At 44.7% G+C, this 842,644-nt stretch overlaps 266 protein-coding genes and 3 non-coding genes across 269 annotated transcripts; 136 read left to right on the forward strand and 133 right to left on the reverse strand.

The window, feature by feature from the left end:
- Nucleotides 1–8,245: 8,245 nt before the first annotated feature.
- On the forward strand, nt 8,246–10,340 carry FPOAC1_003667 (uncharacterized protein; the record flags this gene model as incomplete). The annotated part of the gene is made up of 3 exons (XM_044848225.1): nt 8,246–9,175; nt 9,235–9,621; nt 9,690–10,340. The coding sequence occupies 3 exons, from the start codon at nt 8,246–8,248 to the stop codon at nt 10,338–10,340; spliced, it is 1,968 nt and encodes a 655-aa protein (XP_044714141.1).
- Nucleotides 10,341–10,554: 214 nt separating this feature from the next.
- Nucleotides 10,555–11,052, reverse strand: FPOAC1_003668 (uncharacterized protein; the record flags this gene model as incomplete). Its single annotated transcript, XM_044848226.1, has 1 exon — nt 10,555–11,052. One exon carries the CDS (start codon nt 11,050–11,052, stop codon nt 10,555–10,557), a length of 498 nt encoding a protein of 165 aa, XP_044714142.1.
- A 983-nt stretch (nt 11,053–12,035) lies between these two features.
- FPOAC1_003669 (uncharacterized protein) lies at nt 12,036–13,757 on the reverse strand (the record flags this gene model as incomplete). Its single annotated transcript, XM_044848227.1, has 4 exons — nt 12,036–12,711; nt 12,769–13,210; nt 13,259–13,603; nt 13,652–13,757. 4 exons carry the CDS (start codon nt 13,755–13,757, stop codon nt 12,036–12,038), a joined length of 1,569 nt encoding a protein of 522 aa, XP_044714143.1.
- Nucleotides 13,758–14,413: 656 nt separating this feature from the next.
- Nucleotides 14,414–15,489, forward strand: FPOAC1_003670 (uncharacterized protein; the record flags this gene model as incomplete). The annotated part of the gene is made up of 2 exons (XM_044848228.1): nt 14,414–15,315; nt 15,375–15,489. 2 exons carry the CDS (start codon nt 14,414–14,416, stop codon nt 15,487–15,489), a joined length of 1,017 nt encoding a protein of 338 aa, XP_044714144.1.
- A 2,259-nt stretch (nt 15,490–17,748) lies between these two features.
- Nucleotides 17,749–20,511, forward strand: FPOAC1_003671 (uncharacterized protein; the record flags this gene model as incomplete). The annotated part of the gene is made up of 3 exons (XM_044848229.1): nt 17,749–17,862; nt 17,955–20,261; nt 20,308–20,511. 3 exons carry the CDS (start codon nt 17,749–17,751, stop codon nt 20,509–20,511), a joined length of 2,625 nt encoding a protein of 874 aa, XP_044714145.1.
- Nucleotides 20,512–21,054: 543 nt separating this feature from the next.
- FPOAC1_003672 (uncharacterized protein) lies at nt 21,055–28,605 on the reverse strand (the record flags this gene model as incomplete). The annotated part of the gene is made up of 2 exons (XM_044848230.1): nt 21,055–25,920; nt 25,969–28,605. The coding sequence occupies 2 exons, from the start codon at nt 28,603–28,605 to the stop codon at nt 21,055–21,057; spliced, it is 7,503 nt and encodes a 2,500-aa protein (XP_044714146.1).
- Nucleotides 28,606–30,158: 1,553 nt separating this feature from the next.
- FPOAC1_003673 (uncharacterized protein) lies at nt 30,159–31,027 on the reverse strand (the record flags this gene model as incomplete). Its single annotated transcript, XM_044848231.1, has 2 exons — nt 30,159–30,821; nt 30,869–31,027. The coding sequence occupies 2 exons, from the start codon at nt 31,025–31,027 to the stop codon at nt 30,159–30,161; spliced, it is 822 nt and encodes a 273-aa protein (XP_044714147.1).
- Nucleotides 31,028–31,262: 235 nt separating this feature from the next.
- Nucleotides 31,263–34,393, reverse strand: FPOAC1_003674 (uncharacterized protein; the record flags this gene model as incomplete). Its single annotated transcript, XM_044848232.1, has 3 exons — nt 31,263–32,186; nt 32,231–33,670; nt 33,725–34,393. The coding sequence occupies 3 exons, from the start codon at nt 34,391–34,393 to the stop codon at nt 31,263–31,265; spliced, it is 3,033 nt and encodes a 1,010-aa protein (XP_044714148.1).
- A 1,716-nt stretch (nt 34,394–36,109) lies between these two features.
- Nucleotides 36,110–37,421, reverse strand: FPOAC1_003675 (uncharacterized protein; the record flags this gene model as incomplete). The annotated part of the gene is made up of 3 exons (XM_044848233.1): nt 36,110–36,706; nt 36,754–37,098; nt 37,146–37,421. The coding sequence occupies 3 exons, from the start codon at nt 37,419–37,421 to the stop codon at nt 36,110–36,112; spliced, it is 1,218 nt and encodes a 405-aa protein (XP_044714149.1).
- Nucleotides 37,422–38,252: 831 nt separating this feature from the next.
- On the reverse strand, nt 38,253–40,619 carry FPOAC1_003676 (uncharacterized protein; the record flags this gene model as incomplete). Its single annotated transcript, XM_044848234.1, has 1 exon — nt 38,253–40,619. The coding sequence occupies one exon, from the start codon at nt 40,617–40,619 to the stop codon at nt 38,253–38,255; it is 2,367 nt and encodes a 788-aa protein (XP_044714150.1).
- A 488-nt stretch (nt 40,620–41,107) lies between these two features.
- On the forward strand, nt 41,108–41,553 carry CRP27_1 (40S ribosomal protein S22; the record flags this gene model as incomplete). Its single annotated transcript, XM_044848235.1, has 2 exons — nt 41,108–41,310; nt 41,364–41,553. The coding sequence occupies 2 exons, from the start codon at nt 41,108–41,110 to the stop codon at nt 41,551–41,553; spliced, it is 393 nt and encodes a 130-aa protein (XP_044714151.1).
- Nucleotides 41,554–43,467: 1,914 nt separating this feature from the next.
- FPOAC1_003678 (uncharacterized protein) lies at nt 43,468–46,153 on the forward strand (the record flags this gene model as incomplete). The annotated part of the gene is made up of 2 exons (XM_044848236.1): nt 43,468–46,074; nt 46,127–46,153. The coding sequence occupies 2 exons, from the start codon at nt 43,468–43,470 to the stop codon at nt 46,151–46,153; spliced, it is 2,634 nt and encodes an 877-aa protein (XP_044714152.1).
- Nucleotides 46,154–46,586: 433 nt separating this feature from the next.
- On the reverse strand, nt 46,587–48,210 carry FPOAC1_003679 (uncharacterized protein; the record flags this gene model as incomplete). The annotated part of the gene is made up of 3 exons (XM_044848237.1): nt 46,587–47,519; nt 47,581–47,847; nt 47,902–48,210. The coding sequence occupies 3 exons, from the start codon at nt 48,208–48,210 to the stop codon at nt 46,587–46,589; spliced, it is 1,509 nt and encodes a 502-aa protein (XP_044714153.1).
- A 1,374-nt stretch (nt 48,211–49,584) lies between these two features.
- On the forward strand, nt 49,585–54,077 carry FPOAC1_003680 (uncharacterized protein; the record flags this gene model as incomplete). Its single annotated transcript, XM_044848238.1, has 2 exons — nt 49,585–53,720; nt 53,789–54,077. The coding sequence occupies 2 exons, from the start codon at nt 49,585–49,587 to the stop codon at nt 54,075–54,077; spliced, it is 4,425 nt and encodes a 1,474-aa protein (XP_044714154.1).
- A 117-nt stretch (nt 54,078–54,194) lies between these two features.
- FPOAC1_003681 (uncharacterized protein) lies at nt 54,195–58,817 on the forward strand (the record flags this gene model as incomplete). Its single annotated transcript, XM_044848239.1, has 5 exons — nt 54,195–54,371; nt 54,422–54,465; nt 54,587–54,669; nt 54,720–55,623; nt 55,670–58,817. The coding sequence occupies 5 exons, from the start codon at nt 54,195–54,197 to the stop codon at nt 58,815–58,817; spliced, it is 4,356 nt and encodes a 1,451-aa protein (XP_044714155.1).
- Nucleotides 58,818–61,670: 2,853 nt separating this feature from the next.
- FPOAC1_003682 (uncharacterized protein) lies at nt 61,671–63,662 on the forward strand (the record flags this gene model as incomplete). Its single annotated transcript, XM_044848240.1, has 2 exons — nt 61,671–63,317; nt 63,369–63,662. 2 exons carry the CDS (start codon nt 61,671–61,673, stop codon nt 63,660–63,662), a joined length of 1,941 nt encoding a protein of 646 aa, XP_044714156.1.
- Nucleotides 63,663–64,466: 804 nt separating this feature from the next.
- Nucleotides 64,467–66,767, reverse strand: FPOAC1_003683 (uncharacterized protein; the record flags this gene model as incomplete). Its single annotated transcript, XM_044848241.1, has 3 exons — nt 64,467–64,471; nt 64,525–65,877; nt 65,933–66,767. The coding sequence occupies 3 exons, from the start codon at nt 66,765–66,767 to the stop codon at nt 64,467–64,469; spliced, it is 2,193 nt and encodes a 730-aa protein (XP_044714157.1).
- Nucleotides 66,768–68,320: 1,553 nt separating this feature from the next.
- On the forward strand, nt 68,321–68,405 carry FPOAC1_003684. The gene has a single exon. It is a non-coding gene; the product is annotated as a tRNA-Ala (tRNA).
- A 391-nt stretch (nt 68,406–68,796) lies between these two features.
- On the reverse strand, nt 68,797–68,900 carry FPOAC1_003685. The gene has a single exon. It is a non-coding gene; the product is annotated as a tRNA-Ala (tRNA).
- Nucleotides 68,901–69,037: 137 nt separating this feature from the next.
- On the forward strand, nt 69,038–71,553 carry FPOAC1_003686 (uncharacterized protein; the record flags this gene model as incomplete). Its single annotated transcript, XM_044848242.1, has 5 exons — nt 69,038–69,063; nt 69,114–69,119; nt 69,170–70,246; nt 70,310–70,938; nt 71,483–71,553. 5 exons carry the CDS (start codon nt 69,038–69,040, stop codon nt 71,551–71,553), a joined length of 1,809 nt encoding a protein of 602 aa, XP_044714158.1.
- Nucleotides 71,554–71,614: 61 nt separating this feature from the next.
- FPOAC1_003687 (uncharacterized protein) lies at nt 71,615–72,988 on the forward strand (the record flags this gene model as incomplete). Its single annotated transcript, XM_044848243.1, has 1 exon — nt 71,615–72,988. The coding sequence occupies one exon, from the start codon at nt 71,615–71,617 to the stop codon at nt 72,986–72,988; it is 1,374 nt and encodes a 457-aa protein (XP_044714159.1).
- Nucleotides 72,989–73,270: 282 nt separating this feature from the next.
- On the reverse strand, nt 73,271–76,998 carry FPOAC1_003688 (uncharacterized protein; the record flags this gene model as incomplete). Its single annotated transcript, XM_044848244.1, has 4 exons — nt 73,271–75,816; nt 75,874–75,931; nt 76,034–76,755; nt 76,809–76,998. The coding sequence occupies 4 exons, from the start codon at nt 76,996–76,998 to the stop codon at nt 73,271–73,273; spliced, it is 3,516 nt and encodes a 1,171-aa protein (XP_044714160.1).
- Nucleotides 76,999–77,725: 727 nt separating this feature from the next.
- FPOAC1_003689 (uncharacterized protein) lies at nt 77,726–81,099 on the forward strand (the record flags this gene model as incomplete). Its single annotated transcript, XM_044848245.1, has 3 exons — nt 77,726–78,218; nt 78,272–78,880; nt 78,938–81,099. The coding sequence occupies 3 exons, from the start codon at nt 77,726–77,728 to the stop codon at nt 81,097–81,099; spliced, it is 3,264 nt and encodes a 1,087-aa protein (XP_044714161.1).
- Nucleotides 81,100–81,575: 476 nt separating this feature from the next.
- Nucleotides 81,576–82,001, forward strand: FPOAC1_003690 (uncharacterized protein; the record flags this gene model as incomplete). The annotated part of the gene is made up of 1 exon (XM_044848246.1): nt 81,576–82,001. One exon carries the CDS (start codon nt 81,576–81,578, stop codon nt 81,999–82,001), a length of 426 nt encoding a protein of 141 aa, XP_044714162.1.
- Nucleotides 82,002–82,550: 549 nt separating this feature from the next.
- On the forward strand, nt 82,551–83,286 carry FPOAC1_003691 (uncharacterized protein; the record flags this gene model as incomplete). Its single annotated transcript, XM_044848247.1, has 3 exons — nt 82,551–82,774; nt 82,824–83,166; nt 83,212–83,286. The coding sequence occupies 3 exons, from the start codon at nt 82,551–82,553 to the stop codon at nt 83,284–83,286; spliced, it is 642 nt and encodes a 213-aa protein (XP_044714163.1).
- Nucleotides 83,287–83,349: 63 nt separating this feature from the next.
- Nucleotides 83,350–85,641, reverse strand: FPOAC1_003692 (uncharacterized protein; the record flags this gene model as incomplete). The annotated part of the gene is made up of 1 exon (XM_044848248.1): nt 83,350–85,641. The coding sequence occupies one exon, from the start codon at nt 85,639–85,641 to the stop codon at nt 83,350–83,352; it is 2,292 nt and encodes a 763-aa protein (XP_044714164.1).
- Nucleotides 85,642–87,385: 1,744 nt separating this feature from the next.
- On the forward strand, nt 87,386–87,679 carry FPOAC1_003693 (uncharacterized protein; the record flags this gene model as incomplete). The annotated part of the gene is made up of 2 exons (XM_044848249.1): nt 87,386–87,452; nt 87,507–87,679. 2 exons carry the CDS (start codon nt 87,386–87,388, stop codon nt 87,677–87,679), a joined length of 240 nt encoding a protein of 79 aa, XP_044714165.1.
- A 345-nt stretch (nt 87,680–88,024) lies between these two features.
- Nucleotides 88,025–88,983, reverse strand: FPOAC1_003694 (uncharacterized protein; the record flags this gene model as incomplete). Its single annotated transcript, XM_044848250.1, has 2 exons — nt 88,025–88,777; nt 88,828–88,983. The coding sequence occupies 2 exons, from the start codon at nt 88,981–88,983 to the stop codon at nt 88,025–88,027; spliced, it is 909 nt and encodes a 302-aa protein (XP_044714166.1).
- A 228-nt stretch (nt 88,984–89,211) lies between these two features.
- FPOAC1_003695 (uncharacterized protein) lies at nt 89,212–91,450 on the reverse strand (the record flags this gene model as incomplete). The annotated part of the gene is made up of 4 exons (XM_044848251.1): nt 89,212–89,946; nt 90,579–90,916; nt 90,971–91,061; nt 91,115–91,450. 4 exons carry the CDS (start codon nt 91,448–91,450, stop codon nt 89,212–89,214), a joined length of 1,500 nt encoding a protein of 499 aa, XP_044714167.1.
- A 1,135-nt stretch (nt 91,451–92,585) lies between these two features.
- On the forward strand, nt 92,586–97,908 carry FPOAC1_003696 (uncharacterized protein; the record flags this gene model as incomplete). The annotated part of the gene is made up of 15 exons (XM_044848252.1): nt 92,586–92,815; nt 92,867–92,906; nt 93,053–93,103; nt 93,157–93,243; nt 93,297–93,332; nt 93,383–93,534; nt 93,610–93,705; nt 93,753–95,995; nt 96,045–96,227; nt 96,282–96,543; nt 96,596–96,779; nt 96,828–97,327; nt 97,376–97,428; nt 97,483–97,838; nt 97,888–97,908. 15 exons carry the CDS (start codon nt 92,586–92,588, stop codon nt 97,906–97,908), a joined length of 4,494 nt encoding a protein of 1,497 aa, XP_044714168.1.
- Nucleotides 97,909–99,482: 1,574 nt separating this feature from the next.
- FPOAC1_003697 (uncharacterized protein) lies at nt 99,483–100,746 on the reverse strand (the record flags this gene model as incomplete). The annotated part of the gene is made up of 2 exons (XM_044848253.1): nt 99,483–99,690; nt 99,737–100,746. 2 exons carry the CDS (start codon nt 100,744–100,746, stop codon nt 99,483–99,485), a joined length of 1,218 nt encoding a protein of 405 aa, XP_044714169.1.
- A 1,014-nt stretch (nt 100,747–101,760) lies between these two features.
- On the forward strand, nt 101,761–102,758 carry FPOAC1_003698 (uncharacterized protein; the record flags this gene model as incomplete). The annotated part of the gene is made up of 3 exons (XM_044848254.1): nt 101,761–102,041; nt 102,101–102,434; nt 102,498–102,758. 3 exons carry the CDS (start codon nt 101,761–101,763, stop codon nt 102,756–102,758), a joined length of 876 nt encoding a protein of 291 aa, XP_044714170.1.
- A 540-nt stretch (nt 102,759–103,298) lies between these two features.
- Nucleotides 103,299–104,627, forward strand: FPOAC1_003699 (uncharacterized protein; the record flags this gene model as incomplete). The annotated part of the gene is made up of 2 exons (XM_044848255.1): nt 103,299–103,779; nt 103,828–104,627. The coding sequence occupies 2 exons, from the start codon at nt 103,299–103,301 to the stop codon at nt 104,625–104,627; spliced, it is 1,281 nt and encodes a 426-aa protein (XP_044714171.1).
- A 554-nt stretch (nt 104,628–105,181) lies between these two features.
- Nucleotides 105,182–106,450, forward strand: FPOAC1_003700 (uncharacterized protein; the record flags this gene model as incomplete). The annotated part of the gene is made up of 1 exon (XM_044848256.1): nt 105,182–106,450. One exon carries the CDS (start codon nt 105,182–105,184, stop codon nt 106,448–106,450), a length of 1,269 nt encoding a protein of 422 aa, XP_044714172.1.
- Nucleotides 106,451–106,642: 192 nt separating this feature from the next.
- On the reverse strand, nt 106,643–107,575 carry FPOAC1_003701 (uncharacterized protein; the record flags this gene model as incomplete). The annotated part of the gene is made up of 1 exon (XM_044848257.1): nt 106,643–107,575. The coding sequence occupies one exon, from the start codon at nt 107,573–107,575 to the stop codon at nt 106,643–106,645; it is 933 nt and encodes a 310-aa protein (XP_044714173.1).
- A 665-nt stretch (nt 107,576–108,240) lies between these two features.
- Nucleotides 108,241–109,949, reverse strand: FPOAC1_003702 (uncharacterized protein; the record flags this gene model as incomplete). The annotated part of the gene is made up of 2 exons (XM_044848258.1): nt 108,241–108,617; nt 108,665–109,949. The coding sequence occupies 2 exons, from the start codon at nt 109,947–109,949 to the stop codon at nt 108,241–108,243; spliced, it is 1,662 nt and encodes a 553-aa protein (XP_044714174.1).
- Nucleotides 109,950–110,671: 722 nt separating this feature from the next.
- Nucleotides 110,672–111,616, forward strand: FPOAC1_003703 (uncharacterized protein; the record flags this gene model as incomplete). The annotated part of the gene is made up of 1 exon (XM_044848259.1): nt 110,672–111,616. One exon carries the CDS (start codon nt 110,672–110,674, stop codon nt 111,614–111,616), a length of 945 nt encoding a protein of 314 aa, XP_044714175.1.
- Nucleotides 111,617–111,984: 368 nt separating this feature from the next.
- FPOAC1_003704 (uncharacterized protein) lies at nt 111,985–116,163 on the forward strand (the record flags this gene model as incomplete). The annotated part of the gene is made up of 1 exon (XM_044848260.1): nt 111,985–116,163. The coding sequence occupies one exon, from the start codon at nt 111,985–111,987 to the stop codon at nt 116,161–116,163; it is 4,179 nt and encodes a 1,392-aa protein (XP_044714176.1).
- Nucleotides 116,164–117,225: 1,062 nt separating this feature from the next.
- Nucleotides 117,226–118,480, forward strand: FPOAC1_003705 (uncharacterized protein; the record flags this gene model as incomplete). Its single annotated transcript, XM_044848261.1, has 4 exons — nt 117,226–117,325; nt 117,371–117,520; nt 117,574–118,035; nt 118,083–118,480. The coding sequence occupies 4 exons, from the start codon at nt 117,226–117,228 to the stop codon at nt 118,478–118,480; spliced, it is 1,110 nt and encodes a 369-aa protein (XP_044714177.1).
- A 708-nt stretch (nt 118,481–119,188) lies between these two features.
- On the forward strand, nt 119,189–122,408 carry FPOAC1_003706 (uncharacterized protein; the record flags this gene model as incomplete). The annotated part of the gene is made up of 10 exons (XM_044848262.1): nt 119,189–119,449; nt 119,530–119,772; nt 119,818–119,828; nt 119,887–120,279; nt 120,344–120,681; nt 121,342–121,406; nt 121,483–121,632; nt 121,680–121,812; nt 122,004–122,276; nt 122,389–122,408. The coding sequence occupies 10 exons, from the start codon at nt 119,189–119,191 to the stop codon at nt 122,406–122,408; spliced, it is 1,887 nt and encodes a 628-aa protein (XP_044714178.1).
- Nucleotides 122,409–122,947: 539 nt separating this feature from the next.
- FPOAC1_003707 (uncharacterized protein) lies at nt 122,948–123,301 on the reverse strand (the record flags this gene model as incomplete). The annotated part of the gene is made up of 1 exon (XM_044848263.1): nt 122,948–123,301. The coding sequence occupies one exon, from the start codon at nt 123,299–123,301 to the stop codon at nt 122,948–122,950; it is 354 nt and encodes a 117-aa protein (XP_044714179.1).
- A 140-nt stretch (nt 123,302–123,441) lies between these two features.
- On the reverse strand, nt 123,442–124,267 carry FPOAC1_003708 (uncharacterized protein; the record flags this gene model as incomplete). The annotated part of the gene is made up of 4 exons (XM_044848264.1): nt 123,442–123,615; nt 123,671–123,943; nt 124,044–124,072; nt 124,129–124,267. The coding sequence occupies 4 exons, from the start codon at nt 124,265–124,267 to the stop codon at nt 123,442–123,444; spliced, it is 615 nt and encodes a 204-aa protein (XP_044714180.1).
- Nucleotides 124,268–127,200: 2,933 nt separating this feature from the next.
- FPOAC1_003709 (uncharacterized protein) lies at nt 127,201–127,550 on the reverse strand (the record flags this gene model as incomplete). The annotated part of the gene is made up of 2 exons (XM_044848265.1): nt 127,201–127,358; nt 127,415–127,550. The coding sequence occupies 2 exons, from the start codon at nt 127,548–127,550 to the stop codon at nt 127,201–127,203; spliced, it is 294 nt and encodes a 97-aa protein (XP_044714181.1).
- A 2,387-nt stretch (nt 127,551–129,937) lies between these two features.
- On the forward strand, nt 129,938–131,311 carry FPOAC1_003710 (uncharacterized protein; the record flags this gene model as incomplete). Its single annotated transcript, XM_044848266.1, has 3 exons — nt 129,938–130,188; nt 130,249–130,512; nt 130,567–131,311. The coding sequence occupies 3 exons, from the start codon at nt 129,938–129,940 to the stop codon at nt 131,309–131,311; spliced, it is 1,260 nt and encodes a 419-aa protein (XP_044714182.1).
- Nucleotides 131,312–136,151: 4,840 nt separating this feature from the next.
- On the reverse strand, nt 136,152–137,617 carry FPOAC1_003711 (uncharacterized protein; the record flags this gene model as incomplete). Its single annotated transcript, XM_044848267.1, has 7 exons — nt 136,152–136,298; nt 136,350–136,454; nt 136,505–136,624; nt 136,686–136,798; nt 136,854–137,194; nt 137,302–137,348; nt 137,600–137,617. The coding sequence occupies 7 exons, from the start codon at nt 137,615–137,617 to the stop codon at nt 136,152–136,154; spliced, it is 891 nt and encodes a 296-aa protein (XP_044714183.1).
- Nucleotides 137,618–139,054: 1,437 nt separating this feature from the next.
- On the forward strand, nt 139,055–141,243 carry FPOAC1_003712 (uncharacterized protein; the record flags this gene model as incomplete). The annotated part of the gene is made up of 7 exons (XM_044848268.1): nt 139,055–139,070; nt 139,122–139,439; nt 139,491–139,583; nt 139,660–139,711; nt 140,590–140,790; nt 140,849–141,047; nt 141,100–141,243. 7 exons carry the CDS (start codon nt 139,055–139,057, stop codon nt 141,241–141,243), a joined length of 1,023 nt encoding a protein of 340 aa, XP_044714184.1.
- A 304-nt stretch (nt 141,244–141,547) lies between these two features.
- Nucleotides 141,548–141,886, reverse strand: FPOAC1_003713 (uncharacterized protein; the record flags this gene model as incomplete). The annotated part of the gene is made up of 1 exon (XM_044848269.1): nt 141,548–141,886. One exon carries the CDS (start codon nt 141,884–141,886, stop codon nt 141,548–141,550), a length of 339 nt encoding a protein of 112 aa, XP_044714185.1.
- A 4,168-nt stretch (nt 141,887–146,054) lies between these two features.
- Nucleotides 146,055–147,222, forward strand: FPOAC1_003714 (uncharacterized protein; the record flags this gene model as incomplete). The annotated part of the gene is made up of 2 exons (XM_044848270.1): nt 146,055–146,630; nt 146,725–147,222. The coding sequence occupies 2 exons, from the start codon at nt 146,055–146,057 to the stop codon at nt 147,220–147,222; spliced, it is 1,074 nt and encodes a 357-aa protein (XP_044714186.1).
- A 1,521-nt stretch (nt 147,223–148,743) lies between these two features.
- Nucleotides 148,744–148,837, forward strand: FPOAC1_003715. Its single transcript has one exon. It is a non-coding gene; the product is annotated as a tRNA-Ala (tRNA).
- A 968-nt stretch (nt 148,838–149,805) lies between these two features.
- On the reverse strand, nt 149,806–151,164 carry FPOAC1_003716 (uncharacterized protein; the record flags this gene model as incomplete). The annotated part of the gene is made up of 1 exon (XM_044848271.1): nt 149,806–151,164. One exon carries the CDS (start codon nt 151,162–151,164, stop codon nt 149,806–149,808), a length of 1,359 nt encoding a protein of 452 aa, XP_044714187.1.
- Nucleotides 151,165–151,631: 467 nt separating this feature from the next.
- Nucleotides 151,632–151,982, reverse strand: FPOAC1_003717 (uncharacterized protein; the record flags this gene model as incomplete). Its single annotated transcript, XM_044848272.1, has 1 exon — nt 151,632–151,982. One exon carries the CDS (start codon nt 151,980–151,982, stop codon nt 151,632–151,634), a length of 351 nt encoding a protein of 116 aa, XP_044714188.1.
- A 724-nt stretch (nt 151,983–152,706) lies between these two features.
- On the reverse strand, nt 152,707–153,084 carry FPOAC1_003718 (uncharacterized protein; the record flags this gene model as incomplete). The annotated part of the gene is made up of 2 exons (XM_044848273.1): nt 152,707–152,875; nt 152,924–153,084. 2 exons carry the CDS (start codon nt 153,082–153,084, stop codon nt 152,707–152,709), a joined length of 330 nt encoding a protein of 109 aa, XP_044714189.1.
- A 648-nt stretch (nt 153,085–153,732) lies between these two features.
- On the reverse strand, nt 153,733–154,998 carry FPOAC1_003719 (uncharacterized protein; the record flags this gene model as incomplete). Its single annotated transcript, XM_044848274.1, has 1 exon — nt 153,733–154,998. One exon carries the CDS (start codon nt 154,996–154,998, stop codon nt 153,733–153,735), a length of 1,266 nt encoding a protein of 421 aa, XP_044714190.1.
- A 2,603-nt stretch (nt 154,999–157,601) lies between these two features.
- FPOAC1_003720 (uncharacterized protein) lies at nt 157,602–157,925 on the reverse strand (the record flags this gene model as incomplete). Its single annotated transcript, XM_044848275.1, has 1 exon — nt 157,602–157,925. The coding sequence occupies one exon, from the start codon at nt 157,923–157,925 to the stop codon at nt 157,602–157,604; it is 324 nt and encodes a 107-aa protein (XP_044714191.1).
- A 3,930-nt stretch (nt 157,926–161,855) lies between these two features.
- FPOAC1_003721 (uncharacterized protein) lies at nt 161,856–162,493 on the forward strand (the record flags this gene model as incomplete). The annotated part of the gene is made up of 4 exons (XM_044848276.1): nt 161,856–161,974; nt 162,034–162,149; nt 162,201–162,309; nt 162,364–162,493. The coding sequence occupies 4 exons, from the start codon at nt 161,856–161,858 to the stop codon at nt 162,491–162,493; spliced, it is 474 nt and encodes a 157-aa protein (XP_044714192.1).
- Nucleotides 162,494–163,329: 836 nt separating this feature from the next.
- Nucleotides 163,330–165,929, forward strand: FPOAC1_003722 (uncharacterized protein; the record flags this gene model as incomplete). The annotated part of the gene is made up of 7 exons (XM_044848277.1): nt 163,330–163,577; nt 163,638–163,755; nt 163,808–164,166; nt 164,238–164,862; nt 164,915–165,145; nt 165,207–165,653; nt 165,723–165,929. 7 exons carry the CDS (start codon nt 163,330–163,332, stop codon nt 165,927–165,929), a joined length of 2,235 nt encoding a protein of 744 aa, XP_044714193.1.
- A 567-nt stretch (nt 165,930–166,496) lies between these two features.
- FPOAC1_003723 (uncharacterized protein) lies at nt 166,497–169,600 on the reverse strand (the record flags this gene model as incomplete). The annotated part of the gene is made up of 11 exons (XM_044848278.1): nt 166,497–166,523; nt 166,581–166,670; nt 166,728–166,878; nt 166,928–167,113; nt 167,165–167,942; nt 168,000–168,178; nt 168,226–168,259; nt 168,313–168,515; nt 168,570–168,665; nt 168,716–169,329; nt 169,388–169,600. The coding sequence occupies 11 exons, from the start codon at nt 169,598–169,600 to the stop codon at nt 166,497–166,499; spliced, it is 2,571 nt and encodes an 856-aa protein (XP_044714194.1).
- Nucleotides 169,601–170,294: 694 nt separating this feature from the next.
- Nucleotides 170,295–174,342, forward strand: FPOAC1_003724 (uncharacterized protein; the record flags this gene model as incomplete). Its single annotated transcript, XM_044848279.1, has 8 exons — nt 170,295–170,585; nt 170,643–170,666; nt 170,711–170,903; nt 170,954–171,385; nt 171,437–172,048; nt 172,105–172,216; nt 172,268–172,549; nt 172,605–174,342. 8 exons carry the CDS (start codon nt 170,295–170,297, stop codon nt 174,340–174,342), a joined length of 3,684 nt encoding a protein of 1,227 aa, XP_044714195.1.
- Nucleotides 174,343–174,544: 202 nt separating this feature from the next.
- Nucleotides 174,545–176,423, reverse strand: FPOAC1_003725 (uncharacterized protein; the record flags this gene model as incomplete). The annotated part of the gene is made up of 9 exons (XM_044848280.1): nt 174,545–174,675; nt 174,724–174,790; nt 174,840–174,969; nt 175,016–175,739; nt 175,788–175,827; nt 175,888–175,970; nt 176,018–176,146; nt 176,193–176,302; nt 176,347–176,423. The coding sequence occupies 9 exons, from the start codon at nt 176,421–176,423 to the stop codon at nt 174,545–174,547; spliced, it is 1,491 nt and encodes a 496-aa protein (XP_044714196.1).
- A 399-nt stretch (nt 176,424–176,822) lies between these two features.
- Nucleotides 176,823–178,643, forward strand: FPOAC1_003726 (uncharacterized protein; the record flags this gene model as incomplete). The annotated part of the gene is made up of 6 exons (XM_044848281.1): nt 176,823–176,894; nt 176,946–177,499; nt 177,551–177,821; nt 177,873–178,155; nt 178,204–178,438; nt 178,487–178,643. The coding sequence occupies 6 exons, from the start codon at nt 176,823–176,825 to the stop codon at nt 178,641–178,643; spliced, it is 1,572 nt and encodes a 523-aa protein (XP_044714197.1).
- Nucleotides 178,644–179,138: 495 nt separating this feature from the next.
- Nucleotides 179,139–181,661, reverse strand: FPOAC1_003727 (uncharacterized protein; the record flags this gene model as incomplete). Its single annotated transcript, XM_044848282.1, has 7 exons — nt 179,139–179,897; nt 179,954–180,331; nt 180,385–180,910; nt 180,971–181,052; nt 181,114–181,228; nt 181,281–181,454; nt 181,521–181,661. 7 exons carry the CDS (start codon nt 181,659–181,661, stop codon nt 179,139–179,141), a joined length of 2,175 nt encoding a protein of 724 aa, XP_044714198.1.
- A 1,158-nt stretch (nt 181,662–182,819) lies between these two features.
- On the forward strand, nt 182,820–186,988 carry FPOAC1_003728 (uncharacterized protein; the record flags this gene model as incomplete). The annotated part of the gene is made up of 15 exons (XM_044848283.1): nt 182,820–183,013; nt 183,072–183,119; nt 183,173–183,556; nt 183,625–183,718; nt 183,803–183,943; nt 183,995–184,107; nt 184,162–184,277; nt 184,333–184,536; nt 184,592–184,850; nt 184,938–185,055; nt 185,109–185,500; nt 185,546–185,600; nt 185,657–186,000; nt 186,056–186,179; nt 186,236–186,988. The coding sequence occupies 15 exons, from the start codon at nt 182,820–182,822 to the stop codon at nt 186,986–186,988; spliced, it is 3,339 nt and encodes a 1,112-aa protein (XP_044714199.1).
- Nucleotides 186,989–188,088: 1,100 nt separating this feature from the next.
- Nucleotides 188,089–188,502, forward strand: FPOAC1_003729 (uncharacterized protein; the record flags this gene model as incomplete). The annotated part of the gene is made up of 1 exon (XM_044848284.1): nt 188,089–188,502. One exon carries the CDS (start codon nt 188,089–188,091, stop codon nt 188,500–188,502), a length of 414 nt encoding a protein of 137 aa, XP_044714200.1.
- Nucleotides 188,503–189,283: 781 nt separating this feature from the next.
- On the forward strand, nt 189,284–192,472 carry FPOAC1_003730 (uncharacterized protein; the record flags this gene model as incomplete). Its single annotated transcript, XM_044848285.1, has 5 exons — nt 189,284–190,209; nt 190,260–190,402; nt 190,546–191,966; nt 192,019–192,318; nt 192,374–192,472. The coding sequence occupies 5 exons, from the start codon at nt 189,284–189,286 to the stop codon at nt 192,470–192,472; spliced, it is 2,889 nt and encodes a 962-aa protein (XP_044714201.1).
- Nucleotides 192,473–194,476: 2,004 nt separating this feature from the next.
- FPOAC1_003731 (uncharacterized protein) lies at nt 194,477–195,644 on the reverse strand (the record flags this gene model as incomplete). The annotated part of the gene is made up of 3 exons (XM_044848286.1): nt 194,477–194,510; nt 194,569–195,200; nt 195,252–195,644. The coding sequence occupies 3 exons, from the start codon at nt 195,642–195,644 to the stop codon at nt 194,477–194,479; spliced, it is 1,059 nt and encodes a 352-aa protein (XP_044714202.1).
- A 354-nt stretch (nt 195,645–195,998) lies between these two features.
- Nucleotides 195,999–196,964, reverse strand: FPOAC1_003732 (uncharacterized protein; the record flags this gene model as incomplete). The annotated part of the gene is made up of 1 exon (XM_044848287.1): nt 195,999–196,964. One exon carries the CDS (start codon nt 196,962–196,964, stop codon nt 195,999–196,001), a length of 966 nt encoding a protein of 321 aa, XP_044714203.1.
- Nucleotides 196,965–197,363: 399 nt separating this feature from the next.
- On the reverse strand, nt 197,364–198,287 carry FPOAC1_003733 (uncharacterized protein; the record flags this gene model as incomplete). Its single annotated transcript, XM_044848288.1, has 1 exon — nt 197,364–198,287. The coding sequence occupies one exon, from the start codon at nt 198,285–198,287 to the stop codon at nt 197,364–197,366; it is 924 nt and encodes a 307-aa protein (XP_044714204.1).
- Nucleotides 198,288–199,022: 735 nt separating this feature from the next.
- On the reverse strand, nt 199,023–199,832 carry FPOAC1_003734 (uncharacterized protein; the record flags this gene model as incomplete). Its single annotated transcript, XM_044848289.1, has 3 exons — nt 199,023–199,226; nt 199,288–199,454; nt 199,772–199,832. 3 exons carry the CDS (start codon nt 199,830–199,832, stop codon nt 199,023–199,025), a joined length of 432 nt encoding a protein of 143 aa, XP_044714205.1.
- Nucleotides 199,833–200,392: 560 nt separating this feature from the next.
- FPOAC1_003735 (uncharacterized protein) lies at nt 200,393–201,430 on the forward strand (the record flags this gene model as incomplete). The annotated part of the gene is made up of 3 exons (XM_044848290.1): nt 200,393–200,644; nt 200,691–201,371; nt 201,425–201,430. The coding sequence occupies 3 exons, from the start codon at nt 200,393–200,395 to the stop codon at nt 201,428–201,430; spliced, it is 939 nt and encodes a 312-aa protein (XP_044714206.1).
- A 157-nt stretch (nt 201,431–201,587) lies between these two features.
- FPOAC1_003736 (uncharacterized protein) lies at nt 201,588–203,762 on the reverse strand (the record flags this gene model as incomplete). The annotated part of the gene is made up of 1 exon (XM_044848291.1): nt 201,588–203,762. One exon carries the CDS (start codon nt 203,760–203,762, stop codon nt 201,588–201,590), a length of 2,175 nt encoding a protein of 724 aa, XP_044714207.1.
- A 1,356-nt stretch (nt 203,763–205,118) lies between these two features.
- FPOAC1_003737 (uncharacterized protein) lies at nt 205,119–206,503 on the forward strand (the record flags this gene model as incomplete). The annotated part of the gene is made up of 4 exons (XM_044848292.1): nt 205,119–205,293; nt 205,350–206,017; nt 206,072–206,412; nt 206,473–206,503. The coding sequence occupies 4 exons, from the start codon at nt 205,119–205,121 to the stop codon at nt 206,501–206,503; spliced, it is 1,215 nt and encodes a 404-aa protein (XP_044714208.1).
- A 9,819-nt stretch (nt 206,504–216,322) lies between these two features.
- On the forward strand, nt 216,323–219,086 carry FPOAC1_003738 (uncharacterized protein; the record flags this gene model as incomplete). Its single annotated transcript, XM_044848293.1, has 2 exons — nt 216,323–216,628; nt 216,681–219,086. The coding sequence occupies 2 exons, from the start codon at nt 216,323–216,325 to the stop codon at nt 219,084–219,086; spliced, it is 2,712 nt and encodes a 903-aa protein (XP_044714209.1).
- A 1,702-nt stretch (nt 219,087–220,788) lies between these two features.
- Nucleotides 220,789–222,092, forward strand: FPOAC1_003739 (uncharacterized protein; the record flags this gene model as incomplete). Its single annotated transcript, XM_044848294.1, has 6 exons — nt 220,789–220,912; nt 221,065–221,226; nt 221,279–221,689; nt 221,749–221,856; nt 221,915–221,970; nt 222,036–222,092. 6 exons carry the CDS (start codon nt 220,789–220,791, stop codon nt 222,090–222,092), a joined length of 918 nt encoding a protein of 305 aa, XP_044714210.1.
- A 645-nt stretch (nt 222,093–222,737) lies between these two features.
- On the reverse strand, nt 222,738–224,659 carry FPOAC1_003740 (uncharacterized protein; the record flags this gene model as incomplete). The annotated part of the gene is made up of 6 exons (XM_044848295.1): nt 222,738–222,992; nt 223,062–223,124; nt 223,180–223,364; nt 223,482–223,996; nt 224,083–224,167; nt 224,239–224,659. 6 exons carry the CDS (start codon nt 224,657–224,659, stop codon nt 222,738–222,740), a joined length of 1,524 nt encoding a protein of 507 aa, XP_044714211.1.
- Nucleotides 224,660–225,098: 439 nt separating this feature from the next.
- FPOAC1_003741 (uncharacterized protein) lies at nt 225,099–226,198 on the forward strand (the record flags this gene model as incomplete). Its single annotated transcript, XM_044848296.1, has 2 exons — nt 225,099–226,009; nt 226,069–226,198. 2 exons carry the CDS (start codon nt 225,099–225,101, stop codon nt 226,196–226,198), a joined length of 1,041 nt encoding a protein of 346 aa, XP_044714212.1.
- Nucleotides 226,199–226,489: 291 nt separating this feature from the next.
- Nucleotides 226,490–229,279, reverse strand: FPOAC1_003742 (uncharacterized protein; the record flags this gene model as incomplete). Its single annotated transcript, XM_044848297.1, has 3 exons — nt 226,490–227,588; nt 227,656–228,871; nt 228,952–229,279. 3 exons carry the CDS (start codon nt 229,277–229,279, stop codon nt 226,490–226,492), a joined length of 2,643 nt encoding a protein of 880 aa, XP_044714213.1.
- A 619-nt stretch (nt 229,280–229,898) lies between these two features.
- On the reverse strand, nt 229,899–231,233 carry FPOAC1_003743 (uncharacterized protein; the record flags this gene model as incomplete). Its single annotated transcript, XM_044848298.1, has 1 exon — nt 229,899–231,233. The coding sequence occupies one exon, from the start codon at nt 231,231–231,233 to the stop codon at nt 229,899–229,901; it is 1,335 nt and encodes a 444-aa protein (XP_044714214.1).
- Nucleotides 231,234–231,841: 608 nt separating this feature from the next.
- Nucleotides 231,842–236,162, forward strand: FPOAC1_003744 (uncharacterized protein; the record flags this gene model as incomplete). The annotated part of the gene is made up of 3 exons (XM_044848299.1): nt 231,842–235,510; nt 235,564–235,727; nt 235,784–236,162. The coding sequence occupies 3 exons, from the start codon at nt 231,842–231,844 to the stop codon at nt 236,160–236,162; spliced, it is 4,212 nt and encodes a 1,403-aa protein (XP_044714215.1).
- Nucleotides 236,163–238,125: 1,963 nt separating this feature from the next.
- Nucleotides 238,126–239,085, forward strand: FPOAC1_003745 (uncharacterized protein; the record flags this gene model as incomplete). The annotated part of the gene is made up of 1 exon (XM_044848300.1): nt 238,126–239,085. One exon carries the CDS (start codon nt 238,126–238,128, stop codon nt 239,083–239,085), a length of 960 nt encoding a protein of 319 aa, XP_044714216.1.
- Nucleotides 239,086–239,732: 647 nt separating this feature from the next.
- FPOAC1_003746 (uncharacterized protein) lies at nt 239,733–244,708 on the forward strand (the record flags this gene model as incomplete). The annotated part of the gene is made up of 6 exons (XM_044848301.1): nt 239,733–239,889; nt 239,959–240,227; nt 240,284–240,408; nt 240,471–240,804; nt 240,866–242,557; nt 242,606–244,708. 6 exons carry the CDS (start codon nt 239,733–239,735, stop codon nt 244,706–244,708), a joined length of 4,680 nt encoding a protein of 1,559 aa, XP_044714217.1.
- An 831-nt stretch (nt 244,709–245,539) lies between these two features.
- On the forward strand, nt 245,540–246,390 carry FPOAC1_003747 (uncharacterized protein; the record flags this gene model as incomplete). Its single annotated transcript, XM_044848302.1, has 2 exons — nt 245,540–246,099; nt 246,153–246,390. The coding sequence occupies 2 exons, from the start codon at nt 245,540–245,542 to the stop codon at nt 246,388–246,390; spliced, it is 798 nt and encodes a 265-aa protein (XP_044714218.1).
- Nucleotides 246,391–246,916: 526 nt separating this feature from the next.
- Nucleotides 246,917–247,968, forward strand: FPOAC1_003748 (uncharacterized protein; the record flags this gene model as incomplete). The annotated part of the gene is made up of 2 exons (XM_044848303.1): nt 246,917–247,177; nt 247,231–247,968. 2 exons carry the CDS (start codon nt 246,917–246,919, stop codon nt 247,966–247,968), a joined length of 999 nt encoding a protein of 332 aa, XP_044714219.1.
- A 1,512-nt stretch (nt 247,969–249,480) lies between these two features.
- Nucleotides 249,481–250,167, reverse strand: FPOAC1_003749 (uncharacterized protein; the record flags this gene model as incomplete). The annotated part of the gene is made up of 2 exons (XM_044848304.1): nt 249,481–249,505; nt 249,566–250,167. 2 exons carry the CDS (start codon nt 250,165–250,167, stop codon nt 249,481–249,483), a joined length of 627 nt encoding a protein of 208 aa, XP_044714220.1.
- A 1,700-nt stretch (nt 250,168–251,867) lies between these two features.
- FPOAC1_003750 (uncharacterized protein) lies at nt 251,868–253,286 on the forward strand (the record flags this gene model as incomplete). Its single annotated transcript, XM_044848305.1, has 2 exons — nt 251,868–251,918; nt 251,979–253,286. The coding sequence occupies 2 exons, from the start codon at nt 251,868–251,870 to the stop codon at nt 253,284–253,286; spliced, it is 1,359 nt and encodes a 452-aa protein (XP_044714221.1).
- Nucleotides 253,287–253,446: 160 nt separating this feature from the next.
- Nucleotides 253,447–254,529, reverse strand: FPOAC1_003751 (uncharacterized protein; the record flags this gene model as incomplete). The annotated part of the gene is made up of 1 exon (XM_044848306.1): nt 253,447–254,529. One exon carries the CDS (start codon nt 254,527–254,529, stop codon nt 253,447–253,449), a length of 1,083 nt encoding a protein of 360 aa, XP_044714222.1.
- A 1,719-nt stretch (nt 254,530–256,248) lies between these two features.
- FPOAC1_003752 (uncharacterized protein) lies at nt 256,249–257,072 on the reverse strand (the record flags this gene model as incomplete). Its single annotated transcript, XM_044848307.1, has 3 exons — nt 256,249–256,318; nt 256,387–256,466; nt 256,533–257,072. The coding sequence occupies 3 exons, from the start codon at nt 257,070–257,072 to the stop codon at nt 256,249–256,251; spliced, it is 690 nt and encodes a 229-aa protein (XP_044714223.1).
- A 698-nt stretch (nt 257,073–257,770) lies between these two features.
- FPOAC1_003753 (uncharacterized protein) lies at nt 257,771–259,527 on the reverse strand (the record flags this gene model as incomplete). Its single annotated transcript, XM_044848308.1, has 2 exons — nt 257,771–258,178; nt 258,232–259,527. The coding sequence occupies 2 exons, from the start codon at nt 259,525–259,527 to the stop codon at nt 257,771–257,773; spliced, it is 1,704 nt and encodes a 567-aa protein (XP_044714224.1).
- Nucleotides 259,528–260,418: 891 nt separating this feature from the next.
- FPOAC1_003754 (uncharacterized protein) lies at nt 260,419–261,359 on the reverse strand (the record flags this gene model as incomplete). Its single annotated transcript, XM_044848309.1, has 2 exons — nt 260,419–260,424; nt 260,463–261,359. 2 exons carry the CDS (start codon nt 261,357–261,359, stop codon nt 260,419–260,421), a joined length of 903 nt encoding a protein of 300 aa, XP_044714225.1.
- Nucleotides 261,360–261,696: 337 nt separating this feature from the next.
- Nucleotides 261,697–262,316, forward strand: FPOAC1_003755 (uncharacterized protein; the record flags this gene model as incomplete). Its single annotated transcript, XM_044848310.1, has 2 exons — nt 261,697–261,852; nt 261,909–262,316. 2 exons carry the CDS (start codon nt 261,697–261,699, stop codon nt 262,314–262,316), a joined length of 564 nt encoding a protein of 187 aa, XP_044714226.1.
- A 955-nt stretch (nt 262,317–263,271) lies between these two features.
- On the reverse strand, nt 263,272–264,969 carry FPOAC1_003756 (uncharacterized protein; the record flags this gene model as incomplete). Its single annotated transcript, XM_044848311.1, has 1 exon — nt 263,272–264,969. The coding sequence occupies one exon, from the start codon at nt 264,967–264,969 to the stop codon at nt 263,272–263,274; it is 1,698 nt and encodes a 565-aa protein (XP_044714227.1).
- Nucleotides 264,970–265,921: 952 nt separating this feature from the next.
- On the forward strand, nt 265,922–268,766 carry FPOAC1_003757 (uncharacterized protein; the record flags this gene model as incomplete). Its single annotated transcript, XM_044848312.1, has 5 exons — nt 265,922–266,181; nt 266,911–267,455; nt 267,512–267,661; nt 267,711–268,598; nt 268,654–268,766. The coding sequence occupies 5 exons, from the start codon at nt 265,922–265,924 to the stop codon at nt 268,764–268,766; spliced, it is 1,956 nt and encodes a 651-aa protein (XP_044714228.1).
- A 330-nt stretch (nt 268,767–269,096) lies between these two features.
- FPOAC1_003758 (uncharacterized protein) lies at nt 269,097–269,639 on the reverse strand (the record flags this gene model as incomplete). The annotated part of the gene is made up of 1 exon (XM_044848313.1): nt 269,097–269,639. The coding sequence occupies one exon, from the start codon at nt 269,637–269,639 to the stop codon at nt 269,097–269,099; it is 543 nt and encodes a 180-aa protein (XP_044714229.1).
- A 1,658-nt stretch (nt 269,640–271,297) lies between these two features.
- Nucleotides 271,298–272,227, forward strand: FPOAC1_003759 (uncharacterized protein; the record flags this gene model as incomplete). Its single annotated transcript, XM_044848314.1, has 1 exon — nt 271,298–272,227. The coding sequence occupies one exon, from the start codon at nt 271,298–271,300 to the stop codon at nt 272,225–272,227; it is 930 nt and encodes a 309-aa protein (XP_044714230.1).
- A 1,255-nt stretch (nt 272,228–273,482) lies between these two features.
- Nucleotides 273,483–276,587, forward strand: FPOAC1_003760 (uncharacterized protein; the record flags this gene model as incomplete). The annotated part of the gene is made up of 12 exons (XM_044848315.1): nt 273,483–273,624; nt 273,678–274,021; nt 274,055–274,161; nt 274,220–274,225; nt 274,277–274,311; nt 274,366–274,519; nt 274,589–275,304; nt 275,875–275,914; nt 275,967–276,034; nt 276,091–276,185; nt 276,247–276,381; nt 276,453–276,587. 12 exons carry the CDS (start codon nt 273,483–273,485, stop codon nt 276,585–276,587), a joined length of 1,977 nt encoding a protein of 658 aa, XP_044714231.1.
- Nucleotides 276,588–277,688: 1,101 nt separating this feature from the next.
- Nucleotides 277,689–282,781, forward strand: FPOAC1_003761 (uncharacterized protein; the record flags this gene model as incomplete). The annotated part of the gene is made up of 3 exons (XM_044848316.1): nt 277,689–279,196; nt 279,275–279,613; nt 279,661–282,781. The coding sequence occupies 3 exons, from the start codon at nt 277,689–277,691 to the stop codon at nt 282,779–282,781; spliced, it is 4,968 nt and encodes a 1,655-aa protein (XP_044714232.1).
- A 1,208-nt stretch (nt 282,782–283,989) lies between these two features.
- FPOAC1_003762 (uncharacterized protein) lies at nt 283,990–284,807 on the reverse strand (the record flags this gene model as incomplete). Its single annotated transcript, XM_044848317.1, has 2 exons — nt 283,990–284,568; nt 284,622–284,807. 2 exons carry the CDS (start codon nt 284,805–284,807, stop codon nt 283,990–283,992), a joined length of 765 nt encoding a protein of 254 aa, XP_044714233.1.
- A 3,070-nt stretch (nt 284,808–287,877) lies between these two features.
- On the forward strand, nt 287,878–290,881 carry FPOAC1_003763 (uncharacterized protein; the record flags this gene model as incomplete). The annotated part of the gene is made up of 14 exons (XM_044848318.1): nt 287,878–288,128; nt 288,181–288,195; nt 288,248–288,560; nt 288,610–289,024; nt 289,079–289,167; nt 289,215–289,246; nt 289,303–289,332; nt 289,385–289,437; nt 289,488–289,571; nt 289,623–289,971; nt 290,023–290,195; nt 290,250–290,451; nt 290,511–290,739; nt 290,792–290,881. The coding sequence occupies 14 exons, from the start codon at nt 287,878–287,880 to the stop codon at nt 290,879–290,881; spliced, it is 2,325 nt and encodes a 774-aa protein (XP_044714234.1).
- Nucleotides 290,882–291,410: 529 nt separating this feature from the next.
- FPOAC1_003764 (uncharacterized protein) lies at nt 291,411–291,839 on the reverse strand (the record flags this gene model as incomplete). The annotated part of the gene is made up of 2 exons (XM_044848319.1): nt 291,411–291,426; nt 291,478–291,839. 2 exons carry the CDS (start codon nt 291,837–291,839, stop codon nt 291,411–291,413), a joined length of 378 nt encoding a protein of 125 aa, XP_044714235.1.
- A 1,238-nt stretch (nt 291,840–293,077) lies between these two features.
- Nucleotides 293,078–299,101, reverse strand: FPOAC1_003765 (uncharacterized protein; the record flags this gene model as incomplete). Its single annotated transcript, XM_044848320.1, has 8 exons — nt 293,078–293,083; nt 293,119–297,785; nt 297,850–297,991; nt 298,056–298,292; nt 298,384–298,446; nt 298,501–298,557; nt 298,612–298,819; nt 298,887–299,101. 8 exons carry the CDS (start codon nt 299,099–299,101, stop codon nt 293,078–293,080), a joined length of 5,595 nt encoding a protein of 1,864 aa, XP_044714236.1.
- A 613-nt stretch (nt 299,102–299,714) lies between these two features.
- Nucleotides 299,715–303,192, forward strand: FPOAC1_003766 (uncharacterized protein; the record flags this gene model as incomplete). Its single annotated transcript, XM_044848321.1, has 5 exons — nt 299,715–300,771; nt 300,848–301,224; nt 301,514–302,178; nt 302,224–302,548; nt 302,611–303,192. The coding sequence occupies 5 exons, from the start codon at nt 299,715–299,717 to the stop codon at nt 303,190–303,192; spliced, it is 3,006 nt and encodes a 1,001-aa protein (XP_044714237.1).
- Nucleotides 303,193–303,371: 179 nt separating this feature from the next.
- FPOAC1_003767 (uncharacterized protein) lies at nt 303,372–304,448 on the reverse strand (the record flags this gene model as incomplete). Its single annotated transcript, XM_044848322.1, has 1 exon — nt 303,372–304,448. The coding sequence occupies one exon, from the start codon at nt 304,446–304,448 to the stop codon at nt 303,372–303,374; it is 1,077 nt and encodes a 358-aa protein (XP_044714238.1).
- Nucleotides 304,449–305,302: 854 nt separating this feature from the next.
- On the forward strand, nt 305,303–305,644 carry FPOAC1_003768 (uncharacterized protein; the record flags this gene model as incomplete). The annotated part of the gene is made up of 1 exon (XM_044848323.1): nt 305,303–305,644. The coding sequence occupies one exon, from the start codon at nt 305,303–305,305 to the stop codon at nt 305,642–305,644; it is 342 nt and encodes a 113-aa protein (XP_044714239.1).
- A 329-nt stretch (nt 305,645–305,973) lies between these two features.
- Nucleotides 305,974–308,581, reverse strand: FPOAC1_003769 (uncharacterized protein; the record flags this gene model as incomplete). Its single annotated transcript, XM_044848324.1, has 11 exons — nt 305,974–306,378; nt 306,447–306,501; nt 306,606–306,870; nt 306,944–307,061; nt 307,136–307,253; nt 307,327–307,454; nt 307,522–307,592; nt 307,635–308,018; nt 308,118–308,181; nt 308,256–308,343; nt 308,448–308,581. 11 exons carry the CDS (start codon nt 308,579–308,581, stop codon nt 305,974–305,976), a joined length of 1,830 nt encoding a protein of 609 aa, XP_044714240.1.
- Nucleotides 308,582–317,440: 8,859 nt separating this feature from the next.
- Nucleotides 317,441–319,120, forward strand: FPOAC1_003770 (uncharacterized protein; the record flags this gene model as incomplete). The annotated part of the gene is made up of 7 exons (XM_044848325.1): nt 317,441–317,591; nt 317,657–317,775; nt 317,847–317,919; nt 317,988–318,232; nt 318,319–318,507; nt 318,586–318,984; nt 319,064–319,120. The coding sequence occupies 7 exons, from the start codon at nt 317,441–317,443 to the stop codon at nt 319,118–319,120; spliced, it is 1,233 nt and encodes a 410-aa protein (XP_044714241.1).
- Nucleotides 319,121–319,631: 511 nt separating this feature from the next.
- On the forward strand, nt 319,632–321,371 carry FPOAC1_003771 (uncharacterized protein; the record flags this gene model as incomplete). Its single annotated transcript, XM_044848326.1, has 6 exons — nt 319,632–319,700; nt 319,753–320,017; nt 320,069–320,232; nt 320,281–320,452; nt 320,510–320,822; nt 320,873–321,371. 6 exons carry the CDS (start codon nt 319,632–319,634, stop codon nt 321,369–321,371), a joined length of 1,482 nt encoding a protein of 493 aa, XP_044714242.1.
- A 19,416-nt stretch (nt 321,372–340,787) lies between these two features.
- On the reverse strand, nt 340,788–341,605 carry FPOAC1_003772 (uncharacterized protein; the record flags this gene model as incomplete). The annotated part of the gene is made up of 2 exons (XM_044848327.1): nt 340,788–341,272; nt 341,335–341,605. The coding sequence occupies 2 exons, from the start codon at nt 341,603–341,605 to the stop codon at nt 340,788–340,790; spliced, it is 756 nt and encodes a 251-aa protein (XP_044714243.1).
- Nucleotides 341,606–342,278: 673 nt separating this feature from the next.
- Nucleotides 342,279–342,991, forward strand: FPOAC1_003773 (uncharacterized protein; the record flags this gene model as incomplete). Its single annotated transcript, XM_044848328.1, has 2 exons — nt 342,279–342,716; nt 342,968–342,991. 2 exons carry the CDS (start codon nt 342,279–342,281, stop codon nt 342,989–342,991), a joined length of 462 nt encoding a protein of 153 aa, XP_044714244.1.
- Nucleotides 342,992–343,564: 573 nt separating this feature from the next.
- On the reverse strand, nt 343,565–343,823 carry FPOAC1_003774 (uncharacterized protein; the record flags this gene model as incomplete). Its single annotated transcript, XM_044848329.1, has 2 exons — nt 343,565–343,632; nt 343,688–343,823. The coding sequence occupies 2 exons, from the start codon at nt 343,821–343,823 to the stop codon at nt 343,565–343,567; spliced, it is 204 nt and encodes a 67-aa protein (XP_044714245.1).
- Nucleotides 343,824–344,906: 1,083 nt separating this feature from the next.
- Nucleotides 344,907–346,598, forward strand: FPOAC1_003775 (uncharacterized protein; the record flags this gene model as incomplete). The annotated part of the gene is made up of 1 exon (XM_044848330.1): nt 344,907–346,598. The coding sequence occupies one exon, from the start codon at nt 344,907–344,909 to the stop codon at nt 346,596–346,598; it is 1,692 nt and encodes a 563-aa protein (XP_044714246.1).
- Nucleotides 346,599–346,845: 247 nt separating this feature from the next.
- FPOAC1_003776 (uncharacterized protein) lies at nt 346,846–347,694 on the reverse strand (the record flags this gene model as incomplete). Its single annotated transcript, XM_044848331.1, has 1 exon — nt 346,846–347,694. The coding sequence occupies one exon, from the start codon at nt 347,692–347,694 to the stop codon at nt 346,846–346,848; it is 849 nt and encodes a 282-aa protein (XP_044714247.1).
- Nucleotides 347,695–349,256: 1,562 nt separating this feature from the next.
- On the forward strand, nt 349,257–349,592 carry FPOAC1_003777 (uncharacterized protein; the record flags this gene model as incomplete). Its single annotated transcript, XM_044848332.1, has 1 exon — nt 349,257–349,592. One exon carries the CDS (start codon nt 349,257–349,259, stop codon nt 349,590–349,592), a length of 336 nt encoding a protein of 111 aa, XP_044714248.1.
- Nucleotides 349,593–349,885: 293 nt separating this feature from the next.
- On the reverse strand, nt 349,886–351,425 carry FPOAC1_003778 (uncharacterized protein; the record flags this gene model as incomplete). The annotated part of the gene is made up of 3 exons (XM_044848333.1): nt 349,886–350,611; nt 350,667–351,240; nt 351,286–351,425. 3 exons carry the CDS (start codon nt 351,423–351,425, stop codon nt 349,886–349,888), a joined length of 1,440 nt encoding a protein of 479 aa, XP_044714249.1.
- A 647-nt stretch (nt 351,426–352,072) lies between these two features.
- On the forward strand, nt 352,073–353,905 carry FPOAC1_003779 (uncharacterized protein; the record flags this gene model as incomplete). Its single annotated transcript, XM_044848334.1, has 7 exons — nt 352,073–352,224; nt 352,281–352,479; nt 352,538–352,847; nt 352,902–353,211; nt 353,257–353,568; nt 353,622–353,693; nt 353,749–353,905. 7 exons carry the CDS (start codon nt 352,073–352,075, stop codon nt 353,903–353,905), a joined length of 1,512 nt encoding a protein of 503 aa, XP_044714250.1.
- Nucleotides 353,906–356,218: 2,313 nt separating this feature from the next.
- FPOAC1_003780 (uncharacterized protein) lies at nt 356,219–358,387 on the reverse strand (the record flags this gene model as incomplete). Its single annotated transcript, XM_044848335.1, has 6 exons — nt 356,219–356,486; nt 356,542–356,757; nt 357,094–357,110; nt 357,686–358,002; nt 358,068–358,221; nt 358,271–358,387. The coding sequence occupies 6 exons, from the start codon at nt 358,385–358,387 to the stop codon at nt 356,219–356,221; spliced, it is 1,089 nt and encodes a 362-aa protein (XP_044714251.1).
- A 630-nt stretch (nt 358,388–359,017) lies between these two features.
- On the forward strand, nt 359,018–361,536 carry FPOAC1_003781 (uncharacterized protein; the record flags this gene model as incomplete). Its single annotated transcript, XM_044848336.1, has 4 exons — nt 359,018–359,175; nt 359,228–359,790; nt 359,838–360,487; nt 360,544–361,536. 4 exons carry the CDS (start codon nt 359,018–359,020, stop codon nt 361,534–361,536), a joined length of 2,364 nt encoding a protein of 787 aa, XP_044714252.1.
- A 161-nt stretch (nt 361,537–361,697) lies between these two features.
- On the reverse strand, nt 361,698–362,465 carry FPOAC1_003782 (uncharacterized protein; the record flags this gene model as incomplete). The annotated part of the gene is made up of 2 exons (XM_044848337.1): nt 361,698–362,285; nt 362,454–362,465. The coding sequence occupies 2 exons, from the start codon at nt 362,463–362,465 to the stop codon at nt 361,698–361,700; spliced, it is 600 nt and encodes a 199-aa protein (XP_044714253.1).
- Nucleotides 362,466–363,446: 981 nt separating this feature from the next.
- On the forward strand, nt 363,447–364,097 carry FPOAC1_003783 (uncharacterized protein; the record flags this gene model as incomplete). Its single annotated transcript, XM_044848338.1, has 1 exon — nt 363,447–364,097. One exon carries the CDS (start codon nt 363,447–363,449, stop codon nt 364,095–364,097), a length of 651 nt encoding a protein of 216 aa, XP_044714254.1.
- A 1,326-nt stretch (nt 364,098–365,423) lies between these two features.
- Nucleotides 365,424–365,850, forward strand: FPOAC1_003784 (uncharacterized protein; the record flags this gene model as incomplete). Its single annotated transcript, XM_044848339.1, has 2 exons — nt 365,424–365,537; nt 365,602–365,850. The coding sequence occupies 2 exons, from the start codon at nt 365,424–365,426 to the stop codon at nt 365,848–365,850; spliced, it is 363 nt and encodes a 120-aa protein (XP_044714255.1).
- A 58-nt stretch (nt 365,851–365,908) lies between these two features.
- FPOAC1_003785 (uncharacterized protein) lies at nt 365,909–367,863 on the reverse strand (the record flags this gene model as incomplete). The annotated part of the gene is made up of 4 exons (XM_044848340.1): nt 365,909–366,013; nt 366,069–366,606; nt 366,668–367,433; nt 367,485–367,863. The coding sequence occupies 4 exons, from the start codon at nt 367,861–367,863 to the stop codon at nt 365,909–365,911; spliced, it is 1,788 nt and encodes a 595-aa protein (XP_044714256.1).
- Nucleotides 367,864–368,515: 652 nt separating this feature from the next.
- On the forward strand, nt 368,516–370,434 carry FPOAC1_003786 (uncharacterized protein; the record flags this gene model as incomplete). Its single annotated transcript, XM_044848341.1, has 2 exons — nt 368,516–368,627; nt 368,678–370,434. 2 exons carry the CDS (start codon nt 368,516–368,518, stop codon nt 370,432–370,434), a joined length of 1,869 nt encoding a protein of 622 aa, XP_044714257.1.
- Nucleotides 370,435–370,897: 463 nt separating this feature from the next.
- FPOAC1_003787 (uncharacterized protein) lies at nt 370,898–371,500 on the reverse strand (the record flags this gene model as incomplete). Its single annotated transcript, XM_044848342.1, has 1 exon — nt 370,898–371,500. The coding sequence occupies one exon, from the start codon at nt 371,498–371,500 to the stop codon at nt 370,898–370,900; it is 603 nt and encodes a 200-aa protein (XP_044714258.1).
- Nucleotides 371,501–372,423: 923 nt separating this feature from the next.
- FPOAC1_003788 (uncharacterized protein) lies at nt 372,424–374,409 on the reverse strand (the record flags this gene model as incomplete). The annotated part of the gene is made up of 1 exon (XM_044848343.1): nt 372,424–374,409. One exon carries the CDS (start codon nt 374,407–374,409, stop codon nt 372,424–372,426), a length of 1,986 nt encoding a protein of 661 aa, XP_044714259.1.
- A 3,104-nt stretch (nt 374,410–377,513) lies between these two features.
- On the forward strand, nt 377,514–381,551 carry FPOAC1_003789 (uncharacterized protein; the record flags this gene model as incomplete). Its single annotated transcript, XM_044848344.1, has 7 exons — nt 377,514–377,545; nt 378,162–378,185; nt 378,266–378,991; nt 379,179–379,186; nt 379,248–379,906; nt 379,940–381,117; nt 381,173–381,551. 7 exons carry the CDS (start codon nt 377,514–377,516, stop codon nt 381,549–381,551), a joined length of 3,006 nt encoding a protein of 1,001 aa, XP_044714260.1.
- Nucleotides 381,552–381,602: 51 nt separating this feature from the next.
- FPOAC1_003790 (uncharacterized protein) lies at nt 381,603–382,289 on the forward strand (the record flags this gene model as incomplete). The annotated part of the gene is made up of 2 exons (XM_044848345.1): nt 381,603–381,725; nt 381,837–382,289. 2 exons carry the CDS (start codon nt 381,603–381,605, stop codon nt 382,287–382,289), a joined length of 576 nt encoding a protein of 191 aa, XP_044714261.1.
- An 815-nt stretch (nt 382,290–383,104) lies between these two features.
- Nucleotides 383,105–384,241, forward strand: FPOAC1_003791 (uncharacterized protein; the record flags this gene model as incomplete). The annotated part of the gene is made up of 1 exon (XM_044848346.1): nt 383,105–384,241. The coding sequence occupies one exon, from the start codon at nt 383,105–383,107 to the stop codon at nt 384,239–384,241; it is 1,137 nt and encodes a 378-aa protein (XP_044714262.1).
- Nucleotides 384,242–384,506: 265 nt separating this feature from the next.
- FPOAC1_003792 (uncharacterized protein) lies at nt 384,507–386,207 on the forward strand (the record flags this gene model as incomplete). The annotated part of the gene is made up of 1 exon (XM_044848347.1): nt 384,507–386,207. The coding sequence occupies one exon, from the start codon at nt 384,507–384,509 to the stop codon at nt 386,205–386,207; it is 1,701 nt and encodes a 566-aa protein (XP_044714263.1).
- A 572-nt stretch (nt 386,208–386,779) lies between these two features.
- On the reverse strand, nt 386,780–389,999 carry FPOAC1_003793 (uncharacterized protein; the record flags this gene model as incomplete). The annotated part of the gene is made up of 7 exons (XM_044848348.1): nt 386,780–386,982; nt 387,039–387,121; nt 387,168–387,267; nt 388,489–388,910; nt 388,984–389,656; nt 389,708–389,843; nt 389,892–389,999. The coding sequence occupies 7 exons, from the start codon at nt 389,997–389,999 to the stop codon at nt 386,780–386,782; spliced, it is 1,725 nt and encodes a 574-aa protein (XP_044714264.1).
- A 2,600-nt stretch (nt 390,000–392,599) lies between these two features.
- Nucleotides 392,600–395,911, forward strand: FPOAC1_003794 (uncharacterized protein; the record flags this gene model as incomplete). The annotated part of the gene is made up of 3 exons (XM_044848349.1): nt 392,600–393,587; nt 393,637–393,712; nt 393,766–395,911. 3 exons carry the CDS (start codon nt 392,600–392,602, stop codon nt 395,909–395,911), a joined length of 3,210 nt encoding a protein of 1,069 aa, XP_044714265.1.
- Nucleotides 395,912–396,513: 602 nt separating this feature from the next.
- Nucleotides 396,514–397,205, forward strand: FPOAC1_003795 (uncharacterized protein; the record flags this gene model as incomplete). Its single annotated transcript, XM_044848350.1, has 2 exons — nt 396,514–396,813; nt 396,882–397,205. The coding sequence occupies 2 exons, from the start codon at nt 396,514–396,516 to the stop codon at nt 397,203–397,205; spliced, it is 624 nt and encodes a 207-aa protein (XP_044714266.1).
- A 510-nt stretch (nt 397,206–397,715) lies between these two features.
- Nucleotides 397,716–399,455, forward strand: FPOAC1_003796 (uncharacterized protein; the record flags this gene model as incomplete). Its single annotated transcript, XM_044848351.1, has 1 exon — nt 397,716–399,455. One exon carries the CDS (start codon nt 397,716–397,718, stop codon nt 399,453–399,455), a length of 1,740 nt encoding a protein of 579 aa, XP_044714267.1.
- Nucleotides 399,456–400,104: 649 nt separating this feature from the next.
- FPOAC1_003797 (uncharacterized protein) lies at nt 400,105–402,216 on the reverse strand (the record flags this gene model as incomplete). Its single annotated transcript, XM_044848352.1, has 4 exons — nt 400,105–400,269; nt 400,555–401,118; nt 401,630–401,919; nt 402,081–402,216. The coding sequence occupies 4 exons, from the start codon at nt 402,214–402,216 to the stop codon at nt 400,105–400,107; spliced, it is 1,155 nt and encodes a 384-aa protein (XP_044714268.1).
- A 755-nt stretch (nt 402,217–402,971) lies between these two features.
- On the forward strand, nt 402,972–404,772 carry FPOAC1_003798 (uncharacterized protein; the record flags this gene model as incomplete). The annotated part of the gene is made up of 3 exons (XM_044848353.1): nt 402,972–403,866; nt 403,919–404,566; nt 404,618–404,772. 3 exons carry the CDS (start codon nt 402,972–402,974, stop codon nt 404,770–404,772), a joined length of 1,698 nt encoding a protein of 565 aa, XP_044714269.1.
- A 349-nt stretch (nt 404,773–405,121) lies between these two features.
- Nucleotides 405,122–409,854, reverse strand: FPOAC1_003799 (uncharacterized protein; the record flags this gene model as incomplete). Its single annotated transcript, XM_044848354.1, has 4 exons — nt 405,122–405,355; nt 405,409–409,541; nt 409,607–409,739; nt 409,795–409,854. 4 exons carry the CDS (start codon nt 409,852–409,854, stop codon nt 405,122–405,124), a joined length of 4,560 nt encoding a protein of 1,519 aa, XP_044714270.1.
- A 1,358-nt stretch (nt 409,855–411,212) lies between these two features.
- Nucleotides 411,213–412,217, reverse strand: FPOAC1_003800 (uncharacterized protein; the record flags this gene model as incomplete). The annotated part of the gene is made up of 1 exon (XM_044848355.1): nt 411,213–412,217. The coding sequence occupies one exon, from the start codon at nt 412,215–412,217 to the stop codon at nt 411,213–411,215; it is 1,005 nt and encodes a 334-aa protein (XP_044714271.1).
- A 127-nt stretch (nt 412,218–412,344) lies between these two features.
- On the forward strand, nt 412,345–415,656 carry FPOAC1_003801 (uncharacterized protein; the record flags this gene model as incomplete). The annotated part of the gene is made up of 4 exons (XM_044848356.1): nt 412,345–413,578; nt 413,635–414,161; nt 414,224–414,889; nt 414,949–415,656. The coding sequence occupies 4 exons, from the start codon at nt 412,345–412,347 to the stop codon at nt 415,654–415,656; spliced, it is 3,135 nt and encodes a 1,044-aa protein (XP_044714272.1).
- Nucleotides 415,657–417,405: 1,749 nt separating this feature from the next.
- Nucleotides 417,406–418,099, forward strand: FPOAC1_003802 (uncharacterized protein; the record flags this gene model as incomplete). Its single annotated transcript, XM_044848357.1, has 3 exons — nt 417,406–417,585; nt 417,646–417,945; nt 418,031–418,099. The coding sequence occupies 3 exons, from the start codon at nt 417,406–417,408 to the stop codon at nt 418,097–418,099; spliced, it is 549 nt and encodes a 182-aa protein (XP_044714273.1).
- A 721-nt stretch (nt 418,100–418,820) lies between these two features.
- FPOAC1_003803 (uncharacterized protein) lies at nt 418,821–419,405 on the forward strand (the record flags this gene model as incomplete). Its single annotated transcript, XM_044848358.1, has 1 exon — nt 418,821–419,405. The coding sequence occupies one exon, from the start codon at nt 418,821–418,823 to the stop codon at nt 419,403–419,405; it is 585 nt and encodes a 194-aa protein (XP_044714274.1).
- A 950-nt stretch (nt 419,406–420,355) lies between these two features.
- Nucleotides 420,356–420,859, reverse strand: FPOAC1_003804 (uncharacterized protein; the record flags this gene model as incomplete). The annotated part of the gene is made up of 1 exon (XM_044848359.1): nt 420,356–420,859. The coding sequence occupies one exon, from the start codon at nt 420,857–420,859 to the stop codon at nt 420,356–420,358; it is 504 nt and encodes a 167-aa protein (XP_044714275.1).
- A 943-nt stretch (nt 420,860–421,802) lies between these two features.
- Nucleotides 421,803–422,089, forward strand: FPOAC1_003805 (uncharacterized protein; the record flags this gene model as incomplete). The annotated part of the gene is made up of 2 exons (XM_044848360.1): nt 421,803–421,817; nt 421,874–422,089. 2 exons carry the CDS (start codon nt 421,803–421,805, stop codon nt 422,087–422,089), a joined length of 231 nt encoding a protein of 76 aa, XP_044714276.1.
- A 329-nt stretch (nt 422,090–422,418) lies between these two features.
- FPOAC1_003806 (uncharacterized protein) lies at nt 422,419–423,363 on the forward strand (the record flags this gene model as incomplete). The annotated part of the gene is made up of 1 exon (XM_044848361.1): nt 422,419–423,363. One exon carries the CDS (start codon nt 422,419–422,421, stop codon nt 423,361–423,363), a length of 945 nt encoding a protein of 314 aa, XP_044714277.1.
- Nucleotides 423,364–424,642: 1,279 nt separating this feature from the next.
- Nucleotides 424,643–425,179, reverse strand: FPOAC1_003807 (uncharacterized protein; the record flags this gene model as incomplete). The annotated part of the gene is made up of 1 exon (XM_044848362.1): nt 424,643–425,179. One exon carries the CDS (start codon nt 425,177–425,179, stop codon nt 424,643–424,645), a length of 537 nt encoding a protein of 178 aa, XP_044714278.1.
- Nucleotides 425,180–426,023: 844 nt separating this feature from the next.
- Nucleotides 426,024–427,772, reverse strand: FPOAC1_003808 (uncharacterized protein; the record flags this gene model as incomplete). Its single annotated transcript, XM_044848363.1, has 1 exon — nt 426,024–427,772. The coding sequence occupies one exon, from the start codon at nt 427,770–427,772 to the stop codon at nt 426,024–426,026; it is 1,749 nt and encodes a 582-aa protein (XP_044714279.1).
- Nucleotides 427,773–429,205: 1,433 nt separating this feature from the next.
- On the forward strand, nt 429,206–431,892 carry FPOAC1_003809 (uncharacterized protein; the record flags this gene model as incomplete). The annotated part of the gene is made up of 4 exons (XM_044848364.1): nt 429,206–429,679; nt 429,735–430,120; nt 430,996–431,122; nt 431,179–431,892. 4 exons carry the CDS (start codon nt 429,206–429,208, stop codon nt 431,890–431,892), a joined length of 1,701 nt encoding a protein of 566 aa, XP_044714280.1.
- A 104-nt stretch (nt 431,893–431,996) lies between these two features.
- Nucleotides 431,997–433,685, reverse strand: FPOAC1_003810 (uncharacterized protein; the record flags this gene model as incomplete). Its single annotated transcript, XM_044848365.1, has 7 exons — nt 431,997–432,021; nt 432,060–432,294; nt 432,356–432,423; nt 432,473–432,858; nt 432,912–432,979; nt 433,400–433,535; nt 433,584–433,685. The coding sequence occupies 7 exons, from the start codon at nt 433,683–433,685 to the stop codon at nt 431,997–431,999; spliced, it is 1,020 nt and encodes a 339-aa protein (XP_044714281.1).
- A 1,740-nt stretch (nt 433,686–435,425) lies between these two features.
- On the forward strand, nt 435,426–437,134 carry FPOAC1_003811 (uncharacterized protein; the record flags this gene model as incomplete). Its single annotated transcript, XM_044848366.1, has 5 exons — nt 435,426–435,974; nt 436,023–436,131; nt 436,181–436,485; nt 436,540–436,593; nt 436,640–437,134. The coding sequence occupies 5 exons, from the start codon at nt 435,426–435,428 to the stop codon at nt 437,132–437,134; spliced, it is 1,512 nt and encodes a 503-aa protein (XP_044714282.1).
- A 1,429-nt stretch (nt 437,135–438,563) lies between these two features.
- Nucleotides 438,564–439,366, reverse strand: FPOAC1_003812 (uncharacterized protein; the record flags this gene model as incomplete). Its single annotated transcript, XM_044848367.1, has 3 exons — nt 438,564–438,864; nt 438,926–439,134; nt 439,184–439,366. The coding sequence occupies 3 exons, from the start codon at nt 439,364–439,366 to the stop codon at nt 438,564–438,566; spliced, it is 693 nt and encodes a 230-aa protein (XP_044714283.1).
- Nucleotides 439,367–440,675: 1,309 nt separating this feature from the next.
- On the reverse strand, nt 440,676–441,425 carry FPOAC1_003813 (uncharacterized protein; the record flags this gene model as incomplete). The annotated part of the gene is made up of 2 exons (XM_044848368.1): nt 440,676–441,070; nt 441,125–441,425. 2 exons carry the CDS (start codon nt 441,423–441,425, stop codon nt 440,676–440,678), a joined length of 696 nt encoding a protein of 231 aa, XP_044714284.1.
- Nucleotides 441,426–441,768: 343 nt separating this feature from the next.
- Nucleotides 441,769–442,887, reverse strand: FPOAC1_003814 (uncharacterized protein; the record flags this gene model as incomplete). The annotated part of the gene is made up of 1 exon (XM_044848369.1): nt 441,769–442,887. One exon carries the CDS (start codon nt 442,885–442,887, stop codon nt 441,769–441,771), a length of 1,119 nt encoding a protein of 372 aa, XP_044714285.1.
- A 602-nt stretch (nt 442,888–443,489) lies between these two features.
- Nucleotides 443,490–445,489, reverse strand: FPOAC1_003815 (uncharacterized protein; the record flags this gene model as incomplete). The annotated part of the gene is made up of 4 exons (XM_044848370.1): nt 443,490–443,494; nt 443,704–443,976; nt 444,312–445,317; nt 445,376–445,489. The coding sequence occupies 4 exons, from the start codon at nt 445,487–445,489 to the stop codon at nt 443,490–443,492; spliced, it is 1,398 nt and encodes a 465-aa protein (XP_044714286.1).
- A 398-nt stretch (nt 445,490–445,887) lies between these two features.
- Nucleotides 445,888–446,619, reverse strand: FPOAC1_003816 (uncharacterized protein; the record flags this gene model as incomplete). The annotated part of the gene is made up of 1 exon (XM_044848371.1): nt 445,888–446,619. One exon carries the CDS (start codon nt 446,617–446,619, stop codon nt 445,888–445,890), a length of 732 nt encoding a protein of 243 aa, XP_044714287.1.
- A 147-nt stretch (nt 446,620–446,766) lies between these two features.
- Nucleotides 446,767–447,908, reverse strand: FPOAC1_003817 (uncharacterized protein; the record flags this gene model as incomplete). Its single annotated transcript, XM_044848372.1, has 2 exons — nt 446,767–447,621; nt 447,684–447,908. 2 exons carry the CDS (start codon nt 447,906–447,908, stop codon nt 446,767–446,769), a joined length of 1,080 nt encoding a protein of 359 aa, XP_044714288.1.
- Nucleotides 447,909–448,646: 738 nt separating this feature from the next.
- On the forward strand, nt 448,647–449,730 carry FPOAC1_003818 (uncharacterized protein; the record flags this gene model as incomplete). Its single annotated transcript, XM_044848373.1, has 3 exons — nt 448,647–448,835; nt 448,894–449,256; nt 449,311–449,730. 3 exons carry the CDS (start codon nt 448,647–448,649, stop codon nt 449,728–449,730), a joined length of 972 nt encoding a protein of 323 aa, XP_044714289.1.
- A 789-nt stretch (nt 449,731–450,519) lies between these two features.
- On the forward strand, nt 450,520–451,038 carry FPOAC1_003819 (uncharacterized protein; the record flags this gene model as incomplete). The annotated part of the gene is made up of 1 exon (XM_044848374.1): nt 450,520–451,038. The coding sequence occupies one exon, from the start codon at nt 450,520–450,522 to the stop codon at nt 451,036–451,038; it is 519 nt and encodes a 172-aa protein (XP_044714290.1).
- Nucleotides 451,039–451,241: 203 nt separating this feature from the next.
- On the reverse strand, nt 451,242–453,133 carry FPOAC1_003820 (uncharacterized protein; the record flags this gene model as incomplete). Its single annotated transcript, XM_044848375.1, has 10 exons — nt 451,242–451,528; nt 451,576–451,885; nt 451,936–451,968; nt 452,022–452,082; nt 452,129–452,344; nt 452,397–452,454; nt 452,504–452,518; nt 452,568–452,597; nt 452,645–452,774; nt 452,828–453,133. The coding sequence occupies 10 exons, from the start codon at nt 453,131–453,133 to the stop codon at nt 451,242–451,244; spliced, it is 1,446 nt and encodes a 481-aa protein (XP_044714291.1).
- Nucleotides 453,134–454,863: 1,730 nt separating this feature from the next.
- On the reverse strand, nt 454,864–455,912 carry FPOAC1_003821 (uncharacterized protein; the record flags this gene model as incomplete). The annotated part of the gene is made up of 2 exons (XM_044848376.1): nt 454,864–455,713; nt 455,767–455,912. The coding sequence occupies 2 exons, from the start codon at nt 455,910–455,912 to the stop codon at nt 454,864–454,866; spliced, it is 996 nt and encodes a 331-aa protein (XP_044714292.1).
- A 1,107-nt stretch (nt 455,913–457,019) lies between these two features.
- Nucleotides 457,020–459,436, forward strand: FPOAC1_003822 (uncharacterized protein; the record flags this gene model as incomplete). Its single annotated transcript, XM_044848377.1, has 5 exons — nt 457,020–457,056; nt 457,936–457,996; nt 458,074–458,471; nt 458,531–458,550; nt 458,585–459,436. 5 exons carry the CDS (start codon nt 457,020–457,022, stop codon nt 459,434–459,436), a joined length of 1,368 nt encoding a protein of 455 aa, XP_044714293.1.
- Nucleotides 459,437–464,091: 4,655 nt separating this feature from the next.
- Nucleotides 464,092–465,151, reverse strand: FPOAC1_003823 (uncharacterized protein; the record flags this gene model as incomplete). Its single annotated transcript, XM_044848378.1, has 3 exons — nt 464,092–464,224; nt 464,305–464,749; nt 464,791–465,151. 3 exons carry the CDS (start codon nt 465,149–465,151, stop codon nt 464,092–464,094), a joined length of 939 nt encoding a protein of 312 aa, XP_044714294.1.
- Nucleotides 465,152–466,113: 962 nt separating this feature from the next.
- FPOAC1_003824 (uncharacterized protein) lies at nt 466,114–470,732 on the forward strand (the record flags this gene model as incomplete). Its single annotated transcript, XM_044848379.1, has 4 exons — nt 466,114–469,930; nt 469,996–470,122; nt 470,209–470,438; nt 470,488–470,732. 4 exons carry the CDS (start codon nt 466,114–466,116, stop codon nt 470,730–470,732), a joined length of 4,419 nt encoding a protein of 1,472 aa, XP_044714295.1.
- A 250-nt stretch (nt 470,733–470,982) lies between these two features.
- Nucleotides 470,983–471,441, reverse strand: FPOAC1_003825 (uncharacterized protein; the record flags this gene model as incomplete). The annotated part of the gene is made up of 1 exon (XM_044848380.1): nt 470,983–471,441. The coding sequence occupies one exon, from the start codon at nt 471,439–471,441 to the stop codon at nt 470,983–470,985; it is 459 nt and encodes a 152-aa protein (XP_044714296.1).
- A 1,399-nt stretch (nt 471,442–472,840) lies between these two features.
- Nucleotides 472,841–474,199, reverse strand: FPOAC1_003826 (uncharacterized protein; the record flags this gene model as incomplete). Its single annotated transcript, XM_044848381.1, has 1 exon — nt 472,841–474,199. One exon carries the CDS (start codon nt 474,197–474,199, stop codon nt 472,841–472,843), a length of 1,359 nt encoding a protein of 452 aa, XP_044714297.1.
- A 661-nt stretch (nt 474,200–474,860) lies between these two features.
- FPOAC1_003827 (uncharacterized protein) lies at nt 474,861–475,718 on the reverse strand (the record flags this gene model as incomplete). Its single annotated transcript, XM_044848382.1, has 1 exon — nt 474,861–475,718. The coding sequence occupies one exon, from the start codon at nt 475,716–475,718 to the stop codon at nt 474,861–474,863; it is 858 nt and encodes a 285-aa protein (XP_044714298.1).
- Nucleotides 475,719–476,758: 1,040 nt separating this feature from the next.
- On the reverse strand, nt 476,759–478,990 carry FPOAC1_003828 (uncharacterized protein; the record flags this gene model as incomplete). Its single annotated transcript, XM_044848383.1, has 5 exons — nt 476,759–476,761; nt 476,813–476,877; nt 476,926–477,019; nt 477,067–478,568; nt 478,618–478,990. 5 exons carry the CDS (start codon nt 478,988–478,990, stop codon nt 476,759–476,761), a joined length of 2,037 nt encoding a protein of 678 aa, XP_044714299.1.
- A 769-nt stretch (nt 478,991–479,759) lies between these two features.
- FPOAC1_003829 (uncharacterized protein) lies at nt 479,760–481,339 on the reverse strand (the record flags this gene model as incomplete). Its single annotated transcript, XM_044848384.1, has 3 exons — nt 479,760–480,320; nt 480,370–480,726; nt 480,779–481,339. The coding sequence occupies 3 exons, from the start codon at nt 481,337–481,339 to the stop codon at nt 479,760–479,762; spliced, it is 1,479 nt and encodes a 492-aa protein (XP_044714300.1).
- A 3,820-nt stretch (nt 481,340–485,159) lies between these two features.
- Nucleotides 485,160–486,046, forward strand: FPOAC1_003830 (uncharacterized protein; the record flags this gene model as incomplete). Its single annotated transcript, XM_044848385.1, has 2 exons — nt 485,160–485,244; nt 485,310–486,046. The coding sequence occupies 2 exons, from the start codon at nt 485,160–485,162 to the stop codon at nt 486,044–486,046; spliced, it is 822 nt and encodes a 273-aa protein (XP_044714301.1).
- Nucleotides 486,047–486,306: 260 nt separating this feature from the next.
- On the reverse strand, nt 486,307–488,505 carry FPOAC1_003831 (uncharacterized protein; the record flags this gene model as incomplete). The annotated part of the gene is made up of 1 exon (XM_044848386.1): nt 486,307–488,505. The coding sequence occupies one exon, from the start codon at nt 488,503–488,505 to the stop codon at nt 486,307–486,309; it is 2,199 nt and encodes a 732-aa protein (XP_044714302.1).
- A 1,374-nt stretch (nt 488,506–489,879) lies between these two features.
- Nucleotides 489,880–490,837, reverse strand: FPOAC1_003832 (uncharacterized protein; the record flags this gene model as incomplete). Its single annotated transcript, XM_044848387.1, has 2 exons — nt 489,880–490,465; nt 490,521–490,837. 2 exons carry the CDS (start codon nt 490,835–490,837, stop codon nt 489,880–489,882), a joined length of 903 nt encoding a protein of 300 aa, XP_044714303.1.
- Nucleotides 490,838–491,757: 920 nt separating this feature from the next.
- Nucleotides 491,758–493,707, forward strand: FPOAC1_003833 (uncharacterized protein; the record flags this gene model as incomplete). Its single annotated transcript, XM_044848388.1, has 1 exon — nt 491,758–493,707. One exon carries the CDS (start codon nt 491,758–491,760, stop codon nt 493,705–493,707), a length of 1,950 nt encoding a protein of 649 aa, XP_044714304.1.
- A 253-nt stretch (nt 493,708–493,960) lies between these two features.
- Nucleotides 493,961–495,840, reverse strand: FPOAC1_003834 (uncharacterized protein; the record flags this gene model as incomplete). Its single annotated transcript, XM_044848389.1, has 4 exons — nt 493,961–495,282; nt 495,333–495,578; nt 495,636–495,675; nt 495,736–495,840. 4 exons carry the CDS (start codon nt 495,838–495,840, stop codon nt 493,961–493,963), a joined length of 1,713 nt encoding a protein of 570 aa, XP_044714305.1.
- A 1,420-nt stretch (nt 495,841–497,260) lies between these two features.
- FPOAC1_003835 (uncharacterized protein) lies at nt 497,261–498,993 on the forward strand (the record flags this gene model as incomplete). The annotated part of the gene is made up of 2 exons (XM_044848390.1): nt 497,261–498,559; nt 498,613–498,993. 2 exons carry the CDS (start codon nt 497,261–497,263, stop codon nt 498,991–498,993), a joined length of 1,680 nt encoding a protein of 559 aa, XP_044714306.1.
- Nucleotides 498,994–499,758: 765 nt separating this feature from the next.
- Nucleotides 499,759–500,112, forward strand: FPOAC1_003836 (uncharacterized protein; the record flags this gene model as incomplete). The annotated part of the gene is made up of 1 exon (XM_044848391.1): nt 499,759–500,112. One exon carries the CDS (start codon nt 499,759–499,761, stop codon nt 500,110–500,112), a length of 354 nt encoding a protein of 117 aa, XP_044714307.1.
- A 1,288-nt stretch (nt 500,113–501,400) lies between these two features.
- Nucleotides 501,401–502,141, forward strand: FPOAC1_003837 (uncharacterized protein; the record flags this gene model as incomplete). Its single annotated transcript, XM_044848392.1, has 1 exon — nt 501,401–502,141. One exon carries the CDS (start codon nt 501,401–501,403, stop codon nt 502,139–502,141), a length of 741 nt encoding a protein of 246 aa, XP_044714308.1.
- A 5,406-nt stretch (nt 502,142–507,547) lies between these two features.
- Nucleotides 507,548–509,458, forward strand: FPOAC1_003838 (uncharacterized protein; the record flags this gene model as incomplete). The annotated part of the gene is made up of 1 exon (XM_044848393.1): nt 507,548–509,458. The coding sequence occupies one exon, from the start codon at nt 507,548–507,550 to the stop codon at nt 509,456–509,458; it is 1,911 nt and encodes a 636-aa protein (XP_044714309.1).
- A 107-nt stretch (nt 509,459–509,565) lies between these two features.
- Nucleotides 509,566–511,026, reverse strand: FPOAC1_003839 (uncharacterized protein; the record flags this gene model as incomplete). The annotated part of the gene is made up of 1 exon (XM_044848394.1): nt 509,566–511,026. One exon carries the CDS (start codon nt 511,024–511,026, stop codon nt 509,566–509,568), a length of 1,461 nt encoding a protein of 486 aa, XP_044714310.1.
- Nucleotides 511,027–511,664: 638 nt separating this feature from the next.
- Nucleotides 511,665–513,467, reverse strand: FPOAC1_003840 (uncharacterized protein; the record flags this gene model as incomplete). Its single annotated transcript, XM_044848395.1, has 7 exons — nt 511,665–511,865; nt 511,916–512,093; nt 512,145–512,701; nt 512,760–512,819; nt 512,944–513,152; nt 513,205–513,345; nt 513,401–513,467. 7 exons carry the CDS (start codon nt 513,465–513,467, stop codon nt 511,665–511,667), a joined length of 1,413 nt encoding a protein of 470 aa, XP_044714311.1.
- Nucleotides 513,468–513,903: 436 nt separating this feature from the next.
- FPOAC1_003841 (uncharacterized protein) lies at nt 513,904–515,348 on the forward strand (the record flags this gene model as incomplete). The annotated part of the gene is made up of 4 exons (XM_044848396.1): nt 513,904–514,163; nt 514,216–514,324; nt 514,377–514,707; nt 514,756–515,348. 4 exons carry the CDS (start codon nt 513,904–513,906, stop codon nt 515,346–515,348), a joined length of 1,293 nt encoding a protein of 430 aa, XP_044714312.1.
- Nucleotides 515,349–515,823: 475 nt separating this feature from the next.
- Nucleotides 515,824–517,472, reverse strand: FPOAC1_003842 (uncharacterized protein; the record flags this gene model as incomplete). The annotated part of the gene is made up of 6 exons (XM_044848397.1): nt 515,824–516,130; nt 516,182–516,402; nt 516,453–516,532; nt 516,584–517,095; nt 517,146–517,374; nt 517,427–517,472. The coding sequence occupies 6 exons, from the start codon at nt 517,470–517,472 to the stop codon at nt 515,824–515,826; spliced, it is 1,395 nt and encodes a 464-aa protein (XP_044714313.1).
- Nucleotides 517,473–517,886: 414 nt separating this feature from the next.
- On the forward strand, nt 517,887–519,778 carry FPOAC1_003843 (uncharacterized protein; the record flags this gene model as incomplete). Its single annotated transcript, XM_044848398.1, has 2 exons — nt 517,887–518,171; nt 518,225–519,778. The coding sequence occupies 2 exons, from the start codon at nt 517,887–517,889 to the stop codon at nt 519,776–519,778; spliced, it is 1,839 nt and encodes a 612-aa protein (XP_044714314.1).
- A 255-nt stretch (nt 519,779–520,033) lies between these two features.
- FPOAC1_003844 (uncharacterized protein) lies at nt 520,034–521,585 on the reverse strand (the record flags this gene model as incomplete). The annotated part of the gene is made up of 3 exons (XM_044848399.1): nt 520,034–520,177; nt 520,230–520,691; nt 520,869–521,585. The coding sequence occupies 3 exons, from the start codon at nt 521,583–521,585 to the stop codon at nt 520,034–520,036; spliced, it is 1,323 nt and encodes a 440-aa protein (XP_044714315.1).
- An 839-nt stretch (nt 521,586–522,424) lies between these two features.
- Nucleotides 522,425–523,021, reverse strand: FPOAC1_003845 (uncharacterized protein; the record flags this gene model as incomplete). The annotated part of the gene is made up of 1 exon (XM_044848400.1): nt 522,425–523,021. One exon carries the CDS (start codon nt 523,019–523,021, stop codon nt 522,425–522,427), a length of 597 nt encoding a protein of 198 aa, XP_044714316.1.
- Nucleotides 523,022–523,497: 476 nt separating this feature from the next.
- LEU2_1 (3-isopropylmalate dehydrogenase) lies at nt 523,498–524,646 on the forward strand (the record flags this gene model as incomplete). The annotated part of the gene is made up of 1 exon (XM_044848401.1): nt 523,498–524,646. The coding sequence occupies one exon, from the start codon at nt 523,498–523,500 to the stop codon at nt 524,644–524,646; it is 1,149 nt and encodes a 382-aa protein (XP_044714317.1).
- Nucleotides 524,647–524,692: 46 nt separating this feature from the next.
- FPOAC1_003847 (uncharacterized protein) lies at nt 524,693–525,729 on the reverse strand (the record flags this gene model as incomplete). The annotated part of the gene is made up of 3 exons (XM_044848402.1): nt 524,693–525,091; nt 525,145–525,324; nt 525,385–525,729. The coding sequence occupies 3 exons, from the start codon at nt 525,727–525,729 to the stop codon at nt 524,693–524,695; spliced, it is 924 nt and encodes a 307-aa protein (XP_044714318.1).
- A 939-nt stretch (nt 525,730–526,668) lies between these two features.
- FPOAC1_003848 (uncharacterized protein) lies at nt 526,669–528,562 on the reverse strand (the record flags this gene model as incomplete). Its single annotated transcript, XM_044848403.1, has 3 exons — nt 526,669–526,875; nt 526,925–527,612; nt 527,670–528,562. The coding sequence occupies 3 exons, from the start codon at nt 528,560–528,562 to the stop codon at nt 526,669–526,671; spliced, it is 1,788 nt and encodes a 595-aa protein (XP_044714319.1).
- A 699-nt stretch (nt 528,563–529,261) lies between these two features.
- FPOAC1_003849 (uncharacterized protein) lies at nt 529,262–530,854 on the forward strand (the record flags this gene model as incomplete). Its single annotated transcript, XM_044848404.1, has 3 exons — nt 529,262–529,330; nt 529,386–529,552; nt 529,600–530,854. The coding sequence occupies 3 exons, from the start codon at nt 529,262–529,264 to the stop codon at nt 530,852–530,854; spliced, it is 1,491 nt and encodes a 496-aa protein (XP_044714320.1).
- An 878-nt stretch (nt 530,855–531,732) lies between these two features.
- FPOAC1_003850 (uncharacterized protein) lies at nt 531,733–534,616 on the reverse strand (the record flags this gene model as incomplete). The annotated part of the gene is made up of 3 exons (XM_044848405.1): nt 531,733–531,857; nt 531,914–533,405; nt 534,356–534,616. 3 exons carry the CDS (start codon nt 534,614–534,616, stop codon nt 531,733–531,735), a joined length of 1,878 nt encoding a protein of 625 aa, XP_044714321.1.
- Nucleotides 534,617–537,398: 2,782 nt separating this feature from the next.
- Nucleotides 537,399–539,213, reverse strand: FPOAC1_003851 (uncharacterized protein; the record flags this gene model as incomplete). Its single annotated transcript, XM_044848406.1, has 1 exon — nt 537,399–539,213. One exon carries the CDS (start codon nt 539,211–539,213, stop codon nt 537,399–537,401), a length of 1,815 nt encoding a protein of 604 aa, XP_044714322.1.
- A 720-nt stretch (nt 539,214–539,933) lies between these two features.
- On the forward strand, nt 539,934–541,663 carry FPOAC1_003852 (uncharacterized protein; the record flags this gene model as incomplete). Its single annotated transcript, XM_044848407.1, has 3 exons — nt 539,934–540,423; nt 540,472–540,712; nt 540,766–541,663. 3 exons carry the CDS (start codon nt 539,934–539,936, stop codon nt 541,661–541,663), a joined length of 1,629 nt encoding a protein of 542 aa, XP_044714323.1.
- A 69-nt stretch (nt 541,664–541,732) lies between these two features.
- FPOAC1_003853 (uncharacterized protein) lies at nt 541,733–543,199 on the reverse strand (the record flags this gene model as incomplete). Its single annotated transcript, XM_044848408.1, has 1 exon — nt 541,733–543,199. One exon carries the CDS (start codon nt 543,197–543,199, stop codon nt 541,733–541,735), a length of 1,467 nt encoding a protein of 488 aa, XP_044714324.1.
- A 902-nt stretch (nt 543,200–544,101) lies between these two features.
- On the forward strand, nt 544,102–545,217 carry FPOAC1_003854 (uncharacterized protein; the record flags this gene model as incomplete). Its single annotated transcript, XM_044848409.1, has 1 exon — nt 544,102–545,217. One exon carries the CDS (start codon nt 544,102–544,104, stop codon nt 545,215–545,217), a length of 1,116 nt encoding a protein of 371 aa, XP_044714325.1.
- Nucleotides 545,218–546,493: 1,276 nt separating this feature from the next.
- On the reverse strand, nt 546,494–547,340 carry FPOAC1_003855 (uncharacterized protein; the record flags this gene model as incomplete). Its single annotated transcript, XM_044848410.1, has 2 exons — nt 546,494–546,906; nt 546,959–547,340. The coding sequence occupies 2 exons, from the start codon at nt 547,338–547,340 to the stop codon at nt 546,494–546,496; spliced, it is 795 nt and encodes a 264-aa protein (XP_044714326.1).
- Nucleotides 547,341–547,528: 188 nt separating this feature from the next.
- Nucleotides 547,529–548,809, reverse strand: FPOAC1_003856 (uncharacterized protein; the record flags this gene model as incomplete). The annotated part of the gene is made up of 2 exons (XM_044848411.1): nt 547,529–548,039; nt 548,091–548,809. 2 exons carry the CDS (start codon nt 548,807–548,809, stop codon nt 547,529–547,531), a joined length of 1,230 nt encoding a protein of 409 aa, XP_044714327.1.
- A 4,525-nt stretch (nt 548,810–553,334) lies between these two features.
- On the forward strand, nt 553,335–554,228 carry FPOAC1_003857 (uncharacterized protein; the record flags this gene model as incomplete). The annotated part of the gene is made up of 1 exon (XM_044848412.1): nt 553,335–554,228. The coding sequence occupies one exon, from the start codon at nt 553,335–553,337 to the stop codon at nt 554,226–554,228; it is 894 nt and encodes a 297-aa protein (XP_044714328.1).
- Nucleotides 554,229–564,778: 10,550 nt separating this feature from the next.
- Nucleotides 564,779–566,731, forward strand: FPOAC1_003858 (uncharacterized protein; the record flags this gene model as incomplete). Its single annotated transcript, XM_044848413.1, has 1 exon — nt 564,779–566,731. The coding sequence occupies one exon, from the start codon at nt 564,779–564,781 to the stop codon at nt 566,729–566,731; it is 1,953 nt and encodes a 650-aa protein (XP_044714329.1).
- Nucleotides 566,732–575,158: 8,427 nt separating this feature from the next.
- Nucleotides 575,159–576,442, reverse strand: FPOAC1_003859 (uncharacterized protein; the record flags this gene model as incomplete). Its single annotated transcript, XM_044848414.1, has 2 exons — nt 575,159–575,586; nt 576,355–576,442. The coding sequence occupies 2 exons, from the start codon at nt 576,440–576,442 to the stop codon at nt 575,159–575,161; spliced, it is 516 nt and encodes a 171-aa protein (XP_044714330.1).
- A 1,467-nt stretch (nt 576,443–577,909) lies between these two features.
- On the reverse strand, nt 577,910–580,022 carry FPOAC1_003860 (uncharacterized protein; the record flags this gene model as incomplete). The annotated part of the gene is made up of 5 exons (XM_044848415.1): nt 577,910–578,064; nt 578,114–578,401; nt 578,455–578,932; nt 579,001–579,774; nt 579,834–580,022. 5 exons carry the CDS (start codon nt 580,020–580,022, stop codon nt 577,910–577,912), a joined length of 1,884 nt encoding a protein of 627 aa, XP_044714331.1.
- A 12,218-nt stretch (nt 580,023–592,240) lies between these two features.
- On the forward strand, nt 592,241–592,516 carry FPOAC1_003861 (uncharacterized protein; the record flags this gene model as incomplete). The annotated part of the gene is made up of 2 exons (XM_044848416.1): nt 592,241–592,310; nt 592,356–592,516. 2 exons carry the CDS (start codon nt 592,241–592,243, stop codon nt 592,514–592,516), a joined length of 231 nt encoding a protein of 76 aa, XP_044714332.1.
- Nucleotides 592,517–593,628: 1,112 nt separating this feature from the next.
- On the reverse strand, nt 593,629–596,071 carry FPOAC1_003862 (uncharacterized protein; the record flags this gene model as incomplete). The annotated part of the gene is made up of 4 exons (XM_044848417.1): nt 593,629–593,649; nt 593,960–594,111; nt 594,161–594,448; nt 594,502–596,071. The coding sequence occupies 4 exons, from the start codon at nt 596,069–596,071 to the stop codon at nt 593,629–593,631; spliced, it is 2,031 nt and encodes a 676-aa protein (XP_044714333.1).
- Nucleotides 596,072–606,597: 10,526 nt separating this feature from the next.
- Nucleotides 606,598–607,658, reverse strand: FPOAC1_003863 (uncharacterized protein; the record flags this gene model as incomplete). Its single annotated transcript, XM_044848418.1, has 2 exons — nt 606,598–606,685; nt 606,835–607,658. The coding sequence occupies 2 exons, from the start codon at nt 607,656–607,658 to the stop codon at nt 606,598–606,600; spliced, it is 912 nt and encodes a 303-aa protein (XP_044714334.1).
- Nucleotides 607,659–614,718: 7,060 nt separating this feature from the next.
- On the reverse strand, nt 614,719–616,014 carry FPOAC1_003864 (uncharacterized protein; the record flags this gene model as incomplete). The annotated part of the gene is made up of 4 exons (XM_044848419.1): nt 614,719–615,119; nt 615,171–615,553; nt 615,608–615,690; nt 615,748–616,014. 4 exons carry the CDS (start codon nt 616,012–616,014, stop codon nt 614,719–614,721), a joined length of 1,134 nt encoding a protein of 377 aa, XP_044714335.1.
- A 38-nt stretch (nt 616,015–616,052) lies between these two features.
- Nucleotides 616,053–619,356, forward strand: FPOAC1_003865 (uncharacterized protein; the record flags this gene model as incomplete). The annotated part of the gene is made up of 7 exons (XM_044848420.1): nt 616,053–616,091; nt 616,489–616,907; nt 616,969–616,998; nt 617,047–617,151; nt 618,541–618,555; nt 618,633–618,728; nt 618,810–619,356. 7 exons carry the CDS (start codon nt 616,053–616,055, stop codon nt 619,354–619,356), a joined length of 1,251 nt encoding a protein of 416 aa, XP_044714336.1.
- A 1,052-nt stretch (nt 619,357–620,408) lies between these two features.
- On the forward strand, nt 620,409–623,290 carry FPOAC1_003866 (uncharacterized protein; the record flags this gene model as incomplete). Its single annotated transcript, XM_044848421.1, has 2 exons — nt 620,409–620,858; nt 620,966–623,290. 2 exons carry the CDS (start codon nt 620,409–620,411, stop codon nt 623,288–623,290), a joined length of 2,775 nt encoding a protein of 924 aa, XP_044714337.1.
- Nucleotides 623,291–624,010: 720 nt separating this feature from the next.
- Nucleotides 624,011–626,959, reverse strand: FPOAC1_003867 (uncharacterized protein; the record flags this gene model as incomplete). Its single annotated transcript, XM_044848422.1, has 5 exons — nt 624,011–625,079; nt 625,123–625,216; nt 625,267–626,620; nt 626,712–626,823; nt 626,892–626,959. The coding sequence occupies 5 exons, from the start codon at nt 626,957–626,959 to the stop codon at nt 624,011–624,013; spliced, it is 2,697 nt and encodes an 898-aa protein (XP_044714338.1).
- Nucleotides 626,960–627,586: 627 nt separating this feature from the next.
- FPOAC1_003868 (uncharacterized protein) lies at nt 627,587–628,003 on the reverse strand (the record flags this gene model as incomplete). The annotated part of the gene is made up of 2 exons (XM_044848423.1): nt 627,587–627,880; nt 627,929–628,003. The coding sequence occupies 2 exons, from the start codon at nt 628,001–628,003 to the stop codon at nt 627,587–627,589; spliced, it is 369 nt and encodes a 122-aa protein (XP_044714339.1).
- Nucleotides 628,004–629,864: 1,861 nt separating this feature from the next.
- On the reverse strand, nt 629,865–630,539 carry FPOAC1_003869 (uncharacterized protein; the record flags this gene model as incomplete). The annotated part of the gene is made up of 3 exons (XM_044848424.1): nt 629,865–629,950; nt 630,000–630,042; nt 630,111–630,539. The coding sequence occupies 3 exons, from the start codon at nt 630,537–630,539 to the stop codon at nt 629,865–629,867; spliced, it is 558 nt and encodes a 185-aa protein (XP_044714340.1).
- A 1,261-nt stretch (nt 630,540–631,800) lies between these two features.
- On the reverse strand, nt 631,801–634,484 carry FPOAC1_003870 (uncharacterized protein; the record flags this gene model as incomplete). The annotated part of the gene is made up of 3 exons (XM_044848425.1): nt 631,801–633,677; nt 633,714–634,219; nt 634,348–634,484. 3 exons carry the CDS (start codon nt 634,482–634,484, stop codon nt 631,801–631,803), a joined length of 2,520 nt encoding a protein of 839 aa, XP_044714341.1.
- Nucleotides 634,485–635,498: 1,014 nt separating this feature from the next.
- Nucleotides 635,499–636,479, forward strand: FPOAC1_003871 (uncharacterized protein; the record flags this gene model as incomplete). Its single annotated transcript, XM_044848426.1, has 1 exon — nt 635,499–636,479. One exon carries the CDS (start codon nt 635,499–635,501, stop codon nt 636,477–636,479), a length of 981 nt encoding a protein of 326 aa, XP_044714342.1.
- A 3,369-nt stretch (nt 636,480–639,848) lies between these two features.
- On the reverse strand, nt 639,849–640,304 carry FPOAC1_003872 (uncharacterized protein; the record flags this gene model as incomplete). Its single annotated transcript, XM_044848427.1, has 1 exon — nt 639,849–640,304. One exon carries the CDS (start codon nt 640,302–640,304, stop codon nt 639,849–639,851), a length of 456 nt encoding a protein of 151 aa, XP_044714343.1.
- An 811-nt stretch (nt 640,305–641,115) lies between these two features.
- On the forward strand, nt 641,116–642,116 carry FPOAC1_003873 (uncharacterized protein; the record flags this gene model as incomplete). Its single annotated transcript, XM_044848428.1, has 2 exons — nt 641,116–641,319; nt 641,382–642,116. The coding sequence occupies 2 exons, from the start codon at nt 641,116–641,118 to the stop codon at nt 642,114–642,116; spliced, it is 939 nt and encodes a 312-aa protein (XP_044714344.1).
- Nucleotides 642,117–642,980: 864 nt separating this feature from the next.
- On the forward strand, nt 642,981–643,658 carry FPOAC1_003874 (uncharacterized protein; the record flags this gene model as incomplete). Its single annotated transcript, XM_044848429.1, has 1 exon — nt 642,981–643,658. One exon carries the CDS (start codon nt 642,981–642,983, stop codon nt 643,656–643,658), a length of 678 nt encoding a protein of 225 aa, XP_044714345.1.
- An 880-nt stretch (nt 643,659–644,538) lies between these two features.
- FPOAC1_003875 (uncharacterized protein) lies at nt 644,539–645,319 on the forward strand (the record flags this gene model as incomplete). The annotated part of the gene is made up of 3 exons (XM_044848430.1): nt 644,539–644,688; nt 644,755–644,893; nt 644,946–645,319. The coding sequence occupies 3 exons, from the start codon at nt 644,539–644,541 to the stop codon at nt 645,317–645,319; spliced, it is 663 nt and encodes a 220-aa protein (XP_044714346.1).
- Nucleotides 645,320–646,038: 719 nt separating this feature from the next.
- FPOAC1_003876 (uncharacterized protein) lies at nt 646,039–646,419 on the reverse strand (the record flags this gene model as incomplete). Its single annotated transcript, XM_044848431.1, has 1 exon — nt 646,039–646,419. One exon carries the CDS (start codon nt 646,417–646,419, stop codon nt 646,039–646,041), a length of 381 nt encoding a protein of 126 aa, XP_044714347.1.
- A 375-nt stretch (nt 646,420–646,794) lies between these two features.
- FPOAC1_003877 (uncharacterized protein) lies at nt 646,795–647,952 on the reverse strand (the record flags this gene model as incomplete). The annotated part of the gene is made up of 5 exons (XM_044848432.1): nt 646,795–647,287; nt 647,340–647,369; nt 647,436–647,508; nt 647,703–647,854; nt 647,945–647,952. The coding sequence occupies 5 exons, from the start codon at nt 647,950–647,952 to the stop codon at nt 646,795–646,797; spliced, it is 756 nt and encodes a 251-aa protein (XP_044714348.1).
- A 524-nt stretch (nt 647,953–648,476) lies between these two features.
- FPOAC1_003878 (uncharacterized protein) lies at nt 648,477–648,953 on the forward strand (the record flags this gene model as incomplete). The annotated part of the gene is made up of 1 exon (XM_044848433.1): nt 648,477–648,953. The coding sequence occupies one exon, from the start codon at nt 648,477–648,479 to the stop codon at nt 648,951–648,953; it is 477 nt and encodes a 158-aa protein (XP_044714349.1).
- Nucleotides 648,954–651,676: 2,723 nt separating this feature from the next.
- Nucleotides 651,677–652,324, reverse strand: FPOAC1_003879 (uncharacterized protein; the record flags this gene model as incomplete). The annotated part of the gene is made up of 2 exons (XM_044848434.1): nt 651,677–652,101; nt 652,198–652,324. 2 exons carry the CDS (start codon nt 652,322–652,324, stop codon nt 651,677–651,679), a joined length of 552 nt encoding a protein of 183 aa, XP_044714350.1.
- Nucleotides 652,325–652,764: 440 nt separating this feature from the next.
- FPOAC1_003880 (uncharacterized protein) lies at nt 652,765–653,624 on the forward strand (the record flags this gene model as incomplete). Its single annotated transcript, XM_044848435.1, has 3 exons — nt 652,765–653,102; nt 653,175–653,355; nt 653,451–653,624. 3 exons carry the CDS (start codon nt 652,765–652,767, stop codon nt 653,622–653,624), a joined length of 693 nt encoding a protein of 230 aa, XP_044714351.1.
- Nucleotides 653,625–653,686: 62 nt separating this feature from the next.
- Nucleotides 653,687–654,130, forward strand: FPOAC1_003881 (uncharacterized protein; the record flags this gene model as incomplete). The annotated part of the gene is made up of 2 exons (XM_044848436.1): nt 653,687–653,827; nt 653,882–654,130. The coding sequence occupies 2 exons, from the start codon at nt 653,687–653,689 to the stop codon at nt 654,128–654,130; spliced, it is 390 nt and encodes a 129-aa protein (XP_044714352.1).
- A 2,909-nt stretch (nt 654,131–657,039) lies between these two features.
- Nucleotides 657,040–665,448, reverse strand: FPOAC1_003882 (uncharacterized protein; the record flags this gene model as incomplete). The annotated part of the gene is made up of 5 exons (XM_044848437.1): nt 657,040–659,739; nt 659,784–659,913; nt 659,976–660,028; nt 661,059–664,672; nt 665,439–665,448. 5 exons carry the CDS (start codon nt 665,446–665,448, stop codon nt 657,040–657,042), a joined length of 6,507 nt encoding a protein of 2,168 aa, XP_044714353.1.
- A 69-nt stretch (nt 665,449–665,517) lies between these two features.
- Nucleotides 665,518–668,574, forward strand: FPOAC1_003883 (uncharacterized protein; the record flags this gene model as incomplete). The annotated part of the gene is made up of 1 exon (XM_044848438.1): nt 665,518–668,574. The coding sequence occupies one exon, from the start codon at nt 665,518–665,520 to the stop codon at nt 668,572–668,574; it is 3,057 nt and encodes a 1,018-aa protein (XP_044714354.1).
- A 454-nt stretch (nt 668,575–669,028) lies between these two features.
- FPOAC1_003884 (uncharacterized protein) lies at nt 669,029–669,610 on the reverse strand (the record flags this gene model as incomplete). Its single annotated transcript, XM_044848439.1, has 1 exon — nt 669,029–669,610. One exon carries the CDS (start codon nt 669,608–669,610, stop codon nt 669,029–669,031), a length of 582 nt encoding a protein of 193 aa, XP_044714355.1.
- A 32-nt stretch (nt 669,611–669,642) lies between these two features.
- On the reverse strand, nt 669,643–670,335 carry FPOAC1_003885 (uncharacterized protein; the record flags this gene model as incomplete). The annotated part of the gene is made up of 1 exon (XM_044848440.1): nt 669,643–670,335. One exon carries the CDS (start codon nt 670,333–670,335, stop codon nt 669,643–669,645), a length of 693 nt encoding a protein of 230 aa, XP_044714356.1.
- A 798-nt stretch (nt 670,336–671,133) lies between these two features.
- FPOAC1_003886 (uncharacterized protein) lies at nt 671,134–671,895 on the forward strand (the record flags this gene model as incomplete). The annotated part of the gene is made up of 2 exons (XM_044848441.1): nt 671,134–671,816; nt 671,874–671,895. The coding sequence occupies 2 exons, from the start codon at nt 671,134–671,136 to the stop codon at nt 671,893–671,895; spliced, it is 705 nt and encodes a 234-aa protein (XP_044714357.1).
- A 493-nt stretch (nt 671,896–672,388) lies between these two features.
- FPOAC1_003887 (uncharacterized protein) lies at nt 672,389–672,630 on the forward strand (the record flags this gene model as incomplete). Its single annotated transcript, XM_044848442.1, has 2 exons — nt 672,389–672,482; nt 672,530–672,630. The coding sequence occupies 2 exons, from the start codon at nt 672,389–672,391 to the stop codon at nt 672,628–672,630; spliced, it is 195 nt and encodes a 64-aa protein (XP_044714358.1).
- A 333-nt stretch (nt 672,631–672,963) lies between these two features.
- Nucleotides 672,964–674,478, reverse strand: FPOAC1_003888 (uncharacterized protein; the record flags this gene model as incomplete). Its single annotated transcript, XM_044848443.1, has 1 exon — nt 672,964–674,478. The coding sequence occupies one exon, from the start codon at nt 674,476–674,478 to the stop codon at nt 672,964–672,966; it is 1,515 nt and encodes a 504-aa protein (XP_044714359.1).
- Nucleotides 674,479–685,240: 10,762 nt separating this feature from the next.
- Nucleotides 685,241–685,708, forward strand: FPOAC1_003889 (uncharacterized protein; the record flags this gene model as incomplete). The annotated part of the gene is made up of 2 exons (XM_044848444.1): nt 685,241–685,346; nt 685,398–685,708. 2 exons carry the CDS (start codon nt 685,241–685,243, stop codon nt 685,706–685,708), a joined length of 417 nt encoding a protein of 138 aa, XP_044714360.1.
- A 6,900-nt stretch (nt 685,709–692,608) lies between these two features.
- FPOAC1_003890 (uncharacterized protein) lies at nt 692,609–694,278 on the forward strand (the record flags this gene model as incomplete). Its single annotated transcript, XM_044848445.1, has 6 exons — nt 692,609–692,862; nt 693,147–693,257; nt 693,394–693,414; nt 693,497–693,517; nt 693,997–694,017; nt 694,095–694,278. The coding sequence occupies 6 exons, from the start codon at nt 692,609–692,611 to the stop codon at nt 694,276–694,278; spliced, it is 612 nt and encodes a 203-aa protein (XP_044714361.1).
- A 496-nt stretch (nt 694,279–694,774) lies between these two features.
- FPOAC1_003891 (uncharacterized protein) lies at nt 694,775–695,210 on the reverse strand (the record flags this gene model as incomplete). The annotated part of the gene is made up of 2 exons (XM_044848446.1): nt 694,775–694,779; nt 694,820–695,210. The coding sequence occupies 2 exons, from the start codon at nt 695,208–695,210 to the stop codon at nt 694,775–694,777; spliced, it is 396 nt and encodes a 131-aa protein (XP_044714362.1).
- A 2,840-nt stretch (nt 695,211–698,050) lies between these two features.
- Nucleotides 698,051–698,905, forward strand: FPOAC1_003892 (uncharacterized protein; the record flags this gene model as incomplete). The annotated part of the gene is made up of 1 exon (XM_044848447.1): nt 698,051–698,905. One exon carries the CDS (start codon nt 698,051–698,053, stop codon nt 698,903–698,905), a length of 855 nt encoding a protein of 284 aa, XP_044714363.1.
- A 1,815-nt stretch (nt 698,906–700,720) lies between these two features.
- FPOAC1_003893 (uncharacterized protein) lies at nt 700,721–701,605 on the forward strand (the record flags this gene model as incomplete). The annotated part of the gene is made up of 3 exons (XM_044848448.1): nt 700,721–700,935; nt 700,986–701,131; nt 701,277–701,605. The coding sequence occupies 3 exons, from the start codon at nt 700,721–700,723 to the stop codon at nt 701,603–701,605; spliced, it is 690 nt and encodes a 229-aa protein (XP_044714364.1).
- Nucleotides 701,606–701,894: 289 nt separating this feature from the next.
- FPOAC1_003894 (uncharacterized protein) lies at nt 701,895–702,376 on the forward strand (the record flags this gene model as incomplete). Its single annotated transcript, XM_044848449.1, has 3 exons — nt 701,895–701,950; nt 702,001–702,252; nt 702,304–702,376. The coding sequence occupies 3 exons, from the start codon at nt 701,895–701,897 to the stop codon at nt 702,374–702,376; spliced, it is 381 nt and encodes a 126-aa protein (XP_044714365.1).
- Nucleotides 702,377–704,033: 1,657 nt separating this feature from the next.
- Nucleotides 704,034–704,917, forward strand: FPOAC1_003895 (uncharacterized protein; the record flags this gene model as incomplete). Its single annotated transcript, XM_044848450.1, has 4 exons — nt 704,034–704,417; nt 704,467–704,557; nt 704,609–704,778; nt 704,822–704,917. The coding sequence occupies 4 exons, from the start codon at nt 704,034–704,036 to the stop codon at nt 704,915–704,917; spliced, it is 741 nt and encodes a 246-aa protein (XP_044714366.1).
- A 411-nt stretch (nt 704,918–705,328) lies between these two features.
- Nucleotides 705,329–707,332, reverse strand: FPOAC1_003896 (uncharacterized protein; the record flags this gene model as incomplete). Its single annotated transcript, XM_044848451.1, has 1 exon — nt 705,329–707,332. One exon carries the CDS (start codon nt 707,330–707,332, stop codon nt 705,329–705,331), a length of 2,004 nt encoding a protein of 667 aa, XP_044714367.1.
- Nucleotides 707,333–712,733: 5,401 nt separating this feature from the next.
- Nucleotides 712,734–716,804, reverse strand: FPOAC1_003897 (uncharacterized protein; the record flags this gene model as incomplete). The annotated part of the gene is made up of 3 exons (XM_044848452.1): nt 712,734–714,695; nt 714,742–716,329; nt 716,383–716,804. 3 exons carry the CDS (start codon nt 716,802–716,804, stop codon nt 712,734–712,736), a joined length of 3,972 nt encoding a protein of 1,323 aa, XP_044714368.1.
- A 2,447-nt stretch (nt 716,805–719,251) lies between these two features.
- Nucleotides 719,252–720,859, forward strand: FPOAC1_003898 (uncharacterized protein; the record flags this gene model as incomplete). The annotated part of the gene is made up of 1 exon (XM_044848453.1): nt 719,252–720,859. The coding sequence occupies one exon, from the start codon at nt 719,252–719,254 to the stop codon at nt 720,857–720,859; it is 1,608 nt and encodes a 535-aa protein (XP_044714369.1).
- Nucleotides 720,860–720,964: 105 nt separating this feature from the next.
- FPOAC1_003899 (uncharacterized protein) lies at nt 720,965–721,459 on the forward strand (the record flags this gene model as incomplete). The annotated part of the gene is made up of 1 exon (XM_044848454.1): nt 720,965–721,459. One exon carries the CDS (start codon nt 720,965–720,967, stop codon nt 721,457–721,459), a length of 495 nt encoding a protein of 164 aa, XP_044714370.1.
- Nucleotides 721,460–723,848: 2,389 nt separating this feature from the next.
- Nucleotides 723,849–726,361, reverse strand: FPOAC1_003900 (uncharacterized protein; the record flags this gene model as incomplete). The annotated part of the gene is made up of 2 exons (XM_044848455.1): nt 723,849–724,604; nt 724,658–726,361. The coding sequence occupies 2 exons, from the start codon at nt 726,359–726,361 to the stop codon at nt 723,849–723,851; spliced, it is 2,460 nt and encodes an 819-aa protein (XP_044714371.1).
- Nucleotides 726,362–728,456: 2,095 nt separating this feature from the next.
- FPOAC1_003901 (uncharacterized protein) lies at nt 728,457–730,393 on the forward strand (the record flags this gene model as incomplete). The annotated part of the gene is made up of 2 exons (XM_044848456.1): nt 728,457–728,539; nt 728,590–730,393. The coding sequence occupies 2 exons, from the start codon at nt 728,457–728,459 to the stop codon at nt 730,391–730,393; spliced, it is 1,887 nt and encodes a 628-aa protein (XP_044714372.1).
- An 829-nt stretch (nt 730,394–731,222) lies between these two features.
- Nucleotides 731,223–732,716, reverse strand: FPOAC1_003902 (uncharacterized protein; the record flags this gene model as incomplete). Its single annotated transcript, XM_044848457.1, has 1 exon — nt 731,223–732,716. One exon carries the CDS (start codon nt 732,714–732,716, stop codon nt 731,223–731,225), a length of 1,494 nt encoding a protein of 497 aa, XP_044714373.1.
- A 13,510-nt stretch (nt 732,717–746,226) lies between these two features.
- Nucleotides 746,227–749,850, forward strand: FPOAC1_003903 (uncharacterized protein; the record flags this gene model as incomplete). Its single annotated transcript, XM_044848458.1, has 2 exons — nt 746,227–748,525; nt 748,574–749,850. The coding sequence occupies 2 exons, from the start codon at nt 746,227–746,229 to the stop codon at nt 749,848–749,850; spliced, it is 3,576 nt and encodes a 1,191-aa protein (XP_044714374.1).
- Nucleotides 749,851–753,111: 3,261 nt separating this feature from the next.
- On the forward strand, nt 753,112–754,816 carry FPOAC1_003904 (uncharacterized protein; the record flags this gene model as incomplete). Its single annotated transcript, XM_044848459.1, has 3 exons — nt 753,112–753,189; nt 753,237–753,627; nt 754,764–754,816. 3 exons carry the CDS (start codon nt 753,112–753,114, stop codon nt 754,814–754,816), a joined length of 522 nt encoding a protein of 173 aa, XP_044714375.1.
- Nucleotide 754,817: 1 nt separating this feature from the next.
- FPOAC1_003905 (uncharacterized protein) lies at nt 754,818–758,018 on the reverse strand (the record flags this gene model as incomplete). Its single annotated transcript, XM_044848460.1, has 6 exons — nt 754,818–755,501; nt 755,551–756,297; nt 756,345–756,592; nt 756,645–757,431; nt 757,457–757,784; nt 757,846–758,018. The coding sequence occupies 6 exons, from the start codon at nt 758,016–758,018 to the stop codon at nt 754,818–754,820; spliced, it is 2,967 nt and encodes a 988-aa protein (XP_044714376.1).
- Nucleotides 758,019–758,728: 710 nt separating this feature from the next.
- Nucleotides 758,729–759,351, forward strand: FPOAC1_003906 (uncharacterized protein; the record flags this gene model as incomplete). Its single annotated transcript, XM_044848461.1, has 2 exons — nt 758,729–759,157; nt 759,253–759,351. 2 exons carry the CDS (start codon nt 758,729–758,731, stop codon nt 759,349–759,351), a joined length of 528 nt encoding a protein of 175 aa, XP_044714377.1.
- Nucleotides 759,352–759,513: 162 nt separating this feature from the next.
- FPOAC1_003907 (uncharacterized protein) lies at nt 759,514–760,548 on the reverse strand (the record flags this gene model as incomplete). The annotated part of the gene is made up of 3 exons (XM_044848462.1): nt 759,514–759,875; nt 759,937–760,362; nt 760,482–760,548. 3 exons carry the CDS (start codon nt 760,546–760,548, stop codon nt 759,514–759,516), a joined length of 855 nt encoding a protein of 284 aa, XP_044714378.1.
- Nucleotides 760,549–762,828: 2,280 nt separating this feature from the next.
- On the forward strand, nt 762,829–763,594 carry FPOAC1_003908 (uncharacterized protein; the record flags this gene model as incomplete). The annotated part of the gene is made up of 2 exons (XM_044848463.1): nt 762,829–763,395; nt 763,442–763,594. The coding sequence occupies 2 exons, from the start codon at nt 762,829–762,831 to the stop codon at nt 763,592–763,594; spliced, it is 720 nt and encodes a 239-aa protein (XP_044714379.1).
- Nucleotides 763,595–764,868: 1,274 nt separating this feature from the next.
- On the forward strand, nt 764,869–765,604 carry FPOAC1_003909 (uncharacterized protein; the record flags this gene model as incomplete). The annotated part of the gene is made up of 2 exons (XM_044848464.1): nt 764,869–765,173; nt 765,229–765,604. 2 exons carry the CDS (start codon nt 764,869–764,871, stop codon nt 765,602–765,604), a joined length of 681 nt encoding a protein of 226 aa, XP_044714380.1.
- A 1,530-nt stretch (nt 765,605–767,134) lies between these two features.
- Nucleotides 767,135–767,999, forward strand: FPOAC1_003910 (uncharacterized protein; the record flags this gene model as incomplete). Its single annotated transcript, XM_044848465.1, has 2 exons — nt 767,135–767,233; nt 767,289–767,999. 2 exons carry the CDS (start codon nt 767,135–767,137, stop codon nt 767,997–767,999), a joined length of 810 nt encoding a protein of 269 aa, XP_044714381.1.
- A 751-nt stretch (nt 768,000–768,750) lies between these two features.
- On the forward strand, nt 768,751–769,227 carry FPOAC1_003911 (uncharacterized protein; the record flags this gene model as incomplete). The annotated part of the gene is made up of 1 exon (XM_044848466.1): nt 768,751–769,227. One exon carries the CDS (start codon nt 768,751–768,753, stop codon nt 769,225–769,227), a length of 477 nt encoding a protein of 158 aa, XP_044714382.1.
- A 2,295-nt stretch (nt 769,228–771,522) lies between these two features.
- On the reverse strand, nt 771,523–772,194 carry FPOAC1_003912 (uncharacterized protein; the record flags this gene model as incomplete). The annotated part of the gene is made up of 1 exon (XM_044848467.1): nt 771,523–772,194. The coding sequence occupies one exon, from the start codon at nt 772,192–772,194 to the stop codon at nt 771,523–771,525; it is 672 nt and encodes a 223-aa protein (XP_044714383.1).
- A 2,392-nt stretch (nt 772,195–774,586) lies between these two features.
- FPOAC1_003913 (uncharacterized protein) lies at nt 774,587–775,591 on the forward strand (the record flags this gene model as incomplete). The annotated part of the gene is made up of 3 exons (XM_044848468.1): nt 774,587–774,976; nt 775,096–775,464; nt 775,538–775,591. 3 exons carry the CDS (start codon nt 774,587–774,589, stop codon nt 775,589–775,591), a joined length of 813 nt encoding a protein of 270 aa, XP_044714384.1.
- Nucleotides 775,592–777,255: 1,664 nt separating this feature from the next.
- Nucleotides 777,256–778,317, forward strand: FPOAC1_003914 (uncharacterized protein; the record flags this gene model as incomplete). The annotated part of the gene is made up of 1 exon (XM_044848469.1): nt 777,256–778,317. The coding sequence occupies one exon, from the start codon at nt 777,256–777,258 to the stop codon at nt 778,315–778,317; it is 1,062 nt and encodes a 353-aa protein (XP_044714385.1).
- A 2,634-nt stretch (nt 778,318–780,951) lies between these two features.
- Nucleotides 780,952–781,878, forward strand: FPOAC1_003915 (uncharacterized protein; the record flags this gene model as incomplete). The annotated part of the gene is made up of 1 exon (XM_044848470.1): nt 780,952–781,878. One exon carries the CDS (start codon nt 780,952–780,954, stop codon nt 781,876–781,878), a length of 927 nt encoding a protein of 308 aa, XP_044714386.1.
- A 56-nt stretch (nt 781,879–781,934) lies between these two features.
- On the reverse strand, nt 781,935–783,568 carry FPOAC1_003916 (uncharacterized protein; the record flags this gene model as incomplete). Its single annotated transcript, XM_044848471.1, has 2 exons — nt 781,935–782,522; nt 782,570–783,568. 2 exons carry the CDS (start codon nt 783,566–783,568, stop codon nt 781,935–781,937), a joined length of 1,587 nt encoding a protein of 528 aa, XP_044714387.1.
- A 501-nt stretch (nt 783,569–784,069) lies between these two features.
- On the reverse strand, nt 784,070–785,061 carry FPOAC1_003917 (uncharacterized protein; the record flags this gene model as incomplete). The annotated part of the gene is made up of 3 exons (XM_044848472.1): nt 784,070–784,224; nt 784,277–784,544; nt 784,591–785,061. The coding sequence occupies 3 exons, from the start codon at nt 785,059–785,061 to the stop codon at nt 784,070–784,072; spliced, it is 894 nt and encodes a 297-aa protein (XP_044714388.1).
- Nucleotides 785,062–787,220: 2,159 nt separating this feature from the next.
- Nucleotides 787,221–788,779, reverse strand: FPOAC1_003918 (uncharacterized protein; the record flags this gene model as incomplete). The annotated part of the gene is made up of 3 exons (XM_044848473.1): nt 787,221–787,285; nt 787,333–788,543; nt 788,763–788,779. The coding sequence occupies 3 exons, from the start codon at nt 788,777–788,779 to the stop codon at nt 787,221–787,223; spliced, it is 1,293 nt and encodes a 430-aa protein (XP_044714389.1).
- Nucleotides 788,780–794,870: 6,091 nt separating this feature from the next.
- Nucleotides 794,871–795,536, reverse strand: FPOAC1_003919 (uncharacterized protein; the record flags this gene model as incomplete). The annotated part of the gene is made up of 2 exons (XM_044848474.1): nt 794,871–794,999; nt 795,048–795,536. 2 exons carry the CDS (start codon nt 795,534–795,536, stop codon nt 794,871–794,873), a joined length of 618 nt encoding a protein of 205 aa, XP_044714390.1.
- Nucleotides 795,537–795,937: 401 nt separating this feature from the next.
- Nucleotides 795,938–796,405, reverse strand: FPOAC1_003920 (uncharacterized protein; the record flags this gene model as incomplete). The annotated part of the gene is made up of 1 exon (XM_044848475.1): nt 795,938–796,405. One exon carries the CDS (start codon nt 796,403–796,405, stop codon nt 795,938–795,940), a length of 468 nt encoding a protein of 155 aa, XP_044714391.1.
- Nucleotides 796,406–796,470: 65 nt separating this feature from the next.
- Nucleotides 796,471–797,139, forward strand: FPOAC1_003921 (uncharacterized protein; the record flags this gene model as incomplete). Its single annotated transcript, XM_044848476.1, has 3 exons — nt 796,471–796,575; nt 796,600–796,691; nt 796,740–797,139. The coding sequence occupies 3 exons, from the start codon at nt 796,471–796,473 to the stop codon at nt 797,137–797,139; spliced, it is 597 nt and encodes a 198-aa protein (XP_044714392.1).
- A 5,323-nt stretch (nt 797,140–802,462) lies between these two features.
- Nucleotides 802,463–803,861, reverse strand: FPOAC1_003922 (uncharacterized protein; the record flags this gene model as incomplete). Its single annotated transcript, XM_044848477.1, has 2 exons — nt 802,463–803,002; nt 803,268–803,861. The coding sequence occupies 2 exons, from the start codon at nt 803,859–803,861 to the stop codon at nt 802,463–802,465; spliced, it is 1,134 nt and encodes a 377-aa protein (XP_044714393.1).
- Nucleotides 803,862–804,516: 655 nt separating this feature from the next.
- On the forward strand, nt 804,517–806,825 carry FPOAC1_003923 (uncharacterized protein; the record flags this gene model as incomplete). Its single annotated transcript, XM_044848478.1, has 3 exons — nt 804,517–805,599; nt 806,333–806,549; nt 806,602–806,825. The coding sequence occupies 3 exons, from the start codon at nt 804,517–804,519 to the stop codon at nt 806,823–806,825; spliced, it is 1,524 nt and encodes a 507-aa protein (XP_044714394.1).
- Nucleotides 806,826–807,243: 418 nt separating this feature from the next.
- Nucleotides 807,244–807,963, forward strand: FPOAC1_003924 (uncharacterized protein; the record flags this gene model as incomplete). The annotated part of the gene is made up of 2 exons (XM_044848479.1): nt 807,244–807,356; nt 807,411–807,963. The coding sequence occupies 2 exons, from the start codon at nt 807,244–807,246 to the stop codon at nt 807,961–807,963; spliced, it is 666 nt and encodes a 221-aa protein (XP_044714395.1).
- Nucleotides 807,964–808,547: 584 nt separating this feature from the next.
- Nucleotides 808,548–809,306, forward strand: FPOAC1_003925 (uncharacterized protein; the record flags this gene model as incomplete). Its single annotated transcript, XM_044848480.1, has 2 exons — nt 808,548–808,988; nt 809,043–809,306. 2 exons carry the CDS (start codon nt 808,548–808,550, stop codon nt 809,304–809,306), a joined length of 705 nt encoding a protein of 234 aa, XP_044714396.1.
- Nucleotides 809,307–810,473: 1,167 nt separating this feature from the next.
- On the forward strand, nt 810,474–811,280 carry FPOAC1_003926 (uncharacterized protein; the record flags this gene model as incomplete). Its single annotated transcript, XM_044848481.1, has 1 exon — nt 810,474–811,280. One exon carries the CDS (start codon nt 810,474–810,476, stop codon nt 811,278–811,280), a length of 807 nt encoding a protein of 268 aa, XP_044714397.1.
- Nucleotides 811,281–814,247: 2,967 nt separating this feature from the next.
- FPOAC1_003927 (uncharacterized protein) lies at nt 814,248–815,162 on the reverse strand (the record flags this gene model as incomplete). The annotated part of the gene is made up of 1 exon (XM_044848482.1): nt 814,248–815,162. One exon carries the CDS (start codon nt 815,160–815,162, stop codon nt 814,248–814,250), a length of 915 nt encoding a protein of 304 aa, XP_044714398.1.
- A 558-nt stretch (nt 815,163–815,720) lies between these two features.
- Nucleotides 815,721–817,714, reverse strand: FPOAC1_003928 (uncharacterized protein; the record flags this gene model as incomplete). Its single annotated transcript, XM_044848483.1, has 4 exons — nt 815,721–815,871; nt 815,991–816,536; nt 816,589–817,445; nt 817,502–817,714. The coding sequence occupies 4 exons, from the start codon at nt 817,712–817,714 to the stop codon at nt 815,721–815,723; spliced, it is 1,767 nt and encodes a 588-aa protein (XP_044714399.1).
- Nucleotides 817,715–817,734: 20 nt separating this feature from the next.
- FPOAC1_003929 (uncharacterized protein) lies at nt 817,735–819,694 on the reverse strand (the record flags this gene model as incomplete). The annotated part of the gene is made up of 2 exons (XM_044848484.1): nt 817,735–819,296; nt 819,343–819,694. 2 exons carry the CDS (start codon nt 819,692–819,694, stop codon nt 817,735–817,737), a joined length of 1,914 nt encoding a protein of 637 aa, XP_044714400.1.
- Nucleotides 819,695–820,685: 991 nt separating this feature from the next.
- Nucleotides 820,686–823,796, reverse strand: FPOAC1_003930 (uncharacterized protein; the record flags this gene model as incomplete). Its single annotated transcript, XM_044848485.1, has 3 exons — nt 820,686–822,548; nt 822,712–823,055; nt 823,154–823,796. 3 exons carry the CDS (start codon nt 823,794–823,796, stop codon nt 820,686–820,688), a joined length of 2,850 nt encoding a protein of 949 aa, XP_044714401.1.
- A 1,398-nt stretch (nt 823,797–825,194) lies between these two features.
- FPOAC1_003931 (uncharacterized protein) lies at nt 825,195–826,671 on the forward strand (the record flags this gene model as incomplete). Its single annotated transcript, XM_044848486.1, has 3 exons — nt 825,195–825,903; nt 825,947–826,097; nt 826,245–826,671. 3 exons carry the CDS (start codon nt 825,195–825,197, stop codon nt 826,669–826,671), a joined length of 1,287 nt encoding a protein of 428 aa, XP_044714402.1.
- Nucleotides 826,672–830,371: 3,700 nt separating this feature from the next.
- FPOAC1_003932 (uncharacterized protein) lies at nt 830,372–832,557 on the reverse strand (the record flags this gene model as incomplete). Its single annotated transcript, XM_044848487.1, has 3 exons — nt 830,372–830,392; nt 830,445–832,131; nt 832,448–832,557. 3 exons carry the CDS (start codon nt 832,555–832,557, stop codon nt 830,372–830,374), a joined length of 1,818 nt encoding a protein of 605 aa, XP_044714403.1.
- Nucleotides 832,558–834,263: 1,706 nt separating this feature from the next.
- Nucleotides 834,264–834,677, reverse strand: FPOAC1_003933 (uncharacterized protein; the record flags this gene model as incomplete). The annotated part of the gene is made up of 1 exon (XM_044848488.1): nt 834,264–834,677. The coding sequence occupies one exon, from the start codon at nt 834,675–834,677 to the stop codon at nt 834,264–834,266; it is 414 nt and encodes a 137-aa protein (XP_044714404.1).
- Nucleotides 834,678–836,597: 1,920 nt separating this feature from the next.
- On the forward strand, nt 836,598–838,503 carry FPOAC1_003934 (uncharacterized protein; the record flags this gene model as incomplete). Its single annotated transcript, XM_044848489.1, has 2 exons — nt 836,598–837,649; nt 837,678–838,503. The coding sequence occupies 2 exons, from the start codon at nt 836,598–836,600 to the stop codon at nt 838,501–838,503; spliced, it is 1,878 nt and encodes a 625-aa protein (XP_044714405.1).
- A 67-nt stretch (nt 838,504–838,570) lies between these two features.
- Nucleotides 838,571–840,542, forward strand: FPOAC1_003935 (uncharacterized protein; the record flags this gene model as incomplete). Its single annotated transcript, XM_044848490.1, has 3 exons — nt 838,571–839,377; nt 839,540–840,256; nt 840,432–840,542. The coding sequence occupies 3 exons, from the start codon at nt 838,571–838,573 to the stop codon at nt 840,540–840,542; spliced, it is 1,635 nt and encodes a 544-aa protein (XP_044714406.1).
- Nucleotides 840,543–842,644: the final 2,102 nt, after the last annotated feature.

Genomic DNA, 842,644 nt, shown 5'->3' on the forward strand with positions numbered 1-842,644 from the left:
TACATGAGCGGGAGTAGTCTTGGTCTTGGTCTTGGTCTTGGTGGATGACGACTGAAGGAGGCGCAGCAGAAACCCAACACCACACCTTATTCCTCCTTCCCGTCATATAGCGGGCGTCGATCTCGATAGTGAAGTGAGTTAACTAACTTAGTGTGCCCTATGGGACCCAACCCAGGGATGAATGAATGATTGACAGACAAGATAAAATGGGGGACCCTTTATGCATGGGATGGACTTTTTATTAATGTAACCGATTCGACAGACACCTCTCTAGGTTAATTGGCATTGATATGGTCCACTGGAATGTCTACGGGTAACCTTTTCCAATCGAGGCTCGTTTATAGCAATAACAATGTGTTTCAATCACCTCTTTTTTTGTCTTGTTACATCCGTACTTCCGGGTATAGGCCTCTCAAACAGTTGTCCCCGGGATATTGTCTCCTTTAAGGCAAGGTTCTGACAATCATTTCGAGACTAACCAACGAATGGGGGTGTAGCCGAGGTTCTCCTTTGGTCCCTTGGAGGCTTAAAACGCGGATTGTACATGCGTACGCACGCAAATGACGATATATTATGGGCGTCTACCGAAACACTTCGGGAATGTAAACGAGGAATAGCGAACTATCGACGTCCTCAATGACAATTCAATTACAGTCAAGCAAGCAAGCACAGCCCTGCGGTTGCGGTTTGCGGACGGGAGAGGCAGCGCCACAACCACATCATTTTCCACTGTAACTACAGGGAGGCATCTCATTTTTCTGTTCCAAGGCAGTGGCTTTCAGCCCAGCGAGGCGGGATTGGCTGTGAAGGTATCCTTGGCATATGCGGCTCGTAATAAAAAAAATAACTCTACAACATACATAGCAGCATTACATTGCAGATTCCTGTGGCAAAATACAACGTTGAGCGGGTTACAAGACCCTGAATAAAATGTATGTATGAGTCGATATTAAAAGACTGCATTATTGTTGCTATTTTGGCTACAACTCATGATGATTCGTTCGGAGATATAAACCGAACCAGAGATTACTTGGTTAGTATCCTGTTTGTGGACATGGCAATGGCAATTCAAACTTGTTATCCGCGGACTCCGTATGGGATTTACATTCTAGTGTCAAAGATCGACACAAGACCCTGTCTGATACTGGTCCATGATGTTATTGTTCAAGGAATGAGTTACAAGTTCCATATTTGAACATCCAATCTCTCTCTCTCTCTCTCTCTCTCTCTCAGCCTGTGGCTTGGCTGTTTTGTTGGTAGTGAACCGCGCGTCTAATACCCGGCGTCAAATTAGCAAGCACGCAAAGCACTTTTGTTTCTCTACTAGTCCAAGAACTAGTCAGTTGAGACGTACATTCTCGAGATGCGACTGGACGCCTTGGGGCGGAGAAAAAAAAAGAGACTACTACTATTGATGAGAAATGTCTGAGTCTAGGTCATGCGATACACAACAACGGAACTATCCTTTCGATTCAGGGGTGTATAGGTAAGTTTCTTCCCCAAGAGCCAAGGCGGATTACTAGTGTCTTGTGTTTGTAATTTCTCATGCACGGCAACTTGCAGTATCAGCAGCCCTTGTTCATCGTATCAGCAGATCAGCCAAGCTTGCCATTCCTCTCTCTCTCCCTGTCCTGTTCACCACAATCATGCTAGCCAGCTTGGCAAAGACATTATCAGGTGGAGATGAAGCCAGACACACAAACACACATCGAGCCTCTTGGCCCTCTCTCCCCCACAGCCCCTTGTTCTATCGGGGCAAATGGTCCAATTGTAAACTGGGCCCCTTGCTCTGGGCGGGAACCTCACAGCCCTATCCAAAGCTGAGTCCACATACATACGGATACATACCTCGGCTGAACTTGTATGGATGGATCGACCGACCGGATCGCCCCCCAGACTCAGGTTGTTGGTCATTGATCCGAAAAGGCCTCCAAGACCCGCACGTATCCTGAGACGACTCGACTTGCAACATCACGTACAAGATGGAACGTTTTGTACGTTGTTGAGTTTGACTTTAAACTTTACACATGTGTGTGTGAGAGAGAGAGCATGTGACACATACAAATCTCCTGATGAGCATGCGAGATGTCTGTCGGTACCTGAGCTGACGGACCAGGGAGTGAAGATCTGTGGGGTTTTACTTGCTGATTCAATGACAACGACAAGACAAAAAAAAGCAAATAATTCCTTTCTTCCGAACTCAAAGATCTGCCATGCCATGCGCTGGGTGGCCGATCGATCTGAGGTTTGACTCGACTTACTCGCCAAACACTGAGGAATCAGCCCAAATGAGAATGTCTTGTATGACACGACAATGGCTCGACAAAAAAGATAGTCTGTGTGGGCTCCTGACTCTAGATCATGCCTGAGGATATTGTCGAATGAATCAACACGCATCATGTCTCACAGAGTTGGGTTGTTGTACAGCACAACACTATACGCAGCACTGACCTTGATGAGAGAGCCCTGTGCTTTCTTGCCTGGGTATCGCCGAATACGCCAAGATGGCCTCATTCAGGGAATAAACTACAGAGTGAGAAGGGCATGCACAGGAACGTAGAAGGCTGGCCTAATTGCATGTTTGTCCATTCTGTTGCTTGGCTCATCGTTGCAGTCCTTCACACAAAGGGAAAGCGACTCATAATGATGCAAAATGCAATGTCAGTCTCGCAATTCTGCGCCGTTATGCTTGACTCGTGACGTGCGTCTTGTTGATAGGGCTTGGCTTTATCCTGCGCCCCCGTCCTGCCTTGCAGTATTGATCCTACAAAGACAACAATCTGTCACTTGCCTGTAAGGATTCAAATGCTTGCTTTGCAAAAGGCGCCGTTGGAAAAACCTAGGTTATCGTTATCCGTAGGGCTACACAATTTACATGAGACGGACGTCACACCGTACATATCACATTGCAGGGACAAGGTATCCCAGGGGAGTTACTCTATCAGTGGGAAGAAAGAAAGAAAAGAGAAGGTGCTTGCTTGTCAAGTGAGAACGACCCCATGCCCATTGAGTCTGTCAAATCAAGTGCCGAAGCGTCATTTCAACAGCGATATTTAATGAAGCTGTTAACCGAAGCCAAACAGCGTGGAAGAAGTGATTTAGCGAGGCCGATCCTTTATCTGAAACGGGTTTAAATAAGGTTACCTTGTCTTGAACTGGACTGGCCAACTGGGAAGGATTTGGTAGAATGAATGAATGAATGGATGGCATTGTCAAATTGTAATGGGATCCATCAAGACTGCTACGTTGTAAGCGGTGACATTTAGTTTGTGAGATGATTTGGTAAATTATCTGCCAATCTACCTGGCTTCGGAGGATGAAGCGATCGAATATTACAGTTGACTAATTCGCGAGTCTTATAGACAAGGTAACAGGTCAAGCGTCTGACAGACGAGGATAAGGAGGATGAGGAGGAGGAGGGTCCAATTTAGTTAGCCACTCACACCCACCTCGTACTCGCCTTGAACCCTGGAATGTTTCCAGAAATATTCTGGAATAATTCCTCTTTTGGATTATGTGAGCAGGGGGTTTCCTCCCTGTCATGATGCTGTACAACATGCAGATTGTTAGAGGTGTCTACTATACATACTGTCGAGTGTTATCCAGCGGCTCAATATACAACTTCCCTCTTCTCCATCCATACTGAACTTGATGGAACTATTAGGCTATTGATGGTTTGCTTGGTTTACCGTATTTCAACTGCCCTGTAAGTAGCTCCAAACGCTCTGCAGGGCGCACTTCGGTGCTTATGCGGACCAGGCTTCTTTTAGCACTCAAAAGCCCTACCCTTGTCTTTTACCACTGACACATATTGGCTTGGGGGGGGACAAGTACGTACCTGAAAGGCCTTGTTCATCAATTCGAAACAATCACATGCATTTTACAAGGATGGGGAAAAAGAGAACGAATATCAGAGAGAGCTCTCTTGCTCCTGCGGAGTTCCGCTCTCCCATCAATTCCTTTTTTGTCCTCCTCAAACACCCATATGTAGTATATCCGTAAGGCTTTGACCCAGATCTCCATTCGGTACAATTCCGCCTTGGGTTCAATAGCGGAAATACGTACATAAACACTTACTAGCCTGAACTATAGACTCTAGTGTTGGTCCACTTGGCTGAAATGCCCATCTTTCCGCACCCTGCAAGTACATAGGGACGGGCTTGATGCCGCGTGTCTTGAGCTTTTGGTCTAGACCCCTCGATCTAGTAATTCCGAGAGCTTGGAAGATGAAACTAGCCAAGTCGAGTGTATTGATGTATGTATGTACATAAAGTAATTATTGACAACTCACTCACGACGCGACGTAACAAAAACGGGTTTAAGGAGGACCAGGCCCGAGCGGCAGAGTGAACAACTGTTTTAATATCACTACGCCTCATTGAATCCCTACAGATGCCCTAGACTACATGTTAAGTAGGTACCTAATTAGGATAGCATGTTATCACAAGCTTTTTTTTTTTTGTTTTTTTTGGCCTGGGTTCGTCAACCAACATGCTGAATTATCAGATCATGGTGATAAAAGTCAGTACATATCAACTTGACATCCTTCCAAAAAGACCAAGAAACCTTCTAGAACGGACATGTTTACCTTTCACAGACGCCTCTTCCGTCAAAGATTCAAGCAAGCAAGCAATCAATGATGAGTCCGAGGGTCCGAAAGGGGTCGGACGGAGGCTATTATGTGTATGTTCCGACTACTGACGTCGACACTCGACACCACCCAGGCCAGGCCCAAGCTCATCTTTTTTAGGTTTGTATCTAGTCTCCATAATAATTCAGCCCTTGGGGTCTTTCCCCTGGTAGGGCGCTTGGCGGGGGAGAGTCTTAAGTACCGTAACGTAACGACACCGTGACATCCAGAGGCCAAAGTGCCGTTTGCATTTTCCGCCAGCGGAACGGCAGTCAGGAAATGGAGCCAAACTGTTCAGGTTGCACTAGACTCCACTCTAGCTAGTCCTGATGATCGAGATATGTCAAGTTGATACAAACAGTCCTTACTTTAGTAGACTACTTACTTACTACTGGGATTCCAAGCCAAGCTGTGCCTCATGGCAAATCTAATTTACAACGAGTACCTTTTCTGATCAACATGATATGATGGATGAGCTTTTTGGTCTATCCGTCACAAGCAATCAGTTTAAATCTCCGGCGGTGTTTCTTTCTGCTCATCCTTCTCAGTGAACGGATGTAACCCTGGCCCTGTATCCCGCGCACCCCACTGCTTGTTGCGGCAAAAGAGGCCGTAGACCTCCTCCACCCTTGGAAGTGTCAATGAGGGGATCTCAACTCTGTTCAGGGCCCTTGGCTTGGAACGGGAGGTGTTTTGACTTGGTGTGGGGTGGGTTCTTTCGAGATTCCATGGTTCAGGCTTCGAGCGGTAAGGCAAGCCCAGACAAGATCCAGGGGTAAATGAACCTACAAGTTATGTATTATTGCGACGTCGATGCGAACGCGAGATAGCGTTCGGTCTTTTGACATAATCGGGAAAACGTCATACGGCATTACTACACAAGTCCCCCTCTTTACCAAGCTATATCCCCCGTGAGTTAAGGATCCTTCCATGGGTTAGGTAGCTCATGACGGTGGTGAGTGACGATGCAACGCAGTCGGTAGGGCTGGCCTTGAAGGAATCTCCGACTGTGCATATACCAGAAACAGGAAAAAGAAGGCAAGACAGAAAAAAAAGAGGAAACCCTCCGAAGAAAGGATGGAGATTCGCATACATACAAACGTGACTGGATACCTCGTTTGCATTAGTTTGATCTGCACATCCTGATCAACAAATTCCCTTTCCGTAATAGACTGACTACTTGCCATCACAGCGTATGATTGTATGTATGGTACATGTTTCACCAACCTTTTTTGTTTTCGGAGGTTTAGGCAAAATGGGCGTGAGCGGGCTGAACGGAACGGGTATTTTGTCTGAACCAAGCGAGTTGCAGGACAAGAAGAAAAAGAGTGCTGTTTTTTTCTTCTTTTCCTGTATGTAAACGGCCCGTTTTTGTACCAGACTGTCGGGTCTCGTTGTTGGTTGGTTGTCTGATATGCATGATACGGAAAGGGACGGGGCATGTCCGGATGGCATGTTGTGTTGGGTGTTGGGTTATGGAACAATATATTCCGATGCATGTCTCGTTCCCTAGTTCTAAAGATAGGGGAGGCGGAGCAGGTAGTAACAGGACGGCTGGATTGCTGTAAAGGAGTTTTGTTGATGCTGCTACGCTCAACCCTGTACGCCGATTTCCTTCACAGTGGCATTATGACTACCGCCGTGGCCTCCTAAAACAGCTCTTTAAGCCACGCTGTATACAATAACCTATCTCTTAAGGCCTCTAGAAATTCCTTCTCTTTATCTAATAGAAGGTTACTGCCTCTGCAAAAGGCATTTTTAAAGGTTTTAAAAGCTTTTTCTTTCCCCTTTAGCTAACTAATTAATTCCCTATTTACTTTAGCCTTTTTAATTTACTTAACTAGTTTAATTAAATAATAATTAAAAAAGGCTATTTTAATTAATTAAATAATATTAAACTTATTAATATTTATTATAGCTTTTACTTTTATATAAATATTATTATAATCTTTTTTTTTAATTATATTAATAATTATATAGATAGTATTATTTAAAAAGATAAATTTATACTTATAGTAATTATAATAAATCCTTTATATACTTTTATATTTAATAAGTAATTATTTATTTATTATTTTATTATTATAGCTAAGGTTAATTAATAATAAAAATTAAAATCTAGGTAAATTAATTAATAAGTAAATACTTAGTCTTTTATATTTTAAGTCTTTATATTAAAAGAAGGATAAGTAGATTATATAGTAGGTATTACTTTTATATTTATATAAGATTAAGGTTACTTTAAGAGCCCTATTTTTCATAATAAAGCTACATCTATCGATTTCATATTAGACTTTGAGGGATACCTATATCAAGTTAATGCTGCTACGAGTGAGTGAGTGAGTGTGGTCCCGGGTAGTGGCCGTGTAAGTCAAGATAAAGATGCAGGTGTTCTATGCAGTTGGTAGCAGCCAAGCCTCGTATTTAAATAGATAAACCGAGGGGTTTACGTTTAGGGAAGTCTATAGGTCAAATGGCATATAATCCCTGGTTTTTGTAGTTACAATTGAGGCCGCCTGAAAGTGAAGGACTTGAGTGACTTGCCATGTCAAGTGCCATTCATGCAGGGCTAGAAGTAGTTGACAACGCTCTACAGCACATCAGATCTTTGTATTGATCTGCGTTTTTTTCGACTGAAAGTAATAGAGGCTGCTGCTGCCTCTATCAATAAGGTATGATGCTCATGGAGACTGGCTTGGTTGAACCGTCTCTGTATGGCAGCTCAATCTCACAAAGGCAAAGAACAAACCTCGGTTAGGTTAGACACACAGCTAGAAGTAGAAATTCAAGGGAGGGAAATAAGAAGCTTAGGTTGGATAGCTTAGTTTGTACATTGAACAGAAATGAATTGAACTGAACTGTGATGCGCTGCACTGCTGGTCTGCTCTGCTAGAATCCAGTGCTCCACGCTGTAGGTACTTATATTATAGCTTTCGCTCCAGTGAAGCACGTGTAGCTACCAGGTTATCAACAGTCTCATCCGAATCTGGTGACTTATGGAACTTGATGTGGGGGTTCCTCGAAGCCTAATAGACAGAAAAACGCAGCCTCGTCACGAAAGACAGGGCTCTTAGAGTAACTTTATTCTCACACAATACAAAAGCAGGTTTCGCTTTCTCTATGTGAGTAAACATCAAGTAATCGAATGGTGACTCATGGAACACCCCGACCCATACCGCAGAGCAACTCATAAGGATGCCTGAAGTTTAAAACATTAAGCTTTCGTGTCTGTAAAGCTCGGAGTTTAATTTGAACTCTTAATCAGAGACAGTATCTTCATCCTCTGCGCTAGAGAACCAGGCTCAAAGGAGTTGGTGCACATGTCGATGTGCCATATTGTTACGAGCGCATGCGGATGTATGCAATGTTTATTGCTATTGAACATCGTTCTCTTAAATCACAAATAGCGACAAGATGTGGAAAAAGTATCTTATCATGGTTCAAATAAATAGAGTTGGATACAGTAAACACAAACTCTAAAGTCTCTCAGGTGTATCTTGCATTTACACAAAACTCTACCAAGAGAAAATATAAAAGCTTCTCTCATCCCATCTCAAGCAGTTCGAATATTGTTTCTTATTCTTCCCACTTCCGTATCTTGTCTATCATCACAAGATGGCTTCAACCGCCTCCCCGTCAGAGGTGGCTCAACTTACCTCAGAATCCCTGCTTCCGCCCGAGGAAAGGCAATGGGCATGCCACAAGAAATTGGCACACTTCTACGATTCGAATCGATGCATCTATTGCCGTGACTCTACAGTGACCCCAAAAGATGCGGCTCGGGGATATCGTCTCGATTCGCAAGATCCCTTCCTGAACAAAGGACCCTGTGCTCTCTTGTACTGCAAAGATCCTCATATTGGTACTTGGAAGCTAATCTGGGACATCAATCGTGATATGGATCTCTCAAAATATGAGGGCGAAGGTATCTGCTGGTGTAGTACGGAGGACAAAAAAATCGAGTTTATAGATGGATTTCTCACCTTCCACCAAGAATGCCTTGTGGCTCTCAACGGACGTGATTTTTCTGCGGAAAGAATAGATCGTTTGGGAAGAGCAATGTTTTGGACGACCATAAGACATCTCGACCTTTCTGATAACAACTCCGACTATTTTGCTAATATCCCTGATGTCCAAGACTATCCCCATGATTCCATCTCCAGCATGGGTCAAAAAATTGGGCTCCCACTTGATCGCCTTCCGCTCGAGATACTACAGCATATTCAGTCATATTGTCATGACTGCCTATTCTGGGAAATGGTAAAGAAGTTGGACTTTACAACTTGTCTGGAATTGGGCCCAAGGACGAAGATGCTGTCTGTTTCTCTTGCTCGCGTTGTGGAATGGACACGTGGAAGCAACTCACCGGTACTTTCGTCGAGAAAAGCCAAATCTGGACATGTGCGTATCACGGTTGATAGTCAAGGCTTCTGCGAAATCGAACGGCTTTCCGAGTACCCGCGTGTATGTCTGAAGAAGCAGCCATACAAGAGGTTTATTATACTTGAGGCACGCCATGCCACTGAGATCAATTGCTCCTTTAAAGTAAGTTCAACCTCAATATCAGCATTGATCACACCGAGACTGACTATGAATCTATCTAGGACGGAATGTGTTGGCTTGGGTTACGGAAAGCTGATTCCATCTCAACTGTCTGGGACATCCCAACGCCCCCGGCTGGGCCTCTGTCCTGCATGTTAACAACTCGGAAACATTTATGCCATGAGAATATCGAAAACTGCAGCTTGATGGATGTCCATCGGAATTACCCTTTGAATGCCAGACTCGAGACCGTCGACCTCGGCGGCATTGGTGGTTTGTTCATACTCTTAACTCATGGCAAAATTTGCATCAAAACATACAGCAAACCCGCGCCATTGAGGTACCCACGGGACTCGTGGGGAACGATGGCGCATATGCCGCTTGCGTCAAATGATAGAATCCTATGGGTGCAGGTCCGAAAGTACAGTGATCACGACCTTGTGCTAGGTGTACTGGCATGTGTTATCCTCCCTCTTTCATAAATTGACTCCTATCTAACTACCTACGTACGAATTAGGTCAAGACTGAACTGTCAGGTATCATCCACCTCGGGCAAAAGGGTACAGAACCCAGCAAGACAATTGCTTTCAGCGAATCTCCTCGTGCCATCTTCCATCATCGAGACCGCAATATCCCCGGGGGAGTCCTCGCCATCGATCCAAAAAGCCATCCTTCTCCAGACCACGAAGTTTTCAACCTTGCCAATGTCGGGCCCCCTATCCCCAATATTGGCCATTCAACTTCAATGTGGTCCTGGGCTCCTCTGCAAGACATAGCGATCATACATGTCTTCACGACAGCTGGCAAAGGCCATTTTGTGGGGATGCACATCACTTACAATAATGGAGGACAACGGTTTGTAGGCGACCCCAATCAAAGTGCGCCTCATCAGACTCGTAGAGTTCCGCCCGTGGAGGTGCGAGTCAAGAATCCGACTCGGTTATACGTAGAAACCAAGATACGTCAGGAGCGTTCCCAGAGAGTCGTATTCTCTGTTGGTGAACGGCGTGTGTTCGAAAGGGATCCGACATGGAAGAAGTATGAACTTACAGGAAAGCGGAACTTTTGGGAGTTTCACTTTTGGTACATACCTAAGACCTTGCCCCCTTACCAAGATGAGGTGCAGGTTCTCACTCCAGGTCTCGCTCCAGGGAGTTGGCGAGGCTAAAGTATAATACGGTTGTGTATCACAAACAGGCAAGGTAGAGAATGTAACCAATAATTGTCCAAAATCGAGTGTTATTGTGTCCATCTAGTATCCCATACAAAAGAGAAAGTGAAAATGATCAACTCCAAAGCAATGTCCCATCGTCTATTCATACTCCCATGCCATAAAAAGATTCATTCTCCACCATCCATCACCCCTTCAGTACCAAATGCCCTTAGAAGAAGTGCGGGTAGTCGATGTCGAGGAGGTCCAAAAAGTATCCCAAATAGTTCCAATCATCGAATAGAGGGTTCTTTACCAGATAGCAAATCCCAACGACAAGCAACAAGAGAATAGAAAGATCAAATATGAGCCACAAGAAGCTTATGCTCTTATGAGGCGAGCTTCTGCTATGGACTGCCTCTTGTTCCGTGGCAGCTGGGCCCTCGACAGTATCCTGTACTGCGTCGATGCGAGCGATGCGACATTTGAGCTCATCAATCTCGTCCTGTTGGTGGTGGATATAAGAGATCATCTCTTCATGTTGGGCATTTGTATTGTCGAGCTGCCACTGCTCGACGTTACGCCGGTCTTGGTTCTGGTTGGGGGTAGCCATGTTGGCTTTGTGAGTGGCGAAACGAAGGGGAGTGGCGGTTGGGTCAAAGAGACGCTCCTTTTGGGAGTCTTGGCCCTCTGGGATGTTGTGGTTCTTGGTTGAGTCTCCGTTGGCCATTTTGATGTTGTGGTTTGTAGTGTTTACTCTAGAGTTGTACTGAGATGAGAGTCTGGTTGAGAAGTGAAGAATTGTTGATTTAGTGAGAGAAGTCAATGGTGGTTTGAGGAACTGGATTGACGATTGAGATGGTATTTATGTTCTCATTGTAGCTATGATTGTATTGAATGCGATATGTCGCATCGCATGAAAGGACTTGCGGCTGCCTGAGACTACCTGCGTCGTCCCTTTGTTCTGAAGATATTCACAACTTGGCCAGGCCACCCTCAAAGGAGACCTGCAAGGAAATACGCAGATGCAGATTCTGGAGCAAGGCTTGCATTGTTTTGTGATACATCTCGTATAGATGGGCACCGCAGATCAGGCAGATGCTTGTTGAATATGCACGTCTCCATCAAAGAACAAAGGCTCCGAGAATGGGAAAGCAACTGAAGCTTTTCATGGAAGCGGTGAGTTATTGAATGAACTGCATATATGGCTGAGGGATCTCAAATTGTCTTTGAGTCCATTCAGTTGTGTTTGCTGGAGCTGCATGCTTCCATTCCCACTCGTATCCATCGGACGTCCCGTCTAGTAGGTAGTAGAAAAAATAACCTCATAAGTCTTAGGTTATAAAAATAAATAAATCTAAGAGCTATAGTCTAAGGAGCATAAAGTAGCCCACTAATTTCATCTCTTCTGCTTTCAGCGGCCAATTTTTTAATACCCTGAGGCCCGTTTAACAAGGCGATCACTCTCAAACCACACGAGCCTTGTGCTGATCTTTGATGCCCCCAATGGCTCTTAGAGTAACCATGTCTTTATTGCTTGAAGTGAAGCTTCAAATGACTTCCCGTTCGACAACAGAATCGCTCTTAGGCAGGCGAGATATCAGGCCACACGCATCTTGCAGACGATTGCGAGTTACAGCGCAATACCAGGCTAAGGTCTTTGATATCCCCCATGGCTCTCAGAATAACCGAGTCTGTATTGCTTGAAACGCTTTAATGGTCACAAACCTGCGCCGCCTGATACGCCTCTCTACCAGGTCCATCATGAATCACATCAATCCACATAACCTCACTCACACGCCTCCTCACCTCATCCCAACCCTGCCTCCCTGCAAGACTCCGAATAGATTGCACAAGCCACTCCTCACTCCCCTCAAAAACAATCATCGACCCAACAAGCAAAAGCCAAAGCTTAACATTCGCGACAGCTTCTCCCTGCACAGGTATACCCTGTATCGCCTCTCGAAACTGAAGTTCAAAAGACTCCGACTTTAGTTTAGTCCCCTGCATCTGTAAAAACATGGTTGACTCGTATGCTAGAAGGCCGATGCGGAGCGCTTCTTGTAAAGGATCTGGGTCGGAGGAAAAGTCAAGCTGCAGTAATCTGTATTGGATCGAGAGCATGATTTCTTGAAAGGCTTCGGGTTTGAGCTTTTGAGCCCCCGGGGAGAGTTTGTTGGCTAGAGCGGAAAAGTCGCGGAGGTCTTTGAAGGCGTTTTGGAGGCGCCAGTCCCAGGTGTAGTACATGGTCATAAAGTTGAGGGATGGCTCTTGGATCTCGAAAGAGCATGCGACGGTTCCAAAGGCTTCGAGGAGGGGTTCCCATGTTGGTCTGCCATTGTAGATTTCGGGTTTGCAGCCGTTTCTTATGGACCATCCAAGATCGACGCTTCAATGGTCAGTAACTACCTATACAAAATCTTGGACTTGGGGACTCTAGACTCACCGACATAGCTTGATCTGAAGTTGACGGTTATGTGTGTATGCCTGCAAACCACCTCTCATTCTTACAATCCGCCGCAGCCCATTAGAATGCGCCTCAAAAGCATGTGCATCATCCATAGCATCAGCCATCGTAGCCAGGGATATAATAGTAGCAGTCGTAGTATCATCCATTTGCTTTTTGGGGTCTTCCAGTCTATCCTGCAATAACCTGATGGTATGTCGCAGCCTGTTCCTCGTCGAGGTAGAACACTCCCCACCCCAACCCTCATTGTGCTTTCCGCGACCTCGGGCCGCGATGAGGTCTTGATAGGCGCTGACCATGAAGCAGACACAGTGTAAGTAGGCTGGATCTTCTAGAAGCCATTGGAACCAGCATGCTTTTTGGAAATCCGAGTCGACGCACCATTCTGCTGGGTAAAGGGTTTCTTTTATGGTGGTTAGAACTGGGGAGTTAGTACAGAGTATCACTAGATGATTAGATATTCACTTACATCTCCAGACAAGATATTGAGATTTTTGGTCGAGTGGGGTAGCGAACGTAAAAAGTTCTAGATCGGGAGGAGGTTTGATCAGATGAGCGATGAGAGACGGAGACTGGATCCAAGCTCTGTCACCACGAGAGTGGGTATGTCCGACGGTCCATAAGGAGTCTTCAGTCAAGTTTGTGACGGCCAATGGGGCAGGACGATGAATTTCTTCAACATCGTCTTGTTTTGGTAGCACTGTCAAGGTCTTCTTGGTATTCTTTCCACGCATGACATGGCTACGGATGAACTTTCGAGACTCGGGCGCAGGTTTCCCAACGGGACCCGAAGACACAAACTCAAACTTTTTAGCTAAACGTTTTTAGTCAGGTACAAAGTGGTTCATTATTAATAACTCACGACCCTGTTGGCGAGGACTTGGTCTGCGAGCTCGTGGCTTTGTCTTGATGATAAGCGGCTGCGGGTCAACCGATGGAACAGGCGGAGCAAAGAAGGGTTCCAGCATGATGGAGGGGGCTTTGGGGATGATAGAGAGTAGGGAGCATTCAGGATGAAGATGAAGCATTTACTCCTTTGGGAAAACAATCTCAGTATGGTAATGACAACGACAGTATCGCTATCAGTCAGCAGTTCAGCACGATCCTCAATCTCCATGCCAAGACCACGATTGTTTTCCTATTCAGGTTAGACTTTTTCACTCTAAAGCTTAGTGTCGCCATGTATGGGGATAAGCACTAGTTAATGCCGATCCTCCATCTCTACTGACAGAATTACCCAAGCATCTAGGCTATTCTAGACCGGTACAAGTGTCATTTTATTATGTCTTCAGGATTGTTTCCCTTTTTAGGTCAAGGTCGGTGTTTCGTCTCGCCATGACTTCGGAATTGCAACTTGTCCGACATACTCCAACGCAGCGGGCTTGGAGATGATTCATGACGATACAACGCCCAACGGCTCGGATTTAACAGCTTTGTATAATTGTTTTCCTTTTTGGGTGTGTTGCCAATATGCTTAATTGTTTAATGTCCGACCGTCAAAGACATAAAAGAGTTGAATGTCTTCATCGTTGAGAATATGTAGCACATCAATACAATCTTCAACTCCAACAATACAGATATTATCAGACTTTGTCACCTTTTATAAATTAACAATAACAGCAAAATGGCACCCAAGTCTCTTGATCTCGTGGCCGACGACTTCCACTTCCTTGGTTCCCAATTCACAAAACCTGTCCCCCTACCCAAGGACCTCTCCCTCTCAGAAAGCACCATCATCATCACCGGCGCAAACACAGGCATCGGCTATGCTACAGCAGAGAAACTCCTCTCCCTAAATCTCAAGCGTCTCATCATCGCGGTTCGATCTCTATCAAAGGGTGAATCCGCCGCAGCCAAACTCCGTACACAGTACTCCAAAGCCGAGATACTCGTCTGGCAAGTCGACATGCTCTCGTACAAGAGTGTGCAAGACTTTGCCGACAAGTGCAAAACTCTCAACCGAATCGATCTCGCCATTTTGAACGCTGGGACGCAGTGGACCAGGTTTGAGCTTAGTCCTGAAGGTCACGAGTCTTCGTTCCAGGTTAATTATCTGTCCACTGTTCTTCTCGCGACTCTTCTTCTTCCCACGCTCAAGCAAAAGGCCCCCGCGGGTCAACCTGGACGTCTCACAATTGTCAACTCGGGGACTTCCCTAATGGCTGACTTTCCCAACGCGAACGATGATAATGTTTTGGCGTTCTACGACGACGAGACCAAGTTCTCTGGTGGTATTAACGCCATGCCTTCATATGCCAAACAAAAAGCTCTCGCGCACTTTTGGGTTTACAAACTTGCTGAGCGTTTGAGTGGTGATGATGTGACTGTCAATCTCGTTGATCCAGGCTGGGTGAAAAACACAGATCTTCAGCAGCAGGGCAGCTTTGTGGTTCAGAAGATCCTCGCTGTGGTGAAGTGGCTTATTGCTCGAAGTTTGGAACAAGGGGCGAGTACTCTAGTTCAGGCCGGTGTTGTGATGGGGAAGGAGAGTCATGGGTCATATGTCATGGATTGGAGGATTCACCAGTGAGTGCATATTATATTATCCCATATTTTGGAGCGATGAAGACTAACAAGTTGTGTAGTTACACCAAGTTCTTGCACACCAAGGAGGGACAGGCTTTTGCTGACAAGGTTTGGTATGAGACGTATAGGGAGTTGTCTTTTGTTAGTGTTGATGGTATTCTCAAGTCTTTGTAAGGCAGTCGATTTCAGGAGCTGGTCTTTTTCCTTTTGTGTATAGGTAATTGTTTATCACATAGAGTAATGTCCACATCATTTGCGACCCTTTCATACCAGCCGACTAGCAAGAGAGTCGTCATTACTTGGTGGGTGACATCAACTTGGCCTCCAGCCTTTGGGCTACGAAAATAAGTAAAATAATAAGAACTCTAATTTCAACAAGCATAAACTGATTTACTGAATTAATCTTTTATGCTTTAGTAGTCAATTTACACCCCGAGGACTTGTTCTTTCATCTGGAGCTACCCTATACCACCTAGCTGACTAACAAAGGAGAGTGTCGTTGCAGTACAGTGCGGTAGAGGCCGACGTAACAAAATGCCTGCTAGATCTACAGCCAGGTCTCGGCTGAACAATTGCCAAGACGTCAATTCATGGCAGATGGTTCTTGGTGTCATGGCAGCATGGCACCAGGGTAGCAGCAACCTGGCAGGACAGTCTATAGTCAATACTACCTCACGGAAACCCAACTCAACACGAAGCAGTAACAACAACATTGGTACGGCTAATGTATGAAGCCTGACAGTGGATCCAATTGTTTAGATTTACTGCATGTCGTGTCGTTCGTTGTTGTGCCGATAACCGCATCATTGCATCTTGACTCTGAAGTGGTTGACGATCCAAAGCAGACGTCAATTCGTGGGATATTCCGGGGCAGCCAATGAGGACTACAGAACATGTTTCGTCAAGGTTACAAGTGCACTGTAGATTTGGAGAGAGCTCGGGTAATCGGCCTTGACCTCTTTTGAAGTGAGCAAAAGAAAAAGAGAGAGAGAGAGACTGAGAGGACAACGCCGAGACGAGACAGGCCGGTAGCCGTGCCGTCACTTCCGAGAAGCGGTACGTACCGGGTGTAGTGTAGTCAGTGTCAGCCTGACATATTCTCAAGGAGGGATATCTGGGGTATTTATATGCTTGATGTTTGTGAGCAACAAGGTGAGCATGTTGAAATATTGCCAGACAGATAAGGATCAAGTAATAATAATTCCTTGATCAAGTCTGGAAGCTGGGGATATCAATATATGTAGACTAGTTAGTGGTGGTGCGTGGCTGTTGAATTCAGTTCAGTTCTGTCCTGTCCTGTCCCACAATGCCAAGACATGGAGAAGGGGACCAAAGGCCAAGGAATGTATCCGTACATTTACTGTCAGTCTAGTAGGTAGTGACTGATTCCTGTCGCCTTATTCGTAGTTGATGCCAAGTGTGAGGACAACAAGGAAGTGTTGAAGCACCACTGTATCTGTCTTTTCAAGAATGGTTTAATATGTGATTGCATTGTTTATTGTCGAATTAATTAAATGATCCTATTCCCAACAACTACAGGTACTCACTCACTGTAGGTATCAAGTCCCGCGGCAACAAACCTGCCGTCTTTGCCGTTGGGTTGCTTGCTTTGGACTACCGGCTCCCTAGTTCCGAGCCCGAGCCTTTTTTTTTGGGGGCATTCAGGTTCCCCCAAGCCCCCCCCAGTTTGACTTTGACCAATCGATATCTCTACATAGTATCCATAATAAAATCCTGACCTACCAAAGATCACAAAAGGGCCCGCCACTCACTGTGAGTGACTACAGTACAGGTACAGGCAGGAACGAATACAGAGGCAGCCTTCTATTGCATTATCCGTCATTTCTCTCCTTCCTTTTTGTTTCTCAACTCGTATCGTCTCAACTCAACTCCAAATCGGACTGATTCTCATCCTCTCTTCTTTTCCCACTCAGCAATACATCGTTTGTGTTTTTGCGACACCATATCTTGAGACATTACCAATCCCATCTCCGACGGCTGCGCCACGCACGCGTACCTACAGTACAGTACAGTACATTAGTCTCTCTCTGTGCAACCCATTCTGTCTAGACTCGACTCGACTCCTCGCCTCGCCTTGATTGGATTTGTCCACTGTACTCAACCATCGGCTTCCTCCGTCGTACTCTCTCTACCTAGGATCCTGTTTTCCCTCGCGCCATTGTCATTCTCTTGTTCTTGTCAACCGACACAATCGACCATCACGCATACTTTGTCCTCATTTCGGCTTCATTGACGCGATTCGAATTACTTGATCAACTTCTGTCGCTTGACCACCACCAACACATCCCATCAATTTCTTTAGCGCAATCGATTCGACACGCAGAAAGAGCGACCACAGGTCGAGGGAAATTATCACGGGCAGTGAAACTGGAGGAATAGAACGCCCCATCGCCCGAAAGAGGCCCCTTGGCCATGGCCGACAACGAGAAGAGGCCCTCCTCTTCCGAGGCTCAAGAGATCCCTCTTGAACCGCTGCCCCCGACTCAACTTCCCATCGCCGGCGATTCGGCTTCCGAGTATGACGAGGTGAGTTGCACTGCTTTGCGCTACTTTGCATCATTCATAAACACCCTACGTCTTTACCACGCATCAAATTAGACTAACGCATAGCCCGATAGTCCTTCTCCTACGATCAGGATGACATGCGCGATTACCACACCACCGAGCAGGACCTTCACGTCACCGAAGACGACTTGCTCGAGGCTCGCGAGCTTGCTTCAAAGTACACACTCGAAGATGTGCGCCACATAATGGCTCGCGTCTACCGCATTCACGAAAAGGATCCCAACTTTCCGCTCACTGTTATCCAAAAGATCAAGGCCTTTCTCGAGAATGACGAATTATTCACCAACCCCGAGAAACACGAGAATTTGGTTCAGGAGATGAAGCTCGAAGCTGCTCTCATCACCAACAACAGCCCCTACGCCGAAGTCCGCGCCGTCGTCGAAAACAAGGATGACACGTCCATTCCTTCCTCAACAATCCGAAGTTGGGCTATCGGCCTCATCTTCTCCATGCTTCTGGCTTTCACCAACCAGCTCTTCGATATCCGTCAGCCTGCCATTCGAATCATGGCCAACGTCGCTCAGCTACTCTCATACCCGATTGGCAAAGGTTGCGAAAGGTGGCTACCTGACTATGGCATTACTCTCTTTGGAGTGCGCCATTCTCTCAACCCAGGTCCATTTTCCAAAAAGGAGCATATGCTTATTACCATCATGGCCAACGTTGCGTACAACACCCCGTACACCAACTTGATCATCTGGGTTCAGTACCTCCCACAGTACTTTAACCAGCCATATGCCTCCCACTTTGCCTACCAGATTCTGATTGCGCTGAGCACCAACTTTATCGGTTACGGAATGGCTGGTGTCTGCCGTCGATTCCTTGTTTATCCTTCGTACTGCGTCTGGCCCGCTTCCCTGGTCACTATTGCGCTCAACTCGGCTTTCCACACTGACAACAACTCCCCGGTACAGGGACCTTTTGCCAAGATCTGGCGCGTTTCTCGCATCAAGTTCTTCTACGTCATGTTTGGTGCCATGTTTGTGTGGTTCTGGTTCCCCAACTACATCTGGACTTCGCTATCTAACTTTAGCTGGATGTCGTGGATTGACCCCTACAACCGTGATCTCAACACCATTACTGGTTTCAACAATGGTCTTGGCATCAACCCATTCCCTACCTGGGATTGGAACGTACTTCTGTGGGACTCTGCCGATCCTCTCATGGTTCCATTCTTCAGTACTTTTAACCGATTCGTTGGCGCTTTTATTTCCATGTGGGTGGTCCTTGGTCTCTGGTACTCCAACATTTACAACACTGGATACCTTCCCATCAACAGCAACCGTGTCTATGACCGCTGGGGTCAATTATACAACGTCACTCGAGCTATCAACGATCGTGGACTGTTTGACTCGGACAAATATGAGGACTATTCGCCCCCCTTCCTTGGTGCTGGCAATGTTGTCATCTACATCTTCTTCTTTGGCATCTACACCTCGACTCTTACTTATGCCCTTCTGTTCCATCGTCGCGAGATCGTTACTGGGTTTAAGGGTCTTTTCAACAGCATGAGGAAGAAGTCGAAGCGTGCCGAGGAGGTTCACGATCTTGACGTCCACACCCGCCTGATGAAGGCCTACCGCGAAGTCCCTGAGTGGTGGTACATGGTCTGCCTTCTCTGTGCTATGGCATTCGGTGTTTCTGGTATCGCTGGCTGGGATACACACACATCTCCTGGCGTCATCTTTTACGGTCTTGCCCTTTGCTTGGTCTTTGTCATTCCTGTCGGTATCATCAAGGCCATGACTGGTATCGAAGTCACTTTGACTGTCCTTGCTGAGTTTATCGGAGGATCCTTCGTTGAAGGTAATGCGTTGGCTATGAACTACTTCAAGTCGTTCGGCTACGTCACTTGTGCTCACGCTGTCATGTTCTCCAACGATCTTAAGCTTGCACACTACGTCAAGATCCCACCGCGACACACCTTCTTTGCTCAGATCATTGCCACCTTTATCAGCACCTTTGTTTGCGTTGGTGTGCTCAACTTCCAAATGACACAAATCCCTGGCGTTTGTACTGAGGATGCCCGATGGAAGATGACATGCCCCAGTGTCAACACCTTCTTCACTGCCTCTGTTCTTTGGGGTACTGTCGGTCCCAGCAAGATCTTTGGAAAGAATGGACTTTACACTGAGGTCTTGATCGGTTTCCCGTTGGGTGTGGTGGTTGTGCTCGCTGTCTGGTTGATCAACAACAGGTTCCCTCACTGGACCTGGACCCGACAGATTCACCCCGTGGCCATTATGTATGGAGGCATTGTTTGGGCTCCTTACAACATGTCCTATGTCTGGCCCTCAGTGCCAATTGCATACTTTTCCTGGATCTATCTCAAGTCGCGCTACCTCGGCTTGTGGTCTAAAGTAAGTTGCTGCTTCACTCTCATAAGGTCTTTACTAACATTTGCAGTACAACTTTGTGCTCTCAGCAGCTTGGTCTTGCGGCATTGCGATTGCAGGCATAATCATCTTCTTCTCCCTCCAACTCGAAGGTACCGAATTCAAGTGGTGGGGCAATACCGTCGGTTACGTAGGATGCGAAGATGATGCTTGTCCTCTTCAACCTCTGGACGGCAGCGACTACTTTGGTCCTCGAGTTGGAGAGTTTCATTAGTCAGCCACACGGTCTGACTTTATGATGAGATGATTTATTCGGCGCAATGTAAAGGCAAAATGTTTTGAGCGTGCGTTCTGTTTGTATTGGGAACTGACCTGGAAATGGGAGACTTTTTTTATATATACCCCGATTGCATTGACATAGAAGATTGTATCTTGACAGATATTGTATAAAACTTGTTATATTGTCAAGGGTAGAGTTGGTGTTGGAGCGGTGATGTTTAACTTGGGGTTCTGTGTTTGTGATTTGTGTTATCGCATCTGCTTTGACTTGCGATATGAGATTGGTACTTGAGCAAGAGACGAAATGAGTAGGTGAGTTTATTCTCTTTAGACTATGCTTCTTAGACTATTTATTAAGCCATCTTTTCTGTTACTACTCAAACATAATTGGAGTTGATTCATTGGGGTATCTTTCCTTCATTGGTATCTATCCATACTATTTATCTAACAATTAAGAAATAAGAGACATGAGTATCATAATCCATCAAAGAGCCTTTCGGCATTATAAAAAAATAAATAAGAAAAAAAGAGCACAGCATCATCGGCGTGCCAAAGGTGATGTTCTCCTTGGTATTCCCCACATGGACATTCTTGACGGAGGCGTACAGCTCACCTCATCAATAACCATCCGTGATGAGCCACCACTACTTCTCCGATCACTCATGCTTCGAATTGGGTTTAGATAAACTGGTTCAGCGTCTAGTTCGACTAAATGGTGGTTTACGCTCACAGGCGTATCTGATGATCCAATCTCGGGAATTATTATGGTAGGGATGGGAGACAGTGGTGTTTCCTCCATTATCGTAGAGGGTGTTTCGTCAGATATTTCTGATGGTGCGCGCTTGGGCTTTATCCAACTTGCTCGTAGACTTAGCATGCTGTTTCGGTTTTTGAAACTGCGGAGACTGGCGCGTAGAGATCGGTCTGCAGCAGGTTTGGTCTTGAGGTGGAGGAGTGAAGATATACTGTCGTGTTTGGGGGGGAGTGTGCCTGCTATTAGATCTAGCTGGGCGTTCATGCTTGGGTGGGCGAGGATATCCTCCGCGGTGAGATTAAGAGAGAGTGTGGTGTTGAGCTCAGAAGCGAGAGTGTGAGCAGGGAGGATGGTTTGCGAGATGCTGTAGAATGGGGTGCTGGGGAGTTTATTCTTTGGGATCGAAGGTGATGGGTTTATCACTTTGGTCCATACACTGACAATAGATTCTTGTAGTTTCTCTCGCTGCGCGCTGTCGAGATGGGATTCGACAAGAGGCGATGACCTCGCAGGAAGGGGAATCTTGCGCTCTGATCGCGCAATTTCTTCAGATGACTGTACCATCGGTTGATGAATCATGTCAGGATGTGTAAGCGTTTCCCAAGCTGCCACAAGAAGACTCAGACATGACTGGACAAAAGAATGGGGGAGTCGTTCTTCAGAGTATTTGATCTCGAGAGTTACACAGTCGTTTGCTTCGACAGTTGATCTAACGAAAAGATCCGGAAAGTCCTTTGTCCAGGATTCTATCATGCGATACGTAAACGTTGCGCCGTGGACATTCATCGTTGAAGAACCGTCTAGTAAACCAGGGACGTAATTTTGTACAATGGTACTGAATCGCGTGCAGGAGCGCCAGGGAGTGCATTTGCTGACGAGTTCTTGGATTCCAAAGGTTTCATAGCGTGCGTGGGATTGGCGCTGGAGTTGGATACAGTTCATCAAGTCGAGAGGTGTACTATGACTTGCTGGGAATTGTACACGCACAGGAAGAATATTGGACATGGGACCGATAATGTCAGGGCTGGGAGACTGACATTGGATTGCTTCGCCAAATAGAACGTCGTGGGTGCTCGAGATGGTAGATAGGACGATAGCCCATGCTGCTTTGAGGGCTACGTCGGGAGTCATTCCGTAGGGGGCGAGATGGCCTAGAGAAGTCGTCTGCTTGAGTGTTCTGATCTCGGATACTGATGCTGGAGGGGTGGGACGGGTTGATGCAACGATCTTTGTCATTTTTGCATTGTCCAACTGGCAGTTCCAGTATTCGAGACCTTGTTGATACGAAACCCTTGTAGCGCGCGTGTAGTCCAGATATGAAGAGCGAGGGATATCCTGTGTTGAATCGCCATCGTAAAGAGATGCTAAATCGTGGATGAGAAGATGTGCTGATACATCGTCGATCTGCGTCTTGCTTAGACGGATTACCAAAGAGCCCCGTGAATCACTGTTTAAAAATGTAAACTTTGTAACAGGGACTTTAGGATCGAAAGATAAGTTCTGGTTCTCTTTGATAATGTTTTGAGTAGCGTCATCGAGAGAGCCAGGGGGGCAGGAGATCGTCATGAAAGGAGGCGTGGAGGAAGCGCAGTGGACTTGATATAGTCGATGCTCATGCGTTATAAACGCTATGTTGAGAATAGCGTGCATCTTTGCAAGAGATGTACACGCAGTTTCGAGACGGGATGGATCAACAGGACCGTTGAAACGGAGCGCAAGACAAACTATATCGGCGCGTGTTCTAAACATACCCAACTCGAGACCTCGTACTTGCTGAGCAGATGCCTCTGCAAAGTCAAGAACATCCGGACTCGAACAGTGAAGTTGCGGTACAATAACATCCTTGACGAATCTCATATCCAGTTTCTTCGCAGCAAGTGTTTTAATCTTTGTCTGTTTGCGAGTAGACGACTCTGAAGATCGACATATCTCTGTGAGACTCGCCCCGCCGAGAAGATCAGTCAAGGAGAGGTAAAGACCTGCTTTGCGACATGTAACGACTAATTGAGCAGCGAGGAATTTGTTTCCTCCCACAGAGAAAAAACTGCTCGAGCTTTTGATTGCAGAGACGGAAATGCCAATCACGCTCGCCCAGTGTTCGCGCATGGTTTCTTCGGGACCAGTCATGGGAAGAGGTTTCTGTGATATGATAATGCGCTGGATCTCGCCTGGGTTAGGAACGCGGGACATGTGCAGAACATCATGTGTTGAGAGATTAGATACCATGCGCTGTAATTTCCTCCGATTGACTTTGAGAGAAGTAGACATTGGGAATGAAGGAACGGGGATAAAGACGGAGGGTATACAGTATCTTGGAAGACTATCCCTCGCCGCAGAAGTACTCTCAAGAGCAGTTTCAAACATCTTTTTGGCAATATATGTCTTTTCCTTCGTTTCAGGACTGAGATCTCGTAGACTTTCGTGCTGTTGGAATACATGAGGTCCAAGTTCGAGGAATGCAGCTAGTAGAGGTCCTGAATCGCGAGTTGTTATGGAATCTACCACCACATCGATTCCTGTACCTAAACATCGACGCATGATTTGTTCGACTTGGGCAACATCGACATTCGAACCGCTGACTTTGACTTCATCGCGAACGCTGGATAGGAATTGAACTGTTCCGTCATCGAGGTAGCGTACGCGATGACCTGTTTTAAGATATCGCGCACGAGGTTTCTCGTCTGGTGATGAGTATGTCTCTGGCGCGAGGAGGGGCTTGTCCAGTGCGAAACGATGAGGTGTGGCGAGAGGACTATCAATGGCTAATTCACCAATTGCACCGACAGGCATGAGTTTCTTGGGATTATCAGGATTCAAAACCCAGAATCTGCCTGTAACTGGTGGTGAGATAACACTAATGTCACCACCCTTGTTGACTTTGGTAACAGAAATACCCAGGGGACAGATATCAGGTGCGCCGTACGCGACCAAAACATCATGGTCTTCCAGCCAGGGCATGTACGTATCTGGATCAAGTCTCCTCGTGCGAAAGCACAACGTTCTTAGACTGGGTACTGAATCAGGGTTGATCTTTCGCGCGAGAAGACTTGTCATGTACGACCAAGTCACATCCATGCGCGCCATGGCACCAGCTACATCATGTGCTCTATCATGAGGATGAGGAACACAGACACATCCGCCATGAACAAGCGTACCGAGGATCTCCACAAGAGAAATATCGACGTTGAATGCAGAGAGTTGTAGAACGCGGCTTTCGCTTGTGAGTTTGAAGGGTTGGGCTTGGGCTATGAATGTAGATAGGAGAGAAGCGTGAGTAAAAAAGATACTCCTTGATTTCTTGGGCGTGACGAATATGCATGCTGCGTGGTCGGGGGTAGCGTCCTGGCCGATGGCTGATACGTATGGTGTAAGCATGGCGAAGAATGTATCGTTGATGATGACGAGGTTAATAGCCAGAGTACTCAAATCCTTCCAAGCAGTCTCTGTGGCGAGAACGACATGAGGATTGAGATAATCGATAGTTGATCTTGCAGTCGCAGGGTCTTGACAATCAAGCGGTGCAAAACTGGCTCCTGCTTGAAGAACGGCGAGGATAATAACAGGTGCCCAGTGATTCTTTTCCAAAACAACAGGGACAACAGTTCCAGGCCCAACACCGAGATTGACGAGATATGTTTTTAGTCTTTGCACAAGAGTTGCGAGTTGAACATATGTTATATCGCCGTCCCATGAACACACAGCCGGAGCGTTGGGTCTTGTAAAACTGTGTTGAAGAATAACATCGTGTAAACAAGCAGACACCTTTTGCGACTGCTGTACCAATTCCCAGTCCTGAACAACGAGAGAAGCATAATCCTTGTCTGTAAGAAGATCTGTTTCAACGATAGCTTTATCAGGACTTGTGAGGATGTGGTATAGAGCTGCGTGAAAGCTATTCATAACACTCTGAACCTGCGTCGCAGAAAGATAAGGCGATGTCAAGTCCCCACGAAGATACTCGTCAACAAACATCAGCGTAAGACTAACATCGCAATCCGTCTTGCGCCCAGAAGTAACCAACGAAGCCGTCAATTCATCACCCGTGTCAAGATCATCCGGAGTCTGAAAGTAAAGACAAGTATTAAAGAGTGTCTTTTCCTTTAGACCCAAGACATGCTGTATTTCCGCCAAAGTGACATTATCGTGCTTCTTTGCATTCGAAAAAGTCTCATCCATAGAAATAAGACATTCCTCCAAACACTGCGACGCAGAAAAGTCTACAACACAAGGTAAAACCGTAGCGAAACATCCAACCAGGGATGTAATTCCGCAAAGAAGATCTTCATCGCGCGCGTTGAATTGGTATCCGAAAGTAACATCCTGCGTACCTACGAATGCACGAAGGACAAGAGCCCATGCAAGTTGGAATATAGCTTCCGCAGCAATGTTGTTTTGCTCACAGAAGAACTCGATCTGAGTCCTCGAAATGTCAAAGTCAAACGGAGACGTGTTGTTCCCAGTTTGTGATAAAGAAGGAAAGATGCATGGTTTTGCGTTTGACAGGCTTGTTTTCCAAACTTGGAGACTGTAGGCTGTATCGATGGAGGAGATTTGGTGAAGATATGTGTTGTGTAGAGAGGAGTTGTCTTGTGGGTTTTGAGAGGAGAAGACGCGTGTTAATTCTGCTATTAGAAGATGAAGACTTGGTAACTATATAACCATTAGCATTTTGCAGACAATGGCACTCATAGTACTTACATCACAGATTGCTTGGCTTGCATCAAGTCTCATGACCATCCTCATGGGATTATAACACACTGCCAAGCGATGTCTCGGTTCTCCAAAAGGTGTACTCATAACTGGCAACGTAACCACAGCATCATCCGGATCCGACGTTTCAATGAACAAGATACTCGGCGATACCTTTCTAAGAACAGCTTGGTCGAATAATCCCTCTCGTGAAACAGCATCGATAAAGATACTTCTCAAAGCAGGTGTGTTGGACACGATGACTTCCCACGCTTCACATAACCGAGTTACATCGATGGGGAGCTGAAGAGCAGTCATCTCGTAAACGACATGGCAGTGGTACACCCCTACATTCTGGGCCTGCGCGATGAGGATCTCCTGTTGGGAAGGTGTCACGGGGTATATCGTTTCGATATCCTTGACATTGACACGTCGATCTGAACAGAGGCGGCCGAGGGATTGATAACTTGTTTGTAAGAGAGGAATGTCGGAGAGTGTGAGTTGCGGTTCGTGAGTTTTCAGTCTTGTAATAGCGTCGAGAACATGATGTTCAAAAGTCTGAATCCAAGTCTGGATCTTGTCCTGGTATCTGCAGGTGTTATTGTACACAATATCGATTTGCGCTCCGGATGTATCCAACGCTGCCGAGATTTCGAATAGAGCGATCCGTCCAATATTAGGTCCTGCGGTACTCTTCAGACCTGCTATTTGGCCTTTGGCTGCGACTGGTTCAAATAAACCATTCTGACGCTGAAGTTGTTTTGCCGTGTTGACCAACTTGAAGACGATTTCGAGGGGAGTGTTTGTTGCTGCGCCTTGACTGGTACCGAATTCAGATGTAAAGAACGGCACACCAAATCTCGGTATAGCCCTGCGTGTGTCCTTGAGTAAAGTAATAACCTGAATCAAATCCGTTTCTGAATCGATGGAAACGCCAATCGGACAAAGTGAAGCGAACCATCCAACGGTTTCTAAAATGTTAAACTCACTCTCTGCGCCATCTCTCCCATTCTCTCGCTTCCACAACGTCGGAAGATTTCTCTCTGGGAATACCTGACAGAAAGATAATAACAGCGCAGCCAAGAAGATGTCAGAAACATCTGTTCTCAAAACTTGAGCAGACGTTTGTTCCAAAGAATACGCTTGCTCGGGAGAAAGATTGAATGACACTCGTGATGAGTTTCCAAATGTGTTGAGTTCCTGTGTGAGAGCCCAGTACTCCAAATTGGCGGAATACACCTCAAAAGGAAGTGTCGGCTCGAATAATCTCTGTGCCATTTGTCGACCCTGACACTTTGTCCAGTACTTAAACGATGCCGATCCTTCGGACAAAAGGGTGCCTTTTTGAAGAAGCTCGTCCAAATCGCTCAGCACAATCTTCCACGATGCATCGTCCAGAGCCAATTCGTGTGCTGCGAGGTAGAGTGTCTGTCTCTCTTGGTTATGGATGTACATTGCCGCAAAAGCAGGTCCCTCGGTAGGATGAATGCTCGCTTCCATGTCGTCAACCAAGTCGCGTATCTCATCCTCAGGGATATCAACATGATGCGTGAGAAGATACGAACTCGGCGCCGCAGGGAAAATACACTGTTCCCATTTTCCTTCAGTTTGCCGAAATCTGACTCTGAGCATGGAATGTCTTGCCACGACGGCATCAACAGCAGCGTCAACATCAGCCGGTTCCGCACCGCCTTGAACATTGAGAATAGCACTCCTTGTCCAAGTTCCCTCAAATGTGTCGCAGTTACCCTGTAAACAAAGCTGCTGCATAGGCGAAAGACAGAAACCTTCCAATTCATGGATATCCATAGGCGACAGGTTACTCCTCTTCCTCGTCATGACACGACTGCGACGGGCGGGAATCTGAAGCTTCATGACCTCGTTGTAAGTAAGCGAATCCATATTCTGCACCCATGTTTGCAGCGCCCTCTTGTTGTTTTGTTGGTGGGAGTGATCAATTGGGATCCAGATCTGAGGACCGTGTTCCATGCGCAAGAGAGAAATCTGCGACTTTGCGAGATGGAACTCGTTTGTTGATAGAGTAGTGTTATTGACAGACGAAAAGCCAGAGACAGAGTCGATCCTAATAAGAGCTACTGATTGACCGTCGAATGGGCCTGCTCTGGGGGTAATAATAAGGACCAGGCGGTAGCGACAGGCTAGGCCTGTAGACTCGCTGACGGTGGGAAATGACAGCCGTAAGCTCGATAAATTAGACTCCACAGCCCCTGCAGCCCTATTTGTTTCTGTTTCTGCTTCTAGTTCTAGTTCTTTTTCTTCTCCTCCCTTGCTGCTGCTGTTGTTGTCCGATGACAACTCATCACTCGAAAACGTATCCGTACCTCCCGAATCATCGCTGCATGAGGAAATACTCAACCCGCGCGGCGTAATGCGCGTCTGCAACTCGGCCAAAGTAGGACAAGTCAGGATGTCTTTACCGCTAACATCCAAACCCTTGCTTCGACAAGCGAGACAGACTTGTTGCGCTGTGTCTTGATCGCCGCCCAATTCGGAGAAGGAGTCGAATAGAAGAATATCGTCGAGAGGAATAGAAAGGGTTGATGCGATTGCTTGGATGAGATGGTCTTGAGGTTGAAGAGACTCGAGGTTTGTCACCACTTGAAGGTTTGGACGTTGGGATGACATGTTGAATAGAGACTACTGCTGCATACTACTGTATTAATTAGAAGCAATAATAAAATTAATTAGTATACAACCAAAGTCCCATTCTCCCAAAACGAACGAGCACCATGATTCTTTATAAACCAACCCATGATTTATTAATGACATCTCTCTGCATCCATCCATCTCCTCTCTTCCAATCCTTCACCCATTATTCAACTCCTTGAATCCTGAATCCTGACACAGCCATCATCCTGTTAGCCCCCAAGATCCTCTTTCCCCTCAGCATCCAATAGCACCAGACACTCGTACAGGGTACCCCAGAGAATGCCCAGACGATGAGGAGAAGTGAGGTACTGGTGACCAGACTCGACAACGAATGGAGATGCGGTTTTGGGGTCATGCTTCAATGGGGATGACGTGCCATGCGGTCGGTGTCTTGACATATATTCTTGTTTTTGTTTTTCATCTTGGCTGTGAATCATGATTTCGTACTAGTCCAGAGATACACTAACCATCGTAGATTCAGATTGTGGCTTTGAGATACATGTCTAATTAATCAATGATATTGATCTAGATAAAAGCAAAACCTGAAACAAATAAATATAGCAACAACACATCGAGGCTTATCCCCAAATCACAGCCACATCCATAACTATAATCAGTTTATCTTAATCCATACCCCCCAGTCCTGTTTATCAATCCCAGCGCTTCAAAGTCTTGGCCAACTGCAAACATCATCACCGTAGGAATCTGCCTCGCAAACATCGCACGCAATAATAGGATAGACAGACAGCCCCCAATATCAACGACCGAAGCGGCAGTGCTCAGTCAGACATACTGCAATTATCCGAAATTACATTAAACCTAATAAACTAAACTTTGTCTGCATGTATACCCCTGGACTAGTAACAAAAACTCCTTGCTCAAGACCCAACTAAACTGACTCAAAAAGAAAAAGAAGAAGAAAAAAGATCCACCAAATAAACAAACACATCACACTTTGATCAAAATATAGGTAGGTAACCAAAGACTAGACCGAATTCATAGATACCATGTTTATAGGCAAATATGTATTATCTCAGCTATAGCAATGGCCACTCCCTCATCCGGGACCACGGGACGCTCCCCTTCGGCTACAAGCGAAATAAGGCTATAAGCGAGATTAACTAGCCAGGCGGGCTTTTTCTTACAGGTATCCATCCATTCTCTTTGTTTTAGTGCTCACTCTTGTGGTCAAGTCCGAACACTTTGGTCGGAGCGAGTCAGGAACAAACTCCTCTTAAACATACAAATGAAATAATTGCAAAAGTATTTACAGATACAGAATAAATCTTTCACTTTAGTCTAGTCTGTTCAGATACTTGATGTGTAGCTTGTAAATAAATATAGCTTCATTCATTCACGACAGAGACAAGAGACATACACAAAATCCATCGTCTTACATGCATTTCTACCTACAACAACAAACCATGATTCCAATTCCTATATATCGTACACCCCTTGATTATCGCCTGCCCTCCCCCTTCATCCCCAATCACATAGCAAACTCTATCGAAAAAGCCCACTGGTATTCGCTAAACAACAACCTCGTCATCATCAGGATCCTCAATGCTCGTTCTTCTCTTTGCCTCCTTGACTTCCACAGCCTTTGTATCATCCGCCGCAGAAGCCCCTTCCTCTTCTTCTGCTTCTCCGACAGTCGACTTGTTTCCTTCCTTTTCCTTTTCAGCCTTTGATAGACCAAAAGGCCATAAACCACCAAGTCCACGGGTAGAAGCTTCTTTGGCGGGGTTCACAGGTTGAGGCCGTAGGACGGATTGATCACCTGCATCATCTTCAGGCATTGCGAAATCTCCAAATTCGTCGTCATCGTCATCGTCGCGTTCATCATCTGATTCGTTCCCGTCTGGCTTGCCTCCTCTGTCTCTAACCACGTCTCTCCACCATGCGCCCCGCGCGTCATCTTGAGGTTGGTCATCATCGTCAAAGTCCTCTTCCGTGTCTGCAAAAGGATCTGTGGGGTTATCGTCATCATCATCATCATCGTCGTCGTTACTCATGCTGCCTGATGATTGTGCTTGGTTGTTCTTTTGATGCATGGCCAACCGAGCCGCTAGTTGAAGTCTTGCCCGAGAAGGGGGAATGTTCAGCGGAGGAGGGGGTGGAGGTGGTGGGGGAATCGATGGAGGATCCAAAGAACCTCCAGAGTTGTTCAAAGGGTCCGTGTAAGCTCGGAACTAGAAATGTCTCGTCAGTACGAGGCGCCCGTGAGTGATCAGTTGACACTAAGAGATGTGATGTGATGAGATGAGGATAGGCGTCCGTGGAAAACTCTGGCATCGAAAACATGATCCCCCATTCCATTTCGTTCCTTCGTATGCGGTCCTAACTCTTTGTCTCCGTTGCCAAACACAACTCTATACAAATCCCAAACTTGGGCCATATTCTAGACCCTGTACATGATAATCCTGCTTTGTCCATCCACCCACCCAATCTATCCCACAACGCCTGGTATAAGTGCCTCAAAACCTCGCCAACAATCGCCTCGTGATCTCCTCAACATCAATCTCCTCGAATGTTTCAAGGTCGTCAAGCTGTGAGATCACTCGACTATGCTTGTTTCGCCTCTCACGTCTTGAGCGGGGGCGGTCAAGACTTCCCCAGTAGGCTGCATTTTCCTAAATGCCGTCTGCTGGCTTGGAGACATCTTCAACCTGTTCCGCGTGCTGTTGCTCTTCATCCTCAGCCGATCCCCGAACCGGACCTCCAGATCCATCCAGATCCATAGGGGAACCTCTTGTAACATCCTGTAGATCCTCGAAATCGGGCGAATCGGCTCGGTAAGGCTCTGGGGAACGCATAATCACATCCTCAAGAGTTTCCGTTATGCCAGGGTATCCAGGAATTCCTCGGTCCTCCCCATCTTCAGCGGAAGCACCACTCACCTCAGAATTGACGTCTTCCTCGTCTCCGTCGCCATCTTCGTCCTCCTCGTCACTGCTACTGCCGAAGCCAGACATTAATGTGCCAGCGCTGATGGTGAAGGGACCAATGCCGTTCCCGCTGTCCTGGTTGAGCTCTATGCCACCATTCAAGCCAGCTTCAGCCAGGGCACTGGAGCCGCTGTTTCCGGAACCTCCGCTCAACCCAGAAAGACCGACGCCTCCAAGTCCACTGCCGCCGCCCATGGCTCGATTACCCATGGCGACCTCTGGTCGTACGCCTCCTAGAATGGCGTTGTCTCGCTCGCGTGTTTCGGCGAGTGATCCCTCAACGTAGCTGATCCATTCCTGGCTCATAACCCGGTCAAGGACCGTCTCTGAGAGTAGCTCCGGGGGGTGACGTTCGGTAAACTTGACAACCTCCTCGGCAATCAGGGTAAGATGGCCCATGTAACCCATGCGGGTCTTGGTCTTGGCCTGAGACTCATCGCTGGCCTTTTGGCCGTTGATGATGGCACTTGTCACGTCGGCAGCTTCGAACAGGGAAACAGCCAGCGAAGGGTTGTAGCTGCGGTCCATGGGGCCGTTGAACACTTGCTGAACAATGTCGTAGACGACATTGTGCAAAAAGTTGTTCCATGGGTAGCCAAAGAAGAAGTTCTGCAGGGTTAGAATACATTCCACAAGTGGTGCAAGTGACTTACAAGAATCGTGGGTACAACGCGATACTCTACGAACTGGTGCTTGAGAAAGTCTCCGACAACAGGCTCCTCCTTCTGAACAGCGGGCTGCTCTTCTGTAGGTTTGGAGTCCTTGGCGTCCTCCTTGGCCTCAGATGTTGAAGCCTCTTCAGGTTTGGGGGCATCAAAAGATGGCTTCTCGGGGGTCTGAGGTGGGCGATCGGCTCCTGATTCAGGCGCAGGCGGAGCAGAAAAGAGAGGCGCGGGTGTGTCCTCAGGTTGAGGGGAGAAGCTGCGGGGCTGTTCGTCACCCTTGGAAGAGGCATCGCTAGACTCAGTCTTGGTCTCAGGCTCAGAGGGAGCAGGAGTCAGGATGGCAGACGAGTCAGAGGTGTCCTCCTTAGGAGCATCTTCTTGTTTGGGTTCGCTCGGCTTCTGCTCTTTGGCCTCTTCGTTGCTGGCCTCCTTGGATTCAATCTTCTCTTCGGCCTTTGCTGCGTCCGTGGACGTGGACTCAACGGACTTGACCTTTGTGGGCGACAAAGGTGCAACCATCAGATCTGGCTCGTCAAACTTTGTCTCCTCTACCTTGACGAGTGTTTGGGGGGGGCTAAGCGGCTCATCAACAAAGTCGTCATCATCCTTAGAGGAAATCGAAGTTGTAGAAACAGCTGGAATGTCATCCTCAGCCTTGACGAACTCGTGGGATGTATCCTCACTCATCTCCTTGCTTGGCTCAACCTCCTCGAAACCATCGTCGTCTGCGTTGGTAACCTCGAGGCGTCGCTTCTCCTCAGGTGCGGGAGTTCGCATGGTAAGGTCGTCGGCAGAGTGGTCCTCCTCCTTGATTGGGCCCAGCTTGCCCTCTGTACGAAGACGTTGCCGTTCAATATCACGCTGAGCTGTGATCTCTTCGGAACCTGGTTCGTTCAACAAGCCCATGTTACTGCAGTGCAACAGCTCGGCCATGAGCTCGCATGTCTTAAAGCGATCAAATCCAAGGGGCTCGAGCTTGACACCAAAAGTTGAGTCAATCTTTTCCTTCTTGGAAGGGACGTCCATGATGAGGCTCATGAACTTGGGAACGTTCTCAGCAAAGAGGCGGAGGAGTGTGCCCAGGTAGATAGGATCGCGGCTTGAGGGCGCAGCAGTGGACTCGGTGCCCATGTCGGGATCATAGTCGGAGTTGTTCTTTCGGATGACCTCGATAATGATGCCGACACCAACAGTCAAAGGGTTGCCACCACCAAGCATGTAACCGATCAGCTGCTCGATGCATGGCTTGGAGACAAGTTGACGGGTGAGCTCGTTGGGGCCGATGCATTGTTGCTCGTTCTGGGAGGCGTTGGCCGAGATGGTGATGATGGCTTTGATGAAATCACCAGCAGCGGTTTGAACAACCCAGTTGTTCTCGGGGCCAAGGCAGGAAAGGAGGCTCGGGATGATGTTTTTGGAGTACAGCCACTAGAAAAATAATGTTAGCATAGATGCATCCATTTTGGTGAGGGGTGCGCATACCTCGACCACACCCTGGCCACCATCGTTACGGTCCAGGGCAATAATCTTAAGAAGCAGGTCCATGACCATGGGGCACTCGACATGCTTGAGTAAATTGGGAACAGCATCAGGAAGAGTGGTCAACAGTTCCATCATCTCCTCAGTCTTCTTCTCGAACAAGGACTCGTTGACCTTTGTAAAGTAGCTCGCCTGGAGGGGATCGAGCGGGGCAGGGCGGGACAAGAACTTCCAAAAATCGCGAATCAATTGTCGATTATCAGCGAGGGCCTCGTAGATTGACCAGGTATCGGAGCTGAGAATCTCGCAAGCTACAAATGCGTAGCGATTGCGCTTCTTCTCCTGCTCTTCTTCCTCATCGTTGCCCGGGTCGGTGGCGCGGGAGGATGCGCGCGGTCGCGAGAATGAGAAGCGGTTCTTGGCCTTGGCCTCTTGTTCTGCGGTGGACTCGTCGGGGGACTCGACGGTCTCGAGCTTGGGAGCGACGACATAATCGAGTAGGTTGTCGAGGACATTATCGCTTCGCAAGTATTCGATGAGTTTTGAGTTGTGCTGCTTAAGCTCCTGGATCAGATCGCTCTCGTCGAGCAACTCCTCGAGAGTGAAATCGGGCTTGTCGAGGATTGTGTCGATAGTGGAGATGTTGGCGTAACCGCCAAACCTCCAAAACATGGTGAAGGGATGCCCTTGGCGCAGTCGCAGTCGCTATCGCAGGACTGGAGCGTTTTGGGGGAGCAAAAGGGTGAGAGAAGGATTGATGGAGGTGGAGGAGTCGAGATGGATCATGTAATCAATCAAATCCGGTCGGTCGAGTCAGCGGGTCGGCGGGCGTTTTAGCAGTAAAGACAGAACCTTGCTTTACTGCAGCGCTTCACCAAATGCCGAGTTTCTCTTCAGCTCAGCAACCAATATGACGGGTGAAAACAATAGAGGTACATTCGATGAATAAATAGATGGTCAGTCAGACTGTGGCATTCCCGGAATGTCTGCAGTCACTGCCTTGATTGTGGGAAAGCAACAATAGGTAAGGTACGAATGTTGTGACGTCGCAACCACTCGCTATCACGGGCAAAATATAGGTAGTATAGGTAGTGATCTAGAGAAGAAAAACACTGTCATTCCTCAATCTGCAAAGGAAATTCAAACAGTGATACAGTCAAAGGTTATGAGAAGTCAAGTCAAAGTCAAGGTCAAAGTCAAGGTCAAGGTCAAAGCATGGAGGAGGCGACGGAAAGCGAAAAGCACGGGCGTCACAGCGAGCAGAGTCAACACACTTTAGCGAGCGGCAGCGGCAGAGAGCGCCAACGAGAAAACAGAGCAGCCCGCACCTCACAAAAAAAGCAAAAAGCTTGAATGGTATGTATCTATGGTACGCACGCGACACCAAGATTCGTCGGGCGTCAATTCGCCCCTTTAGTCATTACACTTTTATGGCGGCTGTAGCGCTTCAAAGTGAGGCTCTAATGTTGATATACCCCCATCTCAACCTGAGACATGAAGCTATTCTAATTAAATTATCCATGATGGATTCTGTCCTTTTCTCTGTTACAACGAGTGTTTCCGTGCCTGGCTGACTGTCCATTTACATATCACCATGCATGTGCTAGGCAACTGTGGAGAGGATAAAAGGGGTGAACCATACTGCCTCAATATATGTAATGTGGAGGTTGTTTGTTTACCTGTAGAGTAAATCTGGTGACGGTTACACAATCCATCCAAAATGCTACTGTCAAGAAACCATCGATCGAATCTTGAACGCTGACACCATAGATAGATCCCTAGATCCTCTAGAACCGGCTATCTCATCACGGACCTCCTCTTTTCCTTTTTCATCATTTCCACCCCTGTATTGCCACGTTGTCTGTGCTCACCACTGAGTGGACACTTTCACCAGCATAGCACACACACATGGCACGCATGGCTTTAACATCGTGGCTACGTGGTTATCCGAGTCGTTTATCATGAACCCCAGATTTTAATTCTCACAAGATCACCGAGTTCAGGGTAGATGGAACATATGTAGGTAGCCAAAGCTCGTAATAAACTGTCATGATCTGCGTCATTATTCGTTCTCGTTTCACGGTGCGGGAATCTACCCTATATCTTCACTTAGGTAACCACAGAATTCCGCTCGCGCATGCAATAACACACTCAAAAATGCATTCTCATGCCTCACCGAGCTGAAAGTATACTCAAGAAGGAATTCAATTTCGAAACGAGCGTATCTAAGAAATAGCGAGTGTCCAGTTCCCACAACCCTTGTCCATCTCAAAACTATCTCCCCAATCAAACACCCTTTCAATTGAAAGCAGAAATGTTAGCCTCCCAAGTCGGGATATAAAATTAAACAGCCCAAGTAGTCTAGTCTAAGTAGCATAAGCTGACTGACTAGTCTCGTCCGTGAGGTTCTCTGAATCTCCTGCCGCCTGTTGCCGTCGAGGGAATACCTCCATTGTAAGCCAACAGATTAGGGCTTCCTGTGCCTGCATTGGCAATCACATTCTTGGTCGCCAACTGCTGAATCCTATCCTGTACACTCTTAACAGTTCTCAGTCCCTCCTTTGCCCTGAGGTACAGTGACAGACCCGCAACATGAGGACAGGCCATGCTCGTGCCGCTGATTGTATTGGTCGCATTATCACTGCCGATCCATGTGCTCTTGATGTCAACGCCAGGCGCAAATATATCCACAAGGGGGCCAAAGTTGGAAAAGCTGGCTCTGTTGTTGTTCCTGTCAATAGCTCCAACCGTGGTTGCGTTCTGGGCAGATGCGGGTGATGTGTTGTTCGCGTTGACGTTGTCGTTGCCTGCTGCAACAACAGTGTGGATGTTTTGACGATAGGCCATTTCTACGGCTAGGTTGAAGGCATCGGACTTGCCACCGCCGAGGGACATGGAGATCACGGATTGCTGGTTGCGCCCGGGCGTGTTGGTGATGTTGTTGACGGCCCAGTTGTACCCGTCAAGAACGATGGCAGTTGTTGACTGTCAAGTGTCAGTAGTGCTCACAGTGAGGGGCTAGGTGAACTTACACTACCAGTGTGAAAGACCTTGACTGCGATAAGGTTCGCTCTCTTGGCAACACCGTATACCTTACCGGCGATAGTACCAGCGCAGTGTGTTCCATGGCCATTGACATCAACGAAAGGAACACCGGGATAGGCATTGTAGCCATTTGAGGCTCGACCTTGAAAGTCTTGATGACCAGTGTTGATACCGGTATCGACAAGATAAGCATACATGCCATTTCCAGCAGATGCATCATAGAGATACTCGGTTGAACCGGTAGTTCGATGGGAGATGGAGGCAAGCCCCCATTCAGCGTTGCGTTGAACGGTAGTGAGAGTCACTTTCTTGACCGGTTCAACGGCGAGGACCTATAACGCTATGAGTACTATCCAGAAGCTAAAAGGGCAGCACCTACATCCTCGCTTTGGTTGATCTTCCTGATGGTATTCCTATCAAACTCACCGCAGTACCCCTTAAAGGTTGAGTTCCAAACCTTGTCAACGCCGTCTTCACCACGACGAAACAAGCTCGCAGTGTGAATGTCGTCAACCCATTCGATGTGCTGCTCAATCTCAGTCTCATTAACCTTTGGCTTCAGAGTAATGATGTAGTTATCCTCGACAACCTCGTCAATTGTGAACTGAGCGAGGGCCGAGGGGAGCAGAGCCAGGAGGATCTTGAAGGAGAGCATCGTGAAAAGAGAATGCGGTGCGATAAAGTCTGAAGAGTGGAAATCGTGAAGAAAGCTTGTCTTCTTATAGAACATGGTTCGCTCAGGGCGTCGAGTAACCTTTACAGCCAGACCCGACTCTCTCCAATCCGCATGTCTTGGCTAATGCCTCGAAGCTCATTACTCGTCACATAATAGAATTTGTGCACCACTCTGCAACTCAATGTCTTTGATTCAACTTACACATTAATCTCCAGCCTATACATTGGTCTCTCATACGTGGAGAGTCCGTAGAGGTAGATCCTGTCTAGCATTTTGAGACCCAACCCTCTCAGCCGTCGTACCAGCTTCACCAATCAGGGGTATCTAGTCTGGTGATGGGGGCATTTTGAGAAGGAGGTGGCAATTGAGACAGCCACGCTTATGAACTCGTACAGAGTTTTTGGCTTGGGATGTATGATGATGAGAAGGGATTTCTTGTTCGCTTCACATGGGGCTGGAGACAAAGGACTGAAAGAGGCTGTATAGCGGCATGTTACTGGACGTGAGATCATTGAACTGAGCTGAGTCCTGTATGCCACATTGGAGTTCTTATCAGTAGGCTTGAGATCATACATGATTATGTATGGCCATCATTGCTGCCCCGGACGTACCGACAAAGATCTCCGGCATCATTCCACGGGGCTACCGAAGCTGAGGAAATTCAGGGACGAGACAAATTAAGGACGTGATACGTCCGTCCAGATGACCGATTGTGTGATTCATCTTGTCGAAAACCCCTATTCAAATCTATGCTTTTCCACGCGCTCTCTGTAAGACACTCCATCTATGCACACTACAATCCAAATAGTATTACGCCCCTGCAACGGCCTTTGTCATAACTCTCATCCCCTTGTCAAACTCTGCTTTTACAGAGTTCACCTCTGCAAGCTCCTTCAAAACACCCCCTCGCCACCACCCATACCATTCCGCAACCTCACCCAAGTCAACCTCGTCACGAGACAACCACTCCACGAGTATCTTGTGCCAGGTGGGAAACATGTGTTGCAAGAGCACCTCGGCCACAACCCTCCGGCCGAGGATGTATCGCCAATCCAGTACACCCATGAGGACTGGAAGCGTAGGTTCTTGATCCGAGGGTTCGATGGTGAAGTTTCGGCTGAGGTATTTACCCATCGAGGGGAGGACGTGGGACATGACAAGAGGTCGCCATTGATCGCCCAAGACACCCTTCCAGTCTTTGAGTCCCGGTAGTTCGCCCTTTTTGAACTCCCACACGTCGATGAGTTGTCTGAACTTTCGTCTAACGTCCGCCACGAGACCAGTACCCCTGGGGTCGAGGTGATAGGATGGTAAGTATTGAAGCCAGGGGAACAGCCAAATGTGCGGTAAGTGGTGGCTCTGGCGTTTGCTTTTGGGGTTCCAGTCTGAAACCGCTGTCTCTAACTTTCGGACAATGTTGTCGATAAATTGTGCGCGAACAAAGACCGGTAGAAGATCGTGCCAAGCCTCCATGACACTCAGCATTGGCGTTGGGTCCATGACATCCCATGAGCGGACTGCAGTAAGGGCTTTAGGGAGCCAGTTCTTGTACATCATGCTTTCGTAAGGGGTTGTTGACTTGTGATGGCGACGATAAATGTCGTCTGTATCAACCGACAAGGAATCCCACTTGCCGACAGTCTTGCCGTCGGAAGTTGCTGGCATGAGGAGTGGCAGTAGTTCTTTGAGTCCTGAAGCGAAGCGGGTAGGCTCTTGAAGAAGATCCCACTCTGCCTCTCGAAGGAATGGATGGATAGCTGCGACTGCAATGTCGGCAATCTCTGATGTCGTAGCCTTCAGCTCAAGCGCTTTGTGTAGACATGCGATAAGCTGGTCCCAGTCGGCTGTTGCAAGCTCGCCACTAACCAATTCGGAAAAGACCTGTAACCTTTCAAAATCTGATCTTAAATCGTCCATCTCTTGTTCCTTCTCCTTCAATTCCAGATCGATCCAGGTTTTCCTCTCCTGCAAGCTCTTCCACTCATCAGAGAAAGCCAACAAATCTGCTTGCGCTCTTTTTACGAGCTTTCTTGCCTCGATAACTTCCGTCGACTCTGGCGTTGCGGTTCCCGTTGTGGGTGTCATGATGCCACTTGTCGAGGTGAGCATCTTGCTGCCCGGCCCTGTCATATCCAGAATAGGAGCAAAAGCATCTGGAATATGAAGACCTGGAGCGGTGGCCTTGAGCTCCTCTGCTGTAAGATATTTCGGTTTCTGCCGTCGTGGTGTACTCGCAGCGCTGTCGAATGCTCCTCCCAAGGACTTCTTCTTTGCCCTTTTGCGCTTCTTCTTCTCTTCCTCATCTGAATCAACCACCTCTTCTCCTCGTAACTGGGCTTGTCGCTTCTCTTCTTTTCGCTCCTGCTCCGACTTTTCCTTGACCGCACCCAAACCGATACCCTGTGGTCGCAAGTTTGCTTCAATAATGACGTTTCGACCCTGTCCTTCTTTACCCAAACCTTTCCCCTCTTCGTAACCCATCTTGGCCATCATTCGAGCACCAAAAGACTTGGGGTTTGTTTTGCCCTTTGCGCTAAATGCACTGGGCTGTGGTTTGTTGCGTGGTGTTGGAGAACCATCATCGCGTGTGTTCTTGAGGACTGGATCGTTCGCTGATGAGGGAACAAAGCCCATACCGAGAGGGTTCTTTCCATCGAATCGGGTTCGAAAGGCTGGGCGGGATGGTGCTTCGGCGCTTGCGCTTCGACTTGAGTTTTGGGTATCATTTTGAGCGAAACCGCGGGCGACACCTGCGAAGCCGAGTCCTATGCCACGGGTATTTCCTTCGTCCTCGTCTTCCTCATCCTCGTCTTGATCCATGGCACTTCCTATCATTGGGCGGTTGTCGTCAGAATCTTCTTCGTCGTCTTCTTTCTCGCTGCCTGCGCCTGTAGAAACAAAGTTCATGCCTTTGTTCCTTAATGTTGTTCTCTTCCATTTCCTAGCTGGGCCATCGTCCTCGCTATCGGAGCCAAAGATGCCTAGCGCTGCCTTTTCCTTGTTATTACGACCTGTGCGACGTCTCTTGCGAGGGTTAAAGTCACCGAAGTCGTCGTCGGCGTCAAGGCCTGGCGCAAGACGTTCATCTTCGGATTCGGATGCTGATGAAGAATATTCGGCCGCAGCGGCTTTCGTTAGACGCGAGGGGTTGAACGAGGATCCTGTTGAGCCGTTCATGGTCGCTTCGTAGTTTGTGGTGCAATGATGGTTTTCGGGTGCGCGAGCGCACTTGGCTAAAGATTACAGAAAGATCTCGACGCGATAGGCGGAAGCTAAACATGACGATGCTGGCTGGACTTGGCAATCTTATCTTCACGTGCTTTGATCCGGTCACGTGTACACTCCCCATCAGAACCATCTAAGTTTACAGAGGCCTTCACTGTTTCTTCACCACACAAATCTCCCAACTTTTACGCACTTTATATCGGAAAGGTAGGCTATCGAATTGTGAAGGATTCCGTGATCATGGACTTATTTGTGTGATGGCTTTGCCATCTTCTGCAGGTACCTTCAGGCTCGATTTTATCGTCGCTGAAGAACCTGCCGGACTCGACAACCCCTCGACAACAAGCAATTTCGCAAGTCAACGTGAACTTCACTACCGACCGTCATCGTGAGTGCTCCGAGACGACACATCATGTGGCATGTTTAACTAATTGAAACAGATGGTTCGAACCAGTGTTTTGAGTGATGCGTTGAAGACCATCAACAACGCGGAGAAGGCTGGCAAGCGTCAGGTCCTCATCCGCCCCGCCTCCAAGGTCGTCGTCAAGTTCCTTGAGCTTATGCAGGCAGAAGGTTATATCGGCGAGTTCGAAACCTTGGATGATCACCGCTCCGGAAAGATCGTCGTTCAGCTCAATGGCCGGTTTGTCTTACCATGCCTGTCTTGTTATTCATTGATTGCTAAAACATTTTCAGTCTGAACAAGTGTGGCGTCATCAGCCCTCGTTTCAACGTTCGCCTCGGTGAGCTCGAGAAGTGGGTGGTTCGACTCCTGCCTGCCCGTCAGTTTGGGCACATTGTCCTTACCACTTCTTCTGGCATCATTGTTCATGAGACGGCTCGCCGCAAGCATGTCTCAGGCAAGATTATCGGTTTCTTCTACTAGATCCTGCGTGATAGCGGGGCTGGTCTATGGGTATCAGAGTGTCCGACGTTTGTCTATGGTTGACTGTCGTCTAGCGTCAACGTCTTTTGTAGCCCCCTAGGCTGGGTACCGATATTCACCTTTGAGATGGGACAGGTTGGAACGATCACGTCGCCAGACGTCAAGTTATTTACGTAGAAATACGCAATAAACAAACAGTCAACGGCGACCAAAAACATGTCTTCTTTTCTATCCTGTGACCTGTGATACTGAAGTATGTCAAGTACAGAACATTGAATCATCAGTTCTCTCTGTTAGGATGAAGCGCATAAATACCAATTGTAGGTTTGCAATCACATCATTCCAGTAGCATGAGAAGCAACGACTGGCACTCGGCAACATCTGGTCCAAATCCAGAAGACATGTTCGTGATGCAAGGAAAGCTTTTCCCTGCACCCTCGTGTCGTTTCTTCGCTGCAGTTGGACTAGATCCCTACATCTAGCCAAGTGCCCGAACCCTAAGCCCAGCTAGATGTACTATATGATCACTGAGGACCCTACGGCAAAGGCATTTGGGGAAACTCTTAGAATACCCCTCATTACCTTGGTTCGTACTCGACAGACCTCACTTAACCTGTATCCTTGACCAACAGCATGATACTCTACAGCTTGAAGCATGACACGTCAACATTTGTTGGTTGCTAAGCAATTGAAAGCAAGGCGAAGCATACGCAACTATTTCTTGCATTTTCTACCTGGATGTGATATAGCGGGTTCATGCCATTTGAGCTTTGACCTAGAGGCTGAAAGCTGAAGATTTCCATGCTTTATTGAATCTGGATCCACTTTGAAGAGAGGAATGTAGGAACCCGAAACCAGTATCTGTGGCTTGAATCCCGTTCCTGTCTATCTGCAAGGGAGTTGGATCTAGGGAAATGACAGAAAACGCCTATTTAGTATATATATGTATTTTTGTATGTCAGCAGATTATCTCGAATAAATTACAATATAAAGAAACATGGTTGTATGTTGATCTTCATAGCGTTTTGACATTGGCCATTGTGCGGCTACCAGGTACTGTCTGTGTCTGTTTCTGGGGCAATGGCGGTAGATTGGGCGTCAATAAAGAATCTACTCACTTGAATGACAACACACAGGGCAGCCATTAAATATTTGGGGTCGATCTATGACATACATTTAACACATTGGATATCCCTTGTCTTTTTCCTTTTTCCCTCTCAATATCTTTAACAGATCTGTACTTACGACTTTAACGTATCTAACGAAGTAATTTGTAAGTCCCTGAAAACCCATTTCCGTCCCGTCCCCGTATTCTGGCCCTGTCCCAAGTTCATTTCAACCCCTGCTGAATCAGGTGACGGGCGCTTGTTGACTTTCCCCTCCAAAAAACGATTGTTTCGATAGCACTTTGTACAAACAACAAGGATCCAGGAACAAATAAGAAGTCGTTTGCCTTGCTTGTTTTGCGGGTGCATCTTCATCCATTTTGGTCGTTGCTGCTTTGCTGCGCATCCTTCCTTCTTTACATATTTATCAGCATCACTAACATTGCGCCGTCCTTTATAGAAAGAACAAAGCATCTTCTTTGTTTCCTCCTTTAGCACACGCGACAACCACCAACACCCTTTCCGCCTCTTGATACCCGCCTCTCTACTCTTCGCTTTTATTCGGTATGTTTTACGAAGCTTTCCAACATCATCAAGGCCTGCTTTGCTCTTCTAGAGTACTCGGCGCGCCCATGGCATCTGGAACCCCAATAGCCTTATGATGGATCCTCCGAAGCGCTCCGGCCTATTTCATAAGCTAATTACCCGCCTAGTCCAGGTTTTACGACCCAAGAAGCGACATCATACACTCGAAAGATATCCCGTCTCAAGCTCTCCTCAATACCAATTCGACCTAGAAAACGCAATCATGGCCGAGGAAGAAGATTTTAGCTCCATACCCTTGCCAGACCGCTTCACCCACAAGGTCTGGAAGGTCAGAAAAGCAGCATACGAAGAGGCTACCAAGCAATTCGAAAAGTCCCCCGACGAGTCACATCCCTGTTTTCGACCCTTTTTGAACGAGCCAAGCTTGTGGAATAAAGCTGTTCTCGACACAAATGTTGCCGCTCAGCAAGAAGCCGTCACCGCGCTGTGCGCTTTTCTCAAATATGGTGGAAGAGATTGCTGCTTAAGGACGCGGAACCAGACCATTACCCCAATGGTGGAGAAATGTCTCTCTTCGACCCGAGCCGTGATCAAGCAGAACTCCATCGAAGCTATTCTGCTCTACATTGAACTTGATGTCCCTGGACCTGTCATCGAGGATATGCTCCCTGGTCTGAACAACAAGGTCCCAAAGAACGTTGCCGCGACATTCCACGCCCTCACACAAATCTACCACAACTATGGCTGCAAAGTTGTCGACCCTAAACCTGTGCTCAAAGCACTCCCCAAAGCCTTTGGTGCTGCCGACAAGAACGTCCGTGCTGAGGCTACAAACCTGACGGTCGAGCTCTACAGATGGTTGAGGGAGGCTATGAAACCCATGTTTTGGAGCGAGCTCAAGCCTACCCAGCAGACTGATTTGGAAGCACAGTTCGAAAAGATCAAGGCCGAGGGCCCACCCAAGCAAGAACGTCTGCTCCGATCCCAACAAGAAGCTCTTGCCGCTGCCCCGGAAGGTGGTGAGGATGGCGAGGAAGGCGAAGCAGAGGGAGAGGATGCCGAAGAAATGGATGCTTTTGATCTGGCCGAGCCTCAAGATGTTAGCAAGAAGATTCCGTCCAACTTCACCGACCAGCTTGCTTCCTCGAAGTGGAAGGACCGAAAAGAAGCCGTTGACGCTCTGCACGCGGCAATCAACGTCCCCCGCATCAAGGAAACTGATTTCAGTGAGGTCTGCCGAGGCCTGGCCAAGTGCATGAAGGACGCAAACGTTGCTGTCGTTGTTCAAGCCGCCGTTTGTATCGATCTTCTCGCAAAGGGCCTCCGTAAGGGCTTTGGTAAATACCGCTCCACAGTTATGCAGCCCATCATGGACCGCCTCAAGGAGAAGAAGGCTTCGGTAGCCGACGCTCTTGGAGCCGCCCTGGACGCCGTTTTTGCCTCAACCGACTTGTCTGAGTGTCTGGAGGATATTATCGCCTACCTTAGCAACAAGAACCCCCAGGTCAAGGAGGGTACCATGAAGTTCCTGATTCGCTGCCTACGAACAACACGAGATGTGCCCAGCAAGCCGGAGCAAGCCACCATCTGTGAAGCTGGTAAAAAGCTTCTGGCTGAGTCCACCGCTGCTCTTCGAGATGGTGGTGCCGAGATTCTCGGTACGGTCATGAAGATCATTGGCGAACGCGCCATGTTACCCCACCTGGAGGCTCTGGACGATATTCGCAAGAACAAGGTCAAGGAGTTTTTCGAGGCTGCCGAAGTCAAAGCTAAGGAGAAGCCCAAGCCCAAGGCTGCTGCCCCTGCACCCAAGGCCGCTCCAGCTAAGAAGGTTATGGGTGGAAAGAAGCCCCTTGCCAAGAAGCCAGCTCCCGCCCTTGCCGCTGCTCCTGTGATGCCTGACGAGCCTCTCGATCCTCAGCCTACGCCTCGAGCAGCCCCTAAGCTTACGAAGCCTGGACTCGGTGGATTGAAGAAGAAGACAATTGGAGGTCCCGCTCCTCCTGGCTCTCCTCGTCGAGTACCCACAGGACCTGTCATGCCTGACGATGATGAACCAGCCCCTCCTCCTCAGCCACGTGTTGGTCTCTCTCGTGGTCTTGCTGGACGCTCTCTTGTCAAGCCTGCCGCGCCCTCACCTCCCATGGAACCTGCCTCGCCACCCCCATCTAGCGGTCTTACTGCTGTGGAACGAGCCGAGATTGAAGAGCTTCGGGCAGCCAACGACCGACTGACCCGCCAAGTTGAAGAGATGCGACAAGAACGCAGCAAGTTTATGTCGGAGATTCAAGAACTTAAGAACCAGAATGCTGGCTTGATTGAGGACCACACTCGTGACGTGCTGAGTATCAAGGCCAAGGAGACTCAGCTGGTTCGCGCAAGAAGCGACGCAGAGGCTACCGAACAGACCAACGACCGCTTGAGACGTGAACTGGAAAGACTTAAGAAGGCTTTGAGTCACGCTGACAGATTCGAAAATGCCGGAAGCGGTATGAACAGCCCTCGTCGCCTTGCTTCGCCCACACACGACGACGTTTACCGAGATCACGGACCACCATCTGTCAGCCGTCATAGAATGAGCATAGCTAGCAGCATGTCTGAAGAGAAGGAAAACGGCGATCACATGGCACCACCTCGTAACAAGTTTAGTCCAGAGATGCGATACACCGGAAGCGGAAGCTCATCAGGTCGTGGATCGCCAGCACGAGGTTTCAGAAGTGCACGACCATACAACGATGAAGAACATGTACCAACACCCACCCAACGGCCGATGTCATCACTACCTCAACCAACAGGTAACGGTGCTGAGAGCTGGAGGAGAGCAGCCGAAGTGACGAGTCAATTGAAGGCTCGAATTGAGCAGATGAAGGTATGTTGTCTAAGTTCTCTGTTGGTGGTGTCATCAACTAACATGTTTATAGGCCAAGCAAGGACTCGCTCGACCTTAGAATTGTCAAGAAAACATTGTGCGATGATTTTTTAACTACAATACTTTTAATGATGATGATGCTTTGGGAGGTTCATCGCGGAAAAGCTGGGATGGGTATACCTGGGACAGAGACAGACGGCCCCAGTCCGGTTGCATCTTGACGGCGTTAGAACTTGTGCCACCATCTGCTTTGTTTCGCTTCAAGGGGTCTGATAGAATTATACATGGGCCACGGCTGTCTTGGGATTGTACGGAGCAATGCCCGCGGCGGGTCAGAGATACCTAGTTGTTTAATGCATGAATGATTTCCATTCACTTTGGGTCGTCGAGTGTCTTGTGTCGTATGGGCGTTAATTCATTAACTCAACGTATAAAAAATAAGTACAGAAATTCCAAGACTCCTTAGATCGCCAGTGCTCATGCTTGCCTTGCTTGGTCTTTATGCCAGCATATTACTCCTTCTTATCCTTCTTGGAGTCGTCCTTGGAGTCATCCTTCTTGGAGTCGTCCTTGGAGTCATCCTTCTTATCCTTGGAGTCGTCCTTCTTATCCTCAGACTTGCCATCCTTCTTCTCTTCCTCCTTGTCGTCCTTCTTATCCTCGTCCTTGTCTTCCTTCTTGTCAGACTCTTCCTCCGAGTCCTTGTTCTCAGACTCGTCCTTCTGCTTGTCAGATGACTCTTCCTTGGACCCCTCATCCTTACCCTCATCCTTACCCTCATCCTTACCCTCATCCTTAGACTCGGCCTTCTTGTCATCGTCCTTGGACTCAGACTCATCATCTCCCTTAGACTCGGACTCGGACTCCTTACCCTCGTCCTTGTCCTCACCCTTCTTGTCCTCGGACTTCTTGTCACCACCTTCCTCGGAAGCCTTGGCCTTGTCATCACTCTTCTTCTCCTTGTTACCACCCTTCTTACCCTTCTTCTTTTCCTCTTCCTTCTTCTTCTTCTCAGCCTCCTTGGCCTTCTTCTCTTCTTCAGCCTTCTTCTTGCGCTGACGCTCCTTCTCCTTTTCCTCAAGCTTTGACCAATCGGTCTCGTGGTCTGCGATGCCATCTCGGGAGAAGTTTCTGCTTAGACCTTGAGCTGTAATAGCATCTCCCTGCTTGATCTTGGCTCGGCCAATGAGCGAAATGAAGATTGCAAATCCGACCATGGCTGTGAGGAGGAAGCGGTAGGATCCGTACCAGCGAGGCGCCCAGCCCTTGGTCGCGGCGCGAGAATCGGCAAAGTAGAGACCGACGAAAGCCATGAATTGAGTAGTGAGAGCGTACTCGACAGGGAGCATCACAGTGGGCCACGCAATGACTGAGGAGGCGAGACCCATGCCGTAACGGAAACGGGTTCGTTGAAGAGATGGTGACTTCTCGGCGTACTCGAGACCCTGTGGTTTGATGTTAGCCTGCTGCGCTACTTTTCTGGAGGTCGTGTGAACGTGAACTTACCCAGTGGATGGCTCCGAGGAAAGAGATAATGACAGCACCGTATCCGAGCTGGAGAGGCTCAATGACACTCAACAGGTACTTGGCAGTCTCGTGGTCAACCATGATGGCATCGTAGAAAGCATTGCCTGTGGGAATCTCCTTGTTCAAGTCCCAAGCTAGAAAGACAGTCGAAAGTGATGTTCCAAGGTAAGGAAGTGTACCGGCAAGACCGAGGATGCGCGACTCGCGGGGTACGTCTGTAAATGTAAAGGTGTCTTTCACGATACCCTGTGCGCTACTGTTAGAGGCATTATTCTGGTGTTGGACTGTTTAGAAGCTTACAATATCGTGCTTGAGCTCGTTGGTCATGCCCTCCTCCTTGGGAGGCCCTTGGACTCCGGCTGTATTGGAGAGTGAGCTCTTGCTCGATACATGATTAGGGTCAGACTGGAGAAGCTCCTGTCCACGTTTACGCTCGGCTTCATAGTCAATGGGTTGCTTCGGAGGAGGTGGATTCTCTTGGTCGGATTTGCTCGAGTAGACAGCTCGTTGCTGGCGTAGTAGAGGTGCAATTGATGCGCGGGGTAGAGAAGTTCTAGGTGAAGCTCTCGCGGCAAGTTGCCAGAGGGGGCGAGAGGAGGTGCGGAACATGATGGAGGATGACGCAGTAAGAGAGTAAAAGTCAATTGAGAGGCACGCGAGTGTAGTAGACTAAGACAGGATAAAGAAAAGCTGCCAACAGGCCGAATGATGGTTTAGTTAATGATTATCGAGGAAGAAGATTGAAGAGGGAACAAGTTCTGGAATGGAAGCTAAGACTGAAATACCATTGAGGTCGATGGAGCATTCGGAAAGTTCATGTAATCATGGGAGCTTCTCCAGCTTCTTCCAAGATCTGGATCAAGATCAAGATCAGGATTAGAATAGGACCTGTACGGACGAGCTACGTAATCTGTACCTGGACGGCAAAGACGGATATAGAAAGTCATGAAACTCTATTGCAGGTCAAACAAGGCTAAGATCAGACAGGTACTGGGACTATGGATCGGAAATTGCTGGTAAATAAATCGTCTACTCTAAGTTTTACCTGCTCTTACGTTGGTCTTTATTTTCCTTAGGTTGTTGTCACGTCTAGACTACATCATCGCGATCCAGTCTGGAGCTTTCAGAATGTCGTGACGTCATGAAAACGTGGGAGCTTCAAAGCTGAACATCTCCATCCAAGAAAATCAACACCTACCAAATTGCAGCATGTCACTTCTAGATTGGCACTTGAACGTCTTGATAAATATTGATAGATCTCTTCACATTAAAGAAGAATGTAATTGAATAGTCATGAATTATCACTTGGTTTTAGTAGTACCTGAAAACCTCTTGGCTCGATGCCAATGCTGCGGGAAAGATTAAATGGACAACATACCCCCCCACTGTAACATGCCCTGTGCTTTGATGTGCTCCAGGGCCATAAACTGCCCGAATGTGTTGGAACGTGAAGCCGAAAGCCACTGGCAGCTCCTAGCCTGATTCGGTACCTGATTCTTGGCTAATTTATCTGCAAATAGAAAGTACCTTCAACATCATCGTCATACACGCCATACCATTCCCAAACGCCAGCCCATGGTTAATTCCCACTTTTGCTCCGGAGCTGCGTCACTCACTCACAGAACGACACGCCTGATGGAATCCACCTTTTTACCATCACCGCAAAGCTGCCCATCTTTATTCAAGAGGCATAATCGATAATACCCTCATCCACCAAATCCCGCTTTTTTCCCTCTTTCCTGTCACTCCCATTCCCAGGGATACCCCGTCTACTGTACCTACGAGATACAGTTTCGATTACGACCCCGCTCTGACTTTGAAGAGCACTGACTGCTTTCTTCGACGTTAGCAGACGGACGATTCACCGGTCGAGCCTCATATGGCAAAATAAATCCCCTCGACAAATGACTTCTCGATAAACCACATCAACAAGAACTCAACCCCCAATTCCCCGGCCCGGGTTACGGCCACAATACCGCCAGAATGCTCGAAGGCCTCGTTGCTGGCTTGCTTAACCGCTTCCTGGGCATGTACGTCAAAAACTTTGACCCTGCCCAGCTCAAAGTCGGTATCTGGTCTGGCGATGTCAAGCTACGCAACCTCGAGCTGCGTCGTGAGGCCCTCGACCAGCTCAAGCTTCCCATCAATGTCATGGAAGGCCACCTAGGCGAGCTGACTCTAGTCATCCCCTGGTCCAACCTGCGAGGCGCTCCTGTCAAGGTCTTTATCCAAGATGTCTTTCTGCTCGCCAGCCCTAAGGAGGAGGCCGAATACGATCAAGACGAGGAGGACCGCAGAAAACAGCGCCTCAAGATGGAGAAGCTAGATAGTGCCGAGTTGCTCAAGGAGAGGAACCAGGAAGGTCTAAGCCAGGAGGAGCAAAAGAAAAGCCAGAGTTTCACGCAAAGTCTGGTAACAAAGATCGTTGACAATCTACAAGTCACGGTCAAGAACATACATATCCGATATGAGGACTCCATTTCCGCACCAGGACACCCATTCGCTCTTGGTGTTACCCTTGAAGAGTTCAGCGCTGTCAGTACTGATGGCCAGTGGAAGCCCGTTTTTATCCAAGACTCAAACACCGTCACTCACAAGCTGGCCACTCTCGGCGCTTTAGCTGTGTACTGGAATACTGATTCAGATCTTCTCGGAACTGGCCGTGAAGCGTCAGCCTCATCCAAGGAAGTAATGTCACACGACGAGATGGTCGCCAAGTTTAGAGAGATGATTGGCAAGGACGCGCAAAAGGACTCCAACCACCAGTTCATACTGAAGCCTGTCAACGGTCAAGCCAAGATCGAGCTTGACAAGTCGGGTGACATCATGGTACCCAAGTTCAAAGCAAACCTACTATTCGAGGAGATTGGTGTTGTTCTCGACGACGATCAGTATCGCGATGCCTTGATGATGGTCGATCTGTTCCATTACTTCATTCGACATCAAGAATACAAGAGATTGCAACCAAAGGGCGTCCGACCCAAGGAAGACCCTCGTGCCTGGTTGGAGTTTGCAGGTAATGCTGTTCTGTCCAAGATCCACGAACGCAACCGCAAATGGTCCTGGGACTACTTCCGTGAGCGACGCGACGATCGAAAACGATACATCGAATTGTTCAAGAAGAGAAAGCAGGGCCACCAGATGTCGAGCGACGAAACAGACGCCATCAATAGTCTAGAGTGGAAGCTCACATACGAAGACTTGCGGTTCTGGCGATCTCTGGCTCGCAACCAGCTTAAGAAGGAGAACGCCGAAGCTCTCAAGAACCAGCCACAACAACCCCAACAGCAGCAAGGTTGGATATCGTGGGTGTGGGGTTCGAAACCTCAGGAAACGATTGAGCATAATGAAGAAAACACACAAATGACCGAAGAGCAACGACAGGAACTCTACGAGGCCATTGACTGGGACGAAAAGAACGCCATTGCGGATGAAGTTGACATGCCTCGTGAAGCCATCAAGATGTGCATAGAAACATCCCTCAGCACTGGCAGTTTCACCTTGAAGAAGAGCCCTCATGACAATGCTGCGGATCTTCTTAGTCTACACTTTGATGTGTTCAAGGCCAAGGCTCTGCAGAGGAAAGACTCAATGCTCGCAAATGTTAGTCTTGGCGGGCTTCGTGTCAACGACGGCACCACACCGGACTCTGTCTATCCTGAGATTGTGCGAGTCAAGGACGCACCCACCAACAATCAGCGCAAGCGACTGTCACTAGCCGAACTTGAACAACCCGAGGAAGACCCCTTCTTCCAGTTCGAATTCGAGCAGAACCCGATCGAGCGGGAGGGCGACATCGCCATTGTTGGAAAGATGAAGCCCCTCGAGGTCATCTGGAACCCCAACTTTGTCGTAGGCATCGCCGACTTCTTCAGACCTCCCGAGCGACACATGGAGTCTATTACTGCCCTCATGGAGAGCGCCGGTGCCACCGTCGAGAGTATCCGTGAACAGACTCGAGCCGGTCTCGAGTTTGCGCTGGAGGAGCACAAGACCATCAACGCTGAGCTGGATCTTCAAGCGCCTCTGATCATCGTGCCTGTCAGCATCACTACCGAAAACTCTACCTGTCTTATTGTGGATGCAGGTCACATCCACGTCAACAGTGAACTGGTTGACCAAGGTACAATGAAGGAGATTCAGTCCAAGCAAAAGCAGACATACAGCGATGAAGACCTCAAGCGACTCGAGTCTGTCATGTACGACAAGTTTATCGTCAAGCTGACATCTACCCAAGTTCTTATCGGACCTTCTATTGATGAGACCAAGGCTCAGTTGATTGAGAAGAGCGACGAGGCTCACCTACATGTTGTTGAACGGATCAATGTCGACTTCATAGTCGAAACATCCATCCTACCAAAGGCGCCCAACCTGACCAAGTTCAAGGTCTCGGGACATCTTCCGATGCTTCATGCGACAGTGTCTGACACCAAGTATAAGAACCTGATGAAGGTCATTGACGTGGCCATTCCCAAGTTTGGTGGAACTTCGGCGCAGAGGATTGAGCAACACAAGGAAGCATCTCGTCCGCGTCTCAAGAGCAACTCATCCAACCGGTCTAGAAGAAAATCGCAGCGGGAGCGAAGACAGTCCACACCATTCCCATTCATGCAATCCGAGACCGCAGTCGTTCTCGATGACATGGATGAAGATGACGACGACTTTGAAGACGCGACAGACGGAGGTGACTCGGAGCAACTCAAGGTCCAGCAGCGCATCTTTGAGTTCAAGTTCAAGGTCGACACCCTCAAAGGTTCGCTCTACCGAAGCGATCCAGATGGACAGAAGCCTGACGCGTTGCTTGTTGAGCTGGTTGCCGAGCGATTCGACCTGGAGTTCTATACCAGACCCTTTGACATGGTCGCGGACGTTTCACTTGGCTCAGTCACAGTTGACGACTTTGTGGACAATCCTTCGGCCGAGTTCAAGTCTATTATCTCGTCTGGTGATAATGAGGATCTTAAAGAAGGCCGCAGTCTGGTCCATGTCAAATTTGTCAAAGTCAATCCTGCTTCACCCGAGTTCATGCCTGTCTACGAGGGTGTCGAAACCAACATTAACGCCGTTGTCTCTACAATCAATTTGATTGTCACTAGAAAGACACTACTTACACTACTCGACTTTATTCTCATCACATTTACAAACAATAACAACAACAACAACCAGTCAAATAACAACAAGGCGATACTGGACAATGATGATGACGATGCCGAGAGCATCAACACTGCAGTTGCAGTTGCTAATGAGCCTCAGTCAGCCTCCAGTAACGGGTCTATCCGAGTCAAGGTTGACTTGAAGAGTATCAGGCTGATTCTCAACAATGATGGCATTCGCCTTGCCACCCTGTCGTTCAACAAGGCCGATGCCGGTATCTTCCTACGGGGAAATACTATGCGCATCTCAGCCAAGCTTGGTGATCTTTCACTCGTTGACGACGTTAACCTCGGTGTCTCGGAGGATTCTCACCTTCGACAACTTGTTACCATCCAAGGAGATGATCTGGCCGATTTCCGCTACGAGACCTTTGACTCCAGCAACCCCAAAGCATACCCAGGATATGACAGCTCCGTTTTCCTTCGTGCTGGCTCAGTCAAGGTCAACTTTATCGAAGAACCGTTCCGCAAGATCGTTGACTTTTTGGTCAAATTTGGAAAGATGCAGGCTCTGTACAACGCTGCACGCCAGGCCGCTATGAACCAGGCCAACCAATTGCAGCAAAGCCCCAGTCGCTTCAAGTTTGATGTTGTTGTAAATACTCCGATTGTTGTCTTCCCTCGCGTGCAACAGCCTGGTCAAACTGAAAGAGATGTCATCACCGCCTACCTTGGTGAAATTTACGCTCAGAATAAGTTCGCTCCCCTTGATGACAGCGAGAATTCCGATATTGCCATGAAGCTGTCAGCTGGTATCCGCAACATCAAGCTCACTTCGGACTTCCACTACGCTGAGGGCGTTTCTGAGGAGCTCGAGATGATCGATCACGTCGACCTTGGATTTAACATTACGTATGCTGAGCACAAGCATGGTGTCAAGAGACCCGAAACTGAGATTGAGGGTACCATGTCTGACAATTTGCGGCTCACACAGTACCAAGTCAAGTTCCTCTTGGAAATCTCAAAGTCGGTGCCTGCAGCATTTGCCAAGCTGGTACTTTGCAACGCGCTCGAACTGCCAACTTTGAAGATAGGTCTGCCGACGAGAGGACGTTGGTAGACCTTCGCCCTGAACTTGGGTCGATTGGTCAAGAATGGACGAAACTTGATCTTGTTTTCCGTGTCAACACCATTGGGCTTGAGCTGATCAATGCGGAAGAAAACGAGCCTGTTCATGATATTGCCAAGTCTAGCTTGTCGCGGTTCTCTCTCGACGATACCAAGGTCAAGACAAGAATGCTCTCAGATAGTTCTCTGGAGGCAGAGCTGCTCATCCGATCATTTACAATCTACGACAGTCGGCCACGCGACGTCTATGGATGAACAAGGATGTGCAACAGCTCACATTACGTGAGGTGGTGCTTGATGAGCTACCATTGACAGCCCGCGGGTCATCTTTGCGCTCGTGTCGAGGCACTTACTGTTGATGAGAGCAGCCCAATGGACGACGAAAGCATAATGGATAACACACCCGATGAGTCGGATACTGATTCCATGCAAGTGACTGTGACTGGTGGTGCTTCCAGACCTCGATCAGAACTCTCGCGACGTCAAAGCGAGGACGTGTCCAAACAAGGAGACAACAAGCAAGAGCCCGCCATGAGCATTGCATTCCGAGTCAAGATGCCTCATTGATTCCAAGGCAGTCGTCTGGTGCCTCAAAACAGCAGCAGATTTCCGAAATTGGAATGTTCCTGGGCCGAATGGACAAGTTTGAGACCTCTCGCGATACCACTTTTCGGTGAAGGTGGAGCCTCAGCTGATATTCACCAGTCATGCTGTCGCTCAGGGTGATCGGTCACCCGAGAGTTGCTCAAGGAGACCTTGAACAGAAAGCGCGAGAACTCCGCCACAGTCGAAGGCATTCGTGTCGTGCTTGTCGGAGATGTACACGAACTTCCCATCTTAGACGTTGGTATCAAGAACTTTACAGCGTCGGCTGAGAACTGGTCTTCGAACCTCAAGGCACCGCTATTGATCTGTACTCCAATGTCTACAATTTCGCCAAGTCGAGCTGGGAGCCCCTCCTTGAGCCATGGCAAGTTGGTTTCGGTGTTGCCAAGGATCCTGTCTCGGGACTCATGTCCATTGATGTTGCTTCGAAGAAGGTCTTTGATGTGACTGTCACAACCGCTTCAATCGCTCTGGCTTCCAAATCATTCCAGTTCCTGACATCTGATGAAGATGTACTGGACAAGCCTCGTGGTGTTGAAGCACCATACCGCATCAGGAACTACACAGGCTTCGATGTTCTCGTTCACTCTAAGAGCCCAACAAGCGAGGAGCCTATTAACCTTCGCTTGAAAGATGGCCAGGAAGCGCCTTGGAGCTTCGAGCATTGGGAGAAGATGCGTGAGAACTTGCTCACCGAGTCAAACCAGAACAATGTCTCTATTTCGTTGGAAGGCAGTGGTTTTGATCCTGTCAAGAATGTCAGACTCAACCGAGAGGGCGAGTACCTGTACGGTCTCCGCCCCAAGGCTGACGATGTTCTCCACCGCCTTTGTGTTGATGTCGAGTTAGGTACTGACAACATCAAATATGTCACATTCCGCTCTCCACTACACGTGGAAAATGCCACCGAGATTCCTGTTGAACTGGGTATCTACGATGCACAGGACGGCCATCTTCTCAAGATCGAAAAGATTGCTCCTGGTGACTCTCGGCCCGCTCCGGTTGGCGCTGTCTTTGAGAAGCGTGTACTTATTCGACCCGACAGTGGCTTTGGCTACCAATGGAGCAACGACCAACTGTACTGGAGAGATTTACTTAAGAGACCTACCAAGCAGGTGGTTTGCAAGGGAGAGAATGGCGACCCGTTCTACTTCCAAGTACATGCCCGTTTTGACAAGGCTAACCCATTGACCAAGTAAGTTAAACGTCTGCGAATATGAGTACGATACTAACGATCCCAGACACTACCCATACATGAAGATCAAACTGTCAGCACCCGTGACCCTCGAGAATTTATTGCCCTACGACTTCAAGTATCGCATATATGATAAGGCGACCAAGAAAGACTGGACCAACTTTTTGCGAAAGGGTGGCGTTAGTCCGGTTCATGTTGTTGAGCTCTCACACTTGCTTCTCCTTAGTATCGACATGCAAGATACAGTGTTCAAAGCAAGCGACTTTTCCATCATCAACCCAGGAAACAATGAAGAGTTCCGCAAGGAGGGTAGGATTGTCGTCAAGGATGATCAGGGACTACCACTACACCTGTCGCTGCACTACCACAAGATCCCTAACAGCGGCGGTGCGTTCAAGGTGACTGTGTACAGTCCTTATGTTGTCTTGAACAAGACTGGTGTGGATGTCCGAGTCCGAGCTAAGAGCTTTCTCCAACAAGCCAAGCCGGCAGCAGGTCAATTCCCACTCATGGATACGTCGAACCAAGACCACCCCAAGGCTCTGCCTTTCATGTTCTCCTTCGGCAATGATGATCACCGTAACCGAGCCCTTCTCAAGATCGCTGACTCGGAATGGAGCAAGCCTCAGAGTTTTGAAGCCATTGGAAGTACTACCGAGGTTGTGCTGAACTCGGCGACGAAAGACAAGGAGATTCATGTGGGTGTCACTGTCGAATCGGGCGAGGGCAAGTACAAGCTCACCAAGGTTGTGACGCTTGCACCTCGATTTGTTTTACACAACAAGATAGAAGGAGAGATTCTTGTCCGAGAGTCTAGTTCCTCTGGCTATCTCACCTTGAGCGATGGTGCCCTCCAGCCTTTGCACTTTATGCAAAAGTCAAAGGTCAAGCAGTTGTGTTTGTGCTACCCTGGCGTGAACAACCAGTGGACTTCGCCTTTCAACATTGCGGACATTGGCACACACTATGTCAAGATTGCAAAGGCTGGACAGCGTCAGAATCTTGTCAAGGTGGAAGTTCTTATGGAGAACTCTACTGTCTTTGTGAACTTTAGCATGGAGACAAAATCTTGGCCCTACTCGGTACGCAACGAGAGTGACATTGAGTTCATGTTCTGGCAGGCCAACCCCAACATTGATGAGGAAGTCGAAGATCGCAGCGGTTGGAGACAGATCAGGTATCGTCTTCCGCCACGAAGCGTCATGCCCTATGCATGGGACTTCCCTGCCGCCAAATTCCGAGAGATCATCATCTCTGCAAATGGCAAGGAGCGACATGTCAAGCTGGCTGAGATTGGCAACCAGATTCCGATGAAGTTCACCACGTCCACCGGCAACCAGAAGATTGTCGACATCAATGTTGCTGCTGATGGTCCGAAGCAGACGCTTATCCTCAGCAACTTCCGTGCCAGCAAGAGTATGTACAAGCCAAAAGCACTGTCAAGAACCAACACCGGTCCCGAGGCTTTCGAAGTCAAGGATCAAGACACTGGTGCAACTTTCCGCGCCCAGCTCAAGTTGGCGGGTATCGGTGTTTCTCTTGTCAACGCTCAGATGAAGGAGCTTGCCTACTTGACATTCCGAGACGTCCAACTACGATACAGTGATTCACCATTAATCCAGACAATTTCCATGGCCATCAAGTGGATACAGATCGACAACCAGCTGTATGGTGGCATTTTCCCCATGATTCTCTACCCAACTGTCGTGCCGAAGAAGGCGCAGGAAGTAGAGGCTCACCCGTCGCTCCATGCTATGGTTAGTCGTGTCAAGGATGACTCGTATGGTGTCCTCTACGTCAAGTACGCAACAATTCTGCTGCAGGAAATGTCGGTTGAACTGGATGAAGACTTTGTCTTTGCTCTTCTTGACTTTACCAACGTTCCAGGCGCTAGCTGGACAGAGGTTGACGAGTCAGGCAAGCTGTGCGATGAAGACCTCGACATTCCTGAGCCATCAGGCCTACCAGCTGGAACAGACATTTACTTCGAGGTGCTCAACATCCAACCTATGCAGCTTAACCTCAGTTTCATGAGGACGGAACGAGTCAACGCTGAGGACAAGGCTTCCTCTCGCAACCCCATTATGTTTTTCCTCAACGTCATGACCATGGCTGTCGGAAACGTCAATGAAGCGCCACTCAAGTTCAACGCGCTCATCTTGGACAACGTCAGGGTGACCACGGCGGTACTCATTCAGAATTTCTCTAGTCACTACAGTCAAGAAGTCATGTATCAGATTCACAAGATTCTTGGATCTGCCGACTTCCTCGGTAACCCAGTGGGTCTGTTCAATAGCATCTCGTCGGGTGTGACGGATGTGTTCTACGAGCCGTACCAGGGTTTGATCTTGTCGGATAAGCCAGAAGAGTTTGGCCTGGGTATTGCCAAGGGTGCTGCCTCGTTTGCGAAGAAGACAGTGTTTGGCTTCAGCGACAGTTTCTCCAAGTTTACAGGCAGTCTCAGCAAGGGACTTGCCGCAGCATCGCTGGATAAACAGTTCCAAGACCGCCGACGTATCACAAGGGCTCGCAACAAGCCGAAGCACGCCTTGTACGGTGTCACTGCTGGCGCCAACAGCTTCATCACTAGTGTTGCATCGGGAGTGGGAGGTCTTGCACGCAAACCTTTGGAAGGTGCCGAAACAGAGGGTGCTCTGGGATTCTTCAAGGGTGTCGGTAAGGGCTTTATTGGACTGGCTACCAAACCTGCTGTCGGAGTACTAGACATGGCCAGCAATGTCAGTGAGGGCATCCGCAATACAACAACCGTGTTTGACCAAGATGGATTGGATCGCACACGATACCCACGATACATCCCACAAGATGGCATTGTGCGGCCGTACAACCCACGGGAAGCTCTCGGTCAATATTGGCTGAAGCAAGTGGACAACGGAAGATATTTTGATGAACAGTACATTGGACATTTGGAGCTACCAAAGGAGGATATGGTGGTCATGATCACTTATGCTCGTATTCTGCTCATCCGATCGCGACGTCTTACCAGCGAGTGGGACGTGCCACTGAAGGATGTCCAGACCATTGCTAAGGAGAGGACTGGTGTGAGTTTGTCGCTAAGAGGAGGAGCAAATGGACCCTTTATCCCGATTGGAGAGGGTAGTGAGAGAGGATTCCTCTACAAGATGATTGGTGTTGCGGTTGAAGAGTTTAACAGGAGGTTCAGAAGTGGAGAGTAAAATGGAGATTGGGGATGTAATTTATTAGCACGACAGTGAGTGCGATGGTGTTTGGCGTTGTTATATTGGTATTTAATAAGATGAATTATATATACGGCTTGTCTTTACAAATGTTGATGAATAGTACGCGTGTCCGACGAATATGTGTTTGTCAAGATGGAAGTTTTACAAGACGCAATCCAGACATTACCAATTGTTACGGCCTTGTAGCGCCTCCTCAGATTGAACGGTAAACTGGGCGTAGAGCTTGGTAGTTATTAGTCCTCCATGTTGAAACAAGGAATTGTCGCGTATTTACGCGCGCCACTGCTCAATGGTGATGCTGGTAAAAGGATGGCCAACTCTCTTACACTCGTCGGGTCTAGCAGTATGCGAAGTCGGGATGGTAACTCGATATTATCGGACGGTGCTGCACGCGTCGCGATAGTTGAGAACAGTGGAGGATTCAACACAGATGCACTTGCATCGCCTTATGTACGGTTTTATTGTAATATAGTCGACGATCGATCGTGTTACTGCCGTGGATTAATTGCGCTGATGGGTTCATTCGTATTATCGGAATTAACGATGATGGTGTTTTGCTGGGTGGCAATTCGAAGTGAAGAAAGCAGACAGATAACAAGGTTGAGGATTATCACTGAATCGGTCCTTTACAAAGCTTACATGGAAAGTGATAAGACTAGGTGGCCCCGAGGATGAATAGAGACGCGTTGGAGACATGTGATGAAGTGCAACAATATTGGACAGCAGTTGATAAAAGGGATGGTAATACAGAAAATACGGGTGTTACAACATCGGAAGTAATTATCGTAACAAGTCAGCCGTGGCAAACCCGGTACAACGGTCACGTTTTGCTGGCTGGGCTTGACGGGTCAACAAACTCAATCTGACAGTTGGGCGGTCGGGACAGGCCGAGATGTCAAGGCGGAGATGACCGACGAGGACGAGCTACTATATCACAAATAGAAGGAGGAGGAGATATTAGATAGGACACTTTTTTCCAACTTGTCGTGCGTGATAGCTGACATGGTGAACTTGAGATGGTAAAAAAGAAAGAGGAAGAGGGTGTGAAGGACCCGTAGAAGGATAAACCTGGGGAGTAAAAAGGCCGGGGAAGCTTATCGGATGCGGAAGAGGGGGAGAGCAGGGGAGGGGGGGGTCCTGAAAGATAGTGCATTGCATATTATAAGACACAGGATCCTGGGGAAGTTGTTGTTACATAACAGAAGATGGAGAAGTAATAGAGTACGGAGTACCTAGTAGGGAATTGATTTGAGTTTGGGGTCACCTACTTGATTCAGTCAAAGAGGCCCATATTGGCACGGCAGCACGGTCAGCGGCTGACGGAGATGAGTTTGGGCAACGGGTGTGGCTTGGCGAATGAACAACCTTACAAAGAGTATAGATTTAATGCTCGGAGATGGGAGTTGAAAGAGGTTAATCAAGGAAGAGTCTAGATGTTTTTGATAAGACATGAGAGAGATATGAGAGATTGTTAGTGATGTTAAACTGGGGAATACTAGTTTAGCTGACCGACCAAAGGTATTAGGTATCTGTTGGTCAGTTACCTGTTATAGAGCCAAGTCGAGCTGAACTACACAAGTTCCTTGTCGTTAATCAGAAGCTGAGTCCTTTGTGTGTGTGTCTGTCTGTAGATTGGTCGATTGCATGATAGATGGTGTGTAGAGATTGAACCAAATCCCTCTTTTAATTCTCCAATGTCTATCGAGTATCCTGCAAGTATCCGTACCTTGTCTACAGTATTCTTGGGGGGGCATCTCACGCTATTCCTAGGCTGGTCGATTGGTCCGTTGGTGGAGTCGACGTCAGTGGAGGCACTTTGCAAACGTTCCAGCAACCTGCCAGAAGAGGAATAGATGAAGCCGAAGGATGGGGACCGGGGTGGCAAAGATAGAGGGAGAGACAAGAGTATGAAACAAGAGACATTGACTTTGTTCTGTTTTGTTTATCAAAGAGAGGGAAAGACAGTATACTCAGCTGGTAAATAGTTTTAATCTACAAGTATACAATTACGATGTCTATACAAAATAAATACAGTGATATATATCTAGGTATCCCAGTATAGAGTCTGGCCCTAGGTACTACTAATGCATGCTATATCGGTATACATACAAACCGTGGAGAAAAAAAGGCGTCGCCGAGACAAACCTGGACCCAAAAACCAAGGATCTAAACCAATTAGAATAGTCCAACTGATAAGCTCTTACCAGTCTTGGTCGTTGGAGAACAAACCCATGTTGATCGGTTTTAGTTGGTACTTTTTTTTTTACCCTTTCCCTTTCTTTCTCTACTGTAGAGTAAGTAGTAGATTTGCCCTCGTGCTCACTTACCACCTCCTCAAAATGATCGTCGTTCATTGTCTAGACTGAATGTATTTTCTGTTGGTTCCGGGGTTTGTTTTTTAATGACTGATAGCGTATCTTGGCTGGGCCACCCCCTCCCTTGATTCTTGAGTCTTTTGGTCTTTCGGTCCCTCGGGTTAAAAAAGTAGAGCTATCCCCACGTCTTTTCTACTTCCTCGTTCTCGTCGACCCACGAAAAAAAAAAAAAAAGATCGTCCCTTTTTTTTTCGCCGCAAGGAACGGATCTCTTCTGGTCTGACCCAGTCAGTCGTCGTCTCCAACCTCTCTTATCTCGGTCTCCTCTCTAGGGTTGAGCTCCATTTTGGAAAAGTTCTATATCTTCTCTTCCCCACCTCCCAGGGTCCTTCCTTCTTTTTTTTCCCTCTCTTGTGCTTCACTGCTACCAAGCTTGAAGCTCCAGGTCTCTATATCCTCCTTTCAACAGGACCTAAACACCAAACAAGAAACTCAATTGGTTTTTTGAGTCAAAATGTCTGTCCATCATAACCCAGACCCTGCTCTTGAGCCGGCGCATCAACATGTCCACCAACACCACCACCATTCTCCCCGCGCCGCCCACGACGATGCTACTTACACCACCGGCACAAACCCAGACGGTTCAATCGTTCCTCCTCAGCAACATCATCAGCACCGCAACTCTCTAGACGAAAAGTTAGCCGCCGACAAGAACCATCATCATACACCTCCTGATTACAGCGACCACGAAAAGAACGAAGCTGGTGTCGTCGATGCCTCGGCTGGAACAAACTCGGAGCGCAGCTCTCCCATCGGCTGGCGCGCAAAGCTCGGCCCTGTCTACCGATACCGAAGACCCTTGATCCACATGTTTGTCTTTTGCGTTTCTACCGCTTGGTGGATCGCTTCGCTTGTTCTGCATCGCGATGATAAAAACTGGGTTGTTCCCTTTCTCGTCTGGCTCTGCATCCAGCTTCGTCTGTTCTTCTGGCACGTTCCTAGTCGCTATGTCTCCAACGCTATCAAGGCCGTCTGGGCTAGAACAGCTGTTGTAGTCTACGAAATGATTCCCTCCAAGTTCCGCACTCTTGCTGGTGCCAGTGTCGCTGTCGCTGCTATTCTTGTCGGATCTTTTGTTTCCGAGGAATCAGCTGACAACACTCGCGAGAACCGCGCCGTCAGTCTTTGCGGTATGGCTGTATTCATCTTGATCCTCTGGCTCACCAGTCGTGATCGCAAGGCTATCAACTGGCGCACTGTCATCGGTGGTATGCTGACGCAGTATGTCATTGGTCTTTTCGTCCTGCGAACTGGAGTTGGATACGACATCTTTAGTTTCATCGCTGAGCGCGCTGCCGATCTTCTCGGTTTTGCTCGTGATGGTGTTGCTTTCCTGACGAACCCCGATGTCGCTGCCACGCCAAACTTCTTCTTCAGCGTCATCCCCGCCATCATCTTCTTCATCTCCCTCGTCCAGGTTCTGTACTACATCGGTTTCATCCAGTGGTTCATCATCAAGTTTGCCACTTTCGTCTTTTGGGGTCTTGGTGTTTCCGGTGCTGAAGCTGTCGTCGCTGCTGCTACTCCCTTTATCGGCCAGGGTGAATCTGCTATGCTTGTCCGACCTTTTGTTCCTCACATGACAAAGGCCGAGCTTCACCAGATCATGACCTGTGGTTTCGCCACCATTTCTGGATCTACACTTGTCGGATACATTGGTCTTGGACTTAACCGTGAGGCTCTCGTATCCTCGTGTATCATGTCCATTCCTGCCTCTCTGGCCATCTCCAAGATGCGATACCCCGAGACCGAAGAGACCCTCACAGCTGGTCGCGTTGTCATTCCCGACGATGATGAGCACAAGGCTGAGAACGCTCTTCACGCTTTCGCCAACGGTGCTTGGTTGGGTATCAAGATTGCTGGTACCATTATTACCTCTCTTCTCTGCATCATCGCCTTTGTCGCTTTCATCAATGGTATCCTCACCTGGATCGGAAGCTACATCAACCTCACCGGCGACTACGATCTTACTCTGCAGTTGATCCTGGGTTACCTTTTGTTCCCTGTTTCTTTCCTGCTCGGAGTTTCTCGCACCAACGGCGACAACTCCACTGGAGACATTCTCCCTGTCGCTCGTCTCATTGCGCAAAAGATCATCACTGTAAGTTCTTAACCTTTAAAGTAATACTCTACAGATACTGACACAAAACAGAACGAGTACAACGCCTTCACCGACCTCACCACCAACGATCCCACCTCTCAATACTACGGCCTCTCCCCCCGCTCCCAACTCATCGCCACCTACGCCCTCTGCGGTTTCGGCAACATCGGTTCTCTGGGTATCCAGATTGGTATTCTCAGCCAGCTCGCCCCCACTCGTGGTGGTGACGTTGCCCGTCTTGCCGTCTCTGCTCTGATCTCCGGTGTCCTGGCTACTCTCACCTCTGCCAGTGTCGCTGGTCTCGTCGTCACCACCCAGTTGTCCGACTTTACACGAAACCAATAACCGCGGGATGATGTGATGTGTGTATGTTGTAAGAGAAGAAAAAGAAAAGAAAAAAAGAAAAAACGAACAAATCGTATATAAAAACCTCTGATGTATCAAGGACCTTTATGATATGATATGCTATACTACTACTATATATACCAATGCTATACTGAAGGCCACGAGATGGCAATAATTCAAGAACACTACTCTTATATCTATCTACTGTGCGATGAGATGTCGAAATGTACACTCTTCTTCAATCGACTTGGGGTCATCCTTTAACCAACATCGTCTTTCCTTGGTGAAGCACTTCTCTTCTTACCCAACCATCATGAACGACTCAAGATGGAGACAGACATTCATCGGCAGTATAAACATCTCCACACTCGTCCCAGGCACAGGCCATTATCCTCTTTTGCATCCAACGCATCAGACCACAGCGGGGACTAGATCGTACCTCAAGCGAGAAACACTCAGATAAACTTTGGTAAAAAAAGAAAAACTTGCATTGGCCCACCGTGGTGTGACTTACAGATAAGCGCATCGTCAGATCAAGTATGCGACATCTTCTGTAAGCAATAACTATTCCTCAAGTGATAACTTGGTGTTGACTTGTAGACCCGACCATGAATTGAGACTGCATCAATGAGAATTAAAGATTAAAACAAGTTTATGCAATTTAAAGCAATTAGGTATATATGTGCTTCATGACTCTATATCAATTAATAATAACCCAAATCATTATCCGTGTACTCTTCTTCTCGTCTCTTCTCCTCTCTTTCTAACCAAATGCTCAATCAAGTAGACGACTTGACCAATTTTTTAAACTCTCTACTCGTACGTCCACTCGACCCATCCCCCTCCCTCTCCAACGTCATACTCTCCCTCTCCCTCTCCTTAACCTCCTTCTCCTCCTTCTTCCTCTCCTCCTTTTCCTCTTCTTGCTTCTTCTTCTCCATATGCTTAATAGCATCCTGCGTGAGTTCCTGCCTATCCAACAACTCCCACACATCCTTCTTGCGCGTCTTGCGATCGCCGCGACTAATGAGTAAACCAGCGGTGATGTTGCAGGTTATACTCACGCAGAGAATCACAGTCGTGATGGCAAAGGGTCGGGTGTGGTAGTCTATGCCCCATGTGCATGCACCGAGGGAAATCTGGAGACAGGAGTGACAGTCGAGAAGAATGACGATGGCGAGGAGGTATTGCTGGGAAAAAGGGAAATGGGTGAATGTTTCGTGTGGTTTGTAGAAACTGTGCGACTTGGCCATTTTCTTTTGGTGGTGCTGTAGTTTCTTAAACTGCGCAAACGTCAAAGCAGGCTGGTCGGAATCAGGACCATTCGACTTGGCGTGTTCTAGATCAATAGTCTCAGGACTTTCGGGTTGCGGTTCTGGGTGTTCATCCATAGTGGCGATTGTCCCATCTCTTTCAGGATTATAATTCTGCGCATCGAGAAGTACACGGGCTTGATGACCCGTTAAATGCGAATCTTCAATATTGGTCGCAACTCCTGTCGGGACGCTCTTCTTCTGCAGTCTCTTTCTGGGCTTTTTGCCCTCTTCAGCTCTTTTGATCAATCGTGTTAAACGCCAGATGTGAAACATGTGGTATGAATCTACAGCGCGGAACGGTGCGAGACCATCACCCATGATGGCGAAGAGAGCGACAAGAACACTGTCGATGATGTGGACCAGATAAGATTGCTTGTCGCCTACGTAGATCCAACCGATGAGGAAAAGAACCCACGCTAGACCGAATAGTGTGATGAGAGTGGCGTAGAGAGTAACGAGGAAGCCGAGTGGTCGTCGAACATATTGTCCGAAACCCTTCATGCGACGTTTAAGGCGCGCGCGTCGGGAGTGTAGCATATGTCGGACATGATCATCTAATTCAGCCTTTTCCTCGGGTGTCCATCCATCGAGAGTTGTTCCGTGCGGGAGAGCAGCGTAGTGAGAGTCTGTAAGACGAGAAGTAATGGTGTTGCTTCGTTGGAAACGTGGGGTTTCTTCGTCGATTGTATCGGGCACGCCGGTGGGTTCTTGGTTCTGAGCTTCTTGAGCTGCTGCTTCGCGACGACGTTCTTCAGCGACGGCGCCTCGTGCCCAGTCTGCTTGTGGATCGTGACGGGATAGGGCATATGTTGGACGACGGTTGATCCATTTTCCGAGATCGGGAACGAAGAGGGAGTTTTGAACGTTTGTAAGTGTTGAGAGCGTTTGGACTTCGGGGTCTGCGGGGGAATGTTAGTTGTGATTTAAACGAAATGAATGTTTGGGTCAGCTTACCAATGACATCAAGCCAATCCACCAGTTCTTGGTCGTATTCATCATCTCGACGATCATCAATATCCCGATTTCGCATAGGTACAGCAATCGAATCGGCATCGGGTTGCCGTCTGTGATTACCAGGCCAAAAGAAACGACTCGCTCGTCGCAATCTTCCCTGTCTCGGCCGTATCGCATCCTCAGGAAGAGAAGCCGTAGGGGACATGGCGCGATCATCATCACTCATACCCAACTCAGCCATACTCGGACGGTTACCCTCTTCGGTGAGTCTCGGCATAGCGGCCTGTGGCACTCTCCGGGAATGCCGCGCTAGCGCATTCCCATCCTGAACTCTCGCCCTCTCGGGCTGCGAAACACTCCGCGGTCTCCCATCGTCGCTGAACCCATCAAAACTATAGTTGGAGTAGACAGAACCATTTGAGCTGCGGCGGATGCGAATGCTAGGCTGTCGCGCCTGATCGATGGGAGGTCTGTTGCGTCGCGGGTATTGTTGATTGTAAGCCGTGTTTATGTTTGTAGTAGTAGCGGTATTTGTATCAGTGTAGGAAGGAAATGCGGAGAGCGATGCTTGCGATGGATTCTGCGATGGGTATCGAGGAAAAGACGATAACGAAGTTTGGGATTGTGCTGAGGGCGCTTGGCTGAGAGGGTTGAAGTAGTCGGATGCTGTTTCGTTGATGGGTTGTGGACTTCCGGGGTCGGCGGGTTGATTTGGGTGCGGTTGGAGAGGACGAGAAGAGGAGGAGGGACTGGATGGACGTAGAGTTTGGCCGCCTATTTGGAGATGGCGGCGGCCTGAAGATTGAGATGTATCGTTGTTGGAAGCCATGCCCATGAAAAATGCATGGCAGAGGGGAGAGAAAAGAAAAGTAAGGAACTGAAAAAAAAGGTTGGGAGGTTGGAAAGTCAAGTATATCTTACAGAGTAGATGTAGGTAATTTGCATGCCACTGAAACAGTGGAACCAGTAAAAGCAAAACATCCAAATAACCCAGAACACGCTCACGCTGCGGCAAAACAGGTAAAGAAAGCAAAAACTGGAATTAGTCAGTCGTCACTTTCAGAGACATAATAGGTCTAGTCCCAGGTCCGATCAGCCGCGTGAGATGCAAGTATGTATGTATTCACTAATAATTAAAACCAGTTATCAACTAGTAGGGGGGGCCGCCTACGTAGTGAGGGAGATCAAGACCCACTGAAACGACGTCACTTTTTGCATTCGCAATCTCTCAGACTCTGATTCTCAAGAAACTAAAAACAAAAACATTGATGCCGGTATATCCGCTGACAATTCAATACTACGTTGTTATATCCGAGAGAGTGGAATTTATCATCATGACTGGACACACTGACATATTTAAACACCGCTTATCACAACAATCGTCTACGATCGATGTTTTGAAGTACTAATCCTTGTTTAAAATGACGGGATATAATTACGGAGAATCTCTTCCCTTCCCCTAGTCAGTACATATTATCATGCTGTCCTAGTCAATCCCCAGCCGCATTAATTCACTAGCCAACAAATAATACGCCACAACCAAAAACAATTACATCACTTTTGACAATTCATCCGTTTCACCTTGCGACCTTTCTCCTCTTTTCACTCGTCCAAACAAACCTTGGCTTCTTCTACAACGTCTCTTGGCTTTTATTTAGCCTCGACCCTTGTCTTTGCATTCCGTCTGTGCTAAAAATCTGGGTTTTATCTGGGATTTAAGCTTAACTTGTATGTTCAGTGCAGAGGCCAACTCACCCTATACTGCATTGTAGATGAGTGTCATTGTTGTTTGCTTTTTATTTAGACAGCGCATACTGGATTTCTGTGGGTATGTTATGTAGTGATGCTATATTTGTTTTTACTCGTACGCTTTATTGACTGTGACGATGGTGAATTACTTCCTTGGATGTTGACGCGTTACTCAATGTCTTATCTTATGAACTGTCTAGTAGGTAGTAGAAACGATAACCTCCCAAGTTTCAAGTTATAAAAATAAAAATAATCTAAGAGCTATAGGCTAAAGGATATAAAGTGGTTTATTAATTTCGTCTCTTAGGCTTATGGTAGCTAATCTTTCTAATACCCTGAGGACTGTTTAAGTATGTAGTACCTACAGACGTGTTACCCTACCCTTCTGACTGTTGTGATCAACACAAATATAGTTGGACATACCGAAATTTTACTGTTTTTGAGTATCTCATTTCTTCATGAAAAGATTGAAATCTCAACGCATAATAGTTGAACCTACTAGACCATCAGGTATTATAGCCGTAGCTATACATTTAGACATTTACATATCCAGATCGCGATCAAGACTGAATATCGCAAACAAGCATCAGCTGCACATATTCTCACATTGACGTAGGGTCTTTAACCAATAGAAAAATCGGGCTTATGGTCTAGGGGTATGATTTTCCCTTCGCATCTTTACAATGCTTGGGAAAGGTCCGGGGTTCAATTCCCCGTGAGTCCATTTCTTTTGCTTACCTTTTTGCATGATTCTGACGTTGGCTCTGTAATTGCAGTGTTCCTTCCATTGATTAGACTGTTTTGTACCCAACACTGTCGGCTGATCCTCATTCCAGTGTCTGGCTCTGTAATTGATCTGTATTTGTCTGATAATATTGCATCCAATTGAGCCTTTCCCCACGTCAACTGTGTCGCATAAGGTCACCAGGCCAGAGATAACAGTCTTAACTGTATCTTTTGTCAACTAGGTAGTTATTCAGTCTAGGTTCACAAGCCCAATCGGTGTCTATTCACATCCACCACATGTTCCACTCCCAGTGTATCTTGATGTCGTTTCAGACTAAACTTCTACAGCAACACCAAAAAGATCTTGTCACCACGTTGGGTAAAAATCATGGACTCACGGGGAATTGAACCCCGGACCTTTCCCAAGCTCGTTCTTCTGACAGTGTCATAGTGAAGATGCGAAGGGAAAATCATACCCCTAGACCATAAGCCCTGATTATGTAAGGCCTTTGCTTATTGCAGCTTATATTTGCGGGAGTTGATGACTCTGGCCTTGTCATTTTTAGACGAGACCCGAATCGGCTTTGACCACGCAAACCCGAAATCCCTCAGAACATTCGACAGGAAACCATGAGATCAACAATTGCTTGTGAAAGGTAAAGCCAATCCATCCTTGACTTATATAACCACTCTAACAAATTTGTAGATGCAGGTATACAATTCCTGAGAAATGTTTACAAACTCCGTCTGACCACCCTCAAGGAGATCAAAAGTGAAATGTAGACACAACGACCAACCACCTTGCGCAGGCTGCATCAAGAGCGGCAATACCGAAACATGCGTTCTAAGTGGTCCTGTTCTCGGACGGAGCTTGTCTACATCTAAACCTCGACCTGCAAAGAGACAACGACTCAGTGTAGATCAGACACCATCAGAGAATATCTGGCGAGACATCAATGTAGTCTTTGAACAAACACCACGAGCGCAGATTATCAGTGCCATTAATTTATTTCGGTCACAGTTTCCTGAATTTGGGTTTCTTCATCCTGATGATCTGGAGTATCGACAAGATGAACTCAGCGCTGTGCAGAAATTGCGACTTCTTGCTATTTTTACCGTTTCACATCGATACTCATCGACTTATACTGCAGAGACAAATAATCGCAACATACTATTTATCGCCGGGGAGGCCCAGAAACGAGTCACAAGTGGTCCGAACCTGTCCCTCATCCAGACCTTTCTCATCCTGTCGCTGTGCAATTGGGGTGATGGCGATGGCTTCAATGCATGGATGCACTGCGGTATAGCCACAAGAATGGCCCAGGGTTTATTAAGTACTGGCTTTGCAAGCTGTGGCAAGAGAGAAACTCTTTCAGAACTTGAGAAGAGGACTTTGTGGACGTGTTTCAAGATGGATAGACTTTTGAGCTGTGGAAAGCGACGACAGGCAATGTTTCCTGATGAAGAGATGCATTTCTCTCTTCCCGTCAACGATACGCAGTTCCTTTTTGGACAAGCCTCGCAAAATGCTAACATAGATACAAGTCTGAGGGTACATGGGCCGGATGATCATCTTGTTCTTCTTATTCAAGGCTTGAGGATCTGGTCAAGGGTTCATACGTGGATTGCAGAGGGTGGAAGAAGACGACCCGGTATGACTGAACCGGAACAATGTCCTTTTAACGAAACCTCATATTGGCATAATATGAGAAAAGATTTATTTGAGTGGAGGGATTCTCAAGATGCTCTTATGAAATACCCTGGGACAAAGGTATCGGTGCATGCTCAACGAGGACAAGCTGAAAGGTTTGGATACATTAATCTGGTCTACTACGTTAGGTAAGCGCGCCAACTTACATCTCAGACTCTGCTAATCGTACATAGCTTGATATTTCTCTGTAGAGAATACGTCCCCTTCAGTCCCGTAGACGAAGTCAAACCTCGAGGCCCCATCGAACAACCACTCCTCAAAGCCCGCGGCCCAGACTCATTCTGGATCCAAAACGTCGTTCAACTCTACGACGCAGCAACACAAATATCTTCTCTGCTCTCTGACCTAGAGCACGTCGGATGTCCCCTCCGCACACCCTTTTCCGGCGTGTGCGCTTTCTCATCTACTCTATGGAGTTTATACGGCGCTGCGTTTCCAATCTTTATGGGTTTCACAGAGGAACAAGCTCACGAGGCTGATGCACAAGCTGAGAGGACGATGAGCGTTCTAGTAAGGATCGGACAAGTTTGGGGCCTTGCGAAAGAATGGATTGAAGTTCTCGATACGGCGAAAAATATAATGACAAGAGGTGAAGGCAGAAGAGTTAAGAGATCGAGGTATGATTACCCTGAGTTGGAGGATTCGATACACCTTGCTCCATTGCAGGGAATGCCGCGACAGACGTTTGATCGTCTTGCTTCGACTTCTGTCAACGCTGCAGGTGATGATGTTTCGAAACTGCATCAGTTGGTTGCTGGGGATGTTGAGCAAGGGACGGAAGTGCAAGATGTGGGTTTGAATGAGGAGATGGTGGGTGAGGGTGAGTTTGTGGATGAGGATTGGTGGAGGCTTTTGTCTTTTTGTGATGATCCGCATCTTCTTTCGACGAGTTTCGATGAGGCTGGAGAAGGAAATCCGAGTTAGTTGTACATAGTTTCCAAGCCTGATAATGAATACGTTCTTGGTTCTGTGTCTAAGAGTGGTGATACTGTAGAGGTCATGTAGTGAACTTTTTCTCGTACGAAAACACTATGAGACCTATTGCTTAGCAGCTGGCTTCCAATTCTTCTTTATTCAATATACTAAAGACATCTTTGACCGACATGACTTCGGATTTTGTATCATCTAACCTGCCCCTCTTCCTGCTTCAATGTTGCAATGCCTGTACACAATAGCATGCAGGCGTGACATGGACATGTTATCGAGGACCCCATCTCTTAGTCTCCTCTATCGGGTGTTATACAGATATAGATAGATGTCGGAAAGTTGACGATAAGTTGGTGATACCTCATTGGTTAGCACATTGTATGTAACCCGAAATGTCAAACCCGAAGCCGTATTCTAACCCGAATGACTTCTATAAGTTACTCCACCCCCAACGCCAACACCATCTCAAGATCTCAACTTTCTAAACAGAATTCCTGTACCTGTTTAATATCCCGGATTTTCTACTCAACTTCTACTAAGTAACTGGTCTTGAGCCAAATCTCGCAACAATGGGCGATCTTCAGTCGGCTTCAGAGCCCCATCTCATGCACCGCTCCCTCCTCAGCCGTCCCGAAACAGTCTCATCCGCATCAGGCGTCTATCTCACTCTCTCCTCCGGCCGCAAAATTCTAGATGGCTGTGCTGGCGCCGCAGTCGCTATCATCGGCCACGGAGACACTGAAGTTCGCGATGCGATAGTCGCCCAAGCTACTCAAGTGTCATACGTACACACCATGGCCTACACGACATCGAGCTCCGAAGATCTCGCTGATCATCTTCTCGAAAATGAACCTTTTGGTCTGACGAGAGCTTACCTTGTTTGTTCCGGAAGTGAAGCTATGGATGCAGCTATGAAGCTTGCAAGACAGTATCATGTTGAGAATGGACAGCCTGAAAGGACGAGGTTTGTCTCAAGAAGACAAGCTTATCACGGGAATACTGTTGGTGCTATGAGCGTCGGTAGTTTTGTGGCGAGAAAAGCACCTTATAAAGGCGCCATTTTGCTTGACAATGTCAGCCATGTGAGTGCTGCGTACGAGTACCGCACCAAGAAGGATGAAGAAACGGAAGAAGAGTACTCCGAGAGACTGGTTGATGAGCTTGAAGCAGAGTTTCTATCTGTTGGACCTGAGAAAATCATGGCGTTCATTGCAGAAACAGTCGGAGGTGCAACAGCAGGGTGCATCACGCCTCCAGCTGGATACTTCAGTGGAGTTTCGAAAGTATGCAAGAAATACGGCATTCTTTTGATCCTCGACGAAGTCATGTGTGGAGTTGGACGATGCGGAACCTTCTTCGCTTTTGAGCAGGATGGTGATGTTCAACCTGACATTGTCACCATTGGCAAGGGACTAGGCGGAGGCTACATGCCCATTGCCGCAACGCTCGTGCACAGAAACATAATCGACACGTTGAAGAAGGGAACTGCTAGCTTCAACCACGGACATACATATCAAGCCCACCCAGTAAGTTGCGCAGCAGCACTTGCGATACAAAAGATCATCCGCCGAGACAATCTCGTATCCCGATGTGCTACTCTTGGCGAGAGATTGCACAAGTCCCTTGTCGATACTTTCCAAGATGCCGAGTTTGTGGGAAACATTCGTGGACGTGGATTGTTCTGGGGTATAGAGTTTGTGCAGGACAAAAAGACAAAGACACCATTTGATAGCAAGGTTCGGTTTGGAGTCAAGGTTCAGGAGAGGGCGTTTGAGTTGGGATTAGCTGTTTATCCTGGAATGGGGACTGCTGATGGGATTGTGGGAGATCATGTTATTGTGTCGCCGCCTTTGACGATTACTGAGGAGGAGATGGATATCTTGGTTGGGTTGTTGAAGAAGGCTTATGATGATGTTGCTTCAAAGCATGGTTTCTTTACTTAGCCGACCGTAAGAAGTTTTATGAAAGGAAAAAGCAGTAGAAGCTAGTTGGAAGGCAATGCTTTAATGTATTTAATTTTTTATGACGGCTTAAGCTTTCGTCTTCTCGGTTTCTTCAAGGTTATTAACAAAGGTTAATCTGTCCGGACAGAATGATTTAATGTATATAAGAATAAAGTTGAGTCTTTAAAATAAACCTGTTACTAAATCTAGGTACAGAGTAAAGAATGAAAGGCGTTAAACTAAGAAAATCGCATACAGCCACTAAACCCTTATCCTACGATTTCACCTATGGTGCCTTCTGAAAATCATCTCTTTCTCCTGCTTCTTGTCTGCCTTCTCTTTTGCCACACTACGTTCTTTCTCCATTTTCTTAGACAGCTCTTCTTGTTTTTTGGCGTGGTCCCGAGCTTCCAGATTCTTCGCTTCCTTGTCGTTCAGGTCTTTATTCTCCTCAATCACATTCTCGGCCCAAGCCAACTCCTTCAACTGTTCCTCCTTCAGCTGTTGATGTTGATTCTTCAGAAGTTCCAGGTCCTCCCGGAGCTTCACTGCTTTCTCCCACGTGTCGAAGTTTTCATGTATGCTCATATCCCCCTGAATTAATGAAGCTTTCTCTAGCCAAAGTTTATCACGGGCATCTGCTTCTGCCTTTAGTGAGTGCGCAAAGCCTTCCCGGAAACGATCTTCAAACCAACTCGATCCATCATGCTTGTCTACAATCTTGGTGATAAGCTCCTTCTCGATGCATTCTTCGGCCAGTTCACCGATCCTACCCGACTCGATCAAATGATCTAGCTCATATAGCATGTACTTTTGCTTCCATTGAAGTAAACGCTCTGCGGCCACCTGTTGGATGACTTCCCCCTTGAGGGTAGTCATCACACTCTCCCGTATATGCTCGATGGTCTCATTGGCTTGATTGTTTTCAAGATCGTGAGCAATCTCACCGAAACTGCCTCTCCATTGATCAGCAGAGGCGTTGATGTGATCCAGAATGGCCTTTTCCACGGTGACATGATAGTTGTCGCTTGGCCAAGTAACCTCGGCCCTCATTTCCTTGCGGCATCGCTCTTCAGCATTCTTAATCCTCTCTTCTCTATGCTGAAGCAATGCCTTTGCGCATATTTCGTTCATTTTCCGACTTTCTTGCTCTTGGTCAACTTTTCTCTGTTGCAAGTCCTCTCTGTGCCATTTATACGTCACAATAGCCATGTAAATACCGAAGAGCCCAAAACCAAGGCCCATAACGGTGATCGAAGTGTTCATGTCGTTGATAGCTGAGTCTGCCTTTCTCTGCGTTCCATTGAAAGATGAAATACCATTGGGTGATTTGACATTACAAGTAAAGCTGAACCGGAATGTCATGGTCTTGACATCTGGATCGCTAGAAAAGGTGATAGTGTAAGTGTTATTACCAGAAGTCCACTCAGCCTTGTTAGGTGCTAACACGGTTGGGATGATCCTTTCGCTACTGTTTCTCTTGTAGGGAAAGCCGAAGTAGCCTGTGTCGGGAAAAACGACAAATTGTTGCTTTGGTGTTGTGTTAGTCTCGTAGACTGTTGCCCAGGACTTCATGAGGTCGGTGGTCAACTCCGTGTTAGCCTTGGACTCCAGCGTTCCTGCTTCTGATATGTCGTTGAAGGTCTCAACTAGAGAAGAGTCCTGGTTTAACACTGAAAGCTTGTCTTTTGATTCAGCCGTGGAAGTGTTTGTATCCTGAGCTATCCTTTCGTTAAGGACATTCATTAACCTCTCCCTGTTCCAACCGAACAGCTTTGAAAGATCATCAGCTTCGATCGAGAGTCCGTGGTCGTGGAAGGCTTTTTCAAAAGCAGCTTCCCGTGCTTCAAATGTACCAATGACTCCTGCTTGGAAGAGCTTTCGATACAGAGGATCATCGTTATTGAAATCTCCAAAGGCATTGACAAATTTGATCGCTTCCTCAGAAGGCATTGTCTCACTACCTTTCAGTAAGCTGCCATGAGATGGAATGTCTGCTGTACTTGACGCTAGAGTGACAGTGACAGGAGACAAGCTAGCTGCTGAGAATAACAAGCTTTCAGTTGGGCCAGAAGTGGAAAGTTGGGAAACAATAGATCCTGTAAAGATGGTGTCACGGGGGACTGCAAGCCCCTTAGAAGCGTTGGTCGTGCCTGGATCATCAGATAGAAAAATCTGCCCTCCTGGAAAAAGTAGATTCGTAGCAAGGAAGTAATTAAGCGGACGGAAGACCATTTTGAACTTTTCCGGCAACGTCGGCTTGAAATCCTTGTACTCTTGTGGAATATCACCGGGATGCTCAAGGTTAATTCGGTCCCAGAAACTGGTTTCCTTTTCAGGCTTGATGTTGGTGTAGAAGGATTTGTCCGTCTGCCAGGAAATGGTCACCTGATTTGAGTTGGCGGCCCCGAGAGACCATAATCCTGAAGATGCGAATGAGCAATCGAGGAAGTCTGTTCCCTTGTCCGTGACGGGTGCGGCGAATGGTCCCGCGGTCCACCTGTCAGAGCTCCATTTGATCGTTTGTTTTGGAGAGATCCACGTTAAGATGGCGTCTTTGCTCTTGTGGCTCCCTTGCTCCAGTCTGCCATCCTTGAAAAGAACTTCCAGAGCATTCTTCTCAAAGTCCTCTTCGTATGACTGGATGGGCACTCCATTACCTCGCAATTCGCTTGGAGAACGAATAACGAGTTTAGCAGAAATGGCTGACACATCAATGTCTACGCCACCCACACGACGTGAGTTTTGATCATATGGCGCAACTTTGAGCACATTCTCATTATTGGAGGTCTTCATTGGGGGACATTTGAGGTCGAATATCATCCCCTCTACAATCAGTTAGTAGGGGGTTTCCCCAACGTTTCTTGGGAGGAGAAAATTCGAACCTTGTGTCTTGGTAGATTTGGTATTGATATCTTTAAACCCCGATCCCTCTAATGCGGGCTGGATGTAATGCTTGTCAGTAACCTATCACATTCATGTTGCGAACTAGGAAAAGGCATAAATGTGAAGTATGGGTGGTGGAAAATGAGCTGAATAACATACCTTGATAAAATGCGACACCATGAGGTCGTGGCTAAGGACCACGCTTGAAGACGATCCCTCAGGAATAGGGCTTCGGTCAAAGGACTCTGGATGGAAGCTTACAGATGCGGGCCCAGGCTTCCCATCGTTCCGGCCTCCGCTCACCCCAATCCACATCAACAAGGCTGGAGATTTACCGCTGATAGATGAGAAGCAGAACGAGGTAGGTCGCAGGTTAATACTTGTGTCTGGCTGTGCTGTATTCATTCCAGCAATCAAGTACCTCAAACCTAGCGAGTGCTTCAACTCTTGCGTGATATAGGGTCCCAGATGAATAACGTAGATATCAAGCAAGGCAGGATCAATCTTCTCTTTTACTTCAGTTTCGTCTTGGTGAATATCGATAACGGCAGCGCGGAGATCGAGGGTCACACCATGAACAGTCCCTGGTTCAAGGAGAGATACCTCCTTGGCCGCAAGGGGTTTCGAGTCTGGCTTCGGAGTCATATCCTCCAGTCCTCCGGAGGTAGTCCCTTGAACGACGACGAGACTTGAAGAAGTCTTGAGGACCAGTCCAGGTTCCAGATCTCTGGCTACCTGAGTTTTTTGGTCCGTGAATTTCCCGGAGAGTTGAAAAGTGAGTTCCAAGGCAGCATCAGTGCCTTCGATGAAGCGCATTTTTGGATGTCTAAGTTTCAACTCCACCATATATTCGTTGACGGAGTTTGGATCAAATAAATTTGCTGATGGTATCCTTAGTCCTGCTCTTAATAGAGGACCTAGATAGTAGACTTACACCTGATTTTGATTGGGAAAGGATCAATATCCGAATGGCCTGTCATACTCTCGGCTCGTTTTTGCAAAAGCTCGTTCAGCTTGCCTTCATTGTAGGATACTACCATATCCCAACCGTTCAAAGTATCCTTGCCGACCATTTCCTGCACAAGCTTTTTGAAGCCAACTGTTGGCTCTGAGTCTGTCGACATGTTGGATTGAGTAATAGTACGAAATTGTTAACGTGGAAGAAGGTGTGGTTACTGAGAACAGAAGAATGTACTAAGAAGAGGATTGTTATGCTGTCAATATTGGTAAATATAACTTGGGGTGGATATGAGAAAACGAGCAAGGATTGTTCAGCTGATATACGACGGAGACTATCCAAAAGAGGCCAGTTACGCGGTTTGCCCGCCTTCGTTCTGAGACTTAGCTCTCTATTGGAGCTTGGCCTTTCACAAACAATCGTTTTCCTAAACTTGAAGTTGAGTGAAAAATGTGCAACCAACTACGACAATGCATTGCCAAAATGTATCACTTGTTGGACGACTCTTACATCAATAGTTCATAGTCAGATAATACGTGGCCCAAGATTTATGGCTTACGCTGTATTAGAAATCAATAGTCTATGCAGCTCGAAGGACTATTGACCTTTTGCAGGTGATATTCTGCAGCTGGCAACGGTCGCCCAATCGCATTTATATACATCGCTATGCCAAGCCATTTCATAACTGCCTACATTTCAGCCCTCGTACAGCTGCCTAATCAAACTTAGTCGTTTTTACTCAACCCAGCCGGTGAGATAAGGGCCGCAGATGGCTGTGCTCCTCCTTGCCACTTCTTATTCTTCCTCGTCTCCTACAGTGATCTCATAATAAGATTGTGAGTGATCTACATGTCCATCTCTTGACTTGACAAAGTTTCCTCAAGATTTTTACAATGGAGGGCGACGAACCCGCTGAATCGTCTCAGTCCAAAGGACCACGCTTCGCCACGAGTGATCGCGCTGTCTACACCGTCGGCAAACACACAGTTATTCTCTCCATCTCAAAGTCACCTGAAGTCATTGACGCAAACTTTGCTTTCGACACAGAATCATGTCTTATCTACGCTGAACGCATTGAGATACGAGGCTCTCTGAACATACCCGGTAGAAGTATCGGAATCTTTTGCTCAGAACTCCAGCTATTTCCCATTAGCGGTGAAACACATTGTACAATTGATGTTAGTGGAAAAAACGGTTCTCCACCATCAGCTAATACCCCCAACACCGCTCATGGTGAGGCTGGTGGCAACATTGAAGTTTTTGTGGAGGATTTGGAGAGTTTACAAGTCAACAAATTCATGTTACGTTCTGCCGGCGGAAACGGAGTATCTGGATGGGATGCCACACAAGGCGTGGGTGGGAAGGGAGGAAATGGTGGCCATGGTGGTATTTTATCTCAATTTTACCGACCTTTGTTAATACCTAACTAACACTTGTAGGCCGAATAACTGTTGTATACGCCAATCCCGTATATGAGTTTCTGGGGCGACTTTATGACATGCGAAGCGCTTCCTGGCCAGAGAAACTCCGCGTGGTCCAAGGTTTCCTTAGCACTACCATGCCAAGCCTAGCGACACCAAAACTGTCTACCCAGGTGCTAGAGAGTTTGAAAAAGATACCAAGTACATATGGTAGATATCGTGATCTTATAGAGCAGCTGGGGTATGGCGTGAAGAGCATTCTATATCCTCAAAACGCTATGGTATCGCTCCCGAACGAAGATCTCGAGAAAGTGGCCACAGACGCTCTCGAAACACTCAAGTCTCATCTGGATGCAGGAGAAACTCCCGAACTCAATGATGCATTTAGATTCGAGTATCTGGACACGCTGAAGGAAACGATTACCAAGTGGCTTGCTGATCGAGAAGATAACGACGATGTGGAGTACAAAGATCTTATGGTGTTACTGGCATCGCTGTCATCTAAATTGGCAACCTCGACGCAAGATACACGTCTTACCAGTCTCTTACATGCTCTTGAGCAGAATCTAAACGACTGCGTCCAGGAGACAAATGTCCACATTTTGAACTGCGTTACAGTAACTGGAGGTCAGTTTCAGCACCCAGAACTCAAGTGTTCACTCTAATCATTGCTTCTAAATTCAGGTTCGGGCAATCCTGGTGGCCGAAGTGCTGCAGGGTTTGACCCAAAATTTGGAGAGCACGGCCTGCATGGTAAACCAGGAACAGTTGAGGCCACAGCCATCTGTCTTTCAGGTAGCGAGGTGGTGATTGGTGCTATATCAAAAGTCCCCTTCGCCTTCATCCATCCTGATCAATGCCGCATGCTCCTCAAACAGGCAGAAGCCCTTTACTTCGCCTCTGGGCCGGGTGACTGGAAAACCGCTGAAGATTTGCTTGCGAAAATAGAGCGAAGATTGTGCTTTGTTCCCAGTCTTGTAAAAGAAGTCAAATCGCCTTCCCCTTCACCAAATCCTTCACCACTGCTACAAGCCTACGGCGTTATGGAGTTTTCCAATCACCTCACCTTGCATGCTATCGGGCAATTGAATGCATGCTACAATAATGCCAGGACCTGGCGTGCACGGTTAGCCCTGGGCTATGACATGTTCAATCATGCTCCCAATTGGGCTCCTCGTTTTTCGGTAACTTTCTACGAGAAACAGTTATCAAAACAATTGAGGTATCTCTCTGAATTGGAATCAAAAACCAAGAACTACGAGAACCAAGCTCAAGACGATATCGCAGCGCGTCAATTCGCACTTGAAGGTTTACAGGCAACACATTACTGCCTCAATCAGGCTAGAGCTATGGTTAGCGCAATTGCTGGTGACAACGGATTCTTACAGCTTACTGGTGCGAGGATCGTTTTGTTAACCTCTACGGTACAAGAGAAACGAGGATTCATAGTAAAGCTGATTGCGAACCTCAAACAGGCTCTCAGTAAAGTTCTGGATTGGGACATAGAAAAGACTGTCGAGGCGTTATCGTCGTTATGCTTTGCACCAACTTCTTTCAACTTTGCGGTACAATCGTTTGGTTTGGGCTACAAGACGGTCTCCGACATTACTGACCAGGAGGGTAATCATGTCAAGAAAGAATACGTGATCAAAAAGATGGTCAAGTCTGGCAAGACTCTCGAGTCTCTGCAAGAGGTCTTTTCGGTCAATAGAGACGGAGAAATATCGGTGGATGATCCTTCAGCCTTGAAGATCACAGCCACAGCCGAGGAGATCAAATCTCTGATTGAGCAGTTTCGCGCAAAGCTGCCAAAGGACAAGTCAGAAGAACTTCTCGAGAGGTTAGATGGCTTCCTAGACCTTATCCTCACACGCAACCGAGAGGTGCTCAACTACAATATGGCATTGGTGTCACTCAAGGAGGCGCGCGATGCAGTGGAACTCAATACCAAGAGGAGCGACAGTTATGCCAAACAAAAAATGGAACTTGATCCTAATATACCGGCGGTTGCGTTTTGGCTCCGCGATATGCGCGATAACTTACGTCTTGAAGTCATGCGTCTACTCAACTTTCAAAGTCGTGCACTACAATTCTGGGCACTTGTGGAACCGACAGCCTTTTCAGGAAGTTCAGGACCACTAAGGGATGGTTCTGACCTAGACGTCGATTGCTCTTTGCTAGTCAAGGATTTCGAAGACGGGATGAATAATCTCTATCGGAACAGTTACTGGTCTACTTGGCCTAATCCTCCAGTAATCGGTGGTCATGGTAGTGTGTTATACCAATTGTCACCTGCCGAGTTGAACACATTCAAGACAAAAATTCAGGGTGTTCACACAGTACCTGTAAAGCTCAGTCCTGAGTCTCTGGGTCCAGTGCCACAGAAGCCCAATGTTCCAAGATCTCGCCTTTTTGCTGGCAAATACAACATCCGTATCAACCAGGTGTGCGTTTGGCTGCTCAATGTTCAAGGAGAGCAACCCGACGGCAGAGGCTTGAACACAATGACAGTTGATATTACACACATGGGTCTCGAAACCTTTCACAGTCCGAATGGATCTCGGCGAGAATTCAATCACGACTTCGTCAACATGCAGTTTCAGTTTGAGTACGACAAGGTCAAAACCTTGGACGATTGCACTGGAGATCGAGTGCATAGCAGACAGGACATCACAAACAATTACGTACATGGTGATGTTACGGAAAGCTCGGTAGCGGCTATAGGTCCATATGCAACATGGCTATTGAAGATTGATACAAATGACAACCCCGGTATCAATATTCAGGGGAAGGACATTCAGGTTTTCATAGAGTTCCATGGAGCTAGCATGAGCAGAGCTGTTTAGGTTTTCCTTCGCAATATACTAGTAAATGACAGAATATATCACAAATCCAGCCCGTTTGATACCCACTATTATTATCTCTTATACTTTCAGCGGCCAATTTTTCTGAACCCTGAGGGTTATATACAGCACATCTTGAGATAAACTTTCCCAATACAAAACTAAATCATAGGGCTGCCTAAACCTTATGATATCGGCTATAATAAGAGAAGCTTCTGTCAAGCCATACAGACAGCAGTGACCTCTTCCTTTTCCCACCTCGATTAATCGTCCAAGACATTTACAGCTAATTGTCACTTATATCAATCTACCAAGATAAACTACCGTAAAGAGAAAAAAAGTCAGTATAAGCAAAAGAAAAAGGCAAAACACTTACAGTCTGTCAATCCCGGTCCCCTGGGCTCTACGTTGCTAACTACTTTCGTAGACCTCGCCGGTTGCGATTATCTACAGATTTACTCGCTACTCTTTTTTTCACCATGGTTCTGCTGCGATGGGTTGCGAGGTCTTCCCCCTCTCCCACCTCACGGTCTCCAACTAGCCAGTCTCAACGACGCATACTACCCCGTCCACGCGTAGGCATCTTCAATAGACGAACGTCCCGCACGGTCGCTACGGACACTCCCTCGAACCCGCCCTCTTTCACTCAAGACTGTACCAACCTCCAGATCGTGAATAAGCGACTTGCACGACTTGAAAAAGACCTCGAATGTCTGGAGAATGCTGTCTTGAGACAGGCACTATCGCTGGAAGATATTATCGAAGAACGACGCCGATATATCCAGTTGCCCTTGTATACAGGGAACCTGAGTAGACATCCGGACCACCTTTGGTTGGCAAAATCTTGCCTATGTCTGGCCGCCTGTTTGGCACTTTGTGCAGAGGTTTTTAAGTATGTGCTGTAGGCATATCAACCCTATTAAACCTTATGAAGGTCAGAAATAGTTATTCAAGAAGTCAGGGGACTTGGAAATGCAACTATCAGATCTCTTGTGCTTTTGAAACTGGAAGATTAAATGAAAACATTACGATCATATCCTTAATAAAGCTAGTCTAATATTTATCATTGGCCTGGTGGTCTCTCTGTCGCATATCTGGATAACAGAAAACCCCGTCAATCCTGAGATGGTTATCTAACTCGGGTCATATACTAACACAATAAATTACTGTTGGAGCTATATATAGAGACGCGCAGAAGATACGTAATTTGAAACTTTTTATCAAGTAAAATAATCGCTTGGATACTATTTGGACATATCTGCCAAGGGTTGCCTGCTTTAGATGACGCAGCTAACTTGTAAGTATGTAGGCAGCCACTTTCTGAACTATGGGTCAGCAGTCTCAATGATACATATATATATTCGCAATCCTCGCCCTACAAGCCAACAGAGAACAGACATCAGCAGATAAAGAAAACGTATATCTACGTAACATCAAACCTCATTCAAGCAGCAATGGTCATTCAAGAAGTTGGTGTCATGGGGGTCAAGCCCGGCATCGACATTATGGATCCGTCCACTCCCGAGGGCAACATCTTACATCAGGCTTGGTCAACCGTCCTTATCAAGCCTGCAGGGCCATCTCGGGTTTATTATGGCTTGGAAGAGGACAACCCATTAAGAATTTGGGGTTTCTTTGACTGGGACACTGTTGAACAACATGAAAAGTTCGCCATAGAGTAAGTTGACTTCTATTAGCGGGAGTTTCACAATACTAATAGTTCTCAGGTATGGAGCAGATGCAGTCAAGGATATTCCAAAAATCTGTACTCATGGAGAATTCACGAAGCATGTTATCATGGATCCATCGTCTGATGTATTTCAGTTTCCTGTGACGGATGTTTTAGTAGCTTACTTCCCCACGAACTTTCCCCAGGCCGAAAAAGACAAGGCAGCTGTACAACTCCAGGATATTATGGCCAAGACTTTTGGTTCGTGCTCTGGCGTTGCAAAACTGGCCCATGGTTGGGGCGTTGAGAACGACTTTCCAGTGAAGAGAGAGCAAGTTCTTGACGGGCAACTGGGAGCGGCACTTATGGGATTCGTTGGCTGGAGTGTTGATGTGATGCAGGTGAGCTATCGCCATACAGTTGCATTCAGGGACGCAGTGTCACAGATAAATGACATGGAAGGACTGGTTAGTCTGGAAATTGTCAGTCTTCGATGCAAGTCTCTAGAAAGGCAAGCATAAAGGCAGCTCAACTTCTACACAACAATAGACATACATGGCCTTGATAAATCCCATTCCATGCTTCTAAACTGTATTCTTCGTTTCCATTTTGACTTCATAGCCATCCGCAACCTTTGCCACACCCTTTATACTCAAACTCTGTATTCCAGGATGATCCTTCAACAGGAACGGAAGGATCGAACTCTTCCACACGTGCTTCTTTTTCGCATCCCTAACCATAATCGTGGCAAGTAAAATTGCACACATGATTAGCAATGCGCCTGGAAATATGAGCCAATACCATTCTATGTGGACGCATGCGCGCGTCTCCCATACCACTCCTTTTACTTTCGGGTTTGGATTCCCAAATGGACCAGTGCCGACTTCCCGAATCTCGTTTGTAAGTCTTGTAGTTATGGAATCCATGGCTTTGTCTATAGCGGATACGGAAGTTGTCCCGTCGGTCATGAGGGTTGCAAGATGCGATTCGGAGGAATCGCCACTGCTTTGATGTTGAACACACTCCACTCGAGCCCACGGTTGATGTCCCATAGTACAGTTGGTATTATAAGTGGCCCTTATTTCGTCACGTAGTGATTCCAAGATATACGTTGGGAGCTCGACGATGCAATCAGCTGGAACTGTAACGTTCACAAACTCGGACACGCTCCTGGGGTTCTCAGTGACCCAATCGTCAATGTGGAAAAGAACTGGCGCAGGATTGGGAATCTTGCCAGGGGGGGATGATGCATTTGCTGATGTGTAGACTGTACCATTCACTAGACATGGTTGCATTATACCTTGCCAGAGTCGCCTGAAGGAAGGTGTGTCGAGTCGCTCCCGACGGAGGGGTATATCCCATTCCACTTTCTCATGTATTTGACCATCCTCCACTTCGGCGGTAAAGTATTTGATGCATGGATACAGAGTACAGACAGCAGCTGCGAGATTGATCGGACGCTCAAATTGGTGCAGATGGTCCGAGTAGCGACATGAGTCGGCGGATTCTGTTTCCTCATTGCAGCCTTCATGGCATGTGAAAGTACCGTTTTGGTGATCATTGCAACCGTCTTTAGAAGCACCAAGTATGGTGATGTTCACGGCGGCCCATCGAGCTCGGTTGAGGAACTCGTTGTCAAGTGCTTCATGTGCCCAGTCTATGTTCGTTTCCGTTCGAGTATTCAATACCAGATTATCCTCGCCGCCAAGACGCGGCCAGTAAATTATTTCCATTCGCTTAGGTTTATATACGGTCAGATCATTTGGTAGTGAATAGACGACTGTAAGATTGCGAGGCCGAGAACTTGCACTTGAATTTAGTGGCTCTGGACCCCGAACGAGTTTCTTTATGTCAGAGCACCGGCTGCAAAAACCAACGCTTGCGTGCGACGTTTGGTTAGATCGTGAATACCCTCCACCATTGGAGTACGTAGGGAACGTGCAGTTTCCCGATGGGCAGCTAAATAGCGAGCTGTATTCGCGCGAAGACAATATCGCATCCTTCATTGCAAGCTTTAGCTTCATGTCCAGGCCAGTTTCGTAATATATGCCACCCGCCCAAGAGTCGGAGAACTCGGCATAATTCACTGTAGTTATTGTCGCGGGATAATCTAGCGACTGGATTGGTAAACGACATTGAAATGTCTGAATAGACTGCTGTGTGAAAGAGCCGATACCAATGGAGGAGACAGTAACGAAGATAGCAGCCAGCGCTAAGGGATGTTGAATTGCTATGATCGGAATTAGGCGAAGGCATCCGAGAATGCCTCGAGAAGCACTATCAAACACTTGAACCTGTTGCATAGGACGAAAACTTCCACTAGAAATCCAGTCCCATTTGAGCTGAGCAAGGATCTCGAATGTGATTATTGCCAGTGATGCCCGGAATATGGTTGCGATGATTGAGATAAGTGTGTTGAGTGTGATGCCCAAGTCGTCCCAGTGTGGCAGTTCCTTTTCATCGTATATGTAGAGAATTCGACAGATACCAGCAAAGAATCCTGCGGCAACCACAAGCAAAAGGAGCTCTTCTTTCCAGATCCAGAAGACGTTTTCTCGGTCCTTCTTTTGGCCAGTTGTGTCTTTTGTGTTAGACGTCCCTGGTGGAGGTACTGTCTTGCGTAGTATAATACCCTTCGCAGTTGGTGGCTCCGACAGATCCTCGAGCTGGTACTCATTCTCAGAAGTTTCCACCGATCCGTCGCTCGGTTCATTATCTCTACCAGCTGCAAGAGGCCGATGTTCTTCGGAGTTTTGCGATCTGGAATCAGGATGATTGATAGAAGAGGGCCGTCTGGAGCCTATTGATTGGCGTGGAAGTGGCTCACGCTGAGAAGGTCCAAGATCTTCGACTTCGAACATGTCGGGTGCTGACATGGTGGTGAGTTCTATGTATCTTGAGATCTTCAAGGAACTGGCGGCGGTGAAAAGACGATCTGTATGTACAAGAGGTGCTGGGTACTCGGTTCTTTTTCATACAATTTACACCGGATTTATAACGGAGGTATCACTACAATGTAGTGTCAATGGGGAAATACAAGGGTAGATATACGTGTCAGCAATATTCATCCCCGTACGCGCTTCGGTGATTACCATTTGTAGTCACGGTGGGGGGATGCTATACATAGTACATAGGTAGTAGTTGTATGTAAGGCAGAATTACGACTTAGATCTGTACAATGATAGGCTGACGGTGCCTTGTGTAGTAGCTACCTTGTCTCAGGTCTCCTTGGCATTGTCTTCTTTACGGCGCAGTCCCTTGGCATGCATGGTATTGGGGAATTTAGAATAAAGAGCTCCGTAACCAAAGATACGCCTGCCCTTTTTAATCACAGGTCTAGGTCTGGTCTAGTACAACTCTTTGCGCTGCTGTTCCTCTATACTGGGCATCCTGTGCTGGCCATGTTATAGCAAACAACGACATAACGATTATCCATCGAATCCTCAGAACGGCTATCGTTTGTTGTAATATTTAATACATTGCGACTGGCCTTGCAGATATCAAATAAGAAATCTGAAATAAGGTTCTAAACATCTAAATGTGTAACTTGCAGCAAATGAAGCCGCAATCTGGGAAATTCAACGATAATACAACAGTGTCAACAGTAGTAAGGGCAGTAACGCCACAGGGCTCAACATAAGTCCAAACCTTATATGACTTATTCTTGTGTTATTAATAAAGGTTCGTAAAATAACTAGAAAAGATACCCAGACTGCTCATTGACTGCGCAACACTTGATATAAACATGATGTTATCAGACCGCTGTCTAAGATGAAGCAGTTGTAGGAATGCGACGTAGACAAACTAGTGAAGTTTTAAAGTTCCCAGTCTTTGACTTATGTGATTATCTACATAGAAAAGTATGAAGGATAGTGCAATTCCCACTTCACCAGTGTTAACATAACCACTGAGCGATAACTTTCAAGCAAACTTACAAAAGAATTAACCGGAGTAAGGTTCTATAGCTTTATGGCCCATGAATGAAATGCCGTTGTAGTTTATTGTGGCTATTTCCATTTGTTAGTTGCAACGTGGGCATCCATTCTCAATACCAGAGAAACCCGATTGGACCATCCTCAGTGCTGTTTGATCGATTTGGGAACTCGGCTATGTGAACTTGGCTCTGTTCCTCTTTGTCTACGTACTGCTGCCTGGCAAACGTAGGGTGACGGAATCTAGGCAGTCCTTCGCATGACGACGGATAAGGGCAGCAGGAGGCCGACCATCTCCGTCACCGACGCTCATATAATCAGTGTGACGATAATTCTGCCTATAAAAATATCCTTTCTCCGCGTCTGACCGTTTACAGAACTTCCACCACACCATCTCCTCTCAATATCATCATCAGCAATCTCAAAACTCTTCTATCAAGACAACCACCTTCCCATCAAGACAACCGCTTGCCAAGATGAAGCTCTCCCACACCATCGCCGCCATGACTGCTCTCTTGGCTACGGCCTCTGCAGGTCCCATCGCGTACGGAATCTGCCAAGCTGGCTGTGCCAGTGTTGTCATGGCATGCTACGGCGCAGCTGGGTTCACTTGGGGAGCTACACTAGGAGCTACAGCCCCAGCAACAATCATCGCCTGCAACTCCGCCTTTGGGACGTGCTCAGCAGCATGCGCTGTGATAGCGCTTACCCCAACACCTTGAGCTGTTTCAGGTGGAACATTCAGTTGAGTGCGGGTAAGTCAACGGATTGTCTGATGCTTTTCAATGACCTCTTACTAATTTCAACAGGTACCACTACCTTGCAACCAAGACTCGATGTCACCTTGGGAATTATCCGCGAAGTTGGAAATATTCCCCCATCCACCTTTTATGTCGACAAGCCTTTGATTATGCTCAGAGTTCGATGGTTTGGGAGAGAAGGGATTGAGACGATGCAGGATCTGATACCTATGGGGTCATGAGGAGATAGACATCCATGATATCACAATAAAGACCATCTCGTTGACGAAAAGGATTTGTCTTATTGCTTTGACATATGTTATGGAATGATTTGATCATAACTATTTTGCAATAATAAAATATGCCTACTCAGTGGATAGTAGAAACGTCAACCTTGTATATTTTCTGAAATAAAAATAAACAGCGTAAAAAGTCTTGTCTAAAAAGCATAAGCTAACCTATTAATTTCGTCTCTTGTGCTTCAGGCAGCCAATCTTCTGGTATCCTGATGAATGCGGAAGAGAATTGAACGAGTATTGAGATCTCTATTATCGAGCTGTTGTTTTGCCGTCTTCATGTCTCTCCGATTAGTAGCTCTGATCGTGTTTATGTCGACAGTCACAATGTCCACAACGCAAGAGATAATAAGGTCGGAACTCCGGACCCTTTTTCTCAAAGTAACAGCCAAAATTCTCCTGGCAATTTCGGCATTCCTCCGTGTTTGATAGCAACTCCACAGACATGTCCATACGCTTGATAACGAATTCCTTTGCCTTTATTTCATCGTCTCGAAGTTGCTGGTATGTCACAACATTCTGTTGCGCATCATCCAAGCGACGTTCAAGTTCCTTTATCTTTTTGGTATACGCACGAAACATTTCCATGGTGAGGTTGCCGTCGAGATCCATGTCTTGAAAGGCTTCCAAATCACAGAGTCTCTCAATATGTGTGACCGCGGCTGAAGCGACGATTGAGTGGATGTCGGGATCTCTGTTTGAAGTTGATACTTCTTGGATAATCCGTGGGAAAACCTCGGCGCTTTGACCTTTATCTAGGAAGGCTTTGATCTTTGAGGTCGAAAGTTTAGCCAACTTTTCAATATTATAGTAGTCGGCGATTGCATTGACGCGTAGATGAGAGATCAGATCATCGACATTTTCCTCTTCGGGTTTTTTTATATAATACTTTGACTCTTCTGTGTCGTTCTGGTTGTTTCCGTCATCTGATTTGGGCGCCCTTTCAGAACATATGGCGTACTGTCCTACGTAGAGGAATGCTATCATATAGTGAACGGTGAAGACATCGAACTCGTTCACAGTGAGGACTTTGGTTGTAGCTTCCTAAAAAATGAATTAGTGATGGTAGTCGCTCGTAATCCATAGTGTAATACCTTGAAACCACCAGAGAGAGCAGCCGTTATGACCGATGACTGTGGACAAACAATCACTTGATGTAGCTTGTATTCTCGATCCTTGCAGACCAGTGTAAAATCGCTGTACTCTCCAGACTGTGTTAATGAGAAGAGAAAGTCGTGGCAGAATATCATTTTGACCAATTTGTTTTTTCTTTAGTCCATACGGTTGATTACTGTTACGGTGATTGCGAGATGTGCCTGTAGTTGTATTGTTGATGCGTTGTACAAAAAAAGAAATAGGGGCCATATGTCAGCAGATATGACGCTGTGATTGGTCAAGTCTGATATCACGTGCAAGGCTGCCCAGTAGTGGTATCAGAAAAAATCGTCTCCTTAGTCTAGGTTATGATAATAAATAGTCTAAGAGCTGAAGTCTAGATAGTGAGCATAAAGTGATCTCCTAATTTCGTCTCTTATATCACTGAACCTTGTGTCCTCTTCCTCATCCGGAAGAGGATGTTTTCTCAACACCCATCCATAACTTTCCAAATCCTCCCTGAGATCGTCATCAGGTCCTTCCTCGTACACGTCAAGAATGATCTCTGGCTGAGAAGGAAAAGCTCTAAAATGAGTATCGACAAGATCTAGCGCATCTTCGATATCTTCCTGTGGATCACCGAGAAGGGTCTCGTAGTGAAGTCCGGAGAGCTTCATTTCCATGCTGTCTGTACTATACAAGGAAGTCCTAAGCGTCCTCAAGCCAGTGCAGTTGTTGAGAATACTTTCGAGGATACCGATGCTATTGTTGTCGATAGTGACATCGGCATAAAATCCCCAGGGGCATTTAAGTTCTGGGAAGTCAATGACGATATGTCGAATAAGGCTTGCGTTGCGGGCACCAATTTTCTGGAAGAAGAACGCAGCCACTTCCCTAGCTCTGGATCCGGTAATTACGAAGTGATTCGTGCTGTAAAATAGCATGGTGGCTTCGCTGTGGACTTGCTTGTTGACGCGAAAGAGCCCCGTTGGGATTCCTGAGTCAAATCCGTGCCAAAGATCTATGGGCTCGGATTGAACTAAGAGGATTTCGTAAATCGCGTTTCGAATTTCGCCAGGCAAAGTGAGGAAGCTCGGGGGGGCGTTGACATTCGTAGGCTATCGATTGTTAGCTCCGTAGCTCAGACTCTGTCTGGTATAAGTCGGCATCCCATACATTGCTCCTAGTGAGCTGGGTAGAATCAGACATCTCTGCGTGGAGTTGTCTAGGTAAGCTGGACATGTGAAAAGACAGCGAGCTATAGAAATAGAGCGTGTAAGATCTGGTATTGGCGAGATGATCAAGATAGAGAGATTATTCCCATCAGAGGGAATTTTCATCCTGTATATACCTAGAAGCCATCAATTCACATGCCTTCTGCCTTGAATGGCATCCATGAATCGTCCATCCCTTTGTTTTCTGTTTAGACAATCTGCCTTCTTTCTTTGGATGCTAGTTTGCACAGACGCTGCCTTTGTCTATCCTACTGGTTCTCAAGCTATGATATCAATGAATAGCTAGTGCTTCTCCAAACCTGAGATACCCGTTCACTGGGATTGACGAAATCATTGTTTCACTAGCCTGCAGCATTGGTTCCTGCAAATAATTGGCTGCCAATAGTGTAAGCACCGCCATAGACATCCATTTCGTGATTTGTTCAACATCAATCATTCTACCAAATCCAAGCATAAATATATACAAATAGAAACTATCCGGTACATAAAGCTAACCCAAGTAAAGTACATCATACTATATCTGCAGCTGGCCTCGTGCGAAGAACGTAGTCATCAAATCTTCGGAAGTCGAGTACAACGCAGTCGCCGTTTGCCTTTTCCGCAGTTAACCAGCCAAACCCTCGCATGTTGGCTGCCCTCCTCTGAACGTAGGCCTTCTGTTGTTCATAGATGACGCCAAATATAACCATCTGGAGTTCGGTCGCTGTGGTGTAAGCCCAGTCCTCGGTAGCTATCTCACCCCTGAGACCAACGATTCCTGTTCTTTCCGTGTTGACGACGTTTTCGTTTGATTCCTCCTGCTCGGGAGGGCTTGCACGCACCTCTTCAAGCTTCTCTCCACCGCTGGGTAGGACTTGCGGATAGTTAGTAAAACTCTTGCGGACATGGCAAGTTTGACTTGACTTACTGATTGATACTATGGCACGAGATTTTACGATTGAGGATTGGCCAGCGACAGGCTCAAAGTCTTCGCCCAAGTTTTCACTTAGAATGTTGGCCTATATAATATTAGACTCCACGATAATATAAATGAATGCATCTGTAGACGTACATATTGCAAGGATTTTGTCCGCATGGGCAACCAGAGCATAATATTGCCAGTGCTGCCAAAATAGTTGTTGATGGTATGGCGAACTTGGCTGGAAGTTGCTTCGAATTTTGTTTTTGTGATTCTGGAATCGATCGGATTCTGGCCTATTTTATGAGTCTGGAAGCGAACCCAACATTGTCTGGCGTCGACAACATCCCAATCACCATTCGGTTCGAATGGATCGCGCCCGACATGGCCGTCACCGTCTCTACCAGTTGCCCATCCAATATCAGAACAGGGAACAGCAATCACCTGACTAAACAAGGCAGCGGCCAGAGAGAAGGATTGGAAACGCATGATCTGCGAAAACAGAAATTGAATCAAGGCTGAGGCTTGAAAGAGATGGAACCAGTGCTGTGAGTTTGTGACTGGCCAAGATATAGGTAACAGTCCGGGACAAACGAGAATCTAAACTCGATGGCTAGATATGTTTGTAAATGGAACTTGGAGTGAAATTGGATATTTGGAAAAAAGAAACTTTTGGTGGTAAGGAAAATGGAGCTCGGAGCTATAGCCCTCTTCCTTATCTTAAACGCGCGAAGGAAGGGTGTGATCCTCCAAGAATTACAGTATCCCCGTCCAGGTAAAATATGCACGAGAGGGAAGAATACATGTCCAATAGGGTTACTCTTCGCATACTCGGTGGGATTGCGCTAATTTGCTACATTAGGTCCAGACCGTCCAGGATCAACCAAAGAGGCGGTGCATCCGATTTCCTTGGCGTTCTTTGTGGCAATTTTCATGCATCTTGGCAACTGATGCACAAGACTAGAGGTTACTTGACTGATTATCGAGAGTGATATAAAGTTTACCGTTGATTTAACTAATACGGCATTAGTAACTCGATCAAGTGAGGCATTGTCTACAAGGCTCAACTCAACTTAGTGGCCGTTGAATAGTTACCATCTTGGTAACAAACTAGGATGACTTCCGGTCCACAACTATTATGCCTTGTAAGGCGCTGAATCCCGTAGGATCAAGGACCCTGTAACTTAATCTCCGTTTCACTTTTGCGCCCGAGCCTCAGTGGAGCTGATCGTGCTAAAGACCTATCGGATCCTTGCATATGGAAGGATCAGAGGAGTCTAGACTGCTGCTTATTTTAAACGTTGCATTTTTCACGGACGTTGTCTCGACACTAGAATTAGTTGCAATGGGTGGCAGTGTATTGTATCCCCTGGGATTTAGGAAAATTATCAAGTCACACTGATCCTTACATTTGAGAATTGTATCTCATCAATCATATAGTTAGTCAGTCCTATTCAGTCTTGACTTTTTTTTTAGACACCACACTCCTTTGGTTTCGAAAGGTATTTCATTTTTTACTGATTCTGGTATCAGATATTGTACGCTCTTTTTCTACCACCACAATCATTTACTCTACCATACATTCCTTTTTTTATTGTAGCTTCTCTAGACACGATTCACAACCATGCACGTCAAGACTGTCTTCAGTCTGATAGTGCCGGTTCTTGCCCTCTTGGACCGAGTGGCAGGTTTACCTTCCGGGCAATACTCAGACTACGAATCAGAATATTATGGCAATGCGTTAGCTTCCAACCACGCAGGCCTCACAACCCGTCAAAATGCGAAGCCAGAGTTGAGAATCATGCCTTTGGGTGCATCTATCGTCAGTGGTGTTGGTTCAAGCACCGGAAATGGGTAAGTGACAAACGATTCAGTATTCACTTGTGTAACACTAACACAGCATAGCTTTCGCAAACCTCTTCGAGATCAATTGAGATACAAGGGTGTACGTACTTTGGACTTTTTTGTGTGGTGATTTTCGAGGCGTAAGTCCCGAAGTATACATATAAAATCAACTCATAAAAAAACACAGTTTTTGAACCGTACTTTGGACTCTGTCACATTTCTACACATACTGACACACAATCTCAGTGGCTTGTCAACATGGTAGGCAGCAAGCAAAATGGAAACATGAAAGACAGGGTAAGTTTCTTTCCCCAGGCATTTTTATCTATATCTCACCTTTGACTGAACAGGACTTCGAAGCTACCAGTGGCTTCACCATCGACCAAGTCCGTGATGCAGCACGCAACTCGTACGGATACAAAGCCAACGTTGTTTTGGTAAGTTAAAATTGACATTTGTTTTATGATCACCAAGTTAATTGTTTTGCTAGATGAATGTGGGCACCAACGACGCGAACCAAAACAAGGTATGTTTTCCCCTTTGGCTACTAGTGAGTGGAACCTAATATTTTTCAAGGTGGACGGAGCCGGCGATCGATTAGAAGGACTTCTCAACGATCTTTGGAACTCTGATGGCATGTCCAAGACATATGTTGTTGTTTCTTCCGTGCTTCGTAGAAATGATGCCACAGCAGAGAAAAACCGAAAAGAGATCAACGAGCAGTATCAGTATGTTTGAGTGACCCAAGGACTTATCCAGTCATCAAACTCATCAAACTCATCAATCTAACTCTCTTTCCCTAGGAAGCTTGTCAAGCGCCTCAAAAGCGTGGGGAAACCAATCACGTACATCGACATTGATATCCCGCTGAATGAGCTGACAGATGGCATCCATCCCAAGTAAGTTCACATACCCTAGCTAAACGATTCAACGCTAACGACCACAGTGATACTGGACACAAGAAGATGGCCATCAAGTTCTGGTATGCCATTGAATGGGGTTTCAAGGCTGGCCTCATTGCTGAAGCTGCTCCAATGACCAAGTCAACGGGTAACACGTGTGATAAGCAACCTGGCCAAGCTCAGTACGGTGGTGTTACCCAAAAGGGCTCAGGCGACGATGATGGCATCTACTACCACAACAGTCAGGAGATGGGCACTGTCTGGTCGTATACTTCCGAGTTCGATCGCGACCAGTGGTTCTTCACCAGGCTTTATGGTACCAAGTACGATGATATTGTCGGTTGGTGGTACGCCAACGAGAAGCTTTCTTTCGCCACATGGAAGAACAATGGAGGCGGGAAATTCTCCAAAGTGTCTGACCTGGACACCAAGCTCTTCTGCAATGTTCGCGGCATCTGGTGGGTTGACATCAACAATGATGGATATGATGATTTCCTTTGTGTCTCCCCCAACGGAGATACGTTGGCTTCCATCAACAACCGAGACGGAACAGCAACTAGCCCACCTACGTTCAAGAACATCGGAATGATCAAGGGCAACGTCGGCTACAAGCAGGATCGTGTCAGATGGGGCGATATCGACGGAGATGGAAGATCCGACTACATGATTATTGATGACAGTGGAAACGTCCATGCATGGAGAAACTCGGGTACCTCTGACACTCCCACCTGGCAACCTCTTGGCTTGAGATTCACTGCCAAGGGCATGGGAGACATGCGTGGTGTTCGTTTCGAAGACATCAATGGTGATGGACGCGATGACTGGTTGTGGGTGGACGACAAAGGTGCCACAACCACTTGGACCAACTCCCGAAGCTGCAAAAAGGGAAAAGCAGGCGATGGACTCAACGTCGCTTGGCGTCAAGGATTCTGGAAAGGCGCCTCCTCCGGACCAACCCATGCTGGTGTTGGTGCCAACGGTCGAGATCGAATTCACTTTGCCAGGATCTATGGCGAGGCTCCCTTTGGGCATTTACCCAAGGCGGACTACGTCTATCTCCAATCAACCAAGCAATCCGATGGAAAGTTCAAGTTCGACATGAAGGTCTGGAAGAACACTGGTGGTGGTTCCACCAAGCTCAAGGCCGATGGCAACAAGTACTGCAACATGTATGGTCATGACGATGGACGTATGGACTACGTTTGGACTCTGTCTACTGGAAAGATGACTGTTTGGCCTAACTTGGGTAAGAAGTCGGTCAGCGGTAACAACGATGTGTTCTGGGGTTCGCCTAAGGAGCTTTGGAATCCTGGAAAGAACTACGATCGTAGAGATCTTCACCTGGTTGACTGGAACAACGACGGTGCATGCGACATTGCCTGGGTCGACCCTGACAACAACAACAAGGTCTCTGTCTGGCTCAACAACTACAAGAAGACCGGAGCTTTCGAGTGGACCTACCTCGCCGACCCAGCACCGCAGCTGAACTGTCCCGAAAAGAGAGGCGTTGGTATTCACGACCTTGCTGTCCGCTTTGCCGATTTTTCCAACAACAAGATGTCAGACTACATCTGCATCCAACCTGACGGACGATTCTACGGTTGGACTCACAACAGCGATGGCTCTTGGGAGAAGATCGCACAGTTCAAGAAGGCCGAGGGTATTGATCGCGCCAACCTTCGCTTTGGAAACGTCAACGGACGCGGTGGCGAGGACATGATCTGGGTCGATAAGTACACAGGCGACGCTACTGTCTACATCAACAACGGCAAGATGGACACTGGTGGTAGCAACTGGTGGTTTTTGAAGAGTGGTAAGCAGTACGCTGGCTCCTGGGCCGGTACATGCCAATACTTCCCTGACCTCGATGGAGATGGCAGAGCAGACCTACACTCCATCATGGCTACATTTGACAACCGCGGAGAGACATTCTTCAACCGTTGCGGCATGACGGACAACACAGGTGACGACGGAGGTTGGGCTCCGGGTCAAGACCCCGGTTTCGGTGACCTGCCATCCCCCAGCGGTAATGAGAACCCTGGAAGCGGAGGCGGTGTTCCATCTTTGCCGTCTACTTGTGACAATGTCTGCTGGAGTGTCCTCCAGAACAAGAAGGTTAAGTGTGCCGACAATGGCATCAACTGGGACTTGGAGCCTAGAGATGATAACATTGCAGATGACTATTTGAACATTCGAAAGCTTGCTGCTATTGGAGATTCTTACTCGGCTGGTATCGGTGCTGGAGACAGGTTGGGAAGCTTCTACGATGCGTTGAAGTCAGGAAGTGGTAAGTCTGGAAGCTATTTTTCATCAACACACACTAACCCAATTTCTAGACTTTGCCTGTGCCCGTTACGATCACGCCTACCCGTATCTTCTCAACCAAGATGAGCGACTTGGAGATCCATCCAAGCGCAACTTCCAGTTCCTTTCATGCTCTGGTGCTGTCATGAAGGATGTGGTAGACAAACAGATTCCCAACATGGACAGCAACCAAGACGCTATTACTCTTTCCATCGGTACGTTTTCTATTATAGTGTTACGGCGATGATGCTAACGATGGATCCCCTTAGGTGGCAACGACGTCGGTTTGATAAGTCTGCTAAACTCTTGTATTTTCCAAATGGGTGTTTTCACTGCACAGCAAGCTGCTGCTGCAAAGGTGATTGCAGAGGTAGACAAGGACTACGCATGGGCCAAGGACTTTGACTGGGACAGTCTCTCCCGAGGATGCGAGGGTCAGATTGAGCATAGTAAGGCACTGGCTACTGGTGATGCCTTTGGTAAGAGCCTTGATGCAGTGTTGACAGCTGCCAAGAAGAAGCTTAACAATGGGTATGTTCCTTCTACAATTACTCTGGCATACAGATATCTAACAACAACGCAGGGCCAAGATATATGTCACAGGGTATGCCAGGTTCTTTGCTGAGAGTATGACATCGGACTGCGACAAAGTCACCTGGACAACATGGATTTACAAGTTGGCCAACCTTGGACAACCGGCTGAGTACTTGACGAGATCTCGCCGTACGTCGATGAACTTATTGGTCGATGCGGTCAATGAACAACTTGTATGTTTACTTCGCTCACTTTACAAATTCTCACTAACAAACAAACAGGAAGCAGCAGTTAGAAGAGCAGGAGACTCTGTCAGGTTCATCCACTACGACCCCTTTGTCGGCAAGTACGGCGGCAGGTACTGCGAGTCAGGCGTCGACGAGTCGACAAGCGAATCCAATACTAGAAAGGGACTCATGTTCTACGAACTCAACTCTTGGGATCCTGCAGGAACCACACCATGGAAACGCGACTCGGCCGAAGGCGAGCTTAGCGGGACTTTTTACGGTGACATGCTCATCCTTGCCAAGATCACGCGTCTCATGGATCCTAATGCCGAGCTTCACCACGACAACGATAACAAGAGCAAGAGGAGTCTGGCTACTCGTGCTGATATTGTTGATTACCTGGTCCCCAATGGTTACGCACGAGTTTTTCATCCTCAGATTCCACTTCACGATATGATTGCCAGCTTGGTCGCGTATGAAATCATGCTGAACCATCAGGTTCGTAAAGGATATGCTACATGGACATCTCCCAGTGAGCCAAACTATTGCGAACCGTAAGTATCACCGATTTATTATCTCGCTCTTGACTAACTGGAATGCAGTGAACCGGAGAAGCCACCAACAGACACACCTGCCAAGCCAAAGAAATGGTCCAGTAAGTGACATATCTACTCTAACTACTCCAAATACGCAAACTAACATTTAATAGTGCAAATCCATCCACTGTACCCAGGATCCGAAAGTGTCTACACGAAAGACTGCGAAAGAAAAGATTCCAGACGTTCCAGGACGGTCTGGGGGTACGAGTTGAACAAATGTTACGACTTTAGGGAAATGCCTGATACAGATTGCCGAGAGTACATTGGAACAAAGGAACAAGGAGGATGCTTCGGAGGTTTATCCTCCCCGCATAGTATCCTTGTTCCGGACGAGGGATACAACTGTGTCTTTTACTTTGGTGATGATTGCAAGCGTCCGTTTGATCGTACGTCGGATCATACTTGCATGTCGACGAATACGGGCGATGGTACCTGGGTGTCTAACCAGATTGGGTCTTTTAGATGTGTAAGTACTCCATTGCCTCAACTTTCATTTATACTAATATCATTCGCAGTTGGAAGAAACGAAAAAGTGATCATTTGTAGAATGCAAATAGCATGGAAGCATGATATAGATTTCTTGAAGGTATATATTAAGCACAAGTTAACCTAAGAATTTCGTCCCTTATGCTTCCATTCGTGAATCCTCCAAACCCCTTATTGTCTTCTCATGCTGTAATGATTGTACTCCTTTCTTATACTTGTTCAAGAACCGAGGATAGAACCACGGCATCTTCCACCCCTATACTAGTCTATCCCAAAATGAGGACTTGGAAGTATATACAAAATCTCCTCCATCAGCAACTGTTTTATATATGTACATAGGTAGTAGATGGTCCAGAAACGTATCTCCAAAACGGGAATCGACAGTACAGCATTGTCAGGTTACGTGAACGATTGACGTCCTTCAGCGCTGACATACATTACTGATCCGATGGCTGGGCCATGTTGCCGAACGTGAACGAGCTGGTGTTCAAGTGACTCCTCATCATGAGTCAAAGCGCCGGTGAACAGGGAAATCTGACGTTCGTGGTCAACGAGCTTTGATGTATCCGCGAATCGGTAGGCTGGTAAAAGCAGTGTAGTGGTCGCTGGAAGTATGAGAGACGAAATTAGTAAGCCACTTTATGCTCTTTAGACTATAGCTCTCAGACTATTTATTCTTGTATCCCAAGACTTACGAGGTTGTTTTTTCTGCTACCCACAGAGTAGTATATATAGCCGGCTTGTAACTTCAGGGCACACAGGCGCCTTCTTTCGAAGGAGCTACCAGACACTGATGTTCCGCTCAAGTTGAGGTCTTCTAGTTTATACATGCGTTCCGTGGAAAAGGCTGTGTTGTATTTCGTCGCGGTTATCATCGACCGATGGTAGGGACAAGTGTTCGTGGGTGGGGGGGGGGCATGCTTGAGGTTTGCGATAGCGGTAGACTGGTGAGAGGGTAAAATGAGAAAGACACAAGAGTTCTCAGAAGTCAAAGGTATATAATTGAACGTTGGGATATGGCGAAGAACAAAAGAAGAGACAAGTTTATATAAACAAAGAGGTAGGAATAAACAACCATGTCAACAACACTGTGACAGGTAAGTCGCTCCAAAATCGATGAACAGAAAACTAAAAGCTGGCATAAAGATAACCGAGGAAGGAAGAACTATCGAGTCTGTCGAAAGGGATTTTTCTTCCTCTATATACCTACCATCAATTCATTCACTCCAGTCAATTATAGGCATCAGCTGCTTGTCCTGTCCTTTGGTAACTGGTTGGACAAATATCCTGCAGTTTAGTCAGTGGTTGCCTTGAACAAATATCATGAAAACTCAACAACACCCTGCGATTCACAGACGCGCAAGCCTAATAATGCTCAGCATGATGTAGTGTGAAGGTTAAGACATGTCACTGGGCCTTGCCGTGTCAATCACTTCAATGTTTTTTAGGACAACCCCTTCTGCTTTGTGTATTGTCGTGTATTGACATTATTTACAGCTGGAATAAACGAAGAAGTAATTGTTCTGTTTCCCCCAGAATAGTAACAAGAATGAAAGAACTTGAGACTAACTAAACCTTAACCACATGATTCCCCTCATGATTCCTTCCAAAATGACGGTAACAGTCACATCAGCACCGAGGCAGTTAGGTGCTTCACATTCGCAGCAAAGGCCTTACGCCCCTCCGGCTTGTCGAGGTCCATCTCCCGGGTAATGGTCACGTTCAGAAACTCCACGGGAGTTGTTCCAAGTCTCAACTGTGCCATGTAGGAGGGAGTAATGCGAAATTCCAGTAACCAAACGTGGTGTCGAGCAATGTGGATCATTATGACACTGTCAAAGTTAGCATCTGGTACTGGAAAAAGTATCATCGACGTACCTGTCTCTGAAGGGTCTATTTCTAGGCTTGCTCCTTACCAAGATGGCCTCATAGGTCATTTGGGCCAGTGCTTCGTCTGAAATCACTCGTTTGTTGTCTCTGGTAAGTTTCCACTCCCTCTTGGCTTCGATACCGGCCACGTGGCTGTTGAGGATATCGTTGTCTTGGCGTAGTCGTAAACCTCCGTCATCGACAGCCAGAAGTTTGATTCTGCCGGCGTCCATCGACAGTCGTTCCCGTTGTCGGTATTCTACCGCTTTCTGAGTAACCTGTGGCTGCGTATTGTTCAGTATGTGACGGAGTGCACATGAGATTAGATGGACGGAGTGCTCTTCGGTCTTTAGGTCTTTTGCGGCGACCTCGGACGTGTAGGCGGTCCCTGAAGAAGACGTTTGAGCTTGAGAAGGAGAACTTCCAGCCATACTGGCATCAGAGGAAGGTGAGTAGTGGAGGCTGTAGTTAGGTGATGTCACACCAACATTGCGGGCGGAGCGTCGTACGGTGGGAGTAGCTTGGGTGGGAGGGGGAGCCAGTTGGGACGAAGGCGGAGGCATCGAAGGCGGAGGCATCGAAGGCGGAGGCATCGAAGGCGGAGGCATCGAAGGCGCAGGGCTGGATGTCTGGGTGATAGGTAGTCGTTTCACTTCTTGCAAAGCAGACCACACTGATCCCAGGGACGCCCCATGGGCGCGAACGATGTGGTGATCGAGTACCTCCTCAGTAACGGGAGGATAAACCTCTTCCTCGAAATAGCGTACGTCGTCGTTGTAGTCTATAAGTGCCCCGACATCTGCGTTGGCGTATGACGGTAGTAGGTGCGGTGCATAAGGAGCAATCAGTACACGGCAAGCCAACATGTGGTGCCGTCTCCAGGCGCTTCCTGGTAATTGCCTCCCGCCTAAATTGAGGTTTTCGAGGAGACTCGCCGTTTCTCGTTGCCAGGCTACGTCGTAGGCTTTGGACGTGGTTATGAGATCATGGTACGGCGTAACTTCCTTGTCGGTCGCCATGGTGAGGGATGGATGTTGATTAATGTGAATGAATCGGCCGCTCGTGAAGCTGTTTACGCCTGAGTTGATTATGGCAGAGCACAGTGCCAACGACGATGACTCACTGTGCGATGACCCACTGTGATTCACAGCAACCGGCTCCAAGAAAAGCTGATAGATAATCAAGGAAGGAAGAAGAACTTTGGGAGGGATTTTTCTTCCTCTATATAGGTAGGCACTTACCTGACTAAAATTCACCAATTCAATTACTTAAGTCAGCTATAGGCATCAGTTGTTTATGCTATTATTTGTTAACTGTTTGGACAAATATCCTGCAGTTTACCTAGTGTTACCTTGAACAAATAATGTAGTATGAAGATTAAGACATGTCACTGGTCCTTGCCGTGTCAATCACTTCTATGTTTTTATTCCTTGCCATTTTTGCCCGTCATTGATTTAGGGGCTTTAAACTTGGTCGTCGGTTCAATGGTGGATTTTTTCTGGTTGTGCTACATGAGATCAGTTTTATGGAATTGTACATTACTCCGTCACCTGTGTGACGGCCGGAAGGTTATGCTGCTTGAGTCAGCTCCCGGGCGTGCATTTGAAAGCCTAAATGGTTTTTTTTATTCACAACAGAGTTAACTTTGTTATTATTTGGAGATTTCCGAGGCGTAAGTCCCGAAGTATACATAAAAAGAGTTAACTTTGAGATTATTGAGCGTAGGTTTTCTCCTTCAAAATATTGTTTTTTTGGCGCTTTTCTTAACCTGCCTAGCTATATTAACTTTCTCCCAGGCTATATATATCCTTGCTTGCCCTTCTACGCAGAACCAAACTTCGATTCACCTCAAGTCATTTCAGACGCAGATAAGGGCACATACATGACCTTTCCGCTTAACCAACACCAGCTACCAGACCTGCCTCAGTCTTCTCGCAACCCGATCGGATCTTGGATATTCCTGCCAGTCCCATTGACTATCAATCACCGAATAACAGCACAAACAACTCCGTCTCAGTCAAAGACAATTCTTGATGGAGAAACAAACCTCTCCTGTTCTGTCTCTACATGAGCAGATAATTCGACATCCCGAGCTATCAGTACATCCTCTGCGCTGGACAGCACGTCATCTCGATCTTATGTGCTGCAGATTTCAGGAAATCGATATTCCTCCAGAAGCTGAAACCGGCGCGTATCAAGAAGATACGGTGGAAAATGTAGAGGAGTTCACAAGAGAAGGGTCCCTTGGCTGTTGGAAGTCTTCTTTTTTCTGTTGTCTTTTCAAAGGAGAAGGGAGTCGCCTAAAACATCACAAGTATGTTCGACCTGCTGTGCCACACTTGGATAGTCCTTACTAACTGACTATGTGTACAGAGGCGTGTCTCCATCATTTCTCTTCCCTAGGCGGAGGCCACATAAACTAGAGTGCAACATATTGTTCCCTGAACCAGCGATCTTTGCTGCAGAAAACGATCGGACTGCGGACCTCATCATAGGGTTCGTTGCTTACGACGATGTCGCGGTGCGACGCCGTGGTCGATGTTTCCCCAACTGGCATCCTAATTCGAATGGTAGTGCTCAAGATCTGTACCTCCGCAATCTTAGAAAGTACTCACCCGAGATTTGGTTTGAAGATCCATACCTTATCTGCAACATGCTGTCCCTGGCGCAAATTCAGTGGAGGGAAGTTCGCTGCGAGTTCTACCCCGTATGTATAAAACCATCCTCTTAAACATCCTCTTTTGAAGTGCCGAAACTGACCCATGTCTAGGTTCGTCTTGTAGTCGCCCATGATGATGAACTGACCAATGCTTATGTTTATTATGCCGAATTCCCAGAAGGCATCTTAGACCAATTGTTGAAACCTGTACTACGAACAGAAGCTACCTGGCCGACTATTTACTATACCAAGATACCTTATGAGCCATATGGAACATTTGCCGACCGTATTACAAAAGCCCTTCTGAATGCAAAGGTCGAGATATCGGAGAAGGAGGATGAGGCAATCTGCAAGAGAGTCAAGGTAGAATAATCTGAAGGCGACTGCTGAAGTCGCCGTTATCTAGTTTGCTATAGAAATGGCTACGTTTTTGAATACAGTCGAGGTTCTCATGCACGGATGGCTTCATGTTGACCAAGGCGAGGTCTCTTATTAAATTCCCATCCGTAGATATATTTGCCCGAGACGTTGGTCAGATCACCACATCAGTATCAATCAATCCCAAACTCCATTACATGGATCCACATCTACTGTCACGGCCGGAACATTCGCGGCTTCGCCTTCTGTTTTTCCCGTTTGAAGCGCGAGTGCATGGACGGGGGGACATAATTACCAGGGGGTTTCGGTCTCGCGTTTAATTTGTACCCGATGATTGAGGGAGTTCGTTTGTTATGTCGAACATATAGAAAATGCGACAATATCTACAAAGTATAAATAAGTCGCTCGAGATAGCTTGTAGGTATCCTGTCATTTAATAGTCTTAGCATTAAGCTGTACAGAACCGCATACCTCGACACCAAGCCCACAAACTAAATCTTTATCTACCCCCTTAAATCAATCATTTTCTCCATCATGGACTCTTCATTGAATATTGCCATTATTGGTGGTGGAGTCATTGGATGTCAAGTCGCTCTCGGCCTCATCAAAAGGAACTTGAATGTAACCGTGTTTGAGCAAGCAACCGAGCTTCGTGAACTGGGCGTTGCTTTTGGCTTCGTTACCCCAATCGTGGAAATCATACACAATATTGATCCACGCATAGGTTCTGCTCTATCCAAGATCGGGAGCCTGAACAAGCAGCCCTTTCGATGGGTAGACGGATACAGTACTGAGGATATCCGGCTACGGCCCAACGATCAGTTACCTGATGCCGTGTTTGAAGGCCCAGAGGTACTTGTGTGCCGTCGATCCAACTTTTTGGAGGAAATGGTATCTCTTTTACCCGACGCTTGCTTGCGACTTGGAAAACGACTTGAGAAACTCGAGCAACACGCTGATTCTGGCAACGTCAAATTGACTTTCTCAGATGGCACGACTGAGGTCTTTGACGCAGGTAAGCTACCTAAGTAATGTCGACGAATACAAGACTAACTACGAGAAGTCATTGGCTGTGATGGTATCAAGTCGAATGTGCGGAAAGAGATTGTGGGAGCAGATGATCCCGCTGCATTGCCACATTTTGCTCTTGAGAGTGCATACCGATGCTTGATTGACATGGACAAGGCATCCTCGGCACTTGGACCATTGGCCAAGACACCCATGATATGGGTCGGCCCGGGGGCGCACCTTGTCTCCTACCCTGTCGTCGAAAAGTATCTGAATGTAGCAGCATTCATTCGACAAAATGAGTGGCCCCACCAAGCTCAAGTCGCCGAAGGTTCGCGGGAGGATGTCACTCAGGCCTTCTCAACCTGGGGCCCTGCAGTACGAGCATTGGTTGATACTCTACCCGAACAGTTGAGCAGATGGGCCATGTTCGATACTCTAGACAATCCACTGCCTTCGTACGTGCGCGGAACAGTAGCCGTTGCAGGAGACGCAGCTCATGGCTCCACGCCCCATTTTGGGATGGGCGCTGGTATGGGCGTAGAAGATGCCTTGGTTCTAGTCTCTGTTCTTGAGCGTGTGCAAGAGGCTCTCAAAGCGAATTCGAACTTGAACAAGCAAAAGACTCTTGAAAAGGCATTCCGAGTTTATGACTCAGCGCGACGAGAGCGGTCTCAGTCTCTTGTGGCAATTAGTCGACGACAAGGCGAAATGTATAAAGTGGAAATTGACGAGGCTGGGCGTGATTGGAAGAAGTTTGTAGATGATACTCAGAAGCGTGTGTACCCGATTTATAACTTTGACTGGCAGGGTATGGTTACTAAAGCGGTGGATGAATTGAACTCTGATCTTTAAGATTGAGCTCATACCATATAAAAACAGCATCAGATAATGAGAACACTTCTTCTATTGCATTTGAAGAAAGCTAGTATCAAAAGGCTTCTCGAGGATATAAAAGCGACTGCTTACAGACAAGAGAGTTACCGTTATGACAATTCAATTCCGTAAAAGCTCTGTTAAATCTCCATCTTTCAAAATAACCCGGGCGTAAGGCAGCATAAAACACCGAACTCGAATTGTGCGATTTTCCGTGTTTGTGAGTTCGGTGTATTCACTTACCCATCCGGGGCCCGGCCTTTTCCTACAGAAAAGTCCGAGTGACCCACCATTAGGTAACTCCGTTCTAGGAAGCCAGAGGTTGCTCGACAGTCCGGTGGTATAATGAAACATTTCTTTATAAGGCAAGAGTATACACTATGTTACTTTATAATAAATCCATAAGTACTCAGTAACTCCTGTGCTACTGAATATCAGTTCCCTTCTTTATTCTTACATTGTATCCGCGTCAACGACTCATCTTACTATATACTCTGTCTCTTCAACATATTCAACTCAGATTCACTGCAGTTATGACCAGACTCAGAATCATTATCTGCGGCGCAGGCATCGCAGGCACCGCCCTTGCCTTCTGGCTCTCACAACACCATGATGTTACAATCATTGAAAAGCACCCCGACTTGAGGTCAACTGGCCTACAGATCGATATTCGCGGACATGGAATCAAAGTTCTAAAGAGGATGGGCCTTGAAACTGCTTTCCGTGCGGTATCAGTCAAAGAGGAAGGCTTGGAGTTTGTGAATAGTAATGGCAGAGTCGTGGCTTACTTTCCCGCAAATACATCCGGTGAGGGACTTCAGAGCTTTACAACTGACTATGAGATTATGAGAGGTGATCTTATCAAGCTTCTGTATGAGAATATCAAGGATCGTGTACGGTTCATTTATGGGACAACTGTGGAGAGCTTTGAACAGCTAGATGATTCTGTTGAAGTTCGACTGGCAAATGGTGAGAAGGATTGCTATGACCTTCTCATCGGTGCCGACGGACAGTGGTCCCGTACTCGGAAGCAGATACTCGGACCAGAAGCTAAAGACCCCATTCAACTCATCGGGGTCTATGCTGGTTACTTCACCATCCCTCGCCATATCAAGGACGGAGAGAAGTACAACGGAACTGCCTACATCGCTCCTGGCAAACGACTTTTATTCACTCGACGACACAGACCAGACCGAGTCCAGGTATATCTTGTGGGTCTGAATGATTCTGAACGAGTCTTGGCTGCACGTCAAGGCGGCGTAGAGCAGGAAAAGGCTGTTTTATCAGAGCTGTTCCGTTCTGCTGGATGGCGCTCAGAGGAGCTAATCTCTGAGCTACAAGATTCAGACGACTTTTATTGTGAGCACATGGGTGTTGTTAGGCTCGACTCCTGGAGCAAAGGAAGAGTAGCACTACTGGGAGACGCAGCATATGGCCCTTCAGCAACTACAGGAATGGGAACAACCTCGAGTTTGGTCGGCGCCTACGTTTTAGCCGGCGAAATTCAAGATCACGTCCGTCGCGTTGGTGTCTCAAAGCAAGCACTTCCTCAAGCTTTGGTCAGTTATGAGCAGAAATTTCGCCCCTTTATGGATGCTGTTCAGGATGGTATCGAAAAGGACAAAACGTACTGGCACAAGATGCCCTCGAGCGTGTTTGTCCTTGCTATCCTTAACTTTTTCTTAGGTGTTGCAGCTTTCTTCAAGTTGGACGTTCTTGCAAAGAATCTTATGAAAGAGGATACGGGTACTTGGAAACTTCCTGATTACAAGGGGGTGGATCTTCGACAGGATAAGAAATGATTCATTAGATGACGTCTATCACATGGCTTGGAAACTTGATGGAAAAACGTTTCTCTTGTATATCAGCCAATCTTGGCCAGTAATCCTTCACTCATCCGTTGTAGTTTAGTTGAATATTGAAAACATGAAACTATTCACACATTTTTCTATTGAAACCATATGGGTTGAAACATGGTTATTCAACCCTCTTTCTTATCCATTGAGCCACCGGGCGTACATTGCATCCGACTTCTTATTTTGAAGATGTCGTTGTACTACTGAAAAACGACCTGTAGATCTCAACAACATGCTTAGCTTTTTACATCCATATGTGCGAGGATCAAAGTCAGAATGCCACTGAACCATAAGTACACCAACTTCTGCAAGGAGAGCCCATCCATCATCGTCTGAAGACACTTCTACAGCTTCTCGCAACCACCCAATCGCTATGGCATCAATTAGCTGTGGTTCAGCTGTTGAGTTGCCATGTATTGGATGTTCAGATATCTGAGACGTCTCCAGTTGTTTCGTTTTAGTCGAAGTATCAATCCGACCCGTGTTCCTTTCGCTTTGGTTGGTTGATGTTGTGCTGACTCCTGGATCTCCTAGAGATGTACCAATCGATGGACCGACGCTAATAGGCCCTGCTATACACGAAGCAGAACCGGCTACTGAAATCTCAAACTTGGCCGGCCCAGTCATTGACACCAAATTCTCAACATAGATAAACTTATCACAAGCTGTGACAAAAGGCTTGGGTGTTTTCCTTTCACCACATCCAAAAACCACCAATCCAGATTCTCGTATTCGAGAAGCCAGTCGTGTAAAGTCGCTATCACTGGAAACAATACAAAAGCCGTTGAATTTGTTGGAATACAAAAGATCCATAGCGTCGATGATCATGGCTGAATCGGTCGAGTTCTTCCCTTTGGTATAGGCAAACTGCTGCATTGGTTGGATACAATGTTCAAGAAGACGTTCTTTCCATTGGGTTAATGCTGTCCCAGTCCAGTCGCCATAGGCGCGTTTGGCAAAAGTTGTGCCGTATTTGGCGATCTCTGTGAGTATAGGGCCAGCCATGGAAGCACTGGCATTGTCGGCGTCAATGAGGACGGCAAACTTGAGGGATGTTATTACAGAGGCCATTTCGTTAACGATACAGTTAGTCTGAGAAATATATTGTATCTCTTTATTATGTTATCTCTGGAATGTGTTTCTTTGACAGTTGTTACTCACTTTGTAATTTCGGGTAATGGGTAAGGAGATTAGATGTTCTTAGCTATCATATGGTCTCAATGCAACCCTCAGTTGCCCATGGGAAGATGAACTCCTCTCATCTTTATAGCTACTGAGATCTAGAACAGCCATGATATAAGCGGGGTAGTGGGAGGCCGACCAGGTCTATTGCAATGCATCCAGCCACTGGTAAAGTTTTAGAACCTTCATGACATCAACCATCTAACCAGTTATACGAAAAGGCAATACAGACTTGATTCCCAACTTATCTACATCCTACGTTGGACACCTTACAGCCATTCCAGTAGATAAGTTATTTATATATGTGACTTAGACTGCTCTTGAACTTAAGCCACGAACAGGCCACAGCAACTCTAAATTCCATTTGGAAAACTCTAAAGCTCTGTTTCCTTCGACGACGGATGCCACTATCTTTCCTCACTCAATACTGTCAAAAAATAATTTAGATATAGATTATCTCAAATACAACCCTTCGACATATATAGTACTAGGAATAGTGCCTGAAGTTTCATCTATCTTGAGTAGATTGGTCGCTGTTTACACTCTCAATATCGCTAATCGTCTGACTTGGAAATCGTATCTGATAGTGACATATTCCACACAGATGGATTCCACTTCGTAATGTTAGACTTTCTATCGTCGGGTGGCATTTCATATGAATTGAAGAGTTGAGAATGCCCTACCTCGTCATCGTTATTCCGGACAACTAGTTTCTCTGCCCACTGGCTGTTAGGTGGCTGTAAAGAAGGAAAGTCGATAGAAATGTCCTTCAATTTGGAAACTTGCGTTTCTTCTAGCTTGATGTCCTCAATGATATCGACCAAAGGGATGACATAGCAGCATGAGAGCATGTCTGTCGCAACAATGTGACCATAAACTTCCAAAGTCGAAGCATCAACTACCCAGGATCCAGAATCTCCTTCTACAATGTCTAAATCTCTATTAGTTCACGTACTGAGTATGCTCTTAGATACACACCTGTGCTGTTACTCAGTTCCACGATGTATGCTCTTACAAACTGGGTCCCAGGCTGTAGTAGGATTTGGCTCAGACCACAGGAGATCGTTGCGTCCATTACGCCCGAGAATCCTGTGATGATATATACTGATCGACTGCTAGAAACGTCAAGCAGAGACGAGGGCATTTTGAGCAGAGCTGGAGGTTTTCCTTCTACCACTAGCATGTTGGGCTCCAATGGGATCTCCCATGTCGGAAACTTGAATAGTGCCCAGTCCCTATAGGCTGCAGTGTCACTCAGGGATGAGTATGCAATGGGTTGCCCAATGACGGAACGCGATAGAGATGGATGAGGAATTCCTGGTCTCGTTGTTTGTTCTGCTTCAATTGATACACCCCAGTCAACTTGAGGAAGTGAGGTTGGACATGAAGTATCAGAGCTGTTTGAAGAATCCTCATTGTCTTCGTCACTGTCGTCATCCGACATAGAGAAATCGTTGTCATCATCGCTGACATCGCAATTTATCTCGGGATATATAGCGTGAGCAACAGTCAACCCATAGACACGATATGAACTGTCTACCCACCGTGGCGCATCAAACTGCAGTAGACCGCCCATCGTTGCCACAATAGTGTCTTTATCGAAACCTTCAGTAGCGATGCGAATCGGCATTCCACAATGAGTAAAAGTCATATCTTCTGATCTTGGGATGCCGACTTCAGGACCAGATTTTGTGGTTGGTGATGAACCAAAAATATGTACGTCAAATGAGCACATAGAACTGTCGTTGGGCTGGTAGAGGTCCTTTACATAAGACTTGCGCAAGAACTTCCGAATTGTATCATGCGCGCCATCCTCGTCGGAACAAAAAATGACAAGGCAGACTTTGGCATCTTCGATTGAAGTTCCAAGCATGACAGGTCTTATCGACATGGCAGGTAGTTGTCGCTTTGATCTTGACAAGTATTTCCGTTTTCTTGACTTGAGCATACATTCTGCTAGGAGGCCGCTGAGTTGTTCGATCACATCACTAGCACGCTTCGCAGTTTGCTCGTCAATTGACTTTGCAATAGGCCGAATCGTGGCCTGTTGTGTTACAGAATCACTGGGAGGGGTAGGCTGAGGTCGAGGTTGAGCTCGAGCTCGAGAGCTAGAACGCGACGTAGTCAATTGATCATCAAGACCAGATTGACTTTCGGAATTCGATACATGGCTTGGATTCCTTGATCCACCATATCCTGAATCATGGTCGGTCGGGATGTCTTCATCTGTACAGCAACAATTTCGTGAACGGGGACCTTCCATTTGAATATTCGTTACAACAACTCAAACTGGCCTTGGCGAAACGTTGAGATGGTGATGATGGATGGAAAGAAACGGCAGAGACACGTCAGATCAGGTGCCGAACGCCGACGAGGCAGACTCAACAAATGCTGACAACCAATAACGACGCTTTTCAATCTGTAACATCCAAGCCAGTGGTGTGGGTGGCAGAAACATTGGCTTCCTAATTCTTAGATTACAAAAATAACTAGTGTATAAGCTATAGATTCAGGGGCATAAGCTGACCTAATTATTTCGTCTCTTGTGATTCCCGTAGTCAATGTTTCTATACCTTAGGCCAAGCCACAATCGATAGAGCCCCGAATATTGCATCTTGTCACAGACCAGGCTCAGCCGCAACTGATACTTGAAATGGTTTTCAGCCATTTGCATGTTTTTACTTTCTACCTATCAACATGTTTGGAATCCCTACAAATACCATGTTTGACCTTTCTTCGCCTTATCCTCTTGAAATTCTGACGGACCAAGATCTTCAGAATCTCGTTGCAGTGCTATGGAATTGGAAATTATGCGACAACTGTAAAGTTGCACCGGGACAACAGTCGTGCTCTCCTCAAGCATGTCCCGGGGTGCGCTGGAGTAGGATGAGGTTATTCTTCGACTATTATCGAAAAATAACCGCTGAATATGTCCCCGACATGGTTGTTGGAGTCCCTCCGGCGTTACAAAGCCACACAGATTTAATGTCGATTATTCGTATACTGAAGGACAACCCCGATAAGACAAGGGCTGAGCTTACAGGTATCTGTTTTGCAAATCAAAGCACTGATGAGATGCCCATGCCCGCGGACCAGAACAGAGCCTTGGATCTCGCTTTGAGAGTCATGACAATGATAACATGTTCCCTTGAAGCGAGATCCGCAGACACACTTGAGGCAGGTCTCCAGCTTGCTACATGGTCATACAATATGACATGGCCTGAGTTCATCTTGAGCGTATTCCCAACTACTGAGCACTCTGGATTGGAAGAGGGCGCTGCCACGTTCCGTCAAATAAATGATAGAGTCACTGCGCGAAGACTCTCTAAAGTGGCTAGGCTTTCTTTCATACCCACCAATGAGTTATCGAATCATCTCAAGTTGAATCAAGCAGATGGAACAGTCGAACTCTTTCACCATACATCATTTTTGAAAGAGACTCTTATTGCAAGCCAGCAGGACGCCAAGTTAGTATTTCAATCTACTTACCCCAACACTGCTAACACCGTCTTGGAAAGGAGCTACATGTCTCGTAAACTCGCCATAGAAACTCTAAACTCTATTCAGAAGACTCTGTTCCCTTCGACGACAGATGGCACTATCTTGCTTCGCTCACTCATCTCGAAACACAACCTAGATACGGATTGTCTCAGATATGAACCCTCGACATATCAAGTCCCCGGGGAGACATCTTCAGGATATCACTACCTTGAACATAGACTTGTCGAACTATATGAGGAGCTTGATAATCCGACACCACGAGGATACCTGGAGAAGTGGCTGGAAAGGAAAAGCGGTGCCAGGTATGTCATGATGGCGACACTGGCGGGCGTAGCTATTGCCATAATATTGGGTGCACTGGCTTTGGCTGTATCTATCTTTCAGACTTGGATTGGATGGCAACAGTGGAAGCATCCTGTTACGGGGTAGTTTAAGATCGACTAGACATGACCATGTGTTAATACACGTGATACCCTTGACGTTCAATGCTGCCGCCAATCTCTACGTTGAATTTTCGTAAAGCCCTGTATAAATGCAGATCATGCTGTGGATTTGATTATAAACAATTTGCTTTTCGTTGCTTCTATTGGTTGTCTTGTTTTCTCTTCCCTCCTCGTTATGTGCTTTGACGTGGCAGGGTTTCTGTATCCTGTTCAGCTGAAAATAATGTCTCCATTCTCGGTGGGGCTTGTACTTATATTCTATGATATCTCCCACCTCATTTTCTGGCACACTCTCTCATCATAGTTCTTGCGCACTTCATCCAGACTGCGTTTCTCAAGAAATCTTAAGCTGCCATGAGATACTGGCTGTTATCACTTTTCGCGTTTTTGGCGACTCAAGCCGTAGCCGACGACCTTTCTGACTTCTCCAATGATCTCGCCACAGATGTTGGTCCACTTCTCGTTCTTTTTGGGGAGTCCATGACTCGCCAGTACCTCAGCGAAAGCACATCTTTTCTCGACTATTTCATTTTTGCTATGGCGCCGATCGGGATTATCACTGCCATAATATCAGCAATTCGTGTCTGCGGTCATTCCACTCTCCGTGCCTTCATCGGTCGGTCCCAAGAAGGTGACGGAGTTGTGGAAGCAGAGCTCTGTACATCTACGAGCCGAGATGTGTGTGAGCTATTCAATAAGGGTGGTATCACCCGTGTCCTCGGTCGACCACAAATTTTGGAACTTATCCACATCAAGAATCCAGGTCAGAAGGATGACCTACATCTTTTCCGTCACTACCTTGAGGAACATAAAGATCCCGACACATCAGAATGGACAAAATTTGAAAGGTGCATCCCTGGTATGGGGGATTTATCAAACGGCTCGTCTTCAAGCCATATCCAGTTTGCCCCGAAGCCCAATCTTTCCCTAAATGTTGGTATAAAACGGCGGCCAAAATGGGTATTTGTCGTTATTGCTATTCTTGGATGTCTACTTCAGGGTGGAGTTGTCGCTCTAGCTGGAGTCGGCGTTTGGATTTTCGGATGGAACCTCAGCGACTCTGGATCCTCTGCTTCGACAAATTATGCTCCAATCATGTTTATTACTGGTACGGTCGTTATGTGCGGTGGTATGTTCTGGTGTGCTGCCCTAATAGGTCAAACGACAAAAGAAGTTCGTTACTCGCGTAAATCTGGAAAACCACAAAGTCGTCTATTATGGCTACAGCCTGGACTTCAAGTTATAGGAGACCAAAGCTTCGACGCTTTCGCACATTTGGAAAATACGGATGAAGAGCCCCTGCAAGTCTGGACATCGTCAAGAAAGGACTTCGATGAACGGTTCGAAGTTTATACATTTTTTGCCGTTGCAGCTGTTCTTCTGGGCTATATCTCCCAGTTCATTGGGCTTCGCGGAATGAAGGCTTGGGTTTCTCTAGCCCAACTGGGTATCACAGTCACTATGAGTATCTTTCGAGGCCTATTGCGCGTACAACGTCTTGGCCGAGACGCCAACAAGCTTGCAAAGGTGCCAGATATGATCGCAGGACACGAGTTAGATTGGCTTGCATTTGAGCTCGCTCTAGGAAGCTCCGTTGGGGATACTTCTTTTTTCATCACTGGCCAGTACAATAACATCAACTTATCTGATAAAGATTCACTTTGTGGAAGCAAGGCTACAAACCCTCATGAGAATCAGATCGACTTTGACAAGGTTCTTCACATCCGACAAAAGTTAGCCTATCTAACAGGTCTTGACTTCATTGGCTCCAACAAGGAAGTTCAACAATGGGAACCTTCGCAAGTCAAAGCACGAGAACCAGCTCAAAAACTCGTTGCTGCGATATGCAAAGTTACAGAGTCACTATTTCATAAGAAATTTATGAAGGACAAGATTACTGTTCAGATCCAGATCGCAGCAAGCACGGGTATAGATGACAAGCATGACGAGCAGATGATCAACATTGTTTTGAAACCACCTGATAGGTTTCAAACAAAATGGTCTGTTGATTCGTCTCTCCTAGAAACCATCGTGGGGTTGTCGACGTGGTCTCTCATCTCCGCCAAAGCCCTCCATGACACAGACTTGACTGGGAATACTATATCCCTGCTCAATGAGGTGAAATGGAAACGAATTGTATTTGGTCTGTCAGATGAAAGGTATAGCTACCTTTCAAGAAAACCCACAAATGCTGAGCCACCGATTGATGGAAGCATATGGTTTGGGCCTGATGCGGGAAGACTGTATTATTATCATGATCGAATCGGGGCCGAGAGGAATTATCTCCATAATCTCGTTCATTTCCAAAGAGGATCTCTGAACTTGCGGAATTCCTTACACTCGTCTGTGTTGACTGCGTTGACCACGTATCTTCACTTTTGGGAACAACTATGTGGGTGGAACACAGTTCACGAGTCATTACAGTCTCGGCTGATTCCGGGTTTGCCAACCAATACCGACACCAACGATACCACTCTCCGGGTTGTATTAACCGAGGTAGAAGATTCAGTTACTGAAATCTGCGTCCAGGACATTTTTTTAGCGATTCTCTCCCCGTTGGTGTGCATGTTGGTCACTGGTGAAACAGTCATACTTGAAAGCGGTGGACATGTTCTATTGCAAAACTCAACAGTCACAGCTATCTCCGATATACTTGTCGAGAACGGTCTAGCAACTCGATTTGGAGCTTTATCTTGTGCTGTCTCCCTCTTGGCTCCTAGACTTCATCCCGATCCAGATACCCTCGTTTCTGGTCTCACAGAAAAGGCTGGTATTTACCGCCGAAATACAGAATGGGACAGAGCGGAGACGCTCCTGCAATGGGCATGCACCAAATTCAGTGCCGAATCAATCGATTCTGATGAACTCACGACGTCTACTGACGCACTTCGTCGATTCCTTACGGCACTGCAAGCTACAGGAGAGCTTTACCGCTGGTCCTGTGCACAAAATTCCAACGAGGAAAGACTAGAATTTGGTCTTCAAGGAATCAAATGGATGATTACAAACTTCAACCATCTCTCGATCAGAAGCCCAGACGTAAAGGAGGTTTTGGAGAGCTATGAACATGTCGCGTATTTGTTTCAACAGGGCGCTACCACCCATCAGTTTCCGCAGCACTTGTCCACACGTACTGACACCATGACACAACACCCACTAGTAGAAGCAATCCGTGATGGCAACAGGAAGATGGCGCTATGGCATCTTTGCTTTACAGCCACCGGAGACTTTGATCTCCATCAACTGCGTCCGGCTCTCCCCTTGGCTGCATTGAATGGCTGGACCGAGATTGTCAATGCTATTTTGGAAATGAATGGAGATTTGGACAGCAAAGACGAAGATGGCCGGACTTCAATCTCTTATTGCGCAGAGAGCGGCCACTTGTCGCTACTGAAGCGATTCGTCGCTCTTGGCGCCTCAGTAGATGCTGAAGACAATCATGGTCGAACACCGCTTCTTTTCGCAGTGAAATTCAAGCGAGACGCAGCTGCTGAGGTTTTCTTACAATCTAGGTGGATCAACCACAACAGAAAAGATGATGATGGAATGACCGCGCTACATTGGGCTATTCGAAATGGCCTCATGGGAACAACACATCTGCTACTCGACCTGGAAGCTAGACTTGAGCCAGATGCCCGTGTTGGACACGGGTCCTTAATTCTGGAGGCTGCTAAAACAGGCAATAAGACCATTTTGGAGGCCTTACTTCAACGGAACATCAGCATTGAAACGAGAGATAGCCCTCATTTCCGAAGACCACTGATAGAAGCTGTTTATCAAAGCGAAACGACTGCAGTCCAGTTATTGCTAATGTGCAACGCTCTGGTAGATTCACCAGACGATGGTCTGTCAGAGCGCAGTCTTTTGACCGCCGTAGAGAACGGCGACGAAGCGATCACAACACTGCTTCTTGGGTATACTGATACATTGGAGGCATATCCCAACATCTGGAGTTCACTCCTAATCGCCATAGCAAGCGGTTACTGGACTTGTGCTCAACTTTTGCTACAAAAGTACGTCGCGACCACATCAACAAGCACTCGGGACTCAATCATGCTACCAATACCCGCTGCATCCCCACAGAAAGCGGTACTGGATGCCATCCTGAAAATTCAAGATAAACAGGACGCTGATTCAAACCTTTTGGTTGAAACCTTCGGTGTTGAGGGAAGTGTTGTGAAGTTACTTATCGAAATGGGTGCAGAACTTGAAGAGCGAAATAGATTTTGGGAGACTCCACTCATAGCTGCAGTGAAGAAGCAACAAGTCGGAATCATAAAAGCTATTCTTACCCATGGTGCGGATCTGGAAGCGACAGATCTGAAAGAGCGAAATGCTCTTTTCTTTGCCCGTGAAGCAGGGGATGAAGACATTACTTTACTCCTCCTAGAAAGGAATGAGAATGCAGACTTGAAAGATCGACAGTTGTCGTCTTCGAGGTATACAGACCGAAATCAGGAAGCTTTGCGGAAGTCGTTCGTGAACGATGCTATTGACTACGAGAAGCGGGCGAAGCTTAAGGTGCGGGACTAGCTGGATCCAACCAACAATAGTGATTAGACTGATTCTCAATACTATATTTATCCTGAAGAAACGATAGATTATACTTTATAATATAAGATGAACTCGGAATAGTCGAGAGAAAACAAAAGAAACTGCCTCTTATCTCTTTATCTGTACTCCTTTCTTTTCAGCTGTTTCGCAGAGGTTCGTTAGCTATACTCACCAAAATATCGAACTCTTGTAGAGCAACTTTGCTGCAGACTGTAAGAAACTTGACCGGAAGTGTAAAGTTGATGAAGAGACCAGCCAAACCAGGAAGAGCAACCAATTAGCAACGCGGAGATAACCTGCCAGCCTTCCTTGCGTCAAGCCTATTTATTCGACAACGCATCAGGCAAATTGATCGCTTTCGGTTCAAAACAAGGGTAAGTAACCGGTTATCTTCTGAACGTCACAGTCGACATGTAACTTTCTGTCTTTCGTATAGCACATCCGGCTAATAACTACCCAAGGGAGCATCAGACGGTTGCTACGTAGGTAATGCAGTACTTCACTTGCGATGACTGTAGCTTCATGTTGTTGTCATTGATCATGGGTTCCTGGATGATGGACAATAGGATTTTACAGAACTCTGGGCCAACCCATGGGGTTTGGGGATGCCGCCCCAACATTCAGACACATCATTAATATGCGTTGACATTGTGGTCTGAGTGTCTCATTTTCAGCTGTGGCTTTCAAGCCCAGAACTCAATAGTGTATATCGCTTATTTCCAGCCTCATCTATTTACTTGTTGGTTGTACGTGTCTGTCCCTTTCTCTTGGCGCTGTCAAATAGTCTAATTTTACACCCAAGCAAACATCCGCTAGTCCCATGCATTCTTTGTTTGAGGCCCAAATAGTAATATTTTCAGCCAATCCGACGACTTCAACGCATCAACTATTGAATATGTTATTAATACTACCTATGTATCGAACCAACACTTCAAATAACAAGCTTAAATTGATCCACTGCCCGACGAGGGACGTCTTTGGGATATTCTCCTTCTGATAACTTATCGACCTTACTGTCTCTTTTTTTACACTACTTTAGAAATGGTTGCCATCAAGTCCGCTCTCACCCTGCTCGCCTACGGGTCGCATGCCGCTCTGGCATTATCTACCATTGTCTGTTCCAGCGAACTGGGAACAAAGAGTATCCAGTCCAACAGGATTCCCTGAGCAACCACAACAGTTTCAGAGCGAATTACTATTGTCAAAAAAATCATTCGCAAGGTCAACGTAGTTATTGTCGCAAGGCCTTACACCACAACCGAGACTACAACTGTTCTGACGACTACAACATCAACGGCTAATCCGAATGTCAAGACTGCCACCGAGCAAGTTACCCGTATGCATCAATGATTCCATTCATGACAAGAACGATGAGTAACATCTTCATAGAGACACAAACCAACACAGAAGACCGATTGGCCACAGCATTCTCGACCGAAAAAGTCACTTCGACGACATCAAAGTACACTACACAAACGATCCAAGCACCCGCAGGGTTTACCAAGATTGGTCGGTCTCCTGATTATGTAGCAAAGAGGGCCGGTATTCCAGATACATCCCCTGGATCCATTCCTATCCCTCTCGGCGGCAAAGCTGCAGTACCCGCTCAGTATGTTCAACGCATTCGATGCATCAAGAGAGTCCCGGTGATTTCAACCAAACACACCACAACAACCGTTCAAGGCTCCAGAAAGACGATTAAGCGTACCAAGACAAAGACTGTCAGCACTACAGAGACAGTCATTGAGACAGAATATCCAGACGATGTGATGACCACTGTGACCGAGACTTCGTTTCTCACAGTAACTGAGTACAACGACATCACCTCAACCAGCACCATGACAGAATTTGGTACATTGATCAATTCAAAATCTAGGGTATTTCTAACACATTCTCAGTTACCGTCGAGACACAAGTCCCCGTTGAGCTAGACCTTGCCTGCAGCAACGACAACATGATTACGACAGCCAATGGTGGTAGATCTCTGTATGGCAGAGATTACGGCGATTATCCATTCTATTTATTAGATATTACTGGAATGTCTAATGCGTATGAATGCTGTGCAGCATGCATGAAAAACCCCCAGTGCTTATCTGCTGCGACATCCCTTGCCGACCGTGCCAAGTGCGTTCACTTTGCGAGCACTAGTACTAAACTTTGTCCCAACGGCCAAGTCAACTGGGGTACTTATTTTACCGCATCAAACGAGTCGCCTTTTTGGATCTGGAGTAATGGGCCCTGTGGTACTTGGAAGAATGGTGGCAACTGGAATGTTAGAGAAAGTAAAGATGTTTGACACCGCATGGATTCAGAGCTTTTCTATGTAGTGAGAGATGCCAGGCATGTCAGGCAATGTGAATTGCAATATGACTATCTATATATATAAAGGTTATTGACACGGCGTGGTCCAGTGAGGTTCCTTAGTCGGCTTACTACCCTCGGCTGATTGAATATCACGGTACACGGTATGTGATCAATAACCAGGGGAAGGACCTGAATTGTAGGAACTCGGATAGCGCCCAATGTCTAAACTATCCCAACAGTACAAGCCGAATCTGGAAGTTAAAGGAATATCATTGACATTCTAGACCTCATGGTCATCTCGTGGACAAAATGGAAGACAAGATCCTTAACCCGAATCATTCCTTAATTGAAGCATGGCTTTACTTAGAGAGGGACTAGACCTCTGCTGATGTGATATCTAGCTTCTGGATTGGTGAAGTATGCTACTAGATTGGCCCATCCCACTGTGGCGGCTAACTGGTGATGCAGCTGAGAATCTTAGGAAAGACTATTGGGACTAGAACGCTCGATCGGCCAGCCTTAGCCTTCAATGTTTTAAACTTATCTAACCAATACCATACGGATCCTTGATGTTTACACTTAGATAGAAGACTGACAGCAAGATACATAAAGTCAATGTAATCCCATTACAGTAAACTTTCCATTTTTAACAAACCCATTGCATTTCAACTATATCTTTACCAATACTCAAAATACCAAGATGGGATCTACGGCTACAAACGTCAACGATCAATTCAACCAGCAATGGTTCAATTTGATGAACCGTTGGGCCGGCCCTGCTAGTACAAGCGATTTCCATGCCGTCTTTCCTTGCAGCAAGAGCACCCTCGCCCCAGTCGCTGGTAATGGTGTTCCCGAAGCTGTTACCAACTATGCACTCTACCAGATTGCCGACAATCTCGTTACATATTATGATAAGTGGTTTACACCTGGCTCTGTAGGAAGCTATTTCCAGAGCCAGGTGACTTACTTCAATTATATAAAATTGGTGTGTCTTGTTTTCACATCATTCGTTTCTTTTTGGATACTAAACGTCAATAGGGAGCTGAAGCAGCTATGGCAATTGGTCAAACTCGAGCAGCAAATGCTGCAACCAACTATTTCGAACTCAAAGCTCAAGCTTTGAAAGAATGGGAAGAATGTTTGGATGAGGTGCCTACTGATTTCAATACTTTCTTGGTTAGGAACCGCCGAGACGTTCTCCAAGCCCAATCGGAAATGTCGGTCACTAGTGCTCACGTCCAGTCACGGTTACCCATCCTTGATCCCGAAGACGCAGTTCAAGTATGTCAAATAAAATCTTGCTTTGATACTGTATCCCAAAACCAGGCTCTTCCAAGGTATGCTATAATTTGAAAAGATCTCCGGCCACGTAAGGATATTGACCATCGCGTAAAGGTGTTCCTTTGAGGCTTCAACTCAACCATTCGATGTTCAGTACTATATCGAGGAACTTCAGAACAAGAGCCTGTATCAGGCTAAGATTAACCCTGCCAGCAGTATTAACCTCCCGTCTTATACGTTGAGCGACGACTACCCAACTATTCTGCACACCATGTATCAGAACGCTACCATCCCAAACGCAAACGCCATATTGAAGCACAGTTTTACTATCACTACTGAAAGCAGCTCATCTCAGGTTTTAACCGGCACTAGCCTTCCTTGGCTAAGATTCCACAACGGATTCAGCAAGAACTGGACTGCCAGTACTGTCAACTCAACTGCAGGCCAGATCACCGTTGACATTGCCATCAAGGCCGTGAACAATATTGACATTAGCCCTGGTTTCTGGTATGTATCTATGGAACCCACTCTCACGGTTGGGACTGCCAAAACTCTAATGGGATTAAAATAGGGACGTCCCTAACTACCAACAACAATTCCCCCTCGTTGACCCTAGTATTCCTACCAGCGTTAAAAATACTTTCAAGCCAGTCGGTATGCTAATCGGTTCTGGTCTTGCCATAACCATCACTTTCGGTGGCGAAACCAAGAATGCGTTTAGCCAAGAGTACACCAACGCCAAGCAGAACTATGGCGGTTTTTCGGTATTTGGTATTACCATCGAATTTGAAGAAAGCCCTGGTCACATGCGTACGAAAACTCACAACTCCAGCTATGACAATTCAACCGGTGTTCTTACCATCAGTCCTACGCCTCAACTGGGTACTGCTATGCTCCTTGCGGTTATTGGTAAGAACACCGCTTGCGCTTAGTTATCAGAGAAAAGGAACCACTATATCCTGATTGTGCAAAGGGAGAATATAGTAGATTGGTGGCAGAAACGATGGCTTATTCGAGTTAGAGTATAAAAATAAATAACCCGAAATCATGTCCTATTTGCTAGATATCCAGAGACGGATAACGTAGCAATGAAACGACTTTGTAGAATTTTGGCATATAACATCATATCACCATACCACAGTACCTCCTTTTCGCTTCATCCTCCCCACCCTTACTCACACATACACAATGATTTCTCAATCACGTCTTAGGGTGGCTTGTCTAGATCGGCCTTTGCCGTCTCAGTGTCATCCGTGCTAGCATCCTCGCCTTCCAACGACCTCGCATGAAGCTCGTTCCTACTTGTGACAAAAACCCCGGCAGCGACAAGTGGGCGGTTAAGAGCCTACCTCTTTTCCTAAAGCAATTTTGCTGACCCTGAAAATTGTATGAGAAACAGTGATGGTCAAGTAGTTCTCATTTCTACAGCTACAGCTACACACGCTCCCTTGATTCCTCTGGGTCTTGACCTCGGTCAGATATTTGTTCCTTCTGGCAGCCTGATTAACGCGCCACTAACAGCCACCCGGCATCTCACCCTCCAACTGCGGTCATTACTGAAAGTTACAGGCAGATTGGATGTTGGCCGATACCAACTGAACGTCAAGTCCGGTCTCACCAGCGCGAAGAAACAAGTCAACCGTATCATCATCATGGGGCCATAAGCTCGCCGACTGTGGTGACTGTGGCAACGGCTAAGCTCTGGTTGAGTTCGTCAACGGCAAGGTTCTCACTTTCCTTTTGGGCTATACACTCACAAATGTTTTCGAGGGCAGCACTCGCATGTGCGGTACAAAAGCAGACTCTGTCATTAACGGCAACTTGACCACCAAGCACGTCGAGATCCGTGACGCTCACGGTGTACGAACAATCATGCGCCCCCAACTACCGTCGCCCGCGGCACGAAGAACCGTATCATCGACCACAACGAGGATATCGGCGATGTCTGGAACAAGCGAAACGATTACTTTGGTCTTTACTTCCCCCTGCCATATCTCTCTTACTCCAAGCAATGGACCACCTCTCCCGGTCAAAAGCATGGTATCTCCATGCAGTGGTTAGCCTGTCTCTTGAGCTGAACATTTGGATCAAGTCTTCAGTCGCAAGGCCTGAGCAGGATAACCAAGGCAACTGAGCAGTTATAATTGACAAAGGAGGCCAAAGAAGTACGTACAATCCACCACAAGCAGGTAATATGACTATTTCCTTGTGCAGAACTCCCATGCTTCCAGCTGTTCCTGGTATATCCGATGTCAAGTGTACTATTCGTCATTCGACTGCCCACGATAGCTCTCGCGACTTTGTCGACAAGGAGGTCTGCGTCGTTGGTAGTTCATCATCTGATTTCGACGATTCCTATAACTGCGCCCCCCGTGGTATCGACGTCACTCTTCCTCAGCGATCTCCTACCTACATGATATCTTTGACTCACTCCGTTCCTCGTGTCATTGACAACCACGGTCCCGACGCCGAGCAGAATCGTCCCAGTCTGGGGGAGCAGGATCGTTTGTTCTTTTCTACTAGATTCACAAACGCAATCGTTTCTACTCGTTCAAGACTATCAAGGGGGTTGTTTCCCCTGCTCCTTATAAAGCATAGATTGATGTTGCACTGTAGATATGGGAGTATCCGATTAAAAGCGACAATAATGAGAAGAACACATGAATGACGATTATTGCTATATATATATATATATATATATATTGCTCTTGTTCTCGTGATCTGCTGTGTGGTTTTTGGTCCCTGTACTTTATTTGGTGAAACAAACAAAAAGTCATCGAATGAGGCCATCGTGAAATCCGCCTTGGCACTAAATTGAGGCTAGCTTGGTGTTGTAGCTTTGCAGGCCAACTAGCGTGAAAATGTTGTCGCGCGAGTCTTTCTGGTTTATTTTCAGCTTGTCAGTGTTACCCTACAGCATACCACTTGAAATACCCAATTAGAAGATTTGCAAGACCATGTGAATTAAGTTGAGATGTTCCTTAGAAACATTAAGTTCTCAATAATCCCTGATTATCTCTTTGGCATTTTCAAGGTTTTTGTGTTATTAATAATACACTTTGCTGTACAGTCTCGCGTTCTGGTTCATTAAAGTCAACAAAGTAAATGCCGATGGATTCAGCTTAGCCTTCTTCTTGCGACATGACACTCAATTGAGCTAGCCACAGCAATGACGTCAAACATGTCTGTCATCTGTTTCAACCCCAAGACGAGGGAATTTGTTCCGCATTTTGCGCTCATGTTCCGCTATTGCGAAGCTTTCTTCAAAGCTAGTGCACCTAACCTCCAAGGCAAAGCCCGAAAGGGATGTGTTGATACGCTTCGCCTTGCTATTGGCGGTCAAGCTTTCAAGTACTGACAAGTACTTTGAGGACAGCGAGATAAACTCCTTGTTAGACGAGATACGCCTCTTGGTCACGGACTTGGGTAGAACGACAGTGCCCTTGTTCACGTGGTAGATGACGAGGATTGCAGCGGCCGAGGCACCGGTCGCAACGCAGAAACCCAGCTTCAGGGATACCAAGTGCATTGTGCAAATGAACGAAGCACCACTATGTTGAGCTTACACAGGCTTTCTACCGGAATCCGAGAAGCGTGAAAGAAATACAGTCTTCTTTTCTTAGGTCTGTTGTCACTTAAGGTGTAACGTCTAGGCGGTTACCTAAACATCTAGCAGCTGTCCTTTTGTACAATGACATTCCAATTGTCCTCGTGAAATGCCTTTCCGGATAGGAAGGCTTTGTAGCTACCATTCTCCCAGCCCCATCGTGTGCACTTCTTACCGAGATACTCGGCGCCGTCAGCAATGTCTCCGAATCCGTCCAAAGTCTTTGAGCTGGCGTTCTTTTAACGATTCATTAGTCCAATTGGCATACAGGCTTCAAAGGTTGTGACTTACATCATTGCACCACCAAATGGCGCCGTTTTGGGTGCAGCTTACCCGACCACAGTTTCCAGGACCGGGTCCATTCTTGGGCTTCCCCTTGACAGATCTGAGATAGTCGATACCAGTCGCAATTCCGGTGGGATGGCACTCTGGCAGGGTGCCGCCGCATTTGTACTCCGCCCCGCTGAAGACGTTTCGGCCAAAAAGATGGATGTTGGAATCTCTCTTTCCATTGCCGGCGCTGTTCTGTGTAGAGTTGTACTCCTCATTCCAGTTGGGGTTCATCTGGACAAGCTTTTCGTGGACTTCTTCGATCGTTCCCGCAAGGACCATTGTAGATCCAGAGGTTACTTCAACCTCCCACTCTGGGATCATCACTCCATACCCGTCGATAGGGGAATCCACTGCCAGGACCTAAAAGAGTTAATGTTAGAATTGCGGTGAGATGTCAGCCGTGTAGGTCGACTTACAGCGGGCAACAAGGGGACCGAGAGAAGAAGAAGACGTTGGAGATGCATCGTAGAGGACGGAGGAGTTGTGTTGGTATGAATGCGTGGTTGCAGATGTGAGAGTGTTGTGGAAGTGGAAAGGAGCTGGGCGGGGTATCATGCGCTTTTATGCTCGACACAAGATCGTGACCACTGGTTCAATTCAGCATCTGCAGTGATTCACATGGCTCCTTCCCGATACTCTTGTTTCAATGCATCAGCGCTGGTCAATATGTGTTGGTACATTTTGTTCGTTCTTGCCGCATGTCTGATTCGCTCTTGCTTCATGGTTCTACAGTAGTTCGTTTACGTAATTAGCATTCAGAGAAGTCATAGTTTCGAGTTAATCGTGATTCAGACCTTGCACCCCGGAAAATGATATTCTGGACAAGGGAACCACTGATGGGCTTTTGGAAGATTTGCCGATCCCGGAATGGTATATGGTTGCGCGTGCAGATTATCGTAGAAACCCTCTGCGCAATGAAGACCAAGTTGCTTTTCCGAGAGTCGAGTAATAAGGTAGAGGCGATTACTTGCTTGACGTTGGTTGTCTTTAGCGGCTGACCTTATATGATATACCGATATTTCATTTTAAGATGAGCTTCATAAACTACAGCATGTCTACCTATACTATGACTGTTGCTTGTAAGAAACTTTCACATCCCCATCAAAGTAAAGCCAATGCTTTGGTTTTACGGACGATGTATATTCGTACTTGTCTCCAGATGGTCATCTCATTAGTGTTGAATATCACCTGAATTCTGGCTTTATGGTAGCATGGTGTTGGTCGCTGGTGGACACCGAGAGCCTACAGGGGGTCGACCAACCAAGTCATCTGGACTCATTGCCGTTTGCCCCCAACAAGAACTAAGGTGCATCAGAAGAATTTCGGCTAGCCTGTTATGTTTACCTTGGTGCTAGAACTAGGCTACAAATTGGGTGGATGTCCCATTATGGCAGGACACGACCCGAAGCCCCACGTAGTCTAGACCTGGAAGCCGAAACAGGGGATCACCGAAATGCCAAGTCGTATGATTAGGACCAACAGAACTCACTGACGTCAATTCTTACTCACGTGCATCGTTCAAAATGCGGAGTTTTTTTTTGCTTATGCTGGTTTATTCGTCTGGCACAAGCCTGAATAATGACCGTTGCCTTTCTCCTGGAAATCTGAAATTCAGTAACACAACGTGAACGGAATAAACAACAAAAATTGATCACCACATCGAATATTTGATCACATCGATTCCACAAGCATGGGTCTCTCAGACATTGTTATTTCTATGCTCGGCGTTCCCCTTCTGCCTCCAGCACCGCCAACCGACGCGAAAAAAGGAACAAAGCAGCAGTCCGGGCCCGCAAGCCGGTTTCTAGGCAACAAACTACCTCAACAGACCGATGCTGATAAGAAGCCTACATTGGAAGAGAAAGATTCAGAGAAATGATCTGATGCGATGTCTGCCTCCTTAAACGATGCTTTCAACCTGCTCTGCCAGATACACAGTTCCGTCCGCTGTAAGCACCCATGTCTTCTTGTTAAATTTAGTTTTCATCAAGAATAACGTGTTGTAGGCACAATACCCTTCACCAACTACAACGGATCGAGAGGATAACGAATGAAAACGTATTCGACGAGACCGGTTGTGGAATGCTGTACCTAGCACTGAGATAAATGCGAAAATGGCTTTCGGTATGACTGTTAACTCCCTGGTAGTACACGTTTTAAGCACTTCAACATATTGGAATACAAACCCTTCTGCGATCATAGTTTCTTTTGCTGCAACCACTATTTAAGTCGAGAGTTCTGCTTACACACTACCGCATAAGGATGAATGTTGATGCATTCGCTGGGCTAAGATGTCCCTACTCCTTTGTTTTCAGGAGAAAATGGGGAGGCGGAAATCTTTAATGATGACAAGGGTTGTGCTTCAGCCCTATGATAGACCGTAACGAGAAGGATCATAAAACGTCGATCTATGTCAAGAACCCTGGGTAATATCTGAGTTTCTAACTTCAAGACTAGGATCGCAGCCACCATTCCGAATTCAGTATAGAGCAAAGGCGTAATCTAACCACAAGCCCTGGTTGCAGTACCAAACTGCGCCCAAATCTTGCAATCTCCATCTCTTTCCCCAGTGAAATAGCAAAAATATTAATCCAATAGTTAACCTCTTGACACTCCCCGTCTTAATCCGTCTGACAGTCAACCTGATACCAAGAATACTCATGAATATCAACACCCTTGACTTCGGTATCGCAGTTCAGATGAGGATATACCCAGAGCTATCACGATAACATCTTGCCAACTTCCGCTCCAGGTAGCTCATAGCGAATTTGAGTCTAATTGTTAGTGGAATCGAAGTCGTTTTGCTGATCTTGGAGCTGTGATCTTCCCATGGTGCGAGCGCTTTTTTATAACCCGAGATAGTCCTGTTCCCCGGGGGGAATGTGTCGGTGAGGTTGAAGCAAATGAGTTTTGAAGGGATATCTCGGATGGTGAGGAGGCGCTTTTGTTTCGTGTGAACAGTCTTGGTTATCTGCGAAGAAGTGAACTGTGACGCTTCTAAGCGTTTGCCATAATTCAGCGAACGATCTTGATTCTTGATGGTTAGTATCTGCGCATACCCACCGACGTTCTGCGCTGAGACAAGAGGCAACGAGTCGTGATGAGTGTTAGTTGCAAAGCCATGTCGTCTAGCCAAGACTTCGACGGTGATATTGATAGTACGGCAAAAGAAAGGGGGCCAACATCAGACCCTCTATTATTTTACGAAAGCCCACTGACTACATATCTATCAAGTTTCTCTTCATACGTCATAATCTGCGCTGGTTGAACTGACAAAAAGTATGGCAAAGAGCGTCCTGACTACACGCATTGGTGACCATACGATATGAATATCTACTGGATCATAGAGACTCGAGTAAAGGCTTGTAGTATGTGATTGTTATCGAATCATGATCTGCTGCACTATTGCCAGTCCAACATGTCGTCCATCTTGATACAGAATGAGATTTCTAGCCAAATCATTACAACTCCATCACATTCATTTACCCTCAAGTTTCCTTGACATAATCAGGATTCCTACCGTGACATGCAAAATTGTATGTTTGGTGGTCTACCCGTACAGATTTGCACTGACCCTTGCATCTTTTCCCATGATTATCGTTCTCCATCTGTTCTTCAAGATAGCATGCCTTGATACACCCACGGGCTTACCAGGATAGTTAGCATAATACTTAATTTTCCTCAAGCCTCGAAATCACTTACGGCTGCTGTGTATTGTGAATAACGCATCACCTTCACCGTCTTGGCAGTCTGGAAAACCTCTGGGCAAGCAAAAAAGCTGAGAGGCTGCGGCGACGGCCATGACGTTGAAGTAGACAAGACTGAGTGAGAGCTTCATGCTGGGGGATCAATTGCGTGGTAGTGATATTGTGATTGACTGCTATTATGATATTCTGATCAGCTTCTTGACATGATAGATTTATGGCTGAGACTATTCACCTTCAACAATATGAAGACATTATAGGATCTTTTGTTTGGTATTACGCGAGACCTGGGAAAGCCGTTAGAAATATACAGCAAGGAATTGGCCGGGATTAACTGACTGTTTGGCCGTTTTTACCAATGAACTTGCTGCTCCAAGGTTAAAAGGGGAAGAAGTTACCACGGCCTGGGAGAAACTTCCTTTATCATGAGTTCAGGTAGCTGCCCTACAAGTCACGTTTATGGTGGGAAACTTATTCTTAAGCGGACCTATAATTTGAAGATTAATTCAGAATATCGACAATCGGATTTGCGCTGTCATGTTAGCTTTTGTTGAGAACCTTGGGAAGGCTTCGGCAAAATTTGACAAATCAAGAAAATGAAATAAGAGGATGTAAAACTTTATTGACGTTAGCAGCTCTCAAGGCTTTCCAGATCACAAATCCTTCAAGGCCTCAATCTCTCAAGTTCTGGCAGTGACGTGACATCACAAATCTGCTAATCCGAACCGGTTCTTGGACTGGCGATGAAGGCCTCAGTGTGTCAGAACAATTGGCCGGTAGAAGGATAAGGGACAAAACTATTAGGTCAGCTTATGCTGTTTGGGCTCGAACTCTTAGGCTGTTTATTTTTGTACCCTAAGACCGGGGAGGCCAACTTTTCTGTTACCCTGTAGATAGGGTATGAGTACGGTCAGGCTTGGTATAATAACAGAGATATGGCCGGGTATGTATACTACGTACAACGACGAAAAGTCCTAATATATCCACAGACGCAGTTGTTTTGGTGCAGCCATCAAGGATGGCAAGGAAAGCACTTCATCAAATTTAATATTACTGCATATGGCAAGAATGTCAAGGATACAGACAACAAGGATGCTTTTACAGGCACGCTTTGTGGGGCAGAGATGACGCCCCCATCTCTGGTACCTTGATAATTCACCGACGGACTGGACAAATCGCTGGTTTTGCGCAAGTACCCCAGGCAAGCGCGCTTATCGCCGTTGCATGGAACAGAATCCCAAACCCGACACAGCACGAGGCAGAGGATCTGTGCTCTTGTAGAATATGACGGGGATTAGATTTCATCGACACAAACAGACAATTCTGTGACATGGGAACTAAAAAGTCGACTACGTTTTGCTAGGCTGAGGACATTGATGGTTGCATTAATGTGAATGATGATCAGAGGATACTCAACAGATGATCTCGAGTTGCGAAGCACGAGGTTCATATGACCCACAAGACTGATAAAACAATTAATTATGGAGAGTCAAGCAAATGATTCAAACGTTTTCGAACGGGTTTTTTATGTTTTAGGTCCGAATTGAGCGATAAGGATGATTCAGGGTACGGGTGAATGGAACAAGCAACACGCTAGAGTCTTGCTATGACCTTGTTCCTTAACGATTATTATCTTGCGCTATGGCCAAAGGGCTGATCTCGTGGGTCCTTCTGATGTAGATTAGTGAAAATCTTGCCTCAAACGGTGGTGCAACTCGGATCGTTTTGGCACAGAGCCCTATACGCTTCGAGTCATGGTGCAGCCCTTGAATCAATAATCACAGGATAGTGCTTGACTAATGCTCTAGTCTATCTGCTACGATGTAATTTACAGGTACCACATTGACAGAAAACGTGCAGGGTTTACGGAGTTTTATATCCGGGTACTTGGCCTATCATGCACGACAGACTCATTCATCAATAAGCACTAAGACTCAGCTGAGACCTTCTGACGTCTTTACCCTAGCGGAAACAAGTATGGGTTGAAGAAGATCATCCGCTAGGAACCCTACCTGTCCATCCGTAGTGGAGTTGGAATGACTTAAGTGGGAATTAATGAAGCTGGGGTATGACTCGGTTAGTATACTTTCCGTCTTAAACCCGTAGTTGACATCGTGATCTGTACTTGGCTGAACTCAATCTGGTGAATACAGATCTGTGATGTATAACATTTTCTGTGCCATGTTTTAAACCATGTGACTGAATTAGACCATATATCCTTGTTTTTGACTGTTTACTGACTGCAGCTCGTGTTGTAATAACACTCTCAAACCACGTATCCCATATGAACTGCAGTTTTGAGGTTAGCGCTGTTAGTTAGATCCGTAGATCAATATTGATTGAGGCATATTACGGAGTACTGATGACAATCTAGCACGCCTTGTTCTACGCTCCACTCTTCCCCAGAGCCCCCTTTCTACTTGCATATTTATTTTATTTTATAAAAGACCCTCTAGTACATAAATCTTTGACCATTCGATGCGTCTTTCTGTCACTGATGGGCCCCTCAGTCTGATTCGCCATGGTCCATTCATCAGCAGCAGCAGCCATCAGCGCTATAGAGCGTGCATGCTCGGTCCCCAGTCTTCTTGGTTCACTCTTTATCATTGCGACCTATTGTTCTTCGAAGCTGTTTCAGAAACCCATTAGTCGAATGCTATTTTATGCATCGTTTGGAAACATGATGAGCAATGTCGCCACACTCATATCTAATAGTTTTGTGAATCGACCCAATTCTGCTGGGTGTCAAACGCAAGCATTTCTGATCGAGACGTAAGTCTTTCTTATATTTACACTAATCTACCTACTTGTTGTTTGCTAACTAATCACTAGGTTTATGTTTGCCGATGTCTTTTGGGCTCTGGCCATGGCGACGAATGTATACCTCACCTTCTACCATCGATTCGACGGCGTCAAGCTGCGTAAACTGGAGCCACTTCACATCGGTCTATGCTATGGCATTCCTTTTGTTATTGGTATTGCCTTTGTTTTCGTCAAGGACAAAGACGGTGTTCGCGCATACGGGAATGCGAACTTGTGGTGCTGGCTTACTGTACAATGGGATGCTTGGCAGCTTGCTACCTACGGACTGATCTGGTAAACCTCCGCAACCTTGGACCTTTATTATGGACAATATTAACTGTATGCTAGGCTGATTATATTCGTTGCCTTTGCGCTATATGTCCGCGTCGGAGTGACCATCTATAAATGGAGACAGCGCTTACATGGTTTCTCATACTCGAACGATCGAACCAATCTATCGCAAGTCCCACCACCGACTTCAGATCTTTCCGGTATCGCCAAAACCACCGATATAACTATTACAACATTGGATTCTCCGCCATCTGCTCCTGGACAGTCTCTTCGACCTGCGACTAGACCCGACCCAGTCCACTCAGCAGACATTTACGCTGGCCCTGCACCACCCGTCGCACCCCCCTCCGAACAACCCAACACGAAGACCAAGAACTCGGATCGAAGTAAACGCAGCCCGAGCGATGAGGCAGCTATGTCATATGCCAAGACAGCCCTTTTATTCTTCGCAGCGATGCTTATTACATGGATTCCCGCGAGCGCCAACCGTCTGTATATTCTTATTGACGGTAAAGCATCTGTGCAGTTGGGATATGTCAGTGCCTTTACACTCCCTCTACAGGGCTTCTGGAATGCTTTGATCTACTACTATACTTCAAGAGCGGCGTGTAAGCAGGTCATTGCTAGTATGAGGACTGGGCGACATCGTCTAGAGGAAAACGAACCCAATGGATCCAGCTTTGCTGATGGCATAAATGTTACCAATGGGAGTAGTTTTCAACTGGACGAAATGAAAACTGCCAAGACGAAGTATGATGTTGGGGATACATCGAGCACGACATCTTTAACAGAGAGGGTTTGAGGAATATGTGTTATCTCGAGTTCCAATCATTCGTATGGGCTTGGACTTAGTTGTATCTCATTGTTTCGAACTGCTCAATTATTTATTATTAATTTTTACCAATAATTTCAAAGTTGGAGTGCGCATGTTGCATTTTCTTTTGAGTGAGGTAGCTAGTAGCTAGTAGGAAAATGACCTCCTAAGTTAGGTTACAAAAATAAGTAGATAGTCTAAAGAGTATAAAGTGACCTACTAATTTCTTCTCTTCGGCTTACAGCGGCCAATCTTCCTGATACCCTGAGTGTATCATGTCAGTAAATGCGGCACGGTTATTGGTTGAGCTTATAGTCACGTCCGTGGCTGCTTGGTTGAACTTGATGTAGTCTAGGTGTTCCTCGAAGTATAATGATCGATAGGTGCAACATCGTCACGAAAGATAGGGCTCTTAGAGCAACCTTATTGCCTGGTTGAACAAAACCGCTCACTGCATTGACTTTTGATAAAGAAATCAAAGCTTATTAAATCCTCTTTAGTATACTCTATTTATAGGAAAATGCCTGTTGAAAACACCATGTGTCATGCTCACTTGCTTAGTGGTGGATTATGTCTAGCCGTGTAACGATTCTCTATCTCTATCTCCATCTCCATCTCTTCCTTGGCAAGCCAGAACTCGTAAAAGGCCGTCAAGAGTAAGTCTATATTCAACGCCATTATAGAGTATTTTAAGCCTTGCTATCGTATAGACAGCTTGACCAAATACCTCAAAAACGAAGGCCCCTATTCAAAGTATAACGTGGTTACTTGGGTCAATATCAGCTTCTGATATTTGCTATATCATGTAAAACTGAATCGATATATATAAAACGTGAATCTTGTACTGCTAAGCATTCTCATATATTAGATAAACTACTTACAGATAATGAGATAGGTAAAACTAAAGTATAAGAATTGAGCTTTTGACCTCTTTACACAACTTAAGAGAGCAAGCTAGACAGGCGTTTATGCTCACTACTACAGGAAAGTCTCCCACCTGTACTCTGGCAAGTGAAAAGAATCGCAACTCATGTGAGCCATCCACCGGAACAATGGATTTCATGCCACGAAGTATAGCTGATCCCGGTGACTCTGGCGACGAGTAAGTCCAGATGGGATCCACACGATTAGCTCTAGAGTCTCGATCATGGCTGCATTGTTCAATGACAAACGAATATGTTAGAGAGGTAAGAGCGTGGACAGGACTACGCGAACGCTCGCTCCCACTGCCTTCCAGATATGCACCCAAACTAAGGGCGCTATCCTCCGTCGTGATTCTCCATCTTAGCTTCATATCATCATAGAGGTTTAGTGGTTCAATAATCTCTTTGGGCCAATCATCCTTTGAAGGATCCATATTTCCGACTCGTTTTGTATAGGTTTCATCCCCATGCACATACTGGTATGTTTCGCCTTGGTAATACAACGTTCCAGAATACCAAGATAAATCCAAGAAACCCCTCTGTTTGATTTGAGGACTCTGAAACATAGTTGGATAAACAACCTGACCTTTGGAACACGACATTGCCCAAGAAGAAAAGCGTCGTTCTTCCTCATTGCGGTGTCCAACCAAGGCTAAGGCCGTGGCAAGAAGGTCTTTTATTTCGTTATTGCCCCATAGATTTGGACTTATACCGAAGACGGGCAATAGACGCGCGTAGTGCGCCTTGAAAGCTTCGTCATCTTTCGATTGATTAACGACGATCAAGAGGTCTTCCGAGTTGTGGAATAATGAGAGACTAATGGCATCGCCGAGAAAGGAAGTTGCAAATCTGATAAAGGCTTCCATCAAACAATAGTAATCTTCTCGGTCCAAATGAACCCTATCTTTGTACGACGATGCCCTTTGACATGTTGTACATTCGCAATCTGCGATAAGCGTGTTCAAATGACGCCGAACCAATGGCAAATCATATATATAGTCACCATGCTCAAGATCCGGTAGCTCGTTTTCTGCCCTTGCACTCGGAACATCCCCGTGGGCATTCAGCATTCGAAAAAGAACTTCGCCAACCCTTCTATCGCTTTCGAAAGGCATGGTAAGAAAGTTGCTCACTTGAACATCATCATCCATCTGGGCTCTTGTGTAACTTCGAATATGGTGTAGACGAGTGGTGAATGTGTTCCATTCCAAGTACCTTTTGGCAGCGTATGGAAGAAATTGCTGTAAAGCACGGAAGGCGGGTCCCTGGTCCATGCCGGATACTTCCAACATCCATTTAGCATAGTTTTCGATTGTCGTCATGCCATTCCAACGGCGACCGAGATCATTGCAAACCGAAATAAGTTCTTCCGGATTTCCGATATTGTGATGAACCGTCACCGAAAAATGATGACCATCACGTGTTCCATCTTTAGAGCCAACAATCAGATCAACACTCAAGTTGGTTTGTTCTAGGATTGGTGTCCCGTCTTTTGCGTAAATGGATGGGGACGCCCCGAGACACCATTGAGTGAATGCAACAACCCAGGGCGAAGAATGGTTGGTATGAATGGTGATTCTTGAAACAGTGGATTCTCCAAGTCGACCAAGACTTCGGAAAGCGTTAACAAGACTCTCAATGCCCTCACTTGGAGGGTTATATGACAATGAAAATCGATCATCTGCTCTGTATTCTGCGCTGATACAGCTCTGTTTAGAGAGGAAACTGTGCCACTCCAGTACTGAATCGATAAATCGGGACCGAATCAATCTTGCTTCAAAGTACAGCTAACAAGTCCCGAACCTGCCTGTTCGACGGAACCAACGTTCTGTCCGCCGCGGCACTATCTAGCATGAGAGATATCGCGTTCACAGACTCGAATGGACCCATTGTGGTGACAAGTGCCGCTGCAAGGCCAAGAAACCGCACACCTGCCGAGCTTTTCCCCAGTTGAATAGCGCTGTCGTTGCGGGAGTAGCCGACTGTAAATTGGAGAAAGGCGATGGGGGCTGGCGGATTGGCAGGAAGAACGACGGTTTCAATTTTGGCGCATGTCGTTCGGCACATCGCAATAGTAGCACCAAACTTCTCACAAGCTAGCAATGCTAGAGGTTGGATATTGTCGCCGGTGGCGGCATGCATAAAACCTCGAGAAATAGAGAGAGCAGATCCCACGGTGGAATCTAAGCTCCATTGCGCTGCAAGCGCCATGCTGGGAGTAGAAATATTGTTGGAGATGCAAATAGAGCTGCAACTGAAAAACCAGGTTAGTGCCAAGATCACAGATTGAGTGACAAGACTCCGGACCTCGTAAGCGGTATTGAGATGAAGGAGTCAAGAAGGACATAACATTTAGATTGTGTTTTCAACCCTCATAATCAGGCTGCGGCGTAAAAGCGGGGGATAAGTCGTCAGCACATATGTACTCTGTGGTTGGATGTAGGCTTTGAAGAGAGCGTCATCGGATCACCGTCGGGTTGAATGCGACAAGCTATGTCAGCATGCAGATGGCTTACTCAAACATTTATAACGACCAACCATTGGGAGTCACACAATAAATTAAGACCATCGAGGATGGTGGCTCAAGGTATCATGTGCGTTAAGGGATAGGGACATAGTGGCTCGTCATGTTTGGGTAGCTTCGATACAGTATTAAATCATGACATTCGGTATTCTAGGGATACCGCTAGCAATATACTGCATCATTTAGTCATTCATCAGATTAAAAGAAATATCATATCCAGTTGAAAATGCCTCTGACCTAATGACGAGAACCCCTGGTGTTGCCAAATGTCAAGAGTTGATACGGTAGTTGGTTCTGTTGTGCTACCCTGATCCCAGCAAACATGACGTTAGCTCCTCAACAACTCGTAGCTTGTGTATAAATGAGCTTTCATTGACCCTGCTCTTAGGTATTCTAGCTAGTAGGCAAGCTAGCTACTAAGGTAGGGGAAATCTAGGGCTATTTTAAGTAGAGAAAATTATCTTAGTAAATTAAAATCTTTCTTAATATAGTAAAATATATAGTAATAGCCTCTTAAAAACCTTCCTTAGGATTATTTATAATAAATATAGCCTAATTAAGTTAAATTAGCCTAGCTAATTAAACTAATTAAAAGCCTTTTTTCTTTTTTTAATAGCTAATAAAATTAAGAATTATAAGATTTAAATCTACTACCTTTAGCTCAGAGGATAAGCTATTAGCTAAGCCTAGTGACTACTAACCGCTGGACTACCGACCCCTACTCGTAGCTTATGTAATGTCTCTTCCTCACCTTTGTCCTCTCTGTATTCTCACGTCACAATTTCTCAATGTCCATCACAAAGATTTTGAATCAGCGATTATGGAAGATATTTAAGCTTCATGGCGGCGATGGCGATGGTGCAGACATAATGTTGTCATTCAACGACAAGATGATCTCTTTGTCGATATATTGCGGCAATGGAATATCAACCAAGACCACTCAGGACCTGGCTCCAGATCGACCTCTACAGGATCATGTTGACATCGTACCAATAGACCACAGTGAAGCAAACAGCATTCTTACTGTAGATACAGCCCTTGACGAACATTTCGACGAGGAGTTAGAAATATGAAATTACTTGCTTTCCTTCACTCCCATGGAAGTTATCGTCACCAAGGTATTTGTTCACGGTTCCTATAGTGTGACTGTAGCTGTACAGGTCCGTGGGTTAGACCACTCGATATCTTGATGGAGGGAAGGACTCCCTAGCTGGGTCTGAATGGATTTGTGTAACCACTCGCGGGGCACAAAAGTGGAGGCAATGACAAAACAACGAATGATCTTAATACTACCTAAAGGTAGAAACTACTACCAGAGAGCGTAGTCCAGCAGAACGATTCAATATCAACTCAGCCTCATGAAAACCATACTCTAGATGATTCAGAAAAACTGTATGACTTTACAGTTCTCCAAGACTTGTCCGTCCGACCCTTCCTTCACTAGTCTAAACCGTACTTCGCCAAGGTTTACAACCATTTTATCCTTCAGCTCTTGAGCACCTTGAACTAATGCTGTCCAAACATCGCCCTTGTGTCTTGTTAGATTTCCCTCGTTTGTAGTTGTAGAGGGACGACCTACTGTGTCAAGGGTCTTGAATTTGCATTCGTAGCGACCATATTGTTCAAGGATCTGAGCTGGAAAGCTATACTGTCGTTGGGCCTCATCAGAGAAGATAATGTTTCTCTTTTTGTCATTAGTCCTGTACTGGTGTATTAAATAGTTTCGGGGCTTACCGTTGGCATCTCTGAGTCTTTCACCATAGCACCCTGATCCATCATCAGCATCACGGTAGCTGCAGTGTACGGATCTTCGTTGGTCCAGCTCTCTCTTCTTTTATCCAAATCTCGAAGTTCCTATCGGGCATGTTAGTAAACACATACACCAAAGATAGTACGCCTTTAAGCAATTTGTTACCTTTTCCACTGCTGAGCCTTTAGCTCGAGCCACATCCTCCTCGAATTGACTCTGATAACGCCTCGCAAACAGATCGGGCTTTTTCTTGAGATCTTCGTCAAGGAAAAAGATTTCTGTCGTTCATCAGTCAGTCACATGTTTCAATAAGTAAGTGACTTTAGATCATACCAAATGCTGCCACCCATGACTTGTATGCCTGGAGAGTTCGTAGCTGGCAGTAAGTCTCCTGCCGCTTCGTGAACAAATCATTGATGGCGTCTCGAAGTCTCTGCTGGCCATAAGTCTCTATTCTCGGGGTGGAAGGAAAGGAAATACTGACATCTCGCTCAATAGCTCCTTCGATGACTCCCCAAACAAGAACAATAGCACCAAGTGCAGCTGCAATTGTTGCGACGACACCAAGAGCTGCCCAACCAGCTGGTCCAGCTACTATACCCGCCAACACTAGTGTGCCGATGACTCCAGCTCCAAGTACTACACCTATACCTGAAATCGCCAGCACCAAGTCGCTGATGAAGTTGTTAGCACTCAGGCTTTAGTACCACTTGACAGTAAAATATCACAACTAAGCCATCGGGATATCGGCGATACTAACGCAACTTTGAGGTCATGCCACTTCTGCAGCTCTTCGCCATGCAAGACTCCTTGGACATGACTATCTAACTGGGCAATGCTGTCAAAACCATGGTCTTTGAGGTATTTATCCATAAGATCTTTCACTCGTATGACATCCGCGTCACTGTGAAGTTTTCTTTAGTATCGATTAGAAGGGGGGAAGTTTCAAGATCCTACTATTGCGTTTTTGTGGTATTGAAGAGATCTATGGCATTGCGGCAATCTCGTTCAAGCTGAAAAGCTCGATCTCGTCGATGTGGGTTATCTGGCCAGAATAGGTCACCAATGCCTGATCCTACGCTCTGACTGTTACCCATATCGACTTCGATCGATTGTGTATGTTTGAGAATGAATCAAGGAATGGAAAGTGAACGATGAGAAGATCTTCGGAAGGAAGTGATAGAATTGGAAGATCTTCAAAGGGGAGTGATAGTTTATACTAGTCCTGAAATACCGCAGCTGAACTGTGAGACATAGATAACATGTTGCCCACCCACGAGCCCTGCCTTTGACGTGTGCATCAGTGCGGTAGAGGTCCGAGCCTTCGAATTCGCTCTTGTCTCTTTAGTGAGGAGTACACATCATTCCACAAAGAACCGGGGAGTATCAAGTTGTAGGATCAATGCTTAACTCCGAGAGGTTTGGGGGCAGAAAATGTGACATAATTATTTGCTGTAAGTGACGTTGACATATGACATAACTGTATATGTGCTGACCTGTTCAACATCCTCAGAAACCAAGAGGTCCGACCACTTGACTATGTCTCAGGATCGTCCGATTGAAAGTAATGATCACTTGCTTCATTCACAATCAGGAAGCGGTCAGGAAGTTTGATCAACTTTTGTTGGGTGATTTTCGAGGCGTAAGTCCCGAAGTATACATATAAAATCAACTCATAAAAGTTTGATCAACAAGTGTCCTCAAGCAGGATGACGACGACGTCTATCAGAATCCTAGATCCATTGGTAGTCAGAAAGTCACGCAGCTTACATCCAGTCCAATCCGATGCTCTTACGTCTTCATCGGAAATCGTGTGCCGGATTGCTTTGACATGATTCTGGAGCCTTCTCCCTTGAGATCTAAGATGAATATGGTAAGATGTACGCAATATACCTTATCTATGGGATACAATAGTGAACTATCATATTCTCAAGGCGGTCCCATCCGTGACATTTCTGCATGTTTCACCTGAGACATTTACCGCAGTCAATGCGCTGCATTTCAGCTCTTGACTAGCATTGCATCATCCAATGATGATTCGAAACAGCCACTAGATGCCGAATCTGTTGTCGGGCCTCAAACCATGCAAGCGCTGCCGGGTATGTAGATCAGTCATCTCGATAGGCACTAGGGAGTCTCTCGTCTCCGCAATTAACGTCACTCTATCTTCGTTCAGCCAGCCACGTTCATGGGGCTTTCTAGCATTCCCTAGACGAATCATAACGCGAATTCCCCCAGCTGCAATACAGCGTTGCATTGCATCTTAGCCCAGACAACAACAGAGACATTTCTACTCCCGTGGCATGCAGGTTTGACATACCCGGTAAGCCACTTACACCATCCCTGCATTACTTGAATTGAGGAAAAGGATCTGTGTGTCGGCGCTCTGACGACAGATCGAGATTAATAAATTTATATAAATGAGTATATATTGAAAGTTCATAGCATTCCATAGCTCTCAACAACTTCTCCAAACTCAACTTTCAGAAACTAAAACAACAACAAGTACCAAATTTACTTCAATATCTCTCAATATGGTTCTCTATCCTGGTAAGTGTTCTTCGCTTTCCAGTAAATAGCCTTCTAACAAAATCATTCTAGACAACGTCCACCGTGTCCAGCGAGTCAAGGACCTTGCCAACGATATCGCTACCTACCAAGATGAGATCAAGTCTCAAAACACAGCCCAAAAGAACAAGGACCAGCGCGCTTATGATACCCTTGCCTCCATCGCCAAGAGAAAGGGCTACTCCACCCCTGAGGAGTACGTTGAGAAGGCCATTGCCGCACTCCCTGAGAAGGAAAGAGAGAAGTACGACAAACTCCGGAAAGAGATTACTAAAACTGGTGAGGATGGAAAAATGGTATTGTTTGTCACTGGCGCTGTGGCTACGCTGGGCATGGTTGGTGGAGCCGCCTGTAAGTTGATCCCTCTGATGGTGCTCTAGACTCTCAACTAAAGTGATCAAGTGGGAGAAAAAGGACTCAAGACTATGTCTGCAATTAGCAGTTGGTTGACCGGATTCAGAGCCACAGCTCAGACCATAGAGTTGGAGCTTGCAGGTTAGTATTGTTCGAGCTTTTGTTGACAACATTTAGTCCTCTCCTTGTAATTTAGTTACTGACTTTTCATTTCTAGGAGCTGAAGTCGCCAGTGAAGCGCTTGAGTCCCTGCTAGACATTTCGAAGGAGTCATTCTATTGTATTGAATTTTATTATATTAAAAGCTATAGTATTAATTATAAGCTTTTTCTTTTTTTCCTTAGAATTTTCTTTTTTTAATTTTATAGAATTCTTAATATAATAAATTCTAATTTAATAAACTTTTTATAAAATAATATTATTTTTATTAAATACTTTATAAATTATTAATAATTTATTCTTTTTATTAAAGATTATTTTAAAGATTATTTTAAAAATTAAAAAATAATTTTATTTAAAATATTATACTTTTTAATATATTAAAGCTATACTTTTTTTAAATTTTATAAAAAGCCTTTAAGGCTTTTTTTTCTTTATATAATAAAAATTTAAATTTTAATTTATTAATTTAATAATTAATTATATAATTAAAAGCCTTATAATTAAAAAAAATAAAAATAATAATTTAATAATTATATATATTAATAATATTTTAATTTTAAATATTAATAAAAATAATATATTAAAAATTATAAAAAGTATTAAACTTTTTTAATTAATTTTTTTTTTTTTTAAAAATAAAATTAATTATAAAAATTAAGCTTTTATAAATAATTTTTTAATTTAATATATAATTAAAATTAATAAAGATTTTAAAGTTTATTATTTTATATAATAATTTTATTAATATTAATATTAATAAAGAAATATTTAATAATTAATTTTTAAAAAAAATAAAAGTTTTTATAATAATTATTATAATTTTAATTTTATAAATTATAATATATACCTTTAGATTAAATTTATATTAATATTTAAATTTAAAAACTATATTTTTTTATAAATTAATTTTAAATATATACTTTAGGACTTAAGCCTTAAAAATTACCTAATAAAAAAAGAAGGAGTTATTTATAGAATTTAAGAGTATTGCGGCAGAAGTTAACCTCGCCGAGGGAGGTGCCAAGGCTAGTACCATTGCTGCAGAGGGTGTCGAGGAAGTAAGCACCCTTGTCAAGGTCGGGCGTTTCGCTTCTAGAGCGTTGGTTGTCTTGGCAATCCTTGCCACCATTGGTGGCCTCGTTTATGAGGGTATCGAAGGTAAGAAGCAGATGAAGAAATGCCAAGAGTAAGGCTTTATACCTCTCCATCATACGGTAACACGCAGGTACTAAATTCCTACTCAGGTACACACTGGACCTTGCATCAAAGCGATTCATGGTTCGAAAGCTCAAAGACAATGTGGAAGCTGCCTTCAGCTTCATGGATAACATTTATGGTTTGCTCCATTTTGAGGATTTCGTAATGGAAGATGAAGATATTCCTGAGGACAAAAAGCAAGCAAAAATTGCAAAGAAGATCAAAGAAACCAGCGACAAGTTTGCGGTACGTTACACCTCCCAGTGATGCAGAACACAGCTAATGCTCTATGTTATAGAAAGTTCCAGTTCCTGCGGATGATGCTGTTTATGGAGCACTGAGGCTCAAGGACGAGGCTGCAAACTCTTGGTTGGATGAAGACCCGAAGATGGCAGCAATCAAGGCTCACTTGGAGGAGCTGAAGAAGAAAGAGAAGAAGTAGTGTTCAGTCAGGGCTAGGACAGTTCGAGATGATTAGCATGAATGTAGTATTTGAGGTTCAACAAATTGAGGACAACCATGCATCAACTGCAGTCACAAGGAAAATGACAAAGGGAATAGCTCTAAGTTAGAAGGGACAGTCAATTAAGAATAAATTCTCACTAGTCCCACTTGAACTGTCATTTGGCGCCTCCTCAAGATGAATGCATGATGCCAATCCGCGAGAAGTAGGCCTGATTGAGGTCATCTGTTGCCAGTGAATGTGGTGTTAAGTACATCATGAGTATGATTAGAATTTCTTAACTTTACTCGTCCAGATGGCGTCGTTTTCTCAATCGGTATGCTAGTTGATCTCCTCCGACAATCCCGTCACTATACATTTGCCTACGCTTCCTCACATCCTGCTCCGACGGTCTCTGCTCTCGCGCATTCTGCTTCTTGATAGTGTCCGCCAGAGCAACAAAATCCTGGCCCCATATATCGCTTGTAACTGTACCATCTAGTACACATAGAAATAGGCCTCCTGGTATCCGAGATGCCTTATTCTCGATCCATTTATCGATCATTTTCTGCTTGGATATAATTCCTGTACAGATCAAGAGTAAGAGTACTGGTGTGTCTCTCCAATGCTGCAGTTCTCGCATTTCTGTATCTCGAGCTACCGTTTCGATATTCTGACTGACATCATAATTTACAGAGACAAGCAAGCTTCATTCTACTATTTTTGAATAGGGGTAATATCGAAGTATTATCGGCTTTCAAGTAGATGCATAGAAAATGGTAATAGATCGTCCAGATGACGGTTTAACATAACATGAATGATGTCTATCATTAATGACTGGCATTTGTTAGGCAAAAGAGCGAAGAGATTATTCTCAGTAGTGATAGGAAGGAACTCTACCCCTGTCGATTTAAGATAATAACAAGGGTAGCTTCTAGGGCATCTATTAGACAAAGTAGCTTACTAATATAATTAGTTCTCTATTTAATAGGGCTAATTATTATTATTATTTAGTGATTTTTAAGGTATAAGTCTTAAAGTATATATTTAAAATTAATTTATAAAAAAATATAATTTTTAAATTTAAATATTAATAAAGATTTAATTTAAAGATATATATTATAATTTATAAAATTAAAATTATAATAATTATTATAAAAGCTTTTATTATTCTTTTTAAAGATTAATTATTAAATATTTTTTTATTAATATTAATAAAAATATTATATAAAATAATAAATTTTAAAGTCTTTATTAATTTTAATTATATATTAAATTAAAAAATTATTTATAAAAATTTAATTTTTATAATTAATTTTATTTTTATAAAAAGAAATTAATTAAAATTATTTAATATTTTTTTTTATTTTAAAAATAATTTTTTTATTAATATTTAAAATTAAAATATTATAAATATAAATAATAATTAAATTATTATTTTTATTATTTTTAATTATAATATTTTTAATTATATAATTAATTATTAAATTAATAAATTAAAATTTAAATCTTTATTATATAAAAAAAAAAGACTTTTAAAGCTTTTTATAAAATAAAATATAATAATAATATTAATATATTAAAAAATAAAATATTTTAAATAAAATTATTTTTTAATTTTTAAAATAATTTTTAATAAAAAAAATAAATTATTAATAATTTATAAAATATTTAATAAAAATAATATTATTAAAAAGTTTATTAAATTAAAATTTATTATATTAAAAATTTTATAAAATTAAAAAATTAAAAAAAGTTTTTTTTAAAAAGAAAAGCTTATAATTAATATTATAGCTTTTAATATAATAAAATTTAATATTTATTTATTTATTTTTTTTAATATATAATTATAAGATTATTTTTACTTTTTTTAATTTTATTAAAGGTTATTTATAATACTTTATTTATTTATATAAATTAAAGAATTATATATAGTTTCTCTTAAGATAAAGTTTTTAATATAAATATAATTAATAAAGTAATTACTTAAACTCTATAATATTAATAATAAATAAAACAAATTTCTATTAAACTATATAAATACTAATAACTTTTTCCTTTTTTAATCTTAATTAATTAATAAGTTTATTTAAAATATCTATAGTTATTATTAAGATAAAAGTTAATTAATTTTAATCCCTTATAATATCTTATTAATTACTTTTATAAGTCTTATATAATATAATATTAATCTTTAAATTAAAACCTATTAATTATAATTACTTTCTTAATCTTAATATTAAAATTATTAAGATATTTATTAAGTCTTATAAAGATATAATAATATTAAAAAAGTTATATATAAAGGCTATTAACCTTTATATAATTAAGAAAATAAATAACTTTATTAAGGTTAAATTAATAGCCTTTAATTATAAGCTTTATTTTTTATATATAGAGAGTTAAGAGTTAAAAATAATATTAAAGAGTTTATATAAGCTTAAGAAAAAGCTTTTTAAAAGGCTAGCTATAGGTTTATTATATATATAAGAAGAATTCTTAAATAAAATTAATATATATAATAGTAAATATTTAACGTACATGATAAGCGGGTGCAACAGACAAGCGAGTGCAACAAAAAATCCCGCAATTTACATCTTCTCAACTTAATCAATTAATTTTCAACCACCAAATATGCCAGACCCAAATATTGAGGCTAGGATTCTTCTTGCACTTCGTGCCCTTCAAAATGACCCAAAATTAAGTCTCCGACGCGCCGCAGGCATCTACCAGGTCCGTTATTGGACTTTATATCGCCGACAGAAGGGTATCCTTTCTACGCGTGATTCTATCCCAAAATCACGCAAACTATCTGATCTAGAAGAACAGATCATAGTTCAGTTCATTCTCGATCTGGATTCGCGAGGGTTTCCCCGCGACTGCGTTGTGTTGAGGAGATGGCTAACCGATTGCTCGCCGACCGCGAGACGCCGCCTGTCGGCAAGCGCTGGGCCTCTAACTTCGTCAAGCGACACAAAAGACCTCAAGACGCATTTCCCCCGTAAATATGACTACCAGAGAGCCAAATGTGAAGATCCGACCATTATTCGCAACTGGTTTAGGCTCATAGCAAATGTAATTGCGAAGTATGGCATCCGACCTGATGAAATCTACAACTTTGACGAGACTGGCTTTATGATGGGCGTTATTGCGAGCGGAATGGTCGTCACAGGTGCTGAAAGGCGTGGAAGACCAAAATCAGTGCAGCCTGGAAACCGGGAATGGATTACAGTCATTCAGGCGATCAATGCCGAGGGCCAAGCGATCCCGCCGTTCATCATAGGTGCGGGCCAATATCACCTCGCCCACTGGTACCGAGAAAGCAACCTCCCGGGCGATTGGGCTATTGCGACGAGTCCTAATGGCTGGACAGATAACGAGATAGGCCTCGAGTGGCTAAAGCACTTCGACCGGTGTACTACCAAGCAATCAAAGAATCGCTATCGTCTCCCTGATCCTCGACGGACACCAAAGTCACCACTCGGTCGACTTTGAGAGATATTGCAAGGCAAATAAAATCATCACGCTTTGTATACCGCCTCATTCGTCTCATCTGCTGCAGCCTCTTGATGTCGGGTGCTTTGGCCTGCTTAAGAAGGCTTACGGGCGAGAAATCGAGCATTTGATCAGATGCTCCGTAACCCACATTTCCAAAACCGAGTTCTTGCCGGCTTTTTACACCGCCTACCAGGCCACAATGACAGAGAAAAATATTAAAGCAGCCTTTAGAGGAGCCGGACTTGCTCCTCTCGACCCAGAAAGTGTAATCTCGAAGCTCGATGTGCAGCTGCGGACTCCAACGCCTGTGGAGGAGGTAGTTAGCCCCTCGACCCCTTGGGTCTCAAAGACCCCAAAGACTATCCTTGAAGCCGACTCTCAGCTTGAATATCTTGAAAAGAGAATCAAAAGGCATAAAAGTAGCTCTCCAGAGTCAATTCTAGAAGCATTGAGGTCTTCTTCCAAGGGAACAAAGATAGTTATGCATAAGGTTGCCTTATTAGAGGCCAGGGTCCAAGATCTTGAACAGGCAAATAAGATACTAAGCCGGCGGCGGAGGGCAAAAAGAACCCGGCTACAGAAAGGAGGGGTGATGACAGTAGAGGAAGGAAGGCAAGTAATTGATCAAACGGATGTTGATGCGCAGGCGGTGGCTGGACCATCGAGAAGTGGTGGTCAAGGAGGGCCTCCGCGAATGAAGGAAAGGCGCTGTGGAGCGTGCGGCAAGACAGGACATAATGCAAGGACCTGTCAGATACTTGTCGCTATGTCTATGGAAGAATATAGCGATTAATTTTACTTAATTAATAGTCTGTTGTGTTTTTATTGCTATTTCTATCTGAGATGTTGTGATGTTGTGTTGCACTCGCTTGTCTGTTGCACCCGCTTATCATGTACGTTATATATTAATTAATTTAAATAATTAAAAAGGTAAATAGTAATTATAATTAAGGCCTTTAAGTTATAAAGGTAATAAGCAGGGTTAATAGTAATTAAATAAGTAATAAAAAAGTTAAGTTTATAAAGTTAAAGTTAATATTAATAAAGCCTAAAGCTAAAGGCTTAATATAAATTATCTAGCTATATAACCTTTTAACTCTACTTTATAAGATTCTATTAGTATATTATTAACTGGTTTATTAACTGGGATAAAATTTAATATAATAAATAGGGCTAATAAGTTTATAAGTACTCTTTATTCTATTAGCTTACTCTATTTTATAGCTCTTTTATAACTAGGCTAAAAGAACTTTAAATTTTATATACTACCCCTTTGTATTGCTATATCTTTAATATTAAATATTACTGCCATTATGGTAGAGTATGCCCTGCGGCCGATTTTGCAAAAGGATGAGATTCGAGTCCTCGTGCACGACGATACCCAGTCCCGCAGTTCTGGTCTGCTGGCATGTCAGACGAGAGTTCTGAAGCTGTCCCATGTCCAGGCTGGGACAGAAACATCGTATGCTGCACTCTCTTATGTCTGGGGCGATGCAGCTATCACAAAAACGCTTATCTGTGATGGAAAGAAGATCAGTGTTACGGTCAATCTTCACGACGCCCTCTTGTCACTTTGGTTAGCCTATCCAGCATTGAAGATATGGGCAGATGCATTAAGCATTGTTCAGGGCAATATCCTTGAGCGGAACCATCAAGTATCGCTAATGGGCAACATCTATCGATCCGCTAGCTGCGTATTTGCCTTCATCGGCCCTCCACTTGATGGTGGCAACCGTTTCTGGGATTTTCTCAAGAAAGTAGCTTCTAATCAATACGCTATTGATGATGAGTTTGAAGATGACTTGGACGAATTCTTGGAGGGTCAAACAAATGATTTTGCCAAGGGTTACCACGACCTTATTACTCGCCCTTGGTTTACAAGAGCTTGGGTAAGTAAAGTTTTTACACATGGCCCTTGTCAATGTATTCATATTTCCAATATCAGGAGGAAACACTTTAATTGACTATTTCTGACACAATTAGACTTATCAAGAGATTCGTCTCGCTGCTGCAGCCAAAATTGTATGCGGAAGTTCCATGATATCATGGAACAGTTTCATGGCATCTCTGTGGGCTCTGGACAAAAAGTGTTTATTCATGAGGAGATTCTCGTCCCTCCGTGCCTTTCTGAACTACCAGCATTTCTGGATCGAGAACAAAAATACGGAACAAGATGAAAAATCTATCCAACGCATCTCAACCAATCAAACATCCGGTGTGGCCAAACCGACACTCTATGACACCCTTCTTGCAGGATGGCGAAGAGATTCAAGTGATGCGAGAGATAAGATCTACGCATTCACGAGTCCACTGTTATCGTCATCCAGGTATACTGAAATTACGCCAGATTATACCCTTGACATGCGGTCTATCTTTATCCGGTTCATCAGAGTCTACATCAATAACGAGAACAATCTTGACTTTCTTCTAACTGCTCGGGGAGTGGACGAGCCTGTTTGGTTTCTAGAACCAGGTTTTTAACATAGGATTCTCTGGCCATCACTTCCCAAAATTGACAAGCCTAGTCAAGACTCTCTCGAACTTCTTCTCCCTATATAGTAAGGATTTAAACTTTAGTTTATTAGCTTAATAGTTAATTATATAGTTAAAGGTATTATAATTAAAAATAATAAAGATAATAATCTAATTATTATTTATATTAATAATATTTTAATTTTAAATATTAATAAAAATATTATATTAAAAATAAATAAAATTATTAAATAATTTTATTAAATATTTTTTTTTAAAAATAAAATTAATTATAAAGGCTAAATTTTTATAAATAATTTTTTAATTTAATATATAATTAAAATTAATAAAGATTTTAAAGTTTATTATTTTATATAATAATTTTATTAATATTAATATTAATAAAGAAATATTTAATAATTAATTTTTAAAAAGAATAAAAGCTTTTATAATAATTATTATAATTTTAATTTTATAAATTATAATATATACTTTTAAATTAAATCTATATTAATATTTAAATTTAAAAACTAGTTATATTTTTTTATAAATTAATTTTAAATATATACTTTAAGACTTATACTTTAAAAATCACTTAATAAAAAGACCCTCTTAAAATGCAAATAGAAGTACACTCTTTGGATAATCATGTGAAAATGACCAAACTATCACAGGCAGATGGTCTGCCATCTTGGGTTTGTGACTGGCGAAAGGAGGGATTGAGGCCAGTTGCAGACATTATTGACACTACTTTCTTTCATATGCTGAAGAGTGTGCGACCACGCCCACCACTTCGACAGTCTGTCTATGATCATAGCAATCGGCTGGCTTTGATGGGTTTCGCCCTTGCCAGGGTAGGCTATCTGCAGGCCGAAGACTTGACAATTCACAATCAGCGACTAGGCAGCTTTTCAAAGCTGCCAAACTGTGGATTGCAAAAGGCGATTGGCGAAAATGGTCACATACACCACCATTCCGAGTTCTTGGACTTTGGTATAAAAAATGAGGAAAGATATCTGCCACAAAGTAACATGGCTGTACTACTACTACAGACAATGATTCACGATCGAACAGGGTGCGGATGTGATGGGAAGGCCAATCAACATCTTCTTAAGGCTTCATGCACGGCGTTAAGATTCCCGAGGTCCAACGTAAAAGTCTTAGATTGGTTGTTCTTATTGGATGGTTCATCTACACCAGTTATCCTACGTCCTCATATCATTCCAGGGAAAGAGGTGTCTGACCGCGGAGAAGTTGGGTTTGAGTTTGTCTCTGCTTTGCCTCTTGAAGCTCCGCTTGAAACAGAGGGATGGATACAGTCCCCGTTTGCATATGGCAAAGTATATTTATATTAAGTAGTAACGGAGGTAATAGAAAGTATCTACTATAACGGAAGAAGATACAGTAATGGTTTTCAGTGCAGGTAATCTTATTGCTGGTTGCTATGGCCAGCTGAGGCTAGAGAGATGGCAGTTCACGACCACTGTATGACACTCAATATCTCAGCAGCGTTCAATATCTCCCTTCTCCGGGCGAATGGTTTAGTGGTATAATACTCCCTTAGCATGATTCGTTCATCGATCTAATTTGGGAGTGGTCCAGGGTTCGATTCCCTGTTCGTCCAACTTCGGTGGTTAAACTCCACTATTATACATTCTTTTTGTCTGCATCACCGAAATCATAGGAGACGAGAAGTTCACGACTTTATGCAACCGAGATCAGAAGTCTTCGGCTTTTTCATCTTTCTTTGTTTTCAAAGCGCAGGTGCGAGAACCTATGTGGCAAATAAATATCTAATGCGACAATTCACACGAGCGTAACAGTATCCTCCACAGCTCTCTCCAGCACCTCGAACCCCGAGTCATTGTGTGGATCATCAAAGGACTTGCTCTCCCCCCAAAGAACACCCATGCCCAACCTCCGATACTCTTTCTCCTCCCCAACTAATAGGAGAACATAACACTCTTTATCACCCGCCTCTTCAAGTACATAAAGACACGTAACTTCCAACATTTCGACGCCATCGTCAAGTCGAGTATCCAAAAATGCCTCGCCGAGAACATCGCTGCTGTTAGGCTCTGCAACTATATAATGTCGAGAATTTTGCGTTACAGAACGTTGACCGACAGTTGCACGAAGAAATTTGCCCTTGACCGTCAAGCTGATGTTTGAAGACATGTTTGAGTTGACGTTGATCAATTCGATCATGGAAGTTACAGAACGGTTGTACTCCATTCCTTTGAGGGGTCCTTTCACCGATACCCATGACCACGATGGCGCGATGTCGCTCTCACGAATAACGCCTTTTGTGGTAGATTCCCACATCAATCCAACTGCCAAATCTTCTTGCCATAGACCAGCCAAGTATGTGTATCCAGTTTGCTTTTTAAACATGTCTACCAGACCAGCAATCGCGTTCCACTTATCAGTCTCGTACGTCAAGTTACGTTTCGAGTAATTGATGATCAGCTGGTACCAATGTTTCAGATAGTTCTGGCCATCCTCGCCTGGCCCTTCATGCGCAAGGGCAGGCCACTGCGGGAGTCCATTATCGATAATCCTGGGTCCATCAATTAGACCGTCTTCCGTGGCCTACCGACCGGGACATTTCCAGAGCCATTGCTCTTTGCCAAAACAGACGAGACGAGATGGAAGAACAGCTTCTTGTAGAGTCCATCCTCTAGTGTTGAGAGGCTCTGAAGATGCATCGATGGAGAGATGAGTCTCGAAGCGAATACTCGTCATCTCTCCATGTATATCGACGGTCCGCGCTCCTTGATATGGCCAATGAAGTCCTTCAGAAGGTGAAGATGACGATGTAGCTGCGATGGTAAGATGGGCGTTTGAGTAAACAGAGCCCATCCTTACGGACTCGCTCAGCCAGTCTTCATGCGAGTCCTGGATGATGCATAGTGAGTCGATCCAGATATATCGAATGCCGAGATACAATGCGGTAAGTATGGCTTCGCGATGCACAAGTGGCAGAGATGACCAGGCGATTCCTGCTTTGTGAGCCTCCAATGTCGTCTGCGTAGTTTTGAAGTGCAGATCAGTGTCTCTGCCCCAACAATAGCTGAGTGCGGTGTACAAACCGGTCTCATCCTTGTTTGTTTCTCGCAGTTTGATTTTGATATCATCTACAGACTCAGGTAAATCTGGACTTCCTGTCAAGTCGAGTACTCGAGTCGGAAGTGGCGCGTTTCGGGTCGATGGTAGAGATACTTGACATATCTCATGGTCATCGCACTCGCTCATCCAGCTCTTTATCAAGTCCTGTCGCTTATGAGGATCCTCACTATCATGTTTCGCCCAAAAGCGGCGTGAAGCAAGATCTCCAAGACGCGACGGTGTTGATATTGTCAAAGGTGCACCGCAATTCAAATACAACTGTCTATCCCCGACCCAGCAAATCGCCCGTGTATACTTTTCATACTTGGTCAACTCAACAGTCACAGAACAGGCGGTGCTGTTCTCGTCGATCAAATCTGGATCATTCGCCTGAAATCGGGCCAAAAGACTAGGAGAGCCTTTCGGAATGCTTACTTCCAACCACTTGCAAACATTACAAGTCTCACCCGATTTCATCAAACGGCTCACATTCGGCTGATGCTGTATCAGAGAGGGTGCATCTGGGTGTAGTAGAAGCTGACAGTATTTGCAGATCCCGTCTGATGTTGGTGTGGTGAAACCCCAGTCTTCTGGTATAGCGGCGTCTACGTTCTGAGGCTCGGGACGTATATCCACGATGTCGCTTGCTCTCAAGCCGAACTTGAATACCTCTTCGACGGGCTTTGTGGTGTAGACCAGCAGGAAGTCAGACTCGGGCTGTGATGATTCAGAAGCCAAGATTGGCTGAGTCGAACTGAAATCATCATGTTCAACCCCGAGATGCTCACGTAGTACTCGTCTGTCAACAAGTGCGACTTGATGTGTTTTCGAATCGTCTGTCATATTGAATTCTTGAGTAATATGTAATCAGCAGGCAGAACCACTCTGCTTACGTCCGATCAAGTGGGGACGTATGATGAGGACGCTTATATGCACGTGACGAGATTTAGACAGAGGTAACTAAAGTGTAAAAACTCCCTCTCCGCAAAGGATGCAAGAAAAATTAGCCGCTTGAATCATATGAGACAAAATCAAAAGGGCAGGTCATGCCGACAGGATCGAATATCTTGAGTGATTTATTTTTGTTTCCCAAATGTAAGAAGATAGATTTTCTATTATTTGGCAAGTTCCATACCCTGGACCAGATAAATGTCCAATTAGCGACAGATAGCAAAAGAAGAGACGATTGACACAACAGATTCATTAACCCGGCCAATATATTTTGTAGCCTTGTAGTATAGCATTATTCCCCTGGCCTGGCAATTAACAAAGCGTTTCCCCAGTATCCCAATGTCTCGATGTCCTCGCAGCTAATGCGGTATCTTTTTCGCGTTGCCTTCCTTGACAGCCTCGACCATTGCAAGAACAAAAATAACCAAGAAAGCAATAACAAGTAATGCCAAAGTGAGCGTACAGCCGATAAAACAGCACCCAGCCGCCTTTCCTGACCTCGTCACAGGCTGCGGATACATGATCCGGTACTCATGTCCCTCGATATCCTCACTCGACGTATCGTCATCCAGTTCAATATCGACAAAGTTATCCCAGAGCCTAGGTCGAGTTGGCGGTGGGTTTGCGACTGTTCGGTATCCCTCTTCGAGGTCTCTGCTGATTTGAATTGCTTCTTCCAATGTCGCTTCGTTAACATTGCGAGGATCCATGATGTCGCAAGAGGTTTTCGATTGATGTCGATAAAAAAATGGGAAGGTAGGTTGTATGACGTGGGAGTGGTTTGAAGCTACGAATTCGCCGTATTTGGTTTGAAATGTATTCTTTTGTGTGTCCAAGTAATGTGTCTTGAGGTGGCTGAGTATTGCAGACGGCACAATTGCGAACAATGTGGGCTGTGGCAGAATTAAATAGCTGCTCTGCCTCGATTTAGCATAAAGCTTCATGTTGCCTTCATGATAGGGTTTAGTCATTGCCATGCCAGATGTGGTGTTATTGGGGAACTGAGTTATTGAGAAATGGGATATTGAGTTTTTGGTCTACGTGGGTTCTCGGTCAAAACCTTGGATTTAGATGAGAAGGCGAGGCCTCCAGTTTAAAGAATGACATAAAATATTCCTAGCAGTACTTTCCATCCATAAGTCATAGTGAAACCTTTTGGCGAGATTGTTGATCTCGTCGAGTCCGAGTGTCTTCAAATCTTCCCCCACTGAATCAAAGTAGTCCTAGCAGCATGACGGCCAAAATCAATTTAAGACTATCGATACTACTCTCAGAAGACCCAGAAGTAATAAAACCCCAATATGAATGTAAGCGGTCCTCTCGTGTGTATTGAATGTTTACATCAGTTCAGATTTCCCAAAGCAGGACATGGTGGCATCGTCCTGGTTGCCATCTGATCTATGTACCATATTGGCAAGTGCAGTTTTGAGACATTCAAACACCGCAGGTTGTCGGAAACAATCCCCTATAGATCTTGGCCATCACTACCATGGTAATCAAAGCCATCACCCAGTAGAAAAAACACATCGCATGCCAGCCCACGTCAAGCCCCTTAGCATCCTCTTGGGGTTTCTTTTGAGCTCGTGGGGGAGGGGCGTTTCTCCTAGCAATGGTTAGCGGTGGTAAAGGGCTTGGATAACAAGTTACTTACTGGACGGAGGTGGTGTGTTGCTGACGTTGTTCTTGTCCATGAAAAGGATGAATTGTTTGGACTCCGTCAACAGTAGGTGCTTCGGGGGGGCTTTCCCGACTCCATGCTGTGCAATCATACTCATGAATTCTGTCCATGTTGATAGAGGAGGTAAGCGTCATCTTGTTTAGTGTGATGTGATCTGAGTTGATGAAAGAAGAATGGAGAGACTGACAAGATGAAGAGGAGACACATTTAAATACGTTCGTTCTGATTAGATTTTGATTAAACTAAGTTAGAGGTAAGAAGAACATCGTCTTTAGACTCTGTGTCACCAAGTCATACTTAAAATCATATTCTTTGATAATGCCAATATTAGCTTCCTGACTTGGTGGGTAGCAGAATAATTAACCTTCGGGCTTTAGGACATAAAAATAAATTACCTAAGAAGTAAAGCCTAAGTGACATAAAGTGGTCTATCGATTTCGTCTCTTAGGTTTCTAGCGACTAACTTTTCTGGTACACTGATGCTGGCTTGATTTCACTGTGAACTTTATTATTGTCATACTAAGGGGGGTCCACATGTCAAAGGACCGTATAGAGCCCTAACAATAAACTATCTTCAACACGTGACAGCCTGCCATAGAGCTTGTGAAAAAATGTTCAACGAGTCGAACAAAAGAGTAACCAACTTGACAACATGTGGTTCTAATCTCCACAGCACACGAAGAACCATAACATCACCATCGATCCTCCAAGTGAACTTTGCATCTAGTCGTATTCTCTGCTATCTGCATCTCTTGTTGACTGTGGTTATCAACATGTATCATTTATTCCGGTATCCACCCCATCCAACAGAGCAACCAGAACGAGATAACGCCAAGAGAAAGAACTGTGCCCAAGGCGGCGTAGGCGAATACACACATCAACTGGAAACGATACATTGGTGTTTCAGTTGCTTCCAACTCAGACTCATACCACCACCAGTGATCATCCATTGGAATTTTGCGTCTGGTCGTTCCCAGATACTTGATTCCGGTAATCACCGATGTAGCATGCCTTAAAGCCCCAGCACCCGTCCATTCGGTGTACTTGCTCCTGTCTACCCATGTGGAAGACGGCTGATCCAGGGGTAGTTTGCCATGCTTGTCGGTATCCCAACCCATCTTCTCAGCTTCCTGCTCGATATCGAGGTAACTACCGTAGGGCTTCATACCGGTTGGCAGCACCTTTGCAGTCTTCTTAAAGTTCTTTTCAAGATGCATGATAAATCCTATCGCTGTTTTCATGGTTGTTTGCATACTGCAGCAAGGGCCTAGGGTGTCGTTGAATTTTTCCCCACAATGGAATTGATTGTGACATACTGTGCAAACCAGAAGAACCGGAATGTTGCCTACATCATCAGCTCTGAATGGCCCATTGGTAAACCCATTTGTTCGTTGTAGGACGATGAAAAAGGACTGGAAAGTAGGTTGTAAGACATATGACTGATGGAAAGCAGTGAGTATGTCTTCTTGAGTCAGAAACGGGCCTTTGAGTCTGCTCAAGTGGTGTTTCTTCAAATCCTCGATTGTCTCCAATGGCATGTCTTTGAACATGGCGCCTTTCAGATCATGGCATAGACCCTTGTGGAAGTTGTTGATATCATCAAGGGTGGGCTTCTGAGACTCTTCCTTCCATTGCAACAGAAAGGTCTTGGCAACATAGCGGCCAAAGTCAATGTCAGACTCGTAGGGTTTGAACCATTGTCGGTACATCCAGATATCGAGGAACTTGAGAATGCCGGTACCAATACAATCAGCCTCCCGCTTTGGATCCAAGGTGTATATCATGATAGATTTGTTGTAACATGGAACCATTGAATAAACCTTGTAGTATGCGGATAAATTTTCCTTGGTGAGAGGCTTATACATTTTTCCAGTGCTGCGGAAGAAGTGCGCATCAGACGAGATTGATTTGAGAGCTTCGACTCGGTGCTCTCTTTCTTTCAGTCCACGCAGCTGATGGAGTATCTGGTCTCGGTCGGTAAACGGTCCATTGTGAACAGTGGGTCTAACTCGCTGTGAAACATCTCGACCATCATGTCGTTTTGCCATTTTCGCAAGATAGCCAACTGGTATCCTTTTTGGTCGCGGGGTGGTTTTTCAAGATGTAATAGGAACAAAGAATGTGTGACAAGATAGGCGGGGTGCCGCTCTTTAAGTACTTTTTTTTCTGGTGTTATGCTTTCATGAAAGAAATCAAAACTCGTTCAAAATATTTATTAATTATAGACTTTATAGTTTACAAAGTTATTCTTTCAACTTAGCTACTGTTCAATTATGCCAAGATTCGCTTATTTTAGGTTAAACCTTCTACACTAAAGTGTTTTTTATTCTTTAACTCTCGGTCAAATAACCCACCTAAATTATGATTGAATAGTAAATTCGGGTAGCGTCTTGGGAATGTAACTTAAATGTTTGAAACAAAAATTCCAAACACAAGAGCCCTTCGTCTTGTCCGTAATCCTGGTTACCTCAACATCGTGAACACCCCTGAGAGCACAGGTGGGGGTGCTGATTGGACATGCTTGTAAGGTTCAAGATGACAACAATCCTCAATCGTCCTATCAGCGACTAACACTGTACCTAATTAGGTAATTATTCCATTGCGGTTGAATGTTTCGGAATCATTAATGGCCAAGAATGCGAGATTTGGTTTCACAGAGATTTTAAACATCAAGACTGTAAAAGACAACACGATTGTACTAAGAAATGGGAACAGGTATAAATATAGTATCTACCCTGCATGCTTGGTCTTTTTTGTTCAAGGGGTCCAAAAGTGGTCTTTTAGTGTCTTTTTGTTAAAGGAAGGATAAGTGGGTTGCATAGCAGTGCTTTTGTATTTGTGTAAGAATAAGGTTGCTCCAAGAGCCCTATTTTTCGTGACGAGGCTGCATCTACCGAGATGATATTAAACTTCGAGGAACACCCTCATGAAGTATGTATCCTGGGATGCGCTAGTAGTACTCGGCCGCATGTAATTTAAACACAGTAGTCGTCTGTTCTAACGTCGTTCAAGAAAGGTAATGATAGTAGGCGACTCGTCACCCTTACGGTCTGTTGTCCGTATCTTCTGTATCGTCTTGTTGCCGAAATTGGCCGGATAGTTCATCAACATTCGTATAATCCCCTCGACAGGACGGTGTTCGACAAATGCCATGTCTCAGACATTTTGTGACTCCGCGTTGATGATACAATGTTGGATAACCATTTCAAGATTGGACAATCGATTAAGGCCAGCTGAGGCAAGAATGCCGTCGAAGGGAATTCGGTCGACGCCACTCAGATCATCTGTGATATCGTTGCGAGAACAAACTACCACCCTGCCAGATTGGTCCACGTGATTCTCGTAGCCTGGGTAAATGCTGAATTGTTCATCGCTACTAGTGGGTACCAGAAAGTTAGCTTCCTAAGTCTTAGGGCAGAAAAGATAAATAGACTAAGAACTAAAGTCTAAGGAGCATAAAGTGACTTACTAATTTCGTCTCTTATGTGGATATCCAGCTGTCAACTTGTCTGATGCCCTAGGAACATGTCGGTCATGAAATAGTTGTGGATCGACCCTCTCCCCCCCTCCTCCCTCCATAGGGACCTCGCCAGTTGTCACCTCCCTGGTACTTGCTGTCCAACACAGCCAAGTCATTATCGGGGCCAGTGTTCTGGTGTCGGTCTTTGAGGCTTTGCTAGAGCCTCTTGCCCCGTTCTTCGCACTCTTGAAGTAGCCCTTGGTCAATAGGGGTTAAGGCGTTCGTGGGTGAGCCTCGGTCAATGGTGATGTCACTCATGATGGTTTCGGCGGGGGAGGATAGTCTCGGCCGGGGAAATTCGTGGACGAAAAAAACGGTGAGAGAGGCGGATGATATAGCATAGCTCAAAAATGAGTGAACTGTTTGGCGTCAAGGGCTTAAACGGCGGTAGACTCGCGGATTCGAAAAGGCTTGACAACAGTTTCTGACCAAGGTATCAGGAGGACAGCGTCGTGGTTGATCATCTTAGTATCGGCAGTATGAGCATAGGAGGGTGTGGTATATCTCAGGATCGACATCTCGGACGATCACTTCGAGGTTCTTTAGCTTTTCTTGGCCAATTGCGTCGCCCATGACTCTGGTGAGTAGTCCGTCCAGAAATATTCGATTAACGCCGTTGAGGTTCTCTCAGACATAAGCGCAAACTAGAATTTGTCCATTCACATGGAAATGGTTCTGGTATGCCGCATAATGACCAGGTGGCTCTGACCATACCTCCGAGTGTACCTAGTTCTCGAAGGCAAGCAGATGGGGGTTGTCGTGGAAGAGAGAGGGGTTACAGTCGCTGACATCTTCTAAAGGATTGAGGCCTAGTGGTGCCTCCACAGTGTATTTGTTTTCTAATGGCGGCAATGTCTTGTCTGGTATTGGGGAATTTGGTCTGGTGTCGAGGTCACGCCAAAGTTGCCTGCCGCGTTGTTCACAGCTCTTGAGCAGTCCTATATCAAGATCTGAGGGGGCATCGATATCGCTCATCTTGTCGACGGTCATACCTTGCTCTTTCAATCTCTCTCAGTAAGGAATATCATAATTGTAGGGGATTTGTTGCCCTCTCGGTCTGTTGTTCGGATCTTTTCGATAGTGTTATTTCCAAAAATAGCCGGGTAATTGATCAACATTCGTACAATTGCCTTAACATTCGGGCATCCAAGTTGTTTGAAAGACTGGGTTGAGGTCCATGTCTGAGTTGTAGGGGAAGACGTCGTAGAATTCTGGTCGTTCTTCACGAAGGAGGCCGGCGAACGCTCTTGACATTGCGTTTCCTGATTCCTCGTTGACAACATCTTGGATAACCACTTCCAAGTTCTTTAAATTGTCTTGTCCAATTGCGTCGTCTATCACTCTTGTAAGCATACCGTTAAACAAGACTCTGCTGATGCCATTCCTATCTTCCCGGACGTAGTTCCTAGCGCAAGCTCTGTCTATTGGTATAGTAGTGGTCCTTGCAGGCCGCATCGTCACCGCGTGGTTAAAGCTCGAGAGTACTTATAGCGAGAGCCCTTTGTCGCCTGTGCAGACGACTTGGCGTTAAATCAAGGACACTACCACGATGTGATGGCGGCCATACCTCCGAATGTACCTAGTGTTCGAGGACAAGTAGGTGGGGAATATCATCAAACAGAGTCTGTTCTCGCGGAATTTGGTCTGGTTTCGAGATCATGTCAGAGTCGCTTGCCGCGTTGTTCACAGCTATGGAGCAGTTCCTTGTCGAGATCGGACCATCATCGTTTGGGGCATAGTCTAAAGATATAAAATTAGCAAATCGACTTATGGTTTTTAGATCAAAGCATTAGGTAAATTATTCTTTTACCCTAAAGATTTCGATCAATGGTCCGTCGTAGCGGGCATGTTTTTGTCGTTTATCTCGGGATCGGTATGAGAATCTGGATGGTCTTGGGCAGTAAGCTCGTAGATGGAAAAATGGGAAGCGAGGGAGGACGGGGGTAAAGTAGAGCTCAAAAATGAGTGAACGGTTTGGCGTCTAGGGTTTAAGCAAACAGTAAATCGTAAATTGAATGAGGTTGGTCCAATGGCTCATGTCGAGATGGATTGAGAATGAGGGTTGAGGGATGATGATTGAGCGAGGTTGTAAACGGAGGGCCACAAGGAAGGCTAAGACGCCGTTTTCTGCGGGAAATCATGACTAAGCTACCCCACTTGCGCTTTCCATCAGCCATAGAATGCAGGTCCAATTCTTCTGAGAATGTAAGCCACGGTTTAAACATCCAAACTCCCTCCTTCCTTTCTTAACTAAGATGACCAAAGACTATCCGACGTTGGTAACTACCTAATGATTGTTCCCATTTTCTCTTGTTTCGTCAACATCCAGCCTGTCCGATTCTGCGAGTCCCAGTTCATTGGAGCCTCTATATACAAGTTAACAACTAAATTGCGACCAGCTACCCTATACAGCCTAGTGGGTAGCAGAAAAAAAGACCTCCTAAGTCTTAGGCTATAAAAATAAATAGTCTAAGAGCTATAGTCTAAAGGCAATAAAGTGGCCCACTGATTTAGTCTCTTTGGCTTACAGCGGCCAATTATTTTGATACCCTGAGGACAGCTAATACGACACGATGAGCGACACCAATGCCCCCTCAGATCTCGACATGGAATTACTCGATAGTTGCAAAGAATACATAGGCCTATGATGCCTACTACTGGGGTAGGGGACATGAAGAATAGAATGGTCGCTTGAGTTAGAACAGGTACTGAATAACAGTAGCATTAGACGAGGGGCAGCATTGGGTGTTAGCGAACACATTACCTCCCTACCTTTAACTCAAGTCTTGCAGAGAAGCAAGTCGACTTGCCCATGCTGCGTTTCTGGTAGCACGCTGTTGGTCTTCAACCAAGTCGAAAGATGTCATACATCTCCCAGAAATGTGTCGCGCATTCAAAGTAGTGTGTAATGTAGGAGAAAACGCAATTTTTAAATGTATACTTCGGGACTTACGCCTCGAAAATCACCAAACAATAGTAGGAGAAAACGCAGCAGGTTTTCAGGCTGTGATTCCACAATTCGTGTTTTTATTCCGGAACCCAAAGGTGAAACAGGCTGGAAACAGGGACAGCTGAGAAGCTTATTTCTGGTTTTAGTGCCATATAGAAACTACGAAATCAATTTGACTTATTGGCTTTCGGCTGGCCTAGACCTGTTGGTGGCTAGCTGACTGTGTGGTTCTGAAACATGCATTCCTGGAATGAATCTAGATTTGTAATGGCTGGCTGATGGATGTTGTAGCGGCTTCTATGAACGGGCGTTAGAACTGTTATAGAATTGTTACCGTGGGACATGGCGTGCATGAATTGCTAGTTAGGACGGACTTGGCAATTCAATAGTGTCTGTCTAGTGCCGAGTCGGACAGGGTTCTGCAGTAGTGCCACTAATTCAGGGTAGTCCTCACCGGTACACTAACGTACATGATAAGCGGGTGCAACAGACAAGCGAGTGCAACACAACATCACAACATCTCAGATAGAAATAGCAATAAAAACACAACAGACTATTAATTAAGTAAAATTAATCGCTATATTCTTCCATAGACATAGCGACAAGTATCTGACAGGTCCTTGCATTATGTCCTGTCTTGCCGCACGCTCCACAGCGCCTTTCCTTCATTCGCGGAGGCCCTCCTTGACCACCACTTCTCGATGGTCCAGCCACCGCCTGCGCATCAACATCCGTTTGATCAATTACTTGCCTTCCTTCCTCTACTGTCATCACCCCTCCTTTCTGTAGCCGGGTTCTTTTTGCCCTCCGCCGCCGGCTTAGTATCTTATTTGCCTGTTCAAGATCTTGGACCCTGGCCTCTAATAAGGCAACCTTATGCATAACTATCTTTGTTCCCTTGGAAGAAGACCTCAATGCTTCTAGAATTGACTCTGGAGAGCTACTTTTATGCCTTTTGATTCTCTTTTCAAGATATTCAAGCTGAGAGTCGGCTTCAAGGATAGTCTTTGGGGTCTTTGAGACCCAAGGGGTCGAGGGGCTAACTACCTCCTCCACAGGCGTTGGAGTCCGCAGCTGCACATCGAGCTTCGAGATTACACTTTCTGGGTCGAGAGGAGCAAGTCCGGCTCCTCTAAAGGCTGCTTTAATATTTTTCTCTGTCATTGTGGCCTGGTAGGCGGTGTAAAAAGCCGGCAAGAACTCGGTTTTGGAAATGTGGGTTACGGAGCATCTGATCAAATGCTCGATTTCTCGCCCGTAAGCCTTCTTAAGCAGGCCAAAGCACCCGACATCAAGAGGCTGCAGCAGATGAGACGAATGAGGCGGTATACAAAGCGTGATGATTTTATTTGCCTTGCAATATCTCTCAAAGTCGACCGAGTGGTGACTTTGGTGTCCGTCGAGGATCAGGAGACGATAGCGATTCTTTGATTGCTTGGTAGTACACCGGTCGAAGTGCTTTAGCCACTCGAGGCCTATCTCGTTATCTGTCCAGCCATTAGGACTCGTCGCAATAGCCCAATCGCCCGGGAGGTTGCTTTCTCGGTACCAGTGGGCGAGGTGATATTGGCCCGCACCTATGATGAACGGCGGGATCGCTTGGCCCTCGGCATTGATCGCCTGAATGACTGTAATCCATTCCCGGTTTCCAGGCTGCACTGATTTTGGTCTTCCACGCCTTTCAGCACCTGTGACGACCATTCCGCTCGCAATAACGCCCATCATAAAGCCAGTCTCGTCAAAGTTGTAGATTTCATCAGGTCAGATGCCATACTTCGCAATTACATTTGCTACGAGCCTAAACCAGTTGCGAATAATGGTCAGATCTTCACATTTGGCTCTCTGGTAGTCATATTTACGGGGGAAATGCGTCTTGAGGTCTTTGTGTCGCTTGACGAAGTTAGAGGCCCAGCGCTTGCCGACAGGCGGCGTCTCGCGGTCGGCGAGCAATCGGTTAGCCATCTCCTCAACACAACGCAGTCGCGGGGGAAACCCTCGCGAATCCAGATCGAGAATGAACTGAACTATGATCTGTTCTTCTAGATCAGATAGTTTGCGTGATTTTGGGATAGAATCACGCGTAGAAAGGATACCCTTCTGTCGGCGATATAAAGTCCAATAACGGACCTGGTAGATGCCTGCGGCGCGTCGGAGACTTAATTTTGGGTCATTTTGAAGGGCACGAAGTGCAAGAAGAATCCTAGCCTCAATATTTGGGTCTGGCATATTTGGTGGTTGAAAATTAATTGATTAAGTTGAGAAGATGTAAATTGCGGGATTTTTTGTTGCACTCGCTTGTCTGTTGCACCCGCTTATCATGTACGTTACGTGCTTACCGTCTTTATATATTCAAGCCGACTTCTCATGACAAGTGATAATAAACTCCAACTTATTTACATATCTCCAAATCAACTGTTTCTTACTTATCACAAACCATGTCCGGAAAAGAGCCCTCGGCTCCTATGCCTCAATTCATCGCTGCCTTCAACTTCCAAGGTCATTTGACAGGCGTAATGATGGATCTTGCCCATGGTGTTGGGCCCGTGATTGCACAGTCAGTGCAGCTTCACCCTTCATATTCAGTACCTAAAGTTAACACCAGCCAACTCTTAGTGATTCTTACCTTCACGACAGCAACAAAAATAAAATCTGGTCTATTTTCTCAGTACCAAACAAAGAAACGTTTCTGATCAGAAGTGAAGCAAATCAGCAGTGGCTGGTTGCCGATGGTACGCAAATCAATCTTGGGACATTAGCTAAGTCACTAACACAACATTAAGGACATGGACAACGAGTGCGCACGGACAATCCATCCTGGTTTGATGAAAGCGCCCAGTGGGTTATTCGAGGTGTAGATATTCATCGCTTAACTGACAGCACGACCATATCGTAAGTTAACGCTGCATCAGTCGGTAAAGCATCTTTGGTCTAATGAATTTCTAGAATCATGAGTGTTAAGTATCCCGATTGTGCCTTGGACGTTGAAGGGGGTAATGATCTTGGTTCACATATCCTAACCTACAAGTATCATGGTGGTCACAACCAGACTTTCAGGCTTTTGAAGCGCTGGTAGACTTGAGATCCATGTTGTAAATCCTGACCGTTGAATATATAATGAGGGTAGTTTCTGAAAAATCGCCATTGTGTAGTTCTTTGCCCTCCATTGAGACACTTCTGTCTAGATGCGTCCTCAATGGCACGACCAAGTTATGAGGGAAATCATTGACCAACGAAATATTAGGCTCAAAATAGAATGCAACGCACGGACATGATAGCTAGCCCACTATCGATATACTAGGCCATATTGGAATTGTCTAAGGGAGCGTTCTGCAAAGCTAGTCCAATATTTTCAAGGATAAGACAACATCACCCAATCAGTGGTGTCTATGTTGTGTTATGGCTGCGCGTCTGGGCTGCGGGCAGGAACTAGTTTTCAGCGTATGTTTTAGAATCCTGTCTCAAGGCTAGCTGAGCATACCATAGTGAAGCCTTGGCACAGGCAAACAGGACAAGAATTATTGTCACGAGGTGTCGTTTGTGTCTCGAAGACTGGATCTAGACCATCTAACCCGACTGATATTGCTGCAGCAGGGGTTGGGACATTATAGCTGAAATCTTCAGCTATCCCAAAACAATGAATTTGGGGATCATGTCCGAATCATGGCTTGCGTTGAGAATTTCAGCGCCTCCATATGTCTCTTTACTACTGCAACTTTTCAGCTGACCACAACATTCCTCGTACAGTAAGTGGCAGAATCTTCGAGATTTCCACGGTAACAAAGGTCTTGAAAACTATATAGATTTAGGTCCTGGCTCGACACTTCCCTCATTACTGTTGTACCTCAACGACTCATCTTTGCCACATTATCATATTGAACCCCAATCTTGCAAGTCACTAACCTCTTCACTATGTCTCAAGATGCCAAAGATCTCCAGATCATCCTGGCCCAGCAGGCCGAGCGAGACAATGACCCAAGCACCACTAGCCACGTCGTTAGTGAAATCAAGAGCAGCTTGATTGTCGACGCAAGCTGGGAGCAGCTTCTACAAGCGTCCCCGATCGCCATTAGCGGTATCGGTGCTTGCTTCATCGCAAGTTCCAGTCCCAAGGCCGCGGTGCAGTTGACATCGCCCCAAAAAGGGTTCTCGTATTTGAGGTACTAATAGTGATACCATTGAGGCTACATGTACGTATGTGCTGACAGACTGGATGACAGGTATGCTTCAGTCCAGGCCAATCTCATCGAGTGCGGCAACATGGGCCGCTTTGCCTTTATCGAAGCCGAGAGCAAAATGGGCCATATGCAGATGATCTCACAAGCTGTTCATGGAAAAGTATGCCGTTTCTATTACACAGACGGGGAATACGGTGCTGACATACAATTAGATCAGTGATATTATTCCAACCATCGGGGATGCTTATTCAGCGAAGAAAATGCTCCGGCCCCAAGTGCAACACCTATCAAGAAGCGCACAAACATGCCTGGAGGCGTCCATTGGCATGGACAAGAAGTTTACTGAATGGCTTCTGTATGTTTGTGAATTACATGCAGCTTGCGTCCAACATGAAGGCACTGATAGCGAGGAACTTCTAAGCAATGATATTTGCCTGATCGCGGAGAGTACTCGCCTTGACTACAAGAACTCGTCCATGGAGGAGGCTAGACGTGCCCAAGATCTGGTGGGCAAGCAGGTGACCGCCGCTTCCGAGGTATTCAAGAAAGTATCTGATGAGGTCCCAACCGGGTAAGTCAATCTAGATCTTCCATTGGATAATATTTGTGAGCAAAAAGCTGATTTCATTCTTCTACACGTAGATGGAGTATTATGAGCCGGCAGATTGTCAGTGATTCGGCTGGTTCCGTCACCAGCGCTCTCAATGCATCAATCCCTACCTTGATGAATAGTCTCAGCCCAATGGCAAATCTACCTGCAAAAGCTGATCTCGTCGGCGGTTTCCTGAACCCAGACAAGAACACTTCTGGAGAGGGTGTCGCAGCGCCACCTAGCCCTATCCCAACAAAGGCTACTGATCCAGGATACTCGGGAATCCAGAACATTTCTGTTTTCCTATCTATCCTTCAGGTCATCGTCGCCGGCCAGAACGACGGTGGTATCAACTGGGAGATGGCCAAGTATATCGAGTCTCGCAAGAGAGGTGCAACCTCGGCGATCAAGGTTGTTACCACGATGCTCAGAGATGCCAAACAGCGGTTTGCACCGCTTGCAACCTCAGAAGAGCCCAGTCAGACATTACTCCAGATCCTGGATGTATCCTTGAGAGTTGCCGAGGAATTACAGGCTGTCGTCGAGAAGTCCAGCTACCTAGCCAAAGATTCCGCAGAGGTCAAGAAGTGGCAGGCAGACCTTTCTACCGTGTACTCACGAGCAACTGCTCTCTTGGCTACTGCGAAGACGATTCCTGGGACTGTTGCTAATGGGGTAAGTCTCGTCTCCACTCCTTTGAAATTACACAACAGTCTAACACACACAGATTCCTCTCATGGCCGATGTACCCAACCGGTTTCAGAAAGAAGATCCCAAGTCAGCTCAGGCTCCAGCCATGCTCGAGGCGGCCAAAAACCGATTAACCATCGCTGCGCACATGCTCAAAGCAACGCAGGATAATTATGTCAAGACCAATGATGTTTTATCACAGCAACAGAACAAGCTTGCCGAGATCCAGGCAATGTTGGCCAAGTTGTCGTCTCCCAATGTTTCATTTGTAAGTTCTTCCAAACGATTCCAATATTTTAACGACAATGACTTTCTAACAACAAGCATAGGCGGAGATCAAGCAGATCCTCATAGAGAGCATCAAGCTTATCATCCACATAAAAGATCAAATTAATTCTCTAGTACGCTTCTTCAAGGCCATCGGTGTCGTTGTAGAAATATTCGACAAGTGTCACGTCGAACCTTTCATCGAAACCATCAAGGTGATGATGACCGAAGGAGAAGATCCTAACGAGAACTACCGTATCGGCGACTACACATTGACCGATCTGCAACGTAGCCAGGTCTACTCGGGGGTATTAACATTGAGCTCATACTTCAGCGCCTTTGGCAATATTGCAAAGATGTGGGTTACGCTCAGCAGGGATATGGTGATGCCCGGGGTCATGATGTGCGATGAAATATCCATGGCTACTAGCGAGCGGGATCCAGGAGTCATGTTGAACAAGTTCAGGAGATTGTCGCAATGGTCCCAGGAGGCCTCGGCACGCGTCAAGGTAGGGTCATCGTCTTGTTTTTCTTCCACTTGCTTCAATTCTAAGCACTTTACTAACATGAACTTACAGTCAACCGCCGGAAACAAGCAGCGTGAGATGATGCAGGGAATGCAATCACGCATTGAAGACATTGAGCAGACCACTAAGGCCATCAGCAAACCGTCCGATTCTACCCTGAAGGCTATTGAGTCTGGTATCCAAGTGACCAAGCAAGCGGCACAGAACAACATTGAGCAGAGAGCCAAGAATAGTGCTTTGGTCCGTTTTAGGTCGTAACTTATCATTTTCTTTGGACCTTATATTATTATGATTGATAGTACTATCGTGTTGAAAGCTACGGCGTTAATTACAAGCTTTTTCCCTTCCTTATCAGAACCTTCCTCCTTTAATTTTGCAGGATTCTTAATATAATAAATTCTAATTTAATAAACTTTTTAATAGTTATATAGTTTTATTAATATTAATATTAATATTAATAAGGAAGTATTTAATAATTAACCTTTAGAAAGAATAAGAGCTTTTATAATAATTATTATAATTTTAACTTTATAAATTATAATATATACCTTTAGACTAGACCTATATTAGTATCTAGGTTTAAAAACTGTGTTTTTTTATAAGTTGATTTTATATATATACTTCGGGACTTACGCCTCAAAAATCACCTAATAAAATGATCGATAGTACGGTCCAGAAGAGTACCAAAGACAGATCATTTCAACAAATCAATTGATAGATGTTCTTTATTTGTAGTTACACGACTCTACCCCTCAGTAAGAGCATTGTTACAACGATATATATCGCTCCACCTTGTTGTTTTGTTCCCATCAAGTCAAATTACCTTCAAACGTTCAAAATGAACTTGAGGTCCTAAAAGGATGATTAGCAAGAAAATTCGTCATTTGCTCGAACAGTAAATTATGTTACCTCCAAACTGCCAGATACTCCATCTTTTGAGTTTCCGTCTATCGTGTATTTCACAAGGTCTCTCTTCTTTTTCTGCAGCGCCACAATTCTCTGCAATATGTCAGCCTTCGACATCAGTTACAAGTCGTATAGCTCGAGTCGGTTTACCTCTTCCACTGTGTTTTCCATGATGTATCTGAAAACCTTCACACTCTTTGTCTGACCCATGCGAAGGGCTCTTGCAATAGCCTGTTCTTCAACTGATGGGTTCCACTGTGGTTCAACGATGTGAACCTGTGTTGCAACGGTAAGGGTGAGTCTGCGAACCAGTCAGTTTGATGCCGATTACTTGGGAACATTTAATCAACCCAACTGCTCCGGTTTGCATGGTAATTAGAAGAACGGAGATAGTGGAGTCATTTTTAAACTCGTCGAGAATTTTCAGCCTTTCTGAGTTTCCCAGACTGCCGTCAATGCGTCTCAGAGCGATTCCTCTCTCTTCTAACAGCCTTTGCAGAAGGTTGAGAGTTGTCGTCCAGTATGAAAAGACGAGGCTTATTCGGTCAGTATTATTAATCTGGTAGAAAAGTTGGGAGAGCCAATACCTTTTAGAATGCTGACAAATGTTATCTGCTACAGATTGCAGTTTCGTCGACAGCCCCGTATGAAGCATTGCAGGCTTTGCTTCCTCCATGTCATAAGATGGACTTCCATAGCTGAACGGGGATAGTTGGGCCGATTGGCTGCGGCTGTTAGACATGCTAGGTGTTGAAACTGACAAGGATCGATGGCATTCCGGACAAATGGCATCTCCATTCAATTTTGCCATGTTATCTCTCTCGGCCGCGTTACAATAATCACAGGACGCATGCATGTTTGCGTCATCCAACGTCCCCGGGGGCTCAAGTAGTGTACCATGATTGCAAAGTCTTCTCAACTCTGATATCATAGTGAAGCGTAACGTAGCTTTTTTCTTGTCCATCTTTTTCAGATTGCTGACAAGGTCGTCCAATTGGTATCGATATTTCCGGAAAACGTCGTCGTACAACTTTTGTTCTTCATGGTGGAATGATAGCTTTACAAGCTGATAATGCGCCGCGGGGAAATTTAAATATTTCTCTGTTCGTCTCAAACAGACACTTTGGAGCAGCATCTGGAGAGGATTTGTTGCCCCAAGAAAATTGCCAGTGTGGAGAGGCTCTAGGATATATTGTCGGAAGACATCCGTATTCGAAAATGGCTCGAACTTGAGAAATCGTAGAAGTGACACCAAGTCCTTCATACAATTTTGGATTGGCGTTCCAGAAATGCACCACCTCCGTTCCGTGATGAGACCATCCACAGCTTTGAATTGCTTAGAAGTGGGATTTCGTATCCAGTGCGCTGATCATATATAGTAAGTTCCAGTGTGATTGAGAAAAGGTTAGTGGCAAACATTACCTTCATCAAGGACAACTCGGAACCACTCCACGTTTTGAAGGACTTTACGACGTTTGCAATCAGATACAAGGGTCGCAAACGTTGTTAAGACAATATCATGATTCATCAAGGCCGTGGGCTCAGTCGGTCGGGTTTCTCCATGGAAGGTAGAAACCCGCAGTGATCCATCTCTGAAATGTCTTTTCTAGTTAGCTTTAAGGAGTATTATGCCCATCAGGCCATTTACCTTGAGACTTCGTAACGCCAGACCTCCATAATCTCTATATGACCGATCAGTGGGGCTATATAACCTTTCTTGGGTTGAAAAACTGACGGGTTGAAGTGACGACTACCAACGTTGCACTTGTACGGCGACATATCGACTGGTCCGTTTCAATGGACATGCTGTCGTTTTGGAAGGTCTCGGCTACGGGACGCGCAAGCTGGATGGAAGCCAGGATTGTGAGCGTTTTACCAAGACCCATGACGTCCGCCAGTATCCCGCCTAACGCCAAGCATGGGAGAGCTTTGTTTGACCTATCATTCAAGGTTAAAAGACCGATTTTGACCTGGGATTATCTATACGCTTACGGGATACGGGTATGGAACAGAAGCTCCCTACCGACTTGCTGGCAGTAGTCGGGGTTTTCACGACGTTGGATGAACGACAAGGCAGCTTTCTGGTGGCTAATTCTATTAGTTCCGATGACATGTAGGATACATCGCGTACAACTAACTCTTTGAGGGGAGTGATGAGATCGTCTGTTAGCATGATATCTGGCCCCATGATCGATGGACCAGGTGTCCCATGGTCGAGAGACGTCAAGGCAACTTCCACTGCGTCGGAGAATGTCCTTTCTTGGAATTTAGACTCATCAATACCAACCAAATGGGTCATGTACTGTGGTTCATCTTCAAAAGCAAAGAATTGTGGATTCAAGTACTCTACACCGTCCTCAAGTTGAAACGGGTGCTGCAGAAACGCATCGACTTTAGACAGTTGTTGTCCAATAACCCGAGCGTCGGATTCCCGTCCATATATATTCACGGATATATCGAATGGTTGTTTTGTCTTCTTTTTGGAGAGCCGACTCACAACTTTGGCTTCAACTACCGCTTTAGAGTAAGCACCATCCTGTTCTTCAAGGACCTGTAATTTCTTCGCCGTGATAAGGTCAATCATCACAAATGTATTTGCGTTGGGTATTGCGAAGCCGTAGATATTGTCCTGTGAATAAATGTCAAAGATACAGAAGTCTGAGGCTCCGGTTCCCACGTAATGGTTTGTGTGATATGTCGAGGCCGATTTAGTGTCGAGAGAGCCGGTCGGCTTTGCCTTAACGTCACATAGCTATGTAGCGTCATGAGAACATTATTTACTTTTCAGTAATGAGGGAGATGGGACATACTGTACCAAAGCAAATTGACTGGTGCGTACTTAATTCAAGGCGTGGAGATGCGGTGTCCATGTGATCGTGAGCATGTTCATAGTGGACCGTTTCGATAGTAGTAGAACCATCTAGTATTGAATTTGTGCTGTCCGGAAACAGCTCCAGGTGTTGTCGTTTTGCGGTTGAGTTATCTACATCATCGTAGTAAACGAATTGACGTTTTGACGTCATTTCAAAGTATCAATAATAATTATTTAACGAGACACACTTTCGATAAAATAATTTGTGACTGAGAGAAAAAGACGTTCCAGCTTGGAGTCTGGATTTGAAGGTAGATGAAAGATTAGCATAGGAAAACTTGATGTTAACAACCTCGTCTTCATAATCTACCTACATACCTGGCTAATGAAATTACATAATTGCACCAACAGTGGGTTGAAAATGAGGCCTTCCATGGCTGGGTACTTGGTGGTGGCTGAGCAGGCTGAGTCCCTGTACTATGTATATGTAGGAGTGATAGGTCTAGAAATACGTATGTTGTGTGGAGACAAGGGTGGCATGGCCTCAGAGCCTGGTCTCAGGGTGTCAGAAGTATTGGCCGCTGAAAGCCTAAGGGACGAAATTATTACCTCAGCTTATGCTCTTTAGACTGTAGCTCTTAGGATGTTTATTTTTATACCCTAAGCCCCAGTAGGTCACTTTTTCTGCTACCCAGTAGCCTGGGTAAACAAGCCTAGTCATCTGCCAGCCAACAGAGGAGGTTCACTCATGCAGTCTGACACCACCGGGGCAAGCTGAATGAGCCTTGAGTCAGCCATGAGACGGTCCTCCTCAGGTCCTCCCATTTTTTACTCTCTCAACCTAAATTAAATACCTTCTTTGATCAAGCAACATCCAGACAGAATCTTGGTTTTATTTCGGCGTGATGGCTCAATCATTGCCTTGTCAATCACCATCTACTGGTGACACCGACCCTATTTTTGATAAGGCTGTAGCAAAGTTCAAAAAAGGCCTGACCAAAGATCAAGCCCAAATCTTCGCCGGTTGCACGCTAGATGACGTCAAAAACGAGATCAAAGATATCCAGAACCGCCATGGCTCTCAGCGACGTTTAAGGAACATGGAACGCCTCTCCAAGTTCGTAGAAGGGATGGACCAATTGGGGAAAGTCGTGGAGGTTTTCCTCAATCTCCACAACACCGTGGCATTAATATGGGTTCGTGTATATCGAGATTTAAACAACGAAGATATAAATACTGACTAGAGCTAATAGGGCCCTCTTAAATTTCTGCTTCTTGTATGTATTTCAGATAAATTGTAGATAAAGCTGACTTTCGACAGACTGCAAAGACTTCTATCGATACTCTGGAGAGTCTACTTGATGTTTATGCTCAAGTTGGAGAGGTTCTACCAGATCTCACCCGCTACGGGCAGATTTTCAAGGAATATCCTGCTGTTCATACACATCTCGAGTCTTATTACTGTGATATCCTCCAGTTTCACAGTAACGCTCTCGAAGTGTTTTCTCGCCCATGTAAGCTCTAATCTTTGTGTCTATTGGTCATCGAACGCTGACAGATTTAGGCTGGAAAGTCCTCTTTCATTCCGCCTGGAAAACCTTCAAGACTCAATTTGACCCAATATTGAGAAGTCTTCAGAGACACCGAGACATGCTCTCAGAAGAAAAGCTGACAGCTGTCATGGAAGAGACGCAAAAACAGGGTCAATCCATCCAGGAAAAACTTCATCAGTTGAGTAAAGAGTTGGGAGAGAGAGACAAGAAGAACGCGGAAAGAGATTTGATTGACTATCAAAGTCGTATTGATCAGCAAAAACGCACCGTTGAGAGCAAAATCGATGCTCCGAGCTACCACGAAGATTACGAAATCGCATCACAAAAACGATTTGCGGCCACATCAGGTCGTTGGATTCTGAACCACTCTCCGATTGTAGAATGGCTTGACCATAGCTCTAATGCTAGTGGAAAGATCTATTTGAGTGGCATACCCGGAGCCGGTGAGAACAGTCTATACAAACAGATAATTGAAGTGACTGACCTTGTATTAGGCAAAACTGTCCTTACGTCTAGCATAATTAGCCATCTCAAAGAACGAAAGTCTTCCAGCAATGATTTTGTTGATAGGTTCTCCATATCATATTTCTTTTTTAAGCACGATCAGCCCAAGAAAAACTCATTGGTCTCCCTGCTTCGTGCCCTACTGGCGCAGCTAGTCGGTCAAGATATAAGTTTGCTTGACCACGTCTACCAGGCATGTTGTTCCGCCGAGTCCCAACAATTTCGGTCGATGGATGAGGTCTCTCGCCATGTCTCGATGGCGCTCCAGTCGCAGTCCCGATGTTTCGTCGTTATTGATGGACTAGATGAGTGTTCAGAAGCGTCTAGAGATCTGCAGTGGTTTGAAAGTCTCATGTCCAAGAAGGATAGCACTTCAGGAAACACCGATTCCAGCATCCGGCTTTTCATATCTGGACAGCGGGATGGCATTCTTGAACAAAAGATGTCCCAGTACACAAGGATTGATCTGGACAAATCCTTCGGGCACGAGCAGGACATCGAGGGGTTCGCTAATACCATGGCCGGCAAAATTCGAGACAAGTTCTCTTTGGACTATACAGTAGAGCAGGACATCGCTTCGCGTGTCACATCACAGGCAGGCGGTATGCCAATCTCTGTTTTGTATAGCTTGATGAATATACACTAACTTATAACGCAGGAATGTTTCTCTATGCACAGCTTGTCCTCAACAATCTCCTCTCTCAGACCTCGAAGTACGACTTGAAGCAAGAGTTGAAAGCTGAAACGTTTCCCGAGGGGCTTGAACAAGCGTAAGCGTTGAATGGTTATATTTGAGACCGTGATAGCTGATAGTGTGGCAGATACGAACGTGTTATTATTCGAGTGCTGAGAAACCCCAACAAAGCCGAGAGCACTGCCGCTAAGCATATTCTTGGGACGATCATTTGCGCTTGTCGACCCTTACATTGGAGAGAGATACAAAGCAAGTTCTGTATAGATCCTCTGGAAGGAGAAGCCGATATTGATCGTCAGCTTGTGATGAGCTGTAAACAGATATGCAGCTCTTTAGTGGAAGTCAGCTATCTCGAGCCATCATCGCTGGGTGAAGAAACTGTCCATCTGGTACATAGCTCAGCTCAAGTGTAGGTTACCTGCTCGTGAAGAGAATTTCCAAAACTAATTATAAATTTGTTTTAGGTATTTGGTGCAGACCGAAGAAATTCATGTACCAACTGAGAATGCTAAAATGGCTCTTTTTTGCGCCGAATATATGATATCTCGGCCAATGACACCCGGACTTTCGAAGGCAGAGATGCAAGACTATGCGATGACTGGCTACTACGGTTTCCACGATTACGCATCCGCGTTCTGGTGGAAACATGTGCAACAGGTTCTGACTGCCTCTGAAATGGACACTGGGATAGCCCGGAAGGTATTACAGACTGCCCATGAGTACCTGACGAGGACCGGAGAGATTGAGGAGAATACAGCTGTCGATGACGATTCATCCGGAGCTATTCAGTCTCTGAAAAGGAAACTTGAAAGGATCCCACAGGACCTCCGGGATTGGACCTCGATTAAAATCTACGAATTACGACTAGTTGTCATCAGAGAAGCACTCGAAGTGCTTGTTAATCAGCCCCGCGAACACAGGGTAGCAGGCTTGGCCCTGTATGGACCATGGCGTTACAAGTGCCGAAAGCCATGGTGCCAGTATTTCAACCACGGCTTTGAGGACGCACAACAACAGCAACTTCATAATGATAAACATGAGTTGCCATTTACGTGTGACTATCATGGATGCGTTGCTGCCGAATTTGGGTTTGAGAAAGAGTCTGATCTCAGGACTCATACACGAAGATGGCATCCTCTGGAAGAACCCTTGCCATTTCCCATGCCGAAACAGCACACAAAGAGTCATCCCAATATCTTCAAAGCGGTCGAAACTGGAGATCTGGAAACTGTAAAGTACCATATACAGCAAGGTAACATCAGCCCAGATTATCAGAAAAAGGGAGGTAAATGCCTTCTTCAGTCTGCAGTAGAGAAGGGGCAACTGCATATCGTCCAATACTTGAAAGAGATGGGGGCAAATATGGTTGTTGAATCTCGACCGAACACCCCATTTGGTAGCTTATTGAAAATCGCTGTCGCTTGCGAAGACTTGGAAATGGTGGCTTTTCTGTCTGATCTCTACAACTTCTCAGACACCTGGGCTCTACGTCGTTGTACTGACATGGTGCCATTTCCACGATCAATCATGGCTCAGCTAATACGCAATGCGAGTCCAGAAGATCAGCAGGACATATTGTCCTATGCTATCGAGTCAAGAAACGCCACAGCTGTATCATACTTCGCAGAAACCCTTGACGCGTCCTACTTCGATAATACTCTCATGGTTGCCGTCAAGTCAAGACATTTACCTTCTGTGGATGTTCTGCTGGCGTCAGGAAAGGTTGACCCAAATGTCCACAGTTCAAAAGGACACGCGCTACTCCATGATACTTGCAAATTCTGGACACTTCCAATTTTTCAACGTCTCTACGCTGTCACTACTACTACCAACAGTAAAGACGCCTTTGGAAACACACTTTTACATTTAGCCTCAAAATTCGGCCATGATGCAATAGTGGAGTTTCTCATCAAAGAGGGTGCAGACGTGAACGCTAAGAATCTTTCTTCAGAGACACCATTACAATTAGCTTCTACATGGGACCGCGGTGTGGTCGTGAAGTTGCTTATAGATAACGGTGCAATTTGGGATCCAGTCGATAACGTCGCTGACAAATCGCATAACGCGGGCGGTATAGAGCTGTCCAATCCTATTGAACTAGGTGGAATTTTGGATGAATTTGACTTTAATGGGTATCTAAAAGGGTCTTGGGAGGCGGGACCAAGCGTTGTAGATCTCGGTGACACTTTTCCAGTAGAATGAGGCTTGTTGGTTGAGATAGCTAGAGGGCACCAAAAGGAGTCTCCGTACTTTAAATACCACAGTGGTTACAGCATGGCAAGATTTCGTACTATAATATTCACCGGTGTTAAACTGGTGCTTGGTGTTACTTTAGCTAATCATTTTTGAATTTATGATTAAGCTGATTACACGTCTCCATTTCATGATCCAAGAGGTATTGCTTTCACTGTCGAATAATGTGGCTATCACGCCGCTCAACTGTGTCAATACCAGCCTTTTCAGAAAACCTGACATCTTCCTCGTGTACGATCTTTACATCCCCAAAGATCTCGTCTATTTCTTCCAGAGATTTACCTGAGGAATGTTAGTATACGTAGATAATATTTGCGATAATACTCTTACCCCGAGTCTCTGGATAAACGAAAAAGAAGATCAGTGCACAGAATGCATTAGTCAAAACGAACAGGATCTACCAAATAGTCAGAATCTACATCGAGCGGAGGGTCGGTATGACTTACGTAATACTTCCAACCCACTTCAGCCAGGGCAATCGGTGAGCATTGCGTGATGATCAAACTTATAGAGTAATGAACAACTTGTACAATAGCATTGGCCTTGGCTCGAAGTTCAGTGGTGAAAACCTCGGGACTATCACTGTTAGCACACGTCAACCAACATCTCAAGGTCTACTCACGGGATAATCCATGTCATGGGTCCAAGAAGAGCAGAGTAATTCGCTGAAACAGCAAAAATACATGCAATGAGACCTCTTTGCGCAGCAGCATTGGTAGGCATACCAGGAACAGCAGGGAACTTGGCCGCCAAAATGGTGATGATCAAGTAACAAACCGACAAGAGCGAGGAACTAGCAATCAGGATCTTCTTGCGACCGATCTTGTCTACAAAGAACAAAGAGATAAGACAAGCCACTGGTCCAACAGACCCATAAAGTCCACTGACCAGCAACTGACGATCTTCATTGAACTGCAGCGTAGCGTAGATGGCAGTCTGGTAATACTGTACGAATGAGATACCAGACAACATGGCAGCTGCCCAGACAAAGGAACCGACAAAGAGTCTCTTTCTGAAGGCGGGTGTCTTGATAAGATCGCCCCACGAAAGGCGGCCTTGGGCTTGTTGCTCTTCAGAGATATTAACCTGGATAACGGTGAACTCTGTCCGACACCACTCCTCGTTGGTACCGTCAAAGTGGTAGTTCCGGAATGCCTTTTCGGCTTCGTCGTGGCGGCCTTTGAGACACAACCATCGAGTTGATTCGCTGAGGAACAAGACACCTACTCCCAGAATGAGAGCTGGAATGCTTTGAATCGCGAATCCAAGGCGCCATTGATTGGGGTTATGCCATTTCCCTTCGGCAACACCTATCCATAGAGCGACAAAGAAGCCCCAGGCGGTCACTGAGAGATGTCAGTTCTGGTAGTAACAACTGATTGGGGCTGCCATACTCATCTGATTGACTGCTGTGACTTTGGCGCGTTCATGGGTCTGAAAACGGTTAGTGACCTTGGTGACCTTGTGAGTGGGTATGGCAAAGAATTAGCTGACCTTGGCAATTTCGGCTCCGAAGACCGGAGATACTCCAGTGATGGTACCAACAGCGAAACCAACCAACATACGACCAATGATCACTATGATATTGTCAGAACCCTAATTCTTCAAATGAGAAATGACTTACGCATAGCAACGTGAGCGGCTCCCGCCATGATGGCACCGCCGATAACTCCCCAGATACATCCAAACGCGATGGCCTTGCGACGACCAAGTCGATCACTAGTGATCCCCACTGAGGCACTACCCAACCATGCTGGGATATGTTAGTATCTGCGCTCAAGTCCACGAAACTCTCTTACCTCCTGCTTGATACATAGACACAATTGCGCCTCGAAGAGGAGGAGGCGGATTGCCAAAATAATTGACAAACGTGCCCAGAGCTAAGCTCGGAGTAATGATACCCGAGTCACTGATATGTAAGTACAGGGTAACCTCATGAGTGATCCAACTCACAATCCATAGAGAAATCCTCCAATTCCAAGAAAAATGGAAGTAAGAAAAGGTTTACTCAACCAAGCGTCACTCTTCATGATTGCGTTTGGCGAAACAAGAATGAGATGACCCAAGTTATTCAGAGTGTAACATTCACCCTCTTTATCTGTCTTTTTGGGGGAATAGTTAACCGAAGATAAAGCTCGCCTAAAGTAACCGAGCGTGGGGTCCCCGCGTTGAGGAACATGGGCCATGCCTATTCCCGTTTAGAATGCGGGGTTGGCAGGTCCAGCGACTTCGGTTACAATGCCAAGAGTCATTAGATCATCCTCTATTTACTTTAGTATGAGTCGTGACGCGGGGGTGGCATTTTACTCGGCAGTTTGGGGTGGCAGTTGGGACATTACAAATGCATGAGTTCAGCGTGTTTATTACCGGTGACATACACTCAAATGCAATGTCGTCCACATTTTGATTTGCATCCAGTATCTATCAAGATGGTCGTCAAACTCTTCATCTACGCTGCCATCGTGGTGGGGTTGGCATATCTGGCCCTTGTATTTCCAAGAGTATGTTGTCTTACCCTGCCACAGTAACACACTCAATGACTGAATAACCAGCTCCAACAAGAATACAAACTCTGGTCTCATCGCTCTCAACTACCTCCCGGTCCAAAGACGATCAGAACTGGCATCCGCAAACCATGGCTCTGGTTCCAAGAACTAAGCCAACAATACGGAGACGTAGTGTACCTCCAACTTGGCCCTACACCGACCATCATTCTTGGTTCCGCACAAGCAGCATGGGATCTCCTCGAGAAGCGCGGGGCGGTATTCTCATCGCGACCACGCTTTATCATGGGTGGTGAGCTGTTATCTGGTGGTATGAGAGGCCTCATGGCGCCTTACGCGTCATATTGGAGACGCTGGAGAAAGCTTTTACACAGTGGGTTCATGCAACGGCAGAGTGAGACATATCGGCCCATCCAGAGTCTTGAGAGTAAGGTTTTGATGCACGAGCTTTTGAAGAGTCCTCAAGATTTCAGGACGCATTTGGAAAGGTATGCTGCGAGTGTGATTGTTACGGTTACATATGGCAGGAGAGTTGAGGACGTAAGGAGTGACATTGTGGTCAAGCGGAATGCCGAAGCCATGGAGCGTCTGACATTAGTAAAGTAAGTGCCCAGACCCAACAAAGATTCACCATCTGACAATTTATCTTCCAGCATCCCGGGGAAGTATTCCGTCGAGCGGTATCCCGCACTCAAATACGTACCCAGCTTCCTCGCTCCTTGGAAAAAGCAAGTCTTGCAGCAACGCGAAAAGGATATCCATCTCTACACGGAACTCATGAATGAAGTTCGGGAAAAGGTGGAAAGAGGTACTGCACCAACATGTTTTGCCAAGCACCTTCTCGAAGAACAGCATAATCTTGGAATGACTGATCTCGAAATCGCGTATACAGCAGGATCACCTTTCGGCGCTGGTGTTGAGACTGTAAGCCCCATGCCATCCATATAGTAGCTCGAACAACACTAATGCATCCAGTCTGCTGGATCACTTGCAAGCTTCCTGCTCGCATGTGTCAAATTCGGACCTCAGTTCATTCCCAAAGCTCAAGAAGAACTTGATCGTGTCGTTGGAAGCGACAGACTTCCCACGTTTAACGATCTACCCAAGCTCGAGTATGTCAGAGCAATCGCATCTGAGACTCTTCGGTGGAGACCTGTCGCTGTTCTTGGTGGAACACCTCATGCAAGTACAGAGGACCATGTATACAAGGGAATGTTCATTCCGAAAGGAAGCACAATTATTGCACCGCTATGGACACGTGAGTATCTGGTCCGAGTAAATTGCTTAACTTTACTGACATTCACAGTCCATCTCAATGAGGCCGACTTCCCACAACCACACGAGTTTAGGCCCGAGCGCTTCATGGAAGAGAGGGACTACCCCGGCACACTGGGTCATAGCGCCTTTGGCTGGGGACGTCGCGTTTGTCCTGGAATGCATCTCGGTGCTGCATCCGTGACACTCAACATTGCGCGAATTCTTTGGGGCTTCGAGGTCAATCCGGAGAAAGACGAGAAGGGCCGGGATATTGAAGTCGACATGTAAGTCTTGACGCGATGCTTGCTACTCGAGATACTGACGACTTGCAGCTTCGCTTATTCGGATGGCTTCAATTCTAGCCCGTTGCCATTTCCATGTTCCATAACACCTCGTTCCGAGAGTCACGCTCAGATTATTGAGAAGGAACATGGATATGCGTTGGATGACTTGGTTGAATACACTGCTGTGACGAGTAAAGTGTCTTGATGCGGTCATCGGTAACGGTGGTAGTGTATCAAAGTATGGTGGGATTGACAGCGAGGGTCATTGAACTCGTGGGTGTTTCAATTGTACCAAGGAAGACGTTCCTTTCTTCAATACAGCGACCAAAAGGCATTTTGACGTAATCATCACTATTTCCAACCTATCTTGCTTCATCAGAGTCCAGCCTCTTCGAATCTGCGAGTCCCTAATTCACTGAACTTCCCATATACACGTCGACGGCCGAGCTTAATTGCGAATAAACCTCTCTATATTCTTTATAGCGAATTCTATAAGATGAGTGATACTGACGCGCCCTCATATCTCAACATGTTATCACTAGATCAACGACAAATTGTACCAAAAGTAAATACCCTAACGATGACCTAAGGAACATAAAATAACCGACTAATTTCGTCTCTTATGCCCCCACGGCCAATTTCGATACCCCCAGGCCCTTCTCTCTCACCCGCCCCATTTCCCATAAATTGTTACCAACGCTTAAAGCGCGTCGAACCTCCCATTATCATACTGCTTGCCACACATTGTCCTAATTCTTCTAGATTGACCAGGATGGTTGAAACGATATGTAATACAACACTGCTTCTGTAATCCAGGGTTTGGATCATGACCGAACCAGGGATCATTGATATGGAAACTGCCTCTAGACTCAATCAGTTGCTCGACCTTGGGTACGAGGCCAAATGTGTCGGCTTGACATCCAAGATCGTAGAAACACTTGGTACCGTAGGAGATGGTCACGACTGTTATCTTTTTGGCGGTAAGTCCATCAAGGGCACACTCCTTGAGAGCATTGATTTCGTTTTGCTTCTGAGATTCACTAGATCGAGCCTGATCACGCTCCGCAAGGGCTTGTGAATACGCAGCCTTCTGACGCTGAATTTCGGCGTCCCTAGACTGGATCGCTGATGTCTTCTCGTTGATTTGAGATGCTTGGGAGGTCTGGGTTCTTTCGGCATCGGCCTTGTATTGCGCATACTGAGCGTTCAAAGCTGCAAACTCGCGCGCCTGTTTCTCACGAGCAGCGTCGGCGTCCGCTGCGAGCTTCTCGGCAGCAACCTTTTCCTTCCTGAAGGACTCTAGCTCGCGTTGCATGGCGTCGTAGGACTGAGATACCACGACACCTGGCCCGGATGAGCCATCTGGAGGAGGCACGAATTGGTTGAGAAGACTGTTGACTTGAGGAGCCTGAGGCATGATGTTGCTGACTTGACCATACTTCGAAGGGTCGATTGGTTCCTGTTTGAAAGGTCAGAATTACCTTGGAAATAAAGATACCAGGTATGTGTACTTACAGGCAGTAGGTCTTCCCACACCTCTGGTGGCATCAAAGTATCGAAGTTGAACTCGATTGTAGGCTTGCTGGAATCGGATGCAGTGTTCTCATGTGTCTGAGCTGAAGTAACGGCAGAAGTAGGCAAATCGTTCACACCGACCATTACTTCATCGTCACTTTCGGACTTCTGCGATTGACTTACACCACCCGAACCGCTGGTTGCCGATTGTGTTGGGTCTTGAGCAGATGATGCGTTAACTGTCAAGGGTTTCGGCTCCCAACTGGCTGCATGTCCCAAAGCCTTCTCAATGATCTGCTTGACGAGGGGAACCCTGTTGGTGGTGGACCAAGCGCCCTGCCGTTTGAGTACGGAAGGATCTTTGCTCAAAACGCCAATCTGTCATCGATACTGTTAGTAAAATGGTACGGAGATCGGTAGAGTCAACTCACAGCTTCAACAATCTTTGTTTGCTCATCCCGAAGAGCCCCACGAACGCTCAAGAGCGTCTTGAGATTCGTATCAATGGCATCAACGACGCCAATGCGTTGTCGGTAGTCCTTACGGTTGCTAATGATGTTCTGCACATCTTTGAGAAGCATCTTGTAGTCCATAAAGCTGTCAAACAACTCGGCAGTGAAGCTAGCAATAAGATCATACTGCAGAGTTTTGATAGGTGATCCGGTACTCCACTTGACGAAGGATCTGTTCGCCTTGTACGGAGTCAGAATGGCCCAGGTGCGTTGAGGACACTGCGCAACTGCCGCTGGGAAAGCAGCCGCTGACGCGTACATGGAGTCAATGTCCCAGGCGCGTCCAGCCTCTTTGATCTGAGCACCACCTATCCAGCTGATGGAGATGGTGGTTTCGGTGTCTTTGAGAGCGGTTGCGAGAGTTGACCGGACTGAGTTGTCGGACGGGCCCAGTATAAAATCTTCAACTTCGTCCTTGCTATTCATGTTGAGACCTGATTTGATGCTGCATACGCAAATATGTTAGTATCTAGAAAATTTCATGATGAAGAAATGTTTTACTCACGCCTCTACGGTACTTTTCACGTCTTTACCATCCAGGACTTTGATGGAGACGATACCCGTGAAATCTCCACCCTCAATGAAACCTGTCATTAGAGTCAATAAATAATCCATATTAAATCTGTTCGTTATGGGGATGGTACTGACCGGAGATGTACGAGTCTCCATAGATTTCGTTGAAGCGAGAATACATGGCTGCATCATTATTCTCAAGCTTCTGGAACTCGCATTCATCTTCAGTAGAGATAGTTTGATTCACGACCTGCGCACAATTAACAACCGTCGCCCACCGTTCAAAAATAAGCTGGTCATACCTTGACGGCGACAACTGCGTTCAAATGCGACGACTTGAAAGTTGTCTCGTCGACTGTGCTGGAGTTACCACTAATCTCAATAGTACCCTTCTTGATAGCTGAACTGTAAGAAACATTCATAGTCTCAACAACATCGCTCAACTTTTCCACAAAACGGGCCGAGTAAGAGACGACCTTGGAAAAATTAGTAACAACGTTATCTGGGGAGATAATGCGCCTTTTTCGGCACGTCTGACTTACCTGGGACGTTTCGCCCTTCAATTCTACACTCTTACGCTGCTTGACCTTGACAGCCTGATCAATGCACAGCTCGTGGGTGTAGGAATTGAATCCTTGACCCAGACGCATCGCGTCATTGTAGGGGGCGAGTCTCAGAGTCATGCTGGCAAACAATATGCAAAATCTCTATCGGGAAGAAAAGAACTATTCAGGCAGTGGAAGATGTGGCCAGATGATTGATTGAAGAGTTGAAGTGATTGAGTTGCGATGAGTGGTGCTTCTCTGGTCGAGTATAAGTGGCATCCGATAACCCAGTAATCCTACCCTTGACCATCAGGTACGTCAACAAAGATGTTTCTACCCCGTGATATCCGCCACTTATCGCGGATGCACCGTCTTTGTCTCAGAAATATGGTGATGGGCTGAGCTGAAAAGATTCCAGACCGCCTTAACCAGGTTGTTATGGTCTCAGTGGCGGTTCTACCGTCAGCTGAACCAAAGACAAGGAATTATTCGGTCAACGCGGAATCACAAATAGCGTTGATGCCAAGTCGGTTGCTAGGATTATTATCAGGGAAAATGCAGTATTTCGATAGCGCCAAATCATAAGATAGAAGGCCTCGGCGCATTGTTTCCGCTGTGAACTAGACCCGTAGCCCCAGATAGTTCTAGACTTTAAATTAGGCTTTCGGGATCTCGTAAACGGCCGTATCACCAGCGGACAAAACCAATAGTTTTGCCAAATTGAGAACGGCCCGCCCTTCTAGACCACTGACATTACACGCTAAGGCAAGACTATTCCAACGGCTGACCTGGACCCTAAGGGAATCACATTTTACGGGGGTAGTATTGGGGGGCTGAAAGGCTTAGACATGTCCGAATCTTTGCACCCTGCATTTGAAAGCGCGTAATGCAACCGAGCTGGTCGAACTGATCCTCTTTACGAATCAATATTTCCCCCACACATACATTACCGAGGTGGTTCAGCTCACCACATTTTGATACTATCGACGGCTGTGAAAGCCTCGACTTCACGAGGACTGCGCCATGGGTGTGGAGGTGTCTCACCTTTCGAACCATGCATTCTTACCGATCATGAACCCCTCTTTCTCGGGTGATGGGCTGGCGTTTTCATGCAGGAAACCGTGTAGACCAGCCAGCCACAGGCTACAGATAATTTTACTTTACATATGTCGCTATCTTCACTCTTTTTCCTTATTGTCAACTGTTCCCAACAAGAATCCCAAAGTAAGATATTTCCTGGGTGATTGTTCTCCGATTTCTTCATTCAATCAACAAACTATTTCAAGAACCGCGATCATGTCGAAAGATCCCGAGAAACAGCTCAAGAAGCTAAAGCCTATACAAGAGCCAGAAATTGGTTCTGAAGATGATTTTCCAGAAGACCCAATTCCGAAGAATAAGCTCTCTGCTACTGTCAAAGTAATCAGGCTTGCCAATTCGGCGGAAGAAAAGTCGAAAGATGTCGTTCTTGCGACTTTACAGAGGAATGAGTATGACTTGGACTCTTCCACTGGCTTGATAATCGCAACTAATAATAACCGTGTATAGCATCAATCAACTGTCACTGGCTCAGATAAGGCAAAAGATCAAGTCTATGTGAGTAGTCCAATGCTTTTAGTGAACGATTACCCTCTCTAACCTCATCGTAGCGATGATACAGAGACTTTTTGTTTCAAGGATCAGAGTCCAGCTGATGACTCAACACTTCTTGAAGACTATCTCCAGCAATCCTTCGATGGCGATGTTGATTTTAATTCCACATACAAGCCCTCCAAGGATGCGAAAGATGGGGAGCAAGAGACCATCATTCACAAATGTTTTCTTTACCTTCCGCCGAAACCTGTCGCAAAGGCTTCTACTATGGCCGACAACTTGGCTCTCGCCAAATTTGTTGTCAAGGTTTTTGAGTGGTCCGCGGGAGAATCTGGCGTTGCTAGTCGTGGCAATCTACAGTCCAGCAAGCTTGGTGTTCCTGACGCCACCTTGATGACACTGGCGGGCCTTCGCAAACAACTTGCAACGTGCACCAAGATGTAAGCTTCTCACATATCAGATAACATTGCGGGGTATGTCATCCGGTAAGAGTCTAACATCATCACAGGTCAGTAGCACCGAAGACTCATCAGTTCTGTACGCAATCTGGCGAGACCATTGTCGACGAGGCCATGACGTTCTCCGATTACTTGTCCCTCGAGGTATGTTCGAACCATGAGTAATCACAACTTGTGACAGTAATCCCTGAGAATGCTTTGACTAACAGGAGACCTTTCATGCTGTAGGAGACATCGAGTGACACGAATGCTGAACTCCCCTCAGTTCACGTATTTTATAAGCTAGCCCACCCAAAGAACGAACCTCCCAACATCGATCTCAGTAACCTTCCCGGTAAGCTGGAGGCGGCAGACACCAAGGTCAAGGAGGTAGGCGCTCGCATTGTCAAGATTCACAAGTTTACGCTGACGTTTAAATAGAATGCATTCGAAAATGGCAAGACCGCGAGCACTTTTGAATCTCGAACCCGAGAGTCCCAATTGCAAGAGTTCGGGCAAGCCAGTACCGGGGCTGCTGGAAATGATCATGCTGTGTATGTCACCATCTCGGTCGCAGTAGTCACAGAAATAAGACTAACCTCATCCAGGGATGCATCATACCTCACTGACTTGCAGTGGGCCGAGGTTCTACGCAACTGCGGCGCCATGTATGGGTGGGTTGTCGATCGTCAGAAGAACCGGATCGTGCGAGCTCCGAAGCCAGGTATGAGGACGACGTCTCTTGTCCGGAGCAAGCGTGAACTGACACGAAATGGCAGCATTCCAACTACGAGCTAAGCTCTCGGAAGATGCAACTCATGCTATTCCAGATGTTGTAGAAAAGCCTGCAGAGTCAAAACCGACCAACAAGGCACAGATTACCCAAGCTGACATTGACGCGATCAAGGCGACAGTTGGAAACTGGGACTCTAGAAGTGGTATCATTGGAGAGTTGCCTAAGATTACAGATTCTAGTGAACAAGGTATGGCGTCCTCTGAGTCAAGCAAAGGTCACAGAAGATATTGACTGACTGTTAGGAGACACTACAGTAGCTACTAAGGATGCAAGCACTGAGACGACAGAGCCATCATCCGTGCCCGCGCCAGACTCAGAGCCACAGGAAACCAAGGCTCTAGTTGCCAATGTTGAACACCCACCTGGCAAGGACGTATATACGGTATTGCCGAGCTTCCAGGTGAACGACGACTCCAGAATCGAGATTACTGTCAGCAGTCATGAGTTTGAGACAAGCATGGCTAGGAATGACTTTAGCAATCATTCCACAGAAGGATCAATGTGAGTCATTCAATCTCAGAAACCTTGCAATTTATGGCATGGATTTTCGCGCACTGTTCCATGCGGCAGATTCTAACCGACGAACAGGTCAGGAGGCTTTGGAGGGTTTTCGGCATCAGTTAGTGCAGGGTACAGTAAAGAAACCTCGACAGCCACCAAGAATACGACCAACACGTACAAGAAGACTATGATTGCCAAATATCTGGTTAGTAAACTTACTCCCCCTATCTTGTGTCTTTATACTCATGAACATCCCAGCTACCTCGCGCCGACATCCTACTTCATCCTACAGACTTGGAGCCCTCACCCGAGTTCAAGTCGGCACTCGAGAATATCCGCACTAACAAGAACATTGCTGATCTGCGCAAATTGAACGAAGACTTTGGCCAACTCTGGTGTCAGCGCATTACCGTTGGTGGTCGTCTTCAATCAACGTCCATCATGACAGATGAGACGGTCACCTCTGAACAAGAGCAAAAGGAGGCTATGAAGGTCTCTGTTGGTGTCCAGGTGACAACACCTTTCGGAGGTGGTGGCGTCAAACATACCAATGAGAATGGCAAAGCCGAGTCAAAGAATACGTCAAATGTGCAAAAGGATGAGAGCAATGTGTTTGAAGCCGTGGGAGGCGATACCATTCTTGCAGCCAAGTAAGTCACAGTGATTGTTCTTGGTACTAGACTAACACTTATCAGCCCCACGGCGTGGTCGTCTACTGTTGCCGATTACCGTACATGGAGAGTCATCGATGTAAGTTTGTGCGAGCTTTTACATCTTTAAAGCACCGAATTACTGACATTTGATAGCGCGACTCTTTGTCTTCTCTGGCAGACACCATTTCCGCCATTCCAGGCTACGCCCAAGTTCGGAGCTGGTTCATGCAAGCTGTACCTACCCTCTCTAAGTACATTGAACTGCCTCCGTCACGCGAGATCAAACTTAGGTTCAAGTTGACGTCCCCGACGAGCCAACTTTCTCTTTCCTATCTCAAAAAGGTAGAGAATTACGACGCCGCTGGGGACCCGATCTACTACTTGGGTCACAGCACTGGAGCTGATGTCAGACCTGTCAAGAACGAATTGACCATCTCTAACAATGCTTGGGCTCAATGCGATATCACTGACGCTCAGCCGTTGTTCAGTCCTCAAAGGTAAGATGCCATGCCAGACCATTTCATTGACTCCTTATTGACTGATCTGCCACAGTTACCGGGCCCCAGTAATTATGGGATACCGTTCTAACATTGTGGGTGATTCGGCATATGGCTCGCAGTACAACCAGGACTATACAAACTCCCTCTGGAACGTGAGCGCGCCTTTCAACGATGCAGTAAGTTTGCTAAAGTCTTTTCATCTCGCCTTTAACTAATCATATGTCCCTACCAGCTTGCTCATGGTGTCCTGGTCTGCCTTTCCACTGTGCCGCTCCCTCCAAAATCAGCACCCACTGCCGGCGCAACAGTATCAGCAGCCCCCGACTCACCATTATTCCTGGAAGTCTTTCGCAACCAGCAATCTGTCTTCCTTCCTGGTCTGTCTGACTCATCTGAGCGTCACTATTGGCGAATACTCAAACATGGCGCCAAGTCCAATGGCGAGTACATCAAAGAAGGAGACGAGATCTACTTTGCTTGGTCTTTCAAGGACCAAACAGCCGGGTTCCGGGATTTTTCGCAAGATGTCTTTGGTCGTAGACGTCTTCAATTTCCGGATGATTTGAACGGCAAGGTTCTGTACATGAAGCTGCCTTGGCCGAGATTTGAACCTCTCGCCAAACCGGCCAACGGTAAAGTTGTTGTGTCCAACACGATGATCTTGACGGATGATCCCATTGCACAGAACAACATCCCGCAAATGGCTTCTATGAAGACTGCCCCAGGCATGATGGCTGCAGCTCAGGCTCTGAGTCAAAGAAAGACTGCGACCGATGTGAGTGTCTTTGGGTTGCAGGATTTGAGATTTCGGGTTGACGTTGTCGGTAACGACGGTTATGGTGAAGTTGGGAATTGCCTTCTGAAAGGCCTGGAACAGGGGACAGAGAAGCCAGTGGCAACTGATGCCAAGGTCAAAGCCATGCAATCGCTTCTACAAGCTCAGCTCAAGTACTATGAGGCGCTCATGTTTCTCGGAACGCAGTAGCTTTGCTACTAGACATGGTTACTACACTGTGTATTGACGCTTGATATTACTATAGCAATGTTCCTTCTAGCCAAAGCCGTTCGAAAAGTAGAGTGACATTTGTCTTCGAAGTATGGTCTATGTATTTAGTTATTCACTTTATTTGTACTATGATTTTGTTACACATGCAATGTTTCTGCTACCAAGTAGCGGAAACACCGGCTTCCCAAGTCTGAGGGTACATAAATAAACATCCTAAGATATTTTACCTAATTACCATAGGCTTACCTACTAATTTCGTCCCTTATGCTTCTAGCGACCAATCCTTCTAACACCCTGAGTACCTGATACTCCTACAAGTGACTTATTTCATCATGTTGAAATTTATTGACAATCTTCCTCACAGCTCTAACTGAATACATTAGTATCACTGTAAATCCATCTTGACATGGGAGTATTAAGTGGAGGTGTAGAGCATAAGTCAGCTTATTCTAAAGTGTGCCTCTACATATGCAACGCTATTTTCAGTGGAATTCCAATAATGTTTCAGTTGACAAGCATGCCCCAGAGCTCAGCTAGCCATATGTCTATGGTCTCAGTAGATACAAGTTGAAGTTATGCGCGTGACAACGGCCTAGATCTGAGGGGTTACGCGCCCCCGCAGCACGCCACCAAATCTGAATAGCTTCCAATTCTGATTTTTCAGGCTAGACCTTGACTATTGAGATAGTGGATGTCATACCCTTGTCCAATAATCAATCAGTTATCACGCAGAGTTACCGCCCACGTATGGTTCGGAGGAATCCCGCCAAAACGGAGATGCATATGCCCAACCAGACTATTGTTTTCTTACATGCCTCTACTGACAGATATGATTGAAATGGTAGAGACTAGTTCATATCAGCCAGCCTCTAACCTCCAGCTATGTGGGGTCAATCTACCAGTATACTCAGTCTGGATGTGACATGTACGCAGACGCAGTCAAAGACTTTTGACCATAAGTACTTAACCAGTCCATCTGTTCATACCTTCTAAATTAACATTACTTCCAGTCACTGACTCCTACCCTCATCTCTCACCCTATTCAATTATTCCACCCTTTAAAACAAATATCTACCAAGATGCCTACTCCGGATTATGAGAAAAACATCCTACCGCAGTGCCAAGGCGTTGCATCCATCGCAAAGGAACAGAATGCAGCATTCACCCAATACTACTTGAACAAAGGCCAGGTCGTCTACCACAATGTTCCTGGGGAACAACGCCTTGACGACTTGTACGGTCAATTGACAAGCTTGGCCACTCCGCTCGGGAATGTAACACCGGACAAGCAAAAGAAAGCCGGAATCATAAGTGCCCTCGATCGATATGACTCGAAGAAAGTCCGCGCAGGGATTGAGCTTGTGGAAGCCATGGGCCGATCGACGCAGCCCAAATCTCCCAAGGACGCTGCGAATTGGTTTGGTGAAACCCAAGTCATTCTCAATGGCCGTGTCAAGGCTCTACGGGAAACGCTCGCGATCTGGAATCCATAGACACGTGTCTATCAAATATCCATGACCTTATTCCTATCTGAGATATTGGAGTCATTACTGTCTAGACCACCCCGGATTGAGGCGGAATGATATTCATATTGACTTCCAAACCTGTATGGAGGATATAAGGGCTTTATCAGGATTGGCGGATGTTGAAAGGCGAAGAAGCAAGGGTACTCAAGGAGAAAATCATACTACGAGGCGCTAATGTTTCTCGGAGTGTAGTCTTGTGATGAGTATTGGTCGCTGTAGTGGCGCTTCGACTTATTCATAGAGATATTTAGCAAAGTCCTTCTCTCGTATCATATTCATGGGCTATCATGCCTCTTCGGCCTTGAGATACAAAAATAAACAACCTAAGAGTCTGGTCTAAATCGCATAAATTAACCTAATAATTTCGTCTCTCATACTAAAGGTAATCAATGTGTCCGATCCCTCCATTCAGCATCAAGAGACGCCAGCCTGCATAACGAGGCTCTGAGAATATGCCTATGACTGGTCAACACCTCACGCCAAGATTAGCACGCGTACAAAGAGGGTGTGTAAGACATTGATTCTCGTTTCTAATTGGTAAGTATGGTCAACAAGATTATTCAGTTTTCAGCTCGTTCTATGAATATACTGACTCTGAGAGGCCGAAGCTCTGTAAGCGCCAGCCGAGTTTTCTCTGTTGCATAACACTGCGGGGTAGAGAGGCCTCATTTCCTCTTTTTCCATTGTCCATTTTCCTTCTTTTTTACAATATCTCATCAACTATACTGTGTTTATCACTTGAGAAACGATGAGTGCTCCGCCTCTACCGCTAAAAGATAAAATCACCGCAGCCGTTTACGGCGCTACGGGAACCGAGAACCCTATCACTGCCTTCTTCAATGCTTGGAACAGCCTTGGCCTCGTCGATGATTACAAGCGCTTTGTCCATGAACTTGAGAGAGCTCTGAAGATTGAACTTGACAATGAAAGAATCCGAGCCACGATCTCTGGCCGTGTCAAGTCCAACTCGTCCATCGAGAAGTCCATACAACGTCGTCAAGCAGTCCAAGGAAGAAGCTACACTAATCTAGATGAGATCTTTCAAGGTATACATGACCTTGTTGGTCTTAGGATCGTTGTAGACTTCCCCTCCGGCATACAAGCCGCCCAAGAACTTGTCCAAAAGTTTACAGTAGTGGGCAAGAGTGATTTCTCTTCAGATCGAGACCTTGGTCTGGAATGGAAGCCCCGCTTTGGCAGTTTTGAGAGCACGAATTATCGTGTCAAGATCCACCCGACGCCAGACCATGCCCTTTACATATATAGGGACGTCTTGATTGAGATCCAGGTTCTCAGTCTCGCAGAGGGTCTTTATAACAAGCTAGCTCATGCTCTGGTGTACAAGAAAGCCCCTGGTCAGCAGCTATCTGTCAAAGATCAAAAGATCATTGATGTTGCACACGGCCTATCTCTCTGTTATTGGATCTGTCTCTCAAGCATGGAGGACCAGTTAGAGGGACATGAAATACCAGAGTCGGTGCGAAAGTTTGGCGTCGATGGAAAGGACACCGACACTGAACGAAACATGTTGGAACTTGTCAAAGCTACACCACGCTTCCCGTCGTCTGATGGAACTGTTTCAAAGAGCATCTTGTTGGAGTTCATCCGCGAGAGCCAAACACAACAAACTCAGTCATTTGACGAGCGTTTTGACAAGCTTGTTCATGTAGTCAGGTATGCTAACTCATTATCTCTATAAGCGACAAAGGCTCATTAAATTCTAGAGATGCAGCCCAAACGACCATCAACAATTTCGGCCCAGGGCATACAAGCAATAGCTTTGAGAATATCAGTAACTCTTCTGGATTCGGACATGTCAATCACGCACCAGCAACTTACAATTACTACACTGAGAATCCAAGCTCTAGTAAGACCCCAGTGAACAATCATTAGCTAGATATAAAAGCAAATATTGAGCAATTCGATATGAATCCCGCCCCGCCCCCCCTTACAGGGTCTACTATATTTGCTGTTTCGATCATTCAATCATTAACGACTTCTTACGTATAGGTAGCAAATATGTTAAAGCACTATTTATCACGGACCCTCGAGTCGACAAGGATGAGATTCAGGATGAGAAAGGTGGCCTACTCATGGTGTCTTCGGATTGGATCTTGCAACACAAGGATTTCACAGAATGGGATCGCGGTGATACACCGGGTATCCTCTGGATCAACGGCGAGCCCGGAAAGGGCAAGACAATGCTGATGTGCCGCATAGTCGATGAGCTGAACTCGAAACCAATGTTATCATACTTTTTCTGCAAGGCTAACGAGCCAAGCAACAACAGCGCCACTTCAGTCTTACAGGGCTTGCTGTACTTGCTGATCCAACAGGACGATGTGGCGGCACGTTGTTTTGAAACCGAATGTCAAAGATATGGTCCACAGTACTTCGAGAACAAGACATTCACCCTATCCCAGTTGCGAAAGATTTTCCGATCTGTACTCGCGGCTCTCAGTCACAGACATGTCTGCCTTGCTGTCGATGCCCTCGACGAATGCGTGGAAGGACAGAGAGAACTATTAGAAACCATCACAGAGAATTCTCGGCTACCACACGTAAAATGGATTGTTTCAAGCAGACCTAAGCCTCTTATCACAGAGCATCTTGAGAGAGTCTCAGCAAGCATCAACCTGGAACAGAACGAGAGTTCCGTCTCCGGAGCAGTTACCGAATATATCAAGCACAAAACAGCAGCTCTCTTCGACCTGAAGCAATACGAGGAGACGATGATGCAAGGTGTTATGGAAATCCTGTCCTCCAAAGCCCAAACTACTTTTCTATGGGTCTCTTTAGCTTGCCAGATGCTCGCAAACAGGGAGAGCTTCGATCCCGTGGGTTTGCTTCGTGACTTCCCTTCTGGTCTTGACTCCCTCTATGGCACGATGTTGAAAGAGATCCGATCCGCCAGCCGCTCCAAGCTCTATCAACAGATCATAGCAGTTGTGTTGACAGTACTCCGGCCTGTTTCACTACAGGAACTCCAGTTACTGAGCCCATTGTTTCCCAAGCCATTACGAGACGATAAAATGATCGAGGTCATACAATACTGTGGTTGCTTTCTCAGTGTGCGGGATTCTTTCGTTCATTTCGTTCACGAATCCGCAAAAGACTTTCTCTTGAATCCTGAGTATGGCTTCGGTTATGATTCGGAAGAGCAGCATTTTGAAATACTGATGACTTCACTCACTCTTATGTCTGAACTGTGTTTCACAAATGACCTTGAAGCAGTGAAGTACCCATGCACCCAATGGGCATTTCACATCTCACACTGCGGCCCTGAGATCCAGGCTCGCGAGCTGAGAGACGGAAGCCATATTGATAAGGTTCTACGAGAATCCTATCTTGAATGGTTCAAGGTATTAGGCTGCCTGCATACAGTGCCTCAGGGAATATTTTGTATGCTGGAGTTGAGGCGCAGAATTTCTGTAAGTAGCGTCTCATGCCATTATTATTTACTCGTAAGCTAACAGAATACAGGGACAAGTTTCTGCTTTTGCTAAACTCGTAAAGGAAGAAGCTCAGTTTATGCAGCATCATAATTCCGGCATTACGCAATCTCCAAATGTAATCTATGGAGCACTGGTTTTCAGCCCGACGTCTAGCATCATCAGGAAAATCTACGGCGAAAAGGAACCAAAATGGATCACACTGAAACCAGACGTGGATGATTTGACAACCCCGATACAATCACTCGAGGGGCACACCGATGAGATTCGTGATATATCTTTCTCTTATGACGGTCGCCTATTAGCTTCAGCTGAAGACGAAACCATTCGGGTATGGGAAGTGACAACCGGAGAATTAATCCATATTCTAACAGACCACTATCAAGTGGTGGATTCGGTCGCCTTTTGTCGATCAAACTATCGGCTTGCGTCCGCTTCCACAAATACTATTATCATATGGAATGCGAAATATGGAAGGCGCCTAAATCGGATCCAGAGGGAGACGATTTCGTCCGGCAAAGTTATCTGCCCTTCGGTGACGTTATCCACAGACGGGGACCTAGTTTGCGGCTCAGCACTGGAAGGTATCAATCTTTGGAATGCAAACACTGGCTCCTTAGTCCGGACATTCCCATACATACATCCAGTTTCATTTCGAGATCGCTATCCCATGGCAATTTCTGACTGTAGCAATTTGTTAGCGGTAGCACAGAAACAGGTCGTCCTGCTCTGGAGTATCAAGAGTGGAGAGCTTCTTTACAAGTTTGCACTACAGGTACACAATCCCTTGCTTAAGTTCTCCGCAAAGAATAAATTATGGGTTGTCGCAATAAAGTCCTTCTTCCTACTTGATTTGAGAAGACCAAAGATTATCGCGGAAGGGAAAAGAAGAGAGATGGCCCTCTACCTCAACGACGGGAAATCCTCTTACACCCGAGTGGTCCACAAGTTACTGGACTGGATACAAAATTTAGGAAGACCAAATATTCTCGCGAAAGTGAAAAGAAGAGAGATGGTCCTCCACCTCACCGACATCGAGAGACGTCATGTAAAGGGTCCACTTACCTCTGACGGGTCGTATTACACCATATTTGACCACTGGTTATTGGACTGGGTACAAACTGATGATAAGGAGTCAGGACTTAACCTCCTAGCCACGGTCAGGCTTGATACCAAAATCGATGTTTGGGACATCGCTGTTTCCAGCTCTTCTCTAGGTCAAAGGAATAGTTTCGACAACAGTCATAACATCTCGTTCTTTCCCGATGGAAATTTCATTATTGAAAGTGTGTCCGATCGACCACCAACCATTTGGTCTTTCAAAACAAATAGTGTCGTCCGAGACCTCGGCTCCAAGGCTTCAGCATCCTGGCACAAACCATGTGTATTAGCAATGAAAGGTAACATAGTTGCTTTCGTTCAAGACAGCCGGATTTCAATTTTAGAAGTCGGGACAGCACTCAGATTTTCTAAACTCGAAGACGAAATTAACAAAACCAATCATCAAAAAACGATTTTGGGCGCCTTTTCAAATGACGGAAGATGGATTGCATTGGGGTCCGGCTACGACATCCATGTTTACAATATGAACAGGAGAAAGCTTTGTCAACATATCGAATGCCGTGAAGGCCATCGATTCCACGCTATTGCATTTTCACATAACAACCGACAGTTTGCAGTTGGCTCCCACGACTTCATCAGTCTATGGGATACTGGTTCTTGGATTGGAAGAGTGCTTTCCGCTTCTACGATGAGTCATTTTACAGATCGTGACAAGATCTCCTTATCGTTTTCAAAAAATGATTCTTCAATATTATATTGTGGTTATAATGATGATCCGCTCAGCTATGGAACGACGATCAATATATGGAGATTGGTCGGGGGGTTACAATCCAAAACAATACAACTACATTTTCCCTGCAAGATTCAGTCCTTTGACTCAGAAAGTTCTCTTATAACGACAAATGTTGGTACATTCGAGCTGGTAAAATATGGAGCACATTCCAGGGGCTATGCACTTAGTCAGGACAGGCAATGGGTCTCATGGCGCGACAGACCCGTACTTTGGTTACCACCCAGCTTTCGACCAGGGAAAGACCCTAGTTCCTTTGAGGTCTATGGAGGTCACAGAATTGTCATCGGCCTAGCCTCTGGCCGCATATTGTTCCTTGAATTTGATCCTGTTGGGCCAACGGCAGATTTGGGAGAACCATCCTTTCTGAAAGATCCATATGGCCATTTCGAAGAATCCAAAGCTACTTCTGCCTATTTTGAACCGTTAGACAGATATTGGTTGATTCCATAGCTTATACATTTATCAATTCGGCGGCTCTCGTGCACCTTTCCTGAGAAGGACAAATCATGAGGCGAATGAACAAGAGACTAGTGGGTTACCAAAAATTTTACAATCCTAAACTTTAAGGTACAGAAATAGAAAATCCCAGAGCTATAACCCTAAGAAGCATAAGCTAACCTAATAATTTCATCTCTTATGATTCCAGCGCATTTTGTCTGGTACCCTGACTGTAGCGTATAGTCAGTCTCTGAGACTAATTGATACAGGGGACATTAATTTCGTCACGCACTGAAGTCGATCAACTTCTTGACCGACTCAACAGCTGCCTGAGTATACTCATTCATATCCGTGTGTTCACCCTCAAGCCCATCAAATACCTCGACACTCAACCAACTCCTGAACCCAGTCTTGAGCACAGCAGCCATCATGTCCTGTACCGGCAAATATCCACCATCACAAGGCAACGGCCTGTAATCATGGCTCCATCTGGCTCGAGGTCTACTTCCATCCTCATCCTTGACGTTTTCAATTGGAGGATCCATCTTGTACGCGTCTGAGATTTGAAGGAGATAAATCTTATCCGCCGGGACGGTCTCGGCTAACTCTTGGAGGCTAGCTTCCCATCGCTTCTGGCGCTCTTCGGAGCTACTTGCTGGAGTGAGACCGTCGTTTGTGGTGGGGTCACCCCATTCGTATCCGGCTGTCTGGAAGGTATCGAGACAGAGACCGATGTTGGGCCTATCGGCCTTTTGGACGATTTGCCAGACTGTCTTCCATGTTGGAGCGTGGGTCGCCCAACACCAGTTTTCGTAGGCGATGCTAAAGTTCTTTTCGGCGAGAAGGTCTGCCAATTCTGCAAGGTCGGAGGCTAGGTCGTCGAAAGAAGACGAGATGCCTTCAGAATCGGATGAGCCGACCTATGAATGGGTTAGCAATCTGGTCAGAAGAGTGGTGTGTGGTTGACTTACCTGGAGGAGAGTTATGCCGGCAGCCTCCATGACTTTAATCCATCCTCTGGCTTTATCAAAAGCTTGTTGTCTCTGTTTGTCATGCGTGCCCTTCTTCCAACCTTCAAAGTTGGCAAAAGGCTGCAGCATCATGATCTTCAATCCGAGATCATCCGTCAATGATTTGATCTGCTTCGCCACATCGGCGAGGGTATCGTAATCATCCTCTTTCGGCGAAGAACCATTCAGTAGTTCCCCGTAGCTGATTATATCAGGCATGGACAGCTCAATTCCGTCAAAGCCAGCATTTCGGATTGCGTTGAATTTGTTGGGGAGACTTGCTTTGATCTTCATGGGGATGCTGCATGATGCGAATGAGATGGGGACCTCAGCCCCTTGGTATTGAATCACCATTTTGATTGAGTTAAAGGTTTATGTTACTAGTAGCAAAGAGTTGTGAGATGTAGATGTAAAGTTGATGGAGTTTATGAAAGCTACGATGAAAAGGGATCTGACGATGGTTGACGTCATTGTGACCGTCAACATGGGTCCATTATAATGCTGACCTTTGACGACAACTCCACGTAATTCTCGAAGTTGTACCTAGGTCAGCGGAATTGGAGCAAGCGAAAACAAAAATCGATAAGTTCAAATTTCAACAATATTCATTAATAAACAACTCTCATCCTAGACACTAGATTGGATTATGTTACACAACCCGCCTCAAACGATGACGGTATTCAACAGTGACGTTTCAAAAGTGGAACTTCAATAACCATTCCCAACCCTATCCTGAGGGACATTGTTCAACAATTCTTTTGCATATGCTGCAGCTGTCATGGCCGCGTAACCTTGCCAATCCTTGTTCTTATGAGAATCGGAGTAGTCGCAGATACCACGAACAACCAGGCAGGGAATAACATCCACAACACCCGCTGCTTCCATTTCGAAACAGAGGATATCCTTCTCTGTGGAGATCTTATCTCTCATCAACGCGTCGCGGCAAAGAGTGTTGCCGGAAGCTATGAGTCCGTAGTGGACGGAAGGTTCAAGATCACACCGCGTCCGTTCTGATCGATCAACCAAGCTTGAAGGGTCACTTCCACAGGCTTGGAGGCAGGCAGAACCATCTACTCCTGAGTGAATTACATCAGGGAGGTAGAGCTGGTCGGGGGTATCAGGGCGTCCGTATGCTTTTTGTAGCCTTGGATATTTATCCAGAGTGGCAATGACTGCATTGTGAAGCCGGGTACCTTTGGCGTTGTGCTGAGCTCGAAGCCGCTTTGCCGCTTCTTGGAATACCATAGGTGGCTGACTCAAATGCTGGGTGTGTTGGAAGTCTTGTTGTTGGATTGACCGACCAAAATCATACTGGAAGACACCACTGTGGTTATTGCTCGGTGTGCCCACGACAACATCCCCTAGACGGATATCGTTTTTGCTGTTCGGAGCGCCGCCTGCAACGCCGACCATCAAACAAGCACTGATGTTAGGGAAGCTATGTCGCATGTCTCCTGCGACCACGGCGGCCCTATTCAAGCCATACTGTCCTGCAGGGAGAACAGTGATGACCACATTATGATCGCCTACCCGACCAAGGGTGTAATGGTTATCATCACCTGGTGATCTGCATCTGGGTTCAGGGTGTCTTTCGTCCAGGAAAACTTGTGCAGCGACATATTCGGCTTTGAGGGCAGTGATCCAACCAATAGTGTAGACAAGAGGATCGGACATGTTGGAAGTGTGATTGGATTGTGATAATAGTGAAATGATAATGAGGGGATTATTGCCGTTTGTGTAAATGATATGGATTGTACTATTTGAGATGAATTGGAGAGAATACTGCCTCTTTTAAACCCAGGGATGTTTGATATATAGGACCTAAGCGCTGGATTGTTGAACGCTTGCGTAGCTGCTATGGCGATCACTAAGCGCCAGGGAAGCGCCCATCTGTAGCGGCGACAATGGGACGAGGCCTGTCTAAACAGGTAACATGATTGGACATAAATTCGTTTAAAGTTTAAGATGAAACGTTCCCCATAGAAACGTGCCGCTGCGCTATAAATAGCTTTGTCTTATCATAGCTTATCTTATCGTATCAATTACCAGCACTATCACTACCCTACACGGCACTCATTTAAATCCTTTACTTTCAAACTCCTTGTAGGTCCAGTCCCATAACTCTTCGCTAGCCTTGTCATCATCTAAAATAGCATCTTTATACTCTTTAAGCTTGTGATTGTAAAAACCACCACTCCTAACACTTTGTGAGTTGGCTGTGCTTGCCCACAATTGAGCCCTCGCACCAACGTGAACATCTGTCAGGAAAATAGATCCAAGTACACTAACCAACGCACCAAGCCAAGGTCGGCGCTTGCGGAAATCATCAAACAGACCCGTATTGACGACACCTGGATGAACCGCTACAAACTTGACAGTTGGGTACAACTTGCTCAGGGCGCGTGTGTGATAATAATCAGCGAGTTTGGATTGACCGTAGCGCGATAGGCTGGAAATGTCTCCAAGTGGAGTCTTGGCGCGAGAAAGGAGGATCCCTTCCTTTGGCGCTTGTTTAAAGAGCTCAGAGCTCATGTTGACAACTCGAGCGTCTCCACCGTGTTGGTCAGCCGTTTTGACAATGGTTGGGAGAAGGAGTTTGGCAAACAGAGCCGGTCCCATATAATTGGAACCAAACTGGATTTCGTATCCATCAGCTGTGAGACCTGCAGGGGTTGCCATTAACCCGGCATTGTTCATCAAGATGTCCAGTCGATCGGACTGGCCAAGAAAAGTGGTAGCACACTTCTGAATGGACGCAAAGGACCCCAGGTCCAACTCTAAAAACTTGATCTGGCCTTTGAAGTTTGGCACGGCATCCTGTATCTCCTTGATAGCCGCGTTGCCGCGCTTTTCCGTTCTGGCTGTGATAAAGATAGTGGAAGGGTTGTGTTTTGCCAGCTGGAGGGCACTCTCTTTACCAAGTCCACTACTGCCACCGGTGACGATGATGACTTTACCAGTCAGATCTGGGATGTCGTCTTTGGGGTTGAACGACATAGTGGAGATGGTTTATGATGGAGAGTACTTGAACAAGTAAAGGTACATGCAATTGATTTAGGGTTGAGGATGCATATTGAGTAGATGTGGGAAGTGTTAATGGCAATCAGGATAATTAATAGTCACCCTTGAAGCTCGCCATCAGGTCACAATGAGACTCAAGCTGCGGACTGTAATCACTTGAAAATATGCTTATTAACCGAGAATACCACTGCGGAGTACAGAATTATACTTTCCGCTAGTAGCTCAATTTTATCCTGGGGAGTTGGCGAAAACCCTCCGTCCGGTGGCCGAAGGCGCAATTGATTTGCCCGAGTTGTGTTTACTAATCGGACAGCATCCGTGCACAAGGGACTTTTACGTTAGTACAGCGAACCACTAATCCAGTTACGGTGCCATTCGCAAGCTTGAATTAAATCAATCTGTTTCATCCATTCGGACTGAGTTTTTACATATCCCGTACATCAATTTATATACACCTATAATGTCATATTGTAACACCTAAAAATAAGATCATCCTTATGCACACTCCAAAATATGTAATCTATTCTCTACTCTAGATAGCTTTCATCTGAATTGGAAACTGTAGCTTATTTCTTCAGGCTTCACCTTTGAAAATGAACGTGCTAGAGCCTGCATGATATCCACATTGTCCTTATACATACACTTCATGCCAGTCTCCAATGTCTGGACTTACGCCTCGAAAATCACCCAACAAAAGTCTCCAATGTCTCTTTAAAAAAAATCTTCAAACGAGATTCTTTCCATGTCGGGATAGAGGTCCTTACCGATCTGGTAGCCCAGATAACTGGCGTATTCAGGTGTGCGTTCTCCCATAATATCATATGACTTTTGATAGGTGTACGAGCAGTAATCTATCATCTTGTTGGGATCATCTTTAGATGCGGCAATACCATCTTCAATCTCATCGATGGTGCGCTAGCAGGTGAAATGTCAGCATATATCGTATCATAGGAAGTATAATAATATTCAAACGTACGTATTTTTGCTCAACTTGCTCGACCATGCCATACAGTTCATGCAAAGTCCGAAGGTCGGTGTAGGCAAATATCTTTTGGTTGAGGGTCCTTGAGTCAGCGATGATACGGGCAACATACTTGCTCACGTCGCGGTAATCAGTCCAGGTAGGAGGTACTTCGCCAGTACCTACAGTCTTTTGAGGCTATCGCCTCATCTTCATGGCTGCGGTGGCTTTCCTGACCACTCTGTGTGGCTGGTATCTATGCTAGTAAAGAGCAACGGCCAGCCATTTGTAAAACAATGGACTTGGTACGTGGGTTTAGCGCCTTTGGCACTATAAAGGCAACGTTTAATATCATAGAGAAAACATGGCAGAAGCAAGATGCAGGTGAAGTGTGTTTAGAACTTTCTACATGTCTTCGTAGTTTAGGATACAAGGCCCTATTAATATAGTATATACATAAGAAGAATGCGTAGTCTCAGTCTTGACGCCGTATTCTGACATTTGTGAATAATCGATTGGTTGTCCATCACTGTAAGACTCATATCGTGGTCCATGACCATGATAGCATAAAATGGCAATCGGGCTATAGTAATGCCGATATTACACTCCTGCGTGTCTGGGGGCTAAAACGTTGCTTATTAAGCTTACAATCTCGCATAAGTTTACTAAACTTCAACTTTCTTTATATTTAAAATCTTACCTATTTTTTATTTTATCTTATCATTACATAATGTCAAAACAGACGCGACTTTGCATCTTACCCTCCGGGGAGCTTAGTTACTACAGCTCAAAGGACCCTGTATCAAACTATCCCCATCTAAGCCTTGCGCCGTGTTGGCCGAAACTCTGCCATAATGACAGCTTAATTCTCAACGCTCCCAAGCTAAACTCGAGATCCCCCCTCTTACGACTCCCCGACGAAATTCTACAGTCAATCCTACAAAGTGTGGTGATGGAACCCCTGGAGTTTTCGCTCGGACATGAAGCGTATTGGGATTTATATTGGGATGACGATGAGAACCTAAATACCTTTGGGCCAACGAGGGGCTGGGCTCGCTATGCAAACATATATAGGCTTATTTGGGTCTGTAAGCGATTTCATGCCCTTGTGCTACCTCTCATGTATGAAAACGTGTCACTGGACGTTACGATCCATTGGCTCGATTGTCCACCCCAGGAAAAGCTCTTTCGCGATGAGATCCTGCGACGCCCCTTGTTGCAGAACTATATAAAGCATCTAGCAGTAAGCCACCAGTCATTGCACAGTCCTATTGTCAAGTTAGCGTGTGCACTACCTTGCATAAGCAAATTGTCTCTGGAACGTGTACGGGAGAGCAGTGAGAGTGAACTGTCTTTGATAGGACCGACCAAGGTAAGTGCTATTTGTGACCAGGAAGCATTACTTACAGCTTTTGTAGGACCAAGCAAGAACGGCCAACTTCACCAGAATTCAATTCCATAACTTGCATGCCCGACCAGAAACCGTAAAAAGATTTCTCGAATGGCCTAAGGAACTTCACGAATTTGTCGTTAATGACATGACCTACGACGGATACAACTGGGCCTATGTTGAGCCTGATACTTCATACCGCTGGAACCACAGACTCCTAGTTGATGTTTTGTCCTCGCAGAAGGATCATCTCAGGGTCCTCGATCTTGGCTGGCTGGGTTATGACTACGACCAAAATACCTTTCAAGTATCTGCCTTCCCTAATCTACAAAGTATGGCATTGTGTGTGGCCTACGAGAAACCTGACGAAATAGCCTGTCGGAACTGGCTCACGCCCTCCTTGAACACATTGATCCTTGACCTACATCAGAATGACTCTCAGGGCGGCCCCAGTTCCTTTAATTGTTTATCCAAGGGTTGCGTCAAGGCCATTGTATCGTTTGCAAGGATGGCAAGAGAATGGTCCGAAACAAGTGGCAGTGTCGTGGGTTTGAGAAGAATTGGTTTACGCGCCTACAGCAGAGGAGACACGGCATGGCGGGAGGATGATGAATTACATTGTTTGCACGGCAAATACGGTGAAGAAATGAAGACGAACCTCGTGCAATGTCTCAAGGATATTGAAACAGAAGGATTTGAGGCATTCTGGGTAGGTTACAGTGGGCGTCAGTATACTACTGAGATGATGGACGCGATGTGTAGGTGTGAAAGGAGTTAGAGCATTTTTATCCAGCCTCGACACTTGAGTAAAAAGTAAGCTACATTGATCATCGAATTATTGACATTAGAACTATATCCTTGAGAGTATATACATCCCTCCAAACCCAGCTACAAGCCATCTATATACTTATGCAAGTGCATATAATTAAAGTCTCAGTGCAATGAGAGCTCCAGCAATTAGTGTCCAAACCATGCCCTGATGTCTGCTTGCTCCTGAAGCAATTACTGGTGTAGATGGTGCCTCCCCAGGGGCTGAAGAATCGGCGCTGGGTGCTTGTCTCGTTTCGGTGGCAGTGGCCTTGATTGCAAAGGTCGTTGAGATGTCTTCTTGTCCGTGATGGACATCTGATGACACTGGAGGGTTCGCTGGGGCACCGGGTCCGTATGCGGAAACAGCTGTTGAGGAAGCCCCATTTCCTGTTGGTTGAGGCTCGTTCTCATTGGACTCTGCTGAGCCGTGGACAGGAACAGATGGCTGGCTATACTTGTCGTCGGGAGAGTTGACGTGTGACCCCTGTGTGGAATGAGGAGCAGGAGGCTGGCCATTGCTGTGCTCTGGTTCAGAGTCTCCGTGTGACTCTGCAGTAGGGGCGGGAACGTAAGGCTTGACATTCTTATAGCCAGGATGAGAGTTACCCGACGATGCCTGTGTAGGTCGAACAGATGGCTGGTCATACCCATGGTTGGGAGAGTTGCTGTATGATCCCTTCGTAGGTTGCGCCACAGGATAGCTGTGACCGCTAGCATCGACCTGATAACCTCCAATACATCCAGAAGGTAATGTAACCACGGGAGGTCCATAGCTTCCACCGCGGCCATCAGCCGTGACATATGTGGTAGTGATAGCTGTCTCTGGAACTACACCAGTGCTGCAAGTGACATACTCAACCATGGTCAGGTAAACAGTCCAGGTGCAGTCGGAAGTGGGGTAAGGTGTTGTCACTCCGCTCGCAGCTTCTGTCTTGATGGTAGTAACACCAGAGGCTGAAAGTGTCTTGGAGCCATGCTGTGTGGTTTCAGTAGAAGAATCAGACACGGAAGCATCTTGAGTGTAGGTTGTCTGAGTCTCAGTGACAGTAGTTGTCGAAGACGAAGGCAGAGAAGAAATATCGTCACTAGTAGTGAAGCTTGACAGAGATGTTGATACGGAAATATAAGTATCCACAGCTGTCAAGGAAGATGCTGATGAAGTAGAAGCAAGAGCTTCAGCGCTAGTAACAGAGCTTGGCGGGGATGTCGACACAGAATTCTGAGTCTCCGCCTGCGTCTCCGAAGTCGTCAGAGCAGATGCTAATGATGTAGAACCAGAATACTCAGAGGCTGAAGTAGATTGTTCTAATGTTTGAAGGGTTGTAGCAAGGGAACTCAGGCTATCGGTGGACAGGGTCGTGGTCTGTATCTCGGATCCCGCTTCTGTGGATGTTACCTCAGCGGCCGAGGTCTCAACAGTTGACGTCTCGTCGTCGCAGTCATCAGTTGATATCTCGATACTAGCAGTACTCGTGTATTGCGAGTCTGAAGTGGTAATAGTAGCCAGAGTAGAATCTTGAGAAGTTGACAAGGACTCTGAAGAAGCTTCCGATGTTGTTACAGCAGATGCAGTTGTAGATGCAACTTCTGCTGAAGAAGTCTCTACCGATGAAAGTTCTGTCGATAGAGCCTCTCCTGTTGATGACGTCTCTGTCGAAGAAACGTCTGATAACGTAGCCTCAGTGGTCAACGTCTCAGTGGACGAGTCGTCTGTTGAAGAAGCCTCCGATGTCGCGGTCTCAATAGATGAAGTGGTAGTCGCTAAACCTTCTGTTGATTGAACGTCGGTCGATGAAATCCCTTCTACCGTTGACGTCTCTGTTGAAGAAGCCACGGTTGATGTAGCCTCGACGGATGAAGTCTCAGTAGACAGATCTTCTGTTGACAAACCCTCAGTAGACAAAGCCTCTGATGATGTCAACTCGGCAGATGTCGTCGTTTCACTTCCCGGTGGTAACCTGATAGCAATATCGTTACCAGTCAATGTCCTAGTGCCTTGGTAAGAGTTGATCAAAGCACAGTCACCGCTGCCTGCCAAATACAATGCAACGGCACAGATTGGGACATCATCGCATCTTTCCACACAATCTTGAAATTCATCTCCGTCAGAATAATAGGCAAAGATGTTTCCATTAAGTGTAGAAGTATCGCAGAAAATTTCGAATTTAACACCGTTGGATCCGGTATAAACATTGTCGGACAATTGATTGCAGTTTGAGGCTGCTAGTGCAGCTGGGACGAGAGATAGGTTCAGGACACAGAAGGTCCCGAGGCGCTTTGACAACTTCATGTCGAGGAATTATTCAACGATTGACGGGAAATGGAGACCGGAGGAGAAAGTGAATTATTTTCAACAGCGTAAACGTCCCAGATATTAGGAGTTCAAGAGAGTTATTTACATGCACCTCGCTCTAGTGTTGCCAGTGTTTAAATTATGAGGCGTATATAAGTGGGCCAACCGTTGTTCGCCTGTGTCTTTTCTGGTTCTGGACTTTCTGTTTCGACAGGGGATTTCTTTCTTAGTCCAATTGACTCATTTTCATTGGTAGATTTTTGATGATTTGCGGCTAGCCAGGGGTTTGGTCCAGGGGTCGTCATGTCTGCTGTCAATCCAGAGCCACTCATAATTCCTTTTTGAGCCAAAAGCTACCAATAGTTCTACCAGCTAATGCATGTTGGTGTTCAGCTTTGCGGTGAGAATATCAATAGTCTCCAATTAAACGAGGCCAGTAACAGTCGGACTCAGAAGGAGACAAGGTCTAACTTTATCAGGTTAGAAGTCTAATTTCAACCAGTCATAGATGTCAATTTGCTTCTTATTTAGTTCGCTATAAGAAGTTAGGTTTGCGCCTGTTTTGATGATTCAATTTTTCACAAAAACCACAATGCACCTTGAATAGACATTAGGGAGCTTAGTACTTCGAGGTCCTCCATCTTTGACGTACCAGTGATGCATTGGTCACTGACCGTGCCTGTTCATCTTTGATCTGCTGAGCTTGTTCGTTATTGGTGAAACAGTGAAACAGGTCATGTCAATCGGACATGGGCTGTGGTGGTTCCGAAAGTCTTACCGACTTTAGCAAAGGCAGCAGACGTTTTGTCAACCAGCACATCCCATAGTCCGACGAAAACCGTATTAGACCACGGAGACTATCTTCAGGGTGTCAGAAGAATTGGCCGCCAGAAGCATAATAGACAAAATTAGTAGGCTAGCTTATGCTCTTTAGGCCAAACCTCTTAGGCTGTTTATTTTTATACCCTAAGACCCAGGAGGCTATCTTTTATGCTACCCCGTAGACTATTAACACACATAACATCTCGGGCTCCACTATCATCACACCTAGGTCTTATGTCTAGATGATTTATCAGCATGAGACCCGTAGTGGCAATCAGCGGATCCCTAGAAAAGCATAAGATGGGTATGTGATTGATTAAATACGTGTGGCTCGGCCGAAACGCGGACGGACCTAGGTTAACGCCACCACTGCCTAAAGTCTGAATCAGTCTGATTCCATGCCGTAAACAAACGTAGCGTGATCCACACTGCTGACACGGGAAATTCTACTTATAAGTAGTTTCCAAGGCATCAACAACTTACCATTCATCATATCTAGAGTCACATTGAATTTCTGACCAATTCGTTACCATGACGTCTCACATTGAGCAACCGTTGACACTGAAAAATGGCTTAACGCTGCCAAACCGCCTAGCCAAGTCTGCCATGGCAGAGAACTTAGCAGATCAGGATCTTTTACCAACTGATCAAATCTATACTGCTTACAAGACCTGGGCCAGCGGCGGCTGGGGACTTATAATCACAGGTATTCTCGATTCTCTACTTTGAATCAACGGAGCTGTTGCTAACTGACTGCTGCAGGAAACGTTCAAGTTGATCCTCGCCACCTAGGTCAGCCTGGAGATATCGCCAACAATGACTCCATTGACAGGAGCCGCATTGTTGAAAGCTGGAAGAAGTGGGCATCTGCTTCCCGAAGCGGCGGAACTCCAACTGTGGTCCAGATCAGTCATCCCGGTCGGCAATCGCCAGCCGGCGCTGGTACTAGAGGGTTTTTTGACAAGACACTCGCTCCAAGCGCTATCCCTCTGCGACTCGGAAGAGGTGTGTTCGCGGCCGTTATCTCCAGATTGCTGTTTGGAACGCCAAGAGCCATGACGGTTAAGGAGATTCTGGATATCCAGGATCGCTTCGTCAAGACTGCAGTCCTCGCTGCTGAAGCTGGATTCGACGGCGTAGAGGTACATGGAGCACACGGATATCTCCTCTCACAGTTCTTGAGCCCCAAAACCAACCAGCGGACTGACGAATATGGGGGTTCAGCTGGAAAGAGGGCAAAGATTGTAGTGGACATCATCAAGGCTGCCCGCAAGGCTGTGCCACCAAGCTTTACAATTGGTATCAAGTTCAACTCAGTTGATCACCAGTCTTCGCAAGCCCTGGAGGATTGTATCGAACAGCTCCGTTTAATCACAGATGCTGGTATCGATTTCCTCGAAATCAGTGGTGGAAGCTATGAAGAGCCAATTGTGAGTCCCTCTCTACCTTTCAGTCAGTGGTTCCATCACTAACTTTCTCCACAGGGTGTTGCCGACCCTGACAAAGTCCCAGCCGTCAAGAAAGAAAGCACAAAGGCTAGAGAAGCCTTCTTCCTTGACTTTGCGACAGCCATCAGAGATCAATTCCCTGGCCTTCCATTACTCGTCACAGGCGGGTTCCGGAGCCGTAAGGTGATAGAAGATGCTTTAGCAAATGGTTCGCTCGACATTGTTGGTTTAGCGCGGCCAGCCATGTTGGATCCCTCTGTACCGACAAATACACTTCTGAACAAAAACAAGAAGGACGAAGAGGCACGAGCTATTGCTGTCTCTGTTCCAACGCCTTGGCTGCTGAAGAAGATTGGCAATTATATCATCGGCGCTGGGTATGAATCTGTGAGTTCAATATCCCCTAAACATGAAAAGGTGCTAATATTTAATCTTAGGCTTGGTATGGAAAGAAGATTAAAACCTTAGGTAAATCGTAATGTGTTGCAATGGAGAGTGATGTGTATATGGGAAGATGTCGGTTGATAAGAGTTGAGGTTACTTACTCCTCTGCATCGGGCGCTGTAATATTGTTAGCTGACCAGGGGCTTGGAGCTTAGATCCTATAGCAGAGAATCAGTGTAATTTTACACTGTCCTTAAACCCTGCGATATTTATTAAAGAAATAAATATTATAATAAATTATTTTATTTTTAATATAATAATTTTTAAAATATAAATTTTAAAATATATTTTTAAAATTAATTTATAAAAAAATATAATTTTTAAAATTAAATATTAATATAAATTTTATTTAAAAATATATATTATAATTTATAAAATTAAAATTATAATAATTATTATAAAATTTTTTATTTTTTTTAAAAATTAATTATTAAATATTTATTTATTAATATTAATATTAATATTAATATTAATAAAATTATATAATTATTATATAAAATAATAAATTTTAAAGTTTTTATTAATTTTAATTATTTATTAAATTAAAAAATTATTTATAAAAATTTAATTTTTATTATTAATTTTATTATTATAAAAAAAAATTAATAAAAATTATTTAATATTTTTTTTTATTTTAAAAATAATTTTCTTATTAATATTTAAAATTAAAATATTATAAATATAAATAATAATTAAATTATTATTTTTATTATTTTTAATTATTATAAAGGGCTAAGTCTTAATAAGTTATTATATAAAAGGGAGGCCTTATATTAAGCTATTTAAAATTAAAAAGAAGAGAAAAGAAAAAAATAAAGTTATAATAAGGTTACTATAAGAAAACTTTACTATTATATAGGTATATAAATTATTAAATAAAGGGTTATTTAATTAATAAAGGTAAATTAAGTCTAGCTATAATAGTATAGGCTATTATAATATAGATTAATTCTTTAAATATAGTATAGCTATTAATAATATCTCTTTATTTTTTTAAATTAAAGCTAATAATAATAAGGTTATAATATAATTAGCTTTTATTAATAAAGAAAAATAAGCTTTTTTAATCTTATAAAAGCCTTATTATTATTTTATTACTTTTTAATATTTATATTTCCTTTTCTTTATAATTTATAATTAATATATAGGCTATATAATCTATAGATATCTTTATAATACTATTGCCTTAATTTCTTTTTTTTTTCTTTTTTTTTTTTATATAATTATAATTATATAGCTACTTTATTTTTATTATTTATAAGGGGCTAAGTTCTAATAAGTTATTATATAAAAGGGAGACTTTATATTAAGCTATTTAAGACTAAGGAGAAAAGGAAAAGAAAGAATAAAGTTATAATAAGGTTACTATAAGAAAACTCTACTATTATATAGGTATATAGACTATTAAATAAGGAGTTACTTAATTAATAAGGGTAAATTAAGTCTAGCTATAGTAATATAAGCTATTATAGTATAAATTAATTCTTTAAATATAGTATAGCTATTAATATTATTATAACCTTATAAACTTATAATATATTTATTTTTATTCTTTTTAATTAAATTATATTATCTTTATTTATACCTCTTTATTAAAATTATCTTTTTTTATTATAAATTTACTATATTATATCTCTTAGTTATTTTATATTAAGCTCTTTTTATTTTTTTTATTTTTTTTATTCTTTTTTAAATTTACTTTTAAATAAGTTTTTTTTTAAGTCTTTATTAAGTTTATTATTAATTTCTTTAATATAATAAATTATTAAAACTGCCTTAATTATATTATTAAATAGTATTTAAATCTTTTTATATATATTAAGAAAAAAAGTAAAAATTATAATATTAAAACCTTCTTTATTCTTATTTATATTACTATTAAAAGTAATATATATTTATTACTTTATTATTACTTTAATATTATTAACCTTATAAATAATTTTCTCTATAAAGTATAATACTTATTAAGCTAATAATTAGCTTTATATATTAATAAGAACTCTATTTATTCTTTATAATAACTTTATTATTAACTTATTATAATAGCTTTTTACTATTAATATACTTATCTTATAGAATTTAATAAATCTTTAAAGTAATTCCTTTTAATATATTAATAATAATAATATCTTTATTAATTTAAAAGATTATAAATAGAAATATCTTAAAGATATTATAAATTATTTATAATATATTTATAATAATTTTAGCTAATTTATATTCCTTTTTTATTTAAAATATAATTAAAGTATATATTATTAATTAAGCTATATTAATATATTTAGCTTATAGTAATCTCTTTAAGAATATAATATAAGCTAAATATAATACTTATATTATAATTATTTATATTAATATAAAGTCTATTTACTATTTAAATTTAATTACCTTAAAGTAGCTTAAGGCTATTTTTAATATTATAAATTTAATATAGTATTATATTAAACTTAATTAAGCTTATTAAGGTAATAAGCTTATTTATAGCCTTTTTACTTATATTTTCTTTAGTATAATTAATATTAATTTACTAGAGCTTAAGATTAATCTTATTAAGTTATTAATAAAATTAACTTTTTTTACTATAAAGAGGCTATAATAAGCTATTTTTATTATATTTAATAAAAAGTATAAAGATAAAATACTTAAGATAATTACTTTTTTTAATAATAATAATAATAATTAAAATATTAATAATATTATTATTATAAATAATAATAATAATAATAATAATAATAATATTTAAGATAATAATATTTAAATAGTAAATAATATTAAAGATAATATAGAATTTCTTAATTAATTATTAATAAAATTAAATTAAATAATCTATATATTTTTAATATAAAAGTTTAATTTATATTAATTTAACTAGTTTAATATAGCTTTTTTTAAATCTTAGATAAAGACTTTCTTATTTATATTAATTATTACCCTTATTTTATTATTAAGCTTTCTAAGGAAATAAAAATCTATTTAAGCTTTAAGTATATAATAAACTTAATATAATTACTAGACTTTCTTCTTAATATACTTTATAATATATTCTTTTAAGAATAACTTTAATCTTATTATATAATTATTATAAATTACTTAAGAGATTTATTATTCTTTAAAATAGATTTATATTATATTTTAAAATTATTTAAAGTTATTATTCTTTTAATATAATTAATTAATTCTTATAAAGGCACTTTATATCCTTTTTACTTAATTAAATATTAATAAATTTATTTATAACTTTAGTTTTTTTATTAAGTATATTTAATTTATTTTATTACCTATTTATCTTTACTATTTACTAGTATAATAAAAGATTAAATATTATTATTTTATTAACCTAGAAAGAGATTATTAATTACCCTCTTTAAAAGATTAATATAAAATTAAAAATATATTTTACTAAGGATATTAAGTTTTATTATATAATTACTTAGTATTTTTATAATTATATATTTATATTATTACTAATTAAGCTTTTTAAATAATTAAATAGATTTAATATTTATAAGTTTTAATTATACTTTATTATTTATAGAGAATCTCTTAGTAAAATATTTATATTAATTTATAATATCTTCTTAATATTATTAAGTAATAATAGCTTATATTTAAATAAGTTTAAATACTTATTATAATTTAATTATAAATTATTAAGTATTAAACTCTTTATAATCTTATAGCTTAAAATCTATATTTTTATTTATTAAAAAAAGGAATATATAATAACTATATATAATAAAGAAAAGGCTTATACTTAAGGAAATATATTTATAGCTATTTAATAATAATTATACTATAAGTAAAAAGCTTAATTAATTATCTTAAGAATAATTAATATAAATTTATAAGATTACTTATATTTCTTAATTTAATTATTTAAAATTACTATTTATTTATAAGTAATATATAGTATTAAGTTATTATTTAATCTTTATTAATTTATAAAAAGAACTTTAAAATTTCTTAATTTAATTTATATCTTTATTATTAATAATTAAAATAAATATATTATAGAATCTATAATAATAGCTAAGAAATTACTATATATACTCTTTAGCTTTTATATTAAGTATAGCTTTTAATATAATAGTTTTTATTAATTAATTTTAAATAATTTATAAGTATTAATTTTATTAATCTCTTAAGGCTAAAAAACTAATAATAAAGTTTATTATAAATTTACTATAAAGTTATTAAGGAATTAATAGTAATTTTAATAATCTTTATTTTACTTCTCTTTAAATATAACTTTAATTATAAATATTATAATTCTTAATAAAGTAATAATATAACTATATAAACCTAGGCTAGTATTAATATTATTATACTTAAGCTTAAGTAATATTATATTTTAAATAATCTCTTAAAATTAAATTATATTTTTATTAAATAATATAAGTTTATAATTAATCTATAATACTCTTATAATTATTACTATTACTTTTAAATACCTAGAGATATCTTTAATAATAAAAATATCTTTTTTTATTAATTTTATATTTTATAATTTAAATTTATAATTTTAATTTTATAAAGAAATACTAAGCTTATTACTTAATAGCTACTTATATACTTAGATATACTATATTTATATATACTATCTTATTCTATAGATATTAAAGATTAAAGTCTTTTAGAAAAGTATTTTATTAATTAAGTTTAATAATTACTAGCTTATCTTAAGAGTATAATTTAATTAAAATAAAGCTTTTATTTAGTATTTTATTTAATATTTTATTTAGTCTTAAGTTTAATTCCCTAGAGATTAATATTAATTTATTTTAATTTTCCTTAAGAATTTCTTTATTTATTTTTATTATTAATACTTATTTTTTATATTTTTAAATATACTTATTATTTATCTCTTAAGGTTAATTTTATTTTTTATAACTTAAAGTATTAAGTATTATAATATTTTTATTTATTTAATAAATAAATTAAAAAGAGAATTTTAATAGCTTTTTTACTTAATAAACTTATTATTTTAATAGATTTTATTTTATTATAAAGTACTTTAAGTTTTTATAATCTATAAAGATTATATAAAGTTTAATATTATATAGTTTTACTTTTTATACTTTTAAATAATATATTATAATTAATATTTCTTTATTATAAATTAAATAATTATATTTAATAAGGAAAAGTTACTATAAAATATATATAATTAAATAAATAATTCCCTATTTATTTTTTTTATAAAAATACTTTACTTATAGTAAACTTAAAATTATTTAATTTAATAAAAATAAATTATTAAGGATTTTATCTTATTAATATAAAGGCTTTAATAAAATAATATTTTAATTCTTGAAATATAGTATTTTTATTATTTATTTATATAAATAGTATACTCTTTTTAATAAGTTTTATAAGAAAAATTACTATTATAAAGAAATTTAAAATAAATATATAGTAATAATTTATAAAGCCTAAAAAACTTTAAACTCTTTTAATTAATATAAATATAGCCTATTTATAAATAGCTTATTATTTCTTTAAGTTATAAAATACTATTTTTCTTATTTTAATAATAAACCTTAAGTATTTAATCTCTTTAATAATAAACTTATATTTTTTTAAGTCTAAATATAATTTAACTTTTAATAAAGATTATAATATTTCTTTTATTTTTATTATATAGTCTTTTAAATTTCTTAATAAGTAAATTAAAATATTATTAATATAAACTATTATAAATCTATTTAAATATTTTTATAATATTAAATTAATAAATCTTTAAAATATAATAAAAATATTATTAAATTTAAATAAATATATAAACTATTTAAATAAATTAAAATAAGTCTTAAAAGCTATTTAATCTTTTTACTGTTTTATTATTTATATTTTATAAAATATTATAATAATATTAAGCTTAATAAATTATTTAACTCTTAAAAGGTTTTATAGTATCTTTATAATTAAAAATAAAAAGTAATAATCTTACTATATAATTATATTAAAGGTATAATAATTATAATAAAATCTTAATCTATTTCTTAATTTCTTAATAAATAGTATAAAGGCTATTATAATTAAGCTATTAGCTTAAATAAACTCTTTATTAAAGAGATTAATTAATATTTTTTATAATATAAATAGTTCTTTTCTTAATATAGAGTATAATAGCCTTTAAGAGAAAAAAAGGTTATTTTTATTCTTATTTTTTATAAAATTAATTTTATAGTTTATTTTTAATTAATAGGAAAATAGCTATAATACTTTTATATTATTAAAGAGATATTAGAACTTTTTATAAATCTCTTAAGGTAATTTTTTCTTTAAGTTAATTAAAGTTTTCTTTATAAATATCTTTTTAATATTTTAAAGATTAATAATATTAATAAAGTTAATAAGCTTATATTAAGTTTTTAAGTTAATTCTTTAAAAAAAGATTTTAATTCTTAATAAATTAATTTAATAGCTTATTTTTTTTTACTATTAGCTTATTTTTTCTTATTATAGCTTTCTATAGATTTATTTAATATATATTATAAATATAAAGATTAAAAAAAAAGCTAATTTTTTAATTTAGCTTATAGAATTATATTTTATTATTATAAAAAGAATTAAAATATTTATAATATTATAATAAATTTATAATTAATATAATATAATAATTATTTAGTTTTATTTTATTTAAAGTTTCCTTAAAAATATATTTCTTTTTAATTTATTAATAATATAAATATAAATAATTTAATTATAATTATTAATTTCTAGTTAAAAGTAAATAATACTTTTTAATATAATTTTTTAATTATTCTTAATAAAGCTATAAAATTATTACTTTTATTTATTAATATATAAAAAATAAAAATTATAAATAAATTAAGAATTAATTAATAAGTATATATTATATCTTAAGTCTATTAAAGCTTCTTAAGCTTTATTATTAATTTAATATAATATTATAGCTAAAGCGCTAAATATTTATTTCTTTTATAATTCTTAATCTCTATTTTTTATCTTTATAAGCTTTAATACCTATTTTTATATTAAAGCTATTTATTTCTTAAGTAATATTCTTTATTCTCTTTAAATTCTTTATAATAAAGACTTTATTAAGTTATAATATTATTATTAAGTTTACTTTATAAAGACTTTTTAATATATATTATATTAATGTAACGGGGTTCGAACCCACGACCTTCGAGGGGTCTTCGGCTATACGTCGGGACCCGCTCTAGGGGGATTCATCTGAAAATCTCGCAGTCCCTTAGGGAAGGGGACAAGCTTTAGTCTTGCATCAATACAGGTCCTACCTTCAAGAATCTACCTAGCTACCTCTAAGTCCTATTACAATTAATTTATTATTATTACTATTTCTTAAGGTAAATAATAATTAAATATTTATTTAAATTATATTTAAAGTAATATCTTTAGCTTTATTTTATTAGCTTTTTCTTTAAATTATAATAATCTTAAGGATTAATTATAATATAGTTTATTTTTACTATTTAAGTATTATTATCCTTATTAATTACTAGCTTTTTAATAAATTAAATATAATCTCTTAATTAAAATAGTATTTTCCCTTTTTAATAAAAAGTTTTATTCTTTCTTTAGGCTTAATTTAGCTTTTAAGCTATAATCTATATTTTATTAAGCTATTAATTTATATTATTTATAGAGAAATTAATAGTAATTAATTAATTAATTAGCTATTTATTTAAGGCATTTTATAAGAATATAATTTTAAAAAAGTTATTCTATATATTCCTTTTAATATTAGCTATAATACTCTTAAACTAAGGGAAAAAGATTAAAAAAGACTTATTTTTACCTTAATAAAAAGTAAATAGCTTAATTATAGCTTATCTCTTAAGGTTAAAATCTAAATTAATTTAATTTAAATAAGTTATAAAGACTTTAAAATTAAAATTATAATAACTTTTTTATAAATAAAAGGTTTAAATTACTTATTAAGGCTTAATATTTAAATATTAATTAATTAAATACTATATATTTTATAGCCTTTTAAAAAAGATATAATTAATTTTAAGCTTATTATATATTTATTATACTTATATAATATATTTATTATATTTTCTTAAGTATTTTTATAAAAAAAAAATAATTTTTTATAAAGAATTTAAGTATTTATTAAAGTTAATATTAAAGATATAAAAAGGTTTTCTATAGAGATAAGTATTTCCTTAAGGAAAATAAGTAATAAGATTATAGCTTATATATTTTAAATTTATATTTATAATCTATTTATTTATTCCTAAAGAGGGTTTAATTTTTTATATAATTAATATTAAAACTAATTAATAAGTTAATATTATAATTCTATAAATATTTATTATAACTTTAATAAGTTTTCTTAAGTTTTTTTTTATTTCTTTATTAATTTATTATTACTTTTTAATAAGATTATTTTAGTATATAGATTAAGTCTTAAATAATATAAAGGGCTAAGTTTTAATAGGTTATTATATAAAAAGGAGGCCTTATATTAAGCTATTTAAAACTAAAGAAAAAAAAAATTAAGTTATAATAAAGTTATTATAAAAAAACTCTATTATTATATAAGTATATAAACTATTAAATAAAAGGTTACTTAATTAATAAAGGTAAATTAAATTTAGCTATAGTAATATAAGCTATTATAATATAGATTAATTCTTTAAATATAATATAGCTATTAATAATTATAATATTTTTAATTATATAATTAATTATTAAATTAATAAATTAAAATTTAAATTTTTATTATATAAAATTTTTTTTTTTGTAAAGTTTTTTATAAAATAAAATATAATAATAATATTAATATATTAAAAAATAAAGTATTTTAAATAAAATTATTTTTTAATTTTTAAAATAATTTTTAATAAAAAAATAAATTATTAATAATTTATAAAATATTTAATAAAAATAATATTATTTTATAAAAAATTTATTAAATTAAAATTTATTATATTAAAAAATTTATAAAATTAAAAAATTAAAAAAAGTTTTTTAAAAAAAAAAAAAATTATAATTAATATTATAGCTTTTAATATAATAAAATTATTTTATCTTTAAATTATAATAGAAATTTTATATAATCTCTTAAGCAGTAGCTTTAGACTTAGTAGAATAGTTAGTTACTGTATTATATAGGCGTGGGCTTACTAATCATAGTATTCCCTCAATATCCCCGATGTCCATTCCCAACCCACCTACCCAGTCCCCGGGGTTGCGAAACATAGCGGAATGACTTCTATTAAAAATCGCCGGTCTCGCCCTTAAATCCTTCCGCTGGTTTTCAATATGTCCCTAGCCAGTTCGGGTAATGAGCCAAGGCTAGTTGGTATTTATCACCTCCCTTGCGTCCAGCTGATAATGCAAACCGTTTATTGTCAGTAGTGGCGTCCGTCTCAAATATGATGGATCAATCCGCCCAGCTACTCAAAACTCATGAATGTCTCACTAGCTTTGACGTCTGTCTAGAACCAGAGTCATTGTCATGTCATGGTTTGATATTGCAGTAGGGTTAGCTAAGACATTCGCCCTTGCCAATGTTCAGCGACAACAATTAAAGTTTGACATGAGTTAGACCCGGAAATTATTGGTCGCCTCTGGAATTCAGGCAATTCCCTTCACAATCCGCATTTTGGAGGTTTTGGTCCGCATACTCATCAAAGAAAGCTCCCCAGTTCCCAGCCTTGAATTGGCAGACGGCAGTCCTCCGCTGTCTTCAAAGTTACCAGGATCCAACAAAATAACTGTTCCATAAGTTTTAGCTTTATCCGTCTCTCTAATTCAAGTGACTTTTACCTTCTTGACTCATTTTGGAGCATTGTTTCTCAATCAGCATCATTTTGCAACCACGAAACTCGATACAAAGAGATGAATTTACCACTATCGAGAATAGTTTCCATCGTTGTGGCCATCCTCTTCCTGGTTGCCGTCTCCTTCAAGACCTTTCTACCGGGTGACGACCCCTACCGCTGTCGCGCTGTTCAAAAAACCGGCCGTTGGATCGATCTACCAGATGAACAAGGGAATCGGTATCCTTTCCGTCAATGGCAACCAGATGGGTGCATCCTTCATGAATATGATTCAGCTGATATCCGTCAATGTACCGAAGGTCGTCGTATAGTCGTCGTGGGTGACTCGACCTCCCGACACGTTGCCTATGCCTTCGGTCGATTGGTACATTAATCCTGGACGTGACATTGTCTACGGCACTAATGGAAATTTCTAGATCAACAGGAAACAGCATGAGCATGACAAAAACCAATCGTCTTTCCCGAATCTACGAGACAATGTCAATTTGACGTACGATGGCCAGATGATCCAGCGCCTGTCCAACGTTTGGCTCGGCAGTCACGGACATCCACTCCAAGAAAAAGGAGGCTTTGTACAAAATCTCGACGTATACGCCGATGAGAAGATGGACCCGCCAGCTATCAAAGATCAACAAGGACCTGCTATAATCTATGTGGCTGCCGGTGTTTGGTACACGAATCACAAAGGAAACACCACCAGACGTGTCCCATGGCACACTCGTTTTCACATATACAGGAACCGATTCAATCACCTGTCCAGGTTTATCAACCACAATACGCCAGATCAAGACCCATTCACCGCCCCCATGCATCCACAAGACGGCATTGGCAACCAGATCTTTTACGGTCCTCCTTCAGGACCTTGTTATCAGGGCAACGAAACGAAAGATATCAAGTCCAGTGCTAGACGACAAGGAGAGGTTGCAGATATTCATAATTGGCTACACGACACAGAGGACAAAAGGAAAATTCCTCTCCTATGGTCAATTGTTGGAGTCACCTTGAACCAAAACAAAACATGGATTGACCCTATGACGAAAGCAATGCATGTGATTGATCAGGTTTCTGAGGCTCGGGCTAACATTATCCTCAATCTGAGATGCAACGCCAAACTCGATCGCATCCAAGGGTATCACCACACTGGAACTTGTTGTACAGATTACGGCGTCAACCAAAACCGCATCATCATTGCTATTAGTATTGTCTATTTATCTGCATGCCTCATATGCGAGATCCTTGACCTTTTATCTGTAAAGGAAACTCAATGGCCTTTGCTCAACATGCAAGTAGGATCTTTCATTCTGGTTTTGCTCATGTGCTATTTTTCCGATCGTACACAGATGATGGCCAAGAGTAGCAAGCTTTGGGAGGTAGATGGTTTTGCTATCCTCTGTGCCGTCTGCTTCGTTGCTCTGCTTGTCACAATTCGGCGGACGGGACCCAAATCCCCAAAGCACCTATCTTCACCACAAGACGAGACGTCTGAAACGCTACCCCCAGAGGATTGCCCTCTCGAAACAGAAGTATTTTCAACAGGAAATGGGACATATGAAAAGCTACTTCCGGAGGACGGCCCTGCAGATGACGAAGAGAACTACCAGCAAGATGAACCATTTCTTTCTCGCAAACAGACCGAAGAATGGAAGGGATGGATGCAATGCTTCATTGTCATTTACCAATGGACTGGAGCTGACCAAGGACCTATTTCCGTCTATATTCTTTTTCGCCTATGTATCGCTGCATACATGTTCCAGACAGGTTATGGTCACACACATTACTTCATCCGTACCGGCGACTTTTCGTTCAAGCGAGTAATAACTACTCTACTACGATTGAATACTCTGAGCTGCGCTTTGACGTATTTAATGAAGACAGATTACATGTTCTATTGCGCTGCACCACTTGCCTCATTCTGGTTCCTCGTCATCTACGCGACCATGGCGATTGGGAAACAGTACAATGATGATTCACAAGCGGTGATAGCCAAAGTATGTATATCTGGTATTGTCGTCTCTGCAATATTTGCAACTCCCCTCATGAGGTGGATGTTCGAACTCTTTGAGATCATATTCAACATTCAGTGGAGCGCTGATCAGTGGATGTACCACGCCACTCTCGATATGTACATTGTATATATCGGTATGGGAACTGCTATCGTCAATCAGAGAATGAGTAGCACTCAAATCATCTTGAGTCTTCGCTTGGTTCTTGCGCTAGCTGGTCTGTTCGCGTTATTTTGCTATTTCAGCAAGACTTCATCATTGAGTGTCAGCTCGTACGACTCTATACACCCTTACGTCTCCTGCATCCCAGTCCTAGGGTACATTGTATTACGCAACGCCTCGACGTATACTCGGAACTATCACTCCAAGGCAATGGCTTGGTTAGGTCGCCACTCGTTAGAGATATCTATCCTCCAGTCTCACATTCTGCTTGCTGCTGACCGAAACGGGGTGCTTTCCATCGATGGTCTTTTTGGAGATGGCACAGTTTTGGGCGATCGATGGAGAACTCTGCTTATTGTAGTCCCAATCTTCCTTTGGACATGTTACACTACAAGGTCTGCGACAGTTTATATCATCGAGTTGATGTTGAAAGAAAGGTCAGAAGAGGATGACCTCGACGAACCTGCTTTCAAGTATCTCAAGAAGCTTGGTATATCGCACATATCGTATCCTGGGCTGCGGCTGGTCTGCATTGTACTGACAATGTGGCTGATCAATCTGCTCAGTCCGTTGAAGCAGAATATTTCTCTTCCGTCGGGGACGCATGATATTAGCGTATTGCCTATGCCAGAAACTGCACTGGATCATCCTTTCTAGTATATATAGGAGGCTTTTGGACATCAATCCTGAACTTAATGGGAATCTATAATAACGCGGTTTCCGGAGGTGGCAAACGTTATTTTATCGAGTGTAACTAGAACACCTTGAGTGCATCGTATCATTCTTTGGCAACGAGAAATCAATGAGGGGGGTATATAATTCAGTACGATTATTGTATCTTGATTTTTACTGAGCCATTATCCTTATAGAGTGCTTCTCGTAGGAATTGAAGACCTTATGAGCAACTTTCATCCTGCCAATGTCGTCTTTTTACTTGAGAGCTGAATGGGTTGCCTTAAAGCGGGATTAAGAAATGATCTGATTGGACAGAATTGTTTTAAGTTGAAATGAAACGTTGTTCGAATGGAGCGGTCCGTGCTATCGATAACCGCCAATCATTATCCTATTTTGGATCTGAACCTTTCCTAATTGAGTCTTGCCCACTTTACAGCCCGAAATTCCAGTCCGCAATCCGAAGTTTGCTTAATAGAGAAAAACGTTGTGTGCAGGGTAGCTTCGTTTCAACAGAAGATAATTAAAGGAACTCATGTCCTCGGATCAATTTAATGTGGATTTCGATGCCGAGACGAGGACTTGGCATTTGGAAATAAAAGGATATAAAATCCTCAAGTAGCTTCTGATTGCTGCATAAAATACCGATTTCCTTTGTTTAACTTAAGTACTAGGCCGGTTTTAACGGGAGGAGAAATAAGCAATATAAATTGCATGCACAATCCATAACATTAAAAAGGCTCCTTCCGTATAAATATTATCTTATGTAAGATTCTCTTGAGAAATTCAAGGTGCCCTTAACATTCCGATTAAACCCTGGGCCCGTTGAGTAGAGATCAAATTGGAACATAGACCGAGTAGTGAGCTTGTTGGGAAATGGCACATCCTTCAACCACATCCCCTGTCATGATAGCTAGTGGCGATCCTAGTCAACCATCTGAGGCCAGACCCACGGAGCACATTACCTGAGGTATTTCGTTTGTAGCAACCTGAAAAGCATAGGGCTGTGTCAAATGCCTGAAGTCCAGCTAGCCACGTGGATTGGTCTTGCCTATACCTGCAACAACTCGATACAGCCGATATTGGCAGTGGTCGAGCAGGGAATAATGACTGATTGCCATATCCATCGATAGACAGGTGTAAATAGACTCTTTGCATGTAATAAATCTAACAAAATATACTATTATTTGAATATTATTTGAAGATGTCCGAGGCGTAAGTCCCGAAGTATACATTAAAAATCAACAAAATATACTAGTTGATAGTCTCCCTTTGCTTTTGATTAATGCCTATCTTTCGGCATGGCCGATGAGAGCCTCCAGTTTCAACAGCGGCGTCTCTTGATTGGGTATCATACGGCAAAATGTTTGAGGCCCTCAGTATTGTGTAACCGTAAGCCTTATCAATATAGCCTGATCTCCGTCTTGGCACTTCAAATTACCAACATTCTGAAAATCAGGCTGCAGCCTGAATATTGGGCATCCGAGCACGTCAAGTCCTGCAGATCTACTATACCAGCTGATCATATCATGCACTGCAGCTGTGGAGCAGTAGTGCATGAAGAAGGATGTTTTTTTACCTTTAAAATACCCAGCCTCTATAACGGAGAAAGGATTCAGATTGCTGCCATACCAGAATCGTTGCTCATCACTTTACTCTTTGGGTCTTCGACCCCCCAAACTTTACCATGAAGATGTTCAAGATTGGACTCCGGTTGATGGTTGGAAATGTCTTCAACGTCACTGGCTCCGTCATTGGTTGGCTCAAAAGAGCATCAAGCAGTGTTTCACGAGGGCTGAACAGAGTAAAACGTATGTTTAAGCGGCGCATGGACAAGGCAAGTACTATTAGTACTCTTCTCGATTGAAATAACAAGAATTAATTTTGTTTTAGCGAGTCGATCACCATCAGGAACCAAAAACCAAAGAAGAGTTTATTGCAGCCGCCAAACAGGAACTTATAGGTACTGCGGTAGAGAACTTTTTCAAAGATCGCCCTGACTTCATTGAGAAACTCGCAGCGAAAGCAGCAGCTATTCGTGACAGTGAAGAGCGTTCTATCTGTGAAGAGGGGCTCTTTGGCAAAACGTCTCAGGTGACATTGCATCAACAGGTTCTCTATTGTGGTAAGAACCACAGCCCAATTATAAACATTTGTTACTGATACTTGTTACACAGATGACAGCGGCTCCATGAAAGATGGAAGATCGGGTGAAAATCGCTGGACCGCTCAAAACGAGTTGATCAACCGCATAGCTTGCGTATCCACCCGTATTCTACCTGAAGGAGAGGGTATCTATCTACGATACATAAATAAGGACATTCCAGAGACTTATAGTCTCCAACTTGACGAAATCCCCAATATCATCAAATCATTCCAGCCCTCAGGTTATACAGCTATTGGCACAAATTTGAGGACCAAGATTCTGGAGCCTCTGGTTTATCACAAGCTCCCTAATGGCCTCACTCGACCTCTACTCGTTACTGTTATTACCGATGGGGCCCCTACGCATGAAAGTCGGTCCGCTTTCGCTGAGGCTATTGCAGAATGTGGCAACATGCTAGTGAAGAATGGTCTTCCACGTGAAAGTAAGTGCCATGATCCCCATTCAGTCTTGCATGCAATAGCTTACGCGCATTAACCATAGGTGTCAAGTTTTTGATCGGACAAGTTGGCACGGCAAGTGCAGCAACAGCTTTTCTCCAGGAGCTACGCAAAAACCCCGACATTGAGGACGTGGTTTTCGTAACTAAAGGTAAGGAAAAAAACAATTCGTAATGTAGGGAATGTACAAAATGCTGACAATTATGAAGAGAATTTAGATGCCGGATATGCGCAATGGGAGAGAAGGGCTGATTTGGATCGATGGGTAAGTATAATCTGACGCTTCCGTAATGACAGTTTACAGATGACTTGACTAACAAATCCTCTTAGGGGTCGGTGGTCCAGCGGTTAGTGGTCACCGGGCTTAGCCAACGGCTTATCCTCTAAGCCAAAGGTAATAGGTTTAAATCCTATAACTCCTAATTTTACTAGCTATTAGAGGAGGAAAAGAGGTTCTTAATTAGGTATATATTAACTAAGCTAGCCCTAATTAAGAAGCCTACTATAGATAATCCTAGGGAGGGTTTTTAAGGGGCTTTTATTATATATCTTACTATATTAAGGAAGGTTTTAATTTACTAGGATAATTTTCTTTACTTAAAATAGCCCTAGATTTCCCTTACCTTAGTAGCTAGCTTGCCTACTAGCTAGAATACCTAAGAGCAGGGTTAATAAAAGCTCAATTACATATAAAAAAAAACAAATCCTCTTATAGTTGATTAAGACCTTGTATGGACCCATCATGCAAAGCGAGAGTTAAAGGGGCTGTAGTGATTCCGACGTGGATGAGGGAGTGTCGGGTTATATGACTTCTTCTAGACGCGAAGGGGGATTGAAGAAAGTTTAGGTAGTGAAGACAGGGTTCATCATGTTGTTACGGAAGACTTGGTGTTGGTTTTAATTATTTAATCAATGGATTGCTATTTCCGCACTTTAAAGTATGTCACTGCACGCCTCGGTCTTAGAAGTTCTTGTCAGCATGAGTCCACGCGATATGAATACTCAGAGCCTTACATAAAACTTGTTGGACAATTATCGCTCGACACCATTTGCTCTCATCCTTGCTCTCCAGTCCTGACCACAGCTCCATTCCAGCCAAGCAGCTAGAACACACCCTAAGCCCGCCATGCCAAATATGGTAAAGGTCCATCCGACACCCATAGCATCTATAAATATCTGAACAAGAGCAGTGCTCCCACCAGCGAGAAATGCTCGCACAATGCTATTTGCTGCTTGCGCTGACGATGGTGACTTTGGGTGAATATCTACCAGTAGTGTCCCACTCATCTATAAAGTAAAATTAGTTCAGGCCCTGCAAGACTAGTTCTGGGTTGGTTGAACATGGCAAGATCTTACGTTGAAAATAATAGCGGTAGAGAATCCTATAAGAAAGTGAAGCACCAAAGGAACTGCCATGTGCTATACGTAGGTTAGTTAGGTTTTAACTCGACAACGTTCCACACGTGGCACTCACTACTTGAAAATGCATTGACCAGCCATAGCCGATCAAAGAAATAGTCCCAACGCCGATAAGATACCAGGTGCTCCGAAACCTGGCTTTTTCTATCGGGAAGCTGTCAAGATCATCACCGGCCCTGACATCGATGTGGATATCATGCTTCCTCGCTATTACACGATAGTCATGATCCAAAAGACGACCTTGAGCAATATCTCGTTAGCTCCAAATACTTGTTCACGATGACGCGACTATAGGAAACGTGTTTGACAAATTACAATATTAGAAGAGATCTTGAAACAGAATATATTATAACTTACCGGCGCCATATGCCCCTAGACAAGATCCTATTCCGGATGGAAGGTATATCAAACCCAATTGTAGCCCCGATACACCATACACACTGATGAACAGCGTCGACGTGGAGGCCTGTAGAGCGCTCAGGTTCATATAGAAGATCCCGAATATCAAGGTGATCAACACAGTGTCCTTAGCCCATAGCAGCTTCAAGCTATCTAATGGATTTAGTGACCTGAGGATGCTACCAGTGGACTCTTCGTTCGAGGCAATGGGTTCGTTTCTGTATCCTTCGCTTTTTTCATTGGAAAATGATCGTATTGAATTTTGGAGATATGACAAGACAGTTCGTCGTAGACCAGAGACTCGACCAGAGCCATCACCGACAATTGATCGAGCTGTCTCTGGTAGGAACATAGTTAACATTAGAAGACAGGTTCCAGAGAGAATGGCGAGGAACAAGAAAATCCAACGCCAGCTCAGATAGCTAGAAAGCGCAGCCCCTATGATTGGGCCAACTGCCGTCGCAATGTTAGGACTAAAGTTGTGTAAGTATAAATCTCGTGGAACTTTGGAATACTCCAGGAGGACAACAGATATGCATGTCGCGGGTCTGTTACGTACCCCAACACCATAATAGAAACAAAGGAGCCACGTTCAGATGGAGGAGCAATGTCGGATACAATACCATATCCGAGTGCAATTGTAGCTTTGAAAGTCAGTAAGTTTCAAACTGCGAAGGGAATGTGCCAGGTAGGACGTGGACAATTGGCAACGTACCAGCGCTTCCAGCACTCTGTAACATTCTAAGGACAAATAGAGCTGACCAGTCACTCTGAAGTGCCAACCCAATATTCGCCGTACAGTAAGTCGTCATCATGAAGATGTAGACAATCCGGCGTCCAACCTTATCAGCGAGATCTCCGAGAATGGCTGGGGCTAGGCCAGCCACTATCATGTAGGATGTGATAGTTAGGTTAACGCGTGCCACCGAAACATGCAGGCTCTGTGATATATCATCTATTGCTGGGAAGAAGATGAATGAAGAAAGAGGGGAAAAGGTCGCGGCAAGTGATGCGAGACAAAGGATAAACTTGGATTGCGTCCTACCAAATGTCGTATACGAAGAGTGAGGTGCAGTCGTTGTACTTTCGACCGCACCATGCTCTGCTTGTTCTTGTTCAGAGCTATGCAGAAACATCTCTTGTTTTCAAGCAGGCGTTGTGAACCAATATTTCTAGAATTTCTCTTGTCGAGGGAAATAAGTGGAAACTCCTGGTACAAATGAAGCTCTGTCGTCGCACTGGGCATCAGCATATTGAGCTGATTAACCCCTCAATCAATTCTCATTTTACGGTCATAGCTCACTTTGCTGTAAGACCGCGAACAAAGGCGAGCTCGGGCATGCGCCTCTTGACTAATCTTGATTGGTTGGTTATCATCTGAGCAGTTGGTGTTGGTTGCTTTCGCGCCACCAACATCGTAGTTACGATCACTGAGGCCAGCTCAGGTTTGTTGGCTGGTTTCAGAGAAGAACAGTACAAAGAATCCCCCAGAACCTGGTCTTCAGTGATCATTCATCCCTCAACATCCACCATTGTGGTATACATGATTCCTCCCCATACCTGGGCACCACAAAAATGCCATCAAAGACCATCGCAGTTATAGGAGGGTTGGATGCCGATTTGATCATGATTACGAGCCGTATTCCTGATCCTGGTGAGAGTGTACTGGCAAGTCATTTCGAAGAGTCTCTTGGCGGCAAAGGGGCCAACTCAGCGATTGCCACATTCCGAACATGCCACGACAAATTCTCACAAAAGCATGTCTTCCTAGACTTCAAAGGTGCCTCAGGCGACATTGAAGACGCACATTCCGCAAGCCAGTCACACGCGGCAGTAACAAAGCAAGAAATTAACACAGGTTCGGACGCGGAAATTATTCGAGTCAAGATGATCGGCGCAGTCGGTGATGATGAATACGGTGAAAAGTTCATTGCTGAGCTAAGCAAAAACGGCGTCGATGTTTCTGGGATCATAACAGTTCCAGATACACGTTCGAGCATTTGCTTCGTCACGGTCGATGACCTGACGCGCGAGAACCGATGCCTCTTCACACAAGGCGCCACAGCAACCTGGAAGGAAAAGGACTTTCTCAAGCCGGAGCAACTTGGAGGTGGCATTCGACCCGACTTGGTTATTGCTCAAATGGAGATTGACAAGCATGTTGTTGAAACCATGCTGGAAACTGCTGGTAATGCGAGTATTGACTTTTGTCTCAACGCAGCACCTGCAAGCCCGATCGACAAGCATCTCTACCGACATGTGACACATCTGCTCATGAATGAATCAGAGGCAGCTATCATGTCAGGGCGAGATCGAGACGAGGTTAAACAAGACACTTGGCTCACTATTGCCAAAGAATTCTTGAACAGTGGTGTAGCCAATGTGGTAATTACACTCGGGGCTAAGGGAGCATTTTACGCCAACGCCGAGGGAAATGGCCATTGCCCTGCATACGATGTGAAGGTAGAGGACACTACTGGCGCAGGGTAAGTTTTCTGCACGTCAATCAAGTTGAACATGTTTACAGACTTTAATTGTCGATTAGGGACACGTTTACGGGTGCTTACGCCTCGGATTACTTGCGACAAAAGGACAAGGGAACGTGGGATATTAGGAGTGCCGTTGTTCGAGCGAACAAAGCTGCTGCTATCACCATCCAGGGTTTAGGGGCGTAGGATGGAATACCTTGGTCTGATGAGATAGATCGTTTTGATGCCCCCGAGAAGGCCCTTAATCCTGTGCGTTAGAGCTCGCTGGCTGGTTTGGGCAGCGACAGTAATTCATGGGCTTAGACTCGAGTTATTGCAAAACGACCGGGAAGAGCCTGGGGCAATATGAACAATGGTCTTACGACTTGATTTTTTTGGTATTCTTTATGTACTCATAACTGAAAAAGAAGAAAAGGAATTTCTACAACTCTATATGCAATAACTCAGCGATGCCACATGAGAATACGATAAACGATGTTAGGAAGTATCGGGAGTTCGGGCACCAGAACGTCTCAGCAATCGTGTAATTCCATCATGCCCCTGATCGATAGACCAAGACAAAGCTGTCCAACCTTGAGAGTCAGCCGCTTCCACATTTGCTCCATGCCTCAATAACAGCCGCACCACCCTCTCATGTCCTCCTTCGGACGCCAATGAAAGCGGTGTCTGTTGTGAGTCAGACTCCACAGCCTCTATATCGGCACCACATTCAACGAGTAGTTCAACAATATTTTCATAGCCTCGTTCTGCAGCACACGAAAGCGGTGTCCGGTGTGATTTATCTCGTGCGTCGACCCGAACATTTTGGCCAAGAAGAAGCACCACGACCGCTTCCTGGTCTTTCAATACAGCCCATGAGAGTGGAGTCCGCCCTGACCTCGAGTCTGCTAATTCATTGTCTGCACCAGCCTCTAATAGGTGCCGTACTGTATGCACATGACCTCTGGAGGCTGCCCAAGAGAGTGGTGTTCGTTGTGAGTTGTCAGCAGCATTTACGTCTGCTCCACTGTCAAGAAGTATGCGTACCACATTTTGGTGTCCCTTTGAAGCGGCCCATGATAACGATGTACGGCCATAGACCTGGTCAGCTACTTCAATCCGTGCACCATTTTCCAGGAGTAACCGGACAATCGCTTCGTGGCCATTGTATGCTGCCCATAGTAATGGAGTCTGACCATCTTCGTCCGCTAACTCGATGTCTACACCCATGGCTAGCAGTCGCTTGGTTGTGTCAACGTCCCCAAACTGTGCAGCAAACGACAACTCTGTCCGACTTGCTCCGTCTTGTGAATTAACGTCAAAGTCGGTTTTCTGCCATTTTCTGAAATCACTGAGGACTAGATCGTTCTCTGGATATTCATGTAATGCAGGGTCGTGCTCACTCTTCCACGAAGCATATTCTTCGAGCCAATCATCATCGGCTGAATCTTTTGGGGCTTCTGGCTGTGAATAGTCGGGGAAGTCGTCATCCCAGGACATAGTTTGGTCGTTTGCCAATAGAGACGCAATACTTTCACGATCCCAGAAAGACCATGATACGGGAGGCAAGGAAGCAGTCTCCATGTGCTCCCGACCGCTAGGAGGCTGAGCAATTGAGTCTGGGTTCAAAAAGCCTTCTGAAGGAATTGTCGGTGAAAAGTAACGAGTCGTTGTCGATGTCCCTTATCTCCTGGGCAGAAACCTCTAGAGATGGTAGAGCCATTAGAGATAGTGATTTGATATGGCTCGCTACATGAGACACAAGAATATTGTGCATTGCAATCGGCTCTCCCTTGCCTTTTGCGACTTTTTGCGAGAGCTCATCCGGAACTCGTTCACAAAGAGGACATACAAATGGTTCGCGTGGTGCAATTTGTTGCTGCTGAGGAGAACGGGCGTCAAGCTGGGCTTGGGTTGGTAGCTTCTTTCGATTTGGGTGAGACTTAATATCTAGCATATGTTCTCTCCACAGTAATTCGGTCTCAAATGTGACAGGAGGGTCATGGCCAAAATCACAGAACCAGGTCATAGTGTGGACCTTTCGCAACCAATCCTTTGAATGGGCTGCTTCCATGTGCGACTCCCAGTCGCGGCGATGCACGAAGAAGATAAGAGATTCGGAACAATCCGGAAAAAGACAAGCATAGGGTTTAACGTCCTGATCGACATGGCGTCTCCAGCGATTCATGTTATCTTCTTCAGAGCTTTTAACCTCCAACGCCATGAAGCAGAATTGGCATCGAGCGTGAGTCTCTCCGGGATTCACCTTGGGAGGAGGCGGATAAACGAATGAGTCTTGTTCTTCGGTGAAAATATTGCTTACGAGTGTTGTAAGAGCCTTTTTGGGCGGCGAGTGAAGTCGCTCGAGTGAGGGTGCACGAGGATCTGGTAAAGAAGCTTTTGTGAAGCCTGTAATATTTGTCGGATGTGATACTTTTCCGCCCTTGACTCGTTGTATGACGGGTTGTGCGGGGTTCGGGTGATTGTCTTTGTCTTTGTTGCCGAGGGGCGCGAGTTGATGCGGCCGCCTTATAGCGAGCCGCCTCGAATGTTGTTTATTTTGCAATAATATTCGACGTCTGGCAGCTATGCAATCTCCCAATTGCCGACATAGTCCCTTACGGGCGGCAGGGAATCTGTACCGGACCAGTGAGGCAATGTCCTTACGAAAAGCCATATCCTCCTCAGTCAGTATGGTTGTGACCGAGTGGTCGAGTTGTTTCGCAGAAGCCTTTCTAATGGCAATAGCTATTGTATGTAGCCGGTCAAGTGCAGCGTCAATTCCCCGACACGCATGGTCCCATCTTGACAGAAAGACCTGCTGTGCTGGCGTGGGTGCATCGTTCGGGAAGATCATATTACTCTCGGTTTTGGACTCGACTACACGATTGGTATGGCAAGAGTCAGTTGACTAGTCATGAAAGGCTGGATTGTCTTTATAATTGCTTGGTAGAACTTACCACGATGCAGATTCCTTAGAATCATCTCCAACAATTCGGCGACCATTGTAGAAATGTCGGTACGGCCCCGTAGGCTTTGATCCAACGACGATTCCATCAGTGACAGAGCTCCACTATAGTCAATCCAGAATGAGAAACTGGTTTTCAGGCCCAAGAAGTTAAATGTTGTTCGTCCCTGCCTCCCTGCCGTCGTCGTGGTGTCTCCTGGCTCGAGAGATCGCGTGAGGAGTATAGTGTCGTGACTTGCGGTCACACGTTCAAAGCAATCAAGACATTGATGTGTAATGTCAAACAACACTGTGGTTTTATTCCCGTCGGTCGCATTCATGTTTGCGGGCGCTTAGTGCAAGATTGAGCGATATGGGCAGACGTTTGAAGAGTTACAAGTCTTAAATAATCTTTTGATCGGGAGGTGTTTCAATGATCAAAATGCAAGATGCAAGTCGAAATCAGGCTCGGCTACAGGTGGGTAAATACTGCACAGTAACAAAGAATTTCTTTGTCAGACATATGCATCCGAGCTCCCTGCAAGGCAAGCTGAAACCGCCCAGATAGATGGGTGCAGCCTTCAAGTAATGGCATTGGCCTTGTTTGTCCGTGATTTCTTTGACTTGTTTCTTTCAATATTGCCACTAATGTCCGTGACCTCGCCTTGCTGCTACGAATTGCACAATGCACCCAACGAAGGGGGTCGGAAAGTCAGCTCATGTTTGGGGTCCCCAGCCATGGTGGCGCCGCTCTCCTTACATCAGACACGTACAACACCGTCAGGTCGTACAGACACTAGTGTGTGTCAGGTGGGGTCACTTGGCTATGCTCCTGAGTATGGTGACGGCGTTGCTGTGTCGCATCCCGACAACCAGTTGCATGTCTGCCTTAACAGTTGTTAGGCTGAAAAAGCTGAACAATAGTGTGTAACATATACAACATTGATACTATAAACTCCGCTACCGTCTGATACGCCTCAGTATACCCGCGACCTTTCCAAAAAGCTTCCGCAACGTAGCAGGCGCCATCACAGTGTGACCAGCACCAACACTACATCTTTCATCCATTTCTCCTCGAAGAACGTCAATCTGCCTTGGTGATAACAAACCAACCTCTTTACCGTCCAGCATCCTCCCAACACCCAAGACACGCTCAATATTCCCAATCAAGTTGACTGAACCTTCACAAAAGACCACACCCTGAACACAAGGCATCTGTTGTAATCTCCCACAGACTATAAGAACCGGGACAGATTCTGTGGGATTGATAGTTAGGCGTTCGACTCGTATGGCGATGTGGTTGAGGACGAGTTCGAAGATAGTGATGAGTTGGACAAAGATACTTGTGATGGTCAATGCAATTGACGTAGCCAGTGGTTCTGCAGTAACGGTCGGTTGTAGTAATGAAACATCAAATAGATTCTTTGGGTCTTTTAGGAACTGTGACGCTAGACGACATGGACAAAGCAATTCCATTGATTGTGAAGTGTGTAGCATTCCAGGGCAGTGTTGTTCATTGTAGAGCTTTATCAAGACGAGCAAAAACTCTTGAGCAACCTTGATGCTATAATCCACTAGGGTAATATCGTCGGTGAACAATGGACCGTGTTGAGAGATCATCGTGTCAAAATTGATTATTGTTCTGTTGTTCCTTATCGCTTCTAGACGGCTGTGTAGTCCCAGGTTGATTGTGGATAGTTCGGCCATGCAATCCCTAGGTTCGGTGTCGCGTCGGTAGTGTGTAGTTAAAAGCGAGGCGTCATTGCTAATTGCAAATGGGAAAGTCGGAGTTGGAGTAATGTCGGTTCTGTATATCTCCGTGACGATATCCAGATCGTTATAGAATGGAGTACTTGTGTACTCTAGATCGGTTGTCCACGAGCTATCCGACTGATGGAAGATGTCGATGAACCCCACACAACATGATGACGCTTTTACATCTTTTATTGTTGTAGTAGGCTTCTCAGGAGTGTGAAGCGTGGGAAACAAAATCTGAGCTGTATCAAATAGACTCCAATCATCTATGAAGGGATTGTTTGGCTGAACCGAAGCTGGAAATACCGACACGGTCGATTTATTGACAGATTGGCTGGTCGTGGCCGAACGTTTAGCAGGCTGCTTCCGTCGCGGTCGCCCTGGTACTCTCTGTTGTCCTACAGTGCACTCAGCACCCAACATAGCACATTTCGCGCATTTCTCATCCGTCGGTCTGATTCGTTGACATCGAGACTTGCTCTTTCTGCAGAGGTCACAAGAGACGCGTCGCTGGGTCGGATGGAGTACAGAGGCACCCATTCTTAAGACGGGGTATATCGGTAGATGAATGCACAAGTGCGGCAGACACGAGACTTTGGGGGGAAACGACAGAACCAAGTTTCAATGCGGAAAGCCTCTTTTATAAAAACCCTCCGCGGAGGGTTTCGTGCTAGTCTGTTTCGGAGATTGTTGATTAGTATTCCCTCCGCCCCGGCACTTGACATCATCCACTTTTAATAACACGTCCGATCGGGAATGACAGCTGTGATTACGATTGGTTGTCTAAAGACCTCGCATTTAGCTTCGGACCCTAAACAAGTTTAGCTTTTAAGATTGCCGGCAAGGGAACGGACTCCTCGCTCTTGATAACAACGATCTTTTACCATGATGCTGATTCATAATTTAAATCTCTTTATCTCGTTCCGGAGGGTTTTCAAGTGCTTTAGTCAGTAAGAATGATGACGCCTCGAGAGTAGGTAGTGTTGGAATTCTGTGCTGTTGATGTAAATGAAGCAATTGTTTCTCTCTTTTATCCCATCCACCTTTCGTTTATTATCGCTTTTTGACAATCAATTCAATTGTATACAATTCTATTATAATTGTGTCTAATTCTCATTATTTCATTCATTTAATTCTCATCCTGAACAATGAGTATCAATTCATCCACCACCGAACAACCTCCGCCGGATCTCACCGACGACCCCCAAATCGAAAAGACGGGCACAACACAATGGCATCTCACCCCCGAACTTCAAACCATGCGCGATCGCGACGAAGAAATCGGTCAAAAGCCCCGTAAACTCGGCGTAACCTGGCAAAACCTCACCGTCAAAGGTATTGGCAGCGACGCAGCGTTCAACGAAAATGTCATTTCCCAATTCAACCTTTTTCATTCGACTGCGAAGGACACTCCCATGAAGACCATCATTGATGGTTCCTCCGGTTGTGTCAAGCCCGGTGAGATGTTGCTTGTTCTTGGACGGCCTGGGAGTGGATGTACTACACTTTTGAGCGTTCTTGCGAATAACAGACGGGGCTATGAAGAGGTGACCGGCGATGTTCATTACGGTAATATGTCTGATGAAGAAGCCAAGGCTTATCAAGGACAAATCGTCATGAACACCGAAGACGAGATTTTCTTCCCCAGTTTGACAGTTGAAGCAACAGTCGACTTCGCCACGCGGATGAAGGTCCCCTTCCATTTACCCCCTGGTATCAAGACCCGAGAAGAATACGCCCAATTCTACAAAGACTTCCTCCTTCGATCTGTCAACATTTCTCACACAGTACATACCAAAGTCGGCGACGCCTTCATCCGCGGTGTCTCTGGCGGCGAACGCAAACGAGTCTCAATTGTAGAGTGTCTCGCCACAAGAGCCAGTGTGTTTTGCTGGGATAACTCTACTCGCGGACTCGACGCCAGTACTGCACTGGAATGGGTCAGAGCTATTCGAGCCATGACAGACATTCTTGGTCTCACAACGATTGTCACGCTGTACCAGGCTGGAAATGGTATCTATGAGCATTTCGATAAAGTCCTTGTTCTTGATGAAGGGAAGCAGATCTTTTATGGTCCACAGAGAGATGCTGTTCCTTTCATGGAAGACCTCGGCTTTATGAGAGATTCGGGTTCCAACAGAGGGGACTTTCTGACAGGTGTTACTGTCCCTACCGAAAGGCGTGTTGCGCCGGGGTATGAGAACACATTCCCCCGTGATGCAGATGCTGTCCGCGCTGCTTATGATCGGTCGACCATCAAAGCAAGGATGCTTGAAGAATGTCAGGCATACCCCATCAGTACCGAAGCAGCTCAGAACACCACCATCTTCAAAGAGATGGTAGCCCGCGAGAAGCACAAGTTTGTACCCTCCAACTCCCCCACCACCGCCAACCTGGCCATGCAAGTCCACGCAGCTGTCACGAGACAGTATCAAATCATGTGGGGTGATAAATCAACACTCTTCATGAAACAGGGCGCGACTCTGATCCAAGCTTTCCTCGGTGGATCTCTGTTCTACTCTGCACCGGACAACTCAGCTGGTCTCTTCCTCAAAGGAGGTGCTTTGTTCTTCTCCATTCTGTACAATGCCCTGTTAGCCTTGTCGGAAGTTACGGATTCTTTCACTGGAAGACCCATCCTTGCGAAGCATCGATCTTTTGCACTCTATGATCCCGCCGCTGTTTGTATCGCCCAAGTCATTGCTGATTTACCTATTCTGGCTTTCCAAGTCATTCAGTTCGGGCTTGTCCTTTACTTCCTTGTCGGTCTCAAGGCTACAGCCGGTGCGTTCTTTACGTATCTGGCCACCAACTACATCACTGCTTTGACCATGACAGCCTTCTTCCGCTTCATTGGCGCTGCCTTTCCGACTTTTGATGCTGCTACAAAGGTCTCTGGTCTATCCATCGTTGCATTGTTTGTGTACATGGGATACATGATTATCAAGACCGAGATGCATCCTTGGCTATCTTGGATCTTCTGGATCAATCCCATGGCTTATGGTTTTGAAGCCCTTCTTGGAAATGAGTTTCATGATCAAGAAATTCCTTGTGTTGGTCCGTATCTTATCCCCAACGGTCCTGGATATGTCGGTGGAGATGGAGGTCAGGCATGCTCTGGCGTAGGAGGTGCTGAACCTGGCGCAGCATTTGTCACAGGCGATGCTTACCTTTCACACATGTCATTCGATCACAGCCACATCTGGCGCAACTTTGGCATCAACTGCGCCTGGTGGATACTATTCGTTGGCCTCACTATCTTCTTCACATCACGATGGAAGCAAGTGGGCGAAGGTAGTCGCAACCTCCTCATTCCTCGTGAACAACAGCACAAGTCCAAGCATCTTCTTCCCTCCAAGGACAGCGAGACTCCAAGTGAAAAGACGCGTGCTGAGAATGGATCTGGAGCTTCTGATGGTGAAGTTGACACAAACCTCATGCGCAACAAGAGCATTTTCACTTGGAAGAACTTGACATATACTGTTAAAACTTCAGAAGGTGAGCGTGTCCTACTTGATGACGTTCAGGGCTATGTGAAACCTGGCATGCTTGGTGCTTTGATGGGTTCTTCAGGTGCAGGCAAAACAACACTTCTCGACGTCCTCGCACAACGAAAAACGGAGGGATCAATCCACGGATCAGTTTTAGTCGACGGGCGACCTATTCCTGTCTCTTTCCAACGATCAGCTGGGTATGTTGAGCAATTGGATATCCACGAGCCTCTGGCAACCGTTCGTGAAGCACTAGAATTTTCCGCCTTATTACGCCAGTCTCGCGAAGTGCCAGATGAAGAAAAGCTGCGTTATGTTGATACTATCGTCGACCTCTTGGAGCTCAACGATCTCGAACATACACTTGTCGGTCGACCTGGAAACGGCTTGTCAATCGAACAACGAAAACGTCTCACCATTGCAGTTGAATTGGTCGCCAAACCTAGCATTCTCATCTTTCTCGATGAACCGACATCGGGCCTCGATGGACAGGCAGCCTTCAATACAGTCCGGTTTCTTCGCAAGCTTTCAGCCGCTGGACAAGCTGTTCTGGTGACTATTCATCAGCCATCAGCACAGTTATTTGCACAATTCGACACCTTGTTGCTCCTTACCAAAGGAGGAAAGACGGTTTATTTCGGTGAAATTGGTGATAACGCTGCGACCGTGAAGCAGTACTTTGGTCGTCATGGAGCTCCATGCCCCGATGAAGCCAATCCCGCAGAACACATGATCGATGTCGTGTCAGGCGGAGATGGACCGTACAAGGATACAGATTGGAACCAGGTTTGGCTACAGTCACCAGAACGTGACCAGCTCACGAAAGACTTGGACCACATGATCGAAGAAGCTGCATCTCGACCATCACATCTCAAGGACGACGGGAACGAATTCGCTGCTTCAATGTGGACACAAGTCAAGCTTGTAACACACCGAATGAACATTTCCCTCTTCCGAAACACCGAATACATCGACAACAAATTGGCCATGCATATCCTTCTTCCGCTCCTGAATGGGTTCACTTTCTGGCAGATTGGTGATAGTCTTACAGATCTTCAGCAGAATTTGTTTACAGTGTTCAACTTCATTTTCATCGCGCCGGGTATCATTGCACAGTTGCAACCTCTATTTATTGATCTCAGGGATATCTATGAGGCCAGGGAGAAGAAGAGCAAGATGTATCATTGGGCACCGTTTGTTACTGGTCTGATTGTATCAGAGCTTCCTTATTTGCTTATCTGTGCGCTGTTGTATTTTGTTTGTTGGTACTTCACTGCTGGACTTCCTACTGGTGCTGGTCATGCGGGCAGTGTATTCTTTGTTGTGGTAAGTCACTTTCGCCACTGTCATCATTTCGGGTATAGCTAATGATCCACCAGGTTATGTACGAAGGCTTGTATACTGGCATCGGTCAGATGATTGCTGCGTATACTCCCAATGCCGTCTTTGCATCACTGGTCAATCCTCTAGTGATTACCACTCTTGTCTCATTTTGTGGTGTCATGGTACCCTATAGTCAGATTGTACCATTCTGGCGATACTGGTGAGTGCCGAGCCTGATTGCATCAAAGACACGTTTATCTAATTGCAACATTACAGGATGTACTTCATTGACCCCTTCAACTACCTCATGAGTTCGCTCCTTGTATTCACAACCTGGGACAAACCTGTCCACTGCAAACCTGAAGAACTGGCCGTGTTCGACCCTCCTTTCAACATGACTTGCGCCGAGTATCTCTCCGACTACCAGACTGGTATGGGCATGGCTACCAACCTTCTCAATCCGGATGATAGCACCTCTTGTCAAGTTTGTCAATACACATCTGGGGCGGATTATCTTCGATCGCTCAACCTAAAGGAAGGATATTATGGATGGAGGAATGCGGGAATTGTTGTTGTGTTTGTGATTGGTATCTATGGGCTTGTCTACCTCATGATGAAGCTTAGGACCAAGGCTACGAAGAAGGCGGAGTCCTAGAATGGATGGATTAGAATGGGATGATAGATTGGTTGGCATGGTTTATCCACACACTTCTCTTCTTTGTGTTTCTCTTTTGTTTAGACTATAGTTGCAATGTTTGATTCTTAGACTGAACGGTATTTATCCGGACAATGACCACACATCTGTACCAAGTGAATTCGCTGCTACAGTCATTCTTCCGTCATGAGATTTTGTTGGAGCAAGTGACAACTGGCGATAAGACCGGTTATTAGATAACTAGCTGATTAGATAGGCTCGGACCGAAGCTAATCCGAGCAGGGATAGCTCTGTTGGCCGCGATCATCTTGTTAATAGCAGGAAAATTCCGCTTCTTAGATAGAAAAACAAGGCTCACTAAATACCTCAAAATTCATGCTCAATACGGTGCAAATAGCTGGTCATTACAGATTTGTAGTGCAAGTCTCTGAAACGGTCGTTGGCGATCATTGCTGCGGACAGTCGGGATAACTCGATCCGGTGTATCTTATCAAATATCTAATCGATAGACTTATCTTGAGAGAAATGCGGGGTAGGCCAATTTAACCTCTGTCGCTTATCTAGATCCCTTCAAAAACTAACTACCTTGAGAATAACCTCTGATCCATTCATTACTCGATAACCCAATTGTGGAACTATAACGCTTGTAACGCCTACTTCCCTCCCCGATATCATGGCTAAACAACAGGAAAATTCAAATGCCGTGATCGACTATCCAAAATGGGCATCAGATTGTTCAACTTGCAAAGACATTTGGCATCACTTTGTAGATCCTGCGTCTGCACCAGAAGTGAATCTTGGGACCTACGAAGACGCCCTCTCAACTACCTGTCCGAATCATAAACCCCTGATACAGAGGTTTATTGATTATGTTCGATCTTGGGGCGAGGAGCTCGAAGAATTCATTAATGGTGACCTTGGGTTCCAGAAAGGAAGTGACCACGACGGCACAGCTATCTTCGAATCCATATCCCATTATGGCTACCAGTGGCGATTGGCATTGGTGAACAAAAAAGAAGTTCCTAACCATCCTGGTAAAGGGCGCATACTGCACACGGACTGGGTTGATACCGAAATTGCAAAACAATGGAAGCACAGGTGTCTTCTTTCTCATGGAGCTGAATGTGAAAACCCTTTCAAGGTCTCGCGTGCCCGACCCGCTTGGCTAGTCGACGTGTAAGATCGATGTATCGTCCCAGGTGGTAATTGTGACAGTTATGTGGCGATAAGCTACACTTACGGTAATTATACGCAACCAAACATCTCTGCAGAGGACTTTACGAGGCTACAAACACCGTTTGCTTTGGATTCTTTAGAGTTCTCGCGCTATGTTTCACCAATCATTCGCCATGCTATTCATTTGACTTCAAGCATTGATGAGCGGTACCTGTGGGCTGACGCACTTTGCGTCACTCATCATGACCCTGAAGCGGCGTCCGAGCAGTTGGCGGCAATGGGAACTATCTATGCAAGCGCCATTGTGACCATTATCGCTACAGATGGTGATTCCATGTCTGGAATCACTGGTCTGAAGGGTACCTCTGACTCTCGAGGAATTTCACAAGATGTCATTCCGTTTGGTGATGAAACACTCATTGTACGATGGGGGTCTAGGCGAAATAATGAGAAATGTCAATTCTATTTCGAGAGAGGTTGGACATTTCAAGAATATGAACTGTCTAGGAGAAAGATTTTCCTTGCAGATTACAAGATACGCTGGTCTTGTGCATGCAGTATCTGGCATGAGGATTCAACTCTGTTCAGCGAACTTGATCGTAAATTCAGTCATGACTGGGACATCCTAATGGCTGGATTTCCAGATGATCGGCGCCTTTCTCTGTATGTTATGAAATATAATCGTAGGTCATTGACCTTTGAGGAAGACGCTTTAGCAGCCATTTCAGGTTTATTATCAGTTTTCAGTAGATCTTTCGAAGGAGGTTTTCTTTATGGAATCCCAGAAATGTTTTTCGAGCATAGTCTGGGCTGGCGACACCCATGGTGGCTGGAAGAGGGTCTTCGACATCGGGTCACATCAGGAAGGCCCGCCGAAAATCGATTTGCATTCTCTGGCCTTCCTTCGTGGTCGTGGCTAGGTTGGAAAGGCCGTGTCAGCTTGCGGTACCAGACAGCAATTCAGATTCGTTCCCATCGGCTGGAATATGCTTTTCCTGGAGAGTGCCGCAACCAAATTGAAGAGGCTTTTCCCATCACGGAGTGGTATACCAGCGAATCCATATCCGACCCACCAGAGCGAAGACGAAGAATCCAGTCAACTTGGTACAAGGACAGAGATAGCTTGAAGGATTTCACCAAACCGATGCCTTTTGGGTGGTCCCGTCGAGACATTGGCACAGCAACATCATCTCAAAGCGATCCCCGTCCCCGTCCTGATGGTTGCGAGAAATTTGTCTTTCAGCATGAAGCCATTTCGGAGATGGATGGGATACCAGTAGAGCGGTACTACCCTTTTCCAGTCAACGAGATAACAGCATCAACACCTCCTTCCATGCCAGTACAGACACAATATCTATTCTGTGAGACGTTTCAAGCAACACTGTCAGGATATCAACAAGATATTAACAAGTCGAAATATCCATACCACTATGAAGCGAAGCTCTGCAATGAACTTGGAAAGGTGGTTGGGAAATTGGACTTGGTAAATGAGGAGTCGATGGACCAGTTGTCACAGGTTGTAGACACAACAACGGAAATCGGGTTGGAAGTCGATGTGGTCGCTATATGCAAACTGAAAAGATACACAAAGAAGGATTCGGATTCGCCTCAAACTACAAAAGACCTGTATCTTATACTCTGGGTCGAATGGAAGGACGGTATCGCATACCGACTATCGAGCGGAGAGGTCGTGGCTTCGGAATGGGAGAAGTTGGATTTGAAGAAGATTTCGCTGGTACTTGGGTAGTTAGTATATCAAGGATCAAGAACACGGGAACTAACATAGAAGTCGTTGGTCCTACATATTTGTTGCCCCCACTACAATGTGATTGCGGATTGTCATTATGATAGAGTAAAGTTCTTATTGTGATACAAGGTTTCTGATCTTATAATTGATATCTATACCGGTACTTAGCCGTGAAAGTAAGTAGTCAAATAATCAGATAGCTCTGTAGACACTAGAATCGCAGTTATCACAGACCAAGTAAGTCTATTCCTGCCAAACAGTTTGAATAGTGACATAAACATAACGAAATGGTAAAGGTTAACACAAAATAAATTTTGTTGAGCCATATGTCTGAGAGACCAATATTGCTATGTAGTGGCCTCAAAGTTGATGTGATTTACTGCTGCATGTGGACGAGCCAAGACATGCACCCTTCGTGGCTGATCCTGATTGGTACCCTTGTTCATTATTCCATCCCGTGGACGTGCGGGGTTGATCATGCAGATTCTGTTTTTTCTTCTTTTATATTTGTATTGTCTAGAATCAAATTCGCATCCAAAAGATTCAGTATTATATTTACGTACAGTGATTACACGGTGACTCATTTATGGTTCGAGACCTCGCGACGTTGGACTACCACAAATCTGAAATTTCTAGCTTACAAAGCGATGGAAGACGACGAGGCAACCAAGAATGTGGGCGAGGACGAGAACCCGTTCAGTCTAGCAAATCTCTGGACCAAGGCTTATACCAAAGTCCAAGAGAATGAAGAATACTCTGAACACCTTGCCGAGTTTGAAGAGCATTTACAACAGGCAAATGACAGTATGTATATCCCAATCGTTTATCAAATGTGAGAATATTGAGTGCTGGGAGAAGTCTGACGTATGGCAGACCAAATTGAATCAGGCTCAGTAACGACTTCCTTTTCTTCTGGAGGTCTAGCACGACTCAAATACATCCAAATGCTAGCCCAGAATAAACTTGAAGTAGTTGATGAGGCTCGCACGTCCTTCTTTGTACGGGGAAAGAGAATTGTTGTCAGAGAAGCTATCCAAAAGGCCATTCAGCAGGTTACACAGTTCAAACCTATTATCAGCGGAGCGGTTTCAGCTGAGCCTCATGCTGCCCTAGCATGGGCTTGTGTGCTGGGTGTTTTACCCGTAAGTGTATCTGCTATTTGAGTCATCGCTCTTCCGTACTGAGCCATTACTCCTAGATTTTAGAGAGTATGTTCCAACAAGACGAAGACGCGGCAGATGGATTCAATAATATCGTTTTTATCCTGGTTCGGTACCAGCATCTTCTTCAAACAGTTGTGTCACGTGATTTTACCAAATCAAGGTAGGTGTTTCGTTTGAGACAAGACCACAATCCAAGTCAAGGCGAAGTTCTGACATTTTCAGCCAAGGTGAAGAAACCTTCCAACTCTTCTCGAATCTCGAATCTCAACTTGTGTCGTTCTATGAACATATTTACTTATACCAGATTCAATTTGTTCGGCAATGTCAGAAGAGCAAATGGCGCCGAAATATGGGCAACATGTTAAGTCCCAAGGATTGGAAAGAGAAGTGGAAGACGATTGACTCTATTCGAGACCTGATCGATACGAGTATCCGAGATCGAGTCAGCGCTAGGACATTGGATTCATGGGAAGCAATGAGCTCGATTGAGAAGGGGACCGAGAACGTCTTGAAAACAGTTGAGGAGATTCAAGACGTGCAAAGAGCTGCTCATGAGGTAAGCAAAACTCATGTTCCGGCTACAATCATCAATCATATTAACATACGTGACCACGCAGTGGGAACTATTGAAATCTCTACAAACTGCTTCCAATGCCACATTTGACTCGAACGATGTCCAGGGCGCTCAGAGTTATTGTCTTGAGGGAACCCAGCATAGTATATTGGACAAAATTCAAGAATGGGTTGAAAACCCTGGGGGCGAAATGATCTTCTGGCTTCACGGAATGGCGGGAACGGGAAAGTCAAGTGTCGCTTTGACGGCAGCAAATGCCTTGAAAGAAGGGAAACCATTCACAGAAATCAATCCACCACCTCGAAATGCAACTCTCGGCGCAAGTTTTTTCTTCAGGCAAGGCGACGCAACCAGGAACAGCACCCGAGCTTTCTTCCAAACATTGGCGAGGGACCTAGCAGATGTTTCGCCGACCTTTAAAACGCTCATAGCCACGGCTATCGAAAACAATCCAACTATTGCAACAAAGGCTCCGCAGCAGCAGCTCGAGAACCTTATAGTCAACCCTCTCTCCATCCTTGATGACAAAAGCTTTCTTCCAATACATTTGATTGTTGTGGTTGACGCTCTAGACGAATGTATCGAAAGACGGGAAGCCGAGGATCTAGTCCGTATGTTATCTGTACGACTGAAAAGCCTCCTCCGTGTGCAGCTGCGTTTCCTCATCACTAGTAGGAGCGAGAACCATCTTACTAGAGCTTTCGGACAACTACCTCATGATGTGTGTCTCTCAGTGGTTCTCGAAAAGATCAAACGGCGTGTGAGAGAGGATGGAAGGCTGGACGATATTACATTGTACTTTGAGAAAACAATTGCGACTATTTCGGAGAGACATGGCGTCGAACCCAGCGTGATCGATGATACTACCATCAAAAGCCTGAGCAAAAAGTCCGATGGCCTTTTCATCTATGCAGCTACTATATGTCGCTTCTTAGATGCCGAAGATTTCGATTTCGACGAGGCCAGACAAGAACGCCTGGAGTTGATCTTACAAAACAGTAAGGACAATGACGAATCAGCCACCGATGACTCCGAGATCGATGAATGGGAAGTAGATTCTCCCCAGAATCATGTCGATGAGATTTATTGCAAGGTCTTGTCTTTCCCAGATCGCGAAAAGATGTCTCCAGCCATGAAGAAAAAGACTTACAAAGATATGGGAATAGTCTTTGGTTTTCTCGTGATTTTCTTGGAACCCGTCTCTATATCTTCACTCAAGGTCTTCCTCCCACAGATATCAAAATCTCTCGACAAGCTTTTGAGCAAGGTTCGCGCTATAGTCGTTGTTCCGCCTGATGAAAGATCGCCGCTCAAATTGATCCATTTATCATTTCGCGACTTTATCTTGAGCAAGAAAAGATCTAAGCGACTCAAGTTTCACGTTGATGAGAACGAGATACACGAACTTGTTCTTACCCGGTGCCTTGACATTATGTCATCCGAACTTCGTCAAGATATTTGCAATCTGGTTCGGCCTGGAACTCTTGATTCAGAGATACCACCCGATACATTGGAAGCGGGAATTCCGCAACATTTACGCTACACATGCAAGTACTGGGTGAACCATCTATCTAATCTTGGACGAGAACGTCAAAGGGACGTTTGGTTGCTAAAGGGTGGAAAGATTCATGGTTTTCTCCAGCAACATTTTCTACATTGGCTCGAGGTGATGAGTCTGATCCATGAAGGCCCAGCAGCAATTCTCATCGTGAATCAGTTACAGACCTTGAGTGAGGTAAGTAATTCCTTGACACCCAAGTAGCCAGTGGCTCATATTTTCCAGGAGTCGGATGCACTAGAGCTTTCGTTGTTGGCCTACGATATGAAACGCTTCATCCTCAGCAACAGATGGATTGTTGATCACGCACCATTGCAAATTTATGTGTCGGCCGTGCTTTTCAGCCCTACTGACATTACAATACGACCCCTGCTTGATTCTTACATGCCTCCTTGGATACAGCAACCGCCGAAGAATGGAAATCGCTGGACCCATGAAGTTTGCGTTCTAAGCGGACACACAAACAATACCACTGCTATGTCCTTTTCTCCTACTGGCAACCTGTTAGCTTCGTCAACTGTAGATGGGACAACAATTCTATGGGACTACGTGACAGGCACTGAGCTTTCCAGACTTGAAGGCGATGGGTGGGTTGTGTGCGTTAGCGTTTCCTGGGATGGGAAGTTCGTCGCACTAGGCTTTGAAGAAGAGAATACCGTTGTTGTAAGGGACATTTTGAGCGGAAGTAGAGTTCTACTGCAAGATCACGAGCAACCGGTGAGGTTCACAATCTTCTCACCTAAGGATAATAACATCTTGGTCTCAGTATTTTCAATATGCGATGAGCAAACCTTGACAATATGGGACGTTAAATCCCGCCGCACAAAGCACATGGTGACCATCCCGGGTTGCTTCATGAAGCAAATTCAATTTACAGAAGATGGAGAGTTTCTCATCATACCAGCAGATGACAGTATTACCATATGGAACGTCGATAGTGGTCAGTCCGCTCAGAGACTCAATGGTTCCCCTGCGACTATCGTCAATGGGGTGACAATTCCTGTGGAGTTCGAGACCTTGATAGAATGGGAAAGAGTTGCTAAAAAAGACAGCGACGAGAAATCCATCTCCAACGGCGACAAACTTTTGTCTATTAGTTTTGTAGATCGCTCAACAGGAAATACGACCGTACGATATTTCTACAAGGAATCCATCCTGCATATCTCGCGCGTGCCACTAGGAGGAAACTCCGCACTGATTAGAACCGGGAGCGGCTGCATCGAGTTACTTGGTACGAGGTCATGGTCAAGAGTCAGACAATTTTACGTCAAACCCAACCTTCGCGTGTTCGCAATCCAGAAAGACGGCAAATTGATGGCTTCACTAGGTAGTGGAGATTATGACATCAGGCTTTACGATATACGACAGAACACGACGGGAAATCAATTAGCACAGAGACATTCTCAAAAAAATTGGAAATTGCGCTTTTCTACGGATCTCAGTTTAATTGCCGCCAACGACTATGGAAATACTGAGTTATACGATTCCACTGGTAGTCTTGTTTCTCTACCTATCGATGAAGTGCCTCAGATCGACTTCGCCTCCGATGGCGATATGAATTGCATTCTGAACACCAGGACTAGTAACCTCGAAGTGTGGAACCGGCTATCTATGGAGAGACTCTGGTGCAAGCCGGCCGAGAAAAACATGTTCAAAGGGCCTTGCAAGTTTTCTCCAGACAAGAACGTGTTGATATACAAATGTACGTTCGGAGATATACTGAGGGAAGTGTCATACAAGATCGTTTATTTAAATACTGGGAAGGAAGAGTCGATGGTTAAGTGGGATTGTCTAGTTTTCCATCCTGAAAGTCACCTGCTTGCTATAAAGCTTCTATTCTCCAGAGAGATCGACATCAGAAAGACTGATTCCTTGGAATTACTGCACAAATTCAAAATTCCCTCCCAAACTAATCTGGGCATGGCCTTTTCGAAAAGCGGAACGTTTGCTGCGACATGGCAAATGGGTCCGGAACCGGATGTCCGGTTCTGGGACATCAGATCAGGAAGTGAGATTGGGCAGTATTCTGTGGCCGGCAGAATCACTGATCTGTCTATGCACGAAGATGATTATCTAGTGTGTGAACAAGGCCGACTACCTGTCCTCTCGTCCGTACCAGATGAAGAACGAAAGGACGCAGGGAACCATGTACAAGATCTGCTTTACGTGGGATCGCAGTGGGTATATCATGGACTAGAGAGGATCATATGGCTTCCTCCAACCTTGAGATCCGATGCCTCCATTTTGAGAGGCAACACGCTGGCTATCCCTTTTGATGGGGGTATAAAGGTTATTAAGTTTCACCTTGATAAATTGCCAGGACGATAAGGAGGGGACATGTAAGGGTTGTTGAACGGATATGATGGAGACTACAGTAATTGCTCTGTACTTAAAACAATCTATCATTTCTGATCAATAGTATTTTCTTGGGTGTTTATATACCGTAATCTGTCAAATCTAAGGATATTCTCTACATTAAACTGGTTCTGGGTTGGTTAATGAGGCTGATATAAATAAGCCGCCGCTAATGCAGCCTTACTCAAACTCTCTAACCTTGTTTTATTATTTCCGGAAGTTGAAAAGCTACTGGATTCAACCAATGACTAGATCTAAACACTGCCAGTTATCTCGATATATGCCTCTTTAATACCTTGGCGTACGCCAATCCATCGTAGCAGCCAAGCAACTCGGCAGAACGGCAATAACGTCGTAGGCCAAGGTGAGTTAATGTGGGCCAAGGTAAGCCAAGCATGGCACCAGTGCTACGCAAGGGAGCTTTTATTCCGTCCATAACTGGGTTCAACGCGTCAGTATTCAACGAATTTACTATCCATAAACAGGATAATTCTTCAAGTCGCGTGGCTGAAGGTTTCCCCTACCGTCATCTGGCATTGCAGTGTTGTACTGCGTAAATGAGTGGTTGTGGGTGCGTCGATCCCTTCAATGACTCGGATGACGCTATATGTGTGTAATAAGCTTGTACTGTTGTCATGACGTTTTATGGTACTCACAATTGAAAATCGTCATTGTTGAACTTATCAAGTTTCATGTAATTTGCTGTAGATTCCATATCCTGCAAGTTCTATATATCTGGCTTCCTCAACCACTCTTTGTTTTGCAATACCAAGCCATTCATCTCATCTGATCAACTCATTCAACATGGCATACCACGACAACACCACGGCGCGCAACGACTATGGCACCACTTATCAGCCCGAGCGCGAAACCGGTCTTTTGACTCGCTGGGTTCCAGAGAAGCTCAAACACTCTGGCCTCTATCGTTGGTTCCTCCGCTTGACTCACATTGGACAATTCCTCTCGTCTATAATCTCCCTCGGACTCTTCTCTGCTCGTCTCCGCAAAGTCTACAAGATTGTCAACGTCATTAAGACCCGACGAGGTGTCAGTGCCGCATTCAGCGCGGTCGAAGGCATCCTCGCTGCCGCTGCGCTATACACCCTCATTGGCATGATCCTCTCTTTGCTTCTCAAAGGTGGTGGTCCTAGATGGCTTCGCTGGCTTTGGGTCCTTCTCGACATTGCTTTCGTCGGAGCTTTCATTGCCGTTTCTGTTCTCACACGTCCCAATGGAGGTCCTGCTGGTCCAAGACACTGCTACGACACTCGGGGTGTGCAGGGCGTTTTTGGGAACAGCTCCGACACCACAGATGACAGCTGCAACTTGCCCTGGGGAACATTCATCTTGGCCATTTTCAGCACGTAAGTAACAGTCTCGACTGTATTCATGACACATACGCTAACATTGCTCGCAGTCTTTTCCATGCTGTCACTGCAGCCTTCCACGAAGTCCGTGAGCGCCGCAAGGAACACCACGTCGAGAAATACCCTGCCCAAGACCCTTGCGAGCAGCCAAGCCATGTTGGACAGACTCATGTTCCTCAAACTCATGCTGGCCAGACTCACGTTCCCCAGACTCATGCTCAGCCAGGTTATGCCCCACAAGGACATGTCCAGGAAGGTCATGTCGGCAACAACAGAGTGGCGTACTAAGCACTTTTCTTACCCTAGACCAAAGACCTGTAACTGTATAATACCCCTATAATTAAAGCACAATAATAAAACGCGAATGAGAAGAATTTTATGAAAACCTGAAAATCCATAGTATGAAAATGGATATTTTTAAAACTTTTTACTTCAAAGAACTTGGTGATATTTATACAACTGATGACACATTAATCTTTCAAGCTTGACAATTCCTTCCAGCATAGCTTTGTGCAACTATTTATAACTGCTAGCCTAGTATCCACTAATTTGGATGGACCTATGAGGGCTGAGACTCGAAGAAATAGCATCCCTGCTCTGCTGAGTCAGGATTTAGAAAAAAATAGATCAGATGCCAAGCTTCATCCCTTTAAATATCGCAATCGATACGTCTGAAACGAGTTTCAGGGGCCATTAGCCACATTTGTCATAACAACGATATCCTGAAAGAGCACCTCTTGACCATACATTCTTGCCCTTTTCTATATTTGAACTGCTCGCAACCTGGACTGTTATATATAGAAACTCAGCCAGCATGAGGCTTTTCAGACTGAGTGACGGGGTGGTTGAAATGCCCGAAAAGGATAGTGCAACACGTGCCTTCAGATCAACAGATACACAGACGGCGAGGACTGCAATTCTCCACCTGACGCCCAGTTCAGCAAATGAAACGATGCGCTTCTATTCTCACAAGAACGCCTATGCTTCTTTTGTAGTCTGGGCTGGGTCCTTCCTGTTCTTCGACGGCAGTAAAACAGAACAATTGCACCATAGAGACTTCATTTTTATACCACCAGTAAGGGTGTTCTGATTGCATACTGGAGACTGAAAAGTTAATTGATCCGCCAGGGAACATTCTATGGCTATCGGCCACTATCACCTGATTCAGAATTGCTAGTTGTCACTACTCTCGAAGATCCAGCCGCCCTGCTGGAAGCGATAAACGACGATCAAGATGCAGCTTCTCGACACTCAACAAAAAATGAAAATCCTCACCCAGAAGAGATTGATCTCGTTGATGGGTATCGTCTTTTAGATTCGACGAAGCCCATAGAACAGGAGGAAGCTGCTGTCTCAACATATCTACGCCCATACTCTCTGAATACCGCCACATGTCCGCGGTGGATATTCGGCGGCGCAGTAACACGGCCTCTTGTGAGACAGTCTCAGTGCGAAGGCAAATTCTCCATCTCAGTCATGGAGTCTTCCCATGTGCACAAGGTCAAGCCATTTCTTGATCACTGGCTAAGCTTCACAAGAGTTGATCATTGCTTTTGCGTCATTGAAGGGACATTGTTGACAAAACTAAAAGGCCAGACTGACTGGACAGAACTGCGAAAAGGTCAAGCCATACTCATTCCGGCAAGGCAATCTTTCACCGCCGATGTCGGGAGTGAGTTTCTGAAAATTCTTGTTATTACGAATGGTATTGGCATCGATGAGCTGGTCTGTAGGGCTGGACAAGGATATGGATCTACAGCACTACCAGAAACGGTCAACAGGTGGGATACTTGGGATGAAATTCGTTTGAGGTCCGCGTGCTCTGAAGTTGGTGCTCTCCTCGACTACTCATCTAATACCGACTGAAATAGAGAGGTGAATCTCACTTGGATATTCGCTGAGTATGAAGAGCATGGTGTCGGACAAGCAATACAGGAGTTGTGACCAGTCGTTCTTGAAACCCGCCTTTACATGTACCTCGAATTTGAGCATGTCGACTGATGGATTGTGGCTGTTGGTTTGAGCCCTGCCAGGATTATAAATAGACACAAGCTTAATCGCCCTGGCAGGCACTAAGACTCGTTAGGTCTAGTACAAGTTATGCGACAATGTTACAATTGGATACAACTTGTGGGGAACCGTTGCCACTAACCTCTGTGGAAAATGACCGATTACAGGGTAACTGTCACGACGAATCAATATCACCCACCACCTGGTAAGAGATGTTTCCTACCTGTAGTATTAACTCCTAAGTATAAACAAGTTTATTCCCAAGTAATAGTTACATAGCTCACAGAAGCAAGAGTCATATATCAAGCAAACTCAGTCAAACCAGACAAAGACATCATTCAGCATCGATTGATTGCATTTGAGGGCCTAGGCCGGTGATCCCATGTCCATCACCATGAAGAATCCAGAAAGACAAAACAGAAGTTCAAAGTGTGATCGGCTTCTATCTATAATTTGAAAGAAATTTGAGGAATAATCATCGGTTTAGGCTAGCAAGAGATGATAGTCTGAGACAATAACAAAAGGGGACATATTGCTAGTGTTGAACGTGTAGGATATCATGGGTACAATCACGTGATCATATCACACACATACTGTGCATCTCTTCTTCTGTCTGCAACAGTCGTTCAACTTAGATCTTCAATCAATTGATTCACTCATCACTCTTTTATCTCAACACCTAGGTGAATGATGACAGCTGCGACTCGTATTGTTTACTGGTCAGTCGGTCATCCGTTAATACAGACTAGGTTGTGAATGAGAGGATATGGCCTCGCAGTATCTTAGTCTGGGGTTATCGGCTTGCATCTTGTGATTCGTGACTGTTAGGGTGTCTTTATCTACGCTTAGATACAGGTAACAATGTTTTTTTTTGGTCTTAGTCAGTTGCGTACTTGAACAAAACTACGTCTAGTTCAGACCCGACTACTTGAATGTTTTCCCTGTTGACTTTTGTGTCGTTTCCCATCGATGTAGGGTAAGTGGCTCTCAGACTGCTGTTACTTGACATGGTTTATTTTTGGTGGATCAATTGATTGATTGATTGGGAGTGCGACATTGTAGTTCAGCAAGTTCAGTTCAATGGTTTTCATAAACTTAAAAGCAGGTAGGAAGACCTCAGCTGGCCAACGGCATCATGTCGAGGGATGGTGATTCAGACATGGAACTAGTAATTACCACAACGGAACAAGAGGGAAATATAGACACATATCCAGCAGAGACAAAGATTATAATTATTTAACCTGTCGAGAGCTAAGATATACCGGTCATCCACACGATCCTTTCGTCCTGTTGTAAATCGACACAAGTCTTGATTAAGGTCTGACAACCTCACTACACCACCGTCAATTGGCCATGACTCTGCCTCGCTTAAGACATGTGGATAATATGCATACTGTCAACAATTGTGCATTAGCTAAATTTCGCCCTGATTGTGAGACGGGTCACTCCTTACAAATTCTGAAGGTGATCCCCTTGATCAAGCATCTTTGCCACCTCTATGGCTTGTCTCATATTGTACTTGTAGCCAAATACCATAAGGCGATCTTTGATATAATGCCTAGCTAAGGGCGGGCATATGTCAAAACTCAAGATGGTTGTCAAAGGCCAAATGAGATATCGCACCTCTGTGCTGTGTTGCGATTCGAGTAGGTTTAGATAGTAGGGGACGCTGGCCAGTATATCTCCGACAAGCTCTGCGCTCTCGACAAGTGCTTTCTCCATCGTGTAATCTCTTTCCTTGAGGAAGATACAGTCAATATCAACATGTTGACAGGAACTCTCGACATCTGAGCGGCGTTGGAAAGCGGAAACCATCCACTGCAGCAGTGTTAGATTGATCAGTCTAGCAGCGTTATATAGGCGGGCTGTCTGTTGATCTTGGTATCGATGCATCACACCTTCAAAGGTATGAATGTTGTGAGTCTCTTGGTTGTTATCCATGGTGTGGACGACTTCGAACGGTGCCATTTCACAAAGGCTCTTACGTAACATACTAGCCTGGTCATGTAATGTAAAGGTCTCCTTGAGAACTTCGTTGGCTGTCATATTCTGCATTTTCGGAGATAAAACAGCTATGCGCCAGAGAAGAGACATGATACCTTTGCTCACAGCGTCAGGCCATGGGGAAGATGTGGCATACTCAAAAATTTGATTAAGTTCAGGGGATAATGAGTTGTGATGAACGATTGAATCGATCAGGACATTCACCCCAGCATGATGGAATAACAAACGCCCGAAATGACTTTCGAATTGTTTCTTGCCTCTCAACACAAGAAGCTGAGACGATCCCCGAATGTGAGCAGTCCAATTTTCAGGATCACTGCCATTATGAAAACAGAGTGCCTCAAATGCTGAGAGCAAAAGTACGCAAAGTAGAGTACTATCGAGAACAACCGTTTCGGGCTGGCTGAGTAGTCGATTTGTTTGGACCAGTGAGCTGGCATAATATTGCCGAGCTATACGCGACAAGTTATCATCTCTGTGTTGCAATGCCATTGACCCCAATGCTGATGCACACAGGGCTTGTGTGATCTTTTCATCCTTAACCAGCGAAGACGAAAACTCGGGCAAGTATGCGAAGGTGCCTGAGTGTGAAAAAATGGAAAAGAAATATCCTATAGCGGTGGCCTCGATTGGCAATGGAATGTTTTCCGGGACGGGCTGAACCATATTGCGTAATGGTTCCTGTAGTTGCCTTTCGGGTTGATTTGTGGGGATTTTATTGCGTCGGTCTGCCTTTTCCTTCACCTTGAGTGTCTCATCCATAATCTTGAGGACTCGTAAGCTGCGATATTGACAGCTAGCAATGTCCATACGTGTACAGGGAGAGCATCGAGGTTTCTTCTGGTCACACTAGTATACAAATGGTTAGAGATAACTTCTTGAACTAAATCTAGTCTACAGGCATAGACTGCGCCACTGTCTATTGCCTGTTGAGATATCTGGGCATTTGTGGTAGGTACCTTTCTCCTCTTGAGACGACATGGCTCACAGGCTTGTGAGGGCTTCCCTGCGAAACCCATTCTGGCTCGAGCAATCCGATTCGTTGGGATTGACTCGATCGATGGCTTGGACGAAATGTGGTCTTGTCTCGGAATGGTATCTTGAGAGAAGTCGTGCTATGGAAAACAGATCTTCTCCTGCTCGTGGCTGTGTAATATTTACCGATGTATGAATTTGTTTGAAAGAGGCATGTTGTTTCGACGACATGTGGGGGATCTTATACCTGATCAAGTCACTAGACTCTATAGAGCGTAGCGTCGAAATGACTTGCCGTGTAAGGTTTAGCTCATGCGTCAGTCTCGTCGATCAATTACGGGGCGATATCAAGTTTGCTCCGTTTCTTACCACCCAGGATCTTGATCCTGCCTTTGCGAAATTGTTATCATGCAGTACCGATTTCCTTTTCTATATCCGCATTCGCTTTCGCATCCGACAAATGAATAAGTTTAGATTAATTGTGATTTTGCACTATATTCTCACTAATACACACTGTCAAGTGGAACTTTTATATTCCAGATCTCATGACAAGCATTATGGACCTATCATGACATACAGGGTAGCATTGCAGGATCGTTCCTTATGTCAATTATATTCCTTCGCTGAGCTTCGCCACACCGATGTTGAATATCCAATTTAAGACAATAACTGACCTTTTTTGTATAAATAGTACAAGAACATCCTGAGTTATCATTCTTTACCTGCTCATTAGCTTTCGTTTCTAATTCACAAAGCCTTTACTCAACATCGTCGTTATGAAGAGTACACTCAAAATCACCACCTTGCTTATTGCTACCTGTCCTCTGGTAAGTCAAAGATTTCCAAAATCTATTACCATTGGAAATGTGCTAACTAATATGATTTAGACTCAAGCACTTGCGTTCCGTACTACGGATTCCGTCAGACTCGACTCCAGGGCCGAATCACACAATGGCACAGTCAACGCGACGATGGCTCCCATTGTGGGCGACGAATCGTTCAACTTCAACATCTTGGTTTACATGTCAGCCGCTCCCTACCAAGGCGCTGATATTGGAGAAGTCCTTGTTGCCGCCAACAATATCAAGGATGGGGATGGTGAAAGTTTTTATGAACAATTCAACAACCTGGCTACCCGCGTTCACGAACAGGCCATCGCAATTGACGCGAAGAAGCATCCCGTCTCTGCTAGGAATACATTTTTTCGATCAGCCAATTATTATCGCGCTGCCGATGTGTATCTCCATGGTAACTGGACCGACCCGCGAATCATGGACTTGTGGAAAAAGCAAGCTACAGATTTCGACAAAGCTATTCAGCTACTGCCTCAACCCGGCGAACGCATTGAGATTCGGGCGGACAACTTTACCATCCCGGCTATCTTCTTTAAAACCAACATGCCAGGAAGACGCCCAACAGTTATCCTGGGTCAAGGTTACGATGGAGCCATGGAAGACTTATACCATGTTATGGGTGAGGCTCTTCTTCAGCGTGGCATGAACGCTATCGTGTACGAAGGCCCAGGACAGCCAACGGTCCGCCGATATCAAGATCTCGGGTTCATCCCCGAATGGGAAAGGGTTATAACCCCCGTCGTGGACTACATTCTCACTCGTGATGACGTGGAAGCCGACAAGATCGCATTGATGGGTTACTCCTTTGGAGGCTTTCTGGCCCCGAGAGCTGCTGCCTTTGAACACCGACTTGCAGCTGTTATGGCCATCGATGGCATATATGACTTTGGGGAAGCTATCCTGACACAGTTCGGCCCGGATGCTACCAAAGCTGTTCTCGGCGGAAAGAAGGAAATCGTTGATGGTCTTGGTAAGCAGATACAGGAGGATCCGAATACTCCCACAACCATGCGATGGGGTATCAACCAGGGTGAATGGACCTTCAAGACTCATTCAGCCTATGACTTTGTCAAAAAGGCCCAAGGATATACACTCGAGGGTCACATCGACAAGATCAAAGCTCCTGTATTTGTCGGTGAAGCCAGGAATGATGTATTTTTCAAAGGACAGGCTGCGAAACTGGCCAAGGAACTCGGAAAGCTTGGCACGCACCATGTATTTGAGGATGTTTTGGGTGCTGGTGAACATTGTCAGATTGGAGCTTCAGTGTTGATGAACCAGGTCTCTTTGGATTGGCTGGAGGATGTTTTTTCCAACTCAAAGAACTCCAGCTGCGAATAATTTGATACTGGTCATGAATCCCGTGGCCTAGCAGGTATTAATAGCTAAGTAGAAGTTAGTGTTAATTATGGACTGGGAATAGTAACATGATATATATAACCCACTGGCACTTTGAAACCTAAACGACAATACGGTTTAGTACGTAAAAGATATGATAACACTATGTCCTCACATTTAGTAAGGAATCTTGTAATCTATCCATCAACCTGTGCAGAATCCATTCGCTCTCTTGCTGTGTACTTAACAAAGGGCTACGATTTCCTATCCACGACCACTTTTGACCTCCGTCTGAGCCATCTCCGTGACTAGTTTCTTGAGCAATCTCTAGCTCTACTCGGCAATGCGTCTGTGGGTTATGCTCATCCTCCCCGATTAGCTTCAGATACCAGACCCATTGATCATAGCTATAATGGTGCGGCTCGGACTCTTTGAGGTGACTGGTAACGGTCCGGATCTCGGATAGAAGGAGAAGTTGAAGACTTGCCGATGTCGAGCTACTGTTGAAATTATGAAGTTCAGGAGTGGAAATCGATCGAACATCGGTGTTCTGCAGGCATCTCATAGCAGAAGCTAGTGTTCCGGATCCAAACGACCTGGTATCTCGATAAAACCGAGCGCCATGAGACTCCGCCGTGGCCCCAGCTGAACGTCTCTCTATGTTTGTTGGTTCTGTGATAGACATCGAAGAGTCAAGATCTTGACCAGGGAAAACTTTGTTGAGTGATATCTTGTTCAAGAGACTCTTGGCATTTCGGATAAGACCTCTACCATTTGGCAGGATCGTGACATCTCCAACAAAGATAATAACATCTCGGATAATTCGAACTACAGTACCGCTCGCGTTTGATATCAGCACTGTCATGGTGGGCAGGGCAAGAAGAGACCAAAAGACATAAAAGGATCTACCAGCATTAGACACTGGGCTTAGATCGCCGTATCCGAGCGTCGTCCAGGCTTCGAAGCAAAAGTAGACCGCATCAAAGTATGACCAGCCTTGGTAAGCGTATTCTGCTTTATGGAAGACAAGTGCGCCCAGTAACCACAGAACAAGCCATGAGAATGTGGAAATAGACATGGCCACCCATTTTCTCCGTGTGGCCGATTTCGCTTGAATTTCGCGCATCAGATAGAATTCAGCCTTGCGACGCTCGAACTCGCTTTTCTGGGGGCCAAATGTCCTTGCGTGGGAGACTTGTGGCTTCTCTTCGATCGGCTCAAGGGTATCATTATCACCCCTGAGCATTGTTTTCTGGATGATTTTGTCTCTTTTCTTGTGACCGATCCTGACTGTAACGCATCGACTTCCGTTTTCAACAATGAGGTTCCTTACGGAACTGATGACTAGTCCTAGAGATATAATACCGGCGAGTGCAAATGGTATCAAGAGTGCTCTGCCAAGGTCAGTCGCCGGGTAGAAATCCCCAAAACCGACAGTAAAAAGCGTGACAACAGCCCAGTACACAGCGTCCAAGTATTGCCAATTTTCAATCTCGGAGAACATATACGCACCAAGGAGAAAATAAACGAGAAGCAAGATACTCTGAAGCATCAATGTGCGTTGACTTGTGGTAAGTAACAAGTCTTTGGGGTAGTGACCAGCACATGCGCCCCAAAAGGTAACGGAAAGTAGTGAAGCATCAATGAAAAAGAGGATGGCTGCCCACATTCCGTAATAAAATGATTGGGACCATATGATTTCTTCTGCAGAGTATCCCTTGTCTTTAAAGGGCCTGGCGGCAGTGACAGAGAGGATAGTGCGGCAAAGAAAACAGGCATACCTACTTTCTCGTATTAGCGATGACGTAAAGAAGAAGCTGGTTTTCGTACCATCCTATTATTGTTATAGGCAGGGCCAGAGTGAACCGGACCCTTCTCCCCATATTAAGAAGAAGAAAGAGATTTGAGGTAATGCCAACGAAAAGCTGAACGGCCTCGATGATTAATAGCCTGTTTACAGATCGTTAGGGGATATGGAACTTGATCAAAGGTGTAACCCAACATACCATGTCGGATCAGGAACAGAGATGGCATCCTGAATATGTTCGCCCGGGATCAATTTCTGTCTCCACGGCTCTACCAAGGAGCAGATACTAAATGCCGAAGCAACAGGGCCCAGAGTGCCCGCTATCATAGGAAAAGCCGTCGAGAGAAACCACCATCGACTAAGGTCGAGTGAGACAACGTCTGTCAGCAGCAGCTTGGTTGCAGGAATTGATTTTGTCTTGTATGATATAACACTTACCTTTGTTCAAGAGAAAGATGACTGTCATGTGTCTCATCATCAAGGCAGGTATGATTTACATCTAACCTTGTGTGCGCTTCTGTATCGCTGGTGGCCATGGTGCCCCACTACATTGTTGGCCTTTGTAAAGGTCAGTAAATAAGACGCTTTTGATCAAATAGATTACGGTATTAATAATCAAGTATTTTTCTTCAGTTGGACAGTAGCGAAGAGCGTGGAGGAGAATATTCGAAAAAAGTTAACTTTCAAGTTCCTGAGCATCAACAATCTACAGAAATAATGGCCTTGCTCACACTACGTTGGTTAGCCTGGGAGGAGCTGTCAGGGTTACTTCTGAGGCCTCGTCCACTAACCTACACCCGTTTTTTTGCGGGGTCAAATAAAAAATATTACGTTTATATCATACTAACGACTTTGGTGTACACACCTTGGCTTCCTCTGATGACCTCCCCATCACATGATAACTCCGTATGTTCACGGATGACCTATCATTGATACATAGTCAGTCATCTTCAGCTTGATTGGTCCCGATATTGTGCCATGAATGTATTTGAGACTTCATTAAGTGGGTCAGATTCTTGAATCAATTTGTTCGAACCTTCATCCATCACACCATATTCCAGCCATTACGATATCCTTCAATGAGGCAGCTCAAGCTGACCCTCCACAAACTCCTCCACCCTTCCCCATCAAATTGACATTGAGTTGACAGGTATCAGTCTAGACAGTCTCTGCGGTACTATTTCTCTCTTCAACATTTTGATTGTATCCGTTTGCTCGAGGATCAGGCCTTGGGTGCAAGATGTATTAGTCTACCATCTAATATACCAGAGTCTCTTTTGCGTTGGGATCACCTACTTTGTGAGTTTTTCCGCATGATGCTTGATATCGCGTTTGGTCTCGTCGAGTTTGATATACGTACGGAAAACATATACTCCCTGTAGTATGCTATATCAGCCTCACAAATTCTCACACCAGGCAGTCAAGTAATGAAATCAACTCACAAGAATTCCGCTCAACAAATGGAGGAACCAGGCGATGAAGGAAAAGGCCAGCACCGTCCGCCACTGGGAGCAACCAGCTCCATCAATGGAAACTGTCCCGATAGGCCCGACTCGGTAGAAACGGCCCCAGTAGTAGCCCCAGTAGTTGTAATACCAGCGCGCAGAGCAAGTTGAACCACCCGTTTTCTGTACATGTCGAACGATGTAGATGATTAGCAGGAAATCTTCTTCGAAAAGTACCAGAGAACACAGTACCGTTTGAAGCAAGCAGTATGCAATGAGCCACATCACAAACAGCAAAAAGTCAAAGGGAAAGCCCAAAAACATGTTTCTGAATGGAGGACAGAAGAAAATAGAGTAGATGATACCGAGACACGCGACAACAATGGCATAGATGATGCGGCCATCGACACTCGCTTGCGCAATGCCGATGTAGTAACAGAAACGCGAAAGAAGCCCCAGAACAATTACAGCCGAGGCAAATTCCGAAAGACGGAGAAGAACAGAAATGATTTTATGCGCAGAACCTGATTCCTTCATTTTGTAAGGGTTTTAGCCGTAGTAAAGCTGGAATTTGTTGCTGGCAGTGAGTGAGATACGCTCAGTGTTGTTGTATGCTGGTTGTTTACAGCTTAATGGTTTTATCTCGGCATCAGGTAAACCTTGATATATGTAGTTCTCAAGACAGTGCTACACATTTGCATTTCCGTTTATCGTGACGTAACGTTGACGCTCATCATTGTTTTTATTATGATCAGTTCGCTTGCTCTCGCATGATGCAGAGGTCTAGATGCTCTTTAAACAAGAGGTATCGAATCATATCTAAAGACAAAAGTCAAAATGTTCCAGTCAAGCACTCATATTATTTTACAGCTGAAACATGGGTTTGCTATTGAAGTAATAATGATTGAATGGCGGCTGACAGCTGTCTGGAGGGTCTTGGTCAATAGAGCATGTGCAACAAGATTTAACCAACGATCCGGTTACTTGGTCAAGACAAAGCTTATTTCATGGTGTTGGACCTAAAGCTCTAGTATGTCCAAGATAATGCATCGTTTTGTCTTTGTAACCTCGATCTGTTGAGTAATCCTTGTAAGCAGGGCGGCATAATCTCAGACCGTTTGCACATGTGAAGATACAAAGTATCCAATCGAAATGCATTGCTTATTATTAACCTTTCAAAACATATGCCAGGTTAGTGAACACTAGCTCCATCACGCCAAAGACTAGCCTGTAATTCAATTTAGTCTGCCATTGACATTGGCGCTGCCAACGATGTCGTCGTATTGAGGTGGGGGTGACATGAACCCTCTTTCGAGTAGTTCAGGAACAACATAGGGTGTAGTGGTGTGGTTGCCAGAGACATGGGTGAGCCGATCAGGGTCGTTGACATCTGCCATTTCGGTGGAGGGGCGTGTATTTTGCAGAGTAGCTGGGGTCGTAATAACCAAAGCATCGGGACAACCACAAGTTGTCTGACAGGCCACAGGCTGACATCCCTTTTTGGAGTAGGAGGGGAGGGTCATGTTGGCCTGCGTAGCTCGACAGTTGAGCAAAGTGAACGGGTAGTAGACCGACGTCTCGAAATATCTGCGCCTTTTTCTCGTTGTATCAACAGGGTCGAGCCGGCTGATACGCACAATTATCTATTTTATCAGAATTATTTCGTGGTCAAGTATGGGAGTGGTGCATGATTTACCTCGATTGTGTGGCTGATATTGACGTTTGTCCACATACACTTTGGATGCAGCCTCAAGTCCTCCCTCTTAGCCATCATACGACAAGTGGGAAGCTGAACCGTTGCTTGTATCTCAGTTGTGTCCCAGAAGGTCTCCGATCGTGGGTCTGGATTTCCCAAAAGGCTATTTCGCGTCTCTGACAAGGGTTGAGCTGCCGTGTGTCGTCCGGATGCCTCCGCACTTTGTTGTTCACCCGTTTCACTGGCCTCGCGTCCCGGATCCAGGGTCAAGTGATCATCTCGAACAGTCCGAATGTCTGAAGAAGTCCAAGTAGGAAATGGTGCTTTTCCAGCCCTCTTGTCGAAAAGAAGGACCGTGCGAGCTGGCGACTTCCTGGTTACCTTCTTATCGCTTGACGAGTATTCTATCGCCTCGGTCACTGTCACCCTGAGCCCGTGTACCTGGATCTTATCCAGAGGCCTCAACTTGAGGATGATTGGGATGTTACTGCCGCTGGCGAAGCTCTTCCCAAAGATGGTGATGTCGTAGCGCAGTTGGTCTTCCCATTGCCGACTGAATACAACTGATTCCATCATCTCTACGGATAATGGGTCGGGGACTCTCACAAATGAAAGCTCTTTTTTGCTTTGGATGTTCCTCCTGAACCTGCCAGAGCGATCAACAGTTGTGTGGAGTTCCCACTTCACAGAGCCATAAGGTGTTTTGGTGGTTTCTAGTTGTCGGTGGTCAATTGGAAGCTCGAAAGTGTAATTGTATATGCCTGGATAAAAAACCTTGCACGTTTCCTCTGGACTTGGAGTCGCCATTATCCTGCCTCTGTTGACGTTGCGCGGATGGGACCTTCCATTTGATAAGTACGTCACTCCTTTTGTAACCACGTTATTGCGGTAATGCGACTTTGATGAGCTTGGGGTTTCTGGCCTATTGTCAAGATCAGAGTTGTTGGGCGACCGTTTCCTCCACTGGTATGTACACTGGCTCCCATAGTCGTACTTTTTGAAGTTGCTCATGGCGCTGAAAAGTGTTGAAAGTTGTATTTGCAAAGTCTCTTCTTCACAAAAATCAGATTCCATTGCCTGGGGCCATTCTGTGCGGGCGTGACCCAACAATCTAAGCTGCACTGCCTTTATCCTGGTATTCTTGTTGACGCACAGTTGCAGTGTTCCTCGTAGTAATGAAGTGCCACTATGGCCCTCGCAACACCTTTCACAATGCTGATCAAAGCCCCATAGGAATAAATTCGGCTCAGCGAGGAGGATGGAGCAGGTGACGCTGGGCCCAAGAGTAATGGGCATGGCGGGGACACAAGTAAAGATTAGCTTTACGCTGTTGGATATAAAGCTATTTTTGACATGAAAGAAACGGTGATATAGATAGCCACGGTGGAAGGCTGCTTTTTTTGTCATGTTATCTTGTCAATCCCAATCTTTTGTTACTCTACATTTCTTCCTCTTTATTATTACTTACCTCACGCTCTAAAGCATGCATGGTTCGACTCCCAACCACGTAATCTTGGCCAGGTACCCTCCATAGGCGGCGTCGTCCTAACTAGTGACTAGAAGTTGCAGCATTGAGTTCAGATCAAATCGAGACCTAACAAGGCTGGGGTCTGGACCATGTGCCTCTTTGACCTTCTGCCCTCCAAGGGGTTAGTGGCGCTAAAACGATATTAAACTCTACAGCATCCCCGTTTGTGCAAGTCGTGCTTTGACAGCCATGGCTTAGGATGACGCCGCCCAAAGCTCTACCCTCCATAAGCTCGGCGCTTCTAAGCTGACTTCGTCAAGTACTTCACGGACTTGGCACACTCCTCTGTCATCACAGAAACGATGCTTCTCGGCCTCCCTCGCGTAGTACAATAGCGCATCGACAAACCCAATTATGCAATTGTAATGCTTCGTTGAGCTGCGATGTCCCTGTAGCTGCTTTATTAAGCAAAGACCATGATACTTATATAGACCAGTTCAGTAAAAAACATCAATATTGTCTAAAATACTTAATGAATATAAAACTGTTCAGTAAGATTTAACCACCTCCCCGCAGAAGTCAAAAGGACTTCCTCCACTTCCATTGCAGTAAGCACATCTAACCTCTCTGCCCACCCCTTCTCCATACTACCCACAATACTCCTCAATAAAGAGTTCAACTGCCTCAACAACTGCCTCTCATTTTCGACAATCCTCATTCTAAAACTCCCATAATCATCATCCACCCCGATCATTTTACATACAAAATCCATAGTCTCAGACACAAGGTTTAGTTGTGTGAGATGTGAATCTACCCCTCTACCCTCCTGGAGTGAGAATCTTGAAACATACCGTCGTAGGTGGTGCTGATAATGGACTGCCTTGGTGCAGGAGTCGGAGCTCAATTTGTTCAAGATTTTGCGTCCTTCTCTGCTGAATTCTATAAGTGAAGAATCTTGAGCAGTTGGAAGAATTTCCAGGAGGGTTTTGAAGTCCTGTTCGAGACGAGATTTGCATGATGAGATCCCGAATTGCCACCATGGTTCTATTAAATCCGTGTCAAAGCAGACACGACTGACGGGGTTCTCCTTAGTCTCGGAGACAAGAGACTGGAGATCCAGACGGGCTTGGGCGAGGACAGGTGGAAATTTCTGATCCAGGTGTAGATTGATATGCTTTAGCCTCCTGACTTGACTAAGGGTGGGAAACAGGTCATAATCCGTATATTCGGCGACTTGGCTCATGCTGCCAATATGCCCCAAAGCATCGTCAAGTGCAGGACCCCAATCATCGACATAGGGGAATGTGTAACGCATACCCCGAACAGCCATTATTTGAGTAGAAGGCTGTGTAGGACGACCCAAGAAGCGAGAGGATTCAATAGCACGTCGGCAGAAGGAATACTTCGCGTCTTGAACGCCATTGACGGTAGCGTCTGGACAAGCCGCATATAGGAAGATCATGATCATGATCATGACAACCGATGTAAGAATTGCGATTATACCACAATACTTTTGAAGGAAGAAGCGGTGGATTCGTGTAAGGACGTGTTGCATGACCCGTTGGTCGTCTTCGGTAACACTTGGATCAACTGAGCCGTAAGCGCCAGACGTATCGCTATCAGCATGGAGTCGTTTTGATTTCTCTGGATCAGGAGGCATGGTGAAGATTTGTGGGAAAATGAAAGAGATGTTTGTAAGATTGCCAAAAAGAAATGGAAAGTAGAGGTATAAATACAGAACAACTTTGGTATTGAATGAGATTTTATTAGGGTTAGAGGTTGGGTGAATATTAGGCAGTAAACAAAGAATGCCACGCCAGGCGGTCGCGACTGTGGCTTGTAGCTTGTCACTGGACAAAGCCAGATGATAAGCCTTGTGTAACATATCCGCAAAGACCAGTATCTCACCGCTCCTTCGTTCATTTGAAAACTTGCCTTCTACATCACCATTATCATCTCGACATTAACCAAAGTGGCCAACGAAGAGCGTCTCTACCATGGATGTTAATTACCGTGGGTCGTCCTTAACCGTCAGGGGATTTATTTCCTGGATACCGATCTTACTCCTCTGCATAACTGGAAGCTGGTACATCCATGTCATCTTAAATGAGAAGCCATCTCCATGGATGGAAACAGGTTATCCTACTCAAACAGTGTGTATATCTTCTCTTGTTACAAATTAGCCTTCAACTAATGATTGAATTACCAGACCGAAATTTGGCGCATAAGAGTCTGCAAACTTCACCATCAAATCCTGATGCGAAACCCCAAGTCTCCCCCTCAGCCACTACACTCAGTCCTTAACCTCGATGTGACAAGACATCCGTTCACGTTATTTGAGCTTTCAGCCAAGTCAGGCCAGCCACTATACAGCGCCGTGCGCCACACCATTGCTGAAGCGTTCAGCAATTTGTCTTCCGATCCTGAGGACGAAGGGAATCAAGATTGGATCTATATCACGAGGTCTGTTGTTGGGGTTCTTTTGGATGATCAGGCGAGATATTGGTATGCTAAATCGTTTGTTCCTGTGCTTACGAAAGGGAGATTGGAGGGTCATAATTTGGAGGATGGTTTGATGCTGGAACGGGTCAAAGAGTTGGAGAGGCTTTGTGCTTGAGCGAATGTCAACATGTACAAAGACACAAGGATATCCAGAAGATGACAGAGCCTAATAGGACACAATGCCAAGTTAAGATGTCCTCTTCGCTAGGACCATTACCTGAGTAACTAGATATCTTCATTTCCCCCCTGAAACACTGTGGAGATTTCCTTTGTCTATGAATTTAAATACAACGAGAGACGGCCTGGATTTTCCTTGTTGAGCAGCACGATACCTCTTCCCAAGGCCCATGTAAATGATCTTACGCCTCAGGTGCAAACGCTGGGTCAACAAATCTCTTTGTCCACGAAGTATTTGACCATCACGATAAAAAATCTCGCGATTCATTAGAAAGTCGCCGGTATTCACCTATAGAGGTATTAAAAGCAAAAAGGATTATGATCCTAGTGGCAACTGAGACCTATATCTCAACAAAAGGAACAGCAACACTTTATAGCCATGCAAGATACATTGGCTGAACCAGGTGTCTTGTCTCCTCAGGAACATTTCGCTTACAGCCCTTTGACACTACATTGCCGAGTGATGTGTTACTGCGAAAAAGGTCAAGAGACGCGCGAAGGGAAATAGTAAAGCCACAGGGCAAACCCTTCGAAACTTGTCTGAGAGGAGAGGATATCTCAGTTCTGGCGATAGTTTCGTCGAGGAAGCTGGTTAACCCACAGCAGCTACAGAAGACCTTGAAGTTTGGACCAAAGTCGGACCAGGTTGGGAATGAAACACAAGATGGGAAGCAGAATTAAAAGGCAGCGAAGGGGAATATGGTGAGGAGGAGTTATTGATACGATAAGATGACGCAAGCCAACATCCAATGTTATAAATCTCAAAATGTACATCGTGTACTAATTCCAGTCTCCGCCTTGCTTGTATGTCAAGACTAGTTCAATAAGAATAAGTAATAGCTTTAGACAAATAGCTCCTAAAGGCTCAGTACAAGAATAACATCAAACACAAATTACCATGCCCAGAAGTACCTCTCCGTCATCTTATTAAACAGCCAGTAATGGAACTTGAATTCTGCTTCCTTGACAATCGCAACACCATACTGCATAACATCAGCCATATGGTGATAGGCCTGAATAGCACTCGGAAGAGTCAATTTGACAAGAATATTATCGATATCATCCCTCGGAACAGGACACCGTGGTACGAGGCAGAAACTGCCGTTCTCGGAGCGCGGGCGCCAGACTGCCCAGGGGTTAGAGTGAACGCCGTCGCTTGCAAGATTGTAGGGGCTTGGATGAGTGCATCTCCAGTTTGTTAGGGAGTCAAGCCATTCGAGGATGAGTTTTTCTTGATCAACGATGAGGTTTCGACCGTCGATGAAATCGTTTACGTGTTTGCTGAGCGAGGTGAGATTGTGTTGAAGATGGACGATTGAGTTCAAGATTTTCTCCATGCTTGTTGATTTATACCAGGTGTGTGATGAAAGGTTGACCTGCAAAGCAATGTGGTTTAAAAGATCGAGATCTCGCATCACATCATCAATGCTGTCATCTAGAGCCTCCATATCCCTTATCACTAGGTCAGTAACATACTCTAGGCTGAAGTCGCTCATCGCATCCGCAAAAATCTCAAGCCAGTCAACACTTAGCGAATCGTATGCACTCGACTCATTCCCGTTAGGAAACATCACCTCCAAATTGATAAGTATGAACGCGTATGAGAGTATGGGTTCCATGGGGAGGTTCGCAATGGGGACAACCGAACTGTGCCACTGATCGATCATAGACCTCAACTTTCTCAATAGGTCAACACAAAAACGAAAGTTGTCTGTTGCGTCGGGAGGGATCCCAAGTCTTTCGCGGTTTGGGAGATATTCGTGGTTGTCGCCGTCTTCGTAGAAAGTAGTAAAGATTCTGCCCCCTGGGTAGAATCTACCGCTGACATTATGGTAGAATTGACCCATCATTAGGATTGCGTTGCATGCGGCCGAGGGGTGCTTCGTAATGAAGTCGTCGTAAGGCATGTAAGCTTGTACAAGGTCGAAATATTCGAATATAATATGACTATATTCGTCCAGAATTGGGAGGACTTCTGTTGAGAATGGTGGTTGAATGTAGACTGTTTCTACCCTGGCTAAACAGCTCCAACGGGTGAAAAGCACTACTATACCGGCAAGGCAGACAACAACGGCGAGGAAGCACCAATGACTAAGGGAAGCTTGTCGCGCAGGAAAACTAAGCGGAAGATGGAACTCTAGTTCTTCTTGCTGTGATTCTTGTTGTTCGTCATCATCGTCTGATGGCCAGAGTTGTATGTTATTGCTTGCGATGACATAATTCGGCGGCGAGGGAGGTGGAAGATCAGAGATGAGGAGGTCAGTCTCGTAGAGTATTTCTTTTGACGAGTGCAGGTGCAGTGTCAAATTTGGAAGTGGATCGGACCAGAATGTATTGTGACAGCATAGGTTGATTGTACAAGAGTCGTCATGGTCATGGTCTTGGTCTTGTTGTTGAGTTTGGCTTGGGCCTTGATCTTGTTCAACAGATGAGCAGCGGTGAATGGGTGATTTGCGGGGCGAGTTGGAGGATTGAAGTGACGCCTGGCCAGAGACTTGATTTCGCAACTCATCCTTTTGTCTTGTCCGTAATCCCGGATGAGGATGAAGTTTGAATTGGACAAGTGAATAGTCTTTATCATGATCTGCCATGACTGTAGTTGGGCGATAAGTAGTTAAACGATCAAAAATGGAGATAGTCCAGGGCTGGAGAAAATGGAATATCATCAAAATTAACCAAGAAATGATGATGAATGAAGAGAAAGAGAAAGAGAAAGAGAAAGGGAATTGACCTGGGTTGACTTAATTCGGCGTTTGTATTTAATTTCTTTGTTTAAGCAAACAAACACTGAATTGTGCACAGACCTTTGTTTTATTGTTTTAACACCTGAGGCATCAAGCCCATCTTCGCGATAGCGTTAATGTACTAACACCACAAATGATCAATTATCTATATACAAAACTAACCATATCTATTTTCTTTCCCACCTGGTCATTTTATCCTAACTTAGACTCCAGTCGGCGGGGATTTTCTCTTTTATAGTATCGCATGCTGTCAGCGACCTACTCTTGTGCTTTTTGACTGACATCTGTCCAAGAGACCTATCTACATATTTGTTTCTGTTTGCAAGAATCATATTCACGTGAGCGTTTACTATCCCAGGAGGGTCTATGACCCCTCCATTCAAGAACCTCCATATAGCGGTGAAGGTGGTATATATAGATTTGTTAACGGATAGCTGCAGATTCAGGACAGGTCAAGATAGTGGTGTGGGTACTGATAACAACCCAATACGACTCCGCAGGCGGTTTCCACGTGGTCATGTAGAAGAGCTACCCTAAGGGTCTATGTTGCAACAGTAGACACCCCCTGACATGTCTAAGTTGTCGATGCTAGCCCAAGGAGCCTTGGGGGCGTTTAACAATGTATTAGGCTAAAGTCTCTTTCAATTTGATTCCTAAACTTACCGAGCTTCTGCCCTTCTGCCTGGTCTGAAAATACTTAAATGCCCGATTTGACGAGAAGTATTCCTGGATATTTTAGTATTCCAACACGACTTGCAACAATAGTATCATTCGATCAATTCCCCGTATCATCATCAATATGGCCTCGAGGGAGCTATTAGTGGTCATACTGAACCACACTAACGAAGAGCTCAATCTCGAGCTCGAGTCCCCGAGCCTTGAACACGCTCACTGGCTGGACTCGTCAGACTCGCGGCCGCCGCAGGAGATACTGGCAGGAGAGAGCGGAATGCTGCGCTGCGAACCGAATCACATGGGCAGAGGGTTTGAGGGTTCTGTTACTTACCGAATCGTTGGCTTCGAGATGAACAACAAGGTGACTTTTTCATGGAACATTCCGTACGTCGGGTTGAACAAATACAACTGCTCATACCCAGCGGATGCTTTCAATGTTAAAGTTTTGGGCGGACGGGGGAATCAGGCTGTTGTTGTCTTCGTATTTGGTAAGTTACTCATCAATGGCAACACTTTCTGTGTAAGAGGCTGACAGTCATGATAGAGCCATCTTTACGCTCGGATACAAACTAAGTTGGATGATGGTGTGTTCCCCGCCATTCGTTAATCTACCTCAAGGGTCCAGAAAGTGGCGTTACCCATAAATATCAATAAGGTTAAGCCGCAGCCACGTTGTGCATAGCTTGAGAATTAACATGTGATATAATCATGGGGGTGTCTTGTAGTAGGTAGCCTGCATATTATAAACTTTAAAAATACAGGTACGTAACCGTGACATAAGGGTTATTGTAAAACATGCAACCATACATCTTGACCCCAGGGAGGCTAATTCTGGAGTAAAAGTCTGATAATCGGAATGAAGGCCTTAGAGCTGCCCCCGGTCTTTATGATTTTTGGAATCCTCCTTCTTGATCCCTTGTTCCTGTGAGATTTGGTGACAGCTTACACGAGCCCATTGAACCACACAGCACAAAGTTTGCTTGCAAGTACGCGACGATGGCATTCCTTCATGTGATTAAACTGGCAATGTTGTTGGTGTTTTCCCAGGGTATGTCAAAATCCACTATCCAAAGTGACAATCGACTCAATTGATAATACAGTGACACAGTGCAGTACCACTGATGGACAATCTTTATCAAGTCTCAAGTTCCGTGCCGTTCCAAACGCCCCTGACGGATACGCACCAGCTCAGGTCTCGTGTCCAAAAACACGTCCGGTCATCCGTCCAGCAACGACATTGTCGACTGATGAGGCAACATGGCTGCAACTTCGCGACAACAACACCATTTCCGCGCTAAAAGACTTTCTGAGCCGGGCTAATATTGGCGACATAGACACTGGAAAGTATGTCGATGGCCTCATCAGTAATGCCACAAGGTTACCGCGGATTGGGATTGCTATCTCTGGTGGAGGTTATCGGGCCATGATCAATGGGGCTGGCGCTATCGCCGCATTTGATGACCGAAGCACAGGTTCAACAGACAAAGGCCATTTGGGAGGTATTCTCCAGGCCGCAACGTACCTCAGTGGTCTATCTGGGGGCAGCTGGGTGGTGGGAAGTCTGTATGTGCAGAATTTCACAACAGTTGAATCCATCGTCGACGCATCTAGTGGTTTTCTGAGTTCTCTTTGGCAAATTGATCAGTCCATCCTTGAAGGTTGGTTAGTGTCGAGCAAATCACAGACGACGATTACTAACTCGGATGAAATCCAGGACCATCAGACTTATCGGTAACGAAATATTACCGCCAGCTGTATCAAGATGTTCAAGACAAAGTTGATGCTGGCTATAACAAGAGCATAACAGATTACTGGGGGAGAGCCCTGTCATACCAGCTTGTCAACTCGAGCGATGGCGGGCCAGGTACGATATCCAAGCTACCGTCTGATTATAATACTAACCATCGCCATAGCATATACCTTCTCATCCATCGCAAACGATACTGAGTTCGCTGCAGCGAGGGCACCCATACCACTAATAGTGGCAATAGAACGGACAACGGGACAGTTGCAGATAGCAAGCAATTCCACCATCTTCGAGTTCAACCCATGGGAGATGGGATCCTACGATCCAGAACTGGCCGCATTCGCGCCCTTGAAATATGTAGGCTCCGATTTCGACAATGGTACAGTGGGACGGAATAGAGATTGTGTCGAGGGGGTCGACAACGCCGGATTCGTTATGGGGACCTCGGCGTCGCTTTTCAATCAGGCATTCCTTCAGATTGATAAAGCCGATAATGTTCCAGACATTCTCATCAAGGCTATCAATGAGACTCTGGCAGATATTGGCGACGAAAACAGAGATATCGCCAACTGGCCTAACCCTTTCTACAAATACAATCCCAAGAACAACTCGAACGCGGACAGCACGATCCTCACCCTTGTCGACGGTGGCGAAGACCTACAAAATATCCCTTTTCACCCGTTGCTTTTATCAGACCGACAAGTCGATGTGATATTCGCCGTTGATGGCTCTGCGGATACAATCACTCGTTGGCCAAACGGCACATCCCTTGTAGCAACATACAAGAGGTCTCAGGCAGGCACCTCGACACAAAATAGCCCGTTTCCCAAAGTTCCCGATCAAAACACGTTTGTAAATCTTGGTCTCAATCAGCGTCCAACATTTTTCGGATGCGACACCGGCTCCGACAAGTCATCGGGACCACTCATTGTCTACCTCCCCAACGCGCCATACACATACCAGTCAAACTTCACTACCTTTGACCTTGAATATAGTGATAGTGAGAGGGACCAGATAATCACCAACGGTTATAATGTTGCAACTATGGGAAATGGTACGGTAGACTCGGATTGGCCTGCTTGCGTAGGGTGTGCGATGTTGGCTCGTAGCCTGGTTCGCTCAGGCATGGATATACCTGGTAAGTGTGTGGATTGTTTTGCGAGATACTGTTGGAATGGCACGACGAACTCGACGGTACCGAGTACTTACGAGCCAGAGCTGATGGTCTCTGATGGGATAAGGGACAAAGCTCCTTGGTTAGGCGTGATTGAAGTTGCTGTATTTTTAACTCTTGTTCTGCTAAATTGATAAGCTACAAAAGGGAGTAAATCTGGGAGATTACAAGATTAAGAACCATTAATAAATATATCGAAACGTTTATCTCAACTACACATTGATTAACCTTTCCGCCACACATGTCTTGTCTCCATTGATCGCTGCTGATTATTGACTATACATCTATATCGTGTTTCTAATATGTCGGAGGTAACTTCAATGAACTATTAGAAACCTTTCATATAGCCATATACCTTGATATTTCAGTCATCACCTATCAACCTGTGGCATCATTCTGAACCTTCTTTGTACCACATTCTCGACAAAATCTATCCATCACTTCAAGCCTAAATCCGCACTGGGTACAGTATTGAAGAGTTAACCCTGATCTTTGGCGAGGAGTTTGGGCGTTCTGTGAATTTCCATCCCGAGTCTGAGGCGCAAGCTGGTATGCTGGTGCAGCCTGGATGATAGGTCCCGCGTCCTCCACCGAATTGTAGAGTCCCATGTCGCGTGTCTGAACTTGCATCGATGGGTAGGAAGCTTGGTATTGCGGCAGAGGAGGCGACATGGTCACCGCAGCTCCCTGGGTAGCTTTTTCTTCCAAGGCGGCCCTTTTCATGGCCTCGTCGACGGCACGCTGCGTGCGTAGTTCTTGCTCTTCTTCTTGACGCCTTCGTAGCTCAACTTCCCGCTGTATCTCTTCCTCGCGCTCTGTAGCGATGAGTTCCTGCTTTCGAACTTCATGCTTGGCAACGGCCCTGGACGCGCCGACAACAACCGCGGCTCCGAGGATAGGTCTACGTCGACGTCCGAACATTGTAGTTATTGTGGTTTTCAGGTAATGGTAAGTGTATTGGCGTGGTAATGACAGTATAAATGATGGCAGAATCAACTGATTTGGTCTGCATCAAGCTTTTTAATATGGATGGGTATCCTAACGGCGAGGGCCTTGATATCTGCTACTTTGATAGTCTCTCCGAGCATGTGACAGCAAACCTCAATTAGACTTTACACTTGCCAGAATTGTGACCACGGGATTCATCTGACGCATCTGGTGACTGTCACACGTAGCGGGCAGGCTGTTAAGACATCCATGCTGTCACGGAAGTGCGTTCCCAATTTCGTAAAGTACAAACAATGGCATTACACTTACTTGTTGCTTTCTTGTGTATTTCTCTCTTACATTTCTTTGTCGTTGCTCTCCGTTTTATGTCGGAAAGCACCCCACAGCCGACTCAGCGAACATCGGATGCGAGGCACATACTTTAGAAAGGTGCATATTAGCCATATCATGATATCAAGGTGGCGTGACTTTTCTAGTTTCAGCCCCAGAAGGCTTCCGATAAACAAAACGATTGAGTGCATCGGACTAGTGCTTATGGCATGTCATATCAATCCATCCAATACAATGCCAGTAACGAATTTCTCCTGTACTTTCCCAGCTTTACTTAATAACAACACAAAAGACGAATCACGGTCTAACAGGATGAATGCGGGGTGTGGCTTAATCAGAACAGTGCCCATGATCTTCACACCCATAAAATTCCATCAGTTCTCATATTCATACGACAAACCTTGAGTCTATTTTGCCAGTGTTCGAGCTGCTTCTCATCGGGATCGAAACACCGATACTGAGGTCAGGGTAGTATGGAACCTGGACCGCGTTAGTGTCATTGTCGAATGATTATCTGCCATTGCAGGGTAGCAGTGTCATGCATTGGTTTCATTCCATTTATAGTAATCAACTCCGTCTCCGATCAGCGGTATTTATGATTTATCAGATTACGAGGGTTCTAATAGTTTCATTGTCTTCAGCCAGGATTATATATGTTTTACGTAGCCACAATCCGCTCCACTAAGATATGTAATCAAAATGATAAAATGTAACCCACGCCATCCCCTTTTCATAAACAAATGAATACGTAAATCATGCGATTGGCCCTTCCACGAAACCTGTAACCGTTCCCCCTTTTCTCGTCACACTAATCCTCGTTGAGTTTCTGCCCCCGATGCCCCCATTTGCATTTTAAGGGATTTAATATCTTCTCAAAACCATATTCCCGCCTTGGACAAGTATAGCTTGGCAATTACAATACCGAATTCCCTACTACTATGTCTTCCATAATACACCGGCGAACGCATAGAAAGTCCAAGTTAGGTTGCATGGAATGTAAACGTCGGCATATCAAGGTAATCATATTCTAGCTTTGAAATTCCCTATCATATGTTTTTTTTGGCTGACTCATCTGATTGCTAAACCAGTGCGATGAAGCTCAGCCTAAATGTGGCAACTGTGTTATCAGCGAACGACCATGTTCGTTTCCCAGTCCGCGTGAGCGTCCAACCCAATCACGTCCAGTCGATAATTCGCTGTCCGTCATCAATCAAGTCCCGAAACATGCCAAGGTTGAGCCACTGTCTTGGTCCATCGGCCGTCCAGTTGGAAGCGTTCAAAATGATGTTAATCTTCAACATATGGAGTTACTCATTAATTTCTCAATCAACATTCCACTTCCCGATATCGACGAGACTGTCCAGGCCTCCCTTACTCGATTGGTCCTTGACGTTGGGTTAGACGCACCATACCTACTCTACCAGAATCTTGCCAGTTCAGCCCGTCATCTCGCCAATGTCAAACCATCTCTATCACCAAAATATTTGCGACAGGCAACAGAACTACAGCAGAGCAGCATAGAGAAGTTCAACTCGCTAAAATTACGCATCGACGATTCCAACTGCGTGCCTGCGCTTCTGTTCTCCTCTTTCTTAGCAAGAGATATGCTGACTGCCACGCTTGCCACCATCCGTCAATCCCAGGACTTCTCATTGTTCCTGGACCAGTACATACAATATATCCACGTTCAGCGTGGAGTCGATGCTATTGCAAGGTCCAGTTGGCCGTTCCTTATTCAATCTGAACTCCGACCATTGTTGATCTCGGGCTTCAGGATTTCCAAGCTATCACCTCAGGGTCAGGAATTGAACGACCTTATCGCATCAATAACCGAAAACTCAAAATTGGATAAAGAGGCAATTGGAGCCTGTGTAACTTCAGTGAAATATTTGCAAATTGGGTTGGACTGTTTATTGTCATCAAAGTCTCGGAGCATAGGACTGCAAATGGTATTCAACTGGGCAGTGTTACTGCCGAATAAATTCGTCGAGCTTCTCACCCTGCGTGAACCTCAAGCACTCATCATCCTCGGTCACTATGCAGTCCTGTTACACCTATGCAAGGATGTGTGGCAGGTGGGAGACTCCGGACGTCACATACTCAGCGGGATCGTCAGGGAGCTACCGTCCAAATGGGTTCAGAAGTTATGGTGGCCGCTTTCCATAATCGCACTTGGATTAGACTCCAAGGCTGCATCTGAAGCACCACGTGGCACAAGCACCATCGAATAATCAATTAAAATATTAATAATTTACATATAGTATTTCACATCGGAGTATAATTGTCAATGTTTCTTAATGCCTCGGCAGAAATTGGTTAAGGAACGGCTCTACAAAAGGCCAATCAATTCCCATTTTGGGTCACCGACCCAGTCTACCAGAAAGATGGAGCTGAATAACCACGAGGTTATTGATATTCACAAATAGACGTTTGCTGAGCATGTCCTTCAACTGTTTCAGATGAACGTTGTGTAATGAAGTAGCCCCATCAAAATCATCATTGAATCCTAGGAGTCTATTAAAAAGAGACTGTACAGTCGCAAAACGCCATAGTGACGAGCCTATATGTGGTGTTCCAAGAAAGATGATTCCTCTTTTTGCCTTCCATGCAGAACTGTCATCACTATCAGCGACGAATGCCTGATGATACTTAGTTACCGCCTTGTGTTGAGTAGAATCTGAAATACCCCTTTGATAACGAGACCGCCAAAGCTGTGTCCAAGGAAAATGACTGGAAGCAGCTTTTCCTGCTCCTTATGGTACTCAAACTGTTAGCAATTTGGAGAACTACGACTTACACGATTGAACCTTTGGTATAAGGTTTTCTTGGCTGCAATGCAGGTAATTGCGGCAGTGAACAACAGCGACAAAGTCACTTGGAACGCCTATCGTGGATTTTCAAAGTTCACCCTATACTTCATTCTAGCCATAATCACTTTTCTTTTTGCATTTATATCCGCGTTGTTTCTTAGGGAGTTGACTTTTGCTAGTAGAGAAAAGAGAAAGGTAGATTTCAAGAGGATCGAACGACAGCCCTGCACATGACTCGAACGCAATGTCGTCCGTTAATAGTCGTATTATATGGAGTACTGGCATGTATGGCAGCTACGGAATGGATAATGCTCAATGGATCCACCAAGCTAAGAGGCATTTCAGCTGTAATGAAAACAATAGATTTGACCTAGCTCAAGCCACAGCATTCCTATTCCATCAACTATTGATTAAATCAGGTCATTCTAGAATGTCTAATTAGTCAAATACGAAACTGCTATCGTTCATTGTTGAAAGTCCAGAACAGATTTAGACCCGAAAAACAATAATCTATTGGAACTAATTCTTCCTAGGAGTTCAACACAATGCGCCAATATTCTGTAGCGGTGTAACAAGTACAGTGTTATATATGTCAAACCACCTCTGGGATTTCTCTTGCTATCCCTCACTCGCCCACAAATTTACTCAGTGCCTTTTGTACTTCTCTTCATGAAAAATGATTTCTCTAAAGCAAACACTAGCGTTTCTATTCATCAGTGCAGCAAGCGCGTTGCCCGCTAACACTGAGAGGTCCATACACGATGGAGAAGTTTCGGCCTTGATGGCCAACGGGAGAACCTCTCTTGACTCAAGAGCAGGTACGTGCACCCCCTGTGGAATTCAGATCATCGCATCTCATCACCCTCTTCAGTTTGCAAAGCTAGCGATCCAAACAATCAAGCGTTCAAGGCGCACAAGGCCGATGGATCCGCTTTCTGCTCAACCTACATACGAAGCACATCAACATCTACAGTCACTCCAACCATCCAAAAGACTGCTTTCAAGACAAACACCGTGACAGCGACTATAGGCAGTGTTACCCGTGTCACAACCTCTACTACAGTTGTGACCGTCATCACAAAGACAGAGACTGTATTAACTGCTGGAACAAAGACGACTACTATCCCTGTTACTGATTTCCAGACAACGACACTTTTCACAGTCACGACGACTACCCCTAGAGATACATACATAAAGTGGAGGCCTTCAACGAAGGTGAGTTTGGTGACGGAGACCAACTTCATAAAGGCTTGGACGACTACCACAAAGACTTTTGATTACACTCTTGCAACCGTTCCCACCGATTTTGTTTATACCGGCGGAACGGTTACTGCTACTACTGTCGTTACCACTACGTGAGTGTCCCCTAGAATTGTTTTCATCAAGAAGATATACTAACAACCTTTCGTCTAGCGAGACGTGAGTCTTGAACATTGCGTTTAAAAAGCAATATTTACTGACATGGCACAGAAAACCAGCACCGCCAGTAGTCACTGTTCCTCAAGGTATGCTCTTCTGATAATCATAAGTTTTCCGAGCCTGCGCTTACTTCCACGTAGCTGAGGTTCACTGTGCTATCGTTGGTAACTCTGGATCCACACCTGTTGTTACAAAGGGAGATTCCCTCACCTTCGGCCAGTGTAAAGATATTTGCAAAGATTGGCGCTACTTCGGCATCAGTGCATCTCAATGTAAGTGCTATGTATCACAATTGTAAGTAACTCAACTTTCTAAACTTGGAAAAATGGTTGCGCTTGTTGTCGAAGCTAATCTCATGTCTAGGGTGGATACGGTTGAGATGGATGCATCCTCTGATTTCACATTCTACGATACATCATGCAATTCCGCGAGCAAAGTAAGCTTACCCATCGCTGGTCAAAGGCACAACGATCATGAGTTAACTCTCTCCAAGCCTCAAAAGCGCAGCATACCAGTCAAGAGAGCAATTATTCAAGTGCCTAGTTATCTGCCTAGCAAGTCGCCAAGCGCCGTTAGTAGTGCCTGTTCATGCTTGATTACGAAGCCCGCTGCTGCCGCCATCGTAAAAACCACTGCCAAAACTACAAAGACTGTCACAACGACGCAGACTAAGCAGAAAACCGTCTTGGTCAGCACGAAACTGACTAGCTTTGTCACCGACAAGAAAACTAGTACATCTACCCGCTCGACTACTACGACAAACACAGACTTCCGCACTATAACGAAGACGGATCTCAGAAGCGCCATTGTCACGGACCTCAAGACCTACATTGTTACCAACTTCGACCACCTTGTTTACGTGACAAAGTATGAAACTGTTCAGTCTACCAGTTACAGCACGCTTTACTTAACCACCATTGTTGCCACCGTCACAATGATGGACTACAACACCATTTATACTACCAAACCGCCCGTGACGGTTACGAAGGACGTTTACACAACTGAGAAGACTGTTGTTGCTACTAGAACAGTATTGACTGGTGGATCAACTATCACAGCCGGAACGACTACTATCTATGGTACAATCTGAGTTTCTTAAAAGAGCTATTCTTACTGAAAAGGTGTCTGGGCGTTGACGATGGAAAGTTGGGTAGTCACTTTACATGTCAGCAACCAAACAATGCACTTATCATTATACCGCATTGTCATCTCAATCAGTGTCGTATCCTATCACAATACAAGGTAGATTGTAACAAATCTACAGAGTAGAATTTTAGAGGTTCCGAAAGTTTGTGGGCAAGTAGAGCATGAAAAGTAGCTCAGTCCTGCAAATTCAAAGTTAGCCAATGTAAAACTCAATTCAACAGGTATCTCGTTTATCGTGATGATCTTTGCCGCGGATCTCTTCGGATGTCCGAGCGCTGGTGGGGTTCTATGACGTGGCGGCTAGTTTGACTTTACTGACTGGTTAACTATACGAATGTCTTATATTCGACATTTCAGCTCTGACTTGCTAGCGTCCTCGCGTTCAAAAAGATAGGCTGACAGGTTCTCACTCATATCCCTCTTGAAAAAGAGGCTGGCTGAATAATCCTGTTTCTGGAACTTCTAGCTCAAATTGGAACAGCTACACGTCATTCATTATGCAGAGATCTACATGCCACCGCATATCTGGGCGAAATATTGTCGGTCATTCGGTGTTGAATAACTATAAAATATGAAATAATTCCACCTCATTTAGAATAACACAATTTATTTCATATTACTCTTTCGTTCCTACCCTTGAAAAGCTCATTATGGATTGGCAAAGTATGTTCATAATTTAGTTAACTTAAGTACATGCCATGTAACTAACTGTATTGCAGGTCTCGTTGATCAACAATTGATCGGTTCTGGAAAAGTCAGCCAGGCTGCAATAATTAGTCCGGATGGTGTCTATACCAGCGGCTCAGATTTTCAGGTAGGAATCATCGCCTGTTGATAGAACTTGGACGATTCTTCAAACTAAACATAGATTACAGTTAACTTCCCAAGAACAACATGCAGTAGAAACCGGATTCGCAAATCCTGATGCAGTACAAGCAAACGGCTTGAGAATCAATGGGGAGAAATACTTTACTCTGCGAGCTAACCCCAGGACAATTACTCTGAAAAAGGTATAAACTCACAGACTCCATTTTCAGACTCGATTCCATTTCAACTGCTGATTGACTTTCGGGAAATATAGAAGGCCGATGGCGGTGTTGTTGTGAAAACTGGTCAGTTGTATTTAATAGCCATGCATCAGGCACCATTACAACAGCCAGAGACAAGTGTGGTCGTTGAAAGTCTGGGAGACTTTTTGACAGGTCAAGGGTACTAAGTACATATTGAAAGAGTTTCAAAGAAACACCGTCATTGTATAGGAATTTCAATGCATTCTTAATTTTTTTACATTGTATCATCGTGTACTTGAGTAACTGCTCTTCCACTCGTGCTGAAAGATATCCTCCAACGACAGATTGTATCTGAAAGGGAAAAGGATTATAGAGAGCAAATACTGCTAGGTACTGTTCTGGAATCGGGATTTAGATACCCTTTATAGCAATCAACCATTTTCTCATAACTTCCATTACATGTTGTGTCAGACTCTTCTGTGTCATGGGTTTTTTTCTATTGACTACAAAGTACAAACTAGATCTAGCGTCGATATGAAACAACCGAATGGATGCAGTAGTAGGATCTTGTAAACCCAAGAACCCTCCAGGCTTTTCCCATAAAACTTGCGTGGGCCGTCGCGTAGGACACAAATCCTACCCTGTACCCAGTGGATGGATCACATCATCACACGACGGGACCTGTGGGTCAGTTTTCTCCTGGTGGAACTTGATCTTTCAGCTTTCTTAGCGTCGTGCAGATCAGTAAGGCTGAGATTAGATCTGAGCCAACACTCCACAGCCACTCGCAACCCAATTTATTATGTACTATCCTGCACCGGATCACTACCCGCACGAATGGATATGTGTTATGATGACAGGGGTGTTGTTCAATTACAGCCCGAGTTGTGATGCTTCTGAAACAACGAAAGCATATGATATGTGATAGGACCGGATCATGACAACATCAACGCGTAGTTGAGTATGTTCCCTTATCGGGACCTTGAGCCATAGTGAAGAAAGGTGATATTAAATCACAGGTCCTTTCGAAATTATGCAATTGTGATGTAATGTATACATTATGAGACAAAGTACGAGTTTCGGAGGCTGGGAAATTGAAGTACGGGATGCGTGGCGCATTGTTTGCCAAGTCCGATACGGGAGAGTGAGGGGTAGATTGGATTAATGTTTCTGCGGTTTGGTTTTGCTTTGTTGAGCCCTCCAGTCTCAGTTCAGTTGAAGCCAACCATTTCCATCTCTCCCATTCATCATTTTATCCCCAGCTAAGCTTCACATTTACTCTCGATACACGATCGCGTCCAGCTCCAATGGCACCAACAACACGAGACACTGTTGCAACTGGGCAGAAGAGGAGGATTGAGGTTGACCTCACGGAAGCTCCAGTGAATAACAAAAGAGGCCGCGACGCCACGACACGCGACGCTGCGACACGCGATGACTACACTATTGGGTGGATCTGCGCGCTGCCAAAGGAGCTGACTGCGGCAATCGCGATGCTAGATCAGCAGCACCCAACTCTCCCTATTCCATCAGAGGACAATAATGCATACACCCTAGGATGTATTGGAGAGCACAACATTGTCATTGCTTACTTGCCCAAAGGTATAACCGGAAATGTCGCCATCGCAACTATGGCTAGTCATATGGCGAACTCCTTTCCATCTATCAAACTGGTTCTGATGGTTGGTATCGGGAGTGGCATTCCATCTAACAAGGTTCGACTTGGCGATGTTGTGGTTGGTACATCCATTGGAATGCATCCTGGCGTTGTGAAGTGGCAGACTGGCAAGGTCGATGGGGAGGATAACTTTGAGCGTACTGGTGCACTCAATAATCCTCCTCATGCCGTACTCACCGCATTGACGCGTCTGGAAGCCCAACAGAACCTGGCTGGAACAAAAATCCCAAGCTATCTCGAAGAATTGAAGCAGAAATGGCCAAATATCGCCTCGACGTTCTTGAGACATGACTCACTCAAAGACCTATTATTCAAATCAACATACAACCACGTCGTAGACTGTATTACAGACTCTGCAGATGAAAAAGATGAGGATGAGGATGACGAGCACCAGGGCTGTCGACTCTGTGACAGGACCATGACGGTCAAGAGGAAGCCCAGAGATATGCTTGTCCATTATGGCCTCATTGCATCCGGTGACACGTTGATCACAGACGCCACCTCCCGGAACAAGCTCAACAAAGACCTCGGTGGCAAAGTGCTCTGCCTCGAGAAGGAAGCCTCCGGGCTGAAGAACAATTTCCCATGCCTTGTTGTGCGAGGGATCTGCGACTATGCAGATTCACACAAGAACAAAGACTGGCAAGAACATGGATGCATTGTGGCCGCGGCATTTGCAAAAGAACTCTTGCAATATGTTCATGCTAGCGACGTGGCGAAGGAGCGATCGGTGAAAGACGTACATCAAACTGTCACCGAGGCCAGTTCTGGACAGAAACAAGACACAGCCACCTCCGATCTCGATTGGATCGTGAAAGCTGATTACAAGACGGACCAGAGTCGAAGTCTCAGTCTTCGACAACCTGGGACTGGTCAATGGTTTCTTGACACTACCGAATTTCAGAACTGGGTCTCTGCTCCCGAACAGACACTATTGTGCCTGGGCATTCCAGGTGCTGGCAAAACAATCTTGACATCGATTGTTATAGATTACCTCAAGTCAAAGATTCAAAACGATCGTAGCATTGGTCTGGCCTACTTTTATTGTAACTCTAATCGATACGACAAACAGACCCTTTATCATGTTATTGCGAGTCTCTTCAGGCAGCTTGCTGAGAATATTTCTTATAGCAAAAAGTATCTTTAGCGTTTGTTTGGAGAATGTGTCACACGGCAAAGATTTCCGACACTTCGAGGACTCATTTCAGTGTTCAGAAGGGCTGTTAGTGAACATTCGCGGGTCTATGTTGTCATTGATGGTTTGAACGAATATGGTGAGACCGAGAGTTCACGAGAGTCCTTTCTTAAGCTGCTGGCTCAGCTTCAACACCAGAACCAAATCAGTGTTTTTCTGACCTCCCGATTTGACTACGGGATTAGATCTGAGGTGGGAAGGGCTTTCGATAACACGGCAGAGACAGAAATTGGGGCAGCACGAGACGATATAGAAAGGTTTGTGGAGGCCAAGATGAACACGTTGTCTCTTGCTGTCCGAGACAACACAGACCTGCAGAAGGATATCAAAGAAGGAATCACAAATTGTGTAGATGGAATGTGAGTTTTTTTCCTAAACAAGAAACATACCACGCTGACGTTCCCAGGTTTCTCTTGGCCCCTGTCTTCTTCAACTTGCTAGTCCAGCAAAATTCGGAGACTGAGATCAGAGACCAATTGAAGGCTTTCACATACATCGATTGCCGTGGTCAAGATGGGCAAGTTAGGGCACTCACAAAAGCCTTCAAACAAACAATGGACCGGATCGAGCAACAGGAACCGGAACAAGTGTCTCTTGCTAAGCAGGTCATAGCATGGCTTGCCTATGCTAAGAGAGAGCTTACAGTGACAGAACTACAACACGCTCTTGCGACTAGTTCATTACGACGCCATGTTTGCGAGTCAGACTTGCCCTCTGACGCGACATTGGGGGCTGCTTGTGCTGGCCTAGTCATTATTGACGAAGCGAGGAAGACGATTGGGCTTGTTCACCAAACGGCGCAAGAGTACTTCAGAAACAATAACGAAACGTTGGTTCCAATGACCGAACAGGATGTCGCTAGAACATGCATCGCTTATCTCACATTCAACGAGGTCAAAGGGAAATACTTCGACCACTCGAAATTTGAAGAGGCACTGAAACCTTGCCCTCTTTATCATTACGCAGCCAATAATTGGTGGCGCCATGCTCTTGAATCATGCATCTCAGGCGACGAGCTCATGACTTCTATCAATAGCAACCCTACTTTTATGACCTCGGTTGATACCCTCTTCATTACCGACTATTCGCGAAGGAAGGGCTACGACACGATCGGACTTCTTCCTTCATCATTCAGTGCGCTCCATTTAGCAGCATATTGTGGACTAGAGGATCTTGTCCGGAGACTTCTCCAAACCGGCCATGAAGTTGATCCAATTGACAGTTCCAAGAGGACACCATTATCCTATGCCGCCAAACGTGGACACCAAGGTACAACTCAAATATTACTCGACAGCAAGGCTGACCCGAATCGAAGCTCCACCAATCGCCGTTCAGAACCACGGACCCCAGTGTCATTCGCAGCAAAGTACGGACATGAAAGCGTGGTTCGGCTGTTGATTGCAAAGGGAGCTTCTGTCACAAACTTCGACCTTTTGCGAGCCGCCCGTGGCGGGCATGAGCCCGTTGTACGCCTACTTACAGAAAAGGGTCTTTGTGTCAATTACAAGCACCAGCCTCTCCCAGGCTTCAGTGCGTCCTTTCACACGAAATACGACGGGAAAACAGCAATTTCTCTTGCCGCACAAAAAGGGCACGAAGCTGTTGTTCAGTATTTGCTACAAAATGGTGCTGATCTCGGTCACGAAGGTCTTCTGGAGATAACTCCGCTATCATTCGCCGCTAGTAGTGGAAACTTGACTGTTGTCAAGTTGATACTTGACGCTGCAACACATCTGCTGAATTTGGTGGATATAGGTGCACAAACACCACTGTGCTATGCTGCACGTTACGGACACAATACTGTCGTACGTTTATTACTTGAACACGGTGCCGATAAGGATATAAATTTCGAGAACATCGAAGCAGAGGTTAATGATGGTACTCGAAGTGCTTACGAGTGTAACATGGGTGGAAGATCACCCTTATCCTATGCTGCGGAGAATGGCCACACATCAGTTGTCAAGATGCTGTTGGCTCAAGGGGCTGATCCCGAATCGCAATCATCAGAGATTAATTATTGGCACTATGGAAGAACACCTTTATCATTTGCGGCGTTACATGGACACGAAGCAGTCGTCAAGTTGCTGTTGGATGAGAATGTCTGTTTGGACACCCCAGCGAAATCTGTACCGTACATGGGAGGCACAGCTCTTTCATCAGCAGCAACTAATGGTCACGATTCAATTGTTGCGTTGCTATTACAAGCAGGTTCGAATCCAGAGCCCCCCCAAGCGATCGGAAATACCGACGCCGCCCCGTTTTCCTTGGCAGCGTCTGGTGGACATGCGGCGGTCGAGAAGATGTTGCTTGACGTTGGTGTTACTCAAATAGACATGCCAGATTCTGAAGGAAGGACGCCATTGTCTCATATGGCACAGAATGGACACGATGAGAATATCCGCTTACTCCTCCAGAAAGGGGTCAACGTTAACTATCATGGTACTGAAGAAGATGACTTAACGCCGTTGTCATTTGCTGCTGCAAGTGGACATGCATCTATTGTTCAGCTGCTCCTCGCACACGGGGCCAACCCGGACGATAGGTGCACCACAGGAGGGCGTATCATCGGAATGGGGACTTTAATATTTTCGGGAGGAATGACTCCTTTGTCATTTGCCGTGTCGAATGGGCACGAACTCGTTGTGCGGATTCTACTCGAGCAAGACAATGTTAATCCCGATGATAGGGATGACGACAATCGAACTCTTCTTGCTCGCGCTATTGAGAATGGACACGAAGCCATCGTTCGATTGCTTCTCGAGAAGGGAGCGGATCTGGAGGCTACGTTCTGTATAAATGATTGGAAACCGGAGGGAACGGACGAAACGGACGTAACGGACGTAACGCCCTTGATGGCAGCAGCTGTCTACGACAGACTGGAGATTACTGGAATACTGATATACAGAGGAGCTCGTCTCGACTGTCAGGATTCTTCAAATTATACGGCATTATGTTGTGCTGTCCAAAATAACAGCATTGGCATCGTCCTCCTGTTATTGAATAGCGGAGCTGCCATAAAACCCAAACACGGTGGGCCCACACCACTGTCATTGACAACCGATACAGAGATGGCCGAACTGCTGATTCGTTACGGAGACGATGTGAACTTCAAAGATTCTAGAGGCCGGACACCATTATCCAACGCCGTCAAGAACGAAAATCTTTGTCACCTGTTGATCAAAAACGGGGCTGATGTCGATACTCAGGATCATGAGGGTCGAACACCGCTATTGATAGCATGTCTTGAGGGTGAGGAAAGGGTTGCCACTCTCTTGGCTAGCAGGGGGGCAAACGTCAATTCCAAGGATCATAGAGGCAGAACACCATTGATAGAAGCGGCTCATAGTGGTATGGAAGATGTCGTCCGTCTCTTGTTGAGGAAGGGAGCAGATCTTAATGCTAAGGATGATGATGGGAATACAGCTCTGTCAGAAGGAAACGAATATCCTGGGGTCATGAACGTCTTATCGGAAGGGAGTGGACAAAATGCAGAAGTTAGGGTTACAGGCAGAAGTAGGAGGCATTGAAGATTTCGGAGATTCCTTAGAAAATATTGAGGTTGTAGACAAGGTGGTTGGGGTCTGATAACTGCGTATATTTGGAGTTGTGCCTTGAAATCTAACTTCTATGTATCATTCTGTAATCTCATTTTGAACTATCTTTTTAAGATATCTTGATAAGATTTTACTGAGATGACTGTTGTAGACGATAGTTTACTGCTTTTAGTGACGTTGATTTTAGATAAATGTCCCAGTTCATTATAGTATTCATTATCCCCATTAAAACCTGGAAACAGCTTTTCTAATCGGCTCTGTTATATTGTGCTGAAAATATCTCTGCGCGTCATACTATTCTAGATAGCTCATACCCCTCGTTCGGATGGGAAACTCCAAGCAGGAAATAATACATTGCGCAAAGACCCTACCAACTTGATGAGAAAGTGTCTTACTGAATTTTGCAATCAATGCTTTAACTCCATCCCGAGCAAATAAGGGTTTTGTTTCAAAGAATGAATTAAGGGTAGAGCTGGCCTCCTTTCACAAGGCAACTTCAGGCGGCCTGACACAAATAGCGTAAACATTATGGCTATTTTTTATTTATTTTTTCTGTAGTAAAGTACAAAATAGAAAAACAAATCATGGCTTTTCTCAAATCTTGTCTTGCTGCTGTTCGACGACCCCATCCATCGGGGTGGTGACAGAGATTGTGGTAAGCGTGTAGTCTTTTATGTATGTTGCCTCATCATTAGTACGAGAGTACCCGTATCCAAATATCAGTGGTTTGCTGAAGTGAAAGTAGTTGACATATACAAGGCGAAGGTCGAATCTGCAGCTAGAGGAGTGGGAGCACTGAAAACATACCGGCAACGATTTTCCGCATTTCTGAAAAACGAACAGTACGATTACCTAGGGTTAAGTCGTCCAGTCGAACTCGTAAGTTTTTAATGCATCAATAGATGAGCAAACTGAATCCGGTAGGAGCCGAACTGTCGGTCCCAGCATCTTTAGTAATGCTCAGATTGAAGCAGTTATCGATGAGAACTGGCTGACAGGAATTATGCAGGATTTTCATTTGTTTTTTACATCAGACTCCCTTGAGGAAAGTTGGCTAAGCTCGCAGAGTATTGATTGGGGCATGGATGGAAGTATTGCAAATCAGACTGGGCGATTGGGTGATCTGAACTTTTAAATCTGCGATAATTATTCCCTATTTAAAAATGATACATTTCATCTTTCTATTCGCTGAGTAGTTCTAATATCCTCTTCACAAACAGATCAGGGACAGTCATAAAACCCACGTGACCACCAGGAATCCTTTGAACCTCTTTGCCCAACCGCATAGCGATAGCCTTGATTGGTCCTGCACCTGCACCATCAATGCTTTCATCTCCAGCGACAAAAATGAGCTTCTCTTTTGCCCTTTCGAGACCTTCAATGTCTACTGGCGCACTAGTATACTGCCTCAGCTCAAATTCAAACCAAAAGAGACAATTAGCGCGGATCTCGTCGCCGCGGTTTGTGTCCATGCAATGACGCATCATCTTCGCATCAGGGCCTTCTGACAAACCCGAGGTGAAAACCTCCATGGCTGCCTCAGGGCCTTGAGCTCTGTATGTGTTGTAGATGTGATTGATCAGTCCGCTCGCCTGTACTTCAAACTCCTTGGGTAGGACACCAAAAGCCGGTGGTTCATGAGAAATAAGCTTGGCCACGCAATCGGTATGAGTGGCCAGCAGCTGTTGCGCAACGACAGCGCCGGATGATGTTCCGAAAACAACAGCCTTGCCATCACGAGAGACGCGGGCTATCAGACGCTGCGCATCATCGGCATCAGTTTGTATCGGTTGACAAGGTCTTGTTTGCCAACGAGATAGCTCTGCGAATATCCACGGCGATCCCAGCAGACGACAGTGAAGCTCGCGGCGAGAATTTCGGCGACAGTGTGGAAAATGCTTTCGCGGCCGTCGGCTCCGGGGATAAAGACAAGCACGGGCCCAGAGGTGCCGAACGTTTCATAGTGGAGTATAGCCCCGGGAACGGTAAGCTTAGGCATGTTGTTGTTTGGTTATAGGAAAGATAGAAAAAGATTAGTTATGGTTTCTTTTCTAATAAAGGTATTTATAACTCTTAATATTGGTTCTGAACAGTATAGATATGCCATTTCTCATCCATAGTTAGAGATTTATTGATCTCCAGGTGGAGTATTCGGGGAGATAATAGAGGGTCGTAATTGGTTAAAAGCAGACTCGAAATTTCCTTTCGGGGAGATAAGTAACACTTTCAATTGGCTAGTCTACGCATTAGCAGATATATAGAACGTTGAGCACTGCTTTGCGCCCAAAGTGCTGTGGTGGTTGTGTTTGTCGGGAGTTTGCCTAGGACATAGACCTCCTCACTCTTGGCTTGTGCCATCAACAGAGTTTGTAATATACCTTCCATAGATACTATATTTGTCTTCTTAGTCACTCCATCTACTCTGATGTTCTATTTTAGCCGGAGTAAACTTCATACCTCGATGGTGACTTGTGACCTCGTAAGTCTTGGCAGCAAGTCGGAGAGGCGTCAGACCCAGCGACGTTATCCTGTCGATATTGGTGTGAAAATTGTCTTTGGACCACAAGCTAAAAATCAACTAGTCCGCCAGAGATCAATCGATGTCCGCCAAGAATTGCCATCATGCTCAAACAAAACGCATAGCCTTCAGTTTCAATTCGCTAGCAATATCTCCTTCCCCAGTTCTATCATATTCTAGTTCGCCATCCAGCCTCTAAGGGGGCAGCATTTCGTTCTTGACTAGTGTATAATATCTCGATTACATATTTCCAACATTCAGAAACGTGAATGACAAGAGACATATACGGCCCAAAGTACACATGTTCATGCTCTAGACAAGGTTGAAGTCGCTGGAATGTTATTATTTGATCACAAAAGGGAGAACCCCGCTTGGAATGTATTGTTCTAGACAAGTGATAATAAATGTCCATATGAACAAAAGTTCTGGACTGAAATGTCTGCAGTCTATTTCTGGCCCAGGGCACAATTTCGCAAGCTGAAGGCCTTATTCACAAACTACCTATCACGTGTGTAAGCATATAATCTAGACAGGGCCTAGGCTGGTTTCAGCTAAAGTACCGTCGCGTAATTCAACCAATTGCCAACCACCGGGGAGAAGGAACTGACGTCTCGCCAATGTTACATTAAAAACGGTCGCTAAACCCCCGTACGCTCCACTCTACTCCGCAACACAGAAACATTGAAGGGCGGGTATCGTAAGAACTGGTGCCAAGAAAGACTTCTTTTCGAAAGTTGAACAAGGACATCGGAACTTTATTGAAAAAGCCGTCGGGAACCTCCACCTCTCACTGCCGATGTAACGCGGTTGTATTGCAGATCGAATTCCCATAACAGAGTGTAGGTAAAAAAGTATCGTCGGCAGATAAACAGCCGCGTTCAAAATCGTGGTTGTTGATTCAACACTTTTGTTAATTTGTCAATATAATAAATTGCATAAATGGTAAAATGTTATAGTGAACTACTTCTGGCATAATCTAATCAGAGTTTAAATGAATACTAATTATTCCTAGTGGATAAGTCCTGTGGAAGAACATATCAGGTAAATACTCGATTCACCCTATACTAGCCAACGGGGTTACACCAGCAACAAATCGTCAGGGATAAAACGTGACCGCACAGACAAACATCGCGTGGCCATGCAGGTGTTATTTATTCACACAACCACACTGGTGGGCCTCAAGCTTGGATGATTTAACACCGTCCCGAGGAAAATAGAAGAATCATCCCTCCTACCACACCACTACAGTTTGATCTTAACAGAGATTGCCTACATTGAGCCTGGGAACTGGGAGAGAAGTCTCTTATTGTGATACTAACCAACATAGTACGTTCTGTCTTTGCAAGTAAAAGTACATACACTTTCTTGGCTATCATATCATAGTATGAACTAGGATTGCGGAATATTACCGCATCTACCGCACATACCTAAGCGAATATGCATTAGAACCTGCCAAGTGGTTCGATTCAAGCATGGAAACAATGGAATCGAATTAGACAATGCATTTTCCTACTCGATAATAGAACAATTATCTCTGCAATGTAACATGGTTGCACGTACTGTGTTCATCGATATTCATGCATGTTAGTTGGATATTTACAGGGCAGTTGAATGTCCACCAAAGGTTTCAAAACACGCACATGACCAGCTGTAGAGAATCAATCCTAGATACATAGTAGTATGCATGGAACCTCAAAATACTACTGCAAGTGGTAAAGCTATTCGCCATTAGGAAGGTAAATCCTAATTTTAGGTTCCCATTATCAATCAAATACCTCTTTGTCCTACATAAAGTTAGCATGAACTCAGTCTAAAAGTTTCAATCCTCGGTGTTGCGGACAGTCCGCTGCCCCGGACCCGCAAAAGCCTAATGCAACCCCAACCCAGCTACTGACTCGACCAGCCAATCCCAGGATCGAAATCCTAGTCTTCTTTACGATAGAACAATTAGGTCTCGATGCGACTGCTACATCTATTGAACTCTATATCGAGATAAGACTAGTAAGACATGCATCATGCACGATATAAAACGTCGGTTATGCATATTCATCTTTTCCTGGTTCTTATCTGCGAACTACCGGTATGCAACCCCCAACATCCGATATGCAAGCCACAACACTCGGTAGAGTATTTTTTACTAATTCAAGTTGTATCTTTGCGGAGATAAGAGGGGCAAATATCTTTTGCTTATCTTGGCAGAATGGAACTTATCTTTGTGATATCGACATGGGCGTTTTCCTTGCCCTTGACAGCGTCTATGGATGGATCTTGCCAAGATACTGTTCTCGACGACTCCATGAGCCAAGTCATGTCATGTCATGGCTGCATGGTGGACTGATTTAGGACATGATTCGGAATGTGTTCTCGGAACCGATTGTTCAGCTACATACACCAATTCCGACTCTTGTCTTGATATATAAATCGCAGTCCTTGACGACGAATTCGAAGTTTGCCACGAACAGAGTCACAGAATCATTCCTTACTGGCTTGGTTCTCATCTGCTCGCAAGACAAGTTTCAATTTTCCAATTTGAGAAACGACAAGAATCGCCATGCGTCTCTCGAATCTTTTGGTCCCGGCCTCTCTGGTTCATCTGGTCCTAGCCAGGGCTTTTCCTGCTGAGAAGCTGAAAGGCCGACAGCTGGATCAGGAACCTGTTTGTTCCTCAGCCCAGCCGACGACGAAAGCTCCTCACAAGAACTTTTGGGGTTCTCTGACCAAAAAGGAGACTGCCGATGTGCTTGCTCTTCTGCATAGCAATGCAACAGGTTTCAACCTGACCGTTGCAGACAAGGCTACCAGGTACGTATTTAATTCTGAACGAAAGTACTTGGAGTTTCTAACACGATTGCAGCCGAGACAACAAGATGTCAGTTTTTCAGTATAAACTACGATTTTTAACACTGACGCTAGGATTACAGTATGTCTATTGAACTCATGATGCCTAACAAGAGCGATGTCCTTCCATTCCTGTCAGATAGCAACGGTGCCCCAACACGATACGCCCTCGCTGCAGTCATGTTTGGTGCACCCGAGGAAGCCTATCTCCAGGAATTCAAGGTTGGACCGCTGCCGATCACTAATTCATCAGTTGTCGCGCCTTACACTTTTGCAAACACAAAGGCTGGTGACGGTAAGATTGCAGTTGCCAACCCTGATACGCAGGAGTATGCCGATTTCAATCTTAAGATTATGAAGGAGGCAGAGGACGTGACCAAGCGTCTTTGGAACCTGGTGAGTTCTATGATTTTGAATTTTTGCCTTTTTAGCTAACGGAGTGAAGACGGTCGATGATGGACTCCAGATCCCATTAGCTTTTGCGGCCCCTCTCAATGTTACTGAAGGAAGGGTCATCATGTGGCAAGGTTTCAACGCGCCTGTCACCAGCATCTACGACACTATTTCACTACTCCCACTGGGCCTGTTCTTGAGGACGGACATCACAGGTCGTGATCCTAGTAAGTGGAAGGTGACTGGGTGGGTATACAACAATGAATTCTACAAAGATCTCGATGGTCTCCGCGCAGCTATGGACGAACCCGGCTTTAAGGCCCTGGGAATGAATCTGGACGAGCCTTGGGCCCACACTACCAAACAGGGTGATGATCTCCCTCTGGACGACGAAGTTCCCCCAGCATCTGTTCAATCTGGCAAGTCGAGATTCTCTGTTGATGAGGATGAGAGTTATGTGACCTGGAGTGAGTACTTTTCAGTTTTATTGGATTTTATAACCCTGCTGATCAACTCGTTAGTGGACTTTTCTTTCTACACCAGCATCACCCGAGACAATGGGCTTCGGCTTTATGATGTTAGATACAAGGGCAAGAGGATTCTCTACGAGGTATGTGTGTCACATAAAGTGAGTATGGCTTTGACTAATCTTTATAGCTCGGAATGGATGAAGCCATCGCGCATTATGCGTAAGTTTTGAACACACCATTGTCTCATATGATCATCCCGTTAATACTGTACACAGAGGCATTGATCCCGTACAATCTGGAATCTGGTAAGTGAGGTGCAGTTGACTCATACTATTGGTTACCTAACCTTGATCCCAGTTATTTTGACAGCATGTCTGGATTCGCCCCCGCAATGATCTCCCTCGTCAAGGGTATGTTTTGTCTTGGCTGGAACGACTCGTGTGAAACTAACATGTATCAGGTTACGACTGCCCAGCCTATTCGCACTACGTCAATGTCACTGAGACCACAGGCGAGAAAACATTCACTCAGAAGGACGGCCTCTGTACGTTATGCCCTTGCATCAAGTAAGCTTTTATGCTAATGAATTGTCCAGGCATGTTCGAGATCGACAAGGGTTACCCTATCCAGCGACACTCCTGGGCCGGACACACCACCGTGACAAAGAATATCGCTTTCAATGTCCGAGCTATCTACACAATCGGAAACTACGACTACATGATGACCTATTCGTTCCACCTTGACGGTTCAATCGAAGTATCTGTCAGAGCATCGGGCTATATCTCGTCGGCATTCTACGCTCAGAACGAAGACTACGGTTTCAAGATCCACGACAGTCTTTCTGGATCTCTCCATGATCACGTCATCACATTCAAAGCCGATTTCGACATCTTGGGGGAGAAGAACTCTTTGCAAAAGATTGCCATTGAACCTACGACTGAGAAGTGAGTATTCTATTCATAAACGGTTTTTTAAACCTGCTAATTGTTCTATAGATATAAGTGGTCTGATATGACACGCAACACTATGAAGGCAGTCAAGAGCTTCATCGAGAATGAAGATGATGGCAAGATCAACTGGACTCCCAATGGTGGCTCAATGTATGCTGTGGTCAACAAAGACGCGAAAAATGCCTACGGAGAAAACCCCGGTTGGAGGATTGCACCAGGTTAGTGTCATCTGAACATGCGAAAAAATGCGATATCGCGGCTGACATTCATAGCTACTGGTGTGGCTTATCTCACCGTCGAAGACTCGTCGGTTACACAGAACGCTGCTCACCATGCAACCCATCATCTTTATGTCACTCGACAAAAAGATAACGAGTTGTATGCTGTCGGAGCCTTCAATTCGCTGACTCCCGCGGATCCCCAGGTTGACTTTAACAAGTATTTCGACGGCGAGTCGCTTGACCAAGAGGACATGTAAGTATTTCGTTGTTCCTGCTGATATAGAACGTTACTGACTGAAATTTCTGTTGCAGTGTTGTTTGGTTCAATCTGGGAATGCATCACATGCCTCACACAGGTGATCTTCCCAACACCGTCTTCTCGACCGCGCACTCAGCCATGCTCATTGAGCCTTTCAACTATAATGTGGGCGATCCTTCGCAAGCTAGTTCCCAGCAAGTCTTGATCAAGGTCAACAAGGAGGGTGGCAAGGCTGAGGTTGTTACTCACGGCGCAAAGAATGCTACTTGTCCAATTGATCTGGTATGTACATTGGTATTTCTGTTTCTTTACAACGCTAACATTTCAATTCCAGGCACAACTGAACCCTGATCTGTCAGATTATTCTAACAGCATCAGTGTTCTCAAGTACCCCTTCGATGGATCAAAGCCAGACCGGTCTTGAGTTTCTTGCATGGCGTCGCGGCTGTGAAAGGTTAGAGGTCTTGAAATTGCATCTGGCAGTTTTGCGAGACACGGACATGCCAGGACTGATTGGTTTTAAACTTCATAGACAGAGACCACTCTGTTCCGCCTAGAGCGCTTCTTCAAAAATTTATAATTTTGCCCAATTGCGTCGAGAGTTCCCACTACAGGTTAATCTTGTTCATATCATGCTGCGTGACGTTTTATTATCTGGCCTCTGAATTTGCCTTATACCTGCCCTCTTGCTTCTGAGCCAATCAGCCTACCCTCGTGGTAAGAGGATTATCGCTTTGGTAACTCATTGTAGATATTGGGGGCGCTTGGGCAATAAATATGATATTGTTTAAAGAAAGTAAATCTATAGAACAAACAGAACCACAATGTAGAGAATGACAAGATATAAAAAGGACATCTACCAACAGTTGTGACAATACTTCTATACCGCCTCATAAGTTAAGCCTGATAAACGAATGACATAATATCCAACTCTTCCAAAGACATGTCGAGAACTATGCGGAGGGGACTCTACTATATCATTAGTCCGGAGTGTGAAGAGTTATGACTATCTTTACTTACTTGGGACACTGCTCGCTGACCTTGTCAGGGTCGGCGCATGTGTAAAGCGCATCAGGGCAGCAGACTTTTCCGACGGGACAGAAGAAAGAGTCTCCACACTTGGGGCCAAAGGTAGCAATAGGAGGGGATGCCGCAACGGCAGCCACTGGTTCTTCGCGTCGTCCCAAAATTGCTTTAGCTGAAGTTGGAGCAGGACATTCCTGGAAACAACCAAGTTCGGCAACTCCATTGACAATGACTTCGCAGCATTTTGGCTTGTCAGCAGGGCAAACTTGGTCGCCGCATTTGTTTGGGTACGGCTGGGGCATGGCGTTGATAGAAACACTGAGAGCGAGAGCGACGATGGCGTTTGTGAAGAGCATGTTGGAGATTTGAGTAGTTGATGGTAATGTGAAGGAAATACTTGTTCAAGTCTTGGTGGTATGTTATTGTCAGGATGTGTTTGAGTAATGTGATGATGGGATTGAGTAAATTGTCTGATGATGGATATCGCTCTGCATTTATAGATCAGAACTCCGTTGCTATAACTCGTCACAACAATACATCTTGAAGCTCATTGATTTACTATCGGTCTTCGCCGTTTATCTCTAAGCGGAAGGACCGAATGTTCCATCATCTAGAATATACAAGGTGCTTGATTATTCTAAGAAAAGCATATTCTGCCTATAAAAAGCTGAGGGAGGGATGCAACGGAAAGTCCCTCATGGTTAACTTTATCGTCTGTCGCCGATCTCGGACCCTCGTTTTAAACAGACTTGTAGTATTCTGTCCCGTGGTATCATCGGAACTGGCCGTTTAAGTTATTGGATAGAGATACGGAATAATTATCCTGGTCTAATTGTATAATGTACCAGATAATTCTTGATTCTTTGAACTGTGTGTAAGGCGGCGTTTATTTGCCATGGCAGTTACCCTGTAATCGGCGCTTTTTTACGGAGATGGCAACGTTTCCCCTCACATTGTATCCGATCGTAACGTTGTCTTGGAGGCTACGCTAGACCCCACAAGTATCAGTGCTCTATTTAGCAGGTCCTCATGTCATTAAAATTGAGGCATTGAATGGCAAGGAGCGGCAAGAACGCCCACATTCAACCGTCAAAGATTGATGATGCGAGTAGCAGGCAGGGAAATTGTCACTGCATGCAAAAGCGTTTGTGTTAAATACGAAGATTTGTTATCAATTTGGTCTGCGCGGACAAATTAACCTTGATCGAAAACCAGAGGAAATTGAGAAATAGGTCAAGAGAATGTAAATTTGTTGTAAAGAAAATACAAAGAAGAACAAACACTAAAGTAATAACTGACCCTTGAGTATTTGAGATTGTGATAATGTCGAATGAGTGGCTTGATAATTGAACTTTAGGAAATGAAGTCGTCTAGATAATACTTTAAGAACCAATATTCACAACCCAAACACGCCTGACTGTCCTCTTGTTCGTTGTCAAACACTACTCCTTACCCGATTGCTCAATCGATTGATAAGTATGACCTTCGTAGTGGAATTCTTTGAAATGACGAACACACTTAAAACACATATCGAAATCATAGCATTGGTTGCAATGATGACGTGTTCCATAAATAGGCTATCCACAAGCTTCAATTAGAACTTGAAACAGTCTCAGTGGATGATTCTAGACTTACGCATAGAAAGGAGTCGCAGCTGAAATTAATGAATTCCTTGACTGGTCGTAGGAACATTTCTCGGGAAATAGAACTCGCATTGTCAATATCGTCAGGCTCGAAGTGGTCTAGTAGTTTCGGATTCTGATCCAAATCCAACCCGTGATGTTTGGCGACGTCGAGGGGGAGATAACCTTGCTTGGTCAAAGCTCTTTGATTTGCATGATTGTCTATAAGCAGCTTGATTGTTTCAGGATCTCCTTGGCGGCAGGCCCAATGGAGCGGCGTCCAACCGTCTATATCGCAGGCATCGATAGCATCAGGACTCTCAGAGATTAGATCTTCCAACATCGAATGATTGCCATGTGCAGCATAGAAATGGAACATATGGCGTTGTTGACGGTCCACGGTTAATGGATCGAAGGAATAGCCCGCCCTCTTGAACATCCTTTTCAGAAGACTTCCGATGCGTTCATATGATCTGCCCTTCTGACATGCCAAGTGATGTGGGAGTCTGCCCTCGTGGTCTCTGGTGGCAAGTTGCGATTTATCACCGTCGTGGAGAAGGAAAAATGTTTCGATATAATAACCCCGTTTGACTGCAAGATGTAGTGGTGTTCCCCAGGTTCCCGCGACCACATCGAACCTCGGCTTCCTTGAAAGTATAAGATCGATCATTCCCGTAGTCCCATTAGCAATAGCAGCTTGTAGTACGGTCGGCCAAGTACCGGCTATGTGATGTAGGGTTTCTGGATATTTATCCATTATAGCAACAGCCACGGCGACATAGATGTATTCATTCGAACGGGGCATACCTGCAGCGGCGTGCAGAGGAGCGCCCCAAAATCCAGCCCCAATATTTGCTATTGCATTAGCTTGCAATAGAGCCTTCACAATCCTCAATGCGTTAGAGTGCCCATTCTCCGAGGCAATTTGAAGCGGAGTACCCCATTGTTTGTGCACAACATTGAGGTCTGCTTTGCATTCGATGAGAAAATCAACAAGATGGGGCTGGCCCCACAAGGCAGCATAGTGTAGCATGGTCCCCCCATCGCCGATCTTATGGTCATGAGCTAGACCCCTGTCAAAAAGGATCTTAAGCTTGTCTTGAACCTCAATGCCGTCTTTCAGGAGAGACAAAAGGAGGTTGTCCGAAATGACCCACTCACTGTCTGAAAAGCGAGTCAACATTTTGTAAACAACATCAGCTTTGTACTCGATCATGGCAACCTCTAACAACTTGATCAACTTTTCAGCATCGATTTCTGCCTGTGGATTGAGGAGGACATCGACACAACGCTCATGTTTATGTTCTATAGCTATGGACAAAGCTGTGGCTCCGCCTGGATCAATTACATCAAGGCCAGCACCAGCATTGACCAAAAGCTCTAGACATTCAACAGCTTGGTCACGGGCCGCAATGTGTAACGGCGTATGCCCGTTCGAGTCGATAATGTCAAGTTTGGCTCGCCTTAGTAGAAGGATCTGAACCATCAATACGTCAGAGCTGATGACTGCAAGATGCAGCACAGATAACTCGGTTTTGCTTTCAATCGAATTCACATCAGCCCCACTAGTCAAGAGGAGCTGAGCTACATCGTGATACCCAGCTAAAACTGCCTCTACCAGTCCGTTTGCAAGGCTTCGGGGGTTACAAGCATGAACCATTGGCTTGATATTACTTATAAGTCCTCTGGCACACGCGAGGGAGAACGGGCTCCGGTCGTAGACGTTTAGGAGATTGCGATCAGCATTCTTAGATAGCAACATCTTCGACATACTGAAGTGCCCTCGAGAAGTTGACACGTGAAAGGCGGTATTACGTTCCTCGTCAAGATAACGTTCAACTTGTATGTCACTTTCTTCGAGCAGACGGATCAGAATAGCAGGATCGTCCAGGGCAGCTGAGAAATGGACCGGATATCGTGATTTATTGTCATGGATGCGATAGTCCGCCCCGTAGATAAGGAGGCTATTGACCATATGGATGTTGCCCTGTTCGATAGCAAGAATGAGCGGAGTATATCCATCTGAGTTGCGACAATTAACACCAAGATTATGGCGTTCTCCTGGAGTCACTATTGACGGCGAACTGCTTAAGATCCTTTCTGCTGCATCCGAATGATGGGATGAAAGAGCAAGATGCAATGGTGTATTGCCATCTTCATCAAAGGCGCTGATACGAAGGTGGGAAGATTTGGAACGAAGAAGAAGGTTGACAAGATCTGAAAAGCCATTTGCGCAAGCTATATGTAGAGGTGTTCTAGAACATCGGCCCACTGGAGATAGATCAGCCCCGGAAAGTAGTAGCTTCGCGGCAATGGCATAGTCTCCATATTCCATTGCGACATGCAACAGCGTATCTCCCGATAGGCCAGGCTTGTTCAGGGTTTCGGAGGTGACAAGGCCGACAGTATCGATATATCCTAAACGGACCGCAAGATGGAAGATAGTAGTGACGCTTTCATTCGACATAGTGTTATATAATGATCGGAATCTATTCCAGATATCCTCGGGTAGAATATTTCTTCCAATTTGTGCGATGCTGTGAAGAAACTCCGAGCTGGAAACATCGACCGGTGGAGAAACTTCGTATTCGCTAACAAGTTGCTGAAGAAGTTGCCTGTTTCCAAGAACAAGAGACCTTCGAATAATGTCTTGTAGATTATCACGGACAAAACCTGGAAACCTGTCGCTGAGATAGCACAAGGTAGTGTCGGCACCGGTCTGGAAGACGTTTCTCAAGGTCTCAGATCCAAAAGTGGAATCGTGGAACTTTGATAGCCCTTTGGTATCTCCGAGCTGGGCTAGGACAATGACCAAATAGAAGATATTGCTTCGAGAAGTGTTCGCATTCAGATTATAGAGACACTGCAGGATCTTGATGATTCGCATAATATCTTGAACATTCTTAAGACTCAGGTCAAGCAAGTCGACTAGGTTTGGGACATCGAAAGGCTCGGAGGATAAACCGCCGTCACATTTGACAGACCTCCGTCTCTGTATGAACCAGTTGACGAACTGATGATCATTAAGGACCTCCACGACAGTGTACAGACTTTCAAGCGCCTCTTGTGAATTCGAACCATCATGATGCTCTTCGCACCATAATCGAATATGAGCAAGAAGATTCTCTGTTGAGTATGAAAGGAATGGTGACATATCCATGTCACGTACTCTCATCTCAGAGTTCATGCTATCGGTAGAGGGGCTGTCTTGACTATTCCCTGACGCTGTGACATCTGATTGTGACGTGGAACTTATGATATAGTATTGGTGTAGGACTTCCATGCACTTTTGAGCAACAAGTAAGTCAGGGTGAACGTCTGAGTGGTACCATTCATCCGAATAACCTGACTCTTCAGTCGCAGCTATGTTGTTCGCTTGAGGGCTAAAACCAGGTTTCTTTCCATGACCAGCCAGCCTTTCATAGAGGAGTTTTCGGGTCCCGAAGTTGGAAAGGCGAAGGGAAAACCCATCATCTTCAACGATGCCAATGGCTAGTCTTAGAAAATCTTGAAAATGGGTTTTGGAAATGGTGTCATCATCATAGTCCAGATGCAAAAGAAATACCAATTCAGAGTGAGCCAATGGTCTAACCGCATATACAACCCACATCAGTCCGGTTTGGAACCATGATCTTGCTGGTTGCGGAACTTGATCAAAGATGAGATCGATGAGAATTTGATCGGCATTAGATACCTCTGTGGAATCTGACCACATAGTAGAAGAAAGAGGCCGGCTTTGTAGTATTGAGCTGCACTGTTCAATCGATAATAGACGAACATTCTCAAATAGTTCAATGGCATGCGGCTGTAACAGAGAAAGATGGGGACATTGAAAGATAGCTTGGCTCATCCTTTGAACAACTTTGTCTAGACAATCCAGATTCGGTTTGAAGAGAATGCCACTACTCCCTGCTCGTGTATTGATGACCTCCTGCTCCAGATTTGCGTTCGGCCCTTGAACCACGAGCACCTTGCAGCTGATCTCAACATGGGATGTCCAAGATAGAATATCCGACACGAGGTCGGTGAATACTTTGGAAATTTTCTCATCCGATGGAACCAATATTATGACAAAGGTCCTTCGCGACTCAGGGCATCCAAGTAGAGTCTGGACAAGGCTCCATATTGCAGCCTCTTTCCAGATCGAATTGTCTGTCCCGAGAGCAGCTTCGAGCTCATTGAACAGGCCGTCTGTGGGAAGAGAAATCTCGGGATGTAGTATGAGATGCTGACGAGCAATAGAGACAAGGAGATCTACCTTTGTCAAGGGAGCTCGCTTTGAAATGTCGCAAGCCACGGTTATGAAATCAACCAGGTTTGGATATTGGGTATTCTGTTCAAGGATTGTTCCCAGTAACGATTTCTTAAAATTGGCTGATTCGAAATCGAGGCCGTGGAGTTCCAGAATCTGTATAGAGTAGCCAATTGACTGAAGACTTCTTGTAGGAATTCCAGTTTGAGAATCTTCAGCCGTACCCGAAGTGGGCTCCGTACTGTCCGTGACCATTGTAGTGGATCCAGGTACTGACTGATATCTCTGTAGGAACTGTATCATTGTCTCACTTCTGAAGAGTTCCTCATAAAGATCGCCGTAAATGACAGTAGAGCGACTGAAAGTTGAAACGAGATAATCGTGTCGTGATAATAAATTAAGCCTGGATTTATATTCGCTTTTAATCCCTGCATTTGCCACAGTGTTAGTTACTATGATCGATGTATGAAAGTTGTTGATTATCATACGTACGGGCTTTGAGGATGCTGAGTACAGAGAGGAGATGCGTCTCCACATCTGGCCGTGATAGGTTGGCAAGCATCTCGTGCCTCTCATAACAACCAATTTGGTACTCATTGTCGTACCCTAGCGTTGCAACAGCTCGTGGGAGGAGCTAGCAATACTGTCAGTCTTCTCCAGGCTTTTTGTGTTTGATCTCAAGTGTGTGGGCTACTTACTACGGCCGGGGCCAGATCTTTATGTGATTTCTGGTAGTAATTCGTTATTCCTAGCCTGGATCGGGAACAGAGCAAATCAAATTCTGTTGCGAGATCTTCATGGATCTTGACAAGTGAACGTGCCACCGCGAGGGAATCTGCAGAGCATGTCGACTTTGGGCAATGAAAGATTAGATCACTCATAGTTTGCTCCCATGGATGTTCAGACGAGGCCCGATGCGGTGTTCCAAAGAAGAACTACAATAAACCAATAGATCAGTAGGGGTCGGAGTCACCTCATGTTTGTCTTTGTTCTGAGTGACGACCATGGCATCGTTTCATCACTTACTATATTGGTGGTACGCTCAACGATGTGACCAAAGTTATCTTCGCGAGAGGCTTTTATCAATGTCTAGACGATAAAACATTAATTCTAGGTCATAACCCAACGACACGATCACCTCACCTTCTTCAGAACTGACCCGCCGAGATCCCTTGCAAGGAAGATGATAGCTGGAGGGTCCTTTTGCGACGAACAAGTCAGTTTCGATTCAGGCAACACGGAGAACGATCTTACAATGCTGTCCGACGACTGAGGCTCTTTCAATTTATGCACAACGAATTCTAGAAGCTGCGTAGACAAGCTCATGATACCATCGACCGTGGAAAGTGTCTCAGCCGTGAATGCAGGCCGAAAGACAAACGCCTGGGGAAATTTGTCAAGTTCAGGAGTAGGAGAGTCTCCTTTTGGATGTTTACCGTCGAGGCCGCTTATGTAGAATATCCTGTTGAGGAGTCAACAAGGCTGAGGGTTCATTGAACAAAGGAGAGGAGGGGTAAACACCAACTTACAGCACCTGGTTGAACTCATCATCTTGCTTCGCAGGTTCAAGGTCAGCTAGTTCATCGATGTCGATCTCAGACCTTGAATCTTTGTACTCGAGATCTGTTGACAAAAATGGCTTCGATGGACTCTTTTTGGGAGACACAGGTGTTTCATCTGCAGAGTCTGAATCTGAACCGTATGTCCCCCAAGGCATATAGGTCGTGGAAAAGCGTCGTGCCATGTTTAACGTAACTATGCATTGGTCTCTCAGCCTAGTTCCAGAAATTTGATATTCATGTTACAAACAGTTTCGAAGGTTTCAGGAACACTATAACCGTCAATCCAAAATCGGCGATTTCTGAAGAGTAACTTGGTAGTGAGAAAACGAATCCATACCTGCCAAGAACTGTGACGTGTCCCTCAGACGGGATGGATGATCTGACTGAATGTGAAGGTGCATATTTTTGAGGCCCGAAATTATGCAGCCACACGGCAGACTCACCCGATATTATGTTCGTAACGATTGGCTATGGAACCATCCAGGTAATGTGCTCAACTTCCTTTCGCATGAGCTGAACCTCGCCAAGACGTTCCATCAGGTGAGGTATTTTATGAAGGCCATTCCGTCCGACCGTAAGCCTGACTGGGCGGTTTAGCGGGAAACAACTCCGACGTCACATATTCCCAACCGCACAGGTTTGATCTCTCAACAGACTCCAGGCTTTGCTCATACGTGTCGCGTATTCCCGTACCTCAAGATCAAAGTCAAACAATCAATTATCATTCGACAATACTCCTTCAACTTTTTCTCCATCGAAATTTCTTTATTTGTCAGGATTATATTCGTGGCAACAATGGGCGAATATTCCGATTCTGAAGATGACGAGGACTGTCGCCCAGGCAACAAGGACACGTCGAGCATACGTTTAAGCCTACTGAATGCCGTCAAGGAGAAACTAAACGATGGACAAGAAGTTAAGCACTCAATGGCTGGATATAAAAAGATGCTCGAGAAATGCGCTAAAGACGACAAAGACATTAATAAGACGATCCTGCACTGGATCGTGAACATCGCGTCATCCCACGATAGAAGTGATAGGTTATTTTTCGAGGCCGCCGAAACGCTCGTCGACATCGCTATGGAGCACGATGAGACTTTGATAAAAGAGATGGATAAACGAAATGATACGCCATTACATCAAGCCATTATGTTTGAGCACCGTAGGGGACGCAAAATCACAGAACGTATGATTCGCGCTGGCAAATACAGCCCCTTTTTCAAGGAGGCTATTTCGATGACCAATTCGACAGGCGAGAATGCGTTGCACCTGGCAATAAATAGAGATTGGCCGGTTGCCTTGCAACTTATCACCATCTCTGACAGGAAAGCATTTTTACAAACGCGCAAACTCGTACAGCAAGGTGCCTCTCATAATGATGGCAATACTCCTCTACACGACGCAGTCGATAAAGGTCGTGTTGTTTTTGAAAGACCTAAATGTTCTGAGGGCGATTCAATGTGTAAGAAATGCAAAAAAGCCGCAGAAGACATCGATACAAGCGCCACTGCTGCTGTTGAGAGTGTCAAAATGCTCATACGTCGCTGTGGTGAAGCATTGAAAACGAAGAACACCAAGGGCGAATCGCCTTATCTTTACCACATCAGGACAATGGAGACTCACTATCGACCGACAGCAAAACAAAGGCTTAACCATGAGGCTACCCAAGCTTCCCAGGCCGGTCCTGCCTCCACTACTACCCAGGGACGTGTGTACGCCGGCAACGCAACAGGATGTTCCAGGGTATCATGTATTGATACTGCAAGATCTATTGAAACGGTTCTTGTAGAATCTAACTTTTCTATCGGTGACTTCAAGGATGCTTGTTCGTGTTTCTTCGGCGAAGACACTGGTAAGTCTTTTTTGCTATCTTGGAGGTTATGATGTTTCGAATGCGTCTACATGCAGCTAAACGATTGATTCAATAGATGAGTATGGTACCGGTTGCCCTTTCCGGCCTGTTCGGGCAATCTTTGGTACCGCATACCAAATCTACCAGAAACTTCTTCCCACGGGCACTCAAACCCTATCTCATGTTGATCTTGTGCTCAGCACAAACGTAGAACAATCGGGGAATGAGGACAGAATAGCAATTTTTGACCACTGGAGTCGAAATATGGAGAGCCTCAAAAAAATGTTCAACATGCTACGAAACCACGGCATAAAACGGATTCTTAAGGTGACGATCCACGACAATGAGCAGACGCCTTCCAGTGATAACACTATTCAAGCTTGTCTTAATGGCTTTGATGTCAGGTATCTCGATTGGAACGAGCCAGACCTGTGCATTAATGTTATACGCTCTGTATGTCCTAACATATCTGAGCTCACACTTTATTCATCGGGACGGAAGGCCGTTTTATCAAGCTGGGCATTGACAACTGGCATCTGTAGCCTAAACCAGGTATGGCACCACTCATCGTCCTCTGAAGTCTGATATAGACATGTCTTTATATTGCCATTGATAGGATTGGAAATTGACAAGCTCTAGCTTACACATCTGAAACTCTGCGCGTACAGGGTGAGTGATTCATTCTCGGCTACGAAGGAGGCCAACCAGACAATGCACGTCACGGCAAGACTAATAGTTCCAGGGCTGGGAAGATGACGATGAATACAGAAAGACGGTTGATTTATTTACTTCAGATCTTCGGTTAAGAATATCACTCATTCGAAAGAAGCTGATCATAGTATCGGAACATCAATTCTGCATTGACAGCATTTTGAATACCAAAAACTACATGAAAACCATCGACGACTTCCTCTTAAAGCCAGCGCCAACATGGAGGGTCAATAAGGCAAAGAAGGATAAGATATCACAAGAAGATAAGATTCAAACTGATCAAGACCATCTTGCCTCACTGTCATCAACTCTAGGGTGCGTTGAGGAGCAGATCCGCCAACTCATTCCCTCAGCCGTATCTGAGAAGATCAACATCACTGAGAGCCATGGGCATGCCGACAAGGATGGACATCGATCTTCTGAATACAAGATGATAGCTCCTAAACGTGAAACTGTCATATCATCAACGACCCAAAATAATGATGTGGCACAGCATGATTTCTGCTATCAAGAACCCACGGTCATACCAGGGGACGTATACATAGTCCATCTACACGATGCGGTTGGCAATCAGATCAATGTTGCTACTCATTTCACAATAACGCCTAAGGTTCTAGATCCTCCTCCTGCCTCCACCAAGGCCTCCGATACAAGAATCAGTACAATCCCACCAGAGGACAGCCATTCAGTAGTTCCGTAAGTGGGATATATCAATAGACTTAACAAGCTGACAATGACTAGGGATATCAACAGATGGGTCGCATGCGTAGAAGCCTTCAGGAAAAAGCGATTTTCACCTCAAAAGGGGAAGACCAAGATTAAAGTTGCACTCATCGACGACGGTGTTGACTTTTATCAGCTCGAGTCCTCTATCCGAGTTCCGGGATGGCCAGCGTTAAGTGGAGACAGCGACGACATGCCATGGTGGCACTCAGACGGTGGCCATGGCACTCAGATGGCAAGAATGATTACAAATGTATGCCCCGAAGTGCAATTCCTAGTGGCCAAACTAGGCGGTAGTAGTGGTGGCCGACTAAGTAATGGTAATGCTGCTGAAGCAGCAAAGGTACGACCCCAAATGCCAACTCTTTCCATTTGTTTAGCAGTCTAATCACGATATACAAACAGGCTGTCCGGTGGGCGATTAAAAACAAGGTCGACATTATTTCCATGAGTTGGAGTATACTCAAATCAGCCCAAAACGAAGAAGATGTAGCAAGTCTTGAAGAGCAGATCAAGGAGGCTGCTAAAAACAATATCATCATGTATTGTGCGGCTACAGACAATAACGACTATGGCGAGAACGACAAAGTCTTTCCTCATTGTACAGACACAAACGCCATACGGATTGTCGGTTCAGGGACAGAGGCTGGAAAGCCGTCTGAATTCGTCAACGAGAAGCAGGTGCACTATCTCTTTCCCGGTGAGGGCATCAAACAACTTGGGGATCAAAGTGGAAGCTCCGCTGCCACTGCGTTGGCAGCCGGTTTGGCTGCCCTTCTTCTATGGTGTTTTCAGAACTCAGAGAAGCCGCAAGACATCAGTCAAATCGCCAATCCATCTGCTATGGGCATTGTGATGGAGAACATCAAGTCAGATGGAACGAAGTGGGTAAATGTTACAAAAATCCTTGGAAAGGATGAGCCGTCTACCATTGACGGTGTGGTTGACTACTGTGTATCAGCTTTGAGAGTGAAAGGACGAGGTTGAGTACGATAGCTAAAACGCAAGTAAACACTTTAAGTATACAAAGAGAAATCCCGAGGAGAGACAGTGAATGGATTAATTTGCCGACCCAGAACCTAAAATCGCAAAGTCTCATAGAGAGTACCCATCTCCAGTCTTCCAGATGCATAGGCATAAAACAAGAGGTTTTCGTCCACACAAACTTATATAGACACACTGATTTCAGCCAAACCATTTTCCTCCTCCCCCTTTTCATCGCCATCATCATCCCCGTCAACAGGTGGTTTGAGCGAGTAGATTCGGAACTCTCGCTGAAGATCGACGTTACCGAGCTGGTGGGGATCGAAAGTAGATTGTTCCAGGATCTTAGGGTTAAAGATAACAGGTTCATCAGTCTTGATCTGTCCTTTGTATTTGTACATCTTCTCTTTGAAGTCTTCATACAGAGATACGTGGGTCTCCACTCTGACGGTGCCATGAAAAATTCCATTGTCATTAGGCATTCGTTTCAATAACACTGCGGTGCGGAGGTAGGTAGGTACTCCGGAGCGTTGAGACTCGTTTTCAAGCATGATCCATCGAACGGCATTAGAGCGGTTACGGTCGGACCCAACCACAAAACCTTGGCCTGTGACTTGAATGGCGTCGCTGATATTGCGTGAAGTATCCCGCTCGAACGTCCACTTCGGACCGGCATTGAAGAATTGGGCGAATGAGGCACTGAAACCAAGCTCCAGATTACTCTTACCCCCAACCTTGCGTTTTGTGTAATTGTGAAATTGAGTACCTTCCGGCGCAACCTCCATCACTTCCGGGTCCCAGTAGTTATCGGAAAAGTTTAGTTGACGAAGCTCCTTCGCGTCTTGCTCGGCGTCGCCTCTGTCTCCCTTCGCGGAGAATTCCATCTCGATAGACACTCTTTTGAAACGGAGACCCTGACGCAAAGCCTCGGCTTTCCATTCGAAGATTGCCAGGGTGTACGGTACCCCGTCAGCAAAGCCGTGTACCACAGTTGGCATTATACCGATCACTGACATAAGGCTAGCATTGCCCTCACGGTCAGTTCCTGTGATGGCCTTTCGGTGTGCGATAGGGTTGCCGTTTCTGTCCCTCTCATTCGGAAGATGGAACGCAAGGTCGCCCTGTGCCTCGAATTCGATGTTGAATTGTCGAACCATAATTACGGAATACACCTTTGTCAATACAGATACGAACAGAGTGTAGTTAGAGCAGTTGAGACTGTGGGCGTCTTCGTATCTGATCCTTTTATTATTCCGCATCTGTGTTGTTTGTAGAGTGGCTCGGGCCTCCTAGTCGTTGGTCAGGAACCTTGTTTGCTGACAACATGCCAAGCTTTGGGCATCACTGCAGCTGCTGTGTAACTCCAGGTGGTCTCTGTTATCTCTGGTAAACTTTGTTGTCTCATGTAGCATTCACGTACCTCGATATCTTACGACATGACGTAGATATGTGCGGGTTCATCCACCGCAGTACCGGAAACCGAATCTCTTTTGAATGAGGGACCCGTTATCACCCTCGATTCCATTCCGACCGTGCAGATATTGCCATGACTTGTCATGGAGGATCTTTCAGCTCTACAGGGCTTCAATCAAGAGCCCAATCATAGCCTAGCTTTCGCTAGCTATACAGCGTAATTCTACTTCCTCCAATCAATAATTATGATGCCTACCTCTCGTGACCAAGCGGACAAGCCACGATTTCGTGACAATTGCGACGATAAACCCCTCATGTATACCGTATGAACTCATGAAATTAGATAGCGCCTGTAGAGTCAAGTTATTAAGAAACCACTGGAAATTCAGCTTATTATTAGCTCGGCAGGACATAGCCCGTTAATAAAGACGTCTTCTTACTGACAGAGTATTCTAACTTCATTTTCTAACCTCTTAGAGCCTGTATAAGCGTAAGTTTCACACACAGTGGAAACACGCCCAGGGTTGAGTTGACCATCTGTATAAAGATCTCGATGGAGCCTCTTCCAGGATATAGAGTTGCTGATAACAAAGTTGACTTGACACCTATTTTTCTGGAACCGTCTGGGGGCACAGTAGTTAGAGCGACAATCTAGTGGCACAATGTTAGTTAGAAGAGGTGGTTGTTGAATAGACACGGTATGCCTTGTACATCTATTGCTGGCAAAATCAGCTTTCCAGACCTTCCAGGACTTGTCGCAAGAGTTGCTGCGACAGTGGAATGGCAGAGAAATACCTTCTCAGAAGAAAGTTTAAGGGGTACACATATCATGTTGTGTAAGGATATCGATAAGAACACGCGGGCGACTGTAGCTATGCGGGTTGGTGGTGACATTATGAGTGGATCTGTATACAGGAAGGAGGGTTATGTTTTGGAAATCTACGACTGGGTCAAGGGTAATGTTCGCCGCTTCAGAGGCCGGCAATGGCTTGTTGGTAGTGTTGTGGAAGATGCCGAGGCCAAGGCTGGCGTTTGCGCATAGTAGACAGGTGAAAGCAGGTAGGCACATAAGACAATGGATAAACTTCAATATATAATGAAAGGAAAGACGGAGCTAATCTTGCTTTTTCAATATACATTCACTTTGAATTCTAAGGTAGGATTTTAATGTTACCATTTGTAAATGAGAGAAGCTGAGAAAGAGAATTGGCATCGTATAAACTACCCAAGTTCAAGACCAGAAAGTCAACCTTGCCCCCAAACCAGAGACAATACGAGCTCGTCAAATCATCAATTGACAACAAGAATATGCATTTCGCGATAAATTGCTTCAATTACCCATATAACAAACGAAGGAAGCTAACTCCAATCTCAGATAACCTTAACCTGACCAAGACTTGCCAGGTAAATTCCAAACCCGACTTTCTGGTCAATAGTAAGACGTCCCCACCTAGTTCCAGGTTTAATTAATGTATCTAACTCTGTGGGAAAATACGTCTTGAAGAGTTTGTTGAAAGGATCGATGTTAGCTTCGAGTTCGTAGTGTCCGTCCTCATACAGCCTCTGTATCTTGGTCGCCAAGACGTTGGAACCACTGGACGTAAAAGCGTCCATGAGGTTCACTCTAGCCTTCACATTCGCAGCAGTGTCATGGATCACCGCCTTACGGACATCGTCCGTATTGAATGAGTCATCTGCTGTGGGATCGTCGAGCTTTCTGTATGCTATAATGTCGACGTCGTGAATTAGGCCATCCATCCTAACGAGGCGTCGTTGCTATAAGACAATATCAGCACTAGTCTTTATATCGAAATCATATATATCGAGGAAATCAAGTCGCTTACGTTCATGAGACGCCACAGCTGGTAGTTCTTGACTGTGCTTGCCCAAGCCGGGGGGCTATATAGAAGTGTTAGCCGCTTCAAACGAACATGGTTGCTAGTCTTCGCTCTAGAGTTTTCCTGCGTGCAAAGCAAAGACGGGAATGTGTTGCCGAGACTCACTTTGAACAAAGAAGTGTATCACCGCCATGGGCATCCCAAGTAAGACGGACATCTTGAAGCAAGGAAGCAGACCCAACGTCTTGGGACTTTTCATCAACTTTGGCAACATTGATACTGGCACTTGCCATGGGACTCTGGATACTGAATCCAGCAGCAGTTCGAGTGCGATCCTTAACTTGATCAAGCTGTGAAGTTTCAGTGCTTGAAACGTTTCTTGTACTGTGCAAGTAATCACCCAGTGTGAACTGTGAAGCAAAGATAGTTCCTGCGGCAAAAAAATTTGGTTAGTAATATGCAAATTAAACGCATGTTCTCATAGAATTATATGGATCTCATACCATAGTCCCGGAAGAATTTGTCCTTGGACTTCGTGTCTGAGACTGCTAGGGCATCCCTTCTGCACTCCTTCGTGAGCTCCAGGCAATCCTGATCGAGTTCGACGATCACTCGTGGAAACTGATCAATTTCGTATTAGCAAATCCTTTTTGAACATTGTATTTAGCCTCTTGTGGAGGTAGAGCCAAACTCACATTGTATGCAGCGACCAGACTGCTCACATCCTTTGAGCTTTTAGTTTGGTTGCTGAAAGAATGTTCCTTCTCAAAAGACGAGGTAACGCTGATAGGAACGCTGGCAAGACCTCCGCCACTGATGATTAAAGCATACATCAACACACGCTCAAGATGGAAGAATATATTGAATGTTGGATGGTATTACTTACATGCTTGCGCTGACGGCGAGGGAGTCAAACCCTTGCTTGGAAAGAGTATGTTGGAACTGATCCCTGATCTCAGTCACACCTACATTTGCATCGTCGGCAACGTAAAATGGTGGGAAGGGAGGGAGATCCTAAGGACGAACGGTTAGTCATATCGCCATTGGGCACAAGTGAAACTCAAATAATTTTCATGCTTACCTTTGAGGAATCCTGGTTGCCGCCATCGACTGGAGGTATACCAACAGGAGCCGCGCCCTTGAGTTTGAATGCTGTTGAGTAGAGTCAGCACATTGCATTTCTAGTCCAAAAACTGGGCTTGCCTCGCTTCCGGGCCTTCACCATGATATTCTTTTCAAAATCGTAGAAATACCCATGTAAAGCTCGGTTATTAGTAAACACTTTATCCCACTGCTCTTCCGTCATTTCTGAAGGCTCTGGAAAAACCTTCGAACTGGCAACGGTAGCGTAGTTAGCCTTAAGACTGGCAAGTTCACGATCAGTGAAGCTCAGCAAATCTCCCTTTGTGAGTTTGTTCTCGCTGATGCCATCCAAGAGTTTGTTCAAGGCATCGTTGTTAGTGGGGAGGTCTATTGGAGAAGACGCAATCTTCCCGTTTGATACTTTGAGGGTGAGGATGTTGACACCGGCATTGGCAGCTTTTACCTTATCCTTGGCATCACCTTTGTCCTTGTCTCCTAGTCGAGGGAGCCAGTCAGATACAGCTTATTCTGGTGGGAAGGACGGGACAGAGAATTTAACTGTGCAGCAAGGAGGATGTATTGGATTTTAATGACCTGTTCCATCTTTATTGTCGGGCTGGGCACCAGTGGCAGCAGCAGGCTTTAGAATCTTTTGACCCTACCGACATTACGGATTAGTTGACTGTCATAACGAGTAACATACTAGTGTCAACACAATTAGGGATAACATACCTCGGAGGTCAGTGACATATAGTAAGCCAAAGTGGTTTTGTCATCAATACGGCTTTTGCCATCGAGGGTAAAGAACAGCTTGTTCGAACTGGTAATTTCTCCATGTTAGATTCATGGGAAAACCGCACAAGGTACCCAACACTCAAGATGACAGGCCGCGCTTGGGGTGTTCTGGAAAGGAATGACTCTTACATGCAGCATGTGTTACGAATCATGGACAAAAGAATCTTGGAAGGGTCGCCATTCTCCAAGTCAGTGCTGGGAAAAGACCTAAAGGCCATGCCTTGTGGACCATCGATAGTAATATGGAAGACTGAGATTGTCATTGTAAAATAGGTGCAGGTAGATGCTTCACAGCAAGAAGTTGGTGATAAGTGTTTGGATCTTCGAGAAGAACGGATAGTAGAGTCTTTGAGCAAAGATGTGAATTGTTAAATATTTCGCTTTGGGTTATAATGTAAGATATAGAACTTCACTTCCATCATGTCTCACCCTTAACTTTCAACTTCCAGTTTATTTCTGGTATGGTAAAGCGCCATAAGCTTCTGCGGGTACAGCGATCTATTCACTAGACGAGCCGAGTAATCCACTATAACGTCACTCTGCTTTCTAAAGCGGCTGCTACAGAAGGCTACAGGGGGCAGTGTCTTAAAAGTGCAGATATAATATTTTTTCTTACTCTATTAATACTAATATATTATTAGTCTTTTATCTATATAATAATATAAATAGATAGTATTATATTAAAATATATTTCTTTATTAAAGTTTATAATTAAATTATAAGCCTTTAATAATAATATAAACTTATATAAATTTATATAATTTTATATAAAACCTTTTTACTTTTATAATATATTAAATTATATTAATCTTTTTTTTTAATAATAGCCTTTTATTTAAAAAATAATAATTATTATATAAATATTTAATTATAATATTTATTAATTAATTTTTATTTATTATATTATTAATAGCTCTTTTTATTATTTATTTATTTTTTATAATTAATTTAATATTTAATTTACTATTTATAACTTTAAATATATAAATATAAAATAATATAATAATAATTCTTTTAATTAAAATAAAATTAATACTTATTAATTATATATAAGCTTAAGCTATTATTATTAAAAGTTAATAATAAAGTATTATAATAATTAGCTATATAATTTTAATTATAATTAATTTTATTATTATATTTTAAATTTATAATAAATATTTAAAAGTAATAAATAAATTATATAAAATCTTAATTTATATAAAAAGGCTTATTATATTATAAAATATATAGTTAAATTTAAAACTATATTAGCTTTTATATTTCTATTATATAAAATAATAATTAAATTTATTATAAAGATTTATAAAAAGAGTTTCTTTTAATAAATTAAAAAGTTATATTATTATTTTCTAATTTAAGGCTTATAATTAACCTATTTAAGTTTAATAATAATATATATAAAGTAATATTATTAAGCTTATTCTTTAAAATAATAAATATTATAATTCTTAAAAGGCTTAATAATCTTATTAATTTTATATTCTTTAACTTTAATATATTATTTATATTAAATTTCCTAATTAATTTAATTAAGCCTATATATAAATATATAAAAAGGTAAATAGAGCCTATTATTAATTTAAAGCCTTATACTTTAAGTAAATATAAAATAGTTTTTAAGATTAAAAATAAATTTATATTTTCTATTAAAAGGGAATATAGTATTAAAAAGGAAATTAAAATAGAAAATAATAATACTATTAATACTATATTATTTACTTAAGAAAATAATAATAATAAAAATAATATTTTAATAATATTAATAATCTATTAAGAAGATATTAATATAATTAAATAGTTAATTAAAAAGGAAAGGCTAAATAAGTAATTAATTAAAGAAAAAAGGCTAAATAAATAGTTAATTAAAGAGAATTAGCTAATTAAAAAGAAAGAGATTAAATAGAAAATACTCTTTATATAAGTAAAGTAAAGAAAGAATCTTTATAATAATTAAATAGTTTTATAATTACTTTAAATTACTTTAAATTATTTTAATTATTATTAAATATATTAAAATTAATAATTAAATTTCTTTATATTTTTTAATAAAATACTTTTAAGTATATTAATATTAATATTATATATTATTAAATAATTTTATATATAATTTATATTACTTATAGATATATTTAAAAGCTTAATAAAAGGCTTTTTCTTTAAAGTAATATATATTTCTAATTAAGTCTATAAAAATAAATATATTAAATACTTTAATTATATAAAGCTATTAATTAGTAAATTATTTTAATCTTTAAAGATAATATTATAAATTATAATTATATCCTTAAGTAAATATATATTTAAATTAATAGAATTATATTTAAAAATATTTAAAAAGGTTTATAGTTAATCTATTAAAATAGCTTTTATATAGCTTTTAAAGTCTTTTACTTTTAATTAAAAGTAAAGATTTTAAAATTACTTTAAGTTTATATAAGATTTATTAGCCTATTTATATATATAGTATATATTCTATATATATATAAACTTAATAAGCTCTTTTTATATAATTAATATATATAAATATAATATAGTAATATAGTTTAATAGATAATTATATAAAAACTAGCCTTTAATAATAATAATATTAAAGTATTTTAAAGGAAATAATAAGTATAATAATTAAAAGACCCCACTATAAGTATAAGGAGGAAAAAGTATAATATTATCTCTATAGGCTATAGCTAGCTAATTTATAGGGGAAATATATTATATAACCTTACTATAGTCCCTATAATAACCCCTCTATAACCTAGTAACCCTTTTATAATTAATAACCCTTCTATAACTATTATATAGCTCCCTGCTAATTATAGCCTATATCCCTAAGGTTATTATAATTAGTACCTTAATAGTATATAGCCTATTATAATACAGAGTATAACCTATTAATATAGTGCTAAAACTACTTAAAAGACCCCCTTAATAAAGTAAAAAAAATTTCTAATTAATTAAATTAAGGCTATAGTCTAAATTAATTATTTATTTAATTAATTAATTAGCTATTAATTTTACTTTTTTAGTAAAGAGATTACCTAGCTAAGCCTCTAATTAATTAACTAGTCTTTTAAAGGTTATATAACCTTAAAAAAGAAAGAAAGTAATTATAGAAAGTAGTTACCTTTAATAAAGGAAACTGCCTTTAATAAAGGAAAATAAGGTCTTAGCTCCTTAGTTATTTATATAAATAAATAACTTATAAAATAAAACTTCTTTACTATTAATCTTCTAATTAATTAGATTAACTTATAAAAAGAAGCTTCTTTTAATAAAAAAAGCTATATATAATAAAGAAAGCTAGCTATAGAAGGAAGTTACCTTTAATAAAGAAAGCTACTTTTAATAAAGGAAGCTAGTTATTAAAGAAAGGTTTTAGCTTTTTAATTATCTTTATAAGTAAAATGCCTATAAAATAAAACTTCTTTACTAATAGCTTCTTAATTAATTAGATTAATTATAAAAAGAAGCTTCTTTTAATAAAAGAAGCTATAGAAGGTACCTTTTATATAGCTATAAAAAGAAGCTAGCTGCCTTTAATAAAGGAAGCTAAATTATCCTTAAATTAATAAGTTATATAACCTTTAATAATTAAGTTACTTATATCTAGAGCTAATTGCCTTTATTAACTAGAATATTCTTTAGCTAAATTAATTAATTTACTAAGTTATTTTTATAGCTTATTAAAGAAAAAAAAGTCTTAGCTTTTTAATTATTTATATAAATAAAAAGCCTATAAAATAAAACTTCTATATTATTAACCTTTTAATTAATTAAATTAACTATAAAAAGAAGCTTCTTTTAATAAAGAAAGCTATAAAAAGTATTTCTTATATAGCTATAAAAAGAAGCTACTTTTATTAAAGATAACTAGGTTATTTTTAAATAATAATAAATCTAAGTTTTCTTTAAATAAAGAGTTATATAATTCTTTATAATTAAGCTACTTATACTTAAAGCTAATTGCCTTTATTAGCTAGAATATCCTTTAGTTAAATTAATTAATTTATTAAGTTATTTTTATAGTTTATTAAAGAAAAGAAAGTTTTAGCTTTTTAATTATTTATATAAGTAAAAAGCCTATAAAATAAAACTTCTATACTATTAACCTTTTAATTAATTAAATTAATTATAAAAAGAAGCTTCTTTTAATAAAAGAAGCTATAGAAAGTGCCTCTTATATAGCTATAGAAGGAAACTGCCTTTATTAAAAATAACTAAGTTATCTTTAAATAATAATAAATTTAAGTTTTTTTTAAATAAAGGGTTATATAATTCTTTATAATTAAGCTACTTATACCTAGAGCTAATTACCTTTATTAATTAAAATATCCTTTAGTTAAATTAGTTAATTTTTTTACTAAGTTATTTTTAAGTTATAAGCTAATTAAAGAGATTAAAGAGGGGTAATAGTCTTAGTAAGAAGATTAAATAACAGCTATAAATTTACTATTTAATAATTAAAGCTATAGTTAAGTATAAAGTAATTAGCCTATTTAATTTCCTAGGTAAATACCTTATTAATTAATTAATTAATCTATTAATTAACTATAAGCTAAAGGCTTTTTATAATATTAAAAGACTATTTAAAGGGATCTTTTATTATATAATTCTTTTAGTTAAGTTCTTTTAATAGTAGTATAAAAATATTACCTTTTAATTAATTAAATTAATTAAACTAGCTTAATTAGGCTTAATATATTATATTTTAATTAATTAAAAGGCTTTCCTTAGTATAATTACTAATTTAAAAGAAATAATAAGTATAATAATTAAAAGACCTTACTGTAAGTATAAGGAGGAAAAGGTATAATATTATTTCTATAGGCTATAGCTAGCTAATTTATAAAGGAAATATATTATATAACCTTACTATAGTCCCTTTAATAACCCCTCTATAACTTAATAACCCTTCTATAACTAATAACCTTTTTATAATTATTATAGTATTCTTATAGATTATTAATTATAATATTAAATAATAAGTAAATATATATATATATTAAAACTTAGCCTTTCTTTTACTTAATTAAAGCTACTAGCTTTTAATCTTCTTATTATATATACTTTTACTATAAATTTAAATATCTTTAAATTATACTTAATCTAGTATTATATTATTCTATTTATATACTTATATTTATAAAAGGTAATAATATATACTAGCTATTAAAAGAGTCTTATTATTATAATTAAATTAAATAAAATATAATATAATTTTCTATTATTAAAAGGTATAAAGATACTACTTTATAATACTTTATAATATATTTATTAATATATTATAATAAAACTATATAATATACTATAAATAATATTAATTATAATATAAATTTTAATACCTTAAGCCTTTAACTTATTATATATATTAAGAGATTAAATAAAGTTAAGCCTAGTTAATATTTACTTAATTTAATAATACTTTATTATATATTATTAATTAAATATATTTATAAGTATAAATTCTTAATAATATTTATAAAGGGCTTTATAGCTTAAAATAAATTAATAATAATATATATAAATATAAAAGTATATATAATTAAAAGTTTAAAGCTTTATATATAATTTATTTTTATTTTTAAAGAAATTATATAATTTAATCTTTATTATAGAAAATATTTCTAGTATTTAATACCTTTAAAGCTTTAAATCTTATTAAATATACTTAATGCTAGTCTTTATAATAATAAAGCCTTTTATTTATAATTATAGAAATATATAATAATTATTAAGAACTTAATTATAAAATAATTTTATAATTTATTAATATAATTACTTTAAATTTTTTATATTTTTAACTTATTAATTACCTAAAGATAAGTCTAAAGCTTATTATTATATAAACTAATATAATATTAAATAGCCTACTTTAATATTAAATAAATTTATAAAGAACTTTAAAATTTACTTTATTATTAATTAATTAGTATATTTTTACTATTTAATTTAAATATAAAATAGTTTAAGATTAACTATAGAGTAATTAAAAGATATAATATATAAAGATAATCTTTAAGAATTATAATTAAAAAAAAAAGAATAAAAAGAAAAAATAAAAAGTTTTAAAAGATTTAATTATAAATATTAAAGTAAAAATACTATATATATAATTACTTTAATTTAAAGAGAGATTATATAATTATATATATAGTATTTTTACTTTAATTTTTAAATTATATATATAGTATTTTTATTTTAATTTTAATTTCTATACTAAGGCAATTTTATATATATAGTATATTTACTTTAAATATATAATAAAGTAAAGAATTTTATTAAATAACTTAAGAGTATTATACTACTTTATATACTTATATAATAGGGCTTTATATTTTTATATATTTATAACTATAATCCTTATTATTAGTAAATTAATTATTCTCTTATAAATTATTAAAAATAGCTTTTAGACTTTTAAATTAAAGGTATATAGTAAAAGATCTTATTATAAATTAGTATATAATAATATATAAATATATATATTATATATATTTAAATATACTTTTTTTCTTTTTATTAATAGCTTTATAGAAAATAATAATAATCTTAAGGTAAGTCTTATAATTAATACTCTTTAAGATATTTAAGTTATTATTATTATTATTTTTATTATTATTTTTAATATATTTATACTTATAGAGAAAATTTAAAAAAAAGTTAATATAATTAAATAAAAAATATATAGTTTTATATATACTTATAAAAAAGTAAATAGTATTAAAGTAATTCTAATTATAATTAATATAAAAAGAGATATTATTTTTAATAATATAGCTAATTAATACTTTATTACCCTTTAAATACTTTTTATATACTTTAAAGTTATTATTATTATCTATTATCTCTTTATTAAAAAGATAATAAAATATAATATTATAATTTTATATACTAGTAAAATTAAGAATATAATTAATATTATTCTTTTCTTTTAATTTCTTAATATATAATATAAAAAGTTAAGATTCTTATATATATAATTATATAAATATATTATATTAATATAGTATTTATTTAATCTTTTTTAATTACTTTAAGACCTTTAATAAAATAATTTTATAAAGTATATAAAAAAGCCTAAATAGTAAACTTCTTAGCTTCTTAAGGCTATATAGAAATATAAAAGTTAATTTTAAAAATTATAATATTAAAGAGCTTTTCTAGAAAAAGCTATATAGTCTAAAGATTAAATTCCTTTAAATTAATTATATATATAATTATAATATTATTATTATTATTAATTTTACTTTTATTATTATTTTTATTTTTATTTAAAAGTATATAAAAAGTTAATTTTTTATATAAAGTAGTTTTCTTATTTAATTTAATAGAATTAATAAATATAAAAGATTTAACTATATTATTAAATATAATTTTATTAAATTTAAAAATAAGTATATTTATATAAAATTATAATATTTTCTTTATTTTTCTATAAATAGCCTTATTACTTTATATTAATTTAATAATACTTTAAGGAGCTATTATAATAAGTAGTATAAAAAAGTAAATTTATAAATTTAATATAATTTAAATACTTTATATAATATATTTATTTAATATATATTAATTTTTAAGATTTAATTTAAAAAGTAGCTTTTTTTAATTATAAATAATATAAATAGAGTAAAAAATAATATAAATTAAAACTTAAAGTAATATAAAATTAAATATTATAATATTAAGTTATAAAAAGGTATATTAAGAATATTATTAAAGTTTAAAGAAAAAGTATTTTTACTTTATTATATATTATATAAAGAAAAAAAAAAAAGAAAAAAAGCTATTATAAAATTAATAGTATAATTATATAAATATATAATCTACTTATATTAATAAATTTTATTTTATTTAATAATTATAAAAAATACCTCTTTAATAGGTTTATATAGAAAGGGTTATTATATTAAAAAAATGTCATATCTGCACTTTTGAGACACTGCCCCCTGTGGCCTTCCGTAGCTGCGAATAAGACGGAGATTTCCTGATGAGAAACTCAGTGTCTTACATAAAATACCCCATACCGGCTGAAACCCGACATTTGTTTAGTACGTTATTCATTTACTTGACGTTTAACAATTAGTTATGATCAGTTACATGGATATTTTCCATTATTGATTCTATCACTTTTTAATCAGTTATTGTAAATTAAGTCTCTTCAGTATTATGAAAGTATCGTCAAACGCAGTACAGACCGTCAATGGTAGCGTGCAGGGTCGTCTAGTCATTCTCGGCATTTATGAGACAGACTAAACCAAAAATAGCGAATTAAAGAAAATTGGTCTTCTTCGAGAAGATAACTTGACGGCTGTTTTCGGATTTGATCTGCAGTGCATAATATGTACCTACCACTCAAGTTTGTCCCTATCAGGATTATCCACCGACTGCCGGTACAGCTGTAACTGAGACATGCACTATATCACGTTATTATAACTTTATTAAGTGTAGATCAGTATACTGCTTCGCCAAGCTAACGAAAAGAGGGGAAGAGACCGGACGAAGGGGAGCTGAAAATGACGAGCTACTTCATGTTGGCGACCTTGAGCACAGACATGTCTTGGGAGAAGTGAGCTGAGAGTAGGGATTCCTCTAGTGCAACCACTTGGCACTGCTTCCATAGATGGAAAGGATATACTATAGATAAGAGCTGAAGAGACATAACCTGGTTGAATTGACACGGGAAGGCCAGGGTATTCAATACAAATGAGCTGAGAAGGAATCAAAACTTCAGAGAGGTAGATCCCATAGGTCGCTATGTCTCAAAGTTCCCGGTTTTGTGTTTAGGTCGGAACACGGTGTACTTGGTTTACGTTGCTTTTTTAAATTGTTCCTAACTTCTTGTGATATTATCTCGTAATAATATCGTGTGTACTATCGCTGCTTCAAGAAATTCACTGGCCACCGCGTCAAACATGTCCGATGGTTCATACCGTGGGCGTTAAAGAACTATGTAAGCGGCCAAGTCCTAACACAGCCATCAATTATATAACCACCACTGTTGTCCTTTCGCGATTATTTAACTCCACCAAACTTCTGAACAGAACATCTTGCAATAACCACATCCGAAACCCACAAAAAGACTTTCACATCCCCATCAGATTCTTATCCTCATTCCTAACAACATGTCTACCACTTGGAACCCTACTAGTAAAGAAGAGATTGAGGCCAAGAAGGCTTTCGAAGGTCTTGGCCAATCTTTAGACAAGGTAGTTATCCCATGTGCCGAATCGGATAACGATAATCGGTTCATCCTGCACTCCAAGGGCTACTTTGGTAAGTGACACCGAATGAAATATCTCGATAGTGAATATCAACAGTCTAATATTTATGATGAACAGATCTCCGGGCCTATGTCATGAGCGGAAAAGACTTCCCTACAACCCCCGCTGACTTTGATGCCAAAGTCTCCATGTCCGCTTTCAAGAAACTGAACGAGTTGGATAGCGATATTTACAATGTACGTCCCACACCTGTGGATTGCTTTTCGAATATATTTTGCTTCTTGCTAACTGTATATTTCTTGGAAAGAAAACCAGAGACACCATGGTAGCTGTTGGTTCCAGCTGTCGGGACTACAGCTACGACCATCTCAATGAACTCGGTGCGTCATTCCTATCTTGCCTCCGTCCTCCCCAAGCCCCTGTAAACTGATCAAGCCTTTATGTACAGTTACTGCTGGTCACATTGCTATACGATACAGTAAATACGCTATGGATATGTTGGACACAGCAGACGGAATCAACCTACGACACAACCTTGACATTCTCCTGGACGAGAAGTACACTTCGGCGGACAAGTTTGACGAGGTCTATAAAGTTGCCAAAGAGGCAGCCCTGATGACTTTGACTATGCTCAGTGATGAAGCGACAAAAAAGCAGAAGGAAACGGACAAGATCTCGGAGACTCTCACTGCAGTAAGTATTGAGCCCCTTCCTGCACTTGAGGTTTAATATTTTCTTTTCTGTACAAGACTGACATTTTGTCTCTTCCTTCCCTATAGTTTAAAGCAGACACCCTCAAGAACCAACCAAATGTCAAGTTCCTGGTCAGGCAGTACTACGACGGACCAGTTGTGAACAAATCGAATTTCAAAACGCCTTACCTGAAATATCTCAATGAGGACCTTGCCAGAAGTCTTAGAGCTTTCGAGAAAACCGTGAAACACGCTGATGACGTACACGGTGATTGGGTACGTAAACTCACTTCCTTATCCTGCTCCTGCTGTAGATGTGGAGAGCTAATAGAAACCCCGATTGATTCGTTGCAGAAGACAAATAAAGATTGGGCAATCGGCACGAGCTTCTTCGGTCTTGTCGGATTCATTGTCATGACAAAATATGCACGAAACGCCGTCGTTTTGCGAGTCACTTATGACAATTTGGTAAAAGAAATGGAAAAACTCGAGAAAGAGCAAAAAGAAGAAAGGGAACTCATCAAATTTGTGAACCTGTTGGTCGTTCAGTGCACCGACATTGACCATAAGATGGACGATGCTATTACCGCCATGACGGAACTTAGTAAACTTTTCAGTAATCAGGCTGACTGCTATGACGGCATTGCCTCTTATCTCAGCAGCATGAAAAGTGGCGCTACGCGAGATGTTTTGGCAAACAGGAAAGCTAGCTTTCATCATAATATCGGAGTTTGCGTCAACAAGCTCAAAGAAGTAAGTTACTTCTTTTCTCTGAAACCATCCGTCATACATTTGTTTACCTTGACTGTACTGACACCGTATTTCCTATTAGTTGAAAGTTGTGGCAGAGGAGTTTACGGATACCATTCATAATGAAATCCCAGTCTAACGCCTGGGCTATATGGGAAATGGGTTGTTTCTGTCTAAAGTGTCATTGCAATATGATCAATCATATCTGTCGCCATACAAAAAGACCAAGGTTGACGGTAAATGGGATAGATTCACGCTAGACATAAATGGTGGAATCTAGTCTAGAAGACAGTATGAGGAGGATCGGCAGGAAGCTAAGGCTAGAGTGGAGGTTTAGCTAGTCAGTGTCAAAGCAATGACTACTATGTGGTATCTGTTGAAGTTCCATCCCTGTTCCCGTGGCACATCCATGACTACTACCTACCTGCTTCGGGCGATACTTTGAGCGCACAGTCCGGCGATCCATGGCAGGGTAGATCAGATCATGCACACTTATCACATTGACGTGGCTCAATCTCCACTCTACTTTGTTGATATAAGTCTTCTATTGCAGCATGGATTGTTCCTTGCCTCTTTCAATAGTATTCCTGACATCTAAGCTTGAAATTGACAATAAGTTCCATCGCCCTCTGGAGTATCATTATTCTATCATGCGTTTTGCTGGCATTGGACTGTGGGCGCTTTGCGCAGCCGCGAGTCCTGAGATACCATCATCTTGTGTACGTCCCAATAATATGTACTGAACCATTTACTTTCTAATCCTTTCTTTAGTGCACTAAACTTCAAAAGATCCCACAGCTTAACGGAAAGGTATACATGCCTGACACTATAGACTATGAAGAACGATTAGACGCCTACTATTCGGCCAACGCTGCTCTCCGTTCGTCCTGCATGGTGATGCCTGATAGTGCCGAAGACGTCTCTGAAATTATGAGTGTTATTACCGATAACGAATGTACATTTGGTATGGGTAGCGGGAAACACTCTGCGTATCGCAACTCAAATGCTGTCGAAGATGGTATAACTGTTGACTTTGGTACGATATCCGCATTCGAGTTCTATTACCTGCTTTCTCACAAATACATAGGCTACATGAATCAAACATCATACGACACTCGGACTAAAATCGCCAGCATACAACCAGGCTCTAATTGGGGCCAAGTGTACGAAGCTCTTGATCGTTACGGTGTCGCAGCTGTTGGCGGTCGCGCTTCACCTGTTGGTGTCGGTGGTTTCATCACTGGCGGAGGGGTCAGTATTGTCTTATTCTCATAAAAGACTGGGTACTGATATCGACAGTACTCTTTCCACTCCAACGTCCGAGGCTTCGGTTGCAATCAAGTCGTCAATTTCGAGGTTGTCTTGGCCAACGGTCAGATTGTAAACGCAAACGAGACCCAGAATCCTGACCTGTGGAAAAGTCTGAAAGGTAGTTCTGGGAATCTGGGATTTGTCACTCGGATCGATCAGCGTATGCATATCTCATTCGAAATTCGTCCAGATTCTAACAAGATCTTTCTTAATCTAGGTGTTGTCGAGTCGAACCAGATATGGGCAGGCTTCATCTACTTTGAACCATCTCAGCGAGACGTCGTTTTTGAGAAATACATTGATTTCGTGGAGAACAATGAAAACGACCCTGCTTCTCAGCTCATCGTTTCAATGCAGTGGGACGGAAACCAGTACAATCTAGTTTCAGTTGTTTCAAATTCCGATGCTGTTAAGTCACCTGCTTCCTTCTCAGATTTGCTCAACGTTCCTAGTATCTCGAATACGACAGCCAAAGGAAAGATCGCCGATGTTGTGCCACAGTTCACCGGACCAACTCCCCTTGGTCTCTAGTAAGTGGAATTCTTCAAAACGCTGTATGTACACGACTAATCAGCGACAGCGCAAACTGGATGACAGGAACTACCAGCAATGATATCCGGGTCATGAAATTTGTGTACAAAAAGTTCGAGGAGTATGTTGAAAAGATGAGAGCTGCTGTTCCCACCTCCAAGTTCAATGTGCTTGTACAGTTCCAGCCAGTGACACCGTCAATGGTGAAGCAAGGTCAAGAAAGCGGCGGTGACGTCCTTGGACTGGAACGTGTTGTCGCTGAAGGCCCTGCAATTATGTGGCTCATTGCTGTCACCGCTGATACCAAAGAGGTCCAAGACATCATCGATCCTTTCACACAAGAGTTCAAGGCAGCCGTTGACTCTTATGCTACGGAGATGGGCGTCAATAAGGACTGGGTCTATCTCAACTACGCAACCGGTGATCAAGACCCATTATCGCATTATGGATCCGAAAACATTCGAAGTATTCGGGACGCATCTAAAAAGTATGATCCGACGGGTGTTTTTCAGCATTTACGCCGTTCTGGATTCAAGATACCCGAATAAAAAAAAGGTTGAAATGCAGAGGGTGGTACAAGATCTTGGCACACATGTCAGTATCCCCGTCCTACAGTATTTTCAACAGCGTCTCTGTCAGTGCAGGCCTTGATGTTGAGGTTAAAGATTGAATATGATGGATAGTATATAGATAGTCTGATCTATTAATTATATATATATAGCCTAGGAGGATATATCCTATCTATAGTTAGATCTTTATTTTTATATTAATTAATCTTATTATTTTACTTTAATAGATTATAAGCCTAGACAGTAGATTATATAATTATCTTTATTTATTATTATTATTATTACTTTATAATTTAAGTTTTATAATTTAATTTTTATTATATAGATAGTTTTTATTAATATTTATAGTTAATTATTAAATTAATTATAATAAAATAACTATAAATTTATTTAAAAAGTATTTTTATTTAATAAATTAAAAAATCCTTTAAGGCTAAAATAAATTTATTATTAAATAATTTAAAATATTAATTAATTAATAAACTTAAAGATAAAGAGATATAAATATAATTTATATTTATATAAGATATTAAAAAACCTTTTTTTTTTAATATTTATATAAAGATAATTTTCTATTTTTAATTATTAAAATAAAAAGAATTATACTTTTTAATCTAGAAATAAATAAGACTTATATATAGCTATTATTTATATTATTATTTATTTTTTTAAATTTATTAATATTTAAAAATACTTTTTTTATTATAAGCTTAATAGATTTATTTAAACTTATAATAAAGTCTTTTTCTCTAGATATAAAATCTAAAGATATAATATTAATAGATTTAATTATATTAATATAATATACTTTATTAAGTTTAAATAAAGAAAATAATAATATAATAATTATTACTATAAATTATTAATAATATATTTTTTAAAGAATATAGTTTTAATTATTTTATTTAAATTAATAAGTTAAAGTCTTTAAATTAAGCTATTAAGTAAATAAAAAAGATTAAAAACTATCTTATTATAATAAAGTATAAAGATCTTTTAACTTATAATAAGATTTAATTATCTTTAGCTATAATTATTATAGATTTAAATTAAAAAACCTTAAATATATAAAATAAAGTATAAAAGAATAAATAGAAAAAAATAATTATAATTATTAAAAATAGACTAAGTTATAACTATAGAAATATAATAAAGAAAAGTATTATAAATAATAAAATAATTAAAAAGATTATTAAATTTACTTAGAATTATTTCTATTTAAAAGAAAATACTTACTTTTAATAATTTAATTAAAAGTATTAAAAACTCTATCTTAAGAATTATAATAGTATTATATACTTTATAAATAAACTTTAAAAAGTTAAAACTATATTACTAAAGTTAAATAAAAGCTATACTATTAAATACCCTTAGTTTATTAATAAATTCCTTATTAAGTTAAGCCTAGCCTACTTAATCTTTTTAACTTTATTTTATTAAAATTATAATATACTTTTAAAAAGAGATATAAATAAGGTTATTATAAAATAACTTATATTATTTAATAATATAGTTTTAAAGGTAAAATAAGAGAAATAAGTAATAAAGTAATAAGATAATTAATAAATTATATTAATTATAAGAAATAACTTAATAAAATTAAGAGATAGACCTAAGGATAATAATAAAGATAAATTAACCTACTTAATATATAATTAAATAGGATATAATACTAAAGAATATTAAAAAATATATTTATATTTAAAAAGAAAGTTTTATATTAATTAAAATAAAAAGAATAAATATTTAAGAATTAAAAATTAATAAGATTACTTTAGAAATAGCTATACTATAATAATTATAATAAATAAGATCTTTAAATAAAGAATAGGCTTTATAGTATTTAATAATATATTATTATTAACTAAACTATTAAAAACTATATAAATATTATAAAAGATTTATATCCTTAATAATAATATATTTTTATATATATTTTATTAATTAATAAAGTTTAATTATCTTAAACTTTACTATAAAAACTATTATAAGTTAAGTTTAATAATATAAGTAAATAGGGAATACTTTAAGTATAATAGGTTTTATTACTATAGATAGGCATTATAGGTAAATTAAGCTCTATTAATAAGATATAGCTTAAAGAGTTATATTTAAAATCTAATTAATAGTCTAATTAAGGTTATAGTAATAATACTATTACTATATAATTTAATCTATTTATAGCTTTAAAATAAATTAATTTAACTTTAAGCTATAATAATACTTCCTTCTTTAGTATTAAGCTTTATTAAAATAGGCTATTATAATTTAGGCTTATTAAGGTATTTCCTATAGAAATTTATTATAATTTCTATAGAATTCTCTATATAGGCAATAAGGACTTCTATTAAGTCTATATATCTAGCCTATTTTATAATATACTTTAGCTTAAAGTAGTCTTCTTAGCCTTATTTATTCTATTAAGAATTTATAATATTTTTAATTTTTTATTTTTTTACTTTTTTAATTTCTATTAATAATAATAAGTCTATATTCTAATTAGGCAATAAATTAATAATAACTAGCTTTAATAGGCTTATATAAAATATAGAGTATATCTTTATATTAATAAATAGTTTTAATTAATAGGTATATAAAGAAATAACCTTATTAATCTTTAATAGGCTAATATTTTTTTAATTTAATTTCTTTTATAGCTTAAAAGTCTTAATATGTTTAATATTTAGCTATATTAAGTCCTTTATTTAATATTATTAAGTAAATTATTTATATTAATTTACTTAAGCTTTATAATAGGCTTATATAGTAATACTTTTTAATCTTAAGTACTTTAAGATATTATTTATTATCTTTATAAATTATTTTATATCTCTAGTAATTAGGGTTTTTTTAATTATAATTATAAATTTAAAGCCTATTTATAAATAAAATTTATAATTTATAAAGAATAAAGATATATTAATAGTTTTAAATTTTAAAAAGTTTACTATAAACTTAATTAAAAAGAGCTATTAATTTTAATTATCTTATAGATATAATATATAGGCTTATAAATACTATTTTAATATAGTATTTAAGTATTTAATTTATTTATTAATCTTAAGGTAATAAGTAGTAAATAATAATAAGCTAATTAATAATTATTTAATAAGCTTTTATTAAAACTTTATTATAAATTAAAGTCCTTAGTTTAATATTATAATCTATAAAAGCCTATATAGCTTTTATATTTCCTTTAAATAATAATAAGCTATATCTTTAATATTATAAATTCCTTTATATATAATAATATATTTTATTTTAATTAAATAGTAAGCTATAATTAAGATAATATTATTTCTTTTATTAAATAGTAAATATATAATAAAATCTATTAATATATATTATTAGGCTTATTTAAAAATAAATAAGGGTTTTAATATATTTTACTTTATTTCTTAAGCTAGATTAATTTTTTAATATATATAGTAATTCTTAATTTATTATTTAATATAAATTAATATTCTAGGCTAATAGTAATCTTAAAAAAGTAAATTATAAATATAAATATAACCTAGGTATTTTACTATAAGGTATTTATAGTAAGCTTTTAATAAGGCAGTCTTAAGGGTATTATAGCTTAAGATATAAATATAGTCTTAGTATAATAGTTATTCCTAGATAATTTTATACTCTATAAGTATAATTTTTAAGTATTATAATATATTAGTCTTAAGGGCTTATAATATTAATTATAGATCTTTATTAGTTTAATATTTTTTATTTAATAAATAATTAATTTTTTTTAATAATTTTATTAAAAGTAATAGCTTTTTAAATATTAATATAAGTTAATTCTATTATAATAGATAGTAAATATAAACTCTTTAAACTTATAGTAATAAAAATTATTAATTCTTTTTTTTTAATACTATTTAACTTTAATATATTAAGTACTTATTTCTCTTTTTAAAGAGGTCTTTTAACTTTTTAATTAAGGTATTAAGTTTAATTTCTTATTTCCTAGGTTAATATATAATCTAGAAATTAAATTAAAATAAGAATTTAAATTAATAGGCTTATTATTAATTAAATAACTTTATTATTATAAAGTACTCTAGGTTTTTTATAATTTATAATTATTTTTATTAATAAAGATATTTTCTTTAATTTAAGTCTTTATTCTTTAAAGTAATAAATAATAGCTATAAATTCTTTATTATAAATCTTATAGTTATATTCTATAGATATATATTTCTTAAAGAAAAGGCTATTAAATATAGCTTTTTATTATTATTATATTATAATAGTATATTAATAAATATATAGTTAAAGATATTTATCTTTAAGATTATATCCTTTATTTAATTAATGGGGTATAAGATTAATATTAATATAAAGGCTTTCTTTAAATCTTAAAAAGCCTTTTTATAGGTTTTATTTTAAATAAATAGTATATCTTTTTTTATTAAATAGTTTAATAAGGCTATAAACTTAAAGAAGTTATAAATAAACTTCCTATAGAAGTTTATAAATCTTATAAAAGCTTATATATTTATTAAGTAAGTTAAGGTTTATTAATTTTTAATAGTTTTAATCTTTATAAAGTCTATTTAAATACTATTTTATTTTATAATAAAGCTTAAGAATTTAATTTCTATAATTATAAATTTATATTTAATTAGATTTATAAATAATTTAATAACTCTTAGTTTTTTAAGTATTATTTTTAATTATTTAATATATTCTTTTTAAGTCTAGCTATAAATTAAGATATTATTTAAATATATAATATAAAATATATTTAAGTATTCTTTTAATATATTATTAATATATTACTAGAAGGTTATAAAGGCTTTTATTAAGTTAAAAGGTATAATTAATAACTTATATAATTTAAATTAAATATAGAATATTATTAAATATTTTTAGCCTTCTTTAATATATAGATTATTAAAGGCTAATATAATATTAATATAAAAAAAGTATTTTATATTAAATAGGTTATTTAAAGATTCTTTAATTAAAAAAAGTAAATAGTAGTCTTTAATTATAATATTATTTAAGGCTTAGTAATTTATATAAAAGTATAAATTATTATTAAATTTCTTAATAAATAATACTAAGGAAACTATAAGTAATAAGCTTAAGTAAATAAATCCTTTATATAGATTCTTATCTAGTTACTCTTATAAGGCTATTAATTTATTCTAGGATATTCTATATAAAGGTTTAAATAGTAATTTTCTTCCTAGAGTTAATTTAATATAATAATCTCTAGATTAATATAATAGTAATTTCTTTATCTCTTTAAGTAAAAAAATATTTTAAAACTCTTAAAGTTCTTTTAATAATATAAATACCTTTAACTTAGATTTAAATAAATAATCTAATTACTTTAAGGTAATAATAAAGAAATAATAATAATCCTTTTAATTATATATTTAAGCAATTTATAGAAAAATTAAAAGAATATCTTTTCTCTTTAAAGTTAATAAAATATTCCTTTTTATTTAATATATAAACTTCTTTAAAATAGTCTATAAAGCCTTAATCTTTATAGGCTTAATTAAAGTATTATAAAATTTCTAATAATATAGGCTATTAAATATAAATATATAGGCTATAAAGCCTATCTATAAATTATATTACTTTAATTAAAATATTCTTAAGATAATAAAGTAATTAATTAATTAAATTATATAAAAGATTATATTTTTCTATTTATAATTAATAATATAAAGTCTAATATAAATATAGTAAATAACTTTCTTACTTTTAATAAGTTATTTATTAAATACTTTAATCTTAAAAGTTCTTTTTAAAGGTTTAAACTTTAAGTTCTAGGATTTAATTTAGCTTTTATTAATAAACCTTTTTCTTTTTACTTTACTATTAATTATAATATAAAATAGAATTAATTCTTTTTTAGCTATATTAAGGCTAATAAATAGTATTATTAGATTTAAATATTAATTATTTTTATTTTTAATTAAAATTCTATAAATAAAAATAATAAATAATTTAATTTTTAATATAATAAATATAAAGAAAAGAGCTTAATATTAACTTAAAATAAGCTTACTTTATTTTCTTAATATCCTTAAGAATATTTAAATTAGTAAGAATTAATATAGCTAGATATAAATAAATATAAAAATAAGAGCTAGTTAATATAATTAAAGCTATAAGTAAAAGTAGCTTAATAAAGCCTAATTAAATATATATTAAGTTTAAGATAATTATAAAGGTAATAATTAGCTAAATTATAATAAAAGTATTAATTATTTTCTTATTATTAATTAAGGCAGTTATAATAATATTAATTACTAAGGTCTATAGATTCTTTAATTAGTTAATAGTTTTTAAGGAGGCTTTTTTCTTTATAAAGTAATAAAGATTTTTTTTAAAGTATTTAAAGATATTCCTTTAGTAATATATTTATTTTTTATAATATAGGCTATAGCTTTATTATAAAATAGTATTATTAATTTTTTAATTCTTATAGAAAAGTAATTAAATTATAATATTTATAATTAAATAGTAAGTTATATATAAGTATTCTATATAATTCTTAAGAAATAGCTTATTTTAATAAAGTAAAAAAGGCCTTTTTTAATATTTCTCCTTTTAATATAAAATATTAAAACTTAATAAAGAAGGTATTAAAATCCTTATAAATCTAATAAAAATAAAATAATTTAATATAAATATTATTAATTTAATTTAAGTCTTTAAAAGTATATTTCTCCTTTTAATATAAAATATTAAAACTTAATAAAGAAAGTATTAAAATCCTTATAAATCTAATAAAAATAAAATAATTTAATATAAATATTATTAATTTAATTTAAGTCTTTAAAAGTATATTCTAGTAAATTAATAATATTTTAATAATTAAAGAGTTAATATTTACTAGCTTTAATATATAGTAAGACTTATATATAAGTATATTCTTTAAGATAGCTAGTTATATAAAATATTTAAATAAAGTATATTAAGAATTAATTATAATTAGTTTTTAATTTTAAGTATATCTAGGAAATAAAATAATATAAATTACTTTATTTACCTTTAAACTTATTAAAATTAAATAATTATTTAATAAGATTAATTAATTTAATAGATTAAGAAAAAATAAAGAAATTATTTTTATAAAAATTACTATATAAAGTTTAATAAAAGTATTAATCTTAAGAGATTTATAGATAATAAATATAATAAGTTAAATAGTATTAAGAGTATAATATTTAATAAAATAAGCCTTAAAGATATTATTATTTTTCTTCTTTAAGGCCTTTTTATATTATTATTTAATATATTTAAGCTAGGCTTAAGTAAAATTATATTTAATAATAATTTATTATAAAGATTATTTAAATCTTTAATATTTATTCTTTATATTCTAGGTCTTATTCTTTAGCTAGAATATATAGTTTTAAGTATTCTTAATATAAATATAAATATTCTAGAAATATTTAAATTAATTATTTAAATATTCTAGAGTATAATTATAAAATAATTTAATACTATTTAATAGAAAGAGTAAAAGTAAGTAAATAAATATTATATTTAATATTTAATAATTAAAAGCTATATAGTATTATAGGCTAAATTTAATAATATAAGTAAATAGGGAATACTTTAAGTATAATAAGTTCTATTACTATAGATAGGTATTATAAGTAGATTAAGCTCTATTAATAAGATATAACTTAAAGAGCTATATTTAGGATCTAATTAGTAGTTTAACTAAGGTTAGTTATAGTAATAATACTATTACTATATAATCTAATCTACTTATAGCTCTAGGGTAAGTTAGTTTAACTTTAAGCTATAATAAAAACCTAATTAATAGAATTATAAATACTAAGGTTATATTAAGAGATATTAATATATATAAGATTAATATATAAGTAAGTAAAGTAATTATTTTATAATAATCTCTTTTTATTTTAAATATATATATAACGTGCTTGATAAGCGAGTGAGTCAGACAAGCGAGTGGGTCAAAAATCTTAACCCTCTTTATTATCTAGATGATAAAATTGCTTCAATTTATTCAATTGACTATAACTACTCACTATACTCATCTCCAGAGGCCTGAATATCCTCTTGACATGTTCTTGCGTTATGCCCGGTCTTGCCGCATACACCACAACGCCGAACACCCGGTCCGACCGACCTTCCTCGACCACCACTTCTTGATGATTCTGCCACTACCTGCGTATTCACATCTATCTGATCAATTGATTGTGATGCTTCCTGTACAGTCATCGCTCCTCCTTTCTGTAGTCTTGTTCTTTTTGCCCTCCGGCGCCGGCTTAGTATTGCATTTGCCTCTTCAAGATTTCGGACCTGATCTCTCAATAGGACAACCTCATGCATAACTGCCAATGTTGCTTTTGTATTTGACTTAATAGCCTCAATTATTGACTCTGGGGAACTGCTCTTATGCATAATAACTCGTCTGGTAAGGTATTCAGATTGAGATTGAGCCTCTGTTGCTGTCTTTGGGGTCTTTGAAACCCATGGACTTGGTGGTTGACTTGCCTCCCCAGGAGGCGTTGGAGTCCGTAACTGTATATCAAGCTTCGAGACGACGGTTTCTGGGTCAAGAGGATAAATTCCAGCTCCCCTAAAAGCCCCCTGGATATTGCTCTCTGTAAAGGTAGCTTGAAAAGCGGCATAAAAGGCTGGGAAGAACTCGGTCTTGAAATGTGGGTTATAGAGCATCTAATCAGATGCTCTATTTCTCGACCATAAGCATTCTTCAGTACTGAAAAACACCCGACATCGAGAGGCTGGAGTAGGTGGGATGCATGAGGAGGCATACAAAGTGTGATAATCTTATGATCCTGACAGTATCTCTCAAAGTCGACAGAGTGGTGACTTTCATAACCATCGAGGATCAAGAGACGATAGAGACTAACTGATCGCTTCGCTGTTGATCGATCAAAGTGTTTTAGCCACTCAAGACCCAGCTCGTTATTTGTCCATCCATTTTGGCTTGTTGCAATAACCCAATCGCAGGGGAGGTTGCTTTCTCGATACCAGTTTGCAAGATGATACTGGCCTGAACCAATGATAAACGGCGGGATCGATTGACCTTCGGCATTTATCGCTGGAATTGCAGTAATCCATTCACGGTTTCCTGGCTGCACTGATTTTGGCCTTCCTTGCCTTTCTGAGCCTGTGACTACCATCCCGGACTGTATAAGGCCCATCATAAAGCCGGTCTCATCAAAGTTCCAGGTATCACCTGGTTGGATACCGTATTTAGCGATTGTGTTCTGTACAAGCCGAAACCAGCCACGAATAATAGTCGGATCTTCGCATTTAGCTCTCTGATAGTCATATCTCCGAAAGATACGCGTCTTTAGCTCTGGTTGTCGCTTTACAAAGTTATGAGCCCAGCGCTTGCCGACAGGTGATGCATCGCGGTCTGCAAGTAGAGAATTGGCCATTTCTTCCACAAAACGGATTCGCGAGGGAAACCCTCGCGAATCTAGGTCAAGAATAAACTGAACTATAGTCTGTTCTTCCAGATCAGATAGTCGCCGCGAGTTTGGGCCGGAATCACGTCGTGATTGAATGCCATTTTGGCGGCGGCGTAAGGTCTCAAATGGAACCTTATATATACCTGAGGTGCGTCGGAGACTAAGATTTTGGTCATTTTGAAGGGCCTGAAGGGCAAGAAGGATTCTAGCTTCATTTGAAGACTGTGACATAGTTGCTGGTTGAGAAGTATCTGATCAGATTGAAATGTTGTAAGGTGAGGGATTTTTGACCCACTCGCTTGTCTGACTCACTCGCTTATCAAGCACGTTAAACCTAGTATTAATCTTTATACTTAAGACTAAAGGAATATTTATTATATTTAAATATAAGAAGGTAATTATTACTTAATAAAGATAAATAGTAATAATAACTACTTAAAAGAATAAAATTTATATTATTAATAAGAAAAAATAAAAAATAAAAATAGCTTTTACTTTATTTAAAATATAAAATTTAAACTTAAGAATTTAATATAATAGACTAGGATATCTTAGAGAAAGAAATATTAAAAAAATATAGAAATAATTTATAAGACTTTAATTAATAATATTAAGACTAAAGTATAATAGCTATAGTCTTAGGAAAATAAAAGAAATCCTTTATATAAGTAATATTAAAAAGGGTATAAGACTATTTAAAAGTCTTTATATAGATATAGCTAATCTATTTTTAATTAAAGGAATAAATAAATATAAATACTAGGCCCTTTTTATTAATAATTATATTATAATATTATAAATCTTTCTATTAAAAGAGAAATTAAAAATAGAAAATACTTTTTAAAAATTAATTTAATTAAAAGAGATAATTATAAAATAACTTAAATTCTTATATCTTAATAAAGAAAAAGAAAATATATTATATTTATTTTAATAATACTATAAGAATCTAGGTATTAAGATATTATATACTATAATATAATAATATTAATAAAATAGTTTTATTAAAATTAAAAATTAAATTATCTTAAAGAAATTAAACCTAGTTATAATCTTATTAAGATTATTATTAAAATAATAATTATTTATTTTATATATTTATAACTATATTAAGAATTTAAGTCTTATAGCTAGGAAAGATAAAACTCTTTAAGAAGCTTAAATTAATAAGAAATTAAATTTAAGATATCTTTAAGTTATTAAAAGTAAGAGATATATATTTATCCCTTTAATAAAATAAAGAAAAATAAAAGAAAAGATAAGACTTTATAAACTCTTAGGATATTAAGAGTTATAGAATTATATCTTATTAAGAAATAATAATTAAGTCTTTATTATAAATAATATAGTTTTTAATAAGACTTTAATTAAGAAAAGAAAGATAAAAGAGAATAATTAGAATATATAAAATATCTAGCTTAAATATAAGCTAAATATTCTTAAGTTATTTAAAGATATTTATATAATTATAATATATTAAGTAAGATAATTATAATAAAGTTCAATTAGCTTAAATTCTACTTAAGCTATTTAACTTTAATATAAAATATCTTTATATATAATATTAAAAAATAATATATTAATAAGTTATTACTTAATATTACTAGATAATAAAATTATTTATAATTTAATTACTATTATCTTTTTATTTTAATTAAAAGAATAAAATAATATTATAATAAATATTAAAGTTTAGACTTATAGTTAAGTTATTAAGTCTAGATAATAGATTCTTATTTATTAGCCTTATAGTATTATATACTCTTTTAATATATAATCTTAAACCTAAGATATATAAGTAAGCTATAAAGAGTAATAAATAGGATAAATAGAAAAAGGCAATAGATAAAGAAATAGCTTTAATTAAAGATAATAATATATAATATCTTATATATATTACGGGCTAAGTCCAGCGGTATAGGTAGATAGGGAACGCTTTAGGCATAATAGGTTCTATTACTATGGATAGGCACTGTAGGCAGGTTAGGCTCTATTAATAAGATATAGCTTAAGGAGCTATATTTAGGATCTAATTAGTAATCTAACTAAGGTTATAGTAATAATGCTATTACTATATAATCTAATCTATTTATAGCTTTAGGGTAAGTTAATTTAACTTTAAGCTATAATAGTGCCCCTCTCTTTAGTATTAAGCTCTGCTAAAATAGGCTACTATAGTCTAGGCTTATTAGGGTATTTCCTATAGAAATTTACTATAATCTCTATAGAATTCTTTATATAGGCAGCAGGGACTTCTATTAAGTCTATATATCTAGCCTATTTTATAGTATACTTTAGCCTAAGATAGCCTTCTTAGCCTTATCTATCTTATTAAGAATCTATAATATCTTTAATCTCTTACTCTTTTATTCTTTTAGCTTCTATTAGCAGTAGTAGGTCTATATTCTAATTAGGCAGCAGATTAATAGTAACTAGCTTTAGTAGGCTTATATAAAATATAGAGTATATCTTTATATTAATAGGCAGTTCTAATTAATAGGTATATAAGGAGATAACCTTATTAATCTTTAATAGGCTAATATTCTTCTAGTCTAGTTTCTTCTATAGCCTAAAGGTCTTAATATTCCTAGTATTTAGCTATATTAAGTCCCTTACTTAATATTATTAAGCAGATTATTTATATTAATTTACTTAAGCTTTATAATAGGCTTATATAGTAATACTTTTTAATCTTAGGTATTCTAAGATATTATTTATTATCTTTATAAACTATTTTATATCTCTAGTAACTAGGGTTCTTTTAACTATAATTATAGATTTAAAGCCTATTTATAGATAAAATCTATAGTTTATAAAGAATAGAGATATACTAATGGTTTTAGATTTTAGGGAGTTTATTATAAACTTAGCCAGAGGGAGCTATTAATTCTAGTTATCCTATAGGTATAATATATAGGCTTATAAATATTATTCTAATATAGTATTTAGGTATTTAGTCTATTTATTAATCTTAGGGTAATAAGTAATAAATAGTAATAAGCTAATTAATAGTTATTTAGTAAGCTTTTACTAAAACTCTACTATAAACTAGGGTCCTTAGTCTAATACTATAGTCTATAGAAGCCTATATAGTTTCTATATTTCCTTTAAATAGTAATAGGCTATATCTTTAGTATTATAAGTTCTTTTATATATAATAATATATCTTATTTTAATTAAGCAGTAGACTATAATTAGGATAATATTATTTCCTTTACTAAGCAGTAAATATATAATAAAATCTATTAATATATATTGCTAAGCTTATTTAGAGATAGGTAAAGGTTTTAGTATACTTTACTTTACTTCTTAGGCTAAGTTAGCTCTTTAATATATATAGCAGTTTTTAACCTATTATTTAATATAGGCTAATATTCTAGGCCAGTAGTAATCCTAGAAAAGCAAGTTATAAGTATAAGTATAACCTAGGTATCTTACTATAGAGTATTTATAGTAGGCTTTTAGTAGGGCAGTCTTAAGGGCATTATAGCTTAGAATATAAATATAGTCCTAGTATAATAATTATTCCTAGATAATCTTATACTCTATAAGTATAATCTTTAGGTATTATAGTATATTAGTCTTAAGGGCTTATAGTATTAACTATAGGTCTTTATTAGTCTAGTATCCTTTATTTAGTAAATAGTTAATCTCTTCTAGTAGCTCTATTAAGAGTAATAGCTCCTTAGATATTAATATAAGTTAGTTCTATTATAGTAGGTAGTAGATATAAGCTCTCTAGACTTATAGTAGCAGAAGTTATTAATTCTCTTTCTTTAATATTACCTAGCTTTAATGTATTAAGCGCTTATCCCCCTCTTTAAGGAGGTCTTCTAACCTCCTAGTTAAAGTATTAAGTTTAATTCTCTATTTCCTAGGTTAATATATAATCTAGAAATTAAATTAAGATAGAAACTTAGACTAATAGGCTTATTATTAATTAAGTAACTTTATTATTATAAAGTACTCTAGGTTCTTATAATCTATAATTACTTTTATTAATAAAAATACCTTCTTTAGTTTAAGTCTTTATTCTTTAAAGCAGTAAATAATAGCTATAAGTTCCTTATTATAGATCTTATAGTTATATTCTATAGATATATACTTCTTAGAGAAGAAGGCTATTAAATATAGCTTTCTATTATTATTATATTATAATAGTATATTAGTAAATATATAGTTAAAGGTATCTATCTCTAGGATTATATTCTTTATCTAATTAAAAGGGCATAAAATCAGTATTAATATAAAGGCTCCTTTTAAGTCTTAGAAAGCCTTTTTATAGGTTTTATCCTAGATAAATAGTATATCTTTCTTTATTAAGTAATTTAATAGGGCTATAAGCTTAAAGAAGTTATAGATAAACCTCCTATAGAAATTTATAAATTTTATAAAAGCTTATATATCTATTAAGTAGGTTAAGGTTTATTAATTCTTAATAGTTTTAATCTTTATAGGGTCTATTTAGATACTATCTTATCTTATAATAAGGCCTAGGAACTTAGTTTTTATAATTATAAATTCGCATTTAACTAGATTTATAAATAACTTAGTAGCTTTTAGTTTTTTAAGTATTATCTTTAATTACTTAATATATTCTTCTTAAGTCTAGCTATAGATTAAGATATTATCTAAATATATAGTATAGAATATATCTAGGTATTCTTTTAATGTATTATTAATATACTGCTAAAAGGTTATAGAAGCTCTTATTAGGCTAAAGGGTATAATTAGTAACTTATATAATTTAAATTAAGTATAGAATACTATTAAGTACTCCTGGCCTTCTTTAATATATAGATTATTAAAGGCTAATATGATATTAATATAGGAAAAGTATTTTATACTAGATAGATTATTTAGGGATTCTTTAATTAAAAGGAGCAAGTAGTAGTCTTTAATTATAATATTATTTAAGGCTTAGTAGTCTATATAGAAATATAGACTATTGCTAGGTTTTTTAATAAATAGTACTAGGGAGGCTATAGGCAATAAGCTTAAGTAGATAAATCCTTTATATAGATTCTTATCTAGCTACTCTTATAGAGCTATTAGTTTATTCTAGGATATTCTATATAAGGGTCTAAATAGCAGTTTTCCTCCTAGGGTTAGTTTAATATAGTAGTCTCTAGATTAATATAGTAATAGCTTCTTTACCTCCTTAAGCAAGAAAATATCCTAGAATTCTTAAAGTTCTTCTAGTAATATAAATACCTCTAGCTTAAGCTTAAATAGATAATCTAATTACTTTAGGGTAATAGTAAAGAGGCAATAATAGTCCTTCTAGCTATATATTTAGGCAATTTATAGGGAAACTAGGAAAATATCCTTTTTTTCTAAGGCTAATAGAATATTCCTTTTTATCTAATATATAAACTTCTTTAGGACAGTCTATAAAGCCTTAATCCTTATAGGCTTAATTAAGGTATTATAGAATTTCTAGTAATATAGGCTATTAAATATAAATATATAGGCTATAAAGCCTATTTACAGATTATATTACTTTAGCTAAGGTATTCCTAGGATAATAAGGTAGCTAACTAGCTAGATTATATAGAAGATTATACTCTTCTGCTTATAATTAGCAATATAGAGTTTAGTGTAGATATAGTAAGTAACCTTCCTATTCTTAGTAGGTTACCTATTAAACACTTTAATCTTAAAGATTCTCTTTAGAAGTCTAAACTTTAGGTTCTAGGATTTAACCTAGCTCTTATTAATAAACCCTTTTCCTTCTGCTCTACTATTAATTATAGTATAAAATAGAATTAATTCTCTTCTAGCTATATTAAAGCTAGTAGGCAGTATTATTAAATTTAAATATTAATTATTCTTATTCTTAATTAGGATTCTATAAATAGAGGCAGTAAATAGTTTAATCTTTAGTATAGTAAGTATAAGGAAAGGAACTTAGCGCTAACTTAAGATAGGCTTACCCTATTTTCTTAGTATCCTTAGGAATATCTAGATCAGTAGAAACTGGTATAGCTAGATATAGATAAGTATAGAGATAGGGGCTAGCTAATATAGTTAGGGCTATAAGTAAAGGTAACTTAATAGAGCCTAGTTAAATATATATTAGGTTTAGGATAGTTATAGAGGTAATAGTTAGTTAAACTATAATAGAAGTATTAGTTATTCTCTTATTATTAATTAAGGCAATTATAGTGGCATTAATTATTAAGGTCTATAGGTTCTTTAGCTAATTAGCAGTTTTTAAGGAGGCTTCTCCCTTTATAAGGTAATAAGGACTTCTTTTAGAGTATCTAGGGATACTCCTTTAGCAGTATATTTATCTTTTATAATATAGGCTATAGCTTTACTGTAAAGTAGTATTATTAGTTTTTTAATTCTTATAGAAAGGTAGCTAGATTATAATATTTATAGTTAGGCAGTAGGTTATATATAAGTATTCTATATAATTCTTAGGAAATAGCTTATTTTAATAGGGTAAGGAAGGCCTCTTTTAATATTTCTCCTTTTAATATAAGGCATTAGAACTTAGTAAAAAAGGTATTAAAATCCTTATAAATTTAGCAAAAGTAGAATAATTTAGTATAGGTATTATTAATCTAATTTAAGTCTTTAAAAGTGTATTCTAATAAATTAATAATATCCTAGTAATTAGAGAGTTAGTATTTACTAGCTTTAATATATAGTAAGACTTATATATAGGTATATCCCTTAAGATAGCTAGTTATATAGGATATTTAAGTAAGGTATATTAAGAATTAATTATAGTTAGCTTTTAGTTTTAAGTATATCTAGGAGATAAAATAGTATAGATTACTCTATTTACCTTTAAACTTATTAAAGTTAGGTAATTATTTAATAAGACTAATTAATTTAGTAAATTAGAAAGAAAGTAGAGAAATTATTTCTATAGGAGTTACTATATAAAGCTTAGTAAAAGCATTAGTCTTAGGGGGTTTATAGATAGTAAGTATAGTAAGTTAAATAGTATTAAAGGCATAATATTCAGTAAGGCAAGCCTTAAAGATATTATTATCTTTCCTCTTTAAGGCCTTTTTATATTATTACTTAATATACTTAAGCTAGGCTTAGGTAAAATTATACTTAATAGTAATTTATTATAAAGATTATTTAAGTCCTTAATATTTATCCTTTATATTTTAAATCTTATTCTCTAGCTAGGATATATAGTTCTAGGCATTCTTAGTATAGGTATAAATATTCTGGAAATATTTAAACTAATTATTTAAGTATTCTAGGGTATAATTATAGAATAACTTAATACTATTCAGCAGGAAGGGCAAGAGTAAGCAGGTAGATATTATATTTAATATTTAATAGTTAGGAATTATATAGTATTATAGGCTAAATCTAGTAATATAGATAAACAGAGAATACTTTAAGTATAATAGGTTCTATTACTATAGATAGGCACTGTAGGCAGGTTAAGCTCTATTAATAAGATATAGCTTAAGGAGCTATATTTAGGATCTAACTGGCAGTCTAATTAAGGTTATAGCGATAACGCTATTGCCATATAATTTAATCCACTTGTAGCTCTAGGGTAGGTTGGTCTGACTTTGAGCTATAACAATATATTTACTATAGAATATATCTCTTTTATAAAAAAAATAGGTTTTTAAGATTAAATAAGAAATAAATAGATAGATTATTAAATATAAAGAATACTTTATTATTTAAGGCTTTAAATAATAAGAAAGTATTAACTATTATAAGATATTTATATTAATTATAAAATTAATAAGCTATAAAGTAATATTTATAATTATAGCTATAATAAATTATTATATTAAATAAATAAAAATAAAAACTATATTTTTATATAAAAAGATTAATAAAAATATATAGATATAATAATTAGAAAGGTTTAATAATAATTTAAAATAAATATATAAATTAAATAAGGCATTATATAGCCTTAAATAATCTCTAAGAATCTAATATTAAATATTATTAAAATACTTAATTAAATTAAGCTTTAAACTAGTATATATTAATATAAGAATATTTATTAAAAACTTAATATATATTACTATCTATATAAATAACTTATTAATTATTAAACTAAATATAAATAAAATTAAAATAGTTAAGAAATAATTATCTTAATAGTTTTAAATAATTAACTTTAAATTATATTATTATTACCTAGGAATTATAATTAAGAGAGATTATATAAGAAAAAGACTATACTTTAGTTAAAAGATATATATTAAGAAGGTATTTTATAACCTTAGAATAGAAAATTATTATATTATTAAAATATTAATATCTTTAAATATAAAGTTTAAAGAAATAAGATTAAATTACCTAGCTTTAAATAAGACTAAGAATTAATATATAAAAATAATTAGTTTATTAATATATATAATATTAAGAATAAAACTAAATATTATATATATAGTTTTATTATTTAATTATTACTTTAAAAACTTAATAGAAAAATATATTATTAAGGTAAAATAGGTTTTATATTATTTTAAAGAATAAAAGACTATATTTTAATATTTAAAAGATAATTAAAAGAACTCTTAAAATATTATAATATAGACTAAAGAGTAAACTTAAATATAAAAAGATTAATTATAAAATATATCTTTTAACTTAAAAATAGTATTATTAATTAATATTTAAAATATTAAATAATAATTATATTATTAATATATAAAGCTAAATTTATAATTTAAATATATATAGTAAAAAAAGTAATATAATTATAAAAATTACTATAAGATTTAATCTTTAAATTAGAAAAATAATTTAATTTAATTATAATTATTATTTTTAAAGATAATTAAAAAGCTATTATATTTATAAAGAATTTATAATATTATAAAAAAATAAAATATATAATAATTAAAGAATATTATTATAAAAAATAAATAAAAGTAAAAATATTAAATTTATATATATATTAATATATAAATAAATAGCTAATAAATTAATAAAAAGACTTTCTATTTAAAAATTTAAAGAATTTAAATAAGCCTTAAGAGTTATAATAAATCTAAAAATATAAATTTAAAATTAATAAAAGTAAATTAATAAAATAATTATTTAAATAATATAAAGTTTTTTTAAGACTTTTTTATTTAAAATAATATTTTATTCTTATTTAAGTTTTTTATTTTATTATTAAAATAATTATAAAATTAAAAAGATAAAACTATATTATATATATAACCTTAAATTAAATAAGAATATTAAAGTTAAAGATTAAATATAATAAATAGTATATAGATAGTTTAATCTATTAATTATATATATATAGCCTAGGAGAATATATCTTATCTATAGTTAGATCTTTATCCTTATATTAATTAATCTTATTACCTCACTTTAATACTTAATGTCACAGCCGTCAAGAACCGTCTCGGGCCCAGTTTCGGCGTTGATTACTCTCGCACCTGGACCACTCAAACCACCATCACTGTTCGTGGAACTTTTTCGGCTGATGAGACTGGCGTTGTTATCGCTAGACTTTGGACCAACCGTCGCTATGGACGCTCGTTCAGGGGTTTTGTTGGATCTATGCTGCAGACTGGTACTTGGGTAGCTGAACCTCAACTAAAATGCACTATTGGTTTATGCTATAATTGATACAGTTAGTATTTTATTTCATTCTGTGCAACAAATTGTTAAGCAATTAATGGACAATGTTTGACATGGTTGCAATACAGTAACACAACTTTAGATGCCATTAACAGTTCTTGTGATGCATAGATGAAATGGACTAATCCTGATATTTTATCACAATGAATACAACCAAATCTCAGTGAGTGACTTGTTTTCTCGGTATATACTGGCCAGTCGCGGCGTCTGGCCGTTGACTTGGGTCCTTGTTCGTCCTATTGACCTGTATTGTCTGTTCCATCTGGCTCTTTGCCGCCTCGACAGGTGATGAACAATGAACTAAACTACTTGATATGGTATCCCATGTTATGCAAGTAACGAAATGAATTCAAATAAACAACCCGACATCCCGTGAATCGAAGTAGGTGTTGTTCTTCGTGAACAGATGGTCGCAAATATCATCCTTCAACTCCTCCCAGAATGAAAGAAATCGTTCAACTTCATAGTCGACATTTTTGAAAGCATCTTTGTAATTGGTGCGGCAGGTATATTGCTTGTTGGCACGGATTTGCCACTTAATTTCAATTACCATCGACAGTGCGAGATTGGCATTAAAATCGTCAAGGGCTTCACCAAGGCGAAGGGAGCTAACGAGGTTCTGGAGCGTTACGGGCGATGCTCGTCCAAAGTCCCAAGGGCAGCATTGTAAGTGGAATGAAGAGGCTCTTTCATCCTGCCCACCAGGTTTTTGAATCCGGTAGTCGATGCAGAACGCGGCTGAGTGTTGAGAATCATGTATTGTGTAAGGGTAGTAAGAAAGTCGAAGACTGATCATTGAGCAAAGTCCGCAGTCGGCGTGGATTCCCTGATCGTCTAGATAATTCACAAGTGTTAACCATGTCTCTTATAATATCCGATAGGATTTCAATACTTACAGTGTACCGTCCCGACCTTTCTTTGGATGGAGAAGTCCATGTTTATCAAGTTCGGTTCTGCGGCAAAAGGCAGACGATTTCCGTGGTATTTCAACCTGTCATAGAGCTTCTTTTCCGTCTCCCGCACATCTGTAGATCCATTTGCCAGAGCAGCACTTCTGAAGATGTCATGGATATTTTGATCCACGAAGGCTAGCTTCCGACGCAAATAGCGGTGTTTAGTGTTCACCACGCCTGACGCTTGGTTCTGAGTAGGAGGACTTCCAGACATGTTGGGCCACGAAGACGTAAGTTGAAAGTTTATGAATGGTATGAGAAGGAAGAAGAGAAGAACTACACGTCAGACTTTTTTTGTATCTCTCTGCTACCTATTCTATTAACGTATACTGAGAGTTACGAAGTGGCGTAACCGCGAGGAACAAAGACTCAAAAGTGAGGTTAGGTCACTGGATTGCAAGTGAATCCTTCCATTAGCAACAAAAGTAGTACCACTCTGTTGAGAATGCGAATACTCACAAACACTGTCAAATAGGTCGCCGCTGTTCCGTAGCGAGCAGAAGATACTTTTCACCGTTTGGGTAGATACATGTGTTCTTTGTGCTGCGTTGATAGCAAATGTTCCTTTGTTACTGAAAGAATTTCAAAGTGAGAACAATGGCTTTGTCCTGGCAGCCTGATCCACTTGATGGATATTTGTCTGTTCCAAGGTTGTTCTGCAGAACACCTGACTGTTGTAAATTGACAAGTGCTATAGTCAGTGCAACACTCAAAATTAATGTGTACAACAGAGCATAGAGAACAACCCATAATTTGAGTATAAAAGAAACATTTTATCACAGTATTTCCTAACTCATTCTTCAACAAAATTACCACTTTGGACAAAATCACCACTCAGGTAAGTTTTATCGACAACTAACAACACTAACGCTAGTTCAGTCTTCAAAATGTCTTCCTCACATCCCGACAAAGTGTCCAGTGGCGCAGATTGCCAGTACGACGAGGAAATGATCCAGAAACGCGCTGAGTTTTGCGAAAAGACACGCCACTTTCTTGACAACATCCCACGACTTGTGAGACGCTGGAAGGATGATGCCGAGGCTGAGTTTCACAAGAACCTGGAGAACAGTGGCAACGCGACATTGTCGTTTTTGACCACGGAGCAGCTTACCAAGCTGCGCGAAGCGCAGAATGAGAAACGTGTCTTCATCATCTCGTCTCTGAAGAGTGCCAACGACAACGCTCAGAGGATGATCGAAGAGCTCCAGGAGGAGAATCCATATGGGGACATGTTGGATTTGAGACTTGAGCGATTCAAGGCAAGTATTGAGATCCGCGAGAAGATGATTGCTGACCTTGAGAAGGAGAAGCAGCTCGTGGAAACGGTGAATGAATCAAGGCGCTGATCGGGATTCGCGAGAACTTGATCGCCAACCTTGAGAAGGAGAGGTGGTGCTCGTGGACATGAGGGAAAAATGTGACGAGTCCTGGTACTCTGATCATTTGATCTTCAAGTCATCTGGAGGAGAGAACATACCAGCTGGTAGATGGTTGGTATGGAAACACGAAGGACAGCTAGATCAAACTGCCTCGTTGGATGTTCAGTATGAATGCGGGCCGTTCACTGACAATCTAGATTGTTAACAACGAGGCACTTTGATAGGAGTTTCTTTTGTTTTGGGTAGAAGAACAATAAAAATTTTTAGCATTTGCTAAAGTGAAAATTAGTCAACTTCATATTTGTGATGTCTTCCGTCATGTGGGTATCTAGAGCGAGTCGGGTGGGAGAAAGAGGCATGTCACCTTGACAAATACCGTAAAGCTATCTTTCCCATCTTTCAACATGTTCTTATCATATAGAGCCGTAGGACCGGGTCACTCTTCGTCCTCCATCAATGAGATTTTTCGACCCAATTGTCCCAAAGCTCAATATAATCCTTGACCTTGTCCGACTCCCACCACTCAGACTCAGACTTGGCACATCCGACAAACTGTACCTTCATCTTCCCATCTTTCTCATCCAAGATCTTGAGTAAGTGACATACATCGTCGGGGATCCCAGAAGCGTAGGCCCTGCCCCTCTTCCTGCCCCAGTATCCAAAGAGTTTTGGTGCAGAGACTAGATGGACGTCGCGTTCAGTGAAGAGTTTTCTTTCGAAAGGCACACCGTCTGAGGAAATTCCACTAACGAGCATGATGACGCAAGGCGACTGGACAGCCGGTATCACGCTCGTTATTTCGACGTTTGGCTCGGTGATGGTTCGTGCGATGTGATTCGCAATTCTTGTGCGGTCTGGAGGTCTGCAGAGGGTTCAGTTTAGAGGACTGTCCACTTGAAATGACGAGACAGACGGACCTGTAATACTCGAGATGTAATTGATTCTGATCGTGATATCCTGTGAAATGATGTCTGCGGAGGCTGTAGTGGGAGAATAATTTGTTACCAGTTGGGCAATTGGGCTGCCGCCATCTTCACGCGTGGATGGGGGCATCTCGATGTATGTGGTTCGTCTTGAGCTGTGACTGTGAAAGCATAAATTACGATAGAACGATGCTTTGGTTGGAGTACTTGGATCTTATATTTGCCCCCGTAACGGCGACCGTGAATCACTGGGTGCGTGCAGTTGTTGAAGGCTACAGTGGGTCAGGCGCGTGTCACGAAGTAACAAAGGCAAACAAGCACTGAAAACCAAACAAAAAACAAAATGCCATTCATGGGTTATTGATAGACTGAATTCAGAGAGTACTGGTGGTAATACCAGGATTAAAATTAACTATATTTCTGTTGAATGGAGTGTTACTTTGATACGGCAAGTAAACATGAACCGGTTGCGAATTTCCCATCAGGCGATTCTACAAGTTGGTTGGCGGTTGGTTACGGTAATGGTGACACAAAGCTAGTCAGTGAATGCTGTTAGTTTGTGATGTTCTGCAAAACACTAGAACTCTTCCCACCAACGGTTGAGCAACAATGGAAATAAACAAGGATCAAAATGCATTTACCTGCAAGAAACCAAGACCCCTTCTAAGAAACATTGCTTCAAAATGAAACATGGTAAGTTCATTATTGTATTTTTCACCTCTAATTCTGTCATTACCAAGATAATAATATATGAGAAATACTTGAAGTCGCATGTAAATAAGTGCAGGGTAAGATAGCGAAAACATTGTTCCGTGGTCTGTTAGTCTCACCATAGCACAAAGACGGATCAATTGATACGGAACAACTTATGATTGGTTCATATATCCACATGCAGTCTTAAGTCATGTTCCTTCCCCGATGGGAAATAGGCGAGTCATGTCAAGTCCCTGCCAAGCCGATAGTGACTTTCAGCCTCAGTGGCGTCCAAACTATCGGTAACGCTTTTCTCAAAGTTACATGGTTAACGTTCTTTATTGACTTCCAGACCCTTTCTCAATCGATAGTTTAATTCAACATGATCACCAACACATATTTGCGTGGTTCGAGCGTGATGAAAAGGAGAGGCAGAAAAAGACAATAAATTAATGGAAATGTCGCGTTTTCTCGTTATTTCCATTTCTCTTGTCTTTACCCTCGTTTACTTGCAATAAAGATGTCTAGACATCTTGTCCGTTCGTTTTTACTGGCTACGGCCCTGACTCCCATGGTCAATGCAGGACCGTGTCGGCCTCAAACAATCTCTGCTTCGAGCCAGACAGATACTCTTACTCAGGCTGTTTCTTCTTCCACTATCGTCTTTTCTTCTTTGAATCCGGGTGACACCTCTCAGTCTGCCACTGTCTCTGAAGATGCTGTCACTGCAATTGGAACCTCTACTATTGACGCGACCTTGAGCGTGAGCGACATTAGCTCGGTTTCCGCTGAAACCTCTGGAGATGCTACCGTCTCCACTGATCTCTCATCGGACACTGCCCTCGTCACCATCAGCGCGACATACGCCGGCACTACGTCAACTGAGATGCCCATTGGCTCCGAGACAGACATCACGACAATGACTTCTGTTGACATCACTACTACCGCGACAAGTTCCCTTGCTCCCACTACTGAGGCTTCCTCGACAGCTGCCGCGACATCTACCGAAATAGCCCCTGCCTGCACCCCTACATTGATCTATCCCACGCCTGAAGATGTCGTATGTGGGAGACAAGGAAATCCCCTCTCGACGACAAATTTCATGGGGGTCGCTGTAGAACAAGCTTCGGAGGACATTTGGAGCTGTTACAAGGCATGCAAGGATACACCCGAGTGCGGATCTGTATTCTTCTACGAGAATCTCTACTGTGAATTGTGGAAGGGCAAGCCTGGCGAGACCAATAATCTTCCATCCGAGTCGAGTTGGTGGGACATGGATTGCTTCACCTGCCTTGCAGGCGAGACAGAGCCCACCACCCCAACTCAGCCTGAACCCACCTGCAAGGACAATCTCATCAACCCTCTCCCTCAATACCGCGTTTGCGGCGAAATGGGCGATGGTACTGGTCTATATGAAGGTGGTCCAGGTCCAGATGGTTCTGCCCAGTCCCTCCAAGCTTGTGCAAAGGCTTGCAGCGTCGGCCAGTGTTCCGCAATTAAATTCGAGGCTGGTCAGGAATGTACGTTTTATCGGGGCGGTGGCTTTACCATAGGGGATCCTAGTACAACAACATACAAGTGGTACGACCAGGACTGCTTCTGCGATCTTGACAAACCCGGGGACGATGAAGACGTTTGCGTCGATGAGTTACCCAAGACCACTGTGTGCGCTGTCCAAGGTCGACCCAAAAACATCTGCCTCGAGGATATTACTCCTTTCGCACCCTCTTCGACAAAGTCTCTAGAGGCCTGTCGAGATCTCTGCAAGAACAACGACTGCAACTCAATCGCATTTAAAAAGGATGAATGGTGCAGTATTTTCAAGGGTCAAGTCGGAGGAACGAGCGAAGAAATTGATGTCCCTGGACTCAAGATGTGGGATATGGCCTGCTTTGACGAGACCGAGACCGGACCCAATGACCCTGAACCGAGCTGCATTAACAACATGTTAAGCCCTTCGCCCAAGAACAGTAACTGTGGTGCAACTGGTCAACCTACCGCAGTTGATCCCACGTCGTTTCTTAGTCACAGCGTTTCAAGCTCCCTGGAAGCTTGTCACGATGGCTGTAGTTCTTTGAGTCAGTGCAAATCGTTTATTTTCCAGATTAACACCGGATGTATCTGCCTCTCTGCCAGCACCGTCCAGGTTGATGGTACAGATACAGAGTGGAAGGTTTACGACTTGTCTTGCTTCTGTGAAGGGACCACGTAAGCGCAAGATCAGGGGATTGATGAGATTATTGACAAGTAGTCACTGGCGGAGGATGGGTTTATGTTGATTTTATTTTCATCTTGATTTTATTTATGTACATATGGGGGTTGGGTTAAATTCCGACTTTAGAGTCTCTAGACTGGTCCGCTCTGGCAAGGAGTGAATCGAATGGCTGTATCTAGGGAGTAGTCGTTCCAGAATAATAAGTGCACTTCAGGATATATACACACAGAGCAACTCGCAGCATCTATCCAAGTCTGAACTCTATTACTGTCCTGCCGGTTCGGTCAGGATTCTTAGTATGCATGTACCAGCCCCCTACTTCGTAAAAGTACAGATGCTCATACAAAGTCCCCTCCACTTCAGGTGCACAGCTTAGATACCTGTTCTCGCCTTCTGTACATTTGACGAAAAAGACAAAATACCTGGATGCTCTCTGTTCTTCGTTTAAAAAATAAAAAGAGTCCTGTGTGCATTGAGTGCAGGATGCGGCATAAACCTTTTCACCGCTGGGGAGGATAGCGTAGAGGCGTGAGGTTCCGGGCTCAAGTCCAAAGAGGGCACCGGAAGACTCCTTCTCCACATCACTAGTGATGGCAGGACCAAAGTCTTCCAGAGGAAGCCATGCCTCCTTTTCATAACCTTCGTCAAGGAAAATAGCAGTCAGAGTTGTTCCCAAAGGAGCCTCCAGAGATGTTGTTGTTGATGGAGAGAGTGCGGTCGATGTTGACTCTTCGATAATGGTCGTTGGTGATTCACTGAGGGTCTCAGTTGACGACAACTCAGCAGAAATAGTAGAGGATGATACTTCACTGAAGGTAACTGTGCTTGATACCCAGGAAGTAGTAGAATCGGCGTATGTTTTGTCTAGGGTGGTCATGCTGGTGTCGCCAGAATGGGCTGATGTGGTAGTCCCTCCACTCAGAGTAGAAGGTTGAGTTGTCACAGTATCTGAGTTGACTGCTATGGTAGTGGGTATGACGCTCGAGTATTCATCGATAGAAGTGATTGGTGACGGCTTGCATGGACCCGCGTGTATCAGGCGTGTCTTTGTTGCGAGCACCCCGAAAGCGAGGATCTTGAGTGGAAGACGCATGTTGAAAGACTGGATGGAATCAATGGACCTAGCGATGCAACGTAATTCAGAGGAAATGAACCGAGAATAAAAGGATCTGCCTGCTGAATGGGTAAGTCGGGGTGATTTAAATAACCATAACTGATAGGGGGCCTGTCAGGGCTGAACCCAAGCATTGACATAAATATTGAACATTAGTGACAAACTATTGACGCCACAATCCTTGGCTTTCGCCCAACAAAGCACTTCCACTGGTCGTATAGCACCTGAATCATTTCAATCATGTTGGTTCTAATCCCACCGCCTCGCTAATAGTTCAGCTAAGGTTTGCCTAAATGGAGTAAATATTGTGGTGTTGTGGAGAGACATTTAATCCCATGTTGATATTCGCAAAAATGCAAGGTCCCTGAAGTTAGCCGTGATAGCTGTAACTTTTGCTAATTATATTGTCTAACAATGAACCTTGAGACTTGTCTATTTGAGGTCTAGTAGGAATAAATTTTAAGCTTTGAATGACAGCTTTAAACTAACGCGTGTCTATAACGCTTCAATAGAGCCTATGTCCCACGATTAGCAGTTTACTTTAAGAGCGTTGCTATTCGCACACATCAACATTGCTAATCCCATATAAAAGACCCACTCTTTAATTATATAATTAACACATGCTGCTTATATAAGCCCCACGTGACCGTACTAAGCCTCTTTCGGAAAAGCCCTACTATCGTTATCGCGTCATGTCAATGCATATCAAGGTCAAAATAGAAGCTGCAGAAGGTTAAGATAAAGATTACAGAGGGTCAAGATAGAGGCTATAAAGGGTCAAGATAAAGATTACAGAGGGTTAAGATAGAGGCTATAGAGGGTTAAGAAAGAGGCTATAGAAAGGCTAGACTATTATTATAATCCCTTTTAATATAGTTAAATTAATACTATTGACTGTATACTAATTTATATATATAGAAGGGAAAAGATAGAATAAGCTGCAGTATTTAGCGAAAAAATCCTAGACTTATATAAGATTAGCAATGTTAATGTGTGCAAATAGCAACGCTCTACTTTAATAATATTCCTTCCCATTTTAACTACCATTGCTTACTCAATAAGAGTAAACAAAAATAAAAGACGGTCTCTAACAGCATTATAATTATGATATATTACTGTTGCACTCGTCTTCATTAGGTATCTTCAAGACGCTATGTGGGTGATGTATTAACTATCTAGATTAAAGCACCACAATTTGTCTCGGTACGTTTCTCATGGCTCTGTCGTAGCTTACATCCCCACATTTCTGTTTTAGGGGTTTGATATTTAATAAAGGTTAGGCGTAGCAGTCAAGGTCAACTCACGCCGCGTGTACAACTTTCAAGGAAACAGAAGTTTGTATTGCTGGTATCACGAACAAACAACCCACCTTTAAGCATGGGTTAAGATATTCAAAATGTGCTCTGATGAGCTGATCCGCGTAGAAGGAGCGGTGTACTTCGAGCCCTATTGACCCACAGAACTCATGTCGGACCTATATCAGCCACGCACCACGTCAATTTGTGCAGACTTTCAACCTATCCCAACCTGTATCCTTCATAATGGTCAACAAAGAAGTTCAAGAAAAACTCAGGGCCTTTGTTGCCGAGCGAGACTGGGCACAATTCCATACTCCCGAAAACCTCGCCAAGAGCGTCTCTATCGAAGCCGCCGAGCTCCTCGAGTGCTTCCAGTGGGGCGCAGAGCCTGATTCGAAACGAGTTGCGGAGGAACTCGCAGACGTCTTGACATACTGCTTACATCTTGCTGACAAGATGGGTGTCGATCCGGATAAGATTGTGTTGGATAAGCTTGAGATTACAAAGAGGAAATACCCTGTTGATAAGGCCAAGGGAAGCAGTAAGAAGTATGATCAGCTTGATGATAGTAAAGCTTGATTTGTATATGGATTATGGAAGAAGGCGGCGGGAAATATGGCTGTTGTGTCTTGGACTATGGAGAGAGGGCTCGGCGTGGGGAATGGGCCAGTTAAGGGACATTTACGTCCTTGTTATTTCCAAACTTAATACCGGCACACTGACAAGCAAATTTAATAGCCTTCGAGATAAAATAGGGTATTGCTGTCAAACTAGTTACAGGATTCAAGATGTTCGGCAATGCATTGGATTGTGCTCTTCCTACTCTCCCTCTTCAGTTGTCCACTTAATAGTGTTCCATATGTCATAGACTTCTACAAACGTGACTTTAAACTAACAGTCTTCTCTTCACCCTTTCTATCTTCATCATTCAGTCTCCTCCACATATTCTTCCTAAGCTCATGCCCTTCCAAAAATGTCCGGAACCACTCACGTCTGAACTTGGGTAAATGTCTCCCAACACCATTTGCGTCACCAGCTAGATTTCTCAGAGTTTCAAAATAGTCCTCAAAATCTGGAAAGACAAGAGCAAACTTGGGTCCATCGCCTCGAGTCTTGGTTCTATCTTCCTCCCAATTCTCCATCTCTTCTGTCGAAGGTAACGTGCCGCGACCGGCGAGAAGTCTCGCTGCGTAAACAGCTTGCCATTCGAAGATTTTAAAGGTTAGCCCAGCTTGAACTGCACCAACGAACAGTAGAGTTGGGTCATGTCTCCAAACTACATGTTGGTATAAGTCGGGCACTCGGTTATTTTGGACTGGGACATCTGGCAAAAATGGCAGAGTCCAGCTGTACCCAGTTCCAAAGATGATATGGTCCACATTTTCTATCAAACCACCATTTTCCAGATAAACTGTACGATTGACGACTTTGGTGATAGAAGGGTGGTTTTCAATATAAGGGTTGTTGAAAGCCTCGTCTCCAAAATATCCATTGGGATTATGGCCAATCGTAATAGCATGAACTGGTCTCTGTGCTATGTTGACCAAGTCGAAAGCGATGTCAGCCGCAGAGACTGAAGCACCAACCACGACAACTTTCTTCATAGATTGTCAGTACGGCTAACTGCCTGAAGTCATATACAGTGAAACTCACTTTTGATCTGTAAAGATCTCTTCCACGGAAGTGCTTACTGTGAATCACACTTCCTGGTCTTGACTTGTCAAAAGTCTCGAGTCCTTCAATGAACGGAATGTAAGGAACAGAGTAATGCCCACTGGCAACCACCACCGCATCGAACCATTCAGTCCACCAGTAGTCGCGTTCTTGGCCTTCTTTGCGTAAAATGACTTTCCATTCATTTCCGACCTTCTCAGCTCGCTCGACGGTTGTATTATAGGACACAAGGTCTGAATAACCATGTCGCTCGACTAAGCCCTCGATATATCTCCGAACCACACTCCAGTGACGAAACGGTGTCTGTGGACCGTACAGCTCAACGGATCGTGCAGTTGTTTCGGGTGGAAATGGTTCTTGAGAGAATTGCATAGGAACGCGATCAATATTCGTTTCCAAATAGGGATAAATTGAAGATTCTGTGAATCTCGGCTGGTCTGATTTTGGTGTATAGGTGGGAAGCTGCTCGGGAATCGGTAAAGATTGATCAGCGCTTCTCTCGGCCAGTTGAGTAAAGTTCGTTACTGTTTCGGGACGTTCAGTGTCGCCAACCCTACATACGTAAATCATGGGTTCCGTTCTAGAAGGATAAACTCACCAGCAACCTCCTGCTCTCTCGCGACGCTCAAACACTCTAATAACATTGAAGGTCTGTTCTTTTGCTAGTGCATCTATGGTGATTGCACCAGCTGGTCCAGCCCCAATTACTGCAACACGCTTCACATTCGGAATCACCATGTTATGTACAATGCAAGGGTGATAGCGAAGGAAAGGTGTGATATATCTGAACTCAAATCGGGCTCTGTAGCCTTAAATGATAGTAGAACTGATCAGATTGCCATTGACCAAACCCCGCGCCTGAAAATACGACTCAACGGTTAAGAAATGACATGGTGTGATGAACAAGGATGAGCACGCAATCCTTGGTATGAAATCACTTTAGAATCAACTCTCAAAACGAATGACAAGGAATAAAGGACCAAATCATCCCAGTACCGAGGTCCTGGGAATCCAATTAAGATAAACCTCGAAGCGAAGTTAAGCTAAGCCACTTGGCATGCAGTGGTCGTTGAGCTTAAGCATAGTTTATTAACGTTTCACTTTCCAGTTTCGACTCTAGCGGCGGGGCGTAGTATTGACAACATCTCTGTGACAGATGATGTGATCCTTGGCCAACATGTTTGACGATCTTATCCGTCGCATTATACAAATATAGTGATAATTTTACTCATAGACTTTTATTCTGGTCTTCAGTTGCACTCTCGTCTTTCTTCCTTTCTTCCACTTCTTTACCCATTTTTACTTAGAATAACAAACAGAAGACAGATGCAGTTCATGTTACTTCCACTTTGACACAATAATTAAGTTGTCAATATCGACTCGACATGGTTATCAAATCCAGAGAGATAATATCAAATGAAAGGCAAGGTAGCGAGAAGCAGGTTGAAGGAGCCGCTCAGGATGGAAGATCTGCATCATCTGAGAATCAACACGAAGCCACATGGGATCTCGCAGCGGAGAGCAAAGCACGCAGAAAGTAAGTTCTATATGATCCAGAAACCCTAACACAAAATCTTATCTTGACTCAACCAGAGTTGACCGTTCGGTACTCTTCCTCCTTTTCCTCGGTCTACTCGTTTTCCAGCTTGATCGAATGAACCTCGCCAGCGCACTCACAGCAGGGTTCGCCGCAGACATCAATATTGACCAAGACACAATCAATCTGGGAAACCAACTCATGTTCATGGGAATCGTCATCTTTGAGATTCCATGCAACATGGCATTGCAAAAGGTATGCCTATAGAACCGAATTTGACTCTTGCGGCTGGCTCGCTGACAGAATCATGCAGGTTGGGCCACGAAAGTGGATGGCAGGTCAGGTTTTGGCCTTTGGATTCACTGCAACGATGCAGGTCTTTATCAAGAATCGCGCTGGATTTCTAGCTCTTCGGCTCATGCTAGGATTTTCCGAGGCAGGATATATCCCGGGAGGAGTATATACACTCTCAACTTGGTATACCAAGCGTGAGTTGTCCAAACGGGTATCCGTTTTTTTCTTTGGCATGTTTGGTGGAAATGCAATTAGTCCCATATTGGCTTCTGGCATCTTGAAGCTCGAGGGTGCTCATGGCATAAAAGGTTGGCAATGGCTATTCATGCGTAAGTCGACTTGATCTCCTATACACTGTCTGGTTTACTAACGATGAATCATAGTTGAGGGGATATTTACAATATTTGTGGCATTCATCTTACTCTTGTTCCTCCCAGGAACCCCAGACATTCCTCGACCATTGATGGGCCCGGGTCTTGTTCGCTTCTCGTCTTCTGAACAAGATATTCTCCAACGGCGGCTTGAGATAGATGACCCTGAAGGAAAGAGATCCGGAGTTCAGGGTCTTGCTATTGACTGGGCGCTTGTTAGAAGAACTGTCCTCCACTATCGTCGATGGCCCCATTACGTTGCAGCCTTTGCAGTCTTTTCCACATGGTCATCTTTGACGACATACACACCTTCCATCATAGTGTAGGTTAAAATTCTTTATCATCAAGTTTTATCTAACCTAGACAGGTCTTTGGGGTTCGATAGGATCACTGCCAACGCTCTTGCCGCTGTGGGGGCATCTCTGGCACTCCCTGTCGTATTTCTTTTTGGTTATCTGAGTGATAGGACAAACCTCCGTGGTGGAACCGTCATTGCTGGCCACATTTGTTATCTCATCACTTTGATCATCGCTAGGCAACTTCACCCACATGTTGGGAAATGGTCTCGATGGGGCCTTTGGACTGCGGTCAACAGTTTTGCCGTAGGCTACCACCCAGTGTCGAATTCCTGGGTTCAACTCAATTGTCGAGAGGCTGGTGAGCGCAGCATAGCTATCGCGTGAGTATTCCAAATTGTCTCTATAAGCACTAATGAAACTAATCATTCACTAGGATGTGGGTTATGTCAGCCATTAGTGGACTTATGGTCGGTACTCAGTACTTTCGCCCAAGTGACACTCCTTTGTAAGAATACTTTTCGCACCCATACAAAGTTTCAGCTAGGCTAACTTTAATACAGCTACCAAACAGGCCTCCGTACTATGATCTCTATGGTGACTGTTGGTATCATCTTTGCGTCACTTCAGATTATTATATACGTTGTGCATAATAAAAGAGTGGTTCAAGGCATATATGGTGGTCGTGGTGGAAGTCCACTAATGATCTATACACCGTAATTGTATTATTAATCAGCAAAGCTCAATAGATTATCTAGTTATGTTTTGGGACCTTTATTTGAGGTCGAGGATTATATACTGACGGCTCTCTCCCCAGTTAATAATATTATAAATCTCTTATAATAGGAGCAGAATTTAAAGGTTAATTGACTAGATTATTTATACTAAGCCTTTAGCTTTAGGCTTTATTATTTAACTTTTTTTAAATTTAATCCTTTATTTTTATATATTTATAGTCTTAAATTATAATTAATATAATTTATATAATACTTTTCTTTATAATTAGAAAATCTTATTAATAATTACTATTTACTTTTTTAATTATTTAAATTAAGCTTTATTTAATTTTTATTTAAAACTTTAATTAATTTTTTTTATAAATATTCTTTTTATTTTTAATAAATTATTTTTTAATTTTTTTATTAATTTATTTTTAAATTTTTTTAATTTTTTTAATTTTTTTTTTATTTTAATAAAATTATATATATAAATAAAATATAAATTATATATAAAGGCTATTAATTTAATTTTAATAAAATTATTAAGCTTTATAAATATATATAATTTAATAGCTTTTTTTATAATATATTAATCTTATTAATATTTTTATATTTTTAATTATTAATTTAATATTTTTAAATTAAAAAATTATAAAATAAATATTTTTATTAATAATTTTTCTTTTAATAATTAATATTATAATATATAAAACTTATAAAGATTATTAATTATATTTAATAAGAAATTAAAATTAATTAATTAAATTTAAATTAATATTATAAATTAATTAAATAATAAATAATTATTTTAAATAAATAATTAATTAAAATTATAAAAAAAAAAATTATTATTATTTATATAATTTAATAAAAGCTTTTTTTATAAATTATAATTAATATTATAAAGTTTATAATTATATAGCTATTAAGTTAGTCTTTAAAAGTTAATATAACTTAAGAGAGAAATAACTTTCTTAATAAACTTAATATAGAAATAATAAAGAAAAATAATAAAAGGGTAATAAAGCTATAAGGCTATATAATTTAATAAGATTTAATAGAAACTTAATATTAAAATAAATATATAAAAAGAATCTAAGATAATATAATTATTTTTCTTTATCTTTATTTAATATAATAATTATAATAAAAAATAATTAAGTAATTAAATAAGATATTCTGCTTTTAATATATAGTATATTAAGCTAACTTAATTATAATTAAAATATTATTATATTATATTATTATATTATATAATTATTTAAATTAATAAGATTAAAATTACTATTTAATCTTTAAGGCCTTAAATTAAGCTAGCTAATTAACCCTTAATAAGCTATATAGTTTAATAATTTTATTAAAGTATATCTTAATAAATTAAAATTAATTAATTAAAGTAAAAAATAAAGTAATATTAATAATATTTAATTATAAATTTTTATATTTTTATTTATCTCTTTAGATCTCTATATATAATATATATAAAGTTATAAAGAAGAAAGATTTACTTAGTAAATATTATTATAATTTAAAAGATAACTTTAAAGAAATTATATTTCTTAATAAATTATACTATTTAATATAGTTAATAAAAATAAGGCTTTTTATTATAATAATTATAATATTTTAATATATTTAATAGTAATAGCTTTTTTATAAGTTTAACTATAAAGGCTTAATTAAAGAAACTTTATTAAGATTAAAATCTATATAATAAAGAAATTTATATATATATAAGAGAGTTTAATATAAAGTTTAAAAAAACTAAGTAAAAGCTTATATTATAGTTAAATTAATAAAATTATATAATTTATTTTCTTTTTATTAATTTAAATATAATATAATTATAGTAATTTAAATAATATTTTTAATAAGGAATTATAAAGTTTATATTATATAAATTATATTTATATTAAAAAATATAAAATCTTAAGAAAGATTTTAATTTAATATTTTATTAAAAATTAATTTATTTAAATAAATTAATCTTTATTAATAATCTTAAAGAAATTAAAAAAATAAAAGCTTAAGCTATTATAAAAATTAAATTAAATACTAATAGCTCTAATAGAAGATAGAATTTCATAAGAGATAGAGTATAAAATTTACAAGGTCTAGCCCTTATTCGCCATAACAGCCCAGATCTTCCTAACTACATCATACCCATATTCGCTCCTGTGCATCACCCGAGTCCAATCACCCTTAAGACTTCCCCCTGTTCTATCCTGTCAATGTTGTTGAAACATCTCCATTCCTCCTTGTTATTCATTAGACAACGACAAATTACACCAGTTTACCGCCCCGTACCCAACATTTAAGGAGGAGAGATAGGAGGAAGGCATGCGCCCACGAAGAAAATATCTCCAACGACAGTTCCATCCGCATTAAAAACCTGGACACCACAAGATGGCTGCTCATGAGGAGAGAACGAGCTTCCACACTTTCCGTAGCCGTCACGGAAAGCGTTAGTACAAGTCAAGTGTCCAGCAGGAGCATTGTCGGCGCAGTCAAGGTCCTCGTTGCGTCGGAACCCAGATGAGCCTGTGTTGGCTTGGGAGAGTACATGGTTGTTGTCCGTGCACCTATTGGGGCTTTTAGTGTGGTTCAAGGGGGATTGTAGTGCAATTAAAGACTTACCCGTCTTCAACAAGGCTGGCGCAGATGTCATCCCAAGACTCATCATTGAAAACTGGCAAGAGGACATTTCCTCCTTGAGGGCAAAGACCTGTACCGATGCCATCGCCGAGGCTGGCCCAGTCGGCTACGACAGGGGCGCTGTAGAAGATGGCGGCCACAGGCCAGTGATGGTAGCGGTAAACTTCATGGTCGGTAGTTGTGTTTAGGAGTCGGAGGCTGGTAGATGTATTGTGAAGTGTAGAAGTGTGATGAGATGAGTTGATATTCGATTTCATTGAACCCAAGAACCTATCCTTATATACATGAAGCAGATACAATAATACATATCGACGGATTGACGTTGAATAGCCGTGACTCGTTGCCGTTCAAAATCAATGCCGTCCGTTCCGTAAACACTTCTATCCAAGAGTATCTACAGATCTTGAACGTGCTCGTCATTGTTCTTTCTATGAGCAATCTACCAGGAGAGAAAGCCTCCGAACATGTCCTAGTTCCTGCGCTATGAGGAAGTGGGTCACGATCCTGACTCTTGATGTCAGCATGCTGACTTACACGGACGTTTTCAGGACCTGATCTGCAAGCACGGTCTTCCAGATCAAGCCCTATGCTGGAAAACAAGTGGCTAAGCCCCCCAAAGCCCCCACTAGGTAAGCAGGATGGACGCTCATCACGATTAATCTTGGAGGCTAGTGTGGTAATTTATAGTCTTGTCAAGACTTTTAATGGTTTAGTTGGGTATATAACAAGACTAATGCTTACTGCTTATTCTTACCAGGTTAGATAGTGGGGCTAGTTACCTACTGAAGCTCATAGTAATAAATCTCATTGTCCTAATCTGGTTACGTATTCCTTGGCGATATCACCAAAGCCTACCATACAGATTGTAGCCCAGGCTGCTACTCCAATCCGAGGTACGACACCTCTAAAGAATCCCAGCAGGCCTGACGTGGCCAACATGCGTATACTTCGGGACTTACGCCTCGAAAATCACTAAACAATAGTGGCCAACATGCACTTGGTTACAGATATCATAGATGGTTTTGATATGTTCTGCCTAGAAACCCGTGGCTGCATTTCCACGCGAAGAACCTTGGAAGCTGTTAGTCTGATGCTCGAATAGAAACCCTTGCATTACTTGACTCACTTCGAAAGGTTGATTCCAACAGCTCAATGCTCCTCGTATAGTTGATGCGGTCATCTTCTCCCAGAGACCAATCTTTGCATCTGCGGGCTTTGATTGTAAGGTTCGTATTTGGCCTTCAGCAAATCTTGCGATACCAATGCGAGACGCCCATCCACTGATTTGTCGTAGAGCAACAGCATTGACTCCTCGGTTGACACCACGGATGCCGTCTTTGCGTAGGATACCCAGGAAAATCTCCATTGTACCCGGGACACGGGCCCCAGGTTGGACGTTCTTTGGTCTCGTCACTTCCACAGTCTTCATACAGGTCGTCATGCCTTGCGGGTGAAATGTCAACATTGCTATACTGATTTTGTAGGTGTTATGTAAGTGATCCACTTACCCATGGTAAGATATGACTGAGCTGCGCCACCAGCAATGCCACCCGGGGTACCAGAAACAGCAGGAGAGGCTCCAACTACAGTTTTTGAATAATATTCCACCTCATTCGAAACCAGAAAAAGAATAGATCCTTTTGTCGAACACTCGATCCATGCCTTTGAAACGGTCAGCAAGGTTGGTGGAACAAATTACAACAGTACCCACCCAGGGAATGAGACCTTGGTAGAACGCTGGAACGCCTCCACGAGCCCATGTTTGTTTGATTGCGGTGCGTAGGTTGTCTCCTCTGTTTACTGCGACATATGTTTTTACAACTTCCATTGGCTGGCCCAAAGAGGTGACTGAGTATTATTTGAAGATGTCCGAGGCGTAAGTCCCGAAGTATACATATAAAAATCGACTCAATGAGAGGTGACTGAGAATTGTTAGATGTGAAGTCTTTGTAGGGAATTTTGCTCGAAGAAAGGGAGGGAACTAGCCTTGGAAAATGTTCAGGCAGGCCCCGACTGCCAGATTACTCCATGAAATTGGTTTGCGGGTTGATTGTGTCTGCCCAATTTTGGGAGATGCAAACGCAGTTGTAGCCATAGTCAAATTATTGCAGGTCATAATCGACACCAACAGTTTGTTTGTTATCATGGACCTCATATACAAGTAGATGGTGTCTACTTTTGGTGCATATAATAGTATAGACTGTAATAGACCATCGGAAAGTTTCCGATCCTGCTTCTCGGGTTCGGATGTATCCGAGGTACTCATCCGGCATATATCTAGACGCTAGTACTATCTCACACTAACCCGCATTCCCCGCATCTTTCTGCCATTTGTTGATTTAAAATCCAATTGACGCGATTGGGTTCAAGTCTGCAGACACATTCGGAGGGCAAGGTTACAGTACCAACGCATTTTCATGATCCCGATCCTATCAATCTCATTTCCGCCGCAGACACAATGCTCAGAGCTAGCCAGAGGATACGTACAGGCCACGCCGTTCGGTCTTTGGCCACGGTTGCGGGAGTCAGGGGACAAGCACCATTGAGTCGATTTGAACCAGACCACACCGTTGACTATGTCGGTTTCTTGGATAAACTATCGCGTATGCGAAACATGTAAGAAGACTCTACATGTTTGTACTCAATTGCCACTGACTCACACAAACAGCCTTGACCGCCCTCTCACTTATGCGGAAAAGGTTCTTCTTACACATCTTGATGAGGAACACGATGACAAGATTATTCGAGGTTCAACACAATTAAAGTTAAGGCCTAGGCGAGTTGCTTGTCAAGATGCGACAGCCCAAATGGCAATCATTCAGTTCATGACAGCGGGACTTGACAAAACCGCAGTCCCTACCACTGTTCACTGCGATCATCTCATCGTAGGACGAGATGGTAGCGAGCAAGATCTGGCTGGGGCACTTACTAGCCATGGTGAGGTGTATGAATTCATGTCAAGTGCTTGCCAGCGCTACAATATGGGCTTCTGGAAACCCAACGCAGGCATTATTCATCAGATTGTTCTTGAGAACTATGCTTTTCCAGGCGGTATGCTGGTTGGCACTGACTCTCATACGCCAAATGCTGGAGGTATGGGCATGATTGCTGTTGGTGTTGGTGGTGCAGATGCCGTCGATGTCATGTCTGGCCTTCCTTTCGAAATCACAGCTCCTGAAATTATCGGTGTCAAGTTGACGGGCCAGTTGAGCGGTTGGGCTACTCCAAAAGGTGCGTTGTGCTTGAAATCATGATGATCACGTTACTAACAAATAAAGACGTCATCAATGCAGTTGCAGGGATCCTTGGAGTCAAAGGTGGCACTGGAAAGATCATCGAGTACTTTGGTCCTGGTGCAGAAACGATATCAGCAACAGGAATGTCTTCAATTACCAACATGGGCGCCGAGACAGGAGCAACTACATCCATCTTCCCTTACTCAGAGGCCATGTCTGCCTACTTACGCGCGACAAGCCGACCTGAGCTGGCACAGGCTCTAGAAGTGGCAAAGCATGAGCTGCAGGCAGACGAGGGTGTCAAGTATGATCATGTTATCGAGATCGACTTATCTACGCTGGAGCCTCGCATCAACGGCCCATTCACTCCCGATTTATCAACACCGATCTCAAAACTGAGCGAGGCCGTCCAGAAGAATAAATGGCCGGAAAGACTTTCTGCTGGACTCATTGGATCTTGCACGAATTCGTCTTTTGAAGATCTCTCCCGAGCTGCTAGCTTGGCACGACAAGCTCTAGATGCAGGCTTAAAGCCTAAGATGCCTCTGCTCCTGTCTCCTGGAAGCGAGCAGACTAATCAGACACTGAAACGGGAGGGTGTTAGGGACGTCTTTGAGCGTTTGGGCAGTAAAATCTTGTCTAATGCCTGTGGGCCCTGTTGTGGTTCGTGGGATAGAACCGACATGACAAAGGTATGTTGTAATTCTGTTGGTCGTTTTAGCTGATTACAATGCTTACACCCAGACAGGGCACACCAAACTCAATCTTGGCTTCATACAACAGAAATTTCACTGGACGTCTTGATGGAAATCCTGCTACCCACACATTCCTCTCTTCGCCTGACATGGTTATAGCCAAGGTTTTCTCTAATGATCTTGGCTTCAACCCTGTGAAAGATGCTCTTGTCACTGAGTCTGGGGATGAATTCCGCTTCCAACCTCCTAGTGGCAACGCACTTCCATCAGGAGAATACGAAAACACGGATCATGTCTACGATGCGCCTTCAACAGACCCACGAGTACGACAAGCCGTGACTGTTCAAATATCACCAGACTCCCAACGCTTGCAGAGGTTGGCGCCATTCAAGCCTTGGTCTGGACAGGACTTCATACAGTGTCCTATCCTTATAAAGACCATGGGTAAATGTACCACGGATCACATCACTACAGCAGGCCCATGGATGCGTTTCCGAGGTCATCTCGAAAACATTTCCAACAACACTCTTATCGGCGCTGTAAACGCAGACAACCAAGAAGTCAATAAGGTATTGAACCAAGTCACTGGATCATACGGTGGTGTGCCAGACACAGCCAGAGATTACCAACAGCGCGGACTTCCCTGGGTCGTTATCGCAGATCATAACTACGGCGAGGGATCCTCTCGTGAGCATGCTGCTCTTCAGCCTCGATACCTCGGCGGCGTGGCTATAATTGCTCGATCATTTGCCCGCATTCACGAGGCTAATTTGAAGAAGCAGGGTATGCTGGCTTTGACTTTCGCCGATCATAGCGCATACGATAAGATCAAGGCTTCTGATCGTATCAGCATTATTGGATTGGCAGAATTGGCACCTGGAAGGAACGTGCAGCTTAAGATATTTTCAAAGGATGGTACGATTTGGGATACTGAGGCGAAGCACACCTTTACTCATGAGCAAGTTGAGTTTTTCAAAGCTGGAAGTGCTTTGAATGTTATGGCTAGTCGACTCTCGGACAAGTCGTCTCCATCAGTTTCTTTGTAAATTTCGATTTTTCATGGATTTACAAGTAATTGCAAATTTTATCATACATGAGAGATTCACAAGTTCAGGATGTTATTAGTGAAGTAGTGATACTCAGCAGAAATCGTGGTAGCTGGGCGAAAGAAAGATTCCCTTTCCAACATACTAACATCTTGATCTAGTTACTTCCAATAGATTGTCCCTTCCATTAAACGCCGAGCTGTACGGAAAACAGTTGCCTTGGACAACTCCCCGGCCTCATCGAATGAGGCGTCTACTCGAAGTCTACCACTAGCGTGACAAATTCCCAGACCCTTTTCCTCTTCACTACCTTTGAGACAATCTGCAACAATACTTCCTCGTAGCTTGGCGGCGGCAGCTGTAGCCAAAGCCACGGTCACTGGAATTGCTTTGCGAGCTTGACCTACTGACATGGCGCGAACATTGATCTCGCCATTCGTCGGCTGCTTCCTTGGAGATATCATAGAGATCTTTGGAACGCTTCCAGGAACATTGTCAAAATCCTGTGCAAGGCCCATCTTGATAGCAGCTTGGCGACGCATGGATTCGAGTTTATCTTGAAGTGTCGTGTTAGCCTCGATTTCATCTGACGATAGCTCGCCATCAACATCAAGCTCCGACGCGTAAACCAATACACACGGATTTCCAACGTCGATACATGTCGCATGATAACCATCGAACGTATCCACAACATTTCCGGTAGGAAGTAATTTTCCAGTGCGAAATCCTGCTGGTTTGACAAAGTCGAGCTGTCAATAGTAAAGTCACCCGGGGCAACAGCCTCCCCGTCCACTACTGGGAATGACGCGTTGATGAAATTCCCAGTATTCGTGTTGTGAATGCGGACGACGTACTGCTCTTGATAACCTCCAGGAGCGGACAGAAGTTCAGAATCTAACTACCGCATAAGGTCCTACCGCAGCAGACATATTGCCACAATTGCTTGAATAGTCAACCTTGTCATTCTTAATACCTAAGAATATGCTTCGAGTACTCGAAGTGAATTGAAGTCTAAGAAGTGTTTATAGGCAACAAAACGTATCATGTCAGTTTAATTAAGGTGTCGGAAAAGGATAACTATAGGGTACGGACTGGTCCGACATGGAAAGCCTATCGGACACTTCCGATGATCACTACATCTGGTAAGGTACATTGATTGGTCACTAATAAAGACCGGTTAAATCCCGGTGGTTTTTTTCTCCTCGGAAAGAACCCGATACTAACATTCCCGAGTCCCAACAATCAGCATACTCCCACACCACGCGAGTATCCCATCCGCGACGACACTTGAAGAGAATCTTGGCCGCCTGTGAGCGCTGTCGGAGACGGAAACAAAACGTAACCCCACAATCTCTAGCTAGAACCGTTGACCATCAATGATGCTGACTAACTTTTGTCAAGTGCGATGGGAAGTTGTCACCATGCGGACCCTGTCTCCTTGTCCAGGCGAGATGCGTCCCATCCGAGAGACTACTCATTCGGGTAGATCCGAATTGTCAATGCGAGACTCTAAAGGAGCGAGTCCGTGATCTTGAGAGTCAGCTTGAGGCCATGCGTATAGAGAGACGTAATGATGTTGTATCGTCTGGTCCTTCGCACCAAGTGTCAGAGTACACGACGACCGAACACATCGCGTATCAAGGTCGCAGTAACTCCAGACAGAGACCAACTTGCGAGGGAGTCTATGGCAGCTTTAGGCTGTCGACACAGATAGTCAAACATCCCCAAGTCCAGCCACCAATTTTACCAGCCTTTCATTGCCACCCAACTCAGAGGCTTTAGTTGAGGTCTTCTTCAAGAACCGTTGGCCTCAACTGCCATTTTTCCATAAACCAACATTTATCAAAGATGAATTTTTACCTCTGAAAAGAGGCGAGACAGGCCATCCCTTATCGTCTTTTAGACTTAATATGATTCTCGCGATGGCAAGTGCTGAAACAAATGCCAAGGATGTGTCTTGGCAGTACACTCATAGATACTTCTTCCAAGCAGCTATCAAAGACCTCAATACGGTCCCGGTATCCGACGATCTGGACTGTATCCAATGCCTTCTTCTCTTGTGCCTCTGCGGTACCAATGAGCCGCAGTCAGTCAATATCTGGTACACACTCGGCCTGGCACTGCGTATTGGTATGGGTATGGATCTCCATCGAGAGGAAATCTCGAGTACCGGCCAAAGCCTACTATCTCAAGAGATGGCCCGTCGAATCTTCTGGTGCATTTACGCCCTAGATCGCAGCATCTCCATAGCTATGGGCAGACCTCTTGGCATAAACGATTCGGATATCACAGTACCTTTACCGCAGCAGTTGACAGATGAACAGCTTTGTTCTACAGAATCAGTACCGAATCTCAATCCAAACCCCAAGGATATGTCAATTTTTTTACATGTCATTAAACTGCGACAGATCAACAGTTCTATTTATACATCTTTACATGCCGCCTCCTCTGCAAATGCTGGCAGTCTAGATGCTCTACGCGAGACCCACTATGCTGATCTTAATACGTGGCTCGTTACGGCACCTTGCTATGGACCAGCAAGTGGTGTGGCCATGCTGTAAACATCAGGTTCCAGATAGCTTATCATTATGCTGTCCTTTCTCTATATCGACCATCGAGGGTGTTTCCCGTCAGCAACATCTCATCACTCAGACTTTGTGCAGACTCTGCCATAAGTCTGATAACGTGCTATAACACTTTATATGCCAAGAACCGAATTACCTACATATTCGTAGCCCTAAACTCATTATTCATGGCGGGTGTCACGATGTTGTATGCCTTGCGGTCTAGTCCAGTAATTCGCAGCGAGCTGAGCAAAGGTATAGCGAAAGCCAACATTGATATGTGTCAGAGACTTTTGCACGGTGTATCTGACGGACGATCAGTTGGTGACAGATGTGCCGTGGTTGTGGGGAGGCTTGGACAGGCCACGATGGACGTGTTTGATCGAGGACAGTCACTTGATGACGATATAGACACCGAGTTTATGTCGTGGTTTGGGCTCAAGTTGAAAAAGACTGAGATGGGACAACAGGATACCCCGAGTATTGACGTCCCTTGGAATGACTTGTTTATTGACGGGTTTGATTGGTTTGATGCTGGAAATTATAATTATCTCGAGCTTACAGTTTGAGGCCCACTACTCAGCACAGACTCCTATTACTTTGGATAATCAATACTCAAAATCCCAGTGATTTTTATATTACTATTTCCTACTTGTCAAAAAGAATGCTTATTTCTGATTCTTTACTATCGCTATGTAAATTACCTATCGATATAATCATTGCCTTTGATGCTTTGCTATATTGGTTTTACTTTTGACATGTAATATCTCACAGCTTTCGACCTTGCCGAGCTTTAGTTGAACATCATAGCGTCACTGAGACACTCTCCAGCATTTCTTACGCCAAGACTATGTATTCGCCTCACCGCTTTGAGAACTTTGGTATATTAATCTTGGCAGCAGTTGATGATTTTGTTAATTGGTACTTTGGTATACATTTTGGATTTAAATCTAGTGTCCGGGAGGATTTCGTAGGATTCAATTGACAGCTCTCTAGTTCTTTAATTGGTCTCAATACGTTTCTTGTCAGCTGACCTCCCCTATACATGTCCTTGGCGCAGTGTCACCTCGGACCCTTCACCCTCGGACTATGCATATGGAGAATTAATCCTTTGGAGGAATTCTTCTCAGGAATCCTTTGCTCCTTCCGTGTCGATCAGTATAGATGGCATATTCATGGATAAATTACTAATGAGAATACTTAGTGAGAATATTTCATTATTATAAAAACCCTCGATAAGCGTCTTTAACAATCAGGCCTTCTTTAACAATATCTTCTATCCTACCTTAACTCCAAACTCCATCCATTATCAATACCTCAACCATGAAGTTCGAACTCTTCCTCTCCGCTCTCCTCTCTGCCCAAGTCTTGGCCATTCCTGAGCCCGATCACACGGTTGTCAAGGACGGTGACTTTACTTACACTGGAATCGACAAGGTATGAGCATTTCAAAATCGACCATATTATCCAGTTATTAATTATTTTGTATAGGGACTTCTAGCCGCCCGCGGCCTCGAAGCGCGTTGCAATTGCTTCCCAGAATGCCGTCGACCCGGCTCTAGCTGCAACCCCGGCAAATGTGAATGTTCTGGAGACTATGGCTGCTGGTCATGCGGTGGTGGTCGTATGCAGTGCCAGCCAGGACCTGGTTCAGGAGTCTGCTGGACTAAATAGACATGGAAATCCGATTAGGAAAATTCGAAACAAGGATCCCATCTACATTTCCAATCACACTGAGTCGCAGATTTAAAATACAATATCCAAAGTGGACTTATGCCTTGTACATAAACTACCACTAGGAACCATTCTCAAATGTCACAGTCCTCTTGTGCTTGTCCCATAATCAACCTGCAAACCAATGGCCATACCTCGTGCCATATGAACAAGCATATGACAGTGTAACGCCCAGATTCCTGGATTGTCAGCCACAAATGTTATTACCACATGGCCTCTTCTCGGCACACTGACTGTATCTTTACGCAATGGAAAGTTCAGATTCATCCCATCTGGTGGCTCTTGACCAGTGTAAGAATTGTAGGACCCCCAACTCCCACGCCCTTCATCTCTGTATGTGGAGAGAACATAGAAAGAATGTCCATGAAAATGAAAAGGATGCGCGCCGTCATCCAAGTTATTAATGATGATATTAACTCTCGTAGGTTTCCCTAGTGTTATCGATATGAATGGAATAAGCTGGTTTCCATCCCATTTAGATCGGTCCTGTGAAATAAGAGGTGGATCCTGTGGTTTCCAAGAAGGATGATTTATAAATCCAACAGGCTCGTAGTCCATATGCGCAAGCTTTTCGGTTTTCGCATAAAGAAGAATGGTTTGATCGACAACTGACGGTATATCCACTACCTTTGCAGCAGCTTTGAGATGTTGCGGGTCAAGGCTCCGGGTTTCATTTGGCTCTAGATCCCTGGAACTTGGTATCTTGTGACTATGGTCAAAGATGGGAAAGTGTTGAACCGGATTTAATGCTTCATTGGGATAGCCAAAGTTCCTAGTCACGTCTGCCATTTAGCATACAGTTTCATATCTTGAAGAGTCAAACTGTAACTTACTCGTCATCCATGTATATCGTGAGCCAACGGTTTTGAGGATGGTCGTCCTTCCACTCAACGTCGATATCCACTCTCTCACCAGGATAAAGGATACCGACAGCTTCGGTTGTCTTCGAGTGGACATCAAACCCTCCATCCACCCGAACTGGCCTCATCGTTGCTGAATCCATTCTTATCGTAAAGCCTGCGATTGAACCTGCATTCACAACTCGTATCCTTGTCCTCCTATCGTTCGTCCGTCGAAACAACGGCTTCAGCTCTTCTAGTGCGACTTGAGAACAAACAATTGGTCTTGCGAGAACAGCCATAGAGCAGTCAAATCGCCCTTGGCCGTTGACTAGCAGTGAATCTGGAACGGGCTCGTTCCCTCGACTACTCGCGTCTGCAAACCAGCTCAACACTTCAATTTGATTTCGATGAAACCAATCAGTAATCATGACCAAATAGTCTTCTGGTGATTGGTTACTCTCATTTGGAAAGTGAACCACTAACCCTCCCCAGAGGCCGTCGGCACGTTGAACATGCGAGTGACTGTGCCACCAAAAGGTACCATATTCATCATCGCCGATAGTGAAGTTGTAGGTAAAGTTGTCACTAGGTGCAATGGGGGACTGCGTGAAGCCCACAGCACCGTCCATGCCGTTCTGGTCTTTCATACGCAAACCATGCCAATGTATTGAAAGACCTTCTTGCGAGAGGCCGTTGTGTACATGTACCACGACTCTGTCGCTGGATCGAGCCTCAATAATCGGCCCTGGAAATTCATCTATTTAAGCTGATTAGACTAGAACCACCTTTCTGGTTTTGTGATGTTTACCATTGATTAGATACACACGTTTCTCAACACCGTCTGGTGATCTGATCCCAGAAGTAATGTTCCAGCTGTAAACAATTGTCTTTGGCGGGCGAGATGTATGTTCGTGTGGGTGAAGTCGATAACCGAGAGGGGTATCTTGCCCAGTTTCGGAGAACTGTTCTCGTGCACCATATGATGTAACGATTGCCCCAAACATGGACAGTACTAAAACCACGATAACAGCCACTGCCCATCGCACTGCACATGATCTCTTGGGCCTATGCGAAAATGAGGCGGTGTATGCCGTGGACAGATCTATATCATCTGGTACACTTGTGTCCTCGCTGCAGAGTTCATGTTCGTCAAGTAAACCGTGCGCTTCTTCATCGAAGGCCGCCATAGTGTGATGATTGAACCTGAAGAAGTCTTTAACAAGACAAAGCTGTTTTGATGAGCGAGCGAAATTACCATGGTTTTTGTGCCGAATACCCGGCCTCGTATGGCCTGAGGGTGTCAGAAGAATTAGCCACTACAAGCATAAGGGACGAAATTACTAGGTCAGCTTATGATACTTAGGCCAGACCTCTTAGACTATTTATTTTTGTAACCTAAGACTTAGGATCCGTTACCCACTAGTATGAATGGTAGGTGTCTACGTCGCTTGTGATTGATTGTGTCTTAGAGATAAAGAATAGATCACCCACGAGATCAATCCCCACATGCCCATTGGCTACTAAACAGACAGACATGACTTACGATAACAAAAGTACTTCACTTTAAGGAAGATCTTCATCGACTTGATGTTTTATATAGTCCATCATAAAATTTCTTGCTAATCACAAAGACAAGATTTAGAACGTGTAGATTACTCTTTGTTGATCATCACCCCAAGATTAACAATCAACAACTTTTCCTGCTACTCCACCACGACAGGGTCTCTGAACAATTATTTTCGGGCATAAAAGAGATATATATTCGATATGCGGCAATTTGTTGAGTTTTGGTTTCGCTGGCTCTACCAGTTCATGACTGACTGGCCTTGTTCTTTCATCATGCTATTCTCACGGGCCTTAGGTCTTGCCGTCGCGTGGTTCCTTGCAGCCATAAATCCAGCGCATACAGAGAGCTTGGCTGATATTGACCATGTCATTTTATTCATGCAAGGTATGAAAGTCAACCACCCCTCTATATCATGCCCGCTAATATAGTCTAAGAGAACCGTGCTTTCGATCACTACTTTGGCACTATGGCAGGAGTTCGAGGCTTTGCGGATCCAAATGTTCAGGTCAACGATGGGGTTCCTATCTGGAAGCAAAAAGTCACTGCAAAACAGAGTAAGGATACCGACTACATCACTCCTTGGTATCTTAACTACCTCGGGGGCACCTGGCCGGAAGCCACCCAGTGCATGAGTGCTGGGTCCAACGGCTGGGATGCCAATCAAGCTGCTCTGAACCATGGCGCCAATGACCATTGGGCCATGAACAACACTCCATATAGCATTGGCTACTATAAGCGTCAGGATCTTCCTGTCCATTTTGCCTTGGCTGAAGAATGGATTGTTGGCGACATGTATCAAGAGTCCGTCATCGCTTCAACCAACCCAAACAGAGTCATGTGGATCAGCGGATCCATCAATGTCCCAGGTTCTCCACAGACAAAAGACAAAGGTGGTTATCCCTACATTGACAACAACGAGACACCCGGCTGTGACAGAGACGGAATCAACTGCTACCCTCTCAAATGGACCACAGCTGCTGAGAAGTACGAGGCTGCTGGCGTGTCATGGAGTGTTTTTCAAGACGCCGATAACTTTGACGACAACCCTTATGCATGGTTCGAGCAGTTTCAAGATTCCAAGAAAGGCTCCAAATTGAACGAGAAAGGAATGAAGGGACAATCTTTGGATGCCTTCTTCGCTCAAGCTGCTAGCGGAACACTTCCCGAAGTTTCGTACATCGTCGGACCAATGCAACTATCCGAACACCCTCCTTACTCGCCAAACGACGGTTCATGGCTGCAAAAGAAAGTTGCTGAAGCTGTCATAAACTCTCCCAAGTACTCCAAATCTGCCCTTATCATATCCTACGATGAGACAGGCGGATGGGCAGACCATGTCACCCCTTATCATTCCCCCGATGGAACAGCCGGTGAATGGATCGATGATCCGTATGGTGAAGTTGGCCGCACGCCTACCGGCCCAGGCTTTCGCGTGCCATTCTATATTATCTCCCCATTCACTCGCAAGGGAGGCGTTTACACTGAGCACTGCGATCACACGTCCCAGATAGCCTTTATCGAAAGATGGCAGGCTGCAAAGGGTCGTGATGTCAAGTCAGAAGAGCTAGTTCCCTGGCGCCGTGAGAACATGGCCGACCTTGTCAATGCTTTCGACTTCAAAAACCCTGACTACTCCATCCCAACTCTGCCTGATGCTCCTGAGCCACACACCAATAGCAAGGGCGAATACGACGGATCTTCGCATTGTTTTTCTCAATATGGAAACGGTAGACCAGCTGTGCCTTACACCGGCGAATGGGCTAATAATGACACCGCAAGTCTCGCGGAGAAGGGGTTCAAATCTGTCCGTGGACTGTTAACAGAAGGACGTACTCTGGTCTTTGAAGCTTCAGGTCAGGCCTTGAGTGTGACGTCCAACGGCCAAGTTACCCTGACCAAAGCCACAAAAATGCATGATAACGTCCCGCAAGGCTGGGTTCTTCATGCTATGGATATTGGGGGAAATGATTTTACTATCAGTTCTGCTCAGAACAGCTTGTATTTGTGCCCCAACTTGAAACTTTGCAAAGGCCCTGGCTCGGCTACTGTCTTTATCGTCGACTTTAAACCAAGTAAGGGTCACTCGTTCAAGGATAAAGAGTCTGGACAGTATCTTGTCAGCAGTGCGAAGAAACAACTGGATTGGCAGGAGACGCAAAGCTTTTGGAAAACGTTTAGTGTTACTTACTGAACTTTAGAGATAGGATATGAACTGGAAAGTACAGCCCTTAGGATATCAGAAACATTGGCCGCTGAAACCATAAGAGATAAATTAGTGGATCACTTTATGCTCTTTAGACTATAGCTCTCAGATAATTTATTTTTTTAACCTAAGACTTAGGGGGTCGTTTTTACTGCTTACTATCCAGTAGACAGCAGAGCACTCTGATGGGCTGATGTACTTAGGGTGACAAAGAGATAAAGATATGGGCCGAGTTATATCACGACAAGGAATCTAGCCTTGGTAGAAATATTCATATGTAAACAACGCTGTAGGTCAACAGTGGTCAACAGTCCATATTCACGTTCGAATGCTCATGATCCAAATGACCATCCACCCTCTATACGTCTTCGCCGTCCCTGGGTACTTATTCCTACAATGCACCATGTTAGTCAAACCAAACATGAACCTCGCCTCAATGTAAAGCTCTTACCTAGTAAGTTCCAGCTACAGTGAGACCGGCAATAGCGACAATAGCAACAACTCCGAAGCCAGTGCTGCGCACACCAGAGTTCCCAGAAACGTTGCTGGGGGCAGAGGTACTTGAGACAGTCTCCATGGCTGAGACTGTAGCTGAATCAGCAGCGGAGTTAGTGGCCTTGGCAGTAGCTGCAGCGGTCTCCGTGGCGGAAGCGGTAGCCCAGGCAAAGGAAGAGCACATTCCGCTGATCGGGACTTTGTAGGAATCAAGCTGCTCCTGAACCTCGGGGACATCCTTGCAAGCGTCGTAAACGCTAGAAATGTCATTCTCCGTCTCAGAAACCCAGCTCTCCATGGACTTGGCGTAGGCAGTATAAGCAGCGGCCATGGACCCAGTGACTGCAGGAATCACACAAGAATCGGCGACATCTTCGAAATCAGTCTGCTTGGCGATGAAGCTCGCAAGGGTCTTGTCTGCAGTTGGCATGTCGCTCATGACATTGATGAGATCGTTGGCTGCCGAGGTGCATTCATCGATGTCACGCTGTTCAAGCTTGGCGCCTTTTACCGAAGCAGCCATGACAGCAGCAAAGACTGAGAACTGAACGAGTTGCATTTTGACGTTCTAAGATTCGCTAGAGGTTCAAAAGAGTGTAAAGAAGAAGAATGTTAAGTTGGTAAAGAACGATGATTGACAAGCAAAGCCATGAAGCATACCGGAATAAAGGCTATATATATGTTATTTTTCCAGAAGTCGCAGTCACTGAAATGAAGTTGACAAACGGAATCAAAACCGCCCATGCTATCGGTCCGTTGATGATGCCTGTTGAATACGGCAGCTGAAGTTCGTGTGGTCCACAAGGAACCTATTGCTAGACCCTGATAGGATGTTTAGCCTGGATGATCAACATGACCCATCGGCACTGGCCAGTTGTTTCGGCAGTTACCGAATGTGGTCAAGAACATTCATCTCATCTAAAACTCTAATCGTCGTGTTTGACTAATAGCATGCTTCTGTTCTGAGTTTCTAGTCTTAATCAGGCATGATGGAGGCTGCAATAGAGACTACAAGGAAGAATTTAGTTTCTTCGATTAGGGATTACAACATGTAGTCTGGTTTCATCTCACCCAACAAGAGTCGTGTCAAAGAGTGCAGGACTCGAAGAAGAATGCTGGAAGATATCCAAACAGGAAGGGTTGGGGGCCAGACGTTTTCTGGGATAATGAACAGAGACAGGCTGCTATAGATGCTTGGAAAGATGGAAAGTTGTTGGATGAGGAACTAGGCGGAGTTGAATCTTCTGATGATTGATGATATCATTACCAAAGTAACACCTAGTGGGGGACAGGATATGTATCAGTAAAGCTACATGGAGAGTTTAGATTTGGGCTATCCAAACTACAAATAAGATTGCCTAACCTAGTCGTGCAGCCCTCAGCCAAATGGTACAATTAAATTTATTTACGTGAATTTATAATTGCTTATTTGTATCTCTTGTACGATCTACTAATCTTTCGATCAGGTCTTCTCGATTTCCCTCAAGATTTCAAAATCTTCCTTACCTTCGTCTTGATGCTCTGCACCCACTTTTCCGCTTCGGTGGATGGTAAAACTGCTGGTCTTTGCCCCCTTTCAGTATCCATTGCTACCAGCATCGCCTCCTCATTTTCAATGTCCTTTGGAGCTACCAACACCTGAGCTGGAAAGACAACAATCTCGTCGTTGCCAACACCGTCGTCCCCTCCCCTCTTCACGACGAGCGGGAATAGATAGATCCTAACTGTTGACCCATGTTTCTCAAGCTCCTCGTTACTCATCTCCGCTCTATCGCCACATTCATTCATCAAGGACGCGTTAAAATGGACAAACGTGGCAATGTCGCCATCTAGGTTAACTTCGGGTTGTAGTGGTGGGAGCATCATGTAGTCTGCTTTCTGCGTCCGCATTTCAACACCCAGGTCCGCTGCGTATTCGACCACCTTGTATAATTGCGACTGAAGTTGTACTTGGATATTTTTAGGGGGTAGGATAACAGCGCAGAGAGTTTGAAATATATCGTAAGTAACATACCCAGCATCTTCATCTCTCTGTTTCTTGACTTGGTCACGATGCGATAGTAATGTCAGAGTTGTAGCACGCCATTTGCGAATGGCCTCAGGAGGTCCAACCAGTTGTTGCTCCAATTTCTTGATCTTCTGCCTTACCTCTCGATCGAGACCAAATAAATAGCGAGTAAATATGTACTCCCAGATCATGGTCGTAACCAGAGAGGTAAACACATCGCGACGGCGCACCCGATCAGAAAGATAGACATTTACATCAGATCCGTCCAATATGGTATTTTCCAGTCTAAAAATGACCTTTTCGGCATCGCTTCTGGATAATAGGCGACCAGGCACATCAATATCAGGATCTTCCTCGCTGTATTCACGTTGACTGCCGAGTACAGTCTCCACGTTATCAGCAACTTGTTGATTTATCTCATGCGTGAGACGCGATGTGCGCATATCCGATGCTTTCGAAAACCGTAAAACCCACTGTTGGACATGGGAAAACAGTTGCTGGCAACGCTTGTCGAAGTAGTCCTCATCATGGATATTGAGAAAATGCTCATGCTCGGAGCGTACTGGGATCTGACGTTGTAGGTCCTGGACACTTAGTTCATTTCTTTCTACCAATATTTTGACAATATGCTCGTGTCCGTTCTTTGCCGCTGAGAATAGTGGTGTTTGCCCACGTTTGTCTTTCAAGTTTGGATCGACCTTATTCGTGTCAAGGAGTAATTGAACGACTTCCCCAAAGCCACTCTCAGCTGCCAACCTTAACGGCGTCCGTCCGTCCTTATCAGATAAATCGGGCTCCGCTTTGCCGGTATCTAAGAGTAGCTTCACAATTCTAACATCTCCGCTTTCTGCGGCCAGAGAAATGGCAGTTCGACTGGATTTGTCTCTTGCATCTGGACTGACTTTCTTGGTTTCAAGGAGAAGTTTGACAATCTCCTCGTTCCGAGTATTCGCTGCCCACATGAGTGGCGTTCGCCCACCTTCATTCTCAACTTCGCCCTCTTCTGAAGCATTCGGGTTAACCTTTCCTGTTAGGAGCAGTAGATTCACCACATGTGTATGTCCGTTCTTGACAGCCCACATCAGCGGCGTCCCTCCACTCTCATCACGAGCATTGAGGTCTACTTTGTAGGTATCAAGCAGCCTCCTCACTACTGCCTCATGGCCACCTTCTGAGGCGAGTAACAACGGTGTTCGCCTTGTTCCTTTCGGGTCTTCGCTTCCCTTATTTGCGTCTGGATCAACCTTTTGGGTTTCCAGAAGGAGCTTCACAATTGCCTCGTGCCCTTTACTAGCTGCCCATAGGAGTGGCGTCCAGCCATCCCTGTCTCTCACGTCTGGATCAACAGCTCCAGTCCCAAGAAGCAATCTTACCACTGCCTCATAGCCTTTTTCTGATGCCCAAGACAATGGGGTTCGTCCTTCCGCATCAACGATATTTAGATCAGCTTTTATGAGCATCAGTCTGACGACCAAATGGTGGCCATCTTCTGACGCCCATCTTAAAGGTTGCCAACCTCCTTTGAATTGAGCAAGGGTATCAGCTACTGCTCCCAAATCGGTTCTGACTGTGAAGTCGTTTCCTTTAACACTGGAAATTGTTGCAGATCCATGCACCATTCTGATCGTCTCCTCAAAATTTACAACAGCTCTGCGGATTGAATCCTCTGATGCAGCATGTCTCTCTAGATCTTACAACACCAATCCCATTTCTGCCAGGATAGTAACGTTATGAAGTTCTTCCATTAATAAGTCTGTCCCAAATTGCTCTGACATAAGTTTTTCATATTTTATCTCCTGGTTCCCAAGCAGCCCAATAGAATATGAACCCCAGTCCTAGATAAGCAAGAGGTCACGCAAGTTCACCATAAAACGCTCTAACGACTCAAACCACTCAGCATCATCACATAAATCATTTAGTAACATAATATTCTTATATTACATCAGACCCAGGGGGATTAAAATAACAACAATAGTCCAGTATAAACCGCATAGTCAGATAATAGTCAGTCATGTTACTCCTTAGAAAATACATATAACATCTCCAACCTAAATAGACTTAACAGATACTTCAACAGTCCAGGTAGATATTCAAAATCTTTCAGAAAAAACATTCTTCCAGGTAATTTCCAACTTTCAATCATCCTCCCAGGCATAGTCCCTTTTAACAGAAAAGACTTCACCTAAGACAAATACCCTGCCTCTAATCACAGCTACCTCTATATCATTCCAGATACTTACAGATACAGATTAAGAAAGCATATACTTTATCAGAATCTCAAAGACTTAACTCCAAGAGAGTATATAGTCAACAGATAAGCCTACTTCACTAGGATCATCACAACTCATACCAAGAAGTGCATATACCTTATCGCAGCGCTCAGTAGCCTTCCAGATATAATACATTTCCACCAATTCATAAAGAGGTCAAATATCAAGTGAAAATCTACCGTCTAGGGACCCTATATACCTAGGACATAGAATTACACCCCATATAAGATAGGCAACAGAAACAATCAAAGGCTATAGACTTTCGCAATTTTTATACAACAACTGCAGCACACTAAGTCCAGAGCAGAATACATACCCATCAATCTCAGTAAAACCACATTTAATAACTATATATCAAGCTGCAGCAACCTCCTAAAGTACCTAAAATACAAATATCAGTTACATAAGCTTTCAAGAATAAGTTAATCACTTACCCAAATCCATTAAAACCACAGTCTATAAAGAAGCATAAGGATCCTCTCAGAATCTTTCTTACTTATAAGACTCTTAACAGCAGCACTGCAAATCTCCCAAAGAGCCTCATCACTTTCATCAGCAGCCTCGCCAAGCCAGACAACCACACAACTAGCTTTAGCATAGATCTTAGCCATCAACTAAACTTACTGCCCTTTCTCTACTGCATCATTCTAGTTAATACACAGAGCATCTATCCATATAGTTCTTTCCAGGGTACTATATCAAAGATTGCAGAGGGCTACATATAGATTTACTCCAACGCATAGTTCATCGTAATTTATTATAATCAAGTAAGTTTTACTATCAGAGCCCCATACATATAACAGGGCTTCATATAAGTAGGTACTATAGGAATCTAACAATAGAAAGTCAAATAGTTGGCAGTAAATACGAGATTATACATCCGAATATAGGATTAAACAAAGGAGGCAAATACTACCTTCAGCTAATCGCATATAACCATATAGCTTTATACTATATAACAGTGCCTTCAAAATATAGATTTATATAAAATATAACTTACAAAATTCTAAATTATTACTCTAAGCTTTATATTCAAGATCTCATAATTTCAACAGTATAGAGTAATGCCCAACAATAAAGCCCAATATGCATCTTCACAATATATACCACATATCACAAGGTAAAGTATTCCTTTTATAACAATAAAGCAAAGGATCAGCTATTTTAAATATACTATAGATTACACAGAAAAATCAGAAGAATAAAATATTTCTATTAAGTTCTTATAATAATCTTTACTCTTATTAAGTGCCAGTTCATAATAAACTACTATCTACTGCTTTATACTGGAATTTAAGGTGATTTGATTTCTTAGCTCTATAAGTTATAAATGCTAAACTCCAAGGATTTATTTTATATATAATTAATCATAATAACTAGGTTTATACCTCTATTATAACTAAAGATTTAGGAATTATTATAATCTAAGAATCTATTTTAAGTTAAATATAAATTCATTATCTAGGTTATTTTTCAATTAATATATTCTAGTAAATATCTACTTTATAATATCACAGTTATAGCGCAGCCTCCTCGGCTGGTAAATATGAGTATTCAGAGTAAAGTACAATATAAATAAAAATTACATCATAGTTATTATCTGCTTACTATCCAGAGCTACTACTCAGACTATTATCAATTAATACCAATTAAGTCTAATGGGTAGTAGAAAAATTAACCTCCTAAGCCATTAGATTATAAAAATAAATAGTCTAAGAGCTATAGTCTAAAGACTATAAAGTGACCTATTAATTTCATCTCTTATACTTCCAGCGGCCAATTATTCTAATACCCTAAAGCTGATTTTAATTAGTATTACAAAGAGGGTCCTAAGCGGGTTAAGCTACAAAGGAAGTAGCAGCCTAAGGCCACAATAGCAGCAGTTTAACCTGCTTATATCATAATAACTAGCCCAATCAAGCTAGCAGTCAATCATCCAGCAAAACCATATTCTCCCCACTTTTCAATTCCTCTTTCCTTTTTATTTTTCTTATCAAACCTACCAACCTCTAGGAATTTCAACGGCTTCTTATTCTACCATCACACCTCTATAGTCAAGCATCCCTACAAGCAATTCAACAAGTAGAATCAGTCGACATTCCAGTTCTATCATTTCTCCATAGCCCCAAGAGGCAAGATCAAGATACCCAAGGCAAAACAAGCAAACATACAAGAAGTACCAGTAATACGTCTAATACAGAACAGGTTTCCCCTACTCCAGCAAGCACTTCTGCACCTACAAACAGCAAGGTGAAAGATAATCTTGATTTTCTCAACATTCAACTCCACGCAAAATGCCCAGCATAGCACTCAGCCGCCGATTATCGTATTCATAAAATCTCTAAGCCACCCAAGTATAAAAAAGACAAGGCCAAGATTGCAAGGATAACAGTATAGAAGAAGTCACAATATCCCATCAGCATCAACATCCCTACAGCCCTCCCGGTTCAACTTAGGGATACTACCTTACTCTCCAAGTACAATAATTTTGCCACTAAGGCCAACTATATCTCTTTTTATAATATCCCCTATAAATTACAATACCACAATCTCAATTCCTCTAGCTATTCTCATCATCTTCTTACAGTATAAATATCGTCAGCTCTTTTAATCAAGTTATAAATGCCAAATTTACACCCGAAAGTTTCAAAAAGGAGGCCACCGATAAAGAACAAGGCTAGTATCCTAATCTCATTAATTACATTAACAACCCTAATATAACCTAGATCAAGTTCTATCAGTTCATGCTCACATCTTAGGACACCCACATCACATACACAACCAGTAAAAGTCAAACCATCAACATACCCCGCCCAGTCAATTATATACACTATTTCAAGAAGCACCAGGCCATTCGGGACATTATTAAAACAATCTGCAAAACATATCCCAAGCCTTATTTAATTACTATTTTCAACAAGAGCATTATTATTAACGAACAGAATCCAAGCTCCCAACCCTCGACAGTGAGTATATTTTTAGCACATACAGCCCAAATTTTCATCTTTACTCCTCAGTATTAGGAGACAGACATAACCTTTTCAAGCAAATCAGACTACCTCCGACATTATCCTATCAACCAAGGCTACAGCCAGGAGAAGGTCATTGCCAACACCCTTCCCCTCAAACTTCTAAATCAAGCCCTCTACCTCCTCTATACCGCCAACAATAGGCAAGACAAGGTCAACCTGCTCAGCCATATACGCACAAAGCCAACCGGCAATTCCAACTGGATGGGCTACCATGACCAAAACGCTAATTTTGACGAAGCTGAACTTGAGGGAGCCAATATCCTCGTTGGCGAACACAAGGGAGACCCGCTTGATATCGAGAAGGAACTCCTCAACGAGCAAGTATTCAGCGACTCCCGGCAGGCCGATGGTGGTGATAAAGATGGCACTTTCACGACCAGTCTTGATGCCATTGATGTGGTCAACAAGGTCGCCAACACCTTTTCATCTGAGTTATTCAAAATGCAGAAGAAGGTTACCGTCAAGGCAATCAAAATGCCGCCTTTGTACAGAAAACGAGCGCAACAGGTTATCGACATTCTCAAGGCTATCCACAAAATGGTCGATCCTCAGCTGGCAATTGAAGCAACGCGGAGCACACTGACCTACGCCAATAACAAAATAGACCCAGACAAGATCTCCGATTACATCACTGTTCAGGCCAATAATGAGAGCATTATCCAGTACAACAACCAGCATCCTGACCAGATCGACGCTCTTTCCCGACAGAATGCCCGCGCCTTCGCAACGGAGATGTTTATGTACATCCTTCAGCCAAAGTAGGAACACGACCTGGGTACCCTCTGCGATGAGCTTGGTTTAACGCGGTTCCCCGACATTCGACTCCAATCTGCCAACACTCGCATTGCGCCATTCAAGGCACACCAGATATATGGTAAGTCATTTCCAACGTTACAATCATCATGACGCAATTCTCGCCAGAACTAGGTCTTGCCGTTTTCTCCTCTCAACCCTTATCTGGATACCGACTGCTTACATTATACTGATTGATTATAGATGCTGCAAGCATTATTCACCGGGCAGAAAGCCCTGAGCGCCATACATTTCTGTCAAACGATATGGGGACTAGCAAGACCCGCATCTATTTCCTTGCCATGAACCTTATGGTCAGGCGGATGCATGCCCGCTTGGACAAGAGTGAAGAGATTGAATTTCGCCCATCCCTCATCATCACTCCTGTCAACTCGCTGCCTCAGACGTACCTTGAAGCAAAGGCGAATTTTGCAGACTTCAATCTTGTAGTCTTTTATGGCCTTCGTTCTACTTTTGTTGACAAGGGAGCTAAAGTCGTCAGCACCAGCGAGTTGATTCCTTATCTCAACAACCTGGATTCACGGGACCCCAAGACAGGCAAGACACTTGTCATTACGTCCTATTCAAGTCTGTCTTCCCGATTCATCAAGAGACAAGAACGACTGTTCAAGTTCAAGGACGGCAAGGTCCCACAGTCTCTTCAGAAGAAGAAGGATCGTGCCGCAAAGACGAAGCAGGCCGAGACAGAGGACGAGCCCGACTCTGCTGATTCAGATGGGGGGGGGGATGATGACGACATGACTAATTCGCGCCGTCGCAAGGTTCAGGTTTACAACCGCGAGCAGATCAATTTGAGCGACATCATAGGAGTCGACGATCCCAAGATTGCCGATGGCAATCTTGTTTAGTATGACCGCCGACACACGGCAATCAAGAATATCAAGTTCCAGTTCGTTGTCTGCGATGAGGCACAAGTTGCGACGAAAGCTGACGGTTCATACAACCACCTACTTCGCAAGTTCAGATGGAATGTTCTGCTGTGGACATCAGGAACACCACTTTCTAACTCCCTCAGAGACCTCATTTCTCCTCTCATACTGATGTGGAAAGCGCTCGGGTTGAAATGGAACCCCCCTGTCAACAGTATTGGCTATCTCCCTGGCCTTTACCATCGCGACTATGATCCTGAACTGGAGAACAACGAGTTCAATGGCGAAATTACCAAGGGAATCCTGCATCCGGAATTTCTGCAAAACAACAAGGGCGCCGAACCGCTGTTGGCATTCTGGAAGTCAAGTAAAAGTCGTCTCTGGATGCTGCACCCGGAACTCTACAAAGCGGCTGGGCACAAACACCACTGGGGATCCAACCTTTCCGCCTGGGTTGTCAGACCAATTTTCGAATACATGCATATCCGGCGAACCATTCGCACACCCTTGAAGCTACCGGATGGCACCATGACATATCCAGGAATCGACCTTTTTCCTCCCACTATCATCGTGGAGGAGCACACCTTCGATCCCCAGCTCTGCAAGTCAGTGCAGGCAGAAGGGTTTGATCTCTCCAAGAGACTTTTCAAGCCGAACAACGACAATGGTGCTATCCCAAACAATGTTTTTGCGGCAGCTTCTTCTCAAGCAATTGAAGGCTCTGGCGCCGAGGCCACGCTCAATTTTGGCATCCATCGCAGAGGTGTCCTCACGACATTTGACTGGCGGAACACGGGCATCTTGGATCCTGAGAACAGCAGAGTTCCGGGCAGCAAGAAGGATACCGAACTTCGCGCCCAAGCCTTGGTTGACAACAATGAGCCCAAGACAAAACCTGAGATTGAGAAGATGCAACAAAACGAAACCGCCAAGCACAATGTCATTGTTGGCGTCGACAATGGGCAGCGTTTAATCGCACGCGACCCCAACGGTGACTTTACGTGGCTTTACAACATGACAAGCAAGGATGGGGCAGCTCTTGCGCCGTCCAATCGAGCTGCCACGCTTCGATGGGTATGTCATGAAAACCCAATTCTCACCAGAACTCTTGAACTCCTCTACGACCGAGTTACCGACAACAAGCGCGGAGTTCTGATCTACGTGGATATCCCGTGGGTACAGACGTAAGTGGACCTAAGGTAAACCTAGCGAGATTCTTAATTGCTAACACTCTCACAGGGTAACCGTCAACGTCATCCGTGTTGCAGGTTTTGACTGTCGGACCATCCCACCCGAAAACAACCAGGCGTTTAAGGATCAAAACATTCACGAGTGGAATGATCCTTATTCTAGCGCGCAGGTTTTTGTTGCAAATATCAACACGATGAGTGTTGGTGTCAACATGCACCATTGTTGTTTCACGGGAATTTTCATCAATTGGCACCTCAACATGAAAACCAACTGGCAATGCTGTGGTAGGCTCATCCGGATCGGCCAGAAGGAGAAGGTGGAGTGGATCTTCCTGAAGATGAAAACCTTATACCATGACAACTTTGAGAGGTTGGCTGTCAGCAAGTGGGCACCACAGCGTTCGGCCGAAATCGAGCTGCCCAAATAAATTGAGGACGAGCTTCGGGAGATTATTCTCTACGAAGTTATCAAGACACACATGACGCAACCCTTCAATCAGTACGCCTGGATTGTTCTCCGAGACATGTTTGGTCACGAGTCCGATCATCACAGCAACAGAGCCCGGTACCTTGGTCACAGTTTCTCTATTGTCGCCAAGATTGTCTTGCAGACTGACGACGTCGACCAACAGTTCTGGATCGACAATATGAATCTTGTCACACTTGGATGATTGGAAATAGTCGAAAATCACAATGTTGACTATGCCGAGAAGCTTCTTGCTGACCCTACCCACCTCAAGTCATTCTTTACATATCTTCTCATTGAAGTCTTTCGTGCCATTGCGACAAAGCTTGAGGAAGACAATGATATCAAGGCCACTCACAAGAAGCTGTGCAAGTACATGAAGGACCACAAGGCCGCAAAGTCTTCTGCTTTAATCGTTGACGATGAGGAAAACGATGTAAATAACCAAGAGGGTGGGAATGATGTGGACGAGGAGGTAGAAGGCACGCTGGGTTCCCTCCAACACAAGGCTTCCAGGGGCAAAAGGAAGAAGGCGTTGGCTGAAGCCAATGGCAAAGTCTTCAAGGGGGATAGTGACAGCGACACTGATGTTGAAGCTGAGGTACTCGGCAAGAAGCGTCCAGCTGATGAGGCTGACGAGACTAACGAGGCTGAACAGTCTGACCCCAAGCGGGCCAGGACTGAACAAGACGATCAGTAGGGACATGCAGGGGAGATGGGGTGATGAGGTGACTAATGGATATGCTGAGAAAGTCATAAAACTGGATTCCTTGTCGTGATACGACTCGGCCCACATCTGTATCTCTCTCTTACCCTGATAGTTATGAAAGACTTAGTATTAACTTGAAGTTTGGTTGAATGTAAAAGTGAGGTCTAAGTTGTGGACCTATTTACCGCTTGGCAGTAGGTCGTTGCCGTGCCAGACATGGAAGGCGTCTATATCACTAGAATAAAGTTCGCGCCTTGTACACAGCCATGTTGCGTCTTGCTGGACTTCACTTTTTTCTGATATGGGTTTAAGTAAGAGAGCCACGTCATGTGCCTGCCAGTAGTCGACCCGTGCTCTCTAATCGGATATAAATATCCTCTCTTGTATCAATTTCACTTTTTATTTTGCGAGATTCGTATTTGACTATTTTGACTCCCTTCCTCATCATCCAATTCGGTCGCAATGTCACAAGGTTGTGGGCGTGACTCATCCGGCGATTGGTGTCTTCCCTGGTAAGTATCCTCCGAAGACTTGGCCAATATAAGCCTAAGAGACGAAATTAGTAGGCCACTTTATGACCTTTAGACTATCGCTCTTAGACTTTTTATTTTTGTAACCTAAGACTTGAGATCACTAGAGTGCGCACATTAGCGCATACCTTATTTTGGGCAGGAAGTAATATTTGCGCACAGACCACTTTCCGGCTATTTATTCCAGCATCCTTGTCAATTTGTCAATTCTTCTACCTTTACACCATCGAAATCTTTTCCTCAGGCCGTCCCCTAACTACAAAGAGGCATATTATAATGGATGCTCAATCCTGGGATCTTTACGAAAAAGTGGCAAACCTCAGTCGACAGGATGCACGATCAGTTCTCAACGAACAGGAAGAAGCCAGCGAGTGGTACGAGAGCGAAGATGGTAAACGATGCCAGCTTAGGTATTGTGTATGGAATCAAATCAGCGAAATTATTCGGAGAAAACGACAAAGAACGGTCGATCGCAGGGAAAGTTGGGTCAAGCTGTTCATTTCATCAAAAGTTGGAATGGCAACGAACACGGGGGTAGGCCCAAGGGATACCAGCGACCAATCGAACTTCAAGAAGGCGCTGATCCACGCATACAGCCCACGACGAAAGACAGCCGTCCGCAAACGCCTATGGGAGCCGGTAATCGGCAACTGGTTTCAAACGCTACAAGGTGCTCACCTTTTCCCTTGCTCTCAAGGCATCTTCATGGACGATATCTTCGGCAAGGGATCACGGAAAGAGCTGTTCTCATACAAAAACGGCCTGTTACTCCATGAGGAAATTGAGAAAGCTCTGGCGAATGGGTCTGTCGCTATTGTGCCTGACATCGATCTGGAACCAGCGAATCCCGAGCTCCCCCTAGACGACAAAGAGGAACGAGATCAAAGAATTCTAGCATGGCAGAAATCAAACCCGAAAGAGTACAAATTCATGGTACTTAACAAAAAAGATCCTGCAGTTAAAGCGGCCCACCCACCTTTGGCGACTGGAGTATCTAGCATTGCATCACTCCATGGAAAACGACTCCAATTTCTGACCAACAAGCGACCACGAGCTCGGTACCTTTGGTGGACCTACTTGAATGCTATTGTCCGCAACGCCTGGTCACAGAAGCTTACCGAGGACAATCTTCAACATAAAGAAGTGCAAACATGTACACTCTACTGGGGTAGTTATGGCTCCTATATCAAGAAAAATCAGCTTCTGGGATTTATTGAGGAGATTGGGCATGAAGTTGGGGAGGCCCTTGAGTTCGACAGTCAGGAGCATGTCCGTGACGAGGCAAGACTGGAAGGGGTCAGTGCAATGCTTTGTCACGTTTTGGTGGAATTGAACAAGGCAGAAGAGGAGAATTGGGAGACAGATCAAGGCGAAGCGGCGACAGATAATGAACAGCAGGATGATTATGAATAATGTAATCACGAGATAGAAGTTGTAGTAGAGCCTCAGGGCCTCCGGAAAACTGACCGCTGGAAGCATAAGGAACGAAATTAAAGGGCCACTTTATGCTCTTTAGACTATAGCTCTTAGACTATTTATTTTCATAACCTAAGACTGAGGAGGTCGGCCGAACACTAAGAAACCCATAAGCACTAATAAACAACCCCTGTATCCACGCGCTATTAAAACACGCATTTCTTACATATTCGATCGTATTTCTGTCTCACCACAACAAGTCATGGCGACACCTATCATAAATAAAGAATTTTCCTACAGCCCCCTGATCGACCAAGACTTTCCAATTCGCGTCCTTCAGGTTGAGTCGGACGATATCTCCGAATCTATCTCTTGCACGCTCGTTAACTACAAAGATGCAAATGAAAGGGGCTGGACTTGTCTCTCCTACACTTGGGGTACCGAGCCGCCAACAGAAGAAATAGTAATCAACGGCTCGTCTTTCCCTATACGAAACAATGTCTACAATTTCCTCAAAGAAGCTCGACGTCAATGTCTTACGAACTTGTGGATTGACTCGATATGCATCAACCAGTCTGATACCGACGAACGAAATTCGCAGGTCGCCCTCATGAGTAGAATTTATAGCGAGGCTAAATTGGTTATTGTCTGGCTTGGTCGGACCTCGACGGTTTTGGAGCGTGCCATCAAACATCTAGACTCAAACTTCCCTGCTGATACAGTCACCATCAGGGCGGCGGCGGCCCAGCCTGTGTGCTGCCAGTTGTCGCCGGCCGAGTGCTCTTCGCTTTTTGAAGCATGCAGTGCTGCGATATGGACACGCCGATGGGTAAAGCAAGAGATCCTACTTCCCGAGAGGGTCATCTTACAATGCGGCCAGACATCTGTCAGCATTTCTGTCTTTTTGGCAGCCATGGATGCTTTAGTCGATTATAGCACATTACACAACCACAATTCCCCTCCCAATTCTCTACTTGCAGACGGTTCTCCGGGGAAGCAAGACGAACCAACATCTTGTTTCTTTAATAACCACAACTTTGACCAGCTGCATCGCCAGTGCGCCAACGTACTGGCATTCCGCTCAGCCATGCGTTCTGAAGGAAAGCAAAAAGGACTGCCTGACTTGTTGAAAATGTTTAAAGATTCTTTATGCACAGATTTTCACGATCATGTCTATGCTTTTCGTGGTGTAATGGAGCAAGGCATGGAATTTCCGGTGGACTACAACAAGCCAAAAGCTGACATGTTTATTTCCACGCTCGACTTTATCGCCCAAACGACCCATTATCGCCTACGTGGCACAAGCGCTGCCGAAAGGGATCTTCTCGTTGATTTATACAGGGGTTTCGAGTTCACCACTAATGATCTTGAGGATATGCTTGGATATTATGAAACGCGCTTCTTACTCCAGGTTGGCTATAACTTCGATATGCTTCGGAAAGATATATCTGTCTGGAATTTCACAGACTCTATTACCGACCATGCTGAATTTATGGCATCACCCTGGAGAGAGACAAGTCTTTGCAGAGACTGCAGCAGGATTGTTTTGGGCGATTCAGATATGGACGAATATCACACAGTTCTTAACCAACTACGGCCAGACCTCGATTTGTCAGAGCGTGGTGTATGGACATATGGCCTCCGGTCCTGGAGCGGCATTGGCCTCAACGGGCTTCGTGCTGTGTATATACCGCATTGGTTGTATGGTCCCAATGAGGATACCCTTCGGCTGTTGCGAAGTGAAGTTCGGGACGGCCATGCTCTAAGGGCAATGTCATTTGATGCATGTTGGAAAGATCAAGAGCTTGCGGATTGGCTGTATGAGGTAAAGGATCACCTGGTTGTTATGGTCACTGATAGAGATGACGCAGCGTATCAGATGCACATCTTTGTTATGCCTCGCTGTAAGTCAGAAGAATGTCTGCTTGCAGAAAACCCTGATCCAAAGGTTGAGAGTCCATAGAACCTAAGACAGGGTACTAAATCCTGAATTCACCTTATGGCTATGCTCCTTCGTAAGAGACATGGCGTGTATGCAATCAGAAGCAGATCAAATAGTACCGCCAGCATGTGCGAAGCCAGCGGTTCAAAGGATAGTTGCTAAGCAAATCATTTGTTGGTACATTCGACGTGCTACTAGTGGGGATGCCGTCGTATGAGCGCATTGCGTTTTGGCTATGAACGGCGATGTTTCGTTGCTTATTGCCTCTGTTGTCCATAAACGGATGTTTACTTCGTATTACACATTGTTGTCCTGTCCTGGTAGGGATTGACTGTAGGCAGGCGTCGCATATAATTGAGTATAGTTATTCATTTCGTCTCTCAGCGTTCAACAGACCTCAAGTAGCAAATTCAGGTTCACATTTGTAATATCTGTGCCAAGTATGTCAAGACTAGTCTAGCTAAGCCACCAAGTGTATCATTGCCCTCACTCTTCTCATTGGCTTGAGCATGCTTTTGCACAATCTTCAAAACCTCCTCTACCAACAGCTTCACCCTCTCCCATTCGTCCGGCAGAGGAGGCGGTCTCTCATCTCAGAGGATGGTAGGACCATGGTCAGTTCCATGAGTGCTTCCACGGCCACCGCCCGTATTGAGGTCGCCGCCACAGTTGTCACAGTGGCGAGTCCAGCGTCGAGGCTTGCAGACTAGATTATTGGGACAGTTGGTGGTTTCGCATACGCTCTCGCAAGTGCCTAGCACCATTGCGTTTCCGGCGATGTAGGCACAGGGCTCGGCTGTAAGGAAGCTTGTTAGTGGATGACGATATGAAGAAGGGGAAGTTAAGGCTTACCGGGCCAGGCCTTACGGCATGCTTCAATGTGTGGCCAAGAGGCAACAGCCAGTGGGAAAGCCAAGATGATGGTGCTGAGAAGCCTGTGATGCGTCAGTGTGTCTATTGCACTAGACTAAGTAGACTTACATGTTGATTGATGAGCAGACGAAAGATCTTGAAAGACTGAACCAAACAAAGATAGTGTCACGTCGCACTTGAAACAAAACTACAATGGTGGAGAAGCTCCCTATTTATGTTTAAAGCTTGATTGTACGTATAACAATAGGGCGCGTATACATGGACTGCAGTGGTCTTTCAGCTGCATCTCCTAGCAAAAGACGTTCCAATCAAGCATCGCCAATTGATAAGGGCCAGTGCTTGCATGATGGCTTGGGCTAAGTCGGACCTTCAGTCGAGGAGAATACACCAACTTCATATCGTAGATGGACGGGATCGACACTTTTGACAAGCTGAGGCCACTCAACAGACTCTGACTTGGAACCTCATTGGTGGCATCAAGAATACTCAGCGGGTGATATGAGTATTGGGTAGGTTGATACTGCAATACTGCATGCTTGTGTGGTGTGTAGGTCTGCAGATATATGTATCCCTTACGCCCTCCATCAACAACTGTGTCGCTCCGATGTCTCTTACCCGTGACCCACGATCAAGAGTTGGAATCGAAGAGTTCCAACAATCAAGAAACATTTTTTATAGTAGATAAAGCTTATTAATCTTGACCAAGGTGAACTTCAAGGTGTTCTCGGAGACAACGGAGCTGGTCGACTTCTGCGCTGACATCTGCAAGTCACTCATTTAAACTTGACAGTACCACAATGGAACGGTAGCACTGAAAACTGTTTTACTTGCTGCCAATAAGTGAGGTGGCGCGCTGAACGTCCCAAATTCAGAATCAATTGAACAAGAGTTGTGAGTGAATCAGCTCACTCAACAGCGTCAGATGATGATATGATTGCTCAATCGAGGAACATGTGTAACACAACCACTCGTGTTGGTGACTGCAGAGTAGAAACCAATATTTACCTCGAATTGTGAAAACTTGCATAAAAGAGTGTCTGTCTGTCTACCTGTATGCAAGCCAGCCACAATATTAATATTTTCTCACGGCGGCTCCGGGTTTAAGCATGTTTATTGCAGTGATTATTATCAGAGTTATCATTTAATTTCCATAAACAATCCACACCAACTTTGTTACTATACCTAGTGGAGGCTTTATCGGTAGTAGGATTGAATGCGCGCTCCTTATATTGGTCACTCTTCAGACCTGCATGCCGTAGGAGCTAATACCTTTATGTTTACCGTCTAGATAGAACTTCAACGATAATAAAACTTTGTGCTTTTATTTGGATTCTTTATCTCTTGTGGGTATTCCATTATTCATCAAATAAGAAATTAAAGCTCAACTAGACTGAAGTCTCAGACTGTGACAGAGAGCGAGTACTCTTACGATGGTTGAATTCCTTCATGTGCACCAGATGCGTCTCATCATCATGAGCACCGAATTCCACCTCGACAATTGTATCGCAGGTAATCCCATTCGAATGCATCCTTCCGCGTGATCTCTTGCCGGCCGTTGCACTTGCACTTGCACCGGCCAGAGGATACGTTTTAGTACGAGGTCTGTTGGGGTCTTCGCGGCTACTGTCCTGGCCACTCTTGTGGCTGCCATAGCTGATGTAGCGCTTAGATTTGCCCGTGAGTCGCATCAGAAGAACGCGCAACGTGGGCATGCAAGCACACCAAATGCCAACGTTGACCTCGACGGTAGACCATTGAGCCATGGCGAGGTAATCCCAAGATTTATTGTTGGTTTGACTGACACCAGCCACGATGCAGGCGTATAGTCGGAAAATACTAATGGCAGTGACGCTAGATGTAAAAATATGCGTTAGAGATGATGATGCTGCTTTAAACAAAGAAACAATAGACGTTTTTCACTTACAAGGTACCGACACCAAACATCGCCGCAATACCGATCTTCTTATTCCAGTCCAGATTCAATTTAGGCAATTGCGATAGCGGAATACTCAAAATCCAAAAGTCTGATGCAATATTGATAGCGCCATTAGACCAGGCGACGCCATTAACGCTTGCACATCTACCCTTGTGTTCACCATCCCAACTGTGCCAGAAGTGACTGATGGGCTGGCATTGGAAGATGGCAACAAGGGCAAATATCGTCCCGTTGAGAGAGATGAAAATGACAGCTCCCCACAGAAGCATGCGTACACCGCGACTGGGAAAGATGCGAAGGAAGAAGAACAACAAGCTGAGTTTCATCGTTGTCTGTAGTATAAAGTAGGTCAAGACAAGGGTCCAAAACCAGCGGGCAAAGTCGGTTATCTGATGAGGAGTGAGGGTCCAGATGTCGGTGCCAATTCCAGACGGGGCAGCCCCGAAAGAGTTGATGCACATGCAAAAGGCAGAGAGAAGCATCGTGATCATGATGAAGACGTCGTCCAGGCCCATGGGCATTTTGTAGATGATCTTGGTGCCGAAGCGTAGGATGACGAATACGCCTGACATGATTCCCATTACGTCGTTGATGCGTGTAAAGTTGGGTCGAACGTCTCGAACGGGGGCGCCGCATAGTACCGAGGTAGCGTTTTTTGTAACTGGTTGTTTGTTAGTAAATTTATAGAGATAGAACACAGACCATAACATACATAACGCTTCTTTGATAGTACAACTTGCCAAAATGCACTTTTCGAGGTCTTGTTGAAGAGGTTTGTTTTCGCACGTGCAATGATAATCGTCGAGGTCACAAGTCGAGGACAAGACATTCGTCACTAGACATTTCGCCTACGAGAAGTCAGCAGGTTCTATAGCCCAAGTAAATCTGTTACATACCGCACAGGGGGGCAAAGAGCTGAGGATCGTGGATGCCTCGCTGTCCAAGCTGGCGAGGGCTAATGGCAAAGCCATTAGGCAGGCAAAGAGACCATGTAGTAGCTTCATCTTGGCACAAGTCTTAGTAGGATGGATACACGGAGAAATGACAGACGCGAAAAGACATGCTAATAATGTCAAAAAATAGATATAAATGAACCCGTACGTAGGTAGCGTCAAGGCCAAGTTATATAATTCCTCGGATATATTCCGACTACACATTTCCGAACAAGTTTAAGCATTGACTGTGAACCCCTGAGTAATTTGTTGGTTCGCGATGTTATCTTCAAAGACGACTAACAGGATGAACGAGGGTCAATCCACAGCGTAGAGCGTGGCTAGTATTGTTAGTTTGTGTTTGCACAGACCTGCACAGACGGATTTTCATGTTGAGGTCTGTTAAGCGCGAGACACGACTCATTTGGTTGACTACTACTAGTACCGGCAGTGGGCAAGTATCCACATGTTTAGTTCAGTAGTATCGAACTAGTACATCTTGTTTTCCCCCATACATACAAGCGCAAGTTTGGGAAATGTTTAGTCAGTGGATCTGATCCGGAATCCTGTATGCTAAGTTCATATCTGCAGTGGAAGGTCTGTGTGTTTACAGTAGTGATTACGATTAGAACTCTCATTATCGCATGCATAATAGAACGAGGAGCAAGTGTGGAACCAAAGTCGTTTCCATCCGAATTAGTCAAGTCGGACCATTTCTCTTAGCCAAACAACTAACCACAACTCTAGCTAACAATGCGGATCGCCTTTTTATTCTACGGATCAACTAGTTAGATGGCCAAGGCGCGCAACGTAGATCATGGGGATCCACATGTTCTTTCGGTTCCTCGATTCCCGAAGATCGACAGAGCTTGTAATGTAGATCCGTTAAATGAAACCGAGGTTATACATACAAGAACCCAGATTCATTGGTCTTTGGTCTTTGGAAATGCCGAGCCGGATCTACATGACCAGTTCATCGCAAGATTAAATTGAGAATTGCGGCAGTGGTACACTTCCATCATAACTAAGACCAATCGAGTGAACAGGGTCAACAAGGTCCTGGTTTCGGCACATTTATTGCCACGTGGAAACTAATGACTAGCATAGCCCTAACAGTTCAAGTTATATTCTTTTGGGAAAGTGTTTCGTAGAGTGGGTTCCTCCTTTTCATTATTCTTTCTCTCACTATTTGTGCCTTGAATAACCCACCTTTAGTCATGCTTGGTCACTCACTTCACTGTAAACTGTCTACTCATGAAACCGGTTATAGCCGGTAAAGTTTCAGCAGTGGCGAGACAGGGTCGAGATTATTTATTTTTCCATTGGTTCGCAAAGCCAGGAAGGTTAAAACAGGCGCCAACGTTGGCCCAACAGGGCTAGTCTCTCATTCTAAGGCATGTTTAGCTTCTCCATTTCTCAATTGATGACTTTGGCTCCAGGGTATGTTTACTCTTTGAGCATGTAGCTTCCTTACAAAAAGTAGCGCTTGTAGAGTAACCTTCTTCTTATACAATATAAAGGCTCGGATAGACAGCTCTTTTTTTTTTCTCATTCAGCACAACTCAAGAAAATCGAAATACAAAGTTTAATTGTCTGATGAAGGGGACTCTGGAATTGACCCAGTATTACGTTCAGTGGCTACAAAATGTTGATTGCTCTGTTAGTTTTTTGTATCACGTAATCTGTCATGTGATCTTTCACATGACTGCCCAAGCGTTGACAATCGAGCGGACATTAATCGGACTGTACTCACCTACTATATAGTTTAATTCGCAACATCCTACGTATGGCTCTTCGGATCATCTATTATCGGAGTCACTACTCAATTTCCGTGGAAAATCCGTCCATGTAGAAAAAACTCCGCGGTCAAGAGGATATTACACGGGCTTGCAAAACTGATCGGCATTGACACGACAGCATCACTCGGCTCTGCTAGTCCCAAAGACCATGATTGGGGAAATTTTGACGAGATACCCTGACTTCTATTCAAGTCATGAAATGCACTTTTTAAACTCAACTCCGAAGAATGTTTCCATGATCGGTTCTTTCGGCAAGTTCTGCTAAGACGAAAATCTATTTGATTAATCAGTTTGTATGTAGTCTTGTGTTACTTTGTCCTAAAATTAAATGCCCGATTTCATATCACGTGGAGCAGGCCGATCGTAAAAATATCCATCTATAGCCGGCATTTCCGTTGATCGACTGAATAACTACTCGGATGTCATTTCTAGCCCAGTCCACAATACCTTGTACAGGAACCTGCGTATGTCACTACCCGCCATTGACAGCCGAGCCACGTCACAATAGGCACATTGAAGAATGAATATGAGCATCCAATTGGCCCACGAAGAACAGCTTCACGTTGAAGATCTTCGGGAGGCTTTTGTCGCATATCGTTATACTCAATCATACCGAATCACTATGGCTCGATATTTTATCAGCGGTGTCAAAACTCCGCGGGGTTTTCGAGAATGGGGCGGAAATTAGGCAAAATGGTTGGCTCTGTTGGCTCTGTTGGTTCTTGCTGTGAAGCACCTACTGTAATTGGATCTCCAGAACCAACAGCAGGAACCAACAGCATATAAAGCTTGGCTGTTGGTCCAGACCAAATCCAACAAATACTTTACTTTTTACATCATCAGCTCACTATTCTAAGAATCCCCCCCAAAAATATGACTGTGCCACGCGACATTCAACATACTGAAGCTCCAGCTCCAGGCGGCGCTTCAACATGCCTTTCTAAACAACCTCATGGCGAGAACAGCGTTTTGATCAAATTAATCGAAAAAATCGCTGAAGAAGATCCAGAAAGGCCATTTGTGTTGATGCCATCATCCGACAAGGCTCAAGATGGTTGGAAACCCGTCACCTTTCTCCAACTAAACAACGCCATCAATTATCTCGCCTACTCACTTTCAAACACCATCACCAGATCACCTGACGATGAAGAATTTCCCACTATTGCCTACATCGGCTCCAACGATATACGTTACGCGATAATCGTTTTTGCGTGCATCAAAGCTGGATTCAAAGCCCTCTTCATTTCGCCTCGCAACACAACTGCTGTTCAGCTCTCGCTCTTTGAAAACACGCGTTGCCATGTCTTGTACTGCACCGAGTTAATGAAAGCGATGATGGAACCCTGTCTGGATCAGCGCCGCATGCAGGTTTGCGTTATCGACAGTCTGGACCATTTACTCAACGCGAGCACTTTATCATTTCCTTATGACAGATCCATCGATCAATCTCGCTGGGATCCCCTCGTTGTTCTGCACACTAGCGGATCAACGGGAATTCTCAAACCAATCCTTGTGCGACAGGGAACATTTTATGCTTTTGAGAATATGCTACGAAAAGGCCCACACCAAGGTTGTCCCTTTGCTCTGGCAGATTGGGGAGAAAAGGGAGTCAAAGCTCTTCTCTCAATGCCAATGTTTCACGGTGCTGGTGTTTACGCGACGATATCGAGCATCTTCACTGGTAGCACCACTGTTATGCCGATTATGAACAAACCCTTGAGTGCTGAATCAGTGTTGGAAAGTCTAGAGTATTCTGGTGCTCAAGGTGTCGTTCTACCCCCCTCAATCGTTGAAGGTATCGCGGCCTCCGAGAAGGGCATTGAGGCATTGACTAAACTTGAGTTCTTGAAGTTTGCAGGAGGTCAGTTTTACTACATTCACATTCAATCTGATGACTAACAGCCCAGCAGGTAATTTATCTCCCGCAGTTGGGGATGCGTTGGTAGAAAGAGGTATAAAGCTCGGCAGTCTCATTGGATCGACAGAGTAAGTATGCTGTCAACGACCTTAAATGGACAACAGTCTAACAAATAATCAAGAGCATTCCCATATGCACTGCATTCCCCAATCGACCCGAAGCTCTGGCAATACTTCGTCTTTGATAGCGAAACCATGGGAATCGATTGGCGTCCATGTGGACCAAACGAGTATGAACAGGTCATCTGCCGCAAAGACCCATCGGACCCCGGAAATCAAGCCATTTTCTATGTATTCCCTGAGCTCTCAGAGTGGGACACAAAAGACATCTTCCGGCCTCACCCTACATTGAAAGATCACTGGCTTCACGTAGGCCGTGCGGATGATATCATTGTCTTCTCCAACAGCGAGAAATTGAATCCCGTTTCTATTGAGGCTGCCGTCTCTGGCCATCCACTCGTCAAGGGAGCCCTTGTCGTGGGTCAGATGAAGTTTCAGGCAGCTCTGATCATTGAGCCGGTTGATGAGGCTGTACCGAAGAACGAGAACGAAGCCCAAGCCTTCATTGATCAAATCTGGCCTGTGATTGAAAGGGCCAATTCTGAAACGGTGGCCCATGGACGAATCACCAAGAACCTTGTTGCTATCGCGGACCCCTCATTGCCCTTCTTTCGAGCCGGCAAAGAGACGGTCCAACGAGCATCCACTATCGCGCTGTACAAGGACTTTATCGAGTCTTTGTACGAAAAGGCTGAGGTTGAAGAAGGTGACGCCGATTCGGTTGTTCTCAATCTTGACAATGAAGCAAATCTTGCCCAGTCTATCATTTCAGCATTTCAGACCAAGCTTGGAGTCGACAGTCTGGAACCCGCCACAGACTTTTTCTCTGCAGGAATGGACTCGTTGCAGATCATGACTGCTACCAAGATTTTCAAGGCCGCGCTTCGTTCAGAAAACATCGAGACAACGGCATTTGTGCCCCAAGTACTCTATCGATATCCTACGGCCCAAAAACTCTCACGACACATTCTCGCTATTCGAGATGGTTCCGTAGATCACGATTCTATGACAAAGGAGATCGCTGAAACCGAGAGACTTGTGAGCAAGTATACTGAGAATCTTCCTGCTTCTAAAGCCAACAAGACGTCCCCTGAGGAGCACAATCAAACCATTATTCTCACTGGAACCACCGGCTCTTTGGGCGCCTACATACTCGACACTCTCTGCAGACTCCCTACTGTAAAGACGATCATCGCTCTTAACCGTGCCGACGACGGTGGTGCGTCCCGACAGCCATCGACCAACGAAAGTCGTGGCCTGACCCAAGACTTTTCCAAAGTGGAATTCCTCCACGCAGACTTGTCTTTGCCAGACTTGGGTCTTGGCAAATCCAAGTACGACAACCTTCTCGGGAGTGTCGATCGTATCATCCACAACGCATGGCCAGTGAACTTCAACATCAGCGTATCATCGTTTGAGAGTTCTATTCGTGGCGTCCGTCATCTTGTCGACTTTTCCGCTGCGGCAGACAAGGATGTGCCCATTGTTTTCATTTCGAGCATTGGTACAGCAGATGGCTGGAGTTCCTCTGACAAGGTTCCTGAAGAGGCACTCAATGACATAACTTTACCTCGGATGGGCTACGGCCGCTCCAAGCTTGCTGCAAGTCTGATACTGGATGCGGCTGTTGAAAAGTCTGGTATTCATGCTGCTTCAGTGAGAGTCGGACAAATTGCAGGACCAAGAGCTAAGACGGGTATGTGGAATCGACAGGAATTCATCCCAAGTTTAATTGCAAGTTCGGTTTATCTAGGAGTTTTACCCGATTCTCTTGGACCTCAGCAAGAAATCACATGGACACCAATTGAGGATGTCTCGGGTCTAATTTTAGACATCGCTGGCATTACGGCTCCCAAGTCCGTAACAGACATTTGTGGATATTTTCATGGTGTGAACCCTTCAATCGCGGACTGGTCTGATATTGCGCCTGCAGTGAAGAACTTTTACAGGGATGGGATGAAGATTGTCAGTTTGGAGGAGTGGGTTGACAAGTTGGAAGCTAGTGCAAAGGACAAGAACTTGTATTTAGACAGGAACCCTGGTGTCAAGCTAATCGATACGTACCGTGGACTGTTGGAGGCTAAGAAGGCGGGTAAGGTTCTGAGGTTTTCCATGGAACGGACTAAAAGCCACAGTCCAACGATCCGAGAGGCTGGACCAGTCACTCCGGATCTGATGATCAATTGGTGTCGCCAGTGGGGGTTTTAATTCTCCTGTTGGAGGATCGAGATTAGAGTAGTAGGTAGTGGAGAGACAGTACTGTCGAGATAGAAGAATACACATTGAGATTTAAAATATATGCAATGTCTAATGTCCCTTGCATCGGTTGCTACTAACGCCTATTAATGCGGCCTGCAAAACGGGCTTGGAAAGCTGAAAGATAGCTGCAGAATAAAAGCGGACAATGACGCATAAAGTAAGCCATGTCTCATTTAGCGTGTGGAAGACCAATTGCAACTTGACAATAAGATCTCAGTCGCCTTGATTTACCATCTCTAAACTGTAAGTGAAAATGATTAACAGAAGTTGGAAGCACTACTGCACAAGCTCTAGTGGATGGAAGTTCCCAGATGGCATTATGACGCGCACTTAAGCTTGAATAGGTCGTAGCTACACGACCCCGCCCTTTTAAACAACAACGTCCTGCTAGGAAAGAGGATATATATAGGAAGGACTTCTCTTTTTTGTCCATCTTTGTGCTATCAATCAGTACCTAGTTTGGACTTCATCAGACCTTCCGCAGAGCAAAACTCGACATTTATGCAACAGTAGCCCACTTTGGATATCAGCCAATAAATCACTGACCCAAGATGGGTGGCCGACATCGCTTCGAGAGGCTGAGAAACTTATTCAAGGGAAAAGGGACGGACGATGAGCCAACGACAGCTACATTGCCACTCGGCAATCCGCCCCCGCCCTCTATTCCTAAGCCAGTCCCTGTTCCAGATCCGCCTCCTGTCAACAAGCTACCAGAAGATAATACTGAAAGAAACAAGCTACAAGAAGAACTATGGAATGAGGCCTACGATACGCTCCGCGAAAGTGGGGATAAGTACATCCTCGAATACGAAGAGATTCTTTTGACCGAACTTAAGAGCAACAACCCTGATGTAACCTTCCTTGGGACCTCCTACAAAGAGCGCTGGCGCAATATGCAACTAATCGTCGGATTACACAGTTATCGTTCAGTCCTGACGGGAGATCATTTGTGACTGAACAAGGCCGATTGACACCCGAAGGCTGGCCATCACACGTTGACGTCCAGGACAGTGGTACCCAGGATGCTGAGAATACTAAACTACCAGTAGTACCGTTCGCTACTCAAGGCTATAGAGTTGGGTTTCATGGATCTTGGCTGACAAAGGATGGTGAGAGATTGATCTGGTTGCCACCTGATTATAGGTCGAGCTATGACTTTCAGAAGCATTTACTTGTTACTGATTCAGTTGCTGTAATTCGCAACAGTTTTGATCAGTTGTTGGTGTTTGGCTTTGATGATTGAGATAGTTGGGTACCTTGGACGATTGGATAAGTGTGGTTATTGATACACTTTGACAAGATCTCACACATTGGGGCCACCGTCACACAAGATACATCCCGTGTATATACACTACCATCTTATTCATCTGCATCAGACTGATATCCTTGCTATGTCCTATGTTGATTCTGAGGAGATCATTTGCATAAACCTACGTCTTACTCTCAATTACATCAAAAAGAGAGTGAAAATAGGCGATACTTAACGCGGCATTGCTCTTGATACGGTAGCGATGAGAAACAGGCTACTCTCATATAACTCTGAGCTTAATATTGGGGTTCTTGTTACTCACTCTTACCTGAAAATGCAGCGGTGAGCTGGAGCTATGACTCTTCGCCGGACTAGAACATTTTACAATGACTCCACTTAAAAGTTGACAACCAACAACCATACCAATCTACAAATCCCACGGAACTAATTCTTCTCCTCTTTTTCTTATTTCTTTTTATCAATCTTGACTCAGCTGCCTATATTATGCCTTCCCGTCCAGTCTCAGAAATTGAGTCACCCTATCAAAAGTTTACGATTAACCTAAATGATGAATTCATTAACGAAGAAGAAGAATTCGACCGCGTACTTATGACGATGACTGATCGAGGTGGTAATATTCTCTATGAAAGTGAAGGTCTACCATTCCTAGACGAAATTGTCCGGCAGAACGATGTCGAAAACCTCAAGCAATACTTTACTCGTGCACCTTGGGCCGTCCCAAAGCTTCCGAATGGTGAGGGACATCTTATAGATCAAACAGATCACTTCCTCCTGGCTGTCAAAAGTGGAAGCCTGAATGTACTTCAATGGCTTCTGACCAACGCCACAAGAGACACAAATTTCACTAGGCCAATAAGGTTTAAAGAGCGTGGATTCCAACTGTTGAACGAAGCTGCCAGATACGGACATTTAGAGATGGTGCAATTTCTACTCGACAATCAGCCACTGTATGCCAGTATACAAGATCGGGATACCAAGGGCTACACTGCCATACTGTCAGCTACTGATGTCTATTCAGACAGGTACTGCTACACAGCCGAATGGGATAAAGTCTGCTTGCAGTGCAACGAGGCGATAATTAATCTACTGCTGGATCGAGGAGCCTGTGCTTCTGATACTATCCTTCCATTGACTGATGTTGAGAAGACCCCAGATACGGTTCTGACTTTGGTGGTGAAATGGGCAGGCCCTGACTTGATCAAGCGACTCATTGATTGCGGTGCCGATGTTCATGCTACTGTAACAAAATGGACAATGAATGTCAACCTCAGGAGTTCTGCTACTATTTCTGGGGTCAACGCGCTCGCCATCGCGTGTTACCATGCAAACTTCAACGCCGTCAAGACTCTGATTGACTGTCGGGGTGATGGGGCTGATGCTAGGAGCATGGCGTGCTTTCGAGACAGTTTAGGAGGCCTCCCTCTCCACTGGCTAACTCGAAATCAATTGCCAGATGAGTTGGAATACATTCCAGAACCAATGCTACATGAAAGGGTGCAGAATATCACTAGCCTTATTGAACTTCTTCTCGACCTGGATTCCACTGCAGTCAACATGCAAGACGGGGATGGATTTACACCTTTACATTACGCCACGAAAACCTTTGGTCGAAACAGCAAGTTATACACTCCCATCTTCGAACTCTTATGTAAGAGGGGCGGGGATGCTAGTATACGCAACAATAAAGGCGAGACCCCTCTGCATACCTTGTTCGGCAGGTGTATGACCAAAGTACCCGTCGACCCAGCTGCTATATCCGTTTTATTCGCCCACGGTGCCAAGGTTACAGACACTGTTGCTGGTAATACAGCCTTGCATATCGCTGCCGGAAACCACCATTTTGCCGATACCGTATCGCTGTTGCTTGATCACGATGCAGACCCAGCGGTAAAGAATTTGTTCCAAGAGACAGCTCTCCACCGGGCTGCTTCTGGTCGTTCCTGGCCAAGCGGAGTTGTTAATATCACTGAGGAAAGAATGAGATTGCAAGAGGATATGCTGGCAAGACTAGTAAAAGCTGGAGGAGGTGAATTGATGGATGTCCCAGATGCGCATGGCGACACTCCACGACAAATATCTGAAAGAAGAAGAGAGAATTGGAGAACTGCTGACTTACCTCGTGAGCCCCTTGAGCAACCGCAATCTTCTGATGGGCGTTCGTGCTGGGGTTCTAGAAGGGGACGGCCTGGACGCGGAGGTGCACGGGGCCGAGGAAGGGGTTGATGAGTGGATCTGATGTCTGAGACGCGTCTATTATGGAGTTGGTTGAGTATCTATAACAGAGGCTAACAGAAACTCTGCAACGCCTCGATGTTACGCGTTAGTGTCTGTTGTGAATTTCCAGCATAACTCCACAAGGCTAGTAAGAATCCCTGTATGCAAGCGTGTCATTGGTAGTATGGATTGCGTTAGCGGCAATAATCCTTGCCCCGAACTATTTGTATTACAAAAAAAGTGCTCAGCCTCACTACATATCTTATTTGGCTGTAGGGTATCTCATGTAAATTATTATTTTAACAGGGACAGTATAATAATTTTGCAGCTAACTGATTGATCTTCTGTGGGCAACAGAGCTGGTTAAATACCATCAGACTACTTATAATTTATCTTCCAGAAAGAGGCTCCCCGAGATCTGCCTTTTATTCAAGCTGGATATACGAATCTGCGTGCAAGGAATTCCCAAGTGGTAAGCAACCGCATCAAAAGAAATTAGCCTTTACTCAAATGGTAAAGGTAAAGAGTTCAGTCTGGACTCATGGATTACCGCTGTCGAGGACTACGTACCCATAGCACTTGGTTTGATAATATCAGTGTCATTGTTGTTACATATGACTCAAATTGTCTCTAACAGTTATATCATCATTGTCCTCAACTATATTTGCTCTACAGGCTTGAGTCTTCTCAACGTCCTCAACGTGCTTGAAGTTCCTATAATCTGTCGTAAAAGTTCCTTGTAGTCCCAGCCCAAGCCATTGGCAGCCAACAACGTCAAGCTGGCTTGGTCTTCACGACCGGGACGCCCGGGTCCTGTCATATTCTGCAGTTATGTCAGTCTAAAGAAAAGCAACGAAGAAACATGGTTCACTTACCGGTTTCATATTAACATCAAATAATGCGAATGGCGACTCAGACGAGTCCTTGAATCTTCGAACATCAATCCGAATGAGAGCAGTCAATCCAAGAAGACTGGCTGCCCGTTCACATTCTCTAGCTATTCGGTCATGAAGAGGTCCGCCTGGAGAAACTCTTCCACCGTGAAAGCCATAGCATTATTGGATAATTCTTCAGCGTGGGCTAGCAACTCGCTCTTGTTGTGACATACCTTAACACCGAAGCTGCTGCGCCCACGAATTGGCTTAGCAACAACTGGGTAAGAGATGTCATCAGCCGACTTGGTTACCTTAACTAGCGAGGATGCAGTGAATGTTCGCGGCAAGGTGAATCCGCCAACAGCTCGTAAGTAATCGTTGACAAACTTTTTGTCATCGTATTTGTCGACTACTAGTGGACCTTGACCAATAACTCGGACGGCATCTTGAACGGGAGTGAGTCGAGTCGACGTCTGCAATGGATGCGAAGCAAATACAATAGTATTCGCCCAAAGATAGTTTGCGCCCTTATGTATTGCCTCCAAAATACCCTCCTCGGTATCAGGAAAACACCAATCCCCATTTTTACGGGGATCTGGCGATTTGTTTGGTGTTACGACCTGGACATCATCACATTGATGGAGATTGTAGGCGATATCGGCACCCGAGTCCTGATAACCGCCTGGTTTCTTGGGCTTACGGATACCATTGATAATGGGAGAGTCCAATGCCTGGTAGAGGACGGCGACGTGTACAGATGACTTGGAGGATGAGAATCGAAAGCCGGCACAACGCAACTGAGTCAAATAAGATGTTCAACAGCAAAGTGGTATACCGCAAGTGGTTAGGCGAGGCACAAGACGATGATGAATTACAGTGTATGGTTCCGAGTGTGAGAAGAATTATTAGATGGAAACAAGGGGTTGCATGTTGCAATTATTTCTGAGCACGACAGGTCCGCGTAATCATGGTATAGGAAGACACGGGATTATGCCGGTCATCGGATGGCTCCGTTGGACCAAAGCCGAAAGATAGAGAGTTCTTGAAACGGTAAATAACCTCAAAAATCATAAATATACAAGTCAAATTGTCTCAGTAATCTCAAAAGTCATTAATGTCTCTTTCTAAACTCCTTTAACTTATGTGCAAAGTCTATCATTCTGTCACTACACTTTGTTGATACTAATCTTAGAAACTTGTTGCCATCAATAAAAAAAATGTTAATCGAATTACTCATTCCCACTAATGAGTAGGGTTGGACGGCGCAGTCTTCTTCAAAATGAGAGGCACCACTTCATCAGACTTGACCGAGATCGAAGTATTCCAGCCAACAGTATAGACACCCTCAATGTCAGTAGCCTGTCTATACCAAAGAGACAACATTTCTCCATTTTCTTGAGCCATGAAAAAAGCGCCGTAGAGCAGAAAGCTCGAGATGTAGTCGCTGGCATCGGCTGTGTCGTTGATCATTCTAACAGTACGAGACGATGACGATGGACCGGGCACGACAAGCGTCTTGTTAGACCATTCAGGACGTCTGTTGTCCGAGAGGGCTGTGGTATTAGGAGAACCCTGACACTCGGAATCGGATACAGTGACTGGAATGCATTAGCGATTAATGTAGAATGCTGCATGATAGATGGACTTGCATTGGATTGGCGCCGCTTGAGAGTCATCAACCTGGCTGAAATTGCCTATGAATATCTCATCTATTGAAAGGTTAGCTGCCATTACAATTGTCAGCCAAGATCAATCATACCGCCAGCAGAAAAAAGTTGATGACCATCAACGCCAGGACCATAGGCATAGATTGAAAATGGTTCCAAGTCGACAGCTGCAGCTACAAAGGTAGCCAGAGCTGGAACCATGGCTTGAACGAGATCTGAAGAACGCATGATCGGAAAGTTGGTTGAAAAAAAAACGAATGTGATGGAATGAATGTAATGGGATGGATGCTAGGCCTGCGTAAAGATGGAATTGAATGAGGGACATGAGAAGTAATATATCAAGAATAAATAAGACCCATCTACCGGACACACCGTAGGTGACGCGTAGCTGTTTGTCGATAGTTCGGGTCGAAATCAATAGCTTACGCACGTCTTACGCTTCGCCTCCTTTACGGGTCCTCCGAACACGGCCAGGTTTTACCCATTCAAATATCTATAATGTATCGGGATATATAACTATAGCATTTCTCGTATATGGCGATAAAGTTTGCAATATGGAGCTCAGAACGGGATGTGGGCAGCTAGTGGAGATAACGTTTTGATCATTATGTTATAAGTCCGGGTCCGTATAATAGACTTACTGTAATCAGAAACAAGTTCTCAAAGGACCAAAGATAATTGGTGGTCAACATCCCGGTCCTAGTGCTCAGTTTCAGGTAGCTTATATTTTAAGCTGACGTTGACTGCCGTTATTGTGGAGTATAGTAACGGCATTGTAACGGCTTATCGGTATCCGCAACAGTAGCTGTGATATAGGAAGTTTTGTATCTAGGAGAATATATTATTTAAGAACAGTAGAGGAAGTTGAGAAAACCTATTCCAACCTCTAATCATCGTCTCTCGTTCATTGTCTCTCGCTTACCCTTCACATCGTTATCATTCATCCTGCTTACATTCCTTAAAACGCAATCCGTTTGTCAGTCATGCAGCTGTATCATCTACTTTTAGCCTTTTTACTTGGGCTTCACCAAGCCAAAGCCCATCCTTCATCTCTCGATCGCCGCGCAGTTTGCGATGGAAACACTCCTTCCACTCGATCAGCATGGTGTGACCACTCGGTTGACACTGATTACTACACCGAGGTGGTTGATACCGGTGTAACCAGGGAGTATTGGCTGGAACTGACTGACGTTACCGTTGCTCCGGATGGTGTTTCACGTTCAGCAATGGCCGTCAACGGTACTATTCCAGGCCCTACATTATTCGCGGATTGGGGCGATACTGTCGTCGTTCATGTGATCAATCATTTGAACACATCTCTCAACGGTACCAGCATGCACTGGCACGGTATTCGCCAGAACTACACCAACCAATACGATGGCGTTTCGTCTATAACCCAGTGCCCTTCAGCAGTTGGGGAGACCGTTACCTACACCTGGAAAGCTACCCAGTATGGCTCATCATGGTACCATTCTCATTGGGCTCTCCAAGCCTACCAAGGCATCTTTGGCGGTATCATTATCAATGGTCCCGCTACTGCAGACTACGATGAAGATCTGGGTATGGTCTTTTTGAACGATTGGGATCATCAGACTGTGGACGAGCTATACCATACAGCCCAGACGGAAGGACCTCCTTCACTGAACAACGGACTTATCAACGGTACCAACGTGTTTGGTGAAGACGGTAGCTCGTCCCAGACTGGGTCTCGTTTCAATGTATCTTTCGAGTCTGGCACATCATACCGTATGCGATTGGTGGGCGCTGCAGTTGACACGCATTGGAAATTCTCCATCGACAACCACACCATGACAGTCATTGCGGCTGATTTGGTGCCGGTGGAACCTTATGAAACAACAGTTCTGGACATCACCATGGGTTAGTACTTTCGCTTATTTTGCAATATCAGGTTTTAGCTAACACTACTTAGGTCAACGATACGATATCATTGTCACCGCTGACCAAGCGGACGTTGCTGACAATTTCTGGATGCGTGCTATTCCCCAATCGGCCTGTTCTGAAAACGACTCTACGGACAACATCAAGGGCGTCGTTTACTATGGCGATAGTCCTGGCACACCCTCTACAACAGGATACGACTACATAGATAGCTGTGACGACGAAACACCTAATCTAGTCCCCTATGTCTCCAAGACGGTTGATGACGCCGATTGGAGTGATCTTGAGACAGCTTCAGTTGGAAAGAATGCTGCTGGTCTATTCAAGTGGATGCTCAACAGTACCAGCATGGTCATGGACTGGAAAAACCCGACGCTAGCGCAGGTTATGAACGGGACCACTGATTTCGAGACGGAGAATGCAGTGATTGAGTTGAGCGAGCCAAACAAGTGGGTTTACTTTGTTATCGAAACTGGTCTAGGAGTTCCGCACCCCATTCACCTTCACGGCCATGACTATTTCATTCTGGCTCAAGGAACTGGTGCCTACTCGTCTTCGGTAACTCTCAACACAAACAACCCACCTCGTCGCGACACGGCCATTCTCCCAGGAAACGGGTATCTTGTCATGGCTTGGGAAACGGATAATCCTGGTGTATGGTTGTGCCATTGCCATATTGGTAAGTTTAATGACTCGTGGGATATCTCTCATCTTGCTAAGCATTCTATAGGTTGGCACGCTTCTGAGGGATTTGCTTTACAGTTTGTTGAGCGTGCGAGTGAGATTCCTGATATTACGACATCAAGTTATGTTTCCGATGTTTGCGATAGCTGGACGTCTTTTCAGAACGAGTACTCGATTGAGCAGGAGGATTCTGGCATCTAAGTAGTGAAGTTTATGTGATCAACCTTTGTAATTATATTAATACTAATATTGTATCTGTGATAAATTCTTTCACGTTTTAGTCTTTGTCAGTCCTATTTGTCTCCATCTCTTGCGCGGCCTTGCAAATATTTATCTTATCTAGGGGAGTGAAGGCATCAACTGCTTCATTTGCCACGCCAAGATACCTGAAAAGGTATACAGGAGAGTTTGACATGCATGTAGACCGGTTCCAGTAAAGTGGGATCGGGTTCATTTTAAGACAAAACTGGGTTAAAGAGGTTTAAATGGTTTGAAGATACATAGTAAAAGTTCATATTTCATTTGTACCGTTTCAATTCACATCAGTGGTCTAATCACTCGACCAGTCTCCTTCAGAATCATCATCCTCCACTAGCGCTATATCAGGAGAAACCTTAGGCGACTCAGGCTTCTCTTCTTCATCATTGTCTTCCTTAAACATGGTTCCTTTCATTTTCCAGTTATCGTGGTAGGGGTGGAGTTTCTCCTTGTAACGGCTACACTTGAAACAAAAAGCAAGTAGTATGTCACAATCACGACATTCATAATCTACACCATATACTCCCTAATACGTTATAAGTAATTAAGACAAAGTTAAGGTTTGAGTTGGAGACTTACAAATAGACAAACATCGCAATATGACAATGGGAGGCGCGCTGCCTCTTTGGAAACATGAGCCTTTTCGTCCCAATCCTCATCCTTCTCAGTAGCCAGTAGTAGCTGGACAGCGTCATCGTCGGCGCCGTGATACCTTGCCATCTTGAGTGGTGACCACTTGGCGTCGTCCCAAGTCCGTCCTTGGATCCACGGATCTGCGCCATGATCCAGTAGGAGCTTTATCATATCAGCCTTGACAGAGTTTGGGTTTCCCCAGTTGTCACACGGTCGACAAGCCCACAGAAGCGGTGTCCAGCCGTCCCCATCTGGCTGGTTGATAGATATCTCTCCTTGAGATTCAGACAGAATGAGTTCGACCAAGTCTTTGTTTCCTGTCGCTACCGCAAAGTGAAGAGCTGTCTGACCGAGTACGGTCTTGTTGGCGATACCGACATTGTCAGCGGATTCTGAGTCCAACAGAAGCCTCACGTGCTCGGGTGAACGTAAGGATGCAAGGTGAAGCGGTTGTCGCCCCCACGGATCTGGGTGCCGGGTATCAGCGCCCCTTTCAAGAAGGAGTTTAATTATATCCAGAGAACCGTGGAGAATCGCCGAGTTCAAGGCTGATCCCAGAATCCCCCCATGGATGTTCACATCAACATTCGTCTGGGTGAGAAGGTATCGAGCAATCGCGTCCTTTTGATCTATCGTTGAGTCCGCCCACTCAAACACTGCCTGTAAGGATGTTCCGTGCATCCAATCGTGGACGAGGTCCACATCAGCACCCCTCGAGATGAGCAGTTTAGACATTTCGATATCACCCGCGGCTACAGCTCGATGTAGAGCCGCGCCATGAACGCCATCCGTAGCGTTAATGTCAGCTTTCATATCTAGGAGAAGCTCAACGAATGGTATATCTCTGTTCGCAACAGCACGATCAAGGATCGTTTGCCTTCGTTTGTTCCTGAATTTCAAGTTCGCTCCGCGGTTGATAAGGCGTTTGGCGATAGGCAAAGGCGTTGGTGCCTTCATGCAATGAATTACCGTATCGCCAAAGCTGTCCACGATTTCGAGATCAACATTGTACTCCAACAAGATCTTGATGCTCTCCTCCCGTTTCTTGACTGCAGCCACGATAAGAGGTGAAGCACCCTTTGGCGTTTTTATGTTGGAGTCAGCGCCTGCCTCGAGAAGCATTCGTATCATTTCAGTAGAACCATTATATGCTGCCATGTGTAGTGCAGTGTAGCCTGTGTCCCAGAAGTCTCCTTCAGGACATCTAGTATCGACGAAGGGTTTGTACGAGAGTATTAACTTAACAGCATCTAAATGGTTGTGATACGCGGCAAGATATAGTGGTGTACCATCAGGGCTGGATGAGTCAACGTTGACCCCTGCATCAAGCAAGACCTTGAGAGGTTCAATCAAGTCGTAGCATTTGTGAATTGGCGCCCATCCTGAATCTTGCGCCAGCGTAGGATCCGCTCCAGCATCGATTAATAGCTTGGCCATTTCGGCGTGATTCTCGACAGCACTCATGCACATTGGCGTAGACCCTTTGTTGTTGCGTTGATCACATTTAGCGCCTTTTTGAATGAGGCGTTTGGCTATGTCGAGGTAGCCCCCCTCTGCTGCTGCTATGAGGGGAGACCCATGGAAACCTGGGATTTCCAGCATGACGTCGAGATTGGCTTCTTGTTCGATGAAAACCTCTACTACGTCCTGTTGACCTGACATGGTAGCGTAGACAATGAGTGGTTCATCACCCGACTGGATATGGGCCCCGTTATCAATGAGTGTGCGACAAATACTGGTAAACCCACGCTTTGCTGCTACTCCCAGAGCGGTTGATGGATGCCGCCCTGAGACTTTGCAATTAGGGTTTACCTCATACTTCAGAGCGATATCCAGGCACTTCGATAATGACAGGTCGGCCATAGTAAACATTGCCAATTCGTCCTTCTCTGTCAGAGGTACCTCGAGGATCGTTCTGTCGGCACCAGCTACCAGAAGAGCCTCCATTACTGCATGTTGGCCTGTAATTGCTGCCGTCCAAAGGGCTGTAGCTCCTCCTTTATCTTGTTTGTCGATCGCTGCTGTTTCCAAGGTTTTGATCATGTTGACCCGTCCGAATTTCGCTGCCACTAACAACGGTGGTGTGTCTTTCCAGTTGGTGTTGATAAAGTCGAGATCAGCACCGTGGCTTTTGAGGGACTTCACAGCCTCGTGACTGTTCCCAGCGATTGCACAATGAATGGGAGGAGGATACCGTGGGTTAGTCACGTCTGTGTCTGCCCCAGCTTGCAGGATCGTTTCCAAAAGATCAGCTGGGCCGAGGTAAGCAAGGCGCGATGTCAGGAAACCTGGCCATTGAATCTTCTCGAAGTGTTCAATTGCATATCCCACCAGGACTCTGCATACGCCAAACTCCGCCGATCTTGATGCAGTAATCATAGCACCGAGACAGTCAGATAGTTCCAAACTCGAGTTCCTCAACAATACCTCCACAACCTTCTCGTGACCATGCCTGGCTGCCTCAGTAATAGCCAAAGAGACCGAAACTGTATCTTTGAAGCTTGGGGTCTCAACGGTGCTAGCCACCAGTTTATCGAAACCCAACGAAGCGACTATAGGGAGTGAGGTTATAAATGAGCTCTTTGCGCGCATGTGGAGGTTGGAGAAGTGCCAATTAGCTGCTGCCCAGCATCTTAGTGATTTCTCATCCTGAAGGAAATTGGTCATGTTCAATGTCAAAGGAATAGAGTTTCCTGTCGGATAACCTTGGTGATAGTGCCACCGCCAGTACTGAATGGCGTAAGAGGAAATATTTAAGGGGCTTTCGAATATCGGGTTGGCACGAAAGGAACCTCTGCAAGCGTTCAAAATTTCTTCTTGGACCTTGGGTAAAGAGAGATGGCGAGCACAAAGGTCGGCGATCGTTCTGTGATCCTCATCCGGGGAGGATAAGGTGTACCATGGAGAGTGATTGTTGGGCTTAACAGATGTGAAGACATCTCGGCCACCTGGATGGCTTAACCTAATAAAACCATCATCGACGGATATCAATGGGCCAAGACAATGCTTTGCATCCCGCATGAGATCTGTAGAGGGGCTCGGTTCAAACGTCAAGTCCATCAAGTGGTCAAGAGTGAGCGCACTGGCCAGCTCTCCCGGAGACAATGGTCGAGCCGACCGTAATAACCACATTATAAGGTTTCTAGCCCATGGCCGCTTTCCTTCTGCCACTGTGTCTAATGCCTTTTCGAAGATCACAGTTGCTGATAGCGGGGTTAAAGATTCCAACTCTTCTTCTAGAGCTTTTATTGTCGAATGGCATGGACTGATGACAAGCCACTCACGGAGAAGATCTCGTAATAAGTTATCGTCCCTACATGAAGCTAGCAGATGGCAGAGGGCAGGCTCGACGTGGTGGAATTGCGGTCGTTCCTGATATAACGAAGATAGGAAGTCCAATTTGGCCTCTTCACCTAGATCGTCCGTTGAGCGTGTCAGATCTATGACCGGGAAATGGGAGAGGGATTCGCGAATGTGGCTATCATCTTCGGTTGTTATCAGGATCTTGAAGCTTTGCTCAGAAAGCTCAGCAATGCTTAGAATCTCGGAGATGAACCAATGGCTAGATTCGTCGCAGTGGTCCAACCCATCCAGGATCCAGATGACATCACCAACCCTTCCCAAATCTCTCCTTATTCTATCAAGGAATAAGAATGCATCTTTGTCAGTCCAGCAATCGCTGAAATCAGGTGGCTGGATGTCTCTGAAAATTGTTGACAATGAGGATGAAATCTGACTCAGGGTCTGAACCACAAAGGTCCTGGCCATGGCACCAATCGAGTTCCGGCGTACATCAAACTTATCAAATTTGAAGTACAGTGTAGAGCAGAACTTTGTCCCTTTCTTTGCTTGTTGGAGCTTTTTGAATGCATACTCAGATGCACCGGAATAGCCGATGGTGCCATAGAGGAGTAAGAGATTCGTTCCTTCGGATTGATGCCACGCCTGAAAGGTTTGGTCTTTGTCTAACCAGTCGAAGTTATGGCCTTCACTAGCTGTGCTTGTTGGTGGGTAAACAGGAGATGCCTGGAATCGGACAGCGTGGAAGAAATTTGATAGGCGGTCAGTCTGCCAGGGGACTACTCAAAGCAGATCAGCAATCATGACGGTGAAGGCTAGGTTTCGATATAGGTCTTCCACGCACACGATGTAACCATTACATCTTCCCCAAACAAGGATGTCTCATCCACCTCATGGATCAACTCTTTATGTGTTTTGTCTCTTAATATAACTTGCTCAAGCGGGATTCCGAAGGATGTGGTCCATTGGCCAAAGATCTATAATAGTAGCGAATCAGACTAGGGCGATCTTCGCCGGACCTTCTTTGCTCACCTTATCCACAGGCTCGGTCTTAGTTGAGACCACATTAGTGATGTTTGCGCGGGTCAGCATTCTGGTTTGTAAGAAGGAATGGTTTATATCAACGATACATCTCGCAAGGCTCGTCATACACCTGCTGCTCGTCTTGGAATCATTTCCTGACAATAACCGGAGCTGCGTAGCCAACTTGTCTATCTCCCTACGGTTATTAGGAGTTCTGTGTGGACAGCCAAAAAACATCTATAAGAGTATGAGAAACATTTCATGACTAGCGACCTGTATACCATACCAAAAAGTGAGTTTGGGATATGATGTCAGAGAAGTGAGTTGGGTCTTGAGCCGCAAGTATCAGGGCCTGTGTATTTTATGTCAGTGTGATGGCCATACCGAATCCCATCATCATGATACATGCTTTCTTTACGATAATTCCTCCGATATCATGTGAAAGAAATGCAAATGGACGTGGCTATGGGCTCGTCGGTTAGTTCTTGTTTGTCTCAATGAGAATCATGTCCACTCACATGTTTCTGGACACGTCTGATCGAAGAAAGTCGTTGGAGGAGCGAGGATGCTATTTCTGTAATAATATCGTGGGGGTGTACCGCTCCAGTAACCTTGTCCGCAATGTTGTGATGAATTATTATCCGGCCACTCCATTTCTGCTTCGCTGACAGATCTTGAATCCAACTACGGTTCGTGGAGGAAATCCAGGGCTTTTCGCCAAACCCACACAAGCCATGGATTGCGACAATGCTATCAGGAACAGGATGGCTTAGTTGCATGTCCAGTAAAGTCGTTGGGTCATGTCTTACTCAATTTCTTTCTTCTTAATCGGGGTACTGGAGCTATCCGCATCGTCCAATGTATTCTCTCCTTTGATCGAGTCCTCTTCCCCCATTATGAGCCGGTATATGGGAATATCACTTGTGAGGGTCAGCTAGCCAGACAATGCCGTACGCAAGATTGGTTCTGGAAGTAGATAAAAATTTCCCCGCGCGGCGACCTTCAACATGAAGAAAAGATTGACTGCTGCCTGATGGATCCTCCATGTCCTGCCTTTGACGTGTCACACGGGCGGTAAGATTAATTGGATCGCTTAGTGAATTATGGTGGGAACATATATCATGAGGTTCGGGAGCAGAGCTATTGAGTGGTGGAAATGATGATATGACCATCAGCTTACCCACCCAGCTGAAAATACTTATTAGATCATAGGCTGCTACTTTGACAATCCCTGTCAGAACTGGAAGATCACCATTCGCTTAGCCATTGTGAACGAAAGAGATATTATGATTGGTCTTTCCACAATGAATATATTTCGTACCATCAATGTACTGATCTCGGATCAGGCTCTAGGAACGGAACCCAGAGGAACGGTCTTTGACAAGTTGCTGGTACACTCCTATCCCGGTTCTCCTTGGTCGTTGTACTCAGATTAAGACACCCATCTTTGTAGTCTTGACACTCCCTTCAACAATGTTTTCCGATGTGATATCGCAAATTGCATCAAGATCAAGGTCCCCAAGTTTCTCTTCCATGTCTTGGTACCTATTACTCGTTGGATCCATAGTTGGGTCGAAAAGTACTGGGTCATCTGGAGGGGTAGCACCAACCAACCACTCCAGCGATGTTTTCCAATCCGCTTTGGCTTTGAGCGTTACCATGCACTGAAAGAGGTCCTCGTCGTTCCTCTTCAGTAAAACTGCTGTCTTCATCGAAACGGGCACTCCAGCCTTGGTTTCAGGATTCTCTATAAGTGTCCATGACGCGCAGTTGGCCTTACCGTAGTTGCGGCCGCGCAGGTCGATGGACCCTACAAGAGATGCCGCGTAGCTCGTTTCCCTCTGAACTTCACGGTTGCGTTTCAAAGCGCTCCCTACATTGGCCCCGGCGCCGCCCACGCTGACATTCAACTCTCCTCCAGTCGTGGTTGTCTCCGTTTGTTTCATGGGGGCAATGCGAAGGTTGCTGTTGGGTGACAAGGCAAAGACCTCGGGGTCTCGGTCCTTTCCAGAAAACCTCAGCTCAATATCGACGTGTGAAATACGCCGTGCCTGCTTTCGTGGATCGAAGCGAAACTGGAGGACCAACAAGGTAGAAAAGACATCCTTCTCTTTGCCTTCAGATGCGAAGAAGCCGTGAATGATATCGATCGTAGAGCAGCGGATATCAACAGCGCTTTTGCGCTCTATAACGTTCTCGCGCTGGTTTGGGCTATTTGGGTCGTTTTGCGTGTGAAACCCGCTACCTTTGTCTCCTTGGGGTGTGAGAGGGATGCCAAATGAGACATTTCCCTCATTGTTGAGCCCGTATTCAAAATTCTGAGTCAGATCGTGAGCCTCCATTGCAGTGTTCAAGTGAAATGATCCACGAGTTCTGTGAGGGAGGGCTGGTTTCTGAGGGTTTTCATTAGTGTGGGATACAAAAGGGTACATGTGCCAGGATTATTCATTAAGCCCCTGTCAACCGTGCCCCTCATGACTAGGGTTGAAAGACGATCTTTCAATTAAAATCTACCCTCTCTAGTCTGTCCAGTCAGGCAGTCAAACACAAACACTGAAAATGACGCAGCAAATAATGCCGTCGCCAAATCGCAGATTTGAAGACAACGGCGATAGTGACAGCGACTATCAGGATGATGACGATGTCAGGGTCGGGTCCGTCTACGTCCCGGAAACTGATGAGGTTCGTATCACGTTCGACGATATCATAAATCGTGCGAGGGCGAAGACCCTCAATGTATCGACACAGCCGTATCGGGAAGAGTTTTTGACTAAATATGGTGACATATTAGAGAAGAAGACGAGGGACTCAGGCCAGACAATTCTTCACATGTGTGCAGGAGTGCCTGGAGTCAATTCCCTGCCTCGCTGTCTCCTCAAATGGAATGGCTCATTGCTCAACGTTCGGGATGAAGCAGATAAAACCGCCTTGCATATTGCCATTTCTAAGAAAAATACTGGCTTTGTCAATGTTGTCCCCAAGGCGATCCAAGATCTGGATCCATTCCTTGCCATGACATATCATCACAAGCAAAACTGCATCCACATGGCAATATATCATAATCTTGAAGCTGAACAGACTATCAAGCTTATTGACGAAGCGTCTGAGGGGACACTGAGCGCCACAGACCAGAACGGCTTGACACCTCTTCACATGGCGGTCGACTACAAGGATGCATCCGAATCACGCTTGAGGATCGTCCAAGCCCTTCTTCGGCGTGGAAATACTGCTTTGAATGTACATACTCAGGAGCCAAAGGGGCTTTCTGTGTATCAATACCACGAATTCACCAAAAAACAATGGCTCGACAAGGTTTCTGCCGGTCAGCAATTAGAAGGGAAACGGCACAATGAACCAGGGCTTGAGTTGCAAGACCACAGATTGAACCGTCTGAGAGACAAAGGGTCTGGTCACGCCGATCTATACAACCAAGGCGTTGGTGGCCACAAAGGAAGCTCGACAGGTCTCCACCCAACAGATTTCGAAATAATTGATAGACCGTTGGGCATGGAGACTGATCAGGGGCACATACCATCCGGTGAGAGTTCTCGAGGAGAGGACGAGTTCAGACTGCAGAGGAGGTCTACGGCAGGGCATGTTGACCAGCCAGTAGAGAAGGCCATGAGAAGGCCACAGAAGGAGGGGCAGAGACCTGACTATGCAAAGAAGATACAACAAGAAGTTATGCTTCATTACCTACGTACAACTATGAACACTGGCAATACAGCCCAGCATCTCACTACCAGGGACCAAAGGAAGGCTGTGAGGTTTCTTTATGGCCACAACTTGGAAAGTAAGAATGGGTTTTCCTCATCAGAGTTGGCAGCACTAATTCTCCCCTCATTCTAGATATCAATTTGTGTTTTAACTACTCCCAGGGTCCAACAGATATCTCCGAGGAGTCATTTACTCAGAGCTATAATCACATTAACTTCAGCCCTTTCCTACGCTATGTCTCATTCCGTAGGATCAAGCTTCAAAGACCAACCCCTCGAACCAGAACCCCAAGGCTGGCCAATATGAGATCTCAAAAGTCCAACACTGGTCGAGGTATAACTGATTTAACTGTACTATTCAGCTGGCTCAGACGCAAAAACGTTGAGCGGATCCTTAAGGTTATTGTGGACGACTTGGAAGACCCGCCACATAGCGACAAGGCAATTGAGGAATGCCTGACCAACTTTCACGTTGAGATCTTAGATTGGCGCAAGGTTGATATTTGTCCCGAAACTATATTCACCGCCTGTCCCAATGTGCGACAGCTATATCTCAGATGGAGTGGTAATAGAGCGGTCTTGAGAGCCTGGGGAGAGCTGGATGGACTTGCCAGGCTTGCGAATCTGGAAGAAGTACACATCGTATGGGACAACGAGCAGGTATGTGCTTCTGACAAGGACATATACACGAGTTACCTTTACTAAAACCAGGATTGCTGTAGGCATTGGAGTCGGATGACCGTATCAAGATTTACCTACGTGATTTCGAAGCACGATTAGCTAAGGCGGTAGCCCCGAGTAAGGATGGTACATCAGAGTCTACCAACCCAGACGCCAACAGCCCAAATGTGAACGACCCAAAGGTCGGCAAGAAAAAAGCCAAGAAAAAGTCCGACGAGAAAGCATCTGAAGAACCAAGAATCATTCTTGTCAGCGCATGCAAGGCAGATACGCCTGGCAGGGAGCGACTCATCCAGCAAGGCGCTTCTGCAAATAGCCAAAACCGTACTAATGACATGAATGAGCAGTCTAACAAATGGCTCAACTGCATGGACAGCTTCGCAGACGAGATTCAGAATATACGCCCCGAGCTTACCAAATCGGTACAAGACATCAAAGTGGCTCTGATAGACGATGGAGTAGATCCTCACGTCGAGTCTCTGAGGGGTAAGATCCACGGCGGAGAATCATTTGATACCGCGAGTGAGAACGGACCAAGCCCCTACTACACATCTGTCAGGGGTCACGGCACAGTCATGGCGGATATGATCTGCAGAGTGTGTCCAATGGCCAAGCTTTTTGTATACAAGCTCGAGACACACTCGAGTCTTATTTCTACCACAAACATCCGGGGCCAGGAACAAATTGCTGCGGAGACCGCGGCTTTGGTAAGTCTTTACAAGTAGCTTTGCAGAATCATATTCGACTAACGCAACCACTTCAACAGGCTGTCAGGGCAGCGATAAACCAGAAAGTAGACATCATCTCCATGTCATGGACAGTCAGAGATACCGAACATAACCGTGAAGCCATCAACAGTCTTCGTGATGCTACCAAGGACGCCCTCAACGCGGGTATACTTCTCTTCTGCGCTGCCGCTGATACAGGTGCTATTGGTGAAACCGAATACCCGTGGTCTTATGACCAGAATCGGATCTTCCGCATAGGCGCTGCAACTGCGGATGGCCGAGCATGGAGTCGGACTGGCGACCCACACAATCTGACATTCATGGTGCCCGGCCACCGGGTGGTATCGCGAAACCCCCACCGAGAGGGAGCCTTGCCAGACGATTTCCAGGAAAGGACTGGCTCATCTGTGGCCACGGCCTTGGCAGCTGGTCTAGCGGCTGTTGTTCTGTATTGTGTGCGCCTCGGGGCTTCACATGCCGAGAAGGAAACAAGCCAACGTGGAAGATCAACGACAGCTGTTAGCTACCAAGATTTGGAGCGGCTCAAGATACAAAAGAACATGCGCAGAGTGCTGTGTTCGATCGGTCTCGATGATACCCAGCAACGTTTTATTGAAGTATGGCGACGCTTTGAGAGTCCAGCTCAGGAGTTAAAGAAGCCTGGCGTGAATAGTTCAGATAGAGCCATGGATATAGTGGCTACGTTAGCCAGGGATCTTGTTTCCGGTATGCCTGCGGGGGGGTAATTAGTAGTTTTGTAAATATTCAAAGTTCTATATTCTCAATTGGTGTAAACTCCTGCTTTATAATATTGGCGAGAGAAACTAAAATTCAAAGAGGTAGCCTTCATCTCAGTGCATCAGTGGGGAAAGATTTAGAGTGGCATAGCGAAGAAGCAAGTAGAAGCATTAGATAACTCCATTGGCGATGCAGCGAATCACTTGATGGCGAAACACAAAGCCTTGTCGGGCAATTTTTCCAGCTCGGACTAATCCCTGTTGCTGAATCCGAGCGTGCATGGGCGGTGCGACAGCCGCTTTTGCCGAGGTCCCGTTATTCCGAATTATACCTATGTCTCTCGCAAAGGATAGGTCTACTTCAATCGACGGATGCAGGCCTTTCACCCATTCTCCATAGTTAAAATTGCTAGTCTAGAAATCCAACCTATAAGACTGGAAGACACTCTTGACGCCAAGATCGTAGTCTTCTCTACTCCGAACTTGTCTCCAGTATAAATGAATTTTACATGAGGAAAAGGATACCCGAACGAATGCAGTCATCAAGACCCTTGCTATCAACAACAGCTAATGAAAATGTGAGAGGCTTTGACATTGACGTAGCATGCATGCCCGTGGAAAGGTACCCATCTTCATAAATAATCATTGACGGCAGTGTAACCATTGGTCAAGTTCGGTTGCTTATTTTTGTTGTCTTTATAAAGTCGCAGTGAGACAGAGTATAACGCATCGGCAATACTAAACTCAACACAGCTAGTTAGTAGCAATCCCGAACGAAAGTAAGCGCTTGTGCCTATTTTGGACTTGTGCTTGCATAAGTACTGCAAGCATCCTGCAGCATTACCTATGGAGCTTGCAGGGCATTAGCGTCTTTGAGACATGGGGTATAATTTGCCATCTGCTTCAGTGTTCCTCTTTATAGATTCAATGCACATATAAAAGACAGCCCAGACGAGACTAGTCTCCGTAAACGGTAAGTGAGATTCCAGACCTACTATCTGTGTAGGTTTAGGGCAGAAAGCGCAGGGATCAAATTTAGGCTGATGATCTAATCCGAAATGGAATAATCTAAAGATCTAGGTAGACATAAAGAGACCCAAAGAAAGGTCCCTTGGCATGAGTGTCTAATACGGCAGGTATACTACTAGACTTACTGACAGAAGGATCAGTGCCGAGATGCAGTCAGATAGATAGTACGTTTTCGAAAAGGGGACCCTGCCGCCTGGACTATTTTCATATACACGCTTAGACTATATGCAAACTAACAGTAGTTAGGACTGATATTCTAATTCATGAAAAACCATTTTTGGTAAGAGACTCAAACGAAAGGAAGAGGATCGCCTAGGGAAATAATATTCAAAACATGGGTATTTACTTGAGATATAAAAGTATTGTTTTTACAAGTCATAAGAGAAAAGACCCCACAAATTAAAGGGACTTCGGTTCTGGTGGATTAACAGGGCTCTAGATCATTCTCCATAGATGATCCTAATGCTACCAACCCTGGCCAAATGCTATCCGACGCCCCTTCTGGAAGGTAGTTAGACAGGTCAAGATCGACTACTGCATAGCAATACTATCAACCACTCTTGGCTTATTCGTTATGTGAATAGTCGTAGGATGGGCAACCTGGACAGGAAATAGTATAAAGACAGATGCTTCGTCCAGTTCTTCCGACTTCCTCACTCACCACCATCTCCAACTTCACACTTCCAACTTCACAACATCCTAACAAATACCACCACTACTTCCATCAAGATGTACTTCTCCGGACTCATCCTCACTCTCGCGGCCACTGCATCAGCCGTCGATGTCAGGGCTTGGAAAAGCGATGTCTGCAGTGGATCCTCCAGAGCCTGCGTTGGCCTCAACCCCGGCGTATGCTGTTCCTTCACCGACTCAGCAAACAGTGGCCTACTGAGCATCTCCGTCAACGCTGTGCGTGAAACCTCTTTTTCGTTGGATCGTAGACTCGTCAGAACTAACGGGTAGTAACAGATCCCAAGCTCCTGGCGCATTCGCACTGAGGCCTACACGGGTGGTGGCTGCAGATCCATCGCAAACCAGTATGACTCAAACGGTAAAACAGACGTTTGCATGGCGTACAGCTCGCGACGCGATCGCACGGCAGGAAAGTACTACTTCATCGGCCGCAAACGCGCTGATGACAAGTCATGCCCTGCCAAGGAGACTGATGGCGGAGATTGCAAATCCTTCGTCAAGCCCAACGCGCTTGGCCTCGAGGATGGCACCATGTACAACATTGCTGGTCTTACGGAGGAGAAGATTCAGGAGTTGGTATGTTTCTGCTGTAGCCTTGGAAAAGAGGTGATGATGTGTGTGGTATCGATATTGAATGCTGACTTGCTTCTTTCACTTGTAGGAAGAGATTGCCAACACTGGCGCTGGTCCCGATGCCATTCCTGCCGAGTTCAAGGTCCTCGACGCCTGAGCCGGGGCTTGAAGCCATAACAAAGACCTTTGGTCAGAGCATATCTAGTGACGGGAAATTTAGACCAAGTGTGGTCAAGCTGGATATATAACAGTAGCACGTTATGTCTAGACTTTAGCTTAACAAGAAGTTCAATTGCTTCTTCATTTGTGTCTTCCGTTCTGAGACTCTCGTAGTAGTCCAGGTTAATGGGTTATTGTTATGCAACCTACTTCGAATTATCGTTGATAAAGATGCCCAAGTCACCGATGTGGCTGCGATGCAATATGACGCAAGACGCCGGGATCGTAATACATATGAATTGCAGTGGCTGAGCATTTACTGGCTGCGTTTATGCAAGGACAAGGCTTGACCGTACACGGTTTGTACATCAAGTTAACAGTAATCCCAATTGGTGTAAATGCACGAAAGGGGTGCGGTAAAGTCGTTATCTAAACACGATACGAGTTTTCTGACTTCATTCTAATTGATTGACAAACTTATCTAGGCGCAGAGACGTTCTCATAGGTCAAAACGTACAGTGATCACTAAAGAACCCCTCAGCTTACTCAGAGCCCTCAGCTTACTCAGAGCTAGTATGGCACTGATGGTGTTAACCATGAAGTATAAATACACAGTTACTTTGAATATTTCTATCACGGCTTACCTCTGTTCTTATCCTCTGTTCTTATTTCATGTTCAATTCTTCTATTTTACGTGTATTATACCACAGCCTTCCATCATGAGTCACTCGCAGTCTGCGCCTAGCAAGACATCGCAGCAAATCATAAAACTCTTAGTCTCAACTATCGCACTGTCAATTGTATTCGGTACAATTCTACCAACCAAGTTTCTTCGCCTTCTCCCCGTCATCTCGTCGATTGTCAGTCTACAGTTTGCGTACGATGAATACACATTCCTCGCTTGTTGGACCAAACGTCAATACCAATTACAGGCCAATGAACTTCTGCCGCTATGGTTCACCAACTGGGCGCCATCAGGAACCAAAGTTGTCTTTGGAAGCTTTACATTAAGCTTGGCGAGTGGGCTGGCGAACGTCGTAACTATCTGGAACGATACGGGAGATCAGATCACCACCCTGTCTTACATGGCTGGAACTTTGTTTGCAGCCGGTCATCTGTTTGTTTTTGGACCGAGAGCAATAAAGTTGTTGGCCAAAATTCGGCGAAACGATGATGATGCTCAGAGCACGGAATCGTTAGAGCTGTGGTTGAAGATGCATCTGACAAGATCACTCGTGGTGGACTCTCCAGCTGTTCTTTGCTTCATCATCGGTCTACTAAACGCCACAGAACGTGTTATATAACTTGCAAGAGAGAAAGATGGAGTTTCTGAGATTATGAGCGGGATGATGGTAGTGCTGCACGCAATAAGTCGACGAGGCTGACATTATTCGCCCCCTTGTTATACTGTTAGCACCAGGAGCTACCTCAGTAGTGCTAATAGAGGATGCCTTGGGGGAAATGGTGGTGTTAAGATTGAAATTTTGAGGTTTTGAGGCTTGGTAGTTCAGAGGGCCCTAGGTTTGGGAAACGATCAATGTTATCCACTGCTCCCGGACTGTCGCAGCCGTCTTCTCAAGCAATGAAACAAATCAAAAAGCTGTGCAAGTATCGATCAATTATCACATCATCATGTATGTTGTTGAGTGACAGGCTATTGAGAAAGTGAAAAGGTGTAATGAGGGAATGGATGGGGGTTCCGTTGATAATATTGATCTATCGTCCTCCACAGCGAGTCCAGGCTTATCCTTAACCCTGCAACTTCACATTTGGCCAAAAGGAACATCCAAATTTGTAGAGCCACCTGATCCAAGCTGACGTTGGTGCTGCTACGAAGACATCGGTTTGATCCATGGACCAGTATCTCAGTTGTAACCAATGCCAACACCAATGGAATTGGTACCAGGAGCAGCATGGTTGGTACGCGCACCGCAGCCGCGGAAAGTGCGGGACCAGAACTATGTCGGATGGCAAAGGGGTCAGAGGTCTTGGCAGCAGAGAAGAAAGTGGACGAACAACGAAAACGCACCAATGCTCGAAATACCGACACCATTCATGTATGACCTGTGGACACACTGGTAGGCAAACACATGTTCATGCCCGAAACAAGATTTTCGAAAGGATATGACGGAGGGATGGATCTAGACAGCTCTCAGTACAATGAGAGTCTTGTAACTTTTAGGTTAACAATGAGGCAATAAATAACCTCAATCATGCTTTTACTTATAACTCGTTGTAAAAACTAGCCACTACACTAATCGCTATCTGAAACACCCCAAAGATTATAACCCGGTTCCTGAGTAACAAAACCAACTAGAGACCTAACACTGTCTTGCGTTTCTGCGTCAACAGCTGGATTAGCCGCTAACGCCTTGAGGTCGGAAAATAGCCCATCCTTCAACATCACAACCTTGTCTTCCGTTGGTACCAGTCCCAAAGATCGCCTGTATCGCTCGAATGTCGACGATTCGGCGCGTGGGATCATCACGCGCAAGCAGGCTTCCAGAGAGGACGACTTTTTAGCGCAGTCTTTGAGAATACTCTTCAAGGCGAGCGTGTCTGGGGAAGGTTCCACACTCCATGGGAAACCTTCTTTTGCTTTATCAAAGGCGGCCATGATCCAAGGGAGCTGTGAACACAGGATCTGAATAGGTACAGGTAATGATTCGATGTCTGTGGCTTTTTCACAGATTTCGATAGTCGCTTTGAGCGTGGTTGTTATGTTCGAAATGAGGTGGTGTAGATTCATGACTGCCATGGTGAAAATAGGCTTCGAGGAAACTCGAAATCACCACCGATATTACAAAATAGAGTAGAGTTTTTATTTCTTTCTCTGTTTCTCACATCATCAAAGAGTGATAATGAAGAAGATAAATAATCGTGATGCATTGACTTGTAACTCATTGTGAAACATAGCCACTGCACAGCCTAGTTGTCTTTGCCAATAGATGCCTGACAACCATATCTTCCAAGAGCCCATGGTAAGGCAGAACCGACGTTCTTTAATACGTTGTTATGCTGTTGTTAAAAACGCTCAATCATTTAAGTAATGTTCAGCCTGGTGATTAGCCTTAGTATCTACCTTGACTATACATGATTCAAGCGAAATGCTGAACAGAACTTCCCCACTATTTTCCAAATCTTTGAATTCGACGTTTCTGTTACACAGTGGTCTGACTATCAAAGACAACATCGTGGATTAAGAGAGGGAGATATCGGCTATCCGGCATCCCAAAAGACACGAAGGATCACATACAGATAAAGTTTCTCACCAAGTGGGGAGCCAATCTCACGTTTGGACCAATTCCCTCAAACGGGCTCGTTAATAAGTGGTCATGAAAGATCCACAAGATCAAATTTTATCTAATCAATCAGATAATCAGTGGTGATCTATCCACATCTTAGCGGGTATGGCCAGAGCAACAGACGCTACGCTCACACTTGCTTTCGATCTGACCAGTGGCAAGTTCTTATAGATTTTGTGAGCTGAGAATTTGGCCACATATGCGGAGCTTATCAGATCCTTCAGCTGCCGATGGCCCGGATATCGTAGCCGACTCTTTCTGTCTCGCTTGCTATGACGTTTAGACAATAAAGCCCAGTGGACACTGTTGATAGATTTTCAACTATAAATAGCCACCTCCATAGCTTATTGTCCATAACTGACACAAAGCACTCATCAACTTTGAACCATCAACAACATGTACTCCCCCGCTGTATGCATCTCCCTTCCCAGCGATAGTCTCAATTCTTGAACTAACATATCATCTAGAAACTCTTTGTTGCCGCCATGGCCCTCACCACCTTTGCCTCAGCTAGCCCTGTCGCTGAGAAGAGCAACGCCCAGAGTCTCGAGGCTCGTGGTAGCTGCTTCGGATACGCCAATTATGCCGCTTGTGCTTCTGCTCGTCGACGCTCTTGTCCTCACGGTGTCGGACAGAACCAGTGCTTCACTGCCGCTTCGCGTGCCTGCCAGGAGAACTGCTAAATGCCCAAGAGTTCAGTTCTTGTCGGATTTCTCTGGTTTCAGGATCACAAACGTGAGCAAGATGTTCTAGATCAAACTCAATTCCAACGAACCTGCAATCTTCAACTACAATAAAAACTATTCATATATCCACATTTTATCTTTTGCCGAGTTCTGTTATGTTTATGTGACATAAGTGACTCATAACATCTCCCCTGTCCCTTTCAGTCATCTCAACCCAGCACCGTAATGCGGAGTGAGCTAAGTGAATTAGTCATCATGCTTACAATCAAAAACAAAGCGTGAATTCATTGTCAATTCTTTCTCATTAATTACCCAACAGAATAAAAATGAGCCTCAAATTTACTACTCTCGACGTTTTTACAAAAACTCCCTTTGGAGGCAATCCATTGGCCGTGGTGACAATCCCACCACCAAGCCAGCGTCCTACTCTCACCCAAGATCAAAAACAACGCATTGCCCGTGAATTCAACCTTTCAGAGACTGTCTTTATTCACGATGTCGAAAATCGATCTGAGTCAAGCAAAAGACAAATTGACATATTCACACCCAAAGCGGAACTACCTTTCGCTGGCCATCCCACCATGAGCACTGCAATCTTCCTCCGTTCTCAGGGTGTCGAGACTATAGTCGCCAAGGCAGGGGAAATTAACATTGAATTCGATACGAATGGCTCTGCACGTGCTGCTATTCCACACAATGTGCGACTTCACGCTCATCGTCTCACTCAGCCCGAGTATGAAGCTGGTTCGGATGATCAGATCGCTCAAGTCGCTGCAGCTGAAAATGGCGCCCGGCTATTTAGCATTGTTAAGGGAATGACTTTTGCGCTCGTTGAGCTACCATCTCTGGATATGTTGGGCGCTGCAAAAATTGGAGCAATGTCGTACATCTCCGGAGACCTGCAAGATAAAGGGTGGAAACATGACTTTGACTCGAGAAGGTACTATTTCGTTCTTCTCGACAGTGAAAGGTCCTCTGATGGGAACCAACTTTTGCAAAATCTCCGGACAAGACTCGTCAAGCGTACAATGGAAGATCCGGCTACGGGAAGTGCTGCATGTGCATTGGCTTGTTATTTAGCACTGCACAGGTTCTCCATTGACAATATCCAGTTTAAAATCACCCAAGGTGTTGAGATGGGAAGGGAAAGTCTAATTACAGTTGATGTTACTGTTGAAAAGAATGGTGATGAAGAGCGAAAGATCAAAACGGTTCATCTTGGGGGCACTGCAGTTGAAGTTATGTGTGGAACCCTGCGTAGTCGCCTTTGAAGAGATTCTTCCTATTTAATTTTTTTTATAATAGCTTAAGCTTTTATCTTCTTAGTTTCTTTAAGGTTATTAATAGAGATTAATTTATTTAAATAGATTAAATTTTTAATAAAATATTAAATTAAGGTTTTTCTTAAGACTCTAGGTTTTTTAATATAAATATAATTTATATAATATAAACTCTATAATATTAATTATAAAGAAAGTTTCTATTAAGCTATATAAATAATAATAATTTCTTCTTTTTATAATTTTAATTAATTATTTAAAATAATTATTTATTATTTAATTAATTTATAATATTAATTTAAATTACTTTAAAAAGGAATTAATATAAATAAAAAAATAAATAAAAGTATTTATAATTAATTAATTTTAATTTCTTATTAAATATAATTAATAACCTTTATAAGTTTTATATAATATAATATTAATTAAAAGAAAAACTATTAATAAGAATATTTATTTTATAACTTTTTAATTTAAAAATATTAAATTAATAATTAAATAATATAAAAATATTAATAAGATTAATATATTATAAAAAGAAATTATTAAATTATATATATTTATAAAGCTTAATAACCTTATTAAAATTAAATTAATAGCCTTTATATATAATTTATATTTTATTTATATATATAATTTTATTAAAATAAAAAAAAACTAAAAAGATTAAAAAAATTAAAAAAAAAAGCTAATAAAAAGGCTAAAGAATAATTTATTAAAAATAAAAAGGATATTTATAAAGAAAATTAATTAAATTTTTAAATAAAAACTATATAATGTCACGGGCTGAGTCCGGCGGTACGGGTGGACAGGGAACGCTTCGGGCGTAATAGGTTCTATTGCTACGGATAGGCACTGCAGGCAGGTCAGGCTCTATTAACAAGACGTAGCTCAAGGAGCTACGTTCAGGATCTGACTGGCGGTCTAACTAAGGTTACGGCGATAACGCTATCGCCACGTGATCTGATCCACTTGTGGCTCTAGGGTAGGTTGGTCTGACTTCGAGCTGTGACATATAAGGCCTAATTTAAATAATTAAAAAAGCAAGTAATAATTATTAATAAGATCTTTTAATTATAGCTATTAGAAAAAGTTAAATAATAAAGCTTAAAGCTAAAAGCTTAATATAAATAATCTAGTTAATTAACCTTTAAATTCTACTCTTATTATAAGAGATTCATAATATTATTAACTGGGGAGATTCTTCCTATAGAATAGCACATATTAAGGTTTAATAAAGATGCACTTGTTAAATAGATAAAACTGAGATTTAACTAGTTAAAGCCCGGTTCACCAACTGTGTCCTAATGACACGTCGTGGGTAATAATCTTTGAGCTCCCTGATTGCCTCTTCAATTGCACACTCCAAACAGCACAATCGAACATCAGTCATAACAACCCCAGTACCAGATAGAGCAAGAGCAACATTTACTTTGAGATAATCACAAAGAATACGTGTGACCTGGATGTCAGTTTGGGGCGATATTGAGTTCCATTCTTCCAATATGTCTTCCAATCTGTATACTCTAGCAGCTGTCCTCGCCTCCCTCACTTCTGAATCCTGGTTGTTGTGACAGGAACACAAAGGCATTCGGGAGTTCAAGAGACAATTGAGTACCTCTGTAGGGTCAAAGACGCGCAAAACGACCCCGGTAGACACCAGCATCATAAGTCGGTATACAGAGTCGCTTTCTCGGAAAATGGCGGTATTGAGTTTTAATTCCGAGTCATCCACCTCCTCCTCTCCCGTGAATAATTTCGCCATTTCGTTGTTTCCGTTGCCCTCTGATGCGGCTTCACACCGCATGATAGCAACTTCTTCAGAGATACCGTCAATCCCACCTTCATAGAATTCGAGGCTGAAACAGCCTGCAAGTTTGATCTCACGGTTCAAGCTGACCCATGGTACTACGGCCTTTTTTTTATTAAGTGATTTTTAAGGCATAAGTCCTAAAGTATATATTTAAAATTAATTTATAAAAAAATATAGTTTTTAAACCTAAATATTAATATAAATTTAATCTAAAGGTATATATTATAATTTATAAAGTTAAAATTATAATAATTATTATAAAAACTTTTATTTTTTTTAAAAATTAATTATTAAATATTTTTTTATTAATATTAATATTAATAAAATTATTATATAAAATAATAAACTTTAAAGTCTTTATTAATTTTAATTATATATTAAATTAAAGAATTATTTATAAAAGTTTAATTTTTATAATTAATTTTATTTTTAAAAAAAGATATTTAATAAAATTATTTAATAATTTTATTTATTTTTAATATAATATTTTTATTAATATTTAAAATTAAAATATTATTAATATAAATAATAATTAAATTATTATCTTTATTATTCTTAATTATAATACCTTTAATTATATAATTAATTATTAAGCTAATAAATTAAAATTTAAATCTTTACTATATAGAAAGATAAAAGCCTTTTAAAATAATCTTTAATAAAAAGAATAAGTTATTAATAACTTATAAGGTATTTAATAAAAATAGTATTATTAAAAAGTTTATTAAATTAGAATTTATTATATTAAGAATTTTATAAAGTTAAAAAATTAAAGAAGGTTCTAAAGAAGAAAAGAAAAAGCTTATAATTAACGCTATAGCTTTTAACACAATAAAATTCAACACAATAGTGCTATAGCCACATAGGCACCATTCTGCATAGCAACGGGCTGGGTTCCACCAAAGGATGGGCCGCTCTCAGTAAATATCCGATAAGGCATGCCAGCAGTGACGATTGTGACAACGGAGAACCAGTCGCTCCACTGCAGAAGCTCTTTGAAGATTAGCTGGTAAAATAATTCGAACATAGATCCGACAACGTCATCGGGTTTTGTGAGCCCAGAGACGTCTACCGCTCCGAATCCCTCTGAGATAGCGTGGGCTAGGAGGATGAAGAGTTCCGTGACAGCCAGATCCCGTAAGCATCCACTCTTGCATTCTTCCAAAGAGAGGTGCCGCTCACAAGCAGAACAAGAGCACCTCTTGGATATACTTTCTAGCATATCCAAGGCAATAGGGAAGCAGGAAATAACCGCAGAGAGTCCATATAGTTCAGCTTCCCCTGTCCCCATATCTGAGCTTGAGCCGCCGTCTGAGCCATCGTTGGGCTGCTTCTGTATGCGATTAAAGACAGGAGCAGCGGACTCGAGGTGACCCGTGTCCTTGTGTAGAATACTGGGATGGGTCGAAAGCATTTCTGACAAGCAAGTAACACCGCCTTTTCCGTCCCATTTTGGTGCAAACATGAGTCCGATTTCTCGTGGCTTGAGCCGAAGAGCGAGAAGCCATTTCAGTATGCACTTGGCAACTGCGCTGACGTGATTTGTTTCAGAACGGTTTAGCTTTCCTGCTCGTTGAGTGTATCGTCTACCCGTATCCGTAGCCGACTCGTGGTACAGCGGCTGTCTCACGTGAGGCTGTGGCCGAGCACTCTCAGAGAACGGGCCTTCGGTCGAACTTCTTCCCACAAAAAGGCGATAGGTGCCATCCCCGGCTGCCACAGATGCCTCGAATACATGTTTCTTTTGCAAGCACTCGTTTGTGTCGTTGCAGACCTCTTGTATCATCAGATGTACACTCATCTGATCTGGACCAAGCTCCTCTGTAAAGGAAACAGTGCCGTGGATAGACACTGCCAAATGCCCATGAAAGTGAGAGTAAAGCCAGGCAAAAACGTCGGCAAAGAAGACACCGCAAATGATGAGGACGTCGCCATCAGCTTTCTGAACACCCCGAATCAAGGATGGAAGCTCCCAGTGACCCAGAGCGTGAGTGTGCAAATGTGAAAGCTGAGGTGGAATGTGAGGTGGCTGATGGCCAGCATTGATGACATTGAGAAAGATGCTGTCCACGATCTTTGCCATAACTGCTGTAATTGGCGCACGCCAGATCTGATAATGCTTATACTGACGGATGCCGGGCGGTGCGTCAGTGCGGTCAATGATCAGCGAGCAAATGATTTCAGTGATGTGCTGATTTCCATAGTACGAGGCAAGTGACGCAACAGTGGATACAAGATAGCAGTAGTCCTGGTCTTGAACCATCATCCTGCCCAGTGAGCCGGAAGTGACCAAGCTGACAGGTGCATTGAGGCCACGCAGGCGCTCGTTTGCGTTTTCGATTGACTCTCGAATGATCAGCCCATGTTGGTTGGGGTATGCCAATTCTCGAGCCAGTTCCGCGCATCTCTTGAAGCTCGCCTCGTCAATACGTTCCCTTGCTAGCCATTTAATCAAGTCCTTGGCTGCGTGGGTGAGGACGCTTGTTGGCTCGCTCGCCTTGACTAACGAGCCAAGCAGATCAAACGTCCTGGCCGCAAGGTCTAAAGACGATGCAACACCAGAGCTGCTTCCAGGAGAGGGGGACATGAAGTCGACGGGAGATATTCTTTGGGGTTTTTGCTGATTGTAGGGTTGTCAGTCCTGGTGGGTAGAGAGGAATAGAGGCGCCCCTATACCCGGTGCTTGGAAACAATAACTCTATTAAATACGCACACCTTCCAGGCAAGAGAGACATTATTGACATCAGGCATCAATGCAAGTTGGCGGCAACAGCACTTGGCAGAATCTGATTGGAGGCAGGGATACAAATATTGCCCGGGTTGCCCTGTTCTGTTTGGGGTGGTTGCTAAATGTGCAAGTCATAGTGGCGGTTGAAATTACAATACCAGTTCACCTACCATCAACCAAGCCAATCCGTCCGGCGCTTAATTGAAGCTTCGTTTTGATAGATTACCTAGATTCCAGCAAGACCTATACCTGTTCGAGGTAACAGACGGTTAACGTTTCTCTGATAACCAGATAGACAAGAAACAGTCAGTCTTATGTTAACGGCACTTAACAGAGAGCGTTGCACAACCTGACTAAACCCTACAAGAGCCTGAGCATCTAAAAAAAATATTATAAGGAGCTGGCGATGGACAAATACGGTTTTATTATAATGATAGATAGCGACAATGTGCTTAATTGCGTGTTGTACACTCCCCAGGCGTGGGAGTCTAACAAGTTTAGATTGAGTGGTAGTACCACAACTAATTTCTCCATTTTACTGGTTGGGATTAGGAAACAAGCTGTTGTTGTAATGAAAAGACAAAGGTCGAACGAGGCACGGCGTCACAATCGGCGTCTCTAAGTGCGAAGCTCGGTGACCAAGGACTTGGACGAACATACAATATGTTAGACTTTATGTCCAGCATCGAATGGATTGACGCCATATTATTGTAGGCGATTTCAATTCCCGACGTATCAAAGCTGAGACGGGCTGAAGTTGATGTCTCAGCCTGGCTCGGCAGCGTCATGGAACAGTTCGGTCTGCAAGGACACCTGTCCTCTCTGTGTAACCAAGCGCAATGCAAACTTGACTTAGCTCTCATACTCATCAGATAGCAAGACTAACGCGACAAGTCAATCAATACTCTAAAGACCTGTCAAGCGGACGAGATACGGCCTTATCATGATAACTGGGTCAGCTCACCGCTGACTGAACTAACAGCATGGATTCGCTCATGTTTCACAAATTATTGCTTTTTAGCGTTGCCAATCTTACCTCAGATTTTAACAGGCAATCAGTCAAGCCCCAACTGTCATACCGTCCTCGCGAATTCGGGCTATTTGATTGGAGACAAGCGATTGAGGCTGCATTTTGTGGCATAAAAGTGCAGCGAATTCGTTGAACAATCTAACCAAAACAGGGTAGATGTGCAGAATGTTGAATGGGGCTTGGATTTAAATACACTGCTCTTCCACTTCTTGATAAAGACGTTTCGTCAAGGACGGTATATGTTCACAAATATTGGCAAAATATGGCGTTTTCGGTTTTTGATACCATCGACTCTCCGTCTACACGAGTTCTAGCCGGTGGACTTTTATTGGTTGGCGTCCTCTACACCATCTACCGATCAATACTACCTCGTCCCTTGGAAGGAATCCCGTACAACGTCGCAGCCACAAAGCGAATTTTTGGCGATTTGCCCGATGTCCGCGCCTATGGAAGCTTGACCGATTGGCTCGCGACACAAGCCGTCAAACATCAATCGCCGCTTTTCCAAACATTCATTCGTCCCATGGGTAAACCCTGGGTTGTTGTCGCTGATCACCATGAAGCTGCAGAGGTTTGCACCCATCGCTTGAAAGAGTTTGATAGAGGAAGTGCAAGTACAGCTGTTTTCAATTGTGTTGTTCCTGGCTCACAAATCACGCTCGAGAGTCACAATCCGCAATTCAAGAAAAACAAGGAGCTTGTCCGAAATTTGATGACACCGACTTTCTTGTCAGAGGTGAGATTGATTGATGACTGTGCAGCGAGGCTTAAGCTTACGTGCATCTATCTAGGTGTCAGCGCCAGAGATCTATGACAAATTCTCACGGCTTGTCGAGTTGTGGAATTTGAAAGCTGGCCATGCAGATGGAAAGTTCTTTGCCGCGTCAAGAGACATTCACAATGCCGCCCTGGACATCATCGTTTGCGTTTCTTTTGGTATGGACGTACAAGAGACGCAACTCGTGAAAGAAATCGATGAAATCAGCACAGAGTCTATGAGTGACAATGACGGCGAAATCACGTTCAAAGAGGTGCCCCTCAACGAAGAGTTGAGTGCCATGACTACATTATCGGAAAGCATCGCAAAGGTTGTCAAATCACCCTCGCCTCCCTTCTTTCACTTTCTATATCGCAACTTGTCTTCGAAAATGCATAATGCCATCACCTTGACTCGAAAGTTACAGCATCATAAGATTATAAATAGCATCTTTTATTAAGTAATTTTTAAGGTATAAGTCTTAAAGTATATATATAAAATTAACTTATAAAAAAATATAATTTTTAAACTTAAATATTAATATAAGTTTAATTTAAAAGTATATATTATAACTTATAAAATTAAAATTATAATAATTACTATAAAAGCTTTTATTTTTTTTAAAAATTAATTATTAAATATTTCTTTATTAATATTAATATTAATATTAATAAAATTATTATATGAAATAATAAACTTTAAAGTTTTTATTAATTTTAATTATATATTAAATTAAAGAATTATTTATAAAAGCTTAGCCTTTATAATTAATTTTACTTTTAAAAAAAAATATTTAATAAAGTTATTTAATAGTTTTATTTACTTTTAATATAATATTTTTATTAATATTTAAAATTAAAATATTATTAATATAAATAATAATTAAATTATTATTTTTAATTATTTTTAATTATAATACTTTTAATTATATAATTAATTATTAAATTAATAAATTAAAATTTAAATCTTTATTATATAAAAAGAAAAAAGCCTTAAAAGTCTTTTATAATATTTAAAAAAAAGTATATTATTAATATATTAAGAAATAAAATATTTTAAATAAAATTATTTTTTAATTTTTAGAATAATCTTTAATAAAAAAAATAAATTATTAATAATTTATAACTAGAGTATTTAATAAAAATAATATTATTAAAAAGTTTATTAAATTAAAATTTATTATATTAAAAATTCTATAAAATTAAAAAAAGAAAATTCTAAGGAAAAAAGGAAAAAGCTTATAATTAATACTATAGCTTTTAATATAATAAAATTTAACATAATAGTACAAATAGCATTAAACGGCGACAGAATGGTGAAGCGATGAAGTGTGCGTTGGATGAGATATCTGTCCGAGAGGAAGCCACGGCAAAGAAAGAGGGAAGAGAACCTAACTATCATTCTCAGACTATTACCAGTAAGGTAAGTGCTTACATATATGGAATTCAAGCTAATGAATTGCGCTGACGTGTTTGTAGCTCATGACATATCTAATCGGTGGCCATGAAACTACATCTTCTGCGATACGATGGGGCATAAGCTATCTCAGCGCAAACCAAAGAGCTCAATCCGAACTACGAAAGGCTCTTCAAGATGCTCATCGGCAAGCCAGATCTGAGAAACGTGCTCCCACTCTTACCGAGATAATACAAACACGCGTGCCGTATCTCGATGCTGTCGTGGAAGAGACACTTCGACTCTCCTACCCTCTCGGGATGTGCTTACGAGAAGTTCAAGTCGACACACAATTACTCGGCGCCCACATTCCAAAAGGAACAACCATTGCCTTTCTTTCCAACGGACCAAGTGTGCTAGCACCGCCTATACAATACGATGAGTCGCGCAGTAGTGAATGGGTCCGGGCACGGAAGCCAAAACAGCCCTTGGATCAAGAATACGACTTCCCTTCCTTTATACCCGAGAGATGGCTCAAGTCAACAGTAAACGAGACTGGCAAAGAGGAAATTATGTTTGATTCCCAGGCATTTCCTATCCAAGCATTTGGGTTGGGTCCTCGCGGCTGTTTTGGCAAGAGATTGGCGTATCTCGAGATGAAGATCTTTTTCACTCTCATCATCTGGACATTTGAGCTTTTACCATTGCCTGCAGACATTGCAACTCCCAAGGCAGTTTCATCTTTGACTAGAAACCCTGATCGAGTGTTTATCAAGCCGCGTCGGGTAGTATTGTAGATGGGTGAGGGTCAATCAAGCAAGCAAGACGTGAGAAAATATTCTATCATTGTTACAACCTATATACAATTCTTTGATGCTAGACCGTTTCCACTCCATTTGTCCTATGACTTGGCTTCTTTGCGCTCTCTGGTCTATCCGCAGTTAATAAACCCCCTCTATCATACAGAACCAGGTCCTCTGGTCTTGTAGCAGTTCCATCAGTCTTTGTCACCCTGATCGGGACCAAAGACCTCTCAATGAATATCCCTCGTGTGCTGCTAGACGCACTCGGTAAGAGATTCAGCCATTTTATCTTCGATTTGGCGGCATGTAGAAGTGGTTGGGTATGAGGCATGCAAGCAACAAGGATACCGACACCGGTTTCGATATTGGACCATATAATGATTCCCTGCGAGTCGGCTTTATGGAGTGCCATGTCAGATTGATGTACCAGGGATCGGGTTCAAGTGGGGGATCTTACATGTCGCGTTCAAGGTCTTGTTGAAGTCCAACATGTGCGGTATACGGATGCAGCTGACTGCGATAAGACTGAGAATTGTTAGTTAACTCAACTCAAGCACGACGGATCGATACTTACAATATTCCCACGCCAAATATAAGCATGATTCCAATCTTCTTTCTCGCTTTCAGGCCAAGGTTATACAGCTGAGTCAACGGGAGGATGAACATCCAAACGTCCAATGCAACATTGATACCGGCATGAGAAAGGATTAGAGCTTGAATGTCCAGATGTGGTCCTGAATTCGGGAAACCATCCCAGCCGTCTTGCGACGGTTCAGTAGGAGCGCTTTGAAGGCATGCGAGAACTAGGATAATTATTGACGTGAGAATGGTAAACCCGATCGTCCATCTGATGATTTTGATAAATGTCGGGTCGGGAAAAATGCGGAGGAAGAAGAAGAGGATCGAGAGTTTGATTAGACATAAGCTTAGAACATATGTAAACTCGACGACAAGAAGATACTGCATTATTTAGTATCGACTGCGTGATCCAATATGGGTGATCTTAATCTTACTATGAAGAATCGTGTTGTTGTTTTTTCGCTTATCGTCCAGATATCATGTCCAAGGCCAACCCATGTCACTAGAAGAACAACCGTGTTAGTTTTATCAGAGCATAAAAATTACCTAGAGAAAAGTCGAAACCTACTCAGTATCATGCATATTGTTTGTACCGCTGTGAGAATCTGATTGCATCGATAAGTTAATGGTCTACCGCATTATCAAAAGTCCCACTCACAGCTGCAGGGATAATTAAATAATCATCTGTACCCCATTTCGTAAATCGGTAAAGTTTTGTCGATATTCTTATTCCGACTGAGATGAGTACCGCTCCGAGGATAAAAAAGTTAATGGCTCTAATGTTGTGGTCGTTGTCGATGTCTGGTCGATTGCAAACTACACGCTCTGTTCTCATGTATTCTGAGTATGACGCGTCGTTAGCTTTGCACCCCCTGCCACAACAAAAATGTATCGCGTCTTGGCCATTACGTATCCTTCTTACCCAAAAGATCCTTCACGCTGCAATCCCCTCTGACGCAGTCAAGAACTTGGTCGCTGATGGTCGTCACGTTGCACAGGCGTTCGATATTGGCGTCGGAGAATGTCGGTTTTTGGAGGGACTTGTTGAGGCAATTGATCTGGTAACGTTAGAAGGCAATTCCATCTGGTGCGACCGGTAGACCCACGGCACACTTGGGGGCATCTTGTAGTCTGTAATTTTCAGCATGAACCGAGTCACATAGAGAGATGGCAATGACAACTATCGGCCATAGAGTCAATCCTCTCATAGCGCTTCCCTTTTGGACTGTAGAACATGTGGAAGTTTTCAAGGGGTAACAAAGGGAGAATTTTGGTCAGCTGCTAAAGATCTCGCGTCCTAGGCCTTTATGCGAGCAAGGTGGTATCTATGGCATACACGGCTGAGATAAGGTTCGTGATGGTATCTCATCACTGGTCTAGACTCTCGGATTTAACATTATCCTGGCTGTACCTCGATTCCTTTGGTAGGTCTGAGCACTATCATTTGATCTGATTTGAGGAAAGTAAGGTGGCGCATAGCGGCTGACGCCTGATCCTAGTTTGCCTGCCCCTTAGCTTCAATCCCCATTGTGAGACATCATATCTGTCTCAGCATTCCAGCCGTTTGCAGATGCCTCGGGCCGTACAGCAGGGATAAGGGCTGTGAATGGATGTAATAATTCCATTTCAGGTAGTCATGAGACAGATTGTAGTTTCTCTCGATTGACTCGTGTTGTTTGCTGGTGGACTATTAGGTGGAAAGTTAGCTTGGAAGCAGTAGGGTAATCAGCAGCTGAAGAGGATTTGCGAACCCTATTCCCTAATTGTTCTTCTAGTCTGGAGCTAAGATTTGTGCTATCTCTAAAGGTGATGGAAGCACCCTTGGCAGTAACGAACAAACAATAACTATCTATTGAAGCTTTAAAACGAGCAAATTCTAGAATGTTATAAGTAGCATGAGCTAACCTACGAATTTCTTCTCCTGCCATCGGAGCGGACAATTTCAGGAACCCGAAGACTGGGATCTACCCTACACCGGGCATGCGCAAAGATCACCGTATTAGTGAGCCTGTCCTTGCCAGTTGCGGCCCGAGCTAAAAACGACTGAAACGTTGATGTTGCTTTTTTCCTGTAAAATTTAATTTTGTGCACGTACCTTACCTCGCGTCGAAACATCAGAACATGTCCATCTCAACTCACCGTCCCGCTCGGTCCCACCTCATTAAACTATAACCTGCTGTCACACACTTTGTCACTCTATTTTTGTCCTCTCACTCAATTGATGGTTAATACCTGAGCTATTCGTTTCAGATTTTTTGTCACGCAGATCGCATTGACAAACAAAGGTCAAAGTCGTGACCAAATGGTGCACAAAGCAACTCGCAATCTAGCCCTCTTCGTTTAAAGTCCGGGGCTACACATGACTCGTACATCGTGAAACATCGGATCCCATTGGTCAGACCCATGGCTCGTGTATGCCGAGACAGGGATTAGGGAAGATGAGCTGAAGGTTTCCCAAGGTGGATATCAAATCGTGACAGGCATGGGGGAACCGAGAGTCTAATTCATGATTGACACTGAAGAATCTTCACCAACTTCATGGACGTCGTTACCTTCAAGTGCTTTTGGAATGACAGACAACAACGAATACTGGGTTAATTTGTATATAATATACTTATTACTAACTATCAAGTTGCGTCTCTCTCCGATGGCGCATCACTGTGCAACGCAACACGACAGTATCCAATAGAGTAGAAACAAAACTCGCTTTCCTCCACGCAACCTTTTATTAATATTAGGCTATGATCCACAATGAAATTTCATGACCAATGCTCGATACGAGTGTCAGGCCAAAAGACTAACGGCTGTTGGCGAATTGTATGGTGGCCCGTGTTGTACACCATCCGTCGGCCTTCTCGGGTTACCATCACGCGATTGTATATAAGGCAGCCGATCTCCTCCTATTAGTTCTTAGTAAAGTAGACATTGTACCTTTTGGTCACCTCAAGATGTATCTCAATCGCCTTCTGATATCCTCCCTTTTGGCTGTCCCAGCCCTCGCGGCACCCAGCGCCTCCACCAAGAAGGCTTGTGATGAGATCTCAAAGAACCTCCCTAAAATCGTGTCTTTCCCCTATACAATCAACTTCAACTCTGAAACCACAGGCTACTGGTCCACAGCCCTACGCGAGATCAAGCCTGCTTGTGTAATCACTGCCAAGTCAGCGTCTGATGTTTCCACCGCCGTTACAATACTCCAGAAGTACCCCGATGTCAAGTTCGCTGCCAAGAGCGGTGGTCATGATCCAAACCCCACCCATGCCACAGCCGGTGATGGAGTCCTTATCTCTTTGAGCGAGATGGTCGGTGCAGTTTATGATGCTGAGAAAAAGGTTGCGTATGTCAAGCCTGGTGGAGAGTGGAACGATGTCATTTCCACACTTGACAAAGATGGCGTTGCTATTGTTGGAGGTCGTCTAGGCTTGGTCGGAGTTGGTGGTCTTCTTACCCAAGGAGGCATTTCATTCTTGAGTGCTCAGTACGGTTTGGCGGCTGATGTATGACCTCTTGTCAATCTCATCGTGACTCGGCTAACAGCATGGTAGAACGTTGTTGCTTGGGAAATGGTCAACCACAACGGAACAATTATTAACATCGATGCCGAGAAGCAACCCGAACTTGCTGTAGCATTGAGGGGAAGTGGCAGTCAGTTTGGTGAGCCTCAAACATATATCTCTCAACTACCACATCTAACGTCGTACAGGAATTGTCACACAATTTACCGTCAAGGCCTATCCAATTGGAAAGGTTTGGGGTGGAATTCGCACGTATGATGATTCAAAGACCGATGAACTTTATGAAGCCATGCACAGGTTCATTCCATACAGCAATGAAAATCCCAAGGCCGCCATCATCACCACCAGTCTGATCCTCACTGGCGGTAGCAGGACCAACCTGATGTTCTATTTCTATGACGGCGAGAAGCCCCCGACCACTGGTCCTTTTGCCGACTTCCTAAAGATCAAGTCTACCCTTTCAACCACCAAGACCCAGTCATATCCTGAACTGGTAAGTGCAATACTTTGAACTCTTGCAAGTATATAGTCACTAACGTATAACTAGCTCAAATCCAATGGAGCTGGAGTTTCTCTGTTGAACTCAAGAATCTCTTTTAGAGTAAGTCACAACCTTGACCACTCACAACCTCAACTAACATGTACAGACTGCCACTATTCCTTACTTCCCCAAGGACTCGACCGTCTATGCCCAAATCACTGACAAGATGCACCAAATTACATCAGACTACTTCAAGCGTCTCCGAGGTCTTGCCTCTCAATGTTCGGTCGACTTCCAGCCCTTGCCCGCCGCCATCGGTAAACATACCGAGGAGCGAGGCGGAAACGCCATTGGCTTCACTGCAAACGACCCTGATCGCGTTCTTCTCGAGATTCAATGTGCTTGGGTTGAGAAGAGGTTTGATGACATGGTTCATCAGTTTTCAAAGGATTTGACGGCCTGGATTGAGGAAAAGGTACCTGAGTGGCTGGTGGAACAGGGAGAGCCTGCCGATGTTTACCTTCCTCTGTTCATGAACGATGCAATGTCGGATCAGAATGTCACGGGTACTTACAAGGATTATGCCAAGTTCAAGGCACTTCAGCTTGAGGCTGATCCTGAAGGTGTTTTGAGAGAGAGGATGGGTGGTTTTAAGTACTGATACAGATTAGGGATATTGATATTGGTGACTATATATTTAATTGTTATCATTGATTCAGGCTTGTACCTCGTTAATGTTCTGGGATTTAAACACTAGAGCCTCATTGCCTTCAGTTAAGCAAACTTACTAAGGAGTCCTCTATTAATTTATAATATTCTATAGCGCAAGTAATAATACTCTATTATATTAAATTTTATTATATTAAAAGCTATAATATTAATTATAAGCTTTTTTGTTTTTTTCTTTAGAACTTTTTTTAATTTTTTAATTTTATAAAATTCTTAATATAATAAATTTTAATTTAATAAACTTTTTATAAAATAATATTATTTTTATTAAATATTTTATAAATTATTAATAATTTATTTTTTTTATTAAAAATTATTTTAAAAATTATTTTAAAAATTAAAAAATAATTTTATTTAAAATATTATATTTTTTAATATATTAAAATTATATTTTTTTTAAATTTTATAAAAAGCTTTTAAAGTTTTTTTTTTTTATATAATAAAAATTTAAATTTTAATTTATTAATTTAATAATTAATTATATAATTAAAAATCTTATAATTAAAAAAAATAAAAATAATAATTTAATAATTATATATATTAATTATATTTTAATTTTAAATATTAATAAAAATAATATATTAAAAATTATAAAAAATATTAAATTTTTTTAATTAATTTTTTTTTAAAAATAAAATTAATTATAAAAATTAAATTTTTATAAATAATTTTTTAATTTAATAAATAATTAAAATTAATAAAAACTTTAAAATTTATTATTTTATATAATAATTATATAATTATATAATTTTATTAATATTAATATTAATAAAAAAATATTTAATAATTAATTTTTAAAAAAAATAAAAATTTTTATAATAATTATTATAATTTTAATTTTATAAATTATAATATATATTTTTAAATTAAATTTATATTAATATTTAAATTTAAAAATTATATTTTTTTATAAATTAATTTTATATATATACTTTAAGACTTATACCTTAAAAATCACTTAATAAAAGTAATAATACTCTTTGCTTTTAGAATCGATATCGAGAATCAATAAGGAGGCAATATAAAGTTCAATTACTACTGTTAAATACCAATCTAATGACTGTGTCAAGCAGCTATTACACCTGGCGACGGCAGCCAAGCATGACTGAAAGCAGAGGACGCTATGCATCTCCCGAACGGTCCTCGGGTATCGGCGGTGACAATGGGGGACGGTAACTGACAAGAAAGTGGTGAAAGTCAATCAAGCAGTGATCACGACTCTCCGGATGATGGAGAAAGGATATTGGTCAATTGAATGTATGTACTCTATTTGCGTGAATGATATAGTTTGAGTGCTTGAAAAGAAACTACAAGCTCAGTCTGCAACGTTGAGAGAAGCTGGCATCTACTCCTGACTCTCCTCACTTTGCCCCAGCACCCAAGACACCGTTAACCTGACCAACGAGGAAATTAGCACCCTCTTTAGCATTGCGACCGTAGGAAAGATGAGGCGGCAGGACAGCAGCTGTGAGAATCCCGTCGCATACAGTGTCCCGGGGTAGCGAGGCACAGATAATCTGCGTTTTAGTTTTTTCAAAGTTGGGGATCTGGCCCTTATCGACACGACTCTGGGTGTCGCCGAACATGATAACGCCAGCGATACGATCCTTTTGATCTTGAGGGAGGTCCTCGATAACACGGTGATTAACGGCTGCGCCCTGACTATTTGGAGGAACAGAACGTTAGTAAAAGTTTAGAATGCGACCAAAGCAGAGTAGCTTACGAATAACCGCCAGTGACAATCACGGAGTCAGGGCATTGGCTCATGGCATCGTTGAGAATCGATTTCATCTCGCGGATGCCAAGAGGGTCAGCACCTCCGGGGACGAAGTTGGTCGAGAGGAGAGCAGCATAGTCAACACCCTGCACAGCTACCTTGCCTGGGAATGCGTCCTTCAGGCCATTGGCGACATCAGGACCGACGATAGTTCCCTGTTTCATCGTAAGAGAGGGACTCATTGAATTTCATATGTAAACATACCATATTGCCAATCTCTGTAGAGCCGCGAGCCCAAACGAAGATGATTTCGTTGCAGCCGCCATTCTTGAACTCGTTGGCCGTGCTGCGGACTCTTCCACCACCAAGTTGGCGTTTACTCTCCCTCGCAGACCTGTCAAAGGCCAGGGCCAAAGAGGCGAAAGTGAGGACACGTAGGAGCTGCATGGTGATGAAGTAAGAGTGATTATTGGTTCGTGTAAAAACGAGTGATACTCAGTCGCTATTGACGTGTGATGAGACTGGCTCCTGAAGGATAGACAATGAATAAAAGAGTGAAGCGAAAGGTAATGTCTGCGCCAGGCAGATAGAAGATAGAAGCGAAACTGTACTGATGATCCTGTTTGTATATTGAGACTTGTCAACACATGGAGACAGCCTTATATAGATATTAGTATCCGTAACAGCTAGAAGCATTCACGACCTTTACGCTTTGGCGTTTAGTCCTAATCCGGCAAATCTTACGAATTTGTCCATTAAGCTTATTGATCTCAAGCGAGGATCAGGACGACATAGCGTATGCCTCGGCAGTTTCATCATCTCCACAAATCGGAAGCTCGGGATTTATAAATATTGTCTGCCTGAAACAGGCCTCGGTTCGCTGGCCATAGCCCTATTCCGACGATCTCTGATGTTTCCAAAACCCTATCGCTATTTCCCACCAAGCGAAACTGAACCTTCAGCTCTAGCAAGTGAATGGTCATGCGGCAGATTGGCACGGTTGAGGGAATATTTGCGAATAGTATAAATATGAGTCATGTGTTTCAAGTCGAGGATTGTGGCTTAGAACGAGGCCTTTGTATCCCGAAACGCGGCTCTGTTTCAGCAAATGTACGATGGCCCTTGGCATAAGGATTTCAAAACATTAATAATGTAGGATTTCATTCTAGACATATATTTCGCAAAACATGGAGAATATGGCTAGATTCAACTAGATTTCTCTCCCTTTAGCTTAAAAAGATAGTTACCAGCATCCCATTTTGCTATGCTGTTGGTCGCCATCCGTTCGATGAATGTGGGGATTTGGAAGAGCCCGATAAGAGTCTGCCACGGAGAATTATGAATCGTCCCGGAGGATTATTCACTTATAGTGTCTGTCCGCTCATCCGACCATGAGCACGGACGACAGGAAGTCACGCGAAGATGTGTCGCGATAGACAATGCGATTAAAGAAAAAAAAAAGAAAACATAGTGTCAGACACTCTAATCATGTCTGGGTGGTTTCATGTCAATGACAAGGGGTTGCCAATAGCCGATGTCCTTGGTGGATTCTCTCACTTTTACTGAAAGTGAATGACTCGCACCAATATTCCCCCCTAAAAATGAATATCAAGTAGCGCAAAACTTACACACGTTATTTGAGCCAGTTTGGTAATGTATAGTTGGTTATGTTAGAGTCTCAGACAGGTTGTATACTAAAAGTTTGATCATATAACTGATGTGTAGATTCTCGTTTCTATCGATAGGCAAATGTCACTCATGCTGTATCGTTCCTCAGCATAATAGAACCACCATTCCAGTGTCCCAGCTCGCCCACATTGGCCTTCTCAACCGTTACAAATCCGTTTCGCTCATAGAAGCTATCGATACCCTCAAGCCCGATTAACCAAGCAGCTACACCGGCCTGGTCAACCCTTTCCAACCCATGGTTCAAGAGCATGCTTCCCAAGCCATTACCCTGAAGTGGCGGCTCAACAGCCAACGTAGAGAGGTACCAGGCATCGCGGTGCCAAGAGCTTCTTTGCAACTTCAGTTCAATATCCTCGAAGGCGCGTGCGAAAGTTCCAGCTGCGTGCTGATCCAGATTCGGAATAGGGAAGAGCTTATTGCGAAGCCAGTAACAGGCGTGAATGATTGGGGAGGCCCAGGCAGCTATAATGACAGTTAGTGACACTGCCTTGTGGTAACAAATGATATGGTAAATACAAGGAGATATCCAGCGTTCATAGAATGACAGTTGAGAGTCGGGCCGCTTCCACCAGGTGAAGCCCACAGGCTTATTATCGGCCGTTGATGTAAGAACGTGCAGGTCATAATTAAGAGTCCAGTAGCGAGAGTAGAAGAGTCGCGTAATATGAGCTTGCATCAACTCCGGATGGATCTGTCGACCTGGGAATAGAATATCCATAAGTTGGTCTTTAGCAAACGCAGCATTCCAGATCTTGACGACTTCACTCACGTCTGAGTAAAGGCCAGGCCGCACGCGGTATGTGTATTTTGTCTCCATTGCTCTTATCAAGCCACAGGTATTAAGGTACTGTATACTCCAAAAACTCGCCGTTGGTGCGTTGTTAGCGAACGATGTGGCGGAGATCGTAATCTCACACAAATGTCTTACCCACTGGTATCCACTTCTTTCGACGATCGGGAGAACAAATTTCCATGAGGTCGCATTTATGTTAAAAGTGCTGTGCTCCACTAATTCTTATCTAGGGTTTCATTCTCTAATAACAAACACAATGTCCCCCATCTATGCAAATAATATCTTGGCTCAAACCAACACAATATTGACAAAGTAGTGATCTTTCAATGCCCTACAAGTACAAAAGCATCTACAGCAAAATCGCCTGTTAAAATAAAGGCAGGTCAACACGCGTTTCCCAGTCCAAGTTCTCCCTCTGCAACTCAATCCGGTCAATACAAGTTCCAAAGATCTTGTCCCACAGCCGAGTTTGTTTTCCATAATTACCACTTGTCTTCCAACCCTTGCGGTGGTGAAGGTCATGATCTTCAATCAAAAGCTCAGCATCAAACATGCGCAAAAGCCAGGTGAGTGTGCTAGGAGGTGAAGAGCATATTCGTAGGCCACTATGGCCAGACAACTCGGTAAACATAACATACTGGTGACATACCCACCACTCATAAAAACCCATTGGAAACCCCAGCAGTTTCAGGGAGAAGTAAGCCATAAGCGGGATGACGGCGATGTCGAAGATCTCCTGTTCGAAATCGGCGTATAGTGTCAGGAGAGGGTTCGGGTGCTTGGTCAAATGATGAGTGCGATGATATTTCCATAAACTACCAACCTCATGCATAAGTCTGTGGTACCAGTAGAACCAAAAGTCCAGTACGATACCATATAAACCAATCTCCAACGGCAACCACAGCCAGTTCATACTCGAAGGCGATTGTGCAGTACGGTAGCTGAGGAATACCGTAAAGACTGGACGGAAGCTCGAGGTGGCAATGAGACTCTTCATGACTTTTGTAACTCCAGTGTCGGGTACTCCATCTCTTGCATGTACGTCGCCGTCCAAGAACCCTGTCTGATGTCCGACTCGGCGCAAAGCATGGAGTTCGTGGACGGCGGCGACCTTGAAAGCAAGGCTATAGAAGATGAAGGCTTGCATTGGCGTAAGGTTTTGACCAGTACATGTCGCAAAGAGGTGATGCATGGCGATGGGAATGAGCGAATGTACAAGAACCCAACGATGTAACTGCCACTCTGGTGTGTAGGGCACTTTGTCCCCTTTCTGATGTACAGGCACTTGCTTATCCAAGGAGATGTGGTGAATGCCTAAGACTTCGAAGAACCAGTGGGATATTGTCCAGTTTCTTCGATCGGTATGACGCCAGGTGGACTTCATAGAATCCTTTGGATTGGCCATCGAGGCTGATGGTCTGATGGAGCTTGACTCGAGGCGTGAGGAGCCAGGCTCACATACAGTTGTTGCAGATCGGGAAGCCATTTCGTTTGAGTCGGATTGTTGAAGTTCGAAGAATCGGATAATGATTGTTCATTAAGCAAGGTGGGCTCAGATTCTATAATTATTTCTGTGGCATGCCTCTGTTAAATATAGTTCCATTCGGTTCTACACCTGTCCCTCTCTGACTGCTACCCTTCACATGTGCTGTTAAACTTTGCTTCCAATAACGATTTGTGAGCAAAGACTTACCGAGGTTCTGCAGATCTTTCAAACGTAAGTGAATCACAACAATAACCCCCAATTCGGCAATTCTTTGCGATGGTGGAGGGGTTCCAGGCTTCAAGTACGGCAGATGTTGCTTTCATCATGACATACTACATCAAAAGATCAACGTCATATCTGTCATTACATGTATGTGTTTGGCGAGATGGTCCACATCATCAAACCCATGTGAATTCCAGCACCGTGGTTACACCGTTTATCAATCAGACGATAGGTGAAGCAACAAGATTATTATGTATGATTGGACACTCTTTGGAACAGGCGCCGAGTGAACTCTATTACGACTTCCGAGGATGAATAGCTCTCATCGCAAGCTAAACTCAAATTGTACCCTGTTTGCGACAATCATTACAGACCTCAAATTACGCTACTAGCGTCAGATGACTCAGTGTAACTTGCAATCCAGCCAGGCGATAGAAACAGAACAGTATTATTTAATTGTTCTGCGTAACTATGTAAGCGAAGTACCTCCTCACATGACACTAACTAACAAGAGGAACAAAACTGTAAAGCTGCTGACGATGGTGACAAAAGCACTCGAGCTTTGTAGCAATAGCCTTGCTGTACCCGACTCACTATTCGAGCCACTATTCGAGTCATCAGATTCGGAAGGCAGTGTATAATCCGGCGGAGGCGTCTCGTAGGTGGCCTCAAACACTAGACCGTCTTTGTCTGTCCCGTTTATGCGTGTACTATTTTCGCGCACAATACTGCCTTCAAAGGAAAGACTGAAGGACAAGTCGAGTCTCCAAACATTCAACTCGTCGTTATTCGTCAGGTAGTCAAAGTATCCGAGTTCAAATGGATCGTCAACCGTATACTCGTTGGCTAGCCGGGAGGGGGTGCCAACTAAGCAAGCTTAGTTGGCCACAAAAGTATGAGACAAGGCGAAAAGTGTGAGACATCCCGGAAGATGCCCACTTGGCGTGATTTGCACCAAAATACCATTTTTTTCAATCAAATGACACTCAAATCTTGTCAAAATAGGCTCAAACTGATGAAAAGGCGTAGTTTGAAGCTTCTATTGATTTATTGGCTATTTCAGAGTGGGAGAAATGACTGCGACGGCTCTGGTGATGCTCTGGCAAGGGAAACAGCTTCCCTGCCAAAATGTGCCGTATATCTGTTTTCTTAGCCAATAAGGCTATCTTCTTGTGCCGTTCTTATTCCCCTGATGATATCACGAAGTGACTCATGAAGCTGCGTGTGGTGTTGATAGGGACAAGGAGTTGAGGGAAGTGTAGGTAGTGATGACTCAGAGTCAGGTGCACAGGGCGGCGATGAGGGCATCTCGACTTCGCTGCCGCCGGCGACTTCAATTACAGGAAGAATCTCGTCTTCTTCATCCATTTCCTCGTGCTCGTGTGCTTGTGTGAGGTTGAAAGTGACCGTATCATCACTGTGAGGGAGGCCGGTGAGATCAACGGCGCTGAGGGGCTTCGCGGCATACTGTGCCTTGCGGATAGCTTCACGCACATCATCAGGGAGTTGTGTATCTATCATATAGCCGTCAGTCTCTTCTTTCAGTGCTTGAGTCATTTGTGAACGCTGTGTATCCATAGATAAATAGTCATATTGCTTCCCTGTGTGCTCCAACCACTGCTTGAACTGCAGCCTCTTTGGTATGCCGTTGACGATAACTTCTTTATTCTCTCGCCACTCATCCTTGAGGCGGTTCATCTCCTTGATGATGACAGATCGTGTGAATCGTATACCCTGCTTATGTTGCTTCTTCTTATCGTCGGCGATAGCCTCCTCTTGTTGATCTCGCAGATCTTGCAGCGATACTGTAGGAATAAGGTCAGAGACAGTCTTTGCGCGGCGGCCTCGCTTTCTCTCGTGATACCGCTTTTCGATGCGAGTTCTTCGATCATCCACGTACTTTTTGATAACATCCTCAAGCACCACAGCTTCATGAACGATGTTGCGAATGTGCCGGAGCCCTGCGAGCGTAGGAGAACTGAGGATATCGTGATATCGCTCGCCGATGGTCTCGGCGGTGCTAGAAGCGGCGTGAAATCGCATATCTGAGGGAAGAAGTGAGAAATGAGCAGGCGTGAAGGTCTTCTTCTTCTTGAGCTGCTTCCTGAGAAAATATTCTATGGCAGGTCGGTCTGTGGGAGGGTAGATGCCCGTTTTTTGGAAGCCCGAGATGATGTGAGCGGCAGTGAAGCCTTCATTAAAGATCTCCTGATTTTGGTGAGAAAAGGGGCCTTTTTCGGTGAAGGCTGATTAAGAAGGCACATACCTGAAAAGCTCCTGCAAAGGCACGCCGGCCAAAGGTAAGATTTCCCTTCCGCAACGCCTCACGAAGCTTCTTCTGATGCGCTTCCTTCAGAAATTGAAATACGCCTACATCCATCGGCTGGAGTATATGCGTTGAATGAGGCGGAAGAAATGCTACGAGAATATTGAACTTTATCATATATTCTCGTAATTCGAATGAGCCGTGGCCTGTGAAGCCGTCGATAACGAGCAGCCGCCATACAGCCTCATCATAAGGCCTCGCCGCGGGAGGCATATCGTGAGTAACCAAGCGGTTATTTGTATCCTGAAGGTGCTCATTACACCCAAACCACTCTTCAAAATCAAGCTGACGTTTCTGTACAGTAGCAGATTTCTCCCACGAGCATCGGTTGAAGTGCTTCGCCCACTCGAGCGTTATCGCCGCACTTGAGAATGCCGAGTCTGACTGAGCGAAGCGCATATCAGGATCGCCTTCAATGAACGCCCACTCAAGCGTTGGCAACGACTTGAAGATCAGCCAGGGGGCGTTGTTGCGCCGGCTGCGTTGCCTAAGCCGATGACTGTGCAAGTCTCGCGATCTTGCGGAGAAAATACCTCTGTTGCTGACTTCTTCTTGGTGCGTACAACGAGGCATTCCATCTTATCTCGTAGCATTCCGACTCTAACTCCTGCTTCATCTGCATTCCAGGTCTCTGATGCACCGATATTGTACTTCGTCATCACATCGCTGAGGCGTTGGAACCACTCCTTCGTATCATCAACGCCGCCTTCCTCATATTCGGCACGCGAAGCTTCTCTCGACTTCAATATCGATTTCGCAAGCTCAGGATGATCATCGCGGAAGCGAGAGTACCACATCTTGCTCACAGGTCTCGCATCAGGATCACGGCGGCGCCGCAGAGTAAGTGCTGCATCTTCTATTTCCCACTTGGAGGCAGGCAGGCCTGACTTTTCCATCCAGATGATATAACACACGATAGCTTCTTCTTCCTCATCCGTGAGTTGCCGCGGGCGCCCCATCTTAGGATCGACAACATCCTCATAATCTACGGTATTCGCAGCCTCAAGTCTCTTGAAGATGCGGCCGATAGATGCACGAGCAGAGCCGGCATATCGAGCTTCAGCAGCACGAAGAGTCAGTGGCTTCTTTCGGCGGCCGGCAGCATCACGATTGAGACCGCGGCGAAGTCGCTGGCGTGAAAGAACAACGGCCTGAGCAGCTCTCAGATTTGATTGTGAGGGCATAATTTTGATGGACGTGATATATGACTTTTTTACTGATTGATGTCCTAGAAATCATTGGTTTTGGCGGGCAAAAGTCATGATTTTGCGACAGCAGCCTGTGCGGGGTTGTCTCACACTTTTCGCCTTGTCTCATACTTTTGTGGCCAACTAAGCTTGCTTAGTTGGCACCCCCTCCCGGCTAGCCAACGAGTAATCTTGAGTACCTTCTTTGGCGCCGTCCCCGCAATTGGCCTGTCGTAGATTCATCCAGGGCCTTACAGCATCAAGACTTGATTGAAGGGTGAAAGTCATTTTTGAGGCGCCGATGCCTTTCATTTCAGCCACGGCACCAGGCTCCAGCCAAACTGTAGGCGTCGTCGTGTTAATGTGATCATTGGTGGAAGAATTACTGCGTTGAAGTGTTTTATACTCCTGGGATGGAAGTTCTGCGTTCCAAGCACACACGTCGCTAAAGGTTATGTACTGGCTCGAGGCGGGATCAACCCTATTAGTGTCCGGATCTATGTCAAGCAGCGGCGGTTTTGTCTTGTAGACGGCGCGGGCAGAGATATTCTCAATGTCGGAATTGGTGATTTTGGTCGACCAATAGGCGGTGGTGTTTCTATGACGGTCTGTGGCATCTGAAAGTGTATAGCGACCTATTGAGGTATCATAGAAATAGGTGCCACCGTATGGTGTTCCAGAAACAACAAAATCGCTCGATCTAAGATGTACCCATCGTTGGTAAATGTCAATGTAGGACCCGGTGGCCCCCAGAGTCTGGTCGGCTGGCTGGAACCCGAATAGTCTCCAATGGAAAGGATTTGTATCTGTTTTGTTTCCTGTCGGGGCGACCAAAAAGAGAGCTGGGTATTTATATGTGTTGGGCTCATCATCAGCCATACCACAGGCTCCGGGGCCTTTATCTAGCCAGGACGAGCTATTCGTAATGTGGTGCTGCACTGTTAAGGTGCCATTGTAGTATAACCCTGGGATACCGTAAACAATTTCTCGTTCAGTTAACTGTTGACATCCACAGGTCTTTGGGTCGCATTTCCAGCCGGAGTCGCTCTCATCATAAATACCATTATTCTGGTAAGACCATGGATTAAATCCGGGGGGGGGGGGCGGGTTTCGGCTGTGCCACCTCCACTGCCTCCACTGCCTTCTCCAGATCCGCCCCCGCCACTCGAGCCACCACCAGGCCCTCCACCAGAACCTCCCCAGGAACCTCCGCCACGCCTGGCAGCGACTGTGTTCAGATAAAAAAGAAGAAGAACAATGGCGTTGGACCGTAGATGGGCCTTCATTTCGAGTATGTCGGATGGTGTCAATAAGATCAAGGAAATGGGCTTGGCAGGATTAAATAGTAGTAATCAGTCTATTATCGCAGGGTTTATCTAAACCCGATTGTAAACAATGTGGTGTGTACCTCTGTCAGCTTCGTCCAGGGATTCGCATCCTGCTCAATATTCCACCCCTCAAAGTTGCAGGACTGCGTTGAGAATTCAGCCACCAGACAAGGATTAGAAACTTGAATCATCCTCATTCGCCTTCTGCTGTATGTGCCTCACAAGGATTATCACGCACTCGGCCCATCGTAGTTGAGATTTTTGTCTCAAACTAGTCTAAATTCCGCCTTATGATCTCATCCGATCTGGCCAGGATGACGGCGGCTAGCTTATTGCTGTGGGATCATCGCCGTTGTAAACTTTAATTTTATGTTTCAACATCTATCAGATAGATCTCGACTTCCGTACTGGACAGCACTATACCTCTTGATATTACAGCCTTTTAGAACAAGTCATTCTTTTTTTCATATTCCATAACTACAACCTAGGTGTTATTGAATACTTGCAGATCATTAACCTGAAATTGATCAATATACGGGGATGTAAGCATTGGGGGCCAAGTATATGTCGATCTTGAGAACCATAAAAGCAATAAGTAGCCGAGCCCCCTTGGTTTCCATAAACTAATCTCTCTGTGAACCTCTTTCTGCAATCATTGGCCAGCCACTCAAATTTGCAGTCCCAACAGCTATCGTCATGTCCCTATTTGGCGATGAAGAACCGGCGACCGACATCGATCCTAACGTCTGGTACCATCTCACCGAAGACTTCGTTGACAATTATAACGGAAGCTTCAAGAGTATGCTGCAAACATACAAGGAGGATAGCGGGGACGATGGGTTTCGCGTCTTTCCCATTGCCGACAGGAAAACATACTGGCAGTTTGTACGTTCCATGGATAAAGACACGATATGATGTCGAGATTATCTAATCAAGCTCCCAGCAACCCATAAACAAAACACGAGGCCGATACGAGCTTCGCTGCTCCGAAACGAAGACTCGGAAACAGTTCGCCGTATGTTATCGAGATTTTGAATCGGTCGAGAACCGACGCACACGCGCTTGTCTAACCGACAGTGATGGGGGCGAGTCGCAACAATGGGATGTGTCTCTGTGGGGAACGAATAAGACGGGAAAATACTTATTCACAAACGTCGGAAATGGCACTGAATATCACCTCGATGTGATTCCTGGTGACGCCGTCTTTATGAGCCCAAATCTCGACGGAAATCAAAACAGGCAGCGTTGGTTGATGACCAGTGTCAGCGATGTCAACGATGACGCCTACAGTACTGTCTTCGCAAAAGTAAGTTTGGCTTCAACATCCAGATATCAAACTCGATAGCTAATCAATATCAAGCCCGTTTCCGAGTCAACACATGTTTCAGTGACGACAACAGATTCGCCGGATGAAGTAGCCACAGAATCCACCTCATCCTCGTCATCCTCGTCATCGGACTCGGGTTCCAGCAGCATCTCAGGTGGTGTGATCGCAGGTATCGTAATAGGAGCTGTACTCGGTGTTCTCGCGATTGCTCTTTTGGGATTCTTTCTCTGGCGACGCAAGAGACGCACCAGTCGCCTTCCTTCTGAGCTTAGTGGCACAATGGGCAACCACGGCGCACCTGGAGATGATCATACCCGGTTTACCGGTTACAAGGCAGAAATCGATTCGACTCCCATAAATTCCACCTCACCGGCACCACCAGCTTACGAATTGTCGAATACTGAAAAACCCGTCGAACTCCCGGCAGCCGAGCAGAGACACGAGCTGAGTTAAATGTCACCATAGATATCGTCTTTGGTACTGGACGTACCTATTACAAGGAAGATCCCATACAGATACAGAGGGTAGCTGATGGTATATAAGCTAAGCAGATTAAACGTACTATACATGGTCTTTGGGTCGAGCATGCCACGAGTTACGACTCTTTTATCTTTTCCCCCGTATTATATTTAGTCAAAGGATTCTGAAGAAAAGTATCGACATAAAACTTGCAGACCCCTCGTTCGACATGAAGATCAATAATTGTCTTCTATAGCGCTTGTTTTGATGCTACTAAACCTTATTTCCAACTCGTCCGCAGTAGCACGACATCGCTCGGCATATTCATCATTCATCCGATGATTCGACAACGCAACTAGAAGAAGTCCACGTCTGACTAACAACTGAAATTCCAGCATCTGCCCTCTCACGTCAGCGAGCGTTTTGGCCATTATGCGAAACAGGCATACTGACCTTTATTCCTCGTCTTCTCCAATAGAATAGTAGTCCGATATCCGCACGAGCGTTCTCTCAAGCGTATTCCTCGATTTTATGGACTGCAGATGTCAGCCACGTAGTGTATAAAAACATAGATATGGCCAATTGGATACGGAGTCCGAACAGAGTTTCGGCAATGGTCGTAATTAAAACTGATGACGTGTATGGCGGTCCGAGCAGATGACAAGCTTTCTGGAAAGAAGTATAAATACCTCGATTCATCTCGTATCTGAATAACCTTATCCCTTGACTAGAACAAACAACGACTCCAACTTTTTTCATACTACCCAAATAATTTATTTAGATATGTCTTTATTCTCAAAAGCTTACCTCCTTCTCGTACTCGCTGCTCTCGTAACATGCACCCCATTCTGCAGCTATAAACCATCCTCGAACGCAACCCTTGAAAATTTCCCGAGGGCGTCGCCTGGTTCCCCTTACGACCCCAATATCCTTTCCCAAGTCCCTGTAGCATCAGTGTGCAGCTCCGCCAACGCGACCGATGAGCTGTCCTGTGCCAGAAGATACATTGACATCATTGATGAGCAACTCGCCTTCCTCTACGCCCGACGTTTAGGTTACGCTGCCGTCGCTGGGTTCGCGAAATACGCCCAGGGTGTCGAACTAAATGATCCAGGTAGGAATGAGGCTGTTGCTGAGGGCATGGCACAGAGGGTTCTTAAGTATGGGGGCAGCAAGGAGGCAGGGAGAGTTATGGGAGGCGAGGGATGCCAGATCTATGTGAGCTTGGAGTTTGAAGTGTCGGAGATCAAAGAGACTTGTGATTCTGAGTTTCGAGAGGATATTAAGAGAGATTGCAACTAAGCAACATCTTGAACGAGTGTTTCATTCTATTTTATATCAGAGTCCTGCGCACCGGATGAGATAATTACTTTACTCACAATATTCAGCAGTGAGAGTAAGTTGCTACAAGCTCAGCTGAGATACTGTCAGAGAAGGATTATATATGCCTCTGTATCAAACTTTATATATTGAACGACCAATGACCTCAAACTGCTGTCTACTATCTAAGCCGCGTTGAAGTACAGAGATTTAGTGGTGCAGTACGCCTTAACACCCTCGATACCATGCTCAGCACCAAGACCACTCTGCTTAGCACCACCAAAGGCAACATTGGGGTTAAGCTCGTGATGTGCGTTAATCCAAACTGTGCCTGCATTAATCTTTCCAGCCATTCTTTCTGCCCTCTCCATATCCTTAGTCCAGACAGAGGCACTAAGACCCATAGGGTTATCGTTGGCACGTCGAAGGACGTCCTTCTCGTCCTTCCACTTCAACACAGGGAAGACAGGGCCTGTAGAATGTTAGTGCCACATCGCTATAATGAGAGGGTAATTGTACCGAATGGCTCCTCCTGCACAATTCTAGAGTCATCGGGGGGGTTCTCTACAATGGTAGGAGTGATGAAGTATCCCTTGCCAGCCGTTGATGCACTGGTCGAACCAGCTGCCAGCTTGAAACCCTGGGACTCGATATCTGCGAGTAGGTTCTTCACCCTATCGAACTGCAGGTGATTCTGTACTGGACCCAGAGCTGTGTTACTGTCCAGACCATCGCCCACAGTAAAGCTGTTAACCGCTGCGGCTAGCTCTTTCACCAAGTCGTCATAGATCGATTCATGAGCGTAGATTCGCTTGATGGCCATACAGAGCTATTCTTTCCATCAGTCAAGCTCAGTTTAGAGGACGTTTCGCAACTTACCTGACCAGAGTTCATGAGTGCTCCGAAGGCGATCTAATTAGCTTAGAGTAAGTACGTGTCTTCAAGTCTTCTTTTGAAGAACTTACCTTTGGAGCAATCTCCTTAACATCAACGTCATCGCAGATAATAGCGGGATCATTACCTCCCCTACCAGCGTTAATAATCGATCACTGACTACTAAGAGTCGACTCACAGTTCGAGGGTGACGCGCTTAAGCGTTGGTGCAGCGCTCTGCAAGACCTTCTTTCCAGTTGCTGTAGATCCAGTAAAGCTGATCTTATCCACGCCCGGGTGGGCCGTGAGCCACGGTCCAAGGTTATCGTCACCGCTGAGTGCTTGAACGACACCTGTGGGGAAATATTGGGAGGCCAGCTCAGCGAGCTTCAGTCCGCAGTAGGGAGTGAAGGGTCTGTACCGGAGAGTTATTATGTTTGTCTTGATAAAACTATTATGAAACTTACGATGGCTTGAGAATGAAAGCGTTACCGGCAATCAGAGCTGGGCCAATCTTGGCAGTGGCTGTTCGAAGGTCAATATTGTGTATCGAAACGAGACAAGGTGGTTTTACCTAAGAAAACAGGGACTGGATTTGTTAGTTTTGTATGAAAGGATTTCCAGGGAGATTCACTCACAATTCCAAGGCACGATGCCGACCGCAACACCTATGGCTGGTTAGTTTAAGAGACTAGATTAGTTGTGACACACGCACCGAGAGGGACGTATTTTGTGACGACTCGACGGCCTGGCTTGTCCTCAATCACATGCTCAGGATCGGGCAGTTGTGCATATCCCTTGAGGAACTGAACAGCCAACATAATCTCGTATTGGGCAAGTTGAATCTTTTTTGCTTATCAGAACAAAACCATTGTGAGAAGTCGGCCATTGGACCTACAGATTTTCCTTGCTCCTTGACTAGCAAGACAGCAAGTTCCTCTTTAATACCATCAATGCCATCCGCATATTTGGACACTAGGTTCTGTCGCTCCTTGTATGGGACATCAGCCCAGACTTCAGATGCCTTCTTGGCAGCTTCGACAGCTCTGTCAACATCTTCTGGGGTCGACACTGGCACTGGGTGGTTCTTCTCAAGAGTAGATGGGTTAGTGTTCTGGGCGGTCTCCTTGGTGGTTTCGAGCTTCCCGTCGATGACGTTATAGAACTCTGTGAAGCTGAGCTTTTTGGTAGATTCGACGGCCATATTGACTGATGTTGATAGTAATTGGATAAATAGGAGTTCTAAATCAGGTCTCCTTGCAATGGATGTGACATTGGTCAGTACTTATAGCTAGAATTTACGCATGAAATATTATGTCAGTACCATCACATGTTTGGATACCCTGGCCACGGATGTTTCATCCGCCGGCGATATTGCCAGATGCCTCGAAGCGGTGAACCTGTACCCTGAAACATTTGCTGAAAAGCGGATTCGCAGCTAAGCGGAGCTAGGAAGGATACTCCAAAGAGGCTATAGTCTAGATTTAATTGTGGGATCCGCTCGTAAGGCATCAAGAAGACCCTAGTACAGATGCATTATGCTGAAGAAATGCAGACATTCCCCTGCGACATGCCAAGACACTGGAATCGATTTCTGACGATTTTATAAGAGGAGCAGTAATGCTTTATACGATCTTTGCATTAACGATCCAGTGACAAATCCATTCAAGTTGAGCGATAGATATGGAGGTTTAAAATACCGCAACTCCACTGATCAGGAGATTTGCCCCTGGAGACATGCCAGACTAGACAGGATAATAATAAGGCTAGACAGGATGCTCGGGTTAGTGTAATGTGAAACGGGTTAAAGCTTTGATTGCGCCACGCATTAGCCGCCAGATTACGGTAATGGAAATTTGATATCAACGGCCGCTTAATTAATTAAGGTGGCAACGTCGGCTAGCCTCAAAATTTAGCTATTGATTTAGAACGTGACACTAAGAATAGAGAAATAAAGGACCTCATTACATATTACCTGGTCCACTGATGACATCTCAGCTAATTGCTTTGAGAGGAGGGCGAGGGTTAGTAAGTTCTTAAAGCCATCTCAGTCTGTTCTAGTCCGGGGGTTTGCTGATACAGTCACTATGACGAATTGGACTTGAACTATAACAGTGCAGAGAAGAAAAACAGAAAATACCAATGGAAGCCCATTACTACTGCTGAAGTCAAATTCGTGTATATAAATGCACTTTGTCTCGACATTGTCAGATTACTCACGCCACGACCCATTATTAGTGACCATGACTATTCATCAGTTACTTCTACAGTGAAAAGCTTTTCTAGGCAATAAGGACTAGTCCTATCTCCACTGCTGTTGGGAAAGGCAGCTGGCTTAAGACATCCCTCGATTTTGCTGGCTCATGCCACGTATATAATTCCACCTATCGAACAGAAATAAAGCGGAACACTGCTCAGTATGCATATAATTAAAGGCAATCGTGATGGATGGTAAATGGACCCAAGAAAAGCGCCAGAGAAACAATGGCTTGACTTGATGCCTGTAGGTATTCAAGCATTGCCATTGATGTCATGCTCTAAGCTCGATTATTCTAGGCCCTCTTGACTTGGTGTCTGCCCGAGCAATTGTGACCCCAATGACCTTGTTCTTGTAGTGGAGTGTCCATGGACCTGGCAACTAATCAGCGAGGATATCAACAATGCCTGTTCTGTTGTATTGGACATACTGGCTGTGAAGAGGAATTTATTGAAAGGGTTGGAGGTTGGGGGGGAGTTGATTCATAGTTATCGTTACGCAGCATCTTGTTTTTCTCCTGTTGATAAGTTGAAGAATGTCAGAGATGGGATAAATACAAAAATAGTCTTTATAGTAAATGGGAGAGAGGAAAGGGAACCCTCTATACTACATCTAATAAACACAGTTCTGAAGTTCTAATCTATCTAGGGTGAATACTTGTATTACTAATCTGATACTTACAACTTTGCCCTGTGGTGCATCACGGGACATCCGCCTGTCTTGGCTACTCCTGATTGACCTGAGGCAGTGGGTGCCGAATCACTCTTCTTTGGTGCACTTTTGTAACCTCCCTTCTGATTATCAGTGTTCATCACAGTTCCCTCCGCATCTCTCGCTATCCCAAGCTCTAGCAACTTCGCAAAAGCTTTCTTAAAGTCTTCGAAAAATACATCCTTGTCCTCTGCATAGATGTGCACATACTTGGAGAACTCAGGGTCCGTCGTGAGTGCCATGTCAGTGGGAAGCATCATCAACTCTTCCTCTGTATCTTCATCAATTGAAGAGAACTGTAGCACGGCAGACTCGGGGATTGTCTTTTCAGTCCAAGTTTCTGATAGTAGGAGACGGAAGTACTGGTTGGAGAACCGGGTAGGATTGTTGACCCATTTGCCTTCAAAGCCGGAATTTGCAGTATGGCAACGACCAAGATTATGCGCACCGCTAAGGGCTACGATCTCGCGATCGTTGAAACCCATTCGATAGAAAATGTGGCGGATATGTTCTGCTCCTTGTGCTGCATCTGGGAGACGACCGCGAGGAGGAAGTTTACTGTCGTCGACAAAGTCGGTTCGTCCAGGAAGCCAATCAATTTCTGGTCCACCCATGGCATGGATCGCCGTCACGCCAGCGAGAGTCCAGAGGTCAGCGTATGTTATCCACGGGTGAAGACGTTTGACGGGCTCAAGCAAAACACGAGCATTCTGCAGGCCAGCATTGGCAGGATCTCCACCTTCAGCCTCGTAGCGCATGCCAGCGCCGTTTGAACCGCCTGTGTCAGTTACTTTGTCGTATGTGCCGGATGAGTGCCTGGGAACAGGTTAGTAATCGAACTGCATATCTTGGATGTTGTGCAGACTTACCAAGCTAGACGCACGAGAACGGGGCCGGCACTTCCATCGTCGTAATCAGGCTGGTTAAGAAGTTCAATGATTGATTTCCGAACGGCAGCAAAGTCACCAGGGTTTGACTCTTTGTCTTTTGACTGCGGTTGATCGACGATACCCATCTTTACCTATAATGGTAAGAAAACTTTAAAAGGCTATGAAATGAAGAAAAATGAAGCATAATTACAGCGAGCATACGATAGATTAAAAGAGTGTATTATGATTTGCAGAGTAATTTGGATAAAGCCTCGGTAACCCTTAAAGATCCACAGTTGCTGCTCCAATATGGCCTCATGTGGTTCCGAGTCTTGAGCATATCTGGCATATGACACCGGAATAGCGGAGCCTCATATCAAACTTTTCTTATCGCGTGCACGTCCGTCCCACCGAGATGGCTTTGGCTCTTGTGAAGGAAAACAAGTAATCTATAATAACCGAGGATATCTGGAATTTATCAGCATGTGTCAACGGCTTAACTCCTAATAGTAGTTATTAACTAAATCGGCAGACTAATCTTGTTAACAATAACCATGATTGATCTTTTGGATTAGATAAGATTAGATAAGATTAGATAGCAGAGCTTGTTCCCGTGTAGGGTACCCTTATTTGAACATGGTAACTATAGATAAATTGCCATCAGTAAGTCTACCTAGCTATCGATGAGTTAGTCGAGCTGATATGAAGTAGATGACGAATGTATTCAGTTTGTTGTTATCAATACTGAACTGCGATAAAAATATTTATAGACAAGCAGCTTAGAGACAAGATCAATAATTATTCCAAAGACCATGTAGTAGCTAATTTATTTCACTTTACTCTACTATATCCGCCCAGGCTCTTCGTTTTCTTCTTTCTCATTTCTGTTCTCGTTTCTGTTCTCGATAGATATGCAAGCCCAGTGCATCTGCACTATGGCCTGCATTGAAGTCAAGGTTTAACACTTCCAATGTGTGTTTAAGCGCAGAAAGTGTCTTTACGATATCAAACGCTCCACTGGAGGTATCTGCCCCACTATAACTCGCCAAACCACCAACCGACCTTGGGAGTCGAAACAATAATAACCATCAAGAGGCTTACGGTAATATCAAGATTATTGATTTCCAATCTTTTTGTGGTTTCTATGCTCGGAATGAAGAATGCAGTTATCTTGTATATTTTATGTATGGTCACAGTTTCAAACGCAGGAATTAAATATATTGACTGTATATTCAAAAATCCCGAGCTGGCTAATGTCTCTCGTCGTTTCAATGGATATTTTCGGAGCGGGTATGTTAGCTTCTGAAGTGGGGGGTTTGTTATTTGTCTATATATATAGTTGACTTTAAGCATGAACTATCTAGATAGTCTAGTGAATAGGTTGCTGACATGTTTTCTGGAAACAAAGAAGGTGGAAACATTCTCGTAGAGGAAGAAAAACGGATTATCAGGGTAATTACAAATTTTGCCAATGTTTTCAGCCGTTGTGTAACCTAAGTCTAAGCAACGTGCATACTTTCATAATCTGATTTCCGGACGACAATCACTCAGCTAACCTAGGGTCTCCTACTGCGGGCCATGGAGATCATAAACCATGCAGATTGTACACAGATACAATGCAAGAATAAAGAACTAATAATTGAAACCGTTTATAGTAATACGATTTGGAGAAGTTCAGGTTGTCACGGTTGCTGTTTGCCACGTCTCATTTGTGGCCTTCTCAGCCAGGTATTTCATTTTGTCCGAATTTCGCTTGTGGGTACTAGCCGGGCCTCAGACATTGTCTTTCCTTGGCTGTTCACTTACGCAGTAAAGATCAGCGAGTGAGTTTATGACAAGCTGACAACCCCGTAATTCAGCCATTCATAAGGCGTCTTCCCAGAGCCTGCTTTTCAGCTGCTGCAAGAAACAATATTGATCGCCTCATAATGACCAACTGCATAACCACACATCCCGGACTGCCATGGAACATGAGCCCGCATAATATCTGAGAAAACCGGTCACATTCCCACCCGCAAATACCTCAACTTCTATGGCACAAGTCAAAGTCTCTACTCATATCTATTCAGAAAATCGATTCCATCAACACACCTGTATCACGAATCTCAGAAATGCATACTGCAACATTTTCACGTTCATCGATAGTTCTGTTAATATTGTTGGTCACAGAGGTGCTTGCTGACGATGAAGATACTGATTTCCTTATGAATGTATTTTCCGATCTTGGCCCGTCAGTTACGTTACTAATTACTCGTCTAACTGAATTGCCGTGCGTCCTTCATGACGCAGACTAATCTAGTGCTTCAGTGTCCTTGCGTTATTCGGCGAACAATTCGCCCGTCAGTTTCTCAGTGAGACGTTCACTTGGTATGATCACCTCATCTTTGCCTGTGTCCCATTGGGGATTATGACAGCTATCGCGGGCGCAATTCGTGTTGAGGGCCGCCCAGTACTTAAAGCCTTTATTGGCCGTGCTCGCCAAAATCAAGCTGCCGTGGAAATAGAGTATATGTCTTCTACGTCTGCCGAGGTAGGGGAATTGTTCAATGGGAAGGGTATTGTCAGAACTATGGGGCAGTCAAAGATTGCGCAGTTCATTGTTTTCCCACATGTGTTCAACATGTACGAGGCGAACAGAAAAACACTTGGCATACACACGTTGAAGTCTGCGACAAAGAAAGGTGAAGAAGTTCTTAGAAAAGAAGGTAAGTCTAAGAGTTATGCAGTTGCAGTCCTGTGTCAAGAGCTGACATATGCTTGTCAGATTATCACGATGAGCTTGATGTGCGTCTCATGAAATGGGCCAAACCATCCCAAGTTCGATCCGAATCTCGGGAAAAAAAAACTCGAAGATGGTACGGACAATGATGATATTACAACGAATTACTGGGACTCTCTGCAATATCCCAATCTTCAGTTGAACATTGCAGCTAAGAGAATTACACTGCAACGAAGGAGTGTGGAGCTGCACTTGGCTGCTGCTATATCAATCATCTTACAAGCGTCGCTTCTTGTGATAGCCGTGGTGATTCCATATCGAGTCAACAGTTTTGAACAACAACCTTGGGGTCTTCCTTGCTACATGATCGGCTCTGTTCTGCTGTTCATAGGCATGCTCGCTTGCTCCGTTGCTATTGAAAGGAGTACAAAAGAGTTTAAATGGTTTCCAAATGACTCACAAGCCATTAAGGAAAAGCCCATGTGTTTATTCTGGGTGCAGGGGAAACAGCGAGTCAGTGACCAAGAATTTGGCTCTTATATCATTTACGCACAAAATAAAGATTTTATTTCGACATCGAGCCGAAAAGAAGACGTCGAATATGAAGAGAAGGTCAAAGGTGATCAGACTAAGCCCCGTTACCGAACGAAGTCAACTACCAAGACGCAAGAATATTCCGAACAGAAAGAAGAAAGTATAAAAGGGAAGGCTGACGCAAAACTTCCATGGGACCGCGATATTCGGGCAATCGTTGCTCTCCTTGCTGGTGGCTCTGGATTCACTATTCAGTTTATAGGTCTTAGAGGCCTTCCATGGCCTGTTGCTGTTGCGCACCTCGGGGCTATTATCATCATGGCCATGATAAGGGCATTGGTCAGGCGACGACTTGGGGAAGATACCCAATATCGTGAGGCTCCATCAGAGTATGAACTTGACTACCTAGCTATATAACTAGTCAAGACCCAGTGCCATGCTCTTATATCTCTTAAAGAGAATCCTAACTATTATATTAAATTTTATTATATTAAAAGCTATAATATTAATTATAAGCTTTTTTTTTTTTTTTAGAATTTTTTTTAATTTTTTAATTTTATAAGATTTTTAATATAATAAATTCTAATTTAATAAATTTTTTATAAAATAATATTATTTTTATTAAATATTTTATAAATTATTTTAAAAATTAAAAAATAATTTTAAAATATTTTATTTTTTAATATATTAATATTATTATTATATTTTATTTTATAAAAAACCTTTAAAGTGTCACGGGCTGAGTCCGGCGGTACGGGTGGACAGGGAACGCTTCGGGCGTAATAGGTTCTATTGCTACGGATAGGCACTGCAGGCAGGTCAGGCTCTATTAACAAGACGTAGCTCAAGGAGCTACGTTCAGGATCTGACTGGCGGTCTAACTAAGGTTACGGCGATAACGCTATCGCCACGTGATCTGATCCACTTGTGGCTCTAGGGTAGGTTGGTCTGACTTCGAGCTGTGACAGTGCCCCCCTCTTTAGCATCGAGCTCTGCCGAGACGGGCTACTGTGGTCCGGGCTTGTCAGGGTATCTCCTGTGGAAGTTCGCCACGATCTCTGCAGCATTCTCCACGTAAGCAGCAGGGACTTCTGTTGGGTCTGCATATCCGGCCCATTTCACAGTATACTTCAGCCTGGGGCGGCCTCCTCGGCCTCGTCTGTCCCATCGGGAATCCACAATGTCTTCAACCTCCCACTCTTCCACTCCTTCGGCTTCTACTGGCGGTGGCGGGTCTACGTTCTGACCGGGCAGCGGATTGGTGGCAGCTGGCTTTAGCAGGCTCGTGTGAAACACGGGGTGTATCTTCATGCTGGCGGGCAGTTCCAGTCGATAGGCGTACGGGGAGATGACCTTGCCGATCTTCAACGGGCCGATGTTCTTCCAGTCTAGTTTCTTCTGTGGCCTAAGGGTCTTGATATTCCTGGCGTCTAGCCACACTGGAGTCCCCCTACTTGGTATCGTCGGGCAGGTCGTCTGTGTCGGTTCGCTTGGGCTTCGTAACGGGCTTGTGCGGCAATGCTTTCTGATCTCAGGTGCTCTAGGATGTCGTTCATCGTCTTTGCGAACTGTTCTGCGTCTCTAGTGGCTGGGGTTCCTCTGACTGTAATCGTGGGTTCAAAGCCCATTCGCGGGTGGAATCCATAGTTTGCAAAGAACGGAGATACGCCGGTGGTTTCGGATTTCAGGGAGTTCGCTGCGAACTCGGCCAGGGGGAGCCATCGGTTCCAGTCGTCCTGTAGGTATGACACGTAGGCTCGCAGGTACTGTTCCAACACAGCGTTCAGGCGTTCAGTCTGTCCGTCGGTCTCAGGGTGGTAAGCGGTGGATAGTAGCGAGCTGATCGACAGTTGTTTGGTGAGCTTCTGCCAGAACTCCGCTACGAACTGGGGTCCCCGGTCCGATACTATAGTCTGTGGGAGCCCATGTAGCTTCCACACTTCCTTCAGGTAGTAATGGGCTGCGTCTTCGGCATCGCAGGTTCCTTTGCATGCGATGATATGTCTCATCTTGGTCAGGCGGCAGGCTATAATCAGGATGGCGTCATTTCCTTCGCTGGGCGGCAGATGTGTGATAAAATCCATTGACACATGTTGCCAGGCTCGTTCGGGGATAGGCAAGGGTTTCAGCACACCTTGCTTCGCTTCTCGGGCTGGGTTGGCTCTTCGACACGTATGGCAGTTCTTAACCCATTGTTCGATGTAGGCCAACATTCCGGGCCAGTAGTAATCCCGGGAAAGCAGGTCATAAGTGCGGGCACGACCTGGGTGTCCTGCTATAGGGTGTTCGTGGCAGGCTTTCAGCAGGGCGGTCTTGAGGGCGTCGTGGCTCGGGATATAGATGCGGTCCCGGTACAACAGTCGTTCCTGGACGATCTTGCACTCTGCAAGCGTAATCTTCGGGTGTCGCGGTGCGTCGGTCCTGAGGGCTTGTAGTATCGACTGCAGGTCTTCATCGGTCTGGTATCCTTCGTTCAGCAAGCGGTCGATCTCTTCTGGTAGCTCTATTGAGAGTGACGGCTCCTCGGGTGTTGGTGCGGGTTGGTTCTGTTGTAGTGGGTGGCGGATGCGGGCTCTCTGGACTCGTAGCGGCGGAAGTTGCCAGTTCTCTTTCTTTAGGACCACCTGGCTTTGGTGCGCTAAGCGCTCATCCCCCTCTTTAGGGAGGTCTTCTGACCTCCTGGTCAGGGCATCGGGTTTAACTCCCTGTTTCCCAGGTCGATATGTGATCTGGAAATTAAATCGGGACAGGAACTCAGACCAGCGGGCTTGTCGTCGGTTAAGTAACTTCGTCGTCGTAAAGTACTCCAGGTTCTTGTGATCCGTGATCACTTTTATCGGTGAGGGTGCCCCCTCCAGTTCGGGTCTCCATTCTTCGAAGCAGCGAATAATGGCCATGAGTTCCTTATCGTAGATCTCGTAGTTGCATTCCGTGGACGTATGCTTCTTGGAGAAGAAGGCTACCGGGTGCAGCCTTCCGTCATCGTCGTATTGCGACAGCACACCGGCGGATACATAGTCAGAGGCGTCTGTCTCCAGGATTACGTCCTTCGTCCAATCGAAGGGGCGTAAGATCGGTGCTGATGTGAAGGCTCCCTTCAAGTCTCGGAAAGCCTTTTCGCAGGTTTCGTCCCAGACGAACGGTACGTCTTTCTTTGTCAGGTGGTTCAACGGGGCTGTAAGCTTAGAGAAGTCACGGATGAACCTCCTGTAGAAGTTCGCAAATCCTGTGAAAGCTTGTACATCTGTCAGGCAGGTCGGGGTTTGCCAGTTCTTAACAGTTTCGATCTTTGCAGGGTCCATTCGGATGCCGTCTCGTCCCACGATAAGGCCTAGGAACTTGGTTTCCGTAACCATGAATTCGCATTTGGCTGGGTTTGCGAATAACCCGGCAGCTCTCAGTTTTTCAAGCACCATCTTTAATTGCTCGACATGTTCTTCTCGGGTCCGGCTATAGATCAGGATATCGTCCAGGTACGCAGTGCAGAATATATCCAGGTATTCCCTCAGCGCATCATTAATGTACCGCTGGAAGGTCGCGGGGGCTCCTGTTAGGCCGAAGGGCATAACCAGTGACTCATATAATCCGAATCGGGTGCGGAATGCTGTCAGGTACTCCTGGCCTTCCTTGATACGCAGATTATTGAAGGCCGATACGATGTCAATACGGGAGAAGTATTTCATACCAGACAGGTTATTCAGGGATTCTTTGATCAGGGGGAGCGGGTAGCGGTCCTTAACCGTAATATTATTCAGGGCTCGGTAGTCCACGCAGAAGCGTAGACCACCGCCGGGTTTCTTGACGAATAGTACCGGGGAGGCTACAGGCGACGAGCTTGGGCGGATGAATCCTTTACGCAGATTCTCGTCTAGCCACTCTCGTAGGGCTGTCAGTTCGTTCCGGGACATTCCATACAAGGGTCCAAACGGCAGTTTTCCTCCTGGGGTTAGCTCGATGTGGTGGTCTCCAGATCGGTGCGGTGGTAGCTTCTCTGCCTCCTTAGGCGAGAAAACGTCCTGGAACTCTCGAAGTTCTTCCGGCAGCACGAATGCCTCTGGCTCAGGCTTAAGCAGGTAGTCCAGTTGCTTCAGGGTGACGGTGAAGAGGCGGTAACGGTCCTTCTGGCTGTATATTCGGGCGGTTCGCAGGGAAACCGGGAGGATATCCTTTCCCTCCAAGGCTGGTGGGATACTCCCTTTCATCTGGCGCATGAACTTCTTCGGGACGGTCTGTAAAGCCTTAATCCTTGTAGGCTTGGTTGGGGTGTTGCAGAATTTCTGGCAGTACGGGCTGTTAAATGTGAACGTGTGGGCCGCGAAGCCCACCTGCGGGTCGTGTTGCTTTAGCCAAGGCATTCCCAGGACAATAGGGTAGCTGGCTAGCTGGGTCACGTAGAAGATCATGCTCTTCTGCTCGTGATCGGCAATGCGGAGTCCGGCGCGGACGTAGTAGGCGACCTTCCCGCTCTCGGCAGGTCGCCCGTCGAACACTTCAATCTCGAAGGTTCTCTTCAGGGGTCTAAACTTCAGGTTCTGGGACTTAGCCCAGCTCTCGTCGATAAACCCTTTTCCTTCCGCTCCGCTATCGGTCATAGCGTAAGACGGAATTGGTTCTCTTCCGGCCACATTGAGGCTGGCAGGCAGTATCATCAGGTTCGAACGTTGGTTGTTCTCGTTCTCAATCGGGATTCCATGAACGGAGGCGGCGGACAGTTTAATCTTCGGTACAGTAGGTGCGGGGGAGGGAGCCTGGCGCCGACTTAAGACAGGCTCACCCCGTTTTCCTGGCGTCCTCGGGAGTGTCTAGATCGGCGGGAACTGGCGCGGCTGGATGTAGGCGAGTGTGGAGACGGGGGCTGGCTGGTGCGGTTGGGGCTATAAGCGAAGGTGGCTTGACGGAGCCTGGTTGGACGTGTGTCAGGTTCGGGACAGTCGCGGAGGTAGTGGTTGGCTGAACCGCAACGGAAGCACTGGTTGTTCTCCCGTCGTTGGTTAGGGCGGTTATAGCGGCGCTGATTGCTGAGGTCCATAGGTTCTCCGGCTGGTTGGCGGTTTTCGGGGGGGCTTCTCCCTCTACGAGGCGATGGGGACTTCTTTCGGAGTGTCTGGGGGTACTCCTTCAGCGGCATATTCGTCTTTCGTGACGCAGGCTGTGGCTCCGCTGCGAAGCGGCGTCGTCGGTTTTCCAATTCTTGTAGGAAGGTGGCTAGGTCGTGATATTTATAGCTAGGCGGTGGGTTGTGTATAAGCATTCCGCGTAGTTCTCGGGAGACAGCTTGTTCCAACAGGGTAGGGAGGGCCTCTTCTGACATTTCTCCTTCCAGCGCGAGGCGTTGGAACTCGGCGAAGAAGGTGCTGAAATCCTTGTGAGTCTGGCGAAGGCGGAATAATTCGGCGCGGGCATTATTGATCCGGTTCGGGTCTCCAAAAGCGCGTTCTAGTAGATCGATAATATCCTGGTAGTCGGGGAGTTGGCATTCACCAGCTTTAATGTGCGGTAGGACTTGTGCATAGGCGCGTCCCTTAAGACGGCCAGTTACATAGGACATTCGGGCGAGGCGTGTCGGGAATCGGTCGTGGTTAGCTTTTAGTTTTGAGTGTATCTGGGAGACGAAACGGCGTAGGTCGCTCCGTTCGCCCTCAAACTTGTCAGGGTCGGGTAATCGTTCGGTAAGACTGGTTGATTCGGTAGATCGGGAAGAAGGCGGAGGAGTCGTTCCCATAGGAGTCGCTACACGAAGCTCAGCGGGAGCGCTAGTCTCGGGGGTTCACGGATAGTAGGTACGGTAGGTCGGGTGGCGTCGAGGGCACGCCGTTCGGCCAGGCGGGCTTCAAAGAGGGCGTCATCTTTCTCTTTCAAGGTTCTCTTGGTCTGTTGCTCAACATATTCGAGTTGGATTTGTACAGCGTCGCGCTCTTTAGCGATCCGCTGGAGGGTATGCTCTCGATCCTGGATTTTCTCTTGGTCGGCTTGGAGCTGGTCCTCGAGGTGAGAGATACGGTTCTGGGCTTCCTCGGCGTAGGTGTAGACACTTTTGAAGTACTCGAACCAGTCGTCGAGATGCTCGGGGGCGTGGGCTCGGAAGGAGTCTGCGCCATCTGGCAGGAACGGAGGAAGCGGTCTAGCGGTCATTGCGTTCGGCGTCCAAACGGTAGGAGCTACGTAGTGTCACGGGCTGAGTCCGGCGGTACGGGTGGACAGGGAACGCTTCGGGCGTAATAGGTTCTATTGCTACGGATAGGCACTGCAGGCAGGTCAGGCTCTATTAACAAGACGTAGCTCAAGGAGCTACGTTCAGGATCTGACTGGCGGTCTAACTAAGGTTACGGCGATAACGCTATCGCCACGTGATCTGATCCACTTGTGGCTCTAGGGTAGGTTGGTCTGACTTCGAGCTGTGACATAAAGCTTTTTTTTTTTTTATATAATAAAAATTTAAATTTTAATTTATTAATTTAATAATTAATTATATAATTAAAAGCTTTATAATTAAAAAAAATAAAAATAATAATTTAATTATTATTTATATTAATAATATATTAATTTTAAATATTAAAAAGAAAATTATTTAAAAAATTATTAAAAATTTTAAATTTTTTTAATTAATTTCTTTTTTTTAAAATAAAATTAATTATAAAAATTAAGCTTTTATAAATAATTTTTTAATTTAATATATAATTAAAATTAATAAAGACTTTAAAGTTTATTATTTTATATAATAATTATATAATTATATAATTTTATTAATATTAATATTAATAAAAAAATATTTAATAATTAATTTTTAAAAAAATAAAAGCTTTTATAATAATTATTATAATTTTAATTTTATAAGTTATAATATATATCTTTAAATAAAATCTATATTAATATTTAAGTTTAAAAACTATATTTTTTTATAAATTAATTTTAAATATATACTTTAAGATTTATACCTTAAAAATCACTTAATAAAAGAGAATCCTAAATCTCTAGAGTAGGTCTTATCTTAGAGAGTTAATACTGCAAAACATGGCAACGGAACTATCTACCCATTTAACTTTCCCGGCACTATTAACCCCAAAGTCGCGTGTGCCCAACAAAATCCCTACAAAATGTCCAGTAATACCAGGCAGTCCCATTGGCAGCAAAATTCCAACAAAGAGGCTCTAGACAGGGAGGCTCTAGACATGGAGGCTCCAGACAGGGAGGCTCAGAAAGTCATCTCGGTCCGAAAGCGGCTGGGAGATCTCTGCGAATGGGAAACTAGGGCATTCAAGCCCGCACTGACGTTAGTCGCCTCCGTTGAGCGTTTTCTGAACGAGTTTGCAGCAGATGGATTGTGTGACGAACATTCAATCTGTTGGAAAATTCCTTTGAAGAGTTCGAAAGACAAGTCTGGGACAGTGGAGTTGAAGGTTTCCAAGGCGAGTGCAGGATGGAGCATCAATGCTGGTGAAATCGAGGCAATATTATCGATCTGGATGGCTAATCTCGACACCCACAACAAGAAACAAGCAAAGAAAGATAAAGATACAGAATGGCAAAGAGCTAAGGCTGGTGTTGCGTTGGGACTTGATTACTGCAGGCTCCTGGGACGGAAAAACGACAACGGGGTCCTAGAACGTGACATCAACTGGTGGGTAGGCAATCCGACCGTTACAGAAATTGAAATCGAAAAGCAAGTGTCAGAGGCCAAGTCAATTAATCCTATCAAAGACAGCAGGACAACAAGCTTTCAACCACGGGACTCAATTTCAATCAGTAATTACCGTTCAAAAGCTTTGAGTCGTGACCAGACAACTACCACGCACGTGCCATACACCTATGACAGCTCGAAACACGAGAATGTCAAGATAGTGATCGGCTATACAGAGCCTGCTGCTACGAGCAAGCCTGCTACAAACGAGCCTCAGAAGCTCTATGTCCAGTATTCCACTGCCGCTACCACCACCATTGCGTTGCAGCATCTATTTACACACTTCATATGGACGATCGTCGATCGTCTACCAAAGGATTTCCTGGGCCAAGGTTCCGTCGATATTGATAAATCTGTCAGTGTTCAGCCACCGATAAAGGTCGATCCATCATCGAGCAAGTCTGGAATTGAACGAAAACTGAACCATGAAAAGCTCACCAAATTTGTCCTTCATGCTGAAAAAGAAGGACTTGGAACATTTGACGATATTCTTCACTGTCTTATACCCGTGTTCAGTATCAAAGACCGTTTGCCCAATGACGCAACCTTGCAGTTTGACCTACCCAAGCTCACTGAGCGAAAAGATTGGTTAAGGGCAGCATCCGGATTTTCCGGGCTTCTTAGGTCAATACCAAAAAGCTCCAGCTATAGTTTGGAAGATTCCCTCACTCTAACAACTGTAGTCCGTGCACTGGATCACGTCTGCATCATGGAACTGGACGAAAAGTATACTCGACGGGAAAAGTATACTCGACGCGAAATGCCTTCCACCGCGAACACAGAGTTGAAACAACCACAAGTGGATGAAATTGAGGATTCAATTACAAAGTCCAACAGTCCGAAAACAAATACCAAGACTAAGGGGCGGAGACCAGCTAAAGATTTACGAAACTTCATTGCTGAGGCTTTTCCAGAAGCTATCAAGAAACTGTGGTTATTCTATGAGCTTCAAGGACGCGCAGAATTCTTTTCCGATCTCGAAGAGAGCTGTGAGGAGAAGATATCAGAGAAGATGTGGTCACTACAGCCCGACAACCAAGAACAGGAAGCTTTCATGGGACACATCAGATTCACCAACTTGCACCGAAAGATGCTTGATGCAGAGGATCTCGATCTAGGTGGATTGCAAGGTATTTCAGGATCGCAATTAGAGACGAGAGACATTTTTGGTTGGACGGCTCTTCACTATGCTACTGTTTGCGCTCGCTTGAACATTGAAGGACTCAACAAGCTCAGCAGAATTGCGCTTTCAAATGGAAAACGCCCAAACCACTGGTGGACGGACAATTTGGGGAGGAGCCCCATCCATATAGCTTCGTTACTTGGAAACTCGCAATTCTTGGATACATTTTTCCAAAACATGTCAGACGATGACGTGCGATTTGCCCTTCAATCAACCGGTCTGGATGGAATGACTCCCGTTCATCTCGCTGCTGCTGGGGGACACCTAGAGTGCCTTGACGTTTTCCTCAAGCTCTCATACTTCTTCGATTTGGAATTCAAAGAAGATGCCTGGAAACGGAGTCCAGTACACCTCGCCTTTGCCCAAGGCCAATATCAGTGTGGCAGGGCATTACTCCAAATTGGAGAGCTCAAGTTCAAACCTAGCAATCTCGATACTCTTGGAAACTCGCTGTTATCTTACCTTGATGAAGAGGAACCTGAGCAACGAGATATTGGACATTCGTTACTGAGAAAATATTCTGAGAAATTCACAGAAAAGGACAAGGAAGGGAAAACTGTTTGGCACCATGCGGTCAGGTTTCTGAGCCATGATTGGCGTGTTCTATGCGAGGACGAGTTACTGAACACCCTGATACAAAAGCATAAATCTACGATCAACTTGATTGATAGAAACCAGGAAACTCCTCTTCACCTAGCGGTACACCAACAAAATGGTCATTTGGTCGAAAGACTTCTTTTTCTGGGGGCCGGTCTGTCTACCAATAAAGACAAATCTCGATCTCCTTTGATGCTTGCTTGCTGTGTCGGACGACCTGAAATGGTAGAGGTCATGCTGGACAAGCACAGTGGAGCTGCCAAAGATCAAGATGGGCAGGGCAAGTTTGCATTACATCAGGTGGTCGAGTCCGAAGATTGTGGCAATGACGTTCGCCTCGATATCATCACTAAGCTTGTTCGAGCCATGAGAGGTGCCGAAATGAAAACCATTGATGTTAAAGACAATGATGGGCGCACCCCATTACACATTGCGACAGAGAAGGCCGATAGCTCGGTAGTCTCTACACTCCTCGACTTGGATGCAGACCCCAGTATCAAAGACAAGGATGGCGCAAATTCATTACACGTGGCAGTGAGATCTTGGCCTAGCGAGAGAGAGCGTACCAAAGTGATGCTCGAGATCGTCCGTAAATTTCTCATGAAGGCACCTGGCTGCTTGGACATGTCAGATGACCTGGATTTTACACCGTTGACCCTTGCCTGCATGTCCGGTACGCCACTGGACTTCATTACTCTAGTAGTTGAGTTATCGAATCAGAAAGGGTCGAATATCAATCTTAACCAATCAGATGTTAGCTTCGGTCGATCTCCTCTTGCTTGGGCTTGTGGAAACGGCCACAAGGACGTTGTCGAGATATTGTTAAAGTCTGCGACGGTGGACGTCAATCAGATCTCGACTAAATTTCTTTTCTGCACGCCACTACACATTGCCTTGATGGACAACAATCACGAGATTGTCGAAATGTTGGTTCGCAACCCAAAGCGACGTGCAGATATCAATATAGTAACCCGCGACTGCCCTAATCTTCTGGAGTTTGCTTGTCGAGAATCTGATGAAGACTGTATCAAATCACTGCTCTTACACCCTGAAGCAAGATCTCCAAAGTTTCTGATCTCTGTCTGGAAGCGGGCTATCCAACAACCCTCAAATAGAGAAAAGATGCCCTGGTTAGTACATGATTGGGAAGATGCGATCCTCGACCGCAAAAACAATGTGCCGTTTCCATTTCACGAACTCGCCGAGGTCGGGCATTTGGAGAGGTTTAAATTACTCCTACAGGATAAAGAACTTCACCACGAGTGTGACGCGTATGGCTGGACGCCTGCCGACGTTGCCAGTCGGTATGGTCACGTTGAACTAGCGGAATTGCTTCGTCAAAATGATCCTGCGAGAGACATGAGCGACGACCGTTATGCTAAACCGTCAACATTTTTTAGCCTTTTCCAAGGGCCGGAACTTCAATTATCAAAGTGCCCTTCTCATCATCAGTGTTCTGGCACAATCTTAGGCAAGTCAAACCCTCGATGAGTAATTCACCTTTCTAACTCTGTATAGCCATAAAACTACCACAGAATCAGACCCTTCCTAAGCAATTCTGCTATCTTCGCACAAAAGAAGCCATTCCGCCAAACTTGAAATACTTCTACTTTGAAGTCAAGATCCTTTATCCATTGCAAAATAGGTAAGTTGTCAAGATATCAGTTTGGTGAAATAACATTTCCTATGGTTAGGAACTCTCGTTGCTGTCTGCTAATTATCTAAACACAGAGAGATCGTTGTAGGCTTCTGCCAGTCAGACGTTCCCGAGAACCAGGTTCCTGGGTGGCATGACGGTTCCTTTGCATACCATGGAGACGATGGGAGTTTCCATGTAGGCGGTGATCGTGACACTCCACAGAGCAAGGATAGATTTGATCAAGGCGACGTAGTAGGCTGTGGCTTGAACTTTGACACAGGGCAAGGCTATCGCACCAAAAATGGTGTCCTTCTCGGTTCCAGTAGGTCGGCAATTGTCTTTACAACTCACATGTTCTAATAACTTAGCAGTTTATCAGTTCAAGGACAAGAAATTCTCAACCGGGAGATTCTATCCTTGTATTGGTGCAAGGACCACTGGTAAAGGGGATGAGTTCAAAATCCAGACTACAATATGTTCTTCGCCAGAGCACCCATTTCACTACAAAGGACCATATGACGGGCTCTTACTGAGAACTGAATGGGACGATGAAAGTATGTCTGCGAATAGTTCCAAACAAAATTCTGACACGGATTCCGATTACGAGACCGAGTAAGAATGAGCGACTTGTTCCTTAACGCACATGGGTTACGGTAATTGAGAAGGCCTGGGCGATAGCTTAAGGTATCATAAAAACCAAAATAAGTATTCAGTTGCTTAATGATGACTTTTACTGGTCGGGTCAAGTCGCCCAACACATAATACATAGGTGAGCATTTGGCTGAAATTCAGCACATGCATCGCAGGCAGAGGACGTGATAGTAATATAAATCATAAACCTAGTAATCTGTTCCTCCCTTGGGCTTTCATTTCATGTACGTCCTTGCAAGCCTGACAGTAGAACTGCCACCGCGTCGCACCATAAACCCACCCAAGCCCATCAACATACAACGGATAGAGACCATCATGAGACAGTGGTCGAACATCTGAACACATGCAACAAACCCCATATCCGCAACAGTACCCTTTCCTCCAATGCTCACAAATATCGATTGCCGACCGAAGTATATCGTACCCCATTTCTGCCTTCTGACATCCGTCACAATAACCTGCCCACCGCGGCGCATCGCGGTCCCATCCTGTACCATCGATGTACCGTGGATAGCGACCATCAGGGCGCAGTGGACGTGAATCTGCGCAGGTGCAACATTGTCTTGGTTTTCGATAAGCGGTGCAGTAACGCTGTTTATAGTGGTTGCAGGGGCGATAGAATTCGTAGGATGTGATCTTTTGTATTTCTGGAGGCTTGCTGTCTGTCTGTTCATGAAGACGATAGGTCATCTTGGATGTGCAATGACACAGTAAGGGTGAAATGCATTTACAACTTCGCTATTATTTGAAGGTTTCCGAGGCGTAAGTCCCGAGGCGTAAGTCCCGAGGTATACATATAATTACAAGTTCGCTGACTGTATAATACAAATTTGAGAGATCCATGTGAATTATATCTTGGTGACTCATGCAAAGAGGTTGCCTGATTAAGATTGATCACAGTAGCCTCACTAGTGGCTTTGCTTGACTAGTAAGGGCCTAGCGCTGCTAACGGTAGGACTCAGAGTGTTCCGCACTGAAACCCATCATCCCGCCCTCATATTTTGTTGTCAACTTGAGAAGATTTCTGCACAATGGTATGTTCTCATGTTAATATATATATTCGCAAAGACTCAAAGCGTCTTCCATTTAAAAAAGCTGAGCAGCATAAAAGATACCAAGGAGTGAGAATGACAACATGAGAAGCACAGAAGCTTCTTGCAAATTCTCGTGTTTCCAAAACAACCACAAGAAGAAAAACATCAAGCCTGGAACACAGGAGACCAGGATATAGATAAGTACTCTCAATCCAGACTTCTTTTCTCTGGCAATGATACCGTAAAACCTAGGTCTTTTCTCCCCATTAGAACTGCCAAGTTCTTTCTTCTGTGGAATCCTGTCCACCGCATCGCACTCATTACATATCCTCTGGCGAGTCACTAGACAAGCCTCAGAGTCAATTCTTCCATAAAAGCGGTCGTAGAACTCGTGTCTTGATAACGGAGGCTCGTCAAGTGGCCGGGGTCGATAGTAATAATCCTTGTCGCAAAGTGGAGGGACACCACTGCGGCGTTCACAATATCGTTTCTCATGCCACTGTTCAAACTGCCAATCGTAATGCGTCAGCTGTGTTGCAAATATGTCATGAGCTTGAGCGTACCTGATGAAAGTCACAGTGGGAGAATGTCATAAGACCAAACCAGGTCTTGAACCACCCCTTAACCTGACGATATTCAGCTCTTAGTTGGCAAAAGAGCTGCTCATTGCAAAGAAATTTAGATTCAATTGGTCTAAGTTGTAAGCCGCCGGCGTCTACGAAGAACATAATGAATCGACTAGTTGATGGTATCGATATTGTTACTGGAAGAGCTTCTGATACAACAGATATTCTAGTTAGAGGCGCAGGATCTTGGTAAGATATACGTTGATGATTGTGTAAGTCCTGGCTGCCAGGTTGAGTGGGAGAAATGGGAGATGTCTTGGTAAAGATATTCGGTGGCGGGCCAGACGATGGAGATGATATAGGAAGAGTCTGTTTTCTGATTGTGACTACGCCGTGTGCGAATACTTCCGGAACCACTTCTCTTCGGATGTCTCCGCAAACCTTGTACTTTTAGCTGAGTCCTACTAATTCGACTAGATACTTACGCAAGTCCAAGTGAGTGCAGCACAATTAGACGGTGGTTGCAGTTCGGACACATCCAGTGGCCACAAATCCCATTCACGCGGAAGCGCCGCCCTGAGGGAAATGAACCACTTGTGTATCCACGAAACCCTCTCACATTCGGTTGAGATAATACCTGTTGGTTTTGAGTATGCGAGTTCTGATACCATTTCTGTGATGCGACGGATGTCGGAATCATTCATCCCTTTGCTCTGTGACTTGGACAGGCGTTTTAGTCGTGCCTCAAACGATGGATGAACAAGGTCAACTAAACGCGTGACAAAGGCGCAAAAAGAGTCCGTGGAAGCAATTAGACTTTTCAGTCCAGGCATGTTAGGTTGAGCATCATTCTCATCTCCTGAATCAGACTCGTTTGGCTCGTCGTCTTCTGATACGGGGTCGACTTCCCTGTCCCTAGGAACCCTTTCTTCTTCTCGTCTTTCTTCTTTAGATAAACCATTAATAATCTCGGAAGACAGCTGGCTGCCTGACTTTCTGAAGAACAGACCTATCCGAGTTGATTCTGAACTCCGTATTTCAATTTCCAAATCTTGTCCGAGTAGCTTCAGTAGTTTTCGGAGTTTGCCTAGAAGTCTTTTTCGAGACGCTTCTTTCCCATACAGAGCTGGGTGTATGAGCTTTCGCAAGTCCACAGAACTGTAAAGGAGATCGATAAAAGCCTCATTTGCTTCACGTTGTTCAGCTGCCCCTCCGCCAGATACTGAAGTAGGGGCTGTAGATGAAGATATGCAGCTACCAGAGCCATCGCTACTGAGGTCATCATCGAGGCTATCACGGCCTTCTCTAAACCTGGTTTGGGTGAGATCTCCGAGGGAGAATGATGCTCCCAGGAGAGTGGTGGTGAGAGGACGGATTGGCTGAACTTCGTCGGCAGGAACACTAGCAACCCTTGGGTCGTTGTTCTGGGACACGGTCGAGTTTCCAATCGTTCGAGATGACCCATCAGCCACCGTCGGTTTAGACCTTTCCGTATGACTTGGTCGCCCACCTTCTACCCTGTGGTTGTGCTCCTGTCTCATAAGATGGATCTGACTGGCAACTTCTTCCATCTGACCGCATGTTCGTTCGACGATGGCGGTTCGGTTACTATCTTGTTGCCAACGTTCAACGTCTCGGTACATCTTGTCATAGCGACGCTGCTTTTTCTCTGTCTTGGAGCACAGGCGGCATACTCCTGGCTCAAATTTCGTCTCGTAAACAAGCTTCAATCCACAAGTTTCCCCAATTCGATGTTCCTTGATACAATGCTGTCGGAACTGGCCCCATCTCCATACACCGCAGCTCCAGCGAACTTGGTCGAAATAGCACATTCTGGTGACTTCTCTCAGGAGCCTGATGTGTAGACTAACGCAAACGTAGTGTTTGAGAGGCAAAACAGATGAAAACTGGCTGGAATGAAGCAACGAACTTGGAAATTAATAGAATCGCTAAGAGTGTATTGAAAACATCGTAGGAAATTCCATACAAATTAGCTCTTTTCGAACGGCCTTTTCAGTGACAACTACGATTTTGCAAGGTCAATACAGAGCTTGATTACCTGGGGCATTCAGTACCTAGTGTGCATGCGGCTGAAAGTGACGTGGCGAAATCAGAACCAATTGTTGGCCGATAGGTGCATGAGGTTGTCAGCCTTACCATTCTTGCCAGGTCACACTTAATTCCCCATCTAGTCAGCCCCGACGGTACTCGGACGTGAAGCTCTGCCGACTTCACTAAGAGCACATGCATGTTTTTCATCTAATTGCCTAGTCTGTAGTAGTCGATTGCAAACGGTTGTTTCGCCTTATATACAGAGTCGCGAGACTTCTTGGTGCTGAGGCTCAAATAAGACACCCATTAGGTATTGTCGTATACGAGAATGCCGCTGTGGCTTGTTGAGTCAATAAAGTGTTTTACAACGTGGCTTCTGTTCTTGAGAATCTCTTCGATCTCTTCGATCTCAGCATCGGCAATATAGCCGGCTTAGAGTTGTTACAAGATGTAGGCTAGAGCTCCCAGTAATAATGCTAAGAAAGTAGTCCCTCCAAACACAATCTGCACTCCCATGCTCTCTTTCCAATCCAGTGGTTTACAACCAAAACTCTCAGGGATTTCCGACCTGTTGTAAACAGTCATGCACACCCGCCAAGACATTTCGGCGGCGATGCTTGATGCAGCCGCAGGGGTCACAGCCACACATTTATCTGCCAAAGTTACCAGAGGCTCGACTGCGCAGACCTCTGCTAACATTTCGTCGGCACGGTTATCACCTTCCGGGACCTTCATCGTGTCTTGGACATCGATGGTGAGTCCAACTGGAGATGAACAATTCTTGTCCCTTGTCTCAGCAGCGAGGTCGACCTGTCCTGAAGAGCCCTTTGTAGTGAAAGTAATATTGGTCTGGGTAAAGTTGGCGTCAACATAGTGTGAATTGTTGTAGAAGTGATGGCTATCCTCGACACAATTGAGAACACCAGTAGTGAGCGTCATAAGCCATTTGCCTTCAACATTCAATTGCCGATGGTAATTGACTTGGAAGTGAGGGTCATGGTTGGCTGAGAGATTCATAGACCGCCCCCAAATCCTGCCATCAAGAGCAGGACTGGTAGTATTGCTATAATTGTAGACGTAATAAAAAAGATACGGTTGCAGAGTAGGGACAAGTTCGGGGGTTCGGAAAGAGAAAATAAAAGGTGTCATCAAAGAGGGAACGAATGTCGTTTCATTGCGTGGAAAGACCAAACCGACCTCCAAGGTGCCTGGAGAATCACTTTGCGATTCCTCGGCAGTAACCCCGTTGGAGATGAAGATGAGGAAGAACCAACACGCCAAGGAGTGGAGGCAACGCATTTTGCAAATGAGTGAGAATGTTGATTGAGAATGTGCGCAGGAACAGATTTAGTTTACAAGGGCCTGAGTGACTTCTTGTAGTGAACGGAATCCACGTCTGTCAGGGCACATGAGTAACATGTTGGCATCTGCACGGCCGTGTTTCCGGCTTGGTAGTTGTTGGTTGACAGATATTAGTCAATGCGGCCCAGCAGGGGTAACGAAAACTCCTGGTACAAAGCAGCACCTGTCACAATGGGTATTCGGCCTGTGCCGCGGATCAGGACCATGGGGTGACTATATGAGTAAATATCGACAGGCAACGTTACTCGTCATATGTCAAAACTCGTTAGCTAATACCCAGAAGAGAATACAATTCCCGCCTCCAAGAATCAGGACCCAGCTCGGCTACAGCGCCAAGACTGCGTCACCTTTTTCGGCCTCCAAAGGTTCCTGGTAATACTTACTCTTGCGAGATTTTACCGCGACGGCAATTTCCCCATTAGGAAGAAAAGAGGATTTTAAAGTAGAGAAAGCTGGGGTCAGATTGGCCACTTGGAACAAGCATAAAATTAGCTTTTGGAGCCGTTAAGGCAACCACTGGTTCGGCCCGTCGGAACATTCTTCAAAATTAACACAATTTCTAGGGCACAGCAGCCGCTTGTACTATAGTGATCTCAAGAAGAGCTTCAATGGTCAAGGCGAGACTGGCAACGCCGATGGTGTTCAGATCAACAAGTCAGACGGTTTTGGAGAGGAGCGGGAGCTTGTCCGATTAATGCTAGGTGAGACCTTACCCGTACCTTCCAGTCTACCATTGAATGTATCATTGGATTCATATCTAGAAAGGAAGATTCACAGATTGGCTACAGTAAACTGGCCTCTGATAAGACACTCATCAGAACAATTGAAACGTCATTTTCCTTTGCCAATTCATCAATATATGCAATAGAAAAATAAATCTTAAATTCATCGAACTCAATTAAGACTTTTCGTCATTGATAATCCAAATCGAACATGACTACCTCTCTCTCTACATCCCAAAACATATGCTGATCAATTTACTGATGGAAAACGTTAGTGACGAATTATGTGAGAAACAGAAGCAAACGTACCACTTCAATCCACCTCGCCATCCACTTGTCAACCGCCTGCTTCGCCTCATCGATAAGACCCAGTTCTGTCAAACATTAGCAACAAGCCACTTTATCACTGGATTATGCCTTACCTAGCAGAAGTTGTACAGCGCCACGAATTCCAGAGTCCAGCGCAGAGGCAATCCAAGCATGAGTGTAAGAAGTGTGTTCGCCCACAAAGATCATCTAAAAACATGTTAGACTGGCACATTCGACACTTTACGATTTCTTACCTTGTCGTATGTCTTGAAGTACTCGGGGATGTAGAGTTGATGTTGTCCAGCGGTTGGACTGGCCCAACTTCCGGATTGAAGAGGATCCAAAGCCCAGCACTTTCTGTTAAACTTGCCGGTGTATAGCTCCCTGATGAACTCGCCGTGGATATCAACCATTGCATCAAAGACCATCTGGACATGCTCCTCCTCGGTCATACTAGCCAATCGATAACCCATGTCGCCGCTTTGATAGCTAGCGAGAATAGTAGCAGGACCGGTGCCGTTGATGTTGTAAGACGGGTAGCAGATTGAGCCAATGCCGGGAATATCACTAGTAGTACTGCAGCCTCCAATGATGGGGTTCTCATAGTGTTCCCAGAAACGCTCAGAGAATTCGAGAGCGACCTTGCAGGCGGATCCGTAGTTGAGACCCTTGATGGCGTTGGAGATGGTTGCTGGAAGACGAGGGAGACGCCAGCGTCGGACAATAGAGAAGGGAACCGCGATGACGGCATAGTCAAATGTCGAGTCCTGGAATTCTGTGTCATTGTACTCCTTTCGCCATTGGAGGGTGACCTTGTCATTAGCATCGTCGTATCGGACACGCTCGATCTTACGACCCATGGTTGTAATATCATCAACAAGCGGGTGGAATGACAGAGGAAGTCTGTTGAGACCTCCATCAATTGTCTTGTAACTCGCAGCCGAGAAGTACAAGCCCTCATAGAGTGTATCCCAGAACGAAGTAGCAGACCAGTCACCAAGAACATCGGTGCTGTTAGAGCTGCCTTTGAGGTAGTTGACCATGAAAGCGTACTCGGACCATTGATCGCCTCCAAGACCATTCAATCCAGTCTCGAGCCATTGCTTATGAGCCTTGAACATGTTCTTGGCCATAAGGGTACTGAAGTCAGACCCAGGCATGTAAGAATCCAACTTTGCCTGCAGATCTTCCACTTCAGGTCCAGGGTTGCTCGCGGCGCCGAGTGAAGCGTTTTTGGCAATCTGGGCGAGTGTTGGAGGCATTCCGTTGGGAAGCTTGAACTCATTCTTGTACGAGAGACCGTTGGGGTTCGCTTGGATCCAAGGAATGAAGTCAACGCTGAGATTCTTATCGTGGTTGTTGATACCGTTCATCTCTTCGGCGAGTTGAAACACTAACTGATGATCGGTGATATTCATCGTCTCATTGGTCTCGGGGCTCTTGTAGGTTGAGGGAAAGCGCATGGGACCCATCTCTTGGTAAGAGTAGTCAAAGGGACCACCTGTCAGATACTCTGTGTGCACTCGACCGCCGAGACGTTGACTGGCCTCGATAATGCTGATGTTGGCCATGCCAGCTTGCGCAAGAACGAGATAAGTCATTAACCCAGACATTCCTGCACCGACAATGGCAATTTCCTTCGACTTTGCAGCTTCTTCGTCGACGAAGGAGGTGCCAGTCTTGGTCAGGTGAGCGACACCATCGAACCAAGGACCAAGAATGTCAAAGCCATTCTCTTCTGTCATATGAATCGAGTCTAACTCTGTGTTAATACATATACATGAGATTGATAACGATTGGCTTACCTTTGTCTCGCTTCTGAGGCGCTCTTCGTTTTACACGGTGGAGTTTCTGTGACTCACTTCGTCCTACCAGAGATCCATCCTTTGTCCAAGCTGATATGCATCCATTGTCGTTTGTGTTGGTAGGAATGACCCATGCCAACCGAGAAACACTCTTGCTGTCAGTCTCGGCGATGGTGTGGTGAGCTTCGGAGATGGACTCAGCATCACAAGGGCCATAAGTGAAGGACAAGGAACCTTGAGTAGGTTTGTTGAATCTCACATGGATATTGGCAAGATGAGATGTGAGCGGCTCTCGAGTCTCGAGTTGGACGGGAAGGGAAGAGGCAATTGAGCCGCCAACGCTCAAGGCGAGGCTTGCAATGGATTGTTTCATCGTGAATGATTAGGTTACAGATGATTTCACGTTCTAGTCATTGTTATATTCTCTTATCCTTACAGATATATATACGAATACAAGTAAATAGCTCAGAGGCCTTATCGAAGACAGACATTAGAGAAATCTATCCTCCACAACTGATAGGCCAAATATGATAACCACTTATCTCCGATTCAGCGGCCGATATACCAGGATGTCAAGGACCGTATTACTGGATCTCACAGATGTCGCATGTTAAACAAGTCTTATCTGTTATATGGGGTGAAAGGGCGCACAAGACAAACACAGACTTGGCTGTCCGCTGCACTCCGTACTTAGCCGGTGGATTTGGGTTGCATTGTCTTATCAGTTTGAGGAGCCATGATTCCCCGCGACATGGCTAGTACAACACAACGATCTTGTTCACCGATGATCCGGATGGAATAATGACATGAGAGACTAGTCTATAGAAGGTAATGGTTCCCTAGGCTATTAACACTTGAAAAGGCAGGAACTTTTGTTTCAATTGATAAAATCCCGATAGGTACAAAACATTGCCAAGGAAGATAAGCGACGACCCGACCCGACCCATATTGCGACTACCCCACATCGGCGAACAAGTTTGGGTATATCCGGACAACGATAACGACAGATAACATCCCAGACGATAAGATACACAAGTGATGATCTCAGAGACTTTGCTAAACATGACCATGAACCAGTGGATAGGCAGACAGCGACCTCTCGTTTCTCCCTTCTCCGACAAACAGATGCTCGTGACCACTGTTTAGTCTGCCATGATACTCTTGCCGCCATCCGCAGTCACTCGCTGTCTTACTCGAACCTTCATACGACTGTTTGCAAGTCGGCGGAAGAATACCTGATCCGACACATGCGTTCGAGACACACTCACCATCGCACTTGGGCAAAACAAGAGGGCCTCGCCCGTCCTCAATTCGACAATGTGCGACATGAGATCAGATGCGTCTGTATTGACACCAGCTAGGTGCTTCTGCAGTACATTGAACCAAGCGGGTGACGTAAATCGATGGACAATGACAGTAGAGCAAAGGTCAAGGAGCTTTGGCGAAATGGTGGGCTCTTGTGTAGACAGAATGACTCGAGTGCCCAGGTGTCGCTGAAGACGAATGACCGAAAGAAGAGACTCTGTCAGCGTCTGACTATCGCAGCTGTCGGTCATGTATTTGTGAGCCTCGTCGAGAGCCACAATACGGCCGACGGTGCCCTTCTGCTCCAGAAAGAGACTGAGACAGATATTGAAGAGCGAACAAGCCGCCTCGGCGGTGACGCAAGGGCACGAGAGATCGACGATAGTGAGCTGGCCAGCCTGATTGATTTGTTAGAAGGTGCCCTGTCAAAGTGAGATGTAAACATACCTTGAGCTGCCAATTGATTCCTTGACCCGCGGTCCGGAACTTGGAGTTGGTTTGAGCGGGAACCATGAAGCTCTCGAGAGTTTCCAGCCGCTGCTGCAAGGGAACCATCTGACCTTCTTTCAAGTCTTCACGGCTGACCAGTGTCTTGAACATTGTGTAGTTAAATGCTGAGTTGGTCGACTGCTGTTGAATTCGCATGTCGCGTAAAATGCGACTGATGACATGAAGATACAGAGGCAGGCCGCCTCCCTTGACTGAGCTGACTGCCATGAGGTCCAGCATGCGCTGCGTGTTCAAGTCGGACTGGTTAATTCGAAGCATTTCGACGGTCACGTTGGGAAGGCCACTGTAAATGCGCTGCGGAAATGTGTTAGCGGACGTGTTGAAGATGAGGGGCAGGTGCAAAAACCTTGATGTTCCAGAAGTTGGAAGGAGCGCAAAGCACCCGAACGTTCACTCCCGGGTGACTAGAGAGGTAGGCCGCTTCGCAAGGCATGCCTCCCGTATCGGAGATGAACGTGTCGTAGTGAAAAACAAGGCCAGAGAGTGGGCGGGGGAGTTCATTCGCATCACAAGGAAGCAAGCAGTTCTCCAGAATCGTGCTGAGGGAGTGACTCTTGCCCGAGCCCTGACTGCCGCAAATGAATGTGCTCGACGGGTCAGCGACATTGTAGAAAATGCGGGAGTTCATTGCGTCACGGTGATTGAAGTCGCAAGACTGCGAGGGCCCAGACGCGATGTCGGAAGCCAGAAGACCGTATTGAGACGGGCGATCGGCTTCAGGAAGCGACTCCATGACTTCAGACGTGAAGATGGGAACGGAGCCAGAGACCGTCGTCTTTGGGAGATTGTCTTGGAGAAGCTGAAGATGAGGATGTGGCTCGGTGGGCGCGCCGCCCGTGTTGCCGTTCAAGTGAGAGAACATGTTGGGTGCAGACCCATCCACGGCGGGACGGAGGTGAGCAAACATGCCGGCGGTAATTGAAGATGGAAGAAGAAGGAGCGATCAGGTTGGAGATGACGAGAGTCTGTAGAAGTAAATAGTGGGTGCTGTCTCGGGTGAGTGCGCGATGGTTGTTGTGAGTTCTTCCGTCAGTGATTCACGTCGGGGGAGTTGCAAAGTCGAGCGCGATGATTTTGAGAGAAGGAAGACCACGGAAATAACTGAATGCGGGGTAACTGGCTGCTGTTATGTCGGATGCATCTTTATCGCACCTTTACCATTGATTTAGAAAACCTCGGCCGTGGGCAAGAAAAGATCGGACTTGGTTGCAGCTGCCAGGCACTGCCATTAACTTAGCATGCTGTCAACATCGTGTTCATATAAGCAGCGACTATCAATGCACGTACCTTCAGTAAAAATAATGTAATATACTAAGCATAATGATAAAAATAAGACTGTATTGCGCATAACGAATTGCCAATCCGGGGCCGCTTTTGTTCACAGCACCATCTTCAATCAGTGAGCTAGCATTATAAATTTTAGAAATAGTGGTTGATCCTCTGAGACCAAATCGAAGTCTTGAAGATACCCTGCAGTAGACATGTCATTGCTTGGGTATTTCACCACGCTGCCTCGAACTATTTTCTGTCTGACCCATTGACACAGGTATGAACTTGGTTTCTCCTAAGCAAAAGAGAAACAACAAATGATTAATACAAAGTACTACGCAGGGCCCTATATCTTTTTATTAAATCTAGGGAACTGAAGCTTGTTACTAATACTGTAATAGCGCGATTATACTAATCGATCCTATTGTATTAAATTTTATCGTATTAAAAGCTATAACGTACATGATAAGCGGGTGCAACAGACAAGCGAGTGCAACACAACATCACAACATCTCAGATAGAAATAGCAATAAAAACACAACAGACTATTAATTAAGTAAAATTAATCGCTATATTCTTCCATAGACATAGCGACAAGTATCTGACAGGTCCTTGCATTATGTCCTGTCTTGCCGCACGCTCCACAGCGCCTTTCCTTCATTCGCGGAGGCCCTCCTTGACCACCACTTCTCGATGGTCCAGCCACCGCCTGCGCATCAACATCCGTTTGATCAATTACTTGCCTTCCTTCCTCTACTGTCATCACCCCTCCTTTCTGTAGCCGGGTTCTTTTTGCCCTCCGCCGCCGGCTTAGTATCTTATTTGCCTGTTCAAGATCTTGGACCCTGGCCTCTAATAAGGCAACCTTATGCATAACTATCTTTGTTCCCTTGGAAGAAGACCTCAATGCTTCTAGAATTGACTCTGGAGAGCTACTTTTATGCCTTTTGATTCTCTTTTCAAGATATTCAAGCTGAGAGTCGGCTTCAAGGATAGTCTTTGGGGTCTTTGAGACCCAAGGGGTCGAGGGGCTAACTACCTCCTCCACAGGCGTTGGAGTCCGCAGCTGCACATCGAGCTTCGAGATTACACTTTCTGGGTCGAGAGGAGCAAGTCCGGCTCCTCTAAAGGCTGCTTTAATATTTTTCTCTGTCATTGTGGCCTGGTAGGCGGTGTAAAAAGCCGGCAAGAACTCGGTTTTGGAAATGTGGGTTACGGAGCATCTGATCAAATGCTCGATTTCTCGCCCGTAAGCCTTCTTAAGCAGGCCAAAGCACCCGACATCAAGAGGCTGCAGCAGATGAGACGAATGAGGCGGTATACAAAGCGTGATGATTTTATTTGCCTTGCAATATCTCTCAAAGTCGACCGAGTGGTGACTTTGGTGTCCGTCGAGGATCAGGAGACGATAGCGATTCTTTGATTGCTTGGTAGTACACCGGTCGAAGTGCTTTAGCCACTCGAGGCCTATCTCGTTATCTGTCCAGCCATTAGGACTCGTCGCAATAGCCCAATCGCCCGGGAGGTTGCTTTCTCGGTACCAGTGGGCGAGGTGATATTGGCCCGCACCTATGATGAACGGCGGGATCGCTTGGCCCTCGGCATTGATCGCCTGAATGACTGTAATCCATTCCCGGTTTCCAGGCTGCACTGATTTTGGTCTTCCACGCCTTTCAGCACCTGTGACGACCATTCCGCTCGCAATAACGCCCATCATAAAGCCAGTCTCGTCAAAGTTGTAGATTTCATCAGGTCGGATGCCATACTTCGCAATTACATTTGCTATGAGCCTAAACCAGTTGCGAATAATGGTCGGATCTTCACATTTGGCTCTCTGGTAGTCATATTTACGGGGGAAATGCGTCTTGAGGTCTTTGTGTCGCTTGACGAAGTTAGAGGCCCAGCGCTTGCCGACAGGCGGCGTCTCGCGGTCGGCGAGCAATCGGTTAGCCATCTCCTCAACACAACGCAGTCGCGGGGGAAACCCTCGCGAATCCAGATCGAGAATGAACTGAACTATGATCTGTTCTTCTAGATCAGATAGTTTGCGTGATTTTGGGATAGAATCACGCGTAGAAAGGATACCCTTCTGTCGGCGATATAAAGTCCAATAACGGACCTGGTAGATGCCTGCGGCGCGTCGGAGACTTAATTTTGGGTCATTTTGAAGGGCACGAAGTGCAAGAAGAATCCTAGCCTCAATATTTGGGTCTGGCATATTTGGTGGTTGAAAATTAATTGATTAAGTTGAGAAGATGTAAATTGCGGGATTTTTTGTTGCACTCGCTTGTCTGTTGCACCCGCTTATCATGTACGTTAGTGTTAATTATAAGCTTTTTTTTTTTTCCTTAGAATCTTCTTTAGTCTTTTAACTTTATAAAATTCTTAATAAAATAAATTCTAATTTAATAAACTTTTTAATAATATTATTTTTATTAAATACCTTATAAATTATTAATAATTTATTTTCTTTATTAAAGATTATTTTAAAAATTAAAAAGTAATTTTATTTAAAGTATTTTACTTTTTAATATATTAATATTATTTTTCTTTTAAATATTATAAAAAGCCTTTAAGGCCTTTTTTTCTTTATATAATAAAGATTTAAATTTTAATTTATTAATTTAATAATTAATTATATAATTAAAAATATTATAATTAAAAATAATAAAAATAATAATTTAATTATTATTTATATTTATAATATTTTAATTTTAAATATTAATAAAAAGATTATTTTTAAAGTAAAAAAAAGTATTAAATAATTTTAATTAATTTCTTTTTATAAAAATAAAATTAATTATAAAAATTAAGCTTTTATAAATAATTTTTAATTTAATAAATAATTAAAATTAATAAAAACTTTAAAGTTTATTATTTTATATAATAATTATATAATTATATAGTTTTATTAATATTAATATTAATATTAATAAGAAAATATTTAATAATTAATTTTTAAAAAAAATAAAAACTTTTATAATAATTATTATAATTTTAACTTTATAAATTATAATATATATCTTTAAATAAGACTTATATTAATATTTAAGTTTAAAAACTATATTTTTTTATAAATTAATTTTAAATATATACTTTAGGATTTATACCTTAAAAATCACCTAATAAAAGTACTAATTAATCATCGCTAACAGGTAACAGTTTAGTAAAAATACTAAACTAATGTAGCCTAGTCCTATTTATTCAGAAATCCTAATACCACCAATCCAACTAGTTTTGCTTTTAAACCAGCAGCAGCCAATCGATTCCAGCTACCAAGTTCCCCATTAACCTAGTAACAAACTATTGATTCAGGGGAAATTAGATGACCGTCGCGATCTGCCTATTGAACAAGGCACCTTATAACAACCCGTCTTCTCATTTTCCCCAGCTTTGTTCATCTGTTTGCAACTTACCTACCCAAGTCATTCGTTTGCTTATTTCTATCGCAGCTCAGAATGCGCTCTTTTGCGTTCCTGTTGGCCATTGGCCTGTTTGGTGTTGATTCTGCGCTTGCTGGTCCCTGCAAGCCTCGTGCTTCCAGTAAGTTGTGACGGGGGTTCCAGGGGCAATAGTTTCGGAAATGGCTAACAATAGTTTCTCTTCAGCTATGGATGCAGCGACCTCTACTTCGATTGATTCGACGATGCAATCTATCACAACCACTGCAGGAGAGACCACTACCGTGGCATCGTCCGAAACACTGACCGAGACTGTCGCAACCACAGTCGCTTTGGATACCACCACCGCAATCACCATAACAGCATCTGAGACCGAAACAACCACCACCGCATCCGAGGCTGTAACAACAACCGCAGAAGTGACCACTACTGCTCCCTTAGCAACCCCTACCTTTACCATAGTTGGTGGCGGCGGCTCAGTGAGCGGCTCTCCCATCAAAGGCACTGGCCAAGATGGGAGTGTCATGTTATTCAACCCTGAAGGAGGGAACGCCCGTACCCGAACGTTCACTCTTGACCCTAAAACTGGCCGATTGCGAGACAAGGATACTGGGATTTCCATTTGCGCTTACTATGGCCTTGCCAACTCACCCTCAGACCCAGCTTACTTTTCATTTTGCCAAAATGGCAACATTGGCCCTAACTTGGCCTACGAATATCTCACCTGCGACATAGTCGACGGCAAGCTTGCTTGTACATCCCCACGGGGTTCTTGCCCAATGGATGACGATGGGAACTTTTTAGGTTGTTTCACTGATCCCGCCGGTGGTATGAACAATCAATTTTACTACCAGTATAAGGCTGGAGCTGGGTACTATCTGTTTATTTCCAGTGGTAATCCAAGCGGCTATACGCCTGTCGATATCATTGCCCAGAATGCCTGAGTCAACCCATAAAGGAAGATATTGAATGCTATATCAATACGTGTGCAAGATCAGATTAGCTTCTATTGTACATCTTGTCTATGTAATATACTTCATCTGATAGATAAGTTTAACTTGGCATATACCTACCCAATGCTTTTATTACTACACATTTTATATGTATACCTCGGGACTTACGCCTCGAAACCTTCAAACAATTATTACTACACTCCCGCAACATGTTTATAGAACTATCAAAGAAATGATTCCTTGTCTCAAAATTAGATCTCTCTAACCCGCGGTACTTTACTACCACCCCACTGATCATAATCCTCCACCCTAAACTCAAATATACCACTACCAGGACGCTCCTCGACCGCCCGGATTGTGCTCTTCCTATTCTCATTTTGGTCCAGATCCATCTTCTGCGTTGTCTTGGCAATTGACGAGAACGTCATCTGACGAAGCTCTTTCACCCCGTCCTGCGACATGACTACCAGGCCATATGTCACACCCATAACCCCAACAAGAAACGACGCTGCGTATACCAGTACCAAAACACCCCAGTTGTAGTAAAAGTAACTACCTGTACGCATACGAACACATGGGTACTCTGTGTCAGGCCCACCTGGTCCCCGACCCGAGAGCTCATTCGGATGCGAAGCCCATGCAACGGCAAGAAGCAACGGGTCTGAGAGAAGAGATATGAGCATGTCCTCGTAAAGTTTTTGCAAGGCGTCCTCAAAATTAGGAACAGGCAAAGACTCGGGACGGGCGACCAGCTTCGAAGTTGTGATGGATGAGTGTGCAATTGGACCTGGTAGCTGGATCGATCCTTGAAGAAGATCGCGAATCTTCTTTCCCAGAGAGTGGTACGCTGCTATTTTTCGATAGTATCTCCAGTCCTTTGGGAAGACATAATTCTCCACGGGCTCGGCAAATATCGGGTCGAGTGTTCCATCATCGACAGACGACTCGTCGATGTATGTTGTGTTGATAACCTTTTGTTTGTAATCTCGATTGGTGACTTTGTATGATTGGCGACCACCTGTATAATTGAGGTTGACGGTATAGTTGGTTTCCCAATGCTCACAAGCCGTGATGATTGGCGTGTAGTCTGTGTTCCAGCCCTTCATGCTTCGATTCTTTGCATGCGCTTCGTCTATCTTATCCACCTCGACGTAGCCCACCCAGAGTACTGGTTCTGTCCTCAAAGCACCCAAGTTTTTAGGAAATGGAGGCTTCACCACTGGTTTATTGTTCTCGTCCACTTCGATCTGATTCACTTTGTATTCTCCCAAATCCGCAACGCTGTAAAAGCTAGCATTTCCGACGGGCACCATCTCGGTAAGGTTAAAAGGTGTATTGTAGTCTTTAAAGCTTTTCATTGTTGAATTCGTGCCTTTGGCGAGTGGTTCGCACTTGTATCCGGGCCCAAGAAAATGAATAGTGGTAGAGCAGTCCCAGTCTTCTCCACAGATCTCATCAGCCACTTCGTCTCTCTGGATCGGTTGTCCTCCGGATAAAACCCTCGACGCGATGGAATCAAGTGGTGGCGCGGCCTTGAGCCAGTAATCGAAGTGATATGGGGAGTCCCTGTCTGCTATGACCTGATTGAACATTGACAGGGAGATTCCACGCATGGTCTCATTCGCAGCTCTTTTATCGTCATCCCAGCTTTTCTTAGCGTCATTACTGAAGTTGAGGGTTCGGACAGAGGCGCAATTTCCATGTTCGGCTCTCGTATCAGTGACTACGCTGAGTGTTGCCGATGTAAAGATGACTACAGCAGGGGACATCCAGATATATATGGCAAGAACCATAGCGAAAGCCGACTTCTTCCAAGCCTCTCTATTAAAGAGCTCGAAAGCGTTGTGGGCTGCGCCAAAAAGAGAGTCGATAGCATGGACGGTATAGCTATTCTGGCTCACAGCACTCCAGGCAACTTGCTGATGAGCTGTCAACACGGCAACAACGAAGCTAGCTTTTGCAATAAAGGCCAAAAATTGACCCAGTCGGAGCCACCATTGCTGGTTTGTAGCTATGCGATTGTGGAGGTGGGAGTATAGAATATGATGACCCACGGCAGCTACAGCCCCGAGAACGAGACATGCTACCATGGACCACTTATTCTTGACAATTCTTTCCCACCATGGTCCTTTCGGAGGCTGCGTTGGTGGGCTGAGTTGGTGGTAGACACCGAGTCCAGTCGACGAATTGTGTGTCCTGTCAGCGGCCAGCAGATCAACCTGACTGTGATCCCTACCTCCTGGCGTAAAGGGGTCATGTAGATTGGGGCTCAGGGGATCCAGCTGAGGCGAATCAAACTCAGACCGGGGTGAAAGATATGAACCCTCTCTGCCGATCGTGGTGCTCCCAGGCGATGGAACAATGTTTGGTTGGTCTTCGAAGCGAGTGAGGCCGATGCTTTGGTATTCCTGGGAGGACCCAGAAAAGTACTTTGGTGTCGCTCGCCTCATCCTGCGGGATTATGATCCGAAGTGTAAGCGTGAGTGTAAGCTTCAGGGCAAAGGGAGAGCTGTGTTTGGTGGTCAATTGCTCTCAGCGGAGGGTTTTCTGAAGGATATTCTTAGTTTTAACCCTTCTTTGAGACATTGAAGCGTCAATTGCGATTTTTTTCTAATGAAAACCCATCTCGAGGGGAAAATCAGGCTCTGAGGCTGATGCTGACAATCTGACATAAAGCGGCACGGACCGAGTCGTTGCCCCTCGCTTAACGAGTAAGCATGACTCAAATCAGCCACAGCAGGAACCATGTGGCGTTGACCATGATTTCTTTGTTGTGGCACAGCCTTGAACAAATCGCGATGTATATAGCACTTGTTAAAACTCGGGTGTCATTTGAACAGGCGCAACATTACCCGCCTGGAACGATTTGTAATTATCCGCAAGGGTTTGACACCTGGATACTCGAGACCTTATGGTCCATGTCTTAAAACGCGTCGTTGTTGATGACCGACCATTACGCGAACCTTGTCTCAGTGGAGCGTCGGAGCCGGCGGAGTAGTTAAGTTACTAACCGTATTTGGGTACAACCTACCCGGTAGCCGGTTCTCGAAACACGGCAACAGGACGATTAGAGATCAGCTTAGATGATATGGAGTAACTTGAATTGAAATGTTGATAAAAGGATTTATCTGCGCCTTGAGTGTTTTTGTTAAGTCGGACATCTGGAAGAGTCTTCCAAAAAAAATCCCCTTGTACACATACCACATCGTTTCCAACCCACACGTCAAACCAATGGCACCGCTCAAAGTAATGATCATTGGTGGCGGTTTGGCTGGTAACATCTTGATAGTTACCAAGTCTGGATAACTTTACTGGGAGAGCGATAATAATCGGTCTCCGAGCGATAATATCCGTACTTGGTATCAGTGTCAAGTGTCTTGGACTGTTTGGTTAGGAACCCAAGGACGAAACTCCTGAGTGTTGAGGTTGAAGATTGAACATGATGGATGGTACATAGATAGTCCGATCCGTCAGTCACATACATATAGCCTGGAGGGACATGTCCTGTCTGTAGTGAGATCTTTATCCTTACATCAATCAATCTCATTACCTCACTTTAATACTGAGCTCTATTAGAACCGAATGTCAATTCTCATTAGTTTGAAGTACATACTGTCTATGTTCGGTGTATTCGACTCTGCAATTGTAAACATTATGTATTTTAGGCAACTGCACGGTTCTGATATAAAAATTACTTCTTGAATCGCAGTTTTTAGTTATCATTTATCTCAGCACTATAAACAGGTACAACTGATTGAAGTATTTTGCAAGAAAATCCTGGGATGTGACCGAATTTCAGCAATTCATTTTCCCTTGCCTTGCCATCAATTCTTCTTGGGTCGACGAATCTTTGATGCAGCCTTGATCGGCTCCATGACCCAGCTCTTGCGAAAGTCGTATGGATCATCATCCTCAGACGTGAACCAGATAACTTCAAACCCCAATACATTAGGGTTATTCGGGAACTTGAAGGAGGAGATCTTTTCGCGATCTGCGTTACCGATGTAAAAGGTTTCCGACTCTGAAATAACAACTCGATGTCCCTTCTTCAGTATACCTTGAGTAACGCCGTTGTGCCAGGTTTGGATGATCCAGTCCTTGGAGAGTTTGATACGCTTTTCCTCGTCGGTGAGAGGGTCGTCCCAAAGGATGACTGATTTATTCGGGGTCAGAGTTTTGAGCCAGTTAAGGAAGTTGTTGAACAATTTGTTGTCGTCTTTAGTGTTCCACATGTATGCGACTTCGTCGCCGCCAAAGTGATGAAGGGGAGACCCGAAGTATTTGTCAGTGGTGGAAACGAGATTAGTTATGTAATCGTAGGTTTGTTGTTTTTGTGGTCTGATGTCCAGTTGAGCATCTGGATTCTTGAGATCTACTTTGCCAACGACAAGATTCTTCTTCCATTTTCCCCTGTAATAATGTTAACAGTGCTATACTGTACCTAGATCAGGACACGAAAACATACCATATGTCGCTGTGGCCGGGCATGTCTGTCTCAGGATAGACAAGAATACCCAAGCTCTGTGCTTGTGTAACAACCTTGTGAATGTCCTCTGGGGTGTAGTAATACGGCGAGCCACTGTATTTTATACTTGCATTTGTCAATCCCCCGTCGGCGGGCCAGAGCATAGGGAAGCTTTCTGCATCGTAGATGTGCCAGTGGAAGACATTGAAGTTGTACTGCTGTAGAACGGCTAACAGACTGAGGATGGCTTTGACGGGGAAGAACTTTCGACCAGTGTCGAGCATAAAGCCCCGATGAGGGTAGAGAGTACTATTCATGTCTTGGCACGATGTGTGATGCTTGGCGGTGGTGGTATTGGAGGTGGGGAAATTGGAGGTGAGGCCACAGCTCGTTTTGTAGCACGGAACGTGGTCAAGGAGGCCTACGACTATTCCCTTTCCGTCTCAGAATTGCAAAGGCAACGGAATGGCTGAGTCTTTTGATTATTCCGGTTCCGGCCTAACTAAATCCTACAATGGTACTAATTATATCCAGCTCCTTCAAGCTAAACCGCTTGCGTCAAGTTTATCCAATAGTCTGTTATGCGTTGGCAATGTGTCACATAACAGCTCAAACAACAATCCACAGGACAGTGAAGAGATGAAGATGAATTTAACTCATGATATAGCATGATAAGGTTAATACCCTAGAATTGTCGTGGAATACAAAACGTGCTCAATCTTTCTCAACAGCTGCAAACAAGGATCAGGGGTTTGTCCTATAGAGAACCCTGTCATTACCAATGTCCAGTAAAATGCAGAGTACCTCAGCCTGTATCTCATTAAAGTGGGATTCAATGTGGACCTTGGAATGTGCTCAATTCTTCTCAACTTACTACATTAAGTTAGAATCCTGATGAGTTCCCTGCCTTTCATTCTTGGCTACTCAACACGTTACCAAACCTGGGAATATTACCTCTTTCTTCCGACAGATTCATAGGTAACTAGATATGATTCTAGAGACAAAGTTTCAAGGTTTCAGATAAACGAACCATTTTGACGGTAAGCCAAGGAATAATGTTGCAATATTTCGACTGCCAACATGCTCATATGCTCTCATACCCCACTCATGTCGGCCAAGTAGCTTTTATACATAATGCTCTCGACACTGGTCAGGAATGCGGGAATGATCTTTATTCTGTCTCGACTCTGTCCAGTGCCAGCCTCTGCATTACTATCGGCATCACTAATCGCTCAAGATGGATTCCCACCGGAGTCTTCTCGGCGCTCGCCACATCCAGAACATGAGTGAAGCTACCGAACTGGAACCCCATTGGGGTTACGCAGACCGTGCTCTTCCTTGTGTCAAAGACGCCAAAACGTGCCAGTACCTGGATCTCGTCTATTCTGGCCATGACTTTAGTATGCTCTTCGTCGGCATTTTCTGGGCCATGGCCGTTGGTGTTCTATTGATCTGGGCTTTTAGTCGCAAGATTTGGTCGTCCCCGAGAGCAGACGAGTTTCTTATCGTGGATAATGAGACCGCGGTTTCCTCAACAAACAATCGAAACACACGCGTAAAAAGGACAGTCGCATCTTGTTTCCGCTCCTACCTTTTGCCAGATTCGATACGCCTCATCTTCGGTCGCACGACACGTTTACAGGTCACTCTGCTAGCAGTCCTAACAACATATATGATCATAGTTAGCTTCGCTGGCCTTAGCTACAAGATCTGGGTCGTCGCTGTGCCGGACATGGAAGGCGTTTACACCACCAGAACAACCCTCGGGCCTTGGTCGAATCGAATCGGTGTCCTCGCATACGCACTTACACCGCTAACAGTCATGTTGGCCAGCCGTGAATCGATCCTGAGTCTATTAACTGGCGTTCCATACCAGAGTTTCAACTTCCTACATCGTTGGCTCGGGTACATCATTCTCGCCCAAGCCTTACTCCACACCATCGGATGGATTGTCATTGAAACGAAGCTCTACGCCCCACAACCTGCCGCTGCTATGCAATTGATCACGGAAACTTATATGATCTGGGGAATCGTCGCTACGCTGTTGATATTGCTTCTTTTCGTACTCAGTCTGCCATTTGTTATTCGTCGAACCGGTTACGAATTCTTCCGAAAGGCTCATTATGTACTGGCCATGGTATATATCGGTGCTTGTTATGCCCATTGGGACAAGCTCTCCTGTTTCCTTTACTCATCTCTTATCATCTGGTTCATCGACCGCGCTCTACGACTAATCAGGAGCGGCCTGATTCACTACCAATATATGGATGACGGTTCCATCGGCTTCAAAAGTATTCATGCCGCCATGGAATATTTCCCAGATTCCGATAACGGCGATGTCCTGAGGCTGGAGTTCATGCACTCCCAGGATCCGTGGAACATTGGACAACACTTTTATCTCTGTTTTACTGAGTGCAGTATTTGGCAATCACATCCTTTCACTCCCTTGAGTTTGCCCGTACTGAAAGACGGGGTTGTTAAACATTCCTACATCCTACGCGCAAAGCAGGGCGAGACGAAGAAGCTTGCGGAATTGGCGCGGAAAAGAACAACTGAGGGAACAATTCCTACGACTCCCGTCATCCTTTCCGGATCATACGGGGAGTCCATCGCAGAGGACTTGACACCAGAGACAAATATCCTGTGCGTTGCTGGTGGTACCGGCATCACTTACGTCTTGCCAGTTCTGCTGAACCTGATCTCGCAATTGCCGTCGTCTCAGCGCAAGGTTCAATTGATTTGGGCTATCAGGAAGGAGTCAGATAAGCAGTGGGTTCGAGATGAGCTAGAATCGATTTACCAAGCCAGCGAGGCACATGCTATTGAAGTGAGTGTCTACGTCACTCGCGAGGCAGTCTCTCCAACGATCATACACGACAATGCTCAAGACGACAAAGCAGTTGATATTGGTACATCGTTTTCAGTCCCATCCGACTCGGACGACGTGAGAATTGGCGTTAGGCGAAACTCTCAAAACTCTCAAAACTCTCATCCAGACTTGAAGGAAATGGTTCCCAGTTTCGTGAAGGAGACTATCAGAGGTCCAACCACAGTGTTTGCAAGTGGACCTGGCAGTATGATTAGCGACTTGCGATCTGCCGTCGCTGCTTGTAACTCTGGTGCTCAAGTATGGAAAGGCAATGACCGTTTCGATGTGACTTTAATATGCGATAATAGATTAGAATAGGTTTTGTCTTTGTTTGTCATCTACCTCAATTTTATGAATCTTCACCATTTAGAAGTTTCGAAGACGCTTCTTCGAGTCTCGCATCTGCTCTTGACTTGCTTGCCATGCAATTGCAGAATGTAGTGTTTCCAATGGTATTGGTAACCAAGGTGTAAGTTGCCTTGAAATCTGACTTCAGTCTCAAACTCCAGTGAATAAGTACAGGATGGCTGCTTCTTTTCGAAGAGATAGCGAATATACAAGACACATAATATTATGCGGCCGACTTCTCTCTGGTAAGATCAATCTTACCATCAGGAGGTGCCTCGGTAAGACCAATCTCAGATGCAATCTCCATCAGCCTCGCCTTCTCTTCGTAAGCGGCCGTATCACCAAATAAAGCATCCATCTCTTCGAGACTCTTGCCACGAGTTTCTGGGACAAAGAAATATGTAAAGAAAAAGGCGAGGAGGCAGAAAGCCGCAAAGAAGATATACGTCCCCCAACCGATGGTACTCAGCATGTCTGGCGTCACCAGGCCGATGATGAAGTTGCACATCCACGTTGTGCTAGTGGTGATAGCCATAGCCTTGGAACGAATACCCAGATTAAATATCTCAGCCGGCAATACCCAGCCAATGGGCGCGAAGGAGAAAGAGAAGTTGATGTCGTAGATATAGATGAAGGCGATACCTGCCCAGCCAGCCGATTTGTGTGAGGGTGGCGATGTGCCATATCCTCCAATGATACCACCAACGATAACAAGTGAGATAAAGGTACCAGCGGCACCACACATGAGTAGAGGTCGGCGACCAATTTTGTCAATTAGGAAGAGAGCAGGAAGCGTGGAAAGCGTGTTGACGATTCCATACACACCAGTTGCCAGAAGACCTGAAGTGCCCCCCGATAGACCTAGTTGGGCAAACATGGTAGGCGCATAGTAGATGATGGTGTTGCAGCCCATGAATTGTTGGAAGAACATGATACAGCAGCCGATAGCTAGTCGTCTAAAGGAGGCCCAATTGGATACAAGGGCACCATGCTGGGCGATAAACAGAGAGACGCCCTTCTTGCCAGGGAACTTGTCTCTGTTTACAGCCTCGTCGAAGAGGACCTCAGCCTTGATAGCCAGATACTCTTCTCGAAGTGAATGTGTGTCAGGATGGACACGACGAAGTTGAGCAAGGGCCTTCAAAGCCTTGTCCTCTTTGCGTCGCATCAGGTAGAAGCGAGGTGACTCGGGAAACAATAACATACCGAACCCAAGCACGATCGCAGGAAAGATCTGAATAGCAAACGGGACTCTCCACGCAGCTTCAGACTGGCCAGTGCATCCACTCGGGCCAACATCATACCTAGGATCAAAGGTAGGTTTATCCACGGTGCCACCAGAATAGGGAATGTCAGGCGCACATCGATGGCCGCCGATATACTGGGTCCCATATTCAAGCCAGTAGCTCACCAAAATTCCCAAAGTGATGCTCAGTTGCTGTAAAACAACCAAGGTACCGCGAATGCCAGCCGTAGACACCTCAGACACATACATAGGGACAATCATTGTCAACATTCCTACAGCAAAACCAGCCACAGCACGACCTACCAGGTTTGTTAGAATAAGATGGGGATAAGTCAGTGTGTAAACTTACCAGCAAAGAGCGTTGGAATATCGTGAGCGCCTGCCTGGAACGCAGAACCAATTGTAAAAATCACAACAGCCACCAGCATAGAGCCCTTGCGGCCCAGGAAGTCGGCGATAGGTCCGTTGACCAGAGAGCCAAACCACGCACAGAGCAGGAGTGTTGGCACGAACCAACCCTTGAAACTACTGTCAAGATAGATTCTCGGGAATTGAGTAGCGAATGACTCCATGGTCAAAACGCCTGATACGACGCCTTATCGAGCAGTCAGTTTCCATTACGCAGCCAGTGGAATGTATCTGCAATACAAACCTTGGTCATAACCAAACAAAAAGCCACCCAAACTGGCAAACTATTTCACCATGAATTAGAATTGAATGGTCTATGAGCGGGGAAATAGATGAATGCATACCAGAGACAGACCGAAGATATATGGGTTTTCGACGAGGAGGTGCCAAACGCCTTTGTGAGGCGCTGGACTCTGTTGCGGCACACCGGCAACGGTTTCATCTGCCATTCTGAAAGCTAGAATACAGTGGGTATAAACTTTTTGTAATGCGAAAATGAAAGTATTCGGAATAACCTGGGGTATTTTATTGTTCATCGTGTGGAGGATCAGCGTTGAAGCTCCATTTGCCTAGTGGAACTCCAGCCGATGGACCAACCACGAGTCATGCTTAGTTGCAATTTTGTACAGTAATGTTGTGTCAGGACTGGAGATTTGGACCAAAAGAACAAGGATCGTCCACTCCGAGAATCGGATCGGACTGCTGTCCGATCAGAGAGAAAACATTCAATTCGTGATGACAGAGAAAAGATATTTATCGATCATCAACCTAAGACTCAAGGTAAAACCAAGAGTTGGACACATTATTCATTTGACAATTCTGAAAGACCAGCTGTGGCTTTGCGATGCAAATCTCGTTTGCATAAGAACCACCTTGTAGTAGGGTACCCCGCCAATCGACACTTTCTAGGCCTGGAGATAGTTTATGGTGACAGGCTGCTATGATGTAATGTGTTCAAATTGTGATCAAATATATCAAGGTCTGAGCAGAAAGGAGCATGTATTAATCCGTGGAATATAGGAATGACTAAAGGTAGCCTTGCTTTGGCAAATCTCATGACGTATTTCCCCCTGATCTCTATCCTATTACTTATGCCGAGTGACGGACTTTTGTTGGAGAGTTATTACTGCTGTAGTAAACAAGACAAATTACAGCATCGGCATATAAATTATGCAAGGTGGAATAAGTAATAAACTCCTACTTGCCAAACGTTACATTTCCCGTCTGCGGATATCTTTATGCAGAAGAGAGGTGCCTGCTGCCAATCACCACGCGCTGCAGGGTTACAGTCAGGATCAGTCCCAGTGTCTGGTGACACTGGGGTTACGCGAAAAAAACAAAGGTTCCTTGCACTTTGACCCACAGCCTTATGTATCACATCGCATCATGAGTTCTGATCAAGATCGGAAATAACGGCGGGAGAATGGGCCCGTTACACGTTTACCAATTGTAATTCGTCCTCAACGAAGAAGAAGTCTCACTGCACGTCAAAGCATCTCGAAGATCGATGTTCCAATATACTGGTCACGCAGATAGGTAGAGCAAGAAAGAAGCTCCTGATCACGGTTCTTCATGCAAAGCTTTCTGCTTCAACAGTGAATGACGACCCTTTGATGGCTCATGTGGAACAATAGCAGCTGGTTTTGTTTTGACAAAAAGATTTTGGATCAGGCGACGAAGGCACAGAAGCGAAAACCGCTCGCTGAATCCAACTGTAAAGAAAACTCCACATAAATATGCAACATCTGCCGCTATCATTTTTGACAGTTCAAATAACCTTTGATCAACATAGAATCTGGAAGTTGATCTCTTTATTAGGCAAAGACAACGACAAACACATCTTGGATATTTCCAATCTTTACAACCAATATGAAGGTCTCTAGAAGGCTACACATATACGTCTTTGGAGTTCTTCTCCATCATTGTACGCAGTCATGGGCTTTGTCCGGAGAGGCGAAAGCGATGGTGGAAGACTCCATGGAGTGGATGGATAAATTCTACGACCCGAAGATCTCGCAGCTGTACGACCTCAACTCTAATGCCGCAATGAACCACGAGACATTAGCCTCTACTTGGTATGCGGTCGGACTTCTTGCACGTAACGGCGACGATGATGTCTCGAGGGCTGAAGATGTTATTAAATACATTATTAATGACCAATTCGAGAACCCATCAGACTTATGGTATGGCGACTATACGAGAGAGCCGGAGGAGCCAACTGTTGGAACATCGTCGTACCCCGCTCGTATGTACGGCTCATGGGACCCCAACTGGCGAGGCTTCGTCGGTCTCAGCTTCATCACGATATACGAAGAATTCGGAGACTTGTTGTCTGACGACTTGAAGGGGCTTATACTTGAAAGTCTACATAACTGCAGCATCGGCGACTCATACCGCGAGGGTGGTGTCAATGGAGATAATCTCTACCCATCTTACAGCAACCCCGCAATTATGCGCGCCATTGGGACGAGCTGGACTGGTCGTAAAATAGGCGACGCCAACATGACACAAGCTGGAGAGAATTATGCAAAGAAAATCATCGACCTCTTTGACTTGCATAATACACTCTCCGAGTTCAACTCAGCTACCTACACTGGAATTTCACTCTTTGGCCTTACACTATGGTGTAAGTATGGTCACGAGGATAGCATTCTCTCCCAGAGAGGTCCAGATCTGCTGCGCGGTGTCTGGAATTATACATCGCAACTCTGGAATCCTAGTATGCGAAATCTCGCTGGTCCATGGGATCGCTCTTATTCATTTGACATGACCAAGTCTCTCGGCATCCTATCTCACTTTCTGGCACCCATTATTGGCAGGAAGGAGGCAGGCGTATGGCAGTACCCGGAAGTCATGAGCCATGCTCGTGATTGGGCTTGGGCACCACTTATCGCTGTCCACTCAGACTTCCACAACTCATTGCTTTCAGATGAACTTAAAGATTCATTGAAGACATTTGATGGAGAGAGAACATACAATGGACAGGCCTACTATCCACCCTACGATCTTGATACTCGCAACATCACGACATGGCTCACCGAATCGCTGATGATTGGAGCTCAATCATATCGAACAAGAAGCGCAAACGGGCCCTCGAATAACAAGGCTCAGTTTCATCCCGCTGTTGCACATTGGGCTTATGGGGACGATAACATCGGATGGCTAAGCGTAAGTTACTACAGCTTCCAACTTTACTCCACAGTTTCACTAACGCAGCACAGCTCCGTCCTACTGAGGCTTATGCCATAATGCAAGTCTCGCCAAGGACGCTCAAGGTGACTTACCCGAAGGGGACTACCAGTTCTGTATTCACTTTTGCGGTCTCTCCGTCACTTTCGAAGAGGGATGTCAAGTCGTGGGATGACATTGAGGGAATCTCCATTTCTGTCTCCGGTAACGTGAAATCTGTACCAGAGATCACATTTGCTGGCAGATATGGTGGTTCAGGAAGTCCTATATATGACCACAATCATTGGACTTTGGTGCATAAGATGCCCGATGTGTTTGAGGGTGCCCCTGAAATCATTATCGAGTTTGAATCTGATACAGTCTTGAAAAGCTACCCTGGCTTAGTAAAGCAAACGCGATGGGAATCAGTATAACTATCCTTCTAATTGTCGAAGCAGATATGTTGATAGTCAATGCAGTGGGTTGTCATGACTATCAGTTACTGATCGGATATTTGTTGAACTTGTATTAAATGGGTTTCAAGCTTTTAGACTATCTGATAGGCAGAAAAGCCAACATTACCTGCGAGTTCAAGACGAATTGATCTTCCTTCTTGAACAGCGTCCGCAATTTTATGCCTCTACTTGAATGAGAAACCACAAATATCGACCTTGACAGAACCACTACACCGCTATATAGTCTGAGTGTCTAATCACTGTCAGACTGTGTTTGTATTTTCAGGGCTGAAATTAGTTTTCTCTCGGAAATGACCCACTCTCGGCTAAGAAACATGTTTCCCCCATGAGGACAGGGTATTTAGCGAAAAGGCAAGATAACATAGTTACTTTTTGCCATTCTAAACAGATCCTTCGCCAGATCCTTCGGCTGATCATTTCTATATCTTTTACTACATTGTCAAAGCGAAATTATTGTACTACTGAAACTGACTCGCTCATGATGAAAAAGGTAACATGAAGGGTAAAATTCCATGCATGTGTGCTCGCAATTGACCCATTTTCAGACGCAAAGTAAAAATAGACTGTGCTAGATAATGATTTCAGATGTATATAAGAAGCTGGATAACTCCTTCGAAATAATCGCAACTCACCACAATTCTCTTTCAGTCTACACTCTACAGAACAAGCCTCAGTCACCACTCATACCTCCCAAGTTATCTTTTTTCCAACACAACCTTCACCATGAAAACTACCATTTTCACTTCTGCTGCGACTGCTGTCCTCAGCTTTGCCTCTGGTACTGTTGCCAATTCCTGTACCTGGTCTTTCTTTGGAGGACCTGTCTATAAGAGCTGGATCATCGTTGCCTCCGGTGTGGATGACATCCCGGGCAAATGCGGCGGTTTCTGGGACAACATGAACAACAAGAACTTCCACAGTGCCTGCACTCTTTCCTTTACAAACTGCGAAGACCAGAATGGAGAGATGGTTGCCACCTTCAAATCGGGCTCCGGTTGCAACAGCGGCCACGTCGAGTCGGCATGGTGGGAGGCAACTAGGAACAAGTTTGGCGCCCTTCACTGCGTTGAAAAGTAATCGGCAAACTATTTGGAGTCAGGCCAACTAGACTGATGAAAACGACCTCTGGTCAGTTTTGGAGATCCTTGTCAGCTTGGACATCCCCTACAACATCGAAGATACCTAGCTCTATTCACATAGGGCACATTTTCGACCACTGATAGTGACAACGAGGCTCGACTCAACAAAAGCCAAAATTCACATCCAGGTCTCGACCTTAGAACTTTCTTCTGACTCCCATGTGGACTTTCGATTAACTACTTTACAAACTGGTGTAAACACTGGTTAAGATAACAATTGACTTATGTTCCCTTCATCCAAATCTTCATCCAAATGCAATACCGTGACATTGACTGACCTAATGATTCCAAGAGCGAAGTCCTATTATATACAAGGCTGGAAGCTTATCGTACTAAATTGAGTATATGTAGAACATTTTATACAGTGCATGGACTGAAAGAGGATCGAACCACTTCATTCGAACCATTCAGGTAAAATGAAAGATACTAAGTAATTTATTAGGGATTCGTCATGGTGGTTAATAGTGTCTATGTCGATAGGGGTTAGTGGTCCAGTGGTTAGTAGTTACCAGGCTTAGCCAACGGCTTATCCTCTAAGCCAAAGGTAGTAAGTTTAAATCCTACGACTTTTAAATTTATTAGCTATTAAAGGAGAAAAAGAGGCTCCTTATTAAATAAAACCTTAATAATTTAAGCCTAATTAAGAAGCCTATATAGATAATCCTAGGGAGGGTTTTTAAGGGGTATTACTATATATTTTACTATATTAAGAAGGGTTTTAATTTACTAAAATAATTTTCTTTACCTAAAATAGCCTTAGATTTCCCTTACCTTAGTAGCTAGCTTGCCTACTAGCTAGAATACCTAAGAGCAGGGTTAATAAAAGCTTAATTATATATATCTATGTCAATGCTGAAGTGCTTTATAGGTATAGTGTTTATTAGAACTCTAGAGAAAAATACCTTAATTTTTAACTGATTTTAATAATGGATTTTCATTGGAGATACAGAACAGACATTCACATGGCCTAAAGGCGATACCTCAAGGTTTTGCACACTGGTGATTGAACCTCGGCACCGTTTCAACTTTAGTTACTAGCCCCTACTCCAAAGGGACAAGCTGAAAGAAGCACTTCCAGAATCTTTCCATGCTAGTCTTAGCACTATGAATTTGCGGGGTCAGTAGCTAATGGAAACCCTCCTGTGATGCAGTTAGTTTTCGAATAAATCTGCTCGGTATCTCATGATAAATACTCCACTTTACTCTCCCGTCGTTGACATCTCAAAATGTCCAGACTTTGGGCTCAAGCCATAACTCAATACGACCCTGTCACGATCGAAGTCGTTGGATCTCTTGTTATCCAGATCTTCTTTTGGTGGATTCCTTGTACCGGTTTTGTTTTCCTCGATCAACTTGCGCCTTCCTTTGCTGCCAAACACAAGATCCAGCCTGCCCCGAAGCAGCCCACATCTTCTGATATCTTTGATGCAGCCGTTATCTCCTTGAGAAACCAACTGATTGTCATCGGATTACAAGTTATTCCTGCTACCCTCTCAACCAGACCCTCCGCGTTCCAGATGACAGCATCGTTACCATCTGCAAAGGACTTCATTCTTGATTTTACAATCTGTCTGATCGCACGAGAGATTTTATTCTACTATTCCCATCGCCTTCTCCACATACCTTATCTATACCGCCGCATCCACAAGATTCATCACAAGTTCACTACTCCCGTCTCATTTGCCTCGCAGTATGCTCATCCCGTGGAGCACATCGTTGCAAACACGATTCCCATTGTTCTTCCACCGATGTTATTGCAAACTCACATCCTGACCATGTGGGTATTTGTTTCATGGCAGCTCATCGAGACGGCAACCGTCCATAGTGGCTACGATTTCTTCGGGGGTGCGGCATATCGTCATGATCGACATCATGAGAGATTCAATGTTCATTTTGGAGGAATGCCGTTGTTGAACTGGCTGCATAGTACTAATAGTAGTATAACCCTAGTAAAGAAAAACAATTAAATATAGCACTACTAAGAGCTAGCTACCTTATCTTTATTATCTATATCTTATTATATTAAATTTTATTATATTAAAAGCTATAATATTAATTATAAGTTTTTATTTTTTTTTAAAAATTTTTTTTTTTTTTAATTTTATAAAATTTTTAATATAATAAATTTTAATTTAATAAACTTTTTAATAATATTATTTTTATTAAATACTTTATAAATTATTAATAATTTATTTTTTTTATTATAAATTATTTTAAAAATTAAAAAATAATTTTATTTAAAATATTTTATTTTCTAATATATTAATATTATTATTATATTTTATTTTATAAAAAGCTTTAAAAGCTTTTTTTTTTTATATAATAAAGATTTAAATTTTAATTTATTAATTTAATAATTAATTATATAATTAAAAATATTATAATTAAAAATAATAAAAATAATAATTTAATTATTATTTATATTAATAATATTTTAATTTTAAATATTAATAAAAAATTATTTTAAAAATAATAAAAAATTTTAAATTTTTTAATTAATTATTTTTTAAAAATAAAATTAATTATAAAAATTAAATTTTTATAAATAATTTTTAATTTAATAAATAATTAAAATTAATAAAAACTTTAAAATTTATTATTTTATATAATAATTATATAATTATATAATTTTATTAATATTAATATTAATAAAAACATATTTAATAATTAATTTTTAAAAAAAATAAAAATTTTTATAATAATTATTATAATTTTAATTTTATAAATTATAATATATATTTTTAAATTAAATTTATATTAATATTTAAATTTAAAAATTATATTTTTTTATAAATTAATTTTAAATATATACTTTAAGACTTATACTTTAAAAAGTATTTAATAAAAGTTATCTATATTAATTATCTTAGCTTTATAATAGGGAATTAATAGGGATGTATAATACTTTTACTATAGACATATAACCTTATAAATATATAACTTTTTAAGTAATTTAATTAATTAAAGAAATATTACCTTACTAGTACTTCTATAATCTCTATAAAGAATAATCTTACTTAATAATCCTATTATTACTATAAAAAAGAAGTTATTACTAGGTCTAGTTTTATATAAAAAATATATTAAAGGGATTATAAATTTAATTTTAATATAGGTTATATTTATCTACTTATAATAACTCCTATTAACTTCTTATTCTTTATATATTTATTTAAATTCTCTATCTATTTATATAAATACCTATAGTATTCTTAGCCTTAATATAAATAGTTTTACTTATTATAATCCTTTAAGTAATAATAGTTTTTTAGTTTTTATTTTCCTTTTCTAGGGTTAACTTATTCTAGTTTCTAGGTAAATAGCTATACTTTTTCTTTTAAGACTTAGGTATTTAAGACTAAGATACTTAAGACTAAAATACTTATAGCTAAGATACTAAGGCTTAATTACTTTCTTAAGATATTATAGAAAGTATAAGGTTTATTAGCACTTTTTACTTTATATTCTTTAGCTACCTTTTAAGAGATATAATAATCTTTAGGTTAAAGATCTTTTAATATAGATTTTAAGAGGATATTTTATAAAGTTATTAGTAAAAGTAAATATCTTACTTTATAAAAGCTTTTATAGAGTATATATATAAGTAAATTATATAATAGTATAGTATATTAAGTTTAATTAAAATAAAGTATTTATTTATATATAGGTTAAGGGGCTTAAGATTAAGATTCTTTCTAGTAGGCAGTGCCTTATATACCTATTAATATTAGCTCTTAATAAGCTTTAGACACTTTAATAATATAAAAGACTAAAGCTTATTTAAATAATTAAAGCTTAACCTAAGGAATTTATAATCTTAAAGAATCTTATTATTCTTATAAATATCTTTAAAGTTATACTTTTAATTATATAGTATATTTTATATTATTTTTATTAACTTATAAAGATAGCTTATCCTATTTAATAAGTAGCTTTTAATATTATTATTATTTGCCTCTATACTTAAGGTTATATAGATACTATAGTTTAAGTATTTATAAATAAAGCAATAGGCCTATTAAGTATAGACTAATATATAGGTATTAAAAAGATACTATAGAATAGAGTATTAATTATTAAACTCCTTATAAAGAGTAATTTATATTTTCTTATATATTTCTTTAGTCTTTATAAAAAGAATTTACTTTTATATTTAAAAAACCCTCTAATAAATATAAAAAACCTTAAAAAAGGATTTAGCTAAAATAAGTATATAGTTATATAGAGTTAGAGTAGCTTAAGGTTTAATAGGTTTATTTATCTTATTAATATTTAGGCTATTATTATTCTCTAGGTTTTTAATTTACTTTTACTTTAATTAAAGAAAAATATTAAAGTTAATATAATAAATATAAAATTACTACTAAACCTTAGGAAACTAATTATTTAAGGTAGCCTTTATTAAATTATTAAAATCTATAATAATAATAGCTAGTTATTATATTAAGTACTTTAATAGAAAAGTAAAAATACTTTCTATAAAAAACTAGAATTTTTCTTATTATTTATTATTAATAAGACTAAAAGTAATATTAAATACTATATTAAGATAGGTCTATTTAATTACTTAGAAAAGTAAAAGCTTAAATTAGTTAATATTATATATATTATTAAGGCTAATTACCTCTAGGAATTACTTCTATATCTAGATATAATAAAGGAATATTTAAATAAGGCCTAGAAGATAGCTAGGCTTATTTAATACTTACTTTATAATATAAAGAACTTTTTACTTATTAAAAAGCTTAAGTAAAGTAGCAGTAAGTAAATAACCTATAAGCTTCTCTTAGCTTATTAAAGCCTAAGTATTATAAATATTTTATTATATAAATATTAACTTAGGATATTATTTTTCTATAATAGCCTATATATTTTATACTTAAATATTAATTTAATAGCTAGTAGATTTAATAATTACTTTAACTAGGGAAATAAGGCAATAATAAGATAGATAAGCTAATAATATCTTACTTAGAGAATAATTATAAGTATAATATTTTATATCTTAATATTAATAGAGAAACTATTTACCTTCTTTAAGAGCCTTTATAATAATTAGCTATTTATACTTATACTTTTATAATTTCCTTTAATAAAGACTAAAGCTTTTACTTAATTAAAAATCCCTATATTAATTATATTAAATAGAATATTATATTAGCTATCCCTTATAAAAGTACTTATTATACTTTATTATATTAAAGCTATACTCTTTTATAAAGAGTTAAATATTCTTATAAAGGGTATTTTCTATAAGGGCTAGGTTACTTAAGATTAAAAGATTTAATATTTTATCTAGAGATAAGGACTTAGATTACTATAAAAAGGAGCTTTTAATTAGATTAAGTAAAGAGAGAATAAGAATTAAAGAGTATTAATTTTTATAAAGAAAGTATACTAAAAGTAAATTATATTTATTAGTATTTAAAAAAGAATAGCCTTATCTTTCTTACTAGTTATATATAGTATTAAAGAACTTAAGGTATTACTTTATTATTTATTACTTATTATTAATAATATCTTAGATTAGCCTTAAGGTATATTAGAATTCTACCTTAGATATTATAAGTATTTATATTATTTTTAATAAGCTATAAAAAGAGCCTTAGAAAGGATTAATTTCTAGTCTAAGAATAAGTACTTAATAAATATTTTATTAATCTATTTTATAAGGAAAGTTATTATAAAGGGTTATTATATAATTATATTAAAGCTTAAATAATAACTTAAGTTTAAAATAATAAGGTAATAGTATAATTAAAAATTAATTAGAGATTATAGTAAAGATATTATCTAGAGTATTAATATTCTTAAATCTATAAGAATTATTAATACTAGGTATACTATTAGTAAAAGAGGTCTATTAATTATTTTAAGAGGTAAGATAATATTAATAAGGCAGTAATAGATTTATTAAAAGAGGTAAGTAAAAGTTATATTATTAGCTTAATTAAATATATTAGCTATTAAATTAAATATATTTTTAAGGTAGCTTTATTATATTAAATAATTTAAACTTAGAATTATATAATTAATAGTATATAGAGACTATTATAATATTAAAGTATTAATATCTAATAATAATATAGTATTAACTTTATTAGGAGGTTAAGTTATAAAGGTAATAATCTATAGTATTAATAATAATATTAGAATTATCTTAATTAGCTAATATATAAGTATTTATAGGAGGAATAATTAATTAAAGAGGAAGGGTTAAGGTATATTAATAAATATAAGGCTTGGCTAATTAAAATGCTTAAAAAGTCATATATCTATAAGGTTATATATCTATAGTAAAAGTATCATGCATCCCTATCAATTCCCTTATAATATATCGCTCTGCCCTTTATCTGCAGCATATTAATTATTACAGAGAAACATGCCCCTTGTCAATATAACAACATAAGACAGAAGGATGTGGCATATACTAGTCTTGTTAAACTAAGATATTAGAGGGGTTGAGTTTATAAATCGAGTGGCTAGCACGATGTGGCTATTGGCAAAAAGGACGAAGTAGAAAGGAATTGAGTTCGTCAGGAGGGATCGAGTACTGACGGTGTGCAAAGGGCAGTTTTAACATGCCGTTGGGATATTAAAAGATGTCTCACCTTTCTGTTGAGGTTGCAATATAATATTCGCAAATATCGTCATTTTCTTTAACCTTCACCCGTTATAACTCTTGGCTGCAGAATCCAGGTAAAGGATAAGAAATTGATCGCCTAAAGAACCTTGTCTAAGCGGCAGAAACCAGCCTAATAATTTCGTCTCTTTTGTCTCTAGCGGCCAATTTCTCCGTCCTGAGGGCATTGTAGTTACAGCTGTCTTATCGTTTTATTCCGTCATTGTCACTATTTTTGGGAAATGCAATTGGATTTTAGTTAGCAAAGTACAGCAAAATCATCCCTCGCCACTACAATACTTAACTTCGATCTGTCGCTACATTCCAAACTCATCTTCGGATATTGCGGCCGGTAATTGCGTGCCGTGTCTAGTCTCGGCACCATGTCCCGTTTTAGCTCCAACTCTCTTGGCAGTCAGCCAAGAACAAACTACATTATTTTCGTACTGCCAAGAGGGTCCATGCTAAGTACCTGAATCCCCATAAATCAGTCATACTCTGCATGAGTGCGTAAGCATACGTCCAGAATCAAGGCACAAAAGTCTTGGTGTTGAGCCCAGACTCTGGAAAGTGCTAACGGGAAGGGGAATGCGCAAACTTTCGTGAGATGACGTTGTTGCCATTCACAGCATCATATAGTTTCCGTTGGATTTTTCGGATTAAATTCAGCATACTTTTCTTTTTACTTATTTCGAGACACGTTTATCGTCGTCGGTCACATTTGATCCTAATCTGTAATTATCTTTCCACAATGGTCTCTCAACATGTTGTTGATTTGTGTCAAGCAACTGAGACTGTCAGCTCTGTCCTAGCAAAGGATCCAAGTCAATCACCAGGAGATATTATCAAGAAGCTATATGGCCACCACGAACATGGCCTGCATCACAACACGTCACACCAAAATCATACACCACCGCCATCTCCCCCAAATGAAACCATCAACACAGTCGACAAAGCCCTTCAGTGCGGACATTGGGGCTCTGCAGTACCCAGCCAACTCTTCCTACAAGCTTTCGCCGACGCTCTGCAATGTCTCGACAAGGACCCAATAGCTGGAGTCGTCTCTCCTCCTCTAATGGGTTCTCATGGCACCATGCCTCTAACAGTGATTGCGCCCTTGACCGATGTAATGCGCCATACGGCGAATCTCATCGTGCGCGCTCAAAAGGAAGTTTTCCTCGTCACTTGCTCATGGGCTCCATCCGTGGCGCAAAGATTAATTAGGGGCGCATTAATTGAACTTTCCCGGCGCGCAGGTCAAAGAGGAGAGAGGGTCATAGTCAAAGTCATGTATGATAAAGCCGGTCCTGCAAACGCCGTGAATCCGCACCAAAATATCAAGCCCAAGTCTTACACAGCCAAGTCGATCGACCTTCCGTCACCAGAGGAGATACCTAACATCGACATGGAAGTGGTCAGTCTACACAGATTCGTGTTGGGAACATTACATGCAAAGTTTTGCGTGGTCGATCGCAGAGTTGCAGCAGTCATGAGCAACAACACCGAGGACAATGATAATCTTGAGATGATGATTCACGTCGAAGGGCCAATTGTTGACAGCATATACGACACGGCTTTAATTACTTGGCAAAACGGACTAAATCCACAACTCCCTCTATGCGACTCTCCTCCTGCCTCTGAAACTGGTGCGCTATCACCTGTTCACAGACCTGATTACAAGGACATCACTACTACCCAGGAGCGAATCGCAACCGCCACAGAAAGAAATAACGAGGAAGTAACTCGAGAACATACGCCAGAGGATCCCCATTTCGATGAAGATATCGTAGGTGAAGTCAAACGCATGCAGGCCAGCTACTGCGAGAAAGTGGGAGAAACGCGTCTTCAGGCTGCTAATCGCAAACTCAATGTCGCCGCACCCACTCCTGTCGAGCCCACAGGTCCTGAGATCCAAGCTGGCGAAGAAATGACGCCTTACATTCTTACTAGCAGCAACAGTGTTCCCATGGCGCTCGTATCTCGCCCTCCTTACGGCGCGATCGACTCAAAAAATGTCCATGTCCCCCAGAACGAAGCCTGGCTATCCCTCATTCGAAATGCGCAACGCAACATATTTATCCAAACTCCCGACCTCAATGCTGGTCCCTTGATTCCTGCGATTATCGATGCACTCAAGAGGGGTGTGGAAGTCACCTACTACGTGTGTTTTGGATATAACGACCCTGGGGAAATGATTCCTGGGCAGGGTGGAACGAACGACCAGATTGCACAAACACTCGTCGCTTCACTGCCTGAAGCTGGCAGTGAGCGCGAGCTTCTGCATATATACAACTATGTAGGGAAGGACCAAGATCACCCCATCCACCAATCTTTCAAGTCTCGGTCTTGTCACATCAAATTGTTGATCGTGGATGGAAGTGTTGGAATTCAGGGAAGTGGTAACCAAGATACGCAATCCTGGTTTCATAGTCAGGAAATCAACGTGATGGTAGATAGCGTGGAGATATGTCAGAAATGGAGAGAGGGTATCGATAGGAATCAGAACACGAAGAAATTTGGCAGGGTTGCAAAGGATGGAATTTGGAGGGATGAAAATGGAAAACCTGGGAAGGGATACATGGGTAATCCAGGAACTGTGATGGGGTTGGTCAAAGGCGCGATGGGAATGATTCAAAAATGGAAAGGGCCAGGAGGATTTTAGGGAGGTTCTTCTGTCAGTTATTATTTAATTGCCATTAACTCATTACAATTCATTAGGCTCCTTCCAATGCGACTGGTTGATCCCAGTAAAGTGATCCAACTATAACTTCAGGATAGACCTATGTTTCTCCATGTCTCCTCACATCTCATGTGTGCACCCAAATAACGCGGGATATCTCCCATTTGACAGTTCTTCCAATACTTCCGCAAAGTCTTACAGTGATCTGAAGAACTGGCCCACATGCTAGCCAAATAAGCAGGTGTGGCCATGTGGACATAGAGTGTAGACCTTGGCAGACCAGAGTCAATGATTTGGCAAATTCTATCAACGGCGAATGTTAATGTTGTCCTAGACGCTTCGCAAGGTGTCGCTTCATCAGTTCCCGGAGTTTTCCATGAAAGGACAGCGATGACTGCTGCGCATCTGTATGTGTCCATACATTTTCCACGCTCAGTTGTGTCCATGCCAAGTTTGAGGAGCTGAGCCATGGCTTCAGTAAGTATTTCGCTGAGATTATCCGACTTTTTTCCTTTTGCAAGTGATACAAAGAGCCAGAACGTTTCAGTTGGGCACCCGACCATGTCAAGGAAGTCTTTCGTAAGAGCATCACGATGCCAATCATCAAAGGTGAGACCCTCCTGGTCTCCCACAGCCCTGCTGGTAGATTGCCTGACAACTGCACCGATAGTGTCCCACCAACCGAAGTAGGCAACTATTTCTTCAAACCCGGTGAAAGTATTTGATAGTTGTTGGAACTCCTCGCTGTTCCGACAGTGACAGTCGAGAAGGGATCGCGCACCACGTAAATGGCAGTCCCATTCACCAAAGACACCATCCATCACAACTTCGAAAAAGGCAAAGACAGCGATCCCGAGAAAAGCGGCTGGATCGGCCGTATTGAGTGCTTGACTGAGACTCTTGAGTGCTTCGAGGCGATGATACACCAACATGTCCTCGCTTTCCGCATCTTGAGTGAAGATGGGCCCATCTGTGGAGAAGGCCAGGGTTGATGGATGTAAAGTTGTGCTCAGGTCGGATCTCCTGCGTCTTCTACTCGTTGCCTGTAGAAATCTATCGACTTGAGCAATAAGCTTCAATCCCTGGTCAGATAATCGTTTGTCAAGATTGTTTACGTTGTCGCCAGATACCAGTCTTGCCCTTTTTAGGCTGTCACCAAAGGCCAGAAGATGTTCCACGATGTGAGGCTGGTCTGTAGCCAATGAATTTTGTGTGAGGTCATCGGCATCATATACAGATATGGCCCTCGTATGGTGCGATTTATCCGATGAGTGTATGTTCACTTCGTCAAATAAATTACGCCTCGGCTCAATCTGTTGCTCGACTGGAGATGGCAAGGACAGGCCGGAGACTGGTGTCGCAACAGGATTCGCCGCCCAAACTACTCTCTGAGTATACCCCCCGCAAGCGAGACCAGATTCAACGCAAGGGAGACATTGAGGTCTGTTTAGATCACACTTGACTCCCCGAACTTTGCAGGTCCGACAGTCCCGATCTCGGCGTAAACCTCGTGGTTTGCCCCGCGGAAGATTAGATTTTAACCTCGGCATTTAGTGAGAGATATTGAGGTTGAGATTGTAACTTGAGAAAATAGATTCCCTTCCTCTTTGACATAATTTTGGAGCAGGAAAGGAGATAAGACGCGACATGTTGACATGCTGCTTATCAGGGCGATAGATGGCTGATATCGAAACGTCAGGGATTTGATTCCCTTCCCTATTAGGAATAGCTCAGATCGGGCAACTTGGAATCGCTTCCCCGCATTCTCTATCGGGTGTATTCTTATCGTAAGCGATAGATAAGTAATAAACCGATAACAGCTATCTTATCTTTAGTGGATAAATGTTTACTACCCTAGATAAAGCTTTCATAACGACGCTGTTTTTCAATCTGATATACTCTAAGGAAAACCTATCGATGTAAGTATTCCTCGAAGTTTAATAATCGAAAGATACAGTCTCGTTATAAAAGATAGGGATCTTAGAGTAACCTTATCCTTACATAATACAATAGCATTGTAAGATATATATACTATACAACTAAGTTGTACTTTATATAATATATAGATTAATAAAAGACTAGCTCTTTAATCTTCATCAACTACATACAATAGAGACTCGAGAGTAAATTTACAAGGCAAATTCTTTTCATTTTAATACTTAGATTTAATTACTGAAGTATATTGTATTTAATTTTCAGAAGCAGACCACAAGTGTGACGAAGCAACATGTTCCTTCAGTGGGTACTTCTGTCCCTCAATGCCATAGAAGTTCTCGCGGTAAGTGCCTCCAGGAACAGCGTAGTCATCCCAGAAGAGTCCTCTGCTTCGAAGCTCGGGGATCAAGAGATCAGAAATGTCCTTGAAGGATTGCGGGAATAGAACATAGCCCTATGATGAAGTTAGCAATAGGCAAGTCAACGGTCATGCGATAAACTTACAAAGTTGAAACCGTCAACGCCAGCTTCAGCAACCCATTCCTCGAGGCTATCTGCGACTTGGGCTGGTGTGCCGACAATTAATGGTCCGTTGCCACCGAGACTTACATGCTCTGCCACAGTGTGCTTGGTCCACTTCGAGTTAACAGGCGAGAATCGAGCATAGCCCTCAACAGTAGATCTGATGGGTTGTCAGCATCATGAAGATAACAAAATGGAGAGGGTTTCCTACTTAACAGCGTTGCTTTCCACCTCTCTGAGCTCCTCGTCATCACCGTACTGGTTCAGATCCATGCCAGTCCAGCCTCCGAACAGCGACAGCGCTCCTTCGAGCGAAGCATACTGCTTGTAGTCGTCATATTTTGCCTTTGCCTCCTCCTCAGTGCGTCCAAGAATGGGAGTGACCAGCGCAAGAACTTTGATGTTGCTTGGAGTTCGGCCAAAAGTATCCTTGGCCGTCTGCCTGATCTCGGCAATGTTCTTCTTGGCCACGGCAGGAGCATGGGCCGAAGTGAAGATTGCCTCTGCGTGCTGAGCAGCAAAGAGCTTGCCAGCCTTTGATGCTCCAGCTTGCAGCAGAAGAGGCGTGCGCTGGGGACTGGGGTGGACGATGTGAGGGCCGGCGACGTTAAAGTACTTGCCTTTGTGCCCGATCTCTCGCACGCGCGACGGGTCGGTGTAGATACCTGCCTCACGATCCAGCGTGACGGCGTCGTCGCGCCAAGAGGATTGGAAGAGCTTGTACATAACTTCCAGGTACTCCTCAGCGATGGCATATCGTTCGTCGTGCTGACATATGTTAGTCACTGTTTTTTAGGGTTTGTGGATCATCACTGGGCGGCTGTACGCTTAGCTGTTCTTGTCGACCAAGGTTGCGAGCAGCAGAGTCCAGGTAGCTTGTGACAATCTATGCACGGTCAGCAGTGGGCATTGTTTATTGACGTTTGTCTTCTCATACGTTCCAGCCAACCCTGTTTTAATGCGTTAGCTTGTCATAACATAGCGATCCTTATCTTCAACTTGAGGGCCACGAACCTTCCCTTGGTCAAATGGTCAAGTGTCGACAGTCTTCGAGCCAGGTGAAACGGCTGCTCGTAGGTTGTTGAGACTGTCACGCCGAAGCTGATGTTCTTTGTCACAGCGGCCATGGCCGGGATGATCGAAAGAGGCTCCGTGACAGGCCATTGAGCTCCTGAAATGATAGCAGGGTCAAGTGATTTCTTGTAGACGTCATATCCACCTAGTCATGTTTAGTCAGAGGATCTTGAAGCTGTATCGCCAGATAGATTTACCTAGGACATCTGCAATGAAGACGCCATGGAACTTGGCCTCCTCGAGCAGCTTTGCGAGGTCTGTCCAGTGCTCGATGTCTGTGAACCGCCATGACTGATCATCAGGGTGACGCCAGAGTCCAGGCGACTGGTGCCCACTACCTGTTAATGCCTCGTCAGTATGCTCCGTCACTCGCCGAGGCAAGTAATGACTTACACATCTCAACAAAGGCATTGAGAATGAGGCTCTTCTTGCCCTCCTTGGTGTTCTCTTGCGCAGACATTTTGGCTGATGATTTTTATGTTGAGTAAGGAATGATCCGGGTGGTTGATTTGATTAAGTGTGAAGCTATGCAAATCATAGGCAAGATCTTATACAGTTTTCTAGCTTGCAACGGAACCATGCAATCATGGAGTTTTCTCGAGGTTTTTCTCGATCTGGTAATTGACACAGGCCCGCTTTTGGTGTTGATTCCGCGAATCTGCAATGGTGCGAATTGCGTGATATGCGCGAATCTGTAACATCGCCATTTTGGGTCGTCACGCCATTTGACTTGTATCTTGCACAAATTCCCAAGGTAATGGCGACATAGTTGCAAGGTCCACCAAAACTCACTAGTCCCGAAGCAGATCCGCGATAATTAAAGCAATGTCGTATTAAATATTCGACTCGGTATTATTTCCTCGTAGGAACTTAAGCAAAGCCAGAAACGACGCAATATGATTACTTGGTGGTTAAATCGTGGCCAGAAGGCAGTAAAGCTTCTCTCGAGGTCAAAGAGCCAGAGTACGCCAGAAGCTCCAACGAAAGCCAAAGACGATTATATTGTTCCAACAACACAGCAAGCAGTCCTTCTGTACGGCGCCCACCAGCCTTACCAATTGGTTGAGAATCACCCCGTGCCAGTGGACTTGCAGAGCGATGAGGTTCTGATAGCAAACAGAGCCGTTGGCTTGAACCCAATTGACTGGAGAGGACCGTAAGCAATGCAGGAAATACTGCAAAATATTCAGAAACTGACAGTTCTCCAGAGACTTTGGATTTGGCATACCTGAACTTCCGCAGGTCGCGGGTAGAGAGTTCAGTGGACTTCTCTTTCGGACTGCAGATGACCGTTCTGGATGGGCAAAAGGCGAACGAGTAAGTAGCACCACCAACCCGTGCATAAAACAGATACTTACACTCGGGTCAGGTGATTGCCATCTCAACAGACTACCGTGACAGTCGCAAGGGTGCTTATCAAGAACACGTTGTGGCCAAGAGCTACAATGTTGTACGGCTCCCTGACCATGTGTCCTTCGAGCAAGGGTCAACTATCGGTGTCGCCTTTGTCACGGCAGCAGTTGCGCTCGGTATTTGTCTCGGTGTAGATTTCACTGTTGTCGAGAACGGTCCAGATGTGCGACAAATTGTGGACGGCTTGAACATTGACTCTCTTCCTAAAGATGTCCAGAAGGAGGTTGCCCAGCAGATTCCATCGCAAGATCGCCCAGAGGCCGGAGACTGGTTGGTTATCTGGGGAGGTAAGCACCGCAAACGGTTCAGTGATGGCCATAGCTAACGTTTCACAGGCTCGTCAACATCAGCAATACTCAGCGCGCAATTGGCAAAGCTCGCCGGGCTGAGGGTTGCAGTTGTGCTTGACGCAGCGAAGCACGGCTCGAGGCTGTATAAAGAGCACTCCATCAAACCAGATCTTGTGATCGACAGTCATGATCCCCAGAGAGCCATTGAGATCATTCGGTCCTGCACGAAAGACAGAAAGAGGTTCGGACTGGATACGCGAGGCAAAGAGACAACTACCTTCCTCATCGATGCCCTCTGCGACACTCCAAGCATCCCAGATTCTCAGACACCTCACGACAGGACGTCTGACACTATTGAGAGCTTGCTGCCACGGCATGTTCACATTGTCGCTCTGTGCTCGGCTCCGAAAATCGAGCGCAGTGATCTCACACTGCACACGATACCGATCAAGCTCTTCCATGAAAGCCCGGAAGTAGGCAAGGCATTGACAACGTGGCTGGGAAGGCTACTCCAGAACAACACTATTGCGTATCCAAAGATCGCCGGCGTTGGAGATGGCCTTTTGAGCATCAACGCCAGCCTGGACAAAATGAGGAGAGGCGAAATCAGTGGTGGCAAGATGGTTGTAAAGATATAGAATATGTAGAGCTATCAGCGTCATAGAGAATCTGAAACTTCTTGAGAAGATTGTCGTTCAACTTGCTTGTTTTTGGAGAGTGAAAAGACTATGGAATCGTCCATCAGAGTAACCGTTGAATTGCCTAAGACAGCAATACAGAAAGATCTCTAGTGAGGTCACCAATTCAATTGACAATTGGTTTCTAAGAGACAATAGTCATATGAATGAATACATATTTAAATAATCAGTTGAATGACATATCATATATTATACAAGGTCTAATTTGAAAGGGTAAAAAAGTATGATAAAATTGAGATCTATCTGAAGTCTATCCTATTTTATCTTCTATAGCAATTTCTATATGACCTTCGCCACCGTCATATCAAGAGATGCATGTAAAACGGCGCGAACTGTAGGGTTCTACTTCTTGGCAGTAACTTGGAGGAACAGCTGTCTATTCGAAGATCGACAACTATAAGACAGCATCGCGGATCTACTCTTTGTTGGATGTGACCGTCGCGGGGCCCTCGACCTTGACATCCTCGCTGGAAGGGGAACTGGTCCCATCAACTTCCAAATCATAAGGAGAATTACCAAAGTGCTTAATAACAGTCCAGACAGGGAGGATTGACACAGCCCAGAGTGCAAGGTTGAAGTAGACACCTCCGACACGGGCCATGACGGGGATGGACGAGGTGCCGTAACTGACCGCTTGCCATGCTGACTCTGTGCCACGAAGCAGAGCAGCGTACCGCACGATTTCTTCTTCATTAGAAGCCAAGTTTTGAACAATGAAGTAGCTGCAGATGGGCGGTTAGCTCAGACGGCGCAGATGTGTTAAGTGGACTTACAGGAAGAGAAAGTTCAGCTGGAAGCCGAATGTAAGGAAGACAAAGATAGCAAACGCTGCACCAAAGCCGGGAGTGGACCAGTCATAGATGGGATGAGATACATTGAAGCGAGTGACGAGGATGGTTGCCCACGTCCACCATCCGCCCTGTAGGACCACAATAACCCAGAATGCGCCTCTTGTCCGGCGCTTCAGCGGAATTGATGTTCGGTCGAGCCAGACCTGAGCTGTTAGCAAAGTTCAGTTGTGTTTTGACAAAGAGTTCAACATACCCCGAGAACATTGCCACCAATGACAGCGACAATACCAGAGACGAATGAGCCGAGTGCTCGAGATCGTACTGTGAACCATACTGGAGACGATTGTCAGCAAGCGTTTGTAAGAGGCAGCATTGGTAACGTACAAGACAGATAAGTGAAGAAGACCGCTTCTGCGAAGACAACGGATCCGATGTAGAGCACGATGAGAAGGAACTTGGTTGTAAAGAAGAGGCGGGTGACCTTCTTGGTCTCGAGCCAAGGGTTGTTGGCAATGGACAGATTAACCTTCTGGCCATCTGTACGCTCAACCTTGTCGGGTGGGCTCAGAAACAGAGCAAACAGCGGCCCTGAAGCTTGTATAGCGATGAAAATGAGGAATACGGTGTATGAGACCTGGCCAGCCTCATTGCGATCAGCGTTAAGACCGAGGTTAATAGCACCACCGATAATCTGACCACTAAGGCGGTATGTAAGCCAGTAGCCGAGAGCTTTGCCTTTGTTCCATGGCTCAGGATAGGCAATAGCGATTGCAGCTTCGGCCATCCAGAAGACGCCGGCTGAGATACCGCAGAGTGCAGCTCCTAGGATGACAAGCCACTCGGTACCAAATCGGTTGTTGGTGTACAGCCCAGCAGCATATGGGGCGTAACCAAGTCTGTGGTGGTCAGTATAGATTCCTGTGGGGTCTACCGATGGAGCACTCACGTTCCAAAGATAAGAGCTCCCTTGATACCAATGTAGTGGACGAGGACACTGCCCCCCCAGCAGCTGAGGACCATGAGGCAGAAGGTCAGGGCGTTGGCCGTGTTTACCAAGTATGGCTCTTGAGCTCCTCCGGCACCTAAGGAGTTCATCGCAGTCCAGATACCCGGGGCAGCAAGGTTGCAAAGACCAAGAATGGTCATGTTGTAGAAGGTCGACCGGTACCACTTGACTGCAATTGATCAGCTCATGTTGACAATCGTGGACAGCTCAACTAAACAAACCTGGGTATTGGCCTGGCTCATGGCCAGATGCATTTTCGTTCGCCATGTTGGATATGGTGTTATTCGTGAAATGAAGTGTAACAAGAGCGGAAAGTTCCAATGTGTTCTATAATCCACCTGGTTACGGAGTGCAGGAACCGGGGTTCCATCATGTCCAGTTATAGAAATATCTGATCGGCAGGCAACACGCTCATTGGAAGCCAAATCTCATAGGTTAATGAACTAGTGCACGCACGCCATAGATTGCCATTTTGCGACAATATATTATTATGCCGGGTTATTAGCATGGTGTGATTGAGTGGGGTGGGCACGCCATGATATTCATCCCGTCCTTACCCTTGGCTCGGTCTAGATTAATACTGAATCGGCTATACCATCAACTTTAATATAAATCGCTCATATGAATTAAAAACAAGCTGAAAAATTTGAAAATCTTAATTGAATACCTTGACAATTCACCATGGGTGACGCTTCTGATTTGGTCGAGTCCCAGCATGATGCAGCTGGTGACAGCAGCTTAGGCGCAGTGACTGTCTTGCCCAACGGGCTACAGAAGCCCTCAGAGCCCCAATCATACATCAATCCTCAAGTAAAACTCCCTTTGATTGACAGATACATTGACGAGCCGCGACAGTTGCGAGTCGCTGTCATTGGTGGTGGCCTGGCAGGGATTCTTGCTGGGGTCCTACTACCCGAAAAGGTCCCCGGCATTCAACTGACAATCTACGACAAGAACTACGACTTTGTAAGACTCCCCCAATACTCTAACATCGTTTAAACCATGTTAACATCACTCAGGGAGGAACATGGCTTGAAAACACATATCCAGGCGTGCGTTGCGATATTCCCTCGCACGTCTACCAGTCAACATTTGCTCCCAATGAGAAATGGTCTGATGAGTTTGCGCCCGGGGCAGAAATTCGTGACTACTGGCAAGGCGTGGCCAAGAAGTACAACGTCTATCAATACGCCAAATTTGGACACCACGTCAAGAGTATTGACTGGAACTCCAATGAATCGGCGTGGACGTTGACGCTGCACAAGCGGGATCAGTCAGAGCAGGCTACCACGACTGTAGTAGAGACAGCCGACATTGTCTTGACTGCCACTGGACGATTCAATGCTTGGAAACTACCAGACTACCCTGGCATCTCTGAGTACCAAGGCCTCCTCAGACACGCTCAAAACTGGGATCCATCGACAGATCTGAAAGGCAAGAAAATTGCTGTCATCGGTAACGGAGCCAGTGGTATACAGCTTGTTGCGAATGTGCAGAAGACCGCAGGGCACCTTGACCACTACGTCCGAGGAAAAACATGGATTGCCAATTCCTGGGCCGGCGATGACCGCACACTTGAGCCCCAGCCGATCTCAGAAGATCTCAAGGCCACCTTCGAAGATCCAGAAACATATTTGAAGTTCCGTAAGACTGCCGAGGACAAGTACTGGCGCGGCTTCGACGGCTTCATTCGCAACTCCGACACAAGCAAACAACTCAAGGCTCAGTTCATTGACATCATGAAGAAGAGGCTCGCCAAGAAGCCCGAGCTCCTCGATGTCATTGTGCCAGACTTCTCACCCAACTGTCGACGCCTGACCCCAGGACCTGGATATCTGGAAGCCATCGCCGAGGATAACGTGGACTATATCACCAAGCCCATCGCACGATTCACTGCCACTGGCATTGAGACGACTGATGGCGTGCAGCGTGATGTCGACGCTATCTTCTGTGCTACCGGTGCAAACCGCGACATGATTCCTGCTTTTGAGATCACCGCAAACGGAACCTCCATCGGCGACGTTTGGGGCAAAGAAAAAGGCCACGGCTTCCCCTACACCTACTTCGGGGTTGCTACCCCCGGATTCCCGAACCTATTTTTCCTCGCAGGCCCGCATGGTACTGGACCATCCGGGACAGTACCCCACGCTGCCGAGACGCAGGTTACATACTTTGCCAACATCTTGCGCAAGATATCCCGAGAGGGTATCAAGTCCATCGTACCATCAAAGAAGGCCGCCGATGACTTCTTGGACTATGCAGACTCCTTCTTCGCCTCTACTACACTCTCGGAGAACTGCAGCTCTTGGTACAACGGTGGACAGCCTGGTGGACGCATCCATGGCGTGTGGCCGGGTAGTGCTACTCATTTGACTATCGCGCGTCGAGAACCACGTTGGGAAGACTTCGAGTACGAGTACTTGGCTGAAAGTGGTAACCGCTTCCAGTGGTACTTTGGCAATGGATGGACGCGGAAAGAGCAGGATCAGGATGCGGATATGACGCCTTATCTACATGAACCAGGCAAGGTCGACCTTAAGGATGTTCATGAGAGTTGGTGGAGTGTGCCTTGAGTGACACCGCTATATGCAGATGCAGATTGACGGCATGCCATTCAGTGTTAAACATAGATACTATATTGGCTAATCGCCAAGAAGTTCAGTTAAAGGCAATAGTTCTTAGAAGCACTTCATGTTCTTAAAATTGATAGGAACAAGTTCCTTCGGCGCATATATCTCTCCCTCCACATTCCTCACAATCAACTCCGTCTGCACAGGACTCCACTTACTACGCTTTCTCCATACTTGCTGTCGACAACTCAAAATGCGTCAATGATGTCCATCAATTGTCAAGGTAGCAGTTTTGCTAATCAAGAACTCATCAATTGCAACATCTTTTCCACTTTCCTTTCCATGTCCGCTATCTTTCATACCGCCAAACGGCGCTTCAGCAGACGAGCCGTTACCCGTGTTCTACACCAAGTCAGTTTCAATTCGACGCGTAATCTCCAGGGTAGGGACTTACCAGACCAATCATCCCCGCGTCTAGGTTTTCAAACAACCGCCATAGTCTGTCGACATTCTTTGTGAACACATAACTAGCTAACCCTAGAGGCGTGTCGTTTGCTCTTTGCACCACTTCGTCTTCGCTTTCAAAGCGATAGCATCCGAGTACAGGCGCGAAGATTTCTTCATGAGTCATGAGCATGTTGTCTTCCATTCCAGTCAATATCGTGGGGGCCATGAAGTAACCGTCTCCATCTTCTCGTCTCCCAGTACCGAGGACCGTCTTCGCGCCCTTGCTAATGGCGTCCTGATACAGTTCTTCAGCCTTGTCAAGGCCGCGCGGGGTTGTCAACGCGCCCATTGTACTACTCTCCTCCATACCGTGTCCGACCTTCAATTTACGCGTTTCTTGTACAATCTTTTCGACGAAAGTGTCATAGATATCGTTGTGCACGAAAACTCTGTTTGAAGTGATGCATGCCTGTCCAGCGTGTCGTCACTTGAGAGGCATGAGCTGAGACACAGCTTGTTCAATATCTGCATCATCAAACACGATGAATGGGCAGTTACCCCCCAATTCAAAGGTTGTCTTCTTGAGATTTGGAGCACATAAGCTGGAGATGATCTTTCCAACCCTGGTGCTGCCTGTGAAGCTCACCTTTTTGACCCTTGCATCCAAGCACAGAGCTTCTGCCACGGTTGGTGTATTTTCTAGTGAAGTTGTCACCACGTTCAATGCTCCGGGAGGGAACCCGGCTTCCAAAGCAAGGTATCCTATTGAGACACCTGTCAAAGGCGTCTCAGGTGATGGCTTGATGACCATGGTACATCCTGCAGCCAAGGCAGCAGCAGCCTTACGTAGTGCCAGCGCGATTGGGAAATTCCATGGGACAAGGGCGGCTACAACACCAATAGGTTGTTTAATGGTAATTGCTCGCCGACCAGGAATAGCGCAGGTAAGTGAAGTGCCATGCGCCCGATCAGCCTCTCCAGAAAACCACCAAACGAAGGTAAGGGCGTAGTCAATTTCGCCGCGTGCCTCCACGAGTGTCTTCCCTGTCTCGTGGACGAGAATGCGTGATAGATCCTCTCGCGCAGCAAAAATAAGGTTATGCCATTTCATAAGAGCCTGTGCTCTGAAGCGTGGTGTTGTCTTTGAGTAAGTCTTGAAGGTTTCATATGAGGATGCGACAGCGGAATCAACATCTGAAGCCGTGCAGTCTGGACAAGATGCCCACGTTTTTTCGGATCCTGGATCAATAACGTTGAATGTTGTACCATCTTTGGCGGATACGAAGTCCCCATTGATTAGAGACGAGCAGTGGAAGAGAGACTCGTCTGCAAGTTGGAATGGTCGTTGAAGAAGATTGGCCATTGTATCTTTGAATGAAATGTTCCCTTTACCGATGAAATGAGACTTGGAAGTAGCTACGAATAATTTGTATCGTGGTTGGTACGATAAAGACATGCTACGCGATTGTCCGCTGCTATCAGTCAATAGCTTATGCCTCTTTCTCGAGGTTCATGCAGACCAATCACAGAACTCATTGACCTGTCACAGGAATCATTTTCCCCGCCTTGAAGCGGCTTGAGCGTTCCACACCATTTTAGATTCCTTTCCTAAATGGACCTAGCTAGATAGACCCACGTTATCTGAATCCGGGAACGGACTCTGATATGGCAAGGCGAACAGTAGCGATGGACGGACTTTGTACTGCAATCGCACTGGTGTGGCTACAGAATTGAGGATGGGAAAAACTCTCTAAGGGCAGATATCAAATTGATGGCCTTGAGTTTTCGGCAAGAGTCACTGCATTTGTTTCATTCGAAATAGAGAAAAGACATAGGCTGGAAGTGATTCAAAGCAATCTTTTCATTGTAACTCATCTACGAAAAGAACAAAGCAGCAATTCCCCTAACTAATTCCGTCAAATTCAATTTAAACATCGCCTACTTATACGCATCGGCCTCCATCAACCTAGACAGCCGAGTCAGTCTGGTAGTAAGATATCGTGGATAAGCCTTACCTCTAAGTCAACACCAGTTATAAATGCAGCCTCATCACTAGCTAGATAACAGCATGCATTGGCAACGTCGCTTGGCGTGGATGGCCTACCGATGGGAATAGTGGAAACAAAGCCCGCTCTATTCTCTTCGGTATCTGGCTTTCCAATAAAAAGATGTGTCCTGCGTATATCAATTAGCACACATGTTCTAACCAAATCCAAGATAAAATACTTTCATGCCAGTGCTTCCAACAACAGGCGAAACAGAATTGAACCGGATCTTTCTGGGCCCATATTCAACAGCCATTGTCTTGGTAGCATTGATGACAGCCGCTTTGGACGCATTGTACCAGGTCAACTCTGGCCTTGGTCTGATCCCAGCGGTCGAAGCAACCTGAATAAAACATCCAGGTCGATCGCCACCAAGGAAATACGGCAGAAGGATATTGGTTGAGTGATAGACGCTCTTGACGTTGACGTTCATGACGAGATCAAAGTCTTTGGCAGTGACCTGCTCAGTAGGCTTCTTGGGATATGCAGCACCAGCATTGTTGACCACAATATCGAGCTGGTTGAACTTTTGCAGAGTGAATTCAAGAACCTGACGCCAATCATCTGGATTCGTAGCATCGGCACGTGAAAAGACACAGTTGAGTTCTTGAGCGACAGTCTGACCATGTTGCTCATTGAGATCAGTGATGACGACGTTGGCGCCTTCAGCGATGAATTTGGTAGCGATACCTTTGCCAAATCCTGATGCACCGCCGGTCACGATTGCCGTCTTGCCTTGAAGTCGTCCAGTCATATTGTTATTGTGTATGATGAGAATGTGAGAATTAAGTTTATGAGGTATTTGAGGAAAGAGAGATCTTATGCTTATTGGTCTTTATCAAGTTTTTGTTTTTCTTCTGTTCTACCTAGTTGCCCACGTTGCTAGATTGGGTTCTCCCCGCATTTTGTTAACCACACCCCTATCCATCCATCACGGAGGGATGTTCAAGTCAACATCCGGAGCGGGGTAGAATAATCAGTCACAGGAATAACATATTCTCTTGGCTGCATTTGACTCCATCAAAAGAACACAATTGGCGATAACCGGCGATATTCTGAACTCCGAAGTCGGTAAGCTGATCACGTTTCCAGACGTCGTATCATGGGGGTATCTGACACCCGCTGTTAAGTGTTGCACTTCCCGGCTATACTGAGACGTAGGACCTAGTCTTACCAACTCCCATCGTCATCAGTTTGCAACTGCAGATTTAATCCCTGATCACATTGAACATGTCGCAAATCAAGACATTCCGGATTCTTATCCTACCAGGAGACCACGTCGGCCCTGAAATCATGGCCGAAGCACTGAAAGTCCTCGACGTGATAGAGACGAGTCGACCCGACATTCATTTTGAAAGAGAGACAGACATCTGTGGTGGCTGTAGTATCGACAAGCACGGGACGCCAATTACAGAATCCGTTCTGGAAAAGGCTATGTCTAGCGACGCCGTACTTTTCGGCAGCATTGGCGGTCCAGAATGGGCAGGAGTCGAGCCAACGCCAGAGTCTGGTCTGTTGCGTCTCCGTCAGCGTCTTGACGCTTTTGCCAATCTTCGTCCATGCGAGATTCTCGTACCTTCCCTCGTTAGTGCATCACCACTAAAGCCTGACCTCGTGGCGGGGACGAAGTTCATCGTTGTGAGAGAGAACTGTGGCGGTGCGTACTTTGGAAAGAAAGAAGAAAGTGAGGATGAAGCTTCCGATCTTTGGATTTATTCCAGATCCGAAGTTGAGAGACTGGCTCGTGTGAGTGCTGCTGTTGCGAGGATATTGCACTCAGGCAGCGAAACACCGAACACCGGAAGCAAGCCGGTTGTTTGGAGCGCTGACAAGGCGAATGTTCTTGCGAGTGGCAGACTTTGGAGACGCGCAACAACGGATATCTTCAATCGGGAACTTACAGACATTGACCTCAGACACCAACTCGCTGATAGTCTGGCGATGCTGATGGTCCTTGATCCGAAGCGTTTCAACAACAGCGTCATTCACACCGATAACACTTTTGGAGATGTCCTTTCTGATATTTCCGGAGGTATCACAGGTACACTTGGAGTTCTCCCAAGCGCAAGCCTTGCTGGTGTCCCTGGAGAAGGATCTTGTAAAGGAATATACGAGCCCGTTCATGGTAGCGCCCCCGACATTTCGGGCAAGGACCTTGCGAATCCCGTGGCGCAAATCCTGAGTCTGGCTATGATGCTTCGCTATTCGTTCTTGCTAGAGAAGGAAGCGGATGCCATTGAACAGGCCGTTGCAAAGGTACTTGATGTTAAGGATGGTGGTGGCTTAGAGATCAGGACAAAAGATCTTGGTGGAAATGCAATGTGCAGTGAAGTCGGAGATGCAGTTTGCAAGGTTCTTAGAGATATCTTGGGAATTTAAATGTACAATGAATATCTCAGGTTTTATCAGCTATAGGTACGGATACTTAGCACTTGTTACCATTTGGTTGCGTGCTACCAGCATTCGCAAAGTTACCACCCTGGCCGAAGTTGCCCCCAAAGTTCCCACCCGTGTTTCCGTTGTTGCCAGCATTTCCAGCATCTCCTCCAGGAAAACCAGTGTTTCCGCCGTTGTTGCCAGCGTCTCCGTTAGCATTTCCAGTGTCTGCAGCTCCACCATCGGTGCCATTACCCGTGTTTCCACCAGCTGCAGAACCCGAAAGCTTAGAGTTCACAAACTCCAAAGCCTCTTTGCCGTAGATATCCACATATTGTTGATGATGGGCAGAGTCGTTACCATTGCAACAGAAAGGATCTTCAGCGTCGCAGTAGATCTGAACTTTGTCGGCGTTGGGGCAGCTGAAACCTTCGGGACGAGCATCGAACTATTGATAATTAGTTTCTTCTTGAACTGAGAAATTGTTGTTACATGACTTACGCCGCCAGCATCGCAGGTTCCGACTCCATAAGCCAGGCCGTTGATGAATCGGGGATTGCCCAACATTATGACAGCCTTGACTTGTTGGACTGCACTTTCTGACAGAGGAACGCTAGAGTCAGAGATTGAAGCTCCGTTGTCTGGTCCTCCACAGATGTTGTTGTCCATGATCTGACCACCCTGTCACACAAGAGGATTAGCATCACAGCGGTAATAAAAAAAAATGGTTGTATCACTTACTTGAGAGTAACCAATCATGACAATTTTGGTGTCAGGACACCTCTGATTAAGCCCGTTGACAGCAGTGGTAACGGCCTCAGTACCTTGCTTTGCCGAAGCACCATACTCAACATTACCACAAGACGCCTGGCCACCGCAAGCAGGGTAGTCAATGGCCTCTGAGGTAGCACCTGGGTGGTCAGCCTTGATCATGTCGACCAGTGCACCAGCTGAGCCGAAACCAGGTGCTACCGATGTCTCACGGGCGCCAAAGATGTGGATCTCGGGGCATGACTGGGCCTGTGCCTTGGCTGCCAGAGCGTTGGCAAGGATGAGCAGAAGACTGGAATCGAGCGTGGCACGCATCTTGTTGAGTTGTTTGACTAGATTTGGGGGATCTGGTAGATAGTATCTCGTTAGATATTTATTTGAGTGTTGAAGTGCAGTTTTTTACAACCTGTGCATGATTTATCCACATGGCATCATCCCATGATGGCCCGTTCTCGATTGTTTCAGAGGAAATGGTGTTGAGATATATTCCCAGCAAGGATAGTGGATTGGTGGAAAAATCGTAATTGGTTTCGTTTGGAACAAGTTACGTTTTACGATCAGCCATAATTATGCGATTAAACAACCACCTGAAGTCACCTATGATGATAGTGGATCGTGGGATCAGTGCCGACGGCCCGAAGTTGACATGTTCGGCTGTTGCAGATAAACATAGTTAAATGAAGTGTTTGAACTTTTGGTTAACCATCTCCACTATCACCCGAACTTTTTATTGATCAACGCGGGATGAATCAATCCGCCAAGCAATTTATCTTTAGTTGAATTCTAGTACGACTAGCTTACTGTGTAAAGAAAGAGAATCTGCTATACTAAGTCTTGAGTTATGAAAACAAGTAATAGTTTGTAGTACGGTCTCGGTGGTATAAATGACTTACTAATTTGGTCTGTTATACTTCTAACAGTTAACTTTCCTTATATCTCGAGGTATAAATAGGGTTCAGCCGTAGATCCCAGAGCGATAACAAAACTCGAGCTAATCATCAAGACGTCGATAGTTACAATCAGCAGTCTCATGAAATTATGTTGAGAAGAAGGTGATTTATAATTGCTTAATAAACAAATAGGTCATCTCGAGCTTTCACTAAACAAACATCTTGCAAAACTCAAGTCTATACGATTCCGAAATGCCTTTTCTACAGTGCAGATATCTATCAAACTCCAATCATAACTTCGAGTCGAACTATTTTACTACATTCATCTCAATATACGTCACGGAAAGGCAGTATTATCATACCTCTAACCCTTCTTCATCTGGGCGAGGTAGGATTCCACATCCGACTCCCTCAGGCGAGTAGCCTTACCATTAACCTGCTCTCCAATGTCTGTTTGGTATCCCTTCATCTTCTCGAGGTACTCGGGGATGAAAGCACCCAGAATGCGGATGGCGAGAAGGGCAGCGTTGGTGGAGTTGTTGATGCCCACGGTAGCAGTAGGAACACCTCGCTGGTACATGTCAGTTTATGTTGACTGTAAAAAAGGTATTAGGACTTACAGGCATTTGAACAATGCTGAGAAGGGAATCCATTCCATCGAGATGCGTAGCCTTCACGGGAACTCCGATGACAGGGAGAGGAGTGTAAGCCGAGATCATGCCTGGTAAGTGAGCAGCTCCTCCAGCAGCAGCGATGATCACCTTGATGCCACGCTCGGCAGCAGCAACGGCAACATCCCCCATTTTCACAGGTGTTCGGTGTGCAGAAGTAATGTCAACTTCCCAAGGGACACCAAACTGAGTTAGGATATCAAGACCAGCTTTGAGAACAGGGAGGTCCGAGTCAGAACCCATGGTAACAAGAACCAATGGGTCCTTTGCAGTCTTGGCAACGGCTTGCTCAGGTCTCATAGCCTTGCTCTTTGCATCAATTCTCTCTTGGCGCATATCAGCCGCCAACTGGACAAGAGGATGTGCAAACTCCTCGAGGTCCTTGATGCTCCCTTCCAGACCAGTAAGGGTGATGTGGCCAATCTTGCGCCCAGGCTTGGATTGTTTGCCGTAAAGGTGAGGGTAGACACCGATCTTGGGAGCGAACATGGACTTGGCCTTGTTGACCAGAGGGATATGAGATTCTGGTGAGGCGCCCCCGAGGATGTTGATCATGATGCTGGACGAGACGTGGGGTTCGAGCTTTTCAGGCAGGGGTTCGTCGAGGATGGATGTAAGTTGAGCCTTGTACTGGGACCTGTGATATTTAGCTCGCATCGCAGACAAGTATAGATATTGGATTGGGGAAGCTCACATGTAGGGTACCGCTTCAATTGTGAGATGACCAGAGTTGTGAGGTCGAGGAGCAATCTCATTGACGAGAATGTCGTTGTTCTCAGTAACAAACATTTCAACAGCGAAAACACCTCGTCCCCAGAGTTTTTCAACAACACTGACGGCAACCTCTTGGGCACGCTTGGACACAGAATCGGGCGTGTCGCGAGGAGGCATGTACACGCGGGAACAGACATTGTCCTCATGGACAGTCTCTACGGCGGGGTACGGTACCAGACGCTTTGTCTTGCCATCGGCGTCCTCTGCGCGGATGACGATGACGGAGAGCTCGCGCCGGAAGGGAACATACTTTTCGGCGTAACATTGTAGGTTTCCGAACTCGGTCACGGCGGTCTCGATGTCGTTATCGTTTGCGATCTTGATGTTTCCACGTCCATCGTATGAATCCTTTCGTGACTTGAGCATGAAAGGCAGACCGTACTTGTTAGAAATGTCCTTGAGAGCAGCGCGCATCTCATCACTGCCCGAAGCTTGTACAGCGACCTGCTCAGCAATGGGAATTCCCTGCTTGCCAAGGTAATCCTTCTGCTCGTACTTGTCTTGGATAAGACGCAACGTCTTCCATGAAGGGTAGACAACAACCTTTCCTTCCTTGCTCAGCTCCTCAAGAACAGCAGTCTCGATATGTTCCGTCTCGACACTGAGGACCTTGCAGTGGGAGGCAAGTTCTCTGATCTTGGCGGGGTCCTTGAAAGATCCATCGACATGGTACTTGCTGCGGGAGACTTGCTTTGCCGGGGCATCTTGAGCATCGAGGATGGCGATCTCAACTTCGAGGGGAGATGCGGCCTCGCATAGCATTCGGCCGAGTTGGCCACCACCGAGAAGTCCGAGCTCTGGCTTTCCACTCATTCTGGCTGGGATGTGTTGAGGTATCGTGGAGTTGCTGGATTTGTGCGATGAGGTCAGAGTTCAAGAAAATTTCTGGATCGGAGCAAATATGTGGGGCGCGGGGTGAAAATGAGATGACTAAGCACAACTCGATCAATGAAAACTCATCGCGATAGCAGCTGAAGACGTGATAGTATGGAATGGTAAGACGGTGTCGTCCCAGCGAGCAGTGGCTCCAAAGTATCAAACAATGTCGCGTCTATGTAGAATTCATTTGTGATGGTATTTGGGGTGCTCTCATCTGGGATGAGACTCAGCTTCGACCAGACAGGGCCAAGCTCCGATATCGTCGTGTCCCGTTGGTCGGCTACGACAGTTCAATCCCCGTCGGAGACATGTTTTCGGATTTTGTATTTTCATTGCTTTTAATTTCAATTATAGATTCCATGAGCTTACGGATACACGTAACGAGAAAATGCCAAGAAACATCTACACAATGTCATGTGCCCACCGGAACAATTCCGCTCTCGTCAATCCGATACATTCACTGGCCAAAAATGCCTTGGCTAACCTAAACTGTAAGCATTCGCCAAGCAATTGTAATAACCACACAGCCCCCAACGGTGTACCATACAACCGAGTGTACGCTCCATCCTGATTCTTTCCTTCAGAAAATTAAATCTACACTTCTGGTTGTAATTCAAAACTCGATTATAGGACATGGATTTCGCAACCGTATTTGATGACCCGTGGTCTAAAAAGCCCATCCCTTTGGAAGACGCTGCTGCGGTAAGATAACAGTACCAACCATCTCAGAGTCGCTCCAGACTGATGTCGAGACCAGCAACACCTTGAGCTAATCGAGATATTTCTGAAACTTATCACACACTTGGGTGATGGTAACGGGTATATCAGCGATGAGACGTTGGCATACTCAGAATGGCGATATATCGTCTACTCCCGAATGATCGACGCACGAGGATATTCCCCGAGCGACATTCCACCACCATGGTATGCAGACCTCATCCAAAATGGAAGCTGATAACCAACAATAGCAGGGACGTTGCACTTATCATGTACCTGCACATGCTTTCGCCATCTCGTTTTCACCACTACATCTATGATAATCGTTCGAAAGTATTAAATGGCATATTTGGCCTTCGTCACCGGCACTTTCCAATGACACAGTTACTGTCAGGAGAGTGGTTCCCAAGAAAAAGTCGAAAACATTGGCTGGACACCAACACACCTGATCGGACCGCTTGTCCAGGTCCAAACTTACCATACCAGCTATGGTCTTATCCTCCATGGGAACAAAAGCGACCTTTGAAAGTTGTTTCCTCGGTCCTTGGTAGAGATGCATCTCAACCTCCGAGTTCAAGTTCAAGATGGACTGCACAAACCGATAGGAAAACTCCGGGTAAATTAAAGAACCAAAGACCTCGCGTCGTGATTATGCATGAATGGCTCCGTTGTCGAACAGCTGTTCCAGAGCACGGTTTCAAAGTCTGGAGCATCGAGGCATACACGGCAATAAGAACGCAGCGCGTTGAAGAAAGGTGCCGGAATCAGAGCCAGCATGAAGAGTTCAACGCAACTTGTGGACTTCGGCCATGGCCGGTACTGCAAGATTTACGAGCCGAACTGGAACAGCAGGTATCGTTCTGGAAGGTTATGGTTCATGTAAAAAACACGCTGCCAGGGTTTAACGACAGTTTAACCAAACATGTGAACAACTATAGAGACTACATGGATCTAATTTGTCATGTGTTATGGAGGAAGGGCAAACATGGTCGTTATAAGTCGAGACTTGACCCAAATAATGAAGCCGCTTCTAGTTCAGACAATCAGACAACGACAAAACCTATCGGACCGCGATTCATCCGCTTAATGCCCCCGACTATACAGGTTGATCTCCTGTGGCAAACCCACCGACTTTACCCAGCCCATTACTGGCTGTTCTGTTGCGAGCATGCGGAATGGGTGGTGGAACCGGATTCAGGCACAAGATCGGGTGATGTGCTTCTCAAGTACACGGAAGAGGAGTGGAAAAATGCATATTCGAAAGATATCGAGAGAGGAACGTCAGTTCGAGAATGGTTTACAGAATATGTTCCTTGTGCTTCGAAGCTCGCTCCTCCAGACGTTGGGCGGACCAGCCTGTCCAACATAGTTAATGGGATAAATGCAGTCAAACAAAGAAGAGTGTTAAGAAGGACGGGGAGAAATGACGACATAAGTGGAGGCGGAGGGGCTGGATTCAGCGGAGGGGATGGAGGCTGTGGTGGTGATGGTGGAGGGGGAGGTGAATAGGAAGTGCCATGACTTGTTTTTCGGGAAGGCTTCTTTTTTAAGGCGCGATGTCTGGTATACTGACTCTTAATTGACTTTACCAGGGCTGTACCTGGTCCGTGTTTTCTAACACTTCCAGTCTTCCCTCCTTGCCCTATGAGAACTATTATATGAAGATGTCCAAGGCGTAAGTCCCGAAGTATACAGCCCTATGAGAACTTCCCTTCGCTTTCCGTTGCCATATCTCTAAAGCGTGAATTCGACTTCGACCCACGATGAGCTTGTTGCGTCGATCGATGGATCGTCTCCCCAGCCACTCCTACACATAACACTCGATATAAGAGATAAAACTAGTTGATTTCCTTCTGGAAACAAGTATTCGCGGTAGATTATGCGAGCATGCGGCTTAGATCAAGGCAGTCCAATGAAAAGGAGCCAAAGGTCCCATTAGCAGACAACCTTGGAGACTTTGACTAGTTACATACATTCCACGACCTAACAGTTATCATAGCTGAGATCCCTGATACCATTATTGCGTGCTTAACACTACTATAAAATATCAGGTTAGTCAAAGGGTAAAAATGCACAGACGTCTGCTGATCAAGTATTTAGGAATCTAAAGGCGCTCGTGGGGAAATGAAGCTTGATTAAATATGACGCTGGCATTGGGTCATGACATTTTGCACATCCACTTTATTACACTCGGTATATGTGCAATATATATTCCTTTGTCTTTCCCCCAGCACGTCGTATCCATCCGCCCTGATTTAGAATCGCTTCGCCTATATTCGTGGTAACTGGTAAGACAGTTTTAATTAAGATTCTACAAGAATCAAGACCGTGAGACGAAGAACTAGTCGCAGCCTGATACATCCATTGCAGAAAGTAGGACGTATTGTTCATGACATTCTAGCCAGAGTGACGGTGGACCCTTGCGTTTCTTCTTCAGTCTCTGTAATCGCAACAATTGGTGCGTCGACATGAGCAGTGAAGTTCTCTCTTGGATCGCGAAGAAGGATTGCGGCTGGGGAACACATTAGTTAATAACGCCAGCAAGATTCTGAACTGAATTACACTCACCAATGCCTGCAAACACTGATAGACAGGCTGTAGTGATCCACACACCTCGAAAGCCAATTCTGAAAGCTTCAAGGAGACCTTCTCTCCCAGCTTCTATAATCTCGGGCGAGATTTCGGGGATTTCTTTTATTGCCGTGTCATTATGGCTGACAAATGCAGAGATAAGTTGAGGGAGGTTCTTGTTTGGAAATCCAAGTGGCAAAACGGCGTCGGCAATTTTGGGACCAACACTGGATGAGAACCCGTGATGGAAGACGGCATTGTAGACTGCAAGACCAACTGAACCTCCTAAACTCCTCAAAGAGATCATGAGACCTGAAGCGATGGCGACTAATTCTGGCGGCGCTGCGAAATGGGCTGCTGTGACAAGAGAGGGTAAACATATACCGAGTCCGAACCCTAAAAAGATGGGAAAGACCCAGATCTGGCCAGTGGTAGTTTCTTGAGATATGGTTGCCATCAAGATATCAAATACCACAAAAGACGAAAAGGCAACAGTCGTTGGTATACGCACAGCCTTCGTCTTTGAGCACCAGAGACCTGAGACGATTGCAGAGATGCCAAGAGCCGCAAAGGCAACGGAGTAATGTACGCCAGTGATCAGACTGTCTTGTGAGAAGAGTATACTGACCTGAAATGCGAAGTAGTCGTTGGCACAGAAGAAAACCATACCTTCAGCGAAAATGCAGACAAGAGCCAATGGGAAGTTTCGGTTCTGGAAAAGACGATGGTGAAACATGCCGTCTCTTTTTACCGACGTCTCGTAGGCTATCAAACCCAAGACAAGGCAGATACCAATGATAAATGTGACCATAACGTGAGCATCAGTCCATGAGTACGGATTCTGAAGCCATGCGAGGGACATGCAAAAGAGGACGAGAGCAGGTGTCAAGAAGCCATAACCAAGCCAGTCCAAGCGACGTAGCTTATCATGGAAGCTGCAAACAAGCTGCAACGTTCTTGGGGGAGGTGAGTATAGTAGCTGTACCGAGATCGTGGCAAAGGCGTACATGCCAGCTACCATATACCAATATGAGCGAAACCCAACATGATTCTCATTTCTGGTTACCGCACCACCAACCAACAATCCCATGATCGCCCCAAGTGAAGCAGCAACATTTACGCTACATTGAGCCCAAGGACGATACTTCCTCGCAAAGACCTCTGACGCCACCGCGTGGAGCAGAGGCTGAGCGCCGTAGGATATACCTGTGACTGCAAAACCAGTGATGGCCAAACATGGGGAATTGGCACCGGCTATGATGAGAGAACCGATGAAGCCGAAGGCAGTCAATGCGACAAGGAATATCTTGCGGCCCCAAAGGTCGGCGGCTTGGCTGATGGGAATGCCAAGTATAGCCGTGAAGATTGCTATGGTCTGCGTGTACCAAACTGAATCGGAGGAGTCACCCACTGTAGCTGCAATATCCCGCGTCAGAGCTCCTGAGCCGACAACATTGGCTACTTGGGCAAAGTAGATTAAGTTGATGGACTGCTGGTAAGTTAGTATTTAAAGGATTGTTGACGGTAAATATGACTTGCGAGGAGTAAGAGTATAGTTTTAAAGGACACATTGGTATTTGTTTTGCCTTTTGTAGTCGTTCTGTCGAGTATAATTGGTGCTTTGAGAGTCATGATGTACACTGTTTTTTTGGATTAATTCTTGGAGAGCAGTTAATCACGCAGTTCCTTTGGTTTTTACTTGAGGCGGTCATTGGTATTTGATTGACTCTACAATGGGCCTCGCATGAATGTTCTATTTCTGGTCTACTAGTAGGCTGAATGTGTACAACTAGCACTCTCATATAGCTCAACTACGCGCCCGCAATACAACCTTTTCTGCAGAGGTTGTGGCCCGCATTGAACCGCTATTTTCACTACCAGACCAACATCGCTGAACCTTGTTCCCGAATGTATGTGTTTTGGGTAGTGGTGGGCAGATCTGAAACAACGGCTCCATAACTATCTGCAAACCTACAACCTGTGCAGGTTCAAGCGGGCGCAAATGCACAGATATTGCATTATTCTGAATAAGATTGGCCTATTTCGTCCTTCAAAACCTTCAAAAACTGCATTTATCATTGAGTTAATTTTATATATATACCTCGGGACTTACGCCTCGAAAACCTTCAAATAATAGTCAAATAATAGTAGCGCCCAAGATTTTATATTCAATGATCTACGGCATGTACCGTCCTGACATTTTATCCCTCAATTTTCAGCTTTATAAAAATGGAAGATCGGCATGTGAATTTAATACGAGGTAAAGTATATCTCTGTTTGCTAGATTTATGTTCCTCCCGGTAATGCACAAAAGTCCTTGCATCTCCTATGCATCTTGCTGCTTATATGTATACCTCGGGACTTACGCCTCGAAAACCTTCAAATAATAGCATCTTGCTGCAATTTGCATTAGGTGCAAGTCTACTCCTCGATAACCACACAGGCTCCACTAGGATACATCGCTGGGTCCTGAGCTTCGACTAAGTGACAGCCTTCTGGACATTCGCAGATGGACTTTTCTTCAGAGCACTCAACATCTCCGCCATTGAGCTCGTAGCATTCACTACTCATCTCTATGATATCTGCGCAAGAATCGGGGGCGGGTGGGCATGCAGGGTTGGCCAACGAGTCACCAACGGGGTCTGCATTGACTAGAGTAACAGTGGCGGCGATAATGGAGATGAAAAACGTAGCCTTCATGATGATGGAATAAGTGAGACAATTGTTGAGATTGAGGGTTGATTTGAGAGTCTTGGTGGTTGTTTAAGTGGCGGTGTAGCGTAGATTTAAGATAATGTCTCTTGAGGAAAACTTGAAGTTTCGTGACAGTGTTGCAGGTAAGATGCAGAAATGGAATAGAGTGTGAAATAGCCTGACCGAAATCAAGCGACTTAACCCTATATTTATATATTTCAACTTCGACCAGCGCCCTCCAGTTACCGCTTCCTTTACCTGTTGTGATCATCCTTATTCTCTCCCGTGCTGTGTAAGATCGGCAGTCAACTGAGACAAGATAGGCAATAAAGCCATTTATTATTTCTTCTTTTCCCAGGACGGAATAGCTGTCTAGATACCACCGCTGTCTAATCGAGACTAAGACCCTTAGGCTGATATTATTCAGAGACACTACTAGCGCCTTCTGGAGGAGAGGTAAGGATCAACACTTTTAAATCCCTGTTTCCTGCTCCTGACTGAAAGTCTTCCCTGTTATAAAGAAGTGAATACATATAATATCGTCATATAGATATTACCCCCCATCTAATTACGTTAAAAGATTAGCAACTGGTCTTCAAATCATGTGAAAATGTTCAATGTGTTGATTTAAATGTACAACTTAAAAACTAACTCTTAAACAAAAACAAAACTCTAATAGGCAGCGTGACCAGAGCAAGATTACACAACACTAGCGAGTATAACTGTGATTTTTATTTACAGCAGTGACATAACAGTAAAGCTTAAACTACCGTTAGTTGAGCTTCAACATCTATGCAGAGCTCAACCAAGACAAAAACCTGGCATGAGTGACAATACAACTGTATCCTTCTTGCTACTACCCTAGATTGATATCCTCCATATTACTTCTTGTCCGGCTACTTGAAAGCTATAGTTGCCAATAACTAATTCTGAACACAGACACCGTCATAAGCCGGGTCAACAGCTATATTAATGGAACAACCCGAGTTACAAGCACAGCTGTTTGAAGTGTCGCACATAAGGCTGCAGCGAGCAGCGAACCCAATTATGTCCTGGCAATCGCCGTCGGACGGGCATTTAGGATTGTCGATTGGCTTCCTAGCACTGGCCATTGTAATGCTAACAGCGATCATAGAGATAAAAAAGGTGGCCTTTGGTGGAACAATGAAGCAGAGGTGTGAGTGTTAGGTGCTGTTAATGTAGTGTATACTACAGTCCTGTTGGTTAGTTGAAAGATAGATCTAGTGTTTGAAGTTTGTTGGGCTGAGTCTGATTGGAAAGGCTGACATAGATTAACGAGATTGAATTGTTGTTGTTGTAGTTGTGCAGGTAAGAGATACATAAGGGTTATAACAACAAAGGTCTACAGCAATGTACAGCGACTTGTATTTGTGCCTGTATCATTAGGCTCTTCCAGCCACATAGTCTTATGCCTTACGAATTGATCTTGCTTAAATCTGTCTTTCGTGACATTGTAACCACGTCATCTGAGACACACTGAAAGCACACTATTTATCTCACACAGGTAATCTTTTTACCACTATGGTATGATTGTCTAAGTATCAATTCTAATTAGTTTAAAATCGGGACTGTTAAAGTCAATCTAGTTAAAATCTATACTAGTAACTTTCAAAATGGGAAAGATTATCATTCTATTGAGCTTCCTGTTTTAAAGCCTCCGCTTTCCAGCAATCCGACTGCGAAGTTCAAGACTTCAGTAAACAATGTCGTACCAACCATTGACCACGCTAGGTTCTGCCGGATCTCTGGGAATTACCAATGCAGCCAAGATCGCCATGCTGTAGTATTAGCTCAGTACAGTGAAGCTAGCTGTTTCCAGTAAGTGATCAGCTCAACTTGGGAAAGACACGGCTACCGGAAATTGAGTTTGCAAGGGGGTCGAATGACTTTATTCCACACTACAGGACTAGAGGTCGGCAGAGCTAAATGCAAAAATCAGCTGTCAAACATGGCCAGTTGCATTTCCAATGCTTTTTATGATTCCATCTATCAGGGTTCCGACGCCGAGTTCCGTCACCCTTATCCCTTGACCGCTTCAGATCGTCGGGGGTAACTGCCAGATTGACTATAGCTAGTACAACTGTGGCATCGAGACATCATGCAATTAATTTGCAGTGATTAAACTCCAGGTATAGGAATGCGAATCCATGTTCTTCTGTCCAGCCAAAGACCTCTGGAACAGGGACTTCAGAGAAAAATTGTCGGATGGCCCAAAGACACTGTCCTTCTGAAATGATGGCGGTGGAATTTTTTTGCTTTGTTTCACAACGAGACCAAGTTCCTTGAACACAGCTGGTATGCGTATTTTCATCGTTTCGCCGTGCGGGACAAAATTAGGTCTAGCTAGGACTTCAGCTGGAGTCGGGAGGGTGGATGTTTCTGAACCCCGCTTGAAGAATGAAGAGTCATAAAATGTAATAGAGGAGCCCTGGGGCAGTCCCTCGGGGGATATATAGAATGCCATGGCTGGAAGAGCAGGAACATGTGTTAGTTAACAATTCAGCTCTGTCTCTAGCGGTATGTGCTAGAATTTAGTGGTTGTGAGGAATAAATTGAATTTGAGACGGCTGGGAAACCCTCGAGCTTGAAAAGCTCCAGGATATTTGATGAGGAAATGATCTGCCACTAGATACTTAATAGGCTTTTAATCTCTCAACTCGAATCATCGGATTCTTTCACACTATATTCATTAATTATAATATATAGTAATTTATATAGTAAGAACATTTTACTTAGATCGACGTTGAATAAGGGAACCTTCCTACTCTTAAGTAAAATTCAAATAGAGTCTACCCTCCCAGCCTGATAAATTTTTCTTTTTACCTCGAACGTCAACTGGCATTGCCTCAGTGCTCGAAAGCAATTTAACTTCATTCAATGAACACTTAAGATAAGTGCAGACATCGGGTTCTAGACGTTCTTCTTTACCCATGTTGAGAATTACCAATGCTTTTCTCTTCTGTCCATTGCGACCCTTGGTAGAAAGAGCACTCTCTTTCAGATAAACGAACAGAGACTCATTTTCCAGATCAACAAGCTTGAATGAACCAAAGACGAAAAGATCTTGGTATTGCTTGCGCAGTTGTAACATCCCTTTATAGAAGCTCAAAATTGAATCGGGATCATTGATTTGTCTGGCAACGTTGATATCGCGGTACTCATCATGAACCCTCATCCATGGCTTCGCTTTTGCGCTTGCAAACCCTGCATTTGGTGAATCATCCCACTGGAATGGAATCCGTGAATGGTCACGCGCCATGATTTGCAGTCCATTCATTGTATCCTTCACTCTCTTCTCGTTACCCGATGCCACAGCTTCCGCGAAGAAGTTGCTGCTTTCAATGTCCTTGTACTCTTCGATTCCCCAGGATCGTGGCATGTTGGTCATGCCTATCTCTTGACCTTGGTAGAGAAACAATGTACCTGTGAGGGTGGCTTGCCACATCGCTATGGTCTTTGCAGATTTCAGCCACCATTCTCGCGATGATGTGTCACCGAAACGATCGACTGTTCTTCCGTTGTCATGGTTCTCGCAGAAAACTGTTGTCCATGCATCCGTTCCCTCAATGAAGCTCTGCCACCGTTCCACAAACGACTTCAGCTTCGATAATGGGAAGTGTTGGTAGATATACTTGTCACCAAAGCCGTTGCCGTTACCGAGTCTGATCATAGAGAACTCGAATACCATATCCAACTCTTTTGCTGCAGCAGATACATAAGGTATGACCTGTGATGGATGAGGTGTATTGGATAGCTCGCCCACAGACACAGCGTTATACGGTCTGAGTACCTTCTCATTCATTTCATGGATAAACTCATGAATTCTTGGTCCGTTACACCACATCTCAGGTGCCGGTTGATGAGGTGACGAAGGATCCATCACAGGGACATCGACGAAATCCTTTCGCTTTGAATACTTATTGACTGTATCGATGCGAAACCCGTCGACGCCACGATCAAGCCAGAAACGCATTGTGTTTTCGTAGATTGCTTCACGACACTCTTCGTTATCCCAGTTCAAATCCGGCTGGTCTGGGGCGTACAGGTGAAGATAGTATTCTTGTGTATGCTCATCCCATGTCCACGTAGAACAGGCAAAATACCCCCTCCAATTTGTCGGGGGTTGACGAACGCCGTCTTTATCATAGCGCGCAGGTTGCCAGATATACCAGTCTCTTTTCGGGTTATTCTTTGAGGATCGTGATTCTTTGAACCACTCGTGTTCAATTGACGTATGATTTACGACAAGATCAAGGATAATCTTGAGCCCTCTTGTATGACATTGGAGAATAAGGATATCGACATCTTCGACGCTTCCGTATGGTTGGTAAATCTTCTGGTAATCTGACACGTCATATCCCATGTCTTTTTGAGGACTTTCGAAAATGGGAGAGACCCAAACAACATCAATACCTAAATTGCTCAGATAGTCCAGTTTGGAGATCAGACCAGGCAAGTCTCCCCAACCGTCGCTGTTGGAGTCTTTGAAGCTAGCTGGGTAGACTTGGTAAAAAGATGCGGCTTTCCACCAGGGTTGAGTACCAGCATATTGATGCTGTTCATCCCAAATGATGGAACCCATGGTGTTGACGATTGTGATGGCAAATTCAGTAACCAGAGATAGTAAGAAGGGCGCGCCGATTAAATTGACATCTAGATGAACATGGAGAGAAAAGGATTGACGAGGGGAAATGAGCGGTTTATCACTGAGATAAACCCAGATACGACAGAATGTGGAGATAATCCAAACTCCATTGGAGCCGCATACATGTATCGGACTTTCCGCCGAGTTGTGATTTTAGGCAAAGATCGACCATGCTTCTTTGTCTTGCCATCAGACGAATTCGCGTCATGTCAGTCTGATAAGCCAAATGATGTGGCTGATTTTGAGAGGCGGAAACTCCGTCTCTTGTGAAAACATCGCGGAGCTGCTCCGTCTTTAGCGTCGACTCCAACGGTGTCCAATAACACTTTGAACTATTGACGGAGTCTCCACGAGACTAGCGGAGTCTCCTGCTGGTAGGTACCAGCAAACTTGATCGTCCAATCTTCTGCTCCTCCCCACACTGCACAGTCAATCATCCCCAGGTTTTCATTCCTTTTCCCCACGGGTAGTACCGAATGACCAACGGCCTTTTTTCTTTTTCTAGTGGATATGCACCGAGGCCGTTTACTTTCCAGTTGTGAGAGGCAGCCTCGGTTGGTATAGTATATAAAGACCTGATTCTTTCTCCTTTTTATTGTGCAAGCTGCCAATTCTCCAGCATCCAAATCCTCTACATTTCGCTTTCGTTAATTCACAATGACCTCTCCCAATCCCTACCCAGAAAAAGCGCCTGACGCGCAGCATGAAGAAGCTGTCACTCCCGAGATCCTCGCCTCGGAAGCAAAAGTCGCTGCTGAAGCTGAGCACTACATGACTTTGTGGCAAGCTGTCAAAACATACCCAAAAGCTATTGGTTGGTCTGTTCTTTTGTCCACCACTCTTATCATGGAAGGGTACGATCTTGCTTTGCTGGGTAACTTGTATGCCTCTCCCGTCTTCAACGAGAAATTTGGCACGTACAATCCCGAGAAAGACAAGTTCGCTGTTTCGGCTGCTTGGCAATCTGGATTGTCAAACGGTGCTCGCGCTGGTGAGATCATTGGTCTTATCCTTGCGGGATGGGCGTCTGATCGATATGGATACAAGATGACTACAGTCGGAGCGCTTGTCCTCATGATTGCATTTGTCTTTGTGTTATTCTTCGCCCCAAACATCAAGATTCTTGTTTTAGGAGAGGTCCTTTGTGGTATGTATTAATTCATCGACAACAGCTACGCATTTGCTGATGTGACAGGTATTCCATGGGGTGCGTTCCAGAGTGTTACACCCGCATATGCGTCCGAAGTAGCACCGGTTGTGCTCCGACCATACCTAACAACATTCATCAATATGTGTTGGGTTATTGGGCAGTTCTTTGCTGCTGCCGTCAACAAGGGCTCTGTTGGACGGGGGGATGAGTGGGCTTATCGTATCCCTTTTGGGGTACAATGGGTGTGGCCTGTCCCAATCCTTGCAGGTGTCATTTTTGCTCCCGAGTAAGATACCAGATCATTGTCTCTTTCATGAAACTCAACTGATAGTGTTCAAGGTCCCCATGGTGGCATGTCCGAAAAGGCAATCGCGCCGCTGCAAAGAAGTCTCTCCTCCGACTCACGTCTCCTCAACAACCTAACTTCAACGCCGATGAAACAATTGCCATGATTGAGCACACAAACGAGATGGAAAAGAACCTAAAGGAGGGTACCAGCTACCGTGATTGCTTCAAGGGTATCGACCTCCGACGTACAGAGATTGTGGTGGGTATCTGGCTCGTCCAGACTCTTGGTGGTCAAAACCTCATGGGTTACTTTTCATATTTCTTGACTCAAGCTGGTATGGATGCCAGCAACTCATTCTCACTCTCCATGGCACAGTATGCCCTTGGCATGGTCGGCACATTTGGGTCTTGGTTCTTGATGGCCAAGGTTGGTCGAAGGACTATTCACTTCAGTGGTCTATGCACTCAACTCATCATCCTCATCATTGTTGGGTCACTATCATTCGCCAACAACAATGGTTCAGTCTGGGCAATCGGCGCAATGCTCATCGTTTTTACGTTTGTCTATGACTTTACTGTCGGTCCAGTCACCTATTCATTGATCTCCGAGCTGTCCTCAACCCGACTCAAGGCAAAGACAATTGTGATGGCTCGCGCTGCATACAATGCTAGCAACATATTCGTCAATGTCATGACCAATTATCAGTTATCATCGACAGCGTGGAACTGGGGCGCTCGCACGGCTTATTTCTGGGCTGGATCCTGTTTACTTTCTGCCATTTGGGTTTACTTCAGACTTCCTGAACCAAGAAACAGGACCTATGCAGAGTTGGATCTGCTATTCGAGAAACGAGTGTCAGCAAGAAAGTTTGCCAAGACGCATGTGGACCCCTATTCCCATTCGGTTGTCTCTGACAATCACCCGATTGCCGATAAAGATATTCAATAGATATTTGAACGTAATCATGGATGAGAACAGGAGGCATGTGATATATGGTACATGATATCTGATACAATCTTATTGTGGATTTACTCTTGGTATTGACGGACTATTTTGAGACACATTCGAATCAGGACTAGGTAGCGCTTGTTGGATGTGCTTTTCCAGAAGAGGGTCATATGTATCTGTACCACCTGGTAGTTTAGTAATGAGATCTCGAATATACAACAAGTCATCTTCAGGTGCTGTTCCCATGGCTAACCCTTGTGGGCTCGAAGGAGCCACGGGCACGCGAGCAAGTACATCCACTACTGTCGAGACAATATCGTACAGTTTTTCCGTGACGCCTATGCCATGTATACTGATACTGTCGATGGAGAGATCTCGTGTTGAGAGTGTCAAGTCTTTAGCAATCATTAGAGGGTATTGATATGTGAGACTGTACTGCTGTGCATTTTCGCTTAGATGACCTAGTCGGAGACGTAGTTTCCAAACCGTCATGCGTAGCCAGAGTTGGGTTATCCTCAGGTTCGCTTTTTGTGTTTCGTGAAGTAGTGCGTCTGGCTTGATTGCTGTATTAACCTCAGTCTCGACAAAGTCGAGTGAAGAAAGAGGTGGTGTAATTGCAAACCTTTCCTGATTGAGAAGGGCGACAAAGGATGTATCGATTGGTCGAAATAGGGCTGACAAACTCCAGAATCCTGACAATGAAGGATCATTCATGTCAATCTCTGGCGCTTCATCCGTTATCTGCAAAGTAATTGGACGACGATATCGGATCGCGTGTGATCGTTCAGATATCACGAGCACCCAGAACAAACGATGGGCGAGCGCTTTAGAATTATGATCCATGGAGTCGAGCCTTAGCAAACAGAAAAGAGTCGTGGCCTCGCGCAGAAACAAAAATGTCTGACTGTGATGCGATAACCTCGCCTGACACGCGTATATAAAGAAGGCAATCAGGCATTGGTTCAAACGGGGTCTCATGGTTCTTGGCGTTGATTGATGAAGGGCAACAGCCTGGTCAACAATCATTGATCCATATGTCGCGTTATTCTGGGCGATAACACCTTGCGAGAGAAGATTCTCTGGCTCTTCAGACTGAAGCAAGACCTGGGCACACATGGCCGCAAGAACAGAGTAAGCTTCCAACCTCTCATCCAGTGAAGATGAAGAAGTCGATCTGAGCTGGTCAACATAGTCGCGCGTCAGAATGGGTATCGTAGGGTACAGTCTCGAAAAGAAGCGCTCAACGCAGTGGTCCACTACCTGACTAGGGACAAGGTCAGTCAGTCTGGCGAGGGCATCCGCAGGGCCATTTTGTATGTTTGGGAATGACTGGTAGGGGTACGGGTACACTGCGTGGACAGACTGAAGGATGGTGGGAGAACCGGACTGTCCGGCACATCGATCTGCAAGACCTGCATCCACACATCTCCTGCAGGGGCGATATTCATTGCAGCCCCGGCGTAGAGTTTTACATCGTTGACAAGCTCTCGGTACCTGAGACCTCTTGGCGGGTGGATTCGGAATATCGTCGGCCATTACATTAAGACATGTACGGGTGTAGACGGGATAGATAGAGAGGTCGACAAGACAGATAGGAAAGATAGTAAATTCTGTTCTTATCCAAGATTGCGATAATCGCGCACACGCGTGGGACTGGACAAAAAGTGGAGTTGAGCATAGGCCAGATAAGGAACCCGTTTCCTTGGGATGAGGTAACAAAAAGATAATGGAAACAAAGAGTGGGAGTCCTCCACATAACAGATGTAAGCGAGTCAAGACAGATTTTTTTTGGTGAGGAGGCTGGTAAAACTTGGCTTTTGCTTGGCTCGTAGCATTCTTCTCCTTGACGATATGTACCCCGCTTCATAAAGAAAGGAGAGCTAGTACTAAATGGGCGACTCCAGATTTGAACAACGTCAACCAACTCGACTCAACTCTCCAATTCAATTGCGGCAACAATCCACTCGCAAACTTTCGGTGAGACTAATTCTATTCAACCTCTCATGCAATGCAAGCATGAGTCAAGAAGCTAGAAACTTGCTCGAACCATTCCAGATCCTTCTGTGATCAGCATCCTTGACAAGGTCTCACGCTACGTAATTAGTGTGCGACCAAAGCTCTGGGCACACTGCTCTTCCGATTTGACGGTGCATTACTCTAAATCAACCTTGCTCGGATGTCTTGGCTCGTAAGCTGTGTTGGTTGTACCATGGCCCTGGGCCTATGCTGGATAACGATGTGGTAACAGAGTGGGCTACGTAGTATACGCATATCCTCGGAGCTGTGATAAGCATCCAGCTACTGTCTTGGCCAACATTGCCAGTATAAAACATGTCTACGTCCGCAGATAAAGAGTAGTCCTTTTTTCTCGTTCTCTACCCTTCTCCCCTTCCGACTCTTGTCTCTCTGAGTGTTGCATCCTCTTGTGTTGGCCCAGCATGTCTCCCTCTTTCCAGTCCCTGCTCGCTATCGCGACCCTTGCAGGATCAGCCGCCCTTGCATCCCCGATCCCGGAGCCACAAACACCTCAGCTCATCCCTCGGGCTGTTGGTGATTTTGAGTGCTTCAACGCCAGTCTACCCAACATTACCATTTTCGCGACTGGCGGTACCATCGCCGGCGAAGCTGGTTCTGCGGATCAGACTACGGGCTACCAGGCTGGTGCATTGGGCATCCAAGCTTTAATCGACGCTGTCCCGCAGCTGTGCAACGTATCCAACGTCAGGGGCGTGCAGATTGCCAATGTCGATAGCGGTGATGTCAACTCTACCATCCTAACCACTCTATCGCACCGCATCCAGGCTGATCTGGACAACCCTCACATTCAAGGTGTTGTCGTCACCCATGGCACTGACACTCTCGAGGAGTCTTCTTTCTTCCTTGACCTCACTGTCCAAAGTGAAAAGCCTGTCGTTATGGTTGGATCCATGCGTCCCGCTACAGCCATCAGCGCCGATGGTCCTATCAACCTCTTGTCTGCTGTTCGTTTAGCTGGTAGCAAGAGTGCCAAAAACCGCGGCACAATGATTGTCCTCAACGACAAGATTGCTTCTGCACGCTACACTGTCAAGTCCCACGCCAACTCTGTCCAAACTTTCATTGCCGAAGATCAAGGTTATCTCGGTGCTTTCGAAAACATTCAGCCTGTCTTCTGGTACCCTGCTAGTCGACCAATCGGCCATCACTATTTCAACATCAGCACCAGCTCACCCAAAAAGGCCCTCCCTCAGGTCGATGTCTTGTACGGCCACCAAGAAGCGGACCCCGAGCTTTTTCAAGCTGCTATCGATAGCGGTGCCCGGGGCATTGTTCTCGCTGGTCTCGGCGCTGGCGGCTGGCCTGACGAAGCTGCTGATGAGATCAAGAAGGTCTTGAACGAGACTGACATCCCCGTCATTGTCAGCCGTCGCACTGCTTGGGGATATGTTGGAGAGCGACCTTTCGGTATCGGTGCCGGGTACTTGAATCCTTCCAAATCGAGAATCCAACTGCAGCTTGCACTTGAGAAGAAGCTTTCTATGGACGAAATTCAGGATTTATTCGAGTACGTCTGATTGGAAGAGTGTTTAAGAATGAGTCCATGATGTATGAATGAGCTTTGATCCAGATATAATTATAGAACCATTGTTGATATAAATGAAGGTGATGTCGGTTGGTCTCCATCGTGATCGTGGCACCATTCTTCGAGTTCTTTGTATCTACGTATCCGGATTCGCAGCGGACGAATATAACCTCCGGACTTCACTGCACAAGACCGACTGACCATGGCCTAAATGATGTAAGTTGACCCCAATTTAGTGTCCTGTATCTCTACCGGCTATATTTCGGCAATACTACCCTAAAGGCCAACGGATAGCGCGAAATAGTTTCCGTCGTGTCTATAGGAAAGGAGTAGCGATTAAGCTCTGTCTTTGTTCGTGGCTAAATGTGATTTAATATAGAGTATCCAAACCTCTCCGCGCTTTTTCAACTTTGTTCATATGATAGGAGTCATTACAGAGCAATAATGCCTCTTCTTTAAGGATGAATAAGACTTCTTTGCGTCAACAAAGCAACTTGAGTGGGGTTATTAAAGCTAAAGATAACTCTCACCATACTTTTCGAGGCTAAGTTATTATGAAGGTCAGCTAACAGTGGGCATGCCGAAGTGGACTCTAATGGCAGTTGTTCTGTTGCATCCGAGGTGCCGAGCTCCTTAAATCTGGCTTACAGGCTTCCCAGGAAGAACGGGATTACATTAACTACCCAGATAGAAACTGTGTATCAGTAGTCGTATACACGTTCGTGCTTCTAAAAGAACGCAATTCCATGTCTAATTCACTGCTAACATCCAGGTATCTATATAACGCCCCCATTGAATCAAAAATCATCGAACATGAATATGTCTTAGGCACATATTTTCATCCGTGGACTTCTCCAACTGCGCAATCGCCAAGTCTCAGTTTCAGTAGTCGAGACAAATCAGTCGACCCGTCTGATCGAATGCCAAATTCCTCAACATCGTTCAGTATGTCATCAATGTAGTCGCCCGCGGCAGAAAGGTGCAGGATATGCGCGATAGCACGATGAACAGCAAGGAATCGAGACGACGGCGGATCGATGGTCTTGTCCTCAGTAAGGAAAAGGGTTCGGGTGACGGGGACATCTTCTGCAAGACCAGGTGGTAGAAATGTGCCTATACGATATGAATGCGATGTATCTCCGACGGGCTCAAAATAGACACGAAAGTCACCAAAAGATACATGGTGGCTTAGAGTGAGCGTCAGAGCATTATACGGACGATCAATGTCGACTCCCTCGATCAAGTGAACGATACCACTGTCAAACATATTAAGTATCGCCAGTGCCGCTACTTTTGAAGAGTTCTATTGCAGTCAGCGGGAGCAAGATTGTGGGGTTTAGAAATCTTACCAGCTCTTTGGAAGAGTTGAGCTGAGTGAGAGAGTGCGGAAGAATGTGCGCGACCTCCAGATAGTCGAACCTTTGCCCGGGATCAGCCAAGGGAACGCCGTCTTGGTCAACAGCCTTAGTTTCGCCATGTTGCTGGAAGCGCTTTAAAGCTTCAGTTCTGTCGAACTTGCGCGAAATAACACAGCGATACCGGTCTCGTATAAGGCAGGCACCTCTTAGGCTGGCTAAGCGCTCTGGCGTCCCAGAAAAGACATGGTCCTGGCGTTGGGTTTTCATGACAGCTGAGTGAGATGCTGGTGTTGGTTGTGGTGTCTTTTTGGTTGATGCTTTGACTGCTGAGGTGTTAGTGATAGGCCAGGACGTCTGTTTGAAGTGGAATCATACGTGGGAGAAAGAAATTATCGACCAGATAGTCAGCAAATCCATACAAGCGGGTCTTCAGTTCGCCTCGGTTCGTGGCATCTTCAAGGTCGATATCCTCTTTAGATAAAATTGATAGCTTCAAAAACTCAAAGACAGCGATTAAAACATTGTCTTTAGACGTTTGACTAGTGGAATATTCGTAAGTGAAGCGAACAAGCTTCACTCTATCGTATTGGCCTTGACCTCGTTTAAGGTCATTATCGTCAAAATGTTCGATGACTTGATAAAACCGACGAATCGCAGAGGCGCGGAGAGACTCAGAGAAGGGTTCTCGCGATGAGAAGTCTATGATACCCTCTAAAGACGATTGATGACGATGAAGTGGCAGAGCGGGTAGCACCATCGTGTCAAGCGGGCGATGATGTTGAGTTTTCTTTGTTTAATTCATGTTGTTATTGTCATGATAGCAAAATGTGGGGCGACATCGGAAAAGTCCCGGATCAAGGATAAACCGCGCCGCCGCTTGTGCCAGCCTGACCCACTTCAGCAGGCGGTGAATGCAAGTAACCGGCAGGTCGGTAGCAGGTCCCGCTATTGTCGTGCTTGGGCAGTAAGGTCAATTCTTCCGTTTAGTTCCCCTGTGTGTAACGAGAATGAGGTAGAATCTGACTCCATAGTTGACCATGGCGAACGAACGCCTCCTTCTGCAGTGTTGTATGTCCATCGAACATGGTCAAAAGGTATGTCTAAGTATGTGATGGGTCCTTCATACGCTGTCCACGACCATGTCGGGACTCTGAACTTTTGGCCTGGGGGAAAGTTGATCAATTTCAGGCCATGACTTCGCTGTATATCCCTTGTCCATAAGAGGCTGCGCCCAAAGAATGCTCCGTTAAATATACCGTATCCGCCTTCCGTTTTAAAAGCACTGATTAGCCGTTGTTCTAGCCCGGCTATTGCTATAGGCCGATCATGAATCTTTGTGAAATCGAGGTTTGAGTATTGTCTATACAGTGATTCATAAAAGCGGATCTTTGCTCCTCTGGTTGACCTCATAGCCAACTTGGGAAAGTTGGGATCCCCAAGGAATGACGCCTGGCTACTATGAGGTCAAGGTCAGCAACGAGGATTGTAGGGATTTCGCTTGCCTTACTTTGTTAATCTTGTCAATGTCTCGCAGCGCACGCCCTGGCCACATTCCCAATAGGTCTGCTTCTCGGTGAAGTATATGGTCCTTGACGCAAGAGCACGTTCTTGCAGGACCCATCCACGTGTATTCAAAGCCCCTTCTATCACATCGTGCTGAAAGTCGTCGATATATTCGCAAACGTAAACTGGATTATCGGCAAGATATCCATCCAATCTCACTACCTCGCGCTCAGGCCTTTTCCACAAAAAGCCACTTGATGTTCCGTTAGCGCGACTCGCTGCAATGACGCAATATGCCGAGCTGAAGACGGCCTCCATCCTTTTGGCTTCAGTGTCGAAGTCCCCATCAGGCCCTTGCACAATACATAGCGAGTCGATCCAGAGGTATGGGACGCCAAGTGCCCGGGTCACCTCGACTGCATGTCTGAATGTGCTTGGGAGATTCTCTACATAAATTCCAGCACTTAGTCGACTATCAAGATTTTCTTTCGTGGTGCAGAAATGGTCATGATCATTTCCATTGCCCCAAGGATGTGATAGGGCAATATATCGAAGTTCGCCTCCAGTTGGACACATATACGGCAATGCTTCGCGGAGGAAGACCTTCGAGCTTCCACTATAAACCTGCCCAACTTCGATCAGGCGTGTTGGAACTTGGACGCGTGATATATCTGTGGGATGACATTGGGGATGATGTAAGTCGCAATCTCGAATCCATGTCATAAGGAGGTCGTTAAACGGGGCAGTGTTGGGTTCAAAAAGCCTGGGTAGTCCAAGGTAAATATCATCAACCTGTGGATGCTTCTTTTTTGAGCTCTCTGCTTTCTATTAATGATTATCCAAATACTGTTAAATCTGCCAACAGTCTTATATATCCCAAGTTCTGGAAAGTGAGAGCAACGGTATTTTCAATTTATCTATAACGAGTGAGGAATCGAATCTCCGAATATATATAACTCCTAGGTCGTTATGGATAGATGGGTAAAGAGAACGGTAAATAAGACTATGCAGTGTACACTGCTAAAGCTTGGATCTGATAGTCACCAGAGTCTCCTTCAATACGGTCTCGTCGCTCTAGTAATTAAATTTCCTGCACTTATTACATAGCTTTGTTTTTTCCTGCGACCTAGATATGCTATAGGTAATCGCTGTTTCATAATGCTTGAGAACTCCAAGAGAGATAGCTTTATCTTCTATTAAGTTCTAAGTGTTATTAAACTATTTAATTTAGATTAATAATAATCTATTATATTGTGCTCTTTTACTTACTGCCTATACAGAGAGAATGCAGTTAATAAAATAAAGACTTTAAAATTAGATATATTATATAAACTTACAATCTTATTAAATTATATATTAGTTAGCTTTAGAGTATAAATCTTCTGCAGTATAATTAAATAGTGCTTATATACTATAAGACTAATTAATATTAGCTATTAGCTAGTTTATTCTAATTAAACATTTTATAAGTATTTTTTACTTATACTCTATATAATATATAGTTAGCAGTATTTATAGGATAATATTCTAGCAGAGATATAACTTATATATTAAATTTAAGATTAGCTATTATTCTTAATAAGCTCCTTGCTTATATTCTTATTTACAGTCTATAATATATAATAGGACTAAACTAGTTAACTATTATATTATCTCTATTTTACTACTATTTTACTTATATCCTATTTTATATAAGCCTTTACTATAATTAGTTAACCCAGAGCTTATATAAGATTTAATAGTTTTAATCTTAAGACTAAACTAATTAAAAGGAAGCTCTGCCTATAAACCCTTTATAGATAAGGAGTAAAAATCTTATTGTAACTTTTACTTAATAAAAAGTATATATCTCCTCTATATTTATTATTAATTGCTATTCTCTTAATGTTTTATAAGTCCCTTTCTAAGTTAACTATACTAGTATAATATTGCTTAATATCTTTTAGACTTAAGTTTTCCTTAGGTAAATTAATAATAAGAAGCTTATCCCTGACTAATATAATAAGATCTTTAATTATACTTAGTATAATATAATTATATTTAAGGTTAACTTTTAAAAGGATTCTAGACTGAATTATTTAATAATTTAATTCTAGCGCTAGCTAAATTGCTATTTTTATATAGACTATATAATAAAGTATATTAAATATAATAAATAATTTAATTTATAAAAACTAAATTATTAAATTCTCTGCAGTTAATAATTATAATATTATAATTAGCTAAGCTTATAATTATATAAATATTTATTTAATTAATTAAAATTACTTATTATATTTACTTTAAATAAAGAAATTAAAGCTTATTAAATCCTTTTTAATATACTTTATATATAGAAAAATAATTATTAATAATATTTACTTTTTATTATATAATATATTTAATAATAAGTATTAAAGTTAAACTATTAAGCTAATTAAATAAAATAATTAAAAAAAGAACTTATTAAATTATTATTATTTTTATTAAAGTTTAATTTAATATTTAAAAGTAATTTATAATATAACTATAAAGATAATAATTAATAATAAATAGAAAAAGCTATTAAATTAAAACTTATTAATTTATTAATAATTAATATATTTATTTAAAAATATCTTTAAAGTATAATTAAATATTTTTAAATAAATATTAATATTTAAAGAATAAAAACTAATATAAATAAATATAAATAACTATATTTATATATATATAAAAAATAACTATATCTATATAAATTATAACTATATATATATATAAATAAGAAAAATTAAAAATAAATATATATTTTATTATCTTTATATATATTAATATTAATAATTTAAAACCTTTATATATATAAATAATAATTATTAATAATAGTAAATATATATATATATATATAAATAATAATAATATATAAGTAATAATAATATAAAATTTTCTTTATTATATATATATAATAATATTACTTATATAAATAATAATTATATATATATATAAATAATAACCTTATATAAATAAATATAAATAAATATAAATAAATATAAATAATATATAAATATAAAAAATATATAAATATAAATAATATATAAATATAAATAGTATATATATATAAATAATATATAAATATAAGTAATAATAAGTATATATATATAAATAATTAAAATATATTAATATAATTAATAGTAAAGAAATATATTTTAATAATAAATATATATTAATAATATAAATATATATATATAAATAATATTAATATATAAATATAATAATTAATATTATAATAATTAAAATTCTAGACTATATATATAATTAATAGTATAATTAAGTTTAAAGTTTAAATTATTAAGCTAGTTAATTATAATAATATTAAGAGAATTAATTAAATAATTATTATTTCTATTTAAAATATCTATTTTATATAATATTTAAAATAATTTATAAGATAATTATAAAGGCTATAGTTAATATTAATTAAAAAAGACTATTAATTTAATATTTATTAATATACTTATAATTAATAAATTTAATTATAATTTAAAAAGAATATTAAAATTAAATTTAATATATTAAGTTTTTAATCTATATAAATCTTTTAATTTTAAATATATAAAATAGTATTAAGAAAACTTACTCGTTGGCTAGCCGGGAGGGGGTGCCAACTAAGCAAGCTTAGTTGGCCACAAAAGTATGAGACAAGGCGAAAAGTGTGAGACAACCCCGCACAGGCTGCTGTCGCAAAATCATGACTTTTGCCCGCCAAAACCAATGATTTCTAGGACATCAATCAGTAAAAAAGTCATATATCACGTCCATCAAAATTATGCCCTCACAATCAAATCTGAGAGCTGCTCAGGCCGTTGTTCTTTCACGCCAGCGACTTCGCCGCGGTCTCAATCGTGATGCTGCCGGCCGCCGAAAGAAGCCACTGACTCTTCGTGCTGCTGAAGCTCGATATGCCGGCTCTGCTCGTGCATCTATCGGCCGCATCGTCAAGAGACTTGAGGCTGCGAATACCGTAGATTATGAGGATGTTGTCGATCCTAAGATGGGGCGCCCGCGGCAACTCACGGATGAGGAAGAAGAAGCTATCGTGTGTTATATCATCTGGATGGAAAAGTCAGGCCTGCCTGCCTCCAAGTGGGAAATAGAAGATGCAGCACTTACTCTGCGGCGCCGCCGTGATCCTGATGCGAGACCTGTGAGCAAGATGTGGTACTCTCGCTTCCGCGATGATCATCCTGAGCTTGCGAAATCGATATTGAAGTCGAGAGAAGCTTCGCGTGCCGAATATGAGGAAGGCGGCGTTGATGATACGAAGGAGTGGTTCCAACGCCTCAGCGATGTGATGACGAAGTACAATATCGGTGCATCAGAGACCTGGAATGCAGATGAAGCAGGAGTTAGAGTCGGAATGCTACGAGATAAGATGGAATGCCTCGTTGTACGCACCAAGAAGAAGTCAGCAACAGAGGTATTTTCTCCGCAAGATCGCGAGACTTGCACAGTCATCGGCTCAGGCAACGCAGCCGGCGCAACAACGCCCCCCTGGCTGATCTTCAAGTCGTTGCCAACGCTTGAGTGGGCGTTCATTGAAGGCGATCCTGATATGCGCTTCGCTCAGTCAGACTCGGCATTCTCAAGTGCGGCGATAACGCTCGAGTGGGCGAAGCACTTCAACCGATGCTCGTGGGAGAAATCTGCTACTGTACAGAAACGTCAGCTTGATTTTGAAGAGTGGTTTGGGTGTAATGAGCACCTTCAGGATACAAATAACCGCTTGGTTACTCACGATATGCCTCCCGCGGCGAGGCCTGATGATGAGGCTGTATGGCGGCTGCTCGTTATCGACGGCTTCACAGGCCACGGCTCATTCGAATTACGAGAATATATGATAAAGTTCAATATTCTCGTAGCATTTCTTCCGCCTCATTCAACGCATATACTCCAGCCAATGGATGTAGGCGTATTTCAATTTCTGAAGGAAGCGCATCAGAAGAAGCTTCGTGAGGCGTTGCGGAAGGGAAATCTTACCTTTGGCCGGCGTGCCTTTGCAGGAGCTTTTCAGGTATGTGCCTTCTTAATCAGCCTTCACCGAAAAAGGCCCCTTTTCTCACCAAAATCAGGAGATCTTTAATGAAGGCTTCACTGCCGCTCACATCATCTCGGGCTTCCAAAAACGGGCATCTACCCTCCCACAGACCGACCTGCCATAGAATATCTTCTCAGGAAGCAGCTCAAGAAGAAGAAGACCTTCACGCCTGCTCATTTCTCACTTCTTCCCTCAGATATGCGATTTCACGCCGCTTCCAGCACCGCCGAGACCATCGGCGAGCGATATCACGATATCCTCAGTTCTCCTACGCTCGCAGGGCTCCGGCACATTCGCAACATCGTTCATGAAGCTGTGGTGCTTGAGGATGTTATCAAAAAGTACGTGGATGATCGAAGAACTCGCATCGAAAAGCGGTATCACGAGAGAAAGCGAGGCCGCCGCGCAAAGACTGTCTCTGACCTTATTCCTACAGTATCGCTGCAAGATCTGCGAGATCAACAAGAGGAGGCTATCGCCGACGATAAGAAGAAGCAACATAAGCAGGGTATACGATTCACACGATCTGTCATCATCAAGGAGATGAACCGCCTCAAGGATGAGTGGCGAGAGAATAAAGAAGTTATCGTCAACGGCATACCAAAGAGGCTGCAGTTCAAGCAGTGGTTGGAGCACACAGGGAAGCAATATGACTATTTATCTATGGATACACAGCGTTCACAAATGACTCAAGCACTGAAAGAAGAGACTGACGGCTATATGATAGATACACAACTCCCTGATGATGTGCGTGAAGCTATCCGCAAGGCACAGTATGCCGCGAAGCCCCTCAGCGCCGTTGATCTCACCGGCCTCCCTCACAGTGATGATACGGTCACTTTCAACCTCACACAAGCACACGAGCACGAGGAAATGGATGAAGAAGACGAGATTCTTCCTGTAATTGAAGTCGCCGGCGGCAGCGAAGTCGAGATGCCCTCATCGCCGCCCTGTGCACCTGACTCTGAGTCATCACTACCTACACTTCCCTCAACTCCTTGTCCCTATCAACACCACACGCAGCTTCATGAGTCACTTCGTGATATCATCAGGGGAATAAGAACGGCACAAGAAGATAGCCTTATTGGCTAAGAAAACAGATATACGGCACATTTTGGCAGGGAAGCTGTTTCCCTTGCCAGAGCATCACCAGAGCCGTCGCAGTCATTTCTCCCACTCTGAAATAGCCAATAAATCAATAGAAGCTTCAAACTACGCCTTTTCATCAGTTTGAGCCTATTTTGACAAGATTTGAGTGTCATTTGATTGAAAAAAAATGGTATTTTGGTGCAAATCACGCCAAGTGGGCATCTTCCGGGATGTCTCACACTTTTCGCCTTGTCTCATACTTTTGTGGCCAACTAAGCTTGCTTAGTTGGCACCCCCTCCCGGCTAGCCAACGAGTAAGTCTTTATAAAAAGTAAAAAAAAAAAAAGAAATAAATTAATTATAATTTTAAATATATAAATATATAAATAAGTTATATTAATAATTATATATATATATATATATATATTAATATTAATTTTATTTATAGATAGTAAGTATTATATATAAAAAAAATATAATATTAATATAAATAATAAAAATTAAAAGTATATATAAATATTATTATTTATATAAATATTAATAATTCTAAATATATATATTAATAATAATTACTAACTATATATATAAATAATAATAAATATATATTTATAAATAATAATAAATATATATTTATAAATAATAATAAATATATATTTATAAATAATAATAAATATCTATATTAAAATATATAACTTATAGTAAATAAAGCTATAAGCTTAGAAATTTAATAATAATATAATAGTATTAATAGTAATAAATAAATATCTATATATTATAAATAATAATAAATATTTATATATTTTAAATAATAATAAATATCTATATATTATAAATAATTATATATAATAATTATTACTATATTATATAAGATTTAACGTACATGATAAGCGGGTGCAACAGACAAGCGAGTGCAACAAAAAATCCCGCAATTTACATCTTCTCAACTTAATCAATTAATTTTCAACCACCAAATATGCCAGACCCAAATATTGAGGCTAGGATTCTTCTTGCACTTCGTGCCCTTCAAAATGACCCAAAATTAAGTCTCCGACGCGCCGCAGGCATCTACCAGGTCCGTTATTGGACTTTATATCGCCGACAGAAGGGTATCCTTTCTACGCGTGATTCTATCCCAAAATCACGCAAACTATCTGATCTAGAAGAACAGATCATAGTTCAGTTCATTCTCGATCTGGATTCGCGAGGGTTTCCCCCGCGACTGCGTTGTGTTGAGGAGATGGCTAACCGATTGCTCGCCGACCGCGAGACGCCGCCTGTCGGCAAGCGCTGGGCCTCTAACTTCGTCAAGCGACACAAAGACCTCAAGACGCATTTCCCCCGTAAATATGACTACCAGAGAGCCAAATGTGAAGATCCGACCATTATTCGCAACTGGTTTAGGCTCGTAGCAAATGTAATTGCGAAGTATGGCATCCGACCTGATGAAATCTACAACTTTGACGAGACTGGCTTTATGATGGGCGTTATTGCGAGCGGAATGGTCGTCACAGGTGCTGAAAGGCGTGGAAGACCAAAATCAGTGCAGCCTGGAAACCGGGAATGGATTACAGTCATTCAGGCGATCAATGCCGAGGGCCAAGCGATCCCGCCGTTCATCATAGGTGCGGGCCAATATCACCTCGCCCACTGGTACCGAGAAAGCAACCTCCCGGGCGATTGGGCTATTGCGACGAGTCCTAATGGCTGGACAGATAACGAGATAGTCCTCGAGTGGCTAAAGCACTTCGACCGGTGTACTACCAAGCAATCAAAGAATCGCTATCGTCTCCTGATCCTCGACGGACACCAAAGTCACCACTCGGTCGACTTTGAGAGATATTGCAAGGCAAATAAAATCATCACGCTTTGTATACCGCCTCATTCGTCTCATCTGCTGCAGCCTCTTGATGTCGGGTGCTTTGGCCTGCTTAAGAAGGCTTACGGGCGAGAAATCGAGCATTTGATCAGATGCTCCGTAACCCACATTTCCAAAACCGAGTTCTTGCCGGCTTTTTACACCGCCTACCAGGCCACAATGACAGAGAAAAATATTAAAGCAGCCTTTAGAGGAGCCGGACTTGCTCCTCTCGACCCAGAAAGTGTAATCTCGAAGCTCGATGTGCAGCTGCGGACTCCAACGCCTGTGGAGGAGGTAGTTAGCCCCTCGACCCCTTGGGTCTCAAAGACCCCAAAGACTATCCTTGAAGCCGACTCTCAGCTTGAATATCTTGAAAAGAGAATCAAAAGGCATAAAAGTAGCTCTCCAGAGTCAATTCTAGAAGCATTGAGGTCTTCTTCCAAGGGAACAAAGATAGTTATGCATAAGGTTGCCTTATTAGAGGCCAGGGTCCAAGATCTTGAACAGGCAAATAAGATACTAAGCCGGCGGCGGAGGGCAAAAAGAACCCGGCTACAGAAAGGAGGGGTGATGACAGTAGAGGAAGGAAGGCAAGTAATTGATCAAACGGATGTTGATGCGCAGGCGGTGGCTGGACCATCGAGAAGTGGTGGTCAAGGAGGGCCTCCGCGAATGAAGGAAAGGCGCTGTGGAGCGTGCGGCAAGACAGGACATAATGCAAGGACCTGTCAGATACTTGTCGCTATGTCTATGGAAGAATATAGCGATTAATTTTACTTAATTAATAGTCTGTTGTGTTTTTATTGCTATTTCTATCTGAGATGTTGTGATGTTGTGTTGCACTCGCTTGTCTGTTGCACCCGCTTATCATGTACGTTATAGTAATAGCTATTAATTTTATTTATTTTATCTTTTAGCTTTTTTTATTATTAATAGTTAAATTATTAAAGTCTATAGATTATTTAATTAAAGTAAATAATACTATCCTTTATATAATTATATTTATTTATATAATATAAGAATTATTTATTAAATAGAAATTTATTAAGTAATTTAAAGTATTATATAAATATCTCTTTATTAAGATTACTATAAAGATAAGTAATAATTATAAAAGACTAAATAGCCTTTTAGCAGTATTATATAGTATATATAAGGATTATTCTTTAAGAAAAGACTTAAGTAGTAAATATAAAGGTCTCTATATAATTTATACTTTTTATTACTTAAATCTATATATAATAATCTTACTTTTATAGTATATAATCTCTTTATATTTATTACCTTTATATTTAAATACTTATTTAATTAAAATAAGTTTTTTCTTTAGTAATATTATTATTTTAAATAAATTTAATATATTTACTATTAAATAAAAACTTAATCTTAATATAATAGCCTTATTTATACTATTATATATTATTTTATTTTATTATAGCTTATATATTAATAAGATTAAGTCTATATTATATAATTATTATAGTAAATTAAGCTTTATTATTATTAATTACTTTAAACTATTTTAATAAGTATTTAAATTAAATACTCTAGGTAAATAGGTTTTAAAGGTATTATAATTATTAAGCAAGAGAATCTTTTTATAAAATACTATATTATTTATTATAATAATCTTTTTAATTATTAGATTATAAATTATAAAAAGGTATATATTATAATAGTTAATAAAGATATTTAATTATTCTTTTAAGGTAATATTTGTTAATTTCTTTTTAATCTTTAGCTTAATATTAATAAATACCTTATAATTAAGTATTTAAAGGTATAAAATACCTAGCTTATTATTTTCTCTTTTATAATTATTATAAAGTACTTTATATAGAGTTTTTTAATTTAATATTTTAAATATTAAAATAATTAATATATTAACTATAATAAGAAATATTTTACTTTAAAGCTTAATAAAGATATTACTTTTAATTATTATTATATAAGCTTTATTAAGTATTATTTAATAGTTATATTTAATAAGGCTATTAAATGTATACTATTAAAAAGGAATAATAATAATTTTAATACTTTTATTATAAAAGAATATTTTATATATTAAATTAAAAAACTCTTAGCCTTTATTAATTTATATTTTAATAAGAATTTTTCTTTAAGTTATTATTCTTTAATTATCTATAAATTTATAAATAAATATTATTATAAATACTTTATTATAAAATTATTATATCTTTTTCTATTATAATTTATTATATATAATATAAAATATAATTTTATATCTTTTTAAAATTATTAATATAAACTTATATAAACTAAAGTATATATAGTAAAGAGATTTATAAATTACTATTATATATACTTAAGGCTATATTATAAGCTTTTTATAAATTTATATAGATTAAAGATAGCTTTAATTAACTAAATAAGTATAATACCTCTAGTTATAGCCTTTTTATCTTATAAATAGCTTTATAATTATTATAAATTAATCTCTTATATTAAAAGTTAATTTTATATATTTTTCTTATAATTAATATTATTTAATTTTTTACTTAAGTTATAATAACTCTTTTAATAATTTAAAGATAAAAGCCTTTTATTTTAATATTAATAGTTATAAAAATATCTTTATAAGAGTTATAAATATTATTCTTCTTAAGATAATTATTTTTAAAATAAAGCTTCTTATTATTAAATATATTTAAAAAGAAACTTTTTATTAAAATAGTATATTAAAGAGATATTATATTACTTAACTTTTTATTATAAAAAGTAAAAAAATAATCTTTACTATAATTAAATATATAAACCCTTTATAAATTATAATTAAAATAGTTTTATTAATATTATATTAATCTCTTTTATAAAATTACTTTTTATTATTTATAATATATAAATTATTTCTTAAATCTTAAAGTAATTAATTATTTTTATTACTTAGTTTAATATTAATTAAGTATAATAAGATTATTATTAAAAGATATAATAAGTAACTTAAGGATTATTATTAATTATTATTAAAAGTATTAAAATTTAAATAAAAAGTATTATATATTATAAACTTAAAAATATAAAAGAAATATAATTAGCCTTTAAAAGGCCTTTTTTATATAAATTAACTATATCTTTTATAACTCTATAAAATATTTCTTTTTTACTTAAAATCTTTTATATATTATTATAATAATATTAAAGAAATCTTTTATATTATATATAAAAGAAAAGCTATTATTCTTATTATTTATAGCTTTATAATTTAAAGTAATAGTATAGCTTTAATTAGGCTTTTAATTATTATTATTATTAAGGTTAAATAATTGAATTAATATATTATTATTTAAATTTAAGTATTTTTTATTAATATAATTTTTTTAATTATATTTATAATATATATATTTAAAGTAATCTTTTAATAAGTAATTTTAACTTTATTAATTATAACTTCTCTATTAATTACTTTATTAATCTTTATATTAATTAATATTTAATAATCTATTTAATTTAATTATAAAAAATATATTTAACTTATTAATCTCTTTAAATAGTAACTTTAATTTAATTTTTTTACTTATTAAAGTTACTTTAATTTATTTATAAGATTATTTTAATATTATTTAATTATTATTATTAATTTTAAAATATATTAAGTAAATTTTATAAGATTAACCTATTTAAAGTATATTACTTTAATACTTAAGATAAATATAACTTATTTAATTTTATTAAGTATAACTATATATATAATTAATAGTATAATTAAGTTTAAAGTTTAAATTATTAAGCTAATTAATTATAATAATATTAAGAGAATTAATTAAATAGTTATTATTTCTATTTAAGATATTTATTTTATATAATATTTAAAATAATTTATAAGATAATTATAAAGGCTATAGTTAATATTAAATAAAAAGGCTATTAATTTAATATTTATTAATATACTTATGATTAATAAATTTAATTATAATTTAAAAAGAATATTAAAATTAAATTTAAAATATTAAGTTTTTAATCTATATAAATCTTTTAATTTTAAATATATAAAATAATATTAAGAAAACTTAAGTCTTTATAAAAAGTAAAAAAAAAAAAAATAAATTAATTATAATTTTAAATATATAGATATATAAATAAATTATATTAATAATTATATATATATATATATATATTAATATTAATTTTATTTATAGATAGTAAGTACTATATATAAAAAAAGTATAATATTAATATAAATAATAAAAATTAAAAGTATATATAAATATTATTATCTATATAAATATTAATAATTCTAAATATATATATTAATAATAATTACTAACTATATATATAAATAATAATAAATATATATTTATAAATAATAATAAATCAATTGTATAATTAAGAATTAAATTAAGAAAATCTTTTATATCTTAATTAAATTTAAATATTAGCCAGAAAATATAATTAAAATCCATTAAAAATTAATCATAGTAAAAAGTAAAGTAAAAATAATATACAGCAGTAAGCAAAAGTATAATTAATCTTCTAATATCTATTATTAATATTTTAATTACTATTTATAGTATATATTTTACTTTCTTTTATATCTTTTATAATTAAATCTATCTTAAATTAAACTATACTAAAATATTACTTATAAAATAATAATATACTCTTATTAATAGCTTATAGCAGTAGCTAATAATATTATAAATAAATATAAATATAATCCTTATTAGTCTTCTTAAGCTAATATAATAAAAAATAAATATAAATACTAGTTCTACTTAATATCTTAACCTTAAAAAGTAATATAAAGATATATAAATCTCAGGGTTAAGAGTAAAGCTATATTTTAAATATTAATATAGATTTTATAATAAAATCTATAGCTTCTTTACTTAGTCTCTCTGCCCTATTAAAATATTAATATTCTAAGACCTTCTATCTAGAATCTCTTACCTATCTAATAAGTATATAGACTATTATATATTTATATAAATCTATATACTCTATATTTACTTAGCCTTACTTTAAGATACACTATACTATATTTAAAAAGTAAAGCCTAAATATACTCTTTATATTCTATTAAAATATATTAACTTTACTTATTATTACATTTATATAATAAAACTTAGCTAGATAAGAATCTCTAATTAATTTATATATATAAGCATTATATAATTATTATAGTATAACTACTTAAGTTATTTAAATAAAGATATTTATTATAATAAATAGAATAGCTAGAAAAGAATATAGCTAATAAGAGTATAATATACTACTAATTACTTAACCTATCTATATATAGATTATAAAAACTATAAAATATATATATATATTACTACTAAGTGCCCTTACTCCTTTAGTCTATAGCTAATAATTATACCTCTTATACTACTACTATATATAAAGGGAAATATATAAAATATTACTTAATATAAATTACAGTAAAAGGCAATATTATCTCCTTATATCCTACTTATACTACTTAATGTTACTTTATTTCTATTACCTATATCCTTATAAGTAAAGACTAATTACTTTACCTAGTAGTTATATAATATACTTCCCCTTTATTAATAATAATATAAATATAAAAGTAAAAAGACTAGATATTAAAACTCTATAAAGATAAATATTAATATCTATATATATAAAGTAAATAATAAATAAATAAATAAACTGATAAATAGGCTATAATATATTCTTTCCTTTATCTATAGCGCAGATAGATAGATATAAGATTCATTATATTATATTCCCTTAATTATTACTTCCTTAAACTAAAATCATTATATATTATTAATTATAATAAATCGCTATAAGCTCTTAAAATAAGAAAAAGTAAAAAGAGTTATTTAAGAGTAAGATTAAGGAAAACAATGCTAATTAAATACCCACTAAAATACTAAGATATATAATATTAATATCTGCCCTTACTATATAACTATACCTATAAGTAATATACCTATAGAAATTATATTTAAAAGTATTAAAGTTTTAAGTATACTTAATTCTCTATTTAAATTTTTACTCCCTCTTTAAAAGTAAGATATAAATACTTACTAATAAATAAAAGGTAACTAATATATTACCCTAGACCTATTAAATAGTAAAATGATCTTATAAATAGATACCTCTTTATAACTAGAAGTACTACTATAATTAATTAATAAGTAGGCATTATTACTATTATTATATCTTAACCCTATTTATATCTCAGTTATATATAATATAACACTTACTAATAGGTAAATTGCAACTAAATAAAATAAAGTAAAAAAGATCCTCTTAGCAGTTAAAGCACTAAAGTTATATATATTTCTATAATATAATAATAAAAGAAATTCTATTAAACCTAGCTATCTATAGATAGACCCTGCTATATTACTGCATAAGTAAATACATATCTATATCTAATAATATTATAACCAGCAGCACCTTATAAAAGTACAGTAAATTATCTAATAGTTTACTAACTTATAAGATCCCCTGCTTACCTTAAAGTTCTCTACCTTAACCTTATATAATAGCCTAGCCTCTTTATCAGTTCTTAATAAGGCTATAGAAAACAGTAAAAGCAATAGTAAATTAAAGAGCTTTAGCTTTAATAATAATATTATATTAAGTTTAATATCCTTAATACCTCTAGTACCTCTTACCTCTACTCAGTAGGATAGTTAATTACCCCAGCGTAAAAGCTCTCTCCTATCTATATTAACCTTCCCAGTATTACCTAATATAGCTATAATATCTTCTTTACTTAGTATAAATAATCTAGTCCTTAGTAACTTCCTTAAGGCAATTTACTAATAAGATATAGCTAGTAGCCCTAACTTTCTACTTATATAAAGTAATATATATAATTAAATACTTTAGAAATTCTTTAGCTATTAATATAACTATATATTACTTTACTAATCTATCTATCTAAAGTAACTCTATAAATTATTTACTTATATTCTAATCTTAACTAGGTCTAGAACTATATATATATAAAAAGCTAGAATATATCTTTACCCTTCCTAAATATATTTAATATATTAGCTATACTTTTCTTCCCTTACTTACTATCTTTATAAAATGCAATAAGGCCTATAATCTCTATACTTCCTTTCTATAATAGTAGAGCTTCCTCTTTAACTAGCCAGCTAAGCTACTATCCTTCTATAAAACATAGGCCTTACTATCTTAAGACGCTATAACTATTGCATAATAGTAAAATATTAATAGTATCTAGTTTAAGGCTAAAAGCCTATTAGCTATCTAAGCCCTTAATTAATTTTAACTCTCTTTCTTCTTACCTTATATAAATAATATCTTTACTGCTTAAGTAATATAGCCTTATAGCCTAGACCTAGTATATATATATTATACTACTATTAGTACCTTAACTACTGCCAGTATTTACTTCTCTATTTTAATATTCTTCCCTAGTAAAGCCCCTTTATAAATATAAGCCTCTGCTAATAGCCTCTCCTTTATATAATTTAAGGATCTCTATAATAAGATTATCCTCCTAGCTATCTATAAAACTATCCCTATTTATATATAATAGGAAATCCCTAGTTTATATAACCTAATTTATATAAAATTATATACCTATTAGAAAAAGCTAAGTACTAATTACTAAAGCACTAAAGATAAAAGTTAATTATATTATCTAGTATATAGTATCCTAGCTAATATCTTCTTATAGTTTTAAGCAGCAGTTATAAGAAATGTAAATTAGCATTAAGTCTAGAGTAAGAAAAGGGACATAGTTCCTTACTTCTAAAATCCCTATCTCCTCTTTTAAGCCTATAATCTAAAGAATATATTTACATCAGAGAGCCTTTAAGACAGCTTAGGTCTATTTCAAGATAGTATATTAGCTAGCCTCAACCTAAGCCAGATTAATATACACTCTTGCTGGCTAGATATAGGTATACAAGATTATATCTATATGCCACCTACATCATTAAACAGCAAGAGCTAAAATCACTATTATTACTATAAACTATAGACACTTCTTTAGAAGAGTAACTACTGCTATTATCTCTACAACCAGGTAGTTAATATAGCCCCAGAAGCTCTAATAGAGGCCACTTACTATTAGCCCTACTTCCTCCGGGACATAGGCAGATACTACATGAAGGCAAAGTTAACTTAGAAATTAAACCCTGGCCACCCAGAAGCCAGGTCACCCAGCGTTATTCAGGCCAAGGCATACAACTATAGCAAGGAGCTATTCAGCGTTATATTCAGCAATTACCAGCTCTTTAGCTCAGGTTTTCTGCCGCTTCTTGCCTTTAGCAAAGAGATACTAAAGGACCTGGCTACTATAGATCAAAGTCACCAGTATACATTTATCTTACAGCTTAGCCACTCCCGCATCCTAGATACATAGGACGCTAATAAGCGGCATATAAGAGCTATCTCGTTATTAAAGAGACATTCTGACTTTGAAATTCGGAAAGAGGTTACCCTCTGGCTCAATATTATCTTAGCCATGTGGGTTGGTAGTAGGCTAGAACCGAATCAAAGCCCCCATACGGGCCCAATGTGCTGGGAAGTTCCTCTCGCTCCTCCTCCTTCTTCTTCGTCATTATCTTTATCTTCGTCTTCTCCTTCCCCTCCCATCGTCGGAGAGGAGCAGCATTGGCCTTTCTGGGTGATTCCGACCCAGATGCTAACCGCATTCGTGTCTGCACAAGCTGCCCGTTTTATACTTCCGCTCGATCACATCTTCTCCGAGGTAACGATGGCATCATCGTCGGCTGCTCATTCAACTTCCTCGCCTGATCCTGCTCGGCAGATACTCTCATTCTATACCGCACAGCTCTTCTGTCGTCTCCTGATTCATGCTGTCAGCAGCGAGCGACAGTATAACTTCGATAACTGGATATGGAAACCAACCTGGCAGGTCAAGTGTCGCAGCCCTGGAAGCGGTCGTCGCAAGGAGCGGAGGGGTCTCGGTCTGGACGACTCTATCCGCTCTTCCGGCACGCTCTGGATCCCTCATAGCCACTTCGATTGGCAGAGAGGTCACATCTCGCTCGAGCTGCTGGTGAATATCTACATGTCTCGAAGCCCCCTTCAAGCTAAGCTAGCCCACCAGGCCAATGTTCAAGCACTTGCCACGAACCAAGTGACCACCGGGTTACTGTTCCAACGGCTAGTTCGAAATGCTCGGACAGAGTACGATCGGGGGCGCAACCGGGACGCAGAGATTCTTGCCGACCGTGCCGTCGCTCTTGCGGTGGAAGAGATCGCCCGTGCTTATCATCAGCACTTCCTCGCCAAGCTGCACTCGTACTGGGATCGACTCCGAGGTAAGATCGGACGCCAGAAACTGCCGGTCCTGGATCTGTTACAGCAAGCCCAGGAGGAATCGGCAGCCGAGACTGGCCGTATCCCCACTGCCCAGGCTGTTCACGGCATCTACGCGGAGGCATGGGACAAGTACCGTCAAGTTACAGCGGATGATGATAGCGACGGCGACATCAATACATCATTGCGATCTACTCTGCCTGAGGAGCTGCCTTGTTGGATGACTACTCGTCGGCGTCTACCTCCCAAGAACAGCTGGTCTGGCTTTCTCTTTGACCAGATCTTCTGCCGCCCCAAGCCACCAACCTGGAATGCACTCTTCTTTCTCCAGCTCTACCGAGGATTCAAGGAGTTTTGGCAGGATACATGTGCGCCGTTGGGCCCTTTCGATGGTCGCTTCAGCCGCCAGATCGGGTACTATATCCAGATTGCATTCAACTGTGACCACACCAAGGAAGTCGGTACCAGTCATGCTCAGGGCACCTGGTACCACGCCAAGCCACCCTTCTTCCAGATCCAGTACTGGGCTCCTTATTTCTCTCCACCCCGCGTGCAAGAAAAGACATCTCTGTCGTCCCTCTACCGTCGCCGCGCTTACCCCAAAGGTCTCTCCCCTCGGTCCACTCCCTTGATTCCATCACCCCGGTATTTTCACGACCTTGAAAGCGTGGCCTGGCCGCACTGGGTCGAGATAATGCATCATTCGCATCATGATCCAGATGGTCTGCCCTTCGAACGCCGTAGCTCCATCCGACGCCATTGCAAACGCGCGTTGTTCCATGTCTCCTTTCTTGCCGGCCCGACTTGGGGTATAGATAAGGATGTCAACTTTATCGTCCCATGGTCTTTCAACAAAACATCCCATGGTAGTAGCAACGAGTGTGACATCTTCCATGTGCCTGTGGCTGAAACACATATCTCGAAGACAATTGTCGAGGATACGGCAAGCCAGCCAACCATCCTGCTGCCCACCCGCGATACTATCATCGGTTTGCTCGATGCTATAGAGACTCTTACTGGTCACTCTTCAAGCATTGCAGAACGTCTATCGTGGACAAAACGTCGACTCAATAATCAGGGCGATCAATACGACCTCCGTAGTCATCTCGCGGCCAGGCATCGGGAAGTGGGGCCATCGACAGAGAGCCAGTCCCTCCTGGAACGGTTCCTTCACCAACGTGAGCCACCGGAATGGGATGTCGAGCCTGTGGATGAAGAGGAAGCCGAGGACACGGAGGAAACGGCGGAAGAAGACAACTCCTCTTCAGGAGAGGATAATGATCTGGAAGATGTTGGCCTGAATGACTTAGGATTGTATATTGGCAAGGATGTGCACCACTCAATTCAATCAACTAAATGGCTCGGTGGCAGTAAGTTAACCTAGTCAACTACTCTCTCCAGTGGCATTAATCAATTATCCATTAAATTAAGTTAAATAGATACTGATTAAAGTTATTAATCTCTAAGCTAAGCTATTTTATTCCTACTCTTCTATCCCCTTTTCTTTATATTCTACCTTTACCTATAATCCTTCTTCTGGCCTATTACTATTACTATTCTCAGTAGAAAGTAATAATACGTCCAGGTTATTAATCACCCTAGCCTATAACCATAATTACAGCATTTAATATATTCCTATAATGTCCATATCTAGCCGATTTTATAGTAGCATTACTATCCGCCCTGCTACTATAAATATCCTCTTGCACTCTACTAATATTAGCTAGATTATAAGGAAGTCTAGCGCTATTCATAAAAAATAAGGATACCAATGTTTATGCTTATACTAGTATAATATTGTATCTCTAATATCGTTATCTCTATCCTCCTATAATAACTGCTATAATTTAAGCTTATTAATATCTTTATTAATATTATTAGGTAAAGCCGCTTCCTCTTTTACAATAGTGTATCTTAGATACATTAGGACTATACATAATCCAGGAAATAACGCCAGAGGTACTAATGCTCTACTATCCAGGACTACCTAATACATAATTAAAATTTCACTCCTCCTATATAAAATCCAAATTTTCAATTGCATTATACTTAGCTAGGCATAAAGATACTTATATATAAAGACCTGCACTATATTGCTTTTTTTATTAAACTTTTATATTAGCTTAAACCTTTCCTATTCTGCCCTATAGCCTAGTTCTTTAGCCCTTTAAATCTTATTGCATTTTACCTTATATATACTATATGACTCTATTTACTTAAGCTAAACTTTTACCTAATTTACTTACTATAATTCTTTCTATAATAGTTTATTATAATTATACTAAAGATAATATAGCTAAGGCTATCTTTAATATTATTAATAAAGGCCTCTTATAGAATAAGGCAGCCTAGAAATATAAAATACCTTAGTAAACTATTTTAAGATAATTTTCTAGTTAAGTAAATAGGAATAAATATATTTAGGCTTATTAGTGTATTTTAAAGAGCTAGGAGGAAATACTTATTTATTAAATACTATAATAAGAGTCCCTAGGCTATACTCCCTTATATAGCTAGGTCTATACCTATACTAAGGCTATCCTTTAATAATAAGGCAATAATAAACCTTTAAGTAAGCACTAAATTACTAGGTTTATTAAGTATTATTTAAAACTATCTATTAAGCTTAAAAAATATTAAAATGCTATTAGATTTAATAGCTTTACTCTAAAGGCAATTAATTAATACTTTAATATTAAGGAAAATAAGTATAATTAGATTAAGCCTAAGAATATAGTTAATATAGACAAGGGCAGTATAATAGTAAGTTTTAGTAAGTCTACTATAAGTATACTATAGGTTCTTATAGAGTATAGTTAATTAATTATCTATAAGGCCTAGATAGCCTTATAATTAAGAGCTCTAACTTAAAGAAAAAGGCAATATTAAAAGGCATTTAATTATATATATAGACCTTATTTATTAAGGCTATTACTATAACTAGCTATACTTTAAAACTAAGAATTATCTTTAAAGGAAAAAAGCTATAGAAATAGTAATTCCTTAATAAATTTAAATTAATAGTAAATTAATACTATATTATATTACTAAATAGCTAGATTAATAACTATATAGCTCTTAAGTAATTAAAAGATATCTATTTACCTTAAATAGAGCCTTATAATATATTAAATATAAAACTTATTATCCTTAATAGCTATAAGAGCTATATATAAGTAAGTATTTTAATAATTTTACTACTAAATTACCTACTATAAGGTTACTAATTAGCAGTTAAAATAAATAAATAGCTATATACTTTCTAAATAATATCTATTACTATTACTTATTAGTATATTATTTCTATAGTTTATAGCTATTAAATAATAGAATTTTTAATATTATTAAAAGTATATATTAAAAAGAACTTTAAAAGCTAGCTAGTTTATCTAATTCTATACTAATTAATAAAGTTAACTTTATTTAAGTATATATAAAAGCCAGGGAAGTAGGTATAAAGAAGGATATTATTTTATCTAGCTAGAGGTTTACTAGAAATTAGCTAATAAATTAGTATAAAGCTCTAGTATATTTAAAAATTTAGCTAGATAAAGAAAAACTACTAAAAAAGTTTAAGACACTAAGCCCTCCTTAACTATACTTAGATAATACACTGAAAATAAGCCAGTAAGTAAGGGAAATAGCTAAATACTGCAGTTATTTAACTAGGCAGAAGTATAATAAGATTATAAAGGGGCTAGAAGCTTTAGAGATAAAGGTAGCTATTTAGAATATATAAATTACTGGCCTTAAGAAGTAAATAGCCTAGCTGCATTAAGGGAAGAAAAGAAAGGTAATACTAAACCTAAATTAATAATTTATAACTCTGGCAAAAACTCTAGTGGCTATAAAGGCTCTTCTTAATGCAAAGGATATAGAAATAGAGGTAATTATAGATAGGGAGGTTAAGTTAGTAATTAAGGTAAGTATTAGGTCAGAGGATAAAAGTAAGGACTTTATAGTTATAATAAAGCACTGCCAGTGCATATAGAGCAGTCAGGAAGTTAAAAAACCACATAGACAGTAAAAATTAGCCAATTTTCTAAATACTTTCTCTAAAGTCTTATTTATTAATTGAGAATCAGGCCTGTTTTTATAGATATTAAAATTTGAATTTTATATAAGAAGAGTAAAATGTTAATTATGCATTAGGTAGGGTTATGCATTAGGTGGTCCTGGATAGTACTTCTTTATGTAGTGTTTCCTCTCGCAGGCTAGGAGCTAGTATCGCTAAAGAGGCCACTGCAAGTATTGCAAAAGATAACACATTAACATTATTCATAGAGGGCACTATAGACTCCATTCCTTCTAATTCAGAGTATCCAGCTATAACACAGTTACAAAAGAACGTAATTATAGAGCATATCAACACTGATCTAATTGGGAAAAAACCCAAAAGTAGTAAACTAAACTATATTAAGGTTAGTATAATAGGAAGGGTAGACTATAAAGACTCAAGATACTAAAACCTCTTTAGGAATTATAAGTCCTATTACTAACTACCCTAAATCTACTACTTTTAATCTATTCAATTAATAATAACTTAAAATAGATTAATATTTATATAATCCTTATTTAATATTAATTAACATTAAGTTAACGTTAATTATTAATCCATTCAACATATTAAAATACATTAAGTTAAGCATACCCTTGGGAAGAATTCATAGATAACTTCAGAAGAATAGGATCTCTATCGCCTGGCATCTATTGCTCTAGATCACTTGGCTCTGATAGATAGGTTTCGCCGGAGGAATCGCCCTATCCACTTCCTCCCTAGAGGTCAATAGGTATTACCCATTAGACATGGCTATGTCACGGGCTGAGTCCGGCGGTACGGGTGGACAGGGAACGCTTCGGGCGTAATAGGTTCTATTGCTACGGATAGGCACTGCAGGCAGGTCAGGCTCTATTAACAAGACGTAGCTCAAGGAGCTACGTTCAGGATCTGACTGGCGGTCTAACTAAGGTTACGGCGATAACGCTATCGCCACGTGATCTGATCCACTTGTGGCTCTAGGGTAGGTTGGTCTGACTTCGAGCTGTGACAGTGCCCCCCTCTTTAGCATCGAGCTCTGCCGAGACGGGCTACTGTGGTCCGGGCTTGTCAGGGTATCTCCTGTGGAAGTTCGCCACGATCTCTGCAGAATTCTCCACGTAGGCAGCAGGGACTTCTGTTGGGTCTGCATATCCGGCCCATTTCACAGTATACTTCAGCCTGGGGCGGCCTCCTCGGCCTCGTCTGTCCCATCGGGAATCCACAATGTCTTCAACCTCCCACTCTTCCACTCCTTCGGCTTCTACTGGCGGTGGCGGGTCTACGTTCTGACCGGGCAGCGGATTGGTGGCAGCTGGCTTTAGCAGGCTCGTGTGAAACACGGGGTGTATCTTCATGCTGGCGGGCAGTTCCAGTCGATAGGCGTACGGGGAGATGACCTTGCCGATCTTTAACGGGCCGATGTTCTTCCAGTCTAGTTTCTTCTGTGGCCTAAGGGTCTTGATATTCCTGGCGTCTAGCCACACTGGAGTCCCCCTACTTGGTATCGTCGGGCAGGTCGTCTGTGTCGGTTCGCTTGGGCTTCGTAACGGGCTTGTGCGGCAATGCTTTCTGATCTCAGGTGCTCTAGGATGTCGTTCATCGTCTTTGCGAACTGTTCTGCGTCTCTAGTGGCTGGGGTTCCTCTGACTGTAATCGTGGGTTCAAAGCCCATTCGCGGGTGGAATCCATAGTTTGCAAAGAACGGAGATACGCCGGTGGTTTCGGATTTCAGGGAGTTCGCTGCGAACTCGGCCAGGGGGAGCCATCGGTTCCAGTCGTCCTGTAGGTATGACACGTAGGCTCGCAGGTACTGTTCCAACACAGCGTTCAGGCGTTCAGTCTGTCCGTCGGTCTCAGGGTGGTAAGCGGTGGATAGTAGCGAGCTGATCGACAGTTGTTTGGTGAGCTTCTGCCAGAACTCCGCTACGAACTGGGGTCCCCGGTCCGATACTATAGTCTGTGGGAGCCCATGTAGCTTCCACACTTCCTTCAGGTAGTAATGGGCTGCGTCTTCGGCATCGCAGGTTCCTTTGCATGCGATGATATGTCTCATCTTGGTCAGGCGGCAGGCTATAATCAGGATGGCGTCATTTCCTTCGCTGGGCGGCAGATGTGTGATAAAATCCATTGACACATGTTGCCAGGCTCGTTCGGGGATAGGCAAGGGTTTCAGCACACCTTGCTTCGCTTCTCGGGCTGGGTTGGCTCTTCGACACGTATGGCAGTTCTTAACCCATTGTTCGATGTAGGCCAACATTCCGGGCCAGTAGTAATCCCGGGAAAGCAGGTCATAAGTGCGGGCACGACCTGGGTGTCCTGCTATAGGGTGTTCGTGGCAGGCTTTCAGCAGGGCGGTCTTGAGGGCGTCGTGGCTCGGGATATAGATGCGGTCCCGGTACAACAGTCGTTCCTGGACGATCTTGCACTCTGCAAGCGTAATCTTCGGGTGTCGCGGTGCGTCGGTCCTGAGGGCTTGTAGTATCGACTGCAGGTCTTCATCGGTCTGGTATCCTTCGTTCAGCAAGCGGTCGATCTCTTCTGGTAGCTCTATTGAGAGTGACGGCTCCTCGGGTGTTGGTGCGGGTTGGTTCTGTTGTAGTGGGTGGCGGATGCGGGCTCTCTGGACTCGTAGCGGCGGAAGTTGCCAGTTCTCTTTCTTTAGTACCACCTGGCTTTGGTGCGCTAAGCGCTCATCCCCCTCTTTAGGGAGGTCTTCTGACCTCCTGGTCAGGGCATCGGGTTTAACTCCCTGTTTCCCAGGTCGATATGTGATCTGGAAATTAAATCGGGACAGGAACTCAGACCAGCGGGCTTGTCGTCGGTTAAGTAACTTCGTCGTCGTAAAGTACTCCAGGTTCTTGTGATCCGTGATCACTTTTATCGGTGAGGGTGCCCCCTCCAGTTCGGGTCTCCATTCTTCGAAGCAGCGAATAATGGCCATGAGTTCCTTATCGTAGATCTCGTAGTTGCATTCCGTGGACGTATGCTTCTTGGAGAAGAAGGCTACCGGGTGCAGCCTTCCGTCATCGTCGTATTGCGACAGCACACCGGCGGATACATAGTCAGAGGCGTCTGTCTCCAGGATTACGTCCTTCGTCCAATCGAAGGGGCGTAAGATCGGTGCTGATGTGAAGGCTCCCTTCAAGTCTCGGAAAGCCTTTTCGCAGGTTTCGTCCCAGACGAACGGTACGTCTTTCTTTGTCAGGTGGTTCAACGGGGCTGTAAGCTTAGAGAAGTCACGGATGAACCTCCTGTAGAAGTTCGCAAATCCTGTGAAAGCTTGTACATCTGTCAGGCAGGTCGGGGTTTGCCAGTTCTTAACAGTTTCGATCTTTGCAGGGTCCATTCGGATGCCGTCTCGTCCCACGATAAGGCCTAGGAACTTGGTTTCCGTAACCATGAATTCGCATTTGGCTGGGTTTGCGAATAACCCGGCAGCTCTCAGTTTTTCAAGCACCATCTTTAATTGCTCGACATGTTCTTCTCGGGTCCGGCTATAGATCAGGATATCGTCCAGGTACGCAGTGCAGAATATATCCAGGTATTCCCTCAGCGCATCATTAATGTACCGCTGGAAGGTCGCGGGGGCTCCTGTTAGGCCGAAGGGCATAACCAGTGACTCATATAATCCGAATCGGGTGCGGAATGCTGTCAGGTACTCCTGGCCTTCCTTGATACGCAGATTATTGAAGGCCGATACGATGTCAATACGGGAGAAGTATTTCATACCAGACAGGTTATTCAGGGATTCTTTGATCAGGGGGAGCGGGTAGCGGTCCTTAACCGTAATATTATTCAGGGCTCGGTAGTCCACGCAGAAGCGTAGACCACCGCCGGGTTTCTTGACGAATAGTACCGGGGAGGCTACAGGCGACGAGCTTGGGCGGATGAATCCTTTACGCAGATTCTCGTCTAGCCACTCTCGTAGGGCTGTCAGTTCGTTCCGGGACATTCCATACAAGGGTCCAAACGGCAGTTTTCCTCCTGGGGTTAGCTCGATGTGGTGGTCTCCAGATCGGTGCGGTGGTAGCTTCTCTGCCTCCTTAGGCGAGAAAACGTCCTGGAACTCTCGAAGTTCTTCCGGCAGCACGAATGCCTCTGGCTCAGGCTTAAGCAGGTAGTCCAGTTGCTTCAGGGTGACGGTGAAGAGGCGGTAACGGTCCTTCTGGCTGTATATTCGGGCGGTTCGCAGGGAAACCGGGAGGATATCCTTTCCCTCCAAGGCTGGTGGGATACTCCCTTTCATCTGGCGCATGAACTTCTTCGGGACGGTCTGTAAAGCCTTAATCCTTGTAGGCTTGGTTGGGGTGTTGCAGAATTTCTGGCAGTACGGGCTGTTAAATGTGAACGTGTGGGCCGCGAAGCCCACCTGCGGGTCGTGTTGCTTTAGCCAAGGCATTCCCAGGACAATAGGGTAGCTGGCTAGCTGGGTCACGTAGAAGATCATGCTCTTCTGCTCGTGATCGGCAATGCGGAGTCCGGCGCGGACGTAGTAGGCGACCTTCCCGCTCTCGGCAGGTCGCCCGTCGAACACTTCAATCTCGAAGGTTCTCTTCAGGGGTCTAAACTTCAGGTTCTGGGACTTAGCCCAGCTCTCGTCGATAAACCCTTTTCCTTCCGCTCCGCTATCGGTCATAGCGTAAGACGGAATTGGTTCTCTTCCGGCCACATTGAGGCTGGCAGGCAGTATCATCAGGTTCGAACGTTGGTTGTTCTCGTTCTCAATCGGGATTCCATGAACGGAGGCGGCGGACAGTTTAATCTTCGGTACAGTAGGTGCGGGGAGGGGAGCCTGGCGCCGACTTAAGACAGGCTCACCCCGTTTTCCTGGCGTCCTCGGGAGTGTCTAGATCGGCGGGAACTGGCGCGGCTGGATGTAGGCGAGTGTGGAGACGGGGGCTGGCTGGTGCGGTTGGGGCTATAAGCGAAGGTGGCTTGACGGAGCCTGGTTGGACGTGTGTCAGGTTCGGGACAGTCGCGGAGGTAGTGGTTGGCTGAACCGCAACGGAAGCACTGGTTGTTCTCCCGTCGTTGGTTAGGGCGGTTATAGCGGCGCTGATTGCTGAGGTCCATAGGTTCTCCGGCTGGTTGGCGGTTTTCGGGGGCTTCTCCCTCTACGAGGCGATGGGGACTTCTTTCGGAGTGTCTGGGGGTACTCCTTCAGCGGCATATTCGTCTTTCGTGACGCAGGCTGTGGCTCCGCTGCGAAGCGGCGTCGTCGGTTTTCCAATTCTTGTAGGAAGGTGGCTAGGTCGTGATATTTATAGCTAGGCGGTGGGTTGTGTATAAGCATTCCGCGTAGTTCTCGGGAGACAGCTTGTTCCAACAGGGTAGGGAGGGCCTCTTCTGACATTTCTCCTTCCAGCGCGAGGCGTTGGAACTCGGCGAAGAAGGTGCTGAAATCCTTGTGAGTCTGGCGAAGGCGGAATAATTCGGCGCGGGCATTATTGATCCGGTTCGGGTCTCCAAAAGCGCGTTCTAGTAGATCGATAATATCCTGGTAGTCGGGGAGTTGGCATTCACCAGCTTTAATGTGCGGTAGGACTTGTGCATAGGCGCGTCCCTTAAGACGGCCAGTTACATAGGACATTCGGGCGAGGCGTGTCGGGAATCGGTCGTGGTTAGCTTTTAGTTTTGAGTGTATCTGGGAGACGAAACGGCGTAGGTCGCTCCGTTCGCCCTCAAACTTGTCAGGGTCGGGTAATCGTTCGGTAAGACTGGTTGATTCGGTAGATCGGGAAGAAGGCGGAGGAGTCGTTCCCATAGGAGTCGCTACACGAAGCTCAGCGGGAGCGCTAGTCTCGGGGGTTCACGGATAGTAGGTACGGTAGGTCGGGTGGCATCGAGGGCGCGACGTTCGGCGAGGCGGGCCTCGAAGATGTCGTCGTCCTTCCTCTTTAGGGCCTTCTCGTGTTGTTGCTCAGTGTACTCGAGCTGGGCTCGGGCAAAGTTACGCTCAGTGGTGATTTGTTGCAGGGATTGTTCGAGTCCTTGATGTTTATCCTTCATGTTCTGGGTCTCATTCTCCAGCTGGGATATACGGTTCTGGGCGTTCTCGGCGTAGGTATAAACGTTCCGGAAGTATTCGAACCAATCGTCTAGGTGTTCCGGGGCATGGTCACGGAATGACTCGACGCTGTCCGGCAGGAAGGGCGGGAGCGGGCGGGCAGACATCGCGTTCGGTGTCCAACGGTTAGGAGCTACGTAGTGTCACGGGCTGAGTCCGGCGGTACGGGTGGACAGGGAACGCTTCGGGCGTAATAGGTTCTATTGCTACGGATAGGCACTGCAGGCAGGTCAGGCTCTATTAACAAGACGTAGCTCAAGGAGCTACGTTCAGGATCTGACTGGCGGTCTAACTAAGGTTACGGCGATAACGCTATCGCCACGTGATCTGATCCACTTGTGGCTCTAGGGTAGGTTGGTCTGACTTCGAGCTGTGACAGGCTATATAAATATTCAAATAAGGCCTTATATAAATATGCATAAATATATTCATATTTATATCCATATAATATATAAATATAATATGTACTTGCGTATCTATATTCATGCATATTCATATAATATAGTGGGTCGTGATTGGCTCAAATTTGATCTCATCTCTGTGAGAGATGATAGCTACTAGTCACATCCGAGGAATGGCACGAGGGCGCGTTTGCCGCCGCCCAGTAGTCTCTGGAAGGAAGAGTACAACCACGATGTCGAGATACAACTCTCAGAGCAATCCTTGGCTGCGCCTACTTTCTTAAAGCGAAAGAAGGATACGATGCTCTCAAAGATGCGCTTAGAACTGTGAAATATGACAATGGCGAGAGCACGGGGCAAGGATGATTTCGATAGTTTTATCTCCAAGGCTCCTATCGCACTTGCAGAGGGTACTACGCCCCTTCAATGGTGGTGTAGTGAGGACGTTCGTATAGCGTACCCACGGCTTAGCCGTATGGCTATCGATATCGTGTCTGTACCAGTAGAATCAGCAGAGCCAGAGCGGACCTTTTCGGGGGCCAGGCGCACAGCTAGATGGGATATGCTACGATTGCTGATTGAGAGCATTGAGAAGATTGAGTGTATCGGCAATTAGCTGCGTGAGAGACATATTAGACCGTAGGCTGAGGGGAGGATAGGCCTCCCATGTGATCCAGAGGCTATAGGGGGTGATATTTAATAATGTACAGGTCAAACGGGGGCGATTGAGAAGTTTTCGGGCTATATAGCTACATCAATCGGTTCCTCTCACTTCACTGTAGTAGCTTGGCATCACGTGAGCCCTTATATGAATATGCATGAATATGTTATATGAATATGTGTTCTGCAAGATAAGTTGAATATAATATGAATATGAGAAAATCAGCGTGAATATTCATATAGCCATGTATGTCACCCATCATACGCTCTGCCAGTCCCTTCACTTGTTGATGGGTAAGGGGCATGCCAAGGGCTTCTTGGGTAGATATATAAGCAGCCAAGTTAGCCTCTTGTGACTGCGATAACCGCTGATAATCAACCCACGCGGCATTTCTGCTTTGCCTGCCCTTCAGCCGATGCTGAAGGGACTGGTATGGTATGCCCCATTCGCGAGCTGCCTGGCGAATAGGGCAGCCAGCAGCCACATCAGCAAGTGCTTGTTGGAGCTCAAATTCGGTATAATGCTTCATTGTATGATGGAGAAGGTATCGTGAAAAAATGGCGTTGTTTGACGATAAATGGCAATTGTTGTGATGGTTTGAAAAAGGGGATGTTCTTGACGATGCGGCATTTTCGGATGGCTCGGATGTGGGGGTGGCTCGTAAGTGGGGTGGGTGGGTTATCATCATGCGCGTTAAGTGCCTCAATAGGTGGTGAGTGCTGATTGGGAAGTCATTGTCTGATTAAGATTGGCTTGTATTGGAGGTTGGACGGTCTTGCTCAATGACGTGTCGTGTGGTTTCCCTGAGGTACCTCGCCATTGACAGGGATAGTGTGGGGCAGGATACCTGCCGGAGCTCCTCCACAATTGAAGGGATAGGGCTAGAAGTCGGAAAAGAATGTAACGAGACTTAATGTTGTGGGCCCTATGAGGCGTATCCTCCTGGGCGGAATAAATTCATTCATTCATTCATACTGTATTACACCTCCGGTGAGTGTGTCGGTATATTTTAAGTGACTCCTTGCACCCGCACCATGTTGGCATAGTTGATCTAACTTTGAAATTTATTACTGGATAGGACTCATTTTCTGTCTGTATCAGCAGTTTTTGACGTCAAGCATCCACAGCCCATTCCCCAAGCTCAATTATTCCCTCAATCATCGCTCTCGCCATGTAGTCCAAGCACGTCATCAGTAACCAGACCACGAAAAGAACAAACACCAGGAAAAGAACAAGGAAAAGAACGAAGACTAAAAACGGTGTATAATCTACAGCCGGCCGTATTACTTGAACTGGCTGGGTCTTTTCTGCCTTGCCTGATGAGGTTTCCCGTGTCTTGGCGTTCAACAGAACTCTCTCCTCCATGCCCCGTGATAACTCTTCCAACTTGGAGCTTACAGTGTAAACTTCTCCACCAACCCGAAGCAAAAGGCCGTGAGCTCAGCAAGATTGAAATCTGGGTCAGGGGTTCGGGTTTTGCGGATGTCGGTGATGAAGCTCTCCCACATCATCGCATTCGCTTCAGATTGTTTCGTTGTGGGCATGGCTGCTAAAAGCGACGTTGTTAACCTAAGTTTGATCACAGTGACAGAACTCACATTTTGTGACATCATCCTCTGGCCCTGGTGAAGCTTCATCCCAGCTTCGTGGATCATGCTTTTGCCCATTGGCATTCCGGTCACTTTCCCAAATAGCGTATCTGAACTGCTTTAAGAATAGCCAGAACCTGGCAATCGGTTGCCGGTCTTGATAGTCTGATAGGAGGACTTGAAGTCTGTTGCTGGTTGGAAAGGCGTCCTTGAAGTCTAGCTCTGCTTTCCTCACCCAGACTTGGAGCATAATAAGGGACGCTCTGAGGGCTTCAGCAGGAACACCCGAGAACGAATCTATTTATGGTGATTAGCCTGCTATAGGCTTCCGGTGATTGGACAAAACTTACCATCCTTTGCTCCATCCGTCACAGTTTCATTGTGCCATTCTTGAGATGTTGGAACTAGCTCAGGGTTAACCCTTCGATCGTGGTACTCTTGAACGTTTGAACCTTTATCGGCGGCACCTTTGTGGTCCCCTTCGGTTTCATTATTCCTTTCTTGAGAGAACTCTTCAGCCCATCGTGCTCCCTCCATTCCTATTTCTCTTAGACGTTTTAAATTGATGCTGTGCTCTCCAGGCCACGAAGTTATGTTGGTTTTGACTTTTCTCCCCTCGTTTTCCATAAAATAAGCGAGCTGAGTAATGTATTCCTTTTTGGCGTCATGATGCTCTCCTATCAGATTCTTTCCCACTTCGCAAGGCTCCTCAAGATACCACTGAAGTAAATTAAGAAAAACGGCCTTTCGGTCAAAAACAATAATCGATCCATGGAATGCATGATCTAGCAGAAGACCATTGATGATTCTCATCTGGTCCGTGTTGACCTTAAAAAAGGAAACGAGAATTCGTCATTAGGACGAAGCTTTCCATCCCATCCAGGTCTCGGGGTCACCCTTCCATTAATTATGCTGGAGTAATTGTTGAACGCTTTGTGGACAGGCATGTCTTCTAAGATAGATTTGGTGCCTTTGCCAAACAGGGCGTCCGTCATAATTTTCCGTAGAAATCCTCGCTCGGATTTGAGTTCTGGATTGGCATCTTCGAATGGCTCAGGAAGGTACCTGCTTCGCATGACGATAACCAGTCTTGGAGCAATAGTCGTGAAATAGTGAAAGCTAGGACCCAGAGCAGCGTGCTCTCCTGTTTCTCTGTCCCGGTAATGGACTGTTGGTCCCTCGTGGACATTGTAACCCGTATCAGTCAGAATGAATTCCTGGTCTTCGCTTGCCGGGGTGCAAATCGCAATCCAGTAATTCGTGACATGATCTACAAAATCAGTAGCAATACAATAGTACACAGAACGATATACTTGTTTTGCCCATTCATCCCCCAGATCCATATGAAGATCGATGATGGCGCTCAAACTATGCAGCCAAGCATCAATCGGTCGTTGAAGATTATGCTTATCCATATACTCTTTTAGAATTGGTTGATCGCTGGGATGGCAATCATCTATGCTCTCGTGATCAAATCTTCGATAGTGCCCTGGACCACGATACATAAGCAGAAACAAGAATTTGCGCAGGATGTCGCGTTCTGTTCTCATCAAGGTAACAGAGTCTTTACAAGCCTGATGCTCTGTAACAATCTTCCGAATGATGCGACTGGCTTGGCCTTCCAGAGCACTGAACTTGATCTCGAGAAGGCGAGGAAGCTGTGTCGTTTCCTTTTGTCGGTGTACATATCTTCAATACCACATATGCGTCTTGTAGGATGTTCGTCGACAGTGAATCCATCTGGAGATAGCCGCAAGCAGTTCACAACTTCGTCGCCTGGATATTTGTACCGTTCGTGATGCTTCTTCTTGCACTTCAGTTTGTTTTCGGGCGTCTCGGGGCATACAAATGGGTGGCTAAAGCGTTTCAATATAAATTGAGGAATGAAATGCTGGTATTGGGTATCAACAAGTGCCATGACTACTTAGCGACAATGGTATTTTTATTGAGATGAGTGGATTACAGAGTAGAGAAGTAATTGATTGTTCGAATGGGCCTTATGAGCGGGGTTCCACGGGCACCATGGCCCACGTGTCAGGTCTGGAGGTGGATTTTCCGGCTCCGGCCCAACGCGATGTGTAGGGCAGGGTAAAATTTAACGCCAGAAGTCTGAGAACACCCACCCTGTAACAACATCACTAATTCAACCGTAACAACTTCAAATCAATTCATTTCCATCGCAACAAGTTCAATTAAAAAATTATATATATCATTTTAAAGCCCTGATTTTTTTATTTAATATTTTGTATACCAACCCCGGGCGCGAATGCAGGCGTCAAGCCTCCGAGGAAGGGAATCAATTAACCGATTAATTTGATCGGTTGTAATAGCTGCCCACGCCAACTTAATACATTCGATCAACTTTGCTCCAGGCATGGACATCTTACGAATCTATCGAATCGAATGCCAAGCCTTGGCGTTCGATTCGAACATGACTCGGAGGATTCGAATCGAATCGAATGTACCTCCTGTAGATTCGTATCGAATCTAACGCACCATAATCTATGTCCCGTCGATTCGATCCGAATCGAACGTGGCTCCGGTAGATTCGGATCGGGCGTAAGACGAAGCCCAGGGAGGACCGAAACAACAATAGTACATGGAACCCAATGGATCCTTGTCATTATCACTAGGCTGTCACGCCTTCATACCCCTAAGTATGAGGGGTAAGTGTTGCAGAGGGAATCACAGCTTTGGATAAAACGTCATAGAATATTATAAATTGCGCAAGGCCAGGTAAAAAAGCAGGCTAAATATTGTCTATCCCCTTCAGCGACGCAAGTGCATTAACCTATCCATTATCACTAAGGCTAAGCAGCAGCAGCAAAGGCATATAAATCCTAGCTTTACTCCATAATCAAATACACTAAGCTATTGCCACTATCTCCCTCCTTAGTCAGCTTCTTAATGGTAATGTTATACGCCTTACGCTGCTAAATGTCCTTTCGCTCTCTACAGACAACAATAGAATAGTGAGTATATTAACCGCCATTAGCGACAGTCGCAAATACTGACTTCTATTAATCTTCTACCAGTTAATCGATCTGCTTCTGTAGTAGTGACTATTAGCAATATCTTTAGTATAGTAGTGAGCATACTCGTTATCGGCTGTCGCTCCTACTATTGTATATTTTGTCTTCTGAGTGATCTTGCGGGCACTGGACGTTACTAAGGACAAGCCCTAGGTACATGATGATCCAGCTACACTCCTAGCAAGTCTACGTTCAATGTAATCTATTAGGGCCTCATTAGACGTAACAAATACCTCATAGTCGACGTCACGCTCCTTATACCTCTTCCCCTATATCTCTAAGAGTTTTGCTTCATACTCTAATCGCCAACTTTTAGCCTTACGAGAAGGTACTTAAGACCATAGTTGATCGAGAAGGCGCCACTTCTTCGCGGGGTTGAAGACGACAGCACCGACATAAGCTGCGCTAGTCAGACGGTTGTAGTACTTGTGCAGCTTCTTCCACCCGAGCTTGATAAAGACCTTGAGCAACCTACGGGTTCTGCTATCGAGCCCGTCGTAGATGGCAACCTCGACGTCCTTTTTCTCCTTGGTCACTGGATCCTCAACTTCTTCAAAGATCGTACCTTCAATAGCTCCTTCGAGGTGGTCAAGTAGGATCTCGAAGACAGGGAAGTATTCATCGAAACTACCACATGTCGACCTTGCGCCGGGGATACCGTCGCCCTGAAGTTGCTTGGTGGCAACGTCAAAAGGCTTTAGAAGCTTGACAAGTATCTCGATAACCTTCCAGTCGTACGCACTTAAGCGGTATTGCAGAACTGCCGGTTTCGGTTTTTCACAAAGGCCCTCGGTTTCCCAACGGTTCTGAACGTCATTGAAGAAAGTATTGAGAGCCGGGCGGAGGCGAAGCGCCCTCTCCATCATCCGCATGTCCGAGTTCCATCTGGTGGCATTGTTGAAGACCCACTGAAGCGTTGATTGATGGCCAGACTCCTTGCGCTGAGACTGAAGGAACTGCTCGTACAGCTGTGGACTCGCTCGCAGCTGGATCCCGATGTTGTGAAGCATTCCCGGGGCGCCGTGCTCACTGTACTCCCTGAAAGTGGCGCCAGTTATCTCTTCCGGAGCCGGGTGGGATGATAGGAGATCCTCTTCTGGGACACGAACTGCAGCGTTCGCCTCCAAGTCTTCATCCATGTCGTCTTCCATTTCTTTATCCAGGGCCTCGTCGATGACTTGGTCAAGTTGCTCCTCACCGTCACCTCTATCGTCGCCGTCGGCAGCGATGATTGCCGCGAAGTCCTCTCCCTTAGAACCGTACAGCATTGCCCGCACGCAGAGGTTGAAGATATGCGCAGCGCATCTGATCCGTCGCTCTTCAGGCGAGAATCCGTGTTCAAAGGCAAGATCATCCATGCAGGTGTCATTGTTAGCAGCATTGTCCAGCGTGAAGTAGCCAACCTTGTCCGGATCGTTGATTTGCCAGAACGCGAGCGTATCAGCAACCTCATCAGCGAGTGAGGCACCGTTGTGTCTGCCCGAGAGGGGTCGAAGCCCAAGGAGGATTCGGTGTTGGATAAAGTGATTATCAATAAACTGAGCGTTGATCCCAAGAAACGAAGTGTATGACTTAGATGTCCAACCGTCGAAGGAGAAATGGATCTGGGATCGAGCGCTGCGCAATACTTCGGTGACCGGCCCGACGGCACCTCTGTACTCAGATTCGAGCATGCGAAGCAACGTCTTCGCAGAGGGAATGTGGGTCACATCAAGGATGGGATTGCCGTAGAGCAGGATCCGCTGGAACCGCTCGGTATTGACAATGTTGAACGGCAGATTATGGTATGTAATCCAGTCGAGGAGGAGTATCCGGAGGCCTTTGCTGCTAAACCTTCCACGCAGTTTGCTAACAAGAAACTGGTCATGAGGATTATTCAGGTCGGCATTGATAAAGTGGGTGATAGTCTGGTCGCTCAGACATGAGGCTCGCACACCGCTGGCAACATTGTTTGGGGCCTACCAAATCAACATACTTGTTGCTGAGTTATCCACAAAAGGCACGCACTTACCAGAATCCCATGGGCATTGCGGAGGTGGTTTTTAATAGCGGCTCCGGTCGAACAGACAAAGCAGAAGTCTGACTTCTTTTTGAAGCCTCGGGCGAAGCAGTCTGCACAGATCCACTTGAGCTTATTACTCTGCCGCGAGTTGGAACGGTCCTCGACACAATACCCATATTGCTGCCACCACGCCCTCGTGTCCTGGCCGCCAGTATAGCGCTCGAATCCGGGCCATTTAGCCCACTCTTGGCAGCCCCAGAGTGCCCAATCAACCTGAATAAAGTCGCCAGCCATTCCACGAGGACGGGGTGACGGTGTCGCTGGCAACGAGGTTCCTAGAGACGACACAGGAGGCGAAGACGAGTACTCGACGCGCTCTGTTGCACCTGACTGAATCGACGGGAGAGGGCTTGAAAGGAATGGTTCGGACATCGTGGCGTTAGGTTAGTCACGTGAATCGAGTGAGCTTATAGAGAAAGGCTAGAGCCATCGAGGCTTCGCCAGTGCTCAACTTATAGGTAACGCATCCATAACAGCAACGCAAACAATGACCTCGCGCGTCATATCCAATGGTCTACGCGACGACGACTCTTGGCACAACCACTGGTGCTCGACGGTTCTTCAGGTGCATAGCGCATTAAATACAATAGCGCCAGCAACCTAGTCTCTAGTCCAGGTATTATTCTAGCTAAATAAACACTTAAGGTTAATAAGATTATATAGCAGTTATAGGTTATATATAGGCTATTCCCTTAGGATAATATTCCCCTAGGATAATAATAGTAATTAGGTTAAAAATAAATAAATCTTAACCCTAAGTTAATAGAAAACTAATATTAAATATTAATAATAGGCCTAGAAAATAATAAAGAAAAAGAAAAATTTAATTAATTCTTTATATATAAGTAAATTATAATTAATAATTTAAAAATAGAGTTTATATATTACTATAGTAATAATAAAAGTAAGTCTATTTATATTAAGCTAGATATATTTATATTAATAGGTATTATTATAATATTAAATAATAATAGTATTATTATTTAAATATAATTAAATTTAAATTATATATTTTATATTAATAGTAATACTATTTACTTACTACTATATATAATTATAAAAAATAATATAGTAAACTAAATAATTTAGCTTTATAAGTAGCTTAATATTTTACTTTATTTAATTTATAAAATAGCTATTAAACTTAAGGTTAATAAAGTAAAATATTATTATTATAATTACTATAAAACTATTAAAGAGTAATTATAAGTAGTAATTATATTTATAGTATTATTCTTATTATTAAGATAATACCCCTAGATATAATAAAATCTAATAAATAAGAATATATAATTACTACTAGATAGAAATATATTAATCTTTAGGCTAAAGATATATAAGGGGTTTAGCTATAAGGCTAAGGGCTATTACTTTTTAATTTATAATAAATTAAACTTTTCTATATATAAGACCTATAATAGATATAGAATATAAATAGAAAGTAAGTATAAATAAGAATATATAATACTTTAATTACTATATAAAGCCTTATATATAAAGTATTAGATTATTAATTTAGTATAAAGTATTAAAACTACTAATATTAATAGTAATCTAACTATTAAATATATTAATAATAGTATAATTATTAAAGATACTTTATTACTATAGACTATCTAGGTATATAAAAAGGATCTAAAGAAAGTAAAAATAAAATAGTAATATTAAGTAAAGGTATTAAGTAAAATTAATACTAAATTAAGATAAGTATAATTTATAAAATAGTTAATATACTTATAATAAAGAGATAAATTAATATTATACTAGGCAAGGCTATTACTAGCTTTTATTGCAATTAAGCAATAAATATAGCCCTATAAGTATTATAAAGTAAACTAGAGGCTATATAAATTAACTAAGAGTTTTTAATATAAGCTTAATTATTATATAGAGAGGCTAGATAAAATACTAAATAAAATACTTAAGTAGCTTAATAATATTAACTTAACTAAGCTAATATTAACCCTATTTAGCTAAAAGCAGCAGTTAAATATAATAAATAGGTATAATATATATTAATAGTAGTATTTATACTATTATATTTAGATTTAGGTACTTAAGTATAATAAGGCTAAGGCAGAGTATAGTATTTAATTTATAGAAAAGCAGTAAAATTCCCTAGCTAATATTATTTAGTAACTTAATACTATTATTAATAAAAAGAAAAGGCAAAGGTAATAATAAGTTATAAAGGGCAATAAAAAAAAAGATAAAGAAGAAAAAAAAAAAAAAAGAAAAAGAAAAAGACTTTAATAAAGAGATACTTAATAAAGCTATCTTTAACTTTTATATTAAGTTAATTAAATAGAAGCTTAAGAAAAAGTAATATTATAATTTACTACTCTACTTTATAGCTATATTAAGTATTAAGGAAAATAATATATAGATACTATCTTATATATATACCTAGTTTCTTATTAATTTCTTATAATATAGGCAGATTCTAATATTAAAGTACTTCTTTAAAGATAACCTATATAACTCTAATAACTTAAATTATAATATAAGCTTTATAGCTATTAATTAGTTCTAAAAGGGTTATTATAATTAACTTATAATTAGCTTATATATACTATTTAGTACTATTATTTAGTAAATAATATATAAAAAGGGCTACTATAATTAAAAAAGTAAGTAAGTATAAATACTATAGAATAGTAATAATATAATACTTAACTATTTAAGTAATAAGATTACTATAAATAGCTTTTAATAAGTAATATAAGCATTTATATAAAAAGCAGAGAGCTAGCTTAATAAGCTTATAAATAGATAATAAAGTTAAATCTATAAAATAATATAACTATAAGATATTATTAATAGCTTAGTATTTAAGGGCCTAGGGCAGTTATTTATAATAAACTAAAAGAATATATAGCTTAAGCTAAATATAGAGAAGTTAATAAGGCTATTAAATATAATACTATAAAAGATTATTAATATAAAGAATAGTAATAATTAAATTAAATGCTATAAATAGGTAATAGATAAATATCTTAGCTATGTCACGGGCTGAGTCCGGCGGTACGGGTGGACAGGGAACGCTTCGGGCGTAATAGGTTCTATTGCTACGGATAGGCACTGCAGGCAGGTCAGGCTCTATTAACAAGACGTAGCTCAAGGAGCTACGTTCAGGATCTGACTGGCGGTCTAACTAAGGTTACGGCGATAACGCTATCGCCACGTGATCTGATCCACTTGTGACTCTAGGGTAGGTTGGTCTGACTTCGAGCTGTGACAGTGCCCCCCTCTTTAGCATCGAGCTCTGCCGAGACGGGCTACTGTGGTCCGGGCTTGTCAGGGTATCTCCTGTGGAAGTTCGCCACGATCTCTGCAGAATTCTCCACGTAGGCAGCAGGGACTTCTGTTGGGTCTGCATATCCGGCCCATTTCACAGTATACTTCAGCCTGGGGCGGCCTCCTCGGCCTCGTCTGTCCCATCGGGAATCCACAATGTCTTCAACCTCCCACTCTTCCACTCCTTCGGCTTCTACTGGCGGTGGCGGGTCTACGTTCTGACCGGGCAGCGGATTGGTGGCAGCTGGCTTTAGCAGGCTCGTGTGAAACACGGGGTGTATCTTCATGCTGGCGGGCAGTTCCAGTCGATAGGCGTACGGGGAGATGACCTTGCCGATCTTTAACGGGCCGATGTTCTTCCAGTCTAGTTTCTTCTGTGGCCTAAGGGTCTTGATATTCCTGGCGTCTAGCCACACTGGAGTCCCCCTACTTGGTATCGTCGGGCAGGTCGTCTGTGTCGGTTCGCTTGGGCTTCGTAACGGGCTTGTGCGGCAATGCTTTCTGATCTCAGGTGCTCTAGGATGTCGTTCATCGTCTTTGCGAACTGTTCTGCGTCTCTAGTGGCTGGGGTTCCTCTGACTGTAATCGTGGGTTCAAAGCCCATTCGCGGGTGGAATCCATAGTTTGCAAAGAACGGAGATACGCCGGTGGTTTCGGATTTCAGGGAGTTCGCTGCGAACTCGGCCAGGGGGAGCCATCGGTTCCAGTCGTCCTGTAGGTATGACACGTAGGCTCGCAGGTACTGTTCCAACACAGCGTTCAGGCGTTCAGTCTATCCGTCGGTCTCAGGGTGGTAAGCGGTGGATAGTAGCGAGCTGATCGACAGTTGTTTGGTGAGCTTCTGCCAGAACTCCGCTACGAACTGGGGTCCCCGGTCCGATACTATAGTCTGTGGGAGCCCATGTAGCTTCCACACTTCCTTCAGGTAGTAATGGGCTGCGTCTTCGGCATCGCAGGTTCCTTTGCATGCGATGATATGTCTCATCTTGGTCAGGCGGCAGGCTATAATCAGGATGGCGTCATTTCCTTCGCTGGGCGGCAGATGTGTGATAAAATCCATTGACACATGTTGCCAGGCTCGTTCGGGGATAGGCAAGGGTTTCAGCACACCTTGCTTCGCTTCTCGGGCTGGGTTGGCTCTTCGACACGTATGGCAGTTCTTAACCCATTGTTCGATGTAGGCCAACATTCCGGGCCAGTAGTAATCCCGGGAAAGCAGGTCATAAGTGCGGGCACGACCTGGGTGTCCTGCTATAGGGTGTTCGTGGCAGGCTTTCAGCAGGGCGGTCTTGAGGGCGTCGTGGCTCGGGATATAGATGCGGTCCCGGTACAACAGTCGTTCCTGGACGATCTTGCACTCTGCAAGCGTAATCTTCGGGTGTCGCGGTGCGTCGGTCCTGAGGGCTTGTAGTATCGACTGCAGGTCTTCATCGGTCTGGTATCCTTCGTTCAGCAAGCGGTCGATCTCTTCTGGTAGCTCTATTGAGAGTGACGGCTCCTCGGGTGTTGGTGCGGGTTGGTTCTGTTGTAGTGGGTGGCGGATGCGGGCTCTCTGGACTCGTAGCGGCGGAAGTTGCCAGTTCTCTTTCTTTAGTACCACCTGGCTTTGGTGCGCTAAGCGCTCATCCCCCTCTTTAGGGAGGTCTTCTGACCTCCTGGTCAGGGCATCGGGTTTAACTCCCTGTTTCCCAGGTCGATATGTGATCTGGAAATTAAATCGGGACAGGAACTCAGACCAGCGGGCTTGTCGTCGGTTAAGTAACTTCGTCGTCGTAAAGTACTCCAGGTTCTTGTGATCCGTGATCACTTTTATCGGTGAGGGTGCCCCCTCCAGTTCGGGTCTCCATTCTTCGAAGCAGCGAATAATGGCCATGAGTTCCTTATCGTAGATCTCGTAGTTGCATTCCGTGGACGTATGCTTCTTGGAGAAGAAGGCTACCGGGTGCAGCCTTCCGTCATCGTCGTATTGCGACAGCACACCGGCGGATACATAGTCAGAGGCGTCTGTCTCCAGGATTACGTCCTTCGTCCAATCGAAGGGGCGTAAGATCGGTGCTGATGTGAAGGCTCCCTTCAAGTCTCGGAAAGCCTTTTCGCAGGTTTCGTCCCAGACGAACGGTACGTCTTTCTTTGTCAGGTGGTTCAACGGGGCTGTAAGCTTAGAGAAGTCACGGATGAACCTCCTGTAGAAGTTCGCAAATCCTGTGAAAGCTTGTACATCTGTCAGGCAGGTCGGGGTTTGCCAGTTCTTAACAGTTTCGATCTTTGCAGGGTCCATTCGGATGCCGTCTCGTCCCACGATAAGGCCTAGGAACTTGGTTTCCGTAACCATGAATTCGCATTTGGCTGGGTTTGCGAATAACCCGGCAGCTCTCAGTTTTTCAAGCACCATCTTTAATTGCTCGACATGTTCTTCTCGGGTCCGGCTATAGATCAGGATATCGTCCAGGTACGCAGTGCAGAATATATCCAGGTATTCCCTCAGCGCATCATTAATGTACCGCTGGAAGGTCGCGGGGGCTCCTGTTAGGCCGAAGGGCATAACCAGTGACTCATATAATCCGAATCGGGTGCGGAATGCTGTCAGGTACTCCTGGCCTTCCTTGATACGCAGATTATTGAAGGCCGATACGATGTCAATACGGGAGAAGTATTTCATACCAGACAGGTTATTCAGGGATTCTTTGATCAGGGGGGAGCGGGTAGCGGTCCTTAACCGTAATATTATTCAGGGCTCGGTAGTCCACGCAGAAGCGTAGACCACCGCCGGGTTTCTTGACGAATAGTACCGGGGAGGCTACAGGCGACGAGCTTGGGCGGATGAATCCTTTACGCAGATTCTCGTCTAGCCACTCTCGTAGGGCTGTCAGTTCGTTCCGGGACATTCCATACAAGGGTCCAAACGGCAGTTTTCCTCCTGGGGTTAGCTCGATGTGGTGGTCTCCAGATCGGTGCGGTGGTAGCTTCTCTGCCTCCTTAGGCGAGAAAACGTCCTGGAACTCTCGAAGTTCTTCCGGCAGCACGAATGCCTCTGGCTCAGGCTTAAGCAGGTAGTCCAGTTGCTTCAGGGTGACGGTGAAGAGGCGGTAACGGTCCTTCTGGCTGTATATTCGGGCGGTTCGCAGGGAAACCGGGAGGATATCCTTTCCCTCCAAGGCTGGTGGGATACTCCCTTTCATCTGGCGCATGAACTTCTTCGGGACGGTCTGTAAAGCCTTAATCCTTGTAGGCTTGGTTGGGGTGTTGCAGAATTTCTGGCAGTACGGGCTGTTAAATGTGAACGTGTGGGCCGCGAAGCCCACCTGCGGGTCGTGTTGCTTTAGCCAAGGCATTCCCAGGACAATAGGGTAGCTGGCTAGCTGGGTCACGTAGAAGATCATGCTCTTCTGCTCGTGATCGGCAATGCGGAGTCCGGCGCGGACGTAGTAGGCGACCTTCCCGCTCTCGGCAGGTCGCCCGTCGAACACTTCAATCTCGAAGGTTCTCTTCAGGGGTCTAAACTTCAGGTTCTGGGACTTAGCCCAGCTCTCGTCGATAAACCCTTTTCCTTCCGCTCCGCTATCGGTCATAGCGTAAGACGGAATTGGTTCTCTTCCGGCCACATTGAGGCTGGCAGGCAGTATCATCAGGTTCGAACGTTGGTTGTTCTCGTTCTCAATCGGGATTCCATGAACGGAGGCGGCGGACAGTTTAATCTTCGGTACAGTAGGTGCGGGGAGGGGAGCCTGGCGCCGACTTAAGACAGGCTCACCCCGTTTTCCTGGCGTCCTCGGGAGTGTCTAGATCGGCGGGAACTGGCGCGGCTGGATGTAGGCGAGTGTGGAGACGGGGGCTGGCTGGTGCGGTTGGGGCTATAAGCGAAGGTGGCTTGACGGAGCCTGGTTGGACGTGTGTCAGGTTCGGGACAGTCGCGGAGGTAGTGGTTGGCTGAACCGCAACGGAAGCACTGGTTGTTCTCCCGTCGTTGGTTAGGGCGGTTATAGCGGCGCTGATTGCTGAGGTCCATAGGTTCTCCGGCTGGTTGGCGGTTTTCGGGGGGGCTTCTCCCTCTACGAGGCGATGGGGACTTCTTTCGGAGTGTCTGGGGGTACTCCTTCAGCGGCATATTCGTCTTTCGTGACGCAGGCTGTGGCTCCGCTGCGAAGCGGCGTCGTCGGTTTTCCAATTCTTGTAGGAAGGTGGCTAGGTCGTGATATTTATAGCTAGGCGGTGGGTTGTGTATAAGCATTCCGCGTAGTTCTCGGGAGACAGCTTGTTCCAACAGGGTAGGGAGGGCCTCTTCTGACATTTCTCCTTCCAGCGCGAGGCGTTGGAACTCGGCGAAGAAGGTGCTGAAATCCTTGTGAGTCTGGCGAAGGCGGAATAATTCGGCGCGGGCATTATTGATCCGGTTCGGGTCTCCAAAAGCGCGTTCTAGTAGATCGATAATATCCTGGTAGTCGGGGAGTTGGCATTCACCAGCTTTAATGTGCGGTAGGACTTGTGCATAGGCGCGTCCCTTAAGACGGCCAGTTACATAGGACATTCGGGCGAGGCGTGTCGGGAATCGGTCGTGGTTAGCTTTTAGTTTTGAGTGTATCTGGGAGACGAAACGGCGTAGGTCGCTCCGTTCGCCCTCAAACTTGTCAGGGTCGGGTAATCGTTCGGTAAGACTGGTTGATTCGGTAGATCGGGAAGAAGGCGGAGGAGTCGTTCCCATAGGAGTCGCTACACGAAGCTCAGCGGGAGCGCTAGTCTCGGGGGGTTCACGGATAGTAGGTACGGTAGGTCGGGTGGCATCGAGGGCGCGACGTTCGGCGAGGCGGGCCTCGAAGATGTCGTCGTCCTTCCTCTTTAGGGCCTTCTCGTGTTGTTGCTCAGTGTACTCGAGCTGGGCTCGGGCAAAGTTACGCTCAGTGGTGATTTGTTGCAGGGATTGTTCGAGTCCTTGATGTTTATCCTTCATGTTCTGGGTCTCATTCTCCAGCTGGGATATACGGTTCTGGGCGTTCTCGGCGTAGGTATAAACGTTCCGGAAGTATTCGAACCAATCGTCTAGGTGTTCCGGGGCATGGTCACGGAATGACTCGACGCTGTCCGGCAGGAAGGGCGGGAGCGGGCGGGCAGACATCGCGTTCGGTGTCCAACGGTTAGGAGCTACGTAGTGTCACGGGCTGAGTCCGGCGGTACGGGTGGACAGGGAACGCTTCGGGCGTAATAGGTTCTATTGCTACGGATAGGCACTGCAGGCAGGTCAGGCTCTATTAACAAGACGTAGCTCAAGGAGCTACGTTCAGGATCTGACTGGCGGTCTAACTAAGGTTACGGCGATAACGCTATCGCCACGTGATCTGATCCACTTGTGGCTCTAGGGTAGGTTGGTCTGACTTCGAGCTGTGACAGGCTATATAAATATTCAAATAAGGCCTTATATAAATATGCATAAATATATTCATATTTATATCCATATAATATATAAATATAATATGTACTTGCGTATCTATATTCATGCATATTCATATAATATAGTGGGTCGTGATTGGCTCAGAATTTGATCTCATCTCTGTGAGAGATGATAGCTACTAGTCACATCCGAGGAATGGCACGAGGGCGCGTTTGCCGCCGCCCAGTAGTCTCTGGAAGGAAGAGTACAACCACGATGTCGAGATACAACTCTCAGAGCAATCCTTGGCTGCGCCTACTTTCTTAAAGCGAAAGAAGGATACGATGCTCTCAAAGATGCGCTTAGAACTGTGAAATATGACAATGGCGAGAGCACGGGGCAAGGATGATTTCGATAGTTTTATCTCCAAGGCTCCTATCGCACTTGCAGAGGGTACTACGCCCCTTCAATGGTGGTGTAGTGAGGACGTTCGTATAGCGTACCCACGGCTTAGCCGTATGGCTATCGATATCGTGTCTGTACCAGTAGAATCAGCAGAGCCAGAGCGGACCTTTTCGGGGGCCAGGCGCACAGCTAGATGGGATATGCTACGATTGCTGATTGAGAGCATTGAGAAGATTGAGTGTATCGGCAATTAGCTGCGTGAGAGACATATTAGACCGTAGGCTGAGGGGAGGATAGGCCTCCCATGTGATCCAGAGGCTATAGGGGGTGATATTTAATAATGTACAGGTCAAACGGGGGCGATTGAGAAGTTTTCGGGCTATATAGCTACATCAATCGGTTCCTCTCACTTCACTGTAGTAGCTTGGCATCACGTGAGCCCTTATATGAATATGCATGAATATGTTATATGAATATGTGTTCTGCAAGATAAGTTGAATATAATATGAATATGAGAAAATCAGCGTGAATATTCATATAGCCATGTATGTCACCCATCATACGCTCTGCCAGTCCCTTCACTTGTTGATGGGTAAGGGGCATGCCAAGGGCTTCTTGGGTAGATATATAAGCAGCCAAGTTAGCCTCTTGTGACTGCGATAACCGCTGATAATCAACCCACGCGGCATTTCTGCTTTGCCTGCCCTTCAGCCGATGCTGAAGGGACTGGTATGGTATGCCCCATTCGCGAGCTGCCTGGCGAATAGGGCAGCCAGCAGCCACATCAGCAAGTGCTTGTTGGAGCTCAAATTCGGTATAATGCTTCATTGTATGATGGAGAAGGTATCGTGAAAAAATGGCGTTGTTTGACGATAAATGGCAATTGTTGTGATGGTTTGAAAAAGGGGATGTTCTTGACGATGCGGCATTTTCGGATGGCTCGGATGTGGGGGTGGCTCGTAAGTGGGGTGGGTGGGTTATCATCATGCGCGTTAAGTGCCTCAATAGGTGGTGAGTGCTGATTGGGAAGTCATTGTCTGATTAAGATTGGCTTGTATTGGAGGTTGGACGGTCTTGCTCAATGACGTGTCGTGTGGTTTCCCTGAGGTACCTCGCCATTGACAGGGATAGTGTGGGGCAGGATACCTGCCGGAGCTCCTCCACAATTGAAGGGATAGGGCTAGAAGTCGGAAAAGAATGTAACGAGACTTAATGTTGTGGGCCCTATGAGGCGTATCCTCCTGGGCGGAATAAATTCATTCATTCATTCATACTGTATTACACCTCCGGTGAGTGTGTCGGTATATTTTAAGTGACTCCTTGCACCCGCACCATGTTGGCATAGTTGATCTAACTTTGAAATTTATTACTGGATAGGACTCATTTTCTGTCTGTATCAGCAGTTTTTGACGTCAAGCATCCACAGCCCATTCCCCAAGCTCAATTATTCCCTCAATCATCGCTCTCGCCATGTAGTCCAAGCACGTCATCAGTAACCAGACCACGAAAAGAACAAACACCAGGAAAAGAACAAGGAAAAGAACGAAGACTAAAAACGGTGTATAATCTACAGCCGGCCGTATTACTTGAACTGGCTGGGTCTTTTCTGCCTTGCCTGATGAGGTTTCCCGTGTCTTGGCGTTCAACAGAACTCTCTCCTCCATGCCCCGTGATAACTCTTCCAACTTGGAGCTTACAGTGTAAACTTCTCCACCAACCCGAAGCAAAAAGGCCGTGAGCTCAGCAAGATTGAAATCTGGGTCAGGGGTTCGGGTTTTGCGGATGTCGGTGATGAAGCTCTCCCACATCATCGCATTCGCTTCAGATTGTTTCGTTGTGGGCATGGCTGCTAAAAGCGACGTTGTTAACCTAAGTTTGATCACAGTGACAGAACTCACATTTTGTGACATCATCCTCTGGCCCTGGTGAAGCTTCATCCCAGCTTCGTGGATCATGCTTTTGCCCATTGGCATTCCGGTCACTTTCCCAAATAGCGTATCTGAACTGCTTTAAGAATAGCCAGAACCTGGCAATCGGTTGCCGGTCTTGATAGTCTGATAGGAGGACTTGAAGTCTGTTGCTGGTTGGAAAGGCGTCCTTGAAGTCTAGCTCTGCTTTCCTCACCCAGACTTGGAGCATAATAAGGGACGCTCTGAGGGCTTCAGCAGGAACACCCGAGAACGAATCTATTTATGGTGATTAGCCTGCTATAGGCTTCCGGTGATTGGACAAAACTTACCATCCTTTGCTCCATCCGTCACAGTTTCATTGTGCCATTCTTGAGATGTTGGAACTAGCTCAGGGTTAACCCTTCGATCGTGGTACTCTTGAACGTTTGAACCTTTATCGGCGGCACCTTTGTGGTCCCCTTCGGTTTCATTATTCCTTTCTTGAGAGAACTCTTCAGCCCATCGTGCTCCCTCCATTCCTATTTCTCTTAGACGTTTTAAATTGATGCTGTGCTCTCCAGGCCACGAAGTTATGTTGGTTTTGACTTTTCTCCCCTCGTTTTCCATAAAATAAGCGAGCTGAGTAATGTATTCCTTTTTGGCGTCATGATGCTCTCCTATCAGATTCTTTCCCACTTCGCAAGGCTCCTCAAGATACCACTGAAGTAAATTAAGAAAAACGGCCTTTCGGTCAAAAACAATAATCGATCCATGGAATGCATGATCTAGCAGAAGACCATTGATGATTCTCATCTGGTCCGTGTTGACCTTAAAAAAAGGAAACGAGAATTCGTCATTAGGACGAAGCTTTCCATCCCATCCAGGTCTCGGGGTCACCCTTCCATTAATTATGCTGGAGTAATTGTTGAACGCTTTGTGGACAGGCATGTCTTCTAAGATAGATTTGGTGCCTTTGCCAAACAGGGCGTCCGTCATAATTTTCCGTAGAAATCCTCGCTCGGATTTGAGTTCTGGATTGGCATCTTCGAATGGCTCAGGAAGGTACCTGCTTCGCATGACGATAACCAGTCTTGGAGCAATAGTCGTGAAATAGTGAAAGCTAGGACCCAGAGCAGCGTGCTCTCCTGTTTCTCTGTCCCGGTAATGGACTGTTGGTCCCTCGTGGACATTGTAACCCGTATCAGTCAGAATGAATTCCTGGTCTTCGCTTGCCGGGGTGCAAATCGCAATCCAGTAATTCGTGACATGATCTACAAAATCAGTAGCAATACAATAGTACACAGAACGATATACTTGTTTTGCCCATTCATCCCCCAGATCCATATGAAGATCGATGATGGCGCTCAAACTATGCAGCCAAGCATCAATCGGTCGTTGAAGATTATGCTTATCCATATACTCTTTTAGAATTGGTTGATCGCTGGGATGGCAATCATCTATGCTCTCGTGATCAAATCTTCGATAGTGCCCTGGACCACGATACATAAGCAGAAACAAGAATTTGCGCAGGATGTCGCGTTCTGTTCTCATCAAGGTAACAGAGTCTTTACAAGCCTGATGCTCTGTAACAATCTTCCGAATGATGCGACTGGCTTGGCCTTCCAGAGCACTGAACTTGATCTCGAGAAGGCGAGGAAGCTGTGTCGTTTCCTTTTTGTCGGTGTACATATCTTCAATACCACATATGCGTCTTGTAGGATGTTCGTCGACAGTGAATCCATCTGGAGATAGCCGCAAGCAGTTCACAACTTCGTCGCCTGGATATTTGTACCGTTCGTGATGCTTCTTCTTGCACTTCAGTTTGTTTTCGGGCGTCTCGGGGCATACAAATGGGTGGCTAAAGCGTTTCAATATAAATTGAGGAATGAAATGCTGGTATTGGGTATCAACAAGTGCCATGACTACTTAGCGACAATGGTATTTTTATTGAGATGAGTGGATTACAGAGTAGAGAAGTAATTGATTGTTCGAATGGGCCTTATGAGCGGGGTTCCACGGGCACCATGGCCCACGTGTCAGGTCTGGAGGTGGATTTTCCGGCTCCGGCCCAACGCGATGTGTAGGGCAGGGTAAAATTTAACGCCAGAAGTCTGAGAACACCCACCCTGTAACAACATCACTAATTCAACCGTAACAACTTCAAATCAATTCATTTCCATCGCAACAAGTTCAATTAAAAAATTATATATATCATTTTAAAGCCCTGATTTTTTTTATTTAATATTTTGTATACCAACCCCGGGCGCGAATGCAGGCGTCAAGCCTCCGAGGAAGGGAATCAATTAACCGATTAATTTGATCGGTTGTAATAGCTGCCCACGCCAACTTAATACATTCGATCAACTTTGCTCCAGGCATGGACATCTTACGAATCTATCGAATCGAATGCCAAGCCTTGGCGTTCGATTCGAACATGACTCGGAGGATTCGAATCGAATCGAATGTACCTCCTGTAGATTCGTATCGAATCTAACGCACCATAATCTATGTCCCGTCGATTCGATCCGAATCGAACGTGGCTCCGGTAGATTCGGATCGGGCGTAAGACGAAGCCCAGGGAGGACCGAAACAACAATAGTACATGGAACCCAATGGATCCTTGTCATTATCACTAGGCTGTCACGCCTTCATACCCCTAAGTATGAGGGGTAAGTGTTGCAGAGGGGAATCACAGCTTTGGATAAAACGTCATAGAATATTATAAATTGCGCAAGGCCAGGTAAAAAGCAGGCTAAATATTGTCTATCCCCTTCAGCGACGCAAGTGCATTAACCTATCCATTATCACTAAGGCTAAGCAGCAGCAGCAAAGGCATATAAATCCTAGCTTTACTCCATAATCAAATACACTAAGCTATTGCCACTATCTCCCTCCTTAGTCAGCTTCTTAATGGTAATGTTATACGCCTTACGCTGCTAAATGTCCTTTCGCTCTCTACAGACAACAATAGAATAGTGAGTATATTAACCGCCATTAGCGACAGTCGCAAATACTGACTTCTATTAATCTTCTACCAGTTAATCGATCTGCTTCTGTAGTAGTGACTATTAGCAATATCTTTAGTATAGTAGTGAGCATACTCGTTATCGGCTGTCGCTCCTACTATTGTATATTTTGTCTTCTGAGTGATCTTGCGGGCACTGGACGTTACTAAGGACAAGCCCTAGGTACATGATGATCCAGCTACACTCCTAGCAAGTCTACGTTCAATGTAATCTATTAGGGCCTCATTAGACGTAACAAATACCTCATAGTCGACGTCACGCTCCTTATACCTCTTCCCCTATATCTCTAAGAGTTTTGCTTCATACTCTAATCGCCAACTTTTAGCCTTACGAGAAGGTACTTAAGACCATAGTTGATCGAGAAGGCGCCACTTCTTCGCGGGGTTGAAGACGACAGCACCGACATAAGCTGCGCTAGTCAGACGGTTGTAGTACTTGTGCAGCTTCTTCCACCCGAGCTTGATAAAGACCTTGAGCAACCTACGGGTTCTGCTATCGAGCCCGTCGTAGATGGCAACCTCGACGTCCTTTTTCTCCTTGGTCACTGGATCCTCAACTTCTTCAAAGATCGTACCTTCAATAGCTCCTTCGAGGTGGTCAAGTAGGATCTCGAAGACAGGGAAGTATTCATCGAAACTACCACATGTCGACCTTGCGCCGGGGATACCGTCGCCCTGAAGTTGCTTGGTGGCAACGTCAAAAGGCTTTAGAAGCTTGACAAGTATCTCGATAACCTTCCAGTCGTACGCACTTAAGCGGTATTGCAGAACTGCCGGTTTCGGTTTTTCACAAAGGCCCTCGGTTTCCCAACGGTTCTGAACGTCATTGAAGAAAGTATTGAGAGCCGGGCGGAGGCGAAGCGCCCTCTCCATCATCCGCATGTCCGAGTTCCATCTGGTGGCATTGTTGAAGACCCACTGAAGCGTTGATTGATGGCCAGACTCCTTGCGCTGAGACTGAAGGAACTGCTCGTACAGCTGTGGACTCGCTCGCAGCTGGATCCCGATGTTGTGAAGCATTCCCGGGGCGCCGTGCTCACTGTACTCCCTGAAAGTGGCGCCAGTTATCTCTTCCGGAGCCGGGTGGGATGATAGGAGATCCTCTTCTGGGACACGAACTGCAGCGTTCGCCTCCAAGTCTTCATCCATGTCGTCTTCCATTTCTTTATCCAGGGCCTCGTCGATGACTTGGTCAAGTTGCTCCTCACCGTCACCTCTATCGTCGCCGTCGGCAGCGATGATTGCCGCGAAGTCCTCTCCCTTAGAACCGTACAGCATTGCCCGCACGCAGAGGTTGAAGATATGCGCAGCGCATCTGATCCGTCGCTCTTCAGGCGAGAATCCGTGTTCAAAGGCAAGATCATCCATGCAGGTGTCATTGTTAGCAGCATTGTCCAGCGTGAAGTAGCCAACCTTGTCCGGATCGTTGATTTGCCAGAACGCGAGCGTATCAGCAACCTCATCAGCGAGTGAGGCACCGTTGTGTCTGCCCGAGAGGGGTCGAAGCCCAAGGAGGATTCGGTGTTGGATAAAGTGATTATCAATAAACTGAGCGTTGATCCCAAGAAACGAAGTGTATGACTTAGATGTCCAACCGTCGAAGGAGAAATGGATCTGGGATCGAGCGCTGCGCAATACTTCGGTGACCGGCCCGACGGCACCTCTGTACTCAGATTCGAGCATGCGAAGCAACGTCTTCGCAGAGGGAATGTGGGTCACATCAAGGATGGGATTGCCGTAGAGCAGGATCCGCTGGAACCGCTCGGTATTGACAATGTTGAACGGCAGATTATGGTATGTAATCCAGTCGAGGAGGAGTATCCGGAGGCCTTTGCTGCTAAACCTTCCACGCAGTTTGCTAACAAGAAACTGGTCATGAGGATTATTCAGGTCGGCATTGATAAAGTGGGTGATAGTCTGGTCGCTCAGACATGAGGCTCGCACACCGCTGGCAACATTGTTTGGGGCCTACCAAATCAACATACTTGTTGCTGAGTTATCCACAAAAGGCACGCACTTACCAGAATCCCATGGGCATTGCGGAGGTGGTTTTTAATAGCGGCTCCGGTCGAACAGACAAAGCAGAAGTCTGACTTCTTTTTGAAGCCTCGGGCGAAGCAGTCTGCACAGATCCACTTGAGCTTATTACTCTGCCGCGAGTTGGAACGGTCCTCGACACAATACCCATATTGCTGCCACCACGCCCTCGTGTCCTGGCCGCCAGTATAGCGCTCGAATCCGGGCCATTTAGCCCACTCTTGGCAGCCCCAGAGTGCCCAATCAACCTGAATAAAGTCGCCAGCCATTCCACGAGGACGGGGTGACGGTGTCGCTGGCAACGAGGTTCCTAGAGACGACACAGGAGGCGAAGACGAGTACTCGACGCGCTCTGTTGCACCTGACTGAATCGACGGGAGAGGGCTTGAAAGGAATGGTTCGGACATCGTGGCGTTAGGTTAGTCACGTGAATCGAGTGAGCTTATAGAGAAAGGCTAGAGCCATCGAGGCTTCGCCAGTGCTCAACTTATAGGTAACGCATCCATAACAGCAACGCAAACAATGACCTCGCGCGTCATATCCAATGGTCTACGCGACGACGACTCTTGGCACAACCACTGGTGCTCGACGGTTCTTCAGGTGCATAGCGCATTAAATACAATAGCGCCAGCAACCTAGTCTCTAGTCCAGGTATTATTCTAGCTAAATAAACACTTAAGGTTAATAAGATTATATAGCAGTTATAGGTTATATATAGGCTATTCCCTTAGGATAATATTCCCCTAGGATAATAATAGTAATTAGGTTAAAAATAAATAAATCTTAACCCTAAGTTAATAGAAAACTAATATTAAATATTAATAATAGGCCTAGAAAATAATAAAGAAAAAGAAAAAATTTAATTAATTCTTTATATATAAGTAAATTATAATTAATAATTTAAAAATAGAGTTTATATATTACTATAGTAATAATAAAAGTAAGTCTATTTATATTAAGCTAGATATATTTATATTAATAGGTATTATTATAATATTAAATAATAATAGTATTATTATTTAAATATAATTAAATTTAAATTATATATTTTATATTAATAGTAATACTATTTACTTACTACTATATATAATTATAAAAAATAATATAGTAAACTAAATAATTTAGCTTTATAAGTAGCTTAATATTTTACTTTATTTAATTTATAAAATAGCTATTAAACTTAAGGTTAATAAAGTAAAATATTATTATTATAATTACTATAAAACTATTAAAGAGTAATTATAAGTAGTAATTATATTTATAGTATTATTCTTATTATTAAGATAATACCCCTAGATATAATAAAATCTAATAAATAAGAATATATAATTACTACTAGATAGAAATATATTAATCTTTAGGCTAAAGATATATAAGGGGTTTAGCTATAAGGCTAAGGGCTATTACTTTTTAATTTATAATAAATTAAACTTTTCTATATATAAGACCTATAATAGATATAGAATATAAATAGAAAGTAAGTATAAATAAGAATATATAATACTTTAATTACTATATAAAGCCTTATATATAAAGTATTAGATTATTAATTTAGTATAAAGTATTAAAACTACTAATATTAATAGTAATCTAACTATTAAATATATTAATAATAGTATAATTATTAAAGATACTTTATTACTATAGACTATCTAGGTATATAAAAAGGATCTAAAGAAAGTAAAAATAAAATAGTAATATTAAGTAAAGGTATTAAGTAAAATTAATACTAAATTAAGATAAGTATAATTTATAAAATAGTTAATATACTTATAATAAAGAGATAAATTAATATTATACTAGGCAAGGCTATTACTAGCTTTTATTGCAATTAAGCAATAAATATAGCCCTATAAGTATTATAAAGTAAACTAGAGGCTATATAAATTAACTAAGAGTTTTTAATATAAGCTTAATTATTATATAGAGAGGCTAGATAAAATACTAAATAAAATACTTAAGTAGCTTAATAATATTAACTTAACTAAGCTAATATTAACCCTATTTAGCTAAAAGCAGCAGTTAAATATAATAAATAGGTATAATATATATTAATAGTAGTATTTATACTATTATATTTAGATTTAGGTACTTAAGTATAATAAGGCTAAGGCAGAGTATAGTATTTAATTTATAGAAAAGCAGTAAAATTCCCTAGCTAATATTATTTAGTAACTTAATACTATTATTAATAAAAAGAAAAGGCAAAGGTAATAATAAGTTATAAAGGGCAATAAAAAAAAAGATAAAGAAGAAAAAAAAAAAAAAAAGAAAAAGAAAAAGACTTTAATAAAGAGATACTTAATAAAGCTATCTTTAACTTTTATATTAAGTTAATTAAATAGAAGCTTAAGAAAAAGTAATATTATAATTTACTACTCTACTTTATAGCTATATTAAGTATTAAGGAAAATAATATATAGATACTATCTTATATATATACCTAGTTTCTTATTAATTTCTTATAATATAGGCAGATTCTAATATTAAAGTACTTCTTTAAAGATAACCTATATAACTCTAATAACTTAAATTATAATATAAGCTTTATAGCTATTAATTAGTTCTAAAAGGGTTATTATAATTAACTTATAATTAGCTTATATATACTATTTAGTACTATTATTTAGTAAATAATATATAAAAAGGGCTACTATAATTAAAAAAAGTAAGTAAGTATAAATACTATAGAATAGTAATAATATAATACTTAACTATTTAAGTAATAAGATTACTATAAATAGCTTTTAATAAGTAATATAAGCATTTATATAAAAAGCAGAGAGCTAGCTTAATAAGCTTATAAATAGATAATAAAGTTAAATCTATAAAATAATATAACTATAAGATATTATTAATAGCTTAGTATTTAAGGGCCTAGGGCAGTTATTTATAATAAACTAAAAGAATATATAGCTTAAGCTAAATATAGAGAAGTTAATAAGGCTATTAAATATAATACTATAAAAGATTATTAATATAAAGAATAGTAATAATTAAATTAAATGCTATAAATAGGTAATAGATAAATATCTTAGCTATGTCACGGGCTGAGTCCGGCGGTACGGGTGGACAGGGAACGCTTCGGGCGTAATAGGTTCTATTGCTACGGATAGGCACTGCAGGCAGGTCAGGCTCTATTAACAAGACGTAGCTCAAGGAGCTACGTTCAGGATCTGACTGGCGGTCTAACTAAGGTTACGGCGATAACGCTATCGCCACGTGATCTGATCCACTTGTGACTCTAGGGTAGGTTGGTCTGACTTCGAGCTGTGACAGTGCCCCCCTCTTTAGCATCGAGCTCTGCCGAGACGGGCTACTGTGGTCCGGGCTTGTCAGGGTATCTCCTGTGGAAGTTCGCCACGATCTCTGCAGAATTCTCCACGTAGGCAGCAGGGACTTCTGTTGGGTCTGCATATCCGGCCCATTTCACAGTATACTTCAGCCTGGGGCGGCCTCCTCGGCCTCGTCTGTCCCATCGGGAATCCACAATGTCTTCAACCTCCCACTCTTCCACTCCTTCGGCTTCTACTGGCGGTGGCGGGTCTACGTTCTGACCGGGCAGCGGATTGGTGGCAGCTGGCTTTAGCAGGCTCGTGTGAAACACGGGGTGTATCTTCATGCTGGCGGGCAGTTCCAGTCGATAGGCGTACGGGGAGATGACCTTGCCGATCTTTAACGGGCCGATGTTCTTCCAGTCTAGTTTCTTCTGTGGCCTAAGGGTCTTGATATTCCTGGCGTCTAGCCACACTGGAGTCCCCCTACTTGGTATCGTCGGGCAGGTCGTCTGTGTCGGTTCGCTTGGGCTTCGTAACGGGCTTGTGCGGCAATGCTTTCTGATCTCAGGTGCTCTAGGATGTCGTTCATCGTCTTTGCGAACTGTTCTGCGTCTCTAGTGGCTGGGGTTCCTCTGACTGTAATCGTGGGTTCAAAGCCCATTCGCGGGTGGAATCCATAGTTTGCAAAGAACGGAGATACGCCGGTGGTTTCGGATTTCAGGGAGTTCGCTGCGAACTCGGCCAGGGGGAGCCATCGGTTCCAGTCGTCCTGTAGGTATGACACGTAGGCTCGCAGGTACTGTTCCAACACAGCGTTCAGGCGTTCAGTCTATCCGTCGGTCTCAGGGTGGTAAGCGGTGGATAGTAGCGAGCTGATCGACAGTTGTTTGGTGAGCTTCTGCCAGAACTCCGCTACGAACTGGGGTCCCCGGTCCGATACTATAGTCTGTGGGAGCCCATGTAGCTTCCACACTTCCTTCAGGTAGTAATGGGCTGCGTCTTCGGCATCGCAGGTTCCTTTGCATGCGATGATATGTCTCATCTTGGTCAGGCGGCAGGCTATAATCAGGATGGCGTCATTTCCTTCGCTGGGCGGCAGATGTGTGATAAAATCCATTGACACATGTTGCCAGGCTCGTTCGGGGATAGGCAAGGGTTTCAGCACACCTTGCTTCGCTTCTCGGGCTGGGTTGGCTCTTCGACACGTATGGCAGTTCTTAACCCATTGTTCGATGTAGGCCAACATTCCGGGCCAGTAGTAATCCCGGGAAAGCAGGTCATAAGTGCGGGCACGACCTGGGTGTCCTGCTATAGGGTGTTCGTGGCAGGCTTTCAGCAGGGCGGTCTTGAGGGCGTCGTGGCTCGGGATATAGATGCGGTCCCGGTACAACAGTCGTTCCTGGACGATCTTGCACTCTGCAAGCGTAATCTTCGGGTGTCGCGGTGCGTCGGTCCTGAGGGCTTGTAGTATCGACTGCAGGTCTTCATCGGTCTGGTATCCTTCGTTCAGCAAGCGGTCGATCTCTTCTGGTAGCTCTATTGAGAGTGACGGCTCCTCGGGTGTTGGTGCGGGTTGGTTCTGTTGTAGTGGGTGGCGGATGCGGGCTCTCTGGACTCGTAGCGGCGGAAGTTGCCAGTTCTCTTTCTTTAGTACCACCTGGCTTTGGTGCGCTAAGCGCTCATCCCCCTCTTTAGGGAGGTCTTCTGACCTCCTGGTCAGGGCATCGGGTTTAACTCCCTGTTTCCCAGGTCGATATGTGATCTGGAAATTAAATCGGGACAGGAACTCAGACCAGCGGGCTTGTCGTCGGTTAAGTAACTTCGTCGTCGTAAAGTACTCCAGGTTCTTGTGATCCGTGATCACTTTTATCGGTGAGGGTGCCCCCTCCAGTTCGGGTCTCCATTCTTCGAAGCAGCGAATAATGGCCATGAGTTCCTTATCGTAGATCTCGTAGTTGCATTCCGTGGACGTATGCTTCTTGGAGAAGAAGGCTACCGGGTGCAGCCTTCCGTCATCGTCGTATTGCGACAGCACACCGGCGGATACATAGTCAGAGGCGTCTGTCTCCAGGATTACGTCCTTCGTCCAATCGAAGGGGCGTAAGATCGGTGCTGATGTGAAGGCTCCCTTCAAGTCTCGGAAAGCCTTTTCGCAGGTTTCGTCCCAGACGAACGGTACGTCTTTCTTTGTCAGGTGGTTCAACGGGGCTGTAAGCTTAGAGAAGTCACGGATGAACCTCCTGTAGAAGTTCGCAAATCCTGTGAAAGCTTGTACATCTGTCAGGCAGGTCGGGGTTTGCCAGTTCTTAACAGTTTCGATCTTTGCAGGGTCCATTCGGATGCCGTCTCGTCCCACGATAAGGCCTAGGAACTTGGTTTCCGTAACCATGAATTCGCATTTGGCTGGGTTTGCGAATAACCCGGCAGCTCTCAGTTTTTCAAGCACCATCTTTAATTGCTCGACATGTTCTTCTCGGGTCCGGCTATAGATCAGGATATCGTCCAGGTACGCAGTGCAGAATATATCCAGGTATTCCCTCAGCGCATCATTAATGTACCGCTGGAAGGTCGCGGGGGCTCCTGTTAGGCCGAAGGGCATAACCAGTGACTCATATAATCCGAATCGGGTGCGGAATGCTGTCAGGTACTCCTGGCCTTCCTTGATACGCAGATTATTGAAGGCCGATACGATGTCAATACGGGAGAAGTATTTCATACCAGACAGGTTATTCAGGGATTCTTTGATCAGGGGGGAGCGGGTAGCGGTCCTTAACCGTAATATTATTCAGGGCTCGGTAGTCCACGCAGAAGCGTAGACCACCGCCGGGTTTCTTGACGAATAGTACCGGGGAGGCTACAGGCGACGAGCTTGGGCGGATGAATCCTTTACGCAGATTCTCGTCTAGCCACTCTCGTAGGGCTGTCAGTTCGTTCCGGGACATTCCATACAAGGGTCCAAACGGCAGTTTTCCTCCTGGGGTTAGCTCGATGTGGTGGTCTCCAGATCGGTGCGGTGGTAGCTTCTCTGCCTCCTTAGGCGAGAAAACGTCCTGGAACTCTCGAAGTTCTTCCGGCAGCACGAATGCCTCTGGCTCAGGCTTAAGCAGGTAGTCCAGTTGCTTCAGGGTGACGGTGAAGAGGCGGTAACGGTCCTTCTGGCTGTATATTCGGGCGGTTCGCAGGGAAACCGGGAGGATATCCTTTCCCTCCAAGGCTGGTGGGATACTCCCTTTCATCTGGCGCATGAACTTCTTCGGGACGGTCTGTAAAGCCTTAATCCTTGTAGGCTTGGTTGGGGTGTTGCAGAATTTCTGGCAGTACGGGCTGTTAAATGTGAACGTGTGGGCCGCGAAGCCCACCTGCGGGTCGTGTTGCTTTAGCCAAGGCATTCCCAGGACAATAGGGTAGCTGGCTAGCTGGGTCACGTAGAAGATCATGCTCTTCTGCTCGTGATCGGCAATGCGGAGTCCGGCGCGGACGTAGTAGGCGACCTTCCCGCTCTCGGCAGGTCGCCCGTCGAACACTTCAATCTCGAAGGTTCTCTTCAGGGGTCTAAACTTCAGGTTCTGGGACTTAGCCCAGCTCTCGTCGATAAACCCTTTTCCTTCCGCTCCGCTATCGGTCATAGCGTAAGACGGAATTGGTTCTCTTCCGGCCACATTGAGGCTGGCAGGCAGTATCATCAGGTTCGAACGTTGGTTGTTCTCGTTCTCAATCGGGATTCCATGAACGGAGGCGGCGGACAGTTTAATCTTCGGTACAGTAGGTGCGGGGAGGGGAGCCTGGCGCCGACTTAAGACAGGCTCACCCCGTTTTCCTGGCGTCCTCGGGAGTGTCTAGATCGGCGGGAACTGGCGCGGCTGGATGTAGGCGAGTGTGGAGACGGGGGCTGGCTGGTGCGGTTGGGGCTATAAGCGAAGGTGGCTTGACGGAGCCTGGTTGGACGTGTGTCAGGTTCGGGACAGTCGCGGAGGTAGTGGTTGGCTGAACCGCAACGGAAGCACTGGTTGTTCTCCCGTCGTTGGTTAGGGCGGTTATAGCGGCGCTGATTGCTGAGGTCCATAGGTTCTCCGGCTGGTTGGCGGTTTTCGGGGGGGCTTCTCCCTCTACGAGGCGATGGGGACTTCTTTCGGAGTGTCTGGGGGTACTCCTTCAGCGGCATATTCGTCTTTCGTGACGCAGGCTGTGGCTCCGCTGCGAAGCGGCGTCGTCGGTTTTCCAATTCTTGTAGGAAGGTGGCTAGGTCGTGATATTTATAGCTAGGCGGTGGGTTGTGTATAAGCATTCCGCGTAGTTCTCGGGAGACAGCTTGTTCCAACAGGGTAGGGAGGGCCTCTTCTGACATTTCTCCTTCCAGCGCGAGGCGTTGGAACTCGGCGAAGAAGGTGCTGAAATCCTTGTGAGTCTGGCGAAGGCGGAATAATTCGGCGCGGGCATTATTGATCCGGTTCGGGTCTCCAAAAGCGCGTTCTAGTAGATCGATAATATCCTGGTAGTCGGGGAGTTGGCATTCACCAGCTTTAATGTGCGGTAGGACTTGTGCATAGGCGCGTCCCTTAAGACGGCCAGTTACATAGGACATTCGGGCGAGGCGTGTCGGGAATCGGTCGTGGTTAGCTTTTAGTTTTGAGTGTATCTGGGAGACGAAACGGCGTAGGTCGCTCCGTTCGCCCTCAAACTTGTCAGGGTCGGGTAATCGTTCGGTAAGACTGGTTGATTCGGTAGATCGGGAAGAAGGCGGAGGAGTCGTTCCCATAGGAGTCGCTACACGAAGCTCAGCGGGAGCGCTAGTCTCGGGGGGTTCACGGATAGTAGGTACGGTAGGTCGGGTGGCATCGAGGGCGCGACGTTCGGCGAGGCGGGCCTCGAAGATGTCGTCGTCCTTCCTCTTTAGGGCCTTCTCGTGTTGTTGCTCAGTGTACTCGAGCTGGGCTCGGGCAAAGTTACGCTCAGTGGTGATTTGTTGCAGGGATTGTTCGAGTCCTTGATGTTTATCCTTCATGTTCTGGGTCTCATTCTCCAGCTGGGATATACGGTTCTGGGCGTTCTCGGCGTAGGTATAAACGTTCCGGAAGTATTCGAACCAATCGTCTAGGTGTTCCGGGGCATGGTCACGGAATGACTCGACGCTGTCCGGCAGGAAGGGCGGGAGCGGGCGGGCAGACATCGCGTTCGGTGTCCAACGGTTAGGAGCTACGTAGTGTCACGGGCTGAGTCCGGCGGTACGGGTGGACAGGGAACGCTTCGGGCGTAATAGGTTCTATTGCTACGGATAGGCACTGCAGGCAGGTCAGGCTCTATTAACAAGACGTAGCTCAAGGAGCTACGTTCAGGATCTGACTGGCGGTCTAACTAAGGTTACGGCGATAACGCTATCGCCACGTGATCTGATCCACTTGTGACTCTAGGGTAGGTTGGTCTGACTTCGAGCTGTGACAAGCTAGCTATAATAATTCTAGTTAAGTATATTCCTAGTTATATATATATAGGGAAAGTAGCTTAAGTAAAGTCTAAAGGTATTAATACTAAAGTATTATAATATTAATTAGCTACTAAAGAATATATTTATCTTTAATAGGCAGGTAATACTTATTATAAATTAAAATAAAAGTAAGAGATTAAATAGTAAGTAAGGCTAAAAGGTAATATATTTCTTACTTAAGGGCCTAAGCTTAATAATAGTAGTATATATTATATAATTACTACTATTTAAAAAGATACTATATTAGCTCTTTAGTATTTAAGGCCTATTTAAAGTAATTAGCCTATAGCTATAAAAGTTAATTAAGAAGAAAATCTAAGATATAGTAAAGCTAAGTAAGTAGCTTATACTTATTATAAGTATATAGATTAGGGTTTAATTAACTATTTTAAACTATTAGTATATAGCTATTAAGATAGATTATTAAATTAAAAGATTAATTATTTAATAAGTTAAACTAGAAATTACTATAGTAAATAATAATAATAAAGTAGCTAATCTATTAACTAGAGAAATATATTAATAATTAAAAGTTAAATATATATAGAATATTTAAGTAATATATAGAAGTTAAATTATATAGAATTATTATACTATTAATCTTTAATTTCTAAGTTAATTATAGCTAGAGATATTATTAAATTTCCAGAAGATTAACTATCTATAGTATTAATTTCTAGCTTAAACTAATAGTAATTTTAATAATAGAAAATACTAGACTTATAATAATAATATTATATTAATAGTTAATAGATTAGTAAAGAGGTAAAGGCTTACTATAGACTAAGAGGTATATATAATAGTATTTACTCTGCTATTATATATATATATAATATATTAAAATTATTAAAATAAATTATAATTAATATTAATATAGAAAAGATAAGGAAATAGCGCTATAGAGTAAGGTATAAGAATAAGCTTATTATAACTAATATATAATTACTATTAGTAGGTAATTTTACTAAGACTCTTATTAAATAGTAACTTAGTCCCTTACTATAAAAATATAGAGATAGATACTAGGCTAAAGTATATACTAGGCAAAGATATAAAATAAAAAATAGTATAATAGTATAATAGTATATACTAGATTATATAACTAGAGAATAATAATATTTAGAGTAAGTTACTTATTATAATATTGCTAATAAGTAATAGTAAAAGTATTTTATTTATATTACTAGCTTTTATAAAAAATAAATAAAGTATAAATAGAAAACCAATTAGTATTATAATTATTCTATTTATATCTCTTATATAAGACTTAGTTTTAAGGGTATATAAGCTTAATATTAATTATATAAAATAAAGAAATAATATCAATTAAGAGAGAGATAAATAGCAGTAAAATATACAATTAGTAATAGTTAATACTAATATAGCCTAGTCTCTAGTCTAGGTATTGTTCTGGCTAAATAAACACTTAGGGTTAGTAAGATTATATAGTAGTTATAGGTTATATATAGGCTATTCCCTTAGGATAATATTCCCTTAGGATAATAATAGTAATTAGGTTAAAAATAGATAAACCTTAACCTTAAGTTAATAGGGAATTAATACTAAATACTAATAATAAGCCTAGAAAATAATAAAGGGAAAGAAGAGTTTAATTAATTCTTTATATATAGGTAAATTATAATTAATAATTTAAAAATAAAGTTTATATATTACTATAGTAATAATAAAAGTAAGTCTATTTATATTAAGCTAGATATATTTATATTAGTAGGTATTATTATAATACTAAATAATAATAGTATTATTATTTAAATATAGCTAGATTTAAATTATATATTTTATATTAGTAGTAATACTATTTACTTACTATTATATATAACTATAAAAAATAATATAGTAGACTAGATAATTTAGCTTTATAAGTAATTTAATATTTTACTTTATTTAATCTATAAAGTAGCTATTAAACCTAAGGTTAATAAGGTAAAGTATTATTACTATAACTGCTATAAAACTATTAGAGAGTAGCTATAGGCAGTAATTATATTTATAGTATTATTTTTATTATTAGAGTAATACCTCTAGATACTATAGGATTTAATAGATAAGAATATATAATTATTACTAAATAGAAATATATTAATCCCTAGGCTAAAGATATATAAGAAGTTTAGCTATAAGGCTAAGGGCTATTACTTTTTAACTTATAATAAGTTAAACTTTTCTATATATAAGACTTATAATAGATATAGAATATAAATAGAAAGTAAGTATAAATAGGAATATATAATACTTTAATTACTATATAAAGCCCTATATATAAGGTAACGTACATGATAAGCGGGTGCAACAGACAAGCGAGTGCAACACAACATCACAACATCTCAGATACAAATAGCAATAAAAACACAACAGACTATTAATTAAGTAAAATTAATCGCTATATTCTTCCATAGACATAGCGACAAGTATCTGACAGGTCCTTGCATTATGTCCTGTCTTGCCGCACGCTCCACAGCGCCTTTCCTTCATTCGCGGAGGCCCTCCTTGACCACCACTTCTCGATGGTCCAGCCACCGCCTGCGCATCAACATCCGTTTGATCAATTACTTGCCTTCCTTCCTCTACTGTCATCACCCCTCCTTTCTGTAGCCGGGTTCTTTTTGCCCTCCGCCGCCGGCTTAGTATCTTATTTGCCTGTTCAAGATCTTGGACCCTGGCCTCTAATAAGGCAACCTTATGCATAACTATCTTTGTTCCCTTGGAAGAAGACCTCAATGCTTCTAGAATTGACTCTGGAGAGCTACTTTTATGCCTTTTGATTCTCTTTTCAAGATATTCAAGCTGAGAGTCGGCTTCAAGGATAGTCTTTGGGGTCTTTGAGACCCAAGGGGTCGAGGGGCTAACTACCTCCTCCACAGGCGTTGGAGTCCGCAGCTGCACATCGAGCTTCGAGATTACACTTTCTGGGTCGAGAGGAGCAAGTCCGGCTCCTCTAAAGGCTGCTTTAATATTTTTCTCTGTCATTGTGGCCTGGTAGGCGGTGTAAAAAGCCGGCAAGAACTCGGTTTTGGAAATGTGGGTTACGGAGCATCTGATCAAATGCTCGATTTCTCGCCCGTAAGCCTTCTTAAGCAGGCCAAAGCACCCGACATCAAGAGGCTGCAGCAGATGAGACGAATGAGGCGGTATACAAAGCGTGATGATTTTATTTGCCTTGCAATATCTCTCAAAGTCGACCGAGTGGTGACTTTGGTGTCCGTCGAGGATCAGGAGACGATAGCGATTCTTTGATTGCTTGGTAGTACACCGGTCGAAGTGCTTTAGCCACTCGAGGCCTATCTCGTTATCTGTCCAGCCATTAGGACTCGTCGCAATAGCCCAATCGCCCGGGAGGTTGCTTTCTCGGTACCAGTGGGCGAGGTGATATTGGCCCGCACCTATGATGAACGGCGGGATCGCTTGGCCCTCGGCATTGATCGCCTGAATGACTGTAATCCATTCCCGGTTTCCAGGCTGCACTGATTTTGGTCTTCCACGCCTTTCAGCACCTGTGACGACCATTCCGCTCGCAATAACGCCCATCATAAAGCCAGTCTCGTCAAAGTTGTAGATTTCATCAGGTCGGATGCCATACTTCGCAATTACATTTGCTACGAGCCTAAACCAGTTGCGAATAATGGTCGGATCTTCACATTTGGCTCTCTGGTAGTCATATTTACGGGGGAAATGCGTCTTGAGGTCTTTGTGTCGCTTGACGAAGTTAGAGGCCCAGCGCTTGCCGACAGGCGGCGTCTCGCGGTCGGCGAGCAATCGGTTAGCCATCTCCTCAACACAACGCAGTCGCGGGGGAAACCCTCGCGAATCCAGATCGAGAATGAACTGAACTATGATCTGTTCTTCTAGATCAGATAGTTTGCGTGATTTTGGGATAGAATCACGCGTAGAAAGGATACCCTTCTGTCGGCGATATAAAGTCCAATAACGGACCTGGTAGATGCCTGCGGCGCGTCGGAGACTTAATTTTGGGTCATTTTGAAGGGCACGAAGTGCAAGAAGAATCCTAGCCTCAATATTTGGGTCTGGCATATTTGGTGGTTGAAAATTAATTGATTAAGTTGAGAAGATGTAAATTACGGGATTTTTTGTTGCACTCGCTTGTCTGTTGCACCCGCTTATCATGTACGTTATATATAATAGTATTACTTATATAAATAATAACTATATATATATATAAGTAATAGCTTTTTATAAATAAATAATAAAAATATATAAATATAAATAATATAAAAATATAAAAAATATAGAAATATAAATAATATATATATATAAATAAAACTTAAATATAAGTAATATATAAATATAAGTAATAATAAGTATATATATATAAATAATATTAATATATAAATATAATAACCAGTATTATAATAATTAAAATTCTAGACTATAATTATAATATTAATATAAATAATAAAAATTAAAAGTATATATAAATATTATTCCCTATATAGATATTAATAATTCTAAATATATATATTAATAATAATTACTAACTATATATATAAATAATAATAAATATATATTTATAAATAATAATAAATATCTATATATTATAAATAATAATAAATATTTATATTTTATAAATAACTATATATAGTAATTATTACTATATTATATAAGATTTATAGTAATAGCTATTAATCTTATTTATTTTATTTTTTAGCTTTTTTTTACTATTAATAGCTAAATTACTAAAGTCTATAGATTGCCTAATTAAAGTAAATAATACTATCCTTTATATAATTATATTTATCTATATAATATAAGAATTACTTATTAGGCAGAAATTTATTAAGCAGTTTAAAGCATTATATAAATATCTCTTTATTAAGATTACTATAAGGATAAGCAGTAACTATATAAGACTGAATAGCCTTTCGGCAGTATTATATAGTATATATAAGGATCATTCTCTAAGAGGAGGCTTAGGCAGTAGATATAAAGGTCTCTATGCAATCTATGCCTTTTATTACTTAAATCTGCGCATAATAATCCTGCCTTTATAGCATATAATATCCCTGCGTCTATTGCCTCTATATTTAAGTATCTATCTAACTAAGATAGGTTTTTTCCCTGGCGGTATTATTATTTTAGATAAATTCAATATATCTGCTGTTAAATAGGGACTTAATCTCGGTGTAGCAGCCTTCTCTATACTATTATATATTGTCTTGCTTTATCGCGGCTTGCACATTGGCGGGATTGAGTCTGCGTTGTGTAGTTATTACAGCGGGTTAAGCTTTATCATTATCAATTACCCTGAGCTGCTTCGGTGAGTGCTTAGGTTTAAATACTCTAGGCAGGCAGGTTCTGAGGGTATTGTGATCGTTAGGCAAGGGAATCTTCTCGTAGAATACTATATTATCTATTATGATGACCTTTTTAATTGCTGGGTTGTAAATCGTAAAGAGGCGTGTGCCGTGATAGCCGATGAAGATGCCCAACCGTCCTCTCGGGGCAGCGTTCTTTAACTTCTTCCTGGTCTCCGGCTTAATATTAACAAATGCCTTGCAACCAAGTGTTCAGAGGTGTGAGATACCTGGCTTATTTTCTCCTCGTCTGTAATTATTGTAGAGGACTTTATATAGGGTCTTCTAAATCAGTACTTCAGATGCTATGGCAACCAGCATATCGACTGTGGTAAGAAGTATCTCCCCCTAAAGCTCGACAGGGATATCGCCTTTGATCGTCGCTATGCAGGCTTTGTCAGGCACTACTCCATGGTTGCATTCGACGGGGCCGTTAGATTCATACTGTTAAGGAGGAGTGACGATAACCTCGATGCTTCTGTTGCAGAAGAACATCTTGTATACTGAGTTGAGGAACTCTCGGCCTCCGTCGATTTGCACTTCGATAGGAGCCTCTCCCTGAGTCATCGTTCTCCAGCTATCCATGAACTCGTGAATGAACGTTGTTGCAGATAATTTATCACGGAGTAGCTGCATCTTCTTCCATCGTGATCCGTCACATACGGCATGGAACATGATTCTGTATCCTTCTGGAGTCACCGCTGTGAACTTATATAGACCGAAGTGCATACGGTAGAGGGATTTATGGATCGCTGTTGTGTATCCTTGGGGCTATATCGTGTGCTCTTCGCGATTTTATATGGACCACAGACGGCTTTAACCAGCTAAGTAGGTATAATGCCTCCGGTCATAGCCTTCCTTGTCTTATTGACGGCTTTATAGTTGCTGTGAACTAGTCTCCCGTGCTAAAGGTTGGTCTTATGTACTTTTCTCGTAGTCAGTATTACCTGCTTCTTTGCTTAAGTCGCGATAACTCCTTTGGCGACTTGAAGATGAAAGCCTCTTGCCTTGACGTTGATAGTTGTGAGAACGTCTCCACGAGAGTTGCAAATGTTGTTCTTCTCGAGATAACTGCCTCCAAGATAGAGCTTCTCACCACTGAACACATTCAAGGGGAAACCTTCTACCAAAACGGCGTGCTGAAGAGATATTGTGTTGATTGACTTTTCGTTGTAGAGGGTAAGGAAGGCGGTCCCCACCGCGGTCAGGTACATAAACCCCCCGCAGGTCGCAGTTAGGATAGTTTCATTAATGTTGCACCAATCTCCTTCGCGAAACCACTTTTCGTTGTTTATAATATATAAATCGTTTCCTGAATCCCAAAGCAATCGATCTTTCTCATTACTCGGTTCAGTATTAATTAAGTGTAATAGGATTACTATTAAGAGGTATAGTAGGCGACTTAGGGATCGTTATTAATTATCGTCAAAAGCATCAGAATTTAGGTAAGGGGCATCATATGCCGTAAGCTCAGAAATATAAGAGGAGGCATAACCGGCCTCCAAAGGGCCTTCCTCACATAAATCAACCACATCTTTTGCAACTCTATGAGATGCCTCCTTCTTCGCCCGAAATCTCTTGTATATCGCCACAATGGCGTCAGGGGAATCTCCTGCATTGCATGCAAAAGAGAAGCTATCGTTCTCGTCATTCGCAGCCTCTCGATTCGAGGCAGCAGCGTGGCTCTGGTTAGGCCTTCGGTTATTGTTATTGTTAAGGTTGGATGATCCGGTCGGTGTGTTGTTATTCAGATTCGGGCATTTTCTGTTGATATGACCCTTCTGATTGTATTCATGACATATGCATTCGGAGTAGTCTTTTGGTGGGCAGTTCTAACCTTGTTGATTGTGGCTTCTCTGTCGATCACCTTGCTGACCTCCGTGTTGACCAGTGTTCGATGATCTATTCGATTCGGCTGCAAGAGACGCGTTCGACTCGTTGGTGTCCTTGGACGGCGACTTTGATTCGGTCTTCTTCGCCCGTTGAAGTCGCTTCGATTCATCCATGAGGTCGTTCTGGCGTTGTTCAGTTTCCATCACCGGTCCTGAGATGCGTTGAGCGAATCTCACAAGACCAACCCACTTGGGGTATATCGCTTCAACGCTTGAGATGAATGTGACTTGTTCAATCTCATCGGGCATGGCTCCCTCCGTTGCTCTGTATCGGCGAACAAGGAGGGGGAACTCATCAACGTGCTTTACCGTTTCTTCGGTGCTCTTGAGCTTCTTTGAGATGATCTTAGACCAGAGGCTCGATCGGTGTTGCACTGCGATGCCGTTGAACCTAGATCTCAAGGCTTTTCACGCTATTATGCCGCTGGTATACTGGCCGAGGAAATCGACTACCCATTCGCCAATAACTTGCATCATCTGCATAAGGAGTTCCGCCTATTTAATAGGTGAAAGTTTTATCGCGATGTTCAATCCTAGCGAGGCAAGCGATACTTCAACGTATCTACCCCCCGCTGGCCACTGTGTCTCTGACTTTAGGAACTGATATGACGGTAGTCTCAGCTTCAGATGCTTCATGTCGACGATCTCCCTCATCGCAGCATCATTCTTTTGCTTAGGCTCCAGTCCTCTCAGCTTTGCTTGGTGCTCACGGCTAATATACTCCAGGTGCTCGGCGGTGAAGATATCTTCGGGCTTGGGTTGGGGAGGCAGGACGACCTTAAGTTGCTTCACTTCGTTGTTTCCACTGTCGACCGACATGTTGTCTCCCTGACTGCACGACACATCGATTGAACACGATGCGAATAGCTTCAATTTCCCGGTGTTTTGACGATGCTGTAAGCAGCCGGTTTTTAGAAGCCGAACATTCACCGAGCCTGCTTTTCTGCCTATTCTGCCCTAGCGGTGCCAAACATCCTCTTTACTTTTTGCACAAACAGAGGCAGCCTGTGCATTTCTTCTTCCTCCCACTCAACTCACCAGCCTCTCTTTCTTCTTGACTTTTCCACCATCAGCCGCCTTTTCCTCGCAGTCTGCCCCTGCACAAGATATCTGTATTTATTCCTTTGCTGCATTCCCTTGCGCCACCAGCTCGCACTTTACTTCGCACTTCGGCCAGAGGTTACCTCAGTCATCGCATCAATCATGTGAGTAAGACAGGGAATAACAACGTTAAGGCATGACACAACGATCACAGAGCTAACATTTTACTCCCCTTTCCACAGGCCCTCACAGCGACCGCCAATCATCATATTCGACTACGACGGCGCGGCCGTTTGCGTACCGAACAGTGATGGAGAAATCCTCCGGCCCAACTTCAACGACATCCCAACTGTTTACAATGACGACCTTGTCGCAGCATTTCCAGAGGCCAAAGGCGATACCGGTGGTTTTCTCTTCAAGACGAACTTAGATTTTGATGGCGAGGATATGTTGTTTTGCCGCGGAGTCGCTGGCCTTCGAGGTTTTGAGCGATGGGTTGATGAGCTGACCAACAAGAAAAAGATTCGGGATGGGGAAGGCACCCGCGAGTACGATGCCACGGACGCCCACATCGAGGTCAACTTCATCAAACTGCCCCCTCTGCACGAGATCACCGATTGCGTCTTCCATCTCGCACAGCCACACAGCAATGCAGTCGATATCGGCAATATGTACGTTTTAGCGAGGCAACAAATACAGGCCGACATATATACTGATGCAGTCGTTTCGCAGGATAACTCCCTTCGAAGCCCACAGCGGAGAGTAAGTAGTACCCTAACTCAATTGAGCAGACTGCGCTAACCTGCACAGCGTCGCAGGCCAAGTACTTGCCAAGGTCAAGTTTCACACGGCAAATGACACCAATTGTATCGACGATCGCAAGCCCGTATGGACAGGTAATACTGGAACTTACCAGTACGTTGTTGCCTGTGCACAAAATGATGAAGATGCCATTATCTTCGGGTTTTGCCGTTCCGAACTCCTTAGCAAGCTTTTGTCGTTTGGGCATATGGTCGAGCAGACTGATGTGCTCCATGTGGGGTATTACGACGGTCCATGCTTATTGGCAGGGATGGATATCAAAGGCGAGGAAGGATGGAACGCCTTTGAGTCCCGTTTGAATGCCATTCTTCGACGGGGCCACCCCTCATGTGACAGTTATCTACTGATCAAGCGCCGCTCTGCTGCTGTATGGCCGGCGATATCTGGTATCGTCACTGAGGAGTATTAAGACAGCGAACTACGCGGCGGGCAACAAGGTTCATTCAATGATGTTGTGGAGAAGGTCGTGAACGATGTATCACGGGTGCACAGACAGGCAAGAATCGTTATATTGAGCCGACAGAACGAGAGGATATTCAGAGACAGAATAAAACCTATTCAAGAGATATACCTAATCAAGTGAGGGCCTATATTGCCCTGGCCATAACTTGATCAATAAGATCTAGAAAACCTGTTTACTATTCCTATTACTATGCAGTACAGAACTAAATTTGCAAATCCATAGGCAAATACGCCATAGTAGTACTGGCAAGAAGATACGCACTAAGATACGCGATAAGATATGAGACAAGGTGCTAGATAAGATATGTAATCTGATACGGCCAGCTGGTCAGTGCATGCATTACACATAAACTGCACCCAATACAGTCGCTGCTATGTAGATTCTAATGCTATTGGTGCTTAAGAGTGGAGATGTTTCAGGTAAACCCCTGGAGCTAGTGTAATTCTAGAATTGCACATGTAGCACCTAAGATCGGAGATCTATCGCCCCTCTGCCCTAAAAAAGCGGGACATGTTCAGTCCTCTTTCGAACATTAATCAGTACAATGCCACTCCTACATTCTATTTTATAAGGCACAGTAAAGCCGAATGAATTTAGTTCGCCGATTACACATTGTCATTCCCAGAATACCATCACCGACATGAGCTCTAGCCAGCATTTAACTTATAAACTATCCCAGGACCCCTCTCTCTCCCCCTGACTATTTAAATACGCGCGACTATCAAGTTCCTGCCTATATAACCCCCGTCCTAAGAGCTTCCTTACGCAGGCCATCCGACTCCTTGCCGACAAGATGTGGAACAGTCACTGCAATGTTTTCCTGCTTTCGGTGCTGGTGTTAATTCTGTTACCCCACCTCGCCAATTGCAGCAGTGGTGCTTGGGCAATGCGCTTTGCAAAGGACACTCTTGAAACATCTGCTACCTCTTTGAACTATATCGGAAACGACAGACCTCGGTTATCACTTCGAATTCGCAAGGAACATTCAGCACAACACACTAAAGCAATATTCAATACAGCGTCGCCGGAGCAAGGTGCGTACAATATTGGAACATATTAGTTTCACATCCGCTATGCCCTCGCAAATTAAACTGACCATACTCCTACGCAGTACATCTCCTGACAGAGCCCGAAACTCTGAGCCCATGAGCAACAAGCGCCAGCACGATGCCGATGTGGCCAGCGAAGAGCAGCGCCGTCTGGTCAAGTAAGAAATACGCAAGGGACTGTGTCCGCTTGCCTCCGAGTTGATCGTCAGACGGGATGAACTGACAATGCTGTGTTGCAGGAGAGCAAGGAGCGACGTAACGAGCGAGGCTGAGGCATTTACTCTGCTGTCCGTCGACGATATTGTGTTCGAGACAGGCACCAACGTTGGCGATATTAGCCACGGCAGCTTCGCTGCCTTTTTTGAACCAGACCCTCGACTGAATACCGACGACGCAGGTCAATTACCCATTGCTGGGCACGCTCCCGTAAGGTTCCATTACAGTTGGAAGACATTCGATGAGTGTATGAGAGAGCGCCTTGGGTTAGGAGGGACCGATAACAGCACCTACTGCTGTACGTTTATATGTGTCCCCAGCACAGCACAACCCCTTCTTCGGTACGAGTATCACTTTACCGGCCAAGTCGGCTTTGGCACGCTTGTACAGCTGCTTGAAGCAAGGCTAGTCGGGTGTCAGTTACCTATCGTCAGAGGGGTCCTCGATGAGGTATCAGCCTCCGTCCGGTTCACCTCAAGCCGCATGACGCTCAGCGGCGACTACCTCCTTCGCGCAGACGCTACCCATGAAAGAAACCATGACGAAGACCATATGGACCTGACAGGGTAACGAATTGACCTGCACCTCCCGAGATCCAACCCTCCACATAATAGGTTTTGGCATATACCGCCCAAAGCTCGCATTCAAGTTTATCATGTGCAGAATGCTATCGTCAGGCAGGTCGACAAGGAAGACGTGGCAGGCTATTTTTCCATCGTGTGCAAGTTATAGTGTTGTGAAGACGTGGCAAGAGACGATGTGGTGGGTTATTTGACTGGTTGGCGTGTATGGACTGCTGTTAAACCCCTCAGACTTGAGGGAGCTGCAAGGAAGGGAAGGCCATCCAGCGACTTTGATTGCTATACGGTGATATGCACCTGTTTAAGTCCCTTGATAGCTATAGGCCTGCATTAGTTACAGACCCTCGTTGCAACCTGCATCTCATTAAACATTATTTCAGTTCCTTAGTTATGCTATAGCATTCCAGCAACAGCTTTAAATTCACCAGCCCAAGACGGAAGCGATAAACAGCAAAGTAAGCAGATATAGCTAGCAATTTACCACTACTCCACAGGAACAACAAACAACAGTTAATGCAATGCAGTTAATAAGACAAGGAAAGGCAAATAACCATTATTCTACTTTACAAACATCACAATTATCACAAAGCAGCACAGAGGCAAAGCATTAAAGCAGCCAAACAGTAAAGCCGCCGAGCAAAGAACCAAGCTGCACCGCAGTCCCACTATGATTCACTTCTCCCCCACCACACACCACCCCCTCTTCTTTCCCTCCTTTCACATCTCCCCACACTTCTACACACTCATGCTTCCATCCTCACATTGTAGCGTATACGCACGCCAGAGTCCCCCATAACTATACCAACTTTCCCACACTTAGCCTCTCGTGCTTCTGAAAGCCCTCAGCCAAGCGCATGTACCTGGCCACCTATTGAGCCTCCGCATTGAAATACCGTCGTTTGTGTACTCCTGTCCATCCTGAAGTCGTCGTTACCCTCTAACTTAAATCCGATTACGCAGTCAGTCGACAGTGTCTCTCGTCCACGCACCACGTTTCCCAGTCATACCAGGTCTCAGTTCAGTGGCTAGCCCACCTTCGCGATGGAACATCACCCTCTCGACAACTTCATTTTCACAGTAAAGACTGCGAATCTCCCAGGGCATGTTCATTTACACATGCTCAGCGAGTTCGTCAGCATCCCATTCTCGATCACAACACGCCATCCTACCGCTAGAGCGATCCCGATCGGTAGTCGGTACAGCTTTAACCAGCTCAGAGATGCCATGAAGCCAGAACTAGACCACGCTGGCGAGAGCTTCGAGTTCATCGTGCCCACCGGAGCTGGAACGGAGAGACGGTTTGAGGTCCACGACCAGGCCTCACTATCGAGATTCGTGGGTATACTTGCGGCAAACATAAAGGATGGAAAGCTAAATATCGCATCATCCTCATTCGAGGCACGTCTTGTCCTCTTTGACCGACGCCCAGTACTGGAACCAGGCATCGCTACCCCTGTGGCCCCGAGTCCGGCAGCCAGCGTGACATTACCGGTAAGCCCGTATTGGATCCAGATCAATGAACGTGATCATCCTCGTTCCTTGGAAGGATCGGCGGAAAATTTGGATGAGGATGGGAAGCTAATGGAAATGTCTGGTAGGTTCGCGAAGCCACCCCCCGCAATCATCGTCCTCCAGCACCTCAAGAGATCATCGTCATTGAAGACAACGAGGAGGCGGATGGTATACTCGGCTATCTTCGAGGGAAGAACCTAATCATGGGAGACAAGGTTCGCGCTCTGGCCTGGACATTCAACATCGACAACGCCGACAAGATGGACATGGACACAACTTGGAAGGTGCCTGGAATGAGGTCAGAAGCCACCATCGCCCAGTGTGCTTTCATCTACGAGCTCGGTCGCCGGCTTCGTGAAGATCCGAGCATGCAGGGCATCTATAACGCGGACGGTGTAGGTTGCGGCAAGACCTTCACCACCCTCATGCTTCTGGTACTAAGACGCATCGCAAGCCTGACGCGTCAGCACGTGAAGGACTACCCGAAGCAACACTACTCGAAAGACCCCACGAGGAGCCTCCAGGATGGCAGCCGCTGCGCGTTCACTCTGTTAATCGGAGTACAATGCGTATGCGAACGAAACAGTATTCTTTCTGTTCTGCTCGACAGACTCCCGGACTCGTACACCGTGGTCACCTGTCCCGTAGCTATCGCCACGGTGTGGACCAGCCATTACACCAAGTTCATCCAGCCTGCGTTCGATGGAGCGAGCTTCCCCTTTCGCGGAAAGCCTGTGCTGCACGGCTACGTATGGGTTGAGAAAGCGAGTCTACAACCCCTCGGAACGTCGCCCGCAGCCAGCATCAGAAGCTTCATGGTCGAGCCGGTGGTGCCAAGGACGACAAAGTCGAGTCCTTGCCGACTCAGCAACGGTCCAGCAAAGTCTCAGTGGAGTGTCGATGAGCTTGGAGAAGCGCTGGCCAGTGGGTCAGATACGGAACCCATGGCCTTCCGACGTCACGCATCATTCACACAGGAACGTCGCATGAGCCTGATGATTGTCGGGCGGGAGCGTCTCAGTTTATGCGCCTCAGCCAAGGCCACCGACGCTTGGGATGTGGTGGACGTATGGGTCAAGACACCTGCCACGCCGGTCAGGGTGGTTCAGGTGGCGAAGTGCTTTCTGCTCGATTTCTCCACCATCATCTGCGATGAAGCGCAGGAGTACAAAGGTAAAGACAGCAACATAACCAAGGCAATGCTCGGATTCTGGGCAAGGAAGCAGAGGCTGTCGCAACCCGCACCATTCGCCGTATTCCTCAGTGCAACGCCCGCGGTCAGGGACCTCAGTGACTTGGAGACCGCGTCCTCCATCATCAACTGGGGCCAAGGGAAGCACACGAGTGTCATGAACGCGCTGCGGCTCGCCGACAGGCATTCCAGAGACAGGGACTCGTCCGAGTACAGACACGCCATCGAATCCGCATGCAAAGCCGTGGAGAGATGGATGATATCGAGAGCAGGTTACAGCCCCATGCTCAACCAGGGATACAAGATCTCGCTGTCACACCCAAACCCAGAAACTATCATCAAAGCGTTCGCCATCCCTGAAGAGCTGCGACAGTCTGTACGAGAGATCGTCGATGAGGTTCGGGGAGGGATCTTGGAGAAGACCACAACGGTGGACCCTTCATCAATCGAGCAGGTCATGAAGTCTGTCAACGGAGCTGACTTGATGTGGAAGGCGGGACCGGTGCCAGGTCTTCAAGCCTGTGTGAAGGAAGACAGGATGTTCCCGTACAGCAAGGGCCGCGTGGAGGCCGACATCAAGGCGTACGACGATGCGGAACGGAGAAGTGACAGCGCCTATCTCCAGAAGTTGGATCTCCTCACCAGAAACGACCCTATGTTCCCCGAGATGTCAAACATCGTGCGAGAGGCCTCACGAGGCAAGGTAGCCTACAAGCCCGACCACGAAGTCAGCCGCGAGCCATTGCACATCCTCTTGCTCACCCAGCATCCCTGCAACGCCGCAGCCGCCTACGTTTACCTCAAAGAGAATTGCGCCGGCGTGGCAGACGTGGAGTGCTTGCTGTCTGATACCACGCCAACAGCGAGAGCTCTCAGGCAGGCACAGTTACGGTCGTTATCCGAGGGCCGGAACGTCGACCAAGGTGGGAAGTCAATCGTCGTCATCACCACGTTCCGCCTGTGCGGGTTTGGGTTCAATGACTTTGTCTTCTGCAACATCATGATCCAGCTTGGCGAGCCACAGACGGAGGCCAGTCTGATCCAAGCCAAAGGCAGGGTTGCCCGTCCCGGGCAAAAGAAGGAGACCTTCCGGTTCTATCTCAAGAGGGAAGGTAGCGAGTCCGAAGAGCTGCTGAGGATCAGGAACCAGAGACGTGCCGGTCTCTGTCATGAAGACGTCCGACACCTGAGGCTTTTCCAGGGACTCGAATTCCGCTGATTTCACGCCACCATCGAACCCAACTGCACCTCGACGGTGGGAGTCGATCGGTCAGTGGTAAGGTCAGCCCTGCTACTTTGGCTGGAGTCTATACGGCTTGACGCCGCGCCTCCAACCCTACATCGCGTCTCGCCATGTCACATCAGGCGTAGAGGATGGTAGCAAGAGAGAAGGATCGCGGTCACCACTTTTTGGACCCTGCCAGTGACTGGAGAGCAGGACATGCCAAGTGTAATAAATTAAGATGTAATATAGCTTATCCAGTGGCGAAGAGCGCGAAGGCGCGTGAGAAGTGCATATAGAGAACAGTAACCGGAAACGCAATACGCAAAATGATGACATCCCACCATGTAGTGGCAGCACTCGGTGCAGACTAATAAGTCCCTTGTTTTCTACATATGCAGCATCGGAAGGGATGAATGTATGGTGAAAACTGGAATAAATAACAGGGAACCGTCAGAACTCAACAATGCTGTAACAGGACGAGTGACAAATACAGTGCTGACAGGTTGTGCAGTTGAAAGCAGCCATGCCTTCCCCCGCTCATTCGACTTCCAGGACAGTCTCGGCTTGCATACACATCTACAATATCCTCAAAGGGATAGACCAACAGCTTCCGCCCCTTTCCATAACCCTTCCCCCTCATTCCCAGCGCAGAGAAACTAACACGATCGGCAACCAGATATATGAAGGGTACATCCATCATCTACAACCCGTCCATCAAGGACCCTTATCATTCGTAGACGAACATCCGTTTTTTGAAATTACCCCTGTGGACGACGGGCTCGACTGCGCGTTCCCGTGACCAATATCCTTGGACGGGACCGTCTTGAGAAGACGGCAGATTTCATGTTCAGAGAGGGACGAAATGGGCTTGTCGCCCTGATAGTCATTGAACGCGAAGTGGACATCATTGTTGTGGACGATGGCGTTGGCCAGTGACTCAGCAGCGTTGAGAAGTGCATTCATGTACGGCGTGTCGAGGGCCGCCTGGAATTCTCGCAGTCTCGGCAGCGATGATTCGCCATGTAAGCCATTGTAGTAGTATCCGGCAGAGACATTAAGGACGTGCAATTCCTTACGACGGTAAGGTATCAGGGCAATAATACCCATCCCTAGATCCTTTGCCAGGGAGTTCCATCTGAACCCCTGGTGCATGACTGCACCGACGTAGCCCGAAACCTCTGCTGCTTCCGATTGCGCACACTCGACCGGGAGCAGCTGTCGAGTAAGCCTGTCTCTGACGGCAGGATCCAGTCTCACCTGACCTCCCCCCATCGCCTTGTATGAACCCCAGGGAGAGGTCTCAACTCGCGCTTCCTCCCATAAGCGACGCGCAAGGTAGCAGAAGAAACGCTGTCGGTAATCGGCCTTCTGTTTTCCCAGGCGATGTCGGTTGCTCCTTACCATTTCGATAATTGCACTTCGTATAGCACCTGTCGCTGGATCTTCGAAATGCGAGCTGTTACGAGACGAGAGAGCATTCTCCAGGTCGGACACGCCTTTACCCTTGAAGCGATTGTTCTGGTCCTTGACGGCGGCGAAGAAGTCTTCCAAGTGCTGTTTCGTGTGTAGAACCGCGGCAAGACCACACCTGTCGTGTGCTGGCAGAGCGACGAGCTGATCTCTGCTCAAGGGATTCCTCAAGTAGAATGCATCGAATTGAGACAAGCTACTGTGGCGGATAGGGGTTGTCAAGGTCGTCACAGTTGTGGCATCCGGGTTGGTACGTGGTGAAGTCCCAGGCGTTGTATTGGGTGTGGTCTCATCGTCCCCAATACCGCTGACACTATTGCAATCAGAGACTGACCCATCAGGACTCCGAGACCCACCCTCGTCGCTTGCTGTGTCCTCGGGGGGCCCTCTGGTCCTGGTTGACGTCTTTGGCAGCAGCGCAGACGGTGCGCTTGCGACTCGCTGGCTCACCTGTTTCACTGTTTGCACCGGATCGAGCGCTCGTGTCGATCGCAACTGACGTCGTGGGAGTGATTGCAGACATGAAGAGGCGACAACGGTTGCGTGGCCTTGCTGCCCTGCGGTCCCATCGGTTGCGCTTGGCGGCAGAAGCTTCGCGCGCTTGCGCTTGGCCAAGTTTGCCTCTGCGGATAACGTTGACCTCTTTGTGCCGCTACCCACGTTCTTCCTCGAAGTCGTGTCAAATCCACCACCTTTTCGAATGGCGGACTCGTGGTCGTGCAGCGGAACGTCGCCACCCTTGGCCACGACGTTTTCGTTCCCCGTGCTGCTCGCATCGATATCACGTTTCGTTAGCCCCTCGATGCTACATTCTCTCGTCGGCTTCTCCAGCTGACGAATGAGCGCCTGTACGGTCGCCACATGACTGCCCAGTGTGGTTGAGTGGTTGACGTTGTAGTCGCGGATAAGGGGGTAATTCCCACATTGCTCGCACACCTTAGCATTCTCCAGCGCTGCCACGATGTCAGGATCGTCCCGGTATATGAAATTGTTGGATGTGGCGATGGACGATGTCAAGCCCAGTACCATATGATACTCCAACGGGGTCGTCGCGACGAACTCGCCCGGGCCTTGCACAACGATTCGGTACTCGACAGCAGCTTCCTCCAGCTGGGTTGGGGAGCAGAGTATGCCCAAGTGCCTCACGAATTGGTCGCACAGTTGACTTCTCACGCTCGCTGGCAGCCCCAGTCTACGCATGACATACTGTTCGAAAGCGTCCCGAGAGCCGTCGGGTATAATTACCCAGGCCTTGTAGCCAATATGGCACAGGTTGAAAGACCGCAGACCATTATCCTCGATATGGAAGCCAGTGACTCCGTCTTTGGCCACGATGTGGAAACATACCTGCGTGTAATCGGGAAACTCCGGCTGAATCGAAAGCTCTTCAAGCCGTTCTCCGGGGTGCTGAGAAGTCGGGTTGTGCAGGCGTACGTGAGCTCCGGTGCTGAAAGATGCGGTCGTGGTGCCGCCATCCTTTCGAGTTCGGGCGACGAAAGCGTCGACGGCTTCGCAGGCTTGCTGCATCGAGGGTCGAGGGTCGTCGTATGAGAAGCTTGGCCATGGAAATCCAGCGTCGTCGTCGATACGAAGAGGTTGAACGCATGCCAGATATTGGTCATCTCCCTGCTTTCCGCGTAATATGTCGGTTTGCGACTCATACGAAACTTGCGGGTCATCGTGAAGGGTAAATAGCCGAAGGTCAGTCTTGAGCGTGTCCGGGTTGAATACGATATGCGGGGCGTAGCCTTGGCCTTGGAATGCGGGCGACTGGGCGAACGATCGTAGAGTATTGGGCAGGTATACACCTGACTGATGGGAATCGATAAAGAATACACTGTCTTCCGTGCCGGCCTGTGGAGTAGGGGACAACGGCAAAGTGTCAGCCAGTCGTTGCATCACAGTTATGCTCTTCGTCAGGCATAGCGACTGTAGCAAGGCTCACCTCTGTATCGTCAAGCGACTCGGTCGACCCAGGGAACATATAGGCGACAGCTCGGCGCGTCGCGCGTAGGAGAGCCACAATGTTGGTTGCATGCAGAAGTTGTGAGGCTTTCCTTCAAAAGTGAAGCCTGCAGTCAGAAAAAATATGGACGACGAACGAATGGCCAAGAGATTCACGTACTCTGCAGTGCGGAGACAGGTGATAAGCTGTCTCAATGAAGCTGCGTCTGTAGGCGTTGGTTTAGCCATGATGCGACGACGGCTATAATAATCAGTTTCAGACCCTCTGGAAGCCAGAGTGTCTAGACCATGACGGTTCAGATCAGTAATCACCCTGCTTGCGGCTGCAGACAGGTGTAATTTCGAAAAGGCAGAATTGTCGATGTAAGGTCGTTGTTTCCAGAGAGAATTGAAGGCAGTCACTGTGGGGCAATGCAAAGGGCATCCCAGCTCAGGCAAGTGCCTGGTATTTTAGTGGGTTCAGTACTTACGTTTTGCCACCTGTATGGTACCACCTCCCTAAGCTTATATTACCACCAAATGTTACAAAGTTCAAGTGTATGAGTCATCAACACAGACAGAATAGGTGACAATATTGACATAACTAAGATAGCTAGGAAAGAGGGAAAAGGTCCTCAGATAAGATTTTATAACCTAAATACTCAAATACAGTGGGAATCAACCCCAAGCTGCCTATTCTAGGCAAATTCCGCTTGTCTTGTTACTTGTCTGCTTGCTAGACAATTAGCCTGCCGTTTGGTAGTGGGTCCCCAGTCCTTTAACTTTGCAGGATTCTCAACACAACAAATTCCAATTCAACAAACTTTTCACAGAATAACGCCACCTTCGCCGAACGCCCCGTGAGTCATCGGTGACTCATTTTCCTTGTCGAAGATCGTTCCAAAGATCAAGAAGCGACTTCATCCAGGGCACCCTGCCTCTCAACGTGTCGACATCGCCGCTGTGCTTCATTCCATAGAGGGCCTTGAGGGCCTTCTTCTCCCTGTGCAGCAAGGATCTGAACTTCGGTTTATTGGCTTGACGGTCGATTGTGCAGTTGAAGGCATCGCAGCCAAGAATGACAAGGGCAACGATCTGGTTGTCATTCATGTTGGTGATATCTTGACCCCAGATGCCGACAGGAGGGTTATTTTGAAGGTGGTGGAAGGCCTTAGACTCCTTTAGTTAATCTCTTTCTTCAGAAGTGAAGTCGGTTACGGGGGCCAAGCTTTTGTAGATGGTTCCTTGGTCCGGCGCATGGCCAGGGTGGATGAGGACTCTGAAGTCTGTCATCTTGTGCGGTGGTTGTGTGGTTGTGTGGTTTTGTTGATGTTGATGTTGATATTGATGAGGAAGTGTTTGACAACTAACCTTTGGAAGGAACAAGAGCTTTTATGGTAATCATTATGATTCTAACTTTATGAGTCATAATATATACCTTTAGACCGGACCTATATTAGCATCTAGGTTCAAAAACTGTGTTTTTTTATGAGTTGATTTTATATGTATACTTCGGGACTTACGCCTCGAAAATCACCCAATAAAAGTTTGGTAGTGGGTTTGTAATACTAAATTCCTACTACCCTATAGTATATAGTTATATACATATGAAAAGCAATACATTGGGTAATTATTCACTTTCAAGTCTATTTAAATTACTATTGTTATAAAGCTAGCTCTTTTAGAGGTCATGTGGAAATTACTAGAGGAAAGATCAAGACAGACTTCAGATAGATCTCAATTTCACTATACCTTTCCACCTGTTCAAATTAAAATTCAATCGAAACGTCGTATATTATTCAATTGACCATTTGAATGTGCATCTATTGATATAGATTGGGTCTTCATTGGAAGCCAATTAACTGTAATATCACCGACCCACCTGGAGGCTGTTCTGTACTGACCTTTTCGTTTTGTTGTGCTTATCGTTACCCTTAAAACAGAAGACAGTTCAGGGTGATTCCATATCTATAGAGTATCGACAGGGGTATCCCCTGAAAAATCCAATAGAGGGGGAGCATGGAAAACAGCAGAGGTTTATTAGAGACATTCAATGGCGCATATATTATGTGAGGACACTGGAACGGCAGAGCTATTGTCCTCACGGAAGCCTGCTCTGCATGCCATTTCACGACCGCGAAAATCCAGACGTAGCAGAAAAGCCAGAATGCAACAGTTGCCTATAAGATATGTATTATCCACTAAGCCCTACAGAACTTCCACCAGGCATACGCCCAGGCTGTGCATCCCCATCCTCTCAGCCAAGCACAACTGACTGTGTCTTACGAGAACTGCGAAAGTGGTCAGTCATGTCCACCAAGACATCAGGATTGACCGACTTTGTATTGGACGATCGATCGAGGTTGTATGAGGAAGAAGTTGCCGCTGTTCATGCAGCTCGATAGAAGCTTCCCTTATAAGAGTTAAGGCTATGTAAGTAACACTTGTGTTGGAAAACCTAGCCTAGTCTTGGGAGCAACCTCGACTTGATTTCCAGTTGGAATTTTGAGGTATGCGGGAAGATTAGCCTTTATTAATAACCTTAAAGAAACATAGGAGAAGAAATCTGAAGCCATTTAAAAACAGTCCAAAAATCACAATTAATAGAGCAGCGACAGGGATATCACCATGTGCTGGCCATGACGGCATTGGCGACGATGACCTGTCAACGCCGTCGTAGAACCTTCGCAGACGTGCAACTCAGCATCGTCCAGCGTTGCCCAGGAGGTTCAATCATCGTGGTGGCATAGCGACAATGGACCCATATCTCAGCACTCTGAAGGCAACGTATACGCCGCACCTAATGCACAAATGCCAGAATAACTACGTATTTAGGCACCTGCCTGCGAATCAGGTGGTGAGCGAAGTATATATGCAGACTGGATAAGTCGCAAGCGTGGCCTGGCATGAACCATCTATCATCTAGAACTAAGTAAGCAAAGAAGATATTTATCATATGGCCATGTGAAACAGGAAATGCGTGGGCCAGACGGAACATGATAGAAGGAACATATAAAAATAGACCTGTCTAGCTGGATTGATCTTCCCTGAAGACACAAATGAACTATACTTGTATTACATATCCGGATGCTGGGTATTGGCGATAAGAATAATAGTGTCAGTCAATAATAATAAAAAGATCACCATAGTAGTATCAGAAGACACCGCCAGCTAGCTCCCTCTGAGACGTTTCTCCATTCTGATACACAACAAACTCATGATCGACTCGTCCCTTCGTCCCTGCTGGAGTATTAGCTTATTGTCTCAATGTAGTGCAATATTTACATACCTACTATGAGCGTAGTGTCCATTTCGCAATCCGCTTCGTCCTCCTAAACCATGTCATAGACAGTGCCCAGCATTCAGCACAAAGACGCAACTACCCCTCTGCTGTAAGCACCATCTCTACCGAGACGCAAGTGACCGTTGTCGGCGAGAGGTCCAGATCGACACGGTACGTGAGGGTATGGTCAATACGCCACGTCATTTCGATCGCATCTGCATGGACAGGGTATGTCGACTGTTGTTGGCGAAGCAGGTTCTTGTGATGCGATTCCAGTCGCGCGATGCCAGTTGAAAAATCACCGCTCGCGTGGTCCGGATTCCTCATTCGCCGATGATGATCCAATACGACCGCGATCTCGAGCCGGATCTGTTGAGAGAGTGTTCCGGCCAGCTGGAGACCCAAGTATAACTCGCTTTCGCTTAGTTGTCGTTGTCGCATCATATCAGCAACGCGAACCGCAGCGTCACATTCCCGGATGACCTTTTGTCGCTGGAGTTGCCCAACCCCTTTGGTGTCGTGGTATCGTTTCAACTTGGAGAGCATGTGCTTGAGCGCGTCCTAAACTGCCTCGTGCACTTCGCTCAACATCTCCACGGCCTCCATGTCGGAGTAGGTCACGCTGACTGTTTCCCGTTCCATCCTAATCTGCATGGTCAGTCCAGTATATCAGGGCGGGGAAGATCGGGGGCTGACGTTTTGTTTTCTCTTCTTCGCGGGTCGCACCTCTACGAAATGAATCCTATCGCGAGGACGCGACGGTCGATAATGTCGCAGATAGGAACGTGGATGGAAATGGCTGAGCGAAACGCGGAAATCAGCGATATGTGAGGCCACGCCTGAACGCAGAGTGTGTTGTGTGTGAGTGGTTGTGATTGATGTTGAAATTTTTATCCCGAGACGTTGCAGGATGGAGAGTTAAATGCACAGTCACATGACAGCTACTGATACGGAGAAAATGCTGCAGACGGTAAATGCAAGAAGGACCGGGCCGAGTTATCTCCGGGCAATGACAAGCTTGTATGCAGTGATCCTCCTCGTCTAAACCTGCTCGTCGATCCGTATGATAAAAAAAGAACCAAAACGTCCCCTGCAGTGTATACATGTGCCTTCATCAGAAGGTGCCAGCGATCGCTAAACTTGGCACAGCGATCTCCCTACTTCATGCGTCATCCAGCAAGGCCTGAGCCCTTTCTGACGTTTTCCTCGTCATCACCAAGAATGGCAAATTTGTTCAGGACGAGGGTTATTGATTTAATTTGCATATTACACACAAAATAACTAAACTGCATGCTGGAAGGGGCGCTACAGAAAGAGGCGCGGCCTTGTAGCTGAGCATTTTAACTAAATAATGGCTCTCAATTAAAGGCATCGCTAACATATAATCACACCTACGCGTTCAAGTGAACAACTGAGTGATGTACAACAAACGACGTAAAGCATAATACATTTGGGCGAAAAAGCCTAATGAAACTAAGAAATTCTTTCCCAAGTCTCGTCCAACTTAACGTTCATTGCTGGCAATCTGTAGGTAATAGATCGCTCTAGTAGGAGGGCAGCCTCGCCATTCCAACCTCGTCCGATCCGACCTTCGGATATCTTCCACCACAGCACAGATTATATAAACCGCAGCAATACCTCCCCAAGTGTGCATCAACGAAGGATGGCAAGCTTGATTCACAGTTTCACATAGGATAACAAGCACCAAGAACATGGGCAATACCACGAGCAACATGAACGAACAACCTCCGTTCCTCCGACCAATATCCCCGAACCACATCACCGTGAGGGGCCATCCACGCCGTGCTTAACGGGTAACCTGTCTGCGAGCGCAATCCACCAATCTCGGCCAGTCCTGCGTGTGGGAAATCAAATTGGAGGGCATGTCCTCCAGAACGAAGGTGTTGCCAGCGTTTCCCACGATCTGCGCATCGGCACCTGGAAACGGCATCAGACCGAGTTCTTCGGAAAGCAGCAGCATGTCACGTGTCGCTTCGTCGCCAGCCGACCAAATCATACCCGCCCTTCCAGCCTCGATCATCTGTCCCTGCATATCCAGACGCGAAATGGTGAGGGCACCGTTGATTCTACCCCGGACACTTGGCAGGTTGGTGCTGCCGTTGGAAGATCCCGAGTCCTGGACAGCAGCATCCTCCATGTAGACGTCTGCATCATCGTTTCCAACAATGCTACCAAGGGCAGACGAGGGTCGGTGTCCCGTATCGAGGGACATCTGGGACACGCTATTCGACAGTTGGTTGTCGCAAACACTCGACCTTGCATCATCGGCCGCAGCCGCCACACATGGTTTGGTCGTAGAGCGTCCACGTGGTTGGTCTGCAGTACCCCGGTCTCGTGCCACCGCGCCGCTGGAGTTGGACGAAGATATCGACACGGCATGCGTAAAGTTCGACTTGGCCTTGGCGAGGCTCTTGCCTTCCTCTTCTGAGGGTTCATGGGCATATGTGAGGGTTCGATCGTCCCAATGCCACCCACGACGGGAAAGAAATTCCATGGCGGCATTAGACACCTTGATGACGGGTTCTGGATACTGCTTGGGGAGGAGTGGGTGCTTGAACTTGGCGTGACCTGCCAGCAACATCTGTGACCGCATGGATTCATCGAGCTTGAAGTTGCGATCGTAAGGATACCAAACCACGTCCAAAGAACCATTCAGAACGGAGTGGGCCCGACCCCCAAGGTGAGGGAAGGCGGCTGCCTCCAGTGACAGAGGGTCGGCTTCGAATCGAGACGTTAACCAGTAGGGCGTAATCCTGCGCAACGCTTTCAGCTTGAGCGTTAGCAATTCACGGTCTCTGATCATCTCTACCGTGCAGTCGCCGCTGCCGAGGAATCCGAAGATGGCAACCTTCCACTCGTCGATCATCCTGTTGTAGTGTTCCCAGTACGTTTTTGCAGAGTCATCGCAGCGAAACGGCTCCGTGACCCAGTCGCGCAGACGCAGATCGGTAGCGTAGACCTGCTTGTCCTGTTCATGTGTAGGAATTTCCATCGGCAGGCCAAGGGGAGATGTTTGCATCATCGATATGTATCTGCCGTGAGAAAGACCCGTCTGACCGGAAAAGAGTTGTCGAGCTATTTCACAGAGGATGTGACCACACTCGAATGATCCTCTCTGGCCCGTGACCGAGCAGACCGTCACCCTGAATGTACTGGGCTGTGCGTTGAATGTGAGGTACGACGTGAAGGCCACGATAGAGGAGCGGGTCCTCTCTTTGTACGATGCAAGCTTTAGCGCGTAGTCGTCGTCGGAATCGCGAGGCTGAAGAGGATCCCAGTAGAGCAGGTGGCCGACCCTACGATCGAACACGGCCATGGTCCAATGTCCGGGGCCAACGTTGTGATGTATAGGGATGACCGTGAATTGCTTGTCGAACTGCGCTTGTTGCAGAGACTTGTTGGTTTTGTAACCGAGGCGGGATTGCAATTGCATGTCCTCGAGCGTCGTGCCGGGTATGATGGCGTCGTCGGAGAAGGCTGATACGTGACCTGCGCTACCGGCAGGTGGGTTCCGAATTGGAGGCTTGTGGCAGCTGAGTGCTGCTGATGCGACGAGAACATCGCGTGCGGCATAGTACGTGGCAAACTGCAAGCCCACTATGAAAGCTGATTCGTTCAAGCATGTGTTGGGAGAGACCTTCAGGTCCAGCAGCTGCGACAGCTCTACACAGAATGACACCTAGTCCTTCTTGTAGTAACGCTGTGTGGTGGTGCCAGGCGGCGAAGGCAGCCACGCGTCCAAGGGCGAAGCGCCGAGGGTTTGGATCTTCGTGCGGCGAGGAACGATGTCTTCGTCGATCCTTAGACGAGATCGCTCTTCCTTGGAGCCAGCCCGAGTCTCCCGAAGAGGCCCATCCCAGTGCGTCCAGTCGGTTCGGTAGGGAAATTGAGCAGGCTGGGCATCCAGTTTCTGGCTCACTGGCTGGGCAGCTCTGCTCTCTGCTGGGTGGAGAAAAGATGCAGTGCCTCCTGGTAAACCTATAGTCCCCACCATCACCGCGGGGCTGCCGTGTCGAGGGACGACATGCCAAGCAGAGCTACCTGGGGGCGGAGGTATCACGTCAGGCAGCTGGGTGGACGACATGCTAGACGTTGTCTCGGCGAGGTGTAGCCAGCGAGGAAGGTGACGCGCACGGGACTGGAGATATATATGCGGGGGGGGGCTATGTGCGCGGGGGCAATAGGAGGAACTGGAGAACGGATGCCTATGGGACAAGTAGAAGATTAGCACATCAGAGCTTGTTCAAAGTGACAGTGATGCAGTAGTAGGCACCCTGACCAACGACTTGCGCCGCAGTGCTGAGTGTTGGTAATAAAGGCGAAGGATAAATACCGAGTAGCGTTCTTGCGATCTGTTTGCGCGGCTTGGCTTGGGCTAAATAAGCATGCGATAATCTCCTGATTCTGCAGACCTTGAATAAAATCTGGTTGCGGCTCGTGCGGTGTTAACGACGAGGGAATATTGATCATTCAGGTATGTCAGAGAGCAGAAGACGGAGAGAGGTTGGAAGATAAAGGGGAAAGTGAGTGGGCAGGCAGTTAAGTTCAAGGGGCGTCAGTGTGTTCAGTGGTTACTAAACATGCAGCTTGCAGTGATTCACCTACTCACTCCCCTCTTTCATTGCTTCATTTGTTTGTTTGTGTTTTTTATTTTTTTTCCCCCCCACCCCTCTTGCACCTGCCCTCCGTTTATCACCAGGCAGCCACCCAGAAGCCCGTCTCCCACATCCATTTCCGCCATATCGCTCCTCTACAGAAGAGAGCTCCGCCTTACTATGACGTTATTTACTACGAGTGCATAGCAGTCTATCCTTCGCATCATATAAGCTGTGCGCGAAAGAGAAGCTCGCCTACATCGTACAGAAAGAACGTGCTTGCATCTCCGATCTTTTGTCACCCCAGTGACCATATCGTTTATAAGCAACCTCACAGGAAACCCGACAACCTACTTCCCTCTACCGCAAGCTATTTCGCGAGACCGGTCAGGGATCCTCCACATCGCTAGCCAGCAAACGACTCCAACCCCGAATATCAGCACCCACCACGCCCAAGATAAGTTGTGGTACGTCGCGACCCAGCGGAGAGCACGCGCGTATACATATCCATGCGTGAGAGAGACGCGGACTCGACTGGCCAAAGTGCAAGCGACGAGTGCCAGATTTGGCGCATCACAACACTAGGTGCTAACCCAGAACCTTTTCAAAATCGACACATATCCCTGCCCTGCTTATCCGCGCCAGAACACAACCTTGGATAGCGTGACGGCATTCCCTGCGATTAGGTCGCTCGCAGAACCAGCTCGGTATGCTTGGAACTCATTGCTGCGCTTTGCGGCTCGCTGGAATCGTGCTGACATGATGCCCGGTATAGACAAGGACAAGCACTGCTTACCGTATGCCCTCCCGAAGTCCGAGGAGCCAAGGCAAGAAAAGAGAAGGGATGAGTAGCTCAAAGCCCATGCACAGCATAGAGGCGAGGCTGCAGATGGAACGGGCCCTACCCGCACTGCGAACCGTACCCGACGACGATGCCCCCAACGTGTTGAATGTCGCCTTTTCGACGGTGAAGTCAAGCGACTTTGAGAATCGACGTATGCCTCAGCAGGAGCTATTCGGAAAGCTTACAGGGGAGGAATTTGGCGTCAAGGAACGCGAAATGGTCGATCGATGGTTCAAGGTGTTCATACTCCACGGCGCAGGCCTCAATCACCTTGGATTCCCACACTGGTCTGAACTCACATTCAACACCCAGGACCTTGGAGGTCGTTTCCGCGATGCGGGAGATGCAGTGTCTCGAATATTTCACACAGGCGTCAGCAAAGATCCTTCCTATCAGCACATCATCCAGCACCTTCCAAAACTCACGATGGCCAAGGTTTTTGTACAGTCCCCACTCGGGCATCCGGAGAGTGGCTTCATGAAGGCTCTGTACACCAAGAGCCGGGCTCGAGAGTCACTTTTGATCCAGCTTTACGGACAGCAGGTGCCTTCCCTCTGCTCTTGCTGTGCTGAACGCTACATCACGTCTCCCGTTCGGTCAGGCGCCCATCAGATCGGGCCATTTCACGAGTGCAAGGTTCTGAAGCTTGGTGGGCACGCAATCGGCGACGCAACATGTGGAAACTGTCACCTCCTGGGTCTGCACTGCACCTATTCCAACGTGCGGTATTGGGTTCTGGATGCCGACAGTACGGACTGTCCCAGGACGCAACTGGCAGGAAAGGACAAAGCGAGGCTGCAGAGCTTCATGGAAGCAGAGGCACAACCAGAGGGGTCCCAGACAAGTCCCCTGGAGAGGGCACCCCGCATCACCAGCGAGCTGCCCGGTGTCAACCTTTCCGTCGCAGAACGACAGGCAGCCGTGGCGCGAGCACGGGCGAGAATACTGGAAATACTGCCATCCGACGAGAGTAGGCCTTCTGGTATACAGACCAAGACCTGGGTCAACATCAATGCCGACGCGTAGCTTCGGTGAACGCCGGTCTGCCTATGAGATTGGAGATCCGGTAAAGCTTCTGTGAAGTACGGCAGGTCAGGGTGCGTGGCTCGCAAGCAGCATAGTACAGGATAGCCGCATATTCGTCGTGGAGGCGGGTCGAGTCTATTCAGCGTCTTGGGCAGGGATGGTTGGTTATAGGCTAGGTAGCGACACGATGGTCAATGGCCAAGCATGTTTCGTCAACGGTTCCAGCCGCCCACTCAGTCAAAATAATCGATTTATACCATATCTCACCATGAGTTGCAAAAAAAGGCGACCCCTGAAGCACTGAGATTAGGCCAATATCCTGGGTACCATGCCCGTGCCTGCTGGAGCTCGAGCCACGTATCAGTAGACTAGAAACCGCAGAATGATATTAAATGAAGCATCCTAAGACGGCGATAATTCAGTAAGCCAGATACATGTTTAATTTTTATGACGGCTTAAGCTTTCGTCTTCTCGGTTTCTTCAAGGTTATCAATAAAGGTTAATCTGTCTAGACAGATCAACTATTCAACAAAATATCAAGTCAAGGTTTCTCTCAAGACTCTAGGTTTTCTAATACAGGCGTGACTCATACGGCATGAACTCTATGATATCGGCGACTTATAAAGGAAGCTTCTGTCGAGCCGTACAGACAGCAGCAACTTCTTCCTCTTGCAACCTCGACCAATCGTCCAAGACAATTGTCACTCGATCAATCCACAACGCCAATTCAAGCTAAGTCAGTCAATCCTGGTCCCTTGCTGGACATGGCTAACAACCTTCGCAGGTCTCATACGACACAATGCCGGCTACTGTCAAAAGAAGAACTATCAGCAAGAACGTCTATCCTATGACCCTTCGGTCTAAGGATATCAAGCTGGCAGAAGCCAGATACATGTGATCGAACGTGCATACAGGCCCTCTTGGCTCTCAAGATGACTTGAAAGGTAATGCAAATATATCATTTAACATATACAGTATGTCACTGTATATTGTAAAACAATTGTAAATACAGCAATTCACTGCCATGAGATCATATATGCAGACGACTCTGCCTCCAGTCGAGGATATCATCCTAAGCTATTAGGGTATAGGGTACATGGAATCTCATCCCCTCATGTCCAGATAACCATCGAGGCAGTAGGGATAGTATCATGGCAGAAAACATGATTAAGTATCCTGCGATAGGCACTTATCCGGCGAACAATCTGTCAATGGCATACTCGATATCCTGTACACGGGAAGTCTGGCCTGGGACTGGACAGGCCATTATTGGTAGAGGATGCGATCAATTCGGCGTAGTCGTTTGCAAGAGACTGTGTCGACACTGGAGGCTACGAAATCAAGTATCGATACAGGCCGTTAGAATCTCGCGATACCAGGCTCTAAAATAGTCCAAATGATCTCACACGACCTTTACATATCCATTTGTTCAATTGCATTACAGTATATCGTGATTAAAAACAGGATGCGTCAGTAGAACCGACATCGTCGTGACTTCTGTACGGCCACTGCATTACATATCGCAGTTACTGACGGAACTTGAGCCATGCGCGGTATTATGTAATCATTACCGATTTCAAAAGTCAAGCAAGGCTAACCAATCGGAAGTCATTCTTCGCTCCAGCCTCGCCGGACTCCGGATAAGCTCATGCCCGAAAGGCGGTGGAGAGGGGCAATATCAATTTATGACCAGGCAGGGTAAACAATCGTCGTCATCGACTCATGTTTTACGACTTGCACTCTCTTTTCCTCTCGCTAACATCACATCCTGTACCCCCTTGATCTGCAACACCGCCCGTGTATTAATAACTGGCTCCTTGCCGTATTATCTTCATCTTACACATACGAAACATTCCCAAGCAGCTGCATACGCGATCGCCATGAGCGATGTAGCGAAAACTCCTGTCTACGTAGGCCTGTCCAGCACCATACGCCTACAGCTTCTCCACAAAAGCTGTTATAGGCCAGCCCGTCGTTATCCTCACGCATCGGTCGTCGAGTTGCTTGAATCTTCTCTGGCAGGGGAGCGTCGCTAGGTCATCTTGAGCAGTCGCGGGTCACCATACATACGTATCCTTTTTTGGCGTCCCTCCCGTTCCGCCGCGCCAACAATCATTCTAACCACGGCCACCACAGGTCATTCCCTCCTCTTGAGCCAGGACAAGACAATCCATTATCCGAAACACCGCAGTCACTTATCCGAACTTCTTCCACAACTGTCGCCCCAGCTCTTACGATAATGAATCCGACGAAGTGAGCAGTTGACGATACCGACACCCAACCGACGAGAACGAAGCAGTGACAGCAGCAGCCGTCCTACCTGTTCGCAATTCCAGCAAGTCATCTACAAGATCGCCCATACTCGAGGTGGGAAAGTCAAGACCCAGGTTCTCTTTATCCTTCAACATGCATACCGCGTCGACCCGAGAACCAAACATTATATGCCCCTCCTCCTCTTGTCGAATGGAAATGGCAAGTTGTTGTTCGAACGCCTCATTCCGAAAATCACGTCTCCCCCGGTCTACTCGAACTGGTTGCCTGTGTGGCTGATCCGGAAAGCGCCTCCGTCGCTCCAGACGAGGCTCGTTAGCTTCTGTGCACATCCTTCGATCACGATACATCTACGGACAAGGCATGCTACCATGGTCACAGGGCAACACCCACGATAGAACAGGAGGCATCAACTCCAACAGTAAGACGTTGCGTCAGCTGAGCAAGACAACATGGTCAGCCATATGTAGAGTCGGAGATGCGACCAGGAAGTGTGGCGAGTCATGTGCACGCCCTGGCTGCAGATACCGTACAATACCTAACAAAGTCAGTATTTGTCTTTACCCATCCCGTATCGTAATAATGTAAGAACTGGTTATACTCCCCCATATATGTCTACCTGCCCAAGTGTCCCCGTTTCGTCAACCTGCCATTGCAATTAATAATAAAACATGACATATTTCTCGTTGGAAGTCTCGCCTCCGTCCCACACGTAAATCACTCAACACACAGGGAACTCAATAACGTTTTTATCTATTGCATAGGTCTAGCTCGTTACGTTGGCAGATGGTCCGTAGAACCACCCGCGCCGATATCACCACCAGATACGTGTAGACATACAAGTTTGGGAGTTTGTCATCTTTTAATTAACGACCTAAAGTATCTATCTGGGGACTGTTGATGGCGATTATGTCGTCCAGGCATAATACCTGCTCCCTACGACAGGAGCGCATCGCTGTCGAAATTCTGTTCACGACATCAACGCTCTGCACGCGTCATGCCATGGCCGTATTGCAAGTCTGGCCATCCTGCGTCACTGTCGCTCGTTAACCCCTTCCTCCCCTCCTGGGATTGACTTGTCGATGTTGGTCCAGTCGCTCATCCTCGCCTTGCCGCCCGGCGAGATCTTTCAAAAGATTGGACCACCGTCTTGTTGGTCGTCTTGGCGACCTCTCTTGCTACCACACCCCAGAGATCGGGGTGACTGAGACCTGGCGGTACGTTCGTCATATACGAAGTTGTTTTCCCCTCACACTCGATCTTCATAGTCGTCGTCTTCAGCGGCTGTAGGCCAGCTTGGGCTATGTTTGCTCTGCTCGCCCTCCTCATCGCCAGCTCGGCCGGCCCCGAATGGTTGGAGGAGTCCATTTCCAGACGTCTTCGTAGAGCACGCTCTTGGGTGACGTATTCTTGCTTCGCACCCTGCACTGGAGGTGTTATTGGTCTACGAGCTTGACTCGCAAGCGCGATCACCTTGTCGTCGATTTGGACATAGACCTTCTCTTCTTTCACAGTGACTTCTGTTTCAGGTGTGTGCTCGTCGGAAGAGGCCATCGTGTCGGGCTTGAAGCGTGGCTCTGACTGAAGCTCGCTATTCGGCGGTGGATTCAGGTGTGGCAACCTCGCGCAGGGTATTCGATGACTGATGGCAGAAATGTATTGAAGAGTAGGTAGGCAGCCTTTCGGGTAGTGGACTGGATGTTCGAGCCAGTTACCGTTCTGAGGGTTTGACGGGTGGCAGTGGCGTTGCGGAATGGAAGAAGCTTTGCTTGGGGTTGGTGGCATGCAAATATCGCGGTAGAAGGTGAAAGGTGAAAGAAAGGTGGGGGAAAGGACAAAAAAGCAAAACAAGGTGCACGATTATGGTGGCTGACCAAATCAGTGCGCCGAGAAGGTTGAGGGCGACCACAAAGGTAGGCAGCCGACCAAACAAAGAGGCAACCAAACAAAGAGTCACAACACAATACGGCAGACATTAAAAAAAAAAAAAGGCACCGCACCGATAGACCTCGCCACAACAGCTCATACAGCTGCAGATTTTCTTGCTCTAATGTATAGGGGTTGATCGTCTGGGTGATGTTGTTTTTACGTGGTTGCTGCAAACGAGGGCCCTTTGTGATTGAGAGGTTGGCTTGCAGTGGCAGACAGCTGATGCCAGGCTTTGCAAATTGGCCAACATCTCTCTGTGAAACGCGACTATCGCGTCCCCGCCTATTCACCAAGCTTGCCTCACTCTCTTCTCACTTTCTCCACGGAAACTTCATTTCCTCCCTGCCTACCACTCGCCATTCTGATCACATCTTTCTCACTATTCCCTCCCCCACGCCCTTTGCCATTCGCTCCGACAGATTGCAGCTTCTCCAAGATGGCATCCACTAGGGACATGTTCGAGCGATTCAGAAACCTCGATAATGTCAAGGACGTCCCTCAGCATCAGCTACCAGACATCCGGGAAGCAACGGATTTGAGCCTCACGGTGAAAGATTTCGGAGCCACTCTGTACCCGAACTCTTGGACCGACCTGCATTTCGACATTGGAAACCCGGGGCATGTCGAGCGTTGGGAACTCGTGCGTATCCGCGTCCCCCATTCCCCTTGATCTAGCCCACTACTAACACGTCGTTTACTCAGTACCGAAATACCATGGAAATCTGGGAAGTGCATGGTGCCAACGCCGATCACCTCGGCGATGCCAACTTCCACGGCCTGGACTTTGTCGACCCGGACGCCGAGACTACCTTCTGGTCTGAGATTGTCAGGCTACACCCCCGCAGCAAAGAGCTCAGAAGCGCTCTCGATATGCTTCCCGCTCTTCAGTCTGACTCGTCTAGGACACCCCGAGGAACCTTCATTGCCTCGCTGGTGATGCACCCTGCTGGTTGGTACCTCTTCCATCGGCTCCTGACCATCCCTGGGCTCATCGCCCACTTCTGCTACCGATGGGGTGTACGGATGGGGGTCATGTGTACTGAGTGCTCTCACACGTACCGAACCCACGTTAATGGGAATCTCGAACACACGTTGGCGCCTCACACGGAGTGCGTAGTGTTTCGACCTCCGATGAATGGGAAGCAACTTGGACGTGGAGCATGCACCAACTGCATTCGCACCAACCCAACACACGAGTGCGAATGGGCCACTTTCCCACAAGCACAGAAACGACACGAGAGGGAGGGCCCCGACGAAATCACATTTGCTGGTGAGAATTGGGCATCCGAAAACGAAAACGCCGACTACTACACCCTGCCTAGACTGAACAGTAGGGACTGCATCGCCATCGGTCGCATAGCCATGCCCCCAATCCTGTTTGATGATCAGGGCCGTGCTCTGCGAATTGACTACGGAGACCAGAACGAAATCATCTGACGCTGCTATACGATGGGGAACAATACGACGGTGCCATTTTGACAGCGATGGTACCATAGATGCCGAGCTATTTTACATTGAGAGGTTGGAAGGAGAATACCCTGGAGTGAGCATTCTAATCATAGAATGAAAAAATAAAATAAGAAGTTTCTTCCCATTATATAACTCAGGCTAGTAGCAACTGGCAAGTGATGATCTTGGTGTTTTCGTAATTATACATATGAGACTGAATACAAGCTGTATAAAGTGATTGTCTCGCCATCGTGTTTCCCCATCTCTCACGTGAACCAGTACCTGACAACCAATCGTCATTCAACGACAACATTACATACGCCAATCTGTTCAAATCGATGATAAAAAACGTAGTACGTGCAGCGATAGCCAATTGAGATTATCCTCACGGTAGTATAATAATCGGTCTTAGCATGTGAAGAATGCACAACTTGTTACCATCCCATGAACACTGGTAGCATGCCCGACAAGTGCTGAACCTGCGGCTCGGCAAGGATAATAGCCTTATGAGGCATAATGCAGGTCATAGTATGTATTTATTTATGATTACGGAGAAGGACAGGAAGTTGAGGCCTGCTAACGCAGCCAGCATGCATATGAACGATGTCAATATTCATTCAGTACAGAGTCTCCGTCCGCATGGAGGAGATGAATCCTCGCCAGACTTTGTAATCAGAGACAAGACACCAGATACGATATAAGAAAAGCTGCCAAAAGATCCCAAGGGGCCAGTAACGTAGAGGAGAGTGTCACAAGCGAGCCAAAGGTGGAGGATCAGTAGCTACAGTATCCAGATAACCACAATAACGAACGATAAGAGCGTCGCTGGTGATACGTTCAGCCGTGGACCGTATGGAAGCCATTCTTCTTGTCTTTGGCAATGGCCGCCCGGATCTCCCTCCATACTTCTGCGCGTTGTTCGCCATACGCCTCAGCTGGCCAATGGTTCGTGATAAGAGGACAGTCTGCTGGATTAAGTTGATCCACGGTATAGCTCACGGTGGATTCCCCAATCCCCCTTCCACCAAGAAGTGGGAATCTCATAGGAGCGACGCTATCGTCGTCTGCCTCGTACGGAGAGAGGTACCGCCATTCACAATCGCTCTTCGTGCCCCAGGCGCAGTTGGAGCATTGGCCACCGACGAGGGACTTGATGCAGATGCAGCAGTGGAATGGCCATGGAATGTGCTCGTCGTTCCAGTCAGTGGTTGGGGTGTACGCGAAGGTACAGTGGCGGCACATCGTGGGGTTTCGAATACCGAAGAAGCTGGGGAGAAGAGCCTTCAGCCGCTGGATATTCTGGCCAAGTTCCGCGACGAACCAGCCGCGAGGATGAGCGTAGTCGGCTGGAATGTAGGCATCCTGGAGCTTGCGTCGCATACAGCGATCGATGAACTCTGCGAGCACCTTGTCGTTTTTCGCAAGGGCCAAGGACTAGGAGAAGAAGGCGAGATGCTGAGCCTTGTCGCCGACTTTGTTGCCTGGGCCCATGGTGAGCTCCACGTAGAGAGGGTAGCCTTCACGATATAGAGCATTCCGAGAGCATATCCAGAAGCTGAACAGATTTGAGATCTGAGTCTTCGGACCGGTCAGCAAGTCGGCGTAATGATGGGGGAATCAGTGGTAGACGTACGAGCTCGCCGTGCGCGGTATGTTTCGTGATGCCGAGGATATTCCCACGGCCACGCCAGGTGTGATAAACGCCTTTCCTGAATTCCTCGGAGCTGATCTTGCAGACCGCGACAGAGGTGAGATCAGCCAGTTCTCTCTTCTTCTGAGAAGAGAGATGGGCGTCCGCGACAGCGAGCAGGGTTATGGCACGGGGAGATGCAAGTGACGAATGACGGGTGGTGAGGGAAGTACCGAGAAGAGAGATGATTGACGAAGAATAAATAAACGAAAATAGAATGATGTGGACCATGTGCAACAGCAAGAAACTGATCAACCGCGCACTGGCTTTAGGGAGGGGCCTCTGGCGCAGCCGAGTCTGTGATTAGAGAACCTCAGGCGTCCTGCATATTCCCGTCAGGCATGCAACTCTTGCTTTCCCTCGCTCCGAATTTCCATTTCGTCCCATCAGCTAATCATTTGATCACCCTTCAAAGACGCGAAATACTCGCCCCATGTCTTTGGTTCAGTCGGGCAGTCCTTCGTTCCAAACAAACAAGGCACCCAGTAACAAAAATCCAACCATGACTCGTCACTGAGCGCAAACGGTGCAGCACAAACAATACGAAAACGACCTGGGTATTCCACACAATCTCCGCAGGGTTCGCCAGATAAAAACACCCGACCTTCAAGCCAGCCAATCTCCTTTCCATCATCGCCCTCGCCAGCACACCTCAGATCAGGAGTGCCAACAGTCGACGGCTGAAATAGCCAGCACCAATCGACTGATCCCTTGACGACGATGGCTCCAGCCATCCCGCCGAGCAGGAAAAGGCCGGGAGGGTTCAGTCCAGTTCTTCGTGATTGGGACATCGATCAGCACGGGAAAGCCACCGTGACCATGAACTCCCCAGTGAGCAGCGTCGACGTCCCACCGAGTGACCGCTACCACGTTCGAACGGACTGGTCCCAGCAACACTACTACGCAGTGCAACGCGCTGGAGACAGTGGCGAATAGACTTTCTATGACCCGAATGAATATGCGGCCGCAGAATTGCTATGGCAGGTCTTCGACACAGAATTCCTAGCCGTTGTGGACCCAATAACAAACTGGAGCCACTGGGATCCGAATGATCCAACACGCCACCCCCTCGATGGTACTGGAGCCGAACAGTACATCCTCTCAGCCCCCCGGGCTCGCAACTGCAGATCAGAAGAACCAGAACGTGGCCAAGGTCACAGACAGAGGGCAAGGGTCAGCCGACAAGATAGGAGGCGCGAAAGGCAGGGTAAAGAGGGCAGCCAGGACTGACAATCCTCCACTCATTACCGGCGCGGCAATGGGAGTCTACACGACTGACCCGGATCACGAAGACGAGGAGATGAGTGCGACAGTACAACAGCTGGGGGATAGGACTCGCGCCACGTGCTATTCTCCTGGCATCTGGAACATGGCTCTGAACGAATCGAGACTCACCTCGACAATACCTCACCCTCGTACACTGGCTACTCATATCCCTGACGGGTCAATGCCGGCGTCGGCATGGGACGAGATCCTCGCTGAAGCTACTCGTCCTTTCTAAGCGCAGGGCGCACATGTGATGACTAGGGCTGAACGAATGGCTGCGCGCAGGAACTAAGCACGGTCTCGCATGAGGACGACCTTGAATGACGGAAAGGGACTTTTATGATGAATGGAGTGCAATAGCAGGCATATAATGGGACTGACTAGGCCGATTATGAAGTAGCAAGTAATCATGATGGCTATTGAAACCCACTTTGGAAAATGGTTACCCTGGAGCATATGGACATTATGACAGTGGGAAGCGACCGCTAGCTTGGTCATCATTTTCACTAAGTTTTTATTAAAGTATATACCACAAAAGCCAGCGACTAGGATTGGACGTGGTTAGCCAATTGCAGAGTCAGGTTAGAAAGCCAGTTGGCCGGGATGAAACCAGATTCAGGTTAATAAAAAGCCAGTTGACTGGGATTAATTGCCAATAGCCACTTAAACCGTCAGCTCGAAATGCCAGTTGGCCGGGGTGAAGTCAGATGGCCAATTGCAGAGTCAGGCTAGAAAGCCAGTTGACCGGGATTGATTGCCAATAACCACTTAAGCAGGAGGTGTATATGTTCTAGCCTTAATCTGTAGTCGACTTTGGCTTAACTCTATTTTTAGAAGTAGCTTCAAGTAAGGGTCCAGTGCCTGTTGAAGGTCCTCGAACCATGTGTTCGAGTATTGAGCTTCAGCTGCTCTTATGAGCTTCCCAGTCCTGATTGTCTTCTCTGACGTAGTAATCTAGTAATCCCAGTTGGTTCTGGCTTGCTGGGGTAATTTAAGTGCCTCGAAATAGCCACTCTGGCCTTGTTTTTGTCTGGCTGCCTTGTCAATGCTGTAAGTCGCTTTGAGGTTCTGGAGGAAGAGCAATATATTGCTATTCTCGGTTGAGTTGTTCATGGATAGTGAGCAGGTCCCTACGTAGCGTGGGTGCATCTTTTCGACACCCCAATTGACAACATTACGGTTCCCATCAGCTTCTTTACCGTCGTTAGTGGTCGACAGCGCGTCGAAGGATAACCATTCCGGTCTTGTAGGTACTCTATCATCGTTGACCAGTTCGCCGATCGATGATGCGCTTCCCTCGATTCGAATGCCTCTCGTGTTTCTAGCCCCGCACATCCTCACGATAGGTCGAACTGGTTCATTGATAGTTTTATCTAATAGGGAACAAAAGGAAGGCCAATAGCGGACATAACATCAACAATAGGAGGAAAGGGTCTGCAGATATACATATTTCAATTCGGGGAATCCATAGGTAGACTGTTTGCTTCCTCCACGGCAGCCAGATAACGATGATCACGGTGAAGAGTGACAACGATTGATGTCCCATAGTTGATAACAAGGAAAACACCAAGGGTCATAGCATTACCCCAGCCCCGCGAATGTCAAGATGCCACGACAGAGAACATATCTACCACCTACGATACATATTGATTGGGAATAGTGGCACAAATTTCCCAACCCATTCTGCCTCCTTCACCCTGTTCGTTTCTATCAGCCGACAATATCTTGTGGCTCCACGGGTCGCCCTAGCATCCCCGTTTGTGAAACCCAGCTTGTGCCAAGACGCCGTCTCACAATCAGAGGCGCAATACGGTCGTTGCCCACCGCCAGAAGGAGGTTCTTGATGTAGAGAAGAAAGCCCTCCCAGCCTTCATAACCCTTCACGTCCATGGAGTCGCAGCGGGTCTCGCTGCGGTGATGTTCGACACGGAGTACGCAGTGCTGGTCGATGACGTTGCCGCATTTCCCCATTTCATCTGAAAATGACTGGAAAGTGAAGCCGAAGAGGACGATGGTCTTGACGTTCGTGACCTGATCTCCATGGAGCAGTATCTGTACTGGGTCGCTGTGGTCGACTGGCACGTCCACGCTGCTGTACTGAACCTCCATGTGCGTGCCATTCCATGTCTGTATGCGTTTAACGGTCGGGTCGTTGGCGTTCCTGAGTTTGAAGTATATGACGGCTATGCAGTCACCGAGGTCCCTTCCCACGTAAGCATGGGCCGGAGGGCATCTTCGTCAAGTGTACAACTTACTCGTCGTTATCGGTCATGGTGCTAGGGGTCCTGTATGGCCAGATCATTAGTATGTACAACGCAACCCACGCCTCGTCTGTCCCCGCCTTCACTTACGCGGAGGGCTCGTTGGTAGAGCCTCGGCTTGCCCATATGTGGACATAGCCTCCTAGTTTGCACGTCGGTGGCACTGCAATAGTCCCAAGCTCGATGTAGTTGTCGCAAGGGTCGTAACCCCGTGGATAAGGGCCAACAGGTAGCAATTCTTAGTGCACATTGCCGTAATCCAAAGTTTCAGTCCTTCAATCCCGTCAACGTCGAACACGACCAGCTTGTGAGTGTTCTCAACATCGAGGCTATGTTTGAACGTGAGGGCGCAGGTACTGGTTGCGAACTCGGGAATGGCCTCGCTGAAGTGGTTCTTGGTGAGTTCTGCAAGGGAACGAAATTTAGCCTGAGTGATTCTGCCACAGTCTCGAGCAGGGACCAAGGCTACACCGTGGTAGTCGAAGATCAGCATCCCGCCGTATCGTGACCTGCAATCAGAAAGGTTCCCGCATTAGCATGGTGTGTTACTCAGTGATCGGTAACAAACTTCCGATGTGGCACCTTAACCCTTTACTCACATGGTCATGCTTGCGGCAACTGACAATATTCGGGGAGGTGAAGGTGCATGCGTTGGAGTGATTGATCAGCGAGCACGCGGAGGCAAGGCGATGCGAAGCTGCAGTGTGCAGGAGATAAGTAAACGAAAACGTGGATAGAGGGGAGGGTAGTAGGTGGGGTAAGGTCTCTGCCGACTCTGTGGAAATGCGCAGGCAATCACCAAACTCGCAACGCCCTGCTGGCTGCCAAAGCTGCAATCAGGGTACCTAGGCCACGTAGGCTGTGCTGCCCCGCTCTTCCTCCACCAGCTCTTTTATCTTGCCCTGCGCACAGCATCCCAAAAGTGAAAAAGATTATTTCAGCATCCGCGCTGTAAAGCACACAGCAGCTCGACCGGAATACGACCGACTCTGCCATCGATGCATGTCTTCCACTACCTGTCCACGCAGAGATGATTTCCGTTGCTAACGTTGCGTCCTCAAGCAGATCGTCATTCAACAGCGAACTTCGAGACCGCACCCTCTGTCGTCCCACTGGGCGCTCGATCTCACAATGGCCACCGGCGGCGCGACAGAGCGCAATGCATCTATTCGTTCTCTTGTGCAACGCATGTCCGACGACGACAAGCACATTGTACGCGATATCGGTCTGCACAGGCTCGTGGCAGAAGTCAGTGGCAAGCTCAGCTCCCCTCTCGGAAAGCATCTGTGGGCAACTGTGGTCGAGAACTTCGAACGAGTGAAAGACCGTACGGATAACAACGCATCGCATCCTCCGTCCTTGGGAAACGCCTACGAACATTACGTCGCGGCAGTTCGCCATCACCATTACATCCGGTATATCGAGGCCATGTGGATGGAAGTCGCCGATTGGCCCAGCAGCGCCTACGTGGAGGAGAACACTATCGTATTCCTCTTCATCAGAGCCATCGATCGTCAAGCCCGCGACATCGTCAACGTCGTTTACCCCGAAGACACGTACAAGAGCGATCAGATTTGCGAGTTGAAGGAGTACGTAGCTGCCTTCTAGGAGAGCGAGCAGCCGCCAGTCCCCACCAGCATCCAGGACCGAAACGCCCGTCTAAAGCACGCGCTTGAAATCGACAGACTGATTGACCGACTTCATCCTATCTCCATCCCCCAACCGGACCCAGGTTCCCTTGAAGAATCATTGGGCATGCTCGTTTATCAATCCGGTTAGGCCGCAGCTACCCCAGCAAGATGGTCACATTTCCGAGGTCAGCGTCCGACCCTTCCTCTTTGGGAGCGTCCAGGCCTCGTTATTGGCTATGCCCAGCTCCTTGCGAGGTGCGGGTTCGGTGGATTCGGAGTGGAGGCGCTCCACGATAAGACACGGGAGTGATCGTCGCTTAGGATGACCTCGCGAGGGATATCCACCTAGGACACAACGCACTCGCGAGGCTTATTCGTCAGTCACACAGCATGGGGGAATGGGATTGAGGCAGCTGCGCAGTTGCTGCACTGCATAATAGGCATCTACCGTACATGTTGTCGACATGGATCGAAGTGGGTGTCTGCTACATCGTGGTACATGTACATGGAGAGTTAGGCCTAGATTCTATAGTACCACATTCCCATTCGCATCAGTGTCAAATACTCCAAGTATGCAATCATCCGGAATTGTACTGCAATTGTATATGAATAAGGTAATACGGTGAGTGAGATAACAAATATGAATACACCGAGCTATAGGGTAAGCGTTAGTCTTTGTTACAAGGTTCAAGTGTTTGAGTCATTAATAAAGACAGAATATGTGATAATATTGACACAACTAGGATCGCAAGGAAAGAAGGGAAAGGTCCACACAGAGGATTTCATGACCTGAATACTCGAATACACAGGGAATTAACCCCAAGCTGCCTATTTCAGGCAACTTATGCCTGTCTTGCTGCTTGTCTGTTTGTTCAACAATTGACCTGATGTTTAGTAGTTGGTTTCCAACAGTCTTTATTAACAGGTCAGAATTGCCCATTCCATACGATATACGACCTTGACTACGATAGGATAGAAGGATACATGTAGCCCCTAACAAGAGATATTCCCTCGGTCTTATCCATCCAATCCTTCAATCCACTGATCCATCCCCATATCCGGTCGAACAGATTGTCAGCTGCCAAGACAAACTGATTGCTATTTGCCAGCAACATCCTCATAGTCTCAGAACAAGCCCTTCCTACAACCTCTCGTGCGAGCCTTGGACCCTGTAGCTGGACTCCCAGCGCTGCGAACATGAGATAGAAGGCAGATAATAAACACGGCAGGGGTATTATATCCTGTTCTACAACGCATGTATCAGGTATTAGCATCATCGAATACCATATCACATCGTCGAAGTATATTGTAACATATGTAAGCATGCTAACTTGTTAATCATGACTGTAGGTGTTAGACTTGGATTATTTCTATTCGTATCCGGCCGGCTTAAGGTAAACGACAGGAACTAAGTTGGAAAGTTTATTGCAAAGTGCGTTCTGAAGACATATCATAATACGTTTCAAGCACCTTTGAAGATATTCACTGTAGACATTTGCGCCTCAACCTATGCAGGAAGAGCTTTAACCATCTCACCCAGCTCACGATATCCGAGACTATGGAGAATCGTGAAAAGGAGATTCCAGGCTCTCGTTATTCCATCAGACTCCCGTTCCTACGTGTCGAGCGCCTTATTACCACCCGGTGCTCCCATGCTAGACTGTATGGTCACTCTTGTGATTCTCAACTGTGCCTGTTTCGTCGTTCTGAGAAGTCACGACGGCCACACCTCCGCGAGGGAGGGGGGGGTCGTCTGTGCTTTCCCTTTAGGGACTCATCAAACTGTACGCTGATTTCCTCGTCGTGGGATTGGACATTGTCATTGCTGTAAGCTTATGTGGCAACATCTCGTGTAGGGAGTTGACTCCGTCCCAGTCGAGAACGTACACATTACTATCCCCATGTAGAGAGTCAGCAACCTCGTAGTCGAGGGCTTTGATGGCGACTTTTGTATTATCGCCGTTTGGCACTTTACGGTCGTGGTCTTCACCAGCTTACGTCTTGCCGTATTTACACTGACGGCGGCAGAGGTCATCTTGGAGGAAAGATTATGGTCAAAAGGCTAGCTCCTTTTTGGGTCATATGGAAATAGCTACAGAGGATAAAACAGGAAAGACTTCAGACAGATCTCAATTCCATTATGCTTTTTTGCCCATTCCAATTGGATCTTGGTCGACGTATTTATACATCATTCGACTGCTCTTTTGACCGCGCACCTATTGATATCACTCATGTCTCTATTTAGAAGCCAGTTGACGTTGAGATTGGTGACCCAACTGGATGGTCTCCTGCATAGCGTGCCGTCTTGGGCAGTCCCTCTTGTTGTGTTGTGCTCATTGTTTCCCTCGAATTGGTCCCTGAAATCTGGAACAATTCTTACTGGTGAGAGGTCGTAGGAATTGGTAAAGTACGAAGACCTAGGGATCAGTTGACAATACGGCACTTTCAAGCTGTTTCGGGAAGTGACAAATGCGAACATCTCGAAAGCTCGTAAACCAAGCCGGAACCCAGAAACCTCCACACAACCCCTTAAAGTATGCATTAGCAATGCACCCATTGAAGGAATTCGGAAGATCGCCAAGAGGGATGACCTGATATTGAAGGAGCGATGACGACGAAGCATTTCACGGCCCTCAGATGTGGAGCGAGAAGACCCTGAAAGGCATCCTGGGGATCCAAGATCCTCAGAGTGCGGTACACCTAGCCCTCTTGCGAGCCCTCTAGGAAAGAGGAGCTGCGCCTGTTGCGGCCCAGATTCCCCCATCCACCGACATCCACGGTGGCAAGAACGTGACCGAGTACCTCAGACGCTTCCATCGCCATATGGACCTCACGAACATGCCAACTGGGCAGAGAGTATTGGTTATTGAGCAGTCTGCTGCTAGTCATGTCAAAGAAGACGTCCGACAGGTCTTTGAGACTTGCCTTTGGCTGAAAACCCAAGAGAACCTCAAAGATCTCTTCGTGGCTAATGGCAATGCCTAGACGTGCGGTCCCGAAGCCTAGCTGAAGAGGCTGAACCAAGATCGAGTCCCTGCCGGTTACCCAACTATCATCGCGTGGCTCACTCGCCATCAATTCGAGTTCGAAAAGCTTGAACCGGATAACTGTGAAGTTGGCCATACCTAAACCGAGAACATTTCACATGTCATACTAAAGCAAGTCGTTAATAAGGTTGCCATGTGGCATCTGATCAATTGGGGAGCTCAAAAGATACTCACATACCCAGAGCTGACTAAGAAGATCAAGACCATTGCGGACTATGAGATCGGAGCAACCCGAGATCACCGCACGGCAGAGGAGAAGCTGCGTGAATGTTGTGATTTCGGCGAAGAACCTGCTGTACATAGCTGACCCTCTAGAACTGAAAAGAGGCAGCTGAAGAAGGAAGCTAAAGAGACGCCAAGCGTAGACAACTGCTGCTATTACCCTGGATCCGTTAAATTCAGGAAGATGAGCCAGTTTCTAGAAGTCCAAGCAGGTGGCACCTAACAAGAAGATCGAGCTGTCTGCTTCTACCGCGGGAAGGCTAGCCGGTGGCCCGATAAGTGCTACGACATCCAGTCCAACAGGGAGAATGACCTTACGAGGTGTGACTCGGGTCAGCGGGAGCGCGTGGCTTGGGAACTATGAATCGGCGGTCCCTTGTGCAGTGATAAAGGCGCGTGGCAGAAGGTTAGGTGTCAGGAAATGCCGGCATGCGTACTGTTAGAGTTCTCAACAGCCCACCCGCTCCTTGATCCAGATAATACGAGGGCCTAAAACAGGGGCGGAATAACGTGGGAAAAATGACAATGAACTTGAGAGGTTTATTGACTACCAAGCGTCTAACGCATCCGTTGCAGTTCTGCGAGCTCATTAATCCTAAGTATGCCTACCTAGGAGGAAAGAATAGGCCACCAGAGGATGTTACAATCGTAGCTGGGAGTATCAAGAACGGGTCCGGAAGTGATAACATGACGAACGTTATCTTGATTAACACTGAGGAATGGCCTGGTCAATTGCATATGTCGGAGTTGCAGCTCAGTACAGCAGCTGTCATTGTGAATGCCAACGCCAGAAATGGGGTGCACGTGGAAGATCTTGAGGAAGCTTCAATTCGGGCGCGGAAAGCAAAACCAAAAGGGTAGGTGTCAACAGGGACGAACACAAGTGTATAGAGGAACGCGAATCCAACTGATCTGACGGGATCAGTCAGGCAACGCGCGATCCACAACGCCAGAACAAAGAATATGTATCTAACGCCAGAGGAACATGTGGTCATGAATCCAGAGGGAGGTATTCGGCTTGCTAAAGGTCTGCAGTATACGGCTGAAGGTGTTACTTCAGTCTGGATACTCCAAAAGCAAGAGGAGCCAGCCGATACCCAGGAGGGACCTGTTGCAAACGCAGTCTATATTACCGACCAAACCGCTTGTTGTTGAGGAGAGGAGTACTGGGAGAGGCCTTAGCAGCTTGACTCCGCGTTATTCAGGTCCTACGAAAGGAATTAGCCATTTTTCACTCAAAGGACGATCATGCCGTGACTAAATGGCCAGAAGACGAGGTAGAGGGTATATCACGCGGACGACGAGGGTGGGAGCCAAGAATTCAAGAGCTTATTCCGAATCTCGATGGAAGGCGTGATACGTGTACCCGAGAAGACTAAGGAAGGTCGGGAAGCAATGGATCCATCAGTTAACAACGTTAATATGAATTTCCGGATGCATAATGGCGATCAACAACTGGCTCATGCGCAAGAGCAACCCAAGATTGTGGTTCGATTGGATGCTCCTGAGGGATAACCCGTACAAGCCCTCGCTAACACAGGATCTCGAGCGAATATCATCGCAGAATCTATGGCAAGGGAGTGTAGGTTGAAATGGGTTAATACATCGGAACCTACAGCTTCCGTGTCATACACAGGAAACAGGGTCGACATGCAGAGGCCGAATGCAGGCCTCCCGACGGATTTTGAATGCTACCTTATCTCAGGAACATGCCGTCGTCCCAGGTGAGAAGATTCAATACCCAGAGATAGGCGCTGTCTCCCACTCGGTCCACATCGTTGCATGCTTTGATGTCGTCCCATACTCGGCCCTGGCCATGCAGAAAGTGATTGTCTGCTTTCACGCAGGCTTCAAGACCTGGTACCGGTCAAACCACCCACGATAGGTCAGCTCACCTGACGGATATCACGACATGGTCCAATAATCCAAGGTCCACAGTCTCGGTCTTGTGCAAGATCCTTGCCAGAGCCTTGTTGATGGTCTCCCCTGCGGACTGTCGCCGTCCATGAGGAGTAATGAATATGTTGACGATCGTTTTGGGAGCTGGATGTGACTCTGAAATCCCGTATCCTCGGCCCAGCATCGCCCGTGACTCTCCCTCGACATCATTCAAGCCTCCGCTTTGATGCAGTGTCTTGTTGTACCCGGCTGCTCTGCAGCGACTGCACAGGGCAGCGTTATTGCTGTTGGAAGGGAGACGGAAAATTTGAGAAGACATTGGCAGCATTCTCTGTTGATAATGGCATGGAGGTAGGCGACCACTTGTCTCTCCTGGTATCGCCGTACCTTGAATGCATCTCCGGTTCATGCACTTCATCTTCATAATTGAGAAGCCACTGCATAGGCACTGAATATAGATGTCGTCGAAGATGTGCAGTGACCACCGACGTGAGCTCGTCGCCAATACGGATCCGTCCCTGTCGACGGCCAAAGGGCGCAATATATATAACCTTGATGCTCAACTGCAGCCGCTGGCCTCCTCTCCCCCTCCGATCGATGCTGTATATTGTTGCCCACAACCTCAGTAAGCAAGGCTTAGCTGGGTGAAGTGTCGTGTTGAAATCGGGCGGCACGCAATGAAGAACGTTGCGGTGGGCAGGGAGAGAGATCGCCGAGGTTGGTTGCAGATGGTCGATGATATCAGGTCGGCATACGCCAATGAAACAGGAAGGTATTCGATAATGCTTCGGTTTGTGGTAATGTGGTCTGCAGAGTCGGTTGCCGTCGAGTCTGCAGTTCGCAATTTTCAGTACGGATTGACAGAAGTAGGAGGGGTCCATGATCGTACGTATTTTCCGGTGGCTCGCCGCGCCAGGTATCGCGTCGTGTACGCGCGATTCGTCGAGAACCGGATCAGTTAACTACACGGAGTCAAGCTAGACAGTCATGCGCTTCGGGAGCCGTGTCAAGCTGCGTGGGCATGGGAGGGATTGATACTGTCATCGTTTTTATAGCAACATTTTGGCCTCGCAGGTGCAGCCAACAAAGACAGTATTAGCAGGATCTTACTGCTAGACAATTAATCTAAGCATATGCTAATATCGGCAAGATAAGAGAATAGTAAAAGTATACAGAAAACCTTTGCAGTTTGCCTTTATTTTCTTTGTTGTGAGGAAGACAAGAATCATTAATTCCTATCCGAGGTTCCAGAGACGCGGTAATAAGCCACGTCATTTTATGGCAACAAGGCGGTGACGCTGTAGCCCACATGGCAGAACGCTTACTATTCCTGGGCAGGTACCTAGCTCCAGGGGCACATCAACAAGCCAAGTCAGCTAGCCAATAGTAATACAGAGTTGTATTACATCAGCAACTCCCATCTAGATCCTAGATCCACTAGTATACATCTTACAATATCCTACTGTATATAAAACCTTATTAAATATTTTAATTATATAATTAAATTAAAGTATATTAATATAGTAAGGTCTAATAGCTACTGCCTTTAGTTAGTAAAGTAACATATAGCAGAAGCAATAGCAGATCTGCCTTATATTTAACAAATCATATTGCTAAAACACCAATTGCCAATACAATCAGGGCGCCACCTATATGTGCAATCATATATATTGATTAGTCATGTTCACCTTAGTAGCCAGTAATCCAAATTAATATATATCTGCACTAACTTAGCAATACTGTAAACAAATAGCGTTAAATGGAGATTAAGAGAATATACATTCTATACGTTATTTCCTACACTATTTACATATACTATAACGGTGGCAGAGGTTATCTTGGAGGCAAGGCTACGGTCAGAAGGCTAGCTCTTTTTTTAGAGGTCACATAGAAATTGCTACAGAGGATAAAATAGGACAGACTTCAGATAGATATTAATTCATCACGCTTTTTCGCCATTCAAACTAGACCTTGACTGATGTATGATATATCATTCAATTGATTATTTAAATGCGCATTTATTAATATAACTTATGTCTCCATTGGTAGCCAATTGACAGTAAAATTGGCAACCTAACTGGAGGTTTTTCTATATTACTGTCTAAGTCAGTCCCTTTTATCTTATTATGCTTATTATTTCCCTTGAAATAAAGCAAGTGCATTAGTAAATATAGTATACTTTGTACTGCTGTAGAGATTCTTATAAATAAGAAGTAAATAAATTACTAATATATTTAATTTTATTTAAAATCTTTTCTAGCCTATTCTAAGTTAAATCTAAATACTGCTTATATATACTACTATACCCTCTTTATATATTTAAGTAGATAGAGGTATTATCTTATTAAGGGGCTATATCTATATATATATAAAGGGGGGGGGGGTATTTATACTAGGAAAGGATAATAAATATTAAAATAAATAGTTAATTCTAGCTAGATTAAGTATTTTAAATTTAATAGAGTAATACTTTATATAAATAATAAAGACCTTAACTTATAATAATAAATAGACTAATTAAAAAAAAAAAAACTAGAAAAAAAAAACTAAGAAATATAGATTTACTCTATTTATAAATTTTAAAAATACAGTATAACTAGTTAATACCTATAAATATAAATATACCTTTCCTAGTTATAATTACTACCCTTAAAGTATAATTATACTATATACCTTTCTAATAATTTAATATATTATAAACTATACAGATTCATTTACTTATACATTCATCTATATTCTAGGAACAAAGTTAAGATAATTAGAGTATTTGCATTTTCTAGTACCCTATATATAATATCTCCACTTGCAGCTTCATATCAGTCTTCGTGTTATAATCCAGAAGGAGAATAGAGGGAAAGGGTAGCAGTACTATGGCTACAATTAGACATATTATGTCTACTTCGATGTATCTAATTCAGGACCTGGGGGGCCTCCTGGGGCAGAGGTAGTGCTCGCAACCGGCTCGACAGCAACTATCCCACCAGGTGGAGGCGAGGACTGCAAGTCACGCCCGTCGGAATCCTTGCGCGGGAGTGTCTTAAGAAGACGGCAAATTTCAGCCTCCGGCAGGCTTGAGATTGGCTTCTCGCCACGATAATCATTGAACGCGAAGCGGACATCCCTCTTCTGGACAATTGCCTGGGCTAGAGAGTTGGCCGCAGCGAGCAGTGCCTTCATGTACGGGGTGTCGAGGGCAGACTGGAATTCCTGTAGCCTCGACAGTGAGTGTTCACCGTGCAGCCCGTAGTAGTAGTATCTGGCAGCAACGTTGAGAACGTGGGAATCCCTGCGGCGGCGGGGTATGAGAGCAATGATACCCATGCCTATGCCTGTCGCTACCGAATCCCATTTGGATCCTTGGAGCAGGACCGAGTCGATGTGTCCCGACAGCACTGCCTTGTCCTCCTGCGTGGAACCCGCTGGGAGTAGTCGCCGGATAAGTCCTTCCCTCACGGCGGGGTCAAGTTTGATCTGGCCTCCGCCCTGCGCCTTGTACGGACCCCAACGTGACGTCAATCGAGCTCCCTCCCAGAGGCGACGAGCGGCGTAACAAAAGAAACGCTGTTTATAATCGGATCTCTGTTTACCTATGCGATAACGGTCACTCTTTACCATCTCGAGAATGGCGTCTCGCATTGCGCAGGTTACAGGGTCTTCAGCACTCGAACCGTTGGCAGACGAGAGGCCCTTCTCGAGTTCACTTCTGCCCCCACCGTTCGACATGTCGTTCTGGTGGTCCTTGACCGCAGCGAAAAAGTCATCAAGATGTTGCTTGGTGTAGAGAACGGCAGCGAGTCCGCATCTGTCGTGTGCTGGCTGGGCCACGAGCTGGCTCCGACTGATTGTATTCGCTTCGTAGAACGCGTCGAACTGTGCTAGATTATCGTGGCGCATGGACGACGCTGTACAGGACGTCGTACTGTCGGGAGACGTAGCCGGTGTGGTATCGCTCTCTTCACCACCGCTGCCACTGTTGGCGTCTGTACCCGACGTTGAAGGACTTCGTAACTCTCGCGCACTGGTCTGTCGGTCGCGTGGCGAATCTGAAGGCACAGGCGACGGTTTCGTTTGCGCTGCCGTATGCGATGCGGCAGTGCTTCTGCGCCTCACATGCCGTTCTACCTCAATTCGCGCAGATTCTCGGGTCCGGGGCCGCATATTACGTCGAGTGAGAGCTCGGAGAGAGGAAGACGCAGCCACGGCGGCCCGCTCCTGGCGCTCCGTGGCTTCACTCGCGGCCGTCGCCGACACCCTGGTTGCTTGGTGCGAGGCTGGTGGCAGAGGCTTTCTGCGCTTAGCCAGGCTCTCCCCTTCCGGCAACGTGGATCGTTTCCTACCGCTATCGCCTCGTCCATCAGGTACCGCGTCACCCCTGCCGCTGTTCTCGTCGCCCTTCATTCTAAGATGCCTCTCGTTATTGTCGACGCTAGTGCTGCTGTCCTGGTTGCAAGCCTCGCGTCCATCGGTATGCTTAGGGTTAATCAGGCTGTTGATGCTGCATTTGCTTATCGGTTTCGCCAGCTGTTGAATGAGCGCCTGGACGGTGGCCGTATGACTGCCCAGCTTGGTTGAGTGGTTGACGTTGTAGTCGCGGATGAGGGGGTAATTCCCACATTGCTCGCACACCTTAGCATTCTCCAGCGCTGCCACGATGTCAGGATCGTCCCGGTATATGAAATTGTTGGATGTGGCGATGGACGATGTCAAGCCCAACACCATATGATACTCCAACGGGGTTGTGGTGACAAACTCGCCGGGGCCTTGCACCACGATTCGGTACTCGACAGCAGCTTCCTCCAGCTGGGCTGGGGAGCAGAGTACGCCCAGGTGCCTCACGAATTGGTCGCACAGTTGGCTTCTCATGCTCGCTGGCAGCCCCAGCTTACGCATGACATACTGCTCAAAAGCGTCCCGCGAGCTGTCGGGTATAATCACCCAGGCCTTGTAGCCAACATGGCACAGGTTGAAAGACCGCAGACCATTATCCTCGATATGGAAGCCCGTGACTCCGTCCTCGCCCACGATGTGGAAATACACCTGCGTGTAATCGGGGAACTCCGGCTGAATCGAAAGCTGTGCAAGCCGTTCTCCGGGGTGCTGAAAAGTCGGGGTCGGCAGTCTCACGTAAGCTCCGCTGCTGAAAGATACGGCTGAGGTGTTTATATTCTTGAGCGCTCGCGCGATAAGAGACTCGATGGCTTCGCGAGCCTCGTGGATCGTCGGTCGGTCGTGATCGTATGACAAGCGCGGCCACTCAAATTTGGAGCCGTTGTCGATGTCGACAGACTGGACGCATGCTATTTGTGCATCCGCTCCCTGCCTGCCAGGCAATACGCCGGTCTGGGTTTCGTACGTGAGTTGCGGGTCATCGTCGATGGTAAATAGTCGAACCCAATTTTCGATGGTGTCTAGGTCGAATTTAATAGGGGGCGCGTGGCCATGACCTTGGAATGCGCGTGATTTTGACAGGGACTGTAGCGCGTCAGGCAGGCTTTTACCTAACTGGCCGGTCTTGATGCGGAATTTCCAGTATGACGTTTCGATCTGTGGGGAAATGACAAACGGCAATGTGTCAGCTAGCGGCTGCGTCCTGGGCTATGGTACTCCTGGTTAGGTATAGTGAGGACGGTGAAACTGACCTGTGATTCGCCCAGCGTGGCGACTGATCCATGGAACCTGTCGATGGCTGCTCTTTCCGAAGCGCGTAGGTGGGCTTGAATATCCTCTGTATCCGGAAACGCCGAGACCTCGTTCCTGGAGTGAAAGTTGCTGTTAGAATACAGAGTACGGTTCATAAGCACGGGGGAGGGGGGATGAGCCTGCTGGCGTACAGTATGTTACGGATATCACCTATAATATTTAGCTCAGGGCCTGGCTCTTCAACCTGCATGGTAATAATGCCACGGTGGCGAGAATAATAATATCAACAGTAGAGGAGGGCAAAGTAGTTTCGCGGATGTTAAAATGAAAGCAATCTGGAAGGGATTGCAGTATGGCTATAGATTTATGTTAATATATTCCCTGGTGATGAGTTATTGTTTCTAGGAAGATTTAAATACTGTACTGCGGGGCAGTAATATACCTACCTGGGTACGGTATAAATGCATAAATAGTCCTATAGTGAATAAGTAGCCTTTTTAATTATTATATATCTTAATTATTAATATTAATTATTATATATATATATATATATATATTATATATATTATATACATTATAGAATTAAATATTATAAATAGTAGTTAGTATTAAAAAATAAGGCTTTAAATTATTAATATACAATATAATAATATTAAAATAAAATATTTTAAAGGGATTTTAAACTTAATAATTCATTATAAATATATAATATTAAATAATATAACTAATGAATATAAATATATAAGCCTTTATTCCTTTATTTTAAATAAATTAAGAGTTGTTTAATTGCCTTTCAAAGAAACCTAAACTTAATTCAATATAAGACTACCCTAAACCTATACTCAACCTGAGTTACTGCAGCGGTCTCGTAACTCAATAAAAGAGAGGGCTAAGAATACCCAGAAGTTCGGCTTACGAATTCCAATAGTTGTCTTCCTAGCCAACCACGCGAATACCTCAGTCCAAGTATCAAAGGAGTCTCCAGCTGCTATAGACGACCGACTAAGTCGTCTGACTCGTGTCTGGATGTAGGTAAAGTCATCATCACCGAGCCTATGGCATATAGCCAATAGCAGGTCAGCTGCAAATGGTTCGACGCCGGTGCAGTTAAGACGTGAGCCCTTCGCTGTATGCCATGGTCGGAGACATCTTATGCACGTGATATGTCGTTCCTCCTTGAGTGGCCAGAGAGCCACACATTGTTTTATTATACCGGCCTGCACTCGTTTTCGCTCCTCCTCGAAACTCGGCGCTGAGGTGGATCGCCGACAAACCTTAGTAACCGCAGCAGTGCAGCCACCTACGGGGCCATGGGCAACACAAACCAAACAAATATTCGACCCATGAACCACCAGAAGATTGATCACGAAGAGAAGACCATCCGTCGTATTGCAGTTCCTGGAGCCGATGGCATCGATGATATCGAAGTTCTGGCTGCCGCAGTGGTGATTGGCGCCACCGCTGCGATCCCAACAACTCGAATCTAAGAATATGCAGGTTCGTTCCGCCTCGCTAGGCGATCCTGCCGTCAGGTCTTTATGTTTCTTCTGTTCACCTGTTGACCTTGATGGCTTAGAACGGGGCTGCGGCTGACTCCCATCGGGTGTTTCTGGACGTGGCCTTTTGGTCCCCCGACCCTCTCTGAAGCAAGGCATACTGGGGAGGTCGACACAATCAACGGGACTCGGTTCGTTGGGCAGGTCCAGGTCTTGGGGCTTCTCTGCGTCGCCAGCCAGAGCGACTGGAGGTTCCGTGCTGGGTCTAGTTGATGAAGCCATGGTTGAGTCTCGCCGTGGAGGCACATCCTCGAGCCTCTGTTGTATTAGATCGTCGTCCGCCGAGGCGAACGACGATGCTGGGTCAGGCACCGCCAACAGGTCCTCGATGTATGAGTATGACTCAGCTGCTTCGGCAACAGGTGACAAAGCTTCCCACATCGTCCTGGGGGAGTACAGAGGCCCTTCCGTAGCGATAGTGCGCGGGTCGCCTCTCGAGGGGGACGATGCCCTTGCGACCGTATTGTCTAGCGCTGTCGAGCTGTCCGCCGTCTCGTTCGTGAGCTGCGAGTGTGCATACGCATCGTCGATCTGTCCAGACCCGACGGGTTCTGGGAGGAAGCGCAGTGGTCTATACCCCTCAACAGGTCGGCCAGGACAAGTAGGCCAAGCATCCTCTGTGCGAAGTACGTCTCCGCCACCACCCATGCGGTACTCCCCGTCGCCCTCAGGCGCTTCATCAAGGCTGCAGGGGAGATGCCCCTCCGCCCCAACACGACACACGCCGAGCAGGACGTGCCATCGGTGGCAGTCGTCCAGGAGGGACACAATTCGAGTACCGAGGAGGGAGCGCCCACCGTGTCTCCACCGACAGTACTTTACGCCGGAGAGTCCGCAGCTGCCAATCTCAAGCCATGTTTGCGGTGGCGAGGCTCCAGCACCGTGTCGGCCAAGGAAGCGACTCGCCATGGCGTTCGCCACAAGCTTCCAGCACCGTACTCCCGTTCGTGGGTATATGTGACGGGACAGTACATGGGCCACGAGTCTCCGGATATCGTTCCCTTTCCAAACGCCGTGGTAGTCGGCAAGAGTTTGCTGCCCATGCATTAGTAGCGACGAACTCGATAGTGCCTTGACGTTTATCAGTTTACCGAGGGCAACATCGATCGCCAGATCTCCATCCCCGTGGGCTGGTGAAGCCACGGCCGAAGTCGAAGAGGCCATGGGGAAATCCTCAACCTCGATGTAAGGATCGGGATACTTCCACGAGCACATGCCTGTCGCAACCGGTCGAGCGCTCGGTACGCAAGGGCAACACAACACGCGCCCATCGTGGTTTTTGCCTTCACATGGATTGCCCGCCCCTCCATGCGACCCCCTGCCGCTAGGTGACAGGAGCTCGTCTCTGTTGTCGCTGCCGAGACCCGACAGTCGTGAATGCGTAAAGAGGAAGGGGCTGCTGCGAGCAGTGTCGCCAAGAGACGCTGCCAATTCTTCCTCGAATGGGACGACAAGCCAAATGTACCATACCAAGCAACAAGCTACCCTCGGGGGTAAGACTCTGGCCCTCGGTGAGGTCTCGTACTCGTAGCCTTCGTCGAGGAGCAGGTAGACGAGACCGTCGCGAACTTCGATATTACGCGCGACATGGGGACCGTCTCGCCAGCGGCAGGACGCCAGCTCTTCCGGGTCCGGCGGCGGCCCTCCAAGGAAGTAAAAGCAGGCCACGAGTTGGCAGAGGAAAGCGTCAATCAAGGCTGCGTAGCTGCGAATAGACAGCAGACAGTACGCCACACCGGCTCCTCCATACCACCGCTCCCGCAACGTGTGGTCGTTGGATATCCTACGCGATAACCAGTCACGTTGCGCACGAAGTCCACACCCTTGCCTTCTCCATTCGGAGTGGTCTATGAATGTACTGTCTTGGGGAGATTCGTCGTTGCTGTCGTCCACTATGTCATCCCAGGGGATCGGTGGAAGGTCGCAGGAGGTGCAAGTACATCTATCCGATCCAGGTCGAAGACATTGTGGGCCTGACAGTTGCAGGAGGTCGGCCATCGCCTGTTCCACCCGATCCACGAGCGCTTGCGCCATACTCCGTATACAACGCCCAGAAAAGGGCCTGCCGTCGACAAATACAGTTTCGCCTTCCCAATGCAGCTCGGAGGAGGGCTCGCAGTAGTCCACAGCAGCCCGTCCGTCATCGTTGGTGACATCCTCCAGCCACCGCATCGTCGTACCAGCACCGACGCCCTGCTGCATTGCGTTTGGTGAACAGCAATAGTCGACGTCGGCGAGGCTGTGCTTGTGAGTGTCGTCTACCATATCGCGGTACGTCAGGATCGCAAGGCGGCCGATGGAGAGGAAACCTGCAATCAGGGGCACCAGAGAAAGTCCAGGCTTCCAAACTTCGTCGTTACTGCCCAATGCCAAGGTGGCGAGGGTAGAGTGAACGACCGACAGTGGCTCGCCTTCAGGCAACTCCTGGCTCATGGAAGCCACGGTCAACTCGACAATCGCCCTCGTCACTGGATCATCGAGACTGTGCGCGTGTAGGAGGCACCCTTCCTCCGTAGCCCCGATAGTAGATGCCTGCTGTAGCAGCCTCGTGAACGCTTCAGTCTGCAACGCCGTTGGTTGCCAGCGCCCACGTTTCCCCTCCCCTAGCCTCACCTTGCGCCCAAAATGAAGCACGAGATGCCCCAGCAGCTGAGCGTGCATGTGCTGGGTTTTCGATGTTGGCGACCGCCAGCTGGCCGGGAAGCACTCGGCATCGGCGTGCTCTGCAGCGAGGCTGCACGCGGATGCCAAGTCTTCGTCTAGCGAAACACGGGCAAACAGCCACGGCATAACACCCACCGACAGGTTTACAGCCTTGGAGAGCTGCGTCTCGCTTATTCCTGGAGGATCACTGAGGGCACGAACGGCGTCCGGAGACATGTCCGAGTGGTACCGCGACCACGAGTCCCGTCGCAACCACTCGTTAGCTGTACGTTCCTCTGTATCGGGCGACACGCACGCTGGCGTCGTAGATGCATTGCTGCGACCTGCACCAGTGGATAGAATAACGCGGAACGGCCTCGAGCCCGCGCCGCTTCGGAACATCTTCTGATAAGGCACGTCCGTGTCATAGTGTCCCAGATATGTCGACTCTCCTTCTATTGTGGACTGCAAGCGATCTTCGTGACTTGTCTTCAGGTGCCTGGCCATGGAGGTTGCCGCAAATGTTCCAGCCAACACGATGTTGCAGTAACGACAACCTAGCCCGTCACGACCAGGGCTGCCAAGCTCTGGGATCTCAGGTACGGCGTGAGGCATGTTGCTTGCGTCACGAGCACCCTCTGCCGTCCGCACCAGATTTCGCTTTTCTCCAAAAGCTGACAGAGCCCATCCTATGCGTACAGCGTCATGTTTGGAGTACAGAGGAGAGGGAACTATGATTTGACCTTGTCGAAGTATTCTTTATTGTTATTGGAACGCGTTGAAGTTATTGCGTTTCTGTTGCGGTTAGAGGGGAAGGCGGGCTCGGGTCCCTGGATGTGTTAGAACTTTTGCCTATAATCGAGCTAAACATAGCTCTATTATTGTTTATATAGGGAATTAAGTATATATAATAAGAATCTAATCTTCTATTTAAGTTATTACTAGATAGAACTAGATACATTTATATTAAAGTAATTAAATTTAACTTACAGTCTTGGACTTCAGTAATAAGATAAATGCCCAAGTATGGTTATACCTTATTTAGGTACATTTTAACTGGTATCCTACCAATAGCCCTATCCTTTTACAGTAGACAATAGAACGCCACACGCCTATCACGGCTGTGGTCTGATGACAATAGGAAGCGTGCGCTGTATTAAATGCATTGTCTACTGAGCTACGACGCACGCAACGGCAACGCCATCTTTCATTTTACTACCCATACCCCCCCCCCCCCCCCCTCCTCCCCCCCCACGAGCTTGTCATTCAATGAAAGCCAAGTCAGCCACGCATTAGATGCGGCAATCTGCTGTTCCTCTGCCTGTTTGACTTTTGTCGTATAAGTAAACAGCGTCAACTACTCTGCATTTACTTCACAGTCGCCATTGCTTCACTCCAGCCTATCCTGCGTCACAGTTGCACACCATTAAGACACCCCAAATCTTCGATATTTACCTGCATTCATATTAGCGAACGTATAGATATACCTTCGCTCCCTCCTCCTCCTCTCTCAGTTTATCCGAACTACTGTGCAATGTCAGATCAACACAGCACGTATGAGACCGTACTCGACGACATCGCGTTCATCGTCGATGCACCGGGCCTCGGGGACACAGGCGACCCTCCTCCGAGCGCGATCTTCACGCTACGAAGTGTAGCCGAGCCCAGCATGCACAGCAGGCACCAGAACCCAGCGTCGTACAGCTGGGACCTCCTGCAGCAGCACCTCACGGCCGGGGCAGACAACGCTGACGACATGACGTTCGTCGTCAACGGTGGGCAGAGCTTCGCCAAGGCCGATGTCCGGATCTGCGACCAGATAGCGCTGGAGCAGTGGCTGTACAGCCTGCTCAAGGCCATCGACAAGGACATGTACGCCCCAGCCCGAGATGGGCCAGTAAAGGCGCGTTGCGACTTTGCCACCGCCATCGATGCATCTGAAATGCGACCCGCGACGCCGCCAGCCAATCCCGAACCTGCAGCCGAGGTTGTGGCCGTGGAGGACGAAGCAGTACAGTCTGACCCGGTCCCCCAAACGGAACCTGCCGCACCCGAACTGATTCTGATTGATTCAGATGGAGAAGAGTCAGAAGCGGTCGTCGGGGAGCGCATGGCTGACGGTGAAAGAGGCTTGATGGAGCTCCTGTACAGGCAGGTCACAGCAAGCAGCGCTGACGTGGAGGAAGCGAAGCGCTTCTTCCAGATCGGGGCACGGGGCAGGTTAGACCGCAAGACCATCCCTGGCCTTCGCACCGACCGTCCACTGCACGCTCACCAACTCCTGGGAGCATACGTCATGTTTCGGAAGTGGACAGAGGATGAAAACCTCCGGGGCCAGTACCTCGCCGACAGCCCGGGCATGGGGAAGACCGTGAGCATGATCACGATGATCGCCATTGTGCGACTGATGCGTCTCTCGCAGGAGCATCTGGAACGCCACCCGGAACAGCACCGGCCAGCGCCGGGTGGCAGGTGTCCGATGAGTCCGAAGTTTGAAATGCAATGTGTCTGCGAGAAGGACGGTCTCATGTCGAAGATAAAAGACGTCCTCCCACCCTCCGGATTGACGGAGATTCTCGTCAACTCAACCCTGATCAAGCAGTGGGCCGACGTATTTGGCGAGTACGTACACACTACCATCAAGCAGCCCGGCCACCCCTTCGACGGTAAGCCGTTCCTGCATGCATTCCTCGTCCAGTCCCAGGACAGGGAGCCTCAGCCGGTTAAAGGGTACGACGGGTTATACGGCGCCGAAATCGAGGAGAAAAACCTGTGCCCCGACCTGGAAGTGGGATATGCCAAGCTGGAAGACGGCACGCAACTGGATTGTCTGCAGTGCCCGTGGTCATTTCAGATGCTGAAAAACCAGTCTAAACGAGAAATTAATCTGGTTAAGGGATCACAACGCGTCATCGCAGACATACTCAGTAGGGAAAACCAGCACACCGCTGTACAGACACCCGAGGGCAGTTGGTTCTACTTCGAAGAACCAGACGTCAACAAGGCCGCAGGCAACGGATCCTGTGTCCTCATCGTGTCGACCGGCCGCCTAACAGCATCAAGTAAGAGCCTCGGTTTTCTACACGAACATCCAGCGAAAGCGTTATTACCTGAAGGGGAGGACGGCGTAAGCGAAGAACGCGTAGACCTTGGTTTCGTCGCCCCCGACCTATTCGGGATCGCACTCGTCGTGATGGACGAAGCACATCAGAACGTCAACATTGAAACGACAATCATCGGCGCACACCTGCAGTATTCCATATTCCTCAACACCCGTCCCAGTAGGACGCCGGATGTGGAGGAGACCACACCACTCGTTCTCCTTGCCGGCGGGTCTCCGTTTCCAAGCACGATGAAGCAGGTCACATCCATATTGTCACTTCTGCTGTCACAGAGCGTTGAACTGGACAGAATAGGAACCAGCCTCGGTGCCCTGGAGAAGTGTATAAAGAACAATCAAAGCACGCGGGATGCGGGTGACGTGCTTTCCGACCAAGCGAAGGAGGATACCCGACAGGCACTGGAAACAGCCTTTGACCTCGTAAAACGGGTCATCATGGCTCGGACGTACGGCTGCCGAATCACCGACAACATAAGAGGGACCGATCCAAGGCCGGCTATTCTAAAACACATCGTACTCAACCACGTGACACCCGAGGCATACACTGGGTTTTTGAAGTCGCAGCAGGCAAAGATTCTCAACGAACTCAACACGAACCTCAGCTCTCGTGCCTATCCCATGTCGGCCGTGGAAAAGGTCGGAGGATTCAACATGATGCTCAAGGCAGCCTTTGCACCCCCTATACTGGAGGACAAGTGGCACCACGCCTTCTACAACGGTATGAAACACAAGTTCCCCATCACGGCAGACCTTGTCAAACTGGACATGCCACCGTCGGACTGGGCTTTGGACGTGGCACTGTCCGGATCCAACTCTAGGACGCGGGACGGCAACAACGTAGACAAACCGCGCATGATAAGTCGGCTGGCGCGGTCTGCCGAGCTGGCCAGGGACCCATGGTACATAGACCTGTTGGCCATCTGCAGACAGTCGAGACTCAACAAGATATATAGAGGTTCCTCCGGCAACACAGATGGGCCGATATCGACCGAGACGGACGACCATGGGTCCAGGGACGTGGCCATATTCTGCACCAGTCCCATGGTGACGGTTCTTGTCTGTCTGTTCCTCCGTCACCACCTGGCAGATATCGCGGAGGTCGTGATCATGACAGCAGACGTTCCTAATGAACCTGGAAAACGCACCGACCACATAGCCAAGTGGCAAACGAGGCTGGAAGACTTGAAGAAGCCGCCCGGCCGGCCAGTGCGAAAGATCATGATTTGCGTGTTGTCGGTGGACATAGCTGGCACGGGCATCGACAACCTGAAGTTCGCTTCGGTTGCTGTGCTGTTCGGGGAGCCCAACACGTTGACGAAGAACAAGCAGGCACTTGCCAGAATTCGGCGACCGGGTCAGGAGAGGCAGGTCATCTTCTACTCATTCAATCGGACAGACAACGCAGCCTACATGGCAGTCTTGAAGAGGACAGATCTGCAAAAGACTGCTCTCGTCAAGCTTTTCTCTTGATGGAATGCCCACGAGCTTATTGTTTGTATATCCTTCACGCTGCCGACCGTTGGATCGCACGCGCACCTTTGTGTAATTTACTCTCGATTTAAAGCAGTGAGGCGACCACATCAATTTAGGCGTCAATTAGAACTCGGGGCTGTTGGTCAATCAGTCAGGACGTGAGGAATATAGGTGGCGGTCGGGCCATCGAGGCTGGGACCATCAAAGCAGTATGCATGAACCAGTTGCGATTCTCTTCATCTGAATACACATCTAGCCATATACAATCTCAGAATTTACATCCAATTCGAAACGTTCGTAGCATTTCAGCACAGACCATCCTCCCTTGCCAGAATCTTCCCATCCTCTTCACCACCTCCACAATCGTCCTCCCCGCCGTTGTATAACTTCCGCTCCGTAATACCATGCGTTATTCCACGTCAAAGCTATCTTCATCGTCGTCATCCATAGCTTAGTCCTGACCCTCGCCTGTCTGTAGCTTGTGCACCGGAACATCATGCCAGCGCAGGTACTGCTGCATCCCAAGGTTCGTGCGTTCCTCGTCGGCCGGCACAGCTTCGTCCCCTTCAGCCGTGTAGCCGCTACCATGCTTCAGGGGGGGGTCGTACGACGTCGCCGCCTGCGTCCAGTCGTCAACTTTACACACATCCGTCCCGTCTCTGTACTCCCTGTGATGCAAGCCTAGGTGGTTGCATATGACGGTTCCTAGAAACGCCGCAACGTTGCGGACCCCGACGTTGGGTCCCTTAGTTTTGGCCAAGACGTTATCCCCGCCCTCCTTGTTCCACCCCTTCCCAAGCAGCCAGTCTCGCTGCGGAATGGGGAAGCGGTGTTTATCGACCTCGGAGGTACCCTTCTCGTCGGGCTTGACGTCGATTACCGTGTCGAAATCGACACCTGTCCAGCCGCGAAGGGTAAGAAAGATCATGAAGACGCCAACAATGGCCTGTCCGAAGACATCCTTGTCGTCTACCGGGGAGATTGGCGGCGCATACACGTGGAGATCCTCCGCTATCCCAGCCCAGGCCAGCATCTGTCGCAACGCCGATGCTACAAGGTTCACGATCAGGGTCCTGCGCCCCCGTTGCTGTTCGGAAAGTAGATGTAGACCGACCAGTATCGAGTATCGAGTATGAATGTTGGATGATACTGCGGTGCGCCCTGCGCCTTTGCACCCCGTATCTCCACGACGTTGACGAGCATGCGTGCCTTTTTCAAGTAGGTGCGCAGGGCCTCCGGCGTTTCAAAGCCCATCTGTATATCCCCGACAACCGTCGTATCGTCGTCGCGCATAAGGCGCAGCTCGTCGCGGGCGCTGCCTTCCAAGGTATCCTTCCTGTACGTCTTCAGGTGGGTTATCTCCATGGGATCGAATCCAGGAAGCACCGCCTCATATATGTCGTCGCAGGCGAGCAGGATCATAGATTGGAGCGCCACCGCTGGCGGCGCTCTGCCCTGGGCGATCGACGAGAAGCCCTTCCGCCACAAGAGTTCCATCTCGTCGCCTATCCAGTTGCACCAGTCGAAGCTGCGCTCCAATTCGTTGTGCTCGGGCAACGCGAAATAGGAACCCGACAGCCCCTCGTTTGTTGAAGTCTCGTTGATGCTCAGCCGTGGGATGCTTTCGACCTCGATGTCATCTCGCCGTGGCCTGGCGTTGAATTGATTCGCGCGTGAAAGCATCGTCTTCAGTGCTCTGTCGTCCATGGTGTCTTCGGATATGGTGTGCTTCAGCGCCTGCTTTTTGCCATTGTTCATTTTGAAGATCTTGGTTATGGCGCGATTGGTGTTGGATCTCGCATTTTTCTGTAGGGGGTCGAATCCCGGATAACACACGTCGTCCATGTCGTTTGACTTTGCCATCGAGAATGGTCAAATACTTAACGCAGTTGCCGGGTATGTTCGTCGATTACTAGTACTGATGTATGTTGAGTACTACTGGTGTTGGCCGGAATACTGTGCAGTTTATAGCTGAATGTACTTTGCGTAGCTTGACAGCGTCGGCGATGCAGTAACACGTTTCTGTTCATCAGTAATTCTTTGTTCAGCAAGCACCTTGGTAGTTATAACTGCCGGCGACTTGAACAGGGTGCGTGAGATAACCCCTCCCCCCGCGTTGCAGTCCACAACCCTTAGACTCACACCGCCGCGTTATTCACACCTGACGCTAGAGCACGTACTTCTATTGTCCTCAGCCCGCCTGGCGCCAGTGGGAGCCCTTTCGGCATTCCGTCTATACGAGGTTCGTTCAGACATGATCCGTGCCCCTCACTCCCCACTCGGCCTTACCCCTCCACCGCCATCAGACCAGCAAGCCACCATTCCGGATACGTCACTGAGGTGATCGATCAGTCGCAATACCCACGGATCAGTATGGGACGTTTCATCGGAAGCCGCGCACTCCTCGCAAGGCTATATCATGCCGGGCCGTTATCCTGAAATGAGTTAACCCCAGATCCCATCATCATTGACGCAGGTACCTGTCCCTGTTTCCCTTCCCCATTTCGCACGCAGCATCAGCATACGGCTCTACGACATATTCCTCGCACAGCTGCAATGGCTACCCTTTCTCCCAATCACTGTGCGCGAATTTCCAAGTCGCCCGTGACGGTGGAGGAGATGCATGATCTTGGAATCATCCCACGTGACGGCCCTGTGTCGTTCGCAAGCACGAAGCAGATTCGCGATCGGTTGTCGCTGTACTGGGGAGATGTCACCACCGTCGATGGGATTTCCGCAGTCGTCAATGCTGCCCACTCGAGTCTCGCGCAAGGCTCTGGTATTTGCGCAGCGATCTTCGATAAAGCAGGTTCAACCGCCTTGCGTAACGAGTTGCGGAGGTTCAACGTCCCAGTCGACGCAGGCACTGCGGTAACTACGTCGGGCCACAGGCTCAAGGCCAACCATATCATTCACGCCGTTGGTCCCGATTTCCGTATCCCTTCAATCGAACTGTCCCAGCACTACGTTGCACTTTTTAATTGCTATACCAACATTCTCGAGGAATGCTATGAGCACGAGATAACATCCGTGGCTATACCCCCGATCAGCATTGGCATTTTTAAAGGCGACAAGGACAAGTGTGCTGACACTGCGGTGAGGGCAGTGGTTCGGTTCTTGCTGCGGGAGGAGAACCGAGACCTCGATATCTCCGTCCGTTTTGTTGTCTGGGAACCCAAATCACCCAGAGACATCAGCACTCAGCAGCGTCTTTTACAACCATACTTAAATGCTTTCGGGTACGTCAGGCCAACATTCCCCCTCATTCCGCTGGAACTGACAAAGATTTTACTCAGTACTTATACCCCACGGCTGTAGCAGTCTGGCTAGCAAGGGAAGGGTAAGGCAAGTTGGTGGGCAGAGTCGACATGTGGCAGTTTAACGCAGACTGGATTGATGCTGCTTTTATCTATACTAGTAGCCTGAGGAGCAAGTGGATACGGTAGAATTAATATCTAAGAATGTATCACAGCGCAGTTATTTCGCCAGTCTTCGAACGTCAATATCACTTAAGAGAGGAACAACCTTCCCGATACACTCTATACCGGAACAATAAAGGGCAGCAATAAAAAGGGCAGTAAGGCCATAAGGCTGTGTGATGTAACAAGATGCAGCAAAGACTTGACATTAGAACCAATGCGTAGGAAGAATCCGTAATAGCGCGGTTGGCTTTCTTGATCTCCTTCGGCTGACACAATAACCACAGAAGAAGACAACCAAACAATATGCCCTGCCTTTGATGTACAGTGTATCAAGCTAACCTGATCATCTCCGAGATGTCTAACACGTTGCATCGCCTTTGAGCTTGGTTATGGGCGGATTCGACGGCAGCTACGTCTCGGATGCGGAAGACGGCAGCAGAGACAGAGACAGCCAGGGTGAAGTGGGAGAGGCTGTTGGAACAGGTGCCCCCGCCATGTGTAATGCGACGGAGAACTGGACGCTGATGCAGTGGACTGGACAGACATCCACATATACGCCGACGTCCTGAACGTCCTTGTTGACGTCCACGGTGGTCTCATGCCAGACGGCTCTTGGGGCGTGACCAAATAGAGAGGGTAGTTGACACTTTCGCGACATGTTAGCACGTTTTGACATGCGCAGCCAGTCATTGCCTTTATCGCAGGCCTGGCAAGTAGGAACACAATGCTCGTCAGGGTGGAAGGTTACGTGAACAAGCCAAAGACTGTATAAAGATAAGCAGTTTAGTATAATACCCCATCCCATGCTCGTGGCCAGTCGTCTGGCGGTTGGTTTCAGAAGCCGACCCTGACCCCGGTGCTTCGTCCACTCGCACGTGGCCGTCACAGCCGCAGTTCACAGTAGTAGGTGTCGGTCGTTATTGCTCCTGCATACATTCCCACGTAGCCATACAGACGGAAACGGTCAGGTCACACAGCTTTCTCCCTTGCTCCCCTGAGCCCCTCGTCGCCGTGGGTGAAGCTGCCTTACAGGTCCCGGCTTTGGACTACCGTCCAGCCCCTTGAGATAGAACACATTGACCGTCTTCCCAGTGAGATCAGCAATCTCTTGCGCTCCGCCGTTCTTTCCCATGCTCACACCGCTCGTCTCGATATCACGGTACACATCGAAAAGGCCAGCAATGTCGTCCGCCAGCCTGCAGGCAGCGCACACCGCGACAGCAATCGTGTCTGCAGCATTCGCCAGTATCGGGCAGCATTCATACTCCTGGATACGCTTCAGTCCAGGCAGCATGCTCTCCAGCGCCACTTTCTGGCCATGAATGTGCCGTATGTCAACGTCGATGCGTCCCGGGGGCAGCCGCCGCTCTTTGAGGAGGCAGTATTTCCTTTCGTTACGCAGTAACGCTCCTCGTGCCCGCCGCAGTCTGCTTCCCACCGTCGTCACTTGGCCTTCCATGTCCTGTATCCTCGTGTGGAGGTCGTCCAGCCTGGCGCGAGTCCCCGATTCCAGGTCGGCAAGCGTTGGACGGTCCTCCGTGTGCATGCACTCATGTCTCGTCGCAACCCATCGAGTCAGCGTAACGATCTTCGCCACCGCGACGTGGACGAGAGAGACCCTCAGCTCGCTTGTCGCCGCCTCCGCCCATCCCCTCAACTCCCCGTTCCGAGACGGGCCCCTGGGCACGCTTGCGAAGTCGATTGCGTCGACGTCCAGCTCCCCGACTTGGGTCATGAGCTTCAGGAAGCCAGCTCTGCTATCCGGCTCGGATTCAGTCCACGGACGCTGTTCGTGCCTCCATATCCCGTCATGACACGCGTCCGTCACCGTCAGTACGAACCTGCCTCGTCTGAAGCCAGCGTTCCTCAGCGCCCGCACCACCCGATGTGGCCCAAACACTTCGCTGCTGCATCTGGGGCCGTCGGACTCGCAGGCCCTGCGTACCAGGAGGCTGCCATCAAGATCCTCTACAGTCTCCCACGCCGTTTCGCGGTCCCATGTCAGAAAGCTGATCTGGTTGACGGCTTCCATTGGGTCCGTCTGCTTGGTCGCCCCTGCTTTCCCTTTCGTGAACCTCGGTGTCAGAATTGCGTCGACCCATATGGATCGACAGCTCGCAACAACAGTTTTGCCTATATCCGAGCTGATCCAGGCGAGTACGGCTGGCGTTGTGGGGATATACAGCACGACCTTGTCGGAGGCGAACATGTCGGGTACGGCACCGTTGGCCAGTGTATCCAACCCATTCTGGTGTGTCTCTCTTCGTTGAATGAACTGCGTCAGCGTAATTGGCATGATGCGTTCGGTTTCCGTGATAACCACCGCGGCCCATCTGAACTTGTCCTCTGCATGACTATGAACGCCCGCAAGTGACGCATCAAGACTGCCACACGACGACATCTGGGAAGGAGTAACAAGGGCTGCCTCTCGAGTGTCTTCAAGCATGCAGTTGGTACCACCGGCGTACGAGTTGGACATGTCTCGGGAACCCAATGGGGAGTGGTTGAGAAGGTGTTGTTGACATGTAGTATCACATTAAGTATTTCGAGGGGAATAATAAGCATGAAGCAAAAAAAAAAAAAACAATAGGCGGATAGAGACAGTAATGGAGAGAATCATCCAGCTGGGTCACGATGTCAACCGTCAACTGACTTGCAATGGGGATAAACGCTATGTCATGAGACGCATAATCGACCGATCCGTCGAATGATCCATTAAGCATGTTATAACGTCAAATGTTAAATGGGCGGAACTGTATAACGTGCTTGATAAGCGAGTGAGTCAGATAAGCGAGTGGGTCAAAAATCTTAACCCTCTTTATTATCTAGATGATAAAATTGCTTCAATTCATTCAATTGACTATAACTACTCACTATACTCATCTCCAGAGGCCTGAATATCCTCTTGACATGTTCTTGCGTTATGCCCGGTCTTGCCGCATACACCACAACGCCGAACACCCGGTCCAACCGACCTTCCTCGACCACCACTTCTTGATGATTCTGCCACTACCTGCGTATTCACATCTATCTGATCAATTGATTGTAATGCTTCCTGTACAGTCATCGCTCCTCCTTTCTGTAGTCTTGTTCTTTTGCCCTCCGGCGCCGGCTTAGTATTGCATTTGCCTCTTCAAGATTTCGGACCTGATCTCTTAATAGGACAACCTCATGCATAACTGCCAATGTTGCTTTTGTATTTGACTTAATAGCCTCAATTATTGACTCTGGGGAACTGCTCTTATGCATAATAACTCGTCTGGTAAGGTATTCAGATTGAGATTGAGCCTCTGTTGCTGTCTTTGGGGTCTTTGAAACCCATGGACTTGGTGGTTGACTTGCCTCCCCAGGAGGCGTTGGAGTCCGTAACTGTATATCAAGCTTCGAGACGACGGTTTCTGGGTCAAGAGGATAAATTCCAGCTCCCCTAAAAGCCCCCTGGATATTGCTCTCTGTAAAGGTAGCTTGAAAAGCGGCATAAAAGGCTGGGAAGAACTCGGTCTTAGAAATGTGGGTTATAGAGCATCTGATCAGATGCTCTATTTCTCGACCATAAGCATTCTTCAGTACTGAAAAACACCCGACATCGAGAGGCTGGAGTAGGTGGGATGCATGAGGAGGCATACAAAGTGTAATGATCTTGTGATCCTGACAGTATCTCTCAAAGTCGACAGAGTGGTGACTTTCATGACCATCGAGGATCAAGAGACGATAGAGACTAACTGATCGCTTCGCTGTTGATCGATCAAAGTGTTTTAGCCACTCAAGACCCAGCTCGTTATTTGTCCATCCATTTTGGCTTGTTGCAATAACCCAATCGCCGGGGAGGTTGCTTTCTCGATACCAGTTTGCAAGATGATACTGGCCTGAACCAATGATAAACGGCGGGATCGATTGACCTTCGGCATTTATCGCTGGAATTGCAGTAATCCATTCACGGTTTCCAGGCTGCACTGATTTTGGCCTTCCTTGCCTTTCTGAGCCTGTGACTACCATCCCGGACTGTATAAGGCCCATCATAAAGCCGGTCTCATCAAAGTTCCAGGTATCACCTGGTTGGATACTGTATTTAGCGATTGTGTTCTGTACAAGCCGAAACCAGCCACGAATAATAGTCGGATCTTCGCATTTAGCTCTCTGATAGTCATATCTCCGAAAGATACGCGTCTTTAGCTCTGGTTGTCGCTTTATAAAGTTATGAGCCCAGCGCTTGCCGACAGGTGATGCATCGCGGTCTGCAAGTAGAGAATTGGCCATTTCTTCCACAAAACGGATTCGCGAGGGAAACCCTCGCGAATCTAGGTCAAGAATAAACTGAACTATAGTCTGTTCTTCCAGATCAGATAGTCGCCGCGAGTTTGGGCCGGAATCACGTCGTGATTGAATGCCATTTTGGCGGCGGCGTAAGGTCTCAAATGGAACCTTATATATACCTGAGGCGCGTCGGAGACTAAGATTTTGGTCATTTTGAAGGGCCTGAAGGGCAAGAAGAATTCTAGCTTCATTTGAAGACTGTGACATAGTTGCTGGTTAAGAAGTATCTGATCAGATTGAAATGTTGTAAGGTGAGGGATTTTTGACCCACTCGCTTGTCTGACTCACTCGCTTATCAAGCACGTTAGATAAAATTAAGATTTATGAGAAGTCCGTCCTGTCTTATTCGGTCAGAGCTACCCTATATCAGGCAGTTAGTAGCCGGTTTTGGCCGCAGGAATCTCGAATCGGTATAGGCGAAGTTCTACGTGACTAAGCAAAAGTCCAATCGGGAATGGTGTACCGCATCTACCCCAAAGAGGAGACATTGCAAAACCGCGAAGCGATTCTGGACAGAAGACAGTCACGACGCAGATCCATATCCATAACCGGCCCCCACAAACAGGAACGAGACTTCTTGCACCAACACGCCATGCAACACATGCAAGAACACGGAGCATCACACAACCCGCCGATAAACAAACTGCATGCATCCTGACTCACAGTACGTACCGTGACCAGAGTCCACTAGGGTGCATAGTTATCGCGACAACATAAAACCTTTGATGCGATAGGTCAGCCATGTGCAGGCTTGTCATCCCTGCATTCAACAGGTCCGCATGGATCTATCAAGTACACGAAACGGCCAACAATATGAAACTTTCTTGGCACGCAGTGCTTCCAGGTTCCAACAGGAATCGGGGCAGCCACACATGCAGTGCCATCGATCTACGTACTGAGTAACTCAAGCGGCTGACAATAGGGAAATTCTTGGCATGCAGTGTTTCCATGAGGCAATAGGAAGTGGGGCAGCCACATAGGCCGTACCACCCCTGCACCCAGCATTTCGTAGACATGTTGGATCTATTGAGTAACTTAAACGGTCAACAATAGGAAGGTAGTCATTCTTCGGATGCAGTGTTTGCATGGAACAATAGGAAGTGGGGCAGCCACAAAAGCAGTGCCATCCCTGTCTACAACATGTCTAGACGCACAGATCAGTCGAGTAATTCAAACGGTCGACAATAGGAAAGTTTTTTCTTGGCATGCAGTATGTTGAGGGAACAATAGGAAGTGGGGCTGCCACACAGACAGTAAGTGCCATCCCTGCTTCCGATACTCCAGACGCATGGACCAGTCGAGCAACTAAAGCGGTCGACAATAGGAAAGTTTATTCTTGGCGTGCAGTGTGTCCAGGGAACAGTAGAAAGTGGGGCATCGACGCACCTGTAACCCGCTAAATCAGTTCCCCTGCCGGGTACGATCTCGGGCACCGATTACCCCCGCCCCCCCCCCTTTCCCCGCCTGCTGATCGAAGCAGTACGTACTGTGGCAGGATGCGCCAAATTCATCCCCGTTGGATTACATCCCGGTAGCCCCCCACACCCCCCCCCCCTACGCCAAAAGAATCATGGACGATCGACGTAAGACAAACAATCATACAGGGCAGGATCCACTGACTGATACACCAGCTGGTCTCTACCCCGCTCACCGTAAGATACCCTTCCCCTATTCGCTGGTAGTAATGCAGTCAAAGAACAATTAGAAGAAGCAAACATTTGAAAAGCAGGCTGCCAACCCGCAGGTTGCCCACCCCCCTTCCATCACAGCACCCATACCTCGCCTGCATTCCGTCTAGCCAATATTTTCATTGCCTGTATATCCGAAATCGTTTCCGTCTACCTTATCACACCATAATCTAATTATCCCTGTCTATGCCAGCCTTCAATCTGGCATTCCCCTCCTCTAATATCCAAGTTATCCATCAGCGTCTACTTGCCTACGGCATTCATATGACCAGTATACTTATCGCCTAAACAATATAGCCTATGCCTTTAGAAATGCGTATTTATTTAGATTATATAGAGAATATTAAAGTAGTAAAATATATAGAGCTTATTATGTAAATATAAATTTTAAGTAATATTTTAAAATATATAAATACTACTATATGTAAGTATATATTTATATAAATAAATATTAATATATATAAATACTAATATATAACGTGCTTGATAAGCGAGTGAGTCAGACAAGCGAGTGGGTCAAAAATCCCTCACCTTACAACATTTCAATCTGATCAGATACTTCTCAACCAGCAACTATGTCACAGTCTTCAAATGAAGCTAGAATCCTTCTTGCCCTTCAGGCCCTTCAAAATGACCAAAATCTTAGTCTCCGACGCGCCTCAGGTATATATAAGGTTCCATTTGAGACCTTACGCCGCCGCCAAAATGGCATTCAATCACGACGTGATTCCGGCCCAAACTCGCGGCGACTATCTGATCTGGAAGAACAGACTATAGTTCAGTTTATTCTTGACCTAGATTCGCGAGGGTTTCCCTCGCGAATCCGTTTTGTGGAAGAAATGGCCAATTCTCTACTTGCAGACCGCGATGCATCACCTGTCGGCAAGCGCTGGGCTCATAACTTTGTAAAGCGACAACCAGAGCTAAAGACGCGTATCTTTCGGAGATATGACTATCAGAGAGCTAAATGCGAAGATCCGACTATTATTCGTGGCTGGTTTCGGCTTGTACAGAACACAATCGCTAAATACGGTATCCAACCAGGTGATACCTGGAACTTTGATGAGACCGGCTTTATGATGGGCCTTATACAGTCCGGGATGGTAGTCACAGGCTCAGAAAGGCAAGGAAGGCCAAAATCAGTGCAGCCAGGAAACCGTGAATGGATTACTGCAATTCCAGCGATAAATGCCGAAGGTCAATCGATCCCGCCGTTTATCATTGGTTCAGGCCAGTATCATCTTGCAAACTGGTATCGAGAAAGCAACCTCCCCTGCGATTGGGTTATTGCAACAAGCCAAAATGGATGGACAAATAACGAGCTGGGTCTTGAGTGGCTAAAACACTTTGATCGATCAACAGCGAAGCGATCAGTTAGTCTCTATCGTCTCTTGATCCTCGATGGTTATGAAAGTCACCACTCTGTCGACTTTGAGAGATACTGTCAGGATCATAAGATTATCACACTTTGTATGCCTCCTCATGCATCCCACCTACTCCAGCCTCTCGATGTCGGGTGTTTTTCAGTACTGAAGAATGCTTATGGTCGAGAAATAGAGCATCTGATTAGATGCTCTATAACCCACATTTCCAAGACCGAGTTCTTCCCAGCCTTTTATGCCGCTTTTCAAGCTACCTTTACAGAGAGCAATATCCAGGGGGCTTTTAGGGGAGCTGGAATTTATCCTCTTGACCCAGAAACCGTCGTCTCGAAGCTTGATATACAGTTACGGACTCCAACGCCTCCTGGGGAGGCAAGTCAACCACCAAGTCCATGGGTTTCAAAGACCCCAAAGACAGCAACAGAGGCTCAATCTCAATCTGAATACCTTACCAGACGAGTTATTATGCATAAGAGCAGTTCCCCAGAGTCAATAATTGAGGCTATTAAGTCAAATACAAAAGCAACATTGGCAGTTATGCATGAGGTTGTCCTATTGAGAGATCAGGTCCGAAATCTTGAAGAGGCAAATGCAATACTAAGCCGGCGCCGGAGGGCAAAAAGAACAAGACTACAGAAAGGAGGAGCGATGACTGTACAGGAAGCATCACAATCAATTGATCAGATAGATGTGAATACGCAGGTAGTGGCAGAATCATCAAGAAGTGGTGGTCGAGGAAGGTCGGTCGGACCGGGTGTTCGGCGTTGTGGTGTATGCGGCAAGACCGGGCATAACGCAAGAACATGTCAAGAGGATATTCAGGCCTCTGGAGATGAGTATAGTGAGTAGTTATAGTCAATTGAATAAATTGAAGCAATTTTATCATCTAGATAATAAAGAGGGTTAAGATTTTTGACCCACTCGCTTGTCTGACTCACTCGCTTATCAAGCACGTTATAGGTAATATATATAGGTAATATATATAGGTAATATAAATAGTTAATACATATAAATAATATATAACGTACATGATAAGCGGGTGCAACAGACAAGCGAGTGCAACACAACATCACAACATCTCAGATAGAAATAGCAATAAAAACACAACAGACTATTAATTAAGTAAAATTAATCGCTATATTCTTCCATAGACATAGCGACAAGTATCTGACAGGTCCTTGCATTATGTCCTGTCTTGCCGCACGCTCCACAGCGCCTTTCCTTCATTCGCGGAGGCCCTCCTTGACCACCACTTCTCGATGGTCCAGCCACCGCCTGCGCATCAACATCCGTTTGATCAATTACTTGCCTTCCTTCCTCTACTGTCATCACCCCTCCTTTCTGTAGCCGGGTTCTTTTTGCCCTCCGCCGCCGGCTTAGTATCTTATTTGCCTGTTCAAGATCTTGGACCCTGGCCTCTAATAAGGCAACCTTATGCATAACTATCTTTGTTCCCTTGGAAGAAGACCTCAATGCTTCTAGAATTGACTCTGGAGAGCTACTTTTATGCCTTTTGATTCTCTTTTCAAGATATTCAAGCTGAGAGTCGGCTTCAAGGATAGTCTTTGGGGTCTTTGAGACCCAAGGGGTCGAGGGGCTAACTACCTCCTCCACAGGCGTTGGAGTCCGCAGCTGCACATCGAGCTTCGAGATTACACTTTCTGGGTCGAGAGGAGCAAGTCCGGCTCCTCTAAAGGCTGCTTTAATATTTTTCTCTGTCATTGTGGCCTGGTAGGCGGTGTAAAAAGCCGGCAAGAACTCGGTTTTGGAAATGTGGGTTACGGAGCATCTGATCAAATGCTCGATTTCTCGCCCGTAAGCCTTCTTAAGCAGGCCAAAGCACCCGACATCAAGAGGCTGCAGCAGATGAGACGAATGAGGCGGTATACAAAGCGTGATGATTTTATTTGCCTTGCAATATCTCTCAAAGTCGACCGAGTGGTGACTTTGGTGTCCGTCGAGGATCAGGAGACGATAGCGATTCTTTGATTGCTTGGTAGTACACCGGTCGAAGTGCTTTAGCCACTCGAGGCCTATCTCGTTATCTGTCCAGCCATTAGGACTCGTCGCAATAGCCCAATCGCCCGGGAGGTTGCTTTCTCGGTACCAGTGGGCGAGGTGATATTGGCCCGCACCTATGATGAACGGCGGGATCGCTTGGCCCTCGGCATTGATCGCCTGAATGACTGTAATCCATTCCCGGTTTCCAGGCTGCACTGATTTTGGTCTTCCACGCCTTTCAGCACCTGTGACGACCATTCCGCTCGCAATAACGCCCATCATAAAGCCAGTCTCGTCAAAGTTGTAGATTTCATCAGGTCGGATGCCATACTTCGCAATTACATTTGCTATGAGCCTAAACCAGTTGCGAATAATGGTCGGATCTTCACATTTGGCTCTCTGGTAGTCATATTTACGGGGGAAATGCGTCTTGAGGTCTTTGTGTCGCTTGACGAAGTTAGAGGCCCAGCGCTTGCCGACAGGCGGCGTCTCGCGGTCGGCGAGCAATCGGTTAGCCATCTCCTCAACACAACGCAGTCGCGGGGGAAACCCTCGCGAATCCAGATCGAGAATGAACTGAACTATGATCTGTTCTTCTAGATCAGATAGTTTGCGTGATTTTGGGATAGAATCACGCGTAGAAAGGATACCCTTCTGTCGGCGATATAAAGTCCAATAACGGACCTGGTAGATGCCTGCGGCGCGTCGGAGACTTAATTTTGGGTCATTTTGAAGGGCACGAAGTGCAAGAAGAATCCTAGCCTCAATATTTGGGTCTGGCATATTTGGTGGTTGAAAATTAATTGATTAAGTTGAGAAGATGTAAATTGCGGGATTTTTTGTTGCACTCGCTTGTCTGTTGCACCCGCTTATCATGTACGTTACCATTCGAGTTGCTGGCCAACGTTGCTCGTACAAAGTGATTGGTAGTGCCGTGGTGACTTGTAAGAGTACAAAGGTCGATGAGACGATTTTAAGATTCATACTTAGAAATTGATTAATGGCGGACACGAAGTCGGCGACTAAAAGGTGACTACAAAATTATTTTTTCAGAAAGAATCACCATCAAGGTATTTCTAGGAAAGGACGCAGCACGGGAGCCGCCGTTTATGTATTCTCGCCATTATCATTTCATCAAGAACGAGGTCTGAAGCTGGATGGCGCGATGCCGAGAGGGAGTGAAATTTAAAGGCGGCTGAAATGGCCCTACAACCCTTGACTTCCTTGTCAGTGGGTACTACTTTACGGTTGAAGGTCTGCTTCAGGCCCTTGTGCCTGTCAAGCATCGGCAGACATCCGTTCCAGAACTGGGCCTTTGTCGTCTGGTCCACCCTTGTTTTCCCTGCACCTACGTCTCGGTTTAGTCCAAAAAAGAGGAATATCCTCATTCTGCCCACTTCCTATTCAATTGCAGTGTCTACTTCTTTTACTGTTTTGACTACACCCTCAGCTCTGCAACAGGTATCCACGCAAATCTCTCAATTCGTCCAGTGCCAAATCAGTGTACAGACCGCTTAGCATCGTGTGCGCATATCTCCAATCCTGGTGTGTCATGACCATAGCTAAAGGGGACGGCCAGGAGAATAATGGCATGTGAGTGGCAATAACACAACACCCACCTCTCCCACAGCCTGCGGTTGGGGCCGTGAGATACATATTGACTTCAATAAGATACTTGGTAGATTCCATCCAGGATCACTACTTCGATGATGAAAAGGTAGGAAGGATGATTCTATTCGATCGGCTACCCCTTTCCCCAACTTTCGCGCTTACCGTGCCACTAAAAACTTCTTCTCAATGGACTTGTCCACTTCCCCCCTCTCATACATTTAGAAGACAATGAACGTCAGAGAAATACCTGTACTCAAAACATTCACATCTCCAACGACCTCTGCACACATGATACTAATGGGCCAAAGGGATGCACATACTTCCATATCAAATGGCAGGGACACGAGAGCAGAAAGGAATAGACATGGGAACCCCAGGAGAATCTTGAGTCAGTTACCTGGTTCTCATGCCGTTTACCCACTGGGCTGACTATTGGGGACAGAATCGGAGGCGACGCGTTGGTGGAGAATTATTTTGCAAGCCTCGCCAAGCGGCGGAAAAGAGCTAGAAAGTCTGCGAACAAGCGACCAAGTCCGACAGGCACTAATCCCAGCATCAAACCAGGCAAGAGGAGTGAGAGTTATTGCCTTGCCCGCCCAAGCCGCACACCGAAGTCGACGTGGGAGCCTCCTCGGGGCACGTGGGAGAACGAAAGTTTTCACATCGATGGCTGTCAGGGAGACAACATAGAAGACTTGATGATTTACGTTACCTGGCCCGGAGGCCACAAAACCAAGCAGAAGATGGACTTTTTATGCAAGAAATGCCCTCAAAAGGTATCAGCGTCTTTATTTCGTTACAACGACCAAGTGTGCCTTGTGAGGCTGATCATTTCTTTTTGTCTTTAGATGCTCCGCTATCTGGAGCAGTACGTGTCAATGTCGTAACAACAAGTTTTGGAGGCGACAACACGATTTTGATCTGGTTCATAGCGACTCGACAAAGCCGAGAACACGGCAGCCTATTACGAACATGGTAGACACGGTTACAGTACTGTGAGGAGAGATTCAAGGCTTGAATTCGCCATAGGTACAGTAAAAGGAGTGACCACAAGTGGCTGCGGTTTTGAGGAAAGTCAGACAAACGGGCTACACTACAGTACATAGGAGTAATATAGTCTGAAATTACCACGGAGGCACTCGACGCACCCTTTTCTATTTCTATTGTGGCCCGGACACCTTAGTTTCACGTCTTGGTGGGAGTCTGATTGATTGAATATGGTGCAAGGGCTATGATAGTAGCGTATCTCGCACCCCTTATCCTTCCTGTACCCGTTTCCGTCTGAGCCAAAAACGGATTTTCAGAGAGCGATCAAATCGAGGCGTCAAGGAGTTCAAAGGACTGATCATTGGGAGTTTGCAATAACGTTGCAGGTATAACTATAAGTATGCTTGGAACGCCCGGAAAGACTGCGACCTTGTCTTGTTCTTTCCACCCGCCGGATGTGAAAATGACGTCACCGCTTCCGCAACCATTTCAACTCCAAGGCCTTGAATCGGAGAGCGAGAAATGGACAATTGATCATGGGCAGGACCTGCCTGACTATTACACTCCACCGAGCCATGAGCGTCCCTTTACTCCCTGTCCTGAAACTGATCCCATTCCGGACATTCAGCAGCTTGAATCCACTTCTAGTGGATACGAGCCCGCATTGGACGTCTCTCCCACATACGACTCATTCGACTCAAATTTTGACATGCAGGAAAAAATGAAAGAATTGTGCAGGGAGCTAGAAGTTCTGAAGAGTACGGTTGATTGGATGCATGGCGTGCAAGACACACAGAATAGGGCCATAAGCAGGCTCTTGCTACTGCAGAGACGAGAAATCAGCGTTACGGCGCCGTATGAGCACAGAGTTTGAAAATGGCCACCAATGGCCCTGTCATGGATAGTAGATCATAACAATCGAGCACCTTGCCTGGCCAGAAAAAGTTGCAGTATATTCTTTCAGCCAAGGAAGGTCTCCTCGACGTGAGAGCGACTTCATTCTTAGACTTTGTAGCAGTTTATCTATGCGATTGGCGTATTTGAAACGTAAAGCAAACCGCTATGTTCGGACTCCAGTCCACGAAGTCCTTTTGCATCCATCTGAGGTGAAATTACTTGCGATATGCGATTTGAAGAGTTAAAAACCACGACACTTTCCATCAGATGCGCTTTGAATACACTAGACAGTGAAAAGGGATACAAAGCGATCAGAATCACCCCATCGCACATCTCCAAGATCTAGTCAACAGTATCGAATATGCAGCAACTCGGTTCATACCAAGCAGTCGATGGTGTCGCCAGAGATACAAGCAAGGACAGGTTGCTTTTACGAAGATGCAGGGACAAGCTTACAGCACATATTGGTGAGTATATGACCCACGATAACCGAACTCGTGTCCCCTAACAAAGAGTAGAGAGGAGGACCGGTATCAAATTAGAACCTGGCAATGTACGCTTGGTGATGAAGCAGAGCGATGCCTACACTTGGACCTATACGAAAGAAGTAGCACATCTGTTTTCCAGGGAACTTGAAGACCACGAACCTGAAGCATACCAGAAGCTTTGCAGAGAAGTCGGGAGAAGCTTTCACGCCATCACATTCAGCAAAGGTGATTTCGCTGGTGGCCACCTGCGTTCGGGAAGCCCACCGCCATACGGCATACCAACATTCGATGCGGATGTAACGGAACGGGTATTGTTTATATTGCGCAGTAGTGCTGGGTGAAAATGTTTTTTTTTTTTATAAAACTTGATTGTTCATTATTGATATGAGAGTTCTTCTCGGGTTTATATCTCTAGATGATTTCATCTAGGACTTTGAACTCTAAATCTAGGACTTTCAGTCTGACAGTCTAAACCCTGAAAGGAAGGGGGATCCCCGGATTTTCCAACACGCCCCCATCCACCTTGTCTTCAGGGTACAGAGTCATCGTGGACTTCAGTACTCCAAATAATACGACCTGCTTCCTCGATCGGACATGCACTGACTCGAATGGCTTCTAGAAAGTGGCCATGACTGACTGCATTCAACGGTTTAGTGAGTCCGTCTGCTACCTGCTCGTGTGTGCTAACGTATTGCACATCAATGTTCCCGGCTTCAACTTCTTCTCGGATATGGTGCTCGGTTAACGGAATGTGCTTTGTCCTTTGGTGGAGCTCAGGGTTTCTGCATAGCTTTAGGGAACCCTGGTTGTCGCCGTTCAGTAGGATGGGCATATGTAGCGGAAGGAGCAGTTCAGAAAAGAGGTTCCTAACCCAGGCCAATTCTCTGGCACACTGGGAGAGTGCTGTATATTCAGCCTCAGTGGTCGATAGTGCTACTGTTTCGTGCCGTTTGGCCCTCCATGAGACTGTAGACCCTTCAAGTTGAACGAGCCACCCGAACGTCGATCTTCCCGTAACGGTGTCGCCTTTCCAATCTGAGTCGGCCCAAGCTGTGATGCTCCAAGCGGATTCAGGATCTTTCTTGACGCCCCCAAGCACTAGGCCGTGGTCTCTTGTCTGCTGTAGATAGCGAAGACTTCTTTTGATCAGTCGTGAATGTGCTGGTGATGGATTCGACATGTATCTCGAGAGTACCGAGAGAAGAAAAGCTAAATCGGGTCTGGTTTGGGTCATTCCATACATCAACGAGCCGGTTTTTCGAGCTATAGTCTTCTCGTTCTTCTGGAGAAGCCGAGTCGCCATTGTCTCTTGGTTGCAGTGTCGAGAGTGAATTTCGCTCCATCGGGGTCTTGACCGGTCGGCAATCCTCTAAGCCGAATTTCTTCAGTATTCTGGTAAAATATGCATCCTGGGAAAGGTAGATCAGCCTTGAGTTCCTGTCTCGGGTTATTCTTACTCCAAGAAAATGGCTAGCGGGACCAAGATCAGTCATGGTAAAGATCTCTCCCAGGCGGGCTTTGTACCCTTGGATTGCTTCCTTGTTGCTGCCCATGATGAGGAAGTCATCCACATATGTGATGATGATCACTCCCGTTGTGGGATTGTGATATACGGCCGTGTCAGACGTTGCTTGTCTGAAGTCAAGGGGTTCCAAGGTCTCCTTCAGCTTCTTTTGCCATTGCCGAGGCGCCTGCTTGAGCCCATAGAGGGATTTGATCAATTTGCAGATCTTCTCAGTTGAAAATCCTGGCGGACGGTCTTCTGGGTGTTGGTCAAAATACTCGACAAGTCCTTCCGGCATTTCGATGAAGACTTCTTCGTCGAGGTCCCCTTCCAAGAACGCCGTCGACACGTCCATCTGCTCAATTTCCCAGTCAAGACAGGCAGCAACGGTGAGGAGGATTCTCCAGGTCGCCGATTTGGCAACAGAGGCAAAGGTCTGGTTGTAGTCAAAGCCGAACTGTTGTTCAAAGCCTCTGACCACCAGCCGCGCCTTGAACTTGTCCAGGTTGCCGTCCTCTTTTTTCTTGACCTTGAATACCCACTTGACTGTAAGTGGCCTATTGTGAGCTTGGTTGCGGTCCAGCATGCGCCAAGTTCCTTTCGTGAGGAGACTGCGCAGCTCACTGTGTATTGCTCTGAGCCAATGCTCCCTTTGCGGACCTTGAAGCGCTTCAGTCATTGTTTTGGGCTCAGTGATCACCTCTTTTCGGGGATCTGGCAGCTTAGCTGATGTCATGGATGTTGTCGTCTGTCCATGCTGAGGATTATGCACCTCGGCATGCTGAAGATTGTTCACTTCAGACCTTCGTGGGCTCGGAGTTTCTGTCTGCTCCGTGACTGACTGTGGCCGGCTTGAGATGGGAGCTCCGTTCTTGCGGATTTCCGGCTCAACATCATGCTCAGTTTCGGTCAGGAGTTCTTTCTCCCCGACCTTTTCGTAGAATTTCACATTTGCAGAGCGGACGATCTGATGTCCCTTTCTGCGAGAGGGCACCCAGCAGGTGTAGATCTGTGAACCTTCCATGCATAGGTAGATTCCAGCCTCTCCTCTTGGACCAAACTTGTGTGATCTCAATCTTCGTTCTTTTGGTATGTGTATCGTGACTTGTGAGCCACAAATTCGTTCTCCGGATAGATCCGGCTTGTTGTCTTGTCCGGGGAAGGCCTCGTTGAGAAAGCTTTCCATGGGAGTGAGGCCATCAATTGCCCTGGTGGCTGTCACGTTTGTCTTGCGCACCATATCTTCCAGGACCAATGGCCAGAGCTCTATCGGGATTCTTTCCGATTCCATGGTTGCTCTGACTTTGTCAAAGATGATGCGGTTAGAGCGCTCAGCAACTCCGTTAAATTCAGGAGTATATGGTGTCGTCTTGATGATTTTGACGCCGTGGGTGTACTCGAGGTTCTTGAGAGACGCACCATAGAGCTCAGAGCCGCCATCCATCTGGATTGCGTACACTCGGATGCCATACTGAGTTCGTATCTTCGAGATGAGCTGGCCTAGAAGTTCCGAAGCCATTCCCTTCCTCGTGAATGTGTAGGCCCATCTCATTCGATGTTTATCATCTGTGGCAATCATTCCCCATCGTTCGCCTCTAATACCCGGTGGATTGACTTTGAAGGTGTCAACATGGATGAAACCGGCCTTGGAGGCTCGCTTCCGTTTGTTTCGTGGAGTCCATCGTAGGGCCTTTGCGATATCGCAGGCGAGGCAGTAATTGAAAGGCTCATGATTGTGGTGGCTGTCGCAGAACATTCCTCTCGTCATTTTGGCAGTCTGCGATACCTGATATACGTTGACGTGGCCGAGTCTTCGGTGCCAAAGATCGACATCCAGGCATTGCTTTGATGAAACAATGTGGTGATTGCATGGTTCTGGCTGGAGTTCGGAGACGGCCTGGTTTGAAACGGCTGTCTCTCTGACCTCAGTGTTGACGTACAGACCGTCCCTTCCTATACGGAGGAGACCAAAGACGTCTCCTGTTGGGTCGTATATGTCGTTACCGTCAATCCAGCCGCCGTTCTTGTACAGCCTGAGCCCTGACATGACGTTTACCGGAAACTCAGGGATGAATAGCGTGTCTTTGAGGTTGACTGTGACCTGATCGCCCCATTTGTTTATGAAGCAAATTTTGACTGTCCCTCGACCGGATGGGTACACCTTCCCACCGCCCGTAACGAGGACCGTTCGGGTTGCAGGCTGCAGCACTGTGAATAGTCTTTGGTCGTTGCAAATGTGGACTGACGAACCCGTGTCGAACAGCCATTCTGCGGTTGAAGAGATGCTATCAAGGGAGACCTTACACGTTTCTGTATTGTCCATAGGCGGCTCGTCTGAGACGCTGTCTTCAAGAATCAGAAAAGATCGCTCGACTGTCATGTGATTTGATTCCTTAATATGGAGATTCTTGCTGTTGTCGCGTTGACGATCATGCTCCATGAGTTCCTTGGCGAGACGGACTGCCCAGTCGGGCCGCTTACCCTTATGGGCGAACCAACAATCATTTTCGTGATGTCCTCTCTTCTTGCAGTTTGTGCAGGTATAATCCTTGTGCTTGCCGACTCGATGATTGGTCTCCTGGTTAAACTTGTTCGCGGCTCGCTGGTTCTTTGAAGAGCCTCTCCTCCGTCCACTTGCCTCTTGCTTTCTTGTGGTTAGGCCCTTCCTCCCGGTCTTTTTTACCGTGGGCCCAGTACGTAGAGGCAGTACCATGACTGTCATCGTCATCTGATGACCTGTTTTCATCAATGAGATCTTGCTGCATTGATCGTAGTGTTGGCGGATGCTCAGAGCGAAGGAGAGCCCGTTGTCTGGCAGTCCAGTCGGGGTACTCGTTCTCACAGGCAGTCAGATAGACCACCTTTTGAGGGTATCTGAGATTGGTTCCTTTTGCTCGAGGAGAAGTTTGACGAGTCGTTCGAAATCGACATTGAATTGTGGAATTGTCTCGTAAGAGCTTGATTTGATCCGGATAAACTGGTAAAGTGTTGTCTGCAGGAGAACTGGGCCTGTGCCAATACAGTAGGCCTGGAGAAGGTTGAACATCTCCTGGGGGTTTTCAATCCCGACCAGTTGACTGAGTGCTTCTCCAGTGCAGTTACCTCGGATGGAGACGGCAGCTTTCGCCGCCCTGATCTTTTGATCCATTGTCTGCTGTTCCTCGGGAGGGTAATCACCAAAGACAGCATCTTCGAGACCATTGATCCGAAGAATGGCCTTCTGAGCTGGGCAATATTGCTCCCAATTGGAGGGGCCGCCTAGCTTGAGCTCTTGCGGAAGGAAAAGAGTATTCTTTTCGGAGATGACCGTGGTACTGTCATAGGTTGAAGATGGTGTGTGGTCTTGACCTGAAGCACCAGATCGCGACGATTCGGATGCAGGCGACACTCTGATGGTGTTGCGAGTTTGCATAGTGAAAGGTGGGGCTCGACGTGAGGCCATTTTGGGATGAGGTTAAAGTTCGGTTCTTTGATTCAGAAGAGAAACCCGGTGTTTGCTAACCCGGGCTCATAACCTATTGTTTATATTGCGCAGTAGTGCTGGGTGAAAATGTATTTTATAAAACTTGATTGTTCATTATTGATATGAGAGTTCTTCTCGGGTTTATATCTCTAGATGATTTCATCTAGGACTTTGAACTCTAAATCTAGGACTTTCAGTCTGACAGTCTAAACCCTGAAAGGAAGGGGGATCCCCGGATTTTCCAACAGCTGGTCGAGGACACTGCCAAGACTACTGCTCAGTTGGCCGTGAAGGACTGGCAATGGTACCACCGTTCGTTACATGACGGGCCATTGTTCATTTACGAAGAAGCTATTCCGCTTGCTTTCCACTTCGTTACGGAATCTGTTCCATGGGTGGGGGTTTGGACGTTGGCACTTCTGCCACAGAACGAATCTGGCCGATACTAAATCGCCGATTCTTTCGAGCCGTAGGTTAGTCTCTGCGGCCGAAATTGGCGACAGGCAGGGACGAATTGTCATCTGTCGGAACAGTGTCACGTCCACATAGACTAGTCGTTGAGCGAACGACATCCCAAGTGGGAGCCCACTTCGCTGGAAATGCTTTCGTTCCGTTACTTGTCGTGTGTGAGCATGGCAATGTCGGTCATCCCATCCCTCGTGTTTGCCGCAAAAAAAAAAAAAAAACCTCAGACCCACAGAATGTGAAGGATTCTTGACAGCCTTGCTATTCTGACAGAGTTCCACATACGGGGGGCTGGTCGAACATTGCTTTCCGGAAGCAAGCACCGTAGACCTGGGGGAAAGCAGATGGAGGCGCTTGATTGGCTGGGAAAAACAAACCCCAGCTCTCGCATGGCTATGCGTAAAGCAAGTTCGTCAAGTAGATAGAAGCTGGGTTGAAAACCCGGGACTTGAGTCAGGTCGATTTTAGGCCTCAAAGTCGATCTGCCACCTGCAGACCTCCAGGGCCGTACGATGTACGATGTACGATGTAAGACGTAAGACGTCAAACGTGAGACGTCAAACGTGAGACGGCAGACGGTAGACGGCAAACGGCAGCCGGACGCTTTTAGCCATATTTGTGCGGACAGGTCAGAGCTGCCGAAACGTCGCGACCCTTTGTTATCCACTGCGGTGATAAGCTACCGCGACAAGGCAGCATCAGGATCATTCCGGGCTTCCGGCGTCCCCACCACTGAACATAAATTAGTTGGTGTTAATTAATCAGTAAACGAATCCGCCCCCCACCCACTAAAATTGTCTTTCTCTCAGTCACACTCAACGATCGAGGCAGGGGAAAAAAACTGCCCTCTTACATTCCTAATCCAGGGTTTTACGGAATTGCCGTCTCAAGTTGGATAGATACCCGGTATTAGCGTTGAGGTCCCAAGAATGGTGTTTATTTTTATACATGTTATTTTGAATTGTGCTTAGTCAAATTCCGTTTATTTTTTACTCTATCTATTTCAATACAACTTTTCTTCCTCACTCGGCCAGACGGGCCTCTTCATCCGGGGGGTGGAAAAAAGACATGGAGCTTGAATGACATCAAAAACGAAGAAATTGGGCACTAAAGGTGCCAAACAGTGCTAAGCCGTAGGGCAGTGGACAGGTGCGGAAGACGGACGCGAGCAGGCGTCGCGCTAGTCAATTAAATCGTCTAGTTTTGGACCCTTCTATAACTTAACCTCTTTTTCTTGCCTTTTTATATATATATTCGTTTATTAGAGTGATAAACGGGTTAAAATAAGGCAAGAAAGGAATTAAAAAAAAAACCAAGAATAGCTTCTTGCAAAAGACTTGGTAAGAGTAGGTAAACTTCGTCAAAGGTACTGTACCCATGGTGGTGATGATTGAATATTCGTGCAGTTGCCCCCCCTGACCCAACAGGAGGACTGCAGTTGCCTGAGCTGAACCAGACTGTCGGTAACGGCCACTTTGTTCATATATAAAAGTGTCGTGGAGGAGAGAATTGGACGTTTGGCACATCCTTCGTTGTGCGTTTGCCTGTTGCAAGTTGAATTGACTCCGGCATAGAGGCTTTGGCATCTTAATTCGGCCACTTGTCCACTTGTCCACTCGTCAACTTGTTCACTCGTCAACTCATCTGTCTGGTGATTTGTCTACGGACTTATCATTTGACCTGCCTATTTTTTTCCTTTTCCACTTTGTCTCCATCTTGTCACGCTCCTCGCGAGTCCATCTCTTCATCTCACATTCCATGGACCCTTCAAAGACCAGACAAGCCCAAGCCCACGCCCGGCAGCGCCATATGGCGCTAGCGCCGTCCTCGGCCCCGGGCCAGCTGCGTATGCCCGCGAGCCGCACCCGAGGAAAGCACAAATCGACTGCTGCCCTGGTGCCTCAGGGTGTTCAACCTAGCTCGCAGAGGCCCTACCAGCAGTCTTTCAACGGAGTTCCTCAAAAAAGAAAGATTCCAGCTCACCACCATTATGATCGGCAGCCACAGTTTGTTGGTACTCCCGAAGACGTCGAAGATGATGATTTGCTTTATCCTGATGAAGAGTTTGTCCTGTTTCTGCTTTCCCTTACATACCTACTCACCCTCTTCCCTTTTCTTTTCATTGTTTTCACTTTTTCACTTTTTCACTTTTCACTTTTCACCCCTACTTGCTTGTCCACCTGTTTTGGCCAATTGTGTATTCTCGAAGCCAGATTCGTTGTGCCTTTTCCCATTCGATCCATCTCCGGCGATCATGTCCCTAATCTGCTTGATTTGACTATTCCTGTTCCTCCCCGTTGCCTCTCCAACTTCAGCTTGCCCCGACATAGGCTGACTAATACCATAGAGGTAGCTTCGGTCAATATTCCTATGATGAGGAGCCAATGCCGCAAACCATTGGCGCCATTATGGAAATCCTATCTGATGTCCAGTCTCAGTTAACATCCCTATCTCATGGGTGAGTTAGCCCTGCACCAATGTAGCCCAATTGTTCTTTTTTTTGGACAGACGTTGGGCGCGTGTAGGACTACGTTTGCTTCCGCGTTGACATCCTTCCAAGAGTGTTGCTGACGAAACTGGTTTGAATTCTGCAGGTTCGAGGAACAAAAGAAAAGGTAAGCGGTCTCCCAAGCCTTTCGGCGATCGATAATCGCTGTGGACATGTTGGAAACTGACCTTTCTGATCTTGTGTGGCAGACAAGTAAAGGCTGACGCCGTGTAAGTATCCTCCAAAGTATCACGGTCATTACTGCTGGCGGACGTCCATCTCTAACACCGTGTTCATGTACAGGTTGAAACATCTATCTCGCCAGTGAGTTACATAGGGTCCGAGCATGCTTGGTGTTTCTGACCCCTTCTCCTGTGGTCGGAGAATGTTCGTTGGTTGACGTATGCCTTCACTATCGATTAGGTCGGGTGAGAACCTTCAGACGTGAGTAGATGGACGCCTTGTAGCACTTCCAAAGCTGCTTTTACGCCGACGGATGGCCGGATGCTGACGGCTTTCCCATACCGTAGACTGGAAGAACTCGTGACAACGTGAGTTATCAGAGCTATTGAGCCAGTGTTTCTCTTAGCTCGCTTCTTTTTCTCTTCTTTCTCTTTTACTTTATTTTCGTTTCTCATCACTTTTGTACCTTTCTTTCCTGCTTTCCTGCTTTTCTGCTATGTTCCCTCTGACTAACGTCTTTCACAAGTACGCATCAAGTGGACAGCCGGTAAGTTTTGGTCACATCCTGACTCTTGCCAACCCGTCCATCCGTTTTCTCCTCTAGATCACTAACAGGATCCAAAGCATGGACCAACTACCACTTAAGCTCTCCAGTAGCATAGTACACTTAGCTCAGGAGCAGCCCAACCTTCTTACGCAAGGATCCACAAATCAGACAGCTTTTCACATGGGATTGGACTCTGTCGATCCTTCCAACTTGACGAACAACAACCGGGCAGGACAAGGGAACAATGGGGTACAGGGATAGTGTTGATGAATGTTGGAGGGTTGACAACCAGCACCGAAAACGATGGAAATGAATAGGCACAGGTATTTCAAGTAAATCTTCATACATGTTTTTGTGCGAGTAAGTGAGCCAGTGAATGAATGAATATGTGGACATATATGGGAGGGATGGATTGGTGACACAACGCGCTGTGAAAGTTAATCAAGTGGACCGGAAAAGGAAGATCACGTCACACTAAATAAAAGAATAACTATACTTTATACCAAAGGTTGGGCTAACTAGAATCGCGAATCACATCCACGTGCTGAAACATATGTACAGGCTGTACTGAGTCACCTCACGACAGAGACCGTTGAGATATACGTCACAGGCTGTTATTGCAGAAGCGATAAAAAAAGGATAGATCTGTCCCCCCCCCTCATTCAATTCAAACACAACTAACAGTAAGATGCTAAGTATGCCAAAGCCTCCGACTCAGTGCACCGTTGCAACATCTCCGAATGGTCCTGAGCAAGGTCTAGTCTGTAGTGATCCCCGGGCACGACAGCCGCAAACGACCTACTGTCTTCGAATTGATTGGAGTCAAGTCTCAAGCTGGGCGGCGTGTCTAGAGGTGAGCTGCAGATCTGTTGCTGGAACTGATGCTCAACGACATGAGGCAGCAAATTCGTTGGTGGGGTCACCTTCGTTGCCTCAGTTGACGGCCTCTGGAGTATTTCCTCGAGCAAGGTTATATGTTCCTCTCCCAAACGGATAAGGCGCTGTTGCAAATCCAGTACAGCCTCCATTTGGTCGACTGATGTGTTGAGGGAAGCGCATTGTTGGTGCAGCTTTTCGTTTTCTAGTGCAAGCATTTGATTCATCTCTTGTAGGAAATGGGGTAACTGCTCAACAGTCATTGTATGAGGCTGCAGAATGTGGCGTGGCGAAGGGACGCTAGGGGGTGAACTCATTTTAATTGGTTGACTTCGTAATACTTCAATAGCCAAAAGAAAGTTTCGATGAGGCTATCTTAATACAAGGCCCCAATGATAAGAATGACGTCTGGCATTACAGTCACACTCATATACAATATAATATGTAGTTCAGTGTACTGCACCGTGACGAGGAGTCTATTTATGTTTTCGATTCGTTGTCTTGTCATATAAAAGGCTGTTTTCTTCTGCTGTTTTCTTCTGCTGTTTTCTTCTGCTGTTTTCAAGTTCGTTTTGTCCTCGACTCAATAATGCTAGCGGTTATTTAGGACAACTTCAAGACCAATTTGGCCCGGACGCCCGAGTGACGGTCCTTTGTCACTGATTGCATGAAGCTCCACCCAGTATAGCGTAATGCCTTGGTTATCCAATACGTATAGTTACAAAACTGATTGTGGATTCTTTCCCAGTCGAATTCCGGCAACTTTACCACGTTGCCATGCAGGGACCCCAGGGATGTAATGAATCAGACGATGCATGGAAACATTGTAAAAACATATATAATGTATAAGCCAAGGTCTATAGCGTTCTAGTGTCGTACATGCCACCAAGTTTCCACTTCACATCATACAATCTCAATCTTCGCAATGACGGCTACCACGAGCTGAAGTAAATTTGATACAACAATTGCGTCTCTAGAAAGGTTAAGTGGCTCCGACATGCATGATACGTTACGAGACGTTACCCTACGCCGGACGCTTTTCCCTAATGGAATTCTAAATATTTCAGAGCTGTCGTTGCCCCGTACTACCTGTGCTACAGAGTTTGAGTTACAAGCCGTATTATAAAATTCCCATTGGAAGCTGAATTGGGCTGCACCATCAGGTTAGCATAAGAGAAGCAAAGCAAGAAAAGCAAAACACACCCGCAGACGGCGTTGATACTAGTTGGGAAGTGGGCAAAAGGAATCTCGGGCTCTTAGCAGAACATTTTGCGCCATGTTAGTCGGTGAATATTACGAACTCTGCGTCTATATGTACAGGGTGATGCGAGTCCAGCGTCTGTATTTTATTATTGATGTTTTTTTGAGATCGCCCCAAAATGGACTAAACGTGGCGCACGCCCCTGTACTAACGACGCTAAGTATGATCCCTGCCTTTCGTACTCAGCATTTAGCTGGGCACCAGTTTTAGACTCCATGCAGGGCCAGCCAAAATGAAGAGGATAATCCGTTGTGTGCCTTACAGTATTGAGCACCGACAATTTCCACACAGTGCACAATATGTAGCTATATTCACTGTGAATATGGTATGGGCAGAAATCAGTGAGTGAATTGAAGTACTTCAATGGCTTACGGAAGGTCAAAGTACCCTTTACTCGCACTGTTAAACGGTCTCCACTCCCCCGCGTTCGAGCCCCAGTCTTTAGGCATCCGCAATACTTGTGGATACTTCCCTCAACCAGCCAGAAATTGATTGTAGGCCGGTTTAAGGGCCTGATTCTGACACAACATCTGCTTCCTGGGTAGAGTCATGTACCTAATGGCCCCCACCCTAGACTTGATACAAGCATGTTATTTTTGGAGCGGAAGCTGCCAATGCTCAGTACTACAGTGCTGAACACCTCCACCTTCCGCTTCAAAACAACATTCTCTTTATAAAATCCAGAGTGGAGACACTTCGGTACATAGATCTACCTAGTAAGCAATTATTTTGTCTGAATTTGGCTGCATTATGCGTGCGTAAGCAATTTTTGCATGCGTGAAAGAAGTACCCAGAAATATCGCTGCTGCCTAAAAAATCTGGGGGAGTAGGGACAAGTCAGCAGTGCGAGATAGAAGTACTCTCTCCAGGTACAGACTCGGTAGGTACTTTGAGAAACAAAAGATAAACTAAGTCACAGCGCGTACAGCGTGTCTAGGGTACATATACTTCAGATGTGGAAACATCCTTCATTGAGAACGATTGTTGTAGGAGAGGAAGCTATCGGTGTTCAATACTGTATATAAGAATTAAGTACATAACTGTAAGTCGATTACAGTACATGTCTTCGAAGCCCGGACGCCGAAATATTCAGATCCTATTATGACTGAGACATGGCGGGGTTGATATCCGCTCTGGCTGTGCATATGGCGTGCGCCGCGCTTAGTCCGTTTTGGGACATTCTCAATAAAACATCAATAATAAACTACTGACGCTGAACCCGCACCACCCTGTATAATATTTAGGGAAACGAGGACGGAAAGCAGGCGTTGTATGTAAGCATTAGCGACTAGTGCCCTTTCGGCCAGAACAGGCCGCCGGGCGTAATAAATTGTATTGTATTGTATTGTATTTACAACATCGACGCTTACTCGACATTTTATGTCTGTGGCTTCATTGGGTTGACAAGGTATTTCGTCTTGGCAACTCAGGATGTGATTAGCTATAGTACAGTATTCGACTGTGCTTACTTTAAGTACGAGATCTATCCTCTTCCGTTCTGTGTCTCCTGACATTATCCGGTGCGTGTTTGTTGGAAAATTAGACCTGTCAGGCGGGTTCAGGATTGCGAGGGAAATCATGTAGAATTTCAAGGCTGGGACGATACGCGATTCGGATTGCACCGAATCCCTTCTTCATTTGCCAGGCTGGGTTACGCAAAGCGACTAACACACAGGGTCTCAAAATAGATGAAGTCGGCCGGTACTGGCTTCTCCAAGACAAATCAAGCGATTATCCTATATCTGTAAACTCTGATAATGGACTTCCAACGTTGTTGACATGGTAGACTGTCCAGGCAAGGATCTCAATGCATCCCGGATACTTAAGATAAGGCTTCCTGCCTTTTCAAAACCAGCATCGTGTTTCTGTTACGGACCTTTGTGTGTCGATGTCTAAATGCTGCTTCCTTACGTAGGACTTACGTGGCAAGAGCCTACTAATTGCACGCAGGAGATTAGCCGGTATGAGGATCAATGTTCAAAAAAATATAGAGAGGAATGCACAAGCACACAAAGACACGGAGGTATAGCGAAATTTCCCCGTTTCAAATACCTACCAACTGAGCTTCGTCTCGCAATCTGGCGGGCGGCTTTTGCAAGCATAGACCCGGCCGTTGGAGTCTGCACCTTCGCGCACGATTGGTGTGAAATCACGGTAAGCCATCCTCGCTCCGCGCATGGTCGATCGCCACCAATCGCACATGCGTGTAAGGAGGCTAGAAGCGAATGGTCTCGCTCCATTAGCATTTACGAAGGACCTGATCGAGCTCCGGAGTATCTATTTGTCCCGCGGACCCTCTTTCTAGTTCCTCCGTCCGCAGTCACAGACTCGCAGCTGGAGCATCTCATGCTACCTATAGAGCACATCGCCATCAATGTTGCGGACAGCCCTGATCTTTTCCCCCTTTTTGAAGCACTAGCAAGACTTCCTTCTCTACAGACCATAATCATCATTATACCATCAGATACTGTCGAAGAGCACCAGGCTATAAATTGGCAGGAAACGATACGGCATGATGAGGAAATGCTCAGCCGAATGAGTAAATTGGTAGACGCGCCCGCACCAGACGGCGAGTGGCATCATCGCACCTACATGGGATGGGTGCTATGCAATTACTTGGAAAGTTCAATGGCGAGGAAGTATTATGCCGGAGACAAAAGACCAAAGATAAAGCTTTTGGTTGACCGAAGTGGGTCTTCCTTAGAGGCTGGAGTAAACACGGGACAGCCTTGGGCACTCTATTTCTACTGAATCATAGAATTAAACAGTATTTCAGTTCGCACCCCTATAGGCTCTTTTCTTATGGAGTCTTTACGTTCCGACCCGCCAACAACATTGCTGACGTTCAGTGGATAGCGCCCACGGTGCCGACGCGCGAAATGTGGCATAGATCAACCTCCACATCGTAGCACTTCATGTGTGGGAAGCCTTGTTGTAGGAAACCGCGATCAGCGAACAAGCAGTATTCTATCCATGGGCTACTTCTAATTTGCAATTCTGTTTTTCTTCGTCAAGGCTCGATTAGTGTCGGTACTATGCCCTTCATCCTAGCGCTACAAGTATCGCAATTGGTGAACTGTACTGGTGATGATGTCAAAAGCTCGGATCAAATCCGATAAACACATCGCGCTTCCTGGCGTATCGACGAATGTCATGCAAGGAGAGTAAACGATGCAGACACCAGAATTTATTTCAAAGTGGTTGGTATGCTGCATCTCTCATGTACAGGTAGTTATCCAGTGGTTGTACCCTCGACCGGAGGGCCGTAACGCGTCCACTGCTCTTGTTGCGGACACAATGACAGTCTATAGAAGTCTTCGACTTCAGCAAGCATGTCTTGTGGTCCCGACACTATTACTTGCGGAAGTTGTGCCGTATAGTGCTGAGTAGGTACCTTCCGGGGGGAGGGCATCCTCCACGAACGTTTGGGCCATTTCTAACATGCAGTTTGATGACTGATTATTGCTGCTGCAGAGCGCGACCCATAAGCACCAATGGGAGAAGGTATTGTGTGGTGATTAGTCAGTGGGCGCGCCCAGGCGCCCACGTATCAGTCGCCAGCCATCTGACGTAGCGGCTCACGACTCAAGGGCCTGTATATTCTGTTTCCAATCGTTGTTCGATTGCTCTATCAGTGTAACGGTTGCACCTAACCGTTAAGCCACAGGGCAAAAGATCGGGCCATAACTGCTATTGTAGCAATTACGGTAGTGCTTACAGCTGCTTATAGAGCCTTATAGCGCTGTTACGGTAACCAATCGTAACATATATATAGTATAAGTAGTTAGCTATTTAATAGTTATACTGACCTTATAGAATTATTTTTAAGTTTTAAAAAATCTAATCAAGCTTATTTTAGGACTTATATATTGTCACGGCCAGGGTCGCTGGATGCATTCAGGGTCTTACCGCTGCACTAAATGGCAAAAGACTAGGATGCAAGGTCCCTGACCTTACACTGCATTCTCATATATATAGCTATAGCGCCCTCGGATCAGGATCAGTTCAGGCTTCAGGCTTCAGGCTGTGACAGTAATGACATCAAAGCCGACCAATTATGGCTTCCAAGCGGTGGAAGTCATCTGATTACTCGTGGGCATATCCGGAACAAGTTCTAGATTTCTGGCTCGAAATGCCTTTCAAGGAGAGGGCACATCGGGGTGCAGGACCTGGCTCTCCGTGACGTTATTATAGATAAGCAATCGACAACGAAGGTCAATATCTCCCTTTGCCTGAGGTCTATTCTGGACGTGGAGGATGATGACATCTGCCCCCATTTGAATCCATAATCGGCCTCCATGGAGATTACGGCACATGCCTGGACATATTCCCGGCATTTTCAGTCATACACCTTGTAGAAGCCACATGGGCTACGGTTCGGTCCGTACGCGAAAGTTTATCTTACATTTGTTGAATTAGACAAGCGGCCTCTAATTTCGGCGAGGACTCTATAATCACACCTCTTTCCATTATGAAGTTTTGTGTCCCCGTCATTCAAGCATCGTAATTCTATCAATCAATAACTGTTCTTACAACCAAACACAGCACAAGTCTCAACAACTAACCATGGCGCCTTCAATTATCATACCGTCGTCCAGTTATGTTGGCGGCCATCTCGCCTCGACAAGTATCTGTTCAGATCACGTCGACATCCCCAATGAGGTGAGTGACAGGTGGATCAGGTTGCCCGAGGCTCTGTTCTCGTCAATTATGGCCGTCGAGCCGGAAGTCAACCCCATGCACAAGACATCAAAAGCTCTCTCAGATGCATGGCTAAGAGAGTAAGCCACATCGTGCGTCAATCACCAACGATAGCTGACACACCGCACAGTGCGCTTCGCATGGATGACAAAACGGCTAGCATTTGGAGCCGACTCGACATCGCCTACATGAGCGCTATCTCTGCACCCAATGCCGACCTGGAGACACTTAAGCTTATGAATGATTGGAATGGATGGGTTTTTGCATTTGATGATCGTGAGTAATCTCAGTCAATAGCACCCAGATGGTAGAACCAACCTCGCCTCATAAACTTGGAGAAGTTTAAGCCGTCACCATTGGCCCACGCCGCCCCATGCATGCAAAAAAGTGTTGACCAGAACAATCCGCTAACAACCAACAGCTTTCGACGAGGGTTCCTTCGCAAACAACCCCATCAAAGCAGCCGAAGAGATAATTTACACGCTCGCTATTCTCGATAACATCCACCCTGTAATATCACCTGACGTGAACCCATTGCGCCATACCCTACAATCATGCTGGAACCGCTTCCGACTACGCGCGAGTCCCGCGCTACAGTATCGCTGGAAGAGGCATCTCACCATGTACTGCGTCGGTGTCCTTCGGCAAGTTGGTGTGCAAAATACTGCTTCAAGACTAAGCATTGGGGAGTACATGGATATGAGAGCCGGAGGCGTTGGGGCGTATCCCTGCATTGGGCTGATGGAGTAAGTTTCTTTTTATCCTTTGTTCCTTTTCTCACCGTCGATCACCCTACAGTCAGAGTGACTGGAAACATTCTGCCTTGGATGACCCTGTTTGACAATGCCTGAGCCAAGAATGGTTGCACATCTCGTCTGGATTGAGATGTGTTTGCGGTTGCTGAGGCTCAAGCTCATTGGCTACGAGCCGAAGACACTCTAAAACTAAGGGACAGGTCAATAATACATAAAATTCAATGACCAATCAGTTGATCTGTAAATGCCAGGTTCGCTGAAAAATTGACTTACCGCAAGACGTCATGGATCATCCTTCTCTCGAAGCCATCTCCCGACTCACATGCGATTTGATCACCTTGTGAGCCAAATCCTATGTAATTAAACCTCTCTGATACCGATATCCAGCAGGCAAAACGACCTATGCTCCTACCGAAAAGACCTTATTCAAGGCGAGGACAATAACGTCATCTTCATTCTCAAAGATCAGGGTCTAACAGAACAGCAAGCTGTGGACGAGATTGGAGAGATGCTGTGCGATTGTTACCGACGATGGGGCACTGCCCTCGCAGATCTTCCATCTTGGGGAGAGGGTATTGACCGAGACGTGATCAAGTTTGTCAACGGTTGCAGAAATATTGCCCTAGGTAATCTTCACTGGAGGTATGTACCGGCCTAGAATGCTTATGGTTCATGAGTGGTTGACAAGTGCAGTTTAACTACATTCCGATATCTGGGTGATGAGGGTCCTAAGGTCAAAGAGACACGAATGATGAAGCTTCCTTGAACTGGCAATTGTGTATATCAAGAATGTTTGAGTTGCCGACCATACTAGATAGCGCAGGGATATCTTCTCGGGTACAGAGGTGTGATGACGGAAAATTGGATGAACTGGAACGCGCAAACGTGGTGTTATGTAAGGGCTAGCGAACGACAATTGTTAGATTTATCGATCGGAGTGGGATACTAGCGATGGTATCCAGTATACTATGTATGGTTTCTAGAGCCAACTTTAACTACTTTGGCTACGAATTGCCTATTTAATGCATATGCCATAATGCCATGACTTCTTCAAAGATTAACTTGAATATGTAACGAGCCGAACTTCAATCTCCTGTCCTTTTTATTCCGGGGCCTACCCAGCGTGATAGATATAGCAAATAAATAGAAGGTGGGCTGGAATCATGGACGATTGCTCAAAGCATTTGTGCTGATACAGGGTGGTGCGGGTCCAGCGTCAGTACTCGTTGGCTAGCCGGGAGGGGGTGCCAACTAAGCAAGCTTGCTTAGTTGGCACCCCCTCCCGGCTAGCCAACGAGTAGTTTATTATTGTAGTTTTAATGGACTAAGCGTGGCGCATGCCATATGCACAGCCAGAGCCGAAATCAACCCTGCCAGGTATCAGCCACAACAGAATCTAGGTATTTCGGCGTCAAAAGGAACATAGCCGTTTCTCCTTATAATACAGCACTTGCAGCTTCCTCTCCAAAAATAACTGTCGTTTATAAACAAAGCCCCATATATGTAGCCCAAGTATATTTTCACACTGTGTACACTCTTCTCCGGAACAAAAAGGGCGAGTCTTGATGTGCTTACCTGATTGATGCAAGCTATGGTACTTATTGTTCATACTGTGGGACTGTCTCCACTTCTCCAGATTCGCGACCCAGAACTCCAGGCAGCAGCGGTACTTCTAAGTACTTCGTTTGCTCAGCCAGAAATTGCTTACACACCCATAAGGCGGCCAAATTCTGACCAAACATCTGCTTATGAGGTAGAGCTATGTACCCGGATAGCCCCACCCTAGACTTTACAAAGAGTATGTTTTTTTTGGACGGGAAGGTGCAAGTGCTCAATACTGTAGAGTTAAACTACAGAACCGAGCGAAACCGGTATATTCTTGGCGATCAGCGTCAACGTACAATTTGGGCAGCAGAATGTCTGCATCTTATTCTGTAGTCTGCGGCACTTTGCGATGGACGCCACACGCTTCTAAAGAGCATCAGGTAGCCTATTAGTATGCTATAGGTATATTAAATAGCCGTACAGTTCGCCAGCCATTTGTTTCTCTCCACTGCGATGCGCTCCTTGGCGCTTTGGAAAAGTACTTCCATATGACACGTAAGCGCTGCAGAGAGCTGAAGAGCCTCATATATGTGTGTCCAACGAGCCTTTAAAGTCGCGACTTCAGACTGGAGAAGCTCAATTTCATTCACTGGCTCCGTCTTGATAGGTATACCATCCTCAGGTATTGAAGATGCAGAGGCACAAACCAGGCTTTCCAGAAAGAAGGGTTCGTCTGAATACAGACTTGAGGAAGGCCGGTATCCAGGGTCCATACTAGATGAAACGATCAAAGTACTTCCGTAGTTCACAAACTCGGTTGGCCAAGGTAGTATATATACCCAGATGGCCTTCATTTCTATGTCTAGCTAATTAAAACTATGAGCACACAGATCCGACGAAAACAGAGCTTTTGCGTGATCCAGACGCAAAGTTCCAAGCCAGCAGCTGTTCCATGTCACCTGCACAGGCATCCTGATTCGGACTATCAACGCCGTCGCCAACATAATCATGGGAAGATGTGGATTGGCCAGCATCGCCATTTGATGAACCGCCAGCTGGTTAGAATCAAACAGCTTCCACGGGCGTCTTTGTCCGATTGTGAAAAGCTTGCCAGCATCTCCCATGACAATGTTATACGGCCAGAATCTTTCTATTACGAGCCTGAAAATGACAAGTTCTTCATCGTTTTCGAGTACCTGCATCTCGATCTGCTCGACCTTTTCCCCCTATATCCGGAAGAGGTAACCTGTATAATCAAACAGGTGAGACATTCTTTCCGGGACAGTTGGGATGGCCAGCTCACAACCTAAGATTGTTGCAGGCCTTTGCCATCTCAAGAACCTCGAAATCGTATTTGGCATCGATAATATCCAAGTCAACGAATACGGGTTGATTAAGATAGGTAGAACTATTCACATTAAAGGATTAAATGTCTCTGACTAACGAAAATGAGTGCTCGATTGGAATTGGGAGTTTTGTGCCGATGGCATTCTCTGCGATGCGAACGAAGGCTACCTAGTTGTCTATCTTGAAGGAGTCATGACTACAATGGCCCAAAGCTGTTTAGATCTACCTGCAGAGGCTTTTAGTTTCCTTGCAGATGGAGTATTGCCTGATCTTGATGTGAGTCAAATTTGGATGAAAGTACACAGCTAATTCCATCTAGAATTCTTACATCCGTGACGCTCCCGGGCCCCACGTGTTGAAGAGAGCCATACAGTTCGCTATCCGTGAACGATTGCTTATGAGCGACAGGCGTTGACCATCTTAGGTAGTGATTCATATGTCTGGAGTCCAGAAAGGCGTGGTACTTTGGCAGCGATCCAAACGTCACGCGATGGCATTGACTCTGCGGAGGTACTATGATTCAAAAATTGTTATTGGATCTGATTAGTAGCTAGTGTACAGTACCTACAATACAATTTATTACGCCCGGCGGCCTGTTCTGACCGAAAGGGCACTAGTTGCTAATGCTTACATACAACGCCTGCTTTTCGTCCTCGTTTCCCCAAGCCCATGCTGTGCCACTCTAGATCCGTCTTGTAGCAAGGCGGCAAACATATGTGCGAGGTCCCTGAGGGGTGTCGAAGAATTTGATCAAGTATTTCGATTGTATAATAAGCCAAATAATGAATCTCTTTCGCAAACAATTATCAAGAATAACTGTCTTTGGTTAAAGCTTCACATAGGTGAATCTAGAAACATCGGGTGGTTTGCCATCGCAGACCACACGCCCATGATCATCTAAATCAGCACGCAGGTTGGACATAGAAACAGAACTTGAAACTTGTTTACATTGGTAAACTTCATCATCGCTGACGCCAAGTTTGTCTCGAGGGATCCAGATCGTAGGTTCTTCGACAGTGAGAGCGTAATGTTTGAATGCGTCGTTTACGAGTAATTCACGGTCTTCTTCAGGTATATCTTTCAGAGTCGTGGGAAATTCGGTAATCACCGAATCGACCGTGTGGGCGTGTGGATTCCTCTCGTCTGAAACTACTTCATTCATACTTGTGGGATCCCCTAAAAGCCCCTGTTGGAGTTGGGGAACACTCTTCATTTGCTGTTCTGGAAAGGCCACTGTCCCGTCACAATTGCCCAACTCCACCGGTAGAAATCGAAAGAGAGGAGCAAATCTCCAATTCAGAAATGTCTGAAAGAGGACAGTAGCCACTAGTACTATGACCATGATGATTGCATGTGCTGAACAAACAGCATCTGCGTTTTCATCCTTGACCATGAAGAAAAGACCAATGAGACATAACTCCATTACGTACACACCGGTAAACGTTTGATTAAGAGCCCGAGGATAAAGAACTCCCCCAGTGTCATGGTCGGGTTGGTAAAAATTCAATATCGTATACCGTTGAGAAAGCCACATGAGGCCAAAGGTAAGGACAGCGAAGGCAGAGATGATTGGGGATATTATGCAATAAATTAGCGCGATGCATGCGAAATTCGTGTAAACGGGAAAAACAGAGCCCCATTTTACCGAACGCGGCCTCATCTTGCGAACCCACTTATCTCGTGGACTAATGTCGAATAAGGGAGCGAGAATGTAATGTGAGATCAAACTGCCCACCTGGAGTAGCGTTGCGGAACTGGTAGAGAAGGACTGGAGCACCATATAGGAAAAGAAGTAATTTGATGCTCTAGGGAGGTTTTGAGCAAGAATGTTGATCACTTCACTAGCTTCCTGCACGCCCCGGACGTTCGTGACTAGCTCTCTAATCGAGGCTGTGAAAAATGAGGCAATGGATACAACTAGGAATACTTGTATGAACAAGAAAGCAAAATAGAAAGTCTGGACGAACTCTTCTCTCAGAGAGTAGGTCTTAACTCCTTTGAAACCCGCCAAATATTCTAAAAACAATGGTAGAAGGATTAAAAGTGCTGTTAACGCCATGGTCGGCAATAAACCGGCAATTACTGAGATAGCATGCCTGAGCATCTCTGTGTGGTTAATGAACGAAAGTAGGTCGAAGCCTTGAATAAGTTGATCTACCTGACTGAGGACGCCCGTCCAAGCCACTGGAATTGACCAGAACGATAGCATCAGGAACAAGACACCATAAGTTATTATGGTACGAACCCAACCAGATCTGTAGGACAAAGCCAAATTAGTCCAAATGATCTCATCGGGGGAAAATCCAATGCTTCTGGGTGTCATATGCTCTGGGAGGTGGTGGATCTCGCTTTGGCAAGCCATATGCGCCGCGATCTGATTGTGGAACTGGATAAATGCTGAGTTTGCGGGTGGGAGGTCGTCATAAAGTCCCTTTTGCTCCTCAATTCTCGTGTTAAGCTCATCTAACTCTTTCCGACACCAACTTATGGTGTCGACCTTTTCGGAGAAAGGCGCAATACGGGGCAACCAGTGCAATCCCTGGTATGGGAGTCTGTGTGTCGGCCGGTCACTCTTACTAATGAACTTTTCCCATATTCCCCTGCTGTTGAATTTCTCGCAGTCAGTAGTCGAGAGCTCACTGGTAATGAGGCTGCTGCTCCTGCTGCGTCTTTGGATCCTGGTGTCTGTGAAATTTGTAGGAAAGAGACGTTGCCAATATCTCGTTATATTTTTGCCCTGACAACGTTTCTTAGCGTTATGAGCTTTTCTGATCAAGGTTGTCTCTGCAACTTCCAGCTGCTGAACAAGCAATTCTCGCCGATTGATCATTTGAAGGAGCAAGGACAAGTCTTTGTTTATCCATATGTTCTTCACTCCTCCCGGAAAATGGTTAAAAACTTGTCTCAGGTACTTATCATTACAATTACTAGCAGGGATGGAATTGACAAGAATTGTTGCTGCTGAAGATCTTGATCGATGGTCGGCACTGGTAAGATGAGTTTGTCGTACTTTGATATAGGCTCTCATTTCAAAGAAGAACAATGCACAAACCCATGCGACAGTAGTAACGGCCATCACAAGATGAGCCCAGTAGCGTTGGCTATTGCTCGGTCGAATGTTGCCCCAGGCCAGCGTATCCAGGCCGGTAACCTGTGTATTATCACCCTCATCCTTAGCACGTCCATCGGCATCAACGCGATGACCGCGCCCGTTGATATAGTTCAATGGAATGTTGGAAAATCCGGGGATCCCCCTTCCTTTCAGGGTTTAGACTGTCAGACTGAAAGTCCTAGATTTAGAGTTCAAAGTCCTAGATGAAATCATCTAGAGATATAAACCCGAGAAGAACTCTCATATCAATAATGAACAATCAAGTTTTATAAAATACATTTTCACCCAGCACTACTGCGCAATATAAACAATAGGTTATGAGCCCGGGTTAGCAAACACCGGGTTTCTCTTCTGAATCAAAGAACCGAACTTTAACCTCATCCCAAAATGGCCTCACGTCGAGCCCCACCTTTCACTATGCAAACTCGCAACACCATCAGAGTGTCGCCTGCATCCGAATCGTCGCGATCTGGTGCTTCAGGTCAAGACCACACACCATCTTCAACCTATGACAGTACCACGGTCATCTCCGAAAAGAATACTCTTTTCCTTCCGCAAGAGCTCAAGCTAGGCGGCCCCTCCAATTGGGAGCAATATTGCCCAGCTCAGAAGGCCATTCTTCGGATCAATGGTCTCGAAGATGCTGTCTTTGGTGATTACCCTCCCGAGGAACAGCAGACAATGGATCAAAAGATCAGGGCGGCGAAAGCTGCCGTCTCCATCCGAGGTAACTGCACTGGAGAAGCACTCAGTCAACTGGTCGGGATTGAAAACCCCCAGGAGATGTTCAACCTTCTCCAGGCCTACTGTATTGGCACAGGCCCAGTTCTCCTGCAGACAACACTTTACCAGTTTATCCGGATCAAATCAAGCTCTTACGAGACAATTCCACAATTCAATGTCGATTTCGAACGACTCGTCAAACTTCTCCTCGAGCAAAAGGAACCAATCTCAGATACCCTCAAAAAGGTGGTCTATCTGACTGCCTGTGAGAACGAGTACCCCGACTGGACTGCCAGACAACGGGCTCTCCTTCGCTCTGAGCATCCGCCAACACTACGATCAATGCAGCAAGATCTCATTGATGAAAACAGGTCATCAGATGACGATGACAGTCATGGTACTGCCTCTACGTACTGGGCCCACGGTAAAAAGACCGGGAGGAAGGGCCTAACCACAAGAAAGCAAGAGGCAAGTGGACGGAGGAGAGGCTCTTCAAAGAACCAGCGAGCCGCGAACAAGTTTAACCAGGAGACCAATCATCGAGTCGGCAAGCACAAGGATTATACCTGCACAAACTGCAAGAAGAGAGGACATCACGAAAATGATTGTTGGTTCGCCCATAAGGGTAAGCGGCCCGACTGGGCAGTCCGTCTCGCCAAGGAACTCATGGAGCATGATCGTCAACGCGACAACAGCAAGAATCTCCATATTAAGGAATCAAATCACATGACAGTCGAGCGATCTTTTCTGATTCTTGAAGACAGCGTCTCAGACGAGCCGCCTATGGACAATACAGAAACGTGTAAGGTCTCCCTTGATAGCATCTCTTCAACCGCAGAATGGCTGTTCGACACGGGTTCGTCAGTCCACATTTGCAACGACCAAAGACTATTCACAGTGCTGCAGCCTGCAACCCGAACGGTCCTCGTTACGGGCGGTGGGAAGGTGTACCCATCCGGTCGAGGGACAGTCAAAATTTGCTTCATAAACAAATGGGGCGATCAGGTCACAGTCAACCTCAAAGACACGCTATTCATCCCTGAGTTTCCGGTAAACGTCATGTCAGGGCTCAGGCTGTACAAGAACGGCGGCTGGATTGACGGTAACGACATATACGACCCAACAGGAGACGTCTTTGGTCTCCTCCGTATAGGAAGGGACGGTCTGTACGTCAACACTGAGGTCAGAGAGACAGCCGTTTCAAACCAGGCCGTCTCCGAACTCCAGCCAGAACCATGCAATCACCACATTGTTTCATCAAAGCAATGCCTGGATGTCGATCTTTGGCACCGAAGACTCGGCCACGTCAACGTATATCAGGTATCGCAGACTGCCAAAATGACGAGAGGAATGTTCTGCGACAGCCACCACAATCATGAGCCTTTCAATTACTGCCTCGCCTGCGATATCGCAAAGGCCCTACGATGGACTCCACGAAACAAACGGAAGCGAGCCTCCAAGGCCGGTTTCATCCATGTTGACACCTTCAAAGTCAATCCACCGGGTATTAGAGGCGAACGATGGGGAATGATTGCCACAGATGATAAACATCGAATGAGATGGGCCTACACATTCACGAGGAAGGGAATGGCTTCGGAACTTCTAGGCCAGCTCATCTCGAAGATACGAACTCAGTATGGCATCCGAGTGTACGCAATCCAGATGGATGGCGGCTCTGAGCTCTATGGTGCGTCTCTCAAGAACCTCGAGTACACCCACGGCGTCAAAATCATCAAGACGACACCATATACTCCTGAATTTAACGGAGTTGCTGAGCGCTCTAACCGCATCATCTTTGACAAAGTCAGAGCAACCATGGAATCGGAAAGAATCCCGATAGAGCTCTGGCCATTGGTCCTGGAAGATATGGTGCGCAAGACAAACGTGACAGCCACCAGGGCAATTGATGGCCTCACTCCCATGGAAAGCTTTCTCAACGAGGCCTTCCCCGGACAAGACAACAAGCCGGATCTATCCGGAGAACGAATTTGTGGCTCACAAGTCACGATACACATACCAAAAGAACGAAGATTGAGATCACACAAGTTTGGTCCAAGAGGAGAGGCTGGAATCTACCTATGCATGGAAGGTTCACAGATCTACACCTGCTGGGTGCCCTCTCGCAGAAAGGGACATCAGATCGTCCGCTCTGCAAATGTGAAATTCTACGAAAAGGTCGGGGAGAAAGAACTCCTGACCGAAACTGAGCATGATGTTGAGCCGGAAATCCGCAAGAACGGAGCTCCCATCTCAAGCCGGCCACAGTCAGTCACGGAGCAGACAGAAACTCCGAGCCCACGAAGGTCTGAAGTGAACAATCTTCAGCATGCCGAGGTGCATAATCCTCAGCATGGACAGACGACAACATCCATGACATCAGCTAAGCTGCCAGATCCCCGAAAAGAGGTGATCACTGAGCCCAAAACAATGACTGAAGCGCTTCAAGGTCCGCAAAGGGAGCATTGGCTCAGAGCAATACACAGTGAGCTGCGCAGTCTCCTCACGAAAGGAACTTGGCGCATGCTGGACCGCAACCAAGCTCACAATAGGCCACTTACAGTCAAGTGGGTATTCAAGGTCAAGAAAAAAGAGGACGGCAACCTGGACAAGTTCAAGGCGCGGCTGGTGGTCAGAGGCTTTGAACAACAGTTCGGCTTTGACTACAACCAGACCTTTGCCTCTGTTGCCAAATCGGCGACCTGGAGAATCCTCCTCACCGTTGCTGCCTGTCTTGACTGGGAAATTGAGCAGATGGACGTGTCGACGGCGTTCTTGGAAGGGGACCTCGACGAAGAAGTCTTCATCGAAATGCCGGAAGGACTTGTCGAGTATTTTGACCAACACCCAGAAGACCGTCCGCCAGGATTTTCAACTGAGAAGATCTGCAAATTGATCAAATCCCTCTATGGGCTCAAGCAGGCGCCTCGGCAATGGCAAAAGAAGCTGAAGGAGACCTTGGAACCCCTTGACTTCAGACAAGCAACGTCTGACACGGCCGTATATCACAATCCCACAACGGGAGTGATCATCATCACATATGTGGATGACTTCCTCATCATGGGCAGCAACAAGGAAGCAATCCAAGGGTACAAAGCCCGCCTGGGAGAGATCTTTACCATGACTGATCTTGGTCCCGCTAGCCATTTTCTTGGAGTAAGAATAACCCGAGACAGGAACTCAAGGCTGATCTACCTTTCCCAGGATGCATATTTTACCAGAATACTGAAGAAATTCGGCTTAGAGGATTGCCGACCGGTCAAGACCCCGATGGAGCGAAATTCACTCTCGACACTGCAACCAAGAGACAATGGCGACTCGGCTTCTCCAGAAGAACGAGAAGACTATAGCTCGAAAAACCGGCTCGTTGATGTATGGAATGACCCAAACCAGACCCGATTTAGCTTTTTCTTCTCTCGGTACTCTCGAGATACATGTCGAATCCATCACCAGCACATTCACGACTGATCAAAAGAAGTCTTCGCTATCTACAGCAGACAAGAGACCACGGCCTAGTGCTTGGGGGCGTCAAGAAAGATCCTGAATCCGCTTGGAGCATCACAGCTTGGGCCGACTCAGATTGGAAAGGCGACACCGTTACGGGAAGATCGACGTTCGGGTGGCTCGTTCAACTTGAAGGGTCTACAGTCTCATGGAGGGCCAAACGGCACGAAACAGTAGCACTATCGACCACTGAGGCTGAATATACAGCACTCTCCCAGTGTGCCAGAGAATTGGCCTGGGTTAGGAACCTCTTTTCTGAACTGCTCCTTCCGCTACATATGCCCATCCTACTGAACGGCGACAACCAGGGTTCCCTAAAGCTATGCAGAAACCCTGAGCTCCACCAAAGGACAAAGCACATTCCGTTAACCGAGCACCATATCCGAGAAGAAGTTGAAGCCGGGAACATTGATGTGCAATACGTTAGCACACACGAGCAGGTAGCAGACGGACTCACTAAACCGTTGAATGCAGTCAGTCATGGCCACTTTCTAGAAGCCATTCGAGTCAGTGCATGTCCGATCGAGGAAGCAGGTCGTATTATTTGGAGTACTGAAGTCCACGATGACTCTGTACCCTGAAGACAAGGTGGATGGGGGCGTGTTGGAAAATCCGGGGATCCCCCTTCCTTTCAGGGTTTAGACTGTCAGACTGAAAGTCCTAGATTTAGAGTTCAAAGTCCTAGATGAAATCATCTAGAGATATAAACCCGAGAAGAACTCTCATATCAATAATGAACAATCAAGTTTTATAAAATACATTTTCACCCAGCACTACTGCGCAATATAAACATTACCTATTAGCCGCCTACACAAACATGACGCGTGCACGGGCTAGATTTGTTGTATTTCGTCGAATTACCACCACGACTGCGTACAGTAGGGTCTAATGTAATTTAGTACGCCCTCATATTCTCAGTAGTTGTATCCATCCACTGCTCCATGTCCGCCATAGAAATCCCCAATACCAAGACTCTTCCTGATAGGCAATTTATCACAACTCTGCTTCCCGAAACAGCTACTTTTCCGCCGCGGCATTCGGGAGGCAGCCAGAGTAAGTCCTTTCCGGCCGCTGTGACCCAGGTGCTGTCTGTGCAGGCAAGCATCGGGGCATGCGAAGATTGCCACGGCATAGCAGAACCGGGGCGAGATTGTGAGCTGCATGTCAGGGGAAATGTACCACAGTCTGTGACAATGCCACGCCCATCAAGCGTAAAAGATAGAACACCTGCATAGACATGCAATGATACGAGGTCTTCGCACTCGCCCGCCTCGGCATCCCAGATCCGTATCGTCTTGTCACCAGAGCCTGATGCCACCTTTTTCGAGTCGTGCGAGAACACCATCGAGTTGACGCAGTTGGTATGGCCCTTCAGCTCTCGCTCGCACTCGCCCGTCTCGGCATCCCAGATCCGTATCGTCTTGTCATCAGAGCCTGATGCCACCTTTTTCGAGTCGTGCGATAACACCACCGAGTAGATATGGCCGGTATGGCCCTTCAGCACTCGCTCGCACTCGCCCGTCTCGGCATCCCAGATCCGTATCGTCTTGTCATCAGAGCCTGATGCCACCTTTTTCGAGTCGTGCGAGAACACCACCGAGTAGATATGGCCGGTATGGCCCTTCAGCTCTCGCTCGCACTCGCCCGTCTCGACATCCCAGGTCCGTATCATCCCGTCATAATAGCCTAATACCACCTTTTTCCAGTCATGCGACAACACCATCGAGGTGACCCACTCGGCATGGCCCCCTAGCACTCGCTCGCACTCGCCCGTCTCGGCATCCCAGATCCGTATCATCCCGTCACAACAGCCTGATGCCACCTTTTTCGAGTCGTGCGAGAACACCACCGAGTTGATATGGCCGGTATGGCCCTTCAGCTCTTGCTCGCACTCGCCCGTCTCAGCATCCCAGATCGGTATCATCCCGTCAACAGAGCCTAATGCCACCTTTTTCGAGTCATGCGAGAACACCACAGAGTAGACATCGTCGGTATAGTCGTCGTCTGGCTCGCAAGCGCACCCGCCCGTCTCGGCATCCCAGATCCGTATCGTCTTGTCATAAGAGCCTGATGCCACCTTTTTCGAGTCGTGCGAGAACACCACCGGGCTGACCCAGTCGGTATCGCCCTCTAGCTCTCGCTCGCACTCGCCCGTCTCGACATCCCAGATCCGTATCGTCTCGTCATGAGAGCCCGATGCCACCTTTTTCGAGTCGTGCGAGAACACCACCGAGTAGATATAGCTGGTATGGCCCTTCAGCTCTCGCTCGCACTCGCCCGTCTCGGCATCCCAGATCCGTATCGTCTTGTCATCAGAGCCTGATGCCACCTTTTTCGAGTCGTGCGATAACACCACCGAGTAGATATGGCCGGTATCGCCCTCTAGCTCTCGCTCGCACTCGCCCGTCTCGACATCCCAGATCCGTATCGTCTTGTCATCAGAGCCTGATGCCACCTTTTTCGAGTCGTGCGAGAACACCACCGAGTAGATATGGCCGGTATGGCCCTTCAGCTCTCGCTCGCACTCGCCCGTCTCGGCATCCCAGATCCGTATCGTCTTGTCATGAGAGCCTGATGCCACCTTTTTCGAGTCGTGCGAGAACACCACCGAGTTGACCCAGCTGCTATGGCCCTCTAGAGTCAACAAGCACGCATCCCAGTTTGCCTCAACCTTCGGCAACGCGCTTATCCATCTCGGAATAGCATATTCAAATCTCATTCGCACAACACTCTTGCTTGGTGTAAAAGCCAGACAACAATAAATCTGCAGCGGCGCTTCGGCTATTACGGAAAAGTAGATCTGAACAAACCGCACTGCATCCGCCACAAAAGTCGACAGCCTCGAGTCTTTTTGGTTCTAACATCTGTCAGCGTGGTTAAAACCATAAGGCATAAGCACAAACCTCTACCCATCGGGCTAGTAACCTAAGTGAGTCCAGGCATTCCTTGGCTCGCCCCAGTAGACTCATCGCTTCCACCCAATGCAGAAACTTTGTCGTCAAAAAGTCATAAATTTCCTTATCATCGTTTGGCCTGGAGTCACCCTCGGTCTGATGATAAGCCCAGTGCATGCAAGCATATTGGACTTGTGAAGGCATACTTTTCTCCAGTTGCTCAAGGTCGACTGCAGATCGACGCATACCGGGAAAAGATAGGCCGCATATGTTCTTCCGCAGCGCACCGCGCATAATGCGCAAGCAGTGTTTCGCTAACATTTGGTGAGTACATCTCTCATCTACTTGGAACTCGCTTTTCTCTTTAATTAAATAGTCTCGAAAAGATAGATGCAGTAGTCGTACGGGCGCGTTCCGTGTCGGCGGGATGTTGAGAACCGAATGGAGTGTGTCCAGTCTGTTATCTACGACCTCGGGATCGACTTTAAGCAGTTGTGACAAGGCCCTAGCTGAAAGAGGATCTGCAAGCATTACTATACCGCCAATTATCATCTTGAAGTTATTGATAATCTGCTTTTTATCGTCTCCCGAAACGCCAGTAATGAATGAGCGTAGGACCGGCCCGTACGTCAGGTCTAATTGAGAAACATGACCTTTACTCTGGTAGTCTAGAACCTTACGCAGCTGTATCGAAGGGCTATTGCGGTTCCGATCGCCAACAAAACGACAAACGGTCGCTGCGAAGATAAAGAGCGGTACAGCCATCTGCGCGAGACTCTGTACAATTGGGTGGCCTGGCCAATCCGAAGGCAGCTTCCTTTCGTCGCTGACAGTCATGTTGAAATCGTCTCGGATCTTCTCAAACTCGGCATTCAAGAACACAACTATATCGTGCTTGACAATATGTGGTGGGATGTCATGTAGAACTAAGTTCTGATAGGAGCCCTGCACCTGACTAAATCCCAACCGAATGGGAAGCTCTGGCCTGCTCGTTAAGAACACCCTGAGGTGAGGAAGCGGAGTTTTGGCTTGCGAGAGAATATTTATCAGCAACCTAATATCAGCCTCTTGATCACACTCGTCCAACGCGTCGATCACTACCACAACTGGGGACGTCGCTTTCGCCACCGCTGCTGCCTCAGATAGCGGTTCTTGGATGAGTTTTTGGAACTGCTCTCTTGTCGACTTTCCCACAATGGCCGGATTGTCATCAAGAGTCTTCTTGATGAAGATAGCAGCTCCTTGAATGTCAAAAGCCAGTTGATAGGCTAGAGTAGACATCACTTTGTTGAGGTTGTCTCTGTCCCTCTCTCCCCTCTTGAAGAAAAAGCTGGCACCAAGATCACCCCGCTTTGATCGTGAATGTGCAACAGTCCGCGAGATAGTCGACTTTCCAGTTCCCGCCATGCCATTAAGCCAGAAGATCGTCTTGGACGTGGGGTTGTCGATCCAGCAGTCTATTTCTTTGAGAAGCTCCTCACGTGTATCAGGCAAGCATGTCGGGTTGTGTTCTCCTGCCTTGGAGTCAAAAGAGGCACCGTGTGCAATGGGTAATTGGTTAAGCGTAGTTCGGTCATTCACGTTCTGGAGGATCGTGCTAGGTCGTATCTGCATCAGCTCAGTCACCGTTTCCCAGATTGCATCGCTTACGTCTGATCGATAGTCAACGCTGAAGAAATAGTGCCTCTGCAACGTTCGAGATCCTCAATGGTTTCCTTAACCTCTTTGCTTTTAAATGCCCATTTGTGTGCGCTTATAGCAAAAAGGCCCATCCCATTTCGACCAGTCGAAAGCTGAAGCTGTTTCTCGAGGATTTCCAGCCTCAAGCGGCTGTCTTCTATCGCAGACTTCAAGTGTTGCGATGCTTTCAACTCATTGCCACGAGGTCCTTCAACGAGAGCCTGGAGCTCTCTGGTGGTAGTCAAAAAAGTGACAACTTCTTTGCATAGTCTTTGAATATCATTCTTGGCGTTCTTCACCTTGTCGACGTATTTTAGGCATAGGGAAAATACTTTTTCAGATAATTCGACCACAGCAATGACGCTGGATGCAACGCCGAGTGCTTCCGCCATGGGATCTGATCTCTGCACTCGCTCTCAGGTTTGTTGGCGATGAATGTACTGCCGTGGAACGAGGAAGGACAAGATTCACTATATCATTTCCGTACAGCCCGCAGGGGTCTCGAAAGTTGGACCGATACAACAGTCCACAACGACAACCATGTTTTGAGTGATATCTTGGCTCTGACCGATATTTGACCCATATTTCTGCTGCGACTCACGCCTTGTACTTACCCTGTATATGCACCCCTCGCCTTACTTTTACCAACCCCACAAAGCATGCTGACATTTGCTTTCGTCCCGACACCCCGGTTGGGCTTGGCTTGGTTCTCTGTATTGAGCCTTTTTTTCTTCTCTTTTTTGCGGCAAGCACGAGGGATGATCGACATCATTTGTCAGTGAAATGGGCTCCCGCCTGGGACATCGTTCGTTCAAAGACAGACTGGCCTACGTGGAAGCGATGCGGTCCCGACAAATGACATTTCATCCCTGCCTGTCGTCGATTTCGGCCCTAGGGACTGGCTAAGAATTATTCAGCAAGTAACCTAGTACCGGCCGACAGGTGCACCGCCGAAATATTTCGGATCGCTTGAGATAAGCAGTCCTTGGACACTGACGGAACGTGCCTAGCTTCGGTCTGTATCCACATTGGCCGCTAGTCACTTTTAGCTTTGTTGTTAGCTCACATGACATTACAGCGAAGCACACCATCAATGCGTGAAGGTGGGTACGCAGACGAGAAAGCTCAGAGGTCAACGTCAACAGGGATATAACGAAAAGAAGTCAGAGAGAGGGAAGGCACAACTCAGAAAGAAGAAGTGGCGATAACAAACAAAAAAAAAAAGGAAAGGAAAGGAAAAGGAGATAGGGAAGAAGCGAAAGCCAGAAGCTAGGCCTAAGGTCAGCTTAGCTTGCGAGGCTAGTTCTCGGGCTTACGCGACGCTAGAGCCGGGAGTCAGTAAGGATGCAATTAGCGCAGACTCCACCATGAGTCCATGATCGTCCTCCAAGGACGACTCAGCAAAAAGACGGTGAGCTTTATGGATCGCAACTACTCTAGTAGTCTCTTTTCTGGCCCCTAATGCGGCAGTTAATCGTCGTAGAGGCGTTACAGATGGCATGGCTACGCAACACAAGCAGCTTCGCCAACTCATCCGAGCATCGCAAATGTGTTGATGGAGTACTGGAAGAGGAGCTTGGCCCCATGCATGCCGGGGCTCCGCAACTTTCATGACACATACTTTGGCGCTGTAACCAGGCTTTCGTCGAGCAATATCCCGAAGGGGTGGCCCAAGATGCGAACCGAACCAGGACGGTGTGCTGAGCTAGTTTGCTGATTCCAGCGAGAGGTTAACATCATTCGCAGTCGGCCAAGCGTTGAACTCGACGCATGGCAAAGCCTAACGAACCGATTGACGGTTCTGTCTGTCTAAATGGCATCGATTTGTTTCTGCCGGGATTTTGAAAGCTGCTCCCTCCTGTATCGGCAATGTGAAACGGAAGTGCCCATAATACTTACGGCTGACACGACGGGCTTTTAGCTGTTACGTAATTGTAATGACGGCACTGATACTACTTCTCCATGTCGCCTTACATGTCTCCGACGGGGTCTTGGGGTCAACGGTAGCGAGAAGCTTCTTGACGTGGCAAATGTGCATTCTCCGAGGTACGCTAATGCCGCCCTAATAGGCAGGGTAGGGAATCAATCCATCCACGTCATTATCCGGCTTTGTGGATTACTAATTGGACAATTCAGGAACCCGCCGCCGACACCTCATCATTTGTCGGTGCCCAGGTAGAAGGCTGGCGGACTTCGGTATGCCCCTCGTTGTTGGTCGGTAGTTCCGGGTCAAGAGGTAAGTCTGCCATCTCGGTTCACCGACCGTATGAATCGAGTAAAAGAGGAGACATTTGGGTTCAGGCATTATAACGCGTCGCGACGTGTCGCAACGCGTCCGATGTTTTGCATGGTTAGATCTGTTAGTGTTTGCGCAGAGGTATAGCAAATATTAACGAAATATATCAGGGTACTCATCCCCATGACTAGCGTCCACGTCAATCCACTCACTCTTTTTAGAAGGCAGGTTCCGTGTTCCCCTTGATGCTAAGTCTTGTCTGGGGTTGAAGGTCAGCTTGGCAGCGGACTGATCGATTTGCAGTAGTAGTAGTGTTTCTTATGCCTGGGAGAATGGATCTTAGAGGGCCTGTGGCTACGCTAAAGTGTTTAAAATAGCATCGGTTGTCAAGGTTGTAGTCATTTAAGCGGCTATGTCGGGTTAGAATGGAATGAACTTATTCCGCCCGGGAGGATGCATAGCGAGGAAGTGTAAACTTTCATGTTTTATTACTTAATCATGACTCCTAAGCTTCCATCTGCGCGCAAACGCGGTAGGCCGTCACTGAACCGCGCCTCTTGGCCCTATGAGGCGTATCCTCCCGGGCGGAATGAATTCAATTCAATGAACCGCGCCTCATCATCACCAGATTATCCAACCCAGCGATCGTTACACGCAGCGCAGCGCATTCATCAAGCATGTGGCATGTGGCCAACTGAGTTCTGCAAAGGTTTTGTACCTGAGACTTGGGGTGTTCGACTTATCGAGAGCCTTTCTACGTTGGTGTCTCTGGTAGTGGCTGCTGAGAACGTGGAGCTCGACCAGGTGCGCCATAGATTGAAGGTTTTCGCCACTAGCCATCCGCGCTCAGATCGCCCGCGACTTCGTGAGCTAGATATAGCAAAGGTGCGAAAGTGGCTACGTGGGATGGGTATTGATACTAAACAAACACGGCGATGGAATGGACGTGCGGATGATGAGGATCGGACTGCGGAGAGTGACAGAACCAAGGCAAACTCTGAACCGGTTGATGAGATTATCGCTCTAGGCTTTCAAGATCTCAGCAAATACGGAGACAAAAATGAAGAAGAGACTGGAGAAGATCCCGACTTGACTGTCGAAGACGAAGAGAGCGTCCCTCGTAAACGAAATCTTTGGTCGCGAAGCAGAGACATCGGTGATATTCAGGATGATGAGCCTATGGAGGACACCATAGCGGCCAATCCTAGGTCTGGGCCTGCTATAATCAATGGACAATCCAGGGGCAGTCCTGTCGCCTCCAGCTCCGGCTCCAACGCAGCCGAGTCAAGCGCTTGCCCTCGGCGCGACTTTCAACCACCATCTCGCTTGGCTCATGATACCTCCCGGAGCTCTATTCGCCGTCCAGAGGGACTAGATGAACAAGCGTCCGCGCCTTCTGCTGCTACAACTCCACGGGCTTTTCAAAGCTCGACGCAGCCACGCGAACCACCAAGCTCCCAAACGACGGCGCCTCTCACCTCTGCTTCTCAGAACGCCCAGGGTGCTCAACGATCTGGTGTGCAACCGCTCAAGCAAACAGCGTCATCTGTTCCGGGCCATCCTCAGACTCCCGTGTCTTTTCCTGCGACAACTCCACAGGGCACTACGCGTCCTCCGCAACAACAAGGCAGCCAGGGATCAGCAACCGCGGCTCAGAACTCTGTACAGCTTCGCGCACAATCATCAGCATCTCTACCCACCCCCCAGAGCGCGCGACAGCCTGACCAGCAATCAAGTAGCCAGCCATCCATGTCCGGAACGAGTTCTCAAAGCCCCTCGACTCCTCGCGCACAAGCCAGCTCGCAGCCAGCACTGTCTCGTTGTACCGGCACTACTTCTCAGGCCTCCCAGAGCTTTCAGCAGCAACCGAACCACCGACCATCGGCGTCTATCAATACGACTACTCAAGCATCTCTACACTCCCACCTAGGAGGCAGTCAACCATCGACACCTCGTCCCATCGCCCCTGCTAGGGCTAACAAGCGCCCTGCTCCGTCATCGCCAGTAAACACATTTACATCCACCAACAACTTCATCAACCGCACAGCGGCGAGCAGTTCAGAATCACTCACAGCCCCTTTAACCAAAAGACAAAAGACTGCTGACATTCAATGTCCAAGTTCACAGGTGACTGGATCATTGGATTGGAACGCTCTTCTTGTAAGTAACATTTGCAAATCCAGTCAATCCGATGTGGTCATCATAAACTAACATCCCTTCAGCCCACCGGTGACGAATTCAGAGCAAGCTTGAAGGCTGCTTCGGCTGCCTTATTTCCTCATATCAAGAGCTTCGAAGAACTTTTAACATCCATCAATGACGAACACTGCCGACTCACCGCATTTGAGCGCAGCCTCAGACCTACAAAAGAACGAGCAAGCAACGGAACAGGAAAAAGCCCAAGACGCGCTCAAGGATGTCGAGAAATCAATGGCCACCGAGAACAAGTTGCTCAGGGACCTGGAAGATCTCTACAACAAATATCCTGGAGATAACGAACTTCGCACGTTCCTGGATAAACGAAGACGAACGGTTCGCGAACATGAAGAGGTATATACCGCAGTCAAAATCCAACTTGACAAGAGTGCTTCTGGGCTTTTCAAAACCGATAGCAAGATTGCGTTGGCTACCAAGAGGATTGGGCAGCTTGAAGCCGAGAAGGCCGAGGTCATGAAAGAGAAGATGGGGATTGATACGGCGGCGAAACGATTGATGCTTATGTCTCGTTTTATGGAACCCGGCTGGCAAGCTAGACTGGCTATGGTTGAGGAGGCTTTGGGAGAAGAAGTTATGCAGTTTGTATTTTCATAGGGGTTTCATTGTTGTGAGTGGTGGTTGGAGTTGTAATATAGGGATATTAGCTTTACTAAGCGTGACGTTGGTGTGGAGGAGATATCTTTAGCTTATTCGGACAAGCATCGTATTGAAAGAAACCTACCGAGATGACATGGACTTGGTGTCATCGCCCAGAGGCTGAAAGAACTGCATGAAACGGATAAGGGATTGAGTGCTGTTACGCTGAGATTATGTTAGGGTCGTCATGTATTTAAGAGATGGTTCTCGACGAACTGACTCCAGACAATACCTAGTTATGAAAGAAGATACAAGCCACCAGTTCTAACTTCAGGCTGCAAGCAAAATAATAAAGATCACCATCTCTGGTCAACAGGCTGTCACTAGAGTCTCGACGTCATTAATAAGTTTTGAGTAACTTGAACTAACGTTCATATCTCAATTATGACTATTCCTTCATCCACCAAACCCAATCAGTTCTCATCATCATCAAAGCCAACCTGTTGAATATTGGAGGGTTCACCCTCAACTTCGGGATTAAAGTCTGAAGTCTTCAGCTTAGATCGTAGGACTTTCACCTTAATATCTGACAGTTCGTCAAGTTGATGGATCGAAATTAAAATCGAATCGACTGGTCGATCAATTTCGAAGCTTGAAGACTGGATTCGAGGCGCTTGTGGATGTTTTATGGTGAATATGCCGACGTCTTTTCAAAGGCGTTTCTGATGGAATGTCGCGAGTTTGATATGGATAGCGCTTCATAATAGGCTGCATGTACATTAAGTGGTAAAACTTGATATAAAGAAAGGATTCGCGGAGAAGCAGGGAGGAAAGCAAACAGGGTAGCCAGTTAGTACCCCTCGGATACTACCCCAGATAGATGTTAGAAGCTTAGCAGGTGTACATACACTAGAGGAGGAGTAGGCAGCGCATGGACATCTAAACCTGAGAGTAGGTGTGATAACCACAACATAGGTAACGGAACTGGCTGTATATAGGGATCGACGAGAACCTAGCCATAAACTGCTACACGTTAACAAGATGGAAGGGCGCACAGACAGACACCCACCCTTTGGGCTTGGAAGTATGGAACAAGTCGTGAGAGGCAGTACTTGAGTGGTAGTAAGCAGAGAATCATTAAAACGTCTATAATTCTGCCCCTGCCTGACCTTACCAAATCCTACTAGTTCCCCCTTAACAATCCTGTTGGCTGAGTCTTTCCAAACACAACCGAAAACCGACAACCTAACCATCATTGATCCCTACATACGCAACGGATAGCCTGGGATGGAATTTGACTGTGAAATATGCTAAAGAAAGTAGGATGCAATACGCAAACGAGCATTAAAATGGCATTGATGCATATCAGCAGATTCCTCACGCTTTGGCCTACCCTTACGCCTTATTTATGCATCTTCTACTGTCGTCGATTTTGGACGCATTTTGATTGTCATTTTTTGGCCAGCATCGAGATTTGACAGAGACGTTTACGGCCATTCTAGCCCTGTCCCTACTTACATAGCGGATCTTCAAATCTCATTATACATCTTCTTTTATGCTCCAACCTCCCACATATCTTCATTATGTACCTATTAGGCACTCGCTTCCTAAATATCAGAGATCTATCATAATTGCTCGCCATGGATAAATGCCGACGCCGCCGGCCACCCTAGATCGACACAGCGCATTCTGGCTTTGAAAACTGGCCCAACACAGAGCCTGATTCCTGTTCGTTTCTTAAGCTGCCAAAAGACGCGAGGAGCCTTATCTGAACCAAAGAGAAGATGTCAGACACAATCTCGCAGCTGCCAAACGAGATTCTACGAATCATTATGGAAAATGTTGGGTACTCCCCCAATTTATCTCCTTTTGTTAGTGCATTGTCACCGGAACAAGTGGGACAGAAGGTTATCTAGTAAGGCCTCACTGATACAGAGCTCAGGTCACCTCGATCAGAGATCTTAAATCAGCAACTGAAGTCTCGAAAAGAATCCGGAGCGTTTGTCTACCAATATTTTGGCAGTCCGTCGAGATTAGACCCAAAGGAATCTCACACTATATAGACCTCCCCGGCTTACCACTGCTCTATCTGTCCCCAATATCTTCGAAGTACATCAAACACCTGCATTTCCGAAAAAGCCTAGGAGTCTGTTGGCAATTTTATCAATGTCCTCATTCCGACGGACCCCGCAAGGCAGATCTGGACCTCTGCTTCGCGCTAACCCCAAGTGTGGGGTTGGGGTTAATTTCAGCCAATAAACAGCCGGGCCCCAATCCACTCGATTCAAGTCCAAATTTTGAGCGAAATTATCCATTTTGGTGGCCGATTACTGTTCAATCGCCTCTTAATAGTTCCTAGGGTGATTGACTGTAGATTTACTAGCAAAGTGCTCTCGCGATCCGTGTCCTATGGCTTAGCATTCCACTCCAAGAACGCCGTTTTTGCCAACCGGATATCCTCTAAAAAGCTTTGACTTGACCGACTTCGCTTGCTCGAATCACCAGTTACCTTCTTGCCATCCATCGTCTCCGACTGCCACGCTCGCTTGTTCGGCACCAGCTGCGCCAGCGGACGTCGAGGCGGGTTGAGCAGCAAAGCCCGTTCAAAGTCGATCACCATAATCCCGCCGGTCTCGGGATTGAATAACATGTTTGCGAGCCTCACGTCTTTGTGGACCACGCGCTCTCGATGCATGGCTCTCAAGGACCGAATGGCCTCGTCTTCGAGCGACCTGCCCATGCCGCCAGCCCTCTGCGCTCCGTCGACGCTGCAGCCTCCCCAGGACAAAAATGTCAAGTGCACCACGTAGACCCGGTGGTCGTAGTAGTAAGTCTTGTTCATCGATCGAAGGTCAACCGCACCCAGGAAAACGGGCACGTGGACGCCTTGCACTGGCTTGAGACGCTCGTAGACAGCAGCCTCGTGCTGGAGATCTTTGATGAAAGCCCGCACCGTGCCCTTGCTGACAAAGGTGTAGCCATGAGCAAGTAGGGTCACTTGGAAAAGCACACCCCGCGCACCACCTTCCCCCAATGGCCTGATCCCGTCGTCGAGAGACTGTTCCAGCTGCTTCCGGAGTAGGCGAAGCCACTCCTTGTGGTCGACAGGATGACGTGCGCGGGCGGTAGCGCAGCTCCCGCAGTGAAGCGCCACGTTCGGGCACTTTGGGTCAAGAAAACCACCCTTGACCATCCCGAGAAGACATTTCTGCGTACAGTACTGCCGACCCTGCTCGCCGTCTCGCGCGGCGGCCGCAACGCCAGTCGCCGGCTCCGCCTGGTTCCTTGTCTTGTGTTTCGTCCAGTTGGCGTAGGCGTGTCCGGTGGCCTGGATGCCGACTCGTCATCAGATGGCTCCGGCTTGCCGTCCTTCCTCAACGACCCCTCGCCAATCTGGCACTTGGCAGTTCGACGCGTCCTTCTGCGCGGCAAGGCCGGCGACCGATCGACATCCTTGTAGGTGGTAGGTTCATGGCCAGGAGAGTAGGCTGACGACACCGATCGTTCATTTTCTGGGATAGAACGGAATGTCGATTCGAAGTCCTCAGACCACCTCTTCAAGCCATTCATAGCTTTTTGACGTTCCTCCTGGCTAATCTCCCGTCGCTCTCCAGGCGCACCGAGAGCCATGAGGGTGAACGCTAGATATTGACCGACAGCCGTGCATATATGGAGGTTGTTTGGATGTGCCGACACCTCCGGACCAGGCTCTGCTAGATGATAGTACAGAGTCTCAGGGTCGTCGTCCCAGTCGATGTTGAGAAACACGATAGCCTCGCCAGTAGTAAGAAGACCATACCCAAGGCCGCTTTCAATCATGTAGTGATACGTCTGCGTGATGGCAGATGCCGTCAGCTTCTCCGCGTGGTACTGGAAACGCGCGTCAGGGTTAATAGAAGTTGGAATCGTCCTTCGGTTCACAACTTCCCTGTAGATGTCCATGGGGCGGAGACCGAGGCGAAGGTGCGGAGCGGTCAGCTTGTGGGGCGGCTTGTACTCGGAAACGTAAACCATTGTGCGCTGGGAAGACGGCGTGTTGTCGGATCGATAGACGCAGATTTGATCCGGCCGCAACTGGTTGAGATCTATTCCGTGGTCCGGCGTCCGCGGCGGCGTCGATGGGGTCTCCCTCTCAACCACTTCTTCGGCAACATCGCTGAGGGCATGGGGATGGTTCTCAAAGACGACACCATCTCCGATCTGAAAATCCCTGCCGACCTCTTCGACCTGTTTAAGATGTTGTACGATGGCCCTAACCGGATCCTCCACGCTATTATGTAGGAAATATTCGAGCGTCTTCTCGTCTCCTATCGGTCGTTGGGAGACCCGGTTCCCCATGCCGGCCAGGAAGTTTCGGTTCTCGAAAAGGCGTCTTTCGGTAGGAAATGAATGGTGCAGTGTACCGAAGGTGACCTTCTGTTGATGAAGGAAGTTGGGCCATGGCCTGAGGTTTTTAGGACACCACTTGTTACGCGGGTTGGTCAACGGGCCCTTTGAGGTCAGTTTTGGATCTGTTTCGATGGCGAAGCGAGAGAAGACGGAATCATGGCAAGCTGCAATGTATTCGTCAAGCGTCGTGAGTCGTGTGTGTTCCTCTGCTTCCTCGGCGCGTTGCTGTTCCCTCTCGGCGCGTTGCTGTTCCCTCTCGGCGCGTTGCTGTTCCCTCTCGGCGCGTTGCTGTTCCCTCTCGGCGCGTTGTCGCTCCTCCTGTCGTTCTCTCTCTGCTCCCTCGGCGCGTTGCTGTTCCCTCTCGGCGCGTTGTCGCTCCTCCTGTCGTTCTCTCTCTGCTCCCTCGGCGCGTTGCTGTTCCCTCTCGGCGCGTTGCTGTTCCCTCTCGGCGCGTTGTCGCTCCTCCTCCGCGCGCTGCTCAGCTTCTCGTAGGAGTCTTGTCAATTCCTCTATACTCGATGGTGCATCCATGATATATAGGATTGATGTCGTGGTGAGGAGTGATTTCGAAGGGTGGATATTTGTGTCGTAAACGTTTGTATTGTGTTTTGATGTTTTGAGCTAATTAAAATGGAGCTACACTACGTTGCGAAGGGTTACCCGCCGGAAATCATTTCGAGGGCGGCCAATACATGGGCTAGGTGCCTAAATTATGTCAGCAATCGTCGCCCCGATTTGATCCGTAAGGCTGTTTAACCGATTGGCCCCGCCCTGTGAGGGCCTGGTTCGCGGAATAGACACTCCGATATGTATACTACTTCATCAGAGATTGGTGCCACTTCAACTGGTTCTTTTGGTCTCACTCCTCCCGGCTAGCCAACGAGTAAATGATTTTCTTTTGGCCATTACTACGCCGGCGTGACAGAATGGCTACACCGGCGTCACTCTTATACAGGCAGGCGTTTCTTTTATGGCTTCTGATTCGCTCGTTTTTTCCTTCGACCCACAGGTACATCCACGCAAAGGCGGTGAAGGCAGCTCCCCCTTAAAAAGTCCTTGCTTTTGGTAAAGAACCAATCGGGTCAACCAGTTCTAAAGCGAACATCACAACAAGGTCTAGTTTTCACTGCAGAACCAGGCCAATTCAAGTATGCCCTAGAGGGTAGTTATCTATCTCGCTATCCTCTACCTACTATCGAAGGAAGTCCCTCCTTTTCTTAATACCTGATGAGGAGAGGCTGTTCAGACAGTTCTGGTATCATCGTGAGACATCTTTCCTTGAGGTGGCTGCCTGCCATTTCTCCAACACTACACACAGTGTTGGCAGAAGCTAAATGCACTAACAAAAAGGGATGGACCAATCAGAAGCCGTAGAAATGACGCCTGTGTAAGAGTCACGCTGGTGTAGCCATTTTGTCACCCCGGTGTAGTAATTACCTTTCTTTTAGCCAGTCATATGTTGAAGTAAGCATTTACTAGAAGGGGAATGTCGTAAAATCATACGACTATACTGCAGGAGGCCCACCGTTTACTGGGCACATGCAAAGTAACGGTTTATGGCTATTCTGGCCTGATCATTTCCCCTCTTTTAGACCTAATTAAAGCTTCCTTCGTCATATGAATCTGACTATTCCTACCCGCCTATCAAGTAGACACATGTATCTATAAGTCTCTACTCCAAAACTTACAAAGAGAATGTTATTGCGAAGAGGAAGGTGTACATGTACAATACTGTAAAGGTTACGCAACATTCCATTCATGCAATCTACCAAGGTTCGCACTACCTGCTGCCACCAGAACGCGGAGGTGGACGCATAGACCGGTCCGCCACAGAAGATTGTCATACTTTTACCGTCATGCAGCTAAGACGCTTATACATAACCCGTTCTAGGAAAAGGTCTTCTGCATGAGGCCATAACTCACTCATAGATCCCTTCTAAAGCCAGTGGCTTAGCTACCAAACAGAATAAGACATATTGATATATCAATGCCTTTAACATGTAGTTATCTATAATTAGAGAGGTGGTATGTTGAAGGATGATTGTATTTTGAGAGTTCACTTTCAGCTTACTGCAAGAAGTTGTGCCGTGTCTCAACCGCATGCGGGCAATTTCGTGGAGAGCTGAAAGGCTGGAAATAGGCTCTGTTATTGTCGATCTTCTGCCAGCTACCCAAGCGGGTTATGTGGCGTTTCCGCCGGCTGTAGATCAGTCCGAAATAAGTACATACGTTGTGTGTTTTAGGCCGAGTAGGGAGAAATTAGGGATGAGAATACTTTTGGCAAAGTACCTCAGGAAATTGGCTTCCAAGCAGACCCCTCAACGGTGTGAATCGGGAAAACTAGAGCTTTGTCGAGGTGCATGGTTTAGCGTAGTCTTCCCAGAAGGAATAAACCATATTATATCACACTTACGTCATTGGAATGAAGTGCGCCCCTGAGGTTTCCGGAGCCTGTTAATAGCCTTCGTGTGGGCCGTTGACCCGGCGTTTATCTCTACTCCGAGTCTCTTTGTCAATGCTTCTATATATCGGGGTGCTCCTTCTACCACCAATCTACCTATATAGCGCGACGGGCTTTTATTATCTAGATTTAACATAGTTCAGCCCTTATCCAACACTCACAAACATGTCTAACGACCCGGTCAACAAGCAAAGAGAGGCCGCAGCACCCTTTTGGGATGGCGAACCAGACAGCAGGCCAGAACACTCGTTAGAATTTGAGTTCTCTCTTTGAAGACCGTCAACTGACAATGCAACAGGCCTTACGCCAGTCAAGTCTGTGCCGTATACTTCCAAGGAAATGGACCCCTCCATATCCCTCACGTACTCCTGCATCAGAGTGTCGAGCTTACTTCCCGAAGCGTCGCGACAGACTGTTTCTCTTCGTCGTTACGCGACCTTCACTTGGACGATATCGACTACAATACCGGCCATGTCCTTATTCACTTTATGACCACCGGCAGGTATCAATGCCTGAAGCCACAGGGAGAGACTATTATGATGAGGTATGCATCCGAGTTTACAACTGCACTCCGCGTGTACGCCGCAGCCCAATCCTTTCAATTGCCCTCTCTTTGTGATCTGGCAAGAAGAGAGATGATCGCACTCGGCGACAGGTTGAGCTTGCCTTCCTTGGTTGATATCATGGAAGAGTCAAGTCTGTCATTGAGCACTCTCCCGGGAATAGCCGCGTATGTTGAGTCGCGCATCCTTGCTTTTGCCGAGAACATTACCTATACAACTTCAGAAAAGGTACTCTCTGAGATTGGAACTCCCAGTACGCTCAGCATGGTACTTTTAAAGGCTATTCTGCTGCTTCAAACTTCAAAAGTATCTCTACGTGATGATTCACTTCGGAAGGAGGAACCCGTAGAGATTCTCCGAGGTCTCAGCGATACCGGACCCATAGTAAAAGGCGAGGAGCAAGCAGCTAAGAGGGCCGAAGAAAAGGTTGCTCAAGAAGCAGAAAAGGCTACAGCTGCCGCTATGGCCGTGGCGCAAAGCATTGCTGAGGCTCAGGTGACTGAAGCAGTTCATGAAGAGGGGGAAATTGCTTGCTTATTAGCAAAAAAGGCACGCAAAGGCAAGCTTGGTAAAAAAGACCAAGAGAGACTTTCCGCACTCGAGCATAATGCCACAAAGAGAGCTGAAGCTCGAGCTGCTCATGAACTTGCTGAAGCAAAAGCTGCCCACGCACTAAGTGCCCCCGCTGCAGACAAGGTCAACCTTTCGCTGTTGTGGGCCGCCAGGAATGGAAACGAAGCCATGGTCAAGATGCTCGTCGACACGGGCAAGGTCGACGTTGATGCGAAAGACAACAATGGCCAGACGCCGTTGTCGTGGGCCGCTGAGAATGGACACGAGGCCGTGGTCAAGATGCTCGTCGATACGGGCAAGGTTGACGTTGATGCGAAAGACAACAATGGCCAGACGCCGTTGTCGTGGGCCGCTGAGAATGGACACGAGGCCGTGGTCAAGATGCTCGTCGATACGGGCAAGGTTGACGTTGATGCGGAAGATTACATTGGCCGGACGCCGCTGTGGTGGGCCGCCAGGAATGGAAGCGAGGCCGTGGTCAAGATGCTCCTCGACACGGGCAAGGTCGACGTTGATGCGAAAGACAAGAACGGCCGGACGCCGCTGTTGTGGGCCGCCAGGAATGGACACGAGGCCGTGGTCAAGATGCTCGTCGACACGGGCAAGGTCGACGTTGATGCGGAAGACGAGGGCGGCTGGACGCCGCTGTGGTGGGCCGCCAGGAATGGACACGAGGCCGTGGTCAAGATGCTCGTCGATACGGGCAAGGTTGACCTTGACGCAAAAGACGAGACCGGCCAGACGCCGCTGTCGCTGGCCGCTGAGAATGGACACAAGGCCGTGGTCAAGATGCTCGTCGACACGGGCAAGGTCGACGTTGATGCGGAAGACGAGGGCGGCTGGACGCCGCTGTGGTGGGCCGCCAGGAATGGACACGAGGCCGTGGTCAAGATGCTCGTCGACACGGGCAAGGTCGACGTTGATGCGGAAGACGAGGGCGGCTGGACGCCTGTGGTGGGCCGCTGAGAATGGACGCGAGGCCGTAGTCAATATGCTCCTCGATACGGGCAAGGTCGACCTTGACGCAAAAGACGAGACCGGCCAGACGTATTACTGTTAGCGACAGTACTTATGACTCCATTCCCCCACATTCGCACCCCGGAACTCCAGGCAGCAGCGGTACTTCTAAGTACTTCATTCGCTAAGCCAGAAATTGCTTACGCACCCATAAGGCGGCCAAATTCTGACAGAATATCTGCTTATGAGGTAGACTTGCAAAGAGCATGTTTTTTTTGGACTAGAAGGTCCAAGTGCTCATAATTGAACATCAATTGGCGGCTCGGGGGGTACTGGTATATCCCGATTTTTACGGTCTGCAGTCCTTGTTCGCCGAACCTTGAAGCCGCGAATAATCTATATCCATTAGCCTGGCATTGGGCGCCTTACTAGATGATTGGAACTGAGGAATGATCGAATGATAGCTACTTGATGCATCCGGTAACCCTAGTTCTATTATGAATGGTCCAAGCGAATGCCTTGTCACTAAACCTTCTGCTACGCACTGCCGCTCATGGGAGGACAGCCCGGAGCATATGTCCGCTATCGCCCGTACCCACTCTGATATGGTCAAAGTTGGACCGCACGGGGTAAAACAGTAGGGTTGCCGTAGGCTAGGTCATGAGGCGAAATAGACATTTTGAGATGATCTTCTATTACTGTATGACCTCAGTAGACGTACCAGTGCCTATAGTCTGATAGATAAATTAAGTGATCCTAATTACACCAGAAGTGCTAGTGTAGTTGTCGTGGATTTGAACCTTGGCTGCAGGTGTAAACTTGGAGAATGATTGCTCCTTTACCCGCCTCCTTTAGGTAGAATATTCCCTAGGCTCCTTAGAACCTCGATGACTGGCATGTCCCTTGTTCCTGCGCTCGCCTTCTCCCGCTCCTCACGTTGTCGAAGTCGTAGGGCACTGGCACTAAGGACCTTATCCGCTTCTTTGCCCGCAACCAGAACCCGCTGCTCGAGCCTGTGAACGTTGTCGGCAAGTTGGTCGACCTGAAACTCGAGTGACGACTGAATAGTCCGCAACCTTGATTCTGCCTCAGACCGAACAGCATCGAATGATGCTGTCTCGTCTGCCAGGAATCCCCTGATCTTGCCTTCGTCGGGATCTAATAGATCAAAGTCTGGTAGAACAATACGCCCAGTCTCGCCTTCGGAGAAGAGAGGCGGTTGCTCAGGCGGTGGTTTTCGTATTGCTTGCCATGCCTTCTTCTCATCTTGTAATCTTTTGATGTCGATTACCAGTTTGGCCAGTTTCTCGTCCAACTCCATGTTTCTGGGGTTGGGCCTCAACACTACAGGAACTTTTGGCGCGTCATCCTCTCGATTAAACCAGTCCGAAAACTCAGATCGAGCCGCAAAGTCTTTTAGCAGTTTGTCTTGAATAGCACGAGCACCCAAAATAGCATTAGAATTCGGTGCGCCATGAGGAGGCTTCTTTGCCAGAGCGCGCTCGCCACACCAGGTTAACAGTTGTCTCATACGCCGAGGCTCTGTCAAGCCTTCGGCTTCAATATGTTTGTAGAAATCCGCCGGATTGACTTCTCTGTGGGGTATTGCTGTTTGGCCGCTCTCGATCAAAGAGCTCGCCCTTCTTCCGCGATTACCCAAGCTGCTCCGCCTGTTGCTATTGCCCCCCTTCTTCCGCATCTCCTTGTTTCTGTTAATGATGGGCGTATCGCTCATAGGCAGAGCAATTGTGACTGACTGCACAGGCGGTTTGCGTTGCGGCGATTTATCCCAGTCCAGAGGCGGTCTAGGAGGTTTTGCGCGGGATCCGCGTTTCTTAGACGCTTCATTGACATGGGAAGTTGGCGCTGCTTCAGGCTCGGGTTCTGGTATGGATGCTGGTGCTGGTTGAGGAGCTTCTTCCCCCTGTGCTTCCCCAGATCGTCTCGTGCTCCTCCTGGTTGATGGTCTCTTAGTGACGTTAATTTCTCGCCCAACCGACGCGTTGGCACTCGCTTTTTGTCTGCTGCTCTTCCTCGCCGTGGGCTGTGTCATCGCGTTCATTTCTTTCTCGGGTGGCTCCTCTTCCACAATCGTTCCATTAGTCGTCGGTGCCTTAACAGCGTGTTGCTTCGCCGCAGGTCGTCCATTTGTAGGCTTCTTCACTGGCTCTGCCTTTGGCTCTAGCACTACTTCTGGCTTCGGTTCATCTGTCTTGTCCATCTTAATTCTCTTCGATTTTCGCACAAATGCGAAGTCGTCGTCGTACTCATAATCTGTCGCCGCCGCTGCAGCGAGACGCCTGATCAACCGTCGCCCGTTCTCGTTTCCCATGCTAATTACTTGAAGCGGCCGCCGAGTCATCACTAGAGTACATGGGTGGCGCATTCGGGGCCGTTGACGACGTGATTTTAGATTCCCGAGGTTGTGATGCCGAGAAGTTACCGGTGCGGCGCGGTACGGTCAGTAGTGGACGTACGTCGCGTTGTTATTTGCGTCTTCTCAATGATTAAAACATGCTGCTCAACACGCTCAAATGCTGTTGCAATGCAATTCGTGATGTCGGCTAGTTTGCGGCGTCGTCAATGGAGGTTTGCGCTTCGCGACGTGATTCGCGAATCGGGGTCGAGCAAGGACCCATACTTCTACTTACATAAGTACTACTACTAGCTGGGGGCCCCATAGGGACACGCCTAGGCGCCTCTCCACTTCTGCACGCGTAGGCGTGCGGATTATGTCAGCCCCCAATTTGGGTCCCAATACCATACCGGTTATTATGTAAGCATCTGGTATGGTTTGGTTTGACCCCCCATACCAGACCATACCAGACCATTCCGATCACTGCCCTTGTCGTCAAAACGTCCTGGCGATATGGTCCTGCACCCTACTTATTTGCAGCCTTTTGATGGCCTACTTATTTGCAGCCTTTTGATGGCACGACTTTTTAAAGATCGTTAGAGGAAGCCTCGTATTGAAATTACAGCAAAGAGAGTAGACGGTGTAAAAAAGCTGAAGTACGCGTTTACGCGCCCGCAGACTGTCGATCGAAATGAGAAAACATAATTCACTGTAGTATGGTCATATGGGAATAGACAGGAGATAAACGAACACGTGAGAAATAAGCAGGGGTCTTATTTGGGCTTAGCGCCTGCCTTATCAAGTTATCAGCTTATCTGCCCTGCTCAGCAAATCTTATTGGCTTATCGGCCACCAACGCATGGCTCCGCTTTTATCTCCAGTTCACGAGGCAACCCGACTCTCTCTCAAAGCATCATCATCATCGCATATTATTTTCAATCCGCACATCGAACACCACCCCACCTCAGCGCATGGCATCAGATCTCGAAAACAAGATTGAGAGGTGGCTTGAGAAGCTTTATCCATCGGGCGCAGAGCCACAGCGACCTGCCAAGAGACTAAAGGTCCATCATCGAAACAGTCAACTGCCTTCGCCTCAAAACTCTGAAAGCAGCGACTCGGACCTTTTTATGGCTCCCAAAACACCAACCGTGAAACGCAAAGACACCCATGACGAGGTATACGATGATGATGTCACCCCAAGAGCTACCAAGGGCAGAACCTCCATTGCCACGCTGCAGCTGCAATCAAAGAAGTCAAGGACGAGCGCATCCGCATCTCAGAGTGAGACGACGACAGAGAGTGGAGCTAGAGCGGGAAGGTCGCGATACTCCTCTTCCCAGAGCTTTTGGATGAGCTGGCGTGCCGCGAAAAGCCATTCCTCCTTCTCACCGTAGGCTTTTGTCAAGAACGACCACTGTATACCGGGGTGGAGAACCGTGGCTGCATAGTATATTGGCGTCTCATCAAGCTTGGTGTAGTACTTGTTGAGCTTGGCCCAGGCCGAATTGACGCACGAGGAATAGTAGCTAGGTTCCACCCGATGTGTTGCCTCAGTCTTTGCTTTCTCCAGCGTTGAAAGGAGGAATTCGTATGCGACAGCAACCTGCCAAATAATTCCATATTGAGCTTCAACGCCTCCCTTACGGACTCGGAGCTGACAGTCCCCTTCAAGCCGCAAAAGGCAAGAATCGAACATTCTAAGAATATCTCTGAACCAACTGAGGGCATCCCAGTCTGCGTCACTCAGTAGATTTGCTTCCTCAAGACATCGAGGGAGTTGGCTTGGCGGCTGGGTACGGGTAGATCTGGGCCGTTGAAATTTCCTGCTTGATTGAATCGTAATGTCAATGAGCTCCTCCAGATAGCGTCGGAGCTTAATTGCTCGCTCGATCATATAATATTGAGACAGCCAGCGTGTGCCGTTGTCAAGCACGACATCAAGAGTGCCTGGATAGGACTTGTCAGGGTCCTCATCTTGTATTTTCCGCAGAATTGCTGTCGCCTTATCCGACCGATTGACCCAGACGACAAGGTTGTGGAGTTTACCTACTGGACCTCTTTTTGTCCACTCTGTAAAATCGTCCGCATCAAGGTCCTTGAGTGTATTGCTGTCTTTAATGAAGAGGAGCGCTTTGGCGACGAGATGAAGAATATGCCCGAAACACCGAATCCTTCTGCTGGCCGGATTCTGCCACTGAAGCTTGTGGCCTATCGCTTCGACTGCTCCTTCATTGCTTGTGGCGTTATCGAGAATAATGCATCCAACCTTGTTGCTTGCAATCAACCAACAAAGCACCCGATCCGATTTCGAGTACGCGGCATTTTAGCGGCATCTGATGCTATGTCGGAATCTCTCTTTACTTAGTGCGTGTTATAAAAGTCCTGGGCTGAGTATGGTGTTGATTTGTAAAGTTGGATGCACGTTAATTCGTGACGAGACTATGTAATTTTCTCTCAAACCCCAATAGTTTATCTACGTTTTGGGGCCTAATAATTTCTTGTATTTTATCTTCATTTCTATCTGTCGGCCGCTGCGACTATCTCGAATAAATAGATAAATATCTATCTACTGTTATTATATTTCTAAATAATCTTCTTCTTCATGTAACTGCTCTCCATCTTCATCCGTTACATCCTCCTCCTCCTGCTCCTCCTCGTGCTCCTCCTCCTGCTCCTCCTCCTGCTCCTCCTCCTGCTCCTCCTCCTGCTCCTCCTCCTGCTCCCCTTCTTCGTCTCTTTCTTCATCGACCATAACGTCAACAATGTCTTCAGATATTATTTCCCTCTCCGGAGGTTCAGTCTGGCGTAAGAACTGCTCCAGAAGCGTCTGACTTCGGTCAGAAGGCTCTACTGCCTGTTGCTTGACCCCCAGATGACTACGGACGTCGTATTGATCTCCGTTGTTATCAAGCCTGCGCCTAGTCCAGCCGAGGCGTGCTGTAAACGACGCCGAATGACCGGGCAGCGATTAAATTGTCTTGAGGAAGCCGACTACATTTTCTCGCGTTGGTAAGAAAATCGTCGGTTGGCTCACTATGGATTCAAGCATGTGTTTTGGAATATGTTTATCCATGATGGGGATTCGGAAAACATCCTCTTCTCCGTACTCGTGAGCGCATTGCCTTTCGACAGACCAAGGCTGGATAAAGTTTATGTCCCCATCCGGGCCCCAGGTTGGGCCTGACAGTAAGCTCACGTACAACAGTGCTGGCCGGCATTGGCGCCGAATATAAGAGTGGCCAGCAGAGCGCATGCTGTCTATATTACCCACGACCTTAACCCAGTGTTCCCAAGCCAACTCATTAATAGCCTGAAAGTCTCGAGTAGTTGGAATCGTTGACGGAGTAGAAGGAGATAGGCCATCGGGATATTCACGGCGATGGTACACAGAAGAAAGAGGTATTCCTTTCTGTCTCTGAGGTGGTGAAAAGTAAGGTGCCCAAAACTGAATCTGGAAAAAAGGTGGCCTGCCATGATACCAGGTCCCCTCGCCACGATTTGTGCCAACCTCTTTACTGCGGTCAGTGTTGAACATGACTCGGATGTAGTGGCCGATCTGTATGCCAAAGTGCCTATCAAACTGGCCGGCCCATACGCTCGCACTATCCCATAGCTCCCTGAAGCTCCGGTACAGCTGCAGAAAATACAGTTGAGACCACTTCGGCTGGGCATTGGGATGGTGGAACAAAACGCCAAATACAAAGTCTGACCAGCTGTCCTTGGGTGGTAGGCGCTGGCGTGTAGACATCCAACAGGGTAATTCGTCGGGCATGTGGCCTTCTGCCCCTTGTTCTGGAAGATCACCGCCAGCTGACGTAGCTTGAGTATACTCAGCCCAAGCTTCGTCGTAGATCGCATGGATCGTCTGAGCTGAAGGGATACGGCCAATGTCGGCAGCCGACTCATCCTGGGCTTGCTGTAGGCGAGATAGGGCAGGTAGGCTCTGGCGTCCGACTTTATCTCGAACTCGGTCCCAGTACGACGCAAGCTTGGCAAGGAAATACTGATAGTACGCTCGAGAAGTTTCCTCAACAGCAAGCGCCATGGCTTTATTAGCGTACTCCTTTGCCTTCTCTGGGCAACCCATGTTGTGTGATAGCTGGGCATCGCGAAGCCATTGCTGGAAAAGCCGCTCGACGGCGATATGGGTAGCGGTAAGTACTTGGACGTTGGGCTGATGGGTTAGTCGCGCTTGAAGTGGACTCCGGGCTATGTACAGCTGAACCAGTACCTCTAGTGAGAGATGGCCGCGATGCCAGTCGATGTGGCTTTGGGGGATCCAGAGCATCCCTGTTGACTCAATGAGGGCACCCAGGCCGAGACCCCGCCGCTCGCTGACCGAGCTTCTCCTCCCACGAGGGCGTACCCACCAAACAGATCTCCATATCCAGTTATCAAAATTCTGTTCCTCATCTTCGTCGTTGAGAGCATAGATAAGCAGTCGACAAAAGAGTTGGGCAGTATAAAAGGCGAGTATCTGCCGGACAGGATCGAGCGAAGAAGAGGAAGAATTACACTCGGCCGTTTTATTTGTTACCTCTCGGAATATGTCGTCAAGAGGAAGGATAAATCGGGCAGCCTGAGTGGAAATTAAATCTTTTATTACACTAGTAGGCACTATCCAGTAGGGGTAGTGCTGGGTGGTAGATGCAGGATCGAGAGGGATCTCCTGGGTCATTGGACCGGTATGGGGACTCTGGCCAGGCTGAAATACGCCGTCCGCCAACATGGTAAGGATGACGTCAAGTCGGAAGGTGACTTCGTTACGGATCCCAAAATTGGGACACCGCCGAGCGGATGATATGGCCCTTAGATGCCGCTTGTTTGCATCCCACGCGCGCATTATGTGGGAGCGAGTGAGCTGAGGCGCAAATGCACGCTGGCAATTCTGGCCCATACCGGCCAAGTCCTTCAACATTCCTTCCTTCATCAAGTGCAAGGAGCGGTAGAGAACCGGAGCTGAAGAGTTTGTAATCACTGAACATAACCCCAAAGAGCTCTTTCTTGCAGTCATAGGCCTTTGCGCGGATGATACCGGGCGCTCTAGCCTCAGGATGACCTGGGTTTGACGACCTGGTCGGCTTCGCCTTGGCATAGTAGGTACCCACGTCCCGGAGAAGACAGGAACGGTAGCATCTGGCATCTAGAGAGGCCTCTGGTGCTATATCACCTAGCCGTCTATGAAGGTGACGACAGCAAGCACTCTTCCAGAGCAGTGTCCAGGGCTCATGGTGACTGTACGGGTCATTTTGCGATGGTGCCTGGCCATCATGATGATGCTGTCTGCTAACATGGTCACGCATCCCCACATCGAGCCAGCAGGAGTGCAAATCAAGTTGTTCCGGGTCAAGGCCAGCCAGGATAGCATCTCGGAACAAAATCAGGCTCTCTTGAAGGTTCGGTTGTGCAAATACGTTCTTCAGGTCGTGGGCTTGGAAAAGTAGGCGGGGGTTCTGATAATAAGCGATTGTCTTTCCCCGCCTCGTTTGTATCCTGTGTAGGTTCGCCTTCTGCACGATTGACGACCAGAACCGCGACAGACATTCGGCGGGGACACTATAAGCCAGGCGGAAGGTCCGGCTCTCATCATCGGCAGCCCAGCGACCAGCTCCCGGCCTCTCCTGGTAGGCGCGCGACTTTGCGTAAACAAGGTCATATGAGCTGGGAATCTCCTGCTGGATATGGTCTGGTAATGACTCGTGGGCCGCCGGTATGATGATATCGTCATACAAATCTCTGAACCGGTCTAGCGAAAGACTATTCGTAGAAGCCGGTGCAGATGAGTGACTTCCATTAGGGAAAAACACGAAGACACTGAAGCGGACATTACCGGTGGAGAACGACCCGATCGATGCATGCCGTGTATGTGCCAGATCTAGAACGTGGGGTTGAATGACCTGGTTGGTGGAGATGTTGCTCTTATGTGGCGGGAAGAACGACAAGCGGAACTGGTTGGGAGACCGGATGGCTGAAAGGCTTTTGGCCCCAAACCAGATGCTATCAACGTCCCACTGGCGCGTGATAGTCACGGATTTCGGTGAAAGGGAAGCTTGTGTCTTGCGGAAGGAAAGTGGCTCTTGTGGTCAATCGGAGAGGAAACTGTCCCAGCGGGAGAAGGAGGCGCGATGCCCATCATGTGTCTGGGCACCAAGTCCGGCGAAGACAGATGGCAATGGAGGAAGAGATCGCTGAATATATTCGGTTCTTTCTTGGAGCGTATGAGTGTGTCCGGGCTCGGCAACCTCGCATGAACGTGGACCTACACAGGGTTGTATGTCAGTACAGCTGTGCTTATAAAAGTGGGCTAATAAGCAACGTCAATTGATTACAGTTACACTCGCATTCACGGGCAAAGAATGACCGGAATACTTTGTCGTACACGCCGCTCTGTGCGCGTAGGAAGTCCGCGCCACCTGCCGTCTCTTGCTCGTATATTGATCGGAGAAAACCATCGAGAACCGGGTCGCCGGAGCTAGTGGACGTTACGTCTGATGATGATGACGTGAATAAGCCTCTTGTATCTGACGCGTGTGAAGAGGGACTTGCTAGCTCGAAAACTGGATGATTATCTTGATGGAATAGACTGGGTGACGACGGTATTGGAGTTACCGGTTGGGTCGCGTAATATTCCTCAGCTGAGGAGACTTCATTGTGACCATCCGAGGGAGAATTGTGGTCATGATACTCGTCATGCTCTCGAATGGGCGATGATGATGATGATGATGATGATGATGATGATGATGGTCTAGAGAAGAGATATAGAATAACTGATTACCTTAGGGTAGGTCAAAATAACAGAAGACTTCAACATAGACATAAATGTCATTATTTACTTTAAGTCAGGTTCTTTTAAGGTTAGCCATCAAGTAGTACATCAAGGTAATTCTTCAAGTTGTATCTATATTCTTCTGACGTTAGTAAGAGGATCCTCTTTACTTGGTTGCGATGAGCAAGCTTGCCGTTGATCTTGACAATCTCGTCCACCAAAGGACATCATGCAGGGTATAGCAAGCCAGAGCATTTTCTTATTCGTTCATGAGGACATGACAGGGTTCTTTCCATTTTACAATGCATCGTATTGGCTACCTCCTAGGCTCGACAAGGTTCTTTTCATTTTATAATTCCTCTCATTCGCCCATTTCTAGCGCCACTTATCAGGGATTAAGACTACCAGACGTCAAATCGACCTCGAATTCTATTTTCAATTGACTATAAACTCTTCCCTCAATAAATAAAATCCTCCAGCGTCTTTTAAAAAGATCCATTACATCGAAAGCTATCGATTCATCAACTTTTTTTTTTATTCATCCACGTGGTTGATTTACTGGGAATTTTTTAACGTGTTATTGGACCCGCCCGCCATTTTCGCCAACACTTACACGACGCCGCCCCAACCCGCACCCTCCACGCATTACTGATATATGTGAAGAAATAACGCCAACGACGGCTCTCGAAGAGGCTGAAGGGGCGACCACCGGCGATTACAGCGGCGGCGGCATCATAGGCGAAACTGCGGCTCTCGTCCTGAGAGATATGCTGAACTCCGACCTCCGTTATCTTCTTTTGTACAGCTTCAGAATATGAGGGAAGATAGCCGGCGTTATCTCGAGCTTGACGCTCTTGTCGCTGCTTAGCTTGCCATTTGTCACACGTAGCGAGGTGCTCTTTCGGCCTCCCAACAGAGGTCGCTGCAAACTCCTTCTGGCAGTGACGGCACCTGTATCGCTTGCTTTTCTTGCAGTTAGACCGGCCAAGGTCGATAAACTGTCGCCAAACGAAGGCCGCGTCAGCTTTGATAGGCGGCATCTTTTTGACGCTACCCTCATTGAGGAGAGAATGGCAGAGATTTTGTACAGCTCCGTACTTGTAAGATATGGCCCATAAATTACCTCGTTGGGAACATTGTGGGTCGTGCCGTACGTACGCAGTACACGTACGTACATTCTCTTTTTGTACGTACGTACGTACAACACGGTTGTACATCCTGTACGACATCAGTACAATCGCTAACCGCTTTCAATCACACCGAATGCAATGAACCAAAAAGTTCAAACCATTCACAGTATTTTTGAACTCAGATGAGATGTGCATGCCCAAGTACGTAACTATCAACTAATGCTAAAACTATTCATAAACCATAGACTCCGGCAAGAATTAGTTCATAGCTATGATAAGAGATTTTATTTGTCTCCTGCGGTGCTAATCATGTCTTGCCTTACTTGTCACATTACGCCACAACACATCTTCCATCTTGCGCATTGAAGCTAGAAACCCTTCGGTGTCCCTAGAGAATGTCTGCAATCAGGCAAATCCTCGTTCTGATATTATGAACTCTACGGAACTATTTCCTACCCCCCCAAATGATGACGACGTAACAAAGACTGCTGCTTTCGTCTCTTTTTCAAATCGAAACCTGGGGCTTTCCACACAACACCGCCGTCGCTTGTCTGAAATAGCATAAAATCTCGACATTTACTGTGCAGCCAAGTAGTTGGCAGGGCTACTTCCACGGCAGAAACGTTGTTTCTAAGCCCTAGCATAGACTGTGGGTTAGAAACCAGACTTTTAACAGAGCAATCCACGTGTATCTTCTGGGTCTCGGGAAAGAATTCGGATATACATTCCTGAAGGTCTTCTGCTTTGATAGGGTCGTCCGGCTGGAGAAGAAAGACCTCCAATCGATTGTCTCTCCATAAATAAGTTGATGGTAACTTTTGTAAGAAAGAAATATCGAATGAGCGAAGTTCGAGTCGAACATGCGAAAATGATTCCACATTCTCATCATTTCCTTCGACGCTTGTGTTAAATGTAAGAAAAGTTGCTTGGTCGAAAATGCAACCTCTCCGCGGTCTACTAAGGACGCCTTCTTTGATAACACCGGATCTGCGATCAATTAGAGATGCACAATCAGAGCGGCGACGTCACCTACATTCTTTGACATGTTAACATGAATGAAGTTATGTTGTCATGACATTTTTTACGCCTGGCATTGGTTAGAAGCGAGACGGCTAAGGTCATATTATTGCTTACAGGAGTTCTTCAACCTGTTTTGAGCATTGCTTGTATCTGAGCGTTGGTGTCGATCCGCTGCTGCTCTCAATATGGACATCTGGTCTCTCGTACAAGAAGTGGCCGATCCTTTCCAAGACTTCATTTGGCAAGTCAAGCAGCTCTAAACATCTGTTCATTGTTGTGATGATACTCAGCACAATAAAAATGCCAAAATTGAAAACTGGACTGTTGTCGTAAGGGTCAAGGTTGGGCTGGGCAGTGTTGACTTGCACAGAAACTAGAAATGACCGTGGATATACCGGCGCGCTGTTCCGAAGGTAGCAATGCGTGTCTCACTTGTGTTGTGGCTCGTCAGATCTTGTGGGTGATGTGAGAGTACGCACGTATTTATGCTTCGCAGTTGGTGGAGTGCAATTTCCGCACGCCATGACACTAAGGAAACTTGCGCGGGGTTAAGTTTCCCCCTATTTGTCAAAGAAGCTCACAGCCTCGAGGTCGATCATTTATGGTTAGCGCTGAGAATGTAATTAGGCACCAAGGCAATCAAGTACCCGTTGGCTCATGTGGGCCCGAAGGGCCCAGGCGAGCCAACCTAGCAAGCTAACGGGTACGTGCCGAACCACTCATGTATGTCGATAAGTGGGTATTAAGTGGAACGTCGACGTGAGAAAGCTCAACCAGCTATGATGAGTAGCTCAGAAGTTAAATTCAACGGCATGTGAAATTTGATGCATATTTTCTGCTCGGATGCTGGAAAGAGGCAGTGTTGTGAAATAAGCGCCTGAGAACCTTGTGGGTGAAAGACCATCGAGGGTTTAAAAATTAAAGGGAAAACTGATATCGTGCTGGGGGTAGAAAAAGCAAAACGTGAGCGATAAAGAGACCAACAGGTAAAATATGGAGATCAACGGCGAAAGCCCAGCGCTCTCAACAAGACAAGCCTAACCAAGACAAGACAAGCCAAGTCAAGTCAAGCCAAGTCAAGTTGACCATCTTATCAATCAAGACGGTTTTTTTTAGCTGGCTTGACTTGTCTTGATACCGGCTTGGTAAGCAGGGACCCTATGGTGGTCATTGCTACGGTGGCTTGGATGGTAAAAACCCTGCTGCCACGGCCAAAATTTAGCCCCGAGCACCACGATCATCACAGTCAAGATTCAACGACAAGATTACGTGCCGACCGAGTGGCTCCACAGGAAGAAGAGGAGGAGGAAGTCGCCTATTGATCCGTATGGCCGGCGGCTCACCAAAGTCGTTGGAAATAGGGAAAAGGGAGACTTCTGGATTTGCTATCAGTGTGATAACAAGAAGGAAATATCGCTATACGCCCTCGTCAACAGCGGCACAAGCGGAGCGCTTAGACACTTAAGGAAAGATCACCATATTCTTGTTGGCGAGGTAGACAGCGAGACTACAGAGTCTGAGCCGCCTCGCCGGCGTCAACGCCAGCGAACTGTACTCGACTTGCAAAAGCAAGCCGTAGAACGGTTAGCTATTCCGAAGTCGAAGGCAGAGCTGTTCAAGGATCTACTGCTCCGTTGGATTGTAGATGCTGATATACCCTTCTCGGCCGTCGAACACACAGACTTTCGAAAGCTTCTCAGCTCGTTGAACGAAGAACTCGTTGACGAGCTTTTTCCTCGCAGCGGCGTTACAATTCGATCGTGGTTAGAAGCAGAGTACCGGTCGCAAAAAGAGCTATTGAGAAGTAAGCTTGCCGCCTCTCTATACAAGAAGCATCTCACCTTCGATCTTTGGACTTCTCTTCAAGAATACGGGCTTCTCGGCGTTACTGTTCACTTCACAGACGCGTTAAAAAGACCGCAGACGTCGCTTTTGGCATTGAGGCGGCTCCGTGGCGCGCACTCTGGTGAAAATATCGGTTCAGCGTTGCGTGAAGTACTCTCGGAGTACGAGATCTCTGCAGACGAGTTAGGTTATTTCACCTCCGCAAGCAGCTCGCCGAATACAGTGACTCTGACCGAGTTTTCCCTGGGCCAGAGATTGAGGGGCCGGAGAGAGAGATCCGCGTTGGCGACGCGCCACTACGCTTTGCTGCTGCACAGGGTTCCTCGCCGCCCTCTTCGCCGCCTGCTTCACCACCTGCTGCTCAATCTCAGCGACCCCAGCGCAACGTGGGCTTACCTCACAAATACCGGGATTCCGTGATCGACCTTCCGGGGCGGCCAGTCGGATCGATCAACCCACCCGTAGCGTTAGAGGACTCCAGCACCGAAGAAGTACTCGAGCAAGGAGATGGAGAAGAGGAGGGCTCACAACGACAGCGGCGCGAGATATGGTCAAATCTGCCCTCAAAACCCGAGATCGCCCACGCGGATCTCAGGGCCATACGTGGCTGTATCACGTGCGCCATTTACAAGCTCGAGAAATACGTTATTTTACTAGAGGACTCGCCTGCTTACTGGACAGCTATGATTCTACATCCAGCCTTCAAAGATAAGTGGATTCGCGAATATCTTCCGGGGGAACATGCCAACCGCATAGTCGACAGCTTTAAACGATTCTTCGAACGGGATTACAATAAGCTGCCTACCCAACCGACCCCGATACAGAAGAAGCCGAAGTCTTCGCATCTCGGAGCGCACAGCTACCTCGCCCAACGCCCCTCTCCGGCCAACCGAGACGAAGTTAAACAGTATCTTGAAGAACCTATCTACGAAGACGAGGCGGTTGAGGATCCTTTCGAGTATTGGCGGCAGAGAGAGAAGGACTTTCCACGGCTTGCGAGGATGGCGTACGATCTCCTATCTATTCCTTCGACGGCGTGCGAGTGTGAGAGGGCCTTCAGCCTCGCCAAGCTTTTGGTTGGCACGCAGCGACACTCACTCCAAGATCTGACGATGGAGATGCTCACTTGTGTGAAGTTTTGGCGGCGGAACCCACTGATATAAAACTGGCGCTCTTGTTCTAGACGGCTGCTTTGTCCGTAGATACCAGTCTGCAGTTGAGCTCACGATAACCGGCTTGCTTACTAACACGGCTTGAATAGGCTTGACAAGATATCAAGTCAAGCCAAGTCAAGTCAAGTCAGGCCGCTAAGTTATCAAGTCAAGACAAGCCAGACCTCTGGCTTGTCTTGACTTGACTTGTTGAGAGCGCTGGAGAGAATTGGCCATTTCTTCGACAAAACGTAGTCGCGGGGGAAACCCTCGCGAATCTAGGTCGAGAATAAACTCAACTATGATCTGTTCTTCTAGATTAGATAGTTGACGCGATTTCGGGATGGTATCACGGGTAGCGAGGATGCCCTTCTGGCGGCGCCATAGCGTCATCCGAGTGACATTATAGATCTCTGCAGCGCGTCGGATCTTTAATTTCGGGTCATTCTGAAGGGCCTGAAGGGCAAGAAGGATTCTAGCCTCAGTATTACCGTCTGGCATATTTAATTGTTATGAACTGATTGATTAAAGATGATGTAGGGTGAGTGATTTTTGTCCCACTCGCTTTGTTACGACCCAACAATGAATGAATGAATGAATTTATTCCGCCCGGGAGGATACGCCTCATAGGGCCCACAACATTAAGTCTCGTTAGTTACATTCTTTTCCGACTTCTAGCCCTATAACCCTCAAACATCACAACCCCTACTCCTCGCCACATTTCCCAGCCTCGCTTGTCCCTGCGACAGGCCTGCTTTGAAGGCCAAATTCTCCAAGTGTTCAGCGTCCCATCTTCAGCGGGCCCATAAACCGTTAATTTGCATGTGCCCAGTAAACGGTGGGCCTCCTGCAGTATAGTCGTATGTATGATTTTACGGCATCCCCCTTCTGGTAAAGAAAATCATTTACTCGTTGGCTAGCTGCGTGCGACCGCGTGGTGAGGAACGGATTTGCGAACCATTTGATGCTGAACACTTCCACCTTCTCTTTGTAAAATCCAGAATGGAGAAACTTGGTTACACAATTCTACCTCATAAGCGGATGTGTTGTCTGGTTGCGTAAGCAATTTCTGGCTGGGCGAATGAGGAAGTGGGAATAGATTAACAGTGCGAGCTAGAAGTAATCTCAACAGGGGCAGGGCCTACGTACACTGTGTTGAGATATACATATGCTTGAGATGTGGGGCTGCCCTTCATTAACGACGATTCAATACTGTAAGGTGAGGGATTTTTGTCACGCTCGCTTAGCATACACGTTACCTGACTTGGCAAAAAAGAAAAAATCGGACAAGGTTAGGACGATTCAATAGCAAATAATGCCAATTAGTAGGTTTCTTTCCAAACTCTTTGTCTTTAATAAGCTCCAACTGCAATCTTGAGCAATTCTGCCCTGCACGGCACAATCCACCCACTTCAACGACGAATATCTTGTTAGCAGTGAATCACTGACACTTCGGTTTCTATCGCGAACACAAGAAAGCAGGCACGGGCGTGCCTGCTATTCTGGGTTTAGCAGCCAGCCCGGTGCAGTCCAAGTCGAGACGCGATGAGACCCTTGAGCTCGAGATTACCATGGATGCGATATGCGTCACCCCAACGGTCAATCGGAAAGACCTCCTCCAGCACGTCAACAAGCCCAATATTTCTCGGGTATTGTACGACGTGGAAGAGCATCCGACTCGAACCCCTTTAATGCAAACTCTGCAGTCTGAGTACTCCAGGATGGACATTGCCCACGATCCAAGTATTGCAAAGATTCGAGAATCTATTGATAAGAGCGATAATACCGGATCTGAGATATTAAGTTTATTGATGAAACACGGGACCTTCTCTCAGAAGCAGCTCAAGTCATTATGGAACAAAAGCAAGGACATTCTTGCTGAACTGGGACCTTGGGCCGCCGACAAGTACATCTCCGAGTTGGTCAATCTATTTCTGGAGAGGGTCGACTCGCCAACAACATACAGCGATGGCTGGAACAACGAGGACAGAACCTACCTCGCAGGGCATTTGAGACAGGTCGCTGCCAGTCCCCATCAGCCCAAACTACCGGCCGGACACAACTTGGCCGATAAGACGAACAAACTGATTCAGGAACTCCTTACAGCAGATGAGGACGTGGTGGGTATCATATTCGTCAGATCAAGGGCTGCCGCCAATGTCCTTTGTGCTCTATTAAAAGAGCACCCCGAGATTCGGAATCGTTATCGCGTCGGCTCTATAGTAGGATCTGCAACTTCAAAGATTCAAAAGCAGAATATCTATGAATATCCTTACAGTTCCAGTACCGAGATATTACAGGACTTTAGATCAGGCGCCATCAATCTTCTGGTTTCGACGAGTGTCCTTGAAGAGGGCATAGACGTCGCTGCATGTAACCTCGTCGTCTGTTTCGACGAGATAGCCACCCTCAAGTCCTATATTCAACGCCGTGGACGAGCCCGCAAACGAAAGTCAAGGATGATTGTACTTGCGAGATCTACATCTGACATGCGGGAATGGGATTCCCTGGAGAGTGAGATGAAGAGTCGTTATGGGCGGGAAAGAGAAGAGTTGGACAGATTGGAGATAGAGGCTCGCACTGAAGCAACGAGTTCCATTTCGTATACTGTACCAAACTCAGGAGCTAGATTGGATCTTGGGAACTCTCGCCAGCACCTCGAACATTTCTGCAACAAGGTCTTTCAGCGCGATTACGTGGACCAAAGGCCTGTGTACGTTTTCCACAAGACAGAACTGGGGACGGCACTTCCAACTTTCAGTGCCACAGTCACTCTTCCGTCCGCTCTGCCTCGGCACCTCCGTAGGTGCCAGGGCGGAGGCGGATGGAGATCTGAAAAGAATGCTATGAAAGAGGCAGCTTTTCGTGCATTTGTCGCGCTGTACCAAGAAGGCTTGGTTAGCGACCACCTCCTTCCCCTGAATGCAGACTCAAAAGAAGAAGAAGAAGAAGAGACGCAACTGACTGAGCCCGAACTTCTATTCAACCCGTGGCAAGACGTTGTGCAAAAGTGGCAGACAGCCGCCGACAAATGGCTCTATGCTTACGAGTTCTTCGACCACGAGTACGTTACTCCTCTTCGTTTCGAGATTGCCCTACCTGTAGACCTTCCGCGACCCCGCGACATCACTGCCCATCCAGAAGTGGGAATTACGTGGCATGTCAAATGCACCTCAGTCAGGAAAATCTCAAACAAAGAATGCTCGGGCTTACCGGATCATACATCCACCCTATTGGCGATGCATTTTGGTCACCGCTGGAACGTGGAAGATCGAGATCATGTGATCAAGTTAATTTACGAGACCAAGGGTCTCTCCCGGGACCGAATTGGATCTGTACCCTTCAGCGAAGGTATCGATGCTATCCTGGAAAAAAGAGTCCTAGTTCGGGACCCTAGAAAGACTCCCTTCCACTACGTCAAAACAATACCTTCAAAGCCCCCGAGGGAGCAAGTTCAGCACCCGTTCAACGAGTACGAAGATGCGCCAGAAGAAACGTACCTAGTTGTAGAGCAATGGACGCGCAGATCGGATCTATTGCATGAATTGAGACCTGGGCAGAGTGGAAGCTCCTGTACCAAACCCTACCGCTGGGTTCTCCCCATTTCCAGGGCGACTGTGGACGAGATTCCCCGCCGTGCCGTTAAGTGCGCTATGCTTATTCCTTGCATCATTCATGAATTGGAGGTTCAGCTCATTGCATCGGAACTATCCTCGACACTTTTAGCGCCAGTTGGCATTGCAGATTTGCAGTTGGTGATCGAAGCCATCAGCTCACGCAGCGCCGCAGAGCCTGTCGACTATGAACGTCTTGAATTCTTGGGCGACTCGGTTTTGAAGTTTTGCACGGTTACTCAAGTCTACTCAGAGCGTAAGCACACCACATCCTCATCGTCACCTTTACTAACCAGTATTATAGACCCCTTTTGGCCCGAAGGCCTACTGAACCATTTCAAAGATCGACTAGTCTCCAACACCCGATTGGCTCGCATGTGCCTCGAGACAGGCCTATCCAAGTTCATCCTTGCCAAGACATTCACCGGCGTAAAGTGGCGACCATTATATAGAGACGACTTTCTGGACGTGAAGCCAGTCGATGGCACATCGAGGTTTATTGGCCCGAAGACCCTTGCTGATGTGGTCGAGGCACTTGTTGGAGCCTCTTACCAGGATGGAGGCATGCACAAATCTCTGAAATGCATCAAAGTCTTCTTGGGCTCCAAGTGCAACTGGCATGATGACGGAGTTGCCAGAGACATACTATTCCGAGCAGCACCCAGCGATATGCAGTTACCACCCGCGATGGAGCCTTTAGAAGAGCTAATCGGGTATACATTTAAGAAGAAGTCTCTACTCGTTGAGGCTATGACTCACGGGTCTTATGTAGCTGATGGGCAGCAGCGATCTTATGAACAACTCGAGTTTCTTGGGGATGCGGTTCTTGACTATATTATCGTAACACGGATGTTCCGATTCGACCCACCAGTATCCAATGGACGCTTGCACATGATCAAGACCGCCATGGCCAACGCCGAGTTTCTTGCTTTTACAAACATGCAACATGGATTGCGACGGCCTGAAATTGAATTTAAGGATGGAGAACCGGTGTCTACCGAAGTCTCACTGCCAATCTGGAAATTCATGCGCCACGGCTCTCCAGAGATGGGCAGAGTGATGAATGAGACACAGGCCCGATTTGAAAGTCTTCGAGATGAAATCAATGCGGCTAGGACCAATGGTACACACTACCCCTGGACACTGCTCGCACGTCTTCATCCCAAGAAATTCTACTCTGATCTTTTTGAGGCCATTCTGGGTGCTATTTGGGTTGATTCAGGAAACATCGAAACATGCGCAGCCTTCCTTCACAAGTTCGGCATCTTACCGTATCTCGACCGAATTCTCCGCGAGGATGTTCATGTTCAACACCCGAAAGAAGAACTCGGAAAACTAGCAGCCGACCAGAAAATTGTCTATGACTATACTCCGGTTGACGGGTCTATTAAAGAGTACCTCTGCACGGTCAATGTTGGAGATCGTGTCGTGGGAGTCGTGTCAGGGGCACTCAATAAGCTTGAAGCCATGACCAAGGCTGCCGAAGAGGGCGTAAACCTTTTGAACGCGGAGCAGAGACGTGCAGAACAAGCGGCACAGGATGAGGCGGCGCGACCCCTTGTTGCCATGGACCTCTCTTAGTTAGACGATTTGCTGCTAGAAAATCAGGGCTAGTAAATAAGACAGAGGGAAGGCTGTAGACGGCTTATAGAAATAGACCATTGTTTGTAACATCATCAAGCGATATATAGAATCGAATTTGGTAGTTATCCTTATTTGCACAACAGAACTGCGCCATTCTCGGCATAGACCACGCCTCTCCAAAATGGGAAGGATGTAGACAAGGCCGACATAGGACCCAAGACGGCAATTATAGGCCTAATTACAACAAGCCGCGAAAAGTAAAAAAACCTACGACGTACATGATAAGCTAATCAATCAGTATCAGTAGCATGGTAATCAATCAATCAGTTATCTGTAAGGGCCTTATCAATCAGTACTGCTTGTTGGGATGTCTGATTCCGCGAGCATGCCACGCAACTCAGCAGATACCTCAAGGACACCCTCCTGTATATCGAACGCGCGAAAGTCCAACCCGCTTCCTACGATCTGGCTAGGACTATGGCTATGGGCGCACTGTCCCTTGTTAACAAAATCAACAACATCCCAGATGTCAGCACCGTACACGACGCGCTCCGGATGGCGAGATCGGAAGCAAAGACAGCAGCAGAAAGCGCACAGTGCAATCGTCGTTGCACGATACTATGGCATCCGGCCGCGGATTTGCCGCGGCGGGAATGCCTTTCAATGCCTTGCGGTGCTCCCTGGTAATTAAAGAAAGTGCCTTCTGAGATACCATCCTAGGGAGCTCGCCCAGATACTCTGAGCCGCACCCAACTGTCAGATATAAAAAACCACTCATGCATTGCTCTAAGTGGGGATTCCCATTTTGGTGGCGTGTGGTGTAGTTGGTAAAAATCTAACACCAACGTGTTCTCGCGCCGTTAACACCTCGTCCTATACACAAGCTTGACGAAACTCCCTTTCCTAGTCTTCCAGCATACCTTGGATTGCCTCGACAAGCCGATACAAATGACTCATGCCGTTCAGGAGATAGCTCTTGATATTGTTGTTGCTAGCCTCTGTACCGGAGGTCACTCGAATGCCGAAGTTGCGGTACTTCCGGATAAAACAACGGACCCACTGCGCCCTCACAGGCATGTACGTACCATATAGATACGCAAGGATTGCTTTCTGGTCACCGAATTGCGTACAGAGGCACTCCCAGGCCTTCTCATGATCCTCTTCCGTCTCGGTAAACACCACCAGCCTCCATAGCATAAGCACTCTGTGGTAATCGTGGGTTATCAGCCGAGACAAGTTATCGTGGGTGATTGGCTCTTCTTGCCTTCCGGATGCCTGTACTGCCTGTCGATCACGCTGGCTGAGGGCAGCGTCGAGCTCATCCGAACTGCTCTCTTCGCCAGTCCTGCTATCCCTCGTGGTGTGCACCCACTTCCGTTTGGACTGCAGTATTACATTGGAGTTGATATGGTGGATGCAAAGCTGCTACTGGGCGTCTTGAAACTCAACCCCCAGTGCCTTCTTCATCTGGTCGTCAAAGTCGGTAATGACAACGTCGGGGGTCCGGGTGCTGTATCGGTCGAGGAGCGTGCGTACACCGTTTGTAAGGAACTGGGACCCTTCAAGCCTCTCGTTGTCGATCAACCCGAATGCGGCGTTGAAGACAGTACCCAAGCAGGTCTGTCCCGTAACTTGGAAGAGTGGCAACTTGAAGCGGTTCGTGTTGCACGTGTTGTCGAAACTGATGACCTCGGGGAAACGCCTCCACATCTGGATATAGTAGGGGAACGTCCAAACCAACCCCACCAGGCGGTCGGGTTCGTCCTTAGCCCACTCGGCAACGTACCTAAGGGATCTCCTTGCCGTCGAACAACTTGATCAATGCAGCCGCAGAGCTGTAGCCACCCAGATTCTCTCTGCTAATCCGAGTTCTGGCATTGTAGATATCTCTCTTGGTGTAAACCGAATCTGAAAAGTGATCTCGGACTATGCCACCAATATCTCGTGCACGAATGGCAACCCGTCGACTGGAAGACTGGATGGTCGCCTTCACAGGGCTGGTAAGTCGTCGATGAACTGGGTGAGCGGCGGCATCGGTACTGGGGTTGTGATTGTGGTGGTGGTGTTCCGCATCTGGGAAGTGCTGCAGAGTCCACTGGAAACCGTTCTCTGGCAGGGCCTCGGCAATAATCTTCCATAGGCACCCCGTCTTTCGAGATTTTCGTTTCCGAATGCCAGCATCCCTTCCCGGCCGCGGAGCCCCGTACCGATCGCATTGGAGGACATATCGACTTCGCTATCCAGGTCGAATCATACTATGAGCCTTGATAATACTAAAGCCACGGGTTTTCGCAAAACTGTTAACCCTAGCAAAAATGGCATCAACCGACGGAGCTGGATCACCCGGGATTGGTGGGTTTGGGATTGCTTCAACGGCGTTGTACCTCGAGCTGGCATCGGACAAGTCGTGCTGCTCGCACTGCTCTTCGCCCGGAGCAGACACGTTCGGAAGCAATGAGACCTGGACAGGGCTTGTGACTGGCTGTGAAAAAGTCGCTCTGCCTTCTTGCATTTGACGTCTTTGTTCGGCCCAGGCAAGGTCCCTTTCGTGGGCTAACGCAAGTGCCGAGGCGAGGTGACGGTCTGTTTTTACCAGCTGGCGAGCCAATCTAAGGCAGTCGGGAGGATCGTCATTCTCGTTACGGCTCGCGTTATACACTAGTCTCGACTCTGTTGACCGGTGTGCTGCCTTTCCCGTATGGTCATGGCCGGGTCTGGTATTAGTGTGTCAACGTGTTGGAACTGTTTGCTTGGTCTATTACAGGGACGTGCGATAATCGTTCCGGAGGTATGTCTGATTTTCGCCACTGAATTGGGCTTCTGCGACGGCTTATATTGGCGCTATGAGTATCTGGTGAAGGCATTGTAGAGCTTTGCGGTATGTTGTATTCGTCGGGGGGAGGACAACAATGATGGTGATATGTCTTGACGCGACGCGACGCGGATTGACGACGACCGGTCGAAGCGTCGCAGGGTAGGCATGATCTTCACGGCCTCTGGAAACAACTGCATTAGTAATCTAGCTGTATGCTTTAAGTAAATCTGCGGAATGGAATATTTCGTACGAAGAACAACAATCAATCAACACATTTGCTGCTGCTCATCACATTCACTTTAACTTTTTAAGCACGCTCAGTGCGATACGAAGCTTTGGTGGCCAACTGGCAAAAAGTGCGGCAGGATTTGGTACGTACCGGTGCACTAACAGGTGAGATTTGGGCCAATGAGAAGTGCTAAAAGTGTGGCACCCGTATCAAAATGGTGCGGCACCCCTATCAATTGCCATACGAAGAAGTCAATCACCTTAATTCTGGACAGCACCTGCGCCTCTTATACGTTCGGGGCACAGCGGACACGTCGCCTGAGAACGCTAACCACGAAAGCCCAAGAGTCTCGAAGCGCAAGAGAAGGCTCTTGAGAAAAGCGCAGGAACGGCGAAACGAACAGAAACCAACACCGCGCGAATCACCTCGAGAATCACGAACGATGGCCTCCAAGAAGACAAGAACGCCACCGATCCAGGCGCAGCAATGCTCCAAAAGGTCTTTGGAGTCTTGCGGATCCTCAGGGACGAATTCAGCAAGCAGCGGGAAGCGACACGGAGCATGATCGGCGACCAGCAAAAGACGATTCGAGAGTTGGAACAGAAGCTTGACGAATACAAGCAAGAGATGCAGGAAACAAAAGCCCAGGTGGCGGAAGAGTTGAGGCAGGTCCGAGGGCAGCTCGACAGCATCCTAAAGTGTCCTGCAATGATCAATTCCACCCAAACAAGTCTGCAAACATCCTACGCCGAAATTGCCTGGACGCCGCATACAAGCCAACCAAGCAACGTGCACCCCCTCTCATCGATGAATTCCACACCATCTGTCTACAGCGATACCTTGTTCTCCACGATCGATATATCCAGAGTAAGCAAAGAAGAAGCGGAAAAGATTACGGCAGGCACAGTCAGGAGCGCGGTGGAAAGAGAGATGCGCCTCGAGCGACACCAGCTGGAGGTGCCTCGCCGTGACCGTGAACGCGAGGAATCCAAGCCGCATCATGGTCGTGTGCCGGGATGAGGCTGAACACCAGAGAATCAAGCAAGCGGTGGAGAAGGCGAAGCTTGCAGCTGGGGTCCGCGTGCTGCGCGATGAGCTGTATCCTGTCAAGGTGGACAACGTCAAGCGCACCGCGGTCTTGGAGGAAACCGGGGAGATCCGGCTGGGCGCAGCCGAAGCTTTCGGACAGGAAAACGAGACGACGGTGGCGAAGATAGCGTGGCTGAGCAGGAAGGACGTGGCAAAGGCATACGGGTCCATGGTGGTCTACCTCACCAAGGGCGCCGACGCAAGAAGGATTTTGTCGGAGGGCTTCTTCCACGCGGGTGGAGAGTCAGGCTACACCAGTGCATTTGAGCGACGACCACAACCGGAACAGTACTGTAATCGTCAAGAGATTGGATATAAGGCCTTCGAATGCCCTGGCCGACAGAGGTGTGCTCGGTGCGCCAAGGAGGGGCACAGTCACGACAGCTGCGCCGAGGAGGTGACGAAATGTGTCCCATGCGGAGGCCCGCATGAATCGTACAGCAGGAATTGCCCGAAGCTCTACCCAGCTCAGAGCAAGTAGGACAACAACGAGATAACTAACCCCTGCAACAGGCTTGCAACAATACTAACCCCCGACTAACCACCCCACGCACCCTCGTGGCGCGACAGCAGGTCTCGCTTCAGCGGCCGACGATAGGAAACTGAACACTTGGAGAATGGCCTCCAAGCGAGGGCAATGTGGTCTGGAACACAGTGAGATTTGGATATATCATGGGCTTTTTGTAAAACGAGGATTGACGCGAAGGATAGGTAAGATATAAGCTAGGGCCCTATGAGATCCGTTCTCCCGGGCGTAATAAACTCTCTCACATGCAGGCCGTGCCCCTGCGCAAAGTAGCAACGAACATATTGGCATTCACGATATTTAAACTAAATATAGAACATCGTATCCTTCAGCTTTTGATGGATTTGTACATCATCAGCAGTCGGCTGCCCGGTCCCTCCAGCTGCCGACGTTCCCGTTACGGACGGGACTGTACTCGGCGAAGGCGTATCAAAAAGACTCGCCAAATAGCACCGCGCGCGCTCGCACGCGAGGTCAGCATAGTACGCTGGGGGGCATAGACTAACAGCCTTGGTGGCGCGGCCGAACAGGTAGCACATATTGTGTGTGAGATCCTCAACGATATCGGCGATGCTCTGGAACGGAAGTGGAATCGACTTCGCATAGATCTGCCGGAATATCTCATCATGCACGATGTAATAGTGACATGGGCGTGCAGTCCCTTGAAGTGCAGCGTGTGCCTGCAGGAAGAAATCCCAGTTCCGCGCTTCAGTCACTCCGCGGTCAACGACGGTACCGGGTTTAGTATTGCCAGACCTATCGCAGTCTTGCTCGGTAATGGGATAGAATCGCGTTTTGTGCCGCTTGCCGCAGACTATAATAGTGAAGCGCGGAAGGCCTTTTTTGGTGTCAGCTGCTGGGTACATCTGTTCGCATGCGCGGCGGAGTTGAGGAAACTCTTGCGAGAGGACCATGTCATATTGGCCTTCGGAGACTCCGTCACGGTAAATGAGAATATTCTCTGGGAGAGCGGCGTGTTTGCCCTTGGTCTTCCAGGAGTCCAAGGCGAGATTTAAGCATCTCTGTGAGATCGTCTACGCTTTCCTGTCTCGCGCGCTGTATGCGCAAGGTTGCGGGCCATTGGCCTAGGAACTTGTCAATGGAGGCCACCATTGCAGAGACAGAAGGCGCGTTGGAAGACGAGCCAGGTGAAGGATGCGTGACGTCGATGCCGACAATCATCGTCTTGTTCTGGTCGATGATACCGAGATTCTTGTTCTCCACCATCTGATTGATGCCGCCGAGCTTGAGATTGAACTTCAAAGCGACATTGGCCATATATTGGTCGCGGCCGCGGTCTTTCGCTAGTTTGGAACCCACCGAGCAGATAGTGTGGATACCATAGTTCTTGTCGGCGATCGTCTTGATGCGCTTGTATAATGGTATGTTTGCTCCGGGCAGGATGATGAAAAGCAGATCTAAAGCTCCAGCGGCACGCTGTAAAGCTGAGTCGAGCGCGGGATCGTCTGGATGTTGAAGTTGGAGGCGTTGACCTGGAAACGGTTGAGCTGCGTTGACGCCAATTTTCTGCAGGGCGGCATGGAACTCATCCATAACGGCCCGCAGGCTTTGCTGATCGAAAGAGTCGCGTATCCCAGGAATAGAGACCATCAGGTATGACCATTTAGCAAGTGACGCGCCAATGTTAAATTTAATATCCGACATATTCCAACTACCGAAGCGGAGACCAGCAGCCTTGTTGTTCTTGTAGATAACCTTTGGACCAAAAAGGATGCGACCTGGGACTTTGATAAGTCCCGGTGTGATTTTCAGGCCAAAAGAACGCTGAACGGTGTTAGTATGCAATATACAAAATTGAAGCGAAAACGTACCAAAAGTACATTGGCGTTCTCATCTAGACCAACAGTCTGCACACCCTCCCTAACAATCGCGGCCGCATTTTCCCACGGCTTTCGAACAGCGTGGCGAATCATATGCTGCGCTTGAGCGCTGTCAAGTTTCGACTTGGAAGTCTGACCCGGGAGGACAAGGCAGACCTCAGCTGGGAGATACATCGGATTGTCCCGGTTGCCACAGTTAACCAACGGAAGCTGGGGGTCTTGTAGAACTCGATTGTATGCTGCGTCACAGTCAGTGATGCTGTATGGAGTGATGGAGTGAAAACAACGCACTTATCCTGAAAAAGTCAAACACAGTAATATACCTCCCAGTGGTAGAAGCGGCTGAGCCCTCTGCCTGGGCCTTACCCTTCCCTTTGCCCTTCCCTTTCGCGCCTCCCTTGGCTACCGGCTTAGGTGCGCTAGAGGAGCTGGCTTCACCATCGAGCCAGAACTCCACATCTTTGGCACCTGCCCCGTGCTGTCTAACGCGCGGTGGGTGGGCCAAGCCATGTCCATCGTCCTTCCTAGCCAGCCCGAAAATAGTCTTGACGCGGGGAACAACTTCGTTGGCTTTGTTACGCTTCTCGGGAAGATGCATAGTCTGTATCCGAACCAATTTGAGAAACCTTTCCAACATGACGGTGCTGCGAAGTCCGTAACTTTTCATGAGCCCCGGTAAAGGAACAGCATGGTAAAATGCTCCATGGCTGACGTTGATGTTGACGAGAATGCGACAAGTCGCTACGCGCACGCTCGAAAAGAAGCCTCGAATGATTTCCAAGCCGGAGCCGATGTCTCCTCTTGCTGCGTCGCTGCTGAGAGAAAAGCTCTTTGTCGATCCAATTGTGACAAGGTTCTTTGAGGATTTGGCGTAGTGGTTCAGAAAGATATTCAGAGCCTGCGTCAACTCCTGCTTATCTAGCAATGACTGGCTGAGGCTTGTTGAGTTCAGGTAGTTGACCAACTCGCCGATATTTAAAGTTTTCGTATACTGGACGCGAACATTATATATGGTAGCCCTAGCAGTCGGTTCGTCTTCACCTTCTGAGCGATAGGGGACCTCAACGAGGACCTCGTCCTGAAAAAAGCTTAGTTTTGGAGACGAGAGTAGACCTGAAATCTGTTGCAATATCGCCCTGTAGAGGGGCCAATTCCGGCGCCTGGAGCAGTAGCTGCACAACCCGGAAATGCTTCTTACCAGCAGCTACTGGGCTGATCTGTATATCGTATCGATGTAGGGTCATGTTCGACGGCGGCAATAATTCGACGTAGTTTGCCGTGAGTTCAACCTTGGTGCCCCGGGTGCCATACCCCGGGCGGCCGGGAAAGCCTTCGGTTAGCTTCAGGCTACTAAGATCGAGCTTGTGCTTTGTTGCTGGGTGCAATGCATCTTCGACCTTTGTAACCTGGGGGTTTTGGCCTTGAGAGTTGCTGTAGTATCGACGCAATTAGCATTTTGTACGACCACGACTTTGCTTCATGTGGTCCTTACGGAAAGACCTGGATAGTTTGCTGACCACTGCCAGTCGGCCCTCCATACCCTCCTCTTCCACCTCCACCACGTCCACCACGTCCGCCTCTATCGCCTCGGAAACTGCCGCTGCCTCCCCGAGGTCCATAATTGCCACGGCCACCTCTTCCACCGCCTCTATTCCCACTAGACATGGTATTGAATATAGAAGCAAAGCGATCCGTAAGGCGTTGAAGGAGATTGAATGAGAAGGAGTGAAGCGGGGTGCTCTGCGACCGCTATTTTAGTGAGTGGCTAAGCCCGGAAGCGGGTTGACCGACAGCCGAGCCACTCTGACGTAACTTGAACTTAGCTGGCCCCGCCGACAGAGCGGCCATGTGCTTGCTTACAGTGCCCCTATCATTGGCCAAAGTATCACCAGAGAGAACCTTCTGGCTTGTCAATTAAACTAATCATCACAGCTTCTTGTCCTACAACAACCCTTGTAAGTAATATATAGCCCCACAAATCAAACATGTGCATAATAGAACACTGTGTACACGTTTATCGGTGGCTATCTACGGACGTGCCGATGTACTTATGCGGCTCATGTAAGACAGTGTCACACACGACTCGCACTGTAGACTGTCTCCACTAGCCTACCGTAACAGCAATTTGGAAAGAGGGGTCGTCCTCTAGCGGACAAACAGCCGTGATCTCTCACGGAAGCCAAGGTCTACAGATGCTAGGTCTAGTTCCTCGTTTTGTCTTCTTCTATCCAGCTTTTCTTTCGGAACTGAACCTCGGCTGGTAATCTGAGAAAACCACCTCTTGCTGGTCGACCTATGTGGATTTAGCGCCGAGTTGCCAGAGGCACCGAAGGCACCACGGGCTGCAACGCGACAGACCCTCATAGTTCGTGAGGATGGAGGTCTTCTGTAGACACGTCCCTCCAGACTTGTCGGAGGAAGGTCTCAGAGGAGAGCTCGAGCCATTCATGCAGGCGCTCGGCATCTCAGACTGGGCCTGCGACAAACCCAGGCAGAAACCACAAGCATGGCTTAAGTTCCTCCATGCCTCCAACGGCCAAGCGTTTCTCAAGAAACATGGGAAGATCAGTGCAGAAACTGGGCAACGAAGAGAAGACATCGCTCTTGGTGATCCACTGAATCCACGGATCAAGCCTAGGGATATTGCTCGCCTCCATATTCTCAAGACCGCCATCTTTGCGGAAAAGAGCACTCGGGCTCTCGATAAGCATGCCGTCGCCCACCTGAAGCACAATCGCGACCAGAGATTACGAATACCTGCTCGAGATCCAGAAGCCCCAGACTACCCGTTTTGGGTTCAAGCCGTCAGTTGTGGCGGGAACGTCTTTCGTATATTACCTACGTTGAATATGTTGCCTCTGCTGATTTGGAATATACCGTTGTTCTCCTGACGCAACAGAATGGTGTTCACAGCATTTCTACTCAGGTTGTATGGAAAGGTATGCACGGCCCAAACGACCTACGAACGGCTTGGGCGAACACTGATACCAAACCCTAACCCTAAGGCATTTTTAATCTTAACCGCAATGAGTAAATTTCATCTCTTCAGTGATAGAAAAGAGCGTATAGATTGCCGGGCGATCTGCGCTTGATGCATAATTCTTATAGCTTTTTAAAACTGCGGAACGTGATCAATTTTGAAGTAATGATGAAGTTAAAACTATGCAGCTGGCGCTACGAGTCGCTCAAAAGCCTCATCCTCACTCGGGCAGCCATCGCCGTTGATCTTGTCGTATGCCGGAAGCAAAACGGCGTCATCAACCTCGACGTACTTTCCGCGTTGTACGTGGACATGTTGTCCGTTCATAGAAGTATCGGACATAAGATAGCACGCGCAACGAGCTACTACATACGCCGGTTGTGCGTCGACGTTTATGTCATTCAGCAAAGCCTTCAAGGATGGGACAACTTCGCTGTCAGTCCAACTGGGTGCCAATGTGTTGACCCGTATCGGAATTTGAGCAGATTTAAGCGAAGGGATAAGCCCTCGTCCAAAACCGAGAACTCCATGTTTACTTGTGGCTAATATGAGTTAGCCTATAATGAACAAAGCGACGTGAAAGAATATTTCCTTCCTACTTACCATAGTCGACGGCTCGGAATCGCTGCAGGCCGGTTGCTGATCCAGTGATGACGATGCTTCCCCCGTATTCTTGTTGATGCATATGATGAATCGCCAGAGCAGAGGTATTGATGACGCCTTTGAGGTTTGTGTCGAGACTCTGGCTGGATGGTTCCATAAGTTTGCCATCCTGGTCAAGTTCCAAAGATAAGTAATCAGCTCGAGGTCCAATACCGGCGTTGGCAAAAACGTGATCGATACGGCCATATAGCTCCTTGGTTTTATCAAAGAGCACCAGTAGGTCATCCCATCTAGTGACATCTGTTTTGACAAATGTGAATGTGCCTTTCATCTGTTGTCCAGGAGGCTGCAAATCACCAATAGCAACCATAGCTCCGATTGAGAGAAGTAATTCAACAGTAGCCAAACCTATGCCGGATGAACCACCTGTTTGAGATATTTTAGCGATCAGATGTTTGCGAATCAAACAGAACGCCGATGGCTGAACAGTATGCGACAATATGCGGCAGGGAACGGAGGTGCTGGTAGTATTGATGTATGCGTACCTGTGATGAGAACAACCTTACCCTTTAGGGTAGCCAAATCCTCATCTTCAAAACGAAACTCCGCCATATTGATAGCATACAAAAGACTTTATTTTTATTATAGATTCAACATGAAACACATGCGATGCTAGAGAAAACAGCTTCTGCGTATGGCGAGGACGAAAAGGAGTGTTAAGTAACAAGATGTCTTGCGATTACTGCAAGCCACTTCGGTCAATTTCGGTCAAGACACAAGCAGGGCGTATACAATTGCGATGATCTATGAGATAGAAAGACGCCCTTACAGTATGAAATAGGCTCTTCGTCCTTTCAAGAATATGGAGGCCTATTACGGCTGAAAAAAACTGTCTTGTTCGGCGGGGTACCAAGAATTGTGAATTGTATTTCCTATTACGTAGGCATCATCACATGCACAGTTTACCTTGGCGATATGCTGTCTTACACCCAGTGTGGTAGCCTAAATGACCTAATGAAGTCGTGGGCGGGGATTTTGAACTAATATAGATTTCAACACGACGTACCGAGTGCAAATAAAAAACGGTTGATGCGGATTTCGGGCTTATCAAAGTGATTTCTCTGGGGAAGAAGGTCTTGTATAAGTGTATTGGAAATACGGCTGGAAAGTTACGTGAGAAATATGAACATCCAGCATGAAATATAGAAGATTACTTCAAATGGACCACGATGATTGCAGAGCATCCCCATGCGATAATGCGCCTGTCGCCCCGACCATCCGCCTTTCGTATAAGAACATGCAACATCATATCTGATGACGAGATGCAGGAACCCTTTTTGACCGAACATATACAACATTGCCTAGTGTTTGATACCATTGTAGTCCCGTAAGCGGAGATAGTCATCGTACGGTCATTGAAAAGCATGATCAACAAATGGTCATTTTTTGCCTATCTTGTTACCGCAACCACCCTTTGAGATCTACCTAATGCCGAAATGAATTGAACCCTATTCAATAAAGCTATTGACCAGGGCTTTGCATGACTGCATCTGTTCAAAGTGATTTCCACTAAAAGCCATCTTGAGGATCATAGGGAGGAGGTGACCTCCCATTGGGAATCCTGCACTCGTCCAGAAGCATTTCAAAGACTAGATCGTCTGTTGAGAGCAGTGAAATTCGACACAAGTCAGTCTGGCACGCACGATCGATATAATGTGATCTTGCTGGAACTGCCAGTGGAACAGGGGTGCAACCTGGTGTGTATCTTGTTGTATGGAGCGTGCTCAAGTTTTGTTTTGAGGCGAGACTATTCCTGTCATGGCTCTGGGGAGGGCCCTGAGGGGGTTGCTGACGGTGTCTCCTGAGCACCTGCAAACTGATCTTCTTGTGTCGGAGTGCCACCTTTGTCCGTTCCTGTACTGAGTGATAGCGATTGGTCCAGCTGGTGCCTTCATTGTTGTTGTTGATAAGATGTGGCAAGCGCGAGAAGAGTGATGACAAACAAGGCAAAATCATTTTGGTGTAGATCCGGCATGTGTCGCCGAAGTTAAGATGAGATGACTCAGAAAGTCTGCTCCAGTAAGCCTGGTGGACTTTGATGTAACATATGTATAACATTCCCTGTTCTGCACAACTTACCACTTCTAGGATCGTAAGGTTTGTGCTTCTTCAAGGTATGTGCTTCTTCAAGGATCATGCGTAGCAGGGCCTTGGATAAAGTGAATATAAGCTTTTACTGGAAAAGAAGTGTTCGTTTCCGACGCATGTTTCATATTTCATCCCGGTAGCGCCTCAAGGTCAGGGGTTCTACCAGCCTTTTTTGTCGTAGCCGCTCAAATATGCGCACGATCATCCTGAAAACGTCCCCCTCACACAATGGGCGAATAACAGTATGTGACTCCTCTCTTAATTGAGAAACTCCGTTCACCAACAGGGAGGGAGACTTATGTAGACCGGGTATCTGGACATCATAGGGAAGGCTAGCATATGGAGGACATATCAATGATAACTTGTTATAAACCTTTATGGAGCTTTCTAAATTTGCATGTAACTCCGTTAGCATGGATGCAAGAATATCGTGTAAGTGGATTTCCTGAGCAATTAAGACGCTAGAGTTTGGAAACATCCATGCGGTGTAAATTAGACTGTGCTCGGGGACGGATAATCTGATTTTGATCGTTACTCTATAAGACCGCGTCTGATCGACGTTGCGATGACTAAAATTACTTGTGATACGCTGTATTACGAAAACCAAGGTTTGATGTGTATGGCTCGACATCGCTGCTCCCTGACAGAAAGGTCATAAATTCAAGGTTCAGTCTATCAAAATGCTACAGCCTGGCACTAGTAGTAATGATGGCAATAGCCTAGTTTAAAGTAGCTTACTCCGTAATGTCTAGCCGCACATTTTCCCACTCCGCCGAGTTCAAAGAGGTATTTACATGGACATGCCTGAGTATAAAAGACAAGACACCGCCGCAGTTTCCATTCAGTCAATGTGCAGTCCAATATCGCACATGCTTTCGACACTCCCATCCTCTACCGATGCCTATAAAAGCAATCACGAAACTCCTCAACCTCTTAATCCCACAAACAGCGATGCGTGATGTGCTAGATATTGCCAACCTGAGCTACAAAAGTAGCCTTAATGGTCGCCATGATACGACAAAGATGTCGAGGAGAACACACGGAGCTGGCGGAATAGGTCAGCCGCGGCACGGAAGTGCTACTCATGTTGCATTGCCCTTTGAAAGTCATGCAGGTATAGGACAAAAGCCAAAGATAGATCATGAAGAGGCCCAGCCTGAGACTTTGAGGCGGACCACACGCCGGCGCATACCAACACGTCGTGCTGAGAAGCTTATGAATAATGGATTATGGGTTAGACGCCTACTAAGAACATCTCTTAAGGCCAAGGCAGCAAGGAAAAGACTAGCAAAGCGAGCGGGGACTGCAAATGTAGGTAGCTAGGAAGAAAACGAGCGCATGTCTAATAAAGTTACAGAAGAAGGCCACCATGTCCATAAATCAACGACCTAGCACTCACTCCCGTCAACCTCAGAAGCAAACTTTGGCTCAAGACAGCGGCGATGATGACGATGACGATTTGCCCTCAATCGAGGAGCTTTACAAAAAGAGTCAAGATAGGGCGAGATGATCGGGAGCTAGTCGAAGCCAGAGTACGAAATAAAAGAATGTGGATGTGTTTCTTCAGACCTGATATCGCTGCTCTTAGAGTTTACTGGCCTGTATGATGTGTAATGACGAATGTTGAAGACAGGACGTTTCATGTTTTCTATCTACTGTCCTGTTCCGCTCTGGCCGTGTACTGCTTCGTAAGATAAGTACCAAAGCGACCCGTCGCATTGATGGTTATAATGTACAAGTACGGGCGGGGTGCGAGTATGTGGGTTATGCTCGCCTACATTATAACGCCAAAAATGGATCGGATCAGCCATTGCTAGGTATGGTTTATGATATAGATAGTCCTGGGATTCTGTAGGAATAAACCGACGATGAGACAATTCTTAGTCTAGAACGGACTTTTTGTATTGTACTTGGACAAAAAGATCACCTTTTCTACTGCATCTGCCAAGTTAATACACCGCCAGCTGCAGACACATAGAATGCAAGCTGACGAGCATCTGAAGCCATTCTTTGAACCGGGGCCCAGAATACAAAGAATTCAAGTCTACCCCATGTAAAACGGGGCAAGACAAATCAATTGAACAACAAACAACTGATTTCGGACTGTAGGACTAGGTAAGTCCCAAAACCGACATCCCATCAATACTGGAGTCTAATCTAAAGTTTTGTACTGCCTGTCCTTGTCTTACACCCCAAGAAAGAGCCTTTAACGGCCCACATAACATGCCGGAATCGATATCGGAGCATTCTAAATTTTGTCGACTCTTTCACCTATCGTAAGTGATCTTTCTTATTCTCATTCAAATTTCAACTGGCGGATGACGTCATCAATGTTTCCTTATTATATGAGTGTGCACCATGCCTGCGTCAGTTCCCTTCTTTAACTAACCTTCATGTCTTAGATCGCGGCTACTACAGTTCTATTACATACACTACCTGCCAGAAAACTCCCCCACCACCATTTGACGCCAAGTACCTCATTTCTTCTTCCCGTCCAGTCCGACAACAACGATGACTGAGTCGCAAGCGCTAGATTTGCCAACATTTCTAGGGTTGGAAGAAAGAATAGAAGCCAATCCGTGGCCTAGTGCTTGTCAAGCCTTCAAAACAATCTCGATTTCGTACGATGACTCAGTAGGCGAGGATGCAGAAATAGATAGTGCTCATCTGTCGACGTCGTCTCTCCCGCAGTGCTATAGTCGCTTAGTCGAGTCGAAGAACGCAATTACGCAAGCAGAACACCAGTTACGTTTGGCCGCTTTCGAACATCGGGTTGATGGGGTCATGCTAGCCATGGAATACAACGAGAAGCTAAACGGTGCTTATGAAAAATACCAGCGAGAATTGAAAGGCGCGGACGCCAAACACACCGACGACTACGACTGTCTTCAATCTGACACAGTCATCGATGAGATAATACAGGAAGGCTTTCTTTCAACGCCGTTTGACGATTATTCAGTCGAGGAAGTGGAATTCTTGAGAGAAAAGCTACCTGCGTCGATTGGTTTGGGCCAATTTTTCCTGAAACTGATTGCGGAATTCGGTTGGGGTGCGATGGTAGTTCCAGGTCTCTTCATTGAGCTGGACGAGTAAGTTACGAGTCGGAAGTATACAATATGCCAATACTGACTACATCTTCTAAAGCTTGAAGGAGATTGGACAGGAGGAGCTTGATGAGATCATGGAATTGATCCACTATCATTACGGCACCAAAGCCTGGAGAAAAGAGCTGCTTGATATATCCCCCACGGTCTTGACATTGATAACGCAGGGAATTCCCGAAGGCCAAACGCTGAAGATCCTCACTGTGCCAGATGGGGGTGAGACCGGACTGGCAGACTCGCCGCTGAGCGAATGGTTTCGCTTCATTCCAATCACCAACGGAAGGCCATATAGGGCACCTGAGAGCCGATTCTTGCCACGAGAAGAGAGCATACTGCGACGAGTACCTTGCCCAGCCTCTACAATCCCTGAGTTGGAAGGCCAAAAAAATACTTCAAGTGTTTTCACAGCAATTTGACGACGGTCTCGCAACGCCCGAGACCCTCACCCCTAACCTACTCTTCTATTCTTAATTGTCGCGTACCCCTGGCCACTACCCATACATATACCTATACGCACACACGGTCTGGTGTGTATTGGTATTCGTCGGGGATGAGGTACCGATCACAACAGAATTGCCTGTGCGGATACAAGAGGTCTATACCCCCGTGTAACGGCTCTATGTTCGTTTATTCGCCAAAACTCCCAGCCTTGCTACTTCAATATGATAGTATTATATATTTCGAAAGCCAACTTATTTACATTTCAACGTTAATAAACAGACTCTGTCTCTGCGTCCGTGCCTGCATGTACAAAAATGCAGTCCTGGAAGTCGTCCTCGGGCTCTGGGAGCAACTTCACGTCAGCCGTCTCCCAGGATTGGCTGTTGTTATGATGCGCAGTCAATGCTGGGTGCACTTGTGTGTAAAAATTCAGTTGTTAATTGTTGTTCTTCTATTCAAGAATCATGAAGGTCTTTTACCCAAAGCCAGAACTGTGGGAACTAGAGCGGTGCGGATGGACCGATCTGGTCGACCAGTGCGAGATGGCGCGGGTGGTGGTGGCTCGGAGCCATCCGGCCCCGGCGATCATTTTCTCTTTGAGCCTGCAACCTCTTCCATCTATAAGCCTCCTCTAACGGCAAAGGTGGGCTTTAATGTTTGTGGTTTTGCTGGACGTAGCTGTAATGCTGGGAGGTTATATAGAAAGTGCCTAACTACAGTAATCCATTCACGATTTCCAGGCTGCACTGATTTTGGCCTTCCTTGCCTTTCTGAACCTGTGACAACCATTCCGGCCATAATGACGCCCATTATAAAGCCAGTCTCATCAAAGTTCCAGATATCATCTGATCGGATAATATAGCTCTATGAAATTCTTATAAGACTTCAAAAAAAAAACCTGCCTCTGAGATAAAAACTGGGGTGTTGTTTTGTTCACTTGTCTCTCGCGTTCGCTTATCCTATACGCTAACCTATATTCGATAAATCATTTGTGCTGGGTACTGTGAATCTCTTTTACCCTATACAGTTCCGCAAGTGGTCACCGGCTAGCTCTGATGTCAGTTTTACTAATAACAGCGGCGATTTCGTTACTTGAGAATGGTAGAGGGGACACCATAACGCAACATCCAGAACGCGCCACCGTTGCATTGTAGGAAACGTTGGATGGTTCTGAGCCAAGGGCGGGGACTACTCTCTCAAACTTGAAATCCTATTTTAACTTTGACCACATAGACGGTGCTACGCACAGCCGGGAAAGGTAAGTTCGGCTGTTGCAGCCATTTTAGTCTCTTCAAAAACCAAGAAGAGAAAAAAAGAGTTTATAGGTCACGATCGATTCACATCACTGTAGGACGGTAAAAGGAGAAGGAATTTTTAATCAAAAGAAAAAAGGCGAGAAGAGGGGATGTAGGTATAAGATCAACGATAACCGGCTAAGCAGCAGACTAATTTATAACCAGTTTCCAAAAAAGTCGTGACATTGGATCAACCCTGATTCTCCTGCCATGGATCAGAATCAAACGCGGGCATCTGGGTTTATCGATACGTTGTGGGAGGAAGACGACTACTTGGAAGACATCATAGACCATCTTGCTTATATGGAGGTAGGGATCTGCAAAGAGAACCAATCATGGTTTCCCTATAATTGACATTGAGCAGGATGTGACTTTGCCAAGCATTCTCATGATCGAAAAGCAAGAACAAATCACGTGGGACCTACGGTCAAATCTCATCGACTTTGTCACCCGATCACATCAGCACTTTCGTCTTCCCTCGCACGTGCTATTTTTATCTATCAATCTCATTGATCGATATTGCTCAAGGAGACAGGTCTTTAGAGAACACTACTGGTTGCTTGGGAGTGTCGCACTCTTTATTGCCTCCAAATATGGTGACAGGACTGACCGAGGTAAAAATCTCAGGCCTCTGTCGGTTAGTGAGATAAGGAAGCTGTGTCACGACATCTTTGATGCACATATGATAGCGCAGATGGAAGTCTCAATCTTGTACACTTTAGACTGGGTGATGGGCCATCCGACAACGGACCATTACCTGGACTTTTTGCTCGTAGGAGAACCTAGGGGCGGCGAGCTAGCTAGTATGGCAGCATACCTGTCGGAGATCTCGCTTTATCATCCAGAGTTTGTCGGGATCAAGCCTTCTGTTATTTCTACATCATGCTGCATGCTTGCCAAAAGTATTCTTTTCGGAACTGTGTCGATAGGAACAAACACAGAAATCGTGGTCATGGAAACTTTGAATTCCCTTTGGAAACGCCTTCGTCAGCCTCCACCAGCTATTTCAGATAAATACTCAACCCAGAGCCGACACTACGTAGCGCAAACTGTGTTTTATCGGCTGGCTGGTTAGGATAGCATGCGCTGTGGAACAGACGAGGTGAAAGGAGGTCACAGCGAGCCACTGTTTCTAGAAGCCTAGAAACATTACTATGTCAGCGTCGTATGGATAAACTAGATATTATATTAGTGGTCCAAACTATACCATTAGCGCTATAATTTACGATGTTTGCGACGTTATTCCGATTGTGTGCTTTTCTCCACGTACACGATAAATAGCTCTTCGCAGAGATTATGTATGCTGGGACCCTGACCAGTAGCTTCTTGAGTATTTCTTACCCGACAAATGACTACGAAGAAACGTGCTTTCTGTCGCAACAATGGAGCTGGTAAAAAATGGTTCGTTGGATCTCATCGCGGATCTCAAGTGTAACAGATAAGCACGGCCGCTTTCAGTTGTACTCGAGTCTACTTCTCAGCGATCTCTCTTGTACACCCAGATGGGTTGATTCGAGCCAACTTCTACGCTCGAATTGGACGCTATTTGTCTAGAAAATGCATTAAAGCACTTTTACCATATTGTCAAAGAATGGCTGATGCAGATTTCTATAGGCGATCTGGCGACGAGGAAAAGAAATTTCGGCCGGCTCAGTCGAGCCAAGCCGTGATTTAAAAGGTAGTTAGAGTCTTCAAAATACAAGCTGATACCGTGGTATCAAGACTCTAAAATGAATAGCTACAGAGATCTAGCAGAAGAATTCATCCCATTGCTAACGTCCGTGGCACCACATAATGATTCCAGGCTAGACAGTAGCCTGGTAAACATGGAAGCAAGGATCAGGCTTAGTAAGGCGCTAGAATCTATCCAAGAGACAGAAGAGCTCATGGCACTGGCTCTGGTCGGATTATCCGAGAGGCAAGTTGCATTCGCCATCATGCTCCATGATATGCCAGCTGGAGTCCGTCTTCATATCCTCAATATTCTTCCGCGGTGTTCATATGAGGAGATAATGTGGTATTTTTACTTCATTGAGGAAAGTCGCATCCTTCACGATTCAAAAGGTTATTTCAGCACAACTATGACGAAACGTGTACTTGGTACCATTAAACACAAAATGGGAGGGATAGACGCCAATGGCAGCAACACTAATTGCCACGTCTGTAAAGAGCCATTCATGGAAGAGGGTGAAGATGTCGTATGGAAGGAGTGTAAGGCTCACATCATGCATACTGAGTGCTTTCAGGTAGAGGTGCTGGAAGGTAGAAATCCACTCTGGGGGTACTGTAGTTGTGTGGCATGAAGAGTGCAGTAACACAGGACTCTGCGCCAGTATCTCATAGGAATGTATTCAAGAACGAGGTAGGAAACAAATTGAGTCGAGCATATTCATTCATCGTGGATCGCCAACCGATCCCTCTGTCTCCACTTGATTTGCATTTATCCAATCTAGCATTTGTACCCCTTCTTACACTATGCTGTACATTAGCTATGAAACATAGATATGAGTAAATGCTAAACATGCCCATATTTGTCCGTTTTCGTTTCAATTCGGATATATGGTCTTTGAGGTTGTGCACGCTCGGTGTTAAATTGCAATCGGTCCAGCCAGGTCCACCTATTTTCTGTGCTCCACGAGCATCCTTGGTGTGGAAAGCCTATATTGTTACGATTGTCTAGGTGAGACATATATGCCTCGATGTTAGGTTAACGCCTTCTGCGATGCAATTTATACTGATAACATCACGGGTACACTAACCCCCGTATCTAATAATACGCAGATACTGGCCTCCGATGGCAGTTGGCAGTACTGTGATATTGTCAGGGTGATTCACAAAGAGACATTCGGCTAAAGACTAAGTACTGAGCACGCACTTGTACCTCCGCTCCAAAACAACATGCTCTTTGTAGAGTCTAGGTTCTACCTGACAAGAAGATGTTTTGTCAGAATTTGGCCGCTTTATGGGTGCGTAAGCAATTTCTGGCCGAGTAAATGAAGTACTTAGATGTACGGCTGCTGCCTGGTAGTTTAGGGCGCGACTTGGAGAAGCGGATGCCAATTGACGGTGCGAGTCGTAGGTACTGCCATTGAGCTCCGCCAGGTAAGTACGTTGACTTGCGTGTCATTTGTCATCTGCAAAATCGTACACGGTGTGAACATATACTTATGGCTATAAATAGAATTCGAATTTTTATTCAACAAGGGTTGTTGTAGGAGAGGAAGGTGTAAGTGTTCAATATTGTATTACGACATCCATAACCGTCCTTACAAAAAGAAACCTTGAACAAGGACTACTAAGCCAAAAGAGGAGTAATAGTGAGCCAGATATGAGGATTTCTCATCCATAAATATAAGGTAAAGGAGAGCCTGATCGAGTGATTCAAGTCAACTAGAATCATATTGCAATGAAGAGAGATAGAGATTCATTGGGCGATCTTGAAAGCCCACCAGCAAAAAAGAGGTATTATTATGATCGTCCTGACAAGCAAAAGATCGAGGAAACAGGCTTGCACTCTGTACCATACCCATTGCCTAAACGAGTGGCACGCCATCGCCCTGTTACATTAACCCATTATGATGGCGTGGGATATGAAGCTCAATCGCTTCCGAGACCCGAAACCCGGGACTCTGTCTACTCCGTTCGAGTCAAAAACTACAAGTTGTTCGAGTCCTCTGTGAATGAAGAAAATTTATGGGATTATATGGCGCAAATCTATGAAGAAAGCGACAGGACGACTTTGGCAGAAGTAATGCATGACTGTCCGCAAAACCTGCGTTTAGCGACTTTGGCGAGATTGGATGCAAAATCAAAATCAGTTCTCCTCAGTCAAATCTCAGATATCGAAAGGCAAAAGCAAAAGAACGACCCGAAATCTATTTTTCCAACAATCATGACAGACATGCTAGCCCGTGAACACTCCAGCAGCCCAATTTGTATGATATGCCATGATGGATTCTGTAGTGCAAATAGGGAGAACCCGGTTGATATCGAAAACGTCGTAAAGAAAACATGTGGGTCTCATATAATGCATTGGGCTTGTTTTCGCCGGAAAGTTATTGATGGGGAGATGCCCCTCCATGGTCCATGCGCATGCTTTGAGGATATATCCAACAAGATGGAATTTTAACCTCCACATGGGCAAGCAGTGAGGTGGTGGAAACTTCTGAATACATCCTATCCTCCAAGATCCTAGCTTATTATACAAACCTTTAGACTCATGAGAAGAAATAGTGTTGAGAAAGCTAGACAAAGTAAGGATTGTACTTCTACTAGGGCCAGACTACATGGTGGCTGCAAAGAGAATCGCTGGGTATGCTGGCAGTAGAGCAGGAGCTATTCATCCGCGAGCTAGAAAATTTTATGATAGATGGCGTATCAGATTAGATGCCTATGTAAATACATGATTGTATTGCCCTCGTCGCTCGCCTTTCGATTTCACCCTTCTCTAATAGCCAGATATGTATTTGTTTTAGCATTGTCATAAACGCCGCCATCTGACCCCTCCGTCTTAGAGATGGCTATGGAACATTGCGAGAAAGTATAAGACGACCGACTACAATCGACAGGCCAAAGCATCCCACATGATCGCAGACGGCCTATACAGGGACGAGTTGACCAGTGCCGTACGCGACATTCTTGACTCTAGACTGCATTGGTAGAGGATTACCTAAGACACTGGGACAGCTTGGCTGATTACTTGTAGCTAGGTCGAGGTCGCATCTCTCATCTACCCCAAACTTGCACAGGGGATCGTTTATGTTATACAATTGATAGTTGTTTGCGACCCAACTCGAAGACTGACTAGCACATAGAGCGACGTAATTCATACTGTTAGCCGCTGACAGAGGCAACTTCCCCTCATGGAGTAGGTGTTGACATTCTGATGTTTCTACGACCTCGTACGACATTAGGATTTCCCCACCTTGCTGGGGGTTATCCATGGCAGATGCGCCGGACGCCAGATAATTCCAAGCATCGTAAGAAATATCATACGCGCCTTGGGACATATCAATGCGCAAAAGATGAAGGGAACGTCCCTCATTAGACACCTTGACACATATATTATCACATCCAACGGCAAGGGGCCAATAAGCAATCCGATTCGTATCAACCTTGCAGCCTAGGACTCCTACCGAGCTAGAATACTCTGCATGTGGAGTAATGAACACAGAAGCTCCCGGAGTCGGTAGAGTAGCGTAGACACCTGCAATCCAGGAAACAATAATGCAGGCCACGAGGTTTATCCCAGGTCGAGAAGCGGAGGACATGTTGGGAAAGGAGCACAGCATGGTAACGCGGCAAACAAGTTGTTCGGGGAGTCTTGACAATAAATGTACAGTGGGGTGCGGGTTGAGCGTCAGCAGCCCATTATTGTAGTTTTGATGGAAGTGCACCAAAACGGACTAAGCGTGGTGCATGTCATAGGCACTCAACCCTGCCACGTATCAGTCACAACAGAATCTGGATATTTCGGCGTCCAGCCTTCGAAGACCCGTATTATAATGGACTTACAACTACTCGCTTCTGCATGCTGTTAGTAAGCACAAAGAGCAGGATCATACCAGCGTCGGCAGTGCACTGGGCTTGCGCCACGTTTAGTTCATTTTCGAGCACTCTCAATAGAGCTACAGCAATAAGTTACTGACGCTGGACTCGCACTATTTGGTGGGGATGCATCCAAAGAATGTCTTGTGGGGTCCCAGAGCTCAGTGGCAAAGGTGCCGCATAGTTTGCACAGGTGGACGTCTTCGAACGTTCGCACCCAGATTAGACTCAATGATGATGGTGGAGTCCATGACCGTTGCCACGTCCTGATCAACGGACCACGTTCAACCAGCAGTTTTTTCTAGTCGGGTCGCGGTCTCGGAATTATCGGCTGCGTGTCTACGCTGTTCGCGCAAAAGAGTATAACACCACTTTCCGCCAATTCTTTCGCACACAAAAAGAGACTCTATTGGTCGCTCGGAGATATGATGCTAATTACGCGCGGGGTAGGGATCATAAAACAAAAAGGGGTTAACCCCAGAAGACTATTAAGGCTTATACTTCAACAAGGGGGCCATAAGCACTCCACCAGTGATTCTCGTTATTACCATATGATTAGTATCTCCGTTCGAACGGTAGGTTACAGTCCTGGTTGATATTAGACGCCGCTTGCCTAATCCAATAAAGGTCAGATAAGCCTTCGCACACAAACCATACTAGTGGCTATTGTGGCTTTTACAGTGCGTATGACCGGAAATGCCGGGAATATGTCCAAGTACTTGCCGTAATCTCCACGTCCAGAATAGACCTCAGTCAAAGCGAGATGTTGACTTTCGTTGTCGGCTGATTATCCATATTGACGTCACGAAGAGCCAGATCTTGCGCTCCGATCTGGCCTTTCTTTTGAAAGGCTTGTTCTGGATGCGTCCACAAGTAATCAGATGATTTCTATCACTTGGGAGCCATAATTGGCCAGTGTTGATGACAGTATGCGATCTTGACAGGCATTACAAAGAGATAGGATCAGCTATCATGGTTCTTGCAGCGCTCCGTGCAATGTCGTAAGCCCGTGCGCCAAAGTTTATCTTGACTTTGTTGAATTAGGCAAGCAGCCTCTAAATTCGACCGGGACTGTATGCTGTCCTCCATGCGAACGTAACAGGTTTTGGGGCCAATACCAACCATTGCCGTTGCCTATGATCGGGGTATGGAAGGGACTTCGACAAGGGGCGATGGTTCGCTATTACCTAGAGAATTGTTCGCCATCAGCTCTGTGTCACCTGATTAATCAAAGCATACTAAAGCCCCGTCAACTGAAGTCCGCAGGCTCAATGCGTGAAAGACTTGGGTCTGATACACCTAGTCTCCGGGGTAGCTGTTAAAGCCAAACCTATGTTTGAGCATCCGCTAGCTGCTCTTCCAAGCTGTCCGCAGTGTAGCTTTCCGGGGTGTGTGGATCGTGGACTCTTGCAGCGTGTTCAAAGTATTTTGGGTTTCGGATCGTGTTAGAGTCATTGCTTGAGACCCTAACGTGACCGAGAGAACCTCTTTGTATGCGCGAGTTGTTGAACATTCCTTGTGTTTGCTCTCACTCCTAAAATGTCTTGTGAACTGTAAGCCTATAGAAGCATATGCGCAACATTTGCTCCGATACTTGCACCGTCATTGTCAGATGGAATATCACAAAGACTTTGAAGAATGCTACCGAAGTGACCAGTAAGATTGTGAAAGGCTAAGGGGAAAGCACAGACCTCTTAAGAAAATATAGATCACATTGACCGTGCATAGAGGACCATAGAGTATGATGTCACGATAGCCAAGTTTCAAAGAACACATGCAACGGCATATCGATGTAACACGCCGATAGTGAGCAGGCTTGGTGATTTTTAGTTACATGCAGGGTTCAAATCCACGACACATCTGGGCTCAGTGGGAAACAGGGGTTGCACGTGGCGCAAAGGATCCGTGCACGAGTCCACGGATCGCTATGTGATCCTAAATCCACCAGAAGTGCTAGTGTAGTGTCGTGGATTTGAACCCTGGTTACATGGCCCTGACAAATACAAATATAAATATGAGCTACCTCCCATTCCTCACCTCACATTCATCTGATTTTCTACTTCGTGATTCCCCCCTCTTCTCCGTTACCACTTTGTCTGCTCCCCCACCAGCACTATGGCTTCACGTACAAGCATCAACTGGAAGTGTTTGCACGTTCGCCCTCAAGATGTTCCCTCTTTAACACGGGAACATACGGCGCATGTCGTTGGGCCTAGTCCATATGATGGCCTACTGGAAATTGCTGTGCCCAATCACCCACCCTTCGATTCTCGGTATGCGGACCTATCTAAGAAGCCCCCAGTGTCCATTGAGTCAATGATGTCCAAGTACTTGTTGCACATGCACGGACCGGTGGTCGCCTATCAGTGCGCACTCTTGAACTTTGTTGAAATTATTCGAAAGGGCATCGCCAAGCATGGAACGAGTCTGGCAGAGTATTACCTGGAGCGATACAGCCTTACTACTCCATGGATCGAATACATCCTCGTATTTGATGCACTGTCTGTATGTCTCTAATTTCACTAGCAGCCATTCCCGTTGGTCTATATCTTCGTCACTACGAAACTAATGACATCAAGAAAATAAAAGCCGGTTCAAACTTTAAACTAAAACAACAGCGACAGGATTTCGTTCAGGCGATCGTCTTCATCGCCCTCTCGGTAGCCCCGCCTGATGATCAATTACGCTCCGGAATTGAACATATCGGCCCAGCTGCAGTAATTGAACGACTACAAGAAGGCCTTGAGCATGAGTATAGGAGGCCTCAGCCAAATCCCAATCTCATCGTTATGGTTCGCATGCTGCTGTCAGGTGTTGGGGCCACGAAGCCCACGTCACGCGTGGGACTGCTCCCCCAGCAAGAACTTGATTTTCCAAAGGCGATTTATCAACTGATGGGTGGCTGTCAGACCAGAAGCCTACGATCCGTGACTCAATCACTCATTGATAAGAACATCCCCAAACTGGGGATAGTCACGTGGTCATATATACCAGTGAGTTGAATCCTGCATATGCTATGAGCTGTACTAAGCCCTCGGAGGAATTCCCTTGTCATCTGATATCTAGTCTGTCGGAAAGCGCACTACACTGCCTGGCCCAACTGCTGGAATCTATGTCTGATCTTGACTTGAATCCTATGCAAAGGGGCAACCTTCACAAGATATTGGCGGTCTCGATCTGTCTCAATCCTGGAACACAGAATTGCGAGGCGACCCATCCGATTGTCGACGAGATGCATAAATTCTACCTGCGAGCCAGTCAAAGTCTAAAGCAGGCAACAGGAACGGCGCAGATGGCCGTCGATCTCCTGACAATGGTGTGTATTGCACAACGATACCCATCTTCGGGAACATTTCAAAGCCTCACAACGCCGTTCTGTGCTTTGCATCGGACCTTCGTTGGAGGAACACCATTCACAAGCCTTCCAGCCCCTGAACGCTACATTTCGTCCTTCATAGAGGCCTGTAAGCAACGGGGGGTGGGACAAGATGTAGTGAACCTTATTTACGGGTGCCGTGGCACCTCAAATGTGTCGTCCGGGGTGGATGGAACTTTGGTTTCGTACTTCAGTTGCCGAATGGACGGCTTTGTGCATGAGAGTGCTATGGAGGAACTTGCAATTGAGATAGTGCGACCAGAGGACTATGTCTGAAAGTGTTACAACAGTGGTTGATACCCATGGCTAACAAAATGACGTGAGCTTTTGGTTCGGTATGTGTGGCTTTAGGTGCTTAAATTTTGAATTGATCGACAAACACTTCCGAGCGTTTGGTTCCAATTACGTTCAGATATACTGAGACAGTCACGCATATAGATTCATTCGATTGATAAATAAACTGTCACAATCTTGCGCCTGAAATGTTTGCGTGGATTGCCTATTTACTTCCATCCCTTCTGAACCCGCTCCCATTCATTGACAGAGGTGCCAGGAGCAGGACCGTAGTGGACTTTAGTCGTTGGTATGTCGAACCCATATTTGCGGCCAATATATGACCCACGAAATATATGTCGATGATGGGTCAATATGGCGTTTCTCTGCTATATAAGGTGACAAGATCAGCACCCCGTTCCCGTCTGTTCCTCTTATAAGCTTCAAGGAACGTGCTTGATTTGAACATGATAGAGCTAATGGATGATTATGAACAATTTCAGCAGCTGGCGCTACGTCCACACACTAAAACATCACTAGCACTGATGTCTGCAGCCACGCGCGTAGCTAATAAACGGTTTGAAACTTGTACTTCCAGTCTTCTTTCTACTGCCTCAATATCCTTCCCACCTCGGCAAGTCGTTGCCCAAGAAGACATTCACGAGTCTTTACAAGACTTGGTTGGTCTGGTGAATGAGACCTGGACCGAGTCTGTCAGCAAGCTGTCACAATTAAAGAGTCCTTCAGAAGGTAGCAAGATTACACAGCCGATGTGGGATTTACTCCACGGTGGTTACCTTGACTTTGAGATTGTGGAGAATTACCTACAATTACTTCGGCCTACAAGCCGCCACGTAGAGATTCTTCCGGCTCGGATGCTTCGCGGAGATCAGAACTCCATTCATGAAACAGATGGAATTGATCATCCTGCCGTCATTCCCCTCTTTATGAGAACCATTGGGCATTCGCTGTTGCCTATTCAGATTGTTTTCACTGGTACGACAGCGCGCCTGGTAATGCCAGAAGCGTACCTCTCGTTGGCGGTGCCCGGCCCGTCATAGAAGGGTGGCAGAGTCCACGTTACAGTGATCCCGCTGACGCAGGCGTGTTCATGCTCATGGGCATCAAACTTATAATGCAGCGCAAACCTCATCTCAGCCAAGGCGTTGCCGACGAACTCATACAACCTTTTCGTGCTGGCGCGTTTGTAGAGCTCCTTTGCCGCAAGGCCAATCCATTGCCTACAGATCTACTCAGTATCGATCTGGAGAAAGTTATAGAAACTGGAGACCTAACCCTCGCCGCCAACCAAATAAGCCAGGAAGCTGCTTTAGCTTACGGCCTGGAACAGCGACCCTTGATGGAAGACGGGTTGTTTGTAACAGAACGTGAAGACCAGGTTGTTTCTCCACCATGTACTGCACTAAATCCGACTGTAGAAACCATTCCCCTCAGCAGAAATCCAATGCAGCCGCCCGTAACATACTCTGAGCCTCCCACAGAACCTAGCAGTGCACAGACACAACCCCCGGCCAATACGTCACGTAAGAGAAGATCACCGCCTGCTGTTGTAGATGGCGGCATAGGTGGGTATGGATGCGATCCTAGTGGTGACCGTAAAGTCATCTTAGACAATATTTCACACGGTATGCACTTCAAGCGGTCAGCAATAGTATCTTCAGATGATGACCCATTCGTTCTGTGGGCACTTCTCCGGTATTCGAAGACAAGTGGAAATCTTCATCGTCGCTACCACGCCGTCCTATTCCACAAGATGATGGAAGATGATGTCCGACGAGAGAAAATGGCATCATCGACACGGAGCAAAGCCTGCATGAAAAGGGACCTGTGGAGCTGGAAATTTTGGAAAAGCATCAGCGATATCGGCGTGAAATATGGCCTAGGACCTCTTGTCACGCTCTGTGCGTTCAGGAATGACTTCAGCGGTTATCGATTGTCGGAGGAAGCACAGAAACCTCTGATAAGAGCATTAGAAACTCGATTACAGAACAAATCGGACATGCTGCGCTCATGGCTCCAAGAGGCGTCCGAATTGTGCAAGATTATACTCGTTGGACCCACACCAGTATCTCTTTTCAACATCGACAAATATAACTCTCACACGGAGTCCGAGATAACAGACTATCAGTATGAATTCTACGTGCGTTCAGAACAACATCGGGGCCCAAGTAGGTAGAGCTTCTAGTGTCTAATGTAAGTCCTTGTAGAAATATGGAGGCATTGATGGCAATACGAGGATATTTGTGCTTTCCATATGATACACTCAAGGCGCATGAATGGCTCATGAGTATACAATGTTTTCTGAATTAAAGTATGCGTCTACATTACTCTTTTGGTCTTGTTGTATTCGTATCGTCCTTGGTGGCCGAGATTCCGTTTTGCCGGTCCATATGTTGTCCTCTTGCGGAAAAGACTCACTGCCCAGTTTCAATTGGACGCGGAGTCTACGCCCTTATCACTTACCCCGCATTTACAAGTTTAACGTGAAGATGTGGCGACACTGGTTCGTGCATAAATCAACACAGCACTCATCTCTAGTCCAAGTACTTGGTATTGTAGGTTACCAATGATGGGATGCCTTGTTAAGTGGCTTTTACAGTATTGAGCTCACACTCGCACCTTCCTCTATCACAATAACCGTTGTTGATTAAACAAAAGTCATATTTATCACTATAAGTGTATGTGCACACTGTGTACGCCTTCTCACATAACTGGTAGCCTTCAAGCCAACGTACTTACCTGACCGAGTTCAGCTACAGTACTTGCGATTCGCACTCCGTCTATCCCCACTTCCCAGATTTGCGCCCCAAACCTAGAGGCAGCAGCGGTACTTCCAAGTACTTCGTTCGCTCAGTCAGAAATTGCTTACACACCCATAAGGCGGCCAATATCTGACAAAAATGTCTGCTTATGAGGTAGAGCCATGTACCCAGGTAGCCCCACCCTAGACTTTACGAAGAGCATGCTGTTTTGGAGCGGACGGTGCAGGGGCTCAGTACTGTATGCAAAGCAATAGATAAATCCGAAATATGGTATCATATTCAACGTGTCGTCCTGGCATCGCGACTTTATCTTCCCCACCATCTAACTTGTGAGTACAAATGCTTCCCATTGATCTCTCCTCCTTGTTATTGCTGTTCTGCTCCTTTGTTGTCTTGAGAGACCTGTACTATTCAACACTTTTTCTTAAAAATGCTTCCCCGCCCAAATCAGTTTCGCTGTTGCGACTGCAAGCGTAATTTTAATACAGAGGAAAGTCTTTCGCAGCATCTTGAAAACAGCCCAGCACATCCACACGAAGCATCCCCAAAGCGTACAGGATGCGACTTGTGTAGAAGGACCTTCCACAGCAGGGCTGCATTGAAACAGCGAAAGCCTCGATTCGACACCAGCCATTATGCCACATCAAATGTCTAGCGAGTGGCAAATGCAAGAAAACATTTGATTGCCCGTCGGCGCAGCTGCATCACTTGGAAAGCGGAACTTGTACGTCAAAGATAGGAAAGGCGCAGTTAAATGCAGCCATTGTAAAGAATGACGTAAGAGGGATCATCACAACCCAAGGCTCAAGCATGCGACCGTTGGAGGACGACGTGTCTGAGCCTTCGACATCGTCAACAAGCAGTCCACTGCTGACTCCTACGTCTACGGAATTCTTCGAATCCTATCCACCGCCAATGCGAAGTCTGAATTCAAATATTTCGCATATTTCAGACCTCCATGAAGCAATTAACCGGCGACTGGATGTTGTAAGTGGGTTTAGACAATGTCCCCTTTGCCCACCCAGACGTACCCGCACATACGGTCCTAAGGCCCTCCAACAACACTTATCGTCAAGTGTTCATACCAAGACACCCCTAAGCGTGGTTCGGAGTACACAAAATGAAATATTGTTCCATTGTCCACTGGCCCTGACGAAGGGCAGCAGTAGAAGGAAACCTCCAAAAAGCTTTTCGACCGTGAGCGGTTTGGCACAGCATATTGAGAGTGGTGCTTGCTATGGAGGTAAAGAAACACTGCGTGTCGCGATCGAGTATATCCAGAGTGAGATGGAGACTTTGAATCTTGGGGGGCTAAAATTGCTAAATTGAAGTTTAAATTTCTATCAGTAAGTTTATCATAGCATACCATAGGATGACAATAGAATGCTCCGTCATCGCTTGGATGCCTTGTATATGATTAATATTGCAATTAAATAAGTTACTGGCCCTGGAATTGGCATTCTTCAGCTGATGAGGACGACTTGGATGGAGTACCCAGTCAAAAGTTGAAATATAAGCCTGATGTAAGAAATGCTAGACAGAATTGGTTGTAGGGTAAGCGATATTATGCCAGTTACGGAAGGCCACAGGGGGCAGTGTCCCAAAAGTGCGGATACGACATTTTTTCTTACTCTATTGACACCAATGTGTCATTAGTCACTTATCTATACAGTAATACGAATAGATAGTATTATATCAAAACATATCTCCCTACTGAAGTCCGCAATTAGGTCATGAGCCCTTAGTAACAACACAAGCTCGTACGAGTCCGTACGGCCCCGTACGATGCCATTTTACTCCCGTAATGCATCAAATTGCATTAATCCCTCTCCCTGATGACGGCCTTTTGCCCAGAAGATGGCAGTCGCCATGCAGATATTCGGTCACAATACCCATCGGCCAATTTTTGCCCGTTATGCTGCCAACGGCTCCCTTTGTTATCTACTTCTTCTTCTACAATCGATTTAACACTCGACTCACCACCTACGACCCCAAACACACAAGTACGAGGCAATGCGATGACAATTCCTTCAGTCAGAACAAGACCAATGCCTATTAGCTATGCACAAGCCCAAGCTGCTGCCGTTGAGAGTCAGCGACGAAGTATTGCAATAACTGGCCGTACGACCCCAATTACGATCGATTTCGTTGCTGCATTTTGGATCTGTGATGGATACCTAAAAGCAATAAACGAATCATATAAAATCCCGATTTACGCAGGGAAGGCCTACTGTGTTGCAAGACATACGGCCAAATTCAAGGCCGTATTAGCATCTACATTTCCATCGCACAAGGCAATGATTGAATTCATTGTAGGGACCTGCAAGAAGGAGCTTCTTTCAATGGATTGGAAGGTTGTATCATCATTTTCCAATTCAGGGCCTACAATTGGCCCGTTTGAGTTCAATGATAGTGTATACGAAGCAGTATCACTAAGCTCATTCTTTGAAGCAGCAAATATTGCAATTCCTAAAAGGCCCAATAGTCCTATTAGCTTTACGTTCTTTAACTTTAACGTATTGCCTATGTCAGACTTCCCAATTGATTCAACTAAGCCTGTACGTAAACGTGCAAAAAGGCAAGCAGAGCCTATTGCTGACTTAGAGCCTTGTGCTCCAAGTAAACGTAAGGTGGCTTCTAAGATCAAGAATGAACCCGTATCTTCTGTTAAAAGAGAATACGGTATCAAAGAGGAGGTTAAAACGGAGGATAATAATACTGCCGATGCTGTATCATTCACTTGGGAATATAACGGCAATGAAAGTGATACTTCGGCAATATTAGCAACCTATCAAGAAGATATCATTGCAGTTGAGCAGCCAATTGAGGAGGAAGGGCCAGATGAGCAGCCAATTGAGGAAGAAGGGCCAGATGAACAGCCAATTGAGGAGAATCGGCCAATTAAGAAGAAAGGGATTGAACGGAAAGTGCTCCCTACGCGGGCAAAGCGAGGAAGGAATCCTCGTAATAGTTAAATAGTTCTATAATTGCTTTAAATTGCTTTAAATTGCTTCAATTACTATCAAATACACTAGAACCGATGATCAAATTCCTCCACATTTTCCGATGGAATACTTTCGAGTATATCAACATCAATATCATATGTTGCCAAATGATCTCGTACGCGATTTATACCACCCGTAGGGATATCCAAAAGCCCAATAAAAGGCTCTTTCTTTAGGGTAATATATATCTCCAATTGAGCCCGTAAAAATAGGTATACTGAATACTTTGGTTGCATAGGGCTATCAATTGGGAAGTTATCTTGACCTTCAAGGATAGTATTACAAACTGCAATTGTATCCTTGGGCAAATACGCATCCAAATCAATAGAATCGCTTTCAAAGATATTCAAAAGGGTCTGTAGTCGATCCATTGGAATAGCTTCTGCATAGCTTTTGGAGTCCTTTGCTTCTGGCTGGAAGTAAAGATTCCAAGGTTGCCCTGGGTTCACATGAGGTCTATTGGCCTGTTTGCGTATATAGTGCACATTCCATATACGTACGAACTCAGTGAGCTCTTCTCGTATAATTGGCATATATAGATATAATATAGCAATACGGTCTGATAGATAATCATGTGAAAACTGGCCTTCAGCAGTAATAATACTGAAGTATTCCTATAGATTATTAGTTATAATATTAAATAATAAGTAAATATACGTACGCGCCAAAACTTAGCCCTTCCTTTACTTAATCGAAGCCACCAGCTTTCAATCTTCTCATTATGCGTACTTTTGCCATAGATCCAAACATCGTCAAATTGCACTTGATCCAGTGTCGTATTATTCCGTTTACGTACTTGCGCTTGCGAAAGGTAATAATGTGCACCGGCCATTAAAAGAGTCTCATTGCCACGATCAGACCGAATAAGATACGGCATAGTCTCCCGTTGTTGAAGGGCATAAAGATACTGCTCTACAACACTTCGTGATGTATTTGCTGATATACCACAATAGAACCACGTAATATACCGTGAATAAGCATCAATTGCAGCATAAATCTCAATGCCCCAAGCCTTTAACTTATCATATGCATCAAGGGACCAAATAAAGTCAGGCCCAGCTGGTGCCCACCCGGTTCGGCGATGCTTCATCGTATGCCATCGATCGGATACGTTCGTAGGCATAAATTCTCGATAACATTCATAGAGGGCTTTGCGGCTTAGGATAAATTGGTGCTGGCGTACGTAAACATAGAGGTATGTACGACCAAAGGTTTGAAGCTTTGTATGCAATTCGTTTTCGTTTTCGAAGAAATTGTATAATTTGGTCTTTATCGTAGAAGACATTTCTGGTGTTTGACGCCTCCAAAGCCCCAAATCTCGTCGAATACGCTCAAGGCCGGTCTTTGTAATAATAAAGCCTTCCGTTTGTAGTCGTAGAAGCATATAACGGTCATTGAGGACCTGATCGTAGAATAATTCTGTAATTCGTCGACGTAGTTGCTCTGAATCTTCTGTGTTTTTGACCTGTTGACTGCCTAGGGAAGAGTCTAAAGCCCATTGTTGTATAGACCGATATAATGTTGAACGGCCTACTCTGATATTCAACTGATTCGTAAGGGACTCTAGAATCTGCCTTATTGTTAATTGATCAGTGTATTTCCACTGTTCAATTTGAACACGAAATGGTTCAAGATTAACCGTAGGGCGACCAAAAGACATAATACGTAAAGATAATCTTTCAGAATTATAACTAGAAAAGAAAAGAGAATAAAGGAAAAACGTAAAAGGTTTTGAGGGATTTAATTATAAAAATTGAAGTAAAAATGCTACGTACGTAATTGCCCTAGTTTAGAGGGGAATCGTACGATTACGTACGTAGCATTTTTACTTCAATTTTCAGATTACGTACGTAGCACTTTTACTTTAATTTTAACTTCTATACTAAGGCAATTTTATATATATAGTATATTCACTGTAAACATATAATAAAGCAAAGAATTTCATTAAACGACCTAAGGGTATCGTACTGCTTCGTATGCCTATATAATAGGGCTTCGTATCCCTACGTATCTGTAACTGTGGTCCCCATTGCCAGCAAATTAATCGTTCCCTCGTAAATCATCAAAAATAGCCTTCAGACTTTTAAGTCAAAGGCATACAGTAAAAGACCCTACTACAAATTAGTATACAATAATACGTAAATATATATGTTACGTACGTTCAAGTATGCTTCTTCTTCTTCTTGTCAGTAGCCTTACGGAAGATAGCAGCAATCTTGAGGCAGGTCTTGCGGTCAATACCCTCCAAGATGTCTGAGCCGCTGTCGTCATCGTCCTCGTCGTCGCTCTTGGCATGCTTACGCTTGCGGGGAGAGTCTAAGAAAAAGTCAGTATAATTAAATAGAAAAACATATAGCTTCGTACGTACTCGTAAAGGAGCAGGCGGCACCAGAGCGATTCCAATCACAATTGGCACAGGAGGAGGCACCGTTTCCAACAATACAGCCAATTAGTGCTCCGTTGCCCTTCAAACACTTCTCGCACACCTTGGGGTTGCCATCGTCGTCCATTACCTCCTCGCCAAAGAGATAGCGAAGCATAGCGTCGCAGTTCTGCGTACTAGTAAAATTGAGAACGTACTCAATCTCACTCTTTTCCTTCGACTTCTTAGTACGCAATACGAGAGGTCGAGGTTCCTATACGTGTAAGTACGTAAACATATTATATCAATATAGTGTTTACCTGATCTTTCTTGACTGCCTCAAGACCTTTGACAGAGCAACCTCGTAGGGCACGCAAAAAAGCCCAAATGGTAAACTTCTTAGCTTCTTGAGGCCGTACGGAAGTGCGAAAGTCGATTTCAGAAATTGCAATGCCAAAGAGCTTTTCCGGAAGAAGCTGTGCAGCCTGGGGACCGAATTCCTTCAAATTGGTTACGTGCGTAATCGTAACATCGTCATCGTCGTCAGTCTCACTTCCGTCGTCATCTTCGTTCTCGTTCGCAGGCGTACGAGGGGGCGGTTTCTTGCGCGGAGGAGTCTTCTTGCTTGACTTAGCAGAATTGGTAGGCGTAGAAGACTCGGCCGTATCGTTGAGTACGGTTTCCTCAGTTTCGGAAGTAGGCACATTCGTACGGGATCGTGATGCCTTCTTTGCCCTTCCACGAGCAGCCTTGCCACTCTGCGCCGACTTAGCAGCACTTCGAGGGGCCATCGTAGTAGGCAGTACGAGAGGGTAGATTCGCGAATTCGGTGTGGTTTGGGTGCTTTGCGTAGCACACCTATTTCACACGCGTCAGTTTTCAAGATTCAATTTGAAGGGCAGCTTTTTTCGGTCGCAAATGGTGTAAATAGGGTAAAAAATAGTGCAAATTGAAGCTTGAAGCAATGCGAAACCGAATATCGTGATATCAGGTCATGAAAGGGCGTATTGGGGGTGCTATTGGGGTTCAAAGGAAGGGTATTCTTACCTTGTTGTGTGTTGTGTGGAGAAGGAAAAAAAAGGAAAGGAAGCTATCACGAAATTGATAGCGCGATCGCGTGGGCACGTGACCTGCTTACGTCAGCGAACCTTATCTTATCTAACGATCACAAAAAATATCTCTCTAACGGGTCCGTACGGAAGGGGTTATTATATCAAAAAAATGTCGTATCCGCACTTTTGGGACACTGCTCCCTGTGGCCTTCCGTACCAGTGTATCAATGTCAGTTTTGCAAGGATAGGGTCGGGATGATTGTGAATGGCAGATTTTAGTTGCCATTTTCTAGTCGCCGCTCGAATTTGACAAAGACAAACTTCAATCATAACAAACAAGTATATAAAAAATAGACAGAATCATAGCCAAAGGTGTGATTAACTAATTAGCAAGTATCAATTTCATTTGAGTCTGGATTTACACTTGGGCTCTAGTCCGCCTGACCTAGCCCTACAGTCCAAAAATCAATTGCTGTACGATTGATTGATTTTACCTCAATTTACAGAGGGTAGACTTGATTTTTGGAAAACAGACTAGCGTTGTGATAGATTCGGCTACGATAAGGGGTTGGCTTGTATTTCTGATTGGTGCTTGGAAAGACGTTTAGGCAAGACAACAGCAGCGCGTCAACTTTCTAATTTTAACTTATTATTCTCTACCACGATAAGCGTGACAGCCAGCCGGCATTTATTGTTAGTTCTCTTTAGCACTGATTCGTTAGACCATGGCACTCAAGCCTACGACAGAGCTCGACCCTTCTAACCCTATATACCCGTTTATGCTTCTGTCTCAATATCGGATTCTTGTATGCCAGAAGTGCCAGTATGCATGCTTAGCTAACGAATTCGCCACCCATCTTGCCAAGAATCATCCTGGGATAGAGCCAGGGATCCGGCGCAGACTAGTGGATGATACCAAAGTGATACTGAATGTGCTACGAACCCGGACCGAACTACATCAATTACAATATCCACCACCAACAAATGAGGCCATTACTTGCCTCGCCCCACCCAAGCTTGAAGTCCTCAAATGTCGACACTGTCATTTTAATATCCGCCAGCTTCAGACGATGCGGGCGCATTGTACAGAGCTTCATGGGGGGGGGGTTCAATCCAAGAAGCAAAGGAAGGCCATCCATAGGACATCAGGCGGCCGAACTTCTACCGTGGACAGAAGGTGCTGCATGCCAACGATTCTCTCTTTCCCGAGAAGGCAGCAAATAGTTTGAGGTCAACATACAGACAAAAGACAGTCAGACAGGCTGAGAGTAAAGACAAGTACCAAGAAAACGCAAGGAACGCTCAATGTTCTTACATTTGAGGCATCCACCCATCTACAAGAAGTTACAGATCGGGAAGCCAGATATCGAGAAGCTATGACTTAACCTCAGGCAACTCAATGGTGCGCCGAATCACAGCACTTTCGTCAATGCAAAGCCGATGCAACTTCAAAAACAAACACTTCCTGATACCAGAAGGCCTTTCTCAACTTGCTTCGCCAGGAATCCATACAGGAAGGCAGTATCTCACTGGGAACCTTTGGCGAGGTTTGTAACTTGCTACCTCGTCGACTATTCCAAGCGTTGGGGCGATGGTGGCGACCTGAGCTCAACTCGTGTGCCTATCATCCGAAAAGGAGGTGGGGGGGTTAGACTTTATCAGATGAAGTTCACACATACTGTACGCTCTTGAGTATTCAACAAATAGAAGACGTGAGACCGGTATATATAACGTACCACAACTGGGAGAAGGGTTTCTTTCCGGTGCAGGCGGGTTTTAGGCTTAAACCAACTTTATATAACATGCTTAGTACCTAAGCCAAGATTGCCCCCCTCCCCCTCCGCCCCCAAATATGGCTCTTTCTCAATATGCAAATTGTCCTTCGTAGCTAGAACAGATTAACCAATTTTCAGTTTGTATTCGAGGCACCCAGTAACCCATACCCCCCCATCCCTCTTGCTGCCTGAAAACTGTTAACTTGATGACATTCATACAACATTGGAAACTTACAAAAGCGCCAAATCCTTTCCATAAAGATGTCTGTGCAAGAGAGGCCTTCCTGTCCGAGCGGATGGCCCATATGTTGACCGTAGTATGGGCAATTATTCCTTGGACAGATTTCGAATAGGTAGCCAACTTGGGAAGTACGATCTTGCCAAAAGTCTTGGATGCATTCGTCACCCGCTTTCATTCTGTTATCAATAGATGACTTGCCACAGAAGTGCTTCGTCATGTCCTGTATCATGTCATCATACCGTGGGTCGGGGGGAAACAAATTTCCAAAAGCGATTGAGCGTCCGAAGCCAAACAAATATCCAAGGCCAAACGGCTTTCCACCGTCGAAGCACTCTGTCGAGAGCATCGAATCCCCAACGGACGGGCTTACCGTACTAGTGGCTTCTTCATCCACAGTGGAAGTGGAAGTTGTGAATGTGGTTTTTATCTCTTCCCGAGAGCTCTTGGCTCCCGTACTAACTTGCTTCGTTGAATCATCGCTGGATGGAGCGACGGCACTGGTCGTCGTTGAGATCGTATGTGTGGACGAAACGGCCCGGTCGGACGCTGTATCCGTGTTTGCAAATTGCGTTTCTGCTGAGGTATCTTTGCTGGTATCAGTGCTTCTCGAATCTGTAGTCGATCCAGTGGGTTTCTGTGCCTGTGATGCAGTCGTCGTTGTTGCTGCAATTGCTGTTAAGGATGTAGTCGGGACTTCTTCAGTTCCTGCTGAGTGTACCTGGGTTGAATGATCTTCGGGCAAAGTGGTGCGTTCTTCATTGGACGAGGCACCGCTCGGTTCCTCTGTTTCGTTATCATGGGATGCGCCTGTCTGTGGCAATGTTGACGATGGCGCAGTTTCTAGTTCGGTCGTACCGGTAATGGACGACGGAACAGATGAGGCTGCGAGTGTAGACTCCAGGCTTCGTTCGTTCTCTGTCACCGGACCTGTAGTTGCAGATCCTGCGCCAGTGGACGAGACATCTGGGAGGCTTGATGCCCCTGCAAGCTCTTCAAATACACTGGCATATGATGATACCGCGTCCTCCGAAGCTGTTGGCGGTTTGGCTTCTGTGTCTTGACTTGCCGTAGGTGTCTTTTCAGGCGCACCTGTCGATTGGGTGGCCCCGGAAGTGTTTGATGCGTCCACTTGCCCGGGCCGTTCGGTATGAGAAAGGCTAGTTTCTTCATCTTCTGACGATGGTGCCGTGGGATTCAATGCTGCACTGGCTGATGTGTCACTTACCGACCCAGTCGTTGTTGGAAAATCCGGGGATCCCCCTTCCTTTCAGGGTTTAGACTGTCAGACTGAAAGTCCTACTCGTTGGCTAGCCGGGAGGGGGTGCCAACTAAGCAAAGCTTGCTTAGTTGGCACCCCCTCCCGGCTAGCCAACGAGTAGATTTAGAGTTCAAAGTCCTAGATGAAATCATCTAGAGATATAAACCCGAGAAGAACTCTCATATCAATAATGAACAATCAAGTTTTATAAAAAATACATTTTCACCCAGCACTACTGCGCAATATAAACAATAGGTTATGAGCCCGGGTTAGCAAACACCGGGTTTCTCTTCTGAATCAAAGAACCGAACTTTAACCTCATCCCAAAATGGCCTCACGTCGAGCCCCACCTTTCACTATGCAAACTCGCAACACCATCAGAGTGTCGCCTGCATCCGAATCGTCGCGATCTGGTGCTTCAGGTCAAGACCACACACCATCTTCAACCTATGACAGTACCACGGTCATCTCCGAAAAGAATACTCTTTTCCTTCCGCAAGAGCTCAAGCTAGGCGGCCCCTCCAATTGGGAGCAATATTGCCCAGCTCAGAAGGCCATTCTTCGGATCAATGGTCTCGAAGATGCTGTCTTTGGTGATTACCCTCCCGAGGAACAGCAGACAATGGATCAAAAGATCAGGGCGGCGAAAGCTGCCGTCTCCATCCGAGGTAACTGCACTGGAGAAGCACTCAGTCAACTGGTCGGGATTGAAAACCCCCAGGAGATGTTCAACCTTCTCCAGGCCTACTGTATTGGCACAGGCCCAGTTCTCCTGCAGACAACACTTTACCAGTTTATCCGGATCAAATCAAGCTCTTACGAGACAATTCCACAATTCAATGTCGATTTCGAACGACTCGTCAAACTTCTCCTCGAGCAAAAGGAACCAATCTCAGATACCCTCAAAAGGTGGTCTATCTGACTGCCTGTGAGAACGAGTACCCCGACTGGACTGCCAGACAACGGGCTCTCCTTCGCTCTGAGCATCCGCCAACACTACGATCAATGCAGCAAGATCTCATTGATGAAAACAGGTCATCAGATGACGATGACAGTCATGGTACTGCCTCTACGTACTGGGCCCACGGTAAAAAAGACCGGGAGGAAGGGCCTAACCACAAGAAAGCAAGAGGCAAGTGGACGGAGGAGAGGCTCTTCAAAGAACCAGCGAGCCGCGAACAAGTTTAACCAGGAGACCAATCATCGAGTCGGCAAGCACAAGGATTATACCTGCACAAACTGCAAGAAGAGAGGACATCACGAAAATGATTGTTGGTTCGCCCATAAGGGTAAGCGGCCCGACTGGGCAGTCCGTCTCGCCAAGGAACTCATGGAGCATGATCGTCAACGCGACAACAGCAAGAATCTCCATATTAAGGAATCAAATCACATGACAGTCGAGCGATCTTTTCTGATTCTTGAAGACAGCGTCTCAGACGAGCCGCCTATGGACAATACAGAAACGTGTAAGGTCTCCCTTGATAGCATCTCTTCAACCGCAGAATGGCTGTTCGACACGGGTTCGTCAGTCCACATTTGCAACGACCAAAGACTATTCACAGTGCTGCAGCCTGCAACCCGAACGGTCCTCGTTACGGGCGGTGGGAAGGTGTACCCATCCGGTCGAGGGACAGTCAAAATTTGCTTCATAAACAAATGGGGCGATCAGGTCACAGTCAACCTCAAAGACACGCTATTCATCCCTGAGTTTCCGGTAAACGTCATGTCAGGGCTCAGGCTGTACAAGAACGGCGGCTGGATTGACGGTAACGACATATACGACCCAACAGGAGACGTCTTTGGTCTCCTCCGTATAGGAAGGGACGGTCTGTACGTCAACACTGAGGTCAGAGAGACAGCCGTTTCAAACCAGGCCGTCTCCGAACTCCAGCCAGAACCATGCAATCACCACATTGTTTCATCAAAGCAATGCCTGGATGTCGATCTTTGGCACCGAAGACTCGGCCACGTCAACGTATATCAGGTATCGCAGACTGCCAAAATGACGAGAGGAATGTTCTGCGACAGCCACCACAATCATGAGCCTTTCAATTACTGCCTCGCCTGCGATATCGCAAAGGCCCTACGATGGACTCCACGAAACAAACGGAAGCGAGCCTCCAAGGCCGGTTTCATCCATGTTGACACCTTCAAAGTCAATCCACCAGGTATTAGAGGCGAACGATGGGGAATGATTGCCACAGATGATAAACATCGAATGAGATGGGCCTACACATTCACGAGGAAGGGAATGGCTTCGGAACTTCTAGGCCAGCTCATCTCGAAGATACGAACTCAGTATGGCATCCGAGTGTACGCAATCCAGATGGATGGCGGCTCTGAGCTCTATGGTGCGTCTCTCAAGAACCTCGAGTACACCCACGGCGTCAAAATCATCAAGACGACACCATATACTCCTGAATTTAACGGAGTTGCTGAGCGCTCTAACCGCATCATCTTTGACAAAGTCAGAGCAACCATGGAATCGGAAAGAATCCCGATAGAGCTCTGGCCATTGGTCCTGGAAGATATGGTGCGCAAGACAAACGTGACAGCCACCAGGGCAATTGATGGCCTCACTCCCATGGAAAGCTTTCTCAACGAGGCCTTCCCCGGACAAGACAACAAGCCGGATCTATCCGGAGAACGAATTTGTGGCTCACAAGTCACGATACACATACCAAAAGAACGAAGATTGAGATCACACAAGTTTGGTCCAAGAGGAGAGGCTGGAATCTACCTATGCATGGAAGGTTCACAGATCTACACCTGCTGGGTGCCCTCTCGCAGAAAGGGACATCAGATCGTCCGCTCTGCAAATGTGAAATTCTACGAAAAGGTCGGGGAGAAAGAACTCCTGACCGAAACTGAGCATGATGTTGAGCCGGAAATCCGCAAGAACGGAGCTCCCATCTCAAGCCGGCCACAGTCAGTCACGGAGCAGACAGAAACTCCGAGCCCACGAAGGTCTGAAGTGAACAATCTTCAGCATGCCGAGGTGCATAATCCTCAGCATGGACAGACGACAACATCCATGACATCAGCTAAGCTGCCAGATCCCCGAAAAGAGGTGATCACTGAGCCCAAAACAATGACTGAAGCGCTTCAAGGTCCGCAAAGGGAGCATTGGCTCAGAGCAATACACAGTGAGCTGCGCAGTCTCCTCACGAAAGGAACTTGGCGCATGCTGGACCGCAACCAAGCTCACAATAGGCCACTTACAGTCAAGTGGGTATTCAAGGTCAAGAAAAAGAGGACGGCAACCTGGACAAGTTCAAGGCGCGGCTGGTGGTCAGAGGCTTTGAACAACAGTTCGGCTTTGACTACAACCAGACCTTTGCCTCTGTTGCCAAATCGGCGACCTGGAGAATCCTCCTCACCGTTGCTGCCTGTCTTGACTGGGAAATTGAGCAGATGGACGTGTCGACGGCGTTCTTGGAAGGGGACCTCGACGAAGAAGTCTTCATCGAAATGCCGGAAGGACTTGTCGAGTATTTTGACCAACACCCAGAAGACCGTCCGCCAGGATTTTCAACTGAGAAGATCTGCAAATTGATCAAATCCCTCTATGGGCTCAAGCAGGCGCCTCGGCAATGGCAAAAGAAGCTGAAGGAGACCTTGGAATCCCTTGACTTCAGACAAGCAACGTCTGACACGGCCGTATATCACAATCCCACAACGGGAGTGATCATCATCACATATGTGGATGACTTCCTCATCATGGGCAGCAACAAGGAAGCAATCCAAGGGTACAAAGCCCGCCTGGGAGAGATCTTTACCATGACTGATCTTGGTCCCGCTAGCCATTTTCTTGGAGTAAGAATAACCCGAGACAGGAACTCAAGGCTGATCTACCTTTCCCAGGATGCATATTTTACCAGAATACTGAAGAAATTCGGCTTAGAGGATTGCCGACCGGTCAAGACCCCGATGGAGCGAAATTCACTCTCGACACTGCAACCAAGAGACAATGGCGACTCGGCTTCTCCAGAAGAACGAGAAGACTATAGCTCGAAAAACCGGCTCGTTGATGTATGGAATGACCCAAACCAGACCCGATTTAGCTTTTCTTCTCTCGGTACTCTCGAGATACATGTCGAATCCATCACCAGCACATTCACGACTGATCAAAAGAAGTCTTCGCTATCTACAGCAGACAAGAGACCACGGCCTAGTGCTTGGGGGCGTCAAGAAAGATCCTGAATCCGCTTGGAGCATCACAGCTTGGGCCGACTCAGATTGGAAAGGCGACACCGTTACGGGAAGATCGACGTTCGGGTGGCTCGTTCAACTTGAAGGGTCTACAGTCTCATGGAGGGCCAAACGGCACGAAACAGTAGCACTATCGACCACTGAGGCTGAATATACAGCACTCTCCCAGTGTGCCAGAGAATTGGCCTGGGTTAGGAACCTCTTTTCTGAACTGCTCCTTCCGCTACATATGCCCATCCTACTGAACGGCGACAACCAGGGTTCCCTAAAGCTATGCAGAAACCCTGAGCTCCACCAAAGGACAAAGCACATTCCGTTAACCGAGCACCATATCCGAGAAGAAGTTGAAGCCGGGAACATTGATGTGCAATACGTTAGCACACACGAGCAGGTAGCAGACGGACTCACTAAACCGTTGAATGCAGTCAGTCATGGCCACTTTCTAGAAGCCATTCGAGTCAGTGCATGTCCGATCGAGGAAGCAGGTCGTATTATTTGGAGTACTGAAGTCCACGATGACTCTGTACCCTGAAGACAAGGTGGATGGGGGCGTGTTGGAAAATCCGGGGATCCCCCTTCCTTTCAGGGTTTAGACTGTCAGACTGAAAGTCCTAGATTTAGAGTTCAAAGTCCTAGATGAAATCATCTAGAGATATAAACCCGAGAAGAACTCTCATATCAATAATGAACAATCAAGTTTTATAAAATACATTTTCACCCAGCACTACTGCGCAATATAAACATTAAAAAGTAAACGTCACCATCATCGTCACTACCAGCCTCACCGCCACCAGAGGCAAGCCCAGGTTCGGGGCCGCATAAGAAACGCAAAGTAGGTAGCTCGCGACGAATGGATTGACGTCACCACTCAATTATCAACAGATGACGAGGAACTGCAACGAAAAAGCACACTAAATTCAGTGACTGAGCAAGCCGATAAAATTAACTCACAGCTGACAAAAAACGAAAGATTGTGTGACAATACTATATGTATCGTCAGTGAAGTCTTCAAGCTTGGCCTCCCGTCATCAAAGACCCCGATACAGATTCTGGATCCCGTGCGGTTTGACGTCGATGGAGAAAAGATCCCGTCCAAACTAAAGAACATCCCGAAGCCGGGCGATGAGATATATATCCCCTTACATCACAAGAGTTCCAGCCACTGGACGCTCTGCGTTTTGGTATCCGAATCTGACTATGAAGCTGATTCCGGATCCAAGTCTGTTCGCTTAGACTTCTACGACTTTTTGGAAGATGCAGCACGTTCGGAGCAAGTAAAGGTCTTTTTCATACGGTGGATCAAAGAGCACTACCCTCATTACACAACTGCGTTCTATAGGAAGGTAGAACTCCAACCTCCTCACTTTTCACTACTCGGCGCGTCTGACCTGAATAGAAATCTGCACAGCAAAAGGATGGCACAAGTTGCGGAATATTCGTTCTAGAGAAAATGAGGCGCTTGATTACATCACAAGACGTGACGCGGACTATAAAGCCGATGGATGCGAGGGAGAATTTCCTGGGCATGATCACTTCACTCGATACAAACTCACCATCGCTTTCGACGGCATTGCCGGCGGTAGAGAGGATCAAAGCACTGCATGGAAAACCCAACAAACCGACGATCATGGCCAGTTCACCTCTTCCCGCCCAGCAACCATCAAGCATCCTACCTTGTCAATATATCATCAACCAGATCAGGACACTGATCGTGTCAGAGGGAACATCCATCACAGATCAGCTGTCTTGTGCCCAAAGAGAGTGCCAGCGGATCGCCGAAGAAGAAAAGCGTGTAGGAAGTGAGCTTGGAGACGCCGAAAAGGAGTTGGACACTGCGATCATCGAAGCGGGCTACTGAGAAAGCGTTCAACAGACCTGCGTATATCGATATCCACCGAAATTCTGGCCCTCATATCGATATCCAGATAAGTGGGAGAAACTATCTGGATATCGATATATCCAGGTAGATATCCATACAGCCACATAGCCACTTTAGCAAGGTTGATATCCAGATAAACCACATATAATTCTTGCAGGCTAGAGGAAAGAACAAGAAAGTACCCTAATCTAGAAAGTCCTCTGCCTCTGTTTCAACGCTAAATTCAACAGTAACGCTGGAAATAACGCCACTGCCACCGTGAGACTTGGGTATAATGATACCCTCGCGCATCCAGTTGCCTACACACTCAACCTTGAAGGTTCTCACAGGTCATGCTCTCTCTATCCCATGATAGCGTACGCCGCGCCGATGAGAAGTGAGACTCAATATCAGATGATTCAGGAGGGATTGAGAGGATATCAATTGCCATGTGGGATAACCGCGGATATGTTTTCCTTTGATCTCGATATAGCCACCATCCGAGTAACGAGAGGAAAGAAAAGCATCAATCCGAGGACGTTTGACTTCCTTTTCATCATCTACAACATCAGAACTGCCCCCAATGAGCGTGCGATCGAGGGAAGAGATAATATCGGCATGGCACCGCCGGGCGTGATGCCATGCGTTGTCCCGCTTCCGATTCGCCCAGGGCTTATCGGCAGGGCAATGGAGACATCGATACATCACCATACCCCTGGATTTGCGCTTACGTGACCCACCGGTGGTGTTCTGGGTGTCTTCATCAGGATACGTCGCGTTGAAGAAGAGGAAAAAGTCCAGAGGCGTCCCAGTAATGGGCTGGTCCGAAATCGAGGGCGTAGAGGTGGCGGTGGTCTGAGATGATGTCATGGTCGATAAATCACCTGGATAAGCTAATTGTGCTAGAAAACCTAGGGCCGTTTGAACGAGTACTGAGATGGTGGTGCTGATGAAATTGAGAGAAACCTTTTCATCATCTAATCAGTTGATAAGATCTTTTTAGCCAATCAGAGAGCGGTATTTAGGTGGATATCAATCTGGATATCCATTTAAGAGGCAGAGAGTTATATCGATATCGATATATATCAGTATCGATATATCCAGATAGCACAGTTGATATCGATATATCATATCCAAATACGCAGGTCTGCTGAGAATCCATGAGCCAGCCGGCGGGCGCCCCGATGATGACAAGCCATTGTTCCTTGAAAGGGTCGAAACATTTGAACCGACAAGGGACACCATATGCTTCGACGTATTTGGCGATTCCATTATGTAGAGAGCGCAACCATTTTCGGAATGTCGCTCTCCCATCCTCGATCCCACTCCCACCCTCGAACTTTAGGGTCAGTTATCGGGCAGTGTGGGGTAAAGCGGCCACGACCCAGACGTACCTCTCTAATGTTGCGGCTTATCGCGCCAGAAGGTCGAGGCTCCACACCAACCCATGACGAGCAGCCCAGGTCCCAAAAGCACAAGTCTACAGCAATGTCGTCGAACCTCGCAAGCCTGGCCGCTTTTCGTAGCAGGGCGGTTCCGTCAACGAAAGCCTCTCTCATGCTGAAGCGTTTGCCGGGATTCCACTTCTTGACTCTCCGCCGCCTTGTTCGTCGCACGGCCGAATGAACAGCCCGTTCCTCCTGTGGTGAGGTAGTATCGAGGCCAGGATGCTCAGGCTGTTGTTTCGTGGCATGCTGCACAGTATTGCAGTGAGTCTGCGCCAGGTCATGAGTGCTCATTGTGTCAAGGCTCGATTGCTCGCAGCTATGAGCAGATCCCAAGATAAAAATTGACTCGAGCACAAATGGAATCGTTTTGTACGTTTTTGGACGACAGGCCCCAGTCGCCTCCAGAAACACTCAATGCCGGCGACTTTTGGATTATTGGACTTGGTGTTCACGTGCAGTTGGTTGGTTACCTAGTTGACATATAGCAAAAGGAGCCCAATTTGGCTGCTCCTCGTCAAAATCTAGCGTGGGCAGCCATGGCCGTCCTAAAATTGCCGATATACCCTGTGGAATCATCGTGTCTAATGGTCAATCCTCGGGATAGTATACATACGTGAGCATTCAGGTCGAAACCGGACGGAGTACCACGCGTTCAAGAACGTCGCCAAATCGCACATATTCGGCCACACAACCTTGTTGTGGAAGCCGAGATTGGCCGCCTCCAGTTTTGGATACTCACCCACGCATACAGCGGACGCTACAGGCCTTATTGTCACAGTGGCAATCAGGAGCATGTCGAACTAACGGCTGAAACTGGACAAACGCCAAAAGCTACCGTTGCCGATTTGGGACGGCATGAGCCTGCTTATGGCCAAATTTATCCGTCAGAGCCGAAGCCCGCACGTCGCTACGAGTCTACAACGCGGACCGATCAACCCTACCTACACGGAGCGCTCGCGCCTCAACGCATCTCCTCAATTGTCTTACGGCACGACCCAGACCTACGCATGGGAACTACATCATAGATATATGGAAAAGACAGTAACAAAAAAAAACTACGAAAAAAAAAACTAAGAAAAAAAAAAACTAAGAAAAAAAACTAAGAAAAAAAAACTAAGAAAAACAAAACTAAGAAAAAAACTATCTCTGACCGGCTTGGGTGGTGGGAGCTTTGCTCTACCGATCTTCACCTGCGGGAGTTTGTATATCTCTGACCGACTCTGCGGGAGTTTGTATTATATCTCTGACCAACTTGGGTGGTGGGAGCTTTGCTCTACCGATCTTCACCTGCGGGAGTTTGTATGTATCTCTGACCGACTCTGCGGGAGTTTGTATGTCTCTGACCGACTCTGCGGGAGTTTGTATATCTCTGACCGACTCTGCGGGAGTTTGTATTATATCTCTGACCAACTTGGGTGGTGGGAGCTTTGCTCTACCGATCTTCACCTGCGGGAATCTCCGATCGACTTAGAGTGTCGGGAGCTCTGCTTCGACCGACTTTCACCTGCGATGAAGTGGAAAAGAAAAAGGAACTAAACAAGATTGCTGATAAGAAAGTGCTTTAAAGAAACAGAAAAAAGTAGTGGCGCTAAATCGAATCCAGTTAGAATGATTACGTGATGAGCACAAAAGCTGTCAAGAATCGGCCGCTTCTACGGATACTCGTCTAGCCGCTTTAGGCTATCCTGGGCCGCATATTCAATCGTGCTGCACTTTTTGGACTTTTCACACAAGATGTCATTTACTATAACGCCACCGATCAAACAATCGCCAGTAACCGGGAACTATCTGGCTTGTCGTCCCATTTTGTCCAGTTCAATCAAAGAAGCCGATTTTGGAGAGAATGGCATGCGGGCGACAGCTCGTCTTTCCCAGTTGTCATGTTTCCTAAGGCCGTGAAGATCATGCCTGGCGGCAACATGTAACGTAACGTAAAGAGCTATTCCACGAAGTCGCACGGCGATTATGAATGCTAAAAGTTTATCCGGAAATGCCATTTACTTGTTATGGAGCTGATTATGGGGGGAGATATCTGCCGCACGTCATGGGATCCCGACATGATCGTAAATCACTTGCTCCTACCCATACTCCACGATAGATCATAACTTAGAAGAGTGCAAGGAGATGTCACAACTCTGGCTAACAGTGCGACTGGCTATTGCTGTCTCGTTGCTACAGTAGGGTGCGGGTTCACCGTCAGTAGCCCTTCATCATAATTTTGTTGAATTGACTCAAAGCAGACTAGCTGCGGCGCTAATCCCAGTGACAGATGACGCTAGTGGGGTCATTGTTCTGTTGTTTACTAACAGCACTCTGATCAGCATCAAGGAATTAAAGCGAGGATGGAAATCACCTCGAGTCGGATGAAGGGATAGTTACTAACGAAAAGATCTATCACATGATTGAAGCTATAATAGGCTGGTCTGAATATTGGTACCCTATCCCGGACCGCCGACAAAGCAAGAGACAATTATGGCTGAGAGATGGTGGGGTACATTCTGGCTCGGGCTATGCATGGGTCGTTCGTCACACTAGTCAGTCCATCTTGGGACACTTTTCATAAAAGCACGATAAAAAAACAGCTGACGGTGAACCCGCACCTCACTGTACTGTCCCTTTCACAAGTCGCAGAGAGACCATTCAACCGGGCAAGTGGCCATCATGATCACGGCCAGATTCGTCCTTCTCCAGACCCAGCGAGCAATCTGGGAAGAACGCATACAGAAGGCTCCCTATTGCCCCCCCCCCCCGCCACCACGAAGTCACAAGGAGGAGAAGGCTCTCGTAGACGTCCAAAATGCCTTCAACAAAGGCGGAAGGCTTGCTCGCTTTAGTACATACCTAGATAAGCGTGTCTTATGGTCAGGGATTCAGGGGGCGCTTCCGTCAACAAAAGCCCCTCTCATGCTGAAGCGTTTGCCGGGATTCCGCTTCTTGGCTCTCCGCGGCCTTCTGCGTCGCACGGCCGGACGAACAGCCCGTTCCTCCTGTGGTGACAGGCCCCAGTCTCCTCCAGAAAAAAAAGAAGAAAAAAAGACGGTGATTTTTGGACTTTTGGAACTTGGTGTTCCCCTACAGTTGGTTACCTAGTTGGTTACCTAGTTGGCATAAAGCAAAAAGGAGCCCAAATTAGCCGTTCTTCGTCAGGATCTAGCGTGGGCAGCCACGGCCGTCCTAAAGTTGCCGATATGCCCTGTAGAATCATCATATCCAATGGTCAATCCTCGGGAAACCCATGATAGAGGTGGGTCCAATGTTTGCTAGAGCCAACACCTCTTTCGAATCCCTGGTTGTGAATTCGATTTCACGATGCCGTTGTCAATCTTGTTGTTCAGCGTCCTATTTCTGCCTTCCGTTCTTCCGTAAATTGCTTGCCCCCACCTAGTGTCGACCGCTCAGCGCTGAGGTTACATCGGTAATGGCGATCGACTTATCATGTATTGAACCCATATCACGTGATACAGGAACGGCCCAAACGGACTTTTGATCGCCGATCTAGTGGCCAGGTAGCCGGGCCTTGAGCTCTTGTCAACAAGCAAAACCAAGCGGCCCAGCTGCCGAACTAAGAATGGCCTTGGCGAAGAGCTACCGAGGCTGTCGCTGGTTCTATGCTAGGCCTGTCAACGGTCGCTGGTGGCATACCGGCTTATCTTGGCCGGTAGGGGTAGAGTGGCACAGTATGTAGCCTGTTATAATTGGACAGGTGCTGGGGTGTCGCATGCAAACAGGGGATATTTCAAGATTACGCACCGGAATGGCAGTACCTTCAAGGGGGCAGGATTTGGACAAAACACAACATGAATGAATACACCAATGTGCATCAATGGACCGAATACAGGCAGGGTCTGACAGTTATGGGCTTCAGGAAACGGGTCACAATTTGGACGATGCAAGGCAAGGAACAGCATGAGCATGGGCTTGGGGAGACGAGGACGAAAAAGTAGGCAAGGTATGTAAGCATGGATTAGAGACTAGTGTCCTTTCGGCTAAACTAAGCCGCTGGCGTACAGTATTGGCATGGTGTCAAGACACTCACAGGTGTAGGTGGGTAGGTCTTAAGGCAAAGTCGACTCGAACGCGAGTGGAATTAAATCGTACGGTTTTGGACGAAAGGCCTTAACTGCCTCTAGGATATGCTCCGTCGATGGCGATTTTTTGACTTTTCGAACTTGGGGTTCATGTGTAGTTGGTTGATGTATGGGTAAGGCGAGCCTAATTTGGCCGTTTCTTGTTAAAATTTTAAGTGGGTGCTCAGAGTCTCAAAATCGCCGATCCGTCCTACAGAACCGACCGCATGCATATGTGCACGCTTGGGCCGAAACCGGACGGAGTGTCACCCATTCAGGAACCCAGGCTAATTTGTCCATACCCCAGTCCTGTGAAAGCTGAGATTGGCCGCTTTTCGTTTTGGATATTTGCCTACCTATACTACTACAGACGATACGGGCAATCAAGAGTTCATCCCACGGCAGAGGCTTGGTTAGGGACTAAAACCGCCGCCGCCAATCAGGGACACTAGAAGATAACTTGCCGTCAAATTTGTCCGCCTAGGACCACGGTGCCGGTAGTTTCTACGAGGCGGACTGATCGAGCCTACACGAGATGCTTACCAGTCCAAAGAGTCCTATAACGGACATACGACATGACCTACTGGTAAAAAAAGACAGGAAAGAAAAAAAGAAAAAAAAAGAAAACAGAAGAAAAAAAAAGAAGAAAAAAAGAAGAAAAAAGAAGAAAAAAAAGAGAAAAAAAAGAAAAGAAAAAGAAATTTGCAGGAGCGTATATCTCTAACTGTCTTACAACGGCAGGAGGCTTTGCACTCTGACTTATGTTCGCAGGAGCTTTGTGTAACGTCCTGGAGGAAAGGAACAGAAGATGGGAAGAAAAAAAAGAATTTAAATGAGTACAGCCGGCGTAAAAATAGACTAGATCAAATTGAGTTAGAATTGATTATGTGATGCCCATGAGAAATCGTCAAATTTTGGCCTTTCAATGGGACTGTTCTGATTACGCAATCGACTCATTGACCCATCTTTTCTAGATGCCACCATTCCGAAAGCAATCTTGATAGCCAAACACTGATGGTGGATTATCGTCCGAAAGGGTATCTTTGTATGTTGCCCCACCCTTTGCAATAATGAAGGTAAATATCAAGTCGAGGTCTCGTCGCCGATTTCGTCCGTTCATATCCGCTGCACAATAATGCCAACAGGATTTGCGTCTCATGGCTTGACTGCAGGGTAACCTACAACCTCAAGAGGAAGCCCCTTTCAATGTAGCTATGTAAGGATCTTTCACGAGGATGCACTGCGGCGTTCATTACAGAGAGCATACTTAGAAAGGCCGCTACGTATGACTTTAGTTATGCCGGTTGCCTATCTTGAGCGAAAGAGGCCGAGAAAGCCGGGCAGTCTTCTGATCAACTGATTCCCACCCTTACCCCTTAATAAATCATCGACTATCAAGCGTGTCAGATATTCGGAAACAGTGTGAGTGACCGGGCTGTCTACCCTCGCATACCCTACAACTATGAAAGCTATCCACTCCGCAACAAGACGTGTTCAGGTACGATCTCTTGAGGTAACAGACGAAGATGTATGCGGCACGCGTTACCTACGAGACAGATGCCTCCCAAAACGGGCTTTGTGGATCATTCTGTCTAATGTCCCTCTCCATTGTCCTGCATAAATTCACTGGTGGTAGTCGGGCTGTGCTCGTGCACTTTAGCTTTATAACTTCTACCACAACCTTGGTGTGACCATGATTCCTGGACGGCTCACATCGGCTCATCCACCATCTCAGTATGTAATGTTGATGTGACGAAGAATTCTGTTAATCTTTAATTTTCCTTCTAATCTCGTTCCCGACAGCATAGACATTGCCGATATATCTACGATGGCATTGCTACATGCCATGGTCCAAGCTTCGCGAACTAGCCGGGCCGCTCCGATGATGTAACATGGCCAATCTTGGAGAAAGAAAGCCATGTCGCAAAGGCCTGACTGTGACTGTAACGGACCGTATAAATGGAATTTTCTGATCGATCCAGAGCGATATGACGAGGATAATGGAGAGGGTGCGATGCAGAAAGTGGTCACCGGGATTCGTGAAGAGAGACGGCGGACGGGTTAGAACCATGGCCCGTTATAGGGTCTTTGGTGTAGAGCAGAACGCCGACGTAGCAACCACGGACGAATCGATATTATGAGCACAGGTAACGTCAAGTACTCAATCAACAGTGAGTGTACTGGATCACACGATGCACTAGATGTCGAGATGTTTTTCAATATTACTCCTTAGTTGGTAGACTACGAACATTAGATTTCTGCCGTGAAACTTTGTGTCTGTTCATCCTTTCTTGTTTTCAAACTTCTTGACGGCCTCTTCCTCTCTCTCTCTGTCGTTGCTGTGACTCGTATGAGTATCAACGGGTGGTTGTACAGTTCTCAGAGCAGCTGGACCCTCCGGGTCATTTGCAGTTCGTCGCCGCCGGTTCACAAGCTGGATGAATGCAGGCATGAACGATTGGTCAACCATGGCATCGAGGCCCCCACTGGCGTGGTCTGGCGAAAAGAATACTAGGCAAACCCCGAGGTCGGTTCGGAATGGATGTCTCTGAAACATGACACGAGCAGAGCGGCGGTTGACATCGAGTCTGATGTCCTTCAATTGCAATTTCATCCCTTTCCTGCTGGAGGAGACAGTCGTCTCATTGCTATGTTGGTGTATATCACCGGATCTGGTACAAGGTGTCGTCAATGAGCTTACGCTGTCCGAGTTTTCCTTTCCAGCAAAGGATGGCGTTTGTCTTGTTGAAACTCGGGGAGTCTTCTTTTCCTGCTTTATATCCTGCTCATCGTAATCACCCGCTTGTCGCTTTCTCTTGAGCTAAGTCACTATCAGCGGGATAAGTCTTGGATTGTCATAAGAAGGGAGAGAAAAGTGATAAAAGGTATGAGAAAGAAAAGAAAAAATGAAAAAGAAAAACCCCAAAACCAGTTTGAAAGAAATCAGCACGAAAGAGAAGTAACGACACAGGTAGAGTTCATTGGTATGAAATACCAATATAAAAGATGCTGAGTTGTGAAAGAAGGAAAAAGGCAGACGATTACGTAACCATCTACATGACGGCTGGCACTATGTGATGACTTACCGAGCTGTCGCCCTCAGTCACGGATGGGCCTATCGATGGAGTCGTCTTTCGACGAACTCTACCATTCCTTGCGCTGTAGGTCCGGGAACGTGTGGTAAGCCCAGCTGTAACTGGTGGTGCGTTCATATCATCAGGAGCTTGCAGGCTCGCGCCATCGACGTAGTCTTCTGTTGTCGACATAGCTCCTTGTGGTGGAGGAAGTACCGCAGAAACGAGACTCTGGACAGTAGGGAGGCCTAGGATGGCGATCAAATCTGTAACAATTCTCCTCCCTACCGACCCGGCTACTTCGTCCTGTAGTTCTTGCTTTTTGGCTCGGGTAATCTCGTGCTCCGTCTCAAGTTCCTTTATTTGCTGGCCGTCGGAGAGGAGGGATCGCAAAAGAAGGGCAACGCCGTCGTTATCAGTTTCATTGCCATTGCGCTGCAGAGTATTGAGATAGTACTCTTCGATTCTTTTCTTTGACACATCGCTTATACGAGCCCGCTCCTGGCGAAAGGTGTCGTCTGGGTCTTTGATACTTTGAAGATGCTGGTTCCAATCGACGACAGCGCTGCGCAATCGAGTGGTTATACTAGGGTTGTGACAAGCCATACCGTGGGGGAGGGGGGGATGCTTTGGGTAGTAGAGCAACCAGTATGATTTCAGTCTCCTGGTCTATGGTGGTCTCGAAGATGCGATTGAGTTCTGGAGATCTTTCCCTCAGAGATAAGTTTTCATATCGTTTGGAACACACGCTGCGCCTTCCATGCTTAGGTATTAGGTCCGTTCAAATTGAATATGGATTCAAATAGAGGCTAAACGTGTCACTAACTATTTTGCCACGTGAGAGGCTCATACGCGTTCTTAGACACCAATGTGCACCCCCAAAGAATTGATTCATATGCCGGAAAGTTCGGTCAGAGTCTAGTCGCTAATTGCTCTCTGTGTGCTTCTTTGATGTGAAAACATCCCCCACTACATATCCAGACTGGTGGTAGGTACTACGTCAGGGCACGTTTCGGGCTAGGGGGGCCCATTTCCAGGATACCTAACGAACAAGCGACCGAATACGGGCTGTTGCAACACTCAGACCCGGCCAAATCAAGTTGTCATCGAGATGGTCTCTTGTTACAACAAAGAGCGACCACAAGGCCAAAAACGGATGTTGACTTGCTGCTTTTAGCCTTACCTGGGTATATAAGGGCCAAAGGAAAACTGATCAAGTTACAAAAAGGAAAAAAGAAGCGCGAGCCAAAAGATTGTCAAGATGAAAGGAAGTAGAGACTCAATGGGTAATCAAGAAGACTCATATGCAAAAAAGAAGGGTAGGAGTGACGCACCTATCCCTTTCGTACATCTTCCGGGGAATGAAATTGGGACCGGCTCCGCAGGCTTTGCCACCAGCATGCATACTCAACACAAAAACAAGAGAAACATTGAAGAAATGAGTGGACAGCCTGAGCCTGATTCCGGCCGACCAGCCAAGCGCATGGATCATGGTCATGGTGATGGTGTCATGCCGGCCACCAGCGATGATCATATGATGCCGGACGAAGAGGTAGAGCATACTCCACCTAAAAAGAAGAGATACATCGAGGAGATGAGTGGACAGCCTGAGCTTGATTCCGGCCGACCAGCCAAGCGTATGGATTATGGTGATGGTGTCATGCCGGCCACCAGCGATGATCATATGATGCCGAACGAAGAGGTAGAGTATACTCAACACAAAAACAAGAGAAACATTGAAGAAATGAGTGGACAGTCTGTGCTTGATTCTGGCCGACCGACCAAGCGCATGTATCATGGTGATGGTGTCATGCCGGCCACCAGCGATGATCATATGATGCCGAACGAAGAGGTAGAGTATACTCAACACAAAAACAAGAGAAACATTGAAGAAATGAGTGGACAGTCTGTGCTTGATTCTGGCCGACCGACCAAGCGCATGTATCATGGCTATAATGGCATGCAGGCTATTAGTGATGATTATATGATGCGAGACGAAGCACAACCGAAACAAGGCTTGGATGGGGAGATATCCGGGTATGCGGAACGAGTTAGAAACTATGAACTCCTTTTAGAGTCTAATATTGACGAAAAAGTTTTCAACGGATTCCAGGAAGCCTTTAGAAGAGGTAGCACGACTTTGGCGAAAGTCATTCATGACTCTCCACAACGCATTCGATTATGGGTTTTGGGGATGATGGATACGGAATTCAGAAGAACTATCATTGATCTCATGTCAGACATGGAAACGAAAATTGGAGACTATGATCCTGTAGGTGCTCTCCCAAATATCATGACAGACTCGTTGGCCCGTGAACCCTTCGGCAAATTGAAGACTTGTGTTGTATGTGAAGGCGGATTTTGTAGCGCGAACAAGGAAAGTCCTGTGGATGTGGAGGAAGTTGTATGGAAAGATTGCAGGATTCATTTAATGCATCTCGAGTGTTTTCGTAAAAAGGTCTCAAAGGGCGAGGTGCCTGTCAAAGGCTTTTGCGAATGCGTTAACTTTTCCTAGAGTAAATAAATACCCTTCAACTTGAACAAGAGTTAGTAAAAATGAAAGCACTACGTGAAACAAAATGAGTATCCTAACGTATACTCGATGGCCTGGAAGGCTCGGCGCCGCATCTTTGCAACGCACATAGCTCGCCACGGACAATGTTCCGTCTACATACCTAGTTATTTTGTGTTTAGTACGAGCCGTGTACATTACTGTTTATCTAGGAAGAGGATGCTAGATGTATGCAACAAAATTATATAATGTGATCTCGTAGGTAGGTACTTCTTACGCAGCCCCAACCAACAACGCACCCCAGTCAACCTGTTCGAGCAATGCAAAGTTTTCTTAAATCATTAACACCGGAGTGAGTTCCCTGGTCCTGTACCTAATGTTTTCAGCTTTCGACTGAATCTGTAGAATATTACCTAGAATGCTTGGACAGCGCAGCTGGTTGCTTGCAGTCAGATCAATGGTACATCTCTTGTCTACGTTATGCTTGCAAATGGGGCCACTTATGCTAGGTATACAATTGATAGCTCTTCAGTAGTGACTAACGGACGACTCTCAAAGACTGCAGAAAGCTCATAAGCACATTCAGGATAGCGAGTGCAAGCACCACAAGGCAAGAGAACTTATTACGTCCAACCATATGAATATCATTGATCAAATGAACATCACAGTGCCAACATTCAGACGACGAATTAGGTCAGATAATGGAGAGATCAAACATACTTTCTATTGCCACCAGATCTATGACTGCCGCAACACTCTCCTTTACCCAGTCGATAGAATATGTAAGTACCAAATCCCTTCTAAGCCCAACCGAATGCTGACAGGGTGCACAAGCTCGAAGAGTAGGAAGTGGATGCACTATGATTGTCTCTTTGAGGACGCTGTTCATCAGGCCCTTGAGCGTCTGGGAACAGAAGATCCGCACCGAAACGAAGGATCACCTGTCGATGAACAATAACCTAAAGGCTTCGCGTTCCGTTTTTCACCTCTTGATGAGAGCTGGGTTCAGCCAACAGCCAAAGGCTCTCATGAAGAGATCCAAGGCGCTCTATCAGTAGCCCTGACAAGTGAAACTTTTACTTCAAACATTAGAAAGCTGACGCGCCCGTCAATGGCTCAGCTGGCTATTCACAGCTCGCTTGGAAGTTCCACCAAGACTTGCCATAGGAAGGACATGTTAAGATGTAGGCGGTATGAAGAGCTTGTTAAAATTTACTTGCTCATGGCAGGCGACTCTATTAGATGGAAGATCTATGACTTATACGAAAATGTTGCAGAGGGAAAGAAATGCTGAAGCGAAAGTGTTTCTTCTTTGCTTTGTGGCGTCGATCTTGAATAAATGGGTAGCCAATAATCTTCTCGGCTCAAAATGATCATTAGCACCTGCATCTGTTAGCACCATGTTAAAGTCATATATACCTACAAGGCCATCATCCTTAATAATTATCACGATAATTATTCCTTTCATTCCTCAAGATGAGATTCGGCACTACACGTGCGACTCTGATGTTGCTGGCTCCTATCCATGCATTAGCCAAGAGTAACAAGCTCGACTCCGTCAGTTTCCAGGCCGACATCAAGACAGACAAGTGATTACCTGCTCCAAGCCACTACGTATGGACAGAACAGCTCACAATAATTAGCCTCTTGTTGAACCTCGAAGCTCTCAACGATATCTCCTTCGATAGCGGCGGTAACAGAGCCTTCGGCCTCCCCGGTTACAACGCATCCGCCGATTATATCTACAAGCGCGTCTCTGAAGTGAAAAACGCCGAAGTCCGGAGACAATACTTCACTGTGATCTCCGCCTCCGTAAATTTTATTGATCTCAGAGTTGATGATAAGCCCATCCATATCTCCGGCTTGACCTACTCGCCATCTACAAGCGGCGAGGGCATCACTGCCGAAATCGCCCTAGGACCTGAAGGCGCTGCAGGTTGCGATGCTTCTTCGTATGACGATCTTGATGTCAAGGGCAAGATCGTGCTCGTGCAACGCTTCAGTTGTCCCAATAGTGACACTCTTGCTGGAAGAGTCATGGCTGGTGCTGCAGCGGGTGCCTCTGCAGTGATTTTTTATCACGATCTGTCGACGAATGTGACTGGGGGCTCGCTTAGTGCGTCTAACCCTGAGAAGTACGTTCCTGCGGGATTAATTGACCTTGAGGACGGAATGAAAGCTGAAGGAGAGGATTGAGGCGGGGCAGAAAGGCGTATTTTCAGCAGACGCAGACCATTCAGGAGAGGATCACGCAGAACGTTATCGCTGAGACTACGAGTGGCGATCCTCACAATGTCAGTATGGTTATTCAACCCTCTCACCTACAATAAACCATGGTTAATGATTTGGTACCAAAATGGACTAAGCGTGGCGCATGCCATATGCACAACCAGAGCCGAAATGAACCCCGCCAGGTATCAACCACAACAGAATCGAGGAATTTGGGCGTCCAGGCTTCGAAGACCCGTATTATAATCAACTTACAACCACTTACTTCTCATAAGAGCCAGATCGAACTATCCGCATCATTTTTTCCGGCCGTGCATACGCTTTAAATTCACTTGGGATCACCGATACCCATCTAAATGCTGTTACTGAGAAGGAAGGGCAGGGATCATCCCATCATCGGCAGGCAGTACGCAGGGCATGCGCCACGTTTAGTCCATTTTGGGGCACTCTCAATAAAACTACAATAATAAGTTACTGACGCTGGACTCGCACCACCCTGTAGCTCGGCGCTCATCTTGACAGCGTCCAAGCTGGTCCTGGTATAAACGATAATGGTGCATTCCTCCCCCCCTCACTACTGTATATCTATCCCTACATTCACAGGCTCCGGCTCCTCCCTCATCCTAGAGCTCTTTATCGCCCTCTCAAACTACAAGACCGAAAATAGGATCCGCTTCGCTTGGTGGGGCGCCGAAGAAAAAGGTCTTCTCGGCAGCACATCCTACACGTCTAACCTGGCCATTACGGACGTCAATGACCTCCTCGTGTATCTTAACTTCGACATGGTTGGCAATGGCTACTTCGGCGTCGCTGACACGGACGGTAGTTCTTACGGATCTAAGGCGCCCAACGGCTCTGAGGCAACGGAGAAGATATTTGCAGATTACTTTACGAGCCAGGGGATTGAGACCACGCCTGTTGCGTTGACGAACGGAAGTGATTATGCTTCTTTCTGGCAGAATTTGAATAAGCCATTTGGGTTTTTGCACACTGTGATTTATGAACAATTGCCTCTCTTGCTACTTGTTGCTGATATGTTCCTTTAGGGCACTGGCGTTGAGCAAGATCCTTGCTACCATCAAGCTTGTGACACTATCGACAATGTCAACTCCAAGACACTCACTATCAATGCTAAGGTGAGTCCAACTGTCAAACGCAACCTCACACAGGCTGCTCAAAATCATCAGGCTGCCGCACACATCCTTGCCACTCTCGATGAGCGAGGTTCCAAATTGATCCCTAAGACCAAGGTCACCGACACAACCCTTCACAGCCTTCAGCAGCGAAGTGTTGGAACTCATCTCGGGTAGATTTATGTACCTAAGGCGATAAGTCCATGTCGTTTAGGCTGTAGTCAGCATGAGGTCTAGATGTGAAAATATGATTTGACTTGGTGCGGCAGGTCGTAGACATCGCAGGATACGTAGATGCCGACAAAAAAGAGATCGATGACGACGGTGTTTCCATCGAGTCTTGGTTGCAAAATCAGACGTCAAGATAGCAACTAGCTGGGGCAGCTTCAGCTTCATGCAGTGAACAAGTGGATCCATCATTAATCGTTTATCAAGTACTGTATATATCAGCCAGTGGCAATTCTATTTCCGTCAATTCTTATGGTTACGGTCCCGGCCGAAATTAGAGGCCGCTTACTTAGTTTATTGATTGTAAGATAAGCTTTCGCGCACGAACCACAGCAGCGGCTCATGTGGCTTTTACAGTGCGTAAACCCAGAAATGTCGGGAATATGTCGAAGCATGTACTGTGGTCTCCACGAAGGCCGATTATGGACTCATATAGGCAGATGTCATCATCCTCCACGACCAGAATAGACCTTAGTGAGAGGAAGATATTAACCTTCGTTGTCGATTGCTTATCCATAATAATCTCACAGAGAGCAAGGTCTTGCGCTCCGATTTGGGCTTTCTCTAAACATGATTTTGGGCCGAAAATCTAGGACTCATTCTGGACGCGTCTATACGTAATAAGATGATCTGTACCATTTAGGAGCCATAATTGGTTCGTTTTGATGACAGAGCTACGGATCGGTCCGTTCGCGAAAGCTTATCTTACACTCAATGCACTAGACAAGCGGCCTCTAATTCCGGCAGGGACTGTACCATATCGAGAACTTACCGGGATTACGGCATCTCATGTCGCCTAACGGCTGAAGAGGGCAATGTACTAGACTGTGGGTTTGCTCTTATTTCCTGTCCCTCTATCCGTCCAAGAACGATTACAGTTGCTTATAATGGCTTTTTTGTCTTCAAATCCCCTAAAAAAGCGCTAAATCGACAATCCCTGTAGGGGTGAATAAAAGGCTCGCGACGTGCTGAAAACATCCTATTGTCCTTAACCCTGACTAGTCGTGTAACACAGTAACATATACCAAATTCAACATCAAGCAGCCGCCTCTGTCCCACAACCTGTCGATTCGACGACCTTTTACCAGGATACGCTTCCTCCTCTCCTTCTCTGTCATGGCGCAAGAAACTCAACCATCCGCAAGGTCTCCTGCAGCCTTCCTAGGCAGTACGTCTGGAGATAAAAACCTTCCCGTTATGGTGACCAGTGCAATGCCTCGTGGCAGTGCCGACTTTGAGGCCAAGCGAACTACCTTGATGCAAGCCTTCGCGGCCAAGGTTCCTGCTGAATACCGTCTCCCGCCTGAACTGATCCAGAATCCACCCGCTGATCTATCCCGAATCCCGTCAACCTGTGGCAAGTTGACAGACGAAGAGATAGCTATCACGGAAAACTACGATGCCGTCGGACTTCTACAGGCTATAGCCAAGAAAACATACACCGCCGTGGCTGTCATCAAAGCTTTCAGCAAACGCGCAATCATTGCGCACCAGCTCACCTGCTGTTTGGCGCAGTGGTTTATGGAAGAAGCCGTCAAGCAGGCTACCGCGTTGGACGCTTATCTTGAAACGCACGGAAAGCCTATTGGGCCTCTGCATGGACTTCCTGTCAGTATCAAGGACCACATGCATATTGCTGGCACATTTTCCTCTCAGGGTTGCTTTGCAAGTATCGTGAAAGACCAGGAAGACTGCAAGGTAGTCGCATCGTTGCGTAGCCAGGGAGCGATTTTTTATTGTAAAACCAATCAGCCACAGTCGCTCATGCATCTCGAGACCGACTCCCATTGGGGCCGAGCCCTCAATCCTTACAACATTCATCTTTCTGCCGGCGGATCAACAGGTGGCGAAGCGGCTTTGATCGCGCTGAGAGGCTCGGTGATGGGCATCGGCACCAGTGTGTCCAATAACCAAGTTATTTGATTTGCTTGGTTGTGGTTGGTTGATTACGTAACAACCAACCACAAGTAAGACCCCCTCCGACCAACCACAAGCAAGCCTTTTTGGCTTACTCGAGTTAACTTGAAGTTACTCGACTAAGTTACCGGATTGGGAAAGTGGCCAACAAAGTCTAACCTTAATAGGGCAGGCTAGGAAGACAGCGCACCCTGATTGGCCCAGTCTTTAAATGAAATGAGTGAGGATCTCCTTTTCTTTCTCCTCCAACCTTTCCACAGAGCCAAGGCTGCCGATTTGGTCCAATAACTTGAAGAACAAACCAAATATGTCTTCGCGCCCATTCTTTAAGCCTCATGGAAGGCTCGAAAAAACCACTCCTCCTAGGACCCCTTCTGAGTCGCTCGGCCCCGCCCAGCCGAGCACTCCTAGCTCCGCCCTCAACTCAAACCCATGTGCCTAACGATAAGCCCTCCCCTTCAAGGCTTTCTGACGAAAGAGGTGCGCCGGACGCCTCTCAGTGCCCTTTCCCTATCGACTGGGACAAAATCCGCTACAACAGGAAGCCAGTACCATCTATTCGATACCGCCAGCCCCACAAGCGCGCCATCAACTCCAAATCCCAGCCTTCAGCAATCTACAGGCACGGCGCACAGCTTACCACAGATGGGAACAATAAGTTCTGGCTCTGCAAGTATTGCCATAGTAGCGGCCATCACGATGCTGCGCTTTTTGCCAGTGAGAGCACGACCAGCATCAATTATCACCTTAAACAGCAGCACAGACTGGAAGAATTCGGTTACAAAGCCATAGGAGCCGATCCTTTCAGCATAGCCAAGAGGACAGCAAGCCTTACGCCATACCTCGGAAGCCGGCGCGCGGTGTTCAACGACCTGAAATTCAAGGACGATTTTACTGACTGGGTGATTGACCTTGGCCTCACATTTCGTCAGGCGACTCATCAGCGGACGAATGAGATGTTTATCAATTATCTGGAGGATATCGATAAGATCCTTCCCAGAAGCCCATTTACTCTTGGCAGTTGGGTCAAAGAGAAGTGGCTTGGCGATGGTGGGAGACGCGTTTGGCTAAGGACAAAGCTGCAATCCGCCAAAAGAAAGGTCCATGTATCGATGGATGCATGGACATCTGAAGAAGGACAAACTATCTTGCCGTTGTCGCTCACTTCCTGGATGAGCGCCACAAGTTACAAACAGCTCTTCTAGACCTCCCACCTCTAAAGGGTCCTCATTCCGGTGAGAACATTGCCAAAGTGTTGTCGACCGTCATCGACTTTACGACGTCTCGCCAATCATTGGCTTCTTCATGATGGACAACGCTGCAAGCAACGATGTATGCATCCAAGAGCTAGCAGAGCAGTACCCGACAATCAACCGCGAAAGCCGCCTTCGGTGCGTCGGCCATATGCTGAACATCATCGTCAAAGCTCTTCTCTTTGGCAAGGGCGTTAGCAAGCTGGAGAAACAGCTGCGCGCTGCATCCGATGACGAGCGGTTTGAGATATGGAGGAAGCAAAGCTGTATTGGCAAGCTCCATAACTTCTGCGTGTGGATCAACAGAAGCGACCAGAGACGGGAGCGGCTGAAACAGTACATCCTGCGGGCTTATGACGAAGGCAGTATCGAACACCTCTACACCAGGGTCCTGGTCGATGGTGGTATCCGCTGGAACTCTGTATATTCCATGATTGAGAGAGCTCTGAAACTCCGCCACGCCATTGATCTCTTCTTTCTCAACTATCGCCGCATCGTCGCCGAAGGATACGATATCTCACAAGATATCCCAACTCCGCAGGATTGGGTTGATCTCGATCACTTCCTCAATATCCTCAAACCTTTCAAGGATCTAGCAAAACGCATGGAGGGCCGGGCTAACAAATCTGGCTCGGAAGGATCACATGGCTCACTTCACGAGACTCTCGAGTCGCTGGATGTGCTCTTCAAGAAGCTCCAAGAGGCTGGGAAGTTCGCAGATGATCACCCTGACGTGGTGTCAACATACTATTCCCATGCTATTGATGCCGCTCGTATCAAGCTTGAGGAATATTTTGGCCTCACTGATGCCACCCCTGCATACCGGTGTGCAGTTGCCCTACATCCGGCTAACAAATTTACCTATTTCGAGCTTGAATGGAGTCACAACAGGCAATGGATCAGCGGCGCAAAGAGAGTGGTACAGGAGGTTTTTGCACAATACGAGGCAGCAGCTGCGGAAGCGGACCGAATGGACGGAGTAGGACAAGAGGAGGAGCCGGAGGAGCTGGAGGAGGAAGCAATTGCTGACAACAGTATCGCTCTTGATCCACTTCAGCAAGCTCGTAAGCGTCGGCAGAGGCTTGCTGTCACTGCGATGTCAGCTACACGAGGAAAGAAGCGGGTAAAGTTGACGTCTGAGCTGGATGAGTTTATGGCGAGGACTAACAAGGCTGATCTGGATGTTGAGGATCCTCTGGAGTGGTGGGTTCGCCATGCATCTGACTATCCTATCCTGTCGAAGATGGCGTTTGACTTGTTCAGTTGCCCAGCAATGAGCGCTGAATGTGAGCGCGTCTTCTCACAGACAAAGAAGGTCATTACGGATGAACGGAACCGGCTCAGTTCGGACACGGTAGCAGCGATTGAATGCCAGAAGCACTTGCTTCGAAGCGGAATATTAGCCTAGATCTACCACCGTAGCTATACAGGGCATGAAAAATAGTCGAGTAATGTCAACCAACCAAGTAAATCAAGCCGCTGTTGCCGAGTAAACCAAGTCAAGCAAGGGGTTCTGTCAACCAAGTAAAAAAAGGGTCTAAATTTTGCTTTACTTGGTTGTTGGACACACTGATGATGCCATGACCAAGTTTGGGTTGAGATTAGGTACTACTTATTATCGGGGCTACCTGCCTTTCCGTCTGTCAAGCTACAATTGAGCCGCAGTTAATAGAGGTCTCTCTGAGATCGCATTTCGCTAGCATAACTAAATGGCTTCTAGTTAATAGCTAGATGGACTCTCGGCTAGTAACCAAAACAATTTGAGTAGCCGTGGACATCGTAACCCTCTTATCTCGTCCATCTCCTCCAACCATCCTCGAATGTGCTCCGGCCCATTTTCTTTCAAGCCTTTCCAATCCTGCCATCCCATCATTTCCAATACCGTACCGCCGAGCCGGCTTATACCGTCGTCTTTCCCGCTTCCCTGGAACACAAGGCATGATGTCACAAATCGTTGCATCGTCTTGACCCATCTACACTGTACCTCGTCGTACAAAATGTCTTCCTTTTCAAGGGCCTCCGCTTCGCTGCCATACTTTAGATCCATTTTCTCGCGGTATACGGTCCGCGAACATAGCATAATCGGGAATCGACAGTGGGCGCATCGAGCTCCTGGTCCGCCGCCACATGCTTGGTACCTTCGAAACATCTCGAGCCAAGGGCGCGCTTCGCTGGCTTCATCGCGATGTGAACAGCGTTTGAGCTTATGTGTATTGACAATTGGACCCCATTCATAGAAAGCACAAAGCGCACATCCTACAGCCCGTGAGCGAAGAAGGCTGCGTACACGATGAACGAGAGGGTGTTGAGATGTGTAAACACTCTGGTCTTGCTCAAATGGAAAAGACTCCATTGTTGTGGTGAGTTCGGTGCGGATGGGTTCTGACTGGAACAGCCTCGGGGTATCCCGGCCATCATCCTCACAGTCCCTCAGAGTTGAGGTGGACTCCTGGTATTTCTCATTTGCTCGTTTTAGCAGCGACCGTGGGGGGCTTGAAGACCAGTTGATGGTCGACCCTTCACTCTGCGTGTTGGGTGGTGTAAGACGCCGTCTACTTCCAGATCTTCCTTCCGGGGACTGAGAAGGAAGGAATGAAGACGGAAGTGTGCGCTTACCGCCGTTGACTCCTGCCATGGCGGAAGCGTCGAGGAGCTTGGTGTGGATTGTAGAATTTGTCTACTAGTTGTGTAGTGTATAAGAAAGGGGATCTAAAGGACGGGAGGGAAATTAGGTGGCAGGATGTTGGAAGAGAGCCCCGCTTTTATTACAGCCTCTGGTTCCTTTTTTTGCTTTTGCGGCGCTCATTCTCTGGGTGGGTAGACGTGCCGTGCCATGTCATGTTTGTTATCTATCTCTAATGATAGCTGAACATCGATCCACCCACTCTGCCTTATTACTCTTGAATACGCAGCCAATAAAATTCCTCGGCTCCCTCATAAGAAATATCAGGTCGTTGCGGAGCTTAAAGAGCTCGTCTTTAGGCGTAAGACGCGACTCGCAATTACGTGGGCTATCCCGATTGCCCTTGACTCTGATCCAACCCAATTCTCGAAGCATTCGGTTGTTCACCCCTTTGTGCTCTACATTTACAGATGGTCAGGTCATCATTTATGCTATTTCGTCGACGTTGGACGGGATCGTAGACACGACTCACCGATTTTCTTCGTCATCTCAGACACTCGCAGCACTGAATCACGGTCTTTGTCCCATGGAAATGCCTCCGGCCGCAGGAACCAGAGCATTCTCGTCACCATGTTGGCTGCCAAAAGAGCAGGGTCCCTTCTCTTGGTCGACACATTGAAACACTTCGTATTGGGCCGAACCTCGGGGGTTGCGCTCGACGCTGTGATGGTCAGCGTGAGCATGAGCATAAGATCACATAATGGATCCTCAAGGCAATCTGTCAGACAGCAGTACGCTGCACAGTAGTGAGATAGAACGAGTTGGTCCCCTTTTACGAACAGCCGGCGTATCTCCGTAAAGCCTCTTTCCACAATATCCGGGATCTGCTTGATCGGTATCTTGCAACCTAGATCGATCCGTGGTCGGATCTTCGCTCGCTTGACGCCAGTTGAATCGACCGACCTACGAGCCTCCGCCTCTAGCGCCCTTCTCTTGAGGCTGTCGGGTCGAGCCGCGAGGACAGTTGCGGATGCAGCTGCTCCGACGAGTTGTACTACCTGTTGATGCGTCAATCTCCGGCGATGAGAGCCAGGTACCCATTCGATACTCGCAGATACCATGGCAGCTGCGATGCCCGAGACCCACTGAGCCCTTGTTGCGAAGCTGCCTCTGGTGTGTTGGATAGCGGCCCGGAGAATAGAGGGCCATGTTGAGTGGGTCGGTGCGATAGACTCGACTCCTGGGTGACCCTTCCTACCGCCCTCCATCAGAGCAACAAAGATCTCTTCTGCAAAGTCGCGTCTCGTCTTTAGCACGACCTTTGACTCATTCACCATCGAACGGTCATCGAACTTGAGTACTTCCGCCGACAGTTTCTCGAAGTTTCTGTGGCAATGTCAGGAACGCTAAGGAATCTAAAGAGACTCCTGGTACGTACGAGGTTTTGAATGGACCGTCTCGTGCCTCCCAGGCTTCTAACGCGATCATCGCCTGAGCACTCTCCTCATTGCCCGTGTCTACATCACCATATTCTCCAACACCGCTCCTACCGCCACTGCGGATACCACGATTCAAGCCACGGCGAACTTGGCGAGCAATAAAAGCGACTGTCTCTGGTATCCACAGATCCTGGAATACCTCATGAAGGAACGTTGTCATCCTATCCATCCCGTCTATTGACCGACCCCCAAGCTCAGCAAACCACAATTGACTGTGTCGGTTAGATGCTACAGTTCTATCGTAGTGGTATTCCAGCGAGGCAACATGCATCAGAACGGGCCGTCCATTGCTCAGCTGTGGCCATCCCACAAGGTTGACGAGTCCTTGCCCATCTCGGATGTCCAACATTCGCGGCGATATAAATGGCCAGCCACATCTTTTTAGACTATCCATCGTGCCAAGGAGCCTCATGACCTTGGTAGGCAGCACCCTCGGGTCCCCAGTGAAGCAAAAATTGCCTAGTCGATCGAGAGCAGCGACGCCTTCGGAGAGAGCCATGCCCAGTCCTTTCGACCCTGCCTCGCGAAAGCGACGGTCCATTTCTGCTATGGCTGCTTCCATGACCCGAGCAAAAGCCACCATGACTCCTGGAAAGATATCCGGGTTGAAACGCCGGAGGATGCCTGCATAGAGTTGCTTCTCTTTGAGGAAGAGACGCATGAGTTGGAAAATGGGTTGTAGCACGCTACTGAAGTTTCGACGACGACGCACGAGTCGTGGAGCATCGATGGAAATGACCTGCTCGAATCGGAACGCAAACTCATTCGCTTGCATGGCTGCTTCGACCCTCTGTCGCTCCCGCGCAAAAGGTGTCGATGCGCCAGGGTTGTCAGGTGTGAGTCGCCCCTCACCTGGGCCAGGAGCCGCTGCTGCTTATCCTTAAGCCGCGCCGTGCGTTGAGCCTCCGTCGAGGGAATGGTGAGTGCAGCTGTGGCGAGGCCATGGCTGGCTAGTAGGTCATGAGGGCCATGACGGATAGACCGTTTCAGGTTGGAATAGCCCTGGAAGAAGCCGAACGAAAGTACGTCGGCACCCTGGTTCTGGTGGCTCATGTTCTCCTTCATGACAGTAAACAGGTCGCTATCTAGGAAGGCAGGGGACGATCCGATGTGAAGTTGCCGTATGCGGGGTGGAAGCCGAGTGGGTAGAAGGTGTAGTTACTCCCATAAAACTCCCCGGCCACACGGTTGCGGTCGGCAAGCAAGCATACAGGACGGCTTACCCTTCCTTCCACGCCGGCAGAGGTATTTGATGCGGTACAGTGAACATCAACAGCTAGGGCATAGGAGACGTGGCTGATGTTATCGAGGTTGTACTTGGCCTCAAGGGCCTCGCGCAACCGCATCAGGCCGGGACTATACAACGCATCATGTTCTCTCTGGTCCTCTGTTGCCGATCTCGATTCTGAAGGCGGTAGACTGGATGGCGAGATGTCCGGTGCTTGCCTTGGATAGACGTCGTCGTTCTCGTCAGTGTCTGGGCTCAACGGCGGCTGCTGGGAGTTGTCTTGCCCATCGTACTGATGTTCCTGGTCTTGTAGTTGAGCCCTGTTGTGCTGGCCCATGTCAAAGTTCTCCGATTCTTTCATCCATTCAAGGAACCTCCGCTCCTGCTCTTCATCACCATCAGGTCTGTTGGCATCGCCCTCGCCATCAGTATCTCGATGTTCCGCATCGATTCGCCCTGGATTAGGTATGGGTGGTATTGGAGAAGCAACATCGTCCGCCCTCTCTGACATGAATAGGCTATCGTTGGCCTCCACTTCGACGGTTGGTTGATCCCATGGCTCGTCGGGCCCATCCTCTCGTTCCTCTCCTCCCATTCCCTCCCATCCTTGCTGTGTTGCCGGCAAACTACTGTCTTCTCGATCGTAGCCGTCCTCGGACTCATCGACATAGGCCGGCCGGATGACTGTCTCTTCCTCGAGATTCGCTATGCGTTCATTGACTTCTATATTGATGTTGGCGCCATAGTCGTACGCGTGGAAGGCGAGCTGATGATCGATCCAGAAAGTGTCGCCCTGAGCAGAGAATCTTTCGAGGAATCCTGTCCAGCCGTCCATGAATAGTGTTTGGAATGTGACCCATTTGTCAAAGGCTATCATCTGCGTCTCCTTGCCTCCGAGAGCCCATCTCGGCTCAACACCTTCACCAAGGAGCTCACCTTCAAGGAAGATGTCTTTGATGTGTGATGCGAGCAGTAGGGCACGGCCTTGTACGAGGGCAGTCCTTGTGTATGTTGTATCGTGTCGGCGACGGGGGTTATTGGTGCCAGTGGCCCTCTGACTCGGGTGCATGACGATGAACCAAGCTTCTCGAGTAGCACCGGTGGCAATGCGGAAGGTGCGGCCGCTCAGGTCGAAACCTATGCCCTGCACGTGCTTCGCGCTATACGGGGCACTCCAATGACGGAACGATATCGTGATATTGTCAAAGAAGTGACTAGGCCGGCAGATCGGCCGGCGCGGCAAACCGACGATACTAACAAAGTCGAGTCGAAATACGGGGTAATAGTCGTCGTCCTCGCTCGCCGGCTTCGATCCAGTCTTCTTGCTCCCATAGTCCAAGACAACTCGGCGCTGGAGGAGATCTAGAGCACGTGTCCCATCGAAGGCTTCGTCGTTCGTCTCGTCGATGAACTCGTCAGCTAACGCGACATGTCAGTCAGAATAAGTCAGACAAATTTGGGAAACTGGCAGCGCGTTCTTGTTCAAGTTCTAGGTATAGAAGAGGGTTGGGAGGGAAAGGAATGAACAGATCGATCAATGCTTCTGTAACACTCTTCGAACAACACAGTGCCATACCATACATCCAGGAATCGCCGGCGCGACGGTCTACTCTCCAGCCTCTTTGAAACTGATCTGCAGCGTCTTCCGTGCTGACTGCGCTGCCTTGGATACTCGCGGGCTCCTCGAGATAATGTTCATCAGCCAAGAACGGAGATATAAGCTCTCGTGCCTCTTCTTGGTCTTCGCCATCGTCAATGTCAGGACCGTCAGAGTGGACATCGAACTCGACCTCTTCTGGTAGCCCCAAGCGCGGCATGATTGGCTTCTCAGTGTCCGTCAGAGAATTTATGTTGGCCAACGAGAGGTGACATTAATCCTTGTAGGATGCTAACTGGTGACGAAAAGGATATGGGTTGGTATGAAGGATAGGGGAAAGTGACATAAGACTAAAAATCACAGACTGTTTGCTTCTGCTAGGAGTATCTCGTTATTATCACCTGCGGAACCGTTCGCTGATTTATAGGGTTTGACTACGGTACAAGTTGGTGCAGTCAGACGCGAAGCGCGTCGTTCTACGTCGTCGTGCTATCATAGTCGTAGGTGAAGTCCTTTACAAAAGGGGACTGTGTCTTCAGTCAATTTCGAGCCTCAAGCAGCTACCGCACCTACCATCAGTTCATCAGCTTTACCCCGAACGCGCCCGTAAACAACCCGTGCCGGCATACCCAGGTCTAGGTGTCCGAGCGCGCATGTAACTAAGGTTTAAACCTGGACATGTATCATTATTAACAGTAGTATCTCATGCGTCCTCTTCCAATCATGACATTCTCCATTGCACAGAATGACGTCAAATCCCTGGTGATGCCCTCGTGTAAAAGGTTGAGGGCAAACATCTGGGAAATGAGGTGGCTTGCTTGTCATAAACACTACAAAACTCTAAAGACTTATCACATTGTGCAGCAACAGGGGTGCTCTCCCCCCCAGTCCAGTTCTTTCCGGCCTATCCGCATTCTTTTCCCTGCGTTTTTGCCTTCCCAGCATTGAACCAGCCGTTGATTCCAGGAACTCCAAAAACCAGGAACTTGCACGCAATCATGATGAACGGGGGTTGGGTTAGATTCGGTTCGCTACATCAATAACGTCTCCCGGGTTGTAGACAATACAGTTAATTAGTATTGTTATTTGTTATTATTATTTATTGTAATAATTACTACTACTTGATATATTATTTATTGCTGTGCTACTGCTGATGGTTCGCCAGATTGCACCGTCTATCTTTTGGTATAGGGTATGACTCGCTCGAAGGATCAACGTTTACTTCCAGACGTCGCTACAGGACCATCCATCCAGGGCGATCTCTTCTGTAGCTGAGAGCTAAGGACTTGATCCCGGTGATGCTGGCGTTGTTGCTTCGCCCTAGTCGTCTGGGATTGGCTAGGGCTTGGCCGCACGTTCGGTAGTAATGTCCTTGTTGCTGGTGATTGGCGGGTCCTGCCGCTCCCAATATCCCCCTTCGGTAGTTTTTGCAGCGGACGGCCGATTTCAGCTGTAACGTAAGACTTCTGAGGAGGTGGCTGGTAACTGTAATCTGCGAAACTCCTCCCCTGTTTGCCATCTCTGTGGTGGGGGCTTCTCGTCATTGCCGTCCGTTGGGCTGGAGGCGGCGAGGATATTATCGTAGTGGTCACATTATCAGCAAGCGGTGGCGGCAATGGTGGTGACTGCTGTTGAGGATACCGTGATTGCTGGCGCTGCTGCTTTTGTTGCTGCTGCATTTGAGGTAGGCCTTCTTCCATGGCTATGGCCCTTGTGCGCCCGCTGTCACGATGTGTCCCGTCTGCCGTGTTGACCGGAATAGACCCCTGCGACGATGGGGGTTGCTTGGTGATGTGGTGATTCGATGATGATACGGTGCCCTGTTGTTGACAGGGAACTTCATTCGAAGTGTGGCTGATACGCTCTTCCGGTGGAAGCAAAGATGGCAACTGCCGCTGCTGTTGCTGCTGATCATCGTGTTCAGAAATTGCAGTGGCTGATTTCATTCCTGCCAGGATCCCCTCGTACCCCTGATACGCCACCTGGATCGCGCGGAGTGCTTCACTCGACCAAGGATGCCCTTCATCAGACTCGTTGTTTTCCACTGCTTTGCGGCATCGATCGGAAGCCCACGAGAGAACAGCATGATCGATGTAGGCACCAAGCTCGTTTGAGGCATACACGCCTCTCAGTGCAGGATTCCCCTTCACCTCGGGAATGTTTCCCAGCTGACTACAGATAGCTCGTGTGATGGCTGAGGCCGGTGGTCTGTGGCGTATCTCGGACCGCGGTTGATGAATCGCGTTATCTGTACCGACGCGTTCAGAGATCGAACTCTCCCACACCGGACGAAATGCAGGACCAAGGGCGTGTTGGACTATGTGAAATAGACCCGTCCAGAGGTCGCCGGTACTGAAGCGTTCTGCATAGTGCTCATCATGTTCTTCTGGCATCAAGTCGAGATAGTGTTTCGTCGAGGGATCCCTGAACTCGGTCATATGGTTGCGGACGTAGTCGAGGACCTTCCTTTCCAGCGTTCGTGAGCGCAGGTCGAGCCAGGATGCCATATCGTCAGCGCCATCGATATCACCACCTTCCTTCCGCTGAGTCCACCAATCATCCCCGTGAGTAGTTACCATAAGACCTTCGATCGCAGGTACCAAGTCCTGTCGTCGTAAGGGCTTATTGTTCTCGTGAGTATCGACGATATCTGCGGGTTGAGTGTTTACCCAACGTACTACGTGGTCAATGACCTGTGCCATGACCTCGCCTTCCTCCTTCTTGATCTTCAACAAGGGCTGCACATCTGGAAACCGAAGAGTGAGGTTCTGTTGAAGATGGCGGCAAAGACCGTCATAGGCTTCCTTGTCGAGGGAGCTTAGAAATCCACTTCGCCGAGCTGTCTTTTGGGCCGGTTTGATGGTGGAAGGGGGCGATGGGCTGGAGTTGCTGTCGTCGTTATTGTTGCCGTGACCCTTGGGATAAAAGACCTGGCGAACATCCGCAGCATCATAGGTGTCGCTTTTGAGGCTGCCGGCTAGCTCATTCCAATCGGAAATTTGAATGGACTCGGAGGTAGAGGCAGGAAGTGCCCTCAAGGTCTCGAGAACCTGGTAGAACGTATCGAACCAATACTACTCCCATGTTAGCAATATGTTCTAGGTAAGGCTTGATGGTGTCCAAGACTATTTTCTTTTGCCCTGGAGTGGAAGAGATGGACGAGATGACGAATGATGATGATGATGATGATGATGATGATGAACCATGATTCCCAGACACCAAGGGCGAGCCACTTACATCATCCAGTCTGTACCCTGCAATCTGATACCATTTTGAAATGTTAAACGTGGTTCTCCCCAGGGAGGTTCGACACCAGCGAGTCACCCGGGGTCTCCACCGCTCGCTTCGCCACAGCGTGACGAGACGGCTGATGGGAAAGCGAGCTTCACTTGTCAGGCACAAGATGTCGAGCATGCTTTTCTCGATACCCTTCTTGTTGACATTTCTCTCGACAGAAAATAAAGTGGGATCCCGATCAAAGGCCGAGACGAGCTGTAGCCAGATTTGGCCATGGGTGTCGGGCAGGGTGAGATCACGGCGATTGACACGAAGCTTGATGTCAAGTTCGACTGGTAGAGTGTCTGTGTAGGAGGTGAGTATGGTTTACTATGTGTCTATAAAATGTACGGAATGAAGATCTGCCAATAGTATTGGGGACGGCAATTGAGAGGGGTCACACCTTTGTCGTAAAATTCGCAAATCCACCATAAATCGTTCGAATCGGAATGCGTCTGTTTCACGTAATCTTTCAAGGCCTCGATGCGATGCTGACCAGCCATGAGCTCGGGCCTCTCGTCAATGAAATCGGCCCAATTTCTGAACGATAACACATGCTGACGTCGGTCCTGGACATGGCTTTGATCAGTATCTGGGAGGGCGTTGATCATTTTTTGAACGGCGGCGGCACTGCAGGAGACCTGGACGAAGTGCTGCTCAGCTCGACGTGTGAGGCCACCATTCTGGAAAGAGCGGCAAAGATGGGCGACATGGTTACGGTCGAGGGGCCTATTACTACCGCGAGACCAGGAGGAGTCGAGCACATGGATGGGTAGCTCAGCGACGGCAAGGCGGTAGGGCTCTGCCTGTTTCCTCAGGGAATCGACCTCGGTGAAGGAAGGTGGAGAAGGCTTTGGCGATTTGGCAGGCTTAGATGGTGAGGGTGGTGGTGATGATGGGGTGTCGTTGACGACGGGGTTAAGGGAGAGAGAAGTGGATGAATGATGGGGTTCATGAGGAGGGTGGATAGGTGTAGTTTTCCGGCGCTTGGATGGCCGGGGATTCGTGTTGGATTTAGGAGGCAGACGGCGACCAGTTTTAATCATGGTGCCGCTGAGGACGAGGACAGCAGTGGATTAGTATATATATATTTCGTTACTTTGTTCCACGCCAAGTGAGATATGGGAAGGAATAGTTGAGGGGAGAGAAATAGGATGGATGAAAAGATGAGGAGTATTATATTGAATGGGAGACAATACAGGGATCAGAAAGGTGACTAATCAAAGAATAGTAATGGGAAATAGAAGGGAGGGAGGGCGCATGAAAAGTGCGGAGAAGAAGTAGAAGTTTAAAAGTTCAGAGGGAGGGATGGAGGATGGCGGGCACGGACACCTAAACCTAGGATTAAGATATAAATTGGCAAAAGTTCTGGAGGTTTGAGGGCGCACGGACACCCAAACCTGGGTTCAGGCAGGTCAGCTGTACAAAAATGGCAAGTTTACTAGCAATCTTATAAAAATCTGGAGGTTTGTAAGTGGAAGGCTCTAAATATTTGTCACTTGTAACCCTAACCAGGACCCCTTCGGCGTGTTTTCTGACTCCAATGCATGTACTCTCGCCAGGATGACATTGACCGGCAATTCGAGTACAACTGGCTTTCCTGTGTGCCTCCAGCTCTCCCTAGTGGGTTTGTTTGCATCATGCAAAATAATGCAAACTTCCACTGTCGGGTCATCTGGTGATGGATTCATCCTAATCTCATAGAGACCAAATTCGGTATCTGATCTCAGCCCTTCGGTAACACCTCTGGTTGCCATCCACTCCACGACTGTTCGATCACTACCGCAGATGCCAATGACAGGGGGGTCTTCCCCTGGAGAAGCTTGAGGGGGTGATGTTGATGCACTTGTATAACGGGGTTTATAGATAATATAGATATATATAGCAATATTAACAATGGTAGTTAAGCAGGCGATTGGTATGCATATCGCAAGGAGTACTTCGTCGCAACTTGAAAGCGACATTTTTAACTTGGTCTAGGTCGTGGAGGAGGCTTTGGGCAGCCTGTTGTGTCGTATGCGCCGCGACCCCAGTTTCTCAGGGTATTAGAAGAGATCATGAAGTGGTTGATCGAAAAGGTGGACTTGAACTGTTGAGTGCTTGGCGAACCAGTGTCGGTGAGGCCTGCAAGTAGTTGCCTCGCCGGGTTGCACATTACTTTAAGTAATTCACCTTGAGAGAGTGTTTTTGCTTTTGATAATACTTTTCGCTTGGCGTTCCACTCCTCATACGCTTGCTCACGCCGACCCACCCAATTTTGAGCTCCCTGTCGCAAAGAAAACACGCCCCCCTTGCCCATGTTCCGTTCATCTCACACGCACATTATATTATTCCATATTTGGAGTGGCACTCTGGAGTGCCACCCCAGAATAGGAAAGGTTTAAAGGAGGCCAGAGCCCATTTCAAAATCCAGACTTCCTCTTACAACATATCTATCTTCCATAATGGCTAGCAGACCTCGGGTCCTCCCATTCTCCGGCGATGACGGCGCGTATAATCACTACCTGGAACAATTTTTCCTAACGGTCAAAGCTCGTTACCCAAGTGCCTTCAAGGAGACATGCTGTTTAATCCCCGCACCCTCTTTCCTAGCTACCAACGAGGAGCAGGAGAACAGTTCGCTCCAGGTTTGTCATTACGACCCAACTCCGCCGCCACTCACCCATGACGCTCCTCGCGTAACTCAAAGAGCTACACGACTCCTAGAGAGGATACCGCGAACCGAAAAAGATTGGCAGATAGCCCGGCATCAACTTGGGTTTGAGAATGAACAGCAGATTCTATCATCCCTTTCAAAGATTCGAGGCTGTGCTTGGCGCTTCAAACAACATGAACTTAAGGATCATTCGATATCTGCTCTTGGAGAACAGGCGACCGCCTTTACGCAGGAGCTGTCTGCCTTGTCAGGTTTTGTTACTTTGATATCATTTCTATTCTTTGTGACTTGCTGCTTTGAGGAGAGCATTGGCGCAGACAGGTCTAAAGTTGACGCTGCTATGAAAAACTTTATTAGTGCCCAAAAAGACAGCAAATTGGGGGAGGAAACAAGGTTCTTGAGAAAGGTCCGGGCAGGAACGCTGAAAGTAGTGGCACTAATTGATCGCCTTTATGAGAAACTTGGGCATCGTGCCTTCGAACTTCTCTTTTATCTAAGTAAGTTAAATTCTTTCGCATGGTTCGTTTGCTAATTGCAAAGAACTATATCCTACCGTTCTTTGTCATCTGACCAACAGCGATGTTGATTATATTATATCTTCTGTCGACGCTTGGGACCCCACACAAGAAGTACAAGCCCGCACGCCTTTATACGTAGTGTTTCTGCTGCAGCTGTGGCGGCCAAATAAATCGTGAGTTCCTTGTTCCTACCGCCTTAGATAACTGACCAAGGGGAGTAGCCTAGCTGAAATTCGACGATCTCTTGGAGCACGCCTGTTTAATAACACGGAAGCAAACCCCCTGTCCCAAGTACTTGAAAAACGTACTCTTTTTCCCAGCTCCGAGGACGAAGGCAACCTCCACATATCCCTTAAGAGGAAGCGAAACGAAACCAGTCCTGCGACTAGCTATCAAAACATTGAGCTGGACTCACCCAGCAGTAGACCACGACCGTTAGACCCTTCGTCAACAATTAGCTCTGACCGCTCGCCATCTTACTTCCCCAACTCTATTATCAGCGTGGACACAAATTCCACGACGTTATCAGATGGACACCCTTTGTCCCCTAGTCAAGGTCCTATGCTATGCTATGATACTGGGATCGAAGAGGAAGCTAGGAATATTACAAGCCTTAGCCTAAGCAAAAATGCACTTGAAACTGGAACACTTCCCAGTCAGGATAGGGACGAGCCCGATGACTGGATTCGCGGAACAGAGGTCGAACTTATCGGGCCAAATGCAACAGAAGAGTTTTACGCTGCATAGAATTCTATTCCTTCTTTCTGAATGTAAACATTACATACTCAATTGGATCATCGACTGGTTTAAAAAGGACGCCATCTGTCATACAGTAACGGAAACCTTCCTTCCACTGAACCAGTTGGTCTTCCTCACCGCGTCCCAAGCGGATGTAAACATTGCTTGAACGAATGGGATATAAGTATGCCACTTTGCCGTTATCCACTTTACAGCCTTGTGCCGAAGTGCGTACTGGTCGATGATTAAGACAACCTGTGTCCCGAAAAATGTCTTAAGACCCCGAGTCTGGTTAGTTAGTAGGAAATTATGAGCGAGGAAAAGAAATTTACCTCCAGGAGTTTAGTTTCTTCTTTCAGGGTATTTAGCTCTTCACACGTAGGAAATTGACTGTACTCCAGGTCACCTAAAACCTGGCTCGGGGCGACTGGCGACTGGCGACCGATCACGGCAACAAGATCTTGCGTATTAGTTGAGATTTCATGTTTCGTATGCGTTCCCATGAGTTGTATTGTAGAAGAGTCAATCTTATTCTTATGTTAAGAAACAAGGTGATGCTGTGATGAAGTTGGTAGAGTGATATCTATTTGATTTCAGTTGGGCAGCAAGCTCGGCTAGGAAAAATAATATTCCGATCGCCTAAGTTTCCTTGATGGCATCCAATCACGACTGGCGCTGATGTCCTCCATTGCAATCCAGCTAAAATATCCTAAGTTGTCTATACCAACGTGAATTCCTCGCTTTCCCCTGGTTCAATCTCACTGATTGGGGTAACTGGTCTATATTAGTCATGTTATACGGATAGACAAACTCATTGAGGAATTACGGACCGTTCGCTGTCTCACCAGACTGTGGCTCGTTTACTTCGTCCGGCCCGTTCGTTTCGGCTGCGTTCTCAGTAGGTTGAGCCTCTTCCGCATGCTGGCCCGAATCATTACTTTTATCTTGTGAATGGGTGTTGCTGGACATAGATGCGGCTGTTTGTGATTGCAAATCTGAGTAACTCTTTGTAAGGCGATTCCATTTGGGCTTGGATTGCGAGAGAAGGCTACTAAATACTTTCGACAGTGTTGCGAATAATATGGCAATAAAGTAGTATATTGCAATACATACCATATAATATGCCTTTTCTGGTATTGTGATAATATGATATGAAGTCTACGATATTGTGACAATATAATATGAGGATGTCCATATTGGCAATATATTATCTATATTGGGCTGTTAATTCTTGGGTGAATTAGCCCCGTGAAAGCTGCAGAACTCGGCCTTACCCTATATAAGAAGCAGGGATAGCTGGCGGTCACGGCCTGCCAAAAGGAGCCCCGCGAACAGCGAAAGTTACAACTATACGAACTATTATCGAACAAGCTCGTGTTGCGGCAGAAGAAAATCCCCGAAAACGCCGTCGACTCAACGATCAATCCGGAGACTCGATCGAACCTGACCAGCTCGAGGCATTATACGTGAGTTTTATCACGGCCTGCTCTCTCCCATTTCGGCTCGTGGAATGCCCAGAGTTCCGAGCACTCTTGGCCTACACCAATAACGATATCGAGACTTGGCTTCCGGATACGCATGATACCGTCAAGACATGGATTATGCGCCAATATGGATGCCAGAAAGAGAGGGTCAAGCAGCGCATACAGTCGGCAAAGTCAAGAATTCACATCAGCTGCGACCTTTGGACTTCTCCCAATTCTTTGGCCATTTTAGGCGTAGTCGCACACTATGTCACGGAAGACGGTCAGCTGGAACACCATGTTTTGGCGTTGAAAGACATCGACAGTGAGCACGACGGTTCTCGTCTCGCTGTGGCCATTTTGAAGGTGGTTGACGAATGGGGCTTTGCTTCCAAGCTTGGATATTTCGTGATGGACAACGCTGGCAATAACGACACCATGGTGAGATCCCTTTCGCTTGGTCAGTACAACTGACTATTTCTCCTGACTGGCGGCCCTAACATCCCACAGGCCTCCTACGCCGATATGACATCCAATACGATCCCAAAGTGCACCGACTCCGCTGCCAAGGCCATATCATCAACCTCGCCGCCAAAGCCTTCCTCTTCGTCACCGATAATGAGAAGCTCGAACTCGACGATCCTAGTGTGCATAATGTGACACTAAAACATATTGAAGCGTGGCGGAAAAAGGGGCCTCTTGGCAAGATTCACAACTTCGTCGTTTTCATCCAACGAAGTGTCCAGCGCAGCCAAAAGTTTCTTACTATTAGCCATAACCGTAAGCTCGCACGGGACAACGACACAAGATGGAGTTCGTGGTATAACATGCTGCGAGTGGCCCTGAACCTCAGAGATGCGATTGACGGCTATTTCAACAAATGGATGGAATTAGATTGCGCTGGAGACGAGCTCTCTTCAGAGGACTGGATCATCTTGGAGAAAATCAAGTCTTTCTTAGAGAAGCTGAAGATGACGACCAAGGCTCTCGAGTCATCGTTTACAACACTCGATAACGTCCTCTTGGCTATGGATTTCGTTTTGGCACAATTCGAAGCAGGGAAGGAGGCATATATTGACGATCCGATAATGGCGCCCATGTGTAACTCTGGCTGGGCCAAGTTGGACAAGTACTACCGGCTCACTGATGAATCGCCTGCCTACGTTGCCACTATCGTGCTCCACCCTTCGCATAAATGGCACTACATACAGGAGAACTGGAAAAAGGAGTGGGTTGAGTCGTCAAAGGAGTTGATGGAGACGCTGTGGAATGACTATAAACCCGTGGAATCACCTCTTCCTCTCTGCGAGGTCCCATCGACGACCACGAACGGGTTCTTGAACTGGAGGAACAAGCACCTGCAGCCGTCGCTCGTCACGGATGAATATGAACGATATTGCAACTCTGAACGGGTTTACGGGTTCACAAGCGCCCTTGCATGGTGGCTAGAGGAGACACAGCAGAAAAACTACCCAAACTTGAGTAAAATGGCGGTGGACATACTGTCAATTCCCGCAATGTCTGCGGAGCCGGAGCGGCTCTTCTCCGGGGCCAAGATAACCATTACAGATCGTCGAAATCGGCTTGGTAGTGATGTAGTTGAAGCTCTGGAGTGCCTGAAGTCATAGTTTGGGATACGAGAGCTTCAAGGTGATGTACTTTAGCTGCCGCAGTAGAATAACCCAGATCACGTGCAATATATGGGATGTATTGTCATACTGGCAATATATTGGGTTCTTGGCAATACAATACAATATAGGCCAATGTCATATGGCCTAATACAATATGCACCACTTGGCAATACAATAATATCGCGAGGCTTCCATATTGCCAATATACTTATTGTTTATATTATTCGCAACACTGCTTTGCTTTGTGATGGCAGATGACGTACGCCATATATCCACCCCAAACGTATACTCCACAACTTGTGTTCGGTCCATTCTCATACTCGAGACTTAGGAGCTCCCTGATTCGTGGTGTCTGACCACAGGCGGTATAAAGACCGCCAGCAAGCTGCTCCTCCATCTTACTGACTTGTTTTAAATATGTTATCACAGCATGCCACCTCCATATTCCGTCTTTAGCTAGTCCGTTTCTGCCTGCGGTATAGACATGAACTAATAGGTCTAAATATGCTGACTCAAGACCATTCTCAGGACAGGTGACAAAGCTGTATCCACTTTTTGTACTTGTGATATTGTCTTTGACTCTCGACAAGTCAATATTTGGCTGGATCTCAAACATTAATCGATCGCATAGTACTTCTGCCTGCGTGATAAAATAGTCCGGGAGTTTACGGAATTCGTTCATTGTTACTTGAACAGTCCCATGAGATATTGTCTCGCCATCATTGCTCCAGTGGAAGAGCATGGCTGGTGGCTCAGTGCGTGCAACGTTGCGTCCGAAATCTCGAAGGCTTATCAGCTCCGCCAATGGGTACTGCGAGCCTAGAATCATATACTTGGTTCGGACTTCGTCGAAATACTCGAATTGTCCAACTTCCGGCCGTTGTGGAATACCGAGCACTCCATATCCGTGCAAAGGCAGTGCTTGCTCCAGGAATAATAGACGCTGTACATAGATCATCGCTGACAGTTTTGAGCAATACTGACGAGCGAGTTGGAATCTCTGACCATCCGCAGAGAACCCAAGGATACCGCTGAAATATATAAGCAGTGTGGAGCTTGGCTGCCCGCCGAGAAAGCTTTCGGTACTAAGTGTGATACAAAGTTGGAACAAGAGTTGAAGGAAGTGATCGATTTCATAAGCAGCAGAGTCCTTTGATACGCCTGAGAACAGACCTTGGTGAGTTCTAGCTGTGTATCCACCAGAATCATCATCATAATATCCAGAATCACCGTAGTCGCTCTGGTCGTCCTCATCATCCTCGTCGTCCTCAAGTTCCCAAGCTTCAACGTTCTCATCGTCTGTCTCGTCATCCTCGACGCCTTCTTTCCGGCCTGGTCCCTGACAAACTCGAGTATTGAGAGGAACGTCAATGGATTGACCGCCCGTAGGATCAGAGTATATCCCTACCACGGAACTTCTCTGTCTTTTCATAATCGGCCAAGTTCCCTCCGACACGTCGAGATGGTTCCAGATGTTGTGCTCCCATATCTGATCTAGCTGTGTGGAGATCTCCGGCTTTATCTTCACATTCGTCATTTCTCGTCGAGAGCCATCCGGCATTCGGTATACTCGCAGGACAAAAGCCAGCAATTGCTTCTGAGTTCTCCGGTATTTAATCTCGCTACTCTTCTCTGCAACCAAGTTGAAGGCGATCTCCCGCCGGCTCTGGAGCCTTGAGCTGAGCAGCCAGCAACGAAGATTGTGACTGGTACTAAGAACCGTATCCTCACAACGGTCTATTACAGAGTCCAGTGCTCTCATGATGCATGATATCTTCTGTTCGTCCTCTCTTGGGCTTACGAGGTCCGGCGCGCCTTCCGAACTGCCCTGACCCAAGATGTAGTCTATGTTGAGAGAGTGGCGATCGGGTAGTCTGATTAACGCTCGCAGGACGTCTCTTCGGGACCCTCGGTAGATAGAAGGCCATTGTGTTCTGTCCAGCCATAAGCTTGTAGAGGCAAAAGTGTCAGTTCCTGTGTCATTGGTATTTGATCGTGGTTGACCCAAAGCTTCTCGATATCTGGCCTCTCGGTCTATGACTTGTTGTAGATGGGCTGATGCCTCAGATGTGAGAACATGGGGCGTTCCTTGCGGCTTCTTGGTGCTCGGCTTTACTTTCGATCTGCTCGCCCGTCCTTTTGCCTGTGTGTTGACCTGGAACCATTTGCTGCCTTCCCCAGAAGGAAAGAATCGCTGACAAGCGACATGTTCCTCCCATGGTAGCTCATCAGCGGATGTGTGGCAATTCGGTGCTGGTCTTCCCCTGCCTCTTGGGTTGATCCATTGATGCTTTTCAGCGCAATGATTTTGTATCTTTTGGATGGGACGGACAATATGGCCGCAAGCACGACATTTCAAACCGTTTGGTTGGGTTCTTGTTCGTAAGATGTGAGTGACATTTGTGTTTTGATTAACAACGAAACCATCTAGTAGTATGATTCACCTCTCCTATAGCACGCGAAAGAACGCGTCGCGCTCTAGCAGAACCCCGGTTTTGATCGGCGCTAATGTTAAATCAACTCTACACCCTGGCCATAATCAACCCTGCTAGGGTTAAAGTGGGTCAAATAAAATCAACTCTGCCAGAGTTGATTTGGGACTGGAGTACTAGGTTGTGATGCATCAGGGGGGGGGGTATTTCAGGCTCCTCATCGATATCTTGCGTCAGGTCAGCGACTCCAATGACGGACTCGTTGAAATCAGAGTCATCAGAATCCCCTGTAATGAGGTTATCACCACCAGAGGGTTCCTGATTATTGCTGAGTTTAAATTCAACGGCGTCGCTTGAAAGGAACGGCATTTCCTATGAGGGGCGGCGATAAACGCCGGCGGTATTTGCATCACGAAGCCGCTCGTAAAATCTCTGATGGATAGCTGATCGGCTCATATCATAATTGTTACGACCCAACAGGTCCTTATGCACGTGGGATAAGCACCCCACTTTTCGCTCCAATCATCAGCTACCCACCCTGTAGAAGTCGAACGCACGCCATTCGACTTGTATATTGTCGAACCAACCTCGTTCGACTTGCATACCTCCAAGTATATATACATTCTCTTAGCACTAGATAGAACTTAGCTCACCAGCTATCAACAAAACTTCTTTACCTGAATACGCCTTACCCGCACTATTCACTATTAAGAGACGTGACACTCCGCAACCGCTCAGTGACAACGCCCTACGCATCTGCAACATAAACCTAGTACGGACTAGTTTATCCCTTGGGAATCACAACCGTCACAGCCCCCCCCCCCGGCTCGAGCCAACGGGTAATAGTTCCTAGGTCGCTGTTGGCTGTAGAGGTTCTTGAAAACAGCGCAGCTGAGATATGATACACACAATTGACACCAATATCTGACACTTATGTTCCATAATGTTACATGTGATGCATTACTAACCACTATAAAACAGAACTAAATCGGACATGTTGAATGACCGTGCCCTCCTCGCTCAGCCACTTAAGTAGTGACATGAACTTCATATGATTTCCTTTACATCATTCTCGCCATTAAAGTTCAACACACTCTGACAAACCCATCCAACCCCAATTCTTTTCAATGGTGTCGTCTTTCCAACAAGAAGGAAGATATAATACTTCTTGTCACTGTACTTTCCATCCTCGGTATCCTTTTTGTCCTCACTCCAAGAGGGCTTGTGGCCTGTTCTTCCTAGTAACGCGCACCGCACCCCTTCGGGTATTTTTTTTGTTGTTTTATCAAACCGCAGTTCTCCTACTACTCCGTCGTTGTTGGGATGACCGTGGTGGCGCACAGTGTCCTCCTGTCCGGATTTGCGACTTCCTGACTTTTGGTGTGGATTCACCGAAAGGCGATATGGTCCATGTCGTCCCTCTTGTTTCGGTTCCACAGCTTCGAGTTCAAGCTTAACCACCCGGCAGGTGAGGAGGATGGGAGAAGAATCGGTCGTTGTCTTTGAAGAATCGGTCGTTGTCTTTGAAGAATCGGTCGTTGTCTTTGAAGAATCGGTCGTTGTCTTTGAAGAATCGGCCGTTGTCTTTGAAAGTTTAACGCTCATATTCCATTCGACATCATATCCAACTTTCAAGTAATCGATTGATCCATGATATGCCATCCATGACCATGTCTGCGGCTGTGGAATGTTCGTATCTTGGAAGTCAATACTATAATCAGTGTCACAGCCTGAGTCGGAGGGACCCTGGTCGTGACAATCAACAATATTCTTATCTCGATACCATAGGAGACTCCGCTGCAAAAAAGGCGGTTGATCAAAGATGCCGTTTTCAACTTGGCAACGCCCTATGGCCTGTGCCAATGCGCTAGCTAGTGACTTAACCGCGATGGGTCTATCTGTCATCTTCGTAAGGCATGAATTGGAGTATTTCTTGAACAATAACTGGAAAAGTTTAATGTTCGCCGTTACTGCACGCTTCGTAAGCGACATCGGAAATTCTGGGTCACTCCAGAAAGATTTTTGACCACTTAAACAATTAGTCAATGCCAAATATAGATCCGCCTCATATAGACCTACTTTTGCATATAGCCCTCTGATCGTAGCGCTGCACAAGTCATGCCTCCTCCGCACTCCCAAAATGGCTGTTGCTCCGTGAAGTGAATGATCCGTCGTGATAGTGCACGTTCCTGCAGGACCCATGCCCGGGTGTTCAAAATTCCGTTCTCCACGAAGCGTTCAAAGTATTTACCGAATGAGGGCAAATGGGCGGATGAGTCCGAATCGAGGGATGAGTCCGAATCGAGGGATGAGTCCGAATCGAGGGATGAGTCCGAATCGAGGGATGAGTCCGAAGTAGCGGATTCCAAATCGACGGATGAGTCTAGATCGCGGGGTATGGTTATTGACTCTTGGAGAAATCCTTGATGTGAATCTTTAGAGGAAGTAGCGGCGATGGTGCAGTAAGCGTTCTTGAAAACCTCGTGCATAGTTTCCGATTCTTTTATCCAATCTTTTTTATCCCCTTGATTGATGCAAAGCGAGTCGATCCAGATATATTGTTTACCAATCGAGCGAGTCAACTCAATTGCATCCCTGAATGTTTTCGGCAAATCTTCCAGGCGAAATGTCGCCTCAACACCACCTTTGAATTGCCATTTATTCCTATCCTCCATTGGCAGGTCGCCCCAGCAATGCGAAAGAGCAACATAGTCGACGTCCGATGTTAGATTGTCCACAGGTTTTTTGACAACTTTCACATCACCTTTCACATCACCGTCGCTGACACTGTGTAAATCAACCAGACGGGTTGGCAAAGGGTGATAGTCAGCCGGGCGGCATTTGCCATCTGATCCACAAAGTCCGTCATCGCAAATTCGGAGCCACTCTCTGATTAAGGTTTTTTGATCCTTTCGTGACATGACGGGGAAAGAAGAGTAGCTTACACGTTCCTTGAGGGATGAGTTACCCGAGAACGACCATAAGTCTGTAGCATACTAGGATAATGGTTAAAATCAGAAAAACGCGCAAATATATAGAGATAGCGGTTAAAGAGAAGGGCTAGCGTTCACGCCGAGCCTCGGGTGAAGCCAGTACTTACTCGCTATTTCCGCAAAAGGATACATCATCAGCAATCATACCAGCAATATCTCAGATGAAGCCAGTACTTACATTCTATTTCCACAGAAACATCCAGCATCAGCAATCAAACCAGCAATATCTCAGATGAAGCCAGTACTTACAGGCTATTTCCACAGAAACATCCAGCATCAGCAATCATACCAGCAATATCTCAGATGAAGCCAGTACTTACCTCCTATTTCCACAGAAACATCCAGCATCAGCAATCAAACTAGCAATATCTTAGATGAAGCCAGTACTTACCTCCTATTTCCACAGAAACATCCAGCATCAGCAATCATACCAGCAATATCTCAGATGAAGCCAGTACTTACCTCCTATTTCCACAGAAACATCCAGCATCAGCAATCATACCAGCAATATCTCAGATGAAGCCAGTACTTACCTCCTATTTCCACAGAAACATCCAGCATCAGCAATCAAACTAGCAATATCTTAGATGAAGCCAGTACTTACCTCCTATTTCCACAGAAACATCCAGCATCAGCAATCATACCAGCAATATCTCAGATGAAGCCAGTACTTACCTCCTATTTCCACAGAAACATCCAGCATCAGCAATCATACCAGCAATATCTCAGATGAAGCCAGTACTTACTCGCTATTTCCGCAAAAGGATCCAGCATCAGCAATCATACCAGCAATATCTCAGATGAAGCCAGTACTTACTCGTTATTTCCACAGAAACATCCAGCATCAGCAATCATACCAGCAATATCTCAGGTGAAGCCAGTACTTACCCACTATTTCCACAGAAACATCCAGCATTAGCAATCATACCAGCAATATCTCAGATGAAGCCAGTACTTACCTGGTCTCTAGTCCGGGTGTTGTTCTGGCTGAACAAACACTTGGGGTTAGCGAGATTGTATGGCGGTTGCGGGTCGTGCACGGGCCATTCCCCTCAGGACAACGTTCCCCCAGGACAACAACGGTGATTGGGTCGAAAACAGACGAACCCCAACCCCAAGTTGACAGGGAACTAACACCAAATACCAATAACAGGCCCAGAAAACAACGAGGGGAGGGAAGAGTTCAATCAATTCTTTACATACAGGTAAATCGTAATTAGTAATTTAAAAATAGAGTTTACATATCACTGTAGCAATAACAAAAGCAAGTCTATTTACATTAAGCCAGATATATTTATATCAGTAGGCATTATCATGATACTAAATAACAACAGTATCATCATCCAGACGCAGCCAGATTTGAATTGTGCGTTTTATATCAGCGGCAGCACCGTTCACTCACCACTACGTACAACCATGAAAAATAATACAGTGGACCAGATAATTCAGCTTTGCGAGCAGCTTGATGTCCTGCTTTGTCTGATCTGCGAGGCAGCTATCAAACCCGAGGTCGATAAGGTAGAGCACCACTACCGCAACTGCCACAAAACTGTTGGAGAGCAGCTACAGGCGGTAATTGCATTCGCAGCATCGTTCTCGTCGTCGGGGTGGCGCCCCCGGACACTGCAGGATCCAGCAGACGAGAACATACAACTGCCACCAGATGGAAGCGCGCCGATCCCCGGGCTGAGGACATATAAGGGGTTTAGCTGTAGGGCCGGGGGCTGTCGCTTTCTGACCCGCAACAAGTCGAACTTTTCTACACACGAGACCCGCAACAGACACAGAACGCAGGTGGAAGGTAAGCGCGGACGGGAGTACGTAATGCTTCAGTCACTGCGCAAAGCCCCGCATGCAAGGTACTGGATCGTCAACCCAGCGCGGGGCGCCGAAACCACCGACGCCGATGGCGATCCGGCCACTGAACGCGCTGACGATGGCGTAACTGCTGGGGATGCTCTACTACCGCAGACCGTCCGGGCATGTGAGAAGGATCTAAAGAAGGCAGAGACGGAACGGCAACGTCAGGTAGAGGCACCAGGCGGAGTCGACACCGAGTCGAGATGGGTGCAGTTTATGAAATGGTCGGCGCACTTGCAGCAGAGGGACAAACCGACGCTGTACCAGGCGGGGCTATCACCGGCTTCTGCCGCAGTCGAGCAGCGGATGTGGCCCCGCGAGCGCCGTGAAGCGAACCAGAGGCTACGTGAGCTGACCGAGAGTTTCCGGCGCGAGCTTGGCCGTTGTATGGAGAGGCTGGATAGGGTGCCGGACGAAACGCTCGAGTGGCTCGGCAGCATTGACCCGACCAAGCCGGTATCGACCCCGTTCGGCCGAAAGCAGCAGTCAGATACGATGGACAGGTACAGTGCGTGCTGGCAGCGGTACTTGTGCTATTGCGTCCGGATTCAGGCGCTTGGGCGCGATGGGGCCAAGGCAGAGCACGGTATCCGATTTACGGAAGAGCAGTGGAATTCCCTGGCTGACATCGTCCAGCGACTTGATACTGTTGTCGACAAGAAGAAGAGGCAGGGGCAGCAGCAGGTCACGAAGGGCAGCAGAGAAGGGGATAGAGGAGAGGGAGAAGAAGAAGAAGAAGAAGAAGAAGACCCCGATAAGGGAGGCACTTGATGAGGCTGTCTTCGACTTCTGCATCAAGTCGATTAAGCAGAAGCTTGGGAAGAAGCAGTACTACAACCCGCTGCTCCACTTCACGGCTGTACTGGGTGTCAAGGAGGATGGCACGTGGGTACCGTCCCACACACATACCCGGTTTCTCGCCGGTTTCTTATGGTGCGGGCGGATTCTGATGCTAGAGCACTTCTTTGAGGACGACCCGTACGACTCCGACGACTCGAATTGCGACACGAGCTTTGCGGCTATCGATCGGTTCCAGAAGGGTCATCGCGACTGGCTCGCAACCGGCTCGTATACACCGTTCAGTGCTATTATCCAGTGGATGACGTACGGGAGGGGCTACCGTAATCAGGAAGGTGGGCAAGCGCGGGTGCTATGGGACAGTAATGGCATGACGCTCAACTATCTGGGCGACAAGATCACCGTAAACAGCTTTCAACGGGCAGCACAGGCATTCGTGCGAGAAGCGGAGGGCTGGCTCGACAAGCTTATGGACGGACAATGGAGTCAGATCCGCGAAACAATACGGCTACAGGACATCGCCGATAGCTTGGTGTTTGAGGGCCCAGGGCGGTCATTTGCGACGAACCGGAAGAATGCATGGCTCAAGCCGGGTGCAGAGAAGTTAACGAGGGCTGTTGGGCACGACGCTGTGGAAGATCGTCGATGCAGGGAACGGCGGTAGTCGGGTCGAGTGCCGTAAACGGGCGATGGATGAGTATCTTGGCTGGCTGCGGCAGTTCCGGTCAAGTATGTTCCCGGTTGTGCATGTATGGGGAGGGCAGCCCGGGCGAGGTCCGGAGGTGTCAACGCTGAAGCACTGCGATACCGATCAGCTGCCGAAGAACGTGTTTGTCTTTGACGGGCAGGTGGTGCTCATCACAGACCGGGACAAAAGCAAGGGATTGAATGGCAAGCAAGGCCGAAAGGTAGCGCGTTTCTTGCCTGAGGGCCCAAGCTTGATGATGGTGGCATATGTCGCATGGCTGCTGCCGTTTGAGAAGGTGCTGCATCGGCTCTCTGGCATTCGAGGCCCGTCCGAAGCGATCAGCCCGTGGCTATGGAAGTCGGCCGAGAAGGGGATCTGGGACACGGCAAAGCTGAGCAAGCAGCTCGCGCTTGTCACAGGTGTACAGATTGGGGTTCAGCTAACTGTTTCAAGCTACCGGCATGTAGCTATTGAGATGGGTCGTCGAATCAAGGGATTAATTGTTCAGCAAGTTGAACTGGAAGCCGCCGTGGCGGACAGCGACGACGAGGCGGCCGATCCGTTAACTGGAGAAGCACACCGACGACCGAAAGTTGAGTATGTATGGGACATCCAAGCGACACACGGAAGTCGAATCGCACGGAATCACTATGCCGTCAATCTTCAATTTCCGAGTCAGTTGCAGCCGGAGATGTTGTCAAATTTCCGGGAGATCAGCCGTCTGTGGCATGAATTTCTGGCCCGAACTGATGGTGATTTCGGTGACAGGAAACGCCGGGCTCATGACGACGATATTATGCCGGTAGTCGACAGATCAGCAAAGAGGCAAAGGCTTGCTATAGACCGAGAGGTACGTATAGTAGTATTTACTCTGCTATTATGTATATACATAATACGCCGGAATTATTGGGATAGATTACAATTGGTGCTGGTACAGAAAAGATGGGGGAGTGGCGCTATAGGGTAGGGCGTAAGAATAAGCTTATTATAACTAACACATAACCGCTATCAGCAGGCAACTTCACCGAGACTCCCGCTGGATGGCGACTTGGCCCCCCGCTATGAGGATGCAGAGATAGATGCTGGGCTGAAGCGTATGCTAGGCGAAGACGCAGGATGGAAGACGGCGCAGCAGCGCGATGGCATGTACCGGATTATGCGACTAGAGAATGACGGCATCCGGAGCGAGTTGCTTATCGTGGTGCTGCCGACAGGCGGTGGCAAAAGCATTTTATTTATGCTGCCGGCTTTTATGGAAGACGAACGAGGCACGGGTGGAGGACCGGTCAGTATTGTGGTTGTCCCGTTTGTATCTCTTGTGCAGGACTTGGTTTCAAGGGCACGCGAGCTCGGCATCGATTGCATGGAATGGAGAAACGATATCGATCAAGAGAGGGATGAACGGCAGCGGGACGCGCGGTTGGTAGTGGTCAGTGCCGATGTGGCCGTGAGCGAAGGATTCACCGCATACGTCGAGAGCATTCGGGGTCGAGGGTTGCTGGAAAGGGTGTTCTTTGACGAGTGTCACACCGCTATCATGGACGTCAGCTACCGAGAGCGGCTAGGGCTGCTAACGGGGCTGCACCGGTTCGGGTGCCCGCTGGTGATGCTTACTGCGACGCTGCCGGTGTCGATGGAGGATTGGTTCCGGGAGCGAATGCTGGCACAGGACGCAACAATCATCCGAGCTCCGACGATGAGGGTGAATATTCGGTACCGAGTGAAGCAGGTAAGGCCGGGGAAGACGGCAATAGAGGACGGAGTGGTAGCTGCAATGAAGGCGATCGAGGAGCGAATGGAGACAGCACAACGCGGAGTGGTATACTGCCGCTCGATCAAGCAGTGTGAGGCAATAGCTGCGATGGTTGGCTGCAAAGCGTATCACAGCAAGCTAACGCGGGAAGCACGAGTTAGTGCAGTGCAAGACTGGGTCGATGGGCGGGACGGTCAGCGGTGGATTGCGGCAACGACTGGACTGGGGACCGGTGTCGACATCAGGGGCATCGTTGGTGTAATTCATGCGGGACCGCCGTTTGGACTAGTCGACTTTGTTCAGCAGACAGGTAGAGGCGGTCGACAGAGAGGTGAGGTTGTAGACTCGGTGATTGTGACAGATGGAAGGGCGGGCTGGGCAAACGAGTTCGGCAGTGATATTGATCACATGAACCGTGAGGCAGTTGAATTGTTTATAAAGGGTGAGGGCTGTCGGCGGTTCGTGCTTGGGCGATTTTTTGATGGGATTGAGCTTTGTTGTAGCGATATGCGGGCAGAATACTGTGATCGGTGCTTAAGGGAAACTGATAAGGTGAATGGCGGAGAAGATAGGGAAGAAGGAAGGGTTCTGGTGGTTAACCGACTGAAGGAGAGCGTGCAGGAGGAGAGCCGGCGGATGACGAGGCTGTATAGCTGGCTAGATCGAGTGCGGGAGGTAGGATGCTCGGTATGCTTTGTTAAGTGGCACATACACGGGGCAAAGGAGGAAAATAAAGGGAGGATAGAGCATGAGCGGAAGGACTGCAAGCTGCTAAAGCAGAAGGATTTTGATCGATGGCAGGCAAGACTACGGTTTGCAGACTACGAGTGCTGCTGGGAGTGCGGTCTGCCGTATAACTGGTGTAGCGTGGGACGAGTGCAGGGTAAGTGTAGCTACCGTAATAGGATATTACCGGTGGTGATGATGGTGAGGGTTAGTGAAACGGTTCGGGAGCTAGTGCGTGATAGGTTTGGGGTAGATTGTATGGATGAGCAGGTATACCGCGAGTGGATTAAGCGGATGAGGCCGATGTATGGGTTATCGATGACGAACGGGCTTGCAGTGTGGGATGAGATTGTGCAGTATATTAGTAAGAAAGAAAAACGGCTATAGTAGAGAGTATATTAGCATAAAAAGGATTATAGGAAAGATATCATGGTATATATGTAAGGAATAGATTGAAAGTGAAATATAAAAACAAGAAATGAATAGGTAATTAATATATCAACTGATATAAGTTTATATATAGAATAAGAAATAGGTTACAAAGTAATTAGATTGTAAAGAATACTTGAGAGATTAGAGGTATATTGAGTAACTATAGGTAAGAAAATAAATATATAGATAAGGTATAAAGTACTAGATTAAGGTTGTATTTACTATAGTAAATTAGAAAAGAAGAAAGATCAAGTAAAGTAAGATATGATATAAAAAAGATAAGAGAAAATAGGAGAAAAGGGATTTAGTAAATAAGGGTTTATATAAGTAAAAGTGGCATAAGATAGATTTAAAGATATAAGGGGCTTAAGGTTAGGGCTATAGGGAAGGTTAAAGGGTTAGGGTTATAGAGAGGTAGAAGGGTTAGGGCTATAATAGAGTAATAGATAAAGGGAAGTAAAGAATGAGAAGTAGGAAATAATATAGAAGGATAAGAGAGATATAGAGTTAATAAGAAAAGAAAGAATAAAAGGGTTATAGTAAGAGTAAGAAAAAAACCGCTAATTATAGTAGATTAAAGGTAAGAAATAACGGCTAATTTTACTGGACTAGGGGTAAAGAATGGTTAACCGCTGATATTATTAGATTAGAGAAGTAGGGAATAACCGCTAATTATATTAGACTAAGGGTAAAGAATAACAGCTAGTGGTATTAAGTTAGAGAGATAAGATAAGACTGGATTAGGGATCGAGAGGAGGCTAAGTGATATATAAAGGAGGATCAAGAAGGGCAAGGTAAGGTTGTAATTCCGCCGGAGGCGGCGCGCACGGCAGGTGTAGCGCGCTAGCGCTGAGGGTTATAACATAGGAAGATAAAAGAACGTAAGAAAACGATACAGTATAGGACAGTGCGCCGTCACACAGTGTACTTTTTCGTTGGATTCGGTCAAAAGCAGTAGCAGGGTTAAAAGGAGCGTTTTTGGGGGTGGGTGGGCGAACCCGTGAAAGTCCGCTAACGGCAGGTCGCGCGGCAGCGCGGTACGTTGGGGTAAGGAGCACTGTTCGCCGGAGGCGGCGCGCACGGTAGGTGCAGCGCGATAGCGCTGATGGTTAGGGTTAGGGTTAGGGTTAGGGTTAGGGTTAGGGTTAGGGTTAGGGTTAGGGTTAGGGTTAGGGTTAGGGTTAGGGTTAGGGTTAGGGTTAGGAA

Source organism: Fusarium poae, chromosome 1 (genome assembly GCF_019609905.1).
Source record: "Fusarium poae strain DAOMC 252244 chromosome 1, whole genome shotgun sequence".
Lineage (NCBI taxonomy): Eukaryota > Fungi > Ascomycota > Sordariomycetes > Hypocreales > Nectriaceae > Fusarium > Fusarium poae.